The sequence below is a fragment of the Ranitomeya imitator genome, chromosome 3 (assembly GCF_032444005.1).
Source record: "Ranitomeya imitator isolate aRanImi1 chromosome 3, aRanImi1.pri, whole genome shotgun sequence".
Classification (NCBI taxonomy): Eukaryota; Metazoa; Chordata; class Amphibia; order Anura; family Dendrobatidae; genus Ranitomeya; species Ranitomeya imitator.
The window spans coordinates 753,996,407-755,064,635 of record NC_091284.1 but is presented as its reverse complement, the minus strand read 5'-3'; the positions used below and the strand labels follow the sequence as shown (position 1 = coordinate 755,064,635).

Below are 1,068,229 nucleotides of genomic sequence, written 5' to 3'. Positions count from 1 at the left end.
GTTAAATAGAGCAGCACCTAACGACTTCACCACATCACCTGAGGAAGGAAACTCAGAAGCCGCAGTACCACTTTCCTCCACCAACGGAAGCTCACAGAGAGAACCAGCCGAAGTACCACTTGTGACCACAGGAGGGAGCTCTGCCACAGAATTCACAACAAGTTCTGACTGGGATATTTAGGTGTGCAGGATTAATTAGCGCTTGCCAGTTGTCAATGTCTTTTGGGATATGAGTGATCTCTGCCTGGCTTCTCCTCCTTGGCTGCTATTTCAGCAAAGATAAGTGTCTGTTTATTTTTCTGTGGCACACTGCTGTGTGCTTGTTTTTGATTGTATTCCTGCTCTGATTGTAGGATTAGCTGGAGTTGCAGATTTACGCTCCTACGTCTTTAGTTAGATGGAGGAAGTTTTTGTATATTCTGCTGTGGATATTTTTGAAGGGTTTTAATACTGATCGCACAGAACTCTGTCCTATCCTGTCCTATTTTAGCTAGAGTGGCCTCGTGTGCTAAATCCTATTTTTCTGCCTGTGTATGTTTTTCCTCTCCGACTCACCGCCAATATTTGTGGGGGGCTGTCTATCCTTTGGGGTTCTGCTCTGAGGCAAGATAGTATTCCTATTTCCATCTTTAGGGGTATTTAGTCCTCCGGCTGTGACGAGGTGTCTAGGATTGTTAGGTACACTCCACGGCTACTTCTAGTTGCGGTATTAAGATCAGGTTTGCGGTCAGTATAGTTACCACCTACTCCAGTGAAAGTTTTCATGCTGCTCCAAGGTCACCGTATCATAACAATATACAGCTCAGCAGATGCCTCTCATATATATACAGCCCAGCAGAAGCCTCTCATACATATACAGTCCAGCAGAAGCCTCTCATACATATACAGCCCAGCAAAAGCCTCTCATACATATACAGCACAGCAGAAGCCTTTGACATATAGAGCCCAGCAGAAGCCTATGACATATACAGCCCAGCAGAAGCCCTCATATACTGTATATATATATATATATATATATACCAGCATAAGCCTCTCCTACATATACAGCCTAGCAGAAGCCTCTCATACATATACAGCCCAACAGAAGCCTCTCATACACATAGAGCCCAGCAGAAGCCTCTGACACATACAGCCCAGCTGAAGCCCCTCATATATATACAGCCCAGCAGCAGCCTCTCATACATATACAGCCCAGCAGAAGCCCCTCATATGTGTACAGCCCAGCAGAAGCCTCTCATACATATACAGCCCAGCAGAAGCCCCTCATATATATACAGCCCAGCAGCAGCCTCTCATACATATGCAGCCCAGCAGAAGCCCCTCATATGTATACAGCCCAGCAGAAGCCTCTGACATATAGAGCCCAGCAGATGCCCCTCATATATATACAGCCCAGCAGACGCCTCTCACACATATACAGCCCAGCAGAAGCCCCTGATATATATACAGCCCAGCTGAAGCCCCTCATATATATACAGCCCAGCAGAAGCCCCTCATATATATATATATATAGACCAGCATAAGCCTCTCCTACATATACAGCCTAGCAGAAGCCTCTCATACATATACAGCCCAGCAGAAGCCTCTCATACATATAGAGCCCAGCAGAAGCCTCTGACATATGGAGCCCAGCAGAAGCCCCTCATATATATATATAGACCAGCAGAAGCCTCTCATACATATACAGCCCAGCATAAGCCTCTCCTACATATACAGCCTAGCAGAAGCCTCTCATACATATACAGCGCAGCAGCAGCCTCTCATACATATACAGCCCAGCAGAAGCCCCTCATATATATACAGCCCAGCAGCAGCCTCTCATACATATACAGCCCAGCAGAAGCCCCTCATATGTGTACAGCCCAGCAGAAGCCTCTCATACATATACAGCCCAGCAGAAGCCTCTCATACATATACAGCCCAGCTGAAGCCCCTCATATATATACAGCCCAGCAGAAGCCTCTCATATGTATACAGCCCAGCAGAAGCCTCTGACATATAGAGCCCAGCAGATGCCCCTCATATGTATACAGCCCAGCAGTCACCTCTCATACATATACAGCCCAGCAGAAGCCTCTCATACATATACAGCCCAGCTGAAGCCCCTCATATATATACAGCCCAGCAGAAGCCTCTCATATGTATACAGCCCAGCAGAAGCCTCTGACATATAGAGCCCAGCAGAAGCCCCTCATATATATACAGCCCAGCAGAAGCCTCTCATACATATACAGCCCAGCAGAAGCCTCTCATACATATACAGCTAGCACAGCAACAGCCTTTGATATATACAGGTAAACAGCCTTTGATATATACAGCCCAGCAGAAGCCCCTCATATATATACAGCTCAGCAGAAGCCCCTCATATATATACAGCTCACCACCAGCCCCTCATACATATACAGCCCAGCAGAAGCCCCGCCCCTCATATATATACAGCTCAGCAGAAGCCCCTCATACATACACAGCCCAGCAGAAGCCTCTGACATATAGAGCCCAGCAGCAGTCTTTGATATAGACAGCCCAAATTTCTACAATATGCATACATATGTACATATTTTAATCTTTAACGTCCTTTCAGGACTTCAAGGGTTGACAAGGTCAGATATACTGCGTGAATTGGACTTTAGTGACATCATTAGTGATTTTGCAGCACAAAAATCAAGGAAAGTGCCTGGATTATAAAAAATGAATGATTTTACTTGAATTACTCTGCATAAAATATTGTTGTAAATAAACTTGCGTTCATTTCATTTTGTGTTTTTGCATTACATATTGCAACACCTTGAAAAGTGGGCCTCCCTCCAAAATGGGCCCCGGGCCACCCACCACTTAAATCCGGCCCTGCCAGTGCATGGTCTGCTCTCTCCCTGTCCCTATGCACTACCCAGTGCGTGCTCTGCTCAGTCCCTGTTCCTGTGTGTTTCCCTGTGCGTGCTCTGTCCCTGTCCTTGTGCACTTCCCAGTGCATGCTCTGCTCTGTCCCTGCCATTGTTCATTCCCTGTGCGTGCTCTGTTTAGTCCCGGTCACCGTGCCACCCCGTGTGCACTGTCCCGTTCAGGATTCCGTATCCTCTGTGTGAACTTTGCCAATCCTTTGTTTGACCTCTACCTTGTCCTGGATTCCGTGCCTCTTGGTGGACGTGCTGCTCTATCCTGTTCCTGGTGAGTACCCTGGTTCTTCCCGTTTCCTTCGAGCCATCCCTCTGGCACTAGCTATTGCTGTATACCCTCCCCCGGGCCTGCCCCTAACGGTCCCTGTACAAGGGTTGGTTCCACCAGGCCAGCTTGCTCGGGGTTGGTCGGCACCGCGAACCAGTGGATCCACTCCAGGATTCTTCACACAAATGCGGCGCCCCAGGGTCCTGGTCGTCGCAGTGGTATTGCTTTCCTCTCGGGAAGAGTGATGCTACGTTTGGAGGCAAGAAAAGATAACTGCATCCAGGTATCACAAACATGCAACACATTCACACTCCGGGCCACCAGGGGGAGCTCCTGCTCCTATTTATTAGGACACTCCCCACATACTGTATATAGAACTGGTAGTCTGTAGGGAAAGTTAGTTAGTTCCTGACAGAGCTCCAGACAGGAGTTCTGTAGAATATCTGCACAGAAGAACAGCGCTCCACCGGGTGTAATGGTACAAAGGAATCTTTATTTAGCCATATAGCATAAGCAACGCTTTTTCAAGCATACAAACATGGCGGCAAGGCGGTCTTAAATAGTGTGGAAACCACGCAGGGAGCCAATCACCATCAAGTACTGCCCACTTTACATCGTAATACAATGTTTTACTAAAATATTTAAACAGACATCAGACACTTATGTGCACATATACATCCCATTTAGAAATCACCATCACCTTATTCATTGTAATAATCTATATAAAAGCAGATAATAAGGCTTTGTTTTCACTTCGCCTCCGTAGGTTCATTTATGCGTCCCTGTTACCATAGTAATCAACGGCCAATGGGATATTCTCTTAAATGAACTTCCTGTGTAGTAATTTGTCATGCAGCTAACTGGCGCCAAAAGCCTCATATAACCAATCTGTTTAATCCTTATCTTAAGGATACTTGACTCACCCCAATCAAATTCTCCCTTATATCCTGCATGCTCACGCATCATCACCGGACTCCACCGGCATCATCACTGAACGACAGGCAACGGGGCAGTGGAGCGCAGGCGCAGTCGCGTCACACCGGGATCGCGCCTCGTCACGTGACCCGATTGGAGCCACGCCCAGAAGTGACGCGAACCAGTGCCGCACAACATCCACCCCGTGCATCTGGCAAACAGGCAGGCTGTCCGGGGAATGCGGGTAAACAATGCCGCATCACCCTGGAAACCTACCTGAGCGACAGGCCGGGCCATGGAGCAAGGGCGCAGGCGCAACACATCAGGGCCGTGTCTCATCACGAGTTCTGTAGAAGTCAGTTCCAGACCTGAGTCTGAGGAGGACAGAAGGTTAACGAAGCTGTGCATGCCCTCAGAGCTGCAGCTCCCAGAAGGAGACATTGAAAGGCAGAATTGTATTGCAGCGAGCGTGAAGGAAGTCGAAGCAAAGGAGAGGATACCAGAAGGGGACCAGCCCCGCTCAGGCTGCCTCCTTCTGAGGCACAAAATCCTGGTAGCCGGTACACCGAGGGAGTAAGGACCTCTAAGCCTTATTTCAGAGACCGGCAGGACAGCTAATTGCAAGTTACCTGTTCGCACCTACACCCAGGAAGCACGGTGACACCCACAGAGCCAGGTTATCTAAGAGACCCTCTAAACAGGCTCAAGTCACCAGTCATACGGGTTTTGTCCTATCCTATACGGGGGACAGAGAGAACATCTGTGAGACCCTTATGTGAAGCCATAGGCAGTAAGGGACTACACCACCGCAGCGCAAGGGAAGGCTACTGATTTCCACCTGGACAGGGGAACTCTGGACTTGCCTCCAAACTGGCCGGACTCTGCCTGCCCTGTGATCTGTTGCCCTGGACTGTGGATGCTGAAGTCTTGAGTAAAGGCAAAGAGACTGCAACCTTGTGTTGTGTTCTTGTTCTTCTCTGCGCCTCTCACCCTACCACCATCTACACATCGGGAAGCCCTGGTGACATACTTCACCTGTGGGAAGGTATACCATCTAGCTGCCATAACATCACCCCAGCGGACCCCTTAAAGCAGCGTCGGTCACCCTGACCGAATACCACAGGTGGCATCACGAACATAAACTTTATCCTTTTAAAGACCTTTCCCTTTTACACGGACGTCCCAGGGCCACAGACCGTGTCAGCCACCGTGACATCCAAATGTGAACCGAAGGACCCAGTACCGAGTACCCCACGGCCCTTGGGGGGCGATCCACAAACATTATAGCATATTCAAACTGATAATGGATTTTTATGTCTAGCTCCACACTGTCTTTATATTACAATGTCATTGGCAGTTCCAGTAGGTGTATTACCTATGCAAACATTGCCACTAGGGGCATAACGTTATTGCCATCCTTGGGCAGCTACAGTTTACTGTCCCCCCGAGTGTCACATCTTCACAGAACCTACATCGTCTGCTACCGTTGCCAGGTGCTGCCATATTCATTCTGCAGGTGGTGCTGGTGATAGAAGAGATGTCATAACCAGAAGCTCTGGACGGCAGGTTCTGTCAAGCCACAAAGGTTAGGGTGGCTGGGACCTGCAGTGCTGTCCAGTCTGGCAGTATGGGTGTGTGAGCCGCCCAGCTGGAGTTTTCCGCTGCCTGCTCCAGCCAATAGGAGAGAACCACATGCTACTTAAGCTCCCAGCTTACTGCTAGGAGCTGCCAGATATAGCTTTGTGCTTCCCTGGTTAACGTCTGTGTTTTCTGTTTGTGTTATGACCTTGGCGACTTCCTATTGACGTTTCTTCTGCCTAACGGTTTTTACCTTTTTGGCCCTCTTGGTTTTGACCCAAATACTTAACTATCCTTCTTGTGAGCTTGCACAACGAACAGCAGCTGACTCTGTGGCCCTTGCCCAAAGAGCCCTCTGTAAGTCCAGGTCGCTGTATAGGGGTTAAAGGGTGAATCCCAGGGCAACCTCAGGGCTCTGGGAAGCGGAGCATCTTGCGCCAAGCCTGTTCTTGGTAGTCATTTTAAAGCTGACAGGTGACCACAGACAGAGCCACATTACACCAAGGATCTTGGCACTGGCACCATTCATATAACTGGAAATTTGAAAGTAGAGTTCTATAGCAATGAACAGGTGCCAAATTATAAGTCTTTTTTTCCCCAAATTTACACTTTAAAGCGAAAGTCCAGGTTTTCATAGGTAATTATCTTAGAAGTCCCCAGACAGACATTTTTTCTTTTCTATCTAACCTAGTTTGGGTATGATGACCTACCATGTGCCATATGCTACTTTTCATACAACGTTTAACTTAAAACCCCCTTTTTTAATAGTTGATGGTGCATTCAACGGGCAATATCTCACAAATTAGTTTTATATTAATAGGTGTCTAGATTGAACTAATTTAAAGAGGTGTTTGCTGTTAAAGCTCCTCCAGCTCAGGCTGTCTCATTACCTTTAGCAGATGCATGGTGGGAATGGAATATTTCATTATTTAGTAATCAGCATACATACTCGTCATCCACTAATATTATTGTGCTGTGGTTTTCTGCTCACTATAATTACCTTTAATCAGTAGGTGGCTCTGTCAGAAACCTGAATACCCCAAGCATAATTTCTCTATGATCTGTAAAAAGTGTCAACTACCCCAAATACAACAATGCCCTAAAATTGGAGGGAAGTAATAATTCCAAATATACTTTTTAACGCATATAATTATCCACAAATTACATTACATTCATTCTTGCTTCTTGGTGAAGTAACAGAGAAGGTCATTTTTTCTGCTCCATTAAATACCAACTCTTCTTAGGAATAAGGAATAAATGGAGAAATACCAAAAGTACATTTTTACTGCCCACATAGCACCCAATAATTTGATCTTGTAGTAGACGACTATCTGTTTATTGCTGTTTGAAATCATTTCCTGACATTTTGTAGAAACATGGGGATGCTATGGGTGAGGGTCTCACGAGCTCAGACCCCTGCAGGTTCTTGTAATTGAAAAAAAAACCCATAAGTTCAGATGCATCCCCGTGATATATCAGATGATTCCTCTTTTGAAAGGGACCTATCACTTTTCCCGCAAAATTGGAAACTATTTCATATAATAATGTTCAGAGATTTTGCAATCTACAGAATGTTGATGAATGAATATACTGTATGTTAGTTTTTAATATGTGTATAATAAATAAGTATCTCTAACAATCAAAAGGTGGGCAGTCTGTCGGCCATCGCCCAGTGGGCATCGAGATACAGGTACGATGCATTTTCTTCATGAATGTACTCCATATGAATGCAGTTTTGATTTTGGGTTCAGCCAGAGGCGTAGCTAGAGCTTTTGCCGCCCGGGGCTGTTCCCGAGTTTGGCGCCCCCCCTCCCTCCCCCGGCTCAATACACACAAAGGTTACCAAAAATGGTTTTCCTGTTTTGTAGAACTTAAACTGGGCCTAATGGTGTCACCCCCACATGCCAAACCTGTGACTTAATACCACCACACCGTGACCAGACCACATAGTGACCGAATAATACTACATACAAGGGACAAATACCACAACACCATTTCCAGACCACATATTACCACCACATAGTGACTGAATACTACAATACTGATCAGTAATAAAAAAAAAAAAAAAACACAATACTATCACCATAAGTGCCAGTATTCACAGGAGATCTGTACTTAGTATGCAGTGTCTGTGTAGAGGTAATACAGAGATCACTGGTGACATTGTACACAGGACCGCTGTATATAGTATACAGTGTATAGTGTCAGTGTATAGGTAACACTGACTCACCAGTGACGTCTCTAGGTGAAGTCCTTCATCTTTCATCCAGCACAGACAGCCATCATTCCTTCCAGCCAGGACTCGTTTCTGCAGGAAATAACACAGTTATCTCGAGCTCCGCTTGCAGAACACATTACTTAATTTTTCACAACTTCTACATTACACCACATGAAGACAAAAAGGCGATATAGTGTCACTCTGCACAATAACAGTACCGCCCCCCCATTTAAAACAGTATACTCAAAAAATAAAATAAATACATCACTGCAGTAATAATATCCCTTAATTAGCCCCTATGGTAACACTATTCCCCACCCTGGCCCCGTTTATCTCATTCCTGGCTCCAGCCATATGTTCTCGCATCCTGCCCTCATGAGTATCCATTCTACACCATATGATCTCCCCATCCTGCCCCATATGATCTCCCCATCCTGCCCCACCAGCCTCCATCGTATCCGTCCTGCCCCATGATCCAATCCTGCCCCGTGTCTCCAATCATGCCCCATGTCTCCAATCATGCCCCAAGTCCTGCCCCCAGTGTGTCCAGCAATCTGCCCCAGTGTGTCCAGCATATTACCCCCATGTTGTCCAGCAATCTGCCCCAGTGTGTCCAGCATATTACCCCCAGTGTGTCCAGCAATCTGCCCCATGGTCTCCTGTATTGCCCCAGTGTGTCCAGCATTCTGCCCCATGGTCTCCAGTATTGCCCCAGTGTGTCCAGCATTCTGCCCCATGGTCTTCAGTATTGCCCCAGTGTGTCCAGCAATCTGCCCCAGTGTGTCCAGCATATTACCCCCATGTTGTCCAGCAATCTGCCCCAGTGTGTCCAGCATATTACCCCCATTGTGTCCAGCATATTACCCCCAGTGTGTCCAGCATATTACCCCCAGTGTGTCCAGCATATTACCCCCAGTGTGTCCAGCAATCTGCCCCATGGTCTCCTGTATTGCCCCAGTGTGTCCAGCATTCTGCCCCATGGTCTCCAGTATTGCCCCAGTGTGTCCAGCATTCTGCCCCATGGTCTTCAGTATTGCCCCAGTGTGTCCAGCAATCTGCCCCATGGTCTCCAGTATTGCCCCGGTGTGTCCAGCATTCTGCCCCATGGTCTCCAGTATTGCCCCAGTGTGTCCAGCAATCTGCCCCATGGTCTCCTGTATTGCCCCAGTGTGTCCAGCATTCTGCCCCATGGTCTCCAGTATTGCCCCAGTGTGTCCAGCATTCTGCCCCATGGTCTCCAGTATTGCCCCAGTGTGTCCAGCAATCTGCCCCATGGTCTCCAGTATTGCCCCAGTGTGTCCAGCAATCTGCCCCATGGTCTCCAGTATTGCCCCGGTGTGTCCAGCAATCTGCCCCATGGTCTCCAGTATTGCCCCGGTGTGTCCAGCAATCTGCCCCATGGTCTCCAGTATTGCCCCGGTGTGTCCAGCAATCTGCCCCATGGTCTCCAGTATTGCCCCGGTGTGTCCAGCAATCTGCCCCATGGTCTCCAGTATTGCCCCGGTGTGTCCAGCAATCTGCCCCATGGTCTCCAGTATTGCCCCAGTGTGTCCAGCAATCTGCCCCATGGTCTCCAGTATTGCCCCGGTGTGTCCAGCAATCTGCCCCATGGTCTCCAGTATTGCCCCAGTGTGTCCAGCAATCTGCCCCATGGTCTCCAGTATTGCCCCGGTGTGTCCAGCAATCTGCCCCATGGTCTCCAGTATTGCCCCAGTGTGTCCAGCAATCTGCCCCATGGTCTCCAGTATTGCCCCGGTGTGTCCAGCAATCTGCCCCATGGTCTCCAGTATTGCCCCAGTGTGTCCAGCAATCTGCCCCATGGTCTCCAGTATTGCCCCGGTGTATCCAGCAATCTGCCCCATGGTCTCCAGTATTGCCCCAGTGTGTCCAGCAATCTGCCCCATGGTCTCCAGTATTGCCCCGGTGTGTCCAGCAATCTGCCCAATGGTCTCCAGCATTGCCCCCAGAGTCAGACATAAAGAAAAAAAAAAAAGTAAAATCCTCACCTCTCCCGTTTCTAGCGCAGGTCCGGTGCAGTCAGCGTCTCTCCGGCTCTGCGACGCTCAGGACAGAGAGGCAGAGCGGCGCGCACAGTAGTGACGTCATCGCGCCCTCTGCTCTGAGACGTCGCAGAGTGAGAGGACGTTGTAGCTGCCGGCGCCGCAGGAACCAGGAGAGGTGAGTATAGAGCGGGGGGAGCCTGGTCGTGGCGGCGGACGGCGCCGCCAGAAGATTTAAAGGGTCGTCTTTTTTTTTTTTTTCCTTTCTCCTGCAGCGCCGGCCGCCCCCCGCATTGTGCCGCCCGGGGCGGACCGCCCCCCCCCGCACCCCCCTTCCTACGCCACTGGGTTCAGCCAAGTATGAAGACCGAACTGCATACCAAACATGTACCTATGTCATCCATGATTGTTAAAAAGAAAAATGTATATCTTTTGGGAAACTTTTTATGTTTTAGAATTTTTTTTTTTTTTTTTTTTAAAGTGCAGCAGTCTGCATCTTTCTATACTGTAAAAAAAAATTATACAGACATATCCTTGTCTAGTAAACCCCAAAATCCAACTCTGTTGGCATCCATCAGGACTGTAGAGCTTCTTCTTTGGGATATTGTTTCCTGGATGCACCAAATGTTTGCTTTAACAGCTATTTTTTCTCTATATTGACTGTGTATATTTATTTATATTGATACTCTCAGAGTTTAAAAGGTGGCACTCACCGTCCTATAAAAATCATTTTAATGCATCTCACTACACTTTAATGGCTCTTATTAACTAGGAACAATACTGGGACCCGCTGAAGCATAGTGAGATGTGAAACGGCCATCTGTCATGATCCCAATGGCAGGGGATCACAAAAGGACAAGCACAAAAACCAAACAAGCTCTAGGGTGATGGAACCTGAGCTGACCGCGATCCTGAACCTAAACACACAACTAGCAGTAGCCGGGGAACGTGCCTACGATGATTCCTAGACGTCTCGCGCCAGCCGAAGGATTAACTTCCCCTATTAGAAGAAACACAGACCTCACTTGCCTCCAGAGAAACACCCCACAGAAATAGCAGCCCCCCACATGTAATAACGGTGAAATGAGAGGAAAGCACATACGTAGTTATGAAAATAGAATCAGCAAAAATGAGGCCCGCTAAAGCTAGATAGCAGAGGATACAAAAGTGAACTGCGCGGTCAGCGAAAAACCCTTCAAAAAACCATCCTGAAATTACTTGAACTCATGTGCCAACTCATGGAACATGAGGAGTAATTTCAGCCCACTAGAGCAACCAGCAGCAAGGAATCACATATCTGCAAGCTGGACTAAGACAAAAATAAAGCAAAACGTGAAACAGGAAAATCAAAACTTAGCTTGTCCTGAAGATAACAGACGCAGGGAGCAGAGGTAAAAAGACACGCTGATTACATTGATAGCCGGTGAGGAAATGACAAAAAAGCCAGGTTAAATAGGAAACTCCCATAACCTGATGGAACAGGTGGACACCAGAGACCGCAGAGAACACAAGTCACCCAGTACCATCAGTAACCACCAGAGGGAGCCCAAAAACAGAACTCACACCAGTACCCCCCCCCTTGAGGAGGGGTCACCGAACCCTCACGAGAACCACCAGGGCGACCAGGATGAGCCCTATGAAAAGCACGGACCAAATCGGCAGCATGAACATCAGAGGCAATCACCCAAGAATTATCCTCCTGACCATAACCCTTCCACTTGACCAAATACTGGAGTTTCCGTCTGGAAACACGAGAATCCAAGATCTTCTCCACAACATACTCCAATTCACCCTCCACCAGCACCGGAGCAGGAGGATCAAGCGAAGGAACAACAGGTACCTCATACTTCCGCAACAACGACCGATGGAACACATTATGAATAGCAAACGATGCCGGGAGATCCAAACGAAAAGACACAGGGTTAAGAATTTCTAAGATCCTATAGGGACCGATGAACCGAGGCTTGAACTTCGGAGAAGAGACCTTCATCGGAACAAAACGAGAAGACAACCACACCAAGTCCCCAACAAGAAGTCGAGGACCCACGCGGCGACGGCGATTAGCAAACTGCTGAGCCCTCTCCTGGGACAACTTCAAATTGTCCACCACATGACTCCAAATCTGATGCAACCTATCCACCACCATGTCCACTCCAGGACAATCAGAAGGCTCCACCTGACCAGAGGAAAAACGAGGATGAAACCCCGAATTACAAAAGAAAGGAGAAACCAAGGTAGCAGAACTAGCCCGATTATTAAGGGCAAACTCGGCAAGCGGCAAAAAGGAAACCCAGTCATCTTGATCAGCAGAAACAAAACACCTTAAATAAGTTTCTAAAGTCTGATTAGTTCGTTCCGTCTGGCCATTCGTCTGGGGATGGAATGCAGACGAAAAGGACAAATCAATGCCCATCTTAGCACAGAACGTCCGCCAAAATCTAGACACAAACTGGGATCCCCTGTCAGAAACGATGTTCTCCGGAATGCCATGCAAACGGACCACGTTTTGAAAAAACAGAGGGACCAACTCAGAGGAGGAAGGTAACTTAGGCAAGGGTACCAGATTAACCATCTTAGAAAAGCGGTCACACACAACCCATATGACGGACATTTTTTGAGAGACAGGGAGATCCGAAATAAAGTCCATGGAAATGTGCGTCCAAGGCCTCTTCGGGATAGGCAAAGGTGACAACAATCCACTGGCCCGAGAACAGCAAGGCTTAGCCCAAGCGCAAACTCCACAAGACTGCACGAAAGAACGCACATCCCTCGACAAGGAAGGCCACCAAAAAGACCTGGCCACCAAGTCTCTAGTACCAAATATTCCAGGATGACCTGCCAACACAGAAGAATGGACCTCGGAGATGACTCTACTGGTCCAATTATCCGGAACAAACAGTCTTTCCGGCGGACAACGATCAGGTTTCTCCGCCTGAAACTCCTGCAAAGCACGTCGCAAGTCTGGGGAGACAGCCGACAAAATCACCCCATCCCTAAGGATACCAGTGGGCTCAGAATTTCCAGGAGAGTCAGGCACAAAACTCCTAGAAAGAGCATCCGCCTTCACATTCTTTGAACCTGGCAGGTATGAAACCACAAAATTGAAACGGGAGAAAAACAGTGACCAACGAGCCTGTCTAGGATTCAGACGCTTGGCAAACTCAAGGTACATCAGATTTTTGTGATCAGTTAAGACCACCACACGATGTCTAGCACCCTCAAGCCAATGACGCCACTCCTCAAATGCCCACTTCATGGCCAAAAGCTCCCGATTACCAACATCATAATTCCGTTCAGCGGGCGAAAATTTTCTAGAAAAGAACGCACATGGCTTCATCACTGAGCCATCGGAGCTTCTCTGTGACAAAACCGCCCCCGCTCCGATCTCGGAAGCATCAACCTCAACCTGAAAAGGAAGCGACGTATCTGGCTGACGCAACACAGGAGCAGAAGAAAACCGGCGCTTAAGTTCCTGAAAGGCCTCCACAGCCGCAGGAGACCAATCAGTAACATCAGCACCCTTCTTAGTCAAATCCGTCAAAGGCTTAACAACACTAGAAAAATTAGTTATGAAGCGACGATAAAAATTAGCAAAGCCCAAGAACTTCTGTAGACTCTTAAGAGATGTAGGCTGCGTCCAGTCACAAATAGCCTGAACCTTGACGGGATCCATCTCAATAGTAGAAGGGGAAAAAATATACCCCAAAAAAGAAATCTTCTGGACTCCAAAGAGACATTTAGAACCCTTTACAAACAAAGAATTGGCCCGCAGGACCTGAAACACCTTCCTGACCTGCTGAACATGAGACTCCCAGTCATCAGAAAAAACCAAAACATCATCCAAATACACGATAATAAATTTATCCAGATATTCACGGAAAATATCGTGCATAAAAGACTGGAAGACAGAAGGAGCATTAGAAAGTCCAAAAGGCATCACCAAATACTCGAAATGGCCCTCAGGCGTATTAAATGCGGTTTTCCACTCATCACCCTGCCTTATCCGCACAAGATTATACGCACCCCGAAGATCAATCTTAGTGAACCATTTAGCCCCCTTAATGCGAGCGAACAAATCAGTCAACAATGGCAAAGGATACTGATATTTGACTGTAATCTTATTCAAAAGACGATAATCTATGCAAGGCCTCAAGGAACCATCTTTTTTGGCCACGAAAAAAAAACCTGCTCCCAAAGGGGACGAAGATGGACGGATATGTCCCTTTTCCAAGGACTCCTCAACATAATTCCGCATAGCAGTATGCTCTGGCACTGACAGATTGAGCAAACGACCTTTAGGGAATTTACTGCCAGGAATCAAATCTATAGCACAATCGCAATTCCTGTGAGGAGGAAGCGAACTGAGCTTAGGCTCCTCAAAAACCTCCCGATAATCAGACAAAAATACCGGAACCTCAGAAGGAGTAGATGAAGCGATGGAAATCGGAGATGCATCATCATGAACCCCCTGACATCCCCAGCTTAACACAGACATTGTTTTCCAGTCCAGGACTGGGTTATGAGTTTGTAACCATGGCAGACCAAGCACTAAGACATCATGTAAATTATACAGTACCAGGAAGCGAATCACCTCCTGATGAACGGGAGTCATACGCATGGTCACTTGTGTCCAGTACTGAGGTTTATTCATAGCCAAAGGTGTAGAATCAATTCCTTTCAAAGGAATAGGAACTTCCAGAGGTTCCAGACTAAACCCACAGCGATTGGCAAATGACCAATCCATAAGACTCAGGGCAGCGCCTGAATCCACATAGGCATCGACGGAAATGGATGATAATGAACAAATCAGAGTCACAGACAGAATGAACTTAGACTGTAAAGTACCAATGGCAACAGACTTATCAAGCTTTTTTGTGCGTTTAGAGCATGCTGATATAACATGAGCTGAATCACCACAATAAAAACACAATCCATTTTTCCGCCTATAATTTTGCCGTTCACTTCTGGACTGAATTCTATCACATTGCATTATCTCAGGTGCCTGTTCAGAAGACACCGCCAAATGGTACACAGGTTTCCGCTCCCGTAAACGCCGATCAATCTGAATAGCCATAGTCATGGACTCATTCAGACCTGTAGGCGCGGTGAACCCCACCATAACATCTTTAATGGCCTCAGAAAGGCCATCTCTGAATTTTGCAGCCAGAGCGCACTCATTCCACTGAGTAAGCACCGACCATTTCCGAAATTTCTGACAATATATTTCTGCTTCATCTTGCCCCTGAGAGAGAGCCAATAAAGCTTTTTCAGCCTGAATCTCTAGGTTAGGTTCCTCATAGAGCAAACCCAATGCCAGAAAAAACGCATCCACATTGAGCAACGCAGGATCCCCTGGTGCCAATGCAAATGCCCAATTCTGAGGGTCACCCCGCAGGAAAGATATAACAATCTTGACCTGCTGAGCAGGGTCTCCAGAGGAGCGAGATTTCAAGGAAAGAAACAACTTGCAATTGTTCCTAAAATTCAGAAAACTAGATCTATCTCCAGAAAAAAACTCTGGGATAGGAATTCTAGGTTCAGACATAGGCGTATGTACAACAAAATCTTGTATATTTTGAACCTTAGCAGCAAGATTATTCAGGCTGGAAGCCAAACTCTGGACGTCCATGATAAACAGCTGAGGTCAGAGCCATTCAAGGATTAAGAGGCGGAAAGAAGCAGCCAAGCTGCAATTAAGGCTAGGCAGCAAACACTGAGGAGGGGAAAAAAAAAAAAAAAAAAAAAAACTTCCTCAGACTACTTTTCCTCCTACTTCAGCCAAAACGATGACCAATTTTTTATTGGCCGGCTATACTGTCATGATCCCAATGGCAGGGGATCACAAAAGGACAAGCACATAAACCAAACAAGCTCTAGGGTGATGGAACCTGAGCTGACCGCGATCCTGAACCTAAACACACAACTAGCAGTAGCCGGGGAACGTGCCTACGATGATTCCTAGACGTCTCGCGCCAGCCGAAGGATTAACTTCCCCTATTAGAAGAAACACAGACCTCACTTGCCTCCAGAGAAACACCCCACAGAAATAGCAGCCCCCCACATGTAATAACGGTGAAATGAGAGGAAAGCACATACGTAGTTATGAAAATAGAATCAGCAAAAATGAGGCCCGCTAAAGCTAGATAGCAGAGGATACAAAAGTGAACTGCGCGGTCAGCGAAATACCCTTCAAAAAACCATCCTGAAATTACTTGAACTCATGTGCCAACTCATGGAACATGAGGAGTAATTTCAGCCCACTAGAGCAACCAGCAGCAAGGAATCACATATCTGCAAGCTGGACTAAGACAAAAATAAAGCAAAACGTGAAACAAGAAAATCAAAACTTAGCTTGTCCTGAAGATAACAGACGCAGGGAGCAGAGGTAAAAAGACAGGCTGATTACATTGATAGCCGGCGAGGAAATGACAAAAAAGCCAGGTTAAATAGGAAACTCCCATAACCTGATGGAACAGGTGGACACCAGAGACTGCAGAGAACACAAGTCACCCAGTACCATCAGTAACCACCAGAGGGAGCCCAAAAACAGAACTCACAACAGCCATCGTCCGACATGTTTTCCATTCACTCTTGCATCCATTTTTCTGAATTGATTTTTGCATTAAAATGACTTTTATAGCAGGGTGAGTGCCACCTTTCAATCTCTGGAAATCTTTATATCTAATATATAATTGCCTAGAATACTACTTCCTGCAATTTGTGCCAACTTCCGTGGCTTTGTCCGGAGCTAATGTCCGGAGCTAATGTCCGGAGCTAATGTCCGGAGCTAATGTGTAAGCGGTTTATACCTTGTAAGTGTAAGCGGTTTATACCTTGTGGGAATAAAAGGACTAGAAATAGGAAAAACCCAATGTGGCTAAACAAAGAAGTAAGACAGGCAATTAACAGTAAAAAGAAAGCATTTGCACTGCTAAAGCAGGATGGCACCATTGAAGCTCTAAAAAACTATAGGGAGAAAAATACTTTATCTAAAAAACTAATTAAAGCTGCCAAAAAGGAAACAGAGAAGCACATTGCTAAGGAGAGTAAAACTAATCCCAAACTGTTCTTCAACTATATCAATAGTAAAAGAATAAAAACTGAAAATGTAGGCCCCTTAAAAAATAGTGAGGAAAGAATGGTTGTAGATGACGAGGAAAAAGCTAACATATTAAACACCTTCTTCTCCACGGTATTCACGGTGGAAAATGAAATGCTATGTGAAATCCCAAGAAACAATGAAAACCCTATATTAAGGGTCACCAATCTAACCCAAGAAGAGGTGCGAAATCGGCTAAATAAGATTAAAATAGATAAATCTCCGGGTCCGGATGGCATACACCCACGAGTACTAAGGGAACTAAGTAATGTAATAGATAAACCATTATTTCTTATTTTTAGGGACTCTATAGCGACAGGATCTGTTCCGCAGGACTGGCGCATAGCAAATGTGGTGCCAATATTCAAAAAGGGCTCTAAAAGTGAACCTGGAAATTATAGGCCAGTAAGTCTAACCTCTATTGTTGGTAAAATATTTGAAGGGTTTCTGAGGGATGTTATTCTGGATTATCTTAATGAGAATAACTGTTTAACTCCATATCAGCATGGGTTTATGAGAAATCGCTCCTGTCAAACCAATCTAATCAGTTTTTATGAAGAGGTAAGCTATAGGCTGGACCACGGTGAGTCATTGGACGTGGTATATCTCGATTTTTCCAAAGCGTTTGATACCGTGCCGCACAAGAGGTTGCTACACAAAATGAGAATGCTTGGTCTGGGGGAAAATGTGTGTAAATGGGTTAGTAACTGGCTTAGTGATAGAAAGCAGAGGGTGGTTATAAATGGTATAGTCTCTAACTGGGTCGCTGTGACCAGTGGGGTACCGCAGGGGTCAGTATTGGGACCTGTTCTCTTCAACATATTCATTAATGATCTGGTAGAAGGTTTACACAGTAAAATATCGATATTTGCAGATGATACAAAACTATGTAAAGCAGTTAATACAAGAGAAGATAGTATTCTGCTACAGATGGATCTGGATAAGTTGGAAACTTGGTCTGAAAGGTGGCAGATGAGGTTTAACAATGATAAATGTAAGGTTATACACATGGGAAGAAGGAATCAATATCACCATAACACACTGAATGGGAAACCACTGGGTAAATCTGACAGGGAGAAGGACTTGGGGATCCTAGTTAATGATAAACTTACCTGGAGCAGCCAGTGCCAGGCAGCAGCTGCCAAGGCAAACAGGATCATGGGGTGCATTAAAAGAGGTCTGGATACACATGATGAGAGCATTATACTGCCTCTGTACAAATCCCTAGTTAGACCGCACATGGAGTACTGTGTCCAGTTTTGGGCACCGGTGCTCATGAAGGATATAATGGAACTAGAGAGAGTACAAAGGAGGGCAACAAAATTAATAAAGGGGATGGGAGAACTACAATACCCAGATAGATTAGCGAAATTAGGATTATTTAGTCTAGAAAAAAGACGACTGAGGGGCGATCTAATAACCATGTATAAGTATATAAGGGGACAATACAAATATCTCGCTGAGGATCTGTTTATACCAAGGAAGGTGATGGGCCCAAGGGGGCATTCTTTGCGTCTGGAGGAGAGAAGGTTTTTCCACCAACATAGAAGAGGATTCTTTACTGTTAGGGCAGTGAGAATCTGGAATTGCTTGCCTGAGGAGGTGGTGATGGCGAACTCAGTCGAGGGGTTCAAGAGAGGCCTGGATGTCTTCCTGGAGCAGAACAATATTGTATCATACAATTATTAGGTTCTGTAGAAGGACGTAGATCTGGGGATTTATTATGATGGAATATAGGCTGAACTGGATGGACAAATGTCTTTTTTCGGCCTTACTAACTATGTTACTATGTTACTATGTTAATGTCCGGAGATAAGTGACGTCAACAGTGTCCAGTGTCTGATTGGTTGCCGCCTGCTGCGAGCGACCAATCAGAAACGTGCCGTACTGTGACACACTCCGCCCGCCATTTTGGTGTGATTTTTGAATTTTTACCTCACAGCAAGTTTCTACTGCGTGGAGGCGGGCCCAGTGACGTTGCTCTTCAAGCTCCTGCCGAATTTCATCAAAAAAATGATAATACCATTTACCAAAACTATATATATTTAGTTGTGAAGTGGTTCAGTGACATTTTCACACCAATTTTGAACTTTTGTTTGGTGTTTTCTCCATATACTGCCTATTATTTTTGTTCTTTCTTACTATTATTTATTAATTGTATTATTCTTACATTTGAATAAATAAAGTATACCGTATATACTCGAGTATAAGCCGAGATTTTCAGCCCAAATTTTTGGGCTGAAAGTGCCCCTTTCGGCTTATACTCGAGTCAATGTGGGTGGCAGGGTCGGCAGGTGAGGGCGCTGAGGTATACTTACCTAGTCCCAGCGATCCTCGCGCTGTCCCTGCCGTCCCACGGGCTTCTGTGCTGCAGCTTCTTCCCCTCTTCAGCGGTCACGTGGGACCGCTCATTAGAGATATGAATAAGCGGCTCCACCTCCCATAGGGGTGGAGCCGCCTATTCATTTCTCTAATCGGCGGTGCCGGTGACCGCTGACAGGAAGAGCTGCGGCACCGAAGACCAGGCAGAGGGACAGCGCGAGGATCGCCAGGACTAGGTGAGTATGTCATATTCACCTGTCCTCGTTCCAGCCGCCGGGCGTCGCTCCATCTTCCCGGCCGGCGCCTCCATCTTCCCGACGTCTGCGCTCTGACTGTTCAGGCAGAGGGCGCAATGACGCATATAGTGTGCGCGGCGCCCTCTGCCTGATCAGTCAGAGCAGAGACGCCGGGAAGATGGAGGCGCCGGAACGAGACGCCGGGAGCTGCAATCAAGGGAGGTGAGTATGTGTTTTTTTTTTTTATTGCAGCAGCGGCGGCGGCGGCAGAGATTTCTATGGGGCACAATGAACGGTGCAGGGAGCAGAGCTGTGTATATATGTGGGACATGCAGGGAGCAGAGCTGTGTATATATGTGGGACATGCAGGGAGCAGAGCTGTGTATATATGTGGGACATGCAGGGAGCAGAGCTGTGTATATATGTGGGACATGCAGGGAGCAGAGCTGTGTATATATGTGGGACATGCAGGGAGCAGAGCTGTGTATATATGTGGGACATGCAGGCGGCAGAGCTGTGTATATATGTGGGACATGCAGGGAGCAGAGCTGTGTATATATGTGGGACATGCAGGGAGCAGAGCTGTGTATATATGAGGGACATGCAGGCGGCAGAGCTGTGTATATATGTGGGACATGCAGGGAGCATATGGCACCGTATATGGCACAGCAATGGGGCACAATGAACGGTGCAGAGCACCGTATATGGCACAGCAATGGGGCACAATGAACGGTGCAGAGCACCGTATATGGCACAGCAATGGGGCACAATGAACGGTGCAGAGCACCGTATATCGCACAGCAATGGGGCACAATGAACGGTGCAGAGCACCGTATATGGGCACAGCAATGGGGCACAATGAACGGTGCAGAGCACTATATGGGGCACAGCTATGGGGAAATAATGAACGGTGCAGAGCACTATATGGCACAGCTATGGGGAAATAATGATCTACTTTTATTTTTGAAATTCACCGGTAAATGCTGCATTTCCACCCTAGGCTTATACTCGAGTCAATAAGTTTTCCCAGTTTTTTGTGGCAAAATTAGGGGGGTCGGCTTATACTCGGGTCGGCTTATACTCAAGTATATACGGTATATGGATTCTAGACTCCCGATTCTTTAGAATCGGGCTGCCATCTAGTATTACATAAATTTGGTGCAGAACCCAGGATCCCTGTATGTCAGAAGTTCTATTTAGTCTGTTTTGGAGTAAAAGGCATTAGTAAATGGTGCCAGATTTTTCTACTTAAGTGCCATATTTATTTCTATGGCAGCAAAGCAACCCAACATCAAACCTGTTGAAATCCAGCACTATTGATTACAGGGGTGGACTGGACATACTATTGGTGCAACCTGTGAAGCCGCCCAGGTTTCACCAATTTAGCTGCCTGTTCTGCGGTTTTAATTATTTTGGGGTGTAATCTGGGTTTCAGGAAATTATGGAATCTATACTGTGGTCGGATTTTAATTTTGGGATCTACATTTTTTTTTATCATGGAGCAAAAAAGGGCACATTAGAATGGCAAAACTGCATGGCATAGTTTATAATATTGCATGTGATGGACCAGTCACAATCATTTTATTCATGGATTCATAGAAAATCTCCCATAGTTACATAGTTCTGCTGGTTTAACACAAGCGTCTGTGTACGCAGCATTGGGCTGCGTACTTCTTACCTTCATATCTGTATCCTTCCTGCGTACCTATCTTTAACATTGTGTACACAGGGACATGCGTGGTCATGCATTGTATGCGGATGCATACCTATGTGTTAACATGCATAACATGCATTCCTATGTGTGCAGAATCGCTGCGATTCCGCACAAAGAATGAGCATGCCGCGTATTTTTCTGCGATGCATTTCCGCCGCGGAAAAATATGCAGCATTAGCACAGCATTGCAGAATCCCATTGAATTCAATGGGTTGTGTTGTGCATGCGTTTTCGTGGCAAAAAAAGCATACAATCCGCAACGTGTGCACATAGCCTTACAGTTGAAGTAATAAGTTTACATACACCTTTGCCAAATGTGTTAAGACTCAGTTTTTCACAATTCGTGATGATTAATCCTAGTGCACACTTTTTGGCGATCGCAACCTGGGGTTCACCGTGCAGAGATGGAAAACTGCAGCTAATGTGAACAATGGCAGAACACACAGCAAGCGATAGCTAGCTCGCACTGAGCTAAACATCAGTCACTGTATACAACACAAGGCTTGTCACTCGCACACAGCAACGGAAAAAATGCTCTGCAGTAGAGCTGTGTCACTCGCACACAGTAACAGAGCAGGTATGGCGCTAAACACGATCCCTGTTAACCTCACAGGAGAATACAACCCTCACAAGGGCAAGGGAACAGGTAGTGGACACAAAAGCAGCATGTGCACGAACATGAACTTCTCTCCGGAGGTGCCGGAATTCTAAAGGCTATACGCCTGCCCTGAGCACACGCAGACAAGTCCATACTACTGTTATGTTCCACACACACATATCATAAAAATGATCTTAGCATGCCGATGTGCGCTCCAGGAAACCTTTTATACGTTCCTGTTCAAGTCCAGTCAGACAGGACCTTGATCGTGGACCAATCCGAAACTGCCACGTCACCCGAGCAGCTGATGACGACCACCACTGAGAGGTGGCCATCTCACGAGCATGCTCAGTAGGGCGATTTCTGGACTTACCCTCTGGAACGCCTGCTTGACGCTGCCTATAGCTAGTTACTATAGCTTTGGCTGGAGATCCAGCAGTAATGAAACGAACAGCACAAGTCTGGGCAAGACGCTGAGACCGGCGTCTTTGCGGAATGGGAGACCGCAGAGGCAAAAGCTTAGGATCTACCTCGTGCAGTGGGAGAATCCCGGCGCCTAACACACATTCCCTCTCATTGGTCAGTTAATGTCCTATTTTTATTTCATCAAACCAGAGGACATTTCTCCAAAAAGTGAGATCTCTGTTCCCATTTGCAGTTCCAAATTGTAACTTGCCTTTCATGACAGTTTTAGAGCAGCGACTTATTCCTTGTGGAGGGTTTTTCCAGGTAAAGCAGATATAGAACATATTTTAATGTTGGTATTGATATCTTTGCGTTTCCTCCATCATCTTCAAAAGGACTGATACAGCTGTTCTTGGATTGATTTGTATTTTTTCTACCAAAGTACGTTCATCTCTAATTGTGGAGAGTAGTGATGAGCGAGTATACTCATTGCTCGGGTTTTCATGCTCAGGTGGTCTCCGAATATTTGTTAGTGCTCGGAGATTTAGTTTTTGCCAAAGCATCTGCATGATTTATAGCTTGAATACATGTGGGGATTCCCTAGCAACCAGGCAACCCCCACATGTACTCATGCTGGCTAGCAGCCATAAATCATGCAGCTGTGTCCACAAAAACTAAATCTCTGAGCACTAACAAATACTCGGAGACCACCCGAGCGAACTCGGGAAAACCCGAGCAATGAGTATACTCGCTCATCACTATGGAGAACGTGTATCTGCCCTAAAGGTACCGTCACAATGAACGATATCGCTAGCGATCCGTGACGTTGCAGCATCCTGGCTAGCGATATCGTTGAGTTTGACAGGCAGCAGCGATCAGGATCCTGCTGTGCCACCGTTGGTCGGAGCAGAAAGTCCAGAACTTTATTTCGTCGCTGGACGTCCGCAGACATCGCTGAATCGGCGTGTGTGACGCCCATTCAACGATGTCTTCACTGGTAACCAGGGTAAACATCGGGTTACTAAGCGCAGGGCCGCGCTTAGTATCCCGATGTTTACCCTGGTTACCAGCGTAAACGTAAAAAAAAACAAACACTACATACTTACATTCCGGTGTCTGTCCCCCGGCGCTGTGCTTCTCTACACTGTGTAAGCGCCGGCTGGAAAGCAGAGCACAGCGGTGACGTCACCGCTGTGCTTTCCGGCTGGCGCTCACAGTCAGTGCAGAGAAGCACAGCGCCGGGGGACAGACACCGGAATGTAAGTATGTAGTGTTTGTTTTTTTTACGTTTACGCTGGTAACCAGGGTAAACATCGGGTCACTAAGCGCGGCCCTGCGATTAGTAACCCGATGTTTACCCTGATTACCAGGGGACTTCGCATAGTTGGTCGCTGGAGAGCTGTCTGTGTGACAGCCCTCCAGCGACCACACAGCGACGCTGCAGCGATTGGGATCGTCGTCTAGATCGCTGCAGCGTCGCTAAATGTGACGGTACCTTAAATAATCTAATGGCGGGGTGGTAACTTGGAGTTTAAACTTGTAGATCATCATTAGAGAAAATGAGCTTTGTACCTTCAGACGTTTGAAAATTGCATCTAGGGGTTCATCAGATTTATGGTGGTCCACAATTCTTTTCCGAGGTCCTGACTGATTTCTTTTTATTTTCTCATTATGTCAAGCAAAGAGGCAGTAAATCATGAATTTGGGTCTTAAAATACTGCAACATGTACACCTCTAATCCACTCATAAGATGTCGCTTTGCCTATAAGAAGATTCTTAAACAGGACACAGTTTTTAACTGCATTTTCTGTTTTTGTTTTTTTGCGCCCTTTCTTCCCAGAGCCATAACTTTTTTATTTTTCCATCAATATGGCCATATGAGGACTTGTTATCTGTGGGATGACTTGTACTTTTGAATGACACCATTGATTTTACCATATAGTATACTGGAAAATGGGAAACAAAATTTGAAGTGCAGTGAAATTGCAAGAAAAGTGCAATTTCACAATTATTTTTTGTTTGGTTTTTTTTTTTGCCATGTTTACTATATGGTAAGACTGACCTGCCATTGTAAAAAAAAAAACATAAAAAAATTGTGTAATTTCCAAGACCCGCAGCGTCTCCATTTTTCAAGATCTGGAGCTGAGTGAGGGATTATTTTTTGTGTGCTGAGTTGACTTTTAATTGATACCATTTTGGTGTAGATATGTTGTTGTGATTGCCTGTTATTGCATTTTGTTGCAATAGTTCGGCGACCAAAAAACTGTAATTCTGGCCTTTTTGGGTTTTTTTCTTGTTATGCCGCTTACCAATCGGATTGTTTTTAGATTTTAGTAGATCAAGCATTTCTGAACTTCAACAATACCAAATATGTTTTTTTCTCTTTTTTATTGTTTTATTTTGAATGGGGTAAAAAGGGGGCGATTTAAACTTCTATATTTTTTACATTTTTTAAATACATGTAAATGCTTCTGCCCTGTTATGTGTAGCAGAAGTGATCATCTCCTATGAACGACGGCCATGGGCTGGTGTCCATTGGAGATCTGCAATGACAGGCATGGGGGTCTACTACAGACCCCCGGCTGTCATGACAGCCTATTGGCTCCCCGCGATCACGTGATGGGCGCCGATGGTGGCTTTTGTGTTGGGCTTTCATGAGTTAAATGCCGCTGTCAGTGATCGACAGTGGAATTTAAAATGTTAACAGCTGCGGGTGGATCATGATTCAATCCACAGTTGTTAGGGGCACATGTCAGCTGATCAAATCAGATGTGTCTGGAAAGGTGCAGGCTCAGCGCCGGAGCCCGCACCAAAGAAGGGGGGGGGGGGGGCGCCCTGTAACGTACCTATACGTCAACATTTGTGAAGGGAGTAATTTTCCAAGGTAGATGAAGTCCCAGGAAATTAGGTGTATGCAAACTTCTAACCCACTTGAACAATTATATAGTGATTTAAAATGATATCTCTTTGTAAACATTTGTTGGAAAAGTAGATAGCCAAAACTACTTTCTAATACTAAAATTTGTGGTCTTGAATTTGCGGAAGAGATAAAATTAGTTTTAATGACTTTGACCTAACTGTGTGTAAACTATAAGTAATCTTACCATTTTTTATCATACACATACTGAAGTTGGAAGCTCATGTCACTATTGGCACTGCACACCTTGTGTGTTTTATCAATGCGTAGAAATGGCACACTCAGAAAAAAAAACAAATAAAAAGTAAATAATTCATGCAAGTCACTAAATAAAGTTCTTGGCACCTGTATTTAGACAAATAAAGTAACTAAGACCTAAGAAAACACTAGGAATGCTAGAAGCCAAAAATCCCTAAGTAAAGTACAAAGTAAAGACCCTTGTGAGAACTTGGGGAGTGGACCCTCTGGGTCACGGCTTCAGAGCCCCGAGGGCGAGCGTACCAGATGGTGCCACCCCCTGTACAGGGAGTGTTAGGGACAGGCCCAAGGAGGGTGAAGCCGCAACTGCCGGAGCCAAAGGGACGACTGAAGGCTGAGCAAAGGGAGAACAGAACCACAGAGGAGACTAGAGCGGTGGAGACACAGGATGGACAGAGGCTGCAAGGACAAAGTACTGACCAGTTTGATGGTAAGACACGTTTAACAAAGAACGACTGGAACACAGGACTGGTGGGTACGGCAGGAGCACAGGACTGATGGGTACGGCAGGAACACTGGACTGGCAGGTACGGCAGGGACACAGGACTGACGGGTATGGCAGGAACACTGGACTGGCAGGTACGGCAGGAACACAGGTCTGAAAGGTACGGCAGGAACACTGGACGGGTAGGTACAGCAGGAACACTGGACGGGTAGGTACGGCAGGAGCACAGGACTGGTAGGTACGTGTTGTGAATTCTGTGGCTGAATTCACTCCTGTGGTCACAAGTGGTACTGCAGCTTCTGGGCTTCCTCCCTCAGGTGTTCTGGTGAGCTCGTTGGCTGCCTTGTTATTTAACTCCACCTGATTCTGTCTTCCTTGCTCCTTGTCAATGTTCCAGTGTTGGATCTGAGCTTCTGGATCTTTCCTGTGGCCTGCTGCTCTGCTTAGATAAGTGCTTCTTTGCTTTTGTTGCTGTTTTTTCTGTCCAGCTTGTCTATTCGTTTTTGCTGGAAGCTCTGAGACGCAAAGGGTGTACCGCCGTGCCGTTAGTTCGGCACGGTGGGTCTTTTTGCCCCCTTTGCGTGGTTTTTTGCTTTCGGGTTTTTTGTAGACTGCAAAGTTCTCTTTGCTATCCTCGCTCTATCTAGAATATCGGGCCTCACTTTGCTGAATCTATTTCATCCCTACGTTTTGTCTTTTCATCTTGCTAACAGTCATTATATGTGGGGGGCTGCCTTTTCCTTTGGGGTATTTCTCTGAGGCAAGTCAGGCTTGTATTTCTATCTTCAGGCTAGTCAGTTCCTCAGGCTGTGCCGAGTTGCATAGGTAGTGTCAGGCGCAATCCACAGCTGCCTTTAGTTGTGTTTAGGATAGGTTCAGGTATTGCGGTCTACAGAGATTCCACGTCTCAGAGCTCGTTCTATTGTTTTTGGGTTATTGTCAGATCACTGTATGTGCCCTGATTACTGGCACACTGTGTTACTGGATTGCCTTCATAACAGTACAAGGAGCCAAACTAATGATTCTCAATAGAGGGAAAAAAGAAGTTCTTACATCATTTTTTTTTCTCAGCTCTGTGTTCAGTCTTTTTTTTCCCCTAGACATTAGGGTGCTTCAGGACACAGCTGTGGACATGGATATTCAGGCTCTGTGCTCTTCAATGGATAATCTCGTTATAAATGTACAAAAGATTCAAGATACAATTGATCAGAAATCTATGCTAGAACCAAGAATTCCTATTCCTGATTTGTTTTTTGGTGATAGAACTAAGTTTCTGAGCTTCAAAAATAATTGTAAGCTATTTCTGGCCTTGAAACCTCATTCTTCTGGTAATTCAGTTCAACAGGTTTTGATTATTATTTCTTTTTTTGCGCGGCGACCCTCAGGACTGGGCATTTTCTCTTGCGCCAGGAGACCCTGCATTGAGTGGTGTCGATGCGTTTTTCCTGGCGCTCGGATTGCTGTACGATGAGCCTAATTCAGTGGATCAGGCTGAGAAAAATTTGCTGGCTTTGTGCCAGGGTCAGGATGATATAGAAGTATATTGTCAGAAATTTAGGAAGTGGTCAGTACTCACTCTGTGGAATGAATCTGCGCTGGCAGCTTTGTTCAGAAAGGGTCTCTCTGAGGCTCTTAAGGATGTCATGGTGGGTTTTCCTATGACTGCTGGTTTGAATGAGTCTATGTCTTTGGCCATTCAGATCGGTCGTCGCTTGCGCGAGCGTAAATCTGTGCACCATCTGGCGGTATTGTCTGAGATTAAACCTGAGCCTATGCAGTGCGATAGGACTATGACCAGAGTTGAACGGCAAGAAAACAGACGTCTGAATGGGCTGTGTTTCTACTGTGGTGATTCCACTCATGCTATTTCTGATTGTCCTAAGCGCACTAAGCGGTTCGATAGGTCTGCCGTCATTGGTACTGTACAGTCCAAATTCCTTCTGTCCATTACCTTGATATGCTCTTTGTCATCGTATTCTGTCATGGCGTTTGTGGATTCAGGCGCTGCCCTGAATCTGATGGATTTGGATTATGCTAAACGTTGTGGGTTTTTCTTGGAGCCTTTGCGGTGTCCTATTCCGTTGAGAGGAATTGATGCTACACCTTTGGCCAAGAATAAACCTCAGTACTGGGCACAGCTGACCATGTGCATGGCTCCTGCACATCAGGAAGTTATTCGCTTTCTGGTGCTACATAATCTGCATGATGTGGTCGTGTTGGGGTTGCCATGGCTACAAACCCATAATCCAGTATTGGATTGGAACTCTATGTCGGTATCCAGCTGGGGTTGTCAGGGGGTACATGGTGATGTTCCATTTTTGTCTATTTCGTCATCCACTCCTTCTGAGGTCCCAGAGTTCTTGTCTGATTATCAGGATGTATTTGAAGAGCCCAAGTCCGATGCCCTACCTCCGCATAGGGATTGTGATTGTGCTATCAATTTGATTCCTGGTAGTAAATTCCCTAAAGGTCGTTTATTTAATTTATCCGTGCCTGAACACACCGCTATGCGCAGTTATGTGAAGGAATCCCTGGAGAAGGGACATATTCGCCCATCGTCATCACCACTGGGAGCAGGGTTCTTTTTTGTAGCCAAGAAGGATGGTTCGCTGAGACCGTGTATTGATTACCGCCTTCTTAATAAGATCACTGTTAAGTTTCAGTATCCCTTGCCTTTGTTATCTGACTTGTTTGCTCGGATTAAGGGGGCTAGTTGGTTCACTAAGATAGATCTTCGTGGTGCGTATAATCTGGTGAGAATCAGGCAAGGAGATGAATGGAAAACGGCATTTAATACGCCCAAGGGTCATTTTGAGTATCTAGTGATGCCGTTCGGACTTGCCAATGCTCCATCTGTTTTTCAGTCTTTTATGCATGACATCTTCCGTGAGTATCTGGATAAATTCCTGATTGTTTACTTGGATGACATTTTGATCTTCTCAGATGATTGGGAGTCTCATGTGAAGCAGGTCAGAATGGTTTTCCAGGTCCTGCGTGCTAATTCTTTGTTCGTGAAGGGATCAAAGTGTCTCTTCGGTGTGCAGAAAGTTTCATTTTTGGGGTTCATCTTTTCCCCTTCTACTATCGAGATGGATCCGGTTAAGGTCCAAGCCATCCAGGATTGGACTCAGCCGACATCTCTGAAAAGTCTGCAAAAGTTCCTGGGCTTTGCTAATTTTTATCGTCGCTTCATCTGTAATTTTTCTAGCATTGCCAAACCATTGACCGATTTGACCAAGAAGGGTGCTGATTTGGTTAATTGGTCTTCTGCTGCCGTGGAAGCTTTTCAGGAGTTGAAGCGTCGTTTTTGTTCTGCCCCTGTGTTGTGTCAACCAGATGTTTCTCTTCCGTTCCAGGTCGAGGTTGATGCTTCTGAGATTGGAGCAGGGGCGGTTTTGTCACAGAGAGGTTCTGGTTGCTCAGTGTTGAAACCATGTGCTTTCTTTTCCAGGAAGTTTTCTGCTGCTGAGCGTAATTATGATGTGGGCAACCGAGAGTTGCTGGCCATGAAGTGGGCATTCGAGGAGTGGCGTCATTGGCTTGAAGGAGCTAAGCATCGCGTGGTGGTATTGACTGATCATAAGAACCTTTCTTATCTCGAGTCTGCCAAGCGCTTGAATCCTAGACAGGCCCGTTGGTCATTATTTTTTGCTCGCTTCGATTTTGTGATTTCGTACCTTCCGGGCTCTAAAAATGTGAAGGCGGATGCTCTGTCTAGGAGTTTTGTGCCCGACTCTCCGGGTTTATCTGAGCCGGCGAGTATCCTCAAGGAAGGAGTCATTGTGTCTGCCATCTCCCCTGATTTGCGGCGAGTGTTGCAAAAATTTCAGGCTAATAAACCTGATCGTTGTCCGGCCGAGAAACTGTTCGTTCCTGATAGGTGGACTAGTAAAGTTATTTCTGAACTTCATTGTTCGGTGTTGGCTGGTCATCCAGGAATCTTTGGTACCAGAGAGTTAGTGGCTAGATCCATCTGGTGGCCATCTCTGTCACGGGATGTACGTACTTTTGTGCAGTCCTGTGGGATTTGTGCTAGGGCTAAGCCCTGCTGTTCACGTGCCAGTGGGTTGCTTTTGCCCTTGCCGGTCCCGAAGAGGCCTTGGACACATATTTCGATGGATTTCATTTCTGACCTTCCCGTTTCTCAAAAGATGTCAGTCATTTGGGTGGTCTGTGATCGCTTTTCTAAAATGGTCCATCTGGTGCCCTTGGTTAAATTGCCTTCCTCCTCTGATTTGGTGCCTTTGTTCTTCCAGCATGTGGTTCGTTTGCATGGCATTCCTGAGAATATTGTTTCTGACAGAGGTTCCCAGTTTGTTTCAAGGTTCTGGCGAGCCTTTTGTGGTAGGATGGGCATTGACCTATCTTTTTCCTCGGCTTTCCATCCTCAGACTAATGGCCAGACCGAACGAACCAATCAGACCTTGGAAACATATCTGAGATGTTTTGTTTCTGCAGACCAGGATGATTGGGTGTCCTTTTTGCCGTTGGCTGAGTTCGCCCTTAATAATCGGGCCAGCTCGGCAACCTTGGTCTCTCCATTTTTCTGCAATTCTGGGTTCCATCCTCGTTTCTCTTCAGGACAGGTTGAGTCTTCGGACTGTCCTGGTGTGGATTCTGTGGTGGACAGGTTGCAGCAGATCTGGACTCAGGTAGTGGACAATTTGACCTTGTCCCAGGAGAAGGCTCAACTTTTCGCTAATCGCAGACGCCGTGTGGGTCCCCGACTTCGTGTTGGGGATCTGGTTTGGTTATCTTCTCGTCATATTCCTATGAAGGTTTCCTCTCCTAAATGTAAACCTCGTTTTATTGGTCCGTATAGGATTTCTGAGATTCTCAATCCTGTGTCCTTTCGTCTGACCCTCCCGGACTCCTTTTCCATACATAATGTATTCCATAGGTCGTTGTTGCGGAGATACGTGGCACTTATGGTTCCATCTGTTGAGCCTCCTGCCCCTGTTTTGGTGGAGGGGGAATTGGAGTATATTGTGGAGAAAATTTTGGATTCTCGTGTCTCTAGACGGAAACTCCAGTATCTGGTTAAATGGAAGGGTTATGCTCAGGAAGATAATTCCTGGGTTTTTGCCTCTGATGTCCATGCTCCAGATCTTGTTCGTGCCTTTCATGTGGCTCATCCTGGTCGGCCTGGGGGCTCTGGTGAGGGTTCGGTGACCCCTCCTCAAGGGGGGGGTACTGTTGTGAATTCTGTGGCTGAATTCACTCCTGTGGTCACAAGTGGTACTGCAGCTTCTGGGCTTCCTCCCTCAGGTGTTCTGGTGAGCTCGTTGGCTGCCTTGTTATTTAACTCCACCTGATTCTGTCTTCCTTGCTCCTTGTCAATGTTCCAGTGTTGGATCTGAGCTTCTGGATCTTTCCTGTGGCCTGCTGCTCTGCTTAGATAAGTGCTTCTTTGCTTTTGTTGCTGTTTTTTCTGTCCAGCTTGTCTATTCGTTTTTGCTGGAAGCTCTGAGACGCAAAGGGTGTACCGCCGTGCCGTTAGTTCGGCACGGTGGGTCTTTTTGCCCCCTTTGCGTGGTTTTTTGCTTTAGGGTTTTTTGTAGACTGCAAAGTTCTCTTTGCTATCCTCGCTCTATCTAGAATATCGGGCCTCACTTTGCTGAATCTATTTCATCCCTACGTTTTGTCTTTTCATCTTGCTAACAGTCATTATATGTGGGGGGCTGCCTTTTCCTTTGGGGTATTTCTCTGAGGCAAGTCAGGCTTGTATTTCTATCTTCAGGCTAGTCAGTTCCTCAGGCTGTGCCGAGTTGCATAGGTAGTGTCAGGCGCAATCCACAGCTGCCTTTAGTTGTGTTTAGGATAGGTTCAGGTATTGCGGTCTACAGAGATTCCACGTCTCAGAGCTCGTTCTATTGTTTTTGGGTTATTGTCAGATCACTGTATGTGCCCTGATTACTGGCACACTGTGTTACTGGATTGCCTTCATAACAGGTACGGCAGGAAAACAGGACTGGTAGGTATGGCAGGAACACAGGACTGGTAGTTACGGAAGGAGCACAGGACTGGTAAGTACGGCAGGAACACAAGACTGGTAGGTACGGCAGGAACACTGGACTGAAAGGTACGGCAAACAGAGACAAATCTGAGTCAGACTGGAGCCAAGGAACCTAAGGAGACGCTGGCTAGAAGCCAGCAAACTCAATAGATGCAAAGGCGTCTAAGTAGGGCAGATGCTGGGAAGAAGTACCCGACGGGCACCGCCATATTGGAGGCGGAGCCACCGGGTCACGACCTCCCAGAAGCCTCAGCAACGAAAGAAGCGCGTCTGCGCATGCGCAGACCGCCGAAGGGACGAGCGCCGGAGAAGCCAGAAGAAGAAGAGCAGGAAGGAGCATCGGGAGCGCGCCGGCCGGACAGGTAAGCATGAGGTAGCGGCGTAACAACCCTCAAATCAAGTTTCAAATAAATATGTAAACAAATAAAAAAATGATGAAGTCCAATCCAGTCAGGTGCCCTAACCATGCCAAACCACCACCATAACATTAGATATCCCTATTATTATATTCCAGTTGTCATTATATGCCCCACAATGGTTTCTATACTTTAAAAATAATCTGTTAATATCCACCTAGTCATATGTAAACTGGCCAAGACTAGCCCAATGGGTTGTTATTTACCCAGATTAGTCCTGCCTAGAATCCTTTAATGATGCTTCCCCAGAGATTGATTGTTATAGTTTTTACAATCCATGCTATGGAAATCTCATGCATCCGCATGGCGTCTTTCCTTCCCAGCGGTCCTGCCATGCATATTGTATAGATAAGTCATCTACATAAAAGTATTAGACATCTCTAAGAGGACCTGTCATCAGGTCAAAAGGGCCATTTTTTTTACCTTATATTATTTCCATTACTCCCCTCAGTATTCAGGTTTTTGGGTTTTTAATATCCACCATATAGTTCCAGAGATATGGGCCTTTTTCATTTAGTGTATTTAGTACTAATTACTAAGGTCATCACTAATGGGGCATGGCTCACAGCATGTCTGTAAGCTGCTCCGCGTTATTACCCTATCAACCAAAAATCTGATTTAAAGACCATAAAAAATAAGTAAAAACACCCATATCTGGTGACAAGTCCTCTTTAACGGTCATAGTAATCCTTTCCAACTGAAAAAATGTGTACATTTATAAATATCTGAGCCTTTCCCAAGTTGTCTGTAGCCTTGTATATACAGTATTCTAACAGTAGGATATACAATAAAGATAATGGGAATCCATCATCACTTAAATTACCTATTGTTTAGATTGTATTATATGTATTTTTTTTAATGTTGTCACTTTTTTTTTACTTATCATGATGATAATAATAATTTTATTTATATAGCCCCAACATAATCTGCAGCATTTTAGAACTTTACAATTCAGCGGGGGCATGAACAAACAATAAAGACATCACAAAGTAACACATTATTCAACAGCTTTATTATTATTATTATTATTATTATTATTATTATATTATTATTATTTATTTATTATTATTATTATTATTCAATCAGGAGTGAGGTTCCTGCTCGCAAGTTTACAATCTATAAGGAAATACAGTGCCTTGTGAAAGTATTCGGCTCACCGCAAATTTTCAACCTTTTCACACATATCATGCTTCAAATATAATGATACCAAATGTAATTTTTGGGGAAGAATCAACAACAAGGGGAACACAATTGTGAAGTTGAATGAAATTTATTGTTTATTTTAAAAAATTTTGTGGAAATTCAAAAACTGAAACATGGGGCAAGCAATATTATTCGGCCCCTTTACTTTCAGTGCAGCAAACTCACTCCAGAAGTTGATTGTCGATCTCTGAATGATCCAATGTTGTCCTAAATGCCTAATGATAATAAATATAATCCACCTGTGTGTAATCAAGTCCCCGTATAAATGCACCTGCTCTGTGATAGTCTCAGGGTTCTGTTTGAAGCACAGAGAGCATCATGAAGACCAAGGAACACAACAGGCAGGTCCGTGATACTGTTGTGGAGAAGTTTAAAGCCAGATTTGGATACAAAATGATTTCCAAAACTTTAAACATCCCAAGGAGCACTGTGCAAGTGATCATATTGAAATGGAAGGAGTATCATACCACTGCAAATCTACCAAGACCCAGCGTGACTCTAAACTTTCATCTCAAACAAGGAGAAGACTGATCAGAGATGGAGCCAAGAGGCCCATGATCAATCTGGATGAACTGCAGAGATCTACAGCTGAGGTGGGACAGTCTGTCCATAGGACAACAATCAGTCGTACACTGCACAATTCTGGCCTTTATGGAAGAGTGGCAAGAAGAAAGCCATTTCTCAAAGCTATCCATAAAAAGTGTCATTTAAAGTTTGCAACAAGCCACCTGGGAGACACATCAAACATGTGGTAGAAGGTGCTCTGGTCAGATGAAACCAAAATCGAACTTTTTGGCAACAATGCCAAACGATATGTTTAGCGTAAAGGCAACACAGCTCATCACCGTAAACACACCATCCTGTTGTGAATTCTGTTGTCAGGCTCCCTCCTGTGGTCATGAATGGTACTTCGGCTGGTTCTGTCCATGGACTTCCTCTGGTGGGTGTTTCTGAGTTTCCTTCCACAGGTGACGAGGTTATTTCGTTAGCTGCTGCTCTATTTAACTCCACTTAGATCTTTGCTCCATTCCACCTGTCAATGTTCCAGTATTGGTCTAGTTCACTCCTGGATCGTTCTTGTGACCTGTCTTCCCAGCAGAAGCTAAGTTCCAGCTTGTATTTCTTTGGTTTGCTATTTTTCTGTCCAGCTTGCTATTTTTATTGTTGTCTTGCTTGCTGGAAGCTCTGGGACGCAGAGGGAGCGCCTCCGCACCGTGAGTCGGTGCGGAGGGTCTTTTTGCGCCCTCTGCGTGGTCTTTTTGTAGGTTTTTGTGCTGACCGCAAAGTAACCTTTCCTATCCTCGGTCTGTTCAGTAAGTCGGGCCTCACTTTGCTAAATCTATTTAATCTCTGTGTTTGTATTTTCATCTTTACTCACAGTCATTATATGTGGGGGGCTGCCTTTTCCTTTGGGGAATTTCTCTGAAGCAAGGTAGGCTTTATTTTTCTATCTTCAGGGCTAGCTAGTTCCTTAGGCTGTGCCGAGTTGCATAGGGAGCGTTAGGCGCAATCCACGGCTATTTCTAGTGTGTTTGATAGGATTAGGGATTGTGGTCAGCAGAGTTCCCACGTCCCAGAGCTCGTCCTTTATTATCAGTAACTATCAGGTCATTCCGTGTGCTCTTAACCACCAGGTCCATTATTGTCCTGACCACCAGGTCATAACAGTACAGGTGGCCCAAAGTACTAATGCATCTCAATAGAGGGATAAGAGAAGTTCTGAGACCATTTTTTTTTCTTTGCAGTGTGTGTTGTCTCTCTTTTCCCCTTTACCTCTGGGTGGTTCAGGACACTGGTGTAAACATGGACATTCAAGGTATGTCCTCTTGGATGGATAATCTCACTACAAGGGTACAAAACATTCAAGATTTTGTGGTTCAGAATCCGATGTCAGAGCCTAGGATTCCAATTCCTGATTTGTTTTTTGGTGATAGATCTAAGTTCTTGAATTTCAAAAATAATTGTAAATTGTTTCTTGCCTTGAAACCTTGCTCCTCAGGTGACCCTGTTCAACAAGTAAAGATCATTATTTCTTTGTTACGTGGTGACCCTCAAGACTGTGCATTTTCCCTTGCGCCAGGAGATCCGGCATTGCGTGATGTTGATGCGTTTTTCCTGGCGCTTGGATTGCTTTATGACGAACCTAATTCAGTGGATCAGGCAGAGAAAATCTTGCTGGCTCTGTGTCAGGGTCAGGATGAAGCGGAGATATATTGTCAGAAGTTTAGAAAGTGGTCTGTGCTCACTCAGTGGAATGAATGTGCCCTGGCAGCAATCTTCAGAAAGGGTCTCTCTGAAGCCCTTAAGGATGTCATGGTGGGGTTTCCCATGCCTGCTGGTCTGAATGAGTCTATGTCCTTGGCCATTCAGATCGATCGACGCTTGCGTGAGCGTAAAGCTGTGCACCATTTGGCGGTACTATCTGAGCATGGGCCTGAGCCTATGCAATGTGATAGGACTTTGACCAGAGCTGAACGGCAAGAACACAGACGTCGGAATGGGCTATGTTTTTACTGTGGTGATTCCACTCATGCTATCTTCGATTGTCCTAAGCGCACTAAGCGATTCGCTAGGTCTGCCACCATTGGTACGGTACAGTCTAAATTTCTATTGTCTGTTACTCTGATTTGCTCTTTGTCATCCTATTCTGTTATGGCATTTGTGGATTCAGGCGCTGCCCTGAATTTGATGGACTTGGAGCATGCTAGGCGCTGTGGTTTTTTCTTGGAGCCCTTGCAGTATCCTATTCCATTGAGAGGAATTGATGCTACGCCTTTGGCCAAGAATAAGCCTCAGTACTGGACCCAATTGACCATGTGCATGGCTCCTGCACATCAGGAGGATATCCGCTTTCTGGTGTTGCATAATCTGCATGATGTGGTCGTTTTGGGGTTGCCATGGCTACAGGTTCATAATCCAGTATTGGACTGGAAATCTATGTCTGTGTCCTGCTGGGGTTGCCAGGGGGTACATGGTGATGTTCCATTTTTGTCTATTTCGTCTTCCACTCCTTCTGAAGTTCCAGAGTTTTTGTCGGATTATCGGGATGTATTTGATGAGCCCAAAGCCAGTGCCCTACCTCCTCATAGGGATTGCGATTGTGCAATTAATTTGATTCCTGGTAGTAAGTTTCCTAAGGGCCGATTGTTCAATTTATCTGTGCCAGAGCATGCCGCTATGCGGAGTTATATAAAGGAGTCCTTGGAGAAAGGCCATATTCGCCCGTCGTCATCACCGTTAGGAGCAGGGTTCTTTTTTGTGGCCAAGAAGGATGGTTCTTTGAGACCTTGTATTGATTACTGCCTTCTTTATAAAATTACAGTCAAATTTCAGTATCCTTTGCCGTTGCTGTCTGATTTGTTTGCTCGTATTAAAGGGGCTAGTTGGTTCACCAAGATAGATCTTCGAGGGGCGTATAATCTTGTGCGTATTAAACAAGGCGATGAATGGAAAACAGCATTTAATACGCCCGAGGGCCATTTTGAGTACCTGGTTATGCCATTCAGGCTTTCCAATGCTCCATCAGTATTTCAGACCTTTATGCATGACATCTTCCGAGAGTACCTAACAAAGCATAAGTGGAAAAATTAAAACGTAACTTTTATTATGACTAAAGTCACACACAAAAAAAACTCAAACCAAACACCCAAGTGAATAAAAATACTGGGGCAGAGTCTCAGGCAATTGGTGTGGTGCCCACAGAGACTGATTATCCCCAGAAAGGACAAAATGATATCCTCCACAGTATATTGGAGATATCATAAGAACTAGAATTTGACATATGGAGCTGGAGTAAAATAACGTCAACAGCACACAACGTCAAGCTAGTTTACATGAACAAGCAATAAAAACCATCAAATAGTCGCATATAGACAGAAAGTCCGAAAAAGTGATGGAGACGACAGTCCCTGTGTCAGTCCCTATGGGGCTATTGATAGACTATCCCCAAAGCTTCTGCCCTTACAAGGGCAGTCCACAGCTACCCCTGTCCAAACATGCCCTGCACTCTCCCTGTATATTCCGTCCCAGGGAGAGTGCAGGGCATGTTTGGACAGGGGTAGCTGTGGACTGCCCTTGTAAGGGCAGGATCTTTGGGGATAGTCTATCGATAGCCCCATAGGGACTGACACAGGGACTGTCGTCTCCATCACTTTTTCGGACTTTCTTCTGACCAGAAAATTATCCGATGCTCCTGGGCCCTCATCTTGGAACCGGTGAGATTGTTCCTTTTTATATTAGTTATAGCCATCAGTGGCACTGTCTATATGCGACTATTTGATGGTTTTTATTGCTTGTTCATGTAAACTAGCTTGACGTTGTGTGCTGTTGACGTTATTTTACTCCAGCTCCATATGTCAAATTCTAGTTCTTATGATATCTCCAATATACTGTGGAGGATATCATTTTGTCCTTTCTGGGGATAATCAGTCTCTGTGGGCACCACACCAATTGCCTGAGACTCTGCCCCAGTATTTTTATTCACTTGGGTGTTTGGTTTGAGTTTTTTTTGTGTGTGACTTTAGTCATAATAAAAGTTACGTTTTAATTTTTCCACTTATGCTTTGTTAGTTACATGATTTATAGTGGTATCGTCTATGTGACCAGCAGTCAATATATAGACTTCGCATTGTTTCTATCTTCCGAGAGTACCTGGATAAATTCCTGATTGTGTATTTGGATGATATTTTGGTCTTTTCGGATGATTGGGAGTCTCATGTGAAGCAGGTCAGAATGGTGCTCCAGGTCCTTTGTGCGAATTCCTTGTTTGTGAAGGGATCAAAGTGTCTCTTTGGAGTTCAGAAGGTTTCATTTTTGGGGTTCATTTTTTCCCCTTCTACTATCGAGATGGACCCTGTTAAAGTCCAGGCCATTTACGATTGGACTCAGCCGACATCTGTGAAGAGCCTGCAAAAGTTCCTGGGCTTTGCTAATTTTTATCGGCGCTTCATCGCTAATTTTTCTACTGTTGCTAAACCGTTGACTGATTTGACCAAGAAGGGTGCTGATGTGGTCAATTGGTCTTCTGCAGCTGTAGAGGCTTTTCAGGAGTTGAAGCGTCGTTATTCTTCTGCCCCTGTGTTGTGCCAGCCAGATGTTTCGCTCCCGTTTCAGGTTGAGGTTGATGCTTCTGAGATTGGAGCAGGGACTGTTTTGTCGCAAAGAAGTTCTGATGGCTCGGTGATGAAGCCATGTGCTTTCTTTTCTAGAAAGTTTTCGCCTGCTGAGCGTAACTATGACGTTGGTAATCGTGAGTTGTTGGCCATGAAGTGGGCATTCGAGGAGTGGCGTCATTGGCTGGAAGGAGCCAAGCATCGCGTGGTGGTCTTGACAGATCACAAGAATTTGACTTATCTTGAGTCTGCCAAACGGTTGAATCCGAGACAGGCTCGATGGTCGTTATTTTTCTCCCGTTTTGATTTTGTGGTTTCGTACCTTCCGGGCTCTAAGAATGTGAAGGCTGATGCCCTGTCAAGGAGTTTTGTGCCTGACTCTCCGGGTGTTCCTGAGCCGGCGGGTATTCTCAAAGAGGGGGTAATTTTGTCTGCCATCTCCCCTGATTTGCGGCGGGTGCTGCAAAAATTTCAGGCTGATAGACCTGACCGTTGCCCAGCGGAGAAACTGTTTGTCCCTGATAGATGGACTAGTAGAGTTATCTCTGAGATTCATTGTTTAGTGTTGGCTGGGCATCCTGGAATCTTTGGTACCAGAGATTTGGTGGCTAGATCCTTCTGGTGGCCGTCTTTGTCACGGGATGTGCGTTCTTTTGTGCAGTCCTGTGGGACTTGTGCTCGGGCTAAGCCCTGCTGTTCTCATGCCAGTGGGTTGCTTTTGCCCTTGCCGTTCCCGAAGAGGCCCTGGACGCATATTTCTATGGATTTTATTTCGGATCTCCCCATCTCTCAAAAGATGTTGGTTATTTGGGTGGTTTGTGATCGCTTTTCTAAGATGGTCCATTTGGTACCTTTGTCTAAATTGCCTTCCTCCTCTGATTTGGTGCCATTATTTTTCCAGCATGTGGTTCGTTTACATGGTATCCCGGAGAACATCGTTTCTGACAGAGGTTCCCAGTTTGTTTCGAGGTTTTGGCGAGCCTTTTGTGCTTGGATGGGCATTGATTTGTCTTTTTCCTCGGCTTTCCATCCTCAGACAAATGGCCAAACCGAACGAACTAATCAAACTTTGGAAACATATCTGAGATGCTTTGTTTCTGCTGATCAGGATGATTGGGTGTCCTTTTTGCCGTTGGCTGAGTTCGCCCTTAATAATCGGGCCAGCTCGGCTACTTTGGTTTCGCCGTTTTTCTGCAATTCTGGTTTCCATCCTCGTTTCTCTTCAGGGCAGGTTGAGTCTTCGGACTGTCCTGGTGTAGATACTGTGGTGGATAGGTTGCAGCAGATTTGGACTCATGTGGTGGACAATTTGACATTGTCCCAGGAGAAGGCTCAACGTTTCGCTAACCGCCGGCGCTGTGTGGGTCCCCGACTTCGTGTTGGGGATTTGGTTTGGTTGTCGTCTCGTTATGTTCCTATGAAGGTTTCCTCTCCTAAGTTTAAGCCTCGTTTCATTGGTCCGTATAAGATTTCTGAGGTTATCAATCCTGTGTCATTTTGTTTGGCCCTTCCTGCTTCTTTTGCCATCCATAATGTGTTCCATAGGTCGTTATTGCGGAGATACGTGGCACCTGTGGTTCCATCCGTTGATCCTCCTGCCCCGGTGTTGGTTGAGGGGGAGTTGGAGTATGTGGTGGAGAAGATTTTGGATTCTCGTGTTTCGAGACGGAAACTCCAGTACCTGGTCAAGTGGAAGGGTTATGGTCAGGAAGATAATTCCTGGGTTTTTGCCTCTGATGTTCATGCTGCCGATCTGGTTCGTGCCTTTCATTTGGCTCATCCTGGTCGGCCTGGGGGCTCTGGTGAGGGTTCGGTGACCCCTCCTCAAGGGGGGGGTACTGTTGTGAATTCTGTTGTCGGGCTCCCTCCTGTGGTCATGAATGGTACATCGGCTGGTTCTGTCCATGGACTTCCTCTGGTGGGTGTTTCTGAGTTTCCTTCCACAGGTGACAAGGTTAATTCGTTAGCTGCTGCTCTATTTAACTCCACTTAGATCTTTGCTCCATTCCACCTGTCAATGTTCCAGTATTGGTCTAGTTCACTCCTGGATCGTTCTTGTGACCTGTCTTCCCAGCAGAAGCTAAGTTCCAGCTTGTATTTCTTTGGTTTGCTATTTTTCTGTCCAGCTTGCTATTTTTATTGTTGTCTTGCTTGCTGGAAGCTCTGGGACGCAGAGGGAGCGCCTCCGCACCGTGAGTCGCACTTTTTGCGCCCTCTGCGTGGTCTTTTTGTAGGTTTTTGTGCTGATCGTAAAGTAACTTTTCCTATCCTCGGTCTGTTCAGTAAGTCGGGCCTCACTTTGCTAAATCTATTTCATCTCTGTGTTTGTATTTTCATCTTTACTCACAGTCATTATATGTGGGGGGCTGCCTTTTCCTTTGGGGAATTTCTCTGAGGCAAGGTAGGCTTTATTTTTCTATCTTCAGGGCTAGCTAGTTCCTTAGGCTGTGCCGAGTTGCATAGGGAGCGTTAGGCGCAATCCACGGCTATTTCTAGTGTGTGTGATAGGATTAGTGATTGCGGTCAGCAGAGTTCCCACGTCCCAGAGCTCGTCCTTTATTATCAGTAACTATCAGGTCATTCCATGTGCTCTTAACCACCAGGTCCATTATTGTCCTGACCACCAGGTCATAACACCATCCCCACTGCCAAACATGGAGGGGGCAGCATCATGTTTTGGGCCTGCTTTTCTTCAGGAGGGACAGGGAAGATGGACGGAGCTAAATACAGGACCATTGTTGAAGAAAACCTGTTGGAGTCTACAAAAGACCTGAGACTAGGACGGAGATTTGTCTTCCAACAAGACAATGATCCCAAACATAAATCAAAATCTACAATGGAATGATTCACAAATAAACGTATCCAGGTGTTAGAATGGGCAAGTCAAAGTCCAGACCTCAATCCAATCGAGAATCTGTGGAAAGAGCAGAAAACTGCTGTTCACAAATAATCTCCATCAAACCACACTGAGCTGGAGCTGTTTGCCAAGGAAGAATGGGCAAGAATTTCAGTCTCTCAATGTACAAAACTGATAGAGACATACCCCAAGCGACTTGCAGCTGTAATCGCAGCAAAAGGTGGCGCAACAAAGTATTAAGTTAAAGGGGCCGAATAATATTGCACGCCCCACTTTTCAGTTTTTGAATTTCCACAAAAATTTAAAATAACCAATACATTTCGTTCAACTTCAACTGTGTTCTACTTCTTGTTGATTCTTCACCAAAAATTTACATTTGGTATCTTTAAGTTTGAAGCATGATATGTGGCAAAAGTTTGAAAAGTTCCAGGGAGCCAAATACTTTCGCAAGGCACTGTAGGAGAAAAAATAAGTAGAAAATGTTTGTCATGTATGGTCCAGCCATCATTATAATACATATGGCATTTCAAATAAGCTGCATGATCCGGTCACCAGCCAGGATCTGTCTAGGTGCAGTTGATGTGTGCTATTGGGTGCAAGGATGATGTGGACACAAATGAATAGGAGGGACCAGGTTCTGAGTAAAATTTTGAAAGAGGGAGCAGGGGAGAGTTATGTTGGTTACGGTAATTGAAATGATAGGCCTGTCTAGAGATGTGTTTTTAAAGCACGTTTAAAAACGTGTGAGCTAGGTTTTTTCAGATTGTCCGGGGAAGGGCATTCCAGAAAACTGCCGCAGCACAAGAGAAGTCTTGGAGACGGGGGTTAGGATAATGGAGGATGTTAGTCTTAGGTCAGTTGCGGTTCTGAGAGTAGGGGTAGGTTGATAGACAAAGATGAGGGAGGAGATATAGCGTTGTGCAGAACTGAGGAGAGCTTTGCGTATGAGCGAGATAACTTTGTATTGCGTTCTGTAGCAAATTGTCAACCCATGCAATGACTGGCACAAGGTAGAAGCATCAGTGTAGTGGCTGGACAGGAATACAACCATGGTTGCAGCATTCAGGATGGATAGAGGATAAATTTTGATTAGAGGGAAACAGATCAGTGGAGAGTTGCAGTAGTCCAGACAAGAATGAATAAGAGTGACCATAAGAGATTATGCAGTTTTAAAGGTGAGAAAAGGTCAGATTCTAGAGATGTTTTTAAGGTTCAAGAAACATGAGCGAGTAAGCAATCAGGTATAATAATTAATCCACCACCCGAAAATGACACGCAAGCACAGTAAATGTCTCAGTGACTCAAAGTTCCTGTATCTTTCCACTCTGAGGGAATATCCTAGAAGGATACTCTCATTGGTCCTCACATAGTGCCAACTCCCTGGACTGGCTAGTTATTGAAGGTGATCTCCATAAAACGTAATCTTATTGGCCAGGTAAGAATGCTGTTGTGCCATAAGGAATTATAGGTCCCTTCTTCTTGATGGATACTGTGTTAACCTATTAGCAATAACCTTATTTTAACCTCCAGATACCCCTGATTGATCCAGTCCTTCTGACTCCCTTATAGGATGACCCTTTATGACATCATGGACCAACCTTATATAAGCCTGTTGGTCCTATATAGTGACCATTTGCAGCCTCATTTCTCCGAAGAAGCCAGTAATCGTGAAACATGTCAGGGGGCAGCTGTTTGATTTTAAATCAGATAGTCCACACTATTGTGAAATGCCATAAGAGTGGTCTGTGGCCACTAAGGCTAAAATCCTATAATAATTGATGTCCTAAAAGCTGTAGATAGGCTTCACATGGGGAAGTACTGAGAGGTATTTACCCCATAAGAGTTAACCAGCCAGCGAAATTAATCACTATAACTTGCACAAAGGGAGGAATTGAATAATATCTACCCCATGTGAGTTTGCCTATGAATATTACATTCATACATTAATAGGGAAGAATTTCCCAATATTGATCCTTGCAACCATATCTCCAAGAAGTTAACAGCTACACTGCATGAGGAGGTAGTAGATCTAGACTGTATGATCAATACCTCAAGCTAGGACATCAATAACTATTGTGGACTCTGTATTTTTAATTAGCACAATTTTTCTTATTATTATCATTATAATTTAATCATTAAAAGTTATATTTTATTAATCTCAGAATCTTTAGTTAGGGTCTGTTTGCCATTCGGCAATTTGTTAATTATTGTACTAAACCCTATGCTGATTATGGTTGAACTGTATTGGATAGCAAAGCAATTAGGTATACACTCATTAGATACCTCAATACAAAAGATGGGTTTGGTGTCTGAGCATTGTGGCTATGTTCATGTGTTGTTTCCTGAAACATCACGAAGTTAGAGCCTAAAAATGTCCCAGTGGCTAGTGTGAAAATTGAAACATTTCTATTTTTTTATCTTTAAAAGGAACCTGTGGGTAGCATGTATCAGCCACTGGCTGTATGATCACAGTCATGTATGTTTAACTCTGAAACGGTGTGGCCATTTTGAAGAATTTGTCACCAAAAAACGGTAAGTGTACCCAAGACAAAAAATTAAATTCAATTAAAAAAATGCAAATGATAAATCAGGGCCATAGTGGCTATTTATTCATATGGTAAACAAGATGGTGGCCCGATTCTAACGCATCGGGTATTCTAGAATATGTATGTATGTATATAGCAGCCACATAGTATATAGCACAGGCCATGTAGTATATAGTAGTACTACGTGGCCTGGCGTATATACCATGTGGCTGCTATATACATACATACATACATATTGTAGAATACCCGATGCGTTAATATAGGCCACGCAGTAAATAAAACAGCCCACATAGTATATAACACAGCCCACGCAGTATATAGCAGCCATGCAGTATATAACACAGCCCACGTAGTATGTAACACTGGCCACGTAATATATAGCACAGCCCACATAGTATCTAACAGTGGCCATGTAGTGTGACAATGCACGAAGAAAAACGTAAAGTGGACCCACTGAACCATGACGATGAACCCCTCATGGACGAGCTGACCAGGTGGACCGCCCCCTATACAGGGAGAGTTAGGGGCAGACCCGTGAGGGACTATTGCATTGGAGGCTGGGGAAAACAATACTGATAAGGACCAAAGAAGATGTGGGACAAGGAGAACCAGGAGAGACACCGGACTGAGGACAGGAGTTCAGAGATGCAGGACTGTATAGACAGAGGCTGCAGAGACACAGGACTGTAAAGGAGCAAGACTGCTACGATAGGTGGCACACGGGACTGAACTGAAGAGACCCAGGGAAGCAAAGGCACAGGGGCACAAGACTGGTGATACAGGAAGAGCAGGAGCACTGAAACACAGAGACCCAGGAAAGCAGAGACACAGGTATGGCGCTGGAAGAAATACAGAGATCCAGGATCAGAAGAAACTGGGACAACACAGTACTAGCGAGGGGCCAAGAACACTTGCAACCACAAATGATCTACAGGCATAGAGGATAGGGCGGGAGCAGCTTGCATATCGGCGCAACGCAGCACTTCCGGGTGAAGGTCCTCCAAGACGATCGAGAGGACGAGAAGGAGCGCCAGCAGGAAAATCAAAGGTGCGCACGCGCAGCGCTGAATCTGGTGTGCGCGCGCCTGACGAGCAGAAGCGGCCGGGAGCGAGTGCAGAGAGGCGGACACCGCAGGAGAGGAGGCGTGCCGGAACGCCGAAGACAGGTGAGTATGACAGGACGCGAGAGGCAGCAGCGACAGCGGCATGACAGTAAGCCCGTCCTTACGTCCCCCACCTTTCTTAAGGCTGGAAAGAAACCTAGCTAAAATATGAAGAGCCTGAATGTTCTCCCGAGGCTCCCAGGACCTCTCCTCAGGACCGAAACCCTTCCAGTCCACCAAAAACAAAGTTCTACCCCTGCGTTTTTTCATTGCCAAAGTATCCTTTATCTTGAAGACATTATCCGCAGATACATGGGAAGGAGAAGACAGGGTCGAGGCAAGAAATTGATTGAAAACTACAGGTTTAAGGAGAGAGACATGAAAGGAATTGGGAATACGAAGAGAGGCAGGTAACTTACGCTTGTAAGAAACATTGTTAATACGTGCCAGAGCTTCGAAAGGACCAATGTAGCGAGGACCCAGTTTGTGCAAAGAGATTTTAAGGCAAAAAAATTTAGACGAAAGCCAGACCTTATCCCCTGGATGGAATATAGGAGAATCAAGACATCTTTTATCCGCATGTCTCTTCATCCTAAGCTGAGCTAATTCGAGAGCAGACTTGGTCTCCTGCCAGATCCTGGAGAATTCCCTAGACAGAAGATCTGCCGCAGGCACAGAAGAGACAGGAAGAACCGGTAGAGGAAGTCCAGGATGTTGTCCGTAAACGATAAAGAAAGGAGATTTGGTAGAAGCTTCGCTGGTATGATTGTTATTGGAAAATTCGGCCCACGGTAGTAAGTCGGACCAATCATTCTGATGAGCGTTGGAGAAGTGCCGGAGATAAGTCACCAGAATCTGGTTAGTATGCTCCACTTGACCAATGGACTGAGGATGGCAGGCCGAAGAGAAGTCAAGCGAGATGTTCATGGACTTACAGAGAGACCTCCAGAATCGAGCGGTGAACTGAACTCCTCGATCAGAAACAATATGCTGTGGTAGGCCATGAATGCGAAAAATATGTTGAACAAAAATCTACACCAACTCAGAAACCGAAGGTAAACCTGGGAGAGGAATGTAACTAGCCATTTTAGAAAAACGCTCTACGACCACGAGGATGACAGTGCAACCAGAAGAACAGGGAAGATCAGTAATAAAATCTATTGCAATATGTTGCCACGGAGTAGTAGGCACAGGAAGAGGATGCAGACGACCTGAAGGCAACTGCCTTGGAACCTTGTTCTTAGCACAAGATTTACATGACTCAACAAAACTTCGGACATCCTTCAAAAGAGTTGACCACCAGTAGTAGCGGGATAAGAGATTAAAGGTCTTCTTGAAACCGATATGACCCGCCAGCTTGGAGGCATGTCCCCAAAGTAGAACACATCTCCTGTCCCTCTCAGAAACGAAGGTCTTGCCAGGAGGTAATGAGGTCAAAGCGACTGGAGCTACCATGATGACTCTGGTCGGATCAATGATGTGTGCGGTCTCCTCCACAGCATCCACCGGCGAGAAGGATCTGGATAGAGCGTCGGCCTTGAAGTTTCTCTCACCAGGCAGAAAGCGAAGTTCAAAGTCGAACCGAGCGAAGAATAAAGCCCACCTGGCTTATCGACGGTTTAGTCGATGCGCCAAACGGATGTACGCCAAATTCTTGTGGTCCGTATAGATTACAAAGGGATGTAGAGCTCCCTCCAACAGATACCTCCACTCCTCCAGTCCCAGTTTGATGGCCAAAAGTTTTCTGTCGCCTATGGAATAATTTCTTTCTGAAGACGAGAAGATCTTGGAGAAGAAACCACAAGGCGCAAGGTGACCAGAAGAAGACTTTTGAGAAAGCACGGCTCCAGCTCCGATAGCAGAAGCGTCAACCTCTAGGAAGAAGGGCTTATTTGCTTGAGGGCGATGAAGTACAGGAACCGAGGCGAAAGCTTCTTTGAGAGACAGGAAAGCCTCTCTGGCCTCAGCTGGCCAATGATGAGGATCGGCACCTTTTTTAGTCAGAGAAGAGATGGGGTCCGACGGGGCGGAAAAGTGAGAAATAAACTGCTGATAATAGTTTGCGAAACCAAGAAAACGCTGGATTGCCCTAACTCCGAGAGGACGTGGCCAATTGAGCATGGCAGAGACTTTTCCAGGATCCATTCGCAGCCCAGAATCGGAGATGATGAAACCCAAGAACGGCAGAGAGGACTGTTCGAAGGAACATTTTTCAAGCTTTGCATACAGACAATTCTCTCTCAGACGAAGAAGAACTTGCCTAACATCTCTTCGATGAGAAAGTAGATCTGGTGAAAACACAAGGATATCGTCCAAATATACCACAACACATGTGTAAACTAGGTCCTAAAAAACGTCATTCACAGCTCTTGAAAGACTGCATAGGCCAAAGGGCATGACCAAATACTCATAATGGCCTTCACGAGTGTTAAACGCAGTCTTCCATTCGTCTCCCGAGAGAATTCGGATCAAATTATAAGCTCCTCTGAGATCCAACTTAGTGAAGACGCGTGCTCCCCGTAGACGGTTGAAGAGTTCCGGGATGAGACGAAGTGGATACTTATTTTAAATTATGATGTTATAGAGGCCACGATAATCAATGCAAGGTCGAAGGGAACCATCCTTCTTCTTAACAAAAAAGAAACCAGCACCCGCAGGTGAGGAAGACTTTCGAATAAAGCCTCTGGCCAAATTCTCTTGAACATACTCGGACATGGCTAGAGTCTCGGAGGGAGACAGAGGATATATACGACCTCTGGGAGGAGTGGAACCAGGAATGAGATCAATCGGACAATAGTAAGGACAATGCAGTGGTAGAACCTCAGCCTCCTTTTTGTCGAAGACGTCTGAAAATGATGAATAAACCGAGGGCAGATTCGCCAGTCCTGGAGCAGATGGTGAGGTATAAGTAGGCTTGACGGGAAGTAGGCATCTGTTCTGACAAGACTGTCCCCAGGTTAAAACGTCTCCAGACCGCCAGTCGAGGGAAGGTTCATGATTCCTTAGCCAAGGAAGTCCTAAAAGAAATGGATGGGACAAAGACGGCAAAACATAAAAAGCCAACTTTTCATGATGAAGAGCTCCAATTTGAATCTCAACTTCCTCGGTGACTAAAGTAACGGACTTCCGCAAAGGCTGACCATCAACAGAAGCTATTTGCCTAGGAATCTCCAAGGACCTGACAGGAATCCCAAGTCTCTTAACTATCTCAAAATTCCCAACCGCACCAGAATCTACGTAAGCCTCCAGAGAGAAGCGACTAGGCCCCAAGTGTGAAATAACGGACAAGATTAGAGGAGGAGAGGAATCATAACTACCTAGGAAGACCTCTCTTACCTGTCCTAGGCGGAGGCGTTTCCTGGCTTCTGAGGGCAGGATCACAGAAGATGAGAGGCACTGCCGCAATAGAAGCATAAACCCTGTGCAAGTCTCTCCTTTCAGCGAAGTTCGGCGGGCTTGAAGAGATCCACCTGCATGGGCTCAGGAGAAGAAGAGGATGAAACGGTAGTGGTTTGAGGGAAAGAAGCACTCCGTGTAGCAGAAGTCAAACGAGGAGACCTCCTCTCTCTGACAGCCTCACAAGAGCACTCCTGGAATCACAAATCAATGTGAGTAGCCAAGGAAATAAGGTCATCCAAAGTAGTAGGAGTATGACGCCCTGCCAGCTCATCCTTAATTCAGGAAGACAGACCTCGCTAAAACGCTCCAACCAATGCTTCATTGTTCCACCCTAAATCAGACGACAGTGTCCAGAAACGGATGGCGTACTGAGCCACAGAAAGGGTACCCTGGTGAAGGTTGAAAAGACTCTGTGGTAGAAACCAGACGACCGGGTTCATCAAATACCTTGCAAAAGGTATCCAAAAAAAGATTACGTTGGGAAACCACCGGATCTTCCCTCTCCCAGAGGAGGTTAACCCAGGCCAAAGTCTCGCCTTCTAAATGGGAAACCACAAAAGCTACTTTAGCTCGATCCGTAGGGTATAACAGCGGAGACAACTCAAAGTGTAATTGATACTGATTGAGAAACCCACGACATAATTTAGGATCACCACTATAGCGAGGAGCTCTGGCCAGATGAGGAGAGGGCTGTGGAGCGGAGGCCTGGATTGGAGCCGGAGCGGCACCCTGAAGGGAGAGAAGTCGATTGTCGACAGAGGCCATAAAATTCAAAATATGAGACTGAGTGTCCTGTTGTTGGCTAAGCTCCTGCTGAAGAGCCGCCAGCTGTGAGGCGTTACTAGGGTCGGAGGACTGTAAAGCTGCGAGACGAGACTCCATATTCTTTAGGAAGGACATGATTCTAGTCTGGTTCTCTCGCAAAAAAAGTAATTGTTTTTGAGTGGCGGAGACACCAGCGGGGTCCATGGCCTGTAGATACTGTGACGATGCACAAAGAAAACGTAAAGTGGACCCACTGGACCGTGACGATGAACTCCTCATGGACGAGCTGACCAGGTGGACCGCCCCCTATACAGGGAGAGTTAGGGGCAGACACGTGAGGGACTATTGCCTCGGAGGCTGGGGAAAACAATACTGATAAGGACCAAAGAAGACGTGGGACCAGGAGAACCAGGAGAGACACCGGACTTAGGACAGGAGTTCAGAGATGCAGAACTGTATAGACAGAGGCTGCAGAGACACAGGACTGTAAAGGAGCAAGACTACTATGATAGGTGGCACACGGGACTGAACTGGAGAGACCCAGGGAAGCAAAGGCACAGGGACACAAGACTGGCGATACAGGAAGAGCAGGAGCACTGGAACGCAGAGACCCAGGGAAGCAGAGACACAGGTATGGCGCTGGAAGAAATACAGAGAACCAGGATCAGAAGAAACAGGGACAACACAGCACTAGCGAGGGGCCAAGTACACTTGCAACCACAAATGATCTACAGGCATAGAGGATAGGGCGGGAGCAGCTTACATACCGGCGTGACGCAGCACTTCCGGGTGAAGATCCTCTAAGACGATCAAGAGGACGAGAAAGAACGCCAGTAGGAATATCAAAGGTGCGCACGCGCAGTGCTGAATCTTGTGTGCGCACGCGCCCGACGAGCAGAAGCGGCTGAGAGCGAGCGCAGAGAGGAGGACACCGCAGGAAAGGAGGCGTGCTGGAACGCCAAAGACACGTGAGTATGACAGGGCGCGAGAGGCGGCAGCAACAGTGGCATGACACGTAGTATATAGCATGCAGTATAGAACACAGCCGCGTAGTATATAACACTGCCCACGTAGTGTATAGCAGCCATGCAGTATAGAACACAGCCCACATAGTATCTAACACTGGCCAGGTAGTATATAGCAGCCACGCGGTATCTAACACAGCCCACGTAGTATTTAGCAGTGTGGGTACCATATCCCTGTTAAAAAAAATTATTAAAATAAAAAATAGTTATATACTCACCCCCCGGGATCCAGCGTAGATCGAGCGAACCTCTGGTGATGCGCGCATGGCTGCCGCCATCTTTCGTTCCCAGGATGCATTGCGAAATTACCCAGATCACTTAGCGGTCTCGCGAGACCGCTAAGTCTTCTGGGTAATTTCGCAATGCATCTCTGGGAACGGAAGCTGGCGGCAGGCGCGAGCGCATCGTCGGACTACAGAAGGTGAGAATAGCAGGTTTTTTGTTTTTTTTATTATTTTTAACATTAGATCTTTTTACTATTGATGCTGCATAGGCAGCATCAATAGTAAAAACTTGGTCACACAGGGTTAATTGCGGCCGTAATGGAGTGAGTTACCCACGGCATAACACGGTCCGTTACCGCTGGCATTAACCCTGTGTGACCAACCAATGAATATCCGTGACAGAGAGACAGAAAGACAGCCAGACGGAAGTGACCCTTAGACAATTATATAGTAGATTGCATATATTAAGATTAACATATCACTGTAAACACCTAAAATAAGATCATGATGTTAAACATTCAGTAGAGGAGAAATGTACTATTCTTATTGTAAAATTGGACTGAAACCAAAAACAGTAAAGCACTTGTCATTTCTAAGTAATGTAAAGAGATATCAATATTCTCGTGATGTCACGCTATTGAGGCTTCATCATTCATTTTGCTTTGAATTTTCCTGATCTGGGAGGTGCCGTGTCATTACTTAGAGACTGTCTGAGAACATGAGTAACACCTTGAATGTAATGGAAAATGATTGCATATACATTATGATAATGGACATTTAATGCATAAGCTGTGCAGACTGAGCTGTGCTGGATGAAAAATATTTGTATGCAATTTCAATTGAAATGATTATATACACTCAGTATATTCTCATTGTCTATATTTCCTTCATGATTTATGCTAGAGATATATTGAATGTCACAAACAAAGATATCTAATATTTTTTAATATTATCTTTTTTGGGCAATCGTTCAACTTTAGCTCCAGAGAAAAATTGGCAGACGATCAAAACAACTCCAATAGATTAAACAAAGGGGAACAAATAAATCATATGTCTCCATTATTAAAAATACAAGAACAGCAGTGATGTGCTATCCCCAAGCTCTATGCAAAACATAACCAAGCAATATACATAACCGGCAACAAGGGAAAGATGGCAAAATGCCCTACTGCAGGTGATAGATTTCTAGTGATGATATCATTTATGCAGAAAGGGCTCTGGACCTCTTCAGTTTAGAAATTGGTGTCAGCTTTTGGATCCCCACTGATTTCATCTTTTGATTGTTTATGACATACAGTATTTATAGGTGGATTCCTAATTTAACCCTTTGAAGACTTATTCCCAGAATCCCATAATTTTTTAAACAAGGCATAATAATGCATACTCATTGTTAATATACAGACTAAGCCCAAGATAGCATTTCTTTATTGTACATTTTTGTCTTTTTCATCTCTATCTGCCCCTCTGTGAATTCAGCTTTCCATAGCTGAATGGGTGGTTCAATTCTTAGCTTCATTTTCCAACAGCACTTGCTTCTTCTCAGTGCTGCAGATCCATCTCCCCTCTCCTGTATGCTTCAGACTCGCCCCACCATTCTGATTTATCATCAAGCTAAAGTGTAAGGCTATGTGCACACGTTCAGGATTTTTCACTTTTTTTTGCATTTTTTCGGCCGTTTTCTCTGGTAAAAAATGCTAAAAAATAGCTTACATTAAGCATCCAATCATTTTAATGCATTCTGCAATTTTTGTGCACATGCTGCGTTATTTCTCCGTGAAAAAAATGCATCGCGGTAAAATCGCAGAATGTTCATTAATTTTGCGGATTTTTTGCTTTTTTGCCGCTATATTATTACATTGGGAAAAAAGCGCGAAAAATCTGCAAAAAAAGGGCAAAAAACGCGAAAAAAAGCGAACGGATTTCCTGCAGAAAAAGTCCAGTTTTGTTCAGGAAAAATCTGCAGACATTCCTGAATGTGTGCACATAGCCTAAGGGTATGTGCACACGTTGCAGATTTGCCTGTCAAATTTTCTGCGCAGATTCTGCATCTCTTGGCAGAAAACTCAGGTAAAAATCCAGGCAGATTTGATGCGTTTTTAATGCGGATTTGTATGTAAAGAATTGTGATGTCATTTCTTGTCCAACCTCTTCATTTACATACTCCATTGAAGAATGTTTACACACACCGATAGATAGATAGATTATTAGATAGATGTTAGATCTATAGATAGATAGATATATAGATAGATGTTAGATCTATAGATAGATAGAAAGATAGATAGATGATAAATCTATAGATAGATCTATATGTGGCGCCCCAGGGTCCTGGTCGTCACAGTAGCATTGCTTTCCTCACGGGGAGAGTGACGTTACGCTTGAAGGCAAGAAGGGATAACTGTAACCAGGTACCACAAACATGCAACTGGATCGCCCCCAGACACAGGGCCACGAGTTCTCGGTACCGGGCCTCTCTGGTTCGGTGCTGAGGCTGTCACGGTGGCCAGACCCGGTCCGCGACCCTGCTAAGGGGCGTCCAGTAAAAGGGGAATAGTCTGTCAGGGGTTCGTGACGCCACCTGTGGTGTTCGGTCAGGATGACCGACGCTGCTGTGGGGTCCGCTGGGGTGATGGAATGGCAGCTGGATAGTATAACTTCCCACAGGTGAAGTATGTCCCCAGGGCTTCCCAGTAAGGTGGATGGTGATGGTGTGAGGTGCAGGCAATAACGAGGACACAGGGTTGCAGTCTCTTTACCTCTTTACTGAAAACTTCAGGATCCTCAATCCAGAGCACGCCTAACAGGGCTATCAGAGACTGGCCGGTCCGATGGGCACATCCAGAGTTTCCTTCGCAGATGGAAATCGTTGCCTACCACTAGCGCCTGTGTGTTGTAGTCCTACCCTGCTGAGCGTTCGGAATAGTCCTCACAACTGCTGTTCTCGTTCGTTCGTTCTCTACAGCTCTCTCTCGTTCATTGGTTCCAGATGTTACTAGTTTCTAACGTCCCCCAGGTATGTTATGGCTAGGACGCCACCCGTATGACGGGAAGGCTCGGAGCTCTTCCGGGACCCTGGAGACGCCCCTCTCCAGGCGTTGCCCCCTATGTCTTCGTAGGTGTAGTAAGGTAGACAGCCAACCTATAATTAACTGTCCGGCGGAGTTTGAAGTAAGGCCTGAAGTCAGTTACTCCTGCGGTGTTCCGGCCACCGACTACGCATCTCGGTAAGATGTTGCCTCTCTCTCTCAGCACGACTCTTACTGGCTCTCCTTTGTGCTTGATCTATTCCACTATTCCACAATATCCTTCCCTTCATGTCTCTCTCCTGGATACCGCCGCAGGTTGTGCAGGCGCGGTTCCGTTCCGTTCTGTTCTGTTCGCTAGGCACCTGCCAGGTTCCCACGCCTGACAGGGACCCCCCTGTGCCTTCTCCCTGCAACACCCCCTGCCACGGGATGTTGCCTGAATCCAACCCAGTCAACTTCTGACTAACTTCCTCCCCAGCCCCTAGTTTTACCAATGTGAGGAGTGGCCCAATAAATAAAGCCTTTTTCTCCCCCAAGTGGTCGGAGTGTGAAGTGTAATGTGTTCTGGTGATACCTGGTCAGGAGAACTCCTTAGGCTGGTTTCACACTTGCGTTTTAAAACGCAGCGTTTTAAACGCAAACGCATTTGGTGCAAAAACGCGTTTAGACGCGTTTAAACGCGTTTTTCCTGCGTTTGCGTTTTTGAAACGCATGATGACAAGTGTGTGACAGCTGCCAATCATCAAAATCAACTAGAAAACCCACTATAAACATAAATACTTAGGGTTAGGGTTAGGATCCCTAGTAACCTTAGGGATCCTAACCCTAACCCAAACTCTAACCCTAACCCTAGGGATCCTAACCCTAACACAAACCCTAACCCTAACCCTAGGGATCCTAACCCTAACACAAACCCTAACCCTAACCCTAAAGATCATAACCCTAACCCTAACACAAACTCTAACCCTAACCCTAACACAAACCCTAACCCTAACCCTAGGGATCCTAACCCTAACACAAACCCTAACCCTAACCCTAGGGATCCTAACACAAACCCTAACCCTAACACAAACCCTAACCCTAACACAAACTCTAACCCAAACTCTAACCCAAACTGTAAAACAAACTCTAACCCAAACTCTAACCCTAACCCTAGGGATCCTAACCCTAACACAAACCCTAACCCTAGGGATCCTAACCCTAACCCTAACACAAACCCTAACCCTAGCCCTAGGGATCCTAACCCTAACCCTAACACAAACCCTAACCCTAGGGATCCTAACCCTAACACAAACCCTAACCCTAACCCTAGGGATCCTAACACAAACCCTAACCCTAACACAAACCCTAACCCTAACACAAACTCTAACCCAAACTCTAACCCAAACTGTAAAACAAACTCTAACCCAAACACTAACCCAAACTCTAACCCAAACTCTAACCCTAACCCTAGGGATCCTAACCCTAACACAAACCCTAACCCTAACCCTAGGGATCCTAACCCTAACACAAACCCTAACCCTAGCCCTAGGGATCCTAACCCTAACCCTAACACAAACCCTAACCCTAACCCTAGGGATCCTAACCCTAACACAAACTCTAACCCTAACACAAACCCTAACCCTAGGGATCCTAATCCTAACACAAACCCTAACCCTAACCCTAGGGATCCTAACCCTAACCCTAACACAAACCCTAACCCTAACCCTAGGGATCCTAACCCTAACCCTAACACAAACTCTAACCCTAACACAAACCCTAACCCTAGGGATCCTAACCCTAACCCTAACACAAACTCTAACCCTAACCCTAACACAAACCCTAACCCTAACCCTAGGGATCCTAACCCTAACACAAACCCTAACCCTAACACAAACTCTAACCCTAACCCTAACCCTAAAACACAAACTCTAACCCTAGGGATCCTAACCCTAACACAAACCCTAACTCTAACCGTAACCCTAACCCTAAGGGATCCTAACCCTAACCCTTAGGGTTAGGGTTAGGATCCCTTAGGGTTAGGGTCAGGATCCCTAGGGTTAGGGTTAGGGCTAGGGTTAGGGTTAGGGCTAGGGTTACAGTTTGGGTTAGGGTTTGTGTTAGAGTTTGTGTTAGAGTTTGTGTTAGAGTTTGTGTTAGAGTTTGGGTTACAGTTTGGGTTACAGTTTGTGTTAGAGTTTGTGCTTTAGGGTTAGGGTTAGGGTTTGTGTTAGGGTTAGGATCCCTAGGGTTAAGGTTAGGGTTAGGGTTAGAGTTTGTGTTACAGTTTGTGTTACAGTTTGTGTTAGAGTTTGTGTTAGAGTTTGTGTTACAGTTTGTGTTACAGTTTGTGTTTTAGGGATAGGGTTAGGGTTTGTGTTAGGGTTAGGATTCCTAGGGTTAGGGTTAGCGCTAGGGTTAGGGCTAGGGTTAGGGTTTGTGTTAGGGTTAGGATCCCTAGGGTTAGGGTTAGAGTTTGTGTTAGAGTTTGTGTTACAGTTTGTGTTAAAGTTTGTGTTACAGTTTGTGTTACAGTTTGTGTTACAGTTTGTGTTTTAGGGTTAGGGTTTGTGTTAGGGTTAGGATCCCTAGGGTTAAGGTTAGGGTTAGAGTTTGTGTTACAGTTTGTGTTAGAGTTTGTGTTAGAGTTTGTGTTACAGTTTGTGTTAGAGTTTGTGTTTTAGGGTTAGGGTTTGTGTTAGGGTAAGGGTTAGGATCCCTAGGGTTAGGGTTAGAGTTTGTGTTACAGTTTGTGTTAGAGTTTGTGTGTTAGGGTTAGGGTTAGTGTTAGGGTTAGGATCCCTAGGGTTAGGGTTAGGGTTTGTGTTAGGGTTAGGATCCGTAGGGTTAGGGTTAGAGTTTGTGTTAGAGTTTGTGTTAGAGTTTGTGTTAGAGTTTGTGTTACAGTTTGTGTTACAGTTTGTGTTACAGTTTGTGTTTTAGGGTTAGGGTTGGGGGATGGCTTATAAGTGTGTATTCTTGTGTTTTTCTATAAAAACGCATGCAAACGCATGTGCTTAAACGTAGACATCAATGGGGTTTTTTACCGCGAAAAAACGCATGCGTTTTTTTCGCGGCAAAAAAAACGCCGCTAAATGCCGCTAAAATTACTACATGTTGCATTTCTGCAACAAAACGCATGCAGAGAAAAAACGCATGAATTGCAAAAACGCGTCAAAACGCATGCAAAAAAACGCATGCGTTTTTAATGTTAAGTATAGGGGAAAAAACGCATGTTTTTTTGCGTTTTTTACCGCAAAAATGAAAAAAAAAACGCAAATGTGAAACCACCCTTAGTGCCATCAGACGTACCGCCACTCTCCTTAGCGGCAGAGTGCCATACTGCAACGACCAGGTCTCTGGGGCGCTGCACTCCCCCCCGGTTAAATCCAGTACTCCTGGACTGGGAAGAAGAACAACAATATAATACAGCAAAAGACATACAAAATTTTTGAAGTGCTTAGAACAAGTAAATAGAAAAGGTGCTTCCCTTTATGGGAGGTAAGGACACTTGAACGTTACAAACAAAAAACAGGATTAAATATTTTTAAATAACATTTTGACTATAAATAACTCTCAGTACCCAGCCGGGTATTCTACTAAGTGCAAACTCTGATTTAACTTTCCTTTAAGGGCATATAAGCTGAACCCACTAAAGGCCTACTATAACATACTATAACAACAATTCAACTTTCTTTCCGTTCCAACTTCACCAATGCAGGACCGCCTAGCTCCTTGGCTGGGCCTACTGTCATTGTGCCGACCATCTTTCTACATCTCTCAGGAGGACTCTCTCTCTAACCCCTACGGGTTCACTTTCAAGCTTTCCTGTCCTCAGTCTCTGTCAACATTATCAAACTTTCTAAATTTTTAACATTATTAACGTTTCAACTTTTATTAAGACAATCATGTAAACATTCCCTTTAAGAGGGACCCAAGTCTCTAGTGCAGATTCTCTCTCTGTCTGCAAGTTCACTGCAAGCAAGACCTTCTGCGTCATGTCTTCGCAAAGTCTTCTTTCGCTTGTAAAACCAGTAGGGAGCACCTTTAAGAAGGTGCAAACTATATACAAAACAGTTCTGAATCATTCACCGTCCATGATCCGTCAGTCTCTGAAACAATGATGAACTTTGTGCCACAGTAGAAAAAGAAATAGAAAACAATAGGGATCCCGGGTAAACAAAGGGATCCCTAGGAGTTAACCCTGGTCGGGTTTAAAGTAGTAGCAACAGCAGGAAACAGTTAACTATGTACAATTTTCAGGTCTTCGAGGTTTACTTCTGCTCTGGTGGCCTCTGCCAGGGCCTAACCGGACAGGTAGACCTCGAGGGTCTGGGAAGCCTCAAATCCCGGCCTATTTCCGGCAGTGCGGGAGTCCAGTGAGCGATCCGAGGAACTGCAGCAGCGGCTGCCGCTGCTTCGGCCAGTTCTTCCTCCAAGGACTTGGCAGCAACCAGGACGGAGGTACAGCGCTGGATATCCTGAGCCCACCAACCGTGGCCCTTCTGGTATCTGCAGTAGCTTACCGCATCTCCCGGCAGCAGGATGGGACCCTTACTGTCGCCCCGCAGACCAGCCTCCACCACCTCCCGGGTGATATGGACCCTTATTGTCGATCCAATTTCCTGGACAAAGCCTCTTCCTCTCTGGGGCTGGTAAACGATCACCACTCCCCATTTCGGCAATGACCCATCCAGCAGCTCACCGCGGGCCTCCCGTTCCACGTCCCTGGCATGCTCAGCTATGAGGTGCTTCCGATAATCCCCCCAGGGGAAGGAGCCCATGTCCCACTCACGCGTTTCCGGGTCGAATGATGCGGACTCCGGAACTCCACCGACCGCGCCGGTGGTCGGGTCATGCGTTGGTGGAACACCGATCCCCGATCGGCCAGGGTACCGAACTCGCCCGCAGGTGGGGGCTCTGGCAGCTCCGCGCTGTTCCTCAGGGGCAGCCACCTGGTCTGGTGCAGGCAGCGGGGGCTCCGCGGACAGCTCTCAGTACTTGATCTTCTCCAGTGGCGGCATGCCGGTATAATCCTCCGGTGATGGGGACCTAGACTGGGCCATCTTTCTCCGCAAGCCTCCTCATAGTTTAGTTTCTTCGGTCTCCGCCCGCCATAGAAGATGAGAAGGCGGACCTCAGCCGCTGACGGACCCGCCCTCAGAATACAGCAATACTTAGACTGGGCGGCCATTATCTTTCGCGCTCTCCAGCTTACTCACGCCCACTTCCACGCACTTCTTCTCTTGCGCTCCTCGTGGCGCTGCAATGGCGGCGGTTTTGGCGGGAATCTTGCGGCAATAGCAGTACACAGTCTTTGCAATAAATCACAGTCCAACACGTTTCAATCACAGTTCCAAGGCACACATGACCCAATTCTTCAGGCTTAAGTACGATCCTGTTCGTGACGCCAAGTTGGATCGCCCCCAGACACAGGGCCACGAGTTCTCGGTACCGGGCCTCTCTGGTTCGGTGCTGAGGCTGTCACGGTGGCTAGACCCGGTCCGCGACCCTGCTAAGGGGCGTCCAGTAAAGGGGGAATAGTCTGTCAGGGGTTCGTGACGCCACCTGTGGTGTTCGGTCAGGATGACCGACGCTGCTGTGGGGTCCGCTGGGGTGATGGAATGGCAGCGGGATGGTATAACTTCCAGCAGGTGAAGTATTTCCCCAGGGCTTCCCAGTAAGGTGGATGGTGATGGTGTGAGGTGCAGGCAATAACGAGGACACAGGGTTGCAGTCTCTTTACCTCTTTACTGAAGACTTCAGGATCCTCAATCCAGAGCACGCTTAACAGGGCTATCAGAGACTGGCCGGTCCGATGGGCACATCCAGAGTTTCCTTCGCAGATGGAAATCGTTGCCTACCACTAGCGCCTGTGTGTTGTAGTCCTACCCTGCTGAGCATTCGGAATAGTCCTCACAACTGCTGTTCTCGTTCGTTCGTTCTCTACAGCTCTCTCTCGTTCTTTGGTTCCAGATGTCACTAGTTTCCAACGTCCCCTAGGTATGTTATGGCTAGGACGCCACCCGTATGACGGGAAGGCTCAGAGCTCTTCCGGGACCCTAGAGACGCCCCTCTCCAGGCGTTGCCCCCTATGTCTTCGTAGGTGTAGTAAGGTAGACAGCCAACCTATAATTAACTGTCCGGCGGAGTTTGAAGTAAGGCCTAAAGTCAGTTACTCCTGCGGTGTTCCGGCCACCGACTACGCGCCTCAGTAAGATGTTGCCTCTCTCTCTCAGCACGACTCTTACTGGCTCTCCTTTGTGCTTGATCTCGTTTACACTGTTCCACAATATCCTTCCCTTCGTGTCTCTCTCCTGGATACCGCCGCAGGGTGTGCAGGCGCGGTTCCGTTACGTTCTGTTCGCTAGGCACCTGCCAGGTTCCCACGCCTGACAGGCACCCCCCTGTGCCTTCTCCCTGTAACACCCCCTGCCACGGGATGTTGCCTGAATCTAACCCAGTCAGCTTCTGACTAAGTTCCTCCCCAGCCCCTAGTTTTACCAATGTGAGGAGTGGCCTAATAAATAAAGCCTTTTTCTCCCCCTAGTGGTCGGAGTGTGAAGTGTAATGTGTTCTGGTGATACCTGGTCAGGAGAACTCCTTAGTGCCATCAGACGTACCACCACTCTCCTTAGCGGCAGAGTGCCATACTGCAACGACCAGGTCTCTGGGGCGCTGCACAACACATTCACACTCCAGGCCACCAGGGGGAGGTTTTGATTCTATTTACTTGGTGACTCCCCATATATAAGGTAGTTTGGAGGGAAAGTAGTCAGTCAGAGCTGGAGAACAGTTCTTTCCAGGACACAGACTGGATCAGTCTGAGGCAGAGGAGGGTTTACGGAGCTGTGTAGCCACAGTGCAGCAGTTCCCGGAAAGAGACATTCAGGAAGCCGAATACATTGCAGTGAACGTGCAGGAGAGCAAAGCACAGGCGAGGATACCAGTGGGAGACCAGCCACGAGCAAGCTACCTCCCTCTGAGGCGCAGAGACAGTTAGCTGGAACACCGAGGTTGTAGGGACCTCTATGACTTACATCAGAGACCGGCAGGACAGCTGAACTCCACGTTACCTGTCCGACCTAATACCCAGGAGGCACGGTGACACCCTTAGATTCACAGGTTCCCATTCAGATGAAGACGTTTATTCTCAGCGAGGAAAGGAAAGTTTAGGACCTGGTATACGAGAGATGCCTTAATGTGGCTACCAGGTACACATGAATTGGTCAATTTATGCACTAAACGCTCTCATTTTTTCATATTTCTAGTGCAGTAATGCAGTTCAATTTTCATGTTTCATGTTTGCATGTTTTATCACCGCAGTGTGCTGCCTTATTTATTTGACTGTATACGAGTTGGTAACTCTAGGTTCAGCACCTGTTTACACTTAGTCTATGTTTGGATGTGACTGTCTGGTTTTTGAAATTTTTAAAACCCTTAGAGTCTGGGGCGTGCTAGAGTCCCTATAAACCGTCTCAAGTCACCAGTCATACGGGTCGTGTCCTATCCTATCCGTGGGACAGAGAGAGAGATAACATCTGTGAAGACCTTATGTGAAGCCATAGGCAGTAAGGGACTACACAAACACGGCGCTAGGGGAAGGCTTTGATTTCCACCTGGATAAAGGCGACTCCTAACTTGCCTCCAAGCCGGCCAGACCCTGCGTGCCCTGTGATCCGATGACCAGGACTGTGGCTGCCTGAAGTCTTCAGTAAACAAGGTAAAGAGACTGCAAACCTGTGTCCTCGTTCCTTACTGCACCATACACCATCTCCCATCCACACACTGGGAGCCCTGGGGATATACTTCACCTGTGGGAAGTTATACAATCTAGCTGCCATAACATCACCCCAGAGGACCCCTTAAAGCAGGTCGGTCACCCTGACCGAATACCACAGGTGGCGTCACGAACACAAACTTTATTCCCTTTAAAGACCTTTCCCCTTTTACATGGGCGCCAAGGGCCACGGACCGGGTCGCAGCCACCGTGACATCCCCCTGTGAACTCAGGACCGGTACCGAGTACCCCACGGCCCTGGCGGGCGACTCATCTAGATAAATGATAGATCTATAGATAATAGATAGATCTATCTATAGATCTATCTATCTAGAAAAATAGACAACCTTTTTTAAGGTCCAAACAGGCCCGGTTGTTATAAGGTTAATGAACATGCATTTTCTTGTGGTAATAGATTTTCTAGGTTTTCAAAAACGTCTCAAGTAATGAAATCAACAACATAAATTATAGATCTTCCTGTAATAGTAAAGAAATTATGGAATGTCAGAAGATGATGAAATCGGCAACATGAAATTAATGTCACTGATAAACCTAAATGATCACTGATGTCACTGATCAATCTAAATCTTATAGGTTACATGGTTTATATTTTATTGTACTAACGAGAGGTAGAAACATGTTAGAAAAAGTGCAATACAGGGCTATTAACTTAGCCCCAGGGATGTTTGTTAATCTCCAAGGATTTTTTTAGAGGCATCTATTATTAGGACTATTATCTAAAATTGCAATCCCTCACCACATATCTGATGGTCTTATCATCATATTATGTTCATATGCCAGTGTAGCAAAAAGTAAAAAAACGGCACCGAAATTCAACCACTACTAGTATCAATATGCCTCTTAGGCCGGCGTCACACTAGGCGTAAGACCATACGGTCTTTTTTTTACGGCCGAAATACGCAGAAATGTTCCCAAAATAGTGATCCGTATGTCATCCGTAGGCAGGGTGTGGCAGCGTATTTTGCGCATGGCATCCTCTGTATGTAATCCGTATGGCATCCGTACTGCGATATTTTCTCGCAGGCTTGCAAAACCGACATCTAATGGATTTATGGGCTCAAATGTTCGTTAAAACATATATATTTATATTTTTTTTGCATATTCCACACTACTAATGTTAGTAGTGTGTATGTGCAAAATTTGGGCGCTCTTACTATTAAATTAAAGGGTTAAATGGCGGAAAAATTGACGTGGGCTCCTGCGCAATTTTCTCCGCCAGAGTGGTAAAGCCAGTGAATGAGGGCAGATATTAATAGCCTGGAGAGGGTCCATGGTTATTGCCCCCCCCCCCCGGCTAAAAACATCTGCCCCCAGCCACCCCAGAAAAGGCATATCTGGCACTTGACCACTCTCTTCCCACTCCCGTGTAGAGGTGGGATATGGGGTAATGAAGGGTTAATGTCACCTTGCTACTGTAAGGTGACATTAAGCCAGATTAATAATGAAGGCTGCCACTGACACTGCCGTCCGTACCCAGACCACTAATGACTTGATTGTGCCTAAGAGACAACCCAGAGACACCCACACGGCATCGGATGACAGCACGGATCCACACCTTCCCCGGCCAGGAAGTGTTCACTTCCGTCTGATGTCGTGTCACCTACTATGAGAATAAACCTCGAAATCCCGACATATGTATATAGTTAACTGTTTCCTGCTTTTGCTGCCTTAAACCTGTCTAGGGTTATTTCTTAAAGGGATCCCTTTGTTGACCCGGGATCCCTATTGTTTTACATTTTTCATTTGCACCAAGTTATCAGTGTTATAAAAGACTGCCAAATCATGGACGGTGAATGATTCACGAACTGGTTTGTAAATAGTTTGCATCTTCTTAAAGGTGCTCCCTACTGGTTTTACAGAGCATGAAGACTTTGCGAAGAAACTGTTCCTGATGACGACGTGAAAGTTTCTCTTGTCTTAAAAGTTTATTAGTGACTTGATGATTGTTGCACTACCTCAGAGAAGACTGATTTTCCCCTCTTAAAGGGAATGTTTACTTGTTGTACTTGATAATGTTGCCTTAAGTAGTAAGATAGTAATAATGTTTGCATAGTAGATGCCATGTAGCTAGAGAGCTAGTAAGTGAACCCGTAGGGGTTAGTGAGTCCTTCTGAGAACCATAGAGAGATGGTTTGCCGTGGACCTAGAAAAAGGGATGCAGTAAGCCCAGACGAGTAGCTAGGCGGTCCTGCATCTGTGTGAAGTTAGAAGTAAAGAAAACCTTAGATTTGTACTGTAATGTTTTATAGTAAGCTTTTAGTGGGTCCAGCTTATACGCCCTTAAAGGAGAAGTTAAATTATTGTTCGAAGATTTGCACTTAGTGGAATACCCGGCAGGGTAATAGGAATTATTTATAGTCAGTAGAATAGAATGTTATTTAAAATATTTAAACATGGTTCTGTTTGTAACGTTCAAATGACCTCACCTCCCATAAAGGGAAGCATTGTTATATTTACTTGTTTAAAGCATTCCAAAATTTTGTATGTCCTTTTCTAATAACTGTTGTTGTTCTTCTTTTCCCAGTCCGGGAGTACTGGATTTAACCGGGGGGGGAGTGCAGCGCCCCAGAGTCCTGGTCGTTGCAGTAATGTCGCTCTGCCGCTAAGGGGAGTGATGTTATGTCTGATTGCACTAAAGGAGTTCACCTGACCAGGGATCACAGCACACATTACACTTCACACTCCGGCCACTTTAAGCTATCTAGCGCTGAATGAAATATTAATATATATACAGTGGGGCAAAAAAGTATTTAGTCAGTCAGCAATAGTGCAAGTTCCACCACTTAAAAAGATGAGAGGCGTCTGTAATTTACATCATAGGTAGACCTCAACTATGGGAGACAAACTGAGAAAAAAAAAATCCAGAAAATCACATTGTCTGTTTTTTTAACATTTTATTTGCATATTATGGTGGAAAATAAGTATTTGGTCAGAAACAAAATTTCATCTCAATACTTTGTAATATATCCTTTGTTGGCAATGACAGAGGTCAAACGTTTTCTGTAAGTCTTCACAAGGTTGCTACACACTGTTGTTGGTATGTTGGCCCATTCCTCCATGCAGATCTCCTCTAGAGCAGTGATGTTTTTGGCTTTTCGCTTGGCAACACGGACTTTCAACTCCCTCCAAAGGTTTCCTATAGGGTTGAGATCTGGAGACTGGCTAGGCCACTCCAGGACCTTGAAATGCTTCTTACGAAGCCACTCCTTCGTTGCCCTGGCGGTGTGCTTTGGATCATTGTCATGTTGAAAGACCCAGCCACGTTTCATCTTCAATGCCCTTGCTGATGGAAGGAGGTTTGCACTCAAAATCTCACGATACATGGCCCCATTCATTCTTTCATGTACCCGGATCAGTCGTCCTGGCCCCTTTGCAGAGAAACAGCCCCAAAGCATGATGTTTCCACCACCATGCTTTACAGTAGGTATGGTGTTTGATGGATGCAACTCAGTATTCTTTTTCCTCCAAACACGACAAGTTGTGTTTCTACCAAACAGTTCCAGTTTGGTTTCATCAGACCATAGGACATTCTCCCAAAACTCCTCTGGACCATCCAAATGCTCTCTAGCAAACTTCAGACGGGCCCGGACATGTACTGGCTTAAGCAGTGGGACACGTCTGGCACTGCAGGATCTGAGTCCATGGTGGCGTAGTGTGTTACTTATGGTAGGCCTTGTTACATTGGTCCCAGCTCTCTGCAGTTCATTCACTAGGTCCCCCCGCGTGGTTCTGGGATTTTTGCTCACCGTTCTTGTGATCATTCTGACCCCACGGGGTGGGATTTTGCGTGGAGCCGCAGATCGAGGGAGATTATCAGTGGTCTTGTATGTCTTCCATTTTCTAATTATTGCTCCCACTGTTGATTTCTTCACTCCAAGCTGGTTGGCTATTGCAGATTCAGTCTTCCCAGCCTGGTGCAGGGCTACAATTTTGTTTCTGGTGTCCTTTGACAGCTCTTTGGTCTTCACCATAGTGGAGTTTGGAGTCAGACTGTTTGAGGGTGTGCACAGGTGTCTTTTTATACTGATAACAAGTTTAAACAGGTGCCATTACTACAGGTAATGAGTGGAGGAAAGAGGAGACTCTTAAAGAAGAAGTTACAGGTCTGTGAGAGCCAGAAATCTTGTTTGTTTGTTTCTGACCAAATACTTATTTTCCACCATAATATGCAAATAAAATGATAAAAAAACAGACAATGTGATTTTCTGGATTTTTTTTTCTCAGTTTGTCTCCCATAGTTGAGGTCTACCTATGATGTAAATTACAGACGCGTCTCATCTTTTTAAGTGGTGGAACTTGCACTATTGCTGACTGACTAAATACTTTTTTGCCCCACTGTACATATATGTGTCTCAATTACATATATATAAATATATATATACATATATACCTATTCTATGTGTACACATTTATTCTAACTATTCTATTGTAAGCTGTCAGTGTGATTTTACTGTACACCGCACTGAATTGCCGGCTTTTCTCTCTAACACCGCTGCGTATTTATCGCAAGTCACGCTGCTGGTCCGTGTGTAATCTGTATTTTTCTCACCACCATAGACTTTCATTGGCGTATTTTTTGCGCAATACGGTGACAAACGCAGCATGTTGCGATTTTCTACGGCCGTAGAAAGCCGTATAATACGGATGGGTAATATACGGCTGATAGGACATGACCCATTGAGAATCATTGGGCCGTGTGTAATGCGTGTTTTTCGGACGTATTTTATGCGCTCATACGTCCGTAAAACTCGCTACTGTGACGCCGGCCTTACAGATGGCTGACACCGATCTCGTGGGAACCCAGGTGATCACCAGAAAAAAAAGTCCATACATCAAAGTCTATGAAAAAAGAAAGTATGCACCCCAAAATGGTATCAATGAATAATACCAAAAACAAGCCTTCTCACAGCTCCATGGATGGAATAATAAAAAGGTTACAGATCTCAGAAAACAGCAACGCAAACTCAATTTTTTTTTCAAAAAAGGTTCTAATTTTTTTAACCATTATGACACAAACAAAAAGTATAAGTTTTGTATCACCGTAATCACATTAACCTGGAGATTCATAATCCCAGGTCATTTTATTTTCATAAATTGTACATTTTTATAAAATTTTTCGACTATAACAATTGAAAATAAGTATTCAAAAAATCCAAACAATTACGTTCAGAAACATTTTCTAAAGATCAATTTGAAGAAAATTAAAGAAGCTTTAAGGCAAAATACAGTACAATGGACTAATAGGGGTCATTCCATCCAGTGGTGAAAAACCAAACTGTAAACCGATACAGTGAAAATTAAAATTCACCTGAACTTTCTAGTAACGTTTTCTAATAGAGTTATATTTGACACCACTGTATATTAGCTCAGTTTATCAATCTACCAAATGAAACTTATTGTCTTAACTACACATAAAAGGACAAGACAAACACAAGGTAAGATAAGGAGGGGGAAAGTACAAAAGAAATAGTAGTAAGGAGAGAGAAGAAGCTTAGGCGCTATTCTGAGCCCAATAATAGTCCCAAGGGGCCCAAACAGTGTCAAATCTGTCCACACTTGCTCTCACTATGACCATCATATATTCCATCCTATGAATGTCAGCAATACTGTCCAGCAAATATTGATGAGATTGGGGGGTCTGCTTCCATTGAAGCGCTATTAAGCACCTTCCTGCGGTACGAATATGGAGTACTAGTCTAGCTGATTTCTTTCCCATCACTTTAGGGGGGACATTTAGAAGATAAATAGCTGGATATTATCCAACCTCCTCAAAGAGGACACTACTTATTAAAGCTCTCACCTCTTCCCAAAATCCAGTGATCTCGGAACAAGACCAAAAGATATGGAATTGTTAGTCCACCTCTGAACCACCGTGCCAACAAAGGTTTGAGAGTTAACTATTCAATCTGTGAAGGAGGTTCGGGGTGTGATAACAGAACATCATTATTTTGTACTGGTTCTCCTTATAAAGAGTACAGATAGAGGATTTAGCCACTTTTTCCCAAATGATCTGCCAAGTTTGAGATGATAGTCCCCTCCCAAGAATAGACTCCCACCTGCTCATATATGTATGTTTTAACTGTTGACCCCCTTGGGGATAATTTATAATCCTATATATCCGATATGAGACCTTTGGTCGACAGACCCCTTTTGCATATCCTTTCAAAATCAGTTGGTAAAGACACCTTCAGCTGGCCAAACAGGGAAGAAGCAAAATGTTTAATCTGCATATACTGAAAAACTCGATATTAGGGATAGCAAATCTGGACTTGACATCATCAAACGAACGAATCTCCAGCATGTCGCCATCAACCAAGTCCGCAAATCTGAATAAACCCGCCGAAATCCACGGGTGGACCATTGCGGGATCCGTGCTATTTGGTATTAACAGCTGATATCTTAAAGATATCATCGATGAATTAGGAGGAGCCAAACTGAACTTCTTCATACATGCAAGCCAAACCTCCCTCGTAAACTGCATAGAGCCCAACAACGACGTTGGAGCCCCAATGGGCTTAATTTGTCCACAATAGGGAATTCAGATGAAACGGAGCTAGCCATAGTTTTTTTTTCTGTCCATTTGTTAAAAGCCCATGTGAAGCCCATGAGGGAATCCTACGCAAATGGGCTGCCAAATTGTATTTGATAATGTCAGGAACAGAAAGGCCCCCCCTGTGTTTTATGAGAGATGAGGACACGCTTGGAGATCCTGTGACGCCGACCATTCCAGACGAACCTCATCATAGCGGCCTGAAGAGATTTAAGTTCCCCCATGGGGACTCTAACTGGTAAAGTTTCAAAGTGGTAGAGCAACTTGGGGAGGAAAGACATTTTAATTGAGCCTATCAACGAGAGCGGTGACCATCTATCCAGCAATCTCCTCAGATCACCGAAGAGTGACGGGAAATTGCAAGAGTATAGATTATTATAAGAAGAAGAAGACAAATTAACTCCTCTGAATGCAAAATTTAATTTTAAATGATCCAGGGAGCTAGGAGGAATATTTATTAACAAGGATTCTGTTTTGGGCGTATTTAGTTTATAACCCGATAGGCCACCATGCACCTTTAAAACCTCCTATAAATTGCGCAATATAGTATGTAGTTTAATAAGGGTCAAGAAGATATCATCTGCGAACAAAGAGATGTTATAATTTTTGTTCCTAACCTCCACTCCTGAAATATTAGGATTTTGTCGAATCATTGCCGCCAGTGGTTCTATGCACATTATTACATATAGTAAAGGTGATAGGGGCATCCTTGACGGGCACCATTCGCAATGCTAAAAGTAGGAGGAGAATGGTACGGTAATGTAATTGAAGCCAAAGGAGATCTGTATAATGCCCTGATGGCCGTCAGGAAGGCGCCAGAGATACCAAAAGTCTTCAAAGTATCAAACAAAAAAGACCAATTTAGCTGATCAAACGCCTATGTGGATAGGTCATAAATACGCTGTAATCGTACAGCCCCTTTAATTAAGTAATATTACTAACAAGTAAGCACTTTTCTTTTAAAGCTGGAGTCAGAGTTAGTACATTTCTATCAACTCTATCTCCAACTCATACCAACTTTATCCTAGTGTTTGTCTTTGCTATTGGCCTATAAGCATGCTGCGATTGCCACCACAGATAGAGAGGCTTATTCCTGTGAGTGCGAAGTGCACCCGCTGATGGCAAAAAATTAGCTGCTAGAAGGTTGAGGATTTGCCATATCAGAGAGGAGCATAAACGCTTATTTCTGACTACGAGGAATGTCACATCAAGGAAGTCCGAGTGCTAATGCCTGGGTATGAAGAGTATTGCCAGATCAGGGTTGTCTGGAGACTAGTGCCACAATGTCAGAGACTGTAACTGAGCTACAAACAGTAGCTTCAAGAATGCACAAATTGCCAGAGGAGAACTATTGCACAGCATTGTGCCATGTCACACGGTGAGAAGCAGAGACTGTGCTAAAAAGCAGAAGGTGCTGCTGAGGGGATTGCAAGCAGCCTAACGCAAGTGCCAGTCAAATGTTACTGCCAACTACCTAGGGTATGTGCACACGATCAGTATTTGCAGCACTTGCATTTTTTGCATGCGTTTTTTATTCGTTTTTCTCATTCATTAGTGTGGTTGAAATCTGCAGCAAAAATGCTTAAAGAATTGACATGCTGCAGAATTAAATCTGCAAGCAAAAAATAAGCAACGTGTGCATGAGACTTCAAGAATCTCCTTCACTTTGCTGGGACTAGGAAATCCTTCAGGTTTTGTGACAAAATTGTGCAGAAAAACTGTGACAAAAACGCAAGGTGTGCACAGACCCTGTGTTCAGGCTTCTTGCTTCATCTGGGATTCTGTAACTTTCAAGCATAATTCCTGAGTATTGGGAGACCAAGGGCCATTCTTTTAAAAATTTTAAACAGGCATACCACCACATTAACTTTTATAAAAGGGCCAACCCACCTTCCACTACAAAAATAACCCTTTTATACTTAGAGTAATTTTAGGTTTTTTTTAAAGGGAATCTGTCACCAGGTTTTTGTCACCCCATCTGAGAGCAGCATGATGCAGGGTTAGAGACCCTGATTCCAGCGATGTGTGACTTATTGGGTTGCTTACTGCAGTATTGATAAAATACTGGTTTTCTCTACTGCAGATTTAGCAGTTCTTTGAATGCCGAGCTCTGTATAACCCCGCCCACACCACTGATTAGCAGCTTTCTCTATATACTGCGCATAGGCAGAAAGCTGCCAATCAGTGTTAGGGACAGGGACAGAGCTCATGAAAATTGAGGACTACATAGCTGCAGGTTTACTAGTCCTCTAATGACAATCTCCTGTTGATTAAACAGTAATTTTATGAAAACTACAGCACGTATTACTGTATTAACTGCACATCTTACTTTTTAACTTAACACTTCGGAGGAGTTATTATGTAGAAACTTTTTTAGGTTTTTTTTAACTTGTGATAAATTTTTATCTTTGGTTTTGCGTTTTCATTTTTTGATACCCTTCTTCCCAGAGCCATAAGTTTTTTTTTATTTTTCCATCAATATGGTCATGTGAGGGATTGTTTTTTGCGGGACGAGTTGTACTTTTGAACAACACCAAAGGTTTTAACATATTGTGTCCTGCAAAATGGGAAAAAAAATTCAAAGTGCGGTGAAATTGCAAAAAAAAGTGCAATTCCACAGCGTTTTTTTTGTTTTGCTTTGTTAATAGGTTCACTGAATGCTAAAACTGACATGCCACTATGATTCTCCAGGTCATTACGAGTTCATAGACACCAAACATGTTTAGGTTCCCTTTTATCTAAGTGGTGAAAACAAAATTCCAAACTTTGTAAAAAAAAAATATTGCGCCATTTTCCGATACCCATAGAGTCTCCATTTTACGTGATCTGGGGTCAGGTGAGGGCTTATTTTTTTGAGCGCCTGTTAGGGTTGGCGGAACGCACCGAATATATTTATTAAGTGATATTGGTGCGTTCGCAACCCGGGATCCACCGTGCAGGAAAGAACCTGCTGCTAAGTGAATGGCGGCACTATATGGCGGTATGAACCAGCTCTGTTAGCTTCACAGAGCAGCCGAGAAGGCAAGGCTCTGTGCCCTGTTAGACTTTCACAGAGGCACAGGCTAACCACCCAAATGAGAGCAGTCAGTGGTCATGCATGCACACAAAACTCCTCGCCGGAGGTGCCAGCATTCTAGGGGCTTATTTCACTTGGGTCCCTGAACACATGCAAACACATGACCACACTGGCGCAAAGCACATAACATAAGAAGATACTAGCGCATGGCCGTGCGAGCCTTAAATAGCTGCAGTACATACAGGACCTTTAGAAGAAGGACCACTGGAGTTGCTGCAGTACCTGAGCATGTGACACTAAATCTCCACTGAGAGATCTTTCCCTGGGCATGCTCAAATGTGTGCTAAGCAGGACTTAGTCCCAGAAAAGCCTGCTCGCCGCAGATCAGTGCAGGGTACAATAGCAGAGCCTGGAGAGGCAGCAGTAACCCTTTGCACAGTATCAGTCTCAGTGAGATGCTGGGAGCGACGTCTCCGCTGAGCAGGCTCCACCGCGGCCGATGCAGAATAGGAGACCGCAGCAGACACAGATCGAGATTCCCCCTGTGCAGCAGAGGAAACTCGACTCCTAACAGCGCCAAGCTGACTTTTTTAATGATACTATTTTGGTGCAGATATGATCTTTTCATCACCCGTTATTGCATTTTAATGCAATGTCGCGGCGACCAAAAAAACGTTATTCTGGCGTTTTGACTTTTTTCTCGCTACACTATTTAGCAATCAAGTTAATCTTTTTTTATTGATAGATCGAGCGATTCTGAATGCGGCAATAGCAAATATGTGTAGGTTTGAATTTTTATAATTTTATTTTGAATGGGGCGAAAGGGGGGTGATTTGAACTTTTATATTTTTTTTTATATATATTTTCAAAAACATTTTTTTTTGCACTTTTGGCATGCTTCAATACTCTCCATGGCAATACCTAATGAACAACTTTAACATAAAGAACATGCTCTAATGAAAATAAGTAATACTGTATATCAAAATGTTTTAAAAATAAAAGTCTACTATATAATTGTCTAAGGGTCACTTCCGTCTTTCTGTCTGTCCTTCTGTCTGTCTGTCTGTCACCGATATTCATTGGTCGCGGCCTCTGTCTGTCATGGAAATCCAAGTCGCTGATTGGTCGTGGCAAATGCCCACAACCATTGCCACGACCAATCAGCGACGGGCACAGTCCGCCAGCAAAATGGCCGCTCCTTCCTCCCCGCAGTCAGTGCTCGCTCCATACTCCTCTACAGTCAGCCCTCACACAGGGTTAATGCCAGCGTTAATGGACCGCGGTGTAACGCGGCTGAAGATCAGAAGAGGACGTCTTGTAATGAAGATGGGAGGCGCCGGAGCGGAGCAGAGATGCCCATCCGACCTGACCAGCAGCGGGACCGCCCCTGGGTGAGTATAATATAACGTCTCTTTCTCCTCTTTCAGGTAACATCGGGGGCTTATCTACAGCATTACAGAATGCTGTAGATAAGTCCCTGATGCCGGTGGGCTTACCTCACCCGCGATTTTCGGGGTGACAGGTTCCCTTTAAGGCTGACATTTGTGTGAGTCTATGTATTCAGCAAATATTAATGTAGTATGTGTTACTTTCTAATTAAACAGGTTATACAGGATTTTAGGTGTAGCCTGGGCAGCTGCTTGATCATCTCCAGAGCATTCATAGAGACACAAGTCTATAAATTAATAATATAATAATAATTTCATTTTTTTTTATGAACCCAATGGAGAGAATGATTCGTTACAACAACCAATAGGACTCCAGTTGTCATTTGGCTAATTCTTATTAAAAATTAATTGCATTAGTTAAAATCCAATAAAGTTATTTGGAACAAAAATTAATTGCATTAATGACAAACTCCCCAACGTTATCATTAGGGTGAGTTTTTGTCCATCATTCAAGGAACTTTACTCCTTAACCCCGAGCCATTTTCTGTTTTTGCATTTTCGCTTTTTGCTCCCCTTCTATCCAGAGCCATAACTTTTTTATCTTTCAGTCAATATGGCCATGTGAGGGCTTTTTGTTTTGCAGAACAAGTTGCACCATTGGTTTGTTTTAACATATCATGAACTGGAAAATGGGAGAAAAAAAATTGAAGTGCAGTGAAATTGCAAGAAAAGTGCAATTCCACAGATTTTGACCATCCATTATGATTCTCCAGATCATTACGAGTTCACAGACACCGAACATGTATAGGGTGAAAAATTTGTACATTAAACTGGGGCCATTTTCTGAGACCTGTAGTGTCTACATTTTTCTTGATCTGGGGCGGGTGAGGGCTTATTTTTTGCGTGCCAGCTGACATTTTTATTGATACCATTCTTGTGTGTGTAGATACAATGATTTGATCACCCGTTATTGCATTTATTTGCAATGTTGCAGCGACCAAAAAAACGTAATTCTGGCCTTTTGAATTTTTTTATTGTTATGCCATTTAGCGGTCTGGTTCATTTCTTTTTTATTCATAGACCAGGCTATTCTGAACACGGTGATCAAATATGTGTATGTTTGATTTTTTTTTTATTGTTTTATTTTGAATTGGGCGAAAGGGGGGTGATTTGAACTTTTATATTTTTTTAAAAACTTTTTTTTTACTTTTTGCATGCTTCAATAGTCTCCATGGGAAACTAGAAGCTTCAGTACTTTGATTGGCTCTGCTACATACAGGCGATGATCAGATCGCTCGTGTGTAGCAGAAATGCTCACCTGTTGTTAGGGATATGGCCACCTGGCCCCTGCTACTCACCTTCCTCCTTCCGCTCCTGCGTCGCAGCATGTTGCGGGACGGAGGTCACAGCGTGTTCCTTCTGCGCTGCTGGTCTCACGGTTGGCAGTGGAACTCCGTTGTTCGTGCATGCGCCTTAGGGCGCGACCGCGCGCATCGCCTGGACTTTCTGCTTCAGCGGTATAGTGACCCAGAAGCACCGCTCAGCCAATAGAACCCAGGCACCGGGTATATCAGGCCGCCCTCTCTTTGCAAAAAACACTGTGCACCACCAGACCAGGGAATTTGCCCTGTCTGGGTTGTGCATGCTGTGGCAACATGATTAACGGTGATTCTTTTAATCACCCCCATAAGGGTTAAAGATTTGTGCTGAGGGAAAGATGCACATGCGATTTGAGTTTTGACATATACAGCTCTGGCGAAAATTAAGAGACCACTGCAAAATGTTCAGTTTGTCTGATTTATCTCTTTATAGGTATATTATTGAGTAAAATGTAAATTGTTCTTTTATTCTATAAACTTCTGACAACATGTCTCCGAATTTCCAAGCAAAAAATTTTGTATTTTTTTACTGAAAAGGAGAAATGGTCAAAATAAAAAAAAAATAAAAAACCTAGTGCTTTCAGACCTCAAATAATGCAAAGAAAACAAGCTCATAGTCATTTAGAAACAACAATACTAATGTTTTAACTCAGGAAGAGTTCAGAAATCAATATTTTGTGGAATAACCATGATTTTTAATCACAGCTTCATGCGTCTTGGCATGCTTTCCACCAGTCTTTCACACTGATCCTGGCACAAAAATGTAACCAGTTCTTCTTTGTTTGATGGCTTGTGACTATCCATCATCCTCTTGATTACATTTCAGAGGTTTTCAATGGGGTTCAGGTCTGGAGATTGGGCTGCCCATGACAGGGTTTTGATGTGGTGGTCTCTTAATTTTCCCAGAGCTGTATATGATCATATGCCCCTGAGGGTTGGTCTATGTTGGTGGAACCACGATGGAGGGTAGGGCCCGTATTAGCAAACACAAAAGCACCATTAGGACTGGACTTACAGAATTGCCTGCTCCCAACATTTTTTTTAATATATATATAACATACGGGAAATCACGGTTCGGGGTGATTGATAGTGTTCCTGTACAAAGAAGAGGGGGTTGTACTGTAGGCTGAAATTATTGAGAAGGAAAGAATTGAGATGGATCTCTTAAATGGGTACTTTACAAATTAAGGGTCTCAATATTGTGTATAATTTACATAATTGCCTAGCTTAAGGGTCCCCCCTATTTCTCCTTTGTACCTTCAGCATCAGTATGTTTTTAATCATATATGTTCTTTTCTTTTTACTTCTAGATGGTGTCTTGTCTCATTATGGTGGAAAAGGAATGTATAGGGACTGAGATTAAGGGAGGACATTGAACATGAATGTATTCATCATTGGAAGAGCACTTTTTTGGTCTTATTGATCTTGCTATGTCTTTTCCTTGACTCCTTCCCCTAACTTCTTGCTCCTCCTTCTAATTTCATTACAATGTTCATTGATCTGCTTAATATGGGTGGACATGTACATGATGGGTGTTGTGCCCTGGGAGATTCGCCACCATGTAACCCAGATGAGCTGTTCCCATGGCGTCAGGGGGGCAGTCTCACTGTCATGGTTACCGCCGTGGCTGCAATGACGCTCCTGGCTGCTGCTCTCTACTATGCACCAATCGCGCGTCATGGGGCTTGCGGTTATGTGACGTGAGTCATGTGACTGCCCCTCTGTGGGGCTCGATGGCGGCGTGCGCACTGATCGGATGCTGCAGTATGAGAGGGAGGTAGCAATTGGCCACTTGACCTAATGACATGATGTGGCTGTGCCATGGGCCATGATAGGCTTCATCATTGTCACGCCTATTCTATTAAGATTCTGGCGCACTTTTTCTTGATGGTTCAGATTGGACCTCTGCAGTGTGTTCTATACATATGCAAGATCTACCTACTGGTGACTGTATCCTGGTATCCATGGCATTGGGGTTGCCACCCTTTGATTGCCTTTTACAGCTTTATGTAAACAATGTACATATTGTAACGAATGGAAACGGAGGCACAGATGTAGAAGTTCACATTCGTATTTATTGAAGGTAAATGTGGAACCACTATACCACGGTCCGGGGGGCTCCGAAGGGAGCGTTACAACCCCATACTCGTGGCAGCTGTCCCAGCGGAACAGATAGTCCAGCAGGGTTAGCGGATGCTGCTGAACTGACCAGAAGATACCGGGTGTCTGAGTCGAGGCTGGTACCGGGAGTACTGGCGTAGGCTGGAAGAGTGGCAGGCAAACTGGCGGAACTAGACGGGTCCAGCGTAGAAAGTGCGAATGCAGTCCAGAATAACCAGGTAACATAGCAGCGGATCTGTGGAAACAGACAGTGTAAGCGGAGTACTTGGCAGATACTTCAGAAACAGAAGCGCACGTAACCGGAACTGGAAGTTAGCAACAGTGAATACTTGTTGCTCCGGCGCCCTCCCTTAGGTGGAGGAGCTAGAAATAGTAAGCCAGCCACATGCTATTGGTTAGAGGTAAATTTTGGAAAATGCACACTGTCTCTTTAAGAGACTGGGAGCGAGCGCGCATGCGACCTAAGAACTCTGCTTGGGAACCTGCTGGCCGCACGCCAGGAAGCAGGAGAGGAAGGAGGGGCAGAGGCTGCATCCAGATAGCATGGAGCCGCCACAGAGTGGGAGTCCAGACAGAGACCCCTTGGAGGTACAGGAAACGGACCGGGTGTAACATATATTAAGCTATAGATGTGTTTTGTTTTCATCCATTCAGTGTATAGAGCGTAGTTTGTGATGTTTATAAACAGTGTATGTATATTATATATATACTGTATATATAATTCATTTTATGCTTGTGGCCTTGGCTCTTACGGTGATTGGTGCAGACCTGGTCTCCACACTATTTAAGCCAGCCCTCCTGTATACTTGATAAAGACCTGCTATAGGTCGACATGTTGTATGTCTATGGCGGAATAAATCTCTTTGGAAATTCATCACCTGGATTATAAGCTGTACTCATTTTTTTCTGATATGAAAACAGCTAGTCTTTACCCACTAGCGCAGAGACAACTGAAAATTAGATATAACGTAGTTTGTGTAAAGGCAGGATAAAAGCAATATAATAGATTCATGGAAAAAAAAGGCTACAAATATTCTACTTTCATCTCCATAGATTGGAATTTTTTTTTCACCACTTAAATGGAACCTGTCACCCCCAAAATCGAAGGTGAGCTAAGCCCACCGGCATCAGGGGCTTATCTACAGCATTCTGTAATGCTGTAGATAAGCCCCCGATGTATCCTGAAAGATGAGAAAAAGAGGTTAGATTATACTCACCTGGGGGGCGGACCAGTCCGATGGGCATCGCGGTCCGGTCCGGGGTCTCCCATCTTCTTACGATGATGTCCTCTTCTTGTCTTCAGGCTGCAGCTCCTGCGCAGGCGTACTTTGCCTGCCCTGTGGAGGGCAGAGCAAAGTAGTGCAGTGCGCAGGCACTGGGCCTCTCTGACCTTTCCCGGCTCCTGTCCCTCAATCGGGCAGACAAAATACGCCTGCGCCGGAGCCACAGCGTGAAGACAAGAAGAGGAAATCATCGTAAGACAGCCATCGACAGCACCTACGCAGTTGGGGAAATTGGCCAAAGTTTGAAAGCCTGCTGCAACCTGCAGCCAAGTCTCCTTGGTTGGGCAAGGCATCACGATGGGCTGCAATTTCTGCCATATGACGGTACATGTGCACCTCACAATTTGAGAGATGGTGGATTTGCCAACCCTAAATTGAAGGTGCAGGGATGTGTAGCTCTCTCCTGTGGCTAAAAACCTGAGAACAAAAAAATATATATATTTGAATACCTAAGAAAATTTAATTTATTTAATGCAAGATAAAAAATACAAATCATGGGCACTATATCTGTCATCATAATTGTGCAGTGTGGCAGCCTTACGGGGGCACTGGCAGAATTATGGTGCAGTGTGGCAGCATTATGGGGGCACTGGCAGCATTGTGGCGCAGTGTGGCAGCATTATGGGGGCACTGGCAGCATTATGGCGCAGTGTGGCAGCATTATGGGGGCACTGGCAGCATTATGGCGCAGTGTGGCAGCATTATGGGGGCATTGGCAGCATTGTGGCGCAGTGTGGCAGCATTATGGGGCAATAGCAGCATTGTGGCGCAGTGTTGCAGCATTATGGGGGCACTGGCAGAATTATGGTGCAGTGTGGCAGAATTATGGGGGTAATAGCAGCATTAATTATTGGGGCAATGTGTCTGGGAGCATGTGTAAAAAAATAAAAAAATTGGCCATACCGCAAGGTGATGAGCAGCTTTTCCTCTGCAGAGATTGCCCTTTGCATGACCGTATCTTCATAACTGAGGTGTGGACCAAGAATAATCAGAAGACGATCAAATGCCTCAATGGAAAGCCAGCAAAACTGAGTAAATTTATCTGGATAACTGAAGAAAAAAAAAATTAAAATTATTTTAAACACACACATAATGTACATTGTATACAGCAATAAAAAAAAGGAACACAGATGACAATATACCATTTCTCCCTATATCTTACCTCCTTAAATCCCGGTAAAGGACATGGAAGTGTCCCTTTTCCTCCCGCTCCTGAATAATGGGATGAACCCACATCCGTTTCGGTCGTCTTCTATTCCGTCTCCTCCGAGACTGCTCCTATGGGAGAATATAGTCTTTATTATTACATGGTACTGTACAACGCATGGAAAACTGCTGAAAATCCGCAGCGTCAGAAACGCTGCATATCCACAGCCTAATACGCAAAGTGTGCACATCTAATGACATTATCTTACCTGCTCGCTGTGGTGGTGCAGCAAAAGCAGTGCCGTAAGCAACAGTAGCTGGTTCCGTTGTGGGGTAAGACGAAGGTGCGGCATGTTGAATTCAACAAGAAAGCAAAATGGAGAAGAGGGGTTGGACCAGGAAATGACCTCATGGGAGCCTTTTTTTTTTTAAACCAACTTTATACAGTGTCCAAATGGACCTGTGCAGGGCCATATAGGTGTACATGACCAACTGCATGCATATGTGTGAATCCTAACAATCAGAGGGCAGTCCTCACCAAATATATAAAAAGATTTTAAAGATAAGTATTACCTATTGAGAATAAGGTCCCAGTATGGAGTCCAGCGTTTGTATGGGCAGTCAGGCCGTGCCTCCCTCCACCCCAACGCACGTTTCGTAATGCCTTCTTCAGGGGGCGTGTATGGGGAAGGGGAAGTGCCAGTTTTCATTCTCCTGCTGGCCAATGGAATCTCAGTGGTGACGTAAGTATCAGCGCTCCCCCTGGTATTTGATGAGGACTGTCCTCTGATTGTTAGGATTCACACATATGCATGCATTTGGTCATGTACACTTATTGCAGCTTGCTGACTCATACTATTAGGTGACCTCATGCGTGTGGTGATTTTATCCTAACTAGCAACTATTTATTATATGAACCTATTGTGACAGGCGCCATTTTCAAATTGACTTTTTTTTAACCTTGCTCAATTAAATAAGCAAAAGGGATTACATGCACAGTAAACATGCGATTTTTCCACAGCTGGCACCTGCCTGCAGAAGTGTTTTTTTTTTCATTCAGTATGTTAGGTATTCATTATGTAACTATGGGGCGGGTCAGTGAAAGATCAGTGACCTGTCAGCAGTCTGCATTATGAATATATAATCAGAGCACCACATACACCAACCCCGCCTTAGGGCACGAGAATCCCATTAACACAAAACAGGAAAAAAAAATTAAGAAACAACCACAAGATGGATTTAATCAACCAAGGTGTCATTTTAATTAGTATAACGTCACCGACCTGTGTGTGTAGGTTACTGTGCACAATCCTGCTGACAGGTTCCCTTTAAATAAAAAAGAACCTACAGTATATACTCGAGTATAAGCCGACCCGAGTATAAGCCGACCCCCCTAATTTTGCCACAAAAAACTGGGAAAACTTATTGACTCGAGTATAAGCCTAGGGTGGAAAATGCAGCAGCTACCGGTGAATTTCAAAAATAAAAATAGATGCTCCATACCGTTCATTATGGCCCCATAGCTGTGCCATATAGTGCTCTGCACCGTTCATTATTGCCCCATAGCTGTGCCATATAGTGCTCTGCACCGTTCATTATTGCCCCATAGCTGTGCCATATAGTGCTCTGCACCGTTCATTATGGCCCCATAGCTGTGCCATATAGTGCTCTGCACCGTTCATTATTGCCCTATAGCTGTGCCATATAGTGCTCTGCACCGTTCATTATTGCCCCATAGCTGTGCCATATAGTGCTCTGCACCGTTCATTATTGCCCCATAGCTGTGCCATATAGTGCTCTGCACCGTTCATTAGTGCCCCATAGCTGTGCCATATAGTGCTTTGCACCGTTCATTATTGCCCTATAGCTGTGCCATATAGTGCTCTGCACCGTTCATTTTTGCCCCATAGATGTACCATAGAAAGCTGTGCCATTGCTGCTGCTGCTGCAATAAAAAAAAAATGCCATACTCACCTCTCTTGCTTGCAGCTCCTCAGCGTCCCGTCCCGGCGTCTCTCCGCACTGACTGATCAGGCAGAGGGCGGCGCGCACACTATATGCGTGATCGCGCCTTCTGACCTGAACAGTCACTGCAAGAGAACGCGAAGACAGAGCGGCGCCCGACGGGTGGAACGTGGACATTTAAATATGACATACTTACCTGCTCCCGACGTCCCGCTCCTTCTCCTGGACAGCTGGTCTTCGGTGCCGCAGCCTCTTCCTCTATCATCGGTCACCGTTACCGCTCATTAGAGAAATGAATATGCGGCTCCACCCCTATGGGAGTGGAGTCCATATTCATTACTTTAATGAGCGGTAACGGTGACCGCTGAACAGGGGAAGAGCTGCAGCACCGAAGACCGTGGGACTGCAGGGACAGTGCCATGATCGCCGGGACTAGCTAAGTATGCCTCAGCGCCCTCTCCCCCTCACCCGCCGACCCCACCGCTGACAGTGACTCGAGTATAACCGAGAGGGGCAATTTCAGCCCAAAAATTTGGGCTGAAAATTTCGGCTTATACTCGAGTATATACGGTATATATGTTTGGTATCTGCAAACTCATCATGACCTGGAGAATCATAATGGCTGGTCAGTTTTAGGATTTAGTGAACATGGTAAAAAAAAAACCTCAAAACAATTGTGGAATTGCACTTTTTTTGCAAGGAGCAAAAAAACAAAAACGGAAAATTCCAAGGTCCTGACGATGTTAATTGTATACCTTGGATTACTGAACTATAGCGTAAATTGATAGGTTCTTACTATCTGGCCTGAAGGGGTTCTACAGAACAAATGAAACATGGCTGCTTTCTGTTCAGGTATTGGGCCTGGTATTGCAGCTCAGCTCCTTTGAAGTGAATTTGGCTGAGCTACACAATACCACCCACACTTATGAACAGGAGAAGCTTTATGTTTAGGAAAAAAGCAGCTTTGTTTTGTAATTGTGTGCAAACTCTTCATTAGAAGTTGTTCTGAAGTGAGACATTGTCCCATTAAAAATATTTTCCCGGAATCAAAATGTATCAAGAAGTACAGGACAGGTGATGTGTGTAATCAATGAGGATCCAACCACTTTGACCCCCACTGATTACAAAAGTCTTGCTGAATGGAGAAGCGGATGAGCTTCTACATTCCTTATTGATGGTAGTCACAAAGACTCCCAGGGAACACTTCGGTATTTACTTTTCAATCCTGTACATTTGTGCACAATTATTAGGCAGTGAGTATTTTGACCAGATCATCATTTTTATGCAGATTTTCCAATTGCAAGCTGTGTAACCTTGAATGCTTATTGGATGTAGCAGATCAGGTAATGTGTATTTGTGTAATGATTAGGGGGTGACCTAGGCATTCAACACCCTTTACTAAGGTGTGCACAATTATTAGGCAGCTTGTTTTCCTCAGGCAAAATGGGCCAAAAAAAATATTTAACTGACTCTGAAAAGTCAAATATTGTTAAAAGTCTTACAGAGGGATGCCATACTCTTGAAAAGTATTGCTGCAAATAGTCAACAGAGTCACAAAAATGTATTGAAAAAAAAAAAACATTAATGGCCAAAGATTTGAAAAGAATCAAACGTGAAGCAACTGGGAACCCATCATCCTCCAATGCTGACATATTCCAGAGCTGCAACCTCCATAGAAGCCCAGAAGTACAAGGTGATCAGTGTGCAGAGACATGGCCGACGCAAGGAGGCTGAAACCCGACCACCACTGAGCAAGATACAGAAGTACAAGGTGTTCAGTGCTCAGAAACATTACGGAGGTAAGGAGGCTGAAACTGACCACCACTGAGCAAGAAAAAGAAGTACAAGGTGTTCAGTGCTCAGAGACATGGCCGAGGTAAGGAAGGCTTAAACCCGACCACCACTGAGCAAGATACAGAAGTACAAGGTGTTCAGTGCTCAGAGACATGGCCGAGGTAAGGAGGACTGAAACCGACCATCAGTGAGAAAGACACAGAAGTACAAGGTGTCCAGTGCTCAGAGACATGGCCGAGGTAAGGAGGACTGAAACCGACCATCAGTGAGAAAGACACAGAAGTACAAGGCGTTCAGTGCTCAGAGACATGGCTGAGGTAAGAAAGGCTGAAACCAACCACCACTGAGCAAGACACAGAAGTACAAGGTGTTCAGTGCTCAGAGACATGGCCGAGGTAAGGAGGACTGAAACTGACCACCACTGAGCAAGACACAGAAGTACAAGGTGTTCAATGCTCAGAGACATGGCCGAGGTAAGGGAGGCTGAAACCGACCACCACTGAGCAAGACACAGAAGTACAAGGTGTTCAGTGCTCAGAGACATGGCCGAGGTAAGGAGGACTGAAACTGACCATACTGAACAAGACACAGAAGTACAAGGTGTTCAATGCTCAGAGACATGGCCGAGGTAAGGGAGGCTGAAACCGACCACCACTGAGCAAGACACAGAAGTACAAGGTGTTCAGTGCTCAGAGACATGGCCGAGGTAAGGAGGACTGAAACTAACCACCACTGAGCAAGACACAGAAGTACAAGGTGGTCAGTGCTCAGAGACATGGTTGAGATAAGGAGGCTGAAACCCGACCACCATCAATACAGATGTTGAAATGTTAAGATTGGGCTAAGAAATATCTGAAGACAGATTTTCCAAAGGTCTCATGGACTGATAAGATGAGAGTGACTGTTGATGGACCAGACGGATGGGTGCATGGATAGAACAGTAATGAGCACCGATTTCCACTAAAAGATTAAAAAAATAGTATTGAAAAAGTGTAAGGCTAGGTTCACATTGCGTTAGTGCAGACTGATCAACGCATACGTTAAACGGACTGCGTTAACGCAAGTGCCGAAAAAGATTGCGTTTATGCGATCGCGCTAGCGCAGATGCTCTATCTGTGCTAGCGGTGTCGGACCCAAAAACACTGCAGACTGTGTCCGAGGGTCCGTCGCAGAATGACGGCACTTCGCTAACGCATGCCGATTATGACATGCGTTAGCGATGCGCTACATAATGGCAGGTAATAGGTGCGCTAACGCATCCGTCACATAGCATTAGTGCCGCTATGTAACGGATGCCGTTAGCGCATTGCCATAAACGCAATGTGAACCCAGCCTAAGGAAGTAACTTAAGTGGATATTAAAGGATATAGAAATTTGGACTTTTTTTTATTTAAATGTGTTTTTTGGGCTACAAGTCATTTTTGCAATTATCTCTTATCTTTTTTTTTCAAACCTCCTCTTTGACGATTTAGGACTATAAAGATCAGCTCAACTTTGATGTTGTCATGAATTTAGGGGACCTTAGAAGAAAAAGAGAGATAAAATAGTTATAAACTCTTAGATAAATCAATTCTGAGCCAGCAATGAGCAGCGTAACACAGAGACTAAATATAGCAAAAGATGCACAATTTTTAATTAAACAATATTGCTAAAATTATTTTATAGTGGAAAATACATGCATTTGAATAAAACACCCATAAACACTTGTGGCCCGATTCATCAATTGCGGGTTTTTTCAAGTTTCTTTTCTTTTATTACTGGTGGTTTTCACTTCCTTTTTTACACCAAATGCATCAAAATGGTGCACGTGTTTCATTACGTTTTTTTCTTTCTTTAGCTTGCTTTACACCTCTTTAGCGAGAAAAGTTTTGCAAAATGGTGCAAAAAATGCATCAAAATAACTGGCGTACATAAAATGACTAGAGGTTAAGACTGTAGTGAAGTTGCGCCAAATAGCACGACTTTATTATAAAAAGTCTCATTTCATGATTTTGGCTAAAACATACTGGAAAAAGACACATTACAGTAAAAATGATAAAACTTACTAAACCACAAAAAAAAAAAAACAACTTGAAAAAAGGCACAAATTGTTTGAAGAATTTGTCACAAATCAAAAAGTCAAATTGAGATATATCCAGTCCAAAAACTGGTAGAAATGTAATAATGAATTGAGCCCTTAAAGGGAACCTGTCACCCCCCAGGCGTTTTTAACTAAAAGAGCCACCTTGTGCAGCAGTAATGCTGCATTCTGACAAGGTGGCTCTTTTAGTTCTGGGTGCTGTAACTGCCGAAATAATCAGTTTTGTAATTTGTCCTAAATACCTTTTCTTCAGTCCTGGAGGCAAGCCTTTCCCCCCTGCTGCAGACGCCACACAGCCGTCGCTCAAATCTTCTTGGCGACGGGCGCCGCCTCCTCACTGCTGTTTTGAAATGAGCCGGAGCCTGCGCTCTTTTCTCCTGCCTTGAAATGAGCCAGCGCCTGTGCGGACGCCCTGCCTGTGAATCCCAGCCCCGCAGTGTCTTCTTATTTATTCATAGTACGAGGCTGGGATTCACAGGCAGGGCGGCCGCACAGGCGCAGTCAGCTGGACTGGATATGAGGACAGACGGGCAGCGCTCACTGCGCCTGCCCAAGGCAGGAGAAAAGAGCGCAGGCGCCGGCTCATTTCAAAATAGCAGGGAGGAGGCGGCGCCCGGCGCCAAGAAGATTTGAGCGACGGCTGTGTGGCGTCTGCAGCAGGGGGGAAAGGCCTGCCTCCAGGACTGAAGAAAAGGTATTTAGGAAAAATTACAAAACTGATTATTTCGCCAGTTACAGCACCCAGAACTAAAAGAGCCACCTTGTCAGAATGCAGCATTACTGCTGCACAAGGTGGCTCTTTTAGTTAAAAACGCCTGGGGGGGGGGGGGGAGGGCAGGAGAGGGGTGACAGGTTCCCTTTAAAAGGTTCAGACACAATATAGTATAAGAGCATACACTGAAAATTAATTGGTGACAGTTTCCCAGAAAACCAGAATATTTTTGCAGTGAGCTTTGAAGAACAAAAACAGAGGTTGCAATTCTACAGCACAGAATAATGACATCTGGGAACTAAGGTTATAAAGAACGTAAAGGAAAAATTTGGTGGACAAGTTCATTACAAACTAATTCAGAGAAAAAAAAAAACACAATTACTGTGCAACAAGTGTTAAAAGCAAAAGACATTTTAAAAAATAAGTTAAAAAAGAGGAATGGTTACCGTATATACTCGAGTATAAGCCGACCCGAGTATAAGCCGACCCCCCTAATTTTGCCACAAAAAACTGGGAAAACGTATTGACTCGAGTATAAGCCTAGGGTAGAAAATGCAGCAGCTACCGGTGAATTTCAAAAATAAAAATAGATGCTCCATACCGTTCATTATTGCCCCATAGATGCTCCATATACAACTGTGCTATATAGAATGCTCTGCACCGTTGATTATGGCCCCATAGATGCTCCTTATAATGCTGTGCCATATATGCTCTGCACCTTTAATTATGGCCCCATAAATGCTCCTTAGAATGCTGTGCCCCATATATGCTCTGCACCTTTGATTATGGCCCCATAGATGCTCCTTATAATGCTGTGCCATATATGCTCTGCACCTTTGATTATGGCCCCATAGGTGCCCCTTATAATGCTGTGCCATATATGCTCTGCACCTTTGATTATGGCCCCATAGGTGCCCCTTATAATGCTGTGCCATATATGCTCTGCACCTTTGATTATGGCCCCATAGGTGCCCCTTAGAATGCTGCCCCATATATGCTCTGCACCTTTGATTATGGCCCCATAGGTGCCCCTTATAATGCTGTGCCATATATGCTCTGCACCTTTGATTATGGCCCCATAGGTGCCCCTTAGAATGCTGTGCCCCATATATGCTCTGCACCTTTGATTATGGCCCCATAGGTGCTCCTTAGAATGCTGCCCCATATATGCTCTGCACCTTTGATTATGGCCCCATAGATGCTCCATATAGAATGCTGCTGGTGCTGCCATAAAAAAAAAATAAATCACATACTCACCTCTCTTCTCAGGATGCCGGCGCTTTCAATAATTACCTGCTCCTCTGCGGCTCCGTCTCCAGCACTGACGCTCAGCAGAGGGCGCGCACTGACTACGTCACAGCGCCCTCTAACCTGAGCGTCACTGCTAGAGGACGCTGCAGACGGAGCCGCACCGGAGCGAGGAGCAGGTAATAATAGCGCTGCGCTCCCCTTACCTGCTGCGGCGCGGTCCCTGCAGTCCCTGGCTTCTCCGGCGCTGCAGCTTCTTCCTGTAATTGAGCGGTCACATGGCACCGATCATTTACAGCAATGAATATGCGGCTCCTCCCCTATGGGGGTGGAGCTGCCTATTCATTTCTGTAATGAGCGGTGCCATGTGACCGCTCAGTACAGGAAGAATCTGCAGCGCCGGGGAAGCCAGGGACTGCAGGGACCGCGCTGGGAGCAGGTAAGTATGACTACACAGCCCCCGCTCTCCCTCCCCTGCTGACACCCGGGTATATGACTCGAGTATAAGCCGAGAGGGGGACTTTCAGCCCAAAAAAATGGGCTGAAAATCTCGGCTTATACTCGAGTATATACGGTAACTAACTGCAAATCATGTGTTGGTATTGTTTGGAATACAGTTATATGAAAAAGTTTGGGCACCCCAATTAATCTTAAGCTTAATGTTTTATAAAAATTGTTTTTTTTGCAACAGCTATTTCAGTTTCATATATCTAATAACTGCTGGACGCAGTAATGTTTCTGGATTGAAATGAGGTTTACTGTATTAACAGAAAAGGAGCAATCTGCATTCAAACAAAATTTGACAGGTGCATAAGTATGGGCACCCCACCAGAAAAGTGACATTAATATTTAGTAGATCCTCCTTTTGCAAAAATAACAGCCTCTAGTCGCTTCCTGTAGCTTTTAATGAGTTCCTGGATCCTGGATGAAGGTATTTTTAACCATTCCTCTTTACAAAACAATTCCAGTTCAGTTAAGTTTGATGGTCGCCGAGCATGGACAGCCCTCTTCAAATGATCCCACAGATGTTCAATGATATTCAGGTCTGGGGACTGGGATGGCCATTCCAGAACAGTGTAATTGTTCCTCTGCATGAATGCCTGAGTAGATTTGGAGCGGTGTTTTGGATCATTGTCTTGCTGAAAGATCCATCCCCTGCGTAACTTCAACTTTGTCACTGATTCATGAACATTATTGTCAATAATCTGCTGATACTGAGAGGAATCTATGTGTCCCTCAACTTTAACAAGATTCCCGGTGCCGGCATTGGCCACACAGCCCCAAAGCATGATGGAACCTCCACCAAATTTTACTGTGGGTAGCAAGTGTTTTTCTTTGAATGCTGTGTTTTTTGGCTGTCATGCATAACGCCTTTTTGTATGACCAAACAACTCAATCTTGGTTTCATCAGTCCACAGGACCTTCTTCCAAAAAGAAAGTGGCTTCTCCAAATGTGCTTTTGCATACCTCAGTCGACTCTGTTTGTGGCGTGCTTGCAGAAACGGCTTCTTTATCATCACTCTCCCATACAGCTTCTCTTTGTGCAAAGTGCGTTGTATAGTTGACCGACGCACAGTGACACCATCTGCAGCAAGTTGATGCTGCAGCTCTCTGGAGGTGGTCTGAGGATTGTCCTTGACTGATCTCACCATTCTTCTTCTCTGCCTTTCTGATGTTTTTCTTGGCCTGCCACTTCTGGCCTTAACAAGAACTGTACCTGTGTTCTTCCATTTCCTTACTATGTTCCTTACAGTGGAAATTGACAGGTTAAATCTCTGAGACAGCTTTTTGTATCCTTCCCCTGAACAACTATGTTGAATAATCTTTGTTTTCAGATCATTAGACAGTTGTTTTGAGGAGCCCATGATGCCACTCTTCAGAGGAGATTCAAACAGGAGAACAACTTGCAAGTAGCCACTTTAAGTAGCTTTTCTCATGATTGCATACACCTGGCTATGAAGTTCAAAGCTCAATGAGGTTAGAAAACCCCCCAAAAAAAGTGCTTTAGTAAGTCAGTAAAAAGTAGGCAGGAGTATTTAAAACAAGAAAATAAGGGTGCCCATACTTATGCACCTGTCAAATTTTGTTTGAATGCAGATTGCACATTTTCTGTTAGTACAATAAACCTCATTTCAAGGCAGAAACATTACTGTGTCCAACAGTTATTAGATATATGAAACTGAAATAGCTGTTGCAAAAAAAAACAATTTTTTATAAAACATTAAGCTTAAGATTAATAGGAGTGCCCAAACGTTTTCATATAACTGTATATACAGTACCAGTCAAAGGTTTGGACACACCGGTCAATACAATGGTTTTTCTTGTTCTCATTGGAATGTGCACATTGTAGATTCAGACTGAAAGCATCAAATCCATGAAGGAACACATATGGAAATAAGGAGTAAAGAAACACCTGTGAAACGAACTAGAATGTGAGTTAAAGAGAACCCGTCACCATGAAATTGCAGTCCAATCTGCAGCACCATGTTATAGAGAAGGGGGAGCTGAACAGATTGATATATAATTTTAATATATTCAGTATATTGATTTAATTATTTGCTCTTTCTGGGATTTCTGGTCCTGTGGGCTGTCCCATCAGTGACTAACAGCTTTCTTTATATAAGTATGCATACAGAGATAGTTGACAGTCACTGATAGGACCGCCTGGTGCCTGCAGATTGGACTGCATTAACATGGTGACAGTTTTCCTTTAAACATTAGATTCTTCAAAGTACCCACCCATTTACTCTGATAACAGGATTACACCCCCTTGGCATTTAGTTAAGCAGCTTCATCAGGTAAGTCACCTGGAATGGCTTTAAATGAACAGGTATGTCTCAACTATAGACTAATAGGCTTTCAGAAAGTGTTTAAGACCATCGTGTGTTTTGCAGAGGCAGTATTGGTAGGGTACACAGTTCCTTACAGTGCTGAGACTGATCCCACAACTGTTCTAAGTCAAAATATGTCAAGAACCACTAAAGAAAAAGACCATCGTTACTTTAAGACATACACTGGGGCAAAAAAGTATTTAGTCAGTCAGCAATAGTGCAAGTTCCACCACTTAAAAAGATGAGAGGCGTCTGTAATTTACATCATAGGTAGACCTCAACTATGGGAGACAAACTGAGAAAAAAAAATCCAGAAAATCACATTGTCTTTTTTTTTAAACATTTTATTTGCATATTATGGTGACTAAATACTTTTTTGCCCCACTGTAAAGTTCAGTGTTCACATGCAATTACTCAGCTAGGCATCAACTTCAACTGTACTCTTCTTTCTTGTCCACTTCCTAACACATGCTGCAATTACTTTCCTTGAACCGAATCGGACATGTGTGCTGCCTGATAGAATAACATGGGGACGAGTGCTAATGGCCTTCCTCCACGTATGACGCTGTGTGGATTTCAGCATACAGCTTAACCCTCGCTCACTTCTCCAGTAAACATACTGTATGGATTCTTAAATGGAACCTGTCATCCCCCTCAGGCGTTTGTAACTAAAAGAGCCACCTTGTGCAGCACTAATGCTGCATTCTGACAAGGTGGCTTTTTAGTTACAAACGCCTGCACACACTGAAATAAACACTTATAATATGTGCCCCCACATACCCTGAAATCGTCCCGGGGGCAGGACTATCCTTCCTAATTAGACGTCCCCTTCTTCCCCGGCGCCTGCGCTGTAAGTTTTTTTTTCCGGGCATGTGCAGTTGCGCTGCCCTTTGTACTTACAGCGCAGGCACCGGGGGGACGATAATGCAGCAAGAGGAGGCGGCGCCCGGCGCGCACAGCTCCGGAGTGATGGCTGTGCTCCGTCTCATTAGGAAGGAAATTAACGCCTCCGGGACGATTTCAGGGTATGTGGGGGCACATTTTATAAGTGTTTATTTCAGCATGTGCAGACGTTTGCAACTAAAAAGCCACCTTATCAGAATGCAGCACTAGTGCTGCACAAGGTGGCTCTTTTAGTTACAAATGCTTGAGGGGGGTGACAGGTTCCCTTTAAGTCTATATTTATCGAGGTGATGATGTGAACTTGATCTTTGTGAATGATAACTGGTAAAAACTACAAAGAATAAACCGAGTATCAGTACTGGCACGTCACAGAAACAACAGCATGATACAGGGTGCAGCAGGGCAGCCATCAGGGCATTACTGCCCTGACTGGCGTATGGGCCCAGTGGGCAGAGGGAGCCGGCATCGGGCCCCGTCTCATCTGCTCACCGGGCCCCCCTACAGGCACTGCAGCACGCTATTGGCGTGCGGGCCCGCGCCTGCACGTCAATAGTTAACAGCCGAGAGCCAATCGGAGGCTGGCAGCTGACTTGAGCCGCAGCATGCACTTCGCCAGCATCTGACGTCATTGTCAGCCGCCGGCGAGTGTGCGCTTCACCTGCATGGAGGGAGTGAGCTTCGCCCGCCGCAGGAGCACGGCCAGGTAAGAACTCGTGTTTTTTTGCTTTTTTTTGAGAGCGGCGATCCAGGGGGCCCCGGGGCAGAATGCTGGACACGCTGGGGCAGTAATGCTGGACACACTGGGGCAGAAATGCTGGACACACTGGGGCAGAGATGCTAGACACACTGGTGGCAAAGATGCTGGACACACTGGGGCAGAGATGCTGGACACACTGGGGCAGAAATGCTGGACACACTAGGGGCAGAGATACTGGAAACACTGGGGGCAGAAATGCTGGACACACTGAGGCAGAGATGCTGGACACACTGGGGGAAGAAATGCTGGACACACTGGGGCAGAGATGCTGGACACACTGGGGCAGAGATGCTGGACACACTGGGGGAAGAAATGCTGGACACACTGGAGGCAGAGATGCTGGACACACGGGGCAGAAATGCTGGAGACACTGGGGGCAGAAATGCTGGAGACACTGGGGGCAGAAATGCTGGAGACATTGGGGGCAGAATGGAGATACGGGCATGATTGGAGACACGGGGAAGAATGAAAGACATGGGGGCATAATTGGAGACACTGGGGGCAGGATTGGAGACAGATTGTGCAAGATCATGGGGCAGGATGGATACGATGGAGACAGATGGGGCAGCATGGGGAGATCATATGGGGCAGGATGGGGAGATCATATGGGGCAGGATGGGGAGATCATATTGGGCAGAATGGATACTCATGAGGGCGGGATGCGAAAACATATTGCAGAAGCCAGGAATGAGACACACGGGGCCAGGATGGGGAATATTATTACCATAGGGGCTAATTAAGGGATATTATTACTGCAGTGACGTATTTATTTTATTTTTTGAGTATACTGTTTTAAATGGGGGGGCGATCCTGTTACTGTGTAGAGTGACACTGTGTCTCCTTTTTTTCTTCATGTGGTGTAATGTAGAAGTTGGAAAAAATTAAGTAATGTGTTCTGCAAGCGGAGCTCGAGATAACTGTGTTATTTCCTGCAGAGACAAATCCTGGCTGGAAGAAGTGAGGCGGTCTGTGCTGGATGAAAGTTGAAGGACTTCACCTAGAGACGTCACTGGTGAGTCAGTGTGTTACCTATACACTGACACTATACACTGTATACTATATACAGAGCTCCTGTGTATAATGTCACCAGTGACACCACATCGAGCAAGGCACGGGAGCGCCGCTCTTACAGGGGATCCAGGACACCGCAGGTCCAGCACTTCTGGTGCAGTGATACTCTCGGACATAAACCCGCCATCTCCCCTCATCCCAGCACACCATATCGAACTAGGCACAGGAGTGCCGCTCTTGCAGGATATCCAGGACACCACAGGCCCAGCACTTCTGGTACAACGTTACTCCCGGTGGCACATAAACCCGCCATCTCCCCTCATCACAGCACACCACATCAAACTAGGCACGGGAGCGCCGCTCTTGTATGGTATTCAGGACACCACAGGCCCATCACGGACTTGACGACCACCCCCCTTGGATGAATACTAGTAATTAGGAGTTTTACGTCCTCTCAACGCCTTATACCAAGGGACAGGACCTATATTAAAGGGATTGTCCTCCTGCCCTCTTTTGCCACTTGTATATATACATCCGGAGACCAAGTAATCCCATGAATAAAACCCTGGTTGGGCGAAACGTTGGGTTTCTATCTACACGTACTGCTCATATTACCCTGTGGCAACCTTTTTTGTTATGGCAATAAATTTGTTGAACACTTTTGCATCATATCAATTCTGAGTGTGTGGTAATTTTTTGGTATATCCCTTTAATGTATGCACATCTATGGTCTGATTTCTTTGCCTGATTGGATAGGTTGTTGTTACAAACATCTGGTGAGAATTTCACGTCAATAGCATTTTTAGAAATATATTTACTTAGAAAATTGGTGAAGTATTCAATACTTATTTCACTGTACATATATGTGCGTATCTGTAGCCACGAACTGATTCATCTTTTGTGACTTCTTTGTCTCTTTTCTTTTCAAACCTTTTGGTATTTACTGACTTTGTTCGAGCCAAATTCGTCAAAATGGCGCATGTGGCTCACAAGTTTGTCAGTAAATTAAAAAAAAAAAATCACAGTATTTGTCTTTTTAACCGTTTTTAACGTCAAAAGTCACAAACCCTTTAATAAAGCCACACAGCTGAAAAACGCACCAAACACTCCAGTGACTTTACATGAAGCAGGACAGACGTCACCAACGCCTCCAAAAAAGGAAAAAGGGACAGTTCTGCATTTCGGGAATCTCTCTGGAACAGCTGAAGACACAAAGTTGTACATGAAAAATAAACATAAAAAATAAAAAGACAAAGTAAAAAGTGGCACAAAGAGTAGAGAATAAGGAGCAAATAGAAAAGCCGCTAACGGGGAGCTAAGGCCATGTTCACACAGTGCGTTTTTTACTGCGGAACCGCAGCGGTTTTGCCGCTGCGGTTCCGCAGCTGTTTTCCATGCAGGGTACATAACAATGTAACCCTATGGAAAACAGTCACTGCTGTGCACATGATCCGTAATTTCGTTTAAAAAGCCGCGCAGAATAGCTGCGGCAAAAAAGAAGGAGCATGTCACTTCTTTTTCCTGAACCGCAGCGGTTCTGCACCCATAGACCTCCATTGTGAGGTCAAAATTGCAGTAAAACCCGCAGATCAAAAATATATCTGCGGGTTTTACTGCGATTTGATGTGCAGAACCGCTGCAGCAGGAAGTGCGGGGGAGCGGGCGGAAGTGCGTGGGCGGAGTGTGGCTGCCCCCCCGTGCTCCGATCCCGCCCCCCCCGTGCTCCGATGCCCCCCCCCAGTGCTCCGATGCCCCCCCCGTGCCCTAATCTCCCCCCCTTATACTTACCCGGCGTCCCGGTGTCCGTCCGGCCGTCTTCTCCCTGGGCGCCGCCATCTTGCAAAATGGCGGGCGCATGCGCAGTGCGCCCGCCGAATCTGCCGGCCGGCAGATTCGCTCCAAAGTGCATTTTGATCACTGAGATATAACCTATCTCAGTGATCAAAATAAAAAAATAGTAAATGACACCCCCCCACACTTTGTCACCCCCATTGGTAGGGACAATAAAAAAATTAAGAATTTTTTTTTTTTTTCACTAAGGTTAGAATAGGGGTAGGGGTAGGGTTAGGGGTAGGGTTAGGGGTAGGGTTAGGGTTAGGGGTAGGGTTAGGGGTAGGGTTAGGGTATTTTCAGCCATTTTAGCCCTAAAAAGCTTCCTAGGAAACACACAGTCTCTGCATAGAAAACTGCATAAAAAAAGGATAAAAAAACGCATCAAAAAACGCATCAAAAAAGGACAAAAAAAGGACCTGCGTTTTCTGCCAAGAGCTGCAGTTTTTTAAAAAAACTGTCCTGAAAAAAAAAGGATGGAAATCCTGAACGTGTGAACATACCCTAATGACTCCAGAAAAATGGAGAAACCGCAACTGATGAGCGGGGGCCATGACTCAGGAGGGATGACACTAGAAGCTCTGGAGCCCCCCGCACTTTGAGCCCCCCACACTCGGCGCTCCCCGCGCCCGGCACCTGTGCACCTGTCCATCCCTGTGGTCGCTAGGCGGACTCGGCCCCGCCCCCGGTCGGCGCTGGCGCAGGCGCAGTTCACCCTACCGCAGGCAGGGGGCGTCAACATGGCGGAGGAGTGAGCGCTGTCTGCTCTATCACAACAACGCCAGCTGCAGCCGCCGCATTCTCCCGTTCCCCCGGATGGTGATGGAGGAGCGGGGCTCTGCCAGGATCCGCACCCCGGGACCCACCGTGGATTAGTCGGCGCATCCCCCGCAGGTGTCTCCTCTCTGTGACTGCCGGCCGTGCTGTTGCCGGGTGATCGCCGGGACCAGTCAGCAGCAGCAGCAGCCCCGTTATTCCTGGAGGATCCGCTGTGTGCGGAGACATGGCCAGCGCCGACCACAAGCCGGGGGCCGGCTGCCCTGACAGGGATGCCCCGGGGGGCTCCATGGTGCTGCCCGGCGGGGTCATCAATCCGTCCGTGCCCATCCGCAACATGAGGATGAAATTCGCCGTCCTGATCGGGCTGATCCAGGTGGGGGAGGTCAGCAACCGGGACATCGTGGAGACCGTGCTCAACCTGGTAAGCGTGTGCCCGCACCTGTCTGCCCGCCGATCCCATCCATCTGCCACCATGGACACCGAGTGTGGGACTGTGCCCGGCCTCCATGTCCAGAGTGTGGCCCCCGGGCAGTGTGCCGCCCTCCTCCGATGTAGCCAGGAATATCCCCCACAGCAGATTGCTGCACTTGTCATTGGCCTCACCTCTCTGGGGCAGGAAGGGGTTAATGATCGCTGCTGGTGTCTGATCACAATGCATCCGACTAGCCCTGAAGAGTAGATGCGTCAGGGGGCCGAGAGCAGGGGGGGTCATGCGTGTGCTGCCGAGAGCGGTGGGGTCATGCGTGTGCTGCCGAGAGCGGTGGGGTCATGCGTGTGCTGCCGAGAGCAGGGGGGGTCATGCGTGTGCTGCCGAGAGCAGGGGGGAGGGTCATGCGTGTGCTGCCGAGAGCAGGGGGGGTCATGCGTGTGCTGCCGAGAGCGGTGGGGTCGTGCGTGAGCTGCCGAGAGCAGGGGGGAGGGTCGTGCGTGAGCTGCCGAGAGCAGGGGGAGGGTCGTGCGTGAGCTGCCGAGAGCAGGGGGGAGGGTCGTGCGTGAGCTGCCGAGAGCAGGGGGGAGGGTCGTGCGTGAGCTGCCGAGAGCAGGGGGGGAGGGTCGTGCGTGAGCTGCCGAGAGCAGGGGGGAGGGTCGTGCGTGAGCTGCCGAGAGCAGGGGGAGGGTCGTGCGTGAGCTGCCGAGAGCAGGGGGGAGGGTCGTGCGTGAGCTGCCGAGAGCAGGGGGGAGGGTCGTGCGTGAGCTGCCGAGAGCAGGGGGGAGGGTCGTGCGTGAGCTGCCGAGAGCAGGGGGGAGGGTCGTGCGTGAGCTGCCGAGAGCAGGGGGGGAGGGTCGTGCGTGAGCTGCCGAGAGCAGGGGGGAGGGTCGTGCGTGAGCTGCCGAGAGCAGGGGGGAGGGTCGTGCGTGAGCTGCCGAGAGCAGGGGGGAGGGTCGTGCGTGAGCTGCCGAGAGCAGGGGGGAGGGTCGTGCGTGAGCTGCCGAGAGCAGGGGGGAGGGTCGTGCGTGAGCTGCCGAGAGCAGGGGGGAGGGTCGTGCGTGAGCTGCCGAGAGCAGGGGGGAGGGTCGTGCGTGAGCTGCCGAGAGCAGGGGGGAGGGTCGTGCGTGAGCTGCCGAGAGCAGGGGGGAGGGTCGTGCGTGAGCTGCCGAGAGCAGGGGGGAGGGTCGTGCGTGAGCTGCCGAGAGCAGGGGGGAGGGTCGTGCGTGAGCTGCCGAGAGCAGGGGGGAGGGTCGTGCGTGAGCTGCCGAGAGCAGGGGGGAGGGTCGTGCGTGAGCTGCCGAGAGCAGGGGGGAGGGTCGTGCGTGAGCTGCCGAGAGCAGGGGGGAGGGTCGTGCGTGAGCTGCCGAGAGCAGGGGGAGGGTCGTGCGTGAGCTGCCGAGAGCAGGGGGGAGGGTCGTGCGTGAGCTGCCGAGAGCAGGGGGGAGGGTCGTGCGTGAGCTGCCGAGAGCAGGGGGGAGGGTCGTGCGTGAGCTGCCGAGAGCAGGGGGGAGGGTCGTGCGTGAGCTGCCGAGAGCAGGGGGGAGGGTCGTGCGTGAGCTGCCGAGAGCAGGGGGGAGGGTCGTGCGTGAGCTGCCGAGAGCAGGGGGGAGGGTCGTGCGTGAGCTGCCGAGAGCAGGGGGGAGGGTCGTGCGTGAGCTGCCGAGAGCAGGGGGGAGGGTCGTGCGTGAGCTGCCGAGAGCAGGGGGGAGGGTCGTGCGTGAGCTGCCGAGAGCAGGGGGGAGGGTCGTGCGTGAGCTGCCGAGAGCAGGGGGGAGGGTCGTGCGTGAGCTGCCGAGAGCAGGGGGGAGGGTCGTGCGTGAGCTGCCGAGAGCAGGGGGGAGGGTCGTGCGTGAGCTGCCGAGAGCAGGGGGGAGGGTCGTGCGTGAGCTGCCGAGAGCAGGGGGGAGGGTCGTGCGTGAGCTGCCGAGAGCAGGGGGGAGGGTCGTGCGTGAGCTGCCGAGAGCAGGGGGGAGGGTCGTGCGTGAGCTGCCGAGAGCAGGGGGGAGGGTCGTGCGTGAGCTGCCGAGAGCAGGGGGGAGGGTCGTGCGTGAGCTGCCGAGAGCAGGGGGGAGGGTCGTGCGTGAGCTGCCGAGAGCAGGGGGGAGGGTCGTGCGTGAGCTGCCGAGAGCAGGGGGGAGGGTCGTGCGTGAGCTGCCGAGAGCAGGGGGGAGGGTCGTGCTGAGCTGCCGAGAGCAGGGGGGGAGGGTCGTGCGTGAGCTGCCGAGAGCAGGGGGGAGGGTCGTGCGTGAGCTGCCGAGAGCAGGGGGGAGGGTCGTGCGTGAGCTGCAGGGGGGAGGGTCGTGCGTGAGCTGCCGAGAGCAGGGGGGAGGGTCGTGCGTGAGCTGCCGAGAGCAGGGGGGGGAGGGTCGTGCGTGAGCTGCCGAGAGCAGGGGGGGAGGGTCGTGCGTGAGCTGCCGAGAGCAGGGGGGAGGGTCGTGCGTGAGCTGCCGAGAGCAGGGGGGGAGGGTCGTGCGTGAGCTGCCGAGAGCAGGGGGGAGGGTCGTGCGTGAGCTGCCGAGAGCAGGGGGGGGAGGGTCGTGCGTGAGCTGCCGAGAGCAGGGGGGAGGGTGAGCGGCCGAGAGCAGGGGGGGAGGGTCGTGCGTGAGCTGCCGAGAGCAGGGGGGAGGGTCGTGCGTGAGCTGCCGAGAGCAGGGGGGGAGGGTCGTGCGTGAGCTGCCGAGAGCAGGGGGGGAGGGTCGTGCGTGAGCTGCCGAGAGCAGGGGGGGAGGGTCGTGCGTGAGCTGCCGAGAGCAGGGTCGTGCGTGAGCTGCCGAGAGCAGGGTCGTGCGTGAGCTGCCGAGAGCAGGGTCGTGCGTGAGCTGCCGAGAGCAGGGTCGTGCGTGAGCTGCCGAGAGCAGGGGGGAGGGTCGTGCGTGAGCTGCCGAGAGCAGGGGGGAGGGTCGTGCGTGAGCGGCCGAGAGCAGGGGGGGGAGGGTCGTGCGTGAGCTGCCGAGAGCAGGGGGGGGAGGGTCGTGCGTGAGCTGCCGAGAGCAGGGGGGAGGGTGAGCGGCCGAGAGCAGGGGGGGAGGGTCGTGCGTGAGCTGCCGAGAGCAGGGGGGAGGGTCGTGCGTGAGCTGCCGAGAGCAGGGGGGAGGGTCGTGCGTGAGCTGCCGAGAGCAGGGGGGGAGGGTCGTGCGTGAGCTGCCGAGAGCAGGGTCGTGCGTGAGCTGCCGAGAGCAGGGTCGTGCGTGAGCTGCCGAGAGCAGGGGGGAGGGTCGTGCGTGAGCTGCCGAGAGCAGGGGGGAGGGTCGTGCGTGAGCGGCCGAGAGCAGGGGGGAGGGTCGTGCGTGAGCTGCCGAGAGCAGGGGGGAGGGTCGTGCGTGAGCTGCCGAGAGCAGGGGGGAGGGTCGTGCGTGAGCTGCCGAGAGCAGGGGGGGAGGGTCGTGCGTGAGCTGCCGAGAGCAGGGGGGAGGGTCGTGCGTGAGCTGCCGAGAGCAGGGGGTAGGGTCGTGCGTGAGCTGCCGAGAGCAGGGGGGAGGGTCGTGCGTGAGCTGCCGAGAGCAGGGGGGAGGGTCGTGCGTGAGCTGCCGAGAGCAGGGGGAGGGTCGTGCGTGAGCTGCCGAGAGCAGGGGGAGGGTCGTGCGTGAGCTGCCGAGAGCAGGGGGGAGGGTCGTGCGTGAGCTGCCGAGAGCAGGGGGGAGGTTCGTGCGTGTGCTGCGGGGGGGGGGGGGTGTAATATGTAATGGATGTGTGTATGGAGATATGTATGTATAATATAAAGGATGTATGTGTTCATATATGTGTAATGTGCGGTATATTATATGTCTGTGTGTATATGTGTAATGTTTGTAGTATGTGTAATATATAATGTGTGTGTTCCCGGGCCTGCAGGTGACTGCCCTATAGGAGACATGGGGCTACACCTGGGTTCCACCCCCATATACCTGAGGCTCCAGGTACAGGCCTCCTCTGCCCAGGCCTTGTGCTGCAGGATGGTAATAGTGGCAGGCTCTAGCCGACATTACTAGCCTCTCATCCCGCTGCCGGCATATAGTGGCAGGCTCTAGCCGACATTACTAGCCTCTCATCCCGCTGCCGGCATATAGTGGCAGGCTCTAGCTAACATTGCTAGCCTCTCATCCCGCTGCCGGCATATAGTGGCAGGCTCTAGCCGACATTACTAGCCTCTCAACCCGCTGCCGGCATATAGTGGCAGGCTCTAGCTAACATTGCTAGCCTCTCATCCCGCTGCCGGCATATAGTGGCAGGCTCTAGCCGACATTACTAGCCTCTCATCCCGCTGCCGGCATATAGTGGCAGGCTCTAGCTGACATTACTAGCCTCTCATCCCGCTGCCGGCATATAGTGGCAGGCTCTAGCCGACATTGCTAGCCTCTCATCCCGCTGCCGGCATATAGTGGCAGGCTCTAGCCGACATTGCTAGCCTCTCATCCCGCTGCCGGCATATAGTGGCAGGCTCTAGCCGACATTGCTAGCCTCTCATCCCGCTGCCTGCATATAGTGGCAGGCTCTAGCCTCTCATCCCGCTGCCGGCATATAGTGGCAGGCTCTAGCTGACATTGCTAGCCTCTCATCCCGCTGCCGGCATATAGTGGCAGGCTCTAGCTGACATTGCTAGCCTCTCATCCCGCTGCCGGCATATAGTGGCAGGCTCTAGCTGACATTGCTAGCCTCTCATCCTGCTGCCGGCATATAGTGGCAGGCTCTAGCCTCTCATCCCGCTGCCGGCATATAGTGGCAGGCTCTAGCCTCTCATCCCGCTGCCGGCATATAGTGGCAGGCTCTAGCCTCTCATTCTGCTGCCGGCATATAGTGGCAGGCTCTAGCCTCTCATCCTGCTGCCGGCATATAGTGGCAGGCTCTAGCCTCTCATCCCGCTGCCGGCATATAGTGGCAGGCTCTAGCTGACATTACTAGCCTCTCATCCCGCTGCCGGCATATAGTGGCAGGCTCTAGCTGACATTACTAGCCTCTCATCCCGCTGCCGGCATATAGTGGCAGGCTCTAGCCGACATTACTAGCCTCTCATCCCGCTGCCGGCATATAGTGGCAGGCTCTAGCTAACATTGCTAGCCTCTCATCCCGCTGCCGGCATATAGTGGCAGGCTCTAGCCGACATTACTAGCCTCTCATCCCGCTGCCGGCATATAGTGGCAGGCTCTAGCTAACATTGCTAGCCTCTCATCCCGCTGCCGGCATATAGTGGCAGGCTCTAGCCGACATTACTAGCCTCTCATCCCGCTGCCGGCATATAGTGGCAGGCTCTAGCTGACATTACTAGCCTCTCATCCCGCTGCCGGCATATAGTGGCAGGCTCTAGCCGACATTGCTAGCCTCTCATCCCGCTGCCGGCATATAGTGGCAGGCTCTAGCCGACATTGCTAGCCTCTCATCCCGCTGCCGGCATATAGTGGCAGGCTCTAGCCGACATTGCTAGCCTCTCATCCCGCTGCCGGCATATAGTGGCAGGCTCTAGCCTCTCATCCCGCTGCCGGCATATAGTGGCAGGCTCTAGCTGACATTGCTAGCCTCTCATCCCGCTGCCGGCATATAGTGGCAGGCTCTAGCTGACATTGCTAGCCTCTCATCCCGCTGCCGGCATATAGTGGCAGGCTCTAGCCTCTCATCCCGCTGCCGGCATATAGTGGCAGGCTCTAGCCTCTCATCCCGCTGCCGGCATATAGTGGCAGGCTCTAGCCTCTCATTCTGCTGCCGGCATATAGTGGCAGGCTCTAGCCTCTCATCCTGCTGCCGGCATATAGTGGCAGGCTCTAGCCTCTCATCCCGCTGCCGGCATATAGTGGCAGGCTCTAGCTGACATTACTAGCCTCTCATCCCGCTGCCGGCATATAGTGGCAGGCTCTAGCTGACATTACTAGCCTCTCATCCCGCTGCCGGCATATAGTGGCAGGCTCTAGCCTCTCATCCTGCTGCCGGCATATAGTGGCAGGCTCTAGCCTCTCATCCCGCTGCCGGCATATAGTGGCAGGCTCTAGCTGACATTGCTAGCCTCTCATCCCGGTGCCGGCATATATTGGCAGGCTCTAGCCTCTCATCCCGCTGCCGGCATATAGTGGCAGGCTCTAGCTGACATTACTAGCCTCTCATCCCGATGCCGGCATATAGTGGCAGGCTCTAGCCTCTCATCCCGCTGCCGGCATATAGTGGCAGGCTCTAGCTGACATTGCTAGCCTCTCATCCCGCTGCCGGCATATAGTGGCAGGCTCTAGCCTCTCGTCCCGCTGCCGGCATATAGTGGCAGGCTCTAGCTGACATTGCTAGCCTCTCATCCAGCTGCCGGCATATAGTGGCAGGCTCTAGCCTCTCATCCTGCTGCCGGCATATAGTGGCAGGCTCTAGCCTCTCATCCTGCTGCCGGCATATAGTGGCAGGCTCTAGCCTCTCATCCTGCTGCCGGCATATAGTGGCAGGCTCTAGCTGACATTGCTAGCCTCTCATCCCGCTGCCGGCATATAGTGGCAGGCTCTAGCTGACATTGCTAGCCTCTCATCCTGCTGCCGGCATATAGTGGCAGGCTCTAGCCTCTCATCCCGCTGCCGGCATATAGTGGCAGGCTCTAGCCTCTCATCCTGCTGCCGGCATATAGTGGCAGGCTCTAGCCTCTCATCCTGCTGCCGGCATATAGTGGCAGGCTCTAGCTGACATTGCTAGCCTCTCATCCCGGTGCCGGCATATATTGGCAGGCTCTAGCCGACATTGCTAGCCTCTCATCCTGCTGCCGGCATATAGTGGCAGGCTCTAGCCTCTCATCCTGCTGCCGGCATATAGTGGCAGGCTCTAGCCTCTCATCCTGCTGCCGGCATATAGTGGCAGGCTCTAGCCTCTCATCCTGCTGCCGGCATATAGTGGCAGGCTCTAGCCTCTCATCCCGCTGCCGGCATATATTGGCAGGCTCTAGCCTCTCATCCCGGTGCCGGCATATATTGGCAGGCTCTAGCTGACATTGCTAGCCTCTCATCCCGCTGCCGGCATATATTGGCAGGCTCTAGCCTCTCATCCCGCTGCCGGCATATATTGGCAGGCTCTAGCCGACATTGCTAGCCTCTCATCCAGCTGCCGGCATATAGTGGCAGGCTCTAGCCTCTCATCCCGGTGCCGGCATATAGTGGCAGGCTCTAGCTGACATTGCTAGCCTCTCATCCTGCTGCCGGCATATAGTGGCAGGCTCTAGCCTCTCATCCCGCTGCCGGCATATAGTGGCAGGCTCTAGCCGACATTGCTAGCCTCTCATCCCGCTGCCGGCCGTCCAGTATTCATGGCAGTGAATTGCTCTTGTGGCTTTGGGGTTGCTACAAGCTGCGCACAGAGAGCAGTGAGACAATGCATCGTCAGGAGTGCATATATGCGGGGGTCTTCATGGCGGTGACCTGGCCTCCTTCCCCCCAGCAGCTGCCGCCCCCGTGTAATGGTGTCTCACTTCAGGAAGGATGCTGACGAGGTGGATGGAAGGGTTTTCGTGACTCGGCCGTGCACGGTGTCCACCATTATGTTCTGATGACTATTTGTCCTGTCCTCCCATTACAGCCGCCGTGACCCGATAATCCCCCACCCCGAGGCTTTCCACCCGCTTCATTAGCACAGTCTTAAGAATCCCAATTCCAGCTGATGGCTTAGTGCGCACAGCCATGAAATGCCTTCATTGTCACGTTGGCTCTGAGGGTGACAGAGGAGAGGTCACGGGTAGAGCATCTTGTCTTCTCCAGTCAGGTGTTGAGTGGATGACGCCGCCATCTGCTTCCTGTAGATGTGACCTGATGCAGGAGCTGCGGCAGCGCAGGGGACGAGTGCGGGTGATGGGAAGATGTCTGTGGGGATTTAGGGCTTTGTGTAACTAGGCCGGCGATGAGCCGCTGAGATCAATGGCTGAGTCTGGAAACAGGACTTCTATAGATATTGGGGGTCCCTATGGCCCCTGCACTGCAGTAGCAGCAGGGATTCCCACTCATGGGTGTTGTACTATCCATTATTTCTGTAGGGTGGTGACGGACACAACCTGGGTACTGCCCGTCTTTGGAAAGAATGGTAACTGACATGTTAAGTTTTAAGCCTAGAGGATGTGAAGTTATTAATACCACCCGGTCCATCGTCCTCGTCAGTATTCTGTGCCCACTGTATCCCCTCTTACCTGACAACTTCCAAGGCTCGGTGTTTGATTAGCTCGCCTTGGCACGACATGATGATTTTGCACCAGGACGGCTAATCAATAGGAGCCATGGATGTCGTCAGGTGAGAGGCGGCACAGTGGGCAAAGATCGCTGGCGTGGATGATGGACCAGGTGGTGGAAAACACTGTACTGCCCATCTACACTGCCTTCATGCTTTATTACCAGCAGTAAGGATATGTTCACATGCAGCAGACTTGTTTTGCAGATATATCTGTGACTGTCGTATTCATGTGAATGGGGTTTGCAGATATCCATGCACCTGCCGCAGTAATGACCCCGTTAGAATGTTTCTGCCCCTGATCTGTCATGTATGAGCACACTATAGAGGGCTATTGCCATCTGATGTAATGGCATATCCTAGTGCACAGAGCCGCAACTGCTTGTATTGAGACTCCCAGCTTGATTTGACAACCTGCAGAGTAGAGCTGGAGTGCCGCAGGCGGACGACCCCTGTATTATAATCACTGTATTATTGTGGTGGGCCTACCTAGGATCAGTGAGGGTCTCTGTAGAGTGAGAGGGCGTCTGTATTTATGTAGCGTCGCTTCCTCTTGTCATTTTATTTCCGCATTCTGGGCAGGTAGCAGTGGGGGAATGTAGGGGGCGCTGTTGTAGGGGAAGAAAAATTAAAGGGCACGTAGCACTACATTGGGGCTTTGGGGTCTTACTCCTCACCAGTCCAAAAGTCATGGAACATCCTAGCGACGTCTATCTATTTGACAGGGGGACCCCTTTAAGGTATCTAAAATATGGCCAACGTTTGATGAAGACTTAGTGGTGGTTATCAGATAAGTACGGGGTATTGCTTAATTATACACTATATGGCCAGAAGTATTGGGCCCTTACCCCTTACACCTCCAGGGGCTTTTATCACCTCCCACCCTATATCCATAGGCGTTAATCTGAGTTGATCCTCGCCCCTTCTGCAGCTAGAACTGCGTCCTCTCTTCCGGGAAGGCTTGCTCCGAGGTTCTGTGACAAGTCTTGCAGTATTTTACAATAAGTGATTTTATTCCCCCCTCCCCATCCACGCTGTAGTAATTGGAATAAATCCCCCCTCGCCGTGTAGTGAATATGGAGCGCTGTCCCTCCAATGAGCGCTGATGCTTTTATCAGCAGGAAGCTAATCAGAGTGGCGAGCAGCTGCAGTCGCCGTGCATTGTGGGGGGACGCTGCTACACAATGACGTCAGGAGATAAATGGATCTTATTCTATGATGCCCCCGTGGTTGGGACCGGAGCCGGGTGCTGAGCGGCGTCACCGAGGAACAACCCACCCATCACTTCTACAGGAATAATCCCCTCTGCTGCTTCTGTAGGCGGCTCGTCCTAAAGGATTCACTTGTGCTGAAAAAATGTGTCTTAATTAAAATGTATTCCTTTTAACGATGTAGATATCGGCAGAATATGGATTCATTCAGTTATTGCCATTAAACAGGAGTATAGGAGGGAACGACCATCGTGTAATGTCCGCTGCCTAGTATTAGGGCTGTGTAAAGGTGGGTGCCGCCATGGTGTTTTTTTAAATGTTTTTACATATAATTTTGTATGTGCCGTACATATCATTTTCTTCCTCCACTGGTATAATGGCTCCAGTCTGATTTCCATACTCATTATCATGCACGCCGGGTGTGTAACACGTCTATAATGCCAGGCCTGCCATCTGCTCTCCTGCAGAACAATTGTGACTTATATGGTCGGTAAATGTATAATTACAAGCGGAAAAGACCCCAAATGTTCTGTATTGGGTGTAGTAATATGCTCTTCATATGCTTTATATGGCCGTTTATTAGGACCCACGAGTTATACCGATTGTTTTGGCTTTTGAGGGAAACTATTATCTCTATCGTTACTTACGGTATGTGCATGTTCTGTAGCGCTGCACTTGGATTATTATCATATCATTGACTCGCCGCCATTTTTACCCACGTGACGTAAATTTGTGAAACTTTCTGAGGGCTCGTGTACACAATTGTATTTTTGGTCCCATGTGATCTGACAACATCGGATCACTCTTGAACCAGTTTTGTTCGATGGGGCCGTGCACATGTCTGATTTTTCCATGGACAGAGTCCATACGAGTAAAATAGTCGTTGCGTGCTGGATTTGCATCTGTAAAATTGCACTCGATCATGCAAACCTATGGCTCAGTGGAAAACATCATGCTGCACTCGGATGACATCTGAGGGTGGTCCGATTTTGACAGACTGATAGAATGGAGAAGATATACCGTGTATATATATATATATATATATATATATATATATATATATATATATATATATATGATATATATTCTGATTGGTATAACCAGCCTGATTCTCTGGGATGAGGGATAATACGCTGTTCTGTGAAGTGAACCTACCTAAAATTAACACTATTAAGGCGGCCGTACGCATTATATGGCTGTCAGACCATTATTTTGCCAGCTGTTGTCTCGTGCACCCCTCCCATACACAGGAGCATCTACTGGGCCGAGCAGTCCCATGCTCTCTGCCACTGCCAGACATTTCTGGCAGCAGGTTTATCTCTTACCGTATGTTCACAGTGTTTTTTTAGGCAGATTTCGCCTGGAACCTTTCTGAAATGGTGCTTAACCCCTTAACGACCGCCGATACGCTTTTTAACGGCGGCAGTTAAGGGTACTTAAACCACAGCGCCGCTAATTAATGGCGCTGTGGAAAAAGTGAATAGCGCCCCCCAGAGTCGGATTTTCTCTGGGGTCTCGGTTGCCGGGGATAGCCGAGACCGCAGAGAACATGATTCGTGGGTTTTTAACCGACCCCCGGGTTGCGATCGCCGGTAATTAAGTTTACCGGCGGTCGCAAAAAAAACCAACAAAAAACGCGATTTCCCATTTAATTTCTCTGTCCTCCGATGTGATCGCACATCAGAGGACAGAGAAATGGGGTCCCCGGTAGCCCCCCGATACTCACCTGTCTCCCCCGGTGCTCGTCGTGGCTCCCGATGGGCGCCGCCATCTTGTTCCGGCCAAAAAAATGGCAGGCGCATGCGCATTGTGCCCGCCGGCCGGCTCCCGGAAAATCTTTGGGGTCTCGGCTGCCAGGGGTAGCCGAGGCCCCCGAAGAACATGACAGGGGTTGGTTTTTACCGACCCCTGTTTTGCGATCGCCGGTAATTAACTGTTTAGCGGCGGCTGGGAAAAAAAAAAAAAAAAAGCGATCTGTCGTTCTCTGTCCTCTGATGTGATCGCACATCAGAGGACAGAGAAATAGGGGGATTCAGGGACCCTACTATATTTACCGGTGCCCCTGGGTCCTCCTGCGTCCCCTCCTGCCCGCCAGCTACTTGGTCCAGTAAGAAAATGACGGGCGCATGCGCAGTGCGCCCGCCATTATCTGCCGGCAGCTGGAGAAGTTGGGGCTTAAATTAGGGTTAGGGTTGGGGCTTAAATTAGGGTTAGGGTTGGGGCTAAAATTAGGCTTAGGGTTGGGGCTAAAATTAGGGTTAGGGTTGGGGCTAAAATTAGGGTTAGGGTTGGGGCTAAAATTAGGGTTAGAGTTGGGACTAAAATTAGGGTTAGGGTTGGGGCTAAAATTAGGGTTGGGGCTAAATTTAGGGTTAGGGTTGGGGCTAAATTTAGGATTAGGGTTGGGGCTAAATTTAGGGTTAGGGTTGGGGCTAGGGTTAGGGTTGGGGCTAAATTTAGGGTTGGGGCTAAATTTAGGGTTGGGGCTAAATTTAGGGTTAGGGATAGGCTTCTTTCACACTTGCGTCGGTACGTGGCCATCGCAATGCGACGGCCCGATGTTCCGACGCACGTTGTGAAAATTGTGCACAACGTGGGCAGCGAATGTAGTTTTCAACGCATCTGCTACCCAGTCTATGTCCTAGGGAGGAGGGGGCGGAGTTACGGACACACATGCATGGTCGGAAATGGCGGACGCGACGTATAAAAAATGTTACATTGAACTTTTTTTGTGACGATGGTCCGCCAAAACACAACGGATCCAGTGCATGAAGGATGCGACGTGTGGCCATCCGTCGCGATCCGTCGGCAATACAAGTCTATGGGCCAAAAAATGCATCCTGCGGGCACATTTGCAGGATCCGTTTTTTTGTCCAAAACGACGGATTGCAACGGATGCCACATGACGCAAGTGTGAAAGTAGCCTTAGGGCTAGGGCTGGGGCTAAATTTAGGGTTAGGGCTAGGGTTGGGCTAAAGTTAGGGTTACGGTTGGGGCTAAAGTTAGGGCTAGGGTTGGAGCTAAAGTTAGGGCTAGGATTGCAGCTAAAGTTAGGGTTAGAGTTGGGATTAGGGTTAGGGTTTGGATTAGGGTTGGTATTAGGGTTAGGTTTGGGATTAGGGTTAAGGTTGGGGTTAGGGGTTTTTTGGGATTAGGGTTAAGGTTAGGGTTGGGATTAAGGTTAGGGGTGTATTGGGATTAGGGTTAGGTTTGAGGTTTGGGTTGAGATTAGGAGTGTGTTGGATTTATGGTTTTGATTAGGGTTAGGGTTATGGTTAGGGTTGAGATTAGGGTTGTTTTGGGGTTAGGGTTGTGATTATCGTTAGGGTTGTGATTAGGATTATGGATCAAGTTGGGATTAGGGTTAGGGGTGTGTTGGGGTTAGGGTTGGAGTTAGAATTGGGGGGTACATCAGGGAGTCTCCAAACACGACAGCCAATTTTGCGCTCAAAAGTCAAATGGTGCTCCCTCCCTTCTGAGCTCTGCCGTGCGCAGTGGTTTAGGCTGCTTTCACACATCAGGTTTTTTGTTTCAGGCACAATCCGGCATTTTTTGAAAAAAAACGGATCCATATGATTTTTTTTTTATTTTCATGGCTCTACATTATAAACTTCTGTGAAGCAGTTGGGGGTTCATAGTGATCATCACACATCTAGATATGCTCTTTGGGGGTCTAGTTTCCAAAATGGGGTCTCTTGTGGGGGGTTTCTACTGTTTAGGTACATCAGGACCTCTGCAAATGCAACATGATGCCCGCAGACCATCCCATCAAAGTCTGCATTCCAAGCGGCGCTCCTTCCCTTCTGAGCCATGATGGGTGCCCAAATAGTGCCCCCTCCCCACATATCGGGTATCAGCGTACTCAGGACAAACTGGTCAACAGGTTTTGGGGTCCAATGTCTCCTGTTACCCTTGAGAGAATAAAAAATTGCAGGCTAAAAAATCATTTTTGAGGGGAAAAAAAAGGATTTTTTTTTATTTTCACGGCTCTACTTTATAAATTTCTGTGAAGCACTTGGGGGTTTAAAGTTCTCACCACACATCTAGATAAGTTCCTTAAGGGGTCTAGTTTCCAAAATGGTGTCACTTGTGGGGGGCTTCCACTGTTTAGGCACATCAGGGGCTCTCCAAACGTGACATGGCGTCCGATCTCAATTCCAGCCAATTCTACATTGAAAAAGTCAAACGGCGCTCCTTCTCTTCCAAGCTCTGCGGTGCGCCCAAACAGTGGTTTACCCCCACATATGGGGTATCGGCGTATTCAGGAGAAATTGCGCATCAAAATTTATGGTTAAATTTCTATTTTTACAATAAAAAAAATGGTTCTGATGTAAAATGTTTGCAAAAAAAAGTTAAATGTTCATTTTTTCCTTCCACATTGTTTCAGTTCCTGTGAAGCACGTAATGGGTTAATAATCTTCTTGAATGTGGTTTTGAGAACCTTGAGGGGTGTAGTTTTTAGAATGGTGTCACACTTGGTTATTTTCTATCATGTACACCCCTCAAAGTCACTTCAAATGTGATGTGGTCCCTAAAAAGAAAAAAGAAAAAAAAAAGGTGTTGTAGAAATGAGAGATTGCTGGTCAACTTTTAACCCTTATAACTCCCTAAGGGTACCGTCACACTAAGCGACGCTGCAGCGATACCGACAACGATGTCGATCGCTGCAGCGTCGCTGTTTGGTCGCTGGAGAGCTGTCACACAGACAGCTCTCCAGCGACCAACAATCCCGAGGTCCCCGGTAACCAGGCTAAACATCGGGTTACTAATTGCAGGGCTGCGCTTAGTAACCCGATGTTTACCCTGGTTACCAGCGTAAACGTTAAAAAATCAAACACTACATACTTACCTTCAGCTGTCTGTCCTCCGGCGCTCTGCTTTCCTCTGCACTGTCAGCGCCGGTCAGCCGGAAAGCAGAGCGGTGACGTCACGCTGTACTTTCCGGCTGGCCGGCGCTGACACAGGATGCAGGAGGAGTGCAGAGAAGCAGAGCGCCGGGGACAGATAGCTGAAGGTAAGTATGTAGTGTTTGTTTTTTTTACGTTTACGCTGGTAACCAGAGTAAACATCGGGTTACTAAGCGCGTCCCTGTGCTTAGTAACCCGATGTTTACCTTGGTTACCAGTGAAGACATCGCTGGATCGGTGTCACACACGCCGATCCAGCGATGTCCACGGGAGAACCAGCGACGAAATAAAGTTCTGGACTTTCCCCAGCGACCAACGATCTCCCAGCAGGGGCCTGATCGTTGGTCGCTGTCACACATAACGATTTCCTTAACGATATCGTTGCTACGTCACAAAAAGCAACGATATCGTTAACAATATCGTTATGTGTGACGGTACCTTAACAAAAAAAATGTTGTTTCCAAAATTGTGCTGATGTAAAGTAGACATGTGGGAAATGTTATTTATTAACTATTTTTTGTGACATCTCTCTCTGATTTAAGGGCATAAAAATACAAAGTTTGAAAATTGCAAAATTTTACAAATTTTCGCCATATTTCTATTTTTTTCATAAATAATCAAGTAATATTGAAGAAATGTTACCACTAACATGAAGTACAATATGTCACAAAAAAACAGTCTCTGAATCAGCGGGATCCATTAAAGCGTTCCAGAGTTATAACCTCATAAAATGACAGTGGTCAGAATTGTAAAAATTGGCTCTGTCATTAAGTACCAAATTGGCTCTGTCACTAAGGAGTTAAAAGAAAAAAAAAACTTCAAAAAGAATTTGATCATATGCACAGCAATGATGTAATGACTTGCTGTGCACATACCTTATTTTTTTTGTTTGTTTGTTCTTCTAATGTGTGCATGGACGGCGCTTTAGTGTTTCCCATAGCAACCAACCACAGTGCAGCTTTCATTCTGGATTTTGCGGTTTTGGAATCAAAGCTACACCGTGGTTGGTTGGTATTAGCAACACTGATATCTAGGGGAATTTATAAACCTGTGAAAAAATACAGGATCGGCAGAGTAAAAAAACACAAAAGCCGAGTGCTAATGTGTCTGCAATATACACAAAATAATGCACAAATCGGGTACAATTTCCTATAGGGCCAATTGGTCATTATTACATGTACATCTAGGTTTTTTTTTTTTTTTTGCAGAATTGTTTGGAAATAACCTTTCTATCCGATGGGGTGTGCAGACACTGACCTATTCCAATGTTTTTAGCAGATCTGCAACAAATATTCTCCAGACTAGATGGCTGTTGGCCAAGAGTTTGTGTTTTAAATGGGCAGAATAAGGGCTTGTTCACATGCTGTTTGTGCATTTTTTTTTCACACTTTTTTTTCAGTGGAAGAAAGAAGCGTTTTAGGCTAGTTTCACACTAGTGTTTTGAGGAGCTGCGGACTTCCTCCGTGAAGCCGCGCCCTCGGCCACTAGCTCCGCCTACTTCTGCATGCGGCCTGCGTACCTATCTTTAACATTAGGTACGCAGGTCGCGCGGCTGTATGCGGATGCTTCCGCATGCGTCGTTTTGATGATGCGGAGAAAGAAAAAATTGCTACAAGCTTCGTCCTATGCTGGTCACCGCATCGTCAAAACGACGTACGCGGAAGCATCCGCATACAGGGGCACGACCTGCGTACCTAATGTTAAAGATAGGTACGCAGGCCGCATGCAGAAGTAGGCGGAGCTAGTGGCGGAGGTGTGACTGAGGGCGGGGCTTCACGTAGGAAGGTCGCAGCCGTCCGCAACGCTAATGTGAAACTGGCCTTACAGTACCCACAAATTGAATGTGTTTTCTGAAATCTTAGCACACACTGCTTATTTTTTCCTTGCAAACCTTCAAAGTGTTCTTTCAGGTCTGCAGCGTGCCAATATTTGCAGCGTTTTTCAGCCACTCGAATGGGGGAAAATACGCAAGTAAAAAGACGGCAACAACTCACATCACGTATTACACAGATTCTTCTGCAAAAAGCAGATGTGTGCACACAGCCTACAGCCATCCATACACAACACACGATAGTGATCAGCCGGCAGCCATCACTCCTCGGTCGCCCACCACAAGAACTCTCGGCTTTTGTGTTCTCTGAGAGAACCGCTGGCAGATTTCTCTGGTGTTGGCCTATCTCACGGAGAACAAAAGGATCGGCCATCGGAAAGCCACATAGCGTACTTCTTTCCCCTATAGAATGGAGAGCCCCCCATACACTATATATTGTAGACTGAAGCCGCCTTTAGTTTGGTGTTTATGGGCCTGTCTTCCAAAGGAAAAAAAAGATGGGGCCTGCTAATCCAACATGTCCAACCCTTCTCCCCTTAGCCATATGTTGGGGAGGGTCAGGAGGCACATTGAATTATTGACTTTTATAGACTGTGTCTGTGCCCCCTGCCTCATGCATGCGCTCAGGAGGTATGCGCCTCCACATCCGTACACCACAGGGACACGCTGTACCGCATGGCATACGTTGCTTTACAGTGAAAGCTGTGGCTTTCCGATATGCAGGCGCCTGCCAGATCGAGACTGAACGACCCTTTCGGCCTCCACTTTGTGAATGGTCGCCTAGCCGTAGTAAGAAAACACAAGTAGATAATCCAGCTTCATGCAGATGTTGCTTCATGAAATCTGTGCTAACCACTGAACCGCCATGCTGCCCCCTAAACTGGTACCCAACTGATAAAGCTGAAAAGTTTCTTTTAAACATTTTGATTCTTATTAACCCTAACACATAGGGTAATGCTGTGTATCATCCCAGGGACCACAGGATAATTCTGCACCAATACAACCATTTTCAGAGGAACCTATTAACCCATTAATCTCACTTTTATCAATTCATGGCCCAGTTCACAGAAACCATTTCATGGCTGGTTGTTGGGTATATATTTCCATTGCGCCAAAATTCTTGATTATGGGAGATTCCCCCCCCCGACCACTGCTGTGATTTCAGTGCTATTAATATGCTTCCAAATCATAGCATTTTTTTTTATCGTAATTTAAATTTCCGTGTTGAAAATTGTTGGTAATTAGTGGCAGATTTACCCTAAGCTGCAAAGCTCAAAATCTGCCCTGCAGGATAATTAATGCAGCAGAGTTCTTTGGTGTTATGTGGATATAGTATACTAGCTATTGAACCCATTCTACGCCCGGGTGGCGAGCATTGGTATATGGTCTCCATCCTGGTTTGTGCTGCTCCATCCTGCGTCCCCATCCTGTCATGTGCTGTTCCATCCTGCGTCCCCATCCTGTCATGTGCTGCTCCACCCTGCGCCCCCATCCTGTCCCCCCATCCTGACATGTGCTGTTCCCATCCTGCCCCCCCGTTCTGTCATGTGCTGCTCCCATCCTGCGCCCCCGTTCTGTCATTTGCTGCTCCCATCCTGCGCCCCATCCTGTCATGTGCTGCTCCCATCCTGCGCCCCCGTTCTGTCATGTGCTGCTCCCATCCTGCGCCCCCGTTATGTCATGTGCTGCTCTCATCCTGCGCCTCCCCCGTTCTGTCATGTGCTGCTTCCATCTTGCACCCCCGTTCTGTCATGTGCTGCTGCCATCCTGCACCCCCGTTCTGTCATGTGCTGCTCCCATCCTGCGCCACCGTTCTTTAATTTGCTGCTCCCATCCATATGCCCCATACGATGTTCCATAATATATGCCCCGTATCAGGTGGCGTAAGTAGCAAATAGCTGTGGCATGAAGTGCCACAGCCTCATGCCACAGCAATTTGTTACTTGCGCCACCTGATTCCTTTCCGCCACCATTTTCTTGGTCCTCCTGCTGGCGGAATCGGCGCCTGCGCAGTCCGCGCTTTCCGGCGCCATTTTCTTGAAGACACACTGTAGTGTGTCTTCAAGAAAATGGCGCTGGAAAGCGCCGACTGCGCAGGCGCCGATTCCGGCAGCACGACCAAGAAAATGGCGGCGGAAAGGAATCAGGTGGCGTAAGTAACAAATTGCTGTGGCATGAAGTGCCACAGCTTCATGCCACAGCAATTTGTTACTTGCGCCATTCCTTTCCGCTGGAATCGGCGTCTGCGCACTGCAGTGTGTCTTCAAGAAAATGGCGCCAGAAAGTGCGGACTGCGCAGGCGCCGTTCTCGGCAGCAGGAATCGGTGCCTGCGCAGTCCGCGCTTTCCGGCGCCATTTTCTTGAAGACACACTGCAGTGCGCAGACGCCGATTCCGGCAGCAGGACAAAGGAATCAGGTGGCGTAAGTAACAAATTGCTGTGGCATGAAGTGCCACAGCTTCATGCCACAGCAATTTGTTACTTGCGCCATTCCTTTCCGCCCATTTTCTTCATCCTCCTGCTGCCGGAATCGGCGCCTGCGCAGACCGCGCTTTCCGGCGCCATTTTCTTGAAGACACACTGCAGTGCGCAGGCGCCGATTCCGGCAGCAGGACAAAGGAATCAGGTGGCGTAAGTAACAAATTGCTGCTGCAGTGTGTCTTCAAGAATATGGCGCCGGAAAGCGCGGACTGCGCAGGCGCCGATTCCGGCAGCAGGAGGACGAAGAAAATGGGCGGAAAGGAATGGCGTAAGTAACAAATTGCTGTGGCATGAAGTGCCACAGTATAATCAGGGAGCAAATATGTGCACGGTGTCCCTCTGCTTCCGACCCCCTGCTCCCGGCAGTCCGCGCCTTCCGGCGCCATTTTTTTTTCCTGAAACTCTATAATGTAACGCTAGGAGCGTCGCGCCTGCGCAGTCTATAAAGGCTTCGGACAGAGTGACGCTCCCAGCGTTATATTATAGATGAGATGTAGAATAGTCTCATTCACAATGCTGCTATTGCAGTTCAGTCTTTAATTTCCCGTAAAAAATATCCAGTTGGAAAATCTGATAGAAAAAAAAAAGTGGAATTCTCCATCGAACACTAGGTTAGCAAAACTAGGGACTAGCGACTGCAACAAACAGTAATTTGCTGCACAGAGTACGTCATGGGGACAACCCACCCTCTGTACATCTGCTTCAGGGTTTCTAAGTATAATAAGTAGTCCTGAGCGAGCGTGCTAACCGAGTGACTTAGGCTTGCTCGAAAGATACGTTCGAGTCCCCATGACTGCATGTGTTGCGGCTGTCAAACATTCATGAGATATGCAACTGTGAGCACTTAAATATATTTTTCGAGCACGCCGAAGACACTGTTAGCACCCGAGCATGCTCAGATAACACCTTATCCGGGCACTTTCGCTAATCCCTAATAAGTACATGAACACTAATGTCACCTTCATACATAAAGAAAAGCAAAGGGAGTCATCAAAAGCCCTGACAGCCCAGTGGAATTGCTATTCTTTTCTTACTCATCATTTGCTATTGTCTCACTAAGGCTACTTTCACACTTGCGTTTTTTGCAATCCGTCGTTTTGGGCAAAAAAACGGATCCTGCAAATGTGCTCGCAGGATGTGTTTTTTTGTCCATAGACTTGTATTAGCGATGGATGGCCACATGTCGCGTCCGTCGTGCGACGGATCCGTCGTGTTTTGGCGGACCATCGTCACAAAAAAAACGTTCAATGTAATGTTTTTTTGTCCGTCGCATCCGCCATTTTCTACCGCGCATGCGCGGCCGAAACGCCGCCCCCTCCTCCCCGGACTTCAGAATGGGCAGCAGATGCGTTGAAAAACTGCATCCGCTGCCCACGTCGTGCAGAAATTTCACAACGTGCGTCGGTACTTCGGCCCGACGCATAGCGACGGACCCGTACCAACGCAAGTGTGAAAGTAGCCTAAGCCAGACATCTACACCAGGATGAATGGAAAGATTTGGGGAGGAATGTCTACAACCATAGTAGGGATGAAACCATGGCGTTTTTAATTATACTGGTCCCTCAATATTCTGTACTCATTTCCACTATGGAAAAAAGATACTAATCTTTTAGTGGTGTCTTTCTGAACCTTATACACTGCTCAAAAAAATAAAAGGAACACTCAAATAACACATCCTAGATCTGAAAGAATGAAATATTCTCATTGAATACTTTGTTCTGTACAAAGTTGAATGTGCTGACAACAAAATCTCACAAAAATAATCAATGGAAATCAAATTTATTAACCAATGGAGGCCTGGATTTAGTCACACACAAAATTAAAGTGGAATGTAATGTCCTTAAAACAAGTCAAAATGATGCTCAGTATTGTGTGTGGCCTCCACGTGCCTGTATGACCTCCCTACTTACAATGCCTGGGCATGCTCCTGATGAGGTGGCGGAAGGTCTTCTGAGGGTTGTCCTCCCACACCTGGACTAAAGCATCCGCCAACACCTGGACAGTCTGGTGCAACGTGACGTTGGTGGATGGAGCGAGACATGATGTCCCAGATATGTTCAATCGGATTCAGGTCTGGGAAACAGGTGGGCCAGTCCATAGCTTCAATGCCTTCATCTTGCAGGAACTGCTAACACACTCCAGCCACATGGGGTCTGGCCAACCGCACCAGCATATGGTCTCACAAGGGGTCTGAGGATCTCATCTCAGTACCTTATGGCAGTCAGGCTACCTCTGGCGAGCACATGGAATGCCACCCCACACCATTACTGACCACTGCCAAAACGGTCATGCTGAAGGATGTTGCAGGCAGCAGATCACTCTCCATGGCGTCTCGAGACTCTGTCACGTCTGTCACATGTGCTCAGTGTGAACCTGCTTTCATCTGTGAAGAGCACAAGGCGCCAGTGGCGAATTTACCAATCCTGGTGTTCTGTGGCAAATGCCAAGCATCCTGCACGGTGTTGGGCTGTGAGCACATCCCCCATCTGTGGATGTCGGGCACTCAGACCATCCTCATGGAGTCTGTTTCTAACCGTTTGTGCAGACACATGCACATTTGCGGTCTGCTGGAGGTCATTTTGCAGGGCTCTGGCAGTGCTCCTCCTGTTCCTCCTTGCACATAGGCTGAGGTAGCGGTCCTGCTGCTGGGTAGTTGCCCTCCTATGACCCCCTCCATGTCTCCTGGTGTACTGGCCTGTCTCCTGGTAGCACCTCCAGCCTCTGGACACTACGCTGACATACACAGCAAACTTTCTTGCCACAGCTCGCATTGATGTGCCATCCTGGATGAGCTGCACTACCTGAACCACTTGTGTGCGTTGTAGAGTCCGTCTCTTGCTACCACGAGTGTGAAAGCAAAACCAACATTCAAAAGTGACCAAAACATCAGCCAGAAAGCATTGGTACTGAGATGTGGTCTGTGGTCCGCATCTGCAGAGCCACTCATTAAGGCACCCTCAATAAAAAGTGCCAATAATTTCCATCTGTTGTCTATTCCATTTGCATAACAGCATGTGAGATTGATTGTCAAACAGTGTTGCTTCCTAAGTGGACAGTTTGATTTCACAGAAGTTTGATTTACTTGGAGTTATATTCTGTTGTTTGTGTTCCCTTTATTTTTTTGAGCAGTGTATTTACGTACACATCTACTTTGATGGAGCCGAAAAATGGCTTTAGGCCTCCTGAAGTAGTCCTGCTACTTCCTATTGCACATAAGTGCAATATACAGGTGCATCTCACAAAATTAGAATATCGTCAAAAATTTAATTTATTTCAGTTCTTCAATACAAAAAGTGAAACTCCGGTATTATATAGTCATTACAGAATGATCTATTTTCTCTTCGCCACGACAGCACCCACTGAGAGAGGGGATCCGCCCCTAGGAACAGGAAACCCTACGGAGAGATAAAAGGGGCGGTCCCCCTCGCTCCCACAGTTTGGTTTCCTGTTCCTACGGGAAGATCCACGGAGAAGAGGATTCCCAGCCTGGACGCCGCTTGCGCAGTTTACCTGTGAGGACGGCAAGGGCTCCAGGACTGGATGCAGCGTCGGGGGTGCTAATTCAGTTTTCCCCCCTCTGCTGGCAGACGTCGCGAGACCGGGTCGTGGGGGCCGGTTCGCGGCAGATGTCCGGCGGTCTGCGGGGCAAGCACCAGGTGGTAGCGTCGCGCCATCCTCGGCGGACGCCTGTGCGGTGTGGAGCCCAGTGCATGCCCCCGGAAGTGCTGGTAAGCTTCCGGGGTGCGGAGGAGTGAGACGACGCCGGCGCTGAAGCCGGTAACAGCGCCGGAGTATCCAATATGGCCGCGACCCGGAAGTGGTTAGCACTTCCGGGTTCAACAGGAAGAACATGGCGGCCCCCATGTGAAAAGGACGCCGGCGCTACATCCCGGCGTCCAGAATGGATTCTGCAAAAGAGCCTGCGGTACCTTCTCTAGAGGTTACCACCGTCACCCCTCGCAGCCATGCCAGCAGCAGCAGCCGCTCTAGGCAGAGCGGATCGTCCAAAAGGAAGCCACCTGCATCTGTGTCTCCTCCTCAGCCGGTACCTGATCGGTCAGCTTCTGGGTGAGTGTGCATCTACCCCACTAGTCTGATTATTGTCCCTCTCCCTTTATAATAGGCAAAAAGGAAGGAAAAAGCGAAACACAAGCAGTGTGCGTTATGTATCCAGCCCCTTCCGGATAGTTACACTAAAAGGCTATGTGATTCATGTATAAAATCAACGTTACGTGAGGAAGCCTCAGTTAAATCAGAGGATATAAGGGCCATGATTAGGGAAGAATTACGAGCCCTACAAAGCGTTGACAGAGAGCCGCGTATTAAGGAGAAAAGAGGATACGTTTCACCTGTATCCGATCAGCCGTCTGAGTTAGAGGAAGCAAACTCACATAGATCGCAGCAGGAGATATCCTCAGATGAGGATCAGGATACGTGCTTCCCCACAGATAGCATTGACAATCTGGTGAGATCAGTTTGCAACACCATGGGCATAGAAGATCTTAAAGTCCCTAAAACACAGCAAGACATTGTTTGCTGGCCTATCCGAAAAGAAGAGACCCTCTTTTCCGGTAATAACGGCAGTAAAAAGTCTGATCAAAAAAGAGTGGGAAAGCCAGGGGCAGAGGGGGTTACCACCATCCTCAAAGAGACGCTACCCCTTTAATGATGAAGAATTCACAACATGGTCAAAAGCCCCAAAAGTAGACGCAGCTGTGGCGTCTACATCAAAGAAATCCTTACTGCCTGTAGAGGATTCAGGCTCGTTACAAGATCCTCTAGATCGCAAAGCCGATTCGCTCCTTAAAAGAGCATGGGAGACTTCTGCAGGGGCCTTTAAACCGGCAATCTCAGCCACATGCACCGCAAGATCCATGCTTGTTTGGCTGAGTGACTTGGAAGAAGGGCTGAAAGGAGGTCTCTCTCTCTCTCGAGAGAGAAATTATTGTCCTCTATACCCCTAATTAGAGGTGCCACAGCCTTTCTAGCGGACTCATCTGCCGACTCTATACGCCTGGCAGCCAAGTCGGCAGGATTAACCAATGCAGCACGTAGGGCCCTATGGCTTAAGGGCTGGAAAGGTGACCCTCAGACCAAGTCTAAGTTATGCAGCCTCCCATGTCAGGGTGAGTACCTGTTTGGTACCAAACTGGATGAGATCTTAACTAAAGCAGGGGAAAGGAAGAAAGGCTTTCCAAATAGTAATAATTACGTTCCATTTTATAGGAGAGCGTTCCGAAAGCCCGCATTTAATAAAAGGAAGGAGTTTAAGAACCAGGATCGCTGGGCCACAAGAGACACAAAACAAAAGGGTGCGTTCTTTGGAAGCGCCCTTTCAAGTTTGAAGAAAAACCCCGTTAGGACAGATCTACCTGTGGGAGGCAGATTGTCCTCCTTCGCTAATGAATGGCGGGCCATAACAGCAAATATTTGGGCAAATAACCTTATTGCCTCTGGGTTACAATTAAAATTTTCCCGAGTCCCTCCGGACTCATTTCTATTGACTTCATTAAAGTCTCAGTTACAACAAGAGGCATTGGAGCAGGAGGTAATAAATCTCCTAGCTAAGGGAGTCTTGGTGGAGGTTCCATTCCTACAGGAGGGAAAGGGATTCTATTCCCCGTTATTTTTGATTCCAAAACCAGATGGAACATTCAGAACTATTATTAATCTTAAAAAATTAAACATCTACCTAGAAAATCAAACCTTTAAGATGGAATCTATCCGGTCCACCATTAAACTCCTGTTTCCCTATTGCTTTATGACAGTTCTCGACCTTAAAGATGCGTATTACCATCTACCTATTTATGCAGAGCATCAACAATATCTACGGGTAGCGATTGTATTGAATGGGTGTGTCCGACACTTTCAGTATACTGCAATGCCTTTTGGGCTATCTATAGCCCCAAGAGTATTCACTAAACTAATGGCGGAGGTAATGTCATATCTAAGACTAAAAGACACTCTCGTAATTCCCTGCTTAGATGACATCTTAGTAGTAGGAAATTCTCCTTCGCAATGTCAACAACGGTTGTGTGATATGATAGCATCTCTGCAAAGATTGGGTTGGATAATAAACTGGGAAAAATCTAGACTTATCCCAACAACTCGGCAAATTTTCCTAGGGATTATATTAGATTCTACAAGCCAGAAATGTTTCCTTCCGGAAAATAAACAGATAACGGTCAGGAATAAAGTTCAGTCAGTAATAGATAAACCCCTAATTTCTTTGAGAGAAGGCATCTCCCTTCTTGGCTCCTTCACGTCATGTATTTCAGCGGTTCCATGGGCCCAATTTCACTCGAGGCATTTACAGTATGCAATTTTACATGAAGAAGAAAAATCTCATGGTCATTTAAATATTAAAATTTCCCTTTCTAATAATGTAATCCAATCTCTGATATGGTGGCTAGATCCAAAAAACCTGGTCAGTGGAGTCCCCTGGGTAGTTAAACCCTCAAATATAATATATACTGATGCCAGTCCTACTGGCTGGGGCGCACATTTAAAAGACCATTTAGTCCAAGGATTATGGTCAGTCACGGAGTCAGACGACTCTTCTAATATAAGAGAGCTAAAAGCTATCTATCATGCTCTATGTGAATTCCTTCCGCAGCTACACGGGACACATACCAGAATTCTGTCCGACAACATGACATCAGTCGCCTATATCAATCATCAAGGAGGAACAAGATCAGGAACGCTCATGTCTATAACCGAAGACATTCTAACCATAGCCGAAGAACATCTTCTGTCCCTGTCAGCGCTACATGTCAGAGGAGTGGACAACTCAAGAGCAGACTTCCTCAGTCGTCATACCCTCCACCAAGGAGAGTGGGTCCTAAATCATCAAATTTTCAAAATGATAACTATGAAATGGGGTACACCCGAGATAGATCTCTTCGCCACAAGACAAAACCGACAACTAAAAAGATTCGCTTCAATATTCCGGGCCGACAATCCCGACATTCTCGATGCCCTTCAGACTCCTTGGACATTTCAGAAAGCATACGCTTTTCCTCCTCTGATTCTTCTACCAACAGTAATCAGGAAGATAAGGGAGGACCGGGCAAATATAATCCTGATTGCCCCATTTTGGCCAAAAAGACCATGGTTTTCCCTGCTCAGAGCCATGTCCATCTCGGATCCGTGGATCCTCCCGGAGGATCAGGATCTTCTTTCCCAGGGGCCCTTCAACCACCCTCATGTGAAGGGACTAAGGTTGACAGCCTGGAATTTGAGAGGCAGCTGTTAAAACTAAGAGGCTTCTCCGATAGTGTAATTAATACCTTGTTAACAAGTAGAAAAAGATCCACTACTGACATATATGTGAGAGTGTGGAAGAAATTTCTAAATCTCTATCCATCGGCGTTATCTAGTGAAATTCCCGTCTCCACTATTCTAGAATTTCTTCAAAAAGGACGTGACCTAGGCCTTTCAGTTAATACTCTGAAAGTACAAGTTTCTGCTCTAGGGGCCTTGTATAGTCACAATGTTGCGGGTAATAGATGGATAGCTAGATTTATTTCAGCTTGCCAGAGATCAGAGCCAGTTCAGATTCCGCAGATGCCTCCTTGGGATATTAATTTGGTCCTGGAAGCCTTAACAGGTCATCCATTTTAGCCTCTAGACTTAGCTCACATTAAATATATTTCACTTAAGACCGTTCTTCTTGTCGCGTTAGTATCGGCAAGAAGAGTAGGTGACATACAGGCGCTATCAGTAGATCCTCCCTTTATGTCAATATTTCCTGATAGAATTGTCCTGAAAACAGACCCTTCCTACCTACCTAAAATGTGTACAAAATTCCATAGATCTCAAGAGATCCTTCTTCCTTCTTTCTATAATAATCCTACAGACCAGGAAGAAGGGAAGTACCATACTTTAGATGTGAGAAGGGCTATAATAACTTATCTGGATAGGACTAGCGCCTGGAGGAAGAGCAGGGCTCTCTTTGTTTCCTTCCAGGCTCAAAGGAAAGGATCTGGTGTTACAAAAGGCACACTATCCCGATGGATTCGGGAGGCGATATACCTGGCCTATTCATCTAAAGGGGAGAATCCACCTGAGACTGTGAAGGCACATTCCACCCGGGCGATAGCATTATCCTGGGCTGAACGAGCAGAGGTTCCTATAGAACTCATATGTAAGGCCGCAACCTGGTCCTCTCCTTCTACCTTCTATAGTCACTATAGATTAGATCTATCTGCCTCCACTGACTTGTGTTTCGGTAGATCAGTCCTTAATACGATAATCCCCCCCCAAATAACTATCTCTGAAAGTCTCTCAGTGGGTGCTGTCGTGGCGAAGAGAAAACACCGGATTACGTACCGGTAATGCTCTTTTATAGAGCCACGACAGCACCCCTTCACTTCCCTCCCATTTACATATATTAGTGTACATGCACTTGCAAAACTCTCCCCGCTCCAATCTGTCCTGAATGCTGCAGCCAGGATCATATTCCTCACCAACCGTTACACCGATGCCTCTACCCTGTGCCAGTCATTACACTGGCTACCCATCCACTCCAGAATCCAGTACAAAACTACTACCCTCATCCACAAAGCACTCCATGGCTCGGCACCACCCTACATCTCCTCCCTGGTATCAGTCTACCACCCTACCCGTGCCCTCCGCTCCGCTAATGACCTCAGGTTAGCATCCTCAATAATCAGAACCTCCCACTCCCGTCTCCAAGACTTTACACGTGCTGCGCCGATTCTTTGGAATGCACTACCTAGGTTAATACGATTAATCCCCAATCCCCACAGTTTTAAGTGTGCCCTAAAAACTCATTTGTTCAGACTGGCCTACCGCCTCAATGCATTAACCTAACGATCCCTGTGTGGCCTATTTATAATAAAAAAAAAAAAAAAAAAGGTTCCTCGCATCATGTTCTCATACACTTTATGCAGTATTAGCCCTCTGTGTCTGTACTGCTACATACTTAGGCAGGTAACTGGTTCATGCAGCTTTACATGAACACCCGAGCCTTACACTATAGCTGATCCGAATAACTAAAGCAATTGTTACCATCCACCTCTCGTGTCTCCCCTTTTCCTCATAGTTTGTAAGCTTGCGAGCAGGGCCCTCACTCCTCCTGGTATCTGTTTTGAACTGTATTTCTGTTATGCTGTAATGTCTATTGTCTGTACAAGTCCCCTCTATAATTTGTAAAGCGCTGCGGAATATGTTGGCGCTATATAAATAAAATTATTATTATTATTATTATTATTATTATTACATATGAGCACTGTTAAGGGTGGTGGATTCTTGTACTTATACATAGTTAAATTATAATGAATGATGATAAAGAATTGTCTACTAAAACTGGTGGGCGGTTCCTCGCAATCTCTGTAACCCAAACTGTGGGAGCAAGGGGGACCGCCCCTTTTATCTCTCCGTAGGGTTTCCTGTTCCTAGGGGCGGATCCCCTCTCTCAGTGGGTGCTGTCGTGGCTCTATAAAAGAGCATTACCGGTACGTAATCCGGTGTTTCAAGTGTTTATTTCTGTTTAATGTTGATGATTATGGCTTAAGCCGGGTTAACACTTAGTTGGGGTAGATTGCGTAGGGCTGCGTACTTCTTCCCTTAAGCTCCGCCCACATCTGTACCTATTCCCTTAAGCTCCGCCTACTTCTGCATGCATCCTGCGTACTTGTTGCTTTCCTGTGTGGTCGATGGGCATGTCAAAACGACGCATCCGCATACTACGCATGTCCCTGCGTACCCAATGTTAACCCCTTAATGACCGCCAATATGTCTTTTAACTGACCTGAGATATAAGAGCCTATCATACCCATGCAGGTGAAAATCCAGCAGCTGTAGGCTGTACACTATAGCTGACAACTTGCTGCATCAGCCATGATCAGTGTTTGCACCGTCCAAATCTGTTTAACCCCTTAAATGCTGCTGTCAATAGTGACAACATCATGTAAATGGTTAACATAGTGTGGGGGCTTCCTCTTTATCCCAATCGGTGCCCTCAGATCATGATTGTGTGGTCCTGATGTTTGCCATAGCAATTCATGACCAAATAGCGGCCTTAGAGTCTGACGGCTGTTGTAACCTGTTCAGAAGTTACCAACAATTAGGTGGTAAAAATACACATTTTCATTTCTGTCATGCCACTTTGCATTAATTCCTGAACATCACCTGAATGGTTAATAAACTACGTGACAGCAGTTTTCAATATGTCGGGGGGTGCTGTTTTTAAAATGGTATCACTTTTGGGGGTTTCCCAATATATGGGACCACTAAAGTCACTTCAAACATGGATAGGTCCCTAATAAAGTAAATTTTGTAAATTTCCTTGAAAAAATAAAAACTTACTGCTACACTTTTAAATTTTAAACCTCCTAAAATGCTAACAAAATAAAAGAGCATTTTACAAATGGTGCTAATGTAAAGCAGACATGTAGGAAATGTTATTTATTAATGGTTTGCTGTGGTATGGCCATCTGGACTAAAGGGATAATCATTCAAAGTCTCAAAATTGCAAATTTATTTTTACATTTTTCTCAAATTTTTAATATTTTTTATGAATAAACACTAAGCACTTCGACCTAAATTTACCATTATCATAAAGTATCATGTGTCACGAAAAAACAGTCTCAAAATCACTGGAATTTGTACAAGCATTTCAGAGTTATTACCACATAAAGTGACACTGGCCAGATTTTAAAAAATTGGCTCTGTCACTAAGGGGTTAAAGATAGGTACACAGGATGCATGTGGAAGTAGGCAGAGCTAAAGGGAGGAAGTACGCAGCCCTACACACTCTACCCAAATGCAAGTGTGAACCCGGCCTTACAGCCAATGAAAACCCAAAAATCATTATCTCAGTAAATTAGAATACTTTATATCACTAGCTTGAAAAAATTATTTTAAAATGCAAAATGTTGCCCTACTGAAATGTATGTTCAGTAAATGCACTCAATACTTGGTCTGGGCTCCTTTTGCATCAATTACTGCATCAATGCGACGTGGCATGGAGGCGATCAGCCTGTGGCACTGCTGAGGTGTTATGGAAGCCCAGGTTGCTTTGATAGCAGCTTTCAGCTTGTCTGCATTGTTGGGTCTGGTGTCTCTTATCTTTCTCTTGACAATATCCCATAGATTCTCTATGGGGTTAAGGTCAGGTAAGTTTGCTGGCCAATCAAGCACAGTGATACTGCTGTTTTTAAACTGGGTATTAGTACTTTTGGCAGTGTGGACAGGCGCCAAGTCCTGCTGGAGAATGAAATGTCCATCTCCAAAAAGCTTGTCAGCAGAGGGAAGCATGAAGTGCCCCAAATTTCCTGGTAGAAGGCTGCGCTGACTTTGGTCTTGATAAAACACAGTGGACCTACACCAGCAGATGACATGGCTCCCCAAACCATCACTGATTGTGGAAACTTCACACTAGACCTCAAGCAAATAGGATTGTGGCCTCTCCACTCTTCCTCCAGACTCTGGGACCTTGATTTCCAAGGTCTAGTGTGAATTGTTTCAGAGTTTGTGCCCTTCATCAGTACATACATTGTTGGCTTAATGAGATTCCTTAGATGCAGCTCAGATAGGGGTTTACTAATTCTGTTTGAAGGGACCCGGCATGGAGACTTATTTTCAGAACAATGTTCCAAGAGGAAAAAAATAAGCAAAGTAGCTAACGTGAGCCAAATTAAAGACTACATCCATAGTTGTCACTTTTTTAAGGGTTTTTTCCCCTCATCCGTAGTTTGTCTGGTATGAGCTAGTGTGTATATTTTTATTCTAATGGTCTTGAAAATAAATACATTTCTGTATCAAGTGGGGTCTCTTACTTGAAAGCTCCATTTTCCAGTAGGACATATCGGAGAATGAGATCCTGTGAACATACAGGTATGGTGTACATTGACATTTCATTAGTTTCAGTGCCTATGAAAAAATATACTCTGTTATGCATATGTAATAAAATGACTCGTTTGTATCTCTTTGCCATCTAAGTACATGGAAAGATTCGGACAAATTTATTGGAATTGTCCAGTTTGGTGTTTGTCGTGGTTAACATCTGAGAGAATCACGCAGATCCTACCGCTGTCACCAGTTTGTCAGTGGACACAACTCCGCTGCTTCCAATTGTAAGGACAGTTGCACAGTTGACTAACTGATGATGGACAAGGCCGCGGCTGCTTCCTGTCCTAGACCATTATTGGGGAACTCCCAGTGAACGCCAGATTCCAACTCATGGAATATACATACGTACCCCAGAATGGTCACTGCCAAATCCACCGTAACAAAAGGAACTACTAGCTACCACCACCAATTGTTAATACAGGCTGATTGGACACCAGTTACAGGTATCATATGGCTTCAGGGGTGCGGTTTACAGATCAAGAGGAACAGAACTATTACCGTATATACTCGAGTATAAGCCGAGATTTTCAGCCCAAATTTTTGGGCTGAAAGTGCCCCTCTCGGCTTATACTCGAGTCAATGTGGGTGGCAGGGTCGGCGGGTGAGGGCGCTGAGGTATACTTACCTAGTCCCAGCGATCCTCGCGCTGTCCCTGCCGTCCCACGGGCTTCTGTGCTGCAGCTTCTTCCCCTCTTCAGCGGTCACGTGGGACCGCTCATTAGAGATATGAATAAGCGGCTCCACCTCCCATAGGGGCGGAGCCGCCTATTCATTCCTCTAATCAGCGGTGCCGGTGACCGCTGACAGGAAGAGCTGCGGCACCGAAGACCAGGCAGAGGGACAGCGCGAGGATCGCCAGGACTAGGTAAGTATAGCATATTCACCTGTCCTCGTTCCAGCCGCCGGGCGCCGCTCCATCTTCCCGGCCGGCGCCTCCATCTTCCCGGCGTCTGCGCTCTGACTGTTCAGGCAGAGGGCGCGATGACGCATACAGTGCGCGCAGCGCCCTCTGCCTGATCAGTCAGAGCAGAGACGCCGGGAAGATGTAACATAGTAACATAGTTAGTAAGGCCGAAAAAAGACATTTGTCCATCCAGTTCAGCCTATATTCCATCATAATAAATATCCAGATCTACGTCCTTCTACAGAACCTAATAATTGTATGATACAATATTGTTCTGCTCCAGGAAGACATCCAGGCCTCTCTTGAACCCCTCGACTGAGTTCGCCATCACCACCTCCTCAGGCAAGCAATTCCAGATTCTCACTGCCCTAACAGTAAAGAATCCTCTTCTATGTTGGTGGAAAAACCTTCTCTCCTCCAGACGCAAAGAATGCCCCCTTGTGCCCGTCACCTTCCTTGGTATAAACAGATCCTCAGCGAGATATTTGTATTGTCCCCTTATATACTTATACATGGTTATTAGATCGCCCCTCAGTCGTCTTTTTTCTAGACTAAATAATCCTAATTTCGCTAATCTATCTGGGTATTGTAGTTCTCCCATCCCCTTTATTAATTTTGTTGCCCTCCTTTGTACTCTCTCTAGTTCCATTATATCCTTCCTGAGCACCGGTGCCCAAAACTGGACACAGTACTCCATGTGCGGTCTAACTAGGGATTTGTACAGAGGCAGTATAATGCTCTCATCATGTGTATCCAGACCTCTTTTAATGCACCCCATGATCCTGTTTGCCTTGGCAGCTGCTGCCTGGCACTGGCTGCTCCAGGTAAGTTTATCATTAACTAGGATCCCCAAGTCCTTCTCCCTGTCAGATTTACCCAGTGGTTTCCCGTTCAGTGTGTAATGGTGATATTGATTCCCTCTTCCCATGTGTATAACCTTACATTTATCATTGTTAAACCTCATCTGCCACCTTTCAGCCCAAGTTTCCAACTTATCCAGATCCATCTGTAGCAGAATACTATCTTCTCTTGTATTAACTGCTTTACATAGTTTTGTATCATCTGCAAATATCGATATTTTACTGTGTAAACCTTCTACCAGATCATTAATGAATATGTTGAAGAGAACAGGTCCCAATACTGACCCCTGCGGTACCCCACTGGTCACAGCGACCCAGTTAGAGACTATACTATTTATAACCACCCTCTGCTTTCTATCACTAAGCCAGTTACTAACCCATTTACACACATTTTCCCCCAGACCAAGCATTCTCATTTTGTGTACCAACCTCTTGTGCGGCACGGTATCAAACGCTTTGGAAAAATCGAGATATACCACGTCCAATGACTCACCGTGGTCCAGTCTATAGCTTACCTCTTCATAAAAACTGATTAGATTGGTTTGACAGGAGCGATTTCTCATAAACCCATGCTGATATGGAGTTAAACAGTTATTCTCATTGAGATAATCCAGAATAACATCCCTCAGAAACCCTTCAAATATTTTACCAACAATAGAGGTTAGACTTACTGGCCTATAATTTCCAGGTTCACTTTTAGAGCCCTTTTTGAATATTGGCACCACATTTGCTATGCGCCAGTCCTGCGGAACAGACCCTGTCGCTATAGAGTCACTAAAAATAAGAAATAATGGTTTATCTATTACATTACTTAGTTCTCTTAGTACTCGTGGGTGTATGCCATCCGGACCCGGAGATTTATCTATTTTAATCTTATTTAGCCGGTTTCGCACCTCTTCTTGGGTTAGATTGGTGACCCTTAATATAGGGTTTTCATTGTTTCTTGGGATTTCACCTAGCATTTCATTTTCCACCGTGAATACCGTGGAGAAGAAGGTGTTTAATATGTTAGCTTTTTCCTCGTCATCTACAACCATTCTTTCCTCACTATTTTTTAAGGGGCCTACATTTTCAGTTTTTATTCTTTTACTATTGATATAGTTGAAGAACAGTTTGGGATTAGTTTTACTCTCCTTAGCAATGTGCTTCTCTGTTTCCTTTTTGGCAGCTTTAATTAGTTTTTTAGATAAAGTATTTTTCTCCCTATAGTTTTTTAGAGCTTCAATGGTGCCATCCTGCTTTAGTAGTGCAAATGCTTTCTTTTTACTGTTAATTGCCTGTCTTACTTCTTTGTTTAGCCACATTGGGTTTTTCCTATTTCTAGTCCTTTTATTCCCACAAGGTATAAACCGCTTACACTGCCTATTTAGGATGTTCTTAAACATTTCCCATTTATTATCTGTATTCTCATTTCTGAGGATATTGTCCCAGTCTACCAGATTAAGGGCATCTCTAAGCTGTTCAAACTTTGCCTTCCTAAAGTTCAATGTTTTTGTGACTCCCTGACAAGTCCCCCTAGTGAAAGACAGGTGAAACTGCACAATATTGTGGTCGCTATTTCCTAAATGCCCAACCACCTGCAGATTTGTTATTCTGTCAGGTCTATTAGATAGTATTAGGTCTAAAAGTGCTGCTCCTCTGGTTGGATTCTGCACCAATTGTGAAAGATAATTTTTCTTGGTTATTAGCAGAAACCTGTTGCCTTTATGGGTTTCACAGGTTTCTGTTTCCCAGTTACTATCCGGGTAGTTAAAGTCCCCCATAACCAGGACCTCATTATGGGTTGCAGCTTCATCTATCTGCTTTAGAAGTAGACTTTCCATGCTTTCTGTTATATTTGGGGGTTTGTAACAGACCCCAATGAGAATTTTGTTACCATTTTTCCCTCCATGAATTTCAACCCATATGGACTCGACATCCTCATTCCCTTCGCTAATATCCTCCCTTAAAGTGGACTTTAGACAAGACTTTACATAGAGACAAACCCCTCCTCCTCTCCGATTTTTACGATCCTTTCTAAACAGACTGTAACCCTGTAAGTTAACTGCCCAGTCATAGCTTTCATCTAACCATGTCTCGGTTATTCCCACTATGTCAAAGTTACCTGTAGATATTTCTGCTTCTAGTTCTTCCATCTTGTTTGTCAGGCTTCTGGCGTTTGCGAGCATGCAGTTTAGAGGATTTTGTTTTGTTCCAATCTCCTCACTGTGGATTGTTTTAGAAATGTTCTTACCTCCCTTCTGAGTATGTTTTCCTGGGTCGTCTTTGTTCGAGTCTAATGTTTTTCTTCCCGTCCCCTCTTCTTCTAGTTTAACGCCCTCCTGATGAGTGTAGCGAGTCTTCTGGCGAATGTGTGTTTCCCAGGTTTGTTGAGGTGTAGTCCGTCTCTGGCGAGGAGTCCATCATACCAGTAATTCACACCGTGGTCCAGGAATCCAAATCCTTGTTGTCTGGACCATCGTCTTAGCCAGTTGTTTGCATCAAGGATCCTGTTGCATCTCCTGGTGCCATGCCCGTCTACTGGAAGGATAGAAGAAAAAACTACCTGTGCATCCAGTTCCTTTACTTTCTTCCCCAACTCTTCAAAGTCCTTGCAGATTGTCGGTAGGTCCTTCCTTGCCGTGTCATTGGTGCCAACATGTATCAGAAGAAATGGGTGGACGTCCTTGGAGCTGAAGAGCTTTGGTATCCTATCGGTCACATCCTTGATCATCGCACCTGGAAGGCAGCATACTTCTCTTGCAGTTATGTCCGGTCTGCAGATGGCTGCTTCGGTGCCTCTCAGTAGTGAGTCTCCCACCACCACCACTCTTCGTTGCTTCTTGGCTGTACTTTTTGCTGTCACTTGTTGCTGTGTGCCCTTTTCTTTTTTGCTTGCTGGTATTGCTTCATTCTTAGGTGTGCCATCTTCATCCTCTACAAAGATTTGATATCGGTTCTTCAGTTGTGTGGTTGGTGATTTCTCCATGGTCTTCTTGCTTCTTTTGGTCACATGCTTCCACTCATCTGCTTTTGGAGGTTCTCTGACACTTTTTGCACCTTCTGTGACCAGTAGAGATGCTTCTGTTCTGTCTAGAAAGTCTTCATTCTCTTTGATGAGTTTCAAAGTTGCTATTCTTTCTTCCAGACCCCGCACCTTTTCTTCTAAAAGGGCCACTAGTCTACACTTCTGACAGGTGAAATTGGATTCTTCTTCTGGTCGATCTGTGAACATGTAGCACATGCTGCAGCTCACCATGTAGGTTGTCACATCTGCCATGTTGCTCCTAGATCCTGCTGACTTGCTGTGTGTTTTCCTTCTTGTGTAATCTACTCAGCCAAGCTCTCTTGCAATAATGTCCTACAGGCAGGTTTGGTGATGCTTTCGAAGCAGCTGGTCCCGGCTGTACCCAACGATCTTCTAGCTTAGGGAGACTTCGCTTCTCCCAGAAGGCACCTGGAATATTCAAATTAGCCTCCTGAAGCTTGAATCCCTGGTTTGGTGATGCTTTCGAAGCAGCTGGTCCCGGCTGTACCCAACGATCTTCTAGCTTAGGGAGACTTCGCTTCTCCCAGAAGGCACCTGGAATATGCAAATTAGCCTCCTGAAGCTTGAATCCCTGGTTTGGTGATGCTTTCGAAGCAGCTGGTCCCGGCTGTACCCAACGATCTTCTAGCTTAAGATGGAGGCGCCGGAACGAGACGCCGGGAGCTGCAATCAAGGGAGGTGAGTATGTGGGTTTTTTTTTTATTGCAGCAGCGGCGGCAGAGATTTCTATGGGGCACAATGAACGGTGCAAAGCACCGTATATGGCACAGCAATGGGGCACAATGAACGGTGCAGAGCACCGTATATGGCACAGCAATGGGGCACAATGAACGGTGCAGAGCACCGTATATGGGCACAGATATGGGGCACAATGAACGGTGCAGAGCACTGTATATGGCACAGCAATGGGGCACAATGAACGGTGCAGAGCACCGTATATGGCACAGCAATGGGGCACAATGAACGGTGCAGAGTACCATATATGGCACAGCAATGGGGCACAATGAACGGTGCAGAGCACTGTATATGGCACAGCAATGGGGCACAATGAACGGTGCAGAGCACCGTATATGGCACAGCAATGGGGCACAATGAACGGTGCAGAGCACTGTATATGGCACAGCAATGGGGCACAATGAACGGTGCAGAGCACCGTATATGGCACAGCTGTGGGGCACAATGAACGGTGCAGAGCACTATATGGGGCACAGCTATGGGGAAATAATGATCAATTTTTATTTTTGAAATTCACCGGTAAATGCTGCATTTCCACCCTAGGCTTATACTCGAGTCAATAAGTTTTCCCAGTTTTTTGTGGCAAAATTAGGGGGGTCGGCTTATACTCGGGTCGGCTTATACTCGAGTATATACGGTACATTTTAAATACCGTATTTAATCTTGAAAAATAGGCTGTGTTTATAAAAGGTTTACAAAGATGTTTAAAAAAAAAAAAAAAAAAGGAACAGAACAATATGGTATATACAATTACATGGCACAAAATAGGGTAGCGAAAGAAAAGTACCAAACCTGATGTTGCAGTAATGGCTCTTGTTTTTATGGAGGGAAGCACTCTGATTAGGAAAATGGAGCACTCATGGCAAACTGTACTGTCTTTCAGAAAATGAACTATCACAGAAACCCAAATTTTGTCTTTGTGGATTTTAATTTTTCTCCACGACAGTGTAGCTTTGCTCCCAAACAAATGAAAAATGATGATACAATAGGTTAATCGGTTTACCAATTCTTAGCAGTTATTGTTTTGGTGTTATGTCAGAATATGACCAGGATGGATAACCTCAACCTTATCAAATCTGGTTCCTTGATATACAGCCTTATCATTTCCGCCTAGGGCGGCCTCAGATCTTCATTTTCTACGTTGCTCAGTATTTTACTTGAACTTTCTGTATAGATCTCAGGAGGTTTTATAAGTGCTTGTTAAGTCTTTTTAGAAAACTTGACACTTCTGCAGGCGAGGTCACTACTTAACTTTTTGGATCTAGAATAGAACATCGGGCTCTAAAAGATGAAAATATGTATTTTGGGAATCCTGTAAGGAGCGAACCTATAACTTATTATTGTTAGTCCTCCTGCCTGCATCTCTTCCAAGTTATGACTGAAAATTGGTGCACATATTCGTCTATTAAATGTCAAGAAACTTTTATTTTCCCTGGTCTGTAACTCGCCCTCCCAATTATTTTCAGTAATTCTTAATCAATGTTCAGAAAGTACTAGAGATGTAGAAACTGGACTTGTTCTACAGTCTTTGGAGTGATTTTATTTCTTTTTATTTTTGTCTAAATATGTCAATTGGCGTAAATGAGCCTAAGTGTATTGAAACAGTGACCATTTAGGCTACGTGTCCATGATCAGTAATGCTAGCGCTCTAGACTCTGCATGTTTTTTGCTGTGTCCAAAACGCCATGTTGTGTTGTGCAGTACCAGCATATTGCATAGGATTAATAGAGACCCCATGACTGTGCTTATTTTTGCGTTGCGTAAAATCAACTGTGGTGTGAGTTTCAGAGTCACAGCATGTCATCTTCTGTTGCGAAGACGTTGAGTCTTCTGTGCAGAATTTCCCCATAGACTTATATAATTTTAAGAAAACTGGGGGGTGGGAAGGGGCGGTTATGGGGGTGGGGGGGGCTTGATAACCATCCATGGTAAAGCAAAAAGCTGTGGGCTTAAGTTATCAGGCTGGGAAGGTCTCTGGTTATTGGGCCCTTCCCAGCCTAAAAAAATGCAAGCTTGCAGTCTCCCCAGAATTGGCACAGTACATTTGATTTGCCAATTCTGAAGCTTTGCCCTCCTCTTCCCAATTTCCCTAGTGCTGTGGCAATCGGGGTAATGGTAGTTGGGGTTGATGACAGCTATGATTTGTCAAAAATCACATTTGGTATCAAGCCCTGGGGTTAGTAATAGTGAGGTGTTAAGTAGACACCCCGCATCATTAACCTGGTAAGAAAAAAAAAACGTACACACAGAAAAAATTCTTTATTTGAATAAAGACTCCCCCTCTCTTTTACTTGTTCACCAATTTATTGAAGAAAAAAAAAAGAAAATCCTATGCAGGTTCACGATAATCTACTGAATCTGATGTAATCCAGAAATTGATACCTGAAAAACATAAAAAGACAAATAAATACGAGACTCTCGCTTGTTCAGCAGTTTATTTGTATAAATGTTCCTACGAAGGTCCGACGTAGTCCATGTTCATCAAATCTGTCTCCGACATCTGTGAATAGCATTAAAGTTCCTGCTGAGCACAGCGAGACCCTGCGGTTCTGATAAGCGTTGTCGTCATCACCCGGCTCCTGTGAATAGCAGGAACGTCACTGCTATTCACAGAGCTGTTTGCTTTACCTTGGCTGGTTATCAAAAATAGGGTGGGCTCCACGTAACATTTTTTTATTATTATTTATTTATTCAGTTAATACATGTACAGTAAACAGCACACGCGGCACTACCTGCATGTTTCACGGATATATTTCTGTCCTATCTATATCTTTGCACATCTAATCTAACATTCCAAAGAGAGACAAAAACGTCTGGGTCAAAAATGCAATAAAAATGCAAGTGAGATGAGTTGGGGGATTAATGCGGAAATTCAGCTGCATGAAAGCCGGAACAAACACTAATCATGAGAACGTACCTTTAAAGTGCAAGATAAACACACTTGGTTTAAGTAACATCTAGAAGACATCCATAAGGGGTCAACCAACCATAGTCTTTAATAACCCTATTAGACAGATAAATGGGAAACCTTGCCGCTGAATTCACTAGGTCAGAATTATTGCATAAACCAGTGGTTTCCAGCTATTTTGGCACTGGTATGACAAATTTCAAGACCACTAGTGTAAGGCTAAAGCCCACCATACACATTTGTTTTGGAAGGGATAACTTAAGCCAGTCTCTTAAGTCTGTGAACTACGGTATGTTCAGTGTATGCACTGAAAAATATGCCCATTGAATTAAAGTATGACTAACATGAGGGGAGCCCAACTGTAAATGTGATCTCAGTAGGATCAGCCCTTCTAAGCCATCTATATGGGCATACAGGTCATAGGAAGCTGAGGAATATACCAGTCAGATGTCTTCTATCCAACAATGTTTTTCTTAATTTGTAATTAAGCTATTAAGGTCTGTGCTGGACATAGATCTCCCTGAGAATCTGCCTCCAGAGCTTATTGTAAATGATAAGGGAGCGTTACCAGTGTGAGACATGTAGATCAGGAGAGCAGACTGTCAGTTACATGGCTCACACTGGTAATATCTCTTTTTATTTATAACAAGCTCTGGAGGCAGATTCTCAGTGAGATCTATGTCCGGTACATAGATCTTAACTCATTTACATATACAATAAGGAGGTTTCTCTGGAATAAGACATTAAATTGCAGATATCAAGGTATCATTTAGTTCAGCTTCCTATGACCTGCATGCCCCTATATTATCCTACTGATAGATTCCCTTTCAGCCCCCCCATACACTTGAGATAGCTGTCTGCTGAATGATGGTTCAGCCACCACTTATGTCTACTGGACTCTTCCCTACACAGGAGGGCTCGTTCGGCTGAGCACTCCTGTGATCTCTATGGCTACGTTGAAACCATGAGCTTTTGGTGAGTTTTTGATGTTTCAAATTTTCTGCACCTATTAAGTAAAGGGTTTTATGTATTTATTTTTTTTACAGGTCTTTTTATTGTTTTTGACGTTTTTTTTTTTGTCAAGTTTTAAATAAAATAAATAAAGCTGATATATATATATATATATATATATATATATATTTTTTTTTTTTTTTATTTATTTATTTTCTGGTATTTGACTTTGCCAAAAACTGTAGTCATGTGTGCATTAGGCCTCTTTCATTCTTCCGTCTTTCTTTTTCCGTCACAATGCTACGTTTTGTGAAAAAAACAAACAAAAAAAAACAATCTAGCAAATGTTTCTGCTGGATCCGTTTTTTTCTCATAGACTTGTATTAGCGACGAATTGTGACGGATGGCCTTCTGTTTCATCCGTCGTGCACTGGGTCCGTCGTAAAATCGCTGTCCGTCGTGCGTGCAGATGAACGTTTTTTCTGTACGTCGGAAAATCGGTCAGCGACTAATCCTACGCTGCTCGTCGCTGGCTATAATGGAATCCTATGGACGTAGGATCCATCGACGACTGTCAAAAGCAGGAATCCAATGACGGATGCCGTCTTTTCAAACTGAGCATGCACGGAAGAATTTCTCGTTAGGGAAATTCTCTCTTGCTCTCTCTCTTTTTACTATTGATGCTGCATATGCAGCATCAATAGTAAAAAGATATAATGTTAAAAATAATAATAAAAAAGAAAATCGTGATATTCTTACCTTCCGGCGTCCCCCGCGGCCTTCCCGATGCTGCCGGCAACTCCCATTCCCAGTAATGCCTTGCGAGCAATGACCTGTGATGACGTAGCGGTCTCGCGAGCATTATCGGCATGTTCGATGACATTAGTCTAATGTGTATGGAGGGCTTACCTGCACACGGCATTCATGCAGAAAAAAAATGTATACTCTGAGGAAAGCTCCCGATGTATACTTCAAGATTGCCATAGACACTATTCATTAGATGTTTCCCAAAAGTGTGGGGGGAGTTTGTCCTCTGTAGCTGGTATTCGTCTACATACAGTTTACCTGTTAAGTAAAGCAAATCTTCCTGCTTTCCTATACGGAGGGGGACTACAGGAGAAATAAGAATGTGTGGTGTACTTTTACCACAATGGCTCCTATGACCTCTATTCTTACTGTGGCCATTGCCAGCAGTATACCTCTTTAGTGTATGTGCCGTCAGTGGCTACAAACAGTATGTGGAATTAGGATTCAAATCTGCTAGCTAGCCCCATTATGTTATACTGGCTCCTAGGATATTCAGCTATTACTTAACGGCCTTTGTCTTGATCTCGAGCCATAACAACATGATGGATGAAGGCTCTAGGAAGATCGATCTTGTGTAAGCCTAGATAAGTCCACCAGGGTCTCCTCTGACATTATCCTGATAGTATCAAGCCATCAGGTTGCTGGTCTTCAGGTACCGTCACACTGAACGATATCATTAACGATATCGTTGCTTTTTGTGACGTAGCAACGATATTGTTAACGAAATCGTTGTGTGTGACAGCGACCAACGATCAGGCCCCTGCTGGGAGATCGTTGGTCGCTGGGGAAAGTCCAGCACTTTATTTTGTCTGGATCTCCCGCTGACATCGCTGAATCGGCGTGCGTGACGCCGATTCAGCGATGTCATCACTGGTAACCAGGGTAAATATCGGGTTACTAAACGCAGGGCCACGCTTAGTAACCCGATGTTTACCCTGGTTACCAGCGTAAAAGTAAAAAAAAAAACAAACACTACATACTTACCTTCCGCTGTCTGTCCCCGGCGCTGTGCTTCTCTGCAGTCTGCACTGCAGTCTGCACTGTGAGCGCCGGCCAGCCGGAAAGCAGAGCACAGCGGTGACGTCACCGCTGTGCTTTCCGGCCGCTGTGCTTACACAGTGCAGAGGAGAGCACAGCGCCGGAGGACAGACAGCGGAAGGTAAGCATGTAGTGTTTTTTTTTTTTTACTTTTACGCTGGTAACCAGGGTAAACATCGGGTTACTAAGCGCAGCCCTGCACTTAGTAACCCGATGTTTACCCTGGTTACCCGGGGACTTCGGGATCGTTGGTCGATGGAGAGCTGTCTGTGTGATGGAGAGCTGCAGCGATCGGCATCGTTGTTGGTATCGCTGCAGCGTCGCTTAGTGTGACGGTACCTTTCCTCTTTGCCTTGTTCCTTCTTTTCTTGCAACCATGATGTTCTTCTCCAGTGATTGATCTCTTCATATGATGTGTCCATAGTAGGCAAGTCGTAGCTTGGTGATCCTTGCATCGAGTTAAGGTACCGTCACACTAGACGATATCGCTAGCGATCTGTTACGTTGCAGCGTCCTCGCTAGCGATGTCGTCCAGTGTGACAGGCAGCAGCGATCAGGCCCCTGCTGTGCTGTCGCTGGTCGGGGAAGAAAGTCCAGAACTTTATTTGGTCGCTGGACTCCCCGTAGACATCGCTGAATCGGCGTGTGTGACACCGATTCAGCGATGTCTTCACTGGTAGCCAGGGTAAACATCGGGTAACTAAGCGCAGGGCCGCGCTTAGTAACCCGATGTTTACCCTGGTTACCATCCTAAAAGTAAAAAAAAACAAACACTACATACTTACCTACAGCCGTCTGTCCTCCAGCGCTGTGCTCTGCACTCCTCCTGTACTGGCTGTGAGCGTCGGTCAGCCGGAAAGCAGAGCGGTGACGTCACCGCTCTGCTTTCCGGCCGCTGTGCTCACACAGACAGTACAGGAGGAGTGCAGAGCACAGCGCTGGAGGACAGACGGCTGTAGGTAAGTATGTAGTGTTTGTTTTTTTTTACTTTTAGGATGGTAACCAGGGTAAACATCGGGTTACTAAGCGCGGCCCTGCGCTTAGTTACCCGATGTTTACCCTGGTTACCGGCATCGTTGGTCGCTGGAGAGCGGTCTGTGTGACAGGTCTCCAGCGACCAAACAGCGACGCTGCAGCGATCCGGATCGTTGTCGGTATCGCTGCAGCGTCGCTAAGTGTGACGGTACCTTAACACATCTGGCTTGGATTTGTTCCAAAACAGATTTGTTTGTTCTTCTTGCCATCCATGATATTGATAACATCTTTCTTCCAGCACCACATTTCGAAGGAGTCTATTCTTCTTCTGTCTTGTTTCTTTATCGTCCAGGTTTCACATCCGTATGTTACTACATAAAAGACCAGACTACGAGCCGTGTCTTCATTGTCGCTGACATGTTCCTCTATTTAAAGACCTTGTCCAGTGACTTCATTGTTGATTTGCCCACAGCTATTCTATTGACTTATAGCCTAATCTCCAGTGGAGGAGCTGAAGATATACATCTTGTGGAGGGGCTACCCTCTTCCGTTAGCAGCTCTTTTAGGTCTTACCACTTTGTTTTCTCTTCGTTGGAGTGTTGATCAGCATTGCAACTTCCTATTTTTTCATTAAACTTTTATAGACAATATCTTGTTGCTCTGTATCTTTAGCGTTTATCCCAGGACGTGTCTGCAGGACGCGGCAGTATAATGGCTAGCTTTTCCCGTCTGCTTAGTATCTGAGGAATGCACCTCACTACATTATCAATCTCTAAGTTGTCATCTACTCTGGAAATGCTACCCAGCACCTCCTGGTATTCTTATCTGTATCAGAACAGATTGTTAGTCTGTGTTTTCAATAGGACTAGTGCAACAATCGTACAGATATGGAGAATATAGTGCAGGTTGTAGAAGCGGCCACAACAATCTAGGAAGAGCCAGGGTGACTATTGGTCCAGAAATAAGAAATTTCATAGAAAGCAACCAGGCACAGCCTAGGGTTAAGCATGAGCATTGGGTGCATTGGGCGCCTAGCTCTTTCAGTCCTATATGTGCTATGTACATTGTTACACAGTAGCCATCAGATATCTTGTCTCCTACAATTGTTAGTGTCGGTAATCTTGCTTTGTAGAACGATTGATTAAATGCTGATGTAATGCTGTCACATTTAGATCAATATCTACATTGCCTGGTAGAAGCTGTACTTGACGCATTTTATAATTTCATCTGGAAGAGTTGAATGCACTAACTGTGTATATAGATTCTGTAAATGAGTGATGTCGAAACTTAGAGACCGAGTGTTCAATCTGCAATCCAAAACCCACTTATTGCAAAGTGCCAACACTGCAATATATCCTGAATACTGAGGTTTTAGTTTAGAAAAACAATTTGTACATTAGCGGGCTATAGAGTCTATAGCAAAGAGCTTGTAAGTGCTGCACTCCGAGCCTAAGATACTAGTCAGCGATTGCAGTGGAGGTCTGTTCTTGAGAATACAGGTAATAGAATGGTTAAGCCAGCCTTACCCGTATGCCTCATAGCTGCGGTTTAGATGTTGAGAACTGCACTATTAATCTTTTATATTAATGATTTCTGACCCTGTCTGACCTGTGACGTGCAGTTGTGGCGCCGTAATCCCACGCATACGCCATGCACTAGCGCGGTTATGGGTACCTTGTAAGCCCTTCTAATGGCAGTGTCTTTATCGATCTTCTGCGCAGGCGATAGCAGACACTTACCTGTGCAGAAGCGGGATGAAGACCCTGCCATTAGAAGGGCAGACAAGGTACCCATAACCGCGGGATTACAGTGCCGGACTTCAACTCTGCCTGTTTCCCCCACTGCTCTGGACTCGTCATATATCACCATCATCACCATCATCGCCATTCCCTTACACTTAGCGCCACTACTTTCCTCTGCAAGTGCGCCGTCCCCTCAGCACTAGCGCCATCATCCTCTTCCATGCACACACATGGCCTGATGGTATCGCGCCGGTGCGAAGGAGAGTAGTGGTGGTAGTACAGATGGGACGGCGCGTGTGCAGAGGATAGTGGCAGCGGCACTAGTGCTGGGGGGGATGGTGTGCATGCCCACCGGGAGGGCTCTGCATGCCTCCTCTTGCATGCGTGCCATAGGTTCGCCACCACGGCTGTGACTATAGGATGTGAGATTAGAAATTAAGTGATAAACTGTGATGGCAAGAACTTTTTCTTTTTTTTATTGCACTTAACTTGACCAGTTACAGTTTTCATATCACAGGAATTAAAAAAAAAAAAAAAATAATGTGTATGGGTGAGATAGATTAATATTGTGAGAGATCGGCTCTGCAGTATGCGCTGTTTCACACAAGGGACGTCGTTGTTGGTTCAAAATAAACAAGCGGTTTATTAGGAGTTCATAAACCGTCAATGGTAACAAAAATAAAACCGCCTCTTCCAGCCAAACCTAGGTATCACAGAACAAAGTAGAAAATAACAAGTCCATATAACACACGGCTCAGCCATTTAAATACGAGTCTTTTCCTGTCAGACTCCAGCGGGGTCTGAGCCGCACATACAAGGCCTCATCACCTTCCAAAACACACAAAGTGAGACAGCCCCAGCTGCCTTAACCCCTTAGTGACCACTAATGTGTCTTTTTACTGACCTCGCATATCCGACAGTAGCATCCCCCCCCACACTGGTGGTAATCCATCAGCTGCTGACTGTACCCTATAGCTGACAACTTGCTGATCAGCCTCGATTGGTGTTGGCACCAATCATAGCTTTGTAACCCCTTAGATGCTGCTGTTGATAGTGATTACTGCATGCAAATGGTTAACAGAGTATGGGGGCTTCCTCCTTAACCCCATCAGCGCCCCGAGATCATAATTGTGTGGTCCTGATGTTTCCCATAGCATTACGCGGCCAAATAACAGCGTTAAGAGTCTCTCGGCTATAGCGGGCCTGTTCAGAAGTTAGCGACATTTAGGTGATACAAATTTACATTTTTCCTTCTCGTCATGCCACATTTTTATTAATTGCTGAAAAGCACCCGAACGGTTAATAAACTACCTGACAGCAGTTTTGAATACCTTGAGGGGTGCTGTTTGTAAATGGTCTCACTTTTGGGGTTTGTACGAGATATAGGTCCACCAAAATCACTGCAAAACTGAATAGGTCCGTAAAAAATGTTTTGTCAATGTCCTTGAAAAATTACTGGTACAGTTTTAAACCACCTAGCATCCTAACGAAATAAAAGGATATTTTAAAAATGGTGCTGATGTAAAGCAGACATGAGGGAAATGTTATTTAATTACTATTTTATGTGGTGCGACTGTCTGGAGTAAAGGGATAATCATTTGAAGTTTTCAAATTGCTAATTTTATTTTATTTTTTCACAAATCTCTGAAATTGTTATAAATAAACACAAAATATCAACAAGTTTACTATTAACATAAACTACAATGTGTCACGAAAAACAGTCTCAAATCAATGAGATCCATTGAAGCGCTCTAGAGTTATTTCCACATAAAGTGATACTGGCCAGATTTGAAAAATTTGGCCTCGTCACTAATTAAATCAGACCATCCAAGACCTAGACTGGAGGTAAGTGAGCGGCTGATCCCACCCAGCTCTTTCAGCTGCTCATAAAATCTGGACCCATAATCCGGGCTCATAAAAACGCTATATGTGCTGGAGCCTGCTTCTCCGGGTCCTACATCACCGAGACTTGGCATCTCGGGGACACACAACTCCCGTCCACGACTTGTCCTGCTGCCTCCTTACAATATATATTTCACCAATAAGCCTGACACTTTGAGCAAACTTGCAGCATGCCCTGTCGTAATTTGTGAACGCCCACTGTATGTAAAAACTATCCTCGTAGAAGGATACTACTACTTCCAAAAAAATGTCAAAGGAGTCCATTGTAAAATGTGTCTGTCACTGTGCCATTGTCCCAGCAGCTATGATGCTACAGGAAAAAGAACCTGACACTATTCTTTTTGTTAGAGAAAAGAGAAATCTGATGAAATGGAATCTAAACACCATTGTGTATAAAGCCATTCACTGCCAAGGATGTACCGTATTTTACAGATTATAAAATGCATCAAGAGTGGAGAATTGCTGCAGGCTGGGATGAGTGGGTGTTCGTGGGCAGATGGAGATGTCAGCACCGATCTTGGAAAAACATTCCCATAGCATGATGCTGCCACCACCATGTTTCACTGTTGGGATTGTATTGGGCAGGTGAAGAGAAGTGACTGGTTTTCTCCACACATACCGCTTAGAGTTATCACCAAAAAGGTCTATTTTCATTTCATCCAACCAGAGAATTTTATTTCTCATAGTCTGGTAGTCCTTCATGTGTTTTTTTTAGCAAACGCTCTGCGGGCTTTCATATGTCTTGCACTGAAGAGAGGCTTCTGTCTGGCCACTCTTCCATAAAGGCCCCACTGGTGGAGGGCTGCAGTGATAGTTGACTTTGTAGAACTTTCTCCCATCTCCCTACTGCATCTCTGGAGCTCAGCCACAGTGATCTTGGGGTTCTTTTTTACCTCTCTCAACAAGACTCTTCACCCACGATTGCTCAGTTTGGCTGGACGGCCAGGTCTAGGAAGACCTCTGGTGGTCCCAAACTTCATCCATTTAAGGATTATGGAGGCCACTGTGCTCTGAGGAACCTTGAGTACTGCAGAAATTCTGTTGTAACCTTGGCCAGATCTGTGCCTGGCCACAATTCTGTCTCTGAGCTCCTTGGCCAGTTCCTTTGACCTCATGATTCTCATTTAGGCTATGTGCACACGTTGCGGATTAGCCTTAGGAATATCTGGTGCGGATTCTGCCTCTCCTGGCAGAAAACGCACCTGCGGATTTGTCGCGTTTTTTGTGCGGTTCCGCAGCGTTTTTTGTGCGTTTTTGCTGCGGTTTTCTGGCGGATTTGCTGCGTTTTTTACCCCTGTGGTTTTCTATAATGGAATCGGTACAAAAACGCTGCAGATTCCGCAGCGGATTTTCTGCAAAGTTCTCATTGATTTACATTGTACTGTAAATCAATTGCGGATCTGCAGCGTTTCTGTACCTCAAAAAACGCTGCGGATCCGCAGAGAATCCGCAACGTGTGCACATACCCTTAAGGTACCGTCACACTTAGCGACGCTGCAGCGATACCGACAACGATCCGGATCGCTGCAGCGTCGCTGTTTGGTCGCTGGAGAGCTGTCACACAGACCGCTCTCCAGCGACCAACGATGCCGGTAACCAGGGTAAACATCAGGTAACTAAGCGCAGGGCCGCGCTTAGTAACCCGATGTTTACCCTGGTTACCATCCTAAAAGTAAAAAAAACAAACACTACATACTTACCTACAGCCGTCTGTCCTCCAGCGCTGTGCTCTGCACTCCTCCTGTACTGTCTGTGTGAGCACAGCGGCCGGAAAGCAGAGCGGTGACGTCACTGCTCTGCTTTCCGGCTGACTGACGCTCACAGACAGTACAGGAGGAGAGCAGAGCACAGCGCTGGAGGACAGACGGCTGTAGGTAAGTATGTAGTGTTTGTTTTTTTTACTTTTAGGATGGTAACCAGGGTAAACATCGGGTTACTAAGCGCGGCCCTGCGCTTAGTTACCCGATGTTTACCCTGGTTACCAGTTAAGACATCGCTGGATCGGTGTCACACACGCCGATTCAGCGATGTCTGCTGGGAGTCCAGCGACGAAATAAAGTTCTGGACTTTCTTCCCCGACCAGCGACAGCACAGCAGGGGCCTGATCGCTGCTGCCTGTCACACTGGACGATATCGCTAGCGAGGACGCTGCAACGTCACGGATCGCTAGCGATATCGTCTAGTGTGACGGTACCTTTAGTCTGACATGCTCTGTGAGCTGTGAGGTCTTATATAGACAGGTGTGTGCCTTTCCAAATCAAGTCCCATCAGTTTAATTAAACACAGCTGGACTCCAATGAAGGAGTAGAACCATCTCAAGGAGGATCACAAGGAAATGGACAGCATGTGACTAAAATATGAGTGTCTGAGCAAAGGGTCTGAATACTTATGACCATGTAATATTTCAGTTTTTCTTTTTTAATAACTTTGAAAAAAACAGAAATGTAGTACGGTAATTTTGGCAGTCAAGATGGGGTGCAGAGTGTACAATAATGAGAAAAAATGAACTTTTTTGAATTTACCAAATAGCTGCAATGAAGCAGAGTGAAAAATTTAACGGGAGTCTGAATACTTGCCGCACCCACTGTATTTATTACCGTATATAATTTGGGTTTTGTGTTAAATTTTCCCTGGCAGTGAAATAGTTATACTTTGCAGGAAAGCAGTTTCCTTAAAAAGCAAACAAAAAAACCAGTTTAATTTTAAGTGCAGCGTGCTCTGCTAGGTGTGACCACCGCTTACTAGGAATTACAACAATTTTACTAGATTAATTCATCTTCCATTAAAAAAAAAATGGAAAACCCCTTTAAATTTGCCATATAGCAAAATAAAATAAAGGCAAAAGACACAAATCACATTGTGTATGTTCTTCCTTTTCTATTATGCAGTTTATTCACTTCTCAGTGCTCTGTATGTCGCAGTTCACACTTCATTATGTCTGGAATCAGTGTCTGCGTGTCTGTTGTATTAACGCTGGATTTATAGTGATTGCTGGACTCGATATTTTTTCTTTTGCAATTTTCTGCATGACCGCTATCTGTCGGCAAATAATTTTTTATTTATTTAACCAGAAGCATTCTGGTCATCAGAGATGCTATGTGCATTCACAAATGGATTTCTTTAGATGATTCTCTGTAATGTAAAAAGGCTATAAAGTAAAGGAAGGTGCTGAATGGCGCGCTCCACTTGGCCCTTTAATGCACACTGCTGTGTAAGTAAGCGTTCCCTTCCATAATGTAATGCTAATGCGCACATTTAGCAGGTCAGTAAGACAATGAATGAAGCTGAAGCACGATTTATCAATTGCTGGTGCCATTCTAGTGAATAATTGGGTTGCCATTAACACATTCTGCTTGCTGATTGCTAATTAAAATTAAGGTGTAGAATTTATTACATAGGGTTGTAATTTATCTATGATGGAGCTCCAAAAAATAATGCTTCTAGAGTGGCGCTAAACTTAGGCTTAATTCACACACCAGTGTTTTTGATCAGTATTTCATCAGTATTTGTATACCAAAACCAGGAGTGTCTCCAAAACACAGAACAGGTGTCAGGCTACTTTCACACTTCCGTCGTTTGGCATCCGTCACAATCCGTCGTTTTGGGCAAAAAACGGATCCTGCAAATGTGCTCACAGGATGCGTTTTTTGCCCATAGACCTGTATTAGCGACGGATGGCCACACGTCGCGTCCGTCGTGCGACGGATCCGTCGTGTTTTGGCGGACCGTCGTGACAAAAAAACGTTCAAGTGAACGCTGCTGAAACTCCGCCCCCTCCTCCCCGGACTGCAGAATGGGCAGCAGATGCGTCGAAAAACTGCATCCGCTGCCCACGTCATTCAAAACTTTCACAACGTCCGTCGGTACGTTGGCCCGATGCATTGAGACGGACCCATACCGACTGAAGTGTGAAAGAGGCCTTAGTGATGAGCGAATGTGCTCTGGTAAAGTGTTATCCGATTATGCTCGTGTGCTAACCGAGTGACTTTGGCGTGCTCAAATAATATGTTCGGGTTTGCGTGTCTAGTTGCTGTTCAACAGTCGCAACATATGGAGGGGTTGCCTAACAAACAGGCAATGCACATGAACATGTGTTGCATGTGCTGATTACTAGGATACCGCAACGTTACGAGGCTTGTAGCTACCCTTGGCAGTTGAATTTTTTTTTTGTCCATTTTTAGCTATTACCATCTTTTAAAGTAATGTTGGGAAACCATGTCACTGTGATTGGTGGTGGTCTGACTTTTTTTTTTATCTCTAATGATCAAGTAACCCCATTTCTGTGGCTCCTTCACTGTTTTTTCCATGTAGCGCATTGCACTCAACTGTGCAGTGAAATGAACCTTCCTCATTGTACTTGAATAGCATTGTAATTTCTGTGTTCAATGGGTGGCTGAGGCTTGTAGGTCCCAGAGGTTGGATCCTCATCAATCATAAAGTCTTCGGCTTATCCTAGCATGTTGGCATACAGGTGCTTTTCACAAAGTTAGAATTTCATCAACAAGTTAGTTATTTCAGGTCTTCAATACAAAAAGTGAAACTCATATATTATATAGAGTCATTACAGAGTGATCTATTTCAAGTGTTTATTTCTGTTAATGTTGATGATTATGGCTTACAGCCAATGAAAACCCAAAAGTCATTATCTAAGTGAATTAGAATAATTAGCAAAAAACAACTGCAAATGCTTCCTAAGCGTTTAAAAAGGTCCCTTAGTCTGTTTCAGTAAGCTCCACAATCATGGGGAAGACTTCTGACTTGACAGATGTCCAGAAGGCAGTCATTGACACACTACACAAGGAAGGTAAGCCACAAAAAGTCATTGCTAAAGAAGCTGGCTGTTCACAGAGTGTTTGTAGACAAGCATATTAATGGAATGTTGAGTGGAAGGAAAAAGTGTGTTAGAAAAAGGTGCACAAGTAACCGGGATAACCGCAGCCTTGAAAGGATTAAGAAAAGACCAAAAATTTGGGGGAGATTTACAAGGAGGTGACTGCTGCTGGAGTCATTGCTTCAAGAGCCACCACACACAGACGTATCTAGGACATGGGCTACAAGTGTCGCATTCCTTGTATCAAGCCACTCATGACCAATAGACAACGCCAGAAGCGTCTTACCTGGGCCAAGGAGAAAAAGAACTGGATTGTTGCTCAGTGGTCTAAGGTTTTGTTTTCAGATTAAAGTAAATTTTGCATTTCATTTAGAAATCAAGATCCCAGATTCTGGAGGAAGAGTGGAGAGGCCACAATCCAAGCTGCTTGAGGTCTAGTGTGAAGTTTCCACAATTAGTGATGGTTTGGGGAGCCATGTCATCTGCTGGTGTAGGTCTACTGTGTTTTATCAAGACCAAAGTCAGCGCAGCCGTCTACCAGGAAATTTTAGAGCGCTTAATGGTTTCCCTCTGCTGACAAACTTTTTGGAGATGGAAATTCCATTCTCCAGCAGGACTTGGCACCTGTCCACACTGCCAAAAGTACCGATACCTGGTTTATAAACAGCAGTATCACTGTGCTTGATTGGCCAGCAAACTTGCCTGACCTTAACCCCATAGAGAATCTATGCGGTATTGTCAAGAGGAAGATGACACACCAGACCCAACAATGCAGACGAGCTGAAGGCTGCTATCAAAGCAACCTGGGCTTCCATAACACCTCAGCAGTGCCACAGGCTGATCACCTCCATGCCACGCCGCATTGATGCAGTAATTGATGCAAAAGGAGCCCCGACCAAGTATTGAGTGCATTTACTGAACATACATTTCAGTAGGCCAACATTTGGGATTTTCATCCCCCAGCCCTGTTATTTTGTTCATGCCTTTATCCTAACAACTTAAACTTTTTTTTCTACCCTCCCAACCCTGCTTTTTTATATTTAAAAATAATTAGTAGTTATTTGAAAAACTATTTTGTTACTGTTAAACCTAATAAAAAATAGCAAAAAAAATAAATTAAAATAATGAAGTGGGATATCTTGTACATTTTACCATTATAGTAAATGCCCCTTCAGCACTGAATCATAATATTGTCCATGGTATGGTCTACAAGGCCCAACAGAGATTTATCACCTTCCTACGATTAGATAGAACACTGCTTTTGGTAGATAGTGATGGGGTGGTTTTAAATTTTAGGGTCAATGAATACATTTCCTAATATTCTTCCTCCATATTTCCCATCACCGTGCTTGGTGCCTCTGTGGGATGCGAAGGTGAGATCCAGCATTAATAATTTAGGCAGGGAGCTTATTTTTTCCATAGTGACCTAGTGTTCCATCACCTGGAATTATTATACTTTTCTATGTCTTGGCGTTGTAATGTGTTTTGCCTTGCGTTGAAGCTGCAAGCAGATGAATATATAGCAGCAGAGGAAATAGACTTGTGATGTAGTGAACGCGTGTGTGCTAATGGACTCCTCACTGCCTACAGTTTTAGTTTTCCTTAGAGTATTTTTTATTTAAAAATTTTAAGTTTATGCCAATACTTTAATATGTAAACTATACCTACATATATACTAAATATATATATCTGGGTACAGTGTTAGCCAGTAGATAGAAAAATATTTAGAATTGAGAGTCCTCAGTGGTTGATACATTTTAATGGCTAACTGAAAAGATGGTAACAAATTGCAAGCTTTCGAGACTACTCAGGTCCCTTCATCAGGCATAGACTAATACAAAATCTGAAGAATCACATATTTATACACCATACAGCAGGGCTGTGTTTTAAGTGGCCCCCAAATCTAAGAAGAAGTATCATTGTCAGAAGCTCCCTGTCCTTTCCAACAGCTGCACTAAATATCCAACTGGGGGTCTATATGTAGGGGAGATCGGGCAAAAACTGAGAACAAGGATGAACTCTCATCGCCACGCAATAAGAGAAAAAAGAATATATCTACATGTGGCAAAACCTTTTTGTATCCCAGATCAGAGCATCATGGACATATTACTTGTATTAAAGGGTAATTTCAAATCTCAGAGAGACATAAGGGTCTGGGAGTATAGAGTTATGACGACCTTTGACATTCTCAGTGCAGGAATGAATGTGTTGCATGGATTTATGTCTTATTACATCAATTAAGGAATTTGCTCCTCAGACCTTGTGGGGGCATCACAACACAGAACCAGACCCCAATCAGAGGACAATAAAACATTCACTCTCCTTATCTATGAACTGTTCCAATATTTATGGACACAACTGTTTATCCCCCTCTCCCATAATGATAGCTCTTCTTCACGTCACTGCATTATCTTTCTGCTGTGTTGTGTATAAATATGTGATTCTTCAGATTTTGTATTAGCCCGTGCCCGATGAAGAGGCCTGAGTAGTCTCGAAAGCTTGCAATTTACCATCTTTTCAGTTAGCCATTAAAAGGTATCAACCACTGAGGACTCTCAATTCTAAATACATATAAACTAGACATTTACTAGGGCGGAAATGGCAAATCTTGGCGGAAAATTATTTTTGGATCACCCATGATTCTATGGTGCTGCAAATGAGAAGGGGTTTCATACAACATACAGATATAAAATACTGGGAATAAAGCAACAATGACAGACTGGTACAGAAAGTAGAGGGCCCTGCCCTTATGATTTTACAGTCTACAGGGCAAATTAATCTGGTGCCCAGGTTGTTTCCTGTAAGGGCTCGAGTAGATGACCGTATAACTCGTTTTGATGGATAGCACTCGTCCCCATGTTATTCTATGGGACGGTGTACATATGCAATTTTTTTTTTCCTTGGACTTGCATGGTCGAAAGAAAAAAAAAAAATCACGGCATGCACAAATTGCCTCCAATAATCAAATATCAATTGCCCATTCATGTTTATGGGTCTGTGGAAAACCTACGAGTGCGGTCTGATTTTAATGGACAGATTGAATGAAAGGAGTGGAGGAAAAAAAAAATACCGGTAAATATATCTACTATATAATTGTCCAAGTGTCACTACCGTCTTTCTGTCTGTCTGTCCTTTTTTCTGTCATGGTTATTCATTCGCTGATTGGTCGCGGCAGCTGCCTGTCATGGCTGCCGCGACCAATCAGTGACGGGCACAGTCTGGAAGAAAATGGCCGCTCCTTCCTCCCCGCAGTCAGTGCCCGGCGTCCGCATACTCCCCTCCGGTCACCGCTAACACAGGGTTAATGCCGGCGGTAACAGACCGCGTTATGCCGCGGGTGACGCACTCCGTTACCGCCGCTATTAACCCTGTGTGTCCCCAACTTTTTACTTTTGACTCTGCCTATGCGGCATCAATAGTAAAAAATGTAATGTTAAAAATAATTAAAAGAAAAAAACCTGCTATGCTCACCCTCCGTTGCAGCTTGCGCCGGCCGCCATCTTCCGTTGCAGGTTCCGGTGGCAGAAGGACCTGCCATGATGTCACGGTCATGTGACCGCGACGTCATCACAGGCCCTGCGCAACAAGGACCTGCCATGACGTCACGGTCATGTGACCGCGACGTCATCACAGGTCCTGCGCTAATTCCAACCCTGGGACTGGAATCTGCTGTGGACTACAAGGGCTCCCTCGGAAAGGTGAGTATATGTTTATTTTTTATTTTTTGACCTGTGACAAACCTGGCTGGGCAATTTACTACGTCACTGGGCAATATACTACGTCACTGGGCAATATACTACGTGGCTGGGCAATATACTACATGGCTGCGCAATATATTACGTCACTGGGCAATATACTACGTAACTGGGCAATATACTACGTAGCTGGGCAATATACTACGTAACTGGGTAATATACTATGTGGCTGCGCAATATACTACGTAACTGGGTAATATACTATGTGGCTGCGCAATATACTACGTGGCTGGGCAATATGCTACGTGGCTGGGCAATATGCTACGTGGCTGGGCAATATGCTACGTGGCTGGGCAATATGCTACGTGGCTGGGCAATATGCTACGTGGCTGGGCAATATACTACGTGACTGCGCAATATATTACGTCACTGGGCAATATACTACGTAACTGGGTAATATACTATGTGGCTGCGCAATATACTACGTAACTGGGTAATATACTATGTGGCTGCGCAATATACTACGTGGCTGGGCAATATGCTATGTGGCTGGGCAATATGCTACGTGGCTGGGCAATATGCTACGTGGCTGGGCAATATGCTACGTGGCTGGGCAATATGCTACGTGGCTGGGCAATATGCTACGTGGCTGGGCAATATACTACGTGGCTGGGCAATATACTACGTAACTGGGTAATATACTATGTGGCTGCGCAATATACTACGTAACTGGGTAATATACTATGTGGCTGCGCAATATACTACGTGGCTGGGCAATATGCTATGTGGCTGGGCAATATGCTACGTGGCTGGGCAATATGCTACGTGGCTGGGCAATATGCTACGTGGCTGGGCAATATGCTACGTGGCTGGGCAATATGCTACGTGGCTGGGCAATATACTACGTGGCTGGGCAATATACTACGTGGACATGCATATTCTAGAACACCCGATGCGTTAGAATTGGGCCACCATCTAGTGCATATATATATATATATATATATATATATATATATACATATACATATATATAACCAAGAAAGTGGTATCACACTCTGATTGGCATAATTGGGCGGATTTTATCGAATTTGGAGAAAATGGTCGTGTCGCCCTAGCCGAAGAAACGACCACCTCACATTTTTAGATGTAGTAACTCTGCCGTTGTATTCTGAATTCCAGTATTAACCATTTCTTATTTAAATTGATCCCGCAATGTCCTGGAGTGATTGCGATAACAGCCCTATAGTCCTGGGTATTATTACATAACTCTTACCTGCAGTCTCCTTTATGTGGTGCTGTCCGAGTGAAGCGAGTGGTGCAGGTGACTCTACGGCCCCACACACCTGGCGAGAGACGTGTGCACGATGGTCGTGGATGCAACAGATGCCCTATTGTAAGAAGCACCACATCTGGTGATTGTGCATACGTCTTGGCCCATGGCCCCAGCGGCCACTTCTAAACTGAAAGTGAGCCATGCCCAATACCCCCATTAACAGTGTGGTCATCCTTCTTTTATATGCAGCTTGACTTGTAAGAATGCGCTTTTGGTGGGCATCGCGCCTGCCCCATGACATTAATTTGTAGAATATAATCTACCTTAAATATTATTTGCAGTGAAGTGATTGGTAAATTGAAGGAATCGCCTCCCCCCCCCCCCCCCTCCACCATTGCAGAATATATTCTTTTCTAGAAACCTAGGAAAGGGACTATATTTTTCAGCTGCCAGAAGGGGAAGGAGATTGATTCTGCTCAGAGCTCACCCACAGCAGCACATGTCAGCCCTGACTGATGCATAGAGGAGCTTGAAAAGATGACCAATGTATTTTAATATATTAGAAATTACCCCTCCATGACTATTAATTTGTGCACTTTTAATGGGTAGTGATTCATGGGCTAACCCTTTCAAATCTCAATCGGCCCTGCTGGACCACTTTTAGTATTTCCCTCTGTGCAAAATAAATGATCTCCTTATAACATTGCATTAGGGATTCATAATTGCATACTATGGCTCCGAGCTACAGCTTCACTTTAAAGTACAGAATGACCCCAGCCGCAGCGGCAGCATCCATGGAAGCGGTGGCCGTCTAATGGACGCCTCCAAAGTTCCTGCTGTTTGATTATTTTCATTTATCAGGCAAATTAGAAGAAACGTTTATGCTCTGCAGATTTGATTTATGGAATCCTTTTCCAACAATACAATCAGATTCACCACATCGGTGTCATGTTTATGAATTATTCCATAGTAAAGCGGTGTCAGCGGGCAGAGCACAATGATGGATTACATACATTACCGGGAGGAGACTCCTGGAAGATGCATAACAGGGTGAATATAGAAGTAATGTGACTCGCCGGTATCGCAGCTCTGGACGGCTCCTTCTGAACACTGATTGTCTTGCTTGGTTAGGTATTATATTAATGAATATGCTCCGTGGCTGCCTGGTTTTACTGGTAGCACTGGGTGACATAAAAATGGCATATAATATATAGCAAATAACCGCAGTTAAAGAAGGTCCATCGGTAGACTGGCTCACCAAGAGCTATAGGTGCAGAATACACACCTTAAATGTTCTATAAATGCCCTATATTCTCACAATATGTTTCTCAAGACGTGAGAACTTTTTGATTGTCAATATTTGTACCAAAGAACACTGGTCCACCCCAAATCTCATTAGACTTTTATTTTACATTTATTTAGAAGATTCATGTTGGCCTTGCATAGTAAGTTGTCACCCATTCACGTTACGCTAATGTCTGTTGACCCACTAATGTCTGTTGACCCACTAATGTCTGTTGACCCACCAACATCCATGGGTTTGGGCAATACTCTAAAGGTACCTTCACACTCTGCAACTTTACAACGAGAACGACAACGGTCCGTGACGTTGCAGCGTCCTGGATAGCGATCTCGTTGTGTTTGACACGCAGCAGCGATCTGGATCCCGCTGTGACATCGCTGGTCGGAGCTAGAAGTCGAGAACTTTATTTTGTCGCCAGGTCGGTGTGTATCGTCATGCTTGACAGCAAAAGCAACGATGCCAGCAATGTTTTACATGGAGCTACCAACCAGCTACAACGATAAGTGAGTCGCCGTTACGTCACAGGATCGCTCCTGCATCGTTCTGGTGTTGCTGTGTTTGACGTCTCTACAGCGACCTAAACAGCAACGCTGCAGCGATCGGCTCATTGTCTATATCGCTGCAGCATCGCTGAGTGTGACGGTACCTTAAGGGACTATCTAAAATTTATTTGACTCCCGGACAATGGATTGTTGGTAGTTAAGGATTCGGCATGTCTGAATTCGTGCTGCCGATCCTTATGTTCTCCCAGGAGATAAGTTGCCCCCAGACTGGCGGAAGCTCTCTTGGAGAACATGGCATCGCTCAGCCAATTGAGCGCTGTTGTGTATGGGAGATTCGGAAGAGATAGTTGCTGGACGAACCTTCTTTCGGCTGACAGCCATCTTTTGTGTATGGTGGACATAAGTTTCCAAACCTTAATTTTTCATATAAAGGCAATATATAGTTGCTCCGCTGATTTCTCATTATACTGCTCGTGATGAAAACCGTGTATTCTATTAAAAAAAAAACCAACGCGCTTCGGCACAGGTCTGGCTCCTTCAGGTATCTTTGATTACCCTCTGTACATGTCGGGATAGAGGAGATAGGAGACACATTGGATGCAATCTTGCCTGTAAATAAACCAATAGCTAAATGTTTTTCCTTCTGTCTTGAAATAAACATGCATGCCCAGCCAAGCAATGCTGTTTACATATGGAGAAAATGTACCAGTTTTTACATTTTTAGCCAGCTATTGCCTCTTGAAATAAATTTGCCAACTCTGTTGAGATTTGATGAATGTTGGTCAAGGTATAGACCATTATAATGGTCCTTCTCCATGGAAAAGTGAAGTGCCAGGTACAAGCGACAATCAGTTTTCTTTTCATGTTGCAGTGATCGAGATGGATTTCGACATTCGTCTGCCCCTCCCCCCACCTTTCTCTTATACATTTTACAATATTGCTGTCGGACTATTTTATATCCTCAGTAAAACATGCGGTCAGCGATAAATGAGCGTTTATTTGCTGTCTGATTACTTGGCCTGTGTACACTAGACCAATCATTAGGAGCAGCTTCCACTGATCTTTGTACAATGTAAAAAGCCCTTCATGCTTTTAGGCTAGGTTCCCATTGCATTAATGGGACCGCGCTAATGGACAGCGTTGCACGGCAAAATTAACGCCGTGCAACGCGTCCGTTAGCGCGCCCATTGGCAGCAATGGTAACGCGCATTGCTAGCGCGTGCCATTTTCGGCACGCTCTAGCGATGTACCGGTGTTTTGTGACGCCCGAGGTCCATTCCCCGTTCTCACAGATTGAGGATCTGCGCTAGCGGGGACGTTAAACGCGACCCCGAAAAAGACATTGTGTTAGCGCAATCCGCTAGCGCTATGCGCTAAACGGATTGCTCTAACGCAGTCTGAACCTAGCCTTAGTGTGTTTTTTAAAGTTTGATTGCAACTTTTGTAAGTAGATTGGTTCCTGATATTTATATACCCCTGTGAAGATCTGAGGTTATGCGTTGTAATAATTACCTAGGAAGGTTAATGATACAACTATTTTTTTTTTATTCTATGCGTCTGTCGTTAGTAAGGCGCCAGCTCCTCACAACCCCAATAGCTAATTTGTGGAAGTAGCTGCAGGTACACACTTGTGTTTGTCTGATTTTTTTACTCTGAGGGTCCAAACCTTATGGTGTCTCCACAGCCTGTTAAAGGAATTATTCACACAGAGAGAACGTTTACCTACATGCCTTATAACAATGCAATCTTGTTTATTAAGATCTTTATCTAGTTTTTTATTAAGGTACTGTCACACTAGACGATATCGCTAGCGATCCGTGACGTTGCAGCGTCCTCGCTAGCGATATCGTCCAGTGTGACAGGCAGCAGCGATCAGGCCCCTGCTGGGAGATCGCTGGTCGGGGAAGAAAGTCCAGAACTTTATTTCGTCGCTGGACTCCCCGCAGACATCGCTGAATCGGCGTGTGTGACACCGATTCAGCGATGTCTTTGCTGGTAACCAGGGTAAACATCGGGTAACTAAGCGCAGGGCCGCGCTTAGTAACCCGATGTTTACCCTGGTTACCATCCTAAAAGTAAAAAAACAAACAGTACATACTTACCTACAGCCGTCTGTCCTCCAGCGCTGTGCTCTGCACTCCTCCTGCTCTGGCTGTGAGCGTCGGTCAGCCGGAAAGCAGAGCGGTGACGTCACCGCTCTGCTTTCTGGCTGCCCGGCGCTCACAGCCAGACCAGAGAAGCAGAGCGCCGAGGACAGACAGCGGTAGGTAAGTATGTAGCGTTTGTTTTTTTACTTTTTAGGATGGTAACCAGGGTAAACATCGGGTTACTAAGCGCGGCCCTGCGCTTAGTTACCCGATGTTTACCCTGGTTACCGGGGACCTCGGGATCGTTGGTCGCTGGAGAGCTGTCTGTGTGACAGCTCTCCAGCGACCAAACAGCGACGCTGCAGCGATCCGGATCGTTGTCGGTATCGCTGCAGCGTCGCTATGTGTGACGGTACCTTTAGTTTTGTGTCTCTCAACTTCTGTATTTAGGCCAGTTGCCCATTTGGCTGCAGTGCTGAGGTTAGCATTGCCAGCATTAAAGGGAACCTGTCACCCCCAAAATCAATGGTGAGATAAGCTCACCGTCATCAGGGGCTTATCATTCTGTAATGCTGTAGATAAGCCGCCGATGTTACCTGAAAGAGGAGAAAAAGACGTTAGATTATACTCACCCAGGGGCGGTCCTGCTCCGATGGGTGTCTCAGGTCCGGAACAGCGCCTCCCATCTTCATTCCATGACGTCCTCTTCTGGTCTTCACGCCGCGGCTCCGGCGTACTTTGCCCTGTTGAGGGCAGAGCAAAGTACTGCAGTGCGTAAGCGCAGGAAAGGTCAGAGAGGCCCGGCGCATGCGCATTGCAGTACTTTGCTCTGCCCTCAACAGGGCAGACAAAGTACGCCTGCGCCAGAGCCGCGGCATGAAGACCAGAAGAGGATGTCATGGAATGAAGATAGGAGGCGCCGGAGCGGACCGCGACGCCCATTTGACCAGACCGTAGCAGGACCGTCCCTGGGTGAGTATAATCTAACCTCTTTTTCTCCTCTTTCAGGTTACATCGGGGGCTTATCTACAGCATTACAGAATGCTGTAGATAAGCCCCTTTAATCACATTCCAGTAACTAGAATACTCCTTCGACATTCTTTATGTAAAAGATTATTAAAGGGAATCTGTCAGCAGGTTTTGTTCTATGTAATCTAAAGACCACATGATCTAGGGGTTAAAACACAGTTTTCAGCAGTGCTCTGTGGTTTTGTTTGCTTGCAGTGATTGTTTTAGCACCAGGAGCTTATCCTAGCTGAAACCGATTAGGTGTGCTTGCTAGTCCAACACACCCCTTCCTCTGATAAGCAGCTCACTGTCTATAGACAATGTACACAGAGAGCCTGGTGTGGGCGGGGGCTGCTTTCTCAGCTCTGCTGTATTGCTAAATCTAAAAGCTCAGATTGTGTGAGTATGAGTACACACAGTAATCTAAGTGACACATCATTGGATTCTGTTCTCTTTTGCCTACATCAGGCTGCTCTCAGATGAGGTGGTAAAGTTCCACTGACAGATTCCCTTTAATTCTTGTTTAAAGCAACCTTCTACCAACGGGACTGAAAAATGACTGTACATTTGTCATATATAGTGGCCTTACCTGATGCCCTCCGTATGGCTCCTTGGTTCAAAAGGTCTTTCCATTCTTCCAGCTTACTGGAGTCTCTGCTGTTGCTGGTGTCCAAATAGCTATGAGAAAGATAAGAAACCGGCATTAAAATTATTTTAAGTTCACAAAACTAAAGGCCCACCTCGTTCCCCCCCCCCCCCCAACACACAGAGGAATTACAATATTGGCGGGATCATCTGTCAGTATAGTGTGTATGGAAACCTCCCGACTCTCCACAGGCAGATGATGAAAGAAGGATCTGCCTCTTTGGGTTTCTGTTGGTCGATCCTTTTGTTCTACACATATAATCCGCCACCAGAGGAGTCCGGCACAGGATCTCTCAGAGCGCCCAGGAGCTAATGGCCTAGCACTACTGTGTATCGAGGAGTCAGGAGAGGTTGCTACGGCTGAACAATTGTTGGTCTGACAGCGATCTCTTGTATATTGAGGGCTTTTAACTACGCGAGTTGCTAGGTTGTCATTTATGAACATTTTACATAGAGTCAAGCATGTGCCCAGTGGTGCAGTGGTCACCAAATTTTTGTAGTTTGTTAGTCCCATTCAAATACAAAAGATGTGTTGAGCAAACCTGAATGTTGAAATGGGGGGAAAAAAACCTTTAAAAGGAGTCTGTCTGCAGGTTTTTTTCTATTTAATTTGACAGCAGCATGATGTAGGGAAGGAGACCCTGATTCCAGTAATGTGTCACTTAGTTTACTGGGTTAAGGAGTTGTGATAAAATCACAGTTTTCTCTGCTGAAGATCTAGCAGAGCTCTGAATACTGAGCTCTGTTTATCCCCGCCCACACCACTGATTGGCAGCTTTCTGTGTACACGGACAGCTGCTAACCAATGGTGTGGGTGTGGTTGGACTAGGAAGCATGAGGCAGCTTGTCCTGTAGCCTTAATCTACTGCTGATAAAACACTGATTCTATTGAAACAAAAACACAGCCCAGTGAGTGACATGTCACTGGAATCAGGGTTTTTGTCCCTACATTATTTTGCTCTCAGATCACAGAGCAAAATCTGCTGATATATTCCTGTTAAAAAAAAAAAGAAAAAAAGTATGGTCTTACTGCCATCATCGCTCCCCCATTTCCCAATAATTTTGCTGCACATGTCATTCTAATACAGTATATCCGGGAACCGTCCTGATTCTAGTGCTCTGACTCTGCCATAGTCATTATTTTTGGTCCAATTACAAATACAGGGGGACTAATGTCTGACTTCAAAATTGGAATATAAATTTTGCATTATTCAAGATGGCTACTCTGAACAGGGATATTGAATATCTCTATAAATACGATGTAAAATGCCAGGAAATGCATTAAATTTCTTTGATTTCTGACTAAATTGGTTGCACTCTGCACACCGTTTAACCTCAGACGCACTCAATGGTAAATGCTGCCGAGACCCTTCTTCACCCTATTAAATCTTGAATAAAATTCCACTTTCGCATCAGATGTGTTTTGTGGCCTTATACCAATTACCAAGTACCTGTAGTCACGTTCTTTGACTGTATACGGTAGCCCTGTCTTAGTCTTTGGGATTACACTTGAGCCTCCTGAACTTTACATCTTCCAAAAAAAAAAAAAAAAGAAATCGAAATGACTTTATATGAAGTAATAAGGATTTGGGAATGAGTGTGTGACCTTCTATAGTATTTTAATGCCGCTATGCTAAGAAGCTTCCCAAATAATGATCGCACTGGTAGGTGATGGAAGAACTTGTCTGTGCGGCATCTCCGGGGGCCGCGCTATTGTGTGATAAAAATACAGAAGTATCCTCCCCGAATTTCCTGAAACTCCGGCTACAATCAGTTTTAACAATGCTAAAACGAAGTGAATTACCACGAGGCGCGTTCAGTTGTTGTAACGCTTTAGTATTGCGGAGAGGTAGCATTACCCTGCCCAGGTCTAATTCTTCATGCTTTGTGAGTCCATTTATTAGAGTAGTAATGTTACAGCCGATTTACATACATTATATGACGTGTCTAATGGCGAAAATCAGATTGCGTATGGGCAGTTAGTGGTCCTAATAAACTAAAGGGTAACAGTACTTTCAGGTAACTCTTCAGAATAAGGCTTTTCAGAAAGCATTTTCTCTTATGTTCAGTAGCCCCATTGGGGCTTCTGTCCAAATCGGGATGTAAAAACTGGATTCAGGTGTATGCGCCAACGGGGCCATTGACTATAGTGGTGCCGACTGGGTCACCGCATGCTTTGTCGTTCATCATTTTGTGTTGTATATTGGAGGCGGACAGCAGAACGACTCTGCTGTCCACCTCCAATAGCTACGTACTGCTGAAAATGATGCTTGACAGAGTGCACGGTGACCCCGTCTGCACCATTATTGTCAGTTGCTCCATTGGCGCATACGTCCAGATCCCCTTTTGTTTGGGGTTCAAACATAAATCCCAATTGTGCCACTGGACATAGGAGAAAACACTGTGGGACAGCGCCCTATGCGGTTCTGTGTGAACATGAGGAATACCGTAATTATTTCTGGCCATTATGTGATTTTGCATCCCATAGGCTCTCTCCCTAATTTGGACTCTACTTGGGGCTGGAGATTATCCACAGTGATCTCTGCCATGCACAGCACCGCTCGCAGTGATTCCTGCTCTTCGCAGATGAGCGGTAGCAGCAACATGAAGGAAATGATTTAATTGATTTGTCTGCAAGTTAATCCACCACCAGCGTAACAGAAGACTTGATAAAAATCTCACCTCTATTTTTCTATTTCTCCCTGGGCCTGTTTCTTCTCCCTGCTCCATCCCGATACCACAGTGAGCCTGCAGTCCTTCTTGTCTGAGCAAGACGGATTGGAGTATTTTCAGAGAGGATGACACGTTCAGGAGGCAGGGAGAGAGGAATAAATGTCTGATAACTAGGGAAAACCTAAGATAAAGAAAACATAAGAAGCTTTGTAATCTATATTATTTGTTTCTATTACATGTATAGCGCCATTAATTCCACAGCGCTTTATAGACGTCACCATCACTGTCCCCATTGGGGCTCACAGTCTAAATTCCCTATCAGAATGTCTTTGGAGTGTGGGAGGAACAAACTCGTTGCAGATTTGTTGTCCTTGGAGGGGTTTGAACTCAGGACCCTGCTAACCACTGAGCCACAGTGCTGCCCTTTCACCTGTAGTATCGATTTATGCAAAGTTTATTGGAAGTTTATTCCATTTTGCACGGTGTACGACTCCACCAACACATGAGTTTCTGGTACTGCAGAACAGAAGTGATTATTTCCACCGCTGACCGTATAGTTGTTGAGATCTAGTATGACGCACTTTGTAGGCTTCTGTACTTCATGTTTATACAGTATATGATACTATGGAGGGCGCCTGTGTAATGTATGCTGTGCGTGTCACTGTTATTTTCCAGGTCTCTAATCGCACTTGTGAGTGTAAACATTCTGGCTTCCATTGCTCCATCCAGATACCCGTATAGTTCTTTATTTTACTTTTTTTGTGTGTGAAATATAGTCATATACCGTAATGAATAAATGCTTTGCTATTACCTTGTTTCTCTTTTATGTCTTCATTTGTGATAAGATTTAGTGCAGAACCTGTGATCGATGCAGGCTAACTTTTTTTTTTTTCTTTTTGAAACCGATTTCAATTTGAGAATTTAATAGGGTCTTGTGAAGGGACCCTCAGAAGAATGCACAGCCCAGATAAAGAGCATGAGATATGCAAGTCATAGAAGAAGAATGCAGGGTCTCTAGGGTCACCTGGCGGAAGGAGAGAAAGGGGGAGACACCTAGCGCATTAGGGTCTTATCTGGTGGAGAAATTGGTCTAGGTGCGAGGTATAGGAATTGCTCACCTCTTGGGCTTGTTTAACCCACAACTTTAAGAATCAACATTTGGAACAATTGGTGGAGGTTAGGAGGAGTAGTCTGTGCCAGATTCAATAAATCAGCGGAGGACGTAAGGGATTAGATCATGTGGTTTATTCACAATGCGGTTCGACGTTGAATCTACTTCATCATTTACTACCGATACTGGTCTATGTAGACAGGATGGGGGAGGGGGCTAGAAGCAGAGCTCCTCCCCCCCCATCTAGCTAGAATATCAATAGGTACGACCATCATTTTTTATTCTGTTTTTATTATTTTGCGTAATGGCTATAAAAATATTTGTAACCACAGAGAGGAGGCGGCATTGAACAAGTAAAATGTTTTGAAAAATCTGAAATATTTTTCGAAACTGTTTAGAATGGTTCCATGAACGAACAGGCATTGCTGCTTAAGGAGGTTGTCCACAACTTTTACATTGATGACCTATCCTTGGGATAGGTCATCAATGTCTGATCATCCGGGGTCAGACACCCGTCATCCCAACCAATCAGCTGTTATATGTGGCGGTGGCCACAGGCCTGAAGTGCTCCCTTGCCAAGCTGCTCTGTCTACTTGTAGCGGCCGAGGCTTGGTAATACACATCTGCCCCTTATTCAAATCTACAGGAGGCGAATGTGTCGTACCCTGTGGCGGCCACTATCGGAAGACGGAGCAGCTCCCCAAGCGAGTACTTCTGCCCAGCTGATTGGTGGGGGTGCCAGCAGGTGTCGGACCCCGGCAGATCAGACATTGATGACCTATTCTAAGGATTGGTCTTCAGTGTAAAAGTAGTGGACAACCACTTTAAAGAACAATCTATACTGGATGTAGCGGGATCATTTTGTAATTAAAGAAAAACTGATGACTATTTATTGGATCCATTTCCATGGACTTCAGTGTTAAAAAAAAACAGATCCAGTTGAAATCAGGTTGTTGTATTTTTTTTTTTTTTTTTTGCTGGGCAAAAACGTTGTCCACTGTTTGCTGCTGGATCCGTTCTAACGGATGATTCCTGGACATGTGAACGCAGCCTAACAAAGGTAATTCACTTGCACTGATACATCAGCTGCATCACATCCAGGGCTGTAGAGTCGGCTGCTTTGCTTCCTGCCTTTGCTGCCATTTGTAGTTCATTTGAAGGATGTCCAGATACTGTAGATTAATATGGGATTTAGATACCGATTCCATGTTTTTCTAAATTTTAAAACCGATTCCGTGTTTAATGCCAGAATCTGCTTATATTTTGTCATCGAAGCAACTGAATAATTTTTTTATTCCCAATACATGTGCTCCACAAGAATCTGTATTCTGAAGGCCAGGCCGTGTTTACTATAAAACGCAGCAATTATTGGTGCCGTTGGTGTAAAATACAGCTAGTCTGCATGCTGATCCGCCGTCTGGTCTGATTCACACCCGAACCCACCGTTTTCCATTATGAGTTAATCTACAAGATCCCCATGAATTTATCTATGGCACATTCCTATGACAAAAGACTGACTGGCACTTCCAAGCTAACGTGAACAGGTGCCAACTAGGAGCAGCTACCTCCATATACAATGAGCAAAAAAAAGTACACTCTGTAGTGCTAAAGCATGGCAATATGGAATACACTGTGTGCAGAATTATTAGGCAAGTTGTATTTTAGAGGATTACCGTATATACTCGAGTATAAGCCGACCCGAATATAAGCCGACCCCTCGAATTTTGCCACAAAAAACTGGAAAAACTTAATGACTCGAGTATAAGCCTAGGGTGGAAAATGCAGCAGCTACCGGTAAAAATAGATACCAATAAACGTAAAATTAATTGAGACATCAGTAGGTTAAGTGTTTTTGAATATCCATATTGAATCAGGAGCCCCATATAATGCTCCATACAGTTTATGATGGGCTCCATAAGATGCTCCATATTAAAATATGCCCCATATAATCCTGCATAAAGGTTAATAATAGCCGCATAAGATGCTCCGTAGACACATTTGCCCAATATAATGCTGCATAAATGCTGATTATGGCACCATAAGATGCTCCATAAAGATATTTGCCCCATATAATGCTGCACAAACCTTGATTATGGCCCTATAAGATGCTCCATACAGACACTTGCCCCATAAACTGTAATGCTCCACAAACGTTAATTATGGCCCCATACAGACACTTGCCCCATATAGTGCTGCACTAACGTTATGGCCCCATATAGTGCTGCACAAACGTTATGGCCCCATAGATGCTCCATACAAAACACTTGCCCCATATAGTGCTGCACAAACGTTATGGCCCCACAGATGCCCCATACAAAACACTTGCCTCATATAGTGCTGCACAAACTTTTTGGCCCCATATAGTGCTGCACAAACGTTAAGGCCCCATATAGTGCTGCACAAACGTTATGGCCCCATATAGTGCTGCACAAACGTTATGGCCCCATATAGTGCTGCACAAACGTTATGGCCCCATATAGTGCTGCACAAACGTTATGGCCCCATATAGTGCTGCACAAATGTTATGGCCCCATTTAGTGCTGCATAAATGTTATGGCCCCATATAGTGCTGCACAAACGTTATGGCCCCATAGATGCTCCAAAAAAAAAAAAAAAAAAATCACATATTCACCTCTCCGTCGCTCAGGCCCCAGGCACTTTCAATAGTCATCTGCTTCTCGTTCCGGCGCCACTCCATGTTCAGTACTGACGTTCAGCAGAGGGCGCGCACTAACCACGTCACCGCGCCCTCTGACCTGAGCATCACTGCAGAAGACAGAACGGCGCCCGGAACGAGGAAAGGTGACTATCGCGCAGCGCTCCCTTCCCTGTTATACTCACCTGGTTGTGCGCTGTGCAGTCCCTGCTTGCCTGATGCCGCAGCTTCATCCTGTACTGAGCGGTCACCGTTACTGCTCATTACAGCAATGAATATGCGGCTCCACCTCTATGTGAGGTGGAGCCCATATTCATTACTGTAATGAGCGGTACCATGTGACCGCTCAGTACAGAAAGAATCTGCTGCTGCCGGCGCCGGGGAAGCCAGGGACCTGCAGGGACCGCGCCAGGAGCAGGTGAGTATAATTTCACAGCCCCCGCTCCCCCTCCCCTGCCGAGCCCTGGGTATGACTCGAGTATAAGCCGAGAGGGGGACTTTCAGCCCAAAAAAGTGGGCTGAAAATCTTGGCTTATACTTGAGTATATACAGTATTTTTATTATTGATCAACAACTATGTTCTCAATCAACCCCAAAGACTCATAAATATCAAAGCTTAATATTTTTGGAAATTGGAGTGGGTTATTTTTAGATTTGGCTATCTTAGGAGGATATCTGTTTGTGCAGGTAACTATTACTGTGCAGAATTATTAGGCAACTTAATAAAAACCAAATATATTCCCATCTCACTTGTTTATTTTCACCAGGTAAACCAATATAACTGCACAAAATTTAGAAATAGACATTTCTGACATGCAAAAACAACCCCCCCCCCCCCAAAAAAAAAAAATAGTGACCAATATAGCCACCTTTCTTTATGATGACACTCGGCAGCCTTCATCCGTAGATTGTCAGTTGCTTGATCTGTTTACGATGTACATTGCGTGCAGCAGCCACCACAGCCTCCAGACACTGTTCCGAGAGGTGTACTGTTTTCCCTCCCTGTAGATCTCACATTTTATGAGGGACCACAGGTTCTCTATGGGGTTCAGATCAGGTGAACAAGGGGGCCATGTCATTATTTTTTCTTCTTTGAGACCTTTACTGGCCTGCCACGCTGTGGAGTAGTTGGAGGCATGTGATGGAGCATTGTCCTGCATGAAAATCATGTTTTTCTTGAACGATACTGACTTCCTGTACCACTGCTTGAAGAAGTTGTCTTCTAGAAGCTGGCAGTAGGTCTGGGAGTTGAGCTTCACTCCATCCTCAACCCAAAAAGGTCCCACAAGTTAATCTTTGATGATACCAGCCCATACCAGTACCCCACCTCCACCTTGCTGGCGTCTGAGTCGGAGTGGAGCTCTCTGCCCTTTACTGATCCAGCCTCTGGCCCATCCATCTGGTCCATCAAGATTCACTCTCATTTAATGAGTCCATAAAACCTTTGAAAAGTCAGTCTTAAGATATTTCTTGGCCCAGTCTTGACGTTTTATCTTATGTTTCTTGTTCAAAGGTGGTCGTTTTTCAGCCTTCCTTACCTTGGCCATGTCCCTGAGTTTCGCACAAAAAAAAAAAGTTGCACTCTGTAGTGTTAAAGCATGTCAATATGAAATATAGCAATACTGCTTCTGGATGCTAGGAGTGTTGGGCAGGAATTGCCAAATTATGTGCTAAGCGTCTCATTTTTTCCTATTATGCAGACGCAGTATTGCTATTCATATTTCATATTTCACACTGACATGCTTTAGCACCACAGAGTGCAACTTTTTTTTGTTTATGACAGATTCTTAGTCCTGATAATGGAAACAATTTTTTTTAAAATTTTTTTTACTTCTTTTGTTTTCCTTTAAAACAATCCATAAAATCCATTTTTTAATGTGCATTTTAGAAATTGCATGTGTATCATATGAAAGAGCGAAGCTTAAAAAAGCAGGCGCTTCTCCAGGAATACATTTACTTGGGATGGCTGCCAAAACATTTTAGTGATTTGGCTTGGTTTGCGGAGTGACAGGTCTGCTCAGCTGCCTGACAAGAATAATGACTAGCATGGAGAACTGTCATCGTGTCACTTTCATGAAAAGTGACGTTACATCGCCGACTGCTCGAAAACATCTTAATTGTCCCATAAAAGACGACTGTGATTGTTTTATAGCGTGTTTAGGATGCACAGGGCATATGGGAAGAATTTCGGAAACGCCAATGTAGTGCTGCTCATAACATTACCCCTGTGACTGACAATGGGTGAGCAGGTGTCCGCACCCACCTTAAACCCCTTTGTCTGCCGAGCAGCGCCCCTAGCCAGTTGTGAGGCACACGCGATCGAGGTGCGTGCAGCTGACAGAAGCTCCCAGCCCGAGGACATTTGTCACATACCATCGCGAGCTGACTGGCTTCATACATATGAGACTCATTAGCCAGACAGGAATATTTCCAGGCTGATATTTTACAACCGTAGATATTGTGGCGGCCATTGTGTTCTGTAATTAGCACATGTCACTCCATGGATCTAGGCCAAATCAATGTCTCGCCCACTGTTGTGACATATTTCTCGTGGTCGTCTACGTCCCATAATGATGGCTACTCTTCTGTCACCTCATTTGTTTCCACATTTATGTGAATTGGTTTTCTCATATCCATTTTGTCATATAGCTCACTCAGAATAGTTTTTATCGATATCCTTCATTAGATCTGGTTTTCTTAAAAGTTGGATGAAAACCATTTTGTCCACGTGTATGGCTGATGGCAAATGTCCAGCGATCCTTTCCTGCTATGTGGCTAGACTAATGGTTACCAATAGTTTGGAAATTTTAAAGAGGTTTTCTACTACTTGGACACCTCTTCTTTTTTTTTTTTTAAAGCACCACTCCAGTGTTTTTTTTTTTTTTACTGCTGGAGTGGTGCCATTAATCTTAAATTCCCTGCCCCTAGTCTCATACTTACCAGCTGCCCTCTTCATCTGTTCTCCACACAACTCCAGGCAGTCTCCAGCACTTTGTGACCTACAGGATCGCTCCATTGTTTGCTGGGTGAACTGGAAGTCGCAACTCAACGCAAGTCAATGAGGCCAGAATGAGTGTCTCATAGACTTCCATTAAGAGCTTGTGACCATTACCTTCCAGTCACTTAGAAGTTGCATTCACAATGTGGCGGCACTGGTAAGTGAAATACTAGAAGCAAGTATCTTGTGTTAGTAACATAGTAACATAGTTAGTAAGGCCGAAAAAAGACATTTGTCCATCCAGTTCAGCCTATATTCCATCATAATAAATCCCCAGATCTACGTCCTTCTACAGAACCTAATAATTGTATGATACAATATTGTTCTGCTCCAGGAAGACATCCAGGCCTCTCTTGAACCCCTCGACTGAGTTCGCCATCACCACCTCCTCAGGCAAGCAATTCCAGATTCTCACTGCCCTAACAGTAAAGAATCCTCTTCTATGTTGGTTAGTAGCACCACTCCAGCGCTAAAATAAAAAAAAAAAAACATTGGAGTAGTGCTTTAAAGGGACTCTGTCACCTGAATTTGGAGGGAACAATTTTCAGCCATAGGGGCGGGGTTTTCGGGTGTTTGATTCACCCTTTCCTTACCCGCTGGCTGCATGCTGGCTGCAATATTGGATTGAAGTTCATTCTCTGTCTTCCGTAGTACATGCCTGCACAAGGCAATCTTGCAAATATGCAAGTGGTTGTATAGCGGCCTCCCTGCTGCCATCCGATACTTCATGAAATGCCGTGTCTGTGGAGATGCTCACTTCTGGGGTCTTGGGCAACCATGGAGTATGCAACTTTTTTTTTTTTCTGTTGGGTTCTTGTTAATACAGAAGTATTTGGCCAAAAGCACCTCTGTGGGTGCCCACATTTATCTGTACGCTTGAGACCTGAGGCTACATTCACACAAATGTTTTCTTTTTTATTTCTGTGCACAATGCTCTGCACATGGGCATCCCACTGACCAATGTTGGCGCTTTTTCTTTAATGGCTCAATGCCGACCCATGACAACTTGATGGATGAACAATCTTGTGCAAGTCTACATGGGTCCATCAGGGTCTTCTCTGCTGTTATCTTGATGGTATCATTCCATCGGGTTGCTGGTCTTCATCTTTGCCTTGCACCTTATATTCTTCAGACCATGATGTCCTTGTCTATTGATTCCTCGCCTCATATGATGTGTCCAAAGTAGGTAAGTGACATGTCTGGCTTGATTTGTTCCAAAATTGATCTATTTGTTGTTCTGGCTAATCCTGGTTCTGGAAACCTCCTTCTCCAGCACCACATTTTGAAGGCATCTATTTTTCTTCATTCTTTATCGTCCAAGTTTTGCATCTGTGTGTCACCACACAAAAGACTAAACGACGTACAAGCAGTCTCTTCATCGCCAGTGAAATGTCCCTCGATTTGAAGACCTTGTCCAGTGACTTCATTGTTGATTTGCCCATAGCTATTCTCCTATTAACTTCTGATTTTGTTGCTGTATCTTGAGTGATTATCTTCTAGTTTGTCGCTGTCCATCTCAAATGTTGGCGCATGTGCTAGTGAACATGAGCGATTTGTCATAAGAACTTTGTTTCATGGATGAGACGGTGCATGTTTCTACGAGGGGCAGCTCCTCACTCATTCACTCTGTAGACAAGACCTCGGATCTTCACATCTTCAGACCAATAGCTCTCATCTGAACATGGCCTAGGCTATACTTCTCTCGTGCTGTCCAGAATGTCTGAAAACGATGCATCCATCAGGTCCCATTCTTGGTAGTTTTTCGTCTTATGTACACTTTCTCTTTGGCTACAAAGTCTGTAGTGCAATATGTTGAGGTTTTGGTGCCATGTTTGGATCTTCCAATAGATTTTTCTACAGGACTGGAAAACACAGAATTCATTGCGACTACAATAAAACGTATAAAGAACACGAAAAGCATTGTTTGTGATGAAAACGTGTGGACGAAACTTAAGGAATTTTACTTGGCTTCATTTATAATTGAATGATTTATTTAACCTAAAAAAAGAAAAATGATTTCTGCTATCAAGATAAGTTTCCATCATAAATCCATTAATCTCTCACTACACGTGTGTAACATTACCAAAGCCTAGTTCCTCTGTAAGGTTTAGGTTCTTTTGTTCCTTGATGCTCAATATTCTCCTGAATAGTAATCTCTCACAGAAGATGTCTCCTTGTGTAGGTGCCGAGTACAATTAAAGGGCCAAGGCTTATTTACTTTCTCGCGTAGATAAGAAATCCTTCATGCATTGGAAACAATATTATTAGAGTCCATTGTCTACAGGACCATGATGAGAACAGTTTCTATTGTTTCCATTGTATTGCAGATTGGTGCACTTTAAACCCCAGTGAGGTGACTCCAGGCCAGATTTACGCCATGTTGGTTATTTATGTCTGCGAGCATCCGGTAAAGATAAAGCTCGGCTGTAGCCGTTTGATAAATGATTTAATAAATTTCCTGCTCTTATTGTTCTGCTCTCGGTGGCTTCTTTTGTTCTATCCTTGTGAGGATTACATGGAAAAGTCAGTCTGTGTTTATTAACCCTTCAGCTTCGGAGCATCTACCAATGACGATGCCAAGTCCTCGGGGTTAACGTGATCTGTCTCTAAATGACCCACAGCTTCTCGGCGGAGTGACTTTCATGTTCAGGTCCTAGTTGTGGGTTGTTTATTACTATATTGGATGAATTTCTGATGCATTTATAAAAGAAATGAAGTAGTTGCCTTGGAAACCTGGAAGCCTTTTCTAAGGTTCCGCTGAATTTGCCAGCCTTTTAGTTTTTTTTTTTTTTTTAATGCTGATTTTGTGTGGGGTTGAGAAGAGTCACGTGATTGACTTTTGTTATTGCACATTTATTATGAGCAATGAGATGTTACGTCCCACGCACTTTTTTTTGTTTTTAACAAATACCTCATCTTCCTGATCATTAACCAAAAAAAATAAATGTGCCAATTTTTTTTTTTTTTTAAACTATAGACTAGAAAAGATGTCTCCTTATCACGGTGCAATGACAAGGGTATGACTCATCTGTGCCCGGCGTTCCAGACAGCGCCAACGAAAAAGTGACACATCTGTCTGTGTGTTGTCAGTCTCCTCTCTGTTGGCTCTGGTGCGGTCTTTTAAGGTATTTAATTCAAGGCTTTATTGTGAGCGGATTCATATTAAGTCAGAGGAGTAAATAAGTAAAAAGTGGTCCATAAAGTAAAATCTGACCAGCACCTCCTAACAGAATGAAGCAAATGTGGAAAGGTGGAAGCTGCTGTGATTGCAGCCCTCCTTTGGGCACGGCGATGTATGCAAACATTGAATATACGTAAACTGCATCCCTGCCAAATAGGATGTACTAATAAAATTAAGGTAATGGCGTACAAATTTATCTCCCCAAAAAAGCACTAGGCTATTTCAGGGAGTCCTATCGACAGTGGAAGCCGAACCTGCCCACCTCCGTTTCATTCAAGACTGGGCTGGAAATCTCCGTTTTATGTTCCAGAGCTTGAATCTAAGGATTGCTTGAGACTAGTGATGGGCGAGTGTACTCGTTGCTCGGGTGACCTCTGAGTATTTGTTATTGCTTGGAGATATAGTTTTCATCGCCACAGTTGCATGATTTACGGCTTCCAGATAAGCTGAATACATGTGGGAATTCCCGAACAAGCAGGCATTCCTCACATGTATTCAGTGTATCTGGAAGCCGTAAGGCTAGGTTCACATTGTGTTAACACCAGCCCGTTCAACACATGCGTTAACGGACTGCTGTTAACGCAAGTGCCGACTTGTCATACCGCTAGCGCAGATAGAGCTAACAGATGCTCTATCTGCGCTAGCAGTGACGGACCTGGAAACGCTGCAGCCCGCGTCTCAGGGTCCGTCACTCAGTGACTGCACATCGATAGCCGCTAGCGATGCGTCCGCCATAGGGCTTAATGGCAGCGTTAACGGACTGCGTTATGCCGCGGTGTAACGTAGTCCGTTTAATGGACCACTAAAACGCAGTGTGAACCTGGCCTAAATCATGCAACGTAGGCAATGAAAACTATATCTCCGAGCAATAACAAATACTCGGAAGTCACCCGAGCAACGAGTACACTCGCTCATCACTACTCGAGACCTCAGCGGTTGGCCCCTCTGTGCGATCATCGTTACTAGTGATGAGCGAATATACTCGTTACTTGAGATTTCCCGAGCATGCTCGGGGGTCCTCCGAGTATTTTTTTTTAGTGCTCGGAAATTTAGTTTTTATTGCCGCAGCTGAATGATTTACATCTGTTAGCCAGCTTGATTACATGTGGGGATTCCCTAGCAACCAGGCAACCCCCACATGTACTTATGCTGGATAACAGATGTAAATCATTCAGCTGTGGCAATAAAAACTAAATTTCCGAGCACTAAAAAATACTCGGACACCCGAGCATGCTCGAGAAATCTCGAGTAACGAGTATATTCGCTCATCACTAATCGTTACCTTCTATCTTATACATAGCAATTAACTTGATTTCTTAATAACTGTTCCAGATCCGTTGCATCATTTATAAATTAAATGATGGTTTTGTCAAAATAAAATAAATAAAAAATAAAAATTGGTTGGATTTGTATTGTTGACCATTACCAGAGTTTTTTTTTTTTCTTTAGGTGAAATCAATAGTGTAAATGGACAGGGTACCGATTTGATAAGTGACACCTTGTTTAGCATTTAGAGACATGGGTCTGATTAGGATAAATTCAGAGTGTTAATGTCTCGATGAGGTGGATTCGCTACGATGTAGGTCTGAACAGAACATCAGGCAAACAAGCAAAGCGGGTAGCACAGATGAGGCAGTGCCAGTCAAGTGGATACACATGGGAGCAGTGATTGTATAAGAAACTGGTATCTACCAGCATGGAAAATTATTAATTTCAGCAATGTTAGGCCATGTTCACACAGTGCATTTTTTACTGCGGAACCGCCGCGATTTTGCCGCTGCGGGTCCGCAGCTGTTTTTCATGCAGGGTACAGTACACTGTACCCTATGGAAAACAGGAACCACTGTGCACATGATGCGGGAATTAACTAAAAAAGCCGCGCTGAATAGCTGCGGTAAAAAAGAAGGACCATGTCACTTCTTTTTGCGGAACTGCAGCGGTTCTGCACCCATAGACCTCCATTGTGAGGTCAAACCCGCAGTAAAACCCGCAGATGAAAAAAATATCTGCGGGTTTTCTGCGGTTTGTGGTGCAGAACCGCTGCAGTGTGGCTGCCCCCCGTGCCCCAATCCCACCCCCCCATGCTCCGATGCCACCCCCCGTGCTCCGACGCCCCCCCGTGCCCTCATCTCCCCCCCTTATACTTACCCGGCCTCCCGGTGTCCGTCCGTCTTCTCCCTGGGCGCCGCCATCTTCCAAAATGGCGGGCGCATGCGCAGTGCGCCCGCCGAATCGGCCGGCAGATTCGTTCCAAAGTGCATTTTGATCACTGAGATATAACCTATCTCAGTGATTAAAATAAAAAAAATAGTAATTGACCCCCCCCCCCCTTTGTCACCCCCATAGGTAGGGACAATAAAAAAATAAAGAATTTTTTTTTTTTCCACTAAGGGTAGGGTTAGGGTATTTTCAGCCATTTTAACCCTAAAAAACTTCCTAGAAAACACACACTCTGCATAGAAAACTGCATAAAAAACGCATCAAAAAACGCACCAAAAAAAGGACCTGCGTTTTCTGCCAAGAGCTGCGGTTTTTAGTGCAGAAAAAACAGCAGGGAAATCAGGAACGTGTGAACATGGCCTAACATAAAAGTAAATCAGTCTGGTTTCCTCCAGCAGTGCAATGGTAAATGAGGTACACAAGCTGTGTATTAGGCCGGCGTCACACTCAGCGTATAAAAATACGGTCCCTAATTTACGGCCGTAATACGCTGAAAAGTCCCCAAAATAGTGGTCCGTATCTCCTCCGTAGGCAGGGTGTGTCAGCGTATTTTGCGCATGGCATCCTCCATATGTAATCCGTATGGCATCCGTACTGCGAGATTTTCTCGCAGGCTTGCAAAACCGACATCTAATGGATTTATGGGCTCAAATGTTCGTTAAAACATATATACAGTATGTATGTGTGTGTGTGTGTGTGTGTGTATGTATATATATACAGTGGGGCAAAAAAGTATTTAGTCAGTCAGCAATAGTGCAAGTTCCACCACTTAAAAAGATGAGAGGCGTCTGTAATTTACATCATAGGTAGACCTCAACTATGGGAGACAAACTGGGGAAAAAAAATCCAGAAAATCACATTGTCTGTTTTTTTTAACATTTTATTTGCATATGATGGTGGAAAATAAGTATTTGGTCAGAAACAAAATTTCATCTCAATACTTTGTAATATATCCTTTGTTGGCAATGACAGAGGTCAAACGTTTTCTGTAAGTCTTCACAAGGTTGCCACACACTGTTGTTGGTATGTTGGCCCATTCCTCCATGCAGATCTCCTCTAGAGCAGTGATGTTTTTGGCTTTTCGCTTGGCAACACGGACTTTCAACTCCCTCCAAAGGTTTTCTATAGGGTTGAGATCTGGAGACTGGCTAGGCCACTCCAGGACCTTGAAATGCTTCTTACGAAGCCACTCCTTCGTTGCCCTGGTGGTGTGCTTTGGATCATTGTCATGTTGAAAGACCCAGCCACGTTTCATCTTCAATGCCCTTGCTGATGGAAGGAGGTTTGCACTCAAAATCTCACGATACATGGCCCCATTCATTCTTTCATGTACCCGGATCAGTCGTCCTGGCCCCTTTGCAGAGAAACAGCCCCAAAGCATGATGTTTCCACCACCATGCTTTACAGTAGGTATGGTGTTTGATGGATGCAACTCAGTATTCTTTTTCCTCCAAACACGACAAGTTGTGTTTCTACCAAACAGTTCCAGTTTGGTTTCATCAGACCATAGGACATTCTCCCAAAACTCTTCTGGATCATCCAAATGCTCTCTAGCAAACTTCAGACGGGCCCGGACATGTACTGGCTTAAGCAGTGGGACACGTCTGGCACTGCAGGATCTGAGTCCATGGTGGCGTAGTGTGTTACTTATGGTAGGCCTTGTTACATTGGTCCCAGCTCTCTGCAGTTCATTCACTAGGTCCCCCCGCGTGGTTCTGGGATTTTTGCTCACCGTTCTTGTGATCATTCTGACCCCACGGGGTGGGATTTTGCGTGGAGCCCCAGATCGAGGGAGATTATCAGTGGTCTTGTATGTCTTCCATTTTCTAATTATTGCTCCCACTGTTGATTTCTTCACTCCAAGCTGGTTGGCTATTGCAGATTCAGTCTTCCCAGCCTGGTGCAGGGCTACAATTTTGTTTCTGGTGTCCTTTGACAGCTCTTTGGTCTTCACCATAGTGGAGTTTGGAGTCAGACTGTTTGAGGGTGTGCACAGGTGTCTTTTTATACTGATAACAAGTTTAAACAGGTGCCATTACTACAGGTAATGAGTGGAGGAAAGAGGAGACTCTTAAAGAAGAAGTTACAGGTCTGTGAGAGCCAGAAATCTTGATTGTTTGTTTCTGACCAAATACTTATTTTCCACCATAATATGGAAATAAAATGTTAAAAAAACAGACAATGTGATTTTCTGGATTTTTTTTTCTCAGTTTGTCTCCCATAGTTGAGGTCTACCTATGATGTAAATTACAGACGCCTCTCATCTTTTTAAGTGGTGGAACTTGCACTATTGCTGACTGACTAAATACTTTTTTGCCCCACTGTATATATATATATATATATCTATATCATTGAGTTATGCTTTTGGCTTATCTAAGTAGATAACACCATTATAATTTTTATTTTTAGTAATGTTGGACATTCACAGATACTAATAACTGTAGGGAAGCATACAAGCTAACCCTATGTGGTAGTCTCCTATGTAACCTTGCCTACTTTCTGTACTACAAGGCTCTATAACCTCCCATCTCCATCCTGCTTTCTACCATTAGCACGTCCTGATGAAAACTTTAGATCTTCCTGATTAATATAGGGTTACTGCCCATAAAATAAAAAAAAGTTTTTGTTCATTTAAGTCTATTACATGCAGACAAACATTGTGACAATGGCTGTTGATGACATATGTGTGTGTTGGAACGTTGAGCGATCTTGTTGGGTTTTTCTTCAGTTTTTTGATGCTCTGGCTTCAAAAAGTTCACATGAACAGAAGCCAAGACAAGGCCACATATGAAAGCGTAAATTGATGAATCTGTTATTTTTTCTGGATTATTATTCTTGCAAGACAACCTTATACAGACAAATTGTAAATGAGAAGTCCTTCAGAAGCAAGCTGTCTTACATCCCTAATGTATGGCAAAAGCACAAAAAGGGACTTAAAAATCCTCCAAAAATTCAAAAACGGCAGAAAAAAGCAGCAATGTTCGACAGCCCACCTGATCAAATAGTATGGATGTAACCAATAGGCTGTTAATCTGGATGCTGTGCATCACCTGTATGTGAACAGCGCAGCATAAAAGCCTCTATTGTGCATTAAAGGGAATGTCACCCCCAAAATCGTATGAGATAAGGCCATCGGCATCAGGGGCTTATCTACAGCGTTCTGTAATGCTGTAGATAAGCCCCTGATGTAACCTGACAGGTAAGAAAAACAGGTTATATATACTCACCCAGGGGCGGTCTGATCCGATGGGCGTCCGGGTCCGGCGCTTTCCATCTTCTTACGATGACGTCCTCTTCTTGTCTTCACGTTGCAGCTTCGGCGCAGGCACACTTTGTCTGTCCTGTTGAGGGCATAGTAAAGTACTGCAGTGCGCAAGCGCTGGGCCTCTCTGACCTTTCCCGGCACCTGCGCACTGCAGTACTTTGCTCTGCCCTCAACAGGACAGACAAAGTACGCCTGCGCCGGAGCCGCAGCGTTAAGACTAGAAGAGGACGTCATAGTATGAAGATAGGAGGCGCTGGACCCGGACTGCAGCGGGAATGCCCCTGGGTGAGTATAATATATCCTGGTTTTCTTGCCTTTCAGGTTACATCAGGGGCTTATCTACAGCATTACAGAATGCTGTAGATAAGCCCCTGACGCCGGTGGCCTTAGCTCATATACGATTTTTGGGGGTGACAGATTCCCTTTAATATACCAAGCAACCAGCCCCTCCCTGGATTGGTAGGCTGTGAGTGGTTGTTCCATCGGTATTTTTGCACCTGTGTTGCTGCCATCTTAACTATATGGGTCCACTGCATCCTGATAGTACATTTGTTTGGAGGCCTGGCAGGTAAACAGCGCTGCCTTTTTTTACTGCTGTTTTTGAATTTTTGGAGGACTTTTAAGTCCTCTTTTTGTGCTTTTGCTGTTTAGTGTTAGGGCTCGCAAGCGTGAGGACCCTTGACATGGGTTGCGAGCTTGCATAGGTTGGCCAAAATATTGACCAATACCTCACACATTTTTATATGTCTTTTTGCACTTTATTTTTCATGGTGCAGCTGGGCCCATTCGGTCTTGTAAACGTCCCTAATATATGGCCTACTTTAGTTGTCCATGGATGATGAAGCAGAAGGAGCAACTCCTCATTTCACCCCTATCCTAGTAATAATTTATGAGGGGGGCACATAAACACATCTTATAAGCCAAGTATGTACTTGGAGATTCTGTAGCTGCATTGGTGGAGATCCCCAATTTTTATTCCCACATAAAATTGACATTAGAGTATATATTTTTATTTTTTTCTTGGCAACAAACGTTTTCTTCATGTTGCATGCGAACTGTTATTTTTTTCACCCTTAAATGATAATTATTCATTTTACCTAAATGGATTTTAGTCTTTCTAGTTATTTTCCATTTGGTAACTTTTATTTCTTTTAGTCTAGACAGTTAAGTCAAAATGGTGGAAACTGCAAGGCCATAAATCTAGCTTTAATGGCTCCTGTATATGGCTTGTGGCTCCTGGGCAATTCTTGCAAATCTTTATATTTTGAAATGAGCGTATGTGTTGCCGATCTTATTTTGATTGCAATGATTTTTGACGTGTCTTCTGGTTCCATGAAGACATTACTCCATAATTAATGGTGGAAATGGACATCCAGCACTTGATGATTTAGTTCTGCTTCAGGTGACGAGCCGCCTGCCCTGCCGATGATTACATATTCAGTCTAGTACGGGACGTGGATAATTGTAGAACAATTAACGTGAATGCTGCTAATCAGCCTAGTCGTGTCCAGATAAAACTCAAACTTTAGTCTTCTCTGGATGTTTCTGAAACTAACCAAGTCCTAAAAAAAAAATCAGAAATCTTAAGCCAAACCTAAACGAGCCAACACTAAGCACACACTTGAAAGAAAGCTTCTTCCCAATTATCGGACGTGTAAGAATGCTCATTTGTTGGGTGATTGGATCATTTACGTTGGCATAAAAATGATCATTATCGGCAGCACATTACCGCGTGAGAATTAATTGTTCTGTTAATTCGGCGGCCTGTGTAAACAGTCCATTCGACTACTACTATGTATCTGATCAGCACTTGTTAAAAAAACTTGTCCATACGACTGCATGCAAACAATAAAAACAGTACTCGCCCTCTCTGGATCCAGTGCCGGCTGCCATAGACTGCACCAGTCTGTTTACTGGCTGCAGTAGTGACGGCACAGGCTGGGAACACATCGTCTCTGCAGATGATCACTGAGCTTAGCCGCTCTGCGCATTTAAACAGCACAGCTCCGTGATTGGCTGCCGCGGTGATGATCATACTAGAGTTATGGCTTTTATGCAGCAGATCTAAATGGGACCTTTCTACTTGTAATAGGGTCCCTGGGGGGGGGGGGGAGGGTTGGTACCAGGGCTGTCGAGTCGGAGCCCATTTTGGTGGAGTCTGTGTCATGGAAATTGTGGAGTCGGAGGTTTGGCTTGCCGACTCCACAGCCCTGGGAAAAGCATATTTTGATGCCAAGATTAACAAAGTATGCTGTGAAAAATAGTCCCCTAACTGAGGCTTACAAGACAAGGTGTGAGCAGAGGCTAGTGTTGAAAGACGAGAGCCCGGAACCATCTGGCACTGCTTGAATCCGTCATACAATGTATCTAGCACAACAGAAATCATGGTAGATGCCACCAATTTGGTGTACAAATGATGGATATTAAATTACTTTAGGAGCCCACAATGAGGTGGCTACAAGCTCTGCCACTTATTCGGCTTGATTAGGATGCCATGTTGGTTCTCCACCTATGAGTTTTTGTTAGCATGCCAAGTTCACAGTGAGTAAGGAGAACTGTGGACCAAGAACCACGAGTCTGATGGCTGTGGTAGTATAACCATTTTTATTTTCTGACGTGGATTGACATGTATCCTCTGCTTGCCTAGATTTAGTGGTATGATCTCCTCACGGAGGTCAAAATGCCCAGACTGCACTCATGGTAAACACTTAATGGCCAGATGGCATGGGCGTGCCAGTTACTGGGGAGCTCTGCTTCTTCATCTCTGCGGGGTCTGAATACTCCTTCAATTCCTCTTAATGTGACTAACTTCTCAGCAGTGAACCTTCTTGGCTGGCTCACACTGATAATTAGATATATACTGAGGGACAGCTGGGTCTATTCCTGGATTTACTGAAACCCAGCAATTAGCCAACCTATACCGGGCAGAGACAAATAGGAGGTGTTACCAAATTTCCTTTATTTATGCTATTATTTCTGAGCCTAATTGAGTGTTTGGCACTGGATCATGTTCTGTAGCATAACACTACATAAAATGGCCTCAAAATATGGAAACGCTTTCCTAATGGCAATCATTGCTATTCTGGTTTACAAAGGTATGCACAGAATTCCAAAAATCCCCTCGTTTTAATCTGTTGAGACCATTAGGCTATGTGCACACGTTCAGGATTTCTTGCAGAAAATTCCTGAGAAAAACCTGAAATTTTCTGCAAGAAATCTGCATGCGTTTTTTGTGCGTTTTTGGTGCGTTTTTTATGCGTTTTTTTCCAGACATTTCCCAATGCATTTTATAGTGGGAAGTCAGCAAAAAAAGCGCAAAATTAATGAACATGCTGCGTTTTTTACCGCGATGCGTTTTTTCGAGGAAAAAAACGCATCATGTGCACAAAACATGCGGAATTCATTCTAAATGATGGAATGCTTATTTTATGCTGTTTTTTGCGGTTTTATAGCGTTTTTATCGTGAAAAAAACGCAAAAAATCAGCAACATGTGCCCACAGCCTTAAAAGGAACCTTTTCAGATTCTTTCTTCCTGAACCACGTCAAGCATGGATCAGTGACCTTCTCCTTTATTGCAGATATGCAATAACGCTGCCTCATTTCAGATAATCTTACCCATGGCAGAGTGCACACAGGCTATGGTGAATCTGAATACCTGGGAACCGCAGCCATGGTTTTTTCACCCTGCTTGATGTGGTATTAGCTTAATGTCCACAGATTGTAATGACAGTGAGCTAATACTTTTTTGTTCAGTTTTCTTTAGCCAAAAAGTCTTGGCTTTGGTTGTGTGTATATTTCTAAATTTAACCATTTTAACCATTTAGCCAGTTTTAACTATACTTTATAGCTAAAGAAGTAATGCTCCAGTGGTTGCTAGAAGACCAGGTGTCTTTGCTTAACGAAAAAATAGTTTTTCACTTTTGTATTCTGAGACATTTCACTTGTCCATGAAGAAAGGAACCATTTTCCGCAGTGAGCTCGTATGTTCTTGGGCTACTTTCACACTAGCGTCGGTACGGGCCCGTCGCAGTGCGTCGGGCCGACGCAGTGCGTCGGGCCGACGCATACTGTGAAATAAAATCACAAGGGGGCAGCGGATGCAGTTTTTCAACTCATCCGCTGCCCCATTGTAAGGTCCGGGGAGGAGGCGGCGGAGTTCCGGCCACGCATGCGCGGTCGGAAATGGCGGACTCGACGCTCAAAAAAAAATATTACATTTAACATTTTTTTGTGCCGACGGTGCGCCAAAACACGACGCATCCATCGCACGACGGATGCGACGTGTGGCGATACGTCACAATGCGTCACTAATGAAAGTCTATGGAGAAAAAACGCATCCTGCGGGCAACTTTGCAGGATGCAGTTTTTTCTCCAAAACAACGCATTGTGACGTGCGTCGAACGACGCAAGTGTGAAAGTAGCCTAATGGAAATCATTGTCTGCAGTGAGCTCGTATGTCCTTACGTGGACATCATTGTCCGCAGTGAGCTCGTTTGTCCTTACGTGGACATTGTCCGCAGTGAGCTCGTATGTCCTTACGTGGACATTGTCTGCAGTGAGCTCGTATGTCCTTACGTGGACATTAAAAGGCACAGATGATTGGCCTCGGGGAGACCAAAACATCCAACACCGCGGAGACACCATCACGTGTTTCTCAACGCAGTGATTCCAGAACACTGCCCCCATCCCTTATGGGAAATATGCAGATGCATGTAAAGAAGCTGCGGAGACACCATCACGTGTTTCTCGACGCAAGCAGTGAATAGCCAGGCCTTTCCCCGGGAAGGAACAACCACGGGAAGGGCAGCATCCTATGAAGGAAAGCCACCTATGCCAAGCATGGTATCCATCCACAGACAGCTGTTTCGGGGTTTTTGCCCCTCATCAGTGTGGAGTAGGAATCTGGCTATTAGGAGCAGTGCCTAGTAAAAAGGCAAAAAAGGCACAGATGATTGGCCTCGGGGAGACCAAAACATCCAACACCGCGGAGACACCATCACGTGTTTCTCAACGCAGTGATTCCAGAACACTGCCCCCATCCCTTATGGGAAATATGCAGATGCATGTAAAGAAGCTGCGGAGACACCATCACGTGTTTCTCGACGCAAGCAGTGAATAGCCAGGCCTTTCCCCGGGAAGGAACAACCACGGGAAGGGCAGCATCCTATGAAGGAAAGCCACCTATGCCAAGCATGGTATCCATCCACAGACAGCTGTTTCGGGACATTGTGGACATTGTCCGCAGTGAGCTCGTATGTCCTTACGTGGACATTGTCTGCAGTGAGCTCGTATGTCCTTATGTGGACATTGTCCGCAGTGAGCTCGTATGTCCTTACATGGACATTGTCCGCAGTCAGCTCGTATGTCCTTACATGGACATTGTCCGCAGTGAGCTCGTATGTCCTTACATGGACATTGTCCGCAGTGAGCTCGTATGTCCTTACATGGACATTATCCGCAGTGAGCTCGTATGTCCTTACATGGACATTATCCGCAGTCAGCTCGTATGTCCTTACATGGACATTGTCTGCAGTGAGCTCGTATGTCCTTACATGGACATTGTCCGCAGTGAGCTCGTATGTCCTTACATGGACATTGTCTGCAGTGAGCTCGTATGTCCTTACATGGACATTGTCCGCAGTGAGCTCGTATGTCCTTACATGGACATTATCCGCAGTGAGCTCGTATGTCCTTACATGGACATTATCCGCAGTCAGCTCGTATGTCCTTACATGGACATTGTCCGCAGTGAGCTCGTATGTCCTTACATGGACATTATCCGCAGTGAGCTCGTATGTCCTTACATGGACATTATCCGCAGTCAGCTCGTATGTCCTTACATGGACATTGTCCGCAGTGAGCTCGTATGTCCTTACATGGACATTATCCGCAGTGAGCTCGTATGTCCTTACATGGACATTATCCGCAGTCAGCTCGTATGTCCTTACATGGACATTGTCCGCAGTGAGCTCGTATGTCCTTACATGGACATTATCCGCAGTGAGCTCGTATGTCCTTACATGGACATTATCCGCAGTCAGCTCGTATGTCCTTACATGGACATTGTCTGCAGTGAGCTCGTATGTCCTTACATGGACATTGTACGCAGTGAGCTCGTATGTCCTTACATGGACATTGTCTGCAGTGAGCTCGTATGTCCTTACGTGGACATTGTCCGCAGTGAGCTCGTATGTCCTTACGTGGACATTGTCTGCAGTGAGCTCGTATGTCCTTACATGGACATTGTCCGCAGTGAGCTCGTATGTCCTTATGTGGACATTGTCTGCAGTGAGCTCGTATGTCCTTACATGGACATTGTCCGCAGTGAGCTCATATGTCCTTATGTGGACATTGTCCGCAGTGAGCTCGTATATCCTTACGTGGACATCATCGTCCGCAGTGAGCTCATATGTCTATGTGGACATTGTCCTCAGTGAGCTCGTATGTTCTTACGTGGACATTGTCCGCAGTGAGCTCGTATGTTCTTACGTGGACTTTATCCGCAGTGAGCTCGTATGTTCTTACATGAACTTAATCCGCTGTGAGCTTGTATGTTCTTACATGGACATTGTCCGCAGTGAGCTCGTATGTTCTTACATGGACTTTATCCGCAGTGAGCGGATATGCTCTTACGTTGACATTATCTGCAGTGAGCTTGTATGTTCTTACGTGGACGTTGTCCGGCGGGAGCTCGTATGTTCTTCTGTGGATGTGGTCTGCAGTGAGGTCGTAATGTTCTTACGTGGATGTTGTCTGCAGCAAGGTCGTGAATGTTGTTGGCTTTCAAGTTCCTCACAGTCTAACTTAAAAGAAATCTCTCGTCCTGTTATGCCGTGTTATTTAGGGTTTAAAACATTTCAGATCTAATTTCAGTTTCCTTTCTTCCCCTTTGTGGGTTATTTCACAAGGATGCGGTGTTTTCTAGAGTCAATCCTCAGAGGACGCCTTACGTAGTGTCATTCGTTGTGTCTAAGGAACCAGAATTTGTCTGCTGCCTCTGAGGATTGTCTCACTAGTAACGCTCTATGCACTCGCTGCTGTAAGGAGTCATCCATCTGAACCAGAAGGTGAACTGTACTGACGGTACAGGCGGTGCCAGCTTGCTGATTCATGTACTCATTACCAAGGCGCATGTATACCAAGGATATAGACCTTCAGGTGCAAGCAATTAGCCCACTGACATTTACCGGTACCACGAGTCTCCTCTATAATTGTCCTAAACTTTTATTTAACGAGATGCTTGTGAATATGCAGTCTACAAGGTCTGTCTTCCCCCCCCCTTTTTTTTTATTAAGTCAAGTAAACGTGTTTTTCAATCCTTCTTACAAAGGGAAAAAAGCAAAAGAGCAGATAATTTTTCCTTGTAGAAACTTGTTTTATCTTTACACTTCTAGGTGGTGACAATTTTTTATGTAGTCCTGCAGAAGTCTTGGTAGACCCATCTTGACCCCTTAACGAGTGCCAGTCACGGGCACAGAAGGGTCTTTAAAGAAGTTATCCCCATTCAGAAAATATTGGTCAACATGACCTTAGCACCAACGCCAATCCAATCTGTCAGCTCAGTGGCTCTAAAAAGTGGTGTTCGGTCTACATGGGCAGAACGTATGAACTCACGGTCTACAGTGCTGTCAATGTGACCTAACCACTGCAGCCATTTCCAGACACGCGAGCAGTAGTGTGACTTGCGGTGGACCCGGCGATGGTGCATGCAATGTGGTTTGCTTCTTTATAAGAAGCTTCAGCTCAGGACTGAGATATGCTGAAAGGAGATTACCCCGTTTATATCATATAGAATCTTGTTATTGGTAGCATATCTGCTGCGATCAATGATTTGACAGCATAAAAAACATGATCACCCAGTTAACTAGTGATTTTGCTTTTTCATTGGGTGTTTTCCGAAGTCAGTAATTGGGAAAGAGAGTTCTTACAAACACTTGTTAGCTGATTTTCACCTGTTTAATGGAAATCGGTCAGCCTTCTATATTTTTCTTATATGTAAATGAGCTTTTAAGATCTATGGGCCGGACATAGATCTCCCTGAGAATCTGCCTCCAGAGATTATTGTAAATGAGGAGTTACTAGTGTGAGACATGTAATGACTGGCCGTCTGCTCTCCTAATATACATGTATCAAACTGGTAACACCTTCTTACATTTTTAAGCTCTGGAGGCAGATTCTCATGGAGATCTATGCCTGGCCAATAGATCTTAACAGCTCATTTATATATAAGAAAAATGTGGATTTCTCTGGAATAAGTTATCGGATTGGAGATATCAAGGTATCGTGTTATTCAGCTTAAAATGACCCATGTGCCAATATAGACAGTTTGGGAGGGTTCATCCTACTAACAGATTTTTTTTTTCATCTCATCTAAAGTCTTCAGGGAAAGAAATGCTGTCTGTAAACCGTTTTTTCTTTCCTATGTGGTTTTGGCAATGGTTGTCCCATAACTTATCACTCAATGAATGTAATCAGTGCCGTAGTGACAGGGGCCTTTTCAGCATCTACTGTTTGTTTGGAAGCAGATGGTAACTTCATGGGTGTCTTTTGGCCAGCAGCATTCAGGAGCCTCAGTCCCCATAAATCCCAATGAAGAGATGCATTTGATTCCACACACATTGTGCTGTGCAATATTCTCTTGAATAGTGTTCTACTGGAAAAGATACGTTTCATTGTACTCTGCTATATGTTCTGAAATATTCTCAAAGGGAAGCTGTCATCAGAAAATTATCTATTGCCTTAAATAGGATTCTTGTGTTACATGTATGTTTTTATATTTTTAATGTTGATACTGTTTTTTCCCTCATATTACAGTTTTAAAGAAAAAAAAATTGACATTCAGTTGACATAATTATCACTGTGGCTTTTTTAGACTCCTTGTTCTTGTCCTTTAAGGAATAATTTTCAGCAGGCTCCTTATCAGCAGAGACAGGACATTAACAGGCAGCGGCATAACTATAGTAGGTGCAGGGTTTGTAATCTCACCTGGGCCCTGGAGCCTATATTGGCCCAAAAGGTCTCTTTGATCCCATATGAAAGGCTACGTTCACATCAGCGTTTTGCGGGGCTGCGTCGGGCGCAGCCGCGGCGACGCATGCGCCATGCGCCCCTATGTTTAACATGGGGGGCGCATGGACATGCGTTGTCTTCTGTTTTGTGACGCACGCGTTTTTTTTGGCGCAACAGAAAACGCTGCATGATGCAGTTTTTTCTGCTCCAAAAATCATGAAAAAAATGAACGCATGCGTCACAAAAAGCTGCGTTTTGCATGCGCTTCTGCATGCGTTGTGCGTTGCGTCGCCGACGCAGCACCGCACAACGCAAATGTGAACGTAGCCTTCAAGATCCTGTTTGAGATTTTGCATTGGGGCCAACAAGCTTCAAGTTACGCCACAGATGACCGGTAACGCCATTATACACCGCTGATAATGCCAATCACAATAAGCGATGTCCGCTGACCATTCTCGCCCTTCATTAGATGCTTCAATTCAGATAAGGTAGAGCCTGTTCATTTCGGCTATGTACATGTGTTGTTTCCTGCAGCAGTGGAAACATTTGCAAGATGTCTGTTTTTTTTTTTTTTTTTAATACAGATTGTGACATGGGATAAAATAAAAAATGGACAAAAGTTCGTTTAACAAAAAAACCCTAATTTAAACAATATGTACTTTTCTGTTTGCTTCCCTTTTTTTTCCTTTTATAAATGTCAGCAGTTGTATGGCTGAATGGACACTTGTACATTAACAAAAAATTATATTTTCTGTAGAGATCTGAGAAGATGCAGCCTAGAAGCCATATGCAAATCGGGATGGAAGTGCACCTTTCCTCCTCCCATAAGCAATTTTTGTCTGATTTGCATATGGCTTTTAAACCAGATAGTATTGTAAGTCAGAATAATGGTGATCATTGCGTTTCTCTTTGAGGTCAAGATGTAATAAACACATAGCACAGATATGGTAAATGCAGGCATTTGTGCACTTCTTGATTGGAATCTGTCTGCAGGTTCTTGCTACCTCATCTGAGAGCAGCATGATATAGGGACAGAGACCTTGATTCTAGCAATATATCACTTAGTTTACTGGGTGCAGCAATCAGAGGTCTTAGATGTAGCAGAGCTCAGATAGCTAACCCCACCCGGGGTGGGGGGGGGACTCTCTATGTACATTATATATGGACAGGCCTCACCTCATGCTGCCCTCAGATTACATAGCAAAAACTTGATGACTGATTCCATTTAAAGGATTATTCTCAATATAGTAACACTGCGTTTAAATTATGGGATGACGGCTGTTAAATGATTGCGGATCTGCTACATGTTTGCCAATTGGTAGCCATTTAATAGCCCGTTTACACAGCCCAACTGCACATCCAAAGCACACAGAATCCTCTGCAATAGATCGTTCAGTGCGCACAGGCTGCCTTTGTTCTCGGCAGCAGTTTACACAGAATATGATGCTGCCGACAACAGTAATTTTTAAGCCAATCGAATGGTCATTTCACCTGATGAACAAGCGTTTTGTTTGTTGGATGATTGGCAGCCTGCTTACACTAGCTGATTATTCCGGAGCCGATTAGGAGCATTGGCATTGTCCTAAAAATGAATGCAGCGGAGGTCGAGCATGCGCACCAAGACTCCATTCCAGACCCCCATTGTTGTGATTGTTGGGGCGTCTCTGCGGGTGGACCCCAGTGATTAGTCAGTTGTTAATTACCATCTTGGTACTATGCCTAATATGAGGGCCGAGATCTTGTATATTAGGTAAAAAAGAAGCGAGTAGCATTATAGGGTCGGGTGTTATGATGCTGTCCAGGACTTTGCGCAGTTCAGGTTACCGTAAGGTTCCGCACTATTTTTCCTCCACGTGCGAATGTAGGCTCGCTTCTCATATTCAATGGTCGCAGTTCGCAAATTGCTCACTTAAGTATAAGCACTAGTTTAAGGCCCCGTCACACATAGCGAGATCGCTGCTGAGTCACAAGTTTTGTGACGCAACAGCGATCTCAGTAGCGATCTCGCTATGTGTGACACGTAGCAGCGATCAGGCCCCTGCTGTGAGATCGCTGGTCGTGTCGGAATGGCCTGGGCCATTTTTTGATTGTTGAGGTCTCGCTGACATCGCTGAATCGGCGTGTGTGACGCCGATTCAGCGATGTCTTCGCTGGTAACCAGGGTAAACATCGGGTTACTAAGCGCAGGGCCGCGCTTAGTAACCCGATGTTTACCCTGGTTACCATCCTAAAAGTAAAAAAAACAAACACTACATACTTACCTACCGCTGTCTGTCCCTGGCGCTGTGCTCTGCTCTCCTCCTGTACTGGCTGTGAGCGTCGGTCAGCCGGAAAGCACAGTGGTGACGTCACCGCTCTGCTTTCCGGCCGCTGTGCTCACAGCCAGTACAGGAGGAGTGCAGAGCAGAGCGCTGGAGGACAGACAGCGGTAGGTAAGTATGTAGTGTTTGTTTTTTTTACTTTTAGGGTGGTAACCAGGGTAAACATCGGGTTACTAAGCGCGGCCCTGCGCTTAGTAACCCGATGTTTACCCTGGTTACCGGGGACCTCGGGATCATTGGTCGCTGGAGAGCGGTCTGTGTGACAGCTCTCCAGTGACCAAACAGCGACGCTGCAGCGATCCGGATCGTTGTCGGTATCGCTGCAGCGTCGCTATGTGTGACGGGGCCTTTACTAAGAGAAAACTCCAAAAAAAGGAATAAAAAAATTGTACATCAGTAAGTGCCCGTCTGCGGGAAAAGCTATGTGCCCCATTAAATTCTCAATATGGCACCTCACAGCAGGACCTTTATACTAGCAAATCCCCCGTGGAGAGCGCGCCGTCCCCTCCTACCAATAAACCATGCACATATGCTTCACTATCGCTTATCACAGATCTTATCCCCTGTTAATGCAAATATTATAAGGAGGGAGGAGTTCTCAATTTCCATTTTCCATCTCTTCTTGGCTTGGATCAGGCGTTCACCATTATTAGGATCCAGAATGGCTTGTTTATGGCCGTCTTCACTTGTGTGCCGCAGATGGCCACTGTGCCATAACGTTCTAGGAATCCACTATCTTTTATCTGCCATCTGACATTACATACCAGAAATGTCATTATTGGGGGGAGGGGTGAGTTCATGTGCAGGTACGCCATAAAGCCCCCCTCTCTCTCACTCTGGAGGCTGCGAGCATTCGGCTCTAATTATGTTTTTGCTTCGGCACTTTCCTGTTGCAAAATGGCCACCTTGCTGCTATCAGCTGGAAATATTTTTACATATGCTATTATTTTACAAGACTTTTTATTTTTTCTATCTTCCTATGTTATTTTTTCCCCCAAAAAAACAAAAGCGTTCAGTATAAAAGAACATTATCTATCTGCATTGCCCATCGGAAACTGCAGTAAAATGGAGAAAATCACTTGTGGAAGTTGGTCATGGTGACCACAGAAGCTGAATACAGTCTGTGTAGTAATTATGGCAGGTTTTATATAGAAATCAATCCCCTGCATCGTCACTTTTCCTAGATTGATGAATAGATGCTAAATCCTACCTGACTGATCCTGGACCTGCCATGGGCTAACTGCAGTCATCTCACTTGGTGAGCTCGGCCAACTTTAAAGGGGTTGTGTAATACTTGTGAATCACAATGTTCCCTCTTTATGAAATAACTGCTATGCTCCCCTCCGGTGCCGGCGATGTACCTGCAGTGTCAGTAACGGCTCTCTTGGGGCTCACATAACGTTATGTCATGCAATCCCTGCAGCCAATCCGTGCCGGCTTCACACTCCTATCCTTCGGGACATCTGGAGGAAGTCAGAGCAGCGGCTGGTCTCACTTTCTTCATATGTGTGATTTGTCCAAAGGAGAGAAGAGTGAAGCCAGCACTGATTGGCTGCAGGGTTATTATGTCACGCCAGCCATGGGAGAGCCGATGCTGAAACGGCGCCCCTAGGTGAGCATAGCTGTTATTTGATAAGGGGGTGAGCATAGTGAGTTGACAGAGTAATGGACAACCCCTCCAAGGCTGCATTCACACATCCATTTGTCGTGGTCTTTATATGGACTGCGATTTGCAGATTAGCCATGGGTCTCCGGACACAAACTCAACAGTCTCATAGACATAAATGAGGGTTGTGAGTTTGGGTCAGGAGACCTGTGGCCGATCCATGCATTGCGGTCCATACTCTGACCACGACACATGGATGTCTGAACACAGCCTTACCTTCAGTTTCTGACTCAGTAAGAAGCTTCTTCTCATCGGGGCTCTGTTGCTGGTTCTCTAAAGATGGTCCATGAATCATGCGCACATAATTAGGACTACGTGACTCCACCGGTGGATGCCATCACAGCATGAGAGGACTTTATGGCTATGTTCCTTACTCTATACTCCTTGGATCTGAATGCTTTGTGACACACATGTCCATTGGGCATTGCGTGGTCGAATGAGCAGTGTATTAACCTTTCTATATCATTGCACTTGTTTGGGACCACCACAGGGCCCTGTCCTGCTCTGCCCTTATTCACATTGACATCGTATGACAGATTTTAATACTAGACACCAGTTAGGACCATCCCGATGGGTACACCTTGTCATGGTGGGATGGTTTTTATGCATTTTTTAATAAAATGGCAAAGTACCCCATGTTATTTACATGTCATTACCATTTACTTATTTTCTTACTGTAGGGTCTATGCTCATTATGTTTTTTTCTTGGGTTTTGTCAGTGAAATGGCCACAGTGTGAACATGCTCTTACACTTTGCATGTATACCAATGTAAAGTCCAGCTCAGTTTTTTTTTCTCTATCAATGTACAGAAGCAACAATCTGAATGAGCAAAGATAAATTTTCCAGCATGGTCAATGCATTTTCCAGTCCAATGGAATAGATGTCCACAGGGAATAATTGTGTTGTCATCTTGGATAACCTAGTTACTGGCAGAATTACCCGAGCTGGGCCTACATGACCCTTTATACTTTCCTGTGCGGCTCAGATTTGTAATCCTTCCTTTTCGTGTTGGTATAATTCTTACTGTGGATGATTTATTTCTTATAACCTCCTATTAGAATACCTTTTTCTGATGTAGCAAAGCAAACAAAGCTAATGAGTTTCATTGTCTGATAGAAGACCCTTTAATTAAAATCGTATATTATTGCAGATTCCTAATTGATCTCTAAGCATCAATTTGCAACAAAGCCGCTCGTCCCCCCTGCATGAGCTGGATGTGGAAAGCCGCCAAGCACGGGGATGACATGCCCCAAATGCCAAAATGTGATGTCAGGAGAGGCTTTTCAACAAATTGTAACAGGGTGATCAATTTAGACTCCCGGCCTGTTTTACTACACTGTGTGTCCCTTGACGCAGAAGTAATGTCGCACAAAATTATCCCAGTGGTGAAATTCTTTTCAAAGAAGACTCGTTTAGGTTTGTGTTACAATTTTATATATTTTTCTGCTATTAATACAATTTTGGGGATATTGATTTTGATACTTAAGCCCGTTTAACTCCTTTTGTAACAGGCCATTGATGCCTTTTTTTAAAACCTATTTTTTTCTTCCATATATAAAAAGGATACACAGAAGGGGTGGGGGAAAAATGTAAGACCCGTTTAGTGTGTTACTTGTATTAAAAGGGCTGTCTGGCCTTATGCTACAAGTCTGCAGTCACTCTGTGTGACTGCAGACTTGTGAATTCTCATATCGACCACGCTTCGTGCTTTTAGGATTCGCCAGTGGCTGGAACCGCTGGTCACGTGGCTGCAAGTATGGGATTTGCATACTTCTGGCCACATTCCGACTAGACTTTATCCGGCCTCGTTTAATACACTTGCATTGAGTGAAGCCGCACCCATCTAGTTCGTATGAGACTGTATGAAAATCACATACTTGCTAAGTGCAAAAAAAAAATCAACCCAAAACCTAAATATTCAGTGGGTTTGCAGAAGTTCATATCTTAAAGTAATTTTCCTCCTATTGAAGCCCATAGATTGCCCTTTCATTGTCCCCATAAGGTATGATGCCAACCAAAGTGCCCCTCAAACACTGCTTGATACCCCTACTGTGAATTCCTCTACTGTACCCTCCGTACGCACGGTATGAAGACTCTGTCCCCCCCTGGCAAAGTATAGTTTTCATCCAACACAGTATGATGACCCAACTGTGATCCCTAAATAGTCCTTCATACAGTGCAATGGGCCCCACATAGTCCTCCTTATACAGTAAAATGGGCCCCCACATAGTCCTCCTTGTACAGTACAATGGGCCCTATATTAAAATATAAGTAAAATGCTCACACTTCCTTGTTCCCTGCTGCATCGGTCTCTGCAACGTGTATTCTGAAGCTCTTCACTGCTCCACACAGCAGGTGCAAAGAAGTGATGTCATGAGATGCAGAGGGAGAATAATGGAGGAGGGAGAAGATGGCTTCCCTCTTTCATCATTGCTTTTACCCATATCACTATCTATGATGCCGATACAGTTGCAAGTGTGATGCTGGCCGGTAGGGGGTGGTGCGGGCATCACGGACCAAACAGAATCACCCGGCGGGCCAGAGATGGACTTGTATGAGATATTGGATAGGAATAACATCTAGGCATCTTGTCTTCACTCTGCAGTGTCACCACCATTCTGGAGTTTTTTCCTCATGACACGACTTTTTAGTAAAAATAAAAAATAATAATCTTGCAATTTCCACACTGGCGTATGGGACTATTTTTAGACCCTAAATTCTTGTTTCAGGAAACAACACGTGTACATAGCCACAACTAATACAACCCTTATGTATTGAAGCATCCTGTGTAAAGGTCATTGTGGAGAGTGAGGGAGCAGGGTCCACTGTGACACCTCTTATTGAGACAGGTGAATCCTGCATTACCAGTCATTGTAAACTTGCCTTTGCTGACAAGGAGCTGGTGAAAACTGTTCCTGAAAAGGCAAGAAGTAGAAGTCTAAATCGGCCTTGTGGCCAGTGTGAAAATTACAAGAATACTAATGTTGTTAATACATGTATCACAAGAGCTTGGTCATTTTCTGATGGTGGCTTCCCGCTATTAATCCTTTTGCTTTTGTAATCTGAGTCTGCATTCATACTTCATTTATGTATTCAATATATGTCAGGAAGGGAGTCCTTGACAAAGAGGGAAGGGTGACCCCAGGATCTAGTCTGTTACCATGAAGACGCATAGGTGTGCATGATGGCTGTAAGATTGTGGCTGTAATGTGAGGTATAAATCCATCCGATTCTTTTTTTTTTCTCTTCACAGTAAGGCTATGTGCACACGTTCAGGTTTTTTCGCATTTTTTCCATGTTTTTTCGCGATAAAAACTCATACATTATGCATCCTATCATTTAGAATGCATTCTGCATGTTTTGTGCACATGATGCGTTTTTTTCCCGCGAAAAAAACGCATCGAGGTAAAAAAAAGCAGCATGTTCATTAATATTGTAGATTTTCTGCATTTTTCCCGCTATTTTATGGATTTGGGAAAAAAAGCATAAAAAACGCACCAAAAACGTGTCAAACGCGGTAAAATCACGATAAAAACGCATGCGGATTTCTGGCAGAAATGTCTGTTTTTTGTCAGGAAAATTTCTGCAAGAAATCCTGACGTGTGCACATACCCTAAAGTGTCAGTATTGTGCCAACGTTATAAATGCTATCCGCACTTTAGTGTCTCCCTCGTTTTGCCAAAATAAACATTTAACTTACAAAGCCGGTAAAGTGGCCGGATTTACAGGAGACTGCTTTGTGTGCCGTTTGTCTTTTGGTCAAAGCTCCGCATAAAAATGATTTGGCTTTTTCTGCTGAATGGGTGTTAGGAACATGGAGAAATGCTGGCAGCAGCTCTCCAGCTGGCACCGCGCGAAAGCCATCATTGTACCTCTGTCGTTATTACAGCAAGGTCATCTGCAGCAGTCAGCGAGCGGCGGTACATGGAGGGTCACGGGACACTACAGAACCTTTGTTTGTGCTTAATAAGCGTGACGTGAGGGCAGCTGACGGGGCGAGCAGGTGGGAAAGCTGGCAATAATGACAGGCCGCTGAAACAGATTTGATAGATGGCACAGCAGCTTATCGATGGAAGGAGCTCCGCCATGAGCCCCCTACGTTTCCACCACAATGGGAACCTCACATCTGCCGGACTCTGACAGGGCAGGATTAGTATCCTGAAGGCACACCGCCACATAATGCTGATCCTGAGCCGCTAGTAATCACTGTACAGAGATCTACGCATCTCCGAGTCCTTCTACTTCTCACCAGCCAAACCTGGGGGATAGCCGGGCCTCACAGGTGGTGGGAATCCATGCCAAAATGACAGATATTACAGTCTTATTCATGGGCCTAGTAGAATATTCTAGCATAATGGCATGCAGAAATACTTAGCTCTAACTTAACATCTTAAAGGGAACCTCTCAGCAGGATTGTGCTCAGTAACCTACAGTGTCAGGTCGGCGCTGTTATACTGATTACATTGGTACCTCGGTTGATGAAATCCGTCTTGTGGTTGTTTAATCTTTATTTTCAGTTTTGAGTTAACGATGTGCTCGTGCTCCGGGGCGGCCTGTGGGGGTCTTCATGTGGTGCTCTGATTAGGTATTCACTAAGGTTGAGCGAATAGCTTCAGGTACCTCCTTATCCGAAAAGCTATGGCGCTTACCGAATAGCTGCATCAGGAACCCGGATACCTGGAGCGCTCCGATAATTAGCTGTTCGGCAGCGCAGCTGCATGTGTCGCGGCTGTGTGACAGTCACAACACATGTATGGAGAGCCTGTTTGTTGGGTTATCCTTACATGTTTTGTGACTGTCACACAGCCGGGACACATGCAGCTGCGGAGCCGGACAGCTAATTATCGGGAGCGCTCCAGATATCCGGGTTCCTGACGCAGCTATTCGGTAAGCGCCATAGCTTTTCGGATGAGAAGTTATCTGAAGTCATTCGCTCATCCCTAGTATTCACCAGTATGGCGTCTGACAGATCTCTGATCCCTCAGTGACCTGTCCCCTATTTTACATACTGAATATTAGATATAGCTGGGGGGGCCTTCTGCAGGCGGCGGTGGTACCTGCGCTGTAGCATAATCACATATGTACTGTGTTCATAATTAACGTCTTTGCTGTTCTCCTGATAGTCCTAAAAAAAAACAACAAATTCCTTTGAAAATGGCGCAGCTATTGGTGATCCGATAGCTACTTCGCATGCGCCAGCTTGCTAGAGAAAAAAGAAAAATTTCCTCCTCCTAGATAGCGGACCCTGTGCAATAGCAGCTATCGGCGATCGCCATTTTCAAATGGATTTTTTTTTCTTTTTTAGAAATTTCAGGAGAACAGCAAATAAATTAATAATAAACACAGTACACATGCGACTAAGCTGCAGCGCAGGTGTCACCGCCGGCGCCTACAGAAGGGTTTTTTATTTATTTATTTTCCTAGATGTATATAATGTTCATTCTGTAAACTAAGGGGCAGGTCAGTGAGAGATCAGTGAGCTGTCAGCAGTCTGCGTTATGAATACCTATTCAGATCACCACATGAAGACCCCCACAGCCGCCCCAAAGCACGAGCATATCATTAAAGGGAACCTGTCACCCCGTTTTTTCAAGATGATATAAAAATAGCGCTAAATAGGTGCAGAGCTGGGCTTTAAATTAGTGCATTTTTGGAGCCTTTATTCCCCACCTATGCTGTCGAAATACCTTTGTAAAGTCGCCGTTTTGGGCTGTCACTCACGCTGGTCTGGTCATATGGGCGTGGTGACAGCGTTGTTTCTCCCCCAGATCTCCGTTGGTAGCGTAGTGGTGTGCGCATGCCCAACAGGCGAATCCAGGGCACAGGTGAAGGAAAAGAGCGCGATCTGCGCTATTCCGCAGTTTATCGGTGGGCGCGGCCATCTTTGTGAGGCCGCGCGTGCGCAGATGGTACTTCTCGGCTTCCCGGGGCTTCAGGAAAATGGCCGCAGGATGCCGCGCGTGCGCAGATGGAGATCGCGGCGGCCATTTTCCTGAAGCTGAGTTCGCAGGGCTAGATTTTAGGAACGGAGAGGTGCCGAACCACAAAAAAGAGCTCAAGAGAACAAGTGGCATTAATATGTAAAAAAATTGCATGTTATTGGCAATTGACAGGTCCTCTTTAAGGACAGTGTGTTATATTCTAGGTTCTTCAAAGTAGCCACCTTTTGCTTTGACTGCTTTGCACACTTTTAACATTTTATGGCTTAAAATAAGTATTCGATCACCTGTTATTTTTCTTTAAGAAGCCCTCCTACTCTGCACTCATTGCCTGTGTTAATTGCATCGGTTTGAACTTGTTACCTGTATAAAAGACCTGTCTACACACTCAATAAGTCACACTCCAACCTCTCCATCATGGCCAAGACTTGTGTGTTTGGGCACAGTGGGTTCGACCAAACATGTAAACAAAGTTCGGTTCTGGTACTAAAACAGTACCCAGACCCCATTCAGATTACCCAGACCCCAAACATTTGTTGTTTGCCATGCTGTCATGACAGCACAGCAAACACTGCCAGAGTGCTGCGGTTCCCATGCTGTAGAGATAACCTGCTGGATGACGTTACCGATGTCACTGACGCGGAGTATAACTGTTTGTTATTGTTAAATACATTTGTCAAAAAAAGTGTTTTTTTATTTCAAATAAAGAACTTTGTTCTTAGTGTTTTTTACTGACCATGACAATATGACTATGGGATTAGTATTGGATCAATGCATTATAGATGCGTCTCCATTACTATCTGCCTGGACGAACTTCACCTGAAAATACAATAATATTTTAAAGTTGATTTCACAATACAGGTGAAATCAACCTCACAAATATGAATCACACTTGCCACCGCCACAGGGCACATGGGAAGAACTGGGCAAAGCGCCAGAATTGACGCATCCAATAGATACAACTTTTTGTAGGCAGGTGTGGGCTGCCATTTTTAGGCTCCGGGGGTCAATATCCATGCCCCTTACCTGTCTGAGAATTCCAGCCCCCAGCTGACTGGTTTAGCTTGGCTGGTTGTCAAAAATTGTGGTGACCCCATGTCATTTTGTTTTAATTATTTCAATAATTATTTTTTTTAAAAATGCGTGGAGACCTCTCTATTTTTAATAACCAGCCATGATAAAGGTGACAGCTGAGGGTTGCAGCTGTCAGTTTTGCTATGCTGGGTATCATAGAGGAGAACAAACGCCATTTTTAAAAAATATTTATACCCCAGGCGCTGGCTGATGAATACTCCCATTAACCGTGCCCGTTCTTGTTAATGGCGGCAGTGGTCATATGCTGATGGAAGTAGTACTCTCATCAGCTGATGCCTCTGTGGAGGTAAACTTTTTACTGCTGGTCACAACTGCTGGCGATCTTACAGCCTATCAGAGTCTCCGGTATTTCTCATGCTATCATGCAGATGACAGCGTAGATAACACCCAAAATTTTGGTTCAGGGTGTCAAACCCGAACAGTAGCATGGACTTCTGGGAGATGTCAGTGATCAGGGTCCGTGCTCGATCAGTAGGTGTTCGGTATGGACCCCCAAACTTTACTGTTTGGGTTTGCCCATCACTAGCCAAGACCAAAGAGCTGTCTAAGGACACCAGGGACAAAATTGTAGACCTGCACAAGGCTGGGATGGGCTACAGGAAAATAAGGAAGAGCAGCTTGGTGAGAAGACCAGAACTGTAGGCACAATTACTAGAAAATAGAAGTAACACCAGATGACTGTCAATTGTCGTCGGTCTGGGAATTCCATTCAAGATCTCTCCTCATGGCGTAAGAATGATTCTGAGAAAAGTTAGAAATTAGCCCAGAACTACAATGGAAGACCTGATCAATGACCTGAAGAGAGCTGGGACCACATTCTCAAACATTACTGTTAGTGACACACTTCGTCGTCATGGATTAAAATCCTGCAGGGCACACAAGGTCCCCCTTCTCAAGCCAGCACATGTCCAGGCCTGTTGGAAATTCGCCAGTCACCATGTACATGATCTAGAGGAGGCATGGGAAAAGGTCATGTGGTCAGATGAGAACAAATTGGAACTTTTTGGTATAAACTCCACTTGCTGTGTTTTGGAGTAAGAAGGATGACTACAGCCCCGAGAGCACCGTCCCAATGGTGAAGCATGGCAGTGACCCAAAATAAGCCAGGGTAACTAAGGAGTAAAGTCCTGGGGTGGTCTATGCAGTCCCCAGATCTGAACATACCGTAATAGAAATTCTTTGGAGGGAGATGAACCTCATTGTTGTCCAGCGACAGCCCCTAAACCCAAAAGATCTGGAGATCTGGAGTGGGCCAGAATCCCCGCTTTCACCATTGAAATGTACCTATGATAATTACAGACCTCAGATCATCACCGATCCTCCAAATTGCACAGTGGGTGCAAGACACTGTGGCTTGTATGCCTCCCCAGTCTCCGTCTAACCATTAGACGACTAGGTGTTGATCTGAGGATGCTTCAGCAAGGCTGGAATTGGGTAGATTAATCTTTGTGAAGGACGTATGAATCAAGCCACATACAAGGTTATCCTGGAAAACAGTTGATTCCTTCTGCTCAGGCAATGTTCCCAAACTCTGAGGACTGGTTTTTCCAGCAGGACAATGCGCCATGCCACACAGCTAGGTCAATCAAGGTGTGGATGAAGGATCACCACATCAAATTCCTATCATGGGCAGCCCAATCTCCAGACCTGAACCCCATTGAAAACCTCTGGAATGTAATCAAGAGGAAGGTGGATAGTCACAACAGCCATCAAACAAAGAAGAACTGCTTAAAATTTTGTACCAGGAGTGGCATAAGGTCACATAAAAGCAGTGTAAAATACTGGTGGAAAGCATGTCAAGACGCATGAAAGCTGTGAATTGAAAATGATGGTTATTCCACAAAATATTGATTTCTGAACTCTTTCCGAGTTAAAACATTAGTATTGTTAACTTGTTTTTTTTTTTTTGTTTTTTAATTATTTGAGGTATGTAAGCAATGCATTTTTTATTTGCCCATTTCTCATTTTCAGAAAATAAATGCAAAATGTACTGCTTGGAACTTCGGAGACATGTTGTCAGTAGTGTATAGAATAAAAGAGCAATTGACATTTTGCTCAAAAATATACCTATAAAGAGAAAAATAAGACAAACCGAACATTTTGCAGTGGTCTCTTTAATATCCGAGATATAGATATATACCGGTATATGTGTTTGTTTATGTATGTAGTTACATATATATATTCCTTATTGTGTTACTGAGCACCTCTAGAAATTGGTTATACTGTTTCCAAGTTATTAAATGTAGATTGGTTGACTCATTTGTGTTGGCAGCTTCTTGTGTCTTGCTTTCGGAGCTATTGAAATGTTTTTTTCCCTCTCGTCTTTTCTCAGTTGTGCCTGTAAGGTAAATTGTAAGTACATTGTAGGTAGTCGTTGCGTTTTAACATTCACAGAGCCGTACCAGCCGGGAGCCAATTAGGATAGTCATTGGACTAGAACCAATTTGTGGCCAATCAGTGTTGTTACGCTCGCCGCAGAGGTAAACTAACCTGAACCCCATCAGATCATTATTTTGGAATAATTCCCATGAACAGATCTATCTGAGAACAGCCTGAGCTTCAGATGATTTATAGGAACAGAATAGACTGCTAGCCAATCCGATCATCACATTTTCAAAGACTGTTGGCTAAGAACTCGAGTCTAATGAACCCATGTTGTGGTTGTATGCGGAGACCTGATATCACGTGGTGCCTGTGTACCCCCCACAGGGGCCAATCTGCAGCAACAAAGTTCTTTCAAACTTTTATTTTTCTAAAATCAGACTCTGCTGATTATCGGCACTCCTCGAGCCTGACTGTAGGCAGTCCTCAATTTTCAAGCAAAGCGTTCATGCTGATCGCTTCCAACTCTCCAGTTCTTGTACCAGCCTGGTGGTGTCTGGCTTTTCAATACTCTCGTGTCTTCCCTCTCCTGTTCCGCATCTTTTTGAAGCTGAATAATTTAATATTCTCTAATGCTTTATTTCACGTCTCTAAAGATTACAAAAAATTCAGCCTCAAAATCACTGTGGAGAATGTAGCGGCTTCAAAGCGGAATAGCTATTCCCAACACTTGGGTCTGTCTTTCATAATGATTTTTTCCCCCCTTTTCTAATTTACCTTGAGGCAGATTTGATTGATGTATCTACATTAATCAGTCCCATCTTTAAATCTTTCATGCCCAGTTAAATGGGAATATATCAGTAAGAAATACTCCTTCCCGGCTCTTGGAATACACATGAGAATTGGCGGGACATTTCTACAGTCGTAGCCATGTTCTTGGATTTATCACAGATTCTTTATTAGGTCTATTTAAAGTGACGTGACCATTACATGTCTTGGAGCATCGTGACTCTGGTTTTCCAATATGTACTTTGCAGCATATGGATTTTTTTTGCATTAATAGCATATGGATTTTTATATCCTTTGATCTCTATGATTCAGGCTTGTAGATTTGTTAGGGTGAAATAGGCTAATGATGGTTTTGTACAATTTAGGCAGCTGTGGTGTGCCTGAGCTAGGATGTATAAGGGTCTTTTAAAAGGGGGGTGGTCTTTCACTATTTTTCAATAAATGCAAGTACACAGCATAGATGTCTAATGATGATCAGAGAAACAAGAATAGTAGACTTAGCAGAGGAAATTGCAGAACCACTAGTCAGAATCTTTGAAAAATCCTGGAAAACAGGAGAAGTCCCAGAAGATTGTAGAAGGCCAATGTTGTCCCTATCTCCAAAAATGGAAAGAAGACGGAGACTGGAAATTACAGGACAGTGAGACTTCTATTCCAGGAAAGATATTTTAACAAATTATTAAACAGCATGTATGTAACTATTTGGATAAGAATACAGTAACTAACCAGAGCTAGCATTGGTTTGTAGCAAACAAGTCATACCAGACTAATCTAATATCCTTCTATGATGGAATCACTGACTTTGTGGATCAGGGAAATGCTATGTTCTGTTTTTGCAGTTTCGTTTTTTGTACCCCTGCTTCCCAGAGCCATAATTTTTTTTATTTTTTCATCAATATGGCCATGTGAGGGCTTGTTTTTTGTGAAACAAGTTGTACTTTTGAACGAAACCATTGATTTTAACATATTGTGTACGGGAAAACAGGATAAAATTTCAAGTGCTGTGAAATTGCTAAAAAAAAGTGCAATTCTACTGTTTGTTTTTTTTGTTTACCATGTTCTCCAAATGCTAAAACAGACCTGACAATATGATACTCCAGGTCATTACAAGTTCTGACACCAAATATGTCTAGGTTCTTTTTTTATTTAAGTAGTGAAAAAAAAATCCCAAATTTGTTAAAATAAAAAAAAGTCGCTGTTTTCTGAGACCTATAGCATCTCCAATTTTTGTGAACTTGGGCTGGGTGAGGACTTATTTGTTTCATGCCTAGTTGACTTTTTTATTGATACCATTTTGGTACAGATATGATCTTTTATTCACCCGCTATTGCATTTTATTGCAATGTAGTAGCGACCAAAAAACATAATAATTCTGGCATTTTGAATTTTTTTTCTTGGTAAGCTATTTAGCGATCGGGTGAATTCTTTTTTTTTTTTTTATATTGATCGGGCGATTCTGAACTCGGTGATACCAAATATGTGTATATTTTATTATTTTTTTCCTATTGTTTTAGAAGCTGCAGTTGTCTGATCGGCTCTGCTACATACAGGCGATGATCAGATCGCCTGTGTGTAGCAGAAATGCTCACTTGCTATGAACATTGACAATGCAGGCTTCTGGTTCTCATGCCGACCCATCGGTGACCCGTGATCATGTGAAGGGGTCATCGATGGGCGTGATTAGTGAAGCGCTTCCTGTAAGCGTGAGTGAAATGCCGCTGTCAGAGATTGGCAGCAGCATTTAACTAGTTAACAATCACAATTCCACCCGTGGCTGTTGCGGGCACGTGTCAGCTGTATAGATTAAACAGGAGGAGTCCAACATGTACGTACTATTGCACCCAATGTCGTAAAGGTCGTTAAAATGTAGATATATATATATATATATATATATATATCTACATTTTATATTTATATATATATATATTCTCCCACTAGTCAGCCAGCTTTATACACCTGATGAAGGCTCTTTGTGAGGAGAAACACATCGTGTGCCTATACTACATGTCTCTACTTTTTTATGACATCTGTCGTTTTTAACAGTCCTTTTAATTCCTTTAATTAATTAGTCCTTCTTTGTAACCTTTTAGAATAACCAAAATTTTTGTACATAACAATAGTCTTCCACCAGTCCGGTTATTCAGCTGGAGATCAAATTGGACGTCAAACTGGGGTCAAACCATGAAACGGAAGCGTCTCCGGAACTTCTATCCCTAATAGAATATGTTGTGGGCTAGTGTTCTCACGCAGTTATTATACACACGGCTCATTTTCTTATGCTTTTGGAAGATCTCGTTTAGCATTATACCTTTAAGCGACTTGTCATAGAGCAGAACATTAAGTAGGAAGTTTTCTCCTCTGCGAGGCTTGTGCAATTATTGTATACATATTTTTTTAGGTTTACATAGGTGTTTATTTGAATATAGCCCTTAGCCTGTGTTGTTTTTTGTGTCGTTCCTGTCACTCCTCTAACACAGCAAAATATGTAGGCCTGGACTTATTCTTATGTTTGGTATCTTCAACAAAGTGTTTGTATTTTACCAGGGTCTTTCCACAATCGCTGATTTACTCTATTCATAGGACTGTTAAGAAATGCTTTCTCTGGTAATCCCATAGACAATGAAAGGAGCGTAGGCCAATCGTGTGCACCTCCCGATTCTCAGATCTCCTGTTGACACCATACCTGGGTTCTCATAGCCCGCGACACAGCTTTTCTCCCAGGTTCTATACTCCGATGCATCTTCGTCGCTCCCTCTTTAGCTCCTCCTTGGAGGCGGGGGCTTCTCTCTACTTGCATAAATTAAAATTGTATTTTCTCACTTCTTCTCCCGTGATATGGTCTCCCCGGGACTTGAACTCCTGCTCTGTCCAGGAGCCACTGTCCAGGAGACTTCCGTCATCTTGACCTCTGTGAGCAGAAATGGGTTATACATGTTCATTGAGGTACAGTGTGGTTACAATGTATTTGTATGGTGCCTATATATGGAGGTGAAAAGAAATTTTTTTTTGTTCCTATAAAAATACTAAAAATAAGCAATTACAAAAAATGACAATTTTGTGTACTTGATCTGTACTGCAGGCTCTGACTACAGGCAGATTCTACTGAAGTACACTGCTATGTACAATGTATGTATTTGTATTCTAGAGGGAGAATAAGATTTTTTTTTTCCATCCTAGGAAATTGCTAAAAAATAATAATGAAAGTCATTTTAATATATTTTTAAAAAAATGATAAACATCACAAATCGGCATATAACATGAATCAATCCCCTCATCTCTAGTCCTATCACTAGTCCCAACTGTCCTGCATACAGCGGACAGTCCTGGATTTGTGACTATGCCCTTCAGTCTCGATCATCTGCTGAATTTCCCTCACTACCACCGCCCCTCTGACGTCGACTCCTGCCAAGAGAGGAAGTAATGGTAAATGGGCGTGAACTGAGGTGTGGTGAGGGGCGTTACCAAAATTTGCCTCAAAGTACTGCGCGCACTGCATGATCGTCCGTCTTCCTGATCTTCAAAAGTTGAGAGTAATGGTGTTTTTGGACTGTAATATTGGAGGCAGTGCTTGTGCAATATGAGAGAGATTTCCACAGGCCCATAATAAAGTGCAGAAAAATTATAGAATTTGATCTATGCTTTAAAAAAAAAACTGATGCCAACTGTAATGCGCAGTCATTCTGCCCCCATACAGTTTTCAGTGTCGGCAGTGCATTTCCTGGGAAGATGTGCCGCCGACTGTTGCTTTCTAAGCTGCAATGTGATCAGAAATTGAACAAGTGCTCCCACTGCTCCCACCATCTACTAACCTCCCTAAATCTGACATTTCCCTCTCTGTGGGTGGCACCATAATAACACCCCGGCAGCAGGCGCGCTGTCTGGGTGTTATGTTTGACTCCGATCTCTCCTTCACCTCCCATATACAATCTCTTGCCCGCTCGTGCCGCTTACACCTAAAGAACATCTCTAGAATCCGCCCTTTTCTCACCATGGAGACAGCTAAAACCCTCACTGTCGCCCTGATCCACTCCCGCCTGGACTACTGTAACGCTCTATTAATTGGCCTCCCCCTCACTCGACTTTCCCCTCTCCAGTCCATCCTTAATGCAGCAGCCAGGGTCGTCCATCTGGCTAATCGTTACTCGGACGCGTCCGCTCTTCGCCAGTCGTTACACTGGCTACCCATTCATTACAGGATACAATTCAAAGTACTTGTTCTCACCCACAAAGCTCTCCACAGTGCGGCACCCCCTTACATCTCCTCCCTCATTTCTGTCTATCAGCCTAACAGACCACTGCGCTCTGCAAATGACTTTCGATTAACCTCTGCACTAATCCGTACCTCCCACTCCCGACTCCAAGACTTCTCCCGTGCTGCGCCAATCCTCTGGAATGCTCTACCCCAAGATATTAGGACCATCCATAATTTGCATAGTTTTAGGTGCTCGCTCAAAACACATTTGTTCAGAGCGGCCTATCACGATCACTAATCAAAGTTATGTTTGTGTGTGTGTAGCCCATTCACTATCCCCATCTATTCCCCAACCCCTGAAGATGGCTGGACCATGATTGTGAATACATCATTGTAAATACACACCTGTACTTTGTATCTCCCTCTCCTCATTGTAGATTGTAAGCTCTCGTGAGCAGGGTCGTCTTATTTTGCTTTAATTATTGTATTGTTAACGTTGTTACTTATGACTTTTGTGTTTGAAACTGTTAAACTGTAAAGCGCTGCGGAATATGTTGGCGCTATATAAATAAAGATTATTATTATTATTAAGTGCTGATGGCTGCTGTGCTTATATGCGGCAATGATCGGGAATGATCGACTGCTCTTATGAACGCTTGTTTATCAGCCCTTGTAAAAGATCCCTTTGCCAATATGATCTTATATTAGTGGTGCTTGTGCCATTTTGGCATTTATTTGACATATAGGGCTTGTTCACACACTGCAGTTTTTCTTCAAAAATTGGCAGCGTTCCTGTCCTAACAAAGTGACTTAGATTCCTGAAAGCTCATATAGGCTTTTTTTCTTTTTTTTGCTCCTTTGAAGCAGTTTCAGCTCTGCTGCATCTATTCTTTCAGCATTGTTAGTGTTTTTCACCCTTTCAAGTGAAGGGGAAATGTCTAATTTTAGAGTGATACTGTAAATGGCGTCCTTACAGAACACATGAGGGGCACGCCGCATCGATCCGGCTGCATTATGAATAGGCCAAATGTTTGACTTCCAGTTTAGTTAATGTGTGACTGCACTTAGTGGTACCGTTATACTGATGAACAATGTACATTTGATGTTAGGGAATCGCAAGTGATCTGCAGCTCTTGGCAGCGATGCTACACAGTGTATAGAGCTGTGCTGCTCAGATCTGCTAAATGTCTACATCCGGCTGATGCCAGAACCATTATCAATGGATCCGTGAGGCTTCCGGGTGTTGGACCCTCATTGATCTGATATTAATGACCCATCATGGATAAGTCATCAATATGATAATCCTGGACAACCCCTTTAATGTTTGCAATCTTCTTGGCATCTACTTATAGGCATTAGTAGTTGTTGCACCTTTATCATTCCAATTACCGTAGATTCCTTTTTGGAGGATTTTTTTAAATTTTTTCTTAAATGCATATATTTCTGGCTAAGACCCCTCAGATGGGAAAGCTGCTTTTCTGTTGGTGGAGTCTGATGGACAGGTCTGGTTACATGACCATCCACCAGCAGACATTGTATGGACAGGAAAGCTGCACAAACAAGAGAATGCTCTATCTGAGAAGCCATCAGTAAGCTCCTTCTGGCATTTAATAAGAAGGCTTTTAAAGGGAACCTGTCACCCCGTTTTTTCAGTATGAGATAAAAATACTGTTAAATAGGGCCTGAGCTGTGCGTTACAATAGTGTATTTTGTGTACCCTGATTCCCCACCTATGCTGCCGAAATACCTTACCAAAGTCGCCGTTTTCACCTGTCAATCAGGCTGGTCTGGTCAGATGGGCGTGTTGACATCGCTGTTTCTTCCCCCAGATCTTGCATATCTTTCCGTTGGTGGCGTAGTGGTTTGCGCATGCCCAACAGGCGAATCCACTGCGCAGCTGAAGGAAAAGAGCGCGATCTGCGCTATTCAGCCGTTTATCGGTGGGCGCGGCCATCTTTGTGAGGCCGCGCGTGCGCAGATGGTACTGCTCGGCTTCCTGGGGCTTCAGGAAAATGGCCGCGGGATGCTGCGCGTGCGCAGATGAAGATCGCGGCGGCCATTTTCCTGAAGCCGAGATGCGGCTGAATCCCAAAATACATGCATTTAAGTCAAATGTCCCCATAATTGTCCGAACCTTTTAAGACGGCCATACACGTTATAATAATGTCAGCCAAACCCAGTGATATTGACGGATTCAGCCAACAGTCTAATGTGACATTCCCAAATACTTGGAAAGACAGCACGGATCGTAGGTTGGAGCCTTTTGGGGGCCTAATTCCGGCTGCCTGTTTCCATTTCATTGATTTTCGGTAGACATTGACAGGTCACGATGTAACGAGGTGACCGCCAAAGAGAAACTTTTGAAGACCCAGGTTCAAGAGAAGCATGTGAAGATTTGGGGGGCCTCCTAAACGGACATGGGTTCTGTAGAAGATCTTGCCTGAAATAACTGGTCACACAGGGATTTATGTGTCTACAGGCTGCAGATATAATTAGCGCCACATAAAGGTTAGATCATTAACGCTCTTTAGAACATCTCAATATCTTGAAGGCTCGTCTGGTCTGGGGCTGATGGATGTGGTGGCTCCTCGACAAGCCTTACTGTACGGCACATTACGGAAGTGTAATTCCTGTACACAGTGACTATGAGCCATGCTTTCTGCTAGAGGCAAGATTTGGGTCTTCGCGAAGTATGAGCAAAATTACCGTAATCGGATGTCAAAAAGTATTTATATTGTTTTTAAGGTCTACAAAGAAATCTCCCGTTGTAGTAGGAATATCTATTCAGCTGAGGTCTACTTCATCTCAGAAGTGGAAAGCGCAGTGCAGATTTGTTTTTAGCGTGTTTTTTTTCCCCTCCTTTTACGGTCAGGACTTGTAGAGTGCATCTATTATTATGGGATATTTTTCATTGTGGAGTTGGTGATGGAGCGACTGACTTTGTAGGGGTTGTGCAGGATTAGGAACACATGGCTGTTTCCTTCCAAAAACAGTGCCACACCTGTCCACAGGTTGTGTCTGGTATTGCAGCTCAGCCTCATTTGATTAAATAGAACATAGCTACAATAGCTGCAGAACCAGACACAACGTAAGGACAAGTGTGGCGCTTTTTCGGGAAGAAAATTTTTTTCTGACCATGTGCAAGTGCTTTAATGTGGAGGGGGTCCAAATAATATTTTTATGTACTTGCTGAAATTGTTCATGGATCTCAGATCTATTGAAAGCTACATTCACAGGTTCTTGTTACACGTACTTTGTTTTATTCACATTTACACAGAACGTGTACCCATTATCATATTTGAACATGTTCACATAACTGTGTTTTTAGGGACCAGTTGTCCACAAATAAGAGCATCAGGTTGAAGATACCAAGGTGTCATTTTATTCCGCTTCCTATGACCTACATGTCAATATATAAGGCTTAGGACGGTTGATCCCACTGACAGATTCTGTTTTAAATTGGTTATTTTGATTTTTAGACATTTGTTGGCTATACGTAGGATATGTCGGCATGTTTAGCTATTTTCCAGTCCTCCACAGAAATCAAGCCTCCTCTCCACTTCCATGAGACGGGGCAATAGTCTCAAAACGGTGGGATCTGCATCTCAGTACGTTCACGGCATGTCCTGTGAATGTTTGAGGCTGATTGCACCCTCATGAAGAACATATAAATATATTTTGCACCATGTACCATATTTTAACACTCATTATTTATCATACAAATTGCATTTTAATTTTATTTTTTTTCTGTGCAAATTTCAGCATAAAATCATTTTTGGAAAGGATCCCTAAACTATTCTAACTGCTCCTTTGGCGCTCCTTTTTTCCCCTTTGTATGTGCCGTATTCATTTTCCATCTAAAAGCATGTTTTTAAGAACGTGCGTACTGCACATATTTCACTAGGACTTGGGAAGCTCCAATCCCTGTATCTAAAGGGTAAAATAGGCAATGACTTTGAAACCCTGCGACTATCTCCATCCAGCAGCCTCACAGCAGCACCTCCGTGCTTTATTTTATCTGCCGCAACAATGCGTAATTGAAATGTTTCAAGCGTTTCTCTCTGACAGGAAGTGGTTGTAATTCACAATAGGTGATTTCTCGTTATACATCAGATAAAATCTCTGCCACCATTACCGCAATCAAGGCCGATTGTTCCTGCTACTTGCTGATCAAATAACCTTCCAACATGAATGAGCTTGTGCTTCTGGGGAGGCTCATATGCATGTACACGTGAGAATGCATGCGTGTGCGACGTATAGATGTAGAGAGCCGGACTATTTCTAGCTCAGTTTGGAGATCTCTGTTTTTTTAAAACATAAAAAAAACTAACTTATGCTTCATCTTTACATTTGACCCATCAGGCCATCAGACATCTTTCTACTGCACATGGGCAGCTGTGCCCCATTCCTGGGATGGGGGATCCAGCTGCGTCACTATATGGGATAAGACTAGTGATGAGTGAACGTGCTCGACTAAGGTGTTATCGGAGCATGCTCGGGTGCTAACCAAGTGTCTTATATACAAAAAAGGTTGTACTCTATTATGTAAGTATGTCAATGAGAAATACATAAAACATGAATAGCAATACGGCTTATGAATACTAGGAAAAAAATAAGGCTTTGCACAAAATTTGGCCAAATTATGTCTGCCCATCAACCAACATTAAGGTGGTCTCAAAGACTGATGGATCCCGATTAGTGATGAGCGAGTGTACTCGTTGCTCGGGTAATCTCCGAGTATTTGTTAGTGTTCGGAGATTTCGTTTTCAGCGCCGCAGCTGAATGATTTACAGCTACTAGCCTTCTTGATTTTATGTGGGGATTCCCTAGCAACCAGGCAACCCCCACATGTGCTCAGGCTGGGTAGTAGCTGTAAATCATTCAGCTGCCAGGATAAAACTGAAATCTCCGAACACTAACAACTACTCGGAGGTCACCCGAGCAATGAGTATACTCGCTCATCACTAATCCCAATCTATATGAATACTCTCTTAGGCTGATGTCTGAATTCCTGGGTGAATGTGGACACCTCTCTCAGCAAGTGTTTTAGGCATGCTCGAAAAATATGTCCAAGTTCCCGCGGCTGCATGTCTTGCGCTGTTTGACAGTTGCAACCCATGCAGGCATTGCCTTTTTGTTAGGCAATCCCTACATGTGTTGCAGCTGTCGAACAGCCGCGAGACATGCAGCTTCGGGGCTTCGAACATACACTGCTCAAAAAAATAAAGGGAACACTAAAATGCCACATCCTAGATGTCACTGAATGAAATATTCCAGTTGTAAATCTTTATTCATACTGGAATGTGTTAAGAACAATAAAACCTAAAAATTATCAACATAAATCACAACTAATATCCCACGGAGGTCTGGAGTTGGAATGATGCTCCAAATCAAACTGGAAAATGAAGTTACAGGCTGATCCAACTTCAGTGGAAATGCCTCGAGACCAGGAAATAATGCTCAGTAGTGTGTGTGGCATCCATGTGCGTGTATTATCTCCCTACAATGCCTGGGCATGCTCCTGATGAGGCGGCGGATGGTCTCCTGAGGGATGTCCTCCCAGACCTGGACTAAAGCATCCTCCAACTCCTGGACAGCCTGTGCTGCAACGTGACGTTGGTGGATGGTGCGAGACATGATGTCCCAGATGTGTTCATTCGGATTCAGGTCTGGGGAATGGGTGGGCCAGTCCAGAGCTTCAATGCTTTCATCTTGCAGGAACTGCTGACACACTCCAGCCACATGAGGTCTGGCATTGTTCTGCATTAGAAGGAACCCAAAGCCAACCGCACCAGCATATGGTCTCACAAGGGGTCTGAGGATCTCATCTCGGTACTTAATGGCAGTCAGGCTACCTCTGGCGAGCACATGGAGGGCTGTGCGGCCCTCCAAAGAAATGCCACCCCACACCATTACTGACCCACTGCCAAGCCGGTCATGCTGAAGGATGTTGCAGGCAGCAGATCGCTTTCCACGACATCTCCAGACTCTGTCACGTCTGTCACATGTGTTCAACGTGAACCTGCTTTCATCTGTGAAGAGCACAGGGCGCCAGTGGGGAATTTGCCAATCCTGGTGTTCTGTGTCAAATGCTAACCGTCCTGTACAGTGTTGGGCTGTGAGCACAACCCCCATCTGTGGACGTCAGGCACTCAGACCATCCTCACGGAGTCTGTTTCTAACTATTTTGTGCAGACATATGCACATTTGTGGTCTGCTGGAGATCATTTTGCAGGGCTCTGGTAGTGCTCCTCCTGTTCCTCCTTGCTCAAAGGTTGAGGTAGCGGTCCTGCTGCTGGGTTGTTACCCTCCTACGGCTCCCTCCACATCTCCTGGTGTACTGGCCTGTCTCCTGATAGCGCCTACAGCCTCTGGACACTACGCTGACACACTGCAAACCTTGCCACAGCTCACATTGATGTGCCATCCTGGATGGGCTGCACTACCTGAGCCACTTGTGTGGGTTGTAGAGTCTGTCTCATGCTACCACGAGTGTGAAAGCACAACCAACATTCAAAAGTGACCAAAACATCAGTCGGAAACCATAGGTACTGACATGTGGTCTGTGGTCCCCACCTGCAGAACCACTCCTTTACTGAGGGTGTCTTGATAATTGCCAATAATTTCCATCTGTTGTCTATTCCATTTGCACAACAGCATGTGAAATTGATTGTCAAACAGTGTTGCTTCCTAAGTGGACAGTTTGATTTAACAGAAGTTTGATTTACTTGAGCAGTGTATTTTTCGAGCATGCCTAAGACTCTGTTAGTACCACCAATAACACCTTAATCAAGCACGTTCGCTCATCACTGGTTGACTCATTGTAGTTAAAGGCAGCCATCTGAGACAGACCGTCATCTTTCTCAAGAAAGAGTCCTCAGCATGCACTCCCATAGAATGGAGAGGTGGTGGCACATTCAAAGCTTCCTTATTCTTTTGCATGTGAGCTCTGACAATTGCTGAGCAAGCCCATCTATCTGACTATATGCCATAAATGTCCCAGATGGGGCGCCACCTTTTTAACACACTGTTTATATAATGCATTAACATTCCTGTTCTTCCACAGCGAGAGTGTGGCCACTGGGGATCAATGGATGTTGCCCGGCACTTCTGCTTCAGTTAAAACCATAGTATTGATTATGTCTATAAACACTTTGGGCTAATCGCTTGTGACTGCATGTTTGTCATTCATAATTTTTTTTTTTTTTTACTCCGTTCCAACCTGATGGACTATTTCACAGTGCACGGTGCAAGACTACCGCAGAAGCATTTATGACACCCAGTATAGAGACATGGAAGAACAGCTAAAAACCTAAAGGGAATCTTTGACCAGGATTTTGCTGCCCTATCTGAAAGTAGCATTATCTAGGAGCAGAGACTGTAATTCCAGCAATATATTAATTACTGTGCTGCTTGCTGCAGTTTTGATAAAATCCCAGTTTTACGTCCTACTGATTTATCATTTCTCTGAATGCGGAGCTCTATATAACCCCACCCACACCACTGAGTGACAGATTTCTGCCTATGCACAGTGTGCACAGAAAGCTGCCAATCGGAAGAGACAGGATTATATGGAGCTCATGAGTATGTAGGACTGCATGGTAGCAGGTTTACTAGTCCACTAGTGATCATCTCCTGCTGATAAAACAGTGATTTTATCAAAACTGCAGCAAACAGCTCAGTAAGTCACACATCGCTGGAATCGTGCTCTCTGTCTACATGATGTTGCTGATGGATTCCCTTTAAATAGTGTAGCATGCTACGATTTTCATTCATATGTTCGGGTCCTATTCTGTGCTTCACTCTTCTCAGATGTCAAAGATGGAGGTCAACTTTAATGTTGCTGCTTCCACCACTCTGATTGCAGGCAATATGTAGTCCAGTATACTGTTCCTTACTTTGGAGTGCTGATGGGCACCTCATTTGTGCAATGTGTGCTGCTGATTCCTGACTTTGTGCTGTTTTCTATCATTTTCTATTAAAGGGGTATTAAGTTTGAATGTTATCCCCCATCTATAGGATAGGGGGATAACTCACTGATCTCTGGGGATCCAACCACCGTGGCCACCAGCAAACCCAAGAACCAGGGCTCTTAAGACTCTCATGTAAAAGGAGCATAGGTCAATCATCTGCACTGACAATCAATTCACTCTCCATGGAAGTGCCAACAATTGCTAAAAGCTGAGATTGGAGGATTTTCGGCACTACCATTAGAGTGAATAGAGCAGCCCTGCCCATGATCGACCTCCACTCTAGTCAGCCGGGGCTTTTCAAAGCCCCTTTCTTGGGAACGCTCGGGACCACAGCGGAGATCTGGCTGAACAGAGCGGAGGTCAATCATGCACACTGACGTTCTATTAATTGTAATGGGAGCTCCAAAGATCAGCCGATACATCTCGGCAATCTCCAGACCTAGAGTGAATGGAGCGTCAGTGCGCATGATCGACCTCCGCTCAGTCAAATGGGGCTCTTGGGATTTCTTCGGGCCACTGCACTAGTGATTGGAAAGTTATCCCTTATCCCATAGATGGGAGATAACTTTTAAACTTGGGAATACCCCTTTAAATTAATTAGAAAAGTCATTAATGTTAAATTTCCTCAGTGGAAAACACAAGGCAGAGTGCTGCTGCTTGCCAGGGGTTTATGCATTTGGATCCTTCCTGATCACCAGGGTCTAATCTTTCTGGTGACAAAACTTTGGTTCACTCTACAGATGTTAGGACATGAATTTTACTCTTTACATGTCCGAAATGTGTTGCTTGTATCGTAATTACCTATTGAGGTTTTCTGCAGTCCTATATAAAACCACAGATCTACATAGCTCTTCTGCACCTGTTTTATGTATAGATTCACATGTGCGCGCCTATGAATTTGTAAATCTTTTTCAATTAAAGAAACATTTTTTCATGCGCTAGTATAAGGAGAAGTGACAGTATGAGCTCATGTCTCTAACGAATCAGGGCACCTAAAATCTGGAGCAATAGAATCAGTTGTGGATTGTGGCAACCTATGGCCCAATATGGAGTCTATAGATCACAGTCATGGAGTAATCCTGGTGGTATTAATAGATCGGGATTATTGATCAGATGAAATAGATCGGGATTATTGATCAGATGAAAAAGATAAAGGTATCACGGACCTCCTTTTGTTATGGTATTTTGCACTTGGTTTACATCAGATCCAGCTTGTCATAAACTAGTACAGTAATGCAGATACCATTAATATTTCACAGATCCTTATCTAAACATATAAAAGCATCATGTATGGGAATCATTAAAAGCATTTTATTTTTTTTAATCTCCATGGGCATATAACTCCACTCATAAAATGTAGTCTTCATTCACTGTCGGTTTATCTACTTGTATCGTTGTATTATTCTGTTTCATATCAAAGATCTGACTTTATAATTACTTATTACATAATCTGTTGCATAACTTGCAATTCTCTAATCTAAAATTACCATTTCCATGATTCCTATATGGCTACAGGCTATGAGCTGAAAATTGTATTGGGAATTAAACCGGCCCTGTACTGGAGGTACAGTACAGCGTTAAAAGGGGTTTCCGATTTTGGAAAAACCCAGCCCCCCAGCTGCCGTTTGTAAATAATTATTTATTCACTCTCCCCTGGTCCAGTGTTGAATCTTCAATGCTGATCGTGCTGCCAGTTATTGTTTGCAGCAGGGCTGTGGAGTAGGTAAGAGAAACCTCCGACTCATCAGTTTCCATGACTGCGGCTTTGACTCCACAGCTCTGCCAGGACTGTGGAGTCGGTAAGCCAAACCTCCGACTCCTCAATTTCCATGACGCTGACTCCACCAAAATGGCCTCTGACTTCACAGCTCTGCCAGGACTGTGAAGTCGGTAAGCCAAACCTCCGTCTCCTCAATTTCCATGACGCCGACTCCACCAAAATGGGCTCCGACTCCACAACTCCGACTCCACAGCTCTGCCAGGACTGTGGAGTCAGTAAGCCAAAGCTCCGACTCCTCAATTTCCATGACTCCGACTCCACATCTCTGACTCCACAGCTCTGCCAGGACTGTGGAGTCGGTAAGCCAATCCTCCGACTCCTCAATTTCTATGACTCTGACTCCTCCAAAATGGGCTCCGACTCCACAACTCTGACTCCACAGATCTGCCAGGACTGTGGAGTCGGTAAGCCAATCCTCCGACTCCTCAATTTCTATGACTCTGACTCCTCCAAAATGGGCTCCGACTCCACAGCCCTGGTTTGCAGCACTTTCATCCTGTCGACAACGCTGAACCCGGACAGTGAACGCAGCTGCTCACTTTCCACAGGGAGTTTTTCTGTGTTGTCATGTGACCAGTGCCGTGTGCTATAGTGGCTGGCGAGCTTCCCACCTTACTGTCACCTCTTGACAGCGCCATTCTGCCCGTACCTTAGTATACCATAGTATAACATAGACATTCCTGCTGACAGGTTCTCTTTTGACGTACACAGCACTTTCTATTTTGCCTTGTACCTTTTGATTATCCGTCCTTTAATACTGTGATTGCATATACTATTACTTATTTGTATTGATTTGTAGTATTTACACATGGGAGTTTTGTTACTATCACTTACCTATCTTTAGTATTTTGTATGGCTGACTTTTGTGTTTCATTATTTTATCCAATAAAGGACATCTTTTTTTTTTAATTGATTTTGAGTCTTTCACATTTCTATATAGGTATTATATTCTCTACTTGAATACTTGAATTTTTTTGTGTGTTTTTATGATATTGGATTTTAATGTCATGTAATAAAGAATACAGATTTTTTTTTACTTTTGAAGAGGCCTTGATATTAATTTTTTTAACAGAATTTTTTGTGAAATTTTTCAAAATAATTTTGTAAAAAGGAAAGCTATCAAAGGCATATAACTAGAAAATATGGCAAATAGTACAATCTTGATTAACAAAGAAAGTCATCAGTAACAGGAAATATCTCCTACTCAGAGTCTACATCCTAGTATACTATTAAAACCAAAGTAATAACCTGACAAGACCGTGATACAAGAGGAGGTGTAAGGAGGTAAAGAACATTGCTTAAAAAGGGTATTCCCATCACCAAGATCCTATCCCAATATGTGGGAGGTGAAATAATAGCAAATGCTCCAAATAGAAATGTAGTATAGTTCTCCTGATTCACTATGAATCTTTCCTTATGTTAATAAAAACAAGTACTGGATACAGTATATCCAAGTATAATAAATCAATGTATATACTTTCTTATGAAATAAGTGGTATACATCTGCTGAGTGAATGAATGGTAGACCATTTTAATATTATTTTATTATGTTTATATGTTTTCTATGTTATGGTGTGGGCGCCTCTTGTATACGGCGCTACCCTTTACCACATTGTTAATAAAGGTATTTTATCTTTATCTTTTTTCTTGTCCCATGTTGTTTTTTGATCACATGTTCGGCTTTACTTTTCATGGGTTCCATCTTTCCTTATGTGCAGGGCATTACAGTAGCTTAAGTATCCATGGTTACGACCACTTATTTAGTGACAGTTCCCTAAGTTGCTAGTGGTCGTAAGCATGGATACCAAAGCTGCTGCAATGCCCTGCACTTGAGGAAAGCTATAGCTTATCAGGAGAACTATACTACATTTCAAATTGGAGGGATTTGCTAATATTATTGCACCTTCTACATATTGGGATATGATCTTGGAGATGGGAATACTCTCTTAATCTGCGTATACTGCATAAATAATTTTTTTTTATAGCTATAATCAATCTCTTTGAACCCAGTATGTGTCCAACAAAGTCCACATTACTTTAAAATGCTGTGGGCACTGTGGATACCCTTGCTACATATGTATGATCTATCGATATTTTCTATAGTATCCACAAATAGAAGAATATACTTCACATTCTTGTGATATTCCGTAGAGGAATTTTCTGTATAGATAACGGCGCCCTCCCTGACTATGGCTGTATCCAGCGTGTTCAGGCGCCAGATAAACTTAATTTCCTGCTTCGATAAACAGCGGTCATCACAAATATCCATAAGTAATCCGGTGCCCACTCATGGCTCCGTCATTCCGGCTAGCGGCATGTCTCTCCTCTGACGTTGGTGTCCAGACCTTTTGAGGAGCAATAATTTAGTAGTTTAGCATTCGCGAAGATGACTATTTGCGTGATGATTTACGGTACGCTCGTTTTAAGACATGGGGTGGACTGGTTTTCGAAGAGTTCTGCAGAGGCGGCCCCCACGCCTCGATACTTTCGAATACCTGCGCAATTCTAATTGAACTGATTTCATTTCTGGTTTATTTTTAGATTGTATCTGTGCCAGAGCAGAAGTGAATTACTTAGACTCGCAGCAGGAAGCCATAATGAAAGAAAATGCAAGTGAATGAGGATTGACTATAGCACACTTTCACATGTCAGAAGGCATTGTGTAGCTCTATTTGAATTGTGCTTGTGCTCTTTGTGCCGAGGGCCCCTTGTGTGCTCCAGTGTGCGCCCGCACAGTCTTCTACAGAATTCATCATCTGCCATGGGATTCACCATCTGCTGCAGAATTTGATCTAACTGGTTAACAATTAATGAACTCCTGGGTTGGAGGACTTCTGTTGACAATGGCTTTGTACTGTTAAATTACTGGAAGGTGGAGCACCAATTACTGAAAGTATTGATTGTTTTTTTTTTCTGGGGTATTGCCTTTAAATCCCCTCTCTCCCGTATCCCGTCCCTATTTGCTACTTGCGGTGTGAAAACAAGGATGTAAAATAGATTTGTTTTAGTCAAAGATCTCAAATGCCTACCGTTTCTGAGGGAATTGCTTTAGTTTTTAGTAATGGGAAGCAGGGCTGTGGAGTCGGTAAGCCAAACCTCCAACTCCTCAATGTCCATGACTCTGACTCCGACTCCACCAAAATGGGCTCAGACTCCATAGCCCTGATGGGAAGTGAGGAGCTGTTAGTAGGGATTGGGCTTCGGCTTCTCATTGCCGGATGGCACCTTATAAATTAAGAAGCATTTAATATAGACAGAGTAAATTGTTATCCCCTTCCGGTAAAGTAAAAAAAAAAACCCACAATGGTCCCTGAAATAACTTGAAACTGACAAGTCATTTTCAATTTAAACTCAATTACTGAAAAATTCAATTTCCTGAACATCAGCTAATGAGAATCAGACATTGCTTTTGAGTTGTGGTTAATGGGGAAAAAAATAAAAACTATTAAACCGACCTGCACAAAAATGATAGTACCCATAGGAAATGTTATAAATAATAATAAAAATAATAATAATAAATAATTTGACTGTAGGGACATGGTAAACTAAGGTGCATCATGTAATTGGCATCACAGGCGTCTACACACTTGTAATCAGCTAGTGCCTTTTCAGGGGGTAAAAAGTAGTCACTGTTCTGTTTGCTATCATAGCATGTTCCACACTGAGCGTGGACCAAAACTACAGTTGTTCGTATTATTATGAATTCTAAGGTCTATGGGCCTGCTCCAACTTCCCTTGATGTGACCGCAAAAGAACATTGAAGAGATTGATACGAATGATAGCCAAAGAGCCCAAAACAACTTACAAAGAGATTAGAAATTAACTCCAAGGTCAAGGTACATAAGTGTCAGATCATCCATTGATGTCTTAGCCAAAGTGGACTTCATGGAAGATGACCAAGGAGGAAACAATTGTTGAAAGCAAATCATAAAAAGGCTGGAATTTAGCAAAATGCATATTGATGAGCCTCACAGCTTCTGAGAGAATGTATTTTGGACCGATGAAACAAAACTGAAGCATTTGGCAAGTCACATCAACTTTGTTCACAGACACAAAAAAGAAGCAAACAAAGAAAAGAACTTCGAACCTACTGTGAAACATGGAGGAAGCTTGGTTATGTTTTGGGACTGTTTTGCTGCATCTGACACAGGATGGCTTGAATTTGAACAGAATACAATAAAATCTCAAGACTTTCAAGGCATTCTGGAGCCAAATGTGCTGACCAGTGTCAGAAAGCTTGGTCCGAGTCCTAGGTCATGGATCCTCCAACAGGATAATGCCCTATAGCACAAAGCTATAAACATCCAAGAATTGCTAAGAGCACATCATTGGAATATTGTGAAGTGGGTTCTATGTGTCCTAATCCTATTGAATATTTGGGGAAGGAGCAGAAACCTGCTGTTTGGAGAAGATGCCAACAAACCTCAAACACGAGGAGCAATTTGCTCACGAGGAGTTGGCCAAAATACCTGTGGATAGGTGCAGAAGTCGCCTTGAGAATTAAGCTGGGTTCATATTGCGTTACTGGCATCCGTTAGACGGTCTAAGTTACACCGCGGCATAACGCGGTGTAACGCAGTCCGTTAACGCCGCCATTGAGTCCAATGTCGGACGCATCGCTAGTGCATGGCAAAAATGGGCGTGCGCTATCGATGTGCCATCATTGAGTGATGGACCCTGGAACGCGAGCTGCAGCGTTTCCGGGTCCGTCACTGCTAGCACAGTAGAGCATCTGCTAGCTCTATCTGCGCTAGCGCGATGACACATCGGCCCTTGCATTAACAGCAGCCCGTTAACGCATGTGTTGAACGGGCTGCTGTGAACGCAATGTGAACCTTGCCTTACAGAAATTGTTGGTTTGCAGTGATTGCCTCAGAATGTAGAATAGTTGTCTAACTTCCTGCTGCTTGCCCCTTGTGCAGGGCATTGCAGTAGTCTAGATATCAATAGTTATGGCCACTAACTGTCACTACTTAAGTAGTTGTAACCATGGATACCTAAGCTGATCCAATGCACTGCACATGGGGTAAGCAACACAGCTAATCAGAAGGATTATACTACATTTCTAATTAGAGGTATTTGTTAATATTATTATTACACCTACTACATATTGGGATAGGATCTTGGAAATGGGATTACCCCTTTTAGGGTGCCTTCATTTTTGTCCAGGCCAGTTTCATTAGCTTATATTTTAATATGTTACTGTTGAACCACAATTGAAAAGCAATGTGGAATTCTAATTTTTGATATTCAATAAATGTAAATTGAAACTTGCATGTGTAAATTTTAAGTTATTTCAGTGACGACTGTGGGCTTTTCTTGCCTTTACCGGAAGGGTGCCAACAATTTTGGCCATGTGTGTACAATATATTGAGTAGAATTATACAATAATGTATACTACTGTGCTTTAAACTCCATAGGAATGACTGCACGGAGACTGCCAGTTAGAAAATGGATCATTTTATGCTACTTTATAGTCGCTTGTTTTGTGATGTTTCAGATTTAATCTGATTTTTATTTTCCCAACCATCTTTATCTTATCTGTCTGTGTTCAGAATATGTGCTAAATTGGCACAGGCTCTTTTTTTTGTCTCCATCTCTCACACTCCCTTGACTTTTTCCTTCTTATATTATCTCTTCTCAATTTTGGATCAACTCCAACAGCATCAAATGGTGCTGCAGATTTCACAGTCCTAATAGGCTGTAGGATATTTTCATACGGCGTTTCTAGGAGCAGATCTGCTCCAAAATCCTTCTCAAAAATTGCTTCAAAAATCCTTGGAAAACCATTCTTATTTAATTTCTATGAGAAATCAACTTCGCTGTTCATTTTTTTGTCATTTCCAAAAAGCATTTTTTCAAGCAAGGATGTTAACTTGACGAAGCCATTTAATAGTCCTTTAGTTCTCTGTCAGGCCCTTGTTTGTCTATGGTTGGATTAGTTCTCATCTATTGACACTAACATCTTAAGGTACCGTCACACTTAGCGACGCTGCAGCGATACCGACAACGATCCGGATCGCTGCAGCGTCGCTGTTTGGTCGCTGGAGAGCTGTCACACAGACAGCTCTCCAGCGACCAACGATCCCGAGGTCCCCGGTAACCAGGGTAAACATCGGGTAACTAAGCGCAGGGCTGCGCTTAGTAACCCGATGTTTACCCTGGTTACCATCCTAAAAAAACAAACAGTACATACTTACATTCAGCTGTCTGTCCCTTGCCGTCTGTTTGCTGCACTGACTGCTGGCCGCAAAGTGAAAGCAGAGCACACCACAGCCACAGCGGTGAGTCACCGCTGTGTGACTCACCGCTGTGCTGTGCTTTCTCTTTCACTTTGCGGCCAGCAGTCAGTGCAGGAACCAGACAGCAAGGGACAGACAGCTGAATGTAAGTATGTACTGTTTGTTTTTTTACGATGGTAACCAGGGTAAACATCGGGTTACTAAGCGCGGCCCTGCGCTTAGTTACCCGATGTTTACCCTGGTTACCAGTGAAGACATCGCTGAATCGGTGTCACACACACCGATTCAGCGATGTCTGCGGGGAGTCCAGCGACGAAATAAAGTTCTGGACTTTCTTCCCCGACCAGCGACAGCACAGCAGGGGCCTGATCGCTGCTGCCTGTCACACTGGACGATATCGCTAGCGAGGACGCTGCAACGTCACGGATCGCTAGCGATATCGTCTAGTGTGACGGTACCTTTAGGTGGTAATAGAAGGTCAGGTTGCGAAATCACAGGTCACGACTACCAGTTAGACCTTTTTGCCCATGATAAAAAAAAAAAAAAAGTTCTGTAAAATAAGAGCTGAACTTTTACTGGATGTAATAGTTGAGGGTGTATGTTAGAAAAAATCAGGGCCAAGCTTGGAATGAATGTAGTAATTAGTGTCTCCATTTATTTATACTACCGTTCAAAAGTTTAGGGTCACCCAGACAATTGTGTTTTCCATGAAAACTCATACTTTTATTAATCAAAAATGAGTTGCCAAATGAATTGAAAATCTAGTCCAGACATTGACAAGATTAAAAAAAAAAAACATTATTTGAAATAATAATTTTCTCAAACTTTGCTTTTGTCAAAGAATGCTCCCTTTGCAGCAATTCCAGCATTACAGACCTTTGGCATTCTGACAGTTAATTTGCTGAGGTAATATGGAAAAATTTCACCTCATGCTTCCAGAAGTCCCTCCCACAAGTTGGTTTGGCTTGATGGGCACTTTTTGCGTACCATACGGTCAAGCTGCTCCCACAACAGCTCAACGGGATTGAGATCTGGTGACTGTGCTGGCCGCTCCATTACAGATAGAATACCAGCTGCCTGCTGCTTCCCTAAATAGTTCTTGCATAATTTGGATGTGTGCTTTGGGTCATTGTCCTGTTCTACGATGAAATTGCCTCCAATCAAGCGCTGTCCACAAGGTATGACATGGCGCTGCAAAATGGAGTGATGGCCTCCCTGATTCAAAATCCCTTTTACCTTGTACAAATCTCCCACTTTACCAGCACCAAAGCAACCTCAGACCATCACAATACCTCCACCATGCTTGTCAGATGGCGTCACGCACTCTTCCAGCATATTTTCAGATGTTCTGCTTGTCATAAATGTTCTTCTGTGTGATCCAAACACCTCAAACTTGGATTCGTCTGTCCATAATACTTTTTTCCAATCTTCCTCTGTCCAATGTCTGTGTTCTTTTGCCCATATTAATCTTTTCCTTTTATTAGCCAGTCTCAGATATGGCTTTTTCTTTGCCACTCTGCCCTGAAGGCCAGCATCCCGGAGTCGCCTCTTCACTGTAGACGTTGACACTGGCATTTTGCATGTACTATTTAACCCCTTTCTGACATATGACGTACTATCCCGTCGAGGTGAGGTGGTCCCGTATGATAGTATGTCATATGCGATCGGCAGTGCTCACGGGGGGAGTGCGGCCGGGTGTCAGCTGACTTTCGCAGCTGACATCCGGCACTATGTGCCAGGAGCAGTCACAGACCGCCTCGGCACATTAACCCTGGAACACAGTGATTAAACGTGATCGCAGTGTTCCAGCGGTATAGGGAAGCATCGCGCAGGGAGGGAGCTCCCTGCGTGCTTCCTTGAGACCCTCGGAGCAACGCGATGTGCTCGCGTTGCTCCGAGGGTCTCCTACCTCCTTCTGCCTGCAGGCCACGGATCCAAATCGGTCGCTGGGCTACCTCCGGGTCCTGCAGGGAGGTGGCTTACAAGCGCCTGCTCAGAGCAAGCGCTGGTAAGCCTGCAGCCCTGCATGTCAGATTGCTGATCTGACACAGTGCTCTGCAAAGTGTCAGATTAGCGATCTGACCTTATAACATGACATGACCCCCCAGGGCAATGTTATAAAGTAAAAAAAAAAAAAGTATTCAGATGTGTAAAAAGAAAAAAATTCCTAAGTAAACAAAAAAAATATTGTTCCCATAAAAGCATTTATCTAAATAAAAAAAACAATAAAAGTACACATATTTAGTATCGCCGCGTCCATAACAACCTATAAACCTATAAACTGTCCCGCTAGTTAACCCCTTCAGTGAACACCGTAAAAGAAAAAAAAAAAGGCAAAAAACGCTTTATCATACCGCCAAGCAAAAAGTGGAATAACACGCGATCAAAAATACGGATATAAATAACCATGGTACCCCTAAAAACGTCATATTGTCCTGCGAAAAAATGTGCCGCCATACAGCATCATCAGCAAAAAGTAAAAATGTTATAGTCCTCAGAATAAAGCGATGCAAAAATAATTATTTTTTATATAAAATAGTTTTTATCGTATAAAAGCGCCAAAACATAAAAGATATGAATGAGGTATCGCTGTAATCGTACTGACCTGAAGAATAAAACTGCTTTATCAATTTTATGAAACGCGGAACGGTATAAACACCCACCCACCTACCCCACCCCCCCCCAAAAAAAGAAATTCTTGAATAGCTGGTTTTGGTCATTCTGCCTTACAAAAATCGGAATAAAAAGCGATAAAAAAATGTCACATGCCCAAAAATGGTACCAATTAAAAACCTCAACTCGTCCTGCAAAAAAAAAGACCTCACGAGCCTCTGGGCCAAAGTATGGAAAAATTATAGCTCTCAAAATGTGGAGATGCAAAAACTATTTTTTGCAATTACAAGCGTCTTTTAGTGTGTGACGGCTGCCAATCAGAAAAATCCGCTAAAAAACCCGCTATAAAAGTAAATCAAACCTCCCTTCATCACCCCCTTAGTTAGGGAAAAAAACTAAAATTAAAAAAGTATGTATTTCCATTTTACCGTTAGGGCTAGGGTTGGGGCTATGGCTAGGGTTGGGGCTAGGGTTTGGACTAGGGTTGGGACTAGGTTTGGGGCTAGGTTAGGGTTGGGGCTAGGGTTGGGACTAGGTTAGGGTTGGGGCTAGGTTAGGGTTGGGGCTAGGTTAGGGTTGAGGCTAGGTTAGGGTTGGGGCTAGGGTTAGGACTAGGGTTGGGGCTAGGGCTAAGGTTAAGGTTGGGGTTAGGGTATGGGCTTAGGGATGGGGTTAGGGCTACAGTTAGGGTTGGGGCTAATTTTTGGGTTAGGGTTGGGGCTAAAGTTATGGTTTGGATTACATTTACGGTTAGGATTAGGGTTTGGGGTATGTCAGAATTAGGGGTGTGGTTAGGATTATGGTTGGGATTAGCATTAGGGGTGTTGGATTTAGGGGTGTGGTTAGGGTTGGGATTAGGGTTGGGGACATGTTCGAGTTAGGGGTGTGGTTAGAGTTATGATTAGAGTTGGGATTAGGGTTTCCGTTAGAATTCGCCAGTTTAGCCACATCAAGGGCTCTCCAATCGCGACATGGCGTGTGATCTCAATTCCAGCCAATTATGCGTTGAAAAAGTAAAACAGTGCTCCTTCCCTTCCGAGCTCTCCCATGGGAAAATAAAAATTTGGGGGGCTAAAAAACCCTTTTTGTGGGAAAAAATGTTTTTTTATTTTCACGGCTCTGCGTTATAAACTGTAGTGAAACACTTGGGGGTTCAAAGTTCTCACAACACATCTAGATATGTTCCTTCGGGGGTCTAGTTTCCAATATGGGGTCACTTGTGGGGGGTTTCTACTGTTTAGGTATATCGGGGCTCTGCAAATGCAATGTGACGCCTGCAGACCAATCCATCTAAGTCTGCATTCCAAGCGGCGCTTCTTCCCTTCTGAGCTCTGCCATTCGCTCAAACTGTGGTTTCCCCCACATATGGGGTACCAGTGTACTCAAGACAAATTGGACAACAACGTTTGGGGTCCAGTTTCTGCTTTTACCCTTGGGAAAATACAAAACTGGGGGCTAAAAAATAATTTTTGTGAAAAAAAAATTATTTTCACAGCTCTGCGTTATAAACTGTAGTGAAACATTTGGGGGATCAAAGCTCTCACAACACATCTATATAAGTTCCTTAGGTGGTCTACTTTCCAAAATGGTGTCACTTGTGGGGGTTTCAATGTTTAGGCACATCAGGGGCTCTCCAAACGCGACATGGTGTCCCATCTCAATTCCGGTCAATTTTGCATTAAAAAGTCAAACAGCGCTCCTTCCCTTCCGAGCTCTTCCATGCGCCCAAACAGTGGTTTACCCCCACATATGGGGTATCGGCGTACTCAGGACAAATTGTACAACCACTTTTGGGGTCCTTTTTCTCCTGTTAACCTTGGTAGAATAAAATAAATTGGAGCTGAAGTAAATTTTTTGTGAAAAAAGTTAAATGCTCATTTTTATTTAAACATTCTAAAAATTCCTGTGAAACACCTGAAGGGTTAGTAAACTTCTTGAAAGTGGTTTTGAGCACCATGAGGGGTGCAGTTTTTAGAATGGTGTCACACTTGGTTATTTTCTATCATATAGACCCCTCAAAATGACTTTAAATGTGATGTGGTCCCTAAAAAAAAAATGGTGTTGTAAAAATAAGAAATTGCTGGTCAACTTTAAACCCTTATAACTCCGTAACAAAAAAAATGTTGGTTCCAAAATTGTGCTGATGTAAAGTAGACATGTGGGAAGTGTTAATTATTAAGTATTTTGTGTGACATATCTCTGTGATTTAAGGGCATAAAAATTCAAAGTTGGAAAATTGCAACATTTTCAAAATTTTCGCCAAATGTCCATTGTTTTTCCACAAATAAACGCAGTTAATATCTAAGAAATTTTACCACTATCATGAAGTACAATATGTCACGACACGAGAAAACAATGTCAGAATCATCAGGATCCATTGAAGCATTCCAGAGTTATAACCTCATAAAGGGACAGTGGTCAGAATTGTAAAAATTGGCCCGGTCATTAACGTGCAAACCACCCTTGTGGGTAAAGGGGTTAATGAAGCTGCCAGTCGAGGACTTGTGAGGCGTCGATTTCTTAAACTACAGATTCTAACGTACTTGTCTTGTTGCTCAGTTGTACAGCGGGGCCTCCCACTTCTCTTTCCACTCTGGTTAGAGCCTGTTTTTGCTCTCCTCTGAAGGGAGTAGTACACACTGTTGTAGGAAATCTTCAGTTTCTTAGCAATTTCTCACATGGAATAGCCTTCGTTTCTAAGATCAAGAATAGACTGTCGAGTTTCACATGAAAGTTCTTTTTTTTTCTGGCCATTTTGAGAGTATAACGGAACCAACAAATGCAATGCTCCAGATTCCCAACTAGCTCAAAGGAAGGTCAGGTTTATAGGTTGTCTAATCAGCCAAACTGTTTTCAGCTGTGCTAACATACTTACACAAGGGTTTTCAAGGGTATTCTAACCATCCATTAGCCTTCTTACAGAGTTAGCAAACACAATGTACCATAAGAACACTGGAGTGATGGTTGTTGGAAATGGGCCTCTATACACCTATGAAGACATTGCAATAGAAACCAGACGTTTGCAGCTAGAATAGTCATTTACCACATTAAAGGGAACCTGTCACCTGAATTTGGCGGGACAGGTTTGTGGTCATATGGGTGGGGTTTTCGGGTGTTTGATTCACCCTTTCCTTACCCGCTGGCTGCATGCTGACCGCAATATTGGGTTGAAGTTCATGCTGTGTCCTCCGTAGTACATGCCTGCGCAAGGCAAGGTTGCCAAGGTATAACACAACCTTGTAGTAACCTTTTTTTTGTACGAATGAACACAAGGTACCACACATGGCCCAACATCTGAGAATCCATATCCTGGCGATTCTCCTAAATTCCGCTCACACATTCGATCCTTTTATTGTTAAAGCTGACGTCCTAAAGTGTTGTATGTGATTGGCCTAGCGATCTTCCTACATATTTCTGGCGTTTTCTTCACATTTCCGCCTCGCTACTCTAATAACTGCAGATATTTCCTCTGGTGCGATAGAACGACAAACGGATGAATTAATAGCCGCGTCTGGAGACAAGCTCTCATATATTACAAGGCTCGCTTAAAGGGTCTTGTGCTCTTCCCTGAATGCCCCATGGTGGTATTTGCGTTAAAGTATTTAAAGAACACCGCTCACTTTTCTCATTGCATAATGCCAGAGCTGAAGAGCGCGCTGATGCACAGGAGCTGTCTCTCCGGCGCACCCGTTAGTCATCCTTGTTATTTATTTTAATATAACGTAGCCACGTCTTCTATATATTATGTTCAGTGTAAAAGTCTAAAACTTGCCTTGTTGGACACTGTTTACTTTCACACGTTGGTAGGGTGCTGAATTGGTCAGGCATTGTTTACTTTCACCCATTTGTCGGTCATTGAGTTGGTCAGGCATTGTTTACTTTCTCTCATTGGTCAGTTATTGGGTTGGTCAGGCTTTGTTTACTTTCACCCATTTGTCTGTCGTTGAGTTGGTCAGGCATTGATTACTTTTCTCCTGTGTTTCAGTCATTGAGTTGGTCAGGCTTTGTTTACTTTCTCCCATTGGTCAGGCATGGAGTTGGTCAGGCTTTGTTTACTTTATCACATATCACTAATTTAATGAAACTGCTAATACTAACCACCATGCTCATGTGATGATACTAACATATTATGTTTTAAACTTGAGAAAATCACAAAAACACTTGGCTTTCACATACTGCTGTACCTGCATTTTTTTCACCAAAAACACTGCAAAAACTGATGGTACCAGCTTTGCTCCTTTTTTGCACTGCTTTCTATGGGTGAAAAAATGCTGAAAGAAGTGACGCTGCAGTTTTACAATTCAGTAAGGAAAAGAAAAATCATGTATACACGATTTCTGAAATCTCATAGCTTTTGGTTGTACTGTTAAATTTGCATAAAAAACAGCAAAAAACACAATGTGTGAACATAGCCTTAGAGCTGCAGTGAAAAGCATTGCAGAGGGTAATGTTATCTACCTGCCAGCAGTAATTCTGATTGCTCTGAATTATAACACATATACGCACAGCTTTGTTCTCCTTCCTCACAGGGTTATTTTCTACTTTATATTAATAGACTGGGAAATGGTAAAATATAGATGTAGATATATTCTGTTCTATTTTGGTCAATGCCTTTTTTGTTTCCATGTGATCAGCACATAACATGTATTATGTTATTAGCATAGGGTACTTGGAATCCACCGATTCTTCGTAATCCTATTAAACCTCAAAATTATCTAATCTTAATTCCAAGCACCCAGAAGAGATTTGCTGGTTTTAGATAAAAAAAAATGGAAAAGAAAACACAAGCTGTGAAAGTTTCCATGTATGAAAGGGCTTTCCTGCAGTAGACGTCTTACCTCCTAGTGGAGAAGTGGCCGAGTGTGGCCACTCTTAAAGCCCACATTCACCTTAGACTACAGTCAGCCTAACCTGCTGATATCTGCCAGCTTGGTCAACATCCTAATGTGTTAGGGGCCTCCTGACTTTGCTCCTTTTCCCCTCTCTCCCATTGCTTATCTTTTTGTTCTTGTAGAGAGCACAGGAGCACTCATCAGAGCCAGTGCTCCCGTGTATAAAGGCGTTGGCTGAACCATCAACCGAACCATCGTTCAGATGACAGCAATTGGGTACAGGCACTGACAAGGGTCGTTCAGTCTCGAGCTACAAGTCTGCAGTCGATCTATGCGACTGCAGACTTGAGTCCTCACATCGCGCACACTGCACGTTTTGAAGATTCTCCTATGCAGGTGACAGGAGGGGCAGACGTGTTCCCAAACGTATGCCGACTAGATGGGTGCGCTTGCGTTGAGTGAGGCCCAGTACAGTCTATTCGGAAAGTGGCCTTTAGCTTCCAAATCTTACACTTCTGGTAACATGACTGCCCACTCCAGGCACCAGAGAATCCTCACAGCGTGTAGTGTGCACAATGTGAGGATTTGCAAGTCTAAAGTCACATAGTTACTGCAGACTTGTAGCTCAAGACTGGACAACCCCTTTTAAGTACTTTCTTCTTGTTGAATGATCATAGACCATTTATTTTCCAGGAATGAGTCCGTCCTCCATTTTCAGCAATGTTGGTCTGTTCAGACCTAAAACTTCCCATCTGTAATGTATGTGGTGTAAATCGGTCTCGACTGCACCCTGAGACTGGTCATTTCTCCTCCATTACATGAACATCCCTTGCTATCAGACATAACCTCGTGAAGACGCTAGGAGGCATATTTAGTTCACGCTGACATTGTCAGGCTTTTCTCCCATTTTTGTTTAGCGGGTGAGGTGAAGCCCTTCTCACATCACATAGTAATTCATCTTCATGTCTCTCACTGATGGAAAACATTCTAATTATCAGTTTTGACACTGCATTAATAAATTGTTGAATGTCTTCACAGCACGATAAGACTGATTATATAACGCTCACGGGTTGACCCGCTCTCTCGTGAGTTTAAGAACATCTTTAATAGGCATTTTCTCCCTGACAAGTGATTTGTAAATTGTATTTTCCAGTTTAAACATAAAATCGCCTTTTAATTATACATAAAATTTTTGTTCTTTTTGAGAAGAGAAAGATTTAATTGTATGATACAGAATATTCCACTTTAAAGGGAATTCTATCAATGGGCTCACTAACACTGCCGTATAAAAAGGCCGAGGGCTATCCTATGATTTATGGGGCAGTGCTTGGCCCAATGTTGTACTATGGGTTACAGCAGATCCCCGATTATTTTCTCATGCCGATTCCGTATCAGAGAACAATTGCCACATGCTGATGGTGCATCTGAAAATGGGACCATGTGCCTCCACATAAGTCTATGGGTGCTTGTGAAACATCGGACTGCATTCGGATGTCATCCACATACAGTCCAATTACCGCAGACACAGAGTATGGAGAAATTCGGTTCTCTGTCTTCTCCGCACCTATACGGCTCAGACTCTGATAGAGATTGATCAGAGTATCATTAGCATCATCCTCATGATTCTCTCACATGAGGGAATCGACCACTGAGTGACCCCAGCCTGGCATCTTCCCTGAAATGTCAACACAGTGGTCATACACCAATGTCACATGACTGCTACGGTCAATCAGCGCCAGCCGATTAGCTGCATCCTTTTAATATTCCCATACAGCAGAATGCTGATTTTCTTTTTTGTATATTTTTGAAGGCGCTTAAGCTTTTAAGTAGTGGATAAAACCCCTCATAGTGTGCCTGTCACCTTCACAAAGCATGCACGCCACAAGGCCACCCCTGTGCCCTGTTCTGGGACCTACAGGGTAGCAGCAGATCCTCTAAATCCTGTAAATCGGGAGGTAGGATCTCCATCGACTGAGCGTGGTGTCAGCACATGCATAATAACTCGGTCAGATTGAGATGTAGATAAATTGGCGACAAAGTCAACACCTTAATCTTTCGTGTTTCTCAAACGGTTCCTTATGTTTCGGAGTGGGCAGAGCGAATTATTCTGCTGGAAAGGCCCTGACAATAATTCCACTGCCATGAGTGGCGGACGCTGTGCGACAGGTAGGTGGAACTTGTCATCTTTGATATAGCCCATTAGCTCACTTGACTTTCACATTTGCTCTTGTATTGTAGCAGAGGTTCTCCTGATGGGATGTGACCTAACGTGACTATATAACTATAGGGGGAGAAGCCATGGGGCCCATACTCTTGTCTTTGCTCTTTGGCACAGATGGCAGTGTTGTCCTGCATCTACCATATTATTGTACCTATACAATTCTGCTTACAGGATTTTTGCACACATGAAAAATGACCATGGCTCTGGTCTATTTCTGTCCCTGTTGATCATCTTACAAAAACAGACTTTAGAGGTCCAGAGCTTTCTGAGGTCTTAGCTTCTCTTCTGATTTAGCCTTTTAAAGAGGATCTGCCATAAGATTTACCAGTATAAACTGCAATTGGTGTTCTATATAATGCTCAGACTTCATGGGGCTGATGGTCGGTCTGTCTGTCTACCTCATATCTATCCATCCAACATCACTTTTCCAACCAGATCTAATGGACACCTCAAGTCTTACCAACTGTATACATGGATTTTTCCAACCTTTCTTCCAAGGAACCATCTACAAGATACAACTAGTCTAAGGAGCTAATCAACAGGACAGGACATTTTCCAAGTGGCATCTGGCTTTAAAGGGAACCTTTCACTCCATTTATGCTGCACAAACGACGGGCATCATGAATCCAAGGCTGGCTGCACAATTGCAGTCAGGTATAGTCCAAGAAAAGTAAAGTTGACCTGCACATTAAAAAACCCAAACAGATAACATCTTCAGATTTTGTTCCATATGTATCAAACCATTAAAATCCACATACTGGTGATAGAAAAAACACAGACACATTTCTGGTGCTGTGTGTAGGAGATTGACAGGTCCTTCCTGATGCTCACATATTGGAGAAACCTGTCAACCACCCGGCGTGACGCAGGGAAAAGCCGGCTGGAGGATCCTGGACTAGCCTCACCTCTGACTATGGCCTCCTACCAAATTTTGAAAGTATACTATTTCTGAAATACCGGAGCGTTTGAGAATACTATACCTGGCTGCAATCGTGCAGCCAGGCTCTGATCTTTGCTACTCATGGTTTGGGCAACATTATTCAAGTGACAAATTCCATTTAAGAGGCTGCTCGCTGGATGTGGCATTATGTGAACATTTCCTATAAGCCAAAAAAAAAGCTCATACAGTGCAGTGAACATACCTAGCATTCAATTAGAATTTATGAAATACATTTTATATTTGTACTACATACTATTTGTGCTTCTACAGACCTTGAGTAGAACAGCAGGCGGAAAGTCTGGGTAATGCAGGGCCATTGAAGGATGAACTCAGCAGGAACCAGTGAGCTCCAGATACTTAGCATGGATACTAGAAGACTATGCATGCAATGTGTGCAACAATGAACTCTACATACACTGCATTTCTTTGTTTGGCTGTGAATGTTTTTGCCATTGTGCATTTATTCTATATTTTATAGTCTCACCTTAGGAATTAATTCCATATAGCATCACTTAATTATTCCTTGGGGTCTGATCTTTGGGACCCCCGTTTCTTTTTTTTTTAAATCTCCATGCAGTCCGCTCCCAGCTATCCGGCTGTGCGGGAAACTGCATTTGTCTCCATCCACTTGAAGGACCTATTGCATTAGGTGGCCAAGAAAAAGTTGTGAATACGAGAATATGCTTCTCTGAAGTAGATCTGTGGCCCCTTCCCTCTCCATACAAGTGATTGTCCAAGAGGTGGACCTCCCATCTCAAGCACTACGGGATGGGGATATTTAATTGGGTTGTTTTGAGACGTTGTTCCTGTTCCAAATTAAATTGTAAAATCCAAGTACGTACATGGAGAGATGTACCACGCTGACACAATTAGGTGTCAAAACAGAACTGTTGTAACGGGGTCCGGAGCCTGCTGATATTTACTGTGGGAATAAAAAAGGTGGGAGGCGGACAAAAGGGGAATATCGTGTCCCCTCTGCCCAGGGGCGCAGCCTGTGGGCTGATGCATTAGGGACATGCATCTCACATGAGGGATGTTATTCTGGATTATCTCAATGAGAATAACTGTTTAACTCCATATCAGCATGGGTTTATGAGAAATCGCTCCTGTCAAACCAATCTAATCAGTTTTTATGAAGAGGTAAGCTATAGACTGGACCACGGTGAGTCATTGGACGTGGTATATCTCGATTTTTCCAAAGCGTTTGATACCGTGCCGCACAAGAGGTTGGTACACAAAATGAGACTGCTTGGTCTGGGGGAAAATGTGTGTAAATGGGTTAGTAACTGGCTTAGTGATAGAAAGCAGAGGGTGGTTATAAATGGTATAGTCTCTAACTGGGTCGCTGTGACCAGTGGGGTACCGCAGGGGTCAGTATTGGGACCTGTTCTCTTCAACATATTCATTAATGATCTGGTAGAAGGTTTACACAGTAAAATATCGATATTTGCAGATGATACAAAACTATGTAAAGCAGTTAATACAAGAGAAGATAGTATTCTGCTACAGATGGATCTGGATAAGTTGGAAACTTGGGCTGAAAGGTGGCAGATGAGGTTTAACAATGATAAATGTAAGGTTATACACATGGGAAGAGGGAATCAATATCACCATTACACACTGAACGGGAAACCACTGGGTAAATCTGACAGGGAGAAGGACTTGGGGATCCTAGTTAATGATAAACTTACCTGGAGCAGCCAGTGCCAGGCAGCAGCTGCCAAGGCAAACAGGATCATGGGGTGCATTAAAAGAGGTCTGGATACACATGATGAGAGCATTATACTGCCTCTGTACAAATCCCTAGTTAGACCGCACATGGAGTACTGTGTCCAGTTTTGGGCACCGGTGCTCAGGAAGGATATAATGGAACTAGAGAGAGTACAAAGGAGGGCAACAAAATTAATAAAGGGGATGGGAGAACTACAATACCCAGATAGATTAGCGAAATTAGGATTATTTAGTCTAGAAAAAAGACGACTGAGGGGCGATCTAATAACCATGTATAAGTATATAAGGGGACAATACAAATATCTCGCTGAGGATCTGTTTATACCAAGGAAGGTGACGGGCACAAGGGGGCATTCTTTGCGTCTGGAGGAGAGAAGGTTTTTCCACCAACATAGAAGAGGATTCTTTACTGTTAGGGCAGTGAGAATCTGGAATTGCTTGCCTGAGGAGGTGGTGATGGCGAACTCAGTCGAGGGGTTCAAGAGAGGCCTGGATGTCTTCCTGGAGCAGAACAATATTGTATCATACAATTATTAGGTTCTGTAGAAGGACGTAGATCTGGGTATTTATTATGATGGAATATAGGCTGAACTGGATGGACAAATGTCTTTTTTCGGCCTTACTAACTATGTTACTATGTTACATGGAACCTATTATACATACATATAACTGCACAACATATTCTGGGTGCTGAGTGGTTCCGTAACACGTAACAACTGTTTATTACACCATCGGTCACTCTTTATATAGGCAATTATTGGAAATACATTGTAGCAATTTCTCTATATATTAGCTCAGCTTATCTCTACATACGTGCTGGCATTAGCAGATATACACCGAATTGGCTAAAGTTAACATCATCTACACCCACCTTTTAAGGGTCTTATGGGTGGCTCTCCTCTTAACTTTCACTTTCCTGTGTTATCTCTGTTTCCTTAGGGTACCGTCACACAGTGAAATTTTGATCGCTACGACGGCACGATTCGTGACGTTCGAGCGATATATCTGTGACGTTCGAGCGATATCGCAATGTCTGACACGCTCCTGCGATCAGGGACCCTGCTGAGAATCGTACGTCGTAGCAGATCGTTTGAAACTTTCTTTCGTCGTCTAGTGTCCCGCTGTGGCGGCATGATTGCATGGTGTAACATATATCGTATACGATGTGCGCATAGTAACCAACGGCTTCTACATCGCACAAACGTCATGAAATTATCGCTCCAGCGTCGTAGATTGCAAAGTGTGACAGCAGTCTACGACGCTGGAGCGATATTGTTACGACGCTGGAGCGTCACGGATCGTACCGTCGTAGCGATGAAAATTGCACTGTGTGACGGTACCCTTAGACAAAGAAATTCCTGTGATTCCTTATCTCAAGACCCCATTTTGTGAAGCAAGGAGAATAAACAAAATGGAGTCAAGATAAATCCTGATCTCACAACTCATTTTTTAATCCTAAGTGGAAAAAAACCCCATTAAAAATGCTGTACCCAGAGCATGCTGCCTAAAAAAAAAACTTCTCTAACTCCCCCCCCCCAAAATACTAGGTATTTAGATGTTACTCTAAGCAGGGGTCTCAAACTCTGCTGGGTATATGGGCCGCACACAGAAAAACATTTATTTTCGGGGGCCACATTATTTGCATGACAAAATATTTTTAGTGATACCATTTTTTTTCTCTATACACCTTTTGAACTGGTCCATATCTTGTAGTAATGTGCCCCATGCTGGTCCCCATCTTGTAGTAATGTGCCCATGCTGGTCCCTATCTTGTAGTAATGTGCCCCATCCTGGTCCCCATCTTGTAGATATGGCCCCATTCTTGTCATTGTGTCCCCCATCCACATACCCATATTGCAGACATCTGCCCCATCTAGGTTCCCCCATATATTGCAGACATGTGCCCCATCCAGGTTCCCCCATACATTGCAGACATATGCCCCATCCAGGTCCCCCATGTTGCAGACATGCCCCCCATCCAGGTCCCCCCCATATATTGCAGACAGGTCCCCCATCCAGGCTCCCCCATATATTGCAGACATGTGCCCCATCCAGGTCCCCCCCCATATATTGCAGACAGATCCCCCATCCAGGTCCCCCCTATATATTGCAGACAGGTCCCCCATCCAGGCCCCCCACATATATTGCAGACATGTGCCCCTTCCAGGTCCCCCCCATATATTGCAGACAGGTCCCCCATCCAAGTCCCCTCATATATTGCAGACGTACCACTTCAAGGTCCCCCCCCCCATATATTAGACAGGCTCCCCCCATATATTGCAGACAGGTCCCCCCCATTTTCACATAGACATAACAGAGAAGAAAAAAAAGATTCTTCTTGCCTGTCCTCCGTTCCCTCGGCGTCCTTTCTGCTCCTGTGGCCCGCAGGCACATAGACCCCTTGATGATCGCAGCCCGGTCCAGAGCCGCCGACATCCGCGCTGTAGTGCAGTGTATTGCCGCACAGAGACCGGCTCTCGGCACAGCAATACTAGTGTCAGCCGCTGACCTATCAGAGCCCAGCAGCTGACATCTGCGTCCTGGCGCAGCGGCGTATGTCGTCACTGCCATGCGCAGATGTCAGCTGCTGGCCCCTGGTAGGCTGGCGGCTGACACTAGTATTGCTGTGTCGAGAGCCGGTCTCTGCGCGGCAATACACTGCACTACAGCGCGGATGTCGGCGGCTGCTGGACCAGGCAGCGATCATCAAGGGGTCTATGTGCCTGCGGGCCACAGGAGCAGCCAGAGGGGCCGCATGTTTGAGACCCCTGCTCTAAAGCCTACAGCAAATTGCTAAAGAAAAAAAGATCTAAAACCTAGTATTAGTGAATCTCGCCTTATTCTGCACAATAAACTCCACTGGTCAATTGTTCCAAATCTGCTGGAGCTGAAATTGGCTAAAAGTTGTATTTTTTTCTTTTGTAGAACATCTCTACCGGTATATAGATTATTTTGTAGGGATCTACTCGTTCATTCATCCATATCTAAAGTACAGTCTTCTCCATGATTTATCTTTACTAGAACAAAGATGATTGAAATTTACCAATAATTTTCAGAAGTAAAACCAAAGGAGACCTTTATAGTGAGTTCCTAAATATTCCATAAATGCTTCAGATGGAAATTCCCCTCTGATCAGTGCACTGGGGAATATTGTACCATATATTCTGGGTGGACGTGGCCGAGAAAGGAAAGTTTGGGGAAACCTTTAATTATTAGGTTTATTTATCAGCGTTCATACATTATGGCTTCCACTACAGCTATTATAATGTGCAGGACATGACGGCTCCTACACAAGGCCAGCTTCTTATAGCTAATCTTAATCTCTGCCTGCGCACAAGTCGCATGACAAGCAGATTATAATGGGATTGAAATACTGAGATTATAAAGTACATTTGCTAAATAGCAGATAATGCAGCGACCATGTTGCAGCCCCTTGTAATCACAATCTGGGGGATTTGCTCTTAGCCCCTTCACCCCGACTCCTGTTTTCACCTTCCCGACCAGGCCAATTTTTACACTTCTGACCACTGTCACTTTGAGGTAATAACTCTGTAATGCTTCAATGGATCCCACTGATTCTGAGATGGTTTTTTTTCTTGACACATTGTACTTTGTTAGTAGAAAATTTAGGGTCATATTTTGTTTATTTGTGAAAATATTGGAAATTTGTCAAAACTTTTGAAATTCTTACACCCTCAAACCAGAGAGTTATGTCACGCAAAATAGTTAATAAATAACGTTTCCCACATGTCTACTTTACATCAGCATCATTTTTTAAAAACTTTTTTTTGTTAGGAAGTTATAAGGATTAAAGTTGACCATCGATTTCTCATTTTTAAAACAATTTTTTTTAGGGACCACATGACATTTAATATATGACCAAAAATACCCAAAAGTGACACCATTGTAAAAACGTCACCCCTAAAAGTGCTCAAAACCACATTAAAGCAGTTTATTATTCCTTCATGTGCTTCGCCGGAATTAATGCAATGTGGAAAGAAACAAAATGAAAATTTTACTTTTTGCCTCAAATGTTTCACTTTCACAAGGTGTAACTGGAGAAAATGCACCATACCGATACACCATATGTGGTGGAAAACTACTGTGTGGGTGCACTGCATTGCTCGGAAGGGAAGGAGCGCCATTTGTCCTTGATGTGCCTAAACAGTGGAAACCTCCCCCCCCCACAAGTGACCCCAGCTTGGAAACTAGACCCCACAAGGAATTTATCTACATGTGTGGTGAGCACTTTGATTCCTCAGGTGCTTCATAGAATTTTATAACGTTGTGCCGTGTTTTGGCCCCACATTTATTTTCACAAGGGTAAAAGGAGAAAATGGACCTCAAAATTTGTTGTGCAATTTCTCCCGAGTATGCTGATACCCCATATGTGGGGGAAAACTACATTTCAGCCACAGTGCAAAGCTCAGACAGGAAGGAGCACCATATTGGAGAGCAGATTTTGCTGAACTGGTTTTTAGGTGCCATGTCACATTGACAGCCCCTGAGGTGCCAGGGTTGTTGAGGAAGAGTTGGTGAGAATAAATCCTAATGATAAGGGGAATGATGTTCATTCTAACCTTTCTAGATCTGAAATGTTGGCTCTTACTGGACTGGAAAGTAATAAAGAAATTGTTATCAAGCCCTCCGATAAGGGGGGCAATATGGTTATAATGAGCCATAATCAATACATGTCTATGTGCCAACTTTTACTTGATGACAAAGAGACGTATGAAATATTAAAGAAGGACCCTACCCCTCAATACAGTAACACCTTGATGGATATCTTAGTCAGAGGTCTGGACCTTAGATTGATTACTAAGGATGAATTTGATTTTCTTTGCCCTTCCTTTCCTCTGGTGCCTGCCTTTTATTGTCTCCCTAAGATACACAAGGGATTAACTCCCCTCAAAGGTCGCCCCATAGTGTCTGGTGTTGATTCTCTGTGTCAGAATGTGGGGATATACGTAGATAAGATTCTTCGTCCTTTTGTCATCGCATTACCCTCGTATTTGAGGGATACTATGGATCTTCTTACGAAACTTGAGGATATTGATATTGGGAGCAATACTTACCTAGCATCTATTGATGTTGAAGCATTATACAGTAACATCCCGCATGAGGCAGGCATCAGGGGGATGGAATTTTTTCTTAATACCCGGTCTACACAATGTGTTCCACACAATAATTTTGTGGTGGAACTTATGTCGTTCATTCTTAACCACAATTGCTTCCTTTTCTTTGGGGGTACCTACCACCAGCTCAGGGGGACGGCGATGGGGAGTCCCTGTGCCCCATCGTATGCAAACCTCTTCCTGGGCTGGTGGGAGGAGACTTATATTTTTTTGGAAGAGGCCTGGTGGTTTCCCAAGATTTTGTTTTGGTCGAGATTTATCGACGATGTGTTTGTGTTGTGGACTGGCACAATTGATGAGTTCAACCAGTTTATGTTGTGCATTAATAATAATACAATCAATATGAGGTTCACATCGGAGATACAGGTTGAGTCTATCAATTTTCTTGACCTCAGCATAGTAAAGAACCATAGAGGTGGGCTTTCCACCAGGACGTTTCGGAAACCTACATCCACTAACAGTCTCCTCAGGTGGGATAGTTTTCATCCTGGAGCTCTACGTAAAGGTATCCCCAAGGGCCAATTCTTGCGTATCAGGAGGAATTGTTCTGACAACTATGACTTTACTACACAGGCTTTTGATCTGAGGTGTAGATTTGGTCAGCGGGGTTACCCTGGGAATGTGCTCGACGGAGCTTGGAGGCATGCAGCGGGCTGTGCTCGTCATGACCTACTGTATCCATCACCCAAAGTGGACACACCCGAAATCCCGAGAATTATTGGCATGTTTGATAATAAATCTAGTGTGGTACAGAACATTCTAAGGAAACATTGGGGGGTCCTAAGAGCGGATCCTGAACTGAAAGACTTTGTTCCACCTTTCCCTCAAATTACGTTTAAGAAGGGCAGATCCATCAAGGATCGTTTAGTTCATAGTTTTTATGATCGACCCAAACCAACTGGCACTTGGTTGGATCGCAAGCCTTGCGGTACATTTAAGTGTGGGGATTGTAAATTCTGCCCATGGGTCAGGAAGGATAAAGTCTTTAAAAGTACTACATCAGCCAGAATTTATTATATGAGGGATTTTGCAAATTGTAAATCTGAGGGAGTGGTATATATGGCCACTTGCTTGTGTCCACTTAATTACATCGGGAAAACCAGGAGAGAGCTGCGCAGACGCATTGGTGAGCACCTTGGTGACATCAAGCATGGACGGGATACACCAATAGCTAAACATGTCAGACTAGCCCATTCGAATGATAGTAGGGCAATTTCGTTCTGTGTCCTTGAGGTTGTGCGTCGTAACCCTCGTGGTGGTAATATTGATAAATTGCTCCTTCAAAAGGAGTGCCAATGGATATTCAAACTGCGTACTCTTGTACCGGATGGTCTAAATGAGCAGCAGAATTATTGTTGCTTTCTATGATGTAGTGATCCATTATCACTAGCCAGTCTTTGTATGTGAATATGTTTATTCACTATTTATCATTATCTTTATTAATCTGTTTTTGATATATTTTTTCTGTGGTACCTGGGTGGGTCTCTATTTGGGCTTTATTAGTTATATGCTGTCGTATGTGAGCCACATTATTTGAGCTTGGCTATCTATATATGGCATATTAGCTTGTGCGCTTGTTTATTGTAGCGGCTGTATCTGGGCTATATTGTGGCGCTATAGCGTTCATTGAGGTTTTGCGCCTGCGCACATTGCTCTCTTGATGTTTGCCGGCGCGTACGTACTTGTTCTCCGCTTGTTAGCATTATCATATGGTATGCACCTGCGCACTAGCTCCTTATCGGTCTCTATAGCCATTGGCTTTCGGCGCGTGCGCAGAGTCAGATGGGGGTGTGTTCTTCCTCACCCCGTACGCTTGCGTATTTTGCCGCTCCATTGACTATTCAGCCCACGGCGCATGCGCCGCTTCTGGCGGTTCTCCTGTCGTAGCTTCCGCTTTATTCGGCGGCTAGAGCGTGTGAGTTAGTCCTCTGGTATATGGGGACCTCCCTGTCCTCCTTTTTTATGGAGGCACTATGTAGGTTCTCATGCGCTTGGGGCCTTCTTGACTGTTTGTGGTATTACTATCTTGGTAAACCATGAAACAGGAAACCATCATGCGAGAGTGGTTGTTTAAAAGCGGGACCCACAGGTAATTTATTGCAGCCCTATCTTTTCAATTCATCACTGCCATGTACATATCTGGTCTCTCCTGATGAACCCAGTTCTGTTTGGGGGAAACGCGTCGAGAGGTGTTTTGGAGATGTTATCTGCGCGGTTATCATTTGGCTGGCCACTACATCTGGACTGATCTTCAGTTGTGGACTATTTAGTGCAGCAGATGAGTATATCATTTTTTTCATTGCTGTGTTGTGCATCAGCCACATTGTTCACACTGTTGGAAATATCTGGGTGCTATGTATCTGGATGTATGTGGTAGCGCGGTTTTATGTATCTATATGGTTTATATGTATTGTTTCTATCAGTCCTGAATATTCAATGTATATCTGATATTGTAGCATTTGCTATGTATTGTGTATCATAACCACTGGTAGATTTATTTGGTTTTCTGTATATAGTATGTGCGCTTGATATATATATATATAGCTCTATCCCTTGACCTCACATCACATTTGAGGGGAGGGTCTGTATTTTTTTTTTTTTGATCACATATCTATACAAGTTAACTACAGCCATCTGGCCTTCTGTTTCTATTCCTATCCCTTATAGGGAGTAGATAGGAGTTCAGGGTGAGTCATCGTACGAGCGGGGGCGCCATTCTCGTTGTTTCTTAGGGTGCCAACCTCCGCATCTAGGCAGGATCAGCGTGTAGGTATTTATTATATCCTGTGTAGCTTGTAGGGATATTTTTCACCTATATCAGTCACCCTGGTAGATGCTTTAAATATATCACAGATTGCATTACACATTTATTAGTCTATCTGTTTTCTACTAGTGTGTATTAAGGTGATCTGTAGGGGATCTTTGTCCTCGCTTTTTAGGACTATATATATTTGATAGGGGCTTTTTGTAGGTTTTTATACTTACTTTTTCTATTTTTTGGTTATTTAATAAAGTATATATCTTTTTATGGGGGGTTTTTTCTAGTTGTTAAACCTTCCCGACCAGGCCAATTTTTACACTTCTGACCACTGTCACTTTGAGGTAATAACTCTGTAATGCTTCAATGGATCCCACTGATTCTGAGATGTTTTTTTTTCTTGACACATTGTACTTTGTTAGTAGAAAATTTAGGGTCATATTTTGTTTATTTGTGAAAATATTGGAAATTTGTCAAAACTTTTGAAATTCTTACACCCTCAAACCAGAGAGTTATGTCACGCAAAATAGTTAATAAATAACGTTTCCCACATGTCTACTTTACATCAGCATCATTTTTTAAAAACTTTTTTTTGTTAGGAAGTTATAAGGATTAAAGTTGACCATCGATTTCTCATTTTTAAAACAATTTTTTTTAGGGACCACATGACATTTAATATATGACCAAAAATACCCAAAAGTGACACCATTGTAAAAACGTCACCCCTAAAAGTGCTCAAAACCACATTAAAGCAGTTTATTATTCCTTCATGTGCTTCGCCGGAATTAATGCAATGTGGAAAGAAACAAAATGAAAATTTTACTTTTTGCCTCAAATGTTTCACTTTCACAAGGTGTAACTGGAGAAAATGCACCATACCGATACACCATATGTGGTGGAAAACTACTGTGTGGGTGCACTGCATTGCTCGGAAGGGAAGGAGCGCCATTTGTCCTTGATGTGCCTAAACAGTGGAAACCTCCCCCCCCCCACAAGTGACCCCAGCTTGGAAACTAGACCCCACAAGGAATTTATCTACATGTGTGGTGAGCACTTTGATTCCTCAGGTGCTTCATAGAATTTTATAACGTTGTGCCGTGTTTTGGCCCCACATTTATTTTCACAAGGGTAAAAGGAGAAAATGGACCTCAAAATTTGTTGTGCAATTTCTCCCGAGTATGCTGATACCCCATATGTGGGGGAAAACTACATTTCAGCCACAGTGCAAAGCTCAGACAGGAAGGAGCACCATATTGGAGAGCAGATTTTGCTGAACTGGTTTTTAGGTGCCATGTCACATTGACAGCCCCTGAGGTGCCAGAACAGCAGAACCCTCTTTCCCCCTTTCATCTAGGGGTGCAGTAAGCATACGGACACCATAGCAATTTCAAAGAAAATTATATATACCATTGAGCGGTGAAGAAAAAATAATTAAAATTTTACCACTAAAATGTTGCTTTAAATCCCGATTTTGCATTTTTACATGGGGACATGGTTGACAATGGACCCTTCATTTGTCTCACTGGGCAGTGCTGTTTGGCAACACAGCAGGACTGCGGAACGAAGGAAGGAGTGCTGTTTGACTATCGGAGCACATATTTTCCTAGAATACTTTGTGGACTCTATTCACAGAGCCGCTAAGTGCCAGAACAGCAGAATTTCCACAGAAGGGACCCCATTTTGGAAACTGCACTCCTCTGGGAATTAATCTATGGGTGTAGTGACCATTTTCATCCACACAGTCGGTTTTACCACAAATATTGCAAATATGCCATTGTAGTGCCCAATATACTGTGCCCAGCTTGTGTCTCTGGAGACATCCACCCCGGAAAGCATTAAGTGAGCTCTACTTGAATGTGCCAGTGGTGACTAAATAATAAACCAAATGCTTCAATGACAAAATGGGATAAATTAATACAGTTTAAAAAAGTGGTTTTGTGTGGACGATTTTAAAGCAGTCAGTGAGGCATAAGGCTGTCAATGATGGGCATTGTGGGTACTACTAGCGGGTATCACGCCTCATTCCTCTATTGGCACATACACAACATCTTCTCTGGGGGTTCTTTCTTGTTTCTATTGCTGGAATGAGTGCAATAAAATGTCGCTCAGTGAGTCTTCTGACATCTTCAGATTCGAATGGATGAGCCGAGACAACAATTGCAAAAACAAGGTTTTCAATTACCTTTTTTCTGATTATCAAGGAAAATATCTGAATTTCCATCCTTTCTTGTATAACACAAAGAAATGATGTGGTCACCTGAAACAAGTAAATGACTATTTATACCAGGTATATGATTTTCTTGATACCTGGTATGGCTGTAGTGCCTCGTCTGCAGGGTCCACACCCCCCATGTATTTGTTGTAATCAATGACTGACACAGGTTTTTGCTTTGGAGTAATGGATCCTAGTTCTATAATATCGCTTGTGGCAGATGTGAGGATCAAAATATATTTCTTATCCTTATACTCAGGACTATGGAGTCTTTAAGCCAAACCGTCGACTCCTGAATTTCCCTGACTTCACGACTGCGACTCCACAGCACTAGTCACTACTGAGCATGTGCATAAAGTGCAGCACAGATTCAGCTCACCTAAAAGCCCAGATCCTTTGATCACAAACAGAACAGACATTTACAGGACATTTCTTAACTTTCCCAAATTCTGTATTTTTTTTTAGGTTTCTCAGTTGGTCCATTTTGTACTTACAGCGACTGCATGACTTAGTCCTACTTATACTTGAAGGCAAGCCGCTCTCCATTGTGTACGGCCCCTGACCACCTCTTTTGGAACGTTTTAATTGGCCAATTATTGTGGAAACCTCAGACTGTTTTTACGAATGGTCCCAAAAACCCCTATGTTGTGTTCACCCACCCAGTGTTTTAAATAGGGGTGTGCTGGGGTAGTAATTGTCTACATACAGGTTATTGTAAAAATGGAGTTATCAGCTCCCAAACAATTTTTCCAGTTGTCACTAGATAAGTAGGGCATTCTGATGGGTGTCGTTGGCTATTTCCCCCCCCCCAGATATGTGAAAAGCTGATGTGTGTCCAGTTGAACTCTCGCACATTTTATAGAGCTTTATTCCAAACCTTGCCCTCACTGTGACATCATCAGGACCCGAACCAATCAGGTCTCGATGAGGTCAAGGGGCGCAGCCAACGGTGTGCGTCAGAATCCAGATTCTTGCAGGTATGTGGGGGTCCCGATCTCTGCAAGATCGTAGACAAACGTCAGCGTTCCACAAATCCCAGCAAGCGCCGACATACGTTTACCGTCAGCAAGCAGTTAGAGGACCTTGCTCCAGTTTGGCATGTTAAAATTGCCACATCATAGCTGAATGGATTGCTTTTTTTTTTTTAATTTCTCACCACCTAACAGAGATATTTGCTTTTAACATTTTTATTCTAATTTTCACTAAAACCAAGGGGGCGCTTGCCGAGATTCATCTCTGATGGCATTGACTTTTTCTCCTACGTGATATTTGCCAATCACAAGCAGCAGACACCGTACAGGGCTAAAAAGAAAAATAATGCACCCCATAAAATGTCAGACCTTGCTTTTTTGTGTGTGACATCTAATGAGACGCAGTCCTTTCTTCACCTACCATGATTACAGTTAGAAAGGAGTATAACAGAGCTGTGAGTTATTACGAACACTTCTGCAGCTTTCGTCCCACAGCACTGTCAGTATTGAAGGAGGTAGAGTAGAGCAGAGCTGGCAGTGTCAGGTGATGAGAACTGCAGCTGCAGAGGTGTTTGTAATAACTCACAGCTCTGATCTACTCCATTCCATGCTGGTAACCACAGTAGATACTGGCAGTGAGATCAGTGAGGAGAGCCAGGCTGTTTGTCATATGTCAGACACTGAGAAAGGCAGGTTAGATTTTTTCTGGGGGCTTATTCTTTTTGCTCCAGAGCATCTCGCAGTCCTGGTATGTAGAGGGGCCCCCTGATTCAGATACCCTCCTCCTATGATTTAATTGTTCCCTATATACACAAGTGTCTAAACATGACAGTCCATATACATTGTTATGACCCTAAACCTTGAGGTTTTGCTGTTCTTTTGCAAATATCCTCTTTTTTACTTGCTAGGTTTTCTTGGCGTTTGGTTAAACATATTGATCATAGCCTCTCTGCTTTTAAGTGCATACGCTGTGCTGCTGCTGAGCATTGATTTTTTTTTTCCGGCTTCTTCACTTTTTCTTTTATGAATATGATCTTGTTATATCTGTAAAGAACTCTACAGGCCATCAGCACATCACCAGTTTATTGATTTGTTTAAAAAAAAATGAAAAAGAAAAAAGAAAAAGAAAAAATCAGTCCAATTAAATTTTTACCTAAATTTATTTTTAGCAAAATCTGCTTAATACAACTTTGAATAGAGACTGGCACTGACATGACTGTCACCGGGCTGCTTTTACCCTTCTTTATATAGAGGGTATAATATATACTTTATATTTAATATATATATACTGTATATATATATATATATACGGTGTGTATATATATATATATATATATATATATATATATATATATTATAGAGCCAATGCGACCATTTAATGAGTCCTCTCATACAGCTTTATCCAATGTATTGGAGCTGGTGCGATTTATTTGTCCTATTCCATCAGCCACAAAAGTGTTCTATGGCGCTGCAAACGGTGGGTGTACCACCGCTTACCAGCTGCCATCCATGGCTCTTCCTTTGATTAGCCAGCCTGGTGCAGCGTCCTCATTGTGGAGTGATGCACACGTGATGTTGCATCAGACCAGCTAATCAAACAGAGATGCTGGAAGATAAGATACGGTACTCACGCGCCCATGGTTACTGTTGTGGCTGATAAATGGGACCAGTTAGGCCTCATTCAATCAGAATGTGGTACGAGTGTGATCAGATTTTCTAGTATGTAGAGAAATTAAGAAACCGCTTCTCCCCTTTCCATTCTGACAGTCCCTGAAAATCGGACCACACTCTGATGTCATCTGAGTGCAGTCAGATTTTTTTTTTTTTTTCACTGACCCATTGTCTTGCACTGCAGTTTTTGAACCAACCCTTGGATCAAAGTTGGATTTGTCTGATGTTTTCGCTGCCCATCCTGTCCGAGGGAAAATATTGGACATGTGAATGGCCCCATAGAATATTATTGGTTCAAGTGCTATTGGTGAAAATCACTGATGGCGCCCTCACGCAAAAAACAGACATCTGAATGAGGCCTGAAGCTATTAGCACCAGCTCTACAATGTGTACCTGCTCTGGCCCAATAGTAGGAGTTGCAGATCTGTCATCCAGCAGCCAAAACTATTACATGTCCCCTGCGCCATAAAACATGCGCTTAACAACTAAAGCTTTTTCTGTAAGGCCCCTTTCACACATCAGTTTTTTGCAGTCAGGCACAATCCAGCCAATTTTTTAAAAAAATAAACTGATCTGGCAAAAATTGTGAAAAACTGATGCTACGGATCCCCCCTTTTTTTTTTTTTTATTTGCTTGATTCGTTTCTTAAAAAAAAAACCCGGGGATAGAATTTGGACTTCCTGTTCCGGGAAGGAGAGAGAGAGAGACCCCAGAATGTAAAAATGCATGAAAAAACTGAATCGGTCGCCGGATTCATCATTTCACCTCACTTTTCATCCGTTTCTCGCTGGAACCGTCACTGTGCGTTTTTTCGCCGGAGGGAAAAAAAAACATTCCTATGTCCATTTTCTCCGTCCGCCGGAAAACTAATTTTTGATGGATCCGGAAAAAAACAGATAAAACGTGAGGCCATCTGTCGCAATCCGGTGCTAATACAAGTCTATGAGAAAAAAAACGGATCCGGCGGCAACTTTTGCCGGATCCGTTTTTTTTCTTCCAAATTCGCTGGAATGTTCCTGACAGCAAAAACCTGATGTGTGAAAGTAGCCTAAGTTAGTATGTCCCTAACCACCAGTCTGATTTAAATGACATATGTATTTTAAAGGATTATTCCCTAACTAAGATGTTATCCACTATCCTTCAGAAAGGAAATAACTTACTAGAGGTCCGACCCGTGAGACCCTCTACATTTCCCAAGATCAGGGCTCTGCAGGGCTCAGGCTTGTATGAAGCAGAGATGTGCGTGCTCTGCCTCCTGTCCATTCATTACCCATGGGACTGCCGTGAATAGTGAGGAACATACTACACTCAGTTTCCAACAGTCCCATGGACAATGAATGGAGAGGGGAATGAGGATGCAAAATTTGCCTCCATCCAAGACCATGCACTGTAGAGAGAGGTTCCAGAGCCCTGACTTTAAGATCTTGGAGTTAGGGGGGGAGTCACAGCGGTCAGACCCCAAGTGATCAGTAAGTTTTCCCCTATTGTATGAGTTGGGGAGTAATATGTTTGCAATAACCCTTTAAAATCCTTAAGTACCGTATATAGTAACATAGTAACATAGTTAGTAAGGCCGAAAAAAGACATTTGTCCATCCAGTTCAGCCTATATTCCATCATAATAAATCCCCAGATCTACGTCCTTCTACAGAACCTAATAATTGTATGATACAATATTGTTCTGCTCCAGGAAGACATCCAGGCCTCTCTTGAACCCCTCGACTGAGTTCGCCATCACCACCTCCTCAGGCAAGCAATTCCAGATTCTCACTGCCCTAACAGTAAAGAATCCTCTTCTATGTTGGTGGAAAAATCTTCTCTCCTCCAGACGCAAAGAATGCCCCCTTGTGCCCGTCACCTTCCTTGGTATAAACAGATCCTCAGCGAGATATTTGTATTGTCCCCTTATATACTTATACATGGTTATTAGATCGCCCCTCAGTCGTCTTTTTTCTAGACTAAATAATCCTAATTTCGCTAATCTATCTGAGTATTGTAGTTCTCCCATCCCCTTTATTAATTTTGTTGCCCTCCTTTGTACTCTCTCTAGTTCCATTATATCCTTCCTGAGCACCGGTGCCCAAAACTGGACACAGTACTCCATGTGCGGTCTAACTAGGGATTTGTACAGAGGCAGTATAATGCTCTCATCATGTGTATCCAGACCTCTTTTAATGCACCCCATGATCCTGTTTGCCTTGGCAGCTGCTGCCTGACACTGGCTGCTCCAGGTAAGTTTATCATTAACTAGGATCCCCAAGTCCTTCTCCCTGTCAGATTTACCCAGTGGTTTCCCATTCAGTGTGTAATGGTGACATTGATTCCTTCTTCCCATGTGTATAACCTTACATTTATCATTGTTAAACCTCATCTGCCTCCTTTCAGCCCAAGTTTCCAACTTATCCAGATCCATCTGTAGCAGAATACTAACTTCTCTTGTATTAACTGCTTTACATAGTTTTGTATCATCTGCAAATATCGATATTTTACTGTGTAAACCTTCTACCAGATCATTAATGAATATGTTGAAGAGAACAGGTCCCAATACTGACCTCTGCGGTACCCCACTGGTCACAGCGACCCAGTTAGAGACTATACCATTTATAACCACCCTCTGCTTTCTATCACTAAGCCAGTTACTAACCCATTTACACACATTTTCCCCCAGACCAAGCATTCTCATTTTGTGTACCAACCTCTTGTGCGGTACGGTATCAAACGCTTTGGAAAAATCGAGATATACCACGTCCAATGACTCACCGTGGTCCAGCCTATAGCTTACCTCTTCATAAAAACTGATTAGATTGGTTTGACAGGAGCGATTTCTCATAAACCCATGCTGATATGGAGTTAAACAGTTATTCTCATTGAGATAATCCAGAATAACATCCCTCAGAAACCCTTCAAATATTTTACCAACAATAGAGGTTAGACTTACTGGCCTATAATTTCCAGGTTCACTTTTAGAGCCCTTTTTGAATATTGGCACCACATTTGCTATGCGCCAGTCCTGCGGAACAGACCCTGTCGCTATAGAGTCCCTAAAAATAAGAAATAATGGTTTATCTATTACATTACTTAGTTCTCTTAGTACTCGTGGGTGTATGCCATCCGGACCCGGAGATTTATCTATTTTAATCTTATTTAGCCGGTTTCGCACCTCTTCTTGGTGTTAGATTGGTGACCCTTAATGTAGGGTTTTCATTGTTTCTTGGGATTTCACCTAGCATTTCATTTTCCGCCGTGAATACCGTGGAGAAGAAGGTGTTTAATATGTTAGCTTTTTCCTCGTCATCTACAACCATTCTTTCCTCACTATTTTTTAAGGGGCCTACATTTTCAGTTTTTATTCTTTTACTATTGATATAGTTGAAGAACAGTTTGGGATTAATTTTACTCTCCTTAGCAATGTGCTTCTCTGTTTCCTTTTTGGCAGCTTTAATTAGTTTTTTAGATAAAGTATTTTTCTCCCTATAGTTTTTTAGAGCTTCAATGGTGCCATCCTGCTTTAGTAGTGCAAATGCTTTCTTTTTACTGTTAATTGCCTGTCTTACTTCTTTGTTTAGCCACATTGGGTTTTTCCTATTTCTAGTCCTTTTATTCCCACAAGGTATAAACCGCTTACAGTGCCTATTTAGGATGTTCTTAAACATTTCCCATTTATTATCTGTATTCTTATTTCTGAGGATATTGTCCCAGTCTACCAGATTAAGGGCATCTCTAAGCTGGTCAAACTTTGCCTTCCTAATGTTCAGTGTTTTTGTGACTCCCTGACAAGTCCCCCTAGTGAAAGACCGGTGAAACTGTACAATATTGTGGTCGCTATTTCCTAGATGCCCGACCACCTGCAGATTTGTTATTCTGTCAGGTCTATTAGATAGTATTAGGTCTAAAAGTGCTGCTCCTCTGGTTGGATTCTGCACCAATTGTGAAAGATAATTTTTCTTGGTTATTAGCAGAAACCTGTTGCCTTTATGGGTTTCACAGGTTTCTGTTTCCCAGTTAATATCCGGGAAGTTAAAGTCCCCCATAACCAGGACCTCATTATGGGTTGCAGCTTCATCTATCTGCTTTAGAAGTAGACTTTCCATGGTTTCTGTTATATTTGGGGGTTTGTAACAGACCCCAATGAGAATTTTGTTACCATTTTTCCCTCCATGAATTTCGACCCATATGGACTCGACATCCTCATTTCCTTCGCTAATATCCTCCCTTAAAGTGGACTTAAGACAAGACTTTACATAGAGACAAACCCCTCCTCCTCTCCGATTTTTACGATCCTTTCTAAACAGACTGTAACCCTGTAAGTTAACTGCCCAGTCATAGCTTTCATCTAACCATGTCTCGGTTATTCCCACTATGTCAAAGTTACCTGTAGATATTTCTGCTTCTAGTTCTTCCATCTTGTTTGTCAGGCTTCTGGCGTTTGCGAGCATGCAGTTTAGAGGATTTTTTTTTGTTCCAATCTCCTCACTGTGGATTGTTTTAGAAATGTTCTTACCTCCCTTCTGAGTATGTTTTCCTGGGTCTTCTTTGTTCAAGTCTAATGTTTTTCTTCCCGTCCCCTCTTCTTCTAGTTTAACGCCCTCCTGATGAGTGTAGCGAGTCTTCTGGCGAATGTGTGTTTCCCTGGTTTGTTGAGGTGTAGTCCGTCTCTGGCGAGGAGTCCATCGTACAAGTAATTCACACCGTGGTCCAGGAATCCGAATCCTTGTTGTCTGCACCATCGTCTTAGCCAGTTGTTTGCATCAAGGATCCTGTTCCATCTCCTGGTGCCATGCCCGTCTACTGGAAGGATAGAAGAAAAAACTACCTGTGCATCCAGTTCCTTTACTTTCTTCCCCAACTCTTCAAAGTCCTTGCAGATTGTCGGTAGGTCCTTCCTTGCCGTGTCATTGGTGCCAACATGTATCAGAAGAAATGGGTGGACATCCTTGGAGCTGAAGAGCTTTGGTATCCTATCGGTCACATCCTTGATCATCGCACCTGGAAGGCAGCATACTTCTCTTGCAGTTATGTCCGGTCTGCAGATGGCTGCTTCTGTGCCTCTCAGTAGTGAGTCTCCCACCACCACCACTCTTCGTTGCTTCTTGGCTGTACTTTTTGCTGTCACATGTTGCTGTGTGCCCTTTTCTTTTTTGCTTGCTGGTATTGCTTCATCCTTAGGTGTGCCATCTTCATCCTCTACAAAGATTTGATATCGGTTCTTCAGTTGCGTGGTTGGTGATTTCTCCATGGTCTTCTTGCTTCTTTTGGTCACATGCTTCCACTCATCTGCTTTTGGAGGTTCTCTGACACTTTTTTCACCTTCTGTGACCAGTAGAGATGCTTCTGTTCTGTCTAGAAAGTCTTCATTCTCTTTGATGAGTTTCAAAGTTGCTATTCTAGTATTCGAGTATAAGCAGACCCGAGTATAAGCCGAGACCCCTAATTTTGCCACTAAAAACTTGGAAAACGCAATGACTCGAGTATAAACCTAGGGTGAAAAATGCAGCAGCTACCTGTAAATGTCAAAAATAAAAATAGATGCCAATAAAAGTAAAATGAATTGAGACATCAGTAGGTTAAAGGGAACCTGTCACCCCGTTTTTGAAAGATGAGATATAAATAGTGTGAAATAGGGGCAGAGCTGGGCTTTACATTAGTGTCCTTTTGGTGCCTTTATTCCCCCGGGATGCTGCTGAAATACCTTTGTGAAGTGTCCGTTTTGTCCTGTCAGTCAAGTTGGTCAGGTCGAATGGGCGTTGTAAAATAGCGGTTCCTCCCCCTGATTCTCGGCTTGTCTTTCGTAAACGCGATCTGTGAATAGCACAGATCGCGCTTTTTCTTAGCGCCTGCGCAGTGAATTTGCCTCCGGCGCCTGCGCATTATGTTTTGCCCATCTGTGGGCAAAGCATAATTGACATCATTGCGCATGCGCGGGCCTTCACTTTAGCCGGGGTGCCCCGGAAGTTGTCATATCGGCAAAGTGTTATTCTGGATGCCGTATCTCATCCCACACTGCGAGCGTAAGGCAGGCGAGCGATCTTGGCACAAAACTTACGCTCGCAGTGTGGGATGAGATACGGCATCCAGAATAACACTTTGCCGATATGACAACTTCCGGGGCACCCCGGCTAAAGTGAAGGCCCGCGCATGCGCAATGATGTCAATTATGCTTTGCCCACAGATTGCCGGAGGCAAATTCACTGCGCAAGCGCTAAACATAACGCCAACGGCGGAACTAAACTTCGCAGGGAATTGCATGAGGTGGGGGAGGAACCGCTATTTTACAACGCCCATTCGACCTGACCAACTTGACTGACAGGACAAAACGGACACTTCACAAAGGTATTTCAGCAGCATCCCGGGGGAATAAAGGCACCAAAAGGACACTAATGTAAAGCCCAGCTCTGCCCCTATTTCACACTATTTATATCTCATCTTTCAAAAACGGGGTGACAGGTTCCCTTTAAGTGTTTTTGAATGTCCATATTGAATCAGGAGCCCCATACAATGCTCCATACAGTTCATGATGGCCCCATAAGATGCTCTATATAAAAATGTGCCACATATAATGCTGCACAAATGTTGATTGACCCCATAAGAAGCTCCATAGAAATATTTGCCCATATGCTGTTGCTGCGATTAAAAAAAAAAAAAATCATACTCTCCTCTCGTCGCTCAGGCCCCCGGCACTTGCTATATTCACCTGTCCCTTGTTCCACCGCTGGGCGCAGCTGCGTCTTCTCCGTCCTCTGCACTGACTGTTCAGGCAGAGGGCGGCGCGCACTAATCGCGTCATCGCGCCCTCTGACCTGAGCGTCACTGCAGAGGACGCAGAAGACACAGTGGCGCCGACGGTGGAACGTGGGACAGGTGACTATGCCCCTGTTATACTCGCCTGCTCCTGGAGCGGTCCCTGCAGGTCCCTGGTTCTCCGGGCTCTGACAGCTTCTTCCTGTGTTGAGCGGTCACATGGTACCGCTCATTACAGTAATGAATATGCGGCTCCACCCCTATGGGAGTGGAGTCGGGTCCATATTCATTACTGTAATGAGCGGTACCATGTGACCGCTCAATACAGGAAGAAGCTGTCAGCGCCCGGAGAACCAGGGACGTGTAGGGACCGCTCCAGGAGCAGGTGAGTATAATTAGACAGCCCTCGCTCCCCCTCCCCTGCCGACCCCTGGGAATGACTCGAGTATAAGCCGAGGGGCAATTTTAGCCTAAAAAAATGGGCTGAAATTCTCGGCTTATACTTGAGTATATACGGTATATTACCCACACTGGGGCTGGGGGGTATGTATGCAGCTCTGGGAAAAATTAAGAGACCACTGCAAAATTGTCAGTTTGTCTGATTTTTCTCTTTATAGGCATATTTTTGAGTAAAATGTAAATTGTTCTTTTATTCTACTTTTACTTCTACTTCTGACATGTCTCCAAATTTCCAAACAATAAATTTTGTATTTATTTTCTGAAAATGAGAAGTGGTCAAAATAACAAAAAATCCATTGCTTGCAGACCTCAAATAATGCAAAAAAAAAACAAGTTCATAATCAATTAGACACAACAACACTAATGTTTTAACTCAGGAAGAGTTAAGAAATCAATATTTTGTGGAATAACCATGATTTTTAATCACAGCTTTCATGCGTCTTGGCATGCTTTCCACCAGTCTTTCACACTGCTTTTGGGTGACCTCATGCCACTCCTGGCATAAAAATGTAAGCAGTTCTTCTTTGTTTGATGGCTTGTGACTATCCATCTTCCTCCTGATTACATTTCAGAGGTTTTCAATGGGGTTCAGGTCTGGAGATTGGGCTGCCCATGACAGGGTTTTGATGTGGTGGTCCTTCATCCACACCTTCATTGACCTAGCTGTGTGGCATGGCGCATTGTCCTGCTGGAAAAAAACAGTCCTCAGAGTTTGGGAATATTGTCTGAGCAGAAGGAATCAACTGTTTTCCAGGATAACCTTGTATGCGGCTTGATTCATACGTCCTTCGCAAAGATTCAGACTTGCTGAAGCATCCCCAGATCATCACCGATCCTCCACCAAATTACCAAATTTCACAGTGGGTACAAGACACTGTGGCTTCTATGCCTCTCCTGGTCTCCATCTAACCATTAGATGACCAGGTGTCTAAAAACCTGAACAAAAAAAGCAGCAAAAATGAAATGTGTGAACAAGGCCTAAACCTTATTAAACTGTTAAACTGAGATAATAGGACCCTATAAGAGGCTAGAATGCTGCCTAACATTGTCACCGGGTGGTAACCATTATCATGGAAAAAAGCATCACGTAGTGTTTTATTCTATACATATTCATATGTGGGTTTTTTTCTTGTTTTTTTTTTTAACATTATATGTCTTTTTGTGCTTGTCATTTATTTTTATTTTTTATTTTATTTATTTTTTTCTGGCCTACTCTGTATTTTTCTTCAAGGTCATTCTCCATGTTACTCTGTAGACCTGCAGTATGGTCCCCTCCTCTCTCCTTGCGTTCCGTTGATTAAATAATATTCCGAGCACGTTTTGATATTGAGTCATTTCCGTTCCAAGAAGCTCAAATATGGATTATTGTAAAGCTAATTCCCTTCACCGAGGCTGCTTGAATGAGTTCAACTTGATTATGGAACGCAGCGACTGGCTAGAAATCTCATAAAAGCCCCACAACAAAAAGAACGCTGACGACGATGTTCTGCGCTCCGCTCATAATTGGTCATTGCTTGCTGAAATCTGCTGAGTACAATTACACTCCATTTTTCCTTTCTTCTACCATGAACAGTTTGTTATATAACTAACCCATGATACCTTTGATTGGAGAATCCCCTCCTGCCCTTAGATTTGTGCATTCAGTTTATTGCATGTGCCATCAAACATGAAATTGGATCTCTTCCCTCCTTTGTAGCAGGGGTGACATAGTGTCGTATGTGCCGCTAATGGGGTCCGGTATATAAGGCAGGCGGCGTCCTCCACTCTGATAACATTACATGCAAGCAGCTCAAACAATTCATTTTATGGCTCCTAATTAAATAACCGCAAATTTTCTCTTGCAAAATTCACCAATTTTTTTTTTTGTGCAGGGAAATGCTGAAGATTTGCTGTAGATTTTGCTCTATACATTGCAAAGGTGTGAGATTTTGTGAAATTGCGAACACTATAACATCTACAGATTGTTCTTCCCAGGGAATCAGTCAGCAAGTTTTTGCTACGTAATCTAAAGAAATCTTGCTGTAGGAATTAAAACACAGATTTCAGCGATGCCTCTCTTATGTTTGCTTACAATGATTGTTTTAGCACCAGTATCTTATCGTTGCCGTGACTAACTGGTCACGTGAGCCCTGGTACCCCCACGTGCTTGTGATAGGCAGCTCACTATCTATGCACATTGAATATAAAGAGCCTGCTATGGGCGGGGCTAGCTTCCTCAGCTCTGCTTCATTGCTAAATCTAAGGACTCTGTGTCAGATCAGCTTCACCCAGTAATCAAAATGATACATCGTTGGACTCAGCTTCTCTTTGCCTACCTCAGGCTGATCTCAGATGAGATAGCAAAATCCTGGTGATAAATTCCCTTTAAGGCCCCCATACACATTAGAGAACCATTGGCCAAACAATATTTTGCTCAATTGTTCAGTCCACAGGCATCTCAGCTGAACGAGCACTCCCTTATTCTCTATGAGAAGGCCTCTGCCAGCGGCTTATTTCCATGAGAACAGTTATTGGCAGTCCCAATTGATATTTCCCCCGACAATCAATTGGCTGGGGCCCGCATACACATTAGAATGATGGTCGAACCCATCAATATTGGCGGGTGTTGACGACATTAGTTTAATGTGTATGGGGGCTTTACATTGGGTTACGGGGTCTATGTTCTGTAGTCCGTATGCAGGCTGCAGATCACCAGCTGACTACAGGTGTCTAACCTGAGCTTATTGCCTCATAGACTGTAAATTCTGGTCAGGAGACCCAGGATCAGCCCAAGAGGTGCATCTGTTTGAACTCTACCTCAGAGGGGGGATAATCTATGATGAACTACAGTAGAACAAGGGGTCTCCTACACTATTCTTGGTCTCCCTTTTATTGGATACATAATTTCTTAATTTATTGTAGTCAGTAATAAATGTGATTAGTTATTATTATTATTATTTATTGTTATAGCGCCATTTATTTATTGCATGGCGCTTTACATGTAAGGAGGGGTATACATAATAAAAACAAGTACAATAATCTTAAACAATGCAAGTCATAACTGGTACAGGAGGAGACCCTGCCCGTGAAGGCTCACAATCCACAAGTTCGGCATGGTAGAACTCCTTTACCCTTCTGTATGATCAGTACAGTGGCAGTCAAGGACTGAGCGTTGAAGCAGAGCTCGGCATGGTAGAACTCCTTTACCCTTCTGTATGATCAGTACAGCGGCAGTCAAGGACTGAGCGGTGAAGCAGAGCTCGGCATGGTAGAACTCCTTTACCCTTCTGTATGATCAGTACAGCGGCAGTCAAGGACTGAGCGGTGAAGCAGAGCTCGGCATGGTAGAACTCCTTTACCCATCTGTATGATCAGTACAGCGGCAGTCATGGACTGAATGGTGAAGCGGAGCTCGGCATGGTAGAACTCCTTTACCCTTCTGTATGATCAGTACAGCGGCAGTCAAGGACTGAATGGTGAAGCGGAGCTCGGCATGGTATAACTCTTTTACCCTTCTGTATGATCAGTACAGTGGCAGTCAAGGACTGAGCGGTGAAGCAGAGCTCGGCATGGTAGAACTCCTTTACCCTTCTGTATGATCAGTACAGTGGCAGTCAAGGACTGAGCGGTGAAGCAGAGCTCGGCATGGTAGAACTCCTTTACCCTTCTGTATGATCAGTACAGCGGCAGTCAAGGACTGAGCGGTGAAGCAGAGCTCGGCATGGTAGAACTCCTTTACCCTTCTGTATGATCAGTACAGCGGCAGTTAAGGACTGAATGGTGAAGCAGAGCTCGGCATGGTAGAACTCCTTTACCCTTCTGTATGATCAGTACAGCGGCAGTCATGGACTGAGCGGTGAAGCAGAGCTCGGCATGGTAGAACTCCTTTACCCTTCTGTATGATCAGTACAGCGGCAGTCAAGGACTGAATGGTGAAGCGGAGCTCGGCATGGTATAACTCTTTTACCCTTCTGTATGATCAGTACAGTGGCAGTCAAGGACTGAGCGGTGAAGCAGAGCTCGGCATGGTAGAACTCCTTTACCCTTCTGTATGATCAGTACAGTGGCAGTCAAGGACTGAGCGGTGAAGCAGAGCTCGGCATGGTAGAACTCCTTTACCCTTCTGTATGATCAGTACAGCGGCAGTCAAGGACTGAGCGGTGAAGCAGAGCTCGGCATGGTAGAACTCCTTTACCCTTCTGTATGATCAGTACAGCGGCAGTTAAGGACTGAATGGTGAAGCAGAGCTCGGCATGGTAGAACTCCTTTACCCTTCTGTATGATCAGTACAGCGGCGGCAGTCAAGGACTGAATGGGGAAGCAGAGCTCGGCATGGTAGAACTCCTTTACCCTTCTGTATGATCAGTACAGCGGCAGTCAAGGACTGAGCGGTGAAGCAGAGCTCGGCATGGTAGAACTCCTTTACCCTTCTGTATGATCAGTACAGCGGCAGTCAAGGACTGAGCGGTGAAGCAGAGCTCGGCATGGTAGAACTCCTTTACCCTTCTGTATGATCAGTACAGCGGCAGTCAAGGACTGAGCGGTGAAGCAGAGCTCGGCATGGTAGAACTCCTTTACCCTTCTGTGTGATCAGTACAGCGGCAGTCAAGGACTGAGCGGTGAAGCAGAGCTCGGCATGGTAGAACTCCTTTACCCTTCTGTATGATCAGTACAGCGGCAGTCAAGGACTGAATGGTGAAGCAGAGCTCGGCATGGTAGAACTCCTTTACCCTTCTGTATGATCAGTACAGCGGCAGTCAAGGACTGAATGGTGAAGCAGAGCTCGGCATGGTAGAACTCCTTTACCCTTCTGTATGATCAGTACAGCGGCAGTCAAGGACTGAGCGGTGAAGCAGAGCTCGGCATGGTAGAACTCCTTTACCCTTCTGTATGATCAGTACGGTGGCAGTCAAGGACTGAGCGGTGAAGCAGAGCTCGGCATGGTAGAACTCCTTTACCCTTCTGTATGATCAGTACAGCGGCAGTCAAGGACTGAGCGGTGAAGCAGAGCTCGGCATGGTAGAACTCCTTTACCCTTCTGTATGATCAGTACAGCGGCAGTCAAGGACTGAGCGGTGAAGCAGAGCTCGGCATGGTAGAACTCCTTTACCCATCTGTATGATCAGTACAGCGGCAGTCATGGACTGAATGGTGAAGCAGAGCTCGGCATGGTAGAACTCCTTTACCCTTCTGTATGATCAGTACAGCGGCAGTCAAGGACTGAATGGTGAAGCAGAGCTCGGCATGGTAGAACTCCTTTACCCTTCTGTATGATCAGTACAGCGGCAGTCAAGGACTGAATGGTGAAGCAGAGCTCGGCATGGTAGAACTCCTTTACCCTTCTGTATGATCAGTACAGCGGCAGTCAAGGACTGAATGGGGAAGCAGAGCTCGGCATGGTAGAACTCCTTTACCCTTCTGTATGATCAGTACAGCGGCAGTCAAGGACTGAATGGGGAAGCAGAGCTCGGCATGGTAGAACTCCTTTACCCTTCTGTATGATCAGTACAGCGGCAGTCAAGGACTGAGCGGTGAAGCGGAGCTCGGCATGGTATAACTCCTTTACCCATCTGTATGATCAGTACAGCGGCAGTCAAGGACTGAGCGGTGAAGCAGAGCTCGGCATGGTAGAACTCCTTTACCCTTCTGTATGATCAGTACAGCGGCAGTCAAGGACTGAGCGGTGAAGCAGAGCTCGGCATGGTAGAACTCCTTTACCCATCTGTATGATCAGTACAGCGGCAGTCATGGACTGAATGGTGAAGCAGAGCTCGGCATGGTAGAACTCCTTTACCCTTCTGTATGATCAGTACAGCGGCAGTCAAGGACTGAATGGTGAAGCAGAGCTCGGCATGGTAGAACTCCTTTACCCTTCTGTATGATCAGTACAGCGGCAGTCAAGGACTGAATGGTGAAGCAGAGCTCGGCATGGTAGAACTCCTTTACCCTTCTGTATGATCAGTACAGCGGCAGTCAAGGACTGAATGGGGAAGCAGAGCTCGGCATGGTAGAACTCCTTTACCCTTCTGTATGATCAGTACAGCGGCAGTCAAGGACTGAATGGGGAAGCAGAGCTCGGCATGGTAGAACTCCTTTACCCTTCTGTATGATCAGTACGGTGGCAGTCAAGGACTGAGCGGTGAAGCGGAGCTCGGCATGGTAGAACTCCTTTACCCTTCTGTATGATCAGTACGGTGGCAGTCAAGGACTGAGCGGTGAAGCAGAGCTCGGCATGGTAGAACTCCTTTACCCTTCTGTATGATCAGTACAGCGGCAGTCAAGGACTGAGCGGTGAAGCGGAGCTCGGCATGGTAGAACTCCTTTACCCTTCTGTATGATCAGTACGGTGGCAGTCAAGGACTGAGCGGTGAAGCAGAGCTCGGCATGGTAGAACTCCTTTACCCTTCTGTATGATCAGTACGGTGGCAGTCAAGGACTGAATGGTGAAGCGGAGCTCGGCATGGTAGAACTCCTTTACCCTTCTGTATTATTGGCACAGTGGCAGTCAAAGACTGGAATGAACAGTGGAAAACACTGGTAGCTGTGATTATTGCTTGCTTTTATATGGGATTGTCTAAAAAGTGTTAGTTCAAGAGCACAATTCTCTAGATGTTTTAGTGAGTATTCTCCAATATTTATTTTTGGGGGATGAATGTACAGTTTGTATAGGGCTTGTCTTTATGTCCTCTGACAGTATACTGTATAATGTTTCTATATAGAGAAGCGTTATTGTGTTTTAGGTCTCCTAAAGAATTCCCTTTTTTAGGCCTGCTATAGCCTACATGTTAGGGCATGTTAGGTTAGGCTATGGGTTGAACTAGATGGACTTAAAGTCTTCCTTCAACCTTAATAACTATGTTACTATGTTACATGTTACGTGGTAAATGTCAGCCAGATTTCAGTAGAAAGCTTTCCTTCACGCCACAAGCCCGCAGGTGAGAAATCTTCAGTAATCCTTTACCACAGATTTCTGTTTCCTGAGATAAACAGGAACTGATAATGTCCAAGAAAGGCCGCTATTTATAGAGTGGAAGTGACGCTCGGCTGCCTCGGCCCAGCAATCTGGCAGGCCTGTGCCTGTGTGATCCTGCATCCATACAGTGTAATGGTTCCAGATATTATATATATGGGTGACATCGGTACATGTGGCCGGAGTCGCCATTTGCTCTCGGCTGCAGACCGGGGACGAGCACTTTCCTGCCTACAGGGATATATGTGGTGCAGGACTCCGCAGGCAGGAGGAGGAAGCGGAGGAGGCCGAGACACCACACTTACAGGAAAGTCACTATTGTCTGAGGAAATGTGAGGGACATTACAGGGATTATACCACTAATGAGCAATATGTCAGAAGAGAATTGAAAAATCACTGTCCCCACCCATGAAAAGGGAATTCTGCAGGGAATCAGGAGGCTTTTTATGGTTCATTTTCAACAGGAAAAAACCCCACAGAAACTTCAGATGGTTAAGGACGGTCTCCATTACACCTAAAGCGTCAGCTCATAAAGTTGAGAAATGGCATCTTCACTAAAAGACAATATATAGGAGGGGAGATGGAAGGGTCAACGTTGTTTTCCTCCTAGAAACTGTGCCTCTCTTAGGGTATGTTCACATATGAAAAAAAAGCCCACCGCATTTTGCTTTCCCAGCAAAGTGAATGGGATTTCTGAAATATCATGCATATATTTTTCCTTGCAGATTTGAAGCAGTTTCGGCTCTGCAGCGTGTCGTTTCTTAAAGTGTTTTTGTAGTTTTTCACGCATTCTAATTAATGAGCTCTAGACATGTGCACTGAAAAATCAGTGTCCATAGTCTGTCATCATTATCGTCAGTGCAAATTCTGTTTGCGCTGGGTGATGTGCTGCTGAGATCTATGATATTTAATCCTTTTTAAAAATAATTTCACCTGAAGAACAAGCGTTTTACTAATTCATTGGGAGATTGGCAGCCTGTTTACAGTAACGTAATGTACCCCCCCTATATATACCAGAATGTACCCATAATTTATACCCTAATGTACCCCCAATATATACCGTAATGTGTAAACAATACGTAACGCAATGTACCTGCAATATATACCTTAATGTACCCCAATATATACCGCAATGAACCCACATTATGTAACATAATGTTCCCTCAATATATATTGTACCCACAATGTATAACGTAATGTACCCCAATATATAAATATATATTGTAATGTAAACACAATACGTAACCCACAATATATACCGTAATGTACTCACAATATGTAACATAATGTGCCCACAATAATGTAATGTACCCAAAATATGTACTTAATGTGCTCACAATATAAACCACAATGTACCGACAATATATACCGCAATGTGCCCACAATATATACCATAATGTATTTACGATAAATAATGTAATGTACCCACAGTATATACCGTAATGTGCCCACAGTATATACCGGGGTGTAACTACAACAGGTGCAGGGGTTGCAATCGCATCCGGGCCCTGGAGCCTAGGGGGCCCTAAAAGTCCATTTGGCCTATAAAAAAAAGACTATTGCTATTAAAGATTTAAAATATTTGGGGGTCCCGTTGGAGCTTTCACATCGGGGCCCATGAGTTTCAAGTTACGCCACTGAGTATATACAATAATGTGCCCACCGTATGTACTGTAATGTGCCCACAGTATATAACGTAATGTGCCCACAGTATGTACCGTAATGTGCCCACAGTATGTACCGTAATGTACCCACAGTATATACCGTAATGTGCCCACACTATATACCGTAATGTGCCCACAGTATGTACCGTAATGTGCCCAGTATGTACCGTAATGTGCCCAAAGTGTGTACTGTAATGTGCCCACAGTATGTACCGTAATGTGCCCACAGTATGTACCGCAATGTGCCCACAGTATGTACCGCAATGTGCCCACAGTATGTACCGCAATGTGCCCACAGTATGTACCGCAATGTGCCCACAGTATGTACCGCAATGTGCCCACAGTATGTACCGCAATGTGCCCACAGTATGTACCGCAATGTGCCCACAGTATGTACCGCAATGTGCCCACAGTATATACCGTAATGTGCCCACAGTATGTACCGTAATGTGCCCACAATAAATAACCCCTGTGACCCCTGTGATCATGGAGGCTGACTTTACATGGCAGGGGGATCTCTTTGCTCGGTGATGTCCCGCAGCCTGTGGAGCCGCGTTCCCTCTGATCTGTGCGGGGCCTTCAGATGCTGCGGTGACGTCCCGCAGCCTGTGGAGCCACGTTCCCTTTGATCTGTGCTGGGCCTTCAGATGCTGCGGTGATGTCCCTCAGCCTGTGGAGCCACGTTCCCTTTGATCTGTGCTGGGCCTTCAGATGCTGCGGTGATATCCCGCAGCCTGTGGAGCCACGTTCCCTCTGATCTGTGCGGGGCCTTCAGATGCTGGACAGCTCCTCACTTGTCTTACAGCATTTGCATTCATTGAGAATGAAGGATTTTGCTGCAAACAGGAGACTGTTCACTTGTTGTCTCTTATCAGACTTCTCCATTTTCTGGTTCTGGTTCCTTTTCTTTATAAATCTTCACCGTGCCCAATATTTAGTGGATTTCAGTAGAATTTCTTGGTATCGTTTACACTTTGCCAAAGTGCTTTGTTCCTTGCTCGGATCCCCACTGATCACTAGTATGTGGGGGATCTGTTTGTCTGTCCCTCCACAGCAGCACCATTGTTTCCCCGTACAATATGTAAAGGTTTCTATGTTGTCCGTTTTATCATGTGCCGCCATCGCTGTCACTGCACCTGTGGTAGTGTAATGAAAAGAAAGGGGCATGAGTCTTCCATACTGGCATCCCTGTAGATTATTGCACCCAGAGCAACCCCCCTGTTCCCTATATGTTAAATCTGTCCTATTAAAGTGAATCTGTCACCAGGTTTTTGCTACCTCAATTGAGAGGAACACAATGCAGGGACAGAGACCCTGATTCCAGCGATGTATCACTTAGTTAACTGTGTGCAGCAGTTGTGACAAAATAAGGTTTTTAGAGGTCTCTGTGTACATTGTATATTGACAGTGAGCTGCTAATCGGTGCTGGGAGCTGAGCTGGACACCAGTCTGGACAGTAATGATCACCTGCTGATAAAATACTCATTGTATTGAAGCAATTGATCACAGCCAAATAAGAGAAATCAGTGTCTCAGCCCCTAGATCATGATGCCATAAGATTACATACCAAACACCTACTGACAGATTCCCTTTAATAAAGTCTGCAGATCAGGTGAAAGGAAGCTTTCCATGATAGTATTACCACCCCACGTGTTCCAGTGGTTTGGGGTCTCGGTAGGGCAGGCGAGGTTTTATTCTCATCTTTAATGTTAATGTGCGTAGTCCATGTTCCTCACAACGCCTCCTTTGTATCTGACGGATGGCCGGCTTTTGTCAAGTGTCTTTTTTGTACATCATTCATTACCACTAATCTCTAATGACAAGGCTTGTAACGAGCAGAAGATCTCGCCGGGCCAATCCTAATGTGACACGCACGACTTTCTGAAGATACTGAGAAATAATTAGGAATAAGAGATTCTTACTTTTTCATTTATATATATATATTTTCTGCCATCCTCCTATAGACGCTCAGCTGAGAATAACCTTGTGCTGTCGCCACCAGTGATGTATAATTAAGGCCGGCGGTCCTGTCGCCCCCCACTCGTGATGGGTACCCTTGTGTGTGGACTTTCTTTACTCGTGTGTTAATGAAGTGTCAGTGTCACCATAGTGTTACTTACATTACCTCCAGTCACCGTGGCCCGGCATGTAATTATCAGCTGCCAGGTCCTACATGTGGATATGTGGCGCCCTTGTCGGACATGGTTTACTTGACGCTTCAAGGGAAAAAGTTGAAATATTACTCATTTAATGCACATTTTTTGCATTTTATCTTTGGACTTGTCTCCATTAATTCGGCCATACATTTTTATTTATTCATCGTATTGAAACGGATGATGGAACTGGTTTCATGGATTTCTATGGGATCAGTCTCATTCATCTGATGCATCAGTTGTTGCGCCAGTTTGGTGGATACGTGCAGTATGTTCTGATCCAGCTGTGGATTCCAGATGTGTCCATCAATTGTCTGTCTCATGCATTAAAATAATTTGACCAGTTACAACTAGTGCGTAAAAATGAGGAGTCTGAGAGCAGCATAATATCGGAGCTGAGACCCTGATTCTAGTGCTGTCACTTACTTGGGCTGTATTTTGCTGTTTCAATTAATTCATTGTTTTATCAGCAGGAGATTATCACTACAGGACTAGATGTCTCGTGCCTCACAGTCAAAACATATTAATTGACAGATTTCTGTTTACACCAGATATTGGCAGAAAGCTGCCACTCAGTGGTGCGGACGGGGTTATACGGCCCTCTGACCCTTCCCGTGGAGTACAGATGATGGCAGGGGTGGGAGTACAGAGGGTAGGAGTACAGGTGACGGATCAGCGCCTGTGTTGTGCTTATCAGAACAATCTCCTGCAGGATTTTCTCCTTGGAGTTGGGAGACACGGGCTCACTGTACTCATCTTAACGCCTTTTCTGATATTAATGCAGGTAAATACATTAGGAAAAAGCACTGAAACCACTTACATTATTTTTTTAAAGGAATCAAGACAAATTCACTACTAAAATAATTTCAGCCCTTTCCTTACTGGACAATATTTATTAGACTCTTATTTATTTTATTTACTTTGTGAATACATTTTATGTTCACATCTACAGGAAGATGGGAATTAATATTTTCCAGATGCTATAGCTATGTTCATCTTATGGGAAACTAAGGGTATGTGCACACAATGCGGATTTTGCGGATCCGCAGCAGTTTCCCGTGAGTTTACAGTACAATGTAAACCTATGGGAAACCAAAAACGCTGTGCCCATGCTGCGGAAAAAACATGCGGAAACGCAGCGTTTTATTTTCCGCAGCATGTCAATTCTTTGTGCGGAATCTGCAGCGTTTTTACATCTGCTCCAATAGAAAACTGCAGATGTAAATCCGCAGCGGAATCCGCGTAGAAAACGTGATAAATCCGCAGTAAAAACCACAGAGGAGCTCTCTATACGTGTGCACATACCCTAAGGATCGGGCGGGTTGAAATACAACATGCCCAATGCTTGTTTCTCCTGGTTGCCGATGTGCTGGGACAGCTCAGTTGCATCGATACGTTTTAGATAGGCAGCCGATCTCGCCAATTTGATAGGATCTGATAACGGTTAGCTAATGTGTATTGCTCAATGAAATCTTTTGAAGCATTTCACCTTTCATTTTTTTATGCCCATTTTGGATTGTTTGGTTTTGTGGCTTTGCTGGGTTTTTCACAAACCCTTACGGGGACCAGTCAAAACTATGAGCTACGTGGTTAATATTTTTTTAATCTATGATTTGTCATCTTTACTGTCAGGTCATCTAACAGCTATGTCAGCCGACTCGCCCATACACGGGAGCTCTCAGTCTGTCGAGCGTGCCTGTGTTCTCTATGAGAAAGACGCTGACTAACATGTCAGCCGGCAGATTAACTCTGGTAGAACAATGCAATCGACAATCCGAGAACCAGATATGTGCAATCAACATCTGTCCCAGCCATCAGTCGGCCGGCGCTCCATACACTGTAGATCGTCGGCTAAACCTATTGATATCAGCTGCTCCCGCTGACATTAGTTTAATGTACCTCTGCCTATGGGTAAGCGCAGAAAAGCTGCGGCTCCATTCTCATGTAGAGCGGAGTTGCAATACCAGACACAACCATAGACAGGTGTGGTGCTTTTTCTAGAGTAACTTAAATTGTAACTTTCATTTTTTTGTCTTTTCAAAAATCGGTAGTACCCCTGAAAATAATCAAGTTTGTAACATATGTTATCAGATACATCTGCTTCTTTCTCCTCCTGGACTGATGTCTCCCTTAATTCATGACTACAATTTGTGTGCTCGGTGAATAGATTTTTCCATTACTGAGATAGGAGATGGCAGTTGGTACTTTTAAAATTTTATGGAGAGGGGAGGTGCTAGAGGCGGAGAGACATTCTGCTGCAAGTTCTCCTGAAATGATCATTATAGAGGGAGGAGCTAGAGACAGACACATATTCTGCTGCAAGTTCTCCTGAAAGGACCGTTATAGAGGGAGGAGCTAGAGGCAGAGAGACATTCTGCTGCAAGTTCTCCTGAAATGACCATTATAGAGAGAGGAGCTAGAGGCAGAGACATTCTTCTGCAAGTTCTCCTGAAATGACCATTATAGAGGGAGGAGCTAGAGGCAGACACAGACATTCTGTAAGTTCTCCTGAAATGACCATTATAGAGGGAGGAGCTAGAGGCAGACACAGACATTCTGCTGCAAGTTCTCCTGAAATGATCATTATAGAGGGAGGAGCTAGAGGCAGAGACATTCTGCTGCAAGTTCTCCTGAAATGATCATTATAGAGGGAGGAGCTAGAGGCAGACACAGACATTCTGTAAGTTCTCCTGAAATGACCATTATAAAGGGAGGAGCTAGAGGCAGACACAGACATTCTGCTGCAAGTTCTCCTGAAATGATCATTATAGAGGGAGGAGCTAGAGGCAGACACATATTCTGCTGCAAGTTCTCCTGAAAGGACCGTTATAGAGGGAGGAGCTAGAGGCAGAGACAGACATTCTGCTGTAAGTTCTCCTGAAATGACCATTATAGAGGGAGGAGCTAGAGGCGGAGAGACATTCTGCTGCAAGTTCTCCTGAAATGACCATTATAGAGAGAGGAGCTAGGGGCAGACACAGACATTCTACTGCAAGTTCTCCTGAAATGACCATTATAAAGGGAGGAGCTAGAGGCAGACACAGACATTCTGCTGCAAGTTCTCCTGAAATGATCATTATAGAGGGAGGAGCTAGAGGCAGACACATATTCTGCTGTAAGTTCTCCTGAAATGACCATTATAAAGGGAGGAGCTAGAGGCAGACACAGACATTCTGCTGCAAGTTCTCCTGAAATGATCATTATAGAGGGAGGAGCTAGAGGCAGACACATATTCTGCTGCAAGTTCTCCTGAAAGGACCGTTATAGAGGGAGGAGCTAGAGGCAGAGACAGACATTCTGCTGTAAGTTCTCCTGAAATGACCATTATAGAGGGAGGAGCTAGAGGCGGAGAGACATTCTGCTGCAAGTTCTCCTGAAATGACCATTATAGAGAGAGGAGCTAGGGGCAGACACAGACATTCTGCTGCAAGTTCTCCTGAAATGATCATTATAGAGAGAGGAGCTAGAGGCAGACACATATTCTGCTGCAAGTTCTCCTGAAATGATCATTATAGAGGGAGGAGCTAGAGGCAGAGACAGACATTCTGCTGTAAGTTCTCCTGAAATGACCATTATAGAGGGAGGAGCTAGAGGCGGAGAGACATTCTGCTGCAAGTTCTCCTGAAATGACCATTATAGAGAGAGGAGCTAGAGGCAGAGACAGACATTCTGCTGTAAGTTCTCCTGAAATGACCATTATAGAGGGAGGAGCTAGAGGCAGACACAGACATTCTGCTGCAAGTTCTCATGAAATGACCGTTATAGAGGGAGGAGCTAGAGGCAGAGACAGACATTCTGCTGCAAGTTCTCCTGAAATAACTATTTCAGTTCTCCATAGATCTTTATGAGCACCAACTGCCCTCTCCTATCTCTGCAATGGGAAAGTCTGTCTTCACTGAAAACAGATTTTACCCCTGCATTGAGAATTAATGATCAGTCCTGGAGTTTCATGTTACAAAGTTTCTTATTATTTTCATGTACTATTACATTTAGTGTTTGTGCTATTGATTTATGAAAACACAAAACAATAGTTACTTAAACCATTTGTCAGTGCGTGCAATTTGAGCAGATGAGACAAGCCTTTGCATACAACTTTCAGATTCAGGAAAAGCGACTGATTGTTGATGGGAATAACGTTAAGACTTAGTTAAAGTGATGGGTACAACGATCCCAAAAACTATGGGGGTTAGCCTTTGGATACAGGTGTCTCTTTTTTTAATGAATTTTCTTTCTTTTTTTTATTTTGAAATTCAGATCCCCTTTTTCTGGCCCTACTCTGCAGTCTTTCCGTGGGTAGAAAAGTTTTAGCAGTCTATTTTGTTTGTGTCGTTCGGAGCTGCGTGCTTGACTATTGAAGAGGACTGCAGGGAACCGAGCAGAGCCGTGCGGATTATGGAAGACAATCGCCTGCCGACTGGATGCCAACAATACAAGGAGATTTTGGCAAACTGAGCGTAAAGGCAAATGCCCATAGTCAGTTCCTATTTTGTGGTGGGACATTTGTAGAGGCAGTCTTGCAAAAGCGCCTCGTCACATTGAGGAAATAATCACACTGGGGGCTAAACCTGGAGTAAGAGTGCACAGGGGCTAAACACCAGATTCAGGTCTTTCCTGATGTGTATAATACCCTCTTATATACTTCTACTTGAATACCTTTTTCTCACATAGCAGTAGAATAGTTGATATCATCTGCATTATTGGGATCCAATCACAGAGACCCCCCACCAATAGCTAGCTAAAATATGGGGCTGTGACCGGTTTGATTGGAGCCGCAGTGCACATGCTCGGCCTCTGCTCCATTCATTCTCTAGGGGTGTCTTAGAGAAAGCCAAGCAGTCCTCTACACTTTTCCACTCTTGAGGAGTGTTCCACCAGGGCTCAAAATGATGATGTCCTGTCCATTAGTCTCCTGACCACTGATGGTTTGCAGCTGGTGACTGATGGCTGGGATGTCATCACTTCCTGTGTAAGGACTGACCATTCATCAATTTCCTCACTACTGCAGTCAATGACTGTCCTCGATGGTTAGTTGACTGATGAACGGGATGTTTTCAATTCCAGCCCATGAAGAGACCACCTGGATGATGTCGGATTAGAGTTGCAAGTAACACTACTTTACCTATTTTATACTTATCACTGTGCCACATTAGAGTCATGGGAAAATCCTTTAAAATTAATACAATGTACTGACATGTTAGGTCCTCCCAAGTGATAAGATACTTTGTGAAAGTCATCAGAGTAAACTGTGCAATACTTCACTTATCCTTAGGGGGCAGTGCAGGACATTAGAATACTTGCTGTCAGGTTCCTCTGTAAATCGCGACTAGAGTTTGTGCGAATCCGTTCCCAGGACCCTGTCCGTCGACCACGTCAGTGCTTCATAGTCGCTGGAGGAAATCCTTGAGAATTGCCTCCTACATTCCAACATCGCTGGCTCTTCTTTTGATTAGCCGATCTGGCATGATGTCATTGTTACAGTATGATGCACCTGTGATGTCATGCCAGGCCGCCCAAACAAAAGAAGATCTGTGGATGCCGTGCGGTAGGAGGCGGTTTCTCAGGGATTCCTAACATGGCTGATGGATCAGTTCCTGGAAGTCGATTTGCATTGACTCGAATTACACCTGAGCGCTGGGGTTCATGGAGCTGAACGGCTTGTGATCGATTATTTGTTGGGGGAGGGGACACTTCTAATAAAACTGGATTGGCCAATGTGGGAAACCACTTGAAATACAATTTTGGCCTAAATTTTATTGTAAATTTTCCATGAAGCATTAGTAGCATTCACGTTGTGATGTGGAGGTAAATGTTACCCTCAGAGTCATCTCTTTTTGTATATGATTCCAGCCTTCGAGAAATGTCATCGGTGCGAGGGATGATGGAGTTTTTCACAGTTTTATCTGTGATATGTTTTTGCTGGAATTGAAGCGCAGCATCTGATTGAAGACAATGTTTCTTTCTCCTGGTCGGTCCTTGCCACAAGCTGGATGTGTATCTTTCCCACGTTCTGGTGTAGTAACACATCCGGACGTTCTCCAGTCAGTTCTCGGTGCGATCTCCAGGGGCCCATGCTTGTGTGATGATTGGACACGTATACGTGTTGGGTTTTCTGTGCACCTGACCAATTCTGCCGTGACCTTGAACAGAGGGCTGAACATCTCCATATAGCGAATTTTTCTAGTTGTTACGGAATTTCAAGACTCTGTGTCGATCAGTGCCCTGGATGTCAGGGGCATGCTGGAATAAAGCAGAGTACACCTTGAGTCATTGTACTGTGGTAACTGGCACTTTTATGGGTCGCTCGTAACACCTCGTAGCTCTTACTCAACCGTTAAGGCTATGTTCACACGTTGCGTTTTTGTTGCATTTTTTAATGCAAATTTCAAACTCAATGCTCTGCCAATGTCTTAGGTAAATTGTTCCCCACTAATTCAACCCCCCCTGCTGTTGTATTTGTAATTGTGTATTTTTTCATGAACTCATGTAAACTTTTTTTGTTCCAAAAGTCAGTATTTTTTTCAGACAAAAAATTATTTTTCCAGTTTGATCAAATTTCCCTTTTTTCCAAAATGGTTTTATGGTTTCACTTACCGTATGTCTTGCATTGACCTAACTCCTTCCAGTCTTCATGCTACTGTGGTGGAAGCAAAGCTGAACTTCAGAATCATGAAAACTCATCAAAACCTGGTTTGTTTGTTTTTTTGTAAGCAACTTCTTTACTGTCAAGAAAGAAGGTTTTGCCTATAGAAAAAAACACAGCAAAAGTGCGACATGTAAATTTAAAGGGAATCTGTCAGCATGATGTAGAGAAAGAGACCCTGAATCCAACAATGTATAGTTTACCGGCAGCAGCCGTTCTGATACAATCTGAGTTCTTAGATTTAGCAATACAGCAAAGCTGAGAACCTAACCCTGCCCTCACCACGCTCTGTATGTAAGGTGTCTATTGACAGTGAGCTGCTTATCACAGGAGGGGGTTCAGTCAGTCTAGCACAGTGTTTTTCAACCTTTTTTGAGCCGCGGCACACTGGTTGAAAAACACTGGTCTAGCATACACACGCTGCTGTAGTTCCAGCAATGAAAATCACCAGGTGATAAAACCTTCAGTGTAAGTAAACGATACACAGCCCAACATGTGCCACATTGTTGAAATCTGTGCTTGTTTTAACCCCTACTTCATGCTGTCATCAGATTACATAGCAAAAACCTGCTGACCGATTCCCTTTAATAAGTATGTAGCTACTTAAATGGATTTTTTTTCCTTTTTTTTTTTTTAAATCTCGGTTTATTACAAAATCAGTTACCACAATGATAACAATATTTACTGTTTGATAAAGAATTCTAATAAAACTATTATCCCATCTGTTCCTGTTCTCCCATTTGCCTAGTTCCTGCTCTCCTCGCCATTTACCGTATTCACAGATCAGAATATGTCTTTGCATCGGCCGGGCTTTCCAATGTTTTCTTAACAAATAGCCTAGAGTAATATGAGCTGTAACGCTTTAACGAGGACCTGGTACCGCTTCTGACCTGCCGGCATTACTAAATTATTGTATTCCACACAAAATAACAGCCCCGGGGCATCTTCTCTAATAACCCGGAGTAGTGCTTTCCCCCCATTTTTTCCTTCTCAATATTTATAAGTAAATTGACAAATGGGCATTGTCGTTCTCCTTCTCAAAAGGATGTGTCTCTATGGTATTGGACATTCAGACTATGCAGGGACATCCCCCAACTGGTACCACCCAGCTGTCAATTTAATCATAAATGTCTATGAGGAATAACAGGGGAAAGGGACAACACCGAGAAGTATAAGAAAAGATGCCCCAGAATTATTATTTCATGGAGGATACAAGCATTACTGAAATGGACCTGTCAGGACCGTGGATGGGTCCACTTTAAAAGCTTTTGTTTGTTGTGTCATCCATGTTTTAAAGGGGTTGTCTGTTTTTTTTTATTTTTTTTTATTAAAGTCTATGGTCACTCTGTGACTGCAAACTTCTGAATCCTCTCGTTGTGCACACCACACACTGTCAGGATTCTCCCGCTCGGGCAGAGCACAGCAGTCATGTAACTGCAAGCATGTGATTTGCTTACTTCCGGCCACCTTCTTACTAGACATGCACGTCTAGTCTGCACTTGGCCGGATCTACTGCTCTCACCGCCAGACCAGTGGTGCGCACAATGTGAGGATTCAGGAGTTATTCAGCATCGTTGATCAATCTGTAGGAATCTTGTATGGTTCTGCAGTCCTGTCTCAGTCCGTATTGTGCTATATCTGGCTCATGAATGTTGAAAAATTACAGCCAGAAATTGCAAAGACAAGAAGCCATAAAATAAGGCTTTTTTTTTTTTTACCTTCTGGTTTGGTTGATTTTTGCTTTCGGTGGCAGCGGTGACATCTCTTCCACTATCACCTCAATTGTTTCTGAAACCTTTAAGGCTGTACCTTGTCCCTTGTTTTGTTCTGTATTGTCTTCTACATTACACATCAGCGGAACTTCTGATTTGACATGTAAGTCCTTGATTCTCTGAAGACTCCAGAGGGAAATTTCACCTCGTATTACCGAGAAAGCAGTGAATTAGAGCGAGACTACACTTTATTTATCCAGAGCTGCATGGTCCGACTTCTCTTGGGCGTTACACATGAAGTCTCCCAGAATATAAAGCATGAAATGATAGACTGGCGCCTCTAAGTGTCCTCCTGGCACCACAGTGCCTCGGTGGTAGCACTGCAGCCTTGGAGCGCTGGGGTCCTGGCTTCAAATCCCCCCAAGTTACTCCTTCTGCAAGGTGTAAAATTGATACAATTCTTTCTGAATATATGGGGGGCTGTTCTAGGAAAAAATCAAGGAGACCCTTAATCCTGGGCAACCCTTTTAAATAAAAGTTAGAGCGTTTATTGTCACACCTTAGGCTACAAGTCTGCAGTCCCTCTATGTCACTGCAGACTTGTAAATCCTCACAGCACGTGCACTGCATGCTGTCAGGATTTGCCAGAGATGGGAGCGGGTAATCATGTGACCACAAGTCTGCAATTTACATAGTTCTGGCCACATACCAACTAGGCATGACCAGTCTCTCAATACAGTTGTATTGAGCGAGACTGTGCATGTCTAGTCGGCACGTGATCGCATATATGCAAATCGCATACTTGTGCATATTTCGTTATTGCTGTTAAAGGTAGTTCTACAAGTTAGCAATTCAGCGTGCTTAATTTTTCTCAAATTGCTTCTGCATTTTGGCCTTGTTTTTGTTAAATTACACATTGTCATAGCTTATCGTGGTCTTTCATCTGATGTTAAGACCATGCAAGTCACAAAGGGCGTGCTTAGAGTTTCTCAGGATTTTATATATGTGGTAGCAGTGTGATTCTGGGTATAAATCAATAAGAGTAGTGTCCTCCCATTTAGTCAAACGGGATCATAAAATAAACTACAGTATAGTGTACGCAGCAAACAAATGTTCTCCCGCGGTCCTGAGGCCGGTATGGGAAATGGCCCATTTCCACTAGCACATTTTTCACCAACATCTGTCTGTTACGTGCGTTATTCTTTGTAGTCTGACATTTCTTTGCCGCTTCTGCCGATTGAACAAAATAATTTAATTATTAGAAAACATAATTTGGTTCCAGAGTTCATATAGTCATATAACATTTTAAAAAAATGTTTCTGTAGGATATGTCATCGATATGATATTGGTAATAGTCCAACACCCCCCACTGATCCACAAGTAGCGGCTGCTGCCAGGTGCTGCAGAGCAGTTCCTATTCTGTTATTGGATTTGTTCTGTAGAGCTTGGCAGCGAATACTACACATTGAATAACTTTGTGCCCAGCAGTTACCTTCTATGTGTTAATATCCAGTTGTCTTCTAAGCAAATAACAGTTGATCATTGGGGATGCCAGACCCCCAATTATCTCACATTCAGGTACCTTCACACATAACGATATCGTTAACGATATCGTTGCTTTTTGTGACGTAGCAACGATATCGTTAAGGAAATCGTTATGTGTGACAGCGACCAACGATGCCGGTAACCAGGGTAAACATCGGGTTACTAAGCGCAGGGCCGCGCTTAGTAACCCGATGTTTACCCTGGTTACCAGCGTAAAAGTAAAAAAAAACAAACACTACATACTTACCTTCCGCTGTTTGTCCTCGGCGCTCTGCTTCTCTGCACTCCTCCTGTACTGGCTGTGAGCGTCGGTCAGCCGGAAAGCAGAGCGGTGACGTCACCGCTCTGCTTTCCGGCCGCTGTGCTCACAGCCAGTACAGGAGGAGTGCAGAGAAGCACAGCGCCGGGGACAGACAGCGGTAGGTAAGTATGTAGTGGTTGTTTTTTTTTACTTCTACGCTGGTAACCAGGGTAAACATCGGGTTACTAAGCGCGGCCCTGCGCTTAGTAACCCGATGTTTACCCTGGTTACCGGCATGTGTGACAGCTCTCCAGCGACCAAACAGCGACGCTGCAGCGATCCGGATCGCTTAATGTGAAGGGGCCTTAAGACTTATCCTATGGATGGGACAATAGTAGGATATGACCAAACAGCCTCCTTTTACGCTAGGGTCACAGAACTGTATTCTCTCTCATCGGAGAAAATCATTCCCATTGAGTGGTTGGAGTGTGGTTGGAGTGTGGTTGGAGTGTGGTTGGAGTGTGGTTGGAGTGTGGTTGGAGTGTGGTTGGAGTGTGGTTGGAGTGTGGTTAGAGTGTTTCTTAATTCATTCCATTCTGTAAGTCCATGAAAATGTTTTTGACAGACCCATTGACTTCCATGGCCAAGTCTAATCTGATTTACAGATGCAAATTGAGGATGCTGCTTTTTTTTTTCCTTGCACAGACTGTCTGAGGAAAACGTTGATTATGTGCACTGCCCCACAGAATAACAGTGTTCGTCTGAGTTAGATCTAATGTTTTGTTGGATCACGCTGGGACCGAAAACGCGGTCTTCTGCATTGGCCCTTCAAGTTTCTGGTTATTTTAAGACTCTTTCCAGTAGTCCCACCACTTTATAGGGTTTCTTCTCACCTAGTTGCCCCTTGAACATGGCCACTGTCCAGGCGTATATCATTTTTGTATTATAATGTAATACCTGGACTTCGCTTGGTTCAGTTAAACCGGACGCAAACCACGGTAGGATCTTCTGACCATAGAGTATGACACTTATTACACCGACCTCGCATGGTTCAGTTCCTTTGAACCTAGGTCACAGTAAGATGATCATCAGTCCTCATCCGTGGCTTTAGTGTAGCAGCAGGAGTATTTATAATGCTAGTAGGAACTCTACAACTAGAATTCTAGACTAATCCGCCATTATGATCAGGAGAAAGAAAACCAGAACAGCCGCCGATATCTGCAGCTCTGACCCCTGGTGGGTAAAATCTTATGAAGTGGAGCCGCCAATGTTCCAGTTTTGCACTGAGCTTCACATTACTGCCACATCCCGCACTTTAGTACCTCAAAAAAGCGACAACCAAACCAAGATTACTGCAATGTGAAAGTGCAAGTTATTGGAAATATGATTGATTCTGACAAACGACAGAGTGGAAAGCAATTAGGTGTCTTGGAGTGGCTCGGAGTGACCCCGTTCTTTCTGCACCACCCTAGCATTTGATCTTGTCGGCTTGTCCCCTGTAATTCCAAGGCTAATTGTGTTTATTCCTGTGACTTTTCTCCAATCATTACAGAACGGTGAAAAAAAAAATCCTGTTTATATCTCCGGCTGTGAGAGAAATGTGCCAAAATCTGCCATCCGCCTTCCTCTTGTGTAAATATATAGCTCCCTACCTCACTTAGAAGACTTTTAATGCACACTTTGTAATTAAACCGTGTCCGCCTCGGGCACTTGCGGATGCATTCTTTCCTAGCAGAGTAAATGGGCTGTTTATCACAATAGGATTTTAAACGACCCTATGAATTATAGAAATAAATCTCCGCCATGAACTCTGCACTGTCTGTCATTGTCATTTATGTTTAATGGGACCGTCATCTTGGCTGTTGCTGTTGTGCGCCTTGGTTTAAACTTAGCACTGTGTGTGCTGCTGCCACTCTAGGGAACGCATTGACATGTAAACTCACAATCTTCCCTCGGCGGAGTGCCTCCAAGTCTCCGCAATAATTACTATGATAATGGTAAATGGAGGCTGCACACTTCCTTCCTGGAGCATATGTTGTGCTACGGTCTGCCGATCGGATGTCATCTGTGTAATAAGAAGCAGCAAGATATTTGGGCAAACACCTGTGTGCCTGATCCTCGAAACACGCCGAAGAGGATTACGGAGAATTATAGGACTTGGTGAGGAAGCTAAGAGAACGAATTCAGAATTTTCCACTTGTGCTGCATTTCTCAAGCCGGTCCATGTTTTTAGATATTAGTTTATTTGTTCAATAATTTATTTATTTATCTATTTACATATTAGAGTCAGACTTGGGTTCTTATGTGGTCTGCAAAGTTGGGTCGCTTCGTGGTCTTCCACGTTTGCTCCGTGCTCGGTCTTCCAAGTTGGCTCCGTGCGCGGCCCGCCAAGTTGGCTCCGTGCGCGGCCCGCCAAGTTGGCTCCGTGCGCGGCCCGCCAAGTTGGCTCCGTGCGCGGGTCGCCAAGTTGGCTCCGTGCGCGGGCCGCCAAGTTGGCGCCGTGCGCGGGCCGCCAAGTTGGCTCCGTGCGCGGGCCGCCAAGTTGGCTCCGTGCGCGGGCCGCCAAGTTGGCTCCGTGCGCGGGCCGCCAAGTTGGCTCCGTGCGCGGGCCGCCAAGTTGGCTCTCCGCGCGGGCCGCCAAGTTGGCTCCCCGCGCGGGCCGCCAAGTTGGCTTCGCGCGTGGGCAGCCAAGTTGGCTCCCCGCGCGGGCCGCCAAGTTGGCTCCCCGAGCGGGCGGCCAAGTTGGCTCCGTGCGCGGCCCGCCAAGTTGGCTCCCTGCGCGGACCATCATACCCCGTTTCATCCACCATATTTAGCCTTTTCTAAACATGATTTTCTTTGGGGACTTGTCTCTATCTTGCACCTCGTCAATGGCTGTACTGCACTGTTGGTTTGGCATTGTTGCGGTATGACTCATTAGCACTAGATGGTACTGTTAGTCAGCTAATTGTTGGCTTTGCACTGTTACGGTTTGACCTAGCACTATATTGTATTGTTAGTCAACTAATTATTGTGTATTACTTTGCCATAATTTAGTAATATTATCATTATTTTTTGCACCCATCCTGGACAAAAGTGTAGGAGCATTTGTCCCAATGACCTCCACAGAACTTGATATAACCCTGACCTAGTTGCTCTTTACCTGTAAAAATTGTATAACTCCATGCAGATGACCATGTTCCCTAAAAAAAAATAAAAAAAAATAAATAAATAAAGGGGTTTTCCTACTAACTTAATTTTAATCAGCATTTCAATCAATAGATCTTGGAATAATAATAATTTCCACAATTGGATGTGTTTAAATAAAATGTTCCTGTGCGGAGATAATCTTATAAATGTGCCCCTGCTGTGTACGGTGTAATGGCCGTGTCTGACCGTGCAGGAACATGGTCTGATCATATACAGCTCCTGGGCAGGGGAGGAAGCAAAAGCGTATACAGACAGGAAAGCCTGGGATCGCAACTGATTGTGTGAGGTAAAATATTGCTTAAAAATAGTCAGTGAAATGTTTTGCAAAGAATCAGCTACGCGATCCCAGGCTGTAATATCTGTATACTCTTTTGCGTCCCCCCTTTCCCAGGAGATGTGGTATGATCAGACCATGCTCCTGTACGGTCAGACACAGCCATGACACAGTACACAGCAGGGGCACATTTATAAGATTATCTCAGCACAGGAACATTTTTTTTTAACACATCCAATTGTGGAAATTATTATTATTCCTAGACCTAGTGATTAAAATGTACTTTGCTTGTGGGAAAACCCCTTTAAATTGGCAATTAAATTTGTTTTATTTTATGTTATTTGGGATGTTTTCTGTGTTTAGCAAAGTAGTAATTGTGATATTTGGCAAATTTTATATTTATGCATCCTATTTTCTTGGAGTCTTTGCTTTTAGACACTCAACATATAGGTCTAAAACAGAATAAGCCAATTTGCACCAAGCCTTTGCACATTTTCAACAAGCTCCAAGCGTTCCGACCTCGGCAAACCTCGTAAATGTCTAGAGTAGATTGGAAAACTATTTTTCTGTCTACTGGCTAACACGGTACAAAGATAAATATATCTCTTTCCTGTATTAGAGTAGATTGGAGAAGTTACAATACATAAATAACTTTAGATGGTCGGAGTCTTCACTTCCATCATCGTGAAAGGCCTCTTGGAGCTTATAGCTGATGGCCGGTTTTGCTCTCTGACCACGGACCACAATGGACAAAAATATCACAGATCTCCTGAACTTCCACATGAGGGGCTCATTTCGGCTGGTGAGACTTGTAGGTGCTCCGTGCCTTGCCGTCCGAGTACCCACCAAGAATCCGGCCTTGTAGTACGGCGCCTCATCAGGTGTATGCAACCCTCTGCCTTATATCTTTAGGGACTATCCCGACAGTCTCTCTCACATAGAGATCTCTATAGATTGGATCCATAACCGGAGCCGCCTGACTAGACCATTGCATGAAAAGTTTCTGTGTTAGGATCTATAAAAACAAAATTGTGATTCCTGCGGTGATTGTCCTGAATCTATTAAGATATTGACTCCTTTTAATGTAGTTCTTTGCTGGCTGGATACTAAGCTACGCGGTCAGCTACACTCGGAGCTCCGGTTGTATCTGTGCTGCTGCCCAATATCTACCCCGTCACTGGTTGTCATTGTAATGGGCACCTGTCCGGAACCTTCCTACATGCCATTACATCATTTGTACTTCATAATTGAGGTCTAAGTTTTCTTATTTCTGATTTTTCAGCACGTTGCTGTTTTTTTTGCGCTCTTCAAACTCTTGCGGTTATGGTTCACCACTGTGGAGATCCGCTAGGTCACACCGTCTTTTCTTCCTTGTCCATCTTGCGGAGCAGTACAAGGTTAATTGGCTGGTACAGTGTATTCTCCCTCTGCAATTATCAAATACATTTGGATACTTTGTAAAGCTTTTAGGAGAATTAATTGTGTACACAAATGTGATTTCTTCTTTGAGCAATCCAGGGATGACCTTGTGTCTTCTCCTCCACTGTGCTGCCTTATTGATTCAGCCTGTTTAGCCATTGGGAGGCAACAAAAGCTGCTTCACCTGTGATCTGGGACTGGCAAAACTTTGGAGTTATGGAAGATTGGCACAGATAATTCTATTCTTATGGTATGCAAAGGCTGAGTCTTCCTTTATGAAGCCCAGTAATGTGGCTTGACTTAAAGGTACAGGTGCTAATTCAAAAAAATTAGAATATTATCAAAAAGTTATTTACTTCAGTTCTTGGGTACAAAAAGTGAAACTCATATATTATATAGAGTCATTACAAACAGAGTGATCTATTTCAAGTGTTTATTTCTGGTAATGTTGATGATTATGGCTTACAGCCAATGAAAACCCAGAACTCATTATCTCAATAAATTAGAACAATTAACAAAAACACGTGTAAAGGCTTCCTAAGTGTTTACAAAGGTCCCTTAGTCTTTCAGTAGGCTCCACAATCATGGAGAAGACTGCTGACCTGACAGATGTCCAGAAGGCAGTCATTGACACACTCTACAAGGAGGATAAGCCACAAAAGGTCATTGCTAAGGAAGCTGGCTGTTCATAGTGCTGTATCCAAACATATTAATGGAAATTTAAGTGGAAGGATAAAGTGTGGTAGAAAAAGGTGCACAAGCAACCAGGATAACCGCAGCCTTGAAAGGATTAAGAAAAGACCATTCACAAATTTGGAGGACATTCACAAGGAGTGGACCGCTGCTCGAGTCATTGCTTGAAGAGCCACCACACACAGAGGTATCCAGGACATGGGCTACAAGTATCGCCAGAAGCCTCTTACCTGGGCCAAGGCGAAAAAGAACTGGACTGTTACTCTGGGTGTTGTTTTCAGATGAAAGTAAATTTTGCGTTTCATTTGGAAATCAAGGTCCCAGAGTCTGGAGGAAGAGTGAAGAGGCCACAATCCAAACTGCTTGAGGTCTAGTGTGAAGTGTCCACAATCAGTGATGGTTTGGGGAACCATGTCATCTGCTGGTGTAGGTCCACTGTGTTTTATCAAGACCAAAGTCAGCGCAGCCGTCTACCAGGAAAATTTAGAGCACTTCATGCTTCGCTCTGCTGACAAGCTTTGGAGATGGAAATTTCATTCTCCAGCAAGACTTGGCACCTGTCCACACTGCCAAAAGAACCAATACCTGGTTTAAAACCAACAGTATCACTGTGCTTGATTGGCCAGCAAAATCGCCTGACCTTAACCCCATAGAGAATCTATGGGATATTGTCAAGAGGAAGATGACACACCAGACCCCACAATGCAGATGAGCTGAAGGCTGCTATCAAAGCAACCTGGGCTTCCATAACACCTCAGCAGTGCCACAGACTGATCGCCTCTACGCCACTTCGCACTGATGCAGTAATTTATGCAAAAGGAGCCCCGACCAAGTATTGAGTGCATTTACTGAACATACATTTCAGTAGGCCAACATTTCGGATTTTAAAATCATTTTTCAAGCTGGTTTTATAAAGTATTCTAATTTACTGAGATAATGACTTTTGGGTTTTCATTGGCTGTAAGCCATAATCATCAACATTAACAGAAATAAACTCTTGAAATAGATCACTCTTAGTAATGACTTCATAGTAGATGAGTTTCATTTTTTTTGTATTGAAGAACTGAAATAAATTAACTGTTTGATATTCTAACTTTGTAAGAAGCACCTGTATATTCCCATTTCCAAGATCCTATCCCAATATATAGTATGTGTGATAATAATAATGGCAAAAACTTCCAGTTAGAAATGCAGTATAGTTCTTCTGATTCTCTGTCTCTTACCCCATGTGCAGGGCATTGCAATAACTTGGGTATCCATGGTTACAACCACTTATATATCGATAGTTAGCTGTTAGTGATTATAACTACAGATACCTAAGCTACTTAATTGCCATGTACATGGGGTAAGTGAATCTAAGCTACTGCAATGCCCTGTACATGAGGTAAGCGACAGTGAATCAGAAGAACTATACTATATTTATAATTGGAGGTATTTGCTAATATTATTATTATTTTTATTACTATTATTACACCTAGTATATATTGGGAGAGGATCTCGAAGATGGAAGAACCCCTTTAAAGACTGTATGACAATCTGGCCATGTATGCAATGATAACAATTTCTTCCATTATGAGGCAGCGTTACTAGTGATGAGCGAGAGTGCTGGGATAAGGTGCTATCCATGCATGCTCGTATGCTAATAGAGTATTTCGGCGTGCTGGAAAAATATTTTATTTTTAGAGTCCCCGCAGCTGCATGTCTCATGAATGTTCAGCAGCCGCAAGACCTGAAGGGATAATCCCTGCATGTGTTACAACTAAGGCTACTTTCACACTGGCGTTTTTTGCCAGACGTCGCAATGCGTCGTTTATGGGAAAAAACGCATCCTGCAAAGTTGTTTGCAGGATGCGTTTTTGCCCCATAGATTAACATTAGCGACGCATTGCGACGCTTTGCCACACGTCGCAACCGTCGTGCGACGGTTGCGCCGTGTTGTGGCGGACCGCCTGGAGCAAAAAACGTTAAATGTAATGTTTTTTGCTCCTGATGGACCACTTTTTCCGACCGTGCATGCGCAGCCGGAACTCCGCCCCCACCTCCCCGCACCTCACAATGGGGCAGCGGATGCGGCGGAGAAATGCATCCGCTGCACCCGTTGTGCAGTGCGTCAAACGCTAGCGTCGGAATCTCTGCCCGACGCATTGCGACGGGGAGATTCCGACGCTAGTGTGAAAGTAGCCTTACAGCCCCGAAATATGCAGCCACGGGGACTCGAACATATTCGAGCACACAGTTAGCACCCGAGCATGGTGGATAGCACCTTACCCCAGCACACTCGCTCATCGCTATTTGTTACCTCTCATATATACAGGATTTCCAACAAAACCTCAGATCACTGTAAGGCTACGTTCACATTTGCGTTCTGCCGGGCTGCGTCGGGCGCAGCCGCGGCGACGGATGCGTCATGCGCCCCTATATTTAACATGGGGACGCATGGACATGCGTTGCATTGCGTTTTGTGACGCAAGCGTCTTTTTTTGGCGCACGCGTCAGGGCGCAGAGGACGCAGCAAGTTGCATTTTTTTTGCGTCCATAATCATGCCAAAAAAGGACGCATGGGTCGCAAAACAATGCGTTTTGGTTTGCGTTGTGCGTTGCGTCACCGACGCAGCACCGCACAATGCAAATGTGAACGTAGCCTTAGATAGGTCCAAAATACATGGGTCAGTGCCAGTAATTTCCCTGGATTATATTTAGAATTGCTTCACCAACATTCCTGCGTTCTTGAGTAGTATTAAGGCATTCTTTACGTGATTTCCTAGTTACACACTCGTTAAAGTATTCATTATCAGATGGGCACACTTTAAAGGAAACCTGAACATAGAACATGTACTGGGGAAAAAAAGCCCAGTGATTCTAATTTGTCTCATGTTACAGAAATCTATATAGAAATCCTCCACTACTGTTTTGGTGCTTTAAGACAACTTCAGCAGGAACCTCCCCCCCACTCACTGCCCTGTTTACAGCAGGACAAATAGATTGTTAAATGCTGAGCCCTTAGCTAATCGTTGCCTTCTTACTGTTCTTCTGGCAAAAATGAAAGGGAATCCGTTAGCAGGATTTTGCTATGTTAACTGAGAACAGAATGATGTAGGGGCAGAGACTATGATTCCAGCGATGTGCCACTTCTTAGGCTGGGTGTTTCAATAAAATCAGTGTTTTATCAGCAGGAGGTTAATACTACAGGACTAGGTGTCTTGTGTCTCCTATCCCACAGCTCTTGTATAACCCCGCCTCCAGCACTGATTGGCAGCTTTCTGCTTACGCTGTGCATTGACAGAAAGCTGCCAATGCAGATCTGCACCAGAGAAAACTGATTTTTATCAAAATGACAACAGGCAGACTAGAAAAGTGATACATCGCTGGAATCATGGACTCCGCTCCTACACCATGCTGCTCTCAGATAACATAGCAAAAACCTGGTTACAGAATCCCTTTACGTACAGATCGACAGGATTTGAACCTTTGTATTTTTTTGTGGGATTTCTACAAGGTTTAATCATTTCGGCACCACTGAGATTGAGGTAACAGTGCGCACAAGATTATCTTGTTTACTTTCATTCATATCTAAATGTATTGTTCCTTTTATAATCCTAAAATACTCAGTTTTCTGTAAGATCTTACAATCAATCGGTGCTACCAGTATGGCTACTTTCACACATCCGTTTTTTTGCACAAGGGGTAAGCGACATTGTGAATCAGAAGAACTATACTACATTTCTAATTGGAGGTATTTGCTAATATTATTATTAGTACACCTACTACATATTGGGATAGGATCTTGGAGATGGGAATACTCCTTTAAAGATCCAGAATTTCCAATTTTTGCACTGGCGATCCTTTCATTTTCAGCAAGATAAGTCGCCCCCTGTGGAGTTTGGCAGCGGCTCTCTCAGAGAGCATAGGAGCGCTTGGCGGAGTGAGAGAGATGGCTGATGTAGCTGCGGACTGAACGATAACCAAACTATATAGCCCGATCCTTATATATAGTGTATGGGGCCCCTTTAATTAGTATTTTAATGCAAAAGAAGATCATGTTTCCGTCCTCTATTGTCATCTATGTGCTTATTAGTAAATAACTGTGAATGTTCCTTCTCCATGAAGCTAATTATTCTGTGTATCTGTTACTTCTGGGCCGTTAGTTTGTGCTGAGACCTGTTCACTAATGTGTCTAATTAGATGACGTTGTTTCGTTATAATTAGGATTTGGGCCCAGAACTTGTCTGCTAAATCTTCCTGTAGACGTATTGTGGCAGTGAATGCTGCAGGACATTAATATTTACAATCCTCCTTTCCATTTCCAGCTGGTCGGCGGAGAATTCGATCTGGAGATGAATTTTATCATTCAAGATGCAGAAAGCATTACCTGCATGTCGGAGCTGCTGGAGCACTGCGATGTAACGTGCCAGGCGGAGATCTGGAGCATGTTCACAGCCATTCTGCGGAAGAGCGTCCGCAACCTGCAGACCAGCACCGAGGTTGGCCTCATTGAGCAAGTGCTCCTGAAGATGAGCTCGGTAGATGACATGATCGCAGGTAATGGACTCTGCTTCCTCCGGTCCGCAAACTCCTCCGTGTCCATAAGTTAATGCCAGATGCTTTCTGATATTTTCCAAGCACAGATCTTGGTTGATTTCTGTTGAAACCCCAGCAGGAGGAGAAGCTTGAGTTCTTCAGTAGGAGTCCATGTGGAGCACTGGTAACCCAAAAGTTTTACAATTGGATAGTTGTAAAAACATATTTTAAAGGGAACCTGTCACCCCGTTTTTTGAGATTGAGCTATAAATACTGTTAAATAGGGCCTGCGCTGTGTGTTCCTATAGTGTATGTAGTGTACCCCGATTCCCCATGTATGCTGAGAAATAACTTACCAAAGTCGCCGTTTTCGCCTGTCAATCAGGCTGGTCAGGTCGGGAGGGCGTGGTGACATCGCTGGTTCTTCCTCAGCTTTACGTTGGTGGCGTAGTGGCGTAGTGGTGAAGACACAGCGCGCGATCTGCGCTGTCATCCCTTTCGTCGGTGGGGGCGGCCATCTTCCTGGGGCCGCGCGTGCGCAGATCGAGTGCTCTGCTGCACGGGGCTTCAGGAAAATGGCCGCGGGATGCCGCGCGTGCGCATTAGAGATCGCGGCGGCCATTTTCCCAAAGCCGAGTTTGCATCTCGGCTTTGGGAAAATGGCCGCCGCGATCTCTAATGCGCACGCGCGGCATCCCGCGGCCATTTTCCTGAAGCCCCGTGCAGCAGAGCACTCGATCTGCGCACGCGCGGCCCCAGGAAGATGGCCGCCCCCACCGACGAAAGGGATGACAGCGCAGATCGGGCGCTGTGTCTTCACCACTACGCCACTACGCCACCAACGTAAAGCTGAGGAAGAACCAGCGATGTCACCACGCCCTCCCGACCTGACCAGCCTGATTGACAGGCGAAAACGGCGACTTTGGTAAGTTATTTCTCAGCATACATGGGGAATCGGGGTACACTACATACACTATAGGAACACACAGCGCAGGCCCTATTTAACAGTATTTATAGCTCAATCTCAAAAAACGGGGTGACAGGTTCCCTTTAAGAAGCTTAAAAATAAGAACTGGAAAATGCAGTTGAACAGCTATAACAATGAGATAGGAACTAGTTTTTTCTTCTACTTGGCTTTCAAAAGAAATCAATATAGTTGGTAGTAAGAAAAAAACACATGGTCTGTCTCCTGTGTCCTCCTCCTAGACCCCCAGGAACAAGAACCCCCACATTTTTTAACAAAATTGAAGCAGATTTGTGACTCTGACACACAAATAATGTATTGGTTCTCACTTCCAAGAGGCGAGTTACAAACTTCTCTCATGGTGATCGAGTCCCAACTACATGTAACGTTTCTGGAGACTGACTCCATGTCAGGGTGTTGGGAGGAGGAATGCAATGGCTTACACAGCTTTTGGTCCTGCAGACTTAACTTCTTTTCTCTCTCTCCCGTCTGTCCTAGGTGCGTTACTCTACATTTATCTACATTAAACCTCATTTGCTAAGTGTTAGCCCATTCAGTCATTTTATCCAGATCGTTTTGCAATATTGTGATATCAAGCTCATGTTTATATCGTACATACTTTGTGTCTTGAACAAAGACTGACACTTTACTCTCAATCCTATCCACAAGGTCATTAATAAAGAGGTTAAAAAGAATCAGTCTTAGCACAGATCCCTGCAGTCCCCACTGCTCCCAGTACAGATCCCAGCAGTCCCTACTGCTCCCAGTACAAATCCCAGCAGTCCCTACTGCTTCCAGTACAAATCCCACTAGTCCCCACTGCTCCCAGTACAGATCCCAGCAGTCCCTACTGCTCCCAGTACAAATCCCAGCAGTCCCTACTGCTCCCAGTACAAATCCCACTAGTCCCCACTGCTCCCAGTACAAATCCCAGCAGTCCCTACTGCTCCCAGTACAAATCCCACTAGTCCCCACTGCTCCCAGTACAGATCCCTGCAGTCCCCACTGCTCCTAGCACAGATCCCTGCGGTCCCCACTGCTCCTAGCACAGATCCCTGCGGTCCCCACTGCTCCTAGCACAGATCCCTGCGGTCCCCACTGCTCCTAGCACAGATCCCTGCGGTCCCCACTGCTCCTAGCACAGATCCCTGCGGTCCCCACTGCTCCTAGCATAGATCCCTGCTGTCCCCACTGCTCCTAGCACAGATCCCTGCGGTCCCCACTGCTCCTAGCACAGATTCCTGCGGTCCCCACTGCTCCTAGCACAGATCTCTGCGGTCCCCACTGCTCCTAGCACAGATCTCTGCGGTCCCCACTGCTCCCAGTACAGATCCCTGCGGTCCCTGCTGTCCCCACTGCTCCTAGCACAGATCCCTGCGGTCCCCACTGCTCCTAGCACAGATCCCTGCGGTCCCCACTGCTTCTAGCATAGATCCCTGCTGTCCCCACTGCTCCTAGCACAGATCCCTGCGGTCCCCACTGCTCCTAGCACAGATCCCTGCGGTCCCCACTGCTCCTAGCACAGATCCCTGCGGTCCCCACTGCTTCTAGCATAGATCCCTGCTGTCCCCACTGCTCCTAGCACAGATCCCTGCGGTCCCCACTGCTCCTAGCACAGATTCCTGCGGTCCCCACTGCTCCACAGATCACTCCAGTCTGGCCCAAACAGGTCCTGGGCATGAGAACTGGCATCCAAGTGGGCAAATAGCCACTTTTCACAGATTTGAGTAAGTAATTGGTGTTTTAAGGGGTTGAATGACTTTGGGCCACTGATCTCACACCACCATTGCATAGACCTTGATGCCTCAAAGTAATGTCACTTCAGTGTGGCCCAAATGGGTTCTGGGCATCAGGACTGGCCAGAACCCATTTGGGCCAGGTTAGAGTGACATTACGTTGATGCGGGGCAATCAAGATCTATGCAATGGTGGTGTGAGATCAGTTGCCCAAAGTCATTTAACCCCTTAACATTTTCTCATACACAGGCGTTCTTCTCCTTGTGTTAATTTAGTTATATTGGGTGGTGACGTTGATCGCAGCCTTGCTCCGTGATACCTGGCACATGCTCTCATACCAGATACACAGTTTAGATTAGAAGTGGAAAAGATAAATCTGCAAATTCACCACCTCACATGATCGTTAAAGGGGCCCATTGGTTCCCCCCGTTAGTTTAGTGAATTATTAATGAATTTCGGGTATGTGTGGAGGATGGAACGTACCGGCTCTATCAGTCTAACTGTACCAGATGTGTGCGCACTGCAGCCATAACTCTGAAGCGTTGAGTTAATCACACATGTACAGACAAACATGCTTTAGAGAAAATAGTATTTTGCCTTCAGTGAAAGAATTTTAATCTGCTCAGTTGATACAAAGTGATACTGAATATTTCATATCATGATGTATTTACAATTCTTTATCACAGACCTGTCGGCCACTGAATTATTGGAATTTACAAATTCTATCTTGATAGAGAAAGAAAAATTTGTCCTCCAAGATGGTGGAAGCTATCGCATCCCTGATAACTGCTACTGCTCAGATGCAGCCGGCGACATTTTCAAACTTTTTTCTGGAACTTCACGATTACATCAAACAAATGTGTATAGAATTCCTTACATATGTGATCATGCTGCAACGCAGGCTCCACCGCCGGCCCCAGCCAGACGGTTCCCCCCCAAGATATATATAGTATTCGTTATGTAAACTAGAGAGGGATCAGTGATCTGTCAGAAGCCATACTGGTGAATACCTAATCAGAGCACCACATGAAGACCCCCACAGGCCGCCCCGGTGCACGAGCATATCATTAAAGGTACTGTCACACTAGACGATATCGCTAGCGATCCGTGACGTTGCAGCGTCCTCGCTAGCGATATCGTCCAGTGTGACAGGCAGCAGCGATCAGGCCCCTGCTGGGAGATCGCTGGTCGGGGAAGAAAGTCCAGAACTTTATTTCGTCGCTGGACTCCCCGCAGACATCGCTGAATCGGCGTGTGTGACACCGATTCAGCGATGTCTTTGCTGGTAACCAGGGTAAACATCGGGTAACTAAGCGCAGGGCCGCGCTTAGTAACCCGATGTTTACCCTGGTTACCATCCTAAAAGTAAAAAAACAAACACTACATACTTACCTACAGCCGTCTGTCCTCCAGCGCTGTGCTCTGCTCTCCTCCTGCTCTGGCTGTGAGCGTCGGTCAGCCGGAAAGCAGAGCGGTGACGTCACCACTCTGCTTTCTGGCTGCCCGGCGCTCACAGCCAGACCAGAGAAGCAGAGCGCCGAGGACAGACAGCGGAAGGTAAGTATGTAGCGTTTGTTTTTTTACTTTTTAGGATGGTAACCAGGGTAAACATCGGGTTACTAAGCGCGGCCCTGCGCTTAGTTACCCGATGTTTACCCTGGTTACCAGGGACCTCGGGATCGTTGGTCGCTGGAGAGCTGTCTGTGTGACAGCTCTCCAGCGACCAAACAGCGACGCTGCAGCGATCCGGATCGTTGTCGGTATCGCTGCAGCGTCGTTATGTGTGACGGTACCTTAACTCAAAACTGAAAATAAAGACGGATTTCATCACCAAGTATCATTGTAATCAGTATAACTGCGCTGACCTGACACTGTGCGTAGGTTACTGTGCACAATCCTGCTGACAGGCCCCTTAAGATTTATATTTTTTAAACATTTAGAAAACCATGTATCATTTCCTTTACTCTTCACAAATACTTGTTACTGTGTTTTTTTTATATCTCATAAAATACCAATAAAATACATTTAAGTTTGTGGGTGTAACGTGCAAAAATGTGGAAAAGTTCCTGGGTTTTGAAAACTTTTTCAGGGCACTGTGTTTGTGAATGTACACACATATCTATCTATACATTATCTCCATTGTAGTCTGTATGTTCCTGCCATCTGCACTTGTCCTGACGTCAGTTGGGGTAAGCTTGGGTCTGTTTTTTTTCACTCTTGTACACACACTTTCAAACAATTTGCCAAGTTCGTACATTTAATAACTGTTTCATTTTTCCCCTATAATTAATGTCAATGTAGGAACTGTCAAATTTACATTTAGTCCTAGCCCGTCACCCCCTGATGAGTTTCAGCCTCTGAAGCTTTCTTGACCCTTTGGTCTCACAGCAAGGCTTCATGAAAGTGTGCTGAGGTCCTTCCCTGTCAAATTTCGGATTGAAATAGAACAATGGAGAAAAAAAAAAGCGAGCCGACTTGTGAAATGTCTGAATCCTTTGAAAGTGTTAGGACACCCCACTGGCGTAAGGAGAGAGGTCATCTCTTGGCGGGCTGAGGGTGAACTAATGGTATTTTTATCTACCTTTCTAGATCTTCTGGTTGACATGTTGGGCGTCCTCGCCAGCTACAGTATCACAGTCAAAGAGCTGAAGCTTCTCTTTAGTATGTTACGAGGCGAAAATGGAATCTGGGTAAGCTGTGGTCAGGGCCGGCGTTCTCTATTAATGCGCTACAGCTTGAGGTTACAATCAAATGTCTCCTGAGGTCCATAGGAATAAACCTGTTCCTCCCGCTGATCGAACGTTTCTCTAAAGTAGCCTCAAATAGCGGATCTTAAATTAAGTATTCGGTGATCTATTGCTGTTTATGGGCTTTTGTCTGAGAGTGCTTTCACTTAGCATTTGCTACTCTTTTTATTTTGACAGCCGAGGCATGCGGTGAAATTGTTATCAGTGCTCAATCAAATGCCACAGAGACATGGACCCGACACGTTCTTCAATTTCCCAGGACGGAGTGCGGCGGTAAGTGCTTTATTGATGCCAAACGTCTTCAAAGGCTGCAATGTTTGTGGTGTATTAGGTAGGCAGCTATAGAAAAAAAATAATCAAAATAATACATTCACCCAAAGGAGTTCCAAGTACTGTTATACCTTAATAAATGCCATTTAATTCATATAAAATTAAAAAATATCTGTTGTACATTCATAATAAAATGAGGAGGCCTCCTTGGAGAATTCAGGCGATCAGGTAGAGGGCATATATCGGGAGAGACATAGTAACATTATAGACGTAGAAGCACATATGTGATACAGCAGAAGCATACTAACCAGTGTGGGTCATAAGAATCCCTGTATTCACTCACCTGTGGGTTAGACAACCGAATACAAAGTTACTGCTCTCCAGAGATGGCAGCGTCAAAGCGTATGACTCCGATCCATCAACCAAGTCACGGCTGGACTGGAGCTCCGCAAAGTTTCTTACCTCCGAGCATTCCCAACCCTTTTTTCGATTAGCCGGGTTGGTGCAATGTCATGTGCGTCACTCCACTATGATGGGGTCATTCCAGTCTGACTAATCAAAAGAAGAGTCAAGAATGCCGGTAAGTAAGGAGATTCGCTGTCCTCCTGTCCATTGGACAAAGAGGGCTGACCAGGTCGATGGGCCCGGAGTCCTTCAAATCGTTCTCTCATCTCTAATACTCGCCTGTACTACCATATCGGGCAATTAATAAAGTTCTTACCCATTTTGCATCCCTGATGTTGACTACTGCATGTACCTCCTTGATGTACGTTTCGCATGTCCGCTTCTTCAAGAGGAGGAGAAAAAAGATGATCTTGTCCACCATACAGCTAGCTATAGCTAATAACTCTAATTAAGGATACCGAGGCAACTCTGTTCCTGCTGCATGCACTCCATCTATCACATTTAGGGCAGCACGACCCTACCTCGCATGTGTGTTGACACTAAAGTGTCACGACATTAAGGGTACGTGAAGTAAAGCCCATGGTGCCTTCCATAAGGCAGAATAGACTGGAATGTCTCAGGACATGCACACCCCTGGTCTAGGGATCGTTATACTTGTTATGTCCTGTGAGAGCGCTCAGTATCCCAAGTATAGAATGGAAGTACAAGAAAGAGATACAGAAGTGCATGAGTATACCATATAACAAAACCTACTAAACCATACAAACGCTTAAAATACTTCAACCCTAGTAAATAATAAAACAAAAATATATAATGTTCATAAGAGCAGCAGCTTATACATTATATCGACCCTTCCCTGTATAAAAAAAAGTAGAACCTAATGATTTTAGGAAATGATCATAAAATTCTTAGCACTCTTTTATATTAAACTTGATTTACAGCCATGACACCTACTGATATTTAGCTTCACTTTTTGGAGATTTTGTTTCTAATATGTATTGGAATTGCTTGAGCAATGGCTTCAAAGTAGAGCTTCAGTTTAGTACCAAGTTACTTAAGTAAGGTTTTACATAGATACTCTATTTTTTCCTATTATAGATCTAGATCAATGATGCCCAACTAGTTGCCCTGAGGCTACATATGTCCTAAAGTAGAGCCACCAAATGAAGACACATTAATTTGGTCTGCCCAACCATTAAGAAAAGAAGAAAGTATCTGATTTCCTCCTCTGTTCTCTAAAGCTGTTATATCCTTACCATGTTTTGTTTTTGTACAAACTTTAATGTTACATCTATCATGTTCTGCACCATTTGTTCGCATGACGTGAGAAACACATACAGTACTTACCTGTGGTTTAGTCTGCTCGCACTTGTAATTAGGCATTATTCATAAGAAAAGTCATAACGCTCTGCTAAATCTGTTGTTTGACGGATACTGCCAATGCCTCACAAACCCAGTTGGGCTTATAATTGGTGTCCACCAGGTTCCTGTGTTGTCCATTGTTTGGGCTGTCATTGCTCTTTCCTGATAGTGCCTGACAAGCCCAGTTGGGCTTATAATTGGTGTCCACCAGGTTCCTTTGTCATCCATTGTTTGGGTTGGCATTTCTCTTTCCTGATAGTGCCTGACAAACTCAGTTGGGCTTATAATTGGTGTCCACCAGGTTCCTGTGCCGTCCATTGTTTGGGCTGTCATTGCTCTTTCCTGATAGTGCCTGACAAACCCAGTTGGGCTTATAATTGGTGTCCACCAGGTTCCTGTGTCATCCATTGTTTGGGCTGTCATTGCTCTTTCCTGATAGAAGTTGTGTTGGAGGCTCTGGTTCACATCATGGGATAAGAACCTATAAAGTACCAACTATCACCTGAACTAGGAAGAAAAAGTTAGGCATCAATACATCTGTCTAAAGTCAAGTATCTGTCTACCCATTGACCTATCCCTAGCGAAATGTGATGTGCAGCCATACTAAAGCTTAACTACTGGGCAAGTGATGTCCTATCCACAGTATATTTATAATTTGCTGATCGTTAAGGGTTCATTTCCTGGAGATCCCTATTAGTCCTGAGAAGTGTCTCTGACAATCACCATTAGAATAGAGCACACGTGCCACCACTCCTTTCATTCTCTATTGGACTACATAGTACAGCTGTTGGCTTTCTCCCAAGTCCCATAGTCATTGAAGCACGGCATTCTAACATGTTATTGCATAGCCCTGATCTTGAGATTAGTGGGGGTCTCTGTAGTTTAGGCTTCTTTCAGACTTCCGTCGGTACGCGGCCGTCGCTAAAGCGTCGGTGCGACGTACCGACGGACGTTGGAGTTTTTTAGCACAGCGTGGGCAGCGGATGCAGTGCTTCAACGCGTCCGCTGCCCATAGTAAAGTCCCAGGGAGGAGGTGGAGGAATTACAGCCAGGCATGCGTAGTAAAAAATGCAGGACACGACGTATGAAAAAAACGTTTCCTTGAACGTTTTTTCGCTACGACGGTCCGCCAAATACCGACGCATCCAGTGCATGACGTATGGAACGTGTGTCCATACGTCGCGATGCGTCGGTAATACAAGTCTATGTGAAAAAAACGCATCCTGCGGGCAACTTTGCGTTTTTTTCACAGAACGACGCATTGTGACGTGTTCACAAAAACGTAAGTGTGAAAGTAGCCTTACCCCCAGGGATCAGCAACTTATCTTCCTCTGTTACTAGAATCTCTCCTCTAAGGAAATTTTCACACCTAAGGTGGCAAAAATGCAAGTGTCGGAGTCCCCTGGTTTTTAGCTGTGGTTAGTGGAACCAGAGCAAAGCTTCCTGTGAATTTACCATGAATGTTTTGCAGAAGCGACATCTGGTTTAGTATAGCTGCCATGTTTCTTTATGTAAAGGTTGATATCCTTTTCTCTTAATTATGAATTCAGCTTGTACGTTTTCTCTTTGTGATGGAGCTGCCGACCACATGCTGTAAAGTAACGTGTGGTCGTTGCTCGTGTGCTTTCTAATATGTTCCCTCTCTTCTCACTTTAGGCTATTGCACTGCCTCCTATTGCCAAGTGGCCTTATCAGAATGGTTTTACCCTGAACACCTGGTTTCGTATGGATCCTTTAAATAACATAAATGTTGACAAAGATAAACCTTACCTCTATTGGTGAGTCAATGTGTCAGTGGGATTTATGTTTTATATATATTGGGTATGTTTTATACAGATTGTGGTGTTTATATTCCTTACATTTAGTATAATTTCCCAGTATTGTGATCCCTTTAATTCCATGTGCCGTATTTTATAGTCTTATTTTATATTTTCTCTGGCCTCTATGCTGTATCCATTACCTGCACACAATCCTTTCTATACATTCACATACATACGGGCATTTAAATTGTGATTTCCAGTGATCAGTCCGTGCTGAATATCCTTTAACGACTCCGTACCTTACAGTTTTGCTGAGAATTTTCATGTATTTTTCTTTGTGACCTTTTATAAGCCCAAATCAAGCCGGCTTTTCTCAGATTTACATTTCTTGTCCATTGGGTTCTTTCTTTTTCTATTATATTTTCTATTCCATACGCCGGCATATACCGTACCTGATGTGTCACGCCACCGCCTGCAGCTATTAACATGGCGGGTGATTGTATCTGAGGCTTTACAATGATTGAACTAAAAGCTCTTGTATCAAGGGAATCACACATCGATATTGTCATTTTTATACCTATGCGATTTATCACGAGGCTATGTGACGGATCTTAAAGGGAAACTGTACTATTGAGAGCGGTGTCTGCAGACAGGATGTCATAGAGCAGTGGGGGCTGATCAGACTCATTATACATTTTAGTGGGAAGAGGTTCAGTCAAACCTGAATTTTATTCATTGTATGCCTGAGTCCAGTGGGCGATCCTATCCACTGACAGACATCAATCTCTCATACAGGGAAGACTGTCAATCACTTAAGACCGCCCACTGGACTCGTATGGAAAAAAAAAAACACTTGGGATCTCAATGAACAAAATACGAGTTATACTGCATCTCTTCTAACAAACAGCCCACCCTACAATGGAAACCAATTTACACTATGGTTGACAAAATGCTGGAGGCAGGGGAGTAGGTAGCACTATGAATTGCTTAACCCCTTCACCCCAAAGCCTGTTTTCACCTAAGTGACAGGGCCAATTTTTACAATTCTGACCACTGTCACTTTATGAGGTCACAACTCGTAAACGCTTCAACGGATCCTGGTGATTCTGACATTGTTTTCTCGTGACATATTGTACTTCATGATAGTGGTAAAACTTCTTCGATATGACTTGCATTTATTTGTGAAAAAAACAAAAATTTGTCGGAAATTATGAAAATTTAGCAATTTTCAAACTCTTAGTTTTTATGCCCTTAAATTAGAGAGTTATATCACATAATATAGTTAATAAACAACATTTCCCACATGTCTGCTTTACATCAGCACAATTTTGGAAACATAATTTTTTTTTGTTAGGACGTTATAAGGGTTAAACGTTGACCAGCGATTTCTCATTTTTGCAACAAAATTTGCAAAACCATTTTTTTACGGACCACCTCACACTTGTAGTGACTTTGAGGGGTCTATATGACAGAAAATGCCCAAAAGTGACACCATTCTAAAAACTGCACCCCTCAAGGTGCTCAAAACCACATTCAAAAAATGTATTAACCCTTCAGGTGCTTCACAGGAATTTTTTGAATGTTTAAAAAAATTGAACATTTAACTTTTTTTTCACAAAATTTTTACTTGAGGTCCAATTTGTTTCATTTTACCAAGGGTAACAGGAGAAATTGGACCACAAAAGTCGTTGTACAATTTGTCCTGAGTACGCCAATACCCCATATGTGGGGGTAAACCACTGTTTGGGCACATGGCAGAGCTCGGAAGGGAAGGAGCGCCATTTGACTTTTCAATGCAAGATTTGCTGGAATTGAGATCGGAGCCCATGTCACGATTGGAGAGCCCCTGATGTGCCTAAACAGTGGAAACCCCCACAAGTGACACCATTTTGGAAAGTAGACCCCCTAAGGAACTAATCTAGATGTGTGGTGAGCACTTTGAACCTCCAAGTGCTTCACAGAAGTTTATAATGTAGAGCCGTAAATAAAATTTTATATTAATTTTCACAAAAAATGATCTTTTTGCCCCAAATTTTTTATTTTCCCAAGGGTAACAGGATAAATTGGACCCCAAAAGTTGTTGTGCAATTTGTCCTGAGTACGCCGATACTTCATATATGGGGATAAACCACTGTTTGAGCGCATGGCAGAGCTCGGAAGGGAAGGAGTGCCATTTGACTTTTCAATGCAAAATTGGCTGGAATTGAGATCGGACGCCATGTCGCATTTGTAGAGCCCCTGACGTGCCTTAACAGTGGAAACCCCCCACAAGTGACCCCATTTTGGAAAGAAGACCCCCTAAGGAACTTATCTAGATGTGTGGTGAGCACTTTTAACCCCCAATTGTTTCACTAAAGTTTAGAATGTAGCATTGTGAAAATGAAAAAATCATTTTTTCTTTCCACAAAATGATGTTTTAGCCCGCAATTTTTTTTTCCCAAGGGTAACAGGAGAAATTGGACCACAAATGTTATTGTCCAATTTGTCCTGAGTACGCTGATACCCCACATGTGGGGGGGAACCACCGTTTGAGTGCATGGCAGAGCTCGGAAGGGAAGGAGCGCCATTTGAAATGCAGACTTAGATGGATTGGTCTGCAGGCGTCATGTTGCATTTGCAGAGCCCCTGATGTACCTAAACAGTAGAAACCCCCCACAAGTGACCCCATATTGGAAACTAGACCCCCCAAGGAACTTATCTAGATGTGTTGTGAGAGCTTTGAACCAACAAGTGTTTCACTACAGTTTATAACGCAGAGCCGTGAAAATAAAAAATATTTTTTTTCCACGAAAATGATATTTTAGCCCCCACGTTTTTATTTTCCCAAGGGTAACAGAACAAATTAGACCCCAAAAGTTGTTGTCCAACTTGTCCTGAGAACGCTGATACCCCATATGTTGGGGGGAACCACTGTTTGGGCGCACGGCAGAGCTCGGAAGGGAAGGAGCGCCATTTGAAACGCAGACTTAGATGGATTGGTCTGCAGGCGTCATGTTGCATTTGCAGAGCCCCTGATGTACCTAAACAGTAGAAACCCCCCACAAGTGACCCCATATTGGAAACTAGACCCCCCAAGGAACTTATCTAGGTGTGTTGTGAGAGCTTTGAACCAACAAGTGTTTCACTACAGTTTATAACGCAGAGCCGTGAAAATAAAAAATATTTTTTTTTCCACGAAAATGATATTTTATCCCCTATGTTTTTATTTTCCCAAGGGTAACAGGACAAATTGGACCCCAAAAGTTGTTGTCCAACTTGTCCTGAGAACGCTGATACCCCATATGTTGGGGGAAACCACTGTTTGGGCACACAGGAGAACTCAGAAGGGAAGAAGCACTGTTTTACTTTTTCAAAGCAGAATTGGCTGGAATTGAGATCGGACGCCATGTCGCGTTTGGAGAGCCCCTGATGTGCCTAAACAGTGGAAACCCCCAATTATAACTGAAACCCTAACCCCAACCCTAGCCCTAACCCTAGCCCTATCCCTAGCCCTAACGGGAAAATGGAAATAAATACATTTTTTTACATTTTATTATTTTTCCCTAAGTAAGGGGGTGATGAAGGGGGGTTTGATTTACTTTTATAGCGTTTTTTTGGTGGATTTTTATGATTGGCAGCTGTCACACACTAAAAGACGCTTTTTATTGCAAAAAATAGTTTTTGCATCACCACATTTTGAGAGCTATAATTTATCCATATTTTGGCCCACAGAGTCATGTGAGATCTTGTTTTTTGCGGGATGAGTTGACGTTTTTATTGGTAACATTTTCGGGCAGATGACTTTTTTTATCACATTTTATTCCGATTTTTGGGAGGCGGAATGAACAAAAACCAGCAATTCCTGAATTTCTTTTAGGGGGGGGGGCGTTTATACCGTTCCACGTGTGGTAAAATGGATAAAGCAGTTTTATTCTTCAGGTCAGTACGATTACAGCGATACCTCATTTATGTAATTTTTTTATGTTTTGGCGCTTTTACACAATAAAAACTATTTTATATAAAAAAATAATTGTTTTTGCATCGCTTTATTCTGAGAGCTATAACTTTTTTATTTTTCTGCTGATGATGCTGTATGGCGGCTTTTTTTTTGCGGGACAAGATGACGTTTTCAGCGGTACCATGGTTATTTATATCCGTCGTTTTGATCGCGTGTTATTCCACTTTTTGTACGCCTGTATGATAATAAAGCAATGTTTTTTGCCTTGTTTTTTATTTTTTATTTTTGCGGTGTTCACTGAAGGGGTTAACTAGTGGGATAGTTTTATAGAGCGGGTCGTTACGGACGCGGCGATACCAAATATGTGTACATTTATTGTTTTTTTTTAATTTACATAAATAAGTGGATTTATTGGGAAATTATTATTTTTTTTATTTGGGGATTTTTTTTTTTTTTTTTTTTTTTACACATTCTATATTTTTTTTTTTTTACTTTCTAACATTGTCCCAGGGTGGGACATCTCTGTATTAGATCAGATCGTTGATCTGACACTGTGCATAGCACACTGTCAGATCAACGATCTGACAGGCAGTTTAGCTGGCTTTCCAGCTAGCCAGGTCATTTCATGACCCGGAAGGAGTCCGGCGGCCATCTTGGATCCGGGGACTCCTTCCGGGTCACCGGAGCAACGCGATCTCATTGCGTTGCTCCGGTGGGAGAGCGCAGGGAGCCCCCGTCCCTGCGCGATCCCCCTCTATGCCGCTGTCACTACTGACAGCAGCATCAGAGGGGTTAAATGCCCGCGATCGGCGATGGCGCCGATCGTGGGCATTGCTGCGGGGTGTCAGCTGTTATATACAGCTGACACCCGCACCCGATCACCGCGGCGCTCAGCGCGAGACCGCGGTGATCGGTGCGCCGTACTAGTACTGCTGCTGGCACAAATGCAGTGCCGGCAGCGCAGTACTAGTACGGCGCGTGGCGCGAAGGGGTTAAAGGGAATCTGTCGCCAGGTTTTTGCTATCTTATTTGAGAGCAGCCTAGCGTAGATCTAAAGAAGCTGAATCCAGCGATATGTCACTTAGATTACTGGGTGCAGCGGTTGTGAGTTTTTAGATGCAGCGTGAAGCAGTGCTCAGAATACTGTATGTACATAGTCTAACAGTGATTATCTGAGGAGGGGGCGTGATGACTTGGAATAAGATAACCAGTGCGGGCGGTGATAATGTCCTAGTGATAAAACCTTCATTGTAAGTAAACGGCACATAGCCTGATAAGTGACACATCGCTGAATTCAGTGTTTTAATCCCTGCTTTAAATCTGCTGACAAATACGATAAAGAAAGTAATAATTTAGCCAGGTTTTTTTTTATAATGGAGATATATATATACATATACTAGTTGGTGGCCCGATTCTAACGCATCGGGTATTCTAGAATATGCATGTCCACGTGGTATATTACCCAGCCACGTAGTATATTGCACAGTCACGTAGTATATTGCCCTGCGACGTAGTATATTGCCCAGCCACATAGTATATTGCCCAGCCACGTAGTATATTGCCCAGCCACGTAGTATATTGCACAGACTAGTCACGTAGTATATTGCCCTGCGACGTAGTATATTGCCCAGCCACGTAGTATATTGCCCAGTCACGTAGTATATTGCCCAGCACAGAGCCACGTAGTATAGAGACTTAAAAAACAAAACAAAAAACATATACTCACCTATAGCCCGTTGAAGTCCTGCTATACTTACCATCCGCTGCCTTTCTCTCTCCTCGCCCCGCTTCCTGGATCGCTCCATTGCAAGCAGCAGCTTGCGGTCCCAGGGCTGGTGTGAGCAGGACCTATGATGACGTCGCGGTCACATGACCGTGACGTCACGGCAGGTCCTTGTCGCACACCAGCCCTGAGACGGGAACGGAAGCTGCCGCTTGCAATGGAGCGGTCCCGGTAGCGTGGCGAGGAGAGAGAAAGACGGCGGAGGGTGAGTATAGCAGGTTTTTTTTTATTTTTATTTTTAACATGACATATTTTTACTATTGATGCTGCCTAGGCAGCATCAATAGTAAATAGTTGGGGACACAGGGTTAATAGCTGCGGTAACGGAGTGCGTTACACCGCGGGCCGTTACCGCTGCCATGAACTCTGTGTGAGCGGTGAGTGGAGGGGATTACAGAGCGGGCGCCGGGCAGTGAGTGCAGGGGAGTAGGGGAGGGACTAATCGGACTGTGGCCGTCGCTGATTGGTCGCGGCAGCCATGACAGGCAGCTGCCGAGACCAACCAGCGAACGAATAACCGTGACAGAAGGACAGACAGACAAACGGAAGTGACCCTTAGACAATTATGTATATAGATACACACACACACGACAAAGAGTTTGGACACACCTTCTCATTTAAGGATTTATCTGCATTTTCATGACTATGAAAATTGTAGATTCACACTGAAGGCATCAAAACTATGAATTAACACATGTGGAATTATATACTTAACAAAAAAGTGTGAAACAACTGAAAATATGTCCTATATTCTAGGTTCTTCAAGTAGCCACCTTTTGCTTTGATGACTGCTTTGCACACTCTTGGCATTCTCTTGATGATCTTCAAGAGTGTGAATTTACAATTTTCATAGTCATGAAAATACAGAAAAATCTTTAAAAGAGAAGGTGTGTCCAAACTTTTGGTCTGTACTGTATATATAAATATATATAATATTTAAAACAAAAAATAAAAGTTTATACTTGCCAATGACGTCTATACAACAGAAAGGTAACACTTAACTTTCTGGCTTTGCTGTGTGAGCCGGAGCTGGTTGATCAGAGTCATCTCATGGATAGAGAGTGGATGCGTTAATGACATTGTTATTGTACTTCTAGACGCCTTGATAAGGAAGGATAGCAAAACTGTACACACCTTAACCCCTTCCCGACCCATGACGCCACGTAGGCGTCATGAAAGTCGGTGCCATTCCGACCCATGACGCCTATGCGGCGTCATGGAAAGATCGCGTCCCTGCAGATCGGGTGAAAGGGTTAACTCCCATTTCACCCGATCTGCAGGGACAGGGGGAGTGGTAGTTTAGCCCAGGGGGGGTGGCTTCACCCCCTCGTGGCTACGATCGCTCTGATTGGCTGTTGAAAGTGAAACTGCCAATCAGAGCGATTTGTAATATTTCACCCATTATAACGGGTGAAATATTACAATCCAGCGATGGCCGATGCTGAAATATCATCGGCCATGGCTGGAAATACTAATGTGCCCCCACCCCACCCCACCGATCGCCACCGCAGCCCCCCGATCTGGCCGGTACACTGCTCCGGCTCCCCTCCGTCCAGTGCTCCGCTCCCCCCCGTGCTCGTGTCCGCTCCCCCCGTGCTCCAATCACCCCCCCGTGCTCCAATCACCCCCCCTGCACTCCGATCCACCCCCCCGGTGCTCCGTTCCACCCCCCCGTGCTCCGTTCCAGCCCCCCCGTGCTCCGTTCCACGCCCCCCGCGCTCCGTTCCACCCCTCCCGCGCTCCGATTCCCCCCCCCCGTGCTCCGATCCCCCCCCCCGTGCTCCGATCCCCCCCCCCGTGGTCCCCCCCCACCCTATCATACTTACCGATCCAGCCGTGGTCCCGTCCGTCTTCTCCCGGGCGCCGCCATCTTCCAAAATGGCGGGCGCATGCGCAGTGCGCCCGCCGAATCTGCCGGCCGGCAGATTCGTTCCAAAGTGCATTTTGATCACTGAGATATAATCTATCTCAGTGATCAAAATAAAAAAAATAATAAATGACCCCCCCCCTTTGTCACCCCCATAGGTAGGGACAATAAAAAAATAAAGAAATTTTTTTTTTTCCACTAATGTTAGAATAGGGTTAGGGGTAGGGTTAGGGGTAGGGTTAGGGGTAGGGTTAGGGGTAGGGTTAGGGGTAGGGTTAGGGGTAGGGTTAGGGGTAGGGTTAGGGGTAGGGTTAGGGGTAGGGCTAGGGGTAGGGTTAGGGGTAGGGTTAGGGGTAGGGTTAGGGTTAGGAATGTGCACACGTATTCTGGTCCTCTGCGGATTTTTCCGCTGCGGATTTGATAAATCCGCAGTGCTAAACCGCTGCGGATTTATGGCGGATTTACCGCGTTTTTATGCGCATTTCACTGCGGTTTTACAATTGCGATTTTCTATTGGAGCAGTTGTAAAACCGCTGCGGAATCCGCACAAAGAAGTGACATGCTGCGGAATGTAAACCGCTGCGTTTCCGTGCAGTTTTTCCGCAGCATGTGTACAGCGATTTTTGTTTCCCATAGGTTTACATTGAACTGTACACTCATGGGAAACTGCTGCGGATCCGCAGCGTTTTCCGCAGCGTGTGCACATACCTTTAGAATTAGGCTATGTGCACACGGTGCGGATTTGGCTGCGGATCCGCAGCAGTGTTCCATCAGGTTTACAGTACCATGTAAACATATGAAAAACCAAATCCGCTGTGCCCATGGTGCGGAAAATACCGCGCGGGAACGCTGCGTTGTATTTTCCGCAGCATGTCAATTCTTTGTGCGGATTCCGCAGCGTTTTACACCTGTTCCTCAATAAGAATCCGCAGGTGAAATCCGCACAAAAAACACTGGAAATCCGCGGAAAATCCGCAGGTAAAACGCAGTGCCTTTTACCCGCAGATTTTTCAAAAATGGTGCGGAAATATCTCACACGAATCCGCAACGTGGGCACATAGCCTTAGGGTTAGGGTTGGAATTAGTGTTGTGGTTAGGGGTGTGTTGGGGTTAGGGTTGTGGTTAGGGGTGTGTTGCGGTTAGGGTTGTGATTAGGGTTATGGCTACAGTTGGGATTAGAGTTAGGGGTGTGTTGGGGTTAGTGTTGGAGTTAGAATTGAGGGGTTACCACTGTTTAGGCACATCAGGGGTCTCCAAACGCAACATGGCGCCACCATTGATTCCAGCCAATCTCGTATTCAAAAAGTCAAATGGTGCTCCCTCACTTCCGAGCCCTGACGTGTGCCCAAACAGTGGTTTACCCCCACATATGGGGTACCAGCATACTCAGGACAAACTGCGCAACAATTACTGGGGTCCAATTTCTCCTGTTACCCTTGTGAATCTAAAAAAATGCTTGCTAAAACATAATTTTTGAGGAAAGAAAAATGATTTTTTATTTTCACGGCTCTGCGTTGTAAACGTCTGTGAAGCACTTGGGGGTTCAAAGTGCTCACCACATATCTAGATAAGTTCCTTGGGGGGTCTAGTTTCTAAAATGGGGTCACTTGTGGGGGGTTTCTACTGTTTAGGCACACCAGGGGCTCTGCAAACGCAACGTGACACCCGCAGACCATTCCATCAAAGTCTGCATTTCAAAAGTCACTACTTCCCTTCTGAGCCCCGACGTGTGCCCAAACAGTGGTTTACCCCCACATATGGGGTATCAGCGTACTCAGGAGAAACTGGACAACAACTTTTGGGGTCCAATTTCTCCTGTAACCCTTGGGAAAATAAAAAATTCTGGGCTAAATAATTATTTTTGAGGAAAGAAAACGTATTTATTATTTTCACGGCTCTGCATTATAAACTTCTATGAAGCACTTGGGGGTTCAAAGTGCTCACCACACATCTAGATAAGTTCCTTTCAGGGTCTAGTTTCCAAAATGGGGTCACTTGTGGGGGGTTTCTACTGTTTAGGCACATCAGGGGCTCTGCAAACGCAACGTGACGCCCGCAGAGCATTCCATCAAAGTCTGCATTTCAAAACGTCACTACTTCAATTCCAAGCCCCGGCATGTGCCCAAACAGTAGTTTACCCCCACATATGGGGTATCACCGTACTCAGGAGAAACTGGACAACAAATATTGGGGTCAAATTTCTCCTGTTACCCTTGGGAAAATTAAAAAATTCTGGGCTAAATAATTATTTTTGAGGAAAGAAAACGTATTTATTATTTTCACGGCTCTGCATTATAAACTTCTATGAAGCACTTGGGGGTTCAAAGTGCTCACCACACATCTAGATAAGTTCCTTTGGGGGTCTAGTTTCCAAAATGGGGTCACTTGTGGGGGGTTTCTACTGTTTAGTCACATCAGGGGCTCTGCAAATGGAACATGATGCCAGCAGAACATTCCATCAAAGTCTGCATTCCAAAACGTCACTACTTCCCTTTCGAGCCCCAACGTGTGCCCAAACAGTAGTTCCTCCCCACATATGGGGTATCAGCGTACTCAGGAGAAACTGGACAACAACTTTTGGGGTCAAATTTCTCCTGTTACCCTTGGGAAAATAAAAAATTGCAGGCTAAAAGATCATTTTTGAGAAAATAATTTTTTTTTTTATTTTCATGGCTCTGCGTTATAAACTTCTGTGAAGCACTTGGGGGTTCAAAGTCCTCACCACACATCTAGATTAGTTCCTTTGGGGGTCTAGTTTCTAAAATGGTGTCATTTCTGGGGGATCTCCAATGTTTAGGCACACAGGGGCTCTCCAAACGTGACATGGTGTCCGCTAATGATTGGAGCTAATTTTCCATTTAAAAAGCCAAATGGCGTGCCATCCCTTCCGAGCCCTGCCGTGCGCCCAAACAGTGGTTTACCCCCACATATGGGGTATCAGCGTACTCAGGACAAACTGGACAACAATATTTGGGGTCCAATTTCTCCTATTATCCTTGGCAAAATAGGAAATTCCAGGCTAAAAAATCATTTTTGAGGAAAGAAAAATTATTTTTTATTTTCATGGCTCTGCGTTATAAACTTCTGTGAAGCACCTGGGGGTTTAAAGTGCTCAATATGCATCTAGATAAGTTCCTTGGGGGGTCTAGTTTCCAAAATGGGGTCACTTGTGGGGGAGCGCCAATGTTTAGGCACACAGGAGCTATCCAAACGCGACATGGTGTCCGCTAACGATGGAAATAATTTTTCATTCAAAAAGTCAAATGGCGCTCCTTCCCTTCCGAGCCTTACCATGTGCCCAAACAGTGGTTTACCTCCACATGTGAGGTATTGGTGTACTCAGGAGAAATTGCCCAACACATTTTAGGATCCATTTTATCCTGTTGCCCATGTGAAAATGAAAAAATTGAGGCTAAAAGAATTTTTTTGTGAAAAAAAAGTACTTTTTCATTTTTACGGATCAATTTGTGAAGCACCTGGGGGTTCAAAGTGCTCACTATGCATCTAGATAAGTTCCTTGGGGCGTCTAGTTTCCAAAATGGGGTCACTTGTGGGGGAGCTCCAATTTTTAGGCACACGGGGGCTCTCCAAACGTGACATGGTGTCCGCTAAAGAGTGGAGCCAATTTTTGATTCAAAAAGTCAAATGGCGCTCCTTCCCTTCCAAGCCCTGCCGTGCGCCAAAACAGTGGTTTACCCCCACATATGAGGTATCAGCGTACTCAGGACAAATTGGACAACAACTTTCGTGGTTCAGTTTCTCCTTTTACCATTGGGAAAATAAAAAAATTGTTGCTAAAAGATAATTTTTGTGACTAAAAAGTTAAATGTTCATTTTTTCCTTCCATGTTGCTTCTGCTGCTGTGAAGCACCTGAAGGGTTAATAAACTTCTTGAATGTGGTTTTGAGTACCTTGAGGGGTGCAGTTTTTAGAATGGTGTCACTTTTGGGTATTTTCAGCCATATAGACCCCTCAAACTGACTTCAAATGTGAGGTGGTCCCTAAAAAAAATGGTTTTGTAAATTTCGTTGTAAAAATGACAAATCGCTGGTCGAATTTTAACCCTTATAACTTCCTAACAAAAAAAAATTTTGTTTCCAAAATTGTGCTGATGTAAAGTAAACATGTGGGAAATGTTATTTATTAACTATTTTGTGTCACATATCTCTCTGGTTTAACAGAATAAAAATTCAAAATGTGAAAATTGCGAAATTTTCAAAATTTTCGCCAAATTTCCGTGTTTATCACAAATAAATGCAGAATTTATTGACCTAAATTTACCACTAACATGAAGCCCAATATGTCACGAAAAAACAATCTCAGAACCGCTAGGATCCGTTGAAGCGTTCCTGAGTTATTACCTCATAAAGGGACACTGGTCAGAATTGCAAAAAACGGCAAGGTCTTTAAGGTCAAAATAGGCTGGGTCATGAAGGGGTTAAAGGCTCTATATATTGGTTTCATACCATTTATTGTAGCTCTCATAAAGCGTGCACACCCCACTGCACTGTCTATGCAACAGTATACCGTATCTAAATGGAGTAGCGGTCACACATGTGTACCCAGCACTTTTCACTATTCATTACCAGGTGACTATCAGAGATGACATTCTGCGGTCTCCTTCAACAATGAGTGTCATTGTGCTACCTGAGCTCCATCTCCTCTTCATTCAAACGTGGCTCTGCCAGAGACCCATTTTTGAGATCAGTAGGCGTCCCAGTACAGGGACACCCATTGATGATCGGCAAGCTATTACCTCCCTTGTGAATAGGGGATCATTAGCTATCTGCTTCTAAAAATATGTTTTTTTAACTTTTGACTTTGTTTTGGTTTAACTGTTTTCTTGCGGTTAATTACCGTAGTCATCTCTGGGAGACATGTCATTGAAGACTTTTTCCTTCTGATCTCTTCAGTAACCAGGGCTGTGACATGCCCACTATGCGACCACAACTCGCCCGCGGAGACGGACATGCATCTCTTCTCTCCAGACTGCAGCATGTCAACTTCTCTTCTGGAGACTGTAGTCTACGCAAGAAAAATTTCACCATTAGAATGTATTGGGCGCGTTGAATTCGCACCGTTCAGTGAACACATGCAGATTTACTTGCATTCAATAAACGGCAGCAAACATGCCCTGTGTCCAAAGCTTTGCCAATTACTGACCGTGCACACCCGGCCTTAGCAATGGAGCCGACTGTTTGCTACTTGAGGGAGTTAGGCAGGGCTATACATTTATCCTTAAATTAGGCCATCAATATCAGATTGTTTGGGGTCTGAATCTTGGCACCACTAAATGCATTTCCAGGTGAAACCACAACCAAAAGTGCAGAGTTGAGTTGGGATTGGTAAACAATCAGTGCTGATTGGTGTAAATTTTGGTTGACTGTGTAAATTTACTGACCTTATTATGATGGCCTGTCCTAAAGGTAGGCCATCAATTTTGTAGTCCCTCACAATCCGTTAAAGTACTAAATACATAGCCAGCTAACCAGACCTAGACCTGTCACTTGCTCAAAACAAAATCGAAATAAATCTTGTAAAAATCCCTGAGCTCCTCTGACTGCTTTTTTCTGTTTTATGCTGTGTCACTTCACTGCAGAGATATTGACATTTGTTTCTTCTGGAGCGCAGTATGTGAAATCTCTGATTTCTGTCCAGTTGGCATTTCTTCACAGTCTTCTCTGTGGGCGTGAGCACGATCTTACCCCTCCCTCTCAGAGATGCTACCAATCACAGTTTATCAGGTTTTGCAGCAGATTATCAGTCTCAGATTCCTCTCTGGGGGATGTGGGCCTTTCACCTTTCACTCCCAGATGCTCTCAATCACACCTCCACAGCATCTGAGACTGATAATAATAATAATTTTTTTTTTATATAGCGCTAACATATTCCGCAGCGCTTTACAGTTTGCACACATTATCATCACTGTCCCCGTTGGGGCTCACAATCTAAATTCCCTATCAGTATGTCTTTGGAATGTGGGAGGAAACCGGAGTGCCCGGAGGAAACCCACGCAAACACAGGGAGAACATACAAACTCCTTGCAGATGGTGTCCACGGTGGGATTAGAACCCAGGACTGATGAATGGCTAGATCAGCTGCTAAATTGGCGTGCAAAGCTGAGATTTCACATGCTGCGCTCCAAAACAAATGTGAACATCTCTTCAATGGAGTGACACAGCCCAAACTGGAACCAATCAGCAGAATCAGGGGAGCTCAGAAATTTTTACAAGGTATTTAGCGCTTTTTTTTTTTTTTTTTGACCAAGTGACAGGTCCCTTTTAAGTATACTTTTTATATCAGAGATACTGGACAGAGTATGGTAAATAATATTTTGCCCATTTGATTTGCACATATTCCCTCTAATGCTCTTTTAAAGGGGTTATCTGTGATTTTGCTTAATTTTTGCTATGGGGCTACAATCTAGTTGCTAACTACCTGCCTGTACAGCCCGGCTCCAATCTCTGCCTCTTCAGCGAGGTCACGGACCGCTCCTGCCGGAGATCCTGCTGCTTCCTTTGACCCCACTTTAACAGAGCAGCTCTTCCTCTTCCGGTCTGTTCTGTTGGTCATGCTGATTGTCAGCCATCTCCTTGTAGTTAGGCAGTGGGCATTTGGAAACTGGCAGTGACTCCCTGACAACAGAGTGGAAAAGCTGCTCTGTGAACGTGAGGTCACTGTAAACCAGCAGCGATGAACACTGGGCAGAACACACAAAGTTCTTAACCCAATAGCAATAATAAGTAAAGTCCTGGATAACCCCTTTAATGTACTGGTGGTGATCTTAGACTTGAGTCAACATTCATTGTTATGATTTTTATCTGTTCGCATTAGTATTATGTCAAAATATGATTTATTTATTTTTTTGTCTTTTTTGTCCACTTTCTCTTTTCAGCTTTCGCACAAGTAAAGGTGTTGGTTATTCTGCACATTTTGTGGGAAATTGTTTGATCGTCACATCCCTGAAATCAAAAGGAAAAGGTTTCCAGCACTGTGTGAAGTACGACTTCCAGCCTCGCAAGGTAAATGAGGAGAAATAAACCTGTGGCAGGGTCACCAAGCGTTATCTCTTCCAAATTGTTAATTCCCCATTCATTTATTAGCAGGGTTCATTCATAATGATGGAAACACATGGACGGATATTGTCTGGATTCTTCATCCCCCTCTGCCCGTCATTCCATCTCTTTCTCTACCTGTCCCGCACTCTTTCTCCTTGTCTATTCTTCATTCTCTACTTTCTTGCTTTCTTTCTCTATTGTTCTGGTTTTTCTTTCTTGTATCCTGTTGTTGCTCTGTCTTCTTTTTCACCATTCCCTTTGTCTATCATTTTTTTCTTGTCGCTTTCTTTTTCCTACTGTGTCCATGGCACATTTATTTTTTATTATCATTGTTTCTACTGTTATTTTCTTACTTGACATCTCTGCTTGTCATCACTTTCTTGTCTATTAGTGTCATACACTGTCTTTGTTGCTCTCTGTCGGTTACTGTACGTCATCTTCTCACTGCCGCTGGCTATGATTTCACACTTCCTCTATCATTCTTTCTTGGAGTCTCTTCTCCTTCTCTTTGTTGCTTTCTTTCTCTTTGCTTTCTTTATTGCAGGTTTCTTATTACCTATGACTTTTTTTTCCTCTCCTTTGCCTTCTATTTCCTCATTCTCCCTTTTTGGTTGTGTATGTCTCTCTCTTTCTCTTTTTTTTTTCATTCTCTCTCTTTTTTTTTATTTCTCTCTTTCTCTCTCTCTCTTTCTCCCTCTTTATTTCTCTCTCTCTTTCTCTTTCTGTTTGGTGCACTTTCTGGCTCGTTCTCTTTTTTGCTTTATCACTTTTCTCCTCTGCTTCTTCTTTTTAACCCCTTACTGCCATCGGACGTACTATTACACCGATGGCAGTATCCCCCGCTTTGACGTGGGCTCTGGCGGTGAGCCCATCTCAAAGCTGGGACATGTCAGCTGTTTTGAATAGCTGACATGTGCCTGCAATAGGTAGGATTGGAATCGCGATCCACCCGCCATTAACTAGTTAAATGCCGCTGTCAAACTCTGACAGCAGCATTTAACAAGCGCTTCCGGCCATTCGGTCAGAAATGTTCACGCTGGTGACCCCGGTCGGTGCCTTGGCATGACAGTCAGAGGTCTCCTTGAGACCTCTATGGTTGTTGATGTCTGATTGCTGTGAGCACCACCCTGTGGTCAGCGCTCATAGCAAGTCTGCAATTCAGCTACATAGAGGCGACCTGAGGATCGCCTCTATGTAGCAGAGTCGATCAAGTTGTGGCAGGTTCTAGCCTCCCATGGAGGTTATTGAAGCATGCCAAAAGTAAAAAAAAAAAAAAATGTTTTAAAAAATATGGAAAAAAATGTATACCGTATATAATGTTCAAATCACCCCCCTTTCACCGTGTTCAAAATGAAACAATAAAAAAGAATCAAACATGCGCATATTCAGAATCACCAGATGTATCAATAAAAAAAGGATTAACCTGAACGCTAAATGGCATAGCGATAAAAAGTCAAAACACCAGAATTACTTTTTTTTTTTTTTTTTTATCCCTGCGACATTGCATTAAAATGCAGTAACGGGCGATCAAAAGATCGTATCTGCACCAAAATGGTATCATTAAGAACGTCATCTCGGCATGCAAAAAATAAGCCCTCACCCGACCCCAGATCACGAATAATGGAGACACTACGGGTATCGGAAAATTGCGCAATTTTTTTTTTTTTATAGCAAAGTTTGGAATTTTTTTCCACCACTTAGATAAAAAAAACAAACTTAGACATGTTTGGTGTCTATGAACTCTTAATGACCCGGAGAATCATAATGGCAGGTCAGTTTTAGAATTTGGTGAACGTAGCATAAAAAAACAAAAAACAAACCAACAAAAAACAAGGGTGGGATTGCACTTTGTTTTGCAATTTAACCGCCCTTGGAATTTTTTCCCCGTTTTCTAGTTCACGACATGGTAAAACCGATGATGATGTTCAAAAGCACAACTCGTCCCGCAAAAAATAAGCCCTCACAAGGCCATATTGACGGAAAAATAAAAAAGTTATGGCTCTGGGAAGAGGGGAGCGAAAAACAAAAAACGCAAAACCGAAAAAAGTTCCAGCGGTTAAGGGGTTAAGGTCTGTGACAACCACGGTGCTGTACATCAGTTTGCCCTTATTTAATTTCGGCATGAACTCATTAGTCTAAGCTTAGTCCAGTAGAGATATTTAATAACATGTCTCTGGATAACATCCTGTGATTGTGATACATGCTCAGAATGGTTCCCAGCCATGACACAAACTAAATTATGAAGCAGGAGATCAGAAATCTTTACGTTCCATCAATTGAGTTTCAGATTTCCTTTTCGCATTGGTTATAATGAGTGTTTGAACTTCACTGCTTTCTCCCTTTGGGAATTGAATAGCTGATTGACATTACAGTAATTGTACCTACACAGAAAGCCTTAAATCTCTGCAAACTCCTACACATTGTATGCAGAAAATGGAATTAAAGCCTAACCGACCCTAAAATAAGTACAGATGACTCTAGTGACCTTTCCAGGTGCTCCTGTACAAACACCAAGGGTTCCCATTGACCGGATTTGAAAAATATTTAATTTAAAATTTAATATAAAACGTCATGACTTTCGAACTGCCCATAAAAGATTTCTCTCGCTGTGTCATGGGGGAAATATTGAAGCTCACCACTAGCAAACGATGAAAATGTAATGGTTCTTTAGATCTTCATGAACTGAAACTTCATCCAAACTATTGTCCAACCTAAGGTCAACTAATGTGTATGATGGGCTTTATAGGAAATCATTGATATAAATACGGTAGATCTGCAGCCCGGTCACTATGTCTATAAGCCTACTAGCATATGCTGTAGTACTGAGGGATCAGTTAAGGTGTTCCATCCATTCCAATAAAATGTATCGGGAGCCTATAAAGCAATCTTGGACCAAAACTGACCCAGAAATGCAAAATATGTCTCCTTATTTTGGACCCCAAAAATTATAACCTTGCTTGCTGGTGGAAAAAGTGAATATGTGTGGGTTTAAAAGGAAAGCCTGAAAAAAATAAAAACCCACAGATATAAATACATTTAATTTCTGGGCAGAAGACTACAGAGTAGGCACACATTTTATTCATAAGATTTGCCTGGCCATTTGTCACACTATAGTAAGAATAATAGACCTACATGTAAAAGCGCTGCCTGCTCCCAAGCCGGCGTTGTCTTCATGTTCTATAGTAGAAAGTATTGTAACCTATTAATCCTGACCGACTGCAAATGCTATAATGCCTTTCCTGTGAAGGTGACATATCTATTAATAATCTGTTATGTTCTGTACTAACGTGGTTAATCTTTTTTGTTCCAGTGGTACATGATCAGCATTGTTCACATCTACAACCGTTGGAGGAACAGTGAAATCCGCTGCTATGTCAATGGCCAACTAGTATCTTATGGGGACATGGCATGGCATGTCAACACCAATGACGTGAGTATTAATTACTAGGACGCTAAGCTCCCGTGTGAGATTATCGCGGAAGTCACTTCATTAGTAAGCCATGATACTTCCACATATTACCTTCACTATTCCACGTATTAGTGTAGTGTTAGCAGCGATGGCAGGGCAGGACGGAAATTCATTAACCAGCAGTGCAATAAGATTTCATTTTCGAGTTTAATTGTTAAGAGTTCTCCTAGACCTCAAAATAAAAGGTAGGAGACATTGGTTTATTTTATTCATTTATACAGCACTAACATATTCCACAGCGCTGTACAGGTTGCCTCATGTCCTTATGGAGAACACAATCTGTAATTCTTTGGATTACCCATGGAAAATCTGCACGAGCGTTCATATTCCATGCATACAGCTCTGGCAAAAATTAAGAGACCTCTGCAAAGTTTTTCAGTTTGTCTGATTTTTCTCTTTATAGGTATATCTTTGAGTAAAATGTACATTGTCGTTTTATTCTATAAACTACTGACAACATGTCTCCGAAATTTAAAGCTAAAAATGTTGTATTTTTTTGCAGCAAATGAGAAATCGACAAAATAATAAAAAAGAAACAGTGCTTTCAGACCTCAAAAAATGCAAAGAAAACAAGTTCTTATTCACGTAGAAAACAACAATACTAATGTTTTAACTCCGGAATAGTTCAGAAATCAATATTTTGTGGAATAACTATGATTGTTAATCACAGCTTTTATGCGTCTTGGCATGCTTTCCACCAGTCTTTCACAGTGCTTTTGGGTGACCTTATGCCACTCCTGGTACAAAAATGTAAGCAGTTCTTCTTTGATGGCTTGTGATTGTCCATCTTCCTCTTGATTACATTCCAGAGGTTTTCAATGAGGTTCAGGTCTAGAGATTGGGCTGCCCATGACAGGGTTTGATGTGGTGGAACTTCATCAACACCTTGATTGACCTAGCTATATGGCACGGGGCATTGTCCTGCTGGGAAAAAAAACAGTCCTCAGAGTTGGGGAACATTGCGAAAGAAGTACCGTAAGTGTTTTTCAAGGATAAATAAGCAACTAGGGGCGCAGCACACAGTCTCGAGTCTATACAGCAAATAAAGTGACAATACCACCCTATTTGTCCAGTATAAAACGATTTGTAAAAGAGAAATGTATATTTGCGCTAAGAAACTGAGAACACTTAAAAAAAGAAAATCCAACCTAATATTGGAATAAAACTATGCAATATAATAGAAAGAAAAAACCTTGATACTCAGATAAAACCAAAAAAGAAAATATCAAATTACCTCTCTGAAAAAGGATAGCGGCGTACGAATGATGGTCCCAACTGAGAGCAGTTCTTATGGTGTGTAGTTCCTCTTGTTTGAACGTGGTTCAATGTCCACCACAGTATGACATCATAACCAGAGTCCAGAGCAAGGGGAAAAAAAAGAAAAATGATACCCATGAAGTTGGGGCGCCGTTTCGGCCGGTAACAGACGGCCCTCTGGGAAATATAAAGCTGCCACGTGCAGTAGATGCTTGCACGAGATCTATAGTAAAGCCGGCAAGGTGCAGAGGAGCTTCTTTTTTTCCCTTGCTCTGGACTCTTGTTATGATGCCATACCGTGGTGGACATTGAACCAGGTTCAAATAAGAGGACCTACACACCATAAGAACTGCTTTCAGTTGGGACCATCATTCGTACGCCGCTATCCTTTTTCAGAGTGGTAATTTGATATTTTCTTTTATGGGTTTATCCGAGTATCAAGGTTTTCTCTTCCTTTTATATTGCATAGTTTTATTCCAATATTAGATTGGATTTTTTTTTTTTAAGTGTTCTCAGTTTCTTAGCGCAAATATAAATTTCTCTTTTACAAATCGTTTTTCAAGGATAACCTTGTATGTGGCTTGATTCATACATCCTTTGCAAAGATTAAACTGCCTAATTCCAGCCTTGCTGAAACATCCCTTAGATCATCACTGATCCACCACCAAGTTTCACAGTAGGTGTACGCCTCTCCAGGTCTCCATCTAACCATTAGACGACCAGGTGTTGGGCAAAGCTGAAAATTAGACTCATCAGAGAAGATTACCTTACTCCAGTCCTCTGTGGTCCTATCCTTATGGTCTTTGGCAAACTTCAGCCTGGCTCTCCTTTGTTTCTCATTGATGAAAGGCTTTTTTTTCCAGCTTTTCATGGCTTGTGTCCTGCCTCTAGGAGCCTGTTACGAACTGTTCTTGCTATGCACTTCACCCCAGCTGCCATTTGCCATTCCTTTTTTTGGTCACTTGATGTCATCCTGCGGTTGCTGAGTGTCATTCGAATAAGATGACGGTCATCCCGGTCAGTGGAGAGTCATTTTCCCTCTAGAATTGATCCCTTCTTTTCCTCACTCAAGACTTTTTTCAACTCCTTTGGCATGGTTAAAAGTTATTTTTTCATTCAAATTTCTTTTGAGATGTTACTAGCGCTTGCATTGCCATCCAGCTTGTCCTATTCCAAGAGGATTGTGAAGACCGCAGCAGTGTTTTTTTATACTTTGCCTCATTAAAAAAGATTTGGTTCATGTGATCAGCAAATCAGAAGCACATTAAGTAGAATGAGGTGTCCTCTGGTTGGAATTCAACTGACACTGGAATGGAATGGCTGTCAGACATGTAGAGATGGTGCTCTTAACTTTTGCCAGAGCTGTATATTGCCCTTGGTCAGATTTGAACCCAGGACCTCAGCACTTCAAAGCCATAGTGGCATCCTCCAAGCAACCACACAATCCAATGGCAGCTGTCATTAGAAGCGATGGCATATCAGTAGGACATGCCACCACTCCCTGTTCAGTGGAAGTTCTACTACCGAGATTCCATCCCTCACAATAAAGTGCTTCTTATGCGCCGTCACCTATACACTCACTCTCTGCCACTTGCTGTGCGTGGAACGATTACATGGCCCCATTGACTTTGAACATGCAGTGGACGAGAGTGCATCCGTTCAGGAAAAAAAAAGCCAAATGGACCTCAAACAATTTAATTAGATTAACAAATCTGTTCCTAACAAATAATTTTTCTTACAAATTTCTTGAAAAATTCAGAATCCTAACAATACAAATTTTCTGCAATTGGTAAAGATTCCAGCAATGTGGCGACTAGCCAGATACCATTTTGCTAGATTCTGAGGGGTCAGAAGGGTTTGAAAAAACAACAGTTTATATTCTCGCCTCTTACCGGCCTTCCCTATGCCTCTCCTGCTGGAGCTTCTCATCTGCCAATTGTCACTTATGTATTTTCTCTTCTGTCTTCCATCTACTTTTTGGGCCCCCTGACGTTCTTCACTAGGCCCCTGCAAACACTTGGAACACAACGCATGTAGTGTAAGTGAAGTGCGTTGTGCTCCACATAATGATGGAACCTCGTGATGAGCGGCAGCGTTGGAGACCCAAAAATGGAAGTAGATAAAAGAGAGAAGACAAAAGAGCTATTTAGAGGAATGGTAGTGGGAAAGGTAGGCCAATGGGCAAGGAGAGGTCAGTAAAATAGTTTTTTATTTTCTTTATTAACTTCCCTTTTCAATAGTTTCCAATTGCACCAAATTTTAGTGGCAGATTCAGCCATCATTAGCTGTAGCATATCCAGCATTGTGCCATAAAGATTTTACTCCTAGAATGTCCTTCAGTTATTTGTATGAATTTCCATAAGATGTTGAAAAAATAAAAAGCAAAATACTGGACCCTTCTTCCCTTTTATTACAGCCACAAGAGAAAGTCAGCTCACTACTTTCATTGCTCCTCACCTGGGTGGTAATGGAGTCCTCGCATGGTGCCACCCTGGTGTGGGTCATGCTAAATTCAAAAAATAGGAATGCTCCAGATTTCAAAAGGTAAGTATAAAACCTCATGTTTAGTACAGTGATTTAAAAAAATTGTGACTGACATATCACAGAGGTTAGGGCAGACCGACGCGTTTTGGCGTTAAAGCCTTAGTCATTGTAGGCTTAAATGCCAAGACTAAAGCTTGACCGTCGTACTGCATCAGTCTGCGCTAACCTTTGTGATATGTTGGGTCCGATTTTTTTTTTTAAATCACTGTAATAAAAGTGAAGTTTTGTCGTTTCATCTCTGGAGCATTCCTATTTTTTCCTTTTTATTATATTACAGCAGGACTTTCTATAGACATGGTTACTTGGTTTCACACATTTTTCTACAGAGCGAAAATGTAAACTCCTTTTAGAACTGGGTGCAAACTTCTAAGACGAGTTGTGACAAATCTTTGCCTTCACACTAGTTGGTAGTTATTCCTTTGAATCTCTATTCTCTTACTATTCTCTATGTTGTGTGGACTTTTGTGTTTTTTTATTATTTGTTGTTAATGCGCTGTCCCTTATTTCAGAGTTATGATAAGTGCTTCCTTGGTTCATCAGAGACAGCCGACGCAAACAGAGTGTTTTGTGGTCAACTTGGAGCAGTGTATGTGTTCACCGAGGCCCTGAACCCTGCTCAGATCTTTGCTATTCATCAGCTTGGACCTGGCTATAAGGTGAGGCCTGTAAATATGGCTTCTGTTCTTCGTCTGTTCTTCAAGTCGTTTACTGAATTACAATATTACATTTTACTTTTGAAAAAAATGAATCCTGCTGGATTGCATAAATCCATGATGGAATTGAACCTAAGAAAGGGATTTTCTAACTTCATGAAGTTACAACGGTATAAAATAAACAAAAGTGGTAATATTCACTTTACCGATTCCTTGCTGCTCCCCCTGTGTCATTGCCTTCCTGGTCCACAGACGGTTTGCTTGGCTTCAGCGATGGCATGGCATGACCACACATTAACAATCACTGGTTGTAGATGTGGCTTTTTTACATCACTGGGGTCATCACTTTGACTGTTGATTGACCATACCTCTTACCAATATTCCATTGTATGAACCTACTATAAAAACCTGTTTCAGGGAGGCCAGAAGATGAGAGATTTTCTGGCCTCCCAGTCAGCCGACAGGTCCACTGACCTGGATGCTGACCTGCAGTACTGCAAATTGATCTGGTCATCTCTAATTGAAAGCGGTTTGTAAATAAAAAATAAAAAGTAGGGTTGGTAAACTGTCATAATATGTGCAAACTTTAAAGTGGATCCATCTTCATACTTCACAATACAAACTGCGTGCATTATTAGAGAAATCATGTAGACTTGATGTTGGTGTATTTACTTTGCTGTATAATCCCTTGTGAAAAATCTTTGCTGACTTAAGCTGATTGTCAGCTCCTCAGTGTTCCTCCTCCCGGCTGCTGCTGAGATCTCACACTGCTCAGTACTAGCTGCAACTGTCAGACTAGGTGGGCTGAGACGGAATACAATTGGACTCATGAGCTCTCGCACTATAACTGGACTCATAGCATGCTCATCTAATACCAGATTTATATACCTGTCCTGACATGGATTTATAAAGGAATTACCCCCAGTCTTCTCAGGTGCAGGAGATCTGTTTAATAATCTATACAGTTTGTACCGTAAATTCTGGTTCCTATTCCACGTTTATTTTGCTTTCGGTCATAATACTCCATGGGATAGTCAAAAGCTGTGCAGAGGAGAAGAGAACATTGTGAAGCTCCACATAGAATATGTGAAATGTATTATGAAGGATTAGAATAAGAGAAGTAACCGAAATCAAGTGTCCCGTCTTGTGTACTTTTCTGCTTTTTTTTAACCAGTTCTGTAATTTCTTTCTTTGCTTTTTTGAGCTGTATTGTTTAAGCTGACCACATTATCAAAAATGTATGATACCAGTGCAAGTTGCAAAGTGTTTAGTATAGTTTTGTACCGCATTACTAGGAGAACAAGGACTGTATTGATTAATATTATGCTGTAAAGATCGCTGATCTTCACTTTTTAGTTCGCTTTTTAGTGTATTTTATTACAGAAGTTTTCAGCATAACTAAATGGACATATTACTTGCATACATTTTATGATGTGATCAGATGGATCCTTAAATTATGTTGCTAAGTAAGCTGCATAAAGACTTTTTAGATAAAATTACTTACAATCCTTCATGTTCTGCCAAGTTGAGCTATGGTACCCTATAGATGGTATTACACTGTGTGCACAATTAGGCAGTGAGTATTTTGACCAGATCATAATTTTTATTAAGATTTTCCAACTCCAAGCTGTGTAACCTTGAATGCTTATTGTATGAAGCAGATCAGGTGATGTGTATTTGTGTAATGATTAGGGGGGTCACCTAAGGATACAACACCCTTTATGAAAGTGTGCAGAATTATTAGGCAGCTTGTGTTCCTCTTGCAAAATGGGGCAAAAGAGAGATTTGGCTGACTCTAAAAAGTAAAACATTATTAAAAGTTTTAGAGTCAAATCTTACAGAAGGATGCAACACCGTTGAAATTGCTAAGATATTTTGGCACGATCACAGAAGTACCAAAAGTCTTGTTGTAAATAGTCAACAGGGTCACTAAAAAAACCAGTTGAGTAAAAAAAGCCTCATATTAACTGCCAAAGATTTGTGAAGAATCAAACATGAAGCGACCAGAAGGCCAATATCCTCCAGTGCTGTCATATTCCACAGCTGCAACCTCCCTGGAGAGCCCAGAAGTACAAGGTGTTTAGTGCACAGAGACGTGGCCGAGGTAAGGAAGGCTGAAACCGACCACCACTGAGCAAGACACAGAAGTACAAGGTGAACAGTGCTCAGACACATGGCCGAGGTAAGGAGGCTGAAACCCGACCACTAGAGTTGAGCGACCTTGACCTTTTTAGAGTCGAGCCGGGTTTTGCGAAACCCGACTATGTCCAAAGTCGGGTCGAGTGAAATCGGCCGATTATGACGTAAAGTCGGGATCGACCGAAACACGAAACCCAATGCAAGTCAATGGGGCAGCATAGTCGGCAGTGAGTGGGGGCCAGGAAAACACCTAGAGTGGCCATTTTAATGTCAAAACCATCCATTCTTCTTAATGAAGCTTGTCAAGCGTAATTTACCTTATAATAATTGGAAGGCATTTGAAATTGGGGGTCATTTGGCTAAAGTTGTGGGGGGTAGGGCTGGTTCAAGTAATTAGTGGGCCCAGGAAATCTGGACCACGTCACGGCAGTGGAGCAGGGAGAGGTAAGTATTTCAACTTTGCAAGTGCTGTGAACCTGAGCAAGCAGGGGGGGCCCACTCGTTGGCACTGGCACAGGGCCCCTCAAAGTACAGCGGTGTGTTTGCACGGCGGGGGCGCCTCCCACCGGCAGCAACACTTTTGCGTACTATGAGAGGCCCTGTGCCAGTGACGTCGCCAACTAGTATTCCTCCCCCCACCTGATGAAGGAACCTGCACTTTCATCTGCACCTTCCTCTTTGTCCCCGTGTAAGGTGGTATGGTATGCGGGAAGAGCAACCTGACTTTCAGCAGGGTCACAATGTTGTTGTGTAGCGTGCACGGGGAATGTTGCGTTATGGGTCAATGTACCAGCAGACTCATCTATCACTGGCTGGGCAATGGGCACGATGAAGTGGAAACACAGATATAGGCCCAAAGAAGAAAGTGGGCTAAATGCAGTTCAAAATTGGTAACACAGGAATAACCAGGGGGCATTGCAGTGGAGGACAACTGGAATGAGAGGCTGACACAGAGAGTAGGGCCAAATCAGTAAGTAGTCGAAATGCAGTTCAAAATTGGCAACCGTAGTAAACAGGCGGCACAGCTTTGTTCAGTGGAGGAGAACAGCAAGGAGTGGCAGACACCGATAGTAGGCCCCAAACCAACTAGTACGCCAAATGCAGTTGTTCCATTTAACCACAATTTAATGAGAGCCTGAAGATAGAAGCTCAGGAAAGGCAACCTGGGGAACACCTTGGAGTGTAACACACCATCTCTCTCCACCCCATACCCATTTTGTATGGCCTAATGCAGTGTACTTTTCTACAACTACTAAACGAGAGTCGGAAGACCGAAGCAATGGCAAGGAAACCTGGGGAACACCTTAGAGTGTAACACACCCTCTCTCTACACCCCATACCCAATTTGAAGGCCTAATGCAGTGTAGTTTCCAAGAACTACTAAACGAGAGCCGGAAGATCGAAGCTCAGGAAAGGCAACCTGGGGAACACCTTGGAGTGTAACACACCCTCTCGCTACACCCCATACCCAATTTGAAGGCCTAATGCAGCGTAGTTTCCAACAACTACTAAACGAGAGCCGGAAGATCGAAGCTCAGGAAAGGCAACCTGGGGAACACCTTGGAGTGTAACACACCCTCTCGCTACACCCCATACCCAATTTGAAGGCCTAATGCAGCGTAGTTTCCAACAACTACTAAACGAGAGCCGGAAGATCGAAGCTCAGGAAAGGCAACCTGGGGAACACCTTGGAGTGTAACAAACCCTCTCTCTACACCCCATACCCAATTTGTAGGCCTAATGCAGCGTAGTTTCCGACAACTACTAAACGAGAGCATGAAGATCGAAGCTCAGGAAAGGCAACCTGGGGAACACCTTGGAGTGTAACACACCCTCTCTCTACACCCCATACCCAATTTGTAGGCCTAATGCAGCGTAGTTTCCGACAACTACTAAACGAGAGCCGGAATATCGAAGCTCAGGAAAGGCAACCTGGGGAACACCTTGGAGTGTAACACACCCTCTCTCTACACCCCATACCCAATTTGAAGGCCTAATGCAGTGTAGTTTCCAAGAACTACTAAACGAGAGCCGGAAGATCGAAGCTCAGGAAAGGCAACCTGGGGAACACCTTGGAGTGTAACACACCCTCTCGCTACACCCCATACCCAATTTGAAGGCCTAATGCAGCGTAGTTTCCAACAACTACTAAACGAGAGCCGGAAGATCGAAGCTCAGGAAAGGCAACCTGGGGAACACCTTGGAGTGGAACACACCATCTCTCTACACCCCATACCCAATTTGAAGGCCTAATGCAGAGTAGTTTCCAAGAACTACTAAACGAGAGCCGGAAGATCGAAGCTCAGGAAAGGCAACCTGGGGAACACCTTGGAGTGTAACACAACGTCTCTCTACACGACGGAAGGGCTGATTCTTAGGAAGGAAGGCTGTTGGAAATAAGCATTGCGCGTCCGAGGGTGATTATATTCTTATTAGGTATATACTCACCCTCGGACGCGCCCTGCTTCTTTATTTGGAATGAATGTTTATTTGCAATGTGGTGTTGACTTTCTCTATTATTTTGGTAATTAATGATTTTATTATTTTCATTATTTTGCATCTTCTCGGCAATAATATAAAGAAGACGCGACAGGACAACACTCGGTGGATGCCATATGTGTGTTTTCAATTTAAAAAAACTTTCAGTTAACTACTTGCAGGAGAAAGTAATTGTAGCTGGTGGCCATTTTTAGTACTGTACCAGATTAGAGTTGTGTGTTTGTTTTTAATGTTAAAATGTCTGCATTTGATATCTCACCAGTATTTTCTTTTTTATAAGCAAAATACTTATTTTTATATTTTCTGATGTTGGTTCCAGGGGTACACGGCCAGCAGTGCCCTGGTCAGTGTAGTAGTAGTTGAAAGAATGGACCGCAGACAGGCATCGAAGGCCTAAAATAATAACACATGGCTGTAGGCAATTTTAAATTGGTTCCAGGGGTACACGGACAGCAGTGGTGTGGTCAGTGGAGGCCTAGTGGAAGGAGTGACCGCAGACAGGCATCGAAGGCCTAAAATAATAACACATGGCTGTAGGCAATTTTAAATTGGTTCCAGGGGTACACGGGCAGCAGTGACCTGGTCAGTGTAGTAGTAGTTGAAAGAATGGACCGCAGACAGGCATCGAAGGCCTAAAATAAAAAAATTGGGCTGGCTGTAGGCAATTTTAAATTGGTTCCAGGGGTACACGGGCAGCAGTGGTGTGGTCAGTGGAGGCCTAGTGGAAGGAGTGACCGCAGACAGGCATCGAAGGCCTAAAATAATAACACATGGCTGTAGGCAATTTTAAATTGGTTCCAGGGGTACACGGGCAGCAGTGACCTGGTCAGTGTAGTAGTAGTTGAAAAAATGGACCGCAGACAGGCATCGAATGCCTAAAATAATAACACATGGCTGTAGGCAATTTTAAATTGGTTACAGGGGTACACGGACAGCAGTGACCTGGTCAGTGTAGTAGTAGTTGAAAGAATGGACCGCAGACAGGCATCGAAGGCCTAAAATAAAAAAATTGGGCTGGCTGTAGGCAATTTTAAATTGGTTCCAGGGGTACACGGGCAGCAGTGGTGTGGTCAGTGGAGGCCTAGTGGAAGGAGTGACCGCAGACAGGCATCGAAGGCCTAAAATAATAACACATGGCTGTAGGCAATTTTAAATTGGTTCCAGGGGTACACGGACAGCAGTGACCTGGTCAGTGTAGTAGTAGTTGAAAGAATGGACCGCAGACAGGCATCGAAGGCCTAAAATAATAACACATGGCTGTAGGCAATTTTAAATTGGTTACAGGGGTACACGGACAGCAGTGACCTGGTCAGTGTAGTAGTAGTTGAAAGAATGGACCGCAGACAGGCATCGAAGGCCTAAAATAAAAAAATTGGGCTGGCTGTAGGCAATTTTAAATTGGTTCCAGGGGTACACGGGCAGCAGTGGTGTGGTCAGTGGAGGCCTAGTGGAAGGAGTGACCGCAGACAGGCATCGAAGGCCTAAAATAATAACACATGGCTGTAGGCAATTTTAAATTGGTTCCAGGGGTACACGGACAGCAGTGACCTGGTCAGTGTAGTAGTAGTTGAAAGAATGGACCGCAGACAGGCATCGAAGGCCTAAAATAAAAAAATTGGGCTGGCTGTAGGCAATTTTAAATTGGTTCCAGGGGTACACGGGCAGCAGTGACCTGGTCAGTGTAGTAGTAGTTGAAAGAATGGACCGCAGACAGGCATCGAAGGCCTAAAATAAAAAAATTGGGCTGGCTGTAGGCAATTTTAAATTGGTTCCAGGGGTACACGGGCAGCAGTGACCTGGTCAGTGTAGTAGTAGTTGAAAGAATGGACCGCAGACAGGCTTAGAAGGCCTAACATAACAAACTTGGGCTGGCTGTAGGCACTTTTAAATTGGTTCCAGGGGTACACGGGCAGCAGTGGTCTGGTCAGTGGAAGTCTAGTGGAAGGAGTGACCGCAGACAGGCTTCCAAGGCCTAACATAACAAACTTGGGCTGGCTGTAGGCACTTTTAAATTGGTTCCAGGGGTACACGGGCAGCAGTGGTCTGGTCAGTGGAAGTCTAGTGGAAGGAGTGACCGCAGACAGGCTTCCAAGGCCTAACATAACAAACTTGGGCTGGCTGTAGGCACTTTTAAATTGGTTCCAGGGGTACACGGGCAGCAGTGGTCTGGTCAGTGGAAGTCTAGTGGAAGGAGTGACCGCAGACAGGCTTCCAAGGCCTAACATAACAAACTTGGGCTGGCTGTAGGCACTTTTAAATTGGTTCCAGGGGTACACGGGCAGCAGTGGTGTGGTCAGTGGAGGCCTAGTGGAAGGAGTGACCGCAGACAGGCATCGAAGGCCTAAAATAATAACACATGGCTGTAGGCAATTTTAAATTGGTTCCAGGGGTACACGGACAGCAGTGACCTGGTCAGTGTAGTAGTAGTTGAAAGAATGGACCGCAGACAGGCATCGAAGGCCTAAAATAATAACACATGGCTGTAGGCAATTTTAAATTGGTTACAGGGGTACACGGACAGCAGTGACCTGGTCAGTGTAGTAGTAGTTGAAAGAATGGACCGCAGACAGGCATCGAAGGCCTAAAATAAAAAAATTGGGCTGGCTGTAGGCAATTTTAAATTGGTTCCAGGGGTACACGGGCAGCAGTGGTGTGGTCAGTGGAGGCCTAGTGGAAGGAGTGACCGCAGACAGGCATCGAAGGCCTAAAATAATAACACATGGCTGTAGGCAATTTTAAATTGGTTCCAGGGGTACACGGACAGCAGTGACCTGGTCAGTGTAGTAGTAGTTGAAAGAATGGACCGCAGACAGGCATCGAAGGCCTAAAATAAAAAAATTGGGCTGGCTGTAGGCAATTTTAAATTGGTTCCAGGGGTACACGGGCAGCAGTGACCTGGTCAGTGTAGTAGTAGTTGAAAGAATGGACCGCAGACAGGCATCGAAGGCCTAAAATAAAAAAATTGGGCTGGCTGTAGGCAATTTTAAATTGGTTCCAGGGGTACACGGGCAGCAGTGGTGTGGTCAGTGGAGGCCTAGTGGAAGGAGTGACCGCAGACAGGCATCGAAGGCCTAAAATAATAACACATGGCTGTAGGCAATTTTAAATTGGTTCCAGGGGTACACGGGCAGCAGTGACCTGGTCAGTGTAGTAGTAGTTGAAAAAATGGACCGCAGACAGGCATCGAATGCCTAAAATAATAACACATGGCTGTAGGCAATTTTAAATTGGTTACAGGGGTACACGGACAGCAGTGACCTGGTCAGTGTAGTAGTAGTTGAAAGAATGGACCGCAGACAGGCATCGAAGGCCTAAAATAAAAAAATTGGGCTGGCTGTAGGCAATTTTAAATTGGTTCCAGGGGTACACGGGCAGCAGTGGTGTGGTCAGTGGAGGCCTAGTGGAAGGAGTGACCGCAGACAGGCATCGAAGGCCTAAAATAATAACACATGGCTGTAGGCAATTTTAAATTGGTTCCAGGGGTACACGGACAGCAGTGACCTGGTCAGTGTAGTAGTAGTTGAAAGAATGGACCGCAGACAGGCATCGAAGGCCTAAAATAATAACACATGGCTGTAGGCAATTTTAAATTGGTTACAGGGGTACACGGACAGCAGTGACCTGGTCAGTGTAGTAGTAGTTGAAAGAATGGACCGCAGACAGGCATCGAAGGCCTAAAATAAAAAAATTGGGCTGGCTGTAGGCAATTTTAAATTGGTTCCAGGGGTACACGGGCAGCAGTGGTGTGGTCAGTGGAGGCCTAGTGGAAGGAGTGACCGCAGACAGGCATCGAAGGCCTAAAATAATAACACATGGCTGTAGGCAATTTTAAATTGGTTCCAGGAGTACACGGACAGCAGTGACCTGGTCAGTGTAGTAGTAGTTGAAAGAATGGACCGCAGACAGGCATCGAAGGCCTAAAATAAAAAAATTGGGCTGGCTGTAGGCAATTTTAAATTGGTTCCAGGGGTACACGGGCAGCAGTGACCTGGTCAGTGTAGTAGTAGTTGAAAGAATGGACCGCAGACAGGCATCGAAGGCCTAAAATAAAAAAATTGGGCTGGCTGTAGGCAATTTTAAATTGGTTCCAGGGGTACACGGGCAGCAGTGACCTGGTCAGTGTAGTAGTAGTTGAAAGAATGGACCGCAGACAGGCTTAGAAGGCCTAACATAACAAACTTGGGCTGGCTGTAGGCACTTTTAAATTGGTTCCAGGGGTACACGGGCAGCAGTGGTCTGGTCAGTGGAAGTCTAGTGGAAGGAGTGACCGCAGACAGGCTTCCAAGGCCTAACATAACAAACTTGGGCTGGCTGTAGGCACTTTTAAATTGGTTCCAGGGGTACACGGGCAGCAGTGGTCTGGTCAGTGGAAGTCTAGTGGAAGGAGTGACCGCAGACAGGCTTCCAAGGCCTAACATAACAAACTTGGGCTGGCTGTAGGCAATTTTAAATTGGTTCCAGGGGTACACGGACAGCAGTGACCTGGTCAGTGTAGTAGTAGTTGAAAGAATGGACCGCAGACAGGCATCGAAGGCCTAAAATAATAACACATGGCTGTAGGCAATTTTAAATTGGTTACAGGGGTACACGGACAGCAGTGACCTGGTCAGTGTAGTAGTAGTTGAAAGAATGGACCGCAGACAGGCATCGAAGGCCTAAAATAAAAAAATTGGGCTGGCTGTAGGCAATTTTAAATTGGTTCCAGGGGTACACGGGCAGCAGTGGTGTGGTCAGTGGAGGCCTAGTGGAAGGAGTGACCGCAGACAGGCATCGAAGGCCTAAAATAATAACACATGGCTGTAGGCAATTTTAAATTGGTTCCAGGGGTACACGGGCAGCAGTGGTCTGGTCAGTGGAAGTCTAGTGGAAGGAGTGACCGCAGACAGGCTTCCAAGGCCTAACATAACAAACTTGGGCTGGCTGTAGGCACTTTTAAATTGGTTCCAGGGGTACACGGGCAGCAGTGGTCTGGTCAGTGGAAGTCTAGTGGAAGGAGTGACCGCAGACAGGCTTCCAAGGCCTAACATAACAAACTTGGGCTGGCTGTAGGCACTTTTAAATTGGTTCCACGGGTACACGGGCAGCAGTGGTCTGGTCAGTGGAAGTCTAGTGGAAGGAGTGACCGCAGACAGGCTTCGAAGGCCTAACATAACAAAATTGGGCTGGCTGTAGGCACTTTAAATTGGTTCCAGGGGTACATGGGCAGCAGTGTATGGTCAGTGGAAGTCTAGTGGAAGGAGTGACGGCAGACAGTCTTCGAAGGCCTAACATAACAAAATTGGGCTGACTGTAGGCACTTTTAAATTGGTTCCAGGGTAACACGGCCAGCAGTGGCCTGGTCAGTGTAGTAGTTGTAGAAAGAAGGGACCGCAGACAGGCTTCGAAGGCCTAACATAACAAAAATGTCAAAACAATGGTATTGTCAGTGCCAGGCATTGAAGGATGTCAGCGGCTAGACTACACATTGGTGAAGCTGTGAGAGATAATTTTGCTAGTGGTAGAGCACTGTTTGAGCTGGGGGGGGGAACTGTCTTGTGGCCGGCGGTACAGGCACAGGGCCCCTCATATTACAACGGTGTGTCTGACGTTGGGTGCGCACCACCACCGCCAGAGACACTTTATTGTACTATGAGGGACCCAGTGGCAGTGCCGTCGACCAAAAGCGGCCACACCCACCTCTTCAGACAAACAGCACTCTCAAGGGTCCAAGCGCAAAGTGGCGATAGCACGGCCCCGTGTGGGGAGTTTGGCCATTTCGTGAGGTGGAAACATGTCGTATGCTGGACAATCAGGTGAAGAAAATTACGAGATTGGAAAAGTCATTCAGAATAGTCCACAGGCAAGACCTTTTCATAGGAAAGCTAGGTGTCAGCCGGGCAGGGTGGGGCAAAAGATTTTGAAATCCAGTTGTGGTTCATTTTAATGAAGGTTAGATCATCTACATTTTGGGTAGCCAGACGAGTCCTTTTTTCTGTTAGTATTGAACCTGCAGCACTGAATACTCTTTCTGATAGGACACTAGCTGCCGGGCAAGCAAGCTCCTGCAATGCATATTCTGCCAATTCTGGCCAGGTGTCTAATTTGGATGCCCAGTAATCAAATGGGAATGACGGTTGAGGGAGAACGTCGATAAGGGATGAAAAATAGTTTGTAACCATACTGGACAAATGTTGTCTCCTGTCACTTTGAATTGATGCTGCAGTACCTGTCCTGTCTGCGGTCATAGAAAAATCACTCCACAACCTGGTCAGAAAACCCCTCTGTCCAACGCCACTTCTGATTTCTGCCCCTCTAACACCTCTGGTCTGCTGGCCCCTGGAGCTCGTGTGAGAACGATCACGGGCGCTGTGTGCAGGGAATGCCAGAAGCAAACGGTCAACAAGAGTTGATTGTTTTGTTGCTAATATTAGTTCCAAGTTCTCATGTGGCATAATATTTTGCAATTTGCCTTTATAGCGAGGATCAAGGAGGCAGGCCAACCAGTAATCGTCATCGTTCATCATTTTTGTAATGCGTGTGTCCCTTTTGAGGATACGCAAGGCATAATCCGCCATGTGGGCCAAAGTTCCCGTTGTCAAATCTGCGGTTGTGCTTGGTTGAGGGGCAGTTGCAGGCAAATCTACGTCACTTGTGTCCCTCAAAAAACCAGAACCCGGCCTTGCCACGCCACCAATTTCCCGTGCCCCCGGGAAAGCTTCCTCATTAAAAATATACTCATCCCCATCATCCTCCTCATCCTCCACCTCCTCTTCGCCCGGTACCTCGTCATGTACACTGCCCTGACCAGACAATCGCTGACTGTCATCAAGGCTTTCCTCTTCCTCTGGTGCAGACGCCTGATCCTTTATGTGCGTCAAACTTTGCATCAGCAGACGCATTAGGGGGATGCTCATGCTTATTATGGCGTTGTCTGCACTAACCAGCCGTGTGCATTCCTCAAAACACTGAAGGACTTGACACATGTCTTGAATCTTCGACCACTGCACACCTGACAACTCCATGTCTGCCATCCTACTGCCTGCCCGTGTATGTGTATCCTCCCACAAAAACATAACAGCCCGCCTCTGTTCGCACAGTCTCTGAAGCATGTGCAGTGTTGAGTTCCACCTTGTTGCAACGTCTATGATTAGGCGATGCTGGGGAAGGTTCAAAGAACGCTGATAGGTCTGCATACGGCTGGAGTGTACAGGCGAACGGCGGATATGTGCGCAAAGTCCACGCACTTTGAGGAGCAGGTCGGATAACCCCGGATAACTTTTCAGGAAGCACTGCACCACCAGGTTTAAGGTGTGAGCCAGGCAAGGAATGTGTTTCAGTTGGGAAAGGGAGATGGCAGCCATGAAATTCCTTCCGTTATCACTCACTACCTTGCCTGCCTCAAGATCTACAGTGCCCAGCCACGACTGCGTTTCTTGCTGCAAGAACTCGGACAGAACTTCCGCGGTGTGTCTATTGTCGCCCAAACACTTCATAGCCAATACAGCCTGCTGACGTATGCCAGTAGCTGCCCCATAATGGGAGACCTGGTGTGCAACAGTGGCAGGTGCGGATGGAGTGTTTGTGCGACTGCGGTCTGTGGACGAGCTCTTGCTTCTGCAGGAGGACGAGGAGGAGGAGGAGGAGGGGGTGCGAACGGCTACAGACAACTGTTTACTAGACCGTGGGCTAGGCAGAACTGTCCCAAACTTGCTGTCCCCTGTGGACCCTGAATCCACCACATTTACCCAGTGTGCCGTGATGGACACGTAACGTCCCTGGCCATGCCTACTGGTCCATGCATCTGTTGTCAGGTGCACCTTTGTGCTCACAGATTGCCTGAGTGCATGGACGATGCGCTCTTTAACATGCTGGTGGAGGGCTGGGATGGCTTTTCTGGAAAAAAAGTGTCGACTGGGTAGCTCGTAGCGTGGTACAGCGTAGTCCATCAGGTCTTTGAAAGCTTCGCTTTCAACTAACCGGTAGGGCATCATCTCTAACGAGATTAGTCTAGCTATGTGGGCGTTCAAACCCTGTGTACGCGGATGCGAGGCTAAGTATTTCCTTTTTCTAACCATAGTCTCATGTAGGGTGAGCTGGACTGGAGAGCTGGAGATCGTGGAACTAGCGGGGGTGCCGGTGGACATGGCAGACTGAGAGACGGTGGGAGATGGTATTGTTGCCGCCGGTGCCCTAGATGCAGTGTTTCCTACTACGAAACTGGTGATTCCCTGACCCTGACTGCTTTGGCCTGGCAAAGATACCTGCACAGATACAGCAGGTGGTGCGCTAAATGGTGGTCCTACACTGCCGGAAGGGATGTTGCGTTGATGACTAGCTTCATTGGCCGAGGGTGCAACAACCTTAAGGGACGTTTGGTAGTTAGTCCAAGCTTTCAAATGCATGGTGGTTAAATGTCTATGCATGCAACTAGTATTGAGACTTTTCAGATTCTGACCTCTGCTTAAGGAAGTAGAACATTTTTGACAGATGACTTTGCGCTGATCAATTGGATGTTGTTTAAAAAAATGCCAGACTGCACTCTTTCTAGCATCGGATACCTTTTCAGGCATTGCAGACTGAGCTTTAACCGGATGGCCACGCTGTCCTCCACCAGGTTTTGGCTTTGCCACGCGTTTTGGGCAAGATACGGGCCCGGCAGATGGAACCTGTGGCGATGTTGATGCCTGTTGCGGCCCCTCCTCCTCCTCTGCTTCAGAACTGCTGCCGCCTGCACCCTGTTCCCCCAATGGCTGCCAATCGGGGTCAAGAACTGGGTCATCTAATAACTCTTCTTGTACCTCCTGCGCAACTTCGTCTGTGTCACCGTGTCGTTCGGTGGTATAGCGTTCGTGATGGGGCAACATAGTCTCATCAGGGTCTGATTCTTGATCAGCACCCTGCGAGGGCAATGTTGTGGTCTGAGTCAAAGGACCAGCATAGTAGTCTGGCTGTGGCTGTGCGTCAGTGCACTCCATGTCAGATTCAATTTGTAATGGGCATGGACTGTTAACTGCTTCACTTTCTAAGCCAGGGACGGTATGTGTAAAGAGCTCCATGGAGTAACCCGTTGTGTCGCCTGCTGCATTCTTCTCTGTTGTTGTTTTTGCTGAAGAGGACAAGGAAGTGACTTGTCCCTGACCGTGAACATCCACTAACGACGCGCTGCTTTTACTTTTACCAGTTTCACGAGATGAGGCAAAAGAGCTAGAGGCTGAGTCAGCAAGATAAGCCAAAACTTGCTCTTGCTGCTCCGGCTTTAAAAGCGGTTTTCCTAATCCCAGAAAAGGGAGCGTTCGAGGCCTTGTGTAGCCGGACGACGAACCTGGCTCCACAGCTCCAGACTTAGGTGCAATATTTTTTCCCCCACGACCACCTGATGCTCCACCACTACCACTACCCTCATTACCAGCTGACAATGAACGCCCCCGGCCACGACCTCTTCCACTAGACTTCCTCATTGTTTTAAAAACGTAACCAAACTAACGTTATTTGTTGCAGTCACACAACTTACACGGTGAGCTATAACTTCAGTATGATTTAGCTACCCCTTTACAGGTTGGTGAGACCACAGCGAAAATCAGGCCCAATGTTACACACTCTTTTTTTGGTGGCTGCAAATTAGAGAGATGCCCCACACGCAGGACTGTCACTGAAGCACAAATGTTAATATTAATGTCACACTATTATTTTTTTTTTATTTTTATTTTTTTCAGGAACACTTTAGAAACCCCCCAAAAAAAAAAAAATAGATTTTTGCAGGGAGAATTTAGAAAACAAATGTAACAAACTATATGCTTTCTATGGGCCACTGAGTGAGAGATGACGCACACAGGAATCAGGAGTGGCACACAAGCCCAGAGGCCAATATTTTTCTACCAATGATTGATGGAGTTATTTTCTCTGGTAGATTTTGGAACCCAAATCAAGGAAAAAAAATGTAGGCTTTCTATGGACCACAATTGGAGAGAGAGAGAGAGAGAGATGGCACACCCAGGAGTCAAGACTGGCACACAAGCAGAAAGGCCAATATTAATCTCCCTTTTTTTTTTTTTGGTTGTTTTTTTTTTTTTTTTTTTCAGGGAGACTTTAGAAAAAAAAATAATAAAAAAAATATGATTTTATCAGGAAGAATTTAGAAACCAAATAAAATAAAATGATTTTTTCAGGGAGAATTTATAAAACAAATAAAACCAAAAATAGGCGTTCTATGGCCCACTGACTGAGAGATGACGCACCCAGGAGTCAAGACTGGCACACAAGCAGAAAGGCCAATATTAATCTCCCACTGTTTTTTTTGGTTGTTTTTTTTTTTTTTTTTTCAGGGAGACTTTAGAAAAAAAAATAATAAAAAAAATATGATTTTATCAGGAAGAATTTAGAAACCAAATAAAATAAAATGATTTTTTCAGGGAGAATTTATAAAACAAATAAAACCAAAAATAGGCGTTCTATGGCCCACTGACTGAGAGATGACGCACCCAGGAGTCAAGACTGGCACACAAGCAGAAAGGCCAATATTAATCTCCCACTGTTTTTTTTTTTTTTTTTCAGGGAGACTTTAGAAAAAAAAATAATAAAAAAAATATGATTTTATCAGGAAGAATTTAGAAACCAAATAAAATAAAATAATTTTTTCAGGGAGAATTTAGAAAACAAATAAAACCAAAAATAGGCGTTCTATGGCCCACTGACTGAGAGATGACGCACACAGGAGTCAGGAGTGGCACACAAACCCAGAGGCCAATATTTTTCTACCAATGATTGATGTAGTTATTTTCTCTGGTAGATTTTAGAACCCAAATCAAGGAAAAAAAAATATAGGCTTTCTATGGACCACAATTGGAGAGAGAGAGAGAGAGAGAGAGAGAGAGATGGCACACCCAGGAGTCAAGACTGGCACACAAGCAGAAAGGCCAATATTAATCTCCCACTGTTTTTTTGGTTGTTTTTTTTTTTTTTTTTTCAGGGAGACTTTAGAAAAAAAAATAATAAAAAAAATATGATTTTATCAGGAAGAATTTAGAAACCAAATAAAATAAAATGATTTTTTCAGGGAGAATTTAGAAAACAAATAAAACCAAAAATATGCGTTCTATGGCCCACTGACTGAGAGAGAGAGAGAGATGGAACGCTTAGTACTGGCACACAAGCCCAAAGGGCAATATTAATCTCCCTTTTTTTTTCCAGGGAGAATTTCTGAAACCCAAAAAAAAAATAAAATAGGCTTTCTATGGCCCACTATTTGTGAGAGAGATGGGACGCTCAGGACTGGCACAGATGGCACGCTCAGGACTGGCACAGAAGCCCAGAGGCCAATATTAATCTCCCTTTTTTTCTGGGAGAATTTATAAAACCAAAAAAATATTTAAATAGGCTTTCTATGGCCCACTATTTGTGAGAGAGATGGCACGCTCAGGACTGGCACAGATGGCACGCTCACAACTGGCACACAAGCCCAGAGGCCAATATTAATCTCCCTTTTTTCAGGGAGAATTTCTAAAACCCAAAAAAAAAATAAAATAGGCTTTCTATGGCCCACTATTTGTGAGAGAGATGGGACGCTCAGGACTGGCACAGATGGCACGCTCAGGACTGGCACAGAAGCCCAGAGGCCAATATTAATCTCCCTTTTTTTCTGGGAGAATTTATAAAACCAAAAAAATATTTAAATAGGCTTTCTATGGCCCACTATTTGTGAGAGAGATGGCACGCTCAGGACTGGCACAGATGGCACGCTCACAACTGGCACACAAGCCCAGAGGCCAATATTAATCTCCCTTTTTTCAGGGAAAATTTATAAAACAAAAAAAAAAATTAAATAGGCTTTCTATGGCCCACTATTTGTGAGAGAGATGGCACGCTCAGGGCTGGCTGGCACAGATGGCACGCTCAGGACTGGCACACAAGCCCAGAGGCCAATATTAATCTCCCTTTTTTTCTGGGAGAATTTATAAAACCAAAAAAATATTTAAATAGGCTTTCTATGGCCCACTATTTGTGAGAGAGATGGCACGCTCAGGACTGGCACAGATGGCACGCTCACAACTGGCACACAAGCCCAGAGGCCAATATTAATCTCCCTTTTTTCAGGGAAAATTTATAAAACAAAAAAAAAAATTAAATAGGCTTTCTATGGCCCACTATTTGTGAGAGAGATGGCACGCTCAGGGCTGGCTGGCACAGATGGCACGCTCAGGACTGGCACACAAGCCCAGAGGCCAATATTAATCTCCCTTTTTTTCAGGGAGAATTTATAAAACCAAAAAAAAAAATAAATAGGCTTTCTATGGCCCACTATTTGTGAGAGAGATGGCACACTCAGGACTGGCACACAAGCCCAAAGGCCAATATTAATCTCCCACTGTATTTTTATCAGGGAGAATTTATACACCCCACAAAAAAAAATACAGAAAAATGAAAAGGCTTTCTATGGCCCACTATGTGAGAGAGATGGCACACACAGGGATGGCACTCTAGCAGAAATGCCAAATTGCCAATCTTAATCTCCCACCAAAAAAAAAAAAAAAAAAAAAACAGGGAATGTCCTACAATTACTATCTCCCTGCCTGCAGTAATCTCAGCCAGGTATGGCAGGCAGCTACTATCTCCCTGCCTGCAGTAATCTCAGCCAGGTATGGCAGGCAGCAATAAGGAGTGGACTGATGCACAAATGAAATAAAAAGTGTGGACAAACAAAAAAGATAGCTGTGCAGAAAGGAAGGAACAAGAGGATTTGTGCTTTGAAAAAAGCAGTTGGTTTGCACAGCGGCGTACACACAGCAATGCAGCTATCAGGGAGCCTTCTAGGGCAGCCCAATGAGCTACAGCGCTGAGGGGAAAAAAAAAAAAAAAAAAATTCCACTGTCCCTGCACACCGAGGGTGGTGTTGGACAGTGCAAATCGCTGCAGCACAAGCGGTTTTGTGGTTAATGGACCCTGCCTAACGCTATCCCTGCTTCTGACAAAGCGGCAGCAACCTCTCCCTAAGCTCAGATCAGCAGCAGTAAGATGGCGGTCGGCGGGAACGCCTCTTTATAGCCCCTGTGACGTCGCAGACAGCAAGCCAATCACTGCAATGCCCTTCTCTAAGATGGTGGGGACCAGGACCTATGTCATCACGCTGCCCACACTCTGCGTTTACCTTCATTGGCTGAGAAATGGCGCTTTTCGCGTCATTGAAACGCGACTTTGGCGCGAAAGTCGCGTACCGCATGGCCGACCCCGCACAGGGGTCGGATCGGGTTTCATGAAACCCCGACTTAGCCAAAAGTCGGCGACTTTTGAAAATGTTCGACCCGTTTCGCTCAACCCTACCGACCACCACTGAGCAAGATACAGAAGTACAAGGTGTTCAGTGCTCAGAGACATGGCTGAGGTAAGGAGGCTGAAACCCGACCACCACTGAGCAAGACACAGAAGTACAAGGTGAACAGTGCTCAGAGACATGGCCGAGGTAAGGAGGCTGAAACCCGACCACCACTGAGCAAGACACAGAAGTACAAGGTGATCAGTGCTCAGACACATGACCGAGGTAAGGAGGCTGAAACCCGACCACCACTGAGCAAGATACAGAAGTACAAGGTGTTCAGTGCTCAGAGACATGGCTGAGGTAAGGAGGCTGAAACCCGACCACCACTGAGCAAGACACAGAAGTACAAGGTGAACAGTGCTCAGAGACATGGCCGAGGTAAGGAGGCTGAAACCCGACCACCACTGAGCAAGACACAGAAGTACAAGGTGATCAGTGCTCAGAGACATGGCTGAGGTAAGGAGGCTGAAACCCGACCACCACTGAGCAAGACACAGAAGTACAAGGTGAACAGTGCTCAGAGACATGGCCGAGGTAAGGAGGCTGAAACCCGACCACCACTGAGCAAGACACAGAAGTACAAGGTGATCAGTGCTCAGACACATGGCCGAGGTAAGGAGGCTGAAACCCGACCACCACTGAGCAAGATACAGAAGTACAAGGTGTTCAGTGCTCAGAGACATGGCTGAGGTAAGGAGGCTGAAACCCGACCACCACTGAGCAAGACACAGAAGTACAAGGTGAACAGTGCTCAGAGACATGGCCGAGGTAAGGAGGCTGAAACCCGACCACCACTGAGCAAGACACAGAAGTACAAGGTGATCAGTGCTCAGAGACATGGCAGAGGTAAGGAAGGCTGAAACCCGACCACCACTGAGCAAGACACAGAAGTACAAGGTGAACAGTGCTCAGAGACATGGCTGAGGTAAGGAGGCTGAAACCCGACCACCACTGAGCAAGACACAGAAGTACAAGGTGAACAGTGCTCAGAGACATGGCCGAGGTAAGGAGGCTGAAACCCGACCACCACTGAGCAAGACACAGAAGTACAAGGTGTTTTGTTCTCAGATACATGGCAGAGGTAAGGAAGGCTGAAACCGACCACTACTGAACAAGACACAGAAGTACAAGGTGTTCAGTGCTCAGAGACATGGCCGAGGTAAGGAGGACTGAATCCTGATCACCACTATACATGACACAGAAGTACAAGGTGTCCAGTGCTTAGAGACATAACTGAGGTAAGAAAGGCTGAAACCGACCACTACTGAGCAAGACACAGAAGTACAAGGTGTTCAGTGCTCAGAGACATGGCCGAAGCAAGGAGGCTGAAATCGACCACCACAGTGCAAGATACAGAAGGTGATACAGAAGGTGAAACATCAAGGCTGAAAAATCTGTCTTCAGATATTAATTGATTCAAAAGGTTTTACGGACTGATGTGATAAGTGACTTTTGATGGACCAGATCGATGGGCTTGTGGCTGGATCAGTAACTGGTATAGACCTCCACTTCCACTCAGTCGCCAGCAAGGTTGAGGTGGGGTATTGCTATTTTTTGGTATTATTAAAGATGAGCAATTTGGATCTTTTGGGGACGAAGATGAACTCGAAATCATCTCCCAAACCTTCTTCCAGTTTTTTTTTTTTAAATAACACTTTCTTCAACTAATTGTACATCCTTTAAGAACACCATGATTTATATGAGGGACCCTTGTCTATCAAAGCATCGAAGTCTCCACTGCTCGGCTGTCAATAATGACCGTAAGGCCACGTTCAGTATTTTACCTCAGCATTTATAAGCCAAAACCAGGAGTGAGTGCAATGTACAGAAGTGTTTCAAAAAAGAAGAGAAAGAAATAGACCAAAAATCGGGGATCACCGGAGGCACGGATCAAGTAAAAAAAGGGCAAATTTTATTCAAAAGTGTATAAACGGACACAGAAAACCACATAGAGCACACATTAAAAACATTTAAAACATTGGTCATCCATGTGACCTATACATGGTACACTTAGGCCCAAAATAGAGCCATCCCCCTGTATGAACCAACTCCCCAGTATCAATAGATGACAAATATAAAGAAAATCCTAACTATTACCGAGTGTGATGTCTATGTGAACAGCACCTTATTTTATCATACAAAAAATATATTGAAAAAGAGAGCTAAATGGCAAGTACACAAATAGTCATATAGCTACCACATTCAGCATATGTCACAATGACTTGTAAGGAGATCCACAATGCCTAGATGCACCATGTTATAGTGAAGGCAGTATCCATGGTGCAAACACATAAAAAAAAAAAAAAAAAGAGTCATCTAGACATGAACTTCAATTGCCATAGAAATGAATAAAGATACATATGGAGGTGCAGATAACCAGCCCAGCTGAGGGCACAATCAGGTTCAAAGACTAATAAATCTATTAGCAGAGTAAGTACGAGACTCAATGTGCCAAAGCTGCAGAGACTCCCATGCTGAAGAGGCATACACACAGTTACCAAAGCCTCTGGGGCTAGATGACCAAAGCTCAATCACGGCATGTAAAATAGAGCCAAGGGCTGCTGGACACACTCAGGACCACCTGGGGAGTGGAGACAGGGGGTACGCTGACCCGACGCGTGTCGCCACACTCAGTGGCTTCGTCAGCCCCAGAGGCTTTGGTAACTGTGTGTATGCCTCTTCAGCATGGGAGTCTCTGCAGCTTTGGCACATTGAGTCTCGTACTTACTCTGCTAATAGATTTATTAGTCTTTGAACCTGATTGTGCCCTCAGCTGGGCTGGTTATCTGCACCTCCATATGTATCTTTATTCATTTCTATGGCAATTGGGGTTCATGTCTAGATGACTCTTTTTTTTTTTTTTTTATGTGTTTGCACCATGGATACTGCCTTCACTATAACATGGTGCATCTAGGCATTGTGGATCTCCTTACAAGTCATTGTGACATATGCTGAATGTGGTAGCTATATGACTATTTGTGTACTTGCCATTTAGCTCTCTTTTTCAATATATTTTTTGTATGATAAAATAAGGTGCTGTTCACATAGACATCACACTCGGTAATAGTTAGGATTTTCTTTATATTTGTCATCTATTGATACTGGGGAGTTGGTTCATACAGGGGGATGGCTCTATTTTGGGCCTAAGTGTACCATGTATAGGTCACATGGATGACCAATGTTTTAAATGTTTTTAATGTGTGCTCTATGTGGTTTTCTGTGTCCGTTTATACACTTTTGAATAAAATTTGCCCTTTTTTTACTTGATCCGTGCCTCCGGTGATCCCCGATTTTTGGTCTATTTCTTTCTCTTCTTTTTTGAAATGGTTCATATTATATAGACCTGGTTGGATCCCTTGGAATCTGTGGTGCCCCCTCTCTTTCTTATCAATGTACAGAAGTGGTGACGTGTATCTATTCTACTTTTCCTCTGATTGTTCCTCACCTGGTTTTGGCTACAAATACTGATATGATATACTGAACGTGTGAATATAGCCTAACGAAAGAATAATGACATGGTCCCTTCCTCACTTGACCTAAACCCTATTGAGAACCCGTGAGCCCTCTTTAAATGGGAGATTTACTATGAAGGAAAACAGTCACCTCTCGGATCTGTGTCTGGGAGGCCGTGGCTTATGCTGCACAAAAAGTTGATCTTCAACAGATTAAGAAACTGACAGACCCCATATGATTGTTATTGAAAAAGAAAGGCAGCTATATTGGTCACTTTTTTTTTGTAAAGGGGAAATGTTTTTTGGTCCATTTTGCATCTTTTCTTTGGTTATTATTCTCACTATAAAAAATTTAAATAATTTAAATAAACAATTCAGGTGGAAATACATTTTTCATTTTGTTCCATACTAATTCTGATCACAGATATTCTCCTAAAGCAAAACCTCACTTTTGCTTTCAGGTTCATTAACCATTTTGGATTGACTAACAGCCCTCTAGTTATTCAATAGTTAATCATCCAAAATACAAATGGCCAAATTGTGGGCACAGTGTATTCATTGATAATCAAACCAGTGGTATGTGGCCATGACAACAGACATCCCCTATTTATTTTTTAATCAACCACAGCTTTTACTTTTGAACATTTTGTTTGGGTAAGACCGTTAAATTGTAACTGTGGCTTCAGGAGAACTTGCAGCATAATGTCTGTATCATTGTGGTTTCAGAAGAACTTGCAGCAGAATGCCTGTATCACTGTGGTTTCAGGAGAACTTGCAGCAGAATATCTGTTTCATTGTGGTTCAGAAGAACTTGCAGCAGAATGTCTGTTTTCCTATCGCCACGACAGCACCCCTACGAGAGAGGGGATCCGCCCACCTTCCGGACAGGAACCTACAGGATTTAAAGGGGCGGTCCCCCTCACCACACCAGTTTGGGTTCCTGTCCGGACGGCGGGAGCCTGCAGGAAAGGATCAGCAGTCTTACCCGGGCCTCCATGCCTCTGCGCGGTCTTTAGGAACGGCAGAATCGGGGGCTCGGAAGCAGCTTGCAGACCCCCCCTCGTCTGGCCAGGTGGATTGCGTCCCAGGAGTCGGGCAGTGCCGTCCTGGTCCGCAGTGGAGCGCGGTGCACACCGGCGTTGGTGAACCCGGAAGTAGTTCTTACACTTCCGGGGTAAGCCGGGGGGGGGGGAGCGCTGCAGCTTTGTAAAAGAGCGGCGTCTATGGAATGATGCGTGCAGCAATGTCCTCAGTAGGGGATGCCAAGCACCCTCATGGAGAGGGAACGGAGCAGCGCAGCAAGAGTGGTAGCGGCCGCTCAAGGAGAAGCAGCTGCAGCGTGGTATGGGGGCAGCAGCGTGCGAGCGCCCCAGCGACACAATTGGATCTCACTCCTCCAGAACCGGTATTCACAGAATCAGCCTTATGGTGAGTGTTAACAAAACACCTGGTGCTGATATGGTCTGTTATTTGTGCTTTGTTTTAGGGGAAAAAATCAGCTAAATCTAAGCACAAGCAATGTGCTCTATGCACGACTCCTTTGCCTGACAGTTACACTAAAAGGCTTTGCCAGGCTTGTATCTGTCAGACCTTGGAGGAAGGGGCTCCCCTTCGGTCATCAGACCTTAGAGCGGTCATCAGGGAGGAAATAAGCTATTCCCTTAGAGGCAGCCGCCAGGAAAGGTCGGGCAGGGACATATCTCCAGGATCTAGTCTGTCCCTGCAAGAAGGTGAATGTTCCCGCTCTTCATCTCCATCCTCCTCAGATGAAGAGGGAAGGCCTTGTTTCTCGGTGGATAACATGGATATGTTAGTTAAAGGAGTCCGAGCTACCATGGGTGTTGCAGAGAACAAGGAACCAAGGTCCGCACAGGACATAATGTTTGCGGGCTTATGCCAGAGGAGTCGTAAGGCATTCCCGGTAGTGGATACAGTTAAGACCCTTATAAAACGGGAATGGGATAAACGGGATTAAAGGTTTCCTACTGTCATCAGCCAAAAGAAGGTATCCCTTTGACGACAATGATCTGGCAGAATGGATGAAAGTCCCAAAAGTGGACGCAGCGGTGGCTTCTACGTCTAAAGCCGGTGCTTTGCCGCTGGAGGACGTGGGCCTTCTGAAAGTTCCGTCGGATAGGAAGGCGGACATGTTTTTGAAAAAAGTATGGGAATCATCTGCGGGGGCGTTCAAACCTGCTATCTCTAGCACGTGTACGGCTAGATCCGTCATGGTATGGATATCCCAGCTGGAGGAACAGCTGAAATCCAAGGTGCCCAGAGACAAGATGCTGAACTCCCTTTCACAAATACGGGAAGGGGTGGCGTATTTAGCGGATGCATCGGTGGATTCTTTAAAATTAGCAGCAAGATCAGCAGGTCTCTCAAACGCTGCTCACCGAGCCCTATGGCTTAAGACCTGGAAAGGGGATGCCCAGGCGAGAGCTAAACTGTGTACAATACCGTGTAGGGGTGAGTACCTGTTTGGCCCGGTATTGGATGACATCCTAGCTAAGGCTGAGGATAGGAAAAAGGGTTTTCCTAAAATGTTCACTCCTACCTTTAGGAATACCTTCAGGAGACGCTTCCAATACCGAAGACCTTACCATAACCGAGACTGGGAACCAACAGACCCGAAAAAGAAAGGTTCGGACTTTAATGCCTCATCATGTTCCTCCAGAAGAAGAAGAAATTATCGTTAATAAAGATCTTCCAGTAGGGGGCAGGTTAAAATACTTCTATGCTCAGTGGGCCAAAATATCTTCGAGCAATTGGGTTCTGGGTATAATTAATTCAGGGTTAAAATTAGAATTCCAGGAAAAACCTTCTGATTTTTATATCTTGACTGCCCCTGATTCCTTAGACCAACAAAAGGCCCTTGAAAAAGAGATTCAGATGTTAAGACGGAAGGAAGTTATGGTAGAGGTTCCGAAGCATCAGCAGGGGAAAGGGTTCTATTCCCCTTTATTTTTGATCTCCAAACCAGATGGATCCTTCCGAACCATCATAAATTTACGGAGATTGAACAAACATCTAAAATACCATGCCTTTAAAATGGAATCTATTAAAACGGCGACTAAACTTCTTTTTTCCAGATGTTATATGACAGTCCTGGATTTAAAAGATGCGTATTACCATCTGCCCATTCACCTGGATCATCAACAATTCCTTAGAATGGCGGTGTGCTTAAACGACCATGTCAGACACTTTCAGTTTGCTGCAATGCCATTTGGTCTATCTATGGCACCGAGGGTGTTTACTAAGGTCATTGCGGAAGTAATGGCCTATGTCAGAGAACATGATACGTTAATTATACCCTACTTGGATGACTTCCTGGTAGTGGGAAATTCGTTTTTTCAGTGTAGTAGTCGCCTAAATCATGTAATATCTTCTTTACAGGACTTGGGTTGGCTAGTCAATATGGAAAAATCAAGATTGGAACCATCAACGACTCAGACTTTCCTGGGTATTCTGCTAGATTCGAAAGAGCAACTATGTTTCCTTCCGGAAGAGAAAAAGCAGAGAATTATACACAAAGTCAGTACGGTAACAAAAAGACCAGATCTGACTTTGAGAGACGCTATGTCCCTTCTAGGATCCCTAACGTCTTGCATACCAGCCGTCCAGTGGGCTCAATTCCACACTTGAGTGTTGCAGGCCCAGGTCTTGGATGCAGAGAGGAGTCTTCAAGGGCAATTAGGCGGAAGACTCAGGCTATCCACCGCCACTTTACACAGTCTGAGATGGTGGCTAAACAGGGGACATTTAGGGAAAGGAGTACGCTGGATTATAGTTCCAGACAACACGGTTACAACTGATGCCAGTCCGATAGGATGCGGAGCTCATATAGGAGATGTTTGGACTCAAGGGCAATGGTCTCTCTTAGAGGCTCAAGAGTCCTCGAATTGGAAAGAGCTTACGGCAGTAAAAAAAGGCCCTACTCAGGTTGCTACCATCTCTGCAGGATTCACATGTAAGAGTCCAGTCAGACAACACAACAGTAGTGGCGTATCTCAACCATCAAGGAGGTACAAGGTCAAGATCTCTAATGAATACCACCACGGACATACTAAACGTAGCCGAGGCTCACTTTCGCTCTCTGTCAGCCGTTCACATTCGGGGAGAGCTCAACACAGAGGCAGATTACCTCAGCCGTCATTCTCTGCATCAGGGAGAATGGGTTCTAAATCGATGGGTGTTCAAACAGATAGTAGACCTATGGGGATTGCCCGTTGTAGATCTATTTGCAACGAGAGAGAACAGACAGACCAGGAGGTTCGCTTCTCTTCGGGTGGCGGACAAGCCCTGTATAATAGACTCCCTTCAAATACACTGGGATTTTCCTCTGTGTCTGATCCCTATAGTCCTCAGGAAGATCAGGGAGGAGAGGGCGAGAGTGATCCTGATTGCCCCCTTTTGGCCCAGGAGGGCATGGTTCTCGTTACTCAGGGCAATGTCTGTGACCGACCCCTGGGTACTGCCGGTCAGTCCGGAGCTTCTTTCTCAGGGTTCGTTCAGTCACCCCCTGCATCTGACGGCGTGGAATTTGAGAGGGAGTTATTGAGAAGAAGAGGGTTTTCAGAGGCTCTGATAGCTACCCTTTTAAATAGCCGAAAAGAGGTTACTACTAAGATCTATGCTAAAACTTGGAAAAAGTTCCTTGCCTTCTACCATAATCCCTTTTCAGGCAGGGTTCCAATTTCGGCTATTCTGGAGTTTTTACAGAAGGGCCGAGAATTGGGCTTGGCGGTAAATACCCTTAGAGTCCAAGTATCAGCTTTGGGGGCATTATATAACGGCGATGTGGCGGGAAATAGATGGGTTTCCCGATTTATTAAGGCCACTGAACGTAGTAGCCCAGTGTATATTCCTAGATTACCACCATGGGATTTAAATTTGGTTTTAGACGCCTTAACAGAACCTCCCTTTAAGCCATTAGATTCTGTCTCCATCAAAAATTTTACTTTAAAAACAGCCTTCTTAGTAGCCCTGACCTCTGCTAGGAGAGTGAGTGATTTACAAGCGTTATCGATAGATCCTCCTTATTTAATGGTCTTTCAGGATAGGATAGTGTTAAAACCAGATCCATCATACCTACCAAAAGTGGCTTCCAAATTTCATAGAAGTCAAGAAATAATTTTACCATCTTTCTGTGACAATCCAAATTCAGCTGACGAGCAGAAATATCACATGTTAGATGTTAGAAGAGCTCTATTAGAATACCTACACAAGACAGAACCATGGAGGCAGAGTAGGGCTCTGTTTGTTTCCTTTCAGAATCCAAGGAAGGGGGCGAGTGTAAGTAAGGCGTCTATCGCCAGATGGATAAGAGATGCCATATATCTTGCTTATACTGCTAAGGGCCAGACACCACCAGATGGCATCAGGGCCCACTCCACTCGAGCCATGGCCTCATCCTGGGCGGAAAGAGCGGACGTCTCCATAGACGTAATATGTAAGGCGGCAACGTGGTCATCTCCTTCCACCTTTTATAGACATTATCGTCTTGATTTATCTTCAGAGGCCAATTTAGTTTTTGGCCATACAGTACTTAGTGCTGTAGTCCCGCCCAGGTGATTGAGCTTTGAAAATCTCTCGTAGGGGTGCTGTCGACAGCACCCGCACATTCCCCCCGTAGTTGATCACTGGTTTCTGCACCCTTTTGGGAAAGTGTGCTTTTAAATATCACTCTTTAGAAGGTGATGGTATTTAGTAATGTTTAAGTATATATGTTTATGTACTAACTCAATGGCGGTGTCCCTTATACTCTGAAACACAAACTGGAGTGGTGAGGGGGGCCGCTCCTTTAAATCCTGTAGGTTCCTGTCCGGAAGGTGGGCGGATCCCCTCTCTCGTAGGGGTGCTGTCGTGGCTCTGTAAAATCCTATTACCGGTACGTAAAAACCGGTATCGTTGTGGTTTCAGAGGCACTTGCAGCAGAATGTCTTTTAGGCCGGAGTCACACTACAGCGAGATACGGCCGAGTCTCGCAGGTTAAAACCAAGCTCTGGCGCCGGCACTCCAGAGTGGAGCGTGCAGCTCCATGTATTGCTATGCGGCCGCACGCTCCGCTCTGGAGTGCCGGTGCCAGAGCTTGGTTTTAACCTGCGAAACTCGGCCGTATCTCGCTGTGTGATCCCTGCCTCATTGTGCTTTCAGGAGAACTTGCAGTAGAATGTCTTTATCATTGTGGTTTCAGGAGAACTTGCAGCAGAATGCCTGTATCACTGTGGTTTCAGGAGAACTTGCAGTAGAATGTATCTGCCTCCAGCTCCTCCCTCCTTCCCTCCATGGAATTTTATGAGCAGCATTTGTCATCTAGGCCTATGATGGGAAAGTCTGTAACCACTGATGACAGTTTTTTGTTCCTTTGGTTTGAGTGAGCGGTTAATCCAGGAGGAGAAAGAAGCAAATTTCTCAAATAATATTTATTATAAAGTTGCTTTTTTTCACGTATATTATTTTTTTATGAACATTTTTTTTAATGGAATAACTGTTTAACCCCCTTTTCGACATTGGGCGCAATAGTACGCCCACGTCAGAATCTCTCCCTTTCGCCCACATCTTTCCCGACACATGTAGGCTGTTTCGAACAGCTGACATGTGCCTCTAACACTTAACCCTGTTAACCCATTAAATGTCGCTGACAGCGGCATTTATCTTGCGCTTTCTGGAAGGGTGCCGGAGATCCCGCCCATCGGTGGCCCCATCACGTGATCCCAGGACAACCAGATCTGATCATCACCTGTATGTAGCAGAGCTGATCAAAGTACTGCAGCTACTAGTCTCCCATAGAGACTATTAAAGCATTGAAAAAAAAAAAAAATTAAATATGAAAAAAAATATAAAAGTTCAAATCCACCCCCCTTTTGCCCCTTTCAAAATAATACTAATAATAATCAAATATACGCATGTTTGGTATCGCCACGTTCAGAATTGCCGATCTATCAATATAAAAAAATAATGAACCCAATTGCTAAGCGGCGTCACGAGAAAAAAATTTAAAACTTCAGAAATACGTCTTTTTGGTAGCTGCTATATTGAAATAAAATGCAATAACGGGCGATCAAAAGATCGTATCTATGCCAAAATGGTATCAATAAAAACGTCAGCTCGGCACGCAAAAATAAGCCCTCACCTAGCCCAAGATCATGAAAAATAGAGACACTACGGGTAACGGAAAATGACGCTTTTTTTTTTAAAACCAAAGTTTGAATTTTTTTTTTTCAACATTTAAATAAAAATTAACCTATGCATGTTAGGTGTCTATGAACTCACAATGACCTGGTGAATCATAATGACAGGTCAGTTTCAGCATTTATTGAACATGGTAAAAGAAACTAAACAAAAAACAACTGTGGAATTGCACTTTTTTTTTTTTTTTTTGCAGTTTCACCACACTTGGGATTTTTTTCCCCCCATTTTCCAGTACACTATATGTTAAAAACCAATGGTGTTGTTCAAAAGTACAACTCTTCTCGCAAAAAACAAGCCCTCACATGGCCATCTTGACCAAAAAATAAAAAAAGTTATGGCTCTGGGAAGAAGTTGGGCAAAAACGAAAATACCTCTGGTCATGACGGGGTAAATATAAATCTTAGACATTGGTAGAAATATCCCCAAAACTTTAAGCACCAGCAGCATGTTTTAAATCTTAAATGCATACATTAAGCAAATACATACTTTTTTCAATTTTTATTATAGTTACATTTTCGGTAGACATGGGGTGCATCTTTTTTTGTCCTCAGTTACCTGGGTTATAGGAGAATAGCAGCAGAAGTTAGTGTTAGTTAGAAGCCCTTGCACTGGATATTTTGCTCAGAAACCGTTCCCTGGCTGTATTTCCGTAAGTTCCTGGTTATCAGGGGTGTAACTTTAGAGGTGTGCTGCGGATATAAGTGAGTAACAAAATAAACCAGGCCCTACAGCATAAGAGCCCAAGCGCTCCCTTTTGACCCTTTATAAGAAGACCAGTACTATACCATTATGGATGGGGGGACCTTGCTGAAGATTCTGCATTGGGGCCCATAACCTTCAACTACACCACAGCTAATCGGAATACTGTTCAATGAAAGTTTATGACCCTCTTAAAACATTTGTCCACACCTTTTTAGGTATCTAATGTTTTAAGACTTTTTTCAGATAATTACCTATTTTTTTTAAATACAATTTTTCTTTTAAATGTATTTTTATTTAATTTTCTTTTTTTTTTTTTTACCGTATTACAATCTCTATTAAAAATTGGAACTCTTGCCATTTTCACTCTGGCCACTGGGGATTTTTTTTAGAATTTAACTTCCTGTTGTTTCAGGAAATCCACATGTACATTAGCTGCAATGGACAGACTCTGACCCTCTTTTTTTATTTATTTATTTATTTATTTTCTTATTGAAGCATTTAACCCCTTTCTGGCGCTGGATATATATTATCCCTTCCATATGACCTGGGACTTAATTCCCATGGACGGAATAGTACATCATAGGCGATCGGCCGCGCTCACGGGGGGGAGACCGCTCACAGACCGCCCCCGACACTTTAACCCCCAAAACACTGCGATCAAACATAATCGCCCCTCTTCCTTTGGATCGGAAACCCCGCTGCATGACGCCGGGTCCCGATCGCTGCCATGGAGACCCGATGTCGTCATGGTGACATCTGGGTCTCCAGACCAGAGAGACTTCCTGTCATGCGCAGTGATGACCAGGAAGTCTCTCAGGTCAGTGTAATAGAAACTGCAGCGCTGAAAGCGTCTATAGCATGCAGATCTGCATTCTATAAAAGCGATCAGCCTTCACAAAATGAGTGTCCCATAGTGGGACACAGTATAAAAGTAAGAATGATTTATTTATTTTTTTTAATAGTAAAAATGTTTAAAAAAATAATAAAAAAAATCAATAGTTATTCCATCAATAAATAAATATTTGAATTAAAAAAATTTAAACAAAAAAAGTACACATATTTAGTATCGCCACGTCCGTAACGACCCAACCTATAAAACTGTCCCACTAGTTAAACCCTTGTGAATACCATAAAAAAATGCAAAAAAAGTTGCTTTATCATCAAACCGCATCATACAAAAAGTGAAATAGCACACCATGAAAAACAGATAGAAATAAACGTGGTACCGCTGAAAACGTCATCTTGTCCCGAAAAACAAAAGCCATATAGCTCCATCACCAGAAAAATAAAAAAGTTCTCACAATAAAGCAATGCAAAAATAATTATTTGTTATATAAATTTTTTTTTGTATAAAAGCGCCAAAGCATAAAAAAAGATATAAATGAGGTATCGCTGTCATCTTACTGACCCAAAGAATAAAACTGCTTTATCAATTTTACCACATGTGGAACGGTATAAACGTATAAAAAGAAATTCATGAATTACTGTTTTTTGGTTCATTCTGCCACACAAAAATCGGAATAAGAAGTGATCAAAAAATGTCATGTGCCTGAAAATGGTACCAATAAAAAATGGAATGTGGTGATGTAAAAACTATTTTTTTGGCAATAAAAAATGTCTTTTAGTGTGTGACAGCTGCCAATCATAAAAATCCTCTATAAATAGTAAATCAAACCTCTCTTTATCACCCCCTTAGTTAGGGAAAAATAAAACAAAAAAATTGTATTTATTTCCATTTTCCCATTAGGGTTAGGGTTGGGGCTAAAGTTAGGATTAGGGTTACAGTTAATAATAATAATAATAATAATAATAATTTTATTTATATAGCGCCAATATATTCTGCAGCGCTTTACAAATTTTAAAGGGGATTTGTACAGACAATAGACATTACAGCATAGCAAAAATCCGTTCAAAATAGATACCAAGAGTAATGAGGGCCCTGCTCGCAAGCTTACAAACTATGAGGAAAAAGGGGAGACACAAGAGGTGGATGGTAACAATTGCTTTCGTTGTTCGGACCAGCCATCGTTTAAAGATCGGGTGTTCCTGTAATGCTGCATGAACCTGTTAACAGCCTAAATATGTAACAGTACAGACACAGAGGGCTTTTAAATGCACAAAGTGTATCAGAGGAACCTGATTATGGTTTAAGTTTTTTGAATGGGCCAGCCAGGGATAGTTAGGTTAATGCGTTGAAGCGATAGGCCAGTCTGAACAAATGCGTTTTTAGGGCACACTTAAAACTGTGGGGATTGGGAATTAATCGTATTAACCTGGGTAGTGCATTCCACAGAATTGACGAAGCATGTGAAAAGTCTTGGAGACGGAAGTGGGAGGCTCTGAGTATTGAGGATGCTAACCTCAGGTCATTAGTAGAACTGAGGGCACCGGTAGGGTGGTAGACTGAGACCAGAGAGGAGATGTAGGCTGGTGCTGAGCCATGGAGTGCTTTGTGGATGAGGGTAATAGTTTTGTACTGGATTCTGGAGTGGATGGGTAACCAGTGTAATGACTAGCACAGGGTAGAGGCATCGGTGTAACGGTTGGCAAGAAATATAATCCTGGCAGCAGCACTGAGGACAGATTGGAGAGGGAAGAGTTTGGTAAGAGGGAGGCCGATTAGTAGAGAGTTACAATAGTCCAGACGAGAATGAATGAGTGAAACAGTGAGAGTTTTTGCAGAGTCGAAAGTAAGAAAAGGGCGAATTCTAGAAATGTTTTTGAGATGCAGATAAGAACAACGAGCCAGTCATCGGATGTGGGGGGTGAATAAAAGCTCGGAATCAAGTATGACCCCAAGGCAGCGGGCATGTTGCTTTGGAGTAATGGTGGAAGCACACACGGAGATGGCAATGTCAGGCAAAGGTAGGTTAGTAGAGGGAGAGAACACGAGGAGTTCAGTTTTTGACAGGTTCAGTTTCAGATAGAGGGAGGACATGATGTTAGACAGCGGTAAGACAATCACTGGTTTTTACTAAAAAGGCAGGTGTGATATCAGTAGAAGAAGTGTATAATTGGGTGTCATCAGCATAGAGATGGTACTGGAAACCAAATCTACTGATTGTTTGTCCAATAGAGGCGGTATACAAAGAGAAGAGGAGGGGGCCTAGGACTGATCCTTGAAGAACCTCAACATTAAGGGGAAGGTTAGAGGAGGAGGAACCAGCAAAAGATAGTGAAGGAGCGGTCACAGAGATAGGTGGAGAACCAGGAGAGAACGGTGTTCTTGAGGCCGGTGGAGCGGAGCATAGTGAGGAAGAGCTAATAATCCACAGTATCGAATGCTGCGGAGAGATCCAAAAGAATTAGTATGGAGTAGTGACCATTAGATTTAGCTGTTAGTAGGTCATTAGAGACTTTAGTGAGGGCAGTTTCAGTAGAGTGTTAAGAGCGGAAGCCAGATTGAAGAGTGTCGAGAAGAGAGTTATCTGAGAGATAGCGGGTAAGACGGGAGAGGACCAGGCGTTCGAGGAGTTTGGAGATGAAGGGAAGATTAGAGACTGGTCTATAATTAGCGGCACAGTTTTGATCGAGGGATGGTTTTTTAAGTAATGGATGTATGATGGCATGCTTAAATCAGGAGTGAAAAATACCGGAAGAGAGAGAGAGGTTGAATATTTTTGTTAGGTGAGAGGTGACAGCAGGGAAAAGGGACTGGAGGAGATGTGACGGAATGGGGTCACTGGTGGAAGTGGTCGGGCGTTAAGATGCAAGGAGCCTGGATACTTCTTGTTCTGTAACTGGTTCAAAGTCAGAGAGTGAGCTACATGCAGTGGGGAAGGGAGGACAGTGCACGGTATGGAGGGATTGGGAGATAATTTCCTGTCGGATGTGGTCAATTTTTTCTTTTAAGTAATTAACCAGATCGTCAGCGCGGAGATCCGTGGTTGGGGCCTGCTCTTTTGGGTTGAGTAGGAAATGGAAAGTGTCTGAGACATTTAGGGTTATTGGACAGTGAGGTGATGAGGGTGTTAAAATAGGTTTGTTTGGAGAGGTGAAGGGCAGAGTTGTATGTTTTAAGCATGAACTTATAGTGGATGAAATCTTCGGGTAGATTAGATGTTCTCCACAGACGTTCGGCGCACCTGGAGCACCGCTGCAGGAAACGTGTTAGTGCCGAGTTGTTCGTTTGGGATTAGGGTTACGGTTGGGCCTAGGATTACGGTTGGGGCTAGAGGTTTGTTGGGGTTAGGTTTGTGGTTAGGGTTGGGATTAGGGTTAGGGGTGTGTTGGGGTTAGTGTTGGAGTTAGAATTGGGAGGGTTTCCACTGTTTAGACACATCAGGGGCTCTCCAATCGCGACATGGCGTCTGATCTAAATTCCTGCCAATTTTGCGTTGAAAAAGTCAAATGATGCTTCTTTCCTTCCGAGCTCTGCCTTGCGCCCAAACAGTGGTTTACCCCGACATACGGGGTATCCGTGTACTCAGGATAAATTGCACAATAACTTTAGGGGTCCTGTTAACTTTGAGAAAATTAAAATTGGGGTGAAAAGATTATTTTTGTGGAAAAAATGATTTTTTAATTTTACGGCTCTACGTTATAAACTAATGTGAAGCCGTTGGGAGTTCAAAGTTCTCACCACACATCTAGATAAGTTCCTTGGGGGGTCTAGTTTCCAAAATGGTGTCACTTGTGGGGGGTTTCCAGTATTTAGGCACATCAGGCACTCTCCAAACACAAAATGGCGTCTGATCTCAATTCCAGCCAATTTTGCATTGAAAAAGTCAAACTGCGCTCCTTCACATCCGAGCTCATACATATGGGGTATCCGCGTACTCAGGACAAATTGCACAATAACTTTTGGGGTCCAATTTCTCCTGTTACCCTTGGGAAAATAAAAAAAAATTGCATCTGAAGTAATTTTTTTGTGAAAAAAAGTTAAATGTTCATTTTTTTTTTTTTTAAACATTCCAAAAATTCCTGTGAAGCACCAGAAAGGTTAATAAACTACCGTACTTGAATGTGGTTTTGCGCACCTTGAGGGGTGCAGTTTTAGAATGGTGTCACTTTTGGGTATTTTCTATCATATTGACCCCTCAAAGTGACTTCAAATGTGATGAGGTCCCTAAAAAAAAAAAAGGTGTTGTAAACATGGGAAATCTCTGGTCAAATTTTAACCCTTATAACTCCCTAACAAAAAAAAATTTGGTTCCAAAATTGTCCTGATGTAAAGTAGACATGTGAGAAATGTTACTTTTTAAGTATTTTGTGTGACATATATGTGTGATTTAAGGGCATGAAAATTCAAAGTTGGAAAAATGCGAATGCTGCAGTCCCGGGGTGTGATGGTGCGGGTCCGGTGTCGGCGGTGAGGCAGAGCATGGAGCAGGGTCCTTTCCTCAGGATGCTAGCAGCAGAAATGTGAGGACGCTGCGGCCCAGTGTCCACGGCGCGCAGAGCTAAGTGCATCACCAGTTGCTCTGTGGCCATCTTCCTGAGGCGTCGTGTGTGCAGATTGAGATCTTGTCGAAACTCGGCCTCAGGAAAATGGCTGCCAAGATCTCAATCTGTGCACGCGTTGCCTTTGGCGGCCATTTTCCCGAAGCCGAGGGCCGCTGAGATCTCAATCGGCGCACGCGCCGCGTCTGGCGGCCCACTGCTTCAGGAAGATGGCCGCAGGGAAACCAACTATGCACACCTCACCATTGACACTGAGCCTCAGCATCGCTACACCTCTGCCACCACCAGTTCCACTGGTACACCACTGCCGCAACCCCCCAGTAAGCCTGCGTTTGGACTGTAAGAGGCAACCCTCATTTTCCTTACAAATTCTTTTGTGAAAAAGTGCGTCTTATAGTCCGAAAAATACAGTACGTGTAATACAAAATCCTTCTTTGAACAATAGGCCATTTTCTGCTGTCACATTATTTTTAAAGGATCCATAAAGGTAAATTGAACGCCTCTAGATTGGATATTGATCTTGTTTCAGGTAGTAATATCAGCATTTGTGTTGTAGTTATATAGATGTCTAGAACTAATGGGCTGTTTACACCAACTGGCTGGCAGCACTAAACAACTGATCAGCTACTTGTTTGCCGATTGACAATCATTTAATAGCCTGGTGAAACAAGCTTCGCGATTTCAGATGTTTACTGAACGACGTATAATAGATTGTTCATTGCACACAGCCTGCCATTGTTCCCGGCAGCACCAGGTCCTGTTTACACAGGACAATGTGCTGCTGAGAACGATTATCTTTTGTGCAGCACAAAACATAGTTTTACCCAGAATCCTAAAGGCAGTGTCTATCTTATCACTCCTGCCTGTTGTTTCCCTGTATGCCTTTCCAATAATCAGAATTACGTAGCATTTGGTATTGATGGATGTTGTCCATGCTCATCCCTGGAATGAGCGTGCGTAATATAAACATTGATTTCCTTGCCACAAATCATTTAATCTTCCCCAGAACTAATATAGAACATTGTGATGTAGTATGCTGAAATATCACGCCGCGATGCAGGTAGCATTCTACTTTACAATTGGTATTTACCACTAAATTCTTAGATTTGTCATCAACCTGAATCTAGGACTCTCCACCCCGTTCTGAATTACCATTGATTTCTTATTGATCTGCGTGCGTTCTTAGCTGATTACTTGTGTATTGTCAATTAGCTGTTTTTTTTTCTTTTATTTTGTATTGTTCTTGCTTTTTTTCCAGAACCTATTAGTGTTGTTATTCGATATTTAGTCCTTCTATTATGTCTTTTCACTGAGCACCATATGGCGTGCAATAATCTTGAGACTTGTTTCCTAGACGTCTCTCGAAGATTCCGAGACTATAGATAAGGTTATTAATGACAGGCTGCACATTGTAGAACCAACATTCAATTACAGCTTTATATTGCTTGACTTTATCTCTAAAGTCGTTTTTTCGACAAATCCTTACATGAGCCACACAATTACTATTCATGAAACCGTATTGTAAAGTTTAGGTTTTCCGAAGGGGCCATTTCCCACACGGTGTATATGGTGTGAATTTTCTTCCAAAAATTTGCTGCATCAAATCTACAGACAACATTGGTAGCAATGCTGTTTTCATCAACGCGTTTTGAAGTCATCCAACTTCTTCATCAGGAAAAAAAAACCCACAAAATTGAGAAGACTTCGAGAAGTCGAAACGCGATGATTGTGAACCGCCTTGCTGCCAATTTCATCTCCTGGAATCTTCCTTTAGCTTTTCATCGGCATCGCAGAGGACCCACTCATTCCTACTTAGCACCTCAGTGGTTTTCTAACCCAGGGGGCTGCAGCAGATGATGTTTGAGTCTATCGTTGTGTATTACACTACCGAACCAGGTGACCTTTCCACCGTACTGTCCTTGATCATCGGGTAAGACCTTATTGTGCTTTTTTGTTCCCCAGTCTTGTTCGGCACATGTAGACTGTAGGATCTAGAGTCACATATATTGATAGTACAGAAGTGTGTTAATAAGGCTCATGTAACTTTAAGGAAAAGCAAGGGGTTAACCCCTCCGACCACCCTTGGATTGCACATATTGTTAATGTAGTGCACCAGGAACACAATGGTGTAAATTCCTTTCTATTGAACACTTCAGGCTGGAGTTAGATGGAGAAGGTGTGTGTGACAGCATCTTATCATGCCCCGCAGAGCGTGTTTACATGTACTCTGCGATCATCCTGGGCTTTCAATGTTCAGCCTTCAATGAATCGCTGCAGCTGTTTATAAATCTTTCCCGTACGCTGTCAGCGCTTGGCTCATTGTTTCTGCAATTATTCTACCTCGTCCTGTGCGCTTTGTGATTGTGATGGGAATGCAAATCGGAGTCTTGTTTTTTTCAACACCACATTTATAGCCAATTTTCATAAACCGTATAATGACATCACCAGGCAGGCAACCTGTCACCCCCAATCAATCGCACTCGTGTATAGATTTGCATCAGATTTATTTATTTTTTGTACATCGAAACATTTTTAGTGTTTTTAATTAGATGGTATCAAAGCGCTGAAGACAATTTTTTCACTTTTTATTGGCGTTGTATGTTGGGAAGATGCAGCAGCATATAGAATAAGAAAAATATGTATATGAGTGTAAATACGTTGTGTGTGTGTGTATATATGGTGTGTGTGTATATATAATATATATCAGGTAGGCATTAGGTAGCGTTCAGAGGCGCTCAATTCTTGTGTCAAAAAAAGGAATCCATAAACACAATGTCCTTAGCCAGCACTTAATAGTCTAAGTTGGTGAAGAAAGAAAAATATAGGCATAAATTAAATTTATGGGTTCAAATAATGAAAAATTGGCATGTGCATATGTATTCACTCCCCTAAAGTTAGTACTTTGTACAGCCTCCTTTTGCAGCAATTACAGCTGCAAGTCACTTTTGATGAGTCTCTGAGGTTTTCACATCTCGCAACTAGAATTTTTGCCCATTCCTAAATGCAAAACTGCTCCTCCTTCAAGTTAGATGGTTTCCTCCGGTAAATAACAATATTCAAGTCTGACCACAGATTCTTAATTGGTTTAAATGTCTGGGCTTTGACTTGGCCACTCCAAAACATTTACACGTTTGTCCTGAAACCACTCGAGTGTTGCTTTATCAGTATGCTTTGGCTCATTGTCTTGTTGGAAGGTGAACCTCCGTCCCAATCTCAAATCACTGACAGGCTAATAGATTTTGCTCAAGAGCATCTCTGTATTTGACACTATCAATTATTCCCCTGACTGCTGCCAAAAAATATCCCCACAGCATGTTGCTGCCACCACCATGTTTCACTGTGGGTATGGTGTTCTTTGGGTGATGAGCTGTTTTGGTTTGTGCCAAACATAGTTTACCTCGGTCGCCAAAAATTTGAATTTTGATCTCCTCTGACCACAACACCTTCCTCCAATACATTTGGAAAGTCTCCCACATGTCTTTTGACAAATTCAAAATGAGACTTAGTTTTTGTGCGTAAATAAAAGCTTTTTTATGCCCTTTCTTCCATAAAGGCCGCCTTGCTTAATGGTGTTGCAGCCTCTGTGGCATTCCAGAAAAGGATATTCTGACAGATCAGGAGATTGCTCACAAGTGGACTTCCTTTAAGCATGTCACTTATGAAGGGAATTGCTGGCATCACAAATGTTTAGGGGCGTCATCACATAAGAGAATACATATGCACATAGCAACTTTGTTATATGATCTTATAAATTTAATTTATGAATATATTTTTCTCACTTCACTTTACCAACTTAGACTATTTAGTGTTGATGCATCAAACACAAATCGAATTACAAAAATATTTAAACACCGGTTGTAATGAAACAAAATAGGTAAAAAGCCAAGGAATGCTTTTGCAAACCACTGCCTGTATGTCTGTATGTGTACGTGTGTGTGCATGTGCATATATGGGCTGATGTTAAATCCCAGCTCTACAGACTCTGATTATTCGCACCTAGCTGGCTCTGCATACAACCGGGCTGGGTATACACCTCAGTATGCTGGGGGGAAGAGTGGATTGTATAATGTATGTTTATATACATATGTGTGTATGTATATAGTGAGACAAGAGGAATGAGGGCCCATTGGAAAGGCACCTAATTGCTTGTACAGATGTGTCTTATCTTAACTTTTTTTTTCTTGACTTGTGTTAAAATAAGACCCTTTTAAATGGTCCATTAGGCCAAATGAACATTCCTAAGAATAATTATCTTCCGCCATCAAATCTTGGCCATGATCACCTAACAAACAGGCAAACACATGTCCGTTGGCTGCATCTCCTGTGTGAACATCGTTGTCGGCAGCACATCTCCTGTGTGAACATCGCTGTCGGCAGCACATCTCCTGTGCGAACATCGCTGTCGGCAGCAAATCTCCTGTGCGAACATCGCTGTCGCAGCACATCTCCTGTGTGAACATCGCTGTCGGCAGCACATGTCCTGTGTGAACATCGCTGTCGGCAGCACATGTCCTGTGGGAACATCGCTGTCGGCAGCACATGTCCTGTGGGAACATCGCTGTCGGCAGCACATCTCCTGTGGGAACATCGCTGTCGGCAGCACATCTCCTGTGGGAACATCGCTGTCGGCAGCACATCTCCTGTGGGAACATCGCTGTCGGCAGCACATCTCCTGTGGGAACATCGCTGTCGGCAGCACATCTCCTGTGGGAACATCGCTGTCGGCAGCACATCTCCTGTGGGAACATCGCTGTCGGCAGCACATCTCCTGTGCGAACATCGCTGTCGGCAGCACATCTCCTGTGGGAACATCGCTGTCGGCAGCACATCTCCTGTGGGAACATCGCTGTCGGCAGCACATCTCCTGTGGGAACATCGCTGTCGGCAGCACATCTTCTGTGGGAACATCGCTGTCGGCAGCACATCTCCTGTGGGAACATCGCTGTCGGCAGCACATCTCCTGTGGGAACATCGCTGTCGGCAGCACATCTCCTGTGGGAACATCGCTGTCGGCAGCACATCTCCTGTGGGAACATCGCTGTCGGCAGCACATCTCCTGTGGGAACATCGCTGTCGGCAGCACATCTCCTGTGGGAACATCGCTGTCGGCAGCACATCTCCTGTGGGAACATCGCTGTCGGCAGCACATCTCCTGTGGGAACATCGCTGTCGGCAGCACATCTCCTGTGCGAACATCGCTGTCGGCAGCACATCTCCTGTGGGAACATCGCTGTCGGCAGCACATCTCCTGTGGGAACATCGCTGTCGCAGCACATCTCCTGTGGGAACATCGCTGTCGGCAGCACATCTCCTGTGGGAACATCGCTGTCGGCAGCACATCTCCTGTGTGAACATCGCTGTCGGCAGCACATCTCCTGTGGGAACATCGCTGTCGGCAGCACATCTCCTGTGTGAACAGAGAATGTTCCACCAAAAATATTTACGGTAAACTATAAGGTCAACTTGTTATATATATATTGACAATCTGCTCTCGTTCACAGCTTGAATTTGTATGTGTAAGGTCCGCTTTATAGAAGTTGTCGTTCTACTACCTCAATACAATGACTGTCCCAGCAATCCAGTAAGGAGCCTATGGATGATGCATCCATCAAACATAATTTTTTTTGTCATGTTTGTTGAGAATCTTGCTTAAAGGCACGCTGTCAGCACAAAATGACTGTTCAAACAAAGTACAAGTGTTTGGTGTATCCTTGGTGTGGCCAAACCGTTCAATGCATCGTCCCAACTACATGTTTTCCAGCTGTTTTTCTACCCATATAGATAGAAAACACATAGGTATGAAAGTGCCCTGAGCGCCTGTGCTTGGTTTGAAAAGTAATTTTGTGCTCCATTTAATACATCTTGGGATATGTCCGCTTTAGAGACTGGTTCCAAAAAGTTTTCTTTCATTTTCGGAAATTAAATATTCTTTGGCATTAATATCTAATATGGAGAAACCCCTTTAAGGGAAGATCAAATCTGTAAGTTTAAAATTGTAATAAATCTAAAGAAAAATTTAGTGGTATTTTTCCGGTTCTCCCCCCAAAAAAAGTTTATTGCACTAGATAATTAGATTAGAAAAATATCCATAAAAAAGTACCTGGATAAAAAAATAATTAATTGAATTGGAACATTTAATGACCTTAAATGTTCAGATCAATGCATATCAAACCCCCTAGCAACTGTGTAATTCATTAAGGCTCCTTGGTTGGCTGGAAGTATCTACTGAATGAATCTGCCAACAAAACCAATGGAAGAATATTCCTAACATGATTAAATATGACATTCTTGGTTCACTTGGCAAAAGAAAAAGGGGAAAACATTTAAAATGTTTGATGTCTTTTTATTTCCTGCTAAATATAGAATGTGCGGAATCTAAAAGAAAGAAATGAAATGTTTAAACTAATAACCTATTACTATCTGAGTCATAATGACCTGAAAAGTAAAGTAGACGAGTGCTTGATTATAGCAGAGCCTTAGCGTCCCTCCTCCGGGTTGAAGGAACATTTAGTTCCGCTTTGAGTTTTGCCACGTGAGTCCTCTACCCATCTCCTGCCAATTTCGTAGACTTGTTAATTCTGTTTTCTTCTCTTCTTCTCAATAATAATCAAATATTAAACAGGTTTCAGTTTTTCAAAAAAATTATGGCCAAATAATTGATTAGTAAGTTAAATGGCAAATATAGTAAATTAACCTGATCCACTGGTCACGACTCTGGTTCTAAATGCCCCAATCCACTGTTCACTGCTCTTGGTCCTAGATGCCCTTATTCACTGGTTGATACTCTGGTCCTAGATGCCCAGATCCACTGGTTGCTGCTCTGCTCCTACATGCCTTGATCCAATTGTTGCAGCTCTCTTCCTAGATGCCCTGATCCACTGATTGCCGCTCTGGTCCTAGATGCCCTTATCCACTGATTGCCGCTCTGCTCCTAGATGCCCTGATCCACTGATTGCCGCTCTGCTCCTAGATGCCCTGATCCACTGATTGCCGCTCTGGTCCTAGATGCCCTGATCCACTGATTGCCGCTCTGGTCCTAGATGCCCTGATCCACTGATTGCCGCTCTGGTCCTAGATGCCCTTATCCACTGATTGCCGCTCTGGTTCTAGATGCCCTTATCCACTGATTGCCGCTCTGGTTCTAGATGCCCTGATCTGCTGGTTGCTGCTCTTGTCTTAGATGCACCAATCTCCTGGTTGCTGCTCTGGTCTTAGATTCCCCGATTCACTGCTTGCTGCTCTGGTTCCTAGATGCATTGATCTACTGGTTGCTTTTCTGGTTCCTAGATGCCTTGATCCACTGGTTGCTGCTCTTGTTCTAGGTGCCCCGATCCACTGGTTGCTGCTCTGATCCTAGATACTCTGATCTACTGGTTACTGCTCTGGTCTTAGGTGCTTCGATCCAACGGTTGCTGCTCTGGTCTTAGGTGCTTCGATCCACCGGTTGCTGCTCTGGTCCTAGATACTCTGATCTACTGGTTATTGCTCTGGTCTTAGGTGCTTTTATCCACCTGTTGCTGCTCTGGTCCTAGATACTCTGATCTACTGGTTACTGCTCTGGTCTTAGGTGCTTAGATCCACCGGTTGCTGCTCTGGTCCTAGATACTCTGATCTACTGGTTACTGCTCTAGTTTTAGATGCCTAGATCCACTGGTTGCTGCTCTGGTCCTAGATACTTTGATCCACTGGTTACTGCTCTGGCTTTAGATGCCCCGCTCCACAAGTTGCCGCTCTGGTCCTATTCATTGGAGTAGGAAGCCAGATTAGCTAACCTATTATTCGCCTTCTAATGAACATTTATGCATATTTTTAAAGCTGAAAAACCTGTTTTAAGCATGGTAGCTGAGAAAAGACTTAAGATGGCTATACACCTTTAAAAAGCTGAAAATAGGAAACACCCTTCTATGGAGACAGAATCCAGGGTCTAATGAGCCAGGTGGTGCACGGAGTGGAGCCGGCAGTCACTCCCAGATAATGTATGGAAGATGTATCCAGCATTCATCCCAATGTTCATTAAAAAGTTGCCATTTATTGGATACCTTTAAAGTTCAACTATACAAAAATATAAAACTTGCTAAAAGTATGACACGACTGTTAGGCTGCTTACACACATCAGGTTTTTGCCGTCAGGCTGAATCTGGCGAATTTTGAAAAAAACAGATCCAGCAAAAGTTGCCGCCGGATCCGTTTTTTTTCTCATAGACTTGTATTGACGGCCTCACCTTTTATCCGTTTTTCGGCGGATCTGTTGAAAATTTTGTCCGGCGGCTGGAGAAAACGGACATAGTAAATTTTTTTGTGTCCGTCGAAAAAACGGACAGCGATCCGGCGCCATCTGGCTTTAGCTAGAATGGAAGCCTATGTCACCGGATCCGTCATATGGAATCCGACGACGGATTCTGTTTTTTTTTTTTAGACCGAGCATGCTCTGTTTTTTTGCGTTTTCCCATTCTGGTCCCCTAAACCCCCCCCCCCCCCCCCCTCCTCCCGCCTCCCCTGGAGCAGCTAGTCAGATTTTACAGCTAGTTGGATAAGGTGAAATAACGGCTCTGTCACATCAGTTTGTCACAATTTACGACGGATCCGTTTTTTTCAAAATTCGCCGGATTCAGCCTGACAGAAAAAAACTGATGTGTGAAAGTAGCTTTATGCATTTGAAACCCCAGTGCCTTGGTTCTGGGGCTGCTGCATGCTGGCTGCAATATTGGATTGAAGTTAATTCTCTGTCTTCCATAGTACACGCCTGCGCAAGGCAAGCATGCAGCCAGCGGGTAAGGAAAGGGTGAATAAAACACCCGAAAACCCCACCCCTATGGCTGAAGATTGTTCCCTCCAAATTCAGGTGACAGAGTCCCTTTAAAAAACGTTGGCTTTTTTTTTTTAAATTGAATTTGCCAGTTGTGCGTAACAATGACCCGGGCCATCCTTGGAACCCAAGCTCTGCCCCTTTTGGCGGAACTTCTTCAAGCTGTCAGGAAAACACCTAAAGTTGCAAAATTTTAGCACAGCTCTGCGTTGTGCAAAAATGTTCCAACTTTACAAAACTTTTATGCCAGATTTCTGAGGTAAAAGCTTTGATGTATCAGGCTCTAAGTGCCCAACCCTTATAGATGAGGGCACAATACACGTAACACTTTTGCCCGTTTCCATAGACTTTAGTCTGATGTGCATGGTGCCTTAATGTGCCATTACACGCCTCTAACCATGGCTTAGGGTACTTTCACACTAGCGTTTTTTGTAAATCCGTCACAATGCGTCGTTTTGCAGAAAAAACGCATCCTGCAAAAGTGCTTGCAGGATGCGTTTTTTCCCCATAGACTTCTATTGGCGACGCATTTGCGACGGATTTGCACACTTCGCATCCGTCTTGCGACGGATGCGTCGTGCTTTGGCGGACCGTCGGGAAAAAAAACCCCTACATGTAACGTTTTTTCTCCCTACGGACCGCTTTTTCCGACCGCGCATGCGCGGCCGGAACTCCGCCCCCACCTCCCCGCACCTTACAATGGGGCAGCGGATGCGCCGGAAAAATGCATCCGCTGCACCCATTGTGCAAAGCGTTAAACGCTAGTGTCGGAATCTCTCCCCGACGCATTGCAACGGGGAGATTCCGACGCTAGTGTGAAAGAAGCCTTAGAGAACAAAAGAATGTAGTGTATGAATTGTATCAACCTGTTCCTTATCTATCTTAACATCATCTTATTGGAGAGGGTTGAGAGGCCTCAATGCATATTAAGTGACCGAATGGACCGACCAAATCGGAGGTTATAATATGTATGAGGGCTTTTAAAGGGGTTCCTAAAATAAAGAAACAAGGGGCTGCTTTTTGCAGAAGCAGCGCCACTCTTGTCCATGGGCTGTATCTGGTATTGCAGACTGGCACATTCAAATAGGGCTTGCTGCTTTTTTCTAGGCAGCACGAGTTTATGGGCTGTATATAATCTTGCATTACAGCTCCGCTCCTTTCATGTGAATCAGAATGAGCTACATACTCCATGCTCTTTCAATAGCAGAGAAAAATCGCTATGGGTGTGCTGGTTTCCTAGGATTGTTTTGTGCGAGAGGGCATGATAAGCGTGATGGTCTCCTCAGCGGCTGATACATTGTAAGACAAATGCTGTTTGTTCTGGCCCCTGATAGGTTGCATGTATTTCAATTTCCATTTAATATCGCGCTGTGACTTCCTACTGTGGCCATATTCAGCATTGTGCAGGAAGGTAGAAAAGGATTTTCTAGTTTCCTATTTTCCAAGTTAAGAAATTGTGATAGAATTTCTAACATTATATTTATGATTTACTGTTCTTAAAATGTTGACCCCGATTCATCAAGACCGATGTCTTTGATGCCAGTCTTGATGAGGGGGCGGGATGGAGTGCGGCCCTCCTGACTCATTAAGAGGCACACACTTTTTAATGAATCAGGCGAGGCTCGACGTGGTGTGCGCCTCGCCATAAATCTTATTCAAGTCCCTGCTGGAGCAAGATTTGCAGGAGCATTTGCTAATCCACTCGTCATGAATTTGACTAGTGGTTGTTGCCATGCCTCCTCACTCCCCCATCCTGCTCCATCTCTACCCACTTTGACTTGGGCATAAATTGGCTTGAAAACACTGAAAGTTGCTAACTTTTTGCATAACCTCACGTTGCGCAAAAATCTTGCAACTTTTCAAAGATTCTTATTCCAGAATTGTGAAGAAAAAGCTTTGTTGAATCGGGTCCATTGAGTATATGGTTAAAATAAATACCGTAAACACTTTACAGTATGTATTTCTACCCATTGTGGTAAATCGGCTAACTCAGCTGTACACAGAGGTAGGCACAGGAACACTGTCTCTTTAAGAATGTACTTGGTTTATCAGATGCAGCATAAACCAAGCTGAAGTTAAAAATACAGTGCCGGCAAAAAAAATCTTTACAAGTTCAATGAAACCACAAAATCTTAATATTCAAGTGGATTCAAGTGTTTTATTGTGGATATTTTATTATAATTAGTATTTTGTCATGTCACCCTTACATTTTATCACCATCTGCAGTCGTTTAGGCATGGATTCAGCAAGGCTGGCTAAGTATGTGGAGTCCATGTTTACCCACAGTGTCTTCAGCACCTCCTTTAGTACTGTATATTTTGGGTCATACCGTGACACGGTACTCGGACGACGCACAACCTTTGAGCCTCCCCTGACCAGCCTAAAAGTGCTCTCATCACTAAACATCGCATTCTTCCACAATTCAGATGTCCAATCTTGATATTTCTTACAAACAAGCCTTTTCGTCTTCATTGCTGCTGTGAGCAAGGGCTTCTTTGTGGCACGGCAACTTGGTAGACCCAGGTCCTTCTGCAGGCGGTTACGAATTGTCCTAGTTGCGATGTTCTGGAGGAGCATAGGGTACTTGTTTTTTAGTTCAACAGCAGTTATAGAAGGATGTGACATCACTTCACGCTTCAGAAGCTTATCAGTCATTGGTGAAGTCTTCTTAGGTGCGCCAGAGCCTGACTTCCTCTGCGGTTCCATTCCAGGAGGCAATGATCATGCCGCCGACCGCTTCAGTTGATAAATTGCTTCTCTTGACACTCCCAGATCTCTAGCTACAGCAATCACCGAATCCCCCTTCTCGAGCAGAGTCAAGGCACAGGATTTCTCTTCCGTTTTAAGCTTCTTTCGACCCATTGTGGGAGATAATAAAAAAACTGAGGGAGATAATAAAAGACTGCCTAATAGCAAAACTGCCTGGGCTGCACATAACAACCATTCAGAGTGCAGCTTTCGCTTAACCAGAGAAGTGAACACTGAGTGTTGATTGGTTGATATTTGCAACAAAGCCAGCTTTAATATTAGACAGTTTTTATTATCTCCCCCATTGTGTACACATTTAAAAAGTGAAATTATGATGTGGATTTTATATGTAAAGTTTTTTTTTGCTGCGCAAGTGTAAATATTTTTTTTGCAGGCACTGTAATCACAGCCCTCTGGGCAAAAACAACAAAACAAAATGGTAGCACAAAACACAGTCCTTCTACTACCGGCGATCATCCCGCTAGGGTTAGCAGGACCCACTGTTCAGATATAAGCAAAACACTTATGTGGAGTGTCTCTCTCCAGACACTAAACACCCACTGCCTCTGGTGGCCAGCTGCTTAAGCCCCAGACCGCAGCCTGGGGCCTTTTAAATAAATTGGTTATCAACTGTTTGCAACATTTAGTGTGCTGAAAGAAAACATCTGAGTTTTTAGCTCACTGAAACCGTTAGCCTCAGTGAAACATATCTCCCCTCCAGCAACTTGCCAGTGACTTTGTCACATTTCCCCCCTGCCAAAAGCACCTTCATTTGCTAAACAGGGAAGTCTCGACATTGCATCTGTGTAACTTCCTGTTGCTGTGCTCCCCATGAAAACTAAAGTTTTGGACTTCTAGAAACCACCTAGTCACCCAGACATTCTTCCCCTTTTTTTCCCTTATCCATCCCTAGGTTGCATGATCTGACACTAGCCTGAACTTCCTGCCGAACAGGTAGTATCTCAGGGTGTCGCTTGCCAACTTGATGGCCAAGCACTCTTTCTCTACGATAGCATAGTTCTTTTGACAGGAGGAGAGTTTCCTACTCGGGTATAGGACTGGATGTGTGTCCCCATCTATTTCCTGGGACAACACCGCTTCCAAACCGACATCGGAGGCATCCATCTGGATCATGAGCTCCTTAGTGAAGTCAGGTGCGACCAAGACCGGCTGTAGGCATAGGGCAAGCTTCAACTCTTGGAAAGCTATCTCTGCTTCAGAGGACCATTTGACCATCGACGTCTTCGTGCCCTTTCGAAGATCAGTCAGAGGGGTGGCTATCATGGTAAAATTCTGGATAAATCACAGATAGTATCACACAATTCCCAGAAACCCCCTAAACTTCCTCTTATTTGTGGCTTTATTTCGCCCCTTCCGATGATGTAGCCCAAGTATTTTGATGAGATCATTAGAGCCACAAGGATCCCTAGAAGTCATTTACTTTTTACTTTTCAAGAGAAAAAGAGGAAAATAATTGTGTACCTTTGGTGGTGACCTCCAACCCACAGCTTGAGGTACTGAGAAAAACTGCTATAAAACTCCACCACATCTTACACAAGGATGACCGGCTAAATACAATATTCAAAGATCATCCCTTGCTGTGCTATAGGCAACCTCCAAATTTAAGGAACCTCATGATCCGAAGTTCAATGCTCTCAGATACACCAAGAGGAACTTATCCATGCAATTTGAAGAGCTGCAAAACCTGCACTCATGTAGAGACTAGAGTTTAGCGAATTTCTTCGGGTCCCCGCTTATTCGGCAAGCAGGTGTCAGCGCCGCAGATGCATGTGTGGCGGCTTTGTCACTGTCACATTACATGCATGGAGAGCCCAACAAACAGGCTCTCTATGCATGTGCTCTGACAGTGACACAGCCGCGACACATGCAGCTGCGGCGCTGATCAGCCGGCACGCTCCATGTATCCGAGTTCCCTCTGCAGCTTATTTGGCAAGCGCTATAGTGTTGTCTTTTAGTCTGGTCGGCCAATGTGAGTTTGTAACCACTCCCACCTCCCTTAAAATAGTCACATGACCCATCAGCTGATTGTCGGTTATAGAGTTCTTCTATGCAGACCAGGTATGGGTATGGAGCCTTCCCTTTTTTGTCTGTCCCGTTTGTCTCTTCCCCCGTGTGTTACCATCTGTAGTGGTGAGGCTAGCGTCTTTGCCAGCCAGTTCAATAGCCAGGGTCAACAGAGGTGACTGTCACGGGGGAGTAGGCACATGATGGCGGCGGGGAGAAGGACCCACATAGGATGTTAAGGGAGCTTAGAGACAGGCACAAGTTGGTGTCAGAAGGTGTCCCATACCTCACTCCCTACCTTTAGGGCCTTCCTCTCCCTTTTCCATCCCATCGTATTTATATGCTGTGTCATCCACTGGACTTAAGGTACCGTCACACTTTAGCGACGCTGCAGCGATACCGACAATGATCCGGATCGCTGCAGCGTCGCTGTTTGGTCGCTGGAGAGCTGTCACACAGACCACTCTCCAGCGACCAACGATGCCGAGGTCCCCGGTAACCAGGGTAAACATCGGGTAACTAAGCGCAGGGCCGCGCTTAGTAACCTGATGTTTACCCTGGTTACCATCGTTAAAGTAAAAAAAACAAACGCTACATACTTACCTACCGCTGTCTGTCCCCGGCGCTGGGCTTCTCTGCTCTGGCTGTGAGCACAGCGGCCGGAAAGCAGAGCGGCTATGTGTGACGGGGCCTTTACTCATGTCCTAGCGTGACAGTGACTGTTAGGGCTCGCTCACATCTACGTATAAAAAAATTGCTCAAATTCTAACTGCCCCGTCACAAACGCTACATACTTACCTACCGCTGTCTGTCTCTGGCGCTCTGCTTCTCTGCTCTGGCTGTGAGCGGCGGGCAGCCGGAAAGCAGAGCGGTGACGTCACCGCTCTGCTTTCCGGCCGCTGTGCTCACAGCCAGAGCAGAGAAGCCCAGCGCCGGGGACAGACAGCGGTAGGTAAGTATGTAGCGTTTGTTTTTTTTACTTTAACGATGGTAACCAGGGTAAACATCGGGTTACTAAGCGCGGCCCTGTGCTTAGTAACCCGATGTTTACCCTGGTTACCCGGGGACTTCGGCATCGTTGAAGACAGTTTCAACGATGCCGAAGTCTTTCCCCTGATCGTTGGTCGCTGGAGAGAGCTGTCTGTGTGACAGCTCTCCAGCAACCAAACAGCGACGCTGCAGCGATCCGGATCGTTGTCGGTATCGCTGCAGCGTCGCTAAGTGTGACGGTACCTTTAGCCAGAAAAGTTGTCAAGTGTCAGGTGTTCATCAATCCGTACATCATGCGAGTGTGCAAATTTTTTTTCCTCACCTAGCTTCCATTTGACATCCGAATGCATGGCTCCTCATCCTAATCCTGGTATGCATGGCTCCTCATCCCTATCCTGGTATGCATGGCTCCTCATCGTTATCCTGGTATGCATGGCTCTTCATCCCTATCCTGGTATGCGTGGCTCCTCATCCCTATCCTTCTATGCATTGTCCCCTCATCCCTATCCTGATATGCATTGTCCCCTCGTCCCTATCCTTGTATGCATGGCCCCATCCCTATCGTTTGCATGGCCCCACCCCTATCGTTGTGTGCATGTCCCCATCCCTATCGTTGTGTGCATGTCCCCCATCCCTATCGTTGTATGCATGTCCCCCATCCCTATCATTGTATGCATGTCCCGCATCCCTATCGTTGTATGCATGTCCCTCATCCCTATCCTTGTATGCATGTCCTCCATCCCTATCCTTGTATGCATGGCTCCATCCCTATCCTTGTATGCATGGCTCCATCCCTATCCTTGTATGCATGGCTCCATCCCTATCTTTGTATGCATGGCTCCATCCCTATCCTTGTATGCATGGCTCCATCCCTATCCTTGTATGCATAACCCCATCCTTATCCTGGTATGATTGGCCGCCATCAAAAAACATAAAAAAATTTAAACCATGTTACTTACCTTCCTGCGCTCCCTCGCAGCGTCTTGTTCTGGTGCCAGCAGCTGCTTTATGATTGTAAGCAGCGCATGGCAGGGACTTCATGCGTTGCTGACAGGCAGAGTTCAGCTGTCGGAATACTCACTGCTCTGCACGCCGGGACTATGTGCATGGAGGGCAGTGAGTATTAAGTAGCGCGCACAGTGTCAGCTGCCGGGCGGTCACGTGTGCGACTACTTAAGAGAAATGAATATTCACCTCTCTCCATGCCCATGGGAGTGGAGAGAGGTGAGTATTCATTTCTCTTAAGTATCAACACACGTGACCGCCCGGCAGCTGCAGGAGTCGGCTGCTGCAGCTGACACTGTGCATGCTATTGCAGAGAAATTAATATTCATTGCCAGTGCAGTGAATATTCATTTCTCTATAGCAGCGGGCACAGGAGTTAGCTGCAGCAGCCAGCCCCTGCCTCCTGTGACCCGCTGCTTCGCTGCTGCCACTCTCCCTCCCATTTTTTGGGCACCTCTCTCGAGTATAAGCTGAGGGGGGCGTTTTCAGCACAAAAAATATGTTGAAAAACTTGGCTTATGCTCGAGTATATAGGGTAATTAAAATGTACTTTGTTTGTGGGACAACTCCTTTGTTTCCATATGAAAAGGTTCATCGTTCTATTTGATAAGAAAAAACGTCCTCTGTTGTAGACTTTTTTTTAAATAAATTTCAAGGTTGGCCGCGACTTACTCCAAGTTTTTCATTTTGGCCCTTTGTGTATTTGAGTTTGACATCACTTCTCTATATGTATCTAGATCTTCTACAAAGTGATTTAAACATCCTCAAATAAAAGCTTGTAACTACCGGGCGTTGCATCCATAGCAGCCTTTGTGTCTAATGTTATTATTTTGTTTTATGTTGCCTAAATAGCACCAACATATTCTGCAGCAATGTACAGGGATTGTCACAATTGACATCAGGGTGTATGAGGTACAGAGGAGCAGATGTATGAAGAGGATTATTCCTCCTTCTGCCTTGTCCTGGACTAACATAGACTAATGTTGGCTCAATCCGCAGATATCCACTGGTTTGACCGACAATCTAATGTATATGGAGACCCGGGCTGACTTACTGTTGGGGAGATGTCAGTTGGGCATGTCTGATTTTGGGCTGCTGAACTTATTGCTCTCTCAGACGGTGAGATATCTGCTGGTGGCTTTCTCATGGAGAAAGACTAATGGTCCTGTGTAAGGGAGAGTCGGGGGAAAGATGGCTGCCAGATGAACGATCAACTAAAGTGTCGTTTGGCCGGCAGCCATCTGATGTTTATGGTTGGCTTTAAACTGGCAAGCAAAATGCTGATCTTAGTAAATACCCCATTGTAATTTTCCTTTTTTGGCAGTAAAGGCAGCCATATTAATTATCACCCATCAGTTGGCTTTCTAGCCACATTCCGAGCTGTGCTGTGTCTCATTTTGTAACATTAGGTTATGTTCCCATGAATAGATGTACTGCGGACCTCCGGCAATATTTACCGCTGCGGTGAAGCACTGCAAAGAGTGAGACCCCTACATCCGCAGCATAAATTGACTTGTTGCAGATCTTAAACCCGCAGCTTTTGTCATTTTACGCTGCAGATATTTTTCACAACATGTGCATGAGATTGCTTGCACTGGAAAATGCAGCGGGTTTTCCATGAGATCATAGCCTGAGGGTCTCTCATTATGACTGTCCATTTTTTTCACGTATGTTAAAGGATGGCCTAATTTTCATCAATGTTTGGTCTTGGATCAGTTTTTACCATTAGTTTCTTTCATCAGTGATTTTCTCTAATCACTAAACTTCACTGCAATGTTAAACACGTGCAGCACACGGATGGCGTCTGCGTCAGCGCTTTTCACGGACACATGGATTGTATGGATGATTTTGATCCGGCCAAAAATGGAAATCTTAATGTAATTAATGCGTATATGAGCTATTCACTTTTTACAGAAGCTTTGCCACATCTGTCCATTCATTGTGCCTACTATTGCTATATCCGGTCTATTGATGTGATTAGACTGAGCTGCAATACCAGACTCCACCTGTAAGCACATGTGGCACTGTAGTGATAATGATCCTAAATTCATGATGACCCAGTACTATAGTTGATGTAGTTATCATTTGTGTGGGGACAGTTTATTCTTTTTCATTTACATTACAATTGATATATTTTTTTTCTTATTCACTAATCATTTTGTGCTTTATTGTCTCTTTTGAGAAAGAGGTCTCCTTCAGTGCTTAACCAGCATTTCAGTAGTTGCAGACACATTGTGTTTTTTTGTACAAAAAGATAAAAGGCGACAAATGAAAAGACTTTGTCTGTGGGAGAACCTAGTCATTGCTCTTAACGAGCAGATAATGTGGACAATGCTGTGTAAAGTAACGCTTGTTATGTGCCGGTAAATATACTTAACTTCCAGCCTGTTTTATAGAAAATTTCAGATCAAAGTACTCTTGGAGAACATGAATTTTTTGTATATTACGTGTAATGCTTATGACCCTATTACAGTTCAGCTGAAGGTGCCATAGGGTTTTCTAACCTGTCCTTCCGCTATGCCAAAGATCAATTATTGCACTTGATCAGAGAAGGTAGTATGGCACAGTACGGTAGACCTGTCAGTGCATGGACTCATTAAAGTAATAAGGTCTCCCACCAAGTCTCTGCCATCCATGGCGGACACGGTGTGAACCGCTCTCCAAGAACCAACGTAACATTGTGGAGCAGTTACTGCATCCTTCAGTTTAGACTGTGTTTAGGGGGATACTTTTAAAAGTAATAGAATATGGAGTTTGCTGCTTTATCCCTGTATTTTAATGCTTGGGTCAGGTGTCTTGCTGGCTTGCAAACCACCAACCACCCTCACCATACTCTTGATTTCTCATTAGGGACCATATAAAAGGTGTATTGAGTATCATTAGAGGGTTATTCCCAACATTAGAAGTTATTAGCTATCCAAAGGATTGGTTCCAACTTGCGGATGATTAACTGTTGCGACCCTCCCCCCAGATTCCGAGAAGTGGGCTCTGAATTGCCCCATTGGAACAGCATTTGCCATGCTTGCATAGTTGCAGTGTCAATGTTTTTTTTTTTGTTTTTTTTTTAAATACATAAGTCCAGTAAATTCAATCATGAATGGATGCAGTGGTGCGTTCATCCTTACACGTGGGACTTCCGGAAACTACAGGGTACAGTACTTTGAGATTTTCAACAGTTTTGCAGAGAATGAATGGACAAATCTTAGGACAAAAAAAGAGCAAATACCCTGCAGTAAGTAACTAAAAAGTAATAGTACATTTAAATGTAAATCGCATCCCACCGCAGCAAGGTCTACCTGATCAGGATGTCCCTTTCTCTAATAGCCCATCTCGTATATATGTGCCAGCTGGCCTCAAAACATGGGGGGCAGAGCAGGACCAACAGTTCTACAGAGAATGAATGGAGATTTTCAGAGCCACCTTCTTGGGAATGATGAGGTTCACAGTGGTTGCATCCACACTGATCTAGTAGTTGCCACATATACTTTGAGTGGGTGATAACTTTTCATGATGGGCATAACCCTTTGAGTCTATGGCCCCATTTTGGGCTACTGTTAATTTTTTTTAGATAGTCGCTAGTATAGATGTATATAGGGATCACTTTGATGATTTAAAGCATTGTCCAATGGTGAACATTTTTCGGCAAACCTCTTTTATGGGTTTAAAAATATAAAAGCAATACTCACTGATCTCCTTTCTTTTTAGTTCCTATGGTTTCCCGGTTTCCCAGTACCTCACCAGTTTCTACCTTCTGGTTCTATCTTGACACCCAAGAAATGATGGGGAATGATGCTTAGTTGAGCCACTGGCGGAGGCTTGTCCCCACTGTAGGCATTTAGGGATGTTTCCCTTTATTTCCGATGTCTCACGATAGGACCAGGAAGAAGAGACCGGCTGGACACCCAAGCAGCATTGGATTGGGATTTGTGGCTTTATGATATATGGAGGTAGTTGGTGATCCTTTGACAGTAAATTATATTTGTATGTGTTGCCTGGGGCAGATTGCCAGTAATGCATTCCAATAATTATGGCTGGAAATGTTGCCACTTATTGTAAGAATCACAATCCATTTTTTTTTTCGAATCCATCTAATGAATTGCTTGTTGCTATTCGATTAGTGCATTCCAGGAAGCCACTTGAGAGATAGAAAAGCGATTTCTGTCATTTTCTTCGTCATCGTCATGCTATTCCTATATTTCCAGTGAGATAATGTACAGCTGAAATGAGCAGCTTCCACTCTTCGCTCCTGACAAACACAATGCGAGTCAATGAACTCCTGTTTTCAACACTTTCATTGTCTTGCTCGTCGTCTTCACGTAGCTGTCATCTGTCTGCAACATTTTAAAGAACCATGTCAAATGGAAATGACAGCTTGCTTTATGGAAGTCTCTTATCCGTTCATGCTCGGACAATTTGACAGCAAACAGTTTCACGGCATCCGTATCGGTAATATCTGACGATATTTTATGAAGGCAATTAAGTGTTACCGCTTGACACAAAGAAAGAGTTAAAATGGAATAAGTGAATGTATTTACAGTTAAAGTAGTAGCATGTCGCGGTGCCTAATAGACGTCATTCTAGGCTGACGGCTTGGTGGAATGTCCCGAGCGTGCCGAGCTAATGATCCATATGATGCACTTTCCTCCAAGGCCTTTCCATTAAGGCCAATGGTATTTGTTAATGCTGCTGGTTATGCGTGTGTAAACAGTCTCCAGAAAATGCTTCTGTTCATCTGACTGTATAAACCGTGTCGGGCCGAGCACTCATGGAATGACGGTTACAAATGTGCAGCTTGTTTATATCTTTGATCCCTGTTTTCTGCCTCTGGATTTAAGCACCAAAAAAAAAAAAAAAAAAAACCTTGTTCCTGTGCCATGTGTACTCGCCTTGTACACTCTCCTTTTATCCAGCTCCTGAAGGCCGTTACGGCTCCTTTCCATGGTTCCTTTCCATGCTTCTAAGTATGACACTCCTTTGTACATTATTATTCCATCCTGCAGCACCAACTGGCGTAGACTGTGTTTACAGAAGTATCGTGTCGCAACACTTTGTCATATCTGTCAGTCAAAAAAAAAAATTAAAATTGTTATTGGGTTTGTTGGGGTTCTTTCAAGTTTTCCAGACTTTTAACTGCAAAAATATCTGCATTCTTGAAGTCCCAAACCTCAATTGTACTGAGTGTATAGCCTCATAGCAAAGCACAAGCTTAGCAGGGTGCTCCATTCTGATGATACATTGTGTAGTTTTTGAACTGCTTGTTAAAGGGAATCTGTCAGTAGGATCACCCATTCTAAGCAGTTTGTAATGGCACGCAGGTGAATAACATGGCACCTTGATAGCTATAATCCGATGTCTTATTCCAGAGAAATACACACTTATATGTAAATAAGCTGTTTAGGGCACTGGGCGGGGCTTAGATCTCCCTGAGAATCTGCCTCCAGAGATTATTTTAAACTAAGGTGGCATTACGAGTGTGATGTGTAATGGCCGCTCTCCTGATCTCACTGCAGAGCTGTGTGTGATTATACCTGACATATCTCCAGGTTGCTCTGAGCTTCACCTTCCATCTCACAGGCAGACAGAGCAGCAAGACATCAGAGCTGTGAGAGAAGCAGCAAATATATTTGTAAGAAGACCAATTTCAGTTCAGTTAGTTCACCTAACCCTTTTATTGAAAATCCTTTCTGGAGGCCGATTCTGGAGGCATGACAGCACAGGAATCACCACTTCTGATCAGCTGTAAAATCATCACCGCCGATCAGAGAGCTGCCGGTCCCGTGAGCACGCATCTGTGATCGCAAGTATAAAGTTTGCTTACGGTCACTGGTGTCAGCTGATGGGACTGCTGCTCCCATCAGCCATCAACTGCTGCCGCTAATAACGGTGAGAGCAGGAGCGGCTTATGGGAGGATTCATCAGCCAGCTCCTGCACTGTAAATAAATAATAATAAAATTCCCCTGTATTTATTATAACCAGCCAGGCAAAACTCACAGCTTGGGGCTGCAACCCTCACCTGTCTGCTTCAGCAAGGCTGGTTATCAAGAATACAGGGGTCCTCACGCTGTTTTTTTACATTTTTTTTAAATAAATAATTTAAAAAATGCTTGGGGTCATCCCATTTTTGACAACCAGTCTGTAGCGGTGGCAAGTGGGGTTCATATTTGTGGGGTTGATGTCACCTTTTGTATTGTCCAGTGACATCAAGCCCACGGCTTAGTAATGGAGAGGCATCTATAAGACACCTATCCATTACTAATCCTGTAGATATATGGTAAATAAAGACACAGCCAGAATAAAGTCTTTATTTGCAATAAAACAAAATACACTTTTACTTTATTTAAAAATAACAAACACAGTTATACTCCCTTAACGCCCATTCCATTAAATCCCTCGCCTCCTGTAATAAACCAATAATAAAAAAAACAACAATATTCCTCACCTGTCTGTCGTTCTGTCCCACGCCGTAATCCATGTCTGGGGGATAAATCGTTTTCAACCTGGATGGTGCCAAGATTTGACTGTCCAGGCTGAGAACCTCTGGGGAATGAGCTACTACGAGCCCTACTAGCGATGACGTCATCGACGTTACTGCTGGTCACTGAGGCTGTGTTCCCAGCCAGCAAATGAACTGCGGTGGACCTGAGAAACAGTTTCACGGTGCAGAGGCGAATTAACCGGAGATCACAAGGAAAATTTCACTGTGGTGAATTTGAACTATGGTGAACTCGCCTCTGCACTGTGAGACCTTCTCACGGTGCTAACGGGCATCTCACCAAGGTCACCGCAGTTTAGCCCGGCTGGGAACGCAGCCTCAGTGACTAGCAGTAACCTCGATGAGTATATCTGTGTTTGTTATTTTTAAATAAAAAAGTAAAACTCTGTTTTGTTTTATTTCTAATAAAAGACTGTATTCTGGCGGGTCTTTATTTACCATATAACTATAAGATTAGTAATGGATAGAAGTCTTATAGGTATTTTTTTAAGAATATTCCTAACTTGTAAAATGATTGCTTTTCACTAGGATATTCTGTCATCTTGTCCTTCCTGAGGGTTCGATCCCTGGGACTTGTACTGATCATGAGTAGTGGTGAACGAATATACTCGTTACTCGAGATTTCCCGAGCACGCTCGGGTGTCCTCCGAGTATTTTTTAGTGCTCGGAGATTTAGTTTTCATCGCCTCAGCTGAATGATTTACAGCTTTTAGCCAGCATAAGTACATGTGGGGGTTGCCTGGTTGCTAGGGCATCCCCACATGTAATCAAGCTGGCTAGTAGCTGTAAATCATTCAGCTGTGGCGAAAAAAAACTACCGTAAATCTCCGAGCACTAAAAAATACTCGGAAGACACCGAGCGTGCTCGGGAAATCTTGAGTAACGAGTACCGTATATTCGCTCATCACTAATCATGAGAATGAAGGTGCCGCAGTGCTAATTTATACCCAGGAAGTTGTCAAATTCTTTATACCTCTGCTGAGCGCTGCTGTGTTCTCTTTATCGCCATGAACTAAAGGACCAGCAGTCAGAAATCGGACTTGGCGGATCCTTATGCTCCTTGACATTACCTAACATTGGGGTGCTGGCACCTACACCGATCAGCTGTTTGCAGGTCCTGCAGTGGCTAGAAGTAAACAGTATGCAGAGCCGAGACACCACAGCTACGCACTCTGCATACTGGGTGTTCTTGGGTACTGTAGCTTTGCTCCTACTTACTTCAATAATGGCTGAACATCCGTACCTTAGACCAGCAGCCACACAGATTACAAAGCTGTGGTGTCCTGGCTCTGCAAACTTCTCTAGCCACTGCAAAAGCTGCAAACAGCTGATCGGTGGACCTGTCCAACTCCCACCAACCTGATATTAATGACCTTAGGTCCTGGACTACCGCTTTAAGGAATACATTTGCATAGTTTTGGCTAAGTGGATATTTTGCATTAAATCTTCATGATTCTTTTCCTAATGTGATAATGTATGGTTTTGAGACTTTCTATATTTTTCCTCTTGTATTTTATTTTTTTTCTCCTTGGTAATAAATGTAGAATGTTTTTGTGTTGTATAATTGGTATTCACGTACAGTTTATCTTCTGGGATTATTTTTCTAACTTTTTTTTTATTTTTTTTATACAGAGTACATTCAAGTTTAAATCTGAGAGTGATATACATTTGGCCGAGCACCACAAGCAAGTCCTGTATGATGGAAAACTCGCAAGCAGTATAGCATTCACGTACAATGCAAAGGCCACTGACGCCCAGCTTTGCCTTGAATCCTCACCAAAGGAAAACCCCTCCATATTTGTGCACTCTCCCCATGCACTGATGCTACAGGTAAAGAAGAAAATGGCATCTAGTTATTAAGTATTCTACCTCTTCATTGCCCATAGAAATTGGGCACTGTCCTACATCTGTGTTCCTTGATTAGATGATATACGGTAAGTATCCCGATTAGAAGAAGTTGGAGATGGATCTTCTGACATCGGCCCGGTTGTGTACTTGCATAGTTAAGGGTCATTTAATAAAAATATGCAAAACAAAATTGCACCAGTTGTACTGAATTTGCAGAATTTAGCTTGTTTTTTGCTTGTCTTTTTCCTCACATTCCTGGCATCCATGCAACTATTGTTTTTGCAGGATCACCATTTGTAAGTTTCAGTTCACTCTCTCATTTTTGTTGTTGCCACTTTTACAAAATATAAATATTTTATAAAAGAAAGAAAAACTGCTGTACCCATTGATGAGCGCAATCACAAAGTGATCCTAACATATTCGTCTTGACTTGGTTATAATATTCAGTTCGCGTATGTGCTCAAGGGTAGAAATAAAACCACACTATAGCAGCAGGATTTAATGCAATTTTTCTGTAATCAGTGAGGGGGGAAGGTAAATTGTGGGTGACGAGGATCTCCTAGGAGGACAGAGGTTTAGGTATTATGTGCTGCTGAGTGACCATGCACTCGTTTTTTTTAAATATGGCTTTTAAAGAATGCCGAGGCAGAGAACAGGCACATCTGTTGCTTACCGACCCATAACATCACATTCTCAAAATAGCTTCCGCTTCAGATTCATATTACATCTTGCCATTCTGCCTAAAGAGTAATGACATTTGAAGGAACAGAGAGTGAGGCTGACTTTTCAAAGTTATCAGAAAGCATTAACTGTTCTCAAGAACCTCTGGTCAGATGCCCCAAAGCCTACACACAAATAATATTCATTTATTACACTATATTGCACATTGGCATGAGATACAAGTTATTATGAGCTGTTACTTCTGTATTGCACCATTAGGGTGATGGGAGCTTAATTTCTAAACAAAGAACTATCTAAATACATTTCTGTATTTTCCTTTTTTATTTTAAGGGATTTACTGTAAATGTATTTTTTAAAAATAATTTGAACACTTACCCCAGTGTGTTCTTCTTGCCCCCATCTCGCCAATGCACCAGAAATGGCCACATGCTCAATTACGTGGCCAAGACAGGTCACCACCATCTGTGACTCTAATATGTCTGATCCTTTGTGTTCATGCAAGGGATAAGTCACTACCAAACACTTACTCCACTCTCCCTATCAAAAAATACACACTTGGTGAACGAGCAACTTTATGGTGGATTCAAGAGGAGTTGATGGATGATCCCGAATTAATGTATATGGCCAGTGTTACTTACCCATATCCTGTCTTCCAACTTTTTAGAATGCTTACTGTACTTGAGCAAGTGCTAAATGCTCTATCATTTGATAATCATTGGGATGAACTTTCGTAAGAACTCTTGGGCGAGTGTAGACATGCCAATCAGTGGATGAAAGAGCAATGCGCTTGTTTCTTGTGTGATTTGATTAGGCCTTAAACAACCAATCCACCTGTATTATGGTCTGTCGGTGCTCGGTATGAATAGGGATCTGTGTATATAAGTGAGCATTTAGACCCCCTAATACATCAGATGAAAATGGGCCAAAAAACACTGTTTGTTAGTGGCTCGAAAGTCATCTCAGACTTAAACATTCGCCATTAATGTATTTTTTTCAGCCAGTGATTTTGCTTACCAACCAAAAAAAATGCATTGTACTGAACCAGAACTATAATAGACGTTCATAGGTCAACCCAAACGATTGTTCATTTCACCAGAACAGCCAATAATCATTCTTTTGGCCATTTTATACAACTTATCGAATGTCTATGGGAACCTTTACTCTTTGATTTAGGCCGGGGTCACACTTGCGTGTGCAATGCGAGTAACTCGCATGAGTCTCTCGCATCAATATCCGGCACTCGGGACCGGAGCGTTCAGCTGCATAGATATATACATGCAGCCGCACAGTCCGGTCTTGAGTGGCGGCGGCAGTGTCGGGTATTGATGCGAGAGACTCGTGCGAGTTTCTCGCATTGTACACACAAATGTGACCCCGTCCTTGTAGTGAATACCAACTAGCTAGGTTTCAAAATGGATGCATTGACCTGTCAATCTCCCCTGTTTGCAGTTTATGTAATCACTCTAAAGCGCTTTTTTTTTCCTTTTCCCTCCATTTAGGACGTAAAAGCTATAGTAACACACTCGATACACAGCGCAATCCATTCGATTGGGGGTATCCAGGTTCTCTTTCCACTTTTTGCACAGCTGGACAATCGGCAGCTGAACGACAGTCAGGTGGAAACTACGGTCTGGTAAGAATTTCTTGTTTGCTATGGGAAAGATATATATCTTGGTACCGTGTTATAAACCTGTCCATTTATAATGACCACGGACAAGATAAAGATCCCCAATTCACATCAGGACTACAAGATCCCAGGTACTTTTAGCTGCGTCACTTCTAATGTGGTGTACCTAATTATTTGTACTAAATGTCCAACTGGGGGTCTGTATGTGGGGGAGACAGGGCAAAAGCTTAGAACAAGAATGAATTCTCACTGCCACACAATAAGAGAAAAAAGAATGGATCTACCTGTGGCAATACATTTTTGTCTCCCAAATCATAACATTATGAACATGTAATTACTTGTGTTAAAAGGTAGCTTCAAATCTTAGAGAGACAGGAGAGTCTGGGAATATAAACTGATGACGACCTTTCACAGTCTTAGTGGAGGAATGAATGTGTCACACGGATTTATGTCTTTTTACATCAACTAAGGAACTTGCCCCTCAGACTATGAGGGGTCATCACAACAGAGACCCTAATCAGAGGACAATAAAACAATCCTTATCTAAGAACTGGTCCAATATTTATGGACATAACTGTTTATCACTCATGGTAATTCTGCTTCATGTCACCTGTCTTATCCATGGTTTTTCCTTTTTTTTCTGTGCTATGTTGTGCATAAATATGTGATTCTTCAGAATTTCTTTTAGTCTTTGCCTGATGAAGAGACCTGTGTAGTCTCGAAAGCTTGCAATTTGCTGCCATCTTTTCAGTTAGCCATTAAAAGGTATCAACCACTGAGGACTTTTGTTTGCTATGTTAATCTTCCCGTTGCACACGATGTTTATGGGTTTTTCAGCATTGCGCATTTTCGGATTAGTAGTAGGGAGATTCTATCAGAGGTCGGACACGAGTTTCTCTGTAAATGCATTGTGGGTTTTTAATTGATTAGTGTTGGCCATTTCATTTGAGGAAGACAATAGATTTTGCAATCTTCTAAGTAAATGCACTCATGGGAATGCGAAGCAAGCGCTAAGAATCTCTAATCGTAAAGGTTTATTGATTTATTTTCAATGCGGCCTTTGAGGTTCACCACACAGACTGTTTAGTCGGAACATGTTATGGAGGATTTGAGTGGTGTAGGAGAATGGGCATATCACGGGCATCAGAAATAATGGTCATATTGTAAGATATATTTAAAAGGTTGGACACTTTACAATTTCATCAATTCTGCTTTCGTCAGCTGCCTTATTACTGTCTCGCTGGTCTTGAATGGTTCTCAGTCTCCCAGAGGATGTCTATTGAGCAGCTGATGGTGTATTTCATCATGAGGACTTGGCAGGTACCCAGTACACTGGCCACAGGCTTCGATTTCTACCTTCATGACTGTGTCTAATAAATGCATAGATTACTAAATAGAAGAGATTATCTGCTTAAGTTCGACTTCATACATCTGGCATGTACGGACCGTGATGAAGGAATTCAGACAAGAACTAAACAGCTTCATATATGAAGGAGATTTGAGGAGAAACACATCTACACCATACATCACAGCCTTCACTTGGACCATGAATGTCGGATGTGTTAAGCCTCTTTCCATTTGCTCTGGTATCATTGGTGAAGTTTGCGGAAGGTCACCATTACTTGGGACTTTTGCACTTTGAATAACCGTCAAAGTAGTTGGTAATCAATGGTGTGCATGAGTGGAACAGGCTGCCACGAGAGGTGTTGAGTTCTCCTTCAATGGAGGTCTTCAGACAGAGGCTGGACAGTCATCTGTCTGAGATGGTTTAGTGAATCCTGCATTGATCAGGGGTTGGACTCGATGACCCTTGAGGTTTCTTCCAACTGCAACATTCTGTGATTTTATGTATTTTTGTAATTATGGGTAATGTTGTCATACACATTAGATAAATGTCAGCCAAAGCCACCAATTTTGGCTGAACCAGTTGACCAACTAATAAGTGTTGGGGATGTTCTATATTTCTCCCAATAATGGGACCTTAAGGGATCAATTGTAAAATTCACTAGAACCCTGGAGCAAGTGTTTAATTTTCCTACTGCTCCACCCAAGTGGAAATGAAGCATTACATGGTGCCTATTGAAATGAATGGACTGATCATACAGTGGACAGATATGCAGTGTGCTGCAGAATGAGACACTTTGTTGTCGCTCTTTGCGCATGATAATTGATGAGGTTTCCAACAAGGGAGTCTCCAATGATTTCGGTGTGGAGTGTTTAAATATAGGCTTTCTATAGTAGTCAGACCCTTCAACCCGCCTCTGCTTGCTCTTCAGTGCAATGCCAGATATGTTAGTATGGCATCTTATTACTGCTGGGGGAAAGGAGACATTGCTACTATTCTATAAATAAAATCTTTAAAAGACAGTGGCAGAGCAGGACGGCCTTTGGATATTATTAGTTCAGATCTGCTCCTGAGTATTATCCATCAATACAAATATAAATACCCAAATATCTTAGAAAGCAAGACGGAAGCAGCTGATTCGACAGGCGGAGCAGGTGTTAGTCATCATATCCGCGTGTCCTCATTATGCTCCTCGGGGCACATCATGTACATTTCCTTTATAGCCTAAAACTGTACACTTTATATAAAAGTATAGAAATGTATTGCCCCGCTCACCTGTGCCATTGTCTATATAGATTTCAGATATAGAGGTGAATATTCTTATTTTATTTGGAGAAATCTAATATAACCTAATCACAGAAACTCCTAGATGTCATAGAGGAGCTAAAGGTCCCCAAATACATTGGGTTAAAGGGGTTATCCGGACTATTTGATTTTTATTTTCTCTAGGCCTAAGAACTAACATGCAGGTAGTTGCTGACTACCTGGCTATTCTGCCCAGCACCATCTCAGTAATTGCCAGTCATTCTGCTGCTTTGCAACAACAGAGCAGCTCAATCTCTTTCCATCTGCTCTGTCTACGGGACATGACAGGCAACATCATGGTGATTGACAGCCGGCTTCCTGCAGTTAGGCAGCGGGGAGCCGGCTGTCAGTCAGCAGGACATCGGCAGTCAGTCAGCATGACATCGGCAGTCACGCCCTGTCAGCAGAGCAGATTGGAAGAGAAGCTGATGCTGCTTTGTCGCCATCAGCGAAAGCTGTACAATTGAAACTTGCACCTGCAGAATAGGCAGGTAGTTAGAAACTATCTGCCTGTTGGCTAATTAGGCCCTATGAACCCCTTTATGATATGACGTTTTTCCTTTTCTTTTTCCATTTTTTCCTCCCCTCCTTCCAATGTTTTTATATTTCACTGTAGTCCTATGAGGGCTTTTTTTTTTTGGGGTGGGAAGGAGGGGGCGGAAGGAGTTGTACTTTTGAATGATAAAATGAATGGTATCACAAAGTGCACTGGAAGACGGGAAAAAAATTCCGAGTGCGTTGAAATTGTAAAAGTGCAGTTCCACAATGGTGTTTTTTTCTTTTCTTTTTTGAACCATGTTCACTATTTGGTAAAGTTGGCCGAGCAATATGATTATTATTATATATAATATTGAAAAACAAATGAAGGTTTGCTTTTGTCGCCACTTTCCGAAACCTGTAATGTTTTAATTTTTCGGGATCTGTGGCTGGGTGACGGATTATTTTTTGCACCCGGAGCTGACGTTTTTATTGATACCATTTTAGGGTAGATACGATGTTTTGTTTTCTTTTTTTTTGCATTTTATTTCAATATTTCAGTTGCCAAAAAAAATCATAATTGGTGGGGTTTGATTTTTTTTTTCTCGATACGCCGTTTACCAATTGGATTAATTGTTACATTTTGATAGAAATTTTATGAATGCAGCGATACCAACTTTGTTTGTTTACTTTTTTAAATAGGCTTATTTTTAATGAGGCAAAAAGGGGGTGATTTTAACTTTTTTTTTCATATTTGTAAAACTTTTTAAAAAAACCTTTTACTGTATTTAATAGTCCCCTTAGTGGACTTGAAGTTCTGATCAAAAAATTATGATCTCCTATGAATGCCAGCCGTGGGCTGGCTATTACAGTAGGATAGTAATGACCGGTACAGGGGTCATCCGCAAACCCCAGGCTATCATGACAGCCCATCGGCGCCTGTGATTATGTCACGGGCACGCAGATGGGCACTTAAAAGACTCACCGTCCGGCTGTCGGAGATTGACAGTGGGACTTAACAGGTTAACAACCACGGGCGGAGCTCCACTCCACCAGTAGCTGTTAAAGATACATGATTTAATCAGATATCATCTGCTGGTAAACATGCAGCCTCGCCGTGCGAGCCCCCATTAAAGGCCGTGACTAAACATATGATGTACATGTATGTCTAATGTCATGAAGGGGTTAATATCAGCTGACCCACGAATATTGATGGGTTTGGGTAACAGTCTAATGTGTATGGTGGCTACCTAACTGTCATCTGAGAGATGATGTCGGAAGGACAGAAGGGTTTAAAGGGAAGGTGCCATCAAAAAAAAAATTTTTTGCAGAAATTGTAAAAATGTAAAGAATTAATGATTACATGTTCTTAAAAAATATTATCATTTGTTTATAATTTAGTAAAATATGAAAAATAATTTGAAAAGTTTTGGAATTTCCACTTTTAAACACTAGGGGGAGCAGCTGCTGAAATTTCAGAAAAACCTAGTGTACAAATAGCTCACATTACAGCACTGCAGTAAATATGAGCGGAGTCTGCTGACCTGTGTGATGTCTCCTCTCCTCCCCTTCTGGGTGTTTGCTAAGGGATTAGAGAGGATGATATTCAGGAACCCAGTGAGCAGCCATTTTTGGTGACTGCAGAGTAAGGCTGCCGTCACACTATCAGTATTTGGTCAGTATTTTACCTCAGTATTTGTAAGCCAAAACCAGGAGTGGAACAAATAGAGGAAAAGTATAATAGAAACATGTGCACCACTTCTGTATTTATCACCCACTCCTGGTTTTAGCTACAAATACTGAGGTAAAATACTGACCAAATACTGCTAGTGGACGGCAGCCTTAGGCTACTTTCACACTAGCGTTGTTGGCTGTACGTTGTAATGCGTCGTTCAGGAGAAAAAAACACATCCTGCAAAGTTGTCTGCAGGATGTGTTTTTTCCCCATATACTAACATTACCGACATTACATGTAACGTTTGTTTGTGCGTCGAGTCCGCCATTTTTGACCGTGCGTGCACGGCCGAAACTCCGCCCCATACTCCCCATACCTTACAATGGGGCATCGGAAGCGTCGTAAGACTGCTTCCGCTGCCCACGTCGAACATTTCTTTCACAGCATGCGTCGGTACGTCGACCCGACGCACTGCAACGGGCCCGTACCGACGCTAGTGTGAAAGCAACCTTATACTGACAAGTAGACAGTCACCGAGGATGGCAGGCAGCAAGGATTCTGGGAGATATATGGTGGAGGGAACAGGGTGACAGCCGCACAGAGTATTTCAGGAGAGCAGTGTGCTGGTCTATAGTGGCCCCCTGTTTGGTGCGCGGAGCAGCCAGGGATTGTACATAGAGCACTGTCTTTTATACGCATGGATGGACCGTCTGCTCCACAGAAATCCAGGAAACATTTCTGCGGATTGATGGCCTGGTCTGATCCAGACTTTGCATACAGACCCCATTCCCCTCCTCAGATCCTGTCTTCTCCATCCTGTCCTGGCAATATGTGAAAGTGAGGTGACAGGCGCAGTCGGGGTGACGCTGGGAAGGAAATGTAGCCATATAGTAACAATAAAAATGAGACCCCTCTCTTCAGCTGCCTCACCAGCCCTGACTGCACCTAACTGGAGGTCATGCTGCCCCCTCTATTACCCCAGACCCGCGTGCAGGTGCTCAGCCAGAACCACCATAGAATGGGTCCGCTTTCTGAAGATAATACTGCCATAGTGTTCTCACATAATACCGCCATATAGATCACACATAATACCACCAGTGTTCTCACATACCGCCATATAGATCACACATAATACTGCCAGTGTTCTCACATAATACCGCTATATAGATCACACATAATACTGCCATAGTGTTCTCACATAATACCGCCATATAGATCACACAATACCACCAGTGTTCTCACATACCGCCATATAGATCACACATAATGCTGCCAGTGTTCTCACATAATACCGCCATATAGATCACACATAATACCGCCAATGTTCTCACATACCGCCATATAGATCACCCATAATGCTGCCAGTGTTCTCACATAATACCGCCATATAGATCACACATAATGCTGCCATTGTTCTCACATAATACCGCCATATAGATCACACATAATGCTGCCAGTGTTCTCACATAATACCGCCATATAGATCACACATAATGCTGCCAGTGTTCTCACATAATACTGCCATATAGATCACACACACAATACCACCATATAATTCTCACAATACTGATCAAGCATAATACCACCATACAGATCACATAATACTGTCATATAGATCTCACATAATGCCATAATACAGCATGACGCCCGCAGCTCCTGTTATCGCACGCATTGAGTTGTGTGTGCAATGGGGAAAGATATGCAGGGGGGAGAGGAGTGCATAGGAGAGGATTAGATACACGGTTCACCAGACAGTATCACACGAGAGGATTAGATACACGGCTCAGCATAATATCACACAGTATAGGATTAGATACACGGCTCAGCAGTCAGTATCACAGGATAGGATTAGATACACGGCTCAGCAGACAGTATCACACAGGAGAGGATTAGATACACGGCTCAGCAGACAGTATCACACAGGACAGGATTAGATACACGGCTCAGCATAATATCACACAGGAGAGGATTAGATGCATGGCTCAGCATAGTATCACACAGTATAGAATTAGATACACGGCTCAGCAGACAGTATCACACAGGAGAGGATTAGATACACGGCTCAGCAGACAGTATCACACAGGACAGGATTAGATACACGGCTCAGCATAATATCACACAGGAGAGGATTAGATGCATGGCTCAGCATAGTATCACACAGTATAGAATTAGATACACGGCTCAGCAGACAGTATCACACAGGAGAGGATTAGATACACGGCTCAGCAGACAGTATCACACAGGACAGGATTAGATACACGGCTCAGCATAATATCACACAGGAGAGGATTAGATGCATGGCTCAGCATAGTATCATGCAGGAGAGGATTAGATGCATGGCTCAGCATAGTATCACACAGGAGAGGATTAGATGCATGGCTCAGCATAGTATCACATGAGAGGATTAGATACACGGGCCAGCAGACACTATCACACAGGAGAGGATTAGATACTTGGCTCAGCACAGTATATTGATAGATGCAGGGTCTGATGTCCTGTGAGGAGCTGCAGTGAGGTCGGAGCAGCACAGAGCCTCCCCCATCCCCCCTCTGTTACCTCTCTGCAGCTCCAGATAAGAGGACATCAGACCGCAGCACTCCTTCACCCTCTCTAGGGATTACAGCCACACACCAGGCAGCAGAGGACAGGGAACGGCCGCTGACAGTGTGAGGGGAGCAGCTCTCAGTCACAGTGGAGCTCACATGTACACTCCACTGTGGGCTGAGGCAAGATGGCGCCGATCTCCTGCCTCTGCTGTGATGTGGAGACAGCCCAGGGGGCGTGGCCACATCAGAGCAGAGAGCAGTGTATAATTGTAGCTAATGGGTCGGACGCCGACCGCAGCCTCCTATGTCCAGGGCAGCAGAGTGTAAGTGTCCTGCTGGGACTCTTACACTGCTGCAAAGCAAAATGGCGGCGCCCAGTGGCTGCAAAAATAATTAATAATAAAAAATATATTAAAGTTAATAAAAATGATTTTGTATTAAAAATAATTGTTTATATAAACAATCATTTTTAATACAAAAACAAAATTGCGGCACCTTCCCTTTAAGTGATTGTCCAGTCCAAATCAATTAGTCTGTACTTACTTCAACTGTGAGGGTTTGTTCCCACGGTCAGTACACTCTGCGGTTTGGGGCGCTGCGTACATCCGCAGCATCCAACCCGCAGCATCCAGATGTTACAACATAGTGGATGGGATTTCAAGAAATACCATCTCCACTATCAGCGTCGGATTGGTGTAGCTTGGGCCCACCAGAGAAAATCATTTTAAGGGCCCACCATGCTTAAGGGGTACTAGCTGCAGAGTCTTCCCTTAGCTTCCATCTAGTCAAGCACCCTTATCGGCATAAGAACAGAAAGATTTTATTATTTAGACATGTGCCACATGCACACACTAGACATGACACATACGCACCAGTCACACGCTAGACACAGGATACATACACGTGACACACACCAGTCACACACTAGACACAGGATACATACACGTGACACACACCAGTCACACACTAGACACAGGATACATACACGTGACACACACCAGTCACACGCTAGACACAGGATACATACACGTGACACACACCAGTCACACACTAGACACAGGATACATACACGTGACACACACCAGTCACACGCTAGACACAGGATACATACACGTGACACACACCAGTCACACGCTAGACACAGGATACATACACGTGACACACACCAGTCACACGCTAGACACAGGATACATACACGTGACACACACCAGTCACACACTAGACACAGGATACATACACGTGACACACACCAGTCACACACTAGACACAGGATACATACACGTGACACACACCAGTCACACGCTAGACACAGGATACATACACGTGACACACACCAGTCACACACTAGACACAGGATACATACACGTGACACACACCAGTCACACGCTAGACACAGGATACATATACGTGACACACACCAGTCACACACTAGACACAGGATACATACACCTGACACACACCAGTCACACGCTAGACACAGGATACATACACCTGACACACACCAGTCACACACTAGACACAGGATACATACACGTGACACACACCAGTCACACGCTAGACACAGGATACATACGCGTGACACACACCAGTCACACGATACACAGGATACATACATGGAAACAGGAACACATGGGCTACTTGCACAGTGAACAAGTCTGTATGATCATGTTCACACACCACCAAGAAACCTGAAGACACAAAAGAGAATAGTGAAACCAAAAACACTCAGTTTGAAAAAATGTTGCAGTAATCCGCAAGTGCTAGTAAAAGATGTAAAAAACAGGGTATTTGTTGATACGTTTTTTGCAAAAAATGTATACTAAGCTGCTCTACCAATCTTCACGGTATACCCTTATCAGAGCAGTCCTAACTAATGTATGCAATCCCTATCTGATGTATTTAAAAACCTGATCATCTGTATATAACCTGTGTGAACAGGGTTCAGAGAGGAAAAATCCATGTGTGCATACAGGGTAGAACAGCTTTTGTGCAGATAGCCCAAGAGGAGTGGTGGAACTCCCCAGTCTTGTAGACACAAGAGAACAATTATGGAAACAGGAACACATGGGCTACTTGCACAGTGAACAAGTCTGTATGATCATGTTCACACACCACCAAGAAACCTGAAGACTCAAAAGAGAATAGTGAAACCAAAAACACTCAGTTTGAAAAAATGTTGCAGTAATCCGCAAGTGCTAGTAAAAGATGTAAAAAACAGGGTATTTGGTTGATACGTTTTTTGCAAAAAATGTATACTAAGCTGCTCTACCAATCTTCACGGCATACCCTTATCAGAGCAGTCCTAACTAATGTATGCAATCCCTATCTGATGTATTTAAAAACCTGATCATCTGTATATAACCTGTGTGAACAGGGTTCAGAGAGGAAAAATCCATGTGTGCATACAGGGTAGAACAGCTTTTGTGCAGATAGCCCAAGAGGAGTGGTGGAACTCCCCAGTCTTGTAGACACAAGAGAACAATTATGGAAACAGGAACACATGGGCTACTTGCACAGTGAACAAGTCTGTATGATCATGTTCACACACCACCAAGAAACCTGAAGACACAAAAGAGAATAGTGAAACCAAAAACACTCAGTTTGAAAAAATGTTGCAGTAATCCGCAAGTGCTAGTAAAAGATGTAAAAAACAGGGTATTTGGTTGATACGTTTTTTGCAAAAAATGTATACTAAGCTGCTCTACCAATCTTCACGGTATACCCTTATCAGAGCAGTCCTAACTAATGTATGCAATCCCTATCTGATGTATTTAAAAACCTGATCATCTGTATATAACCTGTGTGAACAGGGTTCAGAGAGGAAAAATCCATGTGTGCATACAGGGTAGAACAGCTTTTGTGCAGATAGTCCAAGAGGAGTGGTGGAACTCCCCAGTCTTGTAGACACAAGAGAACAATTATGGAAACAGGAACACATGGGCTACTTGCACAGTGAACAAGTCTGTATGATCATGTTCACACACCACCAAGAAACCTGAAGACACAAAAGAGAATAGTGAAACCAAAAACACTCAGTTTGAAAAAATGTTGCAGTAATCCGCAAGTGCTAGTAAAAGATGTAAAAAACAGGGTATTTGGTTGATACGTTTTTTGCAAAAAATGTATACTAAGCTGCTCTACCAATCTTCACGGTATACCCTTATCAGAGCAGTCCTAACTAATGTATGCAATCCCTATCTGATGTATTTAAAAACCTGATCATCTGTATATAACCTGTGTGAACAGGGTTCAGAGAGGAAAAATCCATGTGTGCATACAGGGTAGAACAGCTTTTGTGCAGATAGCCCAAGAGGAGTGGTGGAACTCCCCAGTCTTGTAGACACAAGAGAACAATTATGGAAACAGGAACACATGGGCTACTTGCACAGTGAACAAGTCTGTATGATCATGTTCACACACCACCAAGAAACCTGAAGACACAAAAGAGAATAGTGAAACCAAAAACACTCAGTTTGAAAAAATGTTGCAGTAATCCGCAAGTGCTAGTAAAAGATGTAAAAAACAGGGTATTTGGTTGATACGTTTTTTGCAAAAAATGTATACTAAGCTGCTCTACCAATCTTCACGGTATACCCTTATCAGAGCAGTCCTAACTAATGTATGCAATCCCTATCTGATGTATTTAAAAACCTGATCATCTGTATATAACCTGTGTGAACAGGGTTCAGAGAGGAAAAATCCATGTGTGCATACAGGGTAGAACAGCTTTTGTGCAGATAGCCCAAGAGGAGTGGTGGAACTCCCCAGTCTTGTAGACACAAGAGAACAATTATGGAAACAGGAACACATGGGCTACTTGCACAGTGAACAAGTCTGTATGATCATGTTCACACACCACCAAGAAACCTGAAGACACAAAAGAGAATAGTGAAACCAAAAACACTCAGTTTGAAAAAATGTTGCAGTAATCCGCAAGTGCTAGTAAAAGATGTAAAAAACAGGGTATTTGGTTGATACGTTTTTTGCAAAAAATGTTTACTAAGCTGCTCTACCAATCTTCACGGTATACCCTTATCAGAGCAGTCCTAACTAATGTATGCAATCCCTATCTGATGTATTTAAAAACCTGATCATCTGTATATAACCTGTGTGAACAGGGTTCAGAGAGGAAAAATCCATGTGTGCATACAGGGTAGAACAGCTTTTGTGCAGATAGCCCAAGAGGAGTGGTGGAACTCCCCAGTCTTGTAGACACAAGAGAACAATTATGGAAACAGGAACACATGGGCTACTTGCACAGTGAACAAGTCTGTATGATCATGTTCACACACCACCAAGAAACCTGAAGACACAAAAGAGAATAGTGAAACCAAAAACACTCAGTTTGAAAAAATGTTGCAGTAATCCGCAAGTGCTAGTAAAAGATGTAAAAAACAGGGTATTTGGTTGATACGTTTTTTGCAAAAAATGTATACTAAGCTGCTCTACCAATCTTCACGGTATACCCTTATCAGAGCAGTCCTAACTAATGTATGCAATCCCTATCTGATGTATTTAAAAACCTGATCATCTGTATATAACCTGTGTGAACAGGGTTCAGAGAGGAAAAATCCATGTGTGCATACAGGGTAGAACAGCTTTTGTGCAGATAGCCCAAGAGGAGTGGTGGAACTCCCCAGTCTTGTAGACACAAGAGAACAATTATGGAAACAGGAACACATGGGCTACTTGTGTACATACATGCAACACACACCAGTCACACACTAGACACAGGATACATACACGTGACATACACCAGTCACACGCTAGACACAGGATACATACGCATGACACACATCAGTCACACGATAGACACAGGATACATACATGCAACACACACCAGTCACACACTAGACTCAGGATACATACGCGTGACACACACCAGTCACACGCTAGACACAGGATACATACACGTGACACACACAAGTCACACACTAGACACAGGATACATACATGCAACACACACCAGTCACACACTAGACACAGGATACATACATGTGACACACACCAGTCACACGCTAGACACAGGATACATACACGTGACACACATCAGTCACATGATAGACACAGGATACATGCATGCAACACACACCAGTCCAGGGTGGATAAAAATCAATGTTTTTTTTTTTTTTTTAAATCTAAAAAATCAGATTTTTTTGATTTAAATCGGATTTTTTTTATTTAAATCGGATTTTTTTTTTATTTAAATCGGATTTTTTTCAATAAACTGCTTTTTGAGGAAAATATTTTACCTGGTTCTTCCATCATGAGATAAAGCTGAGTTGTTTAACTCAGTAGAATAAAGGCTGTATATGTGTAACATTCACAATGCCATGCTCTTCCAGAGGTTTCTGTAGGATTAGTGGGCAGTTTCTCTCCTATATTATCACAGACGCTCGCTTTACTTACGCAGTTCTCAAAACTGAATTTGACTCCGCAGAGGTCCCAGCCTCTTCTTCACGGCAAAAATGTTACAACATGAACAGAGTTGAGAAAAAGACCTTAATCCTATTGTTCTACAAACCTATGAATACAGAATCAACCCCTTCAGTGCCAAGTCCAAGAAGTTAGACAATATGTTTCTGATTGTTTGGAGTGGAATAGATCTGCACAACACAAGAAGAATGTGAATCTAAGTGTGAGGAGGAGGAAGGGCAAGCAGACAAGAAAATGAAAGTGAAACTTTGAGCACAATACTGCAGCATAGCCACAGACAGACAAGTCTGGATCTGTTTGTGTGTACGATCTGAGGTTTATTACATTCTTTCCTTATAATGGCAGCAGGCCGTAAAAGAGACCCAGTTTGGGAATATTTTAATGAAGCTCCTTCGCCCATCGGTAATGCAACAAAGAGATGCAAGGCCTGGTGGCGCGAATGAGGCAATATCATGAGAAGTGCGGTGATGAAGATGACCAAAGAAACACTTCTGAACAGGCAGGATCTTCAGGTTGGTAAACATTTTTATTGAATCCTATTTCTAAAGACTGAACTGTCATGTGTGAGAAAAATTATATTTCTTATTATTACTGCATGTTACTGTCATTTGGTACAGTTATGAAGAAAAACAAATATTCCTTTTGGGGCAGGGGCAGTGATGTGTTGTGTACAATAAGCAGAAATTGTATAAACAATAAAATAACAGCATTGAGTTTTTTTGTTTTGGGGAATTCATGGATTCTGGAAACTATCCACCTCCAAGATCACCATCATCCTGTTCTACAGTTTCAGAGTTATCCATCCAGGATAGTGCTTCATTAGCAGCAGCATCATCATCAGACACCCACAGCCACATATCACCATCACCCAAAAGGAAGAAAAAACCTTTACCTCCTAGAACCACCATATATAGGTTTGTGATAAGAACTAGCAGATTAGAAAAAGAGTTGATTGATGAAAAAATTGCCCAGTTTATTTATGCAACGAACTCTTCTTTCCGTCTGACTGAGAACCCACATTTCATAAATATGGTTCAGTCACTGAGACCAGGATACAGTCCACCCAGCAGAGCTGATGTTGCAGGGAAACTGCTGGATCAAGTGTATGACAGAGAAATGGAGCAATGTGCAACAGCTCTGGAGGGTAAAATTGTTAACCTAAGTATTGATGGGTGGAGTAATGTCCACAATGATCCTATTGTATGTGCTTGTATAACAACAGAAGAAGGTAAAGTCTTCCTTGCACAAACAACTGATACGTCAGGAAATGCACACACAGCAGAATACTTACAAGAAGTGGCAGTAAAAGCTATAACGACATGTGAACAAAAATTCAAATGTCTAGTACGCAGTTTGGTCACTGACAATGCTGCAAACGTATCCAAGATGAGAAGAGATTTAGAAGAGCAGGGAGGGAAGACAAAGCTGCTAATAACATATGGTTGCAGTGCTCATTTGCTGCACCTCTTAGCCAAAGACTTAAGTGTTCCAGAAATAAAGGCTAATGTTGTTGAAATTGCTAAATACTTCCGTAATAATCATTTTGCTGCAGCAGCTCTGAAAAGGATGGGTGGAACCAAGCTAACGCTCCCACAAGATGTTAGATGGAACTCTGTGGTGGACTGTTTAGAGCAGTATATCAAAAACTGGCCTATTCTGATGACACTTTGTGAAGAAAATCGAGATAAAATAGATGGCACTGTCACGGCCAAAATCCTCAACATTGGGCTTAAGAGAAATGTTGAACATATGCTGAGCTTCCTGAAACCCATCTCTCAAGCTTTAAACAAAATACAGAAAAATAGCTGTTTTATTGCGGATGCTGTTGAAATTTGGAAGGAACTGAGTGAACACTTAAAAACAGAACTACACATGGACAGAATTAAATTACAAGCAGTAAACAAACGAATGGGACAAGCACTGACTCCAGCTCATTTTTTGGCAAATATTGTCAATATCCAATATCAGGGTCAAAACCTAAGTGCTGAGGAAGAGGAGTTAGCTATGACATGGGTATCCAGCAATCATCCATCTTTAATGCCAACTATAATAAACTTCAGAGCTAAGGGGGAACCATTCAAGAAATATATGTTTGCTGAAGATATTTTAAGGAAGGTCACACCAGTAAACTGGTGGAAGTCACTTAAGGGCTTGGACTTAGAGACTGTTCAAGTAATGATTTCACTTTTAACAGCAGTAGCTTCTTCTGCAGGCGTTGAAAGAATATTCTCTTCCTTTGGACTCATTCATTCTAAATTGAGAAATCGGTTGGGACCCAATAAAGCAGGAAAGCTTGTTTTTCTTTTCCAGATTATGAATAGGAACAAAGAAGAAGATGATGATGAAGATGACGACAAGTGAGCTACAGAGGACAGCAGGGACAGTAGTATTTAAGTTTTTCATGTGTAGGCTGGGCTGACAGTCTAAGTTTCTTATAATATATATATTTTGTTAAGCCAAATTAGTTAACAAACATGGATGTTTGTTTAAGCAAATAGCTTATGCTGTAATGTTGTTATTGTTTCAGTTGAATAAATCTATTTAAATTGTTATTAAGGTCAGGATTATTTTTCTCCTTCCTAAGTACAACAGAACAGTGGTGTCCAAATATGAATGATTAACCCATTAAACTGGGGAGAAAAAAGTAATATAAAAAGTGATTCTAAAAATCTTCATCTACTTGCATGTTAAAGTAGCAAGAACTAGTTTAGGTAGAAACTTTGATTTAAATCACTGATTTAAATCAAGCCTTACTGACTAGTGATTTAAATCGTGATTTAAATCAGTTAGATTTAAATCAAATCCACCCTGCACCAGTCACACACTAGACACAGGATACATACGCGTGACACACACCAGTCACACGCTAGACACAGGATACATACACGTGACACACACGTCACACACTAGACACAGGATACATACATGCAACACACACCAGTCACACACTAGACACAGGATACATACGCGTGACACACACAAGTCACACACTAGACACAGGATACATACGCGTGACACACACCAGTCACACGCTAGACACAGGATACATACACGTGACACACGTCACACACTAGACACAGGATACATACATGCAACACACACCAGTCACACACTAGACACAGGATACATACGCGTGACACACACAAGTCACACACTAGACACAGGATACATACACGTGACACACCAAGTCACACACTAGACACAGGATACATGCATGCAACACACACCAGTCACACACTAGACACAGGATACATACGCGTGACACACCAGTCACACACTACACACAGGATACATACACGTGACACACACAAGTCACACACTAGACACAGGATACATACACGTGACACACACCAGTCACACGCTAGAGACAGAATACATACACATGACACACACCAGTCACACACTAGACACAGGATTAGAGATGAGCAAACCCTTAGATGTTCAGGTCCAGCCGAACAGTTAAAAAAAAAAAGTCCAGGTTCGGTACAGAACAGTACCCGGACCCCATTCACTTGAATGGGGGCCCCGAACATCCAGTGTTTACCAGTCTGTGAGGTGCAAGACAGCACGGCAAACACTGCTTCTGATCGGCGGTAAAATCATCCACGCCAGTCAGACAGCTGAGGTCCACACGCTGTTAAATGATGTGAGCCCGCCGCTGTTATCGGAGGTATAAAGGTTACCTCCGGTCACTGGCATCAGCTAACCTCATCGAGATTACAGCAGGTCACTGAGGCTGTGTTCCCAGCTGGGCCCCTGAACTGCGGTGACCTTGGTGAGATCCCCACTGGCACAGTGAGAAAGTCCCATGGTGCAGAGGTGAGTTCACCGCAGTTCACTTTGAGTAATTTCTGTTGGTGAACTCAGCAATGCACCAAGATGCTTTTTCTCACTTCCCCATTCTCCACACAGCCCGTGATCACCCTCCTTTTCCACATAGCTCATCATCTCCCCTTCTACACACAGCCCCCTCATCATCCCCCCTTCTCCACACAGCCCCCTCATTATCTCCCTTTCTCCACACAGCCCCCTCATCATCCCCTTCTCCACACAGCCCTCTTTATCATCCCCCCTTCACACAGCCTCCTCATCATCCCCCTTCTCCACATAGCCCCCTCATCGTCCCTCCTTCTCCACATAGCCCCCTCATCATCCCCCCTTCTGCACACAGCCCCTCATCATCCCCCTTCTCCACACAGCCCCTCATCATCCCCCCTTCTCCACACAACCCCTCATCATCCCCCCTTCTCCACACAACCCCTCATCATCCCTCCTCCACACAGCCTCATCACCCCCCTTCTCCATACAGCTCCTTATCATCCCTCCTTCTCCACACCGTCCCCTCATCACCCCCCTTTTCCACCCAGCCCCTCATCATCCCTCCTTCTCCACAAAGCCTCATCATCCCTCTTTCTCCACACAGCTCCTCATCATCCCTCCTTGTCCATACAGACCCCTCATCATCCCCCTTTTCACACAGCCCCTCATCATGACCCTTTTTCCATGCAGCCCGTCATTATCATCTCCCCTTCTCCACACAGCCCCTCCTCATCTTCCCTATACAAGCCTCACTCAAGATACAGCAACCCTTTCCAAAATACATCCTGTAACCACTCTCACTGAATTCTGGGTCTTCATTCCTATTTGTGCAAGGGTCCATTGGGCAGCCCCTCAGTCCTCTCCTCACACAGTTCCATTGTGCAGCCCCTCAGTCCTCTCCTCACGGGGCTCCATGGTGCAGCCTCTCATTTCATTCTTCTCCACAGCCTCAGAACAACGCTGCTTCCTGCTTTCAGGTCACTGGTCTGATGGAGGCCCCGCCCCTTCCAGTGAGATCATGCCATTGCCCTCAAAAAATCAACTCTGCTCTAGAGGCTCTGTGCTGTGTGCAGTCTCACAGCCTGTGTCTCTGTGCTGTGCATGGTGTGTTATTCCACACCCAGTGCCGGCCGTCTGGACTGCTCAGCAACAAGTGATGTGAGGTGAGCGCTTTATCATCACCTGCTGCTGCCACTTCTATTGATCTCATCCAGCACGCCACAGCTGATAGAGCGGTGAGCGCCACGAGATCAGTAGAAGCCGCGGCAAATGATGAGAAAGCTCTCACCTCACATCACTTGTTGCTGAGCAGTGCAGATGGCTGGCACCGGGTATGGAATAACGAACTCACCACTGGGTGCACGCAATCCTAATACAGGGCAGAGCAGGCACTAATGAATGAGGCAGGAGTCTGCTGCTGGTGAGGGGGAGGGCCCACCGGAGGATTCTCCTATATCCCAGTAGGCCAGTCCCTGTCCACTATGCATGCTGAGACGCCGGCGGATCACCCGCGGAGACGGACATGCGGCATTTCCATACCGCAGCATGTCAATTTACCTTGCGGAGAATTTCACCCCTACAATGTATTGGACTTGGTGATTCCACACGGTTCAGTGATCACATGCGGAATCATCAGCGTTAAAAAGCCAGCAGCACTTTGGACCCAGCGGACAGAAAATCGCATTGTACGATTCATTTGCATTTTATTGCATGAAAACAAATATTTGATACAAATAGAAAAACAGAATCATAATATTTGGTACTGAAGTATTTGTTTGCAATTACATGTGTCACACGTTTCCTGTGGTTCTTGACCAAGTTTGCACACACTGCAGCAGAGATTTTGGCCCACTGCTCCATACAGATCTTCTCCAGATTTTTCAGGTTTCGGAGCTGTCGCTGGACAGCATTGAGTTTCAGCTCCCTCCAAAGATTTTCTATTGGGTTTAGGTCTGGAGACTGGCTAGGCCACTCCAGGACCTTGAAATGCTTCTTACAGAGCCACTCCTTAGTTGTCCTGTCTGCGTATTTCGGGTCATTGTCATGCTGGAAGACCCAGCCACAACCTATCTTCAATACTCTTACTGAGGGAAGGAGTTTGTTGGCCAAAATCTTGCGATACATGGCCCCATCCATCCTCCCTTCAATACGGTGCAGTTGTCCTATCTAGTGATGAGCGAGTGTACTCGTTGCTCGGGTGGCCTCCGAGTATCTGTTAGTGTTCGGAGATTAAGTTTTCATTGCGGCAGCTGAATGATTTACAGCTACTAGACAGCTTGATTACATTTGAGGATTCCCTTGCAACCTGGTAACCCCCACATGTATGCAGCCTGGCTAATAGCTGTTAATCATTCAGCTGCCGCAATGAAAACTTAATCTCCGAACACTAACAAATATTCGGCAGTCACCCGAGCAACAAGTACACTCGCTCATCACTAGTCCTGTCCTCTTGACAGAAAAGCACTCCCAAAGTATGTTTCCCTCACCATGCTTCACGGTTGGGACAGTGTTCTTGGGGTTGTATCCATCCTTCTTCCTCCAAACACGGTAAGTGGAGTTGATACCCAAAAGTTCTATTTTGTTCTCATCTGACCACATGACAGTCTCCTATGCCTCTTCTGAATCATCTAGATGGTCATTGGCTAACTTAAACCAGCCTGGACATGTGCTTGTGTGAGCAGGGGACCTTGCATGCTCTGCAGGATTTTAATCCGTGACGGCGTAGTGTGTTACTAACGCTAATGTTTGAGACTGTGGTCCCAGTTCTCTTCAGGTTATTGACCAGATCCTCCTGTATAGTTCTGGGCTGATTGCTGACCTTTCTGAGAATCATTCTTACCTCTCGAGGCGAGATCATGCTTGAAGCCGCATGCTGAGGAAGATTGACTATCATCTGGTGTTTCTTCCATTTTCTAATAATTGTGCCAACAGTTGTTGCCTACTCACCAAGGTGCTTACCTATTGTCCTATAGCTCATCCCAGCCTTGTGAAAGTCTACAATTTTGTCCCTGGTATCCTTAGACAGCTCTTCGGTCTTGGCCAAGGTGGAGACGTTATGTGTATGGACAGGTGTCTTTTATACATGTAACGAGTTCACACAGATGCAATTAATGCAAGTTATTAGTGTAGTGTAGGAGGTCTCCTTACAGAAAAACTGTAAGAGCCAGAATTCTTGCTGGTTGGTAGGTGATCAAATACTTATTTCATGCAATAAAATGCAATTTAATTATGTAAATATCATACAATGTGATTTTCTGTGTTTTTTTTTTTCTTCTTAGATTCTGTCTCTCACATGATAAAAATTACAGACCTCTCCATTCTTTGTAGGTGGGAAAACGTCCAAAATTGGCAGTGTATCCAATACCTATTTTCCCCACTGTGCTCTCCGGTTCCGGGTCTGAAACCTGTGAATCCCCGCAGTGCTCGGAGTGTGTGCTGGGGAGGGGGGGTTATAAGTCTGCAGTCACACAGAGTGACTGCAGACTTGTAGATTTTGTCCTGACAGCCCCTTTCATGATGTCCAGTTTAAGATTGACGATCCCTTTTGGTCTCTGAGATAAGCCACCTCCAGAGGAGCAGAGTTCGGCTGGCTGAGTGCTTCTGTGTATGGGGGAGTTTGGCGAGATGGCGGCTGGATGAAAAATCAGCCAAACCATAGTCCAACCGATGGCTTTTAAAATGTATGGGGGGGATAAGTGCCATGCGGCATTTCCCTGCTCTGCTGTCGGCTCAGGGCACGTCCAGCTTCTTCAGTGTCCCTTACAAGAGACTTGTTGGCACCATCTGTACAATGGCTTTTATTTTGTTAGGATCTTAGAAGCTTTAACATTGTAACAGGCATTTTTTTTCAAGTAAATTAACAAAACTTTTAGGGATCTGTACAATTTTGAAGTGACTTTGAGGGTCTTATATATTGGGAAAACCCCAAAAGTGACACCATTTTAAAACCAGCGTCCCTCAACATATTCAAAACTGCTGGTGGGTAGTTTATTAACCCTTCAGGTGCATGCCAGGGATTAATGCATGACATCAGTGGCATGACAGGAATGAAAAATGTTATTAGCAACATGTTGTTTTCTTCTGAACAGGTCACTACAGCTGGCAGACTCTAAGGCCGTTATTTGGCTGTGAATTGTGCAAGTGTCAGGATCACACGATCATGGTCTCAGGGTGCCGATGGGGATAACAGGGGACCTCCACACTGTTAACCATCTAGCTGCTGTAGTCACTATCGACAGCAGCATCTAAGGGTGAAGCGGCCATGGTCTGTGCCAACACTGATTGTGGCCAAAGCAGCAGGGTGTCAGCTATAGTGTACAGCCGACAGCTGTGGCATTTTCACCCGTCGGGGGCGCTATTCACTTTTATCTCAGGTCAGTTTTAAGTCTTGTTGATGGTAACTAGAGGGTTAAGCCACGGCTTTTTGTATTGTGTCATCGGGCAGCATGACCCCAGCAACTAATCTATCTCAGACCACTTAGGGTACCGTTACACTATACGATTTACCAACGATCACGACCAGCGATACGACCTGGCCGTGATCGTTGGTAAGTCGTTGTGTGGTCGCTGGAGAGCTGTCACACAGACAGCTCTCCAGCGACCAACGATGCCGAGGTCCCCGGGTAAGCAGGGTAAACATCGGGTTACTAAGCGCAGGGCCGCGCTTAGTAACCCGATGTTTACCCTGGTTACCAGCGTAAAAAAAAAAAAAACACTACATACTTACATTCCGATGTCTGTCCCTTGCCGTCTGCTTCCCGCACTGACTGACTGCCGGCCGTAAAGTGAAAGCACAGCACATCACCGCTGTGCTCTGCTTTCACTTTACGGCAAGGGACCTGACGGACACCGGAATGTGAGTATGTAGTGTTTGTTTTTTTTACATTTACGATGGTAACCAGGATAAACATCGGGTTACTAAGCGCGGCCCTGCGCTTAGTAACCCTATGTTTACCCTGGTTACAAGCGAACGCATCGCTGGATCGGTGTCACACACACCGATCCAGCGATGACAGCGGGAGATCCAGCGACGAAAGAAAGTTCCAAACGATATGCTATGACGTACGATTCTCAGCAGGGTCCCTGATCGCTGCTGCGTGTCAGACACAGCAATATCGTATGGATATCGCTGGAACGTCACGGATCGTACCGTCGTAGCGACAAAAGTGCCACTGTGAGACGGTACCCTTAGATTATAAGATTAAGCCAAGGCAGCATGGTGATTTGGGGAGGAAAGCTCAGCGGCAATGTTCCCTTCTGAAATAGCCATAGAGTGGTAATAATTGTATGTGTTCTGCCATAGTGACCGTATTACTGTATGTACAGTACGCATCTCTATACTATATACTGGAGAAGAGCAAAAACATTCGCAGCACCAGGTCCAATAACCAGTTCTATCCTCGGTGGCGGCCGGACCAGGGCTGTGTCCACTCTTGTACTGGCTCCTGGGTGCTTCTGCCCCTTACTAGGCCCAAGTGATGACATGGCAGGAGCCTAGTAAGCGGCTGGGGTGACCAGGATGCCGGCACAAAAGTGATCACTGCCCTGGTGCAGAGCTGAAACCCTGATGTTTTTAATCTTTTTGCTCATCTCTGCTATATACTATGATTGATTTCATTTTGTTACGGAGATTGTCGTATTTTATTGGTTTGCAAATGTGACAGGAAGTGCAGCCATATTGTATACTAGTAGAATACCTGCGGCTTCGCTCGTGGAAAATATGTTAAATTGTTGGTTATGGCAGCTAAAGTAAAACTTTGTGTCACCTGAAGGAGCTCACAACTCAGTAATGAAAACCGCCTCACAGGCCGACCCATGGCAACCAATCAGAGCTCAGCTTTCACTTTACCTCAGCAGCCTTCAGTGATGAAAGCTCCCTGTATAGTAAGCGATAATGACATTTTTACTATGAGGCATTTTTCGCCTGACCAATATTGCTGCTCAGTAATGTTCGTCCGTGTGCGTAGGGTGCATCCATCTGAGGGTGTTTGCATGTGTGTGTGGTCCGTGCGTGTGTGTTTGTGTGTGTGTTGGGTGCTGTTGTGGTATTTGTGGGGTGGTGTTTGTGTGTTTTGTGTGTCTAGAGTGGTCTGGTGTTTGTGTGGTGTGTTGTGGCATTTGTGTGGTGTTGTGCTTGTGTGCGTGTGTGGTATTTATGGGGTGGTGTTTGTGTTGTGTGTGTCTACAGTGGTCTGGTGTTTGTGTGGTGTGTTGTGGCATTTGTCTGGTGTTGTGCTTGTGTGTGTGTGTGTGGTATTTATGGGGTGGTGTTTGTGTTGTGTGTGTCTAGAGTGGTCTGGTGTTTGTGTGGTGTGTTGTCGCATTTGTCTGGTGTTGTGCTTGTCTGTGTGTGTGTGTGTGTGGTATTTATGGGGTGGTGTTTGTGTTGTGTGTGTGTCTACAGTGGTCTGGTGTTTGTGTGGTGTGTTGTCGCATTTGTCTGGTGTTGTGCTTGTCTGTGTGTGTGTGTGTGTGGTATTTATGGGGTGGTGTTTGTGTTGTGTGTGTGTCTACAGTGGTCTGGTGTTTGTGTGGTGTGTTGTGGCATTTGTGTGGTGTTGTGCTTGTGGGTTGGTGTGTGTGTGGTATTTATGGGGTGGTGTTTGTGTTGTGTGTGTCTACAGTGGTCTGGTGTTTGTGTGGTGTGTTGTGGCATTTGTCTGGTGTTGTGCTTGTGTGTGTGTGTGGTATTTATGGGGTGGTGTTTGTGTTGTATGTGTCTACAGTGGTCTGGTGTTTGTGTGGTGTGTTGTGGCATTTGTCTGGTGTTGTGCTTGTGTGTGTGTGGTATTTATGGGGTGGTGTTTGTGTTGTGTGTGTCTACAGTGGTCTGGTGTTTGTGTGATGTGTTGTGGCATTTGTGTGGTGTTGTGCTTGTGTGTGTGTGTGGTATTTATGGGGTGGTGTTTGTGTTGTGTGTGTCTACAGTGGTCTGGTGTTTGTGTGGTGTGTTGTGGCATTTGTCTGGTGTTGTGCTTGTGTGTGTGTGTGGTATTTATGGGGTGGTGTTTGTGTTGTGTGTGTCTACAGTGGTCTGGTGTTTGTGTGGTGTGTTGTGGCATTTGTCTGGTGTTGTGCTTGTGTGTGTGTGTGTGGTATTTATGGGGTGGTGTTTGTGTTGTGTGTGTCTACAGTGGTCTGGTGTTTGTGTGATGTGTTGTGGCATTTGTGTGGTGTTGTGCTTGTGGGTTGGTGTGTGTGTGTGTGCTGTCCGTGTGATGTTTGTATGGTGTTTGTGAAATGTTTGTGTGTTGTGTGTGGCGGTGCGGCCCCTTTAACAGCGACTCTTTGGTGCCGTTGCTATAATCCGTCCCTGTCAGTCACAATTGTTGTTTTCCCCTCAGCACTTTTACTTTCACCTTCACATTTCTCCATTATATGTATGGGGCCTAACTTCAGGGGCCCCAATCTCATGACGGGGGGGGGGGACTCTAGCGAGATGTAACGTGCGCAGTATTCTGCTCCTGTGGGTGGAGAGGGGGCATGCCAAATTTCACCCAAATCGGGCGGGAAATGTGGATTTGTATTGAGCGGACTACTACAGATTGAGTTTAAATAAGGCTATGTGCACACGTTCAGGATTTTTTGCGTTTTTTTCGGCCGTTTTCCACGGAAAAAATGCTTAAAAAACGTATACATAAGCATCCCATCATTTTTAATTTTTGTGCACATGATGCGTTTTTTTCAGCAAAAAACGCAGCATGTTCATTAATTTTGCAGATTTTTCGCGTTTTGCCGCTATTTAATGCATTGGGAAGCGCTGGAAACGAATCACAAAAAAAGCGAGAAAAACGCGAAAAAAACGCATGCGGATTTTTTGCAGAAAATGTCCGGGTTTGTTCAGGAAATTTCTGCAAGAAATCCTGACGTGTGCACATAGCCTTATATATAATATAATAGATAGATTAGTTTGTCTCTCTGTTCATAGAGCTTTGATACTGGTTACGTTACGTTAGAGATGTCCTGAATGTAACAACTGTACACCCTATGTCCGCCATACAATCCAATGCAGGAGAAGCATTTTTTTGGGGGGATGCAGGTGTGTTGAGTTTTTTTTTTGTGTACGCTAGAGTCTTCCTTAATGTATGCCAAAACAGCACTTTTTTGATATAGTAAATGGAGCTCTTCATCTTTACGGGAACCTGATGGCTGATAAATGGTGCCCAATGCCCAGGGCTTCTCTCTGCCTGTGGCCAGTGACTGACAGATCTCTCTCTATGCACATATATAGGGGGAAACACATCACTCAAGGGCAGCGGATGGGAAGAAGCCGCCAGGGACCCGCCTGTTCAGTTCTGCACCCTTTTTAAAGTATGTTTTTCTCTGAAATGCCGCAGCATTTCTGAGTCCGACATACCTGGCTGAAATGCTAACTGTGGATCGGGCTGCATGGATCAGCTGTCAGGTTTCCTTTGAGTCAGGAGCTTTGCTTGCCACATATGGAAAGTGAGAAAAGCACCATGTGGGCATAGCAATTGTAATCCTTCCACAGGATTCCACCATTTGTTATCCCTTAGTGCTCCATGCATAGCTATCCTTGCTGTCAGATTAATATACCGTACTTCTTCAATGGAAACCCAATAGACGTGGCACATCGCTATGGATTCCGTTATAAAAGGCGCATTATTGACAAAATGACGGTAGTTTCCAAGAAGCTAATTCAAAAGTGACAATCAGTATGGCTGAATGTACTTTTGTCTATTTTGCAATAAATGTCTGTAACAGCAAAATGACATTTCAATGGATTTTTTTTTCTTTCATTTAAACTGATGTACCTCCTTCAATTATCGCTGCTCCAGTGATTCTAGAACAGTTTTTTCTTTTTTTTTTCTATGCCCATTTGTTCCAAAGTTAGCAACTGGACCAACACCGCAGAGGTTCTTTGGGGGCGGTTCCTTTTTCTCCTCTACCACAGAACTTCTTTGGTACACGCCCAGTTGGTTGAAATAGAAATTTGCACCATATTTACCAGGAGAGCATAGCTATGGAACAGAGGGGCACAGAAAAAAAAGAAAAACTGTTCCAGAATCTGTGAAACGGGGAGCATTGGAGGAGGTTTAAATTAAAAAAAAAAAAAAAAATTCCAATGAAAGGTTTTATTGCAGTCATAATGGCAAACTTTAGTTTTTGCTCCTATTTTGGTAGAAATTCAGTTTAATTGGAGAATCTCTTCCACAATTCTTCATGACATCGCCTTCAGTCAGTTACCGTGTAGTAGATCCATCGGTCAAAGGAAGAAAAAAATCTATCAACCTTTCATGTTCAAGTTCTCAAGAACGTACTATAGGGTCTTGGCTTGAAGCTATCTAGAGGAATATCTAAGGTATTCCAACCTATATATATCCATCAGAAGGCCCAATATCAAAAAGTCTGAATCTGAAAAACGGAGTGTGTTCTGTAGTTCACAGGCTCCATTAAAAAAGGGACATATTGAACCGACAGTGGCCTCTGTCTCCGTGTGTGAACACAAGCGTCTAGCCGCGCTGCCTTCATTGTACATTTAATGGGAATATTTTTGAGACCTTCTTTAATATAAAATGTGAAATATCCAGACTCTGATGTAACAAATCTCGCCGAGGGCTTGTGGCAGAGGCTTTTCAAATGCTTTATCTAAACTTTCTGTTCATTGCTTTTTCTCCCCAAGGAAATCGCTCCATTCTCTTGGAGGCAGGATAATCTTCTTAACAGTGAGAGCAGCACAGTTACAGAAATGTGACAGATTATTGGGGGTATAATGTTGAATTTCGCAGTTGCAAATGGTTTCTTTTAAAGTGCTTAGTGAACACATGGTGCTAAATCCATTTGAAAATTGCAGATTTTTAAGAGGAATTATTCTAGAATTTGCAGACGTGGAAAATGCAGCACATTTGATTACCGGAATTAGGATTTGGGCTAATAGACAAAGATCAGATGATATTGAGTATTTTCATTACGTTGGCTCTCTGAGCTCTCATTATCTGCGTCCATGGACGAAAAGAAATATATGAAAAAGTTTAAGCTTAATGTTTGTGCTGAGATGCCTTGATATCTGTTTTTTATTTTTATATCTTTTTTCCATTTTCCATCACCCATTGCTGTGAAAAAAGGGCAGTTCGGGCAGATGAATATAAAGGATCTCTATAAATATATAACCTAATATTTTAAAGGGCAGATATCCTCTAAAAATTGGCCTATTGTTTAAATCTGGTCTTTGTGATGCATGCTTTTTTTTTCATATCACAATTAGTGATGAGCGAATGTGCTGGGATAAGGTGTTATCTGAGCATGCTCTGGTGCAAACCAAGTGTCTTTGGTGTGCTTGAAAAATATATTCGACTCCCCGCGCCTGTATGTCTTGTGGCTGTTCAACAGCCGCAACACATGTAGGGATTACCTGTTGGTTAGGCAGTCAATGCATGTGTTTCAGCTGTCGAACAGCCGCGAGTCATGCAGCCGCGGGGACTGAAACATATTACTCGAGCATGCCGAAGACACTCTTTTAGCACCAAGCATGCTCAGATAATACCTTATTCCAGCACATTTGCTCATCACTAATCATAATGTGTTATAAATAAGAATAAAAATCTTGCAATTTTCACACTGGCCACTGGTGCTTTTTAGAATCTAATTTGATGTTTCAGGAAACAATACATGTACATTAGCCACAATGAACAAACTCTGACCCCATGTTTTGTATTGAAGTGTCTGAATAAGCATGTGCTAAGGTTATTGTGAAAGGAGGAGGAGAAGGCTGAGGTGTGACATCGCCTATTGTTGTTCATGACTATTGTTATCAGATGTGTGTACAGGAGTCACACATCATTGTAATCCTGCAGCTGATGATGAGGAGTCTGCTGAAAACTCTTTCTGAAAGGACTAAGTTAGTCTAAAAAAAACACCCCATTGGCCAGTGTGAAAATTGCAAGAATAATATATATATATTTTTCAATTAAAATCATGATATGAAAATAAGCCCATTGCCAACATTTTAAAAAAATACTCGTAAAACAAAACTTACAGTAGATCATTTTTGATGATCTTTTCTCTGTAGTGAGGTTATCCAAAAATGTACAATTCATGGGCTATCCTTAGTATGGGCCATCAATATTAGTTTCGTAGAGGTTCACCTGTGCGAATAGTTCTCAGTTGTAATACCAGGCACAACTTTCAGAAATACTGTGGTTCCTTCAAACGGATTGAAAGGGGCATCCAGAGTCAGACCAGCGCCGATCTAATATTTATGGCCCTTCCTAAGGATATTAGGATTTATTAGAATAATCATTAATACTCCAGCGCCATGACTCCACCAGAACTGTTCTAATAACTCCACAGTTTGTTCCTGTTTTTTTTTGCTTTGTTTTTTTTTTTTCACCCACAGATATATTAGTCGCTTACATTTTTGTACTTGTGACACAGGGCAATATAATAAGATTTTCTTACCCTTAACCTTCCATGCTGACTTTTGCAAAAATGGCTATTCACTGTGGCTAGTCACAGCTAAATGAAGATAACGATATTAACGTAAAGTAATAAAATACCTGATTGGAAAGCTTAGGCCATCACATGAACTTCTGGTTTACTAGTATGTGCACACATGTAAGGTTAAGGAAGAAATTAACTTTTGGATATAAAAAAAAAAAATGCTACAACACAGTTTTTGGTTATGTCCGACTGGAATGCACCCGAAGAAGCGTCACCCTCGGGAAACATAATGCACAGCAATGTCAAAACGACTATCCTGTGCACGTATTCCATCTTGTCACTTCTAACCACTTCAGGGTTTGTAAAACTTGTAATGGTAAAAATAAGTAACTTGTTAATTCTATGGGCAGCTTAGACTGGAAACTGCCTGCTTTATAAGCTTGAAAATACAGAGCAAAGAAACCAGTGCAAAAACAACTGAAAAGACCCTTCATGAAAAAGACTACCAGTGTTTTCCTGAAGCGTTTTTTACTTGGAAAGCTCTGTAGTTCCATTGGCATCTTGGATGTTGTGTGCAAACAATGACCCTGATTCCAGAGATGTCACTTACTGGGCTGCTTGCTTCAGTTTAGATAAAATCACTTTTTTATCAGCAGAAGAATATCCCTTCTTCAGTAGTAAATCTGCTTCCATATAGTCCTCCATACTTATTGGCTCTGTATAAACCCACCCCCCACCACCAGATGGCAGCTTTCTGTGTGCACTGTGCATAGGAAGAAAGCTGCCAATCAGTGGGGTGGGTGTGGTTACACAGAGCTTAGCATTCAGAGGACTGCTAGGTCTGCAGCGTATAAAAGTGAATTTTATCTAAACTACAGTAATAAGCCCAGTAAGTGATACATCACTAGAATCTGTGTCTATAGGGGTAGCAAAACCTTCATGACAGATTCTTGTTAAGCCAAGCACACAAGTACATGTAGTCGTTTAATAGTTACAAATGTGCATAAAAGCTGTTTGTGGTAAATCGGTGACTATGAACCCTTTGTCGTTACAGTGCCACGCTCCTGGCATTCCTGGTGGAGCTCCTGAAGAGCTCTGTGGCCATGCAGGAACAGATGTTGGGTGGGAAAGGCTTTTTAGTCATTGGCTACCTCTTGGAAAAGGTAAGATGTTCTCTAAAATGGAGTCCGAACGTACAGTGCTCTTGTGCGGCAGCTTCACCATTCCCATCTTCTGTAACATCAGTCTATATTCACATAAATGTCATGGTTATTATATGGCTGTTGTGGTAAATCTGAATATTCCACCTTCAGTGACTTGGTTCCCTTTCGGATGTCTGGTTTCTGCTGTGTAATTCCATGCGCTCAATAACCTGGTAAAATAGTAATATCAGCCGTTCATCAGCTGCTAGGAGACTAAGCAGTTCAGTAAGGGTCTTATTTTTATAGTTTCCACAGTGTAAGGAATCAAGATAAAAGGGGTTTATGAGGACTTGTATAAAGGGGTATATTGATTTCAACAAATCAGTTCTTTACAGCTGTCACAATTTCAGCTTGCAGCCCGTCAGCCGGATCCTTCATTGCTTACCTTCAAAGCATAAAAAATGTACTCTATAAATTTAGTGCCCATCATTGTGGTCTCCATGCCCCTGAACACACACTCATTGCTCAACACCCAGTTCAAGGCTTGTTAAATGGGATTGAACAATACTTATTTATTTAATTTGCCACCAAAGCATTCATGGCCTATAAGTCTCTTTACACTGGCATGTTACTCTCCACAAAAAGAGACATTACCCCATCGGCCCCAGTCAGATTCTTCTCATACAGCCTAATCATATTTCATGCTTTGCACTGAGGATGGGCAGTACCCCGAAACATGCCTGCTAATTAAGATTCTGATGTGGCTTTTATCCTTATTCATGCAACAAGACTCATTAAAGGGTCGATATTGACTTTTAGGATTGCTACATCCAATAGGTGGCACTACAGTTCTAGTCCTCTTCCTCTCTGAAGAGAAAATTTGCATATTTGTTAGACAGATTTCTTGACAATAAGCATTTCACAAAGTGTTCCAGCTTCTGTGACCCATGTAAATCGGCTGTAGTCAGAGCTGTGGAAAAGAGAACCATTTTAGAATTGTGTCTTTTAATCTGGTACCTTGGTTACACATGACCATGACTTCAGATGACAAAATGAGTGTCCCACCGCTGGGATCTGTACTGATCAGCATACCTGGCAATTGTTGGATGCCTGAACGCCGCTCCATTCATTCTCTGTGGGCTGCCAGAAAAAAGCAGAGCTTGGTGGTCCCATAGGGAATTAATGGAGAGTTGGTCACACTTGCCCACTCCCTCTCCATCCTAACAGGGATGAAACTTCCCCGTCCTGATTTGTGCTGGTGGGTGGTCAAACCCCCACCGATGGACAAGTTAACACTTATCAGAAGATGGATGATGACTTGTTTTCTCCGGACCACCTCTTTTAGTTGCCCATGTTTTCTGAATAGCTGGCGGCTGACAGTGGTTATGAAATCCTGGGTGAAAATGTGCATAAATCTATTGAGGAGCATTAATCTTCCACCTAATCGGATTTGTTTTCTCTCCCGATACGATATTTCTGTCTTGTAATGCTATGCTATGTTCTTACAGTCCTCTCGGGTTCACATAACTAGAGCGGTATTGGAGCAATTTTTGTCATTTGCTAAATACCTGGATGGATTGTCTCACGGGGCACCTTTACTGAAGCAGCTATGTGATCACATCCTCTTCAACCCCGCGATCTGGATCCACACGCCAGCAAAGGTAAGACGCCCTCCAGCCCAGTCCTTTGTGGGCCATGTTATGTGCGTAGTCATATTATCATTTTATCCATCTAGGTTTAGGAAATACTCTAACATCATTATACAAAATTTAGCTGTAACAAACATTAAATAAACTTATCTTTCCCCAAAGTAGAAACCTTTTCAGTACCCATGGTCATTTTTAAGCCTGATTTAAGGTATGTGCCCATGACGTCTCTTAAAGCTCTGCAGGTTCATGTGGACTTTTCAAGCAGAAGTGTGTTTTGTATAACTTTTTTTCCGATTGTTTCCTGAGTATTTTTTGGAGTTTTTCCCATGTTTTTGTGGCATCTTTTTTACTGTTTGTGGGAAAAGAATCTGGCAATCGAAAATCAAAGAAAATGTTTAATTTTATTTAGAATAATCCAGAAAACCCAACGCTCTGCACACAAATGTAACACTGTGCATGTAAATGTGACGATATAGTCAATCAGACCTTTCTCAGACATGCACTACCCAAAAAAAAAGCAAAACACAAAAATGGAAATGACAAACTGTCAAATAAGCATGAATCGATACATGTCAGGTGAAACCATTATAAAATCACGTTATAAAGTAAAAGACGAAAACATAAAGTTATATGAAACAATATTATAGAAGACTATTAATAATCAGGCAGTCAATGTCCCAAGATTGTGGTGAAGATTTGAAGATTGAAATTAACAATGTCAAATTCTCTTTTGAGACCTTTTGGTGTAAATTGAAGATCCAAAATGCTTCTCTCTTTTTGAGTTGCTGAGCTCAGTTGCCACCTCTCTTGTGTGTTGGGAGCTGTTCGAGGACCTGGAATTTCAACTCTTCTACTCTGTGGACCATTTTATGACAGTGAAATGGCAGTGGGAAAGTCAGTCTCTCACATCTAATGATAGATTTCTGCTGGGAGATGAGATCTGTATCTGATTGGGTTGTTTTGCCAATATATAATAGGCCACCTGGTCACTTGATCACACAGACCATAAATGAAGATTCACAAGTGTAAACGCCTCTTAATTTCAATCCCTGCACCTTTCTGGGAGTGGTATACATTATCTCCTTTCAATACATTACTGCATTGCAAACAGCATTGCAAACAGGGGAAGGTTCCTATCTTAGGGGTACTCAAATGGAATTATATATTCCTGCTTGACGGACCAGTATCCTCTCTAATCAGTTTGTTTCTTAAATTTGAGGGGGGCGAAGGAAACATGGAAGGAAAGGATTCTGGAACATGGACACATTAGGGCGTCCCTTACGTAAAATTTCCCAATGGTTTGATATAAAGCCATTTATCTAATAGGCAAAGGGGTGATGCGTGTATGAACGCTATTTGGACACTATTGTTAGATAGTTCTGTCAGCTGTGGAAGCTGGCGTGTTTTGAGAATCCTATCTGGGTAACCCCTTGTTTTGAACACAGTATACATCTCACTTATGCGTTCATTATATTTTGTCCCTTATGACGATCCTGTTGACCTATGTAAATTGGAAAATAGGGAAGGATCTCTAAAGGTACCGTCACACTAGACGATATCGCTAGCGATCCGTGACGTTGCAGCGTCCTGGCTAGCGATATCGTCCAGTGTGGCAGGCAGCAGCAATCAGGGTCCTGCTGTGCTGTCGCTGGTCGGGGAAGAAAGTCCAGAACTTTGTTTCGTCGCTGGACTCCCTGCAGACATCGCTGAATCGGCGTGTGTGACACCGATTCAGCGATGTCTTCGCTGGTAACCAGGGTAAACATCGGGTTACCGGGGACCTCGGGATCGTTGGTCGCTGGAGAGCGGCGGTCTGTGTGACAGCTCTCCAGCGACCAAACAGCGACGCTGCAGCGATCCGGATCGTTGTCGGTATCGCTGCAGCGTCGCTTAGTGTGACGGTACCTTTAGTGGCCGCCGCTGGATGGCTACTGGAGAAGTGTAGTAAATTATTTCTGTTTGTCTCCTTTACATAAAGAACTATGTCGTGTTTGAGTTTGATCACCAGTGCATCAAGAAAGTGGGTCAGGTGGTAGTGATGGTAAACTAGTCTACTATTTAGATAACCTTGAAAATTAAGTAGAGAGTTCAAGGAGTCTCCTCCCCTCCCCCCCATATGCAAAATATGTCATCTATCTAATGACGCCAGAAAATAGAATGTCTGAAAGTCACTGTTGGGATAGATATAATTTTCTTCAAAGAATGACATATAGCTGCTTGCATATGTGGGGCCACATTGGACCCCATTGCGGTCCCCTGGATCTGCAAATAAAAAGAATCTTGAAACAGAAATATTTTTTAAGTACCAAGCTTAGCAATTCCAGACAAAGCCTCTTCTCATTTGGCCCTAAAAGTTTCTCATCAAGCAGTCTCTCAATCGCCATAAAACCCTTTTTTCATGGGTGTTGGAGGTGTAGGGACTGCTGTAGCCAAAAGAGCATTCTTGGATAAAAGACCTAACCCCTGGAATAAAGCTGAAAAACTCATGAGCAAGAAAGAAGTCTCTTTTATAAAAAAATAAAATAAATAATAAAATGTTAGGACACGCTAAAGTAAAATGGCTAAGGGTAATAGAATAGAGTCAGTGCCGGCGACAATAGGCCGCCCCAGTGTGTTATCAAGTCTTTATTGCAACTTTGGTAATACATAAAAGACTGGAACAATGGAATCTTTCTTTTTGTAGAATTTTTTTGTAGCAATTCATGCATATTTTTCTCAGTTGTTTGAATAACTAAAGGTTGGTAAATAACCGGTCTTTTTTGCTGTTGTTTTTTCACTCCATTGAGTATTGGAGCAACTGTTAGCTGTTTTTGTTTTGTGAACATTTTTGCTTAAAAAAAAAAAAAAACACTCCAAAAGATGTCCAGGCATCTTTTGAGCTTTCTCTTTAACTTGTATGTAAAGTACAGAACTTCTTCCGAGCAGAAAACATCAGAAGAATGAATTTCACTGCTTTTAAACTCCTTGGCGTTTTTAGAAACCTGAAGTGGTTAAAAGATGTTGAAAAGCCTGAACATATGGACAGCAAGTTGTTTTTATATAGAAAGGATAATGTTCTTTCTTTTGAGCCTTTTCCAATTAGGTTTTTCATTCTGAATCCTTTTAAAAAAGACATCATGTCCACTTACCTCTTCTTTTGGAACTTAACGAGGTATTATCTTCTTTTAAGGTACCGTCACACTCAGTGACGCTGCAGTGATATAGACAATGAGCCGATCGCTGCAGCGTCGCTGTAGAGACGTCAAACACGGCAACACCGGAACGATGCAGGCGCGATCCTGTGACGTAACGGCGACTCACTTATCGTTCTCGCTGGTTGTTAGCTCCATGTAAAACGTTGCTGGCGTTGTTGCTTTTGATGTCAAACATGATGATACACGCCGACCTGACGACGAAATAAAGTTCTGGACTTCTAGCTCCGACCAGCGATGTCACAGCGGGATCCAGATTGCTGCTGCGTGTCAAACACAACGAGATCGCTATCCAGGACGCTGCAACGTCACGGATCGTTGTCGTTCTCGTTGCAAAGTTGCTGAGTGTGATGGTACCTTTAGAGTCTTATGTCAATATGTAGTGGGTGTAATAATGATGATATTAGCAAATATCCCCAATCAGAAATGTTACCCCATATGCAGGACATTTTAGTACCTTGGTGGGTATCCATGGTTGTGACCACTCATATAGTGACAGTTTGTTAGTTAATTGCTAGTGGTAGAAACCATGGATATCTAAGTTATCTAGATTCTGAGCCCCAATGGGGACAGCTATGATAATGTGAGCAAACTGTAAAGCGCTGCGGAATATGTTAGCGCTATATAAAAATAAAGATTATAATTATTATTACTGCAGTGCCCTGCACATGGGGTAAGCAACATAGCGAATAAGACGTACTATACTACATTTCTAATTGGAGGTATTTGCTAATATTATTACTATTACACCCACTATGTATTGGGATACGATCTTGGAGATGGCAATACTCCTTTAAGAACAGTATTTACACAAAATGACAAGATTTATATTGTAAAACAATAAATGTGTCAGAAATAAGGATGGGTACACCCAAACTAAATATTGATAGTAAAAAGCTCCTGGCAGACCTCCAAAGCCCACGGATTTTATGTATATCAGGACATTAGCCATATATAAAATCTGTGGGCTTTGGAGGTCGCCCAGAAGCTTTTTACTACCAATATTTGGTTTGGGTGTACCCATCTTTTTTTCTTATACCTTTGGCATTATGTCTGTTTTTAATCTATATCTCTATTTTTTTTAATGTAATTTTTCAATAAAAATTAATATTTTTTTTAATTATTTTTGGCCGTGTTTAAAGCATATTCTCTTTGGTCATTTATCTACATGTATGCTTTATGGCCCGTTATATGGGATAATATTGGTGTGTCTAAAACAATAAATGTGTTAATGAGATTTTGACCGATTGGTTCACACATGGGCAATTTTTTTGTTTACCTGAAGATTTAAAAATATGCATGTTATTTTCCAGCTTTGTTGTGGATATTCTGCCTCATCTGAACTCAGCCTGCCTAAATTTCATGTAAATTTGTGCTACTTTTCTTGTGCGTTGCAGGTGCAGCTTTCCCTGTACACCTACTTATCAGCTGAGTTTATCGGCACTGCCACAATATACACCACCATCCGTAGGGTGGGCACAGTATTACAGCTAATGCACACGCTGAAATATTACTACTGGGTTGTGAATCCTGTGGACAGTAGCGGGATTAATCCTAAGGGTCTTGGTAAGTTAATTAATTTGTTTAATTTGATTTGGAAAATGTCTGACCTGTATTATCCCCCTTGTCTCTGCTTTTATACATTCGTTAGTCTCTCTCCAGTGTATGTAGCCATATTCCTATTCATCCTGCTATCACGGCTTATCTGATTGATCCATTTTCTTTTCTTCTTTTTTATGCATACTACTGGATTCCTATGTCTTTTATTAGGCCTCTCTTGTTTCCATTTATTTATTTATTTTTGTTTAAGATATTCTGTCCATCAGGGTTAAAGACAAGAGCATACCTATTGTGGGTGCAGGGGCTCTGGAGCTTAAACGGGACTAAAAAGTCCCTTTGACCTACTTGAGAAGACTAATACTATATAAGAACCTTGGTCGTTGGGGGCCATGTAAGATTTTACATTGGCACCCATGAAATTGAAATTACGCCACAAGTTAATGGGGTATTCCAGTCTCTTACATGTAGGATATGGCATAATTGTATAGTTGATGTGAATTCCTCCTATGCGACCTTCATTTTTATGGAGGTAGGATCATTGATGTGCTCTGTGGTCAATGGAAAATTGGTCAGAATTCCTATTTATTTGTATGGGAAATCTCTCCACTTCTCCGATGACATCAGGGTATGATGGGACCCTGAGAAAGTTGTAGGTCCCATTGTTGAAATCAACATCTACTATACATTTGATACATCCTGTGCTTATACCATACATTTATAAGATGGGAATACACCTTTATAAAGAAAAAAAAAAGAAGAAAACCTTATCTCATTTAGGCATCGAAGTGCAGTAATTGAGAAATCCGAGATCTGATGCACGAAATGAGCAGGGCCAGTATTCCCCTGCATGAAGACAAACTAGTGAAAAAAATTCCAGCACTAAAATGTAAAAGTAAAAAAATGTATTAAGTTATTAAAAATATATGTCAAAAAATATATAGGCAAAAAACGGGGGTGAGGAAAAAAACTAGCGCATTTTGGACAAAGGGAAGCTGTCATTGGAAAATACCCTATTGCTTAAATCAGGTTTGTTAGTCACATGTACTTTTAAGACAATGTGCAAGGTTCTTTTTTTCATATCTCAATCGTTATTAACTTTTTTTTTTTTAATGTGATAAGTTTCACACTGTCCACTCGGGGTTATTTTTAGTTTTCAACTTATTATTCTTTCAGTAAGAGTTTACTGCAGACTCCTTATCATCAGAGGCAGGTTTACAATGACAGGTAACACCTTTACACACAGGTGATAACACAGGATCCACCAATCACAGTACTCTACATCACAGCTGTGCCTCCTCCCTTTCCTTCACAATGGCTTTTGCACAATCTCATTAGATTCTTCAGTTCAAATCTAGGTCTGAGATCTGACCATCTTGGCTATGCACGTGTTGTTTCCTAAAGCGTGAAAATTGCAAGATTTCTATTTAAATTTTTTAAAACCGGATGTAATATGTAAAAAGAAACTTAAAGCTTTAGAATGTAAGTTTAAATGCAGCGAGCCGGATGCAGTTCTTTTTTTTTAGCAAATACTTATTGAGCATTTGCTGATTTAAAACGTCAATTTTCTCAGCCAGGCAGCTAGTAAAATCATACACAGAGGTATGTTAAAACACCTTTCTAGGTCTCCTATTGTACCGGGTGAAAATTGCTGACAGTCTCCCTTTAGGGGCGCCTTGCGCACTGTTCTTTTGGCTTGTATAGATTGATTTGGGCTAGTTGTTTACTATTACGATGACTACTGTGGCTTCCAGAAGGGCTGTGAATATATGAACTCTCTCTATAGATGATAGTCGTCTCTTGTGTGGCTGTCATTTCTGCTTTAGAACTTAATCACTAATCTTGGAGACCCCCTTTAATTATTGTGCATCTTTTCCAGTGGGGGCTGCCATGTCTTTTTTCCACAGTCTTCTAGCAGCGCCATCTGTTCAGTTTTTAGTGTCTTGCCTTACATGCTGTTGTTTCTTTGAGATAAACCTAGTACATTGTTTCCCAATGCTCGGGGGATACTGGGCCGCCTTTTAAAAGCAGTGATAATCAAAAAATCAAAAATGTCTTGTGCTGTGTGCTTTTCCTCCTACAGAAATATAAGAACGAATATAGCGAATAAAAAAAAATGTAGAAAGTGAAGATTTGTCTCATGATTTTTATTTTTTTAAACGAAAGCGTGGGATGTTCTCCAGGATCTTTTATCTTTATTGACAGCTTCAAAGATGTAATGCAGCAACTCCTTGACATGAAAAACTTCTGCTTGAATTGTTTTGAGTAGTCATTGACTTTTACTTTGTATAATAGGCAATGACAATAATAGGCTTTATGCTTGTGTTGAGGCCGCCATACACCTGAGCTTGCTGTCGGCAGAACGCTTCTCAAAACTCCCCCGTAAACGTGAGCACACGGCTTTTGCAAGCATTCATGTGTTTTCAATGGAGAGAGGGCAGAAAGTATCTGCTAGACCATTCTGGAAGCTGCCTATCCCTCGTGGGAATTTAAGGGGTATTTAGCATCTGTTTTTTTCGACTTCATCTATTGTAGCGAAAAAGACCCTGATTCCAGCGATGTATCACTTAGCATACTGGGTGCAGCAGTTGTGATACAATCAAGAGTTTTTAGATGTAGCAAGTAGCTGAGCTCTGAAAGCTGCCCCCGCCCACACCGTAGCATACTGTGTATATTGACAGTAAGTTGCTAATCAGTGCTGGGGCCACAGTTGGACCAGGAGGCACGTGGGCTCCTAGTCCAGCAGTGATAATCTCCTGCTGATAAAACACTAATTGTATTGAGATAACAGCACACAGCCTAATAAGTGACACTTAAAGGGACTCTGTCACCTGAATTTGGTGGGACTGGTTTTGGGTCATATGGGTGGAGTTTTCGGGTGTTTGATTCACCCTTTCCTTACCCGCTGGCTGCATGCCGGCTGCAATATTGGATTGAAGTTCATTCCTGTCCTCCATAGTACACGCCTGCGCAAAGCAATCTTGCCTTGTGCAGGCATGTACTATGGAGGACAGAGAATGAACTTCAATCCAATATTGCAGCCAGCATGCAGCCAGCAGGTAAGGAAAGGGTGAATCAAACACCTGAAAACTCCGCCCATATGACCCAAAACCAGTCCCGCCAAATTCAGGTGACAGGTTCCCTTTAAATCTAGACTGAAATCAGTGTCTCAGCACCTACATCATTGTGTCCTCGGGTTACATAGCAAAACCTGCTGAGAGATTTCCTTTTAAACTGATCCATTTTTATCTGTCAAGGTGTGAGAACCTGAAGAGCCTTGTATCAGATGGTTGATTCCACCTAAAGGTCGAGTTCAGACAACTTTAAAAGGAAAGCTATCATCAGAAAATTACCTATTTTTTTAAATCGGATTTTTGGGCTAAATGTATTTTTTGTTTTTAAATGTGCCAAATTTTTTTACATTTTCATATGGAGAGATTAATAAAAATAAAATTCGTAATCTTGCAAAGTTCACATTGGCCACTCAGGCTTTTCCATACTCTTACTTCCTGTCTTTTCAGGAAGAGTTTACATGAGTTTTGTTATCAGTAAAGACAGGATCACAATAATGGATAACAGTTCAATACACAGCTGACAAAACAGGATCCACCAATCATAATAGGTGGTCACAGCTGACTCTGCTCCTCCACAAGTCGCAGTGACCTCTTAAGGTCTGATCATCGTGGCTATGTACACATGTTATTTCCTTAAACAGAGTAACAAAGTCCTGAAATAAAAATGAATCAGTGGCCAGTGTGAAAAGTCCCCAAACCATAAGTCTCTTGACACTTATCTCTTGTATGCTGAGCTGAGAGGACAGTGGAATCCTTGTAATAGATTTTCTTTAAACTGATAAATCCTATGAACAGATGCCGCTATAGTTTCCTGTCTCAGTGATGTTGGCACTCGCTGTATCTCATATACATTATTTGGCCTCTTTATTGGTTTCTGTCTTTTATGCAAAAAGAACTTATATTTACGGTATATTATATTAATATATATTATATTTTTGAATTTCCTTTTAATTAGCAACATAATTTCAAATCCCACCAAGGATAACATCTGAGAGGAGTCTGTATGTTCTCCTTGAGTTTGTGTGCGTTTCCTCCCACAAAGACATAGTGGTAGAAACTAGATTGGGAGCCCTAGTGGGGACAGTGCCGATGATGTCTGTAAAACGCAGTGGAATTAATGATATATAAACAAGCATCAAAAATATGGAATATTCATGTCTCCTATGGTAGTCTATTTCTTGGATTTTTATTTTCAGTCCTCATTCATACAGCTAGCTTCATACACAGGCTTTTAAAATGAATCTGCGACCAGGTTTTTGCTACCCTATCAGAGAGCAGTGTGTTGGAGAAGCAGAGATCCTGATTCCAGTGATGTCACTTACTGAGCTGATTGCTGCTGTTTTGATAAAATCATAGTATGATCTGCTATAGGTCTACCAGTTTTCTGAATGCTGAGCCCTGCATAATCCCACCCACACCATTGATTGGCAGTTTTCTGCCTATGCAGTGTACGCAGAAAGCTGCCAATCAGCGGGGTGAGGCTATACAAAGCTCATGGATATGAAGGACTACATGGCAGCCGGTTGACCTGTCTTCTAGTGATAAAATCACAGTTTTATCAGCAGGAGATTTTCAAAACTACAGCAAGCCCTCCAGTAAGTGACATGTCGCTGGAATCAGGGTCTCTACCTCTACATTATGTTGCTCTTAGATTAAATGAAAAAAACCTGGTTACAGATTCCTTTTAAGCAGATGGATGTGATCACTTTACCTTTATCCACTTGCAGGATTTGGATGAATGCCTTTGTTAATAACTGGATCCATGTCTGCCATCCTCATATATGTAGCTAAACGAGCAAATCATTTCTCCTTACACCACAATAGATATTCCAGGGCTGCGCATACAAATAATGTAAGCAGGGGCGCACTCTCCACCGGCCGAGCTATTGTCCGTGAATATCAATTCAGTACTTTGTTCCCTCCATGCTGCCTGCGTTTGTAGGTTTATTGGGACAATGTTGTAATTTTTAAAGGCCCGCTCATCTGATTCTTGCTCACTTCTCTCAGAATTCAATTTTTTCGTCTCATAAAATTTGGGAATGCGGTAATTTACATTCATAGGATGTGTCCCCGATTGTTCGTGCTATGGGAATATTTTATCATTATTTGCATTTTTATGTTCAGCTTTTATTTAAATCTCACCGCAGGATATTGTCCTGTTTTTACCATTTGCTGCTTGTGATTGTAATTGTATGGCAGCTGATTTCTTAAAGAATTTTGGAGAAGGCTACCTTAGGTACTGCATTGTATTTTATTGTGTAAATATTTTAATGCTTTTTTATCTACTTTTTTATGTTTGAATAGTTCTTACTGTTAGGCCATGGATTTAAGTACCTGCCCTCCTGTAGTTGTATGAAGGGCTGTCACTTGAAGGTTAAACACAACCATCCGCAATGGTAATCACTTCGGGCAGGGTGGTCTGGTAATAGAATTCCTTTTTAAGGCTGCATTGCATGGAAAATGTAGTAATGTATGTCAGCCATTCACATGAATAAGCCAGGACCCCAGTTTCCGTAGAAAGATAGTTGTGGAAAGGACACGACTGCTGACAACTACGGTCCTTTAATAGTAGGTTTGGAGATGCAGCTGCAGGCTTGGACTGGCCCACAGCAGATCAGGAAAATCCTCCGGTGGGCCCCTGTGCAGGAGTGGGCCACCACCCTCGTACTTGGCACAATACACATGATTCACCACGTGCAGACAAAGGTTGTATCTTATTCACCCCAGTTTATTGCTATAGAAAATTATGAATGAGGATAAAGTCATATTTTCATGTAGCTGAAAAGTTTGTCCCTGGAGTTGATGTTACTGGTGGGCCCTTGGCTCCCCAGTCCGATACTCTGCAGCTGTATAGTTTCTTGAAGATTTTCCGAAAGCGTGACAACCTTAACAGGTGTTGTAAAAACCAATGATCCCTCTAAGCCTTTATCGCTATCGAGAGACTTGTGCGCTGTTCTCTCTAAGCCAAGTTATACGGAACAGCATCAAGTAAATATTAAAGTGCCCTGATATAAAACATCCCGATACACAAGACCACATCACATCCAGGCAAAAAATATTAATCCGCATCCAAGTGTAAAAAAGTGAAGGTTGTTATATGGTGGTCCAGGGCAGTGAGGGATTAATACCAGCGTCCCTGGTGGTCTATGGCAGGTAGTGTCTCATTTCTGCATCCCTAGTGAGTGAAGCAAGTGACACAGTATTGACATTAAATCTGCTGGTCAAGCACAGGGAAATTAATTTTGTTGAAGAAACACTCATCCTCCTCCTACTCCTCCCATCAAAATTTTTATCCTCTTCATATATTGCAGTCATCATATTATATAGCACTGTGCACTTACAATTGCTCATTTTGCCTTTCTATCCAGCTAATTCTTCTCTTTTCCATTAGGTTTATGACATCACATGATTAAAAACTGACTAGCTGAATCCTTCTGAGCTCGATGCAGAAACAGGAGGTCTATTTTCCCTGTCATCACTGCAAAAGTCCCTGGCAGAGTGGAAGAGAGTGCAGATGGTTCATGGGTTGACTCATGGAAGGAAAAGAGACTTCCTGTTTCTACATAGAGCAGAGAAAAGAGAACAATTAGCTGGGTAGAAAGGCAAAATGAGCAATTGTAAGTACAAAGTGCTGTTTAATATGATTTGCAGCATATTAAAGGGAACCTGTCACCCCCAAAATTGACGCTGAGCTAAGCCCACCGGCATCAGGGGCTTATCTACAGCATTCTGTAATGCTGTAGATAAGCCCCCGATGTATCCTAAAAGATGAGAAAAAGAGGCTAGATTATACTCACCCAGGGGCGGTCCGATCCGATGGGCGTCGCGGTGCAGTCCAGGGCCTCCCATCTTCATAGGATGACGTCCTCGTCTGGTCTTCACGCTCCGGCGCAGGTGTACTTTGTCTGCCTATTGCAGTGCGCAGGCGCCGGGAAAGGTCAGAGAGGCCCGGCGCCTGCGCACTGCAGTACTTTGCTCTGCCCTCAACAGGTTGATAAAGTAAGGCTTCCTCCGGAGCCGCAGCGTGAAGACCAGAAGAGGACGTCATCTGATGAAGATAGGAGGCGGCGGACAGGACCGCAACACCCATCGGACCGGACCAGCAGCGGGACCGCCCCTGGGTGAGTATAATATAACCTCTTTTTCCCATCTTTTAGGATACATCGGGGGCTTATCCACAGCATTCTGATGCCCTTGATGCTGGTAGGCTTACCTTACCCTCGATTTTGGGGGTGACAGGTTCCTTTTAAGAGGATAATAACTTTCACCGAAGTGCTTCTTTAATATTACCAGTGGTGTAGGGCAGTGAGATTGTATATAAAAATCCTTACTGGTCTAGGACAAGGTCTAGGATTAATTTCCGTATCCCTGGTGGTCTAGTGCAGTAACGTTATTCTTGTTAGTATTTCTGGTGGCCTAGGGTAGTGAGATGTTAATATGTTCCCCTGGTAGTCTAGTGAAGGTATAATGCAGCCCAGTGATAGATTAGTTGCTAGATGCTTCCTAGGATCATACAGATGAGTGCAGGGAGGGAATGGCATGAACAGTGCAGCTGTTATTGTACTGCCTACACCATTTATCCACCTTTCAGATCAGAATTCTAGACTTACCCAATAAAACCATACCTGTGCGTTGCTTGTAGGGAGCAATGGTAATAATGGTCAACAATAATCTGTTTATAGAACCAAGATGCAGTGGTGTGTAAGAATGTTTTCAAAAGTAGAAGTGTTAATAGTTTATTTTTACTAATCAACAAAATGAAAAATGAATGAACAAACAATAAATCTAGATCAAATCAATATTTTCTGTGAGTGCCTTTTGCCTTGAAAATAACATCAAATAATCAGATCTTCTAGATACAGTTATACAGATTTTCAAGGAGCTCTGCGAGCAGGTTGTTCCAAACATCTTGGAGCACTAACCACAGGTCTTGTGTGGAAGTAAGATTGCTAAAATCTGTGTCATGATGAAATCTCAGATAAACTCAATGATGTTAAGATCATGGCACTGTGGGGGCCATATCATCACTTCCAGGACTCCATGTACTACTTTATTCTAAAAATAGTTCTTAATGACATTTGTTTTAGTTCAAGGGTCACTACTCTGCTGCTGAATAAATTTAGAGCCAATCAGACTCCTCCCTGATGATTTAGCATGATGGATAAGTATATGCCTGTATTTCTCAGCATTAAGGACTAAAGACATGGTCAGCTTTGAGGGCCGTGCATAGTGGTTGGCTAAGGAAACTTGGTGCAGCAGAGGAAAGACACTTTCTTTCTTCCCTGTGAAGAAAGGAAAATGTCCAGCAGTGCCATCAGCTCAGAGCTGGCAGCAACTTGTGGGACCAAACTACACCCATCTACTGTTCAAAGAAGTCTGGTCAGAAGTGGTCTTCATGGATGAGCTGAAATACCATATACATTCTACATGGATACAAAGCTAGTGACTCCACTATGCGCCAAAACACAGCAACTGGGGTGCAGAAAAATTGCAGCAGGTGCTTCAGGGTGATGAGTCAAAAATTAAATATTTAGTTGTTACAGAAGGCAATTTGTAACCGGCTGGACTGCGATACAATAATGAGTGTCTGCAGCAATAGTGAAGCATGGTGGAGGGTCCCTGCAAGCTTGGGGCTGCATTTCAGGACAAGGAGATACTTACCTACCATGTAATACCACCAGGGAGGCATCGGATTGACTCCATATTTATTCTGCCGCAGGAAAACTGCCCCAAGCATAGACCATGTAATAGAGAACTATGTTCAGAAAAAAAGAAAAGGAGTTCTAGAAGTTATGATATGGCATCTGCAGAGCCCTGATCTTGCAGAAACAACCACAGATCTTCATTAACATCCATTTAAGATCTGTGGTTGGTTCTCCAAGATGTTTGGTATAGCCTCTCTTCTGAGTTTAAAAACTGTCATGCAAGTGTTTCTAGAAGAGTTTATGCAGTTTTGAAGGCAGAGGGTGATGACATGAAATGTCGATTTGATTTACCGTAGATTTCTCTCTTGTTCGTTCACTTCGCATTTTTGGTAATTGAGAAAAATGAAAATTAACCCTTCTATATTTGAAAGTGTTCTTTCTTTGTAGCATTTTTATAACCCCTGCCTAAAACTTCCGCACAGTGCTGTATCTCATAACACACTTTATGCACAGACACAACTTACTAGATTTATACTTCAAGTATATTACGGTTTTGTTCCTCATTATTGGTTCATGGTGGGAGGGGCTGATACTTAAACCCTTGTTGAATTAAAGGGGTATTCCAACAGGAACAAGTTATCACCTATTCAAAGGATATGTTGCAGCTAGATTGTTAGAGGCTTGAGTACTGAGAACCCCCACTGATGCCTAAGATTTTGGACTTGTGCCCCTTCTTTCACGTCAATGGAGTGGCAGTTGAGGACGCCCGCTAATGCTCCATCCGTTCTCTATTTGACTGCCAGAGAAGGCCAGGTACCGTGCTTTCTTGGAGATATTTGGTCGGCCCCCCACCCATTGGCTGATCGACTGTGCTACAATAACAGATATAGCCACATGTATAAAGTAGATTTGCAGCTTTCACTGCACAAAGCCGATTCAAGGACACTGATATATGTATGTTATAGGGAGTCTGTCAGCATGAAAGTCCTATACAGGCACACAGTGCACCTTTGGTGGTGTGACCAAGGAGGTAGATGCATCTTCCCACCACTTGTTTTCCTTAAGTGATTGACCGCTCTGATTTTATAGACGATAGAGGAAGGTGGCCATAGGTGTAAATAGGTGGGAAAGTGCCCGGAATGGTCGGTCACCGAGCGCCTATTGTTACGTGGTGAGTGCTGCGGCCGGTGGGCGTCAACACTCATGTGATAAGCACCCCCTGACATTGCAGGAGCGCTGCCAGTCCGGTAGGGTAGGATATGCCATTTTTATTTTACGGCTTAATTTAAGAAGAGCTTGTCCGAACAGGCATTAATGTTTTTTTTTCCCAGGAATACCCATTCAATAGAAAGGTTTTTATTTCATTACAATAAAACCATGTAATTTCCTTTTTGCATGTGTCACTGTTTGCGTCTGATTTGTCTTTCTAGACCTGAAAATGCCTTTTGTTCTAGCGCATTAACTGAAGGTGTGCTCGGATCATTGATTCTGGTGAAAGCATTCGTTTTCCCCGACATATTTGTTACAAGTCCAGCCAGTTCTCAGATTTGTTTGCTTAATGCTTTGCTGACCTCAGGAAGGCTCCCTAGAGCAGATTTGTGGGGGATTCGGAGATAAAGGAAGCCTTGCTGTAGAGACATTTGTATGTCCTGGTAAATTGGCCATAAAATTGGTCTCGTGGAATAAGGCTCCAAGCAATCGCTATTTTAATTATCGCCGGCACAGCTGCTGGATATCCACGGCAAAGCTTTATAAATCTGGATAAAATTGCAACTATTGAGACCTCCATAGCCATCAGACCAATGTCAGCCGAGCTCGCTGATATTGGTGGGCACAGCCGACGGTCTGTGTATGGGGGTGCCTCCCGATCATCCCATTTTGGACTGTCCTTTCTCACCGCAGAGTGCATGTTCCCCTGTATATAGGCGTTGGGAGATCTCTTGAGGAGGCGCTGTTCTACAGACTGAGCTATTCTACCCTATCCTGCAGCCGCTGGAGCAAATTAATCTGATGTTGATGACCTGTCCTACATGTAGGTTATCAATCTACTGAGACTGGACAACCGCTTCAAGTTAGACAATATGTATTTATATGTCAGTTCAAACATTTTTCCTTTATGCATTAAAAGTAAATTTTAAATTTATATATTTTTTTTTTACACATCTATGGCATCTGTCAGAGGCTTCTGTTACAGCCAACTATGAGAGCCTGTGGGTGACAGATGGCTGTCATCGGACATATACATTTTTTTCTTAATGTTTTACGTTTTGCATCACACATCTTAGGAATAAGTCTTTGTCTTTTCCATGGACAGATGGTTGCACCTCCAGGAGAAAAACAATAAATTGTGCTACAGCCAAGAACACAGAAGTTTACAATATTGTGCACTTTATCCGGGTATTATAGGACTTAGCTTATGAAAATGAGAAAACCTTCTATTGTACAGTTTTTGGCGGTATTTATACGTTACATTATTTTACAATCCGTTGGGAGGACGTTATCTGGAACTTTGATTGTAATTGTGGTGCATGTAGACTTGTGGCCGGGGTTGGGTACCCATGGACATCTCGCAAGGGGAGAGTGCCCACAAAACATCTCACAGGGTTAGGGTACCAATGTACATCTCAGAAATCAGGCAGGAGTAGGGCACCCGCGTACATCTCGGAGGGTTAGGTTGCCTACAGTAATTGGGCAGTAGTAGGGCGCCCTCTTACATCTTGGTGGGTTAGGTTGCTGCAGAAATCAGGCAGAGGTAGGGCACCGGTGAACATCTGGCAAGGGTAGGGGTTCCTGCGGACATCTAAAGGGTAGGGGCGCCTGCGGACCTCAGGCAAGGGTAGGGGTGCCTGCGGACATCTAAAGGGTAGGGGCGCCTGCGGACCTCTGGCAAGGGTAGGATTCCTGCGGACATCTGGCAGAGGTAGGGCGCATGTGGACATCTGTCTAGCAGTGCTCTGGAGTCTGAGTTGGTGTCCATTTTCGTGGAGACGTAATAAAATGGACAGTCTCCAACTCCTAAAATATATAATAAATTGGGTACAGTAGTACAATGCAGAATGTGCTGTATATTGTTAGATAAGAACTTGGGAAATGTCCTATAAATTCTGTTCTATTTCTGATCTAAGGATCTCGGCTTTTAGTTGAGATGAAAAGTACATCTGTGCTGCACTTTATGTACATGCTCAGTAGTGACCAGTGCCGTGGAGTCAGAGTTGTGAGTCTGGGAAATTGAGGAGTCAGAGAGGTGACTATTTTCTTTCCTTGCCCAGTCTTGATGTTGCCATTTCTGGTGGTTGGTTTCATCCTTCCTTACCTCGGCCATGACTCTGAGCACTGAACGCCTTGTACTTCTGTGTCTTGCTCAGTGGTGGTCGGTTTCAGCCTTTCTTACCTCGGCCATGTCTCTGAGCACTGAACACCTTGTACTTCTGTGTCTTGCTCAGTGGTGGTCTGTTTCAGCCTTTCTTACCTCGGCCATGTCTCTGAGCACTGAACGCCTTGTACTTCTGTGTCTTGCTCAGTGGTGGTCGGTTTCAGCCTTTCTTACCTCGGCCATGTCTCTGAGCACTGAACGCCTTGTACTTCTGTGTCTTGCTCAGTGGTGGTCGGTTTCAGCCTTTCTTACCTCGGCCATGTCTCTGAGCACTGAACGCCTTGTACTTCTGTGTCTTGCTCAGTGGTGGTCGGTTTCAGCCTTTCTTACCTCGGCCATGTCTCTGAGAGCAAAACACCTTGTACTTCTGTGTCTTGCTCAGTGGTGGTCGGTTTCATCTTCCTTACCTTGACAATGTCTCTGAGCACTGAACACCTTGTACTTCTGTGTCTTGCTCAGTGGTGGTCGGTTTCATCCTCCTTACCTCGGCCATGTCTCTGAGCACTGAACACCTTGTAGTTCTGTGTCTTGTTCAGTGGTGGTCGGTTTCATCCTCCTTACCTCGGCCATGTCTCTGAGCACTGAACACCTTGTAGTTCTGTGTCTTGTTCAGTGGTGGTCGGTTTCATCTTCCTTACCTTGACCATGTCTCTGAGCACTGAACACCTTGTAGTTCTGTGTCTTGCTCAGTGATGGTCAGTTTCAGCCTTTCTTACCCTGGTCATGTCTCTGAGCACTGAACACCTTGTAGTTCTGTGTCTTGCTCAGTGGTGGTCAGTTTCAGCCTTTCTTACCTCGGCCATGTCTCTGAGCACTGAACACCTTGTAGTTCTGTGTCTTGCTCAGTGATGGTCAGTTTCAGCCTTTCTTACCCTGGTCATGTCTCTGATCACTGAACACCAGGTACTTCTGGGCTCTATAAGGAGGTTGCAGTTCTGGAATATGACAGCACTGGAGGAAATTGTGACGTCATGGTCCTTCATGATTCATTCTTCTCAAATCTTTGGCAGTTAATGTACATCTTTATTTTTGAACACATATTTATGACCTTGTTGACTATTTGCAATGAGACATTTGATAGTTCTGTGATCATGCCCCAATAATTTTAACAGTCCTGCATCCCTCTGTAAGATTTTGTAAACATTTTTTACTTTTTGGAGTACCGTAAGTTAAATCTTTTTTTTTTTTTTTTTTTGGTCCATTTTTCCTGAGGAAAACAAGTTGCCTAATAATTTTGCACACCATGGTAAAGGCTGTTGTATCGTTAGGCCTCACTCTCCTCATTACTCAAATACACATCACCTGTTCTGCTTTAGACAATAAGTATTCAAGGTTATACAGCTTGGCATTAGAAAATCTACATAAAATGATGATCTTGTCAAAATATTCACTTATTTACCTTATAATTCTGTACACAGTGTAAAGCAATGCATATTTAGGGAGTGGTGGTTATTTTGATATGCGGTTCAAGAACCTCACCTGCTGTCTAAATACTACAAACAAGAGAATACAGCCTCCTGTGTAAGCGCTGAGATGTACATACATTGATGACATGAAATCTAAATTTTATTAATAATAAACTTGTAAAATGAAGGTACTTAGTGCACTATTGGCCAAGTTATGAGAGCCCATCAGCCATGACAAGGTGTACCTTTGTTTGATGGGACTCCAACCCTAATATTTATCAAGCAAGTCTCTCCTGGGCTAAAAAGCTACAAATATGCCATTGCAGGTTTTTTCTTTTTTTTTTGCAAGCGCTGAACAATCAATGAGTCCTAAGAAATTAGAGCTTCAGAGCTTTCATAATTGTGATAAACAGACAAAGCTATAACTGATGACTTATAATATTTAATACATTTTTTTCTATTTTAGATGGTTCCAGACCTTCACAAAAAGAGATAATTTCCTTGCGTGCATTTATGCTGCTTTTCTTGAAGCAACTCATTCTAAAGGTAAATCATTTCCTGAGTGTTCACTTTGGCCTTTTTTTCCGATTCTGCAGGAATAATATACTGCTAACGGTTTTCTCATTGACTGATATACTCGACTCTTTCTCAGTTACCCACTCCCATGGGTTTGGATGGTTGATGTGGGATGTCCCGGAGTGTGGTACAGAAGTGCTCACATATCTTCTAGAACATGTGGCCCACCCCCCGGCACAGCCCTAAATACTATTGATTTAATCATATATGTAAAACTTGGCACTCACATGTGATAAATGTTAACTAATCTTTATTTGCAGTAATATCCAGGCATAAGGAAGAGACGTCTCGCCTCGGTCTACAATTTGATCTTCATCAGTCTAATGGATAAAGGAGGGCTGCTTGAGATGTGCGGTGCCCACCGCTGTGTGAAAAGAGCGCTCCTTTATCCAGCGAACCGATGAAGATCAAATTGTAGAGTGAAACGTCTTTTCCTTATGTCTGGATACAAATTATTATTAATTTACAAATAAAATGGCCGCACTCCCTATTTACAAACGTACTGGTAACACCCAGTTGTTTATTTATAATTTGTGAATTTTCTGTCCGGAATCCATAAAAATAATGAACACTTCCTTTCTTCTTGTAGACTTTTTTTTTTTTTGTATCTACTAAACCCATATCAAATTCTCTGGAGGTGGAGTGGTAATGGAAATTGATGAGGATTTTGGTATGGAATCTCTGGAAATTCTCATCAAATCCTGAACGAGTACATGGCCATTAAATGGATTTTCCACTATTCCGATATTGATGACCTTTCTTAGGGTTGGATTATGATATATCAGATGAAGGGCTGACATATGGAAATCCAATTGATCAACCACCAGCAGTGCCCGCATGTAAACAGGCAGAACACTACAGCTAGATGCATTGTCTAGTGGCCACTGCCATGTACTGCAGATCAGCGCATCATTTTGGAATAAGAAGATGATCTGCAGTGCCTGTCGGCAGCCGCTAATCACCGGGGTGGAGCAGTTACATCCGACCGCTATCAGAGCTGGTAGGGTATGTGCAGACGTTGCGGAAAACGCTGCGGATCCACAGCGTTTCCCCAGCTGCGGGTCTGCAGCAGTTTCCCATGAGTTTACAGTTCAATGTAAACCTATGGGAAACAAAAACGCTGTGCCCATGCTGCGGAAGAAAACGTGCGGAAACGCAACGGTTTACATTTCGCAGCATGTCACTTCTTTCTGCGGATTCCAAAGCGGTTCTACATCTGCTACAATAGAAATCCGCAGTTGTAAAACCTCAGTGTAAAACTGCAGAAAAAAACGCCTTAAATCCACGATAAATCCGCAGCGGTTTTGCACTGCGGATTTATGAAATCCGCTGCAGAAAAATCCGCAGTGGACCAGAATACGTGTCCACATAGCCGTACAGCTGATCAGTGGGGTTGTCAGGTGTCAGACTCTGACCGATCTGATATTACTGATATCCTTTGGGATAGGTCATCATTATAGGTGTAATGGAAACTCCCTTTAATTACTTAGTGTAGGTTCACACAGCGCATTTTTCCTTTGTTTTTATTTACATGTTTTTCGTCCCTTTCATTTGAATAGTTGAAAAACACCGTAAAACTGCTGAAAAAATTGACATGCAGCAGATTTATACAAAACAAAGGCCAAGAAACTCCATAAATGCAAAGACGAAAAACACTGTGTCAATGAGATCTTATCCAAGAAGTATCGTTTCTCCTTGCGGAGAGTGACATGCTTAGCATGCCGAGATGAGGAGACTTAAATGAGATCTTAGAAACGCGTGAAAAAAAGTTGCAGAAACGCCATGTGTGAACATACCCTTACCTTACAGCTGGGCCCTCTATCATTATTTCTGTCCAAGCCAAGTACGATGCTCACAAACAAATAGAAACTGTCCCTTGCTTTGCAAATTGAGCCATATTCCCTCAGCAGGGGTCCGCTGCTCATACATCCCAGCCTGGTAATCTCGTTTCTCCGCTTCCTCCCTGCACTGATGATAAACGTTAGGGGTCTGAATTATTCAGTCTCGCATAAAATGTTGCCTACAGTGTATGAAATTCTGTTATTTCTTTTCCTCTAAGGATCGAGGGGTCAAAGAAGATGAGCTTCAGAGCATCCTAAATTACCTGCTGACGATGCACGAGGTATGTGCGGTGTTATTGCATTGCCCATTTGTCTGTGGGTTTAGTATTAAAGGGAATCTGTCACCCCAAAAATCGTATATGAGCTTAGGCCACCGGCATCAGGGGCTTATCTACAGCATTCTGTAATGCTGTAGATAAGCCCCTGATGTAACCTGAAAGGTAAGAAAAACAGGTTATATTATACTCACCCAGGGGTGTTCCCGCTGCGGTCCGGTCTGATGGGCGTCGCGGTCCGGTCCAGCGCCTCCTATCTTCATACGATGACGTCCTCTAATTGTCTTCCTGCCGCGTCTCCAGCACAGGCGTACTTTGTCTGCCCTGTTGAGGGCAGAGCAAAGTACTGCAGTGCGCAGGCGCCAGGCCTCTCTGACCTTTCCTGGCGCCTGCGCACTGCAGTACTGCAATTTAATCTAATATTATCTTAAAATTCTCTGAGTTGCAAAAAATGAAGCTATACTCGCCTCCATAGATCCCCCACCACTCCATTTCCAGCGCTCCTTGGTCCCTCCCAACACTCTGTAGGCGTGTCACTGTTCTGGCCAGTCATTGGCTGAGCAGGCTTTTTTGTGTCCACACAAGACCAGGAAATAGAGGTTGTGGGGTGACCGGGATTGGCCGGGATCTATGGAGGGGATTACTAATGTTTTCTTTTTTTTTGTTCTTTTTGCTTTTTTGGGAGGGGGTAGGATTAGGAAAGGTTTTAAATGCTTCACAATATCACAGCGACTAAATGCAGTGATCTCTTTGCAGATAATAAAATCAATCATTCATCCCCTGATGCCATCTGAATTATATGATGGCATTTGGCTGTGGGTTGTTACAAAATGCAACATTTCCCCTCTTAAATCCGCTACATTATGTGTGCACCCACATTTTATTTTGCTTTGTTAGGCTTAAAGACGTTAATATAGTTTTCTACTGATGTAGTGCGGGATGGGGTCGTTTCATACTATTTATTGGCGGGTGTATGAGCAATACTTCTTCTGTGCCAACCCCCCAAAAAAAACATTTCAGTGCAGGTCTTGCCAGATTGTCAGTCTCGCCCTAGGCTCTGTTTTAGCAAATTATGTATTTTGTGCACGTTTTGATGAAGTGTTATTACAATGCTGCAGGATAGCTGCTTATGAGCCATATATTTGAGGTTGCCTGTAAATCTGAGCAGTCAAAATGAACTGTGCGTCTTTCAGCAGGGCCGGTTTTATGATTAATGTACCTATAAAGGTGTTATTGTCAGTAGCGGATAAACTCACCGCAATTCTGCACCTTCTATTATGGTGGTTTTTCTTGGCGAGATTGTAATATGTTTCTAGAAATTGCAACTGTAGAATGGGCTGAGAGCAAACTGGAAGCTGGAGTCTAGTGATGAGCGAACGTGCTGGGAAGAGGTGTTATCTGTGCATGCCCGTGTGCTAACCAAGTGTCTTTGGCATGCTCGAATAATATGATTGAGTCCCTACGGCTGCTTGTCTCACAGCTGATCGACAGCCGCAACACATGCCGGGATTGCCTAACAAACACACAGACCCTGCATGTGTCGCAGATGTCGAACAGCCGTGAGGCATGCAGCTGCGAGGACTCTGACATATTATTCGAGCACGCCGAAGACACTGTTAGCCCCCGAGCATGCACCATAACACCTTATCCGAGCACGATCACTCATCGCTGCTGTTGTTTATCATGACTGTAAAGAAAGGGAAATAACTGTACATGGGTGTATACCATAGCCAGGGAACTGTATTGATCACGAGGGCCTGTGCTGTGAATTTAGATTGTGACCGTTGCATAAAACGTGTTATCTTTTAGGAACTGCTTGATTTCCCTGTGGCCGTATGTCCAAAGCATACTCCACCGGTCATCCATAATTTACTCACCTCTCTGCCCCACTGGTGGTATAACAGTATGCTCAGCGCTACACTAATCAACATGACTGTAGTGAAATGATCGGATTATGCTCAATCTGGTATGAAAGGCTCCGATTTCCTAATCTGATCAGGAATTTGTCATAATGTGCAGACACTTCATATTGGCGAGCCAGCCGGAGGACCCCCGAGCGTGCGCGGGAAATCTCGAGTAACGAGTATATTCGCTCATCACTAGACGTAATGCTTAAATTTTAATATACAAATAACTTCTTGAGAAAGGAAAAGGGCAGAATCTCCTAACAGTCAATATTGACCCTTTAATGGGCCTTGCCACAGCCAAACAAGTACTCCTGCCTTGTGCCGATGAGAGACAAACACCCAAAAACGTGACTGCAAATGGAGTTTCTGGTTTGGCTTTATATCCTACGTCATGTGGCAAGGCTCTGTAAAAGGGATATTCTCTGTTATTACATTTCTTTATCTAGTAGCCAACATGAAAATAAGCAAGTGTGCAATTGACTTGTTTGTTTTTATCTGCTGTCAATTTTCTGCAATGAGAGGCTTTATCTTTCATAGTGAACATCTGTTTTCCATGAAGCTTGGCCACTAGTCCCTGCCCAGACCCTGTCCGAGCGTGCGCAGTAATTACATTTCAGGAGCCGTGTTAACACCAGGCACCTATCTCTTGTCCATTTATTTCCATACCACAGTTAACTGCGCACCTCCCTCTCCCGCCTTCTCACCTGACAAGCTGCTGTTACAAGTCTTGCAAAAACAAACTCCGGCTTCGGCTTCTTCAAGAGCAGGTCTAATAATCATGGCTCACACTGTCCGGCACTGTGTGCTTGTTCAAATGCACACTATATATATTTAATACAATTTCTATGTAAATATAGTGATAACTGTGTAGACTCAGCACTAATCACTGATGGCTGCATGTGTTACAGCACAACTTGTGCTGAGCTTTATAGTTCGACCAATGGCAGAGACAGACTACCGTATAACTCGTGCGAGGATTGCACCGTAAACCTCGTACTGGCTGTCTGCTCTCCTGGCCTGACCTTGACTGCTGCATATAAATACATCACGCTGTCACGCTCAGGTCAGGAGTGGTGCCGGGCCAGTCGTTCACTCATCGCCCGAGTTATGCGGCTGTCTGTCTCTGCCCTAATACTACAACTCTGCTACTAATCAGAACTGTCACTCAAGGGGAAGAGCCGCCCCTACCAGACAATAGGAAGTGAAGTGAAGAAGCCTAGAGAGCTGTGTGCTGCTCAAGAGTCCACTTCAGAATAACCCTTTACATGGTTGGTACTGACTTTTAGGTTTGCTACATCGATAGATTGCAGTAGAGTTTCTCTCTTTCCTTTCTTTAGAAGTTTTTTGCATGTATAAAAAATACAGTACTGTTCAAAATAATAGCAGTCCAATATGACTAACCAGATTAATCACTGTTTTTGGTATAAATTATATTACCACATGTCAAACAATTTACAGTTGGTGCAAAGTTCACATGAGTTCATGAAAAAATACAAAATTACAAATGTAACACTGGGGGAAGTTGAATTGGTGGGGAATCATTTATCTAACACATTGGCATATCATTGAGTTTGTAGGACACTGTTTAGTTTCACACTTTGGTCAGCCCTTGAGTTGGTCAGGTACTGTTCAACTTCACACATTGGTCAGCCAGTGTTTTCTTTCACATATCACTAATTTAATGAAACTGTACTAATCCTAACCACCATCTCAGGTGAGGAGACCAAGACATTATGGATTAAACTTGGGAAAATAAAAAAAATACATGGTTTTCACATCCTGCTGTACCCAATGATTTCTTCCGTCCTGAATGTGACTGCCATAGTTTGAGGTAACCAGATTCCCCTGAGTGGCTTGTTGTCCTGGGTAGTGCCATTGTGAGTAGTTTTGGATTCTGAACAGGAGCATCTCTGCCCAGAACATGCCATGCTGTTTTGTAGGTTGGCATAGTCAGTACACCAATGTATCATTGGCACCAATCAGCACCAATGTTTCCAAACTGCTTGGTAAATCAGAATAAACATTCAGTTTCTATCAAATGTTCTTTGCTATGTAAAAGACAACATTTCTGCAGCAGAGAACGGCGTGTGAATGTGAGCAGAACACGTGTCATTTGGGATTCTGTCGTCTTTCATTACAGGATGAGAATATTCATGATGTTCTGCAGCTGCTCGTGGCGTTAATGTCTGAACATCCCGCCTCCATGATACCTGCATTTGATCAGAGAAATGGAATACGGTGAGACAAGCCGCAAATGCATTAATTATCTGTTTTTCTTTCATGCATAGAATCAGAATTGCCGGATAACCATAAGAACAGTCTTGTTTTCCTGGAAATGATTAGTTTATATGTGTGAACATGAGCTGTCACATTGACGAAAAGTAAAACCAGAAAGTGCCCGGGCATTACACAAAATGGTGTATACTGTAAAGTTCATGACATGCCCACAATGTGCTACGTTATGTCCTCCAAACCTGACCTCATTTTACCAGTATCTGCTGCCATCTTTTTGAAGACCACGTTGTGAGCACTAGCGCGTCACCGCACCCTCGTGATCCATTTTCTTATTTTTGTTGCCACCCAGCCATTCAATGGCAGTAACAGCACTCGCATTCAGGTGAATGGCCTTCAATATAATATTTTGATGTACTGGATCAACCAGACTGGGAGTTTCTCATTCAGTGCCTCTGTGCTCTGGTGCAGGACCTACTCATGCTCCAACTGAGCATATGGAAAATTAGTGAAGATTGCTTTCTTAGGCCGGGGTCAGACTAGCGTATGGCATCCAATGCGAAAACATCGGATGCTATATGCTAATGACCCTCGGCTCCTGCGTCTGTGTTCCGAGCCTCTCGCACAGCTGCGGAGGAGGCGGAGAAATTAATTTCTTTATCTCCTCCATTGCCGGGGTCAGTTTTCATCGCACATCACTTAGATGATATCCGAGTGATGTATGTTGTCTCACTCGTACCCATAGGCTTATATGGGTGCGAGTGAGCCGAGACTCGGCCAAGTGTAGGTGACAATCGCAGCATGCTGTGATTTCACTCGCACGTTGAAAACGACCGAGAAAAAAAACCGTGATGTGAGCTGCCCCATAGATGAATACTGGTCCGTGTGCTATGCGATGTTTTATCACATAGCAGTCGTCCGTATTCATCGCTAGTGTGACCCCAGCCTTAGTGAGATCCTCACCATGTTTTGGAACAGTTCACTTGTAAGCCCCACTAGGTAGCCATAGATTTACTATAGCAATGTAAGTAGGGTTGAGCAAAAAGATTTGCAGGGCCCTAATCCAGCAGCAACATTGGTAGTCCTTGGCCACCAGACCAGAACGCTGCAAACCTTCTGCTATCTGTCAGCATCCCCAGCGCCTCTTCGGCTTGGTAGACCTGGCATAACATAATTTATTGCGGCATGACATATGCATGATTTTCCCCAGGCCTGCTAAACAGTAGATACATGCAGATGGCAGACTGTTACAGATGGATACATGTAGATGGCGGACAGTTAGAGATATATACATGTGGATGGCGGATGGTTGGAGATATATACATGTGGATGGCGGATGGTTGGAGATATATACATGTAGATGGCGGATGGTTGGAGATATATACATGTAGATGGCGGACAGTTAGAGATATATACATGTAGATGGCGGACAGTTAGAGATATATACAGTGGGGCAAAAAAGTATTTAGTCAGTCAGCAATAGTGCAAGTTCCACCACTTAAAAAGATGAGAGGCGTCTGTAATTTACATCATAGGTAGACCTCAACTATGGGAGACAAACTGAGAAAATCCAGAAAATCACATTGTCTGTTTTTTTAACATTTTATTTGCATATTATGGTGGAAAATAAGTATTTGGTCAGAAGCAAAATTTCATCTCAATACTTTGTAATATATCCTTTGTTGGCAATGACAGAGGTCAAACGTTTTCTGTAAGTCTTCACAAGGTTGCCACACACTGTTGTTGGTATGTTGGCCCATTCCTCCATGCAGATCTCCTCTAGAGCAGTGATGTTTTTGGCTTTTCGCTTGGCAACACGGACTTTCAACTCCCTCCAAAGGTTTTCTATAGGGTTGAGATCTGGAGACTGGCTAGGCCACTCCAGGACCTTGAAATGCTTCTTACGAAGCCACTCCTTCGTTGCCCTGGTTGCACTGTACATGTAGATGGCGGATGGTTAGAGATATATACATGTAGATTGCGGATGGTTAGAGATATATACATGTAGATTGTGGATGGTTAGAGATATATACATGTAGATTGCGGATGGTTAGAGATATATACATGTAGATGGCGGATGGTTAGAGATATATACATGTAGATTGCGGATGGTTAGAGATATATACATGTAGATTGCGGATGGTTAGAGATATATACATGTAGATGGCGGATGGTTAGAGATATATACATGTAGATTGCGGATGGTTAGAGATATATACATGTAGATTGCGGATGGTTAGAGATATATACATGTAGATTGCGGATGGTTAGAGATATATATACATGTAGATGGCGGATGGTTGGAGATATATACATGTAGATTGCGGATGGTTAGAGATATATACATGTAGATGGCGGATGGTTGGAGATATATACATGTAGATGGCGGATGGTTGGAGATATATACATGTAGATGGCGGACAGTTAGAGATATATACATGTAGATGGCGGATGGTTGGAGATATATATACATGTAGATGGCGGATGGTTAGAGATATATATACATGTAGATGGCGGATGGTTAGAGATATATACATGTAGATTGCGGATGGTTAGAGATATATACATGTAGATGGCGGATGGTTGGAGATATATACATGTAGATGGCAGACAGTTAGAGATATATACATGTAGATGGCGGATGGTTAGAGATATATACATGTAGATTGCGGATGGTTAGAGATATATATACATGTAGATGGCGGATGGTTAGAGATATATACATGTAGATGGCGGATGGTTAGAGATATATACATGGAAACAGGAACACATGGGCTACTTGCACAGTGAACAAGTCTGTATGATCATGTTCACACACCACCAAGATTGCATACATTAGTTAGGACTGCTCTGATAAGGGTATACCGTGAAGATTGGTAGAGCAGCTTAGTATACATTTTTTTGCAAAAAACGTATCAACCAAATACCCTGTTTTTTACATCTTTTACTAGCACTTGCGGATTACTGCAACATTTTTTCAAACTGAGTGTTTTTGGTTTTACTATTTTCTTTTGTGTCTTCATGTTTCTTGGTGGTGTGTGAACATGATCATACAGACTTGTTCACTGTGCAAGTAGCCCATGTGTTCCTGTTTCCATAATTGTTCTCTTGTGTCTACAAGACTGGGGAGTTCCACCACTCCTCTTGGGCTATCTGCACAAAAGCTGTTCTACCCTGTATGCACACATGGATTTTTCCTCTCTGAACCCTGTTCACACAGGTTATATACAGATGATCAGGTTTTTAAATACATCAGATAGGGATTGCATACATTAGTTAGGACTGCTCTGATAAGGGTATACCGTGAAGATTGGTAGAGCAGCTTAGTATACATTTTTTGCAAAAAACGTATCAACCAAATACCCTGTTTTTTACATCTTTTACTAGCACTTGCAGATTACTGCAACATTTTTTCAAACTGAGTGTTTTTGGTTTTACTATTCTCTTTTGTGTCTTCAGAGATATATACATGTAGATGGTTAGAGATAGATACAAATAGATGGCGGACAGTTAGAGATAGATACTGGTGATGAGCGACTATACTCGTTGCTCGAGTGTCCTCCGAGTATTTGACCGCTCGGAGATTGTTTTCATCGCTGCAGCTGAATGATTTACAGCTATTAGCCAGCTTGATTACATGTGGGGATTCCGTAGCAACCAGGCAACCTCCACATGTACTCAGACTGGCTAGTAGCTGTAAATCATCGAGCTGCAGGAATGAAAACTAAATCTGCGAGCAGTCATAAATTCTCGGACACAACCCGAGCAACGAGTATAGTCGCTCATCACTAATAGATACATGTATGTGGCGGATGGTTAGAGATTGATACATGTAGATGGCGGATGGTTAGAGATGGATACATGTAAATGGTGAATGGTTACTGATATATTGATACGTGTAGATGGACAGACTGCTAGGATACTGGTAGGTGGACGGAACTATAGAGACAGATACTGTACATGTAGATGGACAAACTGCTGGAAAGATTCCAGTACATGGATGGTTAGGGAGATGGTTACATATAAATGGACGGATAGAAAGATACAAAAGAGAGAAATGAGAGGATTTTACATATAAATATCTATTTACCTGTTTCTAAATAAATAGGATTATAATGCAATGCATTGCTCAGTAAAGTACTGCAGAAGCTGCACAGCTGTAGGGAAAGTGAAGCAGAAAGAAGTTCTTATGTAATAATGGCTGAATGTAATGTTATGTAACGCAGGTTGTGACAGGTGATCTGCTTAAATGAAAGAAATGTTGTGACAGACCGGCTATAACGCAGCCCATGGTGAGCGGCACACTGTACAGTTTTACTTGCTGATTTTAGGGCTGCTTTACACCACAGTATTTGAGAACAGATTTCACTTTTAATAGTCCTTGCCAAGAACTTCATTGCATCCTAAGAAAAAGTAACAGGACCATGCAGAGATTACTGGTGAAAATTGGCTCATTCAATGAGAAGTAAATACATTTCAAGGGCCTTTTGATGGCCGCCTGCTATTAAAGTAAGCGTGTCACTAGGTTGCCCCATATAAACTATATCCTCCACCTTTCAGTCATCTTTAAAAGGACTTGTGTAATTTCTTCATAAGAGCCCAGCTGCCCCACGTACCTAAGAAAATGTCTTTTATCATTGCCTCGTGTCTTATGCTAATAAACACCATCCGATCCCAGCTCAGCACCTCCTCTGTTTCCACAATCGACTTCTCTCCAGCTGTGATTGATGTGACTGACGTCATCCACACAGCTTATTGGGCCTGTGCAGCTCTTGTACCCTACTGTGCAGGCACGAGAGTTGAACAGACTGCAGATGATGTCGGAGGAGGGCTGTGGAGTCTGTTAGCCAAACCTCCAACTCCTCAATTTCCCTGACTCTGACTCTCCGGCACAGGTCACTACTGAACATGTGCATAAAGTGCAACACAGATCCATCTCCACAGCATTGCCTCACTACTGACCATGTGCATAAAGTACAGCACAGATTCATCTCCACAGCACTGCCTCACTACTGAGCATGTGTATAAAGTGCAGCACAGATTCATCTCCACAGCACTGCCTCACTACTGAGCATGTGTATAAAGTGCAGCACAGATTCATCTCCACAGCACTGCCTCACTACTGAGCATGTGTATAAAGTGCAGCACAGATTCATCTCCACAGCACTGCCTCACTACTGAGCATGTGTATAAAGTGCAGCACAGATTCATCTCCACAGCACTGCCTCACTACTGAGCATGTGTATAAAGTGCAGCACAGATTCATCTCCACAGCACTGCCTCACTACTGAGCATGTGTATGAAGTGCAGCACAGATTCATCTCCACAGCACTGCCTCACTACTGAGCATGTGCATAAAGTGTAGCACAGATTCATCTCCACAGCACTACCTCACTACTGAGCATGTGCATTAAGTGCAGCACGGATTCATCTCAACTAAAAGCCCAGATCCTTAGATCAGGAACAGAACAGACCTTTATAGGACATTCCAAAAACATACTGATGGGGAATTTAGTTTGTGAGCCCCATCGGGGACAGCATTGATGATGTGTGCAAAAACTGTAAAGTACTGCGGAATATGTTGCCGCTATATAAATAGAGATTATTATTATTATTTCATAACTTCCCAAATTCTTATGAACACATTTACAGCATATCCTGCACTGAACAACTGCATCCAATGTATTAAATAATTTTAGGAGTCGTCCCATTTTATACCGACTCCACCAAAATGGACTCTGATGCCACAGCCCTGTGTAGGAGATGTCAATCAAGGATGGAGGATGGCAATTTCAGGGGCAAAGGAGTTTCCAAGCATCGGACCAGATGGTGTTGATTAGCGTTTATAGGGGGGCAATTATTAAAGACATTATCTTGGGTTTGTGGGGCACCTGACCTCTTATGTACAAGTAGTAAAGAGACAACGGAAAGGTGGTGGGTATAGTGTATGTACATGGGTTGTACGGTACAAATCATTGAGTCTGCAATCACTCTGCACTGTAAGCTGCAGGGATTCGCCGGTTTCCAACCTGGGACTGGAGGGTCTGTATAAGTTATACATACTCCTGGCCCACTAGTCAGCCGTGCCCGCTGGCCAGTTGTGTCAGTAGACGGGGCATGGCTTTGGCTTAATCCTAGCGTATGGAATGAGGCCATGCCCAGTGGCCAAAGGCATGTACAGCTCATATATACCCTCCGGGCCCAGGTCGGAAACTGGCGAATCCACGCAGCGCACAGTGCATGTGCTGGGGGGATTCATAAGTCTGAAGTCACACAGAGGGACTGCAGACTTATTGATTGGGATATGACAACTCCTTTAATGAAAATCTTTGTAACAGGATCTTGCTTTTAACCCAATTGAAACAAACAGTCCAATATTTTCTACATACTATATACCAATTTAGTTAATTAAAGGGACTCTGTCAGCACAGAATGATTGTTCAAACCAAGTACAGGCGCTCTGTTCTTCACGGCGGGGCCAATCATTTATATACACCTTCCCACCTGCTTGGGTTTCATCTATCTCCACCCTTCTCTGGCTTTATAGAGCCATGACTGTCAATCAAATAAAAGCGGGTGGAGGAGGAGGGAAAACAAGCAGGCGGGAAGGTGCATTGTACGGTATGGCCGCTCCATGGAGCACCGAGCGCCTGTGCTTGGTTTACACAGTCATCCTGTGCTGACAGTCCCTTTAATGTTGTGGTTGGTATTATTATACATTTTTATAGCGCCATTTATTCCATGGCACTTTACATGTGAACCATGTTCTGAGACAGGTGACTTACACACGGATATGACCAGTTTCTTTCAGATTGGACGGTGTCCGTGTGTAGATGCACATACAGTAAAAGGGAAAGCACTTCATAGGGCAGCGACTCTTAGGTGAAATTAATATAATTATTGGTGTTTGATTGGACCCTCACATTATTGGATTATGCTGGGAGCATAAAATCCAAAAGTGCCTGACGAAAGCCAAGTGAGGACGGCTCACACATCCTCCCTCTGAATGCCCGTCTGGGTTCTGTGACCAAGTGACTGCAACGAAGCCAAGGTGACGCCAGCGATGACTTGAACGCGACACCATTAATAGAAGAAGACCCCCTAATAATCACAGTGAAATTAGCAGCTGCACTTATGTGTGGAAATGCCTTACAGTATCGGCTCCAGGGTATTGGCGCTGGAAGCTGCCGACCTACGTAGCCGCGCTCCGTCCTCATGACCTTGGACAATGAAGCTTTCTCTGTAATTCCGACTTGCTGAAATGCTGACTGTAATCTCAAGGACAATAGAGCTCTGTCTGTCTAATTCCTGTAGGACAAAGTCACGATTGTTGCGCCGGCCCCGGAGAACAGCGCCGGTTATTTCTTGTAGTGGAGCAAGATAATTATTTGTTGGAAGAATTTCTGTTCTTATTATAACCTCATAATAAGACTTCTGTGGAAGCAATCTGAGTATACAGACAAGACATATCAGGGGCTCGCTGCGCAAACATGGGAAGATCTGCATATATTCGTACATAGGAAGATTAGTATGATATAATAATGTCAGCGTCTGCTGCCAGATGTGGCAGTCATCCTGCTGTTTTTGGAGCTGTCACTGGGGCGTCTTTCTGGCTTCCATTTTGTATAACCTATATATTTCTGCTAAAATAGTTTAGTTTTGATTAAGAAGCTTATTCTCTACCTATAATTAGTTCTAGATTGCTCTGTAGCTTAAAGGAATCTGTCATCATGTTTTTGCTATGTAATCTGACAGCAGCATGATGGAGGGGCAGAGAACCTGATTCCAGGGATGTATCACTTACTGGGCTGCTAGGAGCAGTTTTGATAGCATACTGTAGCTGAGCTAAGACTTCTGGGCTATTTATAACCCCACCCACACCCCTGATTGGCCAATCAGTGGAGGGGCGGGTTTACACAGACTATTCTGACTGCTGTGCACTTGAGACCTAGTCCTCTAGTGATAATTCTCTGCTGATAAAACGCTGATTGTATTGAAACTACAACACATGGTCTAATAAGTGACACATCCCTGAAATCAGGCTCTCCGCTTCTACATCATGCTGCTCTCAGATTAAAAAGCAAAATAAATGCTGACAGATAACTTTTAATAATGTTCCTATAGCAATGTATCTTATTGCATCCAGTCATATTTATTTTAATATATAAACTTGAACATTTATATTGCATATATTTTGGCATAAAGACACCTGTCCACACATGTAGATTGCTCTATTTTTAAAAAATAAAAAATTTTGGGGAATTTTTTCTTATTAATCTATGGCATGACGTTTCTCTTATAGAAATGTAAGAATAAATTAACAACTGGGTGTTACCAGTTGGGGGATTTGTCCCCTGCACACCGACACTGTCCAGTCAGTGATGATTGTGCTTGACTAGGGATAACACGGCGGATGGTAACACCCAGTTGTCAAGTTAATCTGACTTATTCTAAAAGATGCTCCAAAATGGTTATTTTGTGCAGAATATGCAGGTGATTTTCAATGAAACACAGGAAAAAAAAGAACTTTTTTTTCTTCTTAATTTCAAAATAAAAATACATAAAGTACAAAATGTAACAAAAACTGGACTCCTGTATCTGATCCCAAAGGTAAAACTGAAGTCCTCTGCTCCATTCCTCTCCTCCCTCTCATCAGTACCAAGATATAGGTTAGGAACTTGTACCATATGGCAGGAAACCAGGCAAAGAGAAATTTTAACTTTTTTTTTTTTTTTTTTGAAAAACAGTTTGGTAACCTTTCCCGTGATGACAAGTGATTGCTGAAATGTGATCTCCAGAGAGTGGACAGAGTGAAATTTGCAAGATTTCTGGATTATTTTAAAGGGGTTGTCCAGGCTTGGGACAAATGTCAGCAGTAACTCTATGTGATGGAATACTTCTGATCTGTGACAGAATGTGGTGTGCACTGTTGCAATTCCCCGCTACGGCCGGTGCCACATGTATGTGACCACCCAGTCATCATCATCTCCATAGACGTGAATTGAATGAAGTGGGAGACGTCTAGTCTGCATGTGACCTCAAGTATGCAAATTATACACATGTGGTCATGTGATACCACCCCCCCCTTACATCAGCGTTGTGACAGTTTATGCACCATGTGTTGTCGTGATTCTGCAATCTGCAGTCACATATAATGACTGCACACTTTGTCCCATGCCTGGACTACCCCTTTAATATAGAAAGGTACATGTGAAAAAGAATCATAAAAAAATATATTAAATATAGAACATGTAGTGTTTCTGCCATCTTGATCATTGATATGTATTGCTACATGGAAAATAATTGCCGTTGTCTTTTTTTAGGGTCATTTATAAGCTACTAGCATCTAAAAGTGAAAGTATCCGAGTGCAGGCGCTGAAAGTCCTTGGATATTTTCTAAAGCACCTAGGTCATAAGTAAGTATTGCTGTAATGTGTCCTCCTGATATAATATGATAGATTCACGGCATTACTTCATTCTATATAAGTTCTTAGATTCCTGTTATAAATACATTGCGGCCTCTCGTTATGGAAAGTGTTCCTTTTAATAGGCTGTGTGCACACGTTTAGGAATTTTCGCGTTTTTTCACTATAAAACCGCGAAAAAATGCATACATTAAGCATCCTATTATTAGAATGCAATCCGCCTTTTTTTGTGCACATGCTTCGTTTTTTTTCCGCTGTGGAATCACATTCTGGAAAAAAAACGCAGCATGTTCGTTAAAGTGCAGAATCGCGGCAATTCCGCACACATAGGAATGCATAGATCCGCTTACTTTCCGCATGTTGCTATGCCCACCATGCGGGAAGTAAGCAGATCATGTGCGGATGGTACCCGGGGTGGAGGAGAGGAGACTCTCCTCCAGGCCCTGGGAACCATATACGGTAATTGTTAAAAAGAATTAAAATAAAAAATTGTGATATTCTCACCTTCCGGCGTCCCACGCAGCTTTCCCGCTCCTTGTGACGCTCCCGTTCCCAAGGATACTTTGCGAAAATGACCTGTGGTGATGTGCGGTCTCACGAGACCGCTACGTCATCTGGGTTCATGCCGCAAAGCATTACTGGGACAGAAGCATCGAGAGGAGCGGGAAAGCTTCGTTGGACGCCGGAAGGTGAGAATATCATGATTTTTTATTTTTTTTTAAATTATTTTTAACATTTTATCTTTTTACTATTGATGCTTCATAGGCAGCATCAATAGTAAAAAACTGGTCACACTTCTCAAACACTGTGTGACAAGTGTGACCAACCTGTCAATCAGTTTTCCAAGCGATGCTACAGATCGCTAGGAAAACGCTAGCATTCTGCTAGCTAATTACGCTTGCAAAACGCTAGTGTTTAGCGGGAATACGCATGCCAATTCTGCATGCGATATACCCGCGGCAGGAGTTGCCGAAATTTCTGTGGCAATTCTGCAACGTGTGCACTTAGCATTAATGACAGAAAACTTGTGCCCTATCATAGTGGCGTGATGACGGAAGTTTTGATTGGTGAAGGTGCGGGCGCTAAAATCCGGACTGGAATGAACGTGCTAGCAGAGCGGTGTATAGACCTTATCTGACCACTATTCTCGCCTCTCTGAGATCAGCCAAGCAAAGCCGATCTTGGTGGATGGGGAACAGTGATGAGCTGAATGCTTCTGCTCCTTACTTTCCGGGACCTACCCCCCGCTGATCACAACTTCCACCATGTCACTATGACATAGCAAATGTGTTTGAAGCTTCAGGTCACTTTGGAGTCACCCCTTCAGCGTATTTTATGGAAATAATCTGCTACTTAACAATGGAAATTTCCTGATTGCTTACACTTAACTTCTTCTTCTTCTCCTTCCAGACGGAAAGTTGAAATCATGCACACTCACAGCCTCTTCACGTTGCTCGGAGAGAGACTGATGCTGCATACGAATACAGTGACAGTAACCACATACAATACCCTCTATGAGGTGCGTTGGGTCGATGCCAATATCTTCAGTAAATTAACAGATCCTGGTAAAAAAAAAAAAAAAATATATATATATATATATATATATATATATATATATATATATATATATATATATATACTAGATTGTGGCCCGATTCTAACGCATCGGGTATTCTAGAATATGCATGTCCCCGTAGTATATGGACAATGATGATTCCAGAATTCGCGGCAGACTGTGCCCGTCGCTGATTGGTCGAGGCAACCTTTATGACATCGTCGCCATGGCAACCATTATGATATCTATGTCGATACTGTGCCTGTCGCTGAATCAGAAACGTGGGATTTCTACGTCCTTTATGACATCATCGTCGCTGTGCCCGTTGCTGATTGGTCGAGGCCTGGCAGCCTCAACCAATCAGAGACGCGGGATGTCTACGTCCTTTATGACATCATCGTCGCTGTGCCCGTTTCTGATTGGTCAAGGCCTGGCGGCCTCGACCAATCAGAGACGCAGGATTTCTACGTCGATGCTGTGCCGGTCTCTGATTGGTTGAGGCCTGGCGGCCTCGACCAATCAGAGACGCGGGATTTCCAGGACAGACAGACAGACGGACGGAAAAACCCTTAGGCAATTATATATATAGATATACACACACAAATATTGCCTGGGTGTCAATATAGGGGCATTGCCATCTCCAAGATCCTATCCCACTATGTAGTAGGTGTAATATTAGCAAATACCTCCCCTTAGAAATGTAGTATAGTTCTTCTGATTTGCTATGTCGCTTTCTTCATGTGCAGGGCATTGCCGTAGTTTAGGTATCATGAACCAAAGGTAGAACTTTTTTCAGCTCTGCCTTAGTTGATTCCCAATGAATTTCACGGGACGAAGCCCAGGATCACGTCTCTGCCAGACGTAGAGGCAAGGTGGATGTAAGTAAGAAAGATCCAGCTTCGGCAGATGAAAGGATAAAGTCTTTATTGAAGCCATTAAATGTAAGGCATTTGCTGTGACAAAAATAATGAATGTGTGAGGTGCCAGGAGAATGGAAACTGGGCACGTTTCGATCATTTGGCGTGTTCTTAAACTCCATTTTATAAATCCTAATGGTTGTACAGATATACTAATGTACATTACATAAGGCACTGGTAGTGCTAAGGTGCTGTCGATCTAATAAAATAGATTTACTTTTACAATCGACAACTGCACCATGTCAGTTCATAAGAATGTAAGAAATCCCATAAATCCTGCTTGCATCTATGGTGCCAACCTCCGCAGCAAGGCAGGGGTGTCATTGTGAAACAAAATAAGGGGAAGGATCAGCGCCTTTTCTCTGACTCTCTCCCAACTTGCTCTGTATAAATAACTCAAACCCTATAAAATAAAACCCGGGTACTTACCGTATGTGGCATCATGATCGTGTGTCTGCATGAATACTGTACATTCTGAGTAGATGCCATTACTCTATCATCTCTTTTTGTTTGTGACCTGAAGTTGTTTTTGTTTCCTTTTAAATAAGATACTAATAAAATTACGACTCTTTAACTGGGAGAATAAGCCTATTGTGACCCAATCCCACCAATGTCAGCAGATTTAAGGGTCCGTTTACACCAGCCAACCGGTGGCACTAAGCGACCCCGGATCAGCTACCTGTGTGGACTGCAATCTGTAATAGATCGCTCCGTGTGCGCAGGCTGCCATTATTAGCCATGCAGGTTGTGTTTACAGAGGTCCATGTGCTGCCGAGAATGAGGTTTTTTTGTTTTTGTTTTTTTTTCAGGCAAAGGAACAGATCATTTTGCCCAACAAAAGATCGGTTGCTCGTTCGTCAGGTGATCGGCAGGTTGTTTAGACTGCATGATTATAGAATCGTGCAGTAATCATGTAGTGTAAATGCACCGCTGGGTTCACATTGCGTTCAGTGACACCGTTAAACGGACTACGTTACACTGCGGCATAATGCGGTGTAACGTAGTCCGTTAACACCGCCATTGACTGCATGTCGGACGCATCTCTAGCGCACGCCCACAATAAGCGTGCGCTAGCGATGTGCTCTCATTTGAGTGACAGACCCAAGACGCGGGCTGCAGCGTTTCCGGGTCCGTCACTGCTAGCGCAGATGGAGGTAGCAAATGCTCCATCTGCGCTAGCACTGGGCAGAGTCGGCACTTGCGTTAGCGCAGTCCGTTTAACGTATGCGTTGAACGGACTGCACTAACGCAATGTGAACCTAGCCTAGGGCTGCATGTGGACACCTCTCTCAGCCAAGCCTACATATGGGTTGGCCGGAACCAAGTGTCATTGGATGTAATTAAAAACCACATGGTGAAGGGATGAGTGCGCAGTCAGTAAGCTAACATAGAAATGACAGAAAAACGACTGGCACATCCACACTAGTGTGAATAGGTGCATACCAGGAGCAGCTACCTGCATATACAATATACAAGAAAAGGTTGCACTCTATCGTGCCAAAGCATTGTCTAATATGAAATACATGAAATATGAATAGCAAAATGGCTTTTGAACATTAGGAAATATATTTGAGAGACGCTTTGCAGAGGATGTGCCAGTCTTTTTTCCCATACCCATATGTAGGCTTTGCTGAACAGAGGTGTCCACATTCACCCAGACATACAGACATTGGCCTTCGGTAAGTGTTCACATTTGGACAGGGAGATCAGGGACCCATCAGTTTAATGAGACCACCTTGACGATGGTTGATGGGCTCACACTATTTGGCCAAATCCTGTGCAAAGCATCTCTCAAATATTTTTCCTAATGTTCAAAAGCCATTTTGCTATTGATATTTAATGTATTTCATATTAGACATGCTTTGGCACGATAGAGTGCAACCTTTTCTTGTACATACCTTAAGTGTAACTGGGTACACCATTCTATTTTTTTCATCAAAGCAAGTGACATTTCTGTATCGATGTACTTGTGAATCACCATGACTTGTTACCCTCGTATCGGTCAAAAAGGTTTATAAAAGATCTCCCCTTTCGTTTTATCTTTTGGGCAGGAATCGTTATTCTGGTGCTTTTGTAAGTGTATGGGATAGAACGGCTCGTAGACAATACCCGAGCTTTGTGTATACTGTGTACATATATATTGCTTCATCTTTTGTAGACAGAAGATGATTTGTTTTCTAGGGATTCGAGAGATTGGAGCTCACTGTAGCAGTGGGATCTAATATCAAGTGAAAGGTTTTACCATTGTCCCACAACATGTTTGCTGTCGCCCTCTATGCCAAAGTCTGTGTGTCTGGATGTATACGCTGCAGTTTTCTTCTGCGGATGTTTAATGTCTGTCTCCTCCATGCATCATTTTTTTCTGAACCATGGTTTTTATTATTATTATTTCTCTTTTTCTGATCTGCGTTATGGTTGTATCATTGGGCAATCTCGTTATCTTATTCCTTCTGTTATTCAAATCTTTTACGATCCACTATCTAGCATTGTTATGTAATGGCATAGAGGATGTCGTCTGCTGCTGTATGACTGCAATAGTCATGTTTATTCATCTTGTTTTCTGGTAGAAGGGCCTGGGGCGTGTATATTCCAGTAGCTTGAACTTGCCTGGTCAGAAACATGCATGCTTGGATCCATCCAGTATGTATTTTAGTAGGCACAGGACAAAAATGATTGGCCAGACAGTTTTTATTGCAGCCTCAAATGGTTTCATTACAAATCCCTCACAAAATCTAACAACTTTTATTTGTAATTACGGTAATCAAATATGAAACATAGGCATGATAGAAAGATATAATAGAAAAGTATGGGAGGCTGAGATCCATGACACCCAGGAAAACAGTAGACTGAAGTTATAAGTATATCATAAGTAATCATTCATATACAAATCCATATGTTTATAATAGAGTTAATAGGACTGGAGGCCCAAGAGCTAACTGCATACATATATGCATATAAAAATCAACAAATAGTCAAATCACAATAAAGCCCAACATTGGTTTAAATGAGAGTGAAAGATGATAGTAAATCAACAATAGATCTGGGGGGCCTGGACCATAATCCCATTGCCTGTTTGTCTTTGGCTTCTTCCAGTATCTATATTTGTGAATATATATTCATATACCCCCTAGAAGAAGCAAACACAAAACGCGCGTTGGGGTTTCGGTCCAGGCCCCCCAAGTCTCTTATACTGATTTGATATGATCATTCACTCTCATTTAAGCCACTGTTTGGTTTTATTGTGACTTTATCATTTGCTGTTTTTTCTGTGCATGTATGTATGTATGTATGATATACTTGTAAATCCATAGTCCATTGCTTTCCTGGGTAGGATAGATCTGTGTGGGAGACCCTTTGGTGTACTCTGGCCATATATAGGTATTCGGTTCATTACACACTTGGCTCTGCTACTTTTGAGGTTGAATATCTGCCGAATTCACCAGCTATCTTATGTGTTGACGTGTTTCAGACTTGAGGTCCATTTACACTGTATTGTATGAACAATTTTTCCTTGGATTGATCTTTTCATGAAAATCATACAGTCTAAAGAGATTGCTGATCACCCAATGGATGCGCAATGCTCTTGTTTGTCAGGTGAAATGATCTTTTCTGCTTCACAAAAGATCAACTTTCATGGCAGGACATCATTTGGTGTTAAGAGCAGTGACAATCTATGTGATCTGAACAATCTAATACAGATCATTGATTGCACATCCTAGGCTATTAAACGGCCATAAACTGGCGGCTTTTCTTGCAGCACATTGCGCAGTGTAAATGGGCCTCTTTTCCTAACAGCAGATGTGGGGAAAGCGTAAGATTGGGCATGTTTAATTTCAGCATGCCCAATCATTTTGTTTTCATGGGAAATAAGCACCCACCAGTTCTGTCAGGCAGCACCTTATTCACCTGTTCACCTATGAACTTGCTCGACCTCAGCGCTATTAATTTTCTATGTGATGGCTGACAAAAAGGTACCCTACCATCTCTGGCCATCATAAAGAATATCATGGAGGGGAGTTTGCCTTTATGTGCTTCCGTTCTGGCTATCCATAGGTTATCCCACATGCCACCATGTCCCGGGATAACTTACTATTTTGGGAATAATCCTTTAAGGAATATGGGAGTTATTAAAGCTGCAGAGAAAAGACTCTGGCGTACCCTGACTAATGGGGTTCTTGGGGTCTCTGCATATTAAAGACCCCGAGGTTGTACTTCTCTGTGGATTCAGTGCTATGAGAATGTATTTGACCTCCGCTATATACATTAGGTCTGAGCACTCGGTCATTTTACGGATTTGTAAAGGATATTGCTGAATATCATCTGACAACATTTCCTTCTCACGCTCCTTTCCAGTTATGTGCTTGTGGCAGTCACGCTACTCCTCCTGACTTTATGTAAAAATATTCAGCTATTCTTGGAATTCGCCCAGGATTTTATCATTCCTTCCTCTCCGCTCTCCTTACAACAAGCCTCCATTTTAAGGATGGATCACAGATCACTAATTTGCTCCTTAAAGCTCCAGTATTGCCGCTTGCGTGATTAAATTTGATATTGGTTTAGTCAAATGCGCACAAAGTGCTCCGAAACCAGTATGACTGAGAACGGATCCGTCTGTAACAATTATAAAGTACGTGACAGGAGGAGAAATTGGTGACATTAATCTCAATAATTACATCCATAGCGGTTACACTCCCCCAGTCCTGATGAAGCAAGACGGCCGGAGAAACTGGTGTGCTGGCTCCTGGGATCCCCCGCCGCCGCTGCTCCTTGTTTTTTACCTTATTTTCCCCGTTTAGTTTCTCATGTTCCTGTAAATCCTCACGCCGCACATTAAGGCATCGTCTTATTATTATACTGGCTAACAAATTGTGCCCATAGCTCAGTGTGTTGGGCAGGGGCTTTTGCCTACAAAGCAGTGGTCCTGAGAAGGCTGCACAGCATCGTACGGTCTAATGATCAGCCGGAATAACAAGACTAGCTTGGCTGTGAAATCGGGGATGAAGCCCCCTATAGCAGTCATATTAGTACAGTACGTCTTATTGGGACAGTGCGTAAGAAAATTACTTCAGATGCAAATGATGGGGCTTTGGTGAGTTCTTGGCGAGGCTCAATTCTACACGGGCCATTTCTGTGGATACACCTGGGTGAGCGATTTATAAAGTTGGATCCAAAATGGGCGACTTCAAATTTTCCCCGCTCATTAGTGTGGGTGATACCTGCTGCAAGATTGGATTCTGATGCGAATCTGCAAGGAAAAAAATAAGCAACATGTGCGCGAGACTTCAGGAATCTCATTCACTTTGTAGGCATTAGGAAATATTTCCATTTTTGTGCAAAACTGCGGAGGAAAGAAAACGCAACATGTGCACATAGACTATCCACCTGCACCGTGGTAAGAGTATTTTGGGGGTGACTGACACACTTTAACGATATGTTTTCTCAACTGAATACCCCTTAAAGGGAATCAGTAATTGTGTTTTTGCCCACAGTATTGAATCCAGTGATGTCACTTATTGGGCTGTCTGCTGCTATGATAAAATCCCTGTTTTATCTGCTGCAGATGTATCCGAGCTCTGAATGCTGAGCTGTGTATAACCCCTCCCATACCACTGATTGGAAGCTTTCTTTGTACGCTGTACATAGGCAGAAAGCAGATCATTAGTGATGGGGGGTAGAGTAATACAAAGCTCAGAGCACTACAAGGCAGCAGGTTTTTACTAGTCCTCTAGTGATAACCTGCTTATAAGCAGCCGAGTAAGTGACACACAGCTGGAATCAGGGTCTCTATCTTTACATTATGGTAAAGTGGCAAAGACCGGGTGACAGATTCCCTTTAAAGGAATGGTCTAAAGATTTTTATTATAAGTAACAGTTTTGGAAACATGCCAACAATTTTGTCTGGCCCATTTTTATGGGTTTTGTGAGAAATTATGTCCAATTTGCCTTTTTTTTTTTTTTTTTTGTGTTGTTCCAATACACACAAAGGAAATAAATGTGTATAACAACACCTGTATGATTGCCATGATTTTCTAGGAGAAATGCTTCATTTTCTGGAACAATTTCCAGGGTGCCAACACTTTCAGCCATGAGTGTATTTTGCAGCAGACCATGATTGTCACTGCATTATAGGAAATTCGTCTGTTTAGATCTTGGGCCTTATACACTAAGCTGGATGGCTGTTGGGTGTAGTGAATGAGTTAATGCTCAGGAGCAGCCCCAGCATAGCAGGGATGTATAGCCGGGAAGGTTAAATCTGACACTTCTGCGTGCCTCTTTTATACCGCACTCCTTGTCTTTACCTTTTTGGTAAGAACGTGGCTTTCTGTGTAGCATTTACACAATATGATGCACATGACCTTTAAAACTTAACAGTTTTTTTTTCGCACGCTCTTCTCCAAGGCATACGTGTTAGGAAATTAGCGGCAGCGTTTAATGCCTGTTTCATTCTGTGTCAGATTGTGTACACTGTAGACGCTAATGTTGATTTCTGCCCTTACGAAATGGTGTTGATTAAAACCTGTGAAGACAAGTCCTTCCATTTGTTCAGTGTAATCTCTCTGAATAATTAGAGAGCCCAAATGGAATTTTATTTTTGGGATTGTAACAATAAATTCGCAAGCAATTCCATCTTCCGATGTCCGCACTCAACACTTGTGCGTCCTAAAACCATAAAGCAGCGCCTGCCTCTTCTAAATAATACAAATTTGCGTAAATTGTGTATCCTAAGCCATGTTCTTATGGACATATAGGTCTCACCCATATACCACTCATGCCAACTGTCCAGAATTTGCCAGGACAGTCCCGGTAAATTTGTCAATGGCGGATTACAGCTTTAAAGGGGTGATCCACTACTATGACAACTCCTTCCTGATCTAAATGTTTGACCCCGTTAAAATAAAAAAACCTACGCTCACCTTCCGTGCTGGCGCCATTCCAGCGATGTCGGCAGACGCGTTCCCGAGAATGCCGTGCTGTAGTTGTGACCCTGGCGCCCAGTGAGCGCTGGCGTCACTGTCCCCACCTCCTGTCGAATTGAACATGATGAGGAAGTCAGACATCAGCTGCAGCCCGGACTTCATCTTCATGTTCGATTTGTCTGAAGGAGGGGGCAGTGACGTCAGCGCTGATTGGGGGTCGGTCTCGCGTGTCACAACAACCGCAGTTACCGCGTGGGATCCCCAAGGAGAGCGAGTGCCCACACCGATGGGACGGCTCCAGCATGTGAGGTGGGCATAAACTTTTTTTATTTTATGGGGCCCAAGCGTTGGTAATGAGCAGGGGTTGGCCATGTAGTGGAAATCTTCAAGTGCAATGCCGTCCTATGCCCAAGAGTGACGCCGTTTCTAGAGAAAAGGGAGACACTTCTAAACTTGGAAAATGTCATTGTCTATTTGTCTTAACCATATCCTGTATTATGTTATTGTCAGGTATGAAATCTTAATAAATGGCGCCACTTGGCCTAATTATGCCCAACAACTTGTTTCACGTCATATTTTCACCTACGATCAGTATCTCTCACACTGATCTAGTGGCAATTGCCAACTCATGAAATAGTGACTAATTAAACATGTCCTCAACATAGTAAAGTGAGTACTGATATCTGAAAAGTGTATGTGTGTATATATATATAATATATATAAATCATGTTACTCCTGAAAGTGCTATCTGTACAGTTGCAATGGAAATATGGAAAATCTGTCTGTAATAGCCTTTAGTGAAATTAATGTTATTGTGCCAGTCACTTACGCAAATTAATTTGTGTGAAAAGTGTAATGACCTAAATGCAATTCTTCTTCTCCCTGCAGATACTGACGGAGCAGGTTTGCACTCAAGTTGTCCACAAGCCTCACCCAGAGCCAGACTCAACTGTGAAAATCCAGAATCCAAGTAAGAAGCGCTGGATGTGCCCGTCGTGCAGTGTGCCAGACACATTGGGCTCATGTGCCATCTCACTCAATGCACACTTCTACAAGGGAGGGTTCTCGCATCCGGTCCAGACCACTATGCACAAACCGTCTCCTGATGTAACCCAACAGCCTCATAGGCATATATCAGGATGTTGAGTTTGGGTCAGAATAATGTTCCTATTGTGTTATATATCACTAGCTATTGAACCCGTTCTACGCCCGGATGGCGAGCATTTATATTGGTATATGGTCTCCATGCTGTCATGTGCTGCTCCATCCTGCGTCCCCATCCTGTCGTGTGCTGCTCCATCCTGCGTCCCCATCCTGTCATGTGCTGCTCCATCCTGCGCCCCCATCCTGTCATGTGCTGCTAAATCGTGCACCCCATCCTGTCATGTGCTGCTCCATCCTGCGTCCCCATCCTGTCGTGTGCTGCTCCATCCTGCGTCCCCATCCTGTCATGTGCTGCTCCATCCTGCGCCCCCATCCTGTCATGTGCTGCTAAATCGTGCACCCCATCCTGTCATGTGCTGCTCCCATCCTGCACCCCCATTCTGACATGTGCTGCACCCATCCTGCGCCTCCATTCTGACATGTGCTGCACCCATCCTGCGCCTCCATTCTGACATGTGCTGCTCCCATCCTGCGCCACCATTCTTTAATTTGCTGCTCCCATCCATATGCCCCATACGCTGCTCCATAAAGGTTGATGGCCCCCATAAGATGCTCCATAGTATATTCCCCATACACTGCTCCATAAAGGTTTATGGCCCCCATAAGATGCTCCATAGTATATGCCCTCGTACACTGCTCCATTATGGTTGATGGCCCCATAAGATGGTCAATAGTATATGCCCCGTACGCTGTTCCATAAAAGTTTATGGCCCCCATAAGATGCTCCATGGTATATGCCCCCGTACACTGCTCCATTATGGTTTATGGCCCCCATAAGATGCTCCATGGTATATGCCCCCGTACACTGCTCCATTATGGTTTATGGCCCCCATAAGATGCTCCATAGTATATGCCCCCGTACACTGCTCCATTATGGTTTATGGCCCCCATAAGATGCACCATTGTATATGCCCCGTATGCTGCTGCAATATATATATATAAAAAAAAATACCATACTCACCTATCGTCGCTGGGCGCCGAGTGCTGGGGGGCCTGAGCAGGCGGGGACACCGGCGCGCTGTGGGGGTCAGGGGCCGGTATCGCCGCTAGCTCAGGCCCCCGACACTTGCTATATTCACCTGGCCCTTATCCACCGCTGCGCGCCGCCATCTTCCAGCTCTTCTGGCTGTGACTGGTCAGTCAGAGGGCGGCGCGCATTAAGCGCGTCATCGCGCCCTCTGAACTGAACGTCACAGGCAGAGGACCGGGACATGGAATATAGCTGATACTCACCCTCCTGGCGGTCCCTGCCTCTCCGGTGGAGATCGCGGTGTGCGTTCAGTGTTTACGCATACAGCGATCTCCTGGGAGCGTCACTCTGTGGGGTCTAGACTGCGCTGGCGCTTGCGCAGTCTATAAAGGCTTCGGACAGAGTGACGCTCCCAGCGTTATATTATAGATGTGCTTCAGTTTCTTGTGTTCCAGTCTCCATATTAATGTATAGTCATTTTTAGTTGGAGGGTGATATTTTTGTAAACTTCCACAAGAATCAGTTCACTTTGTATACTGCCCCTATTGGATAAACAATCAGCAGATTTGGTTTCCAGTACCATCTCTATGCTGATTACACCCAATTATACACCTCTACTCTTGATCTCACGTCTGCTTTATTACAAAACTCCAGTGATTCTTACCACTGTCTCCAACATCATGTCCTCCCTCTATCTGAAATTGAACCTGTCCAGAACTGAACTCCTTGTGTTTTCCTCCCTCCACTAACCTACCTATGCCTGACATTGCCATTTCTATGTGTGGTTATACCATTACGTCCCAGCAAATTGCCCGCTGTCTTGGGGTCATACTTGCGTCTTTTGCGTCCGTTAGACGGACTAACGCGGTGTAACGCAGTCCGTTAACGCCGCCATTAAGTCCTATGGTGGATGCATCGCCAGCGCACGCCTACAATGGGCGTGCGGAAGCGATGTGCCGTCATTGAGTGACGGACCCTAGGACGCGGGCTGCAGCGTTTCCGGGTCAGTCACCGCTAGCGCAGATAGAGCATCTGCTAGCTCTATCTGTGCTAGCGCGCTGACATATCGGCACTTGCATTAACAGCAGCCTGTTAACGCATGTGTTGAATGGGCTGCTGTTAACGCATTGTCAACCTAGCCTTTCATTCACCCCCCACATCTGATCACTGGCTCGCTCTTGTTATCTGCACCTCAAAAACATTTTTAGAATTCGACCTTTTCTTATTTTCAACTCTGCAAAAACTTACTGTTGCTCTTATTCATTCTTGTCTGGACTGTTGTAACTCTCTACCAATCGGTCTCCCTCTTACCAAACTCTCCCCGCTCCAATCTGTCCTGAATGCTGCAGCCGGGATCATTTTCCTCACCAACCGTTACACCGATGCTTCTACCTTGTGCCAGTTATTACACTGGTTACCCATCCACTCCAGAATTCAATATAAACTTATCACTCTCACCCACAAAGCACTCCACGGTATAAGCATGTGAAATAAATCAATACATATACTTATTCAAGCAATTCAGAAACATTTTACATTAAATCTTTTTTAGACCGCATCCAGACAACAGTGCAGGTTCACTTTATCTTCTGTGTTACAGCTATACATCTCGGCTCGATTATGTGTCTACCAGCCCAAGCTAACAGTTTCTTAGATCACCATGGTATTGACTATTCAGGCTCATAAAACTCACAAACAATCTGTGGTTGGCAGCCATAATACAGATGCAAATATGTGCCAATATTACTGCCATATGAATTAAGCCTTTTTCTAATATGTCTATTGCCACAAGGTTCCTATAAGTATAAGCTCCACCCCACCTGTCAATCATCCCTTCCATATACCATGTATAATTACTAGGTTTGTGGATTGTAGAAGGTGGCAACAAGTCATTATTGGAGGTAATCTTTCTCACAACTGTCCATATGGCTGCATCACATTGCCTCAGATTTTGTTAAAAAAAAAACACAAAATCAATACTGATAACTTTGCTTTGAGTTGTCCGTAAACTTAGATGCTCCCAGTTCAAAGAAATAATCGTATAGGAGCTTTAGAAGGGTATTCGCATCTCCAAGATCCTATCTCAATATGTAGTTGGTGTAATCGCATTAATATTAGCAAATACCTTCAATTAGAAATGAAGTATAGTTCTTCTGATTCACTGTTGCTTACCCCATGTGCAGGTCATTGCAGTACCTTAGCTATCCATGGTTGCGACCACTCATATAATGATGAATAGTTGTTAGTAGTCATCACCATAGATACCTAAGCTACTGCAATGCCCTGCACATGGGGTAAGTGACTTTGGAGGTATTTGCTAATATTATAATTACACCTACTACATATTGAGGTAATATCTTGGAGATGGGAATACCCCTTTAACTTTCAGATGAGCTAAGATCTTGACAGTGCGAGGTATCGTTGGTAGCTGCGGACCTCGAGCTGCTCAATAGTTCTGACAATTATTCCGTTCTTTGTAGAATAGTACAACGTATTACCTTAAAAATGTACAATATTTTATTTATTTTTTTAGTGATCTTGAAGGTAGTGGCTACACTGCTTAAAAACTCCACTCCAAGTTCTGATCTGATGGAAGTAAGACGCCTGTTCCTGTCTGATATGATAAAGCTTTTCAGCAATAGTCGTGAGAATCGGAGGTGAGTTACCATTCCATTTTGTAGCTTTTCGATTGCACTTTTTTCATTGTTGTTTGTAATGTCATGTTACTCATAGTACATTTATCTGAGGAAAACTAGCAACAGTTTTATGAGAATAGTACTTAAAGAGAATCTGTCATCAGGCCTTTACCTTATAACCTGAGAGTAGCATGATGTCTAGACCGAGACCCGGAATGTGTCAATTACTGGGCTGCTTGTTGTAGTTTCAATAATATCAGTGTTTTATCAGCAACAGATAATCATTAGAGGACTTGTTGTCTCATGTCTCCTAGTCCTCCTGCTATGTGTAACTCCGCCCCACCGCTTTAGCTGTCAGTGAACAGTGTACACAGAAAGCTGCCAATCAGTGGTGTGGGCGGGGTTATAGAGGGCTCAGCATTCAGAGAACTGCTAGATCTGCAGCTGAGATAACAGTAATTTTATCAAAACTTCAGCAAGCAGCCCAGTAAGTGACACATGACATGACGATTTAAGATCGAAACGCGCGTTAAGGGGTACGCTGGATCTGCACTCTTATAAGGTAATTATAATAACTTTCTAAATTTTATGTCTGATATTTCCATTCTTATATTTGAGTATGGTGTGCACATTTGTACTATTGTCTACATAGCCTGATATTTTAGTCATAATGGTATTGACTTAATGTGTATTGCTTTATGCCTTTGGATATATTCTAGCCACAAGAATTAATTCAGTTATTTCTGCATTATGCACTTTGTCTTGTACTTACGGTAGTTTTTTCCATATCGTGACATATTGATCTGTGGTTTCTTATATATGGCATACTATATCTATATATCTATATATATATATATATATATATATATATATATATATATATATATATATATATATATATATATAGATATATAGATATAGTATGCTCCAGGAGTGGGGCGGCCTTGGCTTTGTTCAGACAGTGCCGTTTTTTGTCTTTTAGGAGGATGTATATATATACATCCTCCTAAAAGACAAAAAGCGGCACTGTCTGAACAAAGCCAAGGCCGCTCTTCACTCCTGGAGCCAGGTGTTAATCAACAGTCATGGCACTGCCAGACACATATGCTCAGATCGGGTGCTTTTCAGAATGAAGCAGACAATTCCAACAGTGCAGGCAAGAAAAAAGAAGGCACTCACCGATCTAAAAGTTGGCAATCTTTATTCAATCTTCATATAAAAACTTCATGGCCGGGGGAGTGAGGAAAGGAGCTCATGAGAGCAGGAGCAAACGACGGCCGTTTCGCGCTGTGCTTGCGCTTCTACGGGATAGCATTCCTTTCCTCACTCCCCCGACCATTAAGTTTTTATATGAAGATTGAATAAAGATTGCCAACTTTTAGATCGGTGAGTGCCTTCTTTTTTCTTGCCTGCACTGTATATACATCGTCCCCTTTTCCCCATAGTTTGTAAGCTTGCGAGCAGGGCCCTCATTCCTCCTGGTATCTGTTTTGAACTGTATTTCTGTTATGCTGTAATGTCTATTGTCTGTACAAGTCCCCTCTATAATTTGTAAAGCGCTGCGGAATATGTTGGCGCTATATAAATAAAAATTATTATTATTATTATTATTATTTCCGGCATAATCTGATTATTACTTAAACGTCCAGCGTTTGCATTTTTTCCATCACATGTATGGTTTACTGGCATTTCCTACTTTTAATTGTTCTTAAAAATTGTTTTTGTATTTGAATAAAAATCTCTTTATATTTAAAGTTTATTGGTATTGGAGGACTTTTCTCTCTTTCGTTCTACTTATTCCAACCGGGTCTGAGGTCCCCTAGGTTGTTTCCTGTAGAATATTAGATCCGTGTCGCTCGTGATGGAGCCATGATGTATTGTCCTGTAGGGTCCCTTGGATGTCTTGGCAGAATCTCTCTCTGTCTCTCTATACAGAGTAATGTAACCTCTTTTTATCCTTAACAAGTGTCCTTCATTCAGTATTGACATAAAGGGTAAGAATGGAGATGAGATCAAGTAGCATTACTTGATTATTTACTGTATATACTTGAGTATAAGCCGACCTGAATATAAGCCGAGGCACCTTATTTTGCCACGGAAAACTTGGTAAGCTTATTGACTTGAGTATAAGCAGGGTATGTATTGTCCCCTCATCCCTGTCCTGCTATGTGTGGGCCCCCTGTCCTGTTATGCTCTATGTGGCTCCCCTGTCTAGTCCTGCTCTGTGTGGCTCCCCCTGTTGTATGCATGGCTTCCCCGGTCCCCTCGTTGTATGCATGGTTGGACTCCCCTGTCCCCTTGTTGTATGCATGACTCCCCCCATATCTCATCTTGTATGCATGGCTGGGCTCCCCCGTCCCATCCTTGTATGCATGTCTGGGCTCCCCCATAACATCCTTGTATGCTCGGCTCCCCCATCCCATCTTTGTATGCATGGCTTGGCTCCCTTCCCCATCCTCCATAATACTCACCCTCCTCGAACTGTTGCTGCACATCCCTGCATCAACGTTGTCCTGATGCATCAGCTCTTCCTGTGCTGAGCGGTCACGTGGTACCGCTAATTAAGGTAATGAATATGCGCTCCACGCATATGGGAATGGAGACGTGTACATATTCATTACCTTAATGAGCGGTACCACGTGACCGCTCAGCACAGGACGCGCTGCAGCATCGGGACAACGGAGATGCAGGGACGTTCAGAGACGGCGCAAGGAGGGTGAGTATGATGTCACAGTCGCCGGCTCCTGCCTCTGCTCCACCACTCCCCTCCCCTGCTTGCTTTCTGGACTGTGACTCCTGTATAGGCCGAGGGGGGCATTTTCAGCACAAAAAAATGTGCTGAAAATCTCTGCTTATACACGAGTATATACGGTAATCTATTTGCATATTTTTTCCTCATCTGTTTTCAAAGTCAACAAACTATCTGGCCTACAATGCATAATTAGCATTTCAGTAAACATCACTAGTCATCACGGATAAGAGCGCAATATGTTATATGAAATGTTAATAATTACAGGCTTACACAAGCAAAAGTCTGTTCTCTTGATCAATACACAAATTGTAAAGCCAACATACATATAAGTCTATTCTTCTTGGTTTGCTAAAAATAGTCTGGTTAATTAAAATACAATGCTGTGTCTCCACATTAATATTTTCCAATTAAAAGTATGTGCCCCTCTTGATATGTCTCCTTACTCCAGGTGCCTTCTGCAGTGCTCAGTATGGCAGGACTGGATGTTTTCTCTCGGGTACATAAATCCCAAAAACTCTGAGGAGCAGAAGATCACTGAAATGGTATACAACATATTCAGGATATTGCTGTATCATGCCATCAAATATGAATGGGGAGGCTGGAGAGTCTGGGTGGACACGCTCTCCATAGCTCATTCCAAGGTACCTTGTCTTTACCCGTCGCATGCTCTTTTACATATTCATTTGGTGCCACCTTGTGGCATTAGCTGCACACTTCTGGTAGTGCAAGGAGGGTCTGTCGCTTATTCTAATAATGGATGTATACTTATTACATCTTGCGAGAGAAGAATAACCCAATTAGGACTGTGTAAAACATTAGTTTATTGACCAACAAAGAATGACGATACAGTGGTGCGAAATGGTTATGTTAATAATACATAGCATAATAAAAAGAGACAGAGGCTAAACGTATTTCATCTGCACTCAGAACCCATAGGATGCGGTTTGATTAATTGTGTATATAGCTCTGTTGCATATTTATGTAATCGAGGTGTCATGCGTCGATCTCCCTATCGTGCCGATCCATACATATTTAATCTGCTACCTCAAACTCTATAGAATACTAACAAGGTTCATCCCCAGTCATTGAATTGTAGCAGCAAATGTCGTGTGTGACCCTATTCATCATTGGTTTAAACATCCATGATTTACTTGGTACAGTTTTACATCTTTCCAATGTTGGCCAGCAATTAACAGGTTTTCAAAGACACCAAAAGTTGAATAAAACATAACAATTCAGACATCACCTTTACATACTTTTACGCTATGTTTTGGCCATGCATGTTCATCCTCGAACCTGACTTATTAGCTTAAAAAACCCTGCGTGGCCAAGTTGCTACCCTTTTTAGGGTGTACGATTATGCCTAAATAAAAAGGGTAATGTCCCCCATTCACATTGGACTAATCTCAGATGAACCCACCAATATAGACGTTTTGGCCAATGGTCTAATAGTGTACGGAGGCACCCGATGACTGATGGTAAGGGGAGATGTTGTTCACACATGTCCGATTTCACACTGCCGATCTCATTGTCAGTAGTGGGCACTGCTGTATATGGGAGAGCCGGCCGAGATGTCTGTTGACTGACAAAATGAACCTGGGAGAGAAACAAGCCAGGGTCGCTCTGTGAATGGAGACTGCATGGGTCAGCTAGGAAAGCTGATAAGTCTGCGTGTTGGAGCTGCAGAGTAACATGTAGAAGCTGTAGCCTGTTCAGGGTGAGCTGTGCCCAGAGTTGAACACTACTGTTTTCCCTTCCCCCATGACGGCACACCTGAGAGAGGGGATCCGCCCAGCCAGGACAGGAAACCCTACTGAAAATAAAAGGGCGGTACCTCTCCCTCGCTTCAGTTGGGTTTCCTGTCCTGACAGGGACCCTCTTACTGAACACGGCGGTTCACTTACCCAGGTCCCGTCCCGGCGTGGAAGAACAGGCAGCGCCTGTGCGTCGGGTTCGGGTGTCTGGAAGCGCCGTCCGCAGGTCCTCCGGGTCTCTGCGTCCGAGCGGGCGTTGAGCAGCGTGGTCAGAGGGCTGGGTTCCCTTCCATGGCTGCCACGCCGCCCTCCCCTCTCTGCCGGCGTCCAGGTGCGGTGGCCGCTTCCGGGTCGCTCGTCTGACGTCACGCGCAAGGCACGCTGGGAATGGGCGTGCCCGCGTGACGTCGGGGGCGGGCGCCGGATCCAAGATGGCGGCGCCCATGATGAGAACGCCGGCCGGTGAAAGGGAACTCCGGCGGCACGGCAGAGAGTGGGCGGGGGTTAATTTGGGCACCGAAGGAGGCGGGGAGTGCAGTGGTCCCCACATAAAAGGGCGTTAGACCACAGAAGATGCGCTCATGTCCATAAACTTCACCATGGAAGTAGGACAACAGGAGCAGCAGCAGCAGCAGCCGCCTTCACAGCAGCAGCAGCAAATGGAGCTCTCACCAGATGCCTTGCCGAGCCACCAGCATACCAAGAGCAGCCGCTCAAGTGGTAGAAACAGCAGTCGTTCTGTCCGGCAGGATTCGTCGGCGTCCAGGAGGGACGCTTCACGTGCATCTGTCCAGCCTCCAAAATCGGTACCCTTGATTGTCGGTGGTGGTGAGTGATCTACGTGAATGTAACCCTTATGGTAACAGGGTCCATTTTTGTCTGTTTTGATCACTAGGGGTCCAGGAAAGCGGTTGGTAAAACAAAGAACCGAGAGTGTGCCCTTTGTAGAAACCCGCTCGCAGTTCAGTGGCAGAAGGATCTCTGTGCTGACTGCATTACTAAAACCATACAAGAAGAGACCCCTAATTTTGCCACTAGCCTAAAAGCCATAATACAGGCTGAAATAAAAGACTCCTTGAAATTGGCCCTTAGCGAACCAAGAAGGAGAAGCCGTAAGGCGTCCACAGACTCAGATGCCTCTCAGAGACAGGGGAGTCATAAAACTTCCCGGTCTCCCTCTACCTCCTAGGCCTCTGTCCAGTCTTCAGATTCCTCCTCGGACAGTGATTCAGGAGGTCGTCCATGTTTCCCAACTGAGGACGTAGATAAATTGGTTAAAGCAGTTAGATCTGCAATGGGGCTTAAAGAGGAGAAGACACCTAGGTCTCTAGAAGATGTCATGTTTGGTGGCCTAGAAGAGAAAAGGAAACGCACGTTTCCGGTTAATGCAAAAATAAAAGCATTAATTGACAAAGAGTGGAAAAAGCCCGAAAAAATGGGTTCCTTGCCCTCTTCATCCAAAAGGAGATATCCTTTTGAGGATAAAGACTCTGAGTCCTGGGAGAAAATCCCTAAGATTGACGGGGCAGTAGCCAAATGTTTAAAAAGATCATCCCTTCCGTTAGAGGACTCTGGTGTTCTCAAAGACCCGCTTGATAAAAAAGCAGATAGTTTCCTGAGACACATCTGGGAAGCCTCAGCGGGGGGCCTTAAGCCGGCGATTGCGGGAACATGTACGGCCCGTGCCCTAATGGTCTGGCTACAACAGGTAGAAGATCAGCTGAAAAACAAAGTACCCAGAACTGACATCCTTGCAAATATTTCTTTGCTACAAGGAGCAGCAGCTTTTTTGGCAGACTCTTCTGCGGATTCCGCAAGACTAACAGCAAGAGCCACGGGTTATAATAATAATCTTTATTTTTATATAGCGCCAACATATTCCGCAGCGCTTTACAGTTTGCACACATTATCATCACTGTCCCCGTTGGGCTCACAATCTAGAATTCCTATCAGTATGTCTTTAGAATGTGGGAGGAAACCGGAGTGCCCGGAGGAAACCCACGCAAACACGGAGAGAACATACAAACTCTTTGCAGATGTTGTCCTGGGTGGGATTAGAACCCAGGACCCCAGCGCTGCAAGGCTGCAGTGCTAACCACTGAGCCACCGTGCTGCCCATACCCGGTGTGCTGCCCAAACCCGCGTTGGACGGGTTTGTCCAACGCGGCAAGAAGAGCCCTCTGGCTCAAAGGTTGCCCGGGGGATTTGCCATCTAAACACAAATTGTGTTCTATTCCATGCGACGGCCAACTTCTCTTCGGGAAAAAATTTGAAGACATCCTAGAACATGCAGGAGATAAGAAAGGTTTTCCCAACATCCCTAAAGATCCTAAAAAACCTTTTTTTCGGAGGAGAAGATATAATAGAGGTCGCCCCCCAGGGGAGAGGAAAAATTGGGACTTTAGAGATAAAAGAGGATCGGGCTATATGTTTAAAGGCCCCTCCACATCGGCAAAAAAATCCCCCCAATGACATTACGCCAGAAGTGGGAGGAAGACTCTCCCTCTTCTTTCCGGCCTGGGTAAATATCTCCCCCAGTATCTGGGTCACGAACATCATCAGAGACGGCCTAAAAATAAAATTCGTCTGTCCTCCCAGACGAAACTTCATAATAACTCCTCGTCGGAAGTCTCAGCAGGAACAATCTGCCCTAGAAACCGAGATCTTGGGACTTGTCCACAAAAAGGTTCTTCAGGAAGTCCCGGTTCAGGAAGAGGGAGACGGGTTTTACTCCCCCCTCTTCTTGATCTAAAAACCGGATGGTTCTTGGAGAACTATTATAAATCTAAGGAAGCTCAACCAATCCATAGAGAACTACACTTTCAAGATGGAGTCTATAAACACGACCATAAAACTTCTCTTCCAGCACTGCTTCATGGCAGTAATAGACTTAAAGGATGCTTACTACCATATACCAATACATCAGGAATATCGGAAATACTTGAGAGTAGCTCTCTATATTCAAAATCAGGTAAAGCATTATCAATATACAGCTCTTCCATTCGGCCTGTCTACAGCCCCCAGAGTTTTCACCAAAGTGATGGTGGAAGTAATGTCATACCTCCGGTCCCGGGATGTAGTAATTGTCCCATATCTGGACGATTTCCTGGTAATAGGGAGGTCAGAGTCCCACTGCACTCATCAAGTATCAGTGGTAACATCAACGCTAATGGAGCTGGGTTGGATAATAAACATCCCCAAATCCAGACTACTGCCAGTAAAAATACAGTCCTTCCTGGGGTTAATACTGGACTCCGAGCGTCAGCTCTGCCTCCTTCCACAAAACAAAGTGGACAAGATAATAAACCTGGCCAGTACAGCAATACGTCAACCCGCAATGACTCTCAGAAAGGCGATGTCCCTTCTAGGCTCGTTAACATCGTGTATACCGGCAGTAGAATGGGCACAATTCCACCTAAGACATCTACAGTGGGAAGTTCTCTCAGCTCAAAGACTGTTAAGAGGGCATTTAGAAGGAAATCTATGTCTCTCCCTGAGCGTAAGGGATTCCCTAGCTTGGTGGACTGTAGAACACCACCTGACAATGGGGGTCCGGTGGAAAAATCCGGTCATAGACATCATCACGACCGACGCAAGCGGTACAGGTTGGGGAGCTCATCTGAGATCTCACTCTGTACAAGGTACCTGGTCCATACGAGAAAAGAACTATGGATCAAACGAAAAAGAGCTGTGGGCAGTGGAGAAAGCCCTAAGACATTTTCTCCCTTTACTCCAAGGTCGCCATACTCGAATCCTAACAGACAATCGAGCAGTGGTGGCATATGTCAATCATCAGGGGGGGACGAGGTCCAAAGGCCTCATGAATGCGTCAAAACTCCTCTTCCAACTGGCAGAACAACACCTGTTATCTCTGTCGGCACTACACATCAGGGGCATAGAAAACACTCAAGCAGACTTCCTGAGTCGCAGAGGCTTAAGACAGGTGGAATGGTCCTTAAACCCCCAGATATTTCAGCAAATAGTCCAAGCCTGGGGCTCACCAGAAATAGACTTGTTTGCCAACTCACACAACAAAAAAGTCAGAAAGTTCTGCTCCTTAAATCCAAAAGAACATCCCTTCGCAGTAGATGCCCTACTAATACCTTGGAAGTTTTCTCTGGCCTACGCATTCCCCCCGATAGTGATGATCCCAGCTGTGATCCGGAAGATCAGAGAGGATCAGGCGAAAATTTTCCTCATAGCTCCATTTTGGCCAAGGAGACCATGGTTCTCCCTTCTAAGGCAGATGTCGGTAACAGATTCATGGATTTTGCCAGAAATTCTGGACCTACTAACCCAGGGCCCAGTAACCCACTCTCAGGTGAAGGGCTTCCATCTGGCAGCCTGGAATTTGAGAGGGCGTTACTAAGTCGCCATGGATTCTCTCCAGGATTAATGTCCACCCTGTTGAAAAGCAGAAAATCCATAACTTCTAGAATCTATGGTAGGACATGGAAAAAATTTCTTGACTTCCTGGGTGAACCATTGGGGGAGGTGGCTCCAGTGGGTCCTATCCTAGAATTTCTGCAAGCAGGATTACATCTTGGGTTAGCAACCAGCACCCTTAAAGTTCAGGTTTCAGCCTTGGGGGCCCTGTATAACTGTAATCTTGCCTCAAATAGATGGGTTTCACGATTCATAAAATCTTGCAGTAGATCTCGGCCGGTCGTTATCCCAAAAATCCCGCCTTGGGATCTAAATTTGGTCTTAGAAGCTGTAACTAAATACCCTTTCGAGCCCTTACAGGAGTTATCACCTAAGTTACTTACCCTTAAAACAGTTCTTCTAGTAGCCCTAACATCGGCACGTAGGGTAAGTGATTTGCAAGCCCTGTCAATATCCCCTCCTTATACTCAGGTTTTTGATGACAGGATCGTTCTAAGACCGGACCCGGCTTATCTCCCCAAGGTGGTTCAAAAGTTCCATAGGAGTCAAGAGATTACCTTACCATCTTTCTGTAGTAATCCTAGAAATCCAGGGGAACAAAAGTTCCACATGCTAGATGTGAGAAGATCTATGTTACAATACATATCTATGACTAGTCAGTGGAGGAAAGACCAAACTCTATTCATAGCCTTTCAGGGTAGCAAAAGAGGGTGTGGGGTAGCTAAAAGTACTATTGCTAGATGGATTAGGGAGGCCATTAGTTTATCCTACTCTGCGGGTGGCACTCCGGTTCCTGAAGGCATCAAGGCTCACTCTACCAGAGCCATGGCTACCTCCTGGGCGGAAAAGGCTGAGGTATCAATTGATCAAATTTGCAAGGCTGCTACCTGGTCCTCACCTTCAACTTTTTTCAAGCACTACCGGCTAGACCTTTCCTCCTCTGCTGACCTAACCTTTGGTAGAAGGGTACTCCAAGCGGTGGTCCCTCCCTAAGGTTTCATTCTACAAAAGTCTCTCAGGTGTGCCGTCATGGGGGAAGGGAAAACACCAGGGTTACTTACTGGTAACAGGTTTTTCCGGAACCCATGACGGCACCTGTATATTCCCCCCCTTTATCACCTTTTCGGTGTGCACTATTGTTTTGGGTGCTTTTTTTAGTTAATATGATGTGGTGTTGGATTGCCATGTGTACTAACCAGGGGGGCCTCTCATGCTCTGAAAACCAACTGAAGCGAGGGAGAGGTACCGCCCTTTTATTTTCAGTAGGGTTTCCTGTCCTGGCTGGGCGGATCCCCTCTCTCAGGTGTGCCGTCATGGGTTCCGGAAAAACCTGTTACCAGTAAGTAACCCTGGTGTTTCATGCTGGGGCTCAGGCTGAAGGGGATACCGAGACTAGTAGGATCGTGCTTCTTCTGTGTGTGAAGTTTTCTCCGGGAGAATAGACTCTAATCTTTTCGAGTAAGAATACCGTGACATGTATATGTGCTAACTAAATGATCTGTTTATTTTCTGTGATACCTTTATGCCCAGAAGAGGCCGCTGTTTTGATTATGAATCCTTTAGGCTGGTTTCACATTTGCGTTTTTTGCCGCTGCATTTTAGCGCAAAAAAAGCATGCATTTTTTTTCCTATAATTAACATTAAAAACACATGCGTTTTTTTTCCCTATACTTAAGATTAAAAACACATGTGTTTTTTTGCATGCGTTTTGCTGCCGCATGCATCTTTTCTATGCATGCGTTGTGTTGCAGAAATGCAACATGTAGTAATTTCTAGCGGCGTTTTTTTGCGGCAAAAAAAGCATGCGTTTTTTTTTGCGGCAAAAAAAACTATTGCTGTCAATGTAAACGCATGCGTTTTTAAGCACATGCGTTTGCATGCGTTTAAAAACGCATGCATTTTAATAGAAAAACACAAGAATACACACTAATAAGCCAACCCTAACCCAAAGGTATCCTAAACCTAACCCTAAGGGATCCTAACCCTAAGGGTTAGGATCCCTTAGGGTTAGGGATACGGTTAGGGATAGGGTTAGGGTTAGGATCCCTTAGGATTAGGGATAGGGTTAAGGTTAGGGTTAGGATCCTAACCCTAGCTATTTCTGTTTAAAGTGGGTTTTCTTGTTGATTTTGATGATTGGCAGCTGTCAGACACTTCTCATCATGCGTTTTAAAAACGCAAACGCAGGAAAAAACGCATGTAAACGCGTCAAAACGCCACGTTTGTATTAAAACATGCAAAAACGCATGCGTCTAAAAAACGCGGCGTTTTAATGCGTTTACATGCGTTTTTTTCACCACATGCATTTGCGTTTAAAACGCGTTTTTAAACGTAAATGTGAAACCAGCCTTAGAGTTTTATGAAAGCAATAAAATTGCACCTGTTTGGACCAAACTGCATTGGCTGTGTGAACGCTACCTAATGCTTACCTGAGAGCATGGATCCCTACGAAATATATATACACACATGAGTTAATTTTATTTTTGGATTTTAAATCTACCAAATCAGATCTTGTTTTTTGCACTTGATACTTTTAACTAATCTTCACGAAAAGAATCTCTGTAAGAAAGAGATAAAGTATTTGCTGCTGCCGATTAACTGTAATGGTTACGTTTTTACCTTGTAGATTTTAACAGTGGATTTTCTACAGACATGCATGATTATTACTTTGAAGTCGGCTCCTGATTTGCATATGCGATGATGCTGGGAGAGACATGATTGATGGGCACAGGGATGTGTTATGATTGCTGGTACATGTCTTCACATTGAATTGTTCTGTGCTGAGGCTTCACCATGACTACGTGTGTTATCGTGTCTGCTGTAATATATATTTAGAGAATGTGCCATATTTCTAGATCCAGAACAGAACGATCAGGTCTCGAGACCGTGGAGGCGCTTTTGTTTTCTCCATAGTCTAGCTTTGCTTTCAAAATCTCCAGCTTTGATGCTTGTGTAATTGCAGGGATAATGAGTATAATTTGTTTATCCCTACCCTGGAAACGAAAAGGGACATGAACAATATTCTATTACAATGGCAGGAAGCAATTAATACAAAGTGCATAATGGCAGAGTATTTCGGACAAACGTTCCCTAACAGCTCTCATTATCCATATTTAGTCTTTGAAGCCTCTCTAGGCAATACGTGCCCACCAGGACGCCACTGTGTTTCCTTTAGCGTGGCAAGAAAATTCATTATTTTATAGGTTAAAGTGCAAACTTGATCTTTTGTTGTAAGTGACTTTCAAAAATCCATAAATTGCAGGAAGAAGAAGAATAGAATAAATGGGTGTCACCAGCCTCCAAGTTGTGACTAGGGTCAATTCACGAGGTGTCAATTTCTAAATAAAAAATAATTGCGTTTTTTTCCCCTGGTCTTTGTTCGTTTTGTGTATGCGATGGTTTCTTTTTATTTTTTTTACCTTTGTTTCCAATTTAACCCCTTCATGACCTTGGGATTTTTCATATTTCCGTGTTCGTTTTTCACTTCCCTCCTTCTCTGAGCCATAACTTTTTTATTTTTCCGTCAATTTGGCCATGTGAAGGCTTATTTTTTGCGGGACGAGTTGTACTTTTAAGTGACATCATTGGTTTTAGCATGTCGTGTACTAGAAAACGGGAAAAAAATTCCAAGTGCGGTGAAATTGCAAAAAAAGTGCAGTCCCACACTTGTTTTTTGTTTGGCTTTTTTGCTAGGTTCACTAAATGCTAAAACTGACCTGACATTATGATTCTCCAGGTCAGTATGAGTTCGTAGACACCTAACATGTCTAGGTTATTTTTTATCTAAGTGGTGAAAAAAATTCCAAACTTTGCTAAAAAAAAAAATAAAAAAAAAATTGCGCCATTTTCCGATACTCGTAGCGTCTCCATTTTTCGTGATCTGGGGTCGGTTGAGGGCGTATTTTTTGCGTGCCGAGATGACGTTTTTAATGATAGCATTTCGGTGCAGATACGTTCTTTGGATCGCCCGTTATTGCATTTTAATGCAATGTCGCGGCGACCAAAAAAATGTAATTCTGGTGTTTCTAATTTTTTTCCCGCTACGCTGTTTAGCGATCAGGTTAATGCTTTTTTTTAATTGATAGATCGGGCGATTCTGAGCGCGGCGATACCAAATATATGTAGATTTGATATTATTTTTATTGATTTATTTTGATTGGGGCGAAAGGGGGGTGATTTATACTTTTATATTTTTATTTTTTTAACATTTTTTTCAACTTTTTTTTTTTTTACTTTTGCCATGCTTCAATAGCAATGGGAGGCTAGAAGCAGGCACAACCCGATCGCCTCTGCTACATAGCAGCGATCTGCTGATCGCTGCTATGTAGCAGAAATGGAGGTGTGCTGTGAGCGCCGACCACAGGGTGGCGCTCACAGCCACCGGCGATCAGTAACCATAGAGGTCTCAAGGACCTCTATGGTTACAATGGAGACGCATCGCCGACCCCCGATCATGTGACGGGGGTCGGCGATGACGTCATTTCCGGCCGCCCAGCCGGAAGCGGTAGTTAAATGTCGCTGTCTGCGTTTGACAGCGGCATTTAACTAGTTAATAGGTGCGGGCAGATCGCGATTCTGCCCGCGCCTATTACGGGCACATGTCAGCTGTTCAAAACAGCTGACATGTCCCGGCTTTGGTGCGGGCTCACCGCCGGAGCCCGCATCAAAATGCTAACTACCTGCCTGTTGTACCCGGTGCTGGTCATTGACCACTCCTGCTGGAGATTCTGCTGTTCCATGTCAACAGATCAATAGCTTCTCTTACTGTTGACAGGGCAGGACTACTGGTGTCATTCTGATTGACCACTGGCTTGCCCTGAATAGGCAGCAAGGAGCTGTCTGTTAATTAGCATGACACCAGTAGTCCCACCCTGTCAACAGGAAGAGAATTTGCTGCTCAGTTGACGGGGAACAGCAGACTCTCCGGCAGGTGCGGCCAATGACCAGCACAGGGTATAACAGACAGGTAGTTGCCTTTGTTAGCAACTACATACCTTTTTTTCTAAAGTCCCGGATATCTTTTTTTTTTAAAGAAGTCGTCCACTACTAGGACAACGCCTTCTCATATCCGACGCTTGGCCCTGATAAATAAATAATAAAATTAAAAAAAACAACTTATACTCACCTGCCATGCTGATGCCGTTCTCACCGCGTTGGCACTTGCTCCTGTGCTGTTGTTGTGATTCCGGCGCCCAATCAGCGCTGGCATCACTGTCCCTGCCTCCTGTCAAATTGAACAGGATGTCCAAGATCAGCCTCTTCATTTTCAATCCGCACAAAGGTGGAAACCGTGACACCAGCACTGATTAGACGCCGGCGTCGTATGTTACAACAACAGCATGGGAGCCCCGGGTAGAATGAGTGTTGACACCGCGGGAACGGCACCATCACGAGAGGTGAGTATAAGCTTTTTTATTTAATCAGGGCCAAACATTCATGTAGATCATTAAGGGGTTGTACACTACAAGGACCCTACTAACCCTCCCATTAACTTTTTTTATTCTCTAAACATGTGTATATGTAGTGTAGTATCATGATGTTCACATACTCTCCTATTGCCATCTTCTCTGGTATCCAGTGCCGCTCCGCTCCTCTTCTGAGTGATGTCACCGCCTTCAGACTTTCCATCTCACTCTATGCTCTTATGTCTGAGCCGTATATCTCTTTTACAATATACAGGTTTGGCAAAAATTAAGAGACCACTGCAACATTTTCAGTTTGTCTGATTTTTCTCTTTACAGGTATATTTTTGAGTAAAATGGAAATTGTTCTTTTATTCTATAAACTACTGACAACATGTCTCTGAAGTTCCAAGCAATAAATTTTGTATTTATTTTCTAAAAATGAGAAATGGTCAAAGTAAAAAAAAAAAATGCATTCCTTGCAGACCTCAAATAATACAAAAAAAAAACAAAAAAAAAAAAACAAGTTCATAATCATTTAGAAACAACAATACTAATAATCTTTATTTTTTTTTATATAGTCTTTATTTTTATATAGCGCTAACATATTCCGCAGCGCTTTACATTTTTGCACACATTATCATCTCTGTCCCCGATGGGGCTCACAATCTAGAATCCCTATCAGTATGTCTTCGGAATGTGGGAGGAAACCGGAGTGCCCGGAGGAAACCCACGCAAACACGGAGAGAACATACAAACTCTTTGCAGATGTTGTCCAAGGTGGGATTAGAACCCAGGACCCCAGCGCTGCAAGGCTGCAGTGCTAACCACTGCGCCACCGTGCTGCCCAGCTAAAACTAATGTTTTAGCTCAGGAAGAGTTCAGAAATCAATAATTTGTGGAATAACCATGATTTTTAATCACAGCTTTCATGCGTCTTGGCATGCTTTCCACCAGTCTTTCACATTGCTTTTGACCTTATGCCACTACTGGCACAAAAATATAAGCAGTTCTTTTTTGTTTGATGACTTGTGACTATCCATCTTCCTCCTGATTACATTCCAGAGGTTTTCAATGGGATTCAGGTCTGGAGATTGGGCTGGCCATGACAGGGATTTGACGTGGTGGTCCTTCATCCACATTTTGATTGACCTAGCTGTGTGGCATAGCGCATTGTCCTGCTGGAAATAAACAGTCCTCAGAGTTTGGGAACATTGCCTGAGCAGAAAGAAGTAAGTGTTTTCCAGGATAACCTTGATTGCGGCTTGATTCCTACGTCCTTCGCAAAGATTAACCTGCTCAATTCCAGCTTTGGTGAAACATCCCCAGATCAACACCTGGTCGTCTAATGGTTAGAAGGAGACCTGGAGAGGCGTACAAGCTATAGTGTCTTGCACACAAAGTGAAATTTGGTGGAGGATCGATGATGATCTGGGGATGCTTCAGCAAGGCTGGAATTGGGCAGGTTAATCTTTGTGAAGGACGTATGAATCAAGCCGCATTCAAGGCTATCCTGGAAAAACAGTTGATTCCTTCTGCTCAGGCAATGTTCCCCAACTCTGAGGACTGTTTTTTCCAGCATGACAATGCGCCATGCCACACAGCTAGGTCAATCAAGGTGTGGATGAAGGACAGCCACATGAAATCCCTGTCATGGGCAGCCCAATCTCCAGACCTGAACTCCAGTGAAGACCTCTGGAATGTAATCAGGAGGATGATGGATAGTCACAAGCCATCTAACAAAGAAGAACTGCTTAAAGGGAACCTGTCACCCCCAAAATCGAAGGCGAGCTAAGCCCACTGTCATCAGGCATTTATCTACAGCATTCTGTAATGCTGTAGATAAGCCCCTGATGTATCCTGAAAGATGAGAAAAAGAGGTTAGATTATACTCACCCAGGGGCGGACCGTCACGCTGCGGTCCGGTCCGATGGGTGTCACGGTCCGGTCCAGCGCCTCCCATCTTCTTACGATGACGTCCTCTTCTTGTCTTCATGCTGCGGCTCCGGCGCAGGCGTGCTTTGTCTGCCCTGTTGAGGGCAGAGCAAAGTACTGCAGTGCGCAGGTGTCCGGAAAGGTCAGAGAGGCCCAGCGCCTGCGCACTGCAGTACTTTGCTCCGCCCTCAACAGGTCAGACAAAGTACACCTGCGCCGGAGCCGCAGCGTGAAGACAAGAAGAGGACGTCATCGTAAGAAGATGGGAGGCCCCGGACCGGACCGCGTGACACCCATCGGATCGGACCGCCCACCCAGGGGAGTATAATCTAATCTCTTTTTCTCATCTTTCAGGTTACATCAGCATTCCAGAATGCTGTAAATAAGCTCCTGATGCCGGTGGGCTTAACTCACCTTCGATTTTGGGGGTGACAAGTTCCCTTTAAATTTTTGTGCCAGTAGCGGCATAAGGTCACCCAAAAGCAGTGTGTAAGACTGGTGGAAAGCATGCCAAGACGCATGAAAGCTGTGATTAACAATCATAGTTATTCCACAAAATATTGATTTCTGAACTCTTCCTGAGCTAAAACATTAGTATTGTTGTTTATAAATGATTATGAACTTGTTTTCGTTGCATTATTTGGGGTCTGCAAGCAATGGATTTTTTTGTTATTTTAACCATTTCTCATTTTCAGAAAATAAATACAAAATGTATTGCTTGGAACTTGGGAGACATGTTGTCAGTAGTTTATAGAGTAAAAGAACAATTTACATTTTATTCAAAAATATACCTATAAAGAGAAAAATGAGACAAACTGAATATTTTGCAGCGGTCTCTTAATTTTTGCCAGAGCTGTAAGTCTATGAAGCTTCATCTGACACTGCAGAGGCTTACATTGTAAAAATCATCTCCGGCTCATACATAGAGCACAGTGTAATTCAGAGAGTCTGAAGTGCAGTGACATTGCTAGTTGTGGACTGGGGTGGGCTCCCAGGATGTAGCAAAGCCGTGGCAAGGAAAGCAGCAAACGCTAAATTTGTCAAATGAACTCAGACTGGTTATGCTTCCACCAACCAACAAAATGTGACAGGTTAATTCACACACCCCTGGTCAGAACTGACCAGGACCACTGTGCTGCGTGACTTGGTAAGCCTGGAAATGGTTAACTGCGTTACTATAATTTACCTAGTAGTGCGGCTATCGAGCTTTTACATGGAAAACTGGAACTATCAAATGAATGCCAGGGGCGGCTTATTGGTGATGCAGCTCTGCAGCTACAGTAATAACAAAGCGACTCTCAACCTCCTAGGTAGAACCCAGATATGGAATTATACACCATTGTGTTCACATTAAGGATCATGTTAGCGCAGTGGGCCGCTCCTCGGATCACCTCTGTATGCTTCGGTAGATCACCTTTAATACTGTAGTCTCTGGAGGTTGCCAGTGGTTCAGCAAGCAGAGTCTGATGGGCACTCATGCATTCATGTGCCTGTATCTGCCTGTCTTGATTTGGGCGCCAAACTGTGTTCGTTCGCGCTCCCACCATGATCCTACTGGTGGGCCTGAGCTCAGGACTTGGCGACCTGTGTCGTTGCAGAGATGAGCCCGCCTGGACGACGGCTGTTTGACCAAGGAATGACGTGTTTGTAACGAGTGCGTGGTACCAGAGCTGACTCCGGGTGTGTCACGGATGCCAGATCCTGGGGATTTTGGCTCCGTGGATGGCGCTCAATGGAGGCGTCGCACATCCTTCTCCTTCCAGATCGCAGCAGTCTTTCTCAAGATGGCCACCAAACCAACCACTTCTTCACAAATGCTTGTACTGCCCCCTGGCCTTGGGCTCTGCCTGGCTTTGACTAAGCAGCAGTTCAAACCAGCAGAACAGAGTCCATTTAACACAGCACCAGTCTCTGCCACAGAATCGCTGTTCTTATTTCTCCTCACAGAACTGGAGTCACCACCTCAGAATCAGACCCTTGCACAAACCAGTTTAAGCCAGAGTCATCAAGCAGCTGCAGGGGAAACAGGGACCTCCTGTGGCCGGTGATTAATACAGGCAATTATATTGTCAGTTCTACATTACTAGCAAATAGAACAGCAGCTGCAAAATACATGTAAACCGTTAATGCTAGGTGGCGGTCAGCGGGATATTCCCCAGCACCTCACCACATCACTCAGAAGAGGAGCAAAGCGGCGCTGGATACCAGAGAAGACAGCAATTGGTGAGTATATGAACACTCTGACACTACAGTACAAGCACATAGACACAGGTTTAGGGAAAGAAAAATAATGTCCGTGCTTCTTTAATATATTAATCTTTTAGGTCTGATGGCGCTGCTGTACTTTGAAAATTCATATCAGATTTTGCTTTGTAATTCTTTTTAGAAGTTTAAATTGGGCCTCTGCTCACCTAACCTGATTGACAGCTCCTTACTGTCCCTCCTCCCTGCTGCTGAGATCTCTCGGCTCAGTACAATCCGCATCTGTCAGTGAGGCTAGGTAAGCGAAGACTGTACACATGAATGAGCGCTCTCACTCTTTAGTTGGACTTCTAAAAGGTTCCTTTTTAATATCCGGATTATACACCCATTCAGCTATGGATTTTCAAAGGAAGCACACCAGCCACATCAGGTTTAAGAAAACTGTTTAATGATGTGTATTCAGTTTGTATTGAAGAATCTGGTGACAGATCTATTTTATTTTACTTGCTTTTATTTATGTTCTGAGTTTTAAATAAAATAATCTGAAAGTAAATAATTATGCAATTGATAAAATGTTTTCTGAAATACCATGGTGATAGGAGAGTATATTAACATTCTGACACTTCAGTACATACACATATACACAAGTTTAGAGGGGAAAAAAATAATGGGAGTGCTTTTTTAATAAGTTGAATTCTTAAGCCTGATGAAGCTGCTGTACTTACTTTGAAAATCCGTATCAGGATGGCTTTGTAAACTTTTTTAGTAGTTTAAGTTTTACCTTCACTCACTTAGCTCGATTGACAGTCCTCAGTGACCCTCCTCTCTGCTGCTGAGATCTCCCCTCTCGGTACAATCTGCAGCTGTCAGACAGACTAGATGAGCAAAGACTAAATACACTTAGATTATTGAGCTCTCATTCTTTAGTTGGACTTCTAAAATGCTCCTTTTAAACATCAGGATTATACACTCATTCTTGAATGGATTTTCAAAGAAAGCACACCAGCCACATAAGGTATAAGAAATCTATTTAACAATGTATACCGTTTGAATTGAAGAATCTGGTGATAGCTTTACTTTTTTTCTTGCTTTTATTTATGTTATAAATTTCAAAATTTGGATGAGTCTTAATTAAAATAAAATAATAATCTGATGGTAAAATGTTTAGCGAAATATGTAAAATTGTATAATTCCATGAAGGGGATCTCAAGCTCCAATAAATTGCTGTTTTATTAGGCTGCAGGCCTTCCGTTGTTTATGATGTTATGGTTGAGTGCAATATTTGGTTTTCCTCCGATGTCGCCTATGCTACCTCCTGTATTATCCCTATAATTCCCTATGTAATTAGAAAGCACTGATATTGGGGGCATCTACAGTAGGCCTCCGTGACGGTCGTGGTCCAAAGTATAGAGTAGAATTGAAAATTGACCTATGTTTCCCAGAACACATAAGTGAATGTGTAATAAAATTATACAGCCAGAAACTTTATTTTTTTTTTTTACCTTAAGTTGCTTAGTTATAAAATTCAGTGCATACTAATGATTTTCTCTTTCTGTAGGTAACCTATGAAGCTCATAAAGAATACTTGGCTAAAATGTACGAGGAGTATCAGAGACAGGAAGAAGAGAACATCAAGAAGGGCAAGAAAGGAAATGTCAGCACTATATCTGGGCTTTCATCTCAGGCAGTAGCTGCCAAAGGTGGATTAGAAATTCGAGAAATTGATGATCTCTCCCAAAGTCAAAGTCCAGAAAGTGAGACTGATTATCCCGTCAATTCAGACGCTAGAGATCTTCTTATAGCAACTAAAATTTCTGACGATACAATCTCCAACACTGATAGGCCTTCTGGTGGAGTCCGAGTCGAGGTTCATGACCTACTAGTGGACATCAAAGCTGAAAAGGTGGAAGCTACTGAGGTGAAGCTAGATGACTTGGATCTGTCTCCTGAGACTCTCGTTTCCGGAGAAAATGGAGCTCTAGTTGAAGTCGAGTCTTTACTGGATAACGTCTACAGTGCGGCTGTAGAAAAGCTCCAAAACAATGTTCATGACAGTGTTGGTATTATTAAGGAAACTGAAGAAAAAGATGGCCCATTGATCACGCTTGCTGATGAGAAAGACCAAACCACTTCTAACAATACCTCATTTCTTTTTGATAAAATGACGCATTCAGAAGACAAACTGTTGCCCGAACTGACCAGTGGTAACCATATAACCATTGGTAGCGTCCAGGAGGCTCACGTCCATCTTGGTGTTACTGATGACCTTGGCTTATTGGCCCACATGACCAGCAGTGTTGATCTCACTTGCGCATCAGCTGTGATCGGGGACAAAGATTTTAAAATCCACACCACGGCTGATAGCCTGGGGAGCATTTCTGATAGAGAGTTGGCTTCATCGTCCAAAAACCTAGAATATGCTCAGATGACCACCAGCAATTTAGAAATGGAGTCCTCTGGTACCAAAACCTTAGTGAACATGGATGCTGGTAGTGCAGTGTCTGACACCGAGAGATCAGATGATGGCCGTGACCTTGGGAAAGAGATCAAGAAAATCCAGACTACTACTACCACCACTCAGGTATGTTATATTAATATTACTGATTTGTCCATTCAATATTGTGTCCTCCTTGGGCTGGTAATAATGCATGTTGGACATCATCCCTAATTCCCGGTGAAGTGGAAGACGACACTTTCATGAATACCAGCACAGTCTTCAATGTGCTTCAACAATTTATCCTGGTGGGGTTCACATTAACCTCCCCTCACACAAACTTATTCTGTGCTACTAACCATATTAAAATAATTCTGCATGAGTTATTCCCGCAGATTCTTCTATGTCCGTGGGCTCATATTCATGACGACCTCTTTGCATATACCAGTGCATCGTCTAAGCAAATAATTTCACACACTGCTGCTCTATTTGCTCGGCTTGTCATTCAGTTAATCCCCATGAATAATATGATAATTCACAATATCTATTGCTGGAAAGTATCTAAAGATTTCGAGCTTGTGTGTTCTGTGTTTGTTCCTGTTCTGGCGGCTGATGTCCTCCATTTACAATGAACCAGTTGTAGGTTGAGCGGTAATGCTTCCTTTCAGTAATTTCTTACCCCCATAAGACGAACCGAAGATTGAACATTTAATCACATGGTGAAACGTACTGTGTTCAGGCTGTCTTATTACAGCTTGCCTCAGGCTGATACAAGGTATTTATTGCTATTGTTTAGAGACCTATCTATGGGCAATACAATGGGTTCTCCAGGGATCGCTCTATTCCAGTGGGACTTTAGATTTTTCATGTTCATCCAATCTGTTACACACGTGCTGTTATCTTGTGATTGTTCTTCAGGAGCACACTGCTCCTCTGCCTCCCGGCTTCCTCATTGCTGGGAGCGGTGTGCTCCTGAAGATTCACAGGCTGGCCCAAAATGTGCGCTCTCCCAGGGCTGGAAGCGGAGGCTGCTTTACTTCTGAAATATCAGAGAAGTGCTGGGGCTGTTAAAGGGAAATTGTCACCCGGTATTTGCCACCCAATATTACAGCAGCAGAGACGCTGATTCCAGTGATGTGTAACTTACTGGGCTTGCATAATGTAGTATTCATAAAATTGCAGGAGATAATCATTAGAGGATTAATAGCCCTGCTGCCATCTAGTCCTCCATATTTCTGATCCCTGTATGACTTGGCCTCCACCACTGTTTAGCAGCTTTCTGTTATAGGCAGAAAGCTGCCAACCAGAGGTGTGGGTGGGGTTATACTGGGCTCAGCATTCAGAGAACTGCTAGATCTGCATCAGATAAAACCATGATTGTATCAAAATAACAGCACTCAGTCCAGTAAGTGACACATTGCTGGAATCTGGGTCTCTGTCCCTGTATTATGCTGCTCTCCTTCATAATAATAATAAACTTGTATGCTTACCCTTGCTAAGCTTGCATGTTTACATTGACAGCTGTCTTGTATGCATGGCTTACTGTTGGGCCGGTTTCACATTAGCATTTTGAGGAGCTGCGGAGGGCTGTGGACTTCCTCTGTGAAGCCCCGCCCTCGGCCACACCTCTGCCACTAGCTCCACCTACTTCTGCATGCGGCCTACATACGGCCTGCATACCTATCTTTAACATTAGGTACGCAGGTCGTGCCCCTGTATGCGGATGCTTCCGCATGCGTCGTTTTGACGATGCGGCGAACAGCGTAGGACGCAGCTGGTAGCAATTTCTTTTTTTCTCCGCATCGTCAAAACGACGCATGCGGAAGCATCCGCATACAGCCACACGACCTGCGTGCCTAATGTTAAAGATAGGTACGCAGGTCGCATGCAGGCTGCAAACAGAAATGGGCGGAGCTAGCGGCAGAGGTGCGGCCGAGGGCGGGGCTTCAAGGAGGAAGTCCGCAGCTCCTCATAGATCTAGTGTGAAGCTAGCCTAAGCTGCACCGTTTAACAACTGCCCATGCATACTTCTCCCAATGAAATGGACATGAATGATTTTCTGAATATCAGGTCATTGTTCTCTGACTTTTATGGTTACTTTAGAAAATTCAGTCTGAAAAGATGAAAATCTCTGAAGCTGGTGGGGCTGTCTGATGTTGAGTGGTCTGAGAACCCCTCTAATAACCCAGGATTGGTACAGGAGGCAGAGCCCAATGTCCATCTAGTCTGCAGATAAAAGGCTGTTTTCTGTGTTTGTGGCGTTCCTCTCATTTGTCCATCAGTGCGCGGCGAGTCCGGAGCCTCTTGTAGCTTTTCCTAGAACTGAAGAGCGGCGGCGGTTGCCTGGCAACAGATTACATTCTCTCCTAACGACTACTGTCCTACTGATGGAGAATTACAAGTGTGGCCCGCAATGCATCAGTGACGGACACCTGCCTCCAGCGTTGTCTCCTCACCGCAGGCTCTGCCCTCTGCAGATGGCTTTCATTTTGCATTACTAACTGTTTAGCAGAATGATAAATCTATGCTGACCGGGGGACACAGCCTTTGAGCGGCAGATTTTGATTCTACCTTTTTTGGGCCCTTTTCATGTTTCAATCCTGATCATAAATCGCTTTATTCCATTTTTAGTAAGACTCTTCATATTTAATCCATTTTATCTTCAGCATAGTGTCTTCCAAAAATGAACCCTACGGAACCCTACTGTAACGCTCTGGCCTTCCACTCGATCGTCTGACAGTGCTTTCCCCCATATACGTACATGCTGGGCTTAACGGAGCGTGCACGTTCCCTAAATATGGAGAATCTGCATGCGGCTGCCAGAGACTTGGGTGACCCTTTTTTTTCCATCATGAAAGGAGAGCCAGGAGAACCCCTTATACATTAGTTGGACCTCCAGTCCTGCCAAAATGGGTTGGTTTGGGCACCTGATTGCTTTATACCTATCCCCGTCCCTTCTATGATTTTAGTAAAGCTCAAACTGTCAATGAAGGCAGTGGGGTAAGAGATGAATGTAAAACAAATAGACGCCAAGGGTGCACCGAGCGCCTCTACAGTCTCCATTTGATCGGCTTTTCAAGTCTTAAAGGGAATCTGTCAGTAGGGTCAACCCTCCTAAGCCATCTATATGGGTACACAGGTCATAGGAAGCTGAATAAAATGATACCTTATTATCTGCCATCCAGTGTCTTATTACTGAGAAATCCTTGTTTTTATTTTTTTTATATGTAAATGATCTGTTACGATCTGTGTCCGACCCATAGATCTTTCTAAGAATCTGCCTCCAGAGCTTATTGTAAATGAGAGGAGATATTACCAGTGTGAGACATGTGATGACTGACAGTCTGCTCTCCTGATCTACATGTCTCACCAGTAACTCTTCCTTTCATTTATAATGAGCTCTGGAGGCAGATTCTTGGGGAGATCTGTGTCCAGCCCATAGATCTTAACAGTTCATACACTTATTAATTAAAAAATGTGGATTTCTCTGGAATAAGACACCGGATCGCAGATGTCAAAAAATCATTTTATTCAGCTTCCAATGACCTGCATGCCATATAGACGGCTTTAGAGTTGGTCCACCTGACAGATTCCATTCAATAAGTGATGGCATATCACTAGGATGTGTAGTCACCTGCTAATCATGGAGGTTCGAACTCCATCTGTTGGATACAATTGGGACTAGATTCTTCTGGACTTGCCATTTTTGCCTGGAGGAAACCATGCAAAGAAAATGCATATGGTACTTTGGGCTTTTCATTGTCCTGTGCAGTTAGGTTTATCCAGACTTGTATATTATATATACAGCGTGCCCCTAAAGTCTGAACACACAGGAATTCTCTTTAACTATAATTTTAATGAATTTAATGAACAATAATAGAATTTTGCAAAACACATCAACCTTTGCATTACAAATGATGGAAATCATATTGAAGAAGATATTTAATCCAATTAAAGAATACAATGTAAATAAATTTCATTTCTTGAAAATATGTATTTTTGCCAATCTGTCCTATGTGTCCAGACTTTAGCGTACTGCAACTCCGGCCTTAATAAAAAAAACTTAGGTTGCAGTTACTTCCAAAATCTAACACCCAGTTATATTTCCTAAGTCGAGTGTAGTGAATAGACTGCAGGTCAGAAATATGATTTGTTGGAACATGAAAACAATGTAGATTTGCACATGACATCTTTCCCACGTTCATCTGCTCAGAATAACACGCTGTAGCTGCCAGCAAGGTTCACACTGAGGGTATAAGAATGATGGAGCGCTTTCAGGTGGAGATTAGGTCTGCTGGTCCTCCTCAGCATTCATATAGCAGATTGAGGAGCTGACGCTGGACTAATTGGGAAAGTTTAACCCCTTAATGACTGGAGCTTTTTCCGGTTATGCGTTTTCGTTTTTCACTCCACCCTTCCCAGAGCCATAACTTTATTTTTCCGGCAATATGGCCATGTGAGGGCTTATTTTTTGCGGGACGAGTTGTACTTTTGAGCGTCATCATTGGTTTTACCATGTCGTGTACTAGAAAATGGGGAAAAAAATTCCAAGTGTGGTGAAATTGCAAAAAAAGTTCAATCCCACACTTGTCTTTTGTTTGGCTTGTTTGCTAGGTTCACTAAATGCTAAAACTAACCTGCCATTATGATTCTCCAGGTCATTACGAGTTCATAGACACCAAACATGTCTAGGTTATTTTTTATCTAAGTGGTACAATTTTTTTCCAAACTTTGACCCCCCCCCAAAAAAAAAAAAAAAAAAAAAATTGCACCATTTTCCAATACCCGTAGCGTCTCCATTTTTCCTGATCTGGGGTTGGGTGAGGGCTTATTTTTTTGTGAGCTGTGCTGATTTTTTTAATGATACAATTTTGGTGCGGATACAATCTTTTGATCGCCCGTTATTGCATTTTAATGCAATGTTGTGGCGACCAAAAAAAAGTAATTCTGGCGTTTTGAATTGTTTTCTTACTACGCAGTTTAGCGATCAAATTAATCCTTTTTGTTATTGATAGATCGGGCGATTCTGAAAGCGGCGATACCAAATATGTGTATGTTTGATTTTTTTTTGTTTAATTTTGAATGGGGCGAAAGGGGGGGTGATGTGAACTTTTATAGATTTTTTTTTATTTTTTTTCATATTTTTTAAAACTTTTTTTAAACTTTTTTGCCATGCTTCAATAGCCTCCATGGGAGGCTAGAAGCTGGCATAGCCTGATCGGCTCTGCTACATAGGAGCGATGCTCAGATCGCCCATATGTAACTAAATTACAGCATTGCTATGAGCGCCAACCACAGGGTGGTGCTCACAGCAATCTGGCATCAACAACCACAGAGGTCTGCAGGAGACCCCTGGTTGTCATGCCGACTCTTCGCTGACCCCCCGATCATGTGACAGGGGTCAGCGATGCGCGCATTTCCGTCCTGATGAGAGTTTGACAGTGGCATTTAACTAGGTAATAGGTGCGGGCAGAATCACGATCTTCAAAACAGCTGACATGTTCCAGCCTTGATGCAGGCTCACCGCCGGAGCCTGCATCAAAGCGGGGGTTCTGCCATCAAACATAGTATTCCGTCTGATGAAGTACATATTAATCAACATATTTTGGAATAATAATAATTTCCACAATTGAATGTGTTCAAATAAAATGTTCCTGTGCTGAGATCTTATAAATGTGCCCCTTCTGTGTACTGTGTAATCGGTAGCAAGGTGGGCAAGTATTTTTCCCGAGAGGCCACATGAGACCATTACTGTTGTGGAGGCTGAAATTAATTCTGCTCAATAGTAACATATTAAATGCAATTAATTTATATTATTTATATTCATATTAATTGTATAACTTAATATTGAGCAGGATTAAGTATGCTGACATCCTATATACCATATGAGCCCACATACAGCTTCCTTTATACATTGTGATCCCCAACATAGCCCCTGTATACAGTATGAGCCCAAACATAGCCCCCTGTATACAGTATGAGCCCAAACATAGCCCCCTGTATACAGTATGAGCCCAAACATAGTTTCTTATATTGTACATTCAAATATCTCTTAGACATTCTAGTCTGGCTCTCGTTCCGCCGGCGCGCTCCTCCTGTCTCCTGTGCAGTGTGATGAAATGAGATCATCGCGTCTGGTGAAAGATGGAGCTGGCAGCCCTGTCCTTCACCAATATATTCACCGCTATCTGCATCCAGATGGGGTAAGGCAGGGTGTGGCCTGTGGGCCACTGTCTCGGTCCAGGGGCCGGACTGGTACAGCCAGATGTTGCCCGCGGGCCGCAGGTTGTCCAGATCTGGTCTGCGTACATCTCCCGTCACTCCTTTTTCTCTGGAGGAGAGGCTGTACTCTCTGTCTCTATTCCAGGAGGCTGAAATTAAAGGGGTTTAGTCCACCTTTGGGATATTTTGCATGCATTTGGAGCAAAAAAAAAATCAGATTAGCAATTGGATTTCTTTAAAATTTTGCACCATACGTTTCTGGCAGCAGAATGAGTGTAAGGCTATGTGCACACGTCTCGGATTTTGCTGTGGATCTGCAGCGGATTTGGCTGTGGATCTGCAGCAGTTTTCCATACGTTGTACAGTACCATGTAAACGTATGGAAAACAAGTCCGCAGTTTACATGCTGTGGAAAAAAAACGCTTGGAAACGCAGCATTGTTTTTTCCTCAGCATGTCAATTCTTTGTGTGGATTCCACAGCGGTTTACACCTGCTCCTCAATAGCAATCCACAGGTGGAATCCGCACAAAAACGCGGTAAATCCACAGTAAATTCGCGGATTTTGCAAAAACAGTGCGGAAAAATCCGCACACCAATCTGCAACGTGCGCACATAGCCTAAGTTAGCTCATTGATGGATTCTCAGTAGACTGAATAACAGGGGAGTCTGTAACTCGTATCTGTCTTTTTCTGATCTATCCTGAGCTTATGTATAACCACAGACCAGATCAAAGTTGCAGGGAAACAAAGGAGCCTGGAAAAGCAAAACTGTGCAAAAATTTTAATGAAACTGAATTACAAACATTAATACATGCCTTTCAAATAATATATATATATATAGTCACCAACAGTGGATAACGTCTTTAATTTCATAACACATAACGCCTCTTTAATCAAGTGTTTGCTATATATCTGCATCTTGACTCCCCATCTTGTGGGTATGGAGGAAGGGTTGGATGGCCACATGGGCCGGCTGGCTGTTGCAGCTCAGGCAGGCTGATTATTATCCGTAGGTAGCGGGAGAGAATACTGATACTACGTGCCTGCGCTGGGTGTTCCTGGTGGATTATTACATGGCAGCGAGCGCCATATTCTGCAGCAAAATGTGAGCGGCTAAATGCAAAAACTAATTCTGTTGTATACTTGCCATTACCCCTAAGGATAAGAGTAGAATATGGAGGCAATTACAATTTAGGGGAACCATCCCCTGAGACCCCCATATACAGTGGGGCAAAAAAGTATTTAGTCAGTCAGCAATAGTGCAAGTTCCACCACTTAAAAAGATGAGAGGCATCTGTAATTTACATCATAGGTAGACCTCAACTATGGGAGACAAACTGAGAAAAAAAAATCCAGAAAATCACATTGTCTGTTTTTTTTATCATTTTTTTGCATATTATGGTGGAAAATAAGTATTTGGTCAGAAACAAACAATCAAGATTTCTGGCTCTCACAGACCTGTAACTTCTTCTTTAAGAGTCTCCTCTTTCCTGCACTCATTACCTGTAGTAATGGCACCTGTTTAAACTTGTTATCAGTATAAAAAGACACCTGTGCACACCCTCAAACAGTCTGACTCCAAACTCCACTATGGTGAAGACCAAAGAGCTGTCAAAGGACACCAGAAACAAAATTGTAGCCCTGCACCAGGCTGGGAAGACTGATTCTGCAATAGCCAACCAGCTTGGAGTGAAGAAATCAACAGTGGGAGCAATAATTAGAAAATGGAAGACATACAAGACCACTGATAATCTCCCTTGATCTGGGGCTCTACGCAAAATCCCACCCCGTGGGGTCAGAATGATCACAAGAACGGTGAGCAAAAATCCCAGAACCAAGCGGGGGGACCTAGTGAATGAACTGCAGAGAGCAGGGACCAATGTAACAAGGCCTACCATAAGTAACACACTACGCCACCATGGACTCAGATCCTGCAGTGCCAGACGTGTCCCACTGCTTAAGCCAGTACATGTCCGGGCCCGTCTGAAGTTTGCTAGAGAGCATTTGGATGATCCAGAGGAGTTTTGGGAGAATGTCCTATGGTCTGATGAAACCAAACTGGAACTGTTTGGCAGAAACACAACTTGTCGTGTTTGGAGGAAAAAGAATACTGAGTTGCATCCATCAAACACCATACCTACTGTAAAGCATGGTGGTGGAAACATCATGCTTTGGGGCTGTTTCTCTGCAAAGGGGCCAGGACGACTGATCTGGGTACATGAAAGAATGAATGGGGCCATGTATCGTGAGATTTTGAGTGCAAACCTCCTTCCATCTGCAAGGGCATTGAAGATGAAACGTGGCTGGGTCTTTCAACATGACAATGATCCAAAGCACACCGCCAGGTCAACGAAGGAGTGGCTTCGTAAGAAGCATTTCAAGGTCCTGGAGTGGCCTAGCCAGTCTCCAGATCTCAACCCTATAGAAAACCTTTGGAGGGAGTTGAAAGTCCGTGTTGCCAAGCGAATTGGACGTGGTATATCTCGATTTTTCCAAAGCGTTTGATACCATGCCGCACAAGAGGTTGGTACACAAAATTGAGAATGCTTGTTCTGGGGGAAAATGTGTGTAAATGGGTTAGTAACTGGCTTAGTGATAGAAAGCAGAGGGTGGTTATAAATGGTATAGTCTCTAACTGGGTCGCTGTGACCAGTGGGGTACCGCAGGGGTCAGTATTGGGACCTGTTCTCTTCAACATATTCATTAATGATCTGGTAGAAGGTTTACACAGTAAAATATCAATATTTGCAGATGATACAAAACTATGTAAAGCAGTTAATACAAGAGAAGATAGTATTCTGCTACAGATGGATCTGGATAAGTTGGAAACTTGGGCTGAAAGGTGGCAGATGAGGTTTAACAATGATAAATGTAAGGTTATACACATGGGAAGAAGGAATCAATGTCACCATTACACACTGAACGGGAAACCACTGGGTAAATCTGACAGGGAGAAGGACTTGGGGATCCTAGTTAATGATAAACTTACCTGGAGCAGCCAGTGCCAGGCAGCAGCTGCCAAGGCAAACAGGATCATGGGGTGCATTAAAAGAGGTCTGGATACACATGATGAGAGCATTATACTGCCTCTGTACAAATCCCTAGTTAGACCGCACATGGAGTACTGTGTCCAGTTTTGGGCACCGGTGCTCATGAAGGATATAATGGAACTAGAGAGAGTACAAAGGAGGGCAACAAAATTAATAAAGGGGATGGGAGAACTACAATACCCAGATAGATTAGCGAAATTAGGATTATTTAGTCTAGAAAAAAGACGACTGAGGGGCGATCTAATAACCATGTATAAGTATATAAGGGGACAATACAAATATCTCGCTGAGGATCTGTTTATACCAAGGAAGGTGACGGGCACAAGGGGGCATTCTTTGCGTCTGGAGGAGAGAAGGTTTTTCCACCAACATAGAAGAGGATTCTTTACTGTTAGGGCAGTGAGAATCTGGAATTGCTTGCCTGAGGAGGTGGTGATGGCGAACTCAGTCGAGGGGTTCAAGAGAGGCCTGGATGTCTTCCTGGAGCAGAACAATATTGTATCATACAATTATTAGGTTCTGTAGAAGGACGTAGATCTGGGGATTTATTATGATGGAATATAGGCTGAACTGGATGGACAAATGTCTTTTTTCGGCCTTACTAACTATGTTACTATGTTACTATCTAATATATAATTGCCTAGAATACTACTTCCTGTAATTTGTGCCAACTTCCTGTCCGGAGCTAATGTCCGGAGATAATGTCCGGAGCTAATGTCCGGAGATAAGTGACGTCAACAGTGTCCAGTGTCTGATTGGTTGCCGCCTGCTGCGAGCGACCAATCAGAAACGTGCCGTACTGTGACACACTCCGCCCGCCATTTTGGTGTGATTTTTGAATTTTTACCTCACAGCAAGTTTCTACTGCGTGGAGGCGGGCCCAGTGACGTTGCTCTTCAAGCTCCTGCCGAATTTCGTCAAAAAAATGATAATACCATTTACCAAAACTATATATATTTAGTTGTGAAGTGGTTCAGTGACATTTTCACACCAATTTTGAACTTTTGTTTGGTGTTTTCTCCATAAACTGCCTATTATTCACTGACTGTTATACTGAGAGACTGCCGTTTATTAACCTCTTCTTTGCCACATTGGGTATATTGCTCTATTATTTGCCACATAAGGACATTGTCCATTATTGCCCAGCAATTTCTTAAATAACAAGAATTGTCAAGAGCTGGTAAGTGCAGCCATTTTTTGTTCTTTCTTACTATTATTTATTAATTGTATTATTCTTACATTTGAATAAATAAAGTATATATGGATTCTAGACTCCCGATTCTTTAGAATCGGGCTGCCATCTAGTGTTACTATGAAAAGCCAAAAACATCACTGCTCTAGAGGATATATTACAAAGTATTGAGATGAAATTTTGTTTCTGACCAAATACTTATTTTCCACCATAATATGCAAAAAAAATGATAAAAAAACAGACAATGTGATTTTCTGGATTTTTTTTTCTCAGTTTGTCTCCCATAGTTGAGGTCTACTTATGATGTAAATTACAGACGCCTCTCATCTTTTTAAGTGGTGGAACTTGCACTATTGCTGACTGACTAAATACTTTTTTGCCCCACTGTACCATGATTGTACATGGAGGGAGCTGTTTTCCATTGCTTTAATTTTTAGATATCATCAATTCCGCAGTTATTTACCATCTTTGATAGTTCTCCAGGATACGTTCAGGGGCTTGGTAGGGGTGTGGAGAGACCTAAAAAGGGACCTGGCTATTACTTTCCCCCGGACAGGCACCATGGAAAGTTCTCATGTACTTGTATACAGTTTGGTAATTGGGGAAAATCTTCCTTGTGTATTTAATGAAAAGAAAGGGCAATCCTTCATCATTGCCAAGATTTAGGGCTCGATCAGAAGTGCGCTGTCCCTGTTATCGGCGGGCACACAGACCAATGCCATTACACGGTGCTGTCAGATGGCTCCACATGCGCGGATCTCTAATGCATTTCTGTATGGAAATCACCTATTCAAGTCTGAGTGTGCAAACTATATCGGCCCCCGCACATCATCCATATAGCAGCCGATCCTAATGGATATATTGCCATTATTAATGCTGGAAACTGTATGTGGTCTTGTAGATTTTATTTACTGCTGTCGGATAAAAACGGATGTCAGAAATGACAAAGGGACAGCTAAAGAATACAGATTACAGTGTAGATGAAAATTGTCCCTTTCTTCTTCGTGCTAATTCAATTTATTTATTTATTTTTAAATAGGCTTGTCTGATGTATTTATTTTTGTGATCTGTGATGACAACCTCTAGTCATCATAAAGGGTATACGCACATGTTAAAGGGGTATTCCCATCTCCAAGATCCTATCCCAATATGTAGTAGGTGTAGTAATATTAGCAAATACCTCCGATCAGAAATGTAGTATAGTTCTTCTGATTCGCCTCATGTCCAGTTATTGCAGGACCTGGAGTATCCATGGTTATGACCACTGATATAGTGACAGCTAGTTGCTATTGGTCGGAACCATGGATACCTAAGGCCCTGCAATGCCTGCAGATGAGGAAAGAGACATAGCGAATCAGAAGAACTATACTACATTTCTAATTGGAGGGATTTGCTAATATTATTATTACACCTACTACATGTTGGGATAACATATTGGAGATGGGAATACCCGTTAAGTATTTGCTGCTGACATTTCTTCATCAAAATCAGAAAAAACTTGTCATTCTAAAGGAACTTTGGCGTAATAGAAGATATTTATTGATGTACATCCATAAAGACAAGATTTTGAACGTTTTCGGTCCACATCCGGACCTTCGTCAGAACAAATTTACTGGTATAAAGAGAAAAGCCTGTATCCTGTCAACATCGGTTCCAATAGGTTTATTCGGATAGCCTGGATGCAGTAGGAGATCCTGAAAGTGTCAGCGCACGTGGAGGGCGACGGCAATCGCTTGGTGACTTACGCTCCATGTGCGCTGACACATACAGGATCTCCTACTGCATCCAGGCTATAAACCTGCAAAAAAAAAAAAAAAAACAGCAGCAAACAGATTTTGTAGCAATTTTATATTGTTTTTGCTGTGTTTTTCTTGAGTAAAACCCCTTCCCAACATGCGCCATACTATTACTGCGGAGGTCGGGTCCCCTGCTTCGATGCGGGCTCCGGCGCCGAGCCCACATCAAAGTCACGACATATCCGCTGTTTTGTACAGCTGACATGTGCGCGCAATAGCGGCGGGTGAAATCGCAATTCACCCGCCACTATTAGCCTGTTAAATGCCGCTGTCAAACGCGGACGGCGGCATTTAACCGGCGCTTCCAACCACGCGGTCGGAAATGCGCTCATCGCCGACACCCGTAACATGATCGGGGGTCAGCGATGCATCAGGATGGTGCTTGAGACCTCTATGGTTACTGGTGCCGGCCTGCTGTGAGCGCCCCCCTGTGGTCGGCGCTCATAGCAAGCCTGTATTTCTGCTGCATAGCGATCTGATGATCGCTGCTATGTAGCAGAGCCGATCAGGCTATTGATCGAGTGGTGCCAGCTTCTAGCCTCCCATGGAGGCTATTGAAGCATGGCAAAAGTAAAAAAAAAAAAAAAAATGTTTTTAAAAATATGAAAAAAAAATAAAATAAATAAAAGTTTAAATCACCTCCTTTCGCCCCATCCAAAATAAAACAATAAAAAAAATCAAACCTACACATATTTGGTATCACCGCGTTCAGAATCGCCCGATCTAGCAATAAAAAAAAGCATTAACCTGATCGCTAAACGGCATAGCGAGAAAAAAATGTGAAATGCCAGAATTACCTTTTTTTTTGTTGCCGCGAGAGTGAATGAAAATGTAATAATGGGCGATCAAAAGAATATATCTGCACAAAAGTGGTATCATTGAAAACATCAGCTCGGCACGCAAAAAATAAGCCCTCACCCGACCCCAGGTCATGAAAAATGGAGACGCTACGGGTATCGGAAAATGGCACTTTTTTTTTTTTTTTAGCAAAGTTTTGAATTTTTTTTCACCACTTAGATAAAAAATAACCTAGACATGTTTGGCGTATATGAACTCGTACTGACGTGGAGAATCATAATGGCAGGTCAGGTTTAGCATTTAGTGAAGCTAGCAAAAAAGCCAAACAAAAAACAAGTGTGGGATTGCACTTTTTTTTTTGCAATTTCACCGCACTTGGAATTTTTTTCCCGTTTTCTAGTACAAGACATGGTAAAACCAATGATGTCTTTCAAAAGTACAACTCGTCCTGCAAAAAATAAGCCCTCACATGGCCATATTGACGGAAAAATAAAAAAGTTATGGCTCTCGGAAGGAGGGGAACGAAAAACGAAAACACAAAAACGAAAAAGGGCCGCGGCGAGGAGGGGTTAAGCATGTCTTGTGGATGAAACAAATATGATACACAGCTAAAAAAAACTCCACAAGAATGCTTTATGTGGGCATAGCCTAAGATTGGATGAAAAAGGCTGAAACCATTGACGTGCTGCAGATGTGAAATCTGCTAGGAAGAAATAAGCAGCGTGTACATGAGACTTCAGAAATGTCATTCACTTAGTAAGGACATTAAAATGCTGCGTTTTTCACAGCAAAAAATACCCTAATTGTCACACTAGGTACAAAGGCAGCGGTACATTTACAAAGTGTCCTCCTCTTTTTATCTTGTCAACATCTACATTGACATGAATGAGAAAACCTACAGAACTGCTCTTCTACCAGTGTTCTGGGGGAGTCGTCCACCTTTAGGAATTAAGAAGAAAAAGTAAGAAGATGCTGGGTATTATAAAAAATGTAAAATTGTGTAAAGTAGTTTCGTAGGCATTTAACTTTAACCGAAGAAAGGATCGGTGACAATGCCAGTAAGTCATTATGGCCGCATTGGGGCAGGAGTGTATCACATTTGCCTTGTTTAACCACTGGGAATAAAGAGGACAATCTGTGAATTTAATTATGGTCATTGTTTTTTTTACATGCTTTCATTTTTTCGTTCTGAAAAATGTTTTTGAATAAGAGTCTATAACATTGACTAAAAAACCAACATTCCTTGATTTATTTTGTAACGGCATGAACTGGTACAGAATGGACTTGATGGATGTGTCGGGAAAGCTCCCAGCGCATAGATTATACGGATTTATTGGCCTTTATTCCCCCTCAATGTGTACTTTTTGTGCTATAGTGTAGTGCACCGAATGTGTTCTTTTTTCATGTATTTAACATGGAAGCCAACTGGTGACGTGTGCCTTGGATACAAAGTCTTGTGCCAGGAGCGAATAAGTAGGCACTTGAAGTTAATACTGGAAAAAAGTTACAGAATACAGCAGCACACCGTGCGTGCCGAGCTATGGGTGAACATTCAACATACAGCAGGTGAAATAAGTATTGAACACGTCTTCAATTTTCTAGGTAAATATACTGTATTTTCTGGCGTATAAGACTACTTTTTAACCCCTGAAAATCTTCTCAAAAGTTGGGTATCGTCTTATACGCCAGGTGTCGTCTTATAGGGCAGGTGCGGAGTAATCTGCGGTCGCTGCATATTGTGGGGGGAGCGACCCCAATGACAAGGTGAGGGGGCACCTCACCGGGAAGGTGTAAGTGAAGCAGAGGCAGAGAAGGAGATAATAGGATACAAGGGCGAGCCAGATTAGTGAAAGAGGAGTGTTTTTCTAGGCACAGCACCTCTCTCTCTTTTTTGCATACCCCTGGCATCCCAGACGCTGACAGTTTGCTTCACTTACACCTTCCTGGTGAGGCGCTCCCTCACCTCGTCATCAGGACCACTCCCCCCCACTATATACGTCGACCGCAAATTGCTCCGCACCCACCCTATAAGACGACACCCGGCATATAAGACAACCCTCGACTTTTGAGAAGATTTTATATTTTAACTGGAAAAGTTGGGGGTCATCTTATACGCCCTGTCGTCTTATACGACGGAAAATACGGTATTTCTAAAGGAGCTATTGACTTGAAATTTTCTCCAGATGTCGGTAACAACCCATCCAATTTACTCAGGAAAAGAAATCAAATCATAGTTGTGCATAAATTACGTTACCGTATATGTAATAATAAGAAATGATCCAGGGAAAAAGTATTGAACACATAAAGAAAGAGAGGTGAAAAAAGCCGTGAAAAGTCATGACAGCAGCTGAAATCTGTCAGTAATTAGAAAGCAATTCTGCCACTTAGTGAAAAATATCAGCTGGTTTAACTGTTGAGGTATAAAAAGGTGTCTCATTACCAAGGTGCAACACAAGAAGCATCTCATAATGGGTAAAACCAGTGAGATTTCTCCAGACCTTCACAACCTTACTGTTGAAAAACATACTGATGATATTGGTTGCAGAAGAATTTCTAAACTACTGATTGTTCCAGTGAGCACTGTTGGGGCAATAATCTGGAAGTGGAAAGAACATTATTTCACCATAAACCAGCTACGACCAGGTGCTCCCAGAAATATTTTAGATAGAGAATTGAAAAGAATTATCAGAAGGGTTGTCCAAAAGCCATTGACCACCTGGAGAGCTACAGAAAGACCTGGAATTAGTAGGTTACTATTGTTTCCAAGAAAATTAGAAGTAATGCACTCAACTTCCATGGCCTGTATGAGTGCTCGCCACACAAGACTCCATGGCTGAAAAATATTTAGACTTGCATGTGAAGTACCAGGAGAATATAGTCTGGTCGCATGAGACCACGTGCCATAATGCACAGCCTGTTTGGAGGCCAAAGGGCATTGTATAACACCCTTAAAACACCATACTAACAGTGAAGTTTGGAGGCGGGAATATCATGGTGTGGGGCTGTTTTCAGCATACGGCACTTGCAAACTTCACATAATTGAAGGAAGGATGAATTTATAAATGTGCTGAGACATTCTTGATAAAAATCTGCCAGGATTATAAAGCTGAAACAAGGGTTGACATTTCAGTAAAACAATGATCCCAAACACAAAGACAAGGAAACTCTCAATTGGATTCACAAAAAGAAAATAAATCTGCTAGAATGGCCAAGCCAATCACCTGACCAGAATCCAATAGAAAATATATGGAAGAAAATAAAGCTCTGAGATCAAAGGAGCACAAAGAAACTTCAAGATTTGAAGAGTGTTTGTGTGGAAGAATGGGCCAAAATCACACCTGAGCAATGCGTGCGACTAGTTTCTCCATACAGGAGGCGTCTTGAAGCTGCTATCACCAATAAAGGCTTTTGTATGAAGTGTGAAACAAATTTCAGTAAGCATATTGAATACTTTTCCCCTGTCATTTCTCATTATTACACATAACTTAGATTTATGGACATGTATGGTTTGATTTATTTGCCCGTGTGGGTTGGATGGGCTGTTACCAACATCTGGTGAGAATGTCATGTCAATAGCATCTTTAGAAATATAGTTTTATACTTAGTCTCCCGCTGTATGAATGTTTAATTGATCACTGGGTGGAGGGCAGAATATGACCCAGCACCAGGCAGGAATGCCGGTCCCAAAGCACCTGAGCAAGGCAGTTCCTGAAACAACCGGTATGGAGAAACTCGTTGTACGGGGTCGCAGCCAGAAAAAAGTACAGCGTAAATGTCCAAACAGAAAGGAGGCAGCACTCACCGTTCCGGGCGTTGAATCTACGCAGTCCTACGTTTTCTCCACCTCTTCTTCTGCACCGCAATGTTTTTACCTGCTTGTAAATAAAAAATCAATGCCCGTAACAGTGAGTGCTGCCTCCTTTCTTTTTTGGCATATATTATTATTATTATTATTATATTATTGAGCTTCGTCACGCCGAAGTTGGTAAATTCACGTGTGCCCATCTGCCACAACAAGGTATTCCCTGTAGATGATAATCTACACTAGCAGACCTACTTCTCCTGGGCCGAACCCTGCAAATTTTAAAGGTATGTAGGATCCAGCTCTAATTAAACACAGCCTTTGGGCTCATTCAGATGTCTGTTTATCACGTAGGAGCTCTGTCTGTGTTTTTCATGGATAGCACTCTTGCCTAGTATAGTCTATGGGGCTGGTCACACTTCAGGGTTTTTTTCTGCTAACCGAGTGATCTGCGCACAATTGCGGAGTTATTGAACCAAGTGTAGGATCAAATTTGGCAATGTAAGTCTATCATAGAATGTTAGGGTCATAGCCTCCAACACCCGTCTATGGGTCCATAAAATAATCGGAGGATATACGCATGCTAGGTTTTGGAGAAACTGTTTTGTTTTTTTGGGTTTCTCAATCGAGAAAAAACTGATAAAACTCAGCTGAAACTTGGCTGAAGCTCTGAACAAAATTGCTGTTAAAACTAGGATACTTTTTCTCATGTGTAGAAAAATGGATGCCTAAATGAGCCCTGAGATGGCATGCGTTCATACCATACAGCCGTAACATATTGTAGGACAGCACCATATTACAGATGTAGGCTATGTGCACACGTTGCGGAATGGGGTGCAGAATTTTCTGCATAAAATCCACATCTCCTTGCAGAAACCGCAGATGCGGATTTGCCGTGGATTTTATGCGGATTTTGTGTGGTTTTTATGCGGAATTGATACGGATTTTGTGCAGATTTTATGCGTTTTTAACCCCTGCGGATTTTTATAATGGAAGGGTGCAGAAACGCTGCAGATCCGCACAAAAGAAGTGACATGCACTTCTTTTAAATCCGCAGCGTTTCCGCGCGGATTTTTCTGCACCATCTGCACAGCTTTTTTTTTTTTTTTCCATTGATTTCCATTACAAGAGGTAGAGGTGGCGGTGCGCGAGGCCTAGAGGTGGCGGTGCGCGAGGCCTAGAGGTGGCGGTGCGCGAGGCCTAGAGGTGGCGGTGCGCGAGGCCTAGAGGTGGCGGTGCGCGAGGCCTAGAGGTGGCGGTGCGCGAGGCCTAGAGGTGGCCGTGCGCGAGGCCTAGAGGTGGCCATGCCCGAGGCCTAGAGGTGGCCATGCCCGAGGCCTAGAGGTGGCCGGGCACGGGGCCTAGAGGTGGCCGGGCACGAGGCCTAGAGGTGGCCATGCACCGAAGATAGCTGTTGTCTTTGAGCACTCTCTCCTGAAACCGCCATACAAATGCATGCTCAGATTGGCCGAGCATACATATGTTTTCAGTGCCAGAAGACGAAATTAAGTCACCACCAGACATTTTTGGCAATGGCTTATCTCCTTTTGTTATATACAAGAAATACCTTTTTTCACTGTCATTTATACTAGAGAAAATACAGAACTGCAATATTGTGGTTGGATTTATATAAAATCTATTAGCTGTGCAACTCTTGAAAAAAAAATCTCTTTGTTGTCTTATATGCGTTCTTAAAATTATTAAAAAAAAAAGAAAATAAAATACATTATTTTTTTGTTTCCTAGGCTGTACAGGGTCGATCTGTCAGTCAGCATGAACGAGACTTACGTGTGGATTTGGGATTCCGTGGCATGCCAATGACCGAGGAGCAGCGGCGCCAGTTCAGCCCCGGACCCCGAACCACAATGTTCCGTATTCCAGAGTTCAAGTGGTCCCCGATGCATCAGCGATTGCTGACAGATCTGCTCTTTGCTTTAGAGACTGATGTCCATGTTTGGAGAAGGTAATGTTTTTTTCACAGTGTCCATCTGTTTCTTAAAATATAAAGTAATAAAAGTTTGCGATAAGGAGGTAAGTTGTACCCTGGCCATTGCATGGGTTTACCTTGCAAATTTGTGGTTTATGACATTTTCAGGCTCTAGATAGGGATTCTCCGCTATTGGCTTCTCGCTTGCAATATCCCTCCATTCCATCGATTGACATGTACATGCATAGTATGGTGCTGCCTGGTGTTCACGGTGAATAGTAATGTGCATGTCCACCTAATGAGCTCACTGCTGGGGTCACACATGCTCAGTCAATCTCCCAACCAATAGGTCTTTGCATAAAGATTCCCTATTCACTACAGAGCAATCAGTAGAAAATCTTTCTGTCCTGCTTGTCAGGGAAAGTACAGAAACTTTGCAGAGACATTGTAGTATAACCAAAATAACTCATGCAGTGGAAGTAATAGGGAGCTTTATTGTCAGCTTCCAGATGGGGAAGGACACTGATTCTGCACAAATGAAGCGCATGAAAGCAATAGAAAATGTATTTCATTATGGTAGAATACTAGACCTTTTTGTGGGATAGTCACTTTTAAAGAAAAACATTTTTGGAGGTGCACACTCTACAACTGTGCTCCGTGAACTTAAAGGGAACCTGTCACCAGAAAAAAAAATGCTATAAACCTGCACATATGGTGTTAATCTGCAGGTTAATAGCGTTATAATGTCGACTGGTGTCACCCTGCCAAATTCTGCAGGGTGAAAATGAACTTTATTCCCCCCGGTGCTGGTTTAGTCACCGCTCTGAGTATACAGTGCGGCCACTGTAACAGCACCCCGACCCTGACTGACATCCGGCCCTAATACAGCCGCTGGTCTGTACACTTAGAGTATTTACTGAACTGATGCTGACCCCGTGACTGAAACTGTGCCCCCAGCCCTGACTGACACTGGTGTTACGGCTGGCTGCCAGGCAAGGCTGGGGGCGCTGTTAGAGTGTCCGCTCTTTATACTGACACTGTGATGGTGACTGATACTGGAATGCTGCAGGGCGGATTAAAGTTCATTTTCTCCCCGCAGTGTTCATGTTCAGCTAAATGCAGGCATCTGCCAGCATAATAATGCTATTAGCTTGTAGATTAAATGGAGCCTGTCACCCCCAAAATCGAAGGTGAGCTAAGCCCACCGGCATCAGGGGCTTATCTACAGCATTCTGTAATGCTGTAGATAAGCCCCCGATGTATCCTGAAAGATGAGAAAAAGAGGTTATATTATACTCACCCAGGGGCGTTCCCGCTGTGATCCGGTACAATGGGCGTTGTGGTCCGGTGCGGGTCCGGTGCGGGTCCTCCCATCTTCATAGGATGACGTCCTCTTCTTGTTTTCACGCTCCGGCGCAGGCGTACTTTGTCTGTCCTGTTGAGGGCAGAGCAAAGTACTGCAGTGCGCAGGCGCCAGGAAAGGTCAGAGAGGCCCAGCGCCTGCGCACTGCAGTACTTTGCTCTGCCCTTAACAGGGCAGACAAAGTATGCCTGTACCGGGGCCGCAGCGTGAAGAGGACGTCATCGTAAGAAGATGGGAGGCCTCGGACTGCGATGCCCATCGGATCGGATCGCCCACCCAGGTGATTATAATCTAACCTCTTTTTCTCATCTTTCAGGATACACCGGGAGCTTATCTACAGTATTCCAGAATGCTGCAGATAAGCCCCTGACGCTGGTGGGCTTAGCTCACCTTCGATTTTGGGGATGACAGGTTCCCTTTAACCCCATATCTGCGGGTGAATAGCGTTTTTTCTGGTGACAGGTTCCCTTTAAGGTACTTACAGAAAATCTGTCAGCAGGATTTTACTCCTCAAACTATTGTGCATGTAGCTTTTGTGTAGCTCTTTCTAAGACAAGTCCAGCAGTCCCTTTACATGGCCAGTCCATTCCTCCATTATTGAGAAATCAGTGTTTGAATTCATATGCAAATGAACTAATTGTTCATCTGAAGCCTCTGTCTATTCCCCATCCAGCACCATCACCCCTACCTGCATGACTGACTCTTTTTTTTTGCCTGAAGTCATTCTGCATAGAGGCTGTCAGTCAACCAGGAGGAGTCAGAGCCGAGAATAGAGCTGGAGTGACAGAGGCTTCAGATCTACCATAGTCCTTCAGCCTCATTTCCATATGAACTCTAGCACTGATTTCTCAGTAATGGAGGAACGGACTGGCCATGTAAAGGTTTTGCTGGATTTGACTTTAAAAGGGTACATGTGCATATAAATAGTTTGGGGTGTTAAATGCTGATGAAAGATTCCCTTTAAAGCAGTTCCTGTGGGCGCCCTAAAAATTTGTTGTACATCCACTATAATGGATGGTCATCATACTAGAATATAAAGATGTCTGAGAAGAATGAATCTCTCTCTTCGTTTCTAGCAGATTTGCTCAGGGTAACTTTAAATACTAAAATGAAGGGTGATCTTAAAATATTACGCTCACCGGTTCTGCCTCCACTGCTTGGCGTGGGGCTTGGCGCGTGGCTGGGGGTCTTGGCCTGGAGGTGTTGGTCTTGGCATGGCGCTGGGCTTGGCTTGTCGCGTGGCTCTTGGCATGGCACTGGGCTTGGCTTGTCGTGTGGTGCTGGGTTTGGCTTGTTGCTTGGCTCTTGGCATGGCGCTGGGCTTGGATTGTCGCGTGGCTCTTGGCATGGTGCTGGGCTTGGCTTGTCGTGTGGCTCTTGGCATGGCGCTGGGCTTGTCGCGTAGCTCTTGGCATGGCGCTGGGCTTGGCTTGTCGCGTGGCTCTTGGCATGGCGCTGGGTTGGCTTGTTGCGAGGCTCTTGGCATGGCGCTGGGCTTGGCTTGTCGCGTGGCTCTTAGCATGGCGCTGGGTTGGCTTGTTGCGAGGCTCTTGGCATGGCGCTGGGTTTGGCTTGTCGCGTGGCTCTTGGCATGGCGCTGGGTTGGCTTGTTGCGAGGCTCTTGGCATGGCGCTGGGCTTGGCTTGTCACATGGCTCTTGGCATGGCGCTGGGTTGGCTTGTTGCGAGGCTCTTGGCATGGCGCTGGGTTTGGCTTGTCGCGTGGCTCTTGGCATGGCGCTGGGTTTGGCTTGTCGCGGGGCTCTTGGCATGGCGCTGGGTTTGGCTTGTTGCGAGACTCTTGGCATGGCGCTGGGTTTGGCTTGTTGCGAGGCTCTTGGCATGGTGCTGGGTTTGGCTTGTTGCGAGGCTCTTGGCATGGTGCTGGGTTGGCTTGTTGCGAGGCTCTTTGTATGGCGCTGGGTTTGGCTTGTCGCGGGGCTCTTGGCATGGCGCTGGGTTTGGCTTGTTGCGAGACTCTTGGCATGGCACTGGGTTTGGCTTGTTGCGAGGCTCTTGGCATGGTGCTGGGTTGGCTTGTTGCGAGGCTCTTGGTATGGCGCTGGGTTTGGCTTGTCGCGTGGCTCTTGGCATGGCGCTGGGTTTGGCTTGTCGTGGGGCTTGGCTTTGGTCTGGTTTTGGGGTTTATCTTGGCATAGGCTGTTACGGTGCTACGTAGGCCTCATGGATTCATGTGGGACACTTCGATGATGTACGTCACCAAATGTGGGAATGCAGGAATGAAAGGTGCGACAAGTGACGGCGTGAATCCTAAGCAAGTGAGGGTCTGGCCGGAGAGCTGCAGAGTCTGGACAGAGGAGTGTACTCGCCATATTTTAACCCTTTCCCAGCCCTGACTGTTCGCCATATTACTTGATCAAATCTAACATTTTGGGGAAATGTGTAACAGATTGGAGATGTTCTGCATAGATTTCCTTGTTTCTAAAGTCTGTCTGTTCCTGCTGAGCTTTGCCTGGCAGTGTTATATAACTCAGTATTCTCTGTTGCCTGTTGCACATGTTCTGACGTCTGCTTTCATGAAACTGTGCTATACATCATTTGCATATCTCACTTAGCACATAAGCAGAATATTTATGCAGATTTCTTTTTACAGATGTGCCATCTAATGACAATTCTTTGTTCCTCAGCCATTCAACAAAATCTGTCATGGACTTCGTCAATAGCAACGAAAACATTATCTTTGTTCACAACACCATACACCTGATATCCCAAATGGTCGACAACATCATCATCGCCTGCGGCGGGATCCTGCCATTGTTGTCTGCAGCCACATCGCCAACTGTAAGTACAATGTCGCCATCTAGTGGCCCACCACAGAATACCATTCACTTTGTGTTGGTGCTGAGTTTGTTTTATATGTAATCACCGCTCCATATATTAATAGAAAAATCTTACTTCTGAATATTTTCTTTAAATTAGATACTATTTTTTAAATTATTATTTTTTTGCAAAAGTTTATTACAACATTAGCCATTTTTATTGGTTTATTACCTTTAACTTATTGAGCTGCTGTTTTTTTTAAACTATGTAATAATGCAGTTGATTTCACATTGACTTTTTTTGTTTCGATTTTAATGCTTTTCTTTTTCTTGTACTGTTGTGGTCTGTTTTCTGTGTGTCTATTTCATGTCCAGGGTTCTAAGGTTAGTATATCTGATGTAAGTTTCCTTTTTTATTATTTTTTCATTAACCCCCTAATCCACTGCCCATTATATGTTGTGTGTTTTTTACTTGGCAATACAACATGTTTTTTTTGTTATTGAACTCTGGCGCATGTGTGTATACAAAAAATATATATTTTCTACTTTGTTTTTTAATGCACATGTCATTTGTGAAATTCATACCAGAAGGGGGGCTTAAAGGGAATCTCAAATCACATGTGAATAAAGCATAACTATGGTATAATAAAAGAATTACCTGGATCTTGTATATGTTGGGTATTCAAGACCTCCACTTGCTGTGAGTGAACACTCTCGCTTGCTGTCACACAGCTGATGGGCTTGTTACAATGTTCCTGTCTGTCAATGGTCTAATCACAGCAACAAAGCAGTTTTCCTCTATTTTCTCTAAAGTCGTAAGCTGTGAAATACTTTGGGATATGGTCACATGGGAGATTTTACTATTTTTCAGATTCTGCTCCAAAATCCATATAAAATGTTTTTTGAATAACAAGAAAACGCACAGAACATATTTTAGACCCCGGCGCACCTGCCCAGTTTTCCCAGGTGAAGCCGCTTCAGGAAAACGTCGGTGGTTGTTTTAGGCTACGTTCACATTTGCGTTGTGCGATGTTGTGTCGGGGACGCAACGCACAACGCAAACAAAAACGCAACAAAACGCACGCTAAAACGCAGCGTTTTGCGACGCATGCGTCCTTTTTTGCCGAATTTTGGACGCAAAAAAAATGCAGCTTGCTGCGTCCTCTGCGCCCTACGCTTGCGGCAAAAAAAAGCATGCGTCGCAAAACGCAGCACAACGCATGTCCATGCGCCCCCCATGTTTAAATATAGGGGCGCATGACGCATGCGTCGCCACGGCTGCGCCCGACGCAGCCCCGCAAAACGCTAATGTGAACATACCCTTAGGTGCCATCACACTAGCAGTATTTGGTCAGTATTTTACATCAGTATTTGTAAGCCAAAACCAGGAGTGGAACAATTAGAGGAAAAGTATAATAGAAACATATGCATCACTTCAGCATTTATCACCCACTCCTGGTTTTGGCTACAAATACTGATGTAAAATACTGACCAAATACTGCTAGTGTGACGGCAGCCTTACTCAAGCAACTTCACCAGCAGTTTTGTCGCTTTGAACATTGCTGTGTGTTATGTTCATCCAGGCTTGGACTGGCCCACAGCAGGGCAGGAGAATCCTCCGGTGGGCCCCTGCGCAGGAGCGGGTCACCACCCTCTTATATGAGCAGCACGTGGCACTATGCTCTTGATTCATTATGTACAGACAAAGGCGGCATCTTATTATTCATCAATCAACCCATTTTCTTGCTATAGAAATTTTTGAAAGAGGATAAAGTCACATTTGCATGTGGCTGAAAAGTGGGGCCCTGGAGTTAATGTTACTGGTGGGCTTTTGGCCCCCCCAGTCCGACATTGTGTTCATCTTACGGGCTGCTATTGCGGCTCTTTTTCAGGCTGATTCCGGGCGTAAGCTGCTCAAAAGATACGATGCATATTACCTTCATGGATTCCGCCACGGATACTCTAAAGAAACCAAAAAAGCTAAAAAAGAATATACATAAGCCTTTTTATGGGAAAAATAACTTGCTGCTCATGTGTTCAGGCTTTTGACCGTCTCTTAACCATTTCAGGGTTCTAAAAATGGCAAGTTGTAAAAATAAATGTAATGTCCATCCGTCATGTCTTCTGGCAGTTTCCACTTGGAAGATTCTCTTTGATTTACTATACAAGTCAATAGGAAAGCTCAAAAGATGTCATGATTAAGGGAGCTTAGTCTCCAGAAACGCGTTGAGATTCACACCCATATGGTTCGTGCTGAAGTTTGTACCCTCTATGTTACAAGTTTGTGAATAAAGAAATTTTATCTTCACGGATTCGGTGGAGCTGGACATTTTTCTTCTTTTAAAGCTCAAAAGATGCCTGGGGGTCTTTTGGAGAGTTCTGTCATTGTTTTCGCTTAGAAAAACATTAGCAGTTACTTTTGTTATTCAATGGAGTAGAGAAAAAAAAACAGGAAAATGACAATACAAAAGATATCGAAAAAGTCTCCAAAAAAACATCGGCGGCCAAGACCGATGGAGAAAAAGCACAGGAAATTACTGGAAAAAAAACCAAAATACTCTGCAGGAAACAAATTTTAGAGTTTCCTGAAAAAACTTGTGCTTGGAAAATTCAATGGACTAAGCTGAGTTTAACTTTATGACCTATGACGTATAGATAGGTAGCCTCCCTTCTTTTTAGGCGGGCTTCGATGCGGAGCCCACATCTTTCCTGGCAAATGACATCTGATCCGGTGACATGTGCCCCAAACAGCCGGCGGTGGTATCACGATCCACCCGCTGCTGTTAACATGTTAAATGCCGCTGTCGATCTCTAATAGTGGCATTTAACTAGCGCTTACCAGAAGCGTGTCAGAAACCCCACCACCCATCTGCACCCATGTTACATGATTGCTGAACAACGATGGGTTGACATGACAGCCAGGGGTCTGCAGAACACCCCCCGTCAGGGCCGGACTGTCCTTTTGGCAATTCTGGCAAATGCCAGAAGGACCGGTCTGGTTGTGGGCTGCCTTGTGTGCTACTTTGTTAACAGAATCAATGTTCTCAAGACACCCATACTGTTAACAGTTGTGACGGAGCACAAAGCCGGTCACTCCGTCACTTACCTCAGCATGCAGTGGGTATAGAAATATTGGTCTTGTAGTAATTCTTCCTTTCCTCCATCCAGGGTAATATTAGTAATATATCCCATCTAGTTATTGGGGACGGGAACACCATGGGCCTGTGTGATTTTCAAATGCCAGGACTGAATTTCATCCCCAGTCCGTACCTGCCCCCCGTGCCTGTCGTTGGAGATCTCCTATGGATACCGCCCCATGGCCGGTGTTCATAAAAGATGAAACATAACAGGGTTGAAGCCTCGCTATTTGTAGCACAAGCGATCATACGACTGCAGCTTCTGAGACTACTGAAGTCGGTGAAAAGTGTTAAAAAAAAAAAAAAAAAAAGTTTTCAAAAATGTGTAAAAGTTCAAATAACCCCCTTTTGCCCCATTCAAATAACACAATAAAAATATACAGATTTGGTATCGCTGCGTTCAGAAACACCCGATCTATCAAAATATAAAAATAATTAATCCTGTTGGTAAACGGCATAAGGAGAAAAAAAAATCAGAACACCAGAATTGTGGTTTTTTTGGTCACAACAACATTGCAATAACAGGCGATCAAAACATCGGATCTACACCAAAATGATCTCAATAAAAACGTCAGCTCAGGGCGCAAAAACACGAAAAATGGAGACGCTACTGTTCTCGGGAAAATTGTGCTTTTTATCATTCTTAGTACAAACTTTAGAATTTTTTTTTCAACCACTTAAATGAAAAAGAACCTATACATGTTTGGTATCTACGAACTCGTAATGACCCAGTGCCAGGTCAATTTTTGCATTTAAAAAAAAAAGATAAAAATTGTAAAAAAAAAAAAAAATTATGGAATTCCACTTTTTTTTTTTTTTTTTTACAATTCCCACCGCCATTGGAATTTTTCCCCATTTTCCAGTACACTATATGGTAAAAAAATTATGTTCAAAATTACAACTCGTCCCTCAAAAAACGAGCCCTCATACTGCCACACTGACTGAAAAATAAAAAAAAGTTATTGATCTGGGAAGACAGGGAGCAAAAAAAAAAAGAAACACAAAATCCCAAAGTCATGAAGAGATTAAAAGTCATGTGCACATACCCTTATGGTTCTCATGTATTGTTATTTTCCCACTTGTTTTTTCAAAACTTTAATTCTTGGACTGTTTCTGCCTGCAAATAAAGCTCCAAATTTGGTCATTCATTGAAGCCGAAAATTGGAAAGGTTTACACTGTTTTTTGTATGTTTTTTTGCTGTGTATTTTGGAGCAGATTCTGCTTTACAATCCACAACTCTTCAAATACTCTTGGAGCATATTTCCTATCGATGTCAATGGGAAACGACTTGCAGAAGCAACATGTCAATTCTTGAGCATTTTTTACACTTGAAAAACAATCCATATTCGACCATTAAAGCAAGAACAACGCCCCATGCACAAAAATGTCTCAAAGAAAACCCCCCAAAAAACGGTTTGTACAACGTGTGGGGAAAAGTGCATGTAAAAAAAACTCCATACCCACGAAAAAAAGTCAGACTCTGGATGCCCCTTAAAAAAATCAGCTTCAAATATCCTCATAGGAAAAAAATATATACACATATTTTATTTATTTAACATAGTCTTATTCATATAGTGGCTGAATTTGGAGCTTTGTTCACTATAGAAATGCCTCAAAAATTGACGTTTATTTTTCCAACGTGGAAAGCAAAACCACGGTGTAGATGTGTTTTGCTATTGATATCAATTCAGAATATTTTAGTGTTTTTTTTATATGGATTTTAAAGCAGAATCTGCCCCCCAAACTCCGTGAACATACCCCTCGCTGTATGAGCAAGGTGAGAAAAGCATTGTTTTCTATGCTCTGTGTGCCAATACTGTATGATTTTCGTTTAGTGACAGTAAGTGGAAATCTTGACAATAATTGCCAATTTAAATTCAGTGATCTTTTTTCACATATGACTGAACTGCCCCTTTAAGAGGTTTTTTTCCAGATTGATTTTTTTGTGTGTGCTCATTTCACTGCTAATTTGTGATCAGATGTGTAGTGATGGAAGGCTGACATTGATCACATACTTGTATGATACCGATCATATCCACATGTCAGATTTGTTAAGAGCTTCTTGATAACGTGGCTCCCCTGAACAATGGCCCTGAGCTTAATGCCACAGGGCTGAATCACTCTAGTGATATGTCCACAAGGGATGTAATTAGCATCATGTTGCCATGAATTTTCAGAAAACTTCATTGTAGAAGTCTGTATGCATGTACCGTAGACGGCGCCTTGCTGCAGATTCACTGTGGATGTCGCCTTATTAAATTGGGTGAAATTTGTAAAATAAATCAACATTCTACAAATGTGAAATCCACAATGTTGGTCCAATTAGCTGCGGATTTTCTCAGCATTTGGATGGGATATCATGACAAATATCTCATTTACATGGCTGTTGTAGTGCCGGAAGCCATTTCCCCACATGAGAAAGCACTGTTTTTATTCTGTTTAATTTCTGCACCACAATTTGCAATAATAATCTGCTGTACCTATTGCCTTTTTTCTGTTTTTTTTAATTTTTGGGGGGGCCTTTACTTTTTTCTTTGTGGATTTAGTGCAGTGTTTTAGTACAGAAATCCTGGAATTCTGATCTTAAAAGCTCAGGTGCCTTTTTTCAGGCTTCTCATAGAAGCCTATAAGGATAAAAACACCACAAAAGCACAGAGAAGGCAAATCCTTAAAAGGAACCGGTCACCTCGGAAAACGCTACTTACCTGCAGTCACCACTCAGAGCACCGCTCACCGCGGATGTATGCACGCCGCAGCACTTTTATTACCAGCCAGTGGGGGCGTGCGTACATTCGCACTCACAGTACACTGAGCGCTGCCGTTCCGTCCACACCCCCATGAAGTAAGCTAAATCCCCCCTGTAGCAGCACATTCAGTGAGGCAGCAGTGTAAGGCTGTGTTCACATGTTACGTTTTTGCTGCAGTTTTTTAATTCTAATTTTAAGCTTTACAGCCCCAGTAAAGTCTATGAAATTTCTGAAATCTCGTGCACACGCATTGTTTATTTTTCCTGACAGATTTGGGAAACTGCTGCGTTTTTGCAGACTGCTGCATGTCACTTCATTCAACGTTTTTGCAGTTTTTTTGCAACTTTTTTTCACCCATAGAAAGTAATGGGTAAGTGCAAAAACGCAGCAAATAAGGCATCAGGTTTTAATGCAAAAGCCTTAAGGAAGTTGCATCATGATTTTTTTTAGGGGGGGAAGGGAGATGGCACTAAACTATATCAACATGCAGCCGAGACCATAAAAACGCAACAAAACCTGATTTTCATGAGCAGCTTCTTTATTGCCAAGAGAGCAGGTTTTGCCTGTGGGAAAAAAACGCCACGAAAACGCAACTTGTGAACATAGCCTAACTGTATTTGCCTGTATATTTACCCTGTATCTGCAGGTAAATGGTATTTATCGAGGTGACCGTTTCCCTTTAAAAAAAACCTGTCGTCTTATTCATGCTGCCTGTCTGAAACACTCCTGTGCTTCAGAAAAAATCTACTTTAAAGATCCAGCTGGGGACTATAGCCATAGACGAGTGTTGTCCGGCTCTGCCCGGCCGCCTCTTCCCAGCGCCCCTGCAGGTGGTTGCTCGGTCTCGCTCTGTATGAGGGAGAGACCTGTCAATCAACTGAAGCAGTGCTGGGAGAAGGCGGCTGGGGCAGAGACGGACTTGACTTTTCTGTGGCTATGGTCCCCAGCCAAATCCTCATATTTTTTTATGGCACAGAGGAGCATGTAAAGCATATACCAGGATGTCATGGAAGGCTCTGATTCATGCTGCATGTGGTTTGGACAGAATGAATCCGCTGGCAATATTACTCTTTTAAGTAATAATCATTGATTTAGTCATTTTATCGCATCATATGAGAGAGATCACAAAACCCCTGTGTTGTGTAGAATTACTTAACTCACATATTGATGGCTTTGTACAGCGACAATACAATGAAAATTGTGTCTTTGACGCTAGATCATGACTCCCCAATCTTTGACGCTAGATCATGACTCCCCAATCTTTGAGGCTAGATCTTGACTTCCCAATCTTTGACGCTAGATCGTGACTCCCCAATCTTTGAGGCTAAATCTTGACTTCCCAATCTTTGACGCTAGATCGTGACTCCCCAATCTTTGAGGGTAGATCATGACTCCCCAATCTTTGAGGCTAGATCATGACTCCCCAATCTTTGAGGCTAGATCGTGACTTCCCAATCTTTGACGCTAGATCGTGACTCCCCAATCTTTGAGGCTAGATCGTGACTCCCCAATCTTTGAGGCTAGATCATGACTCCCCAATTTTTGATGCTAGATCATGACTCCCCAATCTTTGATGGTAGATCATGACTCCCCAATCTTTGACGCTAGATCGTGACTCCCCAATCTTTGAGGGTAGATCATGACTCCCCAATCTTTGAGGCTAGATCTTGACTTCCCAATCTTTGACGCTAGATCGTGACTCCCCAATCTTTGAGGGTAGATCATGACTCCCCAATCTTTGAGGCTAGATCATGACTCCCCAATCTTTGAGGCTAGATCGTGACTTCCCAATCTTTGACGCTAGATCGTGACTCCCCAATCTTTGAGGCTAGATCGTGACTCCCCAATCTTTGAGGCTAGATCATGACTCCCCAATTTTTGACGCTAGATCATGACTCCCCAATCTTTGAGGGTAGATCATGACTCCCCAATCTTTGATGGTAGATCATGACTCCCCAATCTTTGACGCTAGATCGTGACTCCCCAATCTTTGAGGGTAGATTATGACTCCCCAATCTTTGAGGCTAGATCGTGACTCCCCAATCTTTGAGAGTAGATCATGACTCCCCAATCATTGAGGCTAGATCATGACTCCCCAATCTTTGAGGCTAGATCATGACTCCCCAATCTTTGAGGCTAGATCGTGACTCCCCAATCTTTGAGGCTAGATCATGACTCCCCAATTTTTGACGCTAGATCATGACTCCCCAATCTTTGAGGCTAGACAATGACTCCCCAATCTTTGCATATATGGAGGTTCAGCGATAAGATCCCTACTTATCTGGTAAGAAAGGGATTCTGTCAACAGGTTTATGCTGCCTAATCTGAGAGCATCATAATGTAGGGCAAGAGAACCTAATTCCTGCGATGTGTCACTTACTGGACTGCCTTCTGTAGTTTTGATAATGAACTGCTGATAAAACACTGATCTTATCATTTGAGGACTTGTAACTCTGTTGCTAAGTAGTCAAGCATATGCATGAGCTCTGTATTACCTCATCCTCACCACTGATTGGCAGATTTCTGCCTATGCACAGTGTACACAAAAAGCTAACACAGTGGTGGGGGTGTAATTATACAGAGCTCAGCATTCAGAAGAGTACTGCTTGATCTGGGATTTTATCAAAACTGCAGCAAACAACCCAGTAAGTGACACATCGCTGGAATCTGGGTCTCTGCACCTACATCATGCTGCTCTGAGATGGGGAGCAAACACTTGGTGACTGATGCTTTTTAAGGCTGGAATCCCAAATAGTTTTTTTTAGCCAAAGGCAGAAGTGGATTAAGGAACATGGAGAAATATAGCGTAAGGACTTTTCCCTACTGGATCTACTATTCCAGCATTAAGGTAATTTTTTAGAAACCTGCTGGCATACTCCCTTAATATTTCTATTTTGCATTGCGTATGGCCATTTTTGTATTGTGTATATAATGTATATAGTGCGCACTTGTGAATTCGCACATCTATATTTTCTCATAACTTTGTATCTTTCTACAAGAAGAAAGTTACATCATTCAGAGCCATATTGTATAATGATCTTCCCTCCATGTGGCAGATCGCCAGTGACATGACAGATAATATATTTTTCAGCAATCTGTCCCCTATGGTATTCAGTACATAGTGTCAGAAACTGGAGATCTGTGTTAGTGAGGCCCGACATGCCGGAATCAGCAGGCATCCATGTGCGGAGAGCGCTCACTTGTCTTCTGTCCCCCTCTTTTGAGATTTTACTTTTCATGGCTACTCATCTTTAAAAGAAGGTATATATTATTGAGTGTTTTGTGCTCTGAGCCTTAGGTGTATGTAAATCAGCGTTTCAGAAGGCAAATGAATGCATTCAGGAAAATATCCTATAAAATAATGTTTTGCAGATGTTCTCCGTTGTTGCGATCCTTTACATCACCTGTTACATAAGTCCAATGGATGCAGCCACTATGTAGCATGAGCACAGTATTAATAAAAGGAAATGGCTTGGTGTTTGAAGCTGGTTTTTCTGTTTAATTATTGTTGTTTTTTTTATTTTAGACCTTTTTTCTAATTACAATTTCACTATATGTATAAAAATATATTAGAACACCTTCAATTTTCACACTGGTCACTAAGCTTATGTTATTGCTCTTCTAGTGAGGCTGATTCACGAAGCGGTAGGTCAGGGCGAGGAGGCTTTGATGTAGCGGAGTTGGGTAGGTGAGACGTCATGTGGAACGATAGAATTGAGTATGACGGACAGGACAGCACACGAAAGAGCGTCTTACATGCTGGATGATACATGGAATGGCAAACACCAGAAGAGCTGGATATGTTAGGCGGTACGTAGATCAGTTTGGTACAAAAGCTCAGTATGCAGGATGGCACCTAGGAATTGCAGAGCTGGAATGGCAAATAACATTGTGGCTTAACAGACCAGCACCTTGATGTAGCAGAGCAGACAAGACCTTGGAACCAGGTTGGCAATATACCACTTGTGATAGCAGAGCCGAGTGTGTGGATAACACTTAGGAAGAGCAGAGCCAAGTTGGCAGGCTTGCACCTAGATGTAGCCTGTACCAGAACTAAGTTTGTCTGGAGGCTTGGTAGGGTGGCAGTGTGCCTGAAAACTCAGGCAGCATGCACCTGCTTGAGTCGCATTAAAAAGCCTAGAAGCGTGATATCAAAGGTTAGCACTGGGTTACTAAAGAATACGAGGCAAGAATTTGTAATAATTTTTCTTATTCTTCATATCATCAACTTTTTCGAGCTTTAAAAAGAAATATATCTACTATATAATTGTCTAAGGGTCACTTCCGTCTTTGTCTGTCCTTCTGTCTGTCACGGATATTCATTGGTCGCGGCCTCTGTCTGTCATGGAATCCAAGTCACTGATTGGTCTCGCCAGCTGCCTGTCATGGCTGCCGTGACCACTTCCGTCTTTGTCTGTGTGTCCTTCTGTCTGTCACGGATATTAATTGGTCGCGGCCTCTGTCTGTCATGGAATCCAAGTCGCTGATTGATCTCGCCAGATGCCTGTCATGGCTGCCGCGACCAATCAGCGACGGCCACAGTCCGATTAGTCCCTCCCCTGCAGTCAGCGCCCGGTGCCCGCTCCATACTCCCCGCAGTCACCGCTCACACAGGGTTAATGCCAGCGGTAACGGACGGCGTTATGCCGCAGGTAACGCACTCTGTTACCGCCGCTATTAACCCTGTGTGACCAAGTTTTTACTATTAACTATAAACAGCAAATGGTAAAAATGTTAAAAATAAAAAATCATTATATACTCACCTTTCGCGATGCTCCGGTGACTGCTCCACGCAAGCGGCAGGTTCCAGGGCCAAGGTTGGTATGGGAGAAGGACCTGCCATGACGTCATGGTCATGTGACCGCGACATCATCACAGGCCCTGTGTGCCTGCTCGAGAAGGACCTGCCATGACGTTATATATACACACACACACACATATATATATATATATATATATATATGTGTGTGTGTGTGTGTATATATGTATATTAGATGGTGGCCCGATTCTAACGCATCGGGTATTCTAGAATATGCATGTCCACGTAGTATATTGCCCAGCCACATAGTATATTGCCCAGCCACATAGTATATTGCCCAGCCACGTAGTATATTGCCCAGCCACGTAGTATATTGCCCAGCCACGTAGTATATTGCCCAGCCACGTAGTATATTGCCCAGCCACGTAGTATATTGCCCAGCTACGTAGTATATTGCCCAGATAAAAAATAAACATATACTCACCTTTCGAGGGCCCGTTGTAGTTCGGTCACATGACCGTGACGTCATGGCAGGTCCTTCTCACATACCAACCTTGGCCCTGGAACCTGCCGCTTGCATGGAGCGGTCACCGGAACGTCGCGAAAGGTGAGTATATAATGATTTTTTTATTTTTATCATTTTTAACATTAGACGTTTTTACTATTGACGCTGCATAGGCAGCATCAATAGTAAAAACTTGGTCACACAGGGTTAATAGCGGCGGTAACGGAGTGAGTTACCCGCGGCATAACACAGTGACTGCAGGGAGTATGGAGCGGGCGCCGACTGCAGGGGAGTAGGGAGGGACTAATCGGACTGTGGCCGTCGCTGTTTGGTCGTGGCAGCCATGACAGGCAGCTGGCGAGACCAATCAGCGACTTGGATTCCATGACAGACAGAGGCCGCGACCAATGAATATCCGTGACAGACAGACAGAAAGACGGAAGTAACCCTTAGACAATTATATAGTAGATATATATACTGTATATACACACATTTATATACATTTACCATTAAACTTGATTTAGAATTTGGGGCGAATTTCAGGTAAGGATTGAATAATATTAACAGTGTGTACACTCACTCCGTCAGGATACAATTCTGCTATCTTATGTGAGCGGTGGTCACTTGACCACAAGTATGCGCCTTTCTGGTGAGAGAAGCTTGTCGGCACTTGATCGCAAGTATTCCAATTGTGACTGCTTGAACCGGCTAGCAGAGCTGTATCCTAACCGTGTGCTCATTGCAGTCTGTATTCGGCAGGCTGTGGTGCTAGATGAACGTTTGCCGTTGGTTGTCAACCTCTTTAAACAAGTCATTTTCTGATTACACGTTCACTGCCGTGAGGAAATGCACTTTATTTCTTCCGGCAGCCTCGGACTTCCATTCATTTTTGGTGGGCAAGTGAAGCTACAGTCACTGGTGAATATATAGTGAGTGTCGGCTGTAACCGTGCCACAGCACTGACTGACAGCCAACTCCGCATGATAATGAGTAACAAAGTCTCAAAATAAATGAATGTTTTTATGGTTCTCTCCATTGATTTTAGTGTCCTGATCTGGAAAATCTTGTGAATGTCTTAAAGGGTTTGTCCACTCTTCTGGTGAAAGTCTGCAGTCACTCCATGTGAATGCGGAAGTCTGAATCGTGTTGGCAGATAGTCATATGATCAATTATGTGATTTGCATACATGCAGTCACGTGCTGAAAAAAAGTTATTTTCCCTCATAATAAAGCTGTTCCTGAGCTGACGGCACTTATCTGAATTACAATAGATCATTAGTGGATTCCCTTTACTCCCCATTTCTTAGCTACTTATTTTTCCCATTTTTTTAGCTTCCTTTTTTTAAAAAAAAAAAAGCAACTATTTCAGAGCCTTAGATTGATATGTGTCTATGGAATGATCCACGTGGCCGCTTTAAAGGGAATCTATCAGCAGAATTTCACCCTTCAAACTATATACCTGTTCATGTAGCTCTTTCTCAGACAAGTCCAGCAATACCTTTACTAGTGATGAGCGAATATACTCATTACTCGAGATTTCTCGAGCATGCTCGGGGGTCCTCCGAGTATTTTTTAGTGCTCGGAGATTTCGTTTTTCTTGCTGTAGCTGAATGATTTACATCTCTTAGCCAGCTTGATTACATGTGGTGATTCCCCAGCAACAAGGCAACCCCCACATGTACTTATGCTGGCTAACAGATGTAAATCATTCAGCTGCAGCAAGAAAAAAGAAATCTCTGAGCACTAAAAAATACTCGGAGGACCCCCGAGCGTGCTCGAGAAATCTCGAGTAACGAGTATATTCGCTCATCACTAATCTTTACATGTTCAGTTCGTTCCTCCATTACAGATAAATCATTGTTAGCTCTAATATGCAAATGAGGCTGTAGATCTTAATCCTTGGTCACTCCAGCTCTATTACTCGCTCAGTGCCACCTCCTTCTGCTTGACTTACAGACTCTATACTGTGTGGCTTCAGGCAAAGGAGCCATCAGTCAAGCAGTGGTAGGCGGCTCTGGGCGGGGAATAGAGCTGGAGTGACAGAGGCTTCAGAGCAACCATAGTTCTTCAGCCTGATAAACATATCAATCCAAATACTGATTTCTCCTGCCTGGCGATGTAAAGATATTGATGGACTTGTCTTTGAAAGGGCTACACTTGCATATAAATAGTTAGGGAAGTGAAATCCTGTTTGCAGATTCCCTTTAAGCATTTACTTTGTAGACAGCACCATGCAAATAATACTTAACTAGTCTGGAAGTATTCCTATATTTTATCTCACTATTACTGTGCTTTGGGTCTTGGATGCCATATTGGCTGAGGGCACAGGCACATCATTTTTGTCCCAGCGTATTAAGATATTTACCGTTAGTGTTTCTCTCCTGCGCGATTCATTCTTCAGCATGTTGTATACTGATCACTTAATACTACTAGGCAGCATCCCATTAATTCCCGTAGTGCCATGTTCTTAGCGGACAGGAAACCAGCAGAATTCTGAAATCATATATATATAGAGAAAAGCAATCCGTAAATGAGTATGATGAAGCAAATAATTCACAGCATAATCTAATATTTTGTGTAGAATGTGTGGTATAAAATCACTTTGTAGAAGAAGCCATATGACGTTTTGTGTTCCACCAACTCTATATATATATATATATATATATATATATATATATATATATATATATAAAATCAGTGTACAAGTAATACAGTGGTCACCGGTGGCATTATATACAGGAGCTTTGTATACAGTTTCAGTTTAAAGGTAATACAGTTATCATCGGTGATATACATACACAGGAGCTCTGTAGTGCACAGTGATCGCGGGTGACATTATACACAGGAGATATATATATATATATATATATATATATATATATATATATATATAGCCGGTGTACAAGTGATACAGTGATCACTGGTGACATTATATACAGAAGCACTGTATATAGTGCCTGTACAGGTAATGCAGTAATAACCAGTGATATTATACACAGGAAATCTGTATATAGTGTAAGCGTACAGGTAATACAGTGATCACCGGTGACCTTATACACAGGAGCTCTGTATATAGTCAGTGTACAGGTAATACAGTGATCACCAGTGACATTACACACAGGAGTTCTGTGTATAGTGTACAGATAATACAGTGATCACCAGTGACATTATTCACAGGAGCTCTGTATATAGTGTCAATGTACAGGTAATACAGTGATCACCAGTGACATTACACACAGGAGTTCTGTGTATAGTGTACAGATAATACAGTGATCACCAGTGACATTATTCACAGGAGCTCTGTATATAGTGTCAATGTACAGGTAATACAGTGATCACCAGTGACATTACATACAGGAGTTCTGTGTATAGTGTACAGATAATACAGTGATCACCAGTGACATTATTCACAGGAGCTCTGTATATAGTGTCAATGTACAGGTAATACAGTGATCACAAGTGACATTATTCACAGGAGCACTGTGTATAGTGTAAAGTGTGCATGTACATGTGATGCACATGTGGGCCAAGGGACCATTACCAGTGCCAAGGGACATTGTGGGGCACAACCAGGTCCAAGGGACATTGGGGGGCACAGCCAGGGCCAAGGGACTTAGGAGCCTTGGCCATGTCTGTTCCCCCTAGGTCTCTTGGCCTGGCCATCAACATGCCACATCCACGGTGGTAGAAGGGGGGATGGGGGGAAAAACCCTCTTGCCTGCCTGCACTCTGGGGGCGCCATGTCCTCATCTTGGAAATCCAGTGGGCTCATGTTAAAATGACTGGTGATCTAGCAGAGGCCGGCAGCTGATGTGAGTTTGCCAGTCGCTGGCGTCACATGATGCTGACATCATGCGCTGCCTGCGACACAGTAACACACACGTCATCCTCCTGCCTGTGCTAGGACGGCGGCCTATCATGACGGTGATAGAGCAATACATTTTAACTGAATGTGTGTCTGAGTTGAAAGTGGCAGGCCCCCTCTATGTCCTGCTTGGGGACCCACCAGAGAATTCTCAGGTGTCCAGGTGGACCAGTCCGACCTTGTATGGTATAGTTGAATATGGTTTAGTTCCAATGTCATATAGACTTTTACTCTCCCGTATCTGTGAGTTAGCTGATTAACTATTATATTAAATGTAAATTGCCTCATTGTAGATTTTGTTTTCGAACTTTCTGTAATTGAAACTCTATTCCATTCATTTGAATGTAGTTAAAGTGAATTTGTCAGCAGGATTTTGCTATGTAAACTGAGGACTGTATGAGGTAGGTGCAGAGACACTGATTTCAGTGATGTGTCACTTATGAGGCTGGGTGCTCTTGTTTCAATACAATGAGTGTTTTGGGCGGGGGCAGCTTTTTGAGTTCTACATGCTACATCTAAGAACTCTGTATCACAACTGCAGCACCCAGTAAGCTAAGTGATATATCACTAGAATCAGGATCTCTGTCTCTACATGATACTTCTGTCAGATAAGGTAGCACAAACCTGTTGACAGATTCCCTTTAAACCGATACTGAGAAACTCAAGCAGACATTATGCTCTTTAACTGCTAATTGGGGTTCCGAGTTTTTGACACCAAAAATAGCGCTGAAGACTTTGCTATTCTTACTGCCAAGTAGGCAAGTGTGAACGTATGCTATACATCATTACTTAACACACAAAAAATATATTCCTGTAACATTAGTGACCTAAATTAATACTGTTATTATCTACTTGCTTTTCTTTCCTGCCATGGGATAAAATCTGCTCTTCCTTTGCATGTAGGCGCACATTGTTCTTTGCCATTTATTTCTATTGCCATTCCGTCTTAACCATAACATTGTCGTCCCCAGCTCCTTTAGTTCCTCTGCACATTCTGTGTCTGGACTATATGTGTGTTTTTGTGACATGCTTGTGCTCATATATTCTGTCTTTAGCCATGTACATACCTCCCCCCTCTGTATAACGCGTGGGCACAACAATTGGGCTGAGTGGATATGGTAATGGAATCAGATTCTCATTTTTTATTCTTTTTCTTCTGTGACTTTGTTTTAAGACTGAGCTGGAAAATATTGAAGTGACACAGGGGATGTCTTCGGAGACCGCAGTGACTTTTCTCAGCCGGCTTATGGCCATGGTGGATGTCCTGGTTTTCGCCAGCTCTCTGAATTTCAGTGAGATTGAAGCGGAGAAAAACATGTCTTCTGGTGGCTTAATGCGACAGTGCCTGAGGCTGGGTAAGTTCATGCTGTATAGTGCAGATGGTGTCTGCTGCCGCGCTACGGAAAGGGTTAACCAGCGCTCGCCTGTAGGAATGGAATATACGGCTCCTCTGACCTAGTTCTAGATCTGCCGCCATATTATATATTTATAAATCACCTACTGTGCGGCCTTATTATACCCAGCCGAACAGTGTGATGAATTCATGGCTTAGAATCCCCAGTAGAGAAGGTAAAGAGGTTTCACAAATGTATTCTGTGAAGTCGAAATGTATTTATAATGTAAAATGTATTTTCATTCCACTCAGTCGCAGCTTATCAAAACTCAAAGTGGACTTGTCACCATGCATTAACCTTTTTGGATTTGATGGGGATCGAAAATACATTTGTTTTATTTTATTCTTTTTTCATTTCTACAGAAAGTTAGTTTTTTTGTGTTTTATTTTTTTTAACCTTTGGATCTGACATTCGTTATACAATGATGGTCAAACACGCAGCGACACCATAGCAGTCAGAGCGTACAACAATGTACTGTTTGTAATACACTGGTTAAAATGGCAACCTTTTCAGAAAGTTAGAGACTGATAACGTATAAGATATCATTGCCGCTCTCTGGCTATAAATATCTCTCCATATTAAGTCAGTTGTAGGGAAGGGGAGAAGACCTTTCTCAGTGCCATTTCACATAAGAATTGAATATTTACGTTTCAGCACGAATATATCAACAAATATAACCAATTGAGGATGTGTGAATAAAGGACAAGAGCTATATGTGTGTGCAAATATATATATATATATATATATATATATATATATATATATATATTTGTCTAAGGGTTTTTCCGTCTGTCTGTCTGTCTGTCTGTCTTTCTGTCTGTCTGTGTTTCTGTCTGTCTGTCCTGGAAATCCCGGCTCTCTGATTGGTCCAGGCCGCGTTCGGTTGAATAATTAATGCTTTTAAATGGCTTTTTCTGTCCGTTAAAATGTCAGCTGTTTGCTTCTGTTCCATCAGCTTTGTGTTTTTTCGACAGGCAAAAAAATCCTGGCCCCGATTCATCAGAGTTTATGCCAGAAATGTCCATGCCAGTTTTTGCATGGCCATGCCAACTCCTCTAATTCATGATGAGTTGTAGCGTTCTGTAAGCCACAACTCTTACTCTAGTCTTTGAGATTCCTGGCGCGACGCACGAAGGCACATGCCACTTTTAAGGTGCACCTGATTCATTATGAGTAGGGGTGAGCGACTTTTAGTTTTTTAGGGTCGAGTCGGGTTTCACGAAACCCGACTTTCTCAAAAGTCGGGTCGAGTGAAATCGGCCGATCCTATTGAAAAGTCGGGGTCGGGGATCGGCCGAAACTCGAAACCCAATGAAAGTCTATGGGGTTTTTTTTTTTTTTACATTTCCTTCAGGGCGATATAGCTTTAAGGCCGGTAATTCAATTACCGGCTTTTCATTTCTCCTGCCAAAACCCGACATATGAGACATGGTTTACATACAGTGAACCATGTCATATCCCCATTTTTTTTTGCATATTCCACACTACTAATGTTAGTAGTGTGTATGTGCAAAATTTCAGCGCTCTAGCTCTTAAATTTAAGGGTTAAATCGCGGAAAAAATTGGCGTGGGCTCCCGCGCAATTTTCTCCGCCAGAGTAGTAAAGCCAGTGACTGAGGGCAGATATTAATAGCCTGGAGAGGGTCCACGGTTATTGGCCCCTTCCTGGCTAAAAACACCTGCCCCCAGCCACCCCAGAAAAGGCACATCTGTAAGATGCGCCTATTCTGGCACTTGGCCACTCTCTTCCCATTCCCGTGTAGCGGTGGGATATGGGGTAATGAAGGGTTAATGCCACCTTGCTATTGTAAGGTGACATTAAGCCAGATTAATAATGGAGAGGCGTCAATTATGACACCTATCCATTATTAATCCAATTGTATGAACGAGTTAAAAAAAAACACAAACACATTATTAAAAAGTCTTTTAATGAAATAAACACACCGTTTGTTTTAATATTTTATTGTACGCTCAATCCACTGGCTGAAGACCCTCGTTCTGTAACAAATAAATAATAAACCAACAATATACATACCTTCCGTAGATCTGTAACATCCCACGTTGTAAATCCATCTGAAAGGGTTAAAATATTTTACAGCCAGGAGCTCTGCTAATGCAGCGCTGCTCGTGGCTGTAAAACCCCGAGGAATGAAGGTAATGTAGGTCAATGACCTATATTTACCTTCATTCGCGGTGATGCCCCCTGCTGGATGTCCCTGGAGCGTGGGAAAAGTTCCCAGGCTCGAGGTCATATGAGGGCATCCAGCAGGGGGCGCATCACCGCGAATGAAGGTAACCACAGGTCATTGACCTACATTACCTTCATTCCCCGGGGTTTCACAGCCACAAGCAGCCACTCTGGCGGAGAAAATTGCGCAGGAGCCCACGCCAATTTTTTCAGGGATTTAACCCTTAAATTAAATTTAAGAGTTAAAGACAATTTAAGGGTTAAATCGCTGAAAAAATTGGCGTGGGCTCCCGTGCAATTTTCTCCGCCAGAATAGTAAAGCCAGTGACTGAGGGGAGATATTAATAGCTTAGAGAGGGTCCACAGTTTTTGGCCCCCCCTGGCTAAAAACATCTGCCCCCAGCCACCCCAGAAAAGGCACATCTGTAAGATGCGCCTATTCTGGCACTTGGCCACTCTCTTCCCATTCCCGTGTAGCTGTGGGATATGGGGTAATGAAGGGTTAATGCCACCTTGCTATTATAAGGTGACATTAAGCCAGATTAATAATGGAGAGGCGTCAATTATGACACCTATCCATTATTAATCCAATTGTATGAAAGAGTTAAAAAAAACACAAACACATTATTAAAAAGTCTTTTAATGAAATAAACACACCGTTTGTTTTAATATTTTATTGTACGCTCAATCCACTGGCTGAAGACCCTCGTTCTGTAACAAATAAAAAATAATAAACCAACAATATACATACCTTCCGTAGATCTGTAACGTCCCACGTTGTAAATCCATCTGAAAGGGTTAAAATATTTTACAGCCAGGAGCTCTGCTAATGCAGCGCTGCTCGTGGCTGTAAAACCTCGGGGAATGAAGGTAATGTAGGTCAATGACCTATATTTACCTTCATTCGCGGTGATGCGCCCCCTGCTGGATGTCCCTGGAGCGTGGGAAAAGTTCCCAGGCTCGAGGTCATATGAGGACATCCAGCAGGGGGCGCATCACCGCGAATGAAGGTAACCACAGGTCATTGACCTACATTACCTTCATTCCCCGGGGTTATACAGCCACGAGCAGCCACTCTGGCGGAGAAAATTGCGCAGGAGCCCACGCAAATTTTTTCAGGGATTTAACCCTTAAATTGCTGAAAGCTATTAAATTTAAGGGTTAAAGACAATTTAAGGGTTAGATCGCTGAAAAAATTGGCGTGGGCTCCCGTGCAATTTTCTCCGCCAGAGTAGTAAAGCCAGTGACTGAGGGGAGATATTAATAGCTTAGAGAGGGTCCACGGTTTTTGGCCCCCCCTGGCTAAAAACATCTGCCCCCAGTCACCCCAGAAAAGGCACATCTGTAAGATGTGCCTATTCTGACACTTGGCCACTCTCTTCCCACTCCTGTGTAGCGATGGGATATGGGGTAATGAAGGGTTAATGTCACCTTGCTATTGTATGGTGACATTAAGCCAGATTAATAATGGAGAGGTGTCAATTCTGACACCTATCCATTATTAATCCATTTGCATTAAATGTAAAACACACACACATTATTAAAAAGTATTTTAATGAAATAAAGACACAGGTTGTTTTAATATTTTATTGTACTGCCAATCCACCTGAAGACCCTCGCTCTGTAACAAATAAAGAATAATAAACCAACAATATACATACCTTCCGTAGATCTGTAACGTCCCACGTTGTAAATCCATCTGAAGGGGTTAAAATATTTTACAGCCAGGGGCTCTGCTAATACAGCGCTGCTCGTGGCTGTAAAACCCCGGGGAATGAAGGTAATGTAGATCAATGACCTGTAGTTACCTTTAATCGCGGTGATGCGCCCCCTGCTGGATGTCCTCATATGACCTCGAGCCTGGGAACTTTTCCCACGCTCCAGGGACATCCAGCAGGGGGCGCATCACCGTGAATGTAGGTAAATATAGGTCATTGACTTACATTACCTTCATTCCCCTGGGTTTTACAGCCATGAGCAGCGCTGCATTAGCAGAGCTCCTGGCTGTAAAATATTTTAACCCCTTCAGATGGATTTACAACATGGGACGTTACAGATCTACGGAAGGTATGTATATTGTTGGTTTATTATTTTTTATTTGTTACAGAACGAGGGTCTTCAGCCAGTGGATTGAGCGTACAATAAAATATTAAAACAAACGGTGTGTTTATTTCATTAAAAGACTTTTTAATAATGTGTTTGTGTTTTTTTTTAACTCTTTCATACAATTGGATTAATAATGGATAGGTGTCATAATTGATGCCTCTCCATTATTTGGCTTAATGTCACCTTACAATACCAAGGTGGCATTAACCCTTCATTTCCCCATATCCCACCGCTACACGGGAGTGGGAAGAGAGTGGCCAAGTGCCAGAATAGGCGCATCTTCCAGATGTGCCTTTTCTGGGGTGGCTGGGGGCAGATGTTTTTAGCCGGGGGGGTTGCAATAACCATGGACCCTCTCCAGGCTATTAATATCTGCCCTCAGTCACTGGCTTTACCACTCTGGCGGAGAAAATTGCGCGAGAGCCCACACCAATTTTTTCCGCGATATATCCCTTAAATTTAAGAGCTAGAGCGCTGACATTTTGCACACACACACTACTAACATTAGTAGTGTGGAATATGCAAAAAAAGGTGGATATGACATGGTTTACTGTATGTAAACAATGTCTCATATCATTTCGGGTTTTGGCAGGGGAAATGAAAAGCCGGTAAAAGCTATATCGCGCTGAAGTTAATAAATATATATATATATATATATATATATATATATATATATATATATATATATAACGAAGCCCGACTTTTCATTAGAGATCGCCGACCCCGATCCCAGAGTGGGATCGGGTCGGGTTTCACGAAACCCGACCTTGCTAAAAGTCGGCGACTTTTGAAAAGTGCCTATCTGTTTCGCTCAACCCTAATTATGAGATGTGTGCCTTTTATGAATTAGGCGCCTCTGACTCCAACACGCCACCTCATCAACATCAACCTTGATGAATTGGGGCCATAGTCTACACCATTTCTTTTTTTTTTCTTTAGCACTTTAGAGCCTGGCATTATGTCTTGTTGTTTTAGCCATGTAAAGGAATTGTTAGGTTTTAAACTTTGTTTTAATTACTTTATGGAGTTCTAAGTTTTAGAGATTATCCAATCCAAATCAATAAGTCTGCAGTCAGTCTGTGTGACGCACTGTGCGCTGCAGGGGATTTACTGTTTTCTGGCCCAGTACCGGAGAGTATCTATGCGTTCTACATACTCGCGGCCAGTGGGCGCAGCCTCGCTCTCTGTACACTTGTATGGCGCGAGGCCGTGCCCTCTAGTCACCACGCCCACTGGACAGCCCCCTTCCTAGTTGGAGCGCGACCTTGGAGCCATACAAATATATGGAGCGAGGCTACATCCACTTGATGGGTCCAGGCCTGGAGTATGCATAACCCATACGTACCTGCCGGTCCTGACTCAGAAACTGGTGGATCCCTGCAGCTCACAGTGTGCGCTCTGGGGGTATTCATAAGTCTGCAGTCACAAAGAGTAACTGCAGACTTATCGATTTGGACTGGACAACCCCTTTGATATCAGTTGCTCCCATATTGAGGGTTAGCCCCTGGAAGGACACTACAAAGAGCTTCTTTCTCTCTGGAGGACCTAATATATCTATAAATTATATGTACAATGCTCAGATTTTAACTGGATTTGTGAAATACTTCCTTTTACCTGTGGTGGCGCTGCAGAGTAACTGAACACCTGGCGCTCATGCAGACATCCGTGGATCTTGGTCAGAGATCAGACCGCCATGTACGGTCTGGCCACGGCTCATCCTAGCTTGCCGAACTCCTAGAAATACACGAAGCGGGCATGCTCCGGTTAGGAGACCTGCACCCAATCTGTGCTCAGACTGATGTGAGCCCATGTCTGAATGAGCCCTTTATGTTCACTTTTTTTTGCTGATTTTTCTAAGCAGAAACCATGAAAATTTTCTGCTCCAAAAACTCAGCCATAAAATTCAGTGTGAAGAAACCCTGTAGCGTTATCACACGAACCCCAGAATTGGGAGACTACCGGAGTCTTGACTTGTCTTGAGACCAACCCCTCTGAATTGGAGAAAAATAGATTTACCTTGGATCTAAACCTGCAGATGTCACTGAAACCTATGTACAACAATTCTTTCCCATGACACGCCCGTATTAATCATAAGAAAAAAAATATAAGACATTTTCTGAGACACTTCTGCATTTTACTGAGCCATTTCTCCAACATGTGTTTCCAATTTGTGCATTCGCTCCTCTTCTCAGATCCTCTCCTGCTTCCCAGCTGAATTTCCACAATGATAACTTCTCACATACCTGACACTTAATGTTAGCACAGTTAGCATTTCCTACTTTAACATTACAAAGCTCAAAACCGTAATAAATCTATTTTATACATGTGACAGAAATGTAAATAGTTGTTTAGGGCTCATTCAGTAATGCACGGCCTGGCCGTGGGCTGCCCAGCCCGGCTGCCTCAGAGAGGTATATGAAGACCCGCGGCCAGTTCGGGCACTGCAGCCTGTGTTTGGGCGTCTGCGGGAGCCTTAGTTAAAGTTGTGTTCTTACTACTGGGACAGATGGGCACCATAGGACAGGATTCCATAGAACCAACTATATCGGTGCAAAAAGGCATTAAAAGGGTTAACCTCTGAATTGATGACAAAAAACACATTCTGGACTTGTGCACACCTTTATTTTAACCAAATAAGTGCCAAAAAATCACTTTCCTTTGTATTTTTCTCCATCTATCTCATGTCTCTATCTAGCTCATATGTCTGTCTATCAGTCTGTGTATATATCTGTCTCTGTCTGTCTGTCTGTCTATCCATCTAGCTCATGTATATCTAGCGAAAAATCTAGCTCATATCTGTCTATCGGTCTGTCTACATAGCTCTCTCTGTCTGTCTATCTATCTGTCTAGCTATCCACCTATCCATCCACCTCATGTATATCTAGCGATCAATGTAGCTCATGTCTATATATTTAGCTCAGGTCTGTCAGTCTTACTCATGTCTATGTAGATCCGGTCTATCTATGTAGATCCGGTCTATCTATGTAGATCCGGTCTGTCTATGTAGATCCGGTCTGTCTATGTAGATCCGGTCTGTCTATGTAGATCCGGTCTGTCTATGTAGATCCGGTCTGTCTATGTAGATCCGGTCTGTCTATGTAGATCCGGTCTGTCTATGTAGATCCGGTCTATCTATGTAGATCCGGTCTATCTATGTAGATCCGGTCTATCTATGTAGATCCGGTCTGTCTATGTAGATCCGGTCTGTCTATGTAGATCCGGTCTGTCTATGTAGATCCGGTCTGTCTATGTAGATCCGGTCTGTCTATGTAGATCCGGTCTGTCTATGTAGATCCGGTCTATCTATGTAGATCCGGTCTATCTATGTAGATCCGGTCTATCTATGTAGATCCGGTCTGTCTATGTAGATCCGGTCTGTCTATGTAGATCCGGTCTGTCTATGTAGATCCGGTCTGTCTATGTAGATCCGGTCTGTCTATGTAGATCCGGTCTGTCTATGTAGATCCGGTCTGTCTATGTAGATCCGGTCTGTCTATGTAGATCCGGTCTGTCTATGTAGAACCGGTCTGTCTGTTTTAGATCCGGTCTGTCTGTTTTAGATCCGGTCTGTCTGTCTGTTTTAGATCCGGTCTGTCTGTCTGTTTTAGATCCGGTCTGTCTGTCTGTTTTAGATCCGGTCTGTCTGTTTTAGATCCGGTCTGTCTGTCTGTCTGTCTGTTTTAGATCCGGTCTGTCTGTCTGTCTGTCTGTTTTAGATCCGGCGTGTCTGTCTGTTTTAGATCCGGTCTGTCTGTCTGTTTTAGATCCGGTCTGTCTGTCTGTTTTAGATCCGGTCTGTCTGTCTGTTTTAGATCCGGTCTGTCTGTTTTAGATCCGGTCTGTCTGTCTGTTTTAGATCCGGTCTGTCTGTCTGTTTTAGATCCGGTCTGTCTGTCTGTTTTAGATCCGGTCTGTCTGTCTGTTTTAGATCCGGTCTGTCTGTCTGTCTGTCTGTTTTAGATCCGGTCTGTCTGTCTGTTTTAGATCCGGTCTGTCTGTCTGTTTTAGATCCGGTCTGTCTGTCTGTCTGTCTGTTTTAGATCCGGTCTGTCTGTCTGTCTGTTTTAGATCCGGTCTGTCTGTCTGTTTTAGATCCGGTCTGTCTGTCTGTTTTAGATCCGGTCTGTCTGTCTGTTTTAGATCCGGTCTGTCTGTCTGTTTTAGATCCGGTCTGTCTGTCTGTCTGTCTGTTTTAGATCCGGTCTGTCTGTCTGTTTTAGATCCGGTCTGTCTGTCTGTTTTAGATCCGGTCTGTCTGTCTGTCTGTCTGTTTTAGATCCGGTCTGTCTGTCTGTCTGTCTGTTTTAGATCCGGTCTGTCTGTCTGTTTTAGATCCGGTCTGTCTGTCTGTTTTAGATCCGGTCTGTCTGTCTGTTTTAGATCCGGTCTGTCTGTCTGTTTTAGATCCGGTCTGTCTGTCTGTCTGTTTTAGATCCAGTCTGTCTGTCTGTTTTAGATCCGGTCTGTCTGTTTTAGATCCGGTCTGTCTGTCTGTTTTAGATCCGGTCTGTCTGTCTGTTTTAGATCTGGTCTGTCTGTCTGTTTTAGATCCGGTCTGTCTGTCTGTTTTAGATCCGGTCTGTCTGTCTGTCTGTTTTAGATCCGGTCTGTCTGTCTGTTTTAGATCCGGTCTGTCTGTCTGTTTTAGATCCGGTCTGTCTGTCTGTTTTAGATCCGGTCTGTCTATCTCTGTCCCATGCTTTAGTTCTCCTCTCACTACCACATTAGTATCTCTGCTTTCAGATCAGTACTCAGCCTGAACGGGGACAGAGCAAGGAACGTACTGAACATGTGCGTCCACCACTAATGGTGGTCCGTGCTATTAAAGATGTAAATATAGCGTTCTTACAAAACCACACACTATTTGAAGAGACATATATTGTAAATAAAATTCTTTTCACATGCTCAAGTTGTAAACAATACTTTCCTTGATATGATGCCTTTTAAGTGTCAACAATATCTTTGATAGAACAGCTGCCATGTCATTCTACTGTATATTTCACCTTCAAACCACTGTTGGGAAAATTTACAGCTAAGCGTTGGCTTTCTCAGGCTATAATTGCTGATTATCAAGGGTTTCCGAAGTCAGCCCTGCAGCGATCAGGTGATTGTTGGGATGACTTTATATTGAGAAAGAGTTGAGACGATCCCTTTAGAGCCGTGTGCGGCCTGTCCGTCCGGTTTAGCCATTGTACAGCACATGACCATTAATGACTTCAACCATAACTTCTGCTGATATAAACTATGTATTTTCTTTGTGATTTTATTTTACCACTCCGTTGTATAATGAAATAAATGTGAGTCGATTTTGATTAAACCTTTTTTAGTTTGCTGTGTAGCTGTACGAAACTGCTTGGAGTGCCGGCAGAGGCAGCGAGAGCGGGGGACCAAGTCTATGAGCAGCAGTAAGGTCCAGGATAATCTGCAGAGTGTTCCCGTTACCACTGCCACAAAGGTGAGATTGGGAATTTACAATCTGAGGTGTTCTGTGCTTTTATTATGTGACACCGGGCCGTGGACGCCGGGTCCACTGACGGTGGACGCCGGGTCCGCTGACGGTGGACGCCGGGTCAGTGCCGCTGACTGTGGACGTGACTTTTTTTTTTCTTTTGCGCCAATGTCTGCCCTTTTATTGTGCAAAAAGGGATCAACCCAGGAAAAAAAACCATTTATGACATTGTGCCAAACTCATGAATCGCATGCGCTGTTTAGATCAATTTGGCGCCAAAAAATGCAACGAATACCACAAGACAAAAAAAGTGAAGTAACTTTAAAAAAAATCACAAATGATGAATCGCAGACTATGACTCTTGGGTGCCAGCTGTAAATTGGTTAGATCCCTTCCTTTCCTCCACTCGTGCCGTTCTTTCAGATGGTGAGGTGCAGATCTTATAACTTGGCCTAAGACAAAGCAGGGAAGAGTGTTGTATCTGGTGGGGTCTTCTGAAGACCATCTACAAGGCCCTGAAGGATGTCTTGTCAGAGGTTAGAAAAACGGAATTAAGCTTGGCACAAGTGGGACTTATTGAATTTGCAGAGTAAAGCTTTTAAACACCAATAAAAAGTGAAATGAAATCCTAGAAAAACACTACTGCAATGGCCGGGATAGTGTTTTTTCTTTATTTTTAATCAGAACCATACTGTTCAATTGATTACAAGCCAAACAGGCAGGAGGCGACCAGCCAATTATCATTGAGCAGCCATTATGTTAGCGCTCCGTCCCCTGCGACTGGTAATCGAGTACATTCCATTCCGTCACATCACCATTACTGCCATTCTGCAGGCCGAGTCTCCTGAACATACGGAAATATTCCTAATCCTTTCTCCACCTGCACTGTGGATGCGGGGAGGACGCTGGAGCAGTCCTGGGAAATAATGACAAAATATGTAGGGAACAAAGTCCTGCAGCTGATGCGATGTGGGCAGAGCCTGGCGTCTGCTTTACCATTTAGGTATTGGTTGGCATTTACTCCTGGATTCGGACACCATCAATATGGCTTCTCCTTGTCGTCTGCGTGTTTTTCCTATGTTAAGGCTTGTTCACATTTAGCATTTGTGATCTGTATTTTTTTCTACAATTCTTTTTGTGCGCGAGTTATGCAAAATGAATGAGATTTCCAACATGTTATTCACACAGTGCGTCTTTTTTCTTTGCAGTTTTTTTACTTGTGGTGGGTTTTTTTTTTTTTCAAGCAACTCCTCAATTCTTTCATTGTTTTTACTGCAGTTTTTCCTCATTCAGATCAAAATGGGTTAGCAAAAAAATCACACAAAAGTACGAGCAAAACTCCTTCTGTTTTCTGGCCATAGGCTGCGTTTTTCATGCAGAAAAAAATGCATCAAAAAAGCTACATGTGAACATATCCTAATGGTGTATGTTACAATGAGTCCGGCATTGGCTAACGTCCCTATAGAAACGTGGATGCTCAACTGAGCTGAGCGTACATGTGTGGGGAGCTGAATCAGCATTTGGCCGACAGCTATTTCGCAGGGCTGTGAAGTCTGAGCCCATTTTGGTGGTCGGTGTCGGAGGTTTGGCTCACGGACTCCGCAGCCATGTCGGAGTCCTGTAGTCGGTGTCATGGAAATTGAGGAGTTGGAGTCTGAAGTTTGGCTTAGGCTACGTTCACATTTGCGTTGTGCGCTGCTGCGTCGGCGACGCAACGCACAACGCAAACAAGAGCGCATGCAAAACGCATAGTTTGCGACGCATGCGTCCTTTTTTTGCCGGATTTTGGACGCAAAAAAAATGCATCTTGCTGCATCCTCTGCGCCCTAACGCTTGCGGCAAAAAAGACGCATGCATCGCAAAACGCATGCAAATGCATGTCCATGGGCCCCCATGCTAAATATAGGGGCGCATGGCGCATGCGTCACCGCGGCTGCGCCCGACGCAGCCCGGCAGAACGCTAATGTGAACGTAGCCTTACTGACTCCACAGCCCTGCTATTTCATGTATCCTTACAGCCACTGTAGCAATAGCAAGAAATACGTTTATAAATAGTTTCCTAATGCTAATGTTCCTGTTTTTGTACTCCTAGATCCCCATGGACAATGTTCCTAGTAACCTGTCACCGATAAAGGACCCCGATCGACTCCTCCAGGATGTGGACATTAACCGTCTGCGGGCCGTTGTGTTCCGCGATGTGGTAAGTTGCTGCTTTGGCCATACCTATGGCTTGTACGTTGTGGGTGAGATGGCTCTGACTAATACAGTATCAGGCAGGTTTGTACAAGGACCTGCCTGGGTTACTGATTTTACTCCTGAAACTAGTGGCACGGTTTTAGAATAACAATAAAAATGATGGCTTTTTTTTAGTAATTGGATGTACCAGTGCTGAGAAATAGCTTTTGTCCTACATGCAAATTAGCCTGGGAGTGCGTTGGAGGTGTGTCAGTGCACTGAATACAATGCCCCGCCCCAATGCACCTCCAGGATAATGTGCATGCCGTTTCAAAGCATAATTTTTTGGAATCTAATGGTAAATGTTTTATCATTATCATCTATACCTGGAGAGGAATACTCTGCATGTCCACATCTAAATCCATGACGAGTCCGCTGGTAATTTAAGCATATTTTTTTGCCGATTTGTCTGAATTTTTCTGCTCCTTTAACTGCCAAATAGATCCACAGTCATTTTTTTGGTATGGTCAGTGATGAATTTCAGCAGACTGTTTGCATTTATATTAGATGTATTTTCGGTTGCATAGATAATTTTTCCATGTGGCGGTCCCAATTTGGGCCTAACGGGGGTGACCAAGGGCCACTTGGATGCCGGTTTAACCACTTGGATGCCATTGTCACTGTTCAAAACAGCATTCAAGGGGTTACACTGCTGCAATCGGAGCTAGTTAAAATCGCAGCAGTTGACGGCGGGTGTTGACTGTGTAAAACAGCTGGCACCAGCCGGGCATTGAGTCGGCTCAGCATGTGAGCCTGCATCATACCAATCCTCCCACCTTCTGTGGCGCATATACAGTGAGTGTCAGGAGAAGGAAACTGATGCCAGACAGGGCTGTTTGTTACCCCAGGTCACAGGCCCCAAGGCACTCGCATGGTACAAGAGGAGTGCGAGAAGTAATAACCTAGGTTTTAAAGACACAGCCCCGATTCATCTAGCAGTTTAGTTTTCGGGCATAAAACCACTTTAAAATTCTTGTAAAACCTTTTTCAAAATTTTGCAACTTGTGGCATTTTTATGTTTCAACCAGTTCCCCCAACTTTCTGATTACCTATCTGATAGGCAAATAATCAAACTAGTTGTGAGCTAAAAGCCCAAGCAGTGGAGTAATGCTAGCTTGTCTTTTCACTTTCCCTCCTTCACCACCAGGGGGAGCTGAAATGCATTATTTAATAAGCAGTGCCCATTTGTAATGTCCTAGCATAAAAATCCTACAAAATTAGTTGCCATCGTCATCTAACCAACATTTTATGTTCCTTTCTGCTACTAGTTTGTTTTTTAGTAATTAACTGTAACCATACTTTTACTTCATTTTATTTTTATTTCATATTGTACTTCTAATTTGAGATCTATAGGGAGCGAAAACTCCATTTATCTTTAATGTTCATTTTAATTTAGCTCACACATCAATTGTTTTGGGATAGCTGCATAGATGCCTTTTTTTAAAAATAGTTATCAATAAAAAAAAATCCTTTCCAAGTCATCAGTAATGTAAAAGTAGGGCCTGCATTTCCATTATTGACCACTAGTGTGCACTGTAGACCACATGACGATATACTCCAATCGTTTAATAAATATCTCAGACTTCATGGAGATATTGAGTAAAGTGGTCGTCTACATGGATGCAGTCTGCTGATACATAATTGTTACTTTTATTGTCCATATATTATTTTAGATTTCTTTTATGGTTGTAGTGGCAGGTGATGCAATTGCTGGAATAGCTAACAATGCGATCTGCCATTGTAGTGGTCTCCTCTGTCAGGTGTACGGACCAATGACTAGAGGCATCCATGGCGGCCTAAGACATCTGACGTTTAATTGATAGCTGGCCAACACATCTTCGAGTTTTACAGATTGTTTTCTTTAAAGCTGAGATGATGCATGGCCGTAATCTCTTCAGTTGTGGCTCGGTAGACAGGAGGGATAGAGTAGTTTTCCCTGTCAGGACGGATATGACCAATGTAGACTGTAACTCCCTATTTGGGGAAAAATTCTTGCCTGGGGAGCGTAGACAAATGATCGCGCCGAGAAAGCTCAGGCAAGTCAGCGCTTTAGCATTGGGCACTGCAGCGATAGCCAAGAGAATTGTCTGTACTTGAAGGTGTTTGTATTCCTCTTCATTACAGGCACAGTGTACTGGTACATAGAGCTACATCATTTACCACTGCATGTCTATGTACCTTTTTTGTAGAGGGAAAATAAAGGTAAAATTACTAAAGAAAAAATAATGAAAAACATTAAGTGAGTTTTTTAAATGCACTTAAAAAATAAAAAAATAAACATCGCAAACCAGCAATTACTATAGACCTATTTGGCATCACTGTAATCGTAACAACCCACCCAATACAGTGAACAGATTATTAATGGTGATCGGTAAATTGCATAAATAATGACATGATTGATTCCCCCCCCCCTCTATTGAACGCATGAAAAATTAATAAAAATGTAATTCTGAGGCCTTAAATGCTACCTTTTTGCATGCTTTTTATTTGCAGATCAATTTTCTCTGATTATTGTGTTTTTGCTGCATTTTTTATACCTTTTATCTGCTATTTGATGCATTTTTTAATGCAGATTTTAAGCTGCATCAGAAAGTTTTTTTTAAGAATACAGAAAAGCTTTGATTCTTCACTTAAAAATGCAACAGTGTTGTTGTTTGCTTGTTTTTGTTGTTTTTTTTTAACCATTCATTGTATTCAGACTCTCCATAAAGGCCCATAGAGAGAAAAATGCACCAAAACCGCAGAATTCAACAGCATCTAACAGTAGAAGGAGTTTTCATCAAATCGCATCCACTTTGTTTGGACCTTAAAGCTGTGTTCACATGTAGCGTAAATGCTGCGTTTTTCTTCTGTTGTGGTTTTTTTTAGGGGGCAGAAAACCTGCTGCATTTTACTGTCCAAGCAAAGTGGATGTGATTTCCTGAAAACCCTGCCCGCTGTATAAAGACGCTGCTGAACTGTGCAGCTTTAGTGCATATTTTTTTTCGCAATAGGCGCCTATGCATTTTTACATGAGGAATCAAAATTTTTCTGTACAAGAAGAAACCAAATCTTTAGAAATGCTTGTCCAAAGAGCGAGAAAAAACAGTAAAGATTGCAGCAAAAATGCAATAACCACGGAAAATTGTTTTGTAAAGACAACTGCAGAAAACATGCTGTTAAATAGCAGCAGAAGAAATGCATCATTTAATGCCACTTGTGAACATGGTCTTACAGACATGTTTGGGGAAAATAGCGCTTCAATAAACCTTCAGATTGTCTTTCAAAAAAATGTAAGACGTCATATAGTGAAGCTGATATAAGAATTAAAAGGTTCTGGCTGCTACCACTATGATTGCATGAGCAAAAATAAATCCATAGGGCCCAACATTCTGGATAGAGCAGACAGTCCTGGTAAATCCTTTGCTATCTACCATATATAGAGGTGTTACCCGTCATTGTAATCCTGACTGACGATAATGAGACTGCAGAAAAGTCGTCTGTACAGAGCATGAAATGTGAGTCTATTAGGCCAGTTTGAAAATTGCAAGATGTCTGATATTTTTTGTTAATATAAATTTCTTTTTTCCTCATTTTTCTGTATTACCAATGAAAAATGTATCGATGTGACATTACAAAATTGGGTATCTTTGCTGTTCAGTACTCTAGTAAAGGTAGTGATGTGACAACTATTGCAGGTATTCTCACCTAAGTCTTACTGATAAGATATAAGCGCAATTGTTTTGTCTTGTGTAAGAAGCCGATATCTGCAGAGTTCTAGCATTTTCCTGTGCTTTACATATAACATACTTGTAAGTGTAAACATGACTTCTCTCTTTGTCATCATCCCTCCCTCTGCTCTTCCCCTCCGGCATATTCTGACAGCATATCAACTCTTTTTTTAGGATGACAGTAAACAAGCTCAGTTTCTTGCCCTGGCGGTTGTGTACTTCATTTCTGTATTAATGGTATCTAAGTACCGTGATATCCTGGAACCTCAGCGGGAGACGGCACGCTCCGCCAGTCAGAGTGCTCGGAATATTAGGCAGGAAATTAACTCGCCAACAAGTACAGGTACGTGCGATATGCCCTTATGAGCATTTAGGATTGATTATGGATTACATTTTGTTTTTTTTTCTCTCTTTTTCCTATATAATTTACGTAAGTTTAAACCTTGCCCAGAATATGTCCTCAATGTGAGATTATTGGGATCGAGAATGAAGCCGGTATCTTAATTATACGGTTCTGTCTGCTGACCTAGCACAGGCGATCACTTCCTGAGCTACGACCATGTCAGATAAGCGTAAGGTTTTATAAATTAGGAGAGAAGCAGCTTTCCAGTGCTATAGAGAAGGATATGCTAGGAAAAGTTATCAGCACAATTTCATCCCCCAAACTATTTATATGTCCATGTAGCTCTTGCAGACACAATTCCAGCAATAATTTTACATGTCTAGTCCGTTCCTCCATTACTGATAAATTTGTATCGTTATGCAAATGAGGCTGAAGTACTTTGGACTCGTGGAAACACTTCTCAAACCTCTGCCCCTCTGGCTCTATTTCCCTCCCAGTGCCGCCATTTCCTGCTTAACGTACTGTTCCTTTTCTTAAAGTCGCACAGCAAAGGAAGTTAAGCAGGCGAAGGCAGCACTGTGCCGGGAATAGAACCAGAGTGACAGAAGCTTGGGAAGTGCTTCCTCCCATCCAGAGCACTTCAGCCTTATTTACATATCCAGTGCAATTTATGCCAATGTATTGATGGACTTGTGTCTGCAAGAGTTAAATGTGTATATAAATAGTTGGGGCCAAATTCTGTTGACAGATTCTTTTTTTGGGGAATTTGTTAGATGATTTCTGCTCCTAAATTCTGCACAGTGTGAGTCATAGAGAGGCTTTATTATTGCAGATATGTATTTTTTTTTTACTCATTTTCAGAGAATACATATTTTATATTGTTGGCTGGAGTTTAGGTCACGGAGAAGACTAGTCGTGGAGGGATGTCCCTGCCAGCCTTTCCCAACCCACTCATCTTGATTAACAATACTCTCCTTATACACACCTAGTAAGAGAACATTTAGTCATACAGAGTCAGGTAGGGAGAGTTGTAGGCTGATGTGCTGGACCTTATTAATTCTATTTTTTTAACGGTGAGATCCCAGAGGATCCTAAAGTGTGTGTTCTTGGATGAGTGGCAGAAATCTCTGTTGATTCTCCCTGTCTCCCGAATACTGTATCAGGCTCGGAAGAGTATAGCTACTCACTGAAGTCACCAAAGTTGCCTTCTGTCAGAGGTTATAGATGCCATAAATAGTACTATACGTCTTGAGAAATGCGTATTCCAAAATTGGAGGAAATCTGGGCAACTTGGTTAGATAGGCCTAACCTAGCAAACCTTGACTTTGACTTGGTCAAGGATATTATTAGGTGTGCTCTGCAGATGTGTGATGGCTGTTTGGTGGCTCTCTATATAGGCATATTCATATGGAATAAGATATGTTTTCATATGGCTGGCCTGTCTATATATAAATAAATGTCTCCACTGGGACCTATTACATTTTATTGTTTGCGTTTTACATCCTTGAAGACAATCGCTCTGAAATAAAATTAAAATGTTTTCTGAAAAAAAAAAAAAAGTAAATAAAAAAGGTAGGGAGAGTTAAGCTGGGACCGTGTGACTGGTCCTCTGTCACATCATCCCTGGACCCTGATTTACTACATGTTTTCCCCTAAATGCCTAGTATTGCAATAACAGAAGTATCTCTGATTCATTCTGCACGTAGTTTGGACAGCAGGAATCCTCTGAGCTGCTCTCTTTACTGGTCTATAAGACCTTCCCATGAAGATAAGAGCTGTGGTTGATATCATTGCCATTAACAATGTTCCTCACCTCGCCTGGTAAGTGTATGACTAGAAGATAATCCTTGCCTAGGGACAACTTTAAAGAGAACCTTTGAGCAAGTTTCACCCTGTCAACAGTTTGGTAAAGAAGCCACCGCCGCTCCGGACAAGACGTCAGCAGAGGCAGGTGAATAGTCGGCAGGAACGGCCTGTGACCGCTCTGTGCAGGGGAAGAATGGCATTGGGCACAACAGGGAGCTAGGTAGCATCTACCCACCTGTTAGTGTTTAGGCACGTTTTTTGTTTTTCACGGACCCGGATATTGCCTTTAAGTATTTTAAATATTAAATGGGTATTCTTTTATTTTTTTTTTACTTTAACTGATTACTTGATTCTGAGTTAATAGATCTTGGGCCACTCTTCAAGAATCTCATCTGTTAGGCAGTGTGGAAGCAGTTACAAAAAAAAAATCATCCCTTGCTTTAAAGGACCCATACAGCCTTGTATTACACATTGATTTGTGTGCACTGTGTAATGCTTAACGTCACCTGCAGTGGTGCTGTGGGGAAATTGAACACTTATTGTTGGGTTCTTCACAGATCACAGTCGATCACAGGAGTCCAATCTGTGGGACACTTTTCGTTTATCATTGTGACACCCTTTTAATAAACAAGTATGGGTTGTAGGACATCATCAGTGGTGACCCAGAAACCCTCCTGTTTCCAGTCCAGTATGAATGTTCTACTTACTAATCCACCCCAAACTTTCCATACAACAGGAGATGGTTAATTTCTTCCTATTTACCTCTTAAATGAAATCCATTCCAGAGGATGACAGAGGGGAAGGTAGACTTCCTCATATTCGCATTTGCTCAGATTGCCTTTGACAGTTACTTAAAACCAGTGACATATTAGGTTGGACAGTTTTATATGGCGTTGAACATTTTAGACTACAGTGGACAGTTTTATATTGTGTTTGAGAATATACTTTTCCTTATTAAATGATGGGAGCTTTTCACTCTTAGATTACCGACCATTGTATGCTTCTGATACACTAGACACAGACTAGTCTGTACCATCGTCCGCTGCCTCGCTGTAGTAGAGTGGTCTGTAACCCGTGACTTTCTAGCTGCACCGGCAATGTCCAACACCTATTACCACCACAGCAGTGTTTAGAAATAATTTGATAATAAAAACATAAGCATTATTATTGGTGTTTTTTATTAAGTATATTTACTTGTCCGTTTTATTTAAGGCTTTTTTTGCAATTTATTTATTAAAAATGTACTCCTCTCAGGACATTTTTACTATTATAGTTTGGAGCGAATTCCCTAGGTTACCTGCCACCTCTACAATCTGTCAGTGGTGAGGAGTGCTCCTCTTAGGCGAGAAGTGCAGCGCTTGCCAGCTCTGTGCTTAGCTCTTAAGTGTTTCAGTGTCCGTGCGCTTCTCCGATGCTGATTTATTGTATAGGTGACACACATACAATATTATTATAAAAACGCGCGTGTGCGTATCAACGATGATGTCATAATGGTTGCCATGGCGACGGGGATACCATAAAGGTTGCTTTGGTGACGATGATGTCATAATAGGTTGTAATGGTGATGGTTATGTTATAATTAGTGATGAGCGAATATACTCGTTACTCGAGATTTCCCGAGCACGCTAGAGTGTCCTCCGAGTATTTTTAGTGCTCGGAGATTTAGTTTTCTTCACCGCAGCTGAATTATATACAGCTATTAGCCAGCTTGATTACATGTGGGGATTCCCTAGCAACCAGGCAACCCCCACATGTACTCAGACAGGCTAATAGCTGTAAATCGTTCAGCTGAGGTGATGAAAACTAAACCTCCGAGCGCTAAAAAATACTCGGAGGACACCCGAGCGTGCTCGGGAAATCTCGAGTAACGAGTATATTCGCTGATCACTACTCAATGGTTGCCATGGTGACAATGAGGTCATAAGTTGCCATGGAGAGGTATATGGGCACGGGATTATGGAATGGAGGATGTGTATGAAGGGTATACGGACACGGGATTATGGGATGGAGGATGTGTATGATGGGAATATGGGCACGGGACTATGGGATGGAGGATGTGTGATGGGTATATGGGCACGGGACTATGGTATGGAGGATATGTATGATGGGAATATGGGCACGGGACTATGGGATGGAGGATAATCATTAATTTGTTATAACTAACCACAGTTAGTTACTATGCCCGGGCAACGCCGGGCTCTTCAGCTAGTTCAATATATTACATACATGTGTGTGTGTTTGTATCTACAGTACAGACCAAAAGTTTAGAGACACCTTCTCATTTTAAGATTTTTCTCTATTTTCATGACTATGAAAATTGTACATTCACACTGAAGGCATCAAAACTATAAATTAACACATGTGGAATTATATACTTAACAAAATAGTTTGAAACAACTGAAATTATGTCTTATATTCTAGGTTCTTCAAAGTAGCCACCTTTAGCTTTGATGACTGCTTTGCACACTCTTGGCATTCTCTTGATGAGCTTCAAGAGGTAGTCACCAGGAATGGTCTTCCAACAATCTTGAAGGAGTTCCCAGAGATGCTTAGCACTTGTTAGCCCTTTTGCCTTCACTCTGCGGTCGAGCTCACCCCAAACCATCTCGATTGGGTTCAGGTCTGGTGACTGTGGAGGCCAGGTCATCTGGCATAGCACCCCATCGCTCTCTTCCTTGGTCAAATAGCTCTTAAAAAACCTGGAGGTGTGTTTGGAGTCATTGTCCTGTTGAAAAATAAATGATGGTCCAACTAAACGCAAACCGGATGGAATAGCATGCCGCTGCAAGATGCTGTGGTAGCCATGCTGGTTCAGTATGCCTTCAATTTTGAATAAATCCCCAACAGTGTCACCAGCAAAGCACCCCCACACCATCACACCTCCTCCATGCTTCACGGTGGGAACCAGGCATGTAGAGTCCATCCGTTCACCTTTTCTGCGTTGCAAAAAGACACGGTGCTTGGAACCACAGATCTCAAATTTGGACTCATCAGACCAAAGCACAGATTTCCACTGGTCTAATGTCCATTCCTTGTGTTCAAACAAGTCTCTTCTGCTTGTTGCCTGTCCTTAGCAGTGGTTTCCTAGCAGCTATTTTTCCATGAAGGCCTGCTGCACAGTGTCTCCTCTTAACAGTTGTTGTAGAGATGTGTCTGCTGCTAGAACTCTGTGTGGCATTGACCTGGTCTCTAATCTGAGCTGCTGTTAACCTGCGATTTCTGAGGCTGGTGACTCGGATAAACTTATCATCAGAAGCAGAGGTGACTCTTGGTCTTCCTTTCCTGGGGCGGAACTCATGTGAGCCAGTTTCTTTGTAGCACTTGATGGCTTTTGCCACTGCACTTGGGGACACTTTCAAAGTTTTCCCAATTTTTCGGACTGACTGACCTTCATTTCTTAAAGTAATGATGGCCACTCGTTTTTCTTTGCTTAGCTGCTTTTTTCTTGCCATAATACAAATTCTAACAGTCTATTCAGTAGGACTATCAGCTGTGTATCCACCAGACTTCTGCACAACACAACTGATGGTCCCAACACAATTTATAAGGCAAGAAATCCCACTTGAAGAGAATGCCAAGAGTGTGCAAAGCAATCATCAAAGCAAAAGGTGGCTACTTTGAAGAACCTAGAATATAAGACATAATTTCAGTTGTTTCACACTTTTTTGTTAAGTATATAATTCCACATGTGTTAATTCATAGTCTTGATGCCTTCAGTGTGAATTTACAATTTTCATAGTCATGAAAATACAGAAAAATCTTTAAATGAGAAGGTGTGTTCAAACTTTTGGTCTGTACTGTCTATATACACTGCTTAAAAAAATAAAGGGAAATCTAAAATACCACATTCTAGATATCACTGAATGAAATATTTCACATCTTTATTCATTACATATTGGAATGCGTTGAGAACAATAAAACATAAAAATGATCAATATAAATCAAAACTAATATCCCATGGAGTTCTGTATTTGGAATGAAAGTGGAAAATCATATTGCAGGCTGATCCAACTTCCGTGGAAATGGCTCAAAACAAGGAAATAATGCTCAGTAGTGTGTGGCCTCCACGTGCCTGTGTAGCCTCCCTACAACGCCTGGGCATGCTTCTGATGAGGCAGCGGATATTCTCCTTAGGGATCTTCTCTCAGACCTGGAATAAAGCGTCAATCAACTCCTGGACAGGCTGCGGTTCAACGTGGCGTTGGTGGATGGAACGAGACATGATGTATCACCCCTACTCTGGAACCCTCTACCACAACACATCAGACTCTCGCCTACCATCGAAATTTTCAAAAAGAACCTGAAGACCCACCTCTTCCGACAAGCCTACAACCTGCAGTAACCACCGATCGACCAAACCGCTGCATGACCAGCTCTATCCTCACCTACTGTATTCTCACCCATCCCTTGTAGATTGTGAGCCTTCGCGGGCAGGGTCCTCACTCCTCCTGTACCAGTTATGACTTGTATTGTTTAAGATTATTGTACTTGTTTTTATTATGTGTGCCCCTCCTCACCTGTAAAGCGCCATGGAATAAATGGCGCTATAACAATAAATAATAATAATAATGTCCCAGATGTGTTTGATTGAATTCAGGTCTGGGGAACGGGCAGACCAGTCCAATAACATCAATGCCTTCATCATGCAAGAACTGCTGACACACTCCAGCCACATGATACCTAGCATTGTCACGCATCAGAAGGAACCCAGGGCCAACCGCACCAGCATATGGTCTCACGATGGTTCTGAGGATCTCAACCTGGTATCTAATGGTAGTCAGGGTACCTCTGGCGAAGACATGGAGTGCTGTGCGGCCCTCCAAAGAAATGCCTCTCCTTACCATTACAGACCCATAGCCAAACCGGTCATGCTGGAGCATGCTGCAGGGAGCAGAATGTTCTCCACAGCACCATCCGTAAAGAGCACAGGACGCCAGTGGTGAATTTGCCAATCTTGGTGTTCTCCGGCAAATGCCAATCTCCCTGCACAGTGTTGGGCTGTAAGCACAACACCCACTTGATGACGTTGTCGAGCAGACGCATGGATGTTGATGGCCTGCTGGAGGTAATTTTCAGGGCTCTGACACTGCTTCTTGTTTTCTTCCATGCACAAAGGAGGAGGTAGCGGTCCTGCTGCTGGATTGTGCTGACAGACAGATACCCTTCTTGCCACAGCTCGCATTGATGTGCCATTCTGGATGAGCTGCACTACCTAAGCAATTTCTGTGGGTTGTAGACACCGCCTCATGCCACTGGCAGCAAGTGTAATGACAAAATGCAAAAGTAGCGAAAACAACAGCCAAAAAGAATGAGAATAGAGAAATAGTCTGTGGTCTCCCCCTGCAAAACCACTCCTTTATAGGGATTGTCTTGATAATTTACCTATCGTTTCTACCTGTTGTCTCTTCCCTTTGCAAAACAGCAGGAGAAATTGATTCACAAACGGTGATACTTCATAACTTAACAGATTAATTTCACAGAAGTCTGATGGACTTGGACTTAGATTGAGTGATGTGGACTTGGAGATTGTGTTGGCTAAGTGTTCCATAAAATACAGTGGGGCAAAAAAGTATTTAGTCAGTCAGCAATAGTGCAAGTTCCACCACTTAAAAAGATGAGAGGCGTCTGTAATTTACATCATAGGTAGACCTCAACTATGGGAGACAAACTGAGAAAAAAAATCCAGAAAATCACATTGTCTGTTTTTCTAACAATTTATTTGCATATTATGGTGGAAAATAAGTATTTGGTCAGAAACAAAATTTCATCTCAATACTTTGTAATATATCCTTTGTTGGCAATGACAGAGGTCAAACGTTTTCTGTAAGTCTTCACAAGGTTGCCACACACTGTTGTTGTTATGTTGGCCCATTCCTCCATGCAGATCTCCTCTAGAGCAGTGATGTTTTTGGCGTTTCGCTTGGCAACACGGACTTTCAACTCCCTCCAAAGGTTTTCTATAGGGTTGAGATCTGGAGACTGGCTAGGCCACTCCAGGACCTTGAAATGCTTCTTACGAAGCCACTCCTTTGTTGCCCTGGCGATGTGCTTTGGATCATTGTCATGTTGAAAGACCCAGCCACGTTTCATCTTCAATGCCCTTGCTGATGGAAGGAGGTTTGCACTCAAAATCTCACGATACATGGCCCCATTCATTCTTTCATGTACCCGGATCAGTCGTCCTGGCCCCTTTGCAGAGAAGCAGCCCCAAAGCATGATGTTTCCACCACCATGCTTTACAGTAGGTATGGTGTTTGATGGATGCAACTCAGTATTCTTTTTCCTCCAAACACGACAAGTTGTGTTTCTACCAAACAGTTCCAGTTTGGTTTCATCAGACCATAGGACATTCTCCCAAAACTCCTCTGGACCATCCAAATGCTCTCTAGCAAACTTCAGACGGGCCCGGACATGTACTGGCTTAAGCAGTGGGACACGTCTGGCACTGCAGGATCTGAGTCCATGGTGGCGTAGTGTGTTACTTATGGTAGGCCTTGTTACATTGGTCCCAGCTCTCTGCAGTTCATTCATTAGGTCCCCCCGCGTGGTTCTGGGATTTTAGCTCACCGTTCTTGTGATCATTCTGACCCCGCGGGGTGGGATTTTGCGTGGAGCCCCAGATCGAGGGAGATTATCAGTGGTCTTGTATGTCTTCCATTTTCTAATTATTGCTCCCACTGTTGATTTCTTCACTCCAAGCTGGTTGGCTATTGCAGATTCAGTCTTCCCAGCCTGGTGCAGGGCTACAATTTTGTTTCTGGTGTCCTTTGACAGCTCTTTGGTCTTCACCATAGTGGAGTTTGGAGTCAGACTGTTTGAGGGTGTGCACAGGTGTCTTTTTATACTGATAACAAGTTTAAACAGGAGCCATTACTACAGGTAATGAGTGCAGGAAAGAGGAGACTCTTAAAGAAGAAGTTACAGGTCTGTGAGAGCCAGAAATCTTGATTGTTTGTTTCTGACCAAATAAATAATAATAAATAATAAATAATCTTTATTTTTATATAGCGCTAACATATTCCGCAGCGCTTTACAGTTTGCACACATTATCATCACTGTCCCTGTTGGGGCTCACAATCTAAATTCCCTATCAGTATGTCTTTGGAATGTGGGAGGAAACCGGAGTACCCGGAGGAAACCCACGCAAACACGGAGAGAACATACAAACTCTTTGCAGATGTTGTCCTGGGTGGGATTAGAACCCAGGACCCCAGCGCTGCAAGGCTGCTGTGCTAACCACTGCGCCACCGTGCTGCCCAAATACTTATTTTCCACCATAATATGCAAATAAATTGTTAAAAAAACAGACAATGTGATTTTCTGGATTTTTTTTTCTCAGTTTGTCTCCCATAGTTGAGGTCTACCTATGATGTAAATTACAGACGCCTCTCATCTTTTTAAGTGGTGGAACTTGCACTATTGCTGACTGACTAAATACTTTTTTGCCCCACTGTATATATATATATATATGTATATATATATATATATATATATATATATGTTAATATGCGTGTGTGTGTGTGTGTGTATATATATATATATATATATATATATATTTTTTATATATATATATATACATATATATATATATATATATATATATATATATATAATACATACAGAGAGAGAGAGATGGGTGTGTGTGTATATACGTATACAGCTCTGGCAAAAATTAAGAGACCACTGCAGAATTTTCAGTTTGTCTGATTTTTCTCTTTATAGGTATATTTTGGAGTATATTGTAAATTGCTCTTCTTTTCTATAAACTACTGACAACATGTCTTTGAATTTCCAAGTACTACATTTTGTATTTATTTTCAGAAAATGAGAAATGGTCAAAATAACAAAAAAAAAAAGCATTGCTTGCAGACCTCAGATAATGCAAAGAAAACCATGTTCATAATCATTTAGAAATAACAATACTAATGTTTTAACTCAGGAAGAGTTCAGAAATCAATATTTTGTGGAATAACCATGATTTTTAATCACAGCTTTCATGCATCTTGGCATGCTTTCTACCAGTCTTTCACACTGTTTTGGGTGACCTTATGCCACTCCTGGTACAAAAATGAAAGCCGTTCGTCTTTGTTTGATAGCTTGTGATTACCCATCTTTCTCTTGATTACATTCCAGAGGTTTTCAATGAGGTTCAGGTCTGGAGATTGGGCTGGCAGACTAGCTAGCTAGCTGTGTGGCATGGCGCATTGTCCTGCTGGAAAAAACAGTCGTCAGAGTTGGGGAACATTGCCTGAGCAGAAGGAATCAACTGTTTTTCCAAGATAGCCTTGAATGTGGCTTGATTCATACGTCCTTCACAAAGATGTTAACCTGCCCAATTCCAGACTTGCTGAAGCATCCCCAGATCCTCACCGATCCTCCAACAAATTTCACAGTGGGTGCAAGACATTGTGGCTTGAACGCCTCTCCAGGTCTCCGTCTAACCATTAGATGACCAGGTGTTGGGCAAAGCTGAAAATTAGACTCACCGGGGAGATTACCTTACTCCAGTCCTCTATAGTCCAAACCTTATGGTCTTTGGCAAACTTCAGCCTGGCTCTCCTTTGCTTCTCATTGAAGGAAGTTTTTTTTCTAGTTTTACACGACTTGAGCCCTGCCTCTAGGAGCCTATTATGAACTATTCTTGCTGTGCACTTCACCCCAGCTGCCATGTGCCATTCCTTTTGTAGGTCACTTGATGTCATCCTGCGGTTGCTGAGTGACATTCGAATAAGATGACGGTCATCCCAGTCAGTGGAGAGTCGTTTTCCCTCTCTGCCGGTCTATAGCTTTTTTGTCCCCAGTGTCTGCTTCTTAACTTTGTTGTAATGGACTGCCGTCTTAGAAATTTTAAGGATGGAAGCAACATGACGCTCACTGTATCCCTCTGCTAGTAAAGCCAGAATTGAGTCCTTCTTTTCCTCACGCAAACCTTTTCTTTTCAACTCCTTTGGCATGGTTAAAAGTTGTTTTTTCATTCCTATTACTTTTGGGATAATACTAGTACATGTTTTGCCATCCAACTTGTCCTATTGCAAGAGGATTGTGAACACCACAGCAGTGTATTTTATGCTTTACTTCTTTAAATAAGATTTGGTTCAGATGATCACCTAATCAGAAGCACATTAAGTAGAATGAGGTGTACTCTGGTTGGAATTGAACTGACACTGGAATGGAACGGCTGTCAGACATGTAGAGAAGCTGTTTTTTTATAAAACTGTGCAGTGGTCTCTTAATTTGTGCCAGAGCTGTATGTGTGTATCTAAGAAAAATGTGCGTAAATGTGTACAGATACGCTGTGTGTATGTATGTATATATATTTCCAGTGTGTGCATATATCGCTGTGTGTGTGTGTGTGTGTATATATATATATATATATATATATATATATATATATATATATATATATAATTTTCCAAGGGGTACTTCCGTCTTTCCGTCGGCAACTCTGTAACGGAAATCCCGTGTCGCTGATTGGTCTCACCAGCTGCCTGTCATGGCTGCCATGACCAATCAGCGACGGGCACAGTCCGATTAGTCCCTCCCTACTCCCCTGCAGTCAGTGCCCGGCGCCCGCTCCGTAATCCCCTCCAGTCACCGCTCATACAGGGTTAATGCCAGCGTTAACGGGCCGCGGGTTCCGCACTCCGTAACCGCTGCTATTAACCCTGTGTGTCCCCAAATTTTTTACTATTGATGCTGCCTATGCAGCATCAATAGTAAAAAGATGGAATGTTAAAAATAATTAAAAAAAAACAAAATAAGGCTATTCTCACCTTCCGTCGTCCGACGATGCGCTCACGCCGGCCGCCATCTTCCATTCCCGGAGATGCATTGCAAAATTACCCAGAAGACTTAGCGGTCTCGCGTCGGGACAGCATCGCCAGAGCTTCGCTGGATCCCAGGGGGTGAGTATATAACTATTTTTATTTTAATTATTTTTTTTAACAGGGATATGGTGCCCTCAGTGCTAAATACTGCGTGGGCTGTGTTAGATACTGCGTGGGCTGCGTTATATACTACATGGCTGCTATATACTGCATGGGCTGTGTGATATACTGCGTGACTGCTGTATACTACATGGGCAGTGTTATATACTGCGTGGGGTGTGTGATATACTGCGTGGCTGCTATATACTACATGGGCAGTGTTATATACTGTGTGGGCTGTGTGATATACTGCGTGGGCTGTGTTATATACTGCGTGGGCTGTGCGATATACTACGTGCCCTGTGTTATATACTGCGTGACCTGTGTGTTATACTGCGTGGCTGCTATATACTGTATGGGCTGTGTTATATAGTATGTGGGCTGTGTTATATACTGTTTGGGCTTTGTTATATACTGCGTGGCCACTGTTATATACTGCTTCGCCTGTATTAACATATCGGGTATTCTACAATATGTATGTATGTATGTATATAGCAGCCACATAGTACATGGCTCCTATACACTACGTGGCCTGTTCTATATACTATGTGGCTGCTATATACATACATACATACATACATACATACATATTCTAGAATACCCAATGCGTTAGAATCGGGCCACCATCTAGTATGTGTGTTTGTATATATATATATATTATATATAATGTACATGTATGTATGTATATACCCTCTATGTTGTTGATGAACACCAGTGGCATTAAGGAACTCTACAGGTGCCCCAATAAAATTAGAACCCGTTCCTGTCTGCACACAATAGTAGACAACACACCTCAATGTGAATTGTGCCTGCGCTGACTTAAAACCATTTTCTGACCTCTCAAGTGGATAAATAGATCCAGTCTCTCCACAGATTGCAATTCTTTCAGGGGTTGAAAGGTTTGAAAAAAATAAATAAAATCCCTAATATGTCAGGCTCCAGCAGCTCCCCGGAGCCTCTCTGTCTTTTTAGTTTGTGTCCACATTCATGGCGCTGTAAAGCTAATGCTGCACAGTGCTTGCTCTCCATCTCTCTGCACACAGTGGTTCTGCTCCGTTTTCTCTCTGGATGCTGATGGCTCTGCCCTGTGGGGAGACGCTTTCCAATGCTTGTCTGGAGTTCTACATCAATGGTGCATTTTCACCTTCTGAGGCGTTAGTTGTACACTGCCTCATTTGTCTCCCGTACAATGTAACGTTCCTCTTCTTTACTGATTGGAGAAGCAGCATACAGCTTCTCAGGCTGAGTGTGATTTGTAGGGGTGCAACCAGTATGATTTTGCCATATTTATTGAACACATATAATTTCCTACTAATTGTATCATTACCCCTGAAGAATATTTTAAAAAGGTTTTGTCCACTGTCCTGACCTGAGTGTTAATAATTTTTAGAGGACCTGTCATCAGGTCAAAGAGATCCAGTTTTTACTCCTATTTTACTCCCACTGTTCCCTGGAGCTGGATAGTTTTTTTGTTTGCCTTTTTTAAATCCGCCATACTGTTCCAGAGATAGGGCCTTTTCAATTTAAGGCTAATTTTTGTGGTCTTTACCAAGGGGATGCGGTGCTCACAGTGAAATAATACACATGAGCTTAAAGAGACAGCCCCAGAAAATATTGTGAGCCAGCCCCCTTAGTAAAGACCGCAAAAATGTGCACAAAGTAAAAAAAAAAAGCCCATATCTCTGAAATTGTATGGTGGGTTGAAAATTAAAAAATAAAAAATACTCAGAGGAGCGGGTAGAATAAAATAAGAGCAATAACATCCATTTTTTTTAACCTGGCGACAGGTTCTCTTAAATTGTCTATTGTGCAGTTTGCATGGCCAAGGGGAACAACAATGTCCTGTCGTCAATGTTGCCACATTTCCATTAGGAATAACACTGCAGCGTTAGGGCGAAGATCACAAGTTCGCAAGTTGCGTTGTGCAGTCCGTTCAACACATTCGTTAAACGGACTGCACTAGCGCAAGTGCCGACGTTTGCACAGCGCTAGCGCAGATGGAGCATCTGCTAGCTCCATCTGCGCTAGCAGTGACCGACCCGGAAACGCTGCGGCCCATGTCTCGGGTCCGTCACTCAATGACGGCACATCGCTAGCGCACGCCCATTGAAAGTAATGGCGGCGTTAACGGACTACGTTACACCACGTTATGCCGCGGTGTAACGTAGTCCGTTAAACGGGTCACACTAACGCAGTGTGAACCCAGCAGACGCAGTTGTCAATAGTTTCACAAACTTCCAGGAGACATAACCGCCAAAATCTAAGAAAGGTGCGTGTGTGTATATATAGATATATAACATACATCAGGGGTGAGGAACCTCAGGCACGCAGGCTTTTTAATGCTCTCAATAAATCTCAATAATGTCTTTACAATAATTTTAATTCATATATATATTCATATATATATTTCTATTGTGGTTATTAAAAAACAATTCCACCACAAATTCTGCCTAGAAATCAGTGAGCATTCTGCATGCCAGATTTTGCATGTCTGAGATTTTTTTTGCGTTATGCTAGACATTTATGAAAAGTGTCTAGAAAAGGTGACATGGTTAAGTTTAGTTTTTAAAAAAGTGCCGGCACTTGGGATTGGAGTGTTCAGCTGCAAAGAAATATATGCAACCACACGCTCCGGTCCTGAGTGCCTGCGGCAGTGCCCAGGACTTGATGCTGGAGACTCGCGTGAGTTTCTCGCATTGAACTCGCAAGTGTGACCCCTTACTATATTGATGGCACATGTAATTAAAAGGGTTTTCCAGCTTTGATATTCATCACCTATCCTTAGAAATATCAGATCCATGGGGGCAAAGACACTGCACCCCACCCATCAACTAATGGCTGTTTGTAAACATTGACAAGAATAGGAGCTGATCTGCAGTACTTGGCAGGAACCACTACACTGTGGTTTCCACAAAAGATCATCATCTCAGCAGCACCGCGTCCTATATCCTTCGTCCGGCTGAGTAGGTACAATTGTAACTATTCCGTTTTAAAATTGCAATAACTTTTTTTTTTTCGAAAAGCCATAGAGGGCTGAAATTTCGTGACATCTCTGCAGTTTTGGTCCAGAATATATTGGCCAAATTTCAATAAAATATATATGATGGTACAATTGTACCTCTCCAGCCTGTTAACGTTGTAAAATTATGCAGCCTGACAAAGGATATATATAAATAGATAGATAGATTTATATATATATAGAGAGAGAGAGAGGTATCTCTATATCTATGTATATATATATATATATATATATATATATATATATATATATATATATATATATACATACATACATATACAGTACAGACCATAAGTTTTAAAGATGTTTCTCTATTTTCATGACTATGAAAATTGTACATTCACACTGAAGGCATCAAAACTATGAAATAACACATGTGGAATTATATACTTAACAAAAAAGTGTGAAACAACTGAAATTATGTCTTATATTCTCGGTTCTTCAAAGTAGCCACCTTTTTGCTTTGATGACTGCTTTGCACACTCTTGGCATTCTCTTGATGAGCTTCAAGAGGTAGTCACCCGGAATGGTCTTCCAACAATCTTGAAGGAGTTCCCAGAGATGATTAGCACTTGTTGGCCCTTTTGCCTTCACTCTGCGGTCCAGCTCACCCCAAACCATCTCGATTGGGTTCAGGTCTGGTGACTGTGGAGGCCAGGTCATCTGGCGTAGCACCCCATCACTCTCCTTCTTGGTCAAATAGCCCTTACACAGCCTGGAGGTGTGTTTAGGGTCATTGTCCTGTTGAAAAATAAATTATGGTCCAAATAAACGCAAACCTGATGGAGTAGCATGCCGCTGCACGATGCTGTGGTAGCCATGCTGGTTCAGTATGCCTTCAATTTTGTATAAATCCCCAACAGTGTCACCAGCAAAGCACCTCTACACCATCACACCTCCTCCTCCATTCTTCACGGTGGGAACCAGGCATGTAGAGTCCATCCGTTCACCTTTTCTGTGTTGCACAAAGACACGGTGGTTGGAACCAAAGATCTCATATTTGGACTCATCAGACCAAAGCACAGATTTCCACTGGTCTAATGTCCATTCCTTGTGTTCTTTAGCCCAAACAAGTCTCTTCTGCTTGTTGCCTGTCCTTAGCAGTGGTTTCATAGCAGCTATTTTTCCATGAAGGCCTGCTGCACAGTGTCTCCTCTTAACAGTTGTTGTAGAGATGTGTCTGCTGCTAGAACTCTGTGTGGCATTGACCTGGTCTCTAATCTGAGCTGCTGTTAAACTGCGATTTCTGAGGCTGGTGACTGACCTTCATTTCTTAAAGTAATGATGGCCACTCGTTTTTCTTTGCTTAGCTGCTTTTTTCTTGCCATAATACAAGTTCTAAAAGTCTATTCAGTAGGACTATCAGCTGTGTATCCACCAGACTTCTGCACAACACAACTGATGGTTCCAACCCCATTTATAAGGCAAGAAATCCCTCTTATTAAACCTGACATGGCACACCTGTGAAGTGAAAACCATTTCCGGTGACTACCTCTTGAAGCTCATCAAGAGAATGCCAAGAGTGTGCAAAGCAGTCATCAAAGCAAAAGGTGGCTACTGTGAAGAACCTAGAATATAAGACATAATTTCAGTTGTTTCACACTTTTTTGTTAAGTATATAATTCCACATGTGTTATTTCATAGTTTTGATGCCTTCAGTGTGAATGTACAATTTTCATGGTCATGAAAATACAGAAAAATCTTTAAATGAGAAGGTGTGTCCAAACTTTTGGTCTGTACTGTATATGATTTACCTTCAGTGTTATTGACACTCCATAAAAATGACCACAAATCAACATAAAATAATGTAAAGCTACATCTCCTTAGTGTAAACCAATAACGTTCTAACCAATTTCTTATTTTGATTTTTTTTTATTAGAGAGTGGATCTTGCGTAACAACACTCGTTTGTGCTTAACTATTTATTGGTCTTTTCCTTGTTTTATTAGACAGTGGATCTTATGTAACAACACTCATTTGTGCTTAGCTATTTATTGGTCTTTTCCTGCCCCTGAGGCTTGCGGCAAGGTTTGGTAATTTTGTCATTGGATATGTTGTATTTTGTTACATCTGCAACTTGCGCTCATGTAACTGACTAATCTCAAAGCTTTGGGGTATGTGAATAGATTTACATCTAACGCCTTGCTCCTCTGGGATTCCTCTGGGTGTGGACCTTCAGCTCAATATCCTCACACTGATGTCTCAGAGAGACCTTGTCCATCAACTTGTCCACCTCTAATCCGCTCTTTGTATGAGCAGATGGCACACTTCTGACCTCTCGCCACCCGAACCTTAAAAGGCCGCAGTTGTGCAGATATTGCAGATCATTTATTTTATATTCTTGTTGTATTACTGTTTCTATATTTTTCTGTCCTGATCAGTTTTTACGTTTGTTTATAGCGGCTGTAGTTTTTGTTTTTCTGATACAGGGATTTTAATTATTGCACAGACATCATTATCGTAGAAAGGGACATCGATCATTACTTTTGTGCAGTTTGTTTCATTTCCTTGTTGCAAATGCCTGGGCCAAATGTTCTCTGTGATTTAATACACCATTTTAAGTATCTATGGCGAAACTTATAAATAATGAGGAAATAGGGCTGGGTAAACTTTTTGGTGTGAAGTGTGATCATTTTCTGAATACATTTCTATATAAAAGTTACAAAAAAGTCACATGTTCTGGACAGGTCATAGCAGTCTTAAAATGGTTACCAGATACATTTATTGGCTGCCTTAATTTTTAACATGCACAAAAAGACAGAGTTTATGCAAAACCTAACTTTAATTTGCTTTTCATCACTGATCTGCTTTTTTCCAACACTGGAAAGTGTATTAAACATGCTTAAACAAAAGTTGTGCTAATGCAATTTGCTGCGAAATTTACCATTGATAAATGTGGAGGGGTGAAATTGAAGTGGGGCGCAAACATTTATTACTTGTCATACAAGTGTCAATTCTAAGACAACTTTTTGATGTGATAACATGTATGCTGCCTGCACAATGGGGAAGCCAAGGAGCCTACTGCACACCGCCAGACGTTGGTCACAGGGGTCATGCTTGACGCAGATTTCTTTGTTTATTCCGAGTGAAAATCTAGAGATGGTCATGGACCCCCAATTCATCAAATAATTATGCCAGGATTTTGGCATAAATTGCTATGCGAAAGTACAAAATTTCACAAAACGTTTGGCATGTTCACCCTAGCTGTAATAAGCTTTGACAAAATGGGTGAAATAACGTTTGCGATGAGGCCTGAGGAGCGTCACAACACTTGTCAGATGCTCTTGATTCACTAAGTTCATCTGACAAGTGGCATGCATAAAATACACGATGACGAGATGATTAAAGGTGAAGGTTAAAGGGGTATTCCCATCTCCAAGTTGGTGTAGTAATAATAATAATACTATCAAATACCACCAATTAGAAATGTAGTATAGTTCTTCTGATATGCTTTGCCGTTTACCCCATGTGCAGGGCACTGCAGTAGGTTAGGTATCTATGGTTATGACAACTACTCATATAGTGATAGTTGTTAGTGGACGTAACCACGGATACCTAATCTACTTCAGTGCCCTACACATAGCAAATCAGAAGAACTGTACTACATTTCTCATTATTGCCATTATTACATTTACTACCTATTGGGGTAGGATCTTGGAGATGGGAATACCTCTTTAACTTTAATGAGTGTTTCATCATTACAGCGGGTAGGGGTAAAATTTTCTGCTTCTTATGATTGAACCTAATATTTTTTTTTTTTTTTGCTTTCTTGCTTTAGATACACCAGCGCTGTTTCCTGATATCAAGGATAAAGAGACCCCCACACCCATTGAAGAGCTGCATTTAGAAAGCTCTCTTCCTCACACGGACTCGGGCATTGGAGAAGAGCACATTAGCAGCATCTTGAATGGAACGGATCATGAGAGCAGCTTAAGCCCAGACATCATGGGTGAACTACTGTCCACGTTGTCATCCGATGTGAAGAAGTCGCAGGAGAGTTTAACAGACAGTCCTAGTGATATGCTAAAGCCAGCTCCCTCCATATCTAGCATCAGCCAAAGCAAAGGCATCAACGTCAAGGAAATTCTAAAAAGTCTAGTAGCTGCTCCATTTGAGATGGCTGAGGCCGGGCCTGACCCGGTACCTTACCCAGACCCTGCACTCAAAAGGGAAGCCCAGGTCATCCTTCCCATGCAGTTCCATTCATTTGACAGGTATGACTTCCCATTAACTTTCACTGTCTCTCTTCTAGTCATCTTCTTAATGTATATTCCCAGCATATATCTCTGCATAATTTACATGAGTTTTATGTTGGTTTTGTATATACACATCTGGTCAGACAGAATGGTGTAGTTAATGCCCAGTTTTCCTGATAATTGCAGTTTATTATTTCACGGTGATCAAAGACTGATGTGATTGCATTACATCGGAATGATCGCGTCATTGGCTAAACAGTGCAAATGTAAGGTCTCCTGCTGAAATCGGGCAGCACCTTGCTTACGGTATTTTTTTAAAAATCCATATGGTTGTGTAATGAGAAGATACTAAACGAAGAACCAGGTGTGAAAACGCAAACTTAGGCCTCAATCAGACTTCTGAGTTTTTTGGGTTTTTTTGCATATGCAAAAACCACTTTTTCATCAGTTCTGGAATAAAGTATTGCAGATTTGTCAGTCTGCCGCAAGCCACGCCACCTCCATTAGGCCCTTAGCCTTTCATAAAATTAGCAAAAGTGTTGTGAATAGAAAATATAAAAAGTTGCACATTTTGCAACAAAACACGGAGACCATTTTCAGTGATGTTATTAAGTGGCATAGAGTACAGTAGAAGTCCAGCATGTTTGGGGTGCATGTACGTGCCCTGCCAGTAGAGCTCAAACAACTTGTTGGAACCCCAAATGACCTTATTAGAGCTCAGTAGGGTCTGTTGGGCGCCTCTATTGTCAATCATGCTATAGAGTTGGCAGAGCGCTGCGACTTCCAATTATAAATGAAAATATCAACACAGATATGATACAAGTTTTATGGGAACATTTTTATTTTCTTAACAGACATTTTTGGATTTTTAGCAAAAATTTTTTTTTTTTTGATGTTTTGCCATGATTATAAACATTGTAATGAAAAAATAACAATGGAAAAAACACCTTTGTATAGTGGTTGTCCTAATCCTGTCTGTCAAAGGACTTTTGATATAGACCAGGGATGTCAAACTCAAATACACTTTGATACACTTGATATTTTTTTTTTAAAAAGTATACAATTGAGGACATTTTTCCTTACCGCGTAATATGGATACAAACCTAACCCCTTTCCGACGTTGGGCGTATTAATATGCCTACGCTGGAATCCCTCCCTTTGATGTGGATTCTAGCGCGGAGCCCACATCTTTTCTGGCACATGTCAGCTGTTTTGAACAGCTGACATGTGCCCCTAACAGCCGTGGGTGGAATCGCGATCCACACGCAGCTGTTAACCTGTTAAATTTAACTCGGCTTACCGGAAGCGCGTCGGATATCCTGCCCATCGGTGACCCCGTCATGTGATTGTGGGTCACCGATGGGTCGGCATAACAACCAGAGGTCTCCAGCAGACCTCTTTGGTTGTTATAGCCAGATTGCTATGAGCGCCGCCTGGTGTTCTACCCACAGGTGATCTGATCATTGCCTGTGCGCAGCAGAAGTGATCAATATACTGCAGCTTCTAGTCTACCATGGAGACTATTGAAGCATGCAAAAAGTAAAAAAAAGTTTTTACAAATATAAAAAAATATAAAAGTTCGAATCATCCCCCCTTTCACCCCATTAAAAATAAAACAAAAAAATATATACACGTATTTGGTATCGCCACTTTCAGAATCGCCTGATCTATCAATATAAAAAAAAGAATTAACGATTGCTAAACAGCGTAACGAGAAAAAATTTAAAACTCCAGAATTACGTTTTTTTGGTAGCCGCTACATTGCAATAACAGGCGATCAAAAGATCGTATCTACACCAAAATGGTGTCAATAAAAACATCAGCTCAGCGTGCAAGAATAGGCACTCACCCAGCCCCAAAAATAGAGATGCTACAGGTCTCGGAAAATGTCGCCATTTTTTTTTTTTGGGGGTGGGGATTTTTTTTCACCACTTAAATAAAAAAGAACCTAGACATGTTTGATGTGTATGAACTCGTAATGACCTTGAGAATCATAATGGCAGGTCAGTTTTAGCATTTAGTGAACATGATAAAAACCAAAAACAACTGTGGGATTGCCCTTTTTTTGCAATTTCGCCGCACTTGTAATTTTTTTTCTGTTTTGCAGTACACGATATGTTAAAACCAATGGTGTCATTCAAAAGTACAACTCGTTCTGCAAAAAACAAGCCCTAACGTCCATTTTGACTGAAAAATAAAAAATTTATGGAACTGGGAAGAAGGGGAACAAAAAAACGAAAATGCAAAAACTAAAAACCTCAGGTCATGAAGGCGTTAAAGGGGCTGTCCCAAAGTACATTTTAATTAATACATCTTGAGACAGACCACATGACCAGAGCATTGGGTATTTCCTTGCGTTCAGTAACGCACGGAAAAAAATCATGGTGCCCCATTGCAGAAGTTCTAATTGGACCCCACAACCTTCCAAAAATAACACTTAATGCTCGGCGGGATCACAGAAGAGCATATCTCACTACTTTTCAGCCCTTACAAACTCATTTTTCTCCTATTGAAGCCCCTAGATTGCCCTTTCATTTGCCTCATAAAGTATGATGCCAATAAAAATGCTCCCCCCCCAAACACAGTATGATTCTTTCAGAGTTAATTCCTCTACAGTAGCCTCCATATGTGCATGGTATAATGACCTTACTTTAACCCCCCCCCCCCTCAACTCCCTTAACAAAGTTTAGTGACCTCAAGACAGTATGATGCCCCAACTGTGATCCCCATACAGCCCTCCACACAGTATAATGGGCCCCACATAGTCCCTCCATACAGTATAATGAGAGCCCCACATAGTCCTCCATACAATACTGTATAATGGGTCTCACATAGTCCTCCATTCAGAATAATGGCCCACATCGTGCTCCATGCAGTATAATGGGTCTCACATAGTCCTCCATTCAGAATAATGGCACCACATAACCCTCCATATGGCATTGTGGGCCAAATATAATTACCTTGAGGCCAGATTTGGCCCATGGACCAGAGTTTGATACGTATGCTATAGACGGTTGGAGTGACTGATTGGCCGTGATGATATCTTTTCCTATTATATATTGCATTATAGTTCAGATTTTTTCCTACACTTAATTTCTGTAAAATACATGCTGTAAATTTGCTTCACCTTTATTGCAAGTATAAATTTACAAAAAAATGAAAATAACCAATGTCTGAAGGTGCAATTACCATGTATTGTCATTACTATTGGCATTTTACTATTACGTCTCACCTTTTACCTTGGTATTTAATGTTTTCCCCCCCATGAGGTCGTGTACTGTATAGTAAATAGCCTTCTACCATCCTTTATATGTCTAAGCCCAGGGTTTTAGTCAGAAGAGGCAGAATGAACAGTGTAGAAAAGGCATCATGCGCTTGTTAGGCCCATCATTGTTCACAAGCGAGGGACTCTGTGAAATGACAACATGGAGATACAGAGTAGGCTAATACGCTCCCACAAAAGGCGCCTCAGTGTATGTAATGTATGCAGCAGCTCAAGAACTATCGAATGTAAATGATGAGGTGATATTGATGAAAGGAGGGGATTGAGGTCTCGGGGGGCACTGATGACGGATTGAACAGAAGCGGCCTTGCTCCACTCGTAACTGAGGCCTGTCGTCTTCACCGCTCAAAGCCATAATGGAAGGTGGCAGTCTGAAATGAGTTGCCACGGCAAAGAGTATTATTTTTGAAATGCTTTCACACAAATCACTAGGCCCCGCATACAACTTAGTTTCATGCTTTAATGTCATCAGGAGGCACAAATTGGTGTGTCTAATTGTTTGCCACCTGCCAGCAAAATGAGCTGCCAGCCTGCCAGACGGGTTTGATTGTGTGTCAGCCATTCAGTGGATTGAGAGTGACAACATCAAAAATTATCCTTCAAACTCTGAGACCTTTACCGCAGATTTTCAGGCGGCCGTTCTTCACTACTGCTTGTGCACTACAAGGTTTTTTTTTAATTAATTACCAATGTGTCTGTTCCTACTGCCTCATGTGTGGGAGTACCTCCATGTACATAAGCCGAGTCCCTACCGAGGGACGACATCAGTGGGTCTAAATAGTCTGTTCTGTCCTTGTTTTGTATATTAATCTTTGAAATATATATATATATATACATATATATTACCACACATACTCACATATATATGTTTGTTTGTTTTTTCCCACAATTAAAAAAAAATAAATAAAATCAGCGAATAAATGCAAGAAAACTGGCACCTGTGGATAGGGCAGGTGCAGACAACTGTATGATCTTCATCCGAGAAGGTCACTCTGATTGTGCTAATCACACGTTTAATTTGATTTTCTCCATTGAATCGGTCCGCAAAAATTAGGCCTCACATGGATGACATCCGATTGTGGTGCGATGTTTTCCACAGACCCATAGGCATAAATGAACTAGTGACTTACGATTTATTTTATCAGAGGGAAATCGTGCATGTTGTGATTTTCGTTTCATTGCATCACTTGGTCCGAGGAAAAAATGTGACGTGCATGGACTACCTCATTAAGTAACGTTGGTCCAGTGTGTGATCCAATATTTTCTCGGATCTCCCTGACCGAAACTACGGTCGTCTGTACGAGCCCTTAGGAGTACTCCATTCATGGCTGGTGGATGCCATTCAGTTTTTCCTCCAACAACAAAGTGGAAATTTTACCATTTGTGATCCACACCTTATAGTAAAAAATCCACAGAGGATAATTTTGCAAAGGGATGTAATAAACGGCAAATCCACATACAAACTTGTGAGAAATTTTCTTGTAACACATTCTGAAGTTAATGCCGATCTGCTGCAAAATCCACTGAAAAATTAGCATTATGGTACATAAGGCCCAGAGCAGGGGTTAGATGTTTTTTTGTTTTTTTTATTTGTACTTTTTTTTTGTTTTTTTTAGTGAGGGGATTTTTTCACACTTTGACTGCATTTTTTAGGTTCTCTGGATTTTTACCTTTAGGCGTGTCACTTTCATAGTTGGCTTCTCTCTAGAAACAAAAAAATTTCTGTGAAAAATGCCACAAAAAGCCATTGGCAAACAAGATGAGGAAAAAATGACAACGGAAAACGGGTAAAGTGTTGACAGGTCCTCTCCAGGGCTCCTGAATACTCCTCTCTAATGTTAGCCCCTAGTTTTGGTGACAAGGCCTACATTATACACCATGCTGTCCTGTGCCTGGTATACATCCTCTGTATTTTCTCTGTGCTTTGCCCTCACAGAAGTGTCGTCGTACCCGTGAAGAAACCCCCACCTGGCAGTTTAGCCGTGAACACAGTGGGTGCTGCCAGCGGTGGAAGTCTCACCCCCAGCACAACACCAAATATATTCGCTTCTACTGGAGCAACACCCAAAAGTATGATCAATACAACAGGTATTTGTTCCTTCATTTCATCTTCCATCAATAATGTGGTGTTAGTAATGTCCGTCTTGTACCCTGAGGCACTGTTGTGTAGCTTGCTTGTGAATGTATTTTGCTCACTTTTTGTATAGACTCCAGAATTTAGTATAAGGCATATTGGCATATGGTTTATTTATATACCACGTGTGCAATGAGGCCTAAAAATTGGACCTGTATCAGACTAGGCGCAACTTATCTGCAGTGACCAATCACAGCCTTTGTTTTATATCTTGTTTGCGGTTTAGAGTATGAAAGCTTGACACTGATTGGTGACTTTTGTTGTGAGATGTCGCTAGGGTCCTGTGTGTAGCTTCCCCTGTGTGGATCTCTATGATATCATGTCTTGTCTTACGTCCTGTGCTGCTCATACTCCATGTGTCCTCCATTGTCCTGTCCCACTACACGACGCAATATGACATGTGCTGCTGTGTTCTGTTGTATATGATATGCTTTCCTGTGCCGTTTTGCTCCAGTGCCCACTGGTAACAAAGATCGATAGACTGTTATGAGATGGAGATAGCTAGAAGAAGTGTAGCAGTCATACCAGGGAGAGGAGTAGCACTTCTGCCACACAAGGAGACATCAGTGTTATAATCAGGATTTCCTACCGTTAAAGAACATACAGACGTTTCCCTAAAAGAGGGAAGACCCCCAGGATTCCTGGAATAGATGAGAAATCTCCTGGAAGCTGCAAACGTCTCCTGAAAACAACAGTGACGTTGTGCCGGACGCCAGGATTGCCTATTGTGAAACAGAATCCCTACATCCCATCACATAATGGGGGAGGGGATAAAAATCGTCATAAACCACCCAAAAGGCCATTACTCAAAGTTAGTAAGGATGATAATATTAGCACATGATGTGTGGGGGCCGCGTTAGAGTTTTCATTAAGGCCCACAAGCTTTGAGCCGCCTTTACTTTAGACTTGGGTAGTATTCCTTTAGTGACAATAATGATTGTGAATAGCTTAAAAAATTTTACATTTTCTGCAACTCGAGGCTATGCTCACTCTTGATTGACGTGGATTTTGATGTAGATCTACTTTAATATCCACACGAGTGAGTCTTTAAAGCTGTTTTATTATATGGATTTTGTAGCTGATCTACTTCAAAATTCATGTAAAACCTCTATGTGAATACACTTTAAGGCTAGGTTTCCACCATTAGTTTTTCATGGTGCAGATTTTTGGCAGCGTTACTTTGCATTTTTACATTTTTTTTTACGTTTTTGATGCTGTGATGTTCATCTTTTTTTTTTTTGTTATTTTTTTTTTACTTCCTGGTATTTGGCTTTGCCAAAATGTTATTGAATACAGTCATATGCGGATTATATCTGGTTTTTGTGCATTTCTGCATATGCATTTTTTACCTACCCTTTTTCCGTATCTAATAATGTAAAACTCTGCACACCCACACGAGAAATTGTTGCTAATTTCAAACAATTTTTTTTACACTGCATAAAAAAAACGTGGGCATGAGATTTCTATTAATCCTGCCCATTTTGCCAGAATTGTAAGATGCTCCATTATTTGCGCAAAAAAAACTCATTGTGGGAACTTAACCTAAGACCTGAAAAGTCTGCATCAGCCCTTTGCCAGATAATAGGGTCCTGATCAGACTGCTCTATGATCTGTGGTGTATGGCCGTCAGACCACGATAGTTATGGGAGCAGGAAAGCTGAGATCTGAGCTAGTGATTCTAGGATAGTCACTGTTTTGATGGTAATCAATTCTTTCTGGCCATATCTGTCCTCCGCTATTGCAGCCCTGTAGTATACACTAGGATTTGCCTACATAGTGCTGTAAATAATAATAGTACATACGCACTACCCGGTGATTCTGAAATGTAAATGTGGATCCTCAGAGCAGATGCCACCACCACCGGTTATGATATGGTCCTTTCATGGACCTTCTCAGTGCTCTGCTGCCAGGTGATAATAACATGTTCTGTCTGTATATTTCACATGTTGAGGTTTTGTCTGTGATACAGGTGCGGTGGATTCAACCTCATCATCCTCATCTTCATCGTCCAGTTTTGTAAATGGTGCTACCAGCAAAAACCTACCAGCAGTGCAGACTGTGGCTCCCATGCCGGAGGACTCTGCTGAAAACATGAGGTAACTATCATACATTTGTATGGTTGTACTCCTTATGTATATTCTGTATCCTTATGTATATTCTGAGAATAACGTCAGCCGGTTATCAATGTCCGAGCTGCTTTCCCGTTACATGCCAATGGAAACAAGGTCTAGGATCACAGGAAAGGAAATCTACAGCTCATTTTGAATTTCTGTGTATTTTTTCTTTGTTGTTTTTATAGACTAGTACCACATTGCCGTATGCTTGTTTACATCTGTGTTGACTACCGTTAACAGCTTGTAGTATAATTAAAATGAAATTGGTAAGTGTTCCCCCTTTATTTACAATGCAGTGACATATGTAGGCATAGAATAATTAATCATTTACATCCTCCCATGCACTTTCTGCAGATTGCCCTCTGCTAATCAAGAATCGCTAATTCAGTCATGCTTGTAATACATGTGCACTCGTATCCAGGTCTGTTATAGATCATATATATACACACACACACACACACACACACACATTAATGTACACTCTGCACTCCTTGACTGAAAGAAAAAAAACAAATGTAGAAGTTTTTGCAAATTTATTAAAAATTAAATATCACATGGTCATAAGTATTCATATCCTTTGCTCAGACACTCATATTTAAGTCACATGTTGTCCATTTCCTTGTGATCCTCCTTGAGATGGTTCTACTCCTTCATTGGAGTCGAGCTGTGTTTAATTAAACTGATAGGACTTGACTTGGAAAGGCACACACCTGTCTATATTAGACCTCAAAGTGCATGTCAGACCAAATGAGAATCATGAGGTCAAAGGAACTGGCCAAGGAGCTCAGAGACAGAATTGTGGCAAGGCACAGATCTGGCCAAGGTTACAAAAGAATTTCTGCAGTACTCAAGGTTCCTAAGAGCACAGTGGCCTCCATAATCCTTAATGGAAGAAGGTTGGGACCACCAGAAGTCTTCCTCAACCTGGCCGTCCAGTGAAACTCAGCAGTCATGAAAGAAGAGCCTTGGTGAGTGAGGTAAAGAAGAAGCCCAAGATCACTGTGACAGAGCTCCAGAGATGCAGTAGGTAGATGGGAGAAAGTTTGACAGTCAACTATCACTGCAGCCCTCCACCAGTCGGGCCTTTATGGCCGAGTGGCCAGACGGAAGCCTCTCCTCAGTGCAAGACATATGAAAGCCCGTATAGAGTTTGCTAAAAAACACATGAAGGACTCCCAGACTATGAGAAATAAGATTCTCTGGTCTGATGAGGCGAAAATAGACCTTTTTGGTGATAATTCTAAGCGGTATGTGTGGAGAAAACCAGGCACTGCTCATCACCTGCCCAATACAATCCCAACAGTGAAACATGGTGGTGGTAGCATCATGCTATGGGGTGTTTTTCAACTGCAGGGACAGGATGACTGGTTGTCATTTAAGGAAACATGAATGCGGCCACGAACAGCGATATCCTGGATGAAAACCTCTTCAAGAGTGCAATGGACCTCAGACTTGGCCAAAGACAAGGAACCTAAGCACACAGCTAAAATAACATAGTGGCTTCAGAACAACTCTGTGACCATTCTTGACTGACCCAGCCAGAGCTCTGACCTACCGTAAACCCAGTTGAGCATCTCTGGGAAGTCCTGAAAATGGCTGTCCACCAACGTTCACCATCTAACCTGACGGAACTGGAGAGGATCTGCAAGGAAGAATGGCCGAGGATCCCCAAATCCAGGTGTGAAAAACTTGTTGCATCATTCCCAAGAAGACTCATGGCTATACTAGCTCAAAAGGGTGCTTCTACTCAATACTGAACAAAGGGTCTGAATACTTATGACCATGTGATATTTCAGTTTTTCTTTTTTAGTAAATTTGCAAAAATGTCTACATTTCTGGGGTTTTTTTTAGTCAAGATGAGGGCAGAGTGTACATTGAGAAAAAAATGAACATTTTGAATTTACCAAATGGCTGCAGTGAAACAAAGTGAAAAAATTTAAAGGGATCTGAATACTTTCCGTACCCACTGTTAGGCTATGTGCACACGTTCAGGATTTCTTGCAGAAAATTCCTGAGAAAAACCTGAAATTTTCTGCAAGAAATCTGCATGCGTTTTTGACGCTTTTTTTGTGCATTTTTTCCCAAATGCATAGAATAGTGGGAAAAACGCAAAAAAATCACATAAAATTAATGATCATGCTGTTTTTTTTTTTTTTTTACCGCAATGCGTTTTTTTGTGTGGGAAAAACGCATCATGTGCACAAAAATAGCAGAACCTGAACGTGTGCACATACCCTTAGTCTACCAAGAGAAGACCTTGAGAACAAATACAGAGGGTTCACCACAAAGTGCAAACCATTAATCAGCCCTAAAAATAGAAAGGGCAGATTAGATGTTTTTTGGCAAAATCTAAAGAAGCCAGGCCAGTTCTGGAAAAACATTCTATGGACAGATGAAACTAATGTGATCAACCATTACCAGAATGATGGGAAGAAGTAAGTATGGAGAAGGCTTGGAACGGCTCATGATCTAAAGCACAGCACATCCCCTGTAAAACATGGTGGAGGCAGTATGATGGTGTGGGCATGCATGGATTCCAATGGCGCTGGATCACTAGTGTTTAAAGGGAACCTGTCTCCCCCAAAATCAAAGATGAGCTAAGCCCACCGGCATCAGGGGCTTATCTACAGCATTCTGTAATGCTGTAGATAAGCCCCCGATGTATTCTGAAATATGAGAGAAAGAGGTTAGATTATACTCACCCAGGGGCGGTCCGATAGGCGTCGCGGTCCGGTCCCGGGCCTCTTATCTTCTTATGATGGCATGCTCTTTTTGTATTCACGCTGTGGCTCCTGCGCAGGCGTACTTTGTCTGCCCTGTTGAGGGCAGAGCAAAGTACTGCAGTGCGCAGGTACTGGGAAAGGTCAGAGAGGCCCAGCGCCTGCATACTGCAGTACATTGCTCTGCCCTCAACAGGACAGACAAAGTACTCCGCCGTAGCCGCAGCATAAAGACAGGAAGCGAACTTTATCTTAAGAAGATGGGAGGCCCCGGACCGGACAGCGACGCCCATCAGATCGGACCGCCCCCCCAGGTGATTATAATCTAACCTCTTATTCTCATCTTTCAGGATACATCGGGGGCTTATCTACAGCATTCCAGAATGCTGTAGATAAGCCCCTGATGCTGGTGGGCTTAGCTCATCTTTTGGGGATGACAGGTTCCCTTTAATGATGATGTGCCTGAAACAGAAGCAAGAGGAATTCTGAAGTGTACAAGGCGATGCTTACTACTGATTCAACCAAATGCAGCAAGGTTAAATTGGACGGCGCTTCACCGTACAGATAGACCATGACCCAAAACATACTACGAAAGCAAACCTAGGAGTTTAAAGGCAAAGAAGTGTAATATTCTGCCATGGCCGAGTCTATCACCTGAGCTCATCCCCATCGAGCCACATTTCACACGCTTAAGAAAAAATTTAAGGCAGAAAACTCCCAAACAAGCATCAAACAAGTGAAGTCACTGCGGTAAAGGCCTGGTAAAGCATCACATAGGACTAAGCCCAGCTTTTGGTGACATCCATGGTTTTCTGACTTCAGGCAGTCATTGCCTGCAAAGGATTCTCTACAAAGTATTAATAATGAATATTGTATTTATGGTAAAGTGAATTTGTCCAATTACTTTTGAGCCCCTGAAATGAGCAGTCTTTTTAGAAAAATGGTTGCAATTCCTGAATGTTTCACAGCATATTTTTGTTCAACCCCTTCAATTAAACCTGAAAGTCTTTACTTCACTTACATCTCGGTTGTTTCATTTTAAATTAAAAGAAAAGTGTCCTGCAGAGCTGAAATGACGAAGATTCGGTCACTGTCCAAATGTTTCTGGATTGAACCGTATATATTTATACATACACACAGCTACATAGAGAGATGTGTATACATACCCGTGCGTGTGTGTATATATATATATATGTATATATATATATATATATATATATATATATATACTGTATATATATATATATATATATATATATATATATACACACACACAAATACACACACACACACACGGTGAGGAAAAAAAGTATTTTGTCAGCCACCAATTGTGCAAGTTCTCCCACTTAAAAAGATGAGCGAGGCCTGTAATTGACATCATAGGTAGACCACAACTATGAGAGTCAAAATGAGAAGACAAATCCAGAAAATCACCTTGTCTGATTTGGCAAGATTCTTTTTGCAAATTATGGTGGAAAATAAGTATTTGGTCACCTGAAAACATGCAAGATTTCTGGCTCTCACAGACCTGTAACTTCTTCAAGAGGCTCCTTTGTCCTCCACTCATTACCTGTAGTAATGGCACCTATTTGAACTTGTTATCAGTGTAAAAGACACCTGTCCACAACCACAAACAGTCACACTCCAAACTCCACAATGGTGCAGACCAAAGACTTGTCGAAGGACAGCAGAAACAAAATTGCAGCCCTGCACCAGGCTGCGAAGACTGAGTCCGCAATAGGCAAGCAGCTTGGTGTGATGAAATCAACTGTGGGAGCAATAATAAGAAAAAGACATACAAGACCACTGATAATCTCCCTCGATCTGGAGCTCCACGCAAAATCTCACCCCTTGGGGTCAAAATGATTACAAGAACCACACAGGGGGACCTAGTGAATGACCGACATAGAGCTGGGACCACTGTAACAAAGGCTACCATCAGTAACACACTACGCTGCCAGGGACTCAGATCCTGCAGTGCCAGACGTGTCCCCCTGCTTAAGCCAGTACATGTCTGGCCCGTCTGAAATTTGCTAGAGAGCATTTTGATTATCCAGAAGAGTATTGGGGGAATGTCATATGGTCTGATGAAACCAAAGTAGAACTGTTTAGTAGAAACAAAACTATTTGTGTTTGAAGGAGACAGAATTATGAGTTGCATCCAAAGAACACCATACCTACTGTGAAGCATGGTGGTGGCAATATCATGCTTTGGGGCTCTTTCTCTGCAAAGGGACCAGGACGACTGATCCGTATACATGAAAGAATGAGTGGGGCAATGTATCATGAGATTTTCAGTGCAAACCTCCTTCCGTCAGCAAGGGCATTGAAGATGAAGCGTAAATGGGTCTTTCAGCATGATAATGATTCCAAGCACACCGCCAGAGCAACAAAATAGTGGCTTTTTAGAAAGCCTATGAGGGTCCTGGAGTGGCCTAGCCAGTCTCCAAATCTCAACCCATAGAAAACCTTTGGAGGGAGTTGAAAGTTCGTGTTGCCCAGTGACAGGCCCAAAACATCACTGCTCTAGAGGAGATCTGCATGTAGGAATGAGCCAACATACCAACAACAGTGTGTGGCAACCTTGTGAAGACTTACAGAAAACGTTTGACCTCTGTCATTGCCAAAAAAGGATATATTACAAAATATGGGGATGAACTTTTGTTAATGACCAAATACTTATTTTCCACCATAATTCGCAAAATCAATCTTGTCACATCAGACAAGGTGATTTTCTGGATTTGTTTTCTCATTTTGACTCTCATAGTTGTGGTCTACCTATGATGTCAATTACAGGCCTCGCTCATCTTTTTAACTGTGTGTGTGTGTGTGTATGTATATATATATTTTATCTGTGTGTATGTGTAAATATGTTATATAAAATATATTTGGATGAACATATATGTATACTTATACATCTATAAGTGTTTGTGTATTTATATATTATAATATAATGTCAGTATGTGAATATTTGTTTATATGTGTTCATGTATGGGTCTATCTGAAAATATAATCTGCATTATGTCATTCTTCCGTCCTCACAGTATCACTGCCAAATTAGAGAGAGCACTGGAAAAGGTGGCTCCTCTTCTACGCGAGATCTTTGTTGATTTTGCTCCGTTCCTCTCCCGAACATTGCTGGGAAGTCACGGACAGGAGCTGTTAATAGAAGGTATGAGTTCACTGATATTTAGCTCCTTACATGCTTTCATTTTTAGCATTATTATCCTGAGTTTTTCTCTTTATTTTTTCCATACTTTGTATGCTTTCTTACAGTCATTTAAAAATGTTAATTAAGAATGAGATAAAGGCTTTGTGCACACCTTCAGGGTTTGCAGCACATTTTTCACAGGTGTACATACCCAAAGAGTCGTGCGTTTTTTTTTGTTGTTGTTTTTTTTTTTACAGTGGGTTCAGTGGCAGACAAGCAAGTGTACAGTATAGTCATAGTCTTACAATAGGTCATCAATATCTGATTGGTGGAGGTGGGTTTTAGACCCCCTGAAGCCCCGCCAATTATCAAAAGCAGTGTCCAGAGCCAGGACACTACTGCTCCTAGTGGCTGTTCTTAAGTACTGCAGGTCATCCGAATGCAATGTGAACAGCACTTACGATAGCCTCCTATTTCATCCAAACATAGTGTACCAGTACCCCTTTAGGGATTGTTTGGTATTGCAGCTGAGCTATATTAACGTGAGTAGGACATGTGGGATTTTTTGATTTTTTTTTTTTTTTGTTCATTTGTTTTCATCCTCTATAATGTGTTTTTACGTTTTATTTTTGCATTAATCTAATGCTAATGAAAATGTATAGAATAAAATATATACGGTAAATCGTATATAACTTGCATTTTGATTCCTTACCATTTTTAGATCTATCAGTGAGTATTGCAGTCAAACTTAAAAAAAAAAAAAATATATATATATATATATATATATATATATATATACATAGGATATTTGCTACAATTGTATCTATTTTAGTAACCTAGGCAATTCTCTGTGTGCTAGACAACCTAAATTTCAGGCTGATTAAACCTGCACAGAAGTAAGGAGCAAACGTGCTCTGGTAACGTGTTATGGGAGCATGCTTGGGTGCTAATAAAGTATCTCCGACATGCTCGAATAATATATTAATTTCCCTGCGGCTGTTCAACAGCCGCAACACATGCAGGGATTGCCTGTTTATTAGCACACGAGCGTGCTCGGCTAACACCTTATCTCATCACTACTGCACAGATGCATTGTAGCAATGTAGATGCGAATACCTGCAGCCGTAGAGGCGGAGATTCTCAGTGGCTTTAAGAGACAGCTTTAGAAATGTGGGTGCTGTAGCCATACTGTCTAGTAATGTAAACAATTTTTTCCGAGAGTCACCGGGCATTCTGTTCTTATTTTCTATGAAATACAATATTTCTGTAAGTTAAAGTTAACTTTAGAAGTGAGGAAATCTGCCGTCGGAATAAGCAGTAACCTGTGATTTATGAAGAAGTGTCATTATTTTTTATTGCGAATACCAGTCCCTTCCCTAAGCTCCTATCTTATTATGTCTGGAAAGGAAGATATATTGCAACATAAAACACTTATTCTTCATGTAATTTGTCAGTGGGTCAGGATGTCTGCTTTTCATTTTAGCTAAATACAAGACGTTTTAATTGACAGCTTAGTGTGACAATCAGGAATGTTGTCACATTAGCTGAACTTCAGCTTAAATATATTAATACACCATATGTTTGTACATGCAATCTAATCCTATGCGAGCGCATATATATATATATATATATATATATATATATATATAATATATAATATATATATAATATAAAGCTGAATGTGTGTGTGTATGTCCGGGATTGGAATCTGCACCGTCGCAGCTACAGCCACAAAATTTTGCACAGTCACACATCTGGACCCCGAGAACGTCATAGGCTATGTTGTGAGGCAAAATTTTAACCCCGCGCGTTCCAATTCACCAAACAATTTTGCCCCTATCTACATAATGGGGAAAAAGTGAAAGGAAAAGTGTTGGAGGCAAATTGACAGCCAGGAGGAGATGGCATACAGGTATATACTACATACAGGGGAGATGATATACAGCTATATATTATATACAGGAGGAGATGACATACAGGTATATACTATAAACAGGGGAGATGACTTACAGGTATATCTAATATATAAAGCTGAATGTGTGTGTGCATGTCCGGGATTAGCATCTGCACCGTCGCAGCTACAACCACAAAATTTTGCACAGTCACACGTCTGGACCATGAGAGCGTCATAGGCTATGTTGTGAGGCGAAATTTTAACTCTGCGCATTCCAATTCACCGAACAATTTTGCCATTATCTACATAATGGGGAAAAAGTGAAAGGAAAAGTGTTGGAGGCAAATTGACAGCTGCCAGATGTGAACAAGGGGGACTTAAAGAGTGAGAGCGATGGCGCCAAAGAGTATATACCGTACAGTTGCTAAGGTGGGGCCCCGACATGGGATACTCACCACACACGGGGATATGAACACACACACAAAATGCGCCACACACTACCACGTGCTTGAACACATATGCCACCCTCAGCACACATTTCACCACACATACACCAACCTCGCCACATAAAAGTCAAAACACAAAAGTCACCGCTCAAAACTCGCCACGCGCAAAACTTGCCACATGCAAAACTAGGCTCACGCAAAACTAGCCACACGTGCAAAACTCACCTCATGGAAAACTCGCCACACGCAAAACTTGCACACGTGGAAATATTGCCACATGCACAAAAGTTGCAACACATGCAAAAGTTGCCTCACACAAAGCTTGCACATACTCAAAACGCACCACACATAAAACTCGCCATGCGCAAAACTTGCTGCACACAACTTGCTGCACACAACTTGCTACACTAACCTGTCACATGCAACTCGACACACATAAAGTTGCTACACGCATGTCGCCACACAAAACTCATCTCACAAAAGTCGCTACATGTATGTCGCCACACGCAACTCAACACACACAACTTGACACATGAAGCTCGCCCTAAAGCACACACAAGTCTGGTATTATCCTTCAAAAATAAAAATCTGATTAATAAGCAGACAAACTACAAGAGCAACAACTGTACCATATAGGAAATACGGCAGCTGTCAGTCACATGACCTGTCTATTATGTGTATGTGTGATAATACTGCCAGGGGGGAGGGCTTCCTGTTGGCTGGGGATTTATCAGGCTGCCAATTTAGCTTACAAATACTGAGGTAAAAATACTGAGCAAATAACGTGTGAACGAGGTCTAATACAGGAGGAGATGACACACCGGTATATACTATATACAGGAGGAGTTGACATACAGGTATATACAGGAGGAGATGACACACACATGTATACTATATACAGGGGAGATGACACACAGGTATTTACTATATACAGGGGAGATGACATACAGCCGGTATATACTATTTACAGGGGAGATGACATACAGGTATATACAGGGGAGATGACATACAGGTGTATACTATATATAAGGGAGATGACAAACATGTATATACTGAGGGGAAAATGAGAGGTGTGAGGTGAAAATGAAAAGATGTGAGTGCAAAATGAGAGGAGTGAGGGAAAATAGTGGAGTGATCGGAAAATGACAGATGTAAGGTCGAAATGACAAGTGTTAGGGAGGAATGAGAGGAGTGAGGGGAATGAGGAGTGAGGGGGAAAATGAGAGGTGTAAGGGAGAAAATGAAAGATGTGAGGGGGAAAATGAGAGGCGTGATGGGAAAATAAGAGAAGTGAGGTGCTATAACTAACCACAGATATTTACTATGCCCAGGCAACGCCGGGCTCTTCAGCTAGTGTGTGTATATATATATATATATATATATATATATATATATATATATATATATATATATATATATATATATATATATATATACAGCACAAACCAAAAGTTTGGACACACCTTCTCATGTAAAGATTTTTCTGTATTTTCAGGACTATGAAAACTGCACATTCACACTGAAGGCATCAAAACTATGAATTAACACATCTGGAATTATATACTTAACAAAAAAGTGTGAAACAGCTGAAATTATGTCTTATATTCTAGGTTCTTCAAAGTAGCCACCTTTTGCTTTGATGACTGCTTTGATATATATATATGTACTAGATGGTGGCCCGATTCTAACGCATCGGGTATTCTAGAATATGTATGTAGTTTATTTATGAAGATTTCAGAATAATGCAATGAATACACAGGATTTGGTCGGCCGTGACCAATTAGTGAAGTGTGGTTCAAATCCCGCTGCAATTCGCGGCCGGAATGCGCCTGTCGCTGATTGTTTGCAGCTGGCCAAGTATTATATAGCACAGCTACGTAGTATATAGCACAGCCACGTAATATATAGCACAGCCCACGCGGTATATAGCACAGCACACGTAGTATATAGTAATGTGGGCACCATATCTCTGTTAAACAAAAAAAAATTAAAATTAAAAATAGTTATATGCTCACCTTCCGGCGGATCCAGCCCAGGCCTTTTGCGATGCTCGTCATGACGCTCCGTTCCCAGTAATGCCTTGCGGCAATAACACGTGATGATGTAGTCTCGCGAGACCGCTACGTAATCACGGGTCGTTGCCGCAATGCATTCTTGGGACTGGAGCGTCGCGAGGAGCGGGAAAGGCTGGCGCGGACGACGGAAGGTGAGAATATAATGATTTTTTTTTTAATATTATTTTTAGCATTATATGTTTTTACTATTGATGCTGCATAAGCAGCATCAATAGTAAAACGTCGGTCACACAGGGTTAATGGCACCGTTAACGGACTGCGGTACACCGCGTTATGCCGCAGTGTAACGCAGTCTGTTTAATGGACTTCTGAGGGCGCTGACTGGAGGGGAGTATGGTATGGACGGGGCACTGACTGGACGGGAGTAGGGAGGGGCCAATTTGCGGCCGGACTGTGGCGACGCAGGATTTACGTGACAGAGAAACAGACAAACAGACGGAAGTGGACCTTAGACAATTTTATAGATAGATATGTATATACATACATATACACAGCTCTGGCAGAAAAATTGAGAGACCACTGCAAAATTTTTAGTTTATCAGATTTTTCTTTTTATAGGTTTATATTTTAGTAAAATGTACATTGTTCTTTTAGTCTATAAACTTCTGACAACATTTCTCCGAATTTCCAAGCAATAAATTTTGTATTTATTTTTCTGACAAAGAAGATGGTCAAAATTTAAAAAAAAAACAAAAAAAACCCAGTGCTTTCAGACCTCATATAGTGCAAAGAAAACAAGTTCATAACCAATTAAAAACAACAATACTAATGTTTTAATTCAGGAAGAGTCCAGAAATCAATAGTTTGTGGAATAACCATGATTTTGAATCACAGCTTTCATGCATCTTGGCATGCTTTCCACCAGTCTTTCACACTGCTTCTGGAGCAAAAATTTAAGCAGTTCTTCTTTGTTTCATGGCTTGTGACTATCCATCCTCCTCTAGATTACATTCCAGAGGTTTTCAATGGGGCTCAGGTCTGGAGATTGGGCTGCCCATGACATTCTTTGGACTTGGTGGTCTCTCAATTTTTGTCAGAGCTGTACCTATATATATATATATATATATATATATATATATATATATATATATATATATATATATATATATATATATATATATATATATATATATACATATATACACACACATGTATATACATATATATATATACATATATATATGCATATATATACGTGTGTGTATATGTATGTATGTATGTATATATATATATATATATATATATATATATATATGTAACAGTTATGTTAAAAAGGGTTTTTCCCCCTTCCTGATTTCACAAGTAAACATAAAATGCAGTTTTTAGATGTCTTTATTAGTAAGGGAAAAAAAATACAATCCTACAGAACCCTGTGTGAATAAGTGATTCCCCCCTCCCATTTAAAACCTAAATTAACAGTGGTTTTTCACATCTTTGGGAAGCAGAGTTTAAATTCCCTAGCCACATGCAGGCCTGATTACTGCCACACCTGTTCTCAATCAGGAAATCACTTAAATAGGACCTGCCTGACAAAGTGAAGTTGACCAAAAGATTCTCAAAAGCTGTAAATCATGCCACAATCCAAAGAAATTCTGGAACAAATGAGAAACAAAGTAATAAACATCTACCAGTCTGGAAAAGGTTTTAAAGCCATTTCTCAAGCTTTGGAACTCCAGCGAACCACAGTGAGAGACATTATCCACAAATGGCAAAAAATGACAGTGGTGAGTGCCTGGCCGACCAGAAGTACCCTAAGAGCACAGCGACGATGCCTCCAAGAGGTCACATAAGACCCTACAGCAACTTCCAAAAAACTGCAGGCCTCACTTGTCTCAGCTAAGGTCAGTGTTCATGACTCCACTATGAGAAAGAGATTAGGCAAAAATGGCCTGCATGGCAGAGTTCCAAGACGAAAACCACTACTCAGCAATAAGAATATAAAGGCTTATCTCAGTTTTGCCAGAAAACAAGTTGATGATCACCAAGACTTTTGGGAGAATACTCTATGAACTGACTAGACAAAAGTTGAACTTTTTGGAAGGTGTGTGTCCCATTTCATCTGGTGTAGAAAAGGAACATCATACCAACAGTAAAATGTGGTGGTAGTGTGATGGACTGGGCCTGTTTTTCTGCTTCAGGACCTGGAAGACTTGCTGCGGTAAATGGAACCATGAATTCTGCTGTTTACTGAAAAATCTTGATGGAGACTGTCCCACCAGCTGTTCGTGACCTCACGCTAAGCACACTTAGGTTATGCAGCAGGGCAATGATACTAAACACAACAGCAAGTCCACCTCTGAATGGCTTAAGGAAAACAAAATTAAGACGACAGAGTGGCCTAGTCGAAGTCCTGACCTTAATCCGATTGAGATGCTGTGGAATGACCTTAAAAAGTTGATTCATTCTCAGAAACTGTCCGATGTGGCTGAATTAGAACAATTCTGCAATGATAAGTGGGCCAATATTCCTCCAGTGTGTTTTAAAGGGAACCTGTCACCCCGAAAATCGCTGGTGAGGTAATCCCACCGGCATCAGGGGCTTATCTGCAGCATTCTGTAATGCTGTAGATAAGCCCCCGATGTAACCTGAAAAAGGAGAAAAAGACGTTAGTCTTGAGGGCAGAGGATAGTACTGCAGTGCGCAGGCGCCGGAAAGGTCAGAGGCCCGGCGCCTGCGCACTGCAGTACTTTGTCTGCCCTCAACAGGGCAGAGCAAAGTACGCCTGCGCCGGAGCCGTGGCTGAAGATCAGAAGAGGACGTCATGGAAAGAAGATAGGAGGCGCCGCAGCGGACCGGAGATGCCCATCCGACCTGACCAGCAGCGGGACCGCCCCTGGGTGAGTATAAACTAACGTCTTTTTCTCATTTTTCAGGTAACATCGGGGGCTTATCTACAGCATTACAGAATGCTGCAGATAAGCCCCTGATGCCGGTGGGATTACCTCACCAGCGATTTTCGGGGTGACAGGTTCCCTTTAACCCCTTAAGCCCCGAGGGTGGTTTGCACGTTAATGACCGGGCCAATTTTTACAATTCTGACCACTGTCCCTTTATGAGGTTATAACTCTGGAACGCTTCAACGGATCTTGGCGATTCTGATATTGTTTTCTCGTGACATATTGTACTTCATTTTAGTGGTAACATTTATTCGATATAACTTGCGTTTATTTGTGAAAAAAACGGAAATTTGGCGAAAATTTAGAAAATTTCGCAATTTTCCAACTTTAAATTTTTATGCCCTTAAATCACAGAGATATGTCACGCAAAATACTTAATAAGTAACCTTTCCCACATGTCTACTTTACATCAGCACAATTTTGGAACCAAAATTTTTTTTTGTTAGGGAGTTATAAGGGTTAAAAGTTGACCAGCAATTTCTCATTTTTACAACACCATTTTTTTTTAGGGACCACATCTCATTTGATGTCATTTTGAGGGGTCTATATGATAGAAAATACCCAAGTGTGACACCATTCTAAAAACTGCACCCCTCAAGGTGCTCAAAACCACATTCAAGAAGTTTATTAACCCTTCAGGGGTTTCACAGGAATTTTTGGAATGTTTAAATAAAAATGAATATTTAACTTTTTTTCACACAAAATTTATTTCAGCTCCAATTTGTTTTATTTTACCAAGGGTAACAGGATAAAATGGATGCCAAACATTGTTGTACAATCTGTACTGAGTACGCTGATACCACATATGTGGGGGCATATGTGGGGGTAAACCACTGTTTGGGCGCATGGCAGAGCTCGGAAGGAAAGGAGCGCCATTTGACTTTTCAATGCAAAATTGACAGGAATTGAGATGGGACGCCATGTTGCGTTTGGAGAGCCCCTCATGTGCCTAAACATTGAAACCCCCCACAAGTGACACCATTTTGGAAAGTAGACACCCTAAGGAACTTATCTAGATGTGTGGTGACCACTTTGGCCCACCAATTGCTTCACAGAAGTTTATAATGCAGAGCCGTAAAAATAAAAAATCATATTTTTTCACAAAAATGATCTTTTCGCCCCCAATTTTTTATTTTCCCAAGAGTAAGAGAAGAAATTGGACCTCAAAAATTGTTGGCCATTTGTCCTGAGTACGCGGATACCCCATATATGGGTGTAAACCATTGTTTGGGCGTATGGCAGAGCTCGGAAGGGAAGTAGCGCCATTTTACTTTTCAATGCAAAATTGACTGGAATTGAGATGGGATGCCATGTTGCGTTTGGAGAGCCCCTGATGTGCCAAAACATTGAAATCCCCACAAGTGACACCATTTTGGAAAGTAGACCCCTTAAGGAACTTATCTAGAGATGTGGTGAGCACTTTGACCCAACACGTGCTTCACAAAAGTTTATAATGCAGAGCCGTAAAAAATAAAAAATCATATTTTTTCACAAAAATAATCTTTTCGCCACCAATTTTTTATTTTCCCAAGGGTAAGAGAAGAAATTAGACCACAAAAGTTGTTGTGCAATTTGTCCTGAGTGCGACGATACCCCATATGTGGGGGTAAACCACTGTTTGGGCGCATGGCAGAGCTCGGAAGGAAAGGAGCGCCATTTGACTTTTCAATGCAAAATTGACTGGAATTGAGATGGGACGCCATGTTGCGTTTGGAGAGCCCCTGATGTGCCTAAACATTGGAACCCCTCACAAGTGACACCATTTTGAAAAGTAGACCCCTTAAGGAACTTATCTAGATGTGTGGTGAGCACTTTGACCCAACAAGTGCTTCACAGAAGTTTATAATGCAGAGCCGTAAAAATAAAAAATCTTATTTTTTCACAAAAATGATCTTTTCGCCCCCAAATTTTTTATTTTCCCAAGGGTAAGAGAAGAAATTAGACCACAAAAGTTGTTGTGCAATTTGTCCTGAGTGCGACGATACCCCATATGTGGGGGTAAACCACTTTTTGGGTGCATAGCAGAGCTCGGAAGAGAAGGAGCGCCATTTGACTTTTCAATGCAAAATTGACTGGAATTAAGATGGGACGCCATGTTGGTTTGGAGAGCCCCTGATGTGCCTAAACATTAAAACCCCCCACAAGTGACACCATTTTGGAAACTAGACCCCCTAAGGAACTTATCTAGATGTGTTTTGAGAGCTTTGAACCCCCAAGTGTTTCACTACAGTTTATAACGCAGAGCCGTTAAAATATTTTTTTTTTTTTTCGCAAAAATTATTTTTTAGCCCCCAGTTTTGTATTTTCACAAGGGTAACAGAATAAATTGGACCCCAAAAGTTGTTGTCCAATTTGTCCTGAGTACGCTGATACCCCATATGTGGGGGGGAACCACTGTTTGGGCGCATGGCAGAGCTCGGAAGGGAAGGAGCGCCATTTGGAATGCAGACTTAGATGGATTGGTCTGCAGGAGTCACGTTGCATTTGCAGAGCCCCTGATGTACCCACACAGTACAAACCCCCCACAAGTGACCCCATATTAGAAACTAGACCTCCCAAGGAACTTATCTAGATATGTTGTGAGAACTTTGAACCCCTAAGTGTTTCACTACAGTTTATAACGCAGAGCCGTGAAAATAAAAATTCTTTTTTTTTTTCACAAAAATGATTTTTTAGCCCCCAGCTTTGTATTTTTACAAGGGTAACAGAATAAATTGGACCCCAAAAGTTGTTGTTCAATTTGTCCTGAGTACGCTGATACCCCATATGTGGGGGGTATACAACCAATTAAATCAATGGAGTACTCAGTCCAAACAAATCTTCCTTTTTTCAAAACATGTAAAGTACTTTATTAAATAATTAATGAATACATTAGCACAAAGTATAATACAAAAACAGGGTAAGGGTAGTCACAGGTACCCGGCTCATACTGATAAAGTGCATAGTGCTCATAATCTACATGAGAAGCTCATCTCCCATTCATATCACATATAGCATCACAAGTATCCACACCGTGGTGGCATATCAATATGCAGTTAAATGCTAATATTTATTAAGGGGGCTTACCCATAACAGCGTGGAGTGCCGGGCCCGTGTCACGCCGCCACCGACGCGCGTTTCGCAGATCTTTATCAAGGTGCGGTCCTTGATAAAGATCTGCGAAACGCGCGTCGGTGGCGGCGTGACACGGGCCCGGCACTCCACGCTGTTATGGGTAAGCCCCCTTAATAAATATTAGCATTTAACTGCATATTGATATGCCACCACGGTGTGGATACTTGTGATGCTATATGTGATATGAATGGGAGATGAGCTTCTCATGTAGATTATGAGCACTATGCACTTTATCAGTATGAGCCGGGTACCTGTGACTACCCTTACCCTGTTTTTGTATTATACTTTGTGCTAATGTATTCATTAATTATTTAATAAAGTACTTTACATGTTTTGAAAAAAGGAAGATTTGTTTGGACTGAGTACTCCATTGATTTAATTGGTTGTATAGTGCTAGTAGGAGTGTCCATTTGATGTTAATATGCCTATGATATGAGGACTATGAGAATTCAACTCGTGGGCAGCATATGTAGAGTGTTCTATTTGGTTTGGTTTCATATTCCCATATGTGGGGGGGAACCACTGTTTGGGCGCATGGCAGAGCTCGGAAGGGAAGGAGCGCCATTTGGAATGCAGACTTAGATGGATTGGTCTGCAGGAGTCACGTTGCATTTGCAGAGCCCCTGATGTACCCAAACAGTACAAACCCCCCACAAGTGACCCCATATTAGAAACTAGACCTCCCAAGGAACTTATCTAGATATGTTGTGAGAACTTTGAACCCCTAAGTGTTTCACTACAGTTTATAACGCAGAGCCGTGAAAATAAAAATTCTTTTTTTTTTCACAAAAATGATTTGTTAGCCCCCAGCTTTGTATTTTTACAAGGGTAACAGAATAAATTGGACCACAAAAGTTGTTGTTCAATTTGTCCTGAGTACGCTGATACCCCATATGTGGGGGGGGAACCACTGTTTGGGCGCATGGCAGAGCTCGGAAGGGAAGGAGCGCCATTTGGAATGCAGACTTAGATGGATTGGTCTGCAGGAGTCACGTTGCATTTGCAGAGCCCCTGATGTACCCAAACCGTACAAACCCCCCACAAGTGACCCCATATTAGAAACTAGACCTCCCACGGAACTTATCTAGATGTGTTGTGAAAACTTTGAACCCCCAAGTGTTTCACTAAAGTTTACAACGCAGAGCCGTGAAAATAAAAAATCCTTTTTTTTCCCACAAAAATGATTTTTAGCCCCCCAAATTTTTATTTTCCCAAGGATAACAAGAGAACTTGGACCCAAAAAGTTGTTGTCCAATTTGTCTCGAGTACGATGATACCCCATATGTTGGGGTAAACCCCTGTTTGGGCGCACGGGAGAGCTCGGAAGTGAAGGAGCACTGTTTTACTTTTTCAATGCAGAATTGGCTGGAATTTAGATCGGACGCCATGTCGCGTTTGGAGAGCCCCTGATGTGCCTAAACAGTGGAAACCCCCCAATTATAAATGAAACCCTAATCCAAACGCACCCCTAACCCTAATCCCAACTGTAACCCTAACCACACCTCTAACCCTGACACACCCCTAATTCTAATCCCAACCCTAATCCCAACTGTAAATGTAATCCAAACCCTAACCCTAGCCCTAACCCTAATGGGAAAATGGAAATAAATAAAATTTTTTTTAATTTTATTATTTTTCCCTAAGGCTAGGTTCACATTGCGTTAGGGAAATCCGTTTAGCACTAGCGGATTGCGCTAACGCAATGTCTTTTTAGGTGTCGTGTTTAGTGGTCACGTTAACGTCCCCGCTCTGGAAGATCGGGGATCGGACCTCGAGCGCGCCGCGGACGCTGCAAGCAGCGTCTGAGGCGCGCCACAAAAGAATGGCACCTTGCTAGCGCGAGCCGAAAATGGCACGCTCTAGCGATGCGCTACACCCGAAAATCACATTGCTGTCAATGGTTGTGCTAACGGACCCGTTGCACGGTGTTAATTGTGACATTTTCGCCGTGCAACGCTGTCCGTTAGCGTTAACCCATTAACGCAATGTGAACCTAGCCTAACTAAGGGGGTGATGAAGGGGGGTTTGATTTACTTCTATAGCGTTTTTTATATCGGATTTTTATGATTGGCAGCCGTCACACACTAAAAGACGCTTTTTATAGCAAAAAAGTTTTTGCGTCTCCACATTTTGAGACCTATAATTTTTCCATATTTTGGTCCACAGAGTCATGTGAGGTCTTGTTTTTTGCGGGACGAGTTGACGTTTTTATCGGTTACATTTTCGGACACGTGACAGTTTTTGATCGCTTTTTATTCCGATTTTTTGTGAGGCAGAATGACCAAAAACCAGCTATTCATGAATTTCTTTTGGGGGAGGCGTTTATACCGTTCCGCGTTTGGTAAAATTGATGAAGCAGTTTTATTCTTCGGGTCAGTACGATTACAGCGATACCTCATTTATATCATTTTTTTTATGTTTTGGCGCTTTTATACGATAAAAGCTATTTTATAGAAAAAATAATTATTTTGGCATCGCTTTATTCTGAGGACTATAACTTTTTTATTTTTTTGGTTATGATGCTATATGGTGGCTCGTCTTTTGCGGGACAAGATGACGCTTTCAGAGGTACCATGGTTATTTATATCCGTCTTTTTGATCGCGTGTTATTCCACTTTTTGTTCAGCGTTATGATAATAAAGCGTTGTTTTTTGGCTCGTTTTTTTTTTTTTTTCTTACGGTGTTCACTGAAGGGGTTAACTAGTGGGCCAGTTTTATAGGTCGGGTCGTTACGGACGCGGCGATACTAAATATGTGTACTTTTATTGTTTTTTTGTTTTTTTTTAGGTAAAGAAATGTATTTATAGGAATAATATTTTTTTTTTCTGCTTTATTTAGGAATTTTTTTTTTTTTTTTTACAAGTGTGGAAATTTTTTTTTTTACTTTTTCACTTTGTCCCAGGGGGGGACATCACAGATCACCGATCTGACAGTACTCTGTTAGATCGGTGATCTGACATACAGCCGGGCAGGATTAGAGCTGCAGCTGCAGCCTGATCCTGACCCGGAAGTGCTCCCTGCAGGACCCGGATGCAGCCCGGCGGCCATTTTGGATCCGGGGACTGCAGGGAGAAGACGCTCGGTACACGGTGAGTACATCACCGTGTACCGATCGTCTCAGGGAAGCCCGCAGGGAGCCCCCTCCCTGCGCGATGCTTCCCTGCACCGCCGGCACACCGCAATCATCTTTGATCGCGGTGTGCCGGGGGTTAATGTGCCGGGAGCGGTCCGTGACCGCTCCTGGCACATAGTGCCGGATGTCAGCTGCGATAGGCAGCTGACACCCGGCCGCAATCGGCCGCGCTCCCCCCGTGAGCGCGGCCGATCGCATATGACGTACTATCCCGTCACTGGGAATTAAGTCCCAGGTCACCTGGACGGGATAGTACGTCATATGGGATTAAGAGGTTAAAAGACTAATTGCTAGTTGTCGTAGATGCTTGATTGCAGTTGTTGCTGCTAAGGGTGGCCCAACCAGTTATTATTTTTAGTGGGCAATCACTTTTTCACACAGGGCCCTGTAGGTTTGGATTTCTTTTTCCCTTAATAATGACCTTCATTTGAAAACTATTTTGTTTGCTTGTGTTATCTTTGTCTAATATTGAAATGGTTATCTGAAATATTTGTGTGACAAACATGCAAAAAAAAGGAAATCAGCAAGGGGGCAAACACTTTTTCACACGACTGTATATAAATATTTTGTATATATATTTGTGTATGTATATATGTGCATTTCATTTTCTCACTTATTTGATGATGGCACCATTAACAGAGGTAGCCTTCCTGTGGTGTAGAGGTCAATGACCTCCATTACTAAGTTGGGCAAAAAGTAACAGCTCAGTAGTCCCTACTGCACCATTATATATGGGGTGTATAAGTAGAAGTTTTCCGTTTAGGATGAATAGTCATTTTGTACAACAAAATTGCAGACGATGTAAAACTTTAAACAAAAAAAAATGAAAATCATTTAGGACACAGAACTATTCGTAATATATTCCAATGAAAAAAAAAAACATTAAAGGCAGAATTTATTTTGTTTGTGGATAAGTTAAAGCAGTGATTTCCCTCTTGCCTTCCTGCATCTACTGCAAAACTACAACTCCCAGCACCATCACCTGGTGAGCGCTGTAGTTTTATAATAGGTTGAAGTTCACGGAATTGGAGAGTGCATAGATGAAATGAGCAAATATAAAGTTACAAAACTGAAGCCTCCAACTCTGTTACTTTCTAAATAGTTCCATATTTACATATTAAACCATAAACATTAGCATAAAAGGTCCTTTTGAAATATACACAGGAGAGAATAAAAGCTTTATAAAATTATTATTATTTTTTTTTTTTTTGGGGGGGGGGGGGGGAAGTTAGTTATGTTTTTCAAGTTCTCTGTGCCATAACATTCATCAAGCAATTGGAATTATTGTATATCACTATTACTGTTGTTACTTTACCTTAATTGATAATAATAGTACCTTTATTTTATGATCATACACTGGGCAAAGTAAGTATTTGATACTGTCAATTCTGCAAGTTTTCCCACTTACAAAGTTCTGTAATTTTTATCGTAGGTATACGTCAATTGTGTGAAACGGAATCTAAAAATAAAAGCTAGAAAATCACATTGTATAATTTTGAAATAATTAAATTGCATTTTACTTCATAAAAAAAATATTTAATCACTTACCAACCAGCAAGAATTCTGTCTCTCAGACATATTAGTTTTTCTGTAAGAAGTCCTCCTACTTAACACTCATTACCTGTATTAATTGCACCTGTTTGAACTTGTTTCATGTACAAAAGACACCTGTCCACACACTCAATCACACTCCAACCTCTCCACTAGGCTGTCTAAGGCTGGTTTCACATTTGCGTTTTAAAACGCAGCGTTTTAAACGCAAACGCATGTGGTAAAAAAAACGCATGTAAACCTGGTAAAACACCGCGTTTTTTAGACGCATGCGTTTTTGCATGTTTTATTACAAACGCTGCGTTTTGACGCGTTTACATGCGTTTTTTCATGCGTTTGCGTTTTTTAAACGCATGATGAGAAGTGTGTGACAGCTTGCCAATCATCAAAATCAACAAGAAAACCCACTATAAACAGAAATAGCTAGGGTTAGGGTTTGGATCCCTAGTAACCCTAGGGATCCTAACCCTACCCCTAACCCTAAGGGATCCTAACCCTACCCCTAACCCTAAGGGACCCTACCCCTAACCCTTAGGGTTAGGGTCCCAAGGGGTAGGGTTAGGATCCCTTTATCAATTTTATGGTGTGGGGTGGCTTATCAGTGTTTTTTCTTATAAAAACACATGCGTTTTAACGCAACAAAACACATGTGCTTAAAAACGCATGCGTTTACATAGACAGCAATATGTTTTTTGCCGCAAAAAAAGCCACTAAAAATTACATGTTGCATTTCTGCAATACAACGCATGCATACAAAAGACGCATGCGGCGGCAAAACACATGCAAAAAAACGCATGCGTTTTTAATGTTAAGTATAGGAAAAAAACGCATGCTTTTTTTTGCGCTAAAACGCAGCGGCAAAAAATGCAAATGTGAAACCAGCCTAAGGACATTGAGGACAAAATTGTAGACCTGCACAAGGCTGGATGGGTTACAGGACAAAAGGCGACCAGCTTGGTGAGAAGTCAACAACTGTTGGCACATTTATTAGAAGATGGAAAAAAAACAAAATGACTGCCAATCTTCCTAGGTCTGGTGCTCTTTCCATGATCTTGCTTCGTGGGGTAAGGATGATTCTGAGAAAGGTCAGGAATCGGTCCAGAACTACACAGTAGGACCTAGTCAATGACTTGAAGAGAGCTGGGACCACAGTCTCAAACATTACTGTTAGTAACACTCTACGCCGTCATGGATTAAAAACCTGCAGGGCACGCAAGGTCCCCCTGCTCACGCCAGCACATGTCCAGGCCCATTTGAAGTTCGCCAATGACCATCTGGATGATCCAGAGGAGGCATGGGAGAAGGTCAACTTTTTGGTATCATCTCCACTCGCCTTGTTTAGAGGAAGAAAAAGTATGAGTTCAACCCCAAGAACACCATCCCAACTGTGAATCATGATGGAGAAACATCATACTTTGGGGGTGCTTTTCTGCAAAGGGGACAGGACGACTGCACCGTATTGAAGGGAAGATGGCTGGGGTCATGTATCGCAAGATTTTGGCCAACAAACTCCTTCCTTCAGTAAGAACATTGAAGACGGGTTGCGGCCAGTTCTTCTTGTATTGCGCGGGACAGTCTCCCTACGTTCACCAACGTGACGTTCCACACCCCTGGGGATACGTAATGTCAGCTTGGCAGTGTTTTACACAGACACTGCCTGTCCACACGGGTACAAGGATGCATGGGCAGTGAGAGAGGGTGGCCCACGCGACCGCCGACGTGGCACAACTCTCACAGTCTGAGAGGTTCCTTTTACTTGCACCAGTGAAATAGTGCCTTGTCAGCCCAGTAGGACTGCCACGAGTTAGATATAAGCCTGGTACGTTAACAGGATTATATCGGGCCAGAAACCAGCCTCGGTAGCATGCGATGTTAAACTGAGAACATGGACATGTGGATTCATGGATTGAGTTAAGAGCACCCCAGGTTTTAATTGGATATTTACTCACCTTAAAGGCACACTAGACAAAGCATTATATACACAATGGATTTACATACACAATGGTCAGATATGCAAATACAGGTAGTAATACAATAAGTATAAGCAAATGATAGACAAGTCAGTTGCCAGCTTGATGTTAGGCCTGGTTGCTTGTAGCCACATGGGAGCTGTGGGGTGCCAGCTGTTTCCAGTTTTTTTCAACACGATGCATGCCGTGGCCTTCCTTAGAAGTGAACAAAGGGCCAAGCCTTGCACGAGTACTTAATCCATTGATGGGTCACTCCCTTTCCCTCCCCTTGGCTTTGGCAGATGAAACTCCAAAACCTATTATTGATCATAACTTCTCAACGGAAGGTAATAGTAGGGGCGGTTTTGGTGCCATTGGATCCTGCCTGACCCCCATTATGCTTGGAGACCAAACACTGTTTCACTACCTGACTTCTACTAGCCGTCTTACGTTCTCCCCACCCCAGGGTGCTAGAGCAAGTTAAAAAACAGGTGGACCTTCAGCCCGTTCCCAAGATCTTGAAAATGTAACCGGTATATGGCTAGGACATACGATAACTCCATAACTGTTTGTGATTATGGATCCCATTTGTCTGGTGAAGTTCTTTTAAAAATAATCTTTATTTTTTATATAGAGCTAACATATTCCCCAGCGCTTTACAGTTTTGCACACATTATCATCACTGTCCCCGTTGGGGCTCACAATCTAAATTCCCTATCAATAGGTCTTTGGAATGTGGGAGGAAACAGGAGAACCCGGAGGAAACCCATGCAAAACGGGGTGAACATACAAACTCCTTGCAGATGTTATCCAAGGTGGGATTTGAACCCAGGACTCCAGCGCTGCAGTGCTATCCACTGCGCCACCGTGCTGCCCTAAAAGCACTTAATCAGCTTGGACTCCCAGCAGGGGTTTGTCCTGAGAGGAAGAACTTGGTACAGGCTAAGCTGCTGGGTGTGTTAGTTTTTTCAATTGATGCAATTCAAACTGGACTACCTGCTAAGCCAGGTGTCCTGTCTCAGCTTCACATTTTGAAGGAGGCCTATAATCTTGGACTGGATATTATAGTCAATTGGCACGAAATTATATCCTCTACATTCTTCATATATGCCATCTATGAACTGAAGTTAATTTATGATCAAATTTACATCCATTTTCTCAGTTACGTTATAGTCCTTTTGTCATGTTGCAGTTAGCATGCCCCTTTTGATAAATCGTGCTCACTTTTTTAGACCCTGCAGATGGGTAATTGTTTGCTAAATTTTTAAGCAAATATGCCTTGTCCTAAATTATCATCTAGGCTTCATTCACACTTCAATTGCACTAAAAACAATTTAGGGTCAAGGGGTTTCTTTTACAATTAATAGTTCACCTAAAATAATATCTGCATCCATAGAATATCAAGAGAACCTCCTAATATAAAATAATTTTCAATTGTTTATTTTGTCTTGCCTTTAGTAGAATACCATATCAGCCTAGTGATCTCCATGTTAAAAAAAATTCTAAGATACGTTTTTAATTTTATTATTTTCATTACACTAAAAACGTACCATAATCTGAATGTAGCAGCAACACTGTTATTTTCTGTGTTCTGTTATTTTACTTCATTTATAAGCGTTATTATCCAAATATGTAATCTATTTAGTATCATTTTGTCTTAGAACCACATGTATGTGACAGTATAAAATGTTTTTTTTTCCCTTGACTTTTTATCGCTCCTTTTAGCAGAATATTGAAATGAAATAATTGTTTTATACACAGATGCTTCACTTATTATTTCTTTTTTTTTCCTGCACTGAAAGCATGAAGGCAAGTGCAGTCTCCACAAATTAGACCAATTTTAAAGTTTCTTTTTCTAAATTAATCCAAGCAAACAAAGCATTATAATTTAACTTTCTGCGCTGGGTTCCCAATTGATTCCATTTGTGAGCAAGACTTCTGGTTGGTGCGATGGGGAAATCATTGGGAGTAAAATGTAGACAAACCTTGATAAAGACCAGACGGACTGACTGTGGTATCCTGCTAGACTCCTTCACATATTGGAGCAATAAAAAATAAAACACATCAAAACCTTGCTCTTATTTCATAGGAAACATGCCCCCCTCTCTTTTAACTTTTTCAACGCCAGAGGGGAACCTTCCGAAAATTATATGGCAGGGCCCAGTGGAATTAAAAGGTTATATGCGATTTATATACCTTTTGTATGTAGTGAGACAGGAAATTCATGTTACCAGTGGAAGCCACAGTATTACAATAGCAATCAAAATAAACTAAAATGGGAATTTCTAAAAAAAAAAAAAAAGTAATAATTTGCAGTAAAGAAAAGCTTTAGAGTTGCCCCAATCTGTCTCTTCTAAGCCGGATGCCAGTGTAGAATTTATTACGATCGTTGTCCAATGAGTGTAAAATTTCACGACAAACACTAAAATAAATATAGAAATGCAGTGATTTGATTTAAAGTATAAATATAATTTTATAAAAGTTTTTATATAATACAGGTTCTGCATAGTGTTGCTGATCGGTGGGGATCCGGGTCCTGAGACCTCCACCGATCGCTTAAAACACTGCTCTGAATTCCCCAACTTCTGCATGAGCTGCGCACACAACGGAGTGCTGTGCGGGGGCAATAGTGATTCTGTGGGTTCCCCATATTCACTGCCCCCGCAGATGCATGGACCCATAAACTTAATATATAGTCTATACACCACTTTGTGTACATAGCTGATGCAGGAGCTGTGGTGTTTTGAGCGATCTTTGGAGGTCTCACAACCCAGACCCCACCTATGAGAAACACTTTGACGCCTTTTTAATATGTAAAACTTTTTATGCTATGACAGTTACACTATAAAAAGAACCAAGCAAACCAAAAAGTATGAAGCGTTGGTATAGTTACACTGTTCTTCCAGAACATATTGGTCCCGTGGACTTTAATTAGCGGGAAATCTGTAGTCACCAGTGAATTAATCTCTATTTAAATTATAATAATATTAAAAGACACAAAAATAAAAGTAAAATTTTCAAATAAAAAAAAATTAAAATGTTTTTGAAATGCACTTAAGAGGGGAAAAAAACCAGAACAATGTAAACTAGAAATTTAAAATATTTTGATGTCTTTTCAGTTACATTTTCAAAAGTACAGAAACGCATATAACTGTGTGCAAGTTATTACAAATATTAATACAAAAATCATGTACATTCTCTCTTGGTTACTTTTTTTTGCGGTTTAACTTTGTAAGTAGAGTCCACTTGTTGTAGGTCTCTGATTTTCACTTTGAGGCATGCAAACACTGGCATTTAGCTAGGACTTGTATGATCGGTAATTAGTGTGGTTTCTTAGCCCTTTTCTTTAGTGTATGAACTTTTAGCGATTTAATCCATTTTTTCAGGTATATAGATAACAAATATATAAACCAAAGGCCAAATCCCAGTTTCTCAATCGTGGCACCCTCTGCCTCTACACCTCTCTATATATTAGGTAGCAGGCGACATGAATTCATGTGGGAGCTGTCTGGTTTTCTTTTCTATCCATTTCTATCTATTTTAATTTTTAGCTAAATTTTAGGATTTGGCCAACATCTGTTTTACCTTCAATACCAAAGTATATTCTTGTATTGTATCTGCTCTGTTGAAATGAATTCAATAACATCCTATTAGATAACGTAGATTGACGAGGAATGCGTGTAACTAGATTTTGGAATATATCTGTAATCCTTAGTTGCCCCAGTGATGTCATCTGTACCTACTAACAAATCAGTCGGAATCACGAGACTGAGCTAGCAGCAAGTGCCCCGAAAGAATTTTCAGAATATTTCCATGTTCCAAACATTTGTAAATATTTGGATTGTGTTTAAACATTTATATATAACCACATGAGCTCCATGACTGAATGTCCGTGGCTGTTGTTCTGCACCAGCCATCCATGCGGATTACCTAAATCTTCCTTATTAAATAATCCCTTTCAATGATTTAGATGGACATTTACATACACCATGCGTGCTGTCCTTAGAACTGAACTGGAGATTGCATGAGTCAGAGTCTTCTCTGTAAGTCATCAGATTGTCTGGTAGTTACCAGCCGCTCGTGTACACCACTGTAGATTCTTGTATGTACTGAATATCTTTTTGAGGCCGGTTTCTTATTCATGCTTTGTACTGGGGCCATATATTTACTGCATGAAAACGAATCCTTGCCTGCTAGAAGATAAACTTAAAGATCAGAAAAAAGTTTCCCACCCCACCCCCCCAGAAATAGCTCTAGTCATGTCTGGGGTCTGGTCTTGCAAGTAATCTCCATTGAAGTAAGATACAATATTAGATAAAGTCCATAGACCGATGTGGTGCTGTTCCTTTCATAGGACACATTTAATAGACATTTTTTTATTAAGATTTTTTTTACAAAAGCGTACATATCCTTTAAGGCAAAATTACATATTAGGTTAAGTTACACACAAACCTTCTGTGTTGCTGCTATAGTCTGCATATTTTGTCCAACAGTGTGTAACTAGGTTTTTACTATAAAAAAAAATCCAAAACACAAATGATCAGATATGGTCCATGTGAACTGGTATCTTTTCAAGTGGCAGAATGGACCGTCTTTCCTCTCGCCTAGGTGTAACGGCACTGCTTAGCTTGTAACTTAAAAAAAAAACTTTCATAAGCGGAATCTCTACAAGATCAGATGGTGATCACAAGTTGTGTCCCATCTTAATGTGAATAGAAAAAAACAAGGAATCTAGGAAAAGCAATCTCCCCCCTCAATGTAGCTCGATCTGCACAGAAGCCCGCGATCCTCCACACCACCGCACGGCGTTACACACCGGGAAGGAAGGAGTTGATCAGCTTCCGATCCACAGGGCAAAGAGATGTGATTTAAAATCATTAAGTCTTAATTTCCAGAAGAGTTAAAAATCAATAGAGAAAATAAAAAAATACAAAATATAGGAATCAAAATCCCCTATAATGGAGGAGTAGAGGGGACAAAAAAAATTGGGGCTACCAAGCGCAAGTGCTTTCTTAGACAATGCTGCAAAAAGGAAGGAACCTTATGAAATGTATACAGTTAGTCTAAAACAAACGCAGGTGAGTAAAGAGAAAAGGAAAAAAAAAAGGATGTTTGAAAAAAATCATTACAACGAAGAAAAGATAATGACCAGTTTGAAAATAAAAATAAGGTAAAGAACAGCAATATTATTAGACTAGTAAATCTATGCATTAATGGTGTAACATTTTCTCCCTCCCGAGATTCAGACCAGAAGGTGATTCTGGTATTTACGGAGAGAATATAATAAGCTTCTCTTATGGACATTTTTTACATTGCAGGCTCCGCATTCGATAATAACGTGGTCAGTGTTGCAGTTCATGAAGTTTTTAATATTATATGTTTTACTGTTATCATTATTCGTAAAAGATTGTTTTTTGACAGCATGTGTGCAAGCCATGCATGTAATATGACCGCATTTAAAAAAAAGCCACTATAGGATAACCATTTACTCAGCTGCTTGGTAGCTGCATTTTGATTAGATAGGCTAAGGGATAGTCTATTGCCTATTGAAGGTGCCTAGTGTGGGACAATTGTTATTCTTCATTGTAATGATTTTTTTCCAAACATCCTTTTTTTTTCCTATCCGTACTCACCTGCACTTGTTTCAGACTAATTGTATGCATTTCATAAGGTTTCTATCTTTTTTGCAGCATTGTGTTTAAAAAATGCACTTGTGTTCGAAATGCATCTGCAGCCTCAATTTTTTTTTATCCCCCTTACTACTCCTCCATTACAGAGGATTTGGTTTCCTATATTTTGTATTACCATACTGAAGCTCTCTATTGATTTTAACTCTTCTGGAAATAAAGACTTCATGATTTTAAACCGTGCCTCGTTTAACTGTGGAACTGGATTAACTTCTTCCTTCCCTGTCACATCTTCATGTCATTTTTTACTTTGCCTAACATAGGATCTATCTATCTGAGAATATGCTAACTATACACATCTAGCTTCAGCATAAAAACATGGATTGGGAATGCTGATTAAATTCTTAGGGGTATTTGCTACAGTATAAATACAAAAAAAAAGCAAAAAAAAAGTTAAAGGGAACCTGTCACCTGAATTTGGCGGGACTGGTTTTGGGTCATATGGGCGGAGTTTTCAGGTGTTTGATTCACCCTTTCCTTACCCGCTGGCTGCATGCTGGCTGCAATATTGGATTGAAGTTCATTCTCTGTCCTCCATAGTACACGCCTGCACAAGGCAAGATTGCTTTGCGCAGGCGTGTACTACGGAGGACAGATAATGAACTTTAATCCAATATTGCAGCCAGCATGCAGCCAGCGGGTAAGGAAAGGGTGAATCAAACACCTGAAAACTCCGCCCATATGACCCAAAACCAGTCCCGCCAAATTCAGGTGACAGAGTCCCTTTAATTCAGCTCACCCATTAGAAGTTAAATCGCTGTGGTGGTATCATCCAAGCACAGAAAAGATATCTCTGCCAAGACGTAGAAAATTTGGGAAGAAAAATATGGGAATCCAGCTCCAGGATGTAAAATATAAAAAAATACTTATTCAAACATTAAAAATAGAACAAGGGCTTACAAATGACCAGCAACATGGTTAGGGAGCAGCCATGAACAACTGAACGCATTTCGAACAACTGCTGTGTTCTTAGTCTTCAGTACTGAAGACTAAGAACACAGTAGTTGTTTGAAACGCGTTCAGTTGTTCATGGCTGCTCCCTAACCATGTCGCTGGTCATTTGCTCCAGTGCAGTTTCAATGTCAAGTTCATAGTTCTGTAGAAACACTCAGAAAAATCCCTACACTGCGTTTCAACAGTATGTGTACGAGACTTTCCCTATCTGAGCCTCTGCTTCTAACTCCAATGCTCAGACAGGTATTCTGGCACACAGACTGCTGGACTTTGTGGGCAGCAGATGAAAGCAGCTTCTAAAGTAGCATAAATTGGACTTTAAAGCAATGTTACAGTTTGATGTTTTGAAGAGAAGGAAGCAAAGTAAGGTTATACTTTGTATATATCTATTTACTCTTTAAATGTGAATTAGGCATGAGTGTATCTTCAGTTGCTATTATGGACAAAACCTGTGATAATTTGTGATATAAACACAGTTTTAACATCCAGTTTCTGTCCTTAATTTTTTTTTTACCTCTTAAAAGCTGCATATTACCGTATATACTCGAGTATAAGCCGAGATTTTCAGCCCATTTTTTGGGGCTGTAAGTCCCCCTCTCGGCTTATACTCGAGTCATATACCCGGGTGTCAGCAGGGGAGGGGGAGCGGGGGCTGTGTAGTCATACTCACCTGCTCCTGGCGCGGTCCCTGCAGTCCCTGGCTTCCCCGGCGCTGCAGATTCTTCCTGTACTGAGCGGTCACATGGCACCGCTCATTACAGAAATGAATAGGCGGCTCCACCCCCATAGGGGAGGAGCCGCATATTCATTGCTGTAAATGATCGGTGCTATGTGACCGCTCAATTACAGGAAGAAGCTGCAGCGCCGGAGAAGCCAGGGACTGCAAGGACCGCGCCGCAGCAGGTAAGGGGAGCGCAGCGCTATAATTACCTGCTCCTCGCGCCGGTGTGGCTCCGTCTGCAGCGTCCTCTGGCAGTGACGCTCAGGTTAGAGGGCGCTGTGACGTAGTCAGTGCGCGCCCTCTGCTGAGCGTCAGTGCTGGACACGGAGCCGCAGAGGAGCAGGTAATTATTGAAAGCGCTGGCGTCCTGAGCAAGAGAGGTGAGTATGTGATTTTTTTTTTTTTATTGCAGCCGCATTCTATATGGCACAGCATTATAAGGAGCACCTATGGGGCCATAATCAACGGTGCAGAGCATATATGGCACAGCATTATAAGGGGCATCTATGGGGCCATAATCAAAGGTGCAGAGCATATATGGCACAGCATTATAAGGGGCATCTATGGGGCCATAATCAAAGGTGCAGAGCATATATGGCACAGCATTATAAGGAGCACCTACGGGGCCATAATCAAAGGTGCAGAGCATATATGGCACAGCATTATAAGGAGCACCTATGGGGCCATAATCAAAGGTGCAGAGCATATATGGCACAGCATTATAAGGGGCATCTATGGGGCCATAATCAAAGGTGCAGAGCATATATGGCACAGCATTATAAGGAGCACCTACGGGGCCATAATCAAAGGTGCAGAGCATATATGGCACAGCATTATAAGGAGCACCTATGGGGCCATAATCAAAGGTGCAGAGCATATATGGCACAGCATTATAAGGAGCATCTATGGGGCCATAATCAACGGTGCAGAGCATTCTATATGGCACAGCTTTATAAGGAGCATCTATGGGGCCATAATCAATGGTGCAGAGCATTCTATATGGCACAGCTTTATAAGGAGCATCTATGGGGCCATAATCAATGGTGCAGAGCATTCTATATGGCACAGCTTTATAAGGAGCATCTATGGGGCAATAATGAACGGTGCAGAGCATTCTATATAGCACAGTTGTATATGGAGCATCTATGGGGCAATAATGAACGGTATGGAGCATCTATTTTTATTTTTGAAATTCACCGGTAGCTGCTGCATTTTCTACCCTAGGCTTATACTCGAGTCAATAAGTTTTCCCAGTTTTTTGTGGCAAAATTAGGGGGGTCGGCTTATACTCGGGTCGGCTTATACTCGAGTATATACGGTACTCATTAGACTGCATTTAACGAAACAAGTCTTTATATCCATATCAGCCAATCACCACTGCTGTTTTATTTTTTTTAGTCTATGTAGAAAAAGGAAATAATTGATAAATTATAGCGATCGTTGTAAGATTTACATTCCCCATTGGGAGATAATTTTACAGCAGAGCTTCTCACACTCTTTTTCTGCCTCAGCCTCACCAGAAAGACCCGTAATGATGTTTGGGCCTTATCGTCTTTTGTGGAAGTCTATACTCTATTTTAACACTATTCTTCAATTTTCCTCTTTTAGGGTATGTGCTCACAATGTCTTTTCCAGGTGGATTCCACATGGAACTCGCCTGAAAAAGCGCTAAGCAAAAACGCCAAAAAAATGAACATATGCATATCAACGTAAAAACAACTTTCTGTCGTTTTGAACTTTTTAGCCATTTTGCTCCTTTGGAAGCAGCTAATGTGCCCACGATCATGAATAGTAGACACAAACTCATCCAAAATGCTGCATTCTAATTACCACACTTGTTTGTCAGTACATGATGAAAAACGTAGCGGGTATTCTGACATCTAGAAGACTGTGGGTGCACATACCGTTTGCTTCCTGTACCTTGTATATCATTAAATAATGGTCTCCCGATCTTCGCCTCTCCAATTACCATGGGGCACCTCGCTAGTGAGGCCGCTGAATTTGAGAAGCCACTGGGTATCGATATTCCTTTGTTCAGATCAATTAGCAGAAAAATGTAATGTACGAGCTGAAGCGTTCAGACAAAAGAAGCAAATTTATGGTATATAATTTCTAGTGTAAAATAATTTAATCTGCTGCTCCATACAGGACTGGAATCGTTTTGGGTGCAGTATATTTACATTTTATAAGACTTCTTACTATTTAGAATTCCCTATAATAAGTGATTAAAACAATCTATAGTAATCGATTTTGTATTGTCCCTAAGAAAAACCTTTTAGTTCAGTAAATCAGTCTAAATGTGGGTTATAAATACTTTGGTTACTTGTGTTCTATGGGGTCTACACAGTTTTGAGAATATCATTGGACATTGAGTCATGTATACCTTGAGTATGAGAAATTGGCTTCTCCGAGGAGTTTGCTCTTTTTTGTATATTGTGAACTCTCTTGATTTGCTTGAGCAAGTGTGAAGCGTCATATGTGCATTATATTGTGCGCCATCTCGGCACTACAGCAAACAACGGCGAGGAACGTATAAGAGAAAAATACTGATGTAAAATGTGCTGATTTCCCCACAGGGTTACTAATTGTTATCCCACCTACCTACCTAAGAAATATCTATACATGTTATTATATTGTTTAGAGAGGATTTTGTTTCCTTACTTATTTATTATGTATTTCTTTTTTTAAGGACTCGTTTGCATGAAGTCTAGTACATCGGTGGTGGAGCTAGTCATGTTGCTTTGCTCTCAGGTAAGTTGTAGAAGTGTAAATTTACTATACACTATTTCACAGGTTGTGAATGTTTTTGTATTACTCATTTTCATAAAACTGAGACTTCTTAGTGTTCAGAACAAAAAGCTCCTCTCACATGGTAAATAACTGGACCCATTTCAAAGCTCGGAGATTTCCACAAGGCTCCATCGTAATACCGATCAGTTTGAGAAATGTATCTACAGGGCCAAAAATTGGATTGGATGCCATCATGGGAAACCAGGAAAACCTTTCCCAAAGATGTGGTGTTCTGCTTTCCCATGACTAATGTAATCCTTTTTTTTTTGGCACTTTGCATGTTACAGCTGTGTGAATACAGCCCAACATGAAATCTGCACTTGTAAAATTCCTATTAATGCTGTAGAGCAATAGCTGGATCAGGTCCCAGATCATAGACCTCCAACCAAGCTTACCACCGTGTCTCAACCATAGACCCAACATCATTTGTAATAAGTGCAAAGATCTAATGCACTCACTTATATATGGATATATAAAATATATAGATATCTTTCTAGACTAATTAGCATATATATATTTATATCTCTATCTCTCTCTCTCTCACTCTCTCTCTATGTGTATGTGTGTGTATATATATATTAAAATTGTCTTTTTTTTTTTCAAGTCAATGTTCGATTATGATTTTAAAACCAGCACTGAACTTGGCCTTTTTTTATTTATTTATTTTTGCAGTGATTAGACTAACTAGCCTTTATATGATTTCTTTTTGGTATATTCTATTTGTTCACAATTTAAGATGAGCAAACCAAAGTTATTAAAGAGACCAGTTTTCTGATAAAAGAAAGAAATTTGAGCTTTATTTTTGTCTTCTATAATCCAGGCTATGCGACATTTTCTATTTTTCAAGAAATCATAATTTCTGTTATGTATTTTTCATATCAGTAAATTTCCCATAAATATCTATATACTATAAATAACTCTTAATTGCGAGGTAAAGCTAACATGAAGAGCAATATTAACCATCAACAAAAGTATAATATAAGGATGGTGACAAAATGATGTATAAATGGCATAAAACTCACTTCTAAGCTGGTTTTACACATTTGGATAATATGTGATTTAGTAATTCTTCTACGTTCAAGTGTAGCACTTGATCATGAAGGAAGTGTCCCGGTGATTATGCCGAAATTGTAGTGACCATCCGTTATGCACTCTATTAAATAATTTTGTGTAATAACCATTTACCGGCATCATTTATACAGCACTGAAATTATTATATTTAATGTATAGTATAATATAATATAAAGTCTTTACATGTTGAGATGATGGCAGTAGACCAGATGACTCAAAAACTTTCCAATCCTACATAATGTATATACGGTAAGCTTGTACCGCATTAGGCGCTATAGTAAGTGTCTACATTTCAAAGAACTCGATTTTGGCCTCATCATGTAGGCTTAAACCAAATGTCAGCGTTTTATCTATGAAGCAGGCACCGGAGTGTGTAGGTTACGATAACTGTGCTACTGTGTTGACAGGCGGCTCAGGCGTCCACGCTGAGGTCGCCCACATTTCACTACATCTGTACAGTTCTGACAGTGACTCGCTTGTATTATGTGAATCACTGAACTTGTGTTCATAGATTCACCTGCTTGACTTTTTTGTTTCTGTCAGCCATTTATAGACAGGACATCTTTTCAATTTTTTTCAGTAGAAAATTGGATATTGAATATAATATTCCATTTTTTCTTTGAGTTTTATTTTCCTATTTTCCTTTTTTATCTAAAAATTTCGAAGTGACTAATACATCAATAAAATGGTGATGAACCCATTCGGAACAATATCTGAAGCTGGTTTTATGCGATTAGCACACATATTTACCCTGTTTGTAACATTGCAATTACCGTATACCAATTTTCTATATGTAGGTAGCTTGATGTATCCTGGTAAGACAAGGGTCACCCAACCATTTTCTCTCCATTCGATAAAATCGGTTGATTATGCTAATCAGACTCGCATCAGAGTTTGATCAGAGTGGGATCTGATTTTCACCGAAGTGGAGAGAAAAAGAAAAAAAAAGTTTCTCCACTCTATTATGCCAGTCCGTGAAAATCAGACCGCACTCAGATGTTAACCAGGTGTAGAGGGGACTTGTACAGACAATAGACATTAGAGCATAACAATAAACACACAGATCAAAACAGATACAAAGAGGAATGAGGGCCCTGCTCGCAAACTTACAATTTAATTCATAGACATGAATGAGCGAATGCCATCTGATTCTCGGAGGAAAATCGTGCGTGCTGTGATTTTTTTTTTTTTTTTTTGCTCCGACAAGTTGGTACGAGGAAAAAAAATTTGACGTGTACAGAGCCTATAGAATGACATGGGAATGAGTGCGATTAGTCAAAACCACAAATGGCACTCGTGTTTTATACGAGCCCTAATAGATATCCAAGGTATTATGATAACCGCCACTATAGAGGAGCTTGGACAGCCCTCATTAAGTTTTATAGGACTACATGGTTATTAAATTCTATTATTTTTTTATGGCTAAGTTAGTACAATAATGAGACAATTGAGTTCTTGTACTTTTGATGTATAAAAAAAATAAAAATAAAAATGTTTCACCCCTGGTAGGAACCGGACAGGACCCCATTACACCTCAGTAGGGTCTGTCAGGATCTGTCTGAAGTAGGATCCATCATGGTTGTGTTATGAATGGAAGCTATGACTGTAGTGTCAATGGAGCCTAACAGTAAAGAACATCGATTTGTGAGAAGTCCATTCTCTGTTCTTTCTGGCTTGTCATTTCTTACACTATAAGAAAGGCAGAGTTCACTTTTTAATTAGGTATGTCATCCTTAACTACCTTGTACAGATACGCTATGTCAGCTCTTATCACCTGATAAACTACTTAGAATTTTACTCAAAAGTTTAAAAATGTTGTTTTTTTTTCTTTAAGTTTAATGAATACAACATTCTCTTTTCTAGAATGTGACTTTGGATCTGAAACTAATTAGAATTATTTACAATGTCTAGTGCTTAGTGGCATGATCCTCTACGTACCTGCTGTTTCTTTGCCCATTCTCCTCCTCTTGGTCCATAAGGAAATGATTAGTCTCTGCTCCTTTTTTGGATGCATAATGGTAAGAAAGGACATAGAAAAAATACAGCCTTGGCAGGGATCCTCAATGGGGTTCCAACTTCAGGCTCAATCCTGCTGGGCACTTGCAAAATTTGTTGCATGGAGGGTTCAAGACAAAATTCCATAATCTCTGTTGTGGCCTCTGATCTTAGACACGCTGGAATTTTTTTCTTTTATAGGTTACATTGCTTTTGTTTGGAAGAGAAGAAAAATGTTACAGAGCTTCCTTCACCCTTCGCAGTTCACATGAGCAAAGCGCAATGTAACATGAGGTTCTTGATGGCCTCATCATCTAATCAGAGGTCTAACATTACTCATTTGCTGGCTCCAGCAATTCCTGCCATTAGTGGCCCCAGAGATGAAACTTTGCCTCTCGTATTGATTGAAGGAAAGAGTGAGAAATTTAAGCCCTATCACTTTTTCCTCACTAACAACATTTAGCAGAATCTTATGTACCCGACCCGCTTAATGGCTCTCTATATTCCATAAATTATGTTTTGAAGGCACAAGAAAATGTCCAAAGCACCATTTTTTTTCCAAATTGTCCCAAATTGTCCCTCTAAGTTATATCAGATATCTAGCTGCATATAGATACCCAAATAAAACACTGTTATTTGACACTTCTGTTTTCTCCTTATGGAAGGGTAAAAGGTTACAGACAGCAAAACATGTCTCCAGTTACATATATGCTGCTTTAAAATGGCTCTCAAAGCTTTCAGTTGAAGAAATGCTAATAGCAAGGTACAGGACATGAGATCATTGCCAGTTATTCATCACATTTGCCTTTAAAACATGTTATGCTTGAGTTGAGCATTGTGAAGTGTTACATTAAATAGTTATGCAAAATATACAGTATATAATATATACTGTTATTACTGCACTATTGTATGACGTCAGAGAGCGGCCGGTACTGAATACTCTGCCCTGACCAATAGTCAATATTGTAAAATGTATACTTCCAACATTTTGACAAGAAAAAAGTTTTTTTACTTGTAAGACAACATTCACTCCCTGGTGATCTAGTGATGAATTTCATTCTCTGGAGGTCTAGTGCCATACAGTTTCAAGTTTTCCTTAAGATAATGATCAGCCTCTGGTATACAGGGGTGCATAATGATCAGCCTCTGGTATACAGGGTACATAATGATCAGCCTCTGGTATACAGGGTACATAATGATCAGCCTCTGCTATACAGGGTACATAATGATCAACCTCTGCTATACAGGGTACATAATGATCAGCCTCTGGTATACAGGGTACATAATGATCAGCCTCTGCTATACAGGGTACATAATGATCAGCCTCTGGTATAAAGGGTACATAATGATCAGCCTCTGGTATACAGGGTACATAATGCTCAGACTTTTTTACAGGGTACATAATGATCAGCTTCTGGTATACCGGGTGCATAGTGCCCAGCTTCTGGTATACAGGGTGCATAGCGCCCAGCCTCTGGTATACAGGATGCATAGCGCCCAGCCTCTGATATACAGGGTACATAATGATCAGCCTCTGGTATACAGGGGTGCATAATGATCAGCCTCTGGTATACAGGGTACATATTGTTCAGACTCTGGTATACAGGGTACATAATGTCCAGACTCTTTTCTACAAGGTACATAGTGATCAACCTGTGGTATACAGGGTACACAATGCACAGCCTTGTCATGATTAAGGGAGCCTAGTCTCCAGAAACGCGTTGAGATTCTTGCCCATATGGTTGTGCTGAAGTCTGTATCCTCCATGTTCAAAGTTTGTTAATAAAGAAAAAGCTTTTTTACGGACTCGGTGAAGCTGGACATTTCTTTCTTTTTCTACAGCCTCAGGTACACAGGGTATGTAATTCCCAGCCTCAGGTATACAGGGTACATGGTGCCCGGCCTCTGATATACTTTTGTATGGGACATTAAATCCGTGACTTATCCTTAGCATAAACAGTCAGTTATTAGGGGTTGCAAAGCTCTGAAATGTTTACCCAGGCACCACTTCATCCTGTTCAGGTGATTGGGACTGAGCTAAAATACTGAGCACTACAGCTATTTAGTATGGACCTCTGCCTGGTAGACGATGGTGGCACAACGCTTGGCAGGAGGTTGCAACCCATTTTTTAAAAATTGACATTGTGTGCAGTTGACTCCTTGCTTTACAATCTAAGAAGGCATAAGCCATCAATTTTTGGAGAACCCTTTTAACATTTTTTAAAAGAAATGGAAAAGTTTTAAAAGCTTGGAAAAAAAAAAAAAGAAACTTGATCCTATTTGTTCTAAGTCTCTGAAAACCTGAAATAATGGCAAAGTTTATAGGAAAAGTACTGTACACTTGTGCAGTCAAAACTCTGAAATAGTTCAATTGTATTACTGTTACTATCCAGAATAAGTTCACACTTTAAAGTGACTTTCTTCCGAAGAAAACCTCTTTCTAAATGGAGTTCTTATCACTGCTGGAGACTGGATTTAATAAAGTTTGGTGATTAGCATCGTTTGCGTTTAGTGCACTGGAAACTACATTTTCTGTCTTACTAAAGCTGAAAATTGTATCCCTTGAGGATAAGGTTATGTGCACACATTGAGTATATGCTGCACATTTTTCTGCAGCAAAAAAGCAGATTGTTGGCAGGAAAAGATCTGCGGAAAATACACATGCTTTTGATGCACTGTTATATTTTTTTCCCCATTAATTTGGGTGAAAAACACAAAAAAGCTTAAAAGAATTGACAGCTGTAGATTTTCGAAAACAATTTGTTTCAAATCTGCAAGGAAAAAATAAGCAGCCTGTGTATGGAATTTCAGAAATACTGTAAAATGCTCTGATATTTAGCGGCAAAAATATAAAGGAAAATTTTTTAAAAAGTTAGAACAATTTCTAAAACGTATTTTTTAATAAGTTCCGAACAACTAAGATGGTGCGCAAAGGTGAGCTGAACTCCATTCTTTGGGCAAACGTTGCATTACATGAGTTTTACAATTGAATGGCCGTGTAATAAATGTATTCATGAAAACTCATCCGCCAAAGCAGTAGGTGCTTTAATAGTGTGGCCCTCCATTCTGATACTTAGTCATGTGTAGGCAGGACTATTATTCCTGATAACTGTGGCAGCCTATGTGAGCCATTACAGGTCGCTCAGTGCGCATCATTTACACTGGTCTGCTTGTGTAAACAGGTATTCAATCTTTTACCAATTGGCGGTCTTATCGTGTCACCGGTCACCGATTAGTCTGTGTACATGTACCCTTAAGATGAGGTTTCCAAATAAAACTCTTCTCTTTGAAGACCTAAACAGGTGTGATCTTGAGACAATCCCTTTTAGGCAAACTGTCTATTACATTATTGACAAATTGACCCCAGTTGCCTTCTTCATGGTCCTGAAATTTAGGATGATTCATTGTTGTCAGTTTTCGCAACACTACACACACATTTATTTGAAGGTATGTTGTTAGGTGAACAACGGGCTAAGTTTTCATTTGGCTATGTCTGTTTTTCCTCAAACCAAATGGTCAGCGCATTTACATGTCATAAGTACGAGTGTAGGTGTAACATGTACACACAAAAGACTTATAAGATCATAAATTACATTTTAGGCAACATTGGCTTTAGAAATTTGGTAAAGTGAATGTCGGTAGGATGACCATGTGGGCATGCAGGTCATAGAACGTTAAATTAAATGATACCTAGATATCTACGATCTGATGTCTTATTCCAGAGAAATGTACATTTTTCTTAATATGTAAATGAGCTGTTAAGATCTATGGGCCGGAAATAGATCTCCATGAGGATTTGCCTCCAGAGCTTGTTTGAAATGAATGGAGGTGTTACTAGTGTGACAGAGCCTGTCAGTCATCACATGTCTCACACTAGTAATACCCCCTCTCATTTATTATCTAAAGAGGCAGATTCACATGCAGATCTATGTCTGGCCCATAGATCTTAAAAGCTCATTTATATACCGTATTAAGAAAAACATTGATTTCTGTGGAATAAGACTTCAGAACACATATATCAAGGCATCTCTTTATTCAACTTCATATGACCTGCGTTCCCATATAGACTGTTTAGGGGAGGGTTCATCCTTCTGACCCCAAACATTGCAGGCATGTAAAATAACAAAGTCAAATGGTACGCTCTCGCCCCCGCTCTCCACCGCTACTTCAGTCTCTGTGATAAGGGGCTCCCATCACTGCTGCAGCCAATCACTGAGCTGTCTAAGAGACTCATCCGCAGAGCTGCGTAGATCAGCGATTGGCAACAACAGTGAATGGCGCTGTATGTGTTGCGTCATCGATGCAGCCAAAACACAACGACCATTACCGTGGGGAGGTTGAGTTGTATCTGACTCTATTTTACATGCCTACAAGTGTTTGGGGTCCACTTTGCTAAAAGTGTGAAAACCCCCATATGTATATGTAGTAGGCCGCCAATGTTTAAATAGGAAATATTTGTGTGATTTTCTAAACTAAATTTACAAGTAGAAGTGAGAGCAAAAATTGCCAACGTTTTTAAGAACTTTTTTGCCTTGTGTTTGTATTCTAAGTAAATGTTCATGTGCATGTAAAAACAGTTCGTGTTAATGAGGCTTTAATAACATATACACAGTATGATGAGAGTTCACTCATAATGAAAAATATCCCTTCCTGGATTATCTATAAATAAACGAACATCAGCTCATGTCTCTGATACTTCTCTAAGAAACACGTGCATAGGGAAAGACTTGATTAAATCCAGGTGAAGTTCTAGTTAACTGGACGTAAAAAATGTTACTCTGGTTATAGACACGAAAGCAGCTTGAAGTGTAGTATTGGATAATTGGGGACAGAAAAAAACTTTTTTTTTGAGAAGAGGCTTCACTTGTGCATTAAAATGAGCTAAACACGCACCATATTCACACAAAGTTGATGGTCTTCAGATTCTCACTTATCCTGTAGTGCTCCTTTCAGCCTGCATACTAATAACTTTGTGATTGTATGAAGGATAATGTAGTCCTAATTAGCAGATTTGTCTCATGGAGAAGACCTCCTGGCTATAGATAGTTTCTCACTGACATGAATTATTATATGCCATCAATTTAAAAGAATAGGTGATAAAATGTTTGGATGTGCGAGTTGCATCATAGTGGGAATCATGCTAAAGGTGCATTTACACTGCTTGATTATCATGAATGAGCGTTCCTTGGATCTCTTGCCCTGTTCATGTCAGTAAGGGTTTGTTGCACCGATCAGGGTTGTGTGCATCAGTGATGTTGAAAGCTATGCCATCTGCAGTGTACTTTGCCAGGGACCCCAGGTAGACAGGTTTTAACTGAGGTGCCAAACTAAGTATGCCCAGCGTCAGCAGCAAGACGTTGCATGATGAGATCGATTTGTATTGGCAAAATACAAAGATGATTCAGTATGGCTCCTTCAGAGATGTCACATTACTGTGCCGAAGAGAGGCCTGAAAATTGGCTTCTGTATTATGCCAAGTAAACTTGATGAAGAGTACAACTAAAAGAATGAAATATAATGCTGGAGAATGCGCCCCTCCTTGGGAAGGCACCAAACAAGCTGCTGGGGAGGAGCCTATGGTAGATCTGAGTATGATCAATGCTCATGGCGCTCCAGGATCAAAGCTGCAAGGTCAACTTTGTGCTGATGTCAGTTGGTTGAAAGCGAAGATCACAAACTGTAGAGATATCATCATATTTGCAACTTGGAACGTACGAACCATAAAACAAAGCAAACTCAACAGTTGGCGGGCCTACCTAGACTTTCACAAGCTAGAACTTCCTACAGGTTGTTCATCCATCAAGTCGCCATGGCTCGAAATCGAACAAAGGCTGTTAAAGAAAAAAAAGATCTCTTTTATCACGTTAGTTGTATGCTCGTTCGTAAAGTGAAATTGTCTTTTCGTTTATCAAAAAGATCGTTGTTCTCTACTTCACATTGTCCTGTGTAAACATACCCTTAGTTCAAGAACTACAGCTCAGACTCCAAAGGCCTCAGCTTGTTTAATGCTCAAGGTAATTGCAATACAATTGAAAAACAGACTGAACACACATGGCTTATTCTGAGAGGGTGCCAGGAGGAAGTCTCTGAAAATAATACTGCAGTACAGCTAAAGTTTGAAAAGTTGCATCTGAGCAAACCACAAGACTTGAACCATTGTCCTTTGAACAGACAATACCATAGTGGAGGTGTTTGTCCATATGACATGTTTGGTGAAAGAAACCCAAACATATGAAAGCAAAAACCTCATACGATCTCAACGATGAATTTCTCTTTATAGCAAAATTTAAAACGCAAGACCATTTATCCAAAATCTAAAACTTGTCCAAAACATAAGGTGTTGGAATGTCACAGTCCAGTCCTGAACTCAATTGAATTTCTATGGCAGGAGCTTAAGATGGCTGTGCATAAATAAATGGTGACAATCCTTCATGAACTTAAGCAACAAAATAAAGAAAAATGAGCCAAAATCCCTCCAGAACCATGTGTGAGACTAATAGTCATGCAGAAAACGATTACTTAAAGTTTCTGCTGCTAAAAGTGGTTTTAAAAGCTATTGATTTAAGGGGTGTACTTACTTTTTCACACACACTGCATTTCTATTTTAGCCTAGTTTTTAAGTAATGATACTGTAATTTGTTACATGTTGTTAAGATAGTCTCCAGGATGCCACTTCTTACCTTTTAGACAGAAGGTCACACAATAACACGCCACTGAATGCGTTGCTGACCATGGCTGGGATTGCATGAGATGCACCACAGTAAGAACCACTCTTAATTTTAAGACCTTTTAAGGTCTAGATGTTTCATTATGTCCTGATGCATAAAACCAAACTTGGCTTTTCCCATGAGTGTAAATGAAGGCAGACTCTTTCATCAGTGGCTTCTTGCTGTGGCCTATAGAGTGGGTTCTAAGTGGGAATAACTAGAATCACTGTGATTTTTTTTTATGTGTTGTTAGTAGAGTTTAGCAAAACGATTTGCTGGACCTTGGGCCAGCTTCAGCGTCAATAGTACTGGCTGCGTGACCTGTGCTTGTCCTACCTGCCAACATCGCATCACACAGGTCAAACCTACCAGAACAAGCCCTACATTGCTGGCAGATAGGAGGCGGCTCACAAAGCACTGGTCCTGCAGTCACCGACCACACATGGCCGCTGGATCAGGGTTCTGCAAATGTTTTTGCTCAACCCCTTTGAAAAGAATTTTTTTCTTTTTAGTTATAAAATATTTTTATTTGTTTAATTTAACAGAATATAATTATTTTTATTTTTATAGCGCCAACATATTCCGCAGCACACAGACAATTAAGACATTACAGAATAACGCACAGCTCAGATACCAAAAGGAGTGAGGGTCCTGCTAGGGCCCGTTTTAGAGAAAGTGGAGCCCTTGGCAAAAGCTTAAAGTGAGGCCCCAAATGCTCACATATTGCACCATCACACAAACATTTCAGTTGTATTAACATGTGCTGAGTTCAGGCCGCTAAACGAGCATGATCAACATTATTGAAGTTGTTAGCTTTATTACCGGCCTCTTTGCACAGGCTGAGGAACAATGTTGGGAGAGAACAATCACTATTAGATCAATCTGTTCCCATACAGTATCATGTTATGAGTAGCATATCTGCAGTTTTTACCTGCCGATGTGCTGCTGAGAAAAAATTTTTGTTCAGGCATAAACAATCCAATCACTTGATGAATAGGCAGCATTTTGCTTGTTTAGGATAATGCACCACAGTCCCTCCACATAGTTTAATGTAGCCCATAGTCCTCCATATACTATAATGTGCCCCTTAGCTCTCCATATGGTATAAAACTCTTCACATAGCCCTCCATATGGTATAATGCACTCCCCATAGTTCTCCATATAATATAATGCACTCACTGTAGCCCTCCAAATAGTATAATGCACTCCCCATACTCATAGAAATATAGTATAATACACTCCCCATAGTCCTCCATATAGTATAATACACTCCCCATAGTCCTTCATATAGTATAATACACTCCCCATGGTCCTCCATATAGAATAATACACTCCCCATAGGCATCGATATAGTAAATACACTCCCCATAGTCCTCCTTATAGTATAATACACTCCCCATAGTCCTCCATATAGTATAATACACTCCCCATAGTCCTTCATATAGTATAATACATTCCCCATAGTCCTCCATATAGCATAATAGACTCCCCATAGTCATCCATATAATACACTTCCCATAGTCCTCCATATAGTATATGCATTCACCATAGCCCTCCATGTAGCATAATACATACTATATAACAATAGGATAACATATAATAGTACCCACCATAGCGTATAATGCAGCCCCCCCTCACAGAGTATAATACAGCTCCGCCAGAGTATAATGCAGCACCACTATATATATACTGTATATATACTGTATACTAGATGGTGGCTCGATTCTAACGCATCGGGTATTCTAGAATATGAATGTCCACGTAGTATATTGCCCAGCCACGTAGTATATTGACCAGCCACATAGTATATTGCCCAGTGACGTAGTATACAGCACAGAGCCACGTAGTATATTGCCCAGTTACGTAGTATATTGCCTAGTGACGTAGTATATTGCGCAGCCACGTAGTATATTGGCCAGTTACGTAGTATATTGCGCAGCCACGTAGTATATTGCCCAGTGACGTAGTATATCGCACAGCAACGTAGTATACAGCACAGAGGCACGTAATATATTGGCCAGTAACGTAGTATATTGCCCAGTGATGTAGTATATTGCCGAGTGACGTAGTATACAGTACAGAGCCACATAGTATATTGCACAGCGAAGTAGTATACAGCACAGAGCCACGTAGTATATTGGCCAGTCACCTAGTATATTGCCCAGCTACGTAGTATATTGCCCAGCCAGGTTTGTCACAGGTGAAAAAAATAAACATATACTCACCTTTCCGAAGGCCCCTTGTAGTCCACGGCAGCTTCCGGTCCCAGCATTGGTATGGGCGCAGGACCTGTGATGACGTCGCGGTCACATGACCGTGACGTCATGGCAGGTCCTTCTGCCATACCATCTTTGCCACCGGAAACTGCAGCGGAAGATGGCGGCCGGCGGGAGCGGCTCAGCGGACTACAGAGGGTGAGTATAGCAGGTTTATTTTTTTAAATTATTTTTAACATTACATTTTTTACTATTGATGCCGCATAGGCAGCGTCAATAGTAAAAAGTTTGGGACACACAGGGTTAATAGCGATGGTAACGGAGTGCGTTATCCGCGGCATAATGCGGTCCGTTACCTCCGGCATTAACCCTGTGTTAGCGGTGACCGGAGGGGACTATGCGGGTGACAGGCACTGACTGCGGGGAGTAAGGAGCGGCCATTTTCTTCCCCGACTGTGCCCGTCACTGATTGGTCCCGGCAGCCATGACAGGCAGCTGGCGAGACCAATCAGCGAATGAATAACCGTGACAGAAGGACAGACAGACGGAAGTGACCCTTAGACAATTATATAGTAGATACCTCTCCTCATTCCCCCGCTGCTCCTGTGTCTACAGTGTCTCAGCAACTGGCTTGCACAGAATGGCGTGTGATAAAGTGAGGTCATTGCGCACGCCTGCTGCGTCACAGGCAGAGGGGGAATAATAGTAGAGGGTGTGTTCTCTGACACTACTCCATCATTGCTTTCACACCGATACAGTCCTGACTCACGGGCCCCATAGTGCCACTGCCTGGGGGTCACTGTTGGAGCGGGGCCCTAGGCAAATGCCTAGCAATCTTACAATCTATGAGAAAATGGGGGAGACATGAACGGTAAATGTAGATTATAGTCAGTAGTGAACTGAAGCAGGATGCGCAGCCTTAATTTCATACATCTGCTTGTGTGCCAAAAGATGAAATGGATTATGGTCACTACTGACGTATGTGGATTTCAGCTATAATTTCTGCCAGTTCTCTGGTATAATTGTACATCTGACAGCTTTGGTTAGGCGCTCCCCTACCACTCATTTCTGAGAACAAAAATAAAAAGGTAGCTACAAAGATAACAAAAAAGTAGCAAAGTAAAAAATAGTTACCAATATTTTTGCACAAACGTGAGGTGGGTTTGAGTTTACCCTTTTTTGTTGTTGTTGTTGTTGTTTTTCTCCAGAAAACTGGCATTCATACAGTGACAAATTCCCACTTTCATATTTTAGGCAAATTCTGAATTTTCTGATGTTCAGACCTGTAATATTGTGTGAGAAATGTGCTAAGTAGTTACATTGAGTTATTACCCCTCATGTAAGCTGGTGGTCTCTACAAGGGAGTCATTTTAGGTGGCTTTAATCACCTGAATCCATCGGATGTTTAGGACTGGCAGGATGGATAGTGCGCACTATTGTATTAGTCGCCCATACATTCATTTGTTAGGATCTGCTCCATGACGGAACGTAAATGACATTACGTTTATTTGCTTACATTGGGCTTCTTAGAGCAGACACAGAAATCCATGAACACATTGCCTGCTAACATTTTTTTTTTTTGCGAACTATAAGCAGAGGAATTAGGTTACTGTATATGTTCAGACAGGAAGAGGAAATGCCACGTTTGTTTTTCTTTAAATTACTACAGCAAATTAGATACTTTTATTCCCTTTTAAGATGGAAATTCCATGTTAACGACTGTAGATTAGCAAAAATGTCAGATTTTCTTCTCCCCCTTATCTCGGCTCCTGAATAAATGTAGGATTGCCAGAGGCTCCTTTTTTTGAAGTATGGTCTAAATTTACGTGAAATATCAGATTACGAGTGTCTGAAGGTACATGTCATAGATAATTCAGTTCATATGAACTACCTTTCAGACTATACAGGATCTGCAATCAGTACTTATTTACCCGATGGAAGCGTAGGTCAATGGAAAATCGACTCTATATTTCAGAAGTCCGGTACGAATCTTTCATTTAGCCCTCTCCTATCATTTGCTCTCGTTTTTTTTTTTTTTTTTTTTCTTTCACCGTGTTTTTAGAATTTTAAAAAAATTACTGATGTAAGGATTTCCTTAAACCTTTGCTGGAAAGAATTAACTAGAAATTTTTTTTGTTGATATGTAAATTTATATTTTCCACATGTGAGGCTTAAAAATGAAATGTGTTGTGGTAATGGCTATCATATTGGCCTCTGATCAGCAATCCGGGATGGATTCAATCGTATCTTCACCATTTATATTCATTAGCTAACATGCTCCAAGATTTGTAGAATTTTTTTTTTGTACTTTGCGGTAAATAATTTGCGTCTCCTTTATACAGTGCTATGTAAATTGTATTAAAGGGGGTCGGTGACCAGATTGCACAGGGCATATAGCACACATAGTTAAATAGAAGTTTTAGACCCATGTGTACTTTAAAATACACGTCAAAATGGCTATATAATTCTGACATTAAAGGAAATCTTTCAGCAGGTTTTTGCGATGTAATCTGAAGACAGCAGAAGATAGAGGCTGACAGATTTCAGCAATGTGTCACTTATTACACTGTGTGCTGTGTTTTCTTACAATGAAGGTTTTATCACCAAGAGATTATCACTACTCTGATTGCAGCTCACACAACTGCTATACCGACCATGTGATAAGCAGCTTACGGTCTATAGACAATGCACACAGAGAGCCTGGTGGGGGCGGGTTTAGCTTTCTCAGTTCTGCTACTTTCTATATCTAAAATCTCTGACTGTGTCACAACGACTTCACCCAGTAAACTAAGTGATATATCACTGGAATTTGGGTCTCTTTTTTATGTTATGCTGCCCTCGGACAAAGTTCCAAGAACTAGGTGAAAGATTCCCTTTAAGAGAGTCATTTTATAGCTTGAACTTGCTAATTTTCATGTGAGGATAGAAAATAATATAAGATATGCCGCATTTGAAATTTTAATTTTCAAAGTAAGTGCACCAGCCTCATCAGGACTACGATTTACTTAAGGCCGGCGTCACACTAGCGAGTTTTACGAACGTATGAGCGCATAAAATACGTCCGTAAAACTCGCCTAACAAACGTCCCAATTATTCTCTATGCCCCTGCTCCTATCTGCCGTATTTTACTGATCAGTATTATACAGCTTTCTACGGCCGTAGAAAATCGCAGCATGCTGCGTTTGTCACCGTATTGCGCAAAAAAAAATGCCAATGAAAGTCTATGGAAGCCCCAAAAATACGGATTACACACGGAGCAGCAGTGTGACTTGCGAGAAATACGCTCTCTGTTAGAGAGAAAAGCCGGCAATTCAGTGCGGTGTACAGTAAAATCACACTGACAGCTTACAGTAGAATAGGTAGAATAAATGTGTACACATAGAATAGGTATATATATATATATACTAGATTGTGGCCCGATTCTAACGCATCGGGTATTCTAGAATATGCATGTCCCCGTAGTATATGGACAATGATGATTCCAGAATTCGCGGCAGACTGTGCCCGTCGCTGATTGGTCGAGGCAACCTTTATGACATCATCGTCGCCATGGCAACCATTATGACATCATCGTCGCTGTGCCCGTCGCTGATTGGTCGAGGCCTGGCGGCCTCGACCAATCAGAGACGCGGGATTTCCAGGACAGACAGACAGACAGAAAGACAGACAGACAGACAGACAGACAGAAAAACCCTTAGACAATTATATATATAGATGTATGTCAGTGAGACACATATATGTATATATATTATTTCATACAGCGCTAGATAGCTTTAAAGCCGGTAATTCAATTGCCGGCTTTTGCTATCTCCTTCCTAAACCCGACATGATATGAGACATGGTTTACATACAGTAAACCATCTCATATCCCCATTTTTTTGCATATTCCACACTACTAATGTTAGTAGTGTGTATATGCAAAATTTGGCCGTTCTAGCTATTAAATTAAAGGGTTAAATGGCAGAAAAAATTAGCGTGGGCTCCCGCGCAATTTTCTCCGCCAGAGTAGTAAAGCCAGTGACTGAGGGCAGATATTAATAGCCTGGAGAGGGTCCACGGTTATTGGCCCCCCCTGGCTAAAAACATCTGCCCCCAGCCATCCCAGAAAAGGCACATCTGGAAGATGCGCCTATTTTGGCACTTGGCCACTCTCTTCCCATTCCCGTGTAGCAGTGGGATATGGGACAATGAAGGGTTAATGTCAACTTGCTATTGTAAGGTGACATTAAGCCAAATTAATAATGGAGAGGCGTCAATTATGACACCTATCCATTATTAATCCAATACTAATAAAGGGTTAACAAAACGCACACACATTAATAAAAATTATTTTAATGAAATAAAAACAAAGGTTGTTGTAATAATTTATTCTTCGCTCAATCCTTCTGAAGACCCTCGCTCTGTAACAAAGTAAAAATAATAAACCAACAATATACATACCTCCCGAAGATCTGTAAGGTCCCACGATGTAAATCCATCTAAAGGGGTTAAAATATTTTGCAGCCAGGAGCTCTGCTAATGCAGCTGCTCCTGGCTGCAAAACCCCTGGGAATTAATGTAATGTAGGTCAATGACTTATATTTACCTTCATTTGCGGTGAGGGCGCCCTTTGCTGGCTGTTCCGGGAGCGTGGGAACTTTCCTAGAATGCTTCCAGGCTCGAGTTCATATGAGGACAACCAGCAGAGGGCGCCCTCATATGAACTCTAGCCTGGGAGCTAGCCGGGGGGGGGGGGCAATAACCATGGACCCTGTCCAGGCTATTAATATCTGCCCTCAGTCACTGGCTTTACTACTCTGGCGGAGAAAATTGCACGGGATCCCACGCCAATTTTTTCCGCAAATTAACCCTTTAAATAGCTAGAACGGCCAAATTTTGCATTTACACACTACTAACATTAGTAGTGTGGAATATGCAAAAAAAATGGTGATATGAGATGGTTTACTGTATGTAAACCATGTCACATATCATGTCGGGTTTAGGAAGGAGATAGCAAAAGCCGGCAATTGAATTACCGGCTTTCTGCTATATCGCGCTGTATGAAATATTAATATATATATACATATGTGTCTACTGACATATATATATATATATATATATATATATACAGTATATATAGACAGTATATATGTTTTTTTATTTTTTTTTTTACACATGGATCCCTTGTATAGCCGTATGTCGGTTTTGGCAAGCCTGCGAGAAAAACACGCAGTACGGATGCCATACGGATTACATACGGAGGATGCCATGCGCAAAATACGCTGACACACCCTGCCTACGGAGGAGCTACGGACCACTATTTTGGGGACTTTTCAGCGTATTACGGCCGTAATATACGGACCGTATTGTCTTACGCTGAGTGTGACTCCAGCCTAATAGTGTGTGGCGTTAGCATTGTGAAATCTGATTATCAGGAGCTCTGCCTTCTCTATACATTGCATATGCTGGCTGTGTTACACATCAAGAATCTCTACAGCAGTCTCTGCTGTTTAACCATTTAAATGCTGCTGTCAACTTCAGGCGCTAGCATTTAAATGGAAAGGTCACCTCAAAACCAAAAGAAGAGTGGCAGAATTTAATTTTTTTTCTTCACCACTTCACCCCATTTTAAATTTTATCCCCGTCACGAGTCTTTTGATGTGGGCTCAGGCACTGAGCCTGCATATTTTCTGGCACATGACACATACCTCTAACATCTGCAGGTGAACTCGCAATCGACCCGCAGCTGTTAACATGTTAAATGCCGCGTCACTCTCTGACAGCTTCATTTAACATGATCGCGCTGGAAGCATGTCACTAGCTCTGCCCATCAGTGCCCCTGTCAAATGATCGCAGGGCACCGATGCTTTGGCAGGAGACCCTGTGGTTGTCCTTGCCCGTCTGCTATGGGCGTGGCCCATTGGCGGGCATTCATAGCAGAAGATCAATTCTGCTACACATAGCAAGACTGCAGCTTCATGTCTCCTAAGGAAATTAAAATAAAAATGAAAGCTTAAATCCACCCCACTTTTTGCCCCATTCAAACTTAAGATAAAAAAAAAAAATTGGTATCAATGCGTTCCAAAACACCCGATCTATCAAAATATAAAAAGAATTAATTAGATAAGTAAACGGCGTAATGAGAAAAAAAAACTCAATGCGCCAAAATTACGTTTTTTTGCTCACAACAACATTGCAATAAAATGCAATAACAGGAGATCAAAAGATATTATTGACACTGAAATGGTATAGATAAAAACGTCAGCTTGGCGCTCAAATCCCTCGCACAAACCCCCAATTCACGAAAAATGGAGACTCTACTGGTTTTGGAAAATTGCACTTTTTTTTTTTTTAAATAAACTTTTGTATTTTTTTTTTACCACTTAAAAAAAAATACGTGTTTGGTATTTACAAACGTGTAATGACCTGGAGAATCATAATGTCAGGTCAGTTTAAGCATTTACTGAACATGATTTAAAAAAAATGGTGGAATTGCACTTTTTTTTTTTCTGCAATTTCACTGCACAAATTTTTTCCCATGTTCCAAAACACTATATGGTAAAATCCATTGTGTGATTCAAAAGTACAACTCCTGCAAAAAAAAAAAAAAAAGAAGAAACCTGACATGGCCATATTGATGGAAAAATAAAAAAGTTATGACTCTGGGAAGAAGTAGAGCAAAAAAAACAACAGAAAATGGTTCGGGGATGAAGAGGTTAAAATTTGATTTTGAAAAGGAGCAGTAACATTGCCAAACTCTTTCATCCAGGCCTTTTAATAGAAATGTTACATGGTTCCTGATCATGCTTATGACCCAAGACTGGCCTACCTTGAGATTTTGGAATCCATATGAGTTTGGAACTATTTTTGAAAGATGTACGAGGGGCGATCATTAAAGATTCCCCTGACCCACTTCCTGTGGACTGAGAAGAGCAAAATTTGGCACATTTATTAGTCTTTCCCTACATAGATGCAACCAAAGGACACATACTTCTCCCATCTCTTTATGCAACTGTAAACACCTCGCTTGTAGAGGTCAGCAGGCTGGTCCAAAAGCCACGTTGTGACTTCATTGTGTCTCATCATCTGGAAAATGCTTGCCCTTCAAAGGGTATGTGGAGACGCTCAGTAATTGGCAGCTCTTTGGACACATCACATGTCCGCTGCCTCCAAAGCGCTGCCGGCTATTGAATACAGGTGAACCCACATGTGTTCACTGAACCATGCAAATTCACCACGTCCAATACATTATACAGATGACATTTATGTTGCGGAGACTCGCGTCTCCGCATGATAAATTGACATGCCACGTTCTGGGAAGACGCGTTGCATGTCCATCTCCGCAGGTGAGCTGCGGGCCTCTGTGCACACATAGTGGACAAGGGATTTCATGAAATCCCATCCAACTATGCTGTAACATGTGGACGCTGCACAAGTATGCAGCGTCCGTCCAACCCGCAGCATTTACTGACCGTGTGCACCTACCCTAAAGCTTCATTGTTGGAAACAGCTGGAAGTCTGATGGGGCAAGGTCAGGTGAATAATGTGGTACTGTAGAATTCCAAAGCCACAGGAGCATGCGTCCATTTGGGCACCATGTGAGTTATGTACTGGAGCTTTGTCTTGCAGAAGGCGGACACCTTTGGTGACCATGCCCCATCTCTTGGTTTTGATGGCCTACCGCAATTTCTGCAGCAGTTAAGCATAGTATGCCCCACTAATCATGGTATCCTTTGCTGGGAAATCCATCAAGACTACTCTGGTCTGGTTCCAAAAAACCGTGAGCATGACCTTGCCTTCTTCGGAGGAGGTGATGTCATGATTCTTTCATTGCATCGACTGGACTTTAGTCTCCAGATTATAGAGATGGGACCCAGCTTTCATTCTGCATGATCAGTCTGTTGAAAAATTCCTCCTGGTTTCCATGGCACATCATCAATAGATCCTACGAGCATTCGACTTGTTCCTGCATCTGGAAAGGTGTGAGCAGCTGGGGAACCAAGCAAGCGGATATCTTATGCATATGAAGATGATCTTTGATGACTTTTTCCATGGACCCCACAATAATCTTGACATTTTGGGCCAGGTGGAAAATGGTTACACGGTGATATTCTAAAATGGCAGCTTCCACATGCTGGATTGGGGTGTTCATTGATGGCGGAGTGGGGTCGCTCTAGAATTGGAGCCATTTCCACCAAAGTCTGAACACATTTGAGTTGACGATCACAGTCCTTGACTAGATCATACTATGAGGAATCGTCACCGTAAACCTCTTTCATCTCATCAAATGTCTCCCTTGGTGTGTGGCCTTTCAAGTAAAGGAAATTGACTGCTCTGTATTCCTCTGGCTCCATTACCACACCTCACACCACTTCAGCACCTGTAAAAGAAAGACAGTCATCAGTTCTGAGTTGCAAATTGGCGTGTAACCTATAAAAACTTCTAGCATTAAACATGTTCAGTTTAAAGGGAACCTGTCACCTGAATTTGGAGGTCCGGTTTTCGGTCATATGGGCGGAGTTTTCGGGTGTTTGATTCACCCTTTCCTTACCCGCTGGCTGCATGCTGGCCGCAATATTGGATTGAAGTTCATTCTCTGTCCTCCCTAGTACATGCCTGCACAAGGCAAGATTGCACACAGTGTGTGTATGTATATATATATATATATATATATATATATATATATATATAATTTTATTTTTTTTTTCTCTTGCTTTTTTCATTCTTCAATAGTTTCCATGGGAGGCTAGAGGCTGCAATACTTCAATCGCCTCTGCTTACACACAGGCCTTGATCAGATTGCCTGTGTATAGCAGAAATGCTCACTTGCTGTGAGCACCGACCACGGCAATCTGGCGTGATAACCATAGAGGTCTGCGCTGCAAACCTCTGGTTGTAAGGCCGACCCATGAGTATAGATGGTTAGGAAGGTTTGTCCTACTGACAAATTTCCCTTTAACACAAGACTAAAAAGTGGCTTACAGAAAACATGAGCAAATCCTTATTGAAAAATAGGTAAAAGTATATTTAACAAAAAAAGTCTTAACTTTACCATGCAAATTACATCATAAGGAACTTTCTTTTTTTTTTTTTTACAGTCCTTAAAGCTCCCAGTTTTTCAGGTAAAGGAGTCAGACTACATTTCAGGTTTAGTGGTTCTATAAGTGGATGGAGATATTTTTCTTGGCCCGTCCACTCTTTGTTCTCCAGACTGTGTCACGCCTTTGACATCGTTGTTAGTGGAGGATTTTCAAAATATCTCTTGTAGAAATTTGTTTCACTCCCCCCCCCCCCCCAATTTTGATGACTAGCAGATCTAGAGCTTGCTTCAAGAAAAATCCTGTCTTCTCTCAGAGTCTATAGTTATCTCTAATTGCTTCCAGTCCCTACTCATAAGGTTGTCTTAACCCTTCGGCAACTATAGCAACTGAATGTTGTGTTGATTTCTTTATTAAAACAAATGGCTGCCCGGGTATGGATTTCGGCTTCAGATTTAAATATTTACATTAGGTTGGCTTCCATATGTCAACTGAATTTTCTTTTGCATTGCAAAAATGCCACCTTATTCCAATGAAGGTTTGGAAGAAAATTGTCTGCAGGCTTAGAGCAATTGGCCTCGCACATTTGTCAAGTTTTGTTTTGACCTTTACTAGGGTTTAACAGGAACCATAACAGCAATAGAGAGAAAGGGAAAATGTGATTTGGAATTTTGTATAAAGGACACGTAAAAAAGCAACCTGAATCAAATTTGTGCTTGCAAGTAACAGTCCTGGGAAGCTGCATGAAAGTTGATGAGTAAAATATCTAAAATTACTTACACATTTCGGAAAGTTAAAGCCGTGTTTGCAGAGGTTCAAGTATACTGACAGTCATATGTTTCAATGAACATTTTAAAGGTTTGTGAGAGAGGAAAGCGGTCGGCTTTTTTGTATGATACTTTTCCCTAGGTTGTGTCTGGCATTGCATCTCAGCTAGTAAATAATATGTAACTGTTTATTGTCTATCCTCAATAATACATGACACTTTTTTGTATTGCATGAGCCCCACACAGCCTCCCCATATATGGCATGAGCCCCGCACAGCCTCCCCATATGTGGCATGAGCCCCACACAGCCTCCCCCATATGTGGCATGAGCCCCACACATCCTCCCCATATGTGGCATGAGCCCCACACAGCTTCCCCCATATGTGGCATGAGCCCCACACAGCTTCCCCCATATGTGGCATGAGCCGCACACAGCCTCCCCCCATATGTGGCATGAGCCCCACACATCCTCCCCATATGTGGCATGAGCCCCACACAGCCTCCCCATATGTGGCATGAGCCCCACACAGCCTCCCCCATATGTGGCATGAGCCCCACACAGCCTCCCCCATATGTGGCATGAGCCCCACACAGCCTCCCACATATGTGGCATGAGCCCCACACAGCCTCCCCCATATGTGGCATGAGCCGCACACAGCCTCCCCCCATATGTGGCATGAGCCGCACACATCCTCCCCATATGTGGCATGAGCCCCACACAGCTTCCCCCATATGTGGCATGAGCCCCACACATCCTCCCCATATGTGGCATGAGCCCCACACAGCTTCCCCCATATGTGGCATGAGCCCCACACAGCTTCCCCCATATGTGGCATGAGCCGCACACAGCCTCCCCCCATATGTGGCATGAGCCCCACACATCCTCCCCATATGTGGCATGAGCCCCACACAGTCTCCCTCATATGTGGCATGAGCCCCACACAGCTTTCCCCATATGTGGCATGAGCCCCACACAGCTTTCCCCATATGTGGCATGAGCCCCACACAGCCTCCCCATATGTGGCATGAGCCCCACACAGCTTCCCCCATATGTGGCATGAGCCCCACACAGCTTCCCCCATATGTGGCATGAGCCCCACACAGCTTCCCCCATATGTGGCATGAGCCGCACACAGCCTCCCCCCATATGTGGCATGAGCCCCACACATCCTCCCCATATGTGGCATGAGCCCCACACAGTCTCCCTCATATGTGGCATGAGCCCCACACAGCTTTCCCCATATGTGGCATGAGCCCCACACAGCTTTCCCCATATGTGGCATGAGCCCCACACAGCCTCCCCATATGTGGCATGAGCCCCACACAGCCTCCCCCATATGTGGCATGAGCCCCACACAGCCTCCCCCATATGTGGCATGAGCCCCACACAGCCTCCCCCATATGTGGCATGAGCCCCACACAGCCTCCCCCATATGTGGCATGAGCCGCACACAGCCTCCCCCCATATGTGGCATAAGCCCCACACATCCTCCCCATATGTGGCATGAGCCCCACACAGCTTCCCCCATATGTGGCATGAGCCCCACACATCCTCCCCATATGTGGCATGAGCCCCACACAGCTTCCCCCATATGTGGCATGAGCCCCACACTGCTTCCCCCATATGTGGCATGAGCCACACACAGCCTCCCCCCATATGTGGCATGAGCCCCACACATCCTCCCCATATGTGGCATGAGCCCCACACAGTCTCCCTCATATGTGGCATGAGCCCCACACAGCTTTCCCCATATGTGGCATGAGCCCCACACAGCTTTCCCCATATGTGGCATGAGCCCCACACAGCCTCCCACATATACAGCATGAGCCCCACACAGCCTCCCTATACACATCATGAGCCCCAGAGCCTCCCCATATACAGCATGAGCCCCACACAGCCTCCCTATACACATCATGAGCCCCAAAGCCTCCCCATATACTGCATGAGCCCCACACAGCCTCTCTATACACATCATGAGCCCCAGAGCCTCCCCATATACTGCATGAACGCAACACAGCCTCCCTATATGCACTGTGTAGCATGTCACCCTCATAGCCGTCACCATGTGCAGCAAGTCACTCCCATATGCAGCACCATGTGCAGCATGTCACCCCCATGTGCAGCATGTTACCCCCATATGCAGTATATCACCACGATGGCCTCCCCATGCCCACCCAAACATCCCATACACATGGAGAAAAAGAAAAAAAAACACCCCACATACTCACCTCGGTCCCGTTCTCCGACGCTCTGCTTCTCTCTCTGCCTCCGGTGCACTGACTCTCGGCAGTACACAGCTGTTTCACACACTGTTTGGTGGAGGAAGTGACCAGAAGCCCCTCCTCCACCAAAGAAGTCAGCACAGATGGAGACAACGATTGGGCAGGCACGGTGCGGCTCGTGGACCTCTGGTTTCCAGCCGCACGGCTGTCTCGGTCTTGGTTTTTTTCACACATAGCACTTAGAATTATCACCAAAAAGGTCTCATCAGACCAGAGAATCTTATTTCTCATAGTCTGGGAGTCCTTGTGTTTTTTAGCAAACTCTATGCGGGCTTTCGTATGTCTTGCACTGAGGAGAGGCTTCCGTCGGGCCACTCTGCCATAAAGGCCCCACTGGTGGAGGGCTGCAGTGATAGCTGACTGTGTAGAACTTTCTCCCATCTCCCAACTGCGTCTCTGGAGCTCAGCCACAGTGATCTTGGGGTTCTTCTTTACTTCTCTCACCAAGGCTCTTCTCCCACGATTTCTCAGTTTGGCTGGATGGCCAGGTCTAGGAAGACTTCTGGTGGTCCCAAACTTCTTCCATTTAAGGATTATGAAGGCCACTGTGCTCTTAGGAACCTTGAGTACTGCAGAAATTATTTTGTAACCTTGGCCAGATCTGTGCTTTGCCACAATTCTGTCTCTGAGCTCCTTGGCCAGTTCCTTTGGCCTCATGATTCTCATTTGGTCTGACATGCACTGTGAGCTGTGAGGTCTTTTATAGACAGATGTGTGCCTTTCCAAATCAAGTCCTATCAGTTTAATTAAACACAGCTGGACTCCAATGAAGGAGTAGAACCATCTAAAGGAGGATCATATGGAAATGGACAGCATGTGACTTAAATATGAGTGTCTGAGCACAGGGTCTGAATACTTAGGCTGGTTTCACATTTGCCATCCACAACCCTCCCGAACGCAAATGTGAAACCAGCCTTATGACCATGTAATATTTCAGTTTTTCTTTTTTATTAAATTTGCAAAAATTTCTACATTTCCGTTTTTTTCAGTCAAAATGCGGTGCAAAGTGTACATTAATGAGAAAAAAATTAACTTTTTTGAATTTACCACATGGCTGCAATGAATAAAAGAGTGAAAAACTTAAAGGGGTCTGAATACTTTTCGTACCCACAGTATGTGTTTCTTCATCTGTAGCCAATACATGCACATTAGTGGTGTGCTGAAGAACCCACAGCTATCAGTAATTCCCTATCCTGCAGAAAGGGGATATCTTACTATTTGGGGAGTAATCCCTTGAGGAAAGTTTTAAGTACAGTTAGTAAATAGTTGTCACCTCTAATACTGTATAATGTAGCCCTTGATCGTGGAAAACGTGATTCATGTAAGAATATCTGCAACCTGATTTGTTAAATATCACTTTATTTTCAGACATCTTAAGGCTATGTTCACACGTTGAGCATTTGCAGCTGCTTCTTTGCTGGAAAAACTCATAAAATGCGGGTGCTTTTGATGCATTTTTGCATGCAGTTTTACATATATTTTTTATTCCATGGTTTGGACGAGTGAAAAATGCTGCAAAGATACTGAAAGAATTGTCATGCTGCAGATATGAAAAATAAAAAACAATGCTTTGGTTCAAACCTGCCATGAGAAAATAAGCAGCATGTGCATGAGATTTCAGAAATCTCATTTACTTTGCTTGTACTGTGAAATGCTGCATTTCTTCTGCTGAAAAAACGTGACAAAATGCAAGTGTGTGAACAAGCCCTTACGAGGTTTTCCATCGTCAAATATAATTCACCTCACTGACTTTCCCTATCTAAAAGCAATAAAATCAGCTGTACTTCCCTTCTCCTATTCTAGTGCTACCTCTCTGCTTCTGATGATTGTTTACAGGCTGCACAGTGATGATATCACTGCAGCCAATCACTGGACTCAACAGTGATGTAGACAGGCACAAGGTGCTGAGCCCAGTGATTGGCTGCAGTGGTCACTGGCTGTACTCCTGACTACAATCATCACTAGAGCAGTGACCAAGATCCGGTTCTGGACCAGGAAGAAGGTGAGTACTAGTGATGAGCGAATATACTTGTTACTCGAGATTTCTCGAGCACTCTCTGGGGTCCTCCGAGTATTTTTTACTGCTTGGAGATTTAGTTTTTCTTGCCACAGCTGAATGATTTACATCTGTTAGCCAGCATAAGTACATGTGGGGGTTGCCTTGTTGCTAGGGAATCCCCACATGTGATCAAGCTGGCTAACAGATGTAAATCATTCAGCTGCGGCAAGAAAAACTAAATCTCCGAGCACTAAAAAATACTCGGAGGACCCCCGAGCATGCTCGAGAAATCTCGAGTAATGAGTATATTCGCTCATCACTAGTGAGTACAGCTGATTATTTTTACAATAGGGTAAAAATTTAAAGTTAGAAATTTCCTGCAGCGCGAGATATAACGCTCATACAATCTACAGACTCGATTTATGTCCTTTTTATTACAACTGAATAATTCCATACATTGCTGTTTAACCCTATAGAAAGCAATCTGACTATTAAATTGTACATGTGCTATATCATTTTTAGTATCCTACTAATTATTGTTTCTTGTAGGAATGGCAAAACTCTATTCAGAAAAATGCTGGTCTGGCTTTTATTGAGCTCATCAACGAAGGAAGGTAAGGGATAAGCTCTGATGGGTAAAACTATTGTAAAGAAAAATAAATATTTCTATATATAATGTAGCTAGAAAATATTAGACTGCTGTACACAAAGCTCTGGAAGGTTTAATGTTTTCCACCATTTAAAACTAGTTACGTTGTTTCACACTGAGAAAGTAGGGAAAAGCAATCTGCAAATCCATCTGCCGGCCCATCTGTTTTGGGCAGCGTGGCTCCACTTGCCACATTTACACTTCACTGTAATCATCAGAGCATAGGACACAATATTGCAGTTGAAAGGCTTGGTGCTGTCCAAGGTGCTGCTTCAATCACTGAGCCGCAGTCTTACACCAGATAAGTAGATCATACAAGTACTATATAATAACATATAGTGATAACAGAATAACACTTACACTATGCCTCGGCCGTGCAATTCGGTGTGATCTGTCTACTGAATGAACCATTCAACTTGTAAGGGAAAACAAACCATTCATGGAAAGGGCATCTATCATTTTCTATCAATTATATTATGTGATGTTGTATTAGTATATTATATAGTATATTACGTGATGGTATATATTCGCTTCCCATTTCTGATGTGGTGCCCTCTTATTCACCCATGTTGTACACAGACTGTGATCCCTTGCAGTGAGAGACACAGAAATCCTATTTCATAGAAAACCCCATATCTGTAAATTATGCATTGTATCATGTTACTTCCGCTTTGTTTTCTTTGAAGCCTTCATGATTAGCAGAGCAGAAACCATATATCATACTGTAAAATACGGCATTTGTTCATGATGTTCATATTCATTTTTTTGTTGTGGTAATGCACCAAAAAAGAAAAAGGAACAAAATTAAGGCAAAACCAAATAAATGAGCCGCATCATTAATTGGTATGCATGCAATGTCTAAGAGCACATTCACACTGTGATCATTTCACAGACCAAACCCAAGAAAAAAATAAAAACAAAATGAGCACATATCCTGTAGTAAGTAAATGGTAATAATATATGTAAATAACATGGGGTTCTTGATTAACACTATTTTGATAGAAAAAGCCATCCCATCGCAACAAGGTATACCCAACTGGGATGGTCCTGTCATGTTTATAGTACTAAAACCTTACCTTGTGTCATCTGACCTCACTGTAGATGAGGCAGAACAGGACAGAGGCCCGAGTGTTCAGACACCTGCCCGTGGGAAGCTATATAGAGATGAGATGAGATGAGATGCCTAGCTCATCTATACAGCTCAAACAATACTGGGCAGCAACTGTACCCATGGACTTAGGGTCCTAACTGAAATGAATGGATAAACTCCACAACAAAAAGTTGTATTTTCACAATAGAAATGGACCTACTGTATATTAAAAGAAAAATCCGATTTGTTCGGTACTTCTGCTCAAAAAATAAGAAGACGCACAGCCTGAAGATATAAGTTGTGTGTCAGTAATCATATTGACCTGGAAAATAATGACTCCGGGTCAGTTTACCACACAGTGCCGTAAAACTGAAATCCAAGCATTGATTATGCAATTGTGCAAGTTGTTGTTTTCACATTTCACCTCATTTGTAATTTGTTGTGTTCAGTAGATTATATAGTACAGTAGATGGTGCATTTGAAATGTACAACTTACACTGCAAAAAAAAAAAAACAAGCCCTCATATTGCTATGTAGATGAAAAAATAAGCGATAGCACTTTGTGTAGTAGGAGAGGAAAAAGCAAAACCAAAAAACACTGAAATGAAAATTGATCAATAGATCTTGGAATAATAATAAGTTCCACAAATGGATGTGCTAAAATAATGTTCCTGTGCTGAGATAATCTTATAAATGTGCCCCTGACATGTGTACAGCATGGGATCACAGCTGATTCTTTCTGTGAGGTAAAAGGTGGTTTTAAACAGGTAGAAACATTTTACCTCACAGAAAGCAGCAGCTTTGTTCTCCGACTGAAATGTTTCAACTGCTGTGACCTTGGTGAGAACCCAGCTAGGACTGTGTGAAAAACTCTCCTGCTGCTAGTGGGGATCTCACCGAGGTCACTGCAGTTCAGCCCGGCTGGGAACGTAACTCCAGTGACTGGACGTAACCTCCATGATGTCATCACCGGTCACTGGCTGCGCTCGCAACAGTTCATTCCCCAGTGGTTCTCAGCCTGGACTGTCCCATCTTGGCACCGTCCAAGTTGAAAATTGTTTATGCCCCCAGACATGGATTACAGCGTGGGACAGAACGACAGACAGGTGTGGTATATTGTTGTTTTTTTTATTTTAGTTTTCTTACAGAAGATCGAGGGCTGCGGTGGAATTAGGCGAGGTCATAAGTATGATTTAATTAAGACTGTTAAAGCAGTCTGTGTCTTTCTTTCAATTAAAGGACTTTATTCCGGCTGTGTCTTTATTTAACATATAACTTTAGGTGTAATAATGGATAGGTGTCTTATAGATGCCTCTCCATTACTAAGCCGTGGGCTTGATGTCACCTGACAATACAACGGTGACATCAACCCCACAAATATTATCCCCACTTGCCACCGCTATAGGCCATGTATGAAGAGATGGGCAAAGCATCAGAATTGGCGCATCTAATAGATGTGCCTTTTCTGGGCAGCTGTGGGTTGCTATTTTTAGGCTGGGGGGTCAATATCCATGGCCCCTTACCAGCCTGAGAATACCAGCCCCCAGCTGTCTGCTTTAGCAAGGCTGGTTGTCAAAAATGAAGAGGACCCTACACCATTTTTTAAAATTATTTAAATAACTTAAAAAACATTGTGGGGACTCCTCTATTCTTGATAACCAGCCTTGCTGAAGCTGACAGCTGGGGGTTGCAGCCCTCAGCTGTGAGTTTTGTCTGGCTGGTTAGCAAAAATACAGGGGAACCCACGCCGTTTTTTTCTTTAAAATTATTTATTTACAGCGCAGGAGCTGCTGATGAATTCTCCTATCCGCCGCTCCTGCTCTCACTGTTATTGGTGGCAGCAGGTGTCAGATGATGGGATCAGTAGTCCCATCAGCTGACACCAGTGACAGGAGCTAAACTTGATATCTCCGATCACAGCTGAGTGCTCACGCTGTCTTTTTTGACAGCATGGGAACTGCCGCTCTCTGACCGGTGGGGATGATTTCACCGCTGATCAGAAGTGGTGTTTGCCGCGCTCCCAAGCACAGTAGCTGTTCGGTATGGACGCCGAACTTAACTGTTTGGGTTCGCCCATATCTATTAGTGACATTCCTTATTCCTAAAATTTACAGAGGAGTAGTGGTGGGTGAACCCAAACACTAAAGATCGGGGTCTGTACCAAACACCTAGTGTCAGTGCACGGACTCCAAACACGGACTTCTCCAGGAAGTCTGTGTTACTGTTCAGGTTCAGCAGCCCGAACATCGAGTGTTTCCCATGCTGTCATCTGTGTGACAGCGCAAGGAACACCAGCAACTCTGACCAGCGGTAAGTTCACTACCACTGGTCAGAGTGCTGCGGTTTGCGGTTCCCTCTCTGTCATATGACAGCATGTGAGTGAGGAGCTGTGACCGGCGGTAAAAAGATTACTATTCTCATTATACTACACCTGCTCCCGCTCATAGCAGCTAGAGCAGGCAAGACTAATGAGAGTATTCATCAGCCAGTGCCTGTGCAATTAATAAATTAAAAAATGTGTGGGTTCCCCTCTATTTTTGATAACCAGCACAGGTAATGCTGACCGCTGCAACCCCCATATGTCGACTTTATATTGGCTGATTATCAAAAATAGACAGATCTCCATACTGTATTTTTAAAATATTTAAATAAATCCACCCCACCCATTTTTGATGATTAGAGCCCGTGGTACTTGATAAAGACCCCAATGGGGTTGAAACGTCGCATTTAAGGCACAATAAATTGTTTATTTCTTTTCACCCGGATTGGATGCTGTCCTTCACTTTTGAACTTTGGTATGTACTCCTCCACTTGGATCCTGTGGAGTTAGGACGAGCAACCATTATATACCACAGAGTGCTGTCTGCCGCCATTTTGTTGTTTAGAGCCCGTGGTTTGTCACGCTGTCATGCAGATGACCCCCCATTTATCTGAATGGGGGTAGAGTTCAGGTATCGTTATGGTACCCGAAAAATAATAAATAAAAAAAATGTTTGGCTGAACACACTGGACCCGAACATCCATGGCTTTGCTCATCTTTACAGAGGAGACATATTTTATCCCTTGTATATCACTCTGTATGAATTACAAAGTATTTTCCAAAGTGCACGGCTTTTCTTTCCTTTCCAAGGCGTGTGTGGTCAATGTCATAATTAACCTATGAGATTGCTTTCAGCCTCTTAGTTGTGGGAGAACAGATGCAGACGTGGGAAGGATAAAGCACATTTGTCTGCTTGTAATCCAATCCACGAGCCCAGAATAATCAGGCCGTGGTACTAAATATGTGATCTTAAATTGGCCCAAAACACCCAGATGATTAGGCCTATAATTACAGTGTTTGTGTTGGGATCCTGTGCCTTTGTGGGAAGATTTAAAAAAAAAAAAAAACTTAATATGGTGCCTGCAGACTGAAGTGTATTTTCAGTGACTTGTTCCTTTTTAAACATACGGTTTAAAATAAAAAAGAAAAAATATATATATCTGGTAATATTTTAACCTCTCCCTTGCCCTCAACTGTCGCCCTACCAGTCACTCTGTGGGACTCCATGGCGCCTCCATGCTGACAAGGCTTCATGATGTCGAGGGGCACTGCACTTTGTGACATTGTGAGGACTCGTCAGTGCTGGAGCCACCAAAGACCACCTGACAAAGGCCTAGAGCTGAACAGAGCCTTGTCGCGGAAGGTGAAGATTGGGAAAAGGTGAGTATTATGTTTTTATTTTCCCACTTCTCGAGCTGTTAAAGAAACAAATCCAGTAAAATGGTGTGTGGTTGTCATTCTTGCTAGACTCCATCACAAAAATTGGATTCTGTCAAAGCTAAAAAAAAATTTTTTTGTGTGAATTTGATATTTCTATGAATCGATTTGCTCATCTGTAATATGTAATGGTTATAAATATATATGTATTTTATAGGAAAAATATGCTTTAGAAAAGAAACCAACTCTTATTTGTGAATTTTGCTGTAATGTCCGTAGTGGACATACAAAATCTTTTATTTTTGGGGGGGAAAGAAGAATATCTCCACATCTTCTGCGGCTTTACACAAGCATTGCACTTGTTGAGAGATTTTTTTATCATCCGTAAGTGAGAAGGAAATCAGGAGAAGATAGTTGTGAGAGCAGGAAACCAGGATCTTTACTGGTTGCATTACATTTCCGCAAGCCCTTGTGGGGATTCTGATAGGAATCTGAAGGGGAGAAATAGTTATAAATATTTATTCTTCTCAGCTACTTCTCCCGTAAATGCAGTTCATCAATCATAGCCCGGCTATGTAATTGTGTGCTTGTCAACAATTAACGGGACATAAACAGTTGATGAATGGGCAGTTAAATTAAAGTGTTCCCAAGGACAGGCTGAAATTATCAACTAGGTCGCTCAAAATATTACAACAAAAGGATTGCTATAATTAAAACAAAGCGAGGTTAATGAGATGTAAAATTGCATATAATGTCTCCAGTATGATGGTTGCATCCAGCAAAACATGTGTCCGATCCAAGTGTCAGACAAAAGAATTTACACGTTCACAAGTTTAGCTGAATCAATAGATATTTCCTGCTTTTTTTTCACTTCTGTTTATTTTTACTCAATATTTTTTTATAGTAATTATAAACATAACTCTGCGTTTTTCAGTATCGCAAAATGTCTGTGGACATTGACATGTAAATATTTGTTAGATTTTGTCCTTTATAGTTTTGCACATACTTCTTTTACAATACATTATTCATGTTATTTCAACTCATACACTTGCATATAAAAGGTGAAATAAATATTCACTCATCAGCATTGAAATTGTAACACCATGTTGAGAAATTATGGAGATCACAGGATTGATAGACATGTTAATGAGTTGCAAATGATGAAGAAAAAAAATAGCAAATTTTCAAAAATCTTGATTTCTTCAGTATAGAGTAGGAGCGTCACAATCAGAAATCCCCGCACGTACACACCTTGGCTGCAGTCAGTTTGGTTATTAGTGGCTGTCTGAGGAGTATTCTGCCTCATTTAATGTGTTTGGGCACATCATCAAGATCCACTGCTGGCAGCTTCCTTTGTTATTGCCGACTAGTGATGTCACCAATGAAGACCAGAGTTGCTCCAGGCTGTGGTCACACGTTTAGGCCACACAGGCTGCTCACAGTACCACAACCAACATGCACCCTAGCGTTGACTTGTTAAAAAAGCAGCTCCTGGGACACTTTAGAGAAATGGCCACATCACTGGTTACGTGATTAATCCATTCTGTACTGCAAAGGAAATTGAAAGTCCTCTACCAAGCCTAAGGCATCAAACAGTGGCTTCACAAAACATCACAAGACAAATGCATGACACTAGCCTACGAGCCAGACGCCCATCTACAGATGTTCCATTGACCGCCCACCACCACTCTGAAAGGTTATCGCGGTGCAGTGCAAGACGACGATAGAAATCTATCCTCTTCCGCACTGAGTCCTGATTTTGTTTTGGATGAAATGATGGCCAAAGTTTGGTCTTGAGACTACGTGGGTAGTGTCGTGAAAAGGTCATCACAAGGGAACATCATACACTGGTCCAACTCCCAAGATTATGAAGTGGGGTGGAGAAATGTATATTAGCTGGATTCTTCTAGTCTTCATTTCTGGTACGCTAAGAGCATTGGTGGTGGTTGTGGAACTAGTAGTACGAGTCAACCATTTCTCCAAAGTGTCTCGGGAGCCATTTTTCAACACGACAACAGCAGGCCGCATATTGCTCATGTTACTGTGAACAGCATGCATTTTTTAAACATTCTACCACAGCGCCTGCAGACATGTCTCTCATTGAGCACATCTGGCAAATAATTGGTTGGCAATTGCACGGGCTGCTGCCAGCAGTGGATCGTGATGATTTGCTGCTCAAGTGCATTTGTCCTGTTAGAATTTTTGCACATCATAAATATGTTTATCCATCCTGTGATTTCCATCTTGGTGTTGCAATATCAGTGTTGACGAGTGAAGATCTATACATACATACATGCATACATACATACAGTAGGCAGATACTGTTCATAGCAATAAAGATATGGGAAATATGCTCTGTCAATAGATACTCTAGAAAGTTAGATAAATATTTTTAATTGACTTTAATGTATTTTCATGAATCAATTTATCTTTATATTTATCTCTTTACATCTGTCTATTTTATATATTCCATTATTTAACAAAGTCTGTGTCTAATCACCTTTAGTTTGTATACGTGTCTGTGTAATATAAATATTTATAATATATGGATATATATTTATTTTTTTAAATGTTAATATAAATATGCACATTTTTTATGATGGTGTAATTACTATTGTGTAGAGACGTGCATTGTTTTGTGGTGGCATACGGGCTCGGTGATGTCTCCTAATCTAATGGATTGTTGTCTGACGCGTTTCGGTGTGTTCTCTCCTAGACTGCTGTGCCACGCTATGAAAGATCACATAGTGCGAGTTGCTAATGAAGCAGAGTTTATTTTAAACAGACAGCGAGCGGAGGATGTTCACAAACACGCAGAGTTTGAGGTAAGCACTGCTGATGATGAAGTCCGGCCTCTCTGCTTTCAATCAGTCAACACCTCCCCTGTAACCCCATTCACAGGGCTCTCTTTATATTTTAGCAACATATACTTGCATTTCAGTCAGCCCAGGCCATTTTGGAAAGCTTTGGTTAATGTCAGGAACAGGGAACCGGTTTATTATTTGCTTCCCTGTCTGATATTCATGAACATAGTTGCAGCAGTTGGAGCCATTCTTTCATCAAAGACAATTGTCTTAATGTGCAGTTATTGTACTGACTTTTCCAGGAACCCAACAGATTTATTACAAAACTCTCTTTTACAGCATCTCATCAGACTAGTTTACATATTTCCAGATTGTCCACCATGGGAAAAGGAAATTGAGCAAATGTGTTTTTTTTTATATGTACGGGGGAGGTGGACTTAAATTGAAATTAAAGTTGTGTTTGTCTTTCCAATGATTTGCTGAATAGGATCCATGTATTTCCTTTGTGTTAATGGCTAGTGCGTACAGTTAGCCTAAACCTGTGTTAGGGAGGGGACATATAATATGCGCAGACAGAAATATCTCCAGCTCTTTAGTTAAAAGGGTTTTACAGTTTCAAAAATCAATATTTGGATAACTTGCTAATAAAAAACGATAGCGGTCTCCCTGTAGGTGTGTTGATGAAGATTAACTTGCCATCCCAGCAGTTCCCTTCCTGGCTTACAGTAGCTGAGCCAGCCCCCTTCTTTGTCACCACTGGTAAATAAGCATCTTTCAGGTGGACTCATTTTACTCCTTGTACGATCATGTCCTATTTCTGGAATTGTTATATGGAGTGAGCTCTATAGCTGACCCATCTCCACACAAAGGATGCTGGCTGTGATATCTACAGCTCTATCTCTTTAGATGTCTACAGTGGTGTGAAAACGTGTTTGCCCCATTCCTTATTTCCTATTCTTTTGCATATTTATCACACTTAAATGTTTCAGATCACTAAACAAATATAAATATTAGACAAAGATAACTCACGTAAACACAAAATGCAGTTTTTAAATTAAGCTCTTATTATTAAGGGGAAAAAAATCCAACCCTACAGGGCCCTGTGTGAAAAAAAGATTGTCTCTCCTTTAAAATATAAGTTAACTGTGGTTTATCACATCTTTGGAAAACTGAGTTCAAATCCCCTAGCCACATGCTGGCTTGGTTACTTAAACACACCTTTTGTCAATCAAGAAATCAGTTAAATAGAACCTGCCTGACAAAAGAGCCTCAAAACCTAGACATCATGCTATGATCAAAATAAAATCTGGAACAAATGAGAAACAAAGTAATTGAGATCGATCTGTCTGGAAAAGGGTTATAAAGCTATTTCTAAAGCTTTGGTACTCCAGCGAACCACGGTAAAAGCCATTATCCATAAATGGCGAAGACATAGAACAGCGATGAACCTTCCCAGGAGTGGCTGGCCAACCAAAAATTTCCCGCAGCGACGATTCATCCAAGAGGTCACAAAAGACACTGAAACGGTCCCCTCAAAAACCAATATAAAGCCACCAAAAATTCCCTGACTGTGGTGGACAAACAATAACTAAAATATAACCTTTAATAATTTAGATAATAAAAAAATAAATACATAAACTTTTGACCACCAATAATCATGTACATTCTATCCACTTTTTCATTTTCAATAGTGGATATTGATAAATAACCAGACACTGGTACAAAACGGAATGGATTCAACCTTCCCAAAAAAAGGGGAATGAGGAATGTTTGTTAGTATTGCACCAAGGCCCTAAATGAGATCCTCAATTCAATATTGCACTAAAGCCCTAAGTAAACACCTCAAATTTCCCAATAATGGATTATCATAGGTAGAAATGTATAAGATCTAACCTTCATTGGGTTAATAGATTAACCACACCAGTTTAAAAATAATGGATCAATTGCACGCACTATCGTGAGCATAAAAGCAGAAATAAAAAGAAACATATATGAATAATATAAACAACAGAGGACCACCAAAGACAAAGAAAAAATGTTATAGGTCAGTTAAGAATGGGGGACCACCTCTAGAGCACGACCAGGTATTTCCTGATATATATGTTGCACTATATTTTGTAATATGTGCAGTATGCATTGTTTATTTCAACTAGACTGCCCCATATGTGTGTTTTACCTAAATTTTTTTAGCTACGGTACTTGAGCCTAACTCATTTGGGAGTTGCAGTCTGTGCATAAGCATGTCAGTCTTCACTGACCTATTTACATATACGTCCCATAATTTTTTATATTGGCTATCCATGTTCAGTGTTTTTTTTTTTTTGGTTCGTTGTATCTCTGAATGGTCAGCCATTCATTATTAACCCCTCTGTGACCTTAGACGTACTATCCCGTCGAGGCGCCCTGGGCTTATCTGACCCTGGACGGGATAGTACGTCATAGCCGATCGGCCGCGTTCACGGGGGGAGCGCGGCCGATCGCGGCCGGGTGTCAGCTGCTTATCGCAGCTGACATCCGGCACTATGTGCCAGGAGCGGTCACGGACCGCCCCCGGCACATTAACCCCTGGCACACCGCGATCAAAGATGATCGCGATGTGCCGGCGGTGCAGGGAAGCACCGCGCAGGGAGGGGGCTCCCTGCGGGCTTCCCTGAGACCCCCGGAGCAACGCGATGTGATCGCGTTGCTGCGAGGGTCTCACCTCCCTCCCTGCTTCCTCCAGCCCTGGATCCAAAATGGCCGCGGATCCGGGTCCTGCAGGGAGGGAGGTGGCTTCACAGAGCCTGCTCAGAGCAGGCACTGTGAAGGCTGCAGCGCTGCATGTCAGATCAGTGATCTGACAGAGTGCTGTGCAAACTGTCAGATCACTGATCTGTGATGTCCCCCCCTGGGACAAAGTAAAAAAGTAAAAAAAAATTTTTCCAAATGTGTAAAAAAAAAATAAAAAAAAATATTCCAAAATAATGAAAAAAAAAAAATATTATTCCCATAAATACATTTCTTCATCTAAATAAAAAAAAAAAACCAATAAAAGTACACATATTTAGTATCGCCGCGTCCGTAACAACCCGACCTATAAAATTGTCCCACTAGTTAACCCCTTCAGTAAACACCGTAAGAAAAAAAAAAAAAAAAACGAGGCAAAAAACAACGCTTTATTATCATAGCGCCGAACAAAAAGTGGAATAACACGCGATCAAAAGGACAGATATAAATAAACATGGTACCGCTGAAAGCGTCATATTGTCCCGCAAAAAACGAGCCGCCATACAGCATCATCAGCAAAAAAATAAAAAAGTTATAGTCCTGAGAATAAAGCGATGCAAAAATAATTATTTTTTCTGTAAAATAGTTTTTATCGTATAAAAGCGCCAAACCATAAAAAAATGATATAAATGAGGTATCGCTGTAATCGTACTGACCTGAAGAATAAAACTGATTTATCAATTTTACCAAACGCGGAACGGTATAAACGCCTCCCCCAATAGAAATTCATGAATAGCTGGTTTTTGGTCATTCTTCCTCACAAAAATCGGAATAAAAAGCGATCAAAAAATGTCACGTGCCCGAAAATGTTTTCAATAAAAACGTCAACTCGTCCCACAAAAAACAAGACCTCACATGACTCTGTGGACCAAAATATGGAAAAATTATAGCTCTCAAAATGTGGTATTGCAAAAAATATTTTTTGCAATAAAAAGGGTCTTTCAGTGTGTGACGGCTGCCAATCATAAAAATCCGCTAAAAAACTCGCTATAAAAGTAAATCAAACCCCCCTTCATCACCCCCTTAGTTAGGGAAAAATAAAAAAAAAATGTATTTATTTCCATTTTCCCATTAGGGTTAGGGTTAGGGCTTAGGGTTAGGGCTAGGGTTAGGGTTGGGGCTACAGTTAGGGTTGGGGCTAAAGTTAGGGTTAGGGTTTAGATTACATTTACAGTTGGGATTAGGGTTAGGGGTGTGTCAGGGTTAGAGGTGTGGTTAGGGTTACCGTTGGAATTAGGGTTAGGGGTGTGTTTAGATTAGGGTTTCAGTTATAATTGGGGGGTTTCCACTGTTTCGGCACATCAGGGTCTCTCCAAACACGACATGGCGTCCGATCTCAATTCCAGCCAATTCTGCGTTGAAAAAGTAAAACAGTGCTCCTTCCCTTCCGAGCTCTCCTGTATGCCCAAACAGGGGTTTACCCTCACATATGGGGTATCAGCGTACTCAGGACAAATTGGACAACAACTTTTGTGGACCAATTTCTCCTGTTACCCTTGGGAAAATACAAAACTGGGGGCTAAAAAATAATTTTTGTGGGAAAACAAAAAGATTTTTTATTTTCACGGCTCTGCGTTATAAACTGTAGTGAAACACTTGGGGGTTCAAAGTTCTCACAACACATCAAGATGAGTTCCTTAGGGGGTCTACTTTCCAAAATGGTGTCACTTGTGGGGGGTTTCTACTGTTTAGGTACATTAGGGGCTCTGCAAACGCAATGTGACGCCTGCAGACCAATCCATCTAAGTCTGCATTCCACATGATGCTCCTTCCCTTCCGAGCCCTCCCATGCGCCCAAACGGTGGTTCCCCCCCCACATATCGGGTATCAGCGTACTCAGGACAAATTGGACAACAACATTTAGGGTCCAATTTCTCCTGTTACCCTAGGGAAAATACAAAACTGGGGGCTAAAAAATAATTTTTGTGGGAAAAAAATTTTGTTTTATTTTTATGGCTCTGCATTATAAACTTCTGTGAAGCCCTTGGTGGGTCAAAGTGCTCACCACACATCCAGATAAGTTCCTTAGGGGGTCTACTTTCCAAAATGGTGTCACTTGTGGGGGGTTTCAATGTTTAGGCACATCAGTGGCTCTCCAAACGCAACATGGCGTCCCATCTCAATTCCTGTCAATTTTGCATTGAAAAGTCAAACGGCGCTCCTTCCCTTCCGAGCTCTCCCATGCGCCCAAACAGCGGTTTACTGCCACATATGGGGTATCAGCGTACTCAGGACAAATTGGACAACAACTTTTGAGGTCCAATTTCTTCTCTTACCCTTGGAAAAATAAAAAATTGGGGGCAAAAATATAATTTTTGTGAAAAAATATGATTTTTTATTTTTACGGTTCTGCATTATAAACTTCTGTGAAGCACTTGGTGGGTCAAAGTGCTCACCACACATCCAGATAAGTTCCTTAGGGGGTCTACTTTCCAAACTGGTGTCACTTGTGGGGGGTTTCAATGTTTAGGCACATCAGTGGCTCTCCAAACGCAACATGGCGTCCCATCTCAATTCCTGTCAATTTTGCATTGAAAAGTCAAACGGCGCTCCTTCCCTTCCGAGCTCTCCCATGCGCCCAAACAGTGGTTTACTGCCACATATGGGGTATCAGCGTACTCAGGACAAATTGGACAACAACTTTTGGGGTCCATTTTCTCCTATTACCCTTGGTAAAATAAAACAAATTGGAGCTGAAGTAAATTTTTTGTGTAAAAAAGTTAAATGTTCATTTTTATTTAAACATTCCAAAAATTCCTATTAAACACCTGAAGGGTTAATAAACTTCTTGAATGTGGTTTTGAGCACCTTGAGGGGTGCAGTTTTTAGAATGGTGTCACACTTGGGAATTTTCTATCATATAGACCCCTCAAAATGACTTCAAATGAGACGTGGTCCCTAAAAAAAAATGGTGTTGTAAAAATGAGAAATTGCTGGTCAACTTTTAACCCTTATAACTCCCTAACAAAAAAAAAATTTGGTTCCAAAATTATATTATATTATATAATGTAAAGGAGACATGTGGGAAATGTTACTTATTAAGTATTTTGTGTGACATATCTCTGTGATTTAATTGCATAAAAATTCAAAGTTTGAAAATTGCGAAATTTTCAAAATTTTCTCCAAATTTCCGTTTTTTTCACTAATAAACGCAGGTACTATCAAAGAAACTTTACCACTATCATGAAGTACAATATGTCCCGAGAAAACAATGTCAGAATCACCAGGATCCGTTGAAGCGTTTCGGAGTTATAACCTCATAAAGGGACAGTGGTCAGAATTGTAAAAATTGGCCTGGTCATTGACGTGCAAACCACCCTTGGGGGTAAAGGGGTTAAGGACGTATATGTGCTGGTGATTGTTAATAGTCATATATATTCAAGTAAGCTACTGCGTCCGGTGTTTGTTTTTTCATAAAATCCTGAAGTAGAATGTCCGGCCATCTGTTCGTGACCTCAAGCTGAAGCGCACTTGGTTATGCAGCAGGACAATTATCCAAAACACACAAGTCCACCTCTGAATGGCTTAAGAAAATGAAAATTAACACGATGGAGTGGTCTTGTCAAAGTCCTGACCTTAGTCCAATTGAGATGCTGTGGGGTGACCTTAAAAAGTTGGTTCATGCTCAGAAACCCTCCAGTGTGGCTGAATTACAAAGATGAGTGGGCCAAAATTCCTCCATAGCATTGTAAAAGACTCATTGCCAATGCTTGTTTGCAGCTGTTGCTGCTAAGGTTGGCCCAACCAGTTATTAGGTTAGGAGGCAATCGCTTTTTCACACAGGGCCCTGTGGGTTTGGATTTCTTTTTCCCTTAATAATAAAGACCTTCATCTAAAAACTGCACTTTGTGATTACTTGTGTTGTCTTTGTCTAATATTGAAATTTGTTTGGTGATCTGAAACATTTCAGTGACAAACATGCAAAAGAATAGGAAATCAGGAAGGGGGGAAATACTTTTTCACACAACTGTATATTTATAGAGAGAGAGAGAGTTATTTCTCTCTTTTCCCCCACTCTCTCTCGCTCTCACACTCTTACTCCCTCTATCTCACTTTTCATTCTTTCATTTTTCTTTCTCACTTTTCCCTCTTCTCTTTTCTTTCTTGCTTTTCCTCTTTTTCTTCTTTTTTCTCTTTTCTATTTTTTCTTCACACTTTTTTCTCTTTTCTCTCTTTGCTCTGTCTTCTCTCCTTTCTTTCTTCACTGATCTTTTTTTCCTCTTTTCTCTTTTCTTTCATTTCTCTTTCTCTTTTTGCTTTTGTTCTCTATTTTCTCCTTTTCTTTATTTTTAATTCTCTCTGTATTACATTGTCCCCCCTTCTCTTCCTTTTCACCACACTTGAATATTTTTTCTATTTTCCAGCACATTGTATGGAGACTTATGTAATTCAAAACTACATATCGTCCCTCAAAAAACAAGCCCTCATACAAGTAAACCAGTGGGGGGGAAATGGGTTGTAGAAAAGTGCAGGAAGAAACTGATACACAAAAACAGAAAATCGCCCAGTTATGAAGGAGTTAAATGTTTCCTGGAAGCCGTGGTTTCAGAGTATGGAGAGGCAAACCTCAGTGTTCTCTGATCTGAAATCATGCAGTTTTTGGGGTAGTTTTTTGAGCCTACAACAAAAGTAAATTCAAAAGGAATAAAACATTAAGAGGAATACCGTACTTAAAACTGTGCGTGTTTTCAACCTTTAGGAGGAAGGGTTTATTTTGACAAATGATGCTTATATATTGTGTAATAGAAAGCTCTGCTACTTTATTTATTTTTTTACCTATTTTCAATCTCATTTTCTTATCGTTTTACAGATATATTGTCATTTAATGGCAATGTACATTGTATACTTCCAGAAGTAAAAAGTCTTGTGATTTATCATAGTGATTCATTACTTCTTACTATTATCACATCTGTCTTTGCAATAAGTTGTGCACCGTCGTGTCCATTACAGAAACAAGACGAGATGTTTCATCCTCCGGAAGTGAAAAGTTCCAGCCCGAATTGAATGAGTGCAATCACAAGTCTCGTAACTGTGCAGATTTACAAGGAGACCTCTTTCACATGGGCCCATATAAGTTATACTTGGGTTTTCCACCACCATTGGTATATTAATGACCTCTCCTGGGTACTGTGGATGGGCTCCTATTATTTTCAGTAAGACCTAAACTGCAGTACACAGGAGTGACCTCTGAACAGTGCGGCACAGTGTTGGTGTTCCTCTCTGCACACTTTATTTCTAGAAAAAAAACACAAAAATTGAGCTTGACTTAAGTTAATACACATGCAGCACATAAACGCATGTTTACATTCGCCATAAAACCTACAAGAGAAAAAATGATCAAAAACCCTGCTGTAAAAGCAAAAAGTGCATCTAAATAACAGAGTTTTTAGTAATACTGTTTTTGATCAAAAATAGCATAAAAACCATGCCATCACAACAAGGTAACTCTGATCGGGAGAGTCCCACGCTGTCTAAGGCTAGGTTCACATTGCGTTAGTGCAGTCCGTTCAATGCATACGTTAAACGGACTGCGCTAACGCAAGTGCCGACTTTGCCCAGCGCTAGCGCAGATAGAGCATCTGCTAGCTCCATCTGGGCTAGCAGTGACAGACCCGGAAACACTGCAGCTCACGTCTCGGGGTCCGTCACTCAATGACGGCACATCGCTAGCGCACGCCCATTGTGGGCGTGCGCTAGCGATGCGTCCGACATTGCATTCAATGGCGGCGGTAACGGACTTTATAAGGCTGGGTTCACATTGCGTTCAGTGACACCGTTAAATGGACTATGTTACACCGTGGCATAACGCGGTGTAACGTAGTCCGTTTAACGGTGTCACTGAACGCAAGGTGAACCCAGCCTTATATTAAAAACCTTACCATGTGTCAATGTTGACCTCCGTGTGAATAAGGGCACACTTTAGCTCTAGTTGCTGCCATTGGCACCTGATTGGTGAGTGCGCTGGGTGTCAGACCCCCAAAGATCGGATACTGATGATTTATGCAAAGTATAGCTCATCAGTTTCCTAGAAATTGAAAACGCTCAATGAACAAGACAAACTACTTGTCATTTGACTGAAAATAGATATTTGAGACTTATAGGAGCTGGTGTACTTACTTTGAAAAGCCATGTCAGATTGGCTGTATAATACCTTTTCAGATCTTCCCCCCTGATATTAAGACAAGCATTTTAAGGAAACTTTCTAAAAGTATAATACATCTGTTTAGTATTGAGTACAACACTAAGCATTCTCAGACTTGTACTAATCGAAGCAAAGTACACAAATTTTGTACATCCAAATCTACTATTACTCTAAAGGCCCCGTCACACATAGCGACGCTTGAGCGATTCCGACAACGATACGACCTGTCAGGGATCGCTCAAGCGTCGCTATGTGGTCGCTGGTGAGATGCCAAACAGTGAGATCTCCCCAACGACGCAGCACCGATGCGGCGACCTGTAGCGACCTGTACAACGATGCTATTTCATGACGATTCAATGGGACGTCCTGTCATGAGGTCGTTGGTAAGGTGTCAAACACAGCGATGTGTGCTACCCAGCGGGACCTCAACGATCAAAAAACGGTCCAGGCCATTCCGACACGACCAGCGATCTCACAGCAGGGGCCTGATCGCTGCTACGTGTCACACATAGCGAGATCGCTACTGAGATCGCTGTTGCGTCACAAAACTTGTGACTCAGCAGCGATCTCGCTAGCGATCTTGCTGTGTGTGACGGGGGCTTAAGGTGCGAGCCCAAATTGGCTTCAGTTTTGCAGATTTGAATTTTCAAGTTTTCTCCATCTGCATTTTTCGAGCAATCATCCAACTTCTTAAAAAAGCGAAATTTTCAGTGTGTTTGTTTCAGTTCAGATTAGTAAACAAGTCCTAAGTATTGATAGATAACTAGACTGAATGTGGTGAGACGCCATCTGAATTGAAGGACATAAGAAATATAGCATGGTGTCAGAATTCTGTAAAGGTGCCCTCCAGCTGGAACACAGGAATGATCCGGAGACTTGATGAGCTTCTTATCTCTGCTAGACAGTTCTCTAAAGCCTGCTGTTTGATGTACTAGCCCTTAACCTACAAGAAGAGGATCTGATTGAGTGGCTAGACTTAGGGTTTTTTTCTTCCTTTCATATTCTTTAAAACATCTCTATAACATTTCGGTAGATAATATTTTTAGAAATGATATGTATTTGGATCATTGAATAAAAAGATAAATTGTGGCATACAACCGGAAATATTAGGAGAATATTAAGGAGACCGGCAAGGACAAAGCTGCAGAAGGGACTAGTTGTAGCTTTATAGAAGTAACGGGGGGTGGAATATTATTGTGCACCTTTAGAATTTATTAAATATGTCCTGGGCATAATTTTGGTGCTCATTTGAAAGAAGAAAAATTAAAAGGGTGGGACAAATAAAATGATTATATAAACAGCCTTTCTAAGAAATTATCCTTTTTGTAGCGTACAGCGGCCACGTCATGTATTACTGAAGCACTCCCAAAACTACATCCTGTATTATTTTCTAAATATGTATGTGATGTAGTGCAGGCGCATTAAAATACTTGGCAATGACCATTTTTCCCAGTTTCCAACGCGACTCCTGTCTTCTTGTGGGTCACGCGATTTCATATTGAGAATAGTTGTATCTTATAGGTGTTTGTGTGGACCGAGGACTCCTTAGTAGTGATGAGCAAACGTGCTCCGGTAAGGTGTTATCTGAGCATGCTCAGGTGCTAACCGAGTGTCTTCGGCGTGCTCGAATAATAATCATTTATTTATTTTACTCACTTATGTAGCACCATTAATTCCACAGCACTTTACAGACATTATCATCACTGTCCCCATTGGGGCTCACAATCTAGATTCCCTATCAGTATGTCTTTGGAGTGTGAGAGGAAACCGGAGAACCTGTAGGAAACCTACACAAACATGGGGAGATCATACAAACTCCTTGCAGATGTGGTCCATGGTGGGATGTGAACACTGGACCACAGCGCTGCAAGGCTAACCACTGAGCCAACGAGCTGCCTTCATAATATGTCTGAGTCCCCGTGGCTGCATGTCTCGCGGCTTTTCGACCACTGCAACACATGTAGGGATTGTTAGGCAAAGAGGCAATCCGAGCACATTCGTCCATCACTACTCCTTAGGTTTACATTATGGAGGCAGCTTACGGGCCCATGCATAAACCCCTGTATGGTTGGCTAGTCTGATTTGAAATCACATGACCCTGAAGAGGATCAGAAAACCAGGGAAGACCACAATGAGTAATTTTAATGCACCTACCCAACATCACATATTTACAAAGGATCACAATACAATTATTGATGTGAGTGCTTCTTTAAGGGGATCGTCTGAAATTCAAAACAAGGGATAGACATTTTTTTCGTGGAATGCCCCATTCCTACTTTTCTTTATTTACGCAAATTCATGGTATCGTTACCCGTCCGACATCTGAAAAATATGCTAAATCATCCTGTCCACTCAATGAGCAAACTGTTAATATTCATTAAACCATCAGTCACAGTGAGGCATGATAATTTAATCTTACAGTCCAATTAAAGGATGAAATATTAGCCTCATTAACAGGGCAGACCATTGAGCTAATTGCTTATTTGCTTTGGTATGTTTGATAACGAATTAACCCATTCTTTTTTTTTTTCTTTTGAAATTACATATTCATATTTTTCTTTCACATTGTACGGTAATTATAATTAACAGTGTGATTTTAAACGGCATGCAATTTAAAAAAGATTACAACATTTAACTTTTTTTTTAATTAAAATATTTCTTCAAATATTTAAGTGCTAGTAAAAAAGAAACTGGGAAAAGTAAAATTAAAAACAAATACAAAACCTTTAAAAAAAAAAAAAAAAACCTAATATTGAACAGACAATAAGGATACATTTTTTTAAAGCCTTGTCACAAAAAATGAATGCTAATTGAATATTAAAATTACAAAGGCAATAATGATACAGAGCATAAACTCTTGTTAAAAAAAAATACCGTATATTTATTTGTGCTGCCATTCAAATGTCTACTTTTTATTTCTACCTATTTGGAAAAAATGAAATTGCTCATTGTATGCGCTGTTACAGTATACTTTCCACATTATAGCCGCACATTTCTTTAGTTTCCATGTGACCTATTTTTCAAAATAATTGATCAACTGTTTGTCACTTATCTGTCTAGGTGTAATGTTGGAGCTTTCTTACTCTGCTTGATTGCCGGCCATAAACGACTGCAGATCAGTCACATAGAAGCTGAAGGGAGATCATGTAATAGCCTGTTTTGATAGGACGAGCGCGTTTCCAATGCACCCGGAATGGTTTTTACATCGTTCTGTGCACATAGGTAGTCACTGCTCTCGGCAGCTCATGTCTTGTTTACACAGGACAATGTGCTGCCTAGGAAGAGCATTTTGAAAAGGGCTGTCTGGCTGAAATGACTATTCTGCAGTCACTTTGTGGCAATATATAATTCCCCTTTTGGATAGACCTCTATTTGACAGCTTGTATGCGATTTACATACTAGTGTGGTCATGTGCTGACTTGTAATATTTAGGCACAGCATATTCATTATATCTTTCTATCTGTGTTTTAGCTTTTAATACTGTTGTGTGTTTTTTAAGGAATGTAATGTATAATATAGATCCTGTAATTACTCCCCAGCTCACAGTATTTTGTGTTTTATCCTAAAGTCACAATGTGCACAGTACGCTGCTGATAGGAAAGAGGAGGAGAAGATGTGTGATCATCTGATCAGTGCTGCCAAACACAGAGACCACGTGACCGCCAATCAGCTAAAGCAGAAGATCCTCAACATCCTGACCAATAAGCATGGAGCATGGGGAGCCATATCTCAGAGGTAAGCCACCTCTACTCTTCAGTTTGCACTTGGAAGGGCTGTTTTATTCTTCAGCATTTGCAAAGTTTTGTGGCAGCACCTGAATTGAATCTGTTTGGAACTAAATTTGCCTATCCCATTAGGGCGAGTGCTGGGATAGTAATGACATAATTGCTAATTGTGGATTAGTTAAAGCCTACATGTTGCTTCAGATAAGGAAATTCTCTTCAGAGAGGACGAGGGCTAGAACTCTAGTGCCACCTATAGGAAGTATCAATCCTAAAAGTCAATATAGACTCTCTAATAACACCATTGTTGATCATTATATGACTTGTAATCTGCCTCTTTGACCTGTTTTTCCATCTGCATGCTCTACTTCTAATTTTCCGTTGAGGAGGAAACTAGCTGCTATGATGTCTCTGATACATGAAGAAACAGATTCCTTTTACTTTTTCTGTTTAGCACATGTTCAGAAATAGCAGCAGCATGGAGATTACTCAGCAGTATTAAGCTGTGTGGAAGTGAATCCAGCTTTGAGATAAGCTAAATCACTCACTAACAGTGTGCCTGTTTTTGCCTTTGCATGTTTTCTCACTCAGCTTTATCAACTTTCCTCCCACTCCCATGGAATATAATAGGAAGAGTAACTTGACTCCTCAGTGCACTGAGAGTCCACCTTTGACCACTTTGGATTTCAGCTGCTCTCCGGGAGGATAATGCGAGACACAGGGGGAAGTAGTGGCTCATAAGTTGCGAAACAAGAGTTTAACCCTAACCTGATGGTATTATGTTTTGGGTAGTGCCTCAAAATGGTGACGTACAGGGGAGCATTTCACTGGCCTTGACTTCTAATAGTCCCCAGTACACGACCTTCTATGTCTCACATCATGGCTGATTACTGCTTCCTTTGCTCTCAATGCTCCTTATATTGATTAGCATCCTGTACATTGTAGGGCAACCTTCTTCTAATAATGTCTTCTTGTGATGCCTATTTACCAAGATCCTAAATATGGAGGTGTGTTCAGCTTTTATCTTTGCTCGTCTCTGGTGTACTTATTTGTCAGTAAACTATAATTTGATCCTTGTGTTATATGGGTTATCCACTGTTATTTTTTTTTGTTATGAGGTTAAGAATTTCCAGGTAGGTACTTGTTAACTACCTACCTGTACTGCCTGGCTCAGATTGAGCATGGACTGATACTGTCGACGGTTTCTGGTGATGTCATATTGACAGAGCACTTGCTTCTCTTCTGCTCTGTTGACGGGTTGTGACTGCTGACATCATGCTGATTGACAAGCGGCTCCCCATTACCTAATTGTGAGGAGACGGCTGTTAATCAGCATGACGTCGACAGTCACACCCCATTGACAGAGCAGCCCGGAAGAAGATGAGCTGCTCTGTTGTCATGAGGAGCAGTCTGTTATTTGCTCTGAGCTGCCTTCGGGCAACCAGCAACTATCAACCTGTGTTAGTACTTAGCCCCATGAGAAAAAATATTCCCGGATAACCTCTCTAAAGTTGTTCAGTTGCCTGAGAATTTGTAAAAATGGCTTAATTGTTATATAATTTTAAAAGAAATAATACTTGGTTAATCCTTCACCACATCTGTCCTGAAACTTACTGGGTGCCCCAGCAGCTTCTCACTGTGGTTCCAGTGGTGACTTCTCCATATCAACATGTAATTTCTGTCGCCAATCACTTGCCTTAGTGGTGTTGTGCCGACATCATTGAGTTTATCTGTGTGTCCAGTGATTGGCTGCAGCGGTCACATATTTGTGTTAAAATATCATCTCTGGGGCAGAAGTAAAAGAGACCAGGGTGGGCTGGGAATCCTCAGAATTAGATAGTGAGTATGACTTACTTTATTTATTTTTATTTTTTTACATTTTGAGTGTTTTTTTTAGTATTTTGGTAGCTGGGCAAATCCTTTAGACTACATTTACCTATTGAATTAATTTCGCTGTCAGGAGCTGGGAATTTTATCTTCCAATTTAATATTATAAACTTATGTTTGTTTTGCACTCTGCGGGAAACTTGATTGACTTCACATATGCGCCCAATACTTTATGTAGTATGGTGTTTTACATTGGATCTAAGGTTTACTAAGGACAAGAAGGGAATGCCAAAACAATCAGTGTACATTTGTACACCAGCGAGTTCTGCTCTTTTAGGGGGTAGCAGAAACATATGTGGCACAGGCCTAAAATGTCAACCCAGGGACATGGTCACTTTAGACAAAGACAGATAAGGCTCATAAATCACGCAATGTATTGCTCTGGCACATGGCCTGTCATACTATAAAGCTTTATACATTAGCGCCGCTCTCTAATAAACATCTTGAACACCCCTGTCTTAGTTCTGCCTTCCCGCGAATGCTGTGGACCACAGATGGGAGTTGGTAGGATCTTATGATCTAAAGTAAAAGCAGCTCTCTTGGCTCGTTGGCTGCTCCTGATGGCTAGCAAACACAGATTTACCTGGTATTGTTCTTATTAAGCATTCTCAGGCTGCTATACATTGGCACAACATAAACAAGAGCCGGTAAGCCTATTACGGGATCCTCTTTGCTGGTGTTTTTGATGAAGTTCAGGTTAACTCTCCACAATATGTATTTTTATAGCCGTGTTAAAAGGCATCTGTTTCCATACAGTCGAGCTGTAACATTCCTTTATAGGTTCTGCATTCTGTGACCAATTACTTTTGAAAAATCAAATTTGAAAAAAAAAAATCACATCAGTAATAAAGTCCAGATGAGCATTTCCCCAAGTCAATTGAAAAGTTTCTGCTTTGTGGTCTCCTATCTGTACCTGAAGACTGCCAGTAAGAGCAAGAAGCAAAATAGCCAGAGGTATGATGTGCCAATTACCTCTCCAAATGGGAAGAGCCAACAAAACACACAATTTCACAGGGTGATTGGTGATGCCAAATTTGTCTGCATAAAATCGATCAGTTATGGATCTAGAATGACCTTTCTGAATAATAAGATATACAGGTAACTGGATTTGCATTTGTTTGCCTTGGTAATGATGGTGTAAATATTTTTTGTGTATTTAATGGTCAATAAAGAAAAGAACATGGATAGAAAATAAAGTCAGTGAAAAGAGCAGAACTCTGGAAACACAAACCACTCCATTCCAGCATTTATTACAGGGAGAGACGCTCCCACTAGAAAATCTGAATTTGGCTGCAAACTGCTCATCACGAGCTGTGAAATAAACCCCTTTTTTGTTGAATTAAACCATTTCCAAATTGTATTAAATAAAAATATTTTAGAATAATGAAATACTATATAACAAGATTCGTTTGTATTTGACTAACATGTCAATTGTTTTGGACATGGTTCCTAATACTTTTAGAGACGTTAACTCCTTGGCTTCTCTGGCTGCTTTCGCCCCTTCACAGCACTCAGGTTTGATTAATGATCTCACATCAGAATCCAGCCTGCAAGTAATGAGTTATTTGTCGGCCATCACACAGTGTGTCTGAAGACATAGACACAGGGTATATAACCATTGTATCTCACCGAACAGGCAGAGTGGCTGCTATGGAAGACATACTGGGATTAACTGCACAATTTATTAGTGATCATGACCCATTAGTCTGTGTCATTTTAGTGACAGTGTTAAATCACAGTCTCTCATATAATGCCGTTTTGCAATTCTTTCTCTGGCATGCCTGCAATAACCACGCCAGAAGGGAAATAATAGATTGTGGTAAAGAGTAATGATTCTAGTTGTGGGTGGCATGTGTGTGTGGTTAGTCGTATAACACTTCCTGCTCTTTAGTGGCTGAGGTTGTGGTTTCTGTTCTGTTTTAATTCAGGTATATAAAAAAAATAAAAACAATTTGCAGGCTCTGAATGGTGTATGTAAAATCCAAGAGCAAGAGAAGCCAGTACCCAGCAATTCACGCGGCCCATACAATATATTGGGAAAATTGATTTCCGTGCTTTACTCCTCCAGTAAAAATATTTGATTGTGCTTGTCCATTTAGGGGCGGTTATAGAAATCATGGGACCTGTAGGGTTTCAGCTCGTTATTAGCTGCTTGGATATGCATCAGCACAGGGTTTTTATATCATAACAGCATAAAATTTGTCAATCATAAACTTTACGGCTCTGAAACGAAAGCAGCGTTTCTCCAGTACAAATGAATAACATAAACAGTCCTTTCTCCAAGCGCAATGAAACAAAGCAAATGTAGTAGTCTCAGCAGTCTCGGTATTCGCGGCAGTATCAACTCAAGCAGTTTAAATGTGTTCACCAAACAAGCACCACTCTTCAGCTCCAGCCCAAATATCACTCAGCTGAGCTAACTAATCTGCTGTAATTGGGCCTGTAAGCCCCAGGCTGGATTATAGGAATGACCTTTTCTACCCAGACTTTTAAAACTTTCTCTGTAACCTAATGTTACTGGTACAGGCTTTACATTACCGAGGCCAACCACCTCGGTGACACATATCTGCCAGCCAGGTGTTTACTAGTGATGAGCGAGTGTACTCGTTGCTCGGGTTTTCCCGAGCACGCTTGGGTGACGTCTGAGTATTTGTTAGTGCTCGGAGATTTAGTTTTCATCACGGCAGCTGAATATTTTACAGCTACTAGCCAGGCTGAGTACATGTGGGGGTTGCCTGGTTGCTAGGGAATCCCCACATGTAATCAAGCTGGCTAGAAGCCGCAAATCATTCAGCTGCCGTGATGAAAACTAAATGTCCGAGCAGTCATAAATACTCAGAGACCACCCGAGCGTGCTCTGCAAAACCCAAACAACGAGTATACTCAGGAGTTTACCTCCTGCTTTCTTAGAGATCCCATAGCAAGAGTCTGTTTTGCACCCTTTGTCACACACACACACACACACACACACTCCTGCAGAGTAGGAGAGGTCAGGGCACCTCGGTGTAGTCAGAGAGGAGCATACCTGCAAACGTTTAAACACAAGAGGCGACTTAAGCTACGTTCACATTTGCGTTGTGCGCCGCTGCGTCGGCAACGCAACGCACAACGCAAATAAAAATGCACCAAAACGCACGCAAAAACGCTGCGTTTTGCTACGCATGCGTCGTTTTTTGCCGAAATTTGGACGCAAGAAAAATGCAACTTGTTGCGTCTTGGCTTGACGCTTGCGGCAAAAAAAATGCATGCGTCGCACAACGCAGCACACAAAAACGCATGCGTCCCCAATGTTAAATATAGGAGCGCATGACGCATGCGTCGCCGCTGCGTCGCCCGACGCAAACAAGCATAACGCTAATGTGAACGTAGCCTTAGTGTGGCACATAGTGTTTTCACCCACTACAAAATCCTTTTCACATCGCCCATACAGTATGACGTTTCCCAAGAGGCCTTCCCCTCACAAAAGTATAATACCCCACAGTGAATTCTCCTCACACATGTAGCATGACAACCCCATAATAAACTCCTATAGCATAGTGCTTGACACAGTAAAATGCCGACAGTGATCCACCCACAATATGATAGCCCCCAAAATCCCACAATATGACGATCTTGCAGTCTCATCCCTCCTCCCACCCTTTATGATGTCCCCATAACCCACCTAAACAGTATGATGGCTCCACAGCCCCCCAAACAGTATGATGCCCCAACAGTACCCTGCACAAATAATAGCCTGATAAAACCACAAAAGAAAACCGAAAATTCTTACCTTGCCCTCATTTCCATGGGGTGCCACTCTGGTCTGTGCACTGTTGACTGGGCGAGATGTAGTGGCGTCATCGCACTTGCTGCTCTGAAACTCAGAACTCAGGTGCACAGACACCGTGATGGAGTAGGGAGCTGATGGGTCCATGTTCTATCACTGCATTCAATGTAATATGCATCCTAAGGATACAGATAACATTGGAATCAAAATACCTTGCGAAAGGGGTGGTCTGTGTCACATTGGAGACCCCTCTCCAGCTCATGGGTCCAATAGTCTCCATGTAGATTGTCGCTATGGGCGATTTGCCCATATGTTCTTTCCAGGACCAGTTTAATAGACAGACCATTAATCTAACAGGTTTTTATTTTTTTGATGTGTGATAGAATAAAGAACCTATAGGAACTGCACATAATGACTGGGGAAACATGCACATTTCATAGAGATGTTGTCCTCGATTGGATTGGAGCCAGGACAGCAGTGCAGGTTTAGTCTCCACCATGCTGCGCCTGCAGGTAGCACTCCAGGCAGATCTGGAGATAGAACGGCCTATAATTGCTTCTGCAAAAGTACTACGTGTGCTACTGATTACTGTACATCGCCACATCAAGGGGCTCTCTCAGGGAGCTACGCTATGTTCAGTGTTTATACCCTATTAGGGCACATAATGTAAAAGAGATCCTCGCTCAGGACACCATTCGCTATAGGCCAGAGTGGAGCGGAGCTTTCTACAAGCAGCTCGGATTCTGCTGAACTTGATCTATCGTGCTATTGCATTTAATGGCTATCATGTAATACTCTATCCTGCGGCCATTGCAAAGGAAATTCATGGTAAACAGTGGCTTCGACTGGGAAATTGGCACAGCCTTCTCTCTGATGGAGAGACATAGTCCAGGTAGGGTAAGTCCGAATAAACGCTGTAAATTTTCACAAAAACCTAAGTTGCTCAACACAGTTGAATCCCTCACATCAGGTAAAACAATTGCATCTGTTCCCACATTGTACTGTGCACATTGTATGCTAGATAAGTTCTTAAAGGGTGCCCTGAGCGGTTTAGCCACACCAAGGGTGCTCCGAGTGTGTGTGCTTGGTTGGAGCAGTCATTTTGTGTCTACAAACTTCCATTAACTGCACACCAGAGACTTCCCGCGATCATGTCCGCTGCGGACCGCTGATACATGTTCCTATTCAGCGTCACTTGTGTCCTTTTAGTTATCTTGAGACTGAAGGATTGTTAATTCTATTCAACCTCCAAATCTGTGTTTATATGGTGAGATGACAAATATTCTTCATATTTCCTTGTGGGAGATCATGGGATATTTAATTAAAGGTCTTTTCTAAATGACTGATGTATAATGATTTGTTTTGTAAAACAATGAAAAGATGCGCATATGTTCCTGTAAGAGGAATACTCCAGATTAGGCAGATCGGAACATATGGCCGTCGTTCAGACAAGTAATAAATGCCAGCAGCATATAAAACAAAGCTTTGTCGATTTAATCCAAAGAGATTCATGTCAACTTGTGACTTAGGGCTACTGGGGTACTCCTATCCAGGTTCACAAAATATTGTTAATAATTACATAATTTGCACAGAATGGCTAGGGGGTATTTTTTGGGCAGGGACCAATGGCCGAAAGTCTTAAAAACTGATTTATTGTGCATTTGGGATTCATCTATTAAAAACAATGTGAAAAAAACGCAACAGATGAGACAAAGAAAAAAAAAATCTATGCTCTGCTCTTCCCTGGTGATACAGCGCTGCACCCTATCCTTGATGACAGGAGGCTGGCACGTAGGCCCTGCAGCCAGTCGGTGCACTTAGTGGTTACTTGCTGTGCTTTTGGCATCAATCCTTTAACCATACACATTAGATAAGTCAGATGAACCCATTGTTTTCCGTGAGACCATCTAATATCTACAGAGACCTTTCGACTGTCCCTTGCATTAATCAGCTCTCTGGGATCCATCACCCAGTGTCCTGCGTCTCCAGCCGCCATATTTCATACACTCTACCTTCACTCTCCTGTCATTTCACCCTGCGAGTTCAGATAGTTGGCGTCTGACACTACTACTGTCCAGCATCTTTGTGCCTCCAGTTACTTCCAGCTCTGCTCTTCTGGTTCATGAGTCACCCAACAAATCCATCTCTGCTATAATGTGCCACCCAACAAATCCAGCTGTGCTGTTCTACCACACTGAGTCTTCAACAAATACAGCTCTACTGTTCCACCAAAAAGACCCACCCAACTTATCCAGCTCTGCTTATACACCACAGTAAGGCACCAGACATATCCAGCTTTGCTATTCAGCCACCGTGGGTCAGAAGACATAATCGGCTCTGCTACGCTGCTGGACTCTGCTCCTTGTCCCTTTGTGTTTGGACTTTTTCAGTGCTGCTGTGCTGCCACAGCATGCCGCCATATGTCTTTATGTCTGCCATTACTCTGGACTGCTAAAGCGCAACAAAGTGTCATCTGACCCACTCAACTATGCTATATCCTTGGACTTTGTGTTATTGCTTTGGTGATCCTCTTTTTCTACATTGTACCTCCTCTTTTGCTTTACCTCTCCTTGTCTTCCAGCATCTACAAGTGTCTGAAGTTTCAACCGCAACCAGCTGCTGTCATGTCTTAGAGTCTTATCTGCACAAAATAACTGTTCAAACCTGGTACAGATGCTCTGTGCACCCTTGGTGTGGCCGAACATTTAAGTGCATTTTCCCACATAGTTGTTTTCCATCTATTTCCACTCTTCTCTGGCTCTATAAAGTTAGAGCTATCAAAAAAACACGGGGATGGCGATAGAGGAGAAAACAAGTAGGTGGGAAGGTGCACTGAAATGCTTGGTCACACCAAGGGTGCACCGAGCGCCTGTACTTGTACAGTCATTCGGAGCTGACGGACTCCCTTTAGATCCTTGTTGCATACCACCAGCTCTTCTAGACTAAGGGCAATGTGGCACCACCTCACCAGATTGTGGCAGGGGACATAAGGAACGGGCAGTTGGAATACAAGCCCCCAATCTTTTTGTTTGACCAGAAGACAGGCTGCAGTGGTGACAGGCTGCAGGGTGATAGGCTGCAGTGGTGCTCTCATAGAGAACACTGGAATGCTCAACTGACGGATAGCTTTCCTACAGCTATGTGTGTGTTGCCCGCTTTAGCGATGGTAGCCATAATGCTGAATGTGCGTAAAACTCCACCTTAAAATGTAATAAATTGACCTTAGTCAACTTGTGGCGTTCTTACATGATCAGGCTGTTTTCCCTTTTGTACTGCTGAGAATGATGATGTCTAAGCCGGCTGAAATATCATCGCACTTTACAAATTAGCATTTTGCTCATTCGTTCGGTGACAGCATGATAGTCAGAAATGAGCGTTCCTATGAACGTTTGTTCCTCAGTCGGACCATCTAAAAAGCAGCATAAGACTGGTAAGTTGTAGTTCTGTAGGGAAGTGTATAAAAGAAGGCGAGTTCTCCTTGTAAACCTGTCTGTGCTGTATAGCTGTGGATATTCACCTCTCCTCATTGTATCACAGTCCGATACACTTGTGTCCTGTCCTCCATAGACGGTAGATACCTTGGAATGATTCCTCTGACCACGTCGTGTGGGTGGGCTGCACCTTCCATAGTCTTCTCTTCATGGTAAATGAGTTAATGTCTTTTAAATCCAATTCAATGCCTGCCTCCATCTTGACCATCTTAACTGCAGAAATTAGATTAACCTTTGGAAATGCCATAGATTTGCTTTTTTTGATGCATGGCGGCAAAGGTTAATTTATATTTTGCTTTCTCCAGTGCCTTGGGCTTAACCTCTGAGATATAGAGCAGGAGATCCAAATGTAATCACAAATCTAATATCAAATCTAATTTTCTCGTTTTTGAGCTTATACATATTATACATTTTGTCTACTAATACATTTTTTCGTTTTATTGTTTTTGTTTGTACATTGTTGCAATTAAGTAGGTTTACCTCGTCCAACAATATTGTGATATCACAGGTCGTTGAATGCATGTGGAATAGCTGAACACACATTTATACCTTCTCCAGTATTATCTGGCTTCATCTACAAATGGCCACAAACCATTACATTTCTGTTCACCCCATCTCCGAGAGTATGGATAGTAAATCCCTTCTTTCTATACAAGACTTCCTGAGACACCAATGGCCGGCTTTATACTAGCCAATCTGTTGGGTTAAAGGGAATCTGTCTTAGGTTTTTGCCATCTGGTCTCACAGCAGCATGATCTATAGACGGAGACCCTAATTCCAGCGAGGTCACTTACTGGGCTGCGTAATGTAGTTTTGATAAAATCATTGTTTTATCAGCAGGAGATTATCAATAAAGGGCTAGTAAGCCTGCTGCCAAGGTTGTCCTCAATATTCATAAACTGTGTGTAACCCCGACCCCTACACTGAGTAGCAACTTTCTATGTACACTGTGCATAGGCAGAAAGCTGCCAATCAATGGTGTGGGCGGGGTTATATAGAGCTCAGCATTCAGAGGACTGCTAGATCAACAGCAGCTAAAACTGTGATCTTACCAAAAGTGACACATCGCTGGAATCAGGGTCTTTACTTCTACATTGTGCCGCTCTCAGATGGGGTAGCAAAACCTGGTGATAGATTCCCTTAAAGCGACCACCGATTAGATAAAAGTTAGTTTGTATATCGATGGTTGTTTAAAAGCCTGTCTAGACAGGCCGACTGCGGCAAGAATGTGCAGAGATCAATAATATATTGTGTGCATAGGCTGTCATGGTTTTCGGCAGCACATGTCCTGTTTACACAGGCCAATCATCTTTTAAAGGTTCGTTTCCATGAACCAGCTAGCAGCGTTAAATGACCACCAATAGGTAATTATTTACAGATGGACAAATATTTAATAGCCTGTTTAATAATGGCCTGTCCGTCTCATATGGGCAGAACGCTAAGTAATTGGTTAGTGTGCATAGATTGCCATTGTTCTCATTAGTGCGCTCCCTTTTTCTGCAGGATGATGCACACGAGAATGATTTTTTTCTACAGCACAAAAGATCATTTCACCCAACGAACGAGCATTTTGTTCATTCATTTTGTGATCGTCAGCCTGTTTAGATTTCAAGATTATCTAGAAACGAGCTTTCAGAGGAGTGGACCTTAAGAAAGCCAAGCGATAATTTCACAGATGAACAAGCGCTTAGTCCCGTTGATCGTATAGTGTAGATACGCCTTATACTGCCTCTTGTTTGGTATACAGAACTGATGTACAGATTTCAGGTCTCTGAAAAACTCATTCAGCAGCACCCGAGATGTTCTAAAGTTGTGGTTTATGTTTCACTAAACTCTCTAGAGCTCAGGAGTAAAAATTGTCTTTACAGATTGTGAACGTTTTTGCACCACATACAATGGGTACAGAAAGTATTCATACCCCTTTAAATTTTTCACTCTTTGTTTCATTGCAGCCATTTGGTAAATTCCAAAAAGTCCATTTTTTTCTCATTAATGTACACTCTGCACCCCATCTTGACTGAAAAAAAAAAAACCAGAAATGTGGAAATGTTTGCAAATTTATTAATAAAGAAAATCTGAAATATCACATGGTCATAAGTATTCAGACCCTTTGCCCAGCATAGAGTAGAAGCACCTTTTGAGCTAGTACAACCATGAGTCTTCACACCTGGATTTGGGGATCCTCGGCCATTCTTCCTTGCAGATCCTCTCCAGTTCCATCAGGTTGGATGGTGAACGTTGGTGGACAGCCATTTTCAGGTCTCTCCAGAGATGCTCAAATGGGTTTAGGTCAGGGCTCTGACTTGGCCAGTCAAGAACGGTCACAGAGTTGTTCTGCAGCCACTCCTTTGTTATTTTGGCTGTGTGCTTAGGGTAATTGTCTTGTTGGAAGGTGAACCTTGCCAAGTCTGAGGTCCAGAGAACTCTGGAAGAGGTTTTCATGCAGGATATCTCTGTACTTGGTACTGTTATGCCCACAGGGCGTGGGGATGTATAGTGGACTCACTAGCCCACTGATGGAGCAGTGGTAGCTGTATACCCGATACACAAGAGACAGGAGAATGAGCTTCCAAAAACCAAAGGTATTTATTTAAAGAAAAAAAGTGTCCGCACAATCGGCTCAATGAATCACCGGCACATACCACTTCACAGCTAATATAGCGTTAAAAATGCCACAGCGGATTCCGGGTGCTCATTCAGATAAAGGTAAGTTCAAGCATATGTATCATCTGTTGAGAAGAAGAGCACTCACCATCCGCATATTTTCCAGTCGTTATTTTGACATTAAGTCAATAGCAGGACCATATCGGGAGAACAATGGTTCCAAGAGACGACGGCCGTTTCGCGCTGCCGCACTTCTACGGGTCATGCAATGACGCATGACCCGTAGAAGCGCGGCAGCGCGAAACGGCCATCGTCTCTTGGAACCATTGTTCTCCCGATATGGTCCTGCTATTGACTTAATGTCATAATAAAGACTGGAAAATATGCGGATGGTGAGTGCTCTTCTCTGCAGTTGATACGTATTTATTTAAAGGAAGTTTAACAAACAGGGAGAGGTGCCTGAGGGAAGAACCCTCTGGACCACGACACTGATCCACGTAGTAGAGCATCGGGCAAGGTGTACCCATATACAGGGATTCCCCCGTCACATTACCAGGTGGCCTAAATGCCGCGGTACCCGGACCAGAGGGACGACCCGTATAGACCGAATTAACAAGACAGTGGAATTCTGGCTCTGTTGGTGGAGAGAATCCTGGAAGCTCTGTGTAATCCCGGAAAGGCTGATCCAACCGGCAGCAATATCTGGATGGTTCCATGAGGAGCGGCTAGGTCAGCCTGGAGTGGAATCCAGAGAGTCCAGAAGGATCCAGAATAGGGAACTGCTAGCAGAGGATTCTGAGGAGACAGAGGTATTCATATAACGAAAGTAACAAACTTCAGTTTGCAGAGAACAGCAGTGTGTGGTCTGAGCAGGAGGCCACAATCAACAGAATGAACACATTGCCCAGGCACCTCCCATAAGGGGAGGATGCCCTTTCTGCACAGAGCATCACAGCACAGACAGCCCTAATAGAGAACAGGTGCCCTGCTTCTTTAAGTATGTGCAGGAAGCAGGGCGCACCTACTAAGAGCATTTCCAGGAGACCTTCCAAGGGAATGCAGGCTCCTAGCAGAGAAGGGAGCCGCCGATCGATTGGAGCCATGGACAGCGAGAGCAGTACCAGTGGAGGTGTGTGATAGGCACGGTGTCCCTGCACAGCGGAGACCAGACCTGCGACTGAAAGCATGACAGCCGCATTCATGTTTCCTTCAATGACAACCAGTCGTCCTGTCCCTGCACTGAAAAACACCCCCATAGCATGATGCTGCCACCACCATGTTTCACTGTTGGGATTGTATTGGGCTGGTGATGAGCAGTACCTGGTCTTCTCCACACATACCACTTACAATTATCACCAAAACGGTCTATCTTCGTCTCATCTGACCAGAGAATCTTATTTCTCATAGTCTGGGAGTCTTTCATGTGTTTTTTTTTTTTTTTTAGCAAACTCTATGTGGGCCTTCGTATTTCTTGCACTGATGAGAGGTTTCCGTCGGGCCACTCTGCCATAAAGGCCCCACTGGTGGAGGGCTGCAGTGATAGTTGACTTTGTGTAACTTTCTCCCATCTCCCTACTGCATCTCTGGAGCTCAGCCACAGTGATCTTGGGGTTCTTCTTTACCTCTCTCACCAAGGCTCTTCTCCTACTATTGCTCAGATTGGCTGGACGGCCAGGTCTAGGAAGACTTCTGGTGGTCTTTAACTTATTCCATTTAAGGATTATGGAGGTCACTGTGCCCTTAGGTACTGTATGTGGAGTACTGCAGAAATTCTTGGTCAGATCTGTGCCTTGCCACAATTCTGTCTCTGAGATCCTTGGCCAGTTCGTTTGACCTCATGATTCTCCTTTGGTCTGACATGCTCTGTGAGCTGTGAGGTGTTTCCAAATCATGTCCTATCAGTTTAATTAAACACAGCTGACCGTCAATGAAGGAGTATAACCATCTTGAGGAGGATCACAAGGAAATGGACAGCTTGTGACTTAAATATGAGTGTCTGAGCAACCTGAAATGTGCCATTTGTAATACTAGTGCTTTGTGTAGCAGAAAGGTCTTGGGGACCCTTAGCACATGGGCCCAGGTGTGTGTGACTGTGACTCCTGCGCCTGCTGCATATCTGCGAAATGACCTATTTATAAAGGGAGATAGTCTGCCTGGAACAAACCCAGGTTGGACAGTTAGCTCTATTGACATGAGGTTATCATCTGCAGGTGAGCCATCAGTTATATAGATGTGATTTAATTATTGCCGGCAGCTCATCCATATTTACGTGAGTGCCTTGTGCTGCTGACAATGATTTTGTATTGGCATTAAAGACAGGACAACTACTGTTGTGTGAAAAAGTATTTGCATCCTTCCTGATTTCCTATTTTTTAGCATGTTTGTCACACTTAAATGTTTCAGGTCACCAAACAAATTAAAATATTAGACAAAGAAAACGCAAGTAACACAAAATGCAGTTTATAAATTAAGGTATTTGTTATTAAGGGAAAAAGTAATCCAAACCTACAGGGCCCTGTGTGAAAAAGTGATTGCTCCCTAAACCTAATAACTTGTTCGACCACACTTAGAATACTGTGCACAGTTCTGGTCTCCGGTGTATAAGAAAGACATAGCTGAACTAGAGCGGGTGCAGAGATGAGCGACCAAGGTTATTAGAGGACTGGGGGGTCTGCAATACCAAGATAGGTTATTACACTTGGGGCTATTTAGTTTGGAAAAACGAAGACTAAGGGGTGATCTTATGTTAATGTATAAATATATGAGGGGACAGTACAAAGACCTTTCTGATGATCTTTTTAATCATAGACCTGAAACAGGGACAAGGGGGCATCCTCTACGTTTGGAGGAAAAAAGGTTTAAGCATAATAACAGACGCGGATTCTTTACTATAAGAGCAGTGAGACTGTGGAACTCTCTGCCGTATGATGTTGTAATGAGTGATTCATTACTTAAATTTAAGAGGGGACTGGATACATTTCTGGAAAAGTATAATGTTCCAGGGTATATACACTAGATTCCTTGATAGGGCGTTGATCCAGGGAACTAGTCTGATTGCCGTATGTGGAGTCGGGAAGGAATTTTTTTCCTCAAGGTGGAGCTTACTCTTTGCCACATGGGTTTTTTTTGCCTTCCTCTGGATCAACATGTTAGGGCCAGTTAGGTTAGGCTATGGGTTGAACTAGATGGACTTAAAGTCTTCCTTCAACCTTAATAACTATGTAAGCCACCCTTAGCAGCAACGACTGCACTCAAGCATTTGCGATAATTGGCAATGAGTCTTTTACAACACTCTAGAGGAATTTTGGCCCACTCATCTTTGCAGAGTTGTTGTAATTCAGCCTGATTCCATCTTTACAGTAATACCAATACAAAAATCATTGTCAGCAGCACATGGCACTCAAGTAGAAATCAGAAAGGGGGCAAACACTTTTTCACACAACTGTATATCTGTCACTTGGCACTGTGCTTGGTGATGTAAGGCTGGCAAGCATCTTTTTTTCTCTGCCATAGAAATCAATGCCATGAAGCTCCTGGCTCTCACATTTTGTGTTAATACCAGAGGACTCTGCAGTTATGGTGTCAACAGATTGTTGGCCACTTTGTGTCTCAGCACTCGACAACTCCCGTTCTGTAACTTTTTGAGTGAAGAAATTTCAAGAACAGAGTTATTACAACAATGGCGTCCAGTTACACTCAAGTTTAGTGAGCTCTTTAGAACAAGCCATTCTCCTACCAATGTCAGAAAAAGCAGACGGCGCAGCAAGGGGCTGAACTTTATACACCTGTGGCAATGGGACTGAATAAAAGACCTGAATTCAATAATTAAAGCACCACTTCAGGATTTTATTTCTTAATCCCTTAGTTAGGGATCACGTATATGAATATTATGTTTGTAGTCACACACTCACCGGTAGCCATGTTCGCCTACTTTCAGGATCCCTCTGGCACCATGTTGTGACCTGCCAAGTCACACAGTGGTTGCTGTGAGAAGCACAGGTCACTTTTCAACATTTTCTGCATACAATTCTATGGGAATACAGAACGAGGCTCTGTGGCTTTGTTCTCCGAGTCTCATAGATTTGTATTAGGAAAAGTGACTTCCATAACATAGCGATCCAGCCGGCTAGAAAAGCTGTTGCGTGGTATTGGAATGGGATTGAAGACAGATGACAATGCTGACCGGTGAGTAAGTAATATTATATGCATTACACTTACATACTGTATGTCCGCTTTAACCAAGGAATTGGAAAAGAAAGACTGGAGTGGTGCTTTAAGAAGTGTGTCCCAATACTTTTGTCCGTGTGTATGTACGTACACACGCACTCGCGAATTGGGTAATGCCCTTGATTTCTACCTCCTCATATCGTACTCAAAGTAAATGCTTGTATAGTTTTGTGCTCGGCTCTCCATAATTCGGGTATAATAAATATTCTGTTTTTAGGGGTCTAAAGGACTGCAAATAAAAATATAGAGGACCCGTGTGACATATCTGAAGCCTCTATTTTTATATAGTTCATGATAGATGTTTCTGTGCTGCTTATATCAGAAAATCAATATTTGCAAAATTGAAACAGTATAGGGTCGTATTGATCCACGTGGCTAAGTCAGGAGGAAAGGCTTTGTAACGGCATTCTCATATAGCCTGATCTCGGGAACGCCAAACTATTAAATTTAGCTTTCCACTGATAAATCAGCCTGAAAATTGCGTGTCAGATTTTTCTCCCAAACTAGCATAATGAAATTTTTTCTGCACCGTAACCTTCTGTAACCTAGTGAATTGGATTGTAGCATGCAGCCTAACAAATATATATATATATATATATATATATTGTATATGTATAGTAAAATCAGATTATTTTTGTGTGTGTAGTAGGCAAAGTTAAGTAAATTTAATTTTTCTATTTTTTTTATTTTGTGGCTTGTTTCATTGTGTCTAGTATTGAACAGAACACTTTGGTTTCTAGACTTTTGATGCCGTTTGAACTTATATAACGATGGAATTTTATGTGTTATCCAGGATTATATTTCTCTTTCTGTTTACAAAAGGACATTATTTATATTTCCAACTAATATTTTTTTTTGTTCAAATATATTTATTAACTTTTAAATTTTAAGTGGGGAAAGGGGAAGGAAAACAGAATAACAGAGATAAACTGGAATACATTAGGGAAGGAACAAAACAAATTAGAAAACTCAGCAATACAGAATATAGAATAATGTACAGTGTAGTATATATCAACATTATTAGCGTATTATTTACACGTTAGTATACATTAATTATAAATAGGCAAACAATGGACAAAACAGCAAATAGTAACTGTCATCCAACTAATATTTTTTAACCCTTTTGCACTTTTTTTGAATTAAGGCAGAATGCTCTCACTCTGCCTGTAGCTCAGTAGTAGCCATGTTTAAAGGAATATACATGGGGAGTAGGCTGCCTTTGTTAACCATCTGTCTCCATAATAGCATACACTGACTATTCTATGGAAATGGAAGATGAGAAAGCCTTTAGGTCTGTGTGTGAGGTGATGGGGAATAGGCCGCTGTCCATCACCCACCGTTAATCGTTTGCATGTACATGGACATTGAGAACATTGTTTCCTGCAGTACTAACCACCAGGCACAGGAGGCCGCTGTAACTCCTCTAGGACTGTGCTAACACTTGTGTGCAGGACATTTAGGGGACAGATGGTCGTATTCCTCTAGTGAGGATCACATCGCAGTGCACGGACTGGCCCGGCACCTCTCCTGACCAGAGCGTGACAGCGTGATGTATTTCTATGCAGCTGTCACGCTCAGATAAGGAGAGCTGACGGTCAGTCCGAGGATTGTGATCCAGGCGGAAGCATCTTTGCAGGGATACAGTTACCAGACAGGTCTATAAGTCCTGAGCTTCGGCCAACCGTGAGAATTACATTGGGAGAGTGCACGCGCACACAGTTTTGTGCCAAACTCAAACAGGCGGATACGGGCACTTGAAGGCATCGGTGCCCATCAGACTCCGCTTGCTGAACCACTAGTGCCTTAAAGAGACCACAGCATTAAAGCGGAATCTACTGAAGTATATAGAGGTGATCTGAGGAGCTGCCCATTGTCCTCACGCGGTCCCTAAAGTGAACATAACGGTGTATAATTCAATAACTGAGTTTCACCTTGGGCAGGGGGTAGCGTAGTTATGTTAAGTTTGTGAGCTGCATCACCAATAGTCCGCCCCGACATTCATCTGATTGTTCCAGGTAAACGCTCGGTAGCCGCACCAGGCGGGTGCAGAATTAGGTAAATTATAGTATCGTAGTCTGCATCTGTGGGCCTGCGGGTGACTCAGCACAATGGGTCCCGGTCAGGCCCGACGGGGTGTGTATTATTGTTTCATTTTGTTGGTTGCTGAAAGCGCACTCTATCTGAATCTAACAGTAAAAGTTAATTTGGCAAGCTTGGTGTTTACTGCTTTCCTTGTCCACGGCTTCACTGTTTCTTGGGGAGCCCACCCCGGTCCACAACTTACATGTTTACAAATACTGACCGGCAGCACAATATTATCGCTGTTCTCTAAACTTTTATCGATTGGCGGTACCTTGCCTTTTCAAAGCAAACAATGCACACAGAAGCTGCCAGGTTCTCGGCAGCGCGACTCCAATTTACACAGGACGATGCGCTGCCGAGAATCTTGATATTTTACGTTGCGCAAAAGATCATATCACCCGACGAACAAGTGGTTTTGTTTGTTCATTAGGTGCTTGGCAGCCTGTTTACAAGGCAAGATAACAGTGGAACAACAATGGTTTTAACAACGCTCGATTATCTTGCAGTGTAATAGCCAATGGCGCTGTTCTGTGAGAATACCTTTCCGTTTTGCGCAGGCATTAATGCATTAAAAAGTTTAGTTTAAATAAGTCGTACAATAGTCTCCTGGTGGGACAAAATTTAAGTTATTAAAAATCTTTACATGAATAATGACTTTTAGATTTTGTCAATGTGAAAATGATAAAACATGAATCACTTTTTTAGCACTTCTGCTCCAAAGATTATAATACAATTTATTCTCAGAATTATATATACTCCAAAATGATCAGGTTTTAACAGAAAGGTGCCATTAGTCTCTCAGAAAACAAGGTTTCCTGTAATTACCCCAACATAAAGACGGCTGCAATTCAGGGTGTTAAATAACAACTGTTTCAGTTCTGGTTAATTGAGTAATGATGACTAAATCCAGACTTAAAACCTTTCTGGACATTTATTGGTCTAAGGAAAGCCCGTTCTTTAAATCTTAGAATATTGTAGAGGTGAGCCCATTGTGAGTTAACCCCTCGCGGTGTGCCGGTGTTGGTCCTCTTCCTGCCCATTGTGTGATTTCCTAAGCGTAGGCACTGACAGCTGACAGCATGACTTACCTTCATGCCTGCACACACACACACTGTTGGTTTGACTCAGTATTGATTGTGAAGTTTGCAGTCATATAATTACTTTTTGCTTGGGGGAAATGTGCTGTGTATTGATCTATATGGCAGCATGTGAAAAACAGTTTCCCTTTCCTAGCAGTGAGTGTCATCTCTCAGTTCTGATAAATGGGAATGCTCAAGCTCCGCATAATTACATTCTGGCAAAATCATCTCTCCAGTTGTTGTCACTGTCACAGGACTGCTATAATCATCTGTATCCACTGGTTTAATTAATCTGTAGTGAAGGACGGTCACATCTTGGATCGGACGTGTGGCAGATAGGTAAACTTGTACTTTGCCAAGTTCAGGGAAGTGAAACGTCTAATAAAAATAGTTCTAGTTTGAAGAGTCCTCCAAGTTCTCTCGATCATCCTCTTAAAGCACCATTCCTGCGGGGTTTTTTTTGGTGTGTTTTTTCAGATGTTTCTAATGTAAGGTCTCTGTCCCCGATCTTATACTCACCCTCCAGTGTATCCACCTTTTATCGGTGCTGCTCTGGTCCTGCCGTGCCATCTTGTGACTGTCCCAGAAGGCAGACGTTGCGTCGCAAGCTCTCATTGCAAGTCTAAGAGCTAAAACAAGGCTTTCATAAACTTAGACTTAAGGTACCGTCACAATACGCGACGCTGCAGCGATCTAGACAACGATCCCGATCGCTGCAGCGTCACTGTGTGGTCGCTGGAGAGCTGTCACACAGACAGCTCTCCAGCGACCAACTATGCGACGTCCCCTGGTGACCAGGGTAAACATCGGGTTACTAAGCGCAGGGCTGCGCTTAGTAACCCGATGTTTACCCTGGTTACCAGCGTAAACGTGAAAAAAAAACAAACACTACATACTTACATTCCAGTGTCTGTCCTCTCCGGCGCTCTGCTTCTCTGCACTAAGCGCCGGCCGGAAAGCAGAGCACAGCGGTGACGTCACCGCTGTGCTTTCCGGCCGCTGCGCTTACACAGTGCAGAGAAGCAGAGCGCCGGAGAGGACAGACACCGGAATGTAAGTATGTAGTGTTTGGGTTTTTTTACGTTTATGCTGGTAACCAGTGTAAACATCGGGTTACTAAGCGCGGCCCTGCGCTTAGTAACCCGATGTTTACCCTGGTTACCTGTGAAGACATCGCTGAATCGGCGTCACACACGCCGATTCAGCGATGTCTGCGGAAGTCCAGCGACGAAATAAAGTTCTGGACTTTCTGCTCCGACCAACGATGGCACAGCAGGATCCTGATCGCTGCAGCCTGTCAAACTCAACGATATCGCTATCCAGGACGCTGCAACGTCTCGGATCGCTAGAGATATCGTTCAGTGTGAAGATACCTTTAGTTGTGACCTTCAGCTCACTCCATGAAACAGTGGAGCAATCCAGCAGGTCACAAATTGCTGGAGACTCACTGGAGCGGCGGGGGTGGAAATGGAAGACGGCGGCAGGTGAGTACAAGAGTAGAGTCAGGGACCTTAGATTAGAAGCACCACTCCAGCGGTAAAATTAAAAAAAATGCTGTAGTGGTGCTTTAAAGAGAACTTGATAGGTTAATTCTGTCCGAACCACAGGCAACATGAATCCAACTCCAGTAGCGTTATTGCAGCCATTTATATTTTGCTCTAAAACACTGCAGTTTTTCCAAGAAAGCATACTTTGAAAAGTCATCCAAGGACCATGCAACTAAGATGACTAGTCCGAGAGGCTGGTCTTCCCATAAACCTACTCAGCTTTTTCTGCTCTATAATTTTCTGACCATTGATTACACTGAATTTCTTAGCTGACAGGAACACTTAAAGGGCTCATGCGGACATCCGTGGATCTCTGTCAGATTACTGCAATGCTCTGTCTGGCCTCAGATCTCCCGAGTGAAGCATGACCTGGCCTAGGTCTCCCAACCGAAGCATGACCTGGCCGCAGGTCTCCCGAGTGAAGCATGACCTGGCCGTAGGTCACCCAACCGAAGCATGACCTGGCCGCAGGTCTCCCGAGTGAAGCATGACCTGGCCGCAGGTCTCCCGAGTGAAGCATGACCTGGCCGCAGGTCTCCCGAGTGAAGCATGACCTGGCCGCAGGTCTCCCGAGTGAAGCATGACCTGGCCGCAGGTCTCCCGAGTGAAGCATGACCTGGCCGCAGGTCTCCCGAGTGAAGCATGACCTGGCCGCAGGTCTCCCGAGTGAAGCATGACCTGGCCGCAGGTCTCCCGAGTGAAGCATGACCTGGCCGCAGGTCTCCCGAGTGAAGCATGACCTGGCCGCAGGTCTCCCGAGTGAAGCATGACCTGGCTGCAGGTCTCCCGAGTGAAGCATGACCTGGCCGCAGGTCTCCCGAGTGAAGCATGACCTGGCCGCAGGTCTCCCGAGTGAAGCATGACCTGGCTGCAGGTCTCCCGAGTGAAGCATGACCTGGCCGCAGGTCTCCCGAGTGAAGCATGACCTGCCCGCAGGTCTCCCGAGTGAAGCATGACCTGGCCGCAGGTCTCCCGAGTGAAGCATGACCTGGCCGCAGGTCTCCCGAGTGAAGCATGACCTGGCCGCAGGTCTCCCGAGTGAAGCATGACCTGGCCGCAGGTCTCCCGAGTGAAGCATGACCTGGCCGCAGGTCTCCCGAGTGAAGCATGACCTCACCGCACGTCTCCCGAGTGAAGCATGACCTCGCCGCAGGTCTCCTGACCAGAGCACAATGTCTTCATATATTTTAACATACAGGAACTTTTACATTGCTGATGTCTCGGCTGTTCACATGGCTGTGCATTTTTGTAGCCAAGTAGTCCGCACTAAAATACAGAAACTTGTTCAATTTTTTTTTTTTTAAGAATCCCATGGGCTCCTGTACAAAATTTGAACCTCCATGTTGGTCAGATGTATAGGCCTTTGTAGCATTCTAGATCCTTTTTAAAACATACGCATTCACTCTTCATGTAATACTGTCCCCATTCTGGCACTTTACTGCAATAATGTCCCCTCATCCTGGGTCCTTATCACTTAGGCTGGGTTCACATTGCGCTAGGTGTGTCCGTCTAACGGACTCGTTTTTAAGTAGTAAAAACGCAATGTAACGCACATACTAACGCGCCCATAGACTTGCATTGTCTGACGCATCGTGACGCATCCCTAAATTGGTATGCGTTTGTCACATAACGTTTTTTTTCTGACGGACCTTCAACGCGGCTTGCAGCGTTTTCGGGTCCGGCCAAGCTAACGCACTACTAACGGAAGCGTTCATTCTGCCATAGAAGGCTATGGCAAACGCAGTCAGACGCAAATCATGAAAAATTTCCAAATAGAACCACACGTTTTAATAGCTTTTGAAGGTGGTCACATGTGGTCATGTGACAGGAAATGTGACTTCGGCCATTAAAATATCCCACTCACACAAAGTCTCCTGCACGTGACAGAGTGTTTTGCCGTAGAATGAATGTTAACATTATTTAATGTTAAAATATTTTTTTTTACATTTTACATACACAATAGGTTGTGGCACAAGGAGGACAAAAAAAGAAAAAAGGTCCCTAGCCGTCTGTCGTCGCCACAACTGCCAGTGGTAAATATAAAATAGAAATATTCTATCCAATATTTACCAACAAAAAAAAAAGAACAACTTTATTGACAGTGACAAACGCAGACAAACGGATACTTCGTAAACGGACATCAAAATGAAAAAACGCGATCACATGCGTTAACGCTAGCGTTACCGTGACGACGAATTTCACATATTTTTGCTCCGTTTCTGTACATGCGTTTAACGCATCCGTTTGACGCCATGTACTTGACGCAATGTGAACCTAGCCTTATAGTGTTCCCTGTTTTGGCCTCCATCAAGTAATAATGTATTTCATGCTAGGTCCCTTCCTTGCATAATATTCCCCATCTGATGCCACCTCCTGTTATAATGTCCCCCATAATGGACCCCTTCCTGTAATAATGTCCCACATCCTGGGCCCCTTGCTGTAATAATGTTCTCTGTCCTGGGCCCCTTCCTGTAATAATGTCCCCTGTCCTGGCCCTCTTCCTGTTATAATGTCCCCCCATCCTGGGCCCCTTCCTGTAAAAATGTCCTCTGTCCTAGACCTCTTCCTTTTATAATGTCCCCCATCCTGGGCCCCTTCCTGTAATAATGTTCTCTGTCTTGGGCCCCTTCATGGTATAATGCTCTGCAGCTGTTTTCCAACTCAAAAAAACAACAATTCTTCTTGCCTTCGGCGTCCTCTTCTGTAGCCTGCAGCAGATTTTCGCGTGCCAGCCACGGGCGGTGCATGAGTTCAATGCCATGCTGGTCTGGGAGAAGTTTGAGTAACCTCCATCGGGTTTCTTTTTTCTCATGAGAAAAACTGCTGAAACTCTGATGGTAAACAATTGACACACTGACCAATCATTGGTGAAAATCTGATCCAAAACCAAGAGAATTGGCCATTTTTTTACGTATGAGAAAAATCACTGCCATCTGAATGAGGCCTTGTTATAAGCAAACAATGTGTTCTGTACAGGCAGATCTAAGTTTTGCTTTTGATACAGGACAAGTTTTCATTTGCAATATAAAGAAACGTATGTGAATTATTTTTACTGTCCCCTGTGTCATTTTTCACGATACCTAGTGCTACAATATAATGGGGCAATTATGAGGCCATATCGGTGCTTTGTGGCGCAGTGTAATTTTGCCTAGTCCTCTTTGATCCTTTCTATTCATGTTTAATCTGTTGAGTAAATCTACAAAAAGAAAGATCAAGCAAATCAGTTGTGGGCTATCCTTCCCCATATATCACAGTCCATAGAAAGCACAAGATTCCTTGGCTGGAGTTTTCTTAGCGCTCCGTATCCTGTTACGTCAGTGACTCTTAAGCAAAGGTTGTGTGGTGTTGCTGAAAACCTATCGGTATGTACGTGCAAGTAGCATGATACGGCCCTGGGGCTATGAGGTTTTTTCTTCTCCTTCTGGGTAATCAGTGTTATTTAAAGAAAATCTGGCAATGGTTTTAGATCATTTTAACACAGCTGAGAAATGTTTGGGGAAAGGTCAACTTCAATGATTATCCTTAGCCAAATAAATGCACAAGTTTTTACAATGGGGACCTTGCTTTTCACTGAGCTGTCATAAATTTCCTGTCCCCACATCTGGGAATTGTGAGTGAAATGCTGTTTTTTTTGTTTGACTGCAGGGCACTATATTTTATATCTGACTTGTTTGTTTTCTGCTAATAATTCTGTGTATGGGGAGCAATGTTGCTTTAATTTTGTCATCATCCAGATCCACTGTTCTTTTGGCAGTTCAGTTCCTTGTAGAATAAGGATTGTTTTCCTCATTGCAGAATCTGGTTTGTGTGCATTTTTCCGCTTCCCTCCTTGCCGTCTAACCCCTAATAGCCATTTCATTTTCTGGCAGATCAGCCTCCATTGTGACCTGTGTGCAGACGCTGCGCCTTTGCCTAGCCCCAGCTGGCCCTTTGCCTAGCCCCAGCTGACCCTTTGCCTAGCCCCAGCTGGCCCTTTGCTGTTCACAGCTGAAAAGTGAAGTGAATTCTAGGGTGTAAGATACAGCAGATGAAAGCCATCCTCAACATATATAGTCATTTCCCATAATTGTATCAGTCTTTTCTTGTTGTAAATGATCTCTGGAAGCTATTGTTTGCTCATGTTAAAACAATGCATGTTTTAGGGTTGGGTTTAGCTCCTTCTCGGGGTTGGCGGTACCGTATCTTACATCTGTAGACTGTTACAAATCACTGAAGGAAAAAGTATGGGGAGAAATGGCATTAACTTTTTATTTATTTATTGGAAATGCCAAATTTTAAATAAACCAGATTCCATTTCTTGGATGAGGTGTATGCACTTGTGCAGGGGTGTTCGTGACCATGTTTTGGCTTGATTTTTGGTACCTCTTAAAATATTTCTACAGGTGTAAGATGGAGAAATCGTCCTACTTAATGGGATGCCCAGAGTGGAAAAAAATGGGCCAAATCCTCGACAAAATCACATCCTGATTTGTTGTACGTTTGTAGATTTTCTATGTCTTTTATACTACACTCCCTGACAGAAGTTATGTCGCTTATCCATATTATGTAAATAAAAGCTTATAACTTGACTTTAAATTCATCCATTGGTTGTATAAATTATTCTTTTGAAAGCTGAAACCCTCCGAAATGTGGTTTAGGTTAAGAAAATAAATTGGCATCAATGCAGAAATATTGATCAGTTAATGGACACAGCATGGTCAGATTTTGGCCAGACAAAAGTTTTGTCGCCTGGTCATATAATGCACCCAATCCTAGTTTACATCCTCACCTGTGCTCAGTAAATGATCGGTTAATTAGTGTGTATGTATAAAAAGAAACCCAGCACCCCAGACCTTCACTTGAACTGCAACTTGAGCTCTGACAACATGCCAAAAATCCACCCTGCGACCAAAGCCTGGACTATCAAGAGGCTGAAGACCAGATCCACTGCACAGGTGGCTGGCACCTTTAATGTGTCTCAGAGTCAAGTACAAAGAATTAAAAAAAGATTTGAAGGGACTAGAGATGTGTTTGACAAGCCCAGGTCTGGCACATGCCGCAAGACAACTGCTCAGGAGGAATGTTTGTTGGTTAGAAAATGCAAAGCAAGCCCCTTTTCCACTGCAGAAGAGCTCCAACAGGCCTGGTCACCTCAAGTCCCTGTGTCAACTAGAACAGTTTGTAGGATTCTGTCTCGAAATGGCCTCCATGGTCAAATCCGTGCCCAGGAGCCAGCACTAAACAAAAGGCAAATAATAAACCGTGTGGCATTTGCAAAGTCCAACAGCCTGCTAAACAGATGGATGCTGGAAAAGTGGCAGAAGATGGATTTCTCTGATGAATCTTCAGTAGAATTACACCACAGCCGCCGCAAATACTGCAGGAGGTCTGGCAAGGATTAGCGTGCCATGCGGCTGTAAAACAGGGAGCACCACGCATTCAGGTAATATGTATTGACTAGTTTCCGCAGCCTAATATTTGTGTTTGGAGTGCACGAGCGTTGTTGAGTTGACATAATTGTCACCAAAATCGGCATATTCTTGTGCTTGGATGCACAAACACTGCTGCGGTTTGATGATTCACTGCTGGGAAAACATTTGTGTTGGATTAGCTTCCCAAATATCGAATCTGCATATTGAGATGCAGGTAGTATTACTAGATATGTTTTATTTGGTTAGCATTTAATGGTCTTTTGGATAAAGTCTATAGGATTGTTTATATTGAAATACCAACATTGTCTATACTTATAGATTGGATGCAGCTTTTTGTATATTCCATGGATTACTCTTGGGTACCAGAAATTTCTGATGTCTTTTTCTCGGTAGCAATTAACAAATATAAAGATCAATAATTAAAGTTGACCGGGTATAAGAATTGACATATCCTCTTAGCATGCTCCATTTCTTGGTGTAAATTCATAAATATTGACAACCAAATGTTATGCAACTTTCCTGTTTGTGTGTTTGCTAGCGCTTACCTGCCATCACTGTGATTTTTGCGGTTCAGAGGCACCATTTTAATTACATGTATGATGTTTGTGTTAATAAAGTTATAACTGTCTAAAAAAAAGAAAGAAACACTTATTTGATTCAGCGCGCAGTTTAATAATTGCATCGTTGGTCAGTATGTTTATATATTTAGTAGAGTGTTACCCATCCCACGTGTAAGGTAATGGGTCTGGGTTATATGTTTACATTAAATACTGCAGGAGACCTACTGGAGCCCGTATGGATCCAAAATACACCCAGAAAACAGTTAAATTTGGTGGTGGAAAGATCATGGTCTGGGGCTACATTCAGTATGGGGGTGTGCAAAATATTTGCAAGGTGGAAGGCAATATCAATAGCCTAAAATATCAACAAGTATTAGCTACCTCTTATATTCCAAATCATAAAAGGGGTAAAATTTTGCAGAAGGATGGTGCTCCATCTCATACATCCTACTCTACAACAAAGTTCCTTTAGGACCAGGGCTGTGGAGTCGGTAAGCCACAGTTGCGACTCCGACTCCTGGATTTTATCAGGTTCCGACTCCGGCTCCGACTCCGACATTAATGGCCAATTCGCAACAATAAATTTACTGTTGTCAAATATTAACATCGCACTTATTCAGTTTCTCACCATCATATAAGTAATCAGACCACTTAGAGCAAAAACTATATTTCTTAGAATACAATTAGAATATAGCAAATAACTTTTATAAACTTTTATAAACTCTTGTAGTAAATATGCAATAAACACTGTTATGCAGTTAATAAGAAGAAATCTATAAATTTGTCCTCAGAAAAAGTATTGCCTCTGTCAGATCCTCCTTCATGGATGCCCTCAAATCTGATCTAATTATTTTGAGAGCAGAGAACAACCTCTCTACACTCACTTGGGTTGGTGGCAAAGCAGTAACCACTCGGGCAACATCTCTGACAATGTCAGGATACAGAGGAACCGCTTGTTGCACTGTTATTTTTGATGAACGGTCAAATTTCTCAATTTCTTTTAGTGCACATGAAAAATTCTGCTGAAATGTACTGGCTGTGTTCTTTGATGGGGATGACTCTTCTATGTGGGAACGCTTTGCACGGTCCTTGTGATCCAAATATTTTTCGAAATTAAATTCTTCATCAGTTGATGAGGGTGAAGATGTGGCAGGACGACCAAATTCTTCTTGTTCCTCCTGACTGTTCTGCAACCCTTTTATCCTTACTGCTATTTCAAACAGAGCTTCTTTTCCTTTAGTTAGCTGTTGATCATCTAGAAGAATCCGATGCATTGGGTCTACATAAACAGCTGCCAAAAGAATGGTATTTTGTAATAGTAGCTCCTCTCTCCGTTTCATTGACTTGCAAGCTGTGAGTAGCAGATGTGAGATGCTTGGAAGACACACACCAAACATCTAGTCTAGAGGAGGAGCTTTACTACTAAGAATTTGCAACACATATAGATAATAAGGCCAATTCCATTGTAGGTTGTATTTTGTGGAAAGACATTTTATTGTGAAGCTCAAAGACCTTTTCCCAGAAGCTGTGAATAGGCGGGCAGGACCACCAGATGTGTGAGTATGTCCCCCCAGCACCTCCAGCAAATGTCAGGGGTGGTGGGGAATATAATATGAATATTTGATGGGCATCTGTACCTAGACAAAAGCCTATAGCTTCTTTCTGAATAATCTGAGCACAATGAAGATCTAAAAGTGAAGAGGAGACTTTTGCAATGGTCCTCCATTGTCAGTGGTTTGCCTATTTCACCTTCCCATTTAGAGAAAAATATAGTGGAATCAGTTGAGGTTATTTGGTGACCCTGGAACATTCTATATAATAATGATACCGTATGAGGCAGAGGGTCCCCACCCAGGCACGCAGACTCAAAGGCAGTAAGCTGTCTGTAAATGTCAGTTTGTATAGACAGCTTGGTGAGATAGCTTTTAATTTGTTTATGGAAGAACCAGGAGCACCGTCGGGGTTCAGTTCCGGCAAAAATCGTCTGTAGGGATTTTATCGAGGCCTGATCCGTGTAGTCGTAGACTATTAGATAGTTGTCTATATGTTTGTGTAGAAAATTGGTCTGGTCAAGACCTGCTGGAAAGTCTAGATTGTCAGAGAGTGGAGTTAGGGGTCCTGGTAGTGTTAAGCTTATGATTACCGTATTTAATGAAAAATATTAGATTTCTTGTGATAAAGGGTAGATCGTTTCGCTGGGTGTTCGTGGCTCCCTCCCTCCAGATTTGAGCTATAGGGTTATGTTCCGAGACCTTCATCTCTAAGTCAACCCATTTTTACTGAGTTTGTGGTGAAATAGTTCTAGAATACAGGTCCCAAGGGATGTGCTTTTGTAGAGTGAAAAGTCTGGGAGACCCAACCCCCCGGTTTGTTTAGTTCTGCTCCGGAGATGATATACTAAGCGTGGACGCCTTCCTGACCAAATAAATCTCGTTATTGCTGCCTTATGGCTGGAGAATAAAGATGCTGGTAGGGACAAAGGGATGGTCTGGAAGAAGTAAAGAAGGCGTGGCAGTAAGTCCATTTTAACAGCGTTAATTCTTCCCAGCCATGATAGATTTAATTTGTTCCATTTCTCCAGATCAAGTTCAATTTTTCTTTTCTTAATATTGACACATAACTGAACCCAATCGGACTCCATAATGAGTAATGGCGTCCTTCTGTTTCCATCAGTTATTCAACCAAATCAAAACTGGACAGATGGGATTACCAATCCGAAGTGTGAACATGGCTTTATAATGTCATGTGTAACTACCTGTAATATGTATTGTCATCCTTATGTCTTATGGATGTCATTATGGACCCCTAGGCACAAGGATCATGCTGGCCTGTAGGCGTGTGTCACTGCTGTGTACCATGCTGTGTTTGTGCATTCATAGTGTACACCAGGGAAAGTCTCCCAAGTAGACACAGTAATGTTTTCCCTCACCAGACTGAGGCCAGTTGCGTGTTTTTGGCTTTGATCTGGTCACTGTGTAGACTGATTATTTACCTGTATAGGAAGCGCAGCAGATTTGCTTTTTGGTGTATAGAAAGCCACCACAAAAACCGCATGGTGAGCGGCAGTACGCCAACTGTGCACTTAGTGGCATCTTTTATTTTGCATTTATCGGGATCCCACACTTCCAGTAGCTCTGATGTGGCCCCTGCCTTTCTATTGCATTTCATGCTTATTTATAGACCCCGCTCCGTTCTGTCCCTGGCATTCGTGTCATTGTGAAGCGCACTGCAGACGGCCTGATTGAAAACAGCCTCCTTGGTTCAAATGGTTCCTGCTTTGATTATCGGCATTTATGGCAATTATCAGGAGATTAGTCTGTTCCTGGATAATACTCATGGAACTTTTTAAAAGGATTATATTACAGCTTTATTGGATTTTGCACCAAAAAATACATCAATGTTCTCCTTACTTGTGAAACTGCAGCATTGCCTAATTGTGAACCAAGGTACATGTAGTCCCTGGATATTGTGGGTTACAAAACTGCTTGGCAAAGTAGATTTTTTTTTTTTTTAATGCTAAGTTTAGTACTCCCAAACTTGTACTGACTCGCGTTATTTTCCATGTATCAGTTGTGGTGTTTGCACTTATTTTCGTTGCAGTGCTGGGGAAACTGATGCAACACATGTAAAGCGTCATGGAACAAATGGCGCTATAATAATAAATAATATATTCTTATGTACAGTATAAATATTTCAAAATGTAGTGTAAAAGGTAGCCTGGATGGCTTGTGTCTCTTATAATATTATTATTATTATTATTATTATAATTATAGCGCCATTTATTCCATGGCGCTTTACATGTGAGGAGGGGTATACATAATAAAAACAAGTACAATAATCTTGAACAATACAAGTCACAACTGGTACAGGAGGAGAGAGGACCCTGCCCGCGAGGGCTCACAATCTACAAGGGATGGGTGAGAATACAGTAGGTGAGGGTAGAGCTGGCTGTGCAGTGGTTTGGCGATCTGTGGTTACTGCAGGTTGTAGGCTTGTCGGAAGAGGTAGGTCTTCAGGTTCTTTTTGAAGGTTTCGATGGTAGGTGAATGGTTTAGTTTGCCTTGCTAAAGGGAATCTGTCATTAGGTGTTTGTTACCAAACCTGAGAGCAGAATAGTAAAGGGGCAGAAATCCTGATTCCAGCAATGTGTCACATACTGGGTTGCTTAGAGTAGTTTTTATAAAATCACTGTAGTATCAATAGACGTCTAGTAAACCTGCTGCCAGGTAGTCCAACCACACCCCAATCATTAATTGGTAGCTTCCTGCGTATGCACAGTGTATATAGAAAGCTACCAATCAGAGATGTGGGCGGGGTTATACAGGGCTTGGCATTTAGAGAACTGCTAGATCTACAGCAGAGAAAACATTGATTTTATAAAGACTGCAGGAAGCAGCCCAGTAATTGAAACATCGCTGGAATCAGGGTCTCAGCCCTTACATAATGCTGCTTTCAGATGGGGTTACAAAAACTTGGTGACAAATTGCATTTAAAAGAGTTTCATTTATTTATTTTTTAAACTAAACAGATTTTCTTTTCCTTGTGAACGGGAACCAAGATAAGTTGCTCATATAATGGATCTGCCCCGATATGATGAATACTGCAGAATGATAGAGCTCGTGTACTGCCATGTAGTGCTCAGAATGTGCTGTGTTGTGCCAAAGATATAATTCTGTAGAAACACTTACAGAAAACATTGACCTTCCATGTATTGCTCTGTTTCTAATTTCCCCAATTCTAGTGGCGTTATTAAATGTAACCAATAGCGCTGCCTCGTGTGAGTACTAATGACGGCGTCTTGTCACTTTCAGTCCTAGGACACATGCTTGTATAGGAATATGATGCCTTTTTTGCTTGGTTTATAGGAATAGGCATCTTGAAGAAACTTGACGGTGAACTCTACAAAGTTTAGAAAACGAACTCTAGGGACCCCCTTTGCCTCTGCTGCTGTTCAGCGGTGGGCATAGCCTCAGGATGCTTTCCCACGTGCTGTTTTTGGGAATGTTTTCATGCTGGTTTAAAAAAACAAAACTTAGGAATTGTTTAATAAAAAAAAACCCCAATCCATTCTTGGCGTTGGCCTCAAACATGGTACTTGTGGCATCGTAAAAAGGCAAACTACTGGACATTGTCCAAAAGTGATCGGAAGGAAATTCAAGCACCTATAGTGCTGGCAGGTATGCTGATTAAGATTAATTGCCCACTCTGAAAGGCTTTCAGTTCTGAGCAGGCAAGCCTTTGGACAAAGGCAAGTGCAATGCATGCTGAAAAGTGACCCGGAGGAAGTCTAAGCACCTATAATATTGGCAGAGTGTTGGTGAAGAAGTATCTACTCAAAAATATTGATACTTTAAGAAAACACAAATTTCAATAATTTAAGTACCTTGGGGAATTGCCTAATTGACACTGCTGGAGGCAATTTTTATTACGTTATCTTATTTCTTTGTTTCATCATTTTTGAGTCCCAAGCAACTGACTTTTGGGGTCAGTTTCCAAACCCCACTGTACATTTGCCTGTGATATGTTCCTGTAATTAGTTATATTTTCCTGGTGTCTACTATAAAGTCATGCCCCCATTATTTCTCCCTCTGTGAACTGAGCATACTAATATTCTGTAAGTAAACTGTTCCAGGGTGTGAGATCGTGCTGCAGATGGCTTGAAAATAACCTTTGTTGAAGGTCAAGACCCTGCAATTGGGCTCAGTGCATTGTGAGCCCTGACCTCCTGTGTCTCGCCATGTTCCTGTGTCCATGATTATAAAAGTCTTTTTTTTTCACTGTGAAAATCTGAAGTTGATTAAGCTCCTGATAAGGGAATATGTGAGCAGGTAGACATTCGCTGTAAATCTCGTGAATTGATGACTTAGTCCCAGCCTGTACATGGGCCAAGTCAGTATTATTTATGTACATGACTGAGCACGTCTGTGGGTCATATGTTGTATTGTAACCTAAATGCTCTCCCCTCTTGTGCTATATCAGGGCTCCCCAACCTGTAGCTCGGGAGCCACATGTGGCTCGCGGCCCCATGAATTGTGGCTCGCGACTGTCTGCCAGCTTGATGCATTAGGTCCAGGTCTAGGAAACAGGTATAAAGAGCACATCTCAAAATGATGAATTTTTTGAGTAGCCCTGCACAGAATTGCAGATCTGGATGCACATTTACTGGTCTTTGGGGTTTAGAGATGTTTTAGGTATGGTACGCTGGAGGTTTGTATTACCTGGTAGAAGAGGTGCTCAAAGCTGGATGTGACAGTGTGTTGGGAGAATACACCTGGATCTAACAGTGTACTGCTCTGGAGTGATTTTTGTGGAAAAGCTTTGGATTTCATTATACCTGTAATGGGGGCTTTGGTTGACACTACTTTGAAGGAGGTGGGAGCTGGATGTGGCTCGTGACCCTCTCTCTAAGCTGAATGTGGCTCTCAAGGTCAGAAAGGTTGGGGACCACTGTGCTATATCATCCTCTAGTGCAAAGGTCCCCAACCAGTTGCTTGGAAGCCACATGTTGCTTGCTGGCCATGAAGTTTACCTCGTAAAATAGATAAATCTCCGGGTCCGGATGGCATACACCCACGAGTACTAAGAGAACTAAGTAATGTAATAGATAAACCATTATTTCTTATTTTTAGGGACTCTATAGCGACGGGGTCTGTTCCGCAGGACTGGCGCATAGCAAATGTGGTGCCAATATTCAAAAAGGGCTCTAAAAGTGAACCTGGAAATTATAGGCCAGTAAGTCTAACCTCTATTGTTGGTAAAATATTTGAAGGGTTTCTGAGGGATGTTATTCTGGATTATCGCAATGAGAATAACTGTTTAACTCCATATCAGCATGGGTTTATGAGAAATCGCTCCTGTCAAGCCAATCTAATCAGTTTTTATTAAGAGGTAAGCTATAGGCTGGACCACGGTGAGTCATTGGATGTGGAATATCTCGATTTTTCCAAAGCGTTTGATACCGTGCCGCACAAGAGGTTGGTACACAAAATGAGAATGCTTTGTCTGGGGGAAAATGTGTGTAAATGGGTTAGTAACTGGCTTAGTGATAGAAAGCAGAGGTTGGTTATAAATGGTATAGTCTCTAACTGGGTCGCTGTGACCAGTGGGGTACCGCAGGGGTCAGTATTGGGACCTGTTCTCTTCAACATATTCATTAATGATCTGGTAGAAGGTTTACACAGTAAAATATCGATATTTGCAGATGATACAAAACTATGTAAAGCAGTTAATACAAGAGAAGATAGTATTCTGCTACAGATGGATCTGGATAAGTTGGAAACTTGGGCTGAAAGGTGGCAGATGAGGTTTAACAATGATAAATGTAAGGTTATACACATGGGAAGAAGGAATCAATATCACCATTACACACTGAACGGGAAACCACTGGGTAAATCTGACAGGGAGAAGGACTTGGGGATCCTAGTTAATGATAAACTTACCTGGAACAGCCAGTGCCAGGCAGCAGCTGCCAAGGCAAACAGGATCATGGGGTGCATTAAGAGAGGTATGGATACACATGATGAGAGCATTATACTGCCTCTGTACAAATCCCTAGTTAGACCGCACATGGAGTACTGTGTCCAGTTTTGGGCACCGGTGCTCAGGAAGGATATAATGGAACTAGAGAGAGTACAAAGGAGGGCAACAAAATTAATAAAGGGGATGGGAGAACTACAATACCCAGATAGATTAGCGAAATTAGGATTATTTAGTCTAGAAAAAAGACGACTGAGGGGCGATCTAATAACCATGTATAAGTATATAAGGGGACAATACAAATATCGCTGAGGATCTCTTTATACCAAGGAAGGTGACGGGCACAAGGGGGCATTCTTTGCGTCTGGAGGAGAGAAGGTTTTTCCACCAACATAGAAGAGGATTCTTTACTGTTAGGGCAGTGAGAATCTGGAATTGCTTGCCTGAGGAGGTGGTGATGGCGAACTCAGTCGAGGGGTTCAAGAGAGGCCTGGATGTCTTCCTGGAGCAGAACAGTATTGTATCATACAATTATTAGGTTCTGTAGAAGGACGTAGATCTGGGGATTTATTATGATGGAATATAGGCTGAACTGGATGGACAAATGTCTTTTTTCGGCCTTACTAACTATGTTACTATGTTACTATGTAGGTCCATGTGTGTTTCTTGGACCCATAATACAACCCCTGGCAATTCAGTTGTTTATTTTGTAGAAAAAAAGCAGATCACAGACATGGCACAAAACTAAAGTCATTTCAAATGGCAACTTTGTGGCTTTAAGAAACACTAAAAGAAATCAAGAACAAAAAATGTGGTAGTCAGTAATGGTTACTTTTTATAACCAAGCATAGGGGAAAAAATTATGAAATCACTCAATTCTGAGGAAAAAATTATGCAATCACCCTGTAAATTTTCATGCCACCAATAACACCTGCATCAAATTAGATCTGCTTGTTAGTCTGCATCTAAAAAGGAGTGATCACATCTTGGAGAGCTGTGGCACAAAGTGGGCTGACATGAATCAAGGCTCCAACACGAGAGATGTCAATTGAAACAAAGGAGAGGATTATCAAACTCTTAAAAGAAGGTAAATCATCACGCAAAGTTGCAAAAGATGTTAGTTGTTCAAAGGGCCGGACTGGGACTAAAATTCAGCCCTGGCATTTGAAGGTACACAGGCCCACTTGTCACATGGTGACTGTATAATATCTTTGTACACTTGTAGGTTACAAGAAGTGAGGGAAGTGTAACACGACTATGTACCGTATATACTCGAGTATAAGCCGAGATCTTCAGCCCACTTTTTTGGCTGAAAGTCCCCCTCTAGGCTTATACTCGAGTCATACCCAGGGGTCGGCAGGTGAGGGGGAGTGGGGGCTGTCTAATTATACTTACTTGCTCCTGGCACGGTCCCTGCAAATACAGCCCCCCATAGAATGTAATACAGCAATGTAATGCAGCCAGCCCTATAGAATGTTATGCAGCCAGCCCTATAGAATGTAATGCAGCCAGCCCCCATAGAATGTAATGCAGCCAGCCCCCCATAGAATTTAATACAGCCAGCCCCCCATAGAATTTAATACAGCACCCCATAGAATGTAATACAGCCCTCCTCCCCACAGAATATAATACAACCCCCTTCGAATATAATTTAGCCCCAATAGAATGTAATACAGCACAGCCCCCATAGAATGTAATACAGCCCTTTCCCATAGAATGTAATACAGCACAGCCCCCATAGAATGTAATACAGCCTCCCATAGAATGTAATAAAGCCCCCCCAATAGAATGTAATACAGCAATGTAATGCAGCCAGCCCCCATAGAATGTACTGCAGCCAGCCCCCATAGAATGTACTGCAGCCAGCCCCCATAGAATGTACTGCAGCCAGCCCCCATAGAATGTAATGCAGCCAGCCCCCATAGAATGTAATGCAGCCAGCCCCCATAGAATGTAATGCAGCCAGCTCCCATAGAATGTAATGCAGCCAGCCCCCATAGAATGTAATGCAGCCAGCCCCCATAGAATGTAATGCAGCCAGCCCCCATAGAATGTAATGCAGCCAGCCCCCATAGAATGTAATGCAGCCAGCCCCCATAGAATGTAATGCAGCCAGCCCCCATAGAATGTAATGCAGCCAGCCCCCATAGAATGTAATGCAGCCAGCCCCCATAGAATGTAATGCAGCCAGCCCCCATAGAATGTAATGCAGCCAGCCCCCATAGAATGTAATGCAGCCAGCCCCCATAGAATGTAATGCAGCCAACCCCCAAAGAATGTAATGCAGCCAGCCCCCATAGAATGTAATGCAGCCAGTCCCCATAGAATGTAATGCACCAGCCCCCATAGAATGTAATGCAGCCAACCCCCATATAATGTAATGCAGCCAGCCCCCATAGAATGTAATGCAGCCAGCCCCCCATAGAATGTAATAAAGCACAGCCCCCATAGAATGTTATACAGCCCCCCCAATTGCCCCACAGTCCAGTTATCACTCACTGATATATTTAAAAAAAAAAACTCTCCTCACCTCTCCTCTTGCCCCGCGCTGCTCCCGGCTCCGGTCTCAGCAGCTGCAGTCTGCCCGGCCACACAGCAGATATGACATCATCGCTCACCCGCAGTGTCAGCGTGAGGCAGAGCAGGGAATGATGGGAGAGGGAGCAACAGCGGACGCTCTCTTCTCCATCATTGCATTCAACTGTACCGGCGTCTTAGACGCTGGTATAGTTGAGTGCGGGCGATCGGGGGGGGGGCATGAGCCGGCCCTGGCGCCGCTGATAGAGGCAGCGGCCCACTCCTGGCATCGGCCCTTCTGGCATTTGCCAGAAGTGCCCGATGGCAAGTCCGGCCCTGGTTGTTCACAGTCAGCTGTGTCTAAAATCTGGACCAAATATAAACAACATGGGAAGGTTGTTAAGGCAAACATACTGGTAGACCAAGGAACATATCAAAGCATCAAGACCCGAAACTTAAAGCAATATGTCTCCAAAACAGGAAATGCACAACAAAACAAATGATGAACGAATGGGTGGAAACTGGAGTCAACGTCTGTGACCGAACTGTAAGAAACTGCCTAAAGGAAATGGAATTTACACACAGAAAAGCTAAGGACGGAGTCACACTATAGCGAGATACGGCCGAGTCTCGCAGGTTAAAAACAAGCTCTGGCACCGACACTCAGGAGCGGAGCGTGCAGCTCCATGTATTGCTATGCGGCTGCACGCTCCGCTCTGGAGTGCCGGTGCCAGAGCTTGGTTTTAACCTGTGAGACTCGGCCGTATCTCGCTGTGTGATCCCGGCCTAAAAGAAAGCCATCATTAACACCTAAACAGAAAAAAACAAGGTTACAATGGGCTAAGGAAAAGCAATCGTGGACTGTGGATGACTGGATGAAAGTCATATTCAGTGATGAATCGCGAATCTGCATTGGGCAAGGTGATGATGCTGGAACTTTTGTTTGGTGTTGTTCCAATGAGATTTATAAAGATGACTGCCTGAAGAGAACATGCAAATTTCCACAGTCATTGATGATATGGGGCTGCATGTCAGGTAAAGGCACTGGGGAGATGGCTGTCATTATATCTACTATATAAAGCTGAATGTGTGTGTGTGTGTGTGTATGTCCGGGATTGGCATCTGCACCGTTGCAGCTACAGCCACAAAATTTTGCACAGTCACACGTCTGGACCCCGAGAGCGTCATAGGCTATATTGTGAGGTGAAATTTTAACCCCGCGCGTTCCAATTCACCAAACAATTTTGCCCCTATCTACATAATGGGGAAAAAAGTGAAAGGAAAAGTGTTGGAAGCGTCGCAGCTACAGCAACAAAATTTTGCACAGTCACACGTCTGGACCCCGAGAGCGTCATAGGCTACGTTGTGAGGTGAAATATTAACCCCGCGCTTTCCAATTCACCAAACAATTTTGCCCCCATCTACATAATGGGAAAAAAGTGAAAGGAAAAGTGTTGGAGGCGTCGCAGCTACAGCAACAAAATTTTGCACAGTCACACGTCTGGACCCTGAGAGCGTCATAGGCTACGTTGTGAGGTGAAATTTTAACCCCACGCTTTCCAATTCACCAAACAATTTTGCCCCTATCTACATAATGGGGAAAAAAGTGAAAGGAAAAGTGTTGGAGGCGTCGCAGCTACAGAAACAAAATTTTGCACAGTCACACGTCTGGACCCTGAGAGCGTCATAGGCTATGTTGTGAGGTGAAATTTTAACCCCGCGCTTTCCAATTCACCAAACAATTTTGCCCCTATCTACATAATGGGAAAAAATGAAAGGAAAAGTGTAGGAGGCAAATTGACAGCTGCCAGATGTGAACAAGGGGGACTTAAAGAATGAGAGCGATGGCGCCAAAGAGTATATACCGTACAGTTGTTAAGGTGGGGCCCCGACATGGGATACTCACCACACACGGGGATATGAACACACACAAAATGCGCCACACACTACCACGTGCTTGAACACATATTACCCTCAGCACACATTTCACCACAAATACACCAACCTCGCCACATAAAAGTCAAAACACAAAAGTCGCCACTCAAAACTCGCCACGCGCATACTATATACAGGAGGAGATGACACACAGATATATACTATATACAGGGGAGATGACACACAGGTATATGCTATATACAGGAGGAGATGACATACAGGTATATACTATATATAGAAGGAGATGACATACAGGTATATACTATATATAGGAGGAGATGACATACAGGTATATACTATATACAGGGGAGATGACACACAGCAGGTATATTATATATACAGGGGAGATGACATACAGGTATATACTATATACAGGAGATGACATACAGGTGTATACTATATATAAGGGACATGACAAACATGTATATACTGAGGTGAAAATGAAAAGGTGTGAGTGCAAAATGAGAGGAGTGAGGGAAAATAGTGGAGTGATCGGAAAATGACAGATGTGAGGTCGAAAGAGGAGTGAGGGAAAATAGTGGAGTGATCGGAAAATGACAGATGTGAGGTCGAAATGACAAGTGTTAGGGGGGAATGAGAGGAGTGAGGGAGAAAATGAGAGGTGTAAGGGAGAAAATGAGAGATATGAGGGGGAAAATGAAAGATGTGATTGGGAAAATGAGAGGCGTGATGGGAAAATAAGAGAAGTGAGGTGCTATAACTAACCACAGATATTTACTATGCCCAGGCAACGCCGGGCTCTTCAGCTAGTCTTCAATAAATGCACAAGTTTATGTTGATATTTTGGACACTTTTCTTATCCCAACAATTGAAAAGATGTTTGGGGATGATGAAATCATTTTTCAAGATGATAATGCATCCTTCCATAGAGCAAAAACTGTGAAAACATTCCTTGAAAAAAGACACATAAGGTCAATGTCGTGGCCTGCAAATAGTCCGGATCTCAATCCAATTGAAAATCTTTGGTGGAAGTTGAAGAAAATGGTCCATGACAAGGCTCCAACCTGCAAAGATGATCTGGGAACAGCAATCAGAGAAAGTTGGAGCCAAATTGATAAAGAGTACTGTTTACACTCATTAAGTCCATGCCTCAGAGACTGCAAGCTGTTATAAAAGCCAGAGGTGGTGCCACAAAATACTAGTGATGTGTTGGAGTGGTTTTTTTTGTTTGTTTTTCATGATTCCATAATTTTTTCTCTATGCTTGGTTAAAAAAAAAAAAGTAACCATTACTGACTACCACATTTTTTGTTCTTGATTTCTTTTAGTGTTTCTTAAAGCCAGAAAGTTGCCATTTGAAATGACTTTAGTTTTCTGTCATGTCTATGATCTGCTTTATTTCTACAAAATTAAACAACTGAATGAACATCCTCCAAGGCCCGTGATTCCATAATTTTTGCCAGGGGTTGTTGGTAGCTCGCGGGCCCATGATGTGTGGCTTTCCAGTCCATGATATGTGGCTCGCTGGTCCATGATGTGTGACTCGCAGATCCACGATGTGGGGCTCACTGGTCCGTGATCTGGGGCTTTCGGGGCCATCATATTTGCCAACTTGTTGCATTAGCATCAGGTCTAGCAAACTGCTATGAAGAGAAGTTCTCTAGATGGTGACTTTCGTGAAATGCCCTGCACAGAAGCTGGAGATGGGATGGTACTATTGGTTAGATGTGTGTTGAAGCTGGTTGCGATAGTATGATGGGAGGTCTTCATGTGAGAATTGTGAATGTGAGTAAAGGGTGAACTCCTGGATGTCAGTATACTGCCCACAAACGAGAAGGTGGCATAAGGTGCTTTCTGTGGGGAAGCATTGACTGTCGTCATACCAGTAATCGGGGCTCTGGGTGTCACTACAGGTTGTGGAGAGTGGGCATCCTGGATGAGGCTTGCAACCGTCTCTCAGAGCTGAATGTGGCTCTTAAGATTAGAAAAGGTCGGAAGAACTGCCCGTAGCGCACGTAATCCGCATGGATCGGCCTCAGCACCTGAAATCATGTGGTGGAGTCTCCGTATTGTGGGCCATGGCCGGCGTCAGCACCCGGGCAAGTGCCGGGGCCCTGTCGAGACGGGGGGCCCAATTAAGGTAGTAAATGTACGGTACTATACTACACTGATGCTCTCCTGGATGGCCCCCGCAGCAGGACTACATCCGGCTCAGCTGTGTGTATTAGTATTATATCATAATCAACTCTGTGATCTCCGTCTCCCAGCCAGGACTCAGAGGCGGAGCCATCCCCGGCAGCAGTGACTGAGTTTCGCTGCGCAGCTGCTGGTTATGCTCACCTCACCGTCACCATGGATACGAAGAGTCCCTTCCGGGCCGGTGGTCGTCTGTGTTGTCACTTTCAGGTGAGCTCAGAGATCGTCCACCGTCCTGCCAGGTCCAGCACCAAGCAAAAAGACGACGATGAGCAGCCAGCAGTCAGTGAACGGTGCACCCGGGCCGTCCCTGTACAACGGGGGCAACAGCGTAACGGTGAAAGCAGTGAGTCTTCCTTCCAAGTTCCAAGCTGGTCCCAACTCCCAAACCAAAGCATTGCGGGGGGATGCAACCTGGGACAAGGTGTGACTGTACGGGGCCTCCACAGGCCTACATTATGGCATTTGAGAGATGCTGGGTGTGGGTGGGACTTATAGACTATATACTACATGGCTGGCTGTGCTATATACTACGTGGGCTGCCTGTGTTATACACTACATGGGCTGTTTTATATACTATGTCACGGGGCTGTGCTATATATGTTGGCTGTGTTATATACTACTTGGGCTATGTTATGTACTACGTGGCTGTGTTATATACTACTTGGCTGTGTTATATACTACGTGGGCTGTTATATACTACGTGGGCTGCTATATACTACGTGGGCTGTGTTATATACTACGTGGGCTGTGTTATATACTACATGGACTTTGTTATATACTGCGTGGCTTTGTTATATACTGCGTGTCTGTGTTATATACTACGTGGCTGTGTTATATAATACGTGGCTGTGTTATATACTATGTGGGCTGTGTTATATACTACATTGGCTGTGCTATATGCTACGTGGGCTGTGTTATATGCTACGTGGCTGTGCTATATTTCTCTGCTGTATCTGTGCATCATGAATCGTGGTATGTTAAAGGGGGGGCCCACTGAGACTCTTTCGCCCGGGGCCCTCAAAAACCTTGAGCCGGCCCTGCTGTGGGCCGTACATGGTCCTGGCATTGGGTACTGTAGATTTTTTTTTTTTTGCTTTCAAACCAAATAAAGAACGAGAATGTGGCATACCACCAGAGTGATGATGTAGAGTTGGGTACGAATAGCTTACGTCCCATTGCCTGACCATCTGATTACATCATACCGTAACAGTTGGCCCTGGCAATTTCCCACCCCAGCCCCCTTCTATTTTCTGTGCTCAATTATAAATCTGCTAAAGATTTACCAACCAACCAAAGATGTAATGGAGGTGGAGCCACCCAAGTCTACCCCAATTGCAGAGGTTGGGATACAAAATGATTAGACATGTTGTATTCCAACATGCTCAATCCTTTGTTCCCCTAATGGTCATGTCTCACTGTCTACATATCACTAGGCTATGGCATTAGAAGCTGATCGTGGCCGACCCACCGCCCGGATACCACAAATTGCTAGAATGTAAGGCTACGTTCACATTAGCGTTTTGCGTGTTTGCGTCGGGCAACGCAGCGGCGACGCATGCATCATGCGCCCCTATATTTAACATGGGGGACGCATGGACATGCGTTGTGCTGCGTTGTGTGACGCATGCGTTTTTTTGGCCGCAAGCGTCAGGCGCAGAAAACGCAACAAGTTGCATTTTTCTTGCGTCCAAATTCCGGCAAAAAAGGACGCATGTGTCGCAAAACGCAGCGTTTTTGCGTGCGTTTTGGTGCGTTTTTATTTGCGTTGTGCGTTGCGTCGCCGATGCAGCGGCGCACGACGCAAATGTGAACGTAGCCTAAGGGATGAGATGCCGTTAGCTCCTCAGACCCCAGCCTGGAGCACTGCTGTGCCTCAGCCCCTACTTTCTCATGACTGGGCGTGGGTCAGCGCAGTGTTCTGGCTTTTCTGACACATTTTATTCTCAGGTCACAAAAGTCAATTATAGGAAAACCCTTTCATGCAGATTTTCAGTGAAACATATTTTTTTCCTTCTTATGTCGCAACTTTAATATAACGCAGACCTTATGGTGAGAGACGTAGAGAAATAGTTGTCATTGAGCCGGCTGAAAAATGACTTGAGGGTAAATGGTATATTCCATTTCATGGGAATGCACATGGTCATATCAACACCAGGCATGATAGCCGCAACTTGCTGTCTGTAGTAGTGTCAGGTTTATACAGCGCTCTTAAGCTTGGGAATTGCCATTAGATCTATTTTCCTAATGCAGTCTCAGTGTCATGACTTTCATCTTTCAGCTGTAAGTGAAGCGTTTTCTTCCACTTGGTCCCATTTAGTTGTGATGAAGACGAGAAAGACTAAACGACAGAAATTAATAAATGTGGAATATCTGACCAGCGGTAAAATTACCCTTTAGTGTCACTTTGGATTTCTTATGTTACTGATCCAAACTTTTGCACAGTTTATTAAATGTGACAGGTACCATGCACAAGGTCCACTAAGTGATCATGTTACATGGAGGACCTTGTTGGTAGAAAGGTTCATTCTGCCAAAATATATGATCAAAGATGTGTGTATTTTAGATCACCTTTTTTGCAGTTTGTAAACCTGGGTAACCACTGATGTGGCTCACTGCTAGGACCACAACCAATCACCAGAATTGTTGACTAGTTTTCCACATTTTCCTCTAGTTCTACCCTGTTTGCAAGACAATGGTGAGGAGTTGAATGGAGCAGGATGTCTTATTAGGATGCTAGCCGAGTGCTTGGCTATCTTCAGTGTCATGGTTCTGAATTGATGGCAGGTATATATAGTCCGACTAGTTGGAATGGGCCTCCAGGGTCACCGTGTCCAACCCCCCTGCTTAATGCAGGATTCTCTAAACAATCTCAGACAGATGTCTGTCCAGCCTCTGTTTGAGGTCTTCCATTGAATGAGAACTCACCACCTCTCTTGGAAGCCTGTTCTACTCATTGATCACCCTCACTGTCAAAAAGTTTTTTCTAATATCTAATGTGCCTCCTACCTTTCAGTTTCATCACATTGCTTCTCGTGTTTCCATGTGCAAATGAGAATAAGGATGATCCCTCCAGAGTGTGACAGCCCTTGAGATACAGTACAGACCAAAAGTTTGGACACACCTTCTCATTTAAAGATATTTCTATATTTTCATGACTATGAAAATTGTACATTCACACTGAAGGCATCAAAACTATGAATTAACACATGTGGAATTATATACTTAGCAAAAAAGTGTGAAGCAACTGAAAATATATTATATTCTAAGTTCTTCAAAGTAGCCACCTTTTGCTTTGATGACTGCTTTGCACACTCTTGGTATTCTCTTGATGAGCTTCAAGAGGTAGTCCCCGGGAATGGTTTTCACTTCACAGGTGTGCCCTGTCAATAAGTAGGATTTCTTGCTTTATAAATGGGGTTGGGACCATCAGTTCTGTTGTTCAGAAGTCTGGTGGATACACAGCTGATAGTCCTACGGAATAGACTTAGAATTTGTATTATGGCAAGATAAAAGCAGCTAAGTAAAGAAAAACGAGTGGCCATCATTACTTTAAGAAATGTAGGGCAGTCAGTCCGAAAAATTGGGAAAACTTTGAAAGTGTCCCCAAGTGCAGTGGCAAAAACCATCAAGCGCTACAAAGAAACTGGCTCATATGAGGACCGCCCCAGGAAAGGAAGACTAAGAGTCACCCCTGCTTCTGAGGCGAAGTTTATCCGAGTCACCAGCCTCAGAAATCGCAGGTTGACAGCAGCTCAGATTAGAGACCAGGTCAATACCACACAGAGTTCTAGCAGCAGACACATCTCTACAACAACTGTTAAGAGGAGACACTGTGCAGCAGGCCTTCATGGAAAAATAGCTGCTAGGAAACCACTGCTAAGGCCAGGCAACAAGCAGAAGAGACTTGTTTGGGCTAAAGAACACAAGGAATGGACATTAGACCAGTGGAAATCTGTGCTTTGGTCTGATGAGTCTAAATTTGAGATCTTTGGCTCCAACCACCGTGTCTTTGTGCGACACAGAAAAGGTGAACGGATGGATTCTACATGCCTGGTTCCCACCGTGAAGCATGGAGGAAGAGGTGTGATGGTGTGGGGGTGCTTTGCTGGTGACACTGTTGGGGATTTATTCAAAATTGAAGGCATACTGAACCAGCATGGCTACCACAGCATCTTGCAGCGGCATGCTATTCCATCCGGTTTGCGTTTAGTTGGACGATCATTTATTTTTCAACAGGCCAATGACCCCAAACACGCCTCCAGGCTGTGTAAGGGCTATTTGACCAAGAAGGAGAGTGATGGGGTGCTACGCCAGATGACCTGGCCTCCACAGTCACCAGACCTGAACCCAATCGAGATGGTTCGGGGTGAGCTAGACCGTAGAGTGAAGGCAAAAGGGCCAACAAGTGCTAAGCATCTCTGAGAACTCCTTTAAGATTGTTGGAATAGCATTCCTGGTGACTACCTTCATCAAGAGAATGCCCAGAGTGTGCAAAGCAGTCATCAAAGCAAAAGGTGGCTACTTTGAAGAACCTAGAATATAAGACATATTATCAGTTGTTTCACACTTTTTTGTGATGTATATAATTTCACATGTGTTAATTCATAGTTTTGATGCATTCAGTGTGAATGTGCAATTTTCATAGTCATGAAAATGCAGAAAAATCTTTAAATGAGAAGGTGTCCATACTATTGGTCTGTACTGTATTTGTAGACAGCAATGAAGTCTCCTCTGTCTCTTTTCTTTTGCAAGCTAAACATTCCCAAATCCCCTAACGTTCCTCTAGCAGGGGGCATGCATGACCTGCCATTCCATGTAACTGCTCCTTGATGTGGTCTTGCAGAAAAAGATGTGATTGGAGGAGGATAACAGAAGACACAATTATGTCTGGCGACCTATAACGTAACAGTTTGATCCAGAAGAAGGCAAGAACCCCATTCCCGTAAAACCCCTGGTCTCACTTCTCTCTAGCTGTTCTGGATCAGCTATGTCCTCCTTAGAATACTGTGTGCAATGTTTGGCTCCAGTAGAAGTGTGGCCCCACTAGTGACTTGTTCAGAGGCAAAATTATGTTCTAACCATGAGCATCTATGTCTTTTTTATTGCATTAAATGATTTTATTTGCCTTGGCAAAAGCATTGTCCCTGGTCACTAGAGTTGTTTGGTGTCTAAAAATACACCCCAGAATCTTTCAGTGAATATTTTTCCTTGTGTTTTATTATGAAAAATATAGCCCAAGTTTCAACAGTGTTTTTGATCAGATTTTTAGCAGTGTTTGCTCAGCATGTCAGTTTTTACCAGCAGAGTTTCATCAGTTTTTCTTGTAAAAAATAATTCTGGAGGTTTCTCAAGCTTCTTGTGTTAAACATTTAGTGAAAATTGCTGATGAGCGAATATACTCGTTACTCGAGATTTCTCGAGCACGCTCGGGTGTCCTCCGAGTATTTTTTAGTGCTCAGAGATTGTTTTTCTTGCCGCAGCTGAATGATTTACATCTGTTAGCCAGCATAAGTACATGTGGGTGTTGCCTGGTTGCTGGGGAATCCCCACATGTACTTATTCTGGCTAACAGATGTAATTCATTCAGCTGCAGCAAGAAAAACGAAATCTCCGAGCACTAAAAAATACTCGGAGGACCCCCGAGCATGCTCATCACTAGTGAAAACCAAAGAGTACACAGATGGCATCCGCGTCCTGGACTGACTTGCATTGGTGAGATTGATCCAAGACTTGGACCAAAATCTGACCACTCGATCAGCAAAGTTCATGAACATGTGAACAGACCCATAGGCTTTAATAGGTACATGTTCTATCAGTGAAAAAGACGGACAGAACTCATACGAGAAAAGCTGATGTCTGAATGAGCGCTTAGTGTGCAGAGAGCCGGGCTGCTGTGTATGGTGCAACCTCTATAGGCATAAATCTGTACTGTGATGCAGTGACCCCTGCTACAGGTAGGGGGCGCTGCATGGTCTCCCCAGAATACACATGGAGGCATATTTTGAGGCCATGGAATGCGTGGCAGTCGCAAACATAATTGTGGTGATGAGACAAAGTCTGGAATTATTGTGAATGGCTGGTATGTGTGTCGCAGAGGAAGATGCTCTGCACTGTCAGCCTGAAGTAAGGTTGCTCTGGGACTTGTAGTCCCACAAGTAATTGTGTTGTTTTAGAGGGAGGCTGGCAAGGCTAGTTCTGAGAGCTGGGCGGGTCGAACTAGCCACACACACACCTCCCACTTATGGGAGTGGTTACAAGTATGTAATGTGACCAGGGTGTGGGTCACATGGTGGAGATTGTTTGGATCTGTATGGTCCGTATGCAAGGTCCCGGAAAAGCCTATGTGCTTGGAGTGCCATCTCCCTGAGTAGCACATGGTGGGGCTTTGAAACTAGTGGCCTGTGTGTTGGACGGTCCCAGCCGGGGACGGACGTCCTGAATAGCACCTGGTGATGTCGTGATTCTGAATGGCCTCTGTGTTGGGAGGTCCTGGGAGTAGGACTGGATCCCTGAAGAGCACGAGTTGAGGCCAAGGACTTGCAGAGCCGGTGACGGCTACTGTGTGGGGGAAGCTACCGTCCTTCGGTGGGTCTGGAACCAACTAGTGTATGTCTGTCAGGCAAGTTGGTGATCCCCGTTAGGCAGCTTCTCCAGTGGATATAATTAACTGTTCGGGATGTGGTCTCCTGCGGAAACTGGGCAGAGAAGTCTGGCGTAGTTAGAGACTCAGTATTAAAGCCGAGTACTAAGAAGCGTTATGAACTGTGCGGTCACCCATGGTAACTGGTCGGCTGGGGTCCAGCATGATTAGTGACCGAAACTTAATGTGAAGTCCTGATACAGTGTGTAATGGACTGTTCATTATACTGTTCATGACTCTTTAATAAACCACATAGACTGTTTAAGTGAAAAACCGTGCCCGTGTGCATTAATCCCTTTGGTAAGCGAGTATTCCCCTACCCGTTAGTGAGCGCTATCTCACAGTACATATAGATGCCCTAATTCTATTTTGTCTGTCACCTTGATTGATCCTCTTTTAAAGCAGCGACTTCCATTAAACTATTGAACATAAGTTACGGTTCGATGTTAATTATGTTTTTAAGAGTATATAATATACTAATGCTAATAATGGACCTGAAAGATTATTACTTGCATTTTTAAGCATTTAAAGTTTTTATACAGAAAATTGTTTATTGTTTAAATCATTTTATTTAGTTATTTTACTCATATAGCACCATCATATCCCACAACGCTTCACAGAAATAATCATCACTGTCCCCTTTGGGGCTCACAATCTAAATTCCCTATCAGTGTGTCTTTGGAGTGTGGAAGGAAACCGGAGAACGTGGAGGAAGCCCACACAAACACGGGGAGAACATACAAACCCCTTGCAGATGTTGTCCTTGGTTGAATTTGAACCCAGGACCCCAGCACTGTATGACAATAGTGTTAACCACTGAGCCAACATGCTTATTGTCCATATCACTAGCTATACAAAACAAAGAAACAAAAGCGAGCGCTTGTCATTTTTTTCACTGGCCAGTAAGCTTCCTCTTCTAGTGCAGAGCGAGAGTGCTCGTTAATCAAGATTTCCGAGCATGCTCGGGTGATTGCCTAGTATCTTGGGCGTGCTCATAGATTGTTTGTGTCACCCCGGCTGCATGATTTGCAGCTGCTAGACAGCATGAATACATGTGAGGATTCCTTAACAAGCAGGCAATCCCTGCATGTGTTCAGGTTGTTTAACAGCCGCAAATCATGCAGCTGTGGCGTCACAAACATAATATACGAGCACTCAAAAATACTCGATCACCCGAGCATGCTCAGAAATCTGGAGTAACGAGCACACTCGCTCATCACTATCCTCTTCCATTCAAACTTCTTGATCTAAATGTTTAGCTCCGATAAAATAAAAAAGCCTACACTCACCGCCCGTGCCAGGACCGTTCCCGCGGCTCTCGTGCCATTGTTGTAACACATGACCCCGGCACCCAATCAGCGCTGGCGTCACTGTCCCCACCTTCAGACAAATCGAACATGAACTGTCAATTCATAGGTGGAGTTTTGTATAATTTACGGTACATCCTTTTTGCTTAGATTGGTAAAAAATGTGCCAGTATTCATGTTGAAAAATCAAGATTGTCTGGGTACATTCAGGCCAGTAATAAGCTACCTGTTTTAAGACTTGAATGTCTTGATAGTCTTACTTGTCTGCTTCTGACTTTTGCCATTATTGTAACCACCTTGAGATATCTCGTTGTTACAGAGAACACACGCATTTATTTTATGTGGTTGCCTATAATTACAAGATTTCTGTGATATTTACATTGTTCCATGCACTGTCGAAAATCATTGTTACCGGCTATTAGTGCTGCCTGTGATTTACCAGCAAGGAATGAAGCAATTTGCATAAGGAAACACAAAGGCTGGTTAAGCGGCAAGTGGCCACGGCCCAAAATGGTTTGTTTTCACTAGTGCCCATAAACCGTTGGCGGCACATTAATGGAAGGGTAATAATTCACCACAACAATTACCGCACTCGGGAATATTTTCTTGCAACTCTAATTCTGTGTTATTAATAATGAATAAAATAGTAATTTTCTTAGCTTGTTGGGGGCATTGGGGAATTATTCCAATGAATATTTCAGCACGATATTTTAATCACGGTCCCCCCCCCCCCCCCCCCCCCCAAAGTCATATGTGTCATATTTTCTGCCTATAAATTCCAGGCTGCCGAGGGACCGTAGCCATGAAAAGGCAAACTGTTTATAAGAAGGTTTTCTCTTTGATTTACAAGGCGCGTTAAACCTCTGTAAAGGAAACAAGCTGCGTGTCATTAATACTTGTAATTTGATGCAGAATTAGTAAATGGGCTGCTTGTGATTAATGCTCTGTACCAGTACGTGAAGCCATTAAGTATACTGGCTACTTTAGGTTGTTTCACATGTAAATACAAAGGCCATCAGCTCTCGGTCATGATTGTTCTCTGCATTGTTTTATGCCCGGTGTTGGATAAACTCCAAGTACTTGTTAAAGCTGTCAGGAGAATATATTCTACTTTATACCAGGGATTGTCTCCTAAGAGAGTATTGTCCTCTACTTTGGCCATTAAGCACTCTGGTTTCATCTGAAGAAGTTCTCCTACCATGGATATTCACTGCCCACGGGATAAGTGATAAATATCTGATCACTGGGGTCTGTACTCCTGGGAACTCCACTGATCACCCTTTTGTACTACCACAGTCTGTGGCTCAATTCAAGAGCTCATGTACTCTATCTCTGCCATTCCTATAGACTATGATTGTAGCGCCTCCTTCACACCATTAGTTCTCACTTTGGGCATGTGGAAGAGTAGGAGCTAATCATTGGGAGACCCATAGTGAAATGTCTGTTGTGGGATAGCCCCTTTACATAAGGCTTACACCTTCCATTATTAGCGATTTTTGTCAACCGGGCAAGTGGTGGTCCCACATTTGGAACTCCCAGCTTTCAGATTTTCATGGAATTTCATGGAACTATTTTCTTCCTGTTCAAGATGGGAATGTCTCACATCAGAGAATACTTTCCATAAAGGCATTGCCAAGAAATATATTATGATAAATTCAGATGCTAAAAACCTGTTCAGACTTAACTATTCAAATACTAGGGTCCTATGATGGAGGTGGTGCAATGGTAGTGGTCACATCCAGGCCCTGAAGCCTTAAACATGAGAAGAGACCAATATTTTAAATGTCCCATGATAAACTGGGGTCCTGTTACAGATTCCACGTTGGAGACCAGGAGCTTTGTTGTAAGATATGAAACTAACATGTGGTATACAAGCAAACAAATACAACTTCTTTCTGAGCATATGTAATCATTGAATATATGACATGTGAACTACATTACTGCTACGTTGACTATACTTGGCGCACAGTTTGATCAGATTGTGTGAGCCCATCTGCCAGTGTCGAGGCTTTTAGGCTGACCTTACACACTAGATGGCTATTTGATGATCAATGTTTTGGCTGATTGTTTGACCAACAGTTATGTCAGACAACTCTCCCATACACAAGCTCTCGTTCGACCAAGTGCTCCTGTGTTCTCTATGAGAAAACTTCTGACTGACACATTGGTCGTCAGATTATGTCATGGAGAAAAATACGATTGGCAGTCCAAAACTGGACATGCATTATCAACATCTCTCCTGAGCATCACTTGGTCGGCGCTCCCCATACAGATTAGATGGTTGGCTGGGCCCATCAATATCGGTGGGTTCAGGCAACAGTCTTTATGCCGCTTAAGCTGGGCCAAAACAGCAGTAGTACTGTATGGGCAGGGCAAATTGATGACTGGGCAATTGAAGTTCTGCATAATTTTTGATGTACCAGGCTTGTTGTTTCATTATTTCATATTTTTCTTTTAGTCAACTCCATGACTTCTGGAGACTGGATTATTGGGAAGACGACTTGCGAAGGAGGAGACGCTTTGTGCGCAATGCATTTGGTTCAACTCATTCCGATGCCAGATTAAAAGCTGCCATTGAATACGGTCAGTATGATGATCCATGCTTTCAGTCACTATATTAAGTTAGCTGTGTGTGCTCTGAGTGATTTTTTCCATACTGCTTGGATTTAGTTTATAAAACTCGAGAAACACAACAATTTTGTACTTTCGTATTCGCTCCGGTTCACTTTTCAAAAAGCAGATGTGTAGATGTGTTTGTCTATTTGAAGTTTGGACACATGGAGAGCAGCCTATGAAACTTTACATTGACCCTTTTCCACTTCTATGTGTCTTTTACACTGATGCTATTTCTATTCCTCTTGGTGATACTAATGAGTTGAATAATTTATGAGCTTGTCATGTGAAAAGGATTTGGTGCAGTTTGATGTACTCTCAGCGTCTGGTGCTGGAATGTGATTAATAAAGGAGCTAGAGGCAGAGAGGACTTTTTTCATGGCAATTAATTCTTTTTGATTTTTTCATACACATTTTTATGCTTTTAATATACATTTTGTTCTTTCTGGAGTTTTACCGTCCTTCCAGTTACAATTGGTTGGCCGATCCTCCCTTATTTTTGTGGACTACTAGGAGTTATATTTAAAGTGCTTATTTAGCATCACTTAAAACAAACAAAATAATTAACTTGCCTCACCGATCCTCTGTTGCTTCCGAGTCCCCCACCAGTCTCTCTACTTCACATGCCATTTACTCTCTCCACTTCACATGCCATTTAGTCTCTCCACTTCACATGCCATTTAGTCTCTCTCCTTCCTGTGCCATTTAGTCTCTCTTCTTCCCGTACCATGTAGTCTCTCTACTTCACGTGCCATGTAGTCTCTCTACTTCACGTGCCATGTAGTCTCTCTTCTTCCCGTGCCATGTAGTCTCTCTACTTCACGTGCTATGTAGTCTCTCTACTTCATGTACCATGAAGTCTCTCTACTTCACGTGCCATATAGTCTCTCTACTTCACGTGCCATGTAGTCTCTCTACTTCACGTGCCATTGTCTCGCTACATCACGTGCCATTTAGTCTCTCTACTCCATGTGCCATTTAGTCTCTCTAGTACTTCACGTGCTATTTAATCTATGTTTCCACGATCATTAAATGCTGCATTTTGGACACTGCGTACAGCCGCAGCGTCCAACCTGCAACGGCCAGATGTTACTGCATAGTGAAAGGGGTTTCATGAAATCCCATCTCCACTATGCGTGTAGGCATGCCTCCGACATCCCTGCGTAAACGGACATGCAACGCGTCTTTCCAGACCACAGCATGTCAATTTATCTTGCGGAGACGCTCGTCTCCGCAAGATAAATATCACCGTCCATTGTATAGGACACTGTGATTCCGCATGGTTCAATGAACACAATCTAATTACTGGTTGGCTGCTGGTTGGAGCAGAGAAGTCCAGAGACTGGTGGAGGACTAGAAAATGTTGGAATCGGAGTAATGTAGTATTGATAAAGTGCGTAAGACTTTTTTTTTTGCTATAACATTTTAAGTTTATTTAGGTTGGACAACCCCTTTAATTAAATCAATCTTTGGTGATATTAGCAGAAGTGTAAAAGTAAATGTATGGAAATTAAGGGTGTCAACTTTTCGTTAGATGGGCCCCAGACAGTAGTGTGATGGTAGGGTTACCAATGTTGGGACCAACCAGACATCTTCAGAAATATGCGAAATAAAGTGGCATCAAATGTTTCTCTGGAGCACCACCACGGGGGAAATGATGCATTGAAATCAGTGGGTTGTCCCTCTTCGGGATGAAGAATCTGGATCCTCTTGAGCAATTATTGCTGTTTGCAGTAGTTTTTCGCTTCACCTGATTGATGGAGCTCCCATATGAGACTCCGAATCCCCTAATAGATTTTTTTTAACATCAGACTTTTATTAATGACCTGGAGAATTGCTCACCTTTTTTTTTTTTTTCATTACAAGTTTTGATAAATCTCTACCAAAGGTCTCATGGATAAAGATAGTCTCAGTTGCATGTGGAGTTCAGTCCCATTGCATTCTGGTGATCTCAGGAAAAAAGAAAGTGTGATGCTTGGCGGAGCTCCGCGACCCCATTGTTGTAGTGATTACGGCGGTCACAAGGTGCTAACCTTCATCAATTACATTTTCTGACTTGGAAAAAAATTACCCTGTTGCTCAAAAAAATCCATGGATTCTCCTTCCCAGTGCAGTTTATAAAATGGAAACTGAGCTCTTGTTGCTTTGGGTAGGTAGGCCGATAGTTTTATTTATTTTTATTTTTTTAGGGCCCTCTTATGATGCTGTGTTGGAGGTGTACCCAAACAACTAGTGTCCACTTAAACCGTTTTTTCCTCTTTGGGCTACAAACATAAAGAGTGAATCCTCGATGTGATGTCTGTTGTACTTTTGCTTGTGTCAGCCACGTTCAGACAAATACACCACATTCCCGAATTAAATAAGAATCCTATACTTCTGCAAAAGTCGGTCAAGAATGTGGGATAAATGCTTGGGTTATGTCACACAGACAGCTACGTAATTGCATTTTAATAGGTCTGTAACTTTGTACAGGGCAACTGACAGGAACCAGTGTTCCCCAAAATTGCCGCTTGCCAGAGCAGTTGCCTTTTTTCTTTCTTTTTGTCAATGAACTTCTGAATGAGCGCTCTTTAAAAGTTCCATATGTTTCTTAAACTTGATTATCTTCCTGTTCCAGCTCCTGTGTAATATACATACCAGTGTAATTATGCTGCTACAGGCATAGCAGACAACACAATTGATCTAAAGAAAATGTACATGAAAAATCCCCTTTTATTTCATGTATTTCTAGTGCATGCCTTTATAACTGGGTGGGAGACATCACAAATTCAATAAAAAGAAGAATGACTGCCCCCCCAAAAAAAATGCAACAAGATGATTCAGTGCATTAAAAAATAACATTTTGTTATAAAGCTTCATAGGATACAAAAATGTCCAATAATGTTCGGGAGAGATCAAAGGAAAGACAGAACATTCTCTGAAAATATCATACAATGGTGTTCTGTGGTCAAAACCGACTTCATGGCACTTAGTAAAATGAAACTTTTAAATGATTCCTCATGCACTAAGCCCAAGAGGCTGCAAAATGAAATAGTCAATTAAAGAAACTGTCTAATCTTTATATCACATTTAATATCCCATGTTCGGCAAATCTGAGTTAGATGATCACTGAATGCTCAGGCAGCTTTCTGCTTAACTTTCTGTCCACTAGCTGTCGTCAAGTGTAACCTGTCCTAGTAGTAGCGTCCGATTACCGGAAGTGGGGGATGTCTTTATTTCTGCACAGGAAGTGGGAGGCGGCTTTGTTCATCAACAGGAAGTAGAGGGCGGAGCTTGTCTTTCTGTTCCTTCTATCCAGTCTGTCAAACTGCATACAGACATAACTGAGAATTGGGTTTTTATTTAAGGGGAGGCAAGACAATGTCTGGTAAGTGAGGAAAGAGTCATAAATAAAAAGTCAAAAATAAAATAAATAAAAATAATACCTGCAGTGCTGACGGAATACTGATGAAGAGGTTCCACCCATTCAATAGGCTGCCAAGTTGCATCGCATGAGAATCTGAGTAGTAGTTCTACTATTTGCTGCTGACCAAAGCAGGCCTTGGCAGCAGTATATATTGGGATCAGTTTATATCCCAGAAACCTTTTGGACAAAAAAAGGGATTTCTAAAGTGGACAAGCACTTGAGGCTGATAAGTTAGTCCTGCTCAGCTGCCCTTGTCTGGAAATCCAGATGTTGGTCACTTCAGTAGTGTAAGTTTCCTTCTTCGAGTTCCTGGCAGCTGCAGATCTGTTAGTGTAAATTATGACGGATGTAGCAGAGAGTTACCAGGACCTGCCTGTCATGTGCGGAGTGGTTGGAATGAAGAGATGGTGATGTAGAATATCCGGGATGAACACATCGCGGCCTCTATGCCAAAGCTCGCCCGTTGTATTCTTCATCAGCGTACTGGAGAATGTATCATTTTTAATCTTCTGTTTTCTTTTTCTCAGCCCTCGCTCTATCTTGTCAGGTGTCACTTTCTTTGTGACCGCGCTGCACGCTTTGAAATACTAAGGCGTGAACCTTGTTAAAGGCGTCAGATTGAGTCTGAAGGTGCATTCCAGCCCCGGACTGGCGCAAACATCAAGCAAGGATGACAAAATTAATCCGTTATCTTAAGCCCGGTAGTAGAAAGATACTGCAGGGGCCGCAGCTGGCAGGATTTGCAGAGAGCGTCTTTGTGACCTTCAGGAAGAAAAACCAACCCTTTCCCTTACCGAGTGCAGACCTAAATCATTATTGATGGTGCACTGTAACGCTGAGCTACAGCACCCGGCCCATCAGCAATGTGTCCAGCCAAGCATGGTGTCCTGTGATTTACCTGTGCAGTCTCATAGCCAGGATGGGGTAGCGGATATTTTTACCCTGATGTGTTTCAAGTTCATTCCATTTCTTTTGTAAGTGGTTGACCGCAATATCAGTGAAGCGCCACCTGCCTCAGTAAAATATAGTCACAATGTGTTACTAAAAGTTTTACGTAGAAAATAATTTTGAGGGCAGATGTTACTGTCATATTTATAAGTATTAGAGGGATTGTCCAGTTTAGATAAACCCCCATTTAGTAGTCAGAGTGGAGAATGGCTACAAAATCTTTCACTGTGGCGGACTCAGAACATTCGTGCACCGCAGAGCAGTGTAATGCTTCATGCCTCCTGCGGTGGTGCTGCAGGGAAATTGATCACTTGCTTGTGGGTTCTCCTATACATCCCAGCTGCTAGCTGATTGTTGTAGTAGTAGGTCACTCTTTGATCAGTTAGGTGGAGTACCTCAAAACTAAGAAAACGGGGACTGACCAAATTGCTCATGCCTTTAAAATCAATGCATGTTAAGGATGAAACCTCAGCACCTAAAAAAATGAGACTGTAGGCCTTGCTGCAGTGATAGTTTATTTTGATCCATCAAGGAGTCAAAAACGGATATGGACCAGCGTTTCGACCATGAGCGGTCTTTGTCAAGGACATATCCTGCTTGTCGCATTTCCTGATTCACAGGTCCTACTTGATGTGAAAGGGATCTTAAAATTTACGTTATTGCTCTACTAGATTTCTGCCTAACTGCACCTGCAGCAGATGTCCTTGACAAAGATCGACCCCTGTCAAAACATTGGACCGTATCTGTGTTTCACTCCTTGATGGATCAAAGTAAACTATCACTGCAGCAAGACTCATTTTCTTTTGTGGTGCTGAGGTTCCTCCCTGAAGCATACAATTTTTTATTAGGACAGTGTGCCGGTGCGGTCTTTATCCTTCTAATTTAAAATCAATGCAATTATCATTATAAAGGGCCCATATACAAATTGCTGATTCTGACTTAAAGGGAATGTCTCAGTAGGATCTATTCTCCTAAGTGGTATATGTAAGCATGCAGGTCATAGAAGCTGAAGAACATGATACCATGGGCAGCACGGTGGCTTAGTGGTTAGCATTATTGCTTTGCAGGGCTGGGGTCCCCAATTCAAACCCTACCAAAGACCATATCTGCAACAAGTTTGTATGTTCTCCACATGTTTGCGTGGGTTTTCTCCAGTTTCTTCCCACACTCCAAAGACCTGATCATGGGGCATTTAGACATTGATGATAATGTCTATAAGGTGCTGCTGAATATAATGGTGTATATAAGCAAAGCATAATAAATAATACGGTACTTTGATAACTGTGATCCGATGTTTTATTCCAGAGAAATTAATATTTTCTTATATGTAAATGAGATGTTAAGATCTATGGGCCGGGCATAGATCTCGCTGAAAATCTGCTTCCAGAACTTATTGTAAATAGAAGGGGTTGTTACCAAGGAGACATGTAATGGCCACTCTCTTCAATCCTGATCTCACTGCAGAGCTGTGTGTGATTATAGCTGACACATCTGCAGGGTCCTCTCAGTGATTCTGCTTCCATCTCATGGGCAGACAAGTTTGCAATACAGCACAGCTGGATGCATCTCTGGATGCAGATTCTCAGCAAGATCAGTGTCCAACCCATAGTCCTGATCAGCTCATTTACATATAAGAAAAATATGGATTTCTCTGGAATAAGACATCAGATCACAGATATCATGTATCGTTTTATTCACCTTTCTATGACCTATGTGCCCATATAGACTGAGTTGGGGATTGATACTACTGACAGATTCCCTTTAACCCCTTTCTGACCTCAGACGGGATAGTACGTCCGAGGTCAGATCCCCTGCTTTGATGTGGGCTCCGGCGGTGAGCTCGCATCAAAGTCGGGACAAGTCAGCTGTTTTGTACAGCTGAAATGTGCCCGCAATAGCGGCAGATGGAATTGCGATCCACCCGCCGCTATTAACTAGTTCAATGCTGCTGTCAAACGCTGACCGGCATTTAAAGGGAACCTGTCACCCCCAAAATGGAAGTTGAGCTAAGCCCACCGGCATCAGGGGCTTATCTACAGCATTCTGTAATGCTGTAGATAAGCCCCCGATGTATCCTGAAAGAATGAAAAAAGAGGTTATATTATACTCAACAAGGGGCGTTCTCGCTGCGGTCAGGTCCGATGGGTGTCGCGGTCCGGTCCGGGGTCTCCCATCTTCATAGGATGACGTCCACTTCTTGTCTTCACGCTGCGTCTCCAGCGAAGGCGTACTTTGTCTGCCCTGTTGAGGGCAGAGCAATGTACTGCAGTGCACAGGCGCTGGGCCTCTCTGACTTTTCCCGGCGCCTGCGCACTGCAGTACTTTGCTCTGCCCTCAACAGGGCAGACAAAGTACGCCTGCGCCGGATCTGCAGTTTGAAGACAAGAAGAGGACGTCATCGTAAGAAGATGGGAGGCGCTGGACTGCGACGCCCACCGTAGCGGGACCGCCCCCGGGGTGAGTATAATATAACCTCTTTTTCTCATCTTTCAGGTTAGATCGGGGGCTTATCTACAGCATTACAGAATGCTGTAGATAAGCCCCTGATGCCGGTGGGCTTAGCTCAACTTCCATTTTGGGGGTGACAGGTTCCCTTTAACTAGCGCTTCCGACCATTAGGCCGGAAATGAGCGCATCGCTGACCCCGTCACATGATTGGGGGTCAGTGATGCATCGGCATTACAACCAGAGGTCTGTTGTAAACCGCTATGGTTGTTGTTGCCTGATTGCTGTGAGCGCCACCCTGTATGAAGCAAGCCTGTAATTCACCTACATAGGAGCGATCTATGCATTTCTCCTATATAGCAGAGGCGATCGAATTGTGCCAGCTTCTAGCCTCCCATGGAGGCTATTGAAGCATGACAAAAGTAAAAAAAAAAGTTTTAAAAAATATGAAGAAAATATAAAAGTTTAAATCACCCCCCCTTTCGCCCCATTCAAAATAAAACAATTTAAAAAAATCAAACTTACACATATTTGGTATCGCCGTGTTCAGAATCGCCCGATCTATCAATAAAAAAAGGATTAACCTGATTGCTAAACGGCGTAGAGAGAAAAAAAATTGAAACGCCAGAATTACGTTTTTTGGTCGCCGCGACATTGCAGTAAATGATAAGAAGGTATCTGCCCTGAAATGTTATAATCAAAAACGTCAGCTCGGCACACAAAAAATAAGCCCTCCCCCAACCACAGATCACGTAAAGTGGAGATGCTACGGGACAATTGCGCAATTTTTTTTTTTTTTTAAGCAAAGTTTGGAATTTTTTTTTGCCACTTAGATAAAACAATAACCTAGACATGTTAGGTGTCTATGAACTTGTAGTGGCCTGGAGAATCAAAATGACAGGTGAGTTTTAGCATTTATTGAACCTAGCAAAAAAGCCAAACAAAAAACAAGTGTGGGATTACACTTTTTTTGCAATTTCACCGCACTTGGAATTTTTTACCCATTTTCTAGTACATGACATGCTAAAACCAATGATGCCGTTCAAAAGTACAACTTGTCACGCAAAAAATAAGCCCTCCCATGGCCATATTGACAGAAAAATAAAAAAGTTTTGGCTCTGGGAAGGAGGGGAGCGAAAAACGAAAAAAGCTGGGGTCATGAAAGGGTTAAATTGGTTTTCCCATTATCACAGTATAGAGAAGTGTTTAAAGGGAATCTGTCACCACTTTTGATCTATCTAAACTATTAATATGGGCGTACAGGCTATAGGCTGCTGAAAACAGTCTTCCCTGTATGTCTCATATCAGATGCCTTGTTGTTGATAAATCCTCTTTATCACTTTAGGTAAATGATCTCTTCCAGGGAAGGATGCTGTCTGGAAGATAACTCTGCCTCCAGAGCTTGTTTTACATGAAGGGGGGGAGTTACCTGTTTGCCGTATAATGGCTGCTCTCTGCTCTTCTGATCTCACTGCAGAGCTGTGTGTGATTATACCTGACACCTCTGCAGGTTCCCCTCAACTTCCATCTCACAGGCAGACAGGGCTGTAATATTGTTACAATTCAGCAAAGCTGATAGAGAAGTAAAAAAATGTGTTTGTAAGAAGATTACCGTATATACTCGAGCATAAGCCGACCCGAGTATAAGCCGACCCCCCCCCCCCCATTTTGCCACAAAAAAACTGGGAAAACTTAATGACTCGAGTATAAGCCTAGGGTGGGAAATGCAGCAGCTACCTGTAAATGTCAAAAGTAAAAATAGATACCAATAAAAGTAAAATTAATTGAGACATCAGTAGGTTAAGTGTTTTTGAATATCCATATTGAATCAGGAGCCCCATATAATGCTCCATAAAGTTCATTATGGCCCCATAAGATGCCCCATATTAAAATATGCCCCATATAATCCTGCATAAAGGTTAATAATGGCCCCATAAGATGCTCCATAGACATATTTGCCCAATATAATGATGTGCAAATGCTGATTATGGCCCCATAAGATGCTCCATAAAGATATTTGCCCCATATAGTGCTTCACAAACATTGATTATGGCCCCATACAGACACTTGCCCCATATACTGCTGCACAAATGTTATGGCCCCATACAGACACTTGCCCCTTGTAGTGCTGCAAAACATTATGGCCCCATATAGTGCTGCACAAACATTATGGCCCCATAAAATGCTGCACAAACGTTATGGCCCCTTATAATGCTGCACAAACATTATGGCCCCATATAGTGCTGCACAAACATTATGGCCCCATATAATGCTGTACAAACGTTATGGCCCCAGATAGTGCTGCACAAACGTTATAGCCCCTTATAGTGCTGCACAAACATTATGGCCCCATATAATGCTGCACAAACGTTATGGCCCCTTACAGTGCTGCACAAACGTTATGGCCCCATAGATGCTCCATACAGACACTTGCCCCATTTGCTGTGCTAAAAAAAAAAATCACATACTCACCTCTCCGTCGCTCAGGCCCCCGGCGCTTTCAATATTCACGTGCTGTTAATTCCGGCTCCGCTCAATCTTCAGCACTGGCATTCAGGCTGAGGGCGCGCACTAACTACGTCACCGCGCCGTCTGACCTGAGCGCCACTGCTGAAGATGGAGTGGCGCCGAAACGAGGAGCAGGTGAGTATCGCGCAGCGTAGCGCTCCCCCTCCCCGTTATACTTACCTGCTCCTAGCGCTGTGCATTCCCCTGCTTCCCCGGTGCTGCAGCTTCTTCCTGTAGTGAGCGGTCACCGTTACCACTCATTACAGTAATGAATATGCGGCTCCACCTCTGTGGGAGGTGGAGCCGCATATTCATTACTGTAATGAGCTGTACCATGTGACTGCTCACTACAGGAGGAAGCTGCCGGTGCTGAGAAGCCAGGGACCTTCAGGCACCGCGTCATGAGTAGGTGAGTATAATTAAGACCGCCCCTGCTCCCCCTCACCTACCGACCCCTGGGTATGACTCGAGTATAAGCCGAGAGGGGGACTTTCAGCCCAAAAAAGTGGGCTGAAAATCTCGGCTTATACTTGAGTATATACGGTAATTTCATTTCTCCTGTTCTGTGTTGGTTACTTGTCTCACACTGGTAACTCTCCTTTTTATTTAAAACAAGCTCTGGAGGCAGAGTTGTCTTCCAGGCAACGTCCTCCCCACAGCCTGGAAAAGGTAATTTATATAAAGTGATAAAAAATTATATAAAAATGATTTCTCAGCAACAAGGCATCTGATATTAAACACAGAGGACTTTTTTCAGCAGTCTATATCCTGTATGCCCAGATTAATACTTTAGATAGGTCAAATGTGGTGACAGATTCTCATTAATTACTGGGGTCCCATAGCTATCTGATTCTCTGAAATGGAACTATAAATATTGTGCTATTTTGCTAATAGGAGAGTAAATCTGTTACTTACACTAGACTGTCCTTGGGACAGCATAGCTGGACGACAGACCTGCTCCACGTGTTGTCTAAATGATGATAATGAAATGGTGTATGTGAGGTACACACACGGGAACGGATGTCATATAATTTCACTTATTGGCTCTAAAACAAGTCCAATTGTTTCTGTATTGGTTATACAACTAGTACAAGTTGCATTCTTCTATCCATTAATGACTGCAAATCTATTTTTAGCTAATAACCCCTTTCTCGGAATAACACATATAGTTTAAGGTTAAAAGGGTTGTACCAAATTTTAATGTTATATCCTATTTATCAGATTGGGGATAACTTTGACCACTGGGACCCCCACTGATCCCAAGATTCGGAATTGCAGAGCCCTGTCTGAGTAGAACGAAGTTTGAGCTTTCGCACCTCTGCTCCATTCATTCTCTATGGGGCTGCCAGATATAGCTGAGTAAAGCACTTGGCGATCTCTGGCTGTCCCCCACAGAGCGTGAATGGCTTGGAGATGCGCATACTCCAGCTACAGTTCCTTGACACAGGGCTCCGCAGAGCCACATTTTCGTGATCTGTGTGTGTCTCAGTGGCTGGACCTCCTGCGATTGAGAATTTATTCTCTACCCTCAATATTGGGGATAACTCTCAAACCTGGTACAACCCCTATAACTAGTGTTGCAGAACAAAACATTTGGTAAGTGTCTGTTGTGCCACTTTCTTGAGACTATTAAGTTACCATACAGTGCTTTATGCAAGGGAATCGAAAAAAGAGGGGCAGACTATAAGGTGTGGGTCAGCCCCGATTGGTGTCATCCCCTTGGTTTCTGTGTAGTAAAAACGTATGTCGGACTCTCCTCTCCCGAGTAAAGATGGCCAAACCTGCCAACCATCTCACTGTATTAGGTATTCAACCAGGTACGGACTGGGGCTGAAATTCAGTCCTGGCATTTGAAATCACACAGGCCCATGTTGTCCCAGTCCCAATGAACCAGAAGGGTTATATTGCTAATATTACCCTGGATGGAGGAAAGGAAGATTTTCTGCAAGCCCAATATTCCCGTGGCCTGCTGGAGTAAGTGACGGAGTCAGCAATTTTGTGTTCCATCACAACTCTTATCAGTATGGGGGTCTGGAGAACACCGATTCTGTTAACAATGTAGTGGACAAGGCGGCCCATGACCAGACAGGCCCTTGTGACATTTGCCAGAATTCCCAGATGGCCAGTCCGGCCCTGTGTTCAACCTACATTTGTTCAATCTACAGTATGTTGGAAGAGGAAAGGGTTAGACATGTTGAATTTTACTTGTCCAATCCTGGTGTCTGGCAGCAAATTCTCCTCTCTTCCCCAATTCATAACAAATGAATGCTGAGCCACACTGAGCGTGCATGTGTATGGAGCGTTGAATAGAAGAAGCTGTCGGCCACATGAGTTGGCGTCTGAGCTATTGAATGTGTATTGTTGGCAGACAAGGGAGGGGGAATGGTCTCCGTTTTTCAGCCCTGCTCCATAAAGAGGGCTGTTTTGATTTCTACTGTTGGGCTCAATCTTCTGTATAGAACACCAGCATTCTAGTTATATGATCTCATTACGTCATATTCCTAATATTAAACTTATCAACCCTGTCTGAAGGAGGATATAAAGTCCGATGGTGGCAGAGGTTAAAATAAAATAAAAAATTGTCCTGTCAGGTAGACTTGAGGCATTGCTTAATGTGTCTTTAAAGGGACACTGTCACCTGAATTTGGAGGGAACAATCTTTAGCCATGGAGGCGGGGGTTTTGGGTGTTTGATTCACCCTTTCCTTACCCGCTGGCTGCAATATTGGATTGAAGTTCATTCTCTGTCCTCCGTAGTACATGCCTGCACAAGGTGCAATCTTGCCTTGTGCAGGCGTGTACTATGGAGGACAGAGAATGAACTTCAATCCAATATTGCAGCCAGCATGCAGCCAGTGGATAAGGAAAGGGTGAATCAAACACCCAAAAACCCCGCCTCCATGGCTAAAGATTGTTCCCTCCAAATTCAGGTGACAGTGTCCCTTTAAGAAGCAGCACAGTCCTGTTAGCAGCCCTGTCAGTGCGGAGAACACTCCATTTCCCCTGCTTTTGGTAATAACCTTTCTTGTGTTACGCAAAGGTAACTCCCATAATCGGAGTGTATTGTCCGCCCTCCCCTAACTGGGCAAGCATGAAATGAAAAGCTTGTTAATATTGATCCACTTTTTTTCCCTTCAGTGTGTCCTTGACGCCTCCTCGCTGTGAGCTGCAGCTCTCGGACCTGTATGTCCACTTTCACATTGATAAATGCAGACCCTTCATTGTAGTAACTAGCCGGCCGCTATTGATGTAATAAAGTAGGTTCTAATTGAGTAGCTACAAAACCAATCTGCTCATTGCCACTCTTTGTATCCTGGCTAATACGTACTGCGTTCCACATTGGTGCTCCCAGATCTATTTCTTTTGGGCTTAAACTAGTTATTGATTGTAATCTGCCTACATCACATAAAAGATAACCTGGGCCATCTTGGAAGTTTGTCTCGATCGTGCAACAAAAAGAAAAAGCTATTCTGTAAACTTGTTGAGTGTAAAATGTAATGGTGGAAAGTAACGAAAACCCTAAAAGTCTCCATTGTATGTATGTATGTATGAATGTTTGTATGTATTGTAGAGCTTTGTACTCACTTGGCCGCAGTTGAGGTAGGCACAGGACGGTATTGCTGAAACGTCCAGGCAAGTTTATTTAACGTTCATAAACTGCTCAGGATAGCAAACAAAAACCAGCCTTTTCCGAAAGAAGGTGAAAACACATGTGACGCCCAGGAGACCGGGATACCCAGCACCGGACCAATGGAGTCTGTCTCTTGAGGGGGATGTCACGGGTGGCTTGACCCGGTGCTGTGGCCTCAGGCAATGCACAGTGTAAGGGGTATCATGAGGGGACAGGCACTTACTTGATCAGCAGCAGGTTCTCCCAGCGGTGACGATCCCGATCCTGGATAGATGGCTATTGTCCAAATGAAAGACTGAGGCACTGAAACGTTTAACCAGTTTACTTTAACATAAAAGGATTTACAACCAGTCCTGTCACCGGAGTCTGTATGGGAACTCTGAGTTACTTTGACCCTGCCGGGGTCTTCGCCTCTTATTGTGCGCAATTTCTGTGTGGCCCTGCTGCTGTATGTGAACTGGCTGCCGGCCCAATCTGTCCCCTCCGGGTCCTGGTTCGACGGGCAACCCGAGTCCTTTTATCGGTTTACCCCCTCTGGGAGTACCGCTGAACTCTGTGTCTGTTGCTGCGTCCGGCCCTAGTGAAGCTGATATCACCTCACGTTTTTCCGGTTGCTGTATTATATATAATGAATACAGCCACGGATCCGGTATCCGTCTTTGCGCCTGTTCTGGGTAGTGATTAATGCTACCCGATTCTCACAATGTCCTTTTTCTCTATCCCTCTTCTCCTCAGGCCGGTGATTTAGGCCTGGTAACAGTCACAGGGCTGTTAGAGATCCAACTGTATGACCTCTCACTTTCAGCTCCTTAGCCCAACTGCCATTTCTTCTCTCAGACCAGAATGGATCAAGGGGAGTCTCTGGAGCTCCCCCTTCTGGCCGGAGGTGGTAGTGCAGTCTTGCTATTTTAGTATTTGTACTTACTGTCAGTAACTATTTTTGTGGCAAATACCCCTAGGGGTGCCACATTCCCCCTTAGTTAAGAACAGTACTCCGGGACTGTGGGACAATAACATTTTGAAATAACAATTAATATGTACAGAGTCTTAAAAATGAAAAGTTACAAAAACCACTCAAGGAAACAAAAATAGAGTTCTGTAAAAAAGTCACTTCAAATAGCGTCCATTAATACAGTTCTATCCTTGAAGGTATTAGGAAAGGCACTGTACTTAGTGTCCAGGAATTTAGTTCCATTTTTCCAACGGAGTTATCAATATAAAGTCTAAAGAAAGTTCAAAAAGAGCAAAAAGCAAAGTTCAAAAAGCAGTCTTTCCGGAGCTTTGATTTAGTGCCTCCGGGCTGATAAAAAGTTCAAGAATATGCAATAAGTTCATACAGACAAGTCTCTGTAGGCACTGGGCTTAAACGTTGCAATTCACATTATGAGCTTTATAGTTGGTAATCTGCATACCTGGCCGGTAATTGACCCTGGGTACTACGCTGTGATCTACGTAATAGCGGTGTCTCTTCATGTGGTGTACTACTGTCTACTGCGGATGTAGTATCTGCCCGCTCTGCTAAAGATAATTTCACGACTATGGAGTTGGCAAGTCCACCGTGAATGGGATTACTCTGACGAGGAATCTGTTCTTCCTGGCCTGGAACCTCCTGTAGTACGAGGTCAGCCTCTTCCTGTCTTGGGACTTCTGGTATTGGGTTCGGTGTTGGGTAAAAGGCCACCATGGGAACCACTACTGCACCATGGTATGTTAGTAGGGTTTTGGGAAAGTCTCCTATACAGGTGTGATACACTTCCTCTTCTTTTTCCTTTACTGGTTGAACCTGTATGGGTTGAATAACTTCTGGTTCTGGCTGGACAACGTCTGGCTCTTTCAATGCTTCCGGACACAATTTAAGATTGTCTCTTGACACTAGTACAGATGTTAAGCCTCCGTTTTTGCTAATGAGACACATTTTAGGATTATCCACTCTTGTTGGTAAAACTGTGTAGGGTACGGCTTCCCACTGATTGTCCAGTTTATTGGTTCGACGATTTCTCTTGAGCACTTGGTCACCCGGTCTTAATGGGGTCGCTAGAGCATTCTGGTTGAAAGTTCGCTCTTGTCTTTCTCTAGTTTGCTGAAGGCTTCTTTCCACACTCTCTTGCACTTGGCGATACTGCTTTTGCCGTATGATATCCCAATTGGAGTCTTGAACTTCTGCGTCTGGTTTCAGAATTCCCATTTCTAGATCGATTGGTAATTGGCCGGGTCTTGCACGCATAAGGTAAGCTGGGGTGCAGTTGGTGGAGCTCACCGGGACATGATTAACAGATCCACCAAGTCAGGCAATTTCTCTGGCCATTGATTCCTTTCTGTCTCAGGTAAAGTCTTTAGTAGGTCTATTACAATATGGTTCATCTTCTCGCATAAGCCGTTTGTTTGTGGATGATAGGCCGTCGTCCTGATCTTTTTGCAACCATACATATTACAGAATTCTCTGAAGATCTCTGATTCAAAGGCTGTACCTTGGTCGGTGAGAACCTGTTCCGGATATCCATGGGGTCTACAAAAGTACGTTTGGAACGCTTTGGCTGCTGTTTTTGCTGTCAGATCTTTTACGGGTACTACTACCAAGAAACGTGAATAATGGTCCACGATGGTCAAGGCATAGACATAGCCGGACCGGCTTGGTGTCAACTTCACGTGGTCCATGGCTACAAGTTCAAGTGGTTGTTTGGTGATTATGGGCTGCAGTGGTGCTCTTTGGTTCTTTTGATCGTTTCTTCTGAGGTTGCACGGGCCACAATTTCTGCACCACTGTTCGATTGATTTTCTCATCCCGACCCAATAAAATCTTTCTCTTAGAAGTACTTCTAACTTTTTCCAACCGAAGTGACCAGCACCATTATGGTAAGCTTCAAGGACCATCTTCACATCTTGTTTAGGCACAATAATCTGCCAAACCAATTCATGTGTTTTCGGATTGGTGTATCTTCTACAGAGCTTCCATTGATACAGGAACATTTTGCCTCTCTCTTTCCAGAGTTGATGCGTCTCTTCTGGGGCATCCTCATCGGGATATGCACTTTGCTCAGTCAACAGTTCCTTCACCAACTTCACAGCCGGATTGCTGTCTTGGGTGTCAGCCCATCTATGGTGTGCTAACGGATTAAAATTCACCTCTTGTTGTTTCTGATAGGTACTTGACTGATGATGTTTTGCCTTGGGACGATGGAAGGCTGGTAGTTCAATTTCTTCAAGCTCCCCCGTTTCCCCTTCTACATCTCTCAAGTGTGGCATCCGGGATAGGGCATCGGCATTTCCATTCTTGCGACCTGCTCGATACTTGATTATGAAGTTGTAATTAGATAACCGGGCTATCCATCGCTGTTCTAACGCACCTAATTTGGCTGTGTCCAGGTGGGTCAACGGATTGTTGTCAGTATAGACAATAAATTCTGCAGCGGCCAGATAGTGTTTGAAACGCTCCGTCACAGCCCAAACTACTGCCAGTAGTTCCAATTTGAAGGAGCTGTAATTTTCTGAATTTCTTTCAGTAGGCCGGAGCTTTCTACTTGCAAAGGCGATGACTTTCTCCCGACCTTCTTGCTTTTGTGACAGCACCGCTCCTAGTCCCACATTACTGGCATCGGTGTAGAGGATGAAAGGTTGATGGTAATCTGGGTATGCCAGAACCTCTTCTCCAGTTAGTGCCTTCTTTAGTTGTTCAAAGGAGTCTTCCCTTTCGTCGTTCCACTGAAAAGGAGGGTTTCGGTTTGAAGGTTTCTTCGTCTGCCCTACCAAGGTGTCTTGCAAGGGTGCTGCCAACTTGGTAAATCCTTTTATAAATCTGCGATAGTAACCCACCAATCCCAGGAATTGTCTCACTTCTTTTGCGCTGGTAGGTCTTGGCCAATCCCTTATGGCGCTTATTTTCTCGGGATCTGGTGCTACTCCCTCCGAGCTCACGATGTGTCCCAGGTACTGTACCTTTGGCTTGAGAAGGTGACATTTGGATGGCTTGACTTTCATGCCATACCTGGATAAGGCTTCGAACACTTCTGCCAGGTCTATTAAGTGTTGTTCGTAAGTCTTTGAGTAGACGATCACATCATCTAGGTACAGGAGGACGGTCTCGAAGTTCTTGTTTCCGAGGCAGCATTCCATCAGCCGCTGGAAGGTACCGGATGCGTTGCAGAGTCCGAACGGCATGCGATTAAATTCACATAGACCCATTGGTGTGGTGAATGCCGTCTTTTCCTTATCTCTCTCAGCCACAGGGACTTGCCAATACCCGCTTGTTAAGTCTAAGGTGGAAAAATAATTAGCAGATTTCAAAGCAGTTAAGGACTCTTCTATCCTAGGCAAGGGGTAGGCGTCTTTATGGGTGATGTTATTAATCTTCCGGTAGTCTACGCACATTCTCATGGTTCCGTCCTTTTTTTTGACAATCACTAGAGGGGCCGCCCAGGGGCTACAGCTGTCTCTTATTACCCCGGCCTGTTTCATTTCCCTCAGCATATCTTTTGCACATTGATAGTGAGCGGGCGGTATGGGTCTATATCTTTCTTTTATTGGGGGATGGTCACCTGTGGGGATTGTGTGTTCTACCCCTTCTATCCGTCCGAAGTCCAATGGGTGTTTACTGAAGACTTGTTCATATTCCGTCACTAGCCTATACACCCCTTGTTTTTGATGGGTAGGTGTTGAATTTATGCCCACGTGTAGCTGTTGGCACCAATCCTCCATTTCTCCATCTGAGCCATTGCCTTCCACCTGACAGGTTGGTTCTAAGGGCTCAATGGTTGTGATGGCATTGTTGTCAACAGTATATAGCTTTGCCATTGTAGCATACCTTGGCAAAGTGACCTCTTCCTCTCCACAGTTCAAAAGTCGTACCGGCACTCGTCCCCGGTGTACCTCGACTATCCCTCGTGCTGTAAGTATAGTGGGCCTGCTGTCGGTGTACACTGGTTCTATTAAGGCTTGATAATCTCGTCCCTTAGTACCAATGGCTGCTCTACACCATACCAGCATTTCTGTTTTTGGTGGGATTACAATAGACGTTGGATCACTTACCCTCACACTGCCGATTTCTCCACCTGCAACTTCTACCTGTTGCCTTAACATCAATACTTTTATTTCCCTCCGGAGAACTCTCTGCTGGCAGGATTGGGCAGTTTCAGCAATTTGCTGTAAGACAGAAATGACTTCGGAAAAGCAGTTCTCTAACACATTCATTCCTATCAATACAGTTGGTTCACAGTTCCGCCGGTCAACATCAACAACAATTATACCCTGTTTCTTCAGTTCTACTTTACCAATCTTTATGGTCATCTCCCTGAATCCTAGTTTCGGTACCAACTTACCATTACTGGCCCATATATCTAGTTCAACATCAGAGGGCCCTTTATCAATATCTGCATCAGCCCAGTACCTCTTATAAAGGATATACGGTATAGATGAAATCTGGGAACCTGTGTCCAGCAAAGCGTTGAGGGGAATTCCGTCCAGCACGATAGGGATAATGGGTCGTCCTCCGATGTACCTGTCGTGCCAGGGTGTTGGGCCTTGAAAGTTCATTCCTGCGAAGCGGCCCGCATTCCCAGGGGATTCCCGTTTAAATCACAATCTCGTGCAAAGTGGCCCGGCTGCTGGCAACAGCGGCAAATGGGCTGTCCATCCGGTTGGTAGCGGTCGCGGGGTCGTCCTCTCCATGTCGGGTATCTCCGGGGTCTCATCCATGGAACATCCTCTCTACAGTTTGCCAACTCCATCTTGTGTCCTCTCATCTCCTGCATGGTTTTAGCCATTGAAGCAACAACATCAGCTAAAGAGTCAAGCTTTTGTTGAAGAGCCTCATTAGTACTGGGCCCCAGGGGCTTAGCAATGGCCCCAGACATAGCTGATGTCACTGGCACTCCCTGTTGTTGAGGTGCCTCTGCCATGGGTTGCGCAGGATCCTGATCCCGAGGCGCCTCTGCCAGCTGGAGACGTATAGCGCTCTCCTTTAATTGGGCAAATGTCAATTCAGGGTTCTTAAAAACAAGCATGCTCACATGCCCCCGGTGAGAAGGGGTGTAGAGTCCCTCAATAAATTGATCTCTTAGCAGTTTATCCGCTCCGGTGTTAAAAATGGGTTCAGCCAGTGTAAGTGATTTAAGGGCTTCCTGCAGGTTTAAGGCAAAGTCTCTCACGCCCTCATTAGCTTTTTGTTTGCAATTAAAGAATCGTATTTTAGCTTTGCTGCTGGCCGTGGTTTCAAATGTAGCTTTTAATCCAGCAAATATGCGTTCAACAGTGCCTTTTAGATCAGCTGCCCAAGCTGTGACTTCTCGCTTAGCATGGCCACTTAACTGCATCATCAGGAGACTAACACGCTGAATTTCACCCACAGGGAACATGTCAAAATGGGCCAGCATCTTTTCTCTGAAATCGTCAAGGGTATTAGGCTCACCTTCATACATTGGAAGCCATGGGCCACCCGGGGTATATGGCATCAGCACCGGCATGATGGGCGCCACTCCTTGCACCGCTGCGCTGCCGGACTCTCTATTGACACTCTGTCTTTTAGCTGCATTAGCGTTGCCGGGTGCTGCGGCGTCTCCGTGCTGTGACATACTGTGCCCCCTTAGTTAATCCGGACCCTTCCGGTCCTCCGCTTCCGTCGGGATAGTGTAGATTCGTTCCGCCGTGCAGCAGGATCGATTTTCCCCTTGCTCTGATGTCAGAGCGCTCAGCTTGGTGCCGCCCACAATGACACGCCCCCTGCTGCTCCCACCCACTCCGCTCTGTAATGGCGGATTCTGAAGTTTTTCAGTTAGACTGGGGCTCAGGTGATGGCGTAGCTCAATTAACAGTCTCGTGCCTAACGGTTATGAAGTGATTACCTCAGGGGATGGCGGCCATCTTTACTCCATTATAACCAATGGGGAAAAGTCACTTTCAATAGTTTTCAATGGGGAATGGATTTTTCTTTAATAAAGTCAATTTTCAAGATTTTTCATCCCAGTTTTCACAGTTTTGGGCTCCAATCACGGCACACTATACCCGGTATACGGGCTGGCTAGATCCTGTTCGTGACGCCAATTGTGACGCACAGGAGACCGGGATACCCAGCACCGGACCAATGGAGTCTGTCTCTTGAGGGGGATGTCACGGGTGGCTTGACCCGGTGCTGTGGCCTCAGGCAATGCACAGTGTAAGGGGTATCATGAGGGGACAGGCACTTACTTGATCAGCAGCAGGTTCTCCCAGCGGTGACGATCCCGATCCTGGATAGATGGCTATTGTCCAAATGAAAGACTGAGGCACTGAAACGTTTAACCAGTTTACTTTAACATAAAAGGATTTACAACCAGTCCTGTCACCGGAGTCTGTATGGGAACTCTGAGTTACTTTGACCCTGCCGGGGTCTTCGCCTCTTATTGTGCGCAATTTCTGTGTGGCCCTGCTGCTGTATGTGAACTGGCTGCCGGCCCAATCTGTCCCCTCCGGGTCCTGGTTCGACGGGCAACCCGAGTCCTTTTATCGGTTTACCCCCTCTGGGAGTACCGCTGAACTCTGTGTCTGTTGCTGCGTCCGGCCCTAGTGAAGCTGATATCACCTCACGTTTTTCCGGTTGCTGTATTATATATAATGAATACAGCCACGGATCCGGTATCCGTCTTTGCGCCTGTTCTGGGTAGTGATTAATGCTACCCGATTCTCACAATGTCCTTTTTCTCTATCCCTCTTCTCCTCAGGCCGGTGATTTAGGCCTGGTAACAGTCACAGGGCTGTTAGAGATCCAACTGTATGACCTCTCACTTTCAGCTCCTTAGCCCAACTGCCAGTTCTTCTCTCAGACCAGAATGGATCAAGGGGAGTCTCTGGAGCTCCCCCTTCTGGCCGGAGGTGGTAGTGCAGTCTTGCTATTTTAGTATTTGTACTTACTGTCAGTAACTATTTTTGTGGCAAATACCCCTAGGGGTGCCACACACAAAAAGTAAAAAGTCCATACACTACAGCGGGTCCCCCCTCTGGGTATAGTTTCCGGTTCTTTAGGTCTTAGCACAGACCAACAAACAGGTGATCCACACATCTCCAGGTCCAGACACTGAATGAGACACTTGTTCTCCATTTTATTTGCCAAACCACGCCCATGGGGTTGTGATATGTGAGCACTCATTCGCACCCATCTCTTATGACTGCTCGTAAAGCCTGGCTTTGAAATGACACAAGAACACTCTCAGCACTTTGTGCTGGAGCATGCTTCCGAGCTTACATCGCCACAGCTAATAACCGCGATGACTCCTATCTCCCCTCAATGACCCATCTGACGGCCGTCTTACAGTGTGCATGCATGCACTCTCCAGCTGTTTGTTGCTATACCTTAGTTCTCCATAGCAGCCACGTACAATGATGATGGTCCTGTCGTCCAGTATAAATGAGCAGGAACGGGCCGTAGAGTAAGCGTCGTCTGACATGGCATGTATGCCAACAAATATAGAAAAGACAGAACCCAGTTCTCACTGTTATATGGACGGCACATGGGACCTGCACTGGCCAGGATGCCTTGCAAACAAGTTTCAAAACTTACTCAAGTTCACAATGGATGTGGATCACCCCCAGACACAGGGCCACGCGTTTTCGGTACCGGGCCTATCTGGTTCGGTTCCGTGGCTGTCACAGTGGCTAGACCCGGTCCGCGACCCTGCTAAGGGGCGTCCAATAAAGGTGGTGCAGTCTGTCAGGGGTTCGTGACGCCACCTGTGGTGTTTGGTCAGGGTGACCGACGCTGCTGTGGGGTCCGCTGGGGTGATGGAATGGCAGCTGGATGGTATACCTTCCCACAGGTGAAGTGTGTCCCCAGGGCTTCCCAGTAAGGTGGATGGTAATGGTGTGAGGTGCAGGCAATAACGAGGACACAAGGTTGCAATCTCTTTACCTCTTTACTGTAGACTTCAGGATCCTCAATCCAGAGCACGTTTAACGGCTATCAGAGACCGGCCGGTCTGATGGGCGCTTCCAGAGTTTCCCTCGCAGATGGAAATCGTTGCCCACCACTAGCGCCTGTGTGTTGCAGTCCTACCCTGAGCATTCGGAATAGTCCTCACAACTGCTGTTCTCATTCGTTCGTTCTCTACAGCTCTCTCTCTCTCTTTAGTTCCAGATGTTGCTAGTTTCTCGTCCCCAAGATATGTTATGGCTAGGACGCACCGGTATGACGGGAAGGCTTGGAGGTCTTCCGGGACCCTAGAGACGCCCCTCTCCCAATGTTGCCCCATATGTCTTCTTAGGAAATTTAAGGTAGACAGCCAACCTATAATTAACTGTCCTGCGGAGTTTGAAGGCCTGAAGTCAGTTACTCCCGCGGTGTTCCGGCCACCGGCTACGCGCCTCAGTAGGATGTTGCCTCGGTCTTATGGCACGACTCCTACTGGTACTCCTTTTTGCTAGATCTCGTTTACACTGTTCCACAATATCCTTCCTTTCTTGTCTCTTTCTTTGGATACCGCCGCAAGGAGGTGCAGGCGCGGCTCTGTTACGTTCTGCTCTGTTCGCTAGGCACCTGTCAGGTTCCCACGCCTGACAGGGACCCCCCTGTGTCTTCTCCCTGCAACACCCCCTGCCACGGGATGTTGCCTGAATCCAACCCAGTCAGCTTCTGACTAACTTTCTATCCAACCCCTAGTTTTACCAGTGTGAGGAGGGGCCCAATAAATAAAGCCTTTTGCTCCCCCTAGTGGCCGGAGTGTGAAGTGTAATGTGTGCTGGTGATACCTGGTCAGGAGAATTCCTTCAGTGCCATCAGACGTACCATCACTCCCCTTAGTGGCAGAGTGTCATACTGCAACGACCAGATCTCTGGGGCGCTGCAGATGGAAGCTACCAAGTTTATTATAATTAATATTCCATCATCCAGACAGAAAAATATAGAAAAATCCCTGTATTTTTCTATATGGATGATGGAACTTTAATCATAGTATTTGTGCCGTTGTTTCCAGAGCAGCAATGAACTAAGACAATTAACAATGATCCATTTTGAGCACCAAAAAAAAAAATAATTCTATGGTCTTTAAAAGCGGACTTTAGTTATCTGAAAGGGGCATTTCCATCTCAATAATTGATGGCTATCACTAAGATGTGTCATGTCTCTGGGGGTCCTAATTCTGACACTGAAGAAGCCATAATGCTGTTTCTGCTCATTCTACCTTTTACAGATTTTCCTCTGTGCGAGAGCGATCTTGGCCACCCCATTAATTGCTGGATTTCAGCCGCTCTTCTCCGCACAGCTTGTTTGCTGGGAGTGTTGGTGTGCAGGGAAAAACTCAGGGTCAGTGAGCGTCCAGGGGGTCCAACTCCCAGACTCATATGGTGATGGCCGTTCCAAGCAATATCCCATTACTTAAAGGGAACCTGTCACCCCCAAAATCGAAGGTGAGCTAAGCCCACCAGCATCAGGGGCTTATCATTCTGTAATGCTGTAGATAAGCCCCCGATGTATCCTGAAAGATGAGAAACGGAGGTTAGATTATACTCACCCAGGGGCGGTCCCGGTACGATGTGCTTTGCAGTCCGGGGCCTCCCATCTTCTTACGATGATGTCCTCTTACTTTGTCTGCAAAGTGCTGCCGTGCGCAGGCGCCGAAAAGGTCGGAGAGGCCCGGCGCCTGCGCATGGCAGTACTTTGCTCTGCCCTCAACAGGACAGACAAAGTACGCCTGCGCCGGAGACGCAGCGTGAAGACAAGAGGACGTCATCGTAAGAAGATGGGAGGCGCTGGACTGGACCGCGACGCCCATCGGACCAGAACCGGACTGGGACCGCTCCTGGGTGAGTATAATCTAACCTCTTTTTCTCCTCTTTCAGAATACATCGGGGGCTTATCTACAGCATTCCAGAATGCTGTAGATAAGCCCCTGATGCTGGTGGGCTTAGCTCACCTTCAATTTTGGGGGTGAAAGGTTCCCTTTAATAAAATTGGCTTACGACTGGGCTTATGCACATCATAGAGTTGCAGGAGACAGAGTCCTGTACAGCTCATTGCTAAGGCAGGCAGATCAGACGTGTATGGAATCGGGCAGACTGTGTATGCAGAACACCCTGGGGCGTCACACAGTGTCTCTGCTGCTCCATGACTTCTGTATGACATCGGAGGCTAAAGGAGACTGAAGACACTATGGAAGCATTCTAGAAGTGCCCTGCTACAGTGCTGCCCTAGGAGCTGTATGTGGCAGTTATATGGCCGTATGCATAAAGCCATTTACATTCCTGATTATATAGAAAAATAAGGCTAAAAAAGCCACAGCCAGCTCACCGACAGACCGAAGGAGCACGGAGATATCGTCCCGACCAAGACGTGCAGCAATGGAAAATGAAGAAAAGGTGTATACTCCAGCTTCTAAAATCTTGAAATTCTTTATTGGTGCATATAAATATAGCGTGATTAAAATCCTTGCTCAAAGGTGGATGCAGTCATGAGGATAGACAACGCGTTTCGATCTATGCGATCTTAATCATGTCGCATAGATCGAAACGCGTTGTCTATCCTCATGACTGCATCCACCTTTGAGCAAGGATTTTAATCACGCTATATTTATATGCACCAATAAAGAATTTCAAGATTTTAGAAGCTGGAGTATACACCTTTTCTTCATCTTACATTCCTGATTGCCCGCATGGACTTACTATCAGCTGAATTATGGATTTCAGCTGTTGTAGGGGCTTTCTATACATGCACTCATCTGCAGGATATAATGCACATGGGTGAGCGTATATTAAGAAATATCACAACCCCCCACCGATCTGCCATATGCCCCAAAATCAGAGCTCTGGAAACAAAAATAGTCACTTAGTGTGTGAGTGGCTTTACATATCAGAGCGTGGCGGCGGTGCCGAGCGTGGCCTTTATATTTCTATGTGTATATGCCTAGTAAGGCTAATTGTCTTCCGGATGACAGCTGAAGAGTCGCAGTGAAGCACAGACGCTTTCATCTGTTCCTGTCATCTCTCTTGAGCGGTAGTTTTTCTGCAGTTGTCTTCATTTGTCCTGATTCGGTTAGTTCTCAGCGCGCGCTCTGCGGGAGATGACTGCAGCCGAACCCCAGGGATAGATTTGATTTCACTGTGAAGAGGAAGGATGGATGTTACCTTAACTTGAGACTAGTCTTGTTTGCTTTTCCGACTCCATCTCTTACAACACTGTCTCCCTGCGTAGCCAACACTCCCACCTCTTATTACATTAACAAGGTTTTCTGCCATCGTCTTACAAAATGACATCCTAATAAGTTTTACAGGTCTCCTCCCTTCATGTATGGCCGCATAACGCTGGACACGTCACTGGGCATTTCTGCCTTGAATTGCATAAATTTCTGTCAAATTGTTAAAGGAGGCCTGTCTGCTCCCCTGATGTGCCTGTTGTGGTATCCGGATTGTATCTCCCTTGAAATTACACATTACAGTTCTAGGGAATCTTTCTTAAAGGGAATCTGTCAGTAGGTTCTTACTACCTCACTTGAGGGCAGACCTAATGAAGGAAAAGTGATCCTGACCCCAGCGATGTATCACTTAGTTTACTGCGGGCAAAAGTTCTGGCACAATCAGAGTTATTAAATGTAGGATGCAGCAGAGCGAAGATAACGAACCTTGCCCACACTAGATCTCTCTATGTACATTGTCTATGGACAGTGAGCTGCTCATCACAGGAGGGGCAGTGATAATGTCCTATTTATAAAGCCTTGATTGTAAGTAAACAGCACACAGCCTGACATGTCACATATCTCTGATTTCAGTGTTTTAACCCCTACATCATGCTGCCATCAGATTAAATAGCCAAAACCTGCTGACAGATTCTCTTTAGGAATTGAGTTGATTTGTTCCTCTGTTTTTCCTCCTGGAAATGTATAAATAAATTGACACCTGAGTGTTAATAGTTGGGTGTATGACCCTACACACACTATCATCGGTGATGCCAGTGTCAGATTGTAAGGACGCAAGGAACATGGTAACACCCATTTGTCACTAGACCATTTTTTTTTTATATCAGATTTGGATAAATTAATAAATTGTATTAATTAAAGTCTGTCTGTTCAAACCAAGCCCTGTGATGCCCCTTGAGAAATTAGACAAGCTGTGACATGATGCCCTCATCCCAATCCAGCAGCACCCATTTTGGTGGAGCTGGGCAAAACTGGCATGAAAATGCCAAAGGTTGCAAAATTGTTGGGCAACACCAATTTGACGAATCTGGGCCATGGACCAAACTTTTGCCTGAGCTCCACTTTTGTTTGTCTATTCCCAGACAGAATATTAGCTCTGCCCCACTATTTCCATCCTCCTTATACATACAGATGACGAGAGATCTTCAGCTATTAGCAGCCACCAATTAGGGATCTGTATGAAGTCATCCCTGTTGGGGCTGGACCTGAAATGTGACCTGCTCTAACCCTGACATGTTCTCACAGAGTAGTCACCAACGTCCGTGTAGAAGATGTCTGCCCATTAGTGTCATCACTTGTGGTGTTCTCCTGGAGAACATGTCGCCGGCACTGTGCTGTAGACTTCTCCAAGTGCTGCTTCACATAGAGAGAAGTGTAATCACCGACAGTTACGGAAAACTCAAGTCCGAGGTGTTCATTTCATAAACTCGTATCCTCCAGAACATCCTCACATCTTGAAATAATTGCCCGTTTTGTACTGTACTTGGAAGGAGTTGTCTGAAATGGTCATATTGATGTGTTGAACTTTCAATATACCACTAGGAATAGCATCCTTCAAAAGGAAGAAAAGGTTTCATTGAAGTGGATTTCCAGATGTTTGGAAACATTAGGATTTCCTGTCAGTGCATTTAGGTAACACTATGATGAGGTTAACTTTCCATCCTGCCAACCTTTAGAGATGAAAGCCAACTTTTTGCATACATTGCCCTATTGGTGATTTAGCTTGGTGCACAGAGCCGCACTAAAAGCCCCCATGCCCTCCTCTGTATGTTACCAGAAAGCGGGCACTGTATCATGCCGTATATTGTAATGGAGGCGCTAACTGTTAACATACATGTTTGTGCTGCTTTATGAATAGATGTGCCAGTATCCGTGCCAAGGCTGAGTGCCCATGATACCAATACAGGTCCTTCTCAAAAAATTAGCATATAGTGTTAAATTTCATTATTTACCATAATGTAATGATTACAATTAAACTTTCATATATTATAGATTCATTATCCACCAACTGAAATTTGTCAGGTCTTTTATTGTTTTAATACTGATGATTTTGGCATACAACTCCTGATAACCCAAAAAACCTGTCTCAATAAATTAGCATATTTCACCCATCCAATCAAATAAAAGTGTTTTTTAATAACAAACAAAAAAAACCATCAAATAATAATGTTCAGTTATGCACTCAATACTTGGTCGGGAATCCTTTGGCAGAAATGACTGCTTCAATGCGGCGTGGCATGGAGGCAATCAGCCTGTGACACTGCTGAGATGTTATGGAGGCCCAGGATGCTTCAATAGCGGCCTTAAGCTCATCCAGAGTATTGGGTCTTGCGTCTCTCAACTTTCTCTTCACAATATCCCACAGATTCTCTATGGGGTTCAGGTCAGGAGAGTTGGCAGGCCAATTGAGCACAGTAATACCATGGTCAGTAAACCATTTACCAGTGGTTTTGGCACTGTGAGCAGGTGCCAGGTCGTGCTGAAAAATGAAATCTTCATCTCCATAAAGCATTTCAGCCGATGGAAGCATGAAGTGCTCCAAAATCTCCTGATAGCTAGCTGCATTGACCCTGCCCTTGATGAAACACAGTGGGCCAACACTAGCAGCTGACATGGCACCCCACACCATCACTGACTGTGGGTACTTGACACTGGACTTCAGGCATTTTGGCATTTCCTTCTCCCCAGTCTTCCTCCAGACTCTGGCACCTTGATTTCCGAATGACATGCAAAATTTGCTTTCATCAGAAAAAAGTACTTGGGACCACTTAGCAACAGTCCAGTGCTGCTTCTCTGTAGCCCAGGTCAGGCGCCTCTGCCGCTGTTTATGGTTCAAAAGTGGCTTTACCTGGGGAATGCGGCACCTGTAGCCCATTTCCTGCACACGCCTGTGCACGGTGACTCTGGATGTTTCCACACCAGACTCAGTCCACTGCTTCCTCAGGTTCCCCAAGGTCTGGAATCGGTCCTTCTCCACAATCTTCCTCAGGGTCCGGTCTCCTCTTCTCGTTGTACAGCGTTTTCTGCCACATTGTTTCCTTCCAACAGACTTACCATTGAGGTGCCTTGATACAGCACTCTGGGAACAGCCTATTTGTTGAGAAATTTCTTTCTGGGTCTTACCCTCTTGCTTGAGGGTGTCAATGATGGCCTTCTTGACATCTGTCAGGTCGCTAGTCTTACCCATGATGGGGGTTTTGAGTAATGAACCAGGCAGGGAGTTTATAAAAGCCTCAGGTATCTTTTGCATGTGTTTAGAGTTAATTAGTTGATTCAGAAGATTAGGGTAATAGGTCGTTTAGAGAACCTTTTCTTGATATGCTAATTTATTGAGACAGGTTTTTTGGGTTATCAGGAGTTGTATGCCAAAATCATCAGTATTAACCCCTTTCTGCCATTAGATGTACTATTCCGTCCATGTGGGGTGGGCTTTACTTCCCAAGGACGGAATAGTACGTCATAGCCGATCGGCCGCGCTCACGGGGGGAGCGCGGCCGGGTGTCAGCTGCTTATCGCAGCTGACATCCGGCACTATGTGCCAGGAGCGGTCACGGACCGCCCCCGACACATTAACCCCCGGCACACCGCGATCAAACATGATCGCGATGTGCCGGCGGTGCAGGGAAGCATCGCGCAGGGAGGGGGCTCCCTGCGGGCTTCCCTGAGCCCCCCGCAGCAACGCGATGTGATCGCGTTGCTCCGGGGGTCTCCCACCTCCCTCCCTGCATCAAGTCCCGGATCCAATATGGCCGCGGATCCGGGTCCTGCAGGGAGGGAGGTGGCTTACCAAGTGCCTGCTCAGAGCAGGCACTTGGTAACGCTGCACTGCTCTCAGACAGATCGGTGATCTGTCAGAGTGCTGTGCAAACTGGCAGATCACCGATCTGTATTGTCCCCCCCTGGGACAAAGTAAAAAAGTAAAAAAAAAATTTTTTACAAGTGTGTAAAAAAAAAAAAAAAAAAAAAAAAAAAAAATCCTAAATAATGAAGAAAAAAAAAAAAATATTATTCCCATAAATACATTTCTTTATCTAAATAAAAAAAAAAAACAATAAAAGTACACATATTTAGTATCGCCGCGTCCGTAACGACCCGACCTATAAAACAGGCCCACTAGTTAACCCCTTCAGTAAACACCGTAAGAAAAAAAGAAAAAAAAAACGAGGCAAAAAACCGCTTTATTATCATACCGCCGAACAAAAAGTGGAATAACACGCGATCAAAAAGACAGATATAAATAACCAGGGTACCGGTGAAAGCGTCATCTTGTCCCGCAAAAAATGAGCCGCCATACAGCAACATCAGCAAAAAAATAAAAAAGTTATAGTCCTCAGAATAAAGCGATGCAAAAAGAATTATTTTTTCTATAAAATAGTTTTTATCGTATAAAAGCGCCAAAACATAAAAAAAGATATAAATGAGGTGTCGCTGTAATCGTACTGACCCGAAGAATAAAACGGCTTTATCAATTTTACCAAACGCGGAACGGTATAAACGCCTCCCCCAAAAGAAATTCATGAATAGCTGGTTTTTGGTAATTCTGCCTCACAAAAATCGGAATAAAAGGCGATCAAAAAATGTCACGTGCCCGAAAGTGTTACCAATAAAAACGTCAACTCGTCCCGCAAAAAACAAGACCTCACATGACTCTGTGGACTCAAATATGGAAAAATTATAGCTCTCAAAATGTGGTAACGCAAAAAATATTTTTTGCAATAGAAAGCGTCTTTCAGTGAGTGACGGCTGCCAATCATAAAAATCCGCTAAAAAACCTGCTATAAAAGTAAATCAAACCCCCCTTCATTACCCCCTTAGTTGGGGAAAAGTAAAAAAAATTAAAAAAATGTATTTATTTCCATTTTCCCATTAGGGTTAGGGCTAGGGCTAGGGTTAGGGCTAGGGTTAGGGCTAGGGTTAGGGCTGAGGTTAGGGCTAGGGTTAGGGCTAGGTTTAGGGCTAGGGTTAGGGCTAGGGTTAGGGCTAGGGTTAGGGCTAGGGTTATGGTTAGGGCTGGGGTTAAGGCTACAGTTAGGGTTAAGGCTACAGTTAGGGTTAAGGCTACAGTTAGGGTTAAGGCTACAGTTAGGGTTAGGGTTTGGATTACATTTGCGGTTGGGAATAGGGTTGGGATTAGGGTTAGGGGTGTGTCAGGGTTAGAGGTGTGGTTAGGGTTACCATTGGAATTAGAGTTAGGGGTGTGTTTGGATTAGGGTTTCAGTTATAATTGGGGGGTTTCCACTGTTTAGACACATCAGGGGCTCTCCAAACGCAACATGGCGTCCGATCTCAATTCTAGCCAATTCTGCGTTGAAAAAGTAAAACAGTGCTCCTTCCCTTCCGAGCTCTCCCGTGTGCCCAAACAGGAGTTTACCCCAATATATGGGGTATCAGCGTACTCAGGACAAATAGGACAACAACTTTTAGGGTCCAAGTTCTCCTGTTACCCTTGGGAATATACAAAACTGGGGGCTAAAAGATAAGTTTTGTGGGAAAAAAAAGATTTTTTTAATTTTCACGGCTCTGCGTTATAAACTGTAGTGAAATACGTGTGGGCTCAAAGTTCTCACAACACATCTAGATAAGTTCATAGGGGGGTCTAGTTTCCAATATGGGGTCACTTGTTGGGGGTTTCTACTGTTTAGGTACATCAGGGGCTCTGCAAACGCAATGTGACGCCTGCAGACCATTCTATCTAAGTCTGCATTCCAAATGGCGCTCCTTCCCTTCCGAGCCCTCCCATGCGCCCAAACGGTGGTTCCCCTCCACATATGGGGCATCAGCGCACTCAGGACAAATTGGACAACAAATTTTGGGGTCCAATTTCTCCTGTTACCCTCGAGAAAATACAAAACTGGGGGCTAAAAAATAATTTTGGGGGGAATTTTTCTTTTTATTTTCATGGCTCTGCGTTAGAAACTGTAGTGAAACACTTGGGGGCTCAAAGTTCTCACAACACATCTAGATAAGTTCCTTGGGGGGTCTAGTTTCCAATATGGGGTCACTTGTGGGGGGTTTCTATTGTTTAGGTACATTAGGGGCCCTGCAAACGCAATGTGACGCCTGCAGACCATTCCATCTAAGTCTGTATTTCAAATGGCGCTCCTTCCCTTCCGAGCCTTCCCATGCGCCCAAACGGTGGTTCCCCCCCACATATGGGGTATCAGCGCACTCAGGACAAATTGCACAACAAATTTTGGGGTCCAATTTCTCCTGTTCCCCTCGGGAAAATACAAAACTGGGGGCTAAAAAATAATATTTGTGGGAAAAAAAATTTGTTTTATTTTTACGGCTCTGCATTATAAACTTCTGTGAAGCTCTTGGTGGGTCAAAGTGCTCACAACACATCTAGATAAGTTCCTTAGGGGGTCTACTTTACAAAATGGTGTCACTTGTGGGGGGTTTCAATGTTTAGGCACATCAGTGGCTCTCCAAACGCAACATGGCGTCTCATCTCAATTCCTGTGAATTTTGCATTGAAAAGTCAAACGGCGCTCCTTCCCTTCCGAGCTCTCCCATGCGCCCAAACAGTGGTTTACCCCCACATATGGGGTATCAGCGTACTGAGGACAAATTGTACAACAACTTTTTGGTTCCAATTTCTTCTCTTACCATTGGGAAAATAAAAAATTGGGGGCGAAAAGATTATTTTTTTTTTCACAAAAATGATTTTTTATTTTTACGGTTCTGCATTATAAACTTCTGTGAAGCACTTGGTGGGTCAAAGTGCTCACCACACCTCTAGATAAGTTCCTTAGGGGGTCTACTTTCCAAAGTGGTTTCACTTGTGGGGGGTTTCAATGTTTAGGCACATCAGTGGCTCTCCAAACGCAACATGGCGTCCCATCTCAATTCCAGTCAATTTTGCATTAAAAAGTCAAATGGCGCTCCTTCGCTTCCAAGCTCTGTCATGCGCCCAAACAGTGGTTTACCTCCACTTATGTGGTATCAGCGTACTCAGGACAAATTGTACAACAAGGTTTGGGGTCCATTTTCTCCTGTAACTCTTGGCAAAATAAAACAAATTGGAGCTGAAGTAAATTTTTTGTGAAAAAAAGTAAAATGTTAATTTTTATTTAAACATTCCAAAAATTCCTGTGAAACACCTGAAGGGTTAATAAACTTCTTCAATGTGGTTTTGAGAACCTTGAGGGGTGCAGTTTTTAGAATGGTGTCACACTTCGTTATTTTCTATCATATAGACCCCTCAAAATGACTTCAAATGAGATGTGGCCCCTAAAATAAAATGGTGTTGTAAAAATGAGAAATTGCTGGTCAACTTTTAACCCTTATAACTCCCTAACAAAAAAAAATTTTGGTTCCAAAATTGTGCTGATGTAAAGTAGACATGTGGGAAATGTTACTTATTAAGTATTTTGTGTGACATATCTCTGTGATTTAATTGCATAAAAATTCAAAGTTGGAAAATTGCAAAATTTTTAAAATTTTCGCCATATTTCCGTTTTTTTCACAAATAATCGCAAGTAATATCAAAGAAATTTTACCACTATCATGAAGTACAATATGTCACGAGAAAACAATGTCAGAATCACCGGGATCCGTTGAAGCGTTCCAGAGTTATAACCTCATAAAGGGACAGTGGTCAGAATTGTAAAAATTGGCCCGCTCCATAACGTGCAAACCACCCTTGGGGGTAAAGGGGTTAAAACAATAAAAGACCTGACAAATTTCAGTTGGTGGATAATGAATCTATAATATATGAAAGTTTAATTGTAATCATTACATTATGGTAAATAATGAAATTTAACACTATATGCTAATTTTTTGAGAAGGACCTGTACTTCTCCATCCTCTTACACAGAGTTATGGGAATGCTCACTATGTCAATTACGGTAATTCACACATATAACATAAAAGTGCACAGAACCAGGGGTAGTATGACTCTTCCACGGGATCAGTTATAGTGACCATATGTCCCTTTTCAAAGGAGTTTAGCTAGTGATAATGTATATTTAAAGGGATATTTCCATCTCCAATATCCTATCCCAATATGTAGTAGGTGTAATAATATTAGCAAATATCTCCAATTAGAAATGTACCATAATATAGTTCTTCTCATTCGAGTTAAACAGATTAAGAGTGCACCATAGGGCAATATTGAAAGGGATCCAGCCTCAGCCTGTAAAGTCACGTATACCATAAACCATAAGAAAAAATATATAGGCCATAAGGCGGGGATCACCATACAGACATGGATATAAACATTCCATTATTTAGATACAAAACACACAAAAAACATTAAAAATAGTCACACATGTGACATAACTAGACATAACAAGAAGCTCATAATAAAGCTAACCGCCATAAGCCAGTTAACATGTATGCAATTATATAGAACTAGATGGTGGTCCGATTCTAACGCATCGGGTATTCTAGTATATGTATGTATATAGCAGCCACATACTATATAGCACAGGCCACGTAGTATATAGGAGCCATGTAGTATATAGCATACAAATAGTACGTGGCCTGTGCTATATAGTATGTGGCTGCTATATACATACATACATATTGCAGAATACCCGATGCGTTGTATATAACGCAGCCCACACAGTATCTAACACAGGCCACGTAGTATACAGCAGCCATGTAGTATATAGTACTGCCCACGTAGTATATAGCAGCCATGTAGTATATAGTACTGCCCACATAGTATATAGCAGCCATGTAGTACATAGTACTGCCCACGTAGTATATAGCAGCCATGTAGTATATAGTACTGTCCACGTAGTATATAACAGCCATGTAGTATATAGTACTGTCCACGTAGTATATAGCAGCCATGTAGTATATAGTACTGTCCACGTAGTATATAGCAGCCATGTAGTATATAGTACTGCCCACGTAGTATATAGCAGCCATGTAGTATATAGTACTGCCCACGTAGTATATAGCAGCCATGTAGTATATAGTACTGTCCACGTAGTATATAGCAGCCATGTAGTATATAGTACTGTCCACGTAGTATATAACAGCCATGTAGTATATAGTACTGTCCACGTAGTATATAACAGCCATGTAGTATATAGTACTGTCCACGTAGTATATAACAGCCATGTAGTATATAGTACTGTCCACGTAGTATATAACAGCCATGTAGTATATAGTACTGTCCACGTAGTATATAGCAGCCATGTAGTATATAGTACTGTCCACGTAGTATATAACAGCCATGTAGTATATAGTACTGTCCACGTAGTATATAGCAGCCATGTAGCCAACGCAGTATTTAGCAGTGTGGGCACATATCCCTGTTAAAAAAAAAAAAAAAAAAAAAGAATTAAAATAAAAAATAGTTACATACTCACCCCCTGGGATCCAGTGGCGATGGGCGCACGGCTGCCGCCATTTTCCGTTCCCAGGATGCATTGTGAAATTACCCAGAAGACTTAGCGGTCTCGCGATTTCGCAATGCATCTCTGGGACCTTAAGCTGGCGTAAGGCGCGAGCGCATCCTCGGACTACTGAGGGTGAGTATAGCAGGTTTTTTTGTTTTATTATTATTTTTAATATTAGATTTTTTTACTATTGACGCTGCATAGGCAGCATCAATAGTAAAACGTTGGGGACACAGGGTTAATAGCGGTAACGGAGTGCGTAACCCGCGGCATAACGCGGTCAGTCACCGCTGGCATTAACCCTGTGTGAGCGGTGACCGGAGGAGAGTATGGAGCGGGCACTGACTGCGGGGAGTAGGGAGGGACTAATTGGACTGTGCCCATCGCTGATTGGTCGCGGCAGCCATGACAGGCAGCTGGTGAGACCAATCAGCGACTTGGATTCCAATGAATATCTGTGACAGACAGACGGAAGTGACCCTTAGACAATTATACAGTAGATAACTGTAGCAGCGCACCAGCATTGATAAAAACTCCTATTCACTCACACCAGACAGGCGCCCAAACATCCTCACATAGTCCACATAATGAGCCCTCCCTACAACAGACCCAACATATTTCAATAAAGATGCATCAAAAAGGGGCTTACCAAATATAAGCGCCATGCAAAATAGTCCTTATAGCCCAAATTTGGAGCAGAGAAAAGGGGGTACGGGCTGGGAGGGCAATCAATGTAAGTGTGGGAAGATCATATAGGTATAGGATAACTAATAGGATAGCTGCCCATAAATGAATTCAAGTGGCAGCTGTGATGCGATGCAAGAAGATAGAGCGCACATGTGATCGGGTAGGCAGAAAGAACCCGATGCGTGTCACCTCTCCCGGTGTCTTCCTCAGGGGTTCTTCTTCTGATTTGCTATGTCTCTTTCCTCATGTGCAGGCATTGCAGGACCTAAGGTAGCCATGGTTACATCCACTTATGAAGTGACCATTAACTAGTTGTTAGTGGTCGTAACCATGGATGCCTATGGCGCTGCAACGGCGGCTCATGAGGAAAGAGACATGGCAAATAAAAAAAATGAACTTTATTTCTAATTGGAGGTATTTTCTAATATTTTTATTACACCTACTACATATTGGGATAGGATCTTGGAGATGGGATTACCCCTATAAGTGGTAGCCAACTTGTCTAAAAAAAAAAAAAACTGAAATATGCCAAAAAAGATGAAAAAAATAATCACAGCAATTCCTCCAAATTTAATCTTCTTTCTTATATTAAAAGGGATAAATATATAAAAATAAATTCTCTTTGTGACCCAGGTGCTATGCAATCTCCCTGCAGCTTCACTGTCCTGTGTGTTGTTAAGCACAACCCATTGGCTTAGCTTCATGTCCTCCGCAAATTCCCAGGTAGAAATGTAACAGGTCAGCAGGGAATGAACCCTTATTTTCTATGCTGGATTTTGACAAGACCTTTTCTTCTAAAATAATAATAAAAAAAAAAAAATGGTTCTACTGAGAACCTAGACAGGCTGATGGTCATGAGCATGGTTGTCCTAATGAAGAAGTTGTAAAACTTCAAAACATGCTGAGGAATAAACCACTTACGTTTGGATTGGCATAATTCTTTCGTTTATGGCATCTCAGAATTAACCCTTTTGTTTATTTCCATTACTTATGCAGAATAATGTTCGGGCAGAGACCCTGGTTCTAAAGATGTCACTTACTGGAGTGCTTGCTGTAGTTTTGATAAAAAGCACAGTTTTATCAGCAAAAGATAATCACTAGAGGACTAGTAAACCTGCTGCCATGCAATCCTCCATATTCTCCAGCTGTGTATAACCCCGCCTCCACCACTGATTGGCTGCTTTCTGTCTATGCACAGTGTACACAAAAAGCTGCCAATCAGTGTTGTGGATGGGGTTAGACAGAGCTCAGCATTCAGAGAACTGCTAGATCTGCAAGAGATAACAGTGATTTTATGAAAACTGCAGCAAGCAGCCCGGTAAGTGGCACATCACTGGTATTGGCTTTTACTAGATTGAGGGAGTAAAATCACTTTGACAGTTTCCTCCTGGTATTTGTTTCCTCCCACACCAGGGAATTGTGATTGTGAGCCCAGTGTCTGAGAACATTACAGAATATGTTGGTGCTATATAGGCATACGTAATTGTAGATAATGTAGTGGAGGTATGTGATAGAAGCATGCTCTGACATACTGTATACCTCCAACAAGTCTTCCACTTATTCCACTTTATGCCAATTAAGTGGCACAATACTCGTCTTTTACATTTTGACCAGTGGAGGAGTTTTGACACCGTTTGGCAATTACCGTAAGTAGCATGTGTCTCTGACATAATGGCCTGATGACGAGAACAGAGCCTTGAATACTTCCTTTAGAGCTCATTAAGATGCACGTGACCACGTGAAAGAAATTTGTATCCACTTCTTGTAATTATTTATTAGATATCTTGGGTTATAATTATTTCCAGAATTTCTATCTCGCAGCTGATTGATGGATATCATGAGAGATATTTTCTGCTCATTGCATTTCATACAGTATAATGAGCTAAGATGGATGAGGTGCGTATGACTTCTCAGTACAAGACGGTGCCTTGTTTTTCTGCATCAAAAGTCTAGTAAACTAAAAAGATTATCCATATCCTCCATATTTGTACCAATATCATTTAAAGGGAATTGCTCAGTAGGGTCAAGCCTCCTAAGCCGTCTATATGGGCATGTAGATCATAGGAAGCCGAATGCAATGACACCTTGATATCTGTGATTTGAAATCGGTGTTTTTCTTATATGTAAATGAGCTGTTAAGATCTATGGGCCGGACATAGATCTCCCGGAGAATCTGCCTCCAGAGCTTATTTTAAATAAAATGGCCATTGCCAGTGTGAGACATGTAATGACACTTTGCTTTGATATAGCTCTGCAGTAAGATCAGCGCTAACGATGCAGCAGAAGTGAAGTTTGTCTCATTATAAACCTTTTCAGCTCAGCAGCACTCGTCCTCTTCTAGTGCTGGCAGCTCTGCTGCAGAGTTGTGCCGGATTATAGTCACAATGCAGCAGAGTTGAACCTTGTTTCCTTGCAAATACATTTGCAGTTATGTCAGCTCTGCTGTGCTGCTAATCCCTTTATACTAGCAGTCTGTAAGATGGAAGGTGATGCACTGAGAGGAGACATGCACGCCGGATCTGGTTTTTTTCTCATAGAGTTGTATTAGCGCCGGATTGCGCCTGATGGCCACACGTTTCATCCTTTTTTTTGCCGGATCCGTCAAAAAATTCTATTCTGGCAGACGGAGAAAACGTCCATAGGAATGTTTTTTTTTCTGTCCATCGAAAAAACGCCCAGCAACGGTTTCAGCGATAAACGGATGAAACTGACATGTGAAACTAGGAATCCGGCATCCGAATCCGGTTTTCCATTTCCCATAGAAATCATGCAAATTTTCCTCTCTCTCTCGTCCAAATTATATACCCAATAAACAAAAACGGATCCAGCAAATAAACGGATCCGGCGTATCGGTTTCTCACAATTTGCACCGGATCCGTTTTTTTAAAAAATAGATGGATTATGCCTGAAAGCAAAAAAACTGATGTGAAAGTAGCCTTAGCTTTGATGTGTTAGTGCTAATATCACTATAGAGCTATGTGTTAAAATGAGAGCAGACTGTCAGTAGTGATGAGCGAGTATGCTCGTTGCTCGGGTGATTTCCGAGTATTTGTTAGTGCTCGGACATTCCGTTTTCGTCGCCTCAGCTGCATGATTTACGGCTGCTAGACAGCCTGAATACATGTGGGGATTCCCTAATAAATAGGCATTCCTCACATGTATTAAGGCTGTCTAGCACTACCAAATACTCGGAGACCACCCAAGCGTGCTCGGGAAAACCCATGCAACGAGTATACTCGCTCATCACTAACGGCCAGTCATTATATGTCTCTCACTGGTAACGCTCCATATCACTTGAAGGGAACCGGTCACCTTAAAAGCGATATTAACCTGCAGATGAAGGGTTAATCTGCAGGGTAGTAGCGTTGTGAATTTGCCTGGCGCAACCACTTGGTCCCACGCTGCTCTGAGCAAATTAACTTTATTCCCACAGAAGTGTTCCAGTTTCAGTATTGGGGCAGTGCCGGCGCATGTTCAGTTACCACTCAATTTATAGAGAGTAGCCACTGCAACCGCGCCTCCGACACTGACTGATAGCTGGACCTGATGCTGAGCTGCTGTCAGTCAGTGGTGGGGCACGGTTACATCCTTCGCTCTCGATACACTGAGCGGTGACTGAATCTATGGCGTGCCGCTCCCATGGCTGAAACCAGAGCGCTGCCGGGAGGCAAAAAATTAATTTCCTCCCGTCAGCGGGGGGGTCTAAGTACCGGTGCCAGGCGGGTTCACCGTGCCATTAACCTGCGGAAAATATCCTGCAGATTAACCCCATAACTGCAGGTTGATATTGTTGCTTCAGATGACCGCTTCCTTTTAAAATAAGCTACGGAGGCAGATTCTCATTGAGATCTATGTCTGGCCCATAGATCTTAACAGCTCATTAAGATATTAAGCCAAACGTGGATATTTCTGAATTAAGTCATCAGATCCCAGATATCAAGGTATTGCTTTATTCAGCTTCCTATGACCTACATGCCCATATAGACAGTTTAGGAGGATTGATGCTACTGACAGATTCCCTAGAAGTTGAACTCTGACTCTTTGGGGCCACAAAACTCCTGCAAAAGCGCTTGAATTTCAATAGCGATGGTGTGAATGATGTGAAATGTTGAGAATTGGATTAAAATGGTGTGCCATATGTTTATATCATTTTTCTGTGTATAAATCTGTATAACCTATATTTATGGTAATATAATTTTAATACATGTACAGATTAGTATTTTTTTTTTTACTAAGTAGGCAAAACTTTTTAAAGTATTAGATAAAAAGGATAACATTTTAAAATACATTTTATTGTATGTTTAAAAGGAAAAACCTGCTGCAATGATTAAATTCTGAGGTTATTGTGATTTTGTTTTTCCATTCATCTCATTGAAGGAGTTATAAAATAAGACAGGAGAAAGAAAGCAGTTCCTCTCCAAACATTGCTCTTGATTTGTGGAGTGTTAAAGTAATATAGTGGGAGGACAGTCTTTACAAGCCATGTAATGAGCCCGCCCTTGGGAGACCTCATTCCTTCTACGCTTCTTATATTGATTAATGTGACCCTAATTCATAAAAGATTCCCGTCAGGCCGTTCATTTAGATAAACGTAGATTTCATACGTCTGGAAAACCGGCCTGCTCTTATTTCCTGAGAGATCGCGAACTGATTGAAAGCAACGACATGTGATTGAAAACAATTTTATGGACGACATATAGACAGTGAATGTAAGGAATCTATAAGGATTGCTTGTTATGGAGTGGCGGGAGGTTAATAATGTGAAGAGCTCTATATATATAATTGCCTAAGGGGTACTTCCGTCTTTCTGTCGGCAACTTCCGTAACGGAAATCCCGTGTCGCTGATTGGTCTCGCCAGCTGCCTGTCATGGCTGCCGCGACCAATCAGCTACGGGCATAGTCCGATTAGTGACTCTCCTACTCCCCTGCAGTCAGTGCCCAGCGCCCGCATGCTCCCCTCCAGTCACCGCTCACACAGGGTTAATGCCAGCGGGTACCGCACTCAGTTACCGCTGTTATTAACCCTGTGTGTCCCCAACTTTTTTACTATTGATGCTGCCTATGAGACCGCTAAGTCATCTGGGTAATTTCGCAATGCATCCTGGGAACGGAAGATGGCGGCAGTCGCGTGAGCATCGCCAGAGTTTCGCTGGATCCTAGGGGGTCAGTATATATAACTATTTTTTATTTTAATTATTTTTTTTAACAGGGATATGGTGCCCACCCTGCTAAATACTGCGTGGGCAGTGTTATATACCGCGTGGCGGCTATATACTACATGGGCAGTGTTATATACTCCGTGGGCTGTGCTATATACTACGTGCCCGGTGTTATATGTTACGTGGGCTGTGTTATATACTGCGTCGCCTGTGTTATATACTGTGTGGCTGCTATATACTGTGTGGGCTGTGTGATATACTGCATGGGCTGTGCTATATACTACGTGCCCTGTGTTATATACTGTGTGGCCTGTGTTATATACTGCGTGGCCTGTGTTATATACTGCGTGGCCTGTGTTATATACTGCGTGGCCTGTGTTATATACTGCGTGGCCTGTGTTATATACTGCGTGGCTGCTATATACTGCGTGGGAGTGTTATATAGTATGTGGGCTGTGTTATATACTGTTTGGGCTGTGTAATATACTGCGTGGCCACTGTTATATACTGCGTGGCCTGTATTAAGGCATCGGGTATTTTACAATATGTATGTATGTACATAGCAGCCACATAGTATATAGCACAGGCCACGTAGTATTTGCTATATACTACGTGGCCTGTGCTATATACTATGTGGCTGCTATATATATACATACATACATATATATTCTAGAATACCTGATGCGTTAGAATCGGGCCACCATCTACTATAGTTTATAATGACTCCTAGATCACCTGGTCGTGGAGCTAAACATGTCTACCAGTAGCTTAATATGCTAAATAGTCACTGTGTATAAAAACTTCTATATTAACTAATATAAAACCTTTATATTATAGGCACAGAAGAAGATGTCATGAAATCCAAGAAAACTTTCCGAAGTCAGGCTGTAGTAAGTCAAAATGCGGAAACCGAGCTAATGCTGGAAGGAGATGATGATGCGGTTAGCCTTCTTCAGGAGAAGGAAATCGACAACCTTGCAGGTAGATCATCCCTCTGATATTAACATATGTAGAGAGATCAAAAGTAATTATCCTCATGACTAAGGAGATGGGGAAAGAGGGAAGTAAAGGAAAGCCTTACATATTGGTTAATTCGGCCTAAACTCTCATTCCATGACATTTGCTAAAGCAATTGATATTTTAATGTTTAAAGAGAACCTGTCATGTAACCTGCAGATATGAGGTTAATTTCCAGGTTAATAGTATTCTGTAGCCGTGCAATCGCTGCACTGAAAGCCCGACTACCAGGAAGAGATGACATGTCTTCCTCCCGGCATCCTCAGGCTTTCAGTTATGGATGAACTGCTTTAGTCACCGCTTGGTATATAGTGAGCAGTGCTGTAACGGCCCCCGACCCTGACTGACAGCCGCTTCTGTACTGATGCACTGCTGAGCCGGCTGTCAGTCAGCGCTGGGGTGTGGTTACAGCCGCCGATCACTATACCGGGCTTTAAGTGCCCCTGTTCAGCTCCTAAAGAACACTATTAACCTGCAGATTAACCCTATACCTGCAAGTTAATAGCATTTTTCACATGACAGGTTGCCTTTAAGCTGCCCATACATGTTACTATTTGTTAGTAAACCTTCTGGTATTAGTTAGATGTCACAATGATACGTATTGGCAGACACACCACTAGTCCTTTCACAGACAAAGACAAGGGGTCTTTTCCATCAATCCTCTGCTGATACACCTCCAATAAATGCTTTCCTGCCATTTGGCTAATTCAGACAATTGGGAGAATCCGGCTAACTGCTTGGCAGAAAACTAGCCCTTTGAGCTTACAAGGAATCCTTCAGGTGATTCATGCTGCCCAAGCAATGGACAAAATGAATGAAAGACCAGGTCCTTCATTACGTGTCACTCTTGGATACTGGGGTGTTTTAGAGAAAACAGGGAGCCATGACTGAGATGGCCAGTGGTGCGGCAGGTCACTCTTGGCTTCTCCCTGCCCAATTCTGCTTGGCTTATGGGTCTGTCCCTAAACACACAAATAGTCAGAGTTGGGGGGAGACAATCTGGCTGGAACCTGCTCCCATGACTAGTCATTTCAGTCACCCTGTTCCAAGCTCTTGTTATTGACTAAGATTGACTAAGCTTTTCAGAGTGACATAGAAATGTAATGACGGAGCTCGTCTCCGATGCATCAGCCTGTGGTTCTGGCAGCAGGAATCACTTGACAGGTTCCCTTCAAAGCGCCATAGAATACGGTGAGAGACCCAACCATCGTCTATTATTGTTATGGCAACTGCTTGATTGCTGTACCAGAATCATCAATGAACACTAGAGTTATTGGCCTGAAGGGGTTGTCCACTACTGGATCATTTCCTTTCTAAATAAAACATGCTCCCATTGTAAATACATATATATTACACTCGCCCCTCAGACCAGCACCGTAATGGTGGTGTCGGAGGAGTGATGCAGGTAATGGGCGGCAGTGCTCACACTTCTTTCAGGTGATACTCGGACGTCTGGGCTAGGTGTGAGCTTTACTGCCTATTAGTGGCCTTTGATTGACACTAGCACTCACTGGCAGACATGGTACTGACATTGGAGGGACAGTGTCGGTCCCAGAGGCGAGTATAAGCTCTTTTTTTTTGAGAGGGGGCTCTGTTTCATTTATGAAGGGGTAGTCCAAGTAGTGCACAACCCCTTTAATCAGCAGAAAAAATAATTCTCACTAAGGAGTTTTTCTAAAAAAACAAAACATGGCTGCTGTTTTTTACTTTGGTATTCCCTATGTTGTTCTCCGCCCAGCACCTGCCTCTTTATTGATGGCTCACTCCCTGTTTGACGTCAGATACCAGGCAAGAAGATCAGTCTGTGAGCTATCGATCAAGCTAAAGAGGCGGCAGGGAAACGACCTTGGGAGGCAGAGTCCTGGGAAGTGCTCTGTCACGCCCAAAGCACTTAACGCTTCATTTGCATATGACTGACAACTCTGCTGAGTAATTCAGCAACACATAGAAGATCTTAAGGTGTTGATGGATTTACATTTCAAACCCCTGCGTGGCCTTATATGTGGTCTTCAGAGGTTGATCTTACTGCCTGGAGATAAAGGTTTATGTGATCTATATTTGTGTTTCAGTTTTAGTTCCTTTCGTTCCCAGACTTTTTACATCAAGAGGCAAGTTGTGTAGTAGTCTAGACACTAGTTGTATTACATACAAATCGTTAATCATATCAATAAGTACTAAACCTTCTGCCCTGATTTCAGCCTCGATTATTACATGTAGTTACCGCCTCATAGATCACTAACCTATTGTCTAAATGACAGACTAATAAATTCTCTAACATTTGGTACCTGATTATATGTGAAATGAAATGTAAGAGAGCCATGTACACTCCTCTGCCCGTACACGCAAGACGCAAGTGAGAAGAAAAGGCCAAGCACCATTGTTTACAACTAACACTGATCCCATGAGCCGATGACACATATCCGACACTGATAGTGTCACCACCAGGGACCATTGTGGGAAAACTATATTTAAAATGTATTTTATGTAAGGAGTAACTCGAATTTCTATCTACTGTTTTCATGGTGAGACCTGAAAGAACGGGCCAGAAGTGCTCAGCTGTGCCCTGCTCTTCTAGGGTAGACCGCCTCAGCTGGAGACCGCTTCAGGCTATGTGCACATGTTCAGAATTTTACGCGCTTTTTTTTTCCGCTTTTTTGGCCATTGTCCGCTGAAAAAAACGCTTAAACGCATACATAAGCATCCCATCATTTTTAATGCATTCTGCAATTTTTGTGCACATGATGCGTTTTTCCCCGCAAAAAAAGCGCATCACGGTAAAAAACTCAGCATATTCATTAATTTTGTGGATTTTCGCGTTTTTGCCGCTATTTAGTGCATTGGGAAGCTCCGGAAAAAAACACAAAAAAAGCGAGAAAAACGTGAAAAAAAAAGCGAAAAAAACGCACGCGGATTTCTTGCGGAAAATGTCCGGTTCAGGAAATTTCTGCAAGAAATCCTGACGTGTGCACATAGCCTCAAATAAAGCAGAGGAGGAAGCACAATTCAGCATTTCTGACATTTTGTCCGGTGGTAGTCTCTGTCTGCACCCAGGTCTATATAAAGTAGTGACATGTTAATTTTTTTTCTATAATGACATTTACTTTTGAATAATGAAGATTATTGTTTAGTTTTATAAGATCGAGTATGAGTTTATACGGGACCTGTAAGCAAAAAAAAAAGGATTCACCTGCAGCCATATGCAGCTATATAGCATTTTACATATTCTGATATCTAATTGTAAGTGCGGCTGCAGGGAGAACATGAAGTTCTATTCTCCCTGTAGTCCTCGGCAATGAACAGTCAGCACTCACTATACTATAAACACGCTGCACCGTCACAGACATTTTCTTCAGTAGCGTGTGTGCTGGGCAGGCTGTCGGTCAAGGTGCCCTCATCTCCCTGATGACTTTAAGCAACCAGCTATGAGGAAAATATCACTTAACCCATTCAAGACAGAGCCCTTTTTTGTTTTTGCGTGTTTGTTTTTCGCTTCCCTTCTTCCCAGAGCCATAACTTTTTAATTTTTCCGGCAATATGGCCTTGTGAGGGCTTGTTTTTAACGGGACAAGTTGTACTTTTGAACTACTCCATTGGTTTTACCATATTGTGTACTGGAAAACAGGAAAAAAATTCCAAGTGCAGTGAAATTGTAAAAAAAAATGCAATTCCACAACTGTTTTATGGACTTTTTTTTACCATGTTCACCAAATGCTAAAACTGACTTGCTATTCTGATTCTCCAGGTCATTATGAGTTCATAGACACCAAACATATCTAGGTTCTTTTTTATGTAAGTGGTGAAAAAAAAATCCAAAGTTTAAGAAAAAAAAAAGTCTCATCTTTCTAGACCCGTAGCATCACCGTTTTTGTGATCTCGTGTTGGGTGAGGGCTTATTTTTTATGTGCTGAACTGCTGTTTTTAATGATACAATTTTGGTGCAGATACGATCTTTTTTATCTCCCGTTATTGCATTTTAATGCAATGTTGCGGCAACCAAAGAAATGTTTGACGTTTTGACTTTTTTTTCGCTACGCCATTTACCCATCGGATTAATTCTTTTTATAGCTTGATAGATCGGGCAATTCTCAACTGGACAATACCAACTATGTGTAAGTTTGATTTTTTTTTTTTATTGTTTTATTTTGAATGGGGCAAAAGGGAGGTACCGTAATTTGTACTTTTATATATTTTTTTGTTTTTTTAATATTTTTTTTTTTTAAATTTAAACTTTTTTTTTTTTTTTTACTTTTGGTGTGCTTTAATAGTCCATGGGAGACTAGAAGCTGTCACAGCAATCCGGCAGTGACAACCATAGAGGTCTGCTGGAGACCTCCGGTTGTCATGCCAACCCATCGGTGACCCGCCATCACAGGATGGGGTCACCAATGGGTGGGATTTCCGGCGCTCTTGCTGGAAGCACGTGTTAAATGCCGCTGTCAGAGATTGCCAGCGGCATTTTACAGGATAACAGCCGCGTGTGGATTGAGATGCCACCCGCGGCTGTTGGAGGCACATGTCAGCTGTTTAAAACCAGTGTCTGCGCTATTACTACATTTTAAATCGGTTATCTAGAAAACTCCTGATTCCTGATGAATAAAGCGACCACATGGATGTTGATCCAGATGAAAAATAGTTTAGTTTTATTCTGAATGAAATTTGAAACATGACATATACTCGTCTAAAGTGAATGGTGTTCATGTGTTGCCAAGGACCTGAACAGCGCCCACTAATACAGGGTTGGGGAACCTCAGGCCGCGGGCCATTTACAAACCTCCATGACCTTTTCTCCGGCCCTGAGCAGATTCCTGGGGACAATATTGCTTGGGCCAGCCGCTGTATTTTGATGGCCGCCGGACCATTAATTTCTTTTTGCTTTGCACAAGAACGCAGGGTTCACTACTGAGCGCTGAGGCGCGTGCAATGAAAGATTACGTCCTGACACCAGTCGCGGCGTCAGGACGTACCTTGTGGGCAGAGTTAGTGTATGATTTGTACGGCCCCCGAAGGATGGTCTAAATATCCAAATGGCCCTTGGCAGAAAAAAGCATTCCCCCACCCCTGCACTAATAGCGTCACATACATAATCTAACAGTAGCATTGTGCGCATTAATGTGTTTATTTGATTTCATTAAAAAATGTAGTTATTACTGAAGTTTCTGCAAACAAATATATGTTGTCAGTTTGTCATTTGCACGTAAGTTGAATCCATCCACATTATTCCATTATTTAGAGGCAGTACAGGTAAGAGCTCAGCACATTATGGGATGTCAATGCAGATATTCCAGTCTGATCAATTGCCCAAGGCTTCAAAGATCCCACAAGACCATAGAATGAAAAGTACAATTTGGTATTTGGAGCGGAAGAGATCAGCGAGCTGAAAAGTGGCTCAGTTATGTAAGGACAGATATTTTTACCAACATTCCCTGATTGAATGGAAACCTTTCTGTTTATGATGTGTGAATACAGTTCTGTATAATTTTTATTTTTTATAACTATTTTTTTTTACAAATCCTCCCTAACTGGTTTATTGTGGTGTTTACTATACACAATGGCCCTGATTCATTTTTTTGTGGGGATTTTTTGCACAATTCATTATTCTTTCTGCACTTTTTTTTGCTATCTGTTTAGTGGGCATTTTGAATAATTTGGCACCAAAAAGGGCTACTGATGCCACAAGACAAAAAAAATGCAAATGCTGAATTGGGATCAGTAGGACATTCTGATTTGTATTATTCTTATTATTATTTATTTTTATTTGCTTACATTAAGTGTGCTTACCTTGAAAGGCAAATTGACTGCCAACTTTGAGCATTAATGTTTTGTTTTTTATTTTTTCACTTTCCAAGTATTGGAACGTTATAAATAATAGTATTTGCATAAGTCATTTTCTAATGAGTTGTAGAGCGAGTTGCGGAAATGATTGTGCACAGACCTGCAATCCTTTTATAAAGCAGCTAAGAATAAGTGCTCATTCACACGTCCGTTTTTCATGTACATCTGGTTTTCTTCATTGATACAATTTGTACCTATAATAATCTATAAAAGTATTCATATATTCACGATTTTTTGGGAACCGAGTAGTCCATACAAAATCATGGAAACATGTCTGATATTGATCAAACTTGGCAATGAAAGTTTGAGTCTATGAAAAAACGTGGTCAGCCCTCGGATGACAATCATGTGCGCTCTGATTTTCCAGCTTCAAGCTGCATTCAAAACGCATTAGATTTTTAACGTGTCCGCCTCCTATCATCACATGCACAAATGATTTCTTGTGTGTGTAATTTTTAAGGATTTATAATAATGAATAATCTCTTTTAACATTACCATATCTGGAATCTGGATCTTTTTTCTCCTTCAAACCAAGTTTGGCTGCTGACACTGGCGTCCTGTTACACTTGCCAATTTTCACGAATGATAAGAGAAACGTTTTTTAGTTTTTCTATCAGAGAATCTCTGATGAGACTTGGCTGTCATGCTGATGAAAATCTCTGATAACAAAAAAACCTGTTGTCTGAATGAGGCCTAAGTTCTATAGATATGAACCCAGTGTGGACAGTGTTCTTGACCTTTCACATTGGCATTGAAATTAATTAAAGGTTTTGTTTCATTTAAAGCTTAATTGTTCTTTAATGAGCAGTTAACAAAATATCTAAACTACGGTACTCTGAATTACATTTCCTAGCCATTATTAAGCACATTTAGATGCTGATAACCATACAGATTTTACACTGACAACTTTGGGTTGTGAAAGAAATGTTTTGGCCAGAACCAGTATTGCTGATGACTAAAATAAATTGAATGTTTTTATAGAAGATAAATTGAAAACGTATATTACATTTTTTGTGAAAACACTTTCTGGTAGTTTTGATATTCGTAGCTTACAATTATTCTATTCTTGTTTTATCAACCAGGCTGGTTTTGCCCTTCATGACCAAGACTTTTTGTTTTCTACTTCATTGCATTCCAAGAGCTATAGCTTTTTTTAGTTTTTTCTTTGACGTGGACGTGTATCCCTAGGAGTTGTTAATAAATGATCTTTTGATCACTTTCATAGTATTCTACAGCATTGTTGACTTTTTCAGTGTTTTTGTTGCATTGACTATTTTGATCCAACACTCGGATCAAAATCAGACATGCCTCTAATTTTTTCCACGGACCTCTCAATCTTAGAGGAAAAATATAGGACAAGAGCAGATCCCCATAGAATATCATAGGTCCGATTGCTATCCAGCAAAACTACAGATAGCACTTGTCCAGGAGAATCGGTCGTGTGTGCAAGCCCTTACAGGCAACCTATCACAATAGACCATGATTGCTGCGGGGCCTAATAGATGCTAATAGCATTGGTTACCTTTGTTACATGCCCTATCTGCCATGGTAACCCTTCGCTTCACCACAATCTCCTGCAGGTTGCCAATAGCCGGAGAGAAGGCTCCATCCCCATGTGAAATGCCTTAGATACTGCTGGGAATATCTGCACCCAGGATTGGAGACCTCTCTAGTCACTGCCGTTGTACCCACAGCCCTGCTATGTATTAATGGCTGTGCTCCTGCTATAATCTCTTGCCGGGCAGTACCCACCAGATTATTGTGATGGATATATTGACACTACAACAAGCGCCTGCTTATGATGGATATATATGTGCCTGAGGCTTAAGTGAAGTCCTTTCAACATATATTGGTGTCCTGGGGAGGAGAGAAACAAGGATTTTCCAAGTTGGATTCCAAATTCCAGAGCTTAATGGCGGTTGTCTCGGGAAGGCCATCCCTGTTCATATTTCCTATCGGGTAGATATGTAGATCATAAAGGGACATCACCTACGTGGGACCCTCCCCTATGATCCAGATTATAGAACCGCTCTGTAAGAACAGCACTCGCTCTGGTGGACTTGAATCTGTCTCGCAAAACTACATTTCCCCAGAAACCACAGTGCAAATACTTGGCAGGTCACCACTTACCCTAGCAAAGTAATGTTTGCCAGGTTTACCAGCCGCAGGAAATGGGGTGATCAGTCAGTGGGAAACGGTTGTGTTTAATGTGCCTCCGCATTACTCTAAGGCTATGTGCACACGTTCAGGAATGTCTGCAGATTTTTCCTGAACAAAACCGGACTTTTTCTGCAGAAAATCCGTTCGCGTTTTTTTTTTTTTTCGCGTTTTTTTGTGTCCATTTTTTGTGCCTTTTTTTTCCTGAGCTTCACAATGCAAAAGGTATAGCGGCAAAAACGCTTATGTAAGCTTTTTTAGCATTTTTTCCACGGAAAACGGCCAAAAAAAGCAACAACAAAAAACGCGAAAATACCTGAACGTGTGCACATAGCCTAATAATGTTTATCTCACAGCATTTATCTTCACACAGTATATGGAAATAGCTTTCTAATATGCCTTTATAAATTTGTATGCGGACATCCAAGTCTATAGATCCTTATAAGATATATATAATCATTCTGCACTAGTCAAATGCTGATCTACATGACTGTATAGGAGCTTAGTGGTTATGAGTGAACTTGCTTGTATATATCGTGTTGTCTGAGTGACTTCGGCGTGCTCGAATAATATGTTCGCGTTCCCGCGGCTGCATAATTCGCTGCTCTTATACAGCCACGACATTCGGGGATGGTGTGTTTGTTAGGCAATCCCTGCATGTGTTGGGGCCGTATGGGACTCAAACATTTTATTCAAGCTCACCCTGATAACACGACATCCGAGCACTCATCACTAGAGACTACACATACAATTTAGACCTCATTCAGACATCCGTAGATGACGTACATGTTCTGTCCATAATTTTAAGGCATAGAACGGGTACCAATCATATTCTATGGAGCTGTTCTCATAGCCGAGACATGTCTGTTTTTGATCCAAGTCCTAGATGAAAATTAACCATGAAAGCAAGTAAAAAGAGCCAATTTTCTAAACACTAAATTTTCCTAGTACATGGATGGAACAAGGGCTTACCCCAGGACAGTTTTGTCATTGCATCCCACCACTTCTTCAGATGCTCTTCACAAAGGCAGCATCTCCACATTATTACAGTGCTTTCTATTCCCAAGATACATGTGCTGTAATGTGATAGACCCTGTCTTTATATTGTCGGTATAGTCACTAGATCCCTGCACTGTCATAATGCTGGCTGGATCCTGAGCCAACATGATGTGCCTTGTAATCTTACCGAAATCTCAATATCACTGTATTTTGGATAATTTTAGGGTTTATCTAGTACTAATTTTTTTTTTTTTTTTTTTTACTAGTAGCCTAAGAACAAACAGGCAAGTATTTGCTAACTATCTGCCTATTGTGCCCGGCACAGAGTTGTCGTGGACCTCTCCTGATGGTAACCCAACGGCTTCCACTGATTTCGCGTAGACAGAGCAGCATCTTTTCATCCACTCTACTCTTGTCGACGTCATGCTGGTTGACAGCAGGCTCCCTACTGCCTAAAGCCAGTCCCACACGTCCAGATAATTCCGTGTCCGTGTGCCCGTGCGTTTCTGTGGCACACGTGCGGCAGACGTGTGCTGACTGGGTACCACACGGAGCGTGCAGGAGACAGCGCTAGAGATAAGCGCTGTCCCCTGCATCTGGTGCTGAAGCTGCCATTCATATCTTCTCTGCAGCAGCGTTTGCTGTAGAGAAGATATGATAAATCCTTTTTTTTTTTGTTTCTGGTGTTTAAAATAAAGATCCCTGTCCCCACCTTCCTCCCACCCCCTGTGCGCCCGCCCGCTGTTATTAAAATACTCACCCGGCTCCCTCGCAGTGTCCTGTCCTCGCCGCACCTTCTCCTGTGTGAGCGGTTACATGGGGCCGCCCATTACAGTCATGAATATGCGGCTCCACCCTATGAGCGGTCACGTGGGGCCACCCATTACAGTCATGAATATGCGGCTCCACCCCAGCCGCCCATTACAGTCATGAATATGCGGCTTCACCCCTATGGGGTGAAGCCGCATATTCATGACTGTAATGTGCGGCCCCACGTGACCGCTCATACAGGAGAAGGTGCGGCCAGGAGAGGACGCTGCGAGGGAGACGGGTATTTCATTAACAGCGGGGGGGGGGGGCGCACAGAGGGGGTCGGGGGACAGGGATCATTATTTTAAACACGAAAAAACAAAACAAAAAGGATTTTTCATATCTTCTCTCCAGCAAAGCTGCTGGAGAGAAGATATGAATGGCGGCTTCAGCACCAGATGCAGGGGACAGCGCTTATCTCTAGCGCTGTCTCCTGCACGCTCCGTGTAGTACCCAGTCGGCACACTGGCGGCACACGTGTACCACATAAACGAAGGGACACACGGACACGGATAATTCCGGTACCGATTTTACCGGTACCGGAATTATCTGGATGTGTGAGACTGGCCTAACTGCGGGGAGCCACCTGTCATTCAGCATGACATCCACAGTCATGGCCCATAGACACAGCTGCCAGGAAGAGGAGGAGCGGCTCTGTTGACACTGAGGAGCTGAATCGCCGGCAGGAGCGGTTGATAATCGCTCTGAGCCAGCGCCACATAGAACAGGCAGGTAGTTTCCTTTGTTAGCTTTTAGACCCATAATAAAAAAAAAAGTCCTGAACAACCCTTGTAGAAATGGGGCCTAATTTCTTTATTACTTTAATAGTAACATGCTCCCAAGGACTCAATAATCATTAAGTGGCAACAAAGAGCATGTGCAGCAGCTTGATGATACCTTATGTAAACTCTCTAATATGGGCTGTGAGGGGAGCAGAGCATCTCCCAGAGGGGATTATCACATAATCCGCTCTCTGTAGCTGGAGTGGATTAGCTTCACATTCTCAGAGGGGTTTGCATGCTCCTTTTGAGTACGACAAGGCACCCTTCCCCTTCAGACATGCTTTGCTAGAGTCATGTAATTTCAGAGAGGAGTTGTAATAGCCACCTCTTCTCCGCCACCTTGTCATGGCATATACCGTAATACCAGTGTTGTATTAGGAAATGAATAATCTGCCTACATTGCTCCGTGTCTGTCCGTCTGGTGGTGACACGAGCTGTAATTGGTCTGGGGGGGACATTAATGAATGAGCACAGAGCTACGAGCTGCTCATGTCACATATATGTTGTACATGTGTCTGTCGGTCAAATGCAGGATAAAGCCATGATCATGGGCGGAGGGCAGACATTTTCCTGCCCATAATCCCGTTGCCCACTGTAGTCAGCCTGAAATACCTGCATATATACAGACAATAGATTGTATTCCGGGGCTCATCAGTACAGAAAATGGATTTTTTTAATGTTAGAATTAGTGACGTCCAGATTGTTGGCTTCATACAGCTGCTATAGAACTAGTGTTAAAGCCCTGGAGTGGACTGTATATATCCCATTGGGTGAGGTGGCTGCTCACAGTGAGGGGGTTAATGCGGTGGGCTTAGTGCAGGCTGCACCTGGCCATCTGCGCTGGAAATATGCTGGAGAGGAGGGCTGGCTGCCGCCTGTGCATGTGATTGGCACCAGCTAAGCTGGATCACTAGCCCCTTCCCCTCCTCTGGGTTGTTGTTCTGTTTTTTTTTTTTTACCAGAAACAATACAGAGTATCCATAGCTGTAATATTTGCCTGGTGTGATGGCCATGTGCAATCCGGGGTTAAAAATATGGCACTGTGCTGGAATATTTACCTATGTTATGTGCACAGCGTCACTATAGCAAAAAAGCAATATAGGCCTCCGCCTTTCTGTCCCAGATTATACCGACATATATGAGGCAGCCGATATATACAATTTACTATTTATGGTTGGGAGGATTCATCTTGTGTATTGGGCTCCATTCACATCATTTTTTTTCACGTAATAGAAAAAAATAAAACTGTGTGCTGGATCCAGTCTTCAGTAGTTTTTGGTTCATGTGTGCATTTTTTATCATCGCTTTATCATCCTCTTTTATCGGTGAGAGGATGCATTCACGTGCTGCCTGATCTTTACTGGATTAATAAATAATGATTAAATAAAAATTATACATATTGGTTATTTTTATTTTTTTATTTTTTTGTAGTTTATCCATAAAATCGGATATGTGATTAGGGCCTTATCTGTTCCCACATCCTTGTGATGCTCTAACAGCTGCAACTTATTATCAGCTCATTCCTTAGTTTAGTCCTACAGACAAAACATCTCTGTAATCAGATGGCAGCGCTATTACCAGCCATTATTATTAGCAGTGTTACTGAGAGTGGTAATAGCGTATTAAGTGATCCCATCCACTGGTGGGTCGGTGTGATCTGTCCTGAGCTGCCTCTATGGAAGTGCTGTCCTCGGGTGTGGAGTATAGTCCCCACAGGAGAGGCCTTGTGCTGTCCTTACACATCCCGGAGGCTCCTTCTGTACCAGTGACTGCAATAATTTTTACCGGTAATAGGTCTCATTCACACATCAGAAGGAAGCGCCACTATCGCTAAGGCCTCATTCACACACAAGAAGGGAGCGCCACTATCGCTAAGGCCTCATTCACACATAAGAAGGAAGCGCCACTATTGCTAAGGTCTCATTCACACATCAGAAGGAAGCGTCACTATCGCTAAGGCCTCATTCACACACAAGAAGGGAGCGCCACTATCGCTAAGGCCTCATTCACACACAAGAAGGGAGCGCCACTATCGCTAAGGCCTCATTCACACACAAGAAGGGAGCGCCACTATCGCTAAGGCCTCATTCACACACAAGAAGGGAGCGCCACTATCGCTAAGGCCTCATTCACACATCAGAAGGGAGTGCCACTATCGCTAAGGTCTCATTCACACATCAGAAGGAAGCGTCACTATCGCTAAGGTCTCATTCACACATAAGAAGGAAGCGTCATTATCGCTAAGGTCTCATTCACAAATAAGAAGGGAGCGCCACTATCGCCAAGGCCTCATTCACACACAAGAAGGGAGCGCCACTATCGCTAAGGCCTCATTCACACACAAGAAGGGAGCGCCACTATCGCTAAGGTCTCATTCACACATCAGAAGGAAGCGTCACTATCGCTAAGGTCTCATTCACACATCAGAAGGAAGCGTCATTATCGCTAAGGTCTCATTCACACATAAGAAGGAAGCGTCATTATCGCTAAGGTCTCATTCACAAATAAGAAGGGAGTGCCACTATCGCCAAGGCCTCATTCACACACAAGAAGGGAGCGCCACTATCGCCAAGGCCTCATTCACACACAAGAAGGGAGCGCCACTATCGCCAAGGCCTCATTCACACACAAGAAGGGAGCGCCACTATTGCTAAGGCCTCATTCACACATCAGAAGGGAGTGCCACTATCGCTAAGGCCTCATTCACAAATAAGAAGGGAGTGCCACTATCGCTAAGGCCTCATTCACACATCAGAAGGAAGCGCCACTATCGTCAAGGCCTCATTCACACATAAGAAGGGAGTGCCACTATCGCCAAGGCCTCATTCAGACATCTATTTTTCACATATGTGTTCTATCAGCAGTTTTCACAGAACACATACCCATTATATAATTTAGGTTACGTTCCCACGATGAGCGTTTGGTGAGTTTTTAATGCTGCAGAATGTCTGAACCTATTATTTAAATTAGATCACTTGCGTTTTTCTGTGCGTTTTTTTTTATCATGCACATATTGCGTTTTTGATGCTGCTGTTTTTCTCTTTGTTCTTCGTGTCATTCTTTAAAGCTGCTTGGTTTTTTAGGCTATGTGCACAAAAACGGAAATTTTCTGCAAGAAATCTGCATGCGTTTTTTGCACGTTTGTTGCGCGTTTTTACTGCGTTTTTTGTGTTTTTTTGCGGATTTTTCTGGACATTTCCCAATGCATTATATAGTTGGAAATTCGCAAAAAATCCGCAAAATTAATGAAGATGCTGCGTTTTTTACCACGATGCGTTTTTTCGCGGAAAAAACGCATCATGTGCACAAAAATTGCGGAATGCATTCTAAATGATGGGATGCATAATGTATGCTTTTTTTGCGGTTTTATAGCGTTTTTATAGCGAAAAAACGTGAAAAATCAGCAACGTGTGCACACAGCCTTAAACTTTCTGGTATTTTTATTTCACTGAACTTTGGCATACTTGAGTGCGGATTACATGCGTTTTTGATGTTTCTGCCCCAGAAAACAAACTAAAACTGCCAGTGCATTTTTTACCTGCAGATTTTCTGCATCTAGTGCAAGACTATGGGGAAAATCTGCGTTCGAGTAAGAGAAATTGACAATTGGGAACGTAGCCTTATGTAGCTATGCACGTGTCTGTTATTTTGCGGACCGTGTGTCTGCGAAAAAAATCACAGCGACATATTGGTTTTTGATCAGCATCTTTGTTCAGAATTCCTGTAAATCTATGGGTCTGTGGACATCACCCGTGCAGCTGTGTGCTCTCCGTGATTAACACTATAAAATAAATATTTATTTATTCAATGGTGAAAAACACTGATGACATTTGAACTGTTTATTATTTATTTTTGTACGTGAAAAATCACTGACACCTGAATGAGGCCTGAGATCCTCAGGAGAGGGAAAAAAAGGCGTGTGGCGGTTTTCACTATTTAGGCTTTGATGACGCACATTTATATCTGTTTAGCAGCGCCTTCCTGCCAGCCTTATGAAGTAATGCTGCTCAGCTCCTGTTTCTGTGGCGTACAGTGCTGGTACCACTAAAAGCTCTGGCCTTAGGCCTCGTTCACACGTTCATTATTTGGATGGTATTTTATATCAGCATTTGTAAGACAAAATTAGAGTAAAAATATAATAGCAACACTTCTGCATTTTTCACCGACTTCTGGTTTTGGATTACATAGACTGATGTGAAATACTGAACGTGGATGTAGGCTGATGGCTGCATGAAAATTCCAGGTTAATGTCCACCAGTCCAAATGACATAGAGGGCCCAAATAAAGCTACTGCCCAGAAGCTTCCACCATCTAAGGACCTCCACCAAGCGGTGTCCTTCTTCCAGCAAGACATGTTACTTACCTACACAGTATGTGACACACACAGGCATCTTTCAGGGTTGTAATGGGATTTCCTAATGACAAAATATTCAGCACATGGCGGTACGGGTACGTTTATTAATGAAGCCTCGTACACACTGAAATTTATGGATCTGTGATTTGTACAGATCTTTCATGTCTCTCCTATTGATTACTACGGGGCCCATGATGTGCTTCCACATGTCCTTGGATTTATAGGTTAAATAGTATAATAGTAGCATGCTCCATTGTTGGATGTATAGGTTAAATAGTATAATAGTAGCATGCTCCATTGTTGGATGTATAGGTTAAATAGTATAATAGTAGCATGCTCCATTGTTGGATTTATAGGTTAAATAGTTTATTAGTAGCATGCTCCATTGTTGGATGTATAGGTTAAATAGTATAATAGTAGCATGCTCCATTGTTGGATGTATAGGTTAAATAGTATAATAGTAGCATGCTCCATTGTTGGATTTATAGGTTAAATAGTTTATTAGTAGCATGCTCCATTGTTGGATTTATAGGTTAAATAGTTTATTAGTAGCATGCTCCATTGTTGGATGTATAGGTTAAATAGTTTATTAGTAGCATGCTCCATTGTTGGATTTATAGGTTAAATAGTATAATAGTAGCATGCTCCATTGTTGGATTTATAGGTTAAATAGTTTATTAGTAGCATGCTCCATTGTTGGATGTATAGGTTAAATAGTATAATAGTAGCATGCTCCATTGTTGGATTTATAGGTTAAATAGTATAATAGTAGCATGCTCCATTGTTGGATTTATAGGTTAAATAGTATAATAGTAGCATGCTCCATTGTTGGATTTATAGGTTAAATAGTTTATTAGTAGCATGCTCCATTGTTGGATTTATAGGTTAAATAGTATAATAGTAGCATGCTCCATTGTTGGATTTATAGGTTAAATAGTATAATAGTAGCATGCTCCATTGTTGGATTTATAGGTTAAATAGTATAATAGTAGCATACTCCATTGTTGGATGTATAGGTTAAATAGTATAATAGTAGCATGCTCCATTGTTGGATGTATAGGTTAAATAGTTTATTAGTAGCATGCTCCATTGTTGGATGTATAGGTTAAATAGTTTATTAGTAGCATGCTCCATTGTTGGATTTATAGGTTAAATAGTTTATTAGTAGCATGCTCCATTGTTGGATTTATAGGTTAAATAGTTTATTAGTAGCATGCTCCATTGTTGGATTTATAGGTTAAATAGTATAATAGTAGCATGCTCCATTGTTGGATGTATAGGTTAAATAGTTTATTAGTAGCATGCTCCATATTATATATATATATTATATATTGTTCCATAGTTCTCTGCTGGCAGTTCTTCTGGAGGTAAATACGATGCCGAGATAGAGGCACCCTGCAGCAGCAGCAGAGCCTACAGGCCTGCATTATGGACCTGGGAAAGTACTGGCTCTGTCACTTTAAATATACACTGGATCTAAACTCTGTGTAGCAAATATTCCCAGAGCTTTTCCTTCAGAAAACGTCATGTCATCACACATGCAAAACCTTTTGCAGGCAGTTTTTAATTTGTTGCATTGTTTTTCCTCCATGATTGGCAGTGTTGAGAAATGGTTTATTTTCGCTTTGTTGGGGTAATAAAATGCATAAATAATACCTATAAAAAGCCTTTTGTTTATGGGAAGTAATATATTCCAGGTCAATCACTGCATAGCATAGAACTTTATAAAACCAAAAACCACTCTTCAGTTAAATAAACAATAATAATGCTCTTCATATGTAACACTGAAGGCTACAATGTATTCCTATCTGTATTCCTGGCCACTACCAGGGTCCTGGGGCAGTTTCTGCTGGATCTCTGCTGCTGTACTGGTGCTCAGCAGAGACCTGACTGTGCCCCTGATACAGATGAGCTGTGTATTCCCTGCAGGATCACACTGAGATCTGGAGGGATCCTGTACCCCAGTGACCGGCACTGATCCTCTTCGCTTCCCCGTGTTTCTCCTGCGCCCGCTCTGCTGCTGCTGATTGTTTCCTTCTTCCCAGACACAATGTGGCCACCGTGGTCACTGCCCGGGCTGCTGCAGAACATCACTAGTGAATAAAGTGACTCTTGTGCCAGGGATATTACTGACATGCAGAAATAACACCGAAATGTGGGGGGAATGGAAGAAATAGTAGATGAGATGTGAGCCTTGTGTCTCTGTTACAGGTCCTGTGGTGCTGAGCACCCCTGCCCAGCTCATTGCACCCATTGTGGTGGCTAAGGGCACCCTGTCCATCACCACCACGGAGATCTACTTCGAGGTGGATGAAGAAGATCTCAGCTTTAAGAAGATCGATCCCAAAGTAAGGAATTACTGTATACTGCGTGTTTTATCCACGAGTGAAGTTAGCAGAATGTGCAGATAGAGCCAGATCTGTAGATATATTTATGTCATAGAGAGATACATGTGTAGATGGATATTTTAAATATGTAGATGTATACATAGATAATAGATAAATATGATAGATGTATAGCTATAAATATTTTAGATAGACATATGGATAGTGTATAGATATGTAGATAAATGTGTATGTGTATATAGAGAGATATTAGATAGACCTGTAGAGTGTATAAATAGATATTAGATAACATAGAAAATAGATGTAGATATAAATATTTTAGACATGTTGATATTGTATAGATAAATATGTAGATAAATGTGTGTGTAGGTATATATAGAGAGAAACCTATACAGTGTATAAATACATGGATATTGTAGATAATAGAAAATAGATGTATAGATATAAATATTTGACATGTAGTAGATATTGTATATATAGATATGTAGATAGATGTGTGTGTATGTATATATAGAGAGAGAAACAGAGAGGTTTTAGGTTGAGTGTATAAATAGATATAGATATTAGATGGATAATAGAAAACAGATGTATAGATGTTTTAGATAGACATGTAGATGTTGTATAGATAGATGTGTAGAATGTAGAGATTGATATATAGATAGCTAGTTTAGATATAGTTATGTAGATAGAGCTAGAAAAACATAAGCCATACTTGTCATGCAAAATTGAATGCAAAGTTCCCAAGGTTGTCACCAGAACCTCTTATATACAAATAAAAAAAATAAGAAATGTTACAGATTTTATAAATGAAGAAGATAAATATTCTAGAGATCGAAATATATGGAATTATAATATAAATAAATATGAAGGAGACAGACATGTATATATGAGAGAAATAGATTCGAACACTGTGCTGACACCTTTGTGGTGTTTCTATTCTTTCTTCGCCCCGGTCCCCGCTGTAGATTCCCCGCGTGTTTCTGTGTGTTCCTGTCCTTCCTCCCCCTTTTCTGATCGCTGGTGACATTGTCTGGTCCTCCTCCTCCTCCTCCTCAGCCTTCCTGACACGTAAAGGAGCAGAAATGCCATTCACCTGATTTGATCGCATACATTTTTTACCCGGAGGTGACAAGAAATCTAATAATCCAAAACCATTTATTGACCTTAAGATCCGGGAATATTTTACGAAAATGCTAAATCTATCCCTGATCATTGTGAGATCTCCTGTGCGATATTTATTTATATTTAATTTAGCTGAACTATAATAAAGGTTTATTATCAGCGACAATAACTGAAAATATCCCTTCTCTGTTCTTACCCGATTATTCATTGTTTTTATTTATCATTACCCTAATAATACATTTATTTTTGTTGTGATTTTATTAAATATATGTCAGAGGATTATCCAAATTTATGTAATAATTACATGTGAATACTGAACAATAATATAAATTAATAATTGTAGAGAATCATGTATCCAAAGAAAAAAAAAACGCAGAAATATGTATGTGTAGAAAAGAACTAAAGCGAAGAAATAGGGAAAGTATTATTAGATCTAATTTAACTGAAGGAAAACGATATTGGCAAATAAAATGTGAAAATCATAATTTGGTACAAATAATGTAGAGTAACTTTTTCATTTTTAGATTTAATTTTATAATAGAAATGTCAGTATATTTAAGCAAGTATGAAAAATATATAAAATAAAAATACAAAACTAATCTAAGAATGTGAAATATAAATGTGTAGGAAAAAATAGAAATGTTTTGGGTTTTTTTTAAAAGACGGGTGTGAATAATAACTTATTCTAAATGTGTTCAGATCCGAATTATCCGTGAATAATCTGAATAACCGGACAGATTTCGGTGCCTTCCTGGAGTGTAATCTCGATGATTAGAACAGCTCGAGTCTCTCCTACATCGATAGAAAATGGTTCCTTTCGTTTAATATTTTTTCTTTATAACCCAGCATATGTTAATGACAACCAGCAGCAAAAAAAATAAATTTTCCGTAAATTTATTAATTGTAATTAAATTAAAATCTCGATCACAGAAGTCATTATCCAGTGTATCTCAAGTGCATTTTCAAATAGATAGAATTCCAAGCGCCAACATCGAAGCCCAGAAAAAAAAAAATCAAATTTCATTTGAATATTTTTTTTTTTAAATAACATTTCAAGTAATATTGCCGGAATGTCGGGTGTAGAACAGAGCAAATGTAAACTTCAGAGTTCGGACTGTTCCCAATACAAAGCAGCCAGCGACCTCCGAGCAGACCCCAAATCCACGGCCGGGAGCATCCAACACGGCACAACACAAGCTCACAGACAGTCACAGGGTGGAGGACTACTACTCCCAGCATTGGCCACATCCTTCTAGAATGAAGAACAGCAAAGGTCTGGAGAATCCCAAGGCTGGGAAAGGGTCCCAGGCGGGGGCTGGCATGGTGGGCGCTCAGAGCTTCTCCAGGCTCTTGGGGTTGGTGAGGATCTCCCGGGCCAGCCTCCACGTCTGCTTGGCCGCGTTCTCCAGGGCAGAGTGGGGCTTGCCCTGGAACAGGTCCAGGTTGGGCAGGAAGTAGTGCGGGCAGCGGCGGCACTGCAGGCAGGAGATGAGCTGCAGCAGGATGCCGTTCAGCCGGTCCCCCAGGCACGCCTCGTCCCAGTCCGACTCCCGCGGGTGCTTCTCGCACTCGTAGGACACCAGGGTCTTCATGTGGTAGTTGTTGAGCGGCTGGCCGGGCAGCTCCAGGTGGCGGTCCCGCAGGGTCTTGAGCACGGACAGGCATTTCTTCCTGCAGCCCCCCAGCTGGAGCCGGTTCTCCGCCTCGGCGAACTGCAGCACCCAGGCGTCGCTCTCCGCCGAGCTCTGCTTGCCGGCCAGGGTATGGCACTCCTTGGAGAGCAGGTTGAAGCCCTCCGCCTTCACCTCGGCCACCCGGTTGGGCCCGGGCCAGGGGATGTGGGGCAGGGGCCAGTGGGCCGCGCTGCGGGGCCAGATGCCCGTGCACTTGAAGGCCGGCGTGATCTGCACCACGTAGCGGTCCCGGATCCGCAGCTTCACCTCGCTGGTGTCCGCCACCATCTTCACCACGTCCCGGTAGCTGCACTTGTCCACCGCCTGGGCCACCAGGGTCTGGAAGCGGGAGCGGATCTTGCGGGCGGACAGGTACCCGGAGGCGGTGATGAACTCCACCCAGAGGGACATGCTCCTCTTGCGGCCGTCGCTCAGCTTCAGCACCGCGCAGCCGGGCAGCGAGCCGTCGTCTACGAAGTTGAAGACCCCCATCTGGTTGAGGTAGAGGACCACCTCGAACTCGGTGGGCGAGATGACCTCCAGCCCCTCGTAGCGGTTGTCCATCTCGTTGAGGGAGCTGATGAAGCGCGGCTCCTGCACCTCCACCTCCTTCAGCACGTCGGACACCACCTTGCACACCTCGCGGATGCTCTTGGAGATGGCCGCCTTCCGGCTCTGGCACTTCTCGGTGTAGTACTTGTTCAGGTGGTACACCAGCTTGGCCTGCGCCGCGATCATGTTGGGGCAGAGATCCGGGTTGTACACCGGAGTCTCGCAGTAAGCCGACGGATCCAAGGCGGCGGCGGGAGCGGGAGCCAACTCTGAGGACGGACGGGCGGGCGGAGAGACTAGCGGCGCGCAGGAGCGGGCATGGGGGGCTGCAGGGACCCTCCTCCGCCCAGCGGTGAGGCCAGGGCAGGGTGCAGACGTGTATAGCGCCCTGGCCCTCACTGTGCACTGGATATACCGCGGCCCCACACCGGGAGCTAGTGTAGGGCAGGGCCAGGACCCGGCCAATCACCAGCGGCCCCGCCCCCACCGGGAGCCCGAGCGGCCCCCTCCCCACATGTGGCACCGGGACCGTGGAGGCGGGGGCAGTGTGGACCCCGGGATATAGATATATATATATACTGTGTGTGTGTGCATATATAGAGAGATATCTATAGAACTAAAAACCCAATGCTACAGGTGCAGAGCCTTCTCCGCACATCCTCGCCCCGTGCATGGATGTCAGTGTGTGCACAGGGAACAGCACACGGAGTAACACTGTACACACACAGCAGTCGGTAATAAACTATATATCTATATGTATATATATATATATATATACATATACACCCACCCCAGATGTCAGTGTGTGCGCAGGGAACAGCACACGGAGTAACACTGGATACACACAGCAGTCAGTAATAAACTATATATATATACATATACATACACCCACCCCAGATGTCAGTGTGTGCACAGGGAACAGCACACGGAGTAACACTGTATACACACAGCAGTCAGTAATAAACTATATATATATACATATACATACACCCACCCCAGATGTCAGTGTGTGCACAGGGAACAGCACACGGAGTAACACTGTACACACACAGCAGTCGGTAATAAACTATATATCTATATGTATATATATATATATATATACATATACACCCACCCCAGATGTCAGTGTGTGCGCAGGGAACAGCACACGGAGTAACACTGGATACACACAGCAGTCAGTAATAAACTATATATATATACATATACATACACCCACCCCAGATGTCAGTGTGTGCGCAGGGAACAGCACACGGAGTAACACTGTATACACACAGCAGTCAGTAATAAACTATATATATATACATATACATACACCCACCCCAGATGTCAGTGTGTGCGCAGGGAACAGCACACGGAGTAACACTGTATACACACAGCAGTCAGTAATAAACTATATATATATACATATACATACACCCACCCCAGATGTCAGTGTGTGCACAGGGAACAGCACACGGAGTAACACTGGATACACACAGCAGTCGGTAATAAACTATATATATATATGTATATACATATATACCCACCCCAGATGTCAGGGACAGGTCTGAGGGCCATGTATTTACACTCACACGTCCCTGCACACTATATACTGTGTATTTACACTCTCACACACGTCCCTGCACACTATATACTGTGTATTTACACTCACACATGTCCCTGCACACTATATACTGTGTATTTACACTCACACACGTCCCTGCACACTATATACTGTGTATTTACACTCACACACACGTCCCTGCACACTATATACTGTGTATTTACACTCACACACACGTCCCTGCACACTATATACTGTGTATTTACACTCACACACGTCCCTGCACACTATATACTGTGTATTTGCACTCACACACGTCCCTGCACACTATATACTGTGTATTTACACTCACACACACGTCCCTGCACACTATATACTGTGTATTTACACTCACACACACGTCCCTGCACACTATATACTGTGTATTTACACTCACACACGTCCCTGCACACTATATACTGTGTATTTACACTCACACACGTCCCTGCACACTATATACTGTGTATTTACACTCACACATGTCCCTGCACACTATATACTGTGTATTTACACTCACACATGTCCCTGCACACTATATACTGTGTATTTACACTCACACACGTCCCTGCACACTATATACTGTGTATTTACACTCACACACGTCCCTGCACACTATATACTGTGTATTTACACTCACACACACGTCCCTGCACACTATATACTGTGTATTTACACTCACACACACGTCCCTGCACACTATATACTGTGTATTTGCACTCACACACGTCCCTGCACACTATATACTGTGTATTTACACTCACACACGTCCCTGCACACTATATACTGTGTATTTACACTCACACACGTCCCTGCACACTATATACTGTGTATTTACACTCACACACACGTCCCTGCACACTATATACTGTGTATTTACACTCACACACACGTCCCTGCACACTATATACTGTGTATTTACACTCACACACGTCCCTGCACACTATATACTGTGTATTTGCACTCACACACGTCCCTGCACACTATATACTGTGTATTTACACTCACACACACGTCCCTGCACACTATATACTGTGTATTTACACTCACACACACGTCCCTGCACACTATATACTGTGTATTTACTCACACACACGTCCCTGCACACTATATACTGTGTATTTACACTCACACACGTCCCTGCACACTATATACTGTGTATTTACACTCACACACGTCCCTGCACACTATATACTGTGTATTTACACTCACACACGTCCCTGCACACTATATACTGTGTATTTACACTCACACACGTCCCTGCACACTATATACTGTGTATTTACACTCACACACACGTCCCTGCACACTATATACTGTGTATTTACACTCACACACACGTCCCTGCACACTATATACTGTGTATTTACACTCACACACGTCCCTGCACACTATATACTGTGTATTTGCACTCACACACGTCCCTGCACACTATATACTGTGTATTTACACTCACACACACGTCCCTGCACACTATATACTGTGTATTTACACTCACACACACGTCCCTGCACACTATATACTGTGTATTTACACTCACACACGTCCCTGCACACTATATACTGTGTATTTACACTCACACACACGTCCCTGCACACTATATACTGTGTATTTACACTCACACACGTCCCTGCACACTATATACTGTGTATTTGCACTCACACACGTCCCTGCACACTATATACTGTGTATTTACACTCACACACACGTCCCTGCACACTATATACTGTGTATTTACACTCACACACACGTCCCTGCACACTATATACTGTGTATTTACACTCACACACGTCCCTGCACACTATATACTGTGTATTTACACTCACACACGTCCCTGCACACTATATACTGTGTATTTACACTCACACATGTCCCTGCACACTATATACTGTGTATTTACACTCACACATGTCCCTGCACACTATATACTGTGTATTTACACTCACACACGTCCCTGCACACTATATACTGTGTATTTACACTCACACACGTCCCTGCACACTATATACTGTGTATTTACACTCACACACACGTCCCTGCACACTATATACTGTGTATTTACACTCACACACACGTCCCTGCACACTATATACTGTGTATTTACACTCACACACGTCCCTGCACACTATATACTGTGTATTTGCACTCACACACGTCCCTGCACACTATATACTGTGTATTTACACTCACACACACGTCCCTGCACACTATATACTGTGTATTTACACTCACACACACGTCCCTGCACACTATATACTGTGTATTTACACTCACACACGTCCCTGCACACTATATACTGTGTATTTACACTCACACACGTCCCTGCACACTATATACTGTGTATTTACACTCACACATGTCCCTGCACACTATATACTGTGTATTTACACTCACACATGTCCCTGCACACTATATACTGTGTATTTACACTCACACACGTCCCTGCACACTATATACTGTGTATTTACACTCACACACGTCCCTGCACACTATATACTGTGTATTTACACTCACACACACGTCCCTGCACACTATATACTGTGTATTTACACTCACACACACGTCCCTGCACACTATATACTGTGTATTTGCACTCACACACGTCCCTGCACACTATATACTGTGTATTTACACTCACACACGTCCCTGCACACTATATACTGTGTATTTACACTCACACACGTCCCTGCACACTATATACTGTGTATTTACACTCACACACACGTCCCTGCACACTATATACTGTGTATTTACACTCACACACACGTCCCTGCACACTATATACTGTGTATTTACACTCACACACGTCCCTGCACACTATATACTGTGTATTTGCACTCACACACGTCCCTGCACACTATATACTGTGTATTTACACTCACACACACGTCCCTGCACACTATATACTGTGTATTTACACTCACACACACGTCCCTGCACACTATATACTGTGTATTTACACTCACACACGTCCCTGCACACTATATACTGTGTATTTACACTCACACACGTCCCTGCACACTATATACTGTGTATTTACACTCACACATGTCCCTGCACACTATATACTGTGTATTTACACTCACACATGTCCCTGCACACTATATACTGTGTATTTACACTCACACACGTCCCTGCACACTATATACTGTGTATTTACACTCACACACGTCCCTGCACACTATATACTGTGTATTTACACTCACACACACGTCCCTGCACACTATATACTGTGTATTTACACTCACACACACGTCCCTGCACACTATATACTGTGTATTTGCACTCACACACGTCCCTGCACACTATATACTGTGTATTTACACTCACACACGTCCCTGCACACTATATACTGTGTATTTACACTCACACACGTCCCTGCACACTATATACTGTGTATTTACACTCACACATGTCCCTGCACACTATATACTGTGTATTTGCACTCACACACGTTCCTGCACACTATATACTGTGTATTTACACTCACACATGTCCCTGCACACTATATACTGTGTATTTACACTCACACATGTCCCTGCACACTATATACTGTGTATTTACACTCACACATGTCCCTGCACACTATATACTGTGTATTTGCACTCACACACGTCCCTGCACACTATATACTGTGTATTTACACTCACACACGTCCCTGCACACTATATACTGTGTATTTACACTCACACATGTCCCTGCACACTATATACTGTGTATTTACACTCACACATGTCCCTGCACACTATATACTGTGTATTTACACTCACACACGTCCCTGCACACTATATACTGTGTATTTACACTCACACGTCCCTGCACACTATATACTGTGTATTTACACTCACACGTCCCTGCACACTATATACTGTGTATTTACACTCACACACGTCCCTGCACACTATATACTGTGTATTTACACTCACACGTCCCTGCACACTATATACTGTGTATTTACACTCACACACGTCCCTGCACACTATATACTGTGTATTTACACACACACGTCCCTGCACACTACTGTGTATTTACACTCACACACGTCCCTGCACACTATATACTGTGTATTTACACTCACACGTCCCTGCACACTATATACTGTGTATTTACACTCACACGTCCCTGCACACTATATACTGTGTATTTACACTCACACACGTCCCTGCACACTATATACTGTGTATTTACACACACACGTCCCTGCACATTATATACTGTGTATTTACACTCACACACGTCCCTGCACACTATATACTGTGTATTTACACTCATACACACGTCCCTGCACACTATATACTGTGTATTTACACTCACGTGTCCCTGCACACTATATACTGTGTATTTACACTCAGACGTGTCCCTGCACACTATATACTGTGTATTTACACTCACACACGTCCCTGCACACTATATACTGTGTATTTACACTCGCACACGTCCCTGCACACTATATACTGTGTATTTACACTCACACACGTCCCTGCACACTATATACTGTGTATTTACACTCGCACACGTCCCTGCACACTATATACTGTGTATTTACACTCACACACGTCCCTGCACACTATATACTGTGTATTTACACTCGCACACGTCCCTGCACACTATATACTGTGTATTTACTCGCACACGTCCCTGCACACTATATACTGTGTATTTACACTCGCACACGTCCCTGCACACTATATACTGTGTATTTGCACTCGCACATGTCCCTGCACACTATATACTGTGTATTTGCACTCACATATGTCTCTGCACACTATATACTGTGTATTTACACTCACACACGTCCCTGCACACTATGTACTGTGTATTTGCACTCGCACATGTCCCTGCACACTATATACTGTGTATTTACACTCGCACACGTCCCTGCACACTATATACTGTGTATTTACACTCGCACACGTCCCTGCACACTATATACTGTGTATTTGCACTCACGTGTCCCTGCACACTATATACTGTGTATTTACACTCGTACACGTCCCTGCACACTATATACTGTGTATTTACACTCGCACACACGTCCCTGCACACTATATACTGTGTATTTACACTCGCACACACGTCCCTGCACACTATATACTGTGTATTTGCACTCACACACGTCCCTGCACACTATATACTGTGTATTTGCACTCACACACGTCCCTGCACACTATATACTGTGTATTTGCACTCACACACGTCCCTGCACACTATATACTGTGTATTTGCACTCACACACGTCCCTGCGCACTATATACTGTGTATTTGCACTCACACACACGTCCCTGCACACTATATACTGTGTATTTACACTCGCACACACGTCCCTGCACACTATATACTGTGTATTTACACTCACACACGTCCCTGCACACTATATACTGTGTATTTACACTCACACACGTCCCTGCACACTATATACTGTGTATTTGCACTCACACACGTCCCTGCACACTATATACTGTGTATTTGCACTCACACACGTCCCTGCACACTATATACTGTGTATTTGCACTCACACACGTCCCTGCACACTATATACTGTGTATTTACACTCGCACACACGTCCCTGCACACTATATACTGTGTATTTACACTCGCACACACGTCCCTGCACACTATATACTGTGTATTTACACTCGCACACACGTCCCTGCACACTATATACTGTGTATTTGCACTCACACACGTCCCTGCACACTATATACTGTGTATTTGCACTCACACACGTCCCTGCACACTATATACTGTGTATTTGCACTCACACACGTCCCTGCGCACTATATACTGTGTATTTGCACTCACACACGTCCCTGCGCACTATATACTGTGTATTTGCACTCACACACACGTCCCTGCACACTATATACTGTGTATTTACACTCGCACACACGTCCCTGCACACTATATACTGTGTATTTACACTCACACACGTCCCTGCACACTATATACTGTGTATTTACACTCACACACGTCCCTGCACACTATATACTGTGTATTTGCACTCACACACGTCCCTGCGCACTATATACTGTGTATTTGCACTCACACACGTCCCTGCGCACTATATACTGTGTATTTGCACTCACACACGTCCCTGCGCACTATATACTGTGTATTTGCACTCACACACGTCCCTGCGCACTATATACTGTGTATTTGCACTCACACACGTCCCTGCGCACTATATACTGTGTATTTGCACTCACACACGTCCCTGCGCACTATATACTGTGTATTTGCACTCACACACGTCCCTGCACACTATATACTGTGTATTTGCACTCACACACGTCCCTGCACACTATATACTGTGTGTGTCGGTGCATATGTAAGCTATGACCCTTCCCGGCGGCTGTAGCTGGCTCTGTCCGTGTGTAGGAGCAGCAGTGCTCGGCATCACACCCGCACCGGCCTCTGCTGCTCTGACTTGCAGGACCCGACCACCTCCCGCTCACACTGCGCCGCCGTCTCCTAGCAACCAGCAGCGGCTCTTAACCCTATCATGTTGTGATGCCAGTAGCCATAGACCGGTGTGTATACCTGCAGGTGTGACGTCACGTGTGCGCCTGATCATCTGCTGCGCCCTGTGTATATACAAACACTATAGAGCATGTGGAGGCGTGGCTTACATCAGCCAATCCGATCAGGGCTTCATTGTGCTCCTGCGCTGCAGCAGTGACAGCCGATTTCTGATTGGTTGCTCTGGGTCGGTTCTTGCTCTGGCATTGTACTACAGCTGGTCATCACCCAATGTGACCTGTTGCACGCACTCTGATGGCCCACCATTTACTCCTCCAAGTTGTTGGGGGGTTTTCACTTTTTTTCTCCACTTTTTTCATTTTTTTTTTATAAGTAGATATTTGTAGTTTTTTTTTTTATAATTACACTTATTGGCATATTGGTTTGTTCTTCAGGTGCACATGTTGGGGGTTATACTTATTTTTATGTTGTGCACTTTATAATGTAGCAGAAATTACTACACCATAAACACAACTCATCAAATGGCAGAAATATACATCTGTATTAACTCCTTTATTCTGATGCAGAATTGTAAAACTCACAGCTATGTTTTTAGTAGCTTTACCCTATAAAAATTCTAATATATATAGTTTCTATAGAATATATTTATCTACAGAATTTACAGAATTATAATATATCTATTTATATGCATGAATTTTGGTATGCCTAACTTATATATATATATATAATTTTAGTAGCATTGTTAATCAGTAAAAATTATAATATCTTGTGTATTTGTATATCTTATGTAAATACATATATCACTATAATATATTAAAAAATTTATATTTTATATATACAGTATATATGTATATATAATTTTATTACTATATATATATATATATATATATATATATATATGTATATATATATATATATATGGTACTGATAAAAATCAGTGTAATCTAGTGCAGGATGTGTGTTCCTCGGAGTGCCGACGTTCCTCTAGTGATCGCCTGGTGAAAAGTTGCCTGCAAAATTTGAAATCTGTAATTCAACTGCCTGGAGCCAATTTTGCTTGGTTGCTTAGCAACTCCTCCATTATAGCTCCGCAAATGTCATATGAAGTCATTTTATGAAATAGAAAACAAATGGGAAGAAAGGGCTCCCAGGCCATTTTTTTTTTGCATATTGTGTTTATATAAAGGACACTTTCATTGCAGATCATACGATGCAGGAGGCTGAAATAAACTGATCGTATGAACCTTAATATAAAAATTGGGGCGGTAAAAATGAAGCAATTTGTTTTATTTGTTTTATTCTTACAAATTGCAATTTATGAGTGTGTGTATATATATATATATATATATATATATATATAATGTGTGTGTGTATATAAACATATGTATAAATATTCTGTATAAATTAGATGCACGAATACTTCACTATTAGTGCAGCACAAAGGCGTCTCCCCCTCTTTACCACGGCCTCAGAACGGGAATAATTAACGTGTTGTGCTCATAACCTGGTAAAGAGCTGCCTTGGCATAGTAGAAAAGGAAACAATTTTCCAAGACAGGGGCAGCAAAGGTCAATTATGTAGACAGGAATAGATTAAGAAAGGAGAGTTTTGCATGAGGGGGAACTGTGACTTGTTCTGCGGCCTCACAATACCAAGAACAATTCATTTTAACCTCATTAAGATGATTATAGCGCATGAATGGCGAAATACTTATGTTTTTACCTGATTATCAGAATACTTTACGCAAATCTTAGATCCGTTTGTGTAAGTTAGCTATTAGAAATATACTGGAGGTATAATCTTCTGGTCATTTTACATTTAGACTAAAATATTCAGTAATCATTTTAGCACTTGGTAATAATTCATTTTTGTTATCTTTTTCTCAGTAAAATTATTTTATAATGAATAACTTGTTCAACTTTGTGCTTTTTATTTCTATTGCTTTTGCATTCTACTTTATACAATTTGCTATACCATTGATGCATGACCTATATCGTACACTCTTGAGTTCCCCCTTATCCTGCATCTGCGAGTATATAATTTAGCCATAGGCGTCTGTGGTCCTCATGGTGCTCCGTATAGCAGGCAGCAGCCATATGTGTGTAAATGACAACAACAAAAAGTCTAAATATTTATTTATTTTCGTTTTCAGATGACTAATTTTGTTGTGCCTCCAGACAGTGCAATAAAAAATAAATAAAACTAATTAATTGCTTCTCTTTTTTTTTTTTTTCAAAGCGTTTTCATTTCTCACTTGCAATATGGAATGGTTGTCAGCTTTTGTGATAAATGAGTGTCCTTCATTTACATAGATTTCCCATTAACACAAAAATAATTTTTTGATTTGAATGTGGACTGGTTTGCATAATAGAAAATCTCAAGTGCAAGAAAACTCATTATAATATGTTTGTGTGTGTGTGTGTGTGTATATATATATATATATATATATATATATATATATATATATACTAAAAAAAAGGAAAAGCAGCGGTGTGGGCACGCCGTTCAGGCATTAAAGTCCACTTTTTTTCAATTATTTTGTGCTGCTTTTCCTTTTTTTTACGTTTATTACTTTTTGACCATTGGATTGCTGGTCGGAAAAGCTCTGCATGCCTTGTAAGGTAGTAATTTGATGCTGTTCCAATTTTTTCACTATATATATATATATATATATATATATATATATATATATAGTAATATACACGCACATATATATTACACACATAATTATATATATATATATACACACACACATTTGTGTATATATGTATGTGTGCGTATATATATATATTTATATTTATATATATATATATATATATATATATATATATATATACAATTTAAAAACATACATAAGTGTGTCTATATAATATGACAACCCTGATATATTTCTATATTATATATTTTTTATCTTCTTTAAATTAAAGTACATTATGTTTTCAATTTCCCAGGCAGTATTTAAGAAATTATTACCATTAACAGAATCTTTATTTGTAGAGATCATATTTTGATAATTATGTTAATTTGTTCCACATGTCCTTTGTTTTTGTTTTTTTTATTCTACAGCATAGAGTTAGAAAGTGACAGAACATTAGTGTTTCTGTGCCATATGCCTTAGTAGATATATTTATCTATCGGACATCCCACTTGAACCCCTCTTACTGCACTAGAACTAGACAATGGTTACTTAAATCCGTTTTTTTATTTTTTTGCTACTTTTCGGAGGCTTGGGACACAGTGGGTGCCAGCTGTCAGAGCTCAGCTAATGATGACAAATGCCCTTCTAGATGCAGATTGTAGTGTTTGCAGGCTGTTCTCAAAGTCTGCCAGATTACCTTCCCTCAGATAGTAATTTAACCTTGTAAACTCTTATGTCACACACACAATCAGGTTTCTTCAAGGAGCAAAAATATTTATTTATTTATTTGTTTTAAAAAAACACCATGAATCGTGTTCTTTTTATGGACTCGATAAACCAAAACACATTTTGATCAGGAATATTGGTTAATAATAAACGTGCAAAGCTTTTTTTTACTATTTTTTTTTTATTTATTTTTACTGTTCATTTTATTTAAAAAATGAAGTCTACTTCCCGCCTCCTAAAGGGACAGGCATGGCAACAAAAGGGTTAATATGTGATTTTGATCTTCCATAATTCCCCAGATTTGGTAATAAACGATCCAGTGATTTTTTATTTTTTTTTCTCATTCTTTTTTTTTGTGTCCCGGAGAGCAATCTGCATTTAGTTGCTTGAATGGCTATCAAATCAAGTCCAGAGCGCACACAATGGAGGCCCCTTTTCATGTTTGGTTTTGCCCCATCTGTGTCATCTGGTGGTTTATGCATTAGGAGGTGTTGCCACATGAATCCAAATGTGCCAGGCGGTTGTTTTATGGACTCGCTCTCAGCAAGAAGGAGTTTATAAGTTGTCCACGCCATTGTCTGCCACTCCCAGCTGACATGTGTACATTCTGCTCACCATATTTGCTGGGTAATAATAACTAATGAAGCCTGGAACACTCCTTGTTCACAGTGATTTAATCTGTTCCTTTCTTTGTAGGTCTGCGGAATGTCCACTTGACACTCATTAGTTGGCGCATGTCTTGCCTTTTCCCTATTGTCTATCCCTGGCTTTTATGGCCAAACTTTTCATGTAGACCAAACTTTTTTTTTTTTTTTTTTCATAAATCAGTGCCTATAAGCCTGATAATGATGATACTGTTTCTATCATTTTTTTTTATAATTCATTTATTTTTTATTAGTATTTTACTTTTATGGTCCGGTCCCTACATGGTTTCAGTTTTATTTTCCACTGCATTTTTTTGTGTGGAAAACCTGCTGCGTTTAACCGTCCAAGCATATGATTTTATGAAAACTAAAAGGTGCTGCTGAATTGTGCGCTTTGTGGTGCGTTTTTTTTTTTTATCTAAAGGCTCTGAAAAAAAAAACACATAAAATACAAAGTGACATAACCCAGTTACTTATTTAATTGTAGAATGGAAACTTTTCTGTACTAAAACGCATTGGCAAAAAAAAGTGGCTCCAAATCTGCATCCAAAATGGATCAAATAAAATGGAAAAACTCAACAAAAGAAAACCAAGAATAAAAAAAAATGCATTATTGCCTATTATGATGAAACCTGCAGAAAACGTGGCCTTATTCTTCTCACAGTGACCATTCTGTTGTTGAATTTTTTTTTCCAAATATGTGAAAATATAAAAAACAAAAATATTAAAGGGGTTATTCTGCAAAAAAAAAAAAATATTATGGACAGGTTTTAAAATACATCAAATTAAGCGATTAATATTTATTAAAAAATATTTGTCTTGAGATGGCTCACTTTAGGGTCGGTGTTAGGGCCCTCATGACTGATTACTTTGCCCACATGCGTGGTTCATCTGGTTGGACAAGCGCCTGCTCGATGCTGCCGACTAATCCTTAGGGTAAGTTCACACAGGGCGGTTTTGCTGCTTTTTTTTCTGCAGCAAAACTTGATCTTGGCAGGAAAGAAGCTGCGTCAAAAACGCAGGTTTAGATGCGTTTTTGGTGCATATTTGTTGTTTGTTGTTGTTTGGTTTTTTTTCTCTTTGTCCATGCTAATGTCCTTGGATTTTCAGCAGCAAAAATGCAGCAAATAATGATACCTGCGTTTTTGCTGCGTTTTTTTCAACATTTAAGCCAATGGGCGCAAAAACGCTGAAAGAAGTGACATGCGCTATGTCCAAAAAACGCAGCAAAGCACAAAATACTGATCACACAAAAAACCAATGTGTGCATGAGATTTCTGAAATCTCATAGGCTTTGCTGGTACTGTGAAAAGCAGCTGAAAATTAGCATAAAAAAACAGCAAAAAACGACGTGTGGCGGCCATGTGTATTACATATTCTTCTCTGCTTGTCAGAAGGGAACCATTCTCCTCCCCTGGCAAGTGTCGCACTATACATCCCCTTCACTTCTGACAAGTAGAGCAGAAGAATATGTGATATACATGGCCGTATCATAACCAGGGATTAGTGCGCAGCGCCAAAACTGAGCTCGTCAATCCCCAGCAAATGGCGCATGCATGTCCGCTACTGGCATACAGATGTCTCTGGCTAGGGAAAAAAAACTAGGGGGCGCTACCACAGGCGCCAGTGCAAATTATTGAAACACAAAATTAATTTTTCATACATTTTAAATTGCAAAATAATGTATTTTTCCCATCTTTAGTTTATTCTATATCAGATAATTACTTTATTATACCAGGTACAGTTCAGGACCATTCACATCTATTGTGCTGAGAGGTCACGCGAGCGGGGGGCAGTAACGTGTCCACCAAAGTGACACCATTGGAGTTGGCCGTTACTAGCGGATCCTCCCACATCGCTTATCACCCCTATGGACAACACGTCAGATTGCATTTGTGTGAACAGAGATTTATTCGGGGACCCAGACAGCGGCAGTGGAAAATCAGTAAAGAATTGATCATTTTGAGAGGGCTATGACTTAACAAATTTTAACAAAGTGAAATATTATTTCCCGGTCACATTTCCTTTCCGTGCTCTGTGCAGTGATTTCTGCTGGATCTGGTTTTTCTTTTTGGCAGCACAGCATTTCTCTTACATATTTTTGGTACACATTTTGGATGTTTTTGGTAATATAAATTCTCTCAATATAAGTGTAAATTAGACTTGTATTCATGTTCTTTTATTTGCATAGCACAACAGTTTATCTCCAATGGGGCTCTGAATGTAATTTCACTATTTCAAGCCTCCACGAACTTGAGAATTATAATTATACTAGATGGCAGCCCGATTCTAAAGAATCGGGAGTCTAGAATCCATATATACTTTATTTATTCAAATGTAAGAATAATACAATTAATAAATAATAGTAAGAAAGAACAAAAATAATAGGCAGTATATGGAGAAAACACCAAACAAAAGTTCAAAATTGGTGTGAAAATGTCACTGAACCACTTCACAACTAAATATATATAGTTTTGGTAAATGGTATTATCATTTTTTTGACGAAATTCGGCAGGAGCTTGAAGAGCAACGTCACTGCGCCCGCCTCCACGCAGTAGAAACTTGCTGTGAGGTAAAAATTCAAAAATCACACCAAAATGGCGGGCGGAGTGTGTCACAGTACGGCACGTTTCTGATTGGTCGCTCGCAGCAGGCGGCAACCAATCAGACACTGGACACTGTTGACGTCACTTATCTCCGGACATTAGCTCCGGACATTAGCTCCGGACAAAGCCACGGAAGTTGGCAGAAATTGCAGGAAGTAGTATTCTAGGCAATTAATCTCCGGACATTAGCTCCGGACAAAGCCACGGAAGTTGGCACAAATTGCAGGAAGTAGTATTCTAGGCAATTAATCTCCGGACATTAGCTCCGGACATTAGCTCCGGACAAAGCCACGGAAGTTGGCACAAATTGCAGGAAGTAGTATTCTAGGCAATTAATCTCCGGACATTAGCTCCGGACATTAGCTCCGGACAAAGCCACGGAAGTTGGCACAAATTGCAGGAAGTAGTATTCTAGGCAATTATATATTAGATAGAAAGTCTATTAACTTATTTTTCAAGTGGGAGAGGAAACTGAGATATTTGGAGGAAACCCACACAACCATTGGAAAAACATACACACCATGCAGTCTAAAAACCGTACACAAGGAATGACCTTCCCTCTGGTAGAGCCACCGCCAGATGAAGGCGCCCATTGATTCCTAGGGTGGCATGCTTTTGCTCATAGGCGACTGTTGAGATTGCACTGGTATAACACGTAACCGTGGTGCCAGGTACCAAAATGTGCAATTGGACCCAAGTTATCATGGCAGTGAGTTCAGGACTTGTAGCTCTTAAAAATGTCCTGGTCACCACAACCTCTAGTTGTGCTTCCACCAGTGTCGGACTGGGATGCTAAGGGCCCACCTGTAAAATTGACTTGGGGGGCACGTTTCACCTGCATGCAAATATTACAATACCCTCATTCACAAATTTACCTATATCTCTATATAATAATAAACTGGGTAGTTTGGTTAATGAATTATGAGATGCTGTTTGAATCAAGTGAGTTATGCCAAGTACTGCCCATACAGTGGGATTGGGGGCCCAGATCTGCCCAGGGGCCCACCGTGGGTTTCCCCTGTGACCCTATGGGCCAGTCTGAGCCTGGCTTCCACTGTTTTATTTTCTGTCTCTAGGTTTTCAGTTTTCCACATTTGCTTTTACTCAACCTTCCCATGCCAACTGTGTGTCCGCTTTAAAGGGACTCGGTCACCTGAATTTGGAGGGAACAATCTTCTGCCATAGGGGCGGGGTTTTCGAGTGTTTGATTCACCCTTTCCTTACCCGCTGGCTGCATGCTGGCTGCAATATTGGATTGAAGTTCATTCTCTGTCCTCCGTAGTACATGCCTGCACAAGGCAATCTTGCCTTAAGGGGTTTTCTCATTTAGAAAACTCATTTTCAGATTTACTATTCATGACTACCATCCATTAACTGGAGTTGAAGACGTCTGCAGATACATCTCTAGTAGAGATGAGCGAACCTGAACTGTAAGGTTCAGGGTTACTATCGGACACCCAGTGTCTGGTGCTAACCTCCAAGAAGTCCGTTCTCCAGTCCGGGAGGAAAGAGATTGATTGATTCTCCAGATCCACAGTTCATGTCCCCATTGATTTATATGGGGTTTAGGTTTGGATAGAACCCTGGTACCCAAACTGAACTTTGGACTAAAGTTTGGTCGGACTGGACGAACCCAGACTTCCACGGATTTGCGTATCCCTGATCTCTAGCATTGAAGAAACTGGCATGTCAGCACATAGCAAACCATTAGGCTGTGTGCCCACAATCATCTTTTGACACTGTGTATTTTTGTCACACGAAAACCGCAGCATCTTATATTTCCCACAAAGTGGATCGGATTTATAGAAATCTGCCCCCTGTGCTTTTATTTTTGAAACCGTGTAACCTGACCTGCGGTGCATGTTTCAGTTCCACAACATATACCGTACATTTTTCTTGTGGATACAATGAATTTTATGTGCAGATTTTCCCCTTAGACTTGCATTAAATGCAAGAAATCCACAGGTAAAAACACAAATGCATTTTTAGTGCTTTTCCGATGTGGAAACGCATCAAAAACACATGTAATCAGTACATGACTGCATTCGTAAAGAATTGTCAAAGCCAAATCCCAGGAAATCTGAAAATGCACATTTATTTAAAACAGGACACCAAAAAGAGGCAAAAAAAAAAAACAGCTTAAAAAATGCACTAAAAATAAATGTAAAAAAAGTACTAAAACAATGCAAGTAATCTGTACAGAAATGCCGTAGAAAACATTTTATAAGAGATTACAGCAGATTGCATTATTTTTATTATTTTTTTTTTTTATGCTCCGTTCCCACAATGAGTTTTTGGAGAGTTTTTCACGCTGCACATTTGTTGCTGCATCCAAAACGCAGCATCTTATAATTCCAGGAAATTGGATGGGATCTCTAAAAAAAAAAATCTGCTGCCCTCTGTGCTTTTTTTTTTTTTACTGAGTGTAAAGTCATTTGCGGTGCGTGTTTCCAATCCGCAGCATGCCAATTTCTCTTTCGGACAGATTTTTCCCATAGACTTGCATTAGATGCAGAAAATCCACAGGTAAAAAACGCACATGCGCTTAGTTTACGCAGCGGATACGCATCACAAACGCATGTAATCCGCAACCAAATATATAAATAAAGTTTTGATAGCGTTAAAGCCAAATACCAGGAAGTATCAAAAACAAAGCAGCTTTATTTAAAGCTCAAAAGAAGGAGCAAATGGGTTGTTCTGCGCTGTTGTGAAAGAATAGAGAATAGTAAGCTGCTTATTAGTGAAGAATTTTATTAGCCTAATAAACCACTTACTATTGGATTTTCACCCTCCATTCTTTCACAGCAGCGCACAACAACCCATTTGCTCCTTCTTTTCTTCATTCTTCTCCTCGTGGGTCTGCGGCAGCCTCAGCGCTATAGGTGGCACTGTGCACACAACCACATCAGGTGAGCACATATCGTGCATTTCTGTTTGTGTTACCTAGATAAGACCCCATTTGTGCTTTGTCTTTTTCCATCGTTTCCTTTTTTTTAAAATTTTAAAGCATGACGCACCAACTAGAGAGGCAAAAAATCAGCATCAAAAACACGATAAAGCTCATGCTACAAAACGTTATGAAAAAAAAACGCAATTAATATGTGCAGAAATTTGTCAGCATCAAAACTCACCAGTAACTCATCATGGGAACACAGCCTTGCTGTGTTGTGGAATTTTTCATTAGTTTAATGTGGCTAGAAAATATTTTTATATCTATAGAACATCAATAAACACACTTTACGCACACACTTTGCACACTACACTCACACTTTGCACACTACACTCACACTGTGTACACACACTGTACGCACACTATACACGCTGTACGCACACTATTTGCACACTATACGTGCTGTATGCACACTATATGCGCTGTACGCACACTATACGCACACTATACGCACTGTACGCACACTATACGCACTGTACGCACACACTACACGCACACTGAACGCACACTGTACACACAATGTATATACGGTACTTATTGGTAAAAAAAAGAAAGTATAAGTAGATGAATATAATTGCCATTTATACCAGTCACTGAAAGGATTACTCAAAAATGTAAAAAAAATCACTGCCTCATTAAAAAAAACAAAAAACAAACACCATTCATACCAGTTCACTGTTTGACATTGCAACTCAACCCCATTGACTTTAATGGAGCTTAGTTAGAATGGCAAGCACAACATGAAGACAGGTGTCACTGTCTTTGGATGAAGCAGCCGTTTTTCGCCTACCCAACCCGTTTTAATCCACATCTACAATCTCCCAAAGTGTATTAGATTTTTATCAAAGCCGTAATCCACACTCTACCAGAGCAGTTAAAGACCTCTACAGTTGTATTGCCTATTATGCAGCCTTAATCATCAGGATTTAGGACTGCCTCTAGCCCTACAGATGACAGGATACAAGATGAAGTGGCACTTGACTGCAAGAAATAGGTCTGCATAGGACTTGTTTGTAGTCTGTGGAGCGTAATAGGTCTGCAAAGGAGCTGTATACACAAAACCATGGGCTGTAGATGTTGTCTTGCAAAATTGCTGAAAAGGGGTTATCTGGTGAAAATAAATATTCACAGGATATGCAAATTGCCTCTTCTGAGAAAAAGAGGACTTAACTCTATAGCGCCACCTGCGAATTGAGATACTGATTTGGCTTTTATCCTATGTCATATTGCACGACTCGTTAAAGGGTTGATTGTGATCGCTACTTCCAACAGGAGGCGCTATAGAGTTTAACTCCTCTTTTTCTCAGAAGAGGCAATTTGCATATTATATTTCCCAGAGGAGCATTGCACGGCGAATAATCCTCCTTACCTTGACAAGCCAGAGATGGTATGTCACTCTCCATAAGGAGAAACGATACCCCTTAGACCCCTATTCACAGGATAGGTGTCATTGATCAGTTGGGGTCCAGTCGGTAGAACAGGGAACTTTTATACCTGTAAGAATAGAGCGGCTGCGCACATGCTCCACCACCACTCCATCCATTCCCTATGGGGCGCGGTGCACTGTGCTCAGCTTTTTCTGGCAGCACAGAGAATGACTCAGTGGGGCGGAGGTTGGATGTGTGCATTGCCACTATAGTGGGTATAAGTGTTCTCTTGGGGGATAAGAATTCCCCAACAGTTGGTGCTCCTCTGATTCCGCAGAGAAGTGTAACTTGTTGTTTTTACCAGACAACCCTGTATTATGAATTTATTTTCTAGCACCACTCCAGTGCTGGAGTGGTGCTCCTAAGTTTCCTGCTCCCAGTATTATATTTATCAGCAGCCATCTTCATTTGTTTTTGGTGCTGGTCTCCAGCGGTGTGAGTCACTTTTCATTGTAAATCTATGAGAGCCCACATAGACTTGCATTGAGAGCTTGTTACCGCTGACTTCTGGTCAGTCAGAAGCTGCGGTCACAAGATGGCGGATCAGGACCGGCGCGGCGCCGGGAAGAGCTGAAGACAGCGGCTGGTGGGTATTATACTAAAGTCCGGGATCCTAGATTAGAGGGACCACTCCAGCTCCGAAATAAAAACAAAAACGCGGGAGTGGTGCTTTACATTTTATTTTGATTGCACCAAAGCAATAAAAATTGGCTAAAAGATAATGGTCTGTGTAGTAAAATAGAAAGTGTAGGTAAGGCTACTTTCACACTAGCGTCGGGCCGAGATTCCGACGCTAGCGTTTGTTGTGCTGCACAACGGGTGCAGCGGATGCATTTCTCCGGCGCAGCCGTTGCCCCATTGTAAGGTGCGGGGAGGTGTAACGTTTTTTGCTCCCGGCGGTCCGCCACAACACTGCGCAACCGTCGCAAGACGGTTGCGACGTGTGTCAATACGTCGCAATGCATCGGTAATGTAACTCTATGGGAAAAAACGCATCCTGCAAACAACTTTGCAGGATGCGTTTTTTCCCCTAAACTACGCATTGCGACGTATTAAAAAAACGCCAATGTGAAAGTAGCCTACGTGTGAAGGGATAGGCAGCACATTAGTGGGCGCTCATTGCTCTTTTGTGTGCGACCTCATCTATTTACCTGGTTGAAATTCATATTGGCGGATTGTAGTGACAGTGTTTTGGCAGCTTCTCTGAAGTGTCGGCGCACAGAAAGGACTACAAGGAAATGAATGAAAGCTCGTGTTGACACCACCTAACAAGAAGGGATTAGGTGTTTACAGAAGAAGCAATATGATAGGTCAAGTAGAAGAGGCACTTCACAAGAGTGCTGCGGCACAGTGAGTGCAGAGTGCCGGCTGACACCCCGCATGCTGATGCTTCTCTACAGCCCTCTTCATCATGCCAGCTGCTCCGCTCTCCTGTGCAGAGGGCACTACAAAGCCTTTTCTGCCTCACGTTTCCTCCTCATTTACACATTGGGATCAGTTTTGTTTGCTCACTTAACTTGTGATTCCTTTTATCTTGCTGCTCTTTTTTTTAGTGCCTTAAGCCACAAAGTAATGAACTATTAAATATACAGTGGGGCAAAAAAGTATTTAGTCAGTCAGCAATAGTGCAAGTTCCACCACTTAAAAAGATGAGAGGCGTCTGTAATTTGCATCATAGGTAGACCTCAACTATGGGAGACAAACTGAGAAAAAAAAATCCAGAAAATCACATTGTCTGTTTTTTTAACATTTTATTTGCATATTATGGTGGAAAATAAGTATTTGGTCAGAAACAAAATTTCATCTCAATACTTTGTAATATATCCTTTGTTGGCAACGACAGATGTCAAACGTTTTCTGTAAGTCTTCACAAGGTTGCCACACACTGTTGTTTGTATGTTGGCCCATTCCTCCATGCAGATCTCCTCTAGAGCAGTGATGTTTTTGGCTTTTCGCTTGGCAACACGGACTTTCAACTCCCTCCAAAGGTTTTCTATAGGATTGAGATCTGGAGACTGGCTAGGCCACTCCAGGACCTTGAAATGCTTCTTACGAAGCCACTCCTTCGTTGCCCTGGCAGTGTGCTTTGGATCATTGTCATGTTGAAAGACCCAGCCACGTTTCATCTTCAGTGCCCTTGCTGATGGAAGGAGGTTTGCACTCAAAATCTCACGATACATGGCTCCATTCATTCTTTCATTTACCCGGATCAATCGTCCTGGCCCCTTTGCAGAGAAACAGCCGCAAAGCATGATGTTTCCACCACCATGCTTTACAGTAGGTATGGTGTTTGATGGATGCAACTCAGTATTCTTTTTCCTCCAAACACGACAAGTTGTGTTTCTACCAAACAGGTCCAGTTGGGTTTCATCAGACCATAGGACATTCTCCCAAAACTCCTCTGGATCATCCAAATGCTCTCTAGCAAACTTCAGACGGGCCCAGACATGTACTGGCTTAAGCAGTGGGATACGTCTGGCACTGCAGGATCTGAGTCCATGGTGGCGTAGTGTGTTACTTATGGTAGGCCTTGTTACATTGGTCCCAGCTCTCTGCAGTTCATTCACTAGGTCCCCCCACGTGGTTCTGGGATTTTTGCTCACCGTTCTTGTGATCATTCTGACCCCACGGGGTGGGATTTTGCGTGGAGCCCCAGATCGAGGGAGATTATCAGTGGTCTTGTATGTCTTCCATTTTCTAATCATTGCTCCCACTGTTGATTTCTTCACTCCAAGCTGGTTGGCTATTGCAGATTCAGTCTTCCCAGCCTGGTGCAGGGCTACAATTTTGTTTCTGGTGTCCTTTGACAGCTCTTTGGTCTTCACCATAGTGGAGTTTGGAGTCAGACTGTTTGAGGGTGTGCACAGGTGTCTTTTTATACTGATAACAAGTTTAAACAGGTGCCATTACTACAGGTAATGAGTGGAGGAAAGAGGAGACTCTTAAAGAAGAAGTTACAGGTCTGTGAGAGCCAGAAATCTTGATTGTTTGTTTCTGACCAAATACTTATTTTCCACCATAATATGCAAATAAATTGTTAAAAAAACAGACAATGTGATTTTCTGGATTTTTTTTTCTCAGTTTGTCTCCCATAGTTGAGGTCTACCTATGATGTAAATTACAGACGCCTCTCATCTTTTTAAGTGGTGGAACTTGCACTATTGCTGACTGACTAAATACTTTTTTGCCCCACTGTATATATATATATTTTTTCATTACAACATAAATATTTTCAGTTTTCTTTTTCTCATCTGAACCCCATTTGTATGCATATTCCTAATAGTGCAGAGCTTCTCCCGTGATGCTCCTGATGATACTAATAGCATTAATACAGCATCTTCTACTGCTTAATATAAATTAAAAGTTCATATACTTAATTATGGGACTATACTTTCCTACTGGAAAATTAATCATCAGACCCCAAATTTACAAAGCAAAAAGTATCTTATTAATAACTGTACCTGGAGAAGGGCATGGCATCATTTGGCTGCTGCCCAACTTTTGCCAGGGCTTTTCCTTTCCTTGTTGTCTTCACAGTGAGTATTAAAGATGCGGCAGAGCTGTCAAGTTTTAGTCTGGTTGCTAAGGATTCCCTGCCTAGTAACCACAGAATTTTAGGTAAGATTGTCTGGAAATACGTTCCCGGTCAACTAGTCTTTCCACTGAATTCAGGGCAGGGAAGCGGCAGTGTTGCAGCCCAAGACTGAAGGTGTCCATATACCTTTATGTAGTTGTATTTTGGCCAACCGTGATCTTTTCTGTTAGTACCACGCCGGAGTCCTGCTCTGACAGGCAGGGTCGCCGGTGTGTCTCTTCACTCACCCATGCTGCAGACAGTTCTTCCCTTCCCCATGCTTTGTATGCTTCCAGCCAGTCTTCTAGCTATGTCCTTGTTATTTTTTCCCCAGCCAATGGCTATGGGACATTATGTATATATTGCTTATTCCCCACTGGGGGGGTGCCTGAGCAACCTTCCTGTTTCGCAGTTTAAGTTGTGTAAGGTTGCATACCAGTCCTCGCTGCACTCAACTGCAGACCCTGCTTGCTGCTCTCTAATACAGACCTTGCCTGCTGCACTCAACTGCAGATCCTGCCTGCTACACTGAATTGCAGACCCTGCCTGCTGCTCTCTACTGCAGATCCTGTCAGCTGCACTCTGATGCGAACACTGCCTGCTGCACTCTGATGCAAACACTGCCTGCCGCACTCTGATGCGAACACTGCCTGCTGCACTCTGATGCGAACACTGCCTGCTGTACTCTGATGTGAACACTGCCTGCCGCACTCTAATATGAACTCTGTCTGCCGCACTCTAATGCAAACTGCCTTTTTGCATTTTAATACAACTCTACCAGCTGCTCTCTCCATTCTGTCCTCTGTGTCCAGCAGCTGTACGTCCTGGTCTGGCCTGGAGTGGCACCTGGCATTTATCGGGAGCCAAGTCTAACCTCACCATCAGCGGCTCTAGTGAAGTGTCAGGTGCTTGTTAGTCCTGCCCCTCCAGGCTCTCCACGGTTCGTGGCACAGTGCTTCCACAAACCACGTCCGTGACTTTTTCTGACTCCCCTATACACATGAATATACATCTCGATCTCCGCTCATGGGATTTCATTTAGGAGAAAGCTGATCCCCAGGAAAAACAAAATGACTCTGTGTTTGTATACAACGTGTCCCATCATTGTTTTTTCCAACATCCACTTTCGGGAGAACCTGGAGACCTCCATATACAGTACAGACCAAAAGTTTGGACGCACCTTCTCATTTAAAGATTTTTCCGTATTTTCATGACTATGAAAATTGTAAATTCACAAGTAAAGAAAAACGAGTGGCCATCATTACTTTAAGAAATGAAGGTCAGTCAGTCCAAAAAATTGGGAAAACTTTGAAAGTGTCCCCAAATGCAGTTGCAAAAACCATCAAGCGCTACAAAGAACCTGGCTCACATGAGGACCACCCCAGGAAAGGAAGACCAAGAGTCACCTCTGCTTCTGAGGTGAAGTTTATCCAAGTCACCAGCTTCAGATATTGCAGGTTAACAGCAGCTCAGATTAGAGACCAGGTCAATGCCACACAGAGTTCTAGCAGCAGACACATCTCTACAACAACTGTTAAGAGGAGACTTTGTGCAGCAGGCCTTCATGGTAAAATAGCTGCTAGGAAACCACTGCTAAGGACAGGCAACAAACAGAAGAGACTTGTTTGGGCTAAAGAACACAAGGAATGGACAATAGACCTGTGGAAATCTGTGCTTTGGTCTGATGAGTCCAAATTTGAGATCTTTGGTTCCAACCACCGTGTCTTTGTGTGACGCAGAAAAGGTGAACGGATGGACTCTACATGCCTGGTTCCCACCGGGAAGCATGGAGGAGATGTGATAGTGTGGGGGTGCTTTGCTGGTTACACTGTTGGGGATTTATTCAAAACTAGCTGAAGAGCCCGGCGTTGCCTGGGCATAGTAAATATCTGTGGTTAGTTATAGCACCTCACTTCTCTTATTTTCCCATCACACCTCTCATTTTCCCCATCACATCTTTCATTTTCCCTCTCACATCTCTCATTTTCCCCCTCACTCCTCTCATTCCCCCCTAACACTTGTCATTTCAACCTCACATCTGTCATTTTCCGATCACTCCACTATTTTCCCTCACTCCTCTCATTTTGCACTCACACCTTTTCATTTTCACCTCACACCTCTCATTTTCACCTCAGTATATACATGTTTGTCATCTCCCTTATATATAGTATACACCTGTATGTCATCTCCTGTATATAGTATACACCTGTATGTCATCTCCCCTGTATATAGTATATACCTGCTGTGTGTCATCTCCCCTGTATATAGTTTATACCTGTATATCATCTCCTATATATAGTATATACCTGTAAGTCATCTCCTCCTATATATAGTATATACCTGTGTGTCAACTCCCCTGTTTATAGTATGTATCTGTGTGTCATCTCCTCCTGTATATAGTATATACCTGTATGTCATCTCCTATATATAAGCATGTACCTGTATGTCATCTCCTCCTGTATATAGTATGTACCTGAATGTCATCTTCTCTATATAGTATATACCTGTGTGTCATCTCCTCCTGTATATAGTATATACCTGTATGTCATCTCCTCCTGTATATAGTATGTACCTGAATGTCATCTCCTCCTCTATATAGTATATACCTGTGTCATCTCTCCTGTATATAGTATATACCTGTGTGTTATCTCCCCTGTACATAGTATATATCTGTATGTCATCTCCTCCTGTATTAGACCTCGTTCACACGTTATTTGGTCAGTATTTTTACCTCAGTATTTGTAAGCTAAATTGGCAGCCTGATAAATCCCCAGCCAACAGGAAGCCCTCCCCCTGGCAGTATATATTAGCTCACACATACACATAATACACAGGTCATGTGATTGACAGCTGGCGTATTTCATATATGGTACATTTGTTGCTCTTGTAGTTTGTCTGCTTATTAATCAGATTTTTATTTTTGAAGGATAATACCAGACTTGTGTGTGTTTTAGGGTGAGTTTCGTGTGTCAAGTTGTGTGTGTTGAGTTGCGTGTGGCGACATGCATGTAGCGACTTTTGTGAGATGAGTTTTGTGTGGCGACATGCGTGTAGCAACTTTTTGTGTGTCGAGTTGTATGTGACAGGTTAATGTAGCAAGTTGTGTGCAGCAAGTTTTGCGCTTGGCGAGTTTTGCGCATGGCGAGTTTTATGTGTGGTGCCTTTTGAGTATGTGCAAGTTTTGTGTGAGGCAACTTTTGCATGTGTTGCAACTTTTATGCATGTGGCAATTTTTCCACGGGTGCAAGTTTTGCGTGTGGCGAGTTTTCCCTTGAGGTGAGTTTTGCACGTGTGGCGAGTTTTGCGTGAGCCTAGTTTTGCATGTGGCGAGTTTTGTGAGTGGCGAGTTTTGCGTGAGCCTAGTTTTGCATGTGGCGAGTATTACGCGTGGTGAGTTTTGAGCGGCGACTTTTGTGTTTTGACTTTTATGTGGCGAGGTTGGTGTATGTGTGGTGAAATGTGTGCTGAGGGTGGTGTATGTGTTCAAGCACGTGGTAGTGTGTGGCACATTTTGTGTGTGTGTTCATATCCCCGTGTGTGGTGAGTATCCCATGTCGGGGCCCTACCTTAGCAACTGTACGGTATATACTCTTTGGCGCCATCGCTCTCACTCTTTAAGTCCCCCTTGTTCACATTTGGCAGCTGTCAATTTGCCTCCAACACTTTTCCTTTCACTTTTTCCCTATTATGTAGATAGGGGCAAAATTGGTGAATTGGAACGCACGGGGTTAAAATTTCACCTCACAACATAGCCTATGATGCTCTCGGGGTCCAGACGTGTGACTGTGCAAAATTTTGTGGCTGTAGCTGCGACGGTTCACACACACACACACACACACACACACACATACACACATTCAGCTTTATATATTAGATTGAAGGCATACTGAACCAGCATGGCTACCACAGCATCTTGCAAAGGCTTGCTATTCCATCCGGTTTGCGCTTAGTTGGACCATCATTTATTTTTCAACATGGCAATGACCACGAATACACCTCCAGGCTGTGTAAGGGCTATTTGACCAAGAAGGAGAGTGATGGGGTGCTACGCCAGACGACCTGATGGTTTGTGGTGAGCTGGACTGCAGAGTGAAGGCAAAAGGGCCAACACGTGCTAAGCATCTCTGGGAACTCCTTCAAGATTGTTGGAAGACCATTTCCGGTGACTACCTCTTGAAGCTCATCAAGAGAATGCCAAGAATGTGCAAAGCAGTCATCAAAGCAAAAGGTGGCTGCTTTGGAGAACTTAGAATATAAGACATATTTTCAGTTGTTTCACACTTTTTTGCTAAGTATATAATTCCACATGTGTTCATTCATAGTTTTGATGCCTTCAGTGTGAATTTACAATTTTCATAGTCATGAAAATACAGAAAAATCTTTAAATCAGAAGGTGTGTCCAAACTTTTGGTCTGTACTGTACATTGGATGGTTGTCTGGTCCCACTGATATCTGCATGTTCACCTGACTTTAATCTGATGTGTATGGGGCCCTTTAAACTCTGCCTCCGTAAGTTTCTTTCTTCTTCCAAAATAATCTGTGGAGAGCCTCTTCGAGTCTCTGTATCTCCTCACACTAGCTTGTGTGAATACAATGTCCATTGCACAAACTGTAAATCATGTGCCTTACCATATGTCAATGTATTTTATTGATTAAAGAAATTTATACTCTGGTTGTGTATTGACCTCCATATCTGATGTTCGGCATATATTTTAAGTAATTCACTAATTGTTTTGTAGCTAATAATTGTATCCTGACTTGCATCTACTGCTCCTGGGACTTGCTGATTAACCCATTGTCTTCTATACGGATAAAAAAAAAGCAATTTATAGACTATTCACATTACAGTGGAGCCATCTCTGTTCATTCCTGTGCCTTCTTCAACCCTCAACATCATCTGATCTTCAAACCTTCCATTTGGCCATTCATCTGCTCTCCTGAGTGTTTCTACAATTCTGGCTATTTTGTGTCCTGCCCCGCTTGTTTGCCGTCCAGCATAGCCCTTGACCAGTTCTTCGCCACTGTGCTATCTTACGCTGTGTTCACCCAGACCTCCGGCTTAGTAAATCCAACTCACGTGGTGAGACATAACAGCATGGCTTCTTCAAACGTGGTCCAGGCTTCCCTAGGAGATGGCTGCAGAAAGAGCTTCCACCAGTACAGATGTGTATGGTCAGGTCTTGTGGTTTACCTACATTCAGTGTGTACACTTGATTACTGTTATTCACAAGTAACTTTGATTGTAAAGAGGGACGGGAAGGGGGTTTGTTCATTCCCCCATCATACACTTTACATTATAGTTAGTAGCATATCCCCCAAGTGGATGTGATCTCAGCTTAAAATAGGTTTTATGCCCTCAAAAGATGATTAGCGACGAGCCAGCATGGTCACTGGGCAAGGGATCACTGGGTTTGATCACTGAATCAAATGGCCGTTCAGTAGACCATCATCCATGGAAAAGGACCCTAATTTTCCCTGACAAATTTATATTAAACAGACGCTGTGCAAGTAAAGCCACAATTCTCTACTGGATTTGTTGCATGGTGGACATCCGGGTACTTATAATTGCATAATTATGGTTCCCCTAAGATGTTCATGATTTTGGTGGTAAGGTAGCACTGTATACAGCACTACACCTGAAATGATAGGTTCTATGAGAGAGGCAGATGGCTTAGCCTCCGATACTTGAACATCCATTTTGTCCTTTTTTTCCCTTCTATTTAGGGCTAGGTTTCCACCCATCTGGCCTTTTATCCCGTTGAAGTGGAAGTAAAACGTCAGATGGTAATTAATGTGGGAACTGATCCCATAATTTTCTGGGATCATTCACATTCATTCAGTTCATCAATTCTTGCACCCAAACCTTCAAAGAGCCGGATGGGAAAACGCTACATGTTGCATTTTTCAATCCAGTTTTCCAGTTGCTATTGTTAAAAAAAAAACTATGACAAGTAATTAGAGTTGAGAAAATTTTTCAAAATTCAGTTCCGATTACGATCGGTGGTGAATATTGTTTTTGCAATATTCTCGAAAACAGCCAAATGTCATCAAACGTAAATTCAGCATGAATATGGCTAATTCAAGTTTGGTGACCGACTCCGCACATATTCGCTCAACTCTACAAGTAATACCATTTTCACATCATCTGAGACACACAAAACTGTTACTGATGGGCCAGATATATGGAAACCCGGGCCTAATAAGACTGTAACCCCTTTCACACTATTCCGTCCGATGGCAGAATCCCTGCTTTGAAGCAGACTCCGATGGTGAGCCCGCATCAAAGCTGGGACATGTCAGCTGTTTTGAACAGCTGACCTATGCCCACAATAGGCGCGGGTGGAATCGTTATCCGCCTGCGCCTATTAACCCCTTCACGATCTTGCCCTTTCTGTTTTCGCGTTCTCGTTTTTCGCTCCCCTCCTTCCCAGACCATAACTTTTTTATTTTTCCATCAATATGGCCATGTGAGGGCTTGTTTTTTTGAAGGACAAGTTGCACTTTTCAACGACATCATTGGTTTCGTGTACTAGAAAACTGGAAACAAATTCCAAGTGCGGTGAAATTGCAAAAAAATTGCAATTCCACACTTGTTTTTTGTTTGGCTTTTTTGCTAGGTTCACTAAATGCTAAAACTGACCTGCAATTATGATTCTCCAGGTCATTATGAGTTTATAGACATCAAACATGTCTAGGTTCCAATTTATCTAAGTGGTAAAAAAAAAATTCCAAACTTTGCTAAAAAAAAATTAAAAATTGTGCAATTTTCCAATAGCCGTAGCGTCTCCATTTTTCGGGATCTCGGGTTGGGTGAGGGCTTATTTTTTGCGTGCCGAGCTGACGTTAATGATACCATTTTGGTGCAGTTCTTTTGATCGCCCGTTACTGCATTTTAATGCAATGTCGCGGCAACCAAAAAACGTAATTCTGGCATTTCAAATTTTTTTTATCGCTACGCCATTTAGCGATCAGGTTAATCCTTTTTTTTATTGATAGATCGGGCGATTCTGCACGCGGCGGTACCAAATATTTGTAGGTTTGATTTTTTTATTTTATTTTGAATGGGGCAAAAGGGGGGTGATTTAAACTTTTATATATTTTTTTTCTTCATATTTTTTAAAACATTTTTTTTTACTTTTGCCATGCTTCAATAGCCTCCATGGGAGGCTAGAAGCTGGCACAACTGGATCGGCTCAGCTACATAGCAGTGATCATCAGATCGCTGCTATGTAGCTGAATTGCAGGCTTGCTATGAGCGCCGACCACAGGGGGGCGCTCACAGCAGGCCGGCATCAGTAACCATAGAGGTCTCAAGCACCTCTATGGTTACCATCTTGATGCATCGCCGACCCCCGATCATGTGACTGGGGTCAGTGATGTGATCATTTCCGGCCGCCCGGCCGGAAGCGCCGGTTAAATGCCGCTATCAGCGTTTGACAGCGGCATTTAACTAGTTAATAGCGGCGGGTGGATCGCGATTTCACCCGCCGTTATCGCGGGCACATGTCAACTGTTCAAAACAGCTGACATGACCCGGCTTTGAGGTGGGCTCAGCGCCAGAGCCCACATCAAAGCAGGGGACCCGACCTCCGCAGTAATAGTACAGCGGAGGTCAGGAAGGGGTTAACTAGTTAAATGCCGCTGTGAAACTGACAGCGGCATTTAGCAAGCGCATCCGGCCGGATATGTGCGCACCTCTGACCCCGGTCACGTGATTGGGGATCAGCCGTGCATCGGCATAACAACCAGAGGTCTCCTGCAGACCTCTATAGTTGTTGATGCCAGATTGCTGTGAGCGCCACCCTGTGGTCGGCGCCCATAGCAATGCTGTAATTCTACTACATAGGGGTGATCTGATCATCGCCTGTATATAGCAGAGCCGATCGGGCTATACCAGCTTCTAGCCTCCCATGAAGGCTATTGAAGCATGGCAAAAGTAAAAAAAAAAAAAAATGTTTTTAAAAATATGAAAAAAATACAAAAGTTTATATCACCTCCCTTTCAAAATAAAACAATAAAAAAAAAATCAAACCTATACATATTTGGTATCGCCGTGTTCAGAATCGCCCGATCTAACAACCCAAAAAATAATTAACCTGATCGCTAAACGGCGTAGTGAGAAAAAAAATTAAAACGCCAGAATTACGTTTTTTTGTTGCTGCGACATTGCATTAAAATGCAATAACGGGCGATCAAAAGATCATATCTGCACCAAAATGGTATCATTAAAAATGTCAGCTTGGCACGCAAAAATAGAGACGCTATGGGTATTGGAAAATGGCGCAAAGTTTGGAATTTTTTTTTACCACTTATGTAAAAAAGAACCTAGACATGTTTGGTGTCAATGAACTCATAATGACCTGGAGAATCATAATGGCAGGTCAGTTTTAGCATTTACTGAACCTAGCAAAAAAGCTAATCAAAAAACAAGAGTGGGATTGCACTTTTTTTTGCAATTTTACCGCACTTGGAATTTTTTTCCTGTTTTCTAGTACATGACATGGTAAAACCAATGTGTAGTTCAAAAGTACAACTCGTCCCACAAAAAACAAGCCCTCACATGGCCATATTGACGGAAAAATAAAAAAGTTATGGCTCTCGGAAGGAGGGGAGCCAAAAAACGAAAATACCCCTGGTCATGAAGTGGTTAAGGATCGGCCTCTTTTCTGGCATCTTGGCTCATGAAATCTGTAGCAAATGTTTATTTTTTTTCTGCTGGTACAATCGCTCTTCAGTAAACCTCTCATTTCTTCCTCCTTTCCTTCTAGGACCCACAGACCGGCGTTATAAAATACTTGTTATGACAAGGTTTTTGCTTTTTGTGTAGTTTGAGCGTTTCTATTTTGATACGTTTGTGTTCTTTGATGAGGGCTGTAATATGCAGCGTTGTACCATACTGACAATATGCTCCACGAGCTGCACGATTGTGGGGGTTAAGCTCCATGTTGTAGAAAAACATTGTGGTTATCCTTGTGCTCCATGCAAATAAATGGCTGGATGCACAGCGGGCTAGCAGTAACATTATTAGTTGTCTTTTTTGGCCATTGTCTTGTAGAATTAGCGTTTTCCCCTTCATTCATTGTTGCCGGCACTCTCCGCTACCAACAAAGGCTGGATACGTTCTCTGTGTTGGATTCTCACCCTGCGGTCTTTGCCTCCCCGAGATAGAGCGCAGAATATACGCCATTCAAAGCCTCCTGAGCGTTCATTATTTTTGATGAGATGACAACTGCTTAGGTTCCTGCAATTATCGTTCGCACTATGTTCAAGTTTCACATAAGAATTTTGCTTGTTAAATCTTCCACACAGTAAATGGGTTTACAGGTTGTTACATCTTCTATGGGACAAACATGAATATCACTTTATATGAGGTGTCTGGTTTTTTTTTCCCCTCCGAAATCAACATTTTTTTGGGTTGATCTATAAACAAGGGAAAGTGCAAGCAAATAAAAAGAAAAAAAATTCTGTATCCGCTCACCACCACATCGAAAAATGCCGACAATCAAAAAAATGCTCCGAAAAAACCTCTAGGCTCATATCCTCGAGGACGATAAGTCCAATAGAAAAAATAGGAATGATCCAGCACTGTAGAAAAACTAGAATGTATGTATTAATTATGCCAATATATTTATAGAAAAAAAAAGATAAAAACATGCAGGGAAAAAAGCATGTACTCAGGCTTACGCGTTAGACTCAGGCTTAGACTCAGTCCGAAACGCGTCAGACTGATGTACATGCTTTTTTCCCTGCATGTTTTTATCTTTTTTTTTAATTTATATATATATTTTTAGGTTACATTTTTTTTTAATATTTCAATTTTTTTTTACAAAGCTGGATCATTACTATTTGTTTGTTATTGCAAGAAATAGAAATGGTTTACATTCCTTTATTCCAGCAAAAAACGTGAACTGGCAGTTCCCAGATTACCTGGATTTTTTGATAATCTTGAATATTTATGGTAATAAAATTCTCTTTAAAAAGGATCTGTCACCAGATTTCACTCTATAAACTACTATATTTGTTACGAAACGCTTCCCAACATGGCGATTTTCCCCGTTTTGGAAAATGGGTAAAAGTGTGGTGATATTGCATAAAAAAACCCTGCTCCATTGCTTTGATTCCACCATGGCATGTTCTTCTCTTCCCTACATGTAAGATATCACGTTATTTGTAACCGCTTATATTACTACTTATGTATTGTTTCCTTTTTCAGGGGATTTGGACACTGTCAGTACCCTTGTTATATCAATATCACATATGGAGGTGGAGCACCTGGTGTTTGGCTTTACCGATTTGAGTTAGTCTACATATATATGGCTGCGGGTCTTTATAGTGTGAATTTATTTGTTTTTATGTGTTGTAGAGTTTAGGCTGGTCTTTCTAATGATTTGAAATAGTTATTAAAGAAGCAATCCCATCACAGTGTGTATCCTCTAGAAATATGGCAGTCATTAGATAGCACTGTGTACGTACAATTGCTCATTTTGCCTTCTACCCAGTTAATTTTTCTCTTTTCCATTAGGTCTATGACATCATCTGATTAAAAATTGACTAGCTGAATCCTTCTAAGCTCTATGTAGAAAAATGAAGTCTCTTTTCCCTGTGTGAATCATCAATAGAACTACAATTCTGCGTAACTGCAAAGTCCCTGGCAGGAGCTGAAGAGGATATGAAGCTGGGCTGCCAGGGACTTTGCAGTGATGTAGAATTGTAGTTCTAATGATGACTTGCACGGGGAAAATAGACTAACTGTTCCTACATAGAGCTTAGAAGGATTCAGCTGGTTTGTTTTTAGCCACCTGATATCATAGGCCTACTGGAAAAGCGAAGAATTCACTTGGTAGAAAGGCAAAATGAGCAATTGTAAGTGCACAGTGCTATATAATATGATTGTAATATATGAAGAGGATGAAAACTTTGATGGGAGGAGGGCTTCTTTAATGATGTGTGGACAATAGTGTGCACATATGTTGTGAATTTGTCTTTTTTGACTCTCACACTTCCTTGAAGCACAGCACAAGCCAAGTCCTGTATGACTGACGCCAATCCTACGCCAAAAGGGACTTCTCTTTATAGCTGGAGAAGGTCTCGTTGGGCCCAGTACCTAGAATCTTATCAAACATCAAGTGCTATTGACTGTACGAAGAAGTTTAAAGACAGAAAATTATACATTTTTCTTTGTCAAGCAGGTCAGGAAACTGGTGTATTTCTTCCAGAACGCCTATTCTGTGGATAATATCCAATTGCTGCCTTCTAACAACATGGCAGACGCATTCCCCAATATGGCAGATGTTGTCGTCCTCATTTTATTCGGCCTAATCAGCATCCTTGTTGGCTCTCGTCTAGCGCTCTTCCCGTATGTGGGGTACGGGTTGGGAGTCTACACAATGCTTCCACCGCAGCTTTGTCTGCACCACACAAAGTAGTGATTTATCTAAAAATAACACTTGCATTGTTCCTTTTCCTCTTGAAAACCATTAATACGTACTTTAGCATCATGCGAGGTTTCATAGTTTAATCCTTTCTCAAAAGCTTTTCAGAATAAAGGCTCTAAATGGTCCTCAGCATTAATTTGATGTGACTTCTGTACAATATGTTTGAAGCCCGTAGACGCACGTTTTTTGCAGCTTATGCCTTTTCATTGGAGAGACCAGCTAAATGTTTAATGGAGTCGGTACTATAAGCCCTTTCATTGTGCTTCGTTCCTCTGTCACCCTTTCAAGCATTTTGTTTTATTATCATCATTACCCCTCTCCGTACACCAGATCAGGATCTTACTGTTTCTTTCTGTTTTGCAAGTGTAATTCAAAGCATTTTCCATAACCCCGTATAACATGGGGAGTACAGTGGGAATAATCTCTTTAACGGCTGCTCAAACCATAGAGTTACATCGCGGAACATAAAACCTAATTCTCTAAAAAAAACAAATATATAATTTTATGATTTAGTTTCTACTAGTCGTATGACAAAGTTCTTCAGGTCCCCGAGATCAGATAATGTACCTTATACGGTTTAGTGTCCCTCAATACAGTAGACAAGAGTTCTGTCAATTTGTAAAGCCAAAAAAAAAAACCTAGCAAAATGTATTGCTCTATATTAATAATGTCCATACACAATTATCTGTAAACACTCCTTTTGCCATCTTGTATACTGAATATCAATATATAGTCAGTATAAGCCGCTGCCAGCGGCTACTTTTTCTCCTGTGAAATTAAAGGATTGGGGATGTTGAAATCCAGCATGCCTGATCTATGATATAAGAAACATTGTGCATACAGCTCACCTCATCCAAAATATGTACGTTGTTCAGTCTGTTTCCTGCGGAATTCACTCCACTGTGCATGGATAAGGCTTGTGAGGTATCGAGCAGCTTTGCTCAAAGTGATGAGAAAAGTTTTCTATACCGCAAAGCAAATTGAAAGCAAAAAATTCTTTATTGCGAGTTGATTAAAATAGTAGAACGGGCATAGAAGGATAACTGACGCGTTTCAAGTCTAGCTGACTCTTAATTGTAGACAAAGATTTGAGTCAGCGAGACTTGAAACGCGTCAGTATATATTTTTCCATGCTACTATTTTGATGAAGTCAAAATAAATGTTTGCTTTTAATTGGCTTTGCTGGATTGAAAAACTTTTCTCACGCCTGAGTTATTTTTCTCACGGCAGCATAGTTTGAGCACTCACGTTAGATGGTTCACGTAAGTTGACACCTAGCTCCAGTGTCATTTAAAATTTCCAACGTAGGATTAATTACTTTAGAATCATATTTTTGGACACTGACCAGCAGTTGCCTGATCTACAAAGCCCATTTCCAAACACCATGTTGGATTATTGTGGCAGGGCAGGACGGTGGCTCGGTGGTTAGCACTGTTGCTTTGCAGCTCTGGGGTCTTGAGTTCAAATGAACACATCTGTAAGGAGTTTGTATGGTCTCCCTGTGTTTGCGTCAGTTTCCTCCCATACTCCTAAGACATACTGGTAGGGAATATAGATTGTGAGCCCCAGTGGGGACAGCTCTGCAATGTGCTATGGAATATGATGGTGCTATATAAGCAAAGCATAATAAGTAAATAAATTGTGACAAAATAAAGGACATTTGGGCCCTCCATCAATGAATCAAACTAGAGGATGGCTACACAGAGCTCTGCTAATTCTGAAGGACTTGCCAGAAGAATATCCTAATGATTTCAATTAATCCCTTGTAATTTTTGTATTTTACTTGTGGTGGCGCTTGCAGGAAGCTGCACACTCCTTGCCTATTTCTACCACTGATTACAACAGCGGGTTTACCCGTGATGATCCTATTTTCTGGGACTTGATTGTCCTTTACTGCCGATAGTTCACATTTTGGTTTATCCTATGGCCATATTTATGATATTTATAGTCATTAGATGGGGCAATGGAAGAACAGTTAGGCTAAGTTCACACATGGGGCAGTTTGTAACTTGCTGAGCTGTCTGTTATTGCAGTTTAGCAGGGTGTCCGGACCAAAACTACAAGTCTGCAGTCATATGTAACTGCAGACCTGTGAATCCTCACATTGTGCACAGTGACAGTCTCCGACGCCGGCAGCGAGCAGTCACCTGATCACAAGTATGCAGTTCGTATACTTCTGGCCACTTTCTGATTAGATCGGATGCGGCTTCCGGATGCCCCCTTATCTCCCGGCATCGGCACCATATGGCTCTAAAAAAATCAATAATTTTTTTTAATTTACGGTATTTATTTTTTGAATCCTGGACATCCCATTCAAGCCTATCTTCCCGCGAGAATTGTACTTTTAGTACATACTTGTGTTCTGCATAATATAACATTTATGAGGTCTCTTAATAGAACTCTGCTTTGTGTTCCTCTGTTATTCCTACTAGAAAATGATAAATAAATTGGCATTTGGGTGTGTCCCCACACACTGACACTGTCCAATAAGTGCTGCCGGGGCCGGACTGTGTAGGGCCTCTCCCTCGACAAGGGGAAATGTAACACCCAATTATCATTTTATTTGTAAATATCTAGGAGGAGTTTCAGAGGAAGAAACTATGTTCCAGCAATGTTATTTCATGGGAATACAAGTATGGTGATATTTGCTGTTAAAACCAATGTCAGTCTAGCAGTTCAGGAGTTAACCCTGTGTGCATTGATACTTCAGAGTAATAATTTATGTGCGGTAGTAGATAGTTAAAGATAAAATGTTTGTTGCCTGAGATTCAGCCATGGTGCTTGTTTTTTTCCTCCCGGTTTTGATGTGTGTTAGAAGTTTCGGGTCGGAGAGATTCCGCTGTTTCTTTTCCCGAAAGCTGATGAGCAGACTGGAGGTATTTTAATTTTTCATCAAAGGAACCCTTCAGGTGGAAAGTTAAAGAAGACTGTATTGCTTTAGAGTAGACAAAATGTCGCTTGCATTTTGCCGCTCACGAGTTTGATATACTCATTTGCTGATGTGAACCGACGAGAGCTTAGAAAGCATTTTTTTTCTTCTGTCTACAGACCAAGAGGGGCCTTGCACAACCCAGTCAGCAGGTCATTAACTCTGGAGAAAACAGCTTGCATTAATATGCTCTAATCCGGTATAATTAGTCAAATTACTGCACGCCGACCAGCTTGTCATGCGTTGTCAGATTTGGCGTGCAATCTGGAGAGCCAGGGTCCCTCTGGAATGCCACCCCAGATCGGGGGAAATGGCTCGTTTGCGACAGTGCTGACCTTTTGATAAACAGAGTAAGCGGACTTTGCTGGCAAGGAGACCCAGGCGGAGGACTGTCGCCCCAATCACAAATTGTGGGTTGGTGGTTTAGTTGTCTGAAATGTTCAAGTCATCTCTAAGCTGCCGCATAGGGTCTCCAAAATATTCAGAATATTGTGAGATACATGTTAGCGTATTGGTGTCTAGTGACATAAGTGATCTGCTCAGGGACCCAAATCAATGGGAAAGCGTTATGACAGCCACCTGTACAATCAGGTTTCATCCTGCCACAATCTTTATTTCATTACTGTGTATATAAAAAAAACCACTATAGCCACTATAGTAGTGGATGGTCTTTGTCTACTGAACGGCTGCAAAAAGTCAGTTTTCCCTCGACACCCTTGCTCTATTTTAGCTATTTTCCCACCTTTATAAGCTTATAGTATTATGATTAGGGCTCTTTTACACATATTCTGATCCATAGCGCCATTATTACAGACACTATCGGCACTGTCCCCACTGGGACTCACAATCCAGATTCCCTATTAGTACATAGTTTCATAGGTTGAAAAAAAGACCCAGGTCCATCAAGTTTAACCTTTCTTCACCAATTGTACATTTTGTCACTAATTTATAACTCACAATGTTGTGTATCAAGAAAATCGTCCAGCCCTTTTTTAAAAGCTGTTATAGTGTCTGCCATTACTACCGCTTGTGGTCGACGTCCCACAGTCTGACTGCTCTAACTGTAGAGAATCCTTTCCTATTTAGCTGACATTTAGTATGTATTCGGAGAGCAGGAGGAAATACGGGGAGAACATACAAACTCCTTGCAGATGATATCCTTGGTGGGACTTGACCCCAGTGCTACAAGGCTGCAGTACTGCTAACCAGTGAGCCACTGTGCTGCCCAAATTAGGTTTTACCATCTGTATTTCTGCAGGAATACAACAGATATGTAATAAAAAAGTAAATATTGTAACAAAAAACCAAGAACAAATTTGAATAAAAAGACAGCACAATAGGGAAACTAAAATGTAACAAATGTAAAAAATAACAATAAATGAAACCTAAGGCCATGTTCACACAGTGCGTTTTTTACCGCGGAACCGCGGCGGTTTTGCCGCTGCGGTTCCGCGGCTGTTTTCCATGCAGGGTACAGTACACTGTACCCTATGGAAAACAGGACACACTGTGCACATGGTCCGGAAATTGTAAAAAAAAAGACGCGCTGAATAGCTCCCGGAAAAAAGAAGGAGCATGTCAATTCTTTTTCCGGAGCCGCAGCGGTTCTGCACCCATAGACCTCCATTGTGAGGTCCAAACCGCAGTAAAACCCGCAGATCAAAAATATATCTGCGGGTTTTACTGCGGTTTGATGTGCAGAACCGCTGCAGCAGGAAGTGCGGGGAGCGGGCGGAAGTGCGTGGGCGGAGTGTGGCTGCCCCCCCCGTGCTCCGATCCCGCCCCCCCGTGCTCCGATGCCCCCCCCCAGTGCTCCGATGCCCCCCCCCAGTGCTCTGATGCCCCCCCCGTGCCCTAATCTCCCCCCCTTATACTCACCCGGCGTCCCGGTGTCCGTCCGGCCGTCTTCTCCCTGGGCGCCGCCATCTTGCAAAATGGCGGGCGCATGCGCAGTGCGCCCGCCGAATCTGCCGGCCGGCAGATATGGCGGGCGCATGCGCAGTGCGCCCGCCGAATCTGCCGGCCGGCAGATTCGTTCCAAAGTGCATTTTGATCACTGAGATATAACCTATCTCAGTGATCAAAATAAAAAAATAGTAAATGACACCCCCCCCCCTTTGTCACCCCCATAGGTAGGGACAATAAAAAAAAAAAAGAATTTTTTTTTTTTTTTTTTTTCACTAAGGTTAGAATAGGGGTAGGGGTAGGGTTAGGGGTAGGGTTAGGGGTAGGGTTAGGGGTAGGGTTAGGGGTAGGGTTAGGGGTAGGGGTAGGGTTAGGGGTAGGGTTAGGGGTAGGGTTAGGGTTAGGGGTAGGGTTAGGGGTAGGGTTAGGGTTAGGGGTAGGGTTAGGGTTAGGGGTAGGGTTAGGGTATTTTCAGCCATTTTAACCCTAAAAAAATTCCTAGAAAACACACAGACTCTGGCTAGAAAACTGCATAAAAAAAACGCATCAAAAAACGCATCAAAAAACGCATCAAAAACGGACCAAAAAAGGACCAAAAAAAGGACCTGCGTTTTCTGCCAAGAGCTGCAGTTTTTTAAAAAACAGTCAGGAAAAAAAAAGGATGGAAATCCTGAACGTGTGAACATACCCTAAGAGAGTTTAACAAATGACAGAAGTACATGGAGTTAATTCTGTTCTTTTCTCTGTCATTGTGACCTCCTAAATTAGCCCTAAAATTAATAAAGGAAATATGAACCACAGTTTAATGGGACTTAAACAGAGTAGCCCAATTCATCTACACATATCACAGCGTGCAAAGTCACAAATGTACCAATAGAATACACAAACTAAGTATATGTCTGTAACAAATAATGTATATCAAGACTTCTCAATTTTTTTTTATTTTTAATTTATTTTTACTGGGGCCCCACCAGACAGAGCCAGGAATATCATGGGCCTCACCATCTGTAGTGGGAGTTTACACTAAAATGAACAATCTTTTTTTTGTTTCCTTGACCCAATATAAAATACATATAAAATGAGTGGAGTATGTTCTTTAACTAGAGATTACTGCAGCCAAAGAAAGGGTTGTGCAGAATATGATCACTTCTACGACGATTGCCTCCTCTGCTGCACCTCGCCAACAAAATGGGGTATCTTACTGGCCATATTTTGAGAAGCATGGATGTGTATGATGTAGTCAGTGATTATACATTTTCTGGTCAAAAGTTCTGTGGAAGGCATCTTGGTGTATGCCTGTACCTCGTAATTATGTATTTCCTAGTATTGCCTATTAACAATGACTATTCACGTTGGGTAGAAATGGTCGTTCCCTGTATTTAAACCCACCGCTAACAATACTGGTCCTGGCTACCAGGAAAGGTAAGATACCAGCCAGAAATCACTGCTGAATTGTATATTCTATTGTGAGTATGCATTTTCTTTGTTTTTATAAGGTTTTCGTTCCCCATGTATGGTATGTGTGCACAATGTCTTTTTCAGGTGGATTCCGCTCCAAAAACCACCTGAAAGAGCAGTAATGAAATGCAAACGGGAATGAACATATGCATTCTATGGGAAAACAACTTGCTATTTACAGTATATGTTCAGTGTTTTTAGTGTTTCAGCCGCCTCCAAAAAGGCCAAGCGGCAAAAAGAAGCGATCTGGCCATCCTTTAGGCGTTTTTCCACTCGTCCATGCTTAATAACTGAAGTCAATGGGACAATTCAAGAGACTCTCGAGTGTCTTTTTCAGCATTGTGCCAGCGTCTGTGTTTCACAATAGCGCTAGTGAATTCTCATTGTTGAAAGGAGTTAAAAATAAATAAATAACTGGAAAACAGCAGTAAAATGGTGCCCAAAAACTATGGGAAAATGCTAAAAAAAAAAAAACCTGCCGGTGGTCAAAACCACTTTCCCCAATTGTTAGAAAGGGCTTACAATAGTCTAACATTACAAAAGGAGAAAATCTAGCGCTACCAGTTTGCTGATAACCGCTTATCGGTGCTTCGTCAGTTCCCCGGTTGTCTATTTAACTAGTTTTGAAGAAAATGTGGCTCGTCAATTTGTGGCAGCCATTCACTGTCGGTAGTGATAACTTGTCAATGCCACAAAGGCCGATGATTGGATGCAGCGGTCACATGTTGTAACAACAGGTCAGCTCCAGAGCGGGGCATTGAAGGACAAGGCTGAGGATCAGAAAATATCCTTAGGGGATTGGTAAGGGGAGTATTACTGTAATAATTTTGTTGGCTGCATCTATATACGGTAAATATATGGGTTTTACAGCTCCTTTGACAATTTGAAAAGCTTATTAGTGACCTTTATAGAAGAACCAGATCATTGTAAGGGTTCACGCACAGGACTTTGTTACATGAATGCTCATGCACAGGTCCCGAGCTTTATATATACTGCTATTGTATAAAAGAAATAATAGACAAGTGGCCAGAGCCTAATTTTGTATATTTCCAGCTATATTCCCATACAAGCTAACAAGCAGGTTAAAACAGAAAACATTCCCTTCAGGTTGGAATTATAATTGTTGCCACTTGTTCAGAGGTTCAGATAACTGAGCAGAACATACCAATAGCAAGAAGAGATGAGTACATCAATCCATTGCAAATTGACTTTGAGTTGAATTTCCTGAATTTCACAGGTCCCTGAGAATGAGAACAATTTGTAAATTTGTTCGTGAGGATTTAAAAAATGAAATGCCCTGCAACATTTCCCACCCGTCAAGCACGGTCATGTGGGTTTCCCGTAGGGCCTTGCAGTTGTCGCATTACATGGTCTAGCGCAGTCAATCAGGGAGGGGGTATTACAGGTACTATAAAAGCTTGGGGCAGGGAAAGTAGCTGCCATTTAAGGATTTTACAACCTAGGGATAACAGGTCAGAGCACACATCTCATTTTTACAGAGCTAGAGCTAACAAGATCTAAATCAGATTGTGATGTACCACTGCAGCAATGATTAAAAATAGGAGTGGTAAGCTCGGTCTATGAATTATAATCCAAAGGTTAAAGTGATAGGGAGGTGAAGGACCTGCAGAGTCAGTGTGACTGTGAATTGATTGATCTACCATATACTGCAGTAACAAAGACCACACTTTAACATATTTTTTATATTCTTGTCATACTGCAAACAAGGAGGGCAGTGTTATACCCCTCTCTCCTAATTTTGTGTTTGCATTAAAGAGCTCAAAACTGGTTTACTACATTACTTGGAGACCTCAGTGTTATAGAGGGAAATTAGAGGCTTTCCATTATTGAGATTTGAGTCTAACTTATTTGCATCAAATTGAATATTTTGGGAAAATTTGGTGAAGTTGGCGAATTTCAAAAGATTTGGTCATGTCTAGTAACGAGGATGTTTATAACTAGTATACCTAATTTTGTTTTAACATTTTGGGGGTCTTACTAATACTAATTACAATAGCAATGACTTCACACCAGTCAATGCTCAGATTAACAAGCTAGCATGGCATAAGGGTAGCTTTTCATGTATCCTATGAGTAGTATTAAACTATGAAAGGGACTTATTAGCATACATTTACAAAAGCTCCATGTCCTGGCTCCCTGATAAGAACCCATTTTACCTATGCATTAACAGCAGATTGCTTGTTGTGCTTTTGGCAATGACAGATAAGTCAGTGTAATTCCTCTCCACCAGGAAAATGATGCTCCAGATTCCAAATGCATCCTGAAGATGTCACTGACAATAATCTTCAAAGTGCGGCCAGCGAAAGTGGGCTGTGTGTTTGCGGGATGATATACTACAAATGACAGGAAGAATTATGCGAGGGAAGACGAATCTGTAACATATTATTAAGCAATTTCACGTGAATAACAGGGATAAAAGGATAATGGATGAGGGTGTCATTATTACCTTGGTGTAGAGAGAAAGCAAATGCAAAGGTAGCATGACAAGATTAATTGAGGGACGGTAAGCCATTCATCCCTCATCAGCTGCATTGTGAAGCAGTCTCCGAAAATTTCACGTTCTTCCGTGTCAAAACAAAATGGCTTCAGCTCAGCATGTTAATTCGTGAGTCGGGAGCTATAAAATAACAGGTCACATATCAGCCTCGTTTTAATATATTACCTTTAAATGATTTAATGAAGAGTTGATGGTTTCAGCTCACACACGTATGGAGGAGCGGGTGAGTTTACCGCTCACTTCCCATGTGAGTGTCAGGCCACTTAGCAAGGTGCTTCCAGATGGACCTGGGTTTAATTGTCTTCTAAAATACTGATTAATAATTCGCCAGTCACATCCACGCCGGCGTTACTTATTAAGACCTGTCTGTTATAGTACTGATACCTCTCTGAAAGTATTTCACTAATTAATGCTCGATATGTGCTGTATATGCACTATGTATGAGATGAGATGTTGTCTGAAAGCAGTGACCATGTAAGTATTACCTATAAATACTAGTGATGAGCGAATATACTCGTTACTCGAGCATGCTCGGGGGTCCTCCGAGTATTTTTTAGTGCTCGGAGATTTAGTTTTTCTTGCCGCAGCTGAATGGTTTACATCTGTTAGCCAGCTTGATTACATGTGGGGATTCCCTAGCAACCAGGCAACCCCCACATGTACTTATGCTGGCTAACAGATGTAAATCATTCAGCTGCAGCAAGAAAAACTAAATCTCCGAGCACTAAAAAATACTCGGAGGACCCCCGAGCGTGCTCGAGTAATGAGTATATTCGCTCATCACTAGTAATTCCTAGTAATGAGCGAACGTGCTCTGATAAATTGTTATCCGCATGCTCGGGTTCTAACCAAGTGTCTTCAGCGTGCTCGAGATATATGCTCCAGTCCCCGCGGCTGCATGTCTCGCGGCTGTCAGTCACAACACATGCAGGAGTTGGCTGTTTGTTAGGAAATCCATGCATGTTTTGTGGTTGTCAAACAGCCTCGAGACGTGTGCGCGCATGGGCGAATATATCTACAGCTTTCCATTTTATATATGAAATATATGTGTATATATGTATATCCATAAATAATGTATGCACACACACATACGTTATGCTTGCATCTTTTGAGAAATAAATGTGTACACACATATATATATATGTATATATATATATTGTATATACCGGCAATATATACCTCTCTCTCTCTCTCTCTCTCTCTCTCTCTATCTATATATATATATATATATATATCGAGAGAGAGAGATTTTGCTGGTTGCTAGGTTCTCCTTGATAGGATAGTCCATTAGTATCCTAGTGGCTGGGGTCCGACACCTGAACCCCTCACCTATTAGCTCTTATCGTTGGCTCTGGCAGCGGGATGTAGACATTGAGTGGAGCTTCCCTGCACACCTCTGTTCCTTGTGTAGAGACCACCAGTGATAGATCATCAATATCATATGACCCGCAATATCCTATTTAATAAAATCCACTGAACTCCATGTAGTTGTTACTACTAGCGATGGGCGAGTATGCTCGTTACTCGAGTTTCCTTGAGTATTTCAGCACGCTTGTGTTGCCGCAGCTGCATGATTTGCGGCTGCTAGACAGCCTGAATACATATGAGGATTTCCCAACAAGCAGGCAATCCACACATGTATTCAAGCTGTCTAGCAGCCGCATATCATGCAGCTGCGGGAACACAAACATAATCTACGAGCACGGCGAAATACTTGGAGACCACACGAGCATTCTCGGGAAATCTCGAGTAACGAGCATACTCGCTCATCACTAGTTACTACTTGTCAGTGAAAATGCTGTGGTAGTGTTCATGTATCATTAGGTATCATAACTTCATGCGTTGATGGCTGTAACCGTAGAGGGATGCTTTTCTGTAAGCCTCCTCCTCAGTGGTCCATTTCCCGTCTATGATGATGATGATTCTCAGTATGATGGGTGTTATAGGAGGGTCACTGGCTGCCCATCTCTGTAGAGTCAGATCAGTGGGTGCAGATGTCGGTGTTTTGTACACCCCGTTTGTACTGCTGCTCGTTTGATGTATTTCTAGAGGCCTCATGAATTAGTCCATTCATTGGTCTTGTTGCTGTGTCACTAAAGACTTTGTTGCATGGCTAGGATGGTAGAGGAATGGGCAGGATTTATTACATTACTGGGCAGATGACATCACTGAATATGATGCCTTGTGGTTTTTCTCACCATTATTGGACAGTCGACATGTCTAGCCTTTGTCGTCTTATTGAACCTGCTAGACAACATCATCTCTGTCTTGGAGACATCACATGAACATATTTTAGGAACAGACTGAGAAGAACTTATAGAATGAACTTGTATCATATAAGTGGCCATAAAATGTTCCATTGTTTGACTGCGGCTTTGTGTCCTGGCCGTATATACTGTAATTACCCCGGAAATGCTTTGGATGATTTCTGCTATATACATTATCTGTTTTATTATCTCGTATGTAGTGATCTGCTGGATATTGTTTAGGAACATTAACGTGAACGGGTCAGGACATTTTGTTTCTCTGAATCGCACTTACCGGAGGAAAGTTGGTTTAGAATAATAAACAACGGAAGAATATAGTACTGCTCACACATATACTAGAGTACGGCCATTTTTTACCTATTACTTGTCCAAAGGTCCCGGGATTTGCACCCATTTTGGCTATTACGTGGTGGTTTTTTCTTTTTTGAAACTGAATGGGTAGATTAAAAAAATGTCTCCATTATATAATTCAAAGTTAAAGAGAACCTGTTACTTGCCCTCAATGTGTTTTTTTCCACCTGGTATAAAGGCTGCCATTTTGAATTTTTTTGTCTTCATTTTTTGTTTCTGTTCCTGAGATATGGCCTCCTCTTCTTTGTATATAAAGCTAGCCTTTTTGGCTAATTGGATATGCTCCCCAAGAAGATGCCCGCAGAGAAGAATTGAGGACAACATTCAGTTGGCAAAAAACATACAAAAACTAGATTCACATACAAGTAAGAGGGGGCCACATTTTGGGAATGGGGTAATGTAGGAATGAAACACAAGAAAAAAAAAACAGGATTACTGCAGCATTAATAACAGGTAGAAAATGACGTATTTATGGCAAGTTACAGATGCTATATAAATGTGGTAAGCACTATATGCAAATTACTGGTAGTCATGTGGGTGGTGCTGCAATCCAGAAAAGTCACACAAGAACAGGCCGGCCCCACATGTGCTGATAAAGCCAGAGCCGGCACCATCTCCTCACTGCGCATGCGCTGGATGCTGCAGGATCCGGTTTGACCTGGCGCCAGTCAAGCTGTTACGATGGAGAGCGGAGATGGATACAACGCAGGTGCTCCGTGAGAATGTGCACTGCACTGTTTGGCCACACCAAGTCTGCCCCGAGCACCTGTGCTTAGTTTGAACAGTCATTGTGTTCTGTTTCAGGACCAGCCAGTGTGACTTTGCGTTCAGTATATGCCAAGTTTAAATTAGATAATGTCTTAATTTATCATTGGGACTTTTATAAACTTATTCCCCTCCATGTTTAGAGATCAAAATCATCCTGACGGGTTCACTTTTATGGAAACAGGAACACATGGGCTACTTGCACAGTGAACAAGTCTGTATGATCATGTTCACACACCACCAAGAAACCTGAAGACACAAAAGAGAATAGTAAAACCAAAAACACTCAGTTTGAAAAAAATGTTGCAGTAATCCGCAAGTGCTGTGTGAACATGATCATACAGACTTGTTCACTGTGCAAGTAGCCCATGTGTTCCTGTTTCCATAATTGTTCTCTTGTGTCTACAAGACTGGGGAGTTCCACCACTCCTCTTGGGCTATCTGCACAAAAGCTGTTCTACCCTGTATGCACACATGGATTTTTCCTCTCTGAACCCTGTTCACACAGGTTATATACAGATGATCAGGTTTTTAAATACATCAGATAGGGATTGCATACATTAGTTAGGACTGCTCTGATAAGGGTATACCGTGAAGATTGGTAGAGCAGCTTAGTATACATTTTTTGCAAAAAACGTATCAACCAAATACCCTGTTTTTTACATCTTTTACTAGCACTTGCGGATTACTGCAACATTTTTTTCAAACTGAGTGTTTTTGGTTTTACTATTCTCTTTTGTGTCTTCAGGTTTCTTGGTGGTGTGTGAACATGATCATACAGACTTGTTCACTGTGCAAGTAGCCCATGTGTTCCTGTTTCCATAATTGTTCTCTTGTGTCTACAAGACTGGGGAGTTCCACCACTCCTCTTGGGCTATCTGCACAAAAGCTGTTCTACCCTGTATGCACACATGGATTTTTCCTCTCTGAACCCTGTTCACACAGGTTATATACAGATGATCAGGTTTTTAAATACATCAGATAGGGATTGCATACATTAGTTAGGACTGCTCTGATAAGGGTATACCGTGAAGATTGGTAGAGCAGCTTAGTATACATTTTTTGCAAAAAACGTATCAACCAAATACCCTGTTTTTTACATCTTTTACTAGCACTTGCGGATTACTGCAACATTTTTTTCAAACTGAGTGTTTTTGGTTTTACTATTCTCTTTTGTGTCTTCAGGTTTCTTGGTGGTGTGTGAACATGATCATACAGACTTGTTCACTGTGCAAGTAGCCCATGTGTTCCTGTTTCCATAATTGTTCTCTTGTGTCTACAAGACTGGGGAGTTCCACCACTCCTCTTGGGCTATCTGCACAAAAGCTGTTCTACCCTGTATGCACACATGGATTTTTCCTCTCTGAACCCTGTTCACACAGGTTATATACAGATGATCAGGTTTTTAAATACATCAGATAGGGATTGCATACATTAGTTAGGACTGCTCTGATAAGGGTATACCGTGAAGATTGGTAGAGCAGCTTAGTATACATTTTTTGCAAAAAACGTATCAACCAAATACCCTGTTTTTTACATCTTTTACTAGCACTTGCGGATTACTGCAACATTTTTTTCAAACTGAGTGTTTTTGGTTTTACTATTCTCTTTTGTGTCTTCAGGTTTCTTGGTGGTGTGTGAACATGATCATACAGACTTGTTCACTGTGCAAGTAGCCCATGTGTTCCTGTTTCCATAATTGTTCTCTTGTGTCTACAAGACTGGGGAGTTCCACCACTCCTCTTGGGCTATCTGCACAAAAGCTGTTCTACCCTGTATGCACACATGGATTTTTCCTCTCTGAACCCTGTTCACACAGGTTATATACAGATGATCAGGTTTTTAAATACATCAGATAGGGATTGCATACATTAGTTAGGACTGCTCTGATAAGGGTATACCGTGAAGATTGGTAGAGCAGCTTAGTATACATTTTTTGCAAAAAACGTATCAACCAAATACCCTGTTTTTTACATCTTTTACTAGCACTTGCGGATTACTGCAACATTTTTTTCAAACTGAGTGTTTTTGGTTTTACTATTCTCTTTTGTGTCTTCAGGTTTCTTGGTGGTGTGTGAACATGATCATACAGACTTGTTCACTGTGCAAGTAGCCCATGTGTTCCTGTTTCCATAATTGTTCTCTTGTGTCTACAAGACTGGGGAGTTCCACCACTCCTCTTGGGCTATCTGCACAAAAGCTGTTCTACCCTGTATGCACACATGGATTTTTCCTCTCTGAACCCTGTTCACACAGGTTATATACAGATGATCAGGTTTTTAAATACATCAGATAGGGATTGCATACATTAGTTAGGACTGCTCTGATAAGGGTATACCGTGAAGATTGGTAGAGCAGCTTAGTATACATTTTTTGCAAAAAACGTATCAACCAAATACCCTGTTTTTTACATCTTTTACTAGCACTTGCGGATTACTGCAACATTTTTTTCAAACTGAGTGTTTTTGGTTTTACTATTCTCTTTTGTGTCTTCAGGGTTCACTTTTAGTAGCTTTTCTTCTTGTCATGTTAGATGAGGCGCACAATACTTTGGCATTGTAGGGCTTAGGACAGCGCCCGCATCCCATCCATGCCCCACATGGGTAAGCACTATGTTTAGCACTTTCTATAGACACTTGGCACTTTATCCTAGTAGATACATGTCCTACCTGTGTGCAGGCTAGTTTTTGTATTACTTGGGCACCACAGGTAATACCCCTTGAGACATTGGCCAGATTTGTCTGACTATATTTATACATTGTTGTGGCTAATTTATCTGGGGTCCCTGGGATAGTTTAATTGGAGTGCCATAACACGAGACACGGTAATTTTTGATTGTTCCTTTCGAGTGCAGCGCTCTTTTTTGGCAACACATGGTTGGTAGGTGCAGCGTTTTTTTGGTCCTTTGTGCCATCACCGTTTATCCATTATTATTACTGAACTTTTTTACTTGTTTTGTTTGTTTATTGTTCAATAAAATGTTGTATGCTGTTTTATTAAAATTCATAGTTTCTGATTAATCGATTCATACTCCCCTTCTCTATAGGATTCATACTTTAGCATTGTGTAGGGTACTTAGTTATAGTATCACATGATGTATAAAAATACTAATTGGGTTCAAGGAAATAGATTTTTTTTTCCTGATGTTGTTGACTTTGGCTTTGTGGTCAATTCTCTTTCCAAGGTGCTTGCTTTATGCTGGTTGCTTGCCGCCAGTTCTGAGCTCACATTTCCCATTAGCTTCCTGCTGGTGCAGGGTCTGTGAAGAGCTTTTATTTGCCTGTTTGTTTTCCGAGGCTATACGCTTTAGATTAGATTTAGATTAGATTTTGTAAAATGAGATTAAAAAACAGCAACAGTTTGCTTGTTTGCATTGTACAATTCATAGTCGGATCCTGACTAGCTGCTAATCCAGTGCCGGGAAATTGGAGCAAGCTGCTAAGAATTGTGTAGTACATGATGTGATGGGGTACAAGATGCTTTTGTATAATTTTGTATTTTGATTGCTATTGGGTAGAACACAATTGCTAGTATAGCACAATAATGTATAGTTGCACAAAATGACTGTTCTAACTAAGCACATCTGCTTGTTGCACCCTGGGTGGTTCCGGGCACCTTCCCACCTACTTGTTTTGCATTTTTCTCCACTTTCCTCAGGGTGCTGTAAAGCCAGAACGATCAGTCAATGACAAGACAGGTGAAGAGAGATTGAAACCAATATGCACAGATGTGCTTGGTTTGAACAGTCATTCGGTGATCTTAATTCTTGTATGTTTGCGGTATGAGTTCCTTCCTACTAACTGCATTGCAGCTCAGTAAGAAAAGTCGTAGAGGCTTATTTGTGTCATAGTCGTTGCACAGTATTTGAAGTTGATCATACAGTGATTGACACATTTTGTGAATTCCACCATCTGTCACTCGGTCACAGAATCTGACAGCAAGTAGACCCCAGGTTTCTGTGTGATGGCTGTTCTTCCATGTGTAGATCTTCGAGACGCAGCCGCTCTCTTACTGTACACAGATCACAACGCCAGATACTCGGTAATGCCCACTGTACGTCCTATAATTCAATCTCAGCCGTGGTTATACATTTAGCTGATAATCTAATATCGGTGGAGGAGAAGCAGATCCACTTCTGTTATTACCAGACTGTAGATTGCTATAAAGTCCTGACCCAACAAAGGTAATGTCATGTAAAAGCCATCTGTTCTCTGGACCTGTGTGGTGGTCAGCCCCATGCCCCTCTGCTCACATAGTATTACACTGCTCATTGACATTCTTGGGCCTCCTTGTCTTATGTTAATTAATCATCTGTGTTTTTGTAAATGTCAATGAAATGAAAAGTCATTAAACAAGTTTTCCTACTAAATACATTTATCACCTTTCCATAGACCAGGGGATAAAAGTATGATCACTGGGGGCCTGACCCTTGGGTTCCCCACTGATCGCTAGGAAGGGTGTCCCAAAGTCCACCCATGGTGACGGAGTGGTGGTGGCATGTACTGTATGATCACCACTCTGTTTTATTCTATGGGACTATCAGAAATAGTCACCCTGTCCATCTCGTAGAAATGAATGGAGAAGATGGTCATACATGCTCATTAGTTTGGTGGAAAAACTTGTGTAACTGCTGGAATCGGTTCAATGCCGGATTCACACATCCGTGTGTTGTGATCCGAGTACTCACCGATACACAGACTGGCTGCGATTCTCCTGACCTGAACCTGACGGCCTCCTGTATGTTTATTACGCCTTTCAGTCTGGGTCAGGACACCTTTGGCAGGTCTGTACATCATGGCCCATGACACAAGAGTGTATAAATCTAGCCTAAAATGTACCTTTTTTTCACATTTTTGTCAGTTTTAGCTCATTTATATATTTTTTTCTAATACCAGTATGTCTTTTTGGGGACCCATAACATTTTATTTTTCCGTTGATGGAACTGCATAAGGATTTGCTTTTTGCATGGCAAGCTTTTGTATTAACTAGTACCATTTTGATGTGCATATGTTTTCATTGTATTTTTGTACAATGAGAAAAAATAGCAGTTCCGTCATTTAGAAAAAAAAAATTGGCTTTTACTGTATTAGTTAATTTTATATTTTAATGGGTCAGACTTTTACAGACATGGCAATTCTTTAATTTAATTCTTTATTTTTTTTAATTAATTTCTTTATTTTCGCCTTAGGTAAAAAGGGTGATTCAACTTCTTAGTGCTTTTTAACATTTTTAAAAATATTTATCAAACTTTTTATGACTTTTCAGTTATTGTTTTAGACCTCTTAGTCCCCTCATTTTTGCAATATTTGATAAAAATTATGATCTTCTATGAACCTCAAACACATACTGCACTTCATAGGCGCAAAAAGATGGTGGCGACGCGGGCCTGATCGCTGCTGTCTGAGGCAGGTGCTGGCTTTATAACAAAGCTGGCTCCTGCCCTGTATGGAACTGGCTCAGCTCCTGCACCTGCTAAACACACTAGCACCAACTGTGGTGCCGCTCTAACACTTTAATGGACAATTTTTGATATTCTCTCACATGCTGAGAACAAATATCTCCTGTTTATTTTGGTCAACGCAACCAGGAAAAGCGTATCGTACTCCTGGGCCAGTCCAGCTGCTGCTCCTCTCCCTTTAGTCCAGACAGAAGTGGCTTACCTTTTCATGAACGGACTGGCTCCATACCTCATTGCAGAAAGAAAAATTGCCGAAATGCCTTTTTTTGTCACTTGGCAATGCTTTATTGGAGCTTATTTGTGCCGAACACGTGTTTCGTTGTACAGAATGATATTCCCTAGAATTGATCTATGGCGGAACACAAAAACATCATTTTTGGGCAGCGACTCTGTTGGGAGGGAACAATATACTTGTTGTTTGAAATTTTATTGCAATCTGTGATCATATTGTCTTATGAAAAAGAATATTTAAAAAAATGCTCTCTATCTGCTGCTACCATTAGGCGAAACTTAAGGCATAGTTTATTTCATAACTTCTTTTTTTCTGAATTATAAACACAGATTGTTGGCCAGATTTATTTTATGTATATTACTTAACAAATAAACCGATGTGTTTCATCTCTTACTCTCACCTACTGTTGACTGAATATTCTGAAAAAAAAAACCTTTATTATGTTTGTCTGTCAGTGGTCTAAAATTGGCCTGGTAGCTCTACAAATGGCTACCATGGACAGGCTTTGCTTGGCTACTCCAACTATAAGGTCCAAGCAGAACCCTAGCCTTCAACCTCTGTTTAAGGTTGTTGACTTGCATAGAGGTTTGGGGGCGAGTCCTCAGAGTAGTCGCTGTCTGGTGGTCTAGCCTCGCAGTTATGGTGAGGTCTCTGGGTCAGAACAAGCAGAGCAGACAACGTACAAAATCCAAATGCATAAAAATGGAAATAGGTTGAGATCAGGACCGGAATAACACAAAGCTCAACAAGTGCACAAGCACAGAGGTCGTATTCACTATACCTAGCACAGGAAATGGTATTTCAAGAGTCTAAGTACAGGTGCATCTCACAAAATTAGAATATCATCAAAAAGTTAATTTATTTCATTTCTTCAATACAAAAATTGAAACTCGTATATTATATAGAGTCATTACAAACAGAGTGATCTATTGGATTGTGGCCTCTCCACTCTTCCTCCAGACTCTGGGACCTTGATTTCCAAGGTCTGGTGTGAAGTATCCACACTGCCAAAAGTACCAATTTTTGGTTTAAAAACAGCAGTATCACTGTGCTTGATTGGCCAGCAAACTCGCCTGACCTTAATCCCATAGAGAATCTATGGGGTATTGTCAAGAGAAAGGTGACAGACACCAGACCCAGCAATGTAGATGAGCTGAGGGCTGCTATCAAAGCAACCTGGGCTTCCATAACCCCTCAGCAGTGCCACAAGCTGATCGCCTCCATGCCACCCCACATTGATGCAGTAATTGATGCAAAATTACTGAGTGCATTTACTGAACATACATTCCAGTAGGCCAACATTTTGGATTTTAAAATCATTTTTCCAGCTGGTGTGATAAAGTTGTATGATTTACTAAGAAAATGAGTTTTTCGTTTTCATTGGCTGTAAGCCATAATCATCAACATTAACAGAAATAAACACGAGAAATAGATCACTCTGTTTGTAATGACTTTATATAATATACGAGTTTTTACTTTTTGTATTGAAGAATTCAAATAAATTAACTTTTTCATGATATTCTAATTTTATGAGGTGAACCTGTAGGTAGCAGCGCTCCCTGCAATACTAATTAGCCAGGAATTAACCCTGAAGCTTCCACGCTGGGTGGAACCACAAGTCCCAAGAGTAATGTAAGGCTGCTTACGACTGAAGTTGAAATAAAGGGGAAAGGCATCAGCAGGGATGTGACACTGAAGCTATCAGCGGATGGGCAAACCTGCAAGTAATCTGGTTTTAGCATAGGAGACCGAGTTTAAATTTTGGTGGCCACGCCATAAATCTGTTTATCTATGCAGTGAAGTATGCCTTTTGCTTTGATATCCGTTCAGATTTGTAATGTCTGAGGCTGGTGATGACCGTACCTGTAGTGGCTGTGCTGGCAAGCTTTCCATTGAACAGGTAATGGGAGATCTATGTCCGGCCCAGAGATCTTAACAGCTCATTTACATATTAACAAAAACATGGATTTCTCTGGAATAAAACATCGGAACACAGATATCAAGGCATCATGTTATTTGCAACGCTATTAATCTGTAGATTAACCCCATATCTGCCGGTTAATAGCATTTTTTCTTGTGAGGGTTTTTTTTAAGGGGCAGCGTGGAACAATTTTTAATTTTAATTCTTATCTGAAGGGCCACGTGACCTTGGTCCCCCTCTGGACGGACCCTCCCACAGTGTACGTCATAAGTGATGTCACCTGCATGGGAAACCACATGCGTGGTTCAACTAGTGAGCACGGGACGGGCCTCTCCTCCTGATGTCACCTACGCTGACATGTACACTGACGAATGCCGTGTGCTGGCGAAAATCAGGTGTGAAATGTACGCCATGCGATTGGGTGCAGCACAGGGAGTGTTGGAGGAGCCGCCGTCAGAAAGGCAGGTTATTGTGGGTATGCGGCCTTATATCAGGAGGTTGTGCATTATACACACACCCTTCCCACTGTGCATCAGACACTGACGGCTCACACATCACGGGGAAGTAGGAATGGTGCTGATTGGCATCGGCCATTTCCTACCATTTTGTATTAATAACCATACACAATCTGATGTGGCGCAGCCCGTGTATTTTATTACAGGTCAAACATGCAGAGCTAATTGGAGCCATTAAACGCCCACCCTAATGTCACTAATTACTTAGCCATCTATTTCCTGTGCGTGAATGAGGCCGCGTAAAATGCTTGTATTGTTCTGTCTGTGCGGATGAGCGGCTCTGTTCAGTCTGTGGTCACAAGGAGTAGGACGGAGTAAGATGTGGGTGAATGTGGTCCTGCAAATCCCCCAAACTCCAGTACACAGTGACAATGCTTTTCAAAGATGGAAGAAGTGTTGGGTTTATTTATATTAATTGTTATCAAGTATGAATGCTTTAAAAAAAAATGGAAGTGTTAACGGCTTATTTAATTTGATGGTCAATTTTTTTTCAACTTCTGTAATGAAATGCAAATTGAATGAAGAAGAGAAAATCTGAATCAAACCAATATTTGGTGTGACGGACCAGTGTGTCTTCGAAGCAAGAATGCCAGGTACACTCGCGCACTGTTCTTGAAGAAAGTCGACAGGGGGGTTGTTCCAAACCCTGAAGATTTCATGCTGTTTTTGAAGGCAAAGGGCAGTCACACCAAATATTGATTAGGGGCTCTTTTCATCTTCCGTGTGTCTGTTGGGGCTCATGTTCGAACCCCAAATTCCTCCTACCCCCATAAAATGGGCTCCGGGCGAACGCACTGATGGGGCCAATGACTATAATGATGCAGACACTCATAAGGTTACAGTGTGCGCCGTTTGGGCAGCAAGACTTGGTGTCCACCTCTAATAGGCGTATACAGCCGAAAATAATGCACCGAGCACACTGTGACTCTTTATCATCATGGTCCACGACCCTGGATCGTGTTTTTTTTTTTTTTTTTTTGGGGGGGGGCGGTACAATTACTGATGGAGCCACTGAACGTGGAAGAAAAGCTACGGTATCTAATCTAAGGATTTCTCTTTCGTTCATTCATGTCACTTTACATTTTATTAATTGATAAAAGTAAACATTTCTATTTTTTTTTAAGTTTTCTTACTTTGCAGCATTTTTTTATTCACTTTCTGCCTAAAATGTATGCACATTGTTATACACATTCTTTATTGGTGTAGGAGACGTGATCAGTCCCCTTATACAGTCTTTACTAGTGTAGGAGACGTGATCCAGGCTGATCCTGGTTCGGGCAGCATGAATCTTGTCACTCTGATACCTTCCTTTTAAAGATTTTCCAGATTAGAAATCCTGGTTTTCCCTTTAGGAAATTCTAAATTACTAGACAGGGGCAAATTAATATATTATTATTCAGTGCGTATTATTCCATGTGTGCTCCCCGATTGGAGCCTTCCCACAACTTCATCATATGTCAGTTCACCTACATTCGCCCTTTCTCTACCCATATGCAGTGTTTTATCTTCACATGCGCTGATTGGACATCCCATGTGAGGGACATCACGTATTACCACATTACATTGGAGGAAGGCAGGGTAAAATCACACGATATATAGCACATGATCGTGCATGTGGCCAGATCAGAAGACCGAGTTCCAGTCACCTGTAGTTGTAAAAGTGGATCCCCAAGGATCTATTTGATAAGGTACAGTGCCTTGTGAAAGTATTTGGCCCCCTGGAACTTTTCAACCTTTTCCCACATATCATGCTTCAAACATAAAGATACTAAATGTACATTTTTGGTGAAGAATCAGCAACAAGTGGAACACAATTGTGAAGTTGAACAAAATTTTATTGGTTATGTTAAATTTTTGTGGAAATTCAAAAACTGAAAAGTGGGGCATGCAATATTATTTGGCCCCTTTAACGTAATACTTTGTTGCATCACCTTTTGCTGCGATTACAGCTGCAAGTCGCTTGGGGTCTGTCTCTATCAGTTTTGTACATGGAGAGACTGAAATTCTTGCCCATTCTTCCTTGGCAAACAGCTCGAGCTCAGCGAGGTTTGATGGAGATCGTTTGTGAACAGCAGTCTTCAGCTCTTTCCACAGATTCTCGATTGGATTGAGGTCTGGACTTTGACTTGGCCATTCTAACACCTGGATACATTTATTTGTGAACCATTCCATTGTAGATTTTGCTTTATGTTTGGGATCATTGTCTTGTTGGAAGACAAATCTCCGTCCCAGTCTCAGGTCTTTTGCAGACTCCAACAGGTTTTCTTCAAGAATGGTCCTGTATTTGGCTCCATCCATCTTCCCATCAATTTTAACAATCTTCCCTATCCCTGCTGAAGAAAAGCAGGCCCAAACCATGATGCTGCCACCACCATGTTTGACAGTGGGGATGGTGTGTTCAGGGTGATGAGCTGTGTTGCCTTTACACCAAATATATCATTTGGCATTGTTGCCAAAATGTTCACTTTTGGTTTTATCTGACCAGAGTACCTTCTTCCACATGTTTGGTGTGTCTCCCAGGTGGCTTGTTGCAAACTTTAAATGACACTTTTTATGGATATCTTTGAGAAATGACTTTCTTCTTGCCACTCTTCCATAAAGGCCAGATTTGTGCAGTGTACGACTGATTGTTGTCCTATGGACAGACTGTCCCACCTCAGCTGTAGATCTCTGCAGTTCATCCAGAGTGATCATGGGCCTCTTGGCTGCATCTCTGATCAGTCTTCACCTTGTTTGAGATGAAAGTTTAGAGGGACGGCCGGGTCTTGGTAGATTTGCAGTGGTATGATACTCCTTCCATTTCAATATGATCGCTTGCACAGTGCTCCTTGGGATGTTTAAAGTTTTGGAAATCATTTTGTATCCAAATCCGGCTGTAAACTTTTCCACAATAGTATCACGGACCTTCCTGTTGTATTCCTTGGTCTTCATGATGCTCTCTGTGCTTCAAACAGAACCCTGAGACTATCACAGAGCATGTGCATTTATACGGAGACTTGATTACACACAGGTGGATTATATTTATCATCATTAGGCATTTAGGACAACATTGGATCATTCAGAGATCCACAATGAACTTCTGGAGGGAGTTTGCTGCACTGAAAGTAAAGGGACCGAATAATATTGCACTTTTCGGTTTTTGAATTTCCACAAAAATTTAAAATAACCAATAAATGTCGTTCAACTTCACAATTGTGTTCCACTTGTTGTTGATTCTTCACCAAAAATTTACATTTGGTATCTTTATGTTTGAAGCATGATATGTGGGAAAAGGTTGACAATTTCCAGGGGGCCGAATACTTTCGCAAGGCGCTGTATGTACACAGTATAGATGCGCACACATTTATATATCTACACAGTATACATGCGCACACATTATATATATATATATATATATATATATATATATATATATATGTACACAGTATGTATGCGCACACATTATATATATATATATATATATGTACACAGTATGTATGCGCACACATTATATATATATATATATATATATATATATGTACACAGTATGTATGTGCACACATTATATATATATATATATGTACGCAGTATGTATGCGCACACATTATATATATATATATATATATACATATGTACACAGTATGTATGCGCACACATTATATATATATATATATATGTACACAGTATGTATGCGCACACATTATATATATATATATATATATATGTACACAGTATGTATGCGCACACATTGTATATATATATACACAGTATATATGAGCACACATTTACATGTGCGCATGTATACTGTGTACATATATACTGTGTGTGCATATATACTGTGTACATATATAAATGTGTGTATGTGTTTATATAATTATGTTGTAAATATATAAATGTATCAGGCACATAAAAATGTTAAATAATTTATGCGTTTTTTTTTTTTCCATCTCCTCTGGTGTCATGGTGTTTTAGCTACTTTTCACATGGCCTGATAATTACTTTTCCCCACTCAATAATGATATTTCTGCAAGGTCACTTTTATCCTTGGTGGTAATGCCATTTAATTACTGTGTGAATAGGTATGTAATTGAAACAAAAAGCATTATTCCCATCTCTGCTCTTCTTCACCCCGCTCTGCCTGGAGCCCGTCCTGTCAGGCTGGAAGCGTGAAACTTCTTTTCTGCTGGTGTGATTAGATTGGGGCTGAACTCTCCAGCTGGCAGGGCTGTCTATGACTGCCGGCACCCTGTCCCTTGTGCTTGTCATTTCTTGACACTTCTGACAGGATGGGGACAGCAGCCCCAGACAGGTTCATTAGATAGCTTTTTCTACAGCTGGGATAAAAATATATATATATATAAAAAATGAAGCCCATAATCCTGTGCAGCAGCAGCCACGGACCCTTTATGTTTTAAAGCAGGACCCTTGTTATGACACATTTTCATCTGTCCTTATAGTCTGAGTATTTTCTGTTTATTTGACCTGCACTTTGTGTCTTTTTTTTTTTGTCTTTTTTTTTTACCCGCCATTGCATTGAGATACACAAAGCTTTAGGGTTAGCGCACACACATACAGATTCACACTTTACTCTTATCTTAAGTGTTTCCAGAAAATCAATGCTGGACCCCGGACAGTATGTAATAACATTATAGACGCTCCAATCATTTTTGCTCCTGCACTAACAATAGAAAGTCACTTCAATCAAACGGGAGAATGGCTCCATTGATTTGTTATTGAACATATGTAAAGATTTGTTTTCTTTGCCCGTAGTTACATTGTTCCCACGATGAGTTTTCGGTGATTTTTTGATGTTGTAGATCTTCTGCACCCATTAAGCAAAATAGATTACTTGCATTTAAAAAAAAAATACACAATGTAAAAAAACTCACCAAAGCTCACATCGTGGGAACGTAGCCTGACGGCTGCTGGCCAGTATTCTTATATTAGCAGTAATGCTGCCACTAAACTAAAAAGTATTATAAAAACAAAAAGCGAGATCTCTAGCAAACTCTCTGCATTTTGAGAGACCCTTATATTGGACTATTTATGAGCTGCAGTGTCGGACTGGTGTGGCAAGGACCCACCCATAACATTGACTCTGGTGGCCCCCTGCTCAGCTACATGCAAATACCACATTACCCTCATTCACATGTAAAGCACAATGGAATAAATGGCACTATAATAATAATAATTACTAATTTACCTGTTTTTCTATATAATAATAAACCGGGTAGTTTGTTAAATGAATGTTCAGATGATTCCCTTGTCTTAACATAGTGAAATAAATGTATTGTGCGAACTACTTCTCATATAGGTGGAATAGAGAGCTCATTTCTGTATGAGGGCCCACCGGAGGATTCTCGTGTTCTCCGGTGGGCCAATCCAATCATGGTCTCATGTGCATGGATCCCAACTACGGCGCCCAAACAAAATTCTATGAACGATCCTATATCTAGAGTTCTGTTTTCCCAGAAGCATTGCTTCACATCGGTATGTCTGCATACAGCTTTTGAGACCACAAACATGTGGTCATATTATTATTATTTTTCTTTTAATATGCCCTCAAATGATGCAATATTGAGTCAATCGGACAAAATGTGGTGTACAGAGCACGTTTTGTCTGCCTTGCCCCTTTTAGTCTATGAATGCGTTGCCATATTCGTCTGAATGCTGTTTTGCAATTCAGACATATACTTCCAGCGGAATGCTCCTTATAAATGTGAACTTAGGCCTATGGAGGAGAATACGGGGTCCTAGGAAGGAAGTACAGGTTAGTGCCATGTTGTTAGAGTTCAGCACTGCCATATGGATAGGCACGCTTTATAGTTGTTTGCATGAGTTATTAAGAAGATTGCTAGATAAACTAAATTCTGTAAACTCTAATGTCTAAGTAAAGGGACTGTGTCCGTACAGAATGACTGTTCACACCAAGCACAGGTGCTCATTGCCCCCTTTGTCTGGCCAAGCAGTTCAGTACTCCTTCTCACGTACTTGTCTTTTATCAATCTTTACCATTTTTATTCTTGATTGGCGTTAAATTAACCAGAGGGGGCAGACACCGCTGGAGAAAAATTAGGTTGGAATTTGCACTGAACTGCTCGCCTACACCAAGGGTACACTGAGAACTTGTGCTTAGTTTGAACAGTCATTTTGTGTTGACAGACTCCCTATCAATTTGGACCTAATTTTTCCTCATCAGTGATGGGCGCACGTGCATGGTACTGCTCTATACTTGTATGGGGGTGCTCGATCGAGTGGTGTTCGGGTCCCCGTAAGAAGCTTATTTGAATTATGTGAGCCAGGCGCAGAGAAAGCGAGAACTCCGGAAAAATGCTCGAGTTTGCCATTCACTTCCATTATGCTCGCTACTCGGGTCGAGCCCGTCAAAGTGTCCAACGAGCTCAATTCGGGTACCAAGCACTCGAGCATTTCAGTGCACAATCATCTCTAGTTATCATTAGTGTTGATCAAACAGTGAAATTCTCGAGTGTGTGATACGTTAATTGAGCTCGTTGGACGGGCTCGACTCTAGTAGCGAGCATAATGGAAGTGAATGGCAAACTCGAGCATTTTTCCGGAGGACGGTTATCGCCTACCAAGATTTTGCAATATTATGCTAATAAAGTCATGTTTCCTCCCATTGGCTATAGGAAAATGCTAATGTAAAACCTTTTAGGCTATGTGTCCACGTTGCGGATTTCTGTGCGGATTTTTCCACTCAGTTTTTGAAAGTTTCGTAGGTAAAATGCACTGCGTTTTAACTGTGGATTACCCGCTTATTTACCTGCGATTTCACCTGCGTTTTTACACCTGCGGATTCCTATTGAGGAACAGGTGTAAAACGCTGCGGAATCTGCACAAAGAATTGACATACTGCGGAAAATACAACGCAGCGTTTCCGCGCGGTTTTTTTTCGCACCATGGGCGCAGCGGATTTGGTTTTCCATAGGTTTACATGGTACTGTAAACCAGTTGGAAAACTGCTGCGAATCTGCAGCGTCAAATCTGCTACGGATCCACAGCCAAATCCGCAACGTGTGCACATACCCTTAGAAAGAAGTTAGGCTAGGGTCACATTGCGTTAGGGCAGTCCGTTTAGCGCATAGCGCTACGGACTGCGCTAACGCAATGTCCCAAAAGGGATAGCGTTAGCCGATCCCGCTAGCGCAGATCCCCGATCTGCGCTGGCGAGGAACGGACTGCGAACGCTGCAAGCAGCGTTCGCGGTCTGTCACTCAAATGACGGCACATCGCTAGCGCATGCCCAATGTCGGCGTGCGCTAGCGATGCGTTCGCTATAGACAGAATGGCGGCATTAATGGACTACGTTACACCGCATTATTCCGCGGTGTAACGTAGTCCGTTAAACGGGGTCACATAACGCAATGTGACCCTAGCTGTAAAAGTGGCAACAAGAGCTAAACATTTAGGTAAAACTTGGGCGTAGTGGATTTAATGATATAGATACAGTATTTCTTAGTCCGGCTATACTCTGGTATGTTAGGTGCTTCGTAATTATCACAACACAAAATCCTTAGGGGAAAAACCTCTCTGGCTCTAAGATTGGCCATTTCTGTGGACACTGCGATGAGGATCCTGCATACAGCTGTGTGCATGAGCCCTAATAATAAGGTTATGAGATTGCTTGTCATGTGTTGCCCTTACGACTGATAAAATGGCTAAATCTCAGCATTGCCACTAGCCTGCTGACTTCCTACGTGTCCGGTAGATGGACCTACTAAATATGAATTTGTTGCAGCTGTAAGATTTTCAGGTATAGAGTAACTTGTGCTCTACAGGTTCATGTAAAGATGAACCTGATCGGACGCTCTGATATTTGTCACGATTTTTTACGTGCCGGTGCCATAACCGTAAGAAGCTCGTCACAAGGAATGAGTAAAGGGGTAATTACAGGTATTGTTAATTTTTTGTTAAAGCTCATGAAGTTGCCAGATTTTAGTTTTGGCATTAGAAGCTTGGCAGCCGTTGCTAGATCTGAATCACTGTATCTTCCCATTCTTCGGCAGCATCTGAAGTAGATCCTCAGCCATTAATGCTAATAGCCACATACCTTAAGGGAATTCGTTCTAGATAATTTGAACAATTAAAAGGCTGTTGTCTTGTTATTTGGAATATTGAGTGTTTACCGTAATTTGCTGCCTCACGTGCGCATCATTGGGGCTCTAAATCGCTTTCAGTTGTAACCTGAATAATTGATGGAAGCGTTGTGTTTTCCCTTTTACTTGAAGGCTTAGATGGATTAGACCACAAACCCAAGTATCTCCAGCTCCTTATTATGTGTGCTCCATTGTTGCATTGTTATAGCCAGTATAAAATATATTATACCAGATGTGTGCATCCCTCTTCTATGGCATGCACTGTTGTCATACAGTTTGCATATGACGTGTCTATATATAACTGATTAAAACAAACATCCTTTTATCTTAAAGAAGTTCTAGTCTGATTTAATTACTGCTCCTTTTTTTTCCAAACGTAGGCCCCTCATCCATTAGTGAGATTGTAGAGGGGCTACAAAGAGCGTCTCTCCACTAAACGCACACACATTATCAGGATGGCTCATAGATTTCACTATACATTGTAATTCTCCTAAAGGTGCTTGTTTTTTCACTTTTCACTTTTAACCATTGACAAACATGATAATAGCCCTTTAAGTGTGTTACTTTGTTTATGCACTTATTTATAAAATTATGTTTTTTATTTTTCGTTAAATTTATGAATACAAAGATTAGTTCCCATAAATTACGGTACCTTTTAAAGGCGTTGGAAAAGGACAGACCCATCCTGAGTAGTAATGAGCGGACGTGTTCAGATAAGGTGTTATCTGAGCATGCTTGGGTGGTTACCGAGTGACTTCAGCATGCTCGAATAATATGTTCAAGTTCCCGCGGCTGCATGTCTCACAGGTTTTCTACAACCGCAACACATGCATGGATTTTCTAACAAACAGCCAATAGAGGTATGTCTTCAGGCTGTCAAACAGCCACGAGACATGCAGCCGTGGGGCCTCGAACATATTATTTATGCATGCCGAAGTCACTAAGCACCAGAGCATGCTCAGATAACACCTTATCTGAGCACGCTCGCTCATCACCACCCCTGATCACTAGCACACTTGTCATGCACCTTCTTCTCCCGTCAGCTGCACGCAGTTTTTTGCAGAAGCTTCATGGTCAACCACTGGCTTTGCTGGGCTGACCATCCTGACTTCTCACGTTAATGCCAGTATAGGATGGCCCGAGCCTGGAAGCGGTTACAAAACATATTTTCGGGTACAGTGACAATGCCCCAATTCCTATCTGCACTACTCTGTGCATAGAATAGTTAACCGGCAGAGGATTTATCCCCGGCATGGAGGCAGCAGAGCTTTGAGCCTTGGCTTTAACCGCATTACGGGAGAATGGCCTTCATTCAGAGAAATCCCTCTGCTTACCTTTCCTTTGTACTCTTAGATGTTGCTGTTCTTAAAGCGTGGTCTCTATGACAACTGTTTAAATTGGGATGGGTACCTGTCATCTGGAGTATTACGGAGAAAAGTGTTAGTGAACGCGCAGTCCCATGGATGGAGCATTTCAATGTAATCCAGTTTTAATTGAACTCCAGAGACTTTGATGTGCTGCACAAGGTTGGGCGAGTGCTATTCCTGAGAGAAATTATAGCAGCCCGGCGCAGCTTCTCTGGTCCCGACTGTCACTGCTTTAAATAAGCATTAGCATCAGCCGTAACCTTCCCCATAGAACGTCTTACTCGTCTCATCACAGAATCTGCGCTGGGCTCTCCCCCGCTCTCGGCGCTGGCAGTCACCTCGTCTTTTCTCTGTTTACACAATGTGTTTAATTGTTCGAATACCTGAGAAATGATTTGTGTTTTCTAATTATATATATATATAGTACAGACCAAAAGTTTGGACACACCTTCTCATTTAAAGATTTTTCTGTATTTTCATGACTATGAAAATTGTACATTCGCACTGAAGGCATCAAAACTATAAATTAACACGTGGAATTATATACTTAACAAAAAAGTATGAGACTACTGAAATTATGTCTTCTATTCTAGGTTCTTCAAAGTAGCCACCTTTTGCTTTGATGACTGCTTTGCACACTTTTGGTATTTTCTTGATGAGCTTCAAGAGGTAGTCACCGGAAATGGTTTTCACTTCACAGGTGTGCCCTGTCAGGTTTAAAAAGTGGGATTTCTTGCTTTATAAATGGGGTTGGGACCATCAGTTGTGTTGTGCAGAAGTCTGTTGGATACACAGCTGATAGTCCTACGGAATAGACTTAGAATTTGTATTATGGCAAGACAAAAGCAGCTAAGTAAAGAAAAATGAGTGGCCATCATTACTTTAAGAAATGAAAGTCAGTCAGTCTGAAAAATTGGGAAAACTTTGAAACTGTCCCCAAGTGCAGTTGCAAAAACCGTCAAGCGCTACAAAGAAACTGGCTCACATGAGGACCACCCCAGGAAAAGAAGACCAAGAGTCACCTCTGCTTCTGAGGATAAGTTTATCCGAGTCACCAGCCTCAGAAATCGCAGGTTAACAGCAGCTCAGATTAGAGACCAGGTCAATGCCACACAGAGTTCTAGCAGCAGACACATCTCTACAACGACTGTTAAGAGGAGACTTTGTGCAGCAGGCCTTCATGGTAAAATAGCTGCTAGGAAACCACTGCTAAGGACAGGCAACACGCAGAAGAGACTTGTTGGGCTAAAGAACACAAGGAATGGACATTAGACCAGTGGAAATTTGTGCTTTGGTCTGCTGAGTCCAAATTTGAGATCTTTGGTTCCAACCACCATGTCTTTGTGCGACACAGAAAAGGTGAACGGATGTACTCTACATGCCTGGTTCCCACCATGAAGCATGGAGGAGGTGTGATGGTGTGGGGGGGCTTTGCTGGTGACACTGTTGGGGATTTTTTCAAAATTGAAGGCATACTGAACCAGCATGGCTACTAAAGCATCTTGCAGGGGCATGCTATTCCATCCGGTTTGCGTTTAGTTGGACCATCATTTATTTTTCAACAGGACAATGACCACAAACACACCTCCAAGCTGTATAAGGGCTATTTGACCAAGAAGGAGAGTGATGGGGTGCTACGCCAGATGACCTGGCCACCACAGTCACCAGACCTGAACCCAACTCAGATGGTTTGGGGTGAGCTGGACTGCAGAGTGAAGGCAAAAGGGCCAACAAGTGCTAAGCATCTCTGGGAACTCCTTCAAGATTGTTGGAAGACCATTTCCGGTGACTACCTCTTGAAGCTCATCAAGAGAATGCCAAGAGTGTGCAAAGCAGTCATTAAAGCAAAAGGCGGCTACTTTGAAGAACCTAGAATATAATACATAATTTCACACTTTTTTGTTAAGTATATAATTCCACATGTGTTAATTCATAGTTTTGATGCCTTCAGTGTGAATGTACAATTTTCATAGTCATGAAAATACAGAAAAATCATTAAATGAGAAGGTGTGTCCAAACTTTTGGTCTGTACTGTATATATTCATACATATGTGTGTGTGTACTGTTTCCCATGGTCAGACTTGTACTCGCCTACGGGAGAGCAGGTAAATCCCCTGGTGGTCCACACATATGCGCAGCGTTATGCACAGTGCACTTAATTTGCAACATCTTATTACTAATTTAGCAAAACACTCAGTTTATCTAATATATAATTGCCTAGAATACTACTTCCTGCAATTTGTGCCAACTTCCGTGGCTTTGTCCGGAGCTAATGTCCGGAGCTAATGTCCGGAGCTAATGTCCGGAGATAAATGACGTCAACAGTGTCCAGTGTCTGATTGGTTGCCGCCTGCTGCGAGCGACCAATCAGAAACGTGCCGTACTGTGACACACTCCGCCCGCCATTTTGGTGTGATTTTTGAATTTTTACCTCACAGCAAGTTTCTACTGCGTGGAGGCGGGCCCAGTGACGTTGCTCTTCAAGCTCCTGCCGAATTTCGTCAAAAAAATGATAATACCATTTACCAAAACTATATATATTTAGTTGTGAAGTGGTTCAGTGACATTTTCACACCAATTTTGAACTTTTGTTTGGTGTTTTCTCCATATACTGCCTATTATTTTTGTTCTTTCTTACTATTATTTATTAATTGTATTATTCTTACATTTGAATAAATAAAGTATATATGGATTCTAGACTCCCGATTCTTTAGAATCGGGCTGCCATCTAGTTATTTTATAAAAGCATAGGTACATTTTTGATCAATGGTTAGGCAACATTGCAAGTTGCTAAACTGTTGGTCCCCAAAATCAATGTCACTGGGGAACCTTTGGCAGCCTAGTGCGATCCTATTAAACACAGAGCTTTATCCATGGGGAGTGTTATATAGTATATTAACCCCTGATGTTGGCTAACTTATGTCTTTATTTTACTATATGAAAGCCCTTACTATAGATGACAGTTACAACTGTCCTCTAGCATAATGTGTATTGAAAATGGAATGGTTACAATAAACAGTGGAAGATATGGTGCTAAAGTCACTCAATTCTGCCTGATAAAATGAGAACATTTATTTCTCCTGTGTCTTTGGCCACATTGAGTTCTGCCGTCCACTAACTAAAGTAAACAGCTAAGCAGATGAGCAGAGTCCGGGGGCGAGGAGAAGTGTCCGCTGGGCGGTTCCTCTGTGGTTGTTTCCGGTCTAGCTGGGCATGATTGACAGGTCTCCTATTTCTGTATAATCAGAAACCTTGCAATGATGCTGAGCTGGGCTGGGAGACACTTCTGGACACTTCATTCCTTTCCTTGGCTTTTTCTCAAACTGCCCCGCCGCATTTTAGCTTATACTTTAGGGCACTGTATTCCGGTATCCTTTTGAATTTTTTTTTTTTCTGTTCGGTTTTCTAGGATAGATAAAAAATTAGGGTCAGGCACTCTATTATGGGGAATCCTCACCGTGTGTAATATACATATTCTTAGGAGAACCTAAGACAAAAACTAAATGATTGAAGCCCCTGTAGTTACTAAATAAATAGTAATAGTCCATGTAAATATCATAGGATACTTAGTTATTAGTGATGAGCGAATATACTCGTTACTCGAGATTTCCCGAGCACGCTCGGCTGTCCTCCGAGTATTTTTTAGTGCTCGGAGATTGTTTTTCTCGCTGCAGCTGAATGATTTACATCTGTTAGCCAGCATAAGTACATGTGGGGGTTGCCTAGTTGCTAGGAAATCCCCACATGTACTTATGCTGGCTAACAGATGTAAATCATTCTGCTGAGGCGATGAAAAATAAATCTCCGAGCACTAAAAAATACTCGGAGGACCCCTGAGCGTGCTCGAGAAATCTCGAGTAACGAGTATATTCACTTATCACTATTAGTTAACATTGTTTTGGTCAAAAAAGTAAAAGGTCAAAAAAGTAAAAGTGAACAGTTGAAAATGGGGAATCACGCCCCAGTTTGTAGAAAGTAAAAAGAAAAACAAACATATTGTTAGGAGTCGCTGTTGAGTCCAGGCGGTCTTCTCTTGACCACTCTTACGCGGCTTTCATGGTCGCCGACCACGCTTTCTTCTGCTCCTCTCAATGCAGAGAGAAGATACAAGTGCGCATAGTTGTATCCTCGTACATCCGGTATTCAGACCACTATGGCGTCTTCATTCCTATATGACCGTGTAATCCACAGCTTTCTGTTTTGATAAGGCGCCATTATATGCTTAGAAATAATAACGCAGGTGAAATGCCAGCAGTAAGTAATGGAGCGTTTCTTGTAGATTTCTTGCTGACTCTTGGTGGTAAGTTTTGCCCCTTGTAGAGATGATGATTACATTTTACTTACTAAAAGCCATAGGAGTTTATTTCTGCCTCGTCCATTATTGCCTAGGAAGGAAGAGCCGCGGAGCTTATGAGTTTTTCTATTTATTTGTCCACATTTCTCTTTCTCAAGGGAAGAATTCTTGCTGACTGCAGAATTTTCTATTCTTTGTTTTGAAGAATTCATGTTGGGGAAACATTAGATTGTGCATAATGCGAGTCACTAACCTGTATGTGTAGATGCACATATTCTCGTATTTCTAGCATAATGCATTACAATGTGTTACCGTCCCATTATTAAGGACTATGAGGTCAGGATCTTCCTGTATTACATCGCCTGCTTGAAGTTCTTCACATTATTATAGGCAATATTAATATTACCAACCAGTAGCAGCCATCCATATATTGATGAGCGTAATATATGAATTGAATGCCATATTTTTGGATTTTCTTTTAACCCATTAGGTACTTGAGTTCCAAATGCAATTGTAAGGCCCTTTATCAAGCTTCCAGATGATATGTGGTCCTACAGATTACGATTGGTGGGTTCATTCTGCTACCCGGACGTGTCTCCACTTTATCTCAATAGAGCCATAGAGTACAAGGGGTCCATAGGCTATTTAAAAAAGAAAAAGAAAGGATAACAAATGTATGTTAACAATGGATGAGGCCTCAGTAAGGGAATATCTATGTAGAAACACACAGCAGCCTATATGAACAGTATTTGTAGGTAGAAATTCGTGCATCGCATGTATATTGCCACATATCGCAGAGAACGCTGAAGTCAAACTTAGCTAAATTTGACTTCCGTTTCATCTGGGACATCACTTTAGAGATTTGCTGTGTGACGTGAACTTGACAGGCTTTTCAGCCTCATCAGCCATGGTAATAAGTTGGGCTTCTTATTTTCACCATGAGGAAGCATGACATGCGGCATGAAATGACCATCTGCTTCCTGCTCATCTGCTCTGGAACTAATGACACAGGAGGGCTGGTGAATTCGTATATTAGCACCCACAAATGGAATCCTCCACGCAAGACAATCACCATAAACACGGAATACAACCTCAGTGTGACAAGTTGTCGAAAAAGGAATCTTCAGGGTTGTGTCCCACGTTACACTGAGAGATCTATGTGGCCTAAATTCCCAAGATTGCATCTATATACATGTAGGTATGTGTTCATATATATAGTGGGTATGGAAAGTATACAGACCTCTTTAAATTTTTCACTCTTTGTTTCATTGCAGCCATTTGGTAAATTCAAAAACGTTCATTTTTTCTCAATGTACACTCTGCACCCCATCTTGACTGAAAAAAACAAATGTAGAAATTTTTTCATATTTAATAAAAAAGAAATTCTGAAATATCACATGGTTATAAGTATTCAGACCCTTTGCTCAGACACTCATATTTAAGTCACATGCTGTCCCTTTCCTTGTGATCCTCCTTGAGATGTTTCTACTCCTTCATTGGAGTCCAGCTGTGTTTAATTAAACTGATAAGACTTGATTTGGAAAGGCACATATATATATAGGTCTATATAAGAGCTCACAGTGCATGTCAGACCAAATGAGAATCATGAGGTCAAAGGTGCCTGCCAAGGAGCTCAGAGACAGAATTGTGGCAAGGCACAGATCTGGCCAAGGTTACAAAAGAATTTCTGCAGTACTCAAGGTTTCTAAGAGCACAGTGGCCTCCATAATCCTTAAATGGAAGAAGTTTGGGACCACCAGAAGTCTTCCCAGACCTGGCCATCCAGCCAAACTGAGCAATCGTGGGAGAAGAGCCTTGGTGAGAGAAGTAAAGAAGAACCCCAAGATCACCGTGGCTGAGCTTCAGAGATGAAGTAGGGAGATGGGAGAAAGTTCCACAAAGTCATCTATCACTGCAGCCCTCCACCAGTGGGGCCTTTATGGCAGAGTGGCCCGACGAAAGCCTCTCCTCAGTGCAAGACATATGAGAGCCTGCATAGAGTTTGCTAAAAAAACACATGAAGGACTCCCAGATGAGAAATAAGATGCTCTGGTCTGATGAGACAAAGATAGACCTTTTTGATGATAATTCTAAGCGGTATGTGTGGAGAAACCCAGGCACTGCTCATCACCTGCCCAACACAATCCCAATAGTGAAACATGGTGATGGCAGCATCATGTTATGGGGGTGTTTTTCAGCTGCAGGGAGAGGGCGACTGGTTGTCATTGAAGGAAACATGAATGCGGCCAAGTACAGAGATATCCTGGATGAAAACCTCTTACAGAGGGCTCTGGACCTCAGACTTGGCCGAAAGTTCACCTTCCAACAAGACAATGACCATAAGCACACAGCTAAAATAACAAAGGAGTGGCTTCAAAACAACTCAGTGACCATTCTTGACTGGCCCAACCAGAGCCCTGACCTAAACCCAATTAAGCATCTCTGGAGAGACCTGAAAATGGCTGTCCACCAACGTTCACCATCCAACCTGATAAAACTGGAGAGGATCTGTAAGGAAGAATGGCAGAGGATCCCCAAATCCAGGGCTGAAAATCTTGCTGCATCATTCCCAAGAAGACTCATGGCTGTACTAGCTCAAAAGATGCTTCTACTCAATACTGAGCAAAATGTCTGAATACTTTTGACCAGATGATATTTCAGTTTTTCTTTTCTAATAAATTTGCAAAAATTTCTACATTTCTGTCAAGATGGGGTGCAAAGTGTACATTAATGAGGAAAAAAAATGAACTTTTTTTCAATTTACCAAATGACTGCAATGAAACAGAGTGAAAAAACTAAAGGGGTCTGAATGCGCTTCGTACCCACTGTGTATGTATATGTATGTATTCATAGATGCACAAATACACACACTCATATGTATACATGCAAACACATGCATATCTATACACATATATATCTTGCATATACATATTGTTTCAGAAAATGAATTAGGACTCCCAGAAAATTATTACAGCTACACATCTTTTGTTATACACATCCTTTGTGTGTATTGGAGCAACAGAAAAAAAAGGCAAATTGGACATCATTTCACACAAACCCCCCCAAAATGGGCAACTTTCCAAAATTGTGAATAAACAACTTTGTTTCATGTGTGTGATGCTTGTTGAAACTCACCTTTGGCAAGTAACAGGAGTGTGAAATACGAAAATCACTCTTGAAACCAGATAAAAAGGGAAAAGTTGACTCAATCTTTACATTGTGTGTCTGTGTGTGCCACACTAAGCATGAAGAACTGACTGAGGTGCAGTGGAATTTGATGGAGTTCTTTTCAGATAAATAGTGAATGGGCTATATATACAGTACATTGCGAAAGTATTCGGCCCTCTGGAACTTTTCAACGTTTTTTTCAGTTTTTGAATTTCCACAAAAATGTAAAATAACCAATAAATTTCATTCAACTTCACAATTGTGTTCCACTTGTTGTTGATTCTTCACCAAATATTTACATTTGGTATCTTTATGTTTGAAGCATGATATGTGGGAAAAGGTTGAAAAGTTTCAGGGGGCCGAATACTTTCGCAGGGCACTGTATGTAAAAGGACTTCAATTGGGGAACATGGTAGGGCCGCTCTATACAGATGTGTTTTTAGGGAGCGCCTAAAACTGTGTAAGTTGTTGATTGTCCTAATTTTTTGTGATAGAGCATTCTAGCGTATTGGCACAATTCGGAAGAAGTCTTGTAGCCGGAAGTGGGAGATATGGATTAGTGCAGAGGTTAGTTGAAAGTTGATGGTGGATCGTAACAAGCGAGTAGGCCGATAAACAGAAATGAGGGAGGAGATGTAGGATGGTGCCGCACTGTGGAGGGCTTTGTGGGTGGGAACAAGCAGTTTAAATTGGATCCTATAATGTATGGGATGCCAGTGTAATGACTGGTACAGAGAGAGGCGTCCGGGTACTGATTAGCCAGATAGACAACCCTGGCTGCTGCATTAAGGATGGACTGGAAAGGGGAAAGTAGAGTACACACACACACACACACATACACACACACTATATATATATATATATATATAGTATATGGTATATGGTATATTTTGTGCATCTATATACATACAGTATGTGTGTATTATATATATATATATATATATATAATGTGTATTTATAGATGCACACACATACCGTGTGTTGCAGTACTGTGCATTCCATCATAGTAGCCCTTATAATCAGTCATTCTCAGTGTGAATTCTCTTTTTTGTAACCTCGCATATACACATCCAGGGTGAGAAACTATGTTTGTAGTGTGAAATGATGGCATGACTAAAGTGACACTTTGTGGCACCACATTAGAGATTTTCTCATTGAAGTAGCATCTCCACAATAGCGCATGTGATGGAATACACCATGTTACATTTTCACCTTCCTTGACCATGTTGCGGCACTTTTCAGCCTTCAGACTACTGTAGGTGCTGCTTGGGACTTGTGTAGAGCTGGTATGGTGTAGAGCTAATATGGTTTTGCACATAGGTGCTTTTTTAATTTCAGTCCCAGCGGTTTTACGTTGATGTATAAAGCTTTTTTCAATGTACGGTAGATCATTTGAAATATATTTTATTATTTTATTCTGTTTACTAAATAATGTATTTCATAGTCTGTTTAGTATAAAAATCTAATCTATCTGCATGTACACAACAAGGCAATGAGTGAAAAAAAAAAAAAAAAAAAAAATCCCACCAAAATACCTTAAGGTTATCAATTAAATTTTATACAAAAAAACAAGAAAACGATAAACAGTGAAACATTAGTTGGTGTATGCAGTATAGGTGGTCTTTGCTTTATGCATGCGTGTACATATAATGTACGGCCGTGTGGCCACTCAACTCCAGCAGATAAATTGTGAAGAATTTTTATAGTAAGGTATTAAATTGTAATTTGTTCTAGATTACCAAAAACTGTGTGATGCCTCCTGTATTGTATGGTTTATGTTTTGGACTTGCAGATTGTTGGCATGTCGGTGCGGTTTTGTTTTCTGACGCTGGCGCGGCATTAATATGAGCTGTTGTTCAATCATTATGGAGGGAGAAGTGATCTAACAATACACAGTGTGATTAAAAAAAAACTTTATTCAAACATGTCTGACAAGTGTCGTCCTCAGAGACCATTCAATCATACCAGACTGTCTTCATTTTGTATTTCCCATAGGTTCGTGTTATAGTCAATAGCAGCTGATCCTCAAAGCCTAACCTTTTCTAATTAATCTCTCCTACTAAGTAATGATAATGAATTCACAGGGAAAGCTCTACCCAAAAATGTCATTTTGTTATGAAAACAGTTTGCCACTAATACATTGGGAAGTGCATTTCACAATATAATTTTGGCTTTTCCTGTGCTCGGTTTGGCTAGGTTCTTGCTTACACAGAAGGACTTCATGGAAAATGGATGTTCAGCGAGATCCGAGCAGTTTTTTCAAGACGGTACCTACTGCAGAACACGGCCCTGGAGGTGTTCATGGCGAACCGCAGTGAGTGTCACCTTTCATATTAAATACATATATGGCCATTTACTGTCTGTTCTTAGTTATTCTATAGATATGGACAACTAAGCCACAATGTCTTTGTCAATGCTAATTACTAGAGATGGTCGGATCTGGTGAGATTAAAATTTGCCAATTCGCACAAATTTTACCTGTAAATTCAATTTGCAGCAAATTTATTCTCCACAAATTAAATGTCCATTATTATTCTCTGGCGTCTGGAGACACCCAAGGGTGTAGTAAACGTAAGATGTAGGAAAAATCAACTAATACCTCACTTCCGCTGCTTACTGTCCCTCATACATTCCTCAGCTTTTCTTACCGCTGCGTGCTGCATCTTCATGCTGGCCAGAGACTCCTGATGTATATGCAGGGTTGCCTCGGGAATAGTCACGGCTGTAAGTCCCAGCCTACAGTGCACGTTGGAAGGTTTTGGCATGGCACATGTCATAACGTCACCGCAGCCTTAAAATGGACACTCTAGGCCGTGACTTTTGACAGCTTCAAGGCCTATGACATCTCTGTCCATGCGCAGAGTTGTCCCAGGTGGAAGTCCCTGCCTAGCATGGAGATGCAGCATGCGGAGGTGGTAAGAAGGTGACTCGAAGATTGTGCCGTCACCATGACCGTACAACATGCATGTGCAGAAACATCCTGTACCTGGTAAGAAGATGCTTCAAGGACCATACTGCATGGAGAAGGCACAGGAGGTGAGCAGTGAAGTGAAGGTTAGTTTGTTTTTATTTTTTTCCGGCCCTCTGCGGTTCAGCAAAATGGCAGCCAGCTCTCATTTAGCTTAATTCGCACAGAGAGAATTCCCAAAAAATTAACATTCAGGAGAATACAGATTCTTGTAAAATTTCAGTTGAATTAATTTCCATTCATATAAATTCTCCCATCTCTACCAATTACCATAACTTTCTCTAAAATTTAGGCAAAAAAAGTCTGCCTTAATAAAAAAAATTGCATGATGCATTCTCGACTGTTCCAATTGTTAGAACAGTATTTTGTGCTCAAGCGTTTTTTCCTTCTGTTGTTGGAGATTGCAGCCATAGTCAGGCATAATTGAGTGATGGAGATAAGGTTTTTGGCCACCACTTACGTGAATGGAAGAATACATAGAACACTGTCTTGCTTCTCCCCTATCTCAGTGTTCTATGCATTGTACACTTTTGGTATTTCTTTGCTTAGATGTATAAAAAGTAAGTAACACCTACGTTGAAGGTAGGAGTAACGTTAGATAGTTTTTATTGCTCAACTAAACTATTTTTTCAACATTTTTTCCCTACTGTTCTATAGCCTCAGTTATGTTTAATTTTCCTGATCAAGCCACCGTGAAGAAAGTTGTGTACAGTTTACCTCGAGTCGGTGTTGGCACCAGCTATGGTTTACCACAAGCCAGGTAGATGTTTTTTATACTTCATATCATTAGTGAATTCCTGTTGTAAGTTATTTTGTTAAAAATAATCTGCAACATGCACCATAAAAGATTAACTGAAATATGTTGTAAAAACCTTTGATCTTTCCTGATTCTACTTCTATTTTCCGTTTTGCTCTGCGTCGCTCCATTGCAGAGATTTTCACATTTGTTGATTTTGGAGCACACTATGTGAAATCTCTGCTTGTGGTGAAAATGGGTGTTTCTTCAGAGTCTTCTCTGGGGCGTACACTCCCCCCCCCCCCCCCCCTCAGATGCTGCCAATCCCTGTTTGGCAACATCTTGAGACACTTAAATTTGCAGATCAGCTGCCAATCTGTGATTGGCTGTATCAGGTAGGTGGGTGAATGCACACGTCCCAAGAGAAGACTATGAAGAAATACCCAGTTGGGCTGCAAGCAGAAATTTCACATACTGTGCTCCAAAAGCAATAAATCTGAATATCTCTGCAATTAAGCGACGCAGTGCAAAATGAATGAAAAGTGGCTGAATTGGGGGAGCTCAGCGATTTTTTTACAAGGTATTTAAATATTTTTTTTTATCAAGTGACAGATCCTCTTTATGTTAATGAAACTAATTGACTTGTGTTAACTACACATTATTGCATTTTTTTTTTTCACGTGCCAAGGTTTTTTAATGGATTTAGGGTATTTTGAGGGTGCTAAATTTAAAAAAAAATCCCATTACTTTTGCTGGATTGGTTATAGTTTTTGAGATAATTCACCTATGAAAATAATGCATTCCCCCAATGCGACTTGTGTATGATAACAGATATAATAGCTTTTGGTCTTCTGACTCTTTAACACTGTCGTAAGTAATGAAATATCCCATATAGTTATTTTGTATTTCCATTTGTAGGCTTACAACGCCATAAAAGCCACTTTTTGAAGCCAGAATTCTACTGTAATTAATTAATTAACTATTAAATATCTCAGAAACTAGAACTAATCTGGCAAAACCGAAGTCATATTTTTAATCTTCACCATAAACGTAATATAAGACAGTCAAACATCGTTGGCACCAAAATCACTGTATGCCAGTATGATATATGCGTTCTGGTGACTGTGGAGGCCAAACAATACAAGGAGATATCACCATGTCTTAAGGTACCTTCACACTAAACGATATCGCTAGCGATCCGTGACGTTGCAGCGTCCTGGCTAGCGATATCGTTCAGTTTGACACGCAGCAGCGATCAGAATCCTGCTCTGATGTCGTTGGTCGGGGCTAAAAGGCCAGAACTTTATTTGATCGCTGGCTCTCCCGCTGACATCGCTGAATCGGCGTGTGTGACACCGATTCAGCGATGTCTTCACTGGTAACCAGGGTAAACATCGGGTAACTAAGCGCAGGGCCGCGCTTAGTATCCCGATGTTTACCCTGGTTACCATCCTAAAAGTAAAAAAAACAAACGCTTCATACTTACCTTCCGCTGTCTGTCCCCGGTGCTGTGCTTTCCTGCACTCACTGTGAGCACAGCGGCCGGAAAGCAGAGCGGTGACGTCACCGCTGTGCTTTCCGGCCGCTGTGCTGACAGCCAGTACAGAGAAGCACAGCGCCGGGGACAGATAGCGGAAGGTAAGTATGAAGCGTTTGTTTTTTTTACTTTTAGGATGATAACCAGGGTAAACATCGGGTTACTAAGCGCGGCCCTGCGCTTAGTAACCCGATGTTTACCCTGGTTACCAGCATCGTTGGTCGCTGGAGAGCGGTCTGTGTGACAGCTCTCCAGCGACCAAACAGCGACGCTGCAGCGATCCGGATCGTTGTCTGGATCGCTGCAGCGTCGTTTAGTGTGAAGGTATCTTTACAGTTTTACATCCATTAGCTGTGCATTGTGTATGCGCTGTAAAGCGCTGTGGAATATATTGGCGCTATATAAATATGCAACATTATGATCTGAATTTTTGGAAATACAGTGAAGAGCCCAGAGATGATTAAAAAGAGTCATCTCTGAAGCTTTGCCATCGCTACGAGGGCCCTTCTCTTCTCGATGTCATATATTCAGAAAGTAAAGACATTTTTGACAACCTGCTAGTAGATCATAAGAGCTGCACAGACAAAGCAAGAGCTGTCAATCATCCGGTCTATGATGGTCGTCAAGAACACATCTCCGATTCCTATCCCTGATGTTAGTGATGCCATTGATCTGAGCTACCATATGACGAGCGGCTTATTATCTATTCCGAGCTGATTGTGGCATATTGTATGTATAAAATTGCCATTATTGTCTCATTGATAGTGTGGTTGTATGCAGTGATCACCCTTCTCCACATTTACAGGAGAATATCCCTGGCCACTCCCAGGCAGCTCTTTAAATCCTCCAACATGACTCAACGTTGGCAGCGACGAGAGATTTCTAACTTTGAATACTTGATGTTTCTTAATACCATAGCAGGTAAGGCTTCTGGCTCTACAATCCTTTCTAATATGTTTATGTTTGTCAAAATCTTGAGCAGCGTGATTTGATCGAATGCATTTATCCCTCCGGGACTCAGCTGCAGCCCTATGATAGACTCAGAAGCACTCACATTAAATTTGATAAGGGAACGCGCAGCCTATAAGCAGCGCTGCAGATGCATTGATTGGAATGGAGGCAGTGCCGAACTCTCTTGCCATTTCCCCAAGCTGACAGCTTTGTCTGAAGCTTTATTAGAGGCAACAAACCATTGCCAGGAACTGTCTGGAAATAATAATGGGGGGAGAGATGTAATTTTACTATTCAGTCATTTCCAACAACAGCAGCGCAGACACAAGACTAACAACAGCAGCAGCGTCAGCATGCCTAGTACAGATGTCACCTACGGTGTGGCATGATTAGGTAACCATGTTCTGTCTGCGTACCTCTAATCTCACCGCTCTCACAAATGGTTCTGTGGATCCAGCTCGTCTCACCAGTTATATTAGACGATCCCGAGACGCCATCCTTTCCTAATTCTCTCTTGTATTATTGTGTATTATTAAACCGTTCTTTGTTACATTACAATTCTCTACATGTTTATTATTTGATTATCTGTTTGCTCTTTCACCATACACACATTATGGTTTTCATCATTTTTTTTTTCTTTGTTACACGATCTTTGTGAAACCCCTGCCAAAATGCACATTTTTAAAACGTAGCTGCATTTGCCTCAATAATGCGCCAGCGTTTTTAGAATACAGATGTAGAAAATATGCCACCATAAAATTAACTATTGTTTTAATTTATATGTTTGCACTTGTGACTTTTTTCCCTCCCACCCAAATTTCCAGGTCTGTCTGTTTAACCCCTTTCCAATGTAGGGTATTGGTGTGCGGAGCTGAGCCTGCGTCATAGAGGATGGGTGCTGTGCTATACAGCTGGCATTGCCTCTCACAGCAGAAACTGGAGTTGGCTCCTATCTCTGCTGTTTAACCAGGACATTTACCTTTGTTCCTGGAGAGGCACATTTTCGGTTTTGTTTTTTTCTGCACATACGCTTTAAAGAGCTGTAAGTTTTTCTCCTTTGCCTATTCAAATAATTTTTGGATTTTCTTTTTCGTGATCCTTAAAGATTTATTTTTATTCTCATTGTCATATTCTTTTTTTTTTGCCGCTATTCGTGTTAGAACAAAGGAAATACAAGTCTGTTTTTAACTTTTCTTTTATGAACACAAAGGACCACTGAAAAATATTTAATAATTTGTTCCCCCTTCTGTAATATTTCGTTTTATATACTAGGTACATTTTTCTTCCCTTTCTTCTTTTACATGTTTTTCTATTTTCACTTTTCATGAAAGACCTTTCTTTTTAAGAACAAATAAGAAAAAGAAAACCCCTTATTTCTCCCCTATAGCTGGGGCTGCTATACTATTGTTACATAGTTACAGTGGACCTCACTACAGAGTAGAATGGAGGCCGCCCGACATGTATCATCTGTAGATGATCAGGAGTATTTCAACATTTGGATGATGCCGTCAATCTCCGACAAGTACATCTAAATGTTTGTGCCCTTTGTGCCTACCCACAATCACGGGATGCAGATGTGTTACCACAGCAGCTGGGGCCTTGGAACCACCACATCCATATAAAATTGGTCTATCCAAATATCAAATTAACTCCTACACTAAATAGCGTAAAAAAAAATACAACGGCAATATTGCCATTTTTTGTTCGCTCAGCTTCAGCCCATACTCCACTGTGTGTGCATGTTCATGGACTTCCTAATGCGCCAGTACACTGCTTTGTGTCAAAATTTAGGCAGAAGTTGAGTACTCCTGACAATCTGAATGTTTCAGAGCAGATTTTCAAACAATTTGAGGGGGACTCAGGACCCAGACTGCCACCTATCTGCTAAGTAACCCTAACTACAGCATGATATAGGTGCAGAGACCCTGATTCCAGCGATGTATGACTTAGCTTACTGTGGGCAGCAGTTGTGATACAATCACTATTTTCTCTGCTGCAGATCTTGCAGAGCTCTGAATACTGAGCTCTGTATAACCCAGCCCACACCATGGATTGGCAGCTCTCTGTGTACATTGAATACTCATAGAATGCTACTAATCAGTGGTGTGGGTGGACTAGGAGTCACAGGGCGTCTTGTCCTATAGTAATAATCTTTTGTTGATAAAGTGCTAACCTGTATTGAAACAGCAAAAAAGTAAGTGACACATTACTGTAATCAGTCTCTCTTCCACTACATCATGGCGCTCTCTGATTCCATAACAGAAACCTGGGGACAGATTCCCTTTAAGGCTGGAGTCACACTAGCGAGGTATACGGACGAGTGCTATGCGAGAAAAAATCGCATAGCACTCGGACCAGTATTAATCTATGGGGAAGCTCACTCACCGTTTTTTTCTCGGCCATATTATATGTGCAGCATGCTGCTGCGATTTCACGCGTATATCGTAGACTCACCAATGTAAGTCAGTGGGTGTGAGAAAAAAATCCGATTTTTACGCTTCAGTGTTCTTTGAAAAGCCGCCAATTCATATGCGGATACTGTAAAAATCACACTGACATGTTAGAATAGATAAAATAAATATATACGCATAGAATAGGTTCATATGACACACACACGTATATATATATATATATATATATGTGTGTGTACCTTTATATTTCATAGAGAGAAAGATAGGAGATTAGCCGGTAATTCATTTGTCGGCTTCTGTAAAATCAATGCAGGAGCCAACAGGATAGGAGACATGGTTTACATACAGTAAATAAATGCAGAATAGGTAGATATATAGATGTCAGGGACCAATACAATTAGTAGTGTGTGTTTTCAAATTAGGGGACATGTATGTAATTAATAAAAGGGGAAAAACTGGTGTGGGCTAAAAACATCTGCCCCAGAAATGGCACATCTCTAAGATGCGCCAATTACAGCACTTGGTCCCTCTCTATTCCCACTTGCCCTGTAGCGGTGCCAAGTGGGGTAATCGTTGTGGGGTTGATGTCACCTTTGTATTATAAAGTGACATCAAGCCAGCTTAGTAATGGAGAGGTGTCAATAAGACACCTCTCCATTACCAATGCTATAGTTGTTACAGGTTTAAATAAAAACACAGCCAGAATAAATTATTTTAATGAAATAAAACACTAAACACAGTTTCCCATCTTTATTATTCAGCTAATTCATACGTTGCCCTCAATCTCCTGTAAAAAAACATAAAATAATAAAGCAACAATATACCATACCTGTCCGGCGTTGTGTCCCACGCCGTAATCCATATCTGGAGTATATACAGTTTGCAACCGTGATGGCGCTAAGATGCGACCGCCCCCGGCTGTAAACCACTGGTGAATGAATGAGATGCTGCCGGCACAGCATCAGTGACTAGCGGTGCCGTCACTGATGCTGCCCTCCTTGCCAGCCTGACCCGTGCTAAACTCTGGAGCGTGGGATAATGTACATGCATTATTGTTTTTAGTGATTTATTTCATTAAAATAATTTATTCTGGCTGTGTTTTTATTTAAACCTGTAACAACTATAGGATTAGTAATGGATAGTTGTCTTATTGACACCTCTCCATTGCTAAGGCGGCTTGATGTCACCTTATTATACAAAGGTGACATAAACCCCACAGCTTTTACCCCACTTGCCACCGCTACAGGGCAAGTGGGAAGAGAGAGACTAAGTGCCAGAATTGGTGCATCTTAGAGATGCGCCATTTCTGGGGCGGCTGAGAGCTGGTGTTTGTGCGGGGGGCCAAAATCCATGGCCTCTTCCTAGGCTATGAATATCAGCCCACAGCTGTCTGCATAGCCTTTTCTGGTTATTAATTATAGGGGGACCCCACGTTATTTTTTGGGGGGTTCCCTCCTATTTTAATAGGCAGTAAATATACAGCTGTGAGCTGATATTAATAGCCTAGGAAGCTCCATGGGTTATACCCCCTTCCCAGGCTATAAACATTGACCCCCAGTCGCTGGCTTTCCCTCTCTGGTTTGGAAAATTGTGCGGGAGCCCACACCATTTTTTCCAAAAAAATAATGTTTTATTAAATACATATACAGTAGGCTGCACACATAATATGCTAATTGTATTTGTCACACACATCTATATATCTACCTATTCTGTATGTATGTGCTGTATGTAATCCATCTATTCTATCATTTTCTTCTATCTAATATTTATATACATATATATTTATGTATACACACCGTGTGTGTATATATATATATATATATATATATATGTCTGTATGTGTGTTTTGAAGAATATTTGGTTTTAAAACGATGTGTATTACAGTGCGATTTTAACATGAGCTTTTACATACAGAGGAATGCTGTATGTAAAAGCTCATGTTAAAATTGCATTGCATACGCATGTCATACCGATACTAAATGTGAGGAAATCGCATTGCATACGGATTAACCCCTTCCCGACCTTTGACGCCACGTAGGCGTCATGAAAGTCGGTGCCAATCCGACCCATGACGCCTATGTGGCGTCATGGAAAGATCGCGTCCCTGCAGATCGGGTGAAAGGGCTAACTCCCATTTCACCCGATCTGCAGGGACAGGGGGAGTGGTAGTTTAGCCCAGGGGGGGTGGCTTCACCCCCCCGTGGCTACGATCGCTCTGATTGGCTGTTGAAAGTGAAACTGCCAATCAGAGCGATTTGTAATATTTCACCTATTAAAACTGGTGAAATATTACAATCCAGCCATGGCCGATGCTGCAATATCATCGGCCATGGCTGGAAACACTAATGTGCCCCCACCCCACCGATCGCCCCCCCAGTCCTCCAATCTGTCCGGTACACTGCTCCGGCTCCCCTCCGTCCTGTGCTCCGCTCCCCCCGTGCTCTTGTCCGCTCCCCCCGTGCTCCAATCACCCCCCCTGCACTCCGATCCACCCCCCCGTGCTCCGTTCCACCCCCCGTGCTCCGTTCAACCCCCCCGTGCTCCGTTCCACCCCCCCCCCATGCTCCGTTCCACCCCCCCCCATGCTCCGTTCCACCCCCCGCGCTCCGATCAACCCCCCATGCTCCGATCCCCCCCCCCCCCCGTGCTCCCCCCACCACCCCATCATACTTACCGATCCTGCCGGGGTCCGTCCATCTTCTCCCTGGGCGCCGCCATCTTCCAAAATGGCGGGCGCATGCGCAGTGCGCCCGCCGAAACTGCCGGCCGGCAGATTCGTTCCAAAGTGCATTTTGATCACTGAGATATAATCTATCACAGTGATCAAAATAAAAAAAATAATAAATGACCCCCCCCCCCCCTTTGTCACCCCCATAGGTAGGGACAATAAAAAAATAAAGATTTTTTTTTTTCCACTAATGTTAGAATAGGGTTAGGGGTAGGGTTAGGGGTAGGGTTAGGGCTAGGGTTAGTGTTAGGGCTAGGGTTAGGGCTAGGGTTAGGGTTTCGGTATGTGCACACGTATTCTGGTCCTCTGCGGATTTTTCCGCTGCGGATTTGATAAATCCGCAGTGCTAAACCGCTGCGGATTTATGGCGGATTTACCGCGTTTTCTCTGCACATTTCACTGCGGTTTTACAACTGCGATTTTCTATTTGAGCAGTTGTAAAACAGCTGCGGAATCCGCAGAAAGAAGTGACATGCTGCGGAAAGTAAACCGCTGCGTTTCCGTGCAGTTTTTCTGCAGCATGTGTACAGCGATTTTTGTTTCCCATAGGTTTACATTGAACTGTAAACTCATGGGAAACTGCTGCAGATCCGCAGCGTTTTCCGCAGCGTGTGCACATACCTTTAGAATTAGGCTATGTGCACACGGTGCGGATTTGGCTGCGGATCCGCAGCGGATTGGCCGCTGCGGATTCGCAGCAGTGTTCCATCAGGTTTACAGTTCCATGTAAACATATGGAAAACCAAATCCGCTGTGCCCATGGTGCGGAAAATACCGCGCGGAAACGCTGCGTTGTATTTTCCGCAGCATGTCAATTCTTTGTGCGGATTCCGCAGCGTTTTACACCTGTTCCTCAATAGGAATCCGCAGGTGAAATCCGCACAAAAAACACTGGAAATCCGCGGAAAATCCGCAGGTAAAACGCAGCGCCTTTTACCTGCGGATTTTTCAAAAATGATGCTGAAAAATCTCACACGAATCCGCAACGTGGGCACATAGCCTTAGGGTTAGGGTTGGAATTAGGGTTGTGGCTACAGTTGGGATTAGGGTTAGGGGTGTGGGGGGGTTAGTGTTGGAGGTAGAATTGAGGGGTTACCACTGTTTAGGCACATCAGGGGTCTCCAAACGCAACATGGCGCCACCATTGATTTTTTTTTTTTATTTTCATGGCTCTGCGTTATAAACTTCTGTGAAGCACTTGGGGGTTCAAAGTCCTCACCACACATCTAGATTAGTTCTTTTGGGGGTCTAGTTTCCAAAATGGGGTCATTTGTGGGGGATCTCCAATGTTTAGGCACACAGGGGCTCTCCAAACGTGACATGGTGTCCGCTAATGATTGGAGCTAATTTTCCATTTAAAAAGCCAAATGGCGTGCCTTCCCTTCCGAGCCCTGCCGTGCGCCCAAACAGTGGTTTACCCCCACATATGGGGTATCAGCGTACTCAGGATAAACTGGACAACAACATTTGGGGTCCAATTTCTCCTATTACCCTTGGCAAAATAAGAAATTCCAGGCTAAAAAATCATTTTTGAGGAAAGAAAAATTATTTTTTATTTTCATGGCTCTGCGTTATAAACTTCTGTGAAGCACCTGGGGGTATAAAGTGCTCAATATGCATCTAGATAAGTTCCTTGGGATGTCTAGTTTCCAAAATGGGGTCACTTGTGGGGGAGCTCCAATTTTTAGGCACGCGGGGGCTCTCCAAACGTGACATGGTGTCCGCTAAAGAGTGGAGCCAATTTTTCATTCAAAAAGTCAAATGGCGCTCCTTCCCTTCCAAGCCCTGCCGTGCGCCCAAACAGTGGTTTACCCCCACATATGAGGTATCAGCGTACTCAGGACAAATTGGACAACAACTTTCGTGGTTCAGTTTCTCCTTTTACCATTGGGAAAATAAAAAAATTGTTGCTAAAATATAATTTTTGTGACTAAAAAGTTAAATGTTCATTTTTTCCTTCCATGTTGCTTCTGCTGCTGTGAAGTACCTGAAGGGTTAATAAACTTCTTGAATGTGGTTTTGTGCACCTTGAGGGGTGCTTTTTTTAGAATGGTGTCACTTTTGGGTATTTTCAGCCATATAGACCCCTCAAACTGACTTCAAATGTGAGGTGGTCCCTAAAAAAAAATGGTTTTGTAAATTTCGTTGTAAAAATGAGAAATCGCTGGTCAAATTTTAACCCTTATAACTTCCTAGCAAAAAAAAATTTTGTTTCCAAAATTGTGCTGATGTAAAGTAAACATGTGGGAAATGTTATTTATTAACTATTTTGTGTCACATAACTCTCTGGTTTAGCAGAATAAAAATTCAAAATGTGAAAATTGCGAAATTTTCAAAATTTTCGCCAAATTTCCGTTTTTATCACAAATAAACGCAGAATTTATTGACCTAAATTTACCACTAACATGAAGCCCAATATGTCACGAAAAAACAATTTCAGAACCGCTAGGATCCGTTGAAGCGTTCCTGAGTTATTACCTCATAAAGGGACACTGGTCAGAATTGCAAAAAACGACAAGGTCTTTAACCCTCCGTCACATACAACTGATCTGACAGGCGCTTCTCTTTTACTTTCATTTCTCCTTCCTCACCAGATTGTGAGGAAACCCCCTCCCTCCAGGTAGTCTCCTGTCTCTTGAAGGTCTGTGAAACCTGATATCACAGTTGGATTTCAGAGCTTCAGGGGAGAGGATATAGCTGCACAGATCTCTCAGGCTCATTGTATGTGAATACGTCACATTCAGTAAGGTTGGTATTTTATGTTTTTATTCATCACAATAGTTTATTTAGCTTGTTTTATGAATGTATAGCACAAAATGTGAGGATATTTCATAGAAATAAGGGAGATTTTATAAAAGAAAGTGTGCTGCTCAGGCATATACAGTAGTTCCCTAACATATTCCTTCTCTTGCTTCAGATTATCTGCTGAAATGGAGAGGAAAATGTACAATTTATCCAAACAACTTGATGTTGAGGAAGTAACAAACATGCTGTTAGATGATAGAGACCTCACACTGAATGAGGATTTAGGAGAGGAAAGTGAGATTGATTCTCATGATGAGGTGGAAGAATGTGTCCTGGATTCTGAAACAGAGCAAGATGGTGACAGTGGTGAGGATGAAGAAGTTGGATCATATTATATTGGAAAAGATAAAAATACTAAATGGAACAAGAAGCCATTCCAGAAAAAACGTAGGGAACCTTTAAACATTATTACTCACCTTCCTGCAGTAATAGGAACTGCACGTAATGCAAAAACTGCAGTTGAATGCTGGAACAGTATATTTACAGATGACATTCTGGACTCTATTGTCACATATACCAACCAATATATAGACATTATAAAGGACAAGTACATCTGCAACAGAACCATCAAGCCCACAGATGAAATAGAACTGCGTGCTTTTTTTGGATTACTGTACCTTGCAGGAGCTTATAGGGCAAATAGACAAAGTTTGGAGGAACTTTGGGGTAAAGATGGGGATGGAGTTGAAAAATTTAGCCTTGTTATGTCCATAAACAGATTCAAGATTCTAATTCGTTGCCTTCGGTTTGACGACAGAACTACCCGAACCGAACGCAAAACACATGACCGACTTGCTCCAATTCGTGATATATTTCAAAGATTTGTTGTAAACTGTAAACAAAGTTATTACCCTGGAGAGAATCTCACTATTGACGAAATGCTCCCTGGTTTTTGTGGTAGATGTGCCTTTCGTCAATATATTCCATCAAAGCCAAACAAATATGGAATAAAAATTTATGCCCTTGTTGATGCCAGTAAGACCTACACTTACAACCTGGAAGTTTATGCAGGAAAACAACCAGAAGGTCCTTACTGTGTGAGCAACAAACCCATTGATGTTGTAAAAAGACTGGCTGAACCCTTATTTGGATCGGGTCGCAATATTACAGCTGACAATTGGTTTACAAGTTGTGATCTGATTGATTATCTGAAAATTCAGAAGCTGTCATATGTGGGAACTGTAAGAAAAAACAAAAGGTAATTGCCGCCACAGTTTGTAAGTGTGAAAGAGAGACAACAGTACAGCAGTATGTTTGCATTCCATAATGGAAAGACTTTAGTTTCCTATGTACCACATGCCAAAAAAAATCGTACTTCTTCTATCAACACTTCATGATGATGCTGCCATCGATCCTGGGACTGGGGCAGAAAAAAACCCGGAGATAATTACATTTTACAATGCCACCAAAGGGGGTGTGGATACAGCAGATCAGATGTGCTCCACTTTCAACGTCAGCAGAAACATCAAACGCTGGCCAATGGTCATATTTTTTTGCTATGTTGAATTTGGGTGGTATAAATTCACAAGTAATTTATCTTGAAAACAAGCTTGAACCACTCCGTAGACGATTGTATCTGAAAAAATTGGCCCATGAACTAGTACTTGGAGAGCTACGCAGGAGAAGCGTGAAAACAATCGGTATCCCCTCTCGCCTTCAAGTTCAGCTCAAAAGGTTCCGCCCAGAAGATGATGGTGAAAAGTCACCATCTGCACCACCTAACAAAAGAAGGAGATGCACCACCTGCCAAACGGAAAGCGGAACCAGAAGGCTTTCAAATTATGAATGTCTCAAATGTCATAAAGCAATTTGCCTGACACATGCAAAAATGGTGTGTAATTCTTGCTATTTGCTCTGCAAGTGTGACTTTTCTGGGAAACCTCAGCATCTACTTCTGATTGAATATGTTTTTAATAGTACTTAAGGTACCTTAAAATTAAGTTTGTGTTCAAAAATTTTCTTTGTACATTTTTTTGACAGAGTCGAACTGGGGACTATTTGGCGGGAGTTTTGAAAAGTTTGTATTTCATAGTTATTAGTTTTATGTTAAGTAAATGTTTTTTTTTGCAACTGATTATGTGTAGTCTCTTTTATTACATCCCTATGAAGGTCACTGATCACTTTTAGAGCACTGAAATTGCAAACATTAGATATTATAGGTATTTTTCCAGCAGGCGCCTGACAGGCACATTGTATGTGAACTCGTTAGTCCGAATATTGCTGGGTCATGAAGGGGTTAAACACTGATGACCATACGGAGAACACTCGTGAGATTCTCGGCCGTCAAAATCGGACCGATTTTTTTTGTTATATGTTAAGTGTGACTCCAGCCTAAGTGTTATCATAAAATAAAACTTCCAGTTCTGTAGAAATAACGTTTTTCTTTTTGGCAGTTATGTCATTATCCCAGACCTAGATACCATAGGTTCCACCATTCACATTAGGTGATTGTCACTGCTCATTTCCTACACCTCCCTGCACAGTGATCTCTGCACGGGTAACCGAGCCTGTGCACAAGACTGTCTCATGGTAATGCGGAAGAATTCACGGCACACTCAAATTGTATGAGGTGACACCCACCTGCCACAGCGCTGCTGGCACTCCCTACACATTACACCTCAATTACCAGAGGCAGACATTGACTATTTTTTTTTCATGATACTTGATTTGGATTGACAATGTTTCATTTTTTTTTTAACTTTGTTTTTAGTGCACATCACCGCTGCAGCCAATCGCTGATCTCAGTATCCTTGCTCATGTAAATGGCTTGAGTTGGTGAGCTCAGTGATTGGCTGCAGCAGTGATAACTATGGTCCTGAGTTCACCACTGGAGCAGTGACTGAGAGCCATTGCTGTTCTCTAAAGTGGAAAGCTCCTTTAAAGCAAATAGCAGCAGATGTAAATGATTGGTTAATGCTGCAGTCGTGTCCTAACTACACCGTAAAGCTGCGACTCTGAATTATTAATTATATTGTGAGTGTAGATAAACCCCCATTGTAATTTTCTGCATTATTGTACTTTGTGATGTGCAAGCCTTTGCTAACTAATTATGTGTATATTTAGCTACAGTCTGTTTTGAGCTTATTATTGTCATGTAATTAGATGTAACTCGAACTGCCGGCTTCTAAAAAAAAAAAAAAAAAAAATCATTAAAAATTCTTTCCTAATGACCTAGAGATGACAAAATGTCTATAAAGTGTGAAAACGCAGACAAGCATAGGAACATCGCTAGCAGAGTGTTAATCCAGATGCTGGAATCATCTAATTAAACAATATTTTGCTGTCATTAACATTATCACCAAGGAATTGCCGCTGTAATTTTTTTGTCCGCTCTCCCCCAGATATTTCACCTTTTTAAAACTCAACCACTAAATTAAACATTTTAATTAAGAAAAAAAAGTGTTTTTTTTGTTTTGATGCTCACTATCATCCTTTTGTCTGAATTAACCATTGAGGATCTCTGTAAAACGGTACTTGGGCAGCTCTACCATGACATGAGAAATATTAATTTTTCTAGATTTGCATATGTATTGAAAGCGAGAAGGGATATTGTTACCTGGTACAAATGGTCTAAATGGTTAAGGCTTTTCAGGGTTTTTCACGTATGACGTTCGTACCTATTCTAATCTACGGGGATGTTTTGCAGACCGAGTGGTCCAAAAACATGAACACTTCTAATTTTTATCACAGATCAAGCTCATAAGTTCAAGTGTACAGGTCCGTGAAAAAATCGGACAGTACTCGGATACCATTTGTGTGCGGTCCATTTTTCACTGTCAGGAGAAGCTTGAGAAACCTTCATTTTTATTTTTGCATATGAGAAAACCTGATGAAACTCAGACCAAATATTTATGACACTTTTTACATTAGTATTTTGGGGTTTTTTTTATTATCAAGGCCATGACGTTTTGACAGCTTTTTGTTCCGGTGGATCCAAAGTGACACTGGTGAAACCAATTTACCCAGCTATTTCTGACTTTAAAAAAAATAGCAAAACACCCCATAGACTCCCCTGTGTTTTAGGCACCGTAATGGGGTCCGCAGTGGCTCAAAAGTGCATTAAATACTGGAAATATCTGTCTAAAAAGTATTCATTAAAAATTTGTATGCAGTAAAAAGCTTTGTTCACATTGCTGCAGTTTTTTTGTCCCAATGTTCATAAAACCACTGGAAAATACAAGTTTATATAACTGTCTGCAGCTAGTCTGCAAATTGGTTTTCCTCCAGGAGTATGAAGGCTAGTTATCTATTGCCACCTACTGGCGTTAACCACCCCATAAGTTAATGTCAGTCTGTAACAAGACTTGGATCGTGTCAAGATATTTAGCCAATCCAGAATGTTTTTCACAACTACGGGACCCCTATCTGCAGACACTTGTTTCAGTTTTCTTGCCCCTTGTAAGTGCAGAGGTGGGCACTGGTTGAGGGACCTTTGACAGATGTTCAGGGGGTACTGTTTTCTTTGAGGAAACCTACCAATCCTTAGGGTGTGTTTACATGTCACGTTTTCGCCAAGTTTTTCACACATTTTTGCTGTGAAAAACTGCAGCATTTTACTATCCCAGCAAAGTGAAGGAGATTTCGGAAATCTCATACATACGTTACTTATTCTTTACTTCCAGATTCAAACTTTTGGAGCATATCAATTCTTTTAGTGGTTTTACAGCATTTTTCACCCATACTAATGAATAGGGGGGATGCATTTGGAGTAATCAAAATCTTTAATCTGTGCCAAAGGGGTTTATGTCCTTAAAGAGAGCGCTATTCTGCAATCGAATATCACAGACTGAACCAATGTGCTCTTAAACCAGTACCTAAAATACCTAGGCACTTTCCCTTTAGGGATGACCCCTGCACTAGAGACATTTATTTCTACAAATGTGCACAGGAAAAACACATACGGTATACGGCATGTACCGTATATTTTTTGTTGTTGTTATGGAAGCAATTGTATTTTGTTGCTTTCGATGAACCCGTAAGAGAACAAGGAGCGCTTTGTTCAGTAATCTCAGGTCTGGTAAACCAACAATCATTAAAATCTAGAGGGAAACAGTCCTATGACAGCACTGTAAATCTGCTCTCAGCCTGGGAATTGATAACCTAGGTTATTTTTGTCAGGTTGAGCAGGGATAGATTTTCAATTTAGTTTGTAGCCAGGGAACACCAAAAGCAGATCATTAAACATGGGTGTTATGTGACTCCGTGAAAGCAATACCAGCTTTCCCAGCGCACTGGGGGGCCATTCAACGCCATTTGCTGCTACATACCCATCAGCACATAAAATACATATGTATGTATCCACAATATTCATCTTAGTTCATCATTAGGTTTAGCTCTTGTTAATATTATAGGGCATTACTGCTTTTTTTTGTGGGGGGGGGGGGAGCTGGGGGTAGAGAAGGAGAATTTTCTACAAACTTATATTTGTCATTGGATATATACTTTTATTCCCGCAGTTTTCAGAGCAGCCACTTTTCCCCTTGTTATCAGTATACAGTTGCCATATAGTTGCCTATGCTCATAGACATCACAGTTTCCATCCCACTTTCATATACTTACTTGCAGTCAGATGGCTGTTTTACTCGCGCGAGATTGACACTTCTTTTTTAATAAAATATGCATACATTGTAGATATACATGTGATGTGTGTATGTGTGTATATATAATCTCAGTGTATGTATAATATGTGATAAGCATGCCATTATGGAAAGCTTTTGTGGGGCACAATATTAAATGTCAGTGCTTTAAAGTCTCTTGGTCATGATGGCGAAACGGTCTTCTTTCTGCTTATTAACACTACATTTTTTTCACAGGGAGAACATATAATGACTTGAATCAGTATCCTGTATTTCCATGGGTGTTAACAAATTATGAATCCGAGGAGTTGGATTTAACCTTACCAGGAAACTTCAGGGATCTTTCAAAGGTACCGTAATTCAAATTTTTGTAAAATTTTCTAAAGACTGTCAGTGAAGACGTTTTTGTGCCGACATGTACATTATGTTCTCTGTTATGGCTGGCAATCAGGCAACACAGCGTGCAGTAATCAGCGCACATACAGAGATCTGGCAATAACCAAAAACAATAGGACGAGCTCTGAGACGTGGAATCTCTGTAGACTGCAGTACCTGATCTATCCTCACACAACTATAAGCAGCAGTGGATTGCGCCTATCACTACCTATGCAACTCGGCACTGCCTGAGGAGCTGACTAGCCTGAAGATAGAAATACAAGCCTGACTTACCTCAGAGAAATACCCCAGAGGAATAGGCAGCCCCCCACATATAATGACTGTTAGCAAGATGAAAAGACAAACGTAGGAATGAAATAGATTCAGCAAAGTGAGGCCCGATATTCTAGACAGAGCGAGGATAGCAAAGAGAACTATGCAGTCTACAAAAAACCCTAAAACGAAAACCACGCAAAGGGGCAAAAAGACCCACCGTGCCGAACTAACAGCACGGCGGTGCACCCCTTTGCTTCTCAGAGCTTCCAGCAAAAGTTAATAGCAAGCTGGACAGAAAAAACAGAAAACAAACTAGAAGCACTTATCTAGCAGAGCAGCAGGCCCAAGGAAAGATGCAGTAGCTCAGATCCAACACTGGAACATTGACAAGGAGCAAGGAAGACAGACTCAGGTGGAGCTAAATAGCAAGGCAGCCAACGAGCTCACCAAAACACCTGAGGGAGGAAGCCCAGAGACTGCAATACCACTTGTGACCACAGAAGTGAACTCAGCCACAGAATTCACAACAGTACCCCCCCCTTGAGGAGGGGTCACCGAACCCTCACCAGAACCCCCAGGCCGACCAGGATGAGCCACATGAAAGGCACGAACAAGATCTGGGGCATGGACATCAGAGGCAAAAACCCAGGAATTATCTTCCTGAGCATAACCCTTCCATTTGACCAGATACTGGAGTTTCCGTCTAGAGACACGAGAATCCAAAATCTTCTCCACAATATACTCCAATTCCCCCTCCACCAAAACAGGGGCAGGAGGCTCCACAGATGGAACCATAGGTGCCACGTATCTCCTCAACAACGACCTATGGAATACATTATGTATGGAAAAGGAGTCTGGGAGGGTCAGACGAAAAGACACCGGATTGAGAATCTCAGAAATCCTATACGGACCAATAAAACGAGGTTTAAATTTAGGAGAGGAAACCTTCATAGGAATATGACGAGAAGATAACCAAACCAGATCCCCAACACGAAGTCGGGATCCCACACGGCGTCTGCGATTAGCGAAAAGCTGAGCCTTCTCCTGGGACAAGGTCAAATTGTCCACTACCTGAGTCCAGATCTGCTGCAACCTGTCCACCACAGAATCCACACCAGGACAGTCCGAAGACTCAACCTGTCCTGAAGAGAAACGAGGATGGAACCCAGAATTGCAGAAAAATGGAGAGACCAAGGTAGCCGAGCTGGCCCGATTATTAAGGGCGAACTCAGCCAACGGCAAAAATGACACCCAATCATCCTGGTCAGCGGAAACAAAACATCTCAGATATGTTTCCAAGGTCTGATTGGTTCGTTCGGTCTGGCCATTAGTCTGAGGATGGAAGGCCGAGGAGAAAGATAGGTCAATGCCCATCCTACCACAAAAGGCTCGCCAGAACCTCGAGACAAACTGGGAACCTCTGTCAGAAACAATATTCTCAGGAATGCTATGTAAACGAACCACATGCTGGAAGAACAAAGGCACCAAATCAGAGGAGGAAGGCAATTTAACCAAGGGCACCAGATGGACCATTTTAGAAAAGCGATCACAGACCACCCAAATGACCGACATTTTTTGAGAAACGGGAAGGTCAGAAATGAAATCCATCGAAATATGTGTCCAAGGCCTCTTCGGGACCGGCAAGGGCAAAAGCAACCCACTGGCACGTGAACAGCAGGGCTTAGCCCTAGCACAAATTCCACAGGACTGCACAAAAGCACGCACATCCCGTGACAGAGATGGCCACCAGAAGGATCTAGCAACCAACTCCCTGGTACCAAAGATTCCTGGATGACCGGCCAGCACCGAACAATGAAGTTCAGAGATAACTTTACTAGTCCACCTATCAGGGACGAACAGTTTCTCGGCCGGACAACGATCAGGTTTATTAGCCTGAAATTTCTGCAACACTCTCCGCAAATCAGGGGAGATGGCAGACACAATGACTCCTTCCTTGAGGATACTCGCCGGCTCAGATAACCCCGGAGAGTCGGGCACAAAACTCCTAGACAGAGCATCCGCCTTCACATTTTTAGAGCCCGGAAGGTATGAAATCACAAAATCAAAACGAGCAAAAAATAACGACCAACGGGCCTGTCTAGGATTCAAGCGCTTGGCAGACTCAAGATAAGTAAGGTTCTTATGATCAGTCAAAACCACCACGCGATGCTTAGCACCCTCAAGCCAATGACGCCACTCCTCGAATGCCCACTTCATGGCCAGCAACTCTCGGTTGCCCACATCATAATTACGCTCAGCAGCAGAAAATTTCCTGGAAAAGAAAGCACATGGTTTGAACACTGAGCAACCAGAACCTCTCTGTGACAAAACCGCCCCTGCACCAATCTCAGAAGCATCAACCTCGACCTGGAACGGAAGAGAAACATCAGGTTGACACAACACAGGGGCACAGCAAAAACGACGCTTCAACTCCTGAAAAGCTTCCACGGCAGCAGAAGACCAATTAACCAAATCAGCACCCTTCTTGGTCAAATCGGTCAATGGTCTGGCAATGCTAGAAAAATTACAGCTGAAGCGACGATAAAAATTAGCAAAGCCCAGGAATTTCTGCAGACTTTTTAGAGATGTCGGCTGAGTCCAATCCTGGATGGCCTGAACCTTAACCGGATCCATCTCGATAGTAGAAGGGGAAAAGATGAACCCCAAAAATGAAACTTTCTGCACACCGAAGAGACACTTTGATCCCTTCACGAACAAGGAATTAGCACGCAGTACCTGGAAAACCATTCTGACTTGCTTCACATGAGACTCCCAATCATCTGAGAAGATCAAAATGTCATCCAAGTAAACAATCAAGAATTTATCCAGATACTCACGGAAAATGTCATGCATAAAAGACTGAAAAACAGATGGAGCATTGGCAAGTCCGAACGGCATCACCAGATACTCAAAATGACCCTCGGGCGTATTAAATGCCGTTTTCCATTCATCTCCCTGCCTGATTCTCACCAGATTATACGCACCACGAAGATCAATCTTAGTAAACCAACTAGCCCCCTTAATCCGAGCAAACAAGTCAGAAATCAATGGCAAGGGATACTGAAACTTAACAGTGATCTTATTAAGAAGGCGGTAATCAATACACGGTCTTAGCGAACCATCCTTCTTGGCTACAAAAAAGAACCCTGCTCCCAATGGTGACGACGATGGGCGAATATGTCCCTTCTCCAGGGACTCCTTCACATAACTGCGCATAGCGGTGTGTTCAGGTACGGACAAATTAAATAAACGACCCTTAGGGAATTTACTACCAGGAATCAAATCGATAGCACAATCACAATTCCTATGCGGAGGTAGGGCATCAGACTTGGACTCTTCAAATACATCCTGAAAGTCCGACAAGAACTCTGGGATGTCAGAAGGAATAGACAAAAATGGAACATCACCATGTACTCCCTGACAACCCCAGCTGGTTACCGACATAGAGTTCCAATCCAATACTGGATTATGGGTTTGTAGCCATGGCAACCCCAACACGACCACATCATGCAAATTATGCAGTACCAGAAAGCGAATAACTTCCTGATGTGCAGGAGCCATGCACATGGTCAGCTGGGCCCAGTACTGAGGCTTATTCTTGGCCAAAGGTGTAGCATCAATTCCTCTCAACGGAATAGGACACCGCAAAGGCTCCAAGAAAAATCCACAACGTTTAGCATAATCCAAATCCATCAGATTCAGGGCAGCGCCTGAATCCACAAACGCCATGACAGAATACGATGACAAAGAGCACATTAAGGTAATGGACAAAAGGAATTTGGACTGTACAGTACCAATAACGGCAGAGCTATCGAACCGCCTAGTGCGTTTAGGACAATTAGAAATAGCATGAGTAGAATCACCACAATAGAAACACAGTCTGTTCAGACGTCTGTATTCCTGCCGTTCTACTTTAGTCATAGTCCTGTCGCACTGCATAGGCTCAGGTTTACTCTCAGACAATACCGCCAGATGGTGCACAGATTTACGCTCGCGCAAGCGACGACCGATCTGAATGGCCAAGGACATAGACTCATTCAAACCAGCAGGCATAGGAAATCCCACCATTACATCCTTAAGAGCTTCAGAGAGACCCTTTCTGAACAAAGCCGCTAGTGCAGATTCATTCCACAGAGTGAGTACTGACCACTTCCTAAATTTCTGACAATATACTTCTACATCATCCTGACCCTGGCATAAAGCCAGCAGATTTTTCTCAGCCTGATCCACTGAATTAGGCTCATCGTAAAGCAATCCCAGCGCCTGGAAAAATGCATCAACATTACTCAATGCAGAATCTCCTGGTGCAAGAGAAAACGCCCAGTCCTGTGGGTCGCCGCGCAAAAAAGAAATAATAATCAAAACCTGTTGAATAGGATTACCAGAAGAATGAGGTTTCAAGGCCAAAAATAGCTTACAATTATTTCTGAAGCTCAGGAACTTAGTTCTGTCACCAAAAAACAAATCAGGAATCGGAATTCTTGGTTCTAGCATCGATTTCTGATCAATAGTATCTTGAATCTTTTGTACATTTACAACGAGATTATCCATTGAGGAGCACAGAGCCTGAATATCCATGTCCACAGCTGTGTCCTGAAGCACTCTAATGTCTAGGGGAAAAAAAAGACTGAAGACAGAGCTAAGAAAAAAAAATGATGTCAGGATTTCTTTTTTCCCTCTATTGGGAATCATTGGGTGGCTCCTTGTACTGTTATGGCTGGCAATCAGGCAACACAGCGTGCAGTAATCAGCGCACATACAGAGATCTGGCAATAACCAAAAACAATAGGACGAGCTCTGAGACGTGGAATCTCTGTAGACTGCAGTACCTGATCTATCCTCACACAACTATAAGCAGCAGTGGATTGCGCCTATCACTACCTATGCAACTCGGCACTGCCTGAGGAGCTGACTAGCCTGAAGATAGAAATACAAGCCTGACTTACCTCAGAGAAATACCCCAGAGGAATAGGCAGCCCCCCACATATAATGACTGTTAGCAAGATGAAAAGACAAACGTAGGAATGAAATAGATTCAGCAAAGTGAGGCCCGATATTCTAGACAGAGCGAGGATAGCAAAGAGAACTATGCAGTCTACAAAAAACCCTAAAACGAAAACCACGCAAAGGGGCAAAAAGACCCACCGTGCCGAACTAACAGCACGGCGGTGCACCCCTTTGCTTCTCAGAGCTTCCAGCAAAAGTTAATAGCAAGCTGGACAGAAAAAACAGAAAACAAACTAGAAACACTTATCTAGCAGAGCAGCAGGCCCAAGGAAAGATGCAGTAGCTCAGATCCAACACTGGAACATTGACAAGGAGCAAGGAAGACAGACTCAGGTGGAGCTAAATAGCAAGGCAGCCAACGAGCTCACCAAAACACCTGAGGGAGGAAGCCCAGAGACTGCAATACCACTTGTGACCACAGAAGTGAACTCAGCCACAGAATTCACAACAGTTCTCTAAGAGCAAAGCATTTGATAGTTTAGGGTTCTCTACACTTTGGTGTTATTTTAGTAATGTGTTAGAGGTTATCAGATAAAATATTTATGCGGTTTAGACTTTACACTTTTTTATGTTCTATTTACATAATATTATATAAATATATCCTATTTTCCCCACTGTGTGTACGTGTATAAATACATGTATATATGTAAGCATACACATAGTGGGGAAAATGGAGAGGACTGTAATTTTTATCGTAGCTACTCTTCAATTGTGAGAGACAGAATCTTAAAAAAAAAAAAAATCATTAAATCACATTGTATGATTTTTACATATTTCATTTGCATTTTATTGCATGGAATAAGTATTTGATACAATAGAAAAACAGAACTTAATATTTGGTGCAGAAACCTTTGTTTGCAATTATAGAGGTCAGACGTTTCCTGTGGTTCTTGACCAAGGTTTCACACGTGACAGCAGCGATTTTGGCCCACTCTTCCATACAGATCTTCTCCAGATCTTTCAAGTTTTGGGACTGTCGCTGGCAACATTGAGTTTCAGCTCCCTCCAAGGATTTTCTATTGGGTTCAGGACTGGATACTGGCTAGGCAACTCTAGGAGCTTGAAATGCTTCTTACAGAGCCATTCCTTAGTTGCCCTGGCTGTGTGTTTTGAGTCATTATCATGCTGGAAGACCCAGCCACGATCCATCTTCAATACTCTTACTGAAGGAAGGATGTTGTTGACAAAATCTCGCGATACATCATCCATTCTCCATTCAATACGGTGCAGGCATCCTGTCCTCTTTGCAGGAAAGCACCCCTAAATTATGATGTTTCCTCCCACCATGCTTCACGATTGGGACGATGTTCTTGGGGTTGTACTCCTCCGTAGATACCAAAAAGTTCTATTTTGGTCTTATCTGACCACATGACCTTCTCCCATGCTCCCTCTTGATAATCCAGACGGTCATTGACGAACTTCAAATGTGCCTGGATATGTACTAGTGTGAGCAGGGGGACCTTACGTGCCCTGCAGGATTTTAATCCATGACATCCTAGTGTGTTACTAACGGTAATGTTTGAGACTGTGGTCCTAGCTCTCTTCAGGTCATTGACCAGGTCCTCCCGTATAGCTCTGGGCTGATTCCTGGTCTTTCTCAGAATCATCTTTACCCCCTTGAGACGAGATCTTGCATGGATCCCCACACCAAAGAAGATTGACAGTCATCTTGTGTTCCATTTTCTAATAATTGCGCCAACAGTTAGCTTCTCATCAAGCTGCTTGCCTATTGTCCAGTACCACATCCCAGTCTTGTGCTGGTCTACAAGTTTGTCCCTGGTTTCCTTAGACAGTTATTTGGTCTTGGCCATGGTGGAGAGGTTGAAGTCTGATTGATTGTGTGAACAAGTGTCTTTTATACAGGTGACGAGTTCAAACGGGTACAATTAATAATACAGGTAGGGTAGGTGATCAAATACTTATTTCAAGCAATAAAATGCAACTTAATTATTTACAAATCATACAGTGTGATTTTCTTTTTTTTATTTTTAGATTCTGTCTCTCACAGTTGAAATGTACCTCCAATAAAAATTACAGACCTCTTAATTCTTTGTAGGCGGGAAAAAAAAATCGGCAGTGTATCACATTTTTTTTTCCACTGTATATAAATGTTTGTATTCCGGTTAAAGGAAATTGTCAGTAGAATAACCCTCCTAAGCCGTCTATATGTATATAGGTCATAGAAAGTTGAATAAAATGATAACTTGATATGTCTGATCTGATCTTTAATTCTAGAAAAATTCACATTGTTCTTACTATGTAGCCATTAAGATCTGTGGGCCATAGATCTCGCAGGGAATCTGCCTCCAGAGCTGATTTTAAGTAAAAATAGGCATTACCAGTGTGTGACTGCCAGTCTGCTCTCCTGATATACAGGTCACACACTGGTAACACCTCCTTTCATTTAGAATTGGCTCTGGATGCAGATTCTCAATTGAAATTTTTGCCGATCCTATAGGCGTGAACATCTCACTTACATATAAGAAAAACGTGTATTTCTCTGGAATAAGACCTTCATCACAGAGATATTCCCAAGCACAGTTGGCCTTTAGCTATAAATTATCAAGTTGTATCATAAAAGAGAAGTCCTGTCGATGATGCTTAATAGTTTTGGGGGAGCTAGAGGGATTGCTGGTACAGATTTTGATGCCCAGAATGTTCAATATTCATCTTTACAAATCCAATTTTATTCAATTTTCTGGGGTGTTGAGTATATGCCTGATGAATTTGCCAAAAATAAATTGCCTTCAGAAGAATAAATTCCAATACACAAAGTAAAAAGAAACCGATATATTTGATGCAATATTATGGCTTTGTACAACTTGGACAATTAATATGACCATATGAGTCAAGTTAACGTTTGATATAGCTGTACAATAAGTATTTGAAAAAAAACAAAATATAGGATAAAAGCCAAAGGCTGATGACATTTCATAAAATTAAAGTGAACTTGTCACATAGTTATTCTCTATTTAATGCTATGGAAGATACAGAAAAAGTTAAACCACATGTCTATCAGACAGCACCCTTGTGTTTCGGTTTGGCTTGTTGCGACAGCCATAAGTCATAAAACTGAGAACCATTGTATACACCTAGATGAATGCTATATAATATAAAGAAGTGCAGAGGAGACAGATCATTGATTTTTAAACATTTTTCAATAAATATAATCCCTACCTCTACCTAAAGCCATTGATCCAGAAGAAGGCAAAAAACCTGGACACATTCGGCGAATTTGTGCCACAGGAAAAAAATTCCTTCTTGACCCCGAGAAAAGGCGATTAGTTCAAGAACCCTGGACCAAGACCATGCAACAACTAACTAACCGATATTGATGAGCGATCGTGCTCGGATAAGGCGTTATGCGAGCATGCTTGTGTATTAACCAGAGTGTCTTCAGCGTGAAATATGTTCAAGTCTCTGCACCTGGATGTCTCGCAGCTGTTCGACGGCCTTAACACATGCAGGGATTACCTATTTGTTAGACAACCACTGCGTGTGTTGTGGATGTTGAACAGCCACAAGAGATGCAGGCGCCCCAGGGACTTGAACATATTTTTCAAGCACGGCGAAGACACTCTGTTAGCACACGAGCGATAACATCTTAAGGCCTGTCCCACACGTCCAGATAATTCCGGTACTGGAAAAATCGGTACCGGAATTATCCGTGTCCATGTGCTTATGTAGCACATCAGTGTGGCACACGTGTGGCAGCCGTGTGCCTACTGAGGACCACACGGACCGTGCAGAAGACAGCGCTACAGTTAAGCGCTGTCCCCTGCGTGCGGTGCTGAAGTCGGTAATCATCCCTTCTTCCCAGCAGCGTTCGCTGGAGAGAAGGAATGAATAATCTTTTTTTTTTCTTTTCCCTTAAAAACAAAGTTTGTGCGTCCCCTCCCGCCTCCCATCCCCTGTGCGCCCCTCCTCCCCCCCGCCGCTTGCCAGGAAATACTCACCGACACCCAGCTCCAGCGATGTCTCCTCTTAGCGCCGGCAGCCTGTGCTGTGTGAGCGGTCACGTGATCCCGCTCATTACAGTGAGGAATATGCGCATACCACACGCGGGGGGGGACAGCGCTTACATTAGCGCTGTCTCCTGCACGGCACACAGACTGCACACGGACAGCATCCGTGTGCGGTACGTGTTTTACACGGACCCATTGACTTTAATAGGTCCGTGTGATCTGTGCGTTCCCACAAACACTGACATGTCTCCGTGTTTTTCAAACAGACGCACAGTCCGTGAAAACATGCTGACATGTGCAGAGACACATTGATTTTAATGTGTCTACGGAGTCAGTGTCTCCGGTACGTGAGGAAACTGTCGCCTCACGTACCGGAGCCACTGACGTGTGAAACCGGCCTAACAGAGCATGTTCGCACATCACTACTAACTAGTCGGTACGCGGCCGTCACTAAGGCCTCTTTCACACTTCCATCGGAATGTGAACGTCGCAATGCGTCGTTCTGTGAAAAAACGCATCCTGCAAAGTTGCCCGCAGGATGGGTTTTTTTCACATAGACTTGTATTACCGACGCATCGCGACGTATGGACACACGTTCTATACGTCGTGCACTGGATGCGTCGATATTTGGCGGCCCGTCCTTACAAAAAAACGTTCAATGTAACGTTTTTTCGTCCGTTGAAACCGCCACTTACGACCGCGCATGCGCGGCCGGAACTCCGGCCCCTCCTCCCCGGAACTCACAATGGGCAGTGGATGCATCTGAAAACTGCATCCGCTGCCCACGTTGTGCACAATTGTGCACAACGTCCGTCGGTACGTGGGGCCGACTGTTTGCGACGGCCCCGTACCGACAGAAATGTGAAAGAGGCCTAAGCGTCGGCGTGACGTACCGACGAACGTTGTGAAAATTCAGCACAACGCGGGCAGCGGATGCAGTTTTTCAACGCATGCGCTGCCCATTCTAAAATCCCTGAGAGGAGGGGGCAGAGTTCCGGCCGCGTATGCGCAGTAGGAAATACAGGATCCGACGTACGAAAAAACATTCCCTTGAACGTTTTTTCGTGAAGACGGTCTGCCAAAACACGAAACATCCAGTGCACGACGGACGCGACGAATGACCATACGTCGTGATCCGTCGGCAATACAAGTCTATGGCAAAAAATGCATCCTGCGGGCACATTTGCAGGAAGTGTTTTTTTCCCAAAACGAAGCATTGCAACGAAGGCCAAACGACGCAAGTGTGAAAGAAGCCTAACTGATATATATGAATAGCAGTGACATTCAATATGGTCACTGCGTTCCTGATTCCAGATCTTCTCTACTATGTCCTGGTATCACATCGCACATCTCTTTCACCAAAGGGACTTTGCAGCTCATAGCGCGGCCATGTTCATCTCCACTGTAAAAGAGAGAACAATATGTGAGAACCTATAATGTGTAACAATGCCCCATATCCTAATTTTACAGATTATAATTACATTGTACAGTCATGCCTTTTAACATTCCAAGATTTAATGGTTCCAATTAATTAAAAATGTTGTAATTTGCTCTAAATCTTCAGTGTTATCACTTCAGCTCCACCACTCTGATATTTTTAAAATTCTATAACTTAATTATAACTCAAAAGGAAAGTTACACCAGTGCAACTTTACAATGTTGGATAAGATTAATGTGTCAAATTTTGCAAGTCATGGCAAAAAAAATGTTTTTACGCAAATTGTCACATTTGTGAATGTTAAAAATGTTTGCAACATAAATTTATTCTATGCCTTTTTACCTGTCTAGAATATGTGACTTCTATGTAGAAATACAGTCATAAATATGTTGCACTTCTTGGCAAAAGGTTAACCGTACGCCGTTTTTGCATGATTTTTAATTTTTGGCTAAGTTACATAAGAATAGTGTTTATAAATGGTGTAAAGCACTGATAAATCTGGTGTAGGTATTTATTATGACAATGAAATGTTGGGATTTTCTAAACAATTTAGCTCAATCAGAATTTTATTTCATCCCCAAAGTGTGTATACAAAACCCTTTCCCACATGGTGAAATAATTGTTGGTTTTTGTTTGCTACAAAATCTGAAAATAAGTGACAAAGCCCCCAACAACAATCTATTCCAGCCGCAGCTAAAACTTAGAGAGTCAGCAAATGAACTATCCACTATGGTGTCTCCATCCCAGGTGCTGATCTATCTGATTGCACCTGGGATGTCCCCATGTTTGCTGTACAGAACTCTATGTCCAACATTCCACCTTGTGACCTCACGTAGAACCTTCATCACCCAACTCTGGAGATTCTAACATCAAAGAGTGGAGAAATATAGATCTTTACAACCATAATCCATAGACTTGGAGGGAAGATGTCCATGTTGGGGCAAGGTACATTAATTGCAAAACCTACTAAAGTTTCTCATTTACCTTGATCCTGGATCCTCTTTGTTTTCATCTCCTGAAATGAGAAGCTCGATCCTGGATTCCCTGCTCTCCTTGTCTTCACTTCCTGAAATGAGAATTTGTGTCCTCGATCCGCCGCTCTCCTCGTCTTCTCCTCCTGAAAAGAGAATATCTATCCTCGATCTTGGGTCCTCCACTCTCCTCGTCTTCTCCTCCTGAAAAGAGAATATCTATCCTCGATCTTGGATCCTCCGCTCTCCTCGTCTTCTCCTCCTGAAATGAGAATATATATCCTCGATCTTGGGTCCTCCGCTCTCCTCGTCTTCTCCTCCTGAAATGAGACCCTGGGTCTTCTGCTCTTCTTGTCTTCACCTTCTGAAGTGAGCATTTGCCCCCTGAACACTTGTTTACATAGACCACAGTCATTGTGACATCGCGCTGTTGGGTAACAATGGCTGCCTGTATCAGAGGATGTCACAGAAATGACCATGAGTTGATGTCTCCTGGTTAATAACAAGTAGTTATAATATGGCAAAGCACATTGGTTAGTATGAAACATGTGAGGAGCAGAGAGATTCAGGGAAATGTTTCCAATAATCATAAGCGGAATGCACATAACTGTGTCTAACAAATTTGAAAATTACAGCTTGTCATTCTAGACTCATTGACCACTTTTTCCTGCCCTTTACAGCAGTTCAGTTACTGTAGCAACTGAGGCCTCATTTCTAAAACTATTAGCATAAATGTAAGGAGTACCCAAATACCAAACATGTATAGTTTACTTTTTAAGTGGTGAAAAGAAATTCCGAAAATTGTATGAAAACATTTTTTACTCTTGTCGCCATTTTCCTAGACCCGTAATGTTCTCACTTTTGGGGATATGGGGCTGGGTGGGGGCTTATTTTTTTGCAGTCGTTGGGGGTAGGGGCTTTGTTTGTTGTTTTTTTTGTGATTTTTTTTTTAATGATACCATTTTGGGATAGATACAATGTTTTGACCGTCTCTAATTGCATTTTATTGTAATGTTGCAATGGCCAAAAAACATAACTCTGGGTTTCCGATTTTTTTTCTTCTTATACAGTTTATCGATTGGATTAATCTATATTTTTATAAATTGGACATTGCAGAACTCAGTGATACCAAATATTTTTATTTTATTTTCAAGTGGGCATAAAGGGGTTGATTTCAATTTTTCTGATTTTTCTTTTTTTTTCATACTTTTAAAATCTTTTGTTTCACCTTTAGTTTATTTAATAGTACTTTCAGCGGTGACTGTCCAATCACGTGTGCTATACATAACAGAGCTTCTGCACTGCTAGGTTTACATTGGCATGCAAAATTTTGGGCACCCCTGGTCAAAATTCCTCTTATTGTGAACAGTTAAGCACATTGCAGATTAAATTATCTCTAAAAGGTCTAGAGTTAAATATGACACATTTCCTTTATATTCTAGGCAAAAAAATATATATTCAAAACACCTTTGTGTCCCGTCTTAATCCAATTCTATGGCACTTCAGACCTTTAGTAACCAAGCAGAACGCGGTCTTATATTTCATTAGCCGCAAGAAGAGAACCATATATAAAACCACGTTTCTTTATTTTCAAAATTAAAATCCACAAAGCAGAAAAAAGACATCACAAAAACAGAGTGTGTAGAAGGACACAATATGTGGCATTCCTTGCAAACATATGGCAGCAGTCACAAATATACTTTCACTTAAGGTGGAATAATGTCCTGTACCGTTTAAATCTATTAGTAAAGGTTAAATAACCATATCGGTACATATACTATATATAATCCAGCATACAGTGTTTAATTTTTTATTTTTTATTATTTTTTTCTAGGTCCTCATATAGAAAAGCTACTTGTGCAAAACACATCATTTAAATATTAACATTAATCCCAGATTTTATATCACTGTGATGCCATATACTAAGTATATATCAAGTCTGGAAAGTAACCCATAGTGACTCGATCCTATATATTACAGGCCATTCCGGGTTCTGTGTAGGATATAATAATTGCATACAGAATAGCAAATACCTGAAATATGTTGTAAACAGGGGGACCGGATAAAGTGCGAGGTGCCAGCTGAATGTGCCTTCTTAGTGCGCCCCGACGCACGTTTCGCCCTAGCTTCTTCTGGGGGCGTGTCGCAGTGAGGGGAGGATGGCTTCTTATACTGGCCTGGACCAATGGGGAGGTGCGACGCAAGTGCCGAATGAACGTGGAGAATCGTCATAGAGTAGTGCCGGCTTCAGCGACGCATGCAGGTTCGGTACTGCTCTGTGTGATAATAGTTACTTCTGCGCAAGCGCTCAGTGGAACGCAAGCTGGAATGCAAGCGTTTCCACATAAGAGCGCTGACAGAAGTATCTCAGAGCTAGAACGTACTGCGCATGCGTTCAGCACGGCAATAAAGAGACATCTACAGTTAGGGCCAGAAATATTTGGACAGTGACACAAGTTTTGTTATTTTAGCTGTTTACAAAAACATGTTCAGAAATACAATTATATATATAATATGGGCTGAAAGTGCACACTCCCAGCTGCAATATGATAGTTTCCACATCCAAATCGGAGAAAGGGTTTAGGAATCATAGCTCTGTAATGCATAGCGTCCTCTTTTTCAAGGGACCAAAAGTAATTGGACAATGGACTCTAAGGGCTGCAATGAAGGCGTCTCCCTCGTTAACCTGTAATCAATGAAGTAGTTAAAAGGTCTGGGGTGGATTCCAGGTGTGTGGTTTTGCATTTGGAAGCTGTTGCTGTGAGCAGACAACATGCGGTCAAAGGAACTCTCAATTGAGGTGAAGCAGAACATCCTGAGGCTGAAAAAAAAGAAAAAATCCATCAGAGAGATAGCAGACATGCTTGGAGTAGCAAAATCAACAGTTGGGTACATTCTGAGAAAAAAAGGAATTGACTGGTGAGCTTGGGAACTCAAAAAGGCCTGGGCGTCCACGGATGACAACAGTGGTGGATGATCGCCGCATACTTAATTTGGTGAAGAAGAACCCGTTCACAACATCAACTGAAGTCCAGAACGCTCTCAGTGAAGTAGGTGTATCTGTCTCTAAGTCAACAGTAAAGAGAAGACTCCATGACCGTAAATACAAAGGGTTCACATCTAGATGCAAACCATTCATCAATACCAAAAATAGACAGGCCAGAGTTAAATTTTCAGAAAAACACCTCAAGAAGCCAGCTCAGTTCTGGAAAAGTATTCTATGGACAGATGAGACAAAGATCAACCTGTACCAGAATGATGGGAAGAAAAAAGTTTGGAGAAGAAAGGGAACGGCACATGATCCAAGGCACACCACATCCTCTGTAAAACATGGTGGAGGCAACGTGATGGCATGGGCATGCATGGCTTTCAATGGCACTGGGTCACTTGTGTTTATTGATGACATAAGAGCAGACAAGAGTAGCCGGATGAATTCTGAAGTGTACCGGGATATACTTTCAGCCCAGATTCAGCCAAATGCTGCAAAGTTGATTGGACGGCGCTTCATAGTACAGATGGACAATGACCCCAAGCATACAGCCAAAGCTACCCAGGAGTTCATGAGTGCCAAAAAGTGGAACATTCTGCAATGGCCAAGTCAATCTCCAGATCTAAACCCAATTGAGCATGCATTTCACTTGCTGAAATCCAGACTTAAGACGGAAAGACCCACAAACAAGCAAGACGTGAAGGCTGCGGCTGTAAAGGCCTGGCAAAGCATTAAGAAGGAGGAAACCCAGCGTTTGGTGATGTCCATGGGTTCCAGACTTAAGGCAGTGATTGCCTCCAAAGGATTTGCAACAAAATATTGAAAATAAAAATATTTTGTTTGGGTTATGTTTATTGTCCAATTACTTTTGACCTCCTAAAATGTGGAGTGTTTGTAAAGAAATGTGTACAATTCCTACATTTTCTATCAGATATTTTTGTTCAACCCTTCAAATTAAACGTTACAATCTGCACTTGAATTCTGTTGTAGAGGTTTCATTTCAAATCCAATGTGGTGGCATGCAGAACCCAACTCGCGAAAATTGTGTCACTGTCCAAATATTTCTGGCCCTAACTGTATACCGGCTATTTTTTTGTACTTAGGTACTTGTGCATAACAGTGCAGATATGCAAATAAATTACTGAATAAAAGTGAAGTGTTATTTATTAAAATATATTTTATACAAAGTGCATGGTGCTGATAATATAAGACATCAATAAAATAGGGATAAAAAAACGGTGAGGAATCTAATAATAATAATAAATATATAATAAATAAGGTGAACTGAACCGGGGACTTGAAGTGTTAACTAGAGAACACTATTAATAAAGTGCAAGAGTGCCAAAGTGCATAAAGGTATATACATACATCACTATATCACCAAAACCTAGCTTGAAATCTGAAGTCTCAAAACACATTACAAAACATTAGATTAAATTTGTACATCAGCATTACGGATTATTCCCAAATTCCATATACATCTTGATTAATATCTTCTGTCGATCATATAATAAATATAACGGGAAAGGGAGAGGGGGATGGGGGAAATGGAAATAAACCAATACTTTTATAACATAATATAACCACCCTGAGTATAATATTTGCGTCGCACCTCCCCATTGGTCCAGGCCAGTATAAGAAGCCATCCTCCCCTCACTGAGACACGCCCCCGGAAGAAGCTAGGGCGAAACGTGCGTCGGGGCGCACTAAGAAGGCACATTCAGCTGGCACCTCGCACTTTATCCGGTCCCCCTGTTTACAACATATTTCAGGTATTTGCTATTCTGTATGCAATTATTATATCCTACACAGAACCCGGAATGGCCTGTAGTATATAGGATCGAGTCACTATGGGTTACTTTCCAGACTTGATATATACTTAGTATATGGCATCACAGTGATATAAAATCTGGGATTAATGTTAATATTTAAATGATGTGTTTTGCACAAGTAGCTTTTCTATATGAGGACCTAGTAAAAAATAGTAAAAAATAAAAAATTAAACACTGTATGCTGGATTATATATAGTATATGTACCGATATGGTTATTTAACCTTTACTAATAGATTTAAACGGTACAGGACATTATTCCACCTTAAGTGAAAGTATATTTGTGACTGCTGCCATATGTTTGTAAGGAATGCCACATATTGTGTCCTTCTACACACTCTCTGTTTTTGTGATGTCTTTTTTCTGCTTTGTGGATTTTAATTTTGAAAATAAAGAAGCGTGGTTTTATATATGGTTCTCTTCTTGCGGCTAATGAAATATAAGACCGCGTTCTGCTTGGTCAAAAAATATATATTGTAAGTTTTTTACATTTTGAAAATTGCTAATGGGAAAATGGGCCAGTGCAAATGTTTGTGCACCCTTGGAGATGTGTGTGCTCAGATAACTTTGACCAAGGTTTCAGACCTTAATTAGCCTGATAGGGTTGTGGCTTGGTAACTATCATCGTTAGGAAAGGCCAGGTGATGCAAATTTACCAGCTTTATAAAAACCCAGCCTCCTCTAACCTTGTGCCAAAATACAGCAGACATGGGTTCTTCTAAGCATCTGCCTAGCACTCTGAAAATGAAATATAGTGGAGGCCCACAAAGCAGGAGAAGGCTATAAGAAGATAGCAAAGCATTTCAGGTTGCCCTTTCCTCAGTTCAAAATGTAATTAAGAAATGACAGTTAACAGGAACAGTGGAGGTCAAGATAAGGTCTGGAAGGAAGACCAAGCAAAATTTCATTGAGAGCTGCTCGTAGGATTACTAGAGAGATAAATCAGAACCGCCGCTTGACTGCAAAAGACCTTCAGAAAGATTAAGCAGACTGAGTTGTGGAACATTTTTCTACTGTTCAGAAACACCTGCACAAATATGGCCTTCATGGAAGAGTGATCAGAAGAAAAACTCTCCTGTCATCACCGTAGAATTGAGCATCAGAAGTATGCAAAAGAACAACTAAACAAGCCAGATGCATTTTTGAAACAAGTCCTGTGGACCGATGAGGTAAAAATAGAACTCTTTGGCCACAATGATCAAAGTATGTGTGGAGAAAAAAGGGCACAGAATTTCAGGAAAAGAAAATCTCGCCAACCTTTAAGCATGGTGGTGGATCAATCATGCTTTGGAGTTGTGTTGCAGCCAATGGCATGGGGAACATTTCACGAGTAGAGGGAAGAATGGATTCAATGAAGTTTCAACAAATTCTTGATCCAAACATAACACCATCTTTATAAAGCTGAAGTTGAAATGAGGAAGACTTTCACAAATTGATAATGATCCTAAACACACGTCAAAATCCACATTAGACTACCTCAAACGGCGCAAACTGAAGGCTTTTCAATGGCCATCACAGTCCTCTGATCTGGACATCATTGAAAATCTGAGGCTAGACCTCAAAATAGCAGAGAATGGAAGACGGCCCAGGAATCTCACAGAACTGGAAGAATTCTCCAAGGAAGAATAGAAGAACATCCCTCAAACAAGAATTGAAAGACTCTTGTCTGGCTACAAAAAGCATTTACAAGTTGTGATTTTTGCAAATGTGGGTTTTACTATGTACTAACCATGCAGGGAGCCAAAACTTTTGTATTGCCCATTTTCCTTTTTCTAATTTTTAAAATGTAAAAAATTACCATATTTTTTTGCTTAAAATGCAAAGGAAATATGTCATCTTTAACTTTAGCCCTTTTATAGGTCATTCATCTTCAACTGTTCACAATAACGGTAAACAGTGCCCAAACGTTTACATGTCACTGTAGCAGAAATCAGGATCTTCCATCCTTCCCAGGAGGATCGTATTGATAGGTGGGGGGGCATCATGACAACCCATCAGGACCCCACGATTACATCATGGGAGCCTGGGATGGCGTATACCCCGTCGGTGCTTGGTGAATCCCACTGTCAGAGATTGACAGTGGGATCTAACAGGTTTAGAGCCACTGGCGGAGCATTGATCCTCTTGCGGCTGTTAAAGGCAGATGTAGGCTAATTAGTTCAGCTGTCATGTGCAGGGAAAGATGTGGGCTAGCACACCAAGGGTCATGGACACAAAATATGACGTAAATGTACATCATATGTCATGATGGGGTTAGGGGGGTGTAATTTTGGAACAGTATGCGTATGTGATTATATTTATGTGGTGCCTATGTATGTGATGCATACACACCTATTGCAGTACAATGAAGCCCCCAAACACAGAAGAACAGAATCATATGCACCCCTTGAAGTACAGTGCCCCTCTCTCCCCACTTCATGTATAAGCATATGCAGTTATTTCCCCTCAGTAACAACTGCACATCTGGTTACCTGGAGAGTAATGTAGCCCCCTCTACACCCCCCACATCTCTCCCCCACCCCACTGCCCTTGTACCCCCGCTGAGTGACCTTACACACAATTGAGCAGTTAGGGGAGCAGGTGCAGCAAATAAAAATGATGTTCTTCTCCCTGCAGCGCCCCCTGATGATGTCTGGCAGCCAGCGCCCTGTGCGACCGCATGGTTCGCACATAGTTAAGGCCGGCCATGATCATGTACATGAAGTATAACGTTCTGTGAATGTGGTTCCCAATAGACAGCGCATTACCAGGATCTTTTTTCATAATTGGGTTCCTATTTTGGAGACGGTATTCTGTTATTCTGCACTGATGTTACGACATTTGATAAAATATTGTTGCAGAATGTGCTTTTATATTCCCTTTTTTTTATTTCGTTCTTTTCCCCATAGTCGCACTGATACAATATGGCAATGATGCTTCCCTTTGAACTCGTCTAAATCCCCCATATTTATGTTAACAAAGTTTCAATTACTAGAATGGTCTCTGTGGGACACGTGTGGTGGGCACATTTTTCATTTTTGCTGTTTTTGTCTTGGTGCGTCTATAAAAACAATAAAATGTAAAGTCTCTGTAATTTCAGTTTAATATGGTAAGCAGCTGCTAATTTTACTGATGTGCTAATTGGCGTTCCCTCCCTACTGTGTCATTCCTAACAGGAAATGTGCCATAAATGTTAGCAATTAGTGGGCACTGAAAGTGTATGACATGTACAGTATGAATCCTATGTGCTTATATATTTAGATTTCTGTTTTATAAGGAACTTAAAGGGGAATTACAGCAACATAACCCTGGAAAAGATAGTTTACAGATGTGTTTGATGATTTGTATGAAAATAGGTCTTCATGGGGACCAATAGCAACTATTTTAATAGGGCTCTTTCTGGTGTTAACTGGCTGATTAGGGCAAATACAGGTCAGTTCCTTTTGAAGTGAATGGGATCTGATCTGCAGTACCTTAGAATGACCACAATAAGGCGCTGTGGAGCTCCAGCTCCACAGTGTGTGCATCCGGTGGCCATTAGCCCTAATAGGTGATCAGTGGGCATGCCAGGTGTTGGACTCCCACCCTGTGCCAAAATCCATGTTAAAAAAAAAAATGAATAAATTAATTTGCTTGACTAACTGCAAAAAAACCCTTTAACATTTAACTTTTATTGATAGGTAAAATATACCCTACCACCAGTGAAGGTGCATTCGAGAGGAAAAAAGATAAATCAACCTAGCGGTATATATCAATCAGGTTGGTTTATCTTTTTTATGCATGAGTGCACCTTCACTGCTGGTAGGGTATATTTTGCCTATCAATAAAAGTTAAACTTTGAAGTGTTTTTTTTTTTGCAGTTAGTCAGTTTGAGTTCACCCTTTTTCTTTCATTTCTGTAAGAAATAAATTTGCTTGCAACAAACTTCTCATTCAACTAATAACGCGGCTTTTTTTAATTGTTTTTTAATGCTTGTATTAAAAAAAACTTATTGTGTTATTTCCTTGGTGTGTTTTCCGCTTTCAAATAACAGCAAAACGAGTGTTTTGTATTAGTTTTAACACATTTTTTGGTGTTGGGTTTGGAGGTTTTACAAAATCTCTACATGATGTTGATAAGCCTTATGTAATAATTTATCTATAGACTCCAATGTTGATAAAAATGGGTCTCGCGTTGTATACCGCTGAGGCCAGTGATCGGCTGCAGTGGGCTGTGGTGTCTGCAGCCATGGGAAACAGTTTACCAGGGGCTGTAACCGGGATCCAGCGCTGGAATGGGGGGTGGGTAAGTATTACTACTTTAAATAAATAAATATATATACCGTATACATTTTTATATACACCAGTTTGAGGCACATTGGTCTTCAATTGATATAAATTAGCACAATTCACGAGACAAGTCGTAAGACTGCATTTTCTAGAATTTGCTTTGTGCGTTTTTCCCTCCTCTTGAGTTAATCAGACCTTACACATGAGTTCATCACGGTTCCTGGCAATGATCGGAGCGTGAGCCGGCACACAAGTCTTCTCACCGAGCACCAGATATTCCGTCTCTTAATTCCTGATCTGAGTGAGTGGCAGGAGATGAGAAGTATGATAGTTATGCTCCAAATTAGTATGTTGCTAGGAGCACAGGAAGTGATAAAGCCTTCAGGCCTCTTACTGTAATAATGCAAATAAATGTACTCAAGTGTGAATACTTCAGGCAAAACCCCGTGGAGCTCGGCGCAACTCTCCTTTATTCGATCAATATGTTCAGAAGGGAAAATAAGACTTACATTTCTTTACACAATCTACTACATTTTCCTAGGATCACTTTTGGTGGTGTGTAATGGCCACATGATAACTATTAGTTAAAGATGATTTTTCACCAGTTTGAGCGTGTTAAAAGGAGGCACCCTCAGAATGCCTTCTAGACTACCGTAACTATACAGTGATATAGGGACTTTAGCCTTATAGAAATCATACTAGCACTGTGCCTGTTACTGGTGCAGTGCTTGTGAAAATAACTTTTAACGCAAATTAAGGAAGTGTAACATTGTACCCAGCTGATGACCACCGCGGAACATGTAGAGTAATAATATTGGGGTGAAGTCTACAATATCACTGTATAGTTAGTCTACAGACTCCCTTTAAACTGGTCACATCATGAAAAACGTGGCTACAGAGCTGAGTGAAATATTGCGGAGATATTGGCTTATAAAGTTTTAGAATTTGTTATAGCGCAACTAGGCTTTACCAGAAACTTGTCACTGGGGTGTGTGATCCTTCCCCTTCCCCACTTTTCAGTTTTTGAATTTCCACAAAAATTTAAAATAACCAATAAATTTCATTCAACTTCACAATTGTGTTCCACTTGTTGTTGATTCTTCACAAAAAATTTACATTTGGTATCTTTGTGTTTGAAGCATGATATGTGGGAAAAGGTTGAAAAGTTCCAGGGAGCCGAATACTTTCGCAAGGCACTGTAAATTGACCAATCAAACACACAGAGGGAAACTGATCTCTGCAGCTACAGAAGAGCAGAGAGTTGTAGCACTACAAACAGTTCGAAATCTCTTATCAAATAGTGTGTGGGTAGGGTTGTAATAATAAATAACCCAGCTCTGCTGTATCTCTACACAGCTGCTGTAGTGATCAGTGAGGAGACGAGTGTGTTCTTTTTTCCCTTGTATGTTGCTGCCTGCTTATGATTGGTTAATCTCATGCAAGGGAAGAAGTACACGCCCCCCAGGCAAATCTATGGTGACGCCCAGTTCAACTATAACTTAAATTATAACCTAAACCTTGTAACCATTAACAACAAGCTATATGGACTAAGTTTAAAGAGATTGTCTATCACAAATAAACCCTTTAATATGAAGTTGTGTTTAGCTGCTCATTTTTCCTGCAGTGGCTTCTACAGGATAAATGTACTATTGCATGCTGCCATTGAAATATGAGCTACTCGCTGCACTTGTTCCCCTATTAAGTTTTTGTTTCCTAATAGGCATATGGTAGGAATTTTGGCAGACAAGACAATACCTTTAGTTTAAGTGCTGTACCTGCTCCCATTTATTTGATACAAAACTATCCAGTCTAACATGGTCAGTTATGATGGTGCTCGATTCCTATTTACCTATATATGAATTACCATTCCAGTTAAGCGAACCAGACTTGGCTTTGTGTTAACTCTGTGTGTGATTTTTTTTTTTTTTTGCCAGCTGCACCAGATTCTAGTCATGCTTGAAAGTTAATCTGATTACGTTCAGTTGAGCCATAGTCCTGCATGCCAAAGACATTGGGCTAGATGCCAATATGATGCCACTTTGAGGCTTTTCTCATATATATGTAATCAAAGCTCTAAAAATTAATGTACATTTTTCTCTGTTGCCTTCTTATTTTAGGCATTATTATTTAATCCTTTTGGCGCTTTATGGCTGAGGTTGTGTATTGGGCACCTGAGGGAGTGACCTGGCCACGTTAGAGCTGTAATCAGCATTATAAAAATCTGTTTGTGAGTAGTCACACTTGGTTGATATTCCCTTTTGTTTGCATTTCACTTGTCCACTTTGCTGTATAGATTGGGGCTGCATGATCAGAGTCATCTCATTAACCCCTTCCCGACCCATGACGCCACGTAGGCGTCATGAAAGTCGGTGCCATTCCGACCCATGACGCCTATGCGGCGTCATGGAAAGATCGCGTCCCTGCAGATCGGGTGAAAGGGTTAACTCCCATTTCACCCGATCTGCAGGGACAGGGGGAGTGGTAGTTTAGCCCAGGGGGGGTGGCTTCACCCCCTCGTGGCTACGATCGCTCTGATTGGCTGTTGAAAGTGAAACTGCCAATCAGAGCGATTTGTAATATTTCACCCATTATAACGGGTGAAATATTACAATCCAGCCATGGCCGATGCTGAAATATCATCGGCCATGGCTGGAAATACTAGTGTGCCCCCACCCCACCCCTCCGATCGCCCCCCCACCCCCCCGATCTGGCCGGTACACTGCTCCGGCTCCCCTCCGCCCTGTGCTCCGCTCCCCCCCGTGCTCGTGTCCGCTCCCCCCGTGCTCCAATCACCCCCCCGTGCTCCAATCACCCCCCCTGCACTCCGATCCACCCCCCCGTGCTCCGTTCCACCCCCCCGTGCTCCGTTCCAGCCCCCCGTGCTCCGTTCCACGCCCCCCGCGCTCCGTTCCACCCCTCCCGCGCTCCGATTCCCCCCCCCGTGCTCCGATCCCCCCCCCCCCGTGCTCCGATCCCCCCCCCGTGGTCCCCCCCCACCCTATCATACTTACCGATCCAGCCGTGGTCCCGTCCGTCTTCTCCCGGGCGCCGCCATCTTCCAAAATGGCGGGCGCATGCGCAGTGCGCCCGCCGAATCTGCCGGCCGGCAGATTCGTTCCAAAGTGCATTTTGATCACTGAGATATAATCTATCTCAGTGATCAAAATAAAAAAAATAATAAATGACCCCCCCCCTTTGTCACCCCCATAGGTAGGGACAATAAAAAAATAAAGAAATTTTTTTTTTTCCACTAATGATAGAATAGGGTTAGGGGGTAGGGTTAGGGTTAGGGGTAGGGTTAGGGTTAAGGTTAGGGGTAGGGGTAGGGTTAGGGGTAGGGCTAGGGTTAGGGCTAGGGTTAGGGCTAGGAATGTGCACACGTATTCTGGTCCTCTGCGGATTTTTCCGCTGCGGATTTGATAAATCCGCAGTGCTAAACCGCTGCGGATTTATGGCGGATTTACCGCGTTTTTTTCTGCGCATTTCACTGCGGTTTTACAATTGCGATTTTCTATTGGAGCAGTTGTAAAACCGCTGCGGAATCCGCACAAAGAAGTGACATGCTGCGGAATGTAAACCGCTGCGTTTCCGTGCAGTTTTTCCGCAGCATGGGCACAGCGATTTTTGTTTCCCGTAGGTTTACATTGAACTGTAAACTCATGGGAAACTGCTGCGGATCCGCAGCGTTTTCCGCAGCGTGTGCACATACCTTTAGAATTAGGCTATGTGCACACGGTGCGGATTTGGCTGCGGATTCGCAGCAGTGTTCCATCAGGTTTACAGTACCATGTAAACATATGAAAAACCAAATCCGCTGTGCCCATGGTGCGGAAAATACCGCGCGGAAACGCTGCGTTGTATTTTCCGCAGCATGTCAATTCTTTGTGCGGATTCCGCAGTGTTTTACACCTGTTCCTCAATAGGAATCCGCAGGTGAAATCCGCACAAAAAACACTGGAAATCCGCGGAAAATCCGCAGGTAAAACACAGTGCCTTTTACCCGCAGATTTTTCAAAAATGGTGCGGAAATATCTCACACGAATCCGCAACGTGGGCACATAGCCTTAGGGTTAGGGTTGGAATTAGGGTTGTGGTTAGGGTTAGGGGTGTGTTGGGGTTAGTGTTGTGGTTAGGGGTGTGTTGGGGTTAGGGTTGTGATTAGGATTATGGCTACAGTTGGGATTAGGGTTAGGGGTGTGTTGGGGTTAGTGTTGGAGTTAGAATTGAGGGGTTTCCACTGTTTAGGCACATCAGGGGTCTCCAAACGCAACATGGCGCCACCATTGATTCCAGCCAATCTCGTATTCAAAAAGTCAAATGGTGCTCCCTCACTTCCGAGCCCTGACGTGTGCCCAAACAGTGGTTTACCCCCACATATGGGGTACCAGCATACTCAGGACAAACTGCGCAACAATTACTGGGGTCCAATTTCTCCTGTTACCCTTGTGAATCTAAAAAAATGCTTGCTAAAACATAATTTTTGAGGAAAGAAAAATGATTTTTTATTTTCACGGCTCTGCGTTGTAAACGTCTGTGAAGCACTTGGGGTTCAAAGTGCTCACCACATATCTAGATAAGTTCCTTGGGGGGTCTAGTTTCTAAAATGGGGTCACTTGTGGGGGGTTTCTACTGTTTAGGCACACCAGGGGCTCTGCAAACGCAACGTGACACCCGCAGACCATTCCATCAAAGTCTGCATTTCAAAAGTCACTACTTCCCTTCTGAGCCCCGACGTGTGCCCAAACAGTGGTTTACCCCCACATATGGGGTATCAGCGTACTCAGGAGAAACTGGACAACAACTTTTGGGGTCCAATTTCTCCTGTAACCCTTGGGAAAATAAAAAATTCTGGGCTAAATAATTATTTTTGAGGAAAGAAAACGTATTTATTATTTTCACGGCTCTGCATTATAAACTTCTATGAAGCACTTGGGGGTTCAAAGTGCTCACCACACATCTAGAAAAGTTCCTTTCAGGGTCTAGTTTCCAAAATGGGGTCACTTGTGGGGGGTTTCTACTGTTTAGGCACATCAGGGGCTCTGCAAACGCAACGTGACGCCCGCAGAGCATTCCATCAAAGTCTGCATTTCAAAACGTCACTACTTCAATTCCAAGCCCCGGCATGTGCCCAAACAGTAGTTTACCCCCACATATGGGGTATCACCGTACTCAGGAGAAACTGGACAACAAATATTGGGGTCAAATTTCTCCTGTTACCCTTGGGAAAATTAAAAAATTCTGGGCTAAATAATTATTTTTGAGGAAAGAAAACGTATTTATTATTTTCACGGCTCTGCATTATAAACTTCTATGAAGCACTTGGGGGTTCAAAGTGCTCACCACACATCTAGATAAGTTCCTTTGGGGGTCTAGTTTCCAAAATGGGGTCACTTGTGGGGGGTTTCTACTGTTAAGCCACATCAGGGGCTCTGCAAACGCAACGTGACGCCCACAGAGCATTCCATCAAAGTCTGCATTTCAAAACGTCACTACTTCACTTCCGAGCCCCGGCATGTGCCCAAACAGTGATTTACCCCCACATATGGGGTATCAGCATACTCAGGAGAAACTGGACAACAACTTTTGGGGTCAAATTTCTCCTGTTACCCTTGGGAAAATAAAAAATTGCAGGCTAAAAGATCATTTTTGAGAAAATAATTTTTTTTTTTATTTTCATGGCTCTGCGTTATAAACTTCTGTGAAGCACTTGGGGGTTCAAAGTCCTCACCACACATCTAGATTAGTTCCTTTGGGGGTCTAGTTTCTAAAATGGTGTCATTTCTGGGGGATCTCCAATGTTTAGGCACACAGGGCCTCTCCAAACGTGACATGGTGTCCGCTAATGATTGGAGCTAATTTTCCATTTAAAAAGCCAAATGGCGTGCCATCCCTTCCGAGCCCTGCCGTGCGCCCAAACAGTGGTTTACCCCCACATATGGGGTATCAGCGTACTCAGGACAAACTGGACAACAATATTTGGGGTCCAATTTCTCCTATTATCCTTGGCAAAATAGGAAATTCCAGGCTAAAAAATCATTTTTGAGGAAAGAAAAATTATTTTTTATTTTCATGGCTCTGCGTTATAAACTTCTGTGAAGCACTTGGGGGTTTAAAGTGCTCAATATGCATCTAGATAAGTTCCTTGGGGGGTCTAGTTTCCAAAATGGGGTCACTTGTGGGGGAGCTCCAATGTTTAGGCACACAGGGGCTCTCCAAACGCGACATGGTGTCCGCTAACAATTGGAGCTAATTTTCCATTCAAAAAGTCAAATGGCGCGCCTTCTCTTCCGAGCCCTGCCGAGTGCCCAAACAGTGGTTTACCCCCACATATGAGGTATCGGCGTACTCGGGAGAAATTGCCCAACAAATTTTATGATCCATTTTATCCTACTGCCCATGTGAAAATGAAAAAATTGAGGCGAAAAGAATTTTTTTGTGAAAAAAAATTACTTTTTCATTTTTACAGATCAATTTGTGAAGCACCTGAGGGTTTAAAGTGCTCACTAGGCATCTAAATTAGTTCCTTGGGGGGTCTAGTTTCCAAAATGGGGTCACTTGTGGGGGAGCGCCAATGTTTAGGCACACAGGAGCTATCCAAACGCAACATGGTGTCCGCTAACGATGGAAATAATTTTCCATTCAAAAAGTCAAATGGCGCTCCTTCCCTTCCGAGCCTTACCATGTGCCCAAACAGTGGTTTACCTCCACATGTGAGGTATTGGTGTACTCAGGAGAAATTGCCCAACACATTTTAGGATCCATTTTATCCTGTTGCCCATGTGAAAATGAAAAAATTGAGGCTAAAAGAATTTTTTTGCGAAAAAAAAGTACTTTTTCATTTTTACGGATCAATTTGTGAAGCACCTGGGGGTTCAAAGTGCTCACTATGCATCTAGATAAGTTCCTTGGGGCGTCTAGTTTCCAAAATGGGGTCACTTGTGGGGGAGCTCCAATTTTTAGGCACACGGGGGCTCTCCAAACGTGACATGGTGTCCGCTAAAGAGTGGAGCCAATTTTTGATTCAAAAAGTCAAATGGCGTTCCTTCCCTTCCAAGCCCTGCCGTGCGCCAAAACAGTGGTTTACCCCCACATATGAGGTATCAGCGTACTCAGGACAAATTGGACAACAACTTTCGTGGTTCAGTTTCTCCTTTTACCATTGGGAAAATAAAAAAATTGTTGCTAAAAGATAATTTTTGTGACTAAAAAGTTAAATGTTCATTTTTTCCTTCCATGTTGCTTCTGCTTCTGTGAAGCACCTGAAGGGTTAATAAACTTCTTGAATGTGGTTTTGAGTACCTTGAGGGGTGCAGTTTTTAGAATGGTGTCACTTTTGGGTATTTTCAGCCATATAGACCCCTCAAACTGACTTCAAATGTGAGGTGGTCCCTAAAAAAAATGGTTTTGTAAATTTCGTTGTAAAAATGACAAATCGCTGGTCGAATTTTAACCCTTATAACTTCCTAACAAAAAAAAATTTTGTTTCCAAAATTGTGCTGATGTAAAGTAAACATGTGGGAAATGTTATTTATTAACTATTTTGTGTCACATATCTCTCTGGTTTAACAGAATAAAAATTCAAAATGTGAAAATTGCGAAATTTTCAAAATTTTCGCCAAATTTCCGTGTTTATCACAAATAAATGCAGAATTTATTGACCTAAATTTACCACTAACATGAAGCATAATATGTGACGAAAAAACAATCTCAGAACCGCTAGGATCCGTTGAAGCGTTCCTGAGTTATTACCTCATAAAGGGACACTGGTCAGAATTGCAAAACACGGCAAGGTCTTTAAGGTCAAAATAGGCTGGGTCTTGAAGGGGTTAATATTAGTGCATAGATGAGTAATGACAGCTCTTAATATACTATTAGAGGCATAGATAATAGATAATGTGGGGTAGAAGTGCTACACAGATGACTCCATCCTACAACTCTCTGGTGTCTGCCGGAGGATGCTGTGCTCCATCACTTCCCAGACACGATAGTATTATAATATGACCCTGTCAAATAACTTATCCTGTTGTAAAATCTATCTAAAAAAATGCAGGAATGAATTTTATATCTCCGATATGGCAACTTGGGTAACTTAAACTTGGTGCAATTAAAGACTTTAGTGTATCAAAGTTTACACTCTCAGAAAATTACACTGGATTATTATTTTTTTTTTATTCAGTAAATTTGTATTAATGTAAAAAAAAATTACAGATAGAAAAAGCTGGATATCCAAATCAGAACATTTGACACTGGATTATTAATGTAGCTACAATCCAATAAATAAGACAGAAGACTATGGGTGGACAGCCTCACGTAAGACGTTGGTACTGGCCTCATTTTTTATGTAAATTCCTTTTACCCGGAGGGGACCCAGTCCCGTCTCCTTTTGTATGTTCTACAGCTGCGGAGATCACTGAGGTTTGGGGTTTTTTTTTAACATGGCTCGAACTTTGTTCATAAAATGTAAATTTCAGCCTGGCTATTTAACATCTCTGCTCAGTGTCACCAAACACCATCGTCCGTCCTCCATGAGCTGTTTTCATCATTAAATGTGCTGTACAAGCCATCCTGTGTGAGCCAAAGTCTCTTTCCATTAGACGTGTTATCCCAGTGATTGACTTCTGCAGACGTATTGATCTGGTTTATAGGCAGGCGCTGCGCACAGTCTGGCCGAGCTGCTGGGAGAGCTTAAGGCCCTTGGGGCAAGTAGCCCAGTTACATGCTGTGATCTCCCTACAGTAAATCTGAAAATTTAACACTTTTATGAGCAAAACCTTGATAGGACTGAATGGTGATAGCACCCACTTACTCAATAATGATAAACCAATATTTTCCAACTTTTTTTGTCTTCAAGGAATGAATATGTTGTCTACGTTACTTGTATGTGTATTAAATTGTACTGTATTAAAAAATTACTAGGCTTGTAGACTTTTTTTTTTATTCATATGGCAAGCAATAGTAGACTAACCACCTATAAGTGTGTGTGAGTATGTATATGTACATATGTATACATATATATATATATATGTGTGTGTGTGTGTATGTGTGTATATATATATATATATATATATATATATATATATATATATATATATATATATATATATATAGCAAAAATCACATTTTCTCATAATATGGGGCCATTCGCATCCACCTCATGGGATTTTTACCTTCCCTTAGATCAGGGGTCCCCAACCTGTGGCTCAGGAGCCACATGTGGCTCGTGGGCTTAAGATGTGTGGCTTGTGGCTGTCTGCCAGGTAACAGCATTTGCACCTCGTCTAGCACCCAGCTATGTAGAGGAGGTCTCCAGATGTGATTTTTATGAGTAGTCCTGCACAGAACAGAAGATCTGGGTGTCCATATACTTCCTGAGGGAAAGGGTAGAGAAATAAATATAGTAAGTTGGAGATAGGATGGTACTGTTCGTTAGAGGGGAGCTGGACGCTTGATGCGACAGTGTGGAGGGTGTGCTTGAAACTACTAAATTAGGGCAAAGTGGGAACCCTTCAGTGTAATTATACTGTCTATATGCGAGGGGGCACAAGGTCTCAGTGGTCTACTGGTGATGGTGGGCTCTAAGTGCCACTATTGTATGAGGGCAAACCTAGATGGGGCTCTCTACCCTCGCTCAGAGTTGAATGCAACTCTCAAGGTAAGAAAGGTTGGGGACCAGTGCTCTACATCTCAACATGTCTTCCTTCATCCTTAAAAACTATGAAGCTATGGATTGTCCAAACCCAACCATACATCCGGGTCTATTTTTTCATCCATGTACTATGGACCATTTTTCTCTCACTTGTCATCTGTATTGCCTTGGTATTGCATACATTTTTTGTCACTTTTTAAGACCTGACAGAAGTCGATTGTCTATCTGAACTTTTTTCTATCCAACAATGAATCGGTGAAAAACAGATGAAACTCGCATGAAGTACAAAGTCGTCTTCTGTGTTTCATCTTTACTAGACTTTAATGGCCGAGTCTCATCCACATGACGGATGAGAATAGGTGGTGCTCCGAGCACCGTGCTGCGGATCGGAGACATGGATCCTTTTGTTTTTTTCAAACTGATGAAGTGCATTCGTCAGTGAAACTCCATTGATCCATGTGCTGTCTGAGAAAAAAAATCAGACACCACTAGGATGTATGAATGCAGCCTTAGGGTAGGTGCCCTCAGTCTGGAGTTGCTGCAGATTGGACGCTGTGTGCAGTGTCCAGATATTACAGCATAGTGGATGGGATTTCAAGAAATCCCATGCCCACTATGTGTCTACAGATGCCTCTGGCTCACCTGCGCAGACGGACATACGGCGCGTCTTTCCAGACCGCAGTATGTCAATTTCATTAATAGAAATGTATTGAATGCAGTAAATCCGCACGGTTCAGTGATCACATGCGGATTCACCTGCATTCAATAGACGGCAGCGCTTTGGACGCAACGGGCATGCCTTGCGTATAAAGTGCCGCTAGTTGCAGATCATCGGCACCCGACCTTAATATCCTAGATTTTGCAAGAGAAGTAGATAATCAAGAGCCTTGTATTAGAAGAATAGAGCTCTATGTAAAGACAAGTCAAATCACACATTTGCTGAAAGTTTTCCGTTCTCTGTCTGCAGCCTTAGGATTTTAGTACGAGGAGACCCCTTTCTGATTCCCTATACGCTGCGCTCACCGACGTTGCATGAAGCCCATCACGCTGTCATTTAGTTTGCTGGAATGTGACAGTGGTATTTGAAGGCTTAAACAGCCAGCAATGTGCGTTATCTCTGGTAGATGCGGCTTGTAGATTCCTCCGAGCTGTGTTATACTCCATGTCTAATGCTAACTTATTAGATTGTCAGGTGTCAGTGTTCATATGACAACATGTAAGGCATTATCTCTGAAATCAAACTCCTACCTGCATTCTCCATTGCCAGGAGAGTTAATGATCTATCACCAGTGAAGGGATACAGTAAATATATACAGCTGCTCAAGTGTGCATACGTCTAAAAAGCAGAATCCATGTCTTAAGAAGTCTTATTTTATTTTTTAGCCCATCGGAGCTTTGAATCCAAAGAGAGCAGTGTTTTATGCAGAACGATATGAGACCTGGGAAGACGACCAGACTCCTCCATATCACTACAATACTCATTACTCCACGTCCACCTTCACACTGTGCTGGCTTGTTAGAATCGTAAGTATATCTCTGGTTATCCGGCATAAAGCAATGTAATACCCGGACTATATAACACACAGGGTTATCCTATTCTTAGAAAACAAGCTATTTCCTGTGCACGTAGGTTTTTTGTTTTATAATTTTATTACTGGATTAATTTATTTACATTGCAATATTTCCTTAAAAGGGTTGACTAGTCTAAAAAGAGAATTCTTAGACTGGACAATCCCAGCACATGTCTTATTAGTTTCCCTGTATTCCCCAGGTAGTAGGCTGAGGAGCATGACCACATGCATGTGGTTTCCATCATTGTGGTCACATGCCGACTAGACTCCTGCATTTCTCAATGTTCCAGCAGAGGAGAGTCTAGTCAGCATGTGATGTGCCCACATGTATGTAAATTGCATACGTGCAGTTATGTGACCGCCCCCTCCCAGCACTAGGAATACAGGGGGATTGTGACTATACGCATCCCACACTAGCACAATTCGGCAGTCTGCAGGCTCTTCTTCTTTTCTGTGAAATCTTGGTAACAATCAGTACGGCCTCTATTACTTACAGACTTGGTTATCTCACTTTTCTGGACTCTTGAATGGGACCTGGCAAATTCTGTACCAGTATAACAGATGCTTTTTCTAACTTGGCAAAAGATCTCAAAGATATTTCCATTAGTCGTGCATGGCAACAACAGATCTGTAAGATTATTGATCCCATTTTATGGCCAGGTCACATTGACTATGAGTTAAGTGTATGAAGAATCACAATTGTTGTGTAGTGTTTAGCGCAAGTGCTCGGGTATGCACAGAGTATCCCCGGTGCTCGAGTGACCTGTTGGAGAACCCGCGGCCGCATGTTTTGACAGCCAAAAAACATGCAGGGATTACCCGTGTATGGCAGGTAGTCCCTGCATTTTTTGAGGGGTGTCTAGCAGCCGCAAAACGTGGGGTGGGGATTTAAGCGATACTCTGTGCATACCCGAGCACCCGATGCAAACTCGAATAGCGAGCACTTGCGCTCTACGCTATTGTCGTGTCATATTAGCATTAGTGCATGACTTCATTATGCTGTCTAATACTTATGGCAATTTGTTTTCTTTTAAAGATGCAAAAATGCAAAGGTGGCAAATTTTCTGAAAGACACAAGTTCCAATGTGACCTTTCCTCCTAATGGTAGACATTGAAGTCATGATCTTATCCTTATCCTACATTCCCCCTTACTTAAGAACCAGAACATTAAAGGCTTTTCTCATAAATAAAATGTATAAGCTATCTCTATGATTTCTGGGGGTCCATCCCTACGGTGCCGAGATGAGAGGTCCTGAAGTCCCCTGTGTAAGCGTAGTAGTGAGCATGTGCGGACAATACACAGTAAACAGAGCAGTGGTCGCACATGCTCACTACTGTTCATTCACACATCGGACTGTGTGACCATGTTGTCACAATCGCTAATGGTCCCTGTGGTCAGACCCCCATCATATATTTATCACCGGTGGATAAGTGAAATTTGTCTATGGGGAAAAGTCAAATAAAATGAATTCTTAGTTGCGCGTAGCTTTCTGCCGCTTTTAATACAAAAAGCATTTAGTTATTCTCCCGATGGTTGTAGGTTCTATCATCTATTGCTCCTAAACTGGTCACATCGGAGTGATGCATACAGACATGTGTTCACCTGCACCGTGTGGCCCCGCACAGATCTGGAGGTTGTTAGGGCAGGATGGACGCCTCTGCCGATTTCCTCTTTGTGTATGCCGCACACATAGGGTTACATCTCCCGGAGTTGCATCTGATCTGACTTCATCCAGATCCTTCTAGCTTCGATTGTCCACCCTTTTACCATAAGCTGCTTAGTGACTAATTGTAAATTCCATTAACTTGTCAGGTGTCTGCTCCCTTCTCACACAATCTGCGATGTTATCAGTGAAATCAAATACCAAATTGACTTGAAAATGTAAAAAATTCTGAGCAGCAGTTATTTGAGTGACACGTCCGTGTAAGGAGGTTTTCTCCACCAGCGACTGTGGTTTTCAAGAAAGTCATGACTGATGCTGAGAGCACTGATGACTAATATTACAATGTAAAACACATGTACGTTATCCAGCCTGCGACTCTCACTGCCTGCAGTTCTCAGTCCTGGCCATGCACTTTATCCCAAAGTCTCCTTACTTAGTGTATATCTATATAACATCTACTACACGTTCTGCAGCAGATATATCTCCCAGCCGCACACTTCAATTCCTGCAGAGGATATCCTGCCGTTCTGCAGCAAAACCAGAGGAGGATTAGCCCCATTTATAGCCAGAAAAACCCTTTTGAAAGCCCATCAAAAGTGTAAACTGGGCTATAAGTAAATCTTTTCCTGGATCCATGCAACCACATATATCTTGAGATCCCTCTTGGACAGTCAGCAGCTCGGGAAAGGATCATGTGGTGCAGTCTTGTACTCTGAGGAGCAATTAGACACCTTTTGACTTTGGAAAAAAATAATTTTACATGTTAGTGGTGACATTTCCATAATTAAATTACTCCACTTTTCAGTCTGCAATCCTCATTTTTTTAATTAATTTTCAGACCGACTAATATGGAGTTAGCAGTCTGATCCTGGTTTCAGATTTTTCTCTTTTTGGAGTGTCTCTCCCTGTAATATAGGCTGGATATGAGCTCTCTGTTTCCAGGGGAGACTTCTTCATTAGATCATGTAGCACAGCTTCCTGCCCTTATTTTCCTCTTCATGTGCTTTCCTCCTCTCTACTATAGATCTGTGTGCAACCCCCTTCCATTTTTATGTACATAATATAGCTAAATGGTGAAATTGGTTTCCATGACCATGCCCCTGAGGACTGTGGCCATAGGTGAACCTCTTCACATTGTGGATGTATCCGATGATCCGTCCACCCATCTTTCTTCATCTACAACTAATATCACTGGTGCCCATTGGTCATTACTTCTCCACTTTACATTTTGGGATATTTCTTTATATTATCTACATTCATTGGTTTTATAGCTGCAAAAATATATATATACAGTATATACTAAAGTAAACATTCAGGTTAATCTGAACAGATATAAAGTATTAAAAAGCAATGAGAAGCGTTCTGTAGAATTTCTGTGTCAAATGCATGCGTGTCGGTCTGAAGTGAGGACTGGTGACCGGTCTCATAGCACAAGGATATATACATTCTAGGGGACTGTAGCCCTCTGTTATTAGCGCAAGGTGAGCACATAGACAGGCTCCAAGCTTTCCCACGTTCAATTGTAACTGTATCCAAATGTTCCCTTAGAAAAATATCGCCCCAGCATATACTAAAAGTTTGTTTGTATGGGATGTGGGTTATTAAGACCCCCGGAGGGAAAACTCGGTGACCCCAAGCTCATTACACATTCAGAATAGCAGCCAAAATCAGCAACCTAGAGAAGCCACATCACTCCCGAATCTGCTGGTCTGTTCCTAAGAGGTGCAGGTTCATCTGTCCTCTCCTCATGCTGGACATGAAATATGGATGCTTATGTTAGCATTGCATTACTGATATTCAGGAAATACATTGAATCTGTTATTTTGTAGATCATAAATGCATGCCAGTGTTAGTCTTATACGGTCCCCTAAGAGATTCCCAGAGGGAAGTTAACTGAAGGCGGACAGCAGTTTATTGAAAACTAGATGGTGGCCCGATTCTAACACATCGGGTATTCTAGAATATGTATGTAGTTTATTTATGAAGTTTTCAGAATAACGCAACCAATTAGCGAAGCGTGGTTCAAATTCCGCGCCAATTCGCGGGCGAACTGCGACTGTCGCTGATTGGTCACGCCCGGCCACGAACAATCAGTGAAGCCAGGGTCGGCTCCAGGTTTTTGAGGGCCCCGGGTAAAAGAGTCTCAGTGGGCCCCCCTCTTTAACACATACCACGATTCATGATGCACAGATACAGCAGAGAAATATAGCACAGATACAGCAGAGAAATATAGCACAGCCAAGTAGCGTATAACACAGCCCACGTAGTATATAGCCCAGCCACGTAGAATATTGCCCAGCCACGTAGTATATTGCCCAGCCACGTAGTATATAGCCCAGCCACGTAGAATATTGCCCAGCCATGTAGTATATTGCCCAGCCACGTAGTATATTGCCCAGCCACGTAGTATATTGCCCAGCCACGTAGTATATAGCACAGCCACGTAGTATATAGCACAGCCCACGTAGTATATTGCCCAGCCACGTAGTATATAGCACAGCCACATAGTATATAGCACAGCCAAGTAGCGTATAACACAGCCCACGTAGTATATAGCACAGCCACGTAGTATATAGCACAGCCACGTAGTATATAGCACAGCCACGTAGTATATAGCACAGCCAAGTAGCGTATGACACAGCCCACGTAGTATATAGCACAGCCAAGTAGCGTATAACACAGCCCATGTAGTATATAGCACAGCCACGTAGTATATAGCACAGCCCATGTAGTATATAACACAGCCCACGTAGTATGTAGCACAGCCACGTAGTACATAGCAGAGCCACGTAGTATATAGCACAGCCACGTAGTATATAGCACAGCCCACATAGTATATATCACAGCCACGTAGTATATAGCACAGACACGTAGTATATTGCCCAGCCACGAAGTATATTGTACAGCCACGTAGTATATAGCACAAACACGTAGTATATTGCTCAGCCAGATAGTATATTGCTCAGCCACTTAGTATATTGCCCAGCCACATAGCATATAGCACAGCCCACGTAGTATATTGCCCAGCCACATAGTATATAGCACAGCCACGTAGTATATAGCACAGCCACGTATATAGCACAAACACGTAGTATATTGCTCAGCCACATAGTATATTGCTCAGCCACTTAGTATATTGCCCAGCCACATAGCATATAGCACAGCCCATGTAGTATATTGCCCAGCCACATAGTATATAGCACAGCCACGTAGTATATAGCACAGCCACATAGTATATAGCACAGCCCACGTAGTATATATCACAGCCAGGTAGTATATTGTCCAGCCACGTAGTATATTGCCCAGCGACGTAGTATATTGCCCAGCCACGTAGTATACTGCCCAGCCACGTAGCATATTGCTCAGCCACGTAGTGTATTGCCCAGCCACATAGTATATAGCACAGCCACGGAGTATATAGCACAGCCACGGAGTATATAGCACAGCCACGTAGTATATTGCCCAGCCACGAAGTATATTGTCCAGCCACGTAGTATATTGTCCAGCGACGTAGTATATTGCCCAGCCACGTAGTATATTGCCCAGCCACATAGTATATTGCCCAACCACGTAGTATATTGTCCAGCCACGTAGTATATTGCCCAGCCACGTAGTATATTGCCCAGCCACATAGTATATTGCCCAGCCACATAGTATATTGCCCAGCCACGTAGTATATTGCTTAGCCACGTAGTATATAACACAGCCACGTAGTATATAGCACAGCCCACGTAGTATATAGCACAACCACGTAGTATATAGCACAGCCACGTAGTATATAGCACAGCCACGTAGTATATTGCCCAGCCACGTAGTATATTGCTCAGCCACGTAGTATGTAGCACAGTCACGTAGTATATAGCACAGCCACATAGTATATAACACAGCCCATGTAGTATATAACACAGCCCATGTATTATATAGCACAGCCACGTAGTATTTTGCCCAGCCATGAAGTATATTGCCCAGCGACGTAGTATATTGCCCAGCCATGAAGTATATTGCCCAGCGACGTAGTATATTGCCCAGCCATGAAGTATATTGCCCAGCAACGTAGTATATTGCCCAGCCATGAAGTATATTGCCCAGCGACGTAGTATATTGCCCAGCCACGTAGTATATTGCTCAGCCACGTAGTATATTGCCCAGCGACGTAGTATATTGCCCAGCCACGTAGTATATTGCCCAGCCACGTAGTATATTGCCCAGCCACGTAGTATATTGCCCAGCCACATAGTATATTGCCCAGCCACGTAGTATATAGCACAGTCACGTAGTATATAGCACAGCCACGTAGTATATAACACAGCCCATGTAGTATATAGCACAGCCCACGTAGTATATAGCACAGCCACGTAGTATATAGCACAGCCCCGTAGTATATAGCACAGCCACATAGTATATTGCCCAGTCATGAAGTATATTGCCCAGCCACGTAGTATATTGCCCAGCCTCGTAGTATATTGCCCAGCCACGTAGTATATAGCACAGCCCGTATAGTATATAGCACAGAGATGTAGTATATAACACAGCCACATGGTATATAGCACAGAGATGTAGTAAATAGCACAGCCCACGCAGTATCTAACACAGCCCACGTAGTATGTAGCAATGTGGGCACCATATCTCTGTTGAAAAACAGAGATATGGTGCCCACATTGCTACACCCTCCGTCGGCCCCCGGATCCAGCCGAGGCGTTTACTGATGCTCCCCACGGCAATGTCGCTGATTGGTCGCGCCGGCAAATCAGCACGACCAATAAGCAAAGCGGGATTTAAATCCCGCGGCAATGTCGCTGATTGGTCGCGCCGGCTGGTCGCGACCAATCAGCAAAGCCGTGGGACCGGAGCATCGCGAACTGCAGGAAAAGCTGCTGCGGAGGCGACGGAAGGTGAGAATATCACAATTTTTTTTTTTATTATTATTTTTAACATTAGATCTTTTTACTATTGATGCTGCATAGGCAGCATCAATAGTAAAAAGTTGGTCACACAGGGTCAATAGCAGCGTTAACAGACTGTGTTACACCGCGGCATAACGCGGTCCGTTAACGCTGCCATTAACCCTGTGTGAGCGCTGACTGCGGGGAGCATGGAGCGGGCACTGACTGCGGGGAGTAAGGAGCGGCTATTTTGCCGCTGGACTGTGCCCGTCGCTGATTGGTCGTGGCTATTTTGCCAAGACCAATCAGCGACTTGGGATTTCCGTTACAGACAGACAGGCAGAAAGAGGGAAGTGACCCTTAGACAATTATATAGTAGATAGCCGTGTAAGAACCTAGATATTGGGGTTGGGCATTGGTCACATTCTTCTCACAGCCACACCAGTTTTCTTGCATTAAGGACCATGATGACACACAGAGCATGTGCTATGACTGTATACACTCTTAAAGGGAATCTGTCGCCAAGGTTTTGCTACACCCATTTGAGAGCAGCGTGATGTAGGGACAGAGACCCTGATTCCAGTGATATATCACTGGGCTGTTTGTTATAGTTTTGATAAACTCACTGTTTTCTCTGGTGCAGATCTACCAGTTCTCTGAATGCCAAGCTCTTTTATTACAGTATATTTATTATGCTTTCCTTGTATATCACCATCATACTCCTCAGCGCTTTACAGACTTTGTGATCCCCAATGGGGACAGTGTTATAATCTATATTCCCCATCAATATGTCTTTGGAGTGTGCAATGAAACTGAAGGAATCCCTCGCAAACACTGGGAGAATATACTAACTCATTGCAGATGTTGTCCTTGGTGGGATTTGGGACAAAGACCCCAGCACTGTAAAGCAAACAGTGCTGCTAACCATTGAGCCACCTTGCTGCCCTGTATAGCCATGCCCACACCACTGATTGGCAGATTTCTGTGTGCACTGTGTATAGGCAGAAAGCTGCAAATCAGTGGTGGGGGGCGTGGCTGGACTACCTGGCAGCAAACCAAGTAGTCCTCTAGTTATAATCTCCTACCGATGAAACAATGATTTTAGGACTTCTACACTAAGCAGACACGTAAGTAACACATCGTTGACAAAGTCAACACTTTTCGAGGTCAATGCAGGACCTCTTCCTCAGGGCAAAAAAAATACCCTAGACCTAGGTTCTGCATTGACCTCGAAACGTGTTGACTTTGTAAACTGTGAAAATAACGTTTCTAGGGAAAATATTCATTGAATTCAGTTATCAGCAGCGCATCCAGTGACGCTTCATCCGGATATGTTCTTCTTCATTATGTGCTCTCATATTGGGTAGCAAAAACCAGCAGATTGATTCCCTTACATGGTCTTGATGATGTCAATATGAAAACAGCAGCCATGTGAGAGAGATATCTGTGAATTTGACAACTAGGCACTAAAACTGGCTATAAACTAAGTCAGGACTGATGCTGAGAGCAGAGTTCATACTTAGAATCCCTAGAATGCGAATCGGGGGCATTTTAGGCCCCCGTACTTACTTTTTTTGCTATTATCTGCAAAATTACTTTAGTTAGAATTTTGAAGCTCTAGGTAATCCTCAAGTATGTTGTTGTTGGTAACATCCGGTTGTTTATATAATTTTTTTTCTTAGTCTTTATGGTGTAACAATGCTTTTTGGGGGAAACCCACATCTGTACGGGACGGGGCCTTTTAGGCCCCTGCTATTTTTATCTTGTACTCAGCAGTGCAAGAAATGTAGCTGCAGCTAGTTTACTCCAGATTTATATACCTTTGTGCGTTTTTCATATCTTTGTTTGAAATTTTGAAAAAAAAATGTTTTTTTTGCAAAAAATTATAATTGAAATGTTGTGCATTATTCCTATCTTATTTTGCAATTTTGAAATAAACTTGTAAAAGTTCTTTATGTGAGTTTCTCCATAAAAGGCTCCCGTTACATGTAGATTTGTCATGCATTCTAGTTAAAGGGATCAGACTCTGGCGGTACGATCTCTACAGCGTTGCAGAGAAAAACATACTTTAAAAGCCGCCGACGGGAGACTAGTCAGACAAGTGGGAACTTGGCAGCTATTCCCCACCCGTTCCTCTAGATTGAGAGGTTCCGTAGGGAGACACCTGTCACTCAGGGGAGCAGGCTATTAGAAGCCACATAGAACCTGCCTTTCTGACTACTTTCTCATGTAGCTCAGTCGCCTGCTGCTTTTAACCCCTTCCCGACGTGGCCAATTTCCGGTTTCGTTTTTCCTCCCCTTCTTCCCAGAGCCATAGTTTTATTTTTTTGTCAACATGAACATGATGGTTCATTTTTTGGGTTGCACTTTCGAATGACACCATTAATTTTACTACATATTGTACTGAAAAAATGGGGGGAAAAATCCAAGCGCTGTGAAATTGTGAAAAAAAACGCAATTCTGACATTGCTTTTTGGGAACACATTTTTGTGTTAAAAATTACCTCACAGTATGATTCTGCTCATCAATACGATTACGGCGATACCAAGTAATGTCACTGCCGGCGGCGCAGCTACAGCCGCTGCTCTTTCTATACACTGAGTGGTGACTGAACCTGCGCCGGCCGCACCTCTGTGACTGGAAGAGCGAACCGGCAGGGGGGATAAAGTTATTTCCTCCTGGCAGCGGGGCTCTCAGTGTGGGGGCCATGCAGCGTCAGAACGCTATTACCCTAGATCCACCCCATTTCAGCAAGTTAGTAGCCCTCTTTTTTTCATGACAGGTGCCCTATAAGCGGGGTGTCCACTACCTGAACAACCCCTTTTTAAATGAAGTAGTCTCCCTTGTAAAATAGCCTCGCCTCCTGTACTGGTGACATTCCAGAGATGTCGTCACTGGGAATACTGGGGTTTGTGTGACTGTTATGCTAAGTGAGCCCTGCAGCCAATCCACGGCTGCACTTACTTCCTTCTGATGAGCGTACGACAAATGGAAGAAGTGAGAGCGCAGCAGCCTAATAACGGCCGGTGATTGGCTGCAGGGCTCATGTTTTATAGCGGTGTCACACAAGCCCCTGCGCCAAAATTGCTAGAACTGCGCCTCTGCGGGAGGCAAGCATAAGTTATCTTGTTTTACGGGAAGGGTGGGGGCTGGGCATTGGAAAAGCGCTTGTCCAAGTAGGGTAGTTTATACTTAGAAATATAGTGACTGGTCACCTGTAAAAAAAAAATCTTGTCCACATTTCTAAACACTAAGAAAATAAGAAGAATATGTATTTAGATATAAAGTACGTAGCATGAAAACTAAAAAAAATATTATGGTGGATTTTTTTTATGCAGAATGTCATAATAAATGTATACACATTATTTATTAATCCCAAAATTATACAAAAAAATGTGCAATTCTTCCTAAAAAAAAAAAAAGAAAATTTAACAAAAAAGTTATAACTGATGGAATGCAGGCGGGCAAAGGTAAAAAAAAAATTCTGGATTAAGCAACAAGGAATTTTCTATATTTATTTTTTAGACGCTACAGGCTATTTTTCTTGCTGGCTGTTTTGTTCCTTGTAATGGGTGACACGGAGCACAATTAATTTCCATGGCACTGCCAGTTTGCAGAGTAACGTATTGAGGCAGCAGTAGCCTGGTAGCTTTGAAACCTGTCATTGCGTGTTTTACACCAGAGCAGACTGCAGTGACAAGAACAAAATACAAGTAAATGAGCTTAGGAGCGGAGCGGGCGATGCAGAGCTACAAATTATGTGTGAAGAGATTTTCGGAATAATTATTACATGTTTGCCAGTGGAGCGATGGCATCTAATTTACTGCTGGACTAGGTGGCCGTGCGTTCACTATGGCCTCCGGATATTATGGCCAAAGGAGAGAAGTGCCCTGGACTATGTGCTGCCGAGAAAAATAATTTCCTATGTGCATAGAACAATTATATTAACCATTGTCCTAAACAGATATAAAATGACGGCTTAAGGGTATGTGCACACGTTCAAGTTTTTTCACGTTTTTTTTCGTTTTTCGTGATAAAAACGCGATAAAACCGCATTAGAACCCACAGACATACTGTATGCATCCTATCATTTAGAATGCATGCTGCAATCTTTGAAACCAAAGAGAAAAAAGTAGACTAGTATAGTATGCACAACCACAATCAATGTAGAAAATATATATAAACACCTTTATTGCACCTCAAAAGATATACACATAAAAACATTTAAAACATGGTACATGAATTAGTACGAAAAAACCACACTCCACGAGTTAGAAACTCCTCATAATAATGAGGTCATAACACCTATAAATATTGTCCTGCATATGCATTGGAAATTGTGTGCACATCAATCCATATATATGACAACAACAGCACTATGAGCAAATAGCCCAGGAGGGTGACCCATATATATATATAGTCCCCTGAAATAAAGGTGACGATGAAGTACATCAACCCTGTGGATACAACCTGTGCATGGATAAGATGAATCCTGAGATGTGCTGCATGCACAGGGGAAACAGGCAGAATAGCCCAGAAATGGAGGAGTGTAATTTTTGTGCACATGATGCGTTTTTTTCCACGAAAAAAACGCATCGCGGTAAAAAAAAGCAGCATGTTCATTAACTTTGCGGATTTTCTGCGTTTTTCCCGCTATTCTATGCATTTGGGAAAAACGCACAAAAAACGCATGAAAAAACACGAAAAAAACGCGTGCGGATTTCTGGCAGAAATGTCCGGTTTTTGTCAGGAAAATTTCTGCAAGAAATCCTAACGTGTGCACATACCCTAAGTGTCAGGCAACCAGTGTAGCTGCACCCGACATTTTACTTTGATAAAAAGGTTAATACTGATAGAATTTAACACATTCTGTAGTTACAATGTCCAAATGTTTCTAAACTGCAACTAAGCTAAAAAATATGTAGCAAGCTATAGGCCCAATTCTTTATTTGCAGGGTTTCTTAATCCTCTTTTTTGTCTTGTGGTGTTCAAGATGTTTTCGTGCCAAATTCTTCAAAATGGCACTCGCAGTTCGTTAACTTTGTAAGCCACGATGAACAAGTTAGTAGAAAACATCTGGAAACCTAATCCTGTCCACAATGTCAAACATAAAAAAAAAGGAAAATAGACTTAAAAAAGACGCAGATTACCGTAAAAGAATTTGGAAAACAGGCAAAAGTACAACAAAAAGTAAACAAAACAAAATACACAAATGGAATAATGAATTGGACCCTTTCTGTTTAACCCCTTATCGACATACGACGTACAATTGCGTCATGTGCCGACTCCCTAACTCCTGTCATCTTCCCCTGCAGGTGATGACTGTGTTATTCAACCATCATCTACCTTTAGCACCGAAGGTTGAGCAGAGCTCTGCCTGCTGCTGTAAACCAGTTGGTTGCCATGACAGACCGGGGTCTGCTGAAGACCCCCGTGCCTGTCGTACGTCGTAGCAGATCGTTTGAAACTTTATTTTGTCGCTGGATCTCCCGCTGACATCGCTGAATCAGCGTGTGTGACGCCGATTCAGCGATGTCTTCACTGGTAACCAGGGTAAATATCGGGTTACTAAGCGCAGGGCCGCGCTTGGTAACCCGATATTTACCCTGGTTACCAGTGTAAATGTAAAAAAAAAACACTACATACTTACCTTCCGGTGTCTGGTCATGTCCCTCGCCTTCAGCTTCCCGCACTGACTGGTGAGCGCCGGCCAGCCGTAAAGTACAGCGGTGACGTCACCACTGTGCTTTCCGGCTGGCCGGCGCTCACTGTCAGTGCAGAGAAGCAGAGCGCCGAGGGACGCGACAGGAATGTAAGTATGTAGTGTTTTTTTTTTTACGTTTACGCTGGTAACCAGGGTAAACATCGGGTTACTAAGCGCGGCCCTGCGCTTAGTAACCCGATGTTTACCCTGGTTACCAGGGGACTTCAGGATCGTTGGTCGCTGGAGAGCTGTCTGTGTGACAGCTCTCCAGCGACCACACAGCGACGCTGCAGCGATCGACATCGTTGTCGTATCGCTGCAGCGTCGTTTTAGTGTGACGGTACCTTAACAAATATAGTATAAAGTGGGGGGAACAAAAAGGTGTTTTTTTTAATAAAAAAAAAACAAACTTAAAAGTTCAAATCACCCTTGTTTTCCCCAATTAAAAATAAAGAAATAGGAAAAAAATACCGTACACATGTGGTATCACTACACCCATAAAAGTCCAATCTATAAAAATTTAAGATTAATTTGAACAGTAAATGGCAAACAAAACATCATATCTGCCAAAAGTAGGTGTAAATAAACACGTCCGTTCAGGGCGCAAATACTAAGCCATCGCTCAGCCGCATGGATCAAAAATTAAAAACGTTATGGTTCCAATTTTTTTTTCCAGCCACAGAAATCTTTTTTTTTTTTTTTACATGTTTAATATCTCTGTAATTGTACTGACCTAGAGAATATTGTGAACATGGTAAATAAAAGAAAAGAAAAAATTGTGGAATTTCACTTTTTTCACAATTTTGCTCACTTGGAATCTATTTCCCACTACCTAGTACATCCCATGATAAACAATAATTGAGTCATTCAAAAGTACAATTCGTTCTGCAAAAAAAAACCAATCCCTCGTACGGTTATTTCAACGGAAAAATAAAACCCTTATGGCTCTTGGAAGACGAAGAGGAAAGAAAACGTATCAGAAAATCGCCAGGTCAGGAAGGGGTTAAAAAGTGAGCTATACGGTATTAAATGTATTAAATACATAATAATTTTGTTTTGGAGATTACGCATTTTTTTCTCACTTCACCCAAAACGGATTGGGGATCAGCTGCCCTGGTCATACGGTCACCTACCGAGCAGACAGACCAGAAAGTGACAGCGTGTGACATTACCGCACTCGGGGATGTTTTCTTCACTCCTTTATTACCAGACCCTACCTCCAATTTAATGTAATTGCAAGTGTATGCCAGTCTAATGTAAATTATTATTTCACTCTTGCCTACTGTGCATGTTTGAGTAAATATGATTTATTATTTAAAGCCTTGTAAGCAGATAATTCTGGCGGCATGCTGGTATAATCTACCCCCATCTGTGGGAGCGCCATGCTGTGGCGCAATTTGCAGGTTTATATACTGTGGAAATCCAGTGCTCTGTATAGAAACCACGCAGAAGACTTCTCTTTGTTCTGTGTAATCGCTTCCATATGGGACAATTAATTAGCGGGAGACTTATTGTGCTCACCCGTCAGCGCTGGAGGTTTTTAGATGGATACTTTCTTGTAATAATTTACTGAACTGTTTGATGTGCCAACCTAAAATTCTACATTCTATTCTTTTGTTTAAAATTCTATTATTTTTTTCTGTGTCGACTATTGTAACTTAATGGTATAAAATTAAAGGAAGTCTGATGTGAGGCCCGTAGCCTTGTAGGTCACATGGCCCCTTTCAAAATCGCAACTTTAGCATTTTAATCACTTTTTGTGTCCTGCAGAAACTGAAGTTTAGCAAATTATGCTAATAAGCGTGCTCGGCGCCCCCTGGGTGTGGCCAAGTGGCTCGTTGCACCCTGGGTGTGGCCAAGTGGCTCGTTGCACCCTGGGTGTGGCCAAGTGGCTCGTTGCACCCTGGGTGTGGCCAAGTGGCTCGTTGCACCCTGGGTGTGGCCAAGTGGCTCGTTGCACCCTGGGTGTGGCCAAGTGGCTCGTTGCACCCTGGGTGTGGCCAAGTGGCTCGTTGCACCCTGGGTGTGGCCAAGTGGCTCGTTGCACCCTGCGTGTGGCCAAGTGGCTCGTTGCACCCTGGGTGTGGCCAATTGGCTCCGTGCACCCTGGGTGTGGCCAAGTGACTCAGCACAGTATTTGCCCACTGGTTCTGCATGCCCCGCCTCTCCCACTCCCACTGGTGATTGATAGCGTTGACTTGCCTGAGCTTTCTCTGCAGTTAGTGCCCACTCCAGGAAAGCCACTGCTGTCCATCACGAATAATTTCAGCAGGATCAGACCACCATCTCATGTGTTTATGGGCCCTCCAGACTGTTCGCTGACCGCTTATATCAGGGTAGACTAGCTGATGCCAGTTAATTCTCATAGGGAGCATAGGAGCGTCCCTTTGTGTAGGGGAGTCTGGAGAGAGCTGTCAGCCGAGCTACTATGTGTGGTCAGCTATAAAAACCCATTTCATTTGTACTCTTTTTTTATTTGTCTTTTTAAAGGAACCCTTCACTACATTTTTTCTTAATGTGAACGAAGGCAAGTTTGATCACCCAGACCGAACTTTCTCTGCCGTGGCAAGATCATGGAGGAACTGCCAAAGAGACACATCCGACGTAAAGGTAAGCAGCAAATCAGCGTGGTATCAGTTACCGAAAAAAAGGTAAAAAAAAGCTGTATGTGCAGCAGATAATATAATCGCATGCGTTAGTTTCTACTGTATTGTATTGACAAAGGGGTATTTCCAGAGAGGTGATCCACTAATCGGGGCGTCCATTTGCCAAGGGTCCCGATGGCCTCACCCTTAACGACCAGTAACTTATAGATAGGGGGGTGACTTCTTAATAAATTTTAAAGGTTCTGATGGTAAATATTTTCAATACAATGTTTTTTTGCTGTTTATTGGTTGGCTCACCAAAAACATCAGTGACCTGATTCACATACTGTATGTTGTTTCTGATTTCTGGGGCTCTGACCTCCGTGACACCCACTGAACACCAGAACAAGATGTCACTGACTACGAGGGCCATCCATGTGGCTGTGTGAGCCGACAAAGTGGCATAATTTATATGTGCTTCTCACTAAATTAGAATATTATCAAATAGTTAATTTATTTCAGTGCTTCAATACAAAAATTGAAAATGCCTCCTTTAAAGGCTGCGGTTATCCCGGTTGCTTGTGCACCTTTTTCTACCACACTTTTCCCTCCACCCAACTCTCCATTGGATACATCACTCTGAACAGCCAGCTTCTTTAGCAATGACCTTTTGTGGCTTACCCTCCTTGTGGAGTATGTCAATGACTGCCTTCTGGACATCTGTCAAGTCAGCAGTCTTCCCCATGATTGTGGAGCCTACTGAAACAGACTAAGGGACCTTTTTAAATGCTTAGGAAGCCTTTGAAGATGTTTTTTGTTAATTACCGTATATACTCGAGTATAGGCTGACCCAAGTATAAGCCGAGGCCCCTAATTTTGCTACAAAAAACTGGGAAATCTTATTGACTCGAGTATAAGCCTAGGGTGGGAAATGCAGCAGCTACTGGTAAATTTCAAAAATAAAAATAGATACCAATAAAAGTAAAATTAATTGAAACATCAGTAGGTTAAGTGTTTTTGAATATCCATATTAAATCAGGAGCCCCATACAAAAATATGCCCCATATAATGCTGTACAAAGGTTAATGATGGCCCCATAAGATGCTCCATAGAATAATATGCCCCATATAATGCTCCATAAAGGTTGATGGCCCCATAAGATGCTCCATAGAATAATATGCCCTATATAATGTTCCATAAAAGTTGGTGGCCCCATAAGATGCTCCATAGAATAATATGCCCCATATGCTGCTGCCGCGATTAAAAAAAAATTACATACTTCCCTCTCGTCGCCGGGGGCCAGGTGCCGGTGTCATGAGCAGGCGGGGACACCGGCGCGCTATGGAGGCCAGGTGCAGGAGTCGCCGCTGGCTCAGGCCTCCCCAGCACTTGCGATATTCACCTGTTCCCATTCCACTGACGCGTGCCCAGTGACTTTTCAGGCAGAGGGCGTGCACTAAACACGTCATCGCACCCTCTGACCTGAATGTCACCGCCAGGGGACACGGAAGACACAGCCCGGTGGTGGAACGGGGACAGGTGAATATCGCATGGCTCACCCTCCCCCGTTATACTCACCCTCTTGGCATGTTCTCTGCACCTCCCTGCTTCTCCGTCGTCCCGGGGCCGGCAGCTCCTTCCAGTGCTGAGCGGTCACATGGTACCGCTCATTAAAATAATGGATATGCGCTCCACCCCTATGGGAGTGGAGTCACGTCCATATTCATTATCTGGATGCGATCTGGAGGCACTCTATCTGGAAGGTACATAACTGGTGCTGGTGTCCTATATCGTGATGGACAGCGCAAAACTAAGTAACAGTCTCTGATACCACTTTAATATTGTCCTGATGAACCTCCTTTGGGAGGAGAAACGCGTCGAGTTAGAGCTATGAGACTGACTGTATTTTTTACTGTATTTTTCATTTTATGCTTATCTATTGAGATGTGAGTTTGGAGAATTTGTCAAACTGGGAGATTTGTCTCTTTTGACCAAGTGGGGGTCTTTGAGTCTAGAAGGCAGATAAACAGATTTGTTTTGCTTCATGACCCCACTGTTTAAAAGTGTGTGAACCAAGGGAATTTTTTTTTTCTGTTGCTGTGGGGTGCAGTTTTAGTCTAAGTATCCATGTGGGATTTGTGGCATGTCCTATTATGATTGTGGGCATTGTGCAATATATTCTATATTATTGTGGCTGAGTGCCCTTATTAAGATCCGCATTGAGTATCATATTTTTATATCGGGAATCAGGACAGCCAATAATCGTGTCTTTATTATATAACATAGTAAATCTTTTGGATTATTATATCCTCTGCAAAACTTAACGCCCCCCCCCCCCCCCGCCCTTCTTTTTCTTTTTTTTTCTTTTTTTTTTTCTCTCCCTCCTCGTTCACTACGCTCTCACATTTCAGTACCCTACGTTAGTGAGGGTTCCGAATTTCTTGATAGGGTAATCACGTTTGGGTCAGCCGTCAAGGAGTAGGGGTGCCATTGCGCAGGTCTAGGGTGCCAACCCCCGCTGATAGGTAGGGTGAGTTCAAGGGACAGTATCTACCTTCCATTTTTTTTCCCACTTTTGAGAACCACACATATACATTTTTCTCTCCCTTCCTGAATAGGGAATACTGATCAGGAGGGACAGTCGACGGTGAGCGGGGGCGCCACTGCGCAGGTCTAGGGTGCCAACCTCCGCTGGCAGGTAGGGTACTGACAAGTGATAGGCTATTAGGGATAGGCACCTCTCTAGGTTCTTTTTCTATTTTCAAGTGTCAATTATCTGGTGATGGTTTTGTATGCACTACGTTTTTAAAGTAATTGTTTAATAAAGATATTTTTTAGAATTTTTGGGGGTTTTTCTGTGATATTGCTTTGTAATGTGGCTAAGGCACTGATTTCAGTGATGTCTCTTATTAGACTGTGTGCTGCTGTTTCAATGCAAGGAGTGTTTTATCAGCAGGAGATCATCACTGCCCAGACTGGTGCCCACTTGAATTCTGGTCCAACCACGCCCCTAGCACTAATTAGCAGCTCACTGTCAGTAGACAATGTGCATAGAAATCTGTGGTGTGGGCGTAGGCAGCTTTCTGAGCTCTGCTACATGCTACATCTAAAAACTGATTGTATTATAACTGCTGCACCCAGTAAAGTGATACATCACTGTAATCAGGTAATCAGTCTCTTTCTCTACATTATGCTGCTGTCAGATGAGATGGCAAAAATCTGGCGACGGATTCCATTTAAAAATTGAAATGAGCTCTGGTTGGTTAGTATAGGCAACAAGATGAGTTTTCATTAAAGGGGTTGTCTCATCATCATAAATGCATAAGTACTTGTGAAAACCGGCAACTTTACAATTTGCTTTTTATTAAAAAATCCTTTCTGTTATTAAGAGAGCAGGGGCTGTTAATTGTATTGTCAACTGCTCATTGCTCTGGTTACTGGCTACTGCTGCTGCAGACTATCAATGGTAGCCGGTCTTCTAAGCAAGGAGCGCCACGCTTACAAGCTCTTTGCTATAGAGCCGTCAAGTGCTGCTCTGAAATCTGCTGAACCACTGGACAAAGCTGCTTCTACTTGCACCATTGGAGAGTGCACAGTTCGGGCCACAGTGCCGCTGGCTTGTACGGTCAGTCAGGAGCGCCACTCTTACAAGCTCTTTGCTATAGAGCCGGCAAGTGCTGCTCTGAAATCTGCTGGACAAAGCTGCTTCTACTTGCACCATTGGAGAGTGCAGAGTTCGGGCCACAATGCCGCTGGCTTGTACGGTCAGTCAGGAGCGCCACGCTTACAAGCTCTTTGCTGTAGAGCCTGTAAGTGCTGCTCTGTAATCTGCTGGACCGCGAGACAAAGCTGCTTCTACTTGCACCATTGGAGACTACAAAGTTCGGGCCACAATGCCGCTGGCTTGTACGGTCAGTCAGGAGCGCCACGCTTACAAGCTCTTTGCTGTAGAGCCTGTAAGTGCTGCTCTGAAATCTGCTGGACCACGTGAAAAAGCTGCTTCTACTTGCACCATTGGAGAGTACACAGTTCGGGCCACAATGCCGCTGGCTTGTACAGTCAGTCAGGAGCGCCACGCTTACAAGTTCTTTGCTGTAGAGCCTGTAAGTGCTGCTCTGAAATCTGCTGGACCGCGAGACAAAGCTGCTTCTACTTGCACTATTGGAGAGTGCAGAGTTCGGGCCACAATGCCGCTGGCTTGTACAGTCAGTCAGGAGCGCCACGCTTACAAGCACTTTGCTGTAGAGCCTGTAAGTGCTGCTCTGAAATCTGCTGGACCGCGAGACAAAGCTGCTTCTAGTTGCACCATTGGAGAGTGCACAGTTTGGGCCACAATGCCGCTGGCTTGTACAGTCAGTCAGGAGTGCCACGCTTACAAGCTCTTTGCTGTAGAGCCTGTAAGTGCTGCTCTGAAATCTGCTGGACCGTGATACAAAGCTGCTTCTTCTTGCACCATTGGAGAGTGCACAGTTCGGGCCACAGTGCCGCTGGCTTGTACGGTCAGTCAGGAGCGCAGCGCCTCCGGCTTCCTGTGGCACACAAGATGAGAATACCCCTTTATTACGGCCATTTCACTGGTTCAGACAGTAAAGCAAACATCCGGGCGGCTCCAGAATGTCATCATGTTCGGCCATTTGCGCACATGCCGTAAATCTGTTGGCATGTCATTGGCAGCCCCTATAACGCGGCCTTTCTTCTATCCCCATTAAATGATTGGTCAGGAAGTTGTTATCGCGGTGAACATCTGTATAATGAATAATTTGGAGGGCTGTCTAGAAATTCGGCAAGAATTATTGTAGCTGTTTAAAACAATTGATGTTTGTTTGATGTCGAGTGCTAAAGGTTTTCGACTTCTATTAAAAATTCTGCTTTAATTTAGATCAAATGTTTGTGTGACTGATGCTGAAAAAAAAACCCCAATAAATGTGGCTTTCCTGCCGCTAACTCGATATTTGGTCTAGTCCATAAAACACAGCAGGAATTAGATTTGACCTTAAAGTGTCATATTGCAGCGGCTCACCCAGCGCCGAGCTCCCACTGCCCGGGGCAATTAATAAAGCATTAATGACAAGATCCATTTAGAATGTAGGTTCTCTCTCCAGCCTCAGCTTTTACCTCGCCTGCCTGGGGATATTATGCCACAACGCACATTAGATTATTCCAGCGCGCTCACGGCACGGAGAATCTGATGGAGAATCCCCGTTATTGCTCTGTTTGCAAGTCATCCGCGCTTATTGTTAGCCGTGATAAAAAGCAAACATTCATTTTCATCGTTTGTCATTGTATTTATATCGTCTCCGTGTGTGATTTACGCCTGACGTCTAATAGCGTTTACTCGTCCTGTTAAATATGGGGGGGGGGGATTTTCTTGCTTAGAAAAATTTGTTAAACCATTTTGCCTACACAATAGATAAACACCATGAATATTTTATGAGCATCAACCTGCCAGACATTAAATGCCGGCTACAGAGGGGTCTTATGAGAGCCCAATAGGGGCTTTCTTGGCAGATGTATTTTATATTGTTGCTATTGTTACTGAGTTACATTGAATTTCTGCAGGACAATTCCACCTGATCTATCAGTATCTGCCGGCAATCTGATCTATTTCTGGGTACTTATCCGCCTATACCCCAATGTCCGTTCTTATGTTGGGGGGGCAGTTGCATCAGATTGATTTTTTTTTATGACTGTTGATTATCCCTTAAGGTAAAAAGCTTTACAATCTCTGACTAGCTGCGTTCCCTCCCTTCTTCTTAAAGGAACACCAAACTTAAAAAGTAATCGTTGTTTTAATTTTTATTGCATCAACCAATAGTACATTTGAAAATAAGAAGCTTTGTAATATATCTTATCGTAGGAATCTTCTTCTTTCTCCTCCAGGATTCATTCTTAAAATTCTCAAATCATGGGTAAAATCTGTATTCCCTGTAGACCGGTTTTGACATTACTCCAATAGGAGATGGCAGTTGGTAATGATAATCTAAATGTAAGGCTGTAGGAGGAGGGAGGAGCTGTCTCTCTAGCTCCTCCTCGCCTCTCCATAGAATCTCATAAGTATCAGCTGACATCTACTATTTGAGTAACGGAAAAATCTGTCTTCACTGAAGACAGATTTTAAGCAAAAATTGAGAATTTAAAAAATGAAAGATCAGTCCTGGATGAGAAAGAAGCGGATTTTCCCTGAACAGATACATTACAAAGTTTGTTATTTGCACATGTATTACTGATTTATGAAATTGGTTAAAACAATGTTAACACTTTAAGTTAAACATTAAATATACATGAGTACTGTTAATCTGCAGCATTATATGAATGATCTTGAAACAATCAGAAAGAATTACTAGTCAAGAAGACGAACGATCCAGAGTAGTAGTGAAGTCCCAGGAAGGTATTGAAAATTGAGGTTTGTTCCAACATTTAAAATCTCCATAAAGGTTAGGAAAATTCAGACACAAAGGGAAACACAGAGAAAAGAAGCTACATGTTTCAGCAATAAACCTTACTCCTGGTCTAACAGAATTATCAAGAATTACAGTTTGATCTTCAGCTGGTGACTGATTGAAGCTCCGCCCATTAGTCAAAGGGGTGGAGCTTAGTGATTGCTTTGTCCTACTGCTGGCAGTTAGACTTCTGCAGCCAGTTGTCTTACAGCCACACACAGGACAGTAGAGGAATGTTCATATGTGGCATTTTTGCAGCGTTTTACAGTACCAGCTAAATGAATGAAATATGATTTCTGAAATCTTTTGCACTAATTGAGGTTTTTTTTTTCCATCAAAGCGTTTTTTTTTTTTCAAATCTTCCACATATCAATTTTTTCAGCGTTTTTGGAGCTTTTTTTCACCAATTTAAAAACATGTCAGAAACACGACCTGTGAAGATACCTTAAGGCTATGTTCCCACAATGATGAGCGTTTGATCTTGCAGATTTTCTACACCTATTAGCTAATTTAGGTTACTTGCATTTTTTCTTTACTTGTGTTTTAATCATGCTTTTGAAGCTGCAGTTTTTGTCTCGTTTTGGCATGTCATTTGTTAGTGATTCTTCCTAGTGTTTGGCTTTGACAAAACTTTAACACCTAATTATATCCCAATTTTATGGCCATGAAGGGCAATATAGATACACCAAAAAAGACTAACTTCACAAAAAAGGCCAATAAAAATATAATTTTTATTAATAGACAATAGTAAAAACACAGTAATATTGGTGAGGGGACACCTCAAACACAGAACAAAAGGTGGGTAATCCAGAGACTCCAAACAAATCAGTACAACTTGTATTACACGTATCCAGACAAGTGTCCATACCCAGACGAAGCATTTCAAGCGAAACGCGCGTCGGGTGTGGTGGGGTTCCAGGAGCGCTCCTATCTGGTAACTATACCTTATTGTACTTGCTTGTCTATCTCTCACTAAGAGCTGCATGTTATCATTAGTAGGTACATGACTAATTGCATATGGACACTTGTCTGGATACGTGTAATACAAGTTGTACTGATTTGTTTGGAGTCTCTGGATTACCCACCTTTTGTTCTGTGTTTGAGGTGTCCCCTCACCAATATTACTGTGTTTTTACTATTGTCTATTAATAAAAATTATATTTTTATTGGCCTTTTTTGTGAAGTTTGACAAAACTTTGATATAGTCGTGTTCGGATCACATGCGTTTTTACTGCAGCTTTAGGGTATTCCAAACTTTCTTACGTGCATTTTCTTAAAAAAAATGCATTTTACACTCCCAGCAAAGTGAATGATATTTCTTAAATCTTGTGTGGCTGGATAAATCGACTGCACGTAAGAAAAATCTGAGGATGACCGGCCACACACTTTGCAGGAAAAGATGACATTTTACCATTTTTCTATATGCCTTTTTAATCACTTTTTATGTCATGTTTTGTGCATCAGTATAATGAAAAAGCTGCTTTTTGTGTTTTATTTATTTATTTATTTTTTTACAGTGTTCATCATACCGCATAATAGCTTGGGTCATTCCAGATGTGGCCATACCAAACGTGTACTTTTCTTTTTTTGCTTACTTTTGCAGCTGCATAAAACAGTATTTTTAGTGGCAAAATATTTTTTCTGTTGTTTTTTAAACTTACGGTATATATAGACTTTTTTAAAACATTTTAACAATTTTTTCTTACAACCTTATTATTCTTACTGCCTGATGGCATGATCTAATATCTTGCAATACTTCTGTACTGCAGGATATTAAATCTGTCAGTTTTACACTGCCGCTTCATTTGTTAGATCCTGTTTATTGTAGGGCCTTACTTGCCACCGTAGGCCATTACTTAGCATCAGGTTGCCATGGCAACTAATAATAACCCCCATTTAGTAATATTATCCCCAAGTAGGTCCAAGTAGTATTGCTACCTGTCCGAGCCCCCATCCTGTAATAATGTCCCCCATCATGTCCTCTGTCTTGGATCGCATCCCCCTTCCTGGCCCTCGTTCCCCCATCTTGGTCCTCATCCTATAATAATGTTCTCCATCCTGGCCCTCATCTTGTAATAATGTCCCCTCATCCTGTAAAAATGTCCTCTGTCCTGGATCGCATCCTGTAGTCCTGTCCCCCATCTTGTAACAATACCCCTCTTCTTTGCCCCATCCTATAATATTATGTCTTGTATTTTGACCCTCATCCTGTAATAGTGTCCCGTGTCCTGGCCTCCTTCCTGTAATAATGTTCTCTGTTGTAGCCCTCACCCTGTAGTAATGTCTTCCAACCTGTCCCTCAGCCATATAATAATGACCTCCATCCTGTAATAATGTCCCCCATCCCGGCCCTCATTCTGGAATAATGTCCACCTTTCTGTGCTTCAAACTATGATATTGATCCCCATCCTGACCTCATCCTGTAATACTGTCCTCCAGCCTGGCCCTCATCCTGTAATAAAGTCCTCTATCCTGGCCCTCATCCAGTAATAATGTCTTCCAGCTTGGCCCTCATCCTGTAATAAAGTTTTCACTTCCTGGCCCTCGATCCCCCATCTTGGTCCTCATCCTATAATAATGTCCCCCCTTCCTGGCCCTCATCCTGCAATAATGTTCCCCCTTCCTGGCCCTCATCCTATAATAATGTCCCCCATGCTGGCCCCCATCCTCTAATAATGCCCCCCCTCATCTTGGTCCTCATCCTGTAATAACGTCCCCCATGCTGGCCCTCATCCTGTAATAATGTCCCCCCATCCTGGCCCTCATCCTGTAATAATGTCCCCCCATCCTGGCCCTCATCCTGTAATAATGTCCCCCCTTCCTGGTCCTCATCCTGTAATAATGTCCCCCCTTCCTGGCCCTCATCCTGTAATAATGTCCCCCTTCCTGACCCTCATCCTGTAATAATGTCCCCCCTTCCTGGCCCTCATCCTGTAATAATGTCCCCCTTCCTGACCCTCATCCTGTAATAATGTCCCCCTTCCTGACCCTCATCATGTAATAATGTCCCCCTCCCCCTCCTCGCCCTCATGTCATGTAATAATGTCACCGCATCCTGGCCCTCATCCTGTAATTATGTCCCCCCATCCTGGTCCTCATCATGTAATAATGTCCATCCATCCTGGCCCTCATCATGTAATAATGTCCCCCCCCCCCTCCTGGCCCTCATCATGTAATAATGTCGCCCCCTTCCTGACCCTCATCCTGTAATAATGTCCCCTTTCCTGACCCTCATCCTGTAGTAATGTCCTTCTTCCTGGCTCTCATCCTGTAATAATGTCCCCCCTTCCTGGCCCTAATCCTGTAATAATGTCCCCCCATCCTGGCCCTCATCCTGTAATAATGTCCCCCCTTCATGGCCCTCATCCTGTAATAATGTCCCCCTTCCTGACCCTCATCCTGTAATAATCTCCCCCTTCCTGGCCTTCATCCTGTAATAATGTCCCCCCATCCTGTAATAATGTCCCCCTTCCTGACCCTCATCCTGTAATAATTTCCCCCTATCCTGGCCCTCATCATGTAATAATGCCCCCCCCCCCCTTTCCTGGCCCTCATCATGTAATAATGTCACCCCATCCTGGCCCTCATCATGTAATAATGTCCCCCCCCCCCTTCCTGGCCCTCATCCTGTAATAATGTCCCCCTTCCTGACCCTCATCCTGTAATAATGTCCCTCCTGACCCTCATCATGTAATAATGTCCCCCTCCCCCTCCTCGCCCTCATGTCATGTAATAATGTCACCGCATCCTGGCCCTCATCCTGTAATTATGTCCCCCCATCCTGGTCCTCATCATGTAATAATGTCCATCCATCCTGGCCCTCATCATGTAATAATGTCCCCCCCCCCTCCTGGCCCTCATCATGTAATAATGTCGCCCCCTTCCTGACCCTCATCCTGTAATAATGTCCCCTTTCCTGACCCTCATCCTGTAGTAATGTCCTTCTTCCTGGCTCTCATCCTGTAATAATGTCCCCCCTTCCTGGCCCTAATCCTGTAATAATGTCCCCCCATCCTGGCCCTCATCCTGTAATAATGTCCCCCCTTCATGGCCCTCATCCTGTAATAATGTCCCCCTTCCTGACCCTCATCCTGTAATAATCTCCCCCTTCCTGGCCTTCATCCTGTAATAATGTCCCCCCATCCTGTAATAATGTCCCCCTTCCTGACCCTCATCCTGTAATAATTTCCCCCTATCCTGGCCCTCATCATGTAATAATGCCCCCCCCCCCTTTCCTGGCCCTCATCATGTAATAATGTCACCCCATCCTGGCCCTCATCATGTAATAATGTCCCCCCCCCCCTCCTGGCCCTCATCCTGTAATAATGTCCCCCCCCCTTCCTGGCCTTCATCCTGTAATAATGTCCTCCCATTCTGGCCCTCATCATGTAATAATGTCTCCCCATCCTGGCCCCCATCCTGTAACAATTTCCCCCTATCCTGGCCCTCATCCTGTAATAATGTCCCCCTTCCTGATCCTCATCCTGTAATAATGCCCCCCCCCTCCCCCCTCCTGGCCCTCATCATGTAATAATGTCCCCTCATCCTGTGGTCCTCATCCTGTAATAATGTCCCCCTTCCTGGCCCTCATCCTGTAATAATGTTCCCCCTTCCTGATCCTCATCCTGTAATAATGTCCCCCCCTCCTGACCCTCATCCTGTAATAATGTCTTCCCATTTTGGCCCTCATCCTGTAATAATGTCGCCCCTTACTGGCCCTCATCATGTATTAATGTCCCCCTTCCTGACCCTCATCCTGTAATTATGTCCCCCCCCCCCCCCCCTTCCTGACCCTCATCATGTAATAATATCCCCCTTCCTGGCCCTCATCCTGTAATAATGTCCTCCAGCTTGTCCTCATCATGTACTAATGTCCCCCCTTCCTGGCCTTCATCCTGTAATAATGTCCTCCAGCTTGTCCTCATCATGTAATAATGTCCCCGGTCTTGCTGCTCTTAATAATAATAATAATAATAATCTCTTTATTTATACAGCGCCAACATATTCCGCAGCGCTTTACAGTTTTTTTGGCACAAATTATCGCTGTCCCCGATGGGGCTCACAATCTCACAAGCTCTTCACACACACAATAAAATAAATAAACAATGCAAGCAGTATCCTCTTCTTCCTCCATAGCTGGGGCAGGTGGACGTCATGTCCTACCCACGATGGGGCATACTGACGTCAGTTGCTGGCTTGAAATTGGCCAGGGGCCTGTATAGCTATTGCGGTGAAGGAAGCCAGTGAGTTTCATCTCCATGATGCATCCCTACTTAATATGCATCTGAAGATACATATCCAGCTGAAAAAAGCACTGGCAGCAGCGGCCCCCTCTGCCCTGCAATAGTTATTGACGTGGTATAAGGCGCTCTGGTGCTCAACAGGCCACAAAATACATCCTCAGGGACCACATTTGGCCTTTGTATTTGAGACCCCTGCACTGCAGCAATAAAAAAAAATATGCTTTAAAATACATTTCTTAAAATCCCCTTGTTTATTGTATGTTAATTCCTAATTAGGGTATGTGCCCACGTTGCAGATTCGTGTGTGGATTTTTCCACACCGTTTTGAAAAATCTGCAGGTAAAATGCACTGCATCTTGCCTGTGAATTAACCACGGATTTCCTGCGTTTTTTGTACGGATTTCACCTGCGTTTTACCACCTGTGGATTGCTATACAGGAGCAGGTGTAAAACGCTGCGGAATCCGCGCAAAGAATTGACATGCTGCAGAAAATACAACGCAGCGTTTCCACGCGGTATTTTCCGCACCATGGGCACTGCGGATTTGGTTTTCCATAGGTTTACATGGTACTGTAAACCTGATGGAAAACTGCTGCGAACGGCAGCGGCCAATCCACTGCAAAATCGCAGGCAAATCCGCAACGTGTGCACATGCCCTTACATTTTTTAATGCAATTAGTCAGCAGGTTTTTGCTGTTTAATCTGACAACAGCATAATGTAAGGGCAGAGTCCCTGATTCCCTGTGTCACTTACAAGGCTGTGTGTTTTAGTTTCAATACAATCAGTGTTTTATCAGCACATTATTATTGCAGATCAAACCCGCTAATCTGTGTATCTCCTCCCCCCACTACTGATTGGTAGCTTGCTGACAATTCACAGTGTGTGCAGGAAGCTGCCAATAAGTGGTGTGGGCAGATGTAGAAGGGTCTTTGCTCATCTACAACAGATAAATCAGATTCTATCAAAACTCCACCCAGCCCAATAAATCACACATTGCTGGAATCAGGCTCTCTGTCTGTACATTATACTCTCAGTTGGGGAAGGAAAAACCTGGTGATAGATTTCCCTTATTAATTAATTACTTTTATAATTAAATTCTAACACTACCCTTTTGGAGTAACTTTTTTTTTTTAATAATTTTGTCTAACATGGAAAGTTATGAAAGTTTGCAAATCACTTTTAGAGGATTTACCCCTGAATGAACCCTGTTGAATTATTAAGGGATTTGTCTTCATTCCTGTAAAGAATATGTGAAAAATTTGGGGATTAGAGGCCAGATGCATGCAGTCTATTTGCCTGCCTTTTATGCATCTATATCAGAGTATACTCATTTGAAGGGGCTGCAGGGAGAGCTGTGGGAGCCGCCATCTATGATGGGTAAGTAGGATTTGCTTACAGCAGCATATGTATCTGGTGTGCCTCTATGTCTGTTGTATATTGTTTGTTAGATATTGAATTTATATGTGATATTTGAATAAAAATTATTTTATATTATTTTTCTGTAATTTTTTTTTATATATACTCAATTTTTTTGTTTGCTATTCTCATTTGGAGTACAGCTGATGGCAGTGAAAGGGTCTACTCCTCTGTGTGCTTATGAGGACTGTGACACAGGTGCTGACCCCATCACTGCCAGCATCAGTACTCCAAATAACTAGGCTCCATGCATCTGAAGGAAGGCAACTAGCTTGGAGATAATCGGTGGGGGGTTTAGAAGTCAGATACATCACATTTATGATTTCTTTTGTTTTTATAGGAACGGATGCAAATTTTCTAATTAAGTGAATTGCAAAGTTTCATTACTTTCCATCCTGGACAAAATTATATATATATATATGTATATTTCAATATATACATATACTGTATATTACAATATATATTGAAGGTTTAATTACTCCTTAAAAACATTGTTTATACGATGATATATACTAATACTAATCCCATTTCAGTTTTAAGAGTTATAGCTATTCATACTAAACTACTCCGCTTCTTAAAGGCGTGAATGTCTTAAGATTTACATCTCATATTTTTCCTAACCCTTTATTGGCAATGAAAAGAATATGGAAGAAGAGTAATTGCGCCTAGAATGACCTTTCAGGAAGCAAGTGACCCGGAAAGGACCTTAGCTTGGTCAGTGGTCTGACTGCTTCTCCCCTCCCGCTCTCCCCTGTAACAGATGACATCTAAAGATTAGAACCTACTGTTGAGCGGTAATCTGGCCCGAAGCCTCCGAAAATTGTTATATTACTTTGTGGATATTATTTGTCTCTGCCTGGAAAGGTAGTTGTGACAAGATGTCATTAAGGTGATATAGTGTAAATTAATACAGTTAATGGAGATGACCAGGTCTGACTTACTGACCCATACTAAGACTCATTCCAGCTTAATAGATGCCTGGGGATCAAGTTTTGAAGAAAAGAAATATGGCAGCCATAAAGCCTCCCCGTGATAGATGTCTTAGAGAGTGAAAAACGCCTCCTTAGGATTTCATTTCATAGAGCGCTCATAAAAACAGTAGACTTTTGTGGCTGGAGGTATTAAAATGGAACGTCAGCTTTGATTCAGGGGGTATACAGTTTTGATAGCGTTAATAGTCGTCTTTTATCACTCGAAGACATGCTTGAAAGTCTCTTTAATTTTTCAACAGCTCGGGCCTGTCACAGGCCCGTATATTAGACGTGTGTCGTCCGTAGCTTTTCTATTAGTTGTATTATAGGGCTTTATTAAAGCTGAATCGGGATCACATTTACACGTATGACATGTCACTTATCACATGTTTTATAGCCACAGCGGCACCTCCGCCACACCTTCCATATTTTTCTTCTGGTGCATGAAAATACACCATATACAGCTCTGACAAAAATTAAAAGACCACAGCAAAATGTTCAGTTTGTCTGATTTTTCTATTTATAGGTATATTTTTGAGTAAAAATGTAAATTGTTCTTTTATTCTATAAACTTCTGACAACATGTCTCCGAATTTCCAAGCAATAATTTTATTTTTTTTTCTGAAAAGGAGAAATGGTCAAAATCAAAAAACAACCCAGTGCTTTCAGACCTCAAATAATGCAAAGAAAACAAGTTCATAATCATTTAGAAACAACAATACTAATGTTTTCACTCAGGAAGAGTTCAGAAATCAATATTTTGTGGAATAACCATGATTGTTAATCACAGCTTTCATGCGTCTTGGCATGCTTTCCACCAGTCTTTCACAGTGCTTCTGGCGCAAAAATGTAAGCAGTTCTTCTTTGTTTGATGGCTTGTGACTATCCATCATCCTCTTGATTACATTCCAGAGGTTTTTAATGGGGTTCAGGTCTGGAGATTGGGCTGCCCATGACAGGGTTCTGATGTGGTGGTCTCTTAGTTTATTCCAGAGCTGTAGGCTCAGGCAGCATCTGATTTCTGTGTCTTTTACAACCTTTGAAGAGCAATATTACCTTTTTCAGGATCAATACTTGGTCTCAATGAAACATTAACCTAGGTAGACCGGACCCCATAATGATATATTATACTTGCACAGATTAATTATTATATATTTTAATGTAAACCTCTTTTTATTTTATAAATGGCTGTATATGGGCACCAATGCTTGACATAAACCCTGACAGTAAGGATTTGTGTGCATCTTTGTAGTCACTTTAATAATTAGTATTAGGGAAAATAATAATAATTTGTATCTTCTAAGTAATAATTAGGACAAGTGTTTATAATTTAAAAATATATATATAGAACATTCAGGCTATGTGCACAAGTTCAGGATTTTTCACGTTTTTTTGGCAGTTTTCCTCTGAAAAAAAACGCTTACATTAAGCATCCTATTATTAGAATGCAACCCGCAATTTTTGTGCACATGTTGCGTTTTTTTCCGCAAAAATAACGCATCGTGGGAAAAAAACGCAGCAGCTTCATTAATTTTGCGGAAAATCTCCGGATTTGCCACTATATAATATAGTAGTGGAAAGCTCCAGAAAAAATCCACATAAAAATGCGAAAAGTACACGAAAAAAACCGCAAGCACATTTCTTGCAGAAAAAGTCCGGTTTTGTTCAGGAAATTTCTGCAAAGAATCCTGAACATGTGCACATAGCCTCAGAGTAGTTTTGTTGCTTGATATTGCAAAAAACTAAGTAGAAGCATAAACAAAAATGAGCATTTATCAACATTTAAAGTCCCTTTCCAGCATTTTTCTTTTTCACAGTTTGTTAGCTGCCAGTAAAGTATGCTCCGTGTGCGCAGTAAAATGCTTTCCTATCGCTGTCTTCTGCCGTTTTCAGCGCTGCTCCGGTCTCTCTCCAAAGTCATGTGACCACGGCTCTTTCTTGCCGCTCACACACAGTCTGTTCCTTTCTTAATGTAAATCTATGAGAGCCTCATGAACTTACACTAAGAACGTGACTTCCAGTCCACACAGAAACGCTGTGGTTTGCCGATCACGTTGTGCAGGAGACAGGAGCAGTGCTGGAAACGGCAAACGACTGCGATCGTTAAAGATTTTAATACACATAATGAACATATTTTACTGATCGCCAACAAGTGCTGAAATAAAAACAAAATGCTATAGTGGGATTATTAAGATGGCTGTACACCTTTATCCATTGCCAGGCATATTTTTTATACATTCATTACTTGTAATAGGGGCTGGCATATTCTCCGAGTTACATGGAAAATTCAGCTTTCTGACTACTCTGCATCATCCTGACACACAATTATTATGTCATGAGGAATCACTATCAAAGGGAACCTGACACCTCCGCAAACGCTATTAACCTGCAGATATTGGGTTAATCTGCAGGTATATTACAATTACATAACAATGCTTCCTATCTGCCTTACTAAAGTATAGCTACAAGGAGAAAATGAACCTATTTCCTTCCGGAAGCCACTGGTTTCCAGCCATAGAGGCATGCCTAGAGCGGCTCCTGACACCACTCACCGCACCACTCGCTATACCATGAGCATCGGCAGTAAACATGTCCCTGCACTTGGATTGACAACTCGCTCTGCACAGATGCACTGCAGAGCTGGCTGTCAATCAGTGTCTGGGCATGTTAACAGTAAATAGCATTTTCCGAGGTGACAACTTCCCTGATTCCTGGACTTTTATATATTTTAATGGTTACCTTTAGTTAACAGAATTGAATTTAGTGTCAGTCTGCAATTTTAATTAATTTGTCTGTGTCTGCCTCTAGCTCCTCCCTCTATAATGGTCATTTCAGGAGAACTTACAGCAGAATGTCTGTCTCTGCCTCTAGCTCCTCCCTCTATAATGGTCATTTCAGGAGAACTTGCAGCAGAATGTCTCTCTGCCTCTAGCTCCTCCCTCTATAACGGTCATTTCATGAGAACTTGCAGCAGAATGTCTGTCTCTGCCTCTAGCTCCTCCCTCTATAATGGTCATTTCAGGAGAACTTGCAGCAGAATGTCTGTGTCTGTCTCTAGCTCCTCCCTCTATAATGGTCATTTCAGGAGAACTTGCAGCAGAATGTCTGTGTCTGCCTCTAGCTCCTCCCTCTATAATGGTCATTTCAGGAGAACTTACAGCAGAATGTCTCTCTGCCTCTAGCTCCTCCCTCTATAACGGTCATTTCAGGAGAACTTGCAGCAGAATGTCTGTGTCTGTCTCTAGCTCCTCCCTCTATAATGGTCATTTCAGGAGAACTTGCAGCAGAATGTCTGTGTCTGCCTCTAGCTCCTCCCTCTATAATGGTCATTTCAGGAGAACTTACAGCAGAATGTCTCTCTGCCTCTAGCTCCTCCCTCTATAACAGTCATTTCATGAGAACTTGCAGCAGAATGTCTGTGTGCCCCTCTAGCTCCTCCCTCTATAATGGTCATTTCAGGAGAACTTGCAGCAGAATGTCTGTGTCTGCCTCTAGCTCCTCCCTCTATAATGGTCATTTCTTGAGAACTTGCTTGCAGAATGTCTGTGTGCCCCTCTAGCTCCTCCCTCTATAATGGTCATTTCATGAGAAATTGCAGCAGAATGTCTGTGTCTGCCTCTAGCTCCTCCCTCTATAATGGTCATTTCTTGAGAACTTGCTTGCAGAATGTCTGTGTGCCCCTCTAGCTCCTCCCTCTATAATGGTCATTTCATGAGAAATTGCAGCAGAATGTCTGTGTCTGCCTCTAGCTCCTCCCTCTATAATGGTCATTTCAGGAGAACTTGCAGCAGAATGTCTGTCTCTGCCTCTAGCTCCTCCCTCTATAATGGTCATTTCAGGAGAACTTGCAGCAGAATGTCTGTCTCTGCCTCTAGCTCCTCTCTCTATAATGGTCATTTCAGGAGAACTTGCAGCAGAATGTCTCTCCGCCTCTAGCTCCTCCCTCTATAACGGTCATTTCATGAGAACTTGCAGCAGAATGTCTGTGTCTGCCTCTAGCTCCTCCCTCTTCTTCCTTCATCTAATATCACAATAATGGGGAAATCTGTTTAAACTGAATACAAATTTTACCCATGAATTGAAAGTAAAAGATCAGTTCAGGAGAAAGGCTAATTTCTCTGACAAGTCTTATGACAGTGTTGAATATTTTCTTGTGTACTATTGATTTATGAAATAAAAATTAAAATAATGGTTACTCTTTTAATAAATGTGTGCATGATTGATCCAGTGTTACAGTTCAAGCAAAATTCTGACTTGAAATAGTCTGATATTTTGAAATCTGAATGTGAACCCAGAACTTGTTCTGGTAATTTGCATTCTGACAGGTATGTCCTTTACACTGGGCCTGGAACTTTTAGTTTATGTGTATCTATATGTCCACTTTAAGACTAGGCTATAGATAGTGATGTTTATTCCCAACGGGAATAGTTGTTGCGCTATTCCCACTTTTAAATTAAGAAATATTTATTCCGAAAAAAGGAATATAAGTTTAAAAACAATAAATATAGCAAAAGTATATATACTATATACACTGCTCAAAAAAATAAAGGGAACACTTAAACAACAGAATATAACTCCAAGTACGGTAAATCAAACTTCTGTGAAATCAAACTGTTCACTTAGGAAGCAACACTGATTGATAATCAATTTTCACATGCTGTTCTGCAAATGGAATAGACAACAGATGGAAATTATTGGCAATTATCGAGACACACTCAATAAAGGAGTGGTTCTGCAGGTGGTGACCACAGACCACATCTCAGTACCAATGTTTTTGACTGATGTTTTAGTCACATTTGAATGCTGGTTGTGCTTTCACACTCGTGGTAACATGAGACGGACTCTACAACCCACACAAGTGGCTCAGGTAGTGCAGCTCATTCAGGATGGCACATCAATGCAAGCTTTGGCAAAAAGATTTGCTGTGTCTGTCAGCATAGTGTCCAGAGGCTGGAGGTACTACCTGGAGACAGGCCAGTACACCAGGAGACGTGGAGGGGTCCGTAGGAGGGCAACAACCCATCAGCAGGACCCGCTACCTCAGCCTTTGTGCAAGGAAGAACAGGAAGAGCACTGCCAGAGCCCTGCAAAATGACATCCAGCAGGCCACAAATGTGCATGTGTCTGCACAAACGGTTAGAAACCGACTCCATGAGGATGGTCTGAGTGCCCGACGTCCACAGATGGGGGTTGTGCTCACAGCCCAACACCGTGCAGGATGCTTGGCATTTGCCACAGAACACCACTGGCACCCTGTGGCATTTGCCACAATTCGCCACTGGCACCCTGTGCTCTTCACAGGTGAGAGCAGGTTCACACTGAGCACATGTGACAGAGTCTGGAGACGCCATGGAGAGCGATCTGCTGCCTGCAACATCCTTCAGCATGACCAGTTTGGCAGTGGGTCAGTAATGGTGTGGGGTGGCATTTCTTTGGAGGGCCGTACAGCCCTCCATGTGCTCGCCAGAGGTAGCCTGACTGCCATTAGGTACCGAGATGAGATCCTCAGACCCCTTGTGAGACCATATGCTGGTGCGGTTGGCCCTGGGTTCCTCCTAATGCAGGACAATGCCAGACCTCATGTGGCTGGAGTGTGTCAGCAGTTCCTGCAAGATGAAGGCATTGAAGCTATGGACTGGCCCGCCCGTTCCCCAGACCTGAATCCGATTGAGCACATCTGGGACATCATGTCTCACACCATCCACCAACGTCATGTTGCACCACAGACTGTTCAGGAGTTGGCGGATGCTTTAGTCGAGGTCTGGGAGGAGATCCCTCAGGAGACCTTCCGCTGCCTCATCAGGAGCATGCCCAGGTGCTGTACAGTAGAGAGGTCATACAGGCACATGGAGGTCTGGGAGGAGATCCCTCAGGAGACCATCCGCCGCCTCATCAGGAGCATGCCCAGTCACTGTACAGTAGAGAGGTCACACAGGCACGTGGAGGCCATACACAATACTAAGCATCTTTTCCATGACATGAGGCATTTTCACTGAAGTTGGATCAGCCCGTAACTTGATTTTCCACTTTGATTTTGAGTATCATTCCAACTCTAGACCTCCATGGGATATTCATTCTGATTTACATTGATAATTGTTATGTTTTATTGTTCTGAACACATTCCATTATGCAATGAATAAAAATTTGCAACTGGAATATTTCATTCAGCGATATCTAGGATGTGGGATTTTAGTGTTCCCTTTATTTTTTTAGCTGTGTGTGTATATGTGTGTATATACATAGATATATAAATATATATATATATATATATATATATCTATATATAATTGTCTAAGGGTTTTTCCGTCTGTCTGTCTGTCTGTCTGTCTTTCTGTCTGTCTGTCGTCCTGGAAATCCCGCGTCTTTGATTGGTCGAGGCCGCCAGGCCTCGACCAATCAGCGACGGGCACGGCATCGACGTAGAAATCCCGCGTCTCTGATTGGTCGAGGCTGCCAGGCCTCGACCAATCAGCAACGGGCACAGCGACGATGATGTCATAAAGGACATAGACATCCCGCGTCTCTGATTGGTCGAGGCCGCCAGGCCTCGACCATTAGCAACGGGCACAGCGACGATGATGTCATAAAGGACGTAGAAATCCCACGTTTCTGATTCAGCGACGGGCACAGTATCGACGTCATAATGGTTGCCATGGCGACGATGATGTCATAAAGGTTGCCTCGACCAATCAGCGACGGGCACAGTCTGCCGCAATTTCTGGAATCATCATTGTCCATATACTACGGGGATATGCATATTCTAGAACAGAGGTCCCCAACTCCAGTCCTCAAGGCCCACCAACATGTCATGTTTTCAGGATTTCCTTTGCATTGCACAGGTGATGCAATTATTACCTGGGCAAGACTAAGGAAATCCTGAAAACATGACATGTTGGTGGGCCTTGAGGACTGGGGTTGGGGACCTCTGTTCTAGAATACCCGATGCGTTAGAAGGCCCCTAGGCCTCGACCAATCAGCGACGGGCACAGCATGGCGACGATGATGTCATAAAGGTTGCCTCGACCAATCAGCGACGGGCACAGTCTGCCGCGAATTCGTCTCGACCAATCAGCGACGGGCACAGTATCGACGTAGATGTCATAATGGTTGCCATGGCGACGATGATGTCATAAACGTTGCCTCGACCAATCAGCGACGGGCACAGTCTGCCGCAATTTCTGGAATCATCATTGTCCATATACTACGGAGATATGCATATTCTAGAATACCCGATGCGTTAGAAGGCCCCTAGGCCTCGACCAATCAGCGACGGGCACAGCATGGCGACGATGATGTCATAAAGGTTGCCTCGACCAATCAGCGACGGGCACAGTCTGCCGCGAATTCGTCTCGACCAATCAGCGACGGGCACAGTATCGACGTAAATGTCATAATGGTTGCCATGGCGACGATGATGTCATAAACGTTGCCTCGACCAATCAGCGACGGGCACAGTCTGCCGCAATTTCTGGAATCATCATTGTCCATATACTACGGGGATATGCATATTCTAGAATACCCGATGCGTTAGAAGGCCCCTAGGCCTCGACCAATCAGCGACGGGCACAGCATGGCGACGATGATATCATAAAGGTTGCCTCGACCAATCAGCGACGGGCACAGTCTGCCGCGAATTCGTCTCGACCAATCAGCGACGGGCACAGTATCGACGTAGATGTCATAATGGTTGCCGTGGCGACGATGATGTCATAAAGGTTGCCTCGACCAATCAGCGACCAATCAGCACAGTCTGCCGTGAATTCTGGAATCATCATTGTCCATATACTACGGGGACATGCATATTCTAGAATACCCGATGCGTTAGAATCGGGCCACCATCTAGTATATATATATATATATATATATATATATATATATATATATATATATATATATATACTAGATGGTGGCCCGATTCTAACGCATCGGGTATTCTAGAATATGCATGTCCACGTAGTATATTGCACAGCCCATGTAGTATATTGCCCAGCCACGTAGTATATTGCCCAGCCACGTAGTATATTGCCTAGTGACATAGTATATTGCGCAGCCACGTAGTATATTGCCCAGTTACGTAGTATATTGCCCAGTCACGTGGTATATTGCCCAGTCACGTGGTATATTGCCCAGCGACGTAGTATATTGCCCAGTAACGTAGTATATTGCCCAGCCACGTAGTATATTGCCCAGCGACGTAGTATATTGCCCAGCGACGTAGTATATTGCCCAGTGATGTAGTATACAGCACAGAGCCACGTAGTATATTGCACAGCGAAGTAGTATACAGCACAGAGCCACGTAGTATATTGCCCAGCCAGGATTGTCACAGGTGAAAAAATAAACATATACTTACCTTTCCGAAGGTTCCTTGTAGTCCACGGCAGCTTGCGGTCCCAGGGTTGGTATCAGAGCGCAGGACCTGTGATGACGTCGCGGTCACATGACCGTGACGTCACGGCAGGTCTTTCTAGCGCAGGCGCGCAGGGCCTGTGATGACATCGCGGTCACATGATCGTGACATCATGGCAGGTCCTTGTCGCGCAGGCGCGCATGGCCTTTGATGACTTCGCGGTCACATGACCGTGGCATCATGGCAGGTCCTTCTGCCACACCATCATATAATAATAATAATCTTTATTTTTATATAGCGCTATCATATTCCGCAGCGCTTTACAGTTTTTGCCCACATTACCATCTTTGCCACCTGAAACTGCAGCGGAAAATGGCGGCTGGCGGGAGCGGCTCAGCGGACTACAGAGGATGAGTATAGCAGGTTTATTTTTTTTTTTATTATTTCTAACATTACATTTTTTACTATTGATGCCGCATAGGCAGCGTCAATAGTAAAAAGTTGGGGACACACAGGGTTAATAGCGGGTCGGTAACGGAGTGCGTTACCCGCGGCATAACGCGGTCCGTTACCGCCGGCATTAACCCTGTGTGAGCGCTGACCGGAGGGGAGTATGCGGGCGACAGGCACTGACTGCGGGGAGTAAGGAGCGGCCATTTTCTTCCGGACTGTGCCCGTCGCTGATTGGTTGCAGCAGCCATGACAGGCAGCTGGCGAGACCAATCAGCGAATGAATAACGTGACAGAAAGAAGGACAGACAGACGGAAGTGACCCTTAGACAATTATATAGTGTATATATATATATATATATATATATATATATATATGTATATATGTATATATATATACAGTACAGAATAAAAGTTTGGACACACCTTATTTAAAGATTTTTCTGTATTTTCATGACTATGAAAATTGTACATTCACACTGAAGGCATCAAAACTATGAATTAACACATGTGGAATTATATACTTAACAAAAAAGTGTGAAGCAACTGAAATTATGTCTTATATTGTAGGTTCTTCAAATTAGCCACTTTTTGCTTTGATGACTGCTTTACACACTCTTGGCATTCTCTTGATGAGCTTCAAGAGGTAGTCACCGGGAATGGTCTTCCAACAATCTTGAAGGAGTTCCCAGAGATGCTTTTGCCTTCACTCTGCGTCGCAGCTCACCCCAAACCATCTCAATTGGGTTCAGGTCTGGTGACTGTGTAGGCCAGGTCACCTGGCATAAGCACTCCATCACTCTCTTTCTTGGTCAAATAGCCCTTACACAGCCTGGAGGAGAGTTTGGGGTTGTTGTCCTGTTGAAAAATAAATGATGGTCCAACTAAATGCAAACCGGATGGAATAGCATGCCGCTGCAAGATGCTGTGGTAGCCATGCTGGTTCAGTATGCCTTCAATTTTGAATAAATCCCCAACAGTGTCACCAGCAAAGCACCCCCACACCATCACACCTCCTCCTCCATACTTCACGGTGGGAACCAGGCATGTAGAGTCCATCCGTTCACCTTTTCTGCATCGCACAAAGACACGCTGGTTGGAACCAAAAATCTCAAATTTGGACTCGTCAGACCAAAGCACAGATTTCCACTGCTCTAACGTCCATTCCTTGTGTTCTTTAGCCCAAACAAGTCTCTTCTGCTTGTTGCCTGTCCTTAGCAGTGGTTTCCTAGCAGCTATTTTACCATGAAGGCCTGCAGCACAAAGTCTCCTATTAACAGTTGTTGTGGAGATGTGTCTGCTGCTATAACTCTGTGTGGCATTGACCTGGTCTCTAATCTGAGCTGCTGTTAACCTGCGATTTCTGAGGCTGGTGACTCGGATAAACTTATCCTATGAAGCAGAGGTGACTCTTGGTCTTCCTTTCCTGTGGCGGTCCTCATGTGAGCCAGTTTCTTTGTAGCGCTTCATGGTTTTCGCCACTGCACTTGGTGACACTTTCGAAGTTTGCCCAATTTTTCAGACTGACTGACCTTCATTTCTTAAAGTAATGATGGCCACTCATTTTTCTTTACTGAGCTGCATTTTTCTTGCCATAATACAAATCCTAACAGTCTATTCAGTAGGACTATCAGCTGTGTATCCACCAGACTTCTGCACAACACAACTGATGGTTCCAACACAATTTATAAGGCAATAAACTCCACTTATTAAACCTGACAGGGCACACCTGTGGAGTGAAAACCATTCCTGGTGACTACCTCTTGAAGTTCATCAAGAGAATGCCAAGAGTGTGCAAAGCAGTCATCAAAGCAAAAGGTGGCTACTTTGAAGAACCTAGAATATAAGACATATTATCAGTTGTTTCACACTTTTTTGTTAAGTATATAATTCCACATGTGTTAATTCATAGTTTTGATGCCTTCAGTGTGAATGTACAATTTTCATAGTCATGAAAATACAGAAAAATCTTTAAATGAGAAGATGTGTCCAAACTTTTGGTCTGTACTGTGTGTGTATATATATATATATATATACATGTATGTATACTACTCTAGACAGAAACACGTTTCCGGGAATCGGGGTCTCTTGTGGAAAATAAAGTCAGTGCTCAAATGCACCCTGGAGGTGGAAAACGTGAAATGTTTAGTTTGGCAATGTGATTACCATTTGCTCTTCTGCTACTTCTAATTGTTTTTCCCTAATACATATTAGATTTATCGTTTTAAGAGATTAGGAAATGGCTCTATTTTTAGTTTTTGTAAATGTTGGAGCCCTGGTTATCTCTAGAGCATCTTTTTGTAGAGTCACCTAATGATGGAGGTGTGCCTTCTGGAAAAGCTGATTAACAGTGATCTTTTTCCCGGTCAGGGTAGCAGCATTATAGCATGCACAGCTTAGCAGGAAGCATTTGTGTATTAGAGGATCAGACATCTCTCCTGGGGGGGCTTTCCACCCAGGTAATGCACATTTTAAACTACGGAGGCACATCGGCATTATAAAGTGTGTATTGGGTGCCTTAGCAGATGACAATTACAGTTAACAAATCCCAAAAATATTACACAAAGACTAAATAATGCCATATATAGGTAACTAGCAGTTCTGCAGCCCATATAAGAGATAGCGGTTCAGATAAGTCCAGTGACTCTCAGGTGACGTCCTTTGACTTTTCCAAATTCTTCCGTCTGGCCCAGGTCGCCATGATGACTACTTCTAGCCATCTCTCATCTGCTGAGTTTTCGACACAGACCTATTTGACATCTCACCTATCCATCATCATCTCCATCTATTCCCAATCAACACAAACCCCCTACCCTGTTGATAACCCTGTTTCTAAGCTTGTTGGTGCCCCATTTGTCTATAACTGCACCTGCTGTGTTGCATGCTATTTTAAATACTGTTCTTCAGGAATTTTGTGGTCATTACTATAATTCCACCCAAAAAAGTGTTCCAAGCAGAAAGTATCCCTAAAAATAATGCTAGAGATAGTGCCGTAAAATAGTAGTACCATACAGTGCCCTGAAATACTAGTACCATACAGTGCCCTGAAATACTAGTACCATACGTTGCCCTAAAATACTAGTACCATGCAGTGCCCCAAAATAGTAGTACAAGTGCCCCAAAATAGTAGTACCACAAAGTGTCCTAAAATGGCAGTAGTATAGAGTGTCCCAGACACTACTGTGTAATAATAATCACAGTAGAAATGCCTTTTGTGTCCCACACAGTAAGTGTCCATCATTGCTTCCCTTACAGAGTAGTATTATGTTAATGCCCCCTACAAACAATATCCTCTTTGTGCGCTCGTAACAGTAAAAAGCCCCCCCCTCCAAAATATATATATAAATGCTTGTTATGAGCAATCTAGAAAGTAATTGTGCCGCTATAGAATAATAATGGGCACCTTTGTGCCCTTTTGACGTTTATAGTCCTCTTAGTGCCCTGTTATAAATGAATAATGCATTGAGTGCTCCTTTATAAAGTAATTATGCACTCTCAACAATTAAAAAAAAACTCACAAAATAGTAATAATTCTCTGGGTTCTCCACAGATGATAATGCCCCTTAAGTTTACCCTCGCAAAAAAAAAGTAAAAGTACCCAAAGTGCTCCTGATCAGAAATGGTGCCCTGAGTGCTTAAAGGGAATCTGTCACCAGATTTTTGCTGCCCTATCTGAGAGTAGCATGATTAATTGGCAGAGAACCTGATTCCAGCAATATGTCACTTGCTGATCTTCTTGCTGCAGATTTAATGTAATCACTGTTTTATCTTCTGCAGATTTAGCTTTTGAATGCTAAATCCGTGGTGGGGGCAGGGTTATACAGAGCTCATGAATATGGGGGAAGATTTACTATTTTTTAAGTGATAATCTTCTGCTGATAAAACAGTGATTTATCAAAGCGACAGCAAGCAGCCAGTAAGTGACACATCACTGGAATCAGGATATCCGCACTGTGCAGATCTCAGAATAGGCTGCAAAAACCTGATGACAGATTCCCTTTAAAAGTAATCATGGGAAAAAAATAAAATTATGGATGCTGATGAGGCCATAAGAGTTCTCTCCCACACGAGTCCAAGTGCAGGCGCAGCATCCTATGCGTGTCCCACCGTGCTAAATGGAGACGCTTTTCATAAAGAATACATCATCACCCAAATACACCTAGTCCCACCTTTTACTAGGACGCCCTCTGTGTATCGCCCCCTTGGCCAGGATTTCTCAGAAATGTACTGAACTCATTCACTTGGCCCTGCAGTAGGCGACTTGTTCAAGCCTTCAAGACAAGCTAATCACTATCACCAAAGCGGTCAGACTCCAATATATGTCGATAGCAGCAGTCAGGATTTGTTTCTATTCATTGGTAACAGATCCAGTTTAGTTTCACTAGATCCATTCTAAACAGGAGCCATGACACTAATGGGAGCCGCGTCTCGACCTGACCAGACCCATTAGAGAGGTCGTTATGGTTAGATGATCTTCCACTGATGGATCTTTGTAAAACCAGATTTTACTCAAGGGGAACACTATATTTACTAGCATAGTTAATGGGTAATTTCAGTATCTTTTAATGTTACCAACTTGTGGTTTTTGATGTTTCCAGTATGGCTTTTTCATGGGTTAAATGGCTCTCAGATTTCCAGGTCCGGAGTATCATGTTGGTCATGTTACATTCCAGAATAACACAATGCTTTTAGGAGCCGTGATCAGCAAATGTATACATGTCTACTGTTCCTGGGGATGGGTGGTGGTATTTTGTCAACTTTAATAAAAGCATTTAACCATCTTCCAACCAGATTCTATTGATAAATCACATACAGTGCTAACCACTGAACCCAGTGGCTCAGTGGTTAGCACTTCAGCCTTACATCGCTGGGGTCCTAGCTCCAAATCTCAACAAGGGAAACATTGCAAGGATTTTGTATGTTCTGTGTTTGCATGGGTTTCCTCCGCGTTCTCCAGTTTCCTCCCACGCTGCAGAGACATACTGATAGGGAAAGTAGATTGTGAGCCCCAATGGGGACAGCAATGATAATGTCTGTAAAGTGCTGTGGAATATGATGACGCTATATAACTGATATATTTATAATGGCGCTATATTAGTGGAAGCTGTGATGACGTTCTCCAGACAGAAGTTGACATCACTGGTGTCCTGAGTTCTTTTCTGTCCACATGGGAATAATTCCTCTCACACTCAATATTTCAATAGCTGAGCCATATGAGAAGGGGGTTGGCTTAGCTTTTAATATTCATTCAGCCCCCTCCACACATAGTTCAACACTTCACATGAGCCATAGGGTGAGCTGGTGAGGATTGCAGGAGATCAAGGTCACCTGTGATTATAGAAGTGTTGGATTCAGTTCTTTGTAGCAACCAGGGGAAATTATTCCGAGGGCTACACCGAAATGATGCAAGGTAACTGAGCTCTATCTTTTCTGCTTTTACAGGTTGTTGTTTTTTAAACATCTCAAAAAGGGATAAACTGCTAACATTAGTTGTGGTTTTCTCTGCTGGACAACATGCACCATACTGTTACAACCGGTAGCCCCTAAATTTATTAGGATCGTCCGTTATGTGCATGGAGCCAACTGGATACCTTCATGAATTCACACTTATGTCTCTTTTAGTCGTTTGTGATGATATTGGTATAGAGAATGTCTGTGGGGTTTAGTTTTTTTTTCTACGTTTTGCATTTTTATGTTTTTCCATTTTCCAGAATTGTTACCTCTTTCTCTTGTATTATTCTGCAGGAGCTCATTCCTGAATTCTACTACCTACCAGAGATGTTCGTGAACAGCAATGGCTATAACTTTGGAGTGAGGGATGACAGCAATGCAGTTAATGATGTAGATCTCCCGCCATGGGCAAAGAATCCTGAAGACTTTGTTCGTATCAACAGGATGGTAAGAGTTATAGTGTATATTTGAGCTGAGACTCCTTTCTGGTTGCAGCCATTGCCATTTTCTGTTATTTTTATATTTTAGATTTTTCTTACTTAATTTTTTAAAGGACATGGCTCATGGAAAAATGACCTGTTGTTGAAATCAAAATATATAAAATATGTATCTTTTATCCATATCAGAATCTATACGTGGAGAACACCTTATATCAAAAACTACAAAAGTCAGCAGGACAGTCCACAGAAGCAGGTGTCATGTAATCCTCCAAGGATATTATCCAGGCAAAATCCTCTAAGTATACAAAGTAAAGGAGTAGAGGCAGCACTATACATCTTGGCTTCATTGTGGATGAATAAACACTCGCACTGTTTTCACCATCTACCCTTGGAGTGCTGCCGCTACTCTTTTTCCTGTGTTACTTCCATGTATAGATAACATAGAACTCACCATTGACAATAGGTGATGAATCATAGCTCACCTCCTCTCCCTCACTGCATAACAACCTCTGCACAGATCATAGGGCATGCCTAGAAAAGTCAAAGAAGTCATTGAACATCTCCAGGCTATTGTTCATGTGGGTGCGATAAGGAATATCCCTGCTATTAGCAGCTCAGGCAAGTTCTTTGCCCCCATAATCATGTATAGAAAACAGAATTTAAATAATTTATCAGTATCTGGCTTCAATTAGTAAAAATCTAGACATAAAAGATACACACAGAAATCCATGGCAAATGCAGTACCCTGGAAACCTCAGCCTCCCATTTAATGTGTATGACTGGATCTTAAAGGAGTTGTCCAGGCTTGAGGCTTAAGTCTGCAGTCACTTTATGTGACTATAGACTTGTGAATCCTCACAGCGTGCACAATGCAAGTTGTCATGATTCTCTGGTGGAGAGTATGCGATTTGCATGTGCTAAATTCCGACTAAACATGTCTGGTCTTGCTCAGTTCACTTGTATTGAGTGAGTCCGCGCTCATCTAGTTTACATGTGACGTCTTGTGTATAGAGATGGGCGAACCCGAACAGTAAAGTTCAGCGACCATACCGAACACTTACCATTCGGGCATGGACACAGAACACGGACTTCACCAGCAAGGCTGGTTATCAAGAATAGAGGGGTCCCCGCACTGTATTTTTTAATTATTTAAATAAATTATTTTAAAAAATGGTGTGGAGTCCCTTCCATTTTTGACAACCAGCCTTGCTAAAGCATCCAGCTTGGTGGCTGGTATTCTCAGCCTGGTAAGGGGCCATGGATATTGCCCCACCCAGAAAAGGCACATCTATTAGATGTGCCAATTCTGGCCGTCTCTTCCCACTTGTCCTGTAGCGGTGGCAAGTGGGGTAATATTTGTGGAGTTGATGTCACCTTTGTATTAGGTGACATGAAGCCCACGGATTAGTAATGGAAAAGCGGCTATAAGACACCTATCCATTACTAATCCTATAGTTATATGGTAAATAAAGACACAAACCCTGCCTCCTCCTTTTGTTCAAATGTGCGCGACTGAGTGCCAGGAGGGGGGCGAGAGGGAAATTTTAAAAAGCCAGAATAAAGTATTTTATTAGAAATAAAACAAAACATACTTTTACTTTTTTATTTAAAAATAACAAGCAGTTATACTCCCCTAATGCCTAATTACATTGAATCCCTCGTCTCCTGTAAGAAAATAAAAAAACAATATCCCTTACCTATCCGTCTTTTTATCCCACACCGTAATCCATGTCTGGGGGATAAACGGTTTTCAACAAGGATGGTGCCAAGATGCGACTGTCCAGGCTGAGAACCACTGGTGAATGAGCTGCTGCGAGCGCAGCCTCAGTGACTGGCAGTGACATCATCGAGGTTACCTCCGGTCACTGAGACTGCGTTCCCAGCCGGGCTGAAATTTCATGAGATCTGCTACAGTGCTTTTTAAAATTATTTATCTACAGCGCAGGAGCCAGCTGATAAATCCTCCCATCAGTCGCTCCTGCTCTCACTGTTATTATCGGCAGCAGGCATTGGCTGATGGGAGCTGTAGTCCCATCCGCCGACACCAGTGATCGGAGGTGAACTTTATCTCCAATCACATCTGCACTCAAGCAGTCTTTTGATAGCGTGGGAACCGCGACTCTCTGACAGGCAGGGATGATTTTACCGCTGATCAGAAGCGGTGTTTGCCGCACTGTCATGCACATGACTTGTGTATGAACATCTTGCAGTCTCGCGCCAACCCCCGGAGTATCTTGGCAGCATGTACACTGCACACTGTAAGGATTCACAAGTCTGCAGTCACATAGATTGAGTGCAGACTTGAACTCCAGTCCTGGACAACCACCTTAATGTGAGCAGGGAAATCTGTTGTCTCCCACAGGCCATGTCTGCTGTTGCTAAGCATAAGATTGTAAATATAGCATTTACATCTGAAACATGTTGGAATAGTTGGATCAAGATACCGATAAATAATTGCAAGGGATTTTGCCATGTAATTTGGCGGTCCCAGTTACAGGAAAAAATTCAATAGAAAATGATAAATAAAACGAAGCGATTATTCTAAAATAATAATAAAAAACATGACATTGGTATGGTTAATTTATGTAGGGTGTTTCCCCTTTTGGCCACAGGCCTGAAAATTCCCCCCTCCCCCATTGACCATAAATGACACTACAACTATTGTTGGATAATTTTGGCCACAACAGCCTTTATTAAACAAACAAATTAACATTAAATAAATAACCAATCAATAAATAACCAATCAATAAATCAGGGGTGGGTCCTTGAAGCTTGAAAATCTGGCGATTAAACAAAACCATAACAAACAGTGGACAAACCAACCGTAACTTACTCCCAGCCATTACCCCCTGGCTCGGGAGCACCAAATCACCCCGAAGGGTGCCATTGTCCACTGAACCCCTGAGGATCAAGCCACCGCTGGCCAAATCCCCCCAAATCACCAGACCAAATAACCACCACATAAGACCAACTGAGGAATCCATATGCCCATGGACCCCCCAGCGCAATTTAGCACCAACTTCAAGGACCCCTCCCAACCACTAGCCACTATGACCCGAAAATAAACTAACCCTTGGAGAAAATAACAAACACAGGGCGGGCGGGTGGGACTTCTCCTCGTGCTTCAGAGCGGGAAAGTGCCCAGCTCCTCCCCCCCTAACATTATAAACCCCCCCACCCATTACCATAGCCACCCCCTCCCATGACTCATTAACCCCCACACCCTTTACCTTCCCCAACCCCTGTCATGACGGCTTCCACTAAGCGCCGCATGGGGGATGGGCGCCTGCTCCAGCCTGTGCTTTTTTGCTGTACTTTATATTTAAAAAAAAGAACCATAAGTTTATTTAATCTGCATCCCCACCACTGTAATAACCGGAAAAATTTGTGTCAGGTTATATAGTATAAAAATGTAAACGGTTAAGAAAAGGACTACAAATGAATATATATATTTGCATAGCAAAATTATATTATGATAAACTACAAGTAAGTTACAGTATTTGCACCCCCAAGCTGCTCCTGAAAATTAGTGCATCTGAAATGTGCAAATGAGGCAAAAATGTGAAAAAATAATAAATGATTTAATGTTGTTTTCTGCATCATATTCTTGTATTGTAATTGTGGGCAGAGGTGAGGACGGCACTGGATGTTGTCGTGGGGCGTCTCGTCGGTCTGTACGGCAGGACTGGGTAGAAAGCTCCAGGTTATACTTTGGGGAATGTCGTCCTGGTCTCATTTACCCGTAGGATCCAGCCTGATTACTGCCGAGTTACTCATGAAACATTAATAACGCATTGTGTTCAATGCTAACGTGGTTATGCGCTGACCTCAGTGATGTCACAAAGGACAGGAGCAGTAAGTAGTCCCTGATAACATTACCTTAATGCTAGCTTCATCAATCATAATCTAGCAGTGGAGAGAAAGCTTTCACAGATGTGCATCTGCAGCCGTCCTCGGCCCCCGGTCCCTGCAGGCCTGGATTCATGCTGATGGCCAAAAATAGAAGCAACGCACAAAGGCAAATTCATCTGCTTTATTAATATTATGCACGAACAACATGAACGACCTAGGTGCATGGATTCAGGGGTCTCTGAAATTACCGTGAAGCACATCTCTTGTGACCCCGCGGGATGAATCTGCGGACACGGTATAGTATGGCAACCAGGAATGAGTGCGACAAACCCTGGGAAACCAGTAGCTTATTACTGGGAATGCAAAGTAAATATGATCTGTCCGGAAATTACCCATTTTGAAGACAATGAGCAAAAGGTTCAGATCCAAAAAGAACATGGTATGATTAAGAGAGCGAATTGGAAAAGCATTATATGTGGGCACAGCCGGATTCACCGTGGCTGGAGGCACTTAAAGGACCGGTTCAGATATCACAAAAATGAATTGGGGCATGTGTTTGATTGAGGCCAGGTTGATAAAAAGGTAGCTCTCTATAGGAATGATGATAGTTGTACCATTGCTATGAAAAACAGACTTTGCACCACATAGTCATAGGATTTGGGTAGTCTCTGCACATGAACCCCATTAGAACTAATATATTTATCATCTATCCTCCCAGAATTGATAAATGTTGTATATGGGATAGCACTTTAAGAATGCAGGGTGCCATTGCAATTTCCAGGAAGAAATGACTATGCGTGTGTAGTGATCTCTGTAATAAAATCATTGGATTTTATTGAAACCTAGGAGTCCTTTATTGGTAACACCACATAGAAAAGTGATTCCCCAATTATGAAGTTATCCCCTCTCATGTGACTGCTGGCCAGCTGTCTGATATTCCTGACAGTCCCATAGACGGGCTCTGCAGTGACTGGTGCCTGGGTTACAGAGCCCCGATCTCAGAATTGTAGAGGGTCTTGGCAGTCAGACCACCCGCGACCTTACCCTCACACACATTAGAGTACTGACTCTGAACTCGTATATATCGACAGGTCCGGCCAATGCTGTACTGCGCATGGGGACGGCGGCCGACTGATGATCAGGGAAGATGCCGATCAGGCATGTCCAATTTTGGACTGCCGATTGCATTGTTCTCCTGGCGATAAGGCGCTGGCAGAGATGTCAGTCATCGATTTTCTCATCGAGAACACAGGAGCGCTCCTGTTTATGGGAGTGTCACCGAAGATGGCTGTTGGCCGAACGATCTGCCAAAGCATTGATCGGCTGACAGCCATCTAATGTGTATGGCCAGCCGAAGATGTTTCCAACCCTGTGGATAACCTATTTTGTGAACAACGCTTCAAGATGGGCTAGTGGTTGTTAGCTCCAAAGTATTTTACTGCTGATTCAAAACTGGCGTTACCCACGAATACAAAAGATGAAGCTCCTACACAATGTCTGTGATAAAGGTAACAAATCCCAATGGCTATTTTGTCTGCTTTTACAAAATCTAAAAAATAAAAATAGAGCTTTAACAAAGACATCTCTGTGTCTAGATCCCCTGGCTATGCTCAAGCTGGTACAAGGTGTTTAAAAATCCAAGATCTAAAGGAGCTGATTCAGGAAAAAGCATTATTAAAAGCCGCCCCTCCAGCCAGCAAGACCTCTGCTCTCTAACGTGCATAATTAGATAAGAGCGCCGCTTTCTGCAGCTTACATGAATCTTGAAAAGTGAGTGAGATAGAGGCAACAATCTCTGAATACATTACAGGAGCATCCTCATTCTGACACCAACTCTAATTCCACTAGAGCCCAAAACTTGTTTTCTATGGATTCTGTATGTGGGCACATACAGATAAGGGTTATGAAACATTGATATTAATTGCGCCAAATGACATTATCAGATTGTGCATCCACTGCATGTACTGGGGAAGGGGAACGAGCCTCTTCCAGGAACCTCCATCTTCAGTATAGCTCCCAGGATCGGTCATATTGTAATCCAACATTCTTATATGTTTTACCTCTGACAGCAGAGATCAGAGGACGGTCATAGAGTCCAACCATACACGTGAGATAATCAGCTTCCAAATCTGATTTTCTGTCTCTGGTCACAAGACTGCTGTGCAAATCAATACAGGTCACATGCGACTTCTACTTGCCTGCATCTTTTTCAGTTTTACAGTACTTTCACAGATAAATTCCAGTTCTAAAAGAAAACTCCCAGAACAGTTGCACAGATGTTGTTGGTCGTGCACGACGTGTCTTAGATTTGCTGTCATGCAACAACATCGACGTGCTGCCCCAGCCTTCGTCAACTTAATTTCCATGTGTACAGCTGTTTAAATGGGTTGTCAGGTCTATAAAACATATTTTCTGATACTACTTTAGGGTATTGTAAGGTTTCTATTTTATGTATAAATATTGCTAGAATTTAACAGAAGTGTGGACTGTGCAATGTGTTCTCTTTGGAATGTGTGTGGTATTATTGTCCTGTCTGTAAAGTCCATTATTATTCTATTTATATGCGTCTTTGTCCCTTTAAATGTCCTGCGTCCTTTAAATTGTTCTTTTTCTAATTTCTCCCGTTTTCTCATTGAACCCAGGCACTGGAGAGTGAGTTTGTATCATGTCAGCTCCACCAGTGGATAGATCTGATATTTGGCTATAAGCAGCGAGGTCCAGAAGCCGTGCGCGCATTGAATGTCTTTCATTATCTGACGTACGAAGGGTCTGTGAACTTGGACAGTGTCACCGATCCTGTGTTACGGGAGGTATGTATGTGCCATAGTGATTTCTACCTCGTTCAATTGCCAATCTTATCTCTGACACTGCAGAATTACATTTCCAGCATTAGATTTAGGATGTGGGTAGCAGTCACTAATTACTGTGCCTCATTCCTCTGCATGTGGGTCTTACACCCAATATTTCCAGTGTTTCTTTATATTCTGAGGATAGGTTGCATTTCATTATGTATCAGAGTACATGGTCCCTTAGAAAATGTCTCCTGAACAGTGATGAGTGAGTGTGCTCTGATGAGGTGTTATCGGAGCACGCTCGGGTGCTGAGTGTCTTCGACGTTCTCGAAAAATATGTTCAAGTCCCTGCAGCTGCATGTCTCGCGACTATCGAACATGCAGCTGTGGGGACTCGAACAAATTATTTGATCATGCCTAAGTAACTCGTCTAGCACCCGAGCATTCGGATAACACCTTATCCCAGCACATTCGCTCATCACTACTCCTGAATCATAAGACTACAGAAATTTAGGACGCGTGACCTCACTAAACATGGACGAGGCCATAGAAAACTGTTCAGGCCACCAGTGTAGAAAAATCCCAAATTCACTTTTTTTCATAGTCTCTGATGTCCTATTACGTTATAGTTGTGTTTGTGTAATAATTGAACATGAAGCAATATTCCGTACATCTTGTTAACTGCCTGACCTAGGCATACATCCCAACATTTCAATCCACCTGATGAGGACATTTATGTTCTGCCCTGAAGTTGCTCAATGGCAGACACTTTTTGGCTGGATTCCCAAAATCAATACCCATTGTGTTTTCTTGGAAAAATCAGGAGTCTTTGAAATTATTTATAGGTTAGGTGTTTTTTTTTTGTTTTTTTTAGTTTGGGTTTTTAGAAATTTAATTGACAAACTTTTGGCATGAGCTGATACATTTAGTGCGGAGCCTGAGAGGGCTGTTACACAGGGGCCTCACCCTAGACATAACAACTGAACATATATATTGGCATAAATGTGCCAGAATTTGCTCCAATTTGTGCCAATCAGTGTTTTTTCTTCCTTCCTAACTTGTACCCAGATTATGTGTTTTAGACACTGTTTGTTATCTAATTCAACAAGAGGGAATGTGGCCTTCATAAAGCGAATGTGGTTTGCTGGAGAAGGGCGTTTGGGTAATGGGCAACGCTGTGCACCAAAAATGCTCCAGCATTTTGGCACAAATTTCTGGCACTAAATTAACAAACTAGAAGAACTTGTAAGTATAGCCTAAATAATCTTCAACCTGCAGTAACCACCGATCGACCAAACCATTGCACGACCAGCTCTACCCTCGCCTACTGTATCCTCACCCATCCCTTGTAGATTGTGAGCCCTCGCGGGCAGGGTCCTCTGTCCTTATGTATCAGTCGTGACTTGTATTGTTTAAGATTATTGTACTTGTTTTTTATTATGTATACCCCTCCTCACATGTAAAGCGACATGGAATAAATGGCGCAATAATAATAAATAATAAAATATGCAAGATTTACCAAACTTATAATAAGGTTTGCACAGTCCAAGAATTAATGCCCTAATGCCTTAGATTAATGTTGGCAGAACCCACCGATATCAGCAGGCTCGGCCAACAGTCTAGCGTGTTTACGGACCTCCCAACTCTATCGGGGATAGAACAATCCAGTATGTCCAATTTCAGACTCACAATCCTTTTGTTCTCTGCGAGATAAGCCTCCACCAAAGGGGTCTAGCATCGGCTCGCTTGTAGAAAACACAGGGGCGCTCTAGAGATGAGCCGATCGATTTGCGGGACTCCCGATCATGGCACACTCTTGTCTAGCCGCCAGCTACCACTGACCTGGACGTTGGACTAAAATCTCACAAATTGATCCGCTCATCTCCAATCAGGTCCCATGATCACTGCTATGATATATTGTAGATCTCCAGTACTGAGGATATGTTCATGCATATACAACATGTGTGTGGGGTATTAGCGGTGATGGTTTAGTGTCTTATGTACAAGAAGTATTCAAGGAATACGTGACGGAAAACGGTAATCCCTTTAGCCTTATGCCTGCTTTAAATCTATTCATGACATTGGGATTTTGTCTTAACTCATAATATTCTTGCAGCTTCCCTTTATAACCCGTGGTGCATACATTTGCCTTCTGTCTGAAATATGCACTCACCCATATATAACTCACTCATATATTATACAGTGTCATGTCGCTTTATGAGAAAATGGTGGTTTTGTTGTAATATGTGGCTTTGCTACTTTTAGCTATTTAGTGGTAAAGGCTCATGTATTAAATATATTGATATTCGTATCATTAAATGCTTTTATCAGGGACTTTTACTATGACTGTGTATAGGTTGGCTAGGGACTTTTACTATGTTTATGTATAGATTGGCTAGGGACTTTTACTATGACTGTGTATAGGTTGGCTAGGGACGTTTACTATGACTGTGTATAGGTTGGCTAGGGACTTTTACTATGTTTATGTATAGGTTGGCTAAGGACTTTTACTATGTCTATGTATATGTTGGTTAGGGACGTTTAATATGTCTATGTATAGGTTGGTTAGCGACTTTTACTATGTCTTTGTATAGGTTGGCTAAGGACTTTTACTATGTCTATGTATAGGTTGGCTAAGGACTTTTACTATGTCTATAGGTTGGCTAAGGACTTTTACTATGTTCATGTATAGGTTGGCTAAGGACTTTTACTATGTCTATGTATAAGTTGGTTAGGGACTTTTACTATGTTTATGTATAGGTTGGCTAAGGACTTTTATTTTGTTATGTATAGGTTGGCTAAGGACTTTTACTATGTTTATGTATAGGTTGGTTAGGGACTTTTACTATGTCTATGTATAGGTTGGCTAAGGACTTTTACTATGTCTATGTATAGGTTGGTTAGGGACTTTTGCTATGTATAGGATGGCTAGGGACCTTCACCAGAAAAAGATCCCATTTCCCTTGGCAGTAAATTCTACCCTTCTGCATTTACCTGGATGAGAGTTATGTTATGAGAAGGTATGAGAGCTCGCACTTGTAAGTTCTCCTATGAAAACAAGATATCACCTATCCGCAAGATTCAGTGATCCACAGATTTTATTCCCGATAGCATGGGGCGGCAGTGCGCGTCCTTAACCGCTGCTCTATTCATTCCCTATGGGGCGGCTGTGCGTTGCACTCAGCTCTTTCTGGCAGCCTCACAAACACTAAATGGAGCAGCGTTCGGATATCTGACAGGCCTCTCCATTTTATAATGGGGACAAAAATGCCGTACGAAGGATAACAATTCTCTGCTCTGCCGAACCGGCCGGATCCCACTGCTCTGATCCACATGGGTCAGTAAGGTATCACCATTAATGTTTTCACAGGATCATCCCCTTTAATGATTGAGCCCTCATAGCGTTTTAGTTGAGAAACCCTTTTACTTTTTCTAGGGTCAAAAATCTCCTACAATTCAGAAGTGTTCAGGTCCATAGGTCCTGAGCCCAGTATAATACATGAGTGGTGTGGACTCGTTACGCTCTCATTATCCCCCCAGACTTGTACTTTTGTTTGTTGTAGGGCCAACATTCAGTTATTAGTATTTCGGTCATCACCTGTATAACACAAGGCTCATCTCCAGCACATTGCAGTTATCCAAGTGTGGATACTGCTCGATCGCAGACTATGTAAATCTGATGTGAGAAGTCTCAAAGTGCAACAGCTGCTGGATGAGTAGTGCTGAGATGGTGACGGCGCTGCCGCCATCCTCCATCCCCCATGATATCTGCCATCTGCTCTATGGAAAACATTCTCAGATTTATACATCGCCAGGCTGTGAGCTCTAATGTACTTATTTTTCTATATATGTGCGAATAATTAGAAATACATATATTATAAAAATGATATACTTGCGTATCGTTATTACACAAATAAAGAACTCCGTATTCAGGAACTGACCACGATGAATAAATCTTCCTGCAGACATTATGGTGTTCTGCCTGATATACATTAGCCATTAATAATCTTGCTATAGTGTATCTGCTTCTGATTATCTGATCATTTAGATGGAACGGATCAGACTTCGATCAATAGGATTAAGCTGCTGTAAGGAGATGGACAATACTACCTACATTCCCCTACAAAGATACGAGTACTGTTATGGTGTGTAATGTAAATTGTAATATGCTTTATTATTGTTGGTGTTGTGTTATGCCCAACAGTATGGAGAGCTAGAGTTAATATTAGGGATTAACCCACAGTATGAGTGGCAAAGGTAAAGGGACAGAGAGCATTTTCTATCAGTGTTATCGAAAGGTGCGTTGGGGCGATGGGAATGCTGCAGGCAGCTGGTGACATCTACATGTAAGTCTAATACTGTTCTTTGAGCTCCCCCTTTGCTGTATGTGTATATATATGTATATGTGTATATATATATATATATATATATATATATATATATGTATGTATGTATATGTATATATATATATATATATATATATATAGTGAAAACATTTGGAACAGCACGTTTACAGAGTGCACGCATCCCCAGCCAGCAGTCACAGAAGGTTCCATAGGATAATGAAAAAAAGAGGGGAAACAGCACAGCAGACTTCCAAAAACGTGATGTTTAATGCCCAAATGGCAAGGCAACGTTTCGTATACAATCCTTTCTCAAGCTTGAGAAAGGATTGTATCTGAAACGTCGCCACGACTTTTGGGCATTAAACATCACTTTTTTGGAAGTCTGCTGTGCTGTTTCCCCTCTTTTTTTCATTATATAGGTAGGTAGGTAGAAAAAGAGGAACAGCACCAGAAAAAATACATTAAAGCGTGCACGCTTCCCTGACCAGCATTCCAATGGCCTTTTAGACAGTAAACAAAAAGGGAAACAGCACGAAAAGGTGTAAAAAAAGAAGACTTTAATGCCATTTGGCGTGGCAACGTTTCGTCTCTCTCTCTCTCTCTCTCTCTGTGTATATATATATATATATATATATATATATATATATATATATATATATATATATATATATATATTGCAAACACAAATTATTTGGTATTAGTATCTTCATTTAATTTGTCTTAAATGTAAAAACACAAAAGGGAATGAAGCAAAAAGCAAAACATTGATCATTTCACACAAAACTCCAAAAATGGGCCAGACAAAAGTATTGGCACCCCCAGCCTAATACTTGGTTGCACAACCTTTAGCCAAAATAACTGCAACCAACCGCTTCCGGTAACCATCAATGAGTTTCTTACAATGCTCTGCTGGAATTTTAGACCATTCTTCTTTGGCAAACTGCTCCAGGTCCCTGATATTTGAAGGGTGCCTTCTCCAAACAGCCATTTTTAGATCTCTCCACAGGTGTTCTATGGGATTCAGGTCTGGACTCATTACTGGCCACCTTAGAAGTCTCCAATGCTTTCTCTCAAACCATTTTCTAGTGCTTTTTGAAGTGTGTTTTGGGTCATTGTCCTGCTGGAAGACCCATGACCTCTGAGGGAGACCCAGCTTTCTCACACTGGGCCCTACGTTATGCTGCAAAATTTGTTGGTAGTCTTCAGACTTCATAATGCCATGCACACGGTCAAGCAGTCCAGTGCCAGAGGCAGCAAAGCAACCCCAAAACATCAGGGAACCTCTACCATGTTTGACTGTAGGGACCGTGTTCTTTTCTTTGAATGCCTCTTTTTTCTCCTGTAAACTCTATGTTGATGCCTTTGCCCAAAAAGCTTCACTTTTGTCTCATCTGACCAGAGAACATTCTTCCAAAACATTTTAGGCTTTTTTAGGTCAGTTTTGGCAAACTCCAGCCTGGCTTTTTTATGTCTTGGGTTAAGAAGTGGGGTCTTCCTGGGTCTCCTACCATACAGTCCCTTTTCATTCAGATGCCGACGGATAGTACGGGTTGACACTGTTGTACCCTCGGACTGCAGGGCAGCTTGAACTTGTTTGGATGTTAGTCGAGGTTCTTTATCAAACATCCGCACAATCTTGCGTTGAAATCTCTTGTCAATTTTTCTTTTCCGTCCTCATCTAGGGAGGATAGCCACAGTGCCATGGGCTTTAAACTTCTTGATGACACTGCGCACGGTAGGCACAGAAACATTCAGGTCTTTGGAGATGGACTTGCAGCCTTGAGATTGCTCATGCTTCCTCACAATTTGGTTTCTCAAGTCCTCAGACAGTTCTTTGGTCTTCTTTCTTTTCTCCATGCTCAATGTGGTACACACAAGGACACAGGACAGACGTTGAGTCAACTTTAATCCATGTCAACTGGCTGCAAGTGTGATTTAGTTATTGCCAACACCTGTTAGGTGCCACAGGTAAGTTACAGGTGCTGTTAATTACACAAATTAGAGAAGCATCACATGATTTTTCGAACAGTGCCAATACTTTTGTCCACCCCTTTTTTATGTTTGGTGTGGAATTATATCCAATTTGGCCTTAGGACAATTCTTTTTGTGTTTTTTTTCAGTTAAGACAAATTAAATGAAGATAATATTAACAATGTTTGCAATCATTTTCAGGAAGAAAATGAGTATTACCTGACAGAATTGCAGGGGTGTCAATACTTTTGGCCATGACTGTGTGACTGTGTATATATATATATATATGCACAGCTCTGGCAAAAATTGAGACCACTGCACAGTTTTCTAAAAAATCACCATCTCTACATGTCTGACAGCCATTCCATTCCAGTGTCAGTTGAATTCCAACCAGAGAACACCTCATTCTACTTATTGTGCTTCTGATTAGGTGATCATCTGAACCTAATCTTATTTAACAAAGGAAAGTATAAAAAAAAACCTGCTGTGGTGTTCACAATCCTCTTGCAATAGGACAAGCTGGATTGCAAAACAAGTGCTAGTAATATCTCAAAAGTAATAGGAATGAAAAAATAACTTTTAAACATGCCAAAGGAGTTGAAAAGAAAAGTCGTGAGTGAGGAAAATAAGGGATAAATTCTGGCTTTACTAGCAGAGGGACACAGTAAGCGTCATGTTGCCTCCATACTTAAAATTTCCAATACGGCAGTCCATTACAACAAGGTCAAGCAGCAGACTTGTGGACAACAAAGCTACAGACCGGCAGAGGACAAAAGCGACTCTCCACTGACCGGGATGACCATCATCTTATTCGAATGTCACTTGGCAACTGCAGGATGACAACAAGTGACTTACAAAAGGAATGGCAAATGGCAGCTGGGGTGAAGTGCATGGCACGAACAGTTCGTAACAGGCTCCTAGAGGCAGGACACAAGCCATGAAAAGCTAGAAAAAAAGCCTTTCATCAATGAGAAGCAAAGGAGAGCCAGGCTGAAGTTTGCCAGAGACCATAAGAAATGGACCATAGAGGACTGGAGTAAGGTAATCTTCTCTGATAAATCTAATTTTCACCTTTGCCCAACACCTAGTCGTCTAATGGTTAGATAGAGACCTGGAGAGGCGTACAAGCCACAGTGTCGTGCACCCACTGTGAAATTTGGTGGAGGATCGGTGATGATCTGGGGATGCTTCAGCAAGGCTGGAATTGGGCAGGTTAATCTTTGCGAAGGACGTATGAATCAAGCTGCATACAAGGTTATCCTGGAAAACAGTTAATTCCTTCTGCTCAGGCAATGTTCCCCAACTCTGACGACTGGTTTTTCCAGCAGGACAATGCGCCATGCCACACAGCTAGGTCAATCAAGGTGTGGAGGAAGGACAACCACATCAAATCCCTATCACGGCCAGACCAATCTCCAGACCGGAATCCCATTGAAAACCTCTGAAATGTAATCAAGAAGATTGTGAATAGTCACAAGCCATCAAACAAAGAAGAACTGCTTACATTTTTGTGCCAGTAGTGGCATAAGGTCACCCAAAAGCAGTGTGAAAGACTGGTGGAAAGCATGCCAAGACGCATGAAAGCTGTGATTAAAAATCATGGTTATTCCACAAAATATTGATTTCTGAACTCTTCCTGAGTGAAAACATTAGTATTGTTGTTTCTAAATGAATAAGAACTTGTTTTCTTTGCATTATTTGCGATCTGAAAGCACTGTTTCTTTTTTATTATTTTGACGATTTCTCATTTGCTGCAAATAAATACAAAATTTATTGCTTGGAACTTCAGAGACATGTTGTCAGTAGTTTATAGAAAAAACAACAATTTACATTTTACTCAAAAATATACCTATAAAGAGAAAAATCAGAGAAACTGACATTTTTAAGTGGTCTCTTAATTTTTGCCAGAGCTATATATATGTACAGTACAGACCAAAAGTTTAGACACACCTTCTCATTTAAAGATTTTTCTGTATTTTCATGACTATGAAAATTGTAAATTCACACTGAAGACATCAAAACTATTAATTAACACATGTGGAATTATATACTTAACAAAAAAGTGTGAAACAACTGAAAATATGTCTTATATTCTAGGTTCTTCAAAGTAGCCACCTTTTGCTTTGATGACTGCTTTGCACACTCTTGGCTTTATCTTAATGAGCTTCAACAGGTAGTCACCGTAAATGGTTTTCACTTCACAGGTGTACCCTGTCAGGTTTAATAAGTGGGATTAATTGCCTTATAAATGGGGTTGGGACCATCAGTTGTGTTGAGCAGAAGTCTGGTGGATACACAGCTGATAGTCCTACTGAATACACTGTTATTAAGTAAAGAAAAATGAGTGGCCATCATTACTTTAAAGGGAACCTGTCACCCCGTTTTTTCAGATTGAGATAAAAATACTGTTAAATAGGGCCTGCGCTGTGCGTTACAATAGTGTATGTAGTGTACCCTGATTCCCCACCTATGCTGCGAAATACATTACCAAAGTCGCCGTTTTCGCCTGTCAATCAGGCTGGTCAGGTCGGGTGGGCGTGGTGACATAGCTGTTTCTTCCCCAGCTTTCCGTTGGCGGCGTAGTGGTGTGCGCATGTCCAAGTGCCGAATCCACTGCGCACAGGTGAAGAAAAAGCGCGCGATCTGCGCTATTACCCTTGTCATCGGTGGGGGCGGCCATCTTCCTGAGGCCGCGCGTGCGCAGATGGAGTGCTCTGCTGCACGGGGCTTCAGGAAAATGGCCGCGGGATGCCGCGCATGCACAGATGGAGATCGTGGCGGCCATTTTCCCGAAACCGAGATGCAAACTCGGCTTCGGGAAAATCACCACGCCCACTCGACCTGACCAGCCTGATTGACAGGCGAAAACGGCGACTTTGGTAATGTATTTCGCAGCATAGGTGGGGAATCAGGGTACACTACATACACTATTGTAACGCACAGCGCAGGCCCTATTTAACAGTATTTTTATCTCAATCTGTAAAAACGGGGTGACAGGTTCCCTTTAAGAAATGAAGGTCAGTCAGTCTGAAAAATTGGGAAAACTTTGAAAGTGTCCCCAAGTGCAGTTGCAAAAACCATCAAGCGCTGCAGAGAAACTGGCTCACATGAGGACCACCTCAGGAAAGGAAGACCAAGAGTCACCTCTGCTTCTGAAGATAAGTTTATCCGAATCACCAGCCTCAGAAATCGCAGGTTAACAGCAGCTCAGATTAGAGACCAGGTCAATGCCACACAGAGTTCTAGCAGCAGACACATCTCTACAACAACTATTAAGAGGAGACTTTGTGCGGCAGGCCTTCATGGTAAAATAGCTGCTGAGAAACCACTGCTAAGGACAGGCAACAAGCAGAAGAGACTTGTTTGGGCTAAAGAACACAAGGAATGGACATTAGACCAGTGGAAATCTGTGCTTTGGTCTGATGAGTCCAAATTTGAGATCTTTGGTTCCAACCACCGTGTCTTTGTGCGACGCAGAAAAGGTGAACGGATGTACTCCACATGCCTGGTTCCCACCGTGAAGCATGGAGCAGGAGGTGTGATGGTGTGGGGGTGCTTTGCTGGTGACACTGTTGGGGATTTATTCAAAACTGAAGGCATACTGAACCAGCATGGCTACCATAGCATCTTGCAGCGGTATGCTCTTCCATCCGGTTTGTGTTTGTTTGGACCATCATTTATTTTCAACAGGACAATAAGCCCAAACACATCTCCAGGCTGTGTAAGGGCTATTTGACCAAGGAGGAGAGTGATGGGGTGCTACACCAGATGACCTGGCCTCCACAGTCACCAGACCTGAACCCAATTGAGATGGTTTGGGGTGAGCTGGACCGCAGAGTGAAGGCAAAAGGGCCAACAAGTGCTAAGCATCTCTGGGAACTCCTTCAAGATTGTTGGAAGACCATTTCCGGTGACTACCTCTTTAAGCTCAAAAAGAGAATGCCAAGAGTGTGCAAAGCAGTAATCAAAGCAAAAGGTGGCTACTTTGAAGAACCTAGAATATAAGACATGATTTCAGTTGTTTCACACTTTTTTGTTAAGTATATAATTCCACGTGTGTTAATTCATAGTTTTAATGCCTTCAGTGTGAATTTACAATTTTCATACTGATGAAGATACAGAAAAATCTTAAATGAGAAGGTGTGTCCAAACTTTTGGTCTGTACTGTATATATATACACTATATGCATGTGTGCCTAGCAGCATCCGGTGTTTAGTCTTTCTTTCTATGTATGTGTTATGTTAATAAAAAAATCTTTTTTTAAAGGGCAAATATACTCTGTAGGTATTTTTCCTACCATGTTGTGTTGCTAAATGTTCAATGAGTTTAGCCCCTCATTATCGATATATGTGTCTTGTGTTGCCAACCTCCTTCACTGCAGTAGTGTACGATAGGATCCCTGATCTTCATATAGATGCAGATCTCTTTGGTAGGATCTTCGTCTACAATAAATGTATGGCTTATTCCGTGAATCTACTATAGATGTATGATATGGGAAGATGGGAATACCCCTTTTGGTAAATACCATATAATATGTGGACTATAGGTAAAAACTATTAAATGCTGTGAAGGGTAAAGGCCGTGAAATTACAAATCCCGTGACTAGAGATGGTGCGAATTGAGACATAAACCCTGAGTCAGAGGCTTCTCACGTAGGAAAATCAAATCCCCTGCTTTGCACTGATGAGGGGCAAATAGCCCCAAACATGTGTTTGCATGTGGAATGTCTGCACTGGATTTTTATCCTAAAAGTCATGTGGCAAGGATCGTTAAAGTGTCAATATTGACTTTTACTATTGCTGCCCCTAATCGGTGGCACTATAGATCTAGTCCTCTTCCTTTTTGAAGGGGATATATGATGATTGGACCCGATCCAGCTGCAATCTGTGGCCATCGGATGGGAATCCTGAGAGCCACCATGTTTTATCTTAGGGTATCCACAGCTCTTCTTTTGATTAGTCAGCCTGGTGTGATGTCACGGTTGCAGTGTGACGCACTTGAGATGTTGCGCCAGGCCAGCAAATCAAAAGAAGGATTGTGGATGCCATCTAAAGGCTCCGGTCCAGCGGCCTCAGATTACTGAGCGGGTCCTGCACATCCATTTCCATGTTATATAGTGATAGAATTTCCTCTGTATAACATTTGTCCATTTTGTCCCATGTTCTCTAGTGCAGCCTACTATAGATTTCCTTTATTTGGTGTGAAGTTTAGTTTTTCTGCTGCCATTGTAGGGCAGGTGTGTAGACGGCCTCATGTGTAATGAAACATACACTACAACCAATGCACAAATGTGAAGAGACGCTGGAGGGTATTGATTCATTCTTGGTTGACAGGTGAAATCATGGCTGCACGACTAAGCACGGCAATTATAGTATTAAAATATCAGAAGGTCAGAGGAACAGATAATATTCTTCCCTGTGTCAGATTAAAAATTGACACTCTTTGACAGCACGGGATCCCTGGCTGAGAAAATTATGACAGCTTAACTCATATTGCAGTTGTAAAGCTGTAATTTCTAATGAACTTTACAATGACTGTCTTCTGCTGTGGTGAAACATGACAGAACGCTCTGGATACACAGCCCGGATCTCTTTCTAATATGTAAACATCAATTATATGGAGTATTAGGTATTATTTGGAATTGTCTTTACTACAATAGGGACATCATAATCCTGTCACACTTCCTCTGGGCAGATCTATTGTGTCATTGTAAAGAATGCTGTTCCAGCCCATTACACCGCGCTCTCCACGTTTGCGTTGACTGGCGGCTTGTGGAACTGGTTTAAATGGTGTACTTCTAAAAGCGCGGGTATGTATGTCTGAGATCCACGTTCTCACATTGCATTATACAATAGTCTCATCAGGAGGAGTTATTAGTCTTCCTAATTGTAACTGGGATCAGGTAGTTTGGTGGAAAGCGATGCCTTGTGTGCGACCAATGACTATGTATTACAGGTGATCTGTCTGATTCACTACTATGATGCAATATGCCAACAGATTTCTTAACAGGCTGCAGTTCACTGTTGTGAATTCTGTGGCTGAATTCACTCCTGTGGTCACAGGTGGTACTGCAGCCTCTGGGCTTCCTCCCTCAGGTGTTTTGGTGAGCTTGTTGGCTGCCTTGTTATTTAACTCCACCTGATTCTGTCTTCCTTGCTCCTTGTCAATGTTCCAGTGTTGGATCTGAGCTCCTGGATCTTTCCTGTGGCCTGCTGCTCTGCTTAGATAAGTGCTTCTTTGCTTTTGTTGCTGTTTTTTCTGTCCAGCTTGTCTATTCGTTTTTGCTTGAAGCTCTGGGACGCAAAGGGTGTACCGCCGTGCCGTTAGTTCGGCACGGTGGGTCTTTTTGCCCCCTTTGCGTGGTTTTTGCTTTAGGGTTTTTTGTAGACTGCATAGTTCTCTTTGCTATCCTCGCTCTGTCTAGAATATCGGGCCTCACTTTGCTGAATCTATTTCATCCCTATGTTTTGTCTTTTCATCTTGCTAACAGTCATTATATGTGGGGGGCTGCCTTTTCCTTTGGGGTATTTCTCTGAGGCAAGTCAGGCTTGTATTTGTATCTTCAGGCTAGTCAGCTCCTCAGGCTGTGCCGAGTTGCATAGGTAGTGACAGGCGCAATCCACAGCCGCCTTTAGTTGTGTTAGGATAGGTTCAGGTATTGCGGTCTACAGAGATTCCACGTCTCAGAGCTCGTTCTATTGTTTTTGGGTTATTGTCAGATCACTGTATGTGCCCTGATTACTGCACACTGTGTTACTGGATTGCCTACACAACAGTACAAGGAGCCAAACCAATGATTCTCAATAGAGGGAAAAAAGAAGTTCTGACATCATTTTTTTTTCTCAGCTCTGTGTTCAGTCTTTTTTTTCCCCTAGACATTAGGGTGCTTCAGGACACAGCTGTGGACATGGATATTCAGGCTCTGTGCTCTTCAATGGATAATCTCGTTATAAATGTACAAAAGATTCAAGATACAATTGATCAGAAATCTATGCTAGAACCAAGAATTCCTATTCCTGATTTGTTTTTTGGTGATAGAACTAAGTTTCTGAGCTTCAAAAATAATTGTAAGCTATTTCTGGCCTTGAAACCTCATTCTTCTGGTAATTCAGTTCAACAGGTTTTGATTATTATTTCTTTTTTGCGCGGCGACCCTCAGGACTGGGCATTTTCTCTTGCGCCAGGAGATCCTGCATTGAGTGGTGTCGATGCGTTTTTCCTGGCGCTCGGATTGCTGTACGATGAGCCTAATTCAGTAGATTAGGCTGAGAAAAATTTGCTGGCTTTGTGCCAGGGTCAGGATGATATAGAAGTATATTGTCAGAAATTTAGGAAGTGGTCAGTACTCACTCTGTGGAATGAATCTGCGCTGGCAGCTTTGTTCAGAAAGGTTCTCTCTGATGCTCTTAACCCCTTACCGGCATCGGACGTACTATACCGTCCGATGCCGGCTCCCCTGCTTTGATGCAGGGCTCCGTGGTGAGCCCGCATCAAAGCCGGGACATGTCAGCTGTTTTGAACAGCTGACATGTGCCCGCAATAGGTGCGGGCAGAATCGCGATCTGCCCGCACCTATTAACTAGTTAAATGCCGCTGTCAAACGCAGACAGCGGCATTTAACTACCGCTTCCGGCCGGGCGGCCGGAAATGACGTCATCGCCGACCCCGTCACATGATCGGGGGTCGGCGATGCTTGTATATTGTAGCCATAGAGGTCCCAGAGACCTCTATGGTTACTGATGAGCGGTGGCTGTGAGCGCCACCCTGTGGTCGGCGCTCACAGCACACCTCCATTTCTGCTACATAGCAGCGATCAGCAGATCGCTGCTATGTAGCAGAGCCGATCGTGCTGTGCCAGCTTCTAGCCTCCCATGGAGGCTATTGAAGCATGGCAAAAGTTAAGAAAAAAAGTTTAAAAAAATGTGAAAAAAATAAAAAAAACATAAAAGTTTAAATCACCCCCCTTTCGCCCCAATCAAAATAAATCAATAAAAAAAATATCAAATCTACGCATATTTGGTATCGCCGCTCTCAGAATCGCCCGATCTATCAATTAAAAAAAAGTATTAACCTGATCGCTAAACAGCGTAGCGGGAAAAAAATTTCGAAACGCCAGAATTACGTTTTTTTGGTCGCCGCGACATTGCATTAAAATGCAATAACGGGCGATCAAAAGAACGTATCTGCACCAAAATGCTATCATTAAAAACGTCATCTCGGCACGCAAAAAATAAGCCCTCAACCGACCCCAGATCATGAAAAATGGAGACGCTACGAGTATCGGAAAATGGCGCAATTTGTTTTTTTTTTTTTTTTTAGCAAAGTTTGGAATTTTTTTTCACCACTTAGATAAAAAATAACCTAGTCATGTTAGGTGTCTATGAACTCGTACTGACCTGGAGAATCATAATGGCAGGTCAGTTTTAGCATTTAGTGAACCTAGCAAAAAAGCCAAACAAAAAACCAATGTGGGATTGCACTTTTTTTGCAATTTCACCGCACTTGGAATTTTTTTCCCGTTTTCTAGTACACGACATGCTAAAACCAATGATGTTGTTCAAAAGTACAACTCGTCCTGCAAAAAATAAGCCCTCACATGGCCAAATTGACGGAAAAATAAAAAAGTTATGGCTCTGGGAAGGAGGGGAGCGAAAAACGAACACAGAAAAACAAAAAATCCCTTGGTCATGAAGGGGTTAAGGATGTCATGGTGGGTTTTCCTATGACTGCTGGTTTGAATGAGTCTATGTCTTTGGCCATTCAGATCGGTCGTCGCTTGCGCGAGCGTAAATCTGTGCACCATCTGGCGGTATTGTCTGAGATTAAACCTGAGCCTATGCAGTGCGATAGGACTATGACCAGAGTTGAACGGCAAGAACACAGACGTCTGAATGGGCTGTGTTTCTACTGTGGTGATTCCACTCATGCTATTTCTGATTGTCCTAAGCGCACTAAGCGGTTCGATAGGTCTGCCGTCATTGGTACTGTACAGTCCAAATTCCTTCTGTCCATTACCTTGATATGCTCTTTGTCATCGTATTCTGTCATGGCGTTTGTGGATTCAGGCGCTGCCCTGAATCTGATGGATTTGGATTATGCTAAGCGTTGTGGCTTTTTCTTGGAGCCTTTGCGGTGTCCTATTCCGTTGAGAGGAATTGATGCTACGCCTTTGGCCAAGAATAAACCTCAGTACTGGGCCCAGCTGACCATGTGCATGGCTCCTGCACATCAGGAAGTTATTCGCTTTCTGGTGCTGCATAATCTGCATGATTTGGTCGTGTTGGGGTTGCCATGGCTACAAACCCATAATCCAGTATTGGATTGGAACTCTATGTCGGTATCCAGCTGGGGTTGTCAGGGAGTACATGGTGATGTTCCATTTTTGTCTATTTCGTCATCCACTCCTTCTGAGGTCCCAGAGTTCTTGTCTGATTATCAGGATGTATTTGAAGAGCCCAAGTCCGATGCCCTACCTCCGCATAGGGATTGTGATTGTGCTATCAATTTGATTCCTGGTAGTAAATTCCCTAAAGGTCGTTTATTTAATTTATCCGTGCCTGAACACACCGCTATGCGCAGTTATGTGAAGGAATCCCTGGAGAAGGGACATATTCGCCCATCGTCATCACCACTGGGAGCAGGGTTCTTTTTTGTAGCCAAGAAGGATGGTTCGCTGAGACCGTGTATTGATTACCGCCTTCTTAATAAGATCACTGTTAAGTTTCAGTATCCCTTGCCATTGTTATCTGACTTGTTTGCTCGGATTAAGGGGGCTAGTTGGTTCACTAAGATAGATCTTCGTGGTGCGTATAATCTGGTGAGAATCAGGCAAGGAGATGAATGGAAAACGGCATTTAATACGCCCGAGGGTCATTTTGAGTATCTAGTGATGCCGTTCGGACTTGCCAATGCTCCATCTGTTTTTCAGTCTTTTATGCATGACATCTTCCGTGAGTATCTGGATAAATTCCTGATTGTTTACTTGGATGACATTTTGATCTTCTCAGATGATTGGGAGTCTCATGTGAAGCAGGTCAGAATGGTTTTCCAGGTACTGCGTGCTAATTCTTTGTTCGTGAAGGGATCAAAGTGTCTCTTCGGTGTGCAGAAAGTTTCATTTTTGGGGTTCATCTTTTCCCCTTCTACTATCGAGATGGATCCGGTTAAGGTCCAAGCCATCCAGGATTGGACTCAGCCTACATCTCTGAAAAGTCTGCAAAAGTTCCTGGGCTTTGCTAATTTTTATCGTCGCTTCATCTGTAATTTTTCTAGCATTGCCAGACCATTGACCGATTTGACCAAGAAGGGTGCTGATTTGGTTAATTGGTCTTCTGCTGCCGTGGAAGCTTTTCAGGAGTTGAAGCGTCGTTTTTGTTCTGCCCCTGTGTTGTGTCAACCAGATGTTTCTCTTCCGTTCCAGGTCGAGGTTGATGCTTCTGAGATTGGAGCAGGGGCGGTTTTGTCACAGAGAGGTTCTGGTTGCTCAGTGTTGAAACCATGTGCTTTCTTTTCCAGGAAGTTTTCTGCTGCTGAGCGTAATTATGATGTGGGCAACCGAGAGTTGCTGGCCATGAAGTGGGCATTCGAGGAGTGGCGTCATTGGCTTGAAGGAGCTAAGCATCGCGTGGTGGTATTGACTGATCATAAGAACCTTACTTATCTCGAGTCTGCCAAGCGCTTGAATCCTGGACAGGCCCGTTGGTCGTTATTTTTTGCTCGCTTCGATTTTGTGATTTCGTACCTTCCGGGCTCTAAAAATGTGAAGGCGGATGCTCTGTCTAGGAGTTTTGTGCCCGACTCTCCGGGTTTATCTGAGCCGGCGAGTATCCTCAAGGAAGGAGTCATTGTGTCTGCCATCTCCCCTGATTTGCGGCGAGTGTTGCAAAAATTTCAGGCTAATAAACCTGATCGTTGTCCGGCCGAGAAACTGTTCGTCCCTGATAGGTGGACTAGTAAAGTTATCTCTGAACTTCATTGTTCGGTGTTGGCTGGTCATCCAGGAATCTTTGGTACTAGAGAGTTAGTGGCTAGATCCTTCTGGTGGCCATCTCTGTCACGGGATGTACGTGCTTTTGTGCAGTCCTGTGGGATTTGTGCTAGGGCTAAGCCCTGCTGTTCACGTGCCAGTGGGTTGCTTTTGCCCTTGCCGGTCCCGAAGAGGCCTTGGACACATATTTCGATGGATTTCATTTCTGACCTTCCCGTTTCTCAAAAGATGTCAGTCATTTGGGTGGTCTGTGATCGCTTTTCTAAAATGGTCCATCTGGTGCCCTTGGTTAAATTGCCTTCCTCCTCTGATTTGGTGCCTTTGTTCTTCCAGCATGTGGTTCGTTTGCATGGCATTCCTGAGAATATTGTTTCTGACAGAGGTTCCCAGTTTGTTTCAAGGTTCTGGCGAGCCTTTTGTGGTAGGATGGGCATTGACCTATCTTTTTCCTCGGCTTTCCATCCTCAGACTAATGGCCAGACCGAACGAACCAATCAGACCTTGGAAACATATCTGAGATGTTTTGTTTCTGCAGACCAGGATGATTGGGTGTCCTTTTTGCCGTTGGCTGAGTTCGCCCTTAATAATCGGGCCAGCTCGGCTACCTTGGTCTCTCCATTTTTCTGCAATTCTGGGTTCCATCCTCGTTTCTCTTCAGGACAGGTTGAGTCTTCGGACTGTCCTGGTGTGGATTCTGTGGTGGACAGGTTGCAGCAGATCTGGACTCAGGTAGTGGACAATTTGACCTTGTCCCAGGAGAAGGCTCAACTTTTCGCTAATCGCAGACGCCGTGTGGGTCCCCGACTTCGTGTTGGGGATCTGGTTTGGTTATCTTCTCGTCATATTCCTATGAAGGTTTCCTCTCCTAAATTTAAACCTCGTTTTATTGGTCCGTATCGGATTTCTGAGATTCTCAATCCTGTGTCCTTTCGTCTGACCCTCCCGGACTCCTTTTCCATTCATAATGTATTCCATAGGTCGTTGTTGCGGAGATACGTGGCACCTATGGTTCCATCTGTTGAGCCTCCTGCCCCTGTTTTGGTGGAGGGGGAATTGGAGTATATTGTGGAGAAAATTTTGGATTCTCGTGTCTCTAGACGGAAACTCCAGTATCTGGTTAAATGGAAGGGTTATGCTCAGGAGGATAATTCCTGGGTTTTTGCCTCTGATGTCCATGCTCCAGATCTTGTTCGTGCCTTTCATGTGGCTCATCCTGGTCGGCCTGGGGGCTCTGGTGAGGGTTCGGTGACCCCTCCTCAAGGGGGGGGTACTGTTGTGAATTCTGTGGCTGAATTCACTCCTGTGGTCACAGATGGTACTGCAGCCTCTGGGCTTCCTCCCTCAGGTGTTCTGGTGAGCTCGTTGGCTGCCTTGTTATTTAACTCCACCTGATTCTGTCTTCCTTGCTCCTTGTCAATGTTCCAGTGTTGGATCTGAGCTCCTGGATCTTTCCTGTGGCCTGCTGCTCTGCTTAGATAAGTGCTTCTTTGCTTTTGTTGCTGTTTTTTCTGTCCAGCTTGTCTATTCGTTTTTGCTTGAAGCTCTGGGACGCAAAGGGTGTACCGCCGTGCCGTTAGTTCGGCACGGTGGGTCTTTTTGCCCCCTTTGCGTGGTTTTTGCTTTAGGGTTTTTTGTAGACTGCATAGTTCTCTTTGCTATCCTCGCTCTGTCTAGAATATCGGGCCTCACTTTTCTGAATCTATTTCATCCCTATGTTTTGTCTTTTCATCTTGCTAACAGTCATTATATGTGGGGGCTGCCTTTTCCTTTGGGGTATTTCTCTGAGGCAAGTCAGGCTTGTATTTGTATCTTCAGGCTAGTCAGCTCCTCAGGCTGTGCCGAGTTGCATAGGTAGTGACAGGCGCAATCCACAGCCGCCTTTAGTTGTGTTAGGATAGGTTCAGGTATTGCGGTCTACAGAGATTCCACGTCTCAGAGCTCGTTCTATTGTTTTTGGGTTATTGTCAGATCACTGTATGTGCCCTGATTACTGCACACTGTGTTACTGGATTGCCTACACAACAGTTCACATAGTAACCACTAGGTGGATACACAGCTACCCATGTCATAAACATCTCCCAGCAGTGTGTCACAAAATCATGTCTGTTCTTTTTAAAGCTCGGTCATCTCATTCAGCGCATGTCAATATATCGAGCCAAAAGCAAAGGTTAGGAAGGACCGAATAAATCCTTTTTGTCTTGTATTGTAATCCCCTGCACAGTGAGTGGACACGAGTGCTGATATACTGAAAAAGAGCTGAGAATGGACCAAATCGTTACTAGTCTGACCCCCTCACTGATCAGTGAGTGATGGCGTATGCTAGCAATATGCCATCTCTTTGATAAGAGCAGTTAGATCATGTCATGCTACTGTATCAATGCTATAAAGTAACTGCTGGGGCCCCCATTATTCCTGAGAACAAGGGGTTTCTGCCAGTTTTCATGTACTCTGTTGGATACATGGAAGCAGCTGTGTAATCTGTAAAGATGACCTGTTGCATCTGAGAAAAACACAAAAAGTGACAGTAAATGAAGTTAGAAAAATCTTCTCCAATACTTGTCATTAGCAAATGAGATCGTTTCCCTCAGTATTGGTGCACGTTTTACGTTTATTTTAGCAGCATTCATGCACAATCTTCTCTGGGAGCTGGAAACTGAGGAGGAGAGCAGATTCTATACATCCCGTTTGTAAAGACTAGCTTGTTGACTGGTCAAATGAATTTCACTGGAGAATCAATTTACCTGTTTTTCCCATTAATTCACCAAACGTAAAGTGCAAACATTGTAAATTAATTCACCAATGCATCCTAATGTGCCATAAACCACCAAAGATTTTCCTCTAATCCCCAACCAGAAGCCTGAATGTTACATCATATAGAATATTATTATATATTACCTGTATAGTAGGATGTGTCTGATTGAATGTGGCCCAGCTGCTTCAAAAGGGTTAATCTGGAAGAAGAGTAAATACATGCTTCTTAAGGGTTAATTTACTGGGAGGTTGAGGGTAACATAGCTGCTTCTAAAGGTTTTGCCTGAGTCTTACACTGCCTTTACACAGACCCCAAAGCAGACATACTGAGGAGAAGCTGTGACTCTGTAATTTTAAGCCACCTCCTCCTGCTTCTCCGTAATATATAGCAATCCATCTTACACTGATAAATACTTCACTATGGCCAGCATGAAGACAGCAGCACAGATCACCTCTGTGTTTACATGCTGCACACAATTCTCACACTTCCAGGAAGTCTCACAGAGTTGTGAAGACTGTGAGACAGTGGAAAACCTTACTTCAGCCTCACTACCAGAACAGGGAAGCGATTTTGCAAATGCTAAGGTGCCCCAGATAAAATTTAAGAAAAAAAAAAAACTCTCCTTTCAGACCGGTGCTGTGGCCTCAGATTGGTTGCAGCAGTCACGTGACTTAACAATGTCACGTGACCACTGGGAGACACAGCACCAACACAATCAGAGCCGTGGCAGTAAGCAAGGTAAATATTTGTGGGGGGGGGTTTCCATTTTATCTAGGACATTTTCGCCGTTAAAAAGGAGCTGTCCAGTAGAGGACAACTTCTTTAATACTCAATAACTGTAAACAGAAATTTTGAAAAACATGAGAAATGTGTGGGAAGTTATCAACCGTTATATGCTGAAATCATCGGATCTCTTTAAGAAACGTTGCTTCCAAAAATCCCATTGTGTAGTTCTGTGGTTACAGCGCTTTTCTGTTCGGTTTCTTCTTTTTTTTTTTTCTATGCGAGTAGTAAAATAAAGTGGTTGCATGTTATAGACAGTCTGCCATAATGGGTAAGCCTCCATTATCAGGATTTGGGGATTTTTAAGATCTCTATTGTTTTAGCTGAGATTCTTAATGCGTTAGTCTGCACTTTTCTTTTTAGGTGCAGCTTGTTGGGGCCGGGCGTTCCCGCTTGATTGACAGTTTGGACCAGTAACATCGTTGTGCCACTGACCCAAAACTGTGTGCTCCTGATGCTCTAATATGGGGCGGCTTTCCTCTGCAACATTGGAGCAGCACAGCCGGCACTGCAACTGGCCCAGATCAGGAGCGAACAGTGCCCTTCAGCCATACCGGACGGCCTCAGCACAGTGCTTAGAAGCTCAATAGAAATAACAATTGTCAAAAAGGGGCTGTCACCAGATCATAAATGGCCAGTATGTGTTCACAAATTATTCTTGCTGTTCCCCTGAGTAACCCGTTTTTTGTTTTTGTTTTAAATCCTACTTTGCTCAAAGGTTAATTATGCGGGGAAATCTAAGGACACACCCTTAGAATTCTGAGCCACACCTCCTTAGTAAAGACCATAAAAATTAGGATGAAATAAAAAAGACTGTATTTCTGTAACTGTATCGAGGTTTAACCTAACATCACCCCCACCCCAAAAAAAAACAACAACAAAAATACCCTGCATATTTAGGAGACCAGCAGGAATAAAATAAGAGCAACTCCTGGTGACCCATCCCCATTAACCAGTGCACATGTAGCCTAGGTAGTGAGATGAAAATAATACAAAGAAATGCAATTATGATTCAAAAAGTGTAGAATTTTGCAAGTTGCTTATTTTTACAAGCACTTTTTCTTTATATCCATCTTTTAAGAGGGGAGTAACCTTTAAATACTGCAACAAGCTGTGCACTATTATGCTGTGTGATCACCATTGCTGATGAGTTTTTGCGTCTTGTCATGTCTGTCACTCATTTAACTGTTATTACTTTTCTCATTCATCAAGATTCCTGAAGCGTACTTTATAAGGGACCCCCAGACTTTTCTCCTTACTGGGGATTTTGTGCAGGTATCTGTGCGCGGTTAGCGGTGTGGGCACATATTATTAACATGTTCACGTGTGTTCTGGGCGAGTCAGAGACGTCTCTCCGGTCTTTAGCTGCATGTCACCACAGGTTAACATTCAAAGATAACCCAGATCCGATCATAAAATGGTTATTTGGTTAAGTGAAGCATGCTCGAGAGAAAACAAAGCTTGTCTGCAAAAATACTAACACATGGATGAGTCTGCAGCCCGGAAGAAAAGCACCGGTGAATTTTCTGGACTTCTTTCATGGCTGACTTGGGATGTGCTTGCATTGTCAAATAGTGTGTTGACCTATCTCTTTGATGCATATTGATTATGACAATCACTCCTCTCTCCCTGCAGGCCATGGAGGCACAGATACAGAATTTTGGACAGACGCCATCTCAGTTGCTTATTGAGCCACATCCGCCTCGGAGCTCAGCCATGCACCTGGTGAGATATAACGGCTTGTAGAGGGTTTTTTTTTTAGCAGAAAAACAGGCCTGGTTTTCCTTTTTATTTTAGAATATGAGTGTACATATAAGGAGAATGAGTATATATAAATATATATACAGTACAGACCAAAAGTTTGGACACACCTTCTCATTTAAAGATTTTTCTGCATTTTCATGATTATGAAAATTGTACATTCACACTGAAGGCATCAAAACTATGAATTAACACATGTGGAATGATATACCGTGTATACTTGAGTATAAGCCGACCCGACTATAAGCCGACCCCCCCCCCCCCCCTAATTTTGCAACAAAACTGGGAAATCTTATTGACTCGAGTATAAGCCTGGGGTGGAAAATGCAGCAGCTACAGGTAAATGTTAAAAATAAAAATAAATACTAATAAAAGTAAAATTAATTGAGACATCAGTATGTTAAGTGTTTTTGAATATCCTTATTGAATCAAGAGCCCCATATAATGCTCCATATAGTTCATTATGGCCCCATAAGATGCTCCATACAAAATAGGCCCCATATAATGCTCCATACAGTTCATTATGGCCCATAAGATGTTCCATATACAAATATGCCCCATATAATGCTCCATGCAGTTCTTTATGGCCCCATAAGATGCTCCATACAAAATAGGCCCCATATAATGCTCCATACAGTTCATTATGGCCCCATAAGATGCTCCAAATACAAATATGCCCCATATAATGCTCCATGCAGTTGTTTATGGCCCCATAAGATGCTCCATACAAAATATGCCCCATATAATGCTCCATGCAGTTTTTTGCCCCTATAAGATGCCCCATATAATGTTACATTCAGTTCTTTATGGCCCCATAGATGCCCCATATAATGCTCCATGCAGTTCTTTATGGCCCCATATAATGCTCCATGCAGTTCTTTATGGCCCCATAGATGCCCCATATAATGCTCCATGCAGTTCTTTATGGCCCCATAGATGCCCAATATAATGCTCCATGCAGTTCTTTATGGCCCCATAGATGCCCCATATAATGCTCCATTCAGTTATTTATGGCCCCATAGATGCCCCATATAATGCTACATGCAGTTATGGCCCCATAGATGTCCCATGCAATGCTCCATGCAGTTATGGCCCCATAAATGCCCCATACAATGCTCCATGCAGTTATGGTCCCATAGATGCCCCATGCAGTTATGGCCCCATATAATGCTCCATGGAGTTATGGCCCCATAGATGCCCCTTATAATGCTCCATGCAGTTATGGCCCCATAGATGCCCCCTGCAGTTATGGCCCCATAGATGCCCCATATAATGCTCCATGCAGTTCTTTATGCATTGTGCCACATGTAATGCTGCTGCTGCACTAAAAAAAAAATGACATACTCACCTCTCGTCGTTGCTCCTCAGCATCCCGTCTCTCCGCACTGACTGTTCAGGCAGAGGGCGGCACGCACACTAATACGTCATCGCGCCCTCTGACCTGAACAGTCAGTGCGGAGAGACGGGATGCTGAGGAGCAACGATGAGAGGTGAGTATGTCATTTTTTTTTTTTAGGTGCAGCAGCAGCAGCATTGGACCGCGGAAATGTGTATATGACATACTCGCCTGCTCCCAGTTCTCCTAACGCGGTCCCTGCATATCCCACAGTCTTCGGGAGCGGCAGCTTCTTCCTGTACTGAGCGGTCACATGGTACCGCTCATTACAGTAATGAATATGCGGCTCCACCCCTATGGGAGTGGAGTCCATATTCATAACTTTAATGAGCAGTACCAGTGACCGCTGAACAGGGGAAGAAGCTGCAGGTGCCCGAAGACCGTGGGACATGCAGGGACCGCGTCAGGAGCGCCGGGAGCAGGTGAGTATTTGACAGGCATCGCTCCCCCTCACCCGCCAAACCCCCCCCCCCCCCCCCCGGCTTCCATGACTCGAGTATAAGCCGAGAGGGGCACTTTCAGCCCATTTTTTTGGGCTGAAAATCTTGGCTTATACTCGGGTATATACGGTACTTAACAAAAAAGTGTGAAACAACTGAAATTATGTCTTATATTCTAGGTTCTTCAAAGTAGCCACCTTTTGCTTTGATGACTGCTTTGCACACTCTTAGCATTCTCTTGTTGAGCTTCAAGAGGTAGTCAGCGAGAATGGTCTTCCAACAATCTTGAAGGAGTTCCCAAAGATGCTTAGCACTTGTTAGCCCTTTTGCCTTCACTCTGTGGTCCAGCTCACCCCAAACCATCTCGATTGAGTTCAGGTCTGATGACTGTGGAGGCCAGGTCATCTGGCGTAGCACCCCATCACTCTCTTTCTTGGTCAATTAGCCCTTACACAGCCTGGAGGTGTGTTTGGGGTCATTGTCCTGTTGAAAAATAAATGATCGTCCAACTAAACGCAAACCGGATGGAATAGCTTGCCGCTGCAAGATGCTGTGGTAGCCATGCTGGTTCAGTATGCCTTCAATTTTGAATAAATCCCCAACAGTGTCACCAGCAAAGCACCCCCACACCATCACACCTCCTCCTCCATGCTTCACGGTGGGAACCAGGCATATAGAGTTATCCGTTCACCTTTTCTGCATCGCCAGTTTCTTTGTAGTGCTTGATGGTTTTTGCCACTGCACTTGGGGACATTTTCAAAGTTTGCCCAGTTTTTCGGACTGACTGACCTTCATTTCTTAAAGTAATGATGGCCACTCGTTTTTCTTTACTTAGCTGCTTTTTTCTTGCCATAATACAAATTCTAACAGTGTATTCAGTAGGACTATCAGCTGTGTATCCACCAGGCTTCTGCACAACACAACTGATGGTCCCAACCCCATTTATAAGGCAAGAAATCCCACTTATTAAACCTGACAGGGCACACCTGTGAAGTGAAAACCATTCCCAGTGACTACCTCTTGAAGCAAAAGGTGTCATCAAAGCAAAAGGTGGCTACTTTGAAGAACCTAGAATATAAGACATAATTTCAGTTGTTTCACACTTTTTTATGTATATAATTCCACATGTGTTAATTCATAGTTTTGATGCCTTCAGTGTGAATGTACAATTTTCATAGTCTTGAAAATACAGAAAAATCTTTAAATGAGAAGGTCCAAACTTTTGGTCTGTACTGTATATCTATCTATCTCTATATATCTATCTATCTGTCTATCTATCCACACATAATCCAAACTCATTATTTTCCCTATCACAGTCCTATTTTTAATATTTTTATATCCACCACTTGACCAGTGTCACTTTATGAGGTTATAGCTGTGGAACGCTTCAATGTACCCCACTGATTCTGAGATTTTTTTTCGAGACCTATTGTACGTCATGTTAGGCTACTTTCACACATCAGGTTTTTTGATTCAGGCACAATCCAGCAAGTTTTGAAAAAAAAAAAAAGGATCATCTCTCTCTCTCTTTCTCTTTCTTTCTCTCTTTCTTTCTCTCTCTCTTTCTCTCTCTCTCCCTCTCCCTCTCTCTTTCTCCCCCTACCCCCAGAAAGGAACTCACTATAAACTCACTGTTAAAAATAAAAACGGATCCGGCAGAAAAATGGATCAGTTGCAACGGAGCCTTTTTTACACCATTGGCCGGATTCTACCTGAGACAGAAAACATGATGTGTGAAAGTAGCTGTCACGCACGCGCCCAGACTGGGTGGCGCGGGCATACGGGGGTGTGGCCCCACTGGACCACAGACCAAACTTCCCTGGAAGGGGCGTAACTAAGTAGCTTCCTAGGTGTTCGCTGGAGCCTCTGATGGTGAGGTCAGACTTGTGCAATAGGAAGCTACCAGGTGCCACTCCAGGGTGATGTCTGGCTGTGGCTGCTGATCCCACTAAGGAACGGAGCAGGCACGGCTGGCACTCTGGCTGACAGGCGGGCACGGCTGGGACACAGGCAGGCAGACGGGTACAACAGAGACACTGGCGGGCAGGCGGACACGGCTGGCTCTCTGGTAGGCAGGCGGGTACGGCTGGAACATAGGAAGAACCGGAAGGGAGCGGTCTGCAGGCAGGTATGTGAAACAGGTAGGAACCTGTTCAGACAGGAGTACTAAGTAACAAGTAGAGAAAGACTGCAAGAGCGGATGCAGAGCGAAAGCACAAGAGCTAGAACCAAGAACAGAAATGCAGGAGGCTGAGTACGAGTAGAAGGTGGAACTAAGAGAAGAGAAGGAGAAGGCAGAGCCAAGGACGGAGCCGCAAGAGGCGGAGCCAAGAGCGGAGACGCTGGAGGCGGAGCCAAGAGCGGAGATGCTGGAGGCGGAGCCAAGAGCGGAGATGCTGGAGGCGGAGCCAAGAGCGGAGACGCTGGAGGCGGAGCCAAGAGCGGAGACGCTGGAGGCGGAGACGCTGGAGGCGGAGCCAAGGGCGGAGACGCTGGAGGCGGAGCCAAGGGCGGAGACGCTGGAGGCGGAGCCAAGAGCGGAGACGCTGGAGGCGGAGCCAGGTAGAACCGCAAAGAGCGGAGCCAGGTAGAACCGCAAAGAGCGGAGCCAGGTAGAACCGCAAAGAGCGGAGCCACAGAGCAAAGCCACAGAGTGCGGAGCAAGGTATGAGTGCAGAGCTGAGAGCAAAGCCACAGAGTGTAAAGCAAGGTCAGAGTGCAGAGCAAAGTTACAGAGAACAGAGCTGAGGGAAAAGCTGAGAGACACAGAAACACAGGTAGTGGTAGAACTGAGCAAAGAGAAGCAGAGCCACAGACAGTGGCGAACAGAGCAGAAAAGGGAAACCAAGACAGATATAAACAGACAGTGGAATAGGACTAGACTAAGACAGAGTCAGGAACGAGACAAGACACAGAGACATAGACACAAGCAAGGGTATGATGCCCCTCTGGGTGGCAGACATAGGCCAGGGTACGAAGCCCCGCTGGGTGGCTACACAAGACAGAGACCAGGGTACTAAGCCCCACTGGGTGGCTGCACAGGACACAGACCAGGGTACAATGCCCCCCTGGGTGGCAGACAAGAGAGAGTAACCGAGACAGGACCTGGCACCTCAGCAGCTAAGAACTGACTGAGGGAGTAAGTTGCACAGGCCCAGACCACAGGGTGGAGCTGCACTATATACAGGAGGCCTCTTGATAATTGGTCAGGAACTGATTAGACAGATGCACCTGATTCCTATAAGAACCAGAGAGTTCAGGCGCCGGCCCTCTATACACATAGCCATGAAGCATGCACAGAGCAGAGACACAGAACATGGAGCTGGCATGAAACAGAAACCACATCATGGCCTGGAGCAGTGGGTAAGATTGTGTGAGAGATGTGAGGCCATGCTGTGATGCCAGCAGAGTTGTTACAGTAGCCTTAGCGGTAAAATACCTCCAATATAACTTGTATTTACTAATTAAAAAAAAGAAATTTCTTTTTCATGGCATCTTATGGTAATAACAGCTGATGACGAAAAATGGTTTCTTTATTAGAAAATCTGTTTAATGAAGAACTGCTACTTGGGTATATTTCTAATACAGCCAACATTTTTTTAAAATATATATGTATAAAAAAGGATTAAATGTCTCCTATCTGTAGAAAGGGCCATTTTAAAGTTTCGGCAAATAATAGTTATATAATAACACACACATAATAACACAATACCTAAGATAAAAACAAAATGAGCAAAAACCCTGCTGTAAGTAAGTAAAAAGTAGCAGTACATCTAAATATCATAGGATACTTGGTAAACACTGTTTTTGATTTAAAAACGCGTAAAAGGCATCCCACCAAGACAAGGTGTAACCAAATCTGAATGGTCCTATACTATCTCGAATAGTGAAACCTTTTTTTTTGTTCTGGAATTGCTTGCCTGAGGAGGTGGTGATGGCGAACTCAGTCGAGGGGTTCAAGAGAGGCCTGGATGTCTTCCTGGAGCAGAACAATATTGTATCATACAATTAGGTTCTGTAGAAGGACGTAGATCTGGGGATTTATTATGATGGAATATAGGCTGAACTGGATGGACAAATGTCTTTTTTCGGCCTTACTAACTATGTTACTATGTTACTATGTATTTATATAATAAAACAAAATTATGCAGGACTGGTGGGTCGTATCATTGGGGGACAGACACCATGGGATTGTCTGCTGCCACTTGGAGGCTGGCATTAATATTACTTTCTAAATGAAAATTGGCTCCTCCCCAGGAAGGCTATACCTCACCCGCTAGCCTTAGGCTCTCTGTTTTTTGCAATGTGAGAACCCAGGGAAGACCGTGGCCGCCCATTGGTGCAGCCCACACTAGTCACTTATTATGCATGCTTAGCCTGTAATAACACGTTTTCCACAAGGTAATCAGTGGGCCTACTGTACATAATGTACTCCTCCACTTCCCTCATTGCTTATACCTGCTCAGGGGACCTTTAGAATGTCAGAAGAGAGTATAACCCCCACCTGCTTGGGCTCATGATCTAGCCCAGTCTGTAGACGAACTAACCAGGGTGTCCCGGATGCTGGTTGCTGTTGAGCATTTGCCAATGGTGCCTGCCACCCCGGGTGCCCGACCGCCAATTATATGTGAGTTGGACCCTCCTTACACGCTACACCAAAATGGCCAGTCCAGCGAAGATCCAAGCAACCATTTTTTCTCATCCTCCAGGTCCCCCTCTCAGGGGAGGTGTCCAAGATCTTTTTCCCCCTCTCAATGCATACACTCTCCCCAACGCTCGGACTCTAGTTCCAGCTCAAAGTCCGTGTTAGACCCATATCAGATGGGGAAGTTGAGGGAGATGATAGAAAGTTTGGTGTCGGCTGTTCACTCGTCTCCAGGGAGGGGTGTTGTCAAAAAAAACCTTGGCCTCCACTGAAACAGGTTTCTTTAGGAGAGGCAAGAGTGTGGCTAGATATTTTTTGTAACCACAAGGAATTTGGAGAAGTCCTTTAGAAGGCATGGGAACACCCTGGCAGGTGTTATAAACAACATAGTCGATTGGAGGTGTTATTCCAGCGGAGTGGGTGGCATTCTGGTCTGGTCTGCCTGTGGTAGATACACCCGTATCTCGCCTATCCAGGGCAACCATCTTACCTTTTGCTGAGGTAGCGGCACGTAGAGACCCCAAAAACAGATGTATAGAGTCTGTGGTGGTGAATTCCGTCTTTGAGACAGCGGGCTTTGCCCTCTGCCCTGCTTTTGCTGCTACTTTAGTATCCAAGTCAGGTACTGCTTGAGAGAAGCATTTACGGCACAGTATTTTGGCTGGTTCCCAGGAGGCGGACCTTGTGGATATTGCGGATCAGATTGCGCAGGCAACCACATATTTCTGTTTGCTTCATTAGATGTGACTAATGCTTTTGCCAGGTGGCAAGCAATTGTGTGGCCATTCTTTGTATTTTATGGCTCAAAGTATGGAGAGCAGATTTAGAAGTCACTTATAGGTCTACCTTTCCAGGGGTCTCACTTGTTCAGTACTAAATTGGACAAGATCTTTGCTGACGCCATGGGCGATACAAGCACTCTGCTTCCTCTGGCCATGCCAGCCGTCGAATTCAAAGACAAGAGGCTTTGCAGTTCTGCCCCTTTTGCAGTTTTCTGCAGCGGAGGATTCCGGTCATCAGGACAGACTCAGAGTATCGCAGACGTCAACGAGATTATCCTTTAAACACACTCCCGCCGGGCGTTCCATCAGTCAGAATAGTAAGCTCTCTGGTTCCAGAGGCAGTAGAGAAGCGAACATATGACAGGCAATCCCCACTTGGGGGTTCTTCCCGAGTGGATGGCCACTTCCTTCTCTTCAGAGAGGCACGGCTGGGGGGCAGTCATCAGTTGATGGGTCAGAGAGGTCGTCTCTTCTTGCTACATAATAGAGTTTGTCGCTCTCCTGCAGATCTTTTCCCCCTACTCCTCCCATTTTAAGAGCCAGTTTCTGTCAAGCAATAGCTTCCCTTCTTGAAGCAGAAATAATCATAAAGCTTCTTCCTTTAGAACATTTCAGAAGGTTCTAATCTATTCAAAGCTATTTGTCTTCCCCAAAAGGAATGGTTCAGTACACCCTATTCTGGATCTAAGATGGCTGAAAAATGAGTATTGCTGCGTCACTTGGATGGAGTCCATCCAGTCAGTCGCAGCATACATGGAGGCCAGGAAATTTCTGTTCTTGATAGACATAAAGGACGCCTATCTTCATGTACCTGTTTTTCTGGCTCATCAGCGATTTCTTCTCTTTGCAGTCAGCCAGGATCAATTTCAGTTCAGGTCTCTTCCCTTGTTTAGAAAGGTCCTGGCCCCAGTCATGGCTTTACTCAGGATTAGGGGGGTAGTTGTAATCCCCTACCTGGACAATCTTCTGGTCAAAGCATCTTCCTTTTTCCAGAATCTTCAGAGGTTAAAGATTGTTCTTGATTTATTGGAAATCAAATCGGATGTATTGTCAACAGGGCAAAGCCCACATTAGTTCCAATACGGCAGCTTTGGTTGATATTCAAAACAGTTGAAGCATCAGTCTTCCTTTCACAGGAGAAGGCTAGCACTGCAATCCTCTGTCTTAATTCTGAAGCAGTCAGGCATTTTCTCCATTTTTGCATGAGAGGGTTCGGGAAGATGGTAGCAACGTTCGAGGCAGTTTGCACGATTTCATTCAAGGCCTCTACAGAACACACTTTTGCCCTGTTGGGACAGGTTATTAAAGTCTCCAGACCATCTAGTCCTCCTTTCACGTCACTGTCGCCAGTTTCTCAGGTTATGGTTGACGTCGCCCCTATTAATCCAGGTTTGGTCCTTCCGCCCCATCCATTGGCAGGTTCTGACCATGGATAACTCCCTTATCAGGTGAGGGTCCATCTTCCACCACTTGTCGGTTCAGGAATCCTGCTCTCTCTTGCCGATTTCCTTTCCTCATCCTGCACCAGGATAATGTAGTGTTGGGAACTGTTCAGTCCTTCCTCCCCGAGGTGGCTTTGGCTTTCAACCTTAACGAGGGCGTTGTCTTGCCTTCCTTTTGCCCTGCGATTTCTCATCCGATGGAGAGGGCTTTGCACAAATTAGATGTAGTCAGGGCAGTACGGTGCTATTTATCAGCTGCTGGCCCATTTAGAAAGTCTGATTCCTTGTTTGTCATACCAGATGGCTGCCCATAAGACAACAATTGCTGGTTGGATTAGAACAGCCCTAATTCAGGCCTTTGGAGCGAAGGCCAGGGCGCATCCTTGTAGCGTTAAGGCACTCTCCGTGGGGCTGTGGGGGGCTTCCTGGGCGCTTTGTCACCAGGCATCAATACTGCAACTCTGTAAAGCAGCTACTTGGTCATCAAATTTTTACAGGGTGCATGACTTTGTTTCTGTGGATGCAACTATTCGCAGAAAAATTTTGCAGGCAGTATTTGCTCAGGCTTCTGCCTGAACAACAGTGGAGAATTTTGTGGTATCATTATATTTGTTTTCCCACGCCAGCGACAGCTTTAGGACGTCCCCTGGTTCTCTGTATCTCCCAATGAAGCGACCAAGAACTTAAGATTTTTGGTACTCACCGTCAAATCTGTTACTCGATAGTCTTCATTGGGGAACACAGCACCCACCCTTAGTTGTCCCGTTGGGGATGCATTTATGTAGTTTTCTTCTCTCTGGGTGTAATTGAATTATTTTGCTCCAAATGCTTTGTTTTTTTGCTTTTCCTACTGCCTTCTCACTAAACTGAGGAGGGAGCCTGAGGCTAGCAGGCGAGGTATAGTCTGCATGGCAGGAGCCAATTTTCATTTAGAATTATTATTATTTATTTATATAGCACCATTAATTCCATGGTGCTGTACATGAGAAAGGGGTTACGTACAGAGTTATAGATATCGTTTACAGTAAACAAATTTACAATGACAGACTGGTATAGAGGGGAGAGGACCCTGTCCTTGTGGACTTACATTCTACAGGATAATTTGGAAGAAACAGAAGGTCGTGGGATGTAATAATAGTGTCAGCCTCCTGGCAGCAGCAGGCTATCCCATGGTTCTGTGTGTCCCCCAATGAAGACTATCAAGAATTAGATTTTATGGCGAGTACCAAAAATCTTAATTTTGCGCTACTCCAGTCTTGAGTAATCTGCCCCACATAATTTACTACATTACTTACTGCATTATGTACTGATGCTAAATTATAAGTTGTATTATAGACCCTTAGCTCTTCACAATTCTATTTGTTATTGGAAATAGTCAACAAGTTTGTTGAGACACCCCTTAGCTGAGCTCTTATAATGACGGTAGTATTTCTTTATCGACCAGGGCATGCTCTGTGCAGGTGTTCTGCCAGCGAGGAATTCTGGAAGAGTTCTGCTCTGAAGTTGGCAGACTTGTAAATACAGCTCTGAGCTATAAGGTTACAGGCTGTGACTCAGGATCCCTAAAATTATCTTCCGATAGATGATACATTCCAGCTGATTATTTTCTTACTATAACTTTTTCTTATTGACAGTGTTTTCTTCTTGCCCCTTAACAGTGCTTCCTGCCACAGAGTCCGCTCATGTTTAAAGACCAGATGCAGCAGGATGTCATCATGGTGCTGAAATTCCCATCGAACTCTCCGGTCACACACGTTGCAGCAAATACGCTGCCCCATCTGACTATCCCTGCAGTGGTGACTGTCACATGCAGCCGGCTATTTGCAGTGAATAGGTGGCACAACACTGTGGGTAAGTACTGCCCTTTTCAACTGGAAGCCAATTAGTTTAATCACATTACTAAAATGTCATATTGTATTAAAGATGCCTAAATATTTCTGCCAGGCATGATGATGCTTGCTATCAGAGGGAGCTACATAACGGAACATGAATATGCTATAAACCAGAATATGTCGTTTACGCTAACAAACGCACATCATTTGGCTCTGAGCATTTCACCTAGAATATTCCTTTAACCACAAATTGTTATTTTAGGATTCCCCATTGTCTGAATATGTAGAAGGATATTTTTTTTTACCTAAGAGCATGTATTTTGGAATAAAAACTGTTGGCAATTAGGTTTCAATACATTTTTGCACCATTTTCTTTTTGATATTTTCTGCATCGCACTGTCTTTTGATAGACGTATAATGAGCTCACTGAGAATCTTCCAGCGAGCTTGTTCTGATGGGGAGGTTGTAACTATTTTATTTGTCTTTTAATTATCTCCTCTGTGCTGATTTGTGACCACAGACCTCAAGTGTCAGCTAAAAATCTGAAAAGCGGGTCAATGAATCTATAAAAATATCGAATATCCCTCGGACGACATCTGAGTGCAGTCTGATTTTGTGCCAGAATGGAGAAGGTGGAGAATTTTTTTTCCTTTTAATTTCTTCTCAGTGGAGAAAATGGGATGACACTCGTAGCACACTCTGATCAGACTAATCAGTCCGATTTTCTCAATGAGCCTTAAGCAGATGCCAGCATAGCCTGATGGTGACAGATGCCACGATAGTTCTTAGGTCATCGAAAGCTATTAAAAAGTTGATTTATTTAAAGGATGCCATTTAGTCCCACATCAGTCACCTGGCATATGGATGTATACTGGCCAAACGCTCACGGTTTTAGCCTCTGTCTAACAATGGAGACGTGTCTGTTGTGTACATCGGGAGCTTCCTTGTGTAACTGCTAAAAATCAACCAAAAACGTGATAACTACAAATTACACCACGTGGAATGGATATATTCCACCGTCTGCATAAAACATCTGCCTGACCACACTTCAAGAACATAGGAAAATGCATCCTAAAATAAGATCTAATGGCCGGCCAGCCTGTGTGTAAGGTTATTGAATGATATTCCTCCTTGTATGTAGCAGCGTATAACATGCAGCTGTGGGGTGCGGGGTCGGCTTCTCTTCCCTTGTTACCATTCTGGGACTTGTGTTCCCTTTGGGTAAGTCACCTGTTCCGCTAATGTTTGGCTTGTTAGACCGGCTCTTCCTACACAGTAGGGTTCTGCCATGTTCCATCCCTCGGAGACTTGTGCAGAACTAGCACACAACAGCGAGCGACTTGTCAGAGCTTCTTCTCAATTCTGACTCAGGATAACACCAAAAAATGTAATGGAACACACAGCTTGGCATCAAACGGCTTGTGCAACGTTATAGGGGTTAGAGAAAAAAAGTTTTCATCTATCTATAGGATAAGATATGTTAGTGTAAAGAAGGGATTCATTGTCTTCCGGCCAAATCTCGCAGGGTGTGGTAGTTCTCTGGAGAAAGAAGTGATGACGAATGTGTCTCTTACTTACTATGCAGCTGTGAATTCTGCTATTTAGCATGTAAACATACATTTCTGCATGGAGCACCTTTATTCACGAAGGGTATACATTAAACGATCCCTCAGACAAGCTTGGGAGATTGATGGAGATCAAGAGCCTGTGTATTTCTTCTGTGCTCACCAGCTGAAGATTGACTTCTAAAAACTTTTACATTGGTGTTAGGGCTGCTCTAACAGTGATAACTTCTAAAGCAGTGGGGGTCCGACTGTTGAGACCACCGATCTGGAAATAGTGCACTTTTATCCCTGGTAGAATGAAACATCAGTGCGTATGCTCGGCCTCTGCTCCATTCATTTTCTTTGCGACTGCCCAGCGCTGGACTATTTTTTTTCCTGCCAGTCCCTATAGAGAATAAATGGACCATCAGTTGAGCCTGTGCACTGCTGCTTCCTTCTATTGGTGATAAAAGTGCCCCGTTCCGTCAATTGGGGGAGTCCCAGCAGGCAGACCCTCTGATTTAGAAGTTATTACCTATCTTGTGGAGATCAACAAAAAAGTGCAAAAACTTTTTTTTTTTTCTTTTCACCGGACAGCCCCATTAAGTTCTCGTCACCCTGTTAAGTAAGAGAACTTTTTGTAACAAGTTTTCAAGATGATGCCTCATGAGTCATGATAACCTTTGCAATATAAAAATAGGGAAAACACTCCTTGTGTAAATCTGTGGATCTAGCTTAACTAGCAGGTAGTGATCTGCTCACCGGAGGAGGTTGTGCATAGCAGGCACAACGCTGCTGAGAGCATGCGAGTCCACTGGCTGCAGTCTGACCGCTGATTCCTAGGCGTACACCGCTGGAACTGGAATTAACGTTTGAGAATTAGAAAACACTTGCGGGATATTCCAGGCACTGCAAGTGGATGGTTTAAAGGTCAGAGGTTATATCCTGCTTTAATTTCTCTGTGGTAGGAGTTGGATCAACTGTGAAACGCGTAATACCGTACATCTAGTCATCGAACTGTGGACTTCCTTCAGCCACGGGCAGCTCCTGGAATATCCTGCAAGTTTTTTCTGATTCTATAATCATTACATTTTCTACACCTGTAGCAACAATGGTCTCTGTAAGTTCTGTTGATGGCTCATTGTAATGTACTAGTAGAAATGAAGAAACAGTCTGATCATAATCTCTTGCCATGCAGGTCTGAGAGGAGCACCCGGTTACTCATTGGACCAAGCCCACCATCTTCCTATTGAGATGGACTCTCTGATTGGTATGTATGAAGAAAGTCATATTTTTTTTTATTAAAGGGGCATTCTCAAGTTATTAAATTGCTTTAATTAGTTAGCATGAAAATAAGCAACTTTTCAGTTGGCTGGCTTTTTCTAACTGCTTTCCTTCTCCTGCAATGAGAGATTTTATTTTTCATAGTGTACAGATGGTTTCCATGGATCTCCACCATTAGTGTCTGACCGAACGTGCACAGGCCAGGGAGAGGAGTTAACTCTAAAAATACCAGTTAGCTCCCTCCAACCTATATATTTCTTTAAATCAGCTGCTCACCTCACTGCCCTACCTCTCGGCTCCTGACAAGCTGCTGTTATAAATGTGGCTCTTATCAATCCTGTAGAAACATAATCCTTGACACCCAGCATCATGGCTCACAATTTCTGGGGGAGCTCTCTGCTTGTTCAAATGCCCTGTTATCTCGATAAGTAAATACAGTAATAGCAGAGTACACACCAGGACAAACTACTGATAGCTAAATGTCTCACAGCAGAATTTGTGCTTTATTGTTCAACTAATGCTAATAGTTCTACTATTCACCAGAACTGTTACGCAAAGAGGAGTGCCTGCCCTGCCATACTCCAGGAAGTAAGGAGACTGAGCAGCTCAAGAGACAACTTGAGAGTAAAGGTACCTTCACACTAAACGACGCTGCAGCGATCCAGACAATGATCCGGATCGCTGCAGCGTTGCTGTTTGGTCGCTAGAGAGCTGTCAGACAGCTCTCCAGCGACCAACGATGCCGGTAACCAGGGTAAACATCGGGTTACTAAGCGCAGGGCCGCGCTTAGTAACCCGATGTTTACCCTGGTTACCGGCGTAAAAGTTAAAAAAAACAAACATTTCATACTTACCTTCCGCTGTCTGTCCCCCGGCATTCTGCTTCCCGCACTGTGTAAGCACAGCGGCCGGAAAGCACAGTGGTGACGTCACCGCTGTGCTTTCTGGCCGGCGCTCACAGTGCAGAGAGGCACAGCGAGGGACAGACAGCGGAAGGTAAGTATGTAGTGTTTTTTTTTTTTTTTACTTTTACGCTGGTAACCAGGGTAAACATCGGGTTACTAAGCGTGGCCCTGCACTTAGTAACCCGATGTTTACCCTGGTTACCAGTGAAGACATCGCTGAATCGGCATCACACACGCCGATTCAGCGATGTCTGCAGGAAGTCCAGCGACCAAATAAGGTGCTGGACTTTTTGCACGACATCACAGCAGGATCCTGATCGCTGCTGTGTGTCAAACTGAACGATATCGCTAGCCAGGACGCTGCAACGTCACGGATCGCTAGCGATATCGTTCAGTGTGAAGGTACCTTTACTCTTTAACAGTACTAACATAATGTACCCGACAGTACTAATTCAGGTTACTAATCTACATGACATCTGTCTGGGTGGGGGGAAACTTCTGAGTACAGGTCCTTCTCAAAAAATTAGCATATAGTGTTAAATTTCATTATTTACCATAATGTAATGATTACAATTAAACTTTCATATATTATAGATTCATTATCCACCAACTGAAATTTGTCAGGTCTTTTATTGTTTTAATACTTATGATTTTGGCATACAACTCCTGATAACCCAAAAAACCTGTCTCAATAAATTAGCATATTTCACCCATCCAATCAAATAAAAGTGTTTTTTAATAACAAACAAAAAAACCATCAAATAATAATGTTCAGTTATGCACTCAATACTTGGTCGGGAATCCTTTGGCAGAAATGACTGCTTCAATACGGCGTGGCATGGAGGCAATCAGCCTGTGACACTGCTGAGATGTTATGGAGGCCCAGGATGCTTCAATAGCGGCCTTAAGCTCATCCAGAGTGTTGGGTCTTGCGTCTCTCAACTTTCTCTTCACAATATCCCACAGATTCTCTATGGGGTTCAGGTCAGGAGAGTTGGCAGGCCAATTGAGCACAGTAATACCATGGTCAGTAAACCATTTACCAGTGGTTTTGGCACTGTGAGCAGGTGCCAGGTCATGCTGAAAAATGAAATCTTCATCTCCATAAAGCATTTCAGCCGATGGAAGCATGAAGTGCTCCAAAATCTCCTGATAGCTAGCTGCATTGACCCTGCCCTTGATGAAACACAGTGGACCAACACCAGCAGCTGACATGGCACCCCACACCATCACTGACTGTGGGTAATTGACACTGGACTTCAGGCATTTTGGCATTTCCTTCTCCCCAGTCTTCCTCCAGACTCTGGCACCTTGATTTCCGAATGACATGCAAAATTTGCTTTCATCAGAAAAAAGTACTTGGGACCACTTAGCAACAGTCCAGTGCTGCTTCTCTGTAGCCCAGGTCAGGCGCCTCTGCCGCTGTTTATGGTTCAAAAGTGGCTTTACCTGGGGAATGCGGCACCTGTAGCCCATTTCCTGCACACGCCTGTGCACGGTGGCTTTGGATGTTTCCACACCAGACTCAGTCCACTGCTTCCTCAGGTTCCCCAAGGTCTGGAATCGGTCCTTCTCCACAATCTTCCTCAGGGTCCGGTCTCCTCTTCTCGTTGTACAGCGTTTTCTGCCACATTGTTTCCTTCCAACAGACTTACCATTGAGGTGCCTTGATACAGCACTCTGGGAACAGCCTATTTGTTGAGAAATTTCTTTCTGGGTCTTACCCTCTTGCTTGAGGGTGTCAATGATGGCCTTCTTGACATCTGTCAGGTCGCTAGTCTTACCCATGATGGGGGTTTTGAGTAATGAACCAGGCAGGGAGTTTATAAAAGCCTCAGGTATCTTTTGCATGTGTTTAGAGTTAATTAGTTGATTCAGAAGATTAGGGTAATAGGTCGTTTAGAGAACCTTTTCTTGATATGCTAATTTATTGAGACAGGTTTTTTGGGTTATCAGGAGTTGTATGCCAAAATCATCAGTATTAAAACAATAAAAGACCTGACAAATTTCAGTTGGTGGATAATGAATCTATAATATATGAAAGTTTAATTGTAATCATTACATTATGGTAAATAATGAAATTTAACACTATATGCTAATTTTTTGAGAAGGACCTGTATTATCAAAGCTATAATCCTATGTATCTGCCTATAATAGAGGAGACCTCAGCCACTGGTAAGCCAAAGATTAAATGTCCTGTTATTTTAGATGAGGGTCTGGAGGACATTATGGGGAATTGGAGACTTTATAGGTGACATTATGGGGTAATTTGGGACATAATGGATAATAGGGGACATTATAAGAGATTTTGGGGCAATTTGGGACATTATGGATCAGTTAGGGGGTATAGTGCTAGTGAGGGACAGTGGGGTTGGGAGGGACAGAAAGTTTTGGGGAGATATAGAAAGGGGCTTTTTTATGGGAGTATTTTATAGAGGAGCAGCGTGGGGGAGCATGTATTGACGTTGGTTCTGGTGCTGAATTCATGTACGGACGGTGTTTCAGGCACTGCCTTCATGTACTGGCTGTGTTTCTGGTGCTGCTTTCATGTACTGACTTGTTTCTGGTGCTGCATTCACATAATGATGTCAATCCATAACGTGTTTCATGGCTATGTTAAAACTTAAAGATTTTAGATTATGAGGAGGATTTGGCGAATTTCTGCTCTGAAAAGTTCAGTTTAAGTTAGTGTGTTTTCACACTCATTTTTTGGGAGCCGGACCTGAGTAGGAACTCTCCAAATCCTTGTAAAATACTCAATATTTGGTTCTGATGATGTATTAGTGCATTGATGGTGGTTTTGGTGATGTATTCATGTAACTGCCTCTGTACAAAAAAAAAAAAATTGTGGCCATTGGGATCAGTACAGTATGGCATTGTGGCCATTGGACCGAAAAATGTTGTGCACCCCTGCCCATGTGTATACAGCACAAGCTAAAAATGAGCACAAAAGTAGTGTTAGCCTATTGGGAAGGTTCCATGTAAAGTCTGTAAAACTTAGATTTTTCCTGTACATTGAAATATAATATGAAATAAACATGTTTGATATAAAAACTTGATTTACACATCAGGACCAGTGATGGATAATATGTTTTGGTTGTAATGAAATAATTCCTAAAATATTCTTTTTAATGTTATTTTCCAATAGCCAATAATTCTGGAGTTAACAAACGCCAAATCACTGACCTCGTGGATCAGAGCATTCAGATCAATGCCCACTGTTTCGTGGTTACAGCTGATAATCGCTACATCCTAATCTGTGGCTTCTGGGACAAAAGCTTCAGGGTATACTCAACAGAAACAGGTACAAGGGAAACCGGGTGGCTGTATAATGTGCCTGTGAATGTGTGTGCATGTAGTCAGTACCAGTCAAAAGTTTGGAAATACCTGCTCATGCAATGTTGTTTATTTTTGTTCTTATTGGATTGTGCTCATTGTAGATGCAGACTGAAGGCAGCAGAAGCAAGGAGTTGTGAAACAAAGTAGAATATGGGTTAAACCTTGGATCCCTCAAAGAACCCCCCATTTTTCTCTGCCAGTTTTACACATCCTTTCTCATTATCTCAAGCAGCTTCATCAGGTTGTCCCCTGGATTGACTTTCCAACAGTCTTAAGGGAGTTCCCAGGGGTGTTGGCTGCTTTGCTTTAACTTTGTTGTCCATCTCATGAAAAACGATCTCAATGGGGTTGAGGTTCGTGGTCCTGGCCACCATGTAATTTGACGCAGCACTCCATTCCCCTCCTTCTTTGTTAACCTGGATGTGTTTTGGGTTATTGTCTTGTTGCCGCACAGTTGATAGTTCCACTAAGTGCAAGCCAGATGGGATGGCATGTAATTGCAGAATGCTGTGGCAGCCATTCTTGGAAATTGTGCATTGAATTTGAATTGAATCGCCAATAGTGTCACCAGCAAAACACCTCCATACCATCACCCTTCCCCCTCCATACTTCATGGTGCAACTCTTCACACGTAGAAACCATCCACTCACCTTTTCTGTCTCTCACAGAGACATGGCGATCGGTACCAAAATTCTTACGTTTTGATTTATCAGATCACAGCAGTGATTTCCACTGATGTAATGTCCAGTCCTTGTGTTCTTTGGCTTAAACCAGTCTCTAAATTTTGCAATTGTTATCTTAGGTTCTTTATATTTACAGATTCTGAGACTGGTTACCTTGTCGACCTTATCCTCTGCAGCAGAGATCATTTTTAGGCTTCCTTTCCTGGGGTGGTCTTCATGAGAGCCAGTTTCATCACATCAATTGATGGTTTCATGTCTGCACTTAAGGATGCCTTCAAAGTTTCAGCAATTTTCTGAATTGACTGACTTTCATGTCTTAGGCTATGTGCACACGTCAGGATTTTCCAGAACAAAACCGGACTTTTTCTGCATGAAATCCGCATGCGTTTTTCTCACGTTTTTTTGTGCGTTTTTTTTCCGGATCTTCCCAATGCATTCAATAGCGGCAAAAACGCAAAAAATCTGCAAAATTAATGAACATGCTGCGTTTTTTACTGCAATGCTTTTTTTCGCAGCAAAAAGCGCATCATGTGCACAAAAATTGCAGAATGCATTAAAAATGATGGGATGCTTATGTATGCGTTTTTTAAGCGTTTTTTTCCGCGGAAAACGGCCAAAAAAAACGTGAACAATCCTGAACGTGTGCACATAGCCTAAAAGTAATGATGGATTGCCGTTTCTCTTTACTTAGTTGAGTGTTTTTTCTAAATATTTTGTCTCAGAACAGTTGTGCAATAGGGCTCAACTGGACCTGTGTATCAACACTGCCTCTGCAAAACACACCTGATGGTTCGAAGGCTGGTGATTTCACAAATTAACTCTTAAAGATGAATTCCTGAACATTGGAAGTTAATTACCTGATGAATCTGTTTGAGAGGATGCCATGGGAGTTAATAGCTGTCATCAGAATAAAGGGGGTTACTCTGTGGAATTTAAGGTTTCACGCACTTTCTGGTTTGTTTTTTTACTCATTGTTTCCATATGTGCGTGTTTGTGGTTTTGCTGCCTTCAGTCTGAATCTACAAGGTGAACATATGATTGTGCATATCCAAACTTTTGACCTGTACTGTATATGTGTGTGTGTGTGTGTATGTATGTGTATATATATATATATATATATATATGCATATATATATATATATATATATATATATATATATATATATATATATATATATATATACTTGCTGCAATTTCTGTACAATTCCCATGCCTCTTCTGCTGCCATTTCTAACCTTCCTGAATTTAGTATGCGGTACCTTTGCTGTATTGCCACCAATCATTTTCAGTAATGCTCCATTGACTGGCCCGACCCCAACCAAAAACTGTCAGAAATCATTACCCTTACCTTACTTATTGTTTGATACCAATACCTGTCCCAATTCCTGTTTTTTGTTAGGAAAACTAACACAAATTGTGTTTGGGCATTGGGATGTTGTTACCTGTCTGGCAAGATCGGAGTCTTACATCGGTGGCGATTGCTACATCGTGTCAGGCTCACGTGACGCAACCCTGCTTCTCTGGTACTGGAGCGGGAGACACCATATTATAGGAGACAATCCAAATAATAGTAAGTGCTCATCTTCCAGGATGTTCAATGTATTTATTGCTTTCTATTCTCTTTATATGGAGGGTCAGATATAAAGAACTGCAATTTCTGGCCAATAATATAATATTATCACCATTTTCCGGTCCCCTAACAATTTATGGATGTTTTTAGATATGAACAAACAGTCATACATTGGGTGCAATTTTTTTTTTATCTATGGCCAGTTTAAAGTATACGAATAATATACTGGGGGTTGTTGCTTTGTAAAATAACTCATTTAAGAATTCTGTGAATAGAAGGGGGGGGTCCCCTGTTAAGGTCTTTAGTATTTAAAGTGGAGAGCAACTGCAAAGCATATTCTCTCACTTTGGAGGACTCGGTGTAATTCCTAACTTCTCCTGTGGGGGAGCTGCAGGGACTTTGAATACTGGTTGCTGGATTGCAGAGCTTATACCTGATTGTCGCAGGTCCCATAGAAGGATGACCTGTGATAAGACTATTGTTTGGGGGATCTTTCTCACAGGAAAATAATTTTCTAAAATGGACTATCCCTTTGAAATAGCAGACAAACCAGTGAACTCTAGTATCCCTCTTTAATAGTTGGCCATATATGAAACTCCACGTAGCCTGCACCTCATCTTTATTACCCAGCATTTCTTCAAGCAAATTAGGGCTTGTTAGCTGAAAATAAAAGGAAAGCAGCTTTCACAATGTAGGTTAAATCCAATTAGTTAACATCATTAGGATGAGTATGAGGATAAAAGCTGCTGCTGATCCACTCGGCGAAGGATTGGGGTTCAGTCCTGTCATCTAGAGGTGCATGGAGGAGACGCAATGTAGACGATGGAGGCATGAAAAGCTGTTAGGTTATTATAATTAACTAGGCTAGGTGCCTGACTTGTGATGTTGTTCCAGGTTTTTCTATTTCGTTTCATGACATCTAAGACAACTAATTATCTGTTTTAGCTCGTGTGCATCCAATTAGCAAGTGACAGGTGTTTTAAGTATGTTGTATGTTCATAACATCCTCACCGCGGATCGCTTAAAATGCACATAGAAATGGCAGAGCATAAATCATTGTTCTTGAGTGATTCAGTATAACAATGTATATAGGAATGCCAGTCGGAACTTTACATCTAATATTTTATTGATAAAGCAAGGCCGTCATATGTTATACCTCATGTGGACCGCTTGTCCTCCACACACGGGAGGTATCCAGTATTAGGCACTGCAACTGTTTTCTCCAACATGGGAGAAGTATTGGTTTTCCTTAAAGGGAATTTTTCAGGATGATTTCATTGGCCAAGCTATTTATATGCACCTGTAGCTTTTGCAAAGACAAGTCCAACCATATCTCCTGCTAGTTAGTCCATTACCCTGTCACTGAGAAATCGGCATTCAAGTTGATATGCAAACAAGGCCAAAGTGCTTACGGCACATGGTAGCACTTCCCAAGCTTCTGCTCTCCCCAGCTCTATCACCCGCCCAGCGCTTCCTTCTCCGGCTTGTATGACAGATCCTTCGCTGTGTGACTTTAAGCATAGGAGCTGTTCCTTAAGCAGGAGAAGGCAGCACTGAACGAAGAATGGAGCCGATGTGATGAAAGTTTGGGAAGTGCTTTTATTTGGAGCCGTGGACATTGCACTGATTTCTATTGGCCCCGTGTGGCTAGACTGTGGGTTCCCGATGGTTTGCCAGGGGTCTTCTGAAGGGCCCAGCCGTTTCAATCTTGGATCACCGGTGAGGCTCAGCTGCATAGGTGACTGCAATTTTCACTATACACTGCAGTACTGTGATCAGATGGTTGCAGGTTCAGGTCCCCTAAGCGGACTACAGAATAAAGTTAGAAATTAAAAACTAAAAATGTAAGTATATAAAATCAAAGTTTGAATCACTCCCTCTTTTCCCCCCATTAAAAATAAAGTGTTATAAAAAAGCATATTTGATATCACCACGCCCATAACAGTCTGGTGTATCAAAATATAAAATTAACCCATGCGGTAAGGATTAAAAAAAAAATTGGAAACTCCATAATCGTGTTTTTTGGTCACCATGCCTCCCTAAAAAGAATACAACATTTTGATCACTTTGTATTGTATCAAAGAAAGCTTCAGCAATAAAAGAACAAGCCCTCGGACAGCTCCATCAGCGGAAAAATAAAAACAGGTCTTGGAAAATGGCGTAACCCAAAACTCAAATTTTTTTTCTTTACAAATAGACATTTTTTTTAACATCTAATTAAAATACAAAATCTTTGATAGTTTGGTATCTCCGTAATTATACTGACCTGGAGAATCATATTTCTAAGTCCATTTTTACCATAAAATGAATACCGTAAAATAGGAAAAATAATAATGTTGGAATTGCATTTTTTTCCCCCAGTTGAATTTATTTCCCATCTTATAAACAAAATAAAAAAATAAAAAAATGGAAATTGGCTGCGGAAGCACGGGATTAAGGAGAACCAGTACTTCCTCTTACATTTCTTCCACGGCGTCATACTCAGCCAGTCAGACTCTACACTAATGAGGAGCAAACACCCCAAACCAGCTGTCAGTAAATTAGTTCCTGGCTGTAGCACTGGTCATGTTACAAGTCTTGTATAGGGGTCGGACACTGACTTGTAGGGTAGCTTCCTCTCCTTGGTGGTAAAGTTTCCTATAAAGAACCATTTAGCGTGCTTTCACATTGCATTTTGACACCCCTGAACGGGTGTCCGGGTGAAGCTCCGGCGGGGCTTACATCCAAACCCCCAAGAAACGGGATGCAGACGTATGACCCGATGGGGCCATAGCCTATAATGGTGCTGACAGAGGGGAGCATACACTCTGTTGTGCATCATTTTCGAGCGTGTACACCTACTGGAGGTCTGAGTGTCCACCTCAACTGGAACTAAAGTGTGTCCGGCCGACAGCCATGGAAGTTATAGCGGCACCTTTAGTTATCTGCGTGAATACAAGTATATAGTTATCTCCAATTTTAGAAGAAAAAAAGATAATTGTACTAGTGATTCCCTTTTGTCATTTAGTAAACTCTTGTTCTCTGAACAGGATTCACAGTCGTGGTGTTGATCAGGTAGTGGAGCTTCCCCGTCTGCTATAGATGGCATCTTCTGATTGTAGCAATATTTTTGTGATCTCAAATTACTGTATGATCACTTTAATAGATCCAGAATTTCTGCTTTTTGCAATCCATCTTTTGTATTAAAAAATCAGCACCATACCTATAGCAGTTTAATGGGGGAAACCTGCAAAATGACATGGCCCTCGGAGGGGAGGTTTACCATTATTTTATGGGATGTCATCATAGTAGATTGATTAGTCTGTTTTTAAAGAGGATATTTTACCAATTTTTTCCCATTGAACTGAACACACAATGTAATTGTGGCTGCAGAGCGGCATAAAACACCTTTTGTTTTGTTTTTTAATTTTGCCTTTGTTTTGGGGATATCTGCAAAGTATTTGTCACCTAATGAGTTCACTTTTGATAAGCTAAGTGGGTGTTATCAGATATTTTTCACTGGGGTGTGTAATACTTCTCCCCGTGTGAGTTGCCCAATCAAAAGCAAGAAACAGAAAAAAAATCATGTTTCTCAGTGTATGAAATGTAAGAATGCAGTTCTAACCTCCTGGTCTAACCTCCTGCATGATTAGACTCTGAGAAATTAGATCACATATGACTCCTACCTCTCAGATAAGATCCCTGTGGGGAGAGTAGCACAGCAGAGTTTAGCTGTGTCACATTACAGACCCTTCTATCAGCTCTCCTCTCATAGCACTGTCGCCTCTGCTGTACTGCCCCGCTAACCCCCATACTTCTTGTCTGGAGATGTCAGTGATCGCTTTGAGCACAACAGACATAAGTGTGATGCATCCCTTGACAGGCAGAGTGTGGGAAGGGGCAGTACAGCAGAGCTGGACTGTGATGGGAGTACCCCCCTCTAATGTTTTATTGCATACATTACATTTTCGTAATCTGCATTTCTATTCTGCTTGTGAAGCTCCTTTGGTTTATTGTATAAGGCTTATTATGGCCTACATTCATAGCACTATTATGTTTTCCATTTACCGTAATGATTCTGTGGCCGTAATGATTGTTGGATAGTCCTACAACAATTACTTTTTGTGGAGACTGACACATTGAGATTGTGGTAACAGTCTATGAAGATAAATTGTTTTGTAACAGAATATTGAACTTTCGCTTGTCTCTATAAGTAATGCTGCGATCAATACACATTGACATTTAAGTCAACATGAGTCATCTTGTATGGATCTCCAGGGGAGAGGTCTCCAGCCTTCAGCCAGTACATGGAATAACCATTCACCACTTGTAAATGCTGAGCTAATCTCTGCGTCGTGCGGATTACTACTGCCTCCCGTCAGTGGATCTGCCCTTCACGGGAATATGGCTATGTACACTGTGCCCTATGTGTCCATATTATTAAGCTGATTGCCTGTTATATGCTGCAGACCGTATCACTCGAATATTTATAGTGGTCTTCCAGGCTTCAAAATAAACATCCCCCAACCACGTCTAAGGTGATAATTGTTAGATCGGTGATGACACTCAGCCTCCACCAATCGCCATAACTGGAGACTTGTGTCCCCGCTCATCGCTGGCTGCAGGGGCCAGTGGGGCAATCACCCTGCTCCTCCATTCAGCATCTTTGCCACTGAACATACGAAGATCGCCAATCTCCACGCTGTGCCCGGCCATCACGGTCAGTCCCATAGACAATGAATAGAGCAACATGTTGCACACCGATCTAATTTTTATTGTTTGCTGAATTAGTTAACTGAGTATCTATCAGTAAGCTCATTCTGATGGGAGAGTTTGTAATTCTTTTACCTGTCTATTTCCGAACTCCTCTCAGCTGATCTTTGACCACAGAGTTCAGTTTAACTTTGTTGTAGTCTGTGATCTTCTGCTGAGAAGAGTGCAGAAACAGAACAGGTTAAAGAATTACAAACTCCCATCAGAACGAGCTCACTGATCGATCCTTAGATAACTCATTCTGCAGCCAGCAACCTAAAGGCTATAGACTGCAAAAAAATTAACATTTTCATTTAAAACAAATCACAGAAATTATTTTTAGCCTTAAATACATGCATTTAGGAAAAAAAACTTAAAAGTATATACATAGTAGATTCATATGGTATACCAAGAGAAAGGTGCACTATTCAAGTTTGGGGGGGGGAAAACGAACTGTGTCTATATTCTCCATGATCGGCTTCTCCAATATGGTTACGGTAAGTCACGATGGTTAGACAGCACTGTATAATTCTTAGATTTTAACGATTCACGAAGATGCAATAATATGATGCATAAGAGAACATAGTAACATAGTAACATAGTTAGTAAGGCCGAAAAAAGACATTTGTCCATCCAGTTCAGCCTATATTCCATCATAATAAATACCCAGATCTACGTCCTTCTACAGAACCTAATAATTGTATGATACAATATTGTTCTGCTCCAGGAAGACATCCAGGCCTCTCTTGAACCCCTCGACTGAGTTCGCCATCACCACCTCCTCAGGCAAGCAATTCCAGATTCTCACTGCCCTAACAGTAAAGAATCCTCTTCTATGTTGGTGGAAAAACCTTCTCTCCTCCAGACGCAAAGAATGCCCCCTTGTGCCCGTCACCTTCCTTGGTATAAACAGATCCTCAGCGAGATATTTGTATTGTCCCCTTATATACTTATACATGGTTATTAGATCGCCCCTCAGTCGTCTTTTTTCTAGACTAAATAATCCTAATTTCGCTAATCTATCTGGGTATTGTAGTTCTCCCATCCCCTTTATTAATTTTGTTGCCCTCCTTTGTACTCTCTCTAGTTCCATTATATCCTTCCTGAGCACCGGTGCCCAAAACTGGACACAGTACTCCATGTGCGGTCTAACTAGGGATTTGTACAGAGGCAGTATAATGCTCTCATCATGTGTATCCAGAACGTGAGTGTATGACGTCTTGCTTCATAAAACGTGCCGGATACCAAGGAGGTTCTGCATGAGGACTATGGGGGGATGGTTTGTACCTCCGTGCAGGAGCGCATTCACCTTGTGGACTCATTCACGTGAGCACTAAAAGCATTGGAACGTCAATACACTCACAAGGCTGACAGAGGAAAAGGGACGGAAATCAGATCAGACAGGAGGAGGTAGAGACAGATCCGTGTTTGTTAGTATGGAAGTGGGTGAGCGAAGGACTGCCGCCAAAATAACTATGTATGGTTACAACTATCTATCCACCATTGCAGTAGGAAGAGCAGCTCTGGAGCACAAACTGCTTTTGTAATACTTAATATACTGTACAAAGCGCTAGGAAGACCATTTCAATAAGACATCTCATTCATATGGAGAGCTCCTGATTGGACACGGATCTGTTTGTTTCTCCAATAAGTTGCTGCTAGAAATATATGACAATGACTTACTCCGGTGTCCCCAATAAAGGGGTATTCCCATCTCCAAGATCATATCCCAGTATATAGTAGGTTAAATAATAATATTAGCAAATACCTCCAATTAGAAATGTAATCTAGTTCTTCTGATTCGCCATGGCACTTACCCCATGAGCAGGAAGTAGCTTAGGTATCCATGGCAACGACTCCTAATTGTCATTATATGATTGGTTGTAGCCATGAATACTTAAAGGGAATCTGTCACCCTAAAAATCACATATGAGCTAAGCCCACCGGCATCAGCGGCTTATCTATAGCATTCTGGAATGCTGTAGATGAGCCCCCAATGTATTCTGAAAGGTAAAAAAAACAGATTAGATTACACTCACCCAGGGGCGGTCCTGCTGCAGTCTGGTCCTGTGGTCGTCACGGTCCAGTCCGGGGCCTCCCATCTTCATACGATGTCATACTTTTCTTGTCTTCTTGCCATGGCTCCGGCGCAGGCGTACTTTGTCTGTCCTGTTGAGGGCAGAGCAAAGTACTGCAATGCGCAGGCGCCGGGAAAGGTCAGAGAGGCCCAGCGCCCGCGCACTGCAGTACTTTGCTCCGCCCTCAACAGGACAGACAAAGTACGCCGGAGCCGCAGCGTGAAGACAAGAAGAGGACGTCATCCTATGAAGATAGGAGGCCCCGGACCGCAACGCCCATCGGACTGGACCGCAGCGGGACCGCCCCTGGGTGAGTATAATATAACCTCTTTTTCTCATCTTTCAGGATTTATCAGGGGCTTATCTACAGCATTAGAGAATGCATTACAGAATGCTGTAGATAAGTCCCTGATGCCGGTGGGCTTAGCTCATATGCGATTTTTGGGGTGACAGGTTCCCTTTAACTACTACAATGCTCTGCACATGGTGTAAGCGAAGTAGCAAATCAGAAGAACTATATTACATTTCTAATTGGAGGTATTTACTAATAATATTATTACACCTACTACATATTGGAATAGGATCTTGGAGATGGGAATAACCATTTAACTACACAAGCATGTTCACCTGAGCTGAGCGTGCATGTATAAGGGTGCAAGGGTAGGGAGAGGTAGCCATTGGACAAATGAGCATCCAGGTTTTTTTTTTTTTAGATTAATGCAATTTTTTATCCAATTCGAATGTGCACCGAGTTCTGATTACTGTAGGTGGATTTGGACCCCCCCCACGACCTGCACCTATTATCCATAACTTCCCATATCCTTCCATTGTTCTAGACATTTTCTATGTATTTAATGTCCAATGTAAAAGCGGAAAGAACCTTAATCTGAAATTGTGAAAGAGCATGGCGATATTGCACAAAGCTAATAACTCAGCCGACACATCACCGGCAGATGATGCCATGACAGAGCAGAAGGGAGAGCGGGAACAAAAGCCTTCACTGAAAAACAAGCTTTCACAAATCCAGAAACTAATTTGAAAGTGATAAAAATTAATTTGCACGGTTTAATTGGAAGCGGTCTCCCTGTTGAACGGCGGCAGAGGAGCACAGGCAGCTCGTGCTACAGGCTGATTGAATTTTTTGTCAGGTAGGTCTGTCGGACTCGCCTGCTTATCCTCTCGAGCCTTTCTGTGCAATATATTACGTTCAGCTCCTGACTGGTGTTCTTTAAAAGGATCAATGCTATTCATGTTATGTCCCCAGTGCCTGAAATTTCATTGATCTTGGGACTTCACCTGACATTTCTCATTACTTTGCTTCCAACAGGATACTCACCGAAGATGTGGGCTCCGGCTCCTCCGTGTGCATTAAGGGACATTTTCACCCCCGTTAGATGGGGATCCCGTATCTCCCGGCACACATGTTCAATATAAATCCTAAGCCGTACAGTGAAATAGGATTATTGTCTGCTGTCTGCCATTTTGGATACGATGGTTCGCTTTTAGATCAGAGGAGTCAAAGATGAATGAAAAATAAAATAAAAAAACTGTCCCCTATTGAATTAAGTGCTGATTTGATGCAAAGTACTGTATAGACATGGCCCTATACTTTTTTTTATACCACTTATTTAAAAAGTTCTCGCCATTAGCTGCATCATAATGGGTTAAAATTAGATTTTCAGGTCTTGCCATAAAATGGTGTAAAGAGTTAAAGACGTGATTTTCTGTATTTTTTTTTACAAAATGTTCAAATGGGGTCCTCCATACAGGCTTGGTTAGGGTTAGTATTCAGCGTCACATGGTTCATATTGGCATCCTATCCTCACGATATAATATAAATAGACTACGTCATTAATATCAGACCAGTGGGGTCCATCGCCCGACACCCCCATCGATCACTTGCTACAATCAGATCCGGCCGCCACCGCTGGAGTTGATGGCAGCTCAGCGATCTGGATGCCATATGTCAGACCTCCACCCATTTTTTACCAAACAACCCCTTTTATCGCCACCCCTAATTTCGCCGGTTATACCAATGATCATTTCGCACCTTCAAGCAATATTTTTAACTTACAAAATACTCCTCAGTAGTAATCTTCTTTTTCTTTGTTACTTCCACTTTATGGCTTACCGTATGTTGATTAAGGCATTGACATTCCATTAAGGATCAATCAGGATTTCTTAAAGTGAGCCACAGTGCAATTCCTAGTGCGGTCCTAATGGGTGGTGCATGACGGAGCCATGATCGGCCCATTGCAGACTTTGTTAAAACAAAATAAAATGATTTTGTTTTAAGATCATGGACAGGAGTGGTGCTGTTCCTTGGAAAGAAAAAGACAAACCTTTATTATGTCCACCGAAAAACAGCGCCACCCTTTGTCCATAGGCTGTGTCTGGTAATGCAGCTCAGCCCCATCCACTTGAATGAATCCGAGCTGCATATAATGGATAATATTAGCACTAGTCTTTTTTTTTTTTTTTTTTTAAAACCTTGTTAAAGGAGACAATTTGGCTTATTATTTTTTGCCTTATGAGCTCACACGATACCTCTAGCTTGCCTTCAGCTGCCATTAGGTGGAGCAGGGGAGCTTACCGTACACTGTGTCCCTATTGAGTTCAATCTCTAAACAGTACACTATAATCTCCCAAGCTCCCTCTAGTGACTGCAGATTGCCATTTGATTTTCTGCAAATAGGTCAGGTCACTGTCTAGTGTGATTCTGATTTTATGTTTGATTCTTTTAAAGATGTCCATGTTTAATTTGGCAACCCAAAAATATTATATTGCAGCACATTTTTTTTAGGTCTAAGAGCCAAAGGTGTTAAAGTGATACAGGGGGAAAATAAGTATTTGATACACTGCCTATTTTGCAAGTTTTCCCACCTACAAAGAATGGAGAGGTCTGTCATTTTTATCATAGGTAAACTGCAATTGTGAAAGACAGAATCTTAAAAAAAAAAAAGCAGCATAAAAAATTACATTGTATGATTTTTACATAATTAATTTCCATTTTATTGCTTGAAATAAGTATTTGATGCAATAGGAAAAAAACACTCAATATTTGGTACAGAAAGCTTTGATTGCAATTACATTTCCTGTAGTTCTTGACCAAGTCAGAATACACAGCAGCAGGGATTTTGGCCACTCTTCCATACAGATCTTCTCCAGATCTTTCAGGGCAGTCACTGGGCAACATTGAGTTTCAGCTCCCTCCAAAGATTTTCTATTGGGTTCAGGTCTGGAGACTGGCAAGGCCACTCCTTAGTTGCCCTGGCTGTGTGTTTCAGGTTATTGTCATGCTGGAAGAACCAGCCACGACCCATCTTAAATGCTCTTATTGAGGGAAGGATGTTGTTGGCCAAAATCTTGCGATACATGACCCCTTCCATCCTCCCTTCAACCCGGTTCAGTCGTCCTGTCCCCTTTGCAGAAAAGCACTCCCAAAGTATAATGTTTCCCCCACCATGCTTCACGGTTGGGATGATGTTCTTGGGGTTGTACTCCTCCTTCTTCTTCCAAAGATGATGAATGGAGTTGATACCAAAAAGTTCTACTTTGGTCTCATCTGAGCACATGACATTCTCCCATGCCTCCTCTGGTTTATCCAGATGGTCATTGGCGAAGTTCAAATTGGTTTAGACATGTGCTGGTGTGAGCAGGGGCACCTTGTTTGCCCTGCAGGATTTTAATCCATGACGGCGTAGTGTGTTACTAACGTTAATGTTTGAGACTGTGGTCCCAGCTCTCTTCAGGTCATTGACCAGGACCTCCCATATAGTTCTGTGCTGAATCCTGACCTTTCTCAGAATCATCCTTACCCCTTACGAGATCTTGCATGGAGCCCCAGACTGAGGAAGATTGATAGTCATCTTCTATTTTCTGATAATTGTGCCAACAGTTGTTGCATTCTCACCAAACTCATTGCCTATTGTCATGTAGCCCATCTCGGCCTTGTGCAGGTCTACAATTTTGTCCCTGATGTCCTTAGCCAGCTCTTTGGTCTTGGCCATGGTGGAATGTTGGATTTTGATTGAGTGTGCAGACAGGTGTCTTTTACACAGGTAACAAGTTCAAACAGGTGCAGTTAATATGGGTAATGAGTGTAGAGTAGGAGGGCTTCTTAAAGAAAACGAACAGGTCTGTGAGAGCCAGAATTCTTGCTGGTTGATAGGTGATCAAATACTTATTTCATGCAATAAAATGCAATTTAATTGTTTAAAAATCATACAGTGTGATTTTCTGGATTTTATGTTTAGATTCTGTCTCACAGTTGAATTGTATTTACGATAATAATTACAGACCTCTCCATTTTTTGTAGATGGGAAAACTTGCAAAATCGGTAGTGTATCAAATACTTATTTTGCCTAAAACCATGGAAATTTTCTCATGTGTATGCATGAGAACTTGAGACATATATGCAGCTATGCTGGGGTTTTTCCTGACTCTTCAGCACATAGAACATAAGTAATTTCTTCCCAAATGATTGTGTTCGGCATGGTACTGTCCCCGGGTCACCCTTCAGATAGCTTGCTGACCAGACTTCTGCTGAATTCATTAAGCCTGGAGCAATACGGCTTATTCCCAGTAGCATCTCATCACCTGAAGCCCTTTTTGTTCCTTAGCCTTTAGCCCTCTGCTACATCTATCATTTAGGATGTGACAGTATGCGCTTCTGAGTTTTGAACGATCGCTGCAGTGCTTGGCATCTGTCCCTTGCAAGGATGAAGCGTTTGTCCTCCATTTACAATTTTTCCCATTGTCTTTCCTCCGTGATCTGAGGATACAAAGCTTTTTCGGAGCTGCTGTACTGATGTTACAGAAGAGAACTAGACATTGACCTCCTTACATGATATCTGGTGACGGAGGTGCAGCCTTCTGTGACTGACATTACCAGTAATGCATGTAAGCAGGATCTCGTGTGTGTGCTTACATTATGAATCCTTAGTACCACGGCATAAAATGGGACAGAAATGCTGACGGCTCAGAAGATGTCGTGTTGTAATGTGCAATTATTATGTGATTTCTAGTACAATGTTCCCATCCAGATATAGGAAGGAAAGGGCTTTGGTTTGGGTGCAGCACGTGTTATGTGGTGTTCCCCATTCTTTATATCACCACTTATATTCCAGAAGACAAGACTATGGTATAATAGTATGGTGTATTTTGTATTGAGTTTTTGTTTGCTTATTTTGCTATGGTTTTCAAAACCACCAGATTTTTAGAAAACACTGAGGTTCTTTTCACACTGGCGTTATTCTGTTCTGAGGTTCTGGTCAGTTTCTTGTAGAGGTTGTGACTGCCTCCTTTTCTGACTGAACACTTTCATATCAGTGCAAGGCCCTTTTTATTTACTGCTGGATCCTACCTGCCCTTTAAATTTGTAGGCTCTGAGAGCGATGAGTTTAGGTTTAGCATCTCATCTAAGAAAGGTATGCCTTGTCGTGGCTGGTGGGCTCTCGTGAATTGGCCAATTGATGCGCTAAGTACCTTCATTTTTATTGGTATGTTCTGTATGGCAGGCGTTCAGTTCAAATGTCACATATTCAATGTTTGCCTACATGTTGGCGCTTACAGAGTGCTGCTGTATGCTTTTGTTTGGTGATTATATATATATATATATATATATATATATATATATATATATATATAATCATTAGTTACATGAGTCTTCTATTTAAAAATTAAAAGAAAAGAAGCAGGGGCGCTCCATGTTTCAAATAAAGAATAGGGCCGGTTGTGCAAATTTCAAGCACAATACTCCATGAAGTTTGGAAGGTAAAAGGGACGTGACTGTTCCTCCAATTCCCACCAGCTTTACCTAATAAAGGTCAAGGCAAAGATCTTGATGAGAAAAGTGAGAAGAATATGTGGTAATATTGGGCGCTGCAGAGTCCAAAGAACCATGTGACCAGGAGATTATGGAATGAAAGACTTTAACAACGCGTTTCGGAGGTTTTCGAACTCCTTGGTCCGGTACCTCTGGACTCAGCGTGCGCCCGACATTACTATATTTTCTATATAAATATGAGCTGCGCTTGTTTTCCCGCTGAGTTTTTATGTGTGAAACCCTTAGACACTACTAGGCGCATCAGCTCTTAGGCATGTGTTCATACACTGTGGGGCAATGGCGTTTTAATTCATCCATAATGTGAGGGGCATTCTTGCTAAATCTAGGCACCAACCAATTAACTGTGCTATTGCAAGTTTGGAAAAAATGAATTTAATAGCTTCATCATCCATCATCTGAAAAGCTGAGAGAAAAGCCCAATTAAACCGTGTAGCAAAACCTTACAAATATTGTGAAGAAACATGGCGATACAGGCCTGCTACTCATCTCATATAGTTATCCCTATTTCATCAGACATAAGGGAAGTGCATAGCAGTTACTGTCCCGTGTATGATCACATAGGTCGCCATTACTGGGGGTTTCCGTGTACGCTAAAGAGGAAAACCTTTGTTTCATTTGAAATTTACATTTTACATGTTTTTCACACATTTCAGGTGACTACCCAGCTCCAAGGGCTGTGCTAACCGGCCACGACCATGAAGTTGTCTGCGTGTCCGTGTGTGCAGAACTGGGTCTTGTCATCAGCGGAGCTAAAGGTGAGCACATCATTGTCTTGTTTTTTTCCTCCATTATATTCTTATTCTTTAGCCTCTGTTCACACCTACCCTGTTGCATACTGCGCTGTTTTGCCCCATAACGAAATCACTGACAGTTTTATAGTTGGTATTGATCATCTAGGGCAATGCCACTATTTTCATCATTTTGCTTCTATGTTCGAGCAGAACTATGTAAATGGCCAACACTGATGGATGTGAAGGGAGCCAAACCTTTATATTAGACATAGAAAATAGTTCTTGCTCAGTTAGATGCTGTCTTTCATTTTATGATTTAGTTTCAATTTTTTTGAAACAACAATTTAAAAAAAAATAAAGATGCGGTATGATATAGTGTAGTGTGTTATTTGTACAGCCCGCAGTATCACGGAAGAGTAATTGAGTACAGGATAGAACCGCCATGATAGAAGAAGTAATCTAGATGATCTAGTGTGACATAGGTCTCTGACAATCGGTTTTACATTGGGTGCTGTGTGATGAAAAGTTTGTTTTGAATTATGTTCATTATTTCCCAATCATTTTGACTTTTTAAATGAAATTGGTCACCAGGTTTTTGCCTCCTAATCTGAGAGCAGCATAATGTAGAGACAGAGTGTAACCCTGATGGGTGTGGACCCACTGCGCCACGGGCCGAGCTTACCCTCGAGAGGCGTGACTAAGTGTCTACTGGGTATTGACTAGCGCCTCTGATGGTGAGGATAGGCTGGGCTGCTGGTAGACGTCAGGTAGCACTCCAGCGCAGTCCCCGGGACTGCAGCAGCTGACCCACAGGTCAGGACAGGTATGCAAGGGATAGGAAGGGCAAGACAGACGCGTAGTCAGACAGTCTGGGTCAGGGCGGGCAGCAGCACTGGTTCGGTTCAGAATTCAAAGCCAAGGTCCGGAGCAGAGGGGTCAGGCAAAACAGGTATTCCTGTACTGTTAGGCTGTGTGCACACGTTCCGTTTTTTTCGTGTTTTTTCGCTATAAAAATGCGATAAAAACGCTTAAAATACGTATACATATGCATCTCATCATTTAGAATGCATTCCACAATTTTTGTGCATATGCTGCATTTTTTTCCGCAAAAAAAACGCAGCATGTTCATTAAGGCTGTGTGCACACGTTCTGGATTTTTCATGATCAAAACCCTTAAAAAATGCATACATATGCATCCCATCATTTATAATGCATTCCGCTATTTTTGTGCATATGTTGCATTTTTTAACGCGAAAAAAACGCATCGCGGTAAGAAATGCAGCATGTTCATTCATTTTGCGGATTTCCCACTATATTATTGCATTGGGAGCCTTCTTTAAAAATCCGCAAACAATAAGCGAGAAAAACGCAAAAAAAACGCATGCGGATTTCTTGCAGGAAAAGTCTGGTTTTGTTCAGGAAATTTCTGCAAGAAATCCTGAGGTGAGCACATAGCCTAATTTTGCGGATTTTTTGTGGATTTCCCACTATATTATTGCATCCCAGAACCTCCGGAAAAAAACGCAAAAAATTCACACAAAAAAGCGAGGAATATGCGAACGTAACGCGAAAAATCCGCATGCGGATTTCTTGCAGAAAATGTCTGGTTTTGTTCAGGAAATTTCTGTAAGAAATCCTGACGTGTGCACATAGCCTAAAGGTACCTTCACACTGAGCAACTTAACAACGATATCGCTAGCGATCCGTGACGTTGCAGCGTCCTGGCTAGCGATATCGTTGTGTTTGACACGCAGCAGCGATCTGGATCCTGCTGTGACATCGTTGGTCGGAGCAGAAAGGCCAGAACTTTATTTTGTCGCTGGATCTCCCGCAGACATCGCTGAATCGGCGTGTGTGACGCCGATTCAGCGATGTCTTCACTGGTAACCAGGGTAAACATCGGGTTACTAAGCGCAGGGCCGCGCTTAGTAACCCGATGTTTACCCTGGTTACCATTGTAAATGTAAAAAAAAAAACACTACATACTTACATTCCGGTGTCTGTCCCCTCGCCGTCAGCTTCCCGCACTGACTGTGAGCGCCGGCCGGCCGTAAAGCACAGCGGTGACGTCACCGCTCTGCTTTACGGCGGGCCGGCGCTGAGACAGTGCAGGGAAGCTGAGGCCGGGGGACAGACACCGGAATGTAAGTATGTAGTGTTTGTTTGTTTTTTTACGTTTACAATGGTAACCAGGGTAAACATCGGGTTACTAAGCGCGGCCCTGCGCTTAGTAACCCGATGTTTACCCTGGTTACCAGGGGACTTCGGCATCGTTGGTCGCTGGAGAGCTGTCTGTGTGACAGCTCTCCAGCGACCACACAACGATGAAACAGCGACGCTGCAGCGATCGGCATCGTTGCCTATATCGCTGCAGCGTCACTTAATGTGACGGTACCTTAACAGTGTGGTCTGCAGTTATATATAAACAAAAATGTTCAAACTTTTTTATGTCTGGTCGCGGGTCTTTCGTGGAAACCATAGGAGCGCTCGGCCAGCCCAAGCGCTCCTGTGTGTGGGAGACTTGAGGGAGATAGGTGTCAGCCAAACCATTGTCCAGCAGACGGCTGTCTAAACTATGTTAGGGGTTTAAGATGTTTAAGAATATAATTTAGAATTCAGACCACCCATTGTGCATGCCCATCGCTCAGTCAACTTACCGCACCCTCACATTTGAGGCTAGTACATTTTCACATTCGGCACCAATGAGGGAATCACATTTTGCTGAATTCATCCTCCATAAATGGCGAACTCTATTAAAGGGACTGCTGGATTTACATGAATTTTCCCAGATGATTAGCTTACAAGTTATTTTGTCCCCATCTGACACCAGTGAACATTTTACGATCCTTTGATTGGATTTTCTCTTGAGAAGGCTTTGGTTTATGGTTTCACTTAGCGTGTTTTTCTAAATAAGAGGACAGATGTCAGAAGCGCTTTAGGAAATCTCTGGATTGCACTTTATACCTAAGCTGCCGGTTACTTTGATCAGGATCCACCTCCTGTACAGCAGGACACGCCTGATAATGGCCATGTTAACATGCGTTTCTCAATAGATTTGTTATACGCTCGCTCATTCTGATATAAGCTTTGCCAACGTCTATTCTTCCTCAGCTTGTTGACATGAATAAACCCAATGTTCCTGACAAATCTGATCACCCTGTACTTAAGTGCCCGTCCACGCTGCGCCCCGCTGACTGGTTTAGCAGCTTTATTTACCCTTTATAGGGTTTTATATGGACTTACCAGTTGAAATATTTTTGGCATCTTGACACCACCCCTCTAAAAAGTAAACCGCTTCCCATTCTGCCTTGTTTTATACCCATTTATTCTCTACTTTTAATCATTGCGATTTGCTCTAATACTTTTGTGTAGGAGTGCAGTTCTTATCCTTGCTTGTATGCTACTTTATTACCAGATTTCTTTACATTCATATTATCTATTACTCTGTGGGGCGACTTCTCCCTTTATTCCCACCATCGGCTAAAGTGTGAAGCTAATGTTCATCGTGAAGCTAATGTACATCATCTCATGAGTCTAATGGGGGTTATTATAGATGTAGATCGGGAACAATGAAGATTTTGTTCTCCAGCAATAGGTAACGTTGACCAGTTGTAGGATTGTTTGGATAGTCCACACAATAGGAAAAGAATCCACACCGCTATTGAACCAGAGCCTGAAAGTCCAACCTCGGTGACCACCTCACTGCAGGCACATATATCAGAACTCTTCGGGTGCCAACCCAATGGAAAAAAACATGTAACTAGTCCTTGCGAAGGAAAGAAAATTAGGTGGCACTCACCATTCCTTAAAATCCAGTCTTTATTGACAAATGTTAAAACAGCCTCGGCAGGGGGTCAGAACAAGTGGAATGAACGGACCCTCAGGAGAGCGAAACAGCCGTCGTCCATTCATTCCACTTGTTCTGATCCCCCCCCGCCGAGGCTGTTTTAACATTTGTCAATAAAGACTGGATTTTAAGGAATGGTGAGTGCCATCTATTTTCTTTCCTTCGCAATGGAGTAGGATTGTTTGCGGTTCAGAGGTTTTAAATATTTCACAATGAAGACTCTATCCCATAAAAGGACTGACGATCATTTTCTATGTGATAAACTGCTGCCATTACATGGATTTTATTTTTGGTATGTTATGTGGACATGTTCGGATTCTGCATTGGTAAAGTTGTAAAACAAATCGATCTCTGAATCGAAGAGCAAAATACTCTGCCGATCGCTTTAAACCATGGGACAGAGCACTTACAGTAGATAGGGTCTTGAACCCTAGACCCCTACAGAACAAAACTGTTGGCAGAAGTTTTTCCACATTAGTTACTAGTGATGGTGTGAATCAATTCACAGGACTCAATGCAGCGGCCACGTCTGAAATCTGTAACCACTGAATGGGCGTCCTGAGAATCATCTCTTACCTGACAGCGTCCTTCAACATGTATGTTGTGATTCCACAACAGGTCGGCTGATCAGAAGAAGAGCCACAGCTGCTGGCAGATAGATAGGAGGCGGTTTTCGTGGTTCCCATCCGACAGCCATAGATTACTGACATGGCCACTGGACCAGGTCCAGAAAATCAATTCTCGACATTTTTTATTAGTTACCCTTTAAATATTGTTGCCTATGTCATTGTTGTACCAAGAACATGATTAGGCAATACTGAAAAACTACAAGGGTTACTTTCTTGCCAGTGATGAATGAAAAACAACCAACATACACTGTTTAGATGGGAATACCCCTTTTCAGTCAAACATGTTATATCATAGGACCGTATTAGAGCCTATAATGGGTACTAATCCTTTTGATTAAAAGGACTGAGAGCCTTTTATTTCGTTTCCTGCACAGCAGCTCTCAATTACTATGAAGGGACATGCAACCCGCACCACTGAGTTTCTTGGGAATTTTCACAGAATTCTCATAGACTTTCACGAATAGTAAACGATGGCATTATACAAGCATCTACTCACTAGCCTAGCTATGCTCTCACTTAACTCACTAGTAACTATCCTGTCTCATACTCCCTAGCCTAGCTATGCTGTCACTTACTCACTGGCCTAGATGTGATGTCTCTTACTCACTAGCCTAGCTATGCAGTCTCATACTCACTAGCCTGGCTATGCTGTCACTCACTAGCCTCATTATGCTGTCACTTACTCATTAGCCTAGCTATGCTGTCTCATACTCCCTAGCCTAGCTATGCTGTCACTTACTCACTAGTCTAGATTTGCTGTCTCTTACTCACTAGCCTAGCTATCCTGTCTCATACTCACTAGCCTAGTTATGCTGCCACTTACGCATTAGCCTAGCTATGCTGTCTGTCACTCATTAGTCTAGCTATACTGTCACTTATTCACTAGCCTGGCTATGCTGTCACTCACTAGCCTCATTATGCTGTCACTTACTCATTTGCCTAGCTAATCTGTCTTTTACTCACTAGCCTAGCTATGCTGTCACTTACTCATTAGCCTAGCTATGCTGTCTCTTACTCACTAGCCTAGCTATGCTGTCACTTACTCATTAGCCTAGCTATGCTGTCTCTTACTCACTAGCCTAGCTATGCTGTCACTTACTCATTAACCTAGCTATACTGTCACTTATTCACTAGCCTAGCTATGCTGTCACTTACTCATTAGCCTAGCTATGCTGTCTCTTACTCACTAGCCTAGCTATACTGTCACTTATTCCCTAGCCTAGCTATGCTGTCACTTACTCATTAGCCTAGCTATGCTGTCTCTTACTCACTAGCCTAGCTATACTGTCACTTATTCCCTAGCCTAGCTATGCTGTCACTTACTCATTAGCCTAGCTATGCTGTCTCTTACTCACTAGCCTAGCTATACTGTCACTTATTCCCTAGCCTAGCTATGCTGTCTCTTACTCACTAGCCTAGCTATACTGTCACTTATTCCCTAGCCTAGCTATGCTGTCACTTACTCATTAGCCTAGTTATGCTGTCTCTTACTCACTAGCCTAGCTATGCTGTCACTTACTAATTAACCTAGCTATACTGTCACTTATTCACTAGTCTAGCTATGCTGTCACTTATTTCGTAGCCTAGCTACTATGCTGTTACTTGCTCATTACCTAGATATCCTATTGCTTGCTCAATAGCTTAGCCATGACAACATTTACTCACAAGCCTACCAGTGCCATCTCTTATAACCCTAGCTGTGCCATCATTTAATGAGAAATGCTTTCAGTTTTTATCAAAATAATCTGTCTGAGAGATGGTGTGTGTGTGTGTGTGTGTATGTACTGTGTGTGTATATATATATATATATATATATATATATATACATATATACAGTGGGGCAAAAAAGTATTTAGTCAGTCAGCAATAGTGCAAGTTCCACCACTTAAAAAGATGAGAGGCGTCTGTAATTTACATCATAGGTAGACCTCAACTATGGGAGACAAACTGAGAAAAAAAAATCCAGAAAATCACATTGTCTGTTTTTTTAACAATTTATTTGCATATTATGGTGGAAAATAAGTATTTGGTCAGAAAAAAAATTTCATCTCAATACTTTGTAATATATCCTTTGTTGGCAATGACAGAGGTCAAACGTTTTCTGTAAGTCTTCACAAGGTTGCCACACACTGTTGTTGGTATGTTGGCCCATTCCTCCATGCAGATCTCCTCTAGAGCAGTGATGTTTTTGGCTTTTCGCTTGGCAACACGGATTTTCAACTCCCTCCAAAGGTTTTCTATAGGGTAGAGATCTGGAGACTGGCTAGGCCACTCCAGGACCTTGAAATGCTTCTTACGAAGCCACTCCTTCGTTGCCCTGGCGGTGTGCTTTGGATCATTGTCATGTTGAAAGACCCAGCCACGTTTCATCTTCAATGCCCTTGCTGATGGAAGGAGGTTTGCACTCAAAATCTCACGATACATGGCCCCATTCATTCTTTCATGTACCCGGATCAGTCGTCCTGGCCCCTTTGCAGAGAAACAACCCCAAAGCATGATGTTTCCACCACCATGCTTTACAGTAGGTATGGTGTTTGATGGATGCAACTCAGTATTCTTTTTCCTCCAAACACGACAAGTTGTGTTTCTACCAAACAGTTCCAGTTTGGTTTCATCAGACCATAGGACATTCTCCCAAAACTCCTCTGAATCATCCAAATGCTCTGTAGCAAACTTCAGACGGGCCCGGACATGTACTGGCTTAAGCAGTGGGACACGTCTGGCACTGCAGGATCTGAGTCCATGGTGGCGTAGTGTGTTACTTATGGTAGGCCTTGTTACATTGGTCCCAGCTCTCTGCAGTTCATTCACTAGGTTCCCCCGCGTGGTTCTGGGATTTTTGCTCACCGTTCTTGTGATCATTCTGACCCCACGGGGTGGGATTTTGCGTGGAGCCCCAGATCGAGGGAGATTATCAGTGGTCTTGTATGTCTTCCATTTTCTAATTATTGCTCCCACTGTTGATTTCTTCACTCCAAGCTGGTTGGCTATTGCAGATTCAGTCTTCCCAGCCTGGTGCAGGGCTACAATTTTGTTTCTGGTGTCTTTTGACAGCTCTTTGGTCTTCACCATAGTGGAGTTTGGAGTCAGACTGTTTGAGGGTGTGCACAGGTGTCTTTTTATACTGATAACAAGTTTAAACAGGAGCCATTACTACAGGTAATGAGTGGAGGAAAGAGGAGACTCTTAAAGAAGAAGTTACAGGTCTGTGAGAGCCAGAAATCTTGATTGTTTGTTTCTGACCAAATACTTATTTTCCACCATAATATGCAAATAAAATGTTAAAAAAACAGACAATGTGATTTTCTGGATTTTTTTTTCTCAGTTTGTCTCCCATAGTTGAGGTCTACCTATGATGTAAATTACAGACGCCTCTCATCTTTTTAAGTGGTGGAACTTGCACTATTGCTGACTGACTAAATACTTTTTTGCCCCACTGTATATATATTATTCTATGTACTTTATATATATATATATATATATATATATATATATATATATATATATATATATATATATATATATATATATATTTATATCACTAGAAGTATAATACATAATTCATATTTGTGCATGTATAATTTTTTTTAGAATAGTTGGCCAGTTTATATTGAAGTACAGCAGAGATCCGGCTCAATATTGTGATTTTAGCCTCTCCCTAGTCGAAAACAATGTTAACGTGAGCGGTACTATACCCAATATTAAAGACATTATTGTGACTTTTGCAAAGGCCAAATTACTCTCATTTCTGTGCAGCCAGCAGTGAATAATCCATGTTTCATTGAAATAACAAAAGGAGCAATCACCCAGAAGGCGGCAGCTTCTTTACATCTGTGTTCTCACTTTCAGCAGTAAATGAGGAGTGCTGGGGAGAGACGTGTAGTAAATGTGTGTACGACATGGGCCCGCACAGCCCGCTGACCCTGCCTCAATATCACACAATTTGCTTTGAATAATTGAGGATTTGATTGTGCGCGGTGTCAGTTTCCAGTGTGTTTGTATTGATGTTTACATCTAAGCATATGTGCGCTTTTTCCACCAGTCATTGTACTTGTTGGCATAGGGAAAACACAGAATCGGGGAAGCACCTGCCGCTGCCGCCATCCAATCTAAGGATAATTAATTCTAAGAACGAGGTGACAAAATATTGATCTGGGGAGGCCTCATATAATGGGTTGTGCTTATTGTCAGAGTTCAGGAATTAAAGGGTCAGTATATATTTAATCAAATTCATTATAGACTGCTATTTCCTGTCTGGTCATTTTCATAAGGGGGCACTCTACATAGAGTATCATACATACAAAAGTAAAAAAGATTACTGGTGCAAATGGCCACAGCAGCCAATCACATTTCATTTTGTAAATTATTTACGATTTCTGCCAAATTTTTTTTTTAAATTTGACCGTCAATTTGTCCAATAATCCTTAATGTTCCTGTTCATGCTAGTTGATAATACATAAATACAATTAGGAATTTTTCACATTAAAAACACTATTTTTGTGTGCTAACATGTCCTTTTGAATTCTGTCCTTTTGTTTTTGTATCTTGTAGAAGGTCCATGCTTGGTCCATACAATCACAGGGGATCTGCTCAGAGCGCTAGAGGGACCAGAAAACTGCTTGTACCCTCGCTTGATTTCGGTATCCAGTGAAGGACATTGTATTATATACTACGACCGAGGGAGGTTTTGCAACTTCAGTATAAATGGCAAGCTTTTGGGCCAAATGGAGATCACCGATTCAACCAGGGTAAGGGGTAGATTTGTATGTGAGGTCCTGATGTACAATAACAAATTGTATTGTGGTACCGTGTTAGCCAGAAAAATCGATGTGAATATTTTTCTGCCCAATGATGACAGAAGTATTCTGGGAGTGATACCTTTATTGGCTAACCAGAAAATAATAGGTTTGCAAGCTTTCGGAGCACAGTGGCTCCTTCTTCAGGCAAGATTACAAATAGATTAATAAGAAACAAGCATAACATTTAAAGAATACTACAGGAGGACATTTGTTAGGGGGTGGGACGTGTGATGAGTCCATACATAAGCCAAGTTAATCAAATTAGGCATTTTCTTAAGGTACCTTCACACATAACGATTTCGTTAACGATATCGTTGCAACGTCACGCTTTTGGTGACGTAGCTACGATCCCGCTAACGATCTCGTTATGTGTGACAGCGACCAACGATCAGGCCCCTGCTGGGAGATCGTTGGTCGCTGGGGAATGATCAGGTCCTTTTTTTGGTCAGTGATCACCCGCTGACATCGCTGGATCCGTGTGTGTGACGCCGATCCAGCGATGTGTTCACTTGTAACCAGGGTAAATATCGGGTTACTAAGCGCAGGGCCGCGCTTAGTAACCCGATATTTACCCTGGTTACCATTGTAAAAGTTAAAAAACACTACATACTCACATTCCGATGTCTGTCACGTCCCCCACCGTCAGCTTCCCTGCACGGACTGTCAGCGCCGGCTGTAAAGCAGAGCACAGTGGTGACATCACCGCTGTGCTCTGCTTTATGGCCGGCGCTGACACAGTCACACAGTCACAGTCATACAGGGGGACTTCGGCATCGTTGAAGACAGTTTCAACGATGCCGAAGTCATTCCCCTGATTGTTGGTCGCTGGAGAGAGCCGTCTGTGTGACAGCTCCCCAGAGACCAGACAATGACTTACCAACGATCACAGCCAGGTCGTATCGCTGGTCGTGATCGTTGGTAAGTCGTTTAGTGTAACGGTACCTTTACAAATGGAGAGGCAGTGGGAACAATGTTCTTAGTTATCTGGAGTCCCTGTGGTGGAGGTGTGAATTGTATCCATGTAGTGACTCATAAATCCAGGTGTTAAATTGAGTCCTAGTGTCAACGAATTAAACATCTTCATTAGTTTGTATTCCCAAATTTTTTAAGGACCACAGGGAAAGAAAAATTTGGGAATACAAACTAATGAAGATGTTTAATTCGTTGACACTAGGACTCAATTTAACACCTGGATTTATGAGTCACTACATGGATACAATTCACACCTCCACCAGAGGGACTCCAGATAACTAAGAACATTATTTTGTCTCTAGGTTTTTTCTTCCCCATCTGAGAGCAGCATGATGTAGGGGCAGAGACCCTGATTCCAGTGATTTATAATAAGGTTTCGATAAAATCCCTTTCTTTCCCTGCTGCAGATCTAGCAGTTCTCTGAATGTTGAGCCTGTATAACTCCGCCCACACTACTGATTGGTGGCTTTCTGCCTCTGCAGAGTGTACACAGAAAGCTGCCAATCAGATGTGGAGGCGGAGTTATGCAGGGATCATGAATACTGAGAACTACATGGCAGCTGGTTTACTAGTTTTCTAGTGATAATCTCCTATGATTTTATCAAAATTACAGCAAGCAGCTCAGTAATTGAAACATTGGTGGAATCAAGGTCTCTGTCTCTACATTATGATGCTCACAGTTTAGCTGGCAACAAATAGTGACAGATTACTTTTAGAGGGTTTGTCCTCTTTAGACCATTTCTTTTGCTAGCGGATCACAGGGAAGCCTGACCACAAGTTTTCATTTTTCCTACTGCTCCTATGTAGGGTGGGGGGAAAAGCATTATTCAGTGTATTGTAAAACAGCTGATTCTGCTCCTCCAGAGTGAGACATTTTAGGAAAAAAATACATTTTGTAAGTTCAAACAATTGGATATGATGAATGATGAGTTGATATAGGTATACAGTGACCGGATAGATGCAGTATTATAATGCTCGGTAATAAAGGCCTGGAGGGGTGAGTGCCAATATGGCGTTTTCTAATCTGACAATTCCGTTTTTGTTACTTTGAGTCTTCATGCTTCCATGCTGAATTGGCGCTATGTTCTGTTTGTCCAGGCCATCCTCCTGAGCAGCGATGGGCAGAATCTTGTGACGGGCGGAGATAATGGAGTTGTAGAAGTCTGGCAGGCTTGTGATTTTAAGCAGCTCTATATTTACCCTGGCTGCGATGCCGGGATCAGAGCCATGGATTTGTCCCATGATCAGAGGTGAGTCTGCGGCCCACAATACAACATGTGAGCTCAGTCTGCCGTCTTCTGTTGTTATGATGTATATGATGATGACAACATAGTGTACATATGTCATTTCTAGGTTCATTGTCTGACAAATTTCTCTTTGCTGCAGGCATAAAATTTTAAAAATATAAATCTGAAAATTTTGAGGTGCATTTGTATTCAGCTTCCTTTAGTTCGATACTCCTAAATAAAATCCTGAAGACGCATAATTAGTAAACTGAGTCCGCCTATGTGTAATTTATTCTCAGTGTATATACTGTTGCTCTGTGAAGGCATCAGAGGTTTGTTTGCGAACATTAGGGATCAGACAGAATCATGAAAACCCACTAACATACAAGACAGGTCAGGGATAGTTGTAGAGAAGAGTAAAGCAGGGTTTGGTTCTAAAAAAAAATAGCCCAAGTTCCTACCATCTCATGGAGCAGTGTTCAATCCATCATCCAAAAATGGAAGGAGTTTGGCAGAATTGCAAACCCATCAAGACATGGCCATCCACCTAAACTGACATTAAGCAAGGAGAGCACTAATTAGAGAAGCAGCCAATACGCCCTTGGTCACCCTGAAGAAACTGCAGAGATCCACAGCTCTGGTGGTAGAATCTGTCCACAGGACAACTATTAGTTGTATGCTTTACATATCTGGCCTTTATGGAAGAGTGACAAGAAGAAAGGCGTTTTTAAAAGCCCAGCCATCAGAAGTCCTGATGACAGTTTGCCAAAAGCCATGTAGCATTCACAGGTAGCATGTGGAAGAAGGTCCTCTTGCCAGATGAGACCAAAGTAGAACTTTTTGGGCTCAATGCAAAACACTATGTGTGGCGGAAAACCAACACTGCACATGATCCTGGAAACACCATCCTTACCATCCGACATGGCGGTGGCAGTATCATACTGTGGGGATGCTTTATAGCAGCGAGACTGAAGCTGGTCAAAGTTGATGGAAAGATGGATGGAACTAAATACAGGAAAATGCTGATGGAAATCCTGTTAAAGGCTTCAGAAGGGTTGAGACTAGGGTGTAGGTTCTCCTTCCAGTAGGACAACGACCCGAAACATACTGCCAAAGCTACAATGGATGGTTTAGATAAAAGCATATTCATGTATGTGAATGGCCCAGTCACGGTCCAGACCTAAATCCTGTTGAGAACCTGTGACAAGACTTGAAAATTGCTGTTCGCAGACGCCTCCATCCAATCTCACTGAGCTAGAGCGAGTGTGCAAAAAAGAATGAGAAACAATTTCAGCTTCTAGATGTGCAAAGCTGGTAGAGACATAGCCCCAAAGACTTGAAGCAGTAATTGCAGCGAAAGGTGGTCCTACAAAGTATTGACTCAGGGGGGCTAAATACAATTGCACTTCACAATTTTCAGATTTATATTTTTTAAATATTTAAAAAAGAAAACATGTATAATTTCCTTTATACTTAACAAATACTTGCTGCTTTGTGTTGATGTATCGCATGAAATCCCAATAAATAACATTTAAATTTGTAACGTTCATGGGGTATGAACACTTGTTCATAGCACTGTAAATGCATTCATCCCGTACATGTTCTTTTTAAATTACTTTCTATTCTTTCTAACCCTTGCTTTTGTCATTGTCTTGTAGGACCTTGATCACTGGCATGGCTTCTGGTAGCATTGTAGCTTTTAATATAGATTTTAATCGATGGCATTACGAACATCAGAACAGATACTGAAGTTGACTGAAGTGCTGAATGCCAAGTTTCACGCTGAGAGCACAAGCGCTGAGGTTAGGAGGCATCTGATCTGGTGGAGAAGCAAGCCCGCATTGAGCTCCATTGTACATTCCATTACACCCAGCAATAGCTGTACATTGTAGTCAGCAAACCACTTTACATTGTGTGTTTTTTTTATGTTTGTTATTTTTTTTCTTTTCACAACTGAACACCAGCTGCTAAAGGCAAAGCTCGTACCGTGTATATTCTGAGCACTAGGAGGAGTCTCGGAAACAACTTCACTTTTATTTATTCATGAAAAGCTCGTAGGACACATCACAAAGAGACTTTCGGTCACCAGTGAAGAATATTGTGTCCAGCTGCTATGGTGTTTAGTCCATGAATCTAACATCCCATTTCCAGCCTCTTTTCAAGCTGTGAAAAAAATAAAAAAAAAATAAATATAAAAAGAAAAAATATGTTTGATACTTTGTACATCAGATGCACATCTTTAACTTTAAAAGGGATACTTTTGTAAAAGTAAAACCTTGTATAAAGAACAAAAAAAAAAAGTTTCTTAGTTTTATCGTGAAGCTAAACCGTGCTTATACTTTACACCTGAGATATCGGGTATCTCCATGAATCAAAAAGAAAAAAAAGAAAAAAGATGCAGCTTGCATTAAAAAGGTTGACTAATGGGTTTGTCCAATCCTTTTAACACTTACACCAAAATCTTCTTTTACACTTTTTATTTTCTTTTAACGCCTTCTTAATGAAATCCCATAAACTTTAAAAAAAAACCTAGGGATCTGAAGCCATGGTTTGCCATAAATCTCTCATAAGAGACATATTTGCTGTGGTTCTTGGTTTATTTATGATGACGACGAAGGAGAGATGAGGCAAATATATTTATTCCCTGTTTTTATTTCTGAGTAAGGGTCTTAACATTTCATGGTGCCGATCAATGGGTTCAAGACAAAAATAAAAAAAGGACAAGCCCCTCTGTACACAAGGAAAGAGTTTTAGAATTACAGAAATTGAAATTTTTAGGAATTTGCTTAGGTTTTGGCCATTGATTAGTGTTACTCGATCATGGTGGCCCCTTACGTAAAGCCACGTGGCCAGCCTAATGCGCCTGTCGATACAATACTGCAGTGATGGCTGTCAAAATATCTTCCTGCACATTGTACTGTTAAAGGACACACCCAGGGGTAAATACACTTGTTTCTTCTTTGTATATTTAGTGACTGTATTGTCATAGATGTACATATTGTGTCGGTAGGGCTATGAGGCATGTAACAGGAATGTAATTTACACTCACTTGCAGTCATTTATTATAAAAATAACAAAAAAAAATAATAATTTGTCATATAAAAATGAGAATTTGTATTGGCACTTTGCACCAGAAACATATCATTATTTATTGATGTGATTTAATTATTTGTTCTCCACCTTGTATTAGTAAGTTTTACCACTTGGTTTCTTCTGCATTGTTGTTTGTATTTTAAAAAAAGAAGAAGAAAAAGAACTTAAAAAGAAGAAAACAAAAAAAGGATTCCGATAAATCGACGGAGTCGCCGTAAATATTAAGTTATTCATCACCAGTCTGTAAGCAATATCTTGAGTTGTAGCTTAGAATAGGAGAATATTGAACACCTGGAAGACGACTTCATTTCATCTTGAAATCATGGTGAAATATTTTGGATATATGAATTCCTTAAGCTATTGTAACCATGTTTTATTGCAAAGATGTAAAATATGCCAGATGTGTTCAGTTGGAAATTAAAAAAAAAAAAAAAAAAAAAAAGAATAAAAAAAATAAATAAAAAAGAAATGAGAAAAAAAGAAAAATAAAATATGCAAACAACTAATTTTGTGTATTTGTTTTTTTTAAAAGTACATCATTAGAACTTACAAGTTGGTGAGCGCAGCATAAGGAGGATCTGAAGTGGGTGTTTCATCTGTGTGAGTCTATTTTATGGATATGAGTAAAATATTGAGACCTGATGCTTAATGTATACAGAAAAACGATGTACAATTTATGTATACAATATGCAAGGTTTGGCTTACACCTCATTCAGGGAATTCTCCCAGAGTTATTACATTTAAAGGGATCTTATCATCACAGTTTTTCATGTTAAAGTAAAGACATATCATAAGGACAAATGTTTTAGCATCTACAGCAGGAGGTACTATAGTAATGGTGGTATTAAAAATATCCTAAATGCAGAGGACATGTAAAACTGGGGAAAGTGTTAAGCCGTTATCTGTAGTTGATAGGGTTGGTGAGGGGGTTAGAAAGCGGAAGGGAAGGAAGATATGGACATTTTGGAATTCTGTAAAGTAGAATATTCACATTTGGGTCAGAGAGGTAAATTTGATGGTCATCAATGGAAATGTATTGAAGGTTACAGAATTCTTTGAGTTGTACCAGGTCAAAGATATAAATAAAGGAGTTTGGGGAGAGGCAGAGAAGTAAGGAGTGCCAAGGTGGATTAAGCTGGCTGTAGATTTGAAGATGGATTGGACTGACACAAGACTGACACATTTTGAACCCAACAAAGATGGAGTTACAATAGTCTAGGTAGGAGTCCTGGAATATCAGGATAAATCCTTGAGGGACACCAACAGCAATAGGATTAAATAAGGTTGTGGGGTGTGATTGTTTACTACGGTATGGCAAAATCCAGGAGAGGGACAAGTATGCGATAGCATTTGTAACAGGAGCAAGGAAATGGTTGACTTTGTCATAGGAAGTGAACAGGTCTAAAAGGCTTTTTCAGATAGCAGGTCATTAGTGGCTTGAAATATAGCTTTAGTTAAGTAAAAGGGTCAGAAATCCGATTGTAACCAGTCAGAAAAAGAGCTCAATCAGAGGTACTTCTGTTAAAGGGAACCTGTCACCCCCAAAATGGAAGTTGAGCTAAGCCCACTGGCATCAGGGGCTTATCTACTGCATTCTGTAATGCTGTAGATAAGCCCCTGATGTATCCTGAAAGATGAGAAAAAGAGGTTAGATTATACTCACCTAGGGACGTTCCCTGCAGCAGTCCGGTCCGATGGGTGTCGCAGTCCGGTCTGGCGCCTCCTATCTTCATCGGATGACGTCCTCTTCTTGTCTTCATGCTGCGGCTTCGGCGCAGGCGTACTTTGTCTGCCCTGTTGAGGGCAGAGCAAAGTACTGCAGTGCGGCATGAAGACAGGAGGACGTGATCGAAAGAAGATGGGAGGCCCCGGACCGCGACGCCCACCACAGCGAGACCGCCTCTGGGTGAGTATAATCTAACCTTTTTCTCATCTATCAGGATACATTGGGGGCTTTTCTACAGCATTACAGAATGCTGTAGATAAGCCCCTGATGCCAGTGGGCTTAGCTCAACTTCCATTTTGGGGTGACAAGTTCCCTTTAACTGATTGTTTCCATTTTTCATAATTTAAAAGACCTCTGTTTGCAAAGTACAGTAAAGGGCAAAAGTTTTGAGTAATTAATACATTTTGTTTATTTAAAAGTTTGCTACCTTAGTCTTTTTAGATCTTTTTTTTTAAATTATTTTAAGGACATATAAAGTAACAACAAATATAGAAATAGTATTACAAACAAGATTTGTAAATAGAGGTGAGTGGTAGGTACAAAGAATAAGAATAACTAAGTACTAACAAGAAAATATTAAATTATCAAACCAGAATGAACAAAATTAGTCCATCAAGTAATAGGTGGTAGAATGCTGGGATGACTGAGTTGAATAAGTGTTAGTTAGAAGGGGGTAATTGAGTGGGTGGGAGTAACAGACCTATGGTGGCAAAGGAGGGAAGTGGGATAAGGCTGAGTAAAGGTACCGTTACACTAAACGACTTGCCAATGATCACAACCAGCAATACGACCTGGCCGTGATCGTTGGTAAGTCGTGTGGTCGCTGGGGAGCTGTCACACAGACAGCTCTCTCCAGCGACCAACGATCAGGGGAACGACTTCGGCATCATTGAAACTGTCTTCAACGATGCCGAAGTCCCCGGGTAACTAGGGTAAACATTGGGTTACTAAGTGCAGGGCCGCGCTTAGTAACCCGATATTTACCCTGGTTACCATTGTAAAAGTAAAAAAAAAAACACTACATACTCACATTCCGATGTCTGTCACGTCCCCCGCCGTCAGCTTCCCGCACTGACTGTGTCAGCGCTGTCCGTAAAGCAGAGCACAGCGGTGACGTCACCGCTGTGCTCTGCTTTACGGCCGGAGCTGACAGTCAATTCAGGGAAGCTGATGGCTGGGGACGTGACAGACATCGGAGTGTGAGTATGTAGTGTTTTTTTTTTTTTTACTTTTACAATGGTTACCAGGGTAAATATCGGGTTACTAAGCGCGGCCCTGCGCTTAGTAACCCGATATTTACCCTGGTTACAAGTGAACACATCGCTGGATCGGCGTCACACACACGCCGATCCAGCGATGACAGCGGGTGATCAGCAACCAAAAAATGGTCCTGATCATTCCCCAGCAACCAACGATCTCCCAGCAGGGGCCTGATCGTTGGTCGCTGTCACACATAACGAGATCGTTAGCGGGATCGTTGCTACGTCACAAAAAGCGTGACTTTGCAACGATATCGTTAACGAAATCGTTATGTGTGAAGGTACCATAAGGTTGAAGATTATATCAGTTAAGTTTCAATGCCAAATTGTGAGATCAAAGGTGACCCAGTTTTTCGTAATGTGTGTGCGTGTGCATTTCCTAATTTGCAATTTTTCCAGTCAATAAATAAAACCTATTTTATGTAACCATTCTGAATTAGGTGGAGGATGAATTGCTTCCAATGTATTGGGTTTAGATTTTTTGAGCCAGAAGATCATGATTTTTTTTTAAGTGTTTGGAGGGGCAGGGCAGTAGGACTACAGCTGGTTTTAGACTCTTTGTTATTAAACCTAGATTGCGTAAAGTCTGGCTAATTTCTGCCCCAAGTATTTGTACACTGGGGAAGTGTCAAAATATATGCAATAGGTTACCTTTATAGATGTCACATCTCCAACATAAGTTAGAATCAGAGATAACCAGGTGATGTAAAAGTTCAGGAGTCCTATACCAGTGGGATAGTATTTTGTAGGAGTTTTCCTGTAAGAGAGTACATCTAGAGAAGCAATGTGAATTAGAAAAACTATTTTGAAGTCAAGACTACACGTACACTGTGTTCCAAATTATTATGCAAATGATATTTTTCTCGGATTTTCCTAAATGGTCGGTGCAAATGACAGTCAGTCTAATAAAAGTCATCACCCGTTAGATTATACATCAAATTTTATTGAAGAAACCTCCCAATGATAACAGTATAATCTCCAAAATAAATAAAAACTCAAAATGCACTGTTCCAAATTATTAGGCACAGTAGAATTTCTATACATTTGATGTTTTAAAGAACTGAAAATGCTCATTTGTGGAATTTGCAGCATTAGGAGGTCACATTCAATGAACAAAAAAGCTATTTAACTCCAAAACCTCCTAACAGGCCAAGTTATATGTTAACATAGGACCCCTTTTTTTATATCACCTTCACAATTCTTGCATCCATCTAACTTGTGGGTTTTTGGAGAGTTTATGCTTGTATTTCTTTGCATAAAGTCAGAATCGCCTCCCAGAGCTGCTGTTTTGATGTGAACTGCCTCCCACCCTCATAGATCTTTTGCTTGATGATACTCCAAAGGTTCTCTGTATGGTTGAGGTCAGATGAAGATGGTGGCCACACCCTGGGTTTATCTCCTTTTATGCTCATAGCAGCCAATGACTCAGAGGTATTCTTTGCAGCATGAGATGGTGCATTGTCATGCATGAAGATGATTTTGCTCCTGAAGGCACGTTTCTGCTTTTTAGACCATGGAAGAAAGTTGTCAGTCAGAAACTCTAAATACTTTGCAGGTCATTTTCACACCTTCAGGAACCTTAAAGCGTCCTACCAGCTGTTTCCCGTGATTCTGGCCCAAAATGTGACTCCTTCACCTCCTTGCTGACGTCGCAGCCTTGTTGGGTATGGTGGCAATCCACCAACCATCCACTACTCCATCCATCTGGACCATGCAGGGTTGCTTGACACTCATCGGTAAACAAGACTATTTGGAAATTAGTGTTCATGTATGTCCGGCCCACTTTAACCATTTCTGCTTGTGAACACTGTTTAAGGGTGGCTGAATATTAGGTTTATGCACCACAGCAAGCCTTTGAAGGATCCTACACCTTGAGGTTCGAGGGACTCCAGAGGCACCAGCAGCTTCAAATAACTGTTTGCTGCTTTGTAATGGTATTTTGGCAGCTGCTCTCTTAATCCCATGAATTTGTCTGGCAGAAACCTTTCTCATTATGCCTGTATCTGCATGAACTCTGTCTGTGCTCTGTTTCAGTCACAAATCTCTTCACAGTATGATAACCACTCTTAAGTTTTCATGGAATATCTAATGTTTTCATACCTTGTCCAAGGCATTGCACTATTTAATGCTTTTCAGCAGCAGAGAGATCCTTTTTAGTTCCCATATTACTTGAAACCTGTGGCCTGCTTAATAATGTGGAACATAATTTTTAAGTAGTTTTCCTTTAATTAGCATCACCTGGAAAACTAATTATCACATGTGTTTAAGATTGATTTCAGTGATCCATTGAGCCCTGAGACACAATACCATCCATGAGTTTATTTGAAAAACAAAACAATAAAATCTTTATGACATTTAAATCCAATTTGCATAATAATTTGGAACACAGTGTATATTAAGTTAATACCTAGTTTATTTTCACAGGAGGTCAGGTAGATTGGTTTGTAAGGCATTGTGGAGGAGGTTAAGTGGTTATATATTTTAGAAATCTTGGGGAAGGGGATTTTTGAGAGTAGGTCAAGCAAGGAGCAATTTTCCACAGTCGGGAAATTCAGTTTAAATTGTTAAAGAATGTGTATAACATGGATTAGTTGCAGGAAGTTAGTAGGGTGTTTCTTTGGCTTCCTTTAGCCAATGTTAGTTAAGAATTGGCAAATGATGTATATGAGCAAATAGGCCCACAGGTCATATATAACCACATAGTTGGGGTCAAGAAGGTATGGTATGGTGCAAATTCAAGCTAAGGCTGGTGGAGTATTTGAAGAGGATAGGGTCTTAACTAAAGCCCTCTTAATTTTTAGGGTCATGATAATAATATAAAATTTAATATCTGTTGGGGTGCAATTATTGGTCCAGATGTATTGATATGATTGTCTGTAAAGTAGAAGTTCTAGGTCACATTTGTTAGCTTGTTTCTGGGAATAAGCCAGTTTCAACCACCTAACAACAAGGTGGATTGCTTTTTAGTAGAAATTAATATCTAGTAGTCCCAGGCCTCCTAATGATATAGGATGGGTAAGAAATAATCTTGTTTTCTTTTATTTCCATATATAGAGGGAAATATGTTGTTTGAGAGTTGAAAAGAAGGGTTTAGGAAAACTAATAGGTAGCATGTTCATTGTATATAATATTTTTGCAAGTGTGTAGGACTGTTACATTTTTCCGACCCGTCCATGACTAGCAACGCAGGTCGTAGGATTTTAGAAAGGTTTTAATGGTATTGATAATGGGTAGAAAGTTGCTATGATACAGGTCTCTTGGGTCATTAGCAATTTGAACTCCTAAGTAATGTGTTTTAAATGCCATTTAAATGGGTTATTTTTATTTATAGTCACTATCGCTTTTTTGGGGCAGTAACATGATAACATGGCAGCTTCTGATTTGTCTAGATTGATTTTGAAGTTTGATAATTCACCAAATTGTATGAAAAGTTATGTCTGTTTGGGTAAGGATTTCTTGGAGTTTGCGAGTAAAAGGTAGTCAAAAGCTACAGCTTTTTGTTCCAAGTGTTCTATTTTTTAGACCCTGAATGGCTCGATCCTGTGTGATCTTTTCTATGACAATCTCCATAACTAGGATAATGGGAAGAAGACACCTCTGCCGGGTTCTGTTGTGGATGCTGAAGCTCTGAGAGAAGGAGCCATTGACTCTAATTTTCACATTGTGCTGTAATCATAACCCAATTCCACTAGGAATAAAGATGTACTATTCCTAATAAAAACATTTTTTAAATAATCTTTATTGAAAATAGTAAAAAGAAGCGATTGACAGGTGTGGGTAAATTTACAACCATAAAAAATATAAACCTCAGGACACAACACCCCCCGATTACCCCACCAATTATCAGATATTATAATACAATATGTCAAAATACCATCGTCACAGGGTTCATTCCCTCCATAATGTTATACTGCGCTATGCCTCAAATTGTATGTCCCCGCATTCATGTGTTGTCTCTCAGTACATATGCACAGTTGACAAGGCACAATCAACCAAGTAAAGTACTTACTCTAAAGTGCAGAGTGCGCAGCTCGAGGTAGGGAACCAGGGGGTGTGCACCCGCCCCAATGCGCGTTTTGGTCCTACCTTCGTCAGAGGGTACACACTCACTCCCGTCCCGTGCATTATATATCCAACTCCAAATGCGGCCACTGTCATATCACAGCGCCGTCCACCGAATGTGACGTCTCTGCCGGGTGTGACACATGCATCCCAACGGCAACCAGGATGCCACAAAGCATCGGCGTCATGCAGCTCAGTGCGCATGTGCTGCCCTGCATCTAGACGCCGAGAGCCCAGGGGAGTCACAGGAGCCGCGTGAGAGCACGCGTACGGACTGACATGCAACATCAACATACTATAGCAAGGAATTAACAACTTGTAATATGCATGATGTATATATAGATCTTACAATTATGCCATCAGATATCATTATTATCACAACAACTATTAACACACAATATAAGTGTATATTACCTAAGTCTTATTGACTACGTAATGACAAATGGTAATAGATGGGACATAATATCTATAAATACCATCATGCCCATTGCTTGAAAATCGAGTTATAACCCCAGCACTCAATGTCAATAATCACAGCATTCCATAGCCAAAACTGTATACATTATTTATCATTTGTTTAATTACACAATTATATATAACACATTGTCCGTATGGATGCCGCCATATTCATTGCTTGGGGGCCAATTGAAGGTGTACAGCTCCAGTCTTTCAGAAGCTTTGGAGGACCAATGTATATATTTCTTGGATTACTGAACAGAAAACAAACATGATTAAAACAACTATTAAAAAACACTGTCTATTCCTCTCACTCTGAGGAGGCCACCATCACAACCATGATGCAATTTAAAGTGGCGAGGAAGTGTTTTAAGTGTGGATGTGTCCTCGCTGGTCGCCGCTGCAGTGCCCAAAACGTGTTCCCTAATGCGTACTTTTAATTGCCTTGTGGTAAGGCCCTCATATATCTTTGCGCATAGTAGATAACATTTCTGCTCGTGCACGTAATGCGTTTCCTGATGTCATATACATGTGTGTTGTTAACCCCAACAAAAGTTTTGCAGCGATCTATGTTTGGGCACGCCACACAACGACCGCAAGGAGCACATTCACGCCTCGCAGTTGTAGTGTCTAGAAATGTTTTTGGAGAATTATCCTCATAGTGACTGCGGACCAACATATCACGGAGATTCTGTGATCTTCTGGCAGTGATGGCAGCCCTCTCAGGAATTTAGCGTGGACCGGTTCTCCCCTCAGGATTCCCCCAAGATTTATCAAGCACCCCTTTAAGTAGAGGGAATTAAGAGTGATAGTTTGTCACGAACTCCCATGGTATGTGAGGAAGATATTACGATCGTTGCTGTTCAAACACTGAAAAAAATTGTTCCAATGGAACCCTGCCAGATCTGCAAAATGTTGTCAATGTAGTGCATCCAGGATAGGACACAGCACATTGACCCCAGCTGATCTGACAGGAAGAGGTCCCTCTCCCAAAGCCCCAGGAACAGATTTGCATACGCGGGCGCATAAGACGCCCCCATAGCAGTCCCTTGGAGCTGCAGGAAGAAGGACCCCTTAAAAACCAAAAAAATATGCATTCATGCAAATTCCAATAACTCCAAAATCAATTTCCTAATTCCCACTGGGAGGATTGATGTACCCAGGAAAAATTCCACAGCCTTTAAACCGTCTTTGTGCTTTAAGTAGAGTATTAGAATTGCATCTATAAAAGCAGTTGGAAAAGCAAATCTTTCCAACGTTCTTATCGTGAATCTACAGCTAATTTTATTAAAAGCTTTCTCTGCGTCAGTTGAAAGGAGGGTCACTGGAGTCTTTGTTTTAAAAGCATGAGATTGAGTGTAGGACCCAGTCTTTTTAGATCTTTTAATCAGATGGTTTTATGGTTACTGAGGTAAAATTATTAGCATATAATATTTTTTTAGCTTTTATTGACAAATACACCAAATGTATTCAAAACTAAATATTTACATTGTTGACCCTTACTTTTCAATTTTTTTTCAATTGCAGGACAGCACTGTGCCTGAGTGGTACGGCATTACAACAACAGTGTCCTGAGTTCAAATCTCACTAAGGATAACTTCTACATGGAGTTTGAATGTTTTCCCCAGTTTTCCATGGGTTCCTATGAGTACTCTGGTTTCCTCCCACACTCCAAAGACACACTGGCAATTTAGATTGTGAGCCCCGATGGGGGCCGTGATAATAAAGTATGTAAAGCACTGTGGAATATGATGGCACTATATAAGGCACAAAAATAAACAATTTGCCCTGGCATGCTGGGTATCCAATTCTGAGCCAAATCCTGACTAGTGGCAATTCATTTTTGCTGAATCAGTGTTTGATGTTTACTACAATTTCTGCCATTTTGTTTGTCCACATGCCTTTTGAGGATTGACCACAGGATGTCAATGGATTTGAGATCTGGGAGTTTCCTGTCCATAGACCCAAAATTTCAATGTTGTTCTCCAAGCCAATTATGCTTTGTGACATGGTGGTCCATCATGCTGGAAAAAGTATTATTCACCACCATAGTGCTCATGGATCTTTGGGAGATGTTTAGATACCATTTTCCATGACCATTTTGTTTTTTTGCAAAATTGTGAGTAAACCTACTCCTTTGGAGGAAACGCATGGTAATTGTTTAATTGTTTCAGGGTGCTTTACTGTTGGCATAACATAGGACTTATGGTAGCTCTCATCATTCTTTCAGAAGTCTCAAATACTCTGAAGGAGATTTCAACAGGGAAACTAACTTTACCCAGTCCTTTGACGTCCAATCCAATCACTGTATTTCCAGCAGAATGTTAGTGGGTCCTGAATAAAGTTTTTGGAGAGAATTTCTTCTTTGCTGACATTGACTCAAGGCCAGCCTCCAAAAAAGCCTTTGCCTCATTGTGCGAGCAGATGCACGGACACCTTCTTGCTGCCATTACTGAGCAATTTCTGCATTGGTGCTATACTGATCCCATATCCTAATCCTCTTCAGGAGACGATCTTGGTGTTTGCGCTGAGCTTTCTTGTGCGCATTGATGTCTTCTTCATAGTTAGTTGACTTGGGGGCAATCTTAAAAGCAGAAATGTTCTTTCCTGCTTGTGTTTCCTTGCAAGTAACCATAATTAACCATGGTTAACAAAAGTACATGATTTTTAAAAATCAGCGCCATTATAAAGCAACCAATCTGCACTTAAAATGTAATCAGCACGAAAGAGTGATCTCAGCTGCCTTGTTAACACTTTCTCCTTAGCTAAAGAGAACACTGAAATTATGTAAGCAAGTCCTCTTTTGGCAGGGCTGAAAGTTGAAATTGTTTTTTATCATTAAGTTAATTTTTATGGCAAGGAATGGCTGCAATTTTTGCAATTGATCTGATCACTCTTCATAACAATCTAGAGTTAATGCAAATTGCTACTATAAACTGAAGCAGCAACAGTAAACTTGGTGAAAATCAAACCTTAAACATTTTGACCACTACTGTATATTAGAAGTTTTCTGAATCTTTTTTTATACAGTGATTAGGCCTTAATCACTATATTTAACCAAAAAATGATCCCTGATTGGTCTCAGAGGTTTTGAAATTTTCTGTGGTATATAGAAAACTCCTAGTAAATGTGCCTAAAGTGAATCTCTGTACTGTAGGTGACCTTTTGTGGTAGATCAACTCATCTAAGCACTGACAGACACTTATATTCCCCAAACTGCTGCATATTTAACCTGCTTTCATGGGTGGCTGCATCTGGATCCTGAACTTACCGACTTATGACAAGTGACTGATTCAATGCTTCATAGTCTTTTTTTAATAGAAATATGTAGTCCATTTAAGAATCTATATTTTTGCTTATCACCTTTTTTATCTGGAGAAAATTTTTATATTTATATAGAAAACAGCAATTTTTTCTATGTAATTAGGAAAGATGGAAGCTAGTTTCTTGTACCCCAGTGAGCTTCTTGCACCTTCATATCCTTTGTTGACTGGCAGCATTAATATAACTTGACAGTGTGCCTTGGGCCATTCATTTAGAAGTTTGGATTGTTTTGAGTTTTGTTAATTTGTTAATGACCTAAAGAACAAAAGCAGCTTAAACAAAAAAAACAATCTGAGTTAATATCCTGACATCCAATATCCCATATCAGCTCATATTGTACACATGTTGTGCAGTCAAGAAAAATGTTTGTATAGTAAGTTTAAAACATAATAACCTGTCATTTGGACGTTTTTTTCTTTAGTAACATATTGTGCTAGGTAGTGATGAGCGGACACGTGAATGTTCGGGTTCGGCCGCTCTGTAGTCCAAAATTCAGTTTGGGCATTAGAACTTAACCCAAAATTGAATCCAAACCCAAAAGAAGTTAGTGGGAACCCGGACTTTGGTGCTGTAAAATGGCCATAGGGGGCTGAAAAAGAAAGCAAAATGGGAGTAAGAGCATAACAATTGCCCTGCAAACAAATATGGATTGGAAAATAACTTAACATTAAATATAAAAAAAAGAAAAAAAATAATCTTGAACCAGGAGGCGGAGGTCCAAGTGGAGGAGTGCAGCAGTGCCTTGTGTGTGTAGTTTACTGTACATGTTAATAAATCCGCCCCCAGCTGTCTGCTTTGCCTTTGATAGTTGGTAAAAATTGGGGTACCCTAAAAAAGCATGATGTCGGGTCCCCCCTATTTTTAATAACCACTTAAGGCAAAACAGACAATGGGGGGCTCATATTAATAGGCTGGGAAGGGCCATGGATGTTGGCCTCTTCCTAACCTAATAGGAACATCCCTCAGCCGCCCCAGAAATGGATCCATTACATATGCCAATTTTGATGCTTAGCCTCGTCTCTTCCTGAATGCAATAGTAAATGGGGACCCGAACTTTGGTGCTGTAAAATGGTTGTAGTAAGGGTAGAGGGCTGAAAAAGGAAGCAAAATGAGAGTAACAGCAGGACAATTGCCCTGCAAACAAGTGTGGATAGGAAAATGACCTAAAATAACAATAAAAAGGTAAATACGGTAATCTTGAACCAGGAGACAGTCTAAGTGTAAGAGGAGGTAGCTAGCACTGTTTTGTTTTTTAGGGAAATAACCAGGAGGTGAAGGTCCATGTGGAGGAGGATGTGATGGTGTAGGTGGCAGAGGAGGTAGCAGCACTGTTTTTGTGGGGTATTTTTTGTTTTTAATAGAACAAACAAATCGAACAAACAAACTGCGGTGGAGTATACAATGCCTGGGTGCATCTGATCTTCTCTAGTAAGCCAAAGATATAGACAAGTTCTGTGGGATCCGATTCATTTTTATGAATGTCAGCTTGCCCACTTTTGCTGTGGACAGACGGATGCGCCTGTCTGTTATCACACCACCTACCAAGCTAAACACAAGTTCCTACAGTACACTAATGGCAGGGCAGGCCAGCACATCCATGTGTCCAATTTGGAAACCCAGAAGTTAAATGGGGCAGACCCATCACTCAGTACGTGCAGATGTGTGGACATGTACTCTTCCACCATGTTGTTGAAACGGCGCCTCCTGTTAATATGGACTGTATCAGATGGTGATGCAGGATGTTGTGCGTGCTGAGGAAGGTTTTCCACATTTCAGGCATGCTAACCCTCCATTTCGAGGTGGCGACGTTGCCCCAGCTGCACTGGTGTCTTCCTCCTCTGCCTTGTGCTTCCACTGAGCCCCCGCTATCGGGTATGAATACCATCAGTAGTGCTTCTACCAGCGTGTGCTTGTGTTCCTGCGTTTTCCTATCCCTCTTCCAATTACAGAAGTAAGGATGGTATGTTGTCCTTTTAGCGGGAATCCAGTAGGGTGGCCACCCTATAATCAGCACTTGTTACAATCTGGGCAACTCGGCGATTGCTGCACAGACACAACAGCATTTATTGGCTCATGTGTGCCAGGCTGCCCAGAGACAATGACAAGCTGTCCTCAGTGGAAGGTGTATTGTCTGGGTCTTCTGTATCCCCCCAGCCACATTCCAGCGATGCCAGTGAGCTGCTTTGAGTGCCATCCTGCTGTGAACATGGTTCCTCATTCTCCAAAACTCACTTGGCTGGTCTGTTGTGTACCTGGCCACTGTTGGTATAGGAACCCACTCGCCCAGCCATGTTTGGTTGACTGGTGTGATAAGTGTGAATGATCCCTGTTCCTCCTCTTCCTCCTGCGCCACCATCTCATCTATCATCACATGCATGACATCGCCAGTGCTGGCCATGTTGGTGGAGTGCTCAAAGGAGTGCAACAAGTCACCCACATCCCGCATGGAGTTCCACTCGGTGGTGAAGTGGTGATCTGCAGAGTGACTCACCCGTGCGTGCTGCATCTGAAACTCCACTACTGCCTGCTGCTGCTCGCAGTCTCTCCAGCATATGCAAGGTGGAGTTCCACCTTGTTGGTATGTTGCATATGAAGCGATGAGTGGGAAGGCAGAAGTAACGCTGCAACGCAGATAGGCGAGCAGCAGCAGGGTGAGAAAGCCGAAAGCACTCAGACGGTGTGCACTTTCAGCAGCTCTGACAGATCAGGGTCATTTTTAAGAAAACCCTGCTCAACCAAATTCAGCACATGTGCCAGGCAAGGGATTTGCATCAAATTGGTTAGGCCCAGAGCTGCTATGAGATTTTGCTCGTTATCGCACGCCAGGCCAGGCTGGAGGTTCAGTGGCACCAACCACTCATTGGTCTGTTCTTTGATCCCTGTTCACAGCACCTGTGCAGTGTGGGATCTTTTCCCCAAACCAGATGAGTTTGAGAACAGCCTGCTGTCTTTTCCCATGGCTGTGCTAAAGTTGGTGGTGCAGGGCTTACACTGATTATATGAGAAGGCGGTGGAAGCAGCGGAGTAGGAGGAAGAGGCGACATGGACAGAGAAACGTCCAGCAATCCTCGGTGGTGGTAGGACATGCACCAGAGCCTTCTGTCCCTGGCCTACTATTCCACGTATCGGTGGCTATGTGGACCTTGCCACTGATGGCGTTGCGCAGTGCAGACCTGATTTTGTGCACAATATTCTTGCCATCAGTTTTTTTAAACTGCTGAAATGGCAGAATTTCAAAGGCCTTGAATTTTGGAATGCTGTCATTCAGGACCATTGCTCGTAGGGAGGTATTTTCTCTTTTTTCCAGTGTTTGTGGGATGGACAGCTGAACGCTATCATTGGACTGTGTGGAGATAGTTTGCAATGATGGTGGTGGTGCTGTCATATCCTCTCTTTGCAGTGAGCCAGGTGGCCCTGTTAATTGGAGAGGGAGGATGAAGACTACAGCAAAAGAAGAAGCAGCAGGAACCTCAGATCTTTACTGTTTTTCAGGTGTGTTCTCCACTGCAGCTTGTGCTTTGAATTCAGATGCCTCGTCATGCAAGTGACGCTCAGGTTCAGAACATTTATGCCTCACTTCAGGCTCTGACTGCACAGTGTGCAAACTTAGTCTCTTGTCGTCAGCACATTGCCTGAAGAAATGTGACGCCAGGGAGCTCCTTAGAGCTGCAGTAGCAGCTGTCATACTGGCTAGAGACTGGTCGCTGTGCTTTTGCACCCTACACCCTCTTTAGCTGTGCACCTGGGGCAGTGTGACCACCTTCTCCAAACTGTGCACGTCACTCGGATGACCGTCACTTCATGAGGCATCAAAGACCTCATACCCCAGCATTATATTCCACCCAGTGCTCACTCCTGCCCTCCTTGCCATTCTGCACACTGCAGAAAAATGAATCAGTTGGCACCTGTGTTTCATCATCAGAGATGTGGTCTGCTGATCGTGTGTACTAACCCTCCCACGTACTCATTCTCCAACTGAACAAGTGGTTGGGCATCAATGCACTCAATTTCTTCCACTTGTTGTGTAGGGTAAGGTAGATGGGCCACAGTGCTCCAGGCAGCGTAGTCATTAAAAAGCAGAAGTGACTTCTGCATGACTTTTGGGGTTCACACTGCTTGGGTGATTTGCAAGGGGATGAGGTGGAAACCAGATGCCCATGGTCCACAGGTGCTAACTGTGCTTTCTGCAGGGGACCTGCTGGAAGGTAATGCGAAGGAAGTGGAGGCACCCTCAGCCATCCAATCTAAAACTACCTCAATATGTTCTGGCCTTGCCATTTGTGCAAAGGTACTCAACCCTACAAAGTGACACAGCCTGCGTGCTCCAAAGGAAGGTGTTTCAAATGGGCATATAGCAGCTTAATCAACCACGTCCTCTCCCTGAAGCAGCTACACCAGCACCACCAAGGCTACATCCCTTATTTGATGCTTTTCTCATTTTTTCCTCACCAAGAAGTGCACAGTAGAGATATGACAGCCAATCACTGCAATTTCAATACTTGGCATGGCGTTGATGGTTCCAGAAGTGATTGCAGCCTAAAATCTTTTTGATTTGGCTGTGCAGCAGCCTTTCAATAAACTTTATTCTGCACCGAACCCAAACAGAAAAACATAGTTCCGGAAAAAAGTCCTTGTTCGGAGTTCACTAACGGACATCCCTTGTCCTAGGATATGTTCATGTACTGGAGAATTCCCATACATTAACTGAATTGCAACAAAACCACATGCAAATATACATTACATTCATAGCAAGGAATTTTTTTGAATGTATTGTCCAAAATAAAAAGGTATATTCCTCCATGATCGTGCATAGTTGAGTCAGCTTGCTTTCTTTCCGTGACGAAGGTATGTATTTTTGGCTGTAGACCATTTCTAGCCAGACCACTTCTAGCCAGACTTCTCTGAACAGTGGATGGGTGTAGCTTCCAAACCTTCACCATGAAACAAGGCCATACGACTCAACTATGCACAACAATTTAGAGTGCAAAAAATGTCAGCAGGTGCTATGTACTGATGAGTCAAAATGTTAAATATTTGGCTGTAACTCGACGTTTTGTTTTATTTTATGTCTGCAAGAATTGTGGAGGTTTCTTGCAAGTTTGTGGCTGCATTTCAGCAAATGGAATTTGGGATTTGCTGAGGATCAATGGTTTCCTCAATGTTGAGAAATACAGGCAGTTACTTATCTATCATGTTATACCATCAGGGAAGCGTCTAATTGTATCTAAATATATTCTGCAGCAGGACAATATCCCCAAATATACAGGCAATGTCACTATGATGTTTGGAGCAACCCCTTGCTGAGTTCCTTCAAAAACTGTGCCAACGTGTACCCAGACAGAAGAATTTGTTTTTATCGGATAAAAAAAATGCAAAGTGAATGAACAAAAGAGAAATGTATATCAAATCATTGTTTGGTGTGACATCCCTTTGCCTTAAAAACAAGATCAATTCTTCTAGGTACGCTTACACACTGTTTTTGAAGGATCTCAGTAGGGAGGTTGTTTGAAACATGTAGGAGAACGAAAGACAGATGTTCTGTGGATGTAGGCTTGTGCAAATCAATGTCTCTTAGGCTATGTTCACATTTGCGTTGTGCGGCGCAGCGTCGGCGATGCAACGCACAACGCATGCAAAACGCATGAACAACACAGCGTTTTGTGACGCATGCGTTCATTTTTTGCATGATTTTTGGCGCAGAAAAAACTGCATCATGCAGCATCCTCTGCGCCCTGACAGTTGCGCCAAAATGACGCATGCGTCTCAAAACGCAAGACAACGCATGTCCATGTGCCATAGGGGCACATGACGCATGCGTCGCCGCGGCTGCGCCCGACGCTGAGCCGCACAACGCTAATATGAACGTAGCCTTAATGGGTTCACACCCAAACTTGATGTTGAAATCAGGCTTCTGTTGGAGCCATAGCATAACTTCCAGGATATGTTCTTTACACTTTGGGATTATAGTCCTGCTGCAGAATAAATTTGGAGCCAGTCACATGCCTCGCTGATGGTTATGAATGATAAGTATCTGCCTGTATTTCTCAGCAGACATCTTTCATCCTGACTAAATTCCCAGCTCCATTTGCTGGAAAGCAGTCCTAAACTTTCAATGAACCTCCACAAACTCTTGCTGCAGACACATTGTACAGCTCTCCAATTCTTCGGTGAACAAACTGTCTTGTTACAGCCATATATTTCAAATTTTGACTTATTAGTCCAGAGCACCTGCTGCCATTTTTCTTACACCCCAGTTTCTATATTTGTGGGCATAGTTGAGTCACATAGCCTTGTTTCCATGTTGAAGGTATGATTTTTGTCCACAATTCTTCCATGAAAAGCAATTCTAGCTTGACATCACTGAACAGTAGATGGATGTAGCTGAGCCCCATTGGTTGCTGTTTAGTTAAACTGAAGGCTCTGCTGTACATATTCAGATTTAGAAGGGAAGTAAGCATGATGATCTGCTGACCTAAGTTTTCTTGGTTGATTACTGTGTGTATGGTCCTCAACACTGCCTGTTTGTTGGTGTCCTAAATGATTAAAAATGCAGTAAGATCCTTATTCATAATGTGATATCAGGGAGGCGTTTGATTGGCTGATATTAATAGGTTGGGAAGGGCAATGGATATTGGTCTCTCCCAAGCATAATAAGACCAGCTCACAGCTGTCTGCTTTCCCTTTACTGGTTATTAAAAATAGGGGCGACCCCATGTCTTGTATTTATTTATTAACAAGTACAGTAAACTACTCACACAAGACACTTCTCCACTTGGACCTCGACCTTCTGGTTCAAGATTATTTATCATATGTTGTTTTAAGTCATTTTCCGATCCTCATTTGTTTCCAGGGCAATTGTCCTGCTCTTACCACCATTTTGCTTCCTTTTGCAGTCCGCAAGCCCTTACTATGACCATTTTACATCACCAAAGTTCGGTTCCCCATTGACTTATATGAGCTTCGTGTGTGGGGTCAAGTTCTGGTACCCAAACCGAACATTGGACTCAAGTTTGGTTGAACCCAATGATCCTGAACTTCTCTGGTTTTGCTCATCCTTAGTCCTAATATACATACAGTGAATAACCTGCTACTCATCCTTATTATGACACTTATAACAGGTATGTATAACACATCAGATTCAGCCGCAGGCGGTTCCTATGTGTGTTGTGCTCATTACACCATGACATGACATATTAATTAGTACACAGAGTGCGTGACTTGGGAGTGCTCAAGTGATGGACTGGAATGTCAGAGATTGAATGACGGACTACCTAAGTAATATTACCAGGCTAAGGAGAGAGCCTAAACTTCTGACCTTATGCTTATGTACAGCTGGAGGCAAATATTTGTGACAGGTTGACTTGGCTTAAGGCATTAAATGTCCACTTCTTTATGTTAAGTAAAAGATGAGGGTTAAATCGCATTTGAAACATCTGCCAATACACCACATACTTACTGGTCTGAAGAGTATAAATTGAAATTATTTGCAGTGAGAACTGTTTTCTGTCTGTAAACAACTTCCCACCTGGGAATATTTCATTTTTGTGCGTCTGTCTCCTTTCAAAAACCAAAATTTTCCAACAAAATGAGGGCTTATTTTCTGCAGTATGAGTCATAGCTTTAAATTAATTTATTCATTTATTTATTTTACCTCTACTTGAAATTGCAAAAAAATGCAATTCCACATTTGTTTTAATTTTACAGCATTCATTATGCAGTAAAAGTGACAAAGCAATAATATTCATAAATGTCAAAATGATTACAGCAATACCAAACTTGTACCATTTTATTAAGAGGCAAAATGAAATGAAAAGAAAAATTGGTTTGTGTCACTATTTTTCGTGATTTATAACTCTTTCATGAAGTTTTGCAATTGATAGTGAAAGTCATGGTCTTTTATGAACACCTTCCACAGGATGATTTTCATTGGCACACCATCGTGGCAGGCTCGGGCGCCTTCATCAGGTCCCTGACTGCCATCGCAACCCATCTACACCTCACACTCATGTGGAACAGTGTGCTCCCTGGACTGGGGAATTTTTAATGTTGCTGGCAGAGATTAACAGGGGCATTTAGGGGGTTAACAGCAGTGGACGTAGCTCAGCTCTGCCGGCTGCTGTTAGGCTATGTGCATACGGTGCAGTTTTAATGCATTTTTGCTGCATTTTTTCCATTTGGAATTGGCTCAAAAATGTTAGGGAATCCTTATGTCAGCAAAGTCAATGAGAATCCTGAAGTGTTGTGCACATGATCAGTATTTTTCTTTTCAGGATTTGCTGTGCGTTTAAATTCACAGCATGTCAATTCTTTCTGTGTTTTTGCCTGCATTTTTGCCCCATTGAATGAACAGGGAAAAAAACACATGATTTTCCGCTGCATTTTTGCTCCCAAGAGATGCGCAGAAATTTCTGCAAGCAAATACTCAACGTGCGCATATCCCTTTAGAGGAGTAACACGGCCATCATCTGCCAAGTTTGATGTGAGCTCAGCTTCTGTTCTTTGAACACACAAGATCGAAGTGGAGATATTTGGCCATAATGCCTTGTGCCACATTTGGAGAAAACCAAGCACAGCATATCAACACAAACACTTCATGCCTGCTGTTAAACACAATGGTGGAGGCGAGAAAATTTGGGATTGTTTCACAGTCACAGGACCTGGTCACCTTGCAGTCATTGAGTCTACCAAAGTATTCTAGAGTCAAATATGATTGCATTTATCCAAAAAATAGTCGATCCAAAACTGGTTCATGCAACTTGACAACGCTCTCAAGCACGCCATCACATATATATCAGAATGGCTCATAAAAAAGTAGGATTACAGTTTTACAAGGGCGTGTTCCCGAAAGGACAGTACTTACAGCAAGTTGCTTCTGAAGTCAGAGCTTAAAAGGAGCGCACATGCAAATGGGTTATTTGGCTGAAGCGGTCAGAAAGGAATAACAGTGGAGACATTGGAGTGCTCGCTATGGAGATGGATGGATGGATGGATGGAAGGAAAGATAGATGTGTTGAGTGATGCAGGGAGAAAACTGGAAGTTGGGAAGCTGCAAAGTCCAGAGGCCCTTCAGGGTTGGAGAGTAGTCGCCCTGTGCTGTGCGGAGGGATTTGTGCAAAATGCTAGCCTGGCCGAGGAAGATTAGTTAAAGAATACTATGTGTACATGCCCACGATCAGGAATAGTAGCATTTTGGACCAAGCGTATTTTTGCTGCGTCCAAAACGCTGTATTCTACATAACACACATGTGTTTTGGAACTATGCAGATTTATTGCATCTAATAACAGTCTATTGGGGAAAATACGCACACGAGACTAGCATTTCTGCTAAAGAAATGTCCATGCTGCAGCTTGGAAACCAGCACCGCAGGCGGGTTTAAAGAAATCAGCGTTAAAAATAAGCACAGTGGGCATGGGATTTCTAGAATTCCCATCCACTGTTCTTGTAATGTAGAACACAACTTTTTGGACACTATTCCTGATCGTGGGCATGAAGGCGGTCTAGCAGGGACATGTGAGAAGGCTGCTGACACATTACGTCGTTATACCATTGACATAAGGGGTATTCGCATTCATGAGCACTTCAATTCTTACCCTTTTAAACACCTAATCCCCGCCTAATTTTTATGCTAAGGGGCCCAATAAACACACCACACTTAGATTGGATTGATTGGCCACAGCACCCTTTTATTAACATTTAATACAAAACAGTTTAAACAACCCCTCCCAGAGGGAATGGTCCTCAAAGCCCCCAAAACTATAAACCTCAGGTTTAATAATCCCACCTTGGCCTGAGGTTAATTCTTACATCTAGCCGCTATGCTCCAGCTCAGAGGCATCTATTAACCAACCTGGCCAATAACTAAAACCATTAAATACGGGTCACCTTTTAATCCCTTCCGTGGGATTATTTAAACACCGTTCACTTGAATCCAGCCAGGGGGAGCCCAGTTCCTTTTGAGATCTCCCCTTCCGATCTGCCATTAACCAATTCCGCCAACTTCGAGGACCTCCCCCCCCCCCATGCCACACTGCCATGACACAAATTTAGTTAAATTAATAATAAAGAACCCATAATCATTCTAGATCGCATTGATCCCACCACTACAGAAAACTGAAACAAAATGAAAACACCCTCGTAAACCTCAGCACAAAATAAGGGAGAGTGGAAGCTTCATAACACTGTAAGAGGGTACCTAAAATTGCTACCACAACTAAGATGGCTGACCCTTTTATATTGTTGCACCCTAACCCCTCTCTGACCCCTCCTTCCCAAAGACCTAACCTTAGCTTCATCTCTGAACCAGTCTGTTAACCCCTAATCATCCAATGTCCCTCCACCTCCCTATATTCCCACATCAACCCTGTCATGTCGGCCTCCCTTCAGGGCCACGGGCCCAGTATGGCCTCTCTAGACAGTTGAAGATGTGTCTGCCGAGTGTATCCATTTGGGTAGCTTCAAGAGAAACTGGTAAACTGTGTACTACCACCTTGCCTTGGTCTCTAACAGAAGTTAAGCCCACAAAGATCTGTGCCTGCTTCTGTCCATGTTCTGGAGTAAAGAAAAATCAATTTTTAAGAACTGTGGCCTCTCCTGTTTTTTGAGAGTAACTGCTGCCAGGGGGTACACCCTGCCAGAACAACCGGCCACCAAGGGAACAGTAATAACACGGTGAACCCTATACACATCTACCTATAACTTTATCATTGGTGTTAAGGTGCAAAACTACTGCGTGTACATTACACCTTGATCAGCAATAATCTTGAGGGGCTAAATGATTGGGATGTTAGGTTCTTCTGATCTCAACTACTACGACATGAGTACAGCTGTCAAAAACAGCCACCGACCTCCTCTGGATCACATAACTGGTAAGCCATGGTGCTCCAAAGGGTTAAAAAAAATAAATGACTTCCAATGCACAAATGTAGTTCCTGCAGTGGAACAGTTTAAGGTTATTTTTATATTCGGCTCTATTTAGAATGGATCTTCTAATATCATTAGTGTCAAAAAGTGAATCTTTTCTTTGATCAAACTCAGGCTTTGACTTTGAAAGAAAGTTGACAGTTCTCTTTTCAAGGAAAAAAGATGAAACAAATAAATATTCAGGACAAGGGAATCATATCTCATATGGGCATCAATGGTATTTAAATATCTCATTAGATCTTACCTCTGGAACAGCACAGACTGGAAATTATCCAGCACATCTTTTTTACTTTCCTGCTAATTATATAGAAATTCTGCATGAAAAAAGCTTACCATTGGAGAAGTAATAAATGCACATGAGATGTTTCCAAGATCCTACAGGATGTACTTTCTCTTTACTAATGTTGTAAATATACCATCCAGGGTCGCTTTACGGGTATGACCACATAGAGTTTTTTAACGCAGGTCTGCTCAGAAAAATGTCCAAAAAAAAGCTTAAAAATACTTGAAAGACTCTTCCTATGAATTTCTGTTGCGAAATAACGTTGCTTTCTATGTAGCTTTTTTTCTTCCCCCTTCAGATATTAAAAAAAGCCTTGTGGGTGAAAAGAAAATGTATCTCGTTTTCTTCATGGAAAAATCTTCAAACTTGCCACTCAAAGGGTGGCAAGAAATGCTTTAGAAAAAACACTAAGCAAAAATGCTGAAAAATTCTTCAAAACTTCTACATGAAATGAAAAACTCAGAAAACTTCACGGGGCCAGTGAGGTTTTTCTAGGCGAAGCTTTGTCAGTTTCTATCAGTAGGTGGCAGCTCTGTCACCCGCGACTTTCTTTTGTAATTAAAACTGTAAATAGTAAGCCATATAATTGGTTAAAAATGTGACAAAAGGTGGAACATATAAACGGTATTGCTATTCATTACGTTAATTCTTTGTAGCAGATTTTTAGTGCTTTTTCAGGCAAGTTCCAGGCAGACTCCACCTAAAAAAGACATGTTGTACACCTACCCTAAAGAAGGAGAATTTCCAAAGTGGTTTAAACCTGAAAACTAGTAGTTTTTGTCCTCCTCATAAAAACTCAATGTGCACATACTCTAATGGTATGTTCACACTGTGTTTTTTCCTGCTTTTGTATTTTTTTCCAATGTGAAAAATTACAGGAAAAGCTCCCCCAAAAGAAGTTTTCTAGTCATTTCTATTGACAAATGACTTGCTGTTCATGCAACAAGCCTTTGATCATTTTTTAAGTGTTTCAGATTTCCCAAAACACCAGGCGGTTAAAAGAAGTGACATGTCCATTTTTCTAGCGTTTTCTACTAGGAAGACACTCCATACTGTATGTACAATAATAGTCAATGGGAACGCTGCGAAAAGAGTCCGGAAGATGTCATGTAAGCTTTTTTGCCTAAAGCAATGTTAGCATTTTATTAATTGCTTAATGAATTTAAGAAAAATGCCAATAAAAAGAAACCCAAAAATGCTGAAACAAATTTACGAATAACGCTGGTGTAAAAATCTAATGAAAATGATTAAGGAGAACAAAGTGCCAGAGACAAAGGACAGAGAAAAGGGGAGTCTAAGGCCAGGATCACACATGCCAGAAGCACGGCCGAGTCTCGCATGTTAATACCTGGCACTACAACCGGCATTTAGGAGCGGAGCGTGCGGCTGCATAGCAATACATAGAGCTGCATGCTCAACTCCCGAGAGGCGGCGGCAGTGCTGGGTATTAACATGCGAGACTCAGACGTATTTCTCGCATGTGTGATCCCGGCCTAATGCTAGAAAAACAGACATTTTTGACATCCAGAAAAAAGGTACACTGTGTGCAGAATTATTAGGCAAGTTGTATTTTGATCATATGATACTTTTTATACATGTTGTCCTACTCCAAGCTGTTCAGGCTTGAGAGACAGCTACCAATTAAGTAAATCAGGTGATGTGTATCTCTGTAATGAGGAGGGGTGTTGTCTAATGACATCAAAACCCTATCTATATAAGGTGTGCTTAATTATTGGGCAACATCCTTTCCTTTGGCAAAATGGGTCAAAAGAGAGATTTGAGAGGCTCTAAAAAGTCCAAAATTGTGAGATGTCTTGCAGAGGGATGCATCAGTCTTGAAATTGCCAAACTTTTGAAGCGTAATCACCGAACAATCAAGCGTTTCATGGCAAATAGCCAACAGGGTCGCAAGAAAAAAAAAAGAAAGGCGCAAAATAACTGCCCATGAATTGAGGAAAATTAAGCGTGAAGATGCCATTTGCCACCAGTTTTGCCATATTTCAGAGCTGCAATGTTACTGGAGTAACAATAAGCACAAGGTGTGCGATACTCAGGGGCATGGCCAAGGTAAGGAAGGCTGAAAAACTACCACCTTTGAACAAGAAACATAACAAAACGTCAAGACTGGACCAAGAAATATCTTAAGACTGACTTTTCAAAGGTTTTATGGACTGATGAAATGAGGGTGACTCTTGATGGGCCAGATGGATGGGCCAAAGACTAGTTCAGTAAAGGGCAGAGAGCTCCACTCTGACTCAGATGCCAGCAAGGTGGAGGTGGGGTACTGGTATGGGCTGGTATCATCAAAGATGATCTTGTGGGATCTTTTCGGGATGAGGATGGAGTGAAGATCAACTCCCAGACCTACTGCCAGTTTCTGGAAGACAACTTCCTCAAGCAGTGGTACAGGAAGAAGTTGGTATCGTTCAAGAAAAACATGATTTTCATGCAGGGCAATGCTCCATCACATGCCTCCAACTACTCCACAGCGTGGCTGGCCAGTAAAGGTCTCAAAGAAGAAAAAATAATGACATGGCCCCTTGTTCACCTGATCTGAACCCCATAGACAACCTGTGGTCCTTCATAAAGTGTGAGCTCTACAGGGAGGGAAAACAGTCCACCTCTCGGAACAGTGTCTGGGAAGCTGTGGTGGCTGCTGCACGCAATGTTGATCATAAACAGATCAAGCAACTGACAATCTATGGATGGAAGGCTGTTGAGTGTCATCATAAAAAACGGTGGCTATATTGGTCACTAATTTTTGGGGGTTTTGTTTTTGCATGTCAGAAATGTTTTATTTCTAAATTTTGTACAGTTATTATTTGGTTTACCTGGTGAAAATAAACAAGTGAGATGGGAATATATTTGGTTTTTATTAAGTTGCCTAATAATTCTGCACAGTAATAGTTACCTGCACGAACAGATATCCTCCTAAGATAGCTAAATCTTAAAAAAGGGAACCTGTCACACCCACAGGCGTTTTTAACTAAAAGAGCCACCTTGTGCAGCACTAATGCTGCATTCTGTCAAGCTGGCTCTTTTAGTTTGGGTCCCTGCCACTGCTGAAATAATCGCTTTTATAATTTGTCCCTGATACCTTGAAATAGACCTGGGGGCATGTCTTTTCCCCTGGACAGAAACGCATCCCAGCTGTCACTCGGGCCTCTGCGCGCCGGGCTCCGCCTCCTCTGCTTTCATTAACACACGGGGGCTCCTGGATTTACCGCCTTGTCAGTGACCACCGCGGTGCGTCCCTAGCTTGCCAGACGACCTTCCGCGGTCGGAGCAGCAGCCGCAACAGCGACCACTTTGAGGAAGTGAACACGCAGCAGTCGCCCGTGTGTTCTGCTGCAGACCCGGCGCCAGCGCTGTAATTTTTTTTCGGGCATGTGCAGTTTGCGCTGCCCTTCGAACTTAAAAACGCCTGGGGGGGTGACAAGTTCCCTTTAAGCTTTGATATTTATGAGTCTTTTGGGTTGATTAAGAACATAGTTGTCAATAATAACAATAATCCTCTAAAATACAACTCGCCTAATAATTCTGCACACAGTGTAGTGTAAAGTACTCGTAGGATGTCATAAATTCCAGTTCTGTAGTTTTGCAAGTTTAAAAAGACAATGATTATAAAAATAGCCATTAAATCTTCTTCAGACTTGAAATGTTAAATTTAACATATTAGAGATGATAAAATCTATTGAAATTCAAATTTGTCAGGCTCAGCTAATTTTTCCTAAAAATCTGATTCAAAATTTGTATCTAGGTGTCCAGGCAAGTGTTCTAAATGCCCTGAAAAGACATGTGTAACGGTACCGTCACATTAAGCGACGCTGCAGCGATCTAGACAACGATGCCGATCGCTGCAGCGTCGCTGTGTGGTCGCTGGAGAGCTGTCACACAGACAGCTCTCCAGCGACCAACTATGCGAAGTCCCCGGGTAACCAGGGTAAACATCGGGTTGCTAAGCGCAGGGCCGCGCTTAGTAACCCGATGTTTACCCTGGTTACCATTGTAAATGTAAAAAAAACAAACACTACATACTTACATTCCGGTGTCTGTCCTCTCCGGCGCTGTGCTTCTCTGATCGCTGCTGCCTGTCAAACTCAACGATATCGCTAGCCTGGACGCTGCAACGTCACGGATCGCTAGCGATATCATTCAGTGTGAAGGTACCTTAACACTCTGAGGTCTTCTAGGATTGATTACAATCCCTTTCAATCTCTTTAACATAAATATAACCTTAGTAATCTTAAAGTGACCTCACCATAGAAACAGATGGTTATCTGGTAGTAACCAAGTGCCCTTATAACAATACAGTACACTGACCAACTTTGTTTTTTAAAAATAAAAAAAGTTAAAAAAAATGATCTCTCATATACGTCTGTGATCAGACATACTTCTCTATGCAAAACACTGGGTCAAATCTCCTGACTACTAAAATCATTCAAAAATCCTGCTGCTTACCCTGCTCCAGCTTTTTTACAGGCTATGATAGTACCTCCTGATTGACTGTGATATACCGTGTCATGTGATAGCTGCAAGGCATTATGGGGAAGCCCATGCAGTCACGCTCGAGATAAAGTGTGCAAGTTTTAAAAGTGTGGCAGAAATTTTTATTTCGACAAAATGCAAATTGTTAAAATTTGCCAGGACCTGCAAAATTTGTAATCTTCAACTATATTTCTATTTGAATTGATTTGATAATGTCTATAACATTCACAATCCTTAGAACCCTAGAATAGGCTGAACGAATGTAGGCCAAATAGGCGACTGGTACCCTCAAAATCAGTGCATTTGGCCAATCTAGGTTCAATTTGTTTGCCCAGCTATAGTCTGTCTTCTGTTTATTGTAATCATTCATGTTTTAGACTTCCCATTACTGAGGGTCTGGTTACACTGACTGACCAGTCCCAACTAAATGACTATTGGTAAATCTTTAGCGATTGGCGGTCATTTAATAGTCTGTTTACACAGGCAAACTACAGTAAATGATGCGCATTGAGCGATCTGTAGTTGATCTGTAGAAGACAAGGAGACAAGTTGGCAAAATTGGGCTCTGGCTTGATAGCCCTAATATTCCTTAAGGATGATTTGATCCATTGCATACAAATAAAGAGAGGATAGACTTACTATCAATGACACATAATCGATCAACAGTGAACATAATCAAAGAATGCAAAAATTAACACATGATATACAGCTCTGGCAAGAATTAAGAGACCACTGCAGAATGTTCAGTTTGTCTGATTTTTCTCTTTATAGGTATATTTTTGAGGAAATTGTTCTTTTATTCTATAAACTTCTGACAACATGACTCTGAATTTCCAAGCAATACATTTTGAATTAAAAAACAAACAAAAAAAACAGTGCTTTCGGACCTCAAATAATGCAAAGAAAACAAGTTCATAATCATTTAGAAACAACAATACTAATGTTTTAACTCAGGAAGAGTTCAGAAATCAATGTTTTGTGGAATAACCATGATTTTGAATGACAGCTTTCATGCGTCTTGGCATGCTTTCCACCAGTCTTGCACACTGCTTCTGGCTCAAAAATGTAAGCAGTTCTTCTTTGTTTGATGGCTTGTGACTATCCATCATCCTCTTGATTACATTCCAGAGGTTTTCAATGGGGTTCAGGTCTGGAGATTGGGCTGCCCATGACAGGGTGCGGATGTGGTGGTCTCTTAATTTTTGCCAGAGCTGTACTGAAAACTATATGTTTTTGAAGATGGAGTTATGTAAGCTCCATGAGATTTTCCATTGTTTGTACTTTCCTCTGACATTTAGGAATGATGATTTTTTTTTTGACAATTAACGTTTTTACGATATAAAACCTCACACTTCCCTTCAGTCCGTTTCCTTAATTCTAGATCAAATTTTGTCCTATAAAATTTTTTCGTTCAAAGGTCGGTGGTGCATGAAGTGACAGCATGGCAAAACAATACAAGGTGCTGCCTCCTTATCTTTCCTCGTCTTTGAGTGTTAGTACTGCAAAGTAACAGCAGAAGTCAGAAGCTTCTTCAACCTCACCTCTTTTGTGAACAGTCGTGGGCCTGTCTCAGTGGAAGGTTGAATGTTTCTTGTCATCAGCACAGCCAGTGAGCAAAGATATGCAATGTATTATTAACCCTGCTGAGCTTCCATACTGCTGCTGCTGTCATTTTCGTGTAGCAGTCTTTTGCATAACCATGATTTATTAATATCCACCTCCTTGTGGCACTGTATGAGCAGCACCTGAAGTTGGAGATATGGGACCATTGTAAACAGGCTACTTGGATGCAACAGCACAGACAATCAGGAGACAGTGGTAATTAACCAACGCTATTTATTTGCCCAACACAGAAAAAAAATCTATCAATATATATGTATATATATGTATATATATATGTAAGTAAGCACTATATTATGGGTAACAGCAAGATCAATACAGTACGTTATGAACACAGCGATGCAACTAAATATATCTATCATAACAAAAGAAAAGAAAAAATATATATAGACAATAGTGATCACTTTACAATATTGGTATTGGTTACAACAAAAAACAAAACCACAAAAAAATTTTTTAGCCCCTTCACCCCGAAGTCTGTTTTCACCTTCCTGACCAGGCCAATTTTTTTCAATTCTGACCATTGTCACTTTGAAGTCATAACTCTGGAACGCTTCAATGAATACCACTGATTCTGAGTGTTTTTTCGGGACTTATTGGACTTCAGTGGTAAAAAATTTCTTTAATATGACTTACATTTATTTGTGAACAAATCGGAAATTTGGTGAAAATTTAGCAATTTTCAAACTGTTAATTTTTATGCCCTTAAATCAGAGAGTCATATTGCACAAAATAGTTAATAACATTTCCCACATGTCTACTTTACATCAGCACAATGTTTGAAACATAATTTTTCTTTTTAGTTACGAATTTATAAGGGTTAAAAGTTGACCAGCGATTCTCATTTTTACAACAAATTTTACAAAATCATTTTCTTTAGGGACCACCTCACATTTGAAGTGACTTTGAGGTGCCTGTATGACATAAAATACCGAAAAGCGGCATCATTCTAAAAACTGCACCCCTTGGGATGCTCAAAACCACATTCAAAAAGTTTATTAATCCTTCAGGTGTTTCACAGGAATTAATTGAATGTGGACTGAAAAAATAAACATTTAACTTATTTTTAACACAAATTTTCCATTAGATCTATTTTTTTTTTACTTTCACAAGGGTAATAGGAGAAAATGGTCCATACAATTTGTTGTGCAATTTCTCCTGAGCATGCTGATACCCAATATGTGGAGTAAAACTACTGTTTTTGGCGCTCTGCAGGGCTTGGAAGGGAAGGAGTGCAATTTGACTTTTTGAATGTAAAATTTGCTGGAATAATTAGTTGACGCCATGTCATATTTGGAGAGCCCCTGATGTGCCTAAACAGTGGAAACTCCCCACAAGTGACACCATTTTGGAAACTTGACACCTCAAGAAATTTATCTAGATATGTAATGAGCACCTTTAACCTCTAGGCACTTTGCAGAAGTTTATGACATTGAGCCAAAAAAATAAAAAATCATATTTTTACCACAAAACTTGTGTTTTACGCCCAGATTTTGTATTTTCAGAAGGATAACAAGAATACACCATACAATTTGTTGTGCAATTTCTCCTAAATACGCCGATACCCCATATGTGGTAGAAAACTACTATTTGGGCGCAAGACAGGGCTTGGAAGGGAAGGAGCACCATTCGACTTTTGCAATGCAAAATTGTCTGAAATTAGGGTAACAGGAGAAATTGCACTATACAATTTGTTGAGCAATTTCTCCTGAGAATTCCGATACCTCATATGTGGGGGGAAACAACTGTTTGGGCACACGGCAGGGCTCAGAATGAAAGGAGCGCCATTTGACTTTTTGAATGTAAAATTAGCTGGAATAATTAGCGGACTCCTTGTCGCTTATGAAGAGCCCCTGATGTGGCTAAACAATGAAAACTCTCCACAAGGGACACCATTTTGAAAAGTAGACCTTTTAGGGAGCTTATCTAGATGTACACTGCTCAAAAAAATAAAGGGAACACTAAAATCCTACATCCTAGATACCACTGAATGAAATATTCCAGTTGTAAATCATTATTCATTACATAGTGGAATGTGTTGAGAACAATAAAACCTAAAAATGATCAATGTAAATCACAACTAATATCCCACGGAGGTCTGGAGTTGGAATGAGGCTCAAAATCAAAGTGGAAAATTAAGTTACAGGCTTATCCAACTTCAGTGGAAATGCCTCAAGACAAGGAAATGATGCTCAGTAGTGTGTGTGGCCTCCACATGCCTGTATGATCTCCCTACAACACCTCGGCATGCTCCTGATGAGGCAGTGGATGGTCTCCTGAGGGATCTCCCAGACCTGGACTAAAGCATCCGCCAACTCCTGGACAGTCTGTGGTGCAACGTTACGGTGGATGGTGTGAGACATGATGTCCCAGATGTGTTCAATCAGATTCAGGTCTGGGGAATGGGTGGGTCAGTCCATAGCTTTAATGCCTTCATCTTGCAGGAACTGCTGACACACTCCAGCCACATGAGGTTTGGCATTGTCCTGCATTAGGAGGAACCCAGGGCCAACCGCACCAGCATATGGTCTCACAAGGGGTCTGAGGATATCATCTACCTAATGGCAGTCAGGCTACCTCTGGTGAGCACATGGAGGGCTGTGCGGCCCTCCAAAAAAATGCCACCCCTCACCATTACTGACCCACTGCCAAACCGGTCATGCTGAAGGATGTTGCAGGCAGCAGATTGCACCTCCATGGTATCTCCAGACTCTGTCACATCTGTCACATGTGCTCAGTGTGTTAGGGCTAGCGGAACGCACCAAATAATAAGACAGATAGAGTATGGTGCGTTCGCAGCCCGGGGTCCACCGTGCAGAGATGGAACCTGCTGCCAAGTAATGACGGACTATATGGCGGTACAAAGTGAATACACACATGGGCTAACCTCACCCTGTGTGAAGGAAGCGAACCCTGTTAGGTCACAGGGCCGTGGTACCACACAAAGAGCGCAAGCAACGAGTCTCAGAACTCAATCCCAAGACACAGGATTTGAGTACATAGACCTCATGCGCTCGACACCGCTACTGAGGTGTCAGAGTGACAGCAATAGAAGCACGAGAGTGCATGCAGTGCCGCACTGGCGAACGCCACTAACCACCCAGGCTTGGGTCAGGAAAGCGCTGTGAAAGCACAAGGCGCCGCACTGGCGGTCACAGCAATAAGACGCTGTATTGTGTGTTTACGTGCTGATGGCTAAGTCGGGCGCTAGATAGCAAACATACACCTTCCACGAACAGTCATCCAATAGGGAGGGTTATTTAAAGAGCGACTTTCACTCACAACACACACACATTTACAAATGTACACTAGCGCATGGCCGTGCGGTCATGCGCAGCTTATATAGTTGCAGCACGTTCAGGACCTTCCAATAAAGGACCAATGGGAAGCTGCTACCAAAGTTTTGCCCTTTCAGGACCTTCCTGGAGGACCAATGGGATGTGCTGCAGTACCTGAGCATGTGACCCTCGATCTCCAATGGGAGATCTTGCCCTGGGCATGCTCAGAAAGAGAAAAGCAGGACTTAGCCCCAAAAGCATCTGCTCGCCGCTGCCCAACACTGACTTCAATGGCAGAAGCAGGAAAAGCAGCAGTAACTCTTTGTACAGAGTGAGACTGAGCAAGATGCTGGGACCGACGTCTCTGCTGAGCAGACTCCACTGCGGCTGGATAAGAATGGGAAACCGCAGCGGAGATGGCTCGAGATTCCCCTTGTGCAGAAGCGGGAACTCGACACCTAACATTGTGTGAACCTGCTTTCATCTGTGAAGAGCACAGGGCGCAAGTGGCGAATTTATCAATCCTGGTGTTCTGTGGCAAATGCAAAGTGTCCTGCAGGGTGTTGGGCTGTGAGCACAACCCCCATCTGTGGACTTCAGGCACTCAGGCCATCCTCATGGAGTCAGTTTCTAACAGTTTGTGCAGACACATGCACATTTGTGGCCCGCTGGAGGTCATTTTGCAGGGCTCTGGCAGTGCTCCTCCTGTTCCTCCTTGCACTAAGGCTGAGGTAACGGTTCTGCTGCTGGGTTGTTGCCCTCCTATGGCCCCCTCCACATCTGGTGTACTGGCCGGTCTCCAGGTAGCGCCTCCAGCCTCTGGACACTATGCTGAGAGACACAGCAAATCTTCTTGCCACAGCTCGCATTGATGTGCTATTTTGATTTCACAGAAGTTTGATTTACTTGGATTTATACTCTGTTGTTTAAGTGTAAGTGTTCCCTTTATTTTTTGAGCAGTGTATATTTTGGACACCTTGAACCCCCAGGTGCTTCACAGAAGTTTATAACGAGCCGTGAGAATAAAAAAAAACTAATTTTTCCCACACAAATGTCTTTTAGCACCAAATTTTATAATCTCACAAGTGTAACCGGACAAAATGGACCCTAATATTTGTCGTGCAATTTCTCCAGAGTTCACTGATACCCATATGTGGAAGAAAACTACTTGTAATAGGGAATTACTTTTCAGACACAGTGCAAAGCTCACAAAGAAAAGAAGGAGCGCCATATTACAGTGCAGATTTTGCTGCACTGGTTTGAGGGTGCCATGTCACATTGGCAGAGCCCCTGAGGTGCCAGAACAGCAGAAACCCCCCACAAGTGATTCCACTTTACAAACTCAACCTCTCAATGAATTCATCTAAGGGTGCAGTGATTATAGTGACACCAATATTATACCACTGGGCCGTGAAGAAACAATTTAAATTTTTACCAGCAAGATTGTGTGTTAGTCCTAAATTTTACATTTTCATACTGGGACATTGGTAAAAATGGCACCAAAATTTGTCCCACAATTTCTGCTGAATGTAGAAATACCCTATATGTGGCTGTACAGTACTGCTATTTTCCTACTGGAGCGCAAATTGTCCTAGAATAGATTGCAAACTCCATATACAGAGCCCCTAAGTGCTAGTAAACCAAATCCCCCCTCAAGTGACAGCATTTTGGAAATTATATACCTCTTTGAGAATTTATCTAAAGGTGTAGTGACGATTTTGACTCCATGGGAGTTTTCCGGAAACAAGCAGTAGTGGATGTTGCTGAGTGAAAATTGCAAATCTGCTATTGTAATGACAGTATGTTGAAGTGACAAGCAACCTAAAGTGACCAGTACATTGCAGTCACCAGTACGTTATGTCCAGCTCATGCTTCTGGAGAAACACACCCGTAAGTTAGGCAGGCTCTCATCACTACAGAAATGCCAAACATGTGGATGCTAAATGTGGATTAGACACAATGGGGCTCAGAAGGGAGGGGGCATTTGGATTTGGGAGCGGAGAATTTGCTGAATTTCATTTGAGGGGCGAGGAGCCATTTCACTTGTTGATTGAGTTGAAGCTTTTGTTAGGAACATTTTACATAACATTTAGGATCACATTTATTCTGTGCTCTATGCTGAGCACTTACTTTGGGGTTTCCATCTAATTCTCTGAGTGACGCAATTCAGATGAAACCCTTGAGGGATCCATTCACTATAATGAGGCAGCAGAGTTACTCTGGACTCAATCTGGCCTCTGATCAGTGTTGTCCTTCTTTTCAGAGGTGCACAAAACTGTGTTCAACCGCACTTTTATACTCACTTAAAAAGGCGGACACCACCGGATCACAGGTCCAATGGCTTCCAGAGTGCCTCCATCTTCCCCATTATAGGGAATCTTCCACCGGAGTTTCCGTCTGAATCACATATTTCAGAGAGTTACATAGAAACCCTGGTGTGATCGCTCAGAGCAGAGTGTAGGATATATGTGAGCCGAGTCTTACTGCGATCTTTGGGAGGCATAATGAACAAATCAACAGCAGGTGAAGAATTGGTTTGATTTATTTTTTCACAAAAAAACAAAAGATAGTCAGCTCACCTGAATATCGGCTATTCCACACCTGTTCCTGCAATGATTAAGACGTTAGTCTAAATGCATCGAAAGAACGCTGCCATGTGTGCATAATGCTGTAAGAAATTATACTTATTTACAAGTGGTGTACCATAGGATACAACCCTTTCCTTTTTTAAAAAAAAATGAAGAAATAAATTTAGTGATTTTACTACATTCCTGCTGGATTCATCGATTTTTCTGATTTATTTTTTACGCCGTTCCTCATGCAGTATAAGTGATTAGGCGACTTTATTCTTTGTGTTAGTGAGATTACAGCGATACCAAATTCATATTTGGTTTTTATGTTTGGCTGATGTCACACATTAAAATACGCTTTTATTGCAAAAAAGAATAGTTTTTACATCCCCATATTTAAACAGCTATAATTTTTCCATAATTTGGCCAGCAGAGTCATGTGATGGCTTGTTTTTTTGCAGGACGAGTTGACATTTTCATTGGTAAGATTTTCGGGCTCATTACATTTTTTTGATCGCTTTCTATTGCAATTTTTGGGAGGTAGAATTAACAAAAACCAGCAATTCAGGAATTTTTTTGTGTTTTTTTTTTTTAATACCGTTTTGAGTGTGATAAAATTGATAAGGCAGCTTTATTCTTCGGGTCAGTACGACTACAGCGATACCCAATTTATATCTTTGTTTATGTTTTGGCGCTTTTACACAGTAAAAACTATTCTATAGAAAAAATAATTTTTGCATCGCTTTATTCTGAGAGCTGTAACTTTTTTATTTTTTCTCTGATGGAGCTTTATGGTAGCTTGTTTTTTGCAAAAAATGGCGTTTTCAACAGTACCATTTTTACAGAGCGGGTCATTCCAGACGTGGCAATACCAATTATATGTACTTTTATTGTTTTGAGGTTTTTTTTTTTAAATAAATGTATTTATTGGATTAATATATATATTTTTTGTTCTGTTTTTTGTTTTTTTACATTTTTACACTTTTTCATTTTTTTTTTTTTTTTTTTTACATTGTCCCACTATGGGACATCATCCTTAGGCCGGGGTTACACTACAGAGGAATATGGACGAGGGAGAGGCACAAAAACAACACATTGCACACGGACCAATGTTTCTCTATGGGGCAGCTCCCATCAGCCGCAGTATGCTGCGTTGTCAGCGTTCTGCGCAAAAAATCCGCCAATGAAAGTTTATGGGGGCGAGAAAAATACGGATTACACACGGACCATGTGTGTGACCAGCGAGAAATACACACGGGTGTTCTATAGAAAAGCCGGCAATTCAGCACGGTGTACAGTAAAATCACACTGACTGGTTAGAATAGAATAGCTAAAATAAATGTCTACACATAGAATAGGTATATATAGGTATATATATATACGTCATTGACACACATAAAGTACGGACCAAAAGTTTGGACACACCTCATTTCAAGATTTTTCAGTATTTTCATGACTATGAAAATTGTACATTCACACTGAAGGCATCAAAACTATGAATTAACACATGTGGAATTATATACTTAACAAAAAAGTGTGAAACAACTGAAATTATGTCTTGGGCTACTTTCACTCTAGCGTCATACGACGCAATGCGTCGTGGCGACGTACCGACGCATTCTGTGAAAGCGCAGCACAACGGGGGTAGCGGATGCAGTTTTACAACGCATCCGCTGCCCCATTGTGAGTTGCGGGGAGTGTTGTGAATTCTGTTGTCGGGCTCCCTCCTGTGGTCATGAATGGTACTTCGGCTGGTTCTATCCATGGAACTCCTCTGGTGGCTGTGGATGTTTCTGAGTTTCCTTCCACAGGTGACGAGGTTAATTCGTTAGCTGGCTGCTCTATTTAACTCCACTTAGATCTTTGCTCTATGCCACCTGTCAATGTTCCTGTATTGGTCTTGTTCACTCCTGGATCGTTCTTGTGACCTGTCTTCCCAGAAGAAGCTAAGTGCCTGCTTGTTTTTCTCTGGTTTGCTATTTTTCTGTCCAGCTTGCTATTTTGTTTGTTGTCTTGCTTGCTGGAAGCTCTGGGACGCAGAGGGAGCGCCTCCGCACCGTGAGTCGCTGCGGAGGGTCTTTTTGCGCCCTCTGCGTTGTCTTTTTGTAGGTTTTTGTGCTGACCGCAAAGCTACCTTTCCTATCCTCGGTCTGTTCAGTAAGTCGGGCCTCACTTTGCTAAATCTATTTCATCTCTGTGTTTGTATTTTCATCTTTACTCACAGTCATTATATGTGGGGGGCTGCCTTTTCCTTTGGGGAATTTCTCTGAGGCAAGGTAGGCTTTAGTTTTCTATCTTCAGGGCTAGCTAGTTCCTTAGGCTGTGCCGAGTTGCATAGGGAGCGTTAGGAGCAATCCACGGCTATTTCTAGTGTGTGTGATAGGATTAGGCATTGCGGTCAGCAGAGTTTCCACGTCCCAGAGCTCGTCCTATATTATCAGTAACTATCAGGTTATTCCGTGTGCTCTTAACCACCAGGTCCATTATTGTCCTGACCACCAGGTCATAACAGTACAGGTGGCCCAAAGTACTAATGCATCTCAATAGAGGGATAAGAGAAGTTCTGAGACCATTTTTTTTTTCTTTGCAGTGTGTTTTGTCTCTCTTTTCCCCTCTTACATCTGGGTGGTTCAGAACACAGGTGTAGACATGGACATTCAAGGTCTGTCCTTTTTGATGGATAATCTCACTATAAGTGTACAAAACATTCAAGATTTTGTGGTTCAGAATCCGATGTCAGAGCCTAGGATTCCAATTCCTGATTTGTTTTTTGGTGATGGATCTAAGTTCTTGAATTTCAAAAATAATTGTAAATTGTTTCTTGCCTTGAAACCTCGCTCCTCAGGTGACCCTGTTCAACAAGTAAATATCATTATTTCTTTGTTACGTGGTGACCCTCAAGACTGGGCATTTTCCCTTGCGCCAGGGGATCCGGCATTGCGTGATGTTGATGCGTTTTTCCTGGCGCTTGGATTGCTTTATGACGAACCTAATTCAGTGGATCAGGCAGAGAAAATCTTGCTGGCTCTGTGTCAGGGTCAGGATGAAGCGGAGATATATTGTCAGAAGTTTAGAAAGTGGTCTGTGCTCACTCAGTGGAATGAATGTGCCCTGGCAGCAATCTTCAGAAAGGGTCTCTCTGAAGCCCTTAAGGATGTCATGGTGGGATTTCCCATGCCTGCTGGTCTGAATGAGTCTATGTCTTTGGCCATTCAGATCGATCGACGCTTGCGTGAGCGTAAAGCTGTGCACCATTTGGCGGTACTATCTGAGCATGGGCCTGAGCCTATGCAATGTGATAGGACTTTGACCAGAGCTGAACGGCAAGAACACAGACGTTGGAATGGGCTATGTTTTTACTGTGGTGATTCCACTCATGCTATCTCCGATTGTCCTAAGCGCACTAAGCGGTTCGCTAGGTCTGCCACCATTGGTACGGTACAGTCTAAATTTCTATTGTCCGTTACTCTGATTTGCTCTTTGTCATCCTATTCTGTTATGGCATTTGTGGATTCAGGCGCTGCCCTGAATTTGATGGACTTGGAGTATGCTAGGCGCTGTGGTTTTTTCTTGGAGCCCTTGCAGTATCCTATTCCATTGAGAGGAATTGATGCTACGCCTTTGGCCAAGAATAAGCCTCAGTACTGGACCCAATTGACCATGTGCATGGCTCCTGCACATCAGGAGGATATCCGCTTTCTGGTGTTGCATAATCTGCATGATGTGGTCGTTTTGGGGTTGCCATGGCTACAGGCCCATAATCCAGTATTGGACTGGAAATCTATGTCTGTGTCCAGCTGGGGTTGCCAGGGGGTACATGGTGATGTTCCATTTTTGTCTATTTCGTCTTTCACTCCTTCTGAAGTTCCAGAGTTTTTGTCGGATTATCGGGATGTATTTGATGAGCCCAAATCCAGTGCCCTACCTCCTCATAGGGATTGCGATTGTGCAATTAATTTGATTCCTGGTAGTAAGTTTCCTAAGGGCCGATTGTTCAATTTATCTGTGCCAGAACACGCCGCTATGCGGAGTTATATAAAGGAATCCTTGGAGAAAGGACATATTCGCCCGTCGTCATCACCGTTAGGAGCAGGGTTCTTTTTTGTGACCAAGAAGGATGGTTCTTTGAGACCTTGTATTGATTACCGCCTTCTCAATAAAATTACAGTCAAATTTCAGTATCCTTTGCCGTTGCTGTCTGATTTGTTTGCTCGTATTAAAGGGGCTAGTTGGTTCACCAAGATAGATCTTCGAGGGGCGTATAATCTTGTGCGTATTAAACAAGGCGATGAATGGAAAACAGCATTTAATACGCCCGAGGGCCATTTTGAGTACCTGGTTATGCCATTTGGGCTTTCCAATGCTCCATCAGTATTTCAGTCCTTTATGCATGACATCTTCCGAGAGTACCTGGATAAATTCCTGATTGTGTATTTGGATGATATTTTGGTCTTTTCGGATGATTGGGAGTCTCATGTGAAGCAGGTCAGAATGGTGTTCCAGGTCCTTCGTGCGAATTCCTTGTTTGTGAAGGGGTCAAAGTGTCTCTTTGGAGTTCAGAAGGTTTCATTTTTGGGTTTCATTTTTTCCCCTTCTACTATCGAGATGGACCCTGTTAAAGTCCAGGCCATTTACGATTGGACTCAGCCGACATCTGTGATGAGCCTGCAAAAGTTCCTGGGCTTTGCTAATTTTTATCGGCGCTTCATCGCTAATTTTTCTAGTGTTGCTAAACCGTTGACTGATTTGACCAAGAAGGGTGCTGATGTGGTCAATTGGTCTTCTGCAGCTGTAGGGGCTTTTCAGGAGTTCAAGCGTCGTTTTTCTTCTGCCCCTGTGTTGTGCCAGCCAGATGTTTCGCTCCCGTTTCAGGTTGAGGTTGATGCTTCTGAGATTGGAGCTGGGGCTGTTTTGTCGCAAAGAAGTTCTGATGGCTCGGTGATGAAGCCATGTGTTTTCTTTTCTAGAATGTTTTCGCCTGCTGAGCGCAATTATGATGTTGGTAATCGAGAGTTGTTGGCCATGAAATGGGCATTCGAGGAGTGGCGTCATTGGCTTGAAGGAGCCAAGCATCGCGTGGTGGTCTTGACAGATCACAAGAATTTGACTTATCTTGAGTCTGCCAAACGGTTGAATCCGAGACAGGCTCGATGGTCGTTATTTTTCTCCCGTTTTGATTTTGTGGTTTCGTACCTTCCGGGCTCTTAGAATGTGAAGGCTGATGCCCTGTCAAGGAGTTTTGTGCCTGACTCTCCGGGTGTTCCTGAGCCGGCGGGTATTCTCAAAGAGGGGGTAATTTTGTCTGCCATCTCCCCTGATTTGCGGCGGGTGCTGCAAAAATTTCAGGCTGATAGACCTGACCGTTTCCCAGCGGAGAAACTGTTTGTCCCTGATAGATGGACTAGTAGAGTTATCTCTGACATTCATTGTTCAGTGTTGGCTGGGCATCCTGGAATCTTTGGTACCAGAGATTTGGTGGCTAGATCCTTTTGGTGGCCGTCTTTGTCACGAGATGTGCGTTCTTTTGTGCAGTCCTGTGGGACTTGTGCTCGGGCTAAGCCCTGCTGTTCTCGTGCCAGTGGGTTGCTTTTGCCCTTGCCGGTCCCGAAGAGGCCCTGGACGCATATTTCTATGGATTTTATTTCGGATCTCCCCGTCTCTCAAAAGATGTCGGTCATTTGGGTGGTTTGTGATCGCTTTTCTAAGATGGTCCATTTGGTACCTTTGTCTAAATTGCCTTCCTCCTCTGATTTGGTGCAATTATTTTTCCAGCATGTGGTTCGTTTACATGGTATCCCGGAGAACATCGTTTCTGACAGAGGTTCCCAGTTTGTTTGGAGGTTTTGGTGATCTTTTTGTGCTAGGATGGGCATTGATTTGTCTTTTTCCTCGGCTTTCCATCCTCAAACAAATGGCCAAACCGAACAAACTAATCAGACTTTGGAAACATATCTGAGATGCTTTGTTTCTGCTGATCAGGATGATTAGGTGTCCTTTTTGCCGTTGGCTGAGTTCGCCCTTAATAATCGGGCCAGCTCGGCTACTTTGGTTTCGCCGTTTTTCTGCAATTCTGGTTTCCATCCGCGTTTCTCTTCAGGGCAGATTGAGTCTTCGGACTGTCCTGGTGTAGATACTGTGGTGGATAGGTTGCAGCAGATTTGGACTCATGTGGTGGACAATTTGACATTGTCCCAGGAGAAGGCTCAACGTTTCGCTAACCACCGGCGCTGTGTAGGTCCCCGACTTCGTGTTGGGGATTTGGTTTGGTTGTCATCTCGTTATGTTCCTATGAAGGTTTCCTCTCCTAAGTTTAAGCCTCGTTTCATTGGTCCGTATAAGATTTCTGATGTTGTCAATCCTGTGTCATTTCGTTTGGCCCTTCCTGCTTCTTTTGCCATCCATAATGTGTTCCATAGGTCGTTATTGCGGAGATACGTGGCGCCTGTGGTCCCATCCGTTAATCCTCCTGCCCTGGTGTTGGTTGAGGGGGAGTTGGAGTATGTGGTGGAGAAGATTTTGGATTCTCGTATTTCGAGACGGAAACTCCAGTATCTGGTCAAGTGGAAGGGTTATGGTCAGGAAGATAATTCCTGGGTTTTTGCCTCTGATGTTCATGCTGCCGATCTGGTTCGTGCCTTTCATTTGGCTCATCCTGGTCGGCCTGGGGGCTCTGGTGAGGGTTCGGTGACCCCTCCTCAAGAGGGGGGTACTGTTGTGAATTCTGTTGTCGGGCTCCCTCCTGTGGTCATGAATGGTACTTCGGCTGGTTCTATCCATGGAACTCCTCTGGTGGCTGTTGGTGTTTCTGAGTTTCCTTCCACAGGTGACGAGGTTAATTCGTTAGCTGGCTGCTCTATTTAACTCCACTTAGATCTTTGCTCTATGCCACCTGTCAATGTTCCAGTATTGGTCTTGTTCACTCCTGGATCGTTCTTGTGACCTGTCTTCCCAGAAGAAGCTAAGTGCCTGCTTGTTTTTCTCTGGTTTGCTATTTTTCTGTCCAGCTTGCTATTTTGTTTGTTGTCTTGCTTGCTGGAAGCTCTGGGATGCAGAGGGAGCGCCTCCGCACCGTGAGTCGGTGCGGAGGGTCTTTTTGCGCCCTCTGCATTGTCTTTTTGTAGGTTTTTGTGCTGACCGCAAAGCTACCTTTCCTATCCTCGGTCTGTTCAGTAAGTCGGGCCTCACTTTGCTAAATCTATTTCATCTCTGTGTTTGTATTTTCATCTTTACTCACAGTCATTATATGTGGGGGGCTGCCTTTTCCTTTGGGGAATTTCTCTGAGGCAAGGTAGGCTTTATTTTTCTATCTTCAGGGCTAGCTAGTTCCTTAGGCTGTGCCGAGTTGCATAGGGAGCGTTAGGAGCAATCCACGGCTATTTCTAGTGTGTGTGATAGGATTAGGGATTGCGGTCAGCAGAGTTTCCACGTCCCAGAGCTCGTCCTATATTATCAGTAACTATCAGGTCATTCCGTGTGCTCTTAACCACCAGGTCCATTATTGTCCTGACCACCAGGTCATAACAGGGGAAGAGGGGGCGGAGTTCTGGCCGCGCATGCGCGGTCGGAAATGGCGGACACAACGCACCAAACAACATTACATGCAACGTTTTTTGGTGCCAACAGTCCGCCAAAACACGACGCAACCATCTCAAAGAAAAAAAAATAATGCCCCCTTGTTCACCTGATCTGAACCCCATAGAGAACCTGTGGTCCCTCATAAAATGTGAGATCTACAGGGAGGAAAAACAGTACACCTCTCGGAACAGTGTCTGGGAGGCTGTGGTGGCTGCTGCACGCAATATTACTATCTATTAACCTCACTCTACCCAACATCAAAATTACCCTGGAGGGTTCAACCATAACTCCCAAGCAGCATGCCCGCTGTCTTGGGGTTATATGCGACACCGAACTTTCCTTTACTCCCTAAATCCGATCAATCACTCGCTCCTGTCACCTGCATCTTAAAAACATCTCCAGAATCCGACCTTTTCTCACCTTTGAAACTGCTAAGACTCTTACTGTCGCTCTTATTCTTTCTCGTCTGGACTACTGCAACTCTCTTCTGATCGGTCTTCCTCTTTCCAAACTTTCTCCTCTCCAATCCATCCTGAATGCGGCAGCCAGGGTCATTTCTGTCCAGCCGCTTCACCGATGCCTCCATCTTGTGCCAGTCATTACACTGGCTACCCATTCGCTACAGGGTCCAGTATAAACTCATCTCTCTCACCCACAAAGCTCTCCACAGTTCTGCACCGCCTTATATCTCCTCTCTCATCTTCGTCTATCGCCCTACACGTGCCCTCCGTTCTACAAATGACCAGAGACGGACTACACCTCAACAAACCTGGGAAACACACATTCGCCAGAAGACTCGCTACACTCATCAGGAGGGCGTTAAACTAGAAGAAGAGGGGACGGGAAGAAAAACATTAGACTCGAACAAAGACGACCCAGGAAAACATACTCAGAAAGGAGGTAAGAACATTTCTAAAACAATCCACAGTGAGGAGATTGGAACAAAACAAAATCCTCTAAACTGCATGCTCGCAAACGCCAGAAGCCTGACAAACAAGATGGAAGAACTAGAAGCAGAAATATCTACAGGTAACTTTGACATAGTGGGAATAACCGAGACATGGTTAGATGAAAGCTATGACTGGGCAGTTAACTTACAGGGTTACAGTCTGTTTAGAAAGGATCGTAAAAATCGGAGAGGAGGAGGGGTTTGTCTCTATGTAAAGTCTTGTCTAAAGTCCACTTTAAGGGAGGATATTAGCGAAGGGAATGAGGATGTCGAGTCCATATGGGTTGAAATTCATGGAGGGAAAAATGGTAACAAAATTCTCATTGGGGTCTGTTACAAACCCCCAAATATAACAGAAAGCATGGAAAGTCTACTTCTAAAGCAGATAGATGAAGCTGCAACCCATAATGAGGTCCTGGTTATGGGGGACTTTAACTACCCGGATATTAACTGGGAAACAGAAACCTGTGAAACCCATAAAGGCAACAGGTTTCTGCTAATAACCAAGAAAAATTATCTTTCACAATTGGTGCAGAATCCAACCAGAGGAGCAGCACTTTTAGACCTAATACTATCTAATAGACCTGACAGAATAACAAATCTGCAGGTGGTTGGGCATTTAGGAAATAGCGACCACAATATTGTGCAGTTTCACCTGTCTTTCACTAAGGGGACTTGTCAGGGAGTCACAAAAACACTGAACTTTAGGAAGGCAAAGTTTGACCAGCTTAGAGATGCCCTTAATCTGGTAGACTGGGACAATATCCTCAGAAATAAGAATACAGATAATAAATGGAAAATGTTTAAGAACATCCTAAATAGGCAGTGTAAGCGGTTTATACCTTGTGGGAATAAAAGGACTAGAAATAGGAAAAACCCAATGTGGCTAAACAAAGAAGTAAGACAGGCAATGAACAGTAAAAAGAAAGCATTTGCACTACTAAAGCAGGATGGCACCATTGAAGCTCTAAAAAACTATAGGGAGAAAAATACTTTATCTAAAAAACTAATTAAAGCTGCCAAAAAGGAAACAGAGAAGCACATTGCTAAGGAGAGTAAAACTAATCCCAAACTGTTCTTCAACTATATCAATAGTAAAAGAATAAAAACTGAAAATGTAGGCCCCTTAAAAAATAGTGAGGAAAGAATGGTTGTAGATGACGAGGAAAAAGCTAACATATTAAACACCTTCTTCTCCACGGTATTCACGGTGGAAAATGAAATGCTAGGTGAAATCCCAAGAAACAATGAAAACCCTATATTAAGGGTCACCAATCTAACCCAAGAAGAGGTGCGAAACCGGCTAAATAAGATTAAAATAGATAAATCTCCGGGTCCGGATGGCATACACCCACGAGTACTAAGAGAACTAAGTAATGTAATAGATAAACCATTATTTCTTATTTTTAGTGACTCTATAGCGACAGGGTCTGTTCCGCAGGACTGGCGCATAGCAAATGTGGTGCCAATATTCAAAAAGGGCTCTAAAAGTGAACCTGGAAATTATAGGCCAGTAAGTCTAACCTCTATTGTTGGTAAAATATTTGAAGGGTTTCTGAGGGATGTTATTCTGGATTATCTCAATGAGAATAACTGTTTAACTCCATATCAGCATGGGTTTATGAGAAATCGCTCCTGTCAAACCAATCTAATCAGTTTTTATGAAGAGGTAAGCTATAGGCTGGACCACGGTGAGTCATTGGACCTGGTATATCTCGATTTTTCCAAAGCGTTTGATACCGTGCCGCACAAGAGGTTGGTACACAAAATGAGAATGCTTGGTCTGGGGGAAAATGTGTGTAAATGGGTTAGTAACTGGCTAAGTGATAGAAAGCAGAGGGTGGTTATAAATGGTATAGTCTCTAACTGGGTCGCTGTGACCAGTGGGGTACCGCAGGGGTCAGTATTGGGACCTGTTCTCTTCAACATATTCATTAATGATCTGGTAGAAGGTTTACACAGTAAAATATCGATATTTGCAGATGATACAAAACTATGTAAAGCAGTTAATACAAGAGAAGATAGTATTCTGCTACAGATGGATCTGGATAAGTTGGAAACTTGGGCTGAAAGGTGGCAGATGAGGTTTAACAATGATAAATGTAAGGTTATACACATGGGAAGAGGGAATCAATATCACCATTACACACTGAACGGGAAACCACTGGGTAAATCTGACAGGGAGAAGGACTTGGGGATCCTAGTTAATGATAAACTTACCTGGAGCAGCCAGTGCCAGGCAGCAGCTGCCAAGGCAAACAGGATCATGGGGTGCATTAAAAGAGGTCTGGATACACATGATGAGAGCATTATACTGCCTCTGTACAAATCCCTAGTTAGACCGCACATGGAGTACTGTGTCCAGTTTTGGGCACCGGTGCTCAGGAAGGATATAATGGAACTAGAGAGAGTACAAAGGAGGGCAACAAAATTAATAAAGGGGATGGGAGAACTACAATACCCAGATAGATTAGCGAAATTAGGATTATTTAGTCTAGAAAAAAGACGACTGAGGGGCGATCTAATAACCATGTATAAGTATATAAGGGGACAATACAAATATCTCGCTGAGGATCTGTTTATACCAAGGAAGGTGACGGGCACAAGGGGGCATTCTTTGCGTCTGGAGAAGAGAAGGTTTTTCCACCAACATAGAAGAGGATTCTTTACTGTTAGGGCAGTGAGAATCTGGAATTGCTTGCCTGAGGAGGTGGTGATGGCAAACTCAGTCGAGGGGTTCAAGAGAGGCCTGGATGTCTTCCTGGAGCAGAACAATATTGTATCATACAATTATTAGGTTCTGTAGAAGGACGTAGATCTGGGTATTTATTATGATGGAATATAGGCTGAACTGGATGGACAAATGTCTTTTTTCGGCCTTACTAACTATGTTACTATGTTACTATGTAAGACTAACATCCCCCGTAATCCGAACCTTGCACCTCATTCTCCAAGACTTCTCTCGTGCTGCGCCAGCTCTCTGGAATGCACTTCCCTAGACGATCAGACTGATACCTAGCCCCGACCTATTCAAGCGCGCTTTAAAAAACCCATCTCTTCAAACAAGCCTACCACATCAACTACTCACTCAGTAAACTAACTTTGCCCTGTTCCCTCCTTCCAAATATTATCTGCATTTGAATCTGCACCCTACTATTCATCTGTCTCCACACCCTCCATGCACATGATAACTGCACTTGATACTTGACTATTGCACTTAAACACACGGGCTGATGACCGGATCATGCAGCTATATATGAAAATCCCTATTTATTACAATTGCCAGACCTGAAATAACAAGCACTTTTCACCTATTGTGTCCCCCCATTTCCTTGTAGATTGTAAGCTTGCGAGCAGGGACCTCACCCCTAATGTCACTGTTTAAATTGTCTTAACTTGTACTGAATTTATTGTCTGCACATGTCTCCGCTTAATTGTAAAGTGCTGCGGAATATGTTGGTGCTATATAAATAAAAATTATTATTATTATTATTATTATTATTATTATCTCTGATGCCCAATTGGTAAAATTTTAGGGATACGAGTCTTTACCATTGGAAAAGGTTATATCCAATAGTGCATGTCCAGAGTGGCCGTACTGGGCCCCTGGCCATGAAGGGAGGCTGACATGACGGGGTTAAGGAGGGAATATAGTGAGCTGGATGGGCATTGGGGTTAACAAGTTGTGTAGAGGTGGAGCTGGGGTCAGGACTTGGCAGTCTTCGAAGTTGGCAGAGTTGGTAAATGGCGAATCGGTGGGGGGAATCTCATGAGGTTCTGGACCCCCCCGGGTGGATTCAAGTGGATGGGTGTTTAAATAACCCCATGGAATTAAGGGGGACCCGTGGTTAATGTTTTCGGATATTGGCCAAGTTGGTTAAGAGCTGCCTCTGAGCTGGTGCATAGCGGCTAGAGGTAAGACTCAACCTGGGACCAAAGTGGGCTTATTAAATCTGCGGTTTATAGTGTTTGGGGCTTCAAGGACCACCCTTTCTGGGAGGTACTTGTTTAAACAGTTTTTTGTAATAAATGTTAATAAAAAGCTGCTGTAACCAATTAATCCAATTTAAATGTGGTGTGATTGGGTCTTTTATTATGAAAGTAATGAGGAAGGGGGGTGTAAGAGGAAAAAGGGGTCAAATTGAAGCTCACATGAATCGCGAATACCCCTTATATCATCATATTTAAAATTGACACATGCAAAGTGACAATTGCGCCATATACCCTTCATAAAATCTAGTGTATCTTACATTTTGTTATGGTACAAAATTACTGAAATATCAGGGACACACATGAATAACTGTTGGTTTCGAGCTGCAGGATACACACCTGGTCTTTCTATAGACCTTTTTGGGGTTTGTTGTATTACAGCAAATTTTGTGCTTTTTAAGTGTTTTTAAGACCTTCTTAACATGCGCCGTACATATACTGCTCTGTGTGATCTACTATCATAAGTAATCACCGGTATCTGTCCTTCCTGGATCAGCAATGCCCCTAGTCCATAGAAACTTTCATCCGAGTATACCACAAAGAGTTAAGATAAGTCAGCATAATCAAGGATAGGGGCCGACTCTTGGTACCTCCTGCCTTTCCCCTTAGCAGTTCATGTAGTGGTGCTGCAAATTTAGCAAAATCCTTGACAAATCTTCTACAGTATCCTGACAGGCCCCAAAGTCTCTCAGTTTTGTGGGTGTATGCCACTTCTGTATGGATCTACTTTCTCCTTTGTCAAGCACACACCTTCATTGGAGACCATATGCCCCAAGTACTTGATTTCTTTTTTGGAACAAAGGACACTTCCGGGGTTTTATCTTCAGTCCGTTCTTCTTAAGCCACTTCAGCACCTGCCCAGGTCTACCAAGATGCTCCTCAAATGTCGTGGAGTATATGATGATGTTATCCATGTCTCCTAGGCATCTCTCCATGAACCGCTGGAACATCCCTGGGGCTATAGTTAGCCTAAACAGTATCCGATTAAAATAGTCCCATAGGGAGGATAAAAGCTGTTGTCGGCCTGTCTTGTTTGGCCATGGGGACCTGTGAATAGCCACTGGCCAAATTGAGGGAAGAGAAGTATTTCACTTTTCCCAATGCTGACATTATTTTATCCTCAGCAAAAGCTAGGAGTCTTGGACCCTGCAAGCGTTCAATCACTAATACTTCACACAGAACCTCAGATGCCCTTCCTTCTTCCTGATAAAGCCTATAGGTGCAGCCCAGGGACCCTGGCTCTCTCGTATCACCCTGTTCTGCAACATGTGGCCTAACAGATCCTTCGCTTCCTGATGCATCTGTGGTGGAATTTAACGATATCTTTCCTGGATGGGGCCTGCACTTTCCCTAGAGATCTCATGCTGGATAGCCTCTGTACACCCAAAGTCTTTGTTGTGACAAGCGAACACTTCTTGATGTAGCCCTAACAGGTCTTCCACTTGTCTGGGGCAAAACCCAGATAAATATACTTCCATCTGCTCCAGTATATCATGGCTGTCTCTTATTTTGTACTCCTTCTGGTTCATGGACACCGACAAGGTCCACGGATCTTCATTCACAGGGGTTAAGTTCACGGCATTGGGTCTCGCAAGACTCTCCTGTATCACAGGCTTGCTCCACTTCTCTTCTGGGAGTCAGCTGTAGGCTTGTCCGGCTGAAATTAATGCATCTTACCAACACATGTCCCAGCCGCACAATCGCCAGGATGCAGGGAACCAGCAGCCTCGCATTACTTACCCCGTTCTCTGGGGTTCAGTTTACACCTCCACTCCTTAGTGAGCACTGTCTCACCATGTGGTAGAGTCAGGGCGGTAGTAGGGGGTACCACCACTTTTCCAGCTGTTGGAATATCCTTACACTGGGGGTGCCGTGACCCCTGCCTTCAGTTGCTCCCCTGACAGCTGTTCGCTAGAAATTGCCCTATGTTCTTCTGGACATTCATTCCCAAAGTCACAATGAGTCCACCCCCGATGGGGCCTTTTACCAGAAAGATCCCCTTCTTTCCCAGGTTTTGCGCACAAACCTGTATCTCCATCCATACTACCCTGGCTACTGGGATGGGTAGCTGGTTGACTGTCATCAGTTGTATAATTGGGCCCCCCTTGGATTGGGTGATATTTAGAAAGTGCTCATGGAAATACATTTCTGGCATTGTGATCACCTGGGACCCGGTGCCTATTAAGCAACAAATCCCCTGTCCATTCAACTCAGCCCACATAATGGGACTCTCAGAAACAACGTTGTCTGAATGCTCAGTCGCCTGGTTGGATCTAGCCCCGCAGTGTGCTTGCATACAGCAGGACACATTAGTTTAACGGCCTGTCACCGCTGCTGAGGGAGGCCTAATACATCTACCTAATCTGAACTTGTGAGAACATACAGTATGTAATCTCCTTCCTTACATTTCTTGTTTAGTTAGAAGATATAAGGGGTTGAACAGACATGTTATATACCAGCTAAAATCCAGGTGATAAACACAAAGGTAAAGATCTTATGAGCCACAACAGGTGTCAACGAGAGAAGGTGACTCACAATAAAGGCCAAAGAAACATTATTCTCCTTTCTCTGCAGCACTGTGCACCTTTCCATGAAATATCCGCTTCCAATAGCTAAAGATATTTGAAATATTATATCCCAATTTTTACAGGTATCAGTTTCTACACCCTATGGTTCCTATAATAGAGTCTGATCATTTAGTGATATCTTGTTTCATATTGTGACTGCCTCTGTATTAGATCCTCGTCAGGTGCAGCTGCTAATAAATACTGTACTATAGCCCTCAACTTAACTCACTGAGAAGATTTTTTGTATAAATCTTAGGACTTAAGACTAAGAGACTAAATACCGTATGTTTAATTTTAGAAGCCAATTAAATGTTGCTTATTCCTCAGCGACCAACGAGTTATCACTTATTCTGTGGATAGATGATCATTTGCTAAGTTTAGACAATTCCTTTACAAGGTATTGGATCTTAGCGCCATTATATATTTAAAAAGAACAGAAATTCCAGGACTGGACAGCAGAAAAACAGTTTACCGGTAATTCCTTATTGGAACAGGTGTAAAAGCAAAACAGAGACCAAATGGGTAACATAACTGATGTTTCAGATATCAATCTTCTCTAGGCCTCATTCAGATATCAGTGATGTTTCTGGTATGCAAAAAAATCAGAGCAATTTTCATGCTTTTTCTATCTCACAAACATGAAAATTGTACAAGTGCTTCTCACAAAATTAGAATATCAAAAAGTTAATTTATTTCAATTCTTCAATACAAAAAGTGAAAATCATGTATTATATTATATAGCGTCATTACAAACATAGTGATTCAAGTGTTTATATCTGTTATTGTTGATTATTATGGATTACAGCCAATGAAAACCCACAAGTAGTGATGAGCGAGTATACTCGTTACTCAGGTTTCCTCGAGCACGCTCGGGTGGTCTCCGAGTATTTGGATGTGCTCGGAGATGTAGTTTTCGTTGCCGCAGCTGCATGATTTGCGACTGCTAGACAGCTTGAATACATGTGGTGGCTGCCTGTTTGTTAGGGAATTAACACATGTTTTCAGCCTTTCTAGCAATTGCAAATCATGTAGCTGTGGGGGGGGGGGGAGCTGCGAAACCTAAATCTTCGAACACATCCAATACTCGGAGCGGAGGCCACCCTGCCATGCTTGGGGAAACCCGAGTAACGAGTATACTTGCTTATCACTACCTACAAGTCATTATCTCAGTAAATTAGAATAATTAACAAAAAACACCTGCAAAGGCTTCCTAAGCATTTAAAAAGGTCCCTTAGTCTGTTTCAGTAGGCTCCATAATCATGGGGAAGACTGCTGACTTGACAGATGTCCAGATGTCATTGACACGCTCCACAAGAAGAGTAAGCCACAAAAGGTCATTGCTAAAGAAGCTGGCTGTTCACAGAATGCTATATCCAAGCATATTAATGGAAGGTTGAGTGGAAGAAAAAGGTTTGGTAAAAAAAAAAAGTGCACAAGCAACCAGGATAACTGCAGCCTTGAAAGGATTGTTAAGAAAAGGCCATTCAAAAATTTCAGGGAGATTCACAAGGAGTGGACTGCTGTTGGGGTCATTGCTTCAAGAGCCACCACACACACAGGTATCCAGGACATGGGCTACAAGTGTCGCATTCCTTGTGTCAAGCCACTCATGACCAATAGAAAACTCCAGAAGCGTCTAACCTGGGCCAAGAGAAAAAGACTTGGACTATTGCTCAGTGGTCCAAGGTGTTTCCAGATAAAAGTAAATTTTACATTTCATTTGGAAAGCAAGGTCCCATTGCCTGGAGGGAGGGTGGTCAGGCGCACAATCCAAGCTGCTTGAGGTCTAGTGTGAAGTTTCCACAATCAGTGATGGTTTGGGGAGCCATGTCATCTGCTGGAATAGGTCCACTGTGTTTAATCAAGACCAAAGTCAGCATAGCTGTCTGCCAGGTAATTTTAGAGCACTTCATGCTTCCCTCTGTCGACAAGCTTTTTGGAGAGGGAAATGTCATTCTCCAGCAGGACTTGGCACCTGTCCACACTGCCAAAAGTACCAACACCAGGTTTAAAAACAACAGTATCACTGTGCTTGATTGGCCAGCAAACTCGCCTGACCTTAACCCCATAGAGAATCTATGGGGTATTGTCAAGAGGAGATGAGAGACACCAGACCAACAATGCAGGCGAGATGAAGGCTGCTATCAAAGCAACCTGGGCTTCCTTAACACCTCAGCAGTGCCACAGGCTGATCGCCTCCATGCCATGCCACATTGATGCAGAAATTGATTCATAAGGAGCCCCGAAGAAGTATTGAGTGCATTTACTGAAAATTAATTTCAGTAGGCCAACATTTCAGATTTTAAAATAATTTTTCAAGTACTCTCATTTACTGAGTTAATGACTTTTGGGTTTTTATTGGCTGTAAGCCATAATCAACATTAACAGAAATAAACACTTGAAATCGATCACTCTGTTTGTAATGACTATATAATGTATGAGTTTCACTTTTCGTATTGAAGAACTGAAATAAATTAACTTTTTGATGATATTCTAATTTTCTGAGAAGCACTTTTTTGTGAAGATACAGCTAGGATTGCATCCAAGTTAGATTTTTTCCATTGGCTCATAGACTTTCATTGGCGAGTTTGAGCCGTGATTTGGATCAAAATCAGACAGTCCTCTCAGTGTGCAAAAATATTTGTACATGATAACTCTATGAATTATAATGAGTTCAAGCAGAAGCATAGCTAGGGGGTTCAGCTAGGGGGGTCAGCTCAGGGGAGGGGGGGGCGGGTGAAACATCTGAGTGGGCCCCTAACCAGCCAACCCCGATGACTGCAACAGTGGCGCAGTGGGTATAGGTGAATCTCTGCAGATGACCATGCTGTTACTGAAAATAAATCACTATACAAAGATAAACACTGATATTATAGCAAAATCAATCCAAACTGAAGAGATATGACACCCGCACTGCCGTAATTAGTTAGACCCTTGTGACTCAGGGGTATATGCAATGTACCGTATATGCCTTTTGTCAAAATAAAACATCAATCGCCATGGGCATTCCACCTGGGTGCCGCTTCCAAGAAAAAACAGTTCATATAAAAGTGTCCAAAAGAAAGAAAAATGAAAGCGCACTCACCGGTGGTGAACTTCAGCGATTTATTAACACATAGTTACGTGATGCAGGGAGGGTAGTGAACGCATACAGGACGACAGCTGTTTCGTGCTATGCAGCACTTCGACAGGTCCGATGACGAGGGGGGAGGAAGCTGATATTATAGCATATGGCAACTGTATAGTGATATATGTTCTGCAGGAGTGATATGTAAGAGATTACAGTACAGTTATAGATGGTGACTTACAGCTGACGTTCTTTCTGATGGAGTCATTCACTTTTCCCATCTTTTTAATTTGGCCCAGACCAACATGATAGCTTCTCCAGCCACGAGTCGCTTTCAGATTACAATAAAGACACATTTGACTTCTCAGATTTTCAGCACCGTCCTCACCTATTCCCAAACTGCACAAACTCCCCATCCTACTGCTAGCCCAATGCTGAGGTGCTTTTGCCGTTTGTGTTCCTATTACTGCACCTGCTGTGTGGCACAAAAACAGGACTACTCTTATTGCCTCACATAATAATGAACATCACTGTGCCATTTACAAAAGTAAAATGCCTCCTTTGTGCCCTTCAGATGGTAAAATTGCCCCATAGAAAATATATTTGCCCCGTGCAAGTGTCCTAGAAAACCGTGTCCACCTTTTGTCCCTAAAAAGTAATCATGACTCCATGTGCATCTTTAAAGGTCACAGTGTTCTGAATGCCCCTATAACAGTAATACTTCTTAAGTGCCCATTTAACATTTTGTAATGTACCTTGAGTCCCTCCATGTACAGCTCCAGTATACACAGTATGATGGGCCCACAACTCCACTATACACAGTATGATACCCACACAGCTGCCCTATACATACTATGATACCCACACAGCTCTCCTATAGATAGTATGATGTCCTCACTACTTCCCCAAAATACATGAAAATGACCTCCACGGTAGTCCATACTTTATTATGGCCCCCATACTGTATAATAACCCCCACAATAGTCCCCCATACTTTGAGAGCACCCCATATTAGTCCCCACACTGTATTTTGGACTACCACACTAGCACCCCACATTGTATAATGGCCCCCACATTAACTCCCGCAGTGGATGACTGACCCCTCAGAAGTCCTCATGCCAAGTTTATCATGGCCACCCACAGTAGCACCCCACACTTTCAAGGTCCCTTACACTGTATGAGGGCCCCATAGTAGTCCCCAAACCATATCATGGCCCTCAAATTAGCTTCCACACTAAATATTGCCCCTGACACTGTATGATGACCCCCATAGTTTTCTCCAAACTGTATAATGGTCACCACACTTTAAGGACCCTACAATGTATAAGGACCCTCCACCCTACTGTATAAGGGGTCCCCATACTTTATGATGCCCCCACAGCCACACCACAAGTTTTATTTAAAATAAAAAACATCAAATTCCTAATCTAAGGGCCTGACGTGTCCACAAGCGTTCATTTCATTGGGTCGTTGTGCGTGACTATTGTCTAACTTAGTGTATTTGGTATGATGTTCCGTTTGTTGGTGAAACCCACTAAGATATGTTTTCAGATATTCTATACAAGCATTCTAAATCTAAAAACTTGATAATTTGCTATATCCATAATGTATGTGATCCTTTGTGTCACCCAAATAACAGTTAATATGGTTTAAAAAAAATACCAGTGCCATTATAATATCCCTGAATAAAAAATATATGCCCATAATGTGCTGTTGAATAAATAATTGCCCCTCTTTGTGTTCCCTACACAAAATATTTCCACCACACTGTCCCGTTTATGGTTCCTTTCCTTCAGACTGTGATTTCCTCTAATAATAATTTTATTTATATAGCACCAACATATTGTGCTAAAATATTGTCTCCACACCATCATCTTCCTTATAAACAATAACTGCCACACTATCCCTATTATGAACTATAACCATCACACCGTTCGTCTGTCTGAATTATAAGCACTACATTGTCCTCCCTTATTAAGTACTAGATAGTGGCCCGATTCTAATGCATCGGGTATTCTACAATATTCTGACTGATAGAACGTGTTCAGTGAATGTAACTGAACTATGTCACACTGTGACTGACTGAACGTGTTCAGTAAACGTGAGTAAACTATGTTGCACTGTGACTGACAGAACGTGTTCAGTAAACGTGAGTGAACTATGTTGCACTGTGACTGACAGAACGTGTTCAGTAAACATGAGTGAACTATGTCGCACTGTGACTGACAGAACGTGTTCAGTAAACGTGAGTGAACTATGTCGCACTGTGACTGACAGAACTTATTCAGTAAACATGAGTGAACTATGTAGCACTGTGATTGACCGAACTTATTCAGTAAACGTGAGTGAACTATGTCGCACTGTGACTGACAGAACTTGTTCAGTAAATGTGACTGAACTACGTGGCACTGTGACTGACAGAAATTGTTCACTAAACATGACTGAACTACGTGGCACTGTGTCCCCCTCTCACTGCCCAGTCTGTATACTGTGCCCTCGCCTCACACTTTTCTCCCCTCTTCACACTTTCCACTCTCTGCATACTTTCCCACACAATGTGCCCTCACACTGTCCCCGACTGGATGACCTGAATACAGTTGACAGCAGAGAACCAGTAGTGTACTGGTACTTCGAGCCAGCTTTCAGTTCAGCAACCAGTTAAGATGAGGGTGGGAAACCTCAAGCCCAGGAGCCATTTAGGCTATGTGCACACATTGCGGATTAGGCTTAGGAGTTTCTGGTGCGGATTCTCCCTCCCCTGACATCTGCACAGATGCATTGATTTCAATGTGTCTACGTGAGTCAGTGTCTCCGGTACTTGAGGAAACTGTCACCTCACGTACCGGAGCCACTGACATGTGAAACCGGCCTTATGGTGTATGGTATACAGCCATGTTCACTAGGCGTTACTGTGGATATTTTTTTGAACTTCTTACAGAAGTGGGAAAAGGGGTAAGTTATGTTATTTACAAATGTGCCATTTTTAGGGAATGTCTAAATGCACACTTGCCCAGTTCCCATATTTACAAAAGCTAGAAACCCGAGAATCAAACCAGTAGTCCACCCAATATGTTTTAGAACTGTGGGGTGGTACTGAATGGGAATTATATTGCAGAATTATGTAAACTCTCGTTATACTACATATTACTTGCATGCTATATGGTAGGAATATGAGAACTGAAATTACAAGACAAACTAAAATGGGAATCGTTTCTCTACTCTTATTTTCCAGGATTTCATTTTCAAAAATATATGACATTGTGAAAACTTTTAATGGAAAATATTTAGAATTATGCTTATAATTTATTGAAATATTCCCTCATAAACTGATTAATGCTCTGCTTTGGGGGGTGCATCAGTGTTTTTAATGAGTTTTGCCCACAGTGCGAGGCATGGCATGATCTCAGTTATTACTCTGCCTGGCAGTCAATACCAAGCATTATTAAGAGCAATAAATGTCACTGTCAGAGTTTTAGCTCCCTCTTCTGCTAACGTCTACCCGAGTGTCAAAAGCAGTAAATGAACAAGTGACAACGTGTCCTCCAGTACCTGTGTGTGAGCGCCGCTCACTAGCCAGAAACCTAGAATGGAGGTAATGAAAGGTAGATTTAAATATGGCACATGATAGTGATTCCATGCCAAGTCTTTTCTCACCTTATAATAACCATCCTTTGAAGTCTACCAATTATGCGTAATCAATACTTCACTGACATATCACTTCAGAATCTACCGCAGGAATTGTTATTTCATAAATTCGGTGATACATTGTGAATGCTGCCTGGAAATATTAGAATAAAATGTATCAATCAGCAAATCCATATTATGAATCAATAAGGAAGGAAAACGGATGATGCAAAATTGAATCTTCCACTAAGTCATACATACAGTGGGTACAGAAAGTATTCAGACCCCTTTAAATTTTTCACTCTTTGTTTCATTGCAGCCGTTTGGTAAATTAAAAAAGTCAATTTTTTCACATTAATGTAAACTCTGCACCCCATCTTGGCTGAAAAAAACAGAAATGTAGAAATTTTTGCATAATTTATAAAAAAGAAAAACTGAAATATCACATGGTCATAAGTATTCAGACCCTTTGCTCAGTATTGAGTAGAAGCACCCTTTTGAGCTAGTACAGCTATGAGTCTTCTTGGTTTTTCACACCTGGATTTGTGGATCCTCTGCCATTCATCCTTGCAGATCCTCTCCAGTTCCATCAGGTTGGACGGTGGACATTGGTGGACAGTCATTTTCAGGTCTCTCCAGAGATGCTCAATTGGGTTTAGGTCAGGGCTCTGGTTAGGCCAGTCAAGAATGGTCACAGAGTTGCTCTGAAGCCACTCCTTTGTTATTTTAGCTGTGTGCTTAGGGTCATTGACTTGTTGTTAGGTGAACCTTCGGCCAAGTCTGAGGTCCAGAGCACTCTGGAAGAGGTTTTCATTCAGGATATCTCTGTACTTGGCCACATTCATGTTTCCTTCAATGACAACCAGTAGTCCTGTCCCTGCAGCTGAAATACACCCCCATAGCATGATGCTGCCACCACCATGTTTCACTGTTGGGATTGCATTGGGCAGGTGATGAGCAGTGTTTGGTTTTCTCCACACATACCGCTTAGAATTATCACCAAAAAGGTCTATCTTCGTCTCATCAGACCAGAGAATGTTATTTCTCATAGTCTGGGAGTCCTTCGTGTGTTTTTTAGCAAACTCTATGCGGGCTTTCATATGTCTTGCACTGAGGAGAGGCTTCTGTCGGGCCACTCTGCCATAAAGGCCCCACTGGTGGAGGGCTGCAGTGATAGTTGACTTTGTGAAACTTTCTCCCATCTCTCTACTGCATCTCTGGAGCTCAGCCACAGTGATCTTGGGGTTCTTCTTTACCTCTCTCACCAAGGCTCTTCTCCCATGATTGCTCAGTTTAGTCAGACGACCAGGTCTAGGAAGACTTCTGGTGGTCCCAAACTTCTTCCATTTAAGGATTATGGAGGCCACTGTGCTCTTAAGAACCTTGAGTACTGCAGAAATTCTGTTGTAACCTTGGCCAGATTTGTGCCTTGCCACAATTCTGTCTCTGAGCTCCTTGGCCAGTTCCTTTGACCTCATGATTCTCATTTGGTCTGACATGCACTGTGAGCTGTGAGGTCTTATACAGACAGGTGTGTGCCTTTCCAAATTAAGTCCTATCAGTTTAATTAAACACAGCTGGACTCAAATGAAGGAGTAGAACCATCACAAGGAAGATTACAAGGAAATGGACAGCATGTGACTTAAATATGAGTGTCTGAGCAAAGGGTCTGAATACTTATGACTGTGATATTTCAGTTTTTCTTGTTTATTACATTTGTAAAAATTTCTACATTTCTGTTTTTATCAGTCAAGATGGAGTGCAGAGTGTACATTAATGAGAATTTTTTTTTAATTTACAAAATGGCTGCAATGAAACACAGAGTGAAAAATTGAAAGGGGTCTGAATACTTTCCGTACCCACTGTGCATTTAACAATTAAACATTTAAATTTTTTCCCCATTAAAATATTTCTATTTTATAATTTTAGATTCCACACTTGTACTAACCTAAACTCGAAAAGAAATCTGGACTTAAAAAGTAACTAAACCTTTTTTTATTTTGTTATCCTCCAGGCATTGCTAATTTATGAATTTTTGGAAAATAATTAATGTACTTATTTTCTTCTCTTCACCATCCTACTTGCATCCTAGCGCTGATTCTCATGTTTGTTTAGTAGCAAAAACTTGAGAAAACTTTGTGTACATGTACGAGAAAAATCACTGAGGTCTGAATGAGCCATTACTTTGTTTATGAATAAAGGGCAGATTTTGACTGAGCAGCAATTAAAAGCAGCTTCTAAAAGAGCATGAACTGGCATTATGAAACAGCACTGCAAAATATTTCTCTGGAGAGTAATGAAGTATATTGTGAAAATGTATAACTATGTAATGCCTGCAGGATAAAAAAAATGTAGTTACTGCTTAACTGGTTAGAGCCCTTGGGTACAGACCTCTTAGCAGTTTCAGATTGGTAGTTGGATGTAGCAACAATATTGGAAGCAGAGAGAAGTCAGATGGTGTAGGGTATAACCAATAGAGATGGTGAAGTAAACACGATCACTAGTAAATATAAATATCAGCTCTTTATTATATGTTTAGAAAAATACATTAAACAATAACAATACATATACATATATAGAAGTGTCAAGACTAATATATAAATAGTGACAACAGAGATGGAAATCCAGAACACTCTGCTATCAATGGACTCTCTAGTGTAGCAACAAAGACATCCAATCTGAGAACTCCCATAGATACCCTCACTAAAAAAGTCCCAAGTCAGAAGAAAATACTATCAATAATAAAAGCGCTACAGCGGACTATAACTACACATACAAAAACAATGGGCATAGACCTCTAAGTAGTGTAGTATACACCCAGAGTAAGGCGGGTAATCAATAAAGAGGCTCTACCCCCCCAGAGGCTATATCCCATCTCCCTTATAAATAACTATGATGTGTCCATACCTGCAGCCATAGTGAGGGTAAATACGCGGCTCCCAGATGACCCCGACGCGCGTTTCGCTGTCCTGCAGCTTCGTCAGCTCCTGACGAAGCTGCAGGACAGCGAAACGCGCGTCGGGGTCATCTGGGAGCCGCGTATTTACCCTCACTATGGCTGCAGGTATGGACACATCATAGTTATTTATAAGGGAGATGGGATATAGCCTCTGGGGGGGTAGAGCCTCTTTATTGATTACCCGCTATACTCTGGGTGTATACTACACTACTTAGAGGTCTATGCCCATTGTTTTTGTATGTGTAGTTATAGTCCGCTGTAGCGCTTTTATTATTGATAGTATTTTCTTCTGACTTGGGACTTTTTTAGTGAGGGTATCTATGGGAGTTCTCAGATTGGATGTCTTTGTTGCTACACTAGAGAGTCCATTGATAGCAGAGTGTTCTGGATTTCCATCTCTGTTGTCACTATTTATATATTAGTCTTGACACTTCTATATATGTATATGTATTGTTATTGTTTAATGTATTTTTCTAAACATATAATAAAGAGCTGATATTTATATTTACTAGTGATCGTGTTTACTTCACCATCTCTATTGGTTATAGCTATTGAGTTGTGGAGAGGATCGTTGTGCCTTTATTTAGAGGAATGGTTTTTGGTGGTATGTATAATATTAGATGGTGTAGGGTGTCTGTTACTAAAGATTAACCAGAAGTCACAAATACAGACGGAAAACAAAGGCAAAGTTTAATGCTATAACAATCAAGCACCACACAGCTACAGAGCTTTGTTCTGTGATTTATTGTAATTTTACAGTTCAGGGAAACACTCCTGCAATCTAGGAACCCTGAGAGAAGACTGAAGCAGTTTATTACTACTTCTGCCTTCTACTTCACTGGTTGCTGAGCATTCATTTAATACTGTGAAGTTTACAGAAGCATTGGTACTGCCAAAGCTTCTGTAGGATCTTATGTTTAAATTATCGTGTAATAAAAAGTACCTCCCAAAAAATGAAAAAAAATCATTTTATTTTCATATAAAATGCATTTCATTACACACTTAAAATAACACACAACCCCAAAACTACACAAATTAGGCACCCGCTCAACTACAACCTAGTGAATTAATTGAACAGGTTGTTTGGTGTGAAACATCAACACCAAAAAATAAATATATATGAAAAAAAAACAGCAAAAAATGTTTTTTTTTCTATATTGGTGTTGCAAAAGAAAAAAAAGATAAGTTACCTAGTAATATAAATGCACCTCAAAACAGCACGAACATAATACAATTTGTCATGTTAAAAAGAGGTAAGGTGAAAATGAGGGGAGAAAAAATGGCCCGACATTGAAGTCTTTTCTGGCATGGTCATTAATGAATCATAGAATGTTAGAAGGGACCTCCAGGGTCATCGTGTCCAACCCATTGCTCAATGCAGGATTCACCAAACCATCTAAGACAGATGTCTGTCCAGCCTCTGTTTGAAGACTTCCATTGAAGGAGAACTCACCACCTCTCGTTGCAGCCTGTTCTGCTCATTGATCATCCTCACTGACAAAAAGTTTTTGTCTAATATCTAATCTGTATCTTCTAGCTTTCAGTTTAAAAAAAATGGACCTCTCAGTTTGTTGTGCAATTTCTCCTGAGTGCGCCAATACCCTACATGTAATAGGCAACTACTTTTCAGGCGCAGTGCAAATCTCAGAGGGGAAGGAACACCATATTATGGCCCACATTTTACTGTTATGGGTTGCGGGTGCCATGACCCACTAGAATATTACCTGATGTACCAGAACAGGAGAACCATAAGTGACCCCATTTTACAAATTACACCTCTGAATTAATTAATCTAGGGGTGCAGTGATCATATTGACACCACGTGTGTTACAAATTTTTATACCATTAAGAAGTGATGAAAAAATAACTACATTTTTAATACACAAATTTTGTTTTATCCCCAGATTTTACATTATCACAAAGGAAAATGGGTAAAAATGCCACCAAAAATTGCTGCATGTGGCAATACCCCATATGTGGCTGTACAGTACTGCTTAGCTATACGGCAAGACTCGGGAGGGACAGAATGCTATTTGCCTCCTGGAGCACAGATTTTCCTAGAATAGTTTGCGGACTTCGTATACAGAGCCCATAAGTGCTAGAAGAGCAGAATACCCTCCCAAGTTACCCCATTTTGGGAAATTTTTGGGTGTAATATATACATTTTGTATTATTATTTTGTGATGTTTTTAAAAAATATTTTTACAATTTATTTTACTTAATTTTTACTTTCTTACTAAGTCTTTCTATGGGATTTTTAGCCCTCTGATCAATGGTATAATTGCATTGTAATGCACTGACAGAAGCCTCTTAGACCATGTTCTGAGCATGGCCTAACAGGCTTTCCATAGCCTGGTTACCCGGATTTCGTTATGATGACCTCGGGTCACCATGGCAATGACCGTGGGAGAGTTGATTGGACAGGAGAGGCACCCCCTACCTTTACCAGCCTCCAAAATGTTGCCATCAATATCAATCACGACATTTAGGTGATTAAACAGCCGGAGACGATGCCCACACCGCTCCTGGCTGTGAGAGCTGGGTGTCAGCTGTCATTTTAGCTGAACTCCCAGCGGCGATCGCGTAGGCACAGCTCCTATGCCGACCAACCGCCAGGATTTAACCATACAGTATGTCCAAGGTCAGTAAGCCTTTCCCAACCAGAACATATGGATACATCCAAGGTTGTGAAGGGGTTGAAAACTGCATTGGTGCTCTATGTTCGGACCTGAGTATATTGAGCATATAAAGGATCACTACTGTGCACTAAACAAAATGGATAAGCTATTTCACTGCAGTAATCTACTAAAAATTCCCAGATTATAGTGGCAGGGGATAAATGTCATCCATGCAGGAAAAAGTCAGACAGAGTGCGATAAATGAATGGTGTCATAACATGAAAAGATAAATGCCTACAATAAATTTGACATTATGTATCCAACCAACACTCAGACAATGCAACATTGATAGCAACAAGTGTAGATAGATTGAGCGACTTATTATGGAGATGGAAAGCTCGAACATGGAACTCCTACTCAACACAAAGAAGACAAAGATATTGACTACTGCCATGTACAACCGGGACACATTTGAGATGGATGGCGACAAACTGGATGTTGTAGGACTTCAACCTAATCAGATCAAAGATCACTCAAAATACAGAGATGACACCGGAAGTCAATAGGGGAATAGCTATGGGCAAATCAACAATGAAGTCACTGGACAAGGTCTTCATATCAAGGAACATTTTACTGGTGACAAAAACATGGCTTGTACATAGTCTAGTTTTTTCTGTAGTAACATAAGGATGAGAAACATAGCCAATAAGCAAACAAAAAAGAATAATTGACGCCTTCGAAATGTGGTGCTGGAGAAGGATGTTATCAATAAATACCATGGATGGAAAGAAGAACCAACAAATACATTTTGGAACAAATCAAGCCAGACATGCCATTTAAAGCAAGGATCACCAAGCTATTACTTGCCTATTTTGGACTCATCATATGAAGAAAGCAATCACTGGAGAAGGGCATCATGGTTGGAAGAATAGAAGGAACAAGGCAAAGAGAAAGAACAGCAACTTGATGACTTGATACAATCAAGATAATGGCAGGGAAAACCTAGTGGACCGATCTAGGATTGCACAAGTTCGATTTTCCTACAGATTGTTCATTTATTAAATCACCTGGACGGCCATGTGAGCGGACGTTGAGGAAAGAGCTCCCGCGGCCACAAGCATAAGTATCCTGAACAGATATCGCTGGCTGCCATAAATCTAGCCATACCTGGAAGCTGAGTCACCTGAGCGTGAAGGAGAGCTGTGGGGACACCCGGAGAGGCTCGCAATGACACGGAGGAGTCAGAGAGATGCGGGTGCAGGAGAGGCTGGAGGGACCCAAGATGGCGCCGAGGCCAGAGCGGACACTGAGAAGGAGAACGCTGCCTATCAGAAGCGCATGGAAGCTGCAGCAAAACTTCAAAGGTTTGCCCGGGTGTTCGGTGGGGAAGAGGCACAAGAAACTATGGAGGAGAGAGCTGAAGGAGAGGAAGAGGAGGAGTAGAAAGCCGATGAAGGAGGGGGGCACCGAAGGGGGAGGAAGAAAGCAGCATGGCTGCAGCAGGAGAGGCTGAGAAGGAAGTGGAATTGGGAGGGGAGCCAACCCTAAAGGACGTCTTTATCCTCTTATCCTCTTGTAACCAGTCCCTGAATGATTTAACCCTTTAGATGAAGGAGGTGAAAGGGGAGATTATACAAATAAAGGCTGCCATACAGAAAATGGATAAACGCATGGGGGAGGTGGAGGAGAGGATGAGTACAGCGGAGGATCATGTGGTTCAACTACAAAAGGCAGAGAGAAGTTTATCCAACAGATATCGGAATTGGTGGCAAAATGTGAGGATCTAGAAAACAGATCCAGAAGAAATAACATCAGGATAGTGGATCTGCCAGAAAAAAACAGAGGGGAGAAATCCTACTGAGACTGACTTTCAGCGGAGGCGTGAGCTGTTGTTGCCAAGATGTTTGGGATAAGAGAACTGGGTTGCTACTTGTACCCATTTAATACTTGTGTCGCTTACACTTTTGGCAGAGTGTAATATGGCTGTGTTTAACTATTACGCCAGATTTGTGCTGGAAAATGAGGGGTGGGGTGGGAATTGTTAATAGGGTGCACCACAAATGATGTGTTTTTTTTGGGGGGGGGGTTTTTACTCTCTCTCTTTACTTCACTGTTTGTTCTGTACTGTTAATAATTAATGTAAAGAGATGTGGTTCTGAGGGTCGCAGGAGCCAGTTAGGGGAGGTTACCTAGATGAGAGTGCTTCAAACCGGCCAAGGAGCCCCACTCTCGATGAGAGGAAAATGCTTTATCTTGGGGGGGAGGTTGGGGGGGTAGGAGTTTAAAGGGTGGGAGAGAGGGGTTAGACAGCTTATGTTAAGGAGTAGGATTCTCTTTATGACTGTTCTGCATCATGACGGGGGACTGTATTAAAATACTGAGTTGGAACGTTAGAGGCCTGGCGGACAAAACTAGACGAGCGGCGGTGCTACAATACGCACGAGACCAGAGGGCCTCACTGATATGTCTGCTGTAGACACACTAGGTTAATGAGAAGGTGGACGTCTTACGTAGGCGGTGGCTGCAAAAAACATATCATTCCACCTTCTCTACATACTCGAGGGGGGTGTCGGTATTGGTCCCAGCAGGGGTGCGCTATGAAGAGCTGAAGGTGCATGTTGATGTGGATGGACAGTATGTGGTAGTGAAATGCAGAATGCATGGTGTTTTGATGTGTGTGGTGGCTATGTACATTCCTCCCCCCTATTCGAGTAAAAAACTTAGAGAAGTGTTGGAATTCATTGGACGGGGAGATCCGATGCCGCTTTTAATTATTGGAGACCTCAACAATATATGTGATGATTTCTGGGATAAAAACAAAAATACACAAAACAGGTCGGAAAGCCATATTACGCTGTTCGGAACAGATATTCGAGAGATCGGTATGACTGATTTGTGGAGCGTGCGACACGTGGGGGAGAGGGGATACTCTTGCTATTCACCGGCTCATGATACTTTATCCAGAATAGATATGGTGCTCGGAAACAATATGTTTGATTCTATGGTGGGAGAAGTGAGATACTTGCCACGGGCGATCTACGATCATAATCCGATAGAGGTGGAGTTATGGCCAATGGGGACACAAGCATGGCATAGGGGAGAGTGGAAATTTCACCCTAACTGGCTGAATAGTGTGAGTTTGGAGGGAATACAGAGAGAGGTGGAGGAGTATTTTGAGATTAACGAGGGCAGCTCGGACATACCCACTATATGGGAGACGATGAAGGCATATATGAGAGGTTTGCTGTTCAGGGACATCAGTAGATGTAAGCGGCGATCAAAACAGGCGGAGAATGCCACAAGGGAAAGGCTGAGAATTGCTGAAGATGAGATGGCCACACTGGGTACCCCTGAGGCTGGGAAACGGTTAAGAGAAGCCCAGAATAATATGGATGAAATTCTTTTGGAAAGGGCAGGGAGGAAGAGAGAGTTCCAATGACTAGCCTTTTACCAGGAGGGGCAGGTAGTGGGGCATATGCTCTCGATGGTGGCGTCGGCCCAGAGGGGTACACCATTTGTACATTCAATAGAGCCTGTTAACGGTATAAAAGTGTTGGAGACCTCTGAGATCTTAAGAGTCTTTACGGACTTCTACGCGGATCTGTACTGCTCTGGTGTGGACCCATCGGGGACTGACAACGCGTCATTTCTAGAAGGTATTGTCTTAGACTGAGTGAGGAGGATAGGGAAAGTTTGGAGGGACCTATCACGGACGAAGAACTAAGTCGTGCTTTAAGGGCCATGGCAAGAGGTAAGGCCCCAGGAGCAGATGGATTGCAAGCTGAAATTTATGAGGTGTTGCTACCCAGATTACGAGTAGCTTTGGAGGAGGCTAGGAATGGGGGGATTCTTCCAGCCTCCATGAGGGAGGCCATAATTGTTGTAATCCCGAAGGAAGATAAAGATCTACGACTACCTGAATAATATCCACCGATTTCTTTGCTCACAACGGATGTTAAACATCTGGCTGTGGTGTTGGCGGCCTGATTGTTGGGTGTTATTTCTAAGTTGATTCATCTAGATCAGTCTGGCTTTATGCCCAACAGGTCCACGGCAGCCAATCTTAGAAGGCTTTTTTCGAATTTACAATTGGGGGCTGATAATGGTGGGCATAGAGTTATTGCTTCTTTAGCTGCCCATAAGGCATTTGACAGTGTGGAATGGGGATACTTGTGGCAGGCATTGCAATGCTTTGGCTTCGACCCGCAATTTGTGTCCTGGGTTCAGCTATTGTACGCGCAACCATCAGCTAGGGTGAGAGTGAATGGGGAGCTTTCTCATACGATAAGGCTACATAGAGGGACAAGACAGGGGTGTCTGCTCTCCCCTCTTTTGTTTAGCTTTAGCCGTGGAGCCGCTGGCCGCCAGGATCCGACAGTCCGTTGAGGTCTCTGGGTTTAAATATGGATCGATAGAGGAAAAGATAGCGCTTTATGCGGATGATATACTGCTGTTCTTGAGTGATCCGCATGATTCATTCACTAATGCAATTCAGCTCATCGAGGGATTTGGTGCTTTGTCGGGGCTTAAAATAAATTGGAATAAGTCAACTCTGTTTATGGTGGATGATGCAGGGGGTGAGTTGGGAGATTCTATGGAAGGGGGTAGACTTAAAGTAGCAGATCAATTCAAATATTTGGGGATACTAATCTCTTTGTCGATCACGAATTACTTGCATACGAATCTTACATCGGTGCTGGGAACTCTTAAGGCAAAGGTATTGGCTGGGTCTAAGTTGCATTTATCTGTTGTAGGCAGAATTAATCTCATTTAGGCTACGTTCACATTAGCGTTGCGCCGCCGTGCGTCGGCGACGCAACGCGCGACGCACGCTAAAACGCGCGCAAACGCGCGCAAAAACGCGCGCGTTTTGCGACGCGTGCGTCGTTTTCCGACGAAAATCGGACGCACAGAAAATGCTACATGTAGCGTTTTCTTGCGTCCGACGCTAGCGTCGGAAACGACGCACGTGGCGAAAAACGCCACCAAAACGACGCACGCGTCCCCTATGTTAAACATAGGGGCGCGTCGCCGCTGCGTCGCCGCTGCGTCGCCGCTGCGTCGCCGGCGCAACAGCGACGCACATTGGCAGAACGCCAATGTGAACGTAGCCTAAGATGATTCTGATGCCTCAGATACTGTATGTTCTCCATAACTCACCTATCTGGATACCACGTGTAAAATTATAACTGATTAACTCTTTATTTAGAGACCTGGTGTGGGGGAGGCAACACACGCGAATTAGATTGGAGACGCTTCAATGCTCTAAGGACGCAGGAGGCTTGGCTTTACCTATCCCTGAAATGTATTTCTTAAGGGCCCAATGTCAGCTTTTAAAGGGCTGGGAACATGAGTCATCTTCCAATGGAGCACAACTTTTGATAGAAAGGGTGGTGAAGAGAAGTCCGGCGGTACAGTGTCTGGAAGATGGATCCCTAGGGATACTGGGGAAGAAATACCCAACATTATTTCTGATATATAAAGTATTGGGGAGAGTTAAACAAATTTTCGGGGTTACTTGTCTGACCAGGTTTTCTCTGCTGTGGTTTAATAATAATCTACCGGAGTTTTTGGCAATGGGACATATACCAGAATGGCAAGCCAGGGGGATCCGGTATGCCTGTTAGATTTTAGAGCGATGGGAGTTGAAATCCTTTTCCCAGCTACAGTCGGAATATGGTCTTAGGACATCTGGGGAGTTCCAATATGCACAAGTACGGCATGGGTTTGTGGCCCAGAATGAGAGGGATTGTTTCCAAATTCAAAATGACTTAGTATTAGACTACATCTCTGGAGTGGGGACAACGAGGGGTGCTATTTCATCTTTATATAAGGATCTACTTCACACTCACCTATTGGGATATCTGATTGGCGCGAGGGCTAAATGGGAAAGAGAGTGGGTCGTTTAGATGATGAAACGTGGGAATCTGTATTAGAATGGATACCGAAACTATCACTGAATGAGCCATATAGACTTTCCCAGCTTTATTTTGTACACAGGGTGTATAGATCCCCGGATGTCCTGTATAGAGCTGGGCTAAGATCGGACTCGGAATGCCCTAGATGTAGGAATGATCGTGCTGGAATGTTTCATATGTTATTGTCGTGTCCGGAATTGACTGCTTTTTGATTGGTGGTTGTAAGCCGGATAGAAGGGGCATACAGATGTGTAATTCCAAGAGAACCTTTGGTGTGCATGCTGGGGTACGTGGAAGAGATAGCTGTGGATAACAAGCTGAAAATAGCAATCGCCAGACTACTATACATGGCTCGGAAGGTCATAGCGAGAAATTGGATCAAAGCGGGACCTCCCTCGAGGGTAGAATATCTTAAATATGTGAAGCAGGTAATTACCCTGGAAAAGGGTGTATGTCAGAAAAGAGGGAAGATGGGCCTGTTCGAAAAATTTAGACGCCTTGGTTGGAACTAGGCTAGGGGAGGCTAAGAGAAGTTAGGCCTGAGGATGGTTCGCCTATATATTTATGGTGTATTCATTTACAAATAAAAGTTATTGTATATGGTTAACGTATATAAGACTACAGGCTATGTTAAGAGGAAAGCGTGAGCTGTCTTAAAGGGAAGGAAGGGGGCGGGTTGGGTAAGGGGGGGTTAAGAGTGGGGAAAATGGAAATTTATGTCTTAATGTGAAATGTTTTATTGGACTCTTATATTTAACTAGATGGTGGCCCGATTCTAACGCATCGGGTATTCTAAAATATGCATGTCCACGTAGTATATTGCCCAACCACGTAGTATATTGCCTAGTCACGTACTATATTGCCCAGTCACGTTGTATATTGCCCAGCCACATAGTATATTGCCCAGTCACGTACTATATTGCCCAGTCACGTACTATATTGCCCAGCCACATAGTATACGTAGTATATTGCACAGCCTGCGTAGTATATTGCACAGCCCGCGTAGTATATTGCACAGCCCACATAGTATATTGCACAGCCCGCGTAGTATATTGCACAGCCCGCGTAGTATATTGCCCAGCCCGCGTAGTATATTGCACAGCTTGCATAGTATATTGCCCAGCCACATAGTATATTGCCCAGCCACGTAGTATATTGCCCAGCCACATAGTATATTCCCCAGTCACATACTATATTGCCCAGTCACGTACTATATTGCCCAGCCACATAGTATACATAGTATATTGCACAGCCTGCATAGTATATTGCACAGCACACATAGTATATTGCACAGCCCGTGTAGTATATTGCCCAGCCCGCGTAGTATATTGCACAGCTCGCGTAGTATATTGCCCAGCCCGCGTAGTATATTGCCCAGCCCGCGTAGTACATTGCCCAGCGTGCGTAGTATATTGCCCAGCCTGTGTAGTATATTGCCCAGCGCGCGTAGTACATTGCCCAGCCCGCGTAGTACATTGCCCAGCCCGCGTAGTATATTGCACAGCACGCGTACTATATTGCACAGCCCGCGTAGTATATTGCACAGCCCACGTAGTATATTGCCCAGCCCGCGTAGTACATTGCCCAGCCCGCGTAATATATTGCCCAGCCCGCGTAGTATATTGCACAGCCCACGTATTATATAGCAATGTGGGCATCATATCCCGGTTAAAAAAAAGAATTAAAATAAAAAATATTTATATACTCACCTTCAGTTGGCCCCTGGATCCAGGAAGCGTTTACCGACGCTCCTCACGCACTCCAGTCTCAAGAGTGCATTGCGGTCTCGCGAGATGATGACGTAGTGGCTACGTCATCATCTCGCGAGATCGCAATGCATGGACGTCGCGAGGAGCGGGAAAGGCGCCGGAAGGTGAGTACTGTATATGATGATTTTTTATTTTTTTAATTATTTTTAACATTAGATCTTTTTACTATTGATGCTGCATAGGCAGCATCAATAGTAAAAAAGTTGGCCACACAGGGTTAATAGCAGCGTTAATGGAGTGTGTTACACCGCGGCATAACGTGGTCCATTAGCGCTGCCATTAACCCTGTGTGAGCACTGACTGGAGGGTAGTATGGGGCGGGCACTGACTGCGGAGAGGAAGGAGCGGCCATGTTGCCGCCGGACTGCACCCGTCGCTGATTGGTCGTGGCAATGGTCGTGGGCGTTTTGCCACGACCAATCAGCGACTTGGAATCCATGACAGACAGAGGCCGCGACCAATGAATATTCGTGACAGAAAGAAAGACATTCAGACAGAAAGATGGAAGTGACCCTTAGACAATTATATAGTAGATAAAAACATTTGAGTAAAAAAAAAATCACCATGGCTCGAGATGGAGCCGAAGGGCATTAAGTAATAATAATCCATCAAATGCCTGCATTAGACTGATTGGGATAAGAGAGCTGGGCTTTCAGTTCATTTAGCGCTAGGAACGCAATGTGATTAAATAATTGTGATGATACAACGCTGAGATGATCATGGCATCTGAATTAAATAATGTGTTTGTGACTGTGTTCTTACAACAGTACATAGTAGGCTGTCAGTGTGATAGTGTTAACAAATGCCAAATAACACTACCACTCATCCTGCTATCAGGTAACAGAGCTTAGGTACTGCGGTGTAAGAGCTGAAGCCGGACTGGCAATCTGGCAAGTCTGACAAATGCCAGATGGGCTGATGCCAGCTGTGGGCCATTCCTTCACGCCAGGGACGCCCATACAAACCTTCCCTCTGGCACCCTATTTGCTCTATTTAGATTCTTGTGCTGCCTCCAGTGGTGACCTGACCTCCGCTTCTTCCTATCCGCATTGAGTACATGATGGAGGAAGGAGGGGATGACGCTGATGCTTAGTGACTGCCAAGAGCAGCCCAGACACAGACAGAAGAGCAGCATGGTGACAGTGGTGCTCCAGTGAGTTCTGCAGACTCTGTGTCCTCCCACATTTAGGCCTGTGATTAGAGCTTCTGACTGTGAAACACTTGTCCTCTGGCAGCTCCTGTCTCTTTGATCTGCTGCTCCACTGCTCTTATCACTGCCCTGTGTTTATAGAAGGAATCTGCAAGACAGTGGATTAAAGCTTTTGTTGACTCCCTGCAGCTTATTAAATAAATGTGTTTTTAGCTAGGTAGTGAAATGGTTAAATCTTGTCTTGTGTAAATGTTTTTTACAAACTGAAGATAGTGATAAGATGTAAATAGGTCATTGCTGTTCCTTCTGACAGTCTCTGAAGCTGTGCCATAGATTCCTGCTCACATAAAAAAACCACATTAAAGGGAACCTGACTGCTTCCCTAGCCTCCTAAACCAGCCTCACCTCTGACAAATTTTGCACATGCGGACATTTTTCTACTTCCCTGGGAACATGCAATGAAGTTGAGTGTACGTACTGCCAGGGAGGCAGTAGTGACGGCGGACTCGGCCACCCGCAAAATTTGCAAAGAGCTGGCGGTAAAGTTGATTTCAAAATTATGTCACCCACGCCCACAGGATTGTGCTTACACAATGAGAGGGAGGATAAGTACAGGGTAATCAAACCTCTCACTGAATTAATAGCTTTTCTAAACTGCTTTAATGAAAAAGTCCTTATCATTCCGTCTGTAATCTAACTGCTTTAGATTATTTTTTACATTCGGTATTTCCTTTTTGATGAAGTTCTGTTTGAGAATCCCCAGTGCATGATGGAATACTCAAACAAATCGTCATCAGGAGGCAAAGGCTGCAGTCACTGCCACATCATCTGTCCCCTCCCTGAAACTGTCATCATCATAAATGATGTCCATTTCAGGGGCTGAACTAGCCCCTGCTCTGAGCATGTGGAACGCCCGCCAGTGCCGTGGGGTACTTAAAGGGATGTGTCACGGTGGCGGCGACCCGGTCAGCGGCCCTGGGCACCCATGTTACAGGAAAGGTTTTTATGGGGGTTTTTGAAATAAAGAAAGTTCGTGACGCCACCTGTGGTATTCGGTCAGAAGGGACCGATGCTGCTTAAAGGGATCCTCTGGAGTGATGTTATGGCAGCTTAATAGACTTCCCACAGGTGAAGTAGGTCCCCAGGGCTCCCGGTGAATAGATGGAAAATGGTGAGTGGTGCAGTAAAGAACGAAGGACACAGTTGTGCAGTCTTTTTACCTGGTTTACTGATGGTAGCAGGCAGCCACAGTCCAGGGCATCAGATCACAGGTACAGGCAGGGTCCGGCCAGCTTGGAAGCGAATCCAGAGTCCCCTTTACCAGGTGGAGACGAAAGCTTTCCTCAAAGTGCGGTGGTGTTTTAGTCCCTTACTGCCTGTGGCTTCTGATAAGGTCCTCACAGTTCCTCTCTGTCCCCCATATTGGTTAGGATACAAACCCGTATGACAGGTGACTCGAGCCTTTTTTTATAGGGTTTCTATCACGACCTGGGCTCTGTGTGTCACTGTGCCTCCTGGGTGTAAAGGCGGACAGGTGATTTATAATCCAGCTGTCCTGCCGGTTTCAGCTATGCCTCTTAGAGTCTGACACAGCCTCAGTCTTCCGGCTACAGGAATCTGCGCTAGCAGAGCAGAATGATCAAAAACTCCCTTTCCCTCGTGAACAGAATCTATTTATAGGGGAGTTCACCCTAAACCAGGTTTAGAGTTCCCCCTTCTGGCCTGGAGTGTGAACGTGTTGTGTGTATGTGATTACCTGGTGAAAGGTATCCTTCATCACTTCCAAGCGTGACATCACCCTCCCCGTGAGGAGATCAATGCCACTGTGACGACCAGAACCCGGGGCGAGTCACACTCTCCCTCCCCTTCCCCTCCTGGATTGGGAAAAGAAAACAATATTCACAGGTTATTAAAGACATGCAAATTTTTAAATGCTTATAAACAGGTTTAAACGTTGGCTTCCCTTTATGGGAGGAATTGATTCTTTAATGTTGCTATAACATATTTACATAGTATGCATACTTTCAAAATAGAACTTATCCTATCAATGGCAACTACCCTTACAAGTATACTGCTTTAAGGCCTTCTTTATTCAAAGTGCAAAACCTTCATTATCATCTTTCACTACAATTCTCAATACTATCTGCATATTATTGCACTAACTCGCTAATCACTTTCTCAAAGTGCATTAAACCTGAACATTCTCTTAATATATTTAAAAATGCAAACATTTTCCAAGTCATTAATACTTTTCCTATCTATTCTGACTATACTAAATACTATCACTTTATTAAACAAAGTGCAACCAATTCAATATTGTACTATGCTTTCTTTCGGCATATTCTCATCAATTATGTAAACTGCGGAAGTGCTTTAATTTGTGCAATTTATCATTCAAGTCAATCACTTAAACAACAGCAACGAAGCGAGGGACCCGTCATGAACCCCCAACGTAGGTCTTGGGCAGGCTACAAGGTGTATATCCAGACCCGAGGTTTTGCCACACCAAACGGGTTTTTCTTCATGTCTCTGTAAACTTTAAGGCAAGCATGAATACACAGTCCCTTTAAGAGTTTTATGTAAAACCAGTAGAAAGCACCTTAAGACGTGCCAACGATATACAATACAGCTTATGAATCATTCACTGTCCATGATCCAAATGTCCTTTAAACAAATTAACTGTTAACAGTAACCTGGCCAGGTTAAAGGGAACGTTCCAACTTGAACAACAAAGATATAACCCAACAGGGTTATTTTAACTTTCAACAGTCATATTTAAATTTTTGCAGTCTCAATTCTTCTTTTTCCAAGGTAGCACTTGCACATGACAGTCTCCTAGCCGGGAGGTCAAACGTATGTTAGGTACAACATAAAGTTTGTCAGTACCCACAATGGGAGTTTGAGTGCACCTTGAATTCTGTTCTATTTCAGTTTGGGTAGCTGTGGTACACATGGCAATTTGTACTTTGCTGGGGGCAGGTGCAGAGTTTATCTTGCCAGGTAATGGTGCTGATGACCTAGGAGTGGTTACTGGCTGTGGCTCTGGGTCACTTCCAGGTGACCTGGATACTTTTGGGACACATTTGTGTACGTGCAGCGCATGCCACCCCTTATCTCACCAGTGCCTGGCGTAGGTGACGCGGTCTCCTGGGTAGAAGTCCCTGTCTGGGTGTCCCTCTATTTGATGGGGTTCTACATCACGCCTGGTGACGAATATCTCCTGTTGCACGCCAAGTTCTTTAATAAATCCCCAGCCAGTTTTAATGCAAAATGCCACTACAGTCCCATATCTCCGTGGGCCCCTGTCCTTATGGCTGGCCTTCCTGACTTGCGCTTTAGCCTGCAGATCTCTTTTCTTTCAAGCCCTGCGTTGGAGGCTCCTCTCCCTGTCCTCCTGCTCCTGTTTGAGTGCCTGCTGCCAGCTGTACTCCTGACTGATTATCTCCAGGTGTTCTACCTCAGCGTGGGTCTCCTATCAGGTTCGTACCAGGGTGCTCCTACCGGAAGGTCACCCATATTCCGTGCACGTCCTGGACCTCTTTTGTCGGCTGCATCGGGGCTTCAGAGGTATGTACTGTCTCCCAGGGCCACTCCCACTTGATGAGTCTGCACACCCGGCCGGATGGTAGTGGTGGCAGGGCATCTACAGGTCCTATCAGGGTGTCTTCGGCTACCGGGGCAGGGTCATCGTTCTTACCTGCTGCTGCGGCGTCTCCGGTGCTGGGCTCCTCTGTCGCAGGCTGGGGTTCCAGAAAATGGCTCCTCTGCTGCTCACATGCTTTTGTGGCTGCACGGAACAAGGACTGCCGGAGCTGACAGCACAGCTCCTCCACTTCTGCGCTGAGAACCTCCGGGTTCATCAGCGATGGCGAGGCCTTTTCTTCCTCCCATTGGCTGGGGCCGCTGCTCGCTTTTTCCCCCTCCTCTGGGTGACCTCCGCTCTCCATGCTACCAACCAGGTTCTCGGCGGCGTCTTCCTTCTTTTCTCTCTCCGCCTCCTTCCGTGGGCGGTTCCTTCTCTTCATACCCGCCATCCCAGATCAGGAGGCAGACTTCTCTTGGGGATGGACAGATCTCTCGCACATAATAATATCTGTGAGGGGTAGCCATTACTTTTGCGCTGTTTTTCCAAGCTCCGCCCATGAAAACACGCCCCACTCCTACTGCACGCCTCATGGTGCTGTAATGGTGGCTGTTTTGGCGGCAATCTACAGTTCACAAGTCACACAGTTAGACACAGTCTCTTAGGTGCACATGACCCGATTCTCAGGGCTGGTCCATCCTGTTTGTGACACCAATATGGAACACCTGCCAGGGCCATGGGGTACTCGGTACCAGGTCCGGTACTTAAAGGGATGTGTCACAGTGGCGGCAACCCGGTCCGTGGCCCTGGGCGCCCATGTTAAATGAAAGGTCTTTAAAGGGGTTTTTAAAATAAAGCTCGTGATGCCACCTGTGGTATTCGGTCAGTAGGGACTGATGCTGCTTAAAGGGGTCTTCTGGGGTGATGTTATGGCAGCTAGATGGTATAACTTCCCACAGGTGAAGTAGGTCCCCAGGGCTCCCGGTGAATAGATGGAAGATGTTGATTGGTGCAGTAAAGATTGAAGGACGCAGTTGTGCAGTCTTTTTACCTGGTTTACTGATGGTAGCAGGCAGCCACAGTCCAGGGCACTAGATCACAAGTACAGTTGGGGTCCGGCTGGCTTGGAAGCGAATCCAGAGCCCCCTTTACCAGGTGGAGATGAAAGCCTTCCTCAAAGCGCGGTGGTGTTGTAGTCCTTTACTGCCTGTGGCTTCTGATAAGGTCCTCACAATTCCTCTCTGTCCCCCATATAGGTTAGGACACAAACCCATATGACAGGTCACTCAAGCCTTTTTATAGGGTCTCTATCATGACCCGGGCTCTATGTGTCACTGTGCCTCCTGGGTGTAAAGGTGGACAGGTGATTTATAATCCAGCTGTCCTGCCAGTTTCAGCTATGCTTCTTAGAGTCCGACACGCCCTCAGTCTTCCGCCTACCGGAATCTGCACTA

The 1,068,229-nt window shown here is 43.2% G+C and overlaps 3 protein-coding genes across 9 annotated transcripts; 1 reads left to right on the top strand and 2 right to left on the bottom strand.

The window, feature by feature from the left end:
• Window positions 1-75,606: 75,606 nt before the first annotated feature.
• On the bottom strand, window positions 75,607-78,571 carry LOC138671755 (uncharacterized). The gene is made up of 4 exons (XM_069759907.1): window positions 78,488-78,571; window positions 78,235-78,350; window positions 77,976-78,122; window positions 75,607-76,024 (listed from the first exon to the last, which is right to left on the bottom strand). The coding sequence occupies exons 1-4, from the start codon at window positions 78,569-78,571 to the stop codon at window positions 75,607-75,609; spliced, it is 765 nt and encodes a 254-aa protein (XP_069616008.1).
• Window positions 78,572-94,067: 15,496 nt separating this feature from the next.
• On the top strand, window positions 94,068-993,160 carry NBEA (neurobeachin). Of its 7 annotated transcripts, none has more exons than XM_069758974.1 (58): window positions 94,068-94,550; window positions 280,707-280,938; window positions 286,207-286,307; window positions 286,542-286,637; window positions 290,058-290,179; window positions 304,644-304,770; window positions 308,117-308,236; window positions 312,586-312,732; window positions 371,107-371,304; window positions 373,503-373,636; window positions 402,688-402,796; window positions 404,284-404,436; window positions 409,013-409,181; window positions 423,137-423,216; window positions 425,306-425,368; window positions 429,410-429,507; window positions 438,825-438,917; window positions 440,337-440,445; window positions 449,204-449,285; window positions 452,983-453,106; window positions 456,286-456,478; window positions 473,075-474,097; window positions 492,556-492,773; window positions 496,748-496,901; window positions 497,255-497,278; window positions 513,067-513,247; window positions 522,920-523,035; window positions 525,122-525,229; window positions 529,149-529,317; window positions 547,846-548,281; window positions 553,483-553,634; window positions 555,650-555,776; window positions 561,559-561,686; window positions 588,776-588,837; window positions 615,481-615,545; window positions 623,084-623,192; window positions 635,648-635,814; window positions 686,948-687,072; window positions 728,226-728,369; window positions 745,551-745,687; window positions 822,531-822,648; window positions 823,960-824,062; window positions 826,381-826,496; window positions 840,284-840,396; window positions 872,174-872,314; window positions 887,103-887,222; window positions 915,814-915,966; window positions 922,454-922,621; window positions 944,655-944,717; window positions 945,078-945,167; window positions 955,567-955,759; window positions 958,483-958,554; window positions 962,622-962,777; window positions 964,895-965,065; window positions 978,376-978,477; window positions 987,481-987,677; window positions 989,799-989,950; window positions 991,585-993,160. In XM_069758974.1, the coding sequence occupies exons 1-58, from the start codon at window positions 94,353-94,355 to the stop codon at window positions 991,673-991,675; spliced, it is 8,712 nt and encodes a 2,903-aa protein (XP_069615075.1). In that variant the 5' UTR covers window positions 94,068-94,352; the 3' UTR covers window positions 991,676-993,160. The 7 variants fall into 7 exon arrangements, with proteins under 7 accessions (XP_069615075.1, XP_069615076.1, XP_069615074.1 ...); XM_069758975.1 differs by having other exon boundaries at window positions 522,908-523,035; window positions 553,483-553,616; XM_069758973.1 differs by having other exon boundaries at window positions 522,908-523,035.
• Window positions 747,685-749,449, bottom strand: MAB21L1 (mab-21 like 1). Its single transcript, XM_069758972.1, has one exon. The coding sequence runs from the start codon at window positions 749,215-749,217 to the stop codon at window positions 748,138-748,140; it is 1,080 nt and encodes a 359-aa protein (XP_069615073.1). The 5' UTR covers window positions 749,218-749,449; the 3' UTR covers window positions 747,685-748,137.
• Window positions 993,161-1,068,229: the final 75,069 nt, after the last annotated feature.

What these genes read in the sequence shown, in the direction of transcription:
- MAB21L1 (XM_069758972.1), bottom strand. Translation starts at nt 749,217, where the DNA reads ATGATCGCGGCGCAGGCCAAGCTGGTGTACCACCTGAACAAGTACTAC.
- NBEA (XM_069758973.1), top strand. Translation starts at nt 94,353, where the DNA reads ATGGCCAGCGCCGACCACAAGCCGGGGGCCGGCTGCCCTGACAGGGAT. An exon ending in GGTGTTCATGGCGAACCGCA is followed by an intron (nt 822,649 to 823,959) that starts GTGAGTGTCACC and finishes ACTGTTCTATAG; the next exon opens with CCTCAGTTATGTTTAATTTT. An exon ending in TGAGATGGACTCTCTGATTG is followed by an intron (nt 958,555 to 962,621) that starts GTATGTATGAAG and finishes ATTTTCCAATAG; the next exon opens with CCAATAATTCTGGAGTTAAC.
- LOC138671755 (XM_069759907.1), bottom strand. Translation starts at nt 78,571, where the DNA reads ATGCCGCACCTTCGTCTTACCCCACAACGGAACCAGCTACTGTTGCTT. An exon ending in CTTTACCGGGATTTAAGGAG is followed by an intron (nt 78,123 to 78,234) that starts GTAAGATATAGG and finishes TTTTTTCTTCAG; the next exon opens with TTATCCAGATAAATTTACTC. An exon ending in AAGCTGCTCATCACCTTGCG is followed by an intron (nt 76,025 to 77,975) that starts GTATGGCCAATT and finishes CTGTTTCCACAG; the next exon opens with ATCCGCTGCTATGTTACCTG.